We start from the raw sequence: 1,025,107 nt of genomic DNA, 5'->3' as shown, positions 1-1,025,107 counted from the left end.
GGCAACAGAAGAGGGGGAAGTAACCCTTCAGGGCTTGGAACCCGCTGGGACCTTGTTCCCTGGTGTCGACTGCTGGTTAGACCTTCCTCTCGACTGGCGTCCCTGAAATGGCTGAAATGACTGTTGAAACTGTTGCTGTTCAGACTGACGGCCCTGCCCACGCTGGAATCGCTGAGAGGAATAACGCCGTTGGAAAGGGCGGAAATTCCTACGCTGCTCCTTGGGCTTCTCCAAGGCAACAGCTTTGAGGGTTTCCATCTCAGCCTTCATGCGGGCCATCTCCTCGTCCGCATGGGAACCAAAGAGGGTGGTACCCGAAAATGGAAGGTTCGCGATGCGCTGCTGAGCCTCCGGTTTTAAAGAGGTGAGACGCAACCAGGAATGCCGTTGGAGAGTAACGCCATGGCAATACTCATGGGCTGCAAGGAGAGAGGTGTCCGCTGCCGCGCTGATAATCTGATTAGAGACCATCAGTCCCTAGTTGAGTACCTCCTGGAAATCCTCCTGTTTGTCCCTAGGTATGAGGTCTATGAACTGGTGAAGAGACTCCCACAAGGAACTGTCGTTACGGCCCAGCAGGGCAGTAGAGCTTTCCGCCTTCCTTGATGTTGCTGCAGTGTTGCAGACTTTTCTCCCCACAGAGTCCAGCTTACGGCTTTCCTTGTCCGGAGGGACTGTAGACGAGGGGGCCGTAGCATGCTGCTTCTTTGCCGCCACCACGATGAGTGAATCCGGGGGGGGGGGCGAGGGGGGGCGGTCCGCTCGAAGGATTGCAGGGTCAGAGTCCGGGGGACGGTATTCTTCTAGAGCCTCGAAGGCGCAGATTTTACCAAGGAAGGGGTAAGGAATAACTCCACCGCCAGTTCCTCCGATCCGGGTACCAATGGAAGCAGAGGACGAGATGTTTGCCTCTGCTGCAGCGTATCAAAAATCACTGACTTAGTGGGAGTAGGCACAGACAAAGGAATGCCCAGTTTCGCTTCTCCCCTCACAAGAACCTCCTGGAATGTGGCAATGTCATCAACAGGTGACACTCTCAGAGGTGGTGAGTCCGATAATGTGGGCGAGTATCTCCCCTCACTAGTGGATGCTGTGTCCCCAGTATTTCGAGAACGAGATCTCTTGTGACAACGGCGCCGGTGAGACCTTGTAAAAGAACGGTGCCGGCTGCGAGAGCGATGTCTTAGCCGGGACTGTGACCTTGCCCTTCTAGGTTCTGCAGATGGCTGAGACGGTGGCGGAGGAGGTGGAGGAGGCGGGGGAGTTTTAGGAGGAGGGAGGAAAAGTAGTAGGAGTCCTGGGCAGCAGAGGCGGTGACTGACTAGGAGCCACAGGCTGACCAGGAGCAGGTTCCAGTGTCTTAGTTGGAGAATAGGTCCTGGAATACTCAGAGTCCGAGGTAGATTCCACCCTCCTCCGTTTGCGGGCTGGCCTTGAAGAGGGAGCCCTGGATGTAATGCCCCTCGACGGCGAGCACCGACATCGTCGTGATCTATAACTTGTTGTCGACGTTGAGAGGCTGACCACAGAGGAAGAATGGTCTCCCGACGTCGAACTACGATGATACCTCCTCGACGTCGACCTTCTTCGTCTCAACGTCGAACGTCTCTTCGCCGTCGAGCGGCGGTGTCGCCTCGACGGCGAGCGCTGGTATCTCCTCGACCCAGATCGACGGCGATGGTGTGTCGACGTTGACCGGGATGTCCTTGAAGTCGACCTCACCCGAGGCCTCGATGTCCGTCCCCTCGACGTTGATCTTCAACGTCGCTTCGACCCAGAGCCCTGAGTCGACGGGGAGCATTTTGTCGTCATACCTGGTCTCGACGTCGATGTTGTTGCCTTCGAAGTCGACTGGGACTGGCGTAGTTTTTTAGCCTTCTTTCGACTGGGGAGCCCCCCAGAGGCCGACGCATGGGTCTTGGAGGAGGACTGGCTCACTCCTTGCTCAGATGTCCCACCTGCAGCCTGTTGTCTTCTCTGCTCCAGGCCTTGAAGACAAATCTTCTCCCTGTCATGCAGGGTCCTCCTGGAGAAGGATTTACAGATGGTGCAGGATTCAGGAACATGTGAAGTAGGTAGACAGAGAATACAAACTCTGTGGGCCTCCGCATTGGCCTTCTTTTTGCCACGATCAGGGCACTTGGCGAATAAAGATGGCATTTTTACAAGAAAAATGTGGGCTAACTGCCCAAAAAAGACCGCAAAAGGAAGGAAAAGGCCAAAGACGTCGAGTAAAACACTCAAACTAACTTTAGAAAGCTTAATTATTGAAAAATATACCACTCAAGGTAAAGCTCAATGCTCCAGGGTCCTGCTAGCAGGAGCCGGAAAAAAGAACTGAAAGTAACTAGCCGTTGGCTGTGCATCATGGGATACGAGAGTCTCTGGAAGGATTCTTAAAGGCACGGTATCCATTTACAGACACATAATGGCAGCCTATGGGGCTTGTCTGTCCAACCCTTCATCTCTATCATGAAAAAAGGATCTTTGTGAAGGGGAGTTTCTCTATGTGTAAAACTCCGGAAAATAGTTAAATTTAACTGTTACCTGGCTATCTTTTTCACTTCAGGATGAAGTAATGGCCAGCGTAGCCTAGTTGTTTTTAGGCAGCATTATTGTCTTTTTTTTTATCTCTTAAGGGTCTATGCAGGACTGCAGAAGAGGACAACTTAAGAGAATATATCTAATGAAGTGCTCCGGGGTCCACGCACATGGGCGGGACTATTCACATGATTAGGACTTTACACAGAGATCCCATACTACAGAACAGACGTCTCCTGGAAGATTTAGAACATCTCAACTGAAGATTCCCGGGAGACTCCCCCACCCAGTGCTTACCCACTATTCTCCCTCAACATGCTCCATACTAGACTACACGTTTGCCTGCCTTTCGCTGTTTTCCTGCATACTTGGGTTCAGAATGGGAGACAACGACCACAAGAAACCCTCCTATCAGGAACTGCATCTCCGTGCATCCACCCACAAGCGGCCTTGGGCTCCATTTACAACACAAACTTTAAGAGAATTAAATTTGTGGCGACAAATATGGAGTCCTTGTCAACAAAAGCAATCTATCTCCTCCACTCACAAGCAACAGCAACAAAGAGCTACATAACTAATTAGGAATGTTTTACTGTCACACGATCAGACCTTCACGTCTCGTCACCCAAAAACGATCTTTGCCAGGCACCCAGATGGGGAAATAGGATCTCAAAATCACTACGGGATCAATTAAAGGATCTCAAAAAATCAATAAACGGCACACTAAGATCTCTGAGACACCATCCAGGGAATCCAAGCTTCCGTCTTCTCAGGCAACAACAAAGAAGCTTGCTCAAAAAGTTGAAATGGGGAATCAATAAAGATCGTGAAGAGGCGACCTGGGCAAAGCTCCTCCATGAAATAAATCACAATGATAGTGCTCGCTTCTGGAAAATGGTGAACACCATAATCCACCTGCAGCACAAGGTTTTTTCTTCACATATTTCAGAGGAAACCTGGGCACACTTCTTAAATGAGCACTTTAATCATCAAACTGTGGGTGATTGGACAACTCAGATAATCATGACGACACCGGGAGAATGCCCCTCAGGAGCCCCACTAAAGGAGGCTACCGCACCAAATTCCCTAGACACAGTTTACACAGAATGGGCAAGCATCTTGCAACCTCTATTTTTGGAAGTCAGATCACTGGGCAGGATACCAGAATCATGTAAAGGCTCTACGATTGCTCCGATCCACAAAGCGGTGATAAGGCCTTACCTGGAAATTACAGTCTAGTGGCACTGATCAACAACGAGGCAAAATACTTTGCGGGCACTGTGCTAGAGGAACTTACAGCTTGGGCAGACACTAATGAGCTAATACCACTAAACCAGAAAGGATTCTGCACAACGTCAGGCACAACAACAAATATCCTGCCAATATCTCTACTTATCGATGCAGCTAAGACCGGGAACCTTCCATTATACTTCTGCTTTATCGACTTCAGTGCTGCCTTCGACAATGTTGATAAGGAAAAACTGTGGAGGAAGCTGGCCCGATGGGGCATTCCACAAGCTCTTCTAAATATGCTGTCACTTCTCCACACTGACAGTTTGGTCCAGGTAAATTTGGGAGCAGGGACTCACCTCTCTAGAAAAGTACCAACAACCAAACGCCAGAAGCAGGGATGCATGCTTGTGTCCACCCTGTTTAATTTATTCATGGGAGACTTACAGCAAGAACTCAACATCTGCAACTCCCATGCGCCCAGTTTGGAAGACAAAACACTGACCAATCTCTTGTACGCTAATGATGTACCCCTGCTTGGTTACACCCAGGTTGGCCTGCAATATCTCCTCAACAAAATGCAGAATTACGCTATAGAGAACAATCTAAAAATCAACTTTAGGAAAACAAAGACAATGTCCATCAACAACAAGAGGAAACGGCAAAGGCTTTGGCACTTGGGGGGCACACAAATAGAACCAGCAGCGGGCTACAAGTACCTAGGCGTCAGCATAGACAAAGAAGGATCCTTCTCCCGACAGAAAGAAGAAATTAGAAGGAAAGGGCTGGCATTAGCAAGAACAATTAAAAATCTCACATCAAAACTGACAGGGCCCATACTAAGTCCGCTCCTGAAGGTAACACAGGCCAAAATGCTCCCTACAATACCCTATGTCAGCGAATCGATGCGCGGCAGAGATGCCAAACTATTGAAAAGCACCTTAGTTAAAGTGTACAGAATCATGCTCAGACTCCCAAGTTACACCTCACCAGCTCAAATAAGGCTGGAGTTCAGCTTATTAAAACAATCCTTGTCCAGGCATGGTGCCTACATCATCTGCTGGAACAAGATCAGATCCTCCACCCCAAACACCTTAAAACAACTCTTATGGCAAGAACTTCAGCAGAGAAACACATCTCCTGCAGGAAGTTATCTCCAGAAATCTTTGGCAACCACCGGGCTCTATGACCTCTGGAATACATAGATCAATCATTCTACCTTTAAAAAACTGGTTTGGAAATCTCTAAAATGACTTTCACTGGTGGAAATAAGGCCACCTTCAGAGCCAGATCCCACGCCTGGATGACCCTTAACAATTACAAAACGCTTGCACCTCAAAATTATTTCAACCAGGGTTACCCCATAACACTAAAAAAAGAAACAATATGTTACCATCTGGATCTCCTCCCGTGCGCCCAGAACCTACCACCCTGGCTGAGGGCCCAGACCCAAACTTCTTGTTGTTTGTGTGACACAGAACAGGAGACATCTTGCATTTACTCTGCACCTGCAAGGAGCTACTGCAGGAAATGAGACAGCTGCTAAAGGCTCCCTTCAAACAGAGGGGAATTCGCTCAAGGAGGTAAGCGGTGCTGGCATGCTTTGGTCCAGGGGACCCACAGCTGTACTGCAGACTGGTAAGATTTCTCATTCTAGCTGAACAAAAAATGCCACTTGCCTTCGACTGCAGAGATAGCCAGGCCACTTGCTGAAGACACACTAGGAATCCACTACACAGTGTGAACCGGCAAAGAACTTGGCATCAGTCCCTCATGTAAAGACTCCGACTTTTAAATGACAATGTCACGATTTTTAACTTTACTTAAGCAACTTTCTATTTGTTTTTATGACCTCTATGTGGTTCTACTTTTAGACATGTGCGCATTGCACTGTATTTTATTATGCTCTTACAGTTTTATAGGATGCTTTTTGTGTTGCAATGGTTTTCAGTAACTATGCTAATGAAATAAACTTTGCCCTAAAGAAACGTTTTAGACAATCATTCCCTTATAAACGTTTAAGTAAAAAAAACACAACAATAGTCTGGATTTGTGCCAAATGTAATCCCTATTCACCATCAGAACTCATTCATCAATACTGTTGTTAAGTTTTTCTCCGCAATACGAATGCAAAAACGTCCAAGGAAATCAACCAACTTTTTCTCCAAGGTCCCCTAGCAATTCGCTGGAGGCCGTAGATATCTTCCGGATACACAAATTCTTGTTAACTGCTTTGCATAGACAACACCTCTCTACTTTGAACTCTAGAACCTTTTCCATCAACTGCCAAGAGTAGGTTTGTCTTAACTTGTTCTCATTTAACGTCATGCTTGAGTCGTCCACATATACAAGATCTACCAATGCACCCCGGATTAATGATGGTGGACAAATTCCCCTCTCCTTAAGATACCTCAATAGACAATTCTTGGGGAATCTCGGTGCATGCTTCTATACCCTCTTTCACACATCTGTCTTTGGGCCATCCCATCTTAACACAATCCATTACCCATTGCATAGCTGTGACTAACACAGCCTTCCATCCTTGCTCAGTCGCAGTTTTTGGACTCTAAATCCAAACTTAGTACAAGACACTCCTCGTCTTCCTCACCATTCTTACCTCTGCATTTCTACAACAGCAATCTTGATTTTTAGTATAATGACCTGCAATAGTCTCAAAAATACAAGAACCGCGTGCTACCAGGAGACTTGCATGGAGATGAGAGAGTCCATTTATGTAGCATAACAATTTGGACGTTTGAAGAAAAATTGTGTTATGAAAATTTGGCTTTTTGTAATCCAAGCCGTCGCTTCCACCAATAGCAAAGACCTGCCTTCTCCTCTGGAACAGGAGATGTAGCTCCTCACTGAAGCTGAACTATAGGTCCCTTTTCAGGGCCAGATGTTCAGATAACCAGAAACAGCAGGATTCGGTGGATACAAGATTCAGAAAATGTTTTGACCTGAACATATTCCTGAGGCACCTTAAAATTTTTGTGAACATCTCCAAAGTGAACAAGGCAATCCCTGATAAGCCTGGACCACCGGCCACCTGAGATGCATAGAGCTGGCTTTCGGAGCGGTTTCTGATGGCTAGTTAATGTTTAAAGCAGGGCCTGAAGATCAACAGAGGGGATCCGGCTCCCTCTCACCACCACTACAACACAGTTAAAGCGCACAGGAGATGCTGTGAAGAGTAAAATTATGCATTTTAGCATCCAATAAAAGATTTATGTAGCCGTCTATGAGAAGAGCCATGGCTCTAGCAGCAGGCCCGGCCTCTCGGACCGTGAATCAAGCGCCAGGCCCAGAAGGACTGGAAGGTGCCGTAGAGGTGTCTACAGGCCCAGAGACATCGGCGACAATTGTGGTGGATTAATTAAAGCAGAAAGAACTGTCCCTGAGGGAAATCTAGTTGACACGAAACTCAAATGTCCTTTACACAGCCATGTTTTCTGGGAAGACTCCTGTTGGTAAGGGACGCTTGAGAAGATCACCGCCATCCGCTTTCCGCTGCAAGGGGACTCTAAACCCCAGAGACACCCGCGCCAGGAGGCGCTTACCTGCCGCATCACTCCCCCTGTGATGGCCCAAAAGCCATCACAGGGCCCCCGCAGCGCGGGACGCGCGCTGGCATGTCCGGGCCATGGGCGGGCCCGTCTGCGCCCGTCAGCAGCAGACAGAGGCAGGGCAGGGCCACCCCCTTAGCAGCCACAAAGAGATCTGCATCATCTTCATCGGCTCGCTTAAATAGGGTAAGAACTGAAACCCTCTATCTGCCTCCATTTGCACTAAGGGTCATTGGTGATCTGCAGAGTAATGCATCTACTAACCATGACAGCGGCCGAGTTAAGAATTTCAACAGGGGGCCTTTAGAATGGACCCAAGATGACCCTTATAAATCCCTTCGGAAGCAACCGTCTCAAGCTGACTCAATACGGTTTTCATCGTTTTATTAAGTTCAAACTTTGCTCGGAACACTTTTAATTGAACGTTTTTACTTTGTATTGTAATCTTTGGTAAAGGAAGGGATGCTGCGAATGATATATATGACAATACATACCAGCTGAATAACATTAGACAATTATTGCATCTGATTGGTGGATAGGGCAGAAGCGTGGCAGATTCCCCACTACTAGACCCTAAAATCCTGCCGGCAAGTTAGAGCGGCTTGAGGACGGGAAAATGGGAAAAAAGAAGGCAATAGAACCTGTAATGGGCAGGAAAAAAATGGCTAAAACTAGTAAAACGGGCTCTTCTGCAGCCAACAATTGTACCTTGACAGTCATAGACAAGCTCATTGAGGAAGTGAAAACTATGCTTGGACATGGGGAAAAAGCCACACTAAACAACCACAAAAAAATCCAGATATTTCAGTAAGCAATATAAGGTAGCCCCTACTAAACAAACTCCAAAACAAAAAAGCCCAACAGTACTTGTGCACCCTACACCCAAGTCTCACTTAACTACGCAAGTTAGTCCTCCTCAAAAAGATTCCTCTAGTGGAACCACTACCATCTTAGAAGAGTCCAACATCCCAACTAGGGATCTTATACATTTAGAATGCTCAAATATATATGCAATACTAGGAGACTATCAAATTGGGGACCAAGTAGATTATCCCAAGAGTACACTGGGGGTTATGGTTGGGTCCAGAGATATAGGGACCCAAACAAATCCGGAGATATCCATTGAAACACTGAGGCATCTGTGTCAAAAGCAGGAATCTACACAAAAGGAGATAGAAGGGCTTAAGAGAATGATTTCGGACTTGTTAAAAAAAACTTGCCCCTAGCTTGTAAAGATAACAATATCTTGTTGAAACCCCTCCTGCATTCCGGTGCCAAACTGGACCAGACCCGCAAAGCTAGCGAGGGTTCAACCCATCAATATGGCACACTTACTAAAAATACAGTAAAGGACCCAACACATCAGAATAAACACTCAATTAGGACACCTCTTCATCAACAAAAATTAAATACTCACAGGACTCACCAGAATGGATTAATTTTGCCACATAACTCCATGAATAAAGAGAGGCGTATGGCACCAGCACAGGTACAACAGAACATAAGCAGGCCAGCTATGAGACAGGCTCAAATCTACCCAGGGGCCATACAAGGGAGAGCCACTACCATCTACACAAAACACAGTTAGCAAACAAAAAAATGACTATACTCGAAGCCAATATTCATAATGTTTTTTTGACAAGTTTCCCAAGATTAAACCGAGGAGACAGAGAAAATGAGCATTCCCTAAAAAACAAAGCGATCCATTGGATCAGACTTAAGCGCCAATGTCTTTCTGTAATAAAATCAGATATTCTAAGAGCTGAAAGGCTTCAACAGAATGAGGGGAGCTTGGATGATATTAAGCTGACATTCCATTCAAGGTATATTGCAGAAAGCTTAATTGATATGAACCTTCGGTCACACAATCTTTTCGACTCACAGATTAACATCATGTTAAACACTTCTGACCCAACTACTAGATATGAACAACATCAGATGATGGCAATGAATGTTGATCCTGTTGTTACACTGACTAGTGCTGAACATGACATTTCCGACTAGTAGTACCATCTCACATCAATAATCCAGGGGTCAGTGAATCCAGACTTCATAGTTCCAATAATAAGTACTGAGCGGAACATCGCAGAGGTTGCTGTTAGTATCACTTGCACCAATTCCCAACAATCAATGCAGGAATCATCGAATCTAGACTCTATAGATTGACTGGCTAGGGAAGACAGAATTAACAGGAGAGTAAAGGGAGGTTCCCCTGCTAATTCCAACCTCTTTTCTAACCAACAACCAAGCCCTGATCTTATCTTCCACCTTATCCACCGTGACACAGAAGACAACTGTCTCTCACGGAGCGAAACGCTGAATACATATAGAAATCCAACCACTAATCCGCTAAAAATAATTTCTTGGAATATAGCTGGGCTAAAATTAAAAGTTAAGGAACCAGATTGGCAGAAATATATTGAGGGCTTTGACCTCTGTCTTTTACAGGAGACATGGGCCAGGGAACCAGAGCACAAATTAGGGTATAGAACCTTTAGCGCAGATGCAGCACGATCAAAAAAGGGACGAGCATCAGGGGGGACTAATAATATGGGTAAAAATCAGCCTAAATGTTATTATTGAACCTATATACACAGGCTCACTGGATATCTTGGGCCTGAAACTCAGGTTTTCTAATACCACACAACGGTATCTTTTTAAATATCTATCTAAGACCCAGGGAATGCTCGAAAGAAGCCCCTTTGTTAGAACAGTTCAAGGAGGTCTTAGGATCTCCAGATCCTAAAGACGTTATTGTCATAGATGGTGATTTTAATTGCTGTTATGAACCTATGGTAGGCCTCGAAGTAGTGTCTGAGGAGGAGGACCAACTTAGAAGCATTCCCCTTCTCCAGACAATAAAACACAGTAAGGTGAACCACATCTAGTAGTCAAATGTTTCATTCTACTATCGAAAAAGGCCTCCGAGCATGCAATGGACGCTTTCCTTCAGACGTTGCCTGTGAAAATACTTTTATAAGAGGAAACTCAAGGTCGAGAATAGACTATATTCTCCTTAATGCATCACACTGGGCATACGCGCAAGACTTTAAGGTCGACAAGAGGTCCGAGAGCGACCATCTTCCGCTGTGCTTAAATCTAAAAGGGGAATACATCTCATTCCATGAAACATTAGAACCTGACCCAGGAGCTGAAATAATACAACCCAGGGTTACTAACAATAGAAGATCAGTCAAATGGCCCACTGTGTTAGGCCAAGTTGAACCCTTAACTAGTATTTACAACACCTTCAGTGCCTTGGTAGGACCCTACCTAGAGCAAGATCATGAAATCATCAAGATAACCGATATTCATCAAAAACTCGTAAAGGAAATTCAAATAAATCTAACCAAGCCATCGATCAAAAAGAAAACTTTAAAGAAAGGGTCTCAGGCATCTAACCCTTGGTAAGACAAGGAATGTAGATTAGCCAAAACTAGGCTTATTAGAGCCCTTAAAAATAAAAACGCAGCTGAGATTAGAGTAAAAAGAATTAAATACAAGAAAACACAAAAGATAGCCCAAAGACAGTGGGACAATAGTATCTGGGAGGAGCTTATAATTGCGGCAAAAAATGGGGACAAAGCCATGTTTTGGAAACTGATGACCCATGGATCTAGATATAATATGACGGCTTCTGACCATTATTTAGATCCCAACACATGACAGAGGCACTTTACAAACCTTTATAACATCGCTGCTGACTGATTTAGCTAGCCATCCTTCAATTAATTCTTGGGAGTCCTTGTCTATTGATCAAATGACACAATTGCAGTTTAGCATGGAGGAAACTGCCCTTGCCGGAGCAGCCATCAAACCAGCAAAGGCGCCAGGCCCCGACAGAATCCCGGGGGACTTATTTATACATTGCCAGGAAGTATGGGTTCCGTATATAAACAAACATACAAATGCAGTAGGTAGGGGGCAGCCGGTGCCACCATCCTGGAAAGGAGTGGAGATAGTCCCCATCTATAAAAAGGGTAGTAGGGAAGATCCTGCAAACTATAGGCCTATAAGCCTGATAGATGTTTTACAGAAGGTCTTTGCTAAACAAATTTTAACTAGGCTCACTGGCTGGATGGCAGAAGGAAATGTTCTCTCATCATGCCAGGCTGGTTTCAGAGAAAAAATGAGCCCTTTAGATCAAGTTTTTCGATTGATGATCATATGCTGGAAATATACAAGATTAAGATCAAGCCATCTATACGTCGCCTCTATTGACCGAAAGGCGGCTTTTGACTATTCCAAGAGCTCAGCTGTGGGAATCCTTACATTGACTGGGTGTAACTGATGAGATCTTAACTCAAATTATCAGGTTACACCAAGACAACTACGCCAAAGTGCGATGAGGCAAAGGAGGCGAGCTAACTGATGAGATCACAGTCAAGAGGGGAGTGCGCCAGGGCTGTGTCCTGGCACCGACTCTCTTCCTCCTGTATGTAAATGATCTGGTAAAACAGTTTCAAAGCTGTATGCATGATTCACCAAAATTGGGAGGTAATAACATCTGTGCCCTAACATTTGCGCACAATACCATCTTACTGTCCCAAACACCTAGTGGCCTACATAATCTGCTTCATAGCCTAAATGAATATTGTAAAGTGAAAGGACTCAAGGTGAATCCCAAAAAAACGAAATACATGACTATCAGGCCCCATAGAAGTTTCAAGAACAAATTATACTCGAATGGGACAGAGCTAGAACGTGTACCTAACTTCACATATCTGGGGGTCACTTTGGACTCTAAACTTTCCTGGGCCCCACAGATAGGGAAGTCAAAGGCTATTTTAACATAAAACTCTATCCCTAGCGTAAAAAAAACTATTTGCAACATCCACCAAAGCCATCACTCCTGCTCTGGAAGTATACAAGGCCAGAGCTCAAACTGCAGCTCTCTACGGTGCGGAGATTTGGGGAATTGGCACTCTCAAATCCCTAATTACTGCCGAAAACAAAATTCTGAGAATGTTTGTTGCCTTTCCCCATCACACGCCACTGACACCCTTTACCTACGATCTGGGTACTAAACGCATCGACCCCTTAGCAATTTGGAGAGCGTTTTGCATTAGAATTTGGTCAACACATGAGCTAGTAGTGTATAGAGAGTCACTTATTGAAATCCTAGCTCTTGACATCCAAGTTTATTTCCCTTGCCTGATTCATATTAGATCATGGCTTTCAGACCTAGTACTGAAAAGATACTGGGTGAACCCATTCCTGCTGACTTCCGATCCAAAACGCGAAATTAAACTCCTATTTTGGGAGTTTGTTGAGAATATGGTAATGTCAACCAGCACTCATGGCACACTAACTGTACAATTTCTCCAATTCAAAACGACACCCCAGCTCGAGACGTTTTTAGATGAGATTGAACCGCTATTGGCAAAGTGCTTATATCTTAAATTTAGATATGGCATATTACAACTTGACAGTTTTGTTGCCAAATGGTCAATGTCAAAGCACAAGGAGAGGGAGTCTCAGTGCAACTTATTCAGAATGGGGGTTGATGAAGACATTGCACATGTTTTGTTTTTTTGCCCGGCTTACAAACCAGCCAGAAGGAAATGGATAAAACCAATAGCTAAGTGCCTCAGTGTTAGGAGAATAATAATCTACATTTGTAAAGCGCGAACAATCACCCGTAAGGGTCTCTAGGCGCTGGGGGCCGTCGAGAAGATTAAGCAAGCTGTTGCCCAGAGTCACATGGTCCTGGGCTAATCTGCCGCCGGTGCCGGGGATCGAACCGTGACCCCCAGATTCCGGATACAGTCGCTCTGGCTGCGGCGCCACACCTCTTCCTCCGACATGATGAGAATATTAAAAACCGATAACTCGTGTCTAATACTTTTCGCCCCCAGCCGATTCCCTCTGGCTGTTAACTTTTACAAAGGAAAGGGGAGGGAACAAATTATAAATTTCTCAGTTGGTTGCCAACCTATGCACCCAATTGGAGGTAACGCTGAACTTGGCAGGAACAATCCTGATTAAAATTATAGAGTTATATATATTTTAGCTAAGAACAAACGTCCCTGAAATAGCTTTGCTTCTGTGTAAAATTTGAAGTATTTTTGCTTTTCAACCTATTCTGTATTGTATTGGCTCATATACTTTTAGCCACGATTCCATGATTTTAAGAATTGACGGCTCTTTCCAATATATGCACTTTACAGAATTTTTCATCCTCCCTGTCCTATTATTCTAGATATAAAACTCACCCAAGTCAATGATCAAGTTTAATGGTAGAGTATAAGCTATTGCTCCATCAAGCATGTATTGTATATGCACTTTTTAGGAACCGGATATTAATATAGAACAAGCAGTATTTTACCTTGATCACATTGCACATGCCCAGTTTGTTAAGATCAAATGATGGAACTTATCTAGACTCAAAATGAATTGTAAAGTAGCAGATGTATACAGACCTGATGAAGTGAATATTGGAGGAATGTTTTTAATATTTTCACTCTGTATGTATTGCATTTTATTGTTCTTTTACCTTTATGGCCTTACAGGCCGAAATAAAAGTATTTGATGAGAAGAGCCGCGCCCTTCCGTACAGAAGATGGCGGTGTTAGTGGACACCAAAACTACATCAGGCATGAGACGAGGAATCAATGACTGAGGCTACAAGATGGATGCTCGTCTACGTGTCCGCTCTTGGCCAGAGGCTCTGGGCAGCTACAGAGTCCACATGGACTCTAAGGTGAGGACATGGTTACTGAGGGCTCAGGCCCTAGAAGAGGAACCCCCTGGGTGCATATAAGAAATGCCAGACGGTGTACACAGGTGAGGCTCTGTGAAGTAAAGGTGCTGATAAAGATATGTATTATTATTTGAAAGTTTTATAGAGCGCGGACAAGACCCTTGCGGGTATCAGAGCGCTTAACAGTAAATAAAGTTTATATACATAAACAAAAGACGAATTGAGGCATCTATACACAAAACATGTTACAAAAGCAAGGTGATCAGGTACAACCGGACGCTATCCTCATGCGACAGGCACCAGGTAGATGGCATGTCCAGCTTGCTTAGCAGGTCCCTTGTCCTAGTAAGGGTAATGGCCGCGCTATAGTAGTTCGTCACAAAACATTGGGCTTTATTCAGGTGAATTTGGCCATGAAGATTGATTTTACTTCCTTTTTGAATGAGACAGTAGAGGGGTTAAGTCTGGTTTCGGATGGTAAAGCATTCCAGATTCTTGGTGCCATTCCTGAGAAGGTACGGTTGTATGTTTTTTTCTTGTTGAATCGCTGTGGTTTTAGTAATAGTTTTTCCGCACTTCTGGAAGATCTGAGCCCACCAGAGATAGTCAGCTTCTGTGTTAGATATCTAGGTGCGTTGTGGTGCATGGCTTTGTGCGTCATACACGCTATCTTCAAGTGAATTCTGGCTTCCAGGGGAAGCCAGTTCAGTGATTTGAGGTCTGGTGAGAGATATACATTTCTTTTAGAACCTGTGATGAGTCTCGCTGCGGCATTGATTGAGGCTCTTAGTGGTGCCGTAGTTGCGTTAGGAAGGCCGCAGAGATAGACGCTTCCGTAATCCACTCTGGGGATAACTAGTGCTTGTACTGCTTGCTTGAAGTCCTTGCTTGGTAGGAAAGGTTTCAGATTCCTCAATGTGTTGATCTGGTAGTTAGCTCCCTTTGTAGCATTGCTGATATGTTTTTGCATATTGAGGCTACTGTCAAGAGTTATTCCCAGTGATTTAGCTGAGTCAACGATGGTAGGTTGAACATTGAGTGCCGTCAGGTGTTTTATCCACTCTTGCATTACAGGGACTTGGGCGGGTGAAGCTATAAGCAGGAATTCGGTTTTTTGGGCATTTAATTTGAGATGGTTTTTTGCCAGCCATATCTGGGTGTCCCCAAGCGTTGAGTTGAGCAGTTTGATGTCTTCTAAAGTGTTGATCTTGAGGTATAGTTGCGTGTCATCCGCGTACATGTGGTAGTGCACGTTAGATGCTTGAAGAAGTTCGGTGAGGGGTTCCATGAACAGGTTAAATAAAGTCGGGGATAAAGAGGACCCTTGCGGTACTCCTAGTGTAACTGGTACGGGTTTTGACATGGTGTTGTTGGCCTTGAATTGTTGTGTTCGATTTTGGAGAAATGAGGTAAACCAGTTTAACACTGCACCTGATAAACCCATTCTATGCTTCAGGAGATCCAGCAAGTTCTCATGCTTGACCGTATCAAAAGCTGAGGATAAGTCTAGCAGGATGAGTAGGCAGGCTCTGTTTTGATCCAGGGTTTGTAGCGCGTCATCAATTATGTGGGTCATGGCTGATTCAGCACTGTAACCTACTCGGAATCCTGATTGGAATTTATTCAGCAAGTCAAAGTGGTCAATATGCCTTGTCAGTTGGAGGTGTACACATTTTTCCAAGAGTTTGGCTAGTGTAGGGATGTTGGAGATAGGGCGATAGTTGTTTAGGTCTGTCGGGTCCGCCGTGGGTTTGTTTAGAATGGGTGAGACCTGCCCCATTTTGAGGGTGTCCGGGATGCAGCCTTGTTGAAGTGAACTGTTTATGATCTTAGTCCAGAGGGGCAGAAGTAGTGGTGTTAGGTCTTTCACGGCGTTTGCGGGTAGAGGATCGGCAAAGTGATTGGCTGGGTTCATGTCCCCAAGTATTTTACTTATGGCTTCTTCGGAGTATGTCGCAAAGGATGACCAGTTGGCGTCGTTTTTCGGCTTAGGCTGTGATGGGAAGTGGTACAGTGCAATTGGTAATTCAGGGGAGGACTTCGTGTGCGATCCCATGTGTAGGGTTAGATCATTGAGGAGGTCCATCTTGATGTTATCTGTCGTCAGGGTGAAGAAGGCAGAGAATTCTTCACAGTTGGGTTGCCGGCAATCTAAGTGTTGTGGATGTTGAGGGGTGTCCTTACATTGGGTTTTAATTAGTTCGAAGAGTTTTTTGGGACGATTTCTAGCCTGGTCTAGTTGGTGGCTGAAGAATTCTGCTTTAGTGCGCTTGATCTTTCTGAAGTATGCGTTTCTCTTTTGCCTTAGTGTATTTAGGTGATTGGCTGAAGGAGTTGACCGCCAGGTGCGCTCCGAGGCTCTGAGGGAGCGTCTGTCCTTGTTGAGCGTGCAATTGAACCACTGTTTGGAGTCTTTTATGGAGGCTCTCTTTAGTTGCAGGGGGGCTACCTCATTTGTTATCCTGGTCATGGTATTAAGGTAGTGATTGGTAAGGTCATGGACTTCCGACGATCTAGTGGGAGGCAGGAGTAGGTTGTAACTGGACGATGGGAAGTTGTTAGGGTTTATTGTTTTTGTATCTCTTTTCCAGACTTTAGGTCTTGTGGATTGCATCGGGTTCAATTTCACTACTTCCTTGATAAAGAAGGTAATGATATGATGATCTGACCAGTCACAAGGTTGGATCGAGTCGAGCTGAGTGCAGTCTCTTTTTGAGATTATTATATCCAGTATTGAGCCTTTGTCGTGTGTGGGGCTGTTGCATATTTGGGTAAGGTCTAGGTCCTCTAAGAAGTTTTTGAGGCTATTCACCATTACATCCTTGGGGTCGTTCCAGTGGAGATTGAAGTCGCCTAAGAATATTTGTGTATTTTGGCGCCCGGTGTTTGTTGATATCATGTCCATGACGTGTTCAATGAAGGCAAGGTTGCCACCTGGTGGATGATATATCGTGTGTAAGGAGCAAAGTGGTTTGTCATTACTGGTGATGTTGAGGCATATGTATTCGCAGGAAGGGAATACCGGGGTAAGTGATCTGTTTACTAATATACTACTCCTGTGTATACAAGCGATGCCCCCGCCTGTTCTATCAGTTCTATCCAATCTGATGATGTCATAATTAGGAGGTACTAGTATGTCAATGATAGGAGAGGAGGATTTATTTAGCCAAGTTTCAGTAAGCAGTATCAAGTCGAGATCTTGTGCGAGAATGAGGTCGGCTATATCAGCTGCGTGTCTAGCAGCCGATCTACAATTTAAGAGGATGCATTTGATGCGGGGCGTGATGAAGTGGGTTCTTGGGGGAGGGGGACTCTTTTTAGGTTGTTGTCCATGACGCCTCTAATGTTATGTTTGATGGTCCTGTGTGGGTTGAGGGGGATCGTTGGAATGGTCATAGTCAAGGGCGTGATAGGGTTTGTGAGGGCAGGGGCGTATGAATGCAATAGAGATAGTAGATCCAACTCTGTAAGCGAATTGGTGCTTCGGCGTGGGCGGGTTGGATTATTAATGGCGGGAACTGATTTCCAGCCGGGTAAGAACGGGATAGAGGTGTTTGTAGGGTGCATCCAGGGCCCGCTAGCATTGGGCTGTCTTGTAATTCTAGAGAGCCATGGTTGTTTAGACAGCAACTCCTTAAATGCTTGGAGTTCTTCTTTGATTTGATGTAGTGCACTCATGATCTCATCGAGTCTAGGGTCTGGGGTGTTGTAGAGTGGTGTTGTGGTCTGTAATGTGAATGTGACTAGGAGCGTTTGGGTTTGGTCAGGTTTGTGGGCTGGTGCAGGTATGGGTGGTGTGGGAGGAGGTGTAGCAGGCGCGAGATGATGATGAGGGGATGTGGAAGGTTGAGTTGTTGAGGTAGAAGGCTGGGAAGAGGGTGTAGGAGGTGTACTTGGGGACAGAAGGAGCTCAGGTGGTGGTATATCCTCAACGTGGGGATGGCAAATATTATTATGTTCTGACACTTGAACCGGGTGTGTTGGGCCGGACTGAGGGCTATCTGTGCAAGGAGTCGCAGAGGGTAAAGGCGATGGGGTAGCTGGAGTGTTGGTTATGGGGGTGAGTATGTTGACAAGTGGGACAACTATGCTCGAGCATAAGGGGGATTGGTTGTCTGTGATTTGTGCGTGTGCTACCGCGGTAGTGCTAGGTTGGCATACCAGATCAAGGTTGGGTGAAGTGTTTGATAGGATGATGTGCTGCGTGTTGTAGTCCTGGGTAGTCTGGGTGGAAGTAGCGTCTGAATCAGCTAGAGGTGGGGATGGTGCTGTGACCTGGCTGTCAGTGGAGGGTGATGCTGGGGTGCTTTGTGTGGTTATGGTGCCGATGGCCTGGGTAACAGTTTGGGATTTCGATACTTGCTCTTTAATAATGGGGAAGATGCTATCCAGGAGGTTTAGATTGTGGTCCGTGGATTGCATGAGGATTGTGCCGTTATTGTAGATGGTGATGGTTGCCGTCGCGTGAAAGAGCTGGGAATGTGAGAGGCTCTACAAATTTACATAACAGCAAAGACACACTAGAGGGAGTGATGCACCATTGGAGACACTTTGTGAACATCAAACTAGGGAATAATTCAAGATACCCTCGTTTTAGGAGGATCTATTCAAGGTTTCATATATAGCGCCTCTTAACCTGGAGTACCCAAAGGACTGAAGTTCGAGTCAGGGGGACCACAAGAGGCTGGATACCCAGAAGGTGACCCAAGCGTCCTCTTTCCTTGAGGTGTGAACTTGTCCTGCTTGCCCAAACTCCAGCACCTGATGGATGATTTACATATTGTAGCTAAATGTTTCTAATTCAAATAGATCAAAAGTTAATGATTGCACACGGGGTGCACTGCAGCACTTGACACTCGCAGGTTAACAGGGGCCCTTCAGCCATTTAAAGAGGGGCCCAGAGTGTGTGCATGTCCTCAACTGATGGACTGTCAGAGCTGTGTCTGCAGCAGGAAAGGAAAACTGTGAACAGTTACATGCAATTCAAGCAGTGTGGCAGGAAGGATTCCTTCTGTACAGGGAATATGTTCTTCACTACTGGTACAAAAGCATGCTTACATCACAGACCTGTCTGTAAGCAGCAGTTACATGGAGGAACCCCACCCCCTTCCTATAAATGCTGCCTCTTTTTATGCTCCAGTGTCTTCGGTTCTCCAGTGTCTCCCACTGAGATCCTCACATGATGCAGATGAATGCGCTGTTCTGTGCTGCAGGGCGGTGCCTTCCTGGACAGAGATGCTTCTGGGGGCCCCGTGATGGGAACACAGGCTGAACTCGAAAACCAAGACAACTTCTACGAGGTGACTGGATGCACTGAATAAATGAGGCGCACCTTTTATCCACATGGTGTGTACAAGTTGCCTTCCATCAATCAATCAATCAAACATTTGTAGAGCGCACTACTCACCCGTGAGGGTCTCAAGGCGCTGAGAGGGGGGGGTGGGAGGGGAGGGAAGGGTGCAGCTACTGCTTGAACAGCCAGGTTTTGAGAAGTCTCCTGAAGGTCAGCAGGTCCTGGGTCTCTCGCAGGTGCATGGGGAGGGTGTTCCATGTCTTGGCGGCGAGGTGCGAGAATGATCAGCTGCCGGTGGTTGTTTGGTGTATGCATGGAACGGTGGCGAGGGCGAGGTCAGCGGAGCGAAGCTGGTGGTTGGGAGTTTAGAAGTGGAGTCGTTTGTTGAGGTATGTTGGTCCGGCATCATGGAGTGCTTTGTGGGCGTGGGTGAGGAGCTTGAAGGTGATCCTCTTGTTGACAGGGAGCCAGTGCAGGTCTCTCAGGTGGGCAGTGATGTGGCTGTGGCGGGGGATATCGAGGACGAGGTGTGCGGAGGCAGTCTGTATGCGTTAAAGTCTTTTCTGGAGTTTGGCCGTGGTTCCCGTGTAGAGGGCATTGCCGTAGTCCAGCCTGCTGCTGACGAGGGCCTGGGTGACCGTCCTTCTGGTTCCAGTGGGGATCCATCTGTACATCTTACGAAGCATGCAGAGGGTGTTGAAGCAGGAGGAGGAGACAGCGTTGACTTGCTGGGTCATTGATAGTGATGAGTCCAGGATGAACCCAAGGTTGCGTGCGTGGTCGGTGGGTGTCGGCGCAGCTCCCAGCATGGCCGGCCACCAGGAGTCATCCCAGGCGGAGGGGGTGGAGCCGAGGATGAGGACCTCAGTCTTGTCCGAGTTCAGTTTTACGCGACTGTTCTTCATCCATTCGACGATGGCCTTCATTCCTTCGTGGAAGTTGGTTTTGGCGGTGGTGGGGTCCTTGGTGAGGGAGAGGATCAGCTGGATGTCGTCAGCATATGAGACGATGTTGAGGTCGGGCGATCGGACGATGTTGGCGAGTGGTGTCATGTAGACGTTAAAAAGGGTCGGGCTGAGAGATGATCCTTGGGGTACGCCACAGGTGATCTTGGTGGCTTCGGATCAGAATGGAGGGAGGCAGACTCTCTGGGTTCTGCCGGTGAGGAAGGAGGTGATCCATCCAGGGCTTTGTCGCGGATCCCTTAGTTGTGGAGGCGTGTGCGTAGGGTGTGGTGGCAGATGGTGTTGAAGGCGGCTGAGAGGTCTGGGAGGATGAGGGCTGCGGTTTCGCCATTGTCCAGCAGGGTCCTGATGTCATCGGTGGCGGTGATGAGGGCGGTTTCGGTGTTGTGGTTGCTGCGGAATCCAGTTTGGGACGAGTCCAGGGTGGTGTTCTCTTCGAGGAAGCAGGTCAGTTGCCTGTTGACGATTTTCTCTATGACTTTCGCCAGGAACGGGAGCAGGGAGATGAGCCAGAAGTTCTTGAGGTCCTTTGGGTCTGCCTTGGGTTTCTTGAGTAGGGCGTCGAACTCAGCGTTTTTCCAGCTCTCCGGGAACGTGGTGGTCTCGAAGGAGCTGTTGAAGATCTTCCGGAGTTGGGGGGCGATGATCGACCTCGCTTTGTTGAAAATGTGGTGAGGGCAGGGGTTGGACGGTGAACCGGAGTGGATGGTGTTCATGATTTTGATGGTGTCGTCATCGTTGAAGTGGTTACAGTAGAGCAGGAGGCCGGTGTGGCTGAAGGGTGGTGAGTGAGGTGTCGGCGGCTGTCGGGGGGGGGTCTGGGTGTTGAAGCTGTCGTGGATGTCTGTGATCTTGCGGTGCAAGAAGGCGGTTAGAGAGTCGCAGAGGTATTGTGACAGCGGGATGTCGTTAGAGCTGGAGCTGGGGTTGGCGAGTGCAAGAGCTCTTTGCTGTTGTGCGCGTTGTCCTGTTTGAGGGTTTCTTGATCGGGGCGAGAGTGTTGGCGCAGTCGTCGATCCATTGCCTGAGGTTGCGGGCGGCTGTGTCGGTGTGGTCGGTTGGTGGGTCTCGGGCGAGGGTGGTGATTAGCTGGTCTTCGGTGACCATGTTCCAACTGGGGATTTGTTGCAGGTGGTTGTGTGTGGTGTGTTTCTCGAAGGAGAAGTGGATGCAGCGTTGGTCGGTCCAGTGGAGTTTGGTGGTGTGGCGGAAGGTGACGTGGTTGCAGGCAGAAAAGATAGGGACGAGCGTGTGTCCGGCGGAGTGGGTGGGTGTCGTGACGAGCTGTTTGAGTCCGAGGTTGTCAAGAAGGGTGGTGGAGTTGCTGTTGTTTGCGTTCTTGAGGTGGAATTTGAGGTCTTTGAGGAGGATTTCGTCCGTGGATGTGAGGGCATGTGTGCTGATGACGTCGGTGATGGAGTCGCTGAACTGTGGCCTGGGTCCGGGGGGTCTGTAGATGAGGGTTCCTCTGCGGGTAGTGTTGGGGTTGATTATTGATCTGGAAGTGCAGGTGTTCGGCAGCGCTGAGGGTGTCTTCAGTGCTGCTCGACATTTTGAGGGTATTCCTGTGGACGATGGCAATTCCCCCTCCTGGTCTGTTGGTGCGGTCCCTGCGGGTGATCTTGTAGCCGTTCGGGATGGCTATGGCAATGTTGGGCGCTGAGGAGGGGTTCATCCAGGTCTCCGTCAGGAAGGCGATGTCCGGGGAGGATGAGTCGAGTAGGTCCCAGATTTCGATGGCGTGCCTGTGGACGGAGCGAGTGTTGAGTAGTATGCATCTGAGATGGTTGCGATCTGCCATGGTGGGAGGGGCAGGACGTGCGGGTGTTCGGTGGCTGGTGAAGCTGCAGTTTCGGCAGGAGAAGGGTCTGTTTTAGACTCTACAGTCTCTTACAGTCTAAGTGCTACATTGTATGTGTTTTGCACAATCACCTCCTCTCTGGGCGCTTCAAAGGATGTTAATTAAACGACGAGCTGGAAGTGAAGCTAAATAAATCATGATTCACTGATGGATGACATTTTGTGTAGGATCTGCTTAATACATATAGTTTTGTTTCTTGTGAAGGAAAATGCTACTTACCAGTATGCATCTGTTCTTGGCATGTAGAGCTAGATGCTTCCATTCAGAACATCATCTGTTACCTCTTGCATCTACAACAATGTAACCTAGCATACACATCCATTAGGTTACATCTAGCTGCCATAGCAGCCTATCTACAAAACAGACAACAGTTGTCTTTGTTTCGAGTTCCTGCTATCAGAGCTTTTATGGAAGGACTTAAAAGAATAATTCCACCAAGAACACTACCCTCCCCGGTGTGGAACCTAAATGTGGTCCTTACCAGACTCATCGGTCCCCCTTTTGAACCTCAACACAGATGTGAACTACAGTTCCTCACTTGGAAAGTGGCCTTTTTAATCACTATCACATGTCTCAGAAGAGTCCGTGAACTCCAGGCATTAACCATACAAAAACCATTTTTACAAATTCATCATAACAAAGTGGTTCTTAGAACTAACCCAAACTTTTTACCCAAAGTAGTACCTGCCTTCCATCTCAGCCAGTCTGTTGAACTTCCAGTGTTTTTCCCTCAACCAGACTCAGTGGCAGAACGAGCTCTACACACCTTAGATGTTAAAAGAGCCTTACTCTACTACAATGAGAGAACAAAATCCTTTAGGAAAACCAAACAACTCTTTGTGGCTTTCTCTTCACCTCCTAAGGGTAATCCCATATCCAAAGCAGGGGCTGCAAGGTAGATTGTTAAATGCATTCAAAATTGCTACATCAAAGCACATTAGCCATTCCCACTAGAGCTCATTCTATACGCAAACTAGGGGCATCCATGGCATTCTTAGGGAACATTCCCCTAGAATACATATGCAAAGCAGCAAATTGGGCTACACCACACAGCTTCACAAAACAGTATTGTGTAGATGTGCAGGCAATACAACAAGCTAGTGTGGGCCAGGCTGTATTAAGAAGACTTTTTCAGACCACTGCAACAGATACACCACTGAGGAGGTAACTGCTGTGTCTATGCACAAGTATATGATCTGCAGCTCATATGCCTCGAACGGAAAATGCTACTCAACAGTATGCATCTGTTCTTGGCATGTAGAGCTGCAGATTTGTATACGCCCACCGCCTCCCCGGATACCTCTATCTGTTCCAGTATTATCTTACTTAGATACATTACACATGGACATCTTTCTACTTCTTTATACTACATCTTAACCCTCCGTGGCAAAAACAATCTAAGGATGGAGTCGATGCCCATGTGCACTGTCGACCGAAGGAGGAGTCACCTGCCTCGTGACTACAAAGACTTCTTCCAAGACAAAAACAAAGTGCAAACATCTGAGCCCAACACCAGACGGCGATCTATGCAAAAGTATACAATCTGCAGCTCATATGCCTCGAACAACTGTGTTCTGTAGGAGGGGAGTGTTTTTTATATCAGGGTGTTAAAACTTTAAAATAGCTGCATAATACTGTAACAGAACAGCCTGCATAATTTGCCGTATGTCGTCAAGTGCCACATAATTTCCTTAATACACACTGTAATGAACATTGTCCCATAAATTATTCTCTATAGCCGTATACTTCTAGTGGCCTTCATCTCATGTAATCACTCTTGATAAGGTTGTTTATAGCCCCCACGTGCTAGGTTATAGCCCCCACGTGCTAGTTTATAGCTCCACGTGCTAGTCTACAGCTCCACGTGCTAGTCTACAGCTCCACGTGCTAGTCTACAGCTCCACGTGCTAGTCTACAGCTCCACGTGCTGGATTATAGCGCCAAGTGCTAATTTACAGCTCCACATGCTGGTTTATAGCTCCATACACTTGGTTATAGCTACATTCGCTAGGTTATAGCTCCACATGCACGTTTATAGCTCCACATGCACGTTTATAGCTCCACATGCTGGGTTATAGGTCCACATGCTGGGTTATAGGTCCACATGCTGGGTTATAGGTCCACATGCTGGGTTATAGGTCCACATGCTAGTTTATAGGTCCACATGCTAGTTTATAGGTCCACATGCTAGTTTATAGCTCCACATGCTAGTTTATAGCTCCACATGCTAGTTTATAGCTCTATATGCTAGTTTATAGCCCCATATGCTCGGTTATATGCTAATGTATGGCTCCATGTGCTAGGTTATAGCTCTATATATTATATATATATATTGTAATCTCAGAACATCTGTTCAGGGGCTCAATGACAATTGGTTAAAATGCGAAAGAATAAGAGTTGGAAAGCTGAGACATGATTGGTCACAGCCACAGAGGAGCACAGACCAATGAGGAGCCAAAGAGAGAATAATTTAAAGCAGGAAAGCAGAAATATATGTGGCTACAGAGCACAGACCAATCAGAAGGCACCATCACCGAGCTGTAGTGACTACGTGTTCTAAAATACTACTGGAAGGAACTTCTCTCCGGGCTAAAACGTAAACAAATCAAGAGTCAAGCACGACCCAAGAAAAGAGGACAAAAGCTGCAGTACAAAATGGGAGAGCACCTCTAGGTCAATGCGCTTCGGTCCTTGCTGAAGGTTGTAACTACTTACAGCAGCATCCATCTGTGGTCCCTAATGCATCTATGACCCCAACATAACAAGTCTGTCCAACGGATATATGTTAACACACCCATAATTCCCGAACCAGACATTTTGCTACCACAATATACTTGCTGCTAGCCTGAATTGCCTTTGACCATTTTTAGCCTGTGATTTTAATGATTGCACTTCGTTTTTTAATTCTGAGTATTTTAAATTGTATCTTGTGTATTTAAGGGAAAGTGTCTACTTAGAAACAAAGAGGGATGATGAAAGAGTGTCCGGTGTGTAGTGTTGTGTATGGAGGAAAAAGACATTTCCAATTTCTCCTAAAATGGGACTAAATTTTCACTAAATTTTTTTTTTTGGGTTATTTGGTGATAAAATCACCAAAGGGGGGATTGCTGGAGCAGGATTTTCTAAATGAAAATCTATAGGGTTTTGAAGCTCTGGTTTGTCTATTTGTCATGATTAAAATTAATAATCATTAATTAATAATTATTTGTTTTGTGTAAGTGTGTGTTTAAACTTACCAACATACTAATGAGAAGAAAACCGACACGTGGGAACGCTTTTGTATTGCTATTAATAAATGTGCATGTTTTATTAAATAAACATTGCTGAGTGCTGTTTATTTTAGGCACGAAACGCTTTTGAATTAATGCTTTCCTGTGTTGCTAAAGCTAGATAATTACATACAAATAAGGGTATTAGTGGGGTTAACACTGTTTAATCACTATGCTGTGGTAACGTTGTTTTTGTCTCTTTTAATTAAGATGGTCCATTTTGGCCTAACCAAAAATGTCCGCCGTTTGCAGCCTGGCCTCGAGTGAGAATTTGTGATGAGAAGGCCTTGCTGAACACATTTGATCACAGTCCTTGCCTGGTTAAAACTTTCCATGAGGACAGCAGCAGTTCTGGGCAGGTTTCCAGCTGTATTGGACAGCCTTGGAGGACAAAGGAACTGTCAAGAAAGAACTCTGAGCATTGTGTCATCGCTAAGGAAATGTGGACTGTGAAGAGATACATTTTTATTTTTGGTTCCTGTTCTGTCTTTTTATTTTTGTGATTTTCCTGAGCGGAGATTTTCCAAATGTAGCGATGCGACATCCTTTCCTTCTCGCTTTGCTCAGAGGTTCAGCGGATGCGATGAATACTTTTTTGTTGCTTTCTTTTGTCTAAAATATTATAAAAATTGTTAGCCTAGAGAGGGTTTTTGCCACTTTGCCATTTTCTTCCCAAACCTGCGTTGGTGGGGATCGATGCTGTGAGGACGGTGACTTGGGAGATTTCTACTGAGAGACTTGTCCTGATGACCCATTCTGACATTTAGCTAGAATAGGTAATTATGAGAAAATGATTTATTCTGATTAATTTCTTTTGACTAATTTTAGATAAAGAATCATAATTTTAAATACGGTGTTGGTGATTATTTCTTGTCAATTATTGAGTACTGATGTATAGATTGTTTAGATTATGACAATTGCGATAGCTAGGTCTTATCGACCTCGGTGTAGATGTGGGGTTTAGGAGTTTAGAAGGTTTCTTCCACAGGTTCACTGCTGGTAGAGTATTTGAGTGTATGTTAGTGAAATGGGCCCTAGTGTATGGTGAGTGTATGTGCGTGTAACTGTGAAATTACTCTATCCGTGGAAGTAGGGAGATTTTGTACACCCCAATCTGCATCACCACTACAATCTTAGAAGAGTCCAACATCCCAACTAGGGATCTTATAAATTTAGAATGCTCAAATATATAGGCAATACTAGGAGACGATCAAATTGGGGACCAAGTAGATTATCCCAAGAGTACACTGGGGGTTATGGTTGGGTCCAGAGATATAGGGACCCAAACAAATCCGGAGATATCCAATGAAACACTGAGGGATCTGTGTCAAAAGCAGGAATCTACACAAAAGGAGATAGAAGGGCTTAAGAGAATGATTTCGGACTTGTTAAAAAAACTTTTTCCCTAGCTTGTAAAGATAACAATATCTTGTTGAAACCCCTCCTGCATTCCGGTGCCAAACTGGACCAGACCCGCAAAACTAGTGAGGGTTCAACCCATCAATATGGTGCACTTACTATAAATACACTTAAGGACCCAACACATCAGAATAAACACTCAATTAGGACACCTCTTCATCAACAAAAATTAAATACTCACAGGACTCACCAGCATGGATTAATTTTGCCACATAACTCCATGAATAAAGAGAGGCGTATGGCACCAGCACAGGTACAACAACATAACATAAGCAGGCCAGCTTTGAGACAGGCTCAAATCTACCCAGGGGCCATACAAGGGAGAGCCACTACCATCTACACAAAACACAGTTAGCAAACCAAAAAATGACTATACTCGAAGCCAATATTCATAATGTTTTTTTGACAAATTTCCCAAGATTAAACCGAGGAGACAGAGAAAATGAGGATTCCCTAAAAGACAAAGCGATCCATTGGATCAGACTTAAGCGCCAATGTCTTTCTGTAATAAAATCAGATATTCTAAGAGCTGAAAGGCTTCAACAGAATGGGGGGAGCTTGGATGATATTAAGCGGACATTCCATTCAAGGTATATTGCAGAAAGCTTAATTGATATGAACCTTCGGTCACACAATCTTTTCGACTCACAGATTAACATCATGTTAAACACTTCTGACCCAACTACTAGATATGAACAACATCAGATGATGGCAATGAATCTTGATCCTGTTGTTACACTGACTAGTGCTGAACATGACATTTCCGACTAGTAGTACCATCTCACATCAATAATCCAGGGGTCAGTGAATCCAGACTCCATGGTTCCAATAAAAAGTACTGAGCGGAACATCGCAGAGGTTGCTGTTAGTATCACTTGCACTAATTCCCAACAATCAATGCAGGAATCATCGAATCTAGACTCTATAGATTGACTGGCTAGGGAAGACAGAATTAACAGGAGAGTAAAGGGAGGTTCCCCTGCTAATTCCAACCTCTTTTCTAACCAACAACCAAGCCCTGATCTTATCTTCCACCTTATCCACCGTGACACAGAAGACAACTGTCTCTCACTGAGCGAAACGCTGAATACATATAGAAATCCAACCACTAATCCGCTAAAAATAATTTCTTGGAATATAGCTGGGCTAAAATTAAAAGTTAAGGAACCAGATTGGCAGAAATATATTGAGGGCTTTGACCTCTGTCTTTTACAGGAGACATGGGCCAGGGAACCGGAGCACAAATTAGGGTATAGAACCTTTAGCGCAGATGCAGCACGATCAAAAAAGGGACGAGCATCAGGGGGGACTATTAATATGGGTAAAAATAAGCCTAAATGTTATTATTGAACCTATATACACAGGCTCACTGGATATCTTGGGCCTGAAACTCAGGTTTTCTAATACCACACTACGTTTTTTTTAAAATATCTATCTAAGACCCAGGGAATGCTCGAAAGAAGCCCCTTTGTTAGGACAGTTCAAGTAGGTCTTAGGATCTCCAGATCCTAAAGACGTTATTGTCATAGATGGTGATTTTATTTGCTGTTATGAACCTATGGCAGGCCTCGAAGTAGTGTCTGAAGAGGAAGACCAACTCAGAAGCATTCCCCTTCTCCAGGCAATAAAACACAGTAAAGTGCACCACATCTAGTAGTCAAATGTTTCATTCTACTATCGAAAAAGGCCTCAGAGCATGCAATGGACGCTTTCCTTCAGACGTTGCCTGTGAAAATACTTTTATAAGAGGAAACTCAAGGTCGAGAATAGACTATATTCTCCTTAATGCATCACACTGGGCATACGCGCAAGACTTTAAGGTCGACAAGAGGTCCGAGAGCGACCATCTTCCGCTGTGCTTGAATCTAAAAGGGGAATACATCTAATTCCATGAAACATTAGAACCTGACCCAGGAGCTGAAATAATACACCCCAGGGTTACTAACAAAAGAAGATCAGTCAAATGGCCCACTGTGTTAGGCCAAGTTGAACCCTTAACTAGTATTTACAACACCTTCAGTGCCTTGGTAGGACCCTACCTAGAGCAAGATCATGAAATCATCAAGATAACCGATATTCATCAAAAACTCGTAAAGGAAATTCAAATAAATCTAACCAAGCCATCGATCAAAAAGAAAACTTTAAAGAAAGGGGCCCAGGCATCTAACCCTTGGTAAGACAAGGAATGTAGATTAGCCAAAACTAGGCTTATTAGAGCCCTTAAAAATAAAAACGCAGCTGAGATTAGAGTAAAAAGAATTAAATACAAGAAAACACAAAAGATAGCCCAAAGACAGTGGGACAATAGTATCTGGGAGGAGCTTATAATTGCGGCAAAAAATGGGGACAAAGCCATGTTTTGGCAACTGATGACCCATGGATCTAGATATAATATGACGGCTTCTGACCATTATTTAGATCCCAACACATGACAGAGGCACTTTACAAACCTTTATAACATCGCTGCTGACTGATTTAGCTAGCCATCCTTCAATTAATTCTTGGGAGTCCTTGTCTATTGATCAAATGACACAATTGCAGTTTAGCATGGAGGAAACTGCCCTTGCCGGAGCAGCCATCAAACCAGCAAAGGCGCCAGGCCCCGACAGAATCCCGGGGGACTTATTCATACATTGCCAGGAAGTATGGGTTCCGTATATAAACAAACATACAAATGCAGTAGGTAGGGGGCAGCCGGTGCCACCATCCTGGAAAGGAGTGGAGATAGTCCCCATCTATAAAAAGGGTAGTAGGGAAGATCCTGCAAACTATAGGCCTATAAGCCTGATAGATGTTTTACAGAAGGTCTTTGCTAAACAAATTTTAACTAGGCTCACTGGCTGGATGGCAGAAGGAAATGTTCTCTAATCATGCCAGGCTGGTTTCAGAGAAAAAATGAGCCCTTTAGATCAAGTTTTTCGATTGATGATCATATGCTGGAAATATACAAGATTAAGATCAAGCCATCTATACGTCGCCTCTATTGACCGAAAGGCGGCTTTTGACTATTCCAAGAGCTCAGCTGTGGGAATCCTTACATTGACTGGGTGTAACTGATGAGATCTTAACTCAAATTATCAGGTTACACCAAGACAACTACGCCAAAGTGCGATGGGGCAAAGGAGGCGAGCTAACTGATGAGATCACAGTCAAGAGGGGAGTGCGCCGGGGCTGTGTCCTGGCACCGACTCTCTTCCTCCTGTATGTAAATGATCTGGTAAAACAGTTTCAAAGCTGTATGCATGATTCACCAAAATTGGGAGGTAATAACATCTGTGCCCTAACATTTGCGCTCAATACCATCTTACTGTCCCAAACACCTAGTGGCCTACATAATCTGCTTCATAACCTTAATGAATATTGTAAAGTGAAAGGACTCAAGGTGAATCCCAAAAAAACGAAATACATGACTATCAGGCCCCATAGAAGTTTCAAGAACAAATTATACTCGAATGGGACAGAGCTAGAACGTGTACCTAACTTCACATATCTGGGGGTCACTTTGGACTCTAAACTTTCCTGGGCCCCACAGATAGGGAAGTCAAAGGCTATTTTAACATAAAACTCTATCCCTAGCGTAAAAAAACCAATTTGCAACATCCACCAAAGCCATCACTCCTGCTCTGGAAGTATACAAGGCCAGAGCTCAAACTGCAGCTCTCTACGGTGCGGAGATTTGGGGAATTGGCACTCTCAAATCCCTAATTACTGCCAAAAACAAAATTCTGAGAATGTTTGTTGCCTTTCCCCATCACACGCCACTGACACCCTTTACCTACGATCTGGGTACTAAACGCATCGACCCCTTAGCAATTTGGAGAGCGTTTTGCATTAGAATTTGGTCAACACATGAGCTAGTAGTGTATAGAGAGTCACTTATTGAAATCCTAGCTCTTGACATCCAAGTTTATTTCCCTTGCCTGATTCATATTAGATCATGGCTTTCAGACCTAGTACTGAAAAGATACTGGGTGAACCCATGCCTGCTGACTTCCGATCCAAAACGCGAAATTAAACTCCTATTTTGGGAGTTTGTTGAGAATATGGTAATGTCAACCAGCTCTCATGGCACACTAACTGTACAATTTCTCCAATTCAAAACGCCACCCCAGCTCGAGACGTTTTTAGATGAGATTGAACCGCTATTGGCAAAGTGCTTATATCTTAAATTTAGATATGGCATATTACAACTTGACAGTTTTGTTGCCAAATGGTCAATGTCAAAGCACAAGGAGAGGGAGTCTCAGTGCAACTTATTCAGAATGGGGGTTGATGAAGACATTGCACATGTTTTGTTTTTTTGCCCGGCTTACAAACCAGCCAGAAGGAAATGGATAAAACCCATAGCTAAGTGCCTCAGTGTTAGGAGAATAATAATCTACATTTGTAAAGCGCGAACAATCACCCGTAAGGGTCTCTAGGCGCTGGGGGCCGTCGAGAAGATTAAGCAAGCTGTTGCCCAGAGTCACATGGTCCTGGGCTAATCTGCCGCCGGTGCCGGGGATCGAACCGTGATCCCCAGATTCCGGATACAGTCGCTCTGGCTGCGGCGCCACACCTCTTCCTCCGACATGATGAGAATATTAAAAACCGATAACTCGTGTCTAATACTTTTCGCCCCCAGCCGATTCCCTCTGGCTGTTAACTTTACAAAGGAGAGGGGAGGGAACAAATTATAAATTTCTCAGTTGGTTGCCAACCTATGCACCCAATTGGAGGTAACGCTGAACTTGGCAGGAACAATCCTGATTAAAATTATAGAGTTATATATATTTTAGCTAAGAACAAACGTCCCTGAAATAGCTTTGCTTCTGTGTAAAATTTGAAGTATTTTTGCTTTTCTACCTATTCTGTATTGTATTGGCTCATATACTTTTAGCCACGATTCCATGATTTTAAGAATTGACGGCTCTTTCCAATATATGCACTTTACAGAATTTTTCATCCTCCCTGTCCTATAATTCTAGATATAAAACTCACCCAAGTCAATGATCAAGTTTAATGGTAGAGTATAAGCTATTGCTCCATCAAGCATGTATTGTATATGCACTTTTTAGGAACCGGATATTAATATAGAACAAGCAGTATTTTACCTTGATCACATTGCACATGCCCAGTTTGTTAAGATCAAATGATGGAACTTATCTAGACTCAAAATGAATTGTAAAGTAGCAGATGTATACAGACCTGATGAAGTGAATATTGGAGGAATGTTTTTAATATTTTCACTCTGTATGTATTGCATTTTATTGTTCTTTTACTTTTATGGCCTTACAGGCCGAAATAAAAGTATTTGATGAGAAGAGCCGCGCCCTTCCGTACAGAAGATGGCGGTGTTAGTGGACACCAAAACTACATCAGGCATGAGACGAGGAATCAATGACTGAGGCTACAAGATGGATGCTCGTCTACGTGTCCGCTCTTGGCCAGAGGCTCTGGGCAGCTACAGAGTCCACATGGACTCCAAGGTGAGGACATGGTTACTGAGGGCTCAGGCCCTAGAAGAGGAACCCCCTGGGTGTATATAAGAAATGCCAGACGGTGTACACAGATGAGGCTCTGTGAAGTAAAGGTGCTGATAAAGATATGTATTATTATTATTTGAAAGTTTTATAGAGCGCGGACAAGACCCTTGCGGGTATCAGAGCGCTTAACAGTAAATAAAGTTTATATACATAAACAAAAGACGAATTGAGGCATCTATACACAAAACATGTTACAAAAGCAAGGTGATCAGGTACAACCGGACGCTATCCTCATGCGACAGGCACCAGGTAGATGGCATGTCCAGCTTGCTTAGCAGGTCCCTTGTCCTAGTTAGGGTAATGGCCGCGCTATAGTAGTTCGTCACAAAACATTGGGCTTTATTCAGGTGAATTTGGCCATAAAGATTGATTTTACTTCCTTTTTGAATGAGACAGTAGAGGGGTTAAGTCTGGTTTCGGATGGTAAAGCATTCCAGATTCTTGGTTCCATTCCTGAGAAGGTATGGTTGTATGTTTTTTTCTTGTTGAATCGCTGTGGTTTTAGTAATAGTTTTTCCACACTTCTGGAAGATCTGAGCCCACCAGCGTTAGTCAGCTTCTGTGTTAGATATCTAGGTGCGTTGTGGTGCATGGCTTTGTGCGTCATACACGCTATCTTCAAGTGAATTCTGGCTTCCAGGGGAAGCCAGTTCAGTGATTTGAGGTCTGGTGAGAGATATACATTTCTTTTAGAACCGGTGATGAGTCTCGCTGCGGCATTGATTGAGGCTCTTAGTGGTGCCGTAGTTGCTTTAGGAAGGCCGCAGAGATAGACGCTTCCGTAATCCACTCTGGGGATAACTAGTGCTTGTACTGCTTGCTTGAAGTCCTTGCTTGGTAGGAAAGGTTTCAGATTCCTGAATGTGTTGATCTGGTAGTTAGCTCCCTTTGTAGCATTGCTGATATGTTTTTGCATATTGAGGCTACTGTCAAGAGTTATTCCCAGTGATTTAGCTGAGTCAACGATGGTAGGTTGAACATTGAGTGCCGTCAGGTGTTTTATCCACTCTTGCATTACAGGGACTTGGGCGGGTGAAGCTATAAGCAGGAATTCGGTTTCTTGGGCATTTAATTTGAGATGGTTTTTTGCCAGCCATATCTGGGTGTCCCCAAGCATTGAGTTGAGCAGTTTGATGTCTTCTAAAGTGTTGATCTTGAGGTATAGTTGCGTGTCATCCGCGTACATGTGGTAGTGCACGTTAGATGCTTGAAGAAGTTCGGTGAGGGGTTCCATGAACAGGTTAAATAAAGTCGGGGATAAAGAGGACCCTTGCGGTACTCCTAGTGTAACTGGTACGGGTTTTGACATGGTGTTGTTGGCCTTGAATTGTTGTGTTCGATTTTGGAGAAATGAGGTAAACCAGTTTAACACTGCACCTGATAAACCCATTCTATGCTTCAGGAGATCCAGCAAGTTCTCATGCTTGACCGTATCAAAAGCTGAGGATAAGTCTAGCAGGATGAGTAGGCAGGCTCTGTTTTGATCCAGGGTTTGTAGCGCGTCATCAATTATGTGTGTCATGGCTGATTCAGCACTGTAACCTACTCGGAATCCTGATTGGAATTTATTCAGCAAGTCAAAGTGGTCAATATGCCTCGTCAGTTGGAGGTGTACACATTTTTCCAAGAGTTTGGCTAGTGTAGGGATGTTGGAGATAGGGCGATAGTTGTTTAGGTCTGTCGGGTCCGCCGTGGGTTTCTTTAGAATGGGTGAGACCTGCCCCATTTTGAGGGTGTCCGGGATGCAGCCTTGTTGAAGTGAACTGTTTATGATCTTAGTCCAGAGGGGCAGAAGTAGTGGTGTTAGGTCTTTCACGGCGTTTGCGGGTAGAGGATCGGCAAAGTGATTGGCTGGGTTCATGTCCCCAAGTATTTTACTTATGGCTTCTTCGGAGTATGTCGCAAAGGATGACCAGTTGGCATCGTTTTTCGGCTTAGGCTGTGATGGGAAGTGGTACAGTGCAATTGGTAATTCAGGGGAGGACTTAGTGTGCGATCCCATGTGTAGGGTTAGATCATTGAGGAGGTCCATCTTGATGTTATCTGTCGTCAGGGTGAAGAAGGCAGAGAATTCTTCACAGTTGGGTTGCCGGCAATCTAAGTGTTGTGGATGTTGAGGGGTGTCCTTACATTGGGTTTTAATTAGTTCGAAGAGTTTTTTGGGACGATTTCTAGCCTGGTCTAGTTGGTGGCTGAAGAATTCTGCTTTAGTGCGCTTGATCTTTCTGAAGTATGCGTTTCTCTTTTGCCTTAGTGTATTTAGGTGATTGGCTGAAGGAGTTGACCGCCAGGTGCGCTCCGAGGCTCTGAGGGAGCGTCTGTCCTTGTTGAGCGTGCAATTGAACCACTGTTTGGAGTCTTTTATGGAGGCTCTCTTTAGTTGCAGGGGGGCTACCTCATTTGTTATCCTGGTCATGGTATTAAGGTAGTGATTGGTAAGGTCATGGACTTCCGACGATCTAGTGGGAGGCAGGAGTAGGTTGTAACTGGACGATGGGAAGGTGTTAAGGTTTATTGTTTTTGTATCTCTTTTCCAGACTTTAGGTCTTGTGGATTGCATCGGGTTCAATTTCACTACTTCCTTGATAAAGAAGGTAATGATATGATGATCTGACCAGTCACAAGGTTGGATCGAGTCGAGCTGAGTGCAGTCTCTTTTTGAGATTATTATATCCAGTATTGAGCCTTTGTCGTGTGTGGGGCTGTTGCATATTTGGGTAAGGTCTAGGTCCTCTAAGAAGTTTTTGAGGCTATTCACCATTACATCCTTGGGGTCGTTCCAGTGGAGATTGAAGTCGCCTAAGAATATTTGTGTATTTTGGCGCCCGGTGTTTGTTGATATCATGTCCATGACGTGTTCAATGAAGGCAAGGTTGCCACCTGGTGGATGATATATCGTGTGTAAGGAGCAAAGTGGTTTGTCATTACTGGTGATGTTGAGGCATATGTATTCGCAGGAAGGGAATACCGGGGTAAGTGATCTGTTTACTGATATACTACTCCTGTGTATACAAGCGATGCCCCCGCCTGTTCTATCAGTTCTATCCAATCTAATGATGTCATAATTAGGAGGTACTAGTATGTCAATGATAGGAGAGGAGGATTCATTTAGCCAAGTTTCAGTAAGCAGTATCAAGTCGAGATCTTGTGCGAGAATGAGGTCGGCTATATCAGCTGCGTGTCTAGCAGCCGATCTACAATTTAAGAGGATGCATTTGATGCGGGGCGTGATGAAGTGGGTTCTTGGGGGAGGGGGACTCTTTTTAGGTTGTTGTCCATGACGCCTCTAATGTTATGTTTGATGGTCCTGTGTGGGTTGAGGGGGATCGTTGGAATGGTCATAGTCAAGGGCGTGATAGGGTTCGTGAGGGCAGGGGCGTATGAATGCAATAGAGATAGTAGATCCAACTCTGTAAGCGAATTGGTGCTTCGGCGTGGGCGGGTTGGATTATTAATGGCGGGAACTGATTTCTAGCCGGGTAAGAACGGGATAGAGGTGTTTGTAGGGTGCATCCAGGGCCCGCTAGCATTGGGCTGTCTTGTAATTCTAGAGAGCCATGGTTGTTTAGACAGCAACTCCTTAAATGCTTGGAGTTCTTTTTTGATTTGAAGTAGTGCACTCATGATCTCATCGAGTCTAGGGTCTGGGGTGTTGTAGAGTGGTGTTGTGGTCTGTAATGTGGATGTGACTAGGAGCGTTGGGGTTTGGTCAGGTTTGTGGGCTAGTGCAGGTATGGGTGGTGTGGGAGGAGGTGTAGCAGGCGCGAGATGATGATGAGGGGATGTGGAAGGTTGAGTTGTTGAGGTAGAAGGCTGGGAAGAGGGTGTAGGAGGTGTACTTGGGGACAGAAGGAGCTCAGGTGGTGGTATATCCTCAACGTGGGGATGGCAAATATTATTATGTTCTGACACTTGAACCGGGTGTGTTGGGCCGGACTGAGGGCTATCTGTGCAAGGAGTCGCAGAGGGTAAAGGCGATGGGGTAGCTGGAGTGTTGGTTATGGGGGTGAGTATGTTGACAAGTGGGACAACTATGCTCGAGCATAAGGGGGATTGGTTGTCTGTGATTTGTGCGTGTGCTACCGCGGTAGTGCTAGGTTGGCATACCAGATCAAGGTTGGGTGAAGTGTTTGATAGGATGATGTGCTGCGTGTTGTAGTCCTGGGTAGTCTGGGTGGAAGTAGCGTCTGAATCGGCTAGAGGTGGGGATGGTGCTGTGACCTGGCTGTCAGTGGAGGGTGATGCTGGGGTGCTTTGTGTGGTTATGGTGCCGATGGCCTGGGTAACAGTTTGGGATTTCGATACTTGCTCTTTAATAATGGGGAAGATGCTATCCAGGAGGTTTAGATTGTGGTCCGTGGATTGCATGAGGATTGTGCCGTTATTGTAGATGGTGATGGTTGCCGTCGCGTGAAAGAGCTGGGAATGTGAGAGGCTCTACAAATTTACATAACAGCAAAGACACACTAGAGGGAGAGATGCACCATTGGAGACACTTTGTGAACATCAAACTAGGGAATAATTCAAGATACCCTCGTTTTAGGAGGATCTATTCAAGGTTTCATATATAGCGCCTCTTAACCTGGAGTACCCAAAGGACTGAAGTTCGAGTCAGGGGGACCACAAGAGGCTGGATACCCAGAAGGTGACCCAAGCGTCCTCTTTCCTTGAGGTGTGAACTTGTCCTGCTTGCCCAAACTCCAGCACCTGATGGATGATTTACATATTGTAGCTAAATGTTTCTAATTCAAATAGATCAAAAGTTAATGATTGCACACGGGGTGCACTGCAGCACTTGACACTCGCAGGTTAACAGGGGCCCTTCAGCCATTTAAAGAGGGGCCCAGAGTGTGTGCATGTCTCGACTGATGGACTGTCAGAGCTGTGTCTGCAGCAGGAAAGGAAAACTGTGAACAGTTACATGCAATTCAAGCAGTGTGGCAGGAAGGATTCCTTCTGTGCAGGGAATATGTTCTTCACTACTGGCACAAAAGCATGCTTACATCACAGACCTGTCTGTAAGCAGCAGTTACATGGAGGAACCCCACCCCCTTCCTATAAATGCTGCCTCTTTTTATGCTCCAGTGTCTTCGGTTCTCCAGTGTCTCCCACTGAGATCCTCACATGATGCAGATGAATGTGCTGTTCTGTGCTGCAGGGCGGTGCCTTCCTTGACAGAGATGCTTCTGGGGGCCCCGTGATGGGAACACAGGCTGAACTCGAAAACCAAGACAACTTCTACGAGGTGACTGGATGCACTGAATAAATGAGGCGCACCTTTTATCCACAAGGTGTGTACAAGTTGCCTTCCATCAATCAATCAATCAAACATTTGTAGAGCGCACTACTCACCCGTGAGGGTCTCAAGGCGCTGAGGGGGGGGGGGGGGGGGAGGGGAGGGAAGGGTGCAGCTACTGCTTGAACAGCCAGGTTTTGAGAAGTCTCCTGAAGGTCAGCAGGTCCTGGGTCTCTCGCAGGTGCATGGGGAGGGTGTTCCATGTCTTGGCGGCGAGGTGCGAGAATGATCAGCTGCCGGTGGTTGTTCGGTGGATGCATGGAACGGTGGCGAGGACGAGGTCAGCAGAGCGAAGCTGGCGGTTGGGAGTTTAGAAGTGGAGTCGTTTGTTGAGGTATGTTGGTCCGGCATCGTGGAGTGCTTTGTGGGCGTGGGTGAGGAGCTTGAAGGTGATCCTCTTGTTGACAGGGAGCCAGTGCAGGTCTCTCAGGTGGGCAGTGATGTGGCTGTGGCGGGGGATATCGAGGACGAGGTGTGCGGAGGCAGTCTGTATGCGTTGAAGTCTTTTCTGGAGTTTGGCCGTGGTTCCCGTGTAGAGGGCATTGCCGTAGTCCAGCCTGCTGCTGACGAGGGCCTGGGTGACCGTCCTTCTGGTTCCAGTGGGGATCCATCTGTACATCTTACGAAGCATGCATGCAGAGGGTGTTGAAGCAGGAGGAGGAGACAGCGTTGACTTGCTGGGTCATTGATAGTGATGAGTCCAGGATGAACCCACGGTTGCGTGCGTGGTCGGTGGGTGTCGGCGCAGCTCCCAGCATGGCCGGCCACCAGGAGTCATCCCAGGCGGAGGGGGTGGAGCCGAGGATGAGGACCTCCGTCTTGTCTGAGTTCAGTTTTAGGCGACTGTTCTTCATCCATTCGACGATGGCCTTCATTCCTTCGTGGAAGTTGGTTTTGGCGGTGGTGGGGTCCTTGGTGAGGGAGAGGATCAGCTGGGTGTCGTCGGCATATGAGACAATGTTGATGTCGGGTGATCGGACGATGTTGGCGAGTGGTGTCATGTAGACGTTAAAAAGGGTTGGGCTGAGAGATGATCCTTGGGGTACGCCACAGGTGATCTTGGTGGCTTCGGATCAGAATGGAGGGAGGCAGACTCTCTGGGTTCTGCCGGTGAGGAAGGAGGTGATCCATCCAGGGCTTTGTCGCGGATCCCTTAGTTGTGGAGGCTGGTGCATAGGGTGTGGTGGCAGATGGTGTTGAAGGCGGCTGAGAGGTCTGGGAGGATGAGGGCTGCGGTTTTGCCATTGACCAGCGGGGTCCTGATGTCATCGGTGGCAGTGATGAGGGCGGTTTCGGTGTTGTGGTTGCTGCGGAATCCAGTTTGGGACGAGTCCAGGGTGGTGTTCTCTTCGAGGAAGCAGGTCAGTTGCCTGTTGACGATTTTCTCTATGACTTTCGCCAGGAACGGGAGCAGGGAGATGAGCCGGAAGTTCTTGAGGTCCTTTGGGTCTGCCTTGGGTTTCTTGAGTAGGGCGTCGAACTCAGCGTTTTTCCAGCTCTCCGGGAACGTGGTGGTCTCGAAGGAGCTGTTGAAGATCTTCCGGAGTTGGGGGGCGATGATCGACCTCGCTTTGTTGAAAATGTGGTGATGGCAGGGGTTGGACGGTGAACCGGAGTGGATGGTGTTCATGATTTTGATGGTGACATCATCGTTGAAGTGGTTACAGTAGAGCAGGAGGCCGATGTGGCTGAAGGGTGGTGAGTGAGGTGTCGGCGGCTGTCGGGGGGGTCTGGATGTTGAAGCTGTCGTGGATGTCTGTGATCTTGCGGTGCAAGAAGGTAGTTAGAGAGTCGCAGAGGTATTGTGACGGCGGGATGTCGTTAGAGCTGGAGCTGGGGTTGGCGAGTGCAAGAGCTCTTTGCTGTTGTGCGCATTGTCGATGCGTTCCTTGAAGGAGGTCCTTTTGGCGGTTCAAATGAGTTGGTGGTGTCTGTGGCTGGCGTTCTTGAGGACTGCGTGGTTGTCCGGTGTCTGTTTGTGGCGCCACTTCTCCCTGAGTCTTCGGCAGGTCTGCTTGGATGCCCGGAGGTCGGTGGTGAACCAGATGGCACTTCTGTCAGTGCGTCTGTTTGAGGGTTTCTTGATCGGGGCGAGAGTGTTGGCGCAGTCGTCGATCCTTTGCCTGAGGTTGCGGGCGGCTGTGTTGGTGTGGTCGATTGGTGGGTCTCGGGCGAGGGTGATGATTAGCTGGTCTTCGGTGACCATGTTCCAACTGGGGATTTGTTGCAGGTGGTTGTGTGTGGTGTGTTTCTCGAAGGAGAAGTGGATGCAGCGTTGGTCGGTCCAGTGGAGTTCGGTGGTGTGGCGGAAGGTGACGTGGTTGCAGGCAGAAAAGATAGGGACGAGCGTGTGTCCGGCGGAGTGGGTGGGTGTCGTGACGAGCAGTTTGAGTCCGAGGTTGTCAAGCAGGGTGGTGGAGTTGCTGTGGTTTGCGTTCTTGAGGTGGAAGTTCAGGTCTTTGAGGAGGATGTAGTCCGTGGATGTGAGGGCATGCGTGCTGATGACGTCGGTGATGGAGTCGCTGAACTGTGGCCTGGGTCCGGGGGGTCTGTAGATGAGGGTTCCTCTGCGGGTAGTGTTGGGGTTGATTATTGACCTGGAAGTGCAGGTGTTCGGCAGCGCTGAGGGTGTCTTCAGTGCTGCTCGACATTTTGAGGGTATTCCTGTGGACGATGGCAATTCCCCCTCCTGGTCTGTTGGTGCGGTCTCTGCAGGTGATCTTGTAGCCGTTCGGGATGGCTATGGCAATGTTGGGCGCTGAGGAGGGGTTCATCCAGGTCTCCGTCAGGAAGGCGACGTCCGGGGAGGATGAGTCGAGTAGGTCCCAGATTTCGATGGCGTGCCTGTGGACGGAGCGGGTGTTGAGTAGTATGCATCTGAGATGGTTGCGATCTGCCATGGTGGGAGGGGCAGGACGTGCGGGTGTTCGGTGGCTGGTGAAGCTGCAGTTTCGGCAGGAGAAGGGTCTGTTTTAGACTCTACAGTCTCTTACAGTCTAAGTGCTACATTGTATGTGTTTTGCACAATCACCTCCTCTCTGGGCGCTTCAAAGGATGTTAATTAAACGACGAGCTGGAAGTGAAGCTAAATAAATCATGATTCACTGATGGATGACATTTTGTGTAGCATCTGCATAATACATATAGTTTTGTTTCTTGTGAAGGAAAATGCTACTTACCAGTATGCATCTGTTCTTGGCATGTAGAGCTAGATGCTTCCATTCAGAACATCATCTGTTACCTCTTGCATCTACAACAATGTAACCTAGCATACACATCCATTAGGTTACATCTAGCTGCCATAGCAGCCTATCTACAAAACAGACAACAGTTGTCTTGGTTTCGAGTTCCTGCTATCAGAGCTTTTATGGAAGGACTTAAAAGAATAATTCCACCAAGAACACCACCCTCCCCGGTGTGGAACCTAAATGTGGTCCTTACCAGACTCATCGGTCCCCCTTTGGAACCTCAACACAGATGTGAACTACAGTGCCTCACTTGGAAAGTGGCCTTTTTAATCACTATCACATCTCTCAGAAGAGTTAGTGAACTCCAGGCTTTAACCATACAAAAACCATTTTTACAAATCCATCATAACAAAGTGGTTCTTAGAACTAACCCAAACTTTTTACCCAAAGTAGTACCTGCCTTCCATCTCAGCCAGTCTGTTGAACTTCCAGTGTTTTTCCCTCAACCAGACTCAGTGGCAGAACGAGCTCTACACACCTTAGATGTTAAAAGAGCCTTACTCTACTACAATGAGAGAACAAAATCCTTTAGGAAAACCAAACAACTCTTTGTGGCTTTCTCTTCACCTCATAAGGGTAATCCCATATCCAAAGCAGGGGCTGCAAGGTAGATTGTTAAATGCATTCAAAATTGCTACATCAAAGCACATTAGCCATTCCCACTAGAGCTCATTCTATACGCAAACTAGGGGCATCCATGGCATTCTTAGGGAACATTCCCCTAGAATACATATGCAAAGCAGCAAATTGGGCTACACCACACAGCTTCACAAAACAGTATTGTGTAGATGTGCAGGCAATACAACAAGCTAGTGTGGGCCAGGCTGTATTAAGAAGACTTTTTCAGACCACTGCAACAGATACACCACTGAGGAGGTAACTGCTGTGTCTATGCACAAGTATATGATCTGCAGCTCATATGCCTCGAACGGAAAATGCTACTCAACAGTATGCATCTGTTCTTGGCATGTAGAGCTGCAGATTTGTATACGCCCACCGCCTCCCCGGATACCTCTATCTGTTCCAGTATTATCTTACTTAGATACATTACACATGGACATCTTTCTACTTCTTTATACTACATCTTAACCCTGCGTGGCAAAAACAATCTAAGGATGGAGTCGATGCCCATGTGCACTGTCGACCGAAGGAGGAGTCACCTGCCTCGTGACTACAAAGACTTCTTCCAAGACAAAAACAAAGTGCAAACATCCGAGCCCAACACCAGATGGCGATCTATGCAAAAGTATACAATCTGCAGCTCATATGCCTTGAACATCTGTGTTCTGTAGGAGGGTAGTGTCTTTTATATCAGGGTGTTAAAACTTTAAAATAGCTGCATATTGCTGTAACAGAACAGCCTGCATAATTTGCCGTATGTCGTCAAGTGCAACATAATTTCCTTAATACACACTGTAATGAACATTGTCCCATGAATTATTCTCTATAGCCGTATACTTCCAGTGGCCTTCATCTCATGTAATCACTCTTGATAAGGTAGTTTATAGCCCCCAAATGCTAGGTTATAGCCCCCACGTGCTAGTCTACAGCTCCACGTGCTAGTCTACAGCTCCACGTGCTGGATTATAGCGCCAAGTGCTAATTTACAGCTCCACATGCTGGTTTATAGCTCCATATGCTGGGTTATAGCTACATTTGCTAGGTTATAGGTCCACATGCTGGGTTATAGGTCCACATGCTGAGTTATAGGTCCACATGCTGGGTTATAGGTCCACATGCTGGGTTATAGGTCCACATGCTGGGTTATAGGTCCACATGCTGGGTGATAGGTCCACATGCTGGGTGATAGGTCCACATGCTGGGTTATAGGTCCACATGCTGGGTTATAGGTCCACATGCTGGGTTATAGGTCCACATGCTCGGTTATAGGTCCACATGCTGGGTTATAGGTCCACATGCTGGGTTATAGGTCCACATGCTAGTTTATAGGTCCACATGCTAGTTTATAGGTCCACATGCTAGTTTATAGCTCAATATGCTAGTTTATAGCTCCATATGCAAGTTTATAGCTCCATGTGCTAGGTTATAGCTCTATATATTATATATATGTATATTGGAATCTCAGAACATCTGTTCAGGGGCTCAATGACAATTGGTTAAAAGGCAAAAGAATAAGAGTTGGAAAGCTGAGATATGATTGGTCACAGCCACAGAGGAGCACAGACCAATGAGGAGCCAAAGAGAGAATCTTTTAAAGCAGGAAAGCAGAAATATATGTGGCTACAGAGCACAGACCAATCAGAAGGCACCATCACTGAGCTGTAGTGAATACGTGTTCTAAAATACTACTGGAAGGCACTTCTCTCCGGGCTAAAACGTAAACAAACCAAGAGTCAAGCACGACCCAAGAAAAGAGGACAAAAACTGCAGTACAAAATGGGAGAGCACCTCTAGGTCAATGCGCTTCTGTCCTTGCTGAAGGTTGTAACTACTTACAGCAGCATCCATCTGTGGTCCCTAATGCATCTATGACCCCAACATAACAAGTGTGTCCAACGGATATATGTTAACACACCCATAATTCCCGAACCAGACATTTTGCTACCACGATATACTTGCTGCTAGCCTGAATTGCCTTTGACCATTTTTAGCCTGTGATTTTAATGATTGCACTTCGTTTTTTAATTCTGAGTATTTTAAATTGTATCTTGTTTATTGTGCTTGAACACGGGGGTATTTGGGAAAATAATAGATCTATTGCTGCTGGAGAGGGCGGGGGAATCGAACCGTGATCTTTCTAACCATTTCGACCGACGACGCCATCGACAATAGACGACGCCGCCTACGGACGCGCACAGCGGGTGTGCCGCTTGCATGCCGAAGGCGCGCCTAGTCAAGCCTGTCTGCGCCCGTCAGCGTGCCGGAGGCGGCCGGCGCTAGATATACCGTCGGTTCGTCTAAGGAGCAGTTATCATTTATCACATATGAAAGGGAACTTTTATTCAGTATCGGCAGATGTATGAACTGCAAGCCCCACTCTTCCTCGGCTTTGAGTGTGGAGGCTGTCCCTTGCAAAGATTGCAATTAGCTGGCCTCCCACGCCTATGGGTTACGGGGGAAACACCGACTCCAGTGATGAACAAAATGCACGGGGGCGGCCTGCATCTTTCAGCGTCACTGCTTAACATTTGCTCAGTTATAAAACATGAGCTCCAACTTCAGGAATTATTAGAGGACTCCCGTCCTGACATGATGTTTTTAACTAAAACATGGCTAACCGAGGCTTCTAATCCTACTATTGCCGGGGTGATCCCCGCAGGCCATCAGATCCTGAGGAAAGATCGGGGTAAGGAGAGGGGTGGGGGGCTCGCCCTCATTTACAAAAGCACCTTCAATTGCGTTCCGCTAGCTCTCCCCGAGATCGAGGGGGCTGAGTCCATGGGTTTTCTTCTAACCATCTCGGCCCATCAGTCTATTGCCGGGGTGGTTATCTATCGTCCACCAGGGCCAGCTGGGAAGTTTCTGGAGGCGATCAGCCACATTATCTCCCCTTTAGCTGCTAAATATGGTCACTGCTTGGTCCTCGGTGATTTTAACTTACACATGGACAATTTGTCAGCACCGGAGGTGCTTAAATTGTATGAATCCCTTGATATATTACGCCTGACCCCTTTTGTACACCTGCCTACTCACGATAAGGGTTACAACAAACAATTGATGGACGGAATGCTGACAATGCAGACATTCTCCCCCAGTCAAGAGATCTGGGTTAAATCCATCGTTCTTTTGCCCACTACACCACCCCAGTTTAGACATGGCCATATGCAAATCAGTCTTGACCCTGTGCCTCATGGGAACAGTCCAGCCCGAACTGCCAAGCCATGTCTTCCCTGGACCGGAATCAAGCATCCTAGGACCGGTTTCTGGCTATCAGCCGTCATCAGCCAGGATAGCTTGACTCCAGTGGCGTAGTGAGCACGGGTCCCACGTCTGGGAATACCCATCCCACTTAGGGCGAAAAGCGTTACAACAAACAATTGATGGACGGAATGCTGACAATGCAGACATTCTCCCCCAGTCAAGAGATCTGGGTTAAATCCATCGTTCTTTTGCCCACTACACCACCCCAGTTTAGACATGGCCATATGCAAATCAGTCTTGACCCTGTGCCTCATGGGAACAGTCCAGCCCGAACTGCCAAGCGGGCTGGATTTAACCCAGATCTCTTGACTGGGGGAGAATGTCTGCATTGTCAGCATTCCGTCCATCATTTGTTTGTTGTAATACTCACGATAAGGGCCATATTTTAGATCAGATTTTTTCTTCGACTCCAATAGATGTTGAAGTCCCTCTTCCCCTTACCTGGTCGGACCACTGTTTGGTATATTTTAGAGTCCCTAAAAGTCTCAATCGGTCCCGTCCACTGGTAAATGTCCGTGCCAGTAGTTTTAGACCTTTTAAACAAATTACTCCTGAGGCCATACAAAGCGCCCTACAATCCCATCCCATTCCATTTTGTGGGACGCTCGAAAATTATGTGCATTCCTTGGATCAATGGTTATCCCTTAGAGCCTTAGAACTTGCCCCCCTACCCCGAGAGCCACAAAAACGTCTCGTGCTTCTGCCCCCTGGTACACTGAAGCGCTTAGGAAAAAAAAGTAAAACCGCTTGTAAACACCTAGAAAGGATATGGTGAGAAAATTACACTGTTCTTGACAAATTGACTTATAAAACAGCTCTAAGAGATCACTACCAGAAAGTTCGCAAAGGAAAGAGACTTTTCTTTTCAATAAAAATCGACCAGGCCGGTAATAAAAGTAGAGAACTTTATAATATTTATAATATTGCTAAAATTTTACCTCCCCCGCAGTCATCAGACATCAGTTTGTGCCATTGAGTAAATGGACTAACATGATGGCTTCTTTCTTTTATGATAAAATTAAAAAGATTCAGAATTCATTTGAAATACAGTCGCCGGACTTAACTTCAGACCTAGATTTTTCCAGCATTGCTGTCAGTTCTGAATTCTCCCTTTTGCAGTTTCCTGCTATCCCCATGGTCCAATCACTAACTATTATGAAGTTCTTGAAATCGGGCTCATCGGCCGACCCCTGTCCTGCCAGGGTGCAGTCGGCAATTGCTGAGGCAGTTAACCCCATAGTGAATCGGATTTTAAATAACGCCTTGCGGGAAGGATATATGCCTTTGTGCTGGAAACATGCCAGAATTCTCTCTTTGCTAAAAAAAAACAACGGCGGACCCGGAGGAAGCCGGTAACTACCGTCCCATATCGCTGCTTCCTTTTTTTGCAAAGGTTTTGGAGAAATATGTTAACTCCATCCTCACTGAATACATTGAGACTAACCATCTCTTGCACCCTAGTCAATCGGGTTTTAGGGCTAATTGCAGTACTGAAACAGCCCTTTTAGAAATATCTGAGACCATTAAAGCCACGTTAGATAGGGGAGGCAACGCGGTGTTGGTCCTTTTGGACCTCTCCGCGGCTTTTGACACCGAGCCCCATAACAGACTAGTGCAAAGACTAGCCGAGGAGGGCGTAGGCGGCATGGCACTGAGTTGGATCAGGTCCTTTCTCAGTAATCGTCTTCAAACCGTATGGTCCCCTCCGTTTGCAGCTGCCATTTCACCTTTGAATGTCGGGGTCCCGCAGGGCTCTATTTTGAGCCCTACTCTGTTCAATCTTTACATGACCACCATTGCTCGCCTCGCTGAACAACACAGTGCAAAGATTGTATCGTACGCAGATTCAGCTGCAGTTCACCTGTGCGAAGGGCACCGAGTTTGACGCCCATGCAATAAATACTTGTCTTTCTGAAGTTTTCTCGTGGCTGAAGCATAATCAAATGAAATGTAATCCTGACAAATCCGAGATTATCTTCTTTGGCCACCGTCCCTGTGAGACCTGGCATAATTGGTGGCCGCGGGATCTGTCCCCCCCTGGGTCGTCAGTGACCGTGGCTAAGAATCTCGGAGTCAAGATGGACTCCTCGCTTTCTATGAAATCCCAGATTCAGTCTGTGGCAGGGTCTTGTTTCGGGATTTTGAGAATGATGAGGAACTTCTTACCTTTGCTTTCTGTCTCTCACAGAAGAATCATAGTCCAAGCTTTGGTTACCTCGCGTTTGGACTATGCGAATTCTTTGTATTTGGGTCTTCCCAGCTATTTGATCTCCCGTTTGCAGGTGATTCAAAATGCGGCCGCTAGGGCCATATTCCTGGTCCCCCCAGCACTCGGACAACTCCTCTCTTGTCCTCCCTGCATTGGCTGCCGGTGCAAAAGAGAATTTATTTTAAAACCCTGGTTCTTGTGTTTAAAGCTTTTAATAAGATTGGAGCTCCTTACATAAGACATAGGTTCCCCCGCTATGTCCCTCAACGTACTTTGAGATCCTCATCTCAACTCCTGACTTTTGTGCCGAAAATCGCACTTGCGCGGGTCAGAGGCCGCTCTTTTCAGGCGGATGCCTCCGGCCTATGGAACAACCTACCCCTGCCTCTCCGTCAGGCCCAGGATCTGCTTTCCTTTAGAAAAATGCTCAAGACATGGCTGTGAGAAGTTGGCCTGATGTATGATGTCACTAGTTCTAGTGTACACCTTATATCAGTCCAAACAACCCTTATGGTGATTGGTTGTAAAGTCAACCTTATAGACCAGCTATCCTAGTGGTAGCATGGACAAGAGCAGTCTTAGGCTAAACTCTGAATGGCATGTGAAGCCAGCTGTGATACCATATATAATCCCTTGAATACCAAATGAAAGGACACCACAACAGATATATATATAAAATAAAGTGTCTTTATTCTAGTCAAACCCTCAGCACTCTTTATGAGATTAGAGGTAAGTACAACACAGTCTTATTTATGCATACATTAAGTCACACAGGTAAGTAATACAGTTAGGCCCTAGGGGCCACGCAAACCATATACTAAAGAAGTGGTATAAGGACCACTGTCACGGAAATAGGATAGGCCTAGGCCTAGGGAATCGCTGGGGCTACACTACACTAGCAACAGTTAGGAAGTGGGAGGCCCACGGGATTCAGGTGCAGAGTGGAAACACTCACGCGTAATGCGTAAAAGTCGATAGAATTACTAGCAGTTAGAAATTAACAGTTTAAGGACACTTCTGAAGCAGCTAGAGAGTCGAGACTCGGAAACTAGACCCTAGGATAGTCACTACCCTTGTGAGCACCGAAGTACCCAAGTTACCTAGCCCACGGGCTGCGGGTGCATAGGTGTGAACTTGTGTTGGGTTTCGTCGTGGACTTTTATGGATGCATGAAGGAAAGTTGCTGACAGGCAGTCAGTGAAGAGTGTCCGGTGGATCCCAAGGCTGGGATCAAGAAGAGAGGAGACCTGCAAGCAGAAGGGACAGAGTCAAGGTCACTAGCCAGTGACCACGTGGAACCAGGAAGGAACCAGGCGATGTCGTGAAGATTGCAGGTGAAGGTGAAGCTTGTCGCTGCAGCCACGGGGACCAGGAGACGTCGAGGACGACCAGGAGGCGAGCTGTCCCACGAAGGCTCTTGCTGTCGGCGGTGTCAAAGTTGAACTAGGACTCACCAAGCCTTGGCAAGCGGAACCCACGAAGAACGGAGGACTTGCTTCTGGTGCAGACCAGGAAGGTCTGGGGTGCTTCTCTTTTGCAAGGAAGCGGGAGCCAGTCTGGAGGAGCCAAACCAGCAGTGAAGATTTCAGGGAGCGTCGTCACAAAGGCCACTAGCCAACGGGCAAGCAACCGGACAGGCGCGGCAAGCAGGAAAATGCAGAAGGGCCCCACGCAGGACTCGTGGAGTGTGGGGGGCTGATCTTCGGTGCAGATGGTGCTTGGGGTTGGGGCTTCTCAATCCTCGGTGCACAACTTCGAGGGTGCCTCAGAAGCTGCGCTGGAAGATACTAGCCACTTTTCCCAGGTAGCCGGTCCCACGTCTCTCGTCGCCTCCACGGATCTCAGCTCGGCTGTGGATGTGGATCAGGGTCGGAGAAGTCTGGAAGTCAAGGCTCTGGTCGGGCTCTGCAGTCGGTCCCTCGTAGAACTTCAGCAAAGCAAAGGGTAGTCTCTTGATGGTGCCTGTTTGCACAGGGTAGCCACTCCTTGGCCACAAGGGAGATTCTTCAGTCTTCTTCTTTCGTCGAATGTCGAAGGTCCAGAGTTTCTGCTCAAGTTGCAGGTTCAGGATAATCTAATCTCCTGGGGCCCAGCTACCACTCTTATACTAATCTGGGGGGCTGGGTTGCCTCCTAGGTCACGCCTTATGGGTGGGACCTGGGAGGGGGGTGGTTACACCCCCTACCCTTTGTCCAGTTTCGCGCCAGGCCTGGGGCTGGAGTGCCCCAGCACCGGTTTGAACTGGACTATGTACGGGACACCTTGTGTGCCCCAGGCATGTCTCATTCTTTTCATCCCTCCCTGCCCCAATACACTAAGGCCTGTCTGGGGTGGTGCTCGCACCTCCCAAGGCAGGAAACCTATTGTCCAAGCCTCCCTTGCCGGGATCACTCCCAGCAGCAGGAGGTCAGACTTGTGTCGTGGCAGCAGCATCCATTTTGTGATGCTGGGGCTCTGGTTAACTTTAACCGGGTAAGTAGGTTACAACATGTCTTCTCCCTCTAGAAGGGAGGGATAATATCCTCATCCCCAGAAATGGGATGGGGGTATTATTCCAAAGTGTTAGACACCTTACACGACATGTTTTGATAAAGCCAAACCATAGTTACCATAACCGTTTAAGATTATAAGGCACTTTAAGAGTATATGGTAGGCTATATCATAGAACAGCTATAAGGACATGGTTCCGAAAGCTGCAGACAGGCTCAGCTCATGCTAGAGCACCATCTCACATGTTACCAAGCACTCTGCCTCCAGGATTGTTAAGGCCTGCCATAGGAGTGGCTGATAGGTACACATGTGTCTATATGTAAGTTAGGTATAGGAATACTACACCTAAGCAAGGAGTGATTACACGACCTTGCCCCAGCTGAGTGATCAGCCAGTTGTGTCATAATGGAAGGCTAGGCCAGGGGTGGCATAATACATGCTGCAGCCCCTGGTAGGCCTAGGGTACACCTATACCCTGGGTACCTAGGGTACACTGTACAGGGGCCAATAAGGTGATCCTATCCAAATGGGTTATGCACCTAAAGTACATAGTATCAATTTAGAGAGAGAACAGCAGGGCTGTGGGTCTGGTTAGCAGGCCCACAGCCACATCTAAGTCGAAAACCAGTAAAGCAAAAGCAAAAAGTGGGGGTGAACATAGAAAGCAGACCCTACTCTCCTACAATGGCTATTTCAATTTTAAATCGGCTCAACTAGCATTTTGTCGCCTGGTACCTTGGTTCACCTTTCTGTTGCTCGGGTGCGTGTTCTTTTATCGCCGGGACACTCTTGGGAGTAGCCGCGCGCTCTACAAATACCCAACATAACATAACATATATCCTGCCATCCTACAGCTGGAAACAGTCTGAGTGTATGTCGCAGGGTTATTACAGAACACTATCACCACCTGTAAAGGTGGACGGGGGTAAAACCCATAACAGTGGGACCGGCCGCATTATGACAGATCACTGAGCAATGCACTTAGCAACATATGTCGGTGTTTTCTTCGCATTTCCTCTTCTTGCTGTTGGTTTCGTAAGGAAAGATGTGCTGGGCGTTAGTTGGGTGTTGAAGGTCTGCGTATGGGATGAGGATGTGGAGTGGTGCATACGAGCGCCTTGTAGAATCTAAACAAGAGGTCACTTCCTCCTTCGAGTAAGTGTAACTATCAACTTGTCTGTTTTACTACTACAGCCATCTTTGCCTTCTGGGTATTGCACCTGGTTTCTTGTCTTTCTCATATGACCACATGAAGTCTCGGTACACTAGAGCCAAACCTCATCTGTGGTGCAGGCTGCATCTCTGTAAGTTCTAGCTATTCCCAAACAAAGCAAACAGCTGATTGGATGCCAGTCTCACATGTACTGTAACAAGAGAGGCAAAGATACATGTTAGGTAGAGAATCTATAGCAGCTTCACAAGGAGCACTTGTTTCCCCAGCTAAGATTTACAACTATAGGGAAGGGAAGTACATGCAATACCTGGAATGGAAGAGGGTGAAATGAGGAGTCAAAGTGCATACATTGACCCCTGACCAGCAGCCAACTGTAGTGATTGAGAGTAACAAGTGTAGCGCAAAGAGCAGAGGTGGAAGGCACTTACTGGTTCGGTAAGGGTGCCCCCAGGCCTCGCTTCCCCTGCTTCTGCAGGCTGCTGGCAGACAATATTTGCGAGTTGATCTCTGGCGAGGTCAAGGGTTGAAAGATCCGGCCTACTGAAGAAGAAGGATGTTAGTGACCCCAATGGAGGCAAGGCATCTCAGCTTCATCCCTGCTCACCCTTACAGGCCTTTAAAAAACTCAACTCCCACCAACTTCTCGCTCATGTGCCCTTGAGGTCTCGTACATCTTTCCTCATGTATCTTACATGCCAACCCTTACATCTGCATCCACAACCCATCCACCTTCCCTGCCCAGTTCCTGCATACACGTGCGCTCGAACCCTTACTCATCATCTGCCGTTCCTTCCCACACTACTATGCACAACCCTTCTCTGTTATTCATCATTCTGCTTGTCAAACCTACATGAACATTTGTGCTGCACTCTCGGTCAACACGCGTCACTTCCTATCAGTGTCTATACCATGCTCCCACACACACACAGACCCAATTCCCATAAACCTACCTCTTCTACTGCCACTTACATCTCTCCTTGCTGCCTCTCCTCTCCTGCATAACATACTCCTCCTCCCCAAGACTTATGCTCTCTTGCCTTTTATCTGAGGCTTCTTCCATTCCCACTGTTCTATGTACTTCATTTCTTCTCACTGTTTCTTGCTTGGCTTCTCTCTAGGACCGTCCACCATCCAATCCATCCCCGTCCTCTGACAGGTAATATTCGTGAGTTCAAACCTTTCCATATAATCTGTCACTTCCTCGTCCCGCCCCTGTATGCTGCAGATATGGCCTTAGCCGCTCTCCACAATCCTGGAAGTACTCACCCCTCTCCGCAGACATGCCACACCTCTCTACGTTGTGCTCCACAGTTGCAGGATGTATGTTCTCCTGGTTGTTGGACAGGATCTTGTTCCAGAAGCTCGAGGGCAGAGAGAGTAGGCGAGAGAGGACCTAAGGAGAAAGAACACGCGACACACAGCACTCTACGTACAGAGGACTCAACGGAACATATGACCAACCCCAGGGACTGCACTTTTCATAGAATCCGTGAAGTAAAATAACTCGTCATTCTGAAGTCACCAGACAGGCTCTACGTGATCTCTGCATATTAAAACCAGGCCACAAAACCGCCTCAGAAGAGGAGGTTTAGTGGCATTAAATACTGCTGTCTTACATGTGGCACATAGGCACACCCCCTTTCCAGAGAATACCTGCTAGACTTCTGTTATTTACCGTGAACGTCATCTTTCGATGGCCCGCCACCTTCCACCACTTCCCTTGTAGGGCCAAGCTCATGATCACAACCCTTCAGATTCTTTGCCCTTTCCATACAATACCCCATCTGAGAGTAAACTGACTACCAACCACTCCAGGCAATCGCCATAAGGAAACGTAGCACGTCATGAAGGAAGCCACCACTTTCAAAGCTTCCATACTCCTGGGCGCTTTGCACAGACTGACTTCAGCTGCAGCAGAGTTCAAGCACCAGCCTACCCGGTCTCTCCCAACATCAACCAATGAGATGCTGCAGGAAACTCCACTCTGACATCACGCGGACAGCAAGGCGGTCTCTGAAATCCAGTACTTAGAGTCTGGTGACTAATAGAAACCTACTCTGAAAACCCCCTACCATCTGTAGGATTGAGCTGTCTCATTCTACATTCTGTGACCCTATTCATCCCATCTGAAGAGCCAAGAAAACATGTCCTGATAAGTACAGCTTCTGTGGTAGGGATAAGCAAGCAGTCCTGGGCAGGTGTGGAGTTATGCAGGTCATACCATGTTTTCACGCCCTACTTTCTATCTCAAATAGCGATCAGCATTTACTAAAGTGCCAGTGGTGGGAGCTGTAGTGAATTCTCACTACTGCAATGAGTTGTCCACTGGGCTACCTGCCCTCTCAGGCGACAGAGCGTAGAATGCAGCATATAGTCTCGTTTAAGGCCTCAACATGCAAGAGCATCACACGGCTGCCGGAACCTTACACTGGCTCCCAGTTAAAGAAAGGATCTCCTCCAAGAGAGGCTCCCTGGGATACTAGTGCCTTGAAAGTTTAGCCTCATTTTACCTTGGTAGCCGTATCCAACCCTAAGACCTCAGATCACCACATCTTCAGTAGGTGGTTTATTCATGCTTCAAGTTGTTATCGAGTGGGGTTCGATCGTCTTTCTTCAGACCTCAAGCAGTCTTAGTCCCTTCTGTCTTTCCTCTAGCTCTCATTAGATCGGTGCCAGTAGACCCAGATGGCAGACCATGTAAGGTGTAAATGTAGTCAGTCAGTGGTTAAAAGGATCAAATGACAGAAAATGGCGGATGAGACCCCTGACCCTGGTCACTTGCCCGCCCTTCCCCCGCAGCTCCGCGCCATCGACGCTGCCGCTGAGCCCCTGCCTCCTCCCACAAGAGGTTCAAGGCCACTGACTGCTCAGGTTCTTGCCCGCTGTGTGACAGTATTTTTCTCGTATTTTATTTTTTGCTGTAACTCTTCATTGTTGTTGATAACTGCTGATGTTTCCTGCCCCCTCTGTACCTGTGTAACGCCCTGAACGTCTCAGGATCGTTTAACAGACACGACAATGAGGACGCAACCACTTGTGAAGGGTTAGTTCTTTTAATGAAGGCAAATAAAATACAAAGAACAAACAAAAGTTATAGTCACTGGAATCCTCCAGGCTAAGTACGTTACCAGCCCACAGCACGGATGGTCCTAACCGTCCTCTGCATATACGCCGATCCCGGCGTATGCCAACAGAGGGCAGAAATTAAATGGCCGACAATGCCAATCGGTAGGCTGTGAGGGGCACGAAGAGTGTTGGGGAGAATCGAGGAGTCAGGGAAACACCCAGCCGGGGTCTCTACCTGAAGGGAGCAGCCGCTCAACCTCTTCCTCAGACTGCACCGGGACGCGGAGTCACCTCCTGGTGATGCGTCACCGATACCCCAATCACAAGCAAGAAGACTGAACCGAGAGCAGCCGCTCGATCGATCGATCCTGTGGACTTCCGAGTCTGTAACGCGGCAAACACCTCCTGGTGTGCGTTACAGCTGGCAGTCCCTGTGTCTCTGGTCGGGCTGGGAGTTACGACTCCAACCAGCAAAAGCGCCACTGCGCTTGGACTCAGCCGAGTCAAAAAGCGAAGCTCAATGGTTGACCGGTAGAGCTTCCGGGTCCTTCACAGGTGACGATGGGGCAAGACACGGCCCAGGGAGTAACGACTCGACCTACCTCCGTTCTTGCCTTACTGGAGCACCACTCCGGAACACTGCTCTTCACGAAGCAGGTACGTCGGTGTAAACACAATATCCGACAGCCTTGTACCTCCCGGTTCCTCCCTTTATAGGGCGTGTTTTCCTTGAGTTATGTAACAGCTCTCCTGTTTACATAAGGGCGTGTTTCCCTTGAGTTATGTAACAGCTCTCCTGTTTACATATGGGCGTGTTTCCCTTGAGTTATGTAACCGCTCTCCTGTTTACATAAGGGCGTGTTTCCCTTGAGTTATGTAACAGCTCTCCTGTTTACATAAGGGCGTGTTTCCCTTGAGTTATGTAACAGCTCTCCTGTTTACATAACCTCTCAACCGCTAAGCATCCTGGGAGATGTAGTCCGTTTTCGCTGGTTATCGTTTTCCTCCCCTCGTATGACAAGAATTCTTGACAACCTGCTGTATGCCCCTTGGTTTTCCTTCCTTGTGCCCACTGTTGTTTTCCTTTGCCCCGCCCCTGCGGCCCCTCCCCCCTGCTCACGCTCGTTCCCGCCTCTGCTGCACGGTCGCGCCACTGGCGCGCCTAAGTCAAGCCCGTCAGCGACCCAACCGCGGCCAGTGCCAGGAACACCGTATCTCCTAGGCATCGCCAATATGACTCCGCCGCCCTCCACGCATTCAACCCCGGAAGACGCACCAACTGCCAAAGATACTCACCGAACACCACCCACCGACAGTTCTCCTGCAGACACTGCCGACGATCTTTCACCATCGACGACGCCCCCTCGACCGCAGAAGACCCACTGGACGCTCGCACCACCGAAGCCCTGACATGCATCCTTCTCAATGTACGCTCCCTTCACAGACACGCCATAGAGATCTGGGACCTGATCGACACCCTCTCGCCCGACGTCGCCTTCTTCACGGAAACCTGGACCAACGCCACCTCCAGCCCTTACATTGCCACAGCCATCCCAGACGGGTACAAGATCCAGAGAAAGGACCACCCCCACCGCCCAGGAGGAGGACTCGCCACCGCACACAAGACCTCCCTCCGACTCTCCACCTCCGGCACGAGCGACGCCCACGCCAACACATAACATCTCCGCTTCCAGATCCAGACCAGCCCCAGGACCATGCTACGTGGTACCCTCGCCTACAGACCACCGGGACCTCGGACCCAGTCCGGAACCACCATCGACGAACTCATCGCATCGACGCCATCACCTCTACAGACTACATCCTACTCGGAGACCTGAACTTCCACCTCGACAACCGCAGCGACCCCGACTCCACCACCCTCCTTGACAACCTCTCCAACCTCGGACTGAAGCAGCTCTTCACCACCCCCACTCACAGAGCAGGACACTGTCAGAAGTTGGCTTGGTATATGCTGTCCACTAATTATAGTGGGCACCTTGTACCAGTCCAAACAACCCCTTATTGAGGATAGGTTAAAGACCACCTTTATTGAAAGCTATCCTAGAGGTAGCTATGGAGAGCAGCCTTCAGGCTAAGTCTTGAAGGAATGTAAAGTTTTACCAGTCTATAATCTCTTGAATGACTAAATGAAAGACAACCCCACCAGGTATAAATATATAAAATATATGTTTTTATTTCTAAACACACCCTCCTAGTCTCTTTATGAGGCTAGAGGTCAAAACACATAAGTTACACTTCCAATACTACAGTAAAATAGCACAAATACACGTCAGGCCTTAGGGCCGAGCTAAACCATATACTAAAATAGTGGTATAAGAACCACGGCTTAAGTAGACACAAGGCCTAGAGCCTGTAGAATCATTGGGACCCCAAGGAACCACCCAAGGTAGTGACACAGGGGACCCACCGGGGGCAGTGTGCAGTGTGAGAACACAGCCGCGAGCTCCCGTTGGCTTCATTGGGGAAAGTCGCGGTTAGATTTTTAAAGATTAGGGACACTTAGAAATGAGTCAGGAGCAAACCCTTTGGGACTTAGGAAGTTCTAGGGTCAACACCCACGGGAGGACTGGAGTACTCGTGTTACCTCACCCAGGGAAGTCGGGTGCATAGGTGTCAAATGGTGTCTGGTTGCGTCGTCGTTTTCAATGGGAGCTGGCAAAGAAGTGCTGCTGCCGGGAAGATGAGAAGTGTCCGAAGAGATCCAAGCCTGGATCGAAGATGTGAAGAACCTGAAAGCAGAGGGAACAGAGTCTGGGTCACTTGCCAGTGACCAGGGGCACAAAAGACTAATGCCCACCGATGTCCGGTGTTTCAGGTGAAGAAGGTGAAGCTTGACTCACTTAGCCACGAGGACCAGGAGGTGTCGAGGACAACCAGGAGCTGGATTCGAGCTGTCCCATGAAGGATGTCGAGTGCTGCAGTGTAGGTTCCCGGATTGGACACAACAAGCCTTGGCAACAGCAACCCACGCAGAAAGGAGAAAGAGGCTTTGTTGCAGACCAGCAAGGTCTGAGGGAATCTCCATTTGGTTGGGAGTCAGGGCACGTCTGGAGCAACCAGGGATGCCCAAGGAAAATCAAAGTTGCCTTCTCAGGGACCCACCAGTCGACGGACCAGGGATCGCGAAGGAGCCTTGTGAGGAAACACAAAATGGCGGCCCACGGGTCACTCGGGGTGACTAGGCCAACAATCTTCGGTGGATTGTCTGCTCGAGGTGGGGGCTACAAGTAACCCCAAGCACGACTTCAAGAGACATCTAGAAGTCAATGCACTTGCAAAAGTGCACAGTTACCAGGAGTTCCGGATCCATGCTACTCACGAGGGCTGCGGGTCTCAGCTTTGCTGTGGACTCAGGTCGGCCTCTGAGATGTCTGGAAATCCTCTTCCTGGGCTGCAAATACTTTGGAGCCCAGCTGGAGCTTTGGAAATGCAGACTGGCAAAATGCTTTGTTGGTGCCTGCCAAGCAGGGGAGTCACTCCTTGACCCCAAGGGAGATTTCTTCTGTCCTCTAGTCTTTAGTAGAGCGTAGAAGTTCCAGGATTCAGCATTTCATCCAGGGATATCTAAAGTTCTGGTTACAGAGGTTACTTACTTATACCTAAGGAAGGGGTTGGACTAACTCTGGGAATCCACCTATGGGAGGGTTTGGAAAGAGGGGTGGCTACACCCATTTCCTTTGTCCAGTTTCACACCAGAGCAGGGGCTAGAAGCCCCAGAACCGGTTTGGGCTGGACTATGCACAGGAACACCAAATGTGCCCCCAGTGCAGGACTTCAAAGCACTCAGAGTGTGCCCACCCAGCCCCAATACACACCATCCTGCCCGGGAGGTGGTTACACCTCCCTGTGACAAGAAACCTATTGTCCAGGCCTCCCCTGCCGGAGTTTCGGCCAGCAGCAGGAGGCCAGACCCGTGTCTGTGGCTGCAGCATCCATTTCGTGATGCCAAGGCTCCGTTAAGTTTCTACCGGGTATACCAGTATTGCCATGTCTCTCCCTATAGAAGGGTGGGATCATATTCTCACATCCGGAATTGATGTGGGGGTATGATTCCAAGGTGTTTGACACCAAACAAGACATGTTTCCGTGCAGCCAGTCCAACGTTAGCATTAACCATTTTAGTTATAATGCACTTAAGAGTATATGGTCAGGCTGCACCACCGACAACCCCGGAGAAGAGATTCCGAAGGCTGCAGAGGGGCTCAGCTCATGCCTGGGCACCCTCTCACATATAACCTAGCACCCTGCCTTCAGGATTGATAAGGCCTGCCATAGGGGTGACTGATAGGTTTGTATGTGCAGCGATAGGGGAGTTATAGTGAACCTATACCTCAGTAAAGGGTGCCTGCACCACCTTATCCAGGCTGCAGTAGAAGATCTGTGGTGTTATTTTGGAGGGCTTTCCAGGGGTAGCATAATACATGCTTCAGCCCCTGGTAGCCCTCTGGGGTACCTATGCCCTGGGTACATAGTATACCATATACTAAGGACTCACAAGGGTACCTCAAGATCCAATCTGTGGTGTACCTAAAGTACATGCAATCAATTTAGAGAGGAAGCAACTAAGCTGGGGCCCTCAATAGCAGGGCCCCAGCCAGACTAAAATCGAAAAACAGGGAAACACCAGCAAAAAGTGAGGTAACCATGTGAAGCAGATCCTACTCTCCTACAGAAACACCGTCAACCCCATCTTCACATGAGGGACAAACATCCACTTCAGCCACACCACCCAGCCCCTCTGGACGGACCACCACTGCGTACACTTCACCTTCAACACCACCACCGAACCCAAGTCCATCCGCGCCCGCCACGAAGGAACTGGAGTAAGACCCCAGAGGAACACCTCAACACCACCCTCCCCCTAGACCCCCCACTGCACCTCGACCGATGCCAACTCTGCAGCCAAAAAACTTCACCGCTGGATCTCCTGCTGCACCGACAAGCTTGCACCCCTCCACCACCCCACCAAACTACGCCCCCTGAAGGCCGCCTGGTTCACCACAGAACTACAAGAAGCCAGGCACTCCTGCAAATGCCTCGTGGAAATCGGAAAACCACGGAAGCCCTAAACAACCACAGGAGCATCCTGAAGGAATACCACCAGCGCATTAGAGACACTAAGCGGACCTTCATCAAGAACAAAATCCACACCAACGCCAAAGAACTTTTCAACGTCTTGCAGCATTTCGCCAAACCCCCGAGCGAAGCCATGGACGTCACACCTTACCAGGAACTCTGCAACAAGCTCAGCTCCTATCTGAAAATCAAGGCCCTCTACGAGAAGTTCAGCGAACAGACGTCGGACACCACCCCCCTCCCTACAGCCGACAATAAGCCGACTGTCATGACCTGGAATCCCGCCACCATCGAACACATCACCGTGACCATGAAGAACACCCATCCAGGAGCCCCCACAGACCCCTGCCCACTACACATCTACCACAGGGCTGCCGCCGCCATCGCACCAGAACTAGGACAGACCATCAACGCCTCCTTCAAATCTGGCACCTTCTCAGACGACTGGAAGCGGGCGGAGGTCAAATGCCTCCTTCAGATCCGGCACCTTCCCAGACGACTGGAAGCATGCAGAGGTCAAACCCCTTGGCCGACCCGACAGACCTGAAAAACTATTGGCCCATCTCTCTCCTCCCTTTCGTGCCAAAGTCACCGAGAGACTCAAACTCTCAGCTGACCACCTTCATCGAAGAGAACTCCATCCTAGACTCCTCTCAGTCCGGATTCCGCTGCAACCACAGCACAGAGACCTCCCTCCTCGCTGCCACTGATGACATCCGCATGCTACTCGACCAGGGACACACTGCGGCCCTCATCCTACTAGACCTCTTCGCAGCCTTCGACACGTCTCACATCGCACTCTCGCAGCCAGACTTCACAAGCCGGGATACGAGGATCCGCCCTGAACTGGATCCAATCCTTTCTCTCCGGCAGAACCCAGAGGATCAGACTCCCTGCCTTCCTCTCCGAACCCACAGAGATCAACTGCAGAGTACCCCAAGGATCATCGCTCAGTCCCACGCTTTTCAACATCTACATGGCCCCCCTCACCACCATCGTCAGACAGCATGGGCTCAGCATAGTATCTTACACCAACAACACCCTACTCATCCCCTCCCTCACGAAGAACCCCCAAGACACCAGACTGTTTCCAGGAAGGAATGAAGGACGTCACAGCCTGGATGAAGGATAGCTGCCTGAAACTCAACTCGGATAAGACTGATGTCCTCATCCTCGGACCCTCCACCCCCGCCTGGGACAACACCTGGTGGCCCTCCGCCCGCGGGAGCCCACCCACCCCGACAGACCACGCACGGAACCTCGGCATCATCCTCGACTCCTCCTTCACCATGACCCCCCAGATCAACTCCGTCGCCTCCACCAGTTTCAACTGCCTTTGCATCCTCCGCAAGACCTTCAAATGGATCCCCCCTGACTGTAGAAGGACCGTCACCCACGCACTCATAACAAGCAGACTGGACCTCTACGCAGGAATCAACAGATCTCTTCTACACAAGCTCCAAACCATCCAGAACACCGCAGCCAGACTCGTCCTCGGGACCCCACGGCACGAACACATGACCCAACACCTACGAGACCTCCACTGGCTCCCTGTCGAAAAAAGAGAGTGACCTTCAAACTTCTCACCCACGCCTACAAATCCCTCCACAACATAGGACCCAAATACCTCAACGAGAGAGTCTCCTTCCACGTACCCAAAAGGAACCTCCGCTCCGCTGACCTCGCCCTGGTAGAGACCCCCCGCATCTGCAGAAACAGAACAGGCGGAAGAGCCTTCTTTTACATCGCAGCCAAGACCTGGAACGAGCTCCCAGTGAACAACAGATGCTTCCCGACCCTGCAAATCTTCAGGAAGAACCTCAAGATCTGGCTCTTCGATTGACCAGAGTGGCAACACCGCCCCCCCCCCCCCCCACAACCCACTCACCGCTCAGGGCCTTGAGACCTTCTCGGGCGAGCAGCACGCTTTATAAACCCCTGATTGATTGATTGAATATCGCTCCCCCTCCCTAGTTGGAGGTGGCACGCATCAAGGACGTTCTTTCTCTTCCCTGCTCTTCATCATGGTGATGGAGCATCTTGTGCAGATGCTCCGACAAGCAGGCTGAGTGTTGGGGACACAACCCACGTGGTATCCTTATATGCTGACAATGTCCTTATCTACGTATAAGACATCTGGTCGAGCATTGATGAGATAGCGCATATCCTAAATGCCTTCAGATTTGCCTCACGCGTGGGGAACAACTAGGCCAAGACCTGCTTGTTCCTGATCCATCTGGAGTGCCCACCATAGAGCGTTAGAGCGGACCCTCATGTCTTTCACTGGGAGCCCCGCAACTTCCATTATTTGGATATCAATATTTATCACTCAACCCAAGTTCTCATAGATGGAAACCCTCATGAGGGCAGTCTACTTCTTCCGTCCCCTTCTGGTGTTCCCTCCCACTTTTGGTGCAGGGCAGTGTCTCTCTCCAGAATGGTGATGCTTCCGTGCCTATTGCATTATTTTACTACCTACCAGTGAACATCCCCTGCAGCATGTTCAAATCATTGCAAACCATGCTTGGTGGCCTCATCGTAAACAAGGGCAGGTGCAGGGTGGCCTTGGCCAGTCTGCAACTCCCAGTGGGGAGAGGTGGGCTAGGTGCCCTGAATGTTTAGCACTATTACCTGGCAGCGCAGCTACAATGGGCCACCTTCTGGATAGGGGGGAAATGTATGGAGGATCTGGGACTGGCACCTGAGGTGAGAGCGATTAAGCTGGTGCAGGAACTATTTCTCCCAAGGGCAGTGTTTCCCACCCATGCAAGTGGTCTCCTGTGGGTGGCATATACCAGTTACAGGAGGGTAGTAGTGATGCTACAGTATGCCCCTGGGATACCCTTGTGTTCTATTTGGGTATTCTAGGAATACCAAATACCTAAATACCAACACATCTCAAACAGCATCAGGGATTTGCATTGGCTACCAATCAAGAAACGCACTGAGTTTAAGGCTTTGTGCTTGGTGCACAAGACATTGTATGGGGGAGGGTCGGAGGATTTACAGAAGCTCTTTCAGTGGTATTTACCAAATCAGATGCTTAGATTGGCAAACACAGGACTAGTTCAGGCCCCCAGGATCTATTAGGCCACATGGGATGGAAGAAGCCTCTCTTTCTGAGCAGCAAAGCTCTTGAACGAGCTTCCTTCCTCCATCAGGTTCCAATACTCCAGAATACGTTTCAAAATGTTAAAGACCTGGTTTTTCCCGGATAGGAAATGATGCCACTTCTTATAGTCTTATAGAAACGGAACCTGTCCCACATTTGTTTGCACAAGGGATGCACAAAATGGTTGTACGTCGTCGGCTGATCATCTAGCTGACTAGGGCCCTCTCCCAAACCCTGCAGGACCCCTGGAGTCACTTTTGTGAACTTGGGAGGGAGACATTGTCCGTACACTGACCCAGAAGGAATGGGACAAAACAGTGCTGCACCTGCGGAGGGTCTCCCACAGCGCCCGCTTCCAATTCATTCAGCACAATATCCTACATAAGGCCTACATCATTACTGCCAAATATCACAAAATCTACCCTGAGGTATCGCCCGAATGCCTGTGCTGCTATGCACCTAGGGAACATGTTTTGGGGCTGTCCGATGGCCTACATTCTATGGTCGGGGGCAAAGATACCCACACCAGAGTCACAGGTCCTACTGATCTATACTATGTGGCCAGCAGTCTGCTTGGCCTTTACAAACGTCTCAGGTCTGCGGGGCGCTTCTAATCACTTTATAGGCCCGACACTACTAATGGCATGCAGACTAATGGCAATGCAATGGAAGGCTAGCACACTGCCAAGTGTTGTGGACTGGCAAGCGGCGACCCTTAAGTGGGGCAGGGCCGAAGTCATTGTGCTCCGGTGTGAATAAGCGTGCACATTGCGGATATTACCCATTGCATCTGGTTGGGATCATCTACTGACTGCCTGCCCTCCAAGATTGGATTAGATTAGAGCTTTTATAAAGCGAGCTACCCAAAGTCTCACTGCACCGAAAACAGACATCGCTGATCGACAAGTCACTATAGGAGGGGAAATTAGTTCGTAAACAGCCAGGTTTTCAAAGCTTTGTGGAAGGGACGTTCATGCTCCATTGAACATAGCTCTAGAGGTAAGGTGTTCCAAAGTTTAAGGCCAGAAAGGACATTGAGTAGCCCCCTCAAACAAGATCTGCGGATCTTGGGAACAGTTAGCAAGTGTGCCAAGGAGGATCCAAGAAGTCTCCCTGGCTTATGGGGGTGAGGGGGAAAGGATACGGGTCTAAACAGTGAGAGGCCTTTTTTGTGAAGAGCCCTGTGCATCATGCATAAGAACTTGAATTGCACTCAGCGCCTGCACCGAAAGCCAGTGAAGAGCTATTAATGCCATTTTGGCAGACTGATGTTTCGAAACATTCATCAAGAGCCGGGCAGCAGCCTTCTGCACAACCTGCAACCTTCTGATAACATATTCGGGTTAGACAAAATGCAAGACATTCCCGTAGACGAGGCATGATAGTACAAGGGTCTGGACAATCACTCTTTTAGCTGCAAAAGGAAGAAGATTGAGGACCTTCGTTACAAGTCTCAAAATGTCGAAACAACTGGCAGCAAGATTTTTAGCTTGGTGGCCCATCGTGATATTAGAGTCCAGCCACATCCACACAGTCTTTATCGAGCTTTTTGGACTGGGAGCTTACTCATGCAGGCCAACATAGAGGTCGGACCACGGTAACCGAAATTATTGCCCAGCAGCACGACATCGGTCTTCTCTTCATTAAGTTTCAATCGGCAGCTGGCCATCTATCTGGCCACCTCCAAGAAGCAAGGCATCAAAGATAGATGGCCTGAGCTGGGATCAGGGGAGATTGACATGACCAACTGGGTATCATCAGTGTAAGAGACCAATGACAACTCAAATGATTGCACAATGTCAGCCAGAGGAAGCAAGTAAAGATTGAAAAGGGTGGGACTCAGGGCAGATCTGTGCGGTATCCCTCAGTTAAAAGGAGGAACAACAGAGTAGGAGGACTGGTCCACAACTTGAACTGTTCTGTTTTCCAAAATAGAGGAAAGCCATTTTAGTGCTCGCCCTCGGTACCTATATTAGAGATTCTCTGAATACGAATAGAGTGGTCAACCATCCTGAAGGCAGCACTGAGTCTAAGAGAATGATGGCGGCAGAACCTTCTTGATTCAGAAGTCGTCTAAGTTCCTCAACCATAGCAAGCAGAGCTGTTTCAGTGCTGTGCAGTGGTCAGAACCCCATTCGAGTGGTGAGGAGGATTTCATTAGACTGTAGGAAGGCAGAAAGTTGTTTGCTAATATGTTTTTTTCAGGATCTTGGAGGCTCCTGGTAAGAGAGAGACCGGTCTATACTTACTGAGACAGAGGGGATCAAGATTCGTTTTTTTTAAAGAGTGGTTTAACTATCGTGCGCTTCCACTGAATGGGCACCTGACCACATGTGAGAGAGATTTAACAGTCAGAACCGAGGCAATGCACTCAGACCCTTGGCGAAGAATATGAAGGGGGACAAGGTCTAATGGAGAACCCTATTTTATTGAGTTTAGGAGACATGTTAAGAGGTTCAGAGTAAGGTTAGGGAGGGCAGTGAGAGTGCCCTCTGGAGCATCCAAATAGACCCTCCAGAGGCGAAGGCGACAGTGTTAGATCTCTCATGGAAGGAAGAATAAATACCTATTGTCTTCTGGAAAAACGCGTCAGCTTGTTTCTATGCTTTACAGAGACTTCTGGAGTAGAGCTAGCTGGTTGAGACTTTGTAATGACTGAGGATCTGGAAAATCTCTTTAGGGGAGTTTGTGATTTTTGTGGAGAAGTAGGAGGCTTGGGATACTTTTATTTCCACATGATAGCGATCAATAGATAGTCTGTATTCTAGTTTACTGGACTCATCATAAGACCGTCTCCAACTTTTCTCTAGTCGTTTACACTCTTTTTTCAGAGTCAACAGGTGAGTGTTAAACCAGGGGATTTTTTTGCCCACTGGGCATCCTTATGCCACCCAGCTGGTAACACTGTGTCCAACGAGTTAGTAATCCACTCGTTGGACCTATGGGAGGACAAGGTGATTTCATCAGAGGGATCAGGTCTTGTTGCCTCCATAACATCTCACCAGGTTTTGAGATTCAGTTTGTGCCAGGGTTTATCTAGCCATCTGACTGGAACAGAGGGTGTGGGTGGGGAGGAGATGGGTAAGATTATAGTAAGTGAAAAATGATATGTCCAGGTCAGGGGTAAGGGGATGTGGACCTGGAGATTAGTGATGTTCCTAAATACAAGGTCAATGGTGTGCCCCTTGATGTGAGTCGGGCTTTCCACCGATTGCTAAAGAGAGGCATTGTCATGCAGTTGATTTTTCGAGGCACAATTATTACGTCATCCATTTATATGTTAAAATCACCAAGCACGGAGAAATAAGCCCGGTGTATGACTAAACCAGCAACCACCTCAGGAGGGGCCTGAAGAAATTGCGAATATGGACCCGGGGTCTATACTCTTGCAGTTCTGGATATCAAGTGGAGAGGTGGAGCATTTTAGCATTTCCCTGTATATAATAGCAATTCCATCACCTCCCTTACCCTGACGATCTAACCTTGTAATGCAATAGTTGGGAGGAAGAGCGTCAACATCAGGGCCAGAGTCCTCATGTAACGAGGTCTCAGTGAGAAACAACACATCTGGTCTTGACTCCATTAGAAAACAGAAAATGTCCAGCTTGAGCGCCGCCAAAGATCGGCAATTGACTAAGAATAGGCGTCAGACTGGAGGTTAGACAGGGCTGACTCGAGCCAAGCTGAAAAGACCATCCACAACTCTCACAAGCACCAGAGGAAAGGCTAAGATCAATAGAGTGCGCACATGAGTAGGGTAATGTGGGTGGGAGTGCTAACAGTTAGCTGGGCTGTATATTACCTTATTTAAAGGAAAAGGGCAAAGTCCTTGGGCCCTTGTCCTGGCCGGAAGAAGACAGGCGCAGGCGGGCTTGCCTTAGGCACGCCTGCTGTGTGTCCACGGACTGCCGGACAGTTTGACCTCACACGACACACCAGCCCACTAGAGCCATTCCAGCATTACAGACCCTACCCCCACCCCCTTTCCAGCTCCACATAGCACAGTCAGAGCCCAGAGGTGAATTACTTTATGCCGCATATCATTGGGCGTTGCAGGAACTTCCATGACACCAAGCAGTCCAGGGGCAGACTACGTGCTACGGTTACACACTGCGTGTTTTGAGAACGTATTTGGTCAGCCTCACAGTTAGAATGGTTTGTTGCGTTACTGGAACTTACACCACCTAGCCATCACACGTGCATTTGTAGCTATGGGGCTTTGTTGCTTAACGGCTGTAATGATATTGCCGACATGTATGCATGGATTCCAATACCCGCTGTATTGCATACAATAAGAGCTCAATGAATTTAGTAAGTAAGAGCTCAATGAAGATGGTAAAAAACAAAGGATCAAATGCTGGTACATGCCCTGTATGAACCCCTTTGCCTTCAAGCAGAAGGTGGTCTTTAACCCCCATCTTTATGAAGACACGGTGTGTCTCAAGGGACGGTTGGTGAGCCCACAGCAGACACCCACTCTTTCGTCTGCAGTTGGGTGCGTCTTATGGAAGATGGATTTATGTTACGTGTATTTGTAAAGCGTACTATCACCCACAAGGGTATCCTGGTGCTGAATAATGCATCCAGTCCTAAGATAGCCTTTGAGAGTGCTTACTGGCTCACACAGTATAATGCTTTCAGTTGTATGAGTGCCCTTGGTCATGTCTAGTGGAAGACTGATTTAATACACTTTGTCCTACGCTTGACCTTGGGTCTGTCTAGTGGAAGAAGGACGTTGTACGTTTGTCCTTGTGTGTGTCGACTAGCAACTTGGTGTAAGGCATCCCCCTGTACTGGAAGTGTCTATGATGCAACCTGTCTTACAGATGCCATTTGGCATGTCTATTGGCACAAGCCTGATGCATGAAGTTGGGTTTGCCTACTAGCAGCTGGATATAATGGGCCTAGCCTTAGATATGCTGATGGGTATATCTACTTGAGGTGCATATAATGCGCCCAGCCTTACGCATGCTGATGGGTATATCTATGGAGGTGGATATAATACACCAAGACATATGTATGCCTTTGGTCAGATCTACTGGCAGCTGGATACAATGCACACAGCTTGTGTGCGCCATTCCAGGCACCTACTAGCAGCTGGATACAATGCTCCCAGCCTTGTGTGTGCCATTCCACGTATCCACTAGCAGCTGGATATAATGCGCCCCGCCTTGTATGCCATTCCAGGCGCCTACTAGCAGCTGGATACAATGCACCCAGCTTCATGAGTGCCATTCCAGGTGTCTACTAGCAGCTGGATACAATGCACCCAGCTTCATGTGTGCCATTCCAGGCGCCTACTAGCAGCTGGATACAATGCTCCCAGCCTTGTGTGTGCCATTCCACGTATCCACTAGCAGCTGGATAAAATGCGCCCGCCGTATGTGTGCCATTCCAGGCGTCTGCTAGCAGCTGGATACAATGCACCCAGTTTCATGTGTGCCATTCCAGGCATCTACTAGCAGCTGGATACAATGCACCTACCTTATGTGTGCCATTCCAGGTGCCTACTAGCATCTGGATACAATGCACCCAGCCTTGTGTGCCATTCTAGGCATCTACTACTAGCTGGATACATGCACCCAACCTTATGTGTGCCATTCCAGGTGTTTACTAGCAGCTGTATACAATGCTCCCGGCCTTGCGCGTGCCATTTCAGGTGTCTACTAGCAGCTGGATATAATGTATCCAGCCTTATGCATGCCTTTGGGACTATCGACTGGTAGCTGAACATAACGCCATCAGGCTTACTAGTGCTGTTCGATATATCTGCTGGCAGAATGATATAACGCATCCAGTCTTACGTATGCCATTCAGTAGATCTACTGGCAGCTGGATACAATATGCCCAGCCTTATTCATGCCTTTGGGACCAGCTACTGGTAGCTGAATATAATGCTTGCAGCCTTGCTTGTGCTGTTTGATGTGCTGCTGGCCGAATGGTATAATGTGCCCAGCCTTACGTGTGCCCTTATGTGTCTAGTTGAGGTGGATATGCGCCAAGCCGTACATGTGCCATTGGGTACCTCTACTAGTAGCTGGATACAATGCGCCCCGCCTTACGTATGCCGATGGGTAGATCTACTGGAGGTGTATCTAATGCAGCCAGATTTATGCGTGCCTTTGGCATTATCTATTGGCAGCAGGACATAGCACACCACCCTTATGCCTTCCATTGGGTAGATCTACTGCCCCCTGATATAATGCATCCAGCCTTGAGCATGCTTTGGGACTATCGACTGGTACCTGAATATAATGCTATCAGGTTTACTTGTGCTGTTTGGTGTGTCTGCTGGCCGAATTATATGTGCCCAGTCTTACGTGTGCCCTTGAGTTTGTCTATTTGAGGTGGATATTATGTGCCAAGCCTTGCGTGTGCCATTGGGTACCTCTATTGGCACCTGGATATAATGTACCCAGCCTTACATATCCCATTGGGTATATCTACTGGCAGCAGGATATAATGCATCAGGCCTGTCTCTTGCCATTGAGCGTGTCTACTGGAGGTGGACATAAGTGCTGTTTGTACGAGTCTCTTGGCAACTGTAAATAATTTACTGAGTACTGGGTGAGCTCTTAGAAGTGAGCATTAGCAGCCGCATTGAATGCTTGCCATCAAAAGTATGAACTTTTCACTGAGTTGAAAGAGAAGGACCCTTCCTCCCCCTTCGTCCCGGACATACCTTGGCCTGCCGCGGAGTGTCCTGCATGATCATCAAAGGACTGGGCTCAGATATCGAGTGACCAACAAGTGTCGGCCCAAACACTCGCGCCAGGTTATTTCGGTCCATGTTACAGTACGCACTCTGTATGACCCTGGAGGAGGAAAGAAACACAGAGAGGGTGTGAATTAAGATGATGTTATGTTGGTGCACTACTTACGCATTACTTCGCCTAGTGGCTAGTTCCTACTTTTCACCTTGAGAGATCGTTCTTGTTCTCACTTCATGAATGTGGACTGTAGTTTCTGCACTGCGGAGGTGGTTTGGCTTTTAACTCTGTTCAGGCTCTTAGGCTGAGGACCGTGGAGGTTTTATGGAAGGGGCTGTATTGCTGAGCCCACTGATGAGTGTGCTGAGTTATGCACATTTGCTACCGGGTCTGTAATAAGCTGCCAGCGACCATGCAGTGCAGGTCAGAGAGAAGATTTAGAAGGAACCTTCCGACCAGCCTCTGCTGATTAAAGGCACTTCTGTCAGCATGAGATATGAGAATTCATTCCCAAATCCCTTCTCAGCGTTTTCCTCCTAGGCTTTCAATGACTTTGCCCAGGTGACCTGGAAAGAGTCCAAACCAAAGCACTAGGCGACCAACCTAACACCTGCCACTTGGGATCTAACATTCTGCCTTGATCCTCTTTACCTGAGATCTGATGCTTGGCATTTATATTTTCTCACGCTTTGGTTCACTTCGTGTTTTCGTTTTTTGACGGTCACACTAACTGGGGATTGGGTACCTTCGCACCTGTGGGTGGTATAACTGGGTTACACCTGTTGACCTGTCCTCCTTCAGTGTATTGATAATACTTCGAGTTGAACTCGGATTTTTGTAATAAAAACTTTTTTTTTAAAAAAAAAATTAAAAAAATTATGAATTATAAAGTTGATGTATTTATATATATGTATTTTTACATTAGATACATGGCGCAACTTCTGTCCTGATGATGGTCTCGGGGAATAATATTTCGGATAAGGAGACCGAAACGTCGACGCCTACGACACTGTTTTGACGCAATGAAATGCCATTTGATGTTCATATATGCTATAATTATTTGAACCAGTGGTTTGTGTCTTATGACCAATTAATAGTGGTGCATATCCATACAAAAAGTGTCAATAACTACTGTCAAGGTTCTACATTATAACAGTAGTCTTGAGTTGCCAGTGTTCAAATTTTCTTTGGAAATTAACGAAATATTTCAAAAATTAATTTCTCATAAAAATTTTACAAAAGAATGAACTATGTCTTCTGTATATTGTATTGTCTATGTCTGAGTATTATGGTAATTTGAGTTCACTACGGTGACTGTTTAAATAATTAGCAAGAGTAGAATAAATCCTCAAGGTTTATTTTGGTGTTCACATATTATACCCAATACCTTGGGGTTGAGTGGGTTGCCCTATTGTTTGATCACAACTTAGAACTTCTTCACTTGGGTTCAAACATTCAACCTGCAACCTCTTCACGTGGGTTCTGACCCTCAACCTGAAAATTCTTCACTTGGAATCTGACACTCAGTGTGGAACCCCTTTACCTGGGATCCGATGCTCAGCCTGGAACCCCTTTACCTGGGATCCAATGCTCAGCCTGGAACCACTTTACCTTTGATCTGACAATCACCCTAAGAACCCTTCAGCTGGGAACTGACGATCAGCCTGGAACCCCTTCACTTGGGATCCAAGACTCATCCTTGTACCCCTTCACCTCAGTCAGGAACCCCTTCACCTGGGATCTGACACTCAGCCAGGAACCCCTACACTTGGGCCTGCCAGCATGCATCCTGACCCTGTCACTGTTGTAAGCTCCTGGCACACATGTTTATACATGATGGAAAGATCACTGGCACCAAACCGGATAGTAATGGCTGGTTGATCTACTAAGCCTTCCCCATTCACACCCTTACTTCACATGACCCTCTAAGGCAGCTCAGCCCCCACCCTACAGCCAGAGTGTCAAACAAACACAAGGGGTAAGGTGTCTTGAGAGAACGGAAGGGAGTCAGAGTCTAGGAAAACCAGAGGGGGTAATTGTCAGACAAAAACAGTAGGAGTCAGTGTCTGAGAATATCACAGGGGTCAGCATTAGAAAAATGCATGGGGTCATGCTCAGACGAAAACAGACGTCAGGCAAAAAATGCTGGGGTCAGCATCTGAGAGATGGGGTGAGTATCGGAAATGTAGGGGGTACTGTTGAAGAGAAATTGAGATGGACAGGGGATTGAATGGGTCAGTCTCAGAGAAGCAGGTCAGCATCTAAGAATAGGTCAGCAGATGAGAGGATGGACGGAGGGATGGTCAGAGGAGTTCAGTGTCTGTGAAAAGGCTGCCAGAATCTGTAAGAAAGGGGTCAGGAGTCCGCATCAGAGACGTGATAAGCATCAGAGAAGGGAATAGAGGGGGGTCAGCACAAGAGAGAACTGAGGGGGTGTCAGCATATGAGAGGATAGCAGGGGGCAACGTCTGATAGAAAGGTGAGGTCAGCATCTGAGACAATTGAGTGATCAGGATCAGAGAATGGCTGGTATCAGCATGTGAGACACTGGAGGGTGTCAGAATTAAAGAGAATGGATGGGGGTCAGTGTCTGGCTGAATGGAGAGGGGTCAGCAACTCTCAGAAGGAATAGAGCATCTCTAATGTGTCTTCATACCAGATCAGAAGCTAGTTTTCAAAGTAGCCGGAAGAGCAGCAGGAGTGGAAGAGACTTTTCTTACTGTGCTCAGAGGGTAGCAAAGGAGTCATCGTACCTGTGCAGGTGTAGAATGAGGTACGCCAAAGTGTCTCTGTTTGCCAGAGGAAGCTTCATCACTACTTGGCACATCTCAGCTTTGCTGTCTTCCTCTTTGAGGATATCTGGGGATTAAACCAAGTGAATGGCGGTGTTATGAGATCTACCATCTCTTCTGTTTAACCATTTTACTCTCTCCCACTGACACAACCAGATTCACAGAGCAGCTCGGCTACAGGGAGCTTTCACATCTACAGCCAAGAAGTATCAGAAAGTAGATGTGTGACATCTAGACATCCTTCTCTCTTCTCACCAGCCCAGATCCTGCAGAGAGCACCCATGCCACTCCAGACCTACTTCAATCTGTACATCAACGCCTCTATCACCTTTAGGTGGAAACACACAGAGAACTGACCAACTGAAGGAGATCTTCTTCACTTCTCTTACTATCTCTTGAAACCTAGACCCCGTACCCACAGAACTAGGATCTTCCTCACTGCTCAGGATTTCAATGTTACTTCATAACTATAGCCCAGAGCCCATCGATGGTGCACAAGACACAGGGAGAGTCTCCAGGATTTCAGGGCCCTTGTAATAGTCTTCAATGTGTGATTGGTACCAATACGTATGTGTTAGAAATTGGGTTTCAGGTTGGCAGAGGTATGCATCCTGTCCAACCACTATCCTAGTTAGGGTAAGTCAGATACACACCCTAAATTAACCTGTGCATACCCTCTAGTAGCTTGGCACAGAGCAGTCAGGCTCAACCTAAGAGTCAAAGTGCAAGGTATTTGTGTAACACTTTAAACACCAGTGAAAACACCACACAAAAAGATACCACACCTGCTTGGAAAAATAGAGCTTACTTTAATGAACGAAGCAAGACCAAAACAACAATCACCGAGTCGAGGATGTGTCGGGAACTGGAGACATTGCGCAGGCAGCGATGTCCTTGGTCCTTGCGGCAACGGGTCGGCATCGAGGGACGATGTGCCAGTTCCTATCCATGCAATGATGGTGATGCGTGGTTTTGGTACTTGTAGCACTCCCTACCCACTTCCAAGGGCCCAGGACTGGATTCCCAACACTTGGCAGGTAACAACTCTCAGGTGGCAGAGTCCAGGTGCTGTTGGTGAGTAGAGTGAAGTCTTTGATGTCCCTGAGACTTCCAGCAGGAGGCAAGCCAGCAAGCCCTTACAGCCCCTTTGGTTCTGGGTTGTAGAGATGCAGGTCCAGTTCTTCCCACTGCCAGGCAAGGTTACAAAAGCAGGGCAGGAGTCTAGGAGGGTGACAGTCCTTTCAGCAGCACAGCAGTCTTTCTTCCTGGAAGAATATCCCCAGGTCCGGAAGTGTACTGAAGAGGGTGGTATCTGAGGTCCAATACTTATACCCACTTGTGCCTTTGAAGTAGAGGAGACTTCAAAGAGATAGCTTTGAAGTGCACAGAGTCCCTGCCCTTCCTGCCATGGCTCCAAACTCACTACAGGGGGGGAATGCAGCCCTTTGGCTGGGGACAGACACATCCTATTGAGGTAAGTCAGCTCCTCCCTCCTATCCTGCCTAGGATGGCCCATCAGGATGTGGATGGCCCATTAGTCACACCTAATCTCTCTTTCTGTGTGGCTGTCTAGAGGGAATACACAAAGCCCAGCTGTCACCCACCCCAGACGTGTATTTGGAGGCAGACAGAAGGCACCAAATGGGTAAAGTAAGAAAATGCCAACTTTCTAAAAGTGTTTATCAAAGGGGATTACGCCCGTCTCGGTGGCCGTGTAGGACGTGATAAAGTTTAGGAAAAAAGAGATAACCTGGTCACCTATTTCTGAGGGTTCTATTTATTTCAGCAGATTAAGGAACCATGCATTTTAGTCACTGCACCCTGCTTAAACAGTTTGCCTTATTTTAAACATTTTTTGCAACCATTACAATATTCAATGTGCCATTCAAAAGATACAATACTCATTAAACAGAGAAAATTCAAACAAACGAATACACAATACTATAAACGATGTGAAATCAAGAACAAAAATGTGTAAAATAAATTTATCTCATTGCGAGCAATTACACCAGTCTATAGCGATCAAACGTAATGCTCTCTCTAAGTGCCCTATACTTGGCTTCTGTTTAGAGACAAGCTACCTAAGGGGGAAATAATTTTGTCAGGCTCAGCGGGGATATATTTAACCCCTTCGCTGCCAGGCCTTTTCCCCTCCTGTGCCACGCCCTTTTTTGGCTATTTGGGGTAGTGTGCGCTGAGGCCCCTGTAACTTTTTGACCACATAAGGTACCCACCCCAAATTTGCGTCCTTTTCTCCCAACATCATGGGGATTCTAAAGGTACTCAGGGTTTGTGGATTCTCCTAGAGGGGTCACAGAAATGAGCCAAAATACAGCAACATTTTGTTTTTTTTCGGAAAATTGGGAAAAACGGGCTTCAAATGAAAGCATCTGGGTTTTTCCCTGCAAATGTTATCAAAAAAGGGTTTGTGGGGTTGAAATCACCATTTTCCCAGCTTTTGGGGGATACCAGACTTTTGTCAGAAACCCAACATTTTTTACACAGTTTTGGCCTTTTTCTGGGACATAGCCTAATTTTGCGTTTTTGACCTCCTTCCAGTTAATGGCAGAAACGGGTACAAAAGCAATAATGGATCCTGGAAAGCTATACATTTTCGAGAAGATGACAAAATTCTGAATTCAGCAAGAGGTCATTTGTGTAGATCCATCAAGGTTTCTTTATAGAAACTAACAGTTAAATATAGGATAAATTGAAAATTAGTTGAAAAAAACAGCCTTTTGTGTCAACGTTTTCACCTGTAACTTCTTCTAATTATGACAGCTCTTTGAAAGCAATATACCATTACATCCGCTGGACATTACTGGTTGTGGGGATATATAGGACTTGTAGGTTCACAAAGAACCCGACGAACCCAGAGCCAAAAACTGAGCAGCAACTTGCAATGGTTTTTTATTATGTACCGGGTATATAGTAATTATTCTGTAAAAATGTGTACATGGAAAAATCGGAACGAAAGACACCTATGTATTTCTGAAATGGGAACAAAATATAGAGTTTAGAAACAGTAGATATTTGCACATTTCTGAAATTGGGAATACTCAAACTTGCATGAGAATTACCAGTCATTTTTTAGAATGACTTCTTTTTTACACAATATCTTTCATTTGGAAGGCAGAAATGCATCTAAAGTCAATAGAAAATAACAGTTCCTTTACAAATCTGAATTACCCTACGTCTCCCCATAAAAATGGTACCTCACTTGTGTGGGTAGTCATAGTGCCCGCAACAGGAAACTGCGCAAAACGCAACATAGTCACAACTCAATATCGCAGTGAAAATTTACCCTTTTTTGGCAAAGTGCCTAGCTCTAGTTTTTGAACCCTAGCTCTGCGGGCACCTTGGGAAACCTAGCAAACCTATACATTTTTGAAAACTAAACACCCAGGGGAATCCAGGATGGGGTGACTTGACTGCCTCCCACCAGGGTCTGTTACCCAGAATCCCTTGCAAACCTAAAAAGTTAACAAAAAAAAACAAATTTTCCCCACATTTCTGTGGTGGAAAGATCCGGAATCTGCGTGGATCCACACATTTCCACCCACCCTGCGTTCCCCAAAGTCTTACGAGAAAAATGGTACCTCACTTGTGTGGGTCGGCATAGTGCCCGCGACAGGAAACGGCGCAAAACGCAACGTGGTCACACCTCAATTTTGCAGTGAAAAATGACCCTTTTTTGGCAAAATGTCTAGCTGTAGTTTTTGAACCCTAGCTCTGCGGGCACCTTGGGAAACCTAGCAAACCTATACATTTTTGAAAACTAGACACCCAGGGGAATCCAGGATGGGGTGACTTGACTGCCTCCCACCAGGGTCTGTTACCCAGAATCCCTTGCAAACCTAAAAAATTGACAAAAAATCCAAATTTTCCCCACATTTCTGTGGTGGAAAGTTCCGGAATCTGCGTGGATCCACAAATTTCAACCCACCCCGCGTTCCCCAAAGTCTTACAAGAAAAACGGTACCTCACTTGTGTGGGTCGGCCTAGTGCCCGGGACAGGAAACGGCGCAAAACACAACGTGGTCACACCTCAATTTCGCAGTGAAAAATGACCCTTTTTTGGCAAAATGTCTAGCTGTAGTTTTTGAACCCTAGCTCTGCGGGCACCTTGGGAAACCTAGCAAACCTATACATTTATGAAAACTAGACACCCGTGTGCTTCCAGGCAGGCATGGCTTGCGTGGATCCCCCAACGTTTCCTTACCCAGAATCCCCTGCAAACCTCAATTTTAGCTGAAAAAAAAATCACATTTTTCACACATTTTTGTGTGGGAAAGTTGTGGCATCACCGGGCTCACTCAAATTTCCCACCACCCAGCGTTACCCCGGGTCTCCCGGTAAAAATGGTGTCTCACTTGTGTGGGAGGCCCAAGTACCCGTGACAGGCAAGGGCCCAAAATGCAGTGAGGCGACATCAAAATTGCCTATCTCAAAACCACCTGGTTTTGCAAGGAGGGTCACTTGGGTTTTTGGCCCGGTGCTCGGCGGCCATCTAGGGAAACCTACCAAACCCATACATTTCTGAAAACTAGACACCCGGGGGCTTCCAGGGAGGAATGGATTGCATGGATCCCCCAACGTTTCCTTACCCAGAATCCCCTGTAAACCTCAATTTTAGCTGAAAAAAAATCACATTTTTGTGTGGGAAAGTTGTGGCATCACCGGGCTCACTCAAATTTCCCACCACCGAGCGTTCCCCGGGGTCTCCCGGTAAAAATGGTGCCTCACTTGTGTGGGAGGCCCAAGTACCCGCGACAGGCAAGGGCCCAAAACGCAGTGAGGCGACATCAAAATTGCCTATCTCAAAACCACCTGGTTTTGCAAGGGGGGTCACTTGGGTTTTTGGCCCGGTGCTCGGCGGCCATCTAGGGAAACCTACCAAACCCATACATTTCTGAAAACTAGACACCCGGGGGCTTCCAGGGAGGAATGGATTGCATGGATCCCCCAACGTTTCCTTACCCAGAATCTCCTGCAAACCTCAATTTTAGCTGAAAAAATCTAATTTTTCACACATTTTCAGAGCGAAAGATGGTGCAACAATGTTACTTTGTGCTTTAAAAACGGTGCGGAAGACACGCGTACTTCAGTAGCTGTCTCAAAACATGATTCAAACTTCTTTAAACATTTGTGGCGTTGGTGGCTACGCTCGTACAGTTCAATTCGGAAAGTCAAAGGCTAACGTGCTTACAGTATTTTGACTCGCACAGCTAAATGCGTTCAGTTAACACTCACTTGTTTCTTCTTCCTCAACTTGCACCATCTTTCGCTCTAGCCAAAGATTGAGATCTGCTACAAACAACACTGGCGGCTTGCGCCTTGCTTGAATTGACAAGAGAAGCAAAGTATAAACAGCACACAGTAAGTCCATTGATTCCTACTCGGCAGCACAAGCCTCGAAGTAAGTTTAACGGTGGCCACGACAATATACGCACTATTCATACTCTTTCAAATAAAAGCATACTGAAACATTGTTGCTTTCCTTCAATTTCAGAAATGGGTTAAGAAGTTGTATCGTATGTATGAAAACACTCACTCCACTTGGATTCAATCTACAGCAAAAGTTGATCTGATTTAAACAACACCGAACCAAAGACAAAACGCTCAAGTAAGCAATCCAAGTGCATGCAATAAGATTTTTTGGCAAGAAGTAAATTCAATACATCGCAAAGTGTAGGTCTTACAGCAGACTTCCTATTGTTTAGGTCACAAAGTCAGAAGCACGAAGGTCGTGCCAAAGAAGCAAATGCGCCGACTGAAAATCGAACCCCTATTAAGAAAAAACAGGTACACTATATTCACACATAAGGGCAGAGTTTTATATAAGAGAAGGATAAAATCGGCACTAAATATATTCTCCCCTCATTTTCACACAGATTACACCGTAGTTCAGGCCTGACGATAATCCCTGAAGTCACTTGGGGATTGGAAACGTGTCGGCATTGCCGTTCTTTTGCCCATGAGGGACTCAAACTAAAAATGACTCTGCAGAGGGTTTTTGTCTATTTAAATATATCCCCGCTGAGCCTGACAGAATTCTTTCCCCCATAGATAGCTTGTCTCTAAACAGAAGCCAAGTATAGGGCACTTGGAGAGAGCATTACATTTGATCGATATAGACTGGTGTAATTGTTCACAATGAGATAAATGTAGCTTACACATTTTTGTTCTTGATTTCACATCGTTTTTAGTATTGTGTATTCGTTTGTTTGAATTTTCTCTGTTTAATGAGTATATCTTTTGAATGGCATATTGAATATTGTAATGGATGTACAAAATGTTTAAACTAAGGCAAAATGTTTAAGCAGGGTGCAGTGACTAAAATGCATTGTTCCTTAGTCTGCTAAAATAAACAGCAGCCTCAGAAATTGGTGTTATATAGCAATGGGGTAACCCGATAGGCCATTGGACTCGGGTAAAATGTGGTACAAAAGTTAGTGTCACAGTGGAGAACAGTCATACCACATATAAATAAGGAAAAGATCCTTGATATCTATTACAAGAAAATCAGACATCACCATTAAATAATACCCAAAATGGTTGTGATTTTATTTCATCACAAAACCAGAGTTAATCAAATTATAAGGCACAGCATATTTCACGTTTAAACAATATTTTTGAGAAAAATGGTGCACAAAGGGTGCGGTGGCAAGTGCATGGGAGGGATTTGTGATAGTGATGTGAGAAGGGAAAGTAGTGCGCATATATACATCAGCAATTAATATTTACAACCTATCCAGCCAGACGACTGGCCAGCACATATATGACAAATCATAACATAATTGATGCAGATATCAAATCTCTGTCATTCCTGTTTGACAATACAACAAAACACTGTCAACGTTTCAACCCGTATAAAGAACAGGAAGCTTTGCGGCTTGGGAGTGGGGTCTTCATCAGGACTGAGGTGAGGGTAATTGGGAAGCACCAATAAAAGTCAGCGACAGGTTACTAATCAACTGTGGTCTTTGTAATCTAACCCACAAACGCCGGTGAATTTTCTGAGAGCGCATGAGGCCCACCTTCCATATCTTCAGCCTGGAGTGATCTTGCTGACTTTTATTGGTGCCTCCCATTTACCCTCACCTCAGTCCCAAAAAATAGTTTAAACGTGAAATACCCTGTGCCTTATAATTTGATTAACTCCGGTTTTGTGATGAAATAAAATCACAACCATTTTGAGTACAATTTAATGGTGATGTCCGATTTTTGAATAGATAAAGGATATTTTCCTTATTTATATGTGGTTTGACTGTTCTCCACTGTGACACTAACATTTGTACCTCAGAAATTCGAGGCCAGGTTATCTCTTTTTTCCTAAACTTTCTAAAAGTGGCATTTTCAGAATTACTATTTAAAATAGGCCTGGGCATAGTTAGCGAAGTTTTGCTACACGGAACTCCGCGAAGTTACAAAAAAGCTCTGCAAGTGTAGTGCGAACTCCAGTTTGTACTGGTATTCCTGCAGCTCAGGTAGAAATTCTACTCGAGCGGCATCTCCCTGTGGCACAGGGAACTACCTGAGCGCACCTGCGAACTTACGGATTGAGGCAAAAACTCTGCTGCTCATCGCAAAGCGGAGTTTTCAGCACTCCGTGAGCTCCACGGAGTGCAGAAAACTCCGCGAACGGAGCGAACTTCACCGCCCAGGCCTAATTTAAAATCTAACGTCACTATATGTTAGGATTTTAACTTGTGATTCCGGAGACACCAAACTTGGGGGTCCCACCTCTTCCCAGTTGGAAATTACACTTATAAGATGTAAATAAGTTAACCCCAATGTTACCCTATGGGAGGGATGACCTTGCAGTAGTAAAAAAATAAATATTAGAATTTTTCACACGAAGACATGTAAAACTCAATAGTACATGTCCTACTTTTTAAATACACTGCACCCTATTCTTGGGCTGTCTAGGGCCTACCTTAGGGGTGACTTATAAGTATTAAAAAGGAAAATTTGGGCCTGGCAAGAGTATTACTTTGCCAGGTCAACAGGGCAGTTTAAAACTGCACACATAGGCTCTGCATTAGCAAGCCTGAGACATGTTTAAAGGGCTACTTGAGCGGGTGGCACAATCAGTTCTGCAGGCCCACTAGTAGCACTTAATTTACAGGCCCTGGGCACATTTTGTGGACTTTACTAGGGACTTATATTTAAATATGCCAAATGTGGATATACCAATGTTACCATGTTTTAAGCAGACAGCACATGTGTTTTAGCACTGGTTAGCAGTGGTACAGTGCCCAGAGTCCAAAAGCCATCAAAAACGAACTCAGCAAAAAGGAGAGGAGGAAGGCAAAAAGTATAGGGGTGACTCTGCATAAAGGGCCATTTTTAACAGTATGCAGTAGCAGGCCAAACCTAAGGCATATAAACAAAACAAGGACATTTACATGTTCCCCCCAAAATTAGGAATTTAGAAAAATGTAGAACACTGAAAAGCAGGTCCTGCGAACGTGGCCTCTTCTAATATCAGGATTTACAGTTGTAAAAGAGAAGGTAAAAGAAGCAGCTATGGTAGTGGTAGGCAAGTCTACTGAGCTGCAGTAACTGGCCATGGGCCTTACAAAGCCTCAGTATCCTGAAAAACAGACAAAGGATGCAACCCGACCAAGACTATTACCCATCACTCAAACAACTTTGTACCCACCCAAAGGGTCCTGTTGTCCAGTTATGACTTGCTCCTTAGTTTCTTGAGAAAGGGGAGACAAATGCAAGACATTGTGAGCTCTGAAATATTAGCCGGGGAAAGCCGGATGATATGAATACTGTGTTAGAAAGACTTTGAGACTAAATCAGAGATGGGGCCGAGATAGATGATGTGAAGGCTATGACGTTGAGACCTTGTTAAGGCTTCTTCATTCGAGATGATGAACAAATAACATAAAAAATCCTTTGGGGGCCTAGATAGCAAAAATACACTTACAGCACCAGGACCGCTCGGAGAGTGCACTGGACAGTTGAGGTCCGGAGCCATCAAACCCTTTACCCCAATAACAATGGGTGCAGACTGCATGGTCTCTGCAAACGACTACCAGAGCTGGAGGTCTCAGGTGAGGCTAGCATGATGGCAAATGGAGTAATTGTACTCCCTTCTCACCGAGAAACTATTCTCCACATCCCCACCAGCATCCCAGTGCGGGATAACACGGCATGGGATGTGCAGATTGAGAAATTTAAAAAACTGTGGCACAGGGAACCACCTCTAAAGAATAAAAAATAAAGAGGGAGTGATCCCTGCACTGTAATAAAAAGATACAGTCCCTCTTTTGGACAGCCCAAACTGTAAGCTGGCAGCTCACTGTGTATATTAGGAAAAGTCCTTAGTGTGAGCCAATCCTGGTATGATTGGTTCTTCTTTGAATGGAAAGCGTCGCAAGAGTGCTGCCAAAGTGCAAGTTTTCTAGTGAAGAACCTGTTCTGGCTGACATACAGTTTTAGCAGCAAATAGAGAATGTGGAATCGTCTTCCACATCTCAGTGTGCACGCATTATGTCTCAGGGCATTACGGCACGGCAGGGTCAGTTTGAAACTATATGCTGCTTAAACTGTACGTCCACCAGAACAGGTTTTTCACTAGAAAACTTGCACTTTGGCAAGACTCTTGCGACGCTTTCCATTCAAAGAAGAACTAATCAATAGAATTTGCTCTTACCAGGATTGGCTCACACTAAGGACTTTTCCTAATATTGTGGTAAATAATTTAATTACCGGGACTTAATTTGATACAGAAACATAATAAAATAGCTCAGTAAATAAGAGGCAGAATCCGTGGTATTAGAGGTTCGGAATGGGCTTTATTCCAATGGTCGATTATAATCGGTTGCTCCAAGTTCCATCACCACGAAGGTTCAGGAAGTGAAGTACATACGTTATTGACAATCAATCACTTTTATACAATAGGCATTACAATGAGGCAAATACAAGAGGCGTAACAATTGATAGTGTGGATAATATATTCGTGCGTAGTAGAAATAGGCGTAACTGGGTGTGATGAAAGAACGTCATCAGATGTGATGTCATAATAGGGTGGTTCTTATGAAAGAATTTCGCAATGTCAGCAGAAATACTTGGCAGAAATGCGCGCGCAGCAGCATGACGTGTGATTGACGTGCAACTAGGGGGTGAAGGGGACTTGACATTTAGCTCTACATGTGGCGACAGAAGTCTGGAGGGTCAAGTCAACCTAATCCCAAATCATATCTAACATCCTATGTTTAAAGAACTATGTTATCCAAAAGAGAGGTCTCTTAGAGTAGAATCTTATTCTATACTGACTATACTGACTGTTAGTGCGTGTACAAGCGTCTAAGTGTCTACACTAGATGCGTGGGTGGAAATCTTCCATAGTAATAGGGCTATGAATTACTTGCATAAAGACAGAGAAGCCGGGCCTTTGCTTGGTAGCTGGAAGAATGTTTACTTAAACTACTAGACAGGAATGCATCGGGCAGGGAACGGAGCAGATAACTTCGAAGGTGAAATACAGTTTTTGGCAGGCAGCAAGCTGATGTCAGGCTTCGTGAGCCGCGCAGAGAATGAGACAAAGTTCATGGTCACAGATGCAGGCTCAGACTGGAGCTTTCAGAGGCAGAAGGCAAGAAGAGTTCGATGACAGAATCAGGGCCTACTTGCCTGGACTGTAAAATGGCATAAGTGAACCATATAAAGCCGGTGGCCTTTCATACTTAGGAATGGAATATCCGGCCTATTCATAGGGGATCTGAAAGAGGACATGTTGACGGTGGACGCACATGTGTTTGCGTCTTCATAACTGGAACTGGAGGGAACATACATGTACTTGTGATTCATACATGAAACCGTTGGGGTCCAAGATAGGGGACATAACTGATCATAAAAATCCATATTTCCACATTCCCTCCTTGTCCCCTACTTGCCCGTCAAGAGATATCAATCTTCATCAATCCATTGATCTGTTCATATAGCATCATTTGTTCTTCTTTTTTCTTCTGGGATGAATGAAATCTTGGTGGTGGAATACACGATGTGGCACACAGACCACAGATCGCTGGTCCACATTGTAGACATAGACAGCAACTGAATAGTATGAGAAGGCCAATACCTAGGAAAGATAGGACCTTCCATCCAAAGGTAGATAATACACTCCAAAACCAACCGGACCAAGTCCAGGTGCCTGGATTCTGGTGTATCTGGCTTACAATCTTATGAAGGCGAGTTATGGCTTTATATACAGATGGCGAATTTTCTGGTATGAAAATGCAACAGCTTGATCCGATGACCCTACAAGCTCCGCCCCTATCAGCCAGGATGACGTCAAGGACAAGACGATTTTGAAGCACAACAATCCGCATAGCAGACTGCTCTTCTGTTAAATTGCCTAAGGCGGAAATAGTTTCGTTCACTACTGCTTCAAGGGTTCTAGTTAATCTACGTATCAGTTTACTATTAGTAACGGTACCTATATAGGGAAAGAGACCTTTATTGAAATCTGTGTATTTTTCCCATGCTGTTTCAGTGTAATCGACTATTGGGAGATTTCTCCTTACTCTATTATATACTAAATGAGTATTTCTGTGATAATCAGGAGGAGCTAGGAAAACAGGTGGCAAAAGGAATCCAATGTAGCAAGTACCATCCCAATCTAGAGGCAAACGTACATATGCCGTCTGACCACATATGAAATAGGAATGGCGGGAAGCTCTAAATGTAGACTTGCCTTGATCACTAAATTCTACTACAGTGGTGCATCTACTATGGCCCATATGTATGGAACCATTCTTTCTTACACACAATTCACCTTTTACTGGAAATATTGACATAGCGGGCAAAATTGGAGTAGCTTCGGATTCGACATTTAGGATCATAAGATTAAGCGTAAAATTACCTAATCCATACACTTCATTTTCTAGATCAGTTCCTGTTCTCTGGGGAAGTCCCTCCTTGTTAGGATAGCAGACCTTGAGTAAAACTAAATTCAAATTTCCCCATACCCAGTTATCGTGATAAACTGCAGAATTCGAATCTAGAGAATTAATTAAACTAAACCATGCTCCACAGGAGCCGTTGTGTGTGAACGGGTATGGAAAGAGAGGTAGAATTCCTTTATAATTCTGATAGGGAGGGAGTCGGCCACATATCCAACAATTCGTAGCATTGCTAACCTGATGGGAATGATGTAACATACTAATAAACGTGTTATTGCGCAGCGCAAATCTATAAGACAACTCAAGCGGAGGTAATTCACTAAAAGAATGTTCAGCAGTAATATTGTAAACATGTCTAGAAATAGGATAATATATGTGCAACAATATACTTGCAGTAATTATTAAAAGACTTAAGGAAAACAAAATTAATAACGTCACTATGTAATGACTACGCAGTGATTTACAGTACGCCTGTCGTTTCAACATTTTTCGGGTGTGTTTTCTATTCAGGTCCAAGGGATACATGTCAGAGACAATTCAACCGCTTCACCTTGGAGAGGACTTAAACAATCAAATTGCTTGACTGATTGGACCTGAGTTTTAGTTTATAGAGTTCGGAATTATTCTTTTCAACAAAAGGAAGTTTTGAGTCAATGGGTGAAGACACACGAGGTGTGGTATTCACCTCCGACTGTAGTCCATGAAATTTCTTGATATGACTTGAATGAATCCAGCCTTTTCTGCCCTCGATCTTCACGGCTGTCCTTGTCGTGAGCAAATCCAGCTGAGGCGACTTCCACCTAGGATCCAGCTGAGTCTTTCGATCAAAGTTCCTCACTAGGACCAGGTCGCCTGGAATTACGTCATGGGGCTTCACCTCAGTGTTGTCAGGAAAAGCTGCAGCTACCTGTGAACGACAAGATTGTAGTGCAGACATCAAGGAAGCCAAGTAATCTGTCAGCATATTACAGTCAATATCAGTTATTTTGCGTGGAATGGGCGTCCCCCACATATTTGGTGGTCTGCCGAAGATCACCTCATACGGGGATAGCCCTGTTCGAGAGTGTGCTACCATTCTTGTGTAAAAGAGTGCAACTGGTAATGCGACTACCCAGTCGACACCTTTCTCTCTGCATATTTTGGACAATCTTATTTTCAGGGTTTGATTATGTCTTTCTACGAGACCTGCTGCCTCGGGGTGCCGGACACAGTGGAATTTCCACTGATAGCCTAACAAAAGTGAAACATGTTTCATTAATTCGGATGAGAACGGCTGACCGTTATCTGAATAGACAACACGTGGTAAACCGTACCGTGGGAAGAATTCTCGAACCAACTGTTTGGCAGTAGTCGGGGCAGTGTAATCTGAAACCGGGTATGCCTCCGTCCAACGGGAAAGAGCGCAGACAACTACGAGAACATATTTGAATCCTCGACATCGTTCCATCTGGATATAATCCATCTGGAGGACTTCAAAAGGGTGATCAGGAGGCTGAAATCCACCCTGTTCTACGGGAACGCTTTTTCCTGGGTTGAACTGACAACAGATCATACAGGTACGAACTTTTTGTTTGGCTGCTGCTCGTAAATGTTTGTTGAACCAAATGTGTTGAATGCTGTCTAGCATAGCTTTTTCCCCTAGATGCGCTGGACTATGTACAGTGTTAATTATAACCTGGACCATTGAATCAGGAAGGAACCACACAGACTTTTCCTTCATCAACCATCCTTGATCCGTTTGGATCCCTCCTAATTCAGTCCATTTCTTTATTTCGTCTGGTGTAGCATGTGTCTGTATATCAATTACGTCAAGAGTAGGATCTTTAACCGTCATACAATGTGTTGGCGTCGGGACTATTGTCTTTGTCATGTCGGATGTTTGAGTTTGAGCAGTCTGTTTAGCTGTTCTGTCAGCTAGATCATTGCCTCGAGAAATGATATCAGTAACTTTCGTATGAGCTTTACATTTCATAATTGATATTGCCGTGGGTAGATGTATCGCATCTAATAAGGCATGAATGAGGGGTCCGTGCTGAATGTGGGCACCCTGGGAAGTTAAATAACCTCTCTCTCGCCACAGCACGCCGAAGTCATGTACGACTCCGAATGCATAACGTGAATCAGTGTATATGTTGACTTTTTTATTTGTGGCTTGAATACAGGCTTGTGTCAGAGCGATAAGCTCTGCGGCTTGAGCTGACAAGGTATTTATGCAATTTGTTTCAATGATTTCAGTGTCTTTTGTGACTGCGTAAGCGGCCACTAACTCTCCTGTACTTGTTCTCATACATGAACCATCTACATACAACGTCAGGTCTGGGTCTGACAATGGGACATCGGTTAAGTCCTGTCTGGGTTTCGTCGTGATTGTAATAACTTCAATACAGTCATGGGCCAGTGGGTCTGTTCCGATCACAGGTAAAAGTGTGGCAGGATTCAATGTGTTACAACGTCTGATTTCTATATGTGGCTGAAACAATGTTAATTCGTATCCTGTAAGTCGCGCTATAGTCAAGTGTTGTGTTTGCGTTCTATTCACAAGAACCTCTACTGCATGTGGTACTTGAACTGTCAATGGATGTCCTAACACTATAGCATCGCTTTGTCTGATTGCTAAAGCCGTTGCTGCCACTGATTTCAGACACGCAGGCAAAGCCTGAGCTACGGGATCTAATGTACTAGAAAAATAAGCACATGGTTTGTGTGATCCTGCTTGTTCCTGTGTGAGTACTGACAAGGCAGTACCTTCGCGTTCTGTAACAAAAAGTGTAAACTGTTTACTATAACATGGCGTTGCTAAGACAGGTGCTTGACATAAAGCTTTCTTTAGGCTTTCAAAAGCTTGTGTATGTTCCTGAGTCCAAGGGAGAACAGTCGATATGGCTGCCTCCTGCGTTGTCAACTGAATGAGTGGTTTTGCTAGAAATGCATACTGAGGGATCCACTGCCTACAATATGAAGTGAGGCCTATGAAAGCCCGCACCTCCTTTTGTGTCTTGGGTATTGGCATGTTAGCTATTAACTGAATGCGGTCGGGTGTAAGCTGCCTTCCCTCCTTGGACAGCGAGTGTCCAAGATAAACAACTCGCTGGACACAGAATTGCAGCTTAGAAGGGGACACCTTGTGCCCCTTTTCGGCTAGAAATTGTAAAACTGTCAGTGATGCTTTCTCACATTCGGGTTCGCTTCTCGCGGTGATCAGTAGATCATCGACATATTGAAGCAAGGCAGTGTTAACTGGCATGTGGATACTGTCGAGTTCTCGTTTCAGTGCTTGGCTATAGATGCTGGGGCTTTCCGTAAATCCTTGAGGTGCGCGGGAGAATTTAAAGCTACGTCCATTTAAACTAAATCCGAACAAATATTGGCTTTCCGGATCTATTGGGACGCTGAAAAAGGCATTCTTGAGATCAATTACAGTAAAGAATGTAGCTTCGGAATCAATAGCTGTCAGTAATGACGAGATATCTGGGACCACAGGGAATTGTGGCACAATGCATTTGTTTAATTCGCGCAGATCAATAACCAATCGATATACTGGCGGGGCCTTCGGATCTGTTCGTTTAAGAATCGGAATTATCGGTGAATTACATATATTGGAGTCTGTTTCCACAACCACTCCTTGGGCAATAAGCTCGTCAATGATTTGCAGTAAAGCCACTACAGCATCTGGTGGTAACTTGTATTGTCTCATTCGTGGTAGTACCACTCCTGCCTTTAGTGTAACTCGATATGGTGTAATATTCATGCAAACAACATCAGTAGGGCCTTGTGCCCATAGATGTGTAGGTAAAGTCTGCAGTCGGGGATCCATGTCTCTAGACACATAGTGACCTTTAAAATCTCGTAAAAACAATCTTACTCCTTCCGGAGAACAACATATTATAGCTCCTAGAGCTTTCAGTGTTTTTATACCTAACAAGTTTTCTGGACATGATTTAGTAAGCAATAAATCTGTAGTTCGGGTCAAAGGTCCTATCGTAAGTGGAAGAGGCTGTGACACTTCATTAACAATAGGTTTTCCTGAAAAACCAAGGGAAATATTCTGTGAGCCTGAGAGGGGTACCCCTGGAACTTCACTACGTTTTATAGTTGTTCGACTTGCCCCTGTATCGAGTAAAAATTTTCTGTCTTGGCCTAACAATTCACTATGAACATAAGGTCCTTCTTGGTCTACAGGGACCTCGATAAGGGGTAAGTCAACTTCCCTCTCTAGGCTTGTTCATGCGTATCGTTGATAATCAGGATAGTCGTACTGTGCGGTCTGGTACAGTTGTCGTGTCGTGGTTTGTGTGGCAGCAACAGGCAGCGCTGGTGCAGCTGGCACAAACTGTATAGACTGTGGTGGAGCTGGCATGGACTGTGCATGCTGCGGGGCTCCTTGTTCATTCTGATCCTGTCTGGGTGGCCGTGGTCTTTCTTTTGTATTACCTATGGCGATATTATGTTTCAAAACTGGACAATCGTGTACGTAATGACCTGGCTTTTTACAATAGTTGCATGTCCCTTTTACAGGTCCTGTTGAATCACCGGAATGTGTCGTACCCTTTTTATGTCCTTCAGCTGGAACTGTCTGGGAGACTAGCATTTTCATTTTCGTGTCTTTCATGCGTCTTTGTTCATGTTCTTGTTCCTCTCTAATTCTATTGTGATGGTACTGTAGCATTTGTAACATTTGTGATGGAGTGTTACCTTGCCAGGTACTCTCGAATTTTAATACTCTATTCTTCACTTGAGGCAAGGAATTTTCTACTAATTTTGTCACAAACAGATGTGGGTATGATTCGCTACTTGCTTTTATGCCACTATTTATACCAAAACATTTTTCAAATCGGGCATAGAAATCACTAGTGTCTTCATCTTGCTTCTGTTTACAGGCTGAAATTGTACCCCAATCTTCCTTTTTCGTAGTTAATAAACGTGGCAGTACCTGTACTAGTAAACCTGGTAGTGCTTTAGTTTTATCCCCAAGTCCTGCTCCTGCAGTTCGGGCCTTCTCTTCTGCTTCTAATGCTGACCATTCTATCTTTTGGTCTCCTACCTCCCACTCTTTTTCCCTGAGTTTTTCATAAATGCCAGCAGGCATTAATACCTTTAATATCGTCATAATGTCGGGGTAGGTATACTCTCCCATGAGTAACATGTCTTTAATTTCTCTGTGAAAACCCGCTGGGTCTTTGTCATGACTGGGTACCACTTTCTTCATTTCTAACAATTCTATTTTCGATATGGGCGTATATACAAATACGCGTTTAAACTCATTGTCCTCGCCTTTTATTGGGTGCACTTCTCGTAAGGGATTCTGTCTGTCCATGTAATACGTGGTTCTTTCCTTGATGGGCAATGAGACATGTTCTGGGCATACAAAAAGGATGTACTGTTTTCTTGATTCTAGTATTTCTTTAATTAATTTAGTACCTGAACCTCTCCATCTATTCATGCGTAATTCAGTCAATATATCAGGCAAGGGACCAGGATCCGAATGCTGACTCTGATATAGTATAAGGAGTTGTTGAATCATATAAATCCCAGCTAAACGCTGTTCATCTGGGGTGAGATTCAAAAATGTGTGTGCTACTGTATCATCACCATACTTTCCGGGACTGTCAACCCAATGGACGGCTGACCTGGCTAATTCTTGTTCATCCATAGAATCGAGAAAATGATAACCCCTTCGTTCTCGGAGTAATTTGTCAGCGGCTTGGAATGAATGCTCGTTAGACTTTATATTTATTATAGGTGTTTGAAAATTTCTGTTATTATCTGGACATATCGGACGTATCGGGTCAATAAAACATCTAGTACTATTACAGGATCTTCCTCTACCTACATAGGCTATGGTTTCTGACTGTCCTGTGGGCAGTCCTGATCCTTCCTCCTCGCTTTGTTCGAACTGGTCTACCGCTAATCTTTCTTCGTGTAGGCGTTCTATTTCTTTACGGATCTTTCGGCACATGGCTATTATACAATTTTGCTTATCATGTCTCCCTTCTGATATATTCTGGCTCCATCTGGTAAGAATTTGCATTGCTTCCGGGTCTACCCCCGGTCGGTCTTGATTTCTGATCACACAATTTATAAGGAAACGTAACAGTTCCCCCTGTATCTCCACTTTCTGGTATTCCATAGCTCTGTTAATACATTCAGAATCTCTCCCTGTTTGGACAAAATGGTATATATTATCTAGATGCGCAGTCATTCCTGGTAACTTCCCTAAATACACCGCGGCTCGTCTGATACGTAATGATGCCATGATCATTTCGTCCTCTTTGCCGGGCACAGGGTCAAATCTACAATCTATAAGAAGTTCCTTAAGCGTACGGGCATTTATGAGTTTGGGGGTACGTGAATGTGCTGACTCTTGAAAGGTAAGTTTATTTATTCTGGGTGGCGTAGAAAAAATGTTGGTAGCACCTCCCGTAGCCCCATCTGGGGTATCGGGCGTGAAAGGATTCGTTGAACGTGATACAGCAACTATAGGTGTGGACACAGCTATAGAAGTAGCTGTAGGAACAGATGTAGAAACAGATGTGCTTGCCGGAACTTGTGTCAGGATTTGTTGCTGTAGAGATACGGGTACTGGATCTTGGCGTTGAACCTCCCTGGCAGGCGGTCTATGTGGGGCGGGATTAGCATACTCGGGAGCTGCGTCATCTAAATATGAGGAAAGAAAAACATCTTCTGCGGTTCTAGGATGCCCCTTAGGATGTACCTTTATTGGAAATAATGGGGGTGGCAAGTCTTTTGGTATCTCCGGAGTAGCCTTAGGTAATCCTTCGGCCAGAAGGGGATACATCCCATTCAGAAGGGCATTTCTTTGTCTGTCCATTTGTTCTGTTTTCACTCGAGTGCCTTCTTCAATTAATAGATTTTCTCGGACTTTATTTGGATTCTCCCTATTTTTCTCTTCCTGTCGGAGTGCCTTTTCTGTACGTCTATGAGATTCTTTACGCCATAACTCAACGGCGTCTTTCTGTGACTGTCTGACTTTCCTTTTCCATAACTCTTCCTCTACTTTCATGATGCACTCTGCATCCCAGGTCCCAGCTGCGGGCCACCTCTGACTTTCTGGTAATTCCTTGATGTAGTCTACCCATAAATCAAGAAATAATATAGCGTCTAAGCCATGTTTATGATACATGAAGTACCCTGGAGTGTCCCTAGGAGGAATAGGAACGGCTTCTTCGAGTACCCCTTTTCTTGTTGTGATCTGTCTTAATTTCGAAAAGAACGGCATATTGAAAACTGATCTGATACTTGATTTTGAACAAACTTAATACAGTAAACACAATAATGAACAGTCATTCATACCACAATATGCAGAACGTATTTAAAACATTTAACATTTAACATTTAACCGAGCAACAATGATGATGACGATCTAAGGAAAACTTAATCACTAAACATAATACTCGACTTTAACTGAATTATTCTGAATTTATATACTTGATATACTAGATATACTGCTAAACAGTACAGATACACTGCTGAAACAGTGCAGACCGGATTTGTGTACCCAAACCCGTCTTGACCGGCACAACCTATGTGCACGTCAGAACGCCTCCCCAGTAATGGTACTCACCGGGTAGCTCGGAAACGGAAGGCCTCGGAAACTGAACTGAACTTGAACCGGACTGGACTCGACTCGAACACTTCGGAAACTGGACTCGACTCGGGACTTCGGAAACTGGTGGGCCTCTGTATACCTCGGATCTTGCTCTCTCAGCTAGGCTCTGGTCGGGATACTTCGCACTTCTCACCGCCTCGTCTGGGTGTTGATCGCAGCCTCAGTCGCCCCCGCTTGACCGGAGGGAGATACAGGAAATCCTGCTGGTACGCGTTGTTGTCCGTCCAGCTGTGGCAGGAGACCGGGCCTGCAACGCACCGCCGGCGCGTGAGATGAGAAAGTGTCCCTGTTCGGGCGCCATTCATGTGGTAAATAATTTAATTACCGGGACTTAATTTGATACAGAAACATAATAAAATAGCTCAGTAAATAAGAGGCAGAATCCGTGGTATTAGAGGTTCGGAATGGGCTTTATTCCAATGGTCGATTATAATCGGTTGCTCCAAGTTCCATCACCACGAAGGTTCAGGAAGTGAAGTACATACGTTATTGACAATCAATCACTTTTATACAATAGGCATTACAATGAGGCAAATACAAGAGGCGTAACAATTGATAGTGTGGATAATATATTCGTGCGTAGTAGAAATAGGCGTAACTGGGTGTGATGAAAGAACGTCATCAGATGTGATGTCATAATAGGGTGGTTCTTATGAAAGAATTTCGCAATGTCAGCAGAAATACTTGGCAGAAATGCGCGCGCAGCAGCATGACGTGTGATTGACGTGCAACTAGGGGGTGAAGGGGACTTGACATTTAGCTCTACATGTGGCGACAGAAGTCTGGAGGGTCAAGTCAACCTAATCCCAAATCATATCTAACATCCTATGTTTAAAGAACTATGTTATCCAAAAGAGAGGTCTCTTAGAGTAGAATCTTATTCTATACTGACTATACTGACTGTTAGTGCGTGTACAAGCGTCTAAGTGTCTACACTAGATGCGTGGGTGGAAATCTTCCATAGTAATAGGGCTATGAATTACTTGCATAAAGACAGAGAAGCCGGGCCTTTGCTTGGTAGCTGGAAGAATGTTTACTTAAACTACTAGACAGGAATGCATCGGGCAGGGAACGGAGCAGATAACTTCGAAGGTGAAATACAGTTTTTGGCAGGCAGCAAGCTGATGTCAGGCTTCGTGAGCCGCGCAGAGAATGAGACAAAGTTCATGGTCACAGATGCAGGCTCAGACTGGAGCTTTCAGAGGCAGAAGGCAAGAAGAGTTCGATGACAGAATCAGGGCCTACTTGCCTGGACTGTAAAATGGCATAAGTGAACCATATAAAGCCGGTGGCCTTTCATACTTAGGAATGGAATATCCGGCCTATTCATAGGGGATCTGAAAGAGGACATGTTGACGGTGGACGCACATGTGTTTGCGTCTTCATAACTGGAACTGGAGGGAACATACATGTACTTGTGATTCATACATGAAACCGTTGGGGTCCAAGATAGGGGACATAACTGATCATAAAAATCCATATTTCCACAATATACACAGTGAGCTGCCAGCTTATTAGTGCAACCGTTACGGAAATAGAACTTGATTTTCCGTAGGAGTATCTCTCTGCTTTGCCCTGAAGAAGCCCGCCACGGGTGAAACGCGTTGGCTGTACTTGCCTTTTGCCTAAATATTCAAAATAAAGAATCTGAAATCTACTTCCTCTGGTTCAAAGTGTCTGTGTTTGGCATGTGTGCTATATATACTTTGATTATATGTTAAGTTGCCTCTTAGAACCTTCAGTTCGAATCTTATGCCTTAAGTTGACAAGATAAAAGAGAACTAGAACTAGGAAGATAATGGTGTGAGCACAAAAGGATGTAGCAAGGGGTCCAATGGTGTCATCATTACACTGTGAGGCGCTGAGCGGTGGGAGTCCTAGCCCGGTGTTCAGGTATCGAAGATGAATGGTAGAAATCATAACAAGTTATTAACTGTCTCAAGACAATGTCCTACTAGAGCGAGCCTACTGATGAAAGAGTTTGAGACCTGCTCATTTCAGATAGGGGCAGTGTGAGTTGAGTTATGAGAGGAACAATTAAAGAAGACAGATGGCAACGAGTGGAGGTGTGTGCAGGGGGATGGGTCCAGCAGCAACGATGAGTAGAGCAGGCAAGCAATGATGTGGAGCCAGAGGGGAAGGGAGAGGGGGAGATGGCCGGCCAACACATGCACTCTTATGAGGTGCTGCAAGTAAACAGAAAATAATTGTCTCTGAAGAAGGCACGAGCAGTGGATGGACACTGCACTGGGCAAAGAAGCTGTCCTTGAGCCATGCTCCAGGGGCGGGACAAACACATGAGGATGATGTGAAGTTGCCACAATCTGATCAAAGTGGAGCAAGGAAATGAGAGTGACAAGGAAGCCAACCAACGGCAAGCAGTGGGCGGACTAAGCACACTGTAGGTAGGCAAAATGTCTCATAAGAAACCATGAGAAATAAAAATGTCTTGTATAGTCTTTTAGATGGTAGGTTAGATGTTTTAAACACTATGAAATGGATAGGAATCAATCAATATCTTTTAATGCGATAGGTCCAAGCTCAAAGAAAAATCTAAACTCTGTACCTACCAGCCGCCTCCAGGAAACGTGAATGAAGATAGAAAGTGACTAGGGGCTCTTTTAAGTTGCGGAGGAAGTCCTTAAGCAACCCACACACAGCGTGGATGTCATCCACTCTGTTCAGAGGCAGTGGTCCCTTCCCTCGTAGGAACTTCTGCTTCAGGTCTTTCACCAGGCGGTCGCAGCCAGGAACACGGTATATCCCTTTCTGTTAAAAGTAGTAATTAATTGGTCAGGTATTGTATCGGACAGAGAGCCAGGCACATCTCATTCTCACAAAGCAAGACTAAATGACAGATTTGGAAATAGGCAGAAGAGGAAGCGGTACAACTCTCATGCCAAATCAAAACATTAAAACATTAGAACAGGCCAGGAACTGAGGGGAGACAGCAAACATCTAACTCTGCTAAAGAGTCACCAGAACAATCATGAAACAGGGTGAGGGGAACAGTGTAAATCTCAAACGATTAAAGATAGACAGGACAGTCTGGGACCCGAGAAAAAAAAAAGTTTATAGATTATTCTACCGCAAAAAATACACACACAGGGGTCAGTGAAAAACAATAGTTTATAGATTATTCTACCGAAAAAAATACACACACAGGGGGTCAGTGTGGGGAAATCTATCAGCGATAACAGATCACTATCACAGGATATCGCCTTCAGTCAAAAACAATATTGAACAACATAATGTTATGATATGTTAACAGGTATTTGTACAGCGCAGCTATCACTCCGTGGTGCTAGATGAATCATTAGAAAGACAGGGAAGACTAAGGTGGAGAAGTGATTTAGATGAGTGCATTGCATAGTGCATCAGGGGCTGTGAAAATTCAAATTTTCAGATTTTCTTAAAAGTTTCTGATCGGATAAAAAGAAGGTGGTTGGGGAGTTGATTTCAGGCTTTGGAGCCGATCACTGCGAGAGATTTACCCACTTTTGAGACACATCTAAAGACTGGGGGTTTTAGCAGATTGGCGTTAGATGATCTAGGAGTACGGTGAGGTACATAGCGCGCAAACCTGGGCAGGAGGTAGAGAGGACCCGAGGAATGGAAGATTCTGAAGGTGATTATCAGGATCTTGAACAGGATTCTTTTCTGAATAGGTAGCCAGTGTAATGCTTCCAAAGCAGCCAATGATCTCCTGGGCCACTTTAGTACTCGGCGGGCAGCTGTGTGTTGTACCATCTGGAGTTTGTGCAGGAGCAACTTGTTGGCGCCCGCATAGAGGTTGTTGCAGTAGTCCTATCTAGGTTTAATTAGGGCCACTGTGACTGCTCGTCTTGCTGAACTGGGGAGTAAGCCCAAAAAACATTTTAAGTGATTTTATCATGTGAAAGCAGGTCCCAGCTACTGCTAATGATTGCTGGTGGAAGTTGCGTCAAATTTGTGTCCTAAATTTCTGGCTACCTTTACTGTATTAGGGTGAGGTGGGATGTCAGATAGCCACCATAGACTGGGGTAGAAGGTGTTCCCTTTCCCCACAGGCATAATTTCTGTCTTTTCTGAATTGCATTTTAGGTGGTTGGCTTTCATCCAGTGAAAAACCACGTTGAGACATTGACAGAGGTTTAATTCCGCCAGTGTGGTATTTTTGTCTAGAACCAAGACTAGCTGCGTGCAATCCGCATATCAGATGGTCTCGATGTTAAAGGACGATATCAGATTAATCAATGGGGCCATATAGGCATTAAAGAGCACTGGGCTAAGGATGGACCCTTGTGGAACCCCAGAAAGCAGGGGTTTTCCTGCAGAGTGATATTGGCTAAGGGTGATGACTTGTCTGCGGTTTTACAGAAACGATTTGAGCCAGGGCAAGATGAGAGATACCGTAGGATTCAAAACGGTCCAGGCGGATGGCATGTGAGACCATATTGAATGCGGCCAATAGGTCTACTAAGACCAGTACAGCATTCTTTCCTTGATCAAGGGTGGCTTTAAGAGATTCAGCAGTGTTCTGTAGAGTGCTGAGGCCTGAAACCTGATTGGTTAGGGTGTAAGATATTTGCTCCTTCCATGAAGGTCATACATTGGGAATTAATTAGTTTTTCAGTGATTTTGCTTAGACATGGGAGTAGGGAGATGGGTCGAAGGTTGGTAAGGGTGGTCGGATCGGCGAGTTGTTTCTTTTGGAGTGGTTTGACTGCTGCCGGCTTCCATTCATTGGGATCTTTGGCTAATAACAGGGAGGCATTTATTCTCTTATTTATGACTGGATTGACAGTGTCTATCACTACATGTAAAATTGAGGGGGGAGAAGTGTGCATCTGAAGAAGGAAGATTGCTGCACAGTGGGAAAAAGTACAACATTGAGCTGAACTGTGGCCTGAGTAATTACCAGTGACTTATGGCATTCTAAGAGAGATGCCTCAAGTGCTACCGGTGCTCCGAGAGGTCGCTCGAGCTCACTATGACATGGGAATCAAACTATATTTCACTGGAAGGCCCAACAAGGCTGAAATGGGTCTGGGGTTGCGTGTGCTCCTGTCTGCAGGGGTACGGGCCTGGACCATGACCAGGGCCGATTTGAATATGGCTGATCCCTTAACTCCAGCTTTAAAGTCACTCCATTGACTACTAGTCAAGCAGAGGACAAAATTCAAAGCCTTTACCAGGGTACACAAAGGCTTGCTTGGCATAACTTTGATTACCTTTCACAACTTTCCACACCTTACCACTCACCAAGAGGCCTTAATCTGACCTCTCAACACTGTCTCGACCACTTATAACCATCTTCCGCTTTCTCATCTGAGACGAACATCAGATTGCTCCGCAAACAACCCATTTAGTTTTGGATAACTTTTCATTGAGCTTTTCGTCTCAACCCTTCTCTCCCCGTGTATCTCAAGTACAGTGCGTTATGATATGAGATGAGAGAGTGGTAAATCTGATGACTGGGCCTACATGTGTGAATGTTGTTGTTGTCTTGTCTCCAACACTCTTCCGTTCAACAAGCAAAATGTTGTATTGATGCAGACAATTATTGCTGTTCTTTTATCCTGTGAAGCACGTGTCTCCAGGCACTTTAAACAAACACTACCTACGTTTATTTTCACAATCAATGTGTGACCCTTTACTCATTTACAGACAAAGGAAGTGAGGGGCTGTAAAGTACAGATGCAATCCACTATGGGCACCCATGATGGATGCAACTGATTTGCAACCTAGTGATTAATGTCGGGATGAAAGTGTGGCCAGAATGGCTCTGGAGAGCATGCACCCCTGCCCTATGTTGTTCTCCCCAGTAAGTCACTGTGGGTCATTTATTTCTTCCCCATTGAGTTCACAATCCTGCGAGCACCCTGGCGAGTCTATTTATTTAATGGATTGAGATACCCCAGAGCGTGGCTATAAGGTCGAAGGGAGACGCAAGGTGCCCCCCTTTAAGAGAGTGATTAGTGTCCTCTCTGCTTCGGCGTCGTGAGACTGGGAGTGGTGACAATGTGAATTACAATACACCTCAGACAGCACCAAGGCAGCGACATGTGAAGGCCGCTCTACCGCACAATCGGGAGCACAATTCTGGGAAAAGAGAAGGGGAACTCTACATACAAGAAAGCAGAACTGCAAACAAAAAAGAGAAAAATGGCTACATCCTTTTTAGGTCTGGGCTGGCGTGGCTGCGCACATGCGCAGCTCGCTCGGTGAGATTTAATGATTTTGAGTAACTTCTGTAAAGGGCTTTAAGCCCCGCCCCTCTTTTCCATTGGCTGGCATCACCGTTTATGCTAAACGGTGGCCAGCCATTGGAAAATAGCTTTTTATGATGTGTACTTTTGGCTTTTTCAGACAGCCCACTTGGACGGGCTCGCCTGCTTTCCTCCCGTCGCTAAAGGTTTCTTATCTTTATGGGGCCATGTGTTTCAAACACATGGCCCCATAAAGACAAGCTCCAGCGCGTTCCTCTTTCGTTTTCGGAGCGCTTGCGTTTTTTCGGAGCGCTTGTTATTTAAGGCTTTGTTGCTGATGGACGAATCGGAAACAAACGAAGGAGCCGGGATCCACAGAGCACTAAAAAGCTATGGGCACGGGAACCTGGCGCTTGGTGAGAATCCAGCATGGATGACACGTGAGCTGGGGCCACGTATGAAAGGGTAGGGCATGAAGGATTGCAGTCTAGCAGTGGTGCCAGTATAGTAGAGACACCAAGGTAGAAGGTGTGACAGAATAGGTGGGTGGTTAACGTTCCCAATGTCCGGGATGGATTCAAGGGGCGCCTTTCTACTAAGTCGCAAGGCGCGCGGGTGCACTCTGGACTCGTATTAGGTTGCAGTGCACGGAGGATGGCATTCTAAAGGGGCTGCCAGTATTCCATGCCCACCAGTTCACAGAGGCTACTAGGCCTGTGCCAGAGAGAAGAATGGTGCCAGGACAGAAGCGGCAGTGTTCGGAAGGGGGTGCACGAGGGGTAACCCTGTACAGAAGGGATGAGTGCCAGCGTGTGACACAAGTGTTCTATGGGGGGGCACTGCGCGTGCAGGACGCCATTACCAGTGCGTGAGAGTATCTCGTGTAGAAAGGTGTCAGTATGCGAGGCCCCGAGTATGCTGCTGCCCTCGGCCCCTGCAGGGGGCCACCTCAGAGGGCGGCCACCCTTAGTTTCATTTGGGCTCCTCCCCCACCCCCCCACTTTCCTGCGGGTCTCCAGGAGGAGGCCCCTTACAGGGTGTGCCGGACACGTCATGTCCGGCGCGCCGGGGGTTGGGGAGGGGTATTTAGGCTTCCTCCCCTCCATTTTGGACCCTCTTTGCTGCCCTTCATGCCGTTCGTCACGTCGTGGTCGTATGTCGCCCCAGCGCCTACCGTGGACCCTCCTTGCTGCCTTCACACCGTTCTCCACGTCGTGTGTCCCCCCAGCGCTTACCGTGGATCCTCCTTGCTGCCCTTCACGCCGTGCTTCACGTCGTGCTCGTGTGTCGCCGCAGCGCCTTGTGGTTTCGGTAAGTGCCGAGAATCCTCTCCCCCCCCCCCCCATGCCTGATCAGCCCCGTCTGGTGCAACATGGCGGGGAGGCCCAGCATAGGCTGCTTTGCTTCCGGGGGGGAAAGGGTTGCGGTCGTTCCGAGGCCGCGCCGTGACCAGGTCACTCTATATCTCACCCTTTTAATATAGCGGGGGGATCGAGCACGATTTGTCAATGTATTTCCTTTTGGGCAGCATAGGTTCTTAAAGGCGGGTAGCAGTTGTGGTCGGCGGCGAGAGCCGCTTTCGCGGGCACTAAGAGGCAATGAGAGGAATTGTAGCCAGGTTCGAGCCTAGCTTAAGGGCTAAAGAGACGGACCTTGTATCAGGGGAACCAGTTTCGAGTCTAGCTGGACGCTCTAACATCCTTTGATTGTGGGCACATCTTTTAATCTCTCCGTGTCTAAGAAATTGTGGCAGCACTGCCTGGTATATCTCTGCATGCCAATGAAGTCCATTTGAATGTAATTTCCAGTAAAGCGCTCCAAAACCTTCGCGTCGAGTTCACGCTATATAAATATGCACACAGGTTAAAATAGCGACGTATAATGTGATTTTGTTTTGAACCGCCACTGCGGGGGAGAGTCCGGGGCCCACGCCTCTGGGTGCATGCCTAGACCCACGCAGTCGAGTAGCGGCTAGCGGGGAGGTATTGCGAAGGGGTGCGCGAGCGTGCGCAAATTGGCTCCTTCAATACCGCAGCAGCCCCGGCACAAATTGTGGCCCCCCCCCCACCCACCTTCCCCACTCCCGCTTGGATTATAGATCTGGGGCATGACATCGCATACTGGGCTCGCGGTCGCGGAGTCTCGGTAATGTCAATACGGTGCTCATGTATAGCGCTCCAATACCTTCGGGTCGGCGCGCGCTATATAATATGCAAGAAAAGTCTTGTTTATTTGGTTCAAGTAAAGTCTAACGATTGGCGCGTCTGGGTTGACCGGGGGCGGGGGGGCGGCCTCCGCACCAACTTTCGGGGACATGCCTGCCCCCCCCTCCTCCCCTTGCGGCGGCGGATGCTGTGTAAATCAATTAATTTCGCAGTGCCTGACAAAATGAAAATGTATAATCATGCAGTAACTACCAGGAGCTATAGCTCAATGGTAAGTCTTGTGCCTGTGGTTGCAAAGGATCTCACAGGGCAAGGTTTCAAGTCCCGCAAACGCAGTCAAAGTGTCACAAGGTGGCAAGATTATTAATTCTTATTTTGATCCCCAGGTAGTAACTGGCGCCATGTAAAAGCACTCGGATACCCGCTCGGGTCGAGTGCAAGCGTTTCATTGTCCGCTTTTAGGGGGGCCTGTGGGGGCTATGGGGATGGTTGCTTATTCACCCAGTATGTGTTTGTGAGCTCACTCGTGCAGGCCACGCTACCTCCGGTAATTTGCCCGGGGGCATAATGTGGAATTAACGATGCTGGTTTTCTTTTACAGGAGGTATGCAGGCCACGTGGGGGCGGGAGTCTGTTCGACAACGGACTCAGCGGGTGCCCGCAAAGACTAAATCTACACCCATAGCTACCGACCATCCTCCCCACCCACCCCCCCACAAATGATTGTTGTACTATCGCTAAAACAAGCAGTGCTTGGGAAGTCTCTTAATGTATGTCTTGTCTCCCGGGCCAGGTCCACTCCAGACGTTCAGCGCCATTATCGCAGGATTTCACTTCGCACAAGTACACAGCAGGTATTGGGGCACAGCTGATCGCCGTAGGCACAAGCTTTAAGGTATTTCAATGCCCGGTGGCATGGGGGATGGTACAGCGACGTAAGGGTGAAAAAATGAAAAAGGTTTCAAAAGCGTCACTCTGGCCTAATGGTTAAGGTAACCTCTTACACTGACGATTAGGTGTGCAACCCTTGGTCTTTCAATGTTGTTGGGCACTCAGTCTACAATGTAGACAATGGTATTTCCTTCAGTAAGGTTGGAAAAATATTGTGCTTAGGATAAGACAGGGCCTGGCATGGATCTTCCGGTTAGGAAGGAACGCGGAACAGGTGCATATTGTGGCGTCGCACCTGGGAGCAGTTGGCCTGATTGTTGGCTGCCAGTCCCAGTGGGTGCCTTGTACCAGTCCAACCTGTCCCTTATGGTTATAAGCAGCAGTCAACCTTTATCTGTAAATACCATTAGGGCACTATGGAGAGCAGTATTGTTGGCTAAGTCTGGAAGGAAGGTCGAGCAGCTGGTTGTAACAGTCTATAAAGAGCAATTGGGGGTGGCGGGCTGGAACCGCCGCTACGTACATGTTCTTTTCATCATACAGTAATAGCCCCCACCCCCGCCTAGGAAGTCCTGCGGGGATCGCCTCAGGGAGGTTATCGAGGGTGATTTAATGATTGTAATTTTTATCACCAAGTTTTCACCGTCAGTTCGCACACTACAACCAGGAGGACTGTCAGGAGGCCACTCTAACGTCTGAATCAGTAAGTTTTAAGCAGGACTCGTTAGTACCGGGGGAGGCAGGGCAGGTGTGGTACCAAGCAGCAGAATTGGTTGAAGTAAAGCAAGTGTACACCCCTCGCTTACACCCCCCCTCTTCCGTTTTCTCGATGATCGCCAAGCCCTCCCCCCCCCCCCCCCCCCATGTTCACATCGCCTCCAGGTAATGTCGGCAAACCGGATAAGCACTTACCTGTTGTTTTATTTACAGCATAGAGAAGCCAACCCCCCCCCCCACTCGCCGGCAGACACAGACATCGCACCCCTCCCTAACAAGGGCAACCGTTAACGGACGTACGGAAGCGACAGTGGATGTGTCGACAGGCTAGGGTGAGCCAGGTGACAAAGATCAAAGTAAGTAAGGGCAAAAGGTGAGGGGGGGACGCGGATACACAGAGCGGTTATGGGGGAAAGTTTTCAACCCGCAGGTCGGCACCAAGGCCCTGGGAGGTCAGATACTCATGATCCTTTATCTCTGCAGGACCCGAGTAGAGTTTCGGCACTACGAAGCAGAGGCATGGATAGCCAGGGATCCCCTCCCTCCTGTTTTCCCAAACAACCACAGTGGAAGAGTCGCAGCCCAGCACGTCGCAGGAAGCTATATGGGCAGACTTTTGGGAAATGGCAAAGACCAGAGGAGTCTCCTGGGCTAAAGAGATGCTTGACGCCCGAAAACAAGGAGATTCTGGTATAGTTGAGGATGTACCTGCGGCGGGTTCTGCTGGGCAAGCTGAGGCAGCGCCCGGGAGGTCGAAGCGTACACGCCGGCCCAGTAAACAAGGATTTCCTGGCAGAGCCTCCATCCCAGAGAGTTAGGGTGATTGCCCCCACACGGGCAGAAGTGCCAGCAGTCATCCCGGCCGGCCCGCCACCGCTGATCCCAGTCAGCGACACGAACTCTGATAAATTCGGTAAGATGATGGACTCTATGTTGAGCATCTTGGACGACTTTAAATCACGTTTGGTGAATACAGTACAGACACCCACTCCAGTGACCGATGTGACGCGGGGGGAAAGTACATCATCTATTGTGCGAGTGTGGGGCGAAGTTCCTGGACACGCAGGTGTTCAGGAAGGACCCGGCTCAGCAGCCGCCGCAGCGACAGCAGTGTCACAGCAAGGTTACACTGCGCAAACAGCAATAGAGCGCAACAATAGGGAGACCCCAGCAGCGAGCGACAATGCTACCACGAGCGCGCCAACAACAGCTACACCCGTATCACAGCTACCAGCAGTCCCTCCCTTCCCCATCCCCAGCCTGACAGACAAAGCGGCCCCGCCAGCGGGTAAAACCTTAGACGCTCCCAAGCCCGCAGTGCCGTCAGCATCAGACAAGGTAGGCACAGGGGCAGCGGTGCCGTTAGTCACAGTAGCACCACTGAAATCGGGACGCTGCTCCCTGGCTGGGAAGTACCGCAGGCAGCTAAGGAAGGGATATGGAGAAGGGAATTTGTGGACATCTTTACCCTTCTGATGCACGGGGTAGAGGGTCAGGATACTAGGAAAATGGGGGGAAAAAAGAGGATAAAAAGGTGAAATTTCAGTCTTGGCCAGAAAAGACAATTAAGAACTGGGGTGATGCCTTCGCTGTTTTGGCAGCAGTGGTTTCTGAGAAATTCCCAGAACAGGCGCTCGCAATGTGGCAGTATTCTCGCGTAATACATGATGAGGTAGAAAAAACAGGGGGGATCGGGTGGTATAACTACGATCGTGAATTCCGCAAGAGGATGGCGATGTGTCCAGACCTGAGCTGGGACCAGAAAGAAATTCCACTCTGGGTGGAACACATGGGGAAATTTACGGCAGACATCAAGGGGGCATCAAAGAATCAGAAGGGGCAGGTAAATTACAAGGGCCAGAAGCAATTGGCGAAGCGTCCCTTCAAACAGTCCTTTCGTGGAGGCCGGGGTGTAAACAGTCAGGGAAGGGGGGCAAGCGATTTAACTCAAACTCTTGCAGGTTGTACAACGCAGGGGCTTGCTCTTGGGGTAAGGCCTGCAAGTTTGCCCACATTTGCAGCAAGTGTGGCGACGGTCATATGGCATTGTCCTGCAACAACCAGCCAGCTGCCAGTGTGCCACCCAAGTAGCAAGGCAGACAGAGCGGCACCCTTCCTTCCCACCTTTCTGCCCCCTATCCCTCCCAAAGCCGATTCCCCAGCCACCCCTACAGCGCCTGACCTCACTGATGGTAAGTTTTCCGCAGTAAAGGGACCCTCACCAATTTGCATTGACACCCTCATCCCCTTGCTCAGGGCGTACCCCAACGAAAAGGACAGCAAGATTTTGGCTGAGGGTTTCATAGATGGATTCAGGATTCCAAACCAGGGGCCCCTAGTTGTCAGGGACGCAGAAAACCTGAGGTCAGCCAGGGAACTTCCGCATGTGGTGCATGAAAAAATCATGAAGGAGTGGGCTTTGGGGAGGGTGGCAGGGCCATTTCTTTCCCCCCCACTTGATAATGTCTTGGTGTCTCCCCTGGGGGTGGTCCCCAAAAAACAACCCGGGTCCTTCTGCCTCATACATCACTTATCTTACCCAGAAGGCAACTAAGTGAATCACTGGCTTGAGGAAGGAAAATGTTCTGTGTCGTACTGTTCCTTTGACATGGTGGTAGACATGGTAAGAAGAGCAGGGAGGGGTGCATGGCTGGCGAAGGCTGACAGAGTCAGCCTTCCGCCTGCTCACAGTGCACCCTGATAGTCCCCATCTGCTGGGCTTTAAGTGGCAGAGCAAATTTTACTTTGACAAATGCATGCCGATGGGTTGCGCAGTTTCCTGCGCTTACTTTGAAGCGTTTAGCAGTTTTGTACAGTGGGCACTTATTTGGTCATACAACACAAGGGGAGTCACGCATTATCTGGATGATTTCCTCTTCATAGGGAAAGCAGGGACCCAGGACTGCAGCGTAGCACTTCATCATTTTCAGGAACTGTCAGGGCGCCTAAGGGTTCCTCTGGCCCCGGGAAAAACAGAGGGTCCGGCTCAGGTCCTCACTTTCCTGGGGTCGAGATGGACACGGTCAAGGGCGTGTCCAGGCTCCCTGCCGATAAGGTGCAGGCGTTGCAGTGTGGAAATATGGATTTTTATGATCAGTTATGTCCCCTATCTTGGACCCCAACGGTTTCATGTATAAGTCACAAGTACATGTATGTTCCCTCCAGTTCCAGTTATGAAGACGCAAACACATGTGCGTCCACCGTCAACATGTCCTCTTTCAGATCCGCCATGAATGGGCCGGATATTCTATTCCTAAGTATGAAAGGCCACCGGCTTTATATGGTTCATTTATCCCATTTTACAGTCCAGGCGAGTAGGCCCTGATTCTGCCATTAAGCCTTTTCCTGCCTTCTGCCTCTGAAAGCTCCAGTCTGAGCTCGCATCTGTGACCATGAACTTTGTCCTACTCCCTGCGCGGCTAACGGTGCCTGACTCGGCCTGTCTGCCTGCCAAAAACTGTATTTCACCTTCAAGATTATCTGCTCTGCTCCGCTCCTCATCCAATGCATTCCTGTCTAGTAGCTTAAGTAAACATTCTTCCAGCTACCGAGCAAAGGGCCCGGCTTCTCTGTCTTTATGCAAGTAATTCATAGCCCTGTTACTATGGAAGATTTCTGCCCCTGCATCTAGTGTAGACACTTAGACGCTTGTACACGCACTAACAGTCAGTATAGTCAGTATAGAATAAGATTCTACCCTAAGAGACCTCTCTTTTTGGATAACACAGTTCTTTAAACATAGGATGTTAGATATGATTTGGGATTAGGTTGACTTGACCCCCAGACTTTTGTCTCCACATGTAGAGCTAAATGTCAAGTCCCCTTCACCCTCTAGTTGCACGTCAATCACACGTCATGCTGCCGCGCGCGCATCTCTGCCAAGTATTTTTGCTGACATTGCGAAATTCTTTCATGGAACCACCCATTTGTGACATCATACCTAATGACGTTCTTTAGTTACGCCTAGTTACACCCATTTTAGTTACGCATGTATGTCTTTATCTCTGTTATCAACTGTTACGCCTCCTGCATCTGTTTCACTGTAATGCCTCTTCTATAAAAATGATTACCTGTCAATAAAGTATGGTCCTTCACTTCCTGAACCTTCGTGGTGATGGAATATGGAGTCCACAATTCGAATTGTGTTATTGGAATAAAGCCCGTTCCGAACCTCTAATACCACGGATTCTGCCTCTTATTTTACTGAGCTATTCTTATTAATTTTCCGCATCAAATTAAGTACCGGTAATTAAATTATTTACCACATATATGGCGCCCGAATAGGGACACTTTCTCATCTCACGCGCCGGAGGTGCGTTGCAGGCCCGGTCTCCTGCCACAGCTGGACGGACAACAACGCGTACCCACAGGATTTCCTGTATCTCCCTCCTGCCGAGCGGGGGTAACTGAGGCTGCGATCAACACCCAGACGAGGCGGTGAGAAGTGCAAAGTATCCCGACCAGAGCCTAGCTGAGAGAGCAAGATCCGAGGTATACAGAGGCCCACCAGGTTCCGAAGTTTCGAGTCGAGTCCAGTCCGGTCCAAGTCCAGTTCAGTTCAGTTCCGAGGCCTTCCGTTCCGAGCTACCCGGTGAGTACAATTGCCGGGGAGGCGTTCTGACGTGCACATAGGTTGTGCCGGTCAAGACGGGTTTGGGTACACAAATCCGGTCTGCACTGTTTCAGCAGTGTATCTGTACTGTTTAGCAGTATATCTAGTATGTATAGTATATAATTCAGAATTACCTAGTTAGTGCCGAGTATTATGCTTAGTGACTAGTTCCCTAAATGGCCATCATTGTTGTTCATTAAATGTTAAATGTTAAATGTTTTAAATACGTTCTGCATATTGTGGTGTGAATGACTGTTCATTATTGTGTTTTGTTGTATTAAACGTGTTCAAAATTAGGTATCAGATCAGTTCTCAATATGCCGCTCTTTTCGAAATTAAGACAGATCAAAACTAGAAAAGGGGTACTCGAAGAAGCTGTTCCCATTCCTCCTAGGGACACTCCAGGGTACTTCATGTATCATAAACATGGCCTAGACGCCATATTATTTCTTGATTTATGGGTAGACTACACCAAGGAATTACCAGAAAGTCAGAGGTGGCCTGCAGCTGGGACCTGGGACCTGGGATGCAGATTGCATCATGAAAGTAGAGGAAGAATTATGGAAAAAGAAAGCTAGACAATCACAGAAAGATGCCATTGAATTATGGCGTAAAGAATCATATAGACGTACAGAAAAAGCACTCAGACAGGAAGAGAAAAGTAAGGAGAATTCAAATAAAGTCCGAGAAAATCTATTAATTGAATAAAGTACCCGAGCGAAATCAGAACAAGTAGACAGACAAAGAAATGCCCTTATGAATGGTATGTATCCTCTTCTGGCCGAAGGGTTACCTAAGGCTACTCCGGAGATACCCAAAGACTTGCCACCTCCATTGTTTCCGATAAAAGCACATCCCAAACGGCATCCCAGAACCGCAGAAGATGTTTTCCTTTCCTCTTATTTAGATGACGCAGCTCCCGAGTATGCTAATACTGCACCACATAGACCGCCTGCCGAGGGGGTTCAATGCCAAGACCCTCCGTCTGTACCTCCGCAACAACAAACTCCGACACAAGTTCCGGCAAGCACATCTGTTTCTACAGCTGTACCCACACCTATGGTTGCTATATCACGTTCAACGAATCCTTTCACATCCAGCACCCCAGGCGGTGCTACAGGAGGTACAACAAACATTTTTTCCACGCCACCCAGAGTAAATAAACTTTCCTTTCAAGAATTAGCCCACCAACGTACGCCCAAACTAGTAACTCCCGACATGCTTAAGGAACTTCTAGTAGATTGTAGATATGATCCTGTGCCCGGCAAAGAGGACGAAATGCTGCTGGCATCATTACGTATCCGACGAGCTGCAATATATTTAGGGAGGCTACCAGGAATGACTACACATTTAGAAAATATATATCACTTTGTCCAGTCAGGGCGAGATTCTGAGAGTATTAATAGAGCCATGGAGTACCAGAAAGTGGAGATACAGGGGGAACTGTTACGTTTCCTCATAAATTGTGTGATCAGAAATCAAGACCGACCAGGGGTAAATCCGGAAGAAATGCGAATTCTTACCACATGGAGTCGGAATATATCAGAGGGGAGACATGATAAACTATTAAGTATAGTAGCTATGTGCCGAAAGATCCGCAAAGAAGTAGAACGAATACACGAAGAAAGATTAGCGGTAGACCAGCCTGAACAAAACGAGGAGGAGGAAGAATTAGAACTGCCCACAGGACAGTTAGAAACCATGGCCTATGTAGGTAGAGGAAGATCTTGTAATAATACTAGATGCTTTACTGATCCGATACGTCCGATACGTCCAGATAATAACAGAAATTTCCAAACCCCTATAATAAATATAAGGTCCCCCGAACATTCATTCCAAGCCGCTGACAAATTACTCCGAGAACGAAGGGGTTATCATATACTCGATTCTATGGACGAACAAGAATTAGCCAGGTCAGCCGTTCACTGGGTTGACAGTCCCGGAAAATATAGTGATGATACACTAGCGCACACGTTTTTGAACCTCACCCCAGATGAACAGCGTTTAGCTGGTATCTACATGATTCAACAACTCCTTATATTATATAAAAGCCAACACTCCGATCCTGGTCCCTTACCTGATATATTGACTGAATTACTCACGAATAAATGGGGAGGTTCAGGTACTGAGTTAATTAGAGAAATACTAGAATCCAGAAAGCAGTACATTCTTTTTGTATGCCCCGAACATGTCTCACTACCCATCAAGGAAAGAACGACGTATTATATGGATAGACAGAATCCCTTACGCGAAGTGCACCCGATAAAAGGTGATGACAATCAGTTTAAACGTGTGTTTGTATACACACCCATATCTAAAATGGAACTATTAGAAATGAAGAAAGTGGTACCCAGTCATGACAAAGACCCAGCGGGTTTCCACCGTGAAATTAAAGACATGTTGCTCATGGGAGAGTATACCTATCCCGACATTATGAAAATATTAAAGGTATTAATGCCTGCGGGCATTTACGAAAAACTCAAGGAAAAGGATTGGGAGGTGGGAGACCAAAAGATAGATTGGACAGCATTAGAAAACGAAGAAACAGCTCGAGGTCCAGGTCTAGGGCTTGGGGAAAAGACCAAAATACTACCAGGTTTATTAGTACAGGTACTGCCACGTTTATTAACTACGAAAAAGGAAGACTGGGGTACAATCTCAGCCTGTAAACAAAAGCAAGATGAAGATACTAGTGATTTCTATGCCCGATTCGAAAAATGTTTTGGTATAAATAGTGGAATAAAAGCAAGTAGCGAATCATATCCACATCTGTTTGTGACAAAATTAGTTGAAAATGCCTTGCCCCAAGTTAAGAATAGAGTATTGAAATTCGAGAGTACCTGGCAAGGTAACACTCCGTCACAAATGTTACAAATGCTACAGTTAAACGGAAAGGGTATACAGTTCCTCTATTGGTAAAGGAGAGTGTGGAGCACACTCTCCTTGGAATTAGACTAAGTGGGGGGTAATGTTCGGTAAGCCTGAAGGGTATAGGACTGTGTGGGGTGGGGGAACCCACATTGGTGGAACTAAAACCCTCACACACCCAGCAAGCTAGGTGTCATGCTTCATCATCTGGGTTTTGCTCCTCGTCGGGTCGGCGCTGCAATTCCCGACGGGCACCCAGGGATGGGGCTCTTTGGCGGAGATCTTTTGTTCCTTGCCGAGGGTGAGTGCAAGTGAGGGCCAGGAAGGTGTAGATGTTTGTGAGTGTGGTTAAAAAGGGGTTGGTTAGTCTGGATAAATGATTTTATTCGGTCAGTAAACCACCCTGTTAAAAATGAAATGAGAGGCGGTAGTCTTGACTAAATGGGTCAGGGACTACTCTACTCTGCTCCGGTGGTCAACATGTTTCATGCCTACAAGGTCAGGGGGTTAATGTCTTCTTTGCAGGCGGGTGTCCCTTGACTGTATACACTTGTCACTGGTGCAAATTTGTGGCTTGATGCAGTCCTCTGTAGATAGATCCCCTGCAAGGTTATCGTATGTTTTATTTGTTATATTCCTAGCCCAGCAAGGATAAACGAATCCCCAGCACTCGTATTAATCAAAGTTTCAATACAGTTATGACGTGTAAGTCCACATACTAGTGATATCTTAAGAACAATTGAAGGGTTGGCACCTAATGGGGAGATCAGCCTCCTCGTCACACTAGACGTGGAGGCACTCTACACTAATATCCCACAACAAGCCACCCTAACTGTGATCGAAGAGGTCCTACGTAAGGAAGAATGGACATCACCCACTCCGGTGTCTTTTATCATGGACCTAGCATCCTTGGCATTAACTGAGAACTTTTTCGAATTCAGGAATGAACTGTTCCATCAATGCCAAGGGACTTCTATGGGCAGTACTTTTGCCCCTAGCTTAGCTTGCCTTTATATGGCAGCCTTCGAGGAGGAAATCATTCAGAGCCCAACCAACCCCTTTAATGAGAATCTGATTTTGTGGAGGCGATTCATTGACGACATCCTTATCCTTTGGAAGGGTTCTATGAGCAGATGTGAAGAGTTCTGCCAATGGATTAATATCCAGAATCCTTACCTGAGATTTACCAACCACATCTCCCCCTCACACATTGCCTTCCTGGACCTAGATATCAGACTGGAGTCAGGAGTCTTAACCACTAGTCTCTAAAAGAAACCAACGGACAGAAACAGCCTGTTGTTGTATAGCAGTCACCACCCCAAAGCACTGAGGGACAACCTTCCGTTTGGCCAGTTTCTCCGATTAAGGAGAAATTGTAGTTCTGTGTTGGACTACAAGAAAGAGGCAGATACCCTGGCCAATAATTTACAAGAGAGAGGGTACCCCCCCGCTACTATTAACAACGCCATGAAACGGGCAAGGAATAACCCTAGAGAGGTTTTACTAGAGACTAGGACCCGTGAACAAACCGAAATCTTGACTTGTGTGACTTCTTTTACCCCATCTTCCAACAACATAAAAAAAGTCATTAAGAAACACTGGGGGATTCTGGCGGCTGGGGATCTAACTCTACCACAACCAAGGTTTGCCTTTAAGAGAACGCAAAACCTTAAAGATATTCTGATCCATACTAGACCCAAAAAAACAGCGCAGAACACCCAGGCGACCCTTTGGGGCCTTCCACCAGTCACAGGACATTTCCCGTGTGGCAGTTGCACATCTTGTTATCAGACGATGACCGTAAAGGAATTGGTCTTATCTGATAATTTGACCTGGAAATTGGGACGTCACACAAATTGTAATACAAAGAATTGCATCTATCTATTACAATGCCCTTGCGCTTTGTATTACATAGGGATGACGACACGATCAATTAAGACACGCATCACAGAGCACAAAAGTAATATCAGATGCTCTAAGGAGACCACAAAATTGTATTGTCATTTCAAAAATCTCCACCACACAGCAGACTCCTTGAGATGGGTTGTTCTTGAATCACATCCAGGCATGCCACCACAATCTTTGTTCAGACTGGAACAAAGATGGGTCCACAAACTGGCTTCGGATACACGGGGTCTTAATGATGACATACCATGGGGTTCTTTAACTCATTGAAACCTAGATGATACCTACATTTCATTCCAGTCCCTACTAACAAGTTTGACCTAAGCAAGGGAGGAACATCATCGCATAAGACTGATAGCGATAGGGCATATCCCTAGACTCTTATGATACCTATATTTCATCCTACCAGCGAGTAATACCCCAGAAAGGGAGGGGCACCATCTCCTAATTAGTGACAGTAACTGGGCAATTCTGGCAACCCTTACTATACTTCTCTGGCATACACCGCCTTGTCGGAGTCACCTCACATATTTTTCCAAGCGCGTTTCTCCCATGACATTAATACACTAGTCGTGAGTTTTACATCGGAGAACGACGGCCTTCAGCGCCTTGCTACTTTTCATGAATATCACATCACGCATCTTCCCATCCCAATATGGCGCCTATAATCATCCTCTATGACGAGACTGCCGTCGGCAGCATCATGTCAGTCCCTAATACACCTACCATTACTTACAGATCTGGCGTTATTGGCTCTAGATGACAAGTGGTAACATTAACCCGCCACACCTCCTACATCACTTTGTTATAAGACATATGCTCATATATGTGTCTGAGTCTCATCCATACGACCATACATACGAGCATGACTATTCAATATTGTTGAGAAGGATATATTAGATGATTATATTTTGTCAGCACTTTGTAATCATTAAAGGACCCCTTGACCCCATCATGCCCTATACACTATCCACTACGTAGTGACATACCCCTCTCCAAGATGGCACCCATGTTTACCTTGGAAACTAGACTGCCTGTTTATTCTTTCCGGCGGTGTCCGGTGACCAATCAGTACCGTCCTAGCCTCACAGGATTTACTCTTAACTGAGCAGCGGGAATCAGACTTCACTTCCCGGTTTCGGCGGAGCGGGGTAGGTCTACAAACCACCCTTGGGCGACAAAACTTAGGCAATCTCGCATCCCCAAGAGGCTCGCCAAGTACCGACTGGAGTGGCACTTTCTAATACGTTAGGTGAGCATTACCGCACTTAACGTAAGATTCTGAGCGTTTTTAATTTTTAATTTTATATTTTAGATTTGATCACCTGACACGTACCTGCACCATGCATCCACCTGTGCATGATCACCAGTATGTAACGCAAATTGTTTGTCTAGTGAAGATGCATAGGAGGAGTCTCTGGCTCCTTTTCTTATTTTTAATGTATAATTTTGACTAAGTGTGCGTCTTAATGTACGCTGGTGCCTGTTTTGTTTCCTTTTTCCCTTTTCTATAGGCCGGTCCAGCATGTAAGAGTCTAGTTTTTCCGACACTTACTTAGGGTAGTTTTATACATCACTGTAAATAATTAGCATCACACCCTCACAATTTTGTAGATAGTTGTAATCACTGGTCCTGATGAATTGCCGCTGGATCCCCCTGACCTTGTAGGCATGAAACATGTTGACCACCGGAGCAGAGTAGAGTAGTCCCTGACCCATTTAGTCAAGACTACCGCCTCTCATTTCATTTTTAACAGGGTGGTTTACTGACCGAATAAAATCATTTATCCAGACTAACCAACCCCTTTTTAACCACACTCACAAACATCTACACCTTCCTGGCCCTCACTTGCACTCACCCTCGGCAAGGAACAAAAGATCTCCGCCAAAGAGCCCCATCCCTGGGTGCCCGTCGGGAATTGCAGCGCCGACCCGACGAGGAGCAAAACCCAGATGATGAAGCATGACACCTAGCTTGCTGGGTGTGTGAGGGTTTTAGTTCCACCAATGTGGGTTCCCCCACCCCACACAGTCCTATACCCTTCAGGCTTACCGAACATTACCCCCCACTTAGTCTAATTCCAAGGAGAGTGTGCTCCACACTCTCCTTTACCAATAGAGGAACTGTATACCCTTTCCGTTTAACTATTTCAGGGCTTGTATACTGGACCTCATTAAATATAGCCCATCTGTCTTCAACATTTTATTCGTCCTTCATTTGATTGCGATCCCTTGCGCGGTTGGAAAACCGTAGGATAAGACTGAGGTTACCTACAGTGTCAATCCACACTGGTAGGCCCACCCCACAACCAACTAACCCCCCACGTTGGGTTAGTGGCCATTGCTTCCCGTCTTCCACACAATGGAGGGAGAACTAGGGATTAGCTATGGCGAGGATGCAGTCTCAGACATCCTCAGAACACCATCACTCCTAGGAGTAGAAGGTGCAACAGCAAACGTGTCACACTCAGATGACTGGTCTAACCTGGTATCCCTCAAAAAAGAATGGCTCAGAATAACAATGCATGGTGCTGTTATGACTGAGTATTTGAGGGCGAACATTGCCCCCAATGGACTGATCGTGAACATTTTTCCCCGTTTATTTCTGGAGGATCCCCCATTCAAGAAAGATTGGTCTTCAGTCTCTTGGAAATGTACTCGTGACCTCCTAGTTCTTATAATTAACACTGCAAAAAGACTCGCTGATGCCTTGTTACTACGGATACAAACTGCTGAGTCCAATATGAAATCTGCAGTGCCTAACAGCACATACAAAACGAAGTTAGCTGAAATCAACTCAGAAATAACGGAAAATAGGGAGTATCTTCTTAAACAGAAGATTACTAAACTGCAGAAGGACATCTCTAGGTTTGATAAGGAAAAAATCTTCCCCTACCTTAAACCAGACTTCACACCTAACAGGAACAATTATTCGAGCGATGAAGAATCTAGCAACAATAGCAGGAGGGGCTCCAACAACAGTAACTCAAGCTCTGGTAGCTGGGATTTCTCAAACCAGAGGAGAAAGAACAACCGTTCCTTCTATAATCAAGGGGCACCGATATTCCCTGGTCCACCACCACAAACTCAATTTTGGCAATACCCCACGTTTCCCCCGTGTCCTCCCCAATTCTACCCAGGAACCAATCCCCAACCTTTTTTAGGCAGAGGCTGGGGCAGAGGAAGAGGGCGAAGGCGAGGAACACAACATGTTCAGTGGCAAGATCAAGCTCAGCCACCAATGGAAACCCGGAGCCAACGCAGGGGCAGAAGGACCTAGTGATCAACCTCTCTGAAAGATCACTCGATAACATTGAATTACGAGTGATGCGCAAAGGATTAGGCTTTGTACCAACTCCTAAAGTTGATAAATTCAGGGAAGCTTGCGAATTGCACAGTTTCTTCAGAAAGATCCGCCTCAAAGCCTTTTTTCACAACAAATCTAATGACGATACTGAATATACAGACTCTGGGCTGCACAATCCCTCAACCTTTACTCCCAACGCTGGCATGGTCCCCCCAGAAGTCCTAACCTTTGAAAAAGCAATACTTAAGGATTTAGCCATGACACGAGATAGGTCTAACACCTTCTATAATCTCTCAAAGGAGGAAATGAATGCAGCCAGGGCCCTGGCAGATGACCCCTCGATCACCATCAAACAAGCAGATAAGGGTGGGGCTACAGTCATCCAGTCCACCCTTGACTATGAGAGAGAATGTCGGAGACAACTAAGTGATCGGAAATACTACACTCCGATCATTTTAGACCCTACTCCTAGGCTTAAGGACACCATCAACAGCCTCACGCTTGAGGCTGAGACAAATGGATGGATCTCTAAGAAAGAGGCTGACTTCCTCAACACACTGAATCCCGTAACACCATATTTCTACACCTTGCCTAAAGTCCATAAGGGAACCTTTCCCACCCCAGGTAGGCCCATTGTGTCCGGAATTGGCTCGGTCCTGGAGCCTCTATCCAGATTTGTGGATCACTACCTGCAACCCCTGGTCCAAAGGATACCATCTTATATCAAAGATACTAGTGATATCTTAAGAACAATTGAAGGGTTGGCACCTAATGGGGATATCAGCCTCCTCGTCACACTAGACGTGGAGGCACTCTACACTAATATCCCACAACAAGCCACCCTAACTGTGATCGAAGAGGTCCTACGTAAGGAAGAATGGACATCACCCACTCCGGTGTCTTTTATCATGGACCTAGCATCCTTGGCATTAACTGAGAACTTTTTCGAATTCAGGAATGAACTGTTCCATCAATGCCAAGGGACTTCTATGGGCAGTACTTTTGCCCCTAGCTTAGCTTGCCTTTATATGGCAGCCTTCGAGGAGGAAATCATTCAGAGCCCAACCAACCCCTTTAATGAGAATCTGATTTTGTGGAGGCGATTCATTGACGACATCCTTATCCTTTGGAAGGGTTCTATGAGCAGATGTGAAGAGTTCTGCCAATGGATTAATATCCAGAATCCTTACCTGAGATTTACCAACCACATCTCCCCCTCACACATTGCCTTCCTGGACCTAGATATCAGACTGGAGTCAGGAGTCTTAACCACTAGTCTCTACAAGAAACCAACGGACAGAAACAGCCTGTTGTTGTATAGCAGTCACCACCCCAAAGCACTGAGGGACAACCTTCCGTTTGGCCAGTTTCTCCGATTAAGGAGAAATTGTAGTTCTGTGTTGGACTACAAGAAAGAGGCAGATACCCTGGCCAATAATTTACAAGAGAGAGGGTACCCCCCCGCTACTATTAACAACGCCATGAAACGGGCAAGGAATAACCCTAGAGAGGTTTTACTAGAGACTAGGACCCGTGAACAAACCGAAATCTTGACTTGTGTGACTTCTTTTACCCCATCTTCCAACAACATAAAAAAAGTCATTAAGAAACACTGGGGGATTCTGGCGGCTGGGGATCTAACTCTACCACAACCAAGGTTTGCCTTTAAGAGAACGCAAAACCTTAAAGATATTCTGATCCATACTAGACCCAAAAAAACAGCGCAGAACACCCAGGCGACCCTTTGGGGCCTTCCACCAGTCACAGGACATTTCCCGTGTGGCAGTTGCACATCTTGTTATCAGACGATGACCGTAAAGGAATTGGTCTTATCTGATAATTTGACCTGGAAATTGGGACGTCACACAAATTGTAATACAAAGAATTGCATCTATCTATTACAATGCCCTTGCGCTTTGTATTACATAGGGATGACGACACGATCAATTAAGACACGCATCACAGAGCACAAAAGTAATATCAGATGCTCTAAGGAGACCACAAAATTGTATTGTCATTTCAAAAATCTCCACCACACAGCAGACTCCTTGAGATGGGTTGTTCTTGAATCACATCCAGGCATGCCACCACAATCTTTGTTCAGACTGGAACAAAGATGGGTCCACAAACTGGCTTCGGATACACGGGGTCTTAATGATGACATACCATGGGGTTCTTTAACTCATTGAAACCTAGATGATACCTACATTTCATTCCAGTCCCTACTAACAAGTTTGACCTAAGCAAGGGAGGAACATCATCGCATAAGACTGATAGCGATAGGGCATATCCCTAGACTCTTATGATACCTATATTTCATCCTACCAGCGAGTAATACCCCAGAAAGGGAGGGGCACCATCTCCTAATTAGTGACAGTAACTGGGCAATTCTGGCAACCCTTACTATACTTCTCTGGCATACACCGCCTTGTCGGAGTCACCTCACATATTTTTCCAATCGCGTTTCTCCCATGACATTAATACACTAGTCGTGAGTTTTACATCGGAGAACGACGGCCTTCAGCGCCTTGCTACTTTTCATGAATATCACATCACGCATCTTCCCATCCCAATATGGCGCCTATAATCATCCTCTATGACGAGACTGCCGTCGGCAGCATCATGTCAGTCCCTAATACACCTACCATTACTTACAGATCTGGCGTTATTGGCTCTAGATGACAAGTGGTAACATTAACCCGCCACACCTCCTACATCACTTTGTTATAAGACATATGCTCATATATGTGTCTGAGTCTCATCCATACGACCATACATACGAGCATGACTATTCAATATTGTTGAGAAGGATATATTAGATGATTATATTTTGTCAGCACTTTGTAATCATTAAAGGACCCCTTGACCCCATCATGCCCTATACACTATCCACTACGTAGTGACATACCCCTCTCCAAGATGGCACCCATGTTTACCTTGGAAACTAGACTGCCTGTTTATTCTTTCCGGCGGTGTCCGGTGACCAATCAGTACCGTCCTAGCCTCACAGGATTTACTCTTAACTGAGCAGCGGGAATCAGACTTCACTTCCCGGTTTCGGCGGAGCGGGGTAGGTCTACAAACCACCCTTGGGCGACAAAACTTAGGCAATCTCGCATCCCCAAGAGGCTCGCCAAGTACCGACTGGAGTGGCACTTTCTAATACGTTAGGTGAGCATTACCGCACTTAACGTAAGATTCTGAGCGTTTTTAATTTTTAATTTTATATTTTAGATTTGATCACCTGACACGTACCTGCACCATGCATCCACCTGTGCATGATCACCAGTATGTAACGCAAATTGTTTGTCTAGTGAAGATGCATAGGAGGAGTCTCTGGCTCCTTTTCTTATTTTTAATGTATAATTTTGACTAAGTGTGCGTCTTAATGTACGCTGGTGCCTGTTTTGTTTCCTTTTTCCCTTTTCTATAGGCCGGTCCAGCATGTAAGAGTCTAGTTTTTCCGACACTTACTTAGGGTAGTTTTATACATCACTGTAAATAATTAGCATCACACCCTCACAATTTTGTAGATAGTTGTAATCACTGGTCCTGATGAATTGCCGCTGGATCCCCCTGACCTTGTAGGCATGAAACATGTTGACCACCGGAGCAGAGTAGAGTAGTCCCTGACCCATTTAGTCAAGACTACCGCCTCTCATTTCATTTTTAACAGGGTGGTTTACTGACCGAAAAAAATCATTTATCCAGACTAACCAACCCCTTTTTAACCACACTCACAAACATCTACACCTTCCTGGCCCTCACTTGCACTCACCCTCGGCAAGGAACAAAAGATCTCCGCCAAAGAGCCCCATCCCTGGGTGCCCGTCGGGAATTGCAGCGCCGACCCGACGAGGAGCAAAACCCAGATGATGAAGCATGACACCTAGCTTGCTGGGTGTGTGAGGGTTTTAGTTCCACCAATGTGGGTTCCCCCACCCCACACAGTCCTATACCCTTCAGGCTTACCGAACATTACCCCCCACTTAGTCTAATTCCAAGGAGAGTGTGCTCCACACTCTCCTTTACCAATAGAGGAACTGTATACCCTTTCCGTTTAACTATTTCAGGGCTTGTATACTGGACCTCATTAAATATAGCCCATCTGTCTTCAACATTTTATTCGTCCTTCATTTGATTGCGACAAATGCTACAGTACCATCACAATAGAATTAGAGAGGAACAAGAACATGAACAAAGACGCATGAAAGACACGAAAATGAAAATGCTAGTTTCCCAGACAGTTCCAGCTGACGGTCATAAAAAGGGTATGACACAGTCCAGTGTTTCAGCAGGTCCTGTAAAAGGGACATGCAACTATTGTAAACAGCCAGGTCATTATGTACACGATTGTCCAGTTTTAAAACATAATATCGCCATAGGTAATACAAAAGAAAGACCACGGCCACTTAGACAGGATCAGAACCAACAAGGAGCCCCGCAGCATGCACAGTCCATGCCAGCTCCGCAACAGTCTATGCCAGCTCCACCACCGCAGCCTATTGCTGCCACACAAACAACCACACAACAGATGTACCAGACCGCACAGTATGACTATCCTGATTATCAACGATACTCATGAAACAGCCTAGAGAGGGAAGTTGGCTTACCCCTTATCGAGGTCCCTGTAGATCAAGAAGGACCTTATGTACACAGTGAACTATTAGGCCAAGATAGAAAAATTTTACTTGATACAGGGGCAAGCCGAACAACCATAAAACGTAGTGAAGTTCCAGGGGCACCCCTCTCAGGCTCACAGAATATTTCCCTTGGTTTTTCAGGAAAACCTATCATTAACGAAGTATCACAGCCTCTTCCACTTACGATTGGTCCCTTGACACGAACTACAGATTTATTGCTTACTAAATCATGTCCAGAAAACCTGTTAGGTATAAAAACATTGAAAGCTCTAGGAGCTATAATATGTTGTTCTCCGGAAGGAGTAAGATTGTTTTTACGTGATTTCAAAGGGCACTATGTGTCCCGAGACATGGATCACCGACTGCAGACTTTACCCACACATTTATGGGCACAAGGCCCTACAGATGTTGGTTGCATGAACATTACACCATATCGAGTCACACTAAAGACAGGAGTGGTACTACCACGAATGCGACAATACAAGTTACCCCCAGATGCTGTAGTGGCTTTACTGCAAATCATTGACGAGCTTATTACCCAAGGAGTGGTTGTGGAAACCGACTCCAATGTATGTAATTCCCCGATAATTCCGATTCTTAAACGAACTGATCCAAAAGCCCCGCCAGTATATCGATTGGTTATTGATCTGCGCGAATTAAATAAATGTATTGTACCACAATACCCCGTAGTCCCAGACATTTCTTCATTACTGACAGCCATTGATTCCGAAGCAACATTCTTTACTGTAATTGATCTCAAGAATGCCTTTTTCAGCGTCCCAATAGATCCGGAAAGCCAATACTTGTTCGGATTTAGTTTAAATGGACGAAGCTTTAAATTCACACGCGCACCTCAAGGATTCACAGAAAGCCCCAGCATCTATAGCCAAGCACTGAAACGAGAACTTGACAGTATCCACATGCCAGTCAACACTGCCCTGCTTCAATATGTCGATCTGCTGATCACCGCTAGAAGCGAACCTGAATGTGAAAAAGCCTCACTGACGGTTTTACAATTTTTGGCCGAAAAGGGGCACAAGGTGTCCCCTTCTAAGCTGCAATTCTGTGTCCAGCGAGTTGTTTACCTTGGGCACTCGCTGTCCAAGGAGGGAAGGCAGCTTACACCCGATCGCATCCAGTTAATTGCTAACATGCCAATACCCAAGACACAAAAGGAGGTACGGGCTTTTATAGGCCTCACTTCATATTGTAGGCAGTGGATCCCTCAGTATGCATTTCTAGCAAAACCACTCATTCAGTTGACAACACAGGAGGCGGCCCCATCGACTGTCCTCCCTTGGACTCAGGAACATACACAAGCTTTTGAAAGCCTAAAGAAAGCTTTATGTCAAGCACCTGTTTTAGCAACACCATGTTACAATAAACATTTTACGCTCTTTGTTACAGAACGCGAAGGTACTGCCTTGTCAGTACTCACACAGGAACAAGCAGGATCACACAAACCATGTGCTTATTTCTCTAGTACATTAGATCCAGTAGCGCAGGCACTTCCAGCGTGCCTAAAATCAGTGGCAGCAACAGCTTTAGCAATCAGACAAAGCGATGCCATAGTACTAGGACACCAACTGACAGTACAAGTACCACACGCAGTAGAGGTTCTCTTGAACCGCACACAAACACAACACTTGACTATAGCGAGACTCACCGGTTACGAATTAACATTGTTTCAGCCACACATAGAAATCAGACGTTGTAATACGTTAAATCCTGCCACACTGTTACCAATAGACGGAACAGACCCACTAGCACATGATTGTATTGAAGTTATTACTATCACGACGAAACCCAGACAAGACTTGACAGACGTCCCATTGTCAGATCCAGACCTGACGTTGTATGTAGATGGTTCATGTATGAGAACAAGTACAGGAGAGCTAGTGGCCGCGTATGCAGTCACAACAGACACTGAAGTCATTGAAACAAATTGCATAAATACCTTGTCAGCTCAAGCAGCAGAGCTCATCGCTCTGACACAAGCCTGTATTCAAGCCACAAATAAGAAAGTCAACATATACACTGATTCACGTTATGCATTCGGAGTTGTACATGACTTCGGCGTGCTGTGGCGAGAGAGAGGTTATTTAACTTCTCACGGTGCCCACATTCAGCACGGACCCCTCATTCATGCCTTATTAGATGCAATACATCTACCCACTGCAATATCAATTATGAAATGTAAAGCTCATACGAAAGTTACTGATACCGTTTCCCAAGGCAATGATCTAGCTGACAGAACAGCTAAACAGACTGCTCAAACTCACACATCTGACATGACAAAGACAATAGCTCTGACACCAACACATTGCATGATGGTTAAGGATCCCGCTCTTGACGTAATTGACATACAGACACATGCTACACCAGATGAAATAAAGAAATGGACTGAATTAGGAGGGATCCAAACGGATCAAGGATGGATGACGAAGGAAAAATCTGTATGGTTCCTTCCTGACTCAATGGTTCAAGTTATCATTAATACAATACATAGTCCAGCGCACCTAGGAGAAAAAGCTATGCTAGACAGCATTCAACACATTTGGTTCAACAAACATTTACGAGCAGCAGCTAAACAAAAAGTTCGTACCTGTATGATCTGTTGTCAGTTTAACCCAGGTAAAAGCATTCCCATAGAACAGGGTGGATTTCAGCCTCCTGATCACCCTTTTGAAGTCCTCCAGATGGATTATATCCAGATGGAACGATGTCGAGGATTCAAATATGTTCTCGTAGTTGTCTGTGCTCTTTCCCGTTGGACAGAAGCATACCCGGTTTCAGATTACACTGCCCCGACTACTGCCAAACAGTTGGTTCGAGAATTCTTCCCACGGTACGGTTTACCACGTGTTGTCTACTCAGATAACGGCCAGCCGTTCTCATCCGAACTAATGAAACACGTTTCACTTTTGTTAGGCTATCAATGGAGATTTCACTGTGTCCGACACCCCGAGGCAGCAGGTCTCGTGGAACGACATAATCAAACTCTGAAAATTAGATTGTCCAAAATATGTAGGGAAAAAGGTGTCGATTGGGTAGTAGCCTTACCAGTTGCACTCTTTTACATGAGAATGGTAGCGCACTCTCGAACAGGGCTATCCCCTTATGAGGTGATCTTTGGCAGACCACCAAATATGTGGGGGACGCCTATACCACGCAAAATAACTGATGTTGACTGTAATATGCTGACAGATTACCTGGCTTCCTTGATGTCTGCACTACAATCTTGTCGTTCACAGGTAGCTGCAGCCTTTCCCGACAACACCGAGGTGAAACCCCATGACGTAGTTCCCGGGGACCTGGTGTTAGTGCGGAATTTTGACCGGAAGACTCAGCTGGATCCTAGGTGGAAATCGCCTCAACTTGTACTACTCACCACGAGGACAGCCGTGAAGATCGAAGGTCGCAAAGGATGGTTACATTCAAGTCATATCAAGAAATTTCATGGACTACCGTCTGATGTAAACGTTACACCTCGCGTGTCTTCACCGATTGACTCAAAGCTTCCTTTGGTTGAACAAAGCGATAAGGAACTATACAAACTAAAATTACGGTCTAATAAGTCAGACAATTTGATTGTTTAAGTCCTCTCCAAGGTGAATCGGTCGAATTTGTCTCTGACATGTATCCCCTAGACCTGAATAGAGAAAGAAACCGAAAGATGCAGTTGAAAAAACATGCGTACTGTAAATCACTGCGTAGTCATTGCACAGTGACGTTATTAATTTTGTTTTTCTTAAGTCTTTTAATAATCGCTGCAAGTATATTGTTGCACATATATTATCCTATTTCTAAACATGTTTACAATGTTACTGCTGAACATTCTTTTAGTGAATTACCCCCGCATGAGTTGTCCTATAGATTTGCGCTGCGCAATAACACTTTCATTAGTATGCTACATCATTCCCATCAAACCAGCAATGCCACAAATTGTTGGATATGTGGCCGACTCCCTCCCTATCAGAACTATAAGGGAATTCTGCCTCTCTTTCCATATCCGTTCACACACAATGGCTCCTGTGGAGCATGGTTTAGTTTAATTAATTCCCTAGATTCGAATTCCGCAGTTTATCAAGACAACTGGGTATGGGGAAACTTGAACTTAGTTTTGCTTAAAGTCTGCTACCCTAACAAGGAGGGACTTCCCAAAAGAACAGGAACTGATCTAGAAAATGAAGTATACGGATTAGGTAATTTCACGCTTAATCTCATGATCCTGAATGTTGAATCCGAAGCTGCACCAATCTTGCCCGCTATGTCAGTATTTCCAGTTAAAGGTGAATTATGTGTAAGAAAGAATGGTTCCATACATATGGGCCATAGTAGATGCACCACTGTACTAGAATTCAGTGATCAAGGCAAGTCTACATTTAGAGCTTCTCGCCATTCCTACTTTATATGTGGCCAGATCGCATATATACGCCTACCTCTAGATTGGGATGGTACCTGTTACATAGCATTCCTCCTACCACCTGTTTTCCTAGCTCCTCCTGATTATCATAGAAATACTCATTTAGTACACAATAGACAGCAGAGAGATCTCCCAATCGTCGATTACACTGAAACAGCATGGGAAAAATACACAGATTTCAATAAAGGTTTCTTCCCCTATATAGGTACAGTCACTAATAGTAAGTTGATACGTAGATTAACCAGAACCCTTGAAGCAGTAGTGAACGAAACTATTTCCGCCTTAGGCAATTTAACAGAAGAGCAGTCTGCTATGCGGATTGTTGTGCTTCAAAATCGTCTTGTCCTTGACGTCATCATGGCCGATAGGGGCGGAGCTTGTAGGGTCATCGGATCAAGTTGTTGCATTTTCATACCAGAAAATTCGCCGTCAGTATATAAAGCCATAACTCGCCTTCATAAGATTGTAAGCCAGATACACCAGAGTCCAGGCACCTGGACTTGGTCCGGTTGGTTCTGGGGCGTGTTGTCAGCCTGGGGATGGAGGGTCCTATCCTTCCTAGGTATTGGCTTTCTCATACTATTCAGTTGCTGCTTATGCCTACAATGTGGACCAGCGATTTGTGGTCTGTGTGCCACATCGTGTATTCCACCACCAAGATTTCATTCATCCCGGAAGAAGAAAGAAGAACAAATGATGCTATATGACCAGATCGACGGATTGATGAAGATTGATATCTCTTAAGGGCCAGTAGGGGACAAGGAGGGAATGTGGAAATATGGATTTTTATGATCAGTTATGTCCCCTATCTTGGACCCCAACGGTTTCATGTATAAGTCACAAGTACATGTATGTTCCCTCCAGTTCCAGTTATGAAGACGCAAACACATGTGCGTCCACCGTCAACATGTCCTCTTTCAGATCCGCCATGAATGGGCCGGATATTCTATTCCTAAGTATGAAAGGCCACCGGCTTTATATGGTTCATTTATCCCATTTTACAGTCCAGGCGAGTAGGCCCTGATTCTGCCATTAAGCCTTTTCCTGCCTTCTGCCTCTGAAAGCTCCAGTCTGAGCTCGCATCTGTGACCATGAACTTTGTCCTACTCCCTGCGCGGCTAACGGTGCCTGACTCGGCCTGTCTGCCTGCCAAAAACTGTATTTCACCTTCAAGATTATCTGCTCTGCTCCGCTCCTCATCCAATGCATTCCTGTCTAGTAGCTTAAGTAAACATTCTTCCAGCTACCGAGCAAAGGGCCCGGCTTCTCTGTCTTTATGCAAGTAATTCATAGCCCTGTTACTATGGAAGATTTCTGCCCCTGCATCTAGTGTAGACACTTAGACGCTTGTACACGCACTAACAGTCAGTATAGTCAGTATAGAATAAGATTCTACCCTAAGAGACCTCTCTTTTTGGATAACACAGTTCTTTAAACATAGGATGTTAGATATGATTTGGGATTAGGTTGACTTGACCCCCAGACTTTTGTCTCCACATGTAGAGCTAAATGTCAAGTCCCCTTCACCCTCTAGTTGCACGTCAATCACACGTCATGCTGCCGCGCGCGCATCTCTGCCAAGTATTTTTGCTGACATTGCGAAATTCTTTCATGGAACCACCCATTTGTGACATCATACCTAATGACGTTCTTTAGTTACGCCTAGTTACACCCATTTTAGTTACGCATGTATGTCTTTATCTCTGTTATCAACTGTTACGCCTCCTGCATCTGTTTCACTGTAATGCCTCTTCTATAAAAATGATTACCTGTCAATAAAGTATGGTCCTTCACTTCCTGAACCTTCGTGGTGATGGAATATGGAGTCCACAATTCGAATTGTGTTATTGGAATAAAGCCCGTTCCGAACCTCTAATACCACGGATTCTGCCTCTTATTTTACTGAGCTATTCTTATTAATTTTCCGCATCAAATTAAGTACCGGTAATTAAATTATTTACCACAGCAGTCGGATATCCAGGCTCTCCTGGGCAAGGACAAAGCCCCCCTGGGTGTCATTCAGAGCCTGTTAGGGAAACTGAACTTTGCATCCAGGGTAGTCCCGGCGGGCAGAGTCTTCGCAAGGAGACGAGCGAGGGCGACAGCCAATGTGCGAAAAAAGCATCACATGGTTAGACTAACGAAGGGTCTAAAGTAGGACCTCCTCATGTGGCATGAGGTTCTGGTGAGTTTTAATGGCACAGTCATCTGGAGATCCCCCTGGGCTGGTAGCCCAGACATTTGCCTGTTCACGGATGCGTCAGGCAGGGAGGGGTTCGGCGTCATAATGGACTGCGAATGGTGCGCTCAAAAATGGCCCAATGCTTGGCGCAGGAAGAACATAACAGCAAAAATAACAGTACTAGAACTCTTTCCCATTGTCATTGCACTACATCTGTGGCCGGAGGCGTTGTCGGCCAGGAGGGTGGTATTCTGGTCTGATAACATGGCGGTGGTACAAGCCATCAATGGGCAGACAGCCAAATGCCCTCTGGTTCTGTGCCTGTTAAGGGAGCTGATCAGGGCCTGCATGCGCTGCAACGTAGAGTTTAGGGCACGTCACATTGAGGGAGTAAAGAACGTAGCGGCTGATGCCCTCTCTCGATTTCAGTGGCTCCGTTTCCAGGAGGCCTGGCCACGAGCGAGAGCGACGATGACCCCTTTCCCTGCGCAGCTATGGAGACTTCTGCGATGGAACAGCAGCTAAGAGCGATGGGCGAATGTTCTCTCGCACCAGGGACCAGGAAAAGATACAGAAATCAGCTATCAACTTTTAATAACATTTCAATGACACTGGGCCAAGCCGCGCATCCCCTAGAGCAACGGGTGCAGGGTTTCATACTCTGGGCTAAAAGGCAGGGGAAGAATCACTCGTGGGTGTGGGGTCATTTGTCAGCTGTAACCCATGACGTCAAATTGAGAGGTGATCAAGATCCCACTAAGTCCTTCCTGATCTCAGCAGCTTTAAAAGGGTGGGCTAGAGAAGAAGTCAGAGTACCCGACACCAGGGCCCCCCATCGAGTTCCCCACACTCAAGGCGATGCTAGACGTAGTAGAACAGGTCACCGTTTCACATTTTGAGGCCCGACTCTTCGCAGCAGCGTTTTGCCTCGCGTTCTTTGGGGCATTACGAACTAGCGAATTGGTGGCTAGGGCAAAAAACGACCAGTCAGGAGACGCATTAGGCAGCCATTACGTATGTGTGTCAGATAGGCTGGTGATCCACCTCAGGAGGTCTAAAACCGACCAAGCTGGGAAGTGGAGGGACATAGTACTAATGCCACTGGGCGACCCCAGGTACTGCCCGTGGCGAGAGTCAAAGAGTACTTGGCTATCCGCCCTAAGGTCCCGGGTTACTTTCTGATTCATGTGGATCAAGTGCCTCTCTCTAAATTTCAAATGGATAAGGTGATGGGGGCTTGTCTCGGACGTGCAGGGCTTTCCCGCCCCGGCAGGAGGTTTTCGAGTCATTCATTTAGGATTTGGGCCGCTACTACAGCATTTAAGGCGGGCATGGGACAGGAAGGCATAAAGAAAGTGGGTCGATGGGAATCCCGTTGCTTCAAGCGCTACATTCGTCCTTGAGTGGGACAGCTACTGCGCAGCGTGTCATGCGCTTGCCCCCCGCCCCCGCAACAAGGGACTGTTGTAATGTGTGTGCAGTAAACTACGGTGAAGGATTTTGCATCCTGTGTTTATATGTGTGCAGTGAAGATGAACAGCATGACATGTAATGCTTTTGCAAATACGGAAAGTATTAAATAAGTGTGTGAAAATTGCATCCATTTACTTTGCCAGGATTCCAAGTGTGGGTGATCGGCCACTCGTTCATCGCGCAGGAAGTGGATGCAGGGTTTCCCTCATACTAACGTGGTCTGGTGGGGTTTCCCCGGCATGAGATAGTCCAGCCTGCTGAATAGGCTAGAACAGGGCCTGGCAGGGCGGGAAGGCTTTCCCAACATCTTGATAATACACCTGGGAGGCAACGATCTCACGTCCATGGGCAGGGGTGCTCTCTTACAGGCGATGAAGACTGACCTGGGAGAGATTAGTAAGCGCATGGGACAATGCCAGCTTTTTTGGTCTGAAATAGTGCCACGCTTGGCCTGGCACGGGACGAAGTCCAACGAAGCGGTTGAACATTCCCGCAAAAGGGTGAACAGTGCAATGCGCAAGTTCACAGACCAAAGAGGTCTTGGGTTTATCAGACACGAGCTGATCCAAATGAAGGTGAGAGACTATTTTGATGCCGATATGGTTCACTTGTCACAGGTTGGAATGGACCTGTTCCTCTTGGACATGCAAGAGACACTGGAGTGAGCCGGGTGCAAGTGATTAAAGTGCTGATGGTTGGTGGGGGGCTCGGTAGGCGACGAGGGCCGCCTCCAGAACTGTGGAGGAGTTACAGGGCGATCTGGAAGCAGGCTGGGTACAGAAAATACCTCTGCAAGAGCACAATAGGGGTGCTAGAGCCAAACCCACAGGAGACTCAGGGGAGGGTCCTGGAACAATGACGTCGGCGCCCCGTTAGTCCTTCGGGTGGTTGTGGGCCTGAACAACCGGGGGCTTGCCTTGCTACGCTCCGCCCTGAAAGGGGCGTGAGTAATAAGGGACCAATGTGTCACGTGATCCAGTAAGGGGATCACCCCGATAAGGGTAGTGCTGGTTGGGGTTTTTTCCACAGTGCTTGGCTCATCAGGCGGGCAGGGCAGCATAGGTTAGTATGGCTGCCTGCCCTTGGATCGCCCGTAAGATAACCCACCGTATGTTGCATACTTTTGTATGGATTAAACCTGCAGCAATAATTTTCTCCCAAACAAAAAGTGTGTGGTATTTTTATTCATGCATGCTTCTTCTGCTGTGGTGTGGGTGGGGGTCTTGTGCCCATAATGGAACTATGGGAGGTGCCAGTGCCCATGTATGCCCCAGTTTAAAAGGGGTGCGAGTGTGCAAAAGGCACGCAGCTCGACACCAGTCGTGAGGAGTGCCGGAATGCGGCCTGGGAAGTGTGGGCTTATCTCCTCAGCAAGCCTTGGTTTCTCTATGTTTTCAGTTGGTAGCCGTTGCTAGGAGGGGTCAGGTACCCTGGGTACCACAGGGCGAGGTTGGGTGACTCACAGCCTCCAGTGTCAGTTGGACCTTAGCCCGGCATGGTGGCACCGGGCGGAGGGTATCGACGGGTGAGAAACTACTTAATGTGCGCTTTACACTGCACCTACACTTCGCTCCTGCCTGTTTGGCACGAGAGAACCCACACAGGGCGGGGGGGGGGGATGCTCTGATGCCTTTAAGGGCGGCACCAGTGAGCTCCGTGCAGGGGCAGTACACCAGCGTCTGTGGTGCCCAGCAGGGGGGGGGGAGGGGACACCTCAGGGGCAGTGCGCTCCCCTTCGAACTTGCTAAGGGGCGGGGTATAGGGCTAAGTCTGCTGAGCGATTAACAATTCAAAAGAATCGGGACTTTCATCTGTGGTTTAAAGTCATTAATATGGTAAACATTAAAATGGTTGCAGCGTTCTTACCCGAGACATGCGAGGTGTTTTTGTTGTGGCAAGCGCGATATGTTAATAAATAAGAGTGATCTTGTGGGCCACATGCTGCACTTCTCCCTGTCCCATCGCTGTGCCTGCTGAGGGGGGTCTCATCTCGGGGGGGCGGGTCGCCCCTGTGCTGGGTCAGGTTAATGGTGGTGGTACCCCAACCCGGTCACCAACGCTGATACCAACACTTGTTAGCTTGGAAGAGTGAAGGCCGCGGTTTGTAGGCTGTGTTCACATACAAGGTGCTCTCGTCGTGTAGTGGGGTTCAGGCCTGGGGCATAAACTCAGGTGAGAGGAGCACACTGGGCCTGCCGAGGGCGTCTCGGTTCAGATAACTGGCTTCGAGGCACTGTATGCTGAGGAGAGACCCAGTGAACCCCGCCCAGGGGCATGACTACCTATCGTGCAGCAGTTACAGTGGCACCGTGGCCCGCAGGCCAACCCAACTCTTGCTGTATTTTGCTACCCAACCCGAGGGAGTCTCGACACACACAGAGCCCTCCCCTGGTATTGTGCCTGCGCGGTCTCATCTCAGAGACGGGCACTTCCTCACGTCTCAGATACTCATGGGCTTGTTTACAAGCCCCTTGCGCCACTTTTGCGTCACCTTTCCCATGTTAAAAATGACGCAAAAGTGGCGCAAGGGGCTTGTAAATCTGCCCGTTAGTGAGGGCATTCCTGAGTCTCGGACTCTGGGTGCGCACGGATATGAATCCAGGCTGAGCCTGGTGTCGGGGGTCTGTTCTAAATGCCAGACCTTAGGCGCCTGGATGGTTGAAGGGCTGAAATAACTGGTCACCTGGAGCAGGATGTGGATGACACTGAGTGGTGATGCGCGGGGCCTTCAACTGCGAGTGTCCCTTGACATGGAACCAATGAATATAGAACCCACAATGTTTGCACGGCCTGGAACTTGCCTTCTGTACACTAGAAGTCACTTTCGTTAAGCCCCAAGCTCATATAATGCCGGTTTTGTGATATGCCGGTGTACCGAGACCTCGCCTGTGTATACAACAACTATTGTTTTGCTTATCTCTAAATTTTACAAACAGTGACACCATGTGGCACCTGTCATAAGTGCTGTGACGATGCTGAGCCCCAGAAGCCACCGGCTCAAATTAAGCACTACTAAACCTCCCTTTATTTCTGCTCCCTCAGCCCATTAACTTTTCCAGCTGGCAGAGGGGACGGAAGCACGGGATATCTCACTGTGCTGCCGTCACTGTTTTAGTACCCTATCGGCCCTTTACCTTCTGTTCCCACCCATCTATCTCTATCCCGATATGGACACACATCAACACCCCCTCCCTAACCCAGCAGGTGAAACGGGGAAGATGCGTGTTTGGAGGCAAGTTGCTGATCTGATGTAACCAGCTGGAGTCTGGCCGGTGAAAAGCGTCTGTTGTCACATTTTATTCACCAGCAGTAGCAAGGGAGGGCAGCAAATATCTTTCCGACCTATTTCTCCTCTTTTCTGTCATCGTCTTCTTTCTTTCTGTCTCCATATCCCACTTTCTCTCATTGTTTTTTAGGTGTCGCTGAGCCAGCGCATGCGCTGCTCTGCAAGAAATTTAGTGTGTGGGTTTTCAAAGTGCTGCCACAGGCTTTTAGTGGCCTAGCGCTTGCGTTCACGCGAGCATGCACGCGCGCAGCCGCCATGTGGGTTTCCGTCAAGGCTCATTAAGCCTTGCGTGCCTCAATGAGCTCCCCGCCTTTCATCCTGCAAAAGACTATTTGTTCCTACTCTCACAAACGAAGTAACAGGTAATATTTCTCGCAGTTAATATGAAAACGGTTGAATGCTGCCAGCAAGCAAAAAAATATTATAGTTTGGTATTTCTTTCATGCAAGAATTGTAGACAAAAACGGATTTTTGACAATAAACGTATTCCATCTAAAATAATGTGAATGGCCCAAGATTTTAAAGGATTGAGGCAATGCTTTGAAAATCGACTAAGAATATTATTTGCTGCTTTTTCTCAATAAACGGATATTCCAATGAGGCGAAATGTTACCAGCTTGTGAGTCAGCAGAGGGTATCCTCGAAAACATTTTGACAGAAACTAATGTACATTATTAGCCAATGATATTTATTAGCTAAAATAACCTATTTGGCATTACTTTTCAAGCAATGTAAAGATGTTAAGTTCTTTTTTAAAGAGCGCAGGGATATATCTTGAAGCGCCCCTTGTAATGCGACTGAGGCCGCCTCTGTCCTTCCTGCCAGCGTGTCGTGGCTGTATAGACCGTATTGCCTGCCCTGGAAAGACTACTGATTGACCGCGTGGGGGGCGCTCGTTTTCTACTCTGAGTATGACACTCGGGTTAGATACATGCCTTAGCTTGGCTGAGGCCCAAAGTGCCACCTCTTACTGATAGCAAAGTGTTGCAGCCGCGGACTGCGCTAGATTGAGCCCATCATCTCTCGAGTATGGTGCTTGTCGTATGAGATAACTGCAAACTACATCCTGCTGGCTTTGGAGAAACATGTGCCACAGACTTTAACTATTTCATTAAACTCACTGCTTAGCTAGCAGATGTTTCAGGGATGTGCCTGGCTTTTAGATCAAAATGACCCGCTGCCTCACTACCACTCTTCATGTTGGCATCACTCCCAGAAACTTTTTTTTCTTTGAGGAGATTAAATGTTGTGCAGCCCTGAAGCAACAAACAAAATCTGGATCGGAAGGTGAATCGGCTATAGTTCATAGCAGGCAACAGCTCACTGAGTCATTCCGCTTATTCTGATGAGCTGCTCAGGTGTATTAATGGACATGGTGTGGCTCTGTGTATTTTTGTTCATCGTCAGCAGCGCTTCACACAATACATTATGATTCTTAAGTACTCATGTGGTTTGCTGAGCATTTCTGGATTGCGGTCCTCCCATGACTGCCCGCGACCTGTGAATTGTGACATGCTTCAAAGTTCCTCCTTGTTTCTGTAACATTCTTTGAGTATACTAGGCCATTCAAACTCTCCCTTTACACTGGCTACCAATTCGATCTTAGTTAGCCGTTAAGGATCCAACAATTGCCCATAACACCCTACACCTCACGTCACCCTCCTTTCTGGCCAACACTTTTTCTTACTATTAACTGTCACACTGGCTCAGATTGGAAAACCAATTTTTATTTGCCAGCACTAGGACCAGAGCAGTCATACAGAAGTGCCCAAATTGTGGCACTTGCTCAATTTGAGTTGGCAGACAGAAATACATCTACTGCTTCAAACGCCAGATGAAAACCTGTTTTTGGAAAATAATTAAGCATCTTCTGGCCGTTTTCCCTGGTCACAGTTAGGTTTTAAGGTTGTGTCTTCCTAAAGTGTCAAGAGGCATCTATGTATGAGTGCTCTACAAATAAATGACAAAATAATGTAAAATAACATCAACCCTCATGCCATGCCATGCTCCTTATCGCTGTATATTCCTATCTGATTCAATGTCACAGCTACACTCTCCACGACTGCCATTGTCCGATCCTGTATACTCGAGATGTATGTTAACCAAACAAATCCATTATTGCAACTAACGTTATAACAGTGGTGTCTAAAAGGGCATTTATCTGTAATCCTAGTATCTCGAGATTTTATTATACAGTAAGGCATGAAAAAACTGGGGGGGGGGTCTCTCAAAGGGGCATGGCCAATGTAATTAAGGATGTGGCTTAAAAACACGTAAGCTAAAATCTGTGCTTAGCATAATGTGCCGCCCGACTTTTATTAGGCTGTTACTGTCATTGCATTCAGATATACGACACAACAAGTAACATCACACCTGCAAGTCAGGACTATTGGCTTTGTCAATGGTTGTTAGTTGCATAAGCAATAAGCAGCAACGATGGTTTGAATATAATATTGAAGAAGCTTCTACGTAAAGCCCTGGTGACTCACAATGTTGCTGCTCCTGAGTTTCAAAAAAAGGAGGGCAATCCAGAGAGAAAATGCCTCTCTTCAAAAGGACTTCCCTACCCCTACAACGGTCACTTGGCAGGACGTCATGCCGTAACCTCTCCACTAGTGAGAAGTGAGCAGGTGCACATAGATGTGCCTGCTGTCACTGACCGCCTGTGCCAGGGCACAAAACAGATATATACCTAAAGGGTATACCCAACTCACCCTCCTATATCTGGGTATGAAATACAATCATGTAACAAGCATTGGCATAGCCAATAGGTCTCGCCTTTGGGACCTTATAAGTGTTTAGCCATGCAACAGTTGTTGTTGCACGAAGGATATTCTGCTGCATAACTAAATACTTATAAGGTCCCAAAAGCGAGACCTATTGGCTATGCTAATGCTTGTTTTTTGTTGTCGTTAGCGCATGCATTATGGCTTTGTTCGTGGTCAAGGTGTTACTGTAACAATTTAGCGTTACTCGTTTCAGCCTCTCTTCTTGTACATATGCACACTATGTTAAACAAGCATTGAAAATGCAATAGGCCTCGCCTCTGATTAAGTTAAAGCATTTGCTTTGCTAATGGTATTGTATAGCAAAGCAAATGGCTTTAACTTAATTAAAGGCGAGACCGATTGCATTTTCAATGCTTGTTAGACCTGCCTGTCCCTAGCACAGGCGTGAACCGGCCCACTTAAAGCCCTGGGCATGCTAACGAAGAGACTATCTTACTCTACCAGTACTTAAAGAGGGCCCACCAAATCCTGGAAAAGTTGAGACCAACTTCCTGCCCAGCCTTGTTTTCCATTTCTGGCCTCAGGCTTCTGGGTTGGGATTAAAATAAAACTGCACTCCGCACCGTGAGGAGAGGCAGCGATTGCTTTGGATGTAGCTTTGTATTTGAGAGGGCCCTTTTAAGCCCCTACTTTTCTGCACCGCTTTCCCATCAGTTATATCATGTATTTGTGGTGACTAGACTTTAGAATCAATTTTTAAATGTTTTCTGAAGGCTATTTTGTCAAATTTGAGAGTTTCACCTTTGGGTTGTTTTTTTGTCTGATACTGCTCTGCGTTGGGCTGAATTTGGGGTTGTACTTGGGCAGCTTTGGAACGGGTCTCAAAATCTGGCCACACTGCTAATGGGGTAGGCTGTTGCGCCATAAGAAGTAAGGAGCAGGCGCTGCACAGTGATGGCATTGTAATCTGCTCTCTGCGAGGTTCAGCCAATGGTTGTGGAACGGCATACATTTTTGGCGCTAACCATGTCATTATTGAGCACATCTTTACCTGCACTGATGCTGGGCCCCTATGAGTACCGGTACTCCTTGTCCGAGGAGAAGTTCTGGTATTCGAGTGAAAAAAATGAAAAGGTTGTTGAGCACAACATTATTTGGACTTTCATGTCCCTATGCATATCGGGGGACAGAGCGACGTTTTGTTTCCATTGATCTGATCAGACTAATGGTGGTCACCCTACTGCTTTTGCAAACACGTGCAACCAGGCGCGCAACACCCATTGGGCTCACCGGGCTTCATCCCCCCCCTCACCTCCCCCCCGTCATGTGTGTCAGCCCAGCTGGCGTCCGTCTAATTGCAGCCGCACCCGAGTACTTCACAGGTCTTTAAAAGACCATTTACTCGTTAATGAGGCTTTTGTTGTGTTTTCACCCCTTCTTACAGCCACTCTGCCTATGGCTGGAAGACTTAGCACCCCCCTCCCGAAATCTTTTTCAGCCCCCCCACGAAATTTGGCTCTAGTTGCCCGCCTGCGTGCAACCACCATCACATATTAACCACAAAAGCTATAATTAGCCTCTAGCCTCCAAATGCATTACAAATAGTCATAATTAAAATGATTTCTACAATGCTGCTTTTAAATATAGTAATGGTACAAAAGGGGGTGGTGATGGACGGAGCATCAGAACCAATCAAACACTCACACCCAGTCAACAGATCTGGGTTTGATCCATCACCGTTCTTTAGCCCACTCTGCCACCCCAGTTCAGACATGGCCATATGCAAATCAGTCTGACCCTGTGCCTCATGGGAACAGTCCAGCCCGAACTGCCAAGCCATGCCTTCCCTGGACCGGAAACAAGCTTCCTAGGACCGGTTTCTGGCATTTCAGCCGTCTTCAGCCAGGCTTGCTTAAATCCAGTGGCAAAGTGAGCAAGGGACTCACGTCTGAGCATACCCTGCCAATTTATGGCGAACAAAGCGGTACAAAAGGGGGTGGTGATGGACGGAGCATCAGAACCAATCAAACACTCACACCCAGTCAACAGATCTGGGTTTGATCCATCACCGTTCTTTAGCCCACTCTGCCACCCCAGTTCAGACATGGCCATATGCAAATCAGTCTGACCCTGTGCCTCATGGGAACAGTCCAGCCCGAACTGCCAAGCCATGCCTTCCCTGGACCGGAAACAAGCTTCCTAGGACCGGTTTCCGGCATTTCAGCCGTCTTCAGCCAGGCTTGCTTAAATCCAGTGGCAAAGTGAGCAAGGGACTCACATCTGAGCATACCCTGCCAACTTATGGCGAACAAAGCGGTACAAAAGGGGGTGGTGATGGACGGAGCATCAGAACCAATCAAACACTCACACCCAGTCAACAGATCTGGGTTTGATCCATCACCATTCTTTAGCCCACTCTGCCACCCCAGTTCAGACATGGCCATATGCAAATCAGTCTGACCCTGTGCCTCATGGGAACAGTCCAGCCCGAACTGCCAAGCCATAAGTTGGCAGGGGCTTCTGCAATACTGACGAAACAAGAGAAGAAAGATGGCATGTTAAAGGCCCAGAGGCAGAGTATCTGCACAGAGAGCGTTCTAAAATAACAAGCATTGAAAATGCATTAGGTCTCGCCTTAATTAACTTAAAGCCATTTGCTTTGCTATACAATATCATTAGCAAAGCAAATGGCTTTAACTTAATCAAAGGCAAGACCTATTGCATTTTCAATGCTTGTTGTTATATGGATTGGAGCGGTCCTGACGCTGCAGCGCCAACAAACAGCTGATCCGGTGAAGAAGGCAGGGTTCTGTATCAGCCGTGCCAGAGCAGAGCGCTGTAACGGACGAGTCAGGAAGTTGCTGCCCTCCTGCTGGGGTTAAGACCTGAACTGAGAGTCCCAGCCCCCTCTGTGGCTCGTTGCCGCCAATGCCAGATCACAGTGTGGGGGAGGCGCTTTACAATTCGTCGAGGGCTCCTGCAGCGCAGGACGTCTGTTGCAGCCGCAGTTGCTGCCCTCCTGCTGGGGTTAGGACCTGGACTGCGAGTCCCAGCCCCCCTGCGGCTCGTTGCCGTCAACGCCAAATCACAGCGGGAGGTGCTTTAAAATTTGTCGAGGGGTCCCGCAGCTCCCAAGGGCGGGCCCGTCCACACCCGTCAGAGGCTGGAGGAGGCTGGGCTGGGCCACCCCTTTAACATATGTCTACCAGGAGGTCTGCTAGCAAGACTTTGCTTCACGTGCACTATTTAATTTTTATGGTTGTTGGGTGCCATATCTGAGCCCTGGAGACGGACTGCTGACTGTTGATTAATTTTTAAAAGACTATGCACCGGGAGGCAATGCCAGGATTGTTGTTTTAATCCCTTGACGTGTGTACTTTGGGTCTTCTTTTTGCCTATTGTATTAGTATACCCGTGTAGCACTCACTGTGTGTTTTATTATTATTTTAATTATGGGGAAGAGGAAGGCAACCGAGGGGTCCTCGGCACTTTGAAAGCTAAAAAATCCAAGAGAATAGGAAAATCAGCTGGGGGGAATTGTGTTATAGATCGCATCGACAGTCTTATTGTCGAAAGTGAGGATTTGTTGACTGCGGAACCAACGGTATCGCGAGATACCATAACTACCCTGGATTCAACCTTATAGGGTACCCCAATTACACAACCACGTACACCTAGCATGTTCGGAAAGGCTGTAAAAGAGCCTATGAACGCGGTTTTAAAAACAAAAATATTTCCTGGCCCGGAAACACTGGAACAAACTCCTTCGACTACTATAGTTGAGACTGTCAGTGCAGTAACAGAATTTCTCCCTTGGCTACTATAATGGATGGGCTCTGATGGTTTAATAATTCCTGATTCATCTTGTAACCCTGGTTTGGAGATTATTTTACCTGAATCCCCGACTCAACCAAGTAAGGAATGTATTACCCTAATAAACTAAGAACTGAAGTAGGAGAGCTAAAAAATTTCATATCTAAATTGTTTTCCACAATTAGTAAGCTTAAGTGTGTAAAAGATACCAACACATCCACTACTTTGTGCAGCCAGTCTACACAGACCAATCAGATTACTGCCAAGTCAGATTCGCAACACTCTGCATTACCACTCTGTCACTCATTTCCTTGGAATCGATGGAATAAAAAAGGCTGGAAGCAGAAATTGTAGACCTTTGAATTACCCGTCACAAGCACAGCATTATCCGCACTCCCAGCACAACACTAGAGATAACATCCTGCAACAGTGGAGTAACAATACCTCGACTAATCTTAGTCTGCCTAATTTCCATCAGATGCAGGCTCCTAATTCTTCGAGGATTACCAACTCTTTGCATGCTTCCATTAATAAAGTGCCGAACCATATGACTGTTATTTGCCCTAGAAGTAGGCTTCCGGATTTTAAAAAAAAGAGTTGCCATGTTGTAGGTACCTAAAATACAGCCCAACTTTACATTTGAATCTGAATAAAACTATACACTGGATCAGACATATACGAGGTTACCGTTGGATCATTAGAGATGACATCCTCTGTGCTCGGAGGAGCTCTCCTAAGAACTTCAGTTGCGACACGGTAGAACTAGCTCTAAATAATGCAAGATTGGCAGGTGATCTAGTGGCTCTTGAGTTTAGGACAGATCCACCAAATAATTCTCAGATCAGATTCAAGTAATGTATTTAGGGGAGTAGGATTTGCTTCTTATAGTTACCCCCACTTTTTGCTGATGTTTCACTGTTTTCGACTTAGACTGACGGGGATCCTGCTATCCAGGACCCCAGTCTAGCTGCTTTCTCCTCTAAATTGATTGCATGTACTTTAGGTACACTCCAGATTGGATTCTGGGGTACCCTTATAAGTCCCTAGTATATGGTACACCATGTACCCAGGACATAGGTACCCCAGAGGCCAGGGGCTGCAGCATGTATTGTGCCACCCCTGAGAGACCATTCAAAATAACACCACAGGTCTGCTACAGCAGCCTGTGTAAGGTGGTGCATGCACCCCTTACTTACATATAGGTTCACTACAGCTATTCTATATCAATGCACATATAAACCTATCAGTCACCCCTATGGCATGCCTCATCAATCATGAAGGCAGGGTGCTGGGTTTTATGTGAGAGGGTGCACCTGCATGAGCAGAGCCCCTCTGCAGCCTTCGGGAAACCTATTTTCCGGGGTGGTCTGTGATGCAGCCAACCATAAACTCTGCTATAGAAACCAAGTATTTCGATGAGCTGCATGACTCTGGATGGCTGAAGAATCTCCCTTGGAGTAAAGGGGTTACTCCCCTGCAAGACAGGCACCTAAAACACATCTGACCGGTTTGCATCTCCTGGCTTAGACCAGATCAGGAGGCCTTTTTAATATCCAGGACCCTGGCATGCACTGATCATGCAGTAACCAACCATCTTTTGATCGGAGGTGCCCCCCAGTGCAGTGACCAAGAGCCAATTACTCAACTCTGTGGATAACATCCGGTCTCTCTGCAAAGTATCCAGACATTCCCAGAGACCGAAGAAGGAACTGCACAACAACGTACATTTAAGAACATCCTGATCATAGGGAGGGTCTGGATGGACGGCTGTCCTAGCAGGCTAGAAACTGACCCTGGCACTCGACTCTCACAAGAAGAGCTGCTAGATGGCCTGGAGAAAGGAGTGCCCTGCCTGCTGGGAGGAAGGGTTGCTGGACTGCGCCTATACAAGGGAGCCTTCCGGAGGAGAGTATCAACCCAGCTACTTAAAGACCCTTGGGGAGCTCTTCAAAGGGGAAAACTACCATCTTCACCAGCTGGGTCCTAGAGGAAGGATAGTCACTGAGGGTTATTTGTGGTGAGTCCGTTTCTTTTGCTATACCCGTGGGCCGATTGCTCCAAAAAGAACTCAAAAATTGTCTCGGTTTCATATTCTGGCTACAGAGAAGGCAATGTGAGGCAGACCAAAACTCAGAATTGCAAACATCTTGAAAATCCATTTGGTGGAGGCAGAATCCTCAACCCATGGGACTATTTCCTCCGTGCCCATTTTCCTGGAGCCCTGGGCACCTCATTGGAACGGAAAAAATACATCTGTGAGTGGTAAAAATGCTGTGAGCAATGATCAGCCCAATAATTGATTAATTACATTGTGATGAGTGATTACAAAGAAACTGTACATTTCTATGCAGTGACATGAAAGTACCCAGCAAATAGGCACTCGGCTCACCTTTAATTCCTCAGTGTCAGACTCCAGTGGACAGTAGCATATGCGGTGGTGGACATTGGATGCTGCCCTTCTCCGTACCCCATGCCATGATCCGCATCTCAGAGTGGGCTCATCATACCTTAAACCATCCATCTTATTTGCTGCCAGTCTGCAGAGAACTTGTTATTAAGAGCTGCCTAGTAAGATCCTGATCTATCACCTATAAAACTTTGGGATTTAACTCTCCCCACTGGCAATTCAGCATCTCAATGAGTAACTCTCCCAGCTTGGGCATGGACCAGGAGCTTCAGGCGCCTTTTGACCTAACCATGAGAGACATCCCAAGCAGCACCTTAAGATGAACTACCCTGGACTTTGTTCCCAAGAGACTGCCTCCCAGAAAACGTCATTCCGTACCAAAGTCCGATGAAATGTGTGAAGTATTTATGCAGCACTCAAACAGTAATAAAGTGGAAAGAACTCAAGAAAAACCCAACACCAATTTAGACAAATAGAGTAAAAATTAATAAATGATTTGTCACCAAAACAACAAATATCCAATCAGTAGAACTGGAGATATGCAATTTCAAAGGTGTGAGGTAAGTATAGCGCCTAAAAGCACAAAGCCACTCGCGATTATCTGGTTGTGCGAGATCAGGTAAAAGTAGCATAGTCAGGCCGACTGTGATGGAGCTCAGGATGGACACTGGGGTCAGGTTAGTCCAGCTGAAAAATGTACCTTCTAAAGCCTAGCGCTAAGAGGTCTTTTCATGGTGGAGGAGGCAGCGAGGAGCAGTGAGAATGTTGCGGATGGTCGACGCTGCAGCACGACGATACTGTCAGGCATCATGGACATCGATGGAGATTTGCGTTGGCAGTCACCACAGGCTGTCGATGCTGTAGTGCAAAGTATTGATCTTGCGTTGCTGGTTGTCACTGCTGGTTGCTGTAGCACGAAGAGTCAGGTTCACCGAAGCTTAGCACTGGCAGGTGGCAAGATCTTGGCACAAACTGGCTAGTTTGTGGCCGCGAAGAACCCAAAAATGCAAGATTTCTGCTTTCTGAGTCAGAGGAGTGTCCTCTGATGTTAGCCAAGAATCCAGGACCTGGGGAGGCACCTCTTGGGGATCAGGGACTTACCCTTGCAGAGGCCAATGGAGCTCTCTCTGCAGTTCCAGTTGCAGGTCCAGGCAGCAGGTCAGCTGGGCAGATGCATGGAGGCCTCTTGAGCTTGTTGTGTGCCTGTAGCTCAGAACAGGAGGTCAAACAGCAGACTTTTGGGGTCACTCGGCCTGGGATGAAAGAAACAGGACCAGTCTTCCTTTTTAGCAAGCAGGGCAGGCCCAAAGCAGCAGGGGTTCCTCCTTCTGTAGTATCCACAGGTCCAGGAGTATACTGAAGAGTGGGACTAAGGGTCTCATTTTTATACCCTTTGAAGTAGGAGAAGCTTCTGGACTCCCTCCCTCCCCCCTCAGGGACGTGTCTGGAATATCCTGCATTCATGCCCTAGTCCCAGTCTATCTGGGGCTCAATAGCCTAGTGTTAAGTCCTTTGTGTGAGTTGGACCTGTGCTGTTGAAGAGCAAGTGTTGTAGGTGACAGCTCTGCCCCCCCCCCACCCTATCAAGCAAGGATGGCCCATCCTGCCAATATACAGACTCTCTATTACAATACTGCCTGGGAGAATTTCACAAAGGTCATCTGCCAACTACACCTAGTCATGTGACCCAGGCAACAGACATCAGGCCCCAAATGGCTAGAACAATAAAGTGACAACTTACTAGTGCCATTTTCAGAACTGGGACTTAAAATCTGATTTGACCGTTAAAGAGAGCTTTAAATTACAATTATTGAGACACCAAGCATGATATTCCTACCTACTCCCAAACAAAAGTTATCATTTACTGAATGTAATAAGGGATCCCAATGTTATGCTATGGGAGAGGTAGGTAAAAACAAATGAGAGTTTTTCACTAACAGGACATGTAAACTTAAAAGTACACGCCCAACTTTTTAAATACAAATTACCCTGCTCTATGAGTTGTTTAGGTTCTACCATAGGAGTGAGTTATATGTAATAAAAATGAGGGATTAGGCCTGGCAAAAAGTTTATTTTGCCAGGCCGAAATGGCAATTCAAACATGCACACAGGCTGCAATGGCAGGCCTGAGACCGGTTTGAAACGGTTAATTAAGTGGGTGACACAATAAGTTTTGCAGGCCCATTGGTAGCATTTAATTTACAGGCCCCGAGTAGATGCAGTACCACTTTACTAGGGACTTACAGATAAATTAAATGTGTCAATTAGGAATACGCATATTTTACCATGTTTAATGCAGAGAGCACAAGCTCGTTAGCAGTGGTAAATTGCACAGAGTTCTAAAAGCCAACAAAAACAAGTTCAGAATAAAGGAATGGTTAAAGCAAATGGTATGGGGGTGACACTGCACAGAGGGCCAAGGCCAACACATATTATTCACAGTGTGCTGCTTTCTTCAGAGGGTTAGTCCACCCCATGTTTCCACATTGAACATTACCTGCTTTAGATGAGCATGTCCTCCAACTGTTCTACAGCAACGGAATAGATTGAGAATGCAGCTACTCACTCCTTGCTCCTTCACTTTGAGGACACCAACAGACACACACACACACTTTCTGAGACAACTATGACGTAGTCCAGGTGACGGCCATAAATGCTCATTCCAAGCTCCAACAGGTGTAGAGATGAGTATTTGTTTATGAGGCAGCCAAGGAGTCCCAAGAGAAATCCATCAACCTGTTTTACTTGAGGCTGAAGGAGCCAATTAGCACCGACGTGGAGGTTGACCCAATAGAAGAAAGACTTCACCAGAGTATTCAGGGCTCCAGATTTTCAGTGCTTCAAAAGGTCATCTTCATGAAGATGTGGTTATAGCTGGGGAAATATGAGAGCTGGCGAGATCAAACAAGATCGATGAATGCTGGGGTGGAACACCTTTCCTAGTATCACCATCATAAAGGAGGACCCTGCATCAGAGGACCAGGAGTTGACCAGCTTCTCAAAGTTAAGTGGGGAAGGAAAAGGAACACGAAAAAAAGAGACCAAAAGTGGTTACTGTGGAAGAAAGCTGCTCCACAACAGCACAAGCCCAGGTAATGATTAGAAATGCTCCTCAGCCAGAAAGTTTAACCACAGTGTAAAAATGTTTACAACATAAGTCTAATCTAAGTTAAGAAGTCATGGATGGAAGTAGATAGTGATGTAATCCTGAAAAAGTATGTGCAATGAGATACCATCTTCTGAGAGTAATGATCTTGAACGTAGAGAGTTTAACTATCACCCTTGTCGACAACAAGAAGAAATGATGCAGTCTACTCCAAGGAGAAGGATGGCATTAAAGGTCTGGAGAGAACTGTATTTACCAATATAGGAGTAGAGCAATTCCTCAAACTGAAAGCCCACGCACAACACTACAACTTAAATCTCAGCTTCGAGAGATATAACATCCATATTGCTAATAGGCAACTTTGCATCAATCAAACAGACTCCATGGGGAGGCAGTGGTGAAGGCCAAACTATTTCTCAAAGGCCGGGAAGGGCACATACTCAAGTTGCAACAGTGCAGGAGCCTACAACTCTTCTAGTACCGTCTCATCCTCCTGAAGGAAATTAAATATTTCCTGTCGAAGTCTTAATTACAGCCCTCTCCCACCTTGACTGAGACACTGTTCTCTATTGTGTATCCAACATAGAAACTGTGCTGAATAGCACTCAGCACAAAGGCAGCTCAAAGGCTGGAACACACCTGACCGCGTCAGTTCAATCGTTCAAGGAATTACATTGGCTTCCCCTCTAAGCCTGCAGCATCTTCAACACCAGCTGCATCACTAACAAGGTAACCAGAAATAGCACTTCAGCAGGTAAATAACCACCTCAAGCAGAGTCCAGACAACATTATTCCAGAAAAGAGGACATCATCAGATTAGATACTAAAGACTGCAGCAATGAAAAATCATGATGCAAGCCTTCTCCATCAATGGTCCCAAGGCCTCTACTCTTCAGAAAGGTTCTAGCAACCCACCTCTTGAGAGAGCATCACACCTCTACATGATAGGAAGACCACTGATGAATATTCTGCCTCTTTTTATATTTTGCTTTTTTATTGATATTAAACAGATGTGCAGCCAAGACCTACAAGCCGTCAGGAGGGAAATTATCTACTCTGGAACTGAGGTGCCCTTGTGGTTTCAAACAAGGTCACACCACTCCAACTTTCTACCTCCCACACCGTGCTTGCCTACTTTATCTTTTCCAAAAACGCTCACTGACAATTCCGAAAAGCAAAGCAGAAATTATTGTATCCATGTGCACCTGCAGAGTGCGCCTAGAGGCCAGCCGGCACTGGCAACGCCAGCTTGCCACTTCCTGGGTAGTACATTTGGAGGAGAAGTGGCTCTAGAGTAGGAGGGTTGCCATGGGATGAAGCCCCCACAAAGGTGCGGCAGCTTCTACTGCTAAGCTACCACCAGTTGCCTGCCTTAAGAGCCAACCATGACATGAGGTCAAAACTGCATCAGCAGAGCTCCCCTAGGATGTGGCCTCATGCTTAATGAGTTCTCGCCCTCCTGTTAAAGATACTGCGTGTCTGGGCCCTCGGTAATGTTTAGGGATATGTTTGGTTGGCACTTAAATACTCAAACCTTATCCTGTAAGCAGCTGTCATTAATCCCACCAAGCCTCCATATTTTCTTGCGTTAATTGGTCACTAGAAAATAGTGTTTATTGCAACAAGCTGTCTGCAAAACACATTGACAAAAAGGCAGCCTGTGGGCGTGAAACGTCAATGCATCCAGTCAGTTCCATTCAATATGAAAAAATAAATTAAGTAGGAAGGTGATTGAAAATGTCAAGGACACAACACCATGGGTATCCCCAGTTGTCGTCATTAAAAACATGTACAACAGATGTAAGACTCTGAATAGACCCAAGATACCAACCTATCAATAGAGAGAAAGAAAAATTATCCCCAAAACCAACAAGATTCCAGAATTTAATATGAGTAACTAGCTCTCCAAACTCAACCTAAATGCATTGTACCATCAGCTGCAATGTGAGTTTAATGCAAGATACAGTATGTGAGGAACTGACTACATTTTAAGTGGCATTCTGTGGAGTGATTTTCAGCGTCCCATTTCCTGGACCACCTCTTTAATTCCTCCACCTGATCTCCCTCTCCGGTCCCTCCACTTTGTCAGCCATGAGTCGTGGGAGCGCCAGTCTGTCCAAGAAACAGCAGGCCTCCATTATCCAGCTACCCTCCACCTCTCTATACACAGTGACCAGGTGTTCCCATAGGAGGTAATTGCCACTGGTCTGCGTCCCTGCAAAGGTGCCATCTGGCACCTAAGTGAGAGAATGACTGGGGGAGGGTGTTCCCTTTCAAGCAACCATGCCAGAGTGTGCCCCGATTTATAACTCTTCCTAAGTGGTTGCTAACGATAGTCCCTCCGAACCAGTGGATCCAGTCTATCCCAGGTCTTCTCTACAATCCTCTGGGTTGGCAATGGTGCCTCTCAACTCTCCCCCATTGCATGCGCATCATGATGGAGGTCTGCCAGCAACTGCTCATCCCCAGTCAGCTGTGCCTCCAGGAGGCATCTAGTACCACCGATATGGGACACACTCTCCCCAAGAGTCACAACTTTCAGAGAGTCCCACTCAACTCCCCTGCACTCTGATGTCAGTCAGTTGGTTTCGAAGTAACTGGTCATCACGATCTTAAGTTACTCGCAGAACTCGTAGTCTCGAATGCCTATAGGCGTAACCAGCACAGCGCCACTCTAGGTTGGGTGCTTGCACACCCCACTCCAAGAGCAGTGGGGCATGGTCGGAGAGGAATCTGCCCAAAATCTGAACTTCTACTATTTCAGTGGCAAGGTCCTCCGACACCAAGAACCTATCAAAGTGACTATATGCGTCATGTGCCGGGACATAGCACGTAAATTCCCTGTGCTCCGGGTGTGTTGTGCACAAGATATCCAAACAGCATGAAAGCTACATTACACCTCCTGGACTGCCCACCATATTAGGTTTAGAGCGGGGTCTCAGAGTCAATTCCGACGCCCATCAAGCACAAAATTGAAGTATCCTGCCTACAAAATGAGGGTCCTGACATATCTGAGTAACTCGCGCTCTACCTCAAGATAGAATGTCCCATCATTGGTACTAGTCGCATACACAACAGACCATCCAATGGAAGATATCTCCCCTCCACATCAGCTTCAAAGCTCCGAACCTGAAAAAGGACCTAGGGATGGACCCATATTAAGACCCCAGTGTGTAATTAGAGTATGTTGTGGAGTATAATTGCCCCCTCCACTTCTTTTGCACCTTCTGAACCACGCTCTCCACCAGATGTGCTTCCTGCAGCAGAGCAATAGGTATGCCCTGCCTCTGCAGGTAGGTTTGTACTCTATATCCCTTAACAAATGAGTTGAACCCACGCAAGTCCATTTTACCATTTTAAATCGGGCAGACATTCGACAACAGTCTTCAGAACCCCACCTAGCCCTGCCCAGTGATCACCCCCAGCCCAGCGCCACCCCCCCATCACGTGTACCGCCACTGCTGAATAAAACTGAACAAAAACAAAATGCCCCATCCCACCCACTGGGTAAACTAGGATGAACACCATGTGCCTCCATAATCATCTAAACCCCACTATACCTTCCGCAACAAAGGTTCCTACTCCACGATAACCCTTAACTCCTACAAAATCCCCACAACCTACAAACAGTCCACAAATATAATAGTGACGAGGTAGCTACAGTTATTGACCACAACTGCAGTTGCAGTCCACGAGCACAACGCCACCTCAATCCCACAGCCCAAGCAGTAGGCACTCTCACACACTGCCAACGCATACAACCACCAGCTCCCAAAGTTTCTACAAGACACCACCCAGTGTCATAACCCACTATAACGATTCAATTGAGAGTAAAATAAACCCCAGTAACAAAGGTCTGAAACTAACTTTAGGGAAAAGTTGGCCCGTCCCGTTTTACTCCGCACATGCCACCCATTCCCCCACCTACACGTCTTACTCAGAACATGATGTCCTTTTTTATGTCTCGCCTAGGCAGCGCTTGCGCGGTTTCTTCGAGATATGCTGTATTGAGGATACAGGCATAAAGCTCCTCCCACTTTCCGCCCATCTTTTTAATTGTCTCCTGTCCCTGTCCTTTGTAAATGGTAGCTTTTCATTGGTCAATAGGCTTAGTAGTCCCTCCTTAGTACCGCCATGTCTCTTCTTGTACTTACAGCCTCAAGGCACTATTTTTTAAAAGGCTTCAGGCAGGACAAGCACTTGACCCTAAGCTAGGCTGGCAGTGGTTACTTCACTCACTAGAACATTTCACATTTATACGAGACTGTCTATAAATTTAGCTTCATCAGCTCCACACAGAGTACAACCTAATCCAAAATTAATGTAATAATTATTTTTTCACATTTCAAAGCTTCTAATTGTATATATGGACATCATTATTTGAATGTACTCGTAGTACTGTCTTGCATGCAATGATTAGGTTAGAGTGGATTTACCATATTTTCAGTGTTGGTACCTTGCTCACTAGGGACCTCTAGGAGCAGCTTGCGGTACTGCACCTAGACAGGCAGTGCTGGTGCCTTGCTCACTAAGGACCTATAGGAGCACCTTGGGGTACTGCACCGAGACATACAGTGCTGGTGCCTTGCTCACTAGGGACCTCTAGGAGCCGCTTGTGGTACTGCTCTGAGACATGCAGTGCTGGTGCCTTGCTCACTAGGGACCTCTAGGAGCAGCTTGGGGTACAGCACCTGTACATGCAGTGCTGGTGCGTTGCTCACTAGGCACCTCTTGGAGCCGCTTGCGGTACTGCTCCGTGACATGCAGTGCTGGTGCCTTGCTCACTAGGGACCTCTAGGAGCAGCTTGCGTTTACGGCAGAGAGACATGCAGTAAACGCTCACTAGGACCTCCAGGAGCAGCTTGCGGTTACGGCAGAGACATACAATGCTGGTTCCTGGCTCACTATGCAAGCATTTGCAATGCAGTAGGTCTTGCATTACTGAAAGTATGAGCTATTCAAACTATCAGTACTGCATGACCTATTGCATTGCAAATGCTTGTTTTTGTTTCCTGCATTCCGCCACAGAGGGATCTCGAGGGACTCCCTGGCTCCGTGTCTCGGATTGATAGTTCATGCTGTGCATGGACTCCAGGATGGAGATATAGTGATGAACCTGTGCAGCCAACTTCAAACTCAGGATTCTCTGAGCTCTGGAGTTTCATCCACCACATCCGGGCCACTCTTGTCAGAATTGGAGGCCGCCACTGCCTCTAGGAGCGCCCGCGATGCCTCACTCTCTGATCTTCGGTACTCTAAATCTAATGTGCCATCCTGTCGGACCATCACTCTAGACTAGGTTTGGGGGGCTCCACCACCCATGTCTCCACCTCTGATGCAAGCAGCGTGAACCCCCAGTCCAAAATCCAGAGCCACAGGGGATCTGGCCATCACCCTGAATCTCCAGCCAGTCCCACACTTCCTTAGGCGTAGTGAAGAAATGTGAACGTCATTGTAGAAAAATGTCAGTTTTGCCAGGTAGAGGCGCATATAAAGTAATCCTTTCTTTTTAGCATCTGTTTCACCCCAACTCCCCCACACTTACCTCATAGAACCTGGGAAAATGCGGATCACATGGTTCTCCAATTTGGCGTTTCCGGCTTGCTGGACAACGCATAGGATGGCATCCTAGTCTTTTTGGTTAAGTGTTTTTGCTATCACAGTGCGTGGGGTCTCCTACAGGGGGCCTCGGTGCCAGAGCACAATGAGCTCGCTCTGCCACAAAAAGTGAGGATGCCTGAGCCGAGGGGGATCGTCGTCGCAATCCATCTTTCAAGAAACAGCTCTGGGCTGCGTCAACGTTGTATGATACAGGAGGAGTTCAATGGTTACTTTGTAACACGATAAGTGCCAGGGCTCTTGTCAGGAGGACACGGCACCATCCATTGCCCCTGCCAGTGCTGCCAACTACCGCACCAGCACAACTACTATCACCACACTCGTACAGGTGTGACAATTCATACTATTCAAGGCCCCCAAAGCTATGAGAATGGCTTGGGTGGCACGTATTAGTGATTGCTAATGTATATTAAATGAAAAAACTGCTATTGTTGTGCTCATTTCCAAATTTGGCAGACAGCACCCCCATGTGGCAGACTATCACAAGCACCGGTGCTAAGATTAAGTGCCGGTGCTGAGCACCTGAAACGATCGGCTCAAATTAAGCACTAGTCTATCACTACAACTGTTGACACTTTTTATACGTGTTTTCATAGTATGAACGCTGTTCTTGTAAAATGACAACACACAAGTATTATTAACAATAAACAAATCTCACACCAATCAAACAAAAATCAGATGGAAACTGCTCTTGTGGACAAGTAAATACTGAAATTATAAAAATGTATTACAGGGATGTGGGGCGGAAGAAATCTCAAACCCGCTGATTGTCTTTGTTTTATTTGTGAGTTATCGACTTCCATACTTATAAATCTGGTACCGCTAGCGGGTGTTCACCATTTGAACACAACAGAATGGACTGAGCGCATCTGAGAACACTGAAGTGAAGGAAAGGGCCACAGATGCACTTCCTGGGCTCAGTGTTAAGGGCCAGACAAGTGCCAGGATACAAGCAAGTGTTTCGGATTCGTTTTAGCCAGATTTGATACAAAATCCCAAACTGACAATGCATTATTGTTTGCTTATAATACACGTGATATGAGCTTGTTGGTATGAGTCTATCGCTGCCCAAGCCTGGCTTCTGTTCCTAAAGAGGTTTTATGTTCCTTGTAGTAGGTTTGCTTGAGTCTTTGTTTCCCATTGAATTACAGCCTGAAGCACAAAGGTAAACCACAGAGCCCTGGACTCTCATGGCACCTGGGGCAGAATGTCATGTTATCCAACACTTCTTGAGCGCACGTTCGCCGAAAGGTTTCAAGGCGCTGCAAGCACTGACATGAGGGCGAAGAGGCAGATTACTCGTAAACTTGTCTGAAGAGCACGTTTGTTGCAGAGTTCTGAACTGCTCGTAGGAGGGCGCTGCCCTTCTGGTATCCGGAAGGGAGTTCAAGGCTGTGTAATCAATCTCTTCCTGCAGGTCATCTTTCAACGCGCCCTTAAGAGCATTCGTGGGTGTGAAGCATACATTTGTGAAGGCAGATATCACTGCATGTTTTAGAATAAAAACCATACTCCGTTCTATTCCAGTGCTGAGACTGGACCACACTCCCACGGGCTCGGATTTGTAACCAAATTAGGAGAAGGCGTAACTCGTGTAAATCTGCGTTACGTAATCATGCGGAATTACCTACAAATTCTGCAAGATCACAAGGAATTACGTGAAAAGAGTAATGCTGCATTGAGCACTATTTTTTTAGTGCAAAACTACACCTCTCTTGCAAAATGGACGCGAGTATGCATTTTGCGCTACGAAATAGTGCTAAATGCACCAGAACACAAGGCATGTAGATAAGCCAAAATCCAAAATCCATACTCCCCAAATATGCCGCTGTGCGGCCTCCCCACGAGACGGGGAGTTTTGCGTGCCGGGCAAGTACGTGCATGGACGCAGCAAGGGGTGGAAACTATAGGGGCCTTTTCCAAGACGGCAACTTGATGCCTCACGAAGAGTTTGTGAGGGTTAACAGGGTACCCGACACCCAGTTTCTGCTCCATGCTGCGATCACTCGGTATATTCGGACACACTGGCGGACGACGCCGGCGGAACCCTCCACATTTCACCTCCTGCGTTCCCTCCACATAATGGGCCATGGACGATTCTTGGTCAAATGGCTTTATCGGGGCCTCCGGGAGCACACTCAGGTCTCTGTGTCCGCTCTCCGGACACGGTGGGAGACAGATTTGTCACGGACATTTAGTGATAAAGAGTGGGCTTATATCTTGGAGTACCCTAAAAAAGTATCCCGCAACTGCAGATTGAAAACTATTCAACTATTTGTCCTTCACAGGGCGTACCTTACTCCCCATACACTGGGCAAGATGTACAACACGGCGGATGCCACCTGCCCCCGCTGCTTGGCGCCGGACGCCGACCTGGTACACATGCTGTGGGTTTGCCAGACGTTGCGTGGATACTGGGGTAGGATAACACACGTCTTGAGCACGATTGCTGAGCGCCCCTCCTCGGACACGGCAGGGGCTTGTTTATTGGGGCTTTTACTGCTCCCCTTGAAGGCAAAGCTGCTGCGCCGCTTCGCCAACCTGGCATTAATGCTGGCAAAGCGCCTGATAACGCAGCGCTGGAAATCCCGCACGCCGCCACGTGTTGAGACTTGGGGTGATGAGGTGTTAAGATGGGCGGTAGCGGAGCGTGAGGCGCTGTATCGTGAGGAGAGTCGGGGGCTGCGTAAGCGGCCTATCTCCCTGGAATGGGCGCACCTGACTGAATCCTTCAAAAGCGAGATGGAGGAAGAGGAGGGGGGGCTGTGGGGTCTGCCCCCCCGGAATCCCCCCGCATAAGCGGTGGTGCTCGTTGATGGAGATGGGTCATTGGAAGTGAGAGTGTGTGCCTGACTCCGGATTATGAGCGGTGTGGTGATTCGTGGGGTCGGGTTCCCCCTTGCATGATACATGGACTGGCCTCCTTCCTTCCTCATCCGTGGGTTTGGGGTAGGGTTGCCCTCCGCTTCGGCTCGTCATCCCTTGTTTCTCACCGCTCATCCTGTAAACAATGGTTTGAAGGCTAGGTATGTGGAGCACAACACTGGGATAGAATGGCGTCCTTCCTAGCGGTCTTGAGACATTATAGTGATATATTGTGGACGACAGCACAATTTGAATGGATGCTGCACAAAGTCTGAACTGTATCCTGTGTTCCCGGAATAATTAAATGTTCAATGTGATGTGTAGTATGATATACCTGCAAATGGAAATCCCAATAAAGTTTGTTTTAAAAAAAAAAAATGCACCAGAACACGAACAACAAGTGTGATAATTGCTCGCGCTCGCCAAATGTGCACATGGGGTAACATTTCCCCCCCAACTTACTCCCAGCATTTAGCGCTATTTTCTTAGCGTAAATTGAACCCTTTCGTGCAAATGGACACGAGGATGCATTTTGCGCTGAGAAAACAGTGCTAAATACTATAGAACATAAACAGAGCGAGCAGCCGCTCCTTAAACTGGATCTTACTGTAGGTTTCTTTTTCACCCCAAATTAATCTTAATTATGTGAGTGAACTTGATTGTGATATTATTGGTAATTCCACATCAAAGAGTAATTTGGGATTACTGAAATTACTCTGATTACTTCAGCATAATTCAAATTATTCCCAGGCCTTCCAATCTTTGGATGAAGCATATACGCTCCGGCCTGCAAAGAAGCCAAGGAAAGCTCACACTAGTGGTTGGCGTGCACCATACAAATGACAATGCAAACGACAAGTAACACAACAAACAACGTGTGGTTCCTCACCTCTTTCAGTCCTCGGAGCTCAATCTCGTTCACGCACTGGATGACCAGGGCAGGAATCCTGGGGGCTGTGGTTGGGGCAAAATCTGCCAGGGACCACTAGGGGGCGAGAGAGAGTTAAATGGACAGTGAGCACCAGGAGCGTATGTATCAGCACATGCAGCATCAGGAGAGTTCAACAGGACGCTTTGTCAACCACGGGTCAAAAATTATAGTGCGCCACCCTCCCCCCACCAACAAGTCAACCCCTGAGGCTCTAACCTCACCACACTGTAAGTAGTCCAGAAGCCAGCTGTCCTTTGTGGTGTCCTGTGTCTTGCCAATCCTTGCATGTGTGAGCTGGTGCTAGGAATGGTGAGTGTGGATGAGAGAATGTGATGATGTAATGGGGTGTTGGCATGGTTGGGTTTGGGGAATCCAGGCTAGCACAAGGTGTTCAGACCACCGGTAGGAACTTTTGATTCTTTTTTTTACAATGCCCAAATGACCCTCATGGCACAGACATAAAATGTTATTTCTTAAACTGGATGGTAGAACAATCTTCTAATTCTTACTTCCTATTAGAAAGCCGGTGTTCTCACTCACTTCCCAAAACCCTTTAGGAACATCAGAAGTTTCTTTTTTAGTTTGCCCACCCTTTACTTGTAAGTCACCCTACATCTTGTAAGTCACCCTCTTCTTCCAATGCTTCCAACCATTCTTTCTGGTCAATGCTCCTCAACCCTTCTTCAATCATCGCAACCTGGCAGTCTTCCTATCATCCTGAGGAGTTTCCTTCAATGAGAACGACAATCTGCTTAGGCAATATGCCACTCTGCTCTTTGCCGCAGTGCATAACACACTCTAGCGGCAGCCTTGCAACCACATAGAAAGTCTTGCTATACTCGGATAAGCTTTCTGCAGTCCACTAGATGTTAACAAGTTGGTGAGTGGTTTATGATCCGTCCGCACATCAAACTCTATAAACCTTTGTGCTCCCAGCAAATGAGAAATCCATTCTGAAGACTCCACAGGTTCAATTGTTTATGAGTTTTCAAAGTCCCTTATTATCTTCAACTCTACTACAATATTTTACCTTACCACCAAAAGGTATTGTCCTGATGCTGTGGACCACTGGACTGGCATTCTCTTTCAAATATTCTATGTTGGAAGCCATCCAGACTTTGTCTTTCCTGTAAACCTCTTTGGGAACTCTTTTCAGACTTTACCCCCTACTTCTACCCTACTAATACCTTCTCAGGGCTGTTGGGATACAGTATTAGGTCATATTACATTGGTCTCTCCAACCAAACACAGAAAGTCCCTTTTCAGCCACAAAGTTTCCCTGCCATTTTCCTTCCCTTAAATTCCAGCATAACGGTTCTAAAAACGTAGTTCGGGATAGGTTCTCTTGTGACCCTCTCTGGTCTGTGGTGGGGGGAGGTGGGTAGGAAGCACAAGGTGCAAAGAGCAACATAAGGGGTGGAGGGAGAAGCAGATGAGGTTAGAGCAACATGGGAGGCAAGGAAGAAACTTAAGAGAGAGACTGCATCACATGGGTGGTGAGAAGCAAACAAAGGAAAGACCAAAGGGAAGACAGTGGATGGGCTGGAGTTTGGCGGGAGAGAAGCACACGAGAAAGAGTGCTTGAAAAGCATGCACTCCCCTTAGAGTGCTTAACCAAAAAGTAGATCCCTAAAAGTGAGCAGTGGAAGGATAGAAGTCAGCCAATCAAAAGGATGGCAATGAAGGTATGCTCCAGGGGATGGACAAATGCAAGAAGAGAAAAGCAAGCCATCAAATAAAAAGCCAGCACATAGCCAACAAGCTGTAAGCAGTGGGCAGGCTATAAGCCTGCTGCAAGTTCTCCATAGGCTCACAACAGGTCTTTAGCAAAACCTATAAAGGATGTGTTTCCACTATAATGTATTAGGTGTGCTACCCAGTGTATGTGCAGCAGCAATGCTAGGGGGCGTGCAGGAGCTGCACTTGTAAAGTGAACATAACTGTACGTGGGAGTGTATAAGATCATTTACCCTAGTGCCCTTGATGTGTTTACACAATTTCTGTCACAGGGACTGTGTTTAATGGGGAAAATGAATTTTGGGGACCTCACCTGTCCTATCTTCACTGGGGTCATCACGGTGCCAGGGACGCAGATCTTGGGGCAGGCATCCTTGCACTCAGGGTGAATCAGTAATCGACAATCCCGGCACTTCAGGGACATTTTACCAAACCGTGTTCTCTTGCCGCAGGCTGCACACGTCTCAGCAAGGATCACCTTTTGAAGCAGACAAGAAGTTAGAAAATGTTACATTACAAGAAATTGTGGTGGGTGCAAATTGCCCTTGGGTGGCGAACTCGGTGAGCAAGGATTTCACGAAGTCTCTTAGATAGCAGAGTTGTGTGGAGAGCTCAGGGTACACAATAGTGTTATTTTACCACATACAAGACATAATCAAAAACGAATAAATAGTAATATGGGCAAGTGATTCGACACTGATAAGTGATATTATTTGTGAGTGTCTCTTTGGGGTCCCACAGGGCAGACAGGAGGCACTGAGCCACAACCGTGGAGGTCGCGTTTGCTTCTGGCGTCGCGGGGCTCACAGTTCGAGGGCTTTGTAAACTGGGCCAAGTACAACCCATTCCACACTTGATTCTCAGGGTAGCGATGGAAGGTGTTTTGGGGTTTTCAAGGGGTAGTGTGGGGAGCACGAGCTGAGAACTCGACACTCAACCATCAGGCAGAATACTAGAACGTCCAGTCCAGCCCTTGTCTTTTAGAAACAATGCCGTACTTTTAACATCACAGCAACATTCAATACTATACAATTCAGTCATTGCAGGATCCAGGGTTGTGTGAATCAGGAGGTTCTACAGTCCTCTCCCCTCCTTGGCAATCGCCTTGTCTTCCTCTGAGGTTGGAGATCCTGTTATTACCGTTCAGTGTGTGGGGTAACAGGCACGGACTGGGCTCAGGAGCAGACTCCTTAGGGTTAATAAAATTGCTATAGACAACTCAGGTCAACTTATGCAAAAAAAATGGCATGAAACACACCCAACAGTGGAGCCCTCTATAGACCAGCACCTAATCTGCTATCCCTTGTATATTTGTATTCCCATGTGGTTGCTAGGGGTATGTGTGCACAGTGAATCGCACCCACTGTAACAATGCTAATCCCCAAAGGGGACCCAACAGTTTCAAAACACTAGCAAAGGTGCACCACAAATCAAACGTTCAGGAAAAGCAATGATATAATCATTTCCCACATCAAAATTATTCAAAAAATAATTCATTTTTATTCAAGGATTATAATCATTATTTCTTTTTAAAACACAGAGTTGTAAACACAATTTGGTCTTGACAGCACAGCCGACGCGTTTCGTCCTAGAAGCGGACTTGTTCAGGGCATGAGAAGGATGCAACAATCAATCAATCCCATACAGCATGAGCTAATATAGTGCCAGAGCCGTAGATTCTGTGAAAGTTTCCCTTTGTTTTGTAAGTCGGTTGAGAGTATATTGGAGCGTGAAATTCTATAAGATCACCATCATTTTCCAAAGGCTGACCAAGTCACGTCATTTAAGATTTTTTCTTGTTTTGTAAGACCGAGAGATAACAGTCTTCACAGTCAGTATTCAGCTGCGAAGAACGCCCAAAGGATCCGGTAATAACGGGCCGTTATTACCGGATCCTTTGGGCGTTCTTCGCAGCTGAATACTGACTGTGAAGACTGTTATCTCTCGGTCTTACAAAACAAGAAAAAATCTTAAATGACGTGACTTGGTCAGCCTTTGGAAAATGATGGTGATCTTATAGAATTTCACGCTCCAATATACTCTCAACCGACTTACAAAACAAAGGGAAACTTTCACAGAATCTACGGCTCTGGCACTATATTAGCTCATGCTGTATGGGATTGATTGATTGTTGCATCCTTCTCATGCCCTGAAGAAGTCCGCTTCTAGGACGAAACGCGTCGGCTGTGCTGTCAAGACCAAATTGTGTTTACAACTCTGTGTTTTAAAAAGAAATGATAATGATTATAATCCTTGAATAAAAATGAATTATTTTTGGAATAATTTTGATGTGGGAAATGATTATATCATTGCTTTTCCTGAACGTTTGATTTGTGGTGCACCTTTGCTAGTGTTTTGAAACTCAGGTCAACTTCTTAGGATGGCTTCTTGTACCACAGAGTCAAGCAAGTGCAGCAGTTTCACCCCCACACTTATCAGTCTTGCTCTCCTCCCACATGCAGCTAGGATCCGCTGTCACCTAATGTTGCCTAGCAGCCGTCTGGGCTGTACTACAGGAGTGGGGGTGTTCACACCCCTATGGAGCGGACTCCTCCGCAGCTTCTTCACTGCAGCCATGGCTTTGTGTAGGACCCTCCGAGGTTAGCTGGAAACTGTTGCTTCAGCTGGAAGAGTTGTGGCCTGCAGCCCCTGTGCTTTCTTCAGCGTCAAGACAGCTGCACCCACCTGGCCAGTTAGGGGCTTCCCACTTTCAAGTCACTTAGGCCTGCAGCAGGGTGCCATGCCCACTCAAGATGACCCTCTGGTGATGGCTATTTTGCTGCTCGTTATATACTGCGCAGAGAGGCCGGTGACCTCTTCTCAGCTCAGATCACTCGCGGATCGCTCCATCAAGCTGGACAGCTTCCTCTGGGGGCTCCTCCGACCAGAACATGCTGCACCTCTCCGTCCTGGACAGTCCCTTCTGCTGCAGGGCGAGGAGCCTTCCTCATCTCTCTCTGTACGCGGGCAGGCTGGTCTGCTTCTTCAGGCAAGTCCTTGGCTGCTCCAGCAGAAAGTTGTGAATCCCCTCGCCTCTGGGACACTGACAGTCAGGCAGACACCAGCTCTGCTCACACGGCCGCTCTGAGTGCTCTACGGAGCGCAGCTCTATGAGTTCTCCACAGAGCACTCTCTTCCGGGGTCAAGAAGAACTTGGGACTTTAACAAAGAGGCTGGTTTGGATCCCTCTTTCCTGCACAGCTTCCTGACAAGGGATGTGGATTATGCAGAGTGCATAAGTGAGCATGGGTAAGAGACATCCCACCTGTACATTAGCATCAGTCATTTATTCCACAGACAAAATGTGCTCCCCATTGAGAAACCCCATACCCTGCCGCCCTATCAATGTGTCTCTGTTCACTTTCCCACCCTTACAATTGGTTGGAGTAAATCTACCATTGTGAGGGTGAAAACGGATCATAGTTAAGTTTGAGAATACCTACAAGTGCCCACTTCAAGTGCTTGAAGTAGATTTACTCACACTTAACACTGCACAGCGGGATAATTGGTGCATGGGTACATTGATTTACAAATGCAAGCTCAGCGATGGCTTTGACTGCTTTTTACTCATACATTGAGCCATTCACGCATGCAAACTAGACTTACACAGATCTCTTTGTGAACCGGATCTAAGGGGTTTAGCAGTGATTGATGGGATGCCCTGTGTGTGCCTTTTTAGGTCTCGCCTGAGCCAGCGTATGCGCTGCTCTGGCGAGACATTTAGTAAGCGGCTTTTCGAAGTGCTACCAAAGCGGCCACCAGCTTGCGGTCACGCTACAAGTGCGCACGCCACGCTCCGCCTCTCCAATAACTGCTGCACGCGCATCCCTCGTTTTTTCACTTTCGCGAAGCGCGGCCATTGCTTATTTTCAACTCCCGGGCTTGTTTTAAGCAGGTAATAATGTTAAAAATGTGACAGCTGCCCTTGCACATTAATGCGCTGCTGTTTAAAAAACGACTATCGTCCTTAAACTGTGGCTTTCGATTCAAGTACTTTTGTATTTTTTACTTTGTTTTTATTCCCCCTTCTCATTATATTTATGGGTCTGGAATACGGAGTGCGTACACGGCCTTTGTATCATCAGCAGATATATAGCGCGTCATTAAAATCTTTTGCTGCTTATTACACTGCCAGGAGAGTAGTCATTCCGTGCTGTGCCTGCATTGGCTCACACGGAAACATATGAACCGCTAACCCTGTTTAAGACACATTATTACTTTTTGAAGGACTCTTAACTGAGTGAACTTACTCAGACAGGAAGCAATGAACGCAAATAGCTGAGGCATTTAGGCCTGTGTGATGACAAATGCCATGCAGCCATAGGTCAGTACTGGAGCGTGATTGGCCAATCTCAAGCCACCGAGTACTGTTGGGGGCGGGGTCGGTGTTTCTTCCATAACAGGCATTCTAACTGACTTTTGTTTGGCACGTTCGTTTTAAATTAAAAACACACATGTAGCAGTATAATAACATATTGGTAATTCATTTTAAAAATCTAAGATAACTCAATGGTGAATCTGATCAGCAGGGCCGGGCTGCGAATTACAAGTAGCCCTGGTTAAAAAAAATTTCAAACAAAAAATGTTCAAACAAGCCCAGCTCCTAACTCACTTCTCTCGCTCTTTCTCATGCCCCCTTCCTTTCTTACTCGACCTCTCTCTCTTTTCTGTCTCTCGCCCCTCTCTCCTCTCCCTTCTCTTGCCTCTCTCCCCTGAATGCCCTGGTGTGTTTGCTGCAGTTAACCATAGGAGCTGGAGAGGGTGACAGGAAGCTATGCGCCCTTAAAAAATGAAATTAACTTAGTCAGCCCTCGGTGAAATGCCCAATGGAATAAACGGCCAGTTAAACCCTGCTCATCAAACTCAGGCCCCGGCACAGGACATGGAATATAGGGAGAGTGGAGCTCTGCTCTGGACTACGTTTCCTGACTGCTGGAGCGTTCACTGTAATGGATGACTGCTGTACTATTTTACATTTGGGTGTTAATTAAGAATGACTCTGAATGGGTGCATGAAAGTGTGTAGCAGTGATTAATTTGTTTAAAATTTTTTTTTTTTTTAAATGAATGAATGCCGGTGCCACCAAAGCTCCTGCGCTCAGAAGGCTGCTATCAAGGCCTAAGTGAAATCTGGTCAATTTAATAGCACCTAGGTGCCTTCTTCATGACACTTGTACATTCCTAAAACACAAACATTCCTGTTATGTAAGGCTTTCTTGCACAGAGAGGCGGTATCAAAGGCGCTCATAAAGAACACATATGCCAACAGTACTGGCACATGTATGCAGAGGAATTTATCGGCACACTACTTATTCACACCGACAACATCACCAACAAGCATTGGCATAGCCAATAGGTCTCGCCTTTGGGACCTTATAAGTGTTTAGCCATGCAACATTTGGTGTTGTTGCACTAAGGATATTGTGCTGCATACCTAAATACTTATAAAGTTCCAAAAGCGAGACCTATTGGGTATGCCAATGCTTGTTTCAGTAGCTTCCAATTCTGGCTAAACACAAGACAACACACCAATAATACCTATTTGGGGAGACACAGCCAGCCAAGGTGTCTCTAACAGATGAGGTGATACTTTACAATCTCTCTACATGAATTTAAAGGGCCAAAGACTGTGCCTGGAGTGTGTGCTACACATGATCATCAGCTCAACCCTGCCCTTCCCCAAAGCTCATCCCTGAGACGGAAAAAACAATTAGAAAACATACAGGGACTAAAATTGAAAGCGGATTTTGAAACGGTATTCAACAAGATAATGGTAAAATTCAACAGCATTAAGGAAGCCAACAGGATAGTAAAGTTGTGGTATGTAAGTAAACAGGGCAGAGTGCTTAGTATATAAAAATAAGGCATACTATAGATAGCCTGCCCTCACAGTAAACAATTGTGCAAAAATAGGTTTCACTGTGTAGGTAAAGCTGCATTATTCAAAATCAGGCCTTAATATAAATACATAAATTAAATATTTTATATATCTAGTAGGAAAACTGCTAAAGAATTAAAAAAAAAATATTTATCACTCAAGTTCAAAAATCAAACTTAATGGTGAAAGTAGATTCCAGATAACATTAGTGGAAAGAAAACTTTAACAAAGCGCGCTTTATTCTGCCTTTGAGAAAGTTGGTTTAGAACCAGTTTGCCTCTCAGCCCCATTCTGGAGGCCCAACGCACATCCCAGGCTAACAACCCTGCTCCCAGGGGACAAGGGCGTTTATTAATGTAATATTTTGCTATCACATTGATCGAAATCATTAAAAATGTTAATACCCACTCATTTTGGAATAAGGACTCTGAGTGGATATTACATATACCTATGTGGTGTTACTATGACTGAGTATTTGTTTAGATAGGTGTAAGATTACTATCACTGCAGATACAGGTGTTATCCACAAATTGGGGAGAGGAGTTGGCCTAACGGCTACGGCGCTCGACCTCGGACCTGGGGAACTGGGTTCGAGTCTCGGTAATGACGCTGAACATCCTGTGATTCTGGGCAAATCACTTAATCTCCCCCTGCCTAACAAAAAATTAATGTGTGTCCTCATGTAACGTAACTGGTGCTATGTAAAGCGCTCCGATACCGGATTGGATTTGGGTCAAGTTCACGCTATATAAAACTCTGCAAAAAACATTAAATAACTAAATTAACAGTGTTAGAATCATTAACCTGTCAACAGCGCGACTATGGTGACTTTTGGCAATGTCCACCTGGCTCAATCGTTGTTCCCTTAAACGTCTATGCGTCCCATTTGCTCGGTCATGTCCAACCCCACTGCTTTGTGCTCGCACACGGGAACAGGATTTCGTGCCCACACTATCATGTCTTATGACTACAACACTGGTGATAATAAATAAAAGACTCTATAGTTCTTCTCCCCTAATTTATCAATCATGCCCCCTCCCCTCTCTACCGTGCACCATAGGTGCATGAGCATCTCTACAGGACTGGTCAGAAGCTGTGTCCTCGTCGTCAGGGTTCAAACCATAGACTCCTGACCTCATCATGTGGGCCAATTTCCAAACTGTTGTGCTTGATACCGATTCCATACCACCCTACGAGCTTATGATGCCCCTCTCCTGTCACATACACACCGTAGGTTCCAGCACAATTCTGGGCACTGCCGATTGTTTTAGAGCCGCCGTTCCCCACCAGGGTGTTGGTCTCCTCCCGGTCGATAACATCCCTGTCACCGGCGCTCCTCTCCCGCTTCTGTGAACTCTTCTTGGGAGCGTGGGAGTGCCCATGGCCCATGGCCTCCTCCACCGCCGTGCGAGTGGCCATGGCCGGCTCCCCCGCGGAACATACACAGCCCTACTAGGTGGACGAGCAGTCCGCCTGCGCCCACCCATATCACCACCAGCGACTGCTCGATCTCGTGCGCTTCCCTGAAGCGCTCGACGGCCTCCAGCACTATGGTGAAGCAGAGGGCAGTCAAGAAGACGGCGTTGACCAGCGTGCCCATCACCTCTGGGTGGATCCAGCCGAACGTGTTCTTGTCTGTGGCCTGGGTGTAGCCAGCGAAGTGCACGGCGATAAGGGCCACCACCAGCGCAATGACATCGGACAGCATGTGGAACGAGTCCGAGAGCATGGCCAGCAAGGCGGTCAGGCGGCTCACCACCACCTCCACGGTGAAAAAGATGAAGGTCAGTGCCAACATGCACATCAACGGCACCATGTTCGGGCTGCGCGCCAATTTGCAGTGTAGGCCCTGAGGGGTAAAGGAAGTCCGCGGCTCCGTCTAGAGTCTTCGTCCTCGCCGCTGCGCACGTGAGCCATGACCAACGGGGCACGCATCCTCCGGCTGCGGCGGCCAAGGCAACAGTGAAGCCCCCAACGGCCGGCGTTTGACATTACAAAAGGTTTCTTGGTGTCACATAGCTGTACCTCTCTTACTAGACCAGTTTTGTATCAACTACAGCAGCGTTCGCACCCTCACAACTCTGTAGTCGTACACAGAACTCGCGGCTTGGCAGCAGTCCGCCCTCCTCGGAACGGACACTTGTTCACTGCAACTGGCACTCATGAAGAAGAAAAACAAGCTGTCGGAAACATGAGCCGGCAGTATATGCCTCCTGAAGATAAAAAAGTGTTTCACGACAGACGGTCCAGTCCGGATGGGCCGGACGAAAACGGGAAAAGGGGGCAACTAAAAAGCCTCAGTTCCAATCGGAGGCCACTATTTTACATAAATGACGACATCAGCCAATGGAAATGAGGGGCAGGGCTTCAAGTCCCCTTCTGAAATGTCATCATCCACAATATGTCTCGCATAGCGAGCAGCACATGCACACTGCAATGCTAGGCGAGACCTAAAAAGGATGGAGGGAAGGAAGGAAGTATATTTCATATTTCCTCAGGGGAACAGAATGTCCCTGTACGACTACTGAAATGACTTGGTAGCTCAGTGCCATCCAGGGTTTGTCTCAAAGGTCAAGGGTATTTTTTTTAGCTACTCCCTCGATCCAGTCTTCTGGTGGAAGGCAGGACCAGCCATTCGCTGCATCAGTCGGACTGCTCTACTTCAGACAGGCGGCTACTGAAAAATGTGAAGAGGCTCTACAGGCTGGAGTTCTCTCCAGTTCCTCCCAGTGTCGGTCTAATGTCCTTACCTTGGTTCTCGTACCCAATCGTGTAGCCAGTTTTATGCACAGGTATTCGTAATCTGCTGCAGAAGGGAGACATTGTTGAGGAACTACCAGAGGGGAATCACTTTGTGGGTTCCAGGGGAGCTTGGGGTAGAAATCAACAAGGGATCAATAAGTTGGGGGAAACAAAACACTTCAAAATGGACACCTACTAGGTGATCATCCCTTTGGTAGCTCCAGGGCAGTCCATTGTGTCCTGGTACTTGGAGAATATGCTTCTCAGTGTTCCCGTATCATACGTGCATTAGAGGTTTACCTTTCTTCTTTTTCATTTTCAATTCTGGGTCCTTGTCTTCGCCTGAAGTCCTCTAGGCTTTTGAAAGATGATTCCAGTGGTCGGGCTCCTTTGCTACATGGGAATTGCTGTGTATCGCTAACTAATCAACTGGTGGGTTTACACAGTTGTGGAAGTAAATAATCACTCATGAGCAGCTCGTCTGTCAGACATTGGTAGACTTGTGATTTTTTTATCAATTGCCTCAGAACCACACATGCTCCCTTGACAACATTTGCAGTTCAGCTAGGCCACAGCAGAGAAGTTTAGATAGGTTGTGGCCCTTGCATTGCACCAGTGAAAGCTGCAAGTCCAAGGACACAGGTACACTTAGGGGCAGATTATGATGTTGGCTGGAAAGCATCCGACCACATCTCCGGTTTCAATTCTGACCGTCTAATAACAATGTAGGTGATCACAATTAAAACTGGCCAGTCATTCCGGCCGGATTATTACTGGTCCAATTCTGAACGCCCAATAACAATGTTGGCGGTCGGAATTTAAACCAGCTGGTCATTCTGACAGCCAGTCAGAGGCCCCAACGTAATTCCTGAGGACAACGTTTCTGCCGTTGGGATTACGATGTCAGTTTCCGACATGGAAAGCCTGTCAGAAAGCGTCTTTGGGAGCCTCTAGTGGGGCCCCTATTTCTCCACAGTATCCTGTTGGGGGCAGAAGAGGCACCTATAGTGTACCCTTGTTAATCCCTGTACCACGTGGCAGGCACCCTAAGGTGCCTGCCACGTGGTATAGGGATTAACAGAATGTCACATTTCTCCATGGGAGCTTGTGTTACGGCCGGAGCACAAGCTCCCATAGAGAAATGGAAGTATGCGTCCGCACTATGTAGTATTCATTGCCTAACAAGCCCTGGAAGTGGTGGACCTAACCCAGAAAAGGGTGATAGAGTTGCAGTGTAGTTCTTAAATTTGTTTCCACAAGCTGGTTCTCTATCACTTCCAGGAACCATAGACCTGAATGATGAATAAACACATAGCGCTCAACACCACAAGGGCGACATCATGGCCTGTGGACAATGGCACAAAAACCGAGATTTAACATCATATGGACCAAGGAATTTGAGGCACCTCTGATCACATCAAGAGAGTTAAGAAACCTATGTATAAGCATGGATTCAGACTTCTCCTTGAATCCACATCAAGGTCACAGCTAGGCCTGGGTGAAAATGTTGTTCTGTTCGCAGAAATTGCGATAATTTGACATTTTCGCGTTCCGCGGAAAGCTAGAAAATGTCAAAATTTCCGCATTCCGCAGCTTGGCGATAATTTGTTTCTTGCTCGCGCTGTAAAATAATACATTTTCGGGCGCGATCGCCTTACCTGAATCCCTGCGTTCGCCGACAAGTTTTCTTGATCCGGTCGCGTTCTCCATGAGATGTTGTATTGTTTTTAGCCATTTGCGCTGTCTCGAGACAGTTCGCGCCCGCAGTGACGTCATGCGTCGCGCGATCACGTCTTTCTTCTCGCGATCATGCACCGCGAGACAACTGAAAACAAGATGGCCGCGCCCGCGAGCAACCACATGGGTAAGTTGGCGAGCCGCAACCATGCAGAAAATCTCGCGAACATGCGGGAAAAAAACTTCCGCATCTTCGCGATATTTCCGCGTGTTTGCGATAATTTTTAACATTTTCGCGATAATTTGCGAAAGTGGATTTCGCAAATTCCGCCCACCCCTACTAATGCCAAATCGGGCGCTTACTCTTTCAGTGAAAATGTGGCAGAGGCAGATATAGTAATTAACGGGGCTGTACTAAAATGGTATCCAACCACGTTCAGATACCTGGGTATAAATGTATACCGAATCCCAAGGGCGTGCTGGAAGGCAATCTAGTTAGAGCCGTTTCCTCTATAGGAGCACAGATGCAATTCTGGAAGACGCTGCCACTTAATGTGATGAGCCGCGTCACCCTGACAAAAATGATCGTACTGCCTAGGCTCCTGTACCATTTTGCGAATTTGCCCGTATATGTCCCGGTTAAGATATTTCGAGAATTGGAAGGGTTACTCCGGGGCTTGATCTGGAACACAGGGCGCCCCCGAATTGCGCTACAGACACTATATGCTCCTCTGGAGAGTGGAGGGTTGGCTGTGCCAAATCTAGAACTCTACTATGTAGCTGCGCAATTACAATGGGTCACGAAATGGCTCAGTGGGAAAAAGCTAGCGGCGACGGGGACAGCGATCTAGACACAGAGTCAGATCTGTAGACTGTTTCACCCACTGGCAAAACTCTCCCGGCCACCGCAAATACATATCGAGCTGGCACATAGATGCTACAAGAGGAGCCTCCACCTCACAAAGGGCACACTCCCATATGCACCAGCATTACAACTTGTAGGAACGCCCAGGGGCAGGGACTACGTAACTGACAACACATTAATGCCTTGGCTAGAGGTGGAGGTGGAGACGCATGGTGATCTATATGCGGAGGGTGCCATGCTGACATTTGAGGCGCTAGTAGCGGACACTGGACTATCAAGAGGTCAATTCCTCACATACGCGGCTATCACACGGACGCTTACTCTAGCGTGGGCTGATCTCACGTGCGAACCACCAACGCATCAATTACTGCAGTATCTACATGTGATGGGTGAGGGGTCGCATATAATACACTGGCTGGTGCAGGCTCTTCTCAGTCATACGCGGAGACCGCTACAAAGACTCCGAGCCGCCTGGACGGAAGACAGAGGCCGCCCCTGGGCGGACAAAGAATGGGAACGGGTATTAGCTAGTGCCACACATATTCCAAGTAACTCTAGATTCAAGCTAATACAGACGTATATCTTACACAGGGCATACCTCTCACCAGATAAAATCAATAAATATTTTAATATAAATACGTCCGAGTGCCCGCTATGCCGCCTACTAGGAGCTAATCTGTTACACATGCTGTGGTCCTGTCCCAAGCTTCACACTTACTGGCGACTGGTTTTGGCAACAATCAATATGTGCACAAACATGGTAGTGCAGGATAACTGGGAGGTCTGCATCCTGGGGTTCTACAAAAGAAACAAACAACACAGAGCGAGCTTCCGATTTAGAGACCTGGGGTTGATAACAGCGAAGCGTCTTATAACCAAGCGCTGGAAACACAAGGACCCGCCAGAAAAATCACACTGGAAGAAGTCCTTAGAGGTGTGGGCACAGGTGGAGAGCACCACCCTACACAGAGGGGAGACGGCAGGGTTGAGAAAGCATCCCATTGCACAGATTTGGGATGGTATGCTTAAGCAGCTAGTAAGCCCCGATACCTCACAACAGCTGCTGCCCGCACAACAGATAGTGTCTGATATACGTTCCGGTGCCAGATAGTAAAACAGGAGTCACGGCTGCAGGTCATCCCGCCCAGATTGACAGGAGCGAATTGACACCTTGCATTCCTTAGACATGTTCAGTGTTCGCGGCCGGCTACACACCCGCCGAGGCAACAGTAGAGGCTCCGCATGTTCATTTACGGCATACCAATAATGACATGGCCGCTAAACGATGGCGAACGCAACAGACACTGAAGGCGTATCCCCTTAGCACACTGACATCTCTTATTTGTTTTGGTTTTATTGTTAAGTATTGGGAAAAAAAAACTTGTTCAGATGGCCTGCATTTTGTTGCAATCAAGAATAGCGAGGGTAATGGACTGGCTGGCCATTCCCAGCCTTAGATTCGATTGGAGATAATAGAATGTGCGGGCAGTTGATGCCCAGGATAATTGGCAGATGGACAAGCATCTCCAGACAACGGTTAAAGGTGACACTAAGTTTATGCGAAAGATATGTATGCTGACGCCTTATTTTCACAGAGTCAGAGACCAAGTAATGTTATATGGAAAGTGTTGCTTGTTAATGCTAGATAATAACCATGCTGTAACAGGAAATTATGCAGGAAAATGTACTAATAAAAGATATTCAAACAAACAAAATCAAGGTCACAGCTAATACATAATGAAAACAGTGCAACATTTCCTCCCACATTTTGAATACTAAGAAAAGTTATAAGCTATCCACACACTCTTGAAAATACCAATTGTCTATACCTTTTTCCATATGCAAAACAAAATTAATCAAAAACAATGTTAAAAGACTTGATACCAATCTGAACCCAGAGAGATCGCATAGCTCCAGTCCTGCAGCCTCTCATTGGGCTACCCGTAGCTAGATGAGCAATGCTCACAGCACTTTGCATCTTCCATAGAGCCTCCCAAGGAAACGGACTACTACATCTACGAGTTAAATTCAAGCAATACAAACAAATTAGGACACCATGCTCTGGGAGTTTGCAATGTAGCATTTATCTCACAACTGGTATCACAAAAAGTCCCACTTTTAAGCCAGTCAGGAACAGTTGGGCTTGGTCTGCTTCCCCAGTGCTAAGCGGTTTCACACTTTGCTAACAGCAGCGCTATGGCAGTAAAGCTGCCGACCCCTCGCAGTACATTACACATATACTCTAGCAAGGCGAGGAGTGGGTCGGGCACCAGAACCACACCATCATTAAGGAGAGTCGGGAGAAGACTGCGCTCCAGAAGCTCAACTACATGATTGCAAGTCCATAGCAGGTCTGTGAAATCGGCACCTTCTATATGGCACTAAGGGCAATTCGAGGACATAGTGGGAGAAATTTTGGCCAGGGAGCTAGGCATGGTATATACGCGTCTTAAGAATATAAAGTGTATGAGCTTGTGGCTATGATTTGGGGAGATGAGCTTTATTTGTTGGCAATATTAATACCAGACTGTATCCGGTAGGGGACATTGCAGCTCGCGCTCCCAGGTCTCCCGAAGCCTCCCAGCCCGGCAGCAAGGCCACACTAGTGTGATAGAGCTTAGAAAGAAGCCACCCCCGTCACGGTCAGTTATTACTACGGCCAACGGGGTGAACTCATCAGTGGGTTGGAGCAGCGCACTGTGGAGGTGACGCAAAACAAAGTGTTCCATGGGGTTGCATCAGCACATTGAGTATCCTCGGCGTGCGAGAGAATGTGACTGTCTGAGAAAAGGTCCTTGAACTTATGCAATGCATGTCATGACAGTGTATGTTTGACTAGCACTTCTTGCCCAGGAGACAGCCATTGATTATCCGCAAGGGGCAAGGCAGGAGCTCTCCACCAAGCTACCGAAGAAGTTTGCGCTTTGCCCAACTAGTTGTGGAGAGTGTTTGAATATCATTGGGGTCAAGCAACATTCCCCGTGCTAGGGTGGAATGTAGCATCCCTGTGGTACCAATGGGAGGCAAATGGACATTACGCGACCAGGTAATAGAGATGAAAATGCGGCTCACCAAACCCGCATGCTCATAAGGGAGCATCAAAGTGTGTCCCAGCCCACTCGAGGCCTGCGGCCCGTCCAGGTCAGTTGCAAGCAGAGGCTCCTCAGCGGCGCGAAAAAAGCATTGGCAAGGGGGATCGCTATATTTCAAAAAGATAGAAAAAACGAACAAGGCCTTCCATTTTAATGATGGCGATTCAGTCAGCCACTGTATTGCATTTGTAATATGTACACAGCATTATGCCCAAGGGTGTCAAAGTGCTAGCCATAAAGGAAAAAGCTGCATCGCGAGAAAAGGAAAAACCAACCCAAGCATTATGAGTGGGAACAAAGGCAGGTTTTCATGGAGAGCGGAAGCTGAATCCACCCCTCAATCTGAGCGGGCAACTTATCTATGGCAGGTCCATAGTGCAATCAGATGACCTGCTCCGTTTCTCGCAGAATGTGAATACCCAAGTATTTAACCGAGTCCGCATGCCACTTCAGGGGGAACTCACATGCCGGAGGAGAGGTGGCGTATGGAAGAGGGAATAGTTCAGATTTGTTCCAGTTTATGGTTACGCCAGAAAAACGACAAAATCCTATAATCTGACAGACGAGAGCCAGGTTGTCGTCTGCATACAAAAGCAGAGGGCCGGGTTTAAATTGCAAGCCTCAGTGCAGGAGCTTCTTTTGGAGGTGCCGGACCAGAGGGTACATGGCAATAATGTAAAGTAACAGGAACAGAGGACAACCTTGCCTTGACCCTCTAGTGATATCAAAGGAGTGTTGAGCCATTGGTTCGTATACGGGCCACTGGCTCAGAAAAAAGAAGCATGATAAGGAAGATGAACCCGCGTGCCACCCCCAATTTTTGGAGCGACGCACGCAATAAAGGCCACTCTAGCAAATCAAATGCCTTCTCTGCATCCAGTAAGGCCACCGCCGCTGGTACGTCTGGGGAGATTCTATTCAGCACTGAGAACACTGTGCACAGATTGAATGAGGTGGAGAGATGTGGGACAAACCCAGCTTGCAAGGACAAAGTGACGTTATCCAGCAACAGTGAAAGCTGGGTTGCGGGACTTTTAGCCAGTATTTTATTATCAAAACTGAGAAGCGATAAGAGCCAGTAGGATGTGCAGCGCAGCAGGTCTTTGCCAAGATTCACCATTAGTGTGACCACCACTCAGCGTAGGGTGGGGGACTGAACTCCAGCGTCCAGGGATATGGTGTACATTGCAAGCAGATGTGGCGTGAAGAGCTGTTTATAGGTCTTCTAGAAAATGCCCAAAAGGCTGGGCCTGGGACCCATCAAGGGAATCAAGCGCTTGAATCACCTGCTCACTGGAGATCAGATCACTGAGCAATTGCCTCTGGGTGTCCGTAAGCCAGGCCATGGCAAGCTCTGAGAGGTAATCCACCATGGCCTCCCCTCCGTCGGAGATGTGGGAAGTATACAGATGCATCTAGTAGTGGAGCAGTTCCACCAGGATGGTGGTATTATCAGTTGTGCCCATCACGTCATTTAGGAGCAGTTCAGGGATGTAACCGCTACCTCAGAGTGGGTGGAGTCGTTTTGCCAAAATACAGCCCGGATGCTCACCCGCTCCATGGCGTCTGGCCCTGGCATGCTTCCCCAAATGCACCACCTCTTGCTTGGACAGCTCCCAAAATTCATCCAGCAAGGACGTGTGGTGCAGCAATTGGAGACCGCAGCATTGTTGTGCATCAGCAAGGTCTATATCGTGCAGTGCAGTTTCAACCTGTGAAAGCATGTTGCGTATATCCCGTAGCAGCCCGGTGTTCTTAAAGACAAATATCCCCCCGAATGTAGGCCTTAAAGGCCTCCCAAAGGGTACCCTGAGTAGAGACTGATCCTGAGTTTAGTTCAAAGTAGTCAACAATGGGTGTGCGGAGCTCCTCTGGCAAAACCTTGTTAAGCAGGGAGTTGTACAGGAAGTGCCAACAGCACTTCACACCTCTCCCGAAGGGCACCGTTAGCAATATCTGGATTGGGAAATGGTCAGAAAGTAACCAATAGTCTGTGCGGGTCCATGTGGTATGCGGTGCAGAGTAGAATGTATAGTCCGGGGTGGCAGCATGGATACAGCACCAGCTGTCTCTAATAGTGAGTGTCACAGATGTCAAGGAGGACTCACAGAGAGTGTGGCTTGTCGCTAGGTGCTGAGGCAGTGGTGTTCAACAAGGGGTCATGGATTATATTCGACTCACCACCCAGTATGACATGGTCGGCATCCATTTGTCCCAGTAGGGACAGTACCTCCTGAAAGAAGTCCGGAGAATCTATATTTGGGGCATAGTCGTTAACTACCAGCATACTGTGGCCTGCTAGGAGTCCTATAACAGCAACATATCTGCCACCATCATCGGTGAAGCTAGCTTTGGGGGCAAAGGGACAGATCTGTGTATTGATATGCATTAATCCTGACCAAAAAGGTTTCCTCCCTGGTAGGTTTATCCAGGAACAGACCCATCAGCTAATTGGCAACATCGAATTGGCTATGGGACGTTCGGATCCCTTGGCCATAGCGGCTTTAGACGCTGGCAAGGCGTTTAACAGAGTCTGCTGGGTATACCTGTGGGAGGTACTAAGGGTGATGGGCTTTGGCCCAGTCTTTGGTCAGACATTGATGAAGTGCTACCAGGGAGCCTCAGCCAAAATATTGTTGAATGGTATGTTAACTTCCAGTTTTAATATATATAGAGGAACAAGACAAGGTTGCCCTATCTCTCCTTTGCTATTCAACCTCTATATTGAGCCATTAGCACAGGCAATAAGATTGGATAACCAGATTTCTCCCTTTAAATCACAGCAATACAGCAGAAGCTGGCTCTCTATGCTGATGACTTGCTGCCATATACTAATGATCGTGGGATGTTATCCCCAGGGTTGAAGCTTTGCTGGAAGATTTTGGTTCCCTTTCAGGCTATCTCGCCAACACCTTTAAAACAGAGGTGATGTGTTGGAATATCGACAATTGGACAGGCACTATGAGTAATGAGTTGAGATACCTGGGCATCACCATTGTTAAAGAATTGGATAATATTCCCCAGCTCAACCTAAATAGGATTATTAAAGAGATTGAAAGGCTATTTGATAGATGGAACAACCTTCGCTTAACTTTATACGGCTGGGTTAACCTGGTAAAAATTGTCATTTTGCCAAAATTAACATATTTGTTTAACGCAATCCCACTTGAATTCCCAAGTAAAGATATTGGCAGAATACAAAGTAAGATCGGAAGTTTTATATGGGAAAACAAAGAGGCCAGACTGTCATGGAAAAAGTTGAGACGTAGGCTCACTAAAGGCGAACTGGCCCTCCCGGACATTAACTGGTATTCAGTCGCTTTCCAATTTAAAAACATAAGGCTGCTACTTGTTAAACCAGAAGAAACATCATGGGGGAGTTTACTAGGGGAAATGGTGGTGGCAGAGGGCGGTGGTGCCGGGGAAGGTTTTTTGTACAAATTTGGGGAACCTAGGTTTTTCAAAAAGGTGCGCCTGAAAGTCTTGAGGACCACTCTTAGGGTTTGGTACAAGGTTTGATGTAGATGGAGGATTGGGTATTATTCAGACTTTGCCCCGATCTAGGATGCCCCCGGCACCCCAGTCTGTTTGAACGATAGCTTAGCGGTTACAATTAAAAGGGCAGGCATTTCCATCTGGTCGGAGCTCGTCTCTACTGACGGAGTGTATCCCTGGGAGGTTCTAAGAGCAAAGATTGATAGTAGTTTTTCAAGATTTAAATTCCTCCAATTAGTTTCCTGGTTTACAGCAGAAAATGAGGACATAAGAGGAGACTGGGAGAATGAACGAACCTTGCACAATGTATGTCCCAAAAGAAAGGAGGTTTCAAAAAGTTATTGGAGGTGGAAGATATGGATCTACCTCCACTGCACACGGTGTGGAATCTGTCTACATGTGAATCAGGGAGTAAAGACTTTTATGAGCCTTCATTGAAGCTTCTCTATAAATATGTGAAACCAGCTAGCCTCAAAAAGAACCATTTTTTCGTCATCAATAGGTTCTACTATACACCTGCAAAGATCGCTAAATTCGCCCCTCTATCTACCCCTAAGTGCCCCAGATGTAACCTTCCTAATGCAAATGACATACACATCTTTTATGAGTGCCCAGAACTTAGGGTTTTCTGGAAGGGAGTGGCAGAAGTTTTTAGTGGTATTTTTAAGACCAGAATTATGGTAAACGCCCCCTTGGTAATATTTGGGGATGATGGTGTTAATGGAAAGAATCTTCAGCAAAATCAAAAAGGGTTACTACTATACCTGGTCTTAATAGCCCAAAGGGAAATCTGTAAAAAATGGAAAGAGCCTCACCCCCCCCCCCCCCCCCCCAAGGGTGAGGAATGGTTGAAAGCGGTATTTGCCATGCCTCACCCCCCAAGGGTGAGGAATGGTTGAAAGCCGTATTTGCCATGGCACCCCTGGACCAGGGCGACAAGATCGAGAATGGGGTGACTATCAGGTCGGCATTGGTTTCTTGGGGTAATGATCCGGTTTTAACTCAGTCCTATGATTACACCAAGCCTTCAACGAAGGAGGCTGGCTTGGATGGCCTAAGCGATTGCAATAGCCATTGAGCGAATAGTTTTGAACGTTTGGCTTTTCTCTTTGAGATATTGCAGAAGCTTATTGCTGAGATGAGGACAAGAAAGAAAAAAGAAAGAGTGCATGGGAAGTGGGACACACTGTCGAGTCAGGGTAGGGATGTTGCAGAAAGTAACCAATAGTCTGTGCGGGTCCAGGTGGTATGTGGTGCAGAGTAGAATGTATAGTCCGGGGCGGCAGCATGGATACAGCACCAGCTGTCTCTAAGAGAGTGAGTGTCACAGATGTCAAGGAGGACTCGCAGAGAGTGTGGCTTGTCGCTAGGTGCTGAGGCAGTGGTGTTTAACAAGGGATCATGGATCATATTCAACTCACCGCCCAGTATGACATGGTCTTCATCCACTTGTCCAAGTAGGGACAGTACCTCCTGAAAGAATTCCGGAGAATCTATATTTGAGGCATAGACGTTAATTACCAGCATACTGTGGCCTGCTAGGAGTCCTATAACAGCAACATATCTGCCACCATCATCGGCGAAGCTAGCTTTGGGGGGGAAGAGGGGACAGATCTGTGTATTGATATGCACAACCCATGCGAGTTCTTGCTATAGCTGGAGAAGTATCTATGTGGGCCCCAGGAAGATAAAAAAGTGTGAGAATTCACAAGGGGGAGGTGGGTCTCCTGCAAGAATGCTATTTTCGTGCCATTTCGGGTGAGGTACTGAAGTACCTGCTTGCCTTTACAGAGGTTATTAATATCCCTGGTGTTCCAGGATAGAAAGGATAGCTCGACCCCTGGGCTTCGGTTGTTACATGGCACTGTCAAATGGAACAGGAAATGGAAATGTGGTGCTATGTAACCAATGGAATGGGTGCTCTCTGTAAAACAAAGAAAAAAACAAAATCCCGGTCTTCAAAGAACACTCCCCCCCACACTAGGCCCTCAAGTGCCCAGCGAATCCCAATAAACCGGTCTATCAACCAAACAACAAATACCCAAACAGTTTGTAAAGCGGTGTACACCTCAGGGGGTGAATAACGGGAATGTAGCAATGGAGACTACATTAGGGTTATTAGCCGTTTACAGAATGTTCGTTGATTGGGAGAAGTAGATTAAATAAGCAGTACTGTTTCCACCATTTTGTTCCAGAGAAGAATATTGAGAGCGGACTCGGGGGGACAGGGAAAGGTCCATGGCACCAATCAGTCCGGCAGGAAGAGGTCTGAGCTGGCCGAGGCATGCAAGTCAGGCAGGGAAAGATCTAGTGTGTTACGTGGAGAGGATTGATGTTCCTTAACATATTGTTTGAAAAAAGCCTGGGATCTGCTTGTGTATCGAAGAAACATGCCTTGCCGTTGATGTCAACCAGCAGGTGAGTCGGACAGAGCATACCGTATTTCAGTCCCAGCTTTCTAAGCATGTTTTGGCCTCGGTAACTTGCGGTGCACTTTCTGTAACACCAAAGTAAAGTCTAGGAAGGAGGAGATTCTGGCACCTAGGTACTGTACTTGCCCCACATCCCATGCCAGGCGGTGTGCTGTATTGTGGTCCCAAGCGATACCAAAGGGGGATGATGGACGGAGCGCTTGAGCAAATCAAACACTCACCCCCAGTCAACTGATCTGGGTTTAATCCATCATCATTCTTTAGCTCACTCCACCACCCCAGTTCAGACATGGCCATATGCAAATCACTGTATGATTCACAAGCCAGAAACTCATATTTTGACGTTTCAATGACCACTTCTGAATAAATATAAAATGTCACCTATTTTCTTGCACTCTATACGTTGAGACAGGAAGGTCCTCTGCATGGTAAATAGGAGTGTACCTTAGCCCTGACTGCCCGAGTGCATGTGAAACTGGTATCACAGCTTTTTGTTTTGCCTTGGTACCATGTTAATGTAGCATGTGCGCAGAGCCAAGACCTATGCCTGGTAATGTAAGGTCCATACCCTATTCTGTGACTTAGAAGGGTGCACCAACCATGCCCGGATGACAGGCATAGGACTAATGTCCACGCCCCGGATAAGTCACAAAGCAGTGGCGGAATCGTGCTCAGTTTTTGAGACTCAGTGTGAGCAGACCTTTTTCTGTGAATCAAGGAGATGGCGGTCTACTGACCTTTCTCATGTAATGTTCTGCTGTTCCCGAGCACCAGCTACTCGCACAGACATATTGTGTGTGTGTTGAGTGCATGTACGTGCAGTTAGCGTGTAGCACATGTATGGTGTGAGAAGTTGGCCTGGTATATGCTGTCCACTAGTTAAAGTGGGCACCTTGCACCAGTCTAAACAACCCTTATGGTGATTTAAGAGGTCAAAGATAACCTTAGAAAGCTATCCAAGTGGTAGCTGTGGAGAGCAGCCTTCAGGCTTAGTCTTTAAGGAATGTTAAGCAGCGTGTTTTACCAGAATGCAACCTTAATGTATTGGTTAAATGAAAGAAGAACCACACAGTAGTTATACAAATATGTATTTATTATTATAACATACATTAAATACCTAACAGTATTGGCTACACGCAGATAAACACAAAGCACACAATACTGTAGCACAGAAACAAACGTCAGTAGCAGTGGGCTCCACAGGGAGACCAAACCATATACTAAAATAGTGGTATAAGAACCATGACTCGAGTTAAGACAGTGTCTAGAGGTTGTAGAATCACTGGGACCCAAAGGAACCACCCAAGGTGAGTAAGTAGGGACCCCATGGGGGACGGGTGCAGTGTGAGAACATGACCGCGTGCTACATACAATTCAATGGGAGAGTCGCTCTTGCAGGTTTAGTGTTTAAGGACCCTTCCCAGTGGATTACAAGGATACCCTTTGGAACATAGAAGGTTGGAGAGCCACCCCACCCATGGATACCAAAGTACCAGACCTACCTATCCCAGGAAAGCCGGGTGCATAGGGTCGAAGTGGCGTCGGAAACCGCAGTCGTTCTCAATGGGAGTCTTCAAAGAAATGCCACTGCTGGAAAGAAGAAAAGTGTCCGGTGGAACCCACAAGTGGATTCTTGAAGGAAGGAACCTGAAAACAGAGGTGACCGAGTCTGGGTCGCTCAAGAGTGAGCAGGGGGTCGGTAGACGAATGCCCACCAATGTCAGGTGCTTCAGGTGCAAAAAAGGAGACATTGACTCTGCAGCCACGGGGACCAGCAGATGTTGAAGATGACCAAGAGCCGGATACGAGCTGTCCCACAAAGGATGTAGAGCGCTGAGGGGCGGTGTCCTCCAGGAGCACCAACAAGCCTTGGCAGGGGCAACCCACGAAGAAGGTTGAGGTATGTCACGGTCTGGCATAGCAAGAAACCGGAGACTCACCACAGCAAGGGGAGTCAGGGCAGTTCTGGAGCAACCAGGGGAGCCCAAGAAAAGCAGTGCTGTCCCTCAAATGGACCCACAGGCCAATGGCAATGGAGTCGAGAGGGGACATCTAGCAGTTTCACAAACAAACAGCTTGCAGGGCACAGAGTGCGAGGAGGCCGAAGTCCTTTGTAAAAAATGTACACAGAGGTTGGGGATATCAATAGCCCAATGCACTTAGTTGAGGAACGCCAACAAACATAAACAATTGCAAAAGTATGCGGTACACAGGGGTTAGGGTTATGCGGTCCCCACGAGGGATACTGGCCTGAAACTTGGTGAGAGGGCAGTTCAACCACAAGGAATGTAGGAACTCACCTCTTATGTTGCTGGATCCTTCAAAGTCCGCAGGAGCTCAGGATCAGCAGACTGGTCAGTTGCGTTACAGTTCCTGCAAACGCAGTGGTTTCTTGTTCAGAATCTTGTCCACGTCGAATCTAGGGTCCTACAGCCAGTTAAGCCCTTTTGTACCCACAGGAGAGGGTTGGACAGATTCAGGGGAACCTCCCAGAGGAGGGTCAGGACAAAGGGGAGGATACTCCCCTGTTCTTTGTCCAGTTTTGCGCCAGAGCAGGAACCAACGGCTCCCAGGACTAGTTTGAACTGGACTATGGACAGGGACACCAAGTGTGCCCCAGATGCAGACTTTCAGACACTTCGGAAGTGCACCCACCCAGCCCCAATACACTAAATCCTGTCTGGGAGGTGATCACACCTCCCTGTGACAGAATGCCTATTGTCCTGCCTTTCCCTGCTCGAGCTTGGCTCAGCAGCAGGAGGGCAGAAATGTGTCGCTGGTCGGCAGCAACCATTTTGTGCTGCCCGGGTCGAGAAGGCTGGTATGGAAAGACCAGTGACCCCAAGAAAGCTCGCTTCAGAAGGGTGGACTCATACCTCCCACACGGGTACCGGTGTGGAGCTATGATTCCAAGGTGTTTGATACCAAACACAAAATGTTTTGTTTCGGCCGTTTGAGATAGCATTTACCGCGAGGATATAATGCAACTCTACTTTGGATTGGCAAGCACTGACGTGTTATCGGCATCCTGCCATGTGCCTGAAGAGACTACTTCTGCTCCTATCTGAGTGGGATATTCCTCATTGCCACTGATTAGAAAGCCTTGATCAATCCAAAGGCTTCAACTGTTGAAGACAACCACCAAATGATGACTGCCCAGAGGTCACACCTGCTCATTTGAGTGCTCCAAATGCACCTGTCTTAGGGAGGCAAATATTGCAGAAGGTGAGTACCGCTGTATGAGTTGGCCAAACCAATTCCACCCACTGTTCAAGTTCAAGGTGAGGACAGTGATGCGGCTCATGCAGTACAAGAGCTATCGCCGCAAAAGTGCTGAATGCAACCACTAACAGTGCTGCATCTACAGCAACGCAGGTAACCACGGGGCCTACCTGTGAGTGGAACAAGAGACTGAGCAGCAGAAGGCATTCTACAGTCCTTAGGACTTTTACCAGGAGAACTAGAATAGGTGAAACAAACTGGACTGTTCTGGCTATTGAAACATTGAAGTACTTTCAAGTGAAGTGCACCAGTGCCTAATCCATGCCTAGACCTATGCCATGTACATGGGGGCATTAACATCAGGAATCTGCGGATAGCTGGAGGGCCGAAGGGGTACAGCACCTCACTAAATATCGCAAACAGGATTTCAACCCCATAACCGGGAACCTTGTGTGCGCATTGTAATCAAAGTACTTACCTTTCCTTAAAAGATAAGCAATCGGCTGGACAATAACAGAGGGACCTATTACGATGGCCGCCACCGTATCGGGAAACGGAACCGCCCGCCATTGTCACGGTGGTACCGCAAGTGACATTAGGATGCGCCCGCCAGACTGGCGGGTGCATCCCGCATTTTAAACATTGCGGCGGGTGGTGCTGCAAGCAGCACCCGCCGCAATGTCTAAAATGCATCTTGTGCATTTGAATACACAATGTGACCAGCACCGCACGGTGCCTATCACCTTGTGCATGCAAATGCAGGGGGGTACCATAGGTACCCCCCATGTGCACCCCCACCCCACCCAATTCCCTGGGGGCCCGCAACGGGCTCCCAAAGACAAAATCGCCTGCCTTTCCATGGCGGAGTCTCCGCCATGGAAAGGCAGTTCACTGCAATGATGATAATATGGATGGCGGTGCCTGCAAGGCACCGCCACCATATTCCTGGGCTTTTCTGCCCGGTAGGCAATCGGGCAGATTGCCTACCGGCGGATGGTCTTCCCGTCTGCCGATGTCCCCCCGCCATCGTAATGTGGCAGGGGGGGAAAGTCATGTGCGTGGTAAATTTTGGCGGGCTGATCGCCACCGCCATACAGGCGGTGGTGATCCGCCCGCTATCATAATGACCCCCATAGTGTCTGTTAGTTGCGCCTAAGCCTAATCCCTGCCTATAACCTAGCAAGTGGGACGGTGATAGTGGGAGCCTCGACCTCAGAGGGATGGAATGTGGTTACTGGGGAGGGGAGTTTAGTACCTTGCGATTCAACACACCCTGTATAGTTGAACAATCAAATTGTATAGTATTTGGGTTTGCTGCAAGATTAAAATGACTTTCCTTTCCTAAGAGACAACCACTGGCGTGACATTGAAGTTATTGTGCCTGTTGATAGTTTGGTGAGTTCTGAGCTCTTGACTCCCCCCACCCCTCCACTGCCTCCTTAAGTAGTCTTTGCCTGCTCAACCTCAAATTACATCATTGATCATCACACTGATGCCATTATCAGTGATTTAATCAATAAGGTCATTTGCCATATCACAAGGAATGTCATGTATGAGGTCATAAGCAATTCATAATTTTGTTTCATAACCATAACAGCACCTTATCTTTGTTGTTTCAGTGAATTTCAGAGGTTTTCTACATACATTTAGGTGTTACAAGTTAATCTAAACATATCTTTACTTAAACCTTTGTTTTTTTCAGTAACTTTCTGAGGTTTTTTGATCAGATATCACATTTAAATGCACCAGTCCTGTTATTTATGGTCAAACCTCACAGCTCCTGGCCTTCAATCCTGGAAGTGGAGGTTGACGGCAGCTCCTGGCCTCTGGGAAGGCCCTGCACTCAACCTGCTGCAAGCAGCCAACCACCAGCAAACAGATTCCAGCGAGGCCCTGCGCCCAACCCTCTGCAAGCAGCCAACCACCAGCAAACAGCTTCCAGCGAGGCTCTGTGCCCAACCCTCTGCAAGCAGCCAACCACCAGCAAACAGCTTCAAGGGAGGCCCTGCGCCCAACCCTCTGCAAGCAGCCAACCACCAGCAAACAGCTTCAAGCGAGGCCCTGCGCCCAACCCTCTGCAAGCAGCCAACCACCAGCAAACAGCTTCCAGCGAGGCCCTGCACTCAACCCGCTGAAGCAGCCTTCTACCAGCAAAACAGCTCCCAGAGAGGCTCTGGATCCAACCCAATGGACACGACCAACAACCACTAGACAGCCTCCATCGAGGCTCTGGATCCAACCCAATGCAGGAAGCCAACAACCACTAAACAGCCTCCAGCGAGGCACTACATCCAACTTGCTGCAGGCGGCCAACAACCTCTAGACAACCTCCAGCGAGGCTCCAACCCACTACAGGTGGCCAACAACCACTAAACAGCCTCCAGCGAGGCCCTACATACAACCCGCTGCAGGCAGCCAACAACCAATAGACAAACTTCAGCGAGGCTCTACATCCAACCTGCCGCAGGCGGCCAACAACCACTAGACAGCCTCCAGCGAGGCTCTACATCCAACCCACTGGAGGCAGCCAACAACCACTAGACAACCTCCAGCGAGGCTCTACATCCAACCTGCTGCAGGCTGCCAACCACCACTAGACAGCCTCCAGCAAGGCTCTACATCTAACCCAATGGAGGCAGCCAACAACAACTAGACAGCCTTTTGCGAGGCTTTACATCCAACCCACTGGAGGCAGCCAACAACCACTAGACAACCTCCAGCGAGGCTCTACATCCAACCTGCTGCAGGCTGCCGCCCACCACTAGACAGCATCCAGCAAGGCTCTACATCCAACCCACTGGAGGCAGCCAACAATCACTAGACAGCCTCCAGCAAGGCTCTACATCCAACCCACTGGAGGCAGCCAACAACCACTAGACAGCGTCCAGCAAGGCTCTACATCCAACACGCTGCAGGAAGCCAGCCCAAGTTGCACATAAATTATATTAATTTTTTTATATATTATTTTTTGTATCTTAAATTGAACCTTTTTTGATTTTACTTTAGGGTCTGAAACAACTTTTTAAAATCTTTTGTATCTTTTATTACAACTTTGTGTAACTTTTTTCTGTAGTGAAATTACTTCATAAGGCTAGCAAAGAATCACTTGTGATATTTTTTGAGGTGACTTTACAGTTTCCTTCATGCAGATAGATTATGCTTTTTGCACTTTGTGCAACAGATTACAAATATCATCAGCCTAGGACCAATCTCTTCGACCTGTGCTTGCAGGACTTCAACAGGGACAGCTTCTTCCTCCTCACCCTCTTCTAGTCTCCTCCGCTTTATTAGATCCATGGAGAACTCCCTGAGATAAATTACTCACAGATGCTTCATCATCCCTGTCGTGCCAAGCAAAGACAGACCTGTGTGGCCCGTTGCTCAAAGTGCTGATGACTTTTGTTGTAATAACCCACTTCTCTTCAAGGGTTGTGGAACTATTTCCACAAGAGTAATTTTCTAAGTGATCACTTCCTTTTGAAGTGTTTGTAAGTTTACTGGTATCTTCATCTTGAATGTTGATGGAGGATGTGAACTGAAGCCTGCTCCCTCTTGCCTCTTGTTGTTGAGGCACTGTCCTGCACCACTCTCAATATCCTTCACCCTTCAGAGTTGGATACAGAATAGTGGCTGGCCAAGGATTGGGTCCCGGTCTCTTAAGGATTAGAATTTGTTTTTAAGTCACTTTGGTGTGTTACTGATCACAATGTTCCATTCTGTTTTTGGTGTTTAAGGATTTATGGATCCACCAATGGACATTGTACTTCCGGACCACAGGTCTTTTTCAGGGTTCTAAAACTCTTGCGCTATCGCTGAGGGACCTCCTTTACAAGTACTGCAAAGCCCTCAACTCTTTAAAAAGTAGAGTGTGATAGGGGCACATATTAATCTAAGTGTTCTCAGAGTCTACACGACAATATCGTAAGAAAAGTTACCGTTGTGGAGATACATTTTAATTGCCATTCAAGGCTCGCGGTTCCTGGCACCGGGACCAAGAAACCAGGGCATGCCGTACTCTCCCATGCCTATTTTGCAGGGTCCATGAAGGATCCACAAATCCTTATGGACCATTGCAGAGGTTTGGTTGGTTACTGGGCATGCATTCGTCCACGGTCAAATAGTTCTTGGCTATCTGGCACTGTTTGCAACACTACTTGCTAATGCACATTCCTGCAGCACAGGAGACTCTACAGTTGTCTGGCTGTGGTTTATGTTTTTTTGGTGAACCAAAACTTTTTGTACACTTGCAATGGCTTCTGGCAAGAAGAACCGGAGAAGAACGATCCCGATGTAGAAGGACAATAAGAAAATGAATAACTGGAGGATGTTCACGCTGATGGTTCCAAGTCACCCCCAGAACCCATTGTTTGCAAAGTGTTCACCATTGTAACTGGTAAAAACAAAAAATGTCCTCAAAGTATGCAACGTGTTCTTTCTGCCAGAACAAACACAGCAGGGGCAACCAGGGGAAATACAGCGTTGGACCCTCATAAGTGCACAAGTATCTTGATGCTTTGCATGAACAGCAGTTCAATGCGGAGAAGAGGAAGAGAATACCAGAAGAGGAAGAGAATACCAGAAGAGGAAGAGAATACCAGAAGAGGAAGGGAATCACAGAAGAGGAAGGGAATCACAGAAGAGGAAGAGAATCACAGAAGAGGCGAGTACGTCTTCAGCACTGCGACCATGCAATCCATCCTGGAGAGAAGGTGCCTGAAGATTCTAGCAGAAGACATTAATGGTTTGTCACAAAGTCATCTCTTGCGGTGAGCAAAGTGGCACGGCTTGCAAAACTAAAGCCTTTTTACATCCAAGACATGTAGAGTATATTTTATTTAGTACAGTTGGCAGCAGAGCCTGGTCTACAGACAGGACCGCCCTTTTATTTTTTGAAAGGTTTCGCCCATCCATGAACTAGCTTTGTGGCCACCAGTGCAGACTCAGAGTTCCATGAAACTCAAACCCAGGGCAAGCTTCAAAGCCTGGTACCATCAGATATAGGACAAGCTTCATGCAGCCATACCACATCCACAATTCCGGAACCATGTCTACGAGTCCCATGATACATTCTGGTGTACTGTGGAACTCGCACACATGGTTCCGAAATCTCAGATATGGTATGGCTCTGTGAAGCTTCCCCTGGGTTTGCAGTACCCGGCTGTAGGGAAGCTTGCCCTGGGTTTGCAGTACCCGGCTATAAAGCTTGCACTGTTTCAACAATTCCAAACTGGGATTTGCAGAACTCAGGGCTCCAATGCGGGGGGCTGCAAACCTAGAAGCAAAATTGATATAGGGGGGTCAGAGTAGACTTACGCAGCACCCTCGTATGCCCTCTCAATTTATTTTCTAGGAAATGGGGACAGAGTGTCCAGGTCCTGTAATAGTGGCCCCAACAGTTTGTGAATTTTGAAGATTAACTTCCAGATATTTATAAAATTTCTCTTCATGCTTTAAAAAGCGAACTCTCTGTAAACCTCACAACAAATTTGCACCAAACTAGGCAATTGCACTTCCTTGAGAAAAGCTCTACCTTCATGACATTTTGGTGCAATTCTCTTCAGCTGGTTTTTTCTGTATTGAAGAGCAAAGAATCCTATAGGAGTGAAAATGAGAAATGCCAATTTTGGGGTCGCCCTTTTTGGGTTTCACTTGATGGATCAGTCCGGAAGTTGGCAAGTACAATCCAATGTAAATGTACTTTTTTGGGAAAGTTTAGTGCAGATTCAAACAGCACCCACGATATTAAGAAAAATCAAAAAGGCTTGTTCCATGGAATGTCTGACCCAACCGTAACAATGCCAGGACTTTGATCGGCTTTTCACAATATGGTTCTTGGCTGCAAGCACCATTTTGGAAGTGTTGGAACAGTCTGCAGTGGCATAGCAAGGTCAGGTGGTACCCGGTGTGGAAAAATTCTGGTCACCCCCGGCTTGACAAAATGGCCAAAATATGTGTTTAAAACAGTGATGACACCCGGGGCGGCCCACACTCACCGGCCCGCACCCACCGCACCCCCTCTTCCTACGCCACTGTCAGTCTGTATTTCTGAACAACTCAATTTTCTACTGTGGGAGGTGGGAGCATATTTGTAATAGAGCATGGGTGCTGCTCATGAGAAAACAAGGTGAACTCTACAGTCTGCTCCTAGAGATAAGGAAAGGCCGACTGTCAGCCCGCGATCTGGCAGGCGAAGAAAGGTCCCCGTGAGCTTGGCTGGTCCCTCGGCTGATTAAGGGTGTGCAGTGCTTAACTTGTAAAAAATAAATAAGTGCCAGGGTCCTCGTCAGGAGGGCACAGCTCCTTGCACCACCCAGTGCCCCTGCTAGTGCTGCCAATGACAGCACCAACACAATCACAACTCCTACAAGTGTGACCATTCTGACTGTCCCAGGACCCCACACATATACGAATGGCTTGGGCAGCAGGTAATAGTCAGTTTAATGTATATTGTAGTACTGAACAGCAGTTCTTGTGCTCATCTCTAAACTGCACCACCATGTGACAGACTGTCATAAGTGTTGGTGTTGACAATTAAGTGCCAGTGCTTAGCACCGGAAACCACAGGCTCAAATTAAGCACTGCTGCAGTGTCAACTGATCAAGAAAATGCACAAAATAGTTTTGACGCCGTCTGCTCTCTTATACTGTTTAATATGCCCACATGCCTAGAAACTGCTTTTGCTCCCCCTATCTTTCAGTGTTTGCTTTTTATCCTCAATTCGGAAAGTCTAGGTGTTCGTTTAAAAAAAAAAAAAAAAGAAAAAAGCTAGAATAAAGAGAATCTATTTATGAGTAACAAAACATATCAAGAAAATCCTGGAATGAGTTGCATTTAGAAAGCCCCTCGAATAGTTCTTACACGTTTCTGCAGAGTTGTTCGCACACGTTTGCGCTCGTTTGTTTTTATTATAGAGAGGAGCGGACTAATGACAGATAATGGAAAACAATAAACAATAGTTGGAGACATTGATTAATAATTCAATCACCGACATCTGAAAGCCACCAGGAAGTGACTCAAGAACAAGTTGGGAAGCCTGAGAGTGGACCCTGAGCAGCGACTGATTCTGCGCTTTGGGTAATGTGTGGAGTAGCTGGGATCGTTTTGGCGTTTTGGTCTGCGTTAGGAATCTGGCAGCCCCATCGTTTGTACTGCAGGTCAAAGCGGTCTCGGCTAGCTGTTTTGCTGCACTGAAATCACTGAGAAAGATGCTCCAGTTGGTGCCTGTGACTTCCCGAAACACAGTTGTCCATGCTCTCGTCACCGCTAAGTTGGACTATGCCACCAGTCTCTTCCTGGGCTTGCCTGCATTCCTTGAGCAATGGCCGCTGCTCACCTCATTCTCAAGGTCCCGATTCAGCAATGCGAGTCTGCACATCTTCACCAGCTCCACTTGCTCCCCGAGAGCAGTCGCATCAAATTAATGGCATTATTTCTGCTTATAGAGGCTTGGAGAACAAGGGACCTCTGTAATCGAGATGCAGACTCCAGCCCTACCACCAGGGCAGATCCCTCAGGCCTCACTCTTAGAGGCTCCTGCAAATCCCGAAGAGCCACAGGGCGAGACGTGGTGGGAGGTCTTTCACCTTCTGGATGGCTAAGCTCTGGAATACCTTCCATCCACCCTTCTCCGTACGCCCTCAGAAAAGATCTTCAGGAAAGTCCTAAAGACCCACCTGTTTAATGCTTAGCTCCCTTCCGTTACTTTAGGGCGGTCCTGCCGTTAGCGCCGGGGCGCCCCTTCGGGAGCAGCCACTCACTCTATAGATGCCTTTGTATCAATCAATCAGCATTTATCAATCAGCATTTGTAGAGCGCTGCACAGTCCCCCTAAGGGCATCTCGGCTCTGGGGTGCAAGTTCTCCATCGAAAGCCCAGGTCTTGAGTTTCTTTCTGAAGTCCACCAAGGAGGGTGTCTTGGGGGGCAGGAGGGGCGCTGGGTGGTGGGAGGAGGGAAACGGCTTTAAGAGGGCAAGAGACGCGCAGAAAAAAGCAAAACAGAGGGCAAGACACAAGCAGAAAAGTCAAAAAGAGGGCATGAAGAGCAGAGAAAACACAAACAGAAAGAGGCAAGTGATAAGTCAGCAAGAGGGTAGCAGACTACTGGTAAGCCGGCAGGAGACCTGTCGCAGGGGGAGCCGGCATGAGGACCTGCATTGCATTGCATTGTATTGTCGTAAACCTAACAAATAAAACAAGTCTTAAGTTCACACCAGAGGTGATAGATCTTCAAGTGTCTGAAGAGTCACAGTGCACGGATACACCCCCCGCCTCGGAAGCTATGGCCACTCACCCCACACCAGGAGGCCCTCCTCCACTCCAGAGTAAAGGAAGACATCTTCTCACCGTCTTGGAGACGAAGACATGCTTCCGAGGGGGTGCAGACGGGGCTTGCACTTGGGTTTCGTCTCCTGGCTCCAGCTCGGTCTCTTCAATGTGTGGCAACGTCTCGTCCTCAATGCTCATCCACACTGAGGTTTGCCCTGTAGCGTGAGAGGGTAGAATGAATGAATAGATGAAGACAATATAGTGCTTACATTCCAGCAAGTAACTGCATGAAATACTATACAAGAGCCAATCATGTGTCAATGACCAGTCGTAGCCCTGCTCCTCAACCCTCAGGACAGTAGAAGACAGAGATGTGAGAACGGGGCCACAAAGGAACGGACAGGGAGCCATGCGAGGCGTACACACTGGGACAGGAGGTATACAAGTCATGGACACTGGGACAGAGAGGGACGAATGATGTGTACACTGGGGCAGGGAGGGGCGCAAGGTGTGGATACTGGGACAGGGAGGCATGCGAGGTGTAGACACTGTGACAAGGAGGGGCGCTAGGTGTGGACACAGACAGGGAGGCACACAAGGCGTGGATACCGACAGGAAGGCATGCTAGGCATGGACACTGGGGCAGGTAGGGGCGGAAAGCATGGACACTGGGACAGGGAGGCATGTGAGACGTGGAAACTGGGACAGGGAGGCACTAGGCATGGACACTGAGGCAGGGAGAGACGCAAGGTGTGGACAGACAGGGAGATGCATGAGGCGCGGACACGGACAGTAAGGTAGGGACACAGGGACACTGGGACAGGGAGGCACTAGGCGTGGACACTGGGGCGGGGAGGGACGCAAGGTGTGACAGACAGGGAGATGCACGAGGCGAGGACACGGACAGTAAGGTATGGACACTGGGACAGGGAGTGACGCGAGGCTTGGACACTGGGACAGCGAGGAACATGAGCCATGGACACTGGAACAGGGAGGCACGCAAGGTGTGGACACAGACAGGGAGGCACGCAAAGCATGGACACTGGGACAGGGAGGGACAACCGATGTGGACCTTGGGCAGGGAGGCACGCTAGGGTGGACACTGGGACAGGGAGGGACAACAGATGTGGACACTAGGGTAGGGTGGTACACGAAGCATGGACACTGGGACAGGGAGGCATGTTAGGGTGGACACTGGGACAGGGAGGGATGCAAGACTGTTATACTTGCTGCTCAGCCAGTGTGAGTGTGGTGTGGAATGTTGGTGCGTGGTGATGCAGTGGAATGTTGGATGAGTGAGTTTGACAGATTGTGTTTGGCTGAGCAGCAGGAAGGCTGCACGTGGTGGGGCTCTCTGTACTTTTACTCTTGACATGGACACTGGGACAGCGAGACATGGACACTGGGACAGGGAGGGATGTGAGACATGGACACTGGGACAGCGAGGCACGCGAGGCTTGGACACAGACAGTGAGGCACACGATGTGTGAACACTGATCCCTTGATTCACCCTTAAGTCTTGACAGCACTTTTGCGCACCGTCCTGGTTGGAGCCCCTTTCTAGGTGTCGAGCATTTGAGGCTTCTAGGCTTCCATGACTACTGAAGTTGTGTGTGGCGTGCCTCAGGCCTTACCTGGGCTGCAAGTGCCATGTCCACTTATTTCTGACCCTTTGCTGGCCATTCGCATGCTTGCCGTGACCCTGACATGAGACATCCCAAGGACACTGTTTGAGCGGCTCTTCCTATGGGCTATTGTGTTTTCTTGGCCCTGATCACCAGCCGCCTGGACGACAGCAACACCCTCTACGTGGGAATCACCTCACAACTACAAAACAGATTCTAGACCATTTAGAGCACAGCAGCCAGGCTCATCCTCGCCCTCCCGAGATGGACCAACATCACCAGACACCTCAAATCTCTACACTGGCTCCCGTCAGCAAATGGTGCCTGTTGAAAATACTCACCCATGCCTACAGGGGCTTACACAATAAAGGACCAACATACCTTAACAACAGGGTGAACTTTCACTAATCCACCAGACAACTATGATCCGCATCCCTCTCCCTAGCCCACACACGCATCCCCCACACAGGAGCAGGAGCGGCGGCCGCGCCGTCTCCTACCGGGACGCAAAATCATGGAACGGCCTCTGCCTCCAACTCCGAACAGCCCCCACCCTGCAGGAACTCAGGAAAGGCCTAAAAACCTGCCTCTTCAACTAACACCTCAGCAGCAGCACCCTCCCCCCCAGCACCTAGATACCCTCACTGGCGATGAGCAGCGCTATACACATCTGGTTTGATTTGAGCACGTCCCAGAAATGATGGATACATTCGTGAGTACCCCTTCGTCACTCTAAAGCTCTTCATCTGCACTGTACCACCAGAGGACGCCTCCTCTTCACTGCCAGCCCCCCAGATGGTGATTGTTTTTCTCTCGTCATCATCCATCTTATTGCTGATCTTCTAACCTCTCGTCTTTCTCTCCTCTACTCTTGCTGTCCTGGTTATTGCTTTCTTTCTTACATTTACAGAGGGGTGATGTCGCTCAGCTGGTTGATTTCCGACAAAGTCTTCCTTCACAGCCTTAACTGGTATCTTGGTATCAGACACTCACTTTGTCTCTTCATTCGGAGTGTGTCAACGATCCGTGTCTGCCCTCTCTGTGGGATTCCCAGGTTGTGTTCACAGCGATGCAGACGTAATCAAGTCACGTACATCACCGCCCTGTTGTTTTATTGTCTTATGACTTCTGTGTGCTGCTTATTTTACTAATAAAAGAAAAACTCAGGAAAACATATTGAAATCAAAAGAAGTATGCAGTTACCATGCTCATATCTACCATCGCCTCGTTCTACATGGTACAGATGAACCTATTGTTGTATCGTGACACGATACTTTAATTTCAGGTGGACTCATTGCCTGAACTGGCACCGGGGGTGTATTGCAATCTCCCCCAGCCCAGTGTATGTTAATTGGTTTAGCCCGCGTAGCGCGGACGCGTAAATAAATATCTGTGCGCGAACGGCGTCAGAGCCGCACCGCGCTATCACAGACTACACGTTCACTGTGGGGTCCTGTCTTTATTGAGGCCTATACCACTTGGCCCTCACAAGTCCACTAGCGCTGCCCTGCTCACACACAGCGCCACAGCGGGCCGTTCATGGTGTGAAGGCCCGACATAACATTGGCGACGAGGGTGCAAAAGACCCACGTGGCATTTTGGCAGCGGCCACGCATGCAAGCCTTCGCACGTGGGGCTCGTGCTGCCACTCGGATGGACGATCCACCTCGCATTGGTTATCATGCTGGAATCGCTCGTGCTGAACGCTGAGAAAACGTTCCAGGCACTACCGGATGGTCCCAAGTGCAGTCTATGGTACCGGCGCTCTCGGTGGGCACAACGAACTGTGAGTTGCATCGGCAAGGCGTCAAGCCATATGTCTAGCAGTTTCGTAGCAGGACCACACCCAGTACACTCCCAGTTTGACCTCAAGGCAACGCTGGTGAGCACACCATGGCCCACATCCCTTCAATCGAGCCATTTGTGGTGGAAGGGGCCCCATCTGCTCAGGCCCCGAGGTGGAAGGAGAGGGTAGAGCATGTGCTCCTCTTCTTCGAGACTACAAAAGTGGAAAATGCACAGAAGCGTGCCATGCTGTTACATTTGGGAGGTAAAGACATACAAAAAATAGCCAGGACAGTGACAGAGGCAACGCCAAAGCCTCACCTCTCAATCATTGCTGCCCTTAATGCTCACTTCGAGCCAATGGCCATTCAAGATTACGAACGCTTGTGTTTCGTCAAGCAAGACAACAGCCAGAAGAGTCTCTAGATGTATTCCACGCGCGTTTAAAGGAGCTAGTGGGCACCTGTGGGTTTCAAGACAAAACAGAGGAGATAAGGGGCCAGATTATTCAGGGGTGTGCCTCAGCGAAGTTCAGGGAGAAGATCCTGAAAGAGTCGGGAAGTCGTTAGCAGACATACTTAACCTGGGAAGAACGAAGGAACTTTCAAAGGCCGGGGCAGCACACATGGAGGCTGCCCTTCAAACTCCCATCAAGGCAGGGCCGGTCAACGCAGTCACTCACACTACAACAGAATCGATGACTCGCACACGAGGCCCAAAGATCAGATTGTGCAGATATTGTAGGGGACCTTCACATCGGCCATCAGGGTGCCCGGCAAGGGGAAAGAAATGCACGGCCTGCAGAAAGATGAATCATTTCATGAAAGTGTGCCGATCCAGCAGGGGGCGGGCAGGAAGGTCCCAAGTAAACATGATTCAAGAGTCTCAGGAACAGAGTAGCGACAGGGACAACGGCAGCCGAGAGGAACACACGGTTAACTCAGTGTTCACTGTTGGATTAGCATCTCACACGCAGTCGCCTACCACAATGCCAGATTCTGGTAGCAGGGTGCCCATCAACAGCAATAATTGACATGGGAGCCACCATAAACGTTATGTCCTGTGAAGCCTACCAAGAGATGACATCTCCTTCAGCGTTAACGCCGGCCAAGATAAAGGTGTATGCATATGGCCAAACCAAACCACTGGCCATCAAAAGAAAATTCAAAACCACCATTGCCTATAACAAACGGGAAATGGATGCTCTGGTGTATGTGACAGAAGAGGGGCACAGCATGTTACTGGGGTGTAAGTCAGCAGAGGCCCTAGACATAGTCACATTTGGGATACATCAAGAGGGAGTGAGCCAAATACTCGAAGAGTTCCCAAAAGTGTTCAACGGCATTGGGTGTTTACGTGACAAACCAATACATCTGCACATTGATCCGTCGGTACAACCAGTTGCTCTCAGGCACAGGAGAGTCGCATTCCATTTAAGACCACTAGTAGAAAAAGAACTCTGTAAGCTGGAAGAGGCAAGCATTATTGAAAAAGTAAAGGGTCCGACACCCTGGGTGTCTCCCATCATGGTAGCATAAACGCCCAAGCAGCCAAGAGAAGTCAGAATCTGTGTGGACATGAGAATCTCAAATACTGCCATCAATAGGGAATGTCACTTGATGCCCACCATTGATAACCTGATCGGGGAACTCAGCGGAGCCAGCTGATCCCCAAAACTCGATCTTCAGGCTGGGTATCATCAACTTGTCCTCGACGAACAGTCCGGATACATAATGACATTCTCCACACATGTCAGAATGAGGCGCTACAAGCGTTTTAGTTTCGGGATATAGAGCGCAGCGGACGTCATCCAGGACATTATCCAAGAGCTTCTTGCTGACCTCCCAGGGGTTGTGAACGTAAGCAATATTCTGGTCCATGCTAGGTCCATATCAGAGCACAACACACAACTTAGACAAGTACTCCAGAGAATACAAGTTCGGGACTTGCGTTACACAAAGAGAAATGCGAATTCCTCCAAAGGAAACTACAGTTTTTTGGATATATATTTTCAGCAGAAGGAGTTGCTCCGGAAAAAGTAAGAGACATCAAAGAAGCTCCAGCTCCTACCAACGTAACTGAAATGCGCAGTTTCCTGGGGATAGTGAACTACTGCGGTAGGTTTATCAAAATCCTCTCCTTGCTGCGGGAACTTACCAAAGCATCCACACCGTGGTCATAGAACACAAAGCTGCTTTCCAGGCTACCAAGGACGCGCTCTCCAGCAACACCACACAGATATTTGATCCAAGACAGCAAACCCAAGTTGCTGTAGATGCTGGCCCCCAAGGGCTTGGGGCGGTACTCTTGCAAAAACAAAAGGAAGAGGATGAGTGGGCTCCAGTGGCATTCGCGAGCAGATCATTGCCCGCCATGGAGCAAAGATACTCTCAGATAGAAAAGGAGGCGATTGCTGTGCATTGGGGGTGCCATGGTAGTAATCGATGACTATTCAAAATATCCCGAAGTGGAAGTGCGCTCATCTTTGAGTGCGGGAGACGTAATCACAAAGTTGGAAAAAGTGATGTCTACTCATGGACTCAAAGAGCTAATAACAGATAATTGTTCTCCATTCCAGGGACAAGAGTTCACATCATACCTCATGTCTCAAGGGATTGTTCACCGAAAGATAACTCCTAAGTGGCCACAGGCCAATAGTGAGGCTGAACGCTTCATGATCAGGATTGCCGTAGCCAATGGGGAGTCTGACGGTAATCCCTGAGAAAGGAATATATGGATTGTTCTACAAACTCCCCATGCCACCACGGGAAGGGCTCCTGCACACCTATCGATGGGGCGAGCTGTGCGGGACTCTATTCCACATCACCCTCAGTGGGTCCCAGAGGAAGTGAATGAGCAGGTTGTGAATCGCCGAAGACAAAGAGCAAATTATCACATCAGCAGATATCGTCGAGCGGAAACTTCCCGACTCCAAGTTGGAGATCTGGTTTGCATCCAAGACCGGCACCCTGGTAGCAAGTTCAGGCTAATGTTCAAGAAAGATCCCTGGTGCATCACTCATATCCGTGGTACCCAAGTGACGGCGAAAAGACGTCTGGAGCTGGTCACCAGGAACGTGTCAGCTTTCAAGAAATTCCATGGTGTCTGGATGCCGGATTGAGTCAATACAGTGGGATCTCCCGTGGTCAAGGCTGAGAGGAAGAGTCCAAAGCGGAATGCTCTACCGAAGGAGCTAGTGGTCTGGACCCGACTCCTCAAGATCAGGAAGTGACTCAAAAGCTACCTGACCCTCTCCTGACTCCTGATAATGACAGTGTGTGTTGGAAGAATCGCACCCAGTACCGTTTGAGGAGAAACCCAGATCCTTCCAGCCGGCTTCGGGACTCACTGCTAGAGCCTCACCTCCACGGACGGGAGTCGGAGTGAGGTACTGTGACATTGGACATGGAGCTGAGGCCCCTGTGTTGGTCTTCGTTCTAAAGTAACGGTTATTGAAGTTTTATTGAAAGTTTCATTTTTGGGGAAGAATGTTGTATCATGACGCTATACTTTAATTTCAGGTAAACTCACTGCCTGAACTGGCACCGGGGGTGTATTGCAATCTCCTCTGCCGATGTGTATGTTAATTGGTTTGGCCCGCGTAGCGAAGGCGCGTGAATAAATATCTGTGTGCGAACGGCTTCAGAGCCGCATTGCGCTATCACAGACTACACATTCACTATGGTGTCCTGTCTTTATTGCGGCCTATACCACATGGCCCTCACAAGTCCATGAGCGCTGCCCTGCTCACACATAGCGCCACAGCGGGGCCGCTCATGGTGCGAAGGCCCGACATAACCCCTATAAGGGTGAGGCAGGCCTCGGTTTTCAGTACAGCGCCAGCCCATGCAGGGCACAGTTCACGCAGTACTGGAACTGAAGACTGAAGCCTTTCTCCTCCAGTTACATATCTAAACACAGACTAATACTCCACCAGTGTGGCCCTCATGCAGCATGCCATCTCTGCTGCATGTGGTGAACACATGCACTTTTATCCTCCTGTCAGTGCAGTGCGTGCAGGCATCTGCTGACTGATTGCCTGCAGTGTGTTAGTGAGTCACGTGCAGGCATCTGCTGCCTCACCTCCTGCAGTGTGTTTGTCTGCCGTGTGTAGGTATCTGATGACTCACCTAGTGCAGTGTGTCAGTGCAGCACGTGCAGGCATCTACGGACACCTAGTGCAATGCTCCCAAGCAGGATTTATAACTGCATCAGTTGCCTTGCACGACCCACCCTTTGTCTGCAGGGAATCTTTTCACCTGTTCATTGGTGAAGTGCATACCTCTTCACTCACACCAACTTCACAATATCCAAATGGCACTGCACCTGAACCGCCCCTCGCTGTCGCGATCACGAGGACACTGCCCAAAAACTACATTACCCAGAACACCCTGGGGCGAGCCGGAAGGACACGCGTCATCTATGTGTGCATTCACCGGCTCCATAAAGGACCGCCTCCTCCTAGAGGAGGCACTTGGCAATCTTGAGCCCAGTTCCGTGTTGCCTACGAGGACAAACCCGCCGCGAGCGCCGTGTGTGCATTCGACCACCGACTTCGAAGCAAAGAAGAAACCAACGGAGAAACCAGACGCCTTTCCCCCGAGACTGCCGCCGAAGGAAGGAACCGTGTGGAGACAGGCCGGCAACGAAGACTGCACGACATTTACAGGTAACCCGCATGGTTGCGGAAAAGATAACCCTGACTCCACAGGTACTGGAGTGCTCCCGCTGTGCTGGAACAGCGGAGGACCGCAATTGAGAAAGCGCTATTAGCTCCTTGAGTGCTAGAGAGCTCCCGCAGTGCAGGAACAGCGGTCGAGCACTTTTGGGAGAGCGCCAGAGCTCCTCGTGTCCTTGGGTGCTCCCACTGTGAAGGAACAGAGGTCGAGCACATCATCTCCTACAAGAAGTAGGAACATACTGCAAAGAGAGGGACAAGACGCAGGATTGTAGGGGGCCGGAGTGCCCTCCCTTGTCCTCTCTTCTTTCATTTTTCCCTACCTCATAAATACCGGGGTATTCGTGTTTGGACTTCCACCCTTTATGATTTTGCCACGCATTAGAGGGTCATCGGGGCTGGATACAAAACGAGGATCCTGACTGTCCGCAACGGCTGATTACCTCTGCCTCTTGGCTGTGGGGACCTACACTCTGATAACAGTGAGTTCAAGATAGGGGAGTTAGGGTGGGTAAGATTTCCTGTAAAACTGGTGCCTCGTTACAAGTCTCCTGTTTTCTTGCTCATAGTTCCCTGCACAAGAAAACCCAGGAACACGTCCCTGACCTGCAGTCCCGACGGATTTTACCTTCTCCACTACTCCTGCCGTGAACCTTGTTTCCCCCCCCTTTTCTCCCCCACCTGCTTCCTCACACTGCTCAGGTTTTCTACCGTGGTGAGCGCTAGCGGAAGGGGGAAGAAGGGGGACAGTCAACACACGCATCGTTCCTGCTGGCCGGCTCAGGTTAGTGGGTTGTTGTAATACTGCTGACACTCTGACGCATCCGCGACAGATTGCCAAGCCCAAGATTGCATCCCAGCCCGAACGATGGATACCAACGTTGTTCTCGCTTTCCTTAGGGAGAGCCTAGCTGCTCTTCAGGTAGAGGTACAGGCCTCCTGCTCTGAAAACGAGACCTAAAAAACGAACTAGGTACCCTACGTAGAGAAGTAGCGGGTTTATCCCGCCAAGGCAAACCCGAATCAAGAGGAGCGAGTGGTTACATAAAGGAATGGACGCTCCCTCCTCCTGGTATGGGACACAAACCGGAACAGCCAAAAGGGAGTGGAGTCTTTTCCCCTCAGGGCCTGAATCCCGTCCCTGGAACCGTCCCCACTGTACATGTGTTACAGAACACTAGTATACCACTGGCACCCCCTGAAAGGTTCTACGGAGGTCCGAAGAAGTTTGAGACGTTCCTCAATCAGTGTAGATTGCATTTTCTTTGTAAACCTGCGGTTTTCCAGGATGAAGCGGCAAAAACAGCGTTCACGATGTCCTACATGGGAGGGAGCTCAGCCAGTAGGACCATACCCCTAATGGAAAGGAATGACCCAGTGTTACATCCCTTCTCAGACTTTTGCGTAGAGATGAGGAAGCTATTTGATCGAAAGTCACACATGCATACACTGGACAAGGAATTGATGACGCTGAAGCAGGAATCTCAGGATCTCCTTACTTACATCACCACTTTCAATCGTCTAGTGGTTGAGACGGATTGGCCTCTGGAAAAGCGCACCTCCCTTTTGTATCGAGGGTTGAGAGGGGAGTTAAAAGACATTCTTACCCAGGTGGTGCAACTCCCTCCAACCTGTGAGGAATTCATCACGCTCACGGTCCAATTGGAGCATCGGCTCCAAGAACGGAAGGGAGACAGAAGTAGGGGTGAAAACCGCCTTCCTTACGTCCGACCTAAGCTATCCTCAGATGACTCTCATAAACCTACGGATACCTCGGAGCCTATGCAGATTGGAGGGATCAAGGGACCCTTAACCACAGAAGAACACAAAAGAAGACGGAAGATGAGACTTTGCCTTTACTGCGGTAAGAGCGGGCATTTTATACGGGAATGCCGAACAAGAACACGACTCCCTGAGAAAACCAGCAACCTAAGAATGCAAGTGTCCTCTGTGCACCAGGAGGAGACGTCGGAAAACTAGCACACCCGAGTCAGGAGGAGATCCCTGGGTCGGGTGGGAAACAAGAAGGGATCTCCCCTGCCGTCGCTAATACCATCCAACCTGCGGTAGCACATCTCAACGTGGGGATTACCCTCTGGATTTACCCTGATACCCCCTTGGGCATGCCTGCAATGTTGGATTCGGGTGCGACAGGAAATTACATGGACCTGAAATATGCCAATACCATTGGGGTCCCACAAGTAAAAAAAGAAACACCCAGAGGAAGTCAAGGCCGTGGACGGCACTGCACTGTCCTCTGGACCAGTCTTATATCATTCGCCACCTCTTCTCATGAGATTCGGTAGTGACCACTACGAATACATTCGTTTTGATCTCATTGACGCACCTCACTTCAGGCTCATATTAGGTATGCCCTGGCTGACCTTGCATGATCCAGTCATTCATTGGGCTGCACGTACCGTCTCCTTGCAATCCGCCTATTGCAAGGAACATTGCACTAACCAAGTCGCTTGTCAGGTGGAGAATGAAAAGACACAAGCTCGCCTTCTGGCGTCCGGTTGCGCAGAGACAGGTTTCTGCTGTTCCATCACCTTACCTGACGTCTACCACGACTACCTCCAAGTGTTTGATAAAAAGACAGCCAAGCAACTCCCTCCGCATCGCTCCTATGATTGTCGAATCGACCTAATTCCCAGAGCCGCAATACTGTGTAGTAGGGTATACGCTCTCACGGAGCCTGAAACGAAGTATTTACAACAATACCTTGCTAAAAACCTGGCCTCTGGATTTATAAGGCACTCTTCTTCGCCCGCTTCGTCCCCGCTTTTCTTTATACCGAAGAAGGACTGCCATGAGCTCCGTCCGTGTATCGACTTCAGAGCAATAATGCGAGTCACCATCAAAAACCGATACCCACTGCCATTGATACCAGTACTGTTGGACCAACTCAAGGGAGCAAGATGGTTTACCAAACTCGATTCAAGAGGGGCCTATCACCTGGTCCGAGTAAAAAAGGGGGACGAATGGAAAACAGCCTTTAGAACCAAGTTCGGTTTATATGAGTACCTGGTGATGCCGTTCGGGCTGTGTAACACCCCGGCAGCCTTTCAGTATTTTATGGACGAGGTACTACGAGGCTTCCTGCAAACGTTTTGTGTGGTATACATCGACGATATTCTGGTGTATTCTACCACACTAGAAGACCATGTGCAGCACGTAACGGCGGTATTGGACAGACTACGGCAACATTCATTGTTCGCAAAATTGAAAAAATGTTTGTTCCACACAGAAGAGGTCGCCTTTCTAGGTTATATCATCAACTCCCGGGGGTTTCAGATGGATCATGGCAAAGTGCATGCTATCACAGAGTGGAAGGCACCCCACAACGTCAAGGCAGTACAGAGATTCCTAGGATTCACTAATTATTACCGACGATTTATCAAAGACTTCTCGAGAATCCTAACCCCCATATCGAGGTTACTGAGAAAAAATATGCCCTTTCAGTGGGGAACGGAAGCTGAACAAGCCTTCCAGGCTCTGAAAGACAGGTTTACACAAGCCCCTATCTTAAGGCACCCGGATATTCAACTCCCTTTTATTGTTGAGACGGATGCATCACAATACGCCATAGGAGGGGTGCTATCCCAACGACATCCTGAAACAGGACAGCTCCATCCCGTGGCCTATTATTCTAAAAAACTAACCCCTTGCGAGATCAATTATTCCGTCACTGACAAGGAGTTGTTGGCGATTAAACGTGCTTGTGAGGAATGGAGACATTACCTTTTGGGAGCCCGCCACACGGTCGAGATCTTCATGGACCATCGTAATCTCTTATTCCTTAAAACTGCAAAAGCCCTGACGCCCAGACAACTGAGATGGACGCTTTTTTTTGCGGATTATGATTTCGTCATCAAATACCGCCCTGGAACTCAGCATGGGAAGGCAGATGCACTGTCAAGGGTTGATGAGCCAGGATGCGACACTGAGACGGAAGAGAAGGAACCTCCTTTTATCCTCCCAGACAAGCCGGTATCCTTCAAGACAATCGCACAGATCGCCCCGCAAGACTTCTTGGAAGACCTGAGAGTAGCAGTGGCAGAAATAGACGCACAGGCATGGATCTCAGAATACCCCGAAATTAGAAAAGAAAAGCACTGTCTTCTGTATCACTCTCACGCTTTGTATATTCCAGACCCTCTTCTCCAACAAAGAGTGCTTACCTGGATGCACGATACACCTTTGGGGGGTCAAGTGGGTATTTACAAAACCATCTCGAGCCTAGAGCGCTCCTATTGGTGGCCTACGTTGAGGAAAGACACCCATGAGTATGTGACGACCTGTTCAATCTGCGTTCAAAGTAAGGCACTTCATAGAAGACCCGCGGGGTTCCTACGGACTATTCCTATCCCCCCCTCGACCATGGTACACTATCTCGATGGAGTTCATCATCGAAATGCCCCCATGCGAAGGGTATACAGTGGTATTGGTACTGGTGGATCATTTGACGAAAATGGGGCATTTCATCCCTTTGAAAAAACTCCCCTCTTCGGCGGAACTGGCTCTCGTTTTTCTTCAGCACGTTGTCAGGGCTCATGGAATCCCTAGTGTACTAATTATGGACAGGGGATCCCAGTTCACTTCCCGGTTCTGGAAGGCTCTCTGTGAATCACTCTCCATCGAGGCACGAACATCTACGAGTTTCCATCCACAAACCGATGGAAAAACAGAACGCTTAAACCAGACGCTTGAGCAGTACTTGCGTTGTTTCACATTGCAAAACCCCACACATTGGCTTCCCTTACTATGGATGGCAGAATTCGCGTATAATAACGCTGAACATTCCACGTTGGGTTGTTTGCCGTTCTTTTGCCTATACGGATATCATCCCAACATGCTCCCTTTTGACTGGCCCGTGCACTCCAGGCTTCCCAGCAACCAGGAGCATCATGCTCACCTCCGAGCAGTGTTGATGCCAAACATAGTTTGGCTTCTGCCCAGGCAGCTCACAAAAAATGGGCAGACCGAAGGAGGGAGGAGGAACCTAAGTATAAAGTGGGAGACAAGGTATGGCTGTCTACGCGAAATCTCCAGCTAAAAGGGGTGGATAAGTTAAAGCCCAGATACATTGGACCCTACAGCATAGAAAGAATCGTGAACCCTGTGGCAATGAAATTGTCCCTACCCATTGCTTGACGCATACATCCCGTATTCCATGTGTCATTGCTACAACCCTGCCCTGTCAGCATGAGGCTCCCAGACAGGCCGCGTCCCATAGACATAGAGGGCCAGGAAGAGTATGAAGTACAGGAACTACTGGATTCCCGAATAGTAAGAGGTCGAGTCCAGTACTTAGTGGATTGGAAAGGGTTTGGGGTCGAGGACAGGACCTGGGAACCAGCACACAATCTCCACTGCCCTGACTTATTCCACAGGGCACATCCTGGGAAACCGGGATGACCGCCGGGACGGCAGTCCTCGAGAGGGGGTTCTGTCGCGATCACGAGGACACTGCCCAAAAACTACATTACCCAGAAAACTCTGGGGCGAGCATGAAGGACACGCGTCATCTGTGTGTGCATTCACCGGCTCCATAAAGGACCGCCTCCTCCTAGAGGAGGCGCTTGGCAATCTTGAGCCCAGTTCCGTGTTGCCTACGAGGACAAACCCGCCGCGAGCGCCGTGTGTGCGTTCGACCACCGGCTTCGAAGCAACGGAGAAACAAACGGAGAAACCAGACGCCTTTCCCCCGAGACTGCCGCCGAAGGAAGGAACCGTGTGGAGACAGGCCGGCAAAGAAGACTGCACGACATTTACAGGTAACCCGCATGGTTGCGGGAAAGAGAACCCTGACCTCACAGGTCCTGGAGTGCTCCCGCTGTGCTGGAACAGCGGAGGAGCGCAATTGAGAAAGCGCTATTAGCTCCTTGAGTGCTAGAGAGCTCCCGCAGTGCAGGAACAGCGGTCGAGCACTTTTGGGAGAGCGCCAGAGCTCCTCGTGTCCTTGGGTGCTCCCACTGTGAAGGAACAGCGGTCGAGCACATCATCTCCTACAAGAAGTAGGAACATACTGCAAAAAGAGGGACAAGACGCAGGATTGTAGGGGGCTGGAGTGCCCTCCCTTTTCCTCTCTTCTTTCATTTTCCCTACCTCGTAAATACCGGGGTATTCGTGTTTGGACTTCCACCCTTTATGATTTCGCCACGCATTAGAGGGTCATCGGGGCTGGATACAAAACAAGGATCCCGACTGTCCGCAACGGCTGATTACCTCTGCCTCTTGGCTGTGGGGACCTACACTCTGATAACAGTGAGTTCAAGATAGGGGAGTTAGGGTGGGTAAGATTTCCTGTAAAACTGGTGCCTCGTTACAAGTCTCCTGTTTTCTTGCTCATAGTTCCCTGCACAAGAAAACCCAGGAACACGTCCCTGACCTGCAGTCCCGACGGATTTTACCTACTCCACTACTCCTGCCGTGAACCTTGTCCCCCCCCTTTTCTCCCCCACCTGCTTCCTCGCACTGCTCAGGTTTTCTACCGTGGTGAGCATTAGCGGAAGGTGGAAGAAGGGGGACAGTCAACACACGCATCGTTCCTGCTGGCCGGCTCAGGTTAGTCGGTTGTTGTAATACTGCTGACACTCTGACGCATCCGCGACACTCGCCTCCAGGGAGTGTGTTTATCTACTCATCGGTGCAGTGCATTCCTCCCCAATCAATCGATCCAATCAATCAGTAACTGTTAAGCATGGCTACTCACCCGTGAGGGTCTCAAAGCGCTAGGGGGTTGTGGGAGGGTGTGGGGGTTGCAGATCCGACGGGGCTCTGTGGTTGATTCGAAGAGCCAGGTCTTGAGATCCTTTCTGAATTGTGTCAGAGACAGGGAGAACCTGAGGTGGAGAGGCATAGTGTTCCAGGATTTGGCAGCAAGGTAGGAGAAGGATCTTCCTCCAGTCCTGGTCTTGGAGATCTGAGGGACGGTGGCAAGTGCCAGTTGGGCGGAGCAGAGATGTCTGGTGGGACTATAGAAGAAGAGGCGGTTGTTCAGGTATGCTGGTCGGGTGCCGTAGAGGACTTTGTGAACGTAAGGAGCTTGAAGTGGATTCTTTTGTTGACTGGGAGCCAGTGGAGTTCTTGTAGGTGTTCGGAGATGTGGCTGCAGAGGGGGATGTTGAGGACCAGTCTGGCTGAGGCATTCTGCATGTTCTGAAGGAGTTTCTGGGTGGCTCCTGGGTAGAGTGAATTGCCGTAGTCTAGTCTGCTGCTGATGAGTGCATGGGTGACTGTCTTCATGCCTCAGTGGGGCTCCATCTGCAGATGTTCTGAAGGAGGTGACAGCGTTGATCTGGTGGTTCATGGTGAGCAAGGAGTCCAGTATGATGCAGAGATTTTGTGCGTGGTTAGTGGGTGTAGGGTTGATTCCTACCTCAGCGGGCCACCATGAGTTTTCCCAGACTGTGGTGTTGGGCCCTAAGATGAGGACTTTGGTCTTGTCTGAGTTGAGCTTGAGGCAGCTGTCTCATCCAGGTAGTGAAAGCCTTCATCCTGTTGTGGAAGTTGCTTCTGGCAATGGTGGTCTCGTTGGTGATGGAGAGAATCAGCTGGATGTCATCGGCGTAGGGTACGATGTTGAGTCTGTGGCTCCTGACGATGGCTGCGAGCAGGGCCATGTAGATGTTGAATAGCATGAGGCTCAAGGATGAGCCCTGAGGCACTCCACAGATGATATCTGTGAGTTCTGAGAGGAATGGGGGGGAGAAGGCTGACTCGCTGTGTTCTACCGGTGAGGAAGGTGCAGGTCCAGTCCAGGGCTTTGTCATGGAGTCTCGGGGTTAGGGTACGGTGGGAGTCAGTGTTGTAGGTGGCCGGAGATCAAGGAGGATGAGGGCTGCTGTTTCTTCCCAGTCGAGGAGGGAGTGCATGTCGTCTGCGTTGGAGAGGATGGCAGTCTCTGTGCTGTGGCTGCTTTGGAAGCCGGATTGAGAGGAGTCTAGGACGTGGTTGGCTTCGATGAACTCAGAGAGTTGGACCTTTATGTCCTTCTCGATGACCTTGGCTGATAAGGGGAGCAGTGAGATGGTCTGAAATTCTTGAGATCTGTCATGTCAGCTGAGTGTTTGTTCATCAGGGGGTTGATCTTGGTGAGTTTCCAGTCATAGGGGAAGGTGGCAGCCTCTTTGGTGCGATTGTTGATGTGGCATAGTTCGGGGGCGATGGTGGTGGGGGCTCTGTGGAAGATGTGGTGCGGGCAGGAGTCAGAGGGGGTTCTGGAGTGAATGCTCTTCATGGTCTTGAGGTGGTCATCTGTGGTGAGCGGGGTCCAGTTGAGCAGGATCTGTTGTAGGGCGTCATCGTTATGTAAGTTGGTTGCAGAATTGATGGGCGGGTCTTGGGTGTCAAAGCTGTTGTAGATCTGCTTGATCTTGTGGTGGAAGTAACTTCTGAGTTTGTTGCAGAGGTCTTGTGAGGGTGGGATGTCTGTGGTCTCGCTGTGGGGTTTGACGAACTCCTCACTCACCCACCCACCTTCCTATGGCACTGCACCTAACCCGCCCCTCGCCTCCAGGGAGTGCTCATTGTTGCACTGCATACCTCTTCACTCACCCACCCTCCTACAACACTGCACCATACATGCCCCGCAGCTCCAAGGAGTGTGTTCATTTGCTCATCCATGTAGTGCACTCCTTTCCACTCACCTACCCTCATATGGCACTGCACCTAGCCTGCCACTCGCCTCAAGGGGGTGTGTTCACTTGCTTATCAGTGCAGTGCAAACCTGTCCACACACCCACCCTCCTATGGCACTGCACCTGACCTGCCCCTTTCCTCCAGTGAATGTGTTCATCTGCTCATCAGTGCAGTGCATACCTCTCCAATCAACCACCCTCCTATGGCACTGTACTGCCCCCCTGAGCCTGCAGGGAGACTGTTCACCTGCTCATCAGTGCAGTGCATTCCTCTCCACTCTCCCACTTACTCCGGTCCTTTTTAGGGTGGTCTTTCACCAGACTTTTTGCCTTTTACTTCATTTCTTTGCTGATGTTATTTGTTGGCATTAGGACTTTGCGCATTTTACAAATGCTAACCAGAGCTAAAGTGTATGTGCTTCTCCCCTACACATGGTGATATTGATGTATACATGATTGGCATATTTGGTTTTCTAGTAAGTCCCTTGTAAATTGGTATAACATATACCCAGGGCCCGCAGCACTAATTGTGCCACCCATGTGAGCAGCCTTGCTTTCAAACCGGTCTCAGGTTGCCACTGCAGTGACTGTGTGTGCAGTTTACTGCCAATTTGACTCGGCATTTAAAACTACTTGCCAAGCCTCAAGCTCTCCTTTTATTAAATTTAAGTCACCCCTAAGGTAAGCCCTAAGTAATCCTAAGGGAAGGGTGCTATGTTATTAAAAGGTAGGACATGTACCTTTATGTTTTACACGTCCTGGTGGTGACAAACAGCCTATTTCTCATAGGCTAGCATTGGGAATTCTCCTCTCATAGGCTAGCATTGGGAATTCTTTAATACACTTTTATGCTGCAATTCCTGATCAGAGAGGATAAGCTTTTTCATGTTTCATAAGTTTGGATTGGTAATGGTAAATCTTCCTTCCTGGGTATTTTTATTTAACATTACTGTTTTACAAATGGCACTTTTAGAAAGTGGACATTTATCTGTACTTACTGCTCTATGTGCCTGACAGCCTGTCTCCAATACACCTCTGGGGTGGGTAATAGCTACACTTTGTAGCTGTCTTGAGGGAATGGACAAACACATTATGAGCACTCATCTGTATTCTTATTGGTCTTCCGGAATAAGGGGGCATGGGAGGGTCAGACACACTTCAATACGTAGTGTTCTGCTCACACACAAAGCACTGATTTACTCCCCACAAATAGCCTAGCAGATAGGACTGGGATGAAAGGAATCCTTGTGCACTTCAGAAAGCTGCTTTGAAGTCATCCACTGCCACAAAGGAACTTTGGGGTATAAGTACTTGGTCTCTGACCCCTAAAAAACAGACACTTCTGGCTCGTTAACTGAACCTCTGTCAGAAGGACTGCTGAGCTGCTTAAAGAACTCATCTGGACTACTTTTCTGGTAGGACTACTTTTCTGCTTGGTGCCATGCTGCCTGCTGCTCCCTGACTCTGCTGAAGGAGTCAGCATATATGCGATACTGCCAAGCCTCTGCCAGCAACTCCCATAAACTGAGGGTGGAACAATCTATGGGCTCCTGCCAGCACCAAGAACAGGTTCCCTCTAGAGACCTGTCCTCATTATAAAAACACAAGACATTTGCGAGTCATGAACCCAGGCGAGATGACATCAAAACAGCATAGCTGGATGCGCAATTCAGGGTACACAATGAATGGAACCCACAATATAAACCTGATGAGTCAATGCCCAGTGTATCCATAATCCCCTTACCCAGTCCGCTGAATGGTCGGCTCTGACGGGACCGCCTGCGCTGGAGGGCTTCAACAGCAGCGACAGACTGCATGGGATTTTTACAGTCTGTGTACATCATGGAGGTCTTCATGATGAGAGATTCAATCCCCTGTAAGAGGAAGAACGAGCCAGTAAGGTGAAGCAGACCAGGAGACCCTGGACAATCCCAACCTAGAGAGAGCAGATGTGTGAAGAGCCAGGAGACCGACTACAGCCCAGGCTTAAGAAGACCTTGCGGGGGCAGGAGATCACCTACATAAATATCCAATGGACAGCATGCTTAGGGATATCCAGTTCTCTTCTTCGAAATGTGGTTCTAACAGTAGTGTGTGTTAAACTGGGATTTGCGTGGTCTAACAAAGTGGGTGTAAGAGTGGGGTTAACTGGGGCGAACAGCAGTGGGTATGAGAGGGCTTCCTAGGTCTCACTGGGAAGTTTATTTGAGAGGGGTTTACTGTGTCTAACAGTTCAGTATCTTAAAGTGAGGTTTGCTGGGACTAACTGTACAGTGTATTAGAGTGGGGGTTGCTGGGTCTCACTGTACAGTGAGTTAAAGTAGGATCTGCTGGGTCTAAGTTTAGTGTGTTAGAGTGGGGTTTGGTGGGTGTCACCATGCAATGTGTTAACGTGGGGTTTGGTGGGTCTAATAGTAGTGCATGCTAAAGCAGGGTTTGCTGGGTCTAAAGTTCCGTTTGTTAGAGAGCGGTTTAGGAATATCCAGTCCTTTCATCGAAATGTGGGTCTAACAGTAGTGTGTATTAAAGCGGGGTTTGCTGGGTCTAACAGTGGTTGGTGTAAGAGAAGGGTCTGCCGGGTCTAACCGTATTCGGTTTAAGAGAAGGGTTTGCTGTGTCTAACAGTGAGTGTGTTAAAGTGGGATTTGCGGAGTCTGACAGTTTAGTGTGTTAGAGATAGGTTTGCTGGTTCTAACTGTGCAGTGTGTCAGAGGTTTGCTGGGTTTAACTGTGTGGTGTGTCAGAGAGAGGTTTGCTGGGTCTCACTGTACAGTGTGTTAGAGTGGATTTGATGGTTGGACTGTGCAGTGTTCTAAAGCCTAGTTTGTAGGGTCTGTCAGCAGCCTGTTTGGCAGGATCTGCTGGGTCGAACTATGCAGCATGTTAGAACAGGACTTGCAGATCTACGTGGGCAGTGTGTTAGAACAGGCATAGTGACTGACTGTGCAATATTTTAGAGTGGATTTTGCCGCCCATCGTGATATGGAAGTATTGCCTGTCATCACTGTGGGAGAGTAGGATCTGCTTCACATGTTTACCCCCACTTTTTGCTGGTGTTTCCCTGTCGACTTTAGTCTGGCTGGGACCCTGCCATTCAGGGCCCCAGCCTAGCTGCTTCCTCTCTAAATTGATTACATGTACTTTAGGTACACCACAGATTGGAACCGGAGGTACCCTTGTGAGTCCCTAGTATATGGTATACTATGTCCCCAGGGCATAGGTACCCCAGAGGCCTACCAGGGGCTGAAGCATGTATTATGCCACCCCTGGAAAGCCACCCAAAATGACACCACAGGTCTGCTACTGCAGCCTGGGTAAGGTGGTTCATGCACCCCTTACTGAGATATAGGTTCACTATACCTCACCTATCACTGCACATACAAACCTATCAGTCACCCCTATGGCAGGCCTGATCAATCCTGAAGGCAGGGTGCTTGGTTATATGTGAGAGGGTGCCCAGGCATGAGCTGAGCCCCTCTGCAGCCTTCGGAATCTCTTCTCCGGGGTTGTCAGTGGTGCAGCCCGACCATATACTCTTAAGTGCATTATCTCTTAAACTGTTAATGCTAACTTTGAACTGGCTGCACGGAAACATGTCGTGTTTGGTGTCCAACACCTCGGAATCATACCCCCACATCAGTTCTTGATGTGAGGCTATGATCCCACCCTTCTTGAGTGAGAAACATGGCAGCACTGGTATACCCGATAGAAATCTAATAGAGCCCTGGCATCACAAAATGGATGGTGCAGCCACAGACACGGATATGACCTCCTGTTGCTGACCGAAACTCCGGCAGGGGTGGCCTGGACAATAGGTTTCCGGTCACAGGGAGGTGTAACCACCTCCCAGACAGGCTTATGTGTTTTGGGGCTGGGTGGGAGCACTCTCTCAGTGCTTTGAAGTCCTGCACTGGGGGCACATTTGGTGTCCCTGTGCATAGTCCAGCTCAAACCGGTTCAGGGGCTTCCAGCCTCTGCTCTGGCGTGAAACTGGACAAAGGAAATGGGTCTAGCAACCCCTCTTTCCAAACCCTCCCATAGGCGAGTCCCCAGAACTAGCCCAACCCCTTCCTTAGGTATAAGTAAGGAACCTCTGTAACCAGAACTTTAGATATCCCTGGACGAAACTCTGAAGCTGAATCCTGGAACTTCAACGCTCTACTCAAGACTAGAGGACTGAAGAAATCTCCCTTGGGGTCAAGGAGTGACTCCCCTGCTTGGCATACACCAATGAAGCAATTTGCCAGTCTGCATTTCCGAAGCTCCCGCCGGACTCCGAAGTATTTGCAGCCCAGGAAGAGGATTTCCAGACATCTCACAGGCTGACCCGAGTCCCCAGCAAAGCTGAGACCCGCAGCCCTCGTGAGTAGCGTGGAACCGGAACTCCTGGTCACCATGCACTTTTGCAAGTGCATTGACTTCACTTCTCAACGTCTCCTGAAGTCGTGCTTGGGCTGACTTGTAGCCCCCACCTCGAGCACAGAATCCACCTAGGATTGTCGGCCTAGTCACCCAGAGTGACCCGTGGGCCGCCATTTTGCATTTCGTCTCGTGGTCCCTTCGCAATCCCTGGTCCGTTGACTGGTGGGTCCCTGAGGGGGTAACTTTGATTTTCCTTGGGCTTCCCTGGTTGCTCCAGACGTGCCCCGACTCCCTAACAAGTGGTGAGTCCCACAGACCTTGCTGGTCTGCACCAAAGCATCTTTCTCGTTTCTGCGTGGGTTGCTGTTGCCAAGGCTTGTTGTGTCCAATCCGGGCACCAACGCTGCAGCACTCGACATCCTTTGTGGGACAGCTTGAATCCAGCTCCTGGTCATCCTCGACGCCTCATGGTCTTCGTGGCTGAAGAGTCAAGCTTCACCTTCACCTGAAATCACCAGACATCGGTGGGCATCTGCCTATCGCCTTCCTGGTCACTGGCAAGTGACCAAGACTCTGTCCCTTCTGCTTTCAGGTTCTTCTCGACTTCGATCCAGGCTTGGATCTCTTCGGATACTTCGCATCTTCCCGGCAGCAGTACTTCTTTGCCAGCTCCCATTGAAAACGACGACATGACCCGACACCATTTGACACCTATGCACCCTGCTTCCCTGGGTGAGGTAACTCGTGTACTCTGGTGCTCCCGTGGGTGTTGACCCTAGAACTTCCTAAATCCCAAAGGGTTTGGTCCTGACTCACTTCTAAGTGTCTCTAATCTTTAAAAATCTAACCGTGACTTGCCCCATAGAAGCTAACGGGAGCTCGCAGCTGTGTTCGCACACTTAACACGGTCCCCGTGGGTCTCCTGTATCACTACCTTGGGTGGTTCCTTGGGGTCCCAGTGATTCTACAGGCTCTAGGCCTTGTGTCTAGTTAAGTCGTGGTTCTTATACCACTATTTTAGTATATGGTTTGGCTCGCCCCTAGGGCCTGACGTGTATTTGTGCTTATTACTGTCATATTTGAAGTGTAACCTCTGTGTTTTGACCTCTAGTCTCATAAAGAGCCTAGGAGGGTGTGTTTAGAAATAAATACCTATATTTTATACATATATACCTGGTGTGGTTGTCTTTTCATTTGATCATTCAAGAGATTATAGACTGGTAAAACAAGCTGCTTTACATTCCTTCAAGACTTAGCCTGAAGGCTGCTCTCCATAGCTACCACTAGGATAGCTTTCAATAAAGGTTGTCTTTAACCTATAACCAATAAGGGGTTGTTTGGACTGGTACAGGGTGCCCACTATAACTAGTGGACAACATATACCAGGCCAACTTCTCACAACCACCCCACCCATTCTTCCCACTTCCTCCAAGCATCTGGAAGACCAGCGCTAGGAGCTTTGCTGCATCAACACTCCTGGGGGCTGCATCTCCTGTTTCTAACCAACTAGGAGGTGGAGCACAGCAAGAAGCGTAGATTGTGGCTGGATTGGGCCTGGGAATCACAATGCTTTTCATTTATTCGAGGCGGATGTAAGTTATAAAAAGGCAGTTACCACGTTAGTTCTCTCTGCAAAGCACTTGGTGAAATTCATAGGTGGCTGGAATTGATGACTTCTCTCAAACTAAAGAGATTAGGTGCGAGTGTGTGCGAGGAGGCAGCGCTCCGCATTAGCATGCAGGAGCACAGACCGTTCGCGGATTGGGTGTCAGGGGGGAGCATGGGAGTGAAAGGGAAGTCAATGGGGGGTCCTCCACACATCCTCTTGCAGGGACAGGGATGTGTGCGAGTGATGGCATGCAGCCAGCGCGCCCTATCCAAACCCCACACCGAGGGGAATGCAAGGGTGGCCAGGCATGTGGGCAGCTAGGGGCCTACAAGCGGCAAGCAGCATAAAGACATCACGACAATCGGTGGCTGCTCGGCTAGAGGTCACATGCGACCTTAGCGCATTTATTTATATCCTCGGGCTGAGCCCAGCCACGAGGGGTGCTTGCAGTAAAAGTATGGGAGAGGCCGGATAGCTCTCTACATCCCTCCCTTCTTTTAGTTATCAAAGAAAATAAAAAAAACAGAAAACAGTGGATATCAAATGTCAACACAAAGTCTCTCAACCTCTAGCTGGGCACACGATTAGACTTCTTGCCTCTCCAACTGGATCACATTCACCACGGAGACTGGCATCCGGGGCGCTTCCCGAAGGTCCCGTGTGGAGCTCCAGGAGTATCTGTTTTGGCTGCTGCATTCTGGTGTCACTCCTCCTGTTGCTGGGGAAAGGGTCGTCGGACTATGGCTGCTCGCCATGCTTGGAAACGCTTCGCCTCTTTCCATCTCACTTTCTCTTCGTTGTGTGGTGCTGGTGGGTGCAGCCTCAACAGGTAAAGACCTGAACCATGAGACATTTCTCACCACCGTATGCTTACCACGCTGGGCAGTTATCGTTCCATCCACCCGGGTCAGCGTCCACACCTCTGGTGCAACAGGAGTGCAAAACTTCTACCCTGGGTGGCGGTCTTGGGGTATAACGTGGGTCCCAACATGCAGCGTCGGAGTCTTTGCTCGCCGATCTTTGGTAGCCTTCTCAATTGTTGTGTGTTGTTTCTGTTGGGCCGTGTCTATGGCCAAACTGGGTGGCACCCACTCCGTGTCTCTGGGATTATGTCCCGCAGTGGCTTTTTGAGCAGCAAAGTTGCAGGGGTGCATCCTGTTGTGGAGTGAGGGGTTTGTCTGTATGCCAGTAGAAATTGATGCCGGCACTCTTCGGCATCCTGGCGTTGATCCACTCTGATCCAGAGGACTCGATTCAGTGTTCTCCACCTCCCCATTGGCTTGGGGACATTGGAGGGTGATTTGACGGTGCTTGATCACCCTTTGTGCTAGAAAGTCATGAAAGTCTTTCCCCTGGAACAGGGATAACTTGTTGGACTTGATCTCTTCTGGGAGTCCGAGCAGTGCAAATGTCTTTTCGAGTATGGGTTGTATGTGGACAAAAGCGGTGGATGGTGCCAGTTCTACTACAGGAAATTTGGAGAAGTCCATGATTACTACAGTGTTTCGCCCATCCTGGAAGTTCCCGAAGTTGATGCTGAATTTTGTCTAGGGAGTTAAATACGGCTCCTCCATCAGCACTGGCGCAGGAGCGGGATTGCTACTGGTGATCGTGCAGGGATGGCAGCGTCGGATCTCTTCATCTACCAGTTCATCCATGCCGGGAAACCACACTTACGTCTTGCCTTGGTTTTCGCGGCTCCATGGTTACCTTGATGATTGAGCGGGACCATCAGACTGTGGAGGCTTTTCAGGACGACTATCCTCTGTCCGCGCAGAACTAGGCCGGAATCACTGGTACTCAATCCGTGCCGTACTCTCCAGAGTTGGCGGCGTGCGTTCTGTTCTTCGGCCACCAATGACTTGGAGCTGTCAAGGAACGGTTCCACTGCCCTCGAGCCAGAGTCTCATTCACCCTTACCAGGGTGCCGTCCGCGTCCAAGGCACTTCTTATATCCTCTCAAGTGACTGCTACCAGGCAGACGTTGACCTCCACCATGTTTATGAAGTATTCTGTGCGCTCTTCGTCCATCGTGGGCCTTCCTGGGTTGCCTGGTGTCTGGACAAGCAATCAGCGGAATTGTCGGTCCCTAGCCTGTAGATGACTTGGAAGGAGTACGCCTGGGGCTGAACTGCCCACTTCTCTATCCTTGGTGGTGCCAGGCGAGATGACCCATTGAACAACGGAAGAAGCGGTTTGTGGTTGGTCACCACTTGAAATTGATGGCCGTAGAGGTGGAAGTATTGGCAACCCACCCGATGGCCAGGGCCTCCTGCTCTATCTGTGCGTAGCAGGTCTCCGTAGGAGATAGTGCCCGACTGGCTTATGCAACCGGAACACAGACTCCCTTGGTATTCTCTTGTAGGAGAACTGCCCCCAGTCCTACAGGGCTGGCATCCATGACCAGTTCAGTTCTCTTCCGGGGATGGAAGTATGCCATGGTGGTTTCGTCCAGCAGTGCTTTCTTGATGCAGTTAAAGGAAGCTGCCTCCTTAGGGTCCCACGCTCACGGTATGGTGGCCTTCATGAGCTGAGGTTCTGACAACGTGGTCAGGCCGGGGATGAATCTACCGCAATATGTCACCATGCCGAGAAATCGCCGTATCGCCATCGGGTTCTGGGGGACCGGGGCATTTCGGTTTGCATCCGCCATCCATGGATCTACTTGGAGTCCCTCTTGTGAAAAGACATAGCCAAAGAAATCGATTGAACCCTGGTAGAAGGAGCATTTTTTTCAGTGTAGGGTGAGGCCGCAGTCCGTAAGGCGCTGGAGCGTGGCCCACAGTCTGACATGATGATCCTCAAGGCTCTGGGAGTATAAGAGGATGTTGTCACTCAGGTTGATTACTCCTCCCAGGCCCAATAGGGTCTCCTTGATCGCATTCTGGAACACCTCGGCCGCAGAGGAAACGTCAAAGTTGAGCCGCATGTACCGCCTGAGGCCCACGAGCGTGGAGAAGGTCGTGATATAGTGACTTTCCGGCTCCAACTCTAGCTGGTGGTATCTTGAGTTCAGGTCTAGCTTGGAAAATAACTGGTTGCAGTTCAAGTGTGCTACGATGTCGTCCATTGTCGGGGTCACGTGTCTCTCCCTCCGGATGGCCTGGCATGTCAACGCCCCTGGCTGCGTGGGCTTTGGTGCAATCCCCAAAGGGGAGATGCATGGGGTGGAGCCCGACACCTTCTCGATGATGCCTTGGTTTTCTAGGTCTTGCAGCTCCTTCTCTATGAGGGGACGAAGGTGAAACGGGACACACTTGTGCCTGAGTGCCATCGGCCTGATGGTCTTGTCAATGTGAAGCGTTACCATGTTTTCTTTGAGTTTTCCAAGCCCCTGGAACAGTTGTGGAAACTCATTTAGTAGGTCTTCTGCTTGAGTGTCATGGACTTGCTTTGCGAAGAATACCAACTCTAGGTCTTGAGCAGTGTGGCATCAAAGCAGCGTCCCTTGCTGGCCTTCCGTGACGTGGAACTTGGTTTTGATAGAGTGTTCCACACTGGTGACGTCCACTTTGATCACTCCAATGAGCGGTATGGGTACGGTATAGCCAAAAGTGGGAAGCGGACCTCGGGAAAACGATACCGGAGACCACGTGGTCCACGCTGGTGCGGAGGGCCTGGAAGGGAACTCGGAACGCACGGTTCCAGTTAGTTCAGTTTTTCACGTTACATAGGGCGTATATGACGCCGGCCAAGGTCTTGCAATACTTTGGTGGAACACAATCTCCATGCCCTCGGTGTGGGGGAGAGGGGGCAGATTTTCGCCACATGTTTTGGGCCTGTCCGCAGTTGGGCGATTATTGGGCTGAGGTAGTGGACTACCTGAATCAGGTGACAGACCGCTCTATCACTCCAGAGATGGGGACTTGCTTGTTGCTATGGTTTCCCCACACCCGCCGTACGAAGGTTACTAGCAGGTTCTATGATCTGGGGCTGATATTAGCTAAGAGAGAATTGACCCTGCACTGGAAATCCAGGGGGGTCCTAGCTACGTACGGTGGAGGGCAGCACTAGTGAGATGGGCGGGGGCGGAGGGTGCGCTCCGGGTGCAGGTGGCACTGAGGAGAGACGATGAGAAAGCGTTAGCGATGGCCAGGGCATGGGAAGCGTTGGTAGTTGAGCTCCAGGTGCTGATGTCTGAGGTGGGGGAAGGAGGGAGCACTTCGGATCGGCAAGAGGCGAGGGGAACTGGGGAATGAGATGAGATGAAAATGAAGGAGGTCCCCGGGCATATACCGGAGGCCTGGACAAGAGGGATGATTTGCTTACGCAGAGAAGGGGTGAGCAACTGTAAATGAGCTCCTTGGAAGGGGGGGCACATCGGGGGAGAAGTAGGGGGCAGAGGCGCACTGACATGGGGGTGGAGGGGGGGGGGGACGAGTTGGGTTTGGGAGGGAAGATACTCTTAATGAACACGGGGACCCGTGATGTAATGAACAGTCATTGTTGATTTGGAAAATAATAAAAATGTTTCAACAAAAAAAAATGGGTACGGTATAGCCGTAGGTGTATATGCTGGCCAAGCAGGGAGTGAGGGGTGGTCGAGGGACAGCTTCTCATACTGGCTTGAGTCCATCATGTTTATGGACGCTCCTGTATCTTTCAGGGCCTGATTAGTGGTGTCATTAACATGCACGGTGCACATGGGTGGGGGATGTTTCTTGCGACCAGACCGCCCAACAAACGAGATCACAAACACGTCGTCATTTTCGTAGTGGGCAGCAGCTCCTCGCACCCAGGATGCGTCTATGGGGGTTGGGTCCTCTAGAGTCAGGTGGCGTAAGGTTGTGGTACGACCTCTTGATGTGCCTCCTCCGGAACGCCCTACTCCTCGGTGGCAGAAACAGGCGTAGTGGTTGACCTTGCCGCACTTGGAACAGGTCTTCCCCTTGCCGGGCACCTTTCTTTCGACTTATAACAGCAATATCCACATTTTCCCGTGGGTCTGCTTGGTGGGATCTGCATGTGTGTTGGTCCGGGGCGCTGTTGCACTGCATCCACTGTCTCCTCTTTGATGGGAATGGCCCTCGGTGATGGGGTCGTGGCACTGCTTCGAAACCTGGTGGCTTCCATTTCCTCCCCCACAGCTCATGGGAGTGAGCTGGAAAGAGGATCTCATCCAGGGACATCACTGGTTTGGCGGAGTATCTGGCGTCTCAGCACGACAGACTTGCACCCCTGTATTATTTGCGTGCGAATCTCCTCCCGTTGGTCGATGTTCGTGCACTAGCATGCAAGGCTCCTTAACCTGGTGTAGAACATGTCGACCGTCTCCATCTCAGTGAACCTGGCTTGCCGCAACTTGAATCATTCATAGTCCGGGTTCATTTGGGGGTCGAAATGCCTGTTGAGGGCAACGATCGCCGCGTTGTAGTCATTTTCATTCCCCGTATCTTGTAATGTTTCAAACAGTTCACCCCCGAAGTGCATCAGCAATGAGCCGCATCAGTCTTTCTCGTGCCTCTGAAATAGTGGTTAAGGCATCCTAACCAGAGCTTCCACCTGGGCCAGGCTGTGGCCGGGTCAGCGAGCTGGCTGAAGGGGGGTATTGGCGTAACTGAGGTGTGCAAGAATGGCGCTGGTGGCACCTGCGCAAGTGCTGGTTTGCTGTGGGTGCGGTGGATCTCCCATGTCCAACATAATTGAGGGTTCCTGTACTCTATGCCCAGGGTGCGGTGGAAGGGGTCCCAAATGAGGGTGAGATGTTGCAGCTTGTTTAAACAATGACTGACCTTGGAATGTGACGAAGGCTCCTCCGCTCCTTTGCTTGGCAGCAGTTCAAAGTGTGCGTGTGGCAAGGTGATTTTTCTTCCCCTAGAGATGTCCACTCCTCTTCCCCGACGTATCTCTAGAAGGACGGCGAGGGACACACCTTGAAGCAAGTGTGACTACAGGGGTCCCATTACCCTCTACCCATGTGTCAATTAGGACCCTATTTTGGGGTATAAGGAACAGTTCAGGTGGAGGATGATGCTGGAGCAGAGTTTTCTGTTGAAAATCTATTGGGTTTTTTAAGCTCTGGTTTGTCTATTGTCGAAAGAAATTAAAAATTATTAATTCATAATTACTAATTATTTGTTTTGTGTAAATGTTCTAATTAACCAATAAGAAATAACAAGAGAAAACTACACGTGGGGAAGCATTTGTGTCGTTTACTAATAATGTGCATGTTTTATTAATAAATGTTGCTGAGTGCTGTTTATTTTAAAGCACGAAAACGCTTTTTAAATGTTATGTACTAATGCTTTTCTTGTGTTGCAAAGGCTAGATAATTACATACACATAAGGGTATTAGTGGGGTTAACACTGTTTAATCCCTATGCTGTGGTAACGTTGTTTTTGTCTCTTTTAATTAAGATGATACGTTCTGGCCTAGTATAAAATGGCTGCCGTTTGCAGCCTGGCCTCGAGTGAATGATTTGTGATGAGAAGGCCTTGCTGAACATGATCGAGAGTCATCTGACCACAGTCTTCGCCTGGTTAAAGTTTTCCGTGAGGACAGCAGTTCTGGGCAAATATCCAGATACATCTGAGCAACCTTGGAGGACAAAGGAGCCATAATGAATGAACTCTGAGATCATAATGCTGGTTCCGAGGAAATGTGAACATGAGAAGATACTTTTTCAAATCTAGTTCCGTGTTCCGTCTTTTTATTTTTTATTTTTGTGATTTTTCTGAGTGGAGATTTTCCAAATGTAGCGATGCTACATCCTTTCCTGCTCGCTTTGCTTAGCGGTTCAGCGGATATCGAAAACATTTTATGTTGCCTTCTATTGTTAGAATTATTATAAATATTGTTAGCCTAGAGAGGGTTTTTGCCATTTTGCCACTTCTTCCCAAACCTGCGTTGGTGAGGATCGATGCTGTGAGGACGGTGACTTGGGAGATTTTTACTGAGAGACCTGTCCTGACCCATTCTGACATTTAGCTAGAATAGGTAATTATGAGAATAATGATTTATTTTGATTGATTGATTTTCCATTTGAACTAATTTTAGATAAAGAATCATAATTTTAAATACAGTGTTGGTTATTATTTCTTGTCAATTATTGAGTACTCTATTTTGATTATTGTTGATTATTATTAGTTAAATCATGACTCGAGACAGTGTTAATTAGGTCTTATCGACCATGTGTAGATGCAGGGTGTTTAGAAGGTTTCTTTCCACAGGTTTAGTGCTAATAGTGTAATCTGAGTGCATGTTAGTGAAATGGGCCCAAGCGTATGATGAGTGTATGTGCGTGTATCTGTGAATTTACTCTATCTGTGGAAGTAGGGAGAATTTGTACACCCCAATCTGCACCAATTTCCTGGTAGCAGAATTTGATGGTTATTGATGATTGTCTTGATCTGATTAGATTGCTTGTATATTGGCTTTGATTTATTGATTATTGATTGATGTTGGTATATGTACTAATACTATATGTTGAAGTCGTCATGTTGAGTTTTATGTAGTGCTTCTGGAATTTGGGAGCTGGTAGCAGTTCCGTAGTAGGGCAGAGGTAAGTATATGCTGCTCTCGGGAAAGACGGTATTGTTGGTCCTGTACGTATGCAGGAAAAACGTGTGACAATTGAAGTTACGCGTCACATTGTCTGTGTTCGGAATTAGTGACATTGTTGTGTGTTACTATTAGAAATATTTCTGGTATAAAAGGAGTGTGTATGGTAGCGAAGGTTATTTGTGAAACTTTGGTCTTAAGTCCCAGGGATCCGTAAGGTTCACCGTTAAAGCTTATCGCGGGAGGAGTAATAGGTATTCTCTGAGCTTGTTTGAAGGACTGGGCAGAAGAAAACACTGCTTGGTTAACGTATGTTATAATTCTGTAGTGGAGCAGATTGTTCGCTGTTCTCGGGAAAAGCAGGATTCTGTGTGTATGTACTACATTTTCTTGTATGAATGTGCGTGAATGCTCATATATTTAGTTAATTGTAATACTCTTTGGAGCAGTCCTAGAGGAAACAGTTAATGAATGCATGTTACTGTGTCAACGGGATTCTTGTGAAATAGATTTTTTCTTTACTATTCTTTGGTTAGCGAAGCAGACAATGGAAATGTTTATATGTTGTAACTAATAGATTTTGTAGAATCTGACACGAAGTCTACTGAGAAGTTTTGTAAAGGAGGGGTAGACGACTGACAGGAGACAGGAGCAGGAGAGACTGCAGCGACTGCTGACGTCAAACAGACTGCGCTCTGATTGGATATTAGATCAGAACAGTGCTCGCGCGGAGATTGGTGCGTTGGTGTGAGCCGCGCAAGGATTGGAAAGAGTCACCTTGTATTCTTGTGACGTAGGCGCTCCAGGATTGGTGCGTTAGTGTGAGTCGCGCTGTTATTGGATAAAACATCGTACTATTGAGTTGTATTACGGAAGGAATTAGAAAAGTTTGGTAAAAGCTAAAATGTATTACCAAGAAGAGAAAAAGAAAAAATCTTTGTTCAGAAAGGTTAAAAATTGGTTCGACAAGGACAAAGATGTTAAAACGCGAGAAGGTGAATTGTTACCTCCATCGAAAACGCCTGCATCCTTCATGGCTGCGAGATATGGGTATCATACCTGTATATGGTTAGAGAATTGGGTTAGGTATACAAAGGAAGATGGTGTTCTAGCATTTCCAGAACATGGTTCATTTAATCTGGCCGTGTTGAAAAATTTGCGGGAAAAGATGTTATGTCTTGACCCAAGACCAAGGCCGACACAGTTTGAGGCTTTAGTGGAATGGGAAGAGGAAGTACATGAGCGAGAAAAACAGAGGTCTGGGGGAAATTATAGGTACATGTTTGGGAGAAGACATGATCGTGAAACTCATCATGATCGAATGAAGAGATGGCGAAATGCTAGTATGTCAGAGGGATTATACCCTATGAGAACAATTGAAGAGAAGGGTACAGAAAGGGTTCCTGAGGCAGAAGTGAAAAGATATGGAGTTAATGAGTATGAGTATGAAGTCTTGAATGACATGATTTACAAAAGACCACCTCCATATAGACCAGAACCAGAAGAGAGCACACCAGTTGTTTCTCCGATAAGAGATACATTGCGTATCATTGAGACAGAAAATGTGACACCTGAGTTAAGAAGTGGTAATCCTTTCAGGGAAAGAGAGAATAGAAGCGGTGGCGAAAATACGAGAGAATTAGCCAGAACTACATCGGAGTTGACTGAAAAAATGAAAGAGCTGACGAAGAATCTAGACGCTGTTACGGTGCCCGTAACCATAGGTCCGATTATGCCTGTTTTTGATAAGCAGAGGACAGGTGAGAATGGTTTGGTGATTCCATATGTTGGGAATAGATTGACAAGTTTGGCTGGTCCTTCAGGAGATTCAGGAAAAAGGACAGAAAAATCCAGACATGAGACATGTAGTGAAGGATTAGAGATACAGTCTAATTCAGGATTGGATGCTGGTGAAGCTAGTTGTTCAGGGATGCCGATTTTAGAACCGCAGAAGAAAGTGGTTCCAGTGAGAAAATCTACTGAAATAACAGCTGAGGATTTGAATGAATGGATGAAAGTTCTTCAAAAGAGGGATAAAGATTCACAGGCAATTGATGTGGCTAGGTTACGTGTAGAATTAGAAGAGCTTGTTGCAGGGACAGTTCCTACAGAAATTCTAAAAAATCATCATGGTGGAGAATTGTTATTTATGTGTAAAAATATCACCTGGAGAACTAAAAATACACATGACAGATTAAGAGCGATAGCAAATGACTATGGAGTTGACATTGATAAAGTGAAATTTTTGCAGAAGTCTTACAGGATGGATTTCACAGATAAAGACATTGAGAATTTGAATGGTGCTGGTAGAACAGGACAGATTAAAGAGATGATCGCTTTATTGCGAAAATGGGGTGATGTTGAGAAGTGGAAGGATAGGTGGTACAAGAAGAGAGAAGAATCAGGGGATAGGACGTATTCAGCATTTCCTGTGAGAGAAAAAGAGAAAGCATCCACTGTTGCTTATCCTATGAGAGAAATACCTGGAGGAGGATATGTACATGTTCCATGGACCAGACAGGATATTTTATCATTTACGAATGATTTCCCTCGACTGAGAGAAAAGCCCGTCGAGTGGTATAGGCAGGTAGACAGGTTTGTGAAATTGTCAAAAGTACTGTGGATTGACCTGAATAGTCTGTTCGATATAATTGTTCCAGCAGACTTGTGGGCTGAGTGTAAAATAGTTGTAAGTTGGCCTACTGAGGAATATCCAAGAGATCAGAGAACAGGAGCACCAGATCCAGAGGTAATGAGGAAGTATGAGCAGGTGATCATATACCTGAAAAATAAAGTACCTCCAAAAGAGACAGACTGGGTTAAAATAGATCGAACACACCAGGAAGCAAAAGAATCGGTTCATGCTTTTTATGAGAGGCTGATACTGGCTTTTAAACAATTCAGTGGGGATGAACACCTGGGTGACAAGGATTTGAGCCATTTTGTATACAGATTTGTATATGGCCTGAGACCTGAGATTAGTGAGAGAATTCGTGAGCATACAGTGGACTGGCAGAGTAAGAAAATAGATGAGATTTTGAGACATGCAAAATACTTTAATGATCAAATTGAAGCAAAACAGAGAAAGCTGAAAGAGAAAGCAATGTGGGCACAAGTGAAAGTTGGGGAAAGACAGGAAGCACAGTTAGTGGAACAGGCGAATAATGCATTGGAGATCTGAATGTACCAATCCACCATTAGTGAATAATGAAAGTAAATCATTAAATCAACAGGTGCAGAACGAAGGGAATAATCGACAGCAGCAACAACTTTCTGTTGTGAAACAGCAGAGTCAAGAGCCAAAACCGCCCTTGCCGCAGAATAGAGGATCACAAAAGTATAATAAGGATTCGGGATTCTACAATGATGAGCAGGTAAACAAACCAAGGCGTTCTAACCAGGTACAGCAGTACTTGTTAAAGAATGAAGGGAGTGAGTCTGAAGGTGATTATTGACGGTGCCGAAGAGAGGAGGAAGAGTGCATACTTGGTGCAACTCTAGAAATAGACCAGGCAGGACCATTTGTGGATGGGAAAATAAATGAAGAAGGTGTTACTTTTTTAGTAGACACAGGTGCAACAAGATCAACTGTCAGGTCAACAGATATTAAAAATCTTCCTCTCTCGGATGAAGCAATCCAAGTAGTTGGTGTAGCCAATACGCAAATCAAGACACATCTTACTGAACCAGTAAGAGTACAAATAGGGAAATTTTCAGACATGCACAGATTTATTGTCTGTGACACTAGTCCAGTGAACCTGTTAGGTAGGGATCTACTTTGTAAGATGAATTGTACAATTTTTTGTACACCGGATGGAATAGCTTTTGAAACACCAGATGAGGATGTTTTGTACCGAGTGACTCTAGAAACTAGAGAGAGTGAGTTAATTGGTGCATATGCTGTGTTTGATCCGGAGGATTTGCCTCAAGAGCTGAGAGACACAGTGAAAAGGACAGTTTGGGATTTTACTGGAGAAGATGTGGGATTAATGAATAATGTAGATCCTGTGAAAATTGCAGTGAAAGAAGGAATTACTTATCCTAACATTCCTCAGTACAAAATGACACCAGAAATAATTGAGGGAATAACTCCTATAATTGAGAAAATGATTCAGCAAGGAGTTTTAAGAGAATTATTGAGTAGTCCGTGTAACTCACCGATAATGGGGCAATAGAAACCTAATGGGAAGTTCAGGATTGTACAGGATTTGAGAAAAGTTAATCAAATTGTGGTGGCATGTTGTCCTATCGTGCCAAATCCGTCAGTGATTTTGTATCAGATTCCACATGATGCTGAGTGGTACACAGTGATTGATTTGTGTCATGTTTTCTTTTCAATTCCATTGCATCATGACAGCCAGCCGATTTTTGCATTTAGGTTTGGCCAGCGTATTTTAGCATGGTGTCGTATCCCACAGGGGTATACGGAGAGTCCTTCGATATTCAATCAGTTATTGAAAAAGTCATTAGAGAGTTTGATCATGCCTGAAAACTCAGTGCTAGTGCAATATATTGATGACCTACTAGTGGCATCAAAAACACGTGAAGCTTGTGAAGTAGATGCCATAGCTTTACTGAATCATCTGGCAGATGGAGGGTTAAAGGTATCTCCAGCTAAATTGCAATTTTGCAAGAAAGAGGTGCATTATCTTGGACACAATATTGAAAAAGGTCTGAGAAAAGTGACTGATGACAGGATCAAAATTATCAGAGAAATGAAAGCCCCAAAGACCCAGAGGGAAGTGAGAATGTTTCTGGGAATGGTGGGTTATTGTCGTCAGTGGATAATTAATTTCTCACTGATAGCAAAGCCACTGATTAAGCTGACAAAAAGCGAGATGACAGATCCATTGGAACTAGATGGAGAACAAATGGCAGCATTTGAGGAGCAGAATGTGTGAAGCCCCTGCTTTGGGTATGCCAGACTATGAGAAAGAGTTTGAATTGTACTGTAGTGAAAGAAATGGATGTGCACTTTCAGTGTTAATTCAGAAACATGGATTACTGAGAAGGCCTATTGCGTACTTCTCATCGACACTTGACCCTGTAGCTGTGGGTTTACCAGGTTGTCTGAAATCTGTGGCTGCAACATGCAGAAGTCTGGAACAGAGTGAGGGAATCATAATGGGATATCCTGTAAGGGTATTCGTACCTCATAACGTGGCAATTCTTTTGACAAGAAGCAGAACTCAATATATGTCACATAGTCGGCTGACTAAGTATGAGAAAGTCATTCTGGGAGCATCAAATGTGACTTTGGAGAGATGTGTGAATGTGAATCCAGCGACATTGTTGCCGGATATTGAAAAAGTGGGTGTGAAGACAGAAGATGATCACAATTGTTTGGATGTGCTGGATTACTGTACAAAACCGAGACCAGACATAAGGGATCTTCCCTTACTTGAGAGTGATCATGTGCTGTTTGTAGATGGATCATGCCTGAGGAATGATGAGGGTGTGCTGAGTGCAGCATATGCAGTGTGCAAGGTTTCAGAAGTTATGGAAGCATCATCATTGAAAGGAGTGAAATCTGCACAACTTGCAGAATTGGTGGCATTGACGAAAGCTTGTGAGATTGGGAAAGATCTGAGAGTGACTGTGATGACTGATAGTCAGTATGGATTTGGAGTTGTGCATGATTTTGGCCAACTTTGGCTACAGAGAGGTTTCTTGACGTCGAGTGGGACTCCAATAAAGAATGCTGAAGTGATTGGGAAATTGCTTGAGGCGATACAGCTGCCTAAAGAATTAGCAGTTGTGAAATGTGCTGCTCATGGACAAGGAGATGATTTTGTGACTGTTGGCAATAGGTTTGCTAACGACATTGCACAATATTGTGCTAAGAACAATCACTCGATTAATAGGGAACGAGAAGGAGAAATGTCTTTTTGTTCTGTGATGTTTACTAATGTCCTAGAAACGTGGGATGAAGTGAAACAGTTGCAGGATGAGGCAGGAAAAGAAGAAAAGAAAGACTGGATCAAGGCAGGTTGTGCCCCAAGAGAAACAGACCATGTTTGGGTCTATAGAGATGGCAGACCAGTCATGCCTAATTCCATGCTGTCGACAATGGCAAGGATGTATCATGGTCAGGGACATTTGGGAAGGGATGCGATGATCAGGTCTTTTAAACAGACTTGGTACAATGCAAAGTTCAGGACAATTGCAGAGAGCATCTGTCAGAGAGGTTTGATTTGCCAGCAATTTAACACTGGGGAAAAGACAGTGGCGAGTCTGGGAACGATAGGTAGAGAAGGTGGTCCTTTCACGAGAATGCAGGTAGATTTCATTGAAATGCCCCAAGTGAACAGACTGAGGTATGTTCTAGTGGTAGTCTGTTTGTTTTCAAGATGGGTGGAGGCCTATCCGACTAGGAGAAATGATGGAATAACAGTGGCAAAGTTACTGTTAAGAGAGTTGATTCCTAGGTACGGGTTTCCAGTAACGATTGAGTCTGATAGAGGTGGACACTTCTATAATGAGCTCATGAGTTTGATTTGTGAAGCATTGGGCATACAGCAAAAGCTACATTGTGCATACAGGCCAGAGGCTTCTGGTGTGGTTGAGCAGATAAATGGCACAATCAAGAACAGGATTGGTAAGATGTGTTTAGCCACTGGAATGAAATGGCCTGATGTCTTGCCTCTAGTGCTAATGACTATTAGATCTACTCCAGATAGAACTACTGGGTTGAGTCCGCACGAAATCTTGATGGGACGCGCAATGCGACATGCATATGTGCCTGTCAATAAGTTGATGACAATAACTGATGACATGATTTTGGATTACTGTAAAGGCCTGGCTGACGCAGTTCATTCTGTGTTTCACCAGGTTGGAGAAGAAGCTACCACACTTGAGAAGAAGCAAGCTCATGATCTGAGTCCAGGAGACTGGGTGAGGATTAAAGTACACAGAAGAAGAAACTGCTTGGTTCCAAGGTGGGGAAGACCAAGACAAGTTATTTTGACTACGACAACTGCAGTGAAGTGTGCTGGTGTGAAAAACTGGGTACATGCGAGTCATACTCTGAGAGTTCCAAACCCAAAGGATGGGTCTGGCAAGGAGTATTTTGAAGAATCAGATTCCAGTGATGATGAAGACCCAGAACCAGTGAGAAAAAATCAAAGTTCAGGAAAAGAAGCAGAAAAAACTTCAAGAGAACCATTGGGAGTCTCAGAAGGGAGATCAGATTCTGTAAGAGAGCCTGAAGTTCGAACAAACAGTGGAAAAGAAAGAAGAGAAAAGAGCAGTTCCACAGAAATTACTCCTGAATCAGAAGAGGAGGAGATTGAAGAACCACTTGAGATTATACCTGAAGAAGTAGGGTCAGAAGAAGATAGTGAGGGACAGATTGCGGAAGACCCCCGAGGAGGTGTAGGGAACATTCCTGATAAGCTATGTGAAGGGACAAGTAGACAGCAAGAAGATTGCGTGTCGGAGACTCGAGGAGGGAAAGAAGTAGGGAAGTCTCAAATAGTGGTGAAAAAGACTGTGGAGCGAAAGAAAACTGTTGAAGAACAAGAGGCATTTGAAACAGAATCGGATGAAAGTGAGAATGAAAAATCAGAAGGTCGAGTTCTGAGAAAGAGAACTTGGATTGGAGAAAGAAATAATACAGAAACGAGACCGAAAAAGGTTGTAAGAGGAGATTTTTGGCCTAACAACAGAGTAAAGAGGCTGAGATACAGACTGATAAGAGCAAATACATCGAAAGCTGAACAAGTGAATGAGGTGTCGAGTCAAAACGAAGTAAAAAAGAAGGAGCAAAAGGAGTCAAGAGAACCTGAGGAGATAAAGAGAATTAGAAAACCCAACCAAAAGTACAGATCACCGGAATGGTCTTATGTGGCACTGTCTGAAGGAGGAGAAAAAGAAGAAACAGTGAATCGAGACAATCCGGAGGGGATCTTGAGAAAAGTGGTTGAGGAAAAGGACAAATCTGTTGGAATCTTAAAAGTTATCCTGACTGACATTGGAGAAGAGTCGGATGCACAGGATGTTGTTGATGATCTGATACAATTTGATGTTGCTGAAGAAGAAGGAGTGAAAAGTGATGAATATCCAAATTGAGTGAACTGAAGAAATCACTTGGAGAAAAGTGAAAGGGAGAAAGTCTGAAATTCAGCTGTTTGAAGTAATCCAGAAATAAAGAGTAATACAGCAGTGGAGTAGTAGAGGCTAAGTCAAAAGACAGGGTCAAAGTAGTAAAATGGCTAACATAGAGAATAATCAAAGTAGATGTGCCTTCTTGAGAAAATGGTGTAAAATGTGCTGTTGCTGTACTGGATTATTAATGCTACTATGGGGTGTTTTAGCTTTATTAGTTACATTTAGAGTTACAATAGGTACATTTGAAATACATACTGAAAATGAGACTCATGTAGAGAAGAGTTCACAAAAGGTAGTTCCAACTAGAATTAGTAATACTTGCATACATAAAGATAGGTCAATTAATGATTTTTCTAGCAATGTTTTTTCGAAATTATTGTATGAATATGTGAAGACAATGGAAGTGAGGGATTGCTATGTTTGTATGCAATTACCTGCATCCGTTTCAGAGGGTGTTACTTATCACCATTTACCAGCTACGTATGGAATTTCTTGTAGTGTGTTGAGTAGTATTTTTTATTTGCTAGGGAAAATAGATTATAAGATGTCTAACAAAGATAGTATTTTTGGGCAATTGCCTAGGAATGAAAAGCTGAATCCAGCTAAAGAAGCTAACATTTTTGGTGAGATTTTTATTGAGAAAGAAGAATTAACATTAGATTACATTTTTAAGAATAATTTAACTTGTAGTTTGAAAGAAGAGGAGAAAGCTTTCCTAAACATGGTGGAGGAAAGGAGATTGAGCATGCATGAAAAGGCAGGGAAATATAAAGTGAGTGAGACAGTTTGGGACATTGAGATGGGAAAAGAATTAAGAAATGGAGCTAGTCCAACTTTAGCTTTAGATGCACCACAGAAGGGTAAGCTGTGCATTACAAGAAAGAAATCCCAATATGATACATACTTTGTTGGGACTAGTGAGTGTCATGATACATACTTCATTGCGACAGGATGGGGTTTTAGAGGAGGAGAGGATCCAGTTTTCCCAGGAGTGTATTATGTTTGTGGGAACAAGGCTTATTACAAGTTGCCTGACCATTGGTATGGCACATGTTATGTGGGCCTGGTCTTTCCAAAGATTTTTCATATAGATAGAATAGAAGATGTAGAACATATTAATTTACTAACACGTTTTAAGAGAAAAACTTGGTCAGAAATAGTGGGTGACATTTTTGGAGCTTTAATTCCAGCAGTGGGAATTTCTTTGAATGCATATGGAATTCGGAAACTGTCAACAGTGGTGGATCGTTTATCGACAAATACCGCTGGAGGGTTTGTTTTGGTGAATACGGAATTGATTGCCGTACGTGCCATGTCTATGCAAAATCGACTTGCCCTTGATATTTTATTGGCCAAAGAGGGTGGGGTCTGTGGAATATTGAAAGTTCAACATTGTTGCACTTACATTCCAGATGAAAGCAAAGACCTAAAGGTCTATATAAAAAATATTACTGATTTGCATGAAGAATTAGTACCACTGAAAGCTGAGAGTATTTGGACTAAAATAGCTAATAAAATAGTTGCTGTTAAGAGTTTTATTGCAAAAATAGGTAGTAATATTATAGGTAAGATATTGTTTCCTTTGACTTGTATAATTATTGCTTTATTGATACTAAGATTAGTGTGTTTGTGTTGTAAAAACAGGGGAGGGAAAAAGAAATTAATTAAAAGAAATATTGAAAGGAGAAATAAAAGGAAAAGAGATCCACAAGAAATAGAATTAGAAGAATTGAGGGAGAGTGTTTATTTGGAGACAAAGAGGGATGATGAAAGGGAGTCTGGTGTCTAGTGTTGTCAAAAAGAAAAATACATTTCCAGTTTCTCCTAAAATTGGGACTTAAATTTTACTAAATTTTTTTTTTGGGGTTGTTTATTTGGTGATAATATCACCAAAGGGGGGATTGCTGGAGCAGAGTTTTCTGTTGAAAATCTATTGGCTTTTTTAAGCTCTGGTTTGTCTATTGTCGAAAGAAATTAAAAATTATTAATTCATAATTACTAATTATTTGTTTTGTGTAAATGTTCTAATCAACCAATAAGAAATAACAAGAGAAAACTACACGTGGGGAAGCATTTGTGTCGTTTACTAATAATGTGCATGTTTTATTAATAAATGTTGCTGAGTGCTGTTTATTTTAAAGCACGAAAACGCTTTTTAAATGTTATGTACTAATGCTTTTCTTGTGTTGCAAAGGCTAGATAATTACATACACATAAGGGTATTAGTGGGGTTAACACTGTTTAATCACTATGCTGTGGTAACGTTGTTTTTGTCTCTTTTAATTAAGATGATACGTTCTGGCCTAGTATAAAATGGCTGCCGTTTGCAGCCTGGCCTCGAGTGAATGATTTGTGATGAGAAGGCCTTGCTGAACATGATCGAGAGTCATCTGACCACAGTCTTCGCCTGGTTAAAGTTTTCCGTGAGGACAGCAGTTCTGGGCAAATATCCAGATACATCTGAGCAACCTTGGAGGACAAAGGAGCCATAATGAATGAACTCTGAGATCATAATGCTGGTTCCGAGGAAATGTGAACATGAGAAGATACTTTTTCAAATCTAGTTCCGTGTTCCGTCTTTTTATTTTTTATTTTTGTGATTTTTCTGAGCGGAGATTTTCCAAATGTAGCGATGCTACATCCTTTCCTGCTCGCTTTGCTTAGCGGTTCAGCGGATATCGAAAACATTTTATGTTGCCTTCTATTGTTAGAATTATTATAAATATGGTTAGCCTAGAGAGGGTTTTTGCCATTTTGCCACTTCTTCCCAAACCTGCGTTGGTGAGGATCGATGCTGTGAGGACGGTGACTTGGGAGATTTTTACTGAGAGACCTGTCCTGACCCATTCTGACATTTAGCTAGAATAGGTAATTATGAGAATAATGATTTATTTTGATTGATTGATTTTCCATTTGAACTAATTTTAGATAAAGAATCATAATTTTAAATACAGTGTTGGTTATTATTTCTTGTCAATTATTGAGTACTCTATTTTGATTATTGTTGATTATTATTAGTTAAATCATGACTCGAGACAGTGTCAATTAGGTCTTATCGACCATGTGTGTAGATGCAGGGTGTTTAGAAGGTTTCTTTCCACAGGTTTAGTGCTAATAGTGTAATCTGAGTGCATGTTAGTGAAATGGGCCCAAGCGTATGATGAGTGTATGTGCGTGTATCTGTGAATTTACTCTATCTGTGGAAGTAGGGAGAATTTGTACACCCCAATCTGCATCAATGACACAGGTCACCCTAACCTAGTGGTACCATCTGAACGGTATTGGTAAGATGGGAGCTCTATTTTCGTCCTGATGTATGCCATGGACCCACTTGGACCACTGGAAGAAACATGTCGACGATAAAGATGGTGATGGGGTAACAGTTCCCACAATCACCACATTTTCGTTTTTAATACCAAGTAGTACCCAGCAAACAAATGTATTTGGGCTATTACACCGGTTTTTAAAATCACTTATTCACGTTCCCCACTTGGATCATTAGAAGTGCTTCCCTGTCTCTAAGTGTAGGCCCGCTCTCTATCAAACTTGGTTTTTAGAGAGCGAGGACAGCCAATTATGAAACATGACACCTGGTGGTGTGTGAGGACTGTCCTTTACATTTTATGAGATGCCATACACTTTCCTGACTTCGTGCTGTGTAAGGATATGGTTACTTTTTGTTAAGGATCAATTTTTCAGAGTAGCTTCTTTTGTGTGTCCATGCATTTGTTAACTCCCATAACGACTGGACCTTTTCCTGGTGTTGTTACATGCTCTGCTTTATAAGTTGGTGAGCTACACTTATTGAATTATTTAATATACGGAGTGGTCCGCTTTAACTATAACGGCTGCGATTACCTAATTATTTAAAATACTGCCTGGTCCGCTTTCCTTTGAGCAGCCATGCTGGTTTAATTACCGGTGCGGCCACTCTCACTTTAGCGGCTGCGCTACAGAAGCTTTTGAATTTTTTTGTTATCACTTTGGGTGAAAGCATCATACATGCTTTCACTTTAATGTTGGACGCGCCCCTTTCTATAGACGCTCCTCACTTTAAGTTGAATACGGGAGCAGCGTCCAAAAAAAAGGGGGCACGCCCAACATTAAAGCGCTCTCGCATTTGCGAGAGTTTGAGCTCCTAGCATTAAAATAACAATGCCTTTTATATACGTGTTGGTTTTTAAAACATAAATAAAAAGCATATTGTCATTTACAATGTCAACAGCGTAAACGTTCGCAAATGCGAGACCTATTGCACTGAAAATGCTTGTTTTAGGACTTGTGCCCTGGATACGAGAAGCCCACGTGTCTCCCAAATATAGAAGGTATTTTTGGAAACACGCCTCCCATATTCTGCAGACTGATGCTAGCCCCTCTGGGCACCATTCCTAAAATGGATCCCTTTTGATCTGTGACGTCACGAGCCGTCCTTAGCATTTACACCCGTCCACCCAGTGCCTTGCTGTCCAGGAGTCTCCATTTTGGACCCCTTCCTGGCCTCCAGGTCAGGGGACGCCCATACTCACGTTTTCCGGTGTGCTGGCGGCAAGCTGGCCGGGCCGTGTGCGCCTCGCTGGTACCGGCTGACTGACTCTAGGCGCTAGAGAGGAGCGCTGCGGACGGAGAAAGCAGAGGTTAGACGGGGGTTCCATTACCACAGTGGTGGTGCGTGCGCCTGGCTACCATAGTGAACAAAGTCACCGTGAAAGAATAACAGAGGTCTGTGTCTGTGACAATCACACAATCACCAGATCATGATAAACACAAGTGTGACAGGTGGCGATCGACTGAGTAGTGAGTGTCCACTCCTCCCACCCCCAACTTTGGCATCGTAATTTGGCCACTGCTGCCCAGGGTGCCTGAACCACATACGGGCACTCTGCGCCGGCTGCACTCAGAGCACACTTCAAGCACTGACTGCAACCCCGCGCTCTCCGACCTCTATACGTTCGTATGCACGATACCTATGCATTTCAAACCTGGATGGGAAGCAACAAAGCGCTATGAAGGACACAGCGCTGCGAGAAAATAATGTGCTGGGAAGAACAAAGCGCTGGGAAGGGGACACAGGGCGGAAAACAAACAGCATTGGCATAGCCAATAGGTCTCGCCTTTGGGACCTTATAAGTGTTTAGCCATGCAACAGTTGCATAACTAAATACTTATAAGGTCCCAAAAGCGAGACCTATTGGCTATGCGGCCGCGAAAGTGAAAGTAATTGCGGTAAAGCGCAGCGCGCGCGCACACACATGCACTGTAGCTCTAGGCTGGCCTGGTAGACCTTTTTTGGAGCCCTCTTAATAAGTCTTTCCAGACCAGCGCATGCGCTGGGTCAGGCGAGACCTAAAGAGCATTGGAAGAAACAGCGCTGGGAAGAAACATAGCGCTAGGAAGATACACAGCACGGAAAACAAAAAAGCCCCGGAAGCAACAAGCGCTGGGAAGCAAAGCGAGAGAAGCAACAAAGCGCTGGGAAGCAACACCGTGTGAAAAACGAGAAAGAACTGGAAATGAAAAGCGCGGAAAGAGAAACAGCTCTGGTTTACCGAGAAATGGATGCCTGAACTGCAAAGTAACCAAAGAGAAATATAACAAGCATTGGCATAGCCAATAGGTCTCGCTTCTGAGACCTTATAAGTATTTAGTTATGCAGCACAATATCCTTGGTGCAACAACATCAACTGTTGCATGGCTAAACACTTTTAAGGTCCCAAAAGCGAGACCTATTGGCTATGTCAATGCTTGTTTTATATTTCTTTAATTCTTGAACTAATCGCTGCACCCATGCTTTAGCTTAAAATTTTTTTTTTTTTTTTTTTGAAACCATTTATTACAAAATTAAAAAAATATACAAAGATGGGCCTACAACCTTCAGGCCGGCCGCTAGCAAGCAGGAGGAGCATGTGATACAAACAATAGCGCGCATGCCGCGGCAAAGGGAAATGCACAGGAGTTAAAAGCGGTGGTAGCCACACCATCCGGACCCCACATAACGGTTTCATTTTAATATAAATAACAACAAAAAACAAATCCACAAGGCAACCCACAATCGGAAACAGCAGCATGTGCTCCCCTAGAGGGGGGACCCTACCAATCCATAGGAGTATCAAGGGGGGGAAAAGGTCAGGACGGGGACTAGGTGGACTCAGTGCCCGGAACCGGGGAGATAAACTGGCTAAGGGGACGGGGCCGGTGACGGATCGGGCAATAACAGCGGGGTACAGATTCCCCCGCGGTAGGCGTTCCAGGGGCCCCATACTTTCACCCATGTCCCAGGCTTACCTCTCGCAACATACACTACCTTTTCCCGAAACATGCACCAATCCATGTTATCCTTCCATGCCGAGACAGTCGGCGGCCTCTGGGAACCCCACAGTTGAGCAATGTCGCGTTTGGCCACCATATATCCCAGAGTCACCCACCACGTCTGCGGCACCGAGTAGTCGGTTGGCTCCCACACATTCAGAAGGCATCTCCTCGCTTCGGGCAGCAGCGACACACGCGTAACCACCCGCAGGACCTCATGCACACCACGCCAGAATCGCTCCACCTCCGGGCATTCCCACAAAATATGGAGAAAGGTCCCCAAAGAACCACACCCACGCTTACACAACCCGTCCACAGCATAGCCCATACGCAGTAGCCTTGGCCCCGTAACATAGACCCTATGGAGTATCTTGAGCTGGACGAAGCGAAGGCGGGCCGGTATGGCCACCTCTTTCGGGGAGGCCACCGCAGATACCCAGTCCTCGTCATCCAGCTCCAATCCATCGGCAACCCATGCCTCACAAAGGTTAGTCAGCAGTCCCGAGCGGTCATTGATAAGTTTTTTATAGATTAATGAAATCGTGCTGTCCGGCATATGTCCGTCTAGCACTCTATCCTCCAGAGGGGAATACTCCGGGATGGAGGCAACGTCCGGGAACCCGGAGCATAGCGCATGACGGATCTGCATATACCAAAAGTACTCCCTGTCCTGCAACTGGAATTCTGTCTGCAGCATCTCGAACGTTTTGAATCCCCCCCTCGTCCAGAGATCACCCACCCTGCTGATGCCTATCATGTTCCACTTCTCAAAGCCCTTCGAGGTCCACAGGGAGCCCAACTGCTCAGATGCGTATAGTGGCGACGCCCGGGTCAAACGATCTTTCCACCCCATCGCCACGTTAGCCGCGTGCCACACTCGTACCATGACACGCGTGGGGCCTGTCAGACGTGCGTCAAGCGAGCTGGAGTAAAGCGCTCGGTTATAATCGCCACCCGGCAGTAACATCTTATCCATTTCAAAGGCCGGGTTTAGAGCGGGCCCGTACAGGCCGTGATTAATCGCAGCCAGCTGGGAGGCCCAATAATACCGTTTGATATCCGGGAGGGCAATCCCCCCGTCATACCACGGGAGCGTCAGCTTCGCCAGGGCGATACGCGGTCTACCTTCCCAGAACAGTCGGCGCTGCAAACTCTCCACCTCGCGAAAGTAGCGCGCCGGGACGACGTCCATTGTGTTCTGCAGGGCGTACAGGAAACGCGGCAGCGACATCATCTTAAACAATGCCGCCCGGCCGAGCGGCGAGAGCGGCAAGCGCCTCCAACGCGCGACATCCTCCTTCAGGCGCTGGAGGGGGGGAAGCAAGTTCTGACCATATCGGGCCTCCGCGTCCAGGGTAATGAAGACACCCAGGTACCTAAATCCCCGCGGGGCGATCTGGATAGGACAGCCCCGCGGAAGGATAGGATCTTCCCCAGAGAGAACATACACGCACGATTTAGCCCAGTTGATGAGAAGGCCGGAGTTAAGGCCAAATGAATGCAATACGTCGACCAGTACTATCAGTGATTTACGTGGGGAAGCCAGGTACAGGAGAATATCATCAGCGTATAGAGATACGCGGTCCTCATACTCGGGGGACCAGCAGAGACCACGAATAGAAGGTTCCCACCGCAGCCACTCCGCCAGGGGCTCCAGGGCAAGCGCGAAGAGGAGCGGTGATAATGGGCAGCCCTGTCGCGTGCCCCTGCCCAGCTCAAACGGAGCCGACACTCTACCGTTCACAACCACCTGCGCCAGCGGGCCAGAGCACAACAATTTTACCCAACCGATAAATCCCGGGCCAAACCCAAACTTCGCGAGCGTCGCCCAAATATATGGCCATTCAAGTGTGTCAAACGCCATAGTGGCGTCCAAGGACGCCAAAATGGCCGGCTCCCGTATGAACGGGACACGTGCGAGCACCCCATGCAAATGCCGCAGGTTAAGCGCTGTGTTGCGCTGAGGGATGAAGCCGGACTGATCCTGGTGAATCAAGTCACACACTACGCCGACCAGCCGATTGGCCAACACCTTGGCGAGAATTTTGGGCTCCGCATTCAATAGCGAAATAGGCCGATAGGATGTGACCCGGTCCCGTGGCCTCCCCTCCTTATGGATAACCACGATAGTAGCTAGACGCTGGTCTAGTGGGAGGGAACCCGCCGAGTGGGCCGCGAGGAACATAGCACGGAGATGCGGCGCCAGCGTATCCGGTCGCAGTTTATACAACTCGATGGGAAGACCATTAGGACCCATGGCCTTGCTGGAAGCGACCGAGCGTATGGAGAGGGCAATTTCTTCGGAAGTTGGAGCGGCGTCCAACGACACTCTGTCCTCCTCCGAGAGGGAAGGCAGCGCGATATCCCTGAGCAGGGCATGGGAATCCTCTTCAGAGCGGGAGGACACCGGGGAATACACCCCACGGAAATAGTCTGCAAAGCAGGAGACAATTTCTTCTGGTTCAGTGACACATACACCATTCTGTTTCTCAATCAACGGGACAACTCGACTCGCTCTCTCCTTTTTGTCCAGCCACGCAATCAATTTACCAGCCTTATCACCCACATCATACAGTCACCCCTGTTGCTCTCTACTGAGGCCCCTGGCCGCCTCCGTGACGAGGGCCTTATAGGCCGCTTGCTTGAGTCGGAGAACATGTAATTTGTCATCCGTCACCCCACATTCTAGATCACCCTCCAACTCAGTTATCTCAGCTTCAACACGGGTCACCTCCTCCCGCTCGCGCCTCCGGGAATGGGAAATAAGGGACAAGGCCTCTCCCCGGAGTACCGTCTTGAACGCCTCCCACAGTGAGACCGCCGATGACACAGACCCCACATTCTCGTCAAAGTAGCGCTTAAGGGATTTAACCAGCTCTGTGCGAATGGCGGGGTCACGCAGGTACCAGGGATTAATCGGGACCACCCTACCCTCTCCCCTCGGAAGAATATCAAAGTGCAACAAGAGCGGGGAGTGGTCCGAAATACCCCGTGCCAAATGGCGCACCTCCCCTATCCTCCCCACATGCGCCGCCGGAACCAGGACATAATCTAGCCGTGAGAGACTACCATGAGCCCCTGAATGGAAGGTGTACTGTAGCTGCGTGGGATGTTTCAGACGCCAACAATCCACCAGCCCCAAGGTATCCAAGAGGCCAGACAACCACGCCTGGGCACGGGGGAGATCCCTAGGGGGGTGACGATCCACAGTTCCGGAAACCACAGCATTAAAATCCCCCCCCACCACTAGAATCCCCTCCGGAAGGCCAAGGAGGAGGCACCCCAGATCCGCAAAGGTGGTCGTCTGCAGCCCCGGCGGGACATAGACAGACACGAAAACGACCACTCTGCCCTCCATTCTACCCACCAAAACCGTGTAACGTCCCCTGTCGTCATGGAGCACCTCATCAATCTTCAACGGGAGCGAGTTCTTAACCATAATGCCCACACCCCTTGAACCAGACGTGAAGCCCGAATGGGCCACAAGGCGGTAGCCCCGTCGATTCATAGCACAAAAGGAGTTGCCAATGAGGTGTGTCTCCTGCAGAAAAACTATATCGGGCGAAATTCGCTTCAAGAACTGCAGGACCACACCTCGTTTTATCCTGTCCCCCAATCCATTAACATTCCAGGACAACAGACTCAGTCCCCTACCCCCCATCATAAACAGAAGCCATCACTCGTCCCCCAGAGAGCACTTTAGAAATAGCACAACGATACTTTTGCCTTGTGGTGTAAACGAACAACACCCCACCCCAACCCACCCGCCCCAACAAAACTCCCCCCTCCCTGCACCCCTGCATGAGCCCAGACAGCCCCCCCAACTTGCAGTGTGCCTGTCGCCCCTATATAATGAAACTAGCTAGACCCCCTAGAGGAGGAAAGAGTACCCCTTCTAGACCCCACACAACCTCCAAGGGAGGGGAAAGAACAAAGACAGAAGCTTGGTCGAAAGTGGCATCCTAGTCGTCCAGAGTGAGGCCCAATATCAACCCCTCAGTCCCGATCCAGTGGGCCGTCTCCTCCCGCCGCCCCCCCCACTATCTCGATCACTACCCCCAGACAGAGTGTCCAGCCAGTCCCCGGCCGCTTCGGGACGATCAAAAAAGTGCGTGCGACCATCCACCTCTACCCGCAGCTTGGCCGGGAAGAGCATGGCGTATTTTAAGTTCATGTCCCGGAGCCGGCGCTTGACGCCCAGGAAACTCAGTCTCTGCTTCTGGACAGCTTGGGTAAAATCAGGATAAAAGTTCACCTCCATATTTTCCAGCTTAATCGGCCCTTGCAGTCTGGAGGCTTGCAAGATCGCGTCCCTGTCCCTAAAGTTAAAAATCCGGGCAATGAGAGGCCGCGGAGGGGCTCCGACCTTTGGCCTTCCCCCGGGAACTCTGTGGGCCCTCTCCACGGCAAAGAATTTACTCAGTCCCCGAGGCTGGAGATGGGTAGCGATCAGGTCCTCTACAAAAAGATCCGCTGCCGCCTCCTCCCGTCCCTTGGGTACTCCGATGATGCGGATGTTATTCCTCCGGGCCCGACTCTCGGAATCCTCCAGGCGCCGATCCATAAGCGCACTCGCCTGACGAAGTCGGTGCACCTCCGTTTGGAGGGCCGCCACCTCAGTCGTGAGGCCCGACGCGGTTTGGGCCAAAGAACCAACCCGGTTGTTGGTCTTGGAGAGATCAGCCCTCACCAGGCCGACATCCACGAGGACCGCGTCGATCTTATGCGCCAAGGTGTCGAACCGCTGGCCCACCGAGGCCTTCATCTCAGCAATGGCGCCCATGACGTCTTGCAGAGTCAGATCCGTGGGCAAATCCGGGGCATCAGGGGGGCCCTCAGAGGACTTGTGCGGTCCGCCGGGAGATCCCTTCTGGAGGGTATAGCGGTCCATGATGTTGGCCTGATGTACGGCGCCACGCCGGGTCGACTTGGTCTTCGACCGATCTCCATCTTGTTTCGTGGCCATCGTCACGGGTCTCACACCCGCACCAGCTACGCCGTAGAGGGCAAGCAATCAAGGCCACGAGCTCCGGGGGGCCACCCCAGGTCGGCGGGGTGGGTCACAGCCGGCAGGCAGGCAGGGTCTCCCAGCGAGGCCACACCAACACAAGGAGCTCCGCGATCTCACTTGCAGAGACGGCAAGGGGGTGCGAAAGTGAAAGCAAAAGTGCGGGGTACGCGACTCGCCAGGCCCAGCACGCCGTTGTTGTTCACTTTGCCACTGGGCCACCCCCCAGCGCAAATCCGGGGTCCGGCGAGAAGTAGGCCGCAAACTTAAATCGGTGCTCACTCCGGTACCCGAAGTCCGATTCGAGAACGGGGAACGGGTACCACCTCAGCTCAGGCTCACCGACACAGTCCCCTCAACCGAGGCAGGATGAAGACAGGATAAACGTAGGAGGTTGCGGAGGTCCTCGGGAGCCTCGCACCTACGCGGCCATCTTGGTTGCGTGCTAGGCTCCTCCTGTAGCTTAAGATGTTTAATGCTAAAGCACGGGTGCCGCCATTGTAACAAATGTAAATAAATAGAAGAAAAAAATGTCCGGCCCCTATTTTTTCCTATTTGTTTTATTTTGTTACAATCACGGCACCTCGGCTCTAGCTTTGAACATCTTACGCTTAAGCGCACTTCACTGTTGGAGCAATCTCAAAACAGAGCCATTGTTTTACCGAGGGCTCTGCTGACAGAAGGCTGAGGAGATCTATCGACCCTTACGAGGCAGCACCCTCTGAGATGGGATTGTTTGATCTCACTGTAAGTGTAGAACTGCATGGTTATTGTGCTTTAACGGAACGGCATACTGGCAGCACCTTATCGCAGAACCACGGGCTGGAATAGCAAAGTAACACCTGCAATGTGACGTCAAGGTCCCAAAAGCGAGACCTATTGGCTATGCCAATGCTTGTTTACTTTGTTGATCTGTGTGATCGAAATAAAGTATTTTGACAATGAATAGTCCCCACCACTACAGCACCAACCACCCAAGGCAACTCTATGATTAGGACTGTGTGGCCAAAGTGTTTAGCGCTTCGTTTTCCCCATAGAACTAAAACCAGTTAGAAGTTTTGCAGATTGTGTAAAGTGCTCAGGGCTTCATTGACTAAAACACATGTAATTTCCTTACAATTGCCCCAACATCGATAAACTTGTATTTACAAAAAATTTTTTTTTAATTTAAAATAAAAATGCAGGTAAAAACGAGGAGTTTTGCAATTGCTCCACCAAGCAGCACTCTGCTATAATAGCAGATAAAACTATTGGCTTTGTCAATGGTTGTTAGTTGCATAAGATAAATAAGCAACAACTAAGGCTTTGTTGCATATAGTAATGAAAAATGCTCAGTTCTGAAATGATGAGTCTGTGAAAGAACTAAATCGATTCTCTTCGAAGATACATCAAAGACAGTGAAGGGCGGCACTGCTGCAGAGGTAAGATTTTTTGTTTTCACCCTGATGGGGAGGACAAATATGCTGAGCCCTGTGGGATTCAGGCCAGTATATAAAGTTAGCATAACGTATCTAGGGTTGTGTCTCCCTCAATGTACATAGAACTGCTTCCTAAGATGGCTTATTCTTTATAATATCCTGCATGATAGAAAGGGCCGAAAAGCCACAGTTCAGCCATATTGGATCACGACTGACTAGGCCTAAGTCACGTGACTCTCTGTAAACACTATCTGTATGATTTAGCTTGTAGCAGCCTAAAGACAGGGTGAATTGTATTTACGGCTGAGGCCCAAGGTCACATCTGCGGAAGGGAGTACTAAGCTAAATTCCTCTGTGCCCGAGACGAAAGGGAGTCACCCGGCCGACCTTCTTTGAACAAGATCGTAACCTTATACGGGCAGATGGTATGAGCTCATTTTAGGAGCTCTAGGATGAACTGGTACTATTCCACTTGCGATGCTTTGTATGCTGAAACCGTAATGTATATAAGTGTTGTTCTGTCAAGGAGCCAGCAGTCTTCTTCGGCACACCTGCTGGGTGAGGTTCAATGAGGCTCCTCTATGTAGAGTTCTGTTGTGGCCAATAAACGCTTGAACCTTCTACGTTGCCAACTGCTTATTATTGACTTGATATTGCGGGCCACTGGTAAGTGTGGCCCTTGGGATAACTATTTAGATTACTTCAGTTGGCGACCATGAAGGGACCCCATGACAGGGTCTTCTCCCTCCCCGTAAGTGGGTGAGAGGTTCGGGGGCGTCTTGGCCGGGTGGGCGGAGGGGAGTCTACGTACGCTCCGCGCTCCCGCTCGGGGCACCCTCTGCTGCTAGTGACCCTTCACCGGGGTCCTACGGGCTTGACCCAGGAGCTGACTGTATTGGTGGTAAGAAGTTGGCAGCGGAGAACGAACATTCGTACCTGGGTGCACCAGGTGAGTAATTTGTTTGTTTGAAACATGCGCTGTTGAGCGGTGCATTGGTTTGAAGCATGCGCTATTGAGCGGTGCATCTGGAACAGTTAACTGTATTTGATTTGAGGGGTCGTGAGTACCCCAGGAGAATTACGGAGGTCTTGCTGGGTGGTCCGGTAGGGACTGACTGTAGAGACTCCGCGGATCTTTTGTGATATTTCAAGATACTGATCAGATGCCTAGTTGTTACCTGTGAGTAATACGTGGCCGGATTGCACTCGGAAACGCCTGTGGCTATAACTGGGTAGCCATGAGACACATCTGAAGTACGGCTTGGTCTACATCAGAACAGTCTCAGTGGTGAACCAGGGAGGTCATGGGATGGTCCGTCATCCAGTCCGTGGTTACCCCTGTCTGACCGTCTCCTGCCAATACGGCTTGTTGTGATCGTGGTGATCCTTTTTGAATAATTCTCCACGAACGGGAGTCGACGGGCTCTGTTCGTTTGTTTAGATGCATCAAATGTTGGTAGGGTGAACTGCAGAAAGTAATGTCGACATACATGTTATTTGTGGTGTAAAGTTTGTTATATGGTATTTGTGTTTGTCTAACTAACCAACATGTCATGTTTCAGCAAATTGAATTGTTTTGGTTGTTGTTGTCGGACCAGCGACTCTCGGTTGGCCGAGAGTCAGCCTGCCCCTCCGGAGGGCAGTCCCAGCCATTTCATGTATGTGAAGCACGGAATTGCCCCCATATTGTTTAACACCCTGTGGCACAAGTATACCAAAGGTAATGAAGAGTTGCCGTGGCCAAAGACTGGTTCTTTTGACGAAAAGAAAGTTGCCTTCTTGCACTAGCAATTATTCTCCAGGCGCAGTAGACAATCTATGTTTGATGCCTTAAACGCCTGGCAGAAAGAAGCCAAGCAAAGACGAATGAGGGGAGAGAAGTGTAATAATCTTACCCGGTCGAAGTTCTGCAGGGACGTCACGCAACACCAACTTCCAATGTAGAGAAAGTCCCAACCTTCCACCCCAACCTACTGCCTCTATCAAGCCCTAGAGCACAGAGGTGGTGGCGGAAAGAGGGGAAACAAAACAAGGATAGAGGGGGAAACACAGGAGGTGCAGTCTTCTTCCTTCTGATGTGTCTATGGAACTGTGTCTATGTCCGTGAAAACAGTGTTCTGTAAATGGTAAAAAAGAACAACATAAGTGACTCTAACACACCTATGAGGACCCTGGGAACCCCACCCCTTGTGTAGCTTTTCCTATCTGAGTACCTTACTGCTAGAAGCCTTCCGCTATCTATAGGGTTGCACAGGAGAACGGAAGAGGTCAGGCAAAGGCAAAGGCTAATCGTAATTCCCCTTCAATACTGGAGTGGATGCAGTTCGGCCCTATAACATAAAAGGGAAAACCATAGACTAGTTCACCAACGGAAATTCTAATGAATCCCAAAGTCCCCTTCCCACTTATCTTACTCGGAGAATCCGGAGGTCATCAAAGGTTAGGGAGTCTCACAAGGCACCTGGAGAGACGTCTTCTGGTTGATTCCGGACAAGACAGCAGGAGAAGAGCTCGTGAGGAAGGAGGGGTGAATATGGCACAAGCTGGATATAAGCCTACCTCAGGGGTCACTGGTAGGACCACAGCTCGCATCTGGGTTGGAGGGAGACAGGGCAGAGACACCCGGCCGGCCCGCGGGACAAAATCCGGCAAGGTGGGCGGAGCGCTCTGATCCCTGTGCACCCAGGACCCAAACCGGAAGAGATGAGGCCAGCTAATCCGTAAGGAGGGACGGGACAAAAAAGAGGACTGCGGTACCAAAAAGTATAAAACAGAGCTCTGCTAAATGAGAGAAGCCTCTCATTCATACGTCCGATAAAGGAACGTACTTCCGACCACCCGCAAGGAGGACGGGGAAACAAGGAAGTCCAGTTCTCGCAAAACGGACGCCGAAGCGCCCACTCCCAGAGGAGCAAACAGGAAGTCCACGGAACAGCCTGCGGGGCAAACACTAGAACGCGAAGCCCCGAGCCTTCCGGATGACAGGCTTTTCTACTGGCCTGCCGCCATCGCGCATGCGCGATAGCTAGACGCTTCAGGTGATTTGTATACAGCGGCAGATCGTCGTTCTCGGCAATCATGACAAGAAGTTGGCAAGAGCCAAGGCAGTGCAGACCGTAACTCAGAAAGCTGTAGCCTATGACAGAGCAAGGGTAGAGAAAGGAATCGATTGTATGAATCGGGAGTTTAGGTTTAAAGTTGACAAAAGTTATGTGGCCCGACCCAATGCCGAAGATGAGATAGAAGACCTGCTGGACATGCGACCGCCACCCCCGTATCTCCCGCAACGGTTGTATCCGGAGGTAACAGCTGCCGTCGTATCGGCCGGGGCACAGCCTGTTGACCCCGCGCCAGCGCCAGTTGCCTCTCTAGCAACTTCAGTTGCGTCATCGCCTCAGCCCCCCTCCCTTGCACCGGTCCTTGATCATTCCCGGCTGTCCTCTTCTGTCTCGGACAGTATGGCCCTATGGCCCAATTTGCTGTCGGCCTCGACAGCTGAAGCTACACAGCTGTCTCCGGGGGCCATGGATTCCCCTTCCGCCCTGACCTCTTCCTCCGTGAGCGCAACCCCTTTCGCAGCTGTTTCGACTCCAGTACATCCGACCGGTTCATTATATGGTAGGAAGTTGTTCACTCGATCAGCCTTAGGAACCGAGGAGAAGGAGGCCATTGCAGTCCAGGCATCCCAGTGGATGCGGCAACCCATCTATACCCTGACCGACATATGGAACACCGTGCGAGATTATGAACCAGTAATGCAGCAACACGCGCTGGCCCATATGGCCCAACGCCTCTTCCCATTGTGGGAACAAGCCTATAAAGGGGACAGAGCTCCGGCCATCCTGTATGATATTTGCACTCAGGCCCATAGATCGCAGCTAAGTCCAGAAGCGGTGTATGGGAACGTGAACACTTTAGTCAATTACAGAATGCGCCTGCCCACAGCTAGCTCTATAGGGGTACAGCAATTCCCGATGCGTGAGGTGCACCCTATTTATCACCCCGAAGTAACCGAGATAATAGACGCCCAAGGGGCGGTCATCCACCCCAGGGTAGCCGCCCGTTTTCAGGAACAATGGGTATATACCCCCTGGAAACGTAGTGAGGTACTTTCTTTGAAAACTCAGTTGCCCGACCCCAGGAAGAACCCTACCGCATATTATAAGGAACTGACAGAAGCCGCCTCCTCGGCAGTAATGACACTGGCTGACATTGAGCTATTCTTTGCTCTATTGGTACCGGTGGACATATGGCAGCAGGTACACGACCAGGATCATGTGGCAGAGTTCGGAGGAACATGGGAACAATTGAGAGACTGGGACAGGGATCGTAAGCCAGGAGATAAGCCTAGAAATGAGATATTGACTTTACCGGAGAAAATAATAACCTATATGCATTCCCTAATTCCCCCCAGGAAGGTGGATTGGGACAAATTGACTGCTTGCAAGCAGAAGAAAGACGAGAACGTGTCCGACTTCTTCACGAGGTTCGAGGGAGTTTTTATTGATTTTAGTGGGCAAGACCTGTCCAAGGAGGGTGGCATACGTCTGTTTGTCAACAGATTTGTAACTAACCTGTTGCCTGAGATATCGGCCCGACTTCAGGCTGCGGAGAGTACCTGGACTACATCAACCCCCTCGACCATTCTGAGCATGGCCCAATACTATGAGCATCGGGAGAATGAGAGTAAGGAAAAGACGGAAAAGAGATCAAAGGACTTGAAAACTAGGGTTTTGTTACAGCAAGTTGAGAGGGGACGCGGTAGGGGTAGGGGAACACAGAATTTCGCCCCGCGAGGGGCGGGGCTCGGACATGGTGGGGGACGAACCGATTTAGGAATAAATCAGTGTGCATTCTGTAAGCAGGAAGGGCACTGGCGAGCCTAGTGTCCATTGCTGCAGGTGCAGAACGGGGCTTCGAGGGGTCAAGGAAGAGGCCGCGGAGGTGGTCGTCGAGGTGGATATACGAGACAAGACGGAGCTGAGCAAGGTGAGGATAGCCAGAATTGTTTTGTCATGGTCGGGGAAAACAGTACTATAACGATGGATGTGTAAGTAATGACTCGGCAGGCTACAGTGAGGCATAGGGAAGCCGAGGACAGAGTGGGGGGACGCGTGTCAATTCCGATCGATCAAAACGGACCTTATGTGCATGCTCGTCTAATGGATGCATCAGGTAAGTTTCTAGTTGACACAGGGGCTATGAATAGTTCTGTTTCACACGCCCTCGTCCCTGGGGCTGCTCTGTCTGGCCAGAATAATGTGTCTGTCGGTTTCTCCGGAACTCCAGTGGTAAGCCCCATCTCCCAACCTCTTTCTCTTAACTTGGGGCCGATTTCAATTGACTCACCTTTCCTTCTGACCTCACAATGTGGGGAGAATCTTTTGGGTATGGACATACTGAAGAGGCTGTATGCCCGCATCTATTGCTCTCCTGATGGTGTCTACTTAACGATTAGGAAACCCCTACCTCACTCTGCACAATGTTTCTCTAAAACGGACCCTTTGCCCCCTGAGCTCGCCAAGATTCCACAAAGTCTCTGGGCTACTGGAGATACTGATGTCGGGTTGTTAAGCATACCACCCATTTCGATCACTCTGAAACAAAATGCTCGATTACCCAGAGTCCCGCAGTATAAAATTGCCCGCGCGGGGAGCGGGCATTACTCTCCATTGTCCACGATTTGATCCGCATGGGGGTAGTGGAAGAGACGGTTTCTAACACGTGCAACAGCCCTATTCTTCCTATTCTTAAACGTGCCCCGATAGATCAGAGTCCTGATTATGCGGATACTTATCGTTTTGTGATCGACTTGCGAGAAATCAACAAGATTGTTGTACCCCAATATCCTGTAGTGCCTGACATCACTACTATCCTGACTATGATTCCCCCGACGGCTAGATTTTTCTCTGTCATTGATTTGAAGAACGCTTTTTTCAGTATTCCCATACATCAAGATAGCCGTTATCTTTTCGGATTCTCCTTAGGGGGTCGCAGCTTCAGATTTTGTCGCGCCCACAGGGCTATACAGAGAGTCCTAGTATTTATAGCCAAGCACTTAAAACATTGTTGGATACATTAACCTTGCCACCCGGTAACGTTTTGGTGCAGTATGTGGATGATCTTCTCGTGGCCTCTGATACTGAGCATGGTTGCCGACTGGCGACGTCTGCCTTGTTACAACACCTGGCGGACCACGGTAACAAAGTTTCGTTGTCTAAATTTCAATATTGTCGACCGGAGGTGACCTATCTCAGTCATCTCCTGTCGAAGGAGGGACGACTACTAACCCCTGATCGTATTCTAACCATATCTAACATGCCTGTTCCTTGCACGCAACGTGATGTCCGTGCTTTGCTTGGTATAACTTCTTACTGTCGCCAATGGATCCCTAACTATTCCCTATTGACTAAACCTTTCTTGCATTTAACGACTAAAGACGTGCATGAACCTTTACCTTGGACAGCTGAATGTCAGAATGCTTTTGTTGCTCTGAAATCTGCTCTTTGCTCTGCTCCTGTGCTTGGCACCCCTGATTACCGGAAGCCTTTTGTACTCTATGTGCATGAGGTGGACGGTTGCTCGCTTTCAGTGTTAACACAAGGATTTGGTGGTAAGCAAAGACCTTGTGCATACTTTTCGGCGGTATTGGATAATGTTGCCAGGGCACTTCCCAGTTGTCTGAGAGCCACGGCTGCGGTTGCTGTGGCGATCCGACAATCGGAAGGGCTCGTCCTGAATACGGACCTGACAGTGATGGTGCCCCACGCTGTGGACGTATTATTGAACAGGACACAGACTCAGCACTTAACTAGTGCGCGTCTTACGGGGTACGAATTGACCCTGTTTTCACCACACATTACTATAAAACGTTGTGTCACCTTGAACCCTGCTACGCTACTACCCCTTCCCCCGGAGGATCATAGTCAAGATATACATTATTGCATATTTCGGACAGAAGAGGAAACGAAGGGGCGGAAAGACTTGACAGACATTCCTTTATCTGACCCTCAAGGGGAATTGTATGTTGATGGTTCATGTTTTCGGCTACCCAATGGCACTACAACTGCTGCTTATGCGATAACCACGTTGCAAACAGTAGTTGAGATGGCCAAGGTACCTTATCGATCTGCCCAGGCTGCCGAGTTAGTCGCACTACTGAGGGCTTGTGAAATAGGTGAAGGGTTGAGGATAAATGTCTACACCGATAGCCAGTACGCCTTCGGCGTAGCACATAGCTTTGGAAGATCGTGGGCGGAGAGAGGTTTCCTTACATCCCATGGACAAAAGATACAGAATGGTCAATTGGTGTTGAGATTGTTAGCCGCCCTGACCCTGCCCCAAGCTATAGCAGTTGTTAAGTGCAGTGCGCACAAAGCAATAGTTGATGATGTGGGTAAGGGTAATTCCTTTGCAGACAGAATCGCTAAAGAGACTGCCCAATCCAATACCACTTCCATGTTTGTAACAAGTTCACATAACGGGATGATAGAGGCGGAGGCATTCAGTAACACTATAGACAGCGTAAGAGAATTGCAATCAGAAGCAACCCCTGAAGAACTACAATACTTGCAAGAGCAGATAGGGAAGCTGGATGACAATGGATGTTGGGTTGATCTGTCTGAAAGATGTAGGTGGCTGCTACCGAACGCCTTTGTGACTGCAGTTGTGTCCATGGCACACGGTCCGGCACATGTGGGAATTCAAGGCATTTGCGCAATCCTGGATCCTGTGTGGTATAATACCAACATTCACAGGACTGCGAAGCATCTAGTTCAAAATTGCATGATCTGTCTACGGCATAACCCGGGGGGTAGCATCCCTGTTTTGACTGGTAGCTTCGCGCCCCCCACCCTACCTTTTGAGGTACTACAAATGGACTTTATTCAGTTTGAACGGGTTAATAATCTTAAGTACGTTTTGGTGGTGGTCTGTACGTTTAGCAAGTGGGTGGAGGCGTACCCTACCAAGGAAAATACTGCCTTAGCCACTGCGAAGGCCTTGGTAAAAGAGTTCTTTCCCCGCTATGGGGTACCCCGGGTGATTTGGAGTGACAATGGGAAACATTTCAATGCCGATCTGGTTAAACATGTTTGCAAGGGCCTGGCAATACAGCAGAAGTTTCATGTGGCTCGCCATCCCCAATCAGCAGGATTGGTGGAAAAATATAATGGAATCCTTAAATTAAAGCTGGCCATGTTGCAGGACACCACAGGTCTAAAGTGGCCCGATCTCTTACCTCTAGCTTTACTATTTGTAAGGACCACCCATCACTCCCGTAGTGGAATATCGCCATATGAGGTGATATTTGGTAGACCCGCTAATGTATGGGGCGTGCCGCGACCAAAATCCCTTAGAGACATCGAGTACCCTATGTTGGCAGACTACCTTTATGCACTAACTAAAGATCTTCGTTCCATTCACCAACAGATAACAGCAGTGCTGCAGCCTCTGCCGGAGGGTCCCGGACACGGTGTGGAGCCTGGACAGTGGGTTCTGGTTTGGAACTACCAACGGAAATCGAGTCTAGACCCACGCTGGACCAAGCCTTTCCAGGTACTTCTGGCCACAAGGACGGCTGTGAAGGTCGATGGGAAGCGGCATTGGATTCATGTGTCTCCCCTCAAGAAGGTCCCCCTTCCCTTGCCTGAGGACCAGCGGGACCAAAGCGAGGTGTTGAGACACGAAAGCGATGAGTCAGCCGAAGAGTCACCTTCCCCGGACGCCCGAGGAGAAACGGATGGGCGAGAGGAGGGTGTCGAAAGTTCGGCGACATCTGTAAAAGGTAATCAGGCATCTGGAGCTACAATGGGTGACAAGAGAAGTCATGCACCCAATCCTTTACCTGACCCCACTGTGCCTGTTCTTTTCATTAATCCTGAAACAACGGGTCACGTTCGCTATAACCTGCGGCCCCGACCAAAAGCAAAGATCCCAGGCTCAGGCTAAAGTATGAGAGCGAGAGATCTGGGTAGCCTCTGGGAATAAGTAAAAACACTGGACTGAACCCGTTGAGAGCTTGGAACTTTTTGATATTGCTCTGTTCAGAAAGAAGAGAGAGACATTGGTAGACTGGTGGGGCCCAGGTGGAGTTTTCCTTTCTTTGAAATTACCTGGAACAATAGGAGTCTGCCTGTGAGGCTCTATAACGGACACAGGAAAGAAGCGCACTCCGGCAGGTTGGACTGCTTGTAGATTTTCTGTTTTCCCGAGCTTATAACTGGACTTTTAGTGAGAATGTACCCTTTTGGCCGTTTTGTCCCTGAAGAGGAGCGTCCCATAGTACACCGCCCTTTGCATCCACATTTGCCAATGTTTTCTACTTGGATCTTGCGTGCTAAGATTGTTTTTATTGTCATAATAATTGTTTCATTAATGCTATGTTTAGGAATGTTCATTTATCTAGAATTCCATTATCCTGTACATACCCTGGTAGCTACCACTCCCGTCCCCGAGGAGCACCATTTTCAGACTTTTGCCCCGCATAAAGAAAGACACCGCCAGACCTATGTAAACAATGCTTTCATTGAAATGTTGCACCAAACCCACAGTTCAACAAATACCACAAACTGCTGGGTATGTGGGCTCCTCCCCTCAGTAATGCACAAACATGATCTGTTCATTTCAATGCCATTGTCATATTTAGGCAGTTTTGAAGCATGGTTTAGATTATTGTCAATGATGTATGAACATTATGCTGTTGATGGACACCGATTTTCAGAGAAGGATTATGATTTGATTCTGGCCTATATAGAAAGACATCAGGGATTCACCCCAAATGCCGAAGGTACGGACGGTACCCTGGATCCTACCGCTTGTATGAATGTGTATACGGAACATGAGAATGACACCTGGTTAAGGGATGAGGTATCACATTTTGTGTCCTTCAACTTTACTGAGTATTTTAGATATTTCCAGGAGCGAAATGTGTCAAATGAAAAAGTCATCCCGGTCCCTGTGTTGAATAGCACATCCTCCTTTTGTATACATGGTACTGGCCATTTAGTTGTTGGTTACAGTAGATGTAACTATACCTATAGATTACAAACTTTTAGCAGCCCGCCTATACTCACCCCCCCGAATGTATATTTTGTATGTGGAGAAAATGCTTACACTTGGCTTCCGAGAGGATGGTCAGGTAAATGCTACTTGTCCTTCTTATATCCTCCTGTTTATATAGCACCTTCTGATTATCACCGGTCTCATTCACTGAACCGGCGAAGCTTAAACTCAGTAAAAACTGACGGAGATGCCACTGACCAGACTGATACCCCTGCCCAACATTTTGTCGATATAATAAAGGGAGTTCTGCCTATGTGGGGACCCATTGTGACCAGTAAAGAAATTAGAAGACTGTCCCGAGTGGTAGAAGGAGTAATAAATACCACTGCTGGTATACTGACCAATATCACAGTCGAGCTTCAAGCGACCCGACTTGTGACGCTTCAGAACCGCCTTGTTTTAGACGTCATTCTAGCCAATCGTGGGGGAGCATGTAGAGTGATTGGCAGCTCCTGCTGTGTATATATACCTGACTCCGCCCCCTCAGTCCATCTGGCCATACAGAAGTTACATCGGTTGGCATCAGAGATTCACACGGAGACCGGAACCTGGTCTATTTCAGGCTGGTTTTGGGATCTCCTTACCACTTGGGGTTGGAAGATCTTCATGTGCCTTCTAGGAATAGGAGGTTTTCTGTTCACTTGTTGTATCTGCATCCAATGTGGGCCCGCTTGCTGTTCCTATTGTGCCATCCAAGTCCGCCTTGCCTTACCCACTCCTAAAGCAAATCCCAGTAAGATGAATGCTCAACTAGTTCAGAAAGAGATACAAGACATAATGCAACTAGACGAGGGAATTTTCGAAGAATAGTTCTGTGAATAGCTACATTATGCTAAAAACGGCCGTTCTGTGGGATTCAGGCCAGTATATAAAGTTAGCATAACGTATCTAGGGTTGTGTCTCCCTCAATGTACATAGAACTACTTCCTAAGATGGCTTATTCTTTATAGTATCCTGCATGATAGAAAGGGCCGAAAAGCCACAGTTCAGCCATATCGGATCACGACTGACTAGGCCTAAGTCACGTGACTCTCTGTAAACACTATCTGTATGATTTAGCTTGTAGCAGCCTAAAGACAGGGTGAATTGTATTTACGGCTGAGGCCCAAGGTCACATCTGCGGAAGGGAGTACTAAGCTAAATTCCTCTGTGCCCGAGACGAAAGGGAGTCACCCGGCCGACCTTCTTTGAACAAGATAGTAACCTTATACGGGCAGATGGTATGAGCTCATTTTAGGAGCTCTAGGACTAACTGGTACTTTTCCACTTGCAATGCTTTGTATGCTGAAACCGTAATGTATATAAGTGTTGTTCTGTCAAGGAGCCAGCAGTCTTCTTCGGCACACCTGCTGGGTGAGGTTCGATGAGGCTCCTCTATGTAGAGTTCTGTTGTGGCAAATAAACGCTTGAACCTTCTACGTTGCCAACTGCTTATTATTGACTTGATATTGCGGGCCACTGGTAAGTGTGGCCCTTGGGATTACTATTTAGATTACTTCAGCCCGATAGGTACACGTCTTAACAGCTGTTTTTTAGAACTAGGTAATATATTATTCTGAGCTCATGAGTCATGAATGCTATATGCTTTAAGCTGCGCAGTTAGCTTTCTGAAGTGGGCTAAATCAATGTACTACACTAGCCAAGTTTAACATTACAGTACGGTTGCGCTTAACGAATCCAGCAAAGACGAGGATTGAGTTATTGATTTCCTTTCAGTAGCTTTCATCTGTATGGTTGCATATGTCTGCATGCGATTCCATAGCAGCCATTTAATGTGCTGACTCCGTGATCCTTCAACACAGTAACTAAGGCTAAATGCAAACAGACACGCATCTTCCCCGTGTTAGAGTTGAAAAATTAAATGAACAGCTCTGTTATACTCAGCGGAAATTTGAATATGTTGTTCGTTTAGTTGATGAGCCATCTCTGTCTCAGCCTCCCTGAAGTCCTGCCTTTAAAGTTGTGTTTCCCTATTGAGGTGCGCAGACCCAAAGATAAGATCTGCCAGAGGCGGGAGCCCGGGGCTGCAGGCGGGCTGAGGAGGTAAGGCGCGGAGACGGGAAAAGTGCTTGTCAGAGAGGGAAGTTGTTGTATTCTAGTCCTGCATTCCTCTTCCCCCTTTCCCCCCCTCCTTGTCCTCGCCTTATGGGCTGTCCCACCTTTAGAATGTTGGAACGAAGCTCCTCTTAGAATGTTGGCATTCTCGTGAGAGAGGCCGTAGGATCTACATGAATAAACCGTCACTTCTACTCTTGCTGTTTCCTAGAGTTATTTACTACAGATATTTTGGCGACGAGTTACCTTACCGTGCTGGGGACGGTTGGATCCTACCCCCAGTCTCTTCTGCCTCTCATTTATCCTTCCTGGCGGTGGATTATTCAAGGAAGGTTGGTTCCTGCACAGCTACTGACTTTACACGACCAGTCTAGTTTCCTGACGTGTTCTTCTTTGGCTGCTGAAGAGTGGTTCCTATCATTACCGCTGGGACTCTCTTTGGTGTTTATTCCTGCGGGGCCTGCCAACCTCGATGACCGGCGTTTCCTGGTTTGCCGCCTGCTGTCGTGAAGCTGTTACGCGACCTGTGCCATCTTGCCAAACGGAGCGTGGTGAGTTCCCGAGTGATGGAAAAGAGCGTATGAGGGGATCGGCGCTGGGCAAGCTGTGACGGAGCTGAAGGCATTGTCACTCGCTCCGGAGGCCGTAGCGTTAATTCCGTTTGGATTGACTTTGTCAGCGTTGTGGATGAGTGTAGCGCTGCCTTTCATCTAGACTCTGTTCCCGGCCGCTCGCTCCCACAGGACCTCCCGTCTGCCTCAGGAGTCTTGAGCGTTGTCACAGGCTGCCCGCTGAGCATCATTTCCCCCGATTGTATGCCGTTTCAGGAGGTGCGTGTCAAAGGGGACGCTTGTGCTGCTTTTCACGAGGGTGGTTCCAGAGAGAAACGTTTCGTTTCCTGTCAGAGCTGGGACGACGTAGTTTCCTCATCAAGGACTGCCGATTTCCGGGCGTTCCCGTGGTCCCGCTGACTGAACTCCAGTGAGGTTACTCAGTAGACAGACACTGCTCCCTGGCTTCCCTAACACAGCTCCCCCTGCTGGGAAATTTTATAGCACACTTTAATTTTTGTAATCCTCACAGTTCATTCTGCCTGTGGGGAAGCTTTTACTGACAGGCTCTGCTCACGAAATTGTGTTACCTTCATCCAGTACTTTGCCACCTGCTGTTCATTTCGTCATACGCTGGGTAAAGGTCATTTCATGTTGTGCAGCCATAATTACTTCAAGTTTATTCTCCATCATTAGTCTGCCTTTGGTGAAGTTTTCGCTGACAAGCTCAGCTCATGAAATTTTCGGTACTTTCATTCTGTACTCTGCCTCCTGCCTGTTTCATTGTGTAAGGTGGTTCCACGGTGTGCGGCCACATATTCTTCTATTTGATTCTCCATCATTAGCTTTGCCACTCGTTTCTTTTCTTCCCTTATTTCATCCTACTTCTTTTATTTTCTTTTCTGTCGTTTTCTTCTCTACGTTTTCCTTTCATACTCCGCTATGTCTGCATTCGCAATGTCTCAACCCCCTCCATTTCTGGATGAGAGTGGAGATCCGGTGATCCCATGGAAAAAATGGGTAAATCTGTTTGAATCGTATCTAATTGCAATTGGGGGTGGCAGGTTTTCTGCTATGCGTAAACAACATGTCCTTCTGCATAACCTAGGGAAGCAAGGGAGAGATATTTTTGATGACCTGCCTGATTCAATTGTTGAAGGTGCAAATGTGGGTGCTGGGGGCGAAGGGGAGGCCCAATTTGACATGTATCAGTTAACATTGTTGAAACTAGAAGCCCAATTTGGGGATAAAATCAATATTGTATTAGAACGCCACAAGTTCTTTTTGCGCATTCAAGGGAAAAATGAGAAAGTGATAAATTACATTGCCATTCTGAGAGGTTTAGCCTCGACGTGTGAGTTTGGAATGTTGACCGAGTCACTAATTAGGGATCAGCTGGTAAGATGTACCTGCAACAAGAAGATCCAAGAAAGACTTCTCGCAGAAGCCCCCCGACTTAAAACATGCCATTGACATTGCCAAGAGCATAGAACACACAGCGTACTGTATGAATGAAATGAAAGAAGCCGTGGAGGTGAAACAAGTTATGGAAAACAACATACACAAGATCTCCAGTAGAGACTACAAACATAAACCTTCGCCTTCCAGTCCTGAAGTACAGACCGCATCAGGAAATAAGCCAAAATGCTACAGGTGCGGAAATCCCAATCATCTGGCCAACAACGCAAGCTGTCCAGCAAAGGGAGTTTTATGCAGCAAGTGCAAGAAAAGAGGCCATTTTTCAAAATTCTGCCACAGTGCAAAAAACAGTGTCACCCACATGATAAGCAGTGAGTTGGACTATCAACAACCAAGCGAGGATATAGTTTTTCAGGTATCCAATTTTTCAGAATGCAGCAACACTGCCTACCCCAAGTGCGAGATATTTTTGGACAACGTTAAGTATGAGGTATACGCTGACTCTTGTTCCCCATATACCCTCGTTAATGAAGCCACATTCCTGGCCAATTCAGGAACTAGTGCGTCCAGCCTCTTACCTCCAGACATCAAACCTGGGGGTTATAATCAGGATCCTATACCACTAGTAGGAATGAGACTCATGAACATTAACTTCAAGGACAGATCAACCGTGGGAAAGGTCTACATCACAAGGAATGGGTCCAACCTTCTAGGGTGGAAACACCAAAAGGATCTGGGAATCAAACTGGACCCCAATGCACCGGAACCCGTGTACTTGATCGACAGGGTCAATGTCGGAATGGAAATCTGCAGTCGCTTCCCAGAGGTGTTTACAGACAAACTCGGACTCCTAAAAGGCTTTCTCCACAAAATCAAACTGAAGGCCAATGCCAGACCGATCATCCACAGGCCCAGGTCTATCCCACTGCTGACGAGGGAACCGCTCAAGAAGGAACTGGACAGATTGGAAGAGTGCAAGATCATTGAGAGGATCGAGAGTTCTGAATGGTTGGCGCCCATTGTGGTAGCTGCAAAAGGGGGTAACAAAGGGATTCGTCTGTGTGTGGACCTCAGGGACTTGAACTCTAACATTTGGGTCGACCGACATCCCCTCCCCAACATCAATGAAATGCTGTCGGCCATCCATGGGGCCAAAGTCTTCACGGTCCTAGACTTATCCTCGGCGTACCACCAAGTCGCTCTCCACCCAGATTCTAAGCCCCTCACCTCTTTCATAACCCCGCACGGAGCTTATCAGTTTTCAAGATTGCCTTTTGGCCTGGCATCTGCGGCAGCAGTGTTTCAACGCGTCATGCAACACATACTACAAGGGCTACAAAACGTTCTTTGCTTCCAGGACGACATCCTGATTCATGGTTCATCAGTGGAGGAGCACAATAGAATTCTGGAAGCAGTGTTGACCAGACTGAGTAAGGCAGGTTTCACCACTCAGAAAGACAAATGTAAAATAGGGGTGGAATCAGTAGTCTATCTAGGCCACACCATCTCAAGCGAGGGAATCAAACCTAAATCCAGTTTGGTGGACTCCGTCAAACTAGCCCCTGCACCCACAAACAAGGATGAACTCAAATCATTCCTGGGGTTGGCGGAGTACATGTCTAAGTTCATCAAAAACTTTGCGGACCATGTGCATCCCCTCAGAGAGTTACTGAAGAAGGGGTCGGAATTTGATTGGAAACAAGATCACCAATCAGCTTTCCAACTCATTAAAGAAGCCATCGTTGATGCACCAATTCTGAGGGCTTTCAACCCCAATGCTAAAACTACTCTCACCACAGATGCCAGCGCGAAGGGCTTGGGAGCTTCCCTGACGCAGAGAACTAACGGCCAAGAATCGGTGATCGCCTTTGCTTCTAGAACTCTGAGAGATGCCGAGCTGAACTACTCGACAATAGAAAAAGAAGCTTTGGCATGCTACTGGGCCATAAACCATTTCAAGTATTTCCTATGGGGCATTCCGTTTGTACTGAGGACGGACCACAAACCCTTACTACCGTTATTCTCCACTAAACGTTTGGAAAATACCACTCCTCGTATATCTAAATGGGTACTGAGTCTACAAGGGTTCAACTACACCATGGTATATGTCCCTGGAAGTGAAAATAGAGTAGCGGACTGTCTCTCCAGACTACCAAGGACCAATGGGGACCTGATACAAAACCCACCAGACGAGACTATCCTTTTAGTCGAAATTCCAGCCATCAATCGAGAGGAGTGGGAGAAATCCATGAGAGATGACATCGATTTCGCAACACTGAGGAATTTGATAAGCAAGGGTTGGCCTGTTAACAAGCAGGAGGTGCCAGAGTCCATGCGCCATTTTTGGACGGTGCGGGATGAATTATCCATGGTTGAGAACCAAATTTGCAGAGGAAATAAAATCATCCCTCCAAAAGACATGTATGAAAGGGTAATACAGATTGCCCATGAAGGCCACCCAGGGAGGAGCATGACGAAGAGCAAAATTAGGCAACACTATTGTTTCCCCGGGATGGATTCGCTGGTGGAGGATCAAGTAAAGAATTGCACAGCCTGTAGTAGTTGTGACAAAACCAAGAGTGTCCGCAAAGCACCTTTGATTCCCGTGGAAGTACCCTCCGTACCATGGGAAAAATTAGGATTGGACATAATAGGGCCTTTGAATTTATTGCACCAAACCCATAGATTCATGTTTGTTCTCATAGATTACCACTCTCATTGGATTGTAACAAGACTGGTATCGTCTATCACTACTGCATCGCTGTTGAACTTCCTAAGAGACGCCTTTTCTAAGGAGGGTATACCAGGTGTCATAATTACAGACAATGGAGTTCAATTCGCTTCAGAGGAAATGAAGCAGTTCATGTCCACACTGTCCATTTCACACATCAAGACCCCGCTCTACTGTCCCAAAGCCAATGGATTGGTGGAAAGGGCAAACAGAATGTTAAAGGATACCATCCAGCTTGCCTTGAGCTCCCAGATTCCGGTAGAGGAAGCCATCAGGAAAATGCTGTGGTCATATCATACATCACCCAATGCGGTCTCGGGAGTGTCACCGTTTATATCTCTCAAAGGGAGAAACCCGGGTTCCAAACTCACTCCAAACTGGCTAAATGGAGGAACTCCCGTGTGGGTGGACAGAGACGCTGTGTCGGAAGATACTCACAAGCATCAACAAAAGTACAAGCACAGGTACGACCAGCGTTGGGGAGTGTCACAAAAAAAATGGAGTGAAGGCCAGTGGGTGGTCGTTAAGAAGCCGTCCCTGTCTAAGGCCAAGATCTCCTCATTTTCTAAACCACTGAGGATAACGCGGGTCAACAACAATTCGGTGGTGCTGGAAGATGGAGGCACGTGGAGTATGGACAACATAGCGAAGTGTCCAAGCACTACTGGATCCAAACCTACCTGTGGAAAAGATCACAGTCCTGAAACGCCTATGGAGGGGAAACTCAGAGGGGCTAGGGAATGTAAACCTCCGAGTTGGCATTCTGACTACGAAATGGGACCATAAGCTTCTTTGGGTCTCTCTCTCTCTCCCCTTCATTAGGGTTTGTTAGCCTCCAGGTATGGGTATTGAGCTGTGGTGGGATTGCAATGATGCATTTTTCCTTCTGACTATGTTTGGAAAGTTACAGCACTGGTTGCGCTTTTCTTCTGTTTGGCCAGTGACATTTCAAATTGTACATTTTTAGTCTTGTGTAAAATTTCTGCCTCGCAGGGAGATGTGTTGTATTCTAGTCCTGCATTCCTCTTCCCCCTTTCCCCCCCTCCTTGTCCTCGCCTTATGGGCTGTCCCACCTTTAGAATGTTGGAACGAAGCTCCTCTTAGAATGTTGGCATTCTCGTGAGAGAGGCCGTAGGATCTACATGAATAAACCGTCACTTCTACTCTTGCTGTTTCCTAGAGTTATTTACTACAGAAGTGAAGAGGGGGGGGGAGCGGGTCGAAAATGAAGCGCGAGGAAAATATAGATTTACAGTAAAACATGAAAAGGAAATAATAAGGTGACAGACAAACAGACGTAATAAACAAGATAAAAGGAGAATCAAAGAGAACACGTGAGTGGTGTGTGTGTGCGCGCACTATAAGGAACAAACGCAGCCTTGACATCTGTTGTAGGGATGCGCACGCAGCAGCGGGGGGAGGGGCATCGTGCTGAAGGCTGGCGCAGGAAAGGCAGATGGCTGGGCAAGAAGGGAGGGGGAAATGCGTGGAGCAGCTGTACGCGTGCAAACCATCGTGCACTCTAGCTTGTCGCCAGCACAAAAATGTGGGTAGCAATTTCAAAAGCCACCTACTAAATGTCTCGCCAGACCAGCGCATGCGCTGGGTCAGGCGAGACCTAAAAATGATGTGTGCCTTAAACGTGACATCAGGAGCCCCTCTCTCCAGGGAGCAGATGATCCCTTTCCTTCCAAGGAAGAGACAGCACCCTCCAGCTCAGCACTACTAGACAGCACCTTACACCTCAACACTACTAGACAGCAACCTACACCTCAGCACTGCTGGACAGCAACCTACGCCTCAGCACTACTAGACAGCACCCTACACCTCAGCACTACTAGACAGCATCCTACACCTCAGCACTACTAGACAGCACCCTACGCTGCAGCACTGCTAGACAGCGCCCTACACCTCAGCACTACTAAACAGCGCCCTACATCTCAGCACTGCTACACAGCACCCTACACCTCGGCACACGTAGACAGCTCTGGACAGATCAGGACTACTAGACAGCACCCTACACCTCAGCACTGCTAGACAGCACCCTATACCTCAGCACTACTAGACAGCACCCTATACCTCAGCACTACTAGACAGCACCCTATACCTCAGCACTACTAGACGGCACCCTACATCTCAGCGCTGCTACACAGGATCTTACACCTCCATACATTTCGGCGCTGCGAGACAGCACCCTACAAATCAGCGCCACAATACCGCTCCCTACACCTCGGCGCTAGTAGCAGTGATCTACAAATCGGCACTACTAGACAGCTCCTTACACCTCGTCACTACTAGACAGCACACTCATGGTATTTTGTTGCGGAGTTTACAGGAGATTATAATTGGTGGAGCTGCACTAACCTGGTTCACTTCCTTTACATCTGAAAGATCTTTTCAGGTTGTTTCTTTTCCATACAGTTCTCAGGTTCAAACTCTACGACATGGTGCTCACCAGGGCTCCAAGTTGAGCCCTACTATTTTCAACATTTATATACAATAACTGGCTCTGGTTGCTAAAGCCCGGGGGCTTACGCTCGATCCTATGCTGATGATACTTAACTTGTGATTTCTTTTTACAATATTTCTGCTCAGAACCTGGCTAAGTTCCAAGGCGACATGCTGGCTGTCGCTGAGTGGATGGCAGGCAATTGCTTACAGCTAAATTCAGCCAAATCGGAGATTCTTCTCCTGGGGAGAGCTAGCCACCAGTGGGGCGACCATTGGTGGCCCCTTTCTTTAAGGCTGCCACCCCTCCGGCACAAGGCGGTGGTAAAATATTTAGGTGTCTGGATCGATAGCGCCTTGACATTTGAAGCTCAGGTGGAATCGGTGATAGAGGTCTGTTTTGGACTTCTAAGTGCGCTAAAATCCATTCTTGGATTTTTCGGTTCCCACACACACCAGGTTATTTTTCAGTCTACTATACTTTCAAGGATGGACTACTGCAATCACTTAGTATATAAGATCCAATAAGACAGTGACTAGAAGACTTCAGTGGGCCCAAAGCGCTGCAGCAAGGCTATTATTTTCCCTTCAATCAATCAATTGGTTTGTTAAGAGCAACTACTCACCCGCAAGGGTCACAAGGCGTTGGGGGGAGGGAGGGGGTAGGGCGGGTTGCGCAGCTCCTGGATGATCATGGTGATTCGTCATAGAGCCAGGTCTTAAGGTCCTTCAAGAACTTGGAGAGTGTTGGTGTCTGTCAGAGGTAGAGAGGGAGGGTGTTCCATGCCCTGGCCGCGAGGAAGGAGAAGGAACGGCCTCCTATTCTGGTCTTCTTGATGCGCGGCACCGTCGCAAAGGAGAGCCGAGCTGAGCGAAGGGATCTTTGGGGTGCGTGAAACGTGAGGTGGTGGTTCATGTAGGTGAGTCGGGTGTTGTGGAGGGCTTTGTGGGCATGGGTGAGAAGCTTGAAGGTGATTCTCTTCTTGACAGGGAGCCAGTGTAGTGTCCGCAGGTGTTGGGTGATGTAGCAGTGGCGCAGTAGGTTTAGGACTTGTCTGGTGGAGGCGTTCTGGATGTTCTGGAGTTTGCGGGTGAGGTTCTTGTTGATCCCGGCATAGAGTGAGTTGCCGTAGTCCAGTCTGCTCCTGATGAGGGCGTGGGTGACGTTTTTCCTGTATTCGAGGGGAATTCAGTTGAAGCTCTTTCGTAGGAGATGGAGGGTGTGGAAACAGGAAGAGATGAGCATTAATTTGGTAGTCGATTTTGAGTTCGGAGTCTAAGATGATTCCGAGGTTGCATGCGTGGCAGTGGGGGAGGGTGGGTTCCCAAGTGCGGGGGGCCACCAGGTGTTGTTCCAGGCATCGAGGTGTGGGCCCATGATGAGAACTTCAGTTTTGTCCTTGTTTAGTTGTAGGCAGCAGTTCTTCATCCACTTGGCGACTGCTTACATTCCTTCTTGAAAGTTGTATTTGGAGATGTTGGGTTCGTTGGATAGGGAGAGGATTAGTTGGGTGTCGTCTGCTTATGATATAATGTTGAGACCGTGGGATCGGACGATAGGTGCAAGCGGGGCCATGTTGAACAGGGTGGGGCTGATGGAGGAGTCTGACCCACTGCCTTCTGCCGGAGAGGAATGATCGGATCCTGTCAAGGGCCTTGTTCCAGATTGCTGTGTTGTGGAGACTGCGGGCTAGGGTGCGGTGGGAGACTGTGTCGAAGGCTGCAGAGAGGTCCAGGAGGATGAGGGCTACAGTCTCTCCTCTGTCGAGGAGGATGCGGATGTCTGTCACGGCGAGAAGGGTGGTTTTGGTGCTGTGGTTCTTCCTGATATTAAGAGCAACAATGGTCCCATACATGTAGGATAGGTACAATATCGCAATTTTTACCATCAAAAATTGGAATTATGCGTGTATTAAAAAAATAGAAACAATTTATTGTCATTGAATTAGAGGCATGAAATATACAAAAAGGTGAGTGAGCAGACCGTGACGATGTAAAAAGAAATCCGCCGATTTCCTTACCACAGGCAAGTGACTTAAAAAGTGACTTTTGAGTGTGTGGAGATGTAAATAAAAAAGTCACAATCAAATTAACATCTCATACTGAACAGTAAGATACAGATTATAGTATAGAGTTAGAGACGTGTGTCAATGACGTTTCGATCCCTATAGGATAGTGGGATCTCTAAGGATAAGGCGATGAAACGAGTGCCTGGGAAGTGTGCCTGGGTAGGTGTAAGTAGAGAGGATGGGAAGATAGGAAAAAGGGGGAGAGTGGCATATGGATTAGTTGAAGGCAAGGACAATTATGTATATATAGGTCACAACACACTAATATTTAAGAAAACAAAAATAAGCAAGGCATAAATTCTAACATTTTGGTACATGCGGAAATGGAGGATTACGGGAAAGAAGACAGTCTACCAATGAGGAGAGTACAATTAAGATAATCGACATTTAGCAATGAGCGTAGGGCCAAAGGGTGTGCTATGGCGGTAGATATTTGAATTATAAATCTAGTTGGCCGGTAGGTATTGTACACATCATCATAAGTAAAGGTGGTAATAACCAGGAAAAAGGGTACAAGTAGGAGGGGTGAAGCTGTGGTGGGTCCAGGTGGATCCGTGAAAAATGGCCAAAGGGTGAAGGTGTGGTAAGAACAATGCGCTTCCTGAAGCCTGATTGGGAGGAGTCGAGGATGTTGTTTTCTTCTATGAAGGAGGCAAGCTGACTTAACGGCTTTTTCAATGACTTTCGCCGGGTACAAGAGTAAGGATATCGGTCTGAAGTTCTTGAGGTCGGTGGGGTCTGCCGAGGGTTTTTTCAGTAGAAGATTGATCTCAGCATGTTTCCAGTCATCGGGGAAGGAGGCGGTCTCGACGGAGCGGTTGAGGATTTGTCGAAGCTTGGGGGGTGACTAGGTCTGCGGCTCTGTGGTAGATGTGGTAGGGGCAGGGATCCGTGGGGGCCATAGAGTGGGTTGACTTCATAGTCTTCAGGGTGTCTTCAATGGTGAGGGTGGTCCAGCTGTCAAGTGTTGGCGGCGTGGTATGGGGAACGGTGGGTGTAGGTTCCGTGTGTGGGTTTTCGTCAAAGTTGTCATAGATGGATTTTGTAATGGAAGAAGGTGCTGAGTCGGTCGCAGAGATCCTGCGAGGGTGGGATGTCTGTTGTCTCACTGTTGGGTTGAGAAAACTCTTTGATGATGCTGAAGAGTTCCTGGATGTTGTGTGCGTGGATGGAAATTCTGTCCTGGAGCGCTTTCTTCCTTGAGTATCGGATGAGCTTCTGGTGGGCGGCAGTGGCTGCTTTGAAGTTGTTGAGGTCTGCTGTGGTTGTGGATTTCCTCCATAACTTTTTGATGCGTCTGCATGTTCATCTAGATTCGCAGAGATCGGTGGAGAACCAGCTGGCTCTCTTGGCATGTGGTTTGGGAGTTTTCTTGAGGGGACCGATGGTTTGGTGCAGTCGGTGATCAAGTTGTGTAGGGTACGGGTGGCGGTGGTTGGGTTGTTGACCATGGCGGTGGGAGGGGAGCTGCTGAGGGAGACGGTGAGCTGGTCATCGGAGCTCTTGTTACAATTCCTGCGCAGGAGCTGGTGTGGACGTTTGTGGGTGATATTTGTTTTGAAGGTGAAGTGGACGCAGTGGTGGTCCATCCATGGGAGTTCAGAGGTGTGGCAGAAGGAGATGGAGTTTCCTGCTAGGAAGATGGGGGTCGAGGTTGTGTCCTGCTGAGTGCGTGTGTTCAGGTACGATCTGTTTGAGTCCTATGTTGAGGAGGATGTTGAGGAGGATGTCCAGGAGCGAGGTGGAGTTGGGGTCTTGGAGGTTGTTGAGGTGGAAGTTGAGGTCTCCCAGCAAGGTATAGTCGGAGAAGGTGATGGCTTGCGGGGTGATGATGTCGGTGATTGAGTAGGAGAAAGGTGCATGGGATCCGGGAGGTCTGTAAATGAGGGTGCCTCGGAGGGCAGTGGTCGGGTTGGTCTGAATCTTGAAGTGGAGGTATTCCATCTGGTCTGTGGGCCTGTCGGTGCTCAAAGGTTGGACTTGTGGGTGATGGCGATGCCTCCTCAAGGGTGGTTGGGGCGGTCCTTCCGGGTGATCTTGTAGCCTTCCGGGATGGCAATCGCGATGTCAGGTTCTTAGGCGGCGTTGGTCCAGGTTTCTGTTAGGAAAGCGACGTCGGGGATGGTGCTGTCGAGGAGTTCCCAGATTTCCGCGGCATGTCTGTGGAGGGAGCGTATGTTGAGGAGGATGCATTGCAGGGTTTGGGGTGCGGTGAAGTTGAGGCAGGTGGGTTGACGTGGGGTTTGGGTCACGGTGAAGGTGAAGGAGTGGCGGTAGTGGCGGCAGGAGAAAGGTCCGTGGGTGTCGGTCGGTGAAGAAAGTTTGCAGTTGTTGTCCTGGCCGGAGGTGAGCGAGTCGAGTGCCGAGGAGCTGTAGAGTTGGAGGGCCAGGGGCCCTGGCGCTGGTCAGGTTGGGGACAGGCTTGACTTTGGCGAGCGTTCGGCATGCCAGCAGCGTGCCCACTGTGTGCGTCTGCTGCATGGCTGCGCAGCAGCCGCCATTAAGTGGGGGTCGGGGGAGGGCGGGTCAGCTGGGAGGCTTAAGCAGGAATACGCGGATAGGGCAGCGGGAGCAGCAGCAGTGGGGAAAAAGAAGCGCAAAATAGAGGAAAAGGAAACAAAGAGGAAAAGGCAAATAAAAAAAGGAAAAAGGCAAGAGGAAATATAGAGGGTAAAAATTCAGGGGAGAACAACACCGGCAGAGACAGCAGCAGAAGGAACAGGCTGACGACGAGGATCTGAGCGAGACACAGGTGCCTCGAACAGCGGACAGCGGTGGGCGTTGGGGGTGGAGGCACTCACGGTAGAGCTCCGCGCTGGGAGAGCAATGTCCTGACCATGAGGACATCGGTCTTGCTCATAAGTTAGGCTCAGTTTCTAGCCTTTTCCACAGGCTGCATTGGCTCCCTGTGGATAAGAGAATTTACTTCAAGGTTCTATGTATTGCACATAAAATTCTAACCTCTCAGGGGCCTTCCATTCTGACCCAATCTGCTTCACCCATATGTCCCCCTGCGGACTTTACGCTCAGCTAATCTTAATTTGGCATGTGTCCCTCACACCAGAAGAGCGAGAGTGGAAGGTGGCTCTTTTTGCGCTAAAGCTCCCGCCCTCTGGAGTGCACTTCTTCGGTCCATCAGGAGCATTCAGAATCATTTGGCCTTCAGAAGGGCTGTGAAGACCTGTCTATTCTCTGCTTAATCCTCTGCATACCTTCTTCTGCAGTCCTTTCCGAGACTAGCGCTGGGACGCCCGTTGCTGGGGCAGCCATGCGCTTTACAAATATTTTAACATAACATAACACTACTAGGCAGTGTCCTACATATTGGCACTACTACACAGCACCCTACACCTCGGCGCTACAAGACAGCACCCTACAACTCTGCCCTTCTAGACAGCGTCCTACACCTCGGCACTACCAGACAGCACCCTACACCTTGGCACTACTAGACAGCACGCTACACCTCAGCACTACTAGAGAGCACCCTACACCTCAGCACTACTAGACAGCATCCTACATCACACCAATACTAGACAGCATCCTACACCTCAGCACTACTAGACAGCACCCTACCCCTCGGCACTACTAGACAGCTTCCTACTGCTCGGCACTACTAGACAGATCCCTACAGCTCGGCACTACTAGACAGATCCCTACAGCTCGGCACTACTAGACAGCACGCTACACCTCATCACTACTAGAGAGCACCCTACACCTCATCACTACTAGAGAGCACCCTACATGACACCACTACTAGACAGCATCCTACACCTCAGAAAAACTAGACAGCCCTTATTAAGGGGCACTTGCCGGTCATTCATCTGACCACATGCGCATGCATCTGACCCAATACCTATGCACCTGGCTCCATGCACCTGACCCCATGCCTGCATGCACCCGACCCCATGCATACCCCGACCCCAGGCATGCATGCATCCGACCCCATGCATGCACCCGACCCCATGCCTGCACAAGACCCCATGCCTGCACCTCACCCCTTGCCTATGCAACAGACCCCATACCTATGCATCTCACCCCATGACTATGCACCTGACCCCTTGCCTATGCACCGGACCCCATGCCTATGCCCCTCACCGCATGCCTATGCCCCTCACCCCATGCCTGCCTACAGCAAGTTCTATGTATGTACTCGGGTTGTGGGACCTTTCTGTATGAAGGGCCCTTGCTACAAAAATGGGACCTTTTTAATTTTTTTGAATTATTTATTTTCAACAATGTACGTTGTTTGAACGCCATGATAATATACTGGCTCTTGTTCCCATCAAAACAGATAAATATAAACCGGAACTTCGTTCACTAGAGAAGGACCACTCTCTGCTAGAATTCAGAAATAACCAACAGAGTAGGACTTCATTCACTAGACCGCGCCAAAACAACCAACAGAGGAGGACTTAATTCACTAGACCGCGCCAACACAACCAACAGATGAGGACTTCATTCACTAGACAGCGCGAAAACAACCAACAGAGGAGGACTTAAACCACTAGACAGCGCCAAAACACCCAACACAGGAGAATCTCATTCACTAAAAAGTGCCAAAACAGCCAATAGAGGACTTCATTCACTAGACAGCGCCAAAAAACGAATAGAGAAGGACTTCATTCACTAGACCGCGCAAACACAACCAACAGATAAGGACTTCATTCACTAGACCGCGCCAACACAACCAACAGATGAGGACTTCATTCACTAGACAGCGTCAAAAAACGAATAGAGAAGGACTTCATTCACTAATCTGTGCCAACCCAACCAACTGATAAGAACTTAATTCAGTAGACCGCGCCAACACAACCAACAGATGAGGACTTCATTCACTAGACCGCGCCAAAACAACCAACAGAGGAGGACTTCATTCACTAGACCACGGCAAAACAACCAACAGAGGACTTCATTCACTGCACAGCACCAAAACAACGAACAGTTGAGGACTTCCTTCACTAAACCATGCCAAAACAACTGAGATGGGTTTCATTAACTAAAATGTACCAAAACAAGCGAGGTGGACTTTATTCACTAGAGATGGACAAGCCAAACGAGATGGGCTTCTTTCACTAGAATGTAGCAAAACAACCAATGTGGACTGTAGGAAAGTAGGATCTGCTGTCATGGTCACCCCCACTTTTTGCCGGTTTCAATATGGTTTACTGACTAGTCTGACTGGGATCCTGCTAATCAGTACCCCAGTCTCAGTGCTTCTTCCCTAAATTGGACATGGTGAGTACACTCCAGATTTGCTACTGGCGTACTCTGGTAAGTCCCTAGTATATGGTACTAAAGTAACCAGGGCATAGGTACATCAGGGGTCTCCCATGGGCTGAAGCATGCCTTATGCCACCCATGAGAGACCACTCAAATTGTTACTACAGGTCTGCCATTGCAGCCTGTGTAAGCTATTGCTTGCACAACTTACAACAGATCTAGGATTCCTTAAATCTGAGATCACTACAATTAAAACCTAAAAGTCACCCCTAAGGCAGGCCTTTCAATCCTGAAGGAAGAGTGCTCGGTTCTACGTGTGAGGGTGCCCCTGCATGAGCAGGACACCCCTACAACCATTCTCCCGGGTTATAAGTGCATCAGCCATTAAGATACATAGAGTGGCCATGCCTCATTATGCGATGGCTATCTCTAAACTGCCTGTAACCAACCCCGTCGTGTTTGGAATCAAACATGTTGGAATCATACCCCTACACCATAAACGGTGTAGGAGTGCGTGGGAGGTATGATTCCATGCACTGTAAAGCTCCTCCGGGAAGCCCTCAGTGCTCCAGGTACCAGTTTTCAAGACCTGGACAGCAAGCTAGGGTTGCTGACGACCAGAGACATGTTTCTGCCCTTCTGCTGCTGAGCCAAGCTCGAGCAGGGGAAGGCAGGACAATAGGTTTCCTGTCACAGGGAGGTGTGACCACCTCCCAGACAGGACTTCGTGTATTGGGGCAGGGCGGGGCCCTTGCCAGCGCCACTGAGACTGCTTGAAGGGGACTTTGGTGCCCTCCTTGCATACTCCAGTTCAAACCAATTCAGGGAGCTGCTGGCTCCCGCTCTGGCGCAAAACTGGACAAAGGACATGGGAGTGTCCTCCCCACTGTCCAGCCCCTCCTCTGGGAGGGACCCCTGAATCGTCCCAACTCTTGCCTCAAGGTACTTAAGGGCTTACCCGTGGGTGGGTCCCTAGATTTGTCGTGGGAAAAGATTCAAACCCAATACCACTTCAACTTCAACCATCTGGGCACTCTGGACCTCGCTGGACTTTGCGTTGGGAAGCAAGACTGCAACTGGGAAGACACCTGCTGCTCCTGGTCTCGTCGTCCAGCAAGTCTGCTATAACGTCTATGCCTGCGCTCCATACAGGTTCCTCACAAGGCCTGTGGACATCCAAGACACACGAAGGAATCTCCCTTGGGGTGAAGGAGTCACTCCCCTGCATCTGCAGGCACCGCAACACAGCTAACTGGTCTGCTGATCCTGGGCTCTCATGGACTTTGAAAGTCTCAGCAACACAGATGGTGGTTCTACAACTCCCTCCAGGCTTGCACGGTCTTCTCACCCAGTTCAAGACCATTATCCCTTGTCAGAACTGCTGGAACCGAACCCATGTGCACCGTGCCGACTTGCCGTTGCCAAGGCTTGTTGACTCTCTCCTTCAGAGATCTTTGGGCTTCAAGAAGCTCCAGCCTCAAGCATCTTCTGCAACCAAGATCTTCGCCAGCACCACATCCTTTGCACCTTTGGCCTTTATCCATTCATGAGCTGCTCGAGGTCGTCTTGCGACTCCTGACTATGGGTCCTCTCGAGGGTCTTCTTTAGCTCCAGTGAGCTCCCCTGACTCACCCGCTCGTGGTGAGTCACTTGGACCTTGCTGGTCCCGACACTGCACCTGTTTCTATGACTGCATGGGTTGCCATTGCTAAGGCTTGTTGGTGCCCCTGCCGGACACTGACCCGCTGGCTCTTGACATCCGACGTGGAACAGCTTGTGAATGGCTCCTGGTCTTCCCTAGCTTCCCCCGGTCCTCACAGCTGCAACTTCAAGGGCACCGTCAACTCTCCTGCATTCCCGACTTTAGTGGGGCATTCGTATTCCGTGCCTCCTGGTCAGTGGCATAGACTCTGTCCCCTCGACTTGCTCATACTCTACTTGGACTCATCTTGAATCTACCTTTAGGTTCCACCAGACACTTTCACCTTCTTCGCCAGCTGCATCTTTTCTGAAGTCTTCCATTGTGGTCTAAAATGGTTTAAGACGTCACTTATGCATCCGGCTTCCCTGTAGTAGGTATCCTGGTTCCTGGGGTATCCACTGGTGGGGTGACTCTCCAACCTTCCATCTTCCACGGGGTTTCTTCAGGATCCGCTTGGTAGGCGTGCTTTTTCTTTAAAACTACAACCGCAACTTACCTATTAACTTAAATTGAAGCACGTGGTTGTGTTCCCGCTCTGCACACGACCTCCATGGGGTTCCTAGATACTCACCTTGGGTGGTTCCTTAGGTCCCTGGCTCTTATACGTCTTCTGGGTCCATTCTTAACTTAGGTCGTAGTTCGCATTCCACTATTTTAGTATATGGTTTGGTCCCCCCCTGGAGACCACGGAGTATTCTGTGCTACTTATGTATTACATTGACAAAGTATTGTGTTTATTGTGTCTATCTCCAGGTAGGAGATAATACATGGTGTTAGTGAGTGTTAATAATAAATACATATTTTTTATAACACTGTGTGGTTCTTTTTCACTTAACCTATTTCCTAAGATTAAGTACTGGTAAAACAAGCTGCTTTACACTCCCTCTGGACTAAGGCTGAAGGCTGCTCTCTACAGATACCACTTAGAGAGCTTTCTAAGGTTGTCTAAGACCACTAAAATCACCATAAGGGTTGTCTAGATTAGTGCAGGTATTACACTTACATAAGTATGCACTATATACTAAGCCAACCTCTCACATGGACATCATTCACTAGAGCGTGAAAAAACAGTGGAGCTAGTCATTCACTGAAAAATGTTAAAAAGGAGGTGGACCATGGTTTGCTAGAATGCCAAGACAACAGATCTTCATTCACTAGAGTGTGCCAATACAACAGAGGACAAGATCATTCGCTAGAGACAATCAAAACAAGGGACAAACCACCATTCCCAGGAGGACAGGTCCTCTGTCCCAGGAGAGTGGGCTTCATTCACCATATCAAACACTTCCGTACTTGTGAAAACTCACTCGAGCAACATCAGGTCGATAGTGCCAAGCCTTAAATGCATTTCGAAATCTTGCAGAATTTATTCTCAAGCATTAGGGAAAAAAGACTTTAAGACACAGTTTTCCAGATATAAACAGTGGAGTACTGGCAGTGGTTAATCGTTTTGTGATCACCAAACGTGCTTGCGTGATTAATGTCAGGAACTCCCCATCCTGTCTGGTTCGGCACCCTCTGGGGTCCCTGCTTGCTCACGTTTCTGTCCACTAATTTGTTTGTTTTTTTCCTTTTCTTGCCACTGCTGGTTTCTTTTTACTGTATTTGTTGGTGCCAGTGCTTGTTTTGCCAATGCTTGTTGTTTTTGGGTGCTAGCAACAGTGTCACATTATGGGACATGTGCACCTGCCATGCTTATGGACGTGGCTAAGGCTCCTGGCATGCTTATGGACGTGGCTAAGGCTCCTGGCATGCTTATGGGCGTGGCTAAGGCTCCTGGAATGCTTATGGGCGTGGCAAAGGCTCCTGGCATGCTTATGGGCATGGCTAGCCATGTGTGGTTAACTGCCACTGACCTGGCTATAAAAGCCTAAGCCTCACACCTGTCAATTCTTGGTTTAATCTCCTGGTTCCTGCTTCAGCTGGAGACTGCTTCCGTCACCGCTTCAGGTTTCCTCTTTCGCCATTGGACAGAAGCACACGCTGGTCCAGGACTGCAGCAAGCATCAGACAGCTAAGTGCTGCACGCTTTAAGGCTCCGTGTGAAGTGAAAGGCTGTGTGACTTTGACATTTTCTGTTGGTATCGGAAGGTTTGTCATTGTATAGTTGCCATATGAATTGGCCATCTGGTATATGGCACAAGTGTCTTGATTCAAGACTATGACACTCACATATTTGTTTCGCACTTAGGGTCATTTTATGTTTGAAATCATTTCATATTTGTATTCCGCTTAGTGCTTGGAGTCATTTTATGTTTGAACTCATTTCATATCTGTATTACGCTTAGCGTTTGGAGTCATTTTATGTTTCAACTCATTTCCAACTTCTGAGAGTTTTGTTTCTACTCTATTTGTACAGAACTTTGATATTAAGACCAATATTGTGAACTTGATACCGCGCCATGCGCATGGAAGCTTCCGGTTACCCCTCTGATCATCATATTGTATGGACACTGGCTTATGTAGCCCTTTGGGTCTGTTCCTAGATGTGAATATTTATTTATGGGGGTTTTGTGCAAACAAAACGATGTGTCTAGGTGCCATTCATTTTCCTGGCTGTAGATGACACATAATCATAGCCAGTGACTCGTTTTTGGCAGCATTGTTCTTCGAGAACTATTATTTGAATTGCGTTCTCCTGCAATTTACAGAAAAAGGCTAAGATATTATCTCAGCTCCTCTTGAGAACCAGGTGACTAACATAACTCGCTTAATATGCATGTTCTGTGTTGAGTGTGCCTGGGTGGCCCAGAAGCGTCTCTGTACTAATCTGTTGCACTTCTTATTTTATAGAGAAATGCAAGTCCTCAAAAAGGCGACCCTACTCTGCAAACAGATCCCCTCGAGGGTGCCGGGCTGGACCAGGCTGTGTGAAGGAGCAGTGTTCTCTCTCTTTTTCTCATCCCATTCCCCTTGCCTTTTGGGACACCTGCCAGGACTCCTGTAGCGTGTTCAGTAGTGCAGAGAGGTGTTCTAGGAGGAGAGGGGCAGTTAATTGCTCCTGCAGACAACCTGAACTTCAGGTGAGTGGCTGCGCCACAGTCTTACAATTAAAACCGTGAAAAACAGAAGAATTGTATATCTCAGGGTTGACAGTCCACCAAATGTATTTAACATGGGTTGAGATAATCGGTTATTCTGATTGCTTTATGCAAACCTCTCAATCTAGGGTATGGAGCTCGTGGGGCCTGAAGAAGGCAGCTAGAATACTTCTCGTCTCTTATGTATGCATGTTTTAACCCATCTGTGACCTGTCGATGCGTTTTGGACCCTGGGGTAGATCTGCGGGGCTTTCTTCAGGACAAGGACTGTAGGGATTCATTCTGAGCAAAAACCAAAGGAAATGATGGACGGAGTGTTGAACATTGCAAGCACTCACCCCCAGTCAACTGATCTGGGTTTCAATCCATCATCATTCTTTAGCTCACTCCACCACCCCAGTTCCGACATGGCCATTGCAAATCAGTCTTACCCGGTGCCTCATGTTCGCCCTAAGTTGGCAGGGTATGCCCAGACGTGGGTCCCTTGCCCACTTTGCCACTGGATTCAAGTTAGCATGGCTGATGAGGGTTATGAACCCGAAACCGGTCCCAGGATGCTTGTTTCTGGTCCAGGGAAGACATGGCCTGGCAGTCCGGGCTGGACTGTTCCCATGAGGCACAGGGTCAGACTGATTTGAGTAACGTGTCCAGGGTTATTCCACATTCACTGGTGTAGCATCCGGGTATGCAAACTATTAGGACGTGCTCAAGCGTTCTCCCTTCTGAACTTTCGGAAATTTAGTCAGAAGTGTGTATGGTGCTGCAGCACCGTTAGCAGCAAGTCCCCCAGGGCCCCAAAGGCCCAGTTTCAGTCTCACCTGCTCTGGCGGTATGGCAGTGATCAGCAGTGCAGTGACTGCCCTCTCCTTGGGCGCTCCCCAGTCCAGATCCGGTACAGAGGGGTCAGGCTTCCCACGATGGACATGGCAGCATCCCAGGGGCACAGGTGCTTTCGGTCGGGTTCCAGTGTCCTGAGCTGCTCCCACTCAGCAGACAAAAAAGGTAAGTTGCTCTTCCCCCTAGCATGGGAGGAGGGGCAGGTGTGATCCTCCGCCTCCTGACTAGAGCTCCTCCGAGGGTGCGACGCTCTTGGCAGCGTCTCAGTGACTTCGCCAGGAGCAGATCACAGCATGCAGGCTTGACCCAGGGTGACGCCTGAACTCTAGGCCAAAGTGGCACTGGTAGTCCCTTTGGCATACAGGGTTGCTGCAGTCCGCACAATCAGTGCACAAACTCTTCTTAGGCGATCGTCCTCGCTACGGCCGCCCCTCATCACATACGGGGTCACAAATCTTGGCCAGAAGAGGGATTATAAAACATCTCCACTTTAGTTATATTTCCATGGACCGCAGCGTCTCGTGGAACGGTGTCACAAAAAACGGTGCTGCGGTCCATGGAAGTATAACTAAAGTGGAGAGGTTTTATAATCCCTCTTCTGGCACAGAACCATAATAAATTCTTGGAACTTGATAAATTATCCACTACTTTGACATTAATGGTCGATTGGAACACTTTACAGTGTTGGCCCTGAGGGAGTCTGTGGTCTACACCACGGGGGACGAGGCACGGGTGGGAATGTTGATGAAGAAGTCGTTTTGAAATGGAAGAAGAATGAGAAGACCTTCTTGGATTTAGAGCGGGCCACTCTACGGAGTCAGCGGTTCTCTTCTCCACTGAATGTCTGAGACAACTAGTTGATGAGGGGCAGACGGCAGCGTTGGTTTTATTAGATCTAAGTGCAGCCTTCGACACTGTGCTGCACTCAACGCTGCTGTCTCGCCTCTCAGACATGGGAGTGGAGGGATCTGCACTGGAATGGATAAAATCCTTTTTAGAAAACAGGAGCTTCCAGGTACACTGTCCCCCTTATAAGTCTTCCGTCAGAAAGCTCAGACAGGGAGTTCCTTAGGGCTCCAGTCTGAGCCCTACGTTGTTCAATCTTTATATGGAGCCTTTGGCTCATATTGTGGAAGCTTTTGGAGTGGATATCGTCACATATGCTGACGATACCCAACTAATTATTAAACTCACTCATAATCAGGCAGAGGCGGCCACTAATTTTTCAAATTGCATGCTTTCCGTGGCAGGGTGGATGAACAACAACTGTTTGCGCCTAAATGGCGACAAAACTGAACTTCTAGTGGTTGGTAAATCCCCCTCCGCCTGGTCGCTGGCCTGGTGGCCTACGGAACTAGGAGTAACTCCCCATCCAGTGGAGTCAGTCAGAAATCTAGGGATCATGTTGGACACGGAGCTTTCCTTTAAGCATCAGATTAGTAAAATCACGGGTAAATGCTTTGGAATACTCAAAACACTCCGTAAAGTTCTCGATCTACTTCCCATCAGTGCTAGAAAAACACTTATTCATGCCTTAGTCACGCCTCATTTAGACTATGGCAATGCTCTTCTCCTGGGCCTTAGCAAAAAAGGTATCCACCAACTGCAGTGCGTCCAAAATGCTGCTGCGCGTATGGTGTTAAACCTCCCACGCAGAGCATCAGGTAAAATGGCACTATTCGAACTTCACTGGCTCCCTATTGAGGAGCGAATCAGGTTCAAGGCTCTCTGTTTGCCCATCGCATTGCCCAGGGAAAAGGCCCTGGCTATTTGCGTAACCTTCTTACTCTCCACCGTCCCATCCGTAATCTTAGATCTGCCGGAGTAATGTTGTTCCAACTTCCCCGCGTTCGTAAGACCAAGATGGGAGGTGGTTCCTTTAGGTTTCTAGCCAGCAAACACTGGAACAGGCTTCCTCTGGATCTACGCATGGAACCCTCTGAAGCAAGATTCAGATTAAAATTGAAAACTCACTTATTCCCACGTAAATAATAGCCTTTTGTCCAGGGATCTAGGCGTGCCCCGGACTTTGGCCTTTCAGGGAGCAGCGGCACTCGTCAGCGCGGGGACACACTGTGCTAGTGTAACCAGGCGCTTTTAGAAATGGTTTTATTATTATTGTTGTTGATTCATTAAGGACCGTTTTGATTGAATGTGAAGCTAGCTCAGGATATATCTTATATTATGTTTATTGGTGTAGAAATTCTATACCAACTGGTACATGGTGGATGGCCGTGGCCATATCCTTTGAGCTAATTGAAATTTGAATTGTCTGATTACTTCACAACTCTGCGCAATTGTTACCCAGCCATCCGTTTTGTGTATTATTATTCCTCTTAGGCATACATACACCCCAGTACATGTATTAACCACACCCAGTACTGCTCCGTCCTTGAGCAGGCACATGTACCATCAAAAGAGACACAATTAATGGATGGAATGCAGAACAAAATCAAAACATTCACTCCCAGTCAAGAGATCTGGGTTAAATCCATCATTCTTATGCTCACCAGGTCACCCCAGTTTAGACCAGACCATATGCAAATCAGTCTTGACCCTGTGCCTCATGAGAACAGTACAGCCCAAACTGCCAAGCCAAGTCCTCCCTGGACCAGAAACAAGCATCCTAGGACCGGTTTCGGGATTTAACCCCTCATCACGTGGGTCCCATGCTCTCCATGCCACTGGAGTCAAGCTATTCTGCCTGATGGGTGAAACCCCGAAACCGGTCCTACGATGCTGGTTTCCAGTCCAGGGAAGACCTGGATTGGCAGCTCGGGTTGCACTGTTCCCATTGGGCACAGGGTCAAGATTGATTTGCATATGGCCAGGTCCAAACTGGGGTGGCATGGGGAGCAAAAAAAACCAATGCATTCAGGCCCAGGTCTCTGTACTGGGGTGAATGTATGACATTGTTCTGCATTCTGTCCATTAATTGTTATTTTTACACGTACAATCAAGGCAGAGCCACTATTCCTGCACTGCGCAGCACTCCACATCTACCGGATGTAGGCCCCAGGCGAGTTCAGCACACAGCAGCAGAACTTTTAAAAAGTTAGTGAACGTGGCGGTCTCACTCCAGTAATACGAGTTAGAAAGGCCCCATTCACTACTATTGATCACTACACAGTATGCTGCCACTACGGCGCTTGTGCTGTGCAACTCTTAGTGAAGGCTGTAGCCTTCCACCACTATGAGATAGCAGTTTAAACGCCCCTTCAGGTCCAACAAGACCACAATCTGTGACTAAGGCGTATGTCATGGCGCACACGCATGATCCGTGTTTGCCTGTGACAAAAAAAGAAATCTACATTAGCGATCCAGACAATAGTAACACTGGGAAGTCCGAGTAGGGGTACATGCATCTCTTACCGTGCAGACTAGTTTTCTGTTACCCAAGTCTATGTACACCAAATTCTCTCTAATTTCACCAATTTACAACCCAAAGGCTTGGCCCGGGGTTGGACACAAGTGAGAGGTGATTGCCCCCCACCATCACCGCTACCCACACTAGTTTTAAAGACAACATAGCATGTCTGTTCGTTTGACCCTCGGTCCCCGTTGAGGCCAAGAGGTGTTCACTTTGTCGGCTACTGCCCAACCATTATTGCCGCTCTCTCAGTAAAGATTGTATGCCATCACACAAGCCTACAGTGTGGCATCAGGGTATTTCTTAGACTCCATCTCTCAGGCAGCGCACTCTATGTCTGTGAGAATGTCAAATTAGGGATAAAAACTAGGAGGAACGGCTCACCACTGACCCTTACATCACTTAAAAAGGTGGGAATCGGAGGGGCTTTTTACATGTTCACGTATGCGGCGCTTGTGCCATTCATGGCAAACATATGTATTCTCTTCTCCCTTTAAGGGGCTTTGGGTCAGCCTCCTACAGCCATTGGAGTCGTTTGCCCTTGACCGTCAGTCATAAGCTTGAGAGAATGCCAATCACATCTTGGGACACCTCCCCGGAGTATCTCCGTCTCACTGTTTCCCATTCGCTGCTGGAGTGTGTCCTTTTGCCGTCATTGGAGTGCAGGACGGACTATTTTACTTCGACAACGAGCACCATTGACCTCTCGAGAGCAGCGGCAGAGGCTTCTGAAAATGCATACTCCGGGAAGAAGGTCACTTCCGGTTCTACAGCATCAGTTGTCAGACTAATTTCTGTCTGGCTTTAGAAAAGCAGGTTTGATGTTCTTGCGGCCTGAATCTGCTTGATACACAGTCTAACCTACTGGCTTTGCCAGAGCATGCTCTGGTTTGAAGCTGGTTAAAGAACACTAGTTCACTAACGAACTAATAGTAAACTATTACAGCGGAAACATTTTTTTGCAAAGAACATTTATTTTCAATTCTGTGAAAGTCGATGTGGATGTATTTACCAAATATAATATTTCTGTTTATCCAGGTTGTCACTTTAAACCATTTCTAAACTCAGTTGCCCATTTCTAGGTGGCAACCATACATGTGATTTATAACTAGGTTTTCCTGTTTTCAGTTTCTATTTTTGGTAAATTCTGGTGTGGTTTTTTCCAGTTTTTTCAATACCTTAAAAAACAGTGGTTATCAGTGGTTACACATTTTCGCGCCATTAAAAAACAACAGAAACAGTGTTTTTCCGGTGTTTATGGATTTTTGATTTAAATTTAATTATCACTAATGAGGTATATGAGGTCCAAATACATTTTTACTGCAACAGAATGGACTACAGAGTCAATAACATTCTTCATTAACTGTGAAGATTATAAAGATTCTTTCAGCATACCATATAGCAAGTGACAAGGATCTCTTACAGGGAAGCACTTCAGCTCAAGTATCAATTTTGACAGACCATCATACAACTTTTTGACATACGTATCAGAATTACTGCAAATACAAACAATATCACTCCAATCTTTATTGAACTTGGTAGGAACTTTTTTCAGCAGCATTCCAAGCGACACTGCGTTCCATTTTTACCAAACGTCTGGTGTTATGTTTTCACCACTATCTCAGATGCTTGGTGACAACATTTTTTTTCACATATACCTGTCACTACATCTTGCATTGAATGTTTAAAGCTTGGGGTGTTTGGCAATTCACTTGCAATCAACAATGACTTACTAGAAAAGGGGGCTGATGTATTAAAGGATTTCACCCATTATCTGTCTGTGGGTAAATGCGATGGTACAAATTAGGAAAGATTCTTATGAAACCAGCCCAATGTAACCCAATTATCAAATATGATTTTGATCCAGATTCTCTACAGTTTATAAAATAACTAAATAAGACCTCAAACATGCTTCTAAACACTGCGGGCATATTTACAATAACTGGCGCATCCCTGCATATCAACAGGGATGCGCCAGTTATTGTGCGCCACAGCTCCGCCACCATGGATGCGCCGCATTTACAATGCGGCGCACCATGGGGCAAAAACGGCACAGATGCAGGACGTATCTGTGCCATAAAAGTGGCGCATTGCTGGAGTTGCGTCGCAAGCGCGATGCAGCTCCAGCAATGCTCTGGGGGGCCTATCTTGTTAATGCTGCGTCAATCCATACGCCTGCTTCAGCCAGGCGCAGGGTTTTGACGCAGCATGGGCCTAAAAGTGACTGAGTGAAATCTTGTAGATTTCACTCAGCCACTTTTAGGAGGCGTTCCTGCACCAGAACGCCCTCCCTGCACAGGAACGCCTACATGTGGCGCAGGGCTTTACAACGTGACGCATTGCCCAGATGCGTCACGTTGTAAGTACCCCGCACCGTGGCGCAGGATTTGCGCCACCGCTGTGTCACAAAAGTGACGCAACGGCGGCGTTAATGTGGCGCAAGGGGCTTGTAAATCTGCCCCTGCATCTTTAGGCCAAAGACCACAAAACTTAAAAAAGCAGAAGGAAGAAGAGACAATGTTTTAGTGACATCCCTAAACAACAAAACTGAAGCAGAAGAAAGTTAGCCCAGTCTTTCTTGATGCTACCTTGCATAACAAAGTTACATTGTATTGGCCCCTTCAGGAAGAAATAAAAATGGCTCTTTCACTCATCTTTTCTTTTCTTTGAATGACACTTAGTTTGTGGTTGCAAAGGTGTTTTTTCAGTGTTTTTATTTTTACACCAGTGAGGGCTATTTTCCTTTCAGTGGGGTTTTATCAGTTATTATAGGTTTAAACCTAAAACCAGACAGCCTATTTATAACAAAGTAAAAGAAATGTTTGTTCTTTTCAGGGTTCTCTGCGGCCACATCTGTTTGTTGTCTTTGTAAAGCACTGGGACACCAGGAGCCACTTCAGGGTGCTGATAAAACAAGTGCATCATCAGAAACCTCTTGACAGATTTGTTTTATTACATCACCAATCACAACTATGACCTCATATTACACCCCGAATAGATGCGTAATAAGTTTGAAATATAAATGCTAACTTTAGGAGCGCACAGCTTCTAAAGCAGGATGGCCAGTTCTTAAAGTGCATCGAATTGTACTTTTGTAAGTTGCATGTGGAGAAATGATATTACGACTGAGCTTTACAATTTGACTGACTTATCTCACATATTCCCTGCTTGCATTCGAAGGCAAGTGGGTGCAGATGTTGGATCTCCATATGAACACATACAGCGTATGCATATGTTCACATGTATATGCTGCATACTCCTGTTGAGGGAGTACTGTGCATGGGCTGTGACATCCCTTCCTGCAACATCACTCCACACAACGCTAACAATCTAAACTAATGGTTTTAGAACGTAAGTCCTGCCTGCACCCACCACGGTGATAGGAGCTGGTCCCATCCAACATCACTAGGGCTCTTCAAAAGTAAAACCCATAAAATCCGACCCATAACATCCCAATGATGCATCGCTTTTTGAAGTCCCTCCAACCATTACCTGCCCCGTACTCCAGTGTATCTCGAACCACCCCTCACCCATCTACAACCAGATAGCGCACGCCCCTCCGAAATCTCAACGCCTCTTCCAATGTACAGCTCTAAAGTTTGCCTCTTAAACAGCCTGAGGGCCAACGCCAAACAGGAACCCTTGCATTTAGTCAAATGACAATTCCCGCATCTCTTCCAAAGTAAAACGCTTAAGCACCCAACCATCGCATTGCAAAAGCTTCCCCGACTGGATACACTTCACCATCCCTACGTGTCCTAAGCCCCCCATGACACCGTTTGCTTCCTCGCCACACCACCTTCTGCTTGTAATCCCCAAACCACCCATCACCAGAGAACCCTCCAGCATGCAACCACAAAAGCCCTACTCATCAATATCCTGAACACTTACTCCCAGTAAAATACCTTGGTACAACTCTTGAACCCCCACTGATGACAGCTAGAAAGCTTAGCCCGATCTAGAACACCTCCCTCAATTGACATCCCTACAGCTCCTCAAGTCCACAATCAATGAACCTTCATCCATCATCCATCATCAACCGAAGGGCTTATTCCCATCCAGAACCCCACGCTTCCACCAGTCAACACTGAATGAACCTCTAACCAGCAAAAACCCAGGGGCTAATTCTCATCTCAGCCCCTTCATCCATCTGCATCCTCATGCTTCCACCAGTCAATACTGAATGAACACAAGGGCTTATTTTCATCCACAACCCCATGCTTCCTTGCAATGAAGCTTTAAAATTGGAAAAATACACCACACAACTCAGTAAACATTTCAGGTAAGCAATGCACAACTGTTCACCTCTGCAGAACAAACACAATGTCAAAGTACTTTAGTACACACACCGATAGACGTAGCTAACTCCGGGTGTAGTGGGCATAGCGGGGCTACGGGGAGGTCCATGGAGTTGCAACCAAACTCCATGGAGCTCCGCTACGCCGCCCGCCTCCACCCCTATTAAGAAGTAAGTTAACATTAATTAAAAAGAAGCTTAAAACCACTTACCTCTGTACTGCGGTGTCCCCGGGCTGCCCTCCTCCTCTTCCTCGCTGTACCGGTAATGCTTTAGAAAACTGCGCTTGCGCATTTCTCACAAGAAATGCGCATGTGCGGGCACGCGCGTGAGCGCAGTTTTCTCAGGCGGGGGCTGGCCAACTCCGCTCCACTGCAGAGTGTGCGGAGATTTGCCTTCTATGGGGAACGCGGAGAAGGCTAATCTCCACCACACTCCACAGGCGGAGCGGATGTCTCCGCTCGGGATTAGCCGTAGCACACTGCAGAGATCCAAGTCTATGTCAAGTACTTTGAATTCATCCCTATTACCACTGCAACTGAATGCTGAACAAGATATGGGGAAGAAAGAACTTCCCTCACTAAACTCAATGGCATCAGACCACCAGGTCTCCGGTCAATCAAATTCTGAGACTGCAATGATGGGGGGACCAAGAATCATGCAAATAAAATCAACATGCCACACAAAGGGTGAGGCAACATGAAATCCCTCCTTCCATCAACATTCCCAGCAGCTCCTCATCTCTACAACCCCAGAACCACCCCCAGAAAATGCAGAGCAACAACTTGTGTCATCTCCTTTTGAGTACCCAGATTAACAACTTCTTGAGCCATTGTCCATCTTTCACTGATGCGAGTAAAAAATGCTTGCACGGCCTCTCTTCCAGGACCTCTGTGCCTCGTTTTATAAATCAGTCTCCTGTTATCGATGAAAGTGGCTCCCTAGTAAGTTAACAGTCCCCCTACTTCCGGAAGCCTTGCACCCACCCTGCCAGCACCCATCCTATCAGCAGCCCCCAGCACCCAGCATGCAGTAGCCCCAGCTCGCCGACAGACAGAATTGGTTGATACTCTGGTTTTACTACAAGCACCAGGAGAGTATAAGGGATGAGTTGCTTTGCTCATACTATTAGTGGACTGGAAGGAATGTTGCTCATCTTCTCCAGGGTAAGCCATTCACAGGATGGAGTTGGTTACTTTGCACTACTTTGGTTCCCTACTACATTATTAACACCAACATTTGCTCCTTTTCTCAGCACTGCCCACCGAGGCTCTCTGTGACAGCCATCTACATGCAACAAGCTCAGATGCACACAAGACTACGGCAGCACCATGGGCAGCAGTAACTACCTCATGGAGGCAGTCATGATTACCTTTGCTTCAGGTCTGGCTTTCACCCGGATGGCAGTTTAAAGAGCACTCGGGCTGCACATTCATACAGGGTAGTGCCCAATACATGATCATTCAGGCCAGGTCGTGAATGATCTATCCGAGGACTCAGACTCATGCCAGGTCATGTTCTTCACTAAGAACCCTTTGGCGGGTGCATCGACAAACCATTGTTAATGCAATGAGGATCAAATGCATCTTACCCTCTTCTCTCTGGGCTTCACTTTCTCCGGCTTCTCCTCGGACACCTCCTGATCCTGTACAGAAATCAAGAAACAGATGTTAGCTAAAGAGCATTAAGCGGAGCAGCAGTAAAGAGACTGCACACTAGTCAACAGCACTCGCTCCACTATTACAACCCATGATTCCACACTAGGTGCACTATGAGCCTCCCTGGGGTGGCACACCTCTGTCTGGGTCTAGTTTGCACTAAACTGTACATTAGAGGGCAACTGGTCTCTGTGTCTGCCAGGTTTCAGAAGAACCCCATGTGCCTCTGTTCCGATTTGCGGGTCCAGGAAACCCCTATTGTTTATGTCCCAAACAAACACTCACAAGCTGGCTGGAAGCCAAGTCCACATGTGGCTTAGCAAGGTGGATTGAAAAGACATCCAACATTGTGTCCAGAAACCTGCGTACAAGCTCCTACTCGGTCTGCGCCTCACTCACCTGAGCACAGTGGGTCATCTGCACTAGTGAGGTAACAGCTCCCTTCCTATTCCCTCCCAGAGAGGGTGCCTCAACCTCTGCAGTGCTTCCGCCTAAGTATCCTACAAGCTATAGACGCGTGGATTCAGATCCCATCCTCGTCGCCAATATTAAGTCATGAACTCTGGTATGTTCAACAAAGTTTATTCCATCAACAGCAGGACACTGCAACTGCCCCTCTGCCTTCACCTCCCGGTTAATTGTCAATCCCACATTCTTTCCCTCATTCTAAATTCCTTCTCCTTCCATATTCCAATAGCGCTTGCTGCTTCGTATGTCATTGCACACAATGACATATTAACTGCATCCCAACACACTTTGGGCAGTGAGCCAGTGAAAATAAGGTACAACTCATCCGGTGAGGAAGGACTTTCCTCAAAGTCCCTTTAGAGCCGACCCAAGTATTGAGCTCTGCCGGTAATCCTAGCTGGAATATAACATCTGGCGACAGCGATGGGACATTATCTACAAGTCAGACACTCCTTAGTAATCTATGGTTCCTGAGGATCAGCCGTCTGAAGCTGAACTCGGACAAGACGGAGGTCCTCATCCTCGGCTCCAACCCTTCATCCTGGGACGACTCCTGGTGTCCGACGGTACTGGGGGCAGCCCCGACACCCACCGACCACACACGCAACCTGGGAATCATCCTCGACTCAACGCTCTCAATGACCAAGCAAGTCAACGCTGTCTCCTCCTCCTGCTTCAACACCCTCCGCATGCTCCGCAAGATCTACAGATGGATACCGACAGATACAGGAAAAACAGTCACCCAGGCCCTCGTCAGCAGAAGACTCTACTACAGAAACGCCCTCTACGCGGGAGCCCTACCAAGCTCATCAAACGACAACAAAGCATCCAAAACGCCTCGGCACGACTGATCCTCGATGTACCTCGACACGGCCACATCACCCCCCACTTGAGAAACCTGCACTGGCTCCCCGTCAACAAGAGGATATCCTTCAAGCTCCTCATCCACGCACACAAAGCACTCCACAAGACCGGCCCAGCCTACCTCAACATACGGCTCTCCTTCTACATCCCCAACCGCCAGCTACGCTCCGCTGACCTCTCACTCGCCACCGTCCCGCGCATCCTAAGAACAACCACCGGCGGGAGATCCTTCTCCCACCTCGCCAAGACATACCCCGCCAGGAAGTTCGTTAGTCATTGTAAATTTGTTATATTTATTTATTTTTTGTACATTCCTTGCTTGCTGTGTTTGATATTGTGTTTTTCTTGCCTGCTGTGTTTGATTCTGTGTCCTGCTATTTTTGTTCGTTCTATTTTGTAACATTTCTCTCGTGTAACATAACTGGTTCTATTGTACAGCGCTCTGACACCTTCGGGTAAAGTCCGCGCTTTATAAAAATGCATAAATAAATAATAAATAAACATGGAACACCCTCCCACTGAGCCTACGACAGACCCAAGACCTGCTGACCTTCAGGAGGATACTCAAGACTTGGCTGTTCGATCAGTAGCGCCCCCCCCCTCCAGCGCCTTGAGACCCTCACGGGTATGTGGTGCGCTTTACGATTGATTGATTGATTGATTGGGTGACTGAGACCTCACCCACAGATCTGGTAGCCATCAGCTGTGACTTCTATTTGCATCATTTACTTACTGTCCACATATTAACTGCGGATCCAGCTCTCAGCTAAGACTAACTGAACACACTGAAAGTGTTCCTCCCATGCGCACTCATTTTAATGCTACTGTCAACCAGATACCAGACTTGTCTCCAGTTACACCAGAATCCACACCTCATTGGTTCTTGCAACAACACTCTTACTCAGTGGAGATATGGTGTATGCTTCCATCCAAGCATCAAACACGCTGCTTGTCTGATGCCAAACGAAGCAAGGCACTTGATGCTGCCCAAAAGCTCCCACACACATATCCACAAGATGCTGTAGTAAGAAAGCGCTACACAATAGCCCATAAATCTCTCATGCCCCTGCTCCAGAAACTGAAAGAGTAAAGTCCCAGAGACATCATATAACCGAGATGGTACGGTAACAAGAGTGACACTATATCCCCTTGGACACCCAGTGACCTCACAGGAAGTGACAATACACAGCCATTTACACCCTTCCCAGGAGGTTAATTATAATAATTAATTGAAGAATCTCTATTAGAAAGTGGTGTCTGCCGCAGATAATGAACACAAGCAGCCAGATGGTGAAGGCAGACTTATTTTACAAGACAGAAAGTTGGACGGGTTAAACCAATTCACAAAAGCGCTTTACAAATGTAGACAAATTGTTCAATCTCATGGGACGGCAATCAAGCGAGTCGGATTTGGACGGTCAACCCCTGGCTCATCTATGATGGCCATGAGCAGGCTGGACTGACCATTTGCAAAAAGAACAATTGATATACAGAATGCTGAACAATGTCAAAACATTCACCCCAGTACAAGGATCTGGGCCTAAATCCATCGGTTGTTTACTCCCCATGCCATTTCCAATATAAACGCAGCCACATGCAAATAATTCTTGACCCTGCTCCCCATGGGAACAGTCCAGCCTGAACTGCCAGGCCAGGTCCTCCCTGGACCGGAATTGAGAATCCTGTGACCGGTTTCAGAGTATCACCCCTCATCAGCCAGGCTAGCTTGAATCCAGTGGCATGGAGAGCACTGGACCCCTGTCTGGGCATACCCAGCTCCTCAATCCAGTGTCTCTCTCTAGAGATACAGCCCCCTCTGTCATGCATTGCTTTCTAGAGTGCAGCCCCTCAGTCCTGCATCTCTTTCTGGAGCTGCAGCCCCTCAGTCCTACATCTCCTACTAGAGATGCAGACCCTCAGTGCTGCAGCTCTTTCAAGGGATTCAGGTCCTCAGTCCAGCATCTCTTTCTAGAGCAGCAGCCCCTCAGCCCAGCATCTCATTCGAGAACTGAATCCCCTCAGCCCAGCATCTTTCTAGAGCAGCAGTCACTCAGTCCTGCATCTCTTTCTAGAGCAGCAGCCCCTCAGTCCATCATCTCTTTCTGGAGCTGCAGCCCCTCAGTCCAGAATCTCTTTCTAGAGCAGCAGCCCCTCAGTCCAGCATCTTTTTCTAGATCTGCAGCCCCTCAGCCCAGCATCTCATTCTAGAACTGAATCCCCTCAGCCCAGCATCTCATTCTAGAACTGAATCCCCTCAGCCCAGCATCTTTCTAGAGCTGCAGCCCCTCAGTCCAGCATCTCTATCTGGAGCTGCAGCCTCTCAGTCCTGCATCTCTTGCTAGAGCAGCAGGCCCTCAGTCCTGCTTCTCTTTCTGAAGCTGCATGTCCTTAGTCCTGCATCTCTTTCTAGGGCTGCAGCCCCTCAGTCCTGCATCTCTTTCTGGAGCTGCAGTTCCTCAGTCCTGCATCTCTTTCTGGAGCTGCAGTTCCTCAGTCCATCATCTCTTTCAGGAGCAGCAGCCCCTCAGTCCATCATCTCTTTCTGGAGCTGCAGTTCCTCAGTCCATCATCTCTTTCAGGAGCAGCAGCCCCTCAGTCCTGCATCTCTTTCTAGAGCTGCAGAACCTCAGTCCAGCATCTCATTCTGTAGATGCAGCCCCTCAGTCCAGGATCTCATTCTGGAGCTGCAAACCCTCAGTCCAGTATCGCTTTCTAGAGCAGCAGCCCCTCATTCCTGCATCTCTTTCTGTAGCTGCAGGTCCTCAGTCCTGCATCTCTCTCTAGAGCTGCAGAACCTCAATCCAGCATCTCTTTCTGGAGCTGCAGCCCCTCAGTCCTGCATCTCCTTCTGGAGCTGCATTCCCTCAGTCCAGTATCTCTTTCTGGAGCGGCAGCCCCTCAGTCCAGCATCTTCTTCTAGAGCTGCAAACCCTCAGTCCAGTATCGCGTTCTAGAGCAGCAGCCCCTCATTCCTGCATCTGTTTCTGTAGCTGCAGGTGCTCAGTCCTGCATCTCTTTCTAGAGCAGCAGCCCCTCATTCCTGCATCTGTTTCTGTAGCAGCAGCCCCTCAGCCCAGCATCTCCTTCTACAGCTGCAGCACCTCAGTCCAGCATCTCTTTCTAGACCTCAGTCCAGCAGTTCCTTCTAGAGCTGCATGGCCTCAATCCTGCATCTCTTTCTGGATTTGCAGGTCCTCACTCCTGCATCTATTTCTGGATTTGCAGGTCCTCAGTCCTGCATCTCTTTCTGGAGGTGCAGTTCCTCAGTCCTGCATCTCTTTCTGGAGCAGCAGCCCCCCCTCAGCCCAGCATCTCTTTCTAGAGCAGCAGCCCCCCCTCAGCCCAGCATCTCTTTCTAGAGCTGCAGCCCCCTCATTCCTGCATCTCTTTCTAGAGCAGCAGCCACTCAGTCCTGCATCTGGTTCTAGAGATTCAGACCCTCTTTCCTGCATCTCTTTCTGGAGCTGCAGCCCCTCAGTCCAGCATCTAGTTTTAGAGCTGCAATCCCTCAGTCCAGCATCTCTTTCTAGAGCAGCACCCCTTCAGTCCTACATCTCCTTTTAGAGATGCAGCCCCTCAGTCCTTCATCTCTTTCCAGACCTACAGCCCCTAAGCCCTGCATCTCTTTCTGGAGCTGCAGCCGTCAGTCTAGTGTCAGTGAGTGCTCGGGAGGTACAGTCCACCTCTGGATGGCAAGTGTCCCACGGACCCCGGGCAAACATGGAAGATGGCCTCTTGACTACTGATCCATAGTAAAATACAGTGATAATCAGGGCTCGGTCTGACTTTTTGTCGCCTGGGTCCCGGTGCCACTGCACCCGCTACACATTGATTGTTACGGCCTCGACAGGCCTCTAGGATCAAGAGTGGTGTCCAGAAAACGGAAGCACAGGAAAAGAAAATGGATGCATTTATATACAATAAATAGAAATGAGAATCATTTACATAGTAAGTGGTCACCATGCAAATCCGGCCCGGACCTCGTCAGGGCGGCAGCGCTCTGATCCAGAGACTTTATCCGTTCTTGTGTTTGTGATACATTTATTTATTCCTTCTGAACTACATCCCTTTCTGTAAAGATTAGGAAAATATGGAAACAGCAAATCTATAACCCTGAGCTAAACTATTAAACTATCCCAGCTTAGCGCAGCAGTGCAGGCCTCTAACTGCTTTTAGGATCCTTCAAAGCACCGCTCTGCTGCTCCATGAGATTGTTTTGCTGCCAAATGCAAGGTATAAAAATCGCCACGTTACGTACAGTGCAGCGGGTGTGAAATAAGCATTTATATCCCCCCCTGCCCAGCAGCAGGGGGTCAGCGGGCCCTTTTTTAGGTCTTGCCTGAGCCAGCGCGTATGCGCTGCGAGACATTTAGTAAAGGCTTTTGAGCTTCTAACACACGCTCCTGTGTGTGCTTTTTAAAAATTAACCCGCGATTGGCCTTTGCGTGCGTCTTTCTAAGAAAGACAGCACGCAATTGGATCAAGGTGGGTACATGTCCCGCCTTCTCTGGTCCTTGGCCTAGGGTCTGCGGGAGAGAGCTTTAATCCCATCTGTTTCCAATTATCGTGTTAGCGGTAATTGGAAACAGATGGTGCTTGCGTTTTTTAGGTCAAGCCCGGTGCTTGCGTTTTTTAGGTCGAGCCCAGCACGCGCGCACACCACTCCCGCTGCAGCGGCTTTCACTTTTGCTGTGCCAGCTCTTCCCGAGACTGCTGCTCCTCCCTGTGCCCAGTTGTTCCTGTACCTTCCGTGCCTGCTCCCTGTACCTCCTGTGATTGTTGCACCTCCATGTGCCTGGTCCTGGCGCCTCTGGGATCCTGAGCCTGCTACTTCACCTCCGGGCGCCTGCTCTCTGCACCCACTGAGGTTGCTGCACGTCCTGTGCCCGCTACTTTCACCCCTCGCGGTGGTTTCATCCACCCCTGCCTGCTTACTGCACCCCGTGGTTGCTGCAGTTCCTTTCCGTCCTCCCCGTGCATTCCCTGCTCGTGCTTGCTGCGCCCGTGCCTGCTGCTCCTCACTCCCCGGGTCGCCTTTGTTTACAGCGCTGCCTGCTGCAGGGAGGGAAGCGGGGGACAGGCCAGAGGAGCTGGGTACGGATCTGCCGGCTGCATGAATGGAGGGGGGGAAGCGAGCTGCGTGCACACCGACTGTGCCTCTGTGTACGGAGGAGGCAGGAGTGGAAGAGACTGCAGACGGGTGCATGCAACAGAGGGGGTTCAGGCACATGCAGTGCTCCTGAGCAGGGCAGGCGCAAGGGACTGGTCCATGCACGGACACTTCTGCTAATGGGAGAGGTGCGTGCGCTGCCCGTCTTCAAGAGCGCCTTAGGGAGCAGACCTTGCACTGCGTGTGTGTAGTGACTACCTCGGGCCCGGCGTATGGACTGCCCCTCTCTGTAGGTTAGGCGCCAAAGACTGGCCCTTGCCGCGACTCTTACGGAAGCTAGCAGGAGTGCACCTTGTCCATCTACATGAACACCTCAGTGCTTGAAGCATGCACTGTCCTTCTGCAGGACAGACGCACGCCACTCCCACTTCAGGAGCTAGAGCCAAGTTGGGTGCAGTTAGTTACTCAGCAGGACAGGTGTATACTTTGCCAATACAGGAGAGAGCCGAGTCAGATGGTATGTACTGCCCCCAGTACTTGAAATGGAAAAATAGAAGTGCAGCCAGGTACTCTGTACTAGAGTACCTGCTTGTTTCTGAGAAGTGCTGTTACTCTCCAATTAAAATTATTACGTTTTTCTTGAGAAGTGCAGGTACTCTCCCTCTCAAAATAAAAAAGTGCAGTACTGGGCCATACATATCCATTTAAAGCACTGACTGCCCCCTTTCATGAGTGTCATTTGAGACAGGTGAACTCACTGATACACCCCACATACCACTCAGTACCGCATAATTACAAGCCACATAGTTAGACTCTACTCAATGCAACATAAATACACTCCACATAATATCACTCAGTGCCACATAATTACACGCCACATAATTGCACTCTACTCAATGCAACAAATACACTCCACATAAATGCACTTTATGCCACATACCACCAATCAACATACATGACACAATTTCACTAAGCATAATTTCACTCAACACCACAGTTCCAGGCCACACAATTCAACTCCACACATTTCCAATACACACCACATAATTACACACTAAACAACATATTTCAACTCCACAAGCCACAACGTACCTCCAATCCACACCATATAGTGGCACCACCTAAGCACCAAACATCACTCACCACCAGCATTTTGCATCAGTGCATCACCTAAGCATCGCCAGACATCACTTAAGCATCACTCGTGTTCTAATTAAATTACTGTTTTCCAACCTCCACTACCCCCATGTCCCGCTCCCCCATAACAATTTTTGTTATGACAAACAAGCATGAGAACAGGCAGGAAGAAGTTGCCAGCGGTGCAAGTACAAAAAAACTAGAAAGACATTTTTTATGTTAAAATCTATTTTTAATAAGGGTGTTCAGTTGTATATAATGTCATTGTAACGCCCTGACGTCTCAGGATCGTTTAACAGACACGATAATGAGAACGCAACCACTTGTGAAGGTTTAGTTATTTTAATGAAGGCAAAAATAATACAAGGAATAAACAAAGGTTATAGTCACTGGAATCCTCCAGGCTAAGTACGTTACCAGCCCACAGCACGGATGGTCCTAACCGTCCTCTGCATATACGCCGATCCCGGCGTATGCCAACAGAGGGCAGAAATGAAATGGCCGACAATGCCAATCGGTAGGCTGTGAGGGGCACGAAGAGTGTTGGGGAGAATCGAGGAGTCAGGGAAACACCCAGCCGGGGTCTCTACCTGAAGGGAGCAGCCGCTCAACCTCTTCCTCAGACTGCACCGGGACGCGGAGTCACCTCCTGGTGATGCGTCACCGATACCCCAATCACAAGCAAAGAAGACTGAACCGAGAGCAGCCGCTCGATCGATCCCGTGGACTTCCGAGTCTGTAACGCGGCAAACACCTCCTGGTGTGCGTTACAGCTGGCAGTCCCTGTACCTCTGGTCGGGCTGGGAGTTACGACTCCAACCAGCAAAAAGCGCCACTGCGCTTTGACTCAGCCGAGTCAAAAAGCGAAGCTCAATGGTTATCCGGTAGAGCTTCCGGGTCCTTCACAGGTGACGATGGGGCAAGACACGGCCCAGGGAGTAACGACTCGACCTACCTCCGTTCTTGCCTTACTGGAGCACCACTCCGGAACACTGCTCTTCACTAAGCAGGTACGTCGGTGTAAACACAATATCCGACAGCGTTGTACCTCCCGGTTCCTCCCTTTATAGGGCGTGTTTTTCTTGAGTTATGTAACAGCTCTCCTGTTTACATAAGGGCGTGTTTTCCTTGAGTTATGTAACAGCTCTCCTGTTTACATAAGGGCGTGTTTTCCTTGAGTTATGTAACAGCTCTCCTGTTTACATAACCTCTCAACCGCTAAGCATCCTGGGAGATGTAGTCCGTTTTCGCTGGTTACCGTTTTCCTCCCCTCGCATGACAGGAATTCTTGACAGTCATCTTGGTTTGTATAAAGGTAACAAAAATGCTTAACACTTTATATTATAACTTTTCAACAAGATGCACAGCAGCCACAATGCTCTACAACATAGCCAAAAGTTCTGGCTAAACACATAAGGTCCCAAAGGCGAGACCTATTGGCTGTGCCAATGCTTGTTAAAAATAACATCGGCAGGAAGTGCTTATGCGCTTCCGCAGGTGGCGCAGCGCACCGCCAGGATGATGAGGAATTAGCATTTAAATTGGACCGCGGCATGTTCTCTGTCATGGATTATTATTATTCAGTTACCGGTGTAGGGTAAAGGGGGGCAAAGGGGGGCAAAGGGGCTGGGGGTGGAGGGGGGGGGCTTGCCGAGCCCATGCACCCCACTCCATGGCAATAGCGTAAGTCAACCCTTACAAAACCCGATGGGAATGCTCAGTCCAGTACTGCTCAACTGCTGCCCATTACTCAGGGTCGATGGCAATACTCAGTCCAGTACTGCTCCACTGCTGCCCATTACTAGGGGTCGATGGGAATACTCAGTCCAGTACTGCTCAACTGCTGCCCATTACTCAGGGTCGATGGCAATACTCAGTCCAGTACTGCTCCACTGCTGCCCATTACTCAGGGTCGATGGGAATACTCAGTCCAGTACTGCTCAACTGATGCCCATTACTCAGGATCGATGGGAATACTCAGTCCAGTACTGCTCAACTGATGCCCATTACTCAGGATCGATGGGAATACTCAGTCCAGTACTGCTCAACTGCTGCCCATTACTCAGGGTCGATGGGAATACTCAGTCCAGTACTGCTCCACTGCTGCCCATTACTCAGGGTCAATGGGAATAATCAGTCCAGTACTGCTCAACTGATGCCAATTACTCAGGGTCGATGGGAATACTCAGTCCAGTACTGCTCAACTGATGCCCATTACTCAGGGATGATGGGAATACTCAGTCCAGTACTGCTCCACTGCTGCCCATTACTCAGGGATGATGGTAATACTCAGTCCAGTACTGCTCAACTGATGCCCATTACTCAGGGATGATGGGAATACTCAGTCCAGTACTGCTCCACTGCTGCCCATTACTCAGGGTCGATGGGAATACTCAGTCCAGTACTGCTCAACTGATGCCCATTACTCAGGGTCGATGGCAATACTCAGTCCAGTACTGCTCCACTGCTGCCCATTACTCAGGGTCAATGGGAATAATCAGTCCAGTACTGCTCAACTGATACCAATTACTCAGGGTCGATGGGAATACTCAGTCCAGTACTGCTCAACTGATGCCCATTACTCAGGATCGATGGGAATACTCAGTCCAGTACTGCTCAACTGATGCCCATTACTCAGGGTCGATGGGAATACTCAGTCCAGTACTGCTCAACTGCTGCCCATTACTCAGGGTCGATGGCAATACTCAGTCCAGTACTGCTCCACTGCTGCCCATTACTCAGGGTCAATGGGAATAATCAGTCCAGTACTGCTCAACTGATGCCAATTACTCAGGGTCGATGGGAATACTCAGTCCAGTACTGCTCAACTGATGCCCATTACTCAGGGATGATGGGAATACTCAGTCCAGTACTGCTCCACTGCTGCCCATTACTCAGGGATGATGGTAATACTCAGTCCAGTACTGCTCAACTGATGCCCATTACTCAGGGATGATGGGAATACTCAGTCCAGTACTGCTCCACTGCTGCCCATTACTCAGGGTCGATGGGAATACTCAGTCCAGTACTGCTCAACTGATGCCCATTACTCAGGGTCGATGGCAATACTCAGTCCAGTACTGCTCCACTGCTGCCCATTACTCAGGGTCAATGGGAATAATCAGTCCAGTACTGCTCAACTGATACCAATTACTCAGGGTCGATGGGAATACTCAGTCCAGTACTGCTCAACTGATGCCCATTACTCAGGGATGATGGGAATACTCAGTCCAGTACTGCTCCACTGCTGCCCATTACTCAGGGATGATGGTAATACTCAGTCCAGTACTGCTCAACTGATGCCCATTACTCAGGGATGATGGGAATACTCAGTCCAGTACTGCTCCACTGCTGCCCATTACTCAGGGTCGATGGGAATACTCAGTCCAGTACTGCTCAACTGATGCCCATTACTCAGGGATGATGGGAATACTCAGTCCAGTACTGCTCAACTGATGCCCATTACTCAGGGATGATGGGAATACTCAGTCCAGTACTGCTCAACTGCTGCCCATTACTCAGGGACGATGGAAATACACAGTCCAGTACTGCTCAACTGCTGCCCACTACTCGGGGTCGAGGGAAACTCCTGCTAACCCCCACCCACTGCCCCTTGTACTCCCCCTTTTCCAGGACCTACTTGATGGCGGGCGCAGCACCACAAAGTCTCCCCCACCTACTCTACTCCGTGACGTTACTCCAGTCACTCATCCCAGGACACCCAACCTCATGCTGTGGCCACACAACACAGAAGGAGCCTTCACATGTAACCACTGTTTGTGTGCAGAAACCCACCCATCAGGCCTACACCACCCACACTAACTCAACCTACACAAAGCACACCTCTCGCTTCCACTAGTAACCCCGCACCTTAAGAAACTATCATGCCCGCTCCTCAGCACCCGCCCACGCAGCAAAAACCCCACAGAGATCTGGAACACCCTGAACAATTACAGTGCAGACATCTTCACGAAAATGTGGCTGACTCCCGAGTCGGCACCTGACATCGGCACGGCCATCCTCGCTGGATATAAGATCACAAGACAGGACCACCAGCACAAACCATGGAGGAGGGGGGGAGTCACGATAATCTCCAAGAAAACTGTCAATTTCACTTCTACCACTGAGAGCGCGACCCCCTTCATGGACTACCTATATTTCAAACTGCGAATAACATACACCCTGAACAGAGCCCTCCTCTACCGACCTCGCGGACCACAAGCCATTCTCAGCAACATCGTTGCAGATTTCTTTGGCCCCCTCAACATAGACTTCAAAACCTACATCCTATTAGGAGACGTCAACTTCTATCTGGAAGACCAGAACAACCCCCTCACTTGCACTCCTCAAAATCCTAGGAAACCTCGGACTGACTCAACATGTCTGCAGACCTACACACTCAGGCATACACACACACCCACCCACAAGCCCATCTTCGCCACCTTCAATGGCATCAAAATCACCAAAACCATACCTCACACCTGAACCCAACGCCCAACTAAAAATCAACACCCCATGTCAAACAAAACTCACTACCACCAACCTGCCCAGATGCAACTGGAGCAGCTTCTTGAAACCTATCTGGTCCCACACACTGTGCATGAACCAGCCGAACCCCACTAATGACCTAAACAACAACATCAAACCGCTTGATGAGTGGATCACAGAATGAACTGATTCCCTGGGACCACGTAAACACAACAACCAAAAGAAAACTGGCTAACTCAGCTCAACCAAAGAATACTTCGAGCAACTGGAAAGAAGCCCCAATTAAATGGACAAGTACAATTATAAAGCAGCAGCCAGACGCTACCACCACCAAATCAGAGAAAACAAGAAGAGGGCACAAGCAGAATGCATAGATTACAGCTCCAAAAGCGGTCAAGAAATCTTCGCCATCGCCAAAGACTTCACCTCACTAACCTCCACCACTAACAGCATCACCCCTTTGCCAGAACTATATTATAAGACATCCACAACAATGTCCACTCTTAACCGAACCCCTGCAGCTTCACCTCCAGCCTGCACACTAACAACCACAGAAACACTCTGACTGCATGGGAAACAATCACCATGGAAGAGACAGCCAACATCATGGGAACCATCCATTCCTGGGCACGAAGGACCCCTGCCCCCACCACATCTATATGATGGGCACCTACCCTATCAGCAAACCTTCCCGGAGCCCTTGAAACACGTTGCAGTCATTGCACTTCGAGGGAAACCTACAGCAGACCCCACTGAACTAGTAAACTACCTTACCCAGCCAAGGTGATGGAAAAAGCCATCAACAAGCAACCCACCCCCATACCTCAATGCACACCAGCTCCTAGACACCACACAATCGGGTTTCAGACCCAATCACAGTACTGAGACTGCCCTCATCATCGCAACAGCCATCAGGATGATCCTCAACAGAGGAGACCAGCGGTCCTCATCATGCTTGACCTCCAGGGGCCTTGCGCAAGGTTTCCTACTCTACCCTGATCTGAAGACTACATCAAAATAGACATCCAAGGAATCAACCTCAATTGGATCTGCTGCTTCCTCCCAGGAAGAACACAAAGTCAGCATGCTACGCTATATGCTAGAAGCCAAGAACCTTGTCTGTGGAGTCCCATCAGGCCGACCCGGTTTAACATCTACATGACCCCGCTGGCCAATTTCATCAGATCGCACAGCATTAACATACTGTCCTATGCAGACGACATACAACTGATACTCTGCCTGTCAGACAAAACCCCTGCAGCAAAAACCAACTTCATCACCTGCATGACCTCGTTAGCCACATAGATGAGACCAAACTGCCTCAAGCTCAACTCCGACAAAACAGAAGGAGTGATCTTCAGTAGGAAAGCCACTGCTTGGTATTCCATCTGGTGGCCGACAGACCTCGGCTCCACACCTACCCCCACCTCCCACGCCAGAAACTTAGGAATTATCCTAGATGAAAAGCTGGACATAACAGTCCAAGTAAACGTGGTGATCTCTACCTGTTTCCACATCTTGAGGATACTGCGAAAAATCTGCAAGTGGCTACCAGACAACACACAGAAAATGGTCACACAGGCCCTGATAAACAGCAGGCTCAACTCAGGCAGCATACACTATGCAGGAATCACCAAACAGCCACCGCAAGACTCCTCCTCAACCTGCCTTCCTGCACCACCCCACACCTCAAATAACTTCACTAGCTCCCTATGTAGAAATACAATCAGTTCAAACACCTCACATAGACATACAAAGCATTATACAACATAGGCCTGCCAACCTCAACAGCCGCGTACACTTACACTAAACTCCCACACACCTCTGCTCAGACAGACTTTCACTGGCACATGTACCTCGCAAACACAAAAACAGTGCCGGAGGTCACCCTTCTCATACATCTCCCCCAAAGCATGGAACGAACTTCCACATCAAGCCAGAGCCTCCTCATCACTTCTTGAGTTCCGCAAGAAGTTGAAGCCTGGCTCTTCGAATAATCACTCCTGGAAGGCAGCCACCACCCACCAGCAAAAGTGCCTGGATACCATTACAGGTGATTAGCATGCTATACAAATAGATGTAGCAATCAAATACTAGCCATTACTCAGGGTCGATGGAAATACTCAAAATACTATTCAACTACTGGCCATTACTCATGGTCAATGGACATAATTCAATACTTCTCAAGAACTGGCTGTAAGTTGGGGGTATTGAAAATACTCAAGGCAATGTTTCTTACTCATTAGCCATTACTCAGGTTCATCAAAAGAGGTGCTGGTCATTACTCAGGGTCAGCGGAAGAGCCACCGGTCGGTACTCAGGGTCAGCGGAAGAGCCACCGGTCGGTACTCAGGGTCAGCGAAGAGCCACCGGTCGGTACTCAGGGTCAGCGAAGAGCCACCGGTCGTTACTCAGGGTCAGCGGAAGAGCCACCGGTCATTACTCCAGGTCAGCGACAGAGCCACCGGTCATTACTCCGGGTCAGCAACAGAGCCACCGGTCATTACTCAGGGTCAGCGGAAGAGCCACTGATTGTTACTCAGGGTCAGTGGAAGAGCCACCGGTCATTTCTCAGGATCAGCGGAAGAGCCACCAGTCATTACTCAGGGTCAGTGGAAGAGCCAGTGGTTGTTTCTCAGGGTCAGTGGAAGAGCCACTGGTTGTTTCTCAGGGTCAGCAGAATAGCCACCAGTAGTTACTCAGGGTCAGCGGAAAAGTCACAGGTAGTTACTCAGGGTGGAGAAGAGCCACCGGTAGTTACTCAAGGTTGGCGGAAGAGCCACTGGTCATTACTCAGTGGAAGTACAAATAATTCCTGAAAAAACAGCGTGGCATGCAGAACATGCAGCCCCAGGCACTTTATGCCTCACTAATTCCAAGCTCAGTAAGCATGGGGCCCAGGGACACACTCTGGAGCTGCCACTGGGCAAAGGTGGATCCACCATTGAACAAGTTCCTCAAAAGTTGACCAGGCGTGACCCCCAGGCTGGCCACTGGGTCTCTTGTCTGTAGCCTTCTGTCCTGGGGGTCTGGTGTGAAGCTGATGCTGTACAGACGACTTTAGGTCACTAGCCAACCAGGAATCTCAGACCCGGATCATAAGTTGCCACACATCGTATCCGCTGCACAAACATCGGAGGTAGCGCCTTCTCTCATCTGGCAGCCAAGACCTGGAACAACCTCCCCCTTCACCTCAGAGCCTCACCATTGCTCCAGCAATTCAGCAAGAATCTCTAGGAGAACAGGCAGCACTATTGACAGCGCCTCGATACAGCGGCCCGCACTACAAATCCGGATTGATAGAGTGTAGTAAAGTGTCAGACTGGAGTGGTGTGGAGAGGACAAAACAAATGCACACACAAGAAATTGTCTTTGCACAATTGCTGTCAAGTACAAAGCTCCAGCAAACTCTGCGCCCAAGAGCACATTCTAAACTTTAACGAGCAGAGAAAAAATTGCCTGAGTGTGCAGAATGTGCAAGCTTTAAACCAGAGCCTCAGAGGACATAACAGGGAAATGAAAACAAAAACATCGGGGAACGAAGATGCATGATGGCATGAGGTTTGTGGGACCCTGGTTAGAGCTGGGTGGCTACAGGCTGACCAGACACTGAGCGAACCAGGGTCGCATTGTGAGACAAATTCCCCGTTGTCACATGTAAACAAACATACAGGCAACATGTGTGTCGCTCTAACTCCGCAAACAAGCATTGGCATAGCCAATAGGTCTCACCTTTGGGACCTTATAAGTGTTTAGCCATGCAACAGTTGCATAACTAAATACTTATAAGGTCCCAAAAGCGAGACCTATTGGCTATGCCAAGCGGCTGCGAAAGTGATAGCGATCGTGATCAAACATCAAAGCGGCCATGCGGCCGCGAAAGTGAAAGTAATCGCGGTAAAGCGCCCGCGCACATGCATTGTAGCTCTAGGCTGGCCTGGTAGCACTTTTTGGAGCCCTCTAAATAGGTTTCGCCAGACCAGCACATGCGCTGGGTCAGGCGAGACCTAAAAACAGAGTCCTGTGCCTCACAGCGTTGACACACTGGGAAATGAGTTCCACATTCTGAACCAGAAGGGATGCCGTTCGCTCAACATCCCGCGATTCTGGGAAAACCATTTAATCTCTTGGTGTCTGAAAAACTGAATGTGAACTTATGTAACGTAAGTGATGCTCATGTAAAGCACTCCAATACCTTTGGGTCTGGTTGACTTAGCGCAGTATGAAAATGCTGAAAAAAGAAGAAATACTACCTCTATCACAGAACGAGCAGGAGACGGACATTAATTAAAAGAAGTCAATATGTACTTAGTCCATGCGCCCCAGAAAGAAAAGGAAGTGAGGCAGGAAGTGACGCCCCACACACACTGCCGAATTAGAAGGCAGCAAGGAAGAGTGATAATGATACCAACGAATGGTAAGTAATAGGTGGGCTAAAAGCCCCTTTTTAGATTTTTAGGTCTCGCCTAAGTGAGCGCGCATGCGCTGTACTGCGAGGCATTAAGTAAGGGCTTTTAAGCTATGAACACACGCTCGTGCGTGTGCTTTTCTTTTCTTAGCCTGCAATTGGCCTGTGCATGTGTCTTTTTTAAAAACACAGCACGCAATAGGTGCAAGGCGGGTGATGGTCCCGCCTTGTTTGGACGATGACCTAGGGTCCGCGGGAGTGAGCTTTAACCCCATCTGTTTCCAATTATCGCGTTGGCGGTAATTGCAAACAGATGGTGCTCGCGTTTTTTAGGTCGAGCCTAGGCAGCGCTCAAGCGCTGTTGTAGGAGATGACCTTTAGGAATGTTACCATTAGCGTGGCCACGTGCTTGCCTGCTTGGGAGCAGCCAGTTCAGCGGGGCAGACTTGTTAACAGTTGTGTGAAGAATGTGTGCGCGCATCTCAGCCATACATTTTCCGATCTAATGTTTCCATTGTTTTTGAGGCTCTTTGTAACGCACCTCATATTTAGGAAGCAACATATCCGCAATGCTACAAAGCGCGTAACTTTGGCAGAAGAGCTATATAAAAAGGTCCACGTGCCTCGGGAGCAGCCAGTTCAGCGGGGCAGACTCGTTAACAGTGCGTGTGTGAAGAATGTGTGCGCACATCGCAGCCATACATTTTCCGATCTAAAGTTTCCATTGCTTTTGAGGCGGTTTCCAACACACTCCATATTTAAGAGAAAACTCTTTAAGCAACAAGTCCGCAACTCTACGAAGCGCGTAACTTTGGTAGAAGCGTTATATAAAAAGGTCGTGTTGATAGTATTGAAAGTAGAATCGTGATTGATATTAACTGCAACAGTATCGCGATACTCGAATAACAGGAGGCATCTCATTACTATTTCTAGAACTGGTACATTATCGAGCTTGTCATTATTTGCCCATCTCAGCTGCTTTGTCTTCCTGACTGCCTCCGATCCGCTCTTTATTTTGTACCATGTCTCGTGTTTCTTTCTTTTATTTTATTGTTTCCGTGCGGCCTGTTACAGCAGTGTCCAACACGTGTTTTCTCAGAGATCAGACAACCATTTTCAGAAAAAGAAAGGTGTCAAATGTCTAGTGAGACCTGTGGAGGACTATATATTGTGCTTGATGCAGTTGGATTGGCTGTCTCCAGTCCTGCCTGTCTCCTGATTTCTCAATGTTTGTAGATAAGGGATTTGGGACCTTCGGGATAAAGTGAGTTGTCCAGGATCACACACGTTGGACAAGAGCGAAAGTTTGAATTAGAACCGGTTCCATGATGGGCGGCTTAAGCATTTGCTCGATAGCTGTGGTGAACCGAGCTCCTCTGGTTAAAGGAATCTGTGTGTGTGGTTTGAACAGGGAGTCTCATCTGTTTACCACGTGCACACATACATTTTTAATGCGTCTTCCGATGCGTCACTTTAACACGTGTCGTGGTTAACCGGCTGCTTCAGCCTCCAATCCCTGGCAAAAGCCTAGCTGCAGTAATCATCACAGAGTTGCGCACCTGAGTGCCACGAGCGGTACTGGACCTGAACAATTTTTGGCAGCCTACGCAGCAACCCTACACACATGCCTATTCCCTGCTGACGAGAGGTAATAACCTCGAAACACGTGTCCAGGGATGGCCAACGCGACTTTAATTTTGCTTAATACTCTGGCAGAGGCGCACTCGCTGATGCTGACTTCATGGACCATAATGCTTTGGGGTAACACGCTGGTAGGACGAGCAGTGTGCGACCAATTGGATTTGAATCATCACAGAGTTGCTTTGCTTTCTGTTTTGGAAAACAGATACAACAGCTTCAGAATCTTATAGTGCTTCGAGGGCATCGGAGTACCAGTTTAGGGCTTTGGCAAACTGCACTAAACCACAACAGTTTTTCAGGAGGGCACTCTTTGCAGATGAGGGGATTGAGAAAGTGAGGTCAGATTTTGACAGATGGATTTACCGACACCACTTAGCGCCTCACTTCATTTGCACGACTGGCTTTAGCGCTACATAAAATGAACGCATACACGCGCCCAATTAAGTACAAAATCAGATGGCATCATCTCACCCAGCCCAGTTAACTTTCTTGCATTCAGATACTTGCTTTTTTTCATGAATGCAGGAAAAATGTGGCCGAAAGGGAAGGAAAAGAAGGACCGGGGGCGCTCCTCACATTTACAAGGGACAGCTCCATAGCTCCACAGAGGACACAATAACCCTCCTCTTTATCACCACCCATGCCCAGTGGTGCAGTCCACGGACCATTCTGCTGGCTGTCTGCTTCATTTAATAAACATAATTCAATAATTAAAAAGATGGAGAGATGCTCCGTTTCACAATCCCAGACCGTTTTGTAATCATTATATGTGCAGATTTGAATTTAAAAATGTAAAGAAAAGATTTGTTGGGAGATGTGACAAAGATAAAATAGGCAAACTTTTATGTTACATAATCTAGTCCCGCAAATTTGGCGTGAGGAGATTGTGTTCAGTGAAACTAAATCATTAGCTAGGATGCTACACGTGTAACCCTCCCCCTGCCATTGAAACCTGCCCGCGGCGCACTCTGACCAAAGCAAACTCAGCCTTTCATCTTTCACAGACTCTGAACAAGGAGACATTTCGAGGAAAGGTAACAAGGCTGCTTCTTCTTTGCTGAGCAGTCAGAGCCCTGACCTCTCGAGCAAGCGCTTTATGAATACGTTGGTGGTATTACATGGCTAAGAAAATAAACACTCAGATGATTTTAGTGTAATATAGCATTTATATCACTGCCGGCGTCACAACCGTGACGTGGGGCACCACCCTCCCTCTCGGCATTACTCTGCCTGCATTGATTATGACGAATGACTTGCCATGTAGTGAAACAGTAGATATCACGTTTATCACGCTCACGACCGTGTTCGTGCCTCAGTGACACAGGGGTGTAACCATCATTATGGAAGGGGAGAGCGTGCGTGCATTTGACGCGGTGGTCTAGAATTAAAAGGCACATACTTTATTAATCCTATTTGTTTAGCGCTAAACTTATCAGCTTCCACCGTCTCGGCGCTTCTTGACACACAAATGTTTGCGCGGATGCAATGATTCAGGGAGCGAACCGCAGAGAGGCACGGGCAGCGGTCCGAAGGGGTAAGAGGGAACGGAGTGCGCAGCAGGGAAAGGCTCTCTTTCGATGACAGGTTCTGTCTGCAGCTCCCGCCTCTGGGAGCGGAGCGAGAGTCCCTGCAGCCCGGGCGGCACTCAGCAGTCTCGCCTCAGAGGCCTGGCCTATGCTCACGCCCGTCAGCAGCGGCACTCAGCAGTCTCCCCTCAGAGGCCCGGCCTATGCTCGCGCCCGTCAGCAGCGGCACTCAGCAGTCACCCCTCAGAGGCCCGGCCTCTGCTCGCGCCCGTCAGCAGCGGCACTCAGCAGTCTCCCCTCAGAGGCCCGGCCTATGCTCGCGCCCGTCAGCAGCGGCACTCAGCAGTCTCCCCTCAGAGGCCTGGCCTATGCTCGCGCCCATGAGCAGCGGCACTCAGCAGTCTCCCTCAGAGGCCTGGCCTAAGCTCGCGCCCGTCAGCAGCGGCAATCAGCAGTCACCCCTCAGAGGCCCGGCCTGTGCTCGCGCCCGTCAGCAGGCCACGAGCAAAGGCGGAGATAACAGAAGGCCATGGGTTGCCCCCCTCCCCCTCCCCCAACACACACACACACACACACACACACTTTCTCTTGCTGGAAAAACCCCATGCACCCTTGGCCTGATGCAAGGATTGGTGAGCTATTACTCCGGAATGCGTGCATTTAAAATTGAAATTTGAACGGTTCATTTGCAAGGGCAAGCCAAGTTGTTTGATTTTCCCAATGAAAAAGTTTCAATTCCAAAATCGAAATGTGTTGCAATTAATACCGTTGTAATGATTTCCTTTCGTGTGTTACTACAGCTGAAAACGTGCGTTCTGGGACCAGGAAAGGAAAAGACAGGAGGGGCCCAGAGTCATGTAGAAGAATGCAGCAGGTCCATGATCTCTGCACAGGATCCATCCATCCATCCATCCATCCATCCATCCATCCACCCATCCCTACTCAACGCAACATTGAGTACCACATAATTACACGCCACATAATTACTCTGTACTCAATGCAACATAAATACACTCTATACCACATACCACCAATCAACATAAATGCACTGCACACCATGACACAATTTCACTAAAGCATAATTTCACTCAACGCCACATTTCCAGGAAACACAATCCAACTCCACACATTTCCGAAACACACCGCATAATTCCACACCAAACAACATATTTCAACTCCAGAACTCCACAATCCACAACGTACCTCCAATCCACACCATATATGGTCAACACCTGAGCACCAAACATTATTTACCACCACCATTTTGCATCAGCGCACCACCTTAGCATCATGTCTGTCTGCCCTTGGAATCTGGCTTCTGTTGATTCTCCCCTAGTGTCCGTCCGCTACTCGTGTTCCAATTAAATTACTGTTTTCCAACCTTCACTCCCCCGTTATTTATGTCCCGCTCCCCCATAACAATTTTTTTTTATAACAAACGAGCATGAGACCTGCAGGAAGAAGTTGCCAGCGGTGCAAGTACAAAAAAACTAGAAGACATTTTTAATGTTAAAATCTTTTTTAATCAGGTTTTTCAGTTGTATATAATGTTGTCTTCGTTTGTATAAAGGTAACAAAAATGCTTAACACTTTTTACTATAACTTTTCAACATAATGCACAGCAGCCACAATGCTCTACAACATATAATAATAAGGTCCCAATGGCGAGACCTATTGGCTATGCCAATGCTTGTTTATTGTTGATACTATAGGTCGACCAAGCGACAGCACATGTGCCCTGCTTGCAGGCTCAACCTAAAAAACACTATGAAGCGGCCGGCGCTGGCTATGTCATAGCCCTTTTTTTTTTCTTCCTTTTGGCGGGTGAGAGACAGCACAGACAATAGGGTGGGATGGGAGGGGAGAGACAGCACAGACAATAGGGTGGGATGGGAGGGAAGAGACAGCACAGACAATAGGGTGGGATGGGAGGGAAGAGAGCACAGACAAGAGGATGGCCGGGGTTTTAGGGAAGAAGCATCACAGCCAAGGAAGGGGTGGGAGGGGAAAAGGATGACTGGGTTAGCAAGACACAAAAATAGTACCTCGATCAGAGTCAGCAGCGGAAGGACGCTAATCGAGATGAAGCTATCAGTAGTTGGACCATGCAATAGATGAAAGAAGAGGAAGTGAAGCTGTCACGAGCTGCCCAATTTAAGGCAGCAAATGAAGGTGACAATGGTAAGCACTAGGCGGGCTCCAAGCCTCATGTAGAAAACAATCTCTCTCGCGAGCGAGTGAGAGCCGTCGCAGACCAGACCTTATGAACCAGGGCTTGGAAAAAAATACAAGTGAAAGTGGAAAAAAAGGTAACTTGCATAAAAATAAACTGAGTCCTAGTGATTCTATTTGATCCTTCTTTGAGTGATCTGCAGGCCTCATGGATGCAGTTCAGAGGGTTGATGTAGCGCTTGTAGAGATCTGTGTTTAGCCTACACAGTGCAGACTATGATAGCAGTGCGAAAGCACAATGGGTAAATGTGTCTGGTGTAGAGATCTTCGTGCATCCAGTCGGCCACGGACTCTAATTCCAGGTAGAAATCTTAGTGGGTTAATGCATCTACTGCAGAAATTCGCGACACTATGCACACAGTTGCTGGAGCTACAATCCGTGAGATAGATTAGTTGGGTAATGTACATACTACACAGAGCTGTTTTTCACAGGGTTGCAATTCTAGCGAGAGCGCTCACTTCAGGCGCCGCGCTGACAGTGTAAGCGCTATATCAGCAACGTTATGCAGCCAAAAAAGGGACTGGAGTAAAAAAATTGCAACATTAACTCCTAAAATGCAGCAGTGTCTCTTCCAAGAACACCTAGAAGCTGCCCCACCCCCGCACCGCTATCAGTATGTCCCGTGTATGTCATGCATAAACTACGCCCTTTCAACTATGCACTCAGAAGTGTGACCTGGAAGCAGAAGTAAATTAGTGTGCCTGATGACCCCGGGTATGCAGCCACCTAGGAAAGTTCCTTAGGCTCCGCAAGGGGTATGAAAAGCGCTATATAAATACCAGTCAATATATAAATACCAGTCAATATATAAATACCAGTTATATGATAGTAGGATCATTCAGGCAGTAGTGGGCGCTATTCTCGGGCAGTGATAACTTCAGCCCCACTGTCCATGCTCTCCTTCTCACCTGCACTTACGGGGGCAATACTCTGATCACGAGCAGGGGCAGAGCTACCACTGGCGCAGGGCACGGAGGCCCATTGAACCCGGATTATTTCAGTATTTCACTGCCCTCATAGCAGTCGAAGGGGCCATTTCTTTGCTTGTGCCAGCGCTGATCGCATCCTTGCTACGCTACTGCTCACCAGCATCCCAGACGGCTGTATGTCATTACCGCACTGGCAATACACCTATAAAACACACATGATCCTAAAATCTAAATTAACCAAAGATGAATTACACAATTAACAATTTAATAATTAACAATTTAATAATTAATATCAATTACAAAATAATTACTTAATTTAAATTAATTTACTTCCCATCCTAAACCCCTACAAAACCCATAACCCACACCTAAAATGCAAGTTAAAAAAATGTAATTGCACAATTAACAATTATCAATTAAATATTTATTATTCATTAAACCTAAAATATTAATTACTTCTAATTAATTTACCTCCCAACCTGTACCTGTGTAAACCCCACATCCTGTCTTTACCACGCATATGCCTTTACCACATAGGTAAGTATAATTAAGGGAAGTGATGTGCGTGGTAAACATTTGCGTTGTAAAAATGTCTGGGCTGGAGAAACCCCCCACCCCCCAGACTCCCTGGCCTCAGCTGAGCGTCTTTCTAGCCTGCTCAGACCAATCCCCGCGGTGCTCTGCAGCACAGGGATAGGATGGGAGTCTGTCCCAGAGGGTGCTGAAAACAGGAAGAGGAGAGGCGGCGCAACACATTGCTGGAGGTGACCGGTGGCTAAAGGTATGTTAATAAAAATGTGTATATATATATAATTTATCTATATTTCTAACACCCCCACCGCGTGAACCCGTCCTGCATGACACCTCCCATGTTCCCTCCACCTGCCACACCACCCTTTGTTTGTGGCGGCCAGCACTGCCCCCAAGGGAACAGTTCAGTGAGAGGCCACCTTCCCTCTGACTGGGAACGCAAGCAGTCCCAGGAGCTTTCTGCCATGTTGGATCCCACAACTGAGGTGCAGCTCGGCCCCTTGTGGCACAGCGAGCTTGTTACTCTTTCTGGGGCTCATCTACAACACTTGGGGACACTCGCTGAGCCAGGGCAGAGAGTGATGGTTGGAACCCCTCAAATTAAACTGAGGCACTGGTAATTTCCCTTGTCCCTGCCATTATAGACCGGGATCAACCATATGTAAAACAATCTTTCTACAATGGACCACAGTGCGTTTGGAAAGCTTCATACCCAAAAGTAACATAACAGGGAATCCGTTTTGCAACCACAAAGAGATTCTGGAACAACCTCCTCAGCATCTCAGATGGTGGCCCTCTAGAGTGCAACAAAGCAGTCTCAGTGCTGGGATCTTGCAACAGCCCCATGACGCAAGTAACCAGATGACTCCACATCTTTAAAGGCGATTGTTGGTTTTACGTGTTTCAGTTCAATTCCATAAACTGAAGCAAGCCAGGACTACAACTCCCAGAATGCATCAGTATGTTAAATGAAAACCCTGGAAAGGTGCACAGCATCTTTGGTGACATGGAGTCATCTGTAAACTTGCCCACAATAACACCCCGCAAGTATCTGAATCGCCAACCTGTGGGGCTTCAGGCATGGAAGGTTGGGAAGTCTGCAAGACCCAAACGTGTCATGATTTAGAAATAAAAAAAGACATTTAGTGCACGACGGATGCATCACTAGGCGCTCGCCTCCACGGGAGGCCAGAACACTGGCTGGTATTAGGGGACAAGACAGGTGGGAGGTGGCGCCTTACCATGAAGTCCTCCGTCTTGTCATAGCTGATGCCGGAGGCCGAAAGGGTGGAGATGATGCTGCTGCTGCTGCTGGACTCGCCCGCCATCCCCAATCTATCAGCAGGAACAGGAGGGGAGAAAAAGGACAGAATTAGGAAAAAGGGTTGATGTCTCTCCCGAAGTCTGCCTCTGCATGGCTTCAATGACTCTACTCTTACCAAGAACTCCTATCTAGAACCATCCTTCCCAGACACCCCTCTGAAGCCAGGCGCAGACACCCCCCACAATCCAGCGTCAACAGACACCCATAAAAAACAAAATAGCCAGTCTCCTGTGACGTCATCCTTCTAAAACACCCCCTTAATCTAGCTTCAACAGATGCACCTCAAAACAGGATAGCTAGTCTCCTCGGACGTCATCGTTCTAAACCACCCCCCATAATCCAGCTTCAACAGACGCACCTCAAAAACAGGGTAGCAAGAGTCACCTGTGAAACTGGATCCACGAGAAACCTCTTAATCCAGCCTCACTAGACACCACTCAGAATATAGGATTGGAGACCCCTCTGAAGTCCCCCTTCCCAGACACCCCTCTGAAGCCAGCCTCAGACACCCCCTCCAAGAACAGCCTCAAGAGATGCGCCTCAGATAACAGGATAGCTACGGTCGCCCCTGAAACTGGCTTCACCAGAAACCATCAAAACTAGCCTCACCAAACATAACTTAAAATATAGGCCTCCGCCTGAAGTCACCCTTACCATACACCCCTCTGAAGCTAGATTCAGACACAAAACACAGGGTTCCCAGAGACACCCCCGAAGCCAGCCTCAGACACAGAACACAGGCCTAACATACACCCCTCTGAAGCTAGCCTTAGACACAGATGACAGGCTACCCAGATCCACCTCTGAAGCCGGCCTCAGAAACTCCTCAGAATATTGTCTTTCCAGAGACCGCACTAATGTCATCCTTCCAGAGGCGCCCAAAGCCAGCCTCACTCACTAATCAGAATATATTTATGACAAGGTGATGCACATACCAGACTTATTCACATGACGTATACTGCTCAATTTGTTGCACAAACAAGACTGAAATAAAATCAGCTTAGACAATGCAATTTGAGTATTAAATAAGACATTTATAAGACATCTAACAGTAATGAACATGACCTAAAAAGGATGGCATAAGCAGACATGGAATTGCAAGGGGATCCCGTAAAGGCTGGTGACAGGAGATACTTGCGGAGGTCTGTGGGCTTGTTTAAGTAATAGCCTTTTGTTCCCGTAGGCGTAGACAAGATTGCGCAAATTGCAGTTCTAAGCAGTTCACAAGATCCGTGAATACGGACCCCCAAAAGGCATCATTGGGCAGATAGTCCATAGTCACCAGAGCTGTCGGCAAGACTCATGCGTTGTGGAGAATCAATGCGATGCCGAACGGTCCGCTTTGTAATTTATTTCTCTGCATCTCTTTCCTACAACTTCCTCTTTCTGCCTCTCTTTATCTTTCTTTCAAGCTACCTCAGTTGTCCCTATTTACTTTACTTCTCTGCCTACCTCGCACATCTTTCTACATCATCTCTATGCCCGTCTTACTTCTTGTATCCTACCCCATCCCATTTCTCTTACTCTGCAAGGCCTCTTGTAATTGTATAGCCAGAGAAGTGCACATAAATAAGGAGGAAAAGTGGGACAATGCATGATTAACCTTAAATTGACGTGTAAGGAGACTATTATTTTCTCGTTCAATACAAAGGACTTTCTATGCACGAGTGATGCAGTCCGAGCTCCTCGGATGACTAGTCAAAGCCCAACTCCATTCCAGAACATAAAGAGATCCAAGTGGAAACTGCATGTAGATATCTTTGCCCCAGAGGAAAAATTGGTCTTGAAATATGTGGAAGCACCGCCACATTAAGGCCTTCAGAATGATATTCAGCAGAAAAGAAAAGAGACCCTTTAGCAATCCCCAGCCTCAGTCCCCTTCATTGTCCTGGGTACAAGACCGATAGCAGGTCCAATCAACTTGGAGTTGATGCTTGGAGTCTTGGCCTGGGTGAGGTAGCAGGTCCAGTCCTCCAGGGATCACCTCGGGTTGCAGACAGCAGGTTCAGTCCTCTTCGGATCTTCCTCAGATTCAGGAGTGTTCTAAAGCGGATTGCCATGATGTGCCACATTTATGCCTGGCATGAGCTAGTGATGAGAATAATCCTTGGGGATGCCCTAAGAAATGGGTAAATGTTCCTTGGGCCAACCCTATCAACTCGGACATCTTCAAGATAGCCGAAGTCTTTGGCCACATTAAACTTGGCCTCTGAAAGCTCTGGGTGTGTGGGTAATCCCAGTGTCCTACCACATTTAACACTACAATCCAGTTTTGGCAGTCCCTGTACCCTCAACAAACTCAGACAGAAGCTTGGTAAAATCAAAGCTGTACTTTCAGCAACCAGACAGTGGATACACACAAAGTGTTTTGGCATTCTGTTTCCTTCCTGAGAAGTGTGCCACAAAGGTTATATGTAAACCCAGCAGACATATCAAATAGGCTGTGACCCTGTTATGTAAAAGAGTCTCACTATGTTTGGGGCCTGACTGGCTGGCAGGAAAGAAGAAGGACCCTGCCCAAGTGCCAACTACATTTTGCCTGTGACATCGGAGGCCGCCTTGAAGTTCACCCCCGAGTATCATGTGAGAAACCCCAGCAGACATGTCACGCAGGATGTGACATTCAACCAAGCATGGCTTGACACGAATGTCAAAGTGGACGCTCACAGCGGCCCCTCTTGCGCATTCTGTCAGATTCAAAGGCATAATCTCGGCCCATTCAGGTCTGCCTATTGTTTTGCTCCTGGAAGCAAGTTCACAATTCATTGATGCCTATTTAAATGCCGAGGATCGGCTAGCCAAAGTGGGAGAACAAAATACAGATTTAGCTTCAGGCAGAACAAAGGCAACTTTTAAAAAGTTACACTTCCATAATATTTAGATAAAATTGGACTTCACCATTGCATTGGAATTTTACCAATTATTAACAATAGTTGTTGAATTATTTTTCTAGCTAGGCCCATTCCCAAACAAAAAGAATTCATATTTAACCTCTTCAGTGCCCATGACGAGATAGTCTCGTCATGGAGCACGGTTGCGCTGTGCCCATGACGAGACTATCTCGTCATGAACCCCACCCACTAGTGCAACGCCCGGCACAGGAGGGGGAAAGGGCGTGGCACTGAAGGGGTTAATGTTGCATCCCAGTGTTTTCCTATGGAACAGTCAAACCTACCACACTGGAAATACCTTTGAAGGCAGTGTCACTGGAAGGGTGTTTAAAATTAAACTTTTACATGTCCTACTTTAAATACCATGCATTTCGCTTTTAAGGAGAAAGGCCTACTTATTCAAAGGTCTAAATATTTAAAAAGTAAGGGTTAGGCCACTCAAAAGGGGTTATTTTGGCAGGTTGAATTTGCAGTTAAAACCCTGCACTGCCAGGTTACTGATGGCCTGCAGCCATGCTTACATAGGCAATGCAGTGGATGGCACAAGGAGTGCTGCAACCCACTTGTGACGTTTAATCTAAAGGCCCTGGGTACCAACAGGGTACCATATACTAGGGATTTCTTGGTAAGTTAAACATGTCAATCAGGACTATACCAGTCAGTCAAAGGCTTTATTTCGATAAAAAACATATCATAAAAGCATAACAGTTAAAAATAGAATAAGTTAATTTCATTAAAAAAGAAGAAACCTATTTTTACAATAAAGTGCAAAACAGATCATAAATAGTTATTTAAGAGTGAATTAAACAATTTCCTTAAGCCTTTTACTTCTGATGCGCCATGCCCAAGATAAGAATTTTGCAAGGGCACAAACGTATAATGGGCGAGCGTCTGACATTAAAATGCGGAGTGCCACAATATAGTGTCTAGTTCCCAAGGAGCGGCACAGTTGCTTAAGCCATCTTTTCCTTGGGAGGGCGTACTCATGGCATTCAAATAAAAAGTGAGCCACAGACTCACGTCTGGATGTGCAAAAAGGACAAAGATCGGAGGTCTGAGGCAAGGAATTCCATCGTGATGTAAAGCTATAGAGTAGGAGGGTCCCGGTCCTAAACTTAAAATACAAAGCTCTGTCAAAAGGGCTCTCGATAATGTCGAGATATAGTTCCCGGATTGGGTGATCCTTAAAATTCAGGAAGTCCTCAGTAAGTCTCCCCAATGATGTGTTCGAGATCCGTTGGATCGCAATCCAGTTCCAATATAAGAGCTTAAGCGTGGCTTTCGGAGGGGAAGATCTATTTTCCCATGATGCATTTAGCCCCAGATTATACAAAAGGGCCTTCATGTCACGCAACCATTTTATCCTATGCCATCCTGGGAGTGACATGATTTCCGAGAGACCTTTGGCATATTTGGCTAGTTCCGGGACCCGCCACAAACGAGCCCATAGCAATAAAGGGCGAAATTTCGCCAGATCACCGATGGTGCGACAACCAAGATCGAGCATTAATGGAATCGTGGGGGTGCCTTGGGGAAGTGACATAATGACCCTGAAGAACTTCCTCTCTGCTCTTGATAAGTCGCCAGTATCACAGAAGCCCCAGAGCTCGGCACCATAAAGGGCAGAGCTAACTCCTCTTGCTGCATAAATATCAATAACGGGGGCTATCGGTCTTATAGCACAGGAGCGCTGCTCCTTCACAAGAGCCCCTGTAACTCTTTTATGAGATAACAGCATCTTGCATAAATGGGGGCCCCACTGCATGTTATGGGATAAACGAATCCCTAAATAATCAAACACATCCACCCTCCCCAAAGGTTCATCATTCAATTTTGGGGGGCGTATAGATTTTTTAGGGGGATTTAACACAAGATACTTTGTTTTATCTCTATTAATTACCAGACCCCGCTCTGTACAGAAGAGCTGGAAATTATTTAAGAGTTTTTGGAGGCCCATTGGGGTTTTGGAGAGCAAGAGTGTATCATCCGCGAAGAGGAGGGTCGGGATGCGTTCCCCCGCCAGGGATGGTTCATCTGAGGGGACTTTCAATAGATGCTCAACCACACCGTTGATATATAACGAGAAAAGTGTGGGAGCTAGAACACATCCCTGGCGTACCCCTCTCTCTACCGGAATTCTGTTGGTTTTCTCACCATTCCTCCCCCACCTAACCTGGGCAAAAGTGTTTACATGCAGCCTTACCAATAACAGGAGCAAGTAGTTGGGCACCCCCATGGCAGCAAGGACTTTCCAAAGAGCCTCCCTAGGTACTAGGTCAAAGGCAGTCTTCAAGTCAATAAAGGCAAGGTAAAGACTGCCTTTGCCCAAGACCACCACCTTCCAATACACAAGCAACAATCTAAACGCTTGCTCGATTGTGCCGGTGCCTGCTCTGAAGCCAGCCTGGTAGTCGGAGAGGATGCCGTTTTCGTCGATTCATTGTAATAATCTGACCAACAACACCTTCCCGACCACCTTTTGTGTTATATCTAGCAGGCTTATGGGTCTGTAATTTGATGGGTCGTCCCTGGCCCCCTTTTTAAAGATGGGGACGACCTCCGCCCCTTTCCAGGATGCCGGGATTGGCGCTCCCCCACTAATGGCATTAAGCAGGCAGTTAATAAATTTACCCCATTTCGGGATGTCTGCTCGCAACAGGTCCCCGGGTAAGCCGTCTGGGCCAGCTGCTTTTTGGGGCCTGATGGTAGTAATTGCATACTCCACTTCTTTGATCGAGAAGATGGAGTCTGCCACCCTGTTGTTAACTGGCAGAGCTATACATAGTGTTCCAGTTGCTAGAGCATCACTCCTTGTTAGCAAATCCGGAGTTGCTGGTGCCACCTCCCTTATATGTTTTTCATTAGAAATGTCCATGTAGAGAGCATTAGAGGTAGCACCTGGTTGACTTGCATATAATTTAGAGAAGTGGTTAACCCAAACTTGGCTAGTGATATTGCATGTAATAAAGTCAGTATCGGGTCTATTTTTGGCTCTAATCATGTCCCAAAAACGCCTTGCGTCTTTCCCCAAGCTTGCCTCTTTTAGAGAGCGCCAATATTCGATTTCCCACTCCTTTTTAGCACTAGCCAGGGTTTTCTTATAATTTAGCCTAGCTCCCTGAATATCTCCTTGTGTTTTGCTTTTGACGGCCTTAATCAAAAGCGATTTGGCGTGCCTACAAGCAGGTGTGTACCAATCATGCTTTCCCTTTGGGAGCCCCATTGCCGCATTTTTGCCCACTTGATTCATTTTTAGGAATACATTCCCAATAGACTTAATGGTCTCCTCAAAAATAGGGGTAACACGACCGGGATTTAGCTCACCCTTGTCTGTCCTATCCAGTTCCAATTCCAACTGTGCATCTGTGAGTACAGTATTGATTATATTTAATTTAGCTTCATCCTTCGCAACCATGTTCCATTTTAGGCGTTTCCCACACGAAGATACAGAGATTTTGTGGGCTGGGTTAAGGGATTTTGCGGTCTTTTCGTAAGGCCATGGGTTCCTGAGGGACAATGAAAGCGAATTATGATCGCTTTCAACTGTAGGCAGGACTACCATGTCCTGAACAAAGCTCCAGAGAATGGAATCTAGCATGATGTAATCGATCCTAGAGGTGTGGTTGACTCTATTAAACGTGGCCGCACCCAAAGGATCAGAACGCGTGCGACCATTAGCTGCTCTTAGCCCGAATTCCAGCGTTAGGGCATTGAGCTGAATAGCAGTTTTGGACCATTTTTTAATCGGAGGGATGGTTAAAGTCGGGATACCCCATCTATCATCATCCTCACTTGGGTCATAGATGTCGTCCTGTATAAGGGGCTCATAGGTGCAGTTGAAATCACCCGCAACCAAAACTTGGGATCCAGCTAAATTTTCATTCAGTGCCATTTCGAGGATAGATACTGTCGGGGATGGAGAGCCATATTTGGTACCCCTGGCGTATACATTATATAAGTCAAGGATGAGTCCTCTATGGGGGCCTCTCAAAGAGATTTTTAAAATATCTGGAGAATTAACTAGCTTTGACTCAATCTGAAGATTTAAGGCAATGCTTACCCAGGTGAGTAGGCCTCCCGAGGGACGACCTGACCCATTTCTTGGAGGTACTGCAGGAACGTAGTGGGTAATATAGCCTACCCGATACACGGGTTCCATGCTCCAAGTCTCTTGGAATAGGCAAATCGTATGTGCCTCTACTAGGGTATTCCACTCAGGCAGTTGAAGTTTCCTGTGGATGCCAGCTACATTCCAGCTTAGGATCTTAATAGTATCGCCCTGTTTAATGCGAATGTTTTTATTTGGAATACTGGGGCATTCAGGTTGCGGCAGAAAAGCATCATGGCTCACAGGCTCGATGCAGGGCACAAATGGTGCCTTCCCAGACCCTAGTGCAAGGGTAGAGCGTAGGCAGTGGGAGGGGGTCTGCAGATCTTTTTGAGGAATAGGGTCAAGGGAGGATGTAGGCTGGATAGGGGATAAACAGTTTATGGGTAGAAAGCAGTCTACGAATTGGACTGGGTTGGGGCTAGTGCATTCGTTGTCCTCAGGGACAGATCCAGAACCCAATAATGGTCAATCTACTTCTTCCAAGCAGCTGAATCTGTTAGCAAGTGGTATGCCACTCCAGCCTTCAGAAAGAGCTGTATCTCTACCCTCATAGCCTAGCCAAGCCTCCCTCTCCCTTCTGTTATTCCAAGATCTTGCTTCAGACATGCCCCTATCGGGAGTGTCGTCACAACAATTTATAGGAGGATAAAAGGAAGAGAGTCTCCTCACCTTTATTCCGTCAATTTTGGGCCATGTATTACGACGGCAGATATAATCAGCCGTTCGAGAATTATCAAAATTGACAATAATGCAATCTCCCTGAATCTTTTTCTTCTCACTGCCTATCCAGGGAACCCTACGCACCATAAGGATCCTGCTACTACAAGAGTGAGGGAGTGGTCTATTAGCATTGAGCCAATGCTGTACCTTGTTTTTTAAGGACCACGTTGGTTCTTCTTTGTGAGGCCTTAACTCAGGAACACCAGTCATGATCACGACATATGGGTCACTTTCTGGAGGTAAGTGTATAGGATGACCAAACTCACCCCTGAATTTGTCATTTTGATCTACTGACCCCATGGATTTAGGTAAATTGTTTTGGTGAACTGGCCCCGGTGTTATTACTACAGTGTTTTGGTGTACTAACCCCAGGCATTTAGGTAGCGTGTTTTCTAAGATTACACCAGAGGTAGGGGGTTTGATGGGTTCACCAGCTATCCTAGAAGCAACTAACAAAGATTTTGCTGGCAAAGATTTTGGTGGCAGATTTAAATCAACCGGGGGAGCACTCGCCACTACTTGCTCCATCCTCACGGTCGAGGGAGTAGCCAACTCCTGGTGGTTGGCCAATCCATCGCTCTTAAGTGCATTCAGAGATAGATTCATGGAGAGTAGGTGCTTTTCGATATTAGAAAGAGAAAGTGCAATAGGTTGCACATATTCTCTGAAGAGTTCACCTAGTACACTTAAAAGTTGGTTGTCAGCCTCACAAACTTTGCAACCCTTGGCCAAACTACTTGGATCGCTAGGGGCCGGTGGAATTATAAGAGGGACTGCTGTATCTATGGCTGTTTTATCTGGGGCACTCTGGACAGGATTACTTTTGTTTTTCCTTGACATCTGGGTAGTCAAAGTTTTATTCGGGGTTTTGGAGTTACATTTTTTCGGAACCCTAGGCTTCTTCCGTTTGGGGATGGCACCCTCCCTTGCCCCCCTTGGGTGATTTGGACTGGGCCCCTCCTGCCTTGAGCTTAAAAACAGGTTAGGTGTCCTCTCAAGATCTTTACTTGAGTGCATATCTGAGAGGGCTAAGGAAGCTGACAGATCAACCGTATTAGGTACACCGTGAGTTTCGACCTGGACTTCAATGAGAGGCCTAATGGTGTTTGAGCTTATAGGTGTCTTAGCTAAAGCCATAGGGCCTAACGAGGAGCGTCTTGCTAGTGCTAGATCTTGTGAAACTCTTCGCTCCAAGAGTGATATACCTTGATTAATGGCTTCATTTGCCCTAGTTATGAATTGGTCAATCGGGCCAGATGTACGTGCTACCCCCTGAGCATTTTTGCTCCTAGAACCCCTCGTCATCCTTTCAGACATGTACTAATATGTGGGGCCCACACACAGTTTAAGTTGAGCAGTTGACAATTTGCCAGAGGAATTTCGGGCTGTAAATGACTAGGTAGAATAACTACAATACCACATCAGGATGTAAATGTCAATGGGGTGGCCCAGTCCAGTCTTACCCGGTCTTTAACGGGCTTAAACGGGCCCCCTTTGGCCCGGGCTTCGCCCGGGCGCGGCCCGCGCGTGGTTCCCGCGAGGCGGTCGCCTAGCAGATCTGTTATGCGCCTCCAGGCGCGAGATTGTTGGAGGCGGCTTCCTCTTCCGCCGCACAGGATGCTGGGGAATGAAGTCCCCCTCCTAACGGCGGCCGCTTTGGAATGGCGGCGGCAGGAGGGAGACGAGCAGCGAACACAGGCCCCCAGAGGAGAGCGCCACGGGGAGATGCAGGTGAGTTTCCAAATCAGAAGTCGCCCACTCGGCCAGTCGCCAGCAGGTCTTTTATGCGCCTCCAGGCGCGAGATTGTTGGAGGCGGCTTCCTCTTCCGCCGCACAGGATGCTGGGGAATGAAGTCCCCCTCCTAACGGCGGCCGCTTTGGAATGGCGGCGGCAGGAGGGAGACGAGCAGCGAACACAGGCCCCCAGAGGAGAGCGCCACGGGGAGATGCAGGTGAGTTTCCAAATCAGAAGTCGCCCACTCGGCCAGTCGCCAGCAGGTCTTTTATGCGCCTCCACTATACCAGTTTTACCATGTTGAAAGGAGGTGCACAAGCACTTTACCAATGGCTAACAGGGGTAAAATATGCAGTTCTTTAGCCAGCAAAAATAGAGTTCAGCAAAAAGGAGGCAAAACATTCCGGGTGACCCTGCAGAAAGGGCAAACGTCCAATCGAAAAGGAAATATTTCCCAGTGGTTGTTAGTCTCCCTATGAACCCCCTCCCAGATCTACGTCACAGTCATCAACTCTCCACTCGATAAGGGAAGAGTGTCTATTTGCATCGTGGTTCTTTGGCACTATAGAAATGCATGAATAACTGAAGCGAGTAACTGCTGAAGTGCCACCTCTGCCATGAATGTGTGCAACTTAAGGGCTTCGCCCTCGGGACATAGGACAAAAGCTCCAGGTTCACTCTGCCCACTGGTGATGGCTCTGTCATTAATGATGTCATTTCAGATGTGATCAGTGATGTAATTTAACATGTCATGAGTGATGCAATATGTAAAATCATAAGCAGTGCATGGGGGACACAAGATATAGTTAGGTCAGTAAAGTAGAGCAGTGAGAATTTCAGTGTTTTGTTTGTTTTTAAATGTCAGTTTTCATATTATTACAAAACCTAGCTATAATGCTGCTTTAACCATTGTTTCTTCCAGAGAAACGATAGATAGATTAGATAGATTAGATAGACAGACAGAACAGAAAAATAACAGTCATCGCTGGCTAATTATAGTTTGGTTAACGTTTCCGTAAGAAATTAATTTGTTGTGTTGCTAATAACTTTGGCGCTGTTCGACAAATCTCCATAGCACTTTCCAAAAACCTCTTTCTCTGCCCAGCTTTTGCACAGAAAGTTTTGGGGTAATCCGTCCTGCAGGGGCCGAGAAGAAAAGGGGTCCCAAAACGTATATTTCCCATGCATTTTCCATAGAATCTTTTAGGAAGGGCTACAGCAAAAACTGCTCAACAGAATTACACCAAATTTGGCAGGTAGCTAGATCTTGGTCCACAGGTTGTGTTTTTTGTGATTTGATGTAAATCCGTTCAGTATGGGAATGTACGTAACCACGTAGAGTTCCCGTCATGCTCCATGATTGAGCTCATTTCCGTAGAAGACTGCAAGATGGCCAGCAGACAGCAGAAAATGCTTCGCTGACCTGCAAAAGGTTACCCGATTGCACCCAAGACGAGCAGTAATTAGTGCTGAGAGGCCAGCAATGGAGAAGGAGAAAAGATGGAGGAAGGAGGTTAATGCTGGATGCAGCGTGTCCCAGTGTCTTCATGTCAGTAACGCCAAGCGACCCCGCCGGGTGAGTCGCGTCCACCCATAAGCGTTTTTGCCCCACCCGCACAGAGTGCGCTTGCCAGCTTTTCTACCGGGCGCATTGGGGGATATGGAGGTGAGGGATCTTGCGAACATTCAAAAACACTCACAAACGTACTAAAATCAGTGGTAAAGCGGCATGGAGAAAGGCAATACGGCCTCGCTTGTAGAATCACGCTTGCTTGTAATCTTTCCCTACCAGCCAGCATAATCTAGCATACCCAGCACCCCATGCATGAACAGCCCTGCTAGGGACTGTCTGCAATTCGCCCTATAACGTCACCACGCTGCAGTCAGATAAGAAAGGGTTGTACACCAGCTGGAGTGGGAGGGACCTACTCCAGAGGAAAGTAGAGTCATCTGCGAGTCAGCTGTGGCGTTTTGCGGGATACCCAGCCTGAAATTAACAAGGATAATCACTGCAGAGTGGCCTCAGAATACCAAAACTGAATAGAGCAGGAGTTGAAGCAGCTTGTGGTGGGACTTGAGGTCCCGTCTCAGGTGGAGGGACAGCGGAGTAGTCGCGGAAGCGGTCTGTGTAGCAGAGATGCGGCTACTCTGCAATAACTCTAGCATCCCCCAGTTGATCAGTGGACCTCAGATTTTCAAATACATGGTGTGTATTTCATCTGGTGCTTTAATGAAACGCATTTCAAGAGATCCCTCAATGAAACTCGCACAGCCAATCAAAACCTCAAAGAGGCTAAGGGCCATTGCCAGCATGTGAAAAAACAGACCAGCCAAAACCAGTCTCAGGCAACAAGCCAGCAGACTCTTTCCCCCAGGACAGGGTCTTCACAAGAAGTGGACGATAGAATGGAGTCCACCCCAAACTCTGAAGCCATTTCACCTCCTGCCCTAGCTATAATAGACCTACCGACTGCCCGAGCGAATACTCCCCTCGAAGATCGAGTGAAAGAGCAAAGCATATCCACTATTTTTGCTGGGGATTCCAAGGGAGGTCAAAAAGAAAGCTGATCAGATCTGAGAAGCGCAAGGGCAGACTTACAAATTAGAAGTGAATTATCCACAGCTCTGGATAAAGAATCTCCGGAGTCTTATGGGTTGAATCAACTAGGACACTCTGGTGCCTCGATATCAAACTCTTCTCAGCCTTCCTCGATCGAGACAATGCTAAATCAGATTTTAAGGGAACTTCACGAAATTAAGTTCTCACAAGAAATTGCACATTTCAAAACTAATGAACAGCTCGGACAGATCAACAAAAATATTCAACAACTCGCCTCACACATGACTGAAGGTATCCAGTCTATAAGATACCTGCAATAAACACATAGGAATCTACGCAAAAATGCAAACGGGGCTGGAGGATCTTCAATTAAAGATAGATGAAGATGAAAACAGAGCTCGGCGCACAAATTTAAGATTTGTTGGTATTCCAGAGGACCGGGAGGCGGGCCAATCGGCCATAAAACTGACATCGGATCTGATCCACAAATATATACTTCCAGAAAAAGCAGCTAAAGGGGGAGATTTAACCATCACTCGGGCACATCGGTTTCCAGTAGTCCACCCCACAAACGCTACATACCCCCAAACAATACTGGTCAGCTTAGGTGATGTCTTGATTAAAGAACAGGTTTTGACACATTCAATTAAAAAGAAATCCTTCTCCACCTCGGACAATTTCTCATTCTGAATGTATTCTGGCATGTCAATTCAAGCAGCGCAAAGACATTGAGAATTTGTTGTATTGATGGAGGCTTTTATCAGGGGGGGGGGCAATATCTTTCAAAGCAATAAACCCCCAGAACAAGAAATTGTGGATGGAGATCAATGTGGTTTACAGCCAGGCAGAACCAGCGCAAATAATACTGATTTTTTTAATCAGGGTATTAATTATTTTACGAATAACAAGGTAAATGTGACGATTAATATGATTGATGCTGAAAAAGTCTTTGATTTAGTGCAGTCGGACATTTATTTTGCCACTTGACGGAGGTTTAATTTTTCTTCAAAATTTGTGAATCTCCACTTGAATGTATATAGTAACGCAGAGGCAAAAATGATAATCCTCTCCCACACAGCAGGCTTTCATTAGAAATTGGACGCGGCACTTGTCAGGGGTGTCCCATGTCCCCAGTGCTGTTATCACTGTTCGTAGAGCCACAAGCTTCGCCGCTAGATTAAGACTCTCAAGTTAGGGCACCTTTGTTGGGGCCTCACAGCAGAAATTATTCGCAGATGACTTAATTCTGTACTTGGCGGCATAAGAACAAAATATTACCAGAACTTTTACATTTTTCAGATTTAGGGGGGTAAAGGATCAATCACACAAAATCAGAAATGTAGGTGTTTAATTGTTTGGACCGAGTCCTTCCCGTAGACACGCGGGCTCAGGTTTGCAGGACAGGCTTGATAAGATACATGGGCATTTTGGTTTGGTATGAATTTTCACAGCTTTTCCAGCTTAATTATGTGTCAAGACTTCTAAGGCCAAGCATCTTAAGTCAGTGGCAGTCTTAGCCCCTCTCTGTTATTGGGAGAATCAGGTTAATAAAAAGGATGACACTCCCTAATTCATTTTTTTTCAAATGAAATAATTAAAGTTCCCTAAAACTTTTTCAGTGAGAAAGACCAGATGCTGGGCAAATTTGTATGGTCAGGAAAGAAACCCCGCACCAAATTAGAAACCTTATAGTTGTGTATAGAAGATGGCGGCCTAGCGTTACCCCATTAAAAAAATATTTCAGGCTGCTTTCATGGACTGGTGCGGCTGGGCAGTGGCTCCTCAGGACCTGGAAGGAAATTTTAATCTCAGGCAAATGTTCCTAGAAAGCAACATCCAGTTTATCCCATTCATTAAAATCCCAAAGCTTCCAAAACACAGTAGATGCAAACTTCCACTAATAATTTGTCACAGATTTTCTCAGATGAAGGAAGAATGTTAGTTTACTTCTTACACCCCGAAAACCGAATAGGGAACTGAAATTACTATGCCTTCATCTGGATGACAGGAGTATTAGTAACTGGGGAAAGGTTGGGGTCTATCGGTTTGTGGTAAATATTTCATTACCGGTACTATTTTTTATGCGGTAAAGTCTAGTAAGAATAACTCAGTAAATATAAGAGGCAGAATCCGTGGTATTAGAGGTTTAAAAAGGCTTTATTCCTATACAAAGGAATGTAATTCGAATTACAGGCTTCTATTCCATCACCACGAAAGTTCAGGAAGGAAGGGCATACATTATTGACAGATAATCGGTTTTATAGGAAAATGCATTTACAGTGAAACAGATGCAAGAGGCGTAACAGCTGATAAGAGAGATAAAATATGCATACGTAACCAAAAAAGGCGTAAACATGGGTGTAACTAAAATACGTCATTAAACATGATGTCACAAATGGGTGGATCCATAAGAGAATCCTGCAATGTCAGCAGAAATATTTGGCAGAGATGCGTGCGCAGCCGCATGACGTGTGATTGACGTGCAACTAGAGGGTGAAGGGGACTTGACATTTAGCTCTACATGTGGAGACAGAAGTCTGAGGGGTCATGTCAAACTAATCCCAAGTCATATCTAGTATCCTATGTTTAAAGAACTGTGTTATCCAAAAGGAAAGGTCTCTCGGACGGAATCTATTCTATACTGACTGTTAGTGCGTGTACGGGCGTCTAAGTGTCTACATGAGATGCGAGGGGGTAGGAATCTTCCATGGTAACGGGGGCTATGAATTACTTGCACGAGGACAGTGAGGCCTGGCCCCTTGCACGGTAGCTGGAGGAATGTTTACCTAAACTACTAGACAGGAATGCATCGGATGAGGAGCGAAGCAGATAATCTTGAAGGTGAAATACAGTTTTTGGCAGGCAACAGGCTGGATCAGGCACCGTTAGCCGCGCAGGGAGTAGGACAAAGTTCATGGATACAGATGCAGGCTCGGGCTGGAGCTTTCAGAGGCAGGAGGCAGGAGGCAGGAGGCAGGAAAAGGCTTGATGACAGAATTCAGGGCCTACTCGCCTGAATCTGTAAAATGTGGAAAGTGAACCACATAAAGTCGGTGGCCTTTCATACTTAGGAATGGAATATCTAACCCATTCATGGCGGATCTGAAAGAGGACATGTTGACGGTGGACGCACATGTATTTGCGTCTTCGAAACTGGAACTGGAGGGAACATACATGTACTTGTAGCATGCACATGGAGCCGTTGGGGTCTACGATAGGGGACATAACTGATCACAAAATTCATATTTCCTCATTCCCTCCTTGTCCCCTACGGACCCTCAGGAGATATCGATCTTCATCAATCCATCGATCTGTTCATATAGCATCATTTGTTCTTCTTTCTTCTTCCGGGATTTTGAATGAAAACTTGGATGTGAGATACACGATGTGGCACACAGACCACAAATCGCTGGCCCACATTGTAGACATAAGCAGCAACTGAATAATATGAGAAAGCCAATACCTAGGAAGGATAGGATTCTCCATCCCCAGGCTGACAACACGCCCCAGAACCAACCGGACCAAGTCCAGGTGCCTGGACTCTGGTGTATCTGGCTTATAATCTTATGAAGGCGGGTTATGGCTTTATATACTGACGGCGAATTTTCTGGTATGAAAATGCAGCAACTTGATCCGATGACCCTACAAGCTCCGCCCCTATCGGCCAGGATGACGTCAAGGACAAGACGATTTTGAAGCACAACAATCCGCATAGCAGACTGCTCTTCTGTTAAATTGCCTAAGGCGGAAATAGTCTCGTTCACTACTGCTTCAAGGGTTCTGGTTAATCTACGTATCAGCTTACTATTAGTGACTGTACCTATATAGGGAAAGAACCCTTTATTGAAATCTGTGTATTTTTCCCATGCTGTTTCAGTGTAATCGACAATTGAGAGATCTCTCTGTTGTCTATAGTGTATTAAATGGGTATTTCTGTGATAATCAGGAGGAGCTAGGAAAACAGGTGGCAGAAGGAATGCTATGTAACAGGTACCATCCCAATCTAAAGGTAGACATATATATGCGGTCTGGCCACATATGAAGTAGGAATGACGGGAAGCTCTAAATGTAGACTTGCCTTGATCCCTGAATTTTATTACAGTGTTGCATTTACTATGGCCCATGTGTATGGAACCATTCTTTTGTACACATAATTCCCCTTTTACTGGGAATACTGACATGGCGGGCAAGATTGGTGTAGCTTCAGATTCAACGTTCAGGATCATGAGGTTAAGTGTAAAATTACCTAATCCATATACTTCATTTTCTAGATCAGTTCCTGTTCTTTTGGGAAGTCCCTCCTTGTTAGGGTAGCAGACTTTAAGCAAAACTAGGTTCAGGTTTCCCCATACCCAGTTGTCTTGATAAACTGCGGAATTTGAATCTAAGGAATTAATCAAACTAAACCATGCTCCACAGGAGCCATTGTGTGTGAACGGATATGGAAAGAGGGGCAAAACTCCCTTATAGTTCTGATAGGGAGGGAGTCGACCACATATCCAACAATTTGTGGCATTGCTGGTCTGATGGGAATGATGTAACATACTAATGAATGTGTTGTTGCGCAGCGCAAATCTATAGGACAACTCATGCGGAGGTAATTCGCTAAAAGAATGTTCTGCAGTTATATTGTAAGCACGCTTAAGAATAGGGTAATACATATGCAATAGTATGCTGAAAACGATGATCAGAAGACTTAGAAAAAACAAAATTAATAGTGTTACTGTGCAGTGACTACGAAGTGATTTACAATACGCATGTTTTTTAAGCTGCATCTGCTGATTTCTTTCTCTATTCCGGTCCAGAGGATACATGTCAGAGACAAATTCAACCGATTCACCTTGGAGAGGACTTAAACAATCAAATTGTCTGACTTGCTAGATCTCAATTTTAGTTTGTAAAGTTCTGGTTTTGCCTGCTCAACCAAGGGGAGCTTTGAGTCTGTCTGTGAGGGAATACAAGGTTGAGTATTCACACTGGATGGTAGTCCATAAAATTTCTTGATATGACTCGAGTGCAACCACCCTTTGCGACCCTCAATCTTCACGGCTGTCCTTGTAGTTAGTAGAACTAGCTTCGGCGACTTCCACCTAGGCTCCAGTTGGGTCTTCCGGTCGAAATTCCGGACCAGAACCAGGTCACCAGGAACCACGTCATGGGGCTTCACCTCAGTATTATCGGGAAAAGCTGCGGCTACCTGTGAACGACAAGATTGTAGTGCAGACATCAAGGAAGCTAGGTAATCTGTCAGCATATTACAGTCAACATCAGTGATTTTACGAGGTATAGGCGTCCCCCACATATTTGGTGGTCTACCGAAGATCACCTCGTACGGGGATAGCCCTGTTCGAGAATGTGCTACCATTCTCATGTAAAAGAGCGCAACTGGTAAGGCTACTATCCAATCGACACCTTTTTCTCTACATATTTTGGACAATCTAATTTTCAGAGTTTGATTATGACGTTCCACGAGACCTGCTGCCTCGGGATGTCGGACACAGTGGAATTTCCATTGGTAGCCTAACAAAAGGGAAACGTGTTTCATTAGTTCGGATGAGAACGGCTGGCCGTTATCTGAGTAGACAACACGTGGTAAACCGTACCGTGGGAAGAATTCTCGAACTAACTGTTTGGCAGTAGTCGGGGCGGTGTAATCTGAAACCGGGTAGGCTTCTGTCCAACGGGAAAGAGCACAGACAACTACGAGAACATATTTGAATCCTCGACATCGTTCCATCTGGATATAATCCATCTGGAGGACTTCAAAAGCATGATCGGGAGGTTGAAATCCACCCTGCTCTACGGGGATGCTTTTACCTGGATTAAACTGACAACATATCATACAGGTACGAACTTTTTGTTTAGCTGCTGCTCGCAAGTGTTTGTTGAACCAAATGTGTTGAATGCTGTCTAGCATAGCTTTTTCTCCTAGGTGCGCTGGACTATGTATTGTATTAATGATGACTTGAACCATGGAGTCGGGAAGAAACCATATAGATTTTTCCTTCGTCATCCATCCTTGATCCGTTTGGATCCCTCCTAATTCAGTCCATTTCTTTATTTCTTCTGGTGTAGCATGTGTCTGTATGTCAATTACATCAAGGGCGGGATCCTTAACTGTCATGCAATGTGTTGGTGTCGGAACTATTGTCTTTGTCCCGTCAGTTGTGTGAGTCTGATTCTGAGCAGTCTGTTTAGCTGTTCTGTCAGCTAGGTCATTACCCTGAGAAATGATGTCGGTAACTTTTGTATGGGCTTTGCATTTCATAATCGATATTGCAGTAGGTAGATGAATCGCGTCTAATAGGGCTTGAATGAGGGGTCCGTGTTGGATGTGGGCACCGTGAGAAGTTAAATAACCTCTCTCTCGCCATAGTACGCCGAAGTCATGGACGACTCCGAATGCATAACGTGAATCTGTGTATATGTTGACTTTCTTATTCTTGGCTTGAATACAGGCTTGTGTCAGAGCGATGAGCTCTGCTGCTTGAGCTGACAAAGTGTTAATATAATTTGTTTCAATGACTTCAGTGTCTGTTGTGACTGCGTAAGCGGCCACTAACTCTCCTGTACTTGTTCTCATACATGACCCATCTACATACAATGTTAAGTCTGGATCTGACAAAGGGATATCTGTCAAGTCTTGTCTGGGTTTCGTCGTGATAGTAATGACTTCGACACAATCATGTGCCAATGGATCTGTTCCGCCCACTGGTAACAGTGTGGCAGGGTTTAACGTATTACAACGTCTGATTTCTATATGTGGCTGAAACAATGTCAGTTCGTAACCAGTGAGTCTCGCTATAGTCAAGTGTTGTGTTTGTGTGCGGTTCAAGAGAACCTCTACTGCGTGTGGTACTTGTACTGTCAATTGATGTCCTAACACTATGGCATCGCTTTGTCTGATAGCTAAAGCTGTTGCTGCCACCGATTTCAGGCACGCAGGAAGAGCCTGAGCTACTGGATCTAATGTACTAGAGAAATAGGCACATGGTTTGTGTGATCCTGCTTGTTCCTGAGTGAGTACTGACAAGGCAGTACCTTCACGTTCTGTAACAAAGAGTGTAAACCGTTTACTGTAACATGGTGTTGCTAAAACAGGTGCTTGGCATAAAGCTTTCTTTAAGCTTTCAAAGGCGTGTGTATGTTCTTGAGTCCAAGGGAGGACAGTCGATGTGGCTGCCTCCTGTGTTGTTAACTGGATGAGTGGTTTTGCTAGAAATGCATATTGAGGGATCCACTGCCTACAGTATGAAGTGAGGCCTATAAAAGCCCGCACCTCTTTTTGTGTCTTGGGTGGTGGCATGCTAGCGATTAACTGGATACGGTCGGGTGTAAGCTGCCTTCCCTCCTTGGACAGCGAGTGCCCAAGGTAAACAACTCGCTGGACACAGAATTGCAGCTTAGAAGGGGACACCTTGTGCCCCTTGTCGGCCAAAAATTTTAAAACCGTCAGTGACGCTTTTTCACATTCAGGTTCGCTTCGGGCGGTGATCAGCAGATCATCGACATATTGAAGCAAGGCAGTGTTAACTGGCATGTGGATACTGTCAAGTTCTCGTTTCAGTGCTTGGCTATAGATGCTAGGGCTTTCTGTAAATCCTTGAGGTGCGCGTGTGAATTTAAAGCTTCGTCCATTTAAACTGAATCCGAACAGATATTGACTTTCCGGATCTATTGGGACGCTAAAGAAAGCATTCTTGAGATCAATTACAGTGAAGAACGTTGCTTCTGAGTCAATAGCTGTTAGTAATGACGAGATATCTGGGACCACAGGGTATTGTGGTACAATACATTTATTTAATTCGCGCAGATCAATAACTAATCGATATACTGGTGATGCTTTTGGATCCGTTCTTTTAAGAATCGGAATTATCGGGGAATTACAAACATTGGAGTCGGTTTCGACAACCACTCCTTGTACAATGAGCTCGTCAATGATTTGCAGCAAAGCCACAACAGCATCGGGTGGTAACTTGTATTGTCGCATTCGTGGTAGTATTACTCCTGTTTTTAGTGTGACACGATATGGTGTAATATTCATGCAACCAACATCAGTGGGGCCTTGTGCCCATAAATGTGTAGGTAAATTCTGCAGTCGGTGATCCATGTCTCTGGACACGTAGTGACCTTTGAAGTCACGTAGAAATAGTCGTACTCCTTCCGGAGAACACCATATTATGGCTCCTAGAGCTTTCAATGTTTTTATACCTAACAAGTTTTCTGGACAGGATTTGGTAAGCAATAAATCTGTAGTACGTGTCAATGGACCAATCGTAAGTGGAAGAGGTTGTGTTACGTCGTTTATTATAGGTTTTCCTGAGAATCCAAGGGAAATATTCTGTAAGCCTGAGAGGGGTGCCCCTGGAACTTCACTGCGTCTTATAGTTGTTCTGCTTGCCCCTGTATCAAGTAAAAACTTTCTGTCTTCCCCTAATAGTTCACTATGTACATAAGGTCCCTCTTGGTCTACAGGAACCTCAATAAGGGGTAAGCCAACTTCCCTCTCTAGGCTATTTCATGTGTATCGCTGATACTCGGGATAATCTGCTTGTGCATACTGATACATTTGTTGTGTTGTTGCTTGTGTTGCAGCAATAGGCTGCGCTTGTGGTGGTGCTACGGTCTGTTGTGGAGCTCCCTGTTGCGGAGCTAGTTGTTGCGGAGCTAACCTAGGTTGTGCATGCTGAGGGATTTGTTGTTGATTCTGATCCTGTCTAGGTGGACGTGGTCTCTCCTGGGTTCTACCTGTAGCAATATCATGTTTCAGGACTGGACAATCGTGTATATAATGACCTGGTTGTTTACAATAGTTGCATGTCCCTTTTGTAGGACCTGCGGAATCACCCTTTTGATGACCATTAGCTGGGACTGACTGAGCAACAAGCATTTTCATTTTTGTATCTTTCATACGTCTTTGTTCGTGTTCTTGTTCTTCTCTAATTCTATTGTGGTGATATTGTAACATCTGTAACATCTGTGATGGTGTATTACCTTGCCAGGTACTTTCGAATTTCAATACTCTATTCTTGACTTGCAGCAGGGAATTTTCAACTAATTTTGTCACAAACAGATGTGGATATGACTCACTACTAGCTTTTATGCCACTATTTATACCAAAACATTTTTCAAATCGGGAATAGAAATCACTAGTGTCTTCATCTGGCTTTTGTTTACAGGCTGAGATTGCACCCCAGTCTTCCTTTTTCGTAGTTAATAAACGTGGCAGTACCTGCACTAGTAGTCCTGCTAGTGCTGTAGTCTTTTCCCCAAGTCCTGCTCCTGCAGCTCGGGCCCTTTCTTCGTTTTCTAATGCTGTCCAATCTATCTTTTGGTCTCCCACCTCCCATTCCTTTTCTTTGAGTTTCTCATAAATACCAGCGGGTAATAGGACTTTTAATATTTTCATAATGTCGGGGTAGGTATACTCTCCCATGAGTAACATGTCCTTTATTTCACGGTGGAAACCTGCTGGATCCTTGTCATGGCTGGGTACTACTTTCTTCATTTCTAATAATTCCAGTTTAGTTATAGGCGTGTACACAAACACGCGTGTAAAGTTATTACCGTCACCTCTGATTGGGTGTACTTCGCGTAACGGGTTCTGTCTATCTATGTGATACATTTTTCTTCCTATGATGGGAACTGGAACGTGTTCTGGGCATACGAAAGTTAAATATTGGTTTCGGAATTCTAGAATCTCTTTAATCAAATCAGTACCTGACCCTCTCCATATATTCGTGAGTAGTTCTGTCAATATGTCAGGTAAGGGTCCTGGATCGGAGTGTTGGCTTTTATATAATATAAGGAGGTGTTGAATCATGTATATACTAGCTAAACGCTGTTCGTATGGGTCAAGATTCAGAAACGTGTGTGCAAGTACATCATCATTGTAGTCGCTGGGACTGTCAGCCCATTGTACTGCTGACCTAGCTAATTCTTGTTCGTCCATGGAATCGAGCATATGGTACCCCCTTCGATCTCGGAGTAATTTATCAGCGGCTTGGAATAGGTGCTCGGGGGATTTTGTATTTAACATAGGATTTGGAAAATGTCTATTATATTCTGGACGTATTGGACGTATCTGATCATTAAAGCCTCTAGTATTATTATGGGGTCTTCCTCTACCTACGTAAGCTATCGTCTTCACTTGTTCTGAATCTTGCTCCTCCTCTTCTTCGGATTCTACTCTGTCTGTTTCTCGTCTTTCTTTATGTATACGTTCTACTTCCTTGCGGATTTTTCGACACATGGCGATTATACACGCCTGTCTATCATGTTTCTCTTCTGATATGTTCTGACCCCATTTGACAAGTTTTTGCATGGTATCATGATCTGCCCCAGGCCTGTCTTGATTCCTAATTACACAATTTATGAAAAAACGTAGTAGTTGTCTTTGTACATCCACTTTCTGGTATTCCATAGCTTCGTTAATACTTTCTGAACCTCGCCCTGTTTGGACAAAGCGATATATATTGTCTAGGTGTTCAACCATTCCTGGTATCGTCATTAAATATAATGTAGCTCGTCGTATACGTAGTGATGATATGAGCAATTTGTCCTGTCTACCTGGCACTGGATCGTATCTACAATCCACAAGCTGTTCTTTAAACATGTCGGATGTCGCTAATTGGGGTGTACGTTGGAGTGCTAAATCTCTAAGGGTCTGTTTATTTCTCGGCGGGGTGGCAAACATGTCTGTCGTACCCCCTGTAGCACCATCTGAAGTGCTGGGCAAGAAAGGATTCGTTGGACGTAGGATAGAAATCGTAGATGCGGGAAAAACTGTAGAAACGGACGGACCTGTGGGAACTTGTGTAGGAATTTGTAGTTGCGGGGATACAGACGGATGCTCTTGGTGTTGAACACCATCGGCAAGCGGTGTGGGTGGTATGGCATTAGCATACTCGGGAGCTACGTCATCTAAATAGGAGGAAAGGAAAACGTCCTTTGCTGTTTTGGGATGTGTTTTGGGATGTGCTTTTATCAGGAGTAATGGAGAAGTTAAGTCTTTTGGTATTTCCGGGATAGCCTTAGGTAACCCTTCGGCCAGAAGAGGATACATACCATTCATAAGAGTGTTTCTTTGTCTATCTACTTGTTCTGAGTTTACTCGGGTACCTTCCTCAAGTAATAGATTTTCTCGAGTTTTATTTGAATTCTCTCTACCTTTCTCTTCCTGTCTGAGTGCTTTTTCTGTACGTCTATATGATTCTTTACGCCATAATTCAATGGCATCTTTCTGTGACTGTCTGGCTTTCTTTTTCCATAATTCTTCTTCTACTCTCATGATACAATCTGCATCCCAGGTCCCCGCTACGGGCCATCTCTGACTTTCTGGTAATTCTTTGGTGTAGTCCACCCATAAATCAAGAAATAATACGGCGTCTAGGCCATGCTTATGATACATAAAGTATCCTGGAGTGTCCCTAGGTGGAATGGGAACAGCTTCTTCGAGTACCCCTTTTCTGGTTTTGATCTGTCTTAGTTTCGAAAAGAGCGGCATTTTTAGATCTTATTACTAGAACACACTTTATACAATAAAACACAATTAATGAACAGTCATTCACACCACAATGTATAGAACGTATTAAAACATTTAACATTTAACAGTTTTAACGAACAATGATAACTAATAGAAAACTAGTTACTGACATAATACTGACACTAGGTAATACTTATTTATATGTAAAAACATACTAGATATACTGCTAAACAGTACAGATACACTGCTGAAACAGTGCAGACCGGATTTGTGTACCCAAACCCGTCTTGACCGGCACAGACTATGTGCACGTTAAGTGCCTCCCCGGTAATGGTACTCACCGGGTAGCTCGGAACGGAAGGCCTCGGAACGGAACTGAAACTGGACCGGACTGGACTCGACTCGACTGGACTCGGGACTTCGGAACCTGGTGGGCCTCTGTATACCTCGGATCTTGCTCTCTCAGCTAGGCTCTGGTCGGGATACTTCGCACTTCTCACCGCCTCGTCTGGGTGTTGATCGCAGCCTCAGTCGCCCCCGCTTGGCCGGAGGGAGATACAGGAAATCCTGCAGGTACGCGTTTTTGTCCGTTCAGCTGTGGCAGGAGACCGGGCCTGCAACGCACCTCCGGCGCGTGAGATGAGAAAGTGTCCCTGTTCGGGCGCCAATTTATGTGGTAAATATTTCATTACCGGTACTATTTTTTATGCGGTAAAGTCTAGTAAGAATAACTCAGTAAATATAAGAGGCAGAATCCGTGGTATTAGAGGTTTAAAAAGGCTTTATTCCTATACAAAGGAATGTAATTCGAATTACAGGCTTCTATTCCATCACCACGAAAGTTCAGGAAGGAAGGGCATACATTATTGACAGATAATCGGTTTTATAGGAAAATGCATTTACAGTGAAACAGATGCAAGAGGCGTAACAGCTGATAAGAGAGATAAAATATGCATACGTAACCAAAAAAGGCGTAAACATGGGTGTAACTAAAATACGTCATTAAACATGATGTCACAAATGGGTGGATCCATAAGAGAATCCTGCAATGTCAGCAGAAATATTTGGCAGAGATGCGTGCGCAGCCGCATGACGTGTGATTGACGTGCAACTAGAGGGTGAAGGGGACTTGACATTTAGCTCTACATGTGGAGACAGAAGTCTGAGGGGTCATGTCAACCTAATCCCAAATCATATCTAGTATGCTATGTTTAAAGAACTGTGTTATCCAAAAGGAAAGGTCTCTCGGACGGAATCTATTCTATACTGACTGTTAGTGCGTGTACGGGCGTCTAAGTGTCTACATGAGATGCGAGGGGGTAGGAATCTTCCATGGTAACGGGGGCTATGAATTACTTGCACGAGGACAGTGAGGCCTGGCCCCTTGCACGGTAGCTGGAGGAATGTTTACCTAAACTACTAGACAGGAATGCATCGGATGAGGAGCGAAGCAGATAATCTTGAAGGTGAAATACAGTTTTTGGCAGGCAACAGGCTGGATCAGGCACCGTTAGCCGCGCAGGGAGTAGGACAAAGTTCATGGATACAGATGCAGGCTCGGGCTGGAGCTTTCAGAGGCAGGAGGCAGGAAAAGGCTTGAGGACAGAATTCAGGGCCTACTCGCCTGAATCTGTAAAATGTGGAAAGTGAACCACATAAAGTCGGTGGCCTTTCATACTTAGGAATGGAATATCTAACCCATTCATGGCGGATCTGAAAGAGGACATGTTGACGGTGGACGCACATGTATTTGCGTCTTCGAAACTGGAACCATTTCGTGTCTCCTGAGGCGGAAGCCGGGAGCTAGGCCAGAAACTTTTAAATATTGAGAGTCACTTTAAAAATTGTATTTTAGCACTATTATCTGTCACTCGCCTACCTTCATTGACGCTTTTGATGCACCCGTGCAGCCGATATAAACGCTGACTCGGAGTCACAAAGCACAGAAAGGCTTCCCCCGCCGTCACCGGCGCGAAGCTCGGACACGCCCCCTGACGAGGACACGCCCACAAACATCGTAGTATAAAGGCGCCGCTGACCACAAGCGACCCCACAACCATTTCGTGTCTCCTGAGGCGGAAGCCGGGAGCTAGGCCAGAAACTTTTAAATATTGAGAGTCACTTTAAAAATTGTATTTTAGCACTATTATCTGTCACTCGCCTACCTTCATTGACGCTTTTGATGCACCCGTGCAGCCGATATAAACGCTGACTCGGAGTCACAAAGCACAGAAAGGCTTCCCCCGCCGTCACCGGCGCGAAGCTCGGACACGCCCCCTGACGAGGACACGCCCCCCTCTTTCTCGCTTTCCTGTCCATAAAATAATGTGTCACTTCCGGACGCGCAGCGGACGGGCGCAGCGGGCGCGCCGTTTGCGCGCCGAAGGCGCGCCTAAGGCAAGCCCGTCTGTGCCCGTCTGTGCCTCGGCCGGGCCCAGGGCCTATCATGCTGCCCTATCTAAGGTATGTACCAACCATATACCTACCTATACAAGAGATCAAATACTTGCCCTCAATCATAAAAAAAATCACTGTCACAACATGATTAATGTCGAAAAGTGGTTAGGACCTGTATGTTGTCATATCTGTAGAACACTCCTCACCCCGGAAATACAATCACCCATTATGAAAAACGCGACCGCTCTCCGAGGAGCCCTGATCAATGCAAGGTCAATATGTAAAAATGGCCAGCACATATTTGACCTTATTACAGAGAATAACATTGACCTACTATTCATAACGGAAACCTGGCTTTAACCATGGTGCAACCCAATCATAACTGAAACTGTTCCCCAAGGATACCTCATTCAGAGGACCGATAGACAGGAACTGAGAGGAGGTGGACTAGCCATTATCCACCGCGAATCACTGAAATGCTCGACGTTCGAACTCTCGGACGTAAAAGGAGCAGAAAGTATGGGATTCTGCTTTCAGATCAATGAGGAGAACACTTTCGTGGGAGCCTTAATCTATCGCCCCCCAGGACCTCAAAACGGCTTCTTCGAAAGCTTCGAAGATGCACTTAGCACCTTAACCCTGAAATATGCCAATTTCACAGTCTTAGGCGATCTAAATTTTCACCTAGACAAGCCCAACGACCCCAATACAATATGGCTTAATGACTTAACTGATATACTGGGGCTGGAAATACTGACTAAAATGCCCACACACAAAGCAGGCCATATATTAGACTGTATTTGTACCAACATCAAAACCTTAACTGTCGAAACCCCCCTCATCCAAACATGGACGGATCACTGGTTAATCCCTTTCAAACTTACAACCAAAAAGAAAAGTCCGAACACTGCCAACCTAAAAATCGATTTCTCGACACAGAAAGATTGGAAAAAACTTGCAAACTCACCTAATCTGCACCACATCGCAGAGGAATCTAAACCGTCCATTACAGGATGTACTGAATCCGATTATAATAACTTCTGTAAATGGGTCACAGATTTCTGTGGTCCTGCAAATTCAGGAAAATTACGGAAAAAACAAAATAAAAAATCTGCATCCTGGTTCTCCCCCGTTCTAAAAAACAAACGTACTGAGGTCAGATCCCTTGAAAAGAAATGGCACCATAACTATGATGTTACTGAAGCTCTCGCCTATAAAACCGCTAGGAAACAATATCATTTTATGATAAAAAATGCCAAAAAAGACCATTTCCTAGAACTCATCAATTTATCCAATAACAAAAAGAAGGAAATTTTCAAAATAGTTGACGAGTTCATGAATCCCAGAATCCTCAGGCAGGAGATACCACCGTCATTAACACTTTGTAATTCCATAGCAAACTACTTTGAAATGAAAATACTAAATATCACCAAAGATTTCCCAGATCTTTCAGAACCCCCCCGCTTTTGAAAATCTACAATTATCCAACAGTATACCTCAGCTAAATAACTTTGCCCCCATTAGCCTCGATGAAACTCGACAAGCTATCCTCTCATGTAAATCAGGCTCCCCTTTTGATCCATGCCCCCCACTGCTGCTCCACATGTTAGTAGACATGGTAAACCCAATTATAAATTCCATCATAAATTCCTCTCTAGCCACTGCCGTCATTCCATCTGAATGGAAGAGTGCTGCTGTAAAACCGCTACAGAAAAAGCCCCTAGCTGATCCCACCACACTCTCTAACCTTCGCCCAATCTCGCTGCTTCCACTGCTATTCAAACTGACTGAAGCAGCAGTAAACAAACAGCTGACTAAACACCTGGAGGAAAATCACCTCTTACACCCTAACCAGGCAGGTTTTAGGGCAAAACACTCCACAGAGTCAGCCCTTCTACATACTGTAGAGACACTTAAGATGGCACTGGATCAAGGAAAAAAGGCTGTCCTGATCCTGCTCGATCTATCGGCGGCCTTTGATACGGTTTCACACCCCGTATTAATTGGCCGCCTGGCAGAATCAGGACTAACAGGAACCGCTTTCAAATGGCTGAAAAATTTTCTAAGCCATAGAAAACAAATCACCATATTAGGAAGCTATTGCTCAGAGGAAAAAACTTTAACAACAGGGGTACCACAAGGCTCAAGCTTGAGCCCGGTCCTTTTTAACCTTTATATGTCCCCTTTGATTGAACTGATTACATCATTCAACATCAGTACAATATCTTACGCGGATGATACCCAACTCATCCTTGTATTGGACAACAACTCAACTAAAGCAGAAGAAAATCTGAGAGTTTGTCTCACCGCAACCTTTGAATGGATGAGAACTCACCACCTTAAATGCAATTCAGGCAAGACTGAGATCCTCCCTTTTGGTCAAAATAACCTCTTTTCCCCTAACAACTGGTGGCCCCAAGACGCCGAAGTTCCACCTAATACCATCACGTCAGCCCGCAACCTCGGGATAAGGTTTGATGAAGCCCTATCCTTCAAAAAACAAGCAGGGACTGTGGCAGGGTCCTGTTTCAACATTATTAGAGGCCTCAGAAGGTTCTTTGACCTCCTCCCCCTGACAGCCAGAAAAACGGTAGCAGTAGCCCTCATTACATCGCGGCTAGATTACTGCAACAGCATCTATGCAGGTTCCAACAAAGCTGTCTTACACAAATTGCAGATGGTTCAGAATGCTGCTGCCCGCTTAGTGCTAAGACTACCCAGGAAATCATCTGCATCCATGGCACTCAAAACCCTGCACTGGTTACCCATTCATAAGAGAGTTTTATTTAAAATCCTACTCATCACTTTCAGAGCTTACCACCAGTCGGGCCCCTCATACCTATCCCAAAGGTTTGGAAGATACACTCCCTCCAGGTCACTCAGATCATCCAACTTAAACCTATTAGCTGTCCCCAAATTCAGACGGACCACAAAAGGTGGAAAATCCATCGGAGTGCTAGGAGCTAGAACAAGCTAGAACAAGCTCCCACCTCGGAGTGCTAGGAGCTGGAACAAGCTCCCACCCCAGATGCGTCTGATTCATTCAGAGAATCTGTTCCGAAAAGCCCTTAAAACATGGATTTTTAAGGCCACTGACACACTATGTCTAGCGTTAATTTAATTTAATATCACTCACCCTCTCTGTATTAAGTACTTCTCCACTTTCCTTTATGTTTTCGGACAACTCTCCCTCCCTTCTCACCTATGACACGTGATGTTTCTAGCGCCAAGATGCTCCATGGAGTGTAAGTTGCGCTTTATAAAAGCCAATTCATCATCATCATCATCAACATACATGTACTTGTAGCATGCACATGGAGCCGTTGGGGTCTACGATAGGGGACATAACTGATCACAAAATTCATATTTCCTCAGGTTTAAGGATCTTTTGGTAGAGGGGATCATGAAGATGTGGGATTAACTCAAATTGGAGAAGCCGGAGCTCCCCTCCATTGTCTTTCTCCTTTCTTCAGCTTCACAACTTTTTTAAAAAAAATCTTTTTATTAAACTTTTGCATCATACAGCATGTACGGATAGTTTTACATTTCAATGCAAAGCACGGAGACAGTTGGAAGGCAACATTGAAAATACCATTTCTCAATGTGTTACAATATTAGCAACCTCTCTCGCAGTCAACTTCAAAAGAGAAAAACACATGTAACCCCTCGGGTTCTTGTTTATCCTGTTTTTATCTCATTCTCAAAACCCTCTAAACTCCCTCCAAGCCGCCCATATTTTTCCCACTTTTTTGGGCATCCCATTCCCTGGTACACCACCTGTTCAGCACTCTGACACCAGTCCATATCAGCCATCTATTCCCTTATAATTGGGGGTTCCATCTTGTCCCACGCCCGGGCTATATTTTTTTTGGCTACTCCCGACGCTAGTGTCACCCAGGTATTCTGATATTTTTTGTATCCATCGAGACCGAGCTAGACGTAACCTGAGTCAACACCTCTGTGATTTGTGTCCATGATGCCTGAATTTGGGTACACACCCATAAAATATGGAAGAATATGGATTCTTGCCACACCCACGTATATAAAATTAGGACACTGCCCTCCCTGCCCTGGACAGGATTGTTCTGGAATAACAGGATCTATGCAAGATCCAGAATTGGACCAGACAAAATCTGGCCCTGATAGCTATTTCCCTGGGACTTTGTAGTGCTTCAGACCATTCCTCCTCATCAATATCAGCCAGGCCTTCTGACCACTGATTACGCAAATGTAACAGTATGTCTGGGAAATTATTAAGTAGTTTCTTATAGACCACTGAGATACCCTTGTTTGGCATGGGGTCTGCAAAAAGCCAGTCTTCCAGGGGAGACGATTCTGGCACCCCCTCCCCCTCCTGTAGAGGACGCCTTACATCATGGCCCAGTTGTAGGTATCTGTAGCGTTCAGTGTCAGCCATGTCATATTCCTGGCAAAGGTCCGCAAAATATATCAGAACCTGCCCCCTCCAGATAGCCCCCAAACACTCTATTCCAAGTAGTGCCCACCTTCAGAAGCCCTGCAGACTACCCGCCTCTCTCAGTAAGTCACTGTGCCACAGTGAGGTCTGTTCTGTTAGTTTACCATGCCAACCCAGATTGGTTGTCGGGCCTGGCAGGAACCGTCGCACTAACGCATATGAGGCGGCATGGTGCGTTTCCTGCGGCGCTGGTAGAGTATGGTTTCATAATTCCTTCCCACCCATCACATATCTATCCACCCAGTAGGCGGTTTCCTGCTGGTCGGAAAAGACCCAGTCATTAATCACTTAATTGTGTCACACAGCAGAAAGGCTGGGCATTAGGGACCCTTAAGCCCCCCTCATAAAATTCCCTCTGCAATTTACACAATTCTAGCCGAGGGGCGGAGCCCTGCCATAGAAGCGTTCGAAGTTCCTGATCGATTTTTTTTAAATACCATCATCAGGATGCAGAATGGGGTGTTTTGCGATATGCATAACAGGTGTGGGAGGGTCATCATCTTGTAAAGGGACGGGCTCCCCATCAATGAGAGAGGTAAGTTTCTCCAGTAGGCTACGTTGTCTCGTAGCCTCTCCAATTGGGAAAGCACGTTGCGGCGTACACAGTCCTGTGAATCGCGGGTACTGTGAATGCCCAAGTATTTGAACCCCTCCTGTTCAATCGAAGCTTCACAATCTGATGGAAGTTGGGGTATGCCCCCTGCAAGCGGAAAAACCAATGACATGGAGCAATTTATACAATAACCCAAATTATCCCCAAATGCTTCAAATATTTGTAGCAGCGCATTACGGATCAATGCAGGTGGGTCACAGAGGAGAATATCATGTGCATAAAGCGAGATGTGTTCCTCCCATCCGCCGATCTTCCACAATCCTCAAATCAATGGGTCCCGGCATATCCACGCCGGAACAGCTTTGTAACTTCATGCGGAATATGCAATCTTCAAGTGGTACACTTGCAACTTTGCTTAGCCAAGCTTTTTATGTGAGTGAGACAAGGGGGGTAGGGAACTGGTACCGAATATTCCAGCAACAACTTTATGGAAAGATAGTCCTGTTAGTCCTTCAAAAGATACAGGTCTATATGCACATATGTGGAAGGTGTACAATGAGTGGGCACATAAAGCCATGAGGGAGCAAACTTTAAATGTATGGCTTTTTTTGTAAGTGGCAACTTTACTTCATGGTAGTGAGCGCTTGGATGGTCTGTCAGCAACATGAGAAATAATGGGCTGGCAGCCATTACAGGACTCGGGGTCTTAGTGCCCTGTCCTAAAGTTAATAAAAACTAAATAACATAATGGGATAGGTAGGGATACCCTGCCCCACTAGGCCCATTGGGGGATGGGCCGACCCAGAGAGTCCATCCCCACCCCCTCCACTGGGCCAAAATCCCCCAAAATAAACTGCAATTTTTGCTGCATTCTTGCTGGACTCCCACGATATATCAGCAAAAAAATAAAATGGCGGCCTTTAAAGGCCCCAGGGACACCTATCCACTGGGACAATTTCTTTAAAGGGAGAGGGGCTGTGAGGCCCCCTACCCGGGCCACTAAAGCCCCAGGGTGCCCACCTCGAAGGCCAAAATGTCCAAAAAGGGGAGAGGGCTACGTGGCCACTCTTCTCGAGCTTTTAATGCTCCGGAGACCCCATCCTCAAGGGCCGACTCACTTGCTGTGTCCCAGGGAGCCCACCCCCCTAGGACACAGTTTCCCTGCCCACACCAGCATGGATAGGAAAGCATACGTTTGCTCCTGTCTGGCAGGAGAATTTTCGAATCTCTGGCCAAACGGGAGCAAACACAAAGTCTGCTCCCAGAGGGCAGGAGCTTTAAAAATGCTACAGCCGGATGGGAGCAGAATTGTATTCCGTTTCCCTGCCCGCACGTATGTGGGCAGGGAAACAGAACAAGATATTGCTCCTGCCCGGAGGGAGTTGCATGAATAGCTGCTTCCTCCAGGTAGGATCAATGCCTGCTTCTGTAGCATGTGAGGAGCTGGCTGTGATCTCGGGGGCCCTGAGGATCCCCCCACACTCCCCAATGTGTGCATTGTGGGAGCCCTTGATTGAGCACTGGGGCACCAACCTTTAAATATTGCGGGCCCCAGGATCATTCAGGGCCACAATGGCTCTGGGAGGGGGCCACGCACACACACACACAGATATATATATATATATATACATACACAATATATATATTGTAACAACTTCTGGGTAACAGGAATATTGTCCGGCATTACAGTCTCAGTTACTCATCCCCACCAGTATGGTAATTGTAATTCATAAATAACTTTACTGAGAGGCTTAACAAAAAATAATAAACAAAATCTTGTACAGATTCCTTGTGTCTTTCTTTCTTTTTTATTCTTTTCTTGAGTCAATTAATACAGCCAAGAACTACAGCCAACACGTGTTTCGCACTCACTAGCGCTTCTTCAGGGCTCTCACGTTACTTGTTGGGATTCTATTTTTTGAATTCGGTCACTTGAATCAAATCTCCAGTCTGTTTCTGCAATTAGTATCCCTCCAATATCAATCAAATGAAATTCCACAGTTTTGAATATATATATATGTGTACATCAATATCTCAATTAACTATAGCTCCTGTCCTAAAGTAACAATAACTTGCACCCCCGCCATGCACAGTGTTGTTATCAATGATGTCATTTGAGATGTCGCAGTCATGTTATCAATGGTATAGTGATGTAACACGTGGGTTCATTAGCAGTGCATGGCGAGGGCGTGAGTTGTAGTTACTTTAGGGCACGAGTTATAGTTACTGGAGATAACTTCAACTACAACTGATGAATTTCAGTGTTTTTTTTTTTTAGTTTAAAACATTACGTTGTTACTTCATTTATAAAGTTTTTTATGTAAAGTAAGATATAATGACAATTCCCAAATATAACGTCACCTTAATTTTTTTTTCTAGTGAATATATACATTACTTATGTTGTTTAAAATATATATATTACTTACGCCATTTGAAAATTGGGTTTAGGGGTAGGAGTACGGAGCACTAAGGGGTCTCAGGGTTCACAGATAGGTAAGGGAAATGGGTAGTAAAGTGGTTTTACATGTTAGGGATGGGTAAGGGGTAAATGGTAGTAGGGAGTTTTTAGGGCTTAAGCGAAGTAAAGGTAATGAGTAATAAGGGGTTGTAAGTGCTCAGGGATGGTTAAGGAGTAGTAATGGGAGTGTAGGGCTCAGGGGTGGTTAAAGGGCAGTAAGGTTTTCTTTTTAGGTTTCAGGGGTGGGTATTGGTAAAGGGAGGTAAGCGTTTTGAAAAACAAGGGGGGGTTGAGTGGGTTAGCCTAATTTTCTTTAAGAGCGGGGTAGGGAGGACCCAACAAAAAAATAATATAAATAATCCATGTATAATTTAATTTAAAAAAAAAAATACAAACATACAGTCATACCCTCATATATATGCATGGTAGCATAGTAGTAATACAATGCATATGGAAGGTCAACGCGTTCTAAACATGGATGGTAAAGCAATGCGCGGTAAAGACGTACCTACTCCCAGAGAACCAGGTAAGAGGGCCTTCTGGGATTCAGAGACAGAGATGAAAGGAGGAAAGAGAGCCTGACAGAGTTGGTTAGAAAGATAGAATATAACAGGCGCATAGTGACCGGGATGAGTACCGTGCAACAGTAGAGGAAGATTTTTAAAGAAAGTTAGAGTGACAGTGACAGATGTGGAAAGGAAAACAAATACAGAGAGACTGTGAAAAAATGAAAAGAAAATATTAAATGAGCAGAAATCAGCATAATGTGACGGAAGACAGGCAGGGAAAAACCAACAGGGGAAGAGAGTGAAAGAAATAGCCACAGAGGAGTGGAGAGTGATGAGGAAGGAATGAGAGTAATGCATAGATGGGAACAGTGGCAGTCGCAGCCCTACTATACATCGCATGTAGTGGTGTGGGTGCATAAAGGCAGTAGATTATTGTGTACATGTACTTTAGACCTCCCTTGTTCTTTGTGTTCTGTAACAGAGGGGGCAACCTCTGTTTGGTACCAATGTTTGTGATGTGGGCAGGGGTGATGCAATGACAATATGTTCCATCTCCTGAAACAAAAATAATTGTGATAGCCACCATGTGCCTTCTGCGCCATTACTAAGATGGCGGGTAAAATGCCTCTGCGGATTGCACATCCCTAGGTAGGCACACGAGATGTTCACTCACCTGGGCTCCTCTCCCATTGGGCCAGAACTACGATTGAGTTTTCCAAAAACAGCCATCATGGAGGCACTCCCCGCTTCCCCGGACAACAGGAGGTCGCGTACCAATTGCAACTGGCGCTCCTGAAACAAAGAGATGGTAGGACGACAGGAAATCAAGATCACAGCACCTTATATACCGGAGAAAGGTTTGCCTGTGCTTCTTGCCATGTGTGCATACTGTAGAGTCAAAGACTATCAGGCAAACTTTCAATGACCCATCTTGTGGAATTCTTTATTCGGATTGTAGATGCTATCCCACACTATCCCTCTAAAGATCTCCCTGACGTTCTGTAGAATCTTGTATATGTATTTATACTTTTCTCCTGCTGCTCTCTCCCTAGCTGCTCAGCCAGTTTGAATGCACTGCCTGGAATGTTGGTGTGGTGAGGATGATTGGAATGTTTGGGTGCCCGGGTGGTGGGTGAGGTGTGTGGGTTGGAGTGCGGGCTGAGCAGCAGGAAGGCTGCTCCTGGTGGGCCTGCTCTACATGAACTGTCCAACCTGCAACTAAACTCAATACACCTACTTAAACTACATCTCAGCTACTGGACTTCACCGTTACATTTTGGCGACGATCTGGAGACAAACCTATGCCTTACAACTGGTTTTACTAAAGCGGACACTAGAAAGAAGATTGAAAAACTAAAGAAACTCACAGAAACTAAGAGACATCCTCGAGAATGAAGCGCCGCTCCTGGAAGCCCCGCCAGTGTCCTGTTCTCATTGGACAGCCCTGCCAGTGCGTGCTTCACTGTTGGTACTTGTTTGACTTTTTTCTACTATGCTATCAACTGACATTGTCAGTAACATGAGGGACTTTTGTTCGTTCATCGTTTGGGTGAAAGATTAATAGCAAGCAAGTCTGACTCCTAGCACCGGTCAGGATTCATATGCAAATGACTAACGGAGTTTGCTTGGCAGAAATTGGCTTTACATGGGGACATTTACTTCCTTCACTCATGTGGAAAATACTGCCAGAGTTGGTGCAGTGTTTGCAAGACACACTGCACAATGTATTTTGCTGTAGCCATTGCCTCAGTGAGTGCTGTGTCTTCGCTCAAGTTTGAAGAGCGAGGTAGCACGCGCCTTACCTGAATCAACCCGCAGCCAACAGTTGCACTTGAGTGCAGGGGCGCGAGGAGGTCCAGCGTGCTGCTTGTGCAATGTTTGATGCATGTACGCGCCGGGACCCACACCGCATGCTGTAGTACTACCTGCCACCATCTTTACGTTGAGGAAGCTGGCAAACACCCAGTTTATGATACGCTGCATGCTGGACTCTAGCCTGTTCCGCCAGCCCGCGAACAGCATGGGGGACTATAGTGTTTTGAACACGCCGCGGCAAACCACCTTGAACCACCCGGCGCCGGTTGTCTTTACGTGCCACCATCTTTGCATTGGGAGCAAGTAGCCAAATACCATGTCTGCTGTCCAGCCTGTTCACCTGCCTGCGGGGATAGTGAGGTTGGAGTCATAAACCTAGTACAGCCATTCCGGTACATGAAGTACTTGTGCCTTCCATCCAGGAGCCCGTAGCAGACTTAAATAAACCTTGGACCCACATGTGATGAAGGAAATAAATTTGTGTTCCATATAAGCTGGTGATGCCGGTAAGACTGGACCAGTTACGTTATGCACCATTTAGATTGAGATATCGCTCGCTGGAGTTTGAGGGTTTTAAATGGATATTGTTTGCAGGAATTGTTTTTTTTTAATCTTGGCAAGATGTATTTTCTGCCCTTTAGCAATTACTTAAAGGATCTGCTGTGATTGCCAGGGGTTGCTCCCACATTCTACCATATGCTTTTTGAGTGCGCAGCTTTGTATTATATGTGGATTTATTGAGGTTATCACATGTACCAAGCCTATTTCTATATTGACATGCGTTATGAATGTAATCTAAGAGTTATTTGCAATGTCATACATTACTATTGCTGCCACGCATTTAATTTCTTTGCTGTGCTCATGTGTCCTTTAGCGTTTCCTTGTCACTTTTACTTTGGTGTCGCTGCTGTAGTGAGATTTTTTTCTCTGGTCTGGGAAGGGTGTTCCTGTATCCTAGGTTCACATGTCGCTTATTATAGTTCTCATGTTGAGTTCCAACTTGTTCACATGTTACAGTAAGTGCCCTTTACTCATGGGATTGCTCCATGGGTGTATATTGCCCATTTCTTTAGTTTAGCTCTGGTCCATCTATACAGATGCACAGTATAGTCTCCGGTATGCCTCCCATCAGTATCCGCTCCATATATACAGAGGCTTAGTATAGGCTATGGTATGCCTCCCATCAGTGTCCGTTCCACATATACAGATGCTTAGTATAGGGTATGGTATGCCTCTCGTCAGTCTCTGCTTCATCTATACAGGTGCTCAAAATAGGCTATGGTATGCCCGCCATAAGTCTATGCTCCATCTGTACAGATGCACAGTATAGGCTCCGGAATGCCGCCCGTCAGTCTCGGCTCCATCTATACAGATGCTTAGTATAGGCTAGGGTATGCCACCCGTCAGTCTACGCTCCATCTATACAGATGCACAGTATAGGCTCCGGTGTGCCTCCCGTCAGTCTCGGCTCCATCTATACAGATGCTTAGTATAGGCTAGGGTATGCCACCCGTCAGTCTACGCTCCATCTATACAGATGCACAGTATAGGCTCCGGAATGCCTCCCGTCAGTCTCCGCTCCATCTATACAGATGCTTAGTATATGCCCTTGTATGCCTCCCATCGGTGTCCGCTCCATATATACAGATGCTTAGTATACGCCCTGGTATGCCTCCGATCAGTGTCCGCTCCATATATACAGATGCACAGTATAGTTTCCGGTATGCTTCCCGTCAGTCCCCGCTCCATCGATACAGATGCTTATCAGACGCCCTGGTATGCCTCCCGTCAGTCTCCGCTCCAAATATATACAGATGCTTTTTATAGGCTATGGTATGCCTCCCGTCAGTCTCCGCTCCATATTTACAGAGGTTTAGTATAGGTTATGGTATTTCTCCCTTCAGTCTCCGCTCCATATATACAGAGGCTTAGTATAGGTCGGTATGTCTCCCGTCAGTTTCCACTCCATATATACAGAGGTTTAGTATAGGTTATGGTATGCCTGCCATAAGTCTAAGCTCCATCTATACAGATGCACAGTACAGTCTCCGGAATGCCTCCCGTCAGTCTCCGCTCCATTTATACAGATGCTTAGTATGCGCCCTGGTATGCCTCCCATCAGTGTCCGCTCCATATTTATAGATGCACAATATAGTCTACGGTATGCTTCCCGTCAGTCCCCACTCCATCGATACAGATGCTTATCAGACGCTCCGGTATGCCTCCCATCAGTGTCCGCTCCATATATACAGATGCTTAGTACAGGCTATGGTATGCCTCCCGTCAGTCTCCGCTCCCTATATACAGAGGCTTAGTATAGGCTCCGGTATGCCTCCTGTCAGTGTCCGCTCCATATATATATATATATACAGAGGCTTAGAATAGGCTATGGTATGCCTGCCATCAGTCTACGCTCCATCTATACAGATGCACAGTATAGGCTCCGGAATGCCTCCCGTCAGTCTCGGCTCCATCTATACAGATGCTTAGTATAGGCTATGGTATGCCTCCCATCAGTCTCTCCTTCACCTATACAGGTGCTCAACATAGGCTATGGTATGCCTCCCATCAGTGTCCGCTCCATATATACAGATGCTTAGTACAGGCTATGGTATGCCTCCCGTCAGTCTCCGCTCCCTATATACAGAGGCTTAGTATAGGCTCCGGTATGCCTCCTGTCAGTGTCCGCTCCATATATATATATATATACAGAGGCTTAGAATAGGCTATGGTATGCCTGCCATCAGTCTACGCTCCATCTATACAGATGCACAGTATAGGCTCCGGAATGCCTCCCGTCAGTCTCGGCTCCATCTATACAGATGCTTAGTATAGGCTATGGTATGCCTCCCATCAGTCTCTCCTTCACCTATACAGGTGCTCAACATAGGCTATGGTATGCCTCCCATCAGTCTCCGTTCCATATATACAGATGCTTAGTATAGGCTATGGTATGCCTCCCGTCAGTCTCAGCTTCATCTATACAGATGCTCAATATAGACTACGGTATGCCTGCCATCAGTCTACGCTCCATCTATACAGATGCACAGTATAGTCTCCGGAATGCCTCCCGCCAGTCTCCGTTCCATCTATACAGGTGCTTAGCATAGGCTCTGGTATGTTTCCCATCAGTCTATGCTCCATCTATACAGATGCACAGTATAATCTCCGGAATGCCTCCCGTCAGTCTCGGCTCCATCTATACAGATGCTTAGTATAGGACCCAGTATGCCTTCCGTCGGTCTCTGCTCCATCTATACAGATACATGATATAAGTCAGTGCATATTCAACATGGCCCCCATCAGTCTCACCTACAACTCAATCTATGCAGGCCCACACAAGAAGTTCCCGCCTGTCCCCTATAAGCCATCCCATAGTTCTCAGCCCCATCCATAAGTTGCTTGCTATATGATCCTAGGTCTCACCTATAGACTGTCTCATAATCCTCAACCCCATAGGTACAGATATCATAGGTTCCTGTATGCCTCCCATCAGTCTCGGCTCCATCTATACAAATGCAAAGTATAGGCCCCGGTATTCCTCTTTTTAGTCTCCGCCTTATCTATGCAGAAGCCCAGTATAGGCCCTGGTATGATTCCCTTCAGTCTCCGCTCCATCTACACAAATGCTTGGAATAGGCTACAGTATGCCTGCCATCAGTCTACGCTCCATCTATACAGATGCTTAGTATATGCCCTTGTATGCCTCCCATCAGTGTCCACTCCATATATACAGATGCACAGTATAGTCTCCGGTATGCTTCTCATCAGTCCCTGCTCCATCGATACAGATGCTTATCAGATGCCCCGGTATGCCTCCCATCGGTGTCCGCTCCATATATACAGATGCTTAGTACAGGCTATGGTATGCCTCCTTCAGTCTCCGCTCCATATATACAGAGGCTTAGTATAGGCTCCGGTATGCCTCCCGTCAGTGTCCGCTCCATATATATACAGATGCACAGTATAGGCTCCGGAATGCCTTCCGTCAGTCTCGGCTCCATCTATACAGATGCTTAGTATAGGCTATGGTATGCCTCCCATCAGTCTCTCCATCTATACAGGTGCTCAACATAGGCTATGGTATGCCTCCCATCAGTCTCCGCTCCATATATACAGAGGCTTAGTATAGGCTCTGGTATGCCTCCCATCAGTGTCCGCTCCATATATACAGATGCACAGTATAGTCTCCAGTATGCCTCCCGTCAGTCTCCGCTCCATCGATACAGATGCTTATCAGACGCTTCCGTATGCCTCCCATCAGTGTCCGCTCCATATATACAGATGCTTTGTATAGGCCCCGGTATGCCTCCCGTCAGTGTCCGCTCCATATATACAGAGGCTTAGTATAGGCCCCGGTATGCCTCCCGTCAGTCTCCGCTCCATATATACAGATGCTTAGTATAGGCTATGGTATGCCTCCCGTCAGTGTCCGCTCCATATATACAGAGGCTTAGTATAGGGTATGGTATGCCTGCCATCAGTCTACGCTCCATCTATACAGATGCACAGTATAGGCTCCGGAATGCCTTCCATCAGTCTCGGCTCCATCTATACAGATGCTTAGTATAGGCTAGGGTATGCCACCCGTCAGTCTACGCTCCATCTATACAGTTGCACAGTATAGGTTCCAGTGTGCCTCCCGTCAGTCTCGGCTCCATCTATACAGATGCTTAGTATAGGCTAGGGTATGCCACCCATCAGTTTACGATCCATCTATACAGATGCACAGTATAGGCTCTGGTATGCCTCCCATCAGTCTCGGCTCCATCTATACAGATGCTTAGTATAGGACCCAGTATGCTTTTCGTCAGTCTCCACTCCATCTATACAGATGCACAGTATAGGTTCCAGTATGTCTCCTGACAGTGTCCGCCCCATCTGTACAGATGCTTAGTATAGGACCCGAAAGGCCTTCCGTCAGTCTCCGCTCCATATATACAGAGGCTTAGTATAGGCCCCGGTATGCCTCCCGTCAGTCTCCGCTCTATATATACAGAGGCTTAGTATAGGCTATGGTATGCCTCCCATCAGTGTCCGTTCCACATATACAGATGCTTAGTATAGGGTATGGTATGCCTCCCGTCAGTCTCTGCTTCATCTATACAGATGCACGGTATAGGCTCCAGTATGTCTCCTGACCGTGTCCACTCCATCTATACAGATGCTTAGTATAGGACCCGAAAGGCCTTCCGTCAGTTTCCTCTCCATCTATACAGATGCTTAGTATAGACCCGAAAGGCCTTCCGTCAGTCTCCTCTCCATCTATACAGATGCATGATATATGTTAATGCATGTCCAATATGGTCCCCATCAGTCTCACCTACATTTCAATCTATGCAGGCCCACACAAGAAGTTCCCACCTGCCCCCTGTATACCAACTCATCGTTCTTAACCCCATCAATAAGTTGTGCGTTATACAGTCCGGTCTTTTGCATACACACGGTCCCATAATTCTCAACTCCATATGTACAGAGACAACAATTTCCTGTATGTTTTCCATCAGTCTCAGCTCCCACTATACAGATGTTCGCTATAGGTTCCTGTGTCCCTTCTACACACTGCCCCATCACTTAAGTCTTTCTATGGAGACACTTTATGTAGGATCCTACATGTTTCCTATAGACTCTTCTTGAATCCCAGATCTACATATGCAGATAGTTCCTTGCTGTGCCCTGTCCTGTCTGTCTCAGCACAATGCAGATTAGCTCCATCGCTACAGATGCTTTTTATAGGTTCCTTTAGGCCTCCTACAGAATGCCCCCTTGTTATAATCTGTCACTTGGTGCATTCCGCTCCCCCCTCCTCCCTCCGGACCTTTGGTTTATCTTACCTGGTTCTGAAGATTCCACAGCGGACTCCAGTTGACTGGGCTGTGGTGGTGTAATGCAATAAAGTCTCTCTCAACACTTACGTTAGTGTTGTCTTCTATTATAATTTTGGCAAAGATTTACCGTGTGCGGATGGTTCACCACCACCCCCAACTTCTTCTCCAGTGCTGCTTTCTTCATTCTACTCCTGTACTCCGGAGTGATGTGGGTTGATGAACCACCTACTCATACTGTCACCCTGCTGTCAGTCTCCACGCTGTCTACTGCTGTCTCCTGCATCCACCGTTGGATCCTTAACATGCAATCCTCTTCCCTGTGAGGATTTAAGGTACTGTGCTTTGTGCTTGCCCACTGGGAGTTCACCGCTACACCAAGCGTTCACCCCCTCTACTGCTATGGCTCCAAGGTGAAACCATCTGGAGACTTATCATCTGAGTTGTGCTACTCCGTGGGAAAGCACGTCTCTTCCAAGCCGTTCCCCATCTTTGTCTTACAACTGTTGTGGAGCCTTGCCCCTGTGGGTCTCTCTTTGAGTTTTTAGTCATCGGTGGTACGGTGGGTGGCCGCCCGCCTTCTCCTCCAGTAACCACATACTGAGGTGGAATTGTGGGAATTTTAATGCAAGCTCTCCTTTTAGTGAAAGCCGTCATCCCTGTCTCCTCATCGCAGTGCCACCGTTCTTCAACTCTATGAGGTTTGCTGCTGCGCCCGACAGAGGCGGAGTTCTTCAGCAGTTCCCCTGAGCTTTCTTGTCTGAGGAAGCTACCGGCGCCTTACTCCTTTGCACGCAGTCCTCAGCACGCTCAATTTGCGTCTCGTGAGGAACTTTGAGGATGCGGTGGTTTTTCCTCGATCTTCACCAGTCTCATCAGTTTGCTGGCAATCCCTCCCAGACTTCCTGGGACCGACCTCTTCCGCATGGTGGTTATCGCCCTCTGCTCCACTTCTCAAGCGGGGCGTCCGTTAGGTTGCCGCCCCCTCCTGGAGAGTTCTGCTCATTCAGTATTACACACCGGCTGTCATGTTGCTTCATTGCCTGTATCCATTTTCTCACACTGATCGGCACAGCTTGTTCAACGTTAATGGGGCATAAGTTATCATTGTTTTGCTGACAGGCACAGCATTATTTCCACTTTCAAGCTGTCTGTCACTCCTTCTGCAAGTGTTTTTCAACGCTGACTGGCACAGCTTTGCTCCTCACATTTTGCCTCAGCCTGTCAGTTCTTTCACTCTCTGATGGGCACAGCATGTTCCATTTGAAGGGTACAAGTTATTACTCTTCTCGCTGACAGGCACAGCTTGTGAATTATTTCTATTCAATACTTGGTATTCACTTTACTCGTAAGCAAAACATTTTCAAAACATCTGCCTGTCAATTCTTAGTCGCTGATAGGCACAGCTTGTTGTTTGAATTCACATCCGTGTGCATTTTTGTACTATTTCTGATGTACAGACACAATGGTTCAGAGTGTTTGTCACTGACTGGCACAGCTTCTTGGTGGTATACCTCAGCATAAATCCATTCATTTAGTCTTGAACTTTTCTTTTTTTTCTTCCCCATTGCCATGGCTTCTGCAAATATGTCACAACAACCTCCTTTTCTAAATGAGGTTGGTGAACCCCTCTTACCTTGGAAACAGTGGGTTGGCTTGTTAGAATCATGTCTTATTGCCATAGGTGGAAGTAAGATTTTCCCCGTTAAGGAAACTACACACACTACTTCATAACTTGGGGATTGAAGGTCGCAAAACGTACGATAATCTATCAGTGTCAGGTCTGTTGAGGACAGCGATGAAGATGAAAACGTTTACCAAGCTGCGGTGAAGAGACTAGAGAAGCACTTTAGGAAGAATATTAATGTGGTGCTAGAAAGGCACAAATTCTTCTCAAGAGTACAATCAAAAAATGAAAAAGTTAAACCGTTCATAGCTGCTCTAAAAGGTTTAGTGAATACGTGTGAGTTTGAGTCGCTACAAGAGTCACTTATTAGACATCAATTGGTCAGATGTACCGATACTCCGAAGATAGAAGAAAGACTATTGGTTGCAAATCCTGACCTAAGAGAGGCAATTGACATTGCAGTAGGAATTGAACACAGCTGACTGCATGGTGGCAATGAACAGGGGTGGGGAAAGCTATCTGATGTAAATGTCATCAACAAACGAGATAAGGAAGGACTACAAAATCAAAACCAGTAGCACCTTCTCTTCAGCGGTCAAATCCAAGTGCTACAGGTGTGGCAGCCCAGCCAATTTGGCTAACAATGTAGCTTGCCCAGCAAGAGCAGTTATATGTCAACAGTGTGGAAGAAGAGGTCACTTGGCAAGAGTCTGCATAGAACAACGTAACAAACCAGTCCATGCCATTGAACATGAATCTCCTGCTGAGACCAAATTTGTGTTCCAACTTCTAGATAGCAAAGAAACCACACGTTTTCCCTCATGAGACATCGCACTTGACAAGAAACATGTGTCTGTATTTGCTGACTCCTGCTCCCATACACTTTAGCGGATGCCAAACACTTTTCCAAACTCTTTCCTGCATGGCAAGAAATGTTGCAATCTCCTGACATACAACCCGGGGGCTACAATGGAGATTCCATACCTTTATTGGGGAGGACTACGATGGAACTTGCATTCAAAGGCAGGAGAACTGTTGGCAAAATGTATATTACACAAAAAGGTTTCAGCTTACTTGACCCAAACACTCCCGACCAAGACCTTCTGGTGGACCCATCGGTGGGAGGGACGGAGGTCTGTAATTCTATCCCCAAGGTAGTAAGTGAGGAATTGGGTCTGTTGAAAAACTATCAACATTCCATTAAACTCAAATCTAAGGCCAAGCCAGTTGCACATAAGGTCAGGTCCATTCCCCACTTGATGCACAACCCCTTAAGACTTCAACTGGACCATCTACAGGCTTCAGGTGTGATTGAACCCATTGACAATTCCCAATGGTTGGCTCCCATAGTTATCACCATCAAAGCCTTGGGGAAAGACATTAGACTTTGTGTGGACCTCAGGGATTTTAATGAAAACATCAGGGTAGACAGACACCCTCTACCATATATTCACAAGGTCCTCACACTGATTAAAGGAGCAAGTTGCTTCAGTGTCCTGGATCTGTCTGTAGCCTATCATCAAGTAGAGGTCCAACCGGATTCACCCCACCTTACTTCCTTTATTACCCCCTTGGGTGCGTTCCAATTCCTACGTATGCCGTTTGGACTGGCCTCCACTGCGGCTGCTTTCCAACGCATTATGCAACATGTGCTAAGGGATCTGCATGGAACATTATGCTTCCAAGATGACATCCTCATCTATGGAAAGGATGTGGGGGAGCATAATGCCAGGTTGAGAAGCGTGTTATTCAATCTGGAAAAAGCTGGACTCACCTTAAAAAAAGAGAAGTGTTGAATAGGAGTGGCGTCTGTGGAGTACTTGGGTCACACTATCTCACATGATGGCATCGGACCCAAGTTAGACCTAGTGAAAGCTATTCAGGACACTGGAGAGCCGTCATGTGTTGAGGACCTCAGGTTCTTTCTAGGCCTATTGGAGTATTACTCCAAATTTGTTCATAACTATGCCAGCATCGTAGAACTATTACAAAGCCTGCTCAAGTCTAAGGTCCCTTACGTATGGAGCAGGGGGTGTAATGACGCTTTCAGGGCAGTGAAAGAAGGTATTTTGGCTGCACCATCTCTTGGCAGATTTGACCCCACCAAAAGGAGGTGCTTGCCTACTTTTGGGCCATCAGACATTTTAAGTTCTTTCTATGGGGAATACCATTTGCAGGTAAAACAGATCACAAACCCCTTATGTTTGTTTTCACCATGAAAGGGTCAGATATCACTACACCCAGGATTGCTAGATGGGTTTTGGGTCTGCAAGGTTTTAACTTCAAGGTCGTATATGTCCCTGGTAAGCAAAACATTGTGGCAGATTACTTATCCTGCGCACCTATTGAAGTAGAGGAGGATGTTGACAATGGGAAGTGTGTGGAAATGTTCCAAAGATTAACAAGCCTTAACAGAGAGGAATGGGAAGCCTGTTTAGGAGCAGATGAGGAAATTAAATCTCTTAAAGAGTACATAAGGGAGGGCTAGCCATCAACCAAAAATAAGGTTCCTGCTTCGCTTTTCAAATATTGGGAGGTGAGACTAGAGCTCCACATGCAAGAAGGGATGATCTGTAGAGGTGAAAAGATCATCCCTCCCGAGAAGTTAAGGGCAAAAATTGTAGAATTAGCACACGTAGGCCACCTAGAATGCAGTCTCACCAAGAACAAGGTACGCTTGGATTATTGGTGGCCAGGCATGGACTCCATGACTGAGAGCATTGTAAAGGATTGTTTTGAGTGTGGGAAGAGTGACAAAATTCACCAGACATGTACACCCCCACTGTTACATTGCATGTTTTGTTCCTTGTGTTTTCCTTTGTCCCTTCCCCTTTAAACTACTTGTATATGTTTAATTCTGGCACCTGCCATTTGTTGGCATAGATTCCACTCAGAACTAGAATCTTGTCATTGCAGTTCCTGCCTCAGGTCAGGACAGTACTGTGCCTGTTGCATTAAACCTGCTTCTCATCTTATCTGGATTTTGTCTTCTTTATTCGGATTTTACACCCACTTTCCCCCGTAGCGGTCCCCAATAGACCATGGTCCAAACTGGCAATGGACATCATTGGTCCACTCAAACTCAAAATGCTCCGAGAACCTTTTATCATAGTGTTAGTGGATTACCACACACAATGGGTAGTGTTCAAGCATGTGCATCAAATAGACACAGAAACATATATTTGAAAAGGGCATCTTTTGATGAAGGCATCCCTGATGTGTTGGTGACGGACAACAGAGTGCAGTTCACGTCCGACAACATGAAGGGATTTTTGAGTGACCTAGGCTTTGTTCGCCTCAAAACGGCTTTGTATTGTCCCCGGGCTAATGGGCAGGTAGAGCAGACGAACCGGATGTTTAAAGAGTGCTTACAAAGGGCAGAGTCCCTAGGCACATCTGCTTTAGATGCTTTACAGGACACCATTTGAGCGTATCCTTCTACTCCCAATACCATCACAGGGATATCTCCATTCATGTCTTTAAAACGCAGATCACCGAGAACGAGGTTATCTCCTCCTAACACAAAGATGGAAAGGAAGCCTGTAGTGGACCGTGGTGAAATGTCCAAAAAAGTAGGTGAACACCAGGTCAAATATAAGGGCAGATATGACCATACAAAGCAATGCAATGCAATGTTTGAAACAGGGCACTTCGCTAAACTCTGGAAGGTAGCCTCGATACTGCCACTATTAAAGAAGCCCAGCTGGGATCCTAAAGATCCCAACAATTTTAAACTAATCTCACGCCTCCCGCTCCCAGCAAAACTGGTTGAGAAAACAATGAATGTGACACTCAGTGTCTTTCTACGTGAAACTCAAGCTCTGGACCCCACTCAATATGGCTTCAGAGAAGGACACAGTACAGAGTCCGCTCTCATAAAAGCCACTGAAGAGATGAGGGAAGACTTGGATTGGGGAGGCAAGGCCATCCTAATTATGCTGGATCGGTCTTTGGCCTTTGATATGGTCCATCATGATCTGTTGATGGATCGTTTGAAGGCATGTGGGGTCCAGGATAAAGCATGGAAACTTTTTAGATCCTTCCTAACTGACAATCCCAAATTGAGTCATTGGGCGAATTCTATTCCAAACCGTTTTTCCTGCCATGTGGAGTTCCACAGGGGTTGTCTTTGAACCCCACACTTTTTAATGTGTATGTTTTGTCTTTGGCCCCCCTGATCAGATCCTTTGGCTTTTGCCTTACCGTGTATGCAGATGACACACAAATAGTTGTGTCTCTGCTGCCAGGACAGGAATTGGTAATAGGCAAACTATTCCATGATTGTATGGAAGCGGTCGGGAGGTGGATGTCGCAAAATTGTTGCCTGAAGCTCAATTCGGGCAAAATGGAGGTAATCCTATTTGGAAACAATGCCAACTTTTGGACTCCAAATTGGTGGCCACTCTCCCTTAGGAGTTATATTGGATGATAGCCTTAACTTTGGTGACCAAGTTAATGCAGTGGCATCTGCCACCTCATACGCTCTCAAAACGATTGAGAAAATACTGCCCTTTTTGCCGGCTGACAGTCAGAGAACAGTGGTTATAGCACTTATCCTGTCAAGGCTGGACTACTGTAACAGTCTTTACCAGAATATTCAAGACCGCTTTCTGAACAAACTTCAACTGTTGCGAAATGCGGCCGCTAGACTGCTTACTGGCACTTCCAAATTTGCATCAATTTCCAGGGAAATAAAAAGACTACACTGGTTACCTGTTAGGAGTCGGATGCGTTTTAAATCCCTCTGCACTGCTCACAAGGCCCTACAAGGAACAGGACCTGACCATCTGAAGCAACGGTTTTATTGGTATATACCCAAAAGAACTGGAGTGTGGATAGAATTGTTCCCCACAAAGGGAGGGAAAGGCCCGGTGACAACCTGAATCAAATGGGAGCCATGAACAGGGACAGTTCTGTTCTAGGCGAGACTGATGGGAATATGGCACACCAAGTTCCCAGAATTTCCCAAGAATTAAGACTACTCCGGTGTGGGCCAAAGACTATAGCCTAACCTAAGTTTATGATATTTTTCTTGCTGGTTTTAAACATGGTTATTGGTATCCATGCTGATTTACTTTCCTCAAAGTTCTGGATTTCTTCTCTCGTCTTCCTCTCTCTCTCTCTCGCTCTCTCTGTCCTCTTCACGTTTCCTTTTCTTATTCGCCTTGCATAAGAGATGTGTTATAATCTGTCACTTGGTACATTCCATTTCCCCCCACCTCCCTCCGTACCCTTGGTTTATCTTACCTGGTTCTGAAGATTCAACAGCGGACTCCGGCTGACTGGACTGTGGTGGTGTAATGGAATAAAGTCTCTCTCAACACTTACCTTAGTGTTGTCTGCAATTATAATACCCCTCCTATAGTTTCTGCTTGTTACTAGTTCCTTAATAAGGTATCTGTTCCTGTACCTGCCTGTCTGCTGACCAACCTTCACTCCCAGGGTAACCGTTCTTCCATTACAGATTTCTCCCTAGGGATGTCTCTGTTGTCCCCCTCAGACAGTACCAGCAATCCCAGCTTTTTTCGCAGAGCACGTTGTTCCCTTTAGGTCACATTCCTTCCCTGAGATAAGGTCCTCTGGGAGGTTACCTTGTACCCTAGAATGTGCCCTGTAGGCTCCACCCTCTCTAGTATTTGTTGTTCCCCATTAGATGCCTTTCCCTCGTAACCCCGCCCCTTCCGGTTCCTACCAGTTTCTCCTGCTCAGTCTCTGCGTTTTGGCGCCTCTTCATCTCCACGGAGACCTGGTTGCGCGCGTGCTTGAGCTTCACCTCCAGCGTGTTGAGCTCGCTCTGGCTCTGCAGCAGCTTGTCCCGGGTGGTGCCCAGCTCCTGCTCGCTGCACCGCCACCGCCTGACCACACCCTGGAAGGCGTGGACGATGGTGATGTACTCTGTGGGGGTGAGGGGAGGAGAGTCAGGTGGGGTAAAGACACAGGGGTACAGTAACCAGAAGCACAGATGGGGCACAGACCAAGCACACAATACAGGTGTCATGTGTGGCCCAGGTCCCCACCTGTAACACCTTCACACACCCGGAGAGGATGGGCCCAGTCGTGGAGCCAGAACCAAGGCGACCTTGGGCGCAGCTGGCGTGATGCCCACTTCTGACAGGCGCTACCTTATGAACGTGTTACTCTATTGCATGCCCATAATGCTAGTGAAAAAGCAAAAAAACTCACCTTTTAAACCCTCCCCCAGTTCTCACTTCGGTTTAACTGCGGAATGGCAGCTTTGGGGGTATGTTGACCACAGCACATTGGTACTCCTAGCACACGACCGAACATTCCTCACTACATACTCAGGGCCGGGACGCCTGCCTCCAGCTCTCCATTGCCATCATTTTGATATGCATAGGCCATGCCAAGAAACCACTGTCTCATAATTGTACACTCTACAAAGCCACAACCAGGGCTTTAAGTGGGGTGAAAAAAGGTGAGGGAGGGAGCTCTAAATTGCAATTTAGGGCGTGGCTTAATCACAAACTACATTTTCGTGATTTTAATAGCGTGCTGCATTTTGATCCTGTGAACTTTGTTTTTGCATCCAGATATACGCAACTAACATACGCCTAAAACCAGCCAGTTCTATTGGCTTTGTCAATAGGTGTTAGCAGTTTAAGGTAAATGAACAACAGCAATGATTTAGTTGTAAGTAACGTAAAAGAAAAAAAAATCTATTTTATGATTGTGAGACTATGAATTTAGCATGACTGAGGGTTTTGGGGGGGGGGGGGGTAGCAGACGGTCTTCAGTCTCTCAGTCACTCCCGCAATGTTCACTCTACGTTAGACATGTACACACTTTTCTCTCCGCATCTTCTCCATTCGCATATCTTACACCTTCTCTCTTTCTTCAGGCCCCTCTTTGCTCGCATCGCCTTCATTTCACCTGCCCAAACCACACCACACATTCCCCTAATGGTAAATACCACATTTTCTTGTATTTTCACTTTGTCAATATTTTGACAACTGCAGGCCTCTTGCACACACATTTGGACAAAGTCACTACTGCAGATGGACTACATGACTATTGCTCTGTGCGCTCTGCAGAGAGGCCAGTGATTGGATGAGCATGTCTTCTGAACCCCTTTTTGACCCACTGACAGTGACCGAGAGAACCTCGCACTGCCTTCAGCCTCCACTCTAAAGCTCTCGATTGTGTCCCGTTATAAAAGAGTAATGTGATATATGAAAAAAAAATACAACCTGGAAATAGCTAACGCTTTTAGGGATTGCAAAATTAAGTGAAATGTGAGTTGTTTAACAGGAACTAAAGAGTGCACATGGAAAACCTCATCGTGTTTCACATTCATTGTTCACAAATCAGTCATTTTTATTACTAGTAAACTTAATGGCATTGGTATTGGGGACCCATTTCAATGTCTGTTTTTAATTATTACCGGGTCAGAGACCCCGAAGGACCCGGCCCACTTAAAGGCCTGGCTACAGCCTCCCACAGGAACAGGCGGTGGTGATGCTGGCAGCTGCCAGGGCTCACTCCGACGATGGTGTCAGAAAATAGGACACTTCCAGGAGTCCCGAGTGTGTTGTCCACACTAAAATGCACGCAATGACGTGTGCTTTGCAGGAAAGCAGCCTGGGACCTTGTCCTACATTGGTACTGGCTGCTGTGGTAAAATGGAGGCCCCCCCCCCCGCATGTTGGGATGAGGGGGCGGAGTCTCATCTCAGATATTTATTGGCCTTCGCTAAATTGCTCCCCCTCGCACAGTACCCCGCCCTAGCCGCAGAAGCTTGCATTATGCCCTGGTTACATACTAAGTTAACTAGCCTAACCTGTTTATTGCCGCTAACTGCCCTTCATTAAGATTGGACACCGTGGACCAACACTTCACCTTGTTAACTTGTTATGCCTGAAACCACCCTGAACTGCTCATTGCCCCAAAACGGTACAACATTGTCTCCATGCGGATATCATTGGAGCAAGTCGAAGAGCTCAACTGGAGTGAAACTGAGCACTTGCGCACTCAGTCCCTAGTTCCCATGTGTCATAATGCGAGCAGTTCCAGGGTACGCTGTGTCAGTACTTCAAGCAGTTCTGGATTACAATGTGTCAGTCGTTGGAGCAGTTCCTTGTTACAATGTGTCAGTAGTTGGAGCAGTTCCTTGTTACAATGTGTCAGTCGTTGGAGTAGTGCCTGGTTACAATGTGTCAGTAGTTGGAGCAGTTCCTGGTTACAAGGTGTCAGTCGTTGGAGTAGTGCCTGGTTACAAGGTGTCAGTAGTTGGAGCAGTTCCTGGTTACAAGGTGTCAGTCGTCGGAGTAGTCCCTGTTTACAATGTGTCAGTCGTCAGAGTAGTCCCTGTTTACAATGTGTCAGTCGTTGGAGTAGTGCCTGGTTACAATGTGTCAGTCGTTGGAGTAGTCCCTGTTTACAATGTGTCAGTCGTTGGAGTAGTGCCTGGTTACAATGTGTCAGTCGTTGGAGTAGTCCCTGTTTACAAGGTGTCAGTCGTTGGAGTAGTCCCTGTTTACAATGTGTCAGTCGTTGGAGTAGTGCCTGGTTACAATGTGTCAGTCGTTGGAGTAGTGCCTGGTTACAATGTGTCAGTCGTTGGAGTAGTGCCTGGTTACAATGTGTCAGTCGTTGGAGTAGTCCCTGTTTACAAGGTGTCAGTCGTTGGAGTAGTCCCTGTTTACAATGTGTCAGTCGTTGGAGTAGTGCCTGGTTACAATGTGTCAGTCGTTGGAGTAGTGCCTGGTTACAATGTGTCAGTCGTTGGAGTAGTCCCTGTTTACAATGTGTCAGTCGTTGGAGTAGTGCCTGGTTACAATGTGTCAGTCGTTGGAGTAGTCCCCGTTTACAAGGTGTCAGTCGTTGGAGTAGTGCCTGGTTACAAGGTGTTAGTAGTTGGAGCAGTTCCTGGTTACAAGGTGTCAGTCGTTGGAGTAGTGCCTGGTTACAAGGTGTCAGTCGTTGGAGTAGTGCCTGGTTACAAGGTGTCAGTCGTTGGAGTAGTGCCTGGTTACAAGGTGTCAGTCGTCAGAGTACTCCCTGTTTACAATGTGTCAGTAGCTGGAGCAGTTCCGGGTAAGGTGTTAGTAGTTGAAGCAGTTCCTGGTTACAATGTCCACATAAGATCACAGAGTCAACACAAACAAAGCTTGTCGTTATGAATACAATACAGACTTCATTCAGCCATGGTAATCAATAATCGATCTGTTTGAGAATTCCAGGTGCTGTCGAACTATGGAACGGTGGGCACCACAGCCCCCCATGGCTCAAATGAGGGGTGTGCTTCAATTCTGCACGCGTCTTTTCAGGCGACAGTGGCTGTAGGTAGATCTCAAGAGCCTGATCCAAACTGATGAAACTGAAGGCAGATCACCATTCCCATGCTCCATTTGATTGGTGCTGCTGTCGAGGGCTGTACTCGTGTGCATCACTAGTTGTCACAAGTGTGTGACGAGACCTCCTGGGACAGAAGTGTCGGCACAGGCGCTGAACATGAAGGCTTCACTCGTGTGCATCCCTTGTGGTCACAGGTTTGTGGCGAGACCCCCAGAGACAGAAGTGATAACAAAGGGGTTGTACACAAAGACTTTACTCATGTGCATCATTTGTGGTCACAAGTTTAAGAGACATCCAGGGCAGAAGTGTGGGCACAGGTGTTGGACACGAAGGCTTTACTCGTCTGCATTACTTTTGGTCACAGGTTTGTGACAAGACCTCCTGGCACAGAAGTGTGGGCACAGGTGCTGAACACGAAGGTTTTACTTATGTGCATCATTTGTGGTCACAAGTTTAAGAGACATCCAGGGCAGAAGTGTGGGCACAGGTGTTGGACACGAAGACTTTTCTCATGTGCATCACTGGTGGTCACAAGTTTGTGACGAGACCTCCAGGGACAGAAGGGTGGACACAGGCATGCAAGCTTTACTCTTCAAAGGAATCGTATTGTGCTTCATAATAAAAGCTGCTTAACTCAGTGAGAGTGTTTCAATGTTGCTGATCTGGAATGTAAAGGTTTGTTGAAGGCCACTCGTTGCTATACTGCCCCTCTCGTGCCCCCTCTCCTTCTCTGGTCTTCTTCCGTTTAATCTGATTATTCTCAAACATGCCTTTCCTTCTCCTAAATCTTTGCCCTTCGATTAAAACCCGGTGCCTTCTCGCATTTGGTACCAACCCCCTCTCTAAAACTGCAAGACTTCTTTTTGGGACCCATTTTCACACGTCCCCAGGCCAGACGTTTCTTCCCTCCCCATGCTGTGGTCTCAGGCTCTCTCTTCGCCCCTGTGCACCTCTTCATTCATTCTTGCCATCCCTCCTGGTTCACCCCATCACAAATCTGAAATCCGGCCTCTTCCTCTGTCTGCTTCTCTCCAGACTTGCAGTGTCTTTTGGTGCCGCGATACACCGGACCCTTCTTCTGGAACTTTAGAAGATTTTCAGGTGACTTCCAGTCGACTCCAGGAGGACATCACGCCGGCCCTCGTCGCCAGCAGGCTAGACTACGGGAACACACTACGTAGGAATCGCCACTCACCCTCGACCTCCCCAGAAGGATTCACATCACACCCCAACTCAAGAAGCTTCACTAGCTCCCGATTCAGAAAAACTGTCAGTTCAAGATGTTGACCCAGGCATACAAGTCCCTGCACAATGAGGGCCCAGGACGCATCAATGAGCACATGACCTTCCACCAACCAACCAGACACCCATGATCCACCTCCCTCGTCCTCGCAGACACGCCCGTATCCGCTGAGCCAACAGCAGGGGGCACTTCCTGACAGCTTGCGGCCAAAACCTGGAACGACCTTCCCCTGTACCTCCCTGAACACTCCAGCAATTCAGGGTAGGACTCAAGACCCGGCTGTTCAAATGAACACATCAACACAAAGCAGCCAGCATTCCCAGCGCCTCGAGACCCTCACGGGTGATGTGCCGTGCTTTCCAAATCTTGACTGACTGATTGATTTACCTTGGTCCCTAGAAGTGCTCAGAACACAACACGGGCATCAGCCCCAAGAAACAGGTATTTATGAAGTGGCCATTCACCTCAAAGGGTCTCCTGGCGCGATGTGACGGTCGTGGACACAGTGGGATTCAACCTATTCACCATGGGTTCAAAGAGACACTCATGGAGACGATGAATTAGCACACTGAGCCACCTGACAGCCCCTCGATGAGTTATGGGGGACACAGATGCCACCCAGATAAAATGCTGCTCCCTGCAGGGATGGAGTGAAACTGTTAATGGTGTGGCTCTGGATACCATTCTTCCTACGTCAGAGATGGCGAAGGAAAGCACAATGCAGCAGCTTGGACCACAACAGACGGGTCTGTGGCTCCATGTTTGTGGTGGTCATGGAATGTATCCATGGAGGATTTATCATAAGTGATGAATGAGACTTTCAGTCTGGCATTCAAGAAAGAGTGATCAGCTGTTGTTCTACATGACCTGCCTGCGCCCTCTAGTGTTTGCCGAGAGTACTGCAGATTAAAAAGGCTGAAATGTGTATAATGCTGAGAAACTGGAAATCAAACGGATGTTTGAAATCAAAGATGTGTTGGGACAGAAAAGTCCTTTCATGGTAAAGACATGTACCCCTGCCCTGAGTGCCCAACTATACTATTGCCTGGACCCCAAATACAGATTTTTTGGTCACAGGTGAACAGGGGTCATGCATGTGCGCCATGACATAGGCTTGCCTCATGGATTGCGGTCTTAGTGGACTGACCAAGAGGGGTGTCCAAAGTGCTACCCTCATGGTGGTGGCAGCATACTGTGTAGTGATCAGTAGTAGTGAACAGGACCTTTTTATCACGTGTTACAGGCTCACTCGTCTGGTAGAAGTTCTGCTGTTGTGTCCTTAACTCACCCTTTCCCTGCATCAGGCAGATGTGGAGCGCTGCACCGGCGTAGTGTCTCTGCGTTAATGGTGTTTGTGTCTGGGAAGGGTACAGTGCATGGATGGAGCAGCACTGTGCAGTGCATGTGGTTAGTACATGTACTGGGAGTATGTATGCCTGAGAGGACTACATTACATAAGAGACGCAGCGCTGTGCAGTGTGTGAACAATGATAGTATGTGTGCTTGTGTGAAGCACAATAGATGAAGGGTGAAGTGTTGTGCAGTGCGCACACAGTGAGTGTGTGTGCTGGCAGTGTGTGTGTTTGTAAATAGCACACACTGGTAACATACAGGAAAGCTTCAGTGCTGAACAGTGCGTGCAGACTGAATGTGTGCAGTGAATGCGTGTCTACATTTAAGGGTACAATGCATAGAGTTAACAGTGCAGAACCCAAAGTTTGCTGTGAATGTGCGCTGAGGGACTGACTGCAACGGTGCCTTACACGGAGCACCTGGATTCCATCTTGGGAAGCCGAGGCCTGCTTGATAAAAACATGAGGAGGAGAGTAATCCCCCCCCACAGATGTGTGTAGTGCTGCATTCCTGTGGGCTGGGTAGGACACACATGGGAGGGAAAGGGAAGAGACTCCCTCACATATAAAAAGACAGCTTTTTGATTCGGTGATGGGTCACAGGGAAGGGGCCTGATACATCTCAGGAAGGGAGATGGGGCTGGTCAGGGAATCATAACGGGTGGGGCTGGGAGCCTGGGATTAACCTTTGATGCACGGATCACTGTGGCCGATATCCAGGTGTGAACTCTGGTCACTCCAATGAATGATGATGTGGACACTCTGCTTCAAGACGGACCTCTTTCATGACGGGAGATGAACAGAAGTGCCCACTGCAAAACAAACAGAACCCCACCATAAAACTTCAAGGACCCAGACCCTAAATCACATTTGATGTCTGGAAAAGGACTATGAGAAGGGGAGGTCGAGTCCCCACAAATGAGTCATCCGCCAGCAGCCCGATGGGCTGTGTGAGGAGGGGAAGCTCTGCCAGACTTCGGCTTGTGACCAGGACTAGGGGCCGAGGCCTGCTAGTCTCCCTGCTGGGTGAGGGGGACATCACCCAGGGCAACGAAGACCACCTGCCCTGGAGTCTGGTCACCCTCACCAGCCGGCTCAGCAAGCCCAGTGTCCACTGTGAGGGGAAGGGGAGCGTTGGAGGGAGCGAGGTCTAGCGGGGAGCCGCAACGGGAGGACTCCTGGTGTGGGGAGTCCACTGCACTCCGATCGGGCCATTGCCCGTGCTCAGGATGGTATCGCTATGCATCAAGGCATGCTCGTGAGCCAAGAGGGGCTTCCGCTAACAAAGATGCCACAGATCTCGGGTCGCCACCGAAGGAGAGACCGAGTCTGTGATCCGAGGTTGGACCCGCTCTGCGAGGGAACTACCCCCGACTCGCCACGGAGGTCTGCGGAGACGCCGCGGGCGACATGGCGTCCTCGTCGGCTCCGGTCGCTGAGAGTCAAGTGCAGAAGGGGTGCTTGGCTCAGCGGAGTAGGACCCATAGTAGGGCGGGCCCCGGACATCAGGAGTAAAAGCCTCAACCCCCACGGTTGGGCCCAGTGGCCCCTGCGTGCCCCGCGGCCCTTTCAGAGGGGTTCTGACAGACCGAAGATTATGCACCCTGGAAAGAGTTACTGTGAAAGCCAGACGGGGCATGAAACGTACAACTTGTGGGTGGGGCTAGAGAAGATTCCTAGGGAGGACAGACTGGACTCTCTTATGCCCTGCTGTCTCCAAACCAGGCCTGGGGAGCAGAAGCGAGGTATCAATAAGAGGCAGTTTGTCGTAAAAAGAAGTAAAATAATGCACAATCTCGACAAACCGTGTAATGTTGAGCGATTCAGACACACTCCAGTCCCCTACCCCCCTCAGCCCTACCTCCCCTCCCAGCAAGATTCCTTCTATGATAAGACGGATATGACGCAGATGTCCAATATGCAAATACAGATGACAGCGAGGGGCACCCCCCTGAAATACCACAGCCTGCAATGCCATCCTATAAAAGGTAGAGTACATTGTATATGTGAAAAGTCTAGCTCCTACTGTACACCAGCCCCGCATCTCCTCACTAGGCGCCTCTCTCGCCTTCGCAGAAGCCCCAAGTTTACCTCCTTCCACGTTGATGTCCAGAAAGATCTGGAGCATGTCGATGACGCGGGTCAGCCGCTCGCCCATCCTGGAACGAGAGAAGGGAACATCAGCCAAGGTCTGCGGGGGCATCGCCACAGTGTACAGAGGGCGCCCACTTCCCCTTTCAAATGTTTACACGTAAACTTGAAATGAAAGCGGTCTCTTCACTTATTGTTGAATGTGGAGATAGCGGACTTGCTGAGGGCTCCCCACCCCATCAGTCGCGGCGGAGTCTGGGCGGCTCACAGTGTGGGGGTGAACGGGGGGCGGCCACCCACCGAAGCCCACAGGGGTGTGTATGTTCACACGCGCTCGTGTGAGAAGGTCAAAGGTCTAGATGAGGGCAGGGCTCTCTTTGACATGACCAAGGAGGACAGCAAAGGGAAGCAGTGATCCCAGTGTGAGTGCACATATATATGTGTTTACGTACATGTACTAACAACAACTCTTCCACACCTCAAAACAAGCATTGGCAAAGCCAACAGGCCTGGTATGCACCTTTAGTCCTCACTAAAACTTTAAACAGCAGCCGAGAGAAATGAAAAAACTAAAATAACAGTTTGCGGGTTTAAACACATCTTAGAGGTAAAGGATGCGTGTGTTGATTAAGAGTACTTCTGAGATCTAATCACTGCAAGCAAGCTCCACATAAGAGAGGCAAGTAATACAGCAAAGAGAATGAGGTGAGGAAAACATTCCACTAGGTGGAGCCAAAGAACAAACTATGGATATTTTAAATAATTGGTCACAAGAATTACTACACACTTTGCAGTCGAGCTAGATTTAAAAATACTTATGGATACATTGCTTTAAAGTTTTCCAAACAGGAAACATACAGATAACAGACAGAATTTGTATCACCCCCTTTATACACACGTACACCGGGCTGTGTGGGTGCAAGACAGGGAAGGAAAGACATGTCAGGCTGCGTGAGGGCGCAGAGGGACAACAGGCGGTGTGAGTACAGAGGGGAGTGCACCAGGTGGTGTGAGAGTACAGAGGGGAGTGCACCAGGTGGGGGAGTGCACCAGGTGGTGTGAGAGTACAGAGGGGAGTGCACCAGGCGGTGTGAGAGTACAGAGGGGAGTGCACCAGGTGGTGTGAGAGTACAGAGGGGAGTGCACCAGGTGGTGTGAGAGTACAGAGGGGAGTGCACCAGGCGGTGTGAGAGTACAGAGGGGAGTGCACCAGGCGGTGTGAGTACAGAGGGGAGTGCACCAGGCGGTGTGAGTACAGAGGGGAGTGCACCAGGCGGTGTGAGAGCACATAGGGGAGTGCACCAGGTGGTGTGAGAGTACAGAGGGGAGTGCACCAGGCGGTGTGAGAGCACAGAGGGGAGTGCACCAGGCGGTGTGAGAGTACAGAGGGGAGTGCACCAGGCGGTGTGAGAGTACAGAGGGGAGTGCACCAGGTGGTGTGAGAGTACAGAGGGGAGTGCACCAGGCGGTGTGAGGGCACAGAGGGGAGTGCACCAGGTGGTGTGAGAGTACAGAGGGGAGTGCACCAGGCAGTGTGAGGGCACAGAGGGGAGTGCACCAGGTGGTGTGAGAGTACAGAGGGGAGTGCACCAGGCGGTGTGAGAGCACATAGGGGAGTGCACCAGGTGGTGTGAGAGTACAGAGGGGAGTGCACCAGGCGGTGTGAGAGTACAGAGGAGAGTGCACTTGGTGGTGTGAGAGTACAGAGGGGAGTGCACCAGGCGGTGTGAGAGTACAGAGGGGAGTGCACCAGGTGGTGTGAGAGTACAGAGGGGAGTGCACCAGGTGGTGTGAGAGTACAGAGGGGAGTGCACCAGGCGGTGTGAGGGCACAGAGGGGAGTGCACCAGGCGGTGTGAGGGCACAGAGGGGAGTGCACCAGGCGGTGTGAGGGCACAGAGGGGAGTGCACTAGGCAGTGTGAGGGCACAGAGGGGAGTGCACCAGGCAGTGTGAGGGCACAGAGGGGAGTGCACCAGGGGGTGTGAGAGTACAGAGGGGAGTGCACCAGGCGGTGTGAGGGCACAGAGGTGAGAGTACAGAGGGGAGTGCACCAGGTGGTGTGAGAGTACAGAGGGGAGTGCACCAGGCGGTGTGAGAGTACAAAGGGGAGTGCACCAGGCGGTGTGAGGGCACAGAGGGGAGTGCACCAGGCGGTGTGAGGGCACAGAGGAGAGTGCACTACACAGAGGAGAGTGCACTAGGCAGTGTGAGGGCACACAGGAGAGTGCACTAGGCAGTGTGAGGGCACAGAGGAGACTGCACTACACAGAGGAGAGTGCACTAGGCAGTGTGAGGGCACACAGGAGAGTGCACTAGGCAATGTGAGGGCACAGAGGAGAGTGCACGAGGCAGTGTGAGGGCACAGAGGGAGGGTGCTGCAGGTGGTGCGAGGGCACAGAGGGGGGTGCACCAGGCAGTGTGAGGGTACAGAGGGGAGTGCACCAGGCAATGTGATGGCACAGAAGGGAGTGCAAAGAAAAATGAGTTGTAAGGAGCACACCAATTTGTAGGCAGTACTGGGAGTAATATTTTGACCTGTAAAGGTGAAAAAGTTTCAATAAGGGTGCTGAGGTGCTACACCCGTTGTCACCACGGATGTGGGATTAATGAGAGAAGAAGAAAGTGGGGAAACCCACTTAGTACCTCGCACTGTTCACCGAGTGGGAAGAAATTCCGAGGTACACATTATCACAGAACAATTTTTAAATGGTTAATTCTTAGTTGCAAGCAAAATAAATATGTTGGTAACTTTCAATCAACTTTAGCAACAAGTGAAAAACAGAAAGATTTAATCATCACGTAAATATTGTTCATTTCACAATATGTTAAACAGTACGTGAATGCATCATAGTCAAGTTACAGAAGTGTCCAATAAGTTGAAAATTCTAATATAATGGAGAAAAAAATCAAGATGTTTTTGTCTTCATTGATGTTGAAGCCCAATGCATTTCGGGATTTGTAGAATCCCTTCGTCAGGGGCAGTCTAAAACATAAGCAGAAAACAGGACATATGTCTAGACAATGAACTTTAAGGATTCAAACCGAATTCAAACTGATGCCTAAACGGTGGAGACACAAGAGTGTGTAACCTTAGTGTCGGTTACCAATGTTAAACATTCGTGTGTTCATGTTCCAAAAAGGTGAAATTATTCAGCAAGTATAGTTGAGAAAGAAACCCGTGTGTAAAGAACCCTGGTAGAGAGGGAGACAGCGGAGTGCTGTGAAAGAAGCTGATATCTCTAGTAAGAAACGTGAGAGAATCTGACCGTGCAAGATAACTACCAGTGCTGTAAAAAAATGAACTGAAAGGCGCTCACCTCAATATGACAAAAATGAAAAACAATGAAAAAATAATAATGTAGAAACGTTCAGCCAGTGGTTTACTGGGAGAAAACTCATCGAGTTCTGCAGAGTGGGAAGAAAATGAAGCAACGATGAAATGGGTTGAGGGTGGAGATTTACTACACTGTCCCTAATGTGCGTTGGGGAGTAAACTGTTACCTGAAATCTCGTCGAGACTGGTGAAGCTGAATATCTGTGTAGAGCTCGTGGGATGAGACATATCGCGACGACAAATGTTGGCGAAGAAATACCTCTAAAGGTAACCGGGGGATCTGCAAACATGGAAAAAATTAGCCTGCTGGACAATAGAATGCCAGGCGGTGGTTCGAAGAGAGAACAGGGTAGTGAACTCTGGTGTACCTGGAAGCCGCAAGTTGACGAAGCGTTCTGTCGTTAGAAGGAAAAAACGGAACTCGTCTCAGGGAAAGCGCAGTGATGCGTGAATGGATGACGGCAGGGTTAAGTAGACGTGGGGAAATGGAGATAGAAATGAGACTGGGGGTGAACCAAAACGGCAGGATTAACGATAATGAGAAGCGTACTAAGAAAATTCCAACCATGAAAACAATGAGCTCGGGGGTGAAGAATGCAGAAAGCGTCTGAGAATCAGACGGAATGTCAATGCAAATGATCCTGAGAACGTGGCACTGCTAGCAGTGAATGACTGAATAAGAATGCTGAGTGTGTGAAACAATAAAGTTTTGTGGAGAGAAAAAGAAAGTTCAGTAAAAAAGAACCAGGAGAACCATAAGATACCTGAATGCAGAAACGGTCCGATAGTTGCATGTGGGGAATGCATGATAAAGACTAGTGTGAGCATAATAAAAATGGTATAAACAAATACCATATGTACTATATACACAGCGAACACTGTAACGAAAGGCAATCATTAGATGATGGTTGAGTACAAAAGAATACATGTGTGCAACTGAGCAGAGAGAACAATAACACTGGAGGCAGTACATAGTTGAACGATGAATACATGATAAATGCTGCAATGAGAGTGTAAGTTCAGTGGTGTTTGGATAAATTACACAAGGCAAAAAAACATGATAGTGGTGTCTAAATTGTTTGTCTCAGAGGGGAACAAAACCTTAGAGGTAACAACTCATATCAATACGATCATTTAATCCATATGGAATCAAGGTATTTAAAAATTTGATCCAGTGGATTTCTCTTTGGAGAAGCTTTTGGGTACTGTCTGCTCCCGGTTTGGGTTTAACAACTTCAATGATCTGAAATCTGAGTTGTGAGATGGTATGCTTGGTTTCATGCCAGTGAGTTGATAATGGCGAAGCGGTACTGTGGTTCCTGATTTTACTTTTGTGTTCGGTGATTCTTACTTTGATCTTTCTTTCCATTTTTCCAACATAGGCTTTTCCGCAGGGGCATTTAATACAGTAAATAACATTAGTGGTATTGCAATCGCTTGAATGTTTGAGTTTCGTTGATTTGCCGGAGGTAGGATGTGTTAACACATTGCCACAGATGACATTGTTGCAATGAATGCAATTGTTGCATTTGATGGTGCCTTTGAATTCTTCAGTGGGGAATGTAGGAGACGGTGTGGACAGTAGTGATTTCAGGTTTTTGCCCCTTGTGTATGCAAACAGGGGTTTTGCGGCAAAAATGTTGTTAAAATCATCCTCCGTAGGTAACATCTCCCATCTGGCATTGATGATGTTTCGTATTGATTTGGATGCGGTAGAGAATTTGGATACAAAGACGGAACGAGTTTGTGTCGGTTTGATCGATGATTGTAATAAGTTGGTTCTATCTAGTTGTTGGGCACGTGACAAACAGTCTTTAAGTATGTTGTCCGGATAGCCTCGTTCTTTGAACCGTTGAATGAATTCCTGTTCTTTAGTTTTGCTTTTGTCCAGGTTTGAGCAGATGTGTCTGACTCTGAGTAGTTGGGAATAAGGAAGATTCCTTAGTAAACTCCTGGGGTGAAAGCTAATGTGCTGTTGCGATCTGTTGGTTTTTGAAAAAACGGAAGTCTCAAAGGTCCGGTTGTTGGGTGACTTGGAAATGAGGACGTCCAAAAAATGAATTTGTTTTTGTTGGATGTTGTGTGTGAATTGAATCCTCGGGTTAACAGTGTTGAGTGCGATGATCATAGTTTCAAGAGCTATGTCAGTGTCTGTCCATAATATGAAGATGTCATCAATGTAGCGGCAATACATCAATATGCGAGTCCACCAGTGGGTGTTTGACATGATGTTCTCAGATTCAAAAAGTGACACGAATGCATTGGCATAAGCAGGTGCTCCTGAAAAGCCCATCGAAGTGCCAGTTAGTTGTGCGTAATAGTTTCCTTCCCATTCGAAATAGCTGTGGTGAAGGCAGAAGTGAAGAATTTTGAGGATGAACAATCTCTCTGTGTCAATTTCAGGTGTTTGAAGGAGTGCCCACTCAATGGCTTCTAAACCAGCTTCATGTGGTATGGATGTATATAAAGACGTCACGTCTATAGTGCAAAGAAGGACATCTGAGAGGTCCCTGTCTTTAATCATGTTCAATTGTTGTAGAAAGTGAGTGGTATCTTTGATGTAGGAGGGCCATTTCTGGACGAATATTTGTAAGTAGTAGTCAACAAATTTGCCTAGAGGTTCGAAGATTGATCCGCAGCCTGAAACGATGGGCCGAAAAGGTGGATCCAAGTGGTTTTTGTGGATCTTGGGGATCATGTATAGCTTAGGTCTCCTAGCATTCTTAATCGTCAGACAATTTTTGGTTTGCTCAGATATCCAATCCTGATCACTTGCTTCTTGGAGGATTTTAGACAAAATGTCTTCCAATTGTGTGGTGGGGTCACGGGGAAGTCTCATGTAGGTGTTGGGATCTTGAACATGGTTGTTAACTTTGGATGAATAATAGGTGGTGTCCATGAGGACAATTGCACCTCCCTTATCTGCAGGCTTCATAATGATGGCCGGATTGTTAGCCAATTGGTTGATGAGAGATCTTTCAAACTGTGAAAGGTTGTTGTTTTTCATGGATTGGTAATTGATGAGTGCCACATCTCTACAAACCAAACGTTCAAAAGAATCAAGAATCTTATGTGAAACCGGAGGAATGAATTTACTGCGTGGTTTAAAAAGGTTGGATGGTTTTTCACTTGTTGCTAAAATTGATTGAAAGTTACCAACACATTTATTTTGCTTGCAACTAAGAATTAACCATTTAAAAATTGTTCTGTGATAATGTGTACCTAGGGATTTCTTCCCACTCAGTGAACAGTGCGAGGTACTAAGTGGGTTTCCCCACTTTCTTCTTCTCTCACAGAAGGGAGTGCACCAGGTAGTGTGAGGGCACAGAGGAGTGTGCACTAGGCAGTGTGAGGGCACAGAGGAGAGTGTACTACACAGAGGAGAGTGCTTTAGGCAGTGTGAGGGCACACAGGAGAGTGCACTAGGCAATGTGAGGGCACAGAGGAGAGTGCACTACACGGAGGAGAGTGCACTAGGCAGTGTGAGGGCACATAGGAGAGTGCAATAGGCAGTGTGAGGGCACAGAGGAGAGTGCTGCAGGCAGTGTGAGGACACAGAGGAGAGTGCAACAGGTGGTGTGAGGGCACAGAGGGAAGTGCACAAGGCAGTGTGAGGGCACAGAGGGAGCGTGCACCAGGCAGTGTGAGGGCACAGAGGGAGCGTGCACCAGGCAGTGTGAGGGCACAGAGGGAGGGTGCACCAGGCAGTGTGAGAGTACAGAGGGGAGTGCACTAGGCGGTGTGAGGGCACAGAGGGGAGTGCACAAGGTGGTGGGAGAGCACAGAGGTAGACAGCACCAGGAGGTAGGAGGGTACAAAGGCAGAGATCATTAGGTAGTGCAAGAGCATAATGAGACAACGTGAAGTAACTGAAAGGATAGCGCATCAGTCAGTGTGAGGGTGCCGAGGGAGAGTTCACCTCTGCACCCACCAGTCCTTTTCAGCAACAAGCACCCTCTCAGACTGTTGAGTAAGTTACAACTCTACACTATGTGCCTTCTCACCCACGGGTGACACAGGTGAACTCTGTTCAATGCACCAGAGATGAATGTGAAAGAAAGATTATTGTAGCCCCGCAAAACACTATTCAATGTTTAACTGACGGACGCATTGCTTTTAGGTAACTAACAATCCTGTAATGGGATCAGGGGCACCGTGTAAACAGTAACAAACCTCATTTTGATATTCACCGTATCACACACACTGCACTAAGAAGAATGAACGTCTTTAAGTTAAAAGTGTTTATTACAACAGGAACAAACTTTCTCAGTACATCTGAAACAACTGCACAGAATATTAATAAAACAGCACGAAGGCCTGTGGCCAACAAAAATGAATGTGTCTTTGTGTAACCAAACTAGTGCTCATGTAAAGCGCTCCGATACCAGATATCTTCGGGTTTAGTTTGCGCTATAAAAACTTTCTTAAAAAAACGAGAATGAAATGAACATTTCTAGCATTGTTAAAAGGTCATGAAAATGTAATCTAAAACCTAACACCCTAACATCTACGTCTTTGCATTATACGAAGAGAGAACGGAAGGAAAAGCAAAGTGCGGTCTTGAATTTCTTAGAGAGAAGAGACACACTGTATACCTTGCTGACAGCAAAGGCGGTCTTCATCAGCGGAGGGATAAAGACAGTTTGCGAAGGGCAAACACATGCTGAGGTCGTAGTCAATCAATCTCCTCCGGGACTTGGCGATATCCGCTTAAGGCGAGTTGTAGTATATGTGAAGTGTGCCAGCAGTAAGTGCAACCGTCTCTGGCAGACTGGCAGGTGATACTCTGGTCGAAGTGCCTTGTCTGACAAGTGGTCAAGTGGTTGTCCTTATATGCTAAATATTATCAGAAATTGGAATTTCTGACATAAGTTGAAGAATGTCTGACAGATTATGTGCATCAAGGTGTGCGTCCCAGACCTTTCCTTCTGCGCATACAATTCAGACGACACTATTTTAGTTATATGTCTGTCTGTGTTCTTCATTAACCTTGACGCGATGGAAAGTAGACATCTAACCCAGACATATGTTGCATTGATGGTTGTATCTGTGTCATCAATTGAATGGCTTGACATTATGATAGTTCTTAGAAAGATAAGGTCAGGCCACATCTGCGTCTAATAGCAGACATGACAATGATTCTGCCTAAACCGGGAAAACGGGTACTTCCATTGTTTTAGAGAAGGAAGATGGCTACCTCCATTAGCCAAGATGGAGTTGGGGCCTACATAAGATGGAGCTGGACCTTAAGGGCTTTACATCAAGACCTCTTGCCCATCTCTATCAACGGCCAGTGTACCACTTTGAGCACTTGCCCCACCATCACCACTCAAAAAACCACAACCACCATACAGTCCATAACTCCAGAGCACCCTTAAACCCCCTGCCCTCACCACATCTTCATCAAAAGATTGGATTGAATCAGTGAAGCCCTCACTCCAATACTGAATAACTCAGTCATCACAGTAAGTTACCCGGACACCTGGAAACACACCACAGTACTCCCCTTCCTCAAGAAATCCTCAGTAAACCGGAAGACAGCAGCCAACTGCAGGCCTATCTCCCGGCTACCATACTCAGCAAAAATAATGGAAAAGATTATGAATAAATGCTTAGCAACCCACCTCACTAACAATCACCTCCACAACACCACTCAATCTGGATTTAGGCTCAACCACAGTCTAGAGACCACGCGTATTACCACCACGGATGACATCTTGATGATCATGGACAGACGTGACACAGCAGCCCTTATCCTACTAGATCTGTCTGCAGCCTTGGACACGGTCTACCACCCCATCCATATCCAACGACTGCATGACGCCGGCATCCAAAGTCCAGCACTTTGCTAGATGCGTTTCTTTCTGACAACCACACCCATTTGGTCAGCCTGACCCCCTTTAACTTGGATGCAGTCAACCTAATGTGTGGAGTTCTATAAGGATCTTCACTCAGCCCCACTCTGTTCACCTCCCAACTGACACCACTTACCAGCATCGTACGCGCCCACGGAATCAGCATCATATCCTGTGCTGATGACACCCAGCTCGTACTCTCGCTCCGAGAAGACGCCAAACACCTGGACCAATTTCTCCTCCTGCATGACCACGGTCAACAGATGGATGAAAACAGTTTCAAACTACACAGACCAGACTGAATTGAGAAACCTCAGGGATTTCAGCAAGTGTCCTGCAAAACTAGAATCCACACCCCTCCTGGCAACCCATGCAAGGAACCTCAGAATAGTCGTCAGACCACCAACTCACCATGACAGGCCAAGTGAACGCAGTCTCCTTATTGAGCATCTTGAGTGTGTGGAAACAGGAGACGATCCTCAAATGGCTCCCCACCAACACTCGCTGAACCGTCACCCAAGCCCTCATCACCGACGAACTGGACCACGACAAATGCACTCGATGCTGGAATCAACGCTGAGCTGCCAAAGACTCCATACAAAACTCAGCAACTGGCCTCACTCTCACTCTGCACCTTACAGCGCTCCACTCTATGCGGATCCACAAAAAAGCACTTTTCAAACTCCTCGCACACACACACAAAGCCTTACACAGAATTGGCCCCGTACCTCAACAACCACAAACTTCCACAAACCTACCAGACACCTCTGCTCAGGTGGGTTCCTCTTAGTACACACCCCCTGCAAACATGGAACCAGATCTGGGGTAATTCCTTCTCCTAACTCGCTACTAAAGCCTGGAGTGCCGTACCCCTGCACATCTGAGGCTCCTCCTCGGGTCTTAATTTCTGCAAGAGACTGAAGACCCGGCTCTTCACATAGCCCCGACCCTCGCTCGGCCGGTACAGCTCCCGGCTTCAGCACCAATATACTCTCCTCTGCATGCACTATGCAAGTACACATCACATGCATCATGCAGTGTGAGGGCACAGAGGGCAAGTATACCAGGCAGAGTGAGGGCTGAGCAGGAGGTCATAGCAAGTAGTGCAAAGGCACAGGAGGAGGACATAGCAGACAGTGTCGGGTGACTGGCAGGAGAGCACATGAGATGGTGCAAAGACGCAGAGGGTCAGATCAGCAGACACTGTAGGGGTACAGAAGGAGCCCATAGCAGTGTGGGGGTACAGAAGGACCTGACAACAGTGTGGGGGTACAGAGGGACCACGCAGCAGATAGTACGGGGGTACAGAGGGACCACACAGCAGCCAGTGTTGTGGTACAGAGGGACCGTACAGCAGACACGGTCAGGTATAGAGGGACCGTACAGCAGACAGTGTGGGGGCACAGAGGGACCGTACAGCAGACAGTGTGGGGGCGCAGAGGAACCGTACAGCAGACAGTGTTGCAGTACAGAGGGACTGTACAGCAGACAATGTTGGGGTACAGAGGGACCACCCAGCAGATAGTATGGGGGTACAGAGGGACCGCACAGCAGATCGTGTTGTGGTACAGAGGGACCATACAGCAGACACAGTGAGGCATGAAGGGACCGTACAGCAGACAGTGTGGGGGCACAGAGGGACCGTACAGCAGACAGTGTGGGGGCACAGAGGGACCGTACAGCAGACAGTGTTGCAGTACAGAGGGACTGTACAGCAGACAGTGTGGGGGCACAGAGGGTCCGTACAGCAGACAGTGTGGGGGCCCAGAGGGGCTGTACAGCAGACAGTGTGGGGGCACAGAGGGACCACCCAGCAGATGGTATGGGGGTACAGAGAGGCCGCACAGCAGACAGTGTTACGGTACAGAGGGACCGTACAGCAGACACGGTGAGGAATAGAGGGACCGTACAGCAGACAGTGAGGGGTACAGGGGGACCATACAGCAGACAGTGTGAGGGCACAGAGCGACCCCACAGCAGACAGTGTGGGTGCACAGTGTTACCGCGCAGCAGACAGTCTGGAGGTACAGAGGGACCATGCAGCAAACAGTCCTTGGGGTACAGAGGGGCCCCAGAGAACACAGACTGAAGGTTTAGAGGGACCGTGCAGAAGACAGTGTGAGGGTACAGAGGGACAGCATAGCAGACCGTGTGGGGCACTGATGGACAGTACAGCAGACATTGTGTGGTACAGAGGGACCCTGCAGCAGACAGTGTGGCAGTACAGCAGGACCCCAATCCAGACAGCGTGGGGTACAGGGGGACTGCAGAGCAGACAGCATGGGCGTACAGAGGGACTGCACAGCAGACAGCTTGGAGGTACAGAGGGACCGCACAGCAGACAGCATGGGGGTGCAGAAGGTCCACACAGCAGACATTGTGGGGGTACCGAGGGACTGTACAGCAGACAGCTTGGGGGTACAGAGGGACCCCACAGCAGACAGTGTGGGGTACAGAGGGACCGTACACCAGACCGTGTGGGGTACAGAGGTACCCCACAGCAGACAGTGTGGGGTACAGAGGGACAGCACATTAAACAGTGTGGGGTACAGAAGAACCGCACAGCAGACTGTCTGCTATACAGTCCCTCTGTAGCATCATACTGTCTGCTGTAGTTCCCTCTGCGCCACCACACTGTGTGGGGGCACAGCTGACAAAGTGAGATACAAGGAAGGAGACTGCATCAGGATGAGTGAGGACTCTTGGGAAGGACAGCAGAGAGCATGAAGTCTCTGTATGGAGTATCTGAGAGTGAGATTCACCATGGAAGTCCACCCGGCAGCGTGGTTGCTCAGTGGATGAATACAAACTGCATTCTGGAGAGAGAGGACACCAGGAGTCTGCGCACTTCGTACTGTGGTGCCGACTCAGCGAGGGAATGTTTTGGAATTTTACCGAAGACGAACCCAAGAGGTGTCAAAGCACTTTACACAAGAACACTTAAATACAAAGCACTTCAGTCTTGATACATTACATTGTGCCGAAGGCGAGATTCAAGGTGTAATTTACAATCGAGAACATTCTTTTCTTTGAGGTAGTTGGTGAACAAGGCTTCCATGTCTTCACTAACACAGTGCCTCTGTAGGACAAATCTGGCAAAAAACAATGTTGTGGTTATGACAAAAATGTAGGATTTTAGTTTTCATAGTTTTCACGACCACTTTATGTGCCTTATTACATCCCACTGAATATCTGGAGAGGTCTTTGGTTGGTCTAAGATGAACCGCACTGTCACGTCCTCCGTGGCGACCACTGCACACTCCCTGCAAGGACGACAGTACCGCGCTTGGTGGACGAGAGCCGCGCTCCATCTCCACAAGATGCGCGAGATCTGGAGGGGCTCTCTGGTGCTCTCTGGTGCACCTGGTCATCCTTAACTGCACGCATGCGCGGGAGACAACGCTGCGCGGATCCGCCCGGCTACGTAAGCCGAGGAAGCAGAAGGAATGGCGCAGATTATTTCGCGTCGAGCTGCCGAAGGAGAGGACGTTCCAACGGCCTTGCTGATTCCATGTTGGCTTTGGTGGGGTAAGGGTGTCGGTGACACCGCCAAGAGTCATATCATTGTAGTTCTCAGTATTCCGGCGTTGTGACTCACGCCGCTAGTGCTGCCTTTGAATCTCTGCCATAGCGGACCTGAGTGACACCGCCAAGAGTCATATCATTGTAATTCTCAGTATTCCGGCGTTGTGACTCACGCCGCTAGTGCTGCCTTTGAATCTCTGCCATAGCGGACCTGAGTGACACCGCCAAGAGTCATATCTTTGTAAGTCTCAGTATTTCGGTGTTGTGAATCACGCCGCTAGTGCTGCCTTTGAACCTATGCCATAGCGGACCTGAGTGACACCGCCACGAGTCATTACTTGCACATTATCGTCTTACGGCCCTGTTGGATAACAGCGCCGGATAGAATCCATTGCTGACACATACATTGATGCTATACCTCATGTATGGCAACGAAAGCGCCTTGGTATAACCTATACTTTAACTCGAGGAACCAGTACCAGGTGGTATATCACCGTTCTACGATTTCCTGCAACTTGTCTGCCAGACATCAGTTCTCCATCTTAATGGTTTAATTTCTGTGTGTATTGTTTCGTCATAGCAGGAGATGTAAGAGAGGTGCTGAACATATTGCGTAATTCCTTCTTCCCTTGTGAGACCCACAGTCGCACTGGTTATGGTGGGTAAGAAGCACATGTTCTGTGATTATGTGGCAACAGTATAGAGGAAGATCATTGCTGATAATGTTTATGTAATCCACAGTTCTCTGCTGTGTATCACGTACAGGTGATACGAACAATCAGACAAGCATCCCATATATCCTAGAGGGTCAGATGAGGAAACAATCATCCTTCTAGTTGTAGATGCTATCCTAGAGTTCTTTGTTTTCTTTACAGGTATACATGTAGACATATATGTATCGTTGTGTACTTCCTGGAAGGAGGGAGCTAACATATTGAGGTGCAGTGGGTGAAGTGTGTCTTAATCATCGTTTTTCTCCACAGATCTCCCTCCCCACTGTTCCCTTCCTTTCCTTCCCCCGATTGACCCCCTCTAATGTCCGTGCTTTTACAGCATATCGGAAATTGAGGTTGTCAATAGGTGGACCCCAATTGAGCAATGAACCGATCCTGAGAGGCCTCCGAAGGGACCGTGACACGCACAGAACAACCCAAATACTTCTGGAACAGAGTGTGGGGAGAGGCTGAGAATGTTCAATCTTCGTGAGTAAGTGGTGACCTGAATTAGCAAAAGGCTGACTGCGAAACAAGATGTACATGTATCTAATATCAAACCTGTCAAAAACAACAAGTGGCCCGGATAGAACCAGCTAGTTATGGACTGTCTCTCCCAGCTTTGAGGCAACAGTAAACATCCTGAACAGTTGATGTACACAAGGTAGGTGAATACAAACAAGGGACCGCTATCCGACTAATGGAGCAAGGATTCAAAGAAAGAAACTTGTTCGAATCAATCTCTCGTTAACAAATATTAACAAGTAGAAATAGAAAATTTGAAAGAAAATTAACATACACACGACACTTGCATACGGGGAGAAAGCTTACTGCTTGTATAAATAACAAAGAATAATGTGCTACGTAACTGAAATCCTGCTTAAAACCGAAAATTCGCCTTGGGCATGTGCAAACCCGTCCTGCTTAGATAATCATGTGATTAACCCATGTGAGAGATAAACTCTCACGTATGCGCAAGGAGTCAATAACTGTAGGTGTCGAGGCACTACGTGCCTGGCATATGCTTGCCTGAACCTAGAAAGAGCTGTTGCTGCTAATGCTTTTGCTTAGCAAAGAAGAACATAACATGGGATAGAGTAGAAGCGGGTGGTGAACAGTGATAATAACATATTTGAGAAATTAACATTTGTTTATGATTCCTTTATTAATAGTGTGCGTTTGGGCCGGATGTGCTAAGCCGAAAGAAAAGATGGCAGGTGAACTGTGACGCAAGTTGAGCATGCGCATTAAAATCCCGGAGTGACCTGTTGACCGGGACATTGATCGGCTGTCAAGACCCAAGGACATGTGCTTGGGAGAAGTTCCTCAACTGAAGAAATTATATAACATTTGTATCTATCTATTCATGAATGCATGTGAGAAGGAAGTGTTCTGAAATTTTGAATAAATTAAGTGGGAAGGATTTACTAAACAAAGAATTAGTTGAGAATTTTGGGATGACCACATGAGGTGAAGACAACTTCCATACCCCGGCCCAATCACAGTTCATGAATCGCAGACATTTGCAATCTTGGAGGGTGGGATATGCAAAATTAAAGGATATAACTTGAGTGACTTGAGAAATAGATAGAGAGAGACTGGGGTTACTGAAAGATGCTGCTGCTGTGAAGTGCCGCTGATGCTTGGTAAGGAGTAGGCAAGAGCTGCTGCTGGGAAGAACAGACTGAGAAGATTCAATACTTAAGACAGCCTGACTAGATTGAAGATTTACTGAAGAATATCGAGGAGGGAGAGAGTGTAAGTGAAGGATGCGCTCTGGTGCGTCGGGTTCTAGAGAAGTGTAGTAAGTATAATCCTATTCTGTGCCTGTCCTATAGTCTTTGTCTCCTGACTCTTTATCAGGTGACCTCCACCAATCTTTGGCCAGGGATTGGGTTTCCCCATTTCACCTCTGGGTAATTATATTTCTGACTTAAATTTGCATACACATTGCAAAGTATGATTTATTGTGCCTTTTGTCTCTTCATCTATCACTCCTTATACATTTGAATTGTTGAATGTGTTTGTGTCATTTGATAAATGAATTTTTCTCTCCCTTGAAGGTTGATGGAATTTGCACTGTAAATCTGTACAAATGAGTGTTCATTTGAATGAGTTTTAGATATAATTATTGAGTCTTACTTGGAGTCATCATTTTGTGTTTATTTTGAAGGGTTATATGACAGAATAGTAGATACGTTAATATCACCATCAACTACTCGACTAATGGTCTATTGACCAAAGGAAGACTATTGATCTGTGAAGGTTAGTTAGATATGGACTAATTCAGATAAAAGTGAAACAAAACTTGCCCCCCCCCCCCCGCGGAATAGTCGGGAAACCCGGAAATGTGTATATGGGCCCAGTGTGACAAGAATGTTGATTTAGTGGAAAGTTCAACCTGGCTTTCTGCTGGATCAGTTTTTCTGGTAGCAGAATGATGGTTATTATCGATGAGTTTGGTGATTATTGACTTTTTTTCGGACTAATTGGCTATATGTTTAACATTAGGAGTTAGTGTCACGTTTTATGTTGTCTGGAAGCACAGGTACAGAGATACCTAGGAAACCCGGGAACGGAATTTAGAAGAGTGTGGTAAATGGAAATCACACCGCAGAAGGTTACTCGTCTGTTATCATAATCCGCAGAAGCTACGGAGGGCTGGCAGTATTACATTAGGGACTATATCATATAAGAGTAGAGTGTGAATGATAGCAGAGGGCCCGCCTGTGAAACTTTGGCCTTATCCAAAGGAAGAGTATCCCTAGAGGAGTAACAGGTCTTCCCCGAGCTTAAGTGAAGGGTAAACAGTGGTTTTTACTCGCAGTGAAAGGAAGGAATTTTTCTCTTTGTAGCGTGTGGAGAAACTATCTTTGGTTTAGTGGAGCAGACAGAGTAGCGCTGTTTTCACGTTGTTACTAACAAGAATTTTATAACGAAAGACAAAAACAGACATTGTTGAATTAACTTGTGAAGGGACGGTAAGTAGCAGAAGCTGTACTGACGTCACAGAGAGCCGCGCTGGTATTGATGGAAGTAGCATGCGTGAGAAAACTGCAGATTGATAAGGGAGGGTCAGTAGAAGGAGTAATACTGACATCACAAAAGAGCAGTGCTGGCATTGGTCAGACAAGTGGATGTGTTGTAAGTTCTGATTGGTTAATAGATAGGTAGCGTGCTAGTATTGGGTGAAGAAGAAAATACGTAGTGAGTCCTGATTGGTGAGATGCGCAGACATTGGACGAGTATTGACTAAAAGGTTTAGTGAGAACACGAAGAGCTTTTGGATTTTGTCGAGTGGATTAGATAAAATAACGAGATAATTAAGTTGATTAATAAGATCAAGAATTTCTTCAAGAAGGATAAGCGTGTGATAACTAGGGAGCGAATTCTTATGCCACCTTTTAATACACCGGCGTCTTATATGAAGATGGAAATTGGATATCATACATCTGTATGGTTGGAAAATTGGGTGGAGTATACAAAAGATGATGGTGTCTTAGCTTTCCCCGAACATGGTACGTTTAATGTAAGGAGTCTTCAGAATTTGAGAAAGAGGATGAATACATTGGAACCAAATCCTAGCTTAACACAATACGTGGCGTTGGAAGAATGGGAAGTTGAGGCATTTGAACATGAAAAATACAGGGGAGGCATGAGAATCAAGAGGATTTTTACAAAGATATCCATTTGACACACGAGGAGATCAGATGAAAAGATGGAGAAGGGCTGTAGTAACAGAGGGTTTGCATCCAGTATTGGTGGCTAATGAACAAGAAGGTAGCAAATGCAAGGAGAAAACTAAACACATGAGTACGACAGAGATAGGGTGTAATGAATCTGATGAGGAGTTATTAGAGGACCTTTTGATAAAGAGACCCCCGCCTTATTAGGAAAGTGCTAGAGATACAACTCCAAGTACCCCCATAATGGGAACTCCATTGGTTCCACAAGTCCTATATGATCCAACAGTTATTTGAGAATCTCAGGATAAAGAAAGGGATGCTTTGAACAAAACCAACGAAGAGATAATTTGGAAAATAAATCAGTTAGGCTTAAATGCGGAAGTACTGACAGTACCAGTAACGATCGGTCCTGTTATTCCATTGTATGGTGATAAATGAAGTGCACCGAAATCCCAAATTGTGGCAGCTTCACAGAATAGTGCTAGAAAGGAGATAGTCATGATAGACGATCAAGTTAGTGAGAGCGATTCGAATGTTTCATTAATGGATCTCCCGAATATTGAGGCTATGCCTGAAACCCCAAAGAGAATGTTGTCCACAATTGTGAGAAAAAAGGTACCAACTCTCACTCCGATGGCAGGAAGTTCCGCTGGGTTTTCTTCTGAAGATCTAGAGAAATGGTCAAAAGGATGAGAGAAGAAGAAAGAGTGGATTTAGAAGAAATGATCATTGGTACAATAAGTATTGATAGACTAGGTTCATATGAAGATGAAGAGTTGTTGTTTCTGTGTAAAAGTATAACATGGAGAGCAAAGAAGTTGCATGAGAAAATAGCGGAAGTAGCTTTAGAATTCGGAATAGACATAGAAAGGTCAAAAGTACTGCAGAAACACTATAGAGCAGAATTTACTGAAAAGGACTTAGAAAGTTTGAATGCATCAGGAAGGAGATTGCAAATGAAGGAACTGATACAGCCTTTGAAGAAATGGGGAGATGCAGATCGACGGAGAAGTAGATAGACAAAGAAAAGAGAGGAGGCAGTTGCAAAAGAGTTATCTGCATTTCCGATGAGAGAAATGGAAAAGGTTGAAAGGATGTGTCTGATGAGAGAAGTTCCAGGTGGTGGATATGTACATGTTCCATGGAGTAGACAGGATATTTTATCTTTTACAAATGACTTCCCAAGGTTGAGCGAGAAACCTATCGAATGGTACAAGCAGGTGGAGAGATTTGTGAAGGTCTCAAAGGTATTGTTGAAGAATTTGGATGGTCTGTTTGATATAGTGGTACCAACAGATTTGTGGACAGGATGTAAGATTACAGTTGATTGGCCCACTGAAGAAGATCCTAGAGATGCAAGAACGGGTGTACCCTCGGAGGAGGTAATGAAGAAGTATAATCAGGTGATTACTTCCTGAAAGGGAAAATTCCCCCTAAAGAGAATGATTGGGTTAAAATAGATAGAACAACTCAAGAACCTAAGGAGTCAGTGCATGCGTATTATGAAAGGTTACTACAGGTGTTTGAACAGTATAAAGAACAATCCTGTGCACACATACAATTGATTAAATCAAAATTGACATGAGTAAATACACAATTGACAAAAGGAGCATCAGCATATGGATTAGTAATTCTGTTTAATAGGCATAACCAGCCGACACGTGTTTCGTCATGGGAAGAGTAGACCACGACTCTTCAGGGCTGTAGCTGTAGCTAAAAGGACAGTGGACGCCCTCAACCGGTGATAATTCCAACCCGGCTGGGTAACGCACTAGATGTGAACTGTAGGTCAGTCAACAATGGACAAATCGGTAAGCTCACTTCACAAATCAGCCAAAATAGTCATCAAGAAGCCAGCCGCCAGTAACGTGCAATCAAGTCAAAAAAGGCAATGTAATCCTTGAATATTAACACCAACCCGTAAGTATCGGGCAAAGGTTTCAAGATGAGGAAGTATACGTGAACCATACATATATTCAGAAGTGTATCAAGATGTCCTGGCAGCAAATAATCGGTGTACGAGTACACCGATTATTTGCTTACGGGTTGGTGTTAATATTCAAGGATTACATTGCCTTTTTTGACTTGATTGCACGTTACTGGCGGCTGGCGTCTTGATGACTATTTTGGCTGATTTGTGAAGTGAGCTTACCGATTTGTCCATTGTTGACTGACCTACAGTTCACATCTAGTGCGTTACCCAGCCGGGTTGGAATTATCACCGGTTGAGGGCGTCCACTGTCCTTTTAGCTACAGCTACAGCCCTGAAGAGTCGTGGTCTACTCTTCCCATGACGAAACACGTGTCGGCTGGTTACGCCTATTAAACAGAATTACTAATCCATATGCTGATGCTCCTTTTGTCAATTGTGTATTTACTCATGTCAATTTTGATTTAATCAATTGTATGTGTGCACAGGATTGTTCTTGTTGCGTGGGTGTAGGTTTGTCCTATACATTTTGAGGGGTTTTTGGGGTCTCCCCTCCCTGTTTGCACCATAACAGACATCTGAGCTCATATTACTTACGTCTATCTGCAGAGCGCCATTTCTTCCTAACTTTTTAATACCCCGCTTGGTTTTGTTCATAGTGTTTGAACAGTATAGTGGATTTGAGAACATCAGTGATAAATATATAAGAAACTTTGTATAAAGATTTGTCTATAGGCTAAGATCAGAGATTAGCCAGATGATTCAGCAGCATATGCTTTGTTGACAAAGCAAGGCGATCGATGACATTCTGAAATATGCAAAATACTGCAGTGATGACATTGAGCAAAGCATAAAAAGTTAAAGGAGAAAATGATGTGGGCACAGGTGAAAATAGCAGAACGCCAAGAAGCAAATGCAAGTTCTCAAATTAATAATCAAATGAATGTACAGAATCAGAGTGGTCAAGTTTTGAATGAAAGTAAAGGAAAAGGAAGAATGAGTAGAGAAAAGGCGAGAAAGAAATATCCTTGTCATGGAAGTGGAAAGTGTGGGCATTGGAAGAACAAGTGTAGAAATATTCAACAGAGTAATGGGGAAAATCACATTTTAAATCCACAGATGTAGAATGGTGTGATTGTGAATCAACAGCAAAAGCAGAAAATAGTTACTCCTCAGTTACAGGTGCCTCAAGCCTCTTTGCCCAACAATGTGAATGCTCAGGTGCAGAGATACAGTGTGAACGCCGGATTCACAGGAGATCAGGTAAGAATACACTAACTGTCCAACAATATTGGATGCAGAGTGATGTAGATGAATCGGGGATGTTGCAATGGCGGTGCCTGAGGGGGGAAGGAGGAGTGCGTACTTGGCGCATCCTTGGCGGTAGATCAGTCAGGTCCATTTATTGACGGGAAGGTTGAGGGAAATGATATCACTTTCCTAGTGGACACTGGTGCTACCCGTTCTACTGTGAGAACAGCAGAAATCCCAAACCTACACCTCTCGGGAGAAACTATCCAAGTTGTAAGAGTTTCAAATAAGCAGATTAGGACCCCAATCACAAAACCAATAGAAGTAAATATTGGAAATTTCAGAGATATGCATCGATTTGTGGTATGCGACTCGAGTCTAGTAAACCTATTAGGAAGGGACTTGTGTAAAATGAATTGCACCATCTTTTGTACGCCTGATGGTGTGGCTTTCCAAACTCCGGATGAAGATGTAGCTTTTAAGATGATGCTAGCTAAACAGGGAACAGAAGTGGATGAGATGTTTTCACTCCTTACTAAAAGTGATTTACCTGATGAATTAAGAGACACAGTGAGGTCAGATGTGTGGGATTTTACAGGAAAAGAAGTTAGCTTAATGGCAAAGGTAGACCCTATCAAAGTTATGGTAAAGGAAGGTGCAATATACCCGAATACCCCACAATACAAAATGAGCCCTGAAGTAAAAGCAGGAGTTGCCCTAGCAATTGACCAAATGATTGAACAGGGAATTTTAAAATAAATATTGGGCAGTCCTTGCAATTCCCCAATCATGGGACTTAAGAAGCCTAGTGGAAAATATAGAATAGTGCAAGATTTGAGGAAAATCAATAAAATAGTAGTACCCTGTTGTCCTGTAGTACCGAACCCTGCAGTGATTCTTTATCAGATACCATGGGATGCTCATTGGTATACTGTGATTGATTTGTGCCAAGCGTTCTTTTCAATTACATTACATCCCGATAGCCAATATCTTTTTGCCTTCCGGTTTGAAGACTGTGTTTTGGCATGGTGCCGAGTTCCTCAAGGGTGCACAGAAAGTCTATCAATATTCAATAAAATTTTGAAAAAATGGTTAGACATTGATAATGCCAGGAAACTCAGTTTTGGTTCAGCACATTAATGACTTATTGGTGGCATCAAAGACAAGAGAAGCTGAATCACTTGGCAGAAGGAGGACACAAGGTGTCCCCGGAGAAATTACAATTTTGTAAACAAGAACTTCAATATCTTGGACATAAAATAGAGAAAGTAGTTAGAAAGGTGATACCAGAAAGAATAAAAGTGATTCGACAAATGAGTAAGCCGAAAACCAAAAAGGAAGTGCAAATGTTTTTGGGAGTGGTTGGATATTGTTGTCAATGGATAAGTGGATTTTCACTGCTGGCAAAACCTTTAATAAGGTTAACACAAAAAGAGATGACAGACCCAGTTGAGTGGGATGATGAAAGTGAAGAAACATTCATAAAATTGAAAAGTTGTTTGTGTCAGGCCCCAGCTTTAGGCATGCCAGATTATACGAAGGAATTTGCATTGTTCTGTTGCGAAAGAGAAGGGTGTGCACTTTCAATGTTAACCTAGAGGCATGGATTGTCTCGACGTCCAGTGGTATACTTCTATGCCACTCTTGGTCCAGTGGCTGCAGCATTACCTGGCTGCTTAAAAGCAGTGGCAGCTACTTGTGCGAGTCTGGAGCAAAAAGAATCGATTGTGATGGGACATCCTGCCAAAGTATATGTGCCACATTCAGTTGAGATTCTCTTGACAAGGACTCGTACACAACATTTGACCCCTAGTCGGCTGACTAAGTATGAAAGAGTACTCTTGGGTGCTGAAAATGTAAGTGTGACGAGATGTACCATGGTGAATCCAGCAACCTTGTTGCCTGACTTCCATTGTAAGAAAGTGAAAGAAGAAGTTGATCATGATTGTTAGGATGTGACAGAGATGTGTACAAAGCCAAGGCTCAATCTCTTTGATGTTCCACTGGAAGAGTGAGAGTGCGTACTGTTTGTTGACAGGTCATGTTTGAGAAGGGAAAATGGAGAACTGACATCTGTCTATGCTGTATGTACTGTGTCAGGTATCATAGAAGCTTCTTGTATAAGAGGAGTCAAGTCGGCTCAAATAGCCGAATTGTTTGCCTTAACGAGGGCTTGTAAAATTGGTAAAAAATTGAGAGTAACCATATTTATGGTTTCGGGGTTGTGCATGATTTCGGTCAATTGTGGCTATAAAGGAGATTTCTGACTTTTTCAGGATCTCCTATAAGAAATGTCAAAGATGTTAAGGAACTATTGGAAGCACTACAATGGGCAAAAAAAATTGCAGTGGTCAAATGTGCCGCACATAAGTCAGGAAATGATTATGTGACATTGGGTAATCAGTACGCAGACCAAGTGGCATAATTTTGGGTGAGAAATACGAGGTCTTTGAACAGAGGGATGGAAAAAGAAATTACCACTTGCCAACAAACGTTTTACTCTTCTTTTGAAACATGGGATAAAGTGAGAATTACAGGATGAGGCAGACATGAAGGAAAAAGAATGCTGGATTAAAAAAGGTTGCAAAAGAAGGGCTAGCGATGAAGTGTGGGTGTGTCCTGATGGTAGACCAATAATGCCAGATAGCTTATTGTCACAAATGGCTAGGGTGTCACAAATGGCTAGGGTGTATCATGGAGTCGCACACGTTGGGAGGGATGCCATGATCAGACAGTTCAGACAAATGTGGTATAATCCCAAGTTCAGGACAGTTGCAGAGACCCTCTGCCAAAGACGTTTGACTTGCCAACTGCAAAACCCATGAAGAAAGACAGTGGTTAGTAGGGGAAAAATTGGAAAGGCAGAGGGACCATTCACAAGATTGCAACTAGACTTCATTGAGTTGCCACCATGCAACGGGTTGAAGTATGTCCTTGTCATTGTTTGTTTTCTCGATGGGTAGAAAAGCCTATCCCACGATAAAAAATGACAGCCTTACTGTTGCCAAACTATTATTAAGAGAGCTTATTCCAAGATTCGGATTTCCAGTCACTTTGGAATCAGATAGAGGACCTCATTTTAATAGTGAAATAATTAAGCTAATTTGTGAAGCTTTCAAAATTGAACAGAAGTTACATTGTGCCTACCGTCCAGAAGCCTCTGGAGTGGTTGAGCAGCTCAATGGCACAATAAAATCCAGGTTAGGAAAAGTGTGTGCATCCACTTCACTGAAATGGCCTGATGCTTTGCCTATTGTATTGATGAGCCTTAGAAGTATTCCTGATCGTAGAATAGGATTAAGTCCTCATGAAATCCTTATCGGAAGAGCAATGAGACAAGCATTTATACCTGGAATCAAATTGATTAATATAACTGATGATTTAATATTGGACTATTGCAAAGGGCTGGCTGATCTGGTACGTTCTGTGTCTCACCAAGTTGGAGAAGATCCAAATGCAGTACAGCCAAATCAAGCTCATGATTTGTGTCCTGGAGACTGGGTCATGATAAAGAAGCACACAAGGAAGTTGTGCTTGGAACCCAGATGGAAAGGACCTCATCAAGTCATATTGGTCACAACAACAGCTGTAAAGTGTGCTGGTATTCCGAATTGGATCCACGCCAGTCACACCCAAAGAGTCCCAAGTCCACCTGATTGACCAGAACAGCAACTGGTAGCACAAAGAAAATAACCAGAAGCTGAGAGTTGTGAAGCCGAAGAAATCAGAGAAACAGACTCTGAAGAATGCATTGACGACGAACAACCAAGTACAATTCAGATCGAGTGGGAACCAGTTACTGGGACTGAAGTGACTGCTGTAAAGACCAGAGGAGAGCTTGAACTTTAAAGACCAGAACAAAGTGAGCAAAATCCAGAAGAATCAATTGCAGAAATCCGAGATCCAGCCCAGTCAGAAAAAGAAGAAGAAGAACTCATTGCAGAAAACTTAGATCAAATTCAGTTACAAGAAGAGAAGGAAGGGAAGTCTATTGCTGAAAGTTCAAATCCAACTAAGTTAGGAAAGGGAAAAGAATCATCTGAAGAAAATTTAGATCAGAGGCAGTCAGAAGACTAAAAGTAAAGAGTAGAAAGTCAAGTACAAGAGCAAACAACCAAAGAAGAAAAGGTAGGGAGTCTGGAACAAAAGCAACAAAAGGGAAGAGAAAATAAAAGGACACTTGAGATAGGTGAAGAAGGTGAAAGGGCAGTACAGACAAAAGAGGCAGGAGAGAAGATCGCTGGCCAAGTGGAGTGAAGAGACTGAGATACATCCAAAGAAGAAAGACAGGGAAAGAACTAGAACAAGTGAATGATGTGTCAAGTCAGTCTGAACAGGGACACATGAGAAGAACATCATTAAGGTCATCAAAAAGCGTGAAGGTGCCAAATAGAAGGTATAAGGCTCCAGAGTGGACATACATCATTCTCGAAGATTTTGAAAATCTTGACCTAAATGAAGAATGAAAAAGTGGCAATTTTGAAGGGTCTGATGAAAGGGAATTGTGACCACCTTAAAGAAAATGTTCGTTTTCACATAGAAGGTGGATTCTATTAAAGACATTAAACAAGGACCTTGAAGAAAAGGCTAAAGCAGAAAAGCTTTTGAAGTGTGGGATCACACAAAGAATTTACGTATTTGTAGAAAGAAACTAAAATGTAGAATTTCTTTTAGAAAAAAATGGCAGAAATAAAAGTGACTGAACATCCAAATTATAACATAAAACAACGGTGTGTTAAATGGTGTCTATGTAGCGTTACAATAGTAATGTTGATGTGATTATTATTAACACTTGTGATACCAGTCCTAATGATAACTAATGATAAGAATAATACAAATGTGAGCGAGAGAGAGGATATAGTGACAAAAAAAATGACTACTACAGAATTGTGGATTAGGGTATGTATTGTCATGATAAATCAAGTAGTGATTCATCATTACATGTGTTCACTAAACTTTTATATCATTATGTAGAGACCATGGACGTGAGTGATTGTTATGTTTGCATGAAACTACCTGCTTTTGTCTCAGAAGGTGTAACTTATCACCTCCTTCCCTTAACCTATTGTGACAGGGGGGCGCCGACCCGGGACACTTACGAGTGGTGGTCGCCTTCAAACCTTCTGTTTCCTTCCTGTCAGGACGATTGGCGTGAAGACCTGGATGACTGGGGACCGGGGACTCAGCCCGAGGAACAGCAAGGTCCCTTTAACTGGAATGCGGGTCTCTCGGAAAACCAACCCTCCCACAACGTCATGGCCCTTTCATTGGTCACTCACCCGGAACTTGGAGAGGAGGCGGGATATATGGACGGAACACGGAACTCAGGAGAGAGAGTGGAGGAGGAAGCGGTGATCGTTGGAGAGGAACAAGCGGAGGCGGCAGAGACGAGGAATACGGGAGCCGATTCGGAAGACGGAGCCACAGCAGGCGAGCCAGGAGGCCAACGTCCCGGCGAATCCCCGAGCCACGTACCAAGGGGTGCGTGGCTTTTCCAGGTACGGGAGCGGATGTCAAGGGTTTTGGGAAGGCGGGAGCGGGCACAGGTGTAGGGACGGAGTTTTTGCCTCGAGAACCGTCGTTCTGCACAACCTTGTTGTCCATCCCCACTCCCCCTCCCTATACTGTCACAGTCGGCCCTAAAGTGCACGTTTTAAAGCACCTGGTTGTTGTGTTTTTGGTGATCCCTCCACTCCCGGTCCCTTGGGTAGCGTACTCGTTACACAAATAGTGAGAACTGACCCCTCCCTATATTTCCTTTTCTTTCATCTGACGAAACCCCGGAGAAGTACACCGGCCCAGACGATAGAAGGGAGCAGTTCCATCCCCAACCCGGGAAACAAAGATTCCTCACCGCAAAGAACAGAACTAAGACCTTCTGGGAAAAACAGGAAGACGGATTCCCTTTTCCCTGAACTAGACCTTCAAAAACCCTTGTATGAAAAAAACAAAATACAAAGGAATAAAACCGTATATCTGCAGACCTGGTTTCCGACTCCTCACTACCCCATCCCGACACCTATGGTGTGTCCTGTAGCGTTGTAACTAGTTTATTTTATGTTATCTGTAAATTACAATACTACTATAGTAATATGGATTTTGTATTTTCAGAAATTCCTATTAGAAGAAATATGAATCTAGTACTTAGTGCTAGAAATGCAGAGTTAATGGGAGAATTATTTTTAACAACATATCCTATAGATATAACATACGCACATAGGAGCCGATTCACAGAACTAACTTAAGACAAAATCCTAAACTTACTACTTTTGGAATTCACAGAAGTTAGGATTTTGTCTTCAGTTTGTCTTAAGACAGACTTAAGACAGACTTAAGACAAAAGTCTGTCTCAAGTCTGTCTCAAGTCTGTCTCAAATTTGTCTTAAGACAAACTTCAGACAAAATCCTAACTTCTATGAATACCAAAAGTAGTAAGTTTAGGATTTTGTCTTAAGTTAGTTCTGTGAATCGGGCCCAGTGAAACAATCTAACATACCTTTTACATGATGAAGAAAAAGATTTTTTAAATTTAGTAGAAGAAAGAAGTCAGGATTTTCAAAAGAAAGCGAGTGAGTGAAAGACTCACATACCTCCATGGGCTACTTAAGAGGGAGAGTATAAGAAAGGCGAGGCTCATGCTGCAATGTCCCTGGACTTGGCAAAAATGGGAAAATTCTATCTTCATAGAATAAGAACTGAATATATTAATATATTTATTGGTACTAGTGAATGTGATCATACCCTCCTAATAATGGGGGGATGGGGAATTTATTATTAGTGCGGTAAAAATGCTTATTATAGGTTACCTGCAAAATGATATGGCAGTTGTTATATTGCCATTGTATTTCCGAAGGTATATCGCATTACTAAGAACAATGAAATGTGTGATATAAGTAAAGGACTAACAAGAAATAAGAGCAAGTTTTACAGAAATAGTAGGCGATATATTTGGTGCATTGATACCGTCAGTTGGAGTCACATTAAAGTCTTATAAGATACGTCTGTTATCTACTGTAGTTGATCGTTTATCAACTGATACTACTGGAGGATTCTTAATGATCAATACAGAAATGATTGCGATCAGATCTATGGTTTTGCAAAATAAACTTGCCCTTGACATTCTTTTGGTAAAGGAGGGTGGAGTCTGTGGCATGTTAAAAGTTTAACACCGCTGTACATATATCCTGGATAAAAGTAAAGGTATTGAGGGATATATCAAGAATATTTAAAAGATTCATAATGATTTGACCCAACTGGAGGTTGACGGTGCATGGGAATGATTTACCAAAAGTTTGTCTAAATTAGGTTATTGGTTTTCCACTTTTGGAAGTAGTTTTTTAGGAAAAATATTAATACCTATGATTTCAATAGCATTAGTAATATTAATGATAATACTGATTTATAAATGTTGTAAGGGAAAGGTGAGAAGAAGATCAATGATTGAAATGAAGAACAAAAGAATGGGAAGAAAGAAAATGAGAGGAGATCGAGTTAGAACAAATGAAAGACAATCTGTATGGAAAAATGAAGGAGTTGAACATAAAGGGGAAAAATAAATAATGTGTAAAATCTAAAAACAACACTAAGATTTAATGTCAAACTTGGCAATTGGCAATGAAGGGTATTTTATGATGGCTCAAAAATGCCATCAGAGGGGGAGTGATGGAGCAAGGATTCAAAGAAAGAAACTTGCTCGGATCAATCTCTCATTAACAAATACTAACAAGTAGAAATAGAAAATTTGAAAGAAAATTAACATACACACGACATTCACATATGGGGAGAAAGCGTACTGCTTGCTTAAATAACAAAGAATAATATGCTACGTAACTGAAATCCTGCTTAAAACCAAAAAATCACCTTGCGCATGTGCGAACCCGTTCTGCGTAGATAATCATGTGATTAACCCATGTGAGAGGAAAACTCTAACGCATGCGCAAGGAGTCACTAACTGTAGGTCCCGAGGCACCACGTGCCTGGCATATGCTTGCCTGAACCTAGAAGGAGCTGTTGCTGCTAATGCTTTTGCTTAACAAAGAAGAAAATAACATGGGATAGAGTAGAAGCGGGTGGTAAACAGTGATAATAACATATTTGAGAAATTAACATTTGTTTATGATTCCTTTATTAATAGTGTGCGTTTGGGACGGATGTGCTAAGCCGAAAGAAAAGATGGCGGGTGAACCCTGACGCAAGTTGAGCATGCGCATTAAAATCCTGGAGTGACCTGTTGACCGGGACATTGATCGGCTCTCAAGACCCAAGGACATGTGCTTGGAAAAAGTTCCTCAACTGAAGAAACTATATAAAATTTGTATCGATCTATTCATGAATGCATGTAAAAGGATGTGTTCTGAAATTTTGAATAAATTAAGTGGGAAGGATTTACTTAAAGAATTAGTTGAGAATTTTGGGATGACCACATGAGGTGAAGACAACTTCCATACCCCGGCCCAATCACAGTTCATGAATCGCAGACATTTGCAATCTTTGAGGGTGGGATATGCAAAATTAAAGGATATACCTTGAGTGACTTGAGAGATAGAGAGAGACTGGGGTTACTGAAAGATGCTGCTGCTGTGAAGTGCCGCTGATGCTTGGTAAGGAGTAGGCAAGAGCTGCTGCTGGGAAGAACAGACTGAGAAGATTCAATACTTAAGACAGCCTGACTAGATTGAAGATTTGCGGAAGAATATCGAGGAGGGAGAGAGTGTAAGTGAGGGATGCGCTCCGGTGCGTCAGGTTCTAGAGAAGTGTAGTAAGTATAATCCTATTCTGTGCCTGTCCTATAGTCTTTGTCTCCTGACTCTTTATCAGGTGACCTCCACCAATCTTTGGCCAGGGATTGGGTTTCCCCATTTCACCTCTGGGTAATTTCGGACTTAAATTTGCATACACATTGCAAAGGATGATTTATTGTGTCTTTTGTCTCTTCATCTATCACTCCTTATACATTTGAATTGTTGAATGTGTGTCATTTGATAAATGAATTTTTCTCTCCCTTGAAGGTTGATGGAGTTTGCATGGTGAATGTGTACAAATGAGCGTTTATTTGAATGAGTTTTAGATAAAATTATTGAATCATTCTTGAAGTCTGATCATTTTGTCTTTATTTTGAAGAGTTATATGACAGAATAGTAGATTCGTTAATATCACCATCAACTACTCGACCAATGGTCCATTGACCAAAGGAAGACTATTGATCTGTGAAGGTTAGTTAGATATTGACTAATTCAGATCAAAGTGAAACCAAACTTATGGGTACCAGGCTGCAATGCCCAGTGCCCAATAAGTACTGGAGTTTAAGGTACTGGGCACAAGCCATAAGTCATAGACCGTGCACATTACCCACTCTGAATCACTGCAGATGGTGCCCAGCAGGTACTGGAGAAGCTGGACAGGTAAATATTTGCCAGTTCAGGGGCATCACTCCTAAAACATATCTATAAACCGCAATAGACTTAGCCAAATTTGCACAAGAAATTCACACATCTTTTCCCCCTTACAAATCAGAAGGCCTAGTTTTGTTATAATAACATTGATAATAGTAGACAACTATGCTGAGAACCTGAATATCCCCGAGTGCGCATCGACTCTGCACGCACTTGCATAAAAGGTGAAGCACCAACGCGGTTTGTATTATCCGTCTCGTTCCCAGGAACAAACACAACAACAGAGACAGACATTGGCCTGTCTCCCCACATCAAAGCTGCAGATTAAAAAAACAGCAACTAGAAATGAGCCGCGGGTCTGTGAGTGAATAGGCCATCTAGGAAAGTTGCGTAACGGCCCTTTTGGTGCTAGCACAGAGCTTAGCTGGCGCCTAGGGAAGAAAGGATTCCATGATACCATCAAAAGCTGGATTCAGTCATGGGTTTTATCTGATGAATATACACTTGAAATGCTGTCAATTTGTGTGTGTTGTCCTTGGTTGTACTTTTCATTTATGCCATTATGATTATTTCTGCAATAGACTTAATTCATATAATCTGTTATACAACTGGGCTTTCACATTTAATTGTCTCTTTTTTAAAAATACAGTGTGTTCTGAGGGAAGGTGCTCCAGGACTCACCAACATAATCCCATAGTCTTCGACAAAATGATCATTGTCCAGTCAGTCTTATCTCCAGGTAAGTCATTGGTGGTGCATGGCTCCCAGACTGTGTCTTACTTGCTCATGTTAGCAAGTGACTTCATACCTGTGCTTGCCAGCTGTGAAAGTCTATCTGGGTCGTTTAGACAAGTGAACTTGTGTAAAAGTATCAGTTTGCGTGTGTAAAAAAATCAGTGAAAACAATTATCGAATATTTCTTCTGAAACTTGAATAGAAGGAGCATCACGAACCAAAGCACAGAATGCTCAACATTCCCCATTTAGGATTAACACAGTCAAAACAAGATCACGTGGTCTGCTCTTGACATCACGACATTACAAATGACATCACTTGTGACATCCTATATGATTTCACCCACCATGTCACCTATGATATCAAAAAGATGCAAATTATTCCATTAGTAATAATCTATTGTCAGAGAAATACATACTTTTTTTTCTCTGCACAATCTGTGAAGAGTTGCACATTTTGACACTGGTGCAGCAGCCTGGCTGCATCGCTCTGGATCCCGCCTTCTTGCTTTTTCTCATTTTCTGATTGCCGACATCTTGCTTCCCCTCTTTTTCACAGTTTTCTCCTTCCTTTTTCCATGTTTTCTGAGGGCTGACACCTTGCTTCCCCTTCCTTTTTCCATGTTTTTTTAGAGCTTTCTCCTTGCTTTTCCCTCGTTCCCACTGCGCTCTCCTTGCTTTTCCCCCGGTTTTCTGAGTGCTTTCTCCTTGCTTTTCCCTCGTTCCCACTGCTCTCTCCTTGCTTTTCCCCCGGTTTTCTGAGTGCTTTCTCCTTGCTTTTCCCCCGGTTTTCTGAGTGCTTTCTCCTTGCTTTCCCCTCGTTTTCATTGCTTCCTCCTTGTTTTTATCTTCATTGCCGCTCCGGCCTGCCGCCAGTTTTCCCACCTCCCGACTGGCTCCGCCCACCAGGACCCCACACCCAGAATCTACTTAATGGAGGCTGCAGCACAGCGTCTCTTAATAGACTGCACGGCAAATTAGTGGACCTTATGATCGAGATTGATTTACAGGTAATCACCTCCACCTGGAAATCTACAGACTTTTGCTCTCCAACAGCGGTGGAACTTGATCTGTCATAACCACCGTCTGGATCAGCACAGACACTTCAAGTTGGTCGTAATTAGCGATTTTCTTTAAAAAAAAACGCATGTGGCACACATTCATGCCCTTAGGGTATGTATGTGCGCCACATGTGCACACATGCACATTTCAGGGGTGCAACAGGGTGTCCCTCTGGAACCCTTGAAATTGCACACGCAAATAGGTACTCGGAAATTGCATGCGCAATTCCCATTCATTTCTATGGGCCTCTAGGCCCATAGGAATAAATGGGAAGGTATTCCTGGATTGCGAATCGCAATTTGCAATTCACAATTAAGGAATATTAAGGAATCGCAAAAAATATAGCGGTTCCTACCTACATGGCATTTTGCAAGTCCTTAATAGTGATTCCCTAAAAATCGCTATTAAGGAATCGCAAAAATGCATTTACCTACATCTGGCCCTAAGTTCCCAGAATATTCCAGCTGCAGAAGTACTTAAATGTAATCCTGTCGAAAACTCGAAATGTCTAGAGCTAACATCAAATTATATTCAACTGTCTACTGATCATGCAATATTCACTGATGGAAACTAAAATAAACTTAAAATAGGTGTTTAGAAGTATTTACAGGCATCTGAAACCTAGGGTTATGTGTCCTCCTTCCCAGACAGAATTTTGAAATGCCAATTAATGTAATGAAACTGCTTGCCACTCAATTACAATTAGAGCTAAATGATTTTGTTAAATAAATCCGCATGTGTTGGCATCTCTGAAATGAACAGTGTCCCCCACATCTCCCTGGCCCTGCACCTCTGCAGTGGTGGGGGTTTTTGTACGTGAATCAATATACAGTGGCAATAGGACTCCGCTGAAGGCCTAAAGAGTTACAGGTGCATGCAGGACTTCCATATTTAATGTTTTGCTTCTATATGGCTCATGTCCCAGGGTTTTTCTCCCTCGAGTTTGAATACTCTTGCACCTAATTTAAATGTCCTTCAACATGGCTGTAGGTAGGTGTAATAATGGTGGACATTTGGTAATGGACAAACTGGTCTTGGCCCCAAAGTGTGTTAAATGTAATACTGCCTCTAATATCAATTGAGAATTGTGCAGTTGGAATGCTGCTGGGCTTCAGGTTTTTCTTAACTTTGGGGATATTGAAACAAATTTTGACTATTCTCGAATAGGTTTGCAAGAGACATGGTTAGTTAAGAATATTTATACAAATAAATATAAAGATTTTTCTTGTCCGGCAACTTCCTCAGCTAAAAGAATAAAAGAAGGTTAAAAGGAGGCATATGGGCTTTGTCGGTATTAGGTTTGACCTGGAAAGCCATTCGAATGGTTGCTTCTCTAAAAGTTGTTTTTGGCATTTAGTTTTCTTTTTTATATTTACATTTTATTTTGTTTGATTTTCTTACTTGTAATGTCCGTCTTTCTCCTTTGCGTAAATTTGAATGATTATTGTCAAAGTAACTTAATGTTATAACAGTACTTTGAGATACACTCTCTGATGCAATTTTAATAGTCACGAGTGATTTTAACACCCAATTAACCATAATACATTATACCTAGAAATTGCCTGGAGTCTTGCACCTCAAATTTACCAAATAAGAATTGCACTTGCAGAAGAAATGATTCATCAACTTCGACGTTTGCTATGTTGTTATTTTGTGCAGATTTGTAGTGAACACCTTCGCTCGGGAGTGTATCCTGGCGTTGAGCAGGTCTGCCTCTAACCACACCCATGGCCTGGTGGGACTACGCAAAAAGCCAGTCCCCTGCTTTAGGAGTGATCTAGGAGAAGGCTCAACTGCCAGAGCTGGGTTGCTGTATGGGTGTTATTTGTGCAAATAGGAGCCAAGACGAGTGGAGGGGTATGGAAGGTTTGTGAAAGCAGACAATTGTTGAGGGCTGCTGGGCCACTGTTATGTAGTGCCTTGAAAGTGTGGGTGAGGAGTTAGAATTGTGCTAGTTTGTGAATAGGGCGCCTGTGGAGCTCCTTCATGTGTAGTGTGTTGCGAGTGCGGCAGGGGAGGTTGAGAGTGAATATGGCTGCCGAAGTCTGCATAGTCTGCAGCCTTCTGGCGAGTTTTTTGCTGATTCTGGCATGGAGGGCGGTTCTGTATCGCAGCTCTCTTATGACCTGGGCTTGTGGGACGGTTTTCCTGGGTCTGGTTGGGAGGCATTTGAAAATATTCCTCAGCCTCATCGGGGTATGGAAGCATGAGGAGGTGACGGCTTTGACTTGGGCAGTCATGCAGAGTTTGCGGTCGATGATGATCCCAAGGTTCTTGGTGTGGGTGGTGGGGGTAGGTGTCTTAGATCTGTTGGCCTCCAGGTGGAGTTCCACAGTGAAGTGCTCTTTCCGAAGATTACGGCTCGGTCTGGTCAATGTTCAGCTTTAGACAGTTCGTCTTCTTCCACTGGGTAATTTCGGGCATGCAGGCGTTGAACTTGATCTGCTAACGGTGCATCTTGTCCGTGAAGAAGATAATGAGTTGAGCACAGTTTGGTCTTACTCAATGGTAGATTCAATGATTTGGAATCCAGTAATTACTGCTGGAAAGGAAACTCAAGGTTCACTGATTGATTACATCTTTATTAATAATTCAGGAACTATTCTAGTCACAAAATGTGGAATCAAACCTCGAGCCTGAAGTCATCACCGGCATCTTTCTGTTCCCCTAACTTCAGAGGAGGCTTTGTCATGAAGCAGGTGGGCATCCTTACCATGTTGTTCAAATCATTTATACCTACAAAATAAAGACCTGTCTGCTAACATGAAATTATGTCTACAACCCTTCATGTATGATTCCACCAACTCCAATAATATTAGTATCGTTGAAGATTTATGTTTTTTAGGAGAGATATTCTCTAGGCCGAAATGTTTCACATCATTTCTCAAAGCAATAGATAACAAGCATTGGCATAGCCAATAGGTCTCGCTTTTGGGACCTTATAAGTATTTAGCTATGCAGCACAATATCCTTGGTGCAACCACATCAACTGTTGTGTGGCTAAACACTTATAAGGTCCCAAAGGCGAGACCTATTGGCTATGCCAATGCCTGGTGTGGTTGTGTGTGTGTGGTTGTGTGTTTGTGTGTGTTTGTGTGTGTTTGTGTGTTTGTGTGTGTTTGTGTGTGTGTGTGGTTGTGTGTGTGGTTGTGTATGTGTGTGGTTGTGTGTGTGGTTGTGAATGTGTGTGGTTGTGTGTGTGGTTGTGTATGTGTGTGGTTGTGTGTGTGGTTGTATATGTGTGTGGTTGTATATGTGTGTGGTTGTATATGTGTGTGGTTGTATATGTGTGTGGTTGTATATGGGTGCGGTTGTGGGCGCGGTTGTGGGCGCGGTTGTGGGCGCGGTTGTGGGCGCGGTTGTGGGCGCGGTTGTGGGCGCGGTTGTGGGCGGGCAGTTGTGTGTGGGCAGTTGTGTGTGGGCAGTTGTGTGTGGGCAGTTGTGTGTGGGCAGTTGTGTGTGGGCAGTTGTGTGTGGGCAGTTGTGTGTGTGTGTGTGGTTGTGTGTGTGTGTGTGGTTGTGTGTGGTTGTGTGTGTGGGGTTGTGTGTGTGGTTGTGTGTGTGGGGTTGTGTGTGTGGTTGTGTGTGTGGGGTTGTGTGTGTGGGGTTGTGTGTGTGGGGTTGTGTGTGTGTGGTTGTGTGTGTGTGTGTGGTTGTGTGTGTGTGGTTGTGTGTGTGTGTGTGTGTGTGGTTGTGTGTAAGAGCGTGTGGTTGTGTGTATGTGGTTGTGTGTGTGTGGTTGTGGCAGTGTGTGTGTGGTTGTGGCAGTGTGTGTGTGGTTGTGTGTGTGGCAGACGTTTGAAAGCCACCCTTGGCAGTGAACCGGCAGAGAGTGATCGATGTAATGTTTGCTTTCCTCTCACTATGCCCAGCCTGCGCCCTTTCACCTGAGAGAGGCTCCTGCGAGCGACCTCCATTGAGAGAAGCGCTCTCGCCTCAATCCGTGGAACGATATTACCAGAAGTAAAAGCACGCGGCTTCAAAAACAGGAACAGGCCTGCGACCCAGCGCGCGCTTCCAGGAAAGTCTAACAGAAGCAAACAATCCAAGCAGACACAATGGATCTGTCAAAATCTCCGCTAGCCCAAGGCAAGAAGCAGAACAGGAAACGAAGAGATAGGATGAAAATGAGAGGGCGCAGTGGGAATGTTTCTTTCCTAACCGCCTTCCAACATACACTTATTTCATCATAAGAGCGAGGGTGTCGGGCACGTCAAGAGTGTATTTATTGCCCAGGTAGCAAGGGCATAAGGTCCACAAAGGCAAAAGGGGCTGCATGCCATTATATACATCTTAGACAGGCAACAGCATATTACATGCTGTGCCTCTTAAAGCAAAGGCCCAAGCTTGTAAAATATAAACTACAAGTCCCAGAATGCAAAGTGCTGTTCACTAAATAGTCATGGCTGGATGAAAGCGGTACACATGACAAGCAGCCACTTGAGCAGCTGTGCATCTACATCAAGTACCCACGTTAAGTCCCCCAATCTTAATACGAGAGTTGCCTAAAACCTAACCCATTGTGGCAATCTCGACAATGGAACGTGTACATGCCACCAGAAAAGAATGAGACATTTTAACTGCAGGTAATACAAAAAACGACACCCGGGATACCATGTTCCACGTAAGTCTTCATTTAACACCTGAATGAATTTTGGGAGTTGTAGTGACTAACCACCCCTATGAGTACGAATTGAGCTATATAATTTAGATTCTCTACAATAAATAAGTAAGCGAAAACCGCGTCACCACGAGAGTAGCGAGCAGCAGCTGTGTGGGAAGAGAGTGCGGTGTATTGTATTAGCTTAGCATTTAGGTAGCGCTTTCTGCCCTTGATGAGACGCAGGAGCGCTCTGCCGACATACAGCGTGAAGAAGAAAAGCCATAAGTGATCTTGGTGAAAGGGAGCTGGAACCGGTGAAAATACTCGAATGAGAGAACAGCTCTAAAACTTCGAAAGGCTCGTTGAAATAAACTGTAGGCCACCCCTACCCAAAATGAACCGGAAGGGACTATTAAAAGGGACATATGTTTGAAATCAAGCACAATCGAGTGGTCTCGTCAGTGAAAAGCCAGCGTCTGTATGACTGTCTAAACAAACAAAGAAGACAAAAGTAGCCTGTGTCTTCCCGTGGGATCGAGCTCCCCGTGTGCTGCTGTACGTCAGTCTCGCGCCCAGATTGAAGTGTCACTTTAATCTCGCTAAACGCGGGCTTTGAAGCGGCAAGGGGCGGGGGAGCGCATTCCAGGCGGGGAGCGGACCCTTTGAAGTAGGTGCACGCGCCAGTGGGCTGAAGCGCTTCCCAAAAGTGGATTGCATGGCGGCACGATGCACGTGATTGTGCGCGTGCTCGCCATGCAATCCACTTTTGGGAGCACTTTTGGGAGCCCCTTACTAGAATCTCGCATAGCGATTGATACGCAATAGTTAGGCGAGACCTAAAAAGCAGGAAAGTATTTTATTCAAAATAAAAAAAACAAGAAGTTTAAATCTTGATTTTCCTGACACTTGGCTGTAACATGTGGCAATGAGCAAAAATTCAAGTATTTAATTGTGAAAAACATAGGCAAGGATTTTCTTAAAAGAAGAATTCCAATAGACGAAGAGCATGGGCGTGCTTATGCGCTAAGTTGTATTGAATTACAAAACGGATACCACCTGACCGAAGGCGAATATTCCTTTATTCTAGTTCCAGGTCTGCGTTAAGGACAAAGGGGAAAGCAAATATAATCCTCAAATTTAACAATTTCCGAGCACAGGATCCTGACAGTATAACAGCTAACATAGTAAAATTAGAGCAGATTTCATAGGCTGAAATCTGTAACCCTCGGTTTGATTATCGTGTAACCTCAGTCAAGGAATGGTAGTATTGAAATTCCTCTTTAAAAGGAGGGAGATTGTAACTTACCTAAATATTATCACCTGAAGGCCATTCTCCATGTTCGGGGAAGATACTTGCAAAAAGTCGGCAAAAAATAGAAGGTAAAAATCCTCTAAAACAAGGCTGTATTTTACCCTCCTTGTTAATTCGACTATATTTATCTGATTTTCCGAATTATAACTAAAAGAGCCAATACTTTGCTTCTGAAACTAAGGAACGCAAAAATACCCACTCTAATGTATGTGAATGATTTAGTTTTAATGGACCTAGGTTCACCAGACCTCCATGCCCCCGTATAGGATAAGGCCCTCATCCATCTTTGAGGCGTCAGGAAGACTGCCGGGACAGGGACCTTGGACAATGAAAACCTTCAATGAACTTCAGGAAGAATTTCGCCTCCCCCAGTCTCAAAAAAGGGAGATGCCTACAGAGGAGACATTGCCTACGCAGTACTCTGGGTGCCCGACCGTGATTTCCTCTAGCTTCTCTTATCGTACAGTAGCTGAAGCTCTGGGGATCCTGCAAGGGTGATAATGTTGGGTTTTATACCCTAATTGTCAATCGCCTGCTTTCACGACTCCTCCTGGCCCGTTTTGACTGTCGAACGGCAAAGGAGACTGCACGTGGGGTACCAGGACCATAACTGGGTTCGTACTGATAGGAGACCTGGACAGAGGGGTGACTCGTGAATCCACGGTGAAATTTTATCTCTTTATAACAATTCAGGCCTGGTACTGGACCCCAGAGAAACTGGCAGTGCTGGCGCTGAGACATGCCCACCTGTGACACAACACATATCCTATAAGATTGTCTGGATATAGCCCAGCTATGGTCCCAAAACGGCTCCATTCTCAACCACACCCTAGAGCTGCCCCTGCCGTTTTGTGAACCCTGATCACACTACATAAAATGGGCTGTCTCCCTGTGTTTACAGGCCCTGAGCATAGACTACTGCACTAACTATGGCCAGCTATGCATCATACCACTTTTGAGATCGCCACGAGTACCCACACGTGATGAGTGGCTAGTTGAGATGCACAAAATGGCGTTGTAAAAATAGGTCATATCCCTCCTTCAGAATCGCATGGAACTCCAACGCCATATGGTGGTCCCCTTTCGTCGGAGTAGACGGAGGTGCTCAATAACAACACATTGAAGAACCCTGGGTAGTGGACTGAGCGCCACTTCCCCATTTATTTTAACCCTATGCACCCTCGTCCACCTTATGCACACCCCTCCTCTGCCCACTCCCCTCCCCCTCAGATCCATTACCTCCCTCTACCAGGCTTGTGCTATTCCTATATGCTACCTGCGGACTCCTGTGATATATGGCATGGACTATGTTGCATTGTACGTATACGCGGGCGAGATGGACTGCTGTATGTTCCCTCTTTAATTGCAACTCCCAACAGACATTTCCATGTGCGCTGAATACCTCAGACGGTTTGTGGCCTCATTATGGCCATGGACCCACAGTTACCATCTCATCATTCGTTAGCACTTGTTGCCAGATGTCTGGTCTGGTCTGCTGTGTTTCTGGCTTTGTTGGATGCCAATGAAAGCTTGAAAAAAAAAAATAGGGTTGGACCTCACTCCCAGTGGATTACAGAGGCAAATTGGTGCACTCACCTCATTCGCTGAACCGCTCTGTTAATGAGAGGAAAACTCAAATAATGCGAATGGATGCACAGGGTTTTAAAGGCCCCCCAACCCCCACCTGTAATTGGTTTTACAAAGGGAAAGGACTAGAAGTATTTAAAGATTGTACATTCTTGGGAGTGAATTTGTCAAATATTCTTTCTTGGTCTACCCAGGATAGGTTTCAAATGTCTAAAGCAGAATCAACAGGACAGGGTTGATCACAAGTCTTTAGAGCTAAAGGCAAAAGAGATGTAGAACCACAACTCTAGGCTGAACCTGCAAAAATTCCACCGGTAGCATCGCATGCAAGCGAAACACGGTCCAGGGTTTGGATCACTAACATGTCTGCCGTAGACTCCCAACTCTGGAAATAATACTGGGGTCGAAGTGGCTCCAGCTCTTTCGAAATGATCCACCTTGAATTAAGATTAATGGGTACGGCGTTTAGGGCTTTTGGTAGGATTTTCTATTTTTTTTCCATCGAATTGTCAGTCCAGAAAATTCATGAAAAAGGGTATATGGCGCAAACTTCACCATGACACGAAGAAGAAATACACGTTCACACAACAACATTTTTGCGTTGTTTGAACCATATTGAGAATCAATGATGAAGTTTGATCAGAAAAATTGTAATGCTCTTTGGTTATGTTTAAAGAAAATTATTTCGATAAAAATGTTTTCAAGAGGATCTTCAGCAGGGTCTTAAAATAAAAAGATTGAACTTAAATTGCTGGTATGTAGTTGTGGAGAATGCAATATTTTTCGAAAGCCATTATTTAACCATTAGTTTAAAGAAAAATGATGAAGTTTAAATTTGGTCAAGTTGCAGTCAGTGAAAATGTGCGGATCAAAATGAATGCAATCCGCGTCCATCCAAGGTGCCAATTTTTCGTACTAATATCCAAGATATGAGCTGTACTGTTTCGTTGCTCTGGATTGATTAATCTTCACGCAAAATGTATCAGACCTATATTGTTTAAATATCCGGTAGAAACTTATGAGAGTGCACTAATTCTATTCTTAAATTCAAGAGTGAATATTTGCTGTCGGTTAACAACATTTATAGCTGCTTTCTTAAACTGCAAGAAATTTTATGAAATCATAAAGTGTGTCCCACATTGTTCAATCTATCCGTGCAACCTTTGGCAAATATAGCGCAGAAATTTGGTCTATCCATCATATCATACGCAGATGATACCCAGTTGGTACTATCGCTGATGGAGGGCCCTCAGCCCAATCACAACGCACTGGCCCTCTGCATGAAAAAAGTAGCAGCATGGATGAACAGGTGTAGCCTATGGAGACAAAAAAGAACTGATGTTCCTGGGAAATAAGTCTTTGCCCAGAACATCATTAGCTGTCCACAAGAACTAGGCAATCCCCCTATTCCTAAAAATTCCCAAAAAAACCTGGGAATGTGGCTAGACCACAGTCGCTCTATTGAGTCATGCCAAAAAACCAGCAGACACCTGTTTTGGAACACTCCACATGACTCGGACAATTTTACCTCTTATCCCCGAACAGACCCGGAGAACCGTGGTTCAGGCCTTGGTAAGGACATGGCTGGACTACGGCAACTCCCTCTATCTGGGTTCCCCCAAATATGTAGTGAACAGACTACAGGTGGTTCAAAATGCCGCAGCCAGGATACTCCGTGGCATTCCAAGACAATTTTCAGCGAAAGCCGTTCTGAAAATACTGCACTGGCTCCCAAAGCCAGGATCAAATTTAAATCACTATGTATAGCCCACAAAGCCATGAACAACAAGGGTCCTGCCCTACTAAGAACTCTTGTAACTCCATACATTCCATGTAGGTCTCGGAGATCCTCCTCAAATCCACTCGTGAAGATCACAAAAATAAAGAGATCGAGATGGGGCGGAAGATCTGTCGCACACTTGGCTCCCAGTCTGTGGAAGTCCTTACCCAAAGAAATGTGATTAAGAGATGAACTAATTTTTAGGGAAAAATTAAAAACATGGCTCTACCCGTGATAACTTCTCTTATCCCTGAACGCACCTTCTCATCAGCGCTGGGAAGGCTTTGGGCAGCCATGCGCTCTATAAATCCATAAACATAAGTGTTTATGTATTGTTTCTGTAGAAAAAAACAAAATAAATTAATAAATATGTATTTGTGGCACCATACATAAAGGAGAGGTGGAGTTAAGAGTCTGTCCAAGTGTCCCATGAAACCTCTGGAAGTCTGGTCCAGTCACAATCCATTTACAATCTAGTTGAAATTCTGATGAGCAGTGAACACATAGTTGCTGCATGTTAACCACACTCATGTTTCAACATACAGCGAGTGCCACGATGCCTGCGGGCAGGAGCTGCGCTATGTAAGAAAGCCAAACCTACATATAGTCTGTGAAGTTATGTTTTTTCAGGGATGTTTTTGAAGACATTTGTCACTTGGGATGGCTGCTCATTTTTGGTCCCGGGGTTCCACGACATCCAAATACCCGAACAAACTGAAGACTTGTTTTGAAGCTAGAGACAAGGGGTATCACAGCAGGTTGGCCAGCATGGATTGGAATTTACCACTTTGTGTTACCAAGATCGCCCTGGACCTCCATCCTATGGCTAAAAACCAGGACACAAGAGGGCTTGTGTGCTGGCTACAGTTTTATGACCCGAGGTCACTGCTTGCATTACTGTAAGTCTTCTGAGGGAACAAGCGGGGTCAACCTCCCTGACCGGCTCCACAGGGAAGCTGAAATGCAAGTGGAGAGTAGCGGGAAAGAATGCCAGCGCCCCACTCGGTTTCTGCTTACCATTTGATTAAAATTCCATCTCGAGTGTCAAGGGTGTACTTCATGTCCCCCTGAGTGAGGCGCTATGGGGTACCGCCCTAACCGACTCCCTTATGGGAGATAAAATGCACTGGGTGGAGATCAGACACTATGCTGGTGATGAAGGTCTGGGGGCATTCTAGGTCTGCTAAATAGGGCAACTTAAGGGCCTAACTCCACTGTTCTGTGGATGGCCCCTATGCAGGGGGGGGGGGGGGGTGAACAGCGGAAACCACGCTTCATGTCAGGGATTCAGCGGTAACATAAAAAAAAAACAAAGTCGGAGAAATCAGATCCTTGGAGAAGATACCTGAATCTGAGTCGGGCCTCGAGTGATGTGCTGGTGGTGGGGGGGGGCTGCATGGAGAAAGAGGCTCCCCATGCGTGTATCCAAGGTATCAGGCAGGTAGAATCCATAATACTGATGAAGGACTCTCTTTACGAGTGAAGGTGGAAACTTGTAGCAAGTCGCTCCACACCAATGTTGACTGATGAAGAAAGATGTCTTTATTTACCATCAGACTGCAGAAGATGCAGGCTGGTCTTCTCGCCAGCCCCGTAGACCAACCAACCTCCCATGGTGTGCGGTGACCTAAATGGCATGCCAGGGTCATCACATTAGCGCCATCAAGTTCCAACTATTCCTCACATTATAACACATCCCCAAACTTTTCACCAGCAACATGAATTACAAACAAAAAGAAGTTACATAAAATTATGAACATTGCAGGAGATGCACAAATAATTTCTAAAGTTATAACACAAAGCATACAAAATGAAATGAACCGATTCTTCAGATGAACTTTAGAACATAAGAAATGGAAGGTTACAAAAGTCTCATTCTACCACACAATCACTCGCAACGCTTCCTGACTTTCCACTGACACCCCAAAAAAACACCAGACCCACTCGCCATCACCTGCACCCACAGAGACCTCGTCCTTCAGCCCTCCTCTTCCTCATGCACCTCGAGCTTTAATACCACATTCGTACCAGATTACTCACATGTGCGACTCCTCTCCTATCCTACTGTTGGCCATTTCACAACTGAACAGTTTTCCTCACAGCAATGACTTGGTATGGTCCTCTGAACTTTGACCTACCCACTCGGATTAACCATGACCCAGTCTCGGACCTCCATCCATCTTGTACTTTTCCATTGTTTCAAGGTGACTGAGGTTTCTTTATCGACCCCAGATGTGCATTTAACTACCAGGGAACTAGTTTAGCTTGTCCTTCTCTTCCTCCCATTATACAGAACAAAGCACCTCCAGTGAGACTAGTAGCACAAGTGTGATAAGCACACATCCTTCATAAAACAGCCCTCACCACATCCAACTTGCTTTTAGCACAATCTCAGAGACCCATTTTTTTAACAATATATTTTATTACGTTTTCATGGTACATACTGGGCGTGGCCCTATGTATTCATTTTGAAGACAAAATAAATCAGGATTACTGTTGGAAAGGCGTTCGCCGGAAGGGGGTTCGATACACGTCTTGCCCACCCCTTTGACCCACCTCTCCCAAGTAAGCCGAACAGGCGCGCACACCCTGAACTGCACTGTGAACAGAGGGACACCACACGTATTCTTTGTAAGACGATAGGTTCTTTTATCGATGATTTCAAGGGATCTTTATGACCCAAAAGGCAAATAGTACAGCAGTGGCACAACGTACCACAAGTCAGTCGTGGGGAATGGGGGTAGCGGGACAGTCTTTCAAGATAGTGTCTCTGCGAAATACCCTGCGGAAGCTCACAATCCTCGAGCTGGAGGGTGTCGTGTCTCTGGGCGATCTCTTCCCGAGTCGTCCTCAAGGGGAGCGCCGCGAGTCTCTCAGCAGGCACAGGTGGTCGGAGTTCAGGAGCCGCGATTCCGTCAGCAGGGCTCAGATGGTTTAATAGCTGGGGGCCGCGAGTCACTCAGCAGGCCTAGGTGGTTCAGTGCTCGGGAGCCGCGACCTCGTCCGCAGGGCTCAGATGGTTCAATAGCAAGAGGCCGCGAGTCACTCAGCAGGCCCAGGTGAATGCAGCATTCAAGAGCCGCGACGACGTCCGCATGCTCAGATGGTTCCAGGTCTTCTCTTTCTTTGTTTCTCCGGCACCCCTTGTTATACTCCGCTGGTCCTTTGAAGTCCGGAGGGCTCGCAGAGGGGGGACTGGGGTGACGGAGGGGGTTCGGCGGGATTTCCTGCCGCTCACTTCTTTGGTCCTTTCAGGTGGGTCTGGGAGGGACCCCAGACGCTCGGTAGGGGAGGCGCCTGCTCCCCAGGGGCCTGGTGGCCGATTGAATCCTCCCGGGTAAGGCGACCCGGGGTGTGACTGGGCTGGCACCTCTGGGTCTGGTTCGAGGGTTCCCGCTTCCTTGGTTGGACATGCGTGGTAGGGTGGTGAGTTGGTCAGGCCTCTGGCCGGCCCGCGGATCGGGGGTGGCTGGGGCGGCCGGAGTCGGGGATGTCGTGTCTTGAGGGTGGTTGCAGGTTGGCTGGATGATGGAGAGGGCCACACCGTGAGGCCGGTCTCACAATTACTAATACAAACATTAAGTTGTAACCCCTGCATAACCTGCAGGTAAAACAGCGAAAACATAGCGTAGAGTCTCAAATCCCACAAATCTTTCAAAGTCTCATTGAATGAACACACATATGGTTTCATGTTGTAGTTCAGGTTGTTCAGTGACCAATATTATGGGGGAAACAGGTCTTATCAGGGGTCAGGAGATGGAAGGGGACCATATTTTCCTGTGCTTCTTTGGGCAGCCTCGAGCTTGGAACACCGCGATCTCTGCATCAATGCAATCATCAATGGCCTTTTTCCTCCTACCAATTGTTGGGGTGATTCGCCCTTCCACACCGGGGCATTATCGCGTTTAGCAATGGTAAGGGCTAGAAAGAGCAGGTGTTGCTTGTACCGGTTCCCATCTATCCCATCGGTGCTATGAAGTAAAAGCAGTTTCGGGTCAAATGGGAGATCCCACGCCAACACCCCACCCAGACAGGACACAGTCCTCTGCCAGAATGGCCGTAATGCTGCACAGCTCCAGACAGTGTGCATGAGAGTCCCTTCTTCCTCCCCGCATCTTAAACATGTGGGACTGGAGAGCACCCATCTTTCAAAGACGGGATTGTGTGTAATATATACGATGAATATATTTAAATTGTGTGAGACGGTAGCGCGAGGACACTGCTGCACCCCGGGCAGCCAAGGCTGCGGTCCAGTTATCTTTAGTCATGTCAGGTAAGTCCTCAACCATGCCCTCTGGGTCTTGTGTAGAGTGGCATGGGTGCGCGTGGTCAGTGGGCTCCCAAGTCTCCCATTAACAAGCGTCCTTCAAGGGGGTGAAATTCAGGCGAGGTATCAAATCGACTGAAGTAGGGCTGTGAGAGCATGCTGCACCTGGAGAGATTTAGAAAATTGATTCTTGTGTAAACGGAACTCTGTCTGCAGTTGTTGGAATGATTTTAAGGTAGTGCCCTGTACTACGTCACCCAGAGTGGATAGGTCAGAGACCCGTTTACCAAACCGGTTCACTCAATACCGTTTGACTCAGAGTTATTAACATTTATTTTGTAATATTAAATACCAGATTGTTTTAAAAATTTCCTCACCACATTTTTTCAACAGTTAGATACAAACTGTTGTCTTTGTCATTGTAGGTAGTAGGGATGCCTTCTCGCGTGAAACTGTTGAAATGTTTTTCAACGCATTAATGGTGGTGGCAGTAGTTATCATTGACAAACTCAACATTACTCCACCTCCGTGAACATCCACTAATACCAGAGCAAACCTCATATTACCTGGTAAACAATTTGAAGGTCCAGTAACATCTAAACTTAACTTATACCAAGGCTCCCCAGGATCCTGTGAATGCTGCTGGTTGCCTCCACCAATGTTCACTCTCTTTACACCCGGCACACTCAATGAATGGCCGCCTCATACATCTTGGGCCAACAAAACATCTGTTAGTATAAGGGTCAATGAAGCGTTCACCTTGCATCAGTATATAGTCACCCTTGACTGATAACTCACCTACAGTTTTGAAGTAACATCTGGCCTCCACACTCACTAGTCCATCCTTCCGCACAAAATTCTTTACCTTCTCTAATACACTGTCTTTCTTTTGTGCATTTACCCATTCCTCCTTTGGAAAGGCTGTATATTCTGAAGCAATATTAAAAGCACACGCACCATCCTCCTCTGCATCAAATCTCTCCTCTCTTGACAGCAAAGGTAAGCAAGGAGAGACCGCAAGGGTAAGCAAGAAGAGACCGCAAAGGTAAGCAAGAAGAGACCGCAAAGGTAAGCAAGAAGAGACCGCAAAGGTAAGCAAGAAGAGACCGCAAAGGTAAGCAAGAAGAGACCGCAAAGGTAAGCAAGAAGAGACCGCAAGGAGAGAGGGCAGTGGCAAGCAAGGAGAGAGGGCAGAGGCAAGCAAGGAGAGAGGGCAGAGGCAAGCAAGGAGAGAGGGCAGAGGCAAGCAAGGGGAGAGGGCAAAGGCAAGCGGGCAAAGGCAAGCAAGGGGAGAGGGCAAAGGCAAGCAAGGGGAGAGGGCAAAGGCAAGCAAGGGGAGAGGGCAAAGGCAAGCAAGGGGAGAGGGCAAAGGCAAGCAAGGGGAGAGGGCAAAGGCAAGCAAGGGGAGAGGGCAAAGGCAAGCAAGGGGAGAGGGCAAAGGCAAGCAAGGGGAGAGGGCAAAGGCAAGCAAGGGGAGAGGGCAAAGGCAAGCAAGGGGAGAGGGCAAAGACAAGCAAGGGAAGAGGGCAAAGGCAAGCAAGGGAAGAGGGAAAAGGCAAGCAAGGGGAGACGGCAAAGGCAAGCAAGGGGAGACGGCAAAGGCAAGCAAGGGGAGACGGCAAAGGCAAGCAAGGGGAGACGGCAAAGGCAAGCAAGGGGAGGCGGCAAAGGCAAGCAAGGGGAGACGGCAAAGGCAAGCAAGGGGAGACGGCAAAGGCAAGCAAGGGGAGACGGCAAAGGCAAGCAAGGGGAGACGGCAAAGGCAAGCAAGGGGAGACGGCAAAGGCACGCAAGGGAGGGACGGCAAAGGCACGCAAGGGAGGGACGGCAAAGGCAAGCAAGGGAGGGACGGCAAAGGCAAGCAAGGGAGGGAAGGCAAAGGCAAGCAAGGGAGGGACGGCAAAGGCAAGCAAGGGAGGGACGGCAAAGGCAAGCAAGGGAGGGACGGCAAAGGCAAGCAAGGGAGAGGGCAAAGACAAGCAAGGGAGAGGGCAAAGACAAGCAAGGGAGAGGGCAAAGACAAGCAAGGGAGAGGGCAAAGACAAGCAAGGGAAGAGGGCAAAGACAAGCAAGGGAAGAGGGCAAAGACAAGCAAGGGAAGAGGGCAAAGACAAGCAAGGGAGAGGGCAAGGACAAGCAAGGGAGAGGGCAAGGACAAGCAAAGGAGAGGGCAAAGACAAGCAAGGATAGAGGGCAAAAACAAGCATGGGAGAGGGCAAAAACAAGCATGGGAGAGGGCAAAAACAAGCATGGGAGAGGGCAAAAACAAGCATGGGAGAGGGCAAAAACAAGCATGGGAGAGGGCAAAAACAAGCAAGGGAGAGGGCAAGGACAAGCAAAGGAGAGGGCAAAGACAAGCAAGGATAGAGGGCAAAAACAAGCATGGGAGAGGGCAAAAACAAGCATGGGAGAGGGCAAAAACAAGCATGGGAGAGGGCAAAAACAAGCATGGGAGAGGGCAAAAACAAGCAAGGGAGAGGGCAAGGACAAGCAAAGGAGAGGGCAAAGACAAGCAAAGGAGAGGGCAAAGACAAGCAAGGATAGAGGGCAAAAACAAGCATGGGAGAGGGCAAAAACAAGCATGGGAGAGGGCAAAAACAAGCATGGGAGAGGGCAAAAACAAGCATGGGAGAGGGCAAAAACAAGCATGGGAGAGGGCAAAAACAAGCATGGGAGAGGGCAAAAACAAGCATGGGAGAGGGCAAAAACAAGCATGGGAGAGGGCAAAGACAAGCATGGGAGAGGGCAAAGACAAGCAAGGGAGAGGGCAAAGACAAGCATGGGAGAGGGCAAAGACAAGCAAGGGAGAGGGCAAAGACAAGCAAGGGAGAGGGCAAAGACAAGCAAGGGAGAGGGCAAAGACAAGCAAGGGAGAGGGCAAAGGCAAGATAGGGGGAGGGGCAAAGGCAAGATAGGAGAGGGGGCAAAGGCAAGATAGGAGAGGGGGCAAAGGCAAGATAGGGGATGGGCAAAGACAAGCAAGGGAGAGGGCAAGGACAAGCAAGGGAGAGGGCAAGGACAAGCAAGGGAGAGGGCAAAGACAAGCAAGGGAAGAGGGCAAAGACAAGCAAGAGAGAGGGCAAGGACAAGCAAGGGAGAGGGCAAGGACAAGCAAGGATAGAGGGCAAAATCAAGCATGGGAGAGGGCAAAGACAAGCATGGGAGAGGGCAAAGACAAGCAAGGGAGAGGGCAAAGACAAGCAAGGGAGAGGGCAAAGACAAGCAAGGGAGAGGACAAAGACAAGCAAGGGAGAGGACAAAGACAAGCAAGGGGGAGGGGCAAAGGCAAGATAGGAGAGGGGGCAAAGGCAAGATAGGAGAGGGGGCAAAGGCAAGATAGGAGAGGGGGCAAAGGCAAGATAGGGGATGGGCAAAGACAAGCAAGGGAGAGGGCAAAGACAAGCAAGGGAGAGGACAAAGACAAGCAAGGGAGAGGGCAAAAACAAGCATGGGAGAGGGCAAAAACAAGCATGGGAGAGGGCAAAAACAAGCATGGGAGAGGGCAAAAACAAGCATGGGAGAGGGCAAAAACAAGCATGGGAGAGGGCAAAGACAAGCATGGGAGATGGCAAAGACAAGCATGGGAGATGGCAAAGACAAGCATGGGAGATGGCAAAGACAAGCATGGGAGATGGCAAAGACAAGCATGGGAGATGGCAAAGACAAGCATGGGAGATGGCAAAGACAAGCATGGGAGATGGCAAAGACAAGCATGGGAGATGGCAAAGACAAGCATGGGAGATGGCAAAGACAAGCATGGGAGATGGCAAAGACAAGCATGGGAGATGGCAAAGACAAGCATGGGAGATGGCAAAGACAAGCATGGGAGATGGCAAAGACAAGCATGGGAGAGGGCAAAGACAAGCATGGGAGAGGGCAAAGACAAGCATGGGAGAGGGCAAAGGCAAGATGGGGGAGGGCAAAGGCAAGATGGGGGAGGGCAAAGGCAAGATGGGGGAGGGCAAAGGCAAGATGGGGGAGGGCAAAGGCAAGATAGGGGATGGGCAAAGGCAAGATAGGGGATGGGCAAAGGCAAGATAGGGGAGGGGCAAAGGCAAGAAAGGGAGAGGGCAAAGACAAGCAAGGGAGAGGGCAAAGACAAGCAAGGAAGAGGGCAAAGACAAGCAAGGGAGAGGGCAAAGACAAGCAATGAGGACGGCAAAGACAAGCAATGGGGACGGCAAAGACAAGCAATGGGGACGGCAAAGACAAGCAATGGGGACGGCAAAGGCAAGCAATGGGAACGGCAAAGGCAAGCAATGGGAACGGCAAAGGCAAGCAATGGGAACGGCAAAGGCAAGCAATGGGGACGGCAAAAGCAAGCATGGGAGAGGGCAAAAACAAGCATGGGAGAGGGCAAAAACAAGCATGGGAGAGGGCAAAAACAAGCATGGGAGAGGGCAAAAACAAGCTTGGGAGAGGGCAAAAACAAGCATGGGAGAGGGCAAAAACAAGCATGGGAGAGGGCAAAAACAAGCATGGGAGAGGGCAAAAACAAGCATGGGAGGGGGCAAAAGCAAGATAGGAGAGGGGGCAAAGGCAAGATAGGAGAGGGGGCAAAGGCAAGATAGGAGAGGGGGCAAAGGCAAGATAGGAGAGGGGGCAAAGGCAAGATAGGGGAGGGGGGCAAAGGCAAGATAGGGGAGGGGGCAAAGGCAAGATAGGGGAGGGGGGCAAAGGCAAGATAGGGGAGGGGGGCAAAGGCAAGATAGGGGAGGGGGGCAAAGGCAAGATAGGGGAGGGGGGCAAAGGCAAGATAGGGGAGGGGGCAAAGGCAAGATAGGGGAGGGGGCAAAGGCAAGATAGGGGAGGGGGCAAAGGCAAGATAGGGGAGGGGGCAAAGGCAAGATAGGGGAGGGGGCAAAGGCAAGATAGGGGAGGGGGCAAAGGCAAGATAGGGGAGGGGGCAAAGGCAAGATAGGGGAGGGGCCAAAGGCAAGATAGGGGAGGGGCCAAAGGCAAGATAGGGGAGGGGCCAAAGGCAAGATAGGGGAGGGGCCAAAGGCAAGATAGGGGAGAGGGTAAAGGCAAGCAAGGGGGAACGGCAAAGGCAAGCAAGGGGGACGGCAAAGGCAAGGAAGGGGGACGGCAAAGGCAAGCAATGGGGACGGCAAAGGCAAGCAAGGGGGACGGCAAAGGCAGGCAAGGGGGACGGCAAAGGCAGGCAAGGGGGACGGCAAAGGCAGGCAAGGGGGACGGCAAAGGCAGGCAAGGGGGACGGCAAAGGCAGGCAAGGGGGACGGCAAAGGCAGGCAAGGGGGACGGCAAAGGCAAGCAATGGGGACGGCAAAGGCAAGCAATGGGGACGGCAAAGGCAAGCAATGGGGACGGCAAAGGCAAGCAATGGGAGAGGGCAAAAACAAGCATGGGAGAGGGCAAAAGCAAGCATGGGAGAGGGCGAAGACAAGCATGGGAGAGGGCGAAGACAAGCATGGGAGAGGGCGAAGACAAGCATGGGAGAGGGCGAAGACAAGCATGGAGAGGGCGAAGACAAGCATGGAGAGGGTAAAGGCAAGCATGGAGAGGGTAAAGGCAAGCATGGGAGAGGGTAAAGGCAAGATGGGGGAGGGCAAAGGCAAGATAGGGGGAGGCCAAAGACAAGCAAGGGAGAGGGCAAAGACAAGCAAGGGAGAGGGCAAGGACAAGCAAGGGAGAGGGCAAAGACAAGCAAGGGAGAGGGCAAAGACAAGCAAGGGAGAGGGCAAGGACAAGCAAGGGAGAGGGCAAAGACAAGCAAGGGAAAGGGTAAAGACAAGCAAGGGAGAGGGCAAGGACAAGCAAGGGAGAGGGAAAAGACAAGCAAGGAAAGAGGGCAAAGACAAGCAAGGATAGAGGGCAAAAACAAGCAAGGGAAGCAAGGGAGAGGGCAAAGACAAGGAAGGGAGAGGGCAAGGACAAGCAAGGGAGAGGACAAAGACAAGCAATGGGGACGGCAAAGGCAAGCAATGGGGACGGCAAAAGCAAGCAATGGGAGAGGGCAAAGACAAGCAAGGATAGAGGGCAAAAACAAGCAAGGGAAGCAAGGGAGAGGGCAAAGACAAGGAAGGGAGAGGGCAAGGACAAGCAAGGGAGAGGGCAAAGGCAAGCAATGGGGACGGCAAAGGCAAGCAATGGGGACGGCAAAAGCAAGCAATGGGAGAGGGCAAAGACAAGCATGGGAGAGGGCAAAGACAAGCAAGGGAGAGGGCAAAAACAAGCAAGGGAGAGGGCAAAAACAAGCAAGGGAGAGGGCAAAAACAAGCAAGGGAGAGGGCAAAGACAAGCAAGGGAGAGGGCAAAGACAAGCAAGGGAGAGGGCAAAGACAAGCATGGGAGAGGGCAAAAACAAGCATGGGAGAGGGCAAAAACAAGCATGGGAGAGGGCAAAAACAAGCATGGGAGAGGGCAAAAACAAGCATGGGAGAGGGCAAAAACAAGCATGGGAGAGGGCAAAAACAAGCATGGGAGAGGGCAAAAACAAGCATGGGAGAGGGCAAAAACAAGCATGGGAGAGGGCAAAAACAAGCATGGGAGAGGGCAAAACAAGCATGGGAGAGGGGGCAAAAGCAAGATAGGAAAGAGGGCAAAAGCAAGATAGGAGAGGGGGCAAAGGCAAGATAGGGGAGGGGGGCAAAGGCAAGATAGGGGAGGGGGGCAAAGGCAAGATAGGGGAGGGGGGCAAAGGCAAGATAGGGGAGGGGGGCAAAGGCAAGATAGGGGAGGGGGGCAAAGGCAAGATAGGGGAGGGGGGCAAAGGCAAGGTAGGGGAGGGGGGCAAAGGCAAGATAGGGGAGGGGGCAAAGGCAAGATAGGGGAGGGGGCAAAGGCAAGATAGGGGAGGGGGCAAAGGCAAGATAGGGGAGGGGGCAAAGGCAAGATAGGGGAGGGGGCAAAGGCAAGATAGGGGAGGGGGCAAAGGCAAGATAGGGGAGGGGGCAAAGGCAAGATAGGGGAGGGGGCAAAGGCAAGATAGGGGAGGGGGCAAAGGCAAGATAGGGGAGGGGCCAAAGGCAAGATGGGGAGGGGCCAAAGGGAAGATGGGGAGGGGCCAAAGGGAAGATGGGGAGGGGCCAAAGGCAAGATGGGGAGAGGGTGAAGGCAAGCAAGGGGGACGGCAAAGGCAAGCAAGGGAGACGGCAAAGGCAAGCAAGGGAGACGGCAAAGGCAAGCAAGGGAGACGGCAAAGGCAAGCAAGGGAGACGGCAAAGGCAAGCAAGGGAGACGGCAAAGGCAAGCAAGGGAGACGGCAAAGGCAGGCAAGGGGGACGGCAAAGGCAGGCAAGGGGGACGGCAAAGGCAAGCAATGGGGACGGCAAAGGCAAGCAATGGAGACGGCAAAGGCAGGCAAGGGGGACGGCAAAGGCAGGCAAGGGGGACGGCAAAGGCAAGCAATGGGGACGGCAAAGGCAAGCAATGGGGACGGCAAAGGCAAGCAATGGGGACGGCAAAGGCAAGCAATGGGGACGGCAAAGGCAAGCAATGGGGACGGCAAAGGCAAGCAATGGGGACGGCAAAGGCAAGCAATGGGAGAGGGCAAAGGCAAGCAATGGGAGAGGGCAAGGACAAGCAAGGGAGAGGGCAAAGACAAGCAAGGGAAGAGGGCAAAGACAAGCAAGGATAGAGGGCAAAGACAAGCAAGGATAGAGGGCAAAAACAAGCATGGGAGAGGGCAAGGACAAGCAAGGGAGAGGGCAAGGACAAGCAAGGGAGAGGGCAAGGACAAGCAAGGGAGAGGGCAAAGACAAGCAAGGATAGAGGGCAAAAACAAGCAAGGATAGAGGGCAAAGACAAGCATGGGAGAGGGCAAAGACAAGCAAGGGAGAGGGCAAAGACAAGCAAGGGAGAGGGCAAAGACAAGCAAGGGAGAGGGCAAAGACAAGCAAGGGAGACGGCAAAGGCAAGCAAGGGACACGGCAAAGGCAAGCAAGGGGGACGGCAAAGGCAGGCAAGGGGGACGGCAAAGGCAGGCAATGGGGACGGCAAAGGCAGGCAATGGGGACGGCAAAGGCAGGCAATGGGGACGGCAAAGGCAAGCAATGGGGACGGCAAAGGCAAGCAATGGGGACGGCAAAGACAAGCAAGGGAGAGGGCAAAGGCAAGATAGGGGGAGGGGCAAAGGCAAGATAGGAGAGGGGGCAAAGGCAAGATAGGAGAGGGGGCAAAGGCAAGATAGGAGAGGGGGCAAAGGCAAGATAGGAGAGGGGGCAAAGGCAAGATAGGGGAGGGGGGCAAAGGCAAGATAGGGGAGGGGGGCAAAGGCAAGATAGGGGAGGGGGGCAAAGGCAAGATAGGGGAGGGGGGCAAAGGCAAGATAGGGGAGGGGGCAAAGGCAAGCAAGGGGGACGGCAAAGGCAATCAATGGGGACGGCAAAGACAATCAATGGGGACGGCAAAGACAAGCAATGGGAGAGGGCAAAGACAAGCAATGGGGACGGCAAAGACAAGCAATGGGGACGGCAAAGACAAGCAATGGGGACGGCAAAGACAAGCAATGGGGACGGCAAAGACAAGCAATGGGGACGGCAAAGACAAGCAATGGGAGAGGGCAAAAACAAGCATGGGAGAGGGCAAAAACAAGCATGGGAGAGGGCAAAAACAAGCATGGGAGAGGGCAAAAACAAGCATGGGAGAGGGCAAAAACAAGCATGGGAGAGGGCAAAAACAAGCATGGGAGAGGGCAAAAACAAGCATGGGAGGGGGCAAAGGCAAGATAGGAGAGGGGGCAAAGGCAAGATAGGAGAGGGGGCAAAGGCAAGATAGGAGAGGGGGCAAAGGCAAGATAGGAGAGGGGGCAAAGGCAAGATAGGAGAGGGGGCAAAGGCAAGATAGGAGAGGGGGCAAAGGCAAGATAGGAGAGGGGGCAAAGGCAAGATAGGAGAGGGGGCAAAGGCAAGATAGGAGAGGGGGCAAAGGCAAGATAGGAGAGGGGGCAAAGGCAAGATAGGGGAGGGGGGCAAAGGCAAGATAGGGGAGTGGGCCAAAGGCAAGATAGGGGAGGGGGGCAAAGGCAAGATAGGGGAGGGGGGCAAAGGCAAGATAGGGGAGGGGGGCAAAGGCAAGATAGGGGAGGGGGGCAAAGGCAAGATAGGGGAGGGGGGCAAAGGCAAGATAGGGGAGGGGGGGCAAAGGCAAGATAGGGGAGGGGCAAAGGCAAGATAGGGGAGGGGGAAAAGGCAAGATAGGGGAGGGGGCAAAGGCAAGATAGGGGAGGGGGCAAAGGCAAGATAGGGGAGGGGGCAAAGGCAAGATAGGGGAGGGGGGCAAAGGCAAGATAGGGGAGGGGGGCAAAGGCAAGATAGGGGAGGGGGGCAAAGGCAAGATAGGGGAGGGGGCAAAGGCAAGATAGGGGAGGGGCCAAAGGCAAGCAAGGGGGACGGCAAAGGCAAGCAAGGGGGACGGCAAAGGCAAGCAAGGGGGACGGCAAAGGCAAGCAAGGGGGACGGCAAAGGCAAGCAAGGGGGACGGCAAAGGCAAGCAAGGGGGACGGCAAAGGCAAGCAAGGGGGACGGCAAAGGCAAGCAAGGGGGACGGCAAAGGCAAGCAAGGGGGACGGCAAAGGCAAGCAAGGGGGACGGCAAAGGCAAGCAAGGGGGACGGCAAAGGCAAGCAAGGGGGACGGCAAAGGCAAGCAAGGGGGACGGCAAAGGCAAGCAAGGGGGACGGCAAAGGCAAGCAAGGGGGACGGCAAAGGCAAGCAAGGGGGACGGCAAAGGCAGGCAAGGGGGACGGCAAAGGGAAGCAAGGGGGATGGCAAAGGTAAGCAGGCGACACGGTCAGCTTGCTTATTATTTCAACCTGGAATGCATGTAATCCTATACTTGTAATTTTGTAATTTAGCAGCTAACCTAGCCAGACGTGTTATCCCATTACTTGTGGCTCAGGTCTTTAATATTCAGAGCATGGGCCTACAAGGGAGTAGCCTGAAAATTAAAATACCCCCACTTTGATCCTTACCTTGAATGCAATCAGGCGAGTGAAGCAAATAAGCCATGCCCAGCCTAGCCTAGATGAGCTCCCTTCTTCCCACCTTCCATCCAGCTATCTCCCCATCCTTTAAGATTTCTATCCATCTTTTCATGTTTCCATTCATCCATCCTTTTACCATTCCATCCTTCATTTACCATTTGGTCTATCCATTCTTTCATCATTACACTCTTCCATCAATTGTTCTGTTCTTTTACTCCCACTGCTTGTCACTCACCCATCCTCCCATGCATACAGCCATTCTTTTTCACCAAACCCTCATTTCACCCTCCATTTATCAATCCACCCATCCATCTAGACTTCCATTTGTCCATCCACTCATTGATCCAGCCGTTCATAACTTGAGCCATTCTTTCACTCACCCATGCAAATATTGTTTTCAGCTACCATTAGTCCTTTCATCCTTGTGTGCGTCTTTCGTGCATATTGGCCTTCGTCCTGGTCGGTTTCTTTCTTCTTTTTATTGCCTTTCATTTCACTCTTCCTGCCAGCCCTCTCCTTCACAGTGTGAGTAGCATAGCCAGTGCATTGTGGGCCTTACTGCAAGGAAACCAATGCCCCAGATGGCATTTAACTGTTTAAACACAGCAACGATCTGAGTTCAGTGGGCCTGCGCCAGGCTTCTGTGCCTGGGTGGCACTGCACCTGCTGCACCTATGAAAACTAAGCCTCTGCAAACTCTTGTCCTCTCTTTCCCTCATCAGTTCTCATTTTGGGCTTCTTTTTCTCGGATTGGATTTCCATCCTGGACCTCGGTTTCAATGTCCTTTACACTGCGTTTGAAGAGCTTCTGTCTGCAGAGGTGCCGACAGTGTGAGCACCACCCCCGCTGGAGCTGAGAAAGCGGGGGGGGGGGGGTTAACTACACAACTGTGGGCTTATGAATTGTAAACACAATCATAGTTGCTCCCACGCGTGTTTTGCAGCGCTCAATGGCCCACGCAGCAGCCAGCGCCTCCCTCCCTGTGATGGAATCATTTCTCAGTGAGTTTGTCAAAGAGCCAGAGGCAAAGTCTACAGTTCATTTTCAGCCGTTCTGGACTCTGGCCGACTCTGCGCCGATCCCCGCAGCACCCGCACCCGCGGCGACACTCGTTTGCGGGTAACATCAATAGAGGCCAATATGTCCGCATCGGCAACAGCTTCTTCTGCCTTCTCAAATTGCTTTTTGATGTTCAGCAGACCACACAAAATCACCGCTTTGCTCAACAAAGCTCTCTACAGTTCTGCACGATCCGCAACGTTTTCATAAAATGTGGTGTAATATTCCAACAGCCGGAAGCCTCCCCAAAGGGTCCCACCTCTGGGATTAACAGCAGAGAACGACCCCCCCCCCCCCCCCCTCAGGATTCTTTATCACTAGCCATGAAGAAAGCCAGGCCCCACACACAGCACATCCTCGAGCCACACAAATAGGTGGAGAAAACGCTATGCTCTACAGTTTAGTAGTTTATCACAGAAAAAACAAGCATTGGCAAAACCAGCAGGTCTCGCCTAGGAGAGATCTATACGGGCTTTGGCAAGTCTTTTTTTTAGAGATCTTGTACAGTATGGAATGGAATGGTATGTCCTATCACTGTATAGTATGTTATGGTATGATCTGTCATTCTATGACATGGTATGATATGCCCGGTCATTGTATGGTATGTTATGGCATAACCTGTCATTGAATGGTATGGTATGATATGATATTGCATAGTATGGTATTACATAGTATAACAAGTCATTGTAGAATATGGTTTGGTATGATATAACCTGTTATTGTATATGGTATGGTATGGCCTGTCATTGTATAGTATGGCATGGTGTGGTTTCATATGGCTTGTCATTGTATAGTATAGTATGGCTGGTCATTGTATTGTACGGTATGGTATAGCACTATATGGTGTGGTCTGTCATTGTAAGGTATGGTATGCCCTTGTATTGTATGGTATGTTATATGGCATGCTAATGTAGGGTATCATATGACCTACAAGTGTATAGCATAGTGTGGCCTGTCATTGTATGGTATGGTTTGTCTTGTATAGCATGGTGTGGGGTGGCCTCTCATTGATTGGCATGCCCTGTCATTGTATAGTATGGCTTGGCCTCTCATTTTATAGTAAGGTATGCTAATGCATGGTATCATATGGCCGGTCATTCTAAAGTCATTCTGTCATTGTATCATATGGTTTTGTATGGTATGGTATGGCCTGTTATTGTATGATCTGTCATTGTATAGTATGGTGTGGGGTGGCCTGTCATTGTATAGTATGATATGGCCTATCATTGTATATGGTATGGGCCCTCACTGTATAGTATGGTGTGGGGTGGCCTGTCATTGTATAGTATGATATGGCCTATCATTGTATAGTATGCCATGGCATGGTCAGGGCCACTGAAATAATGCAATTATGCAGCCACTGCAATTTTTACATAATTATAGATGTGCCACATAATCCATCATCTGCTGCATAATCTGCAGATTTCAACCCAGAAAAACATTCTAGCTCAAACGGTTCAAAAGTTACAAAGAATGCAAGGACACTTGTAGCTGCGAAGTAGAAGGCCCTTTGCAAAGCAGGATTGATCACCTTTCTGATGCCGATTGCTATATTTGAGTATCAAAGTGGTACTGATGAGGTGCAAGCATTGTGCAGACAGTGTTACTAAGTTTAAAAAGGATGAAATAATGAAGCATTACAAAGCGTTGTGTAGTTCCTAGGAATCCCCAGGACCTGCGCATTTTGGATGACCTAAACTGAGGGCTTGGTGTCCAAACTGACTTTGGACACCCCCACAGGATACGTCAGCTAGCTCTACAGTGCCACTACCACCCCCCTGTATCTTACAGTATTGTAGGACATGTCTGACAACCACTGAACAGGACAACCCCAATCCCTCAGGGAGCGTGGAAAACAGCACAGTACTTTTTGCTCAGTCACTCGTGCTTACATATTCTCAGGAAGTACACATGATGGCGATTAGGACGTTTTCAATAAGAATTTATTGGTCCAGCAACAGTCTTGTGTAAAACATATTGGCTGGGTCAATTAGGAGACAGAAGCAGATAAAAGAAATTGCAAGTGCTAATATAGTAAAAACATACATTTCGACCATAGTGCTAAGAAGATGAACATATACAGTTTAGATAAAATAGTAGCATTTGCATACTCCTATAATGTGCCCCCTACGTAATTTGTCTAAATGTACCTAGCCTAGATATGTAGGTGTAGCATGTATATGTGTATGTAGCTAAGAATCCCCTAGGGAAGCTCCAAACCCCTCACCTGATGGTAGAGAATGAAGGACCCGGTCGCTGTTCCGAGGAGGACACCCTGAAAGGGATATCAGACCGCTGCGCATCGAAGATTCAGCATGCAGGACCCCCTGTCAGCGTGGAAGGAATTCTCTCATTTGCAGGGGGGATAAGGGTCTTGTATACTAGAGTGGTCACTCCACGGCTTCTTCTAGAATCAATAGGTTTTTAAAACAATCAAATGTTTTCCTCAACGCTCTCTGTGCCCAGGACGCTACGCTGCTTTTGGGGGCCTTGGATCGCCAAAACAACGGGACTACGAGGACCTTGGAGCACTGCGCTCCGCTAACTCTGCTCACCTGCTCCTCTTCCCGCTGGTCTTCCCGCCCACGCCACGCCTCGCGGCCCCCGCTGCGCGGGAGCCGCTCGTAGGCTTCTGCATTTAAGATCTTGGCTGGTGCACTTCAGGCTGGGTTTCCTCAACGCTCTCTGTGCCCAGGACGCTACGCTGCTTTTGGGGGCCTTGGATCGCCAAAACAACGGGACTGCGAGGACCTTGGAGCACTGCGCTCCGCTAACTCTGCTCACCTGCTCCTCTTCCCGCTGGTCTTCCCGCCCACGCCACGCCTCGCGGCCCCCGCTGCGCGGGAGCCGCTCGTAGGCTTCTGCATTTAAGATCTTGGCTGGTGCACCTCAGGCTGGGTTTCCTCAACGCTCTCTGTGCCCAGGACGCTACGCTGCTTTTGGGGGCCTTGGATCGCCAAAACAACAGGACTACGAGGACCTTGGAGCACTGCGCTCCGCTAACTCTGCTCACCTGCTCCTCTTCCTAAAGCCTCGCCCCCCCCTCATTATTTATTTCCGGTTACGTATTTCCGCAGCGCGGATCGCAGCGCGGGCGAAGCCCGGGCCAAGGGCGGGCCCGTTATAGCCCGCAAGAGACCGGACCGGGCTACCTCCCTTTCATTCACGGACTTGTGCGTAGGTTCTAACTGGGCTCAATATTTACACTGTTGCATTGTTTGCATGTTGACAGAGTTTAGCGGGTACTGTGGGAGTTAGGCATTGCATGACATAGTTGTGGGTGCTCTAACGCTCTTCTTCCCTATATTCTGATTTTAGCGCAATGGCTACCAAAGTGGGCAGGAATCTTGCTCGCAATGACAACCTCACTGGCACCTTAGATAATTTCATTATCAGAGCTAACTCAGTGATAGATCAGGGCATAGTTCTTATGGAACGCAGAGTTTCGCAAGAACTTGCACAGGCCAGACGTTCTTCTCTGGGTCCTCTAGCCTCTGTTTGTACCCCCCCGAGCCATCGAGGGTACTCCTAACTGCCCAGGCGCCAAATCATCCATACTCCCACTGACCCAATTCATAGATGACACACCACAAAGTGACACTACGAGCTGTGATGAATTATTAACATCACCGAAAGCTAGATCCCCCCCACCGCTGTGTTCAGGCCCTACCCTGCGAAATAAGAAGGATAAAACTCTGATAATGCCTCCGAAAAACAAATCCAAAGCTTCTAGTGGGAAAAGAACCTATCCTGGGGGTACTAAAACTTCAAAGCGTCGGGATAACCTAACCACTGAAGCTCCCATTATGTTAAGTGAAGATTCCGAGTCTTGTACCCCGCACCTAGCTGCCCCTACTGTCACGGCTGATGCAAGTGCCTCTTCCAACATCCCGCTTCAAACTGAAGTGGTTGCAACAATGTTGCAACTTAACTCATTGCTGCACACCCTACTCGATCCTATTATTAAAAGGTTAGATAGCATAACAACCCACCTGGCACAGCTTGAGACTCATATCAAGGGTGCATTTGGAAACGCCCACAATACCACACATTTGCAATGCTCCTGCCAATGCACCCACAATAGCAGGACGGACGGAATATCACCAGCTGCACCTCTAAACCACCCAAATACTCAGCTACTGTCTAACCACCCTGCAACAGATCAGGCAGCTTCTGATCATATTGCCAACACAGCACCCTTTCAACTCGAAGACAGGTTCACTAACACCCAACTACCTGTTCCTATCATTCCAGCATCTGTTCCTGTGGCAAAAGGTAGTGATAGTGGAAGATCGTCAAGAAGGGACGATCTGGGAGAGGTATTTGGGCCCACTTCGACAATTGACTTACCTCCCGAATCATGCCCCCTTGTGGTCGTTCTCACAGGCGTCCCTGAAATTAGTGAAGCTACCACAGAAGATTTTAATTCCCTAAAGAATAAGACGATGCAATGGTTGTGTACCCACAGGCCTCTGCCCCCTCACGTTAGTAGTGAGATTATTATGGTCAGAAGGGTGGGTTGGATAGGGCACACCCCCAAAACTATACAAGGTGACTGCGTCATAGTCAACTTCAGGGACCCCAGAACAGTGGAGTACATTTGCAGAAGGGGATCCTCCCACCTTGAAACCAAAATTGCAACCTGCCCACTTACTTCTTTCTACCCCAGTGAATCTGTGATACGGCAAGAAACTGAATGGACCCTTGTACCCCATTCCCGATGGGGGCGTGTCGGGAAATCAAGGCGAGAAGCCCATACCTTGCCCCGCCCTTCTATCCCCCTCTACAACAGGTTCAACCAGTTAGATCAGGTGGACTGACTGATTAGGTCGATAGATGGAACCCAGGTTTCCAACCAGATTGAGGTAACTCGCGAAGGCAATATGCTCCCCTGTAACAGGGAGGTTCCTTCTCCCCCTGGAGGGATCAGTTCTGGCCATACCCTAGAGAGTATTGGCTGTAGTCTCAGTGAGCAACACCTCACAGAAAAATCAGCCAACGATAGTATTGCCCCCGCGGACCCCATTGAATCTAATCCACCGGAGAGTTCATCCCATTTGCCTGTTCTCCTATCCTCACCCATAAGCCACGTTCAGCACATGACTATAACATCCTGGAACGTGGCGGGAATAAGCACCAAACTCAAGTGCCCTGAATGGGGCACTTTTGTAGATACCTTCGATGTGATCTTATTTCAAGAGTCTTGGGCCAGGGAGGGAGCCCACAGACTGGGGTTTGTGGCCTTTAACACTCTGGCGCGATGGGGAGGCATTGGGAGGCCGTCCGGTGGCCTGATCACGTGGGTTGGTATCCACCTGGGCTGCAAAGCAAAATTAATTCAGACCAACTCAGCTGACATACTATGTGTCTTACTGTCATGGCCATCCTCCTTCAAACTAGCACTAATCAATGTCTATTCCCGCCCTACAGCACTGGCAAGGGAATCCAACACCATCAGGGAACTTTCAGCTTTTCTCGATTCTTTGAATCGGGAAACTCAGTATATAATTGCAGGCGATTTTAACTGCCATTATGAGCCCTTATCAGGGATGGACGAGGGGGCCCTGATGGAAGAGGATGAGTTCTGGGGAATCCCTCCCTGCAACTCTGCTCCTGCTAAGGCTTGGTCTCCACTAGCCACACAGATTATGTCCCTTACCCTCCACAATTCACTTAGGGCGGTTAATGGTAGGAAACCTTCGGACATTCCTTCTAGGTGCACGTACAATAAAAAAGATCACGAATCTCGCCTAGACTAGGTCATGGTCGAGACCAGGCTCTGGCCAAAGATCGTGGATCTGGAGGTACTGCCCAGGACTGACAGCGATCACAACGCTCTGGTGTTAAAGATGGTATCCCCCCTTGTTTCAAGGCGACAAACCGAAGTGCCAACTGACCCTGGCCTTGTTTTATCCAATAATAGGCGGCGAGTCAAATGGGTGAAACTGCGAGAGAAGAGGGATGCACTCTCCAGTTTATATTCAACTATCCTCCCTTTCCTCACCATGGCAAGGGACATCCTGATCGCAGAAGAGCATCCTGTTCCCTCTGTGAACTTGCTTACTCTTCACCAGGATCTGGTGGACACGTTAGCCGATATTTTTAATCCAACTGTAACTACCAACAAACCTATGGTGCCCCGCCCTTCCTCCTGGTATAATGCTGCGTGCAGGAAGTCAAAAACTAAATTGGTAAATGCAATTAAGGATGGTACTGATAGCTCAACTATTCGTGCTCTAAGACGCTCTTACAAGGAAGTAATGGAACAGGCAAAAATTGCCTGGGACTGGGAGCGCTGGCACAATCTTGCCTCTGCACTTACTAGTAAGGAATCGCGGAGATTCTGGGCAATTGTGAATAATGGGACTGCTGAACCCCGCAATGCAATAGAAGTAAATCTAGATCCTGGGGTTTGGGAATCCCACTTCAAGTCTCTCTATGCAGGATCCACCGACCTAGACGTTCTGCACTTACATTCCTATATACCTGGAGACGATGAGGAGGAGACCCTGGTTTTTACCCATGAGGATATCACCATTGCCCTGGGTAAACTGATGTGGGGCAAAGCGCCAGGTTTAGATAAACTTCCCGGTGACATGTTTAAGGATCAGCCCCTGATTTGGGCACCGTACCTGTGCGCTCTATTTAATACTATCCTGCGAGGCGCAAAAGTTCCAGGCTCATGGTTGGGAGCTGAAATTATACCTATCTTCAAAAAGGGATCACCTTTGCTCCCAGTAAATTACAGACCCATCAGTCTCATTGATGTCCCCCAAAAAATATTTGCGCGACTTATTCTAGATCGTTTGCAAGAGTGGATCAATGAGAACGAAATTCTGTCACCCTACCAGGCTGGCTTCAGGAGTAAAACATCTACTACAGATCAGTTATTCCGCCTAGCTATGCTGTACTGGAAGACAGTCACAATAGAGGGTGGCAGCCTCTATATGGTGTTTGTTGATCTCCGCTCAGCATTTGACACCGTGCCAAGGGGGAAACTGTGGGCTGTTCTCCGGGATTTGGGAGTACCCATTGCTCTGTTGAATATACTAGTGAGATTGCACACACAGAACTTTGCACAGGTCAGGTGTGCGAGGGGAGGAGTCTTGTCTGCGAGGTTCCCGGTAAACAAGGGAGTTAGGCAAGGGTGTGTCCTTGCCCCCACCTTGTTTTGCCTATACGTGAATGGGTTGATTTCCTGCCTGGATGCAGTACTAAACAACGACGCACCCAGGCTGGCAGGTAAGAAAATCGCGGCCATAATGTTTGCCGACGACACTCTTTTACTATCTAAGTCACCCATGGGGATACAGCGCATACTGGTTGGGTTTCATGAATTTTGTATTGATCATGGTCTACAGATCAACGTAGACAAAACCAAATTCATGATTTTTAATCCCCCACGACGCACCAGACCCCCTCCTATCTTGGACACAGTCTTGCTTGAGAGAGTGCAGACCTTCCAATATCTAGGTGTCACATTGAGCGAAAACCTTTCCTGGGTGCCCCATCTCTTAAAATCTCAGCTCAAACTGACTCAAATAGCGGGCGGAATACTGAAAATGAATAATGCCTCAACATACAGGCCCATAAGTCCAGGGCTTGAAATCTATAAATCCAGGGCAAGAGCAGCGGCCTTGTATGGTGGGGAACTATGGGGGCACGTTGGGAGTCCCGAATTAACCAAAGCGGAGAATTGATTCTTGAGGCAGCTGCTAATGCTCCCACAAAGTACTCCCCTTATTCCTCTAAGGCTCGATCTGGGCTTATTCCCAATCCAGGAGGAACTTTCTATAAAACCCCTTAGATTCTGGAGGAGACTATGGCTAACCCCTGAACTCATACAATATAGAACTGAACTGCAGGAAGTATTAAATTTGAGCAAAGCTGTGCACATTCCCTGGCTCTCCTATGTTAAACAGGAACTAATGTCAATGGGTCTTGCAGATATGTGGCATCAGCCAGCGATTGCCTGCAGTGAGATCTCAGGGAAACTGCTCACCCAGTCATATAGATCTAGATGCACTAGTGTATGGTTGCATGACTCTTGTAATGGTTCTATGGTAAATTCATTCCTAGAGATAAAAACTGTATACTCTTTTGAGGATTATTTGAATGTAATTTACCCTATACTGGCCAGAAAGTTATATATCCAATGGAGGTTTGGCTGCCTCCCTCTTGCATGCTTCACTAACAAGTGGTCTAGCACCGGAGTTTCCAAATGCCCAGGATGCGGCACGGACGTAGAGAATGATTGTCACATCCTTTTCTTCTGTCCCATGTACAGCAGAGCCCGGAAGCACTGGATTGTACCTGTATGTAGGAACCTGGGCTTCCGCAAATATGCAGATGCACTTAGAATCTTTAAAATCGAACACAGCAGGTTATATTGTGTTTGCACTTTCTAAGTATCTCCATGCATTTTGGATCAAAAGGAGTTTTATAATTTGAAACAGTGCCTAGACAAACTTGGGTTGCTAGCTGCAAATTTTAGTGTTGATGTTTTTTACTGTGTATTTTAATGTACTGTGTTTTAAATGCTGCTTTTATGGCCGAAACAGGTCGAAATAAAGTATTATTGAAATTGAAATTGAAATGTTTTTCCGAACAAATGTGATCATGCACAGCGGGGCTGTTGGCCAAAGATGAAAACATGGGGACCCTTATACAGAATAGTTATGCAGTGCCTGAGGACAATTTTATGTACGTCAGGTACAGGGTTATTTTGATAATATAGTAAGAGCCTGTTCACGAAGCGACAGGGCTATCTGCTAGGTAAAAGGTCACCCCTCAGAACCGTTAATGTCGTATAGACGGGACAATGTATTTAAAAGGGGCATACATGTCCGGACTAGCCTAACGAACATGAGACCCATAAAGCTAAGGCCATAAAAAGCATAACATCCTTTACAATTAAAATACTAAAAGCACTTTAACAATATGTTAAAATGTCCATTAAAGAAACCTAAATTCAAAGTCGAAAAATCCCTTTTTCCTACAAGTGTTCATAGGTCCTCTAATCTTGTATATGTGGTTATTATTACACTGAACATCTTGAAAGCCATTATGCTCAGTTTAGAGCAGAGAAGAAAAAATTAAACAAAGTCAGGTTCGACCTTTAATTGGGAAAATGTTTAAAAAACGCCGAATAGTTCCCAGCACAGGAAAGGCCAGATTGTTTATGAATCTTGTGCTGAAGTCTCAACTTCGCTGAACATTGCATCCGCAGGTGGCAATCCCTCCAGTACTTCCAATATAATGTTGTGTGAGCAAAGATGGTCATTTCTGGTTCCCACAGCAGCCGCCGGGGAAGAATTAGATGCCTGCACGCCCGGAACCGATGCCAGTACCTCTGTAGCAGAGCTGATTTCCCTTCCAACAGGAGCTGAAGCATCCCGTGGAGGCTCCAAGAATGCTGTCATCCACATGTGGACAACTGTACACGTGGGCCTGCAAGGGCTCCAGTAGCACGTCTATGTCCGGTGGCGCAACGGATGGAAGTGTTAGACACAAGTCCAACACGCATCTGAATCTGCAGACGAGGCAGTGGAACACAGGCAGGATGCAGTCTAGCCAGACTGAGCATTGGTTCCTGTCTTTTAGACCACTCAGCTCTCGAAGCCGAGGCGTACCCAGGTAGCCGAGGCGTACCCAGGTAGAACACCATACGGTCACAACAACGTTGTTCCAGCAGTGTTCTCTCAATGTCTTTAGGGATTGAGATGTCCATGGCGAATCAATAGTATTAAAACAGGATGCCCGCCACTCATAGCAGGACCAAAGGAAGCCCTCCAAAATCGCTTCCAAATACAGAGTGTATGAGAGCTGGAATTACTCTGAAGACGGTCTGAAAGGTGGTTAAGAGACCCGATTAAAGATGCTTAACTAAGTGTATGATCCCACTGAGATCAGACATGTTAAAGATATGATGATCCATTTCTCTGAAATGGATCGGGAAGTTCGTACGGACCAGGGTCTGTATCACTGCTGAAGACCTTGCAACCTGGAGATCAAAAGTCTCTTGGGCTGAAGTTAAGGCCACATTTTGTTGAAACAACATGGTTATCAGTCTGCTCAGCGAATCAAACCTTATACTGGAAACATTCAATGAATGCCTCCCTAACTAAGAGAGCTGGGGGAAACAATACTTGCTTACAACAAATAACCCCGAGGTTTACTGTGACTAGATATGCGATGCCTGGCACCATCCCGCAACAGCCTTGATCATTCAGCAATAAATAACTCCCATTCAAGAGCAAATCAAAATCTGGACGAATCACTGCAGGTGGGGAGCCTTTCAAGTAGCAAGATAAGTTTGCTTTCGAAGCATTGCACGTTCCAAGAAGCGAGACCTCCTTGCATATTAAAGTTCCACTTAAAGCCTTTTCACAGTCTGTACCTCTGAAGAAAACTGCAGTGTCCTTATTTCCACACCTATATTTGTATGGTAACTCCCATATTTCCTGTATGTACCCTTCACACAATGCTTCATACCTGCTGACCTGGTGGTGTTCTAGGCAATATTGGAACTGGAATGTCTTTATTGGCAGTATAACATAGCCATGAATTAACCAGTCCATCAAAGGCAACTCTGCTACTGTAAAAGGTAACTTATCTAATTTTTCTTTTTCTTTTTTATGGTTTATCCATGAACAAATAACACAATACAAAAAGAGAAAAGAGAAGGAAATACAAAATCACAGCCAGATACAAATGAAATGATGGACTTGGAAATTTATGGCAGGAACGTACACGTCAAAGCCATTTTTTGATAAAGTCCCAAGTTGATAGCCCAAATCTTTTTTTCCCAGGTCGTTTAAGCCTATACAATGCGGTTTCTAACTGATATGTAGCCAAAATCCTGGTTCTCCATTCCCAAAAAGTCAGGGGGTCAGAGTCAATCCATTTAGATGTGATGTATAATCTGACAATAGACATGCAAATGAACAGAAAACGAGATTCTGGAGGGCACCCCTCACCAATACCACTGGTTGATGAAACCCCAAACAATATAACTTCGGCAGTCAATTTACATTTTATACCCAAAGAGGAGTTGAGAAAGTGTTGAACCTCAGATAGAAAAACAGCCAACTGGGGACAAGCAAAAAACATATGTACCGAATCAACAGCATATAACTTACATCTAGGACATTTGTCCCCCCTTCCCGTCTTCCATTTGGCAATTTTTGATGGTGTATAGTATAAGTTAAAGACGGACATATAGAATTGGCTTCTCAGACTCCCCGCCAATAGCACTGAATTAGCCATTTCCAACATCGATTTTATGTCTACTGAGAAGCCAATTCTGCAATTCCAATTTGTCTGTTGAATATCTAAGTCATCTATTTGAACAGATATTAAACATCTATAGATCTGGCCTATTTTACCCTTAGCTTTAATCAATTTTAAGAAATCATTGCACCCTTCCTGAATAAGCCCTTTCGATCGAGCTTGGTCCAAAAAACTATGTAACTGCAGAAATTTAAAAAAATCACCCCTGGGCAAGTGGAATTTACCTGAAGCTGTGTAAAGGACAATCATTGTCCAGATTCGTATAAATGCCCGATAATCCAAATCCCCAATAACCCCCACCTACGGGAGACCGTGTCTATAAAATTACTGGGAAGTACCCCTATGGAATCAAAAGGGGTAAAAGGTACTATTTTTGGGATCTTATAGATGATACGGACCTTTTTCCAAATCAAGAAAGCAGCCTCCAAAACCTTGAACCGAGTCCTTTTATAGTAACTCGGTTCAAAAATCCTTATTAAGAGGTTTCGGGCATTATTACCCAGAATCATCTTATAGATTGAGGGGGGTATGAGCAAGATCAAGCAATTCTTCTTCCCCAACTATTAAATCCCCAAAATACTGCAAAAGAGAAGACCAATAATAAAACCTAAAATTCGGTACATCCCAGCCACCGCGTGCTCTAGGTAAATTGAGCCACTTGATTGCCCTCCTAGTTCTCCTATATCCCCACATAAAACGTGCACACATTCTTTCAGGCTTACTGAAAAAGGCATTAGTAAATACCAGAGGAACGTAACGAAAGAGATACAGAAATTTGGGGAGTATAACCATTTCCAATACATTCGATCGGCCATATAATGACAAATGTAGTCTATTAAACTTTTGAAGGAGCTTATTCGAGGAATCCATAATCGCGTCTGTGTTAGCCTCTGGGGTCTTCTTGACATCAGATGAAATACGAATACCCAAATACACTGCCTCAGAAACAGTCTCAACCTGTTGAGGAAGGCCCACCTCAGAGTGGAGAACTTGCGTCTTGCCCAGATTAAGTTTGTACCCTGACACCACACCAAATGCATTAGTAATGATTTCGATTCTATTCAAGGCGGTTTTAATGTCAGAAGATATTATTGCTAAATCATCCGCAAATGCCAAAACCCTGGGAGCCTCTATCGGAGAGGCTACCGGGGATATCAAGGAGTCAGACTCAAATTTAGAAATCAAAGGTTCCAAATACAGGGCAAATAAAAGGGGTGAGCAGGGGCACCCCTGACGGGTCCCCCTACTCACCGCAAATTGCTCGGACTCTCCTCCCAGTGTCCTGATAGTGGCAATAGCGTTCTTATATAGAGCCTGTATCGCTTCGATAAAGGTCAGCGGAAAGCCCTTCCATACAAGTACAACCCATAGGAAATCCCACGACACCCTATCAAAGGCCTTTTCGGCGTCTAATAAGGCCAGTCCCATTGGAGATTTCGTCACTTGAGCCCAGTCAAATAATGCTATAACCCATCTTATATGGTCAGTAGTACTTCGTACCCCAGTAAAACCGTGCTGCCTAAGAGAAACCAACGGGGCGATAACCCTTCCCAAACGATTGGCAAGAATGTTAGAAAAGATCTTACTGTCAGTATTTATTAGAGAAATGGGACGATAAGATGAAAGTTCCATGGCGTCCTTACCTTTTTTCTTGAACACTACAATTGTGGTCCTAGACCATGATCTTGGTGGCACACCGTCAAATGTGCCCTGAACTATGAAGTGCAGTTCCGTTTTTAGAGCGTTACGAAATGTTATATAAAATTCGAGGGGGATTTTATCTGGGCCCATTGCCTTTCCACGGGAAAGAGATAGGAGCGCCAATTCCATTTCTTCCCAGGTAATTGAAGTCCCTAGATAATCCTTGTTGCTTTGGAATAGCACCGGCCCCTCGATCCCCGCTAAATAGCCTTCGGCTGCTACGGTTTTATCATTCGTATAAAGTCTTTGATAAAATTCCCTAAATGCCTGTCTAATTTTCGAGTGAGAGGTCTGTAGCTCTCCATGGATATCTTTAATCTCCAAGATTCTGTTCCGAGACTCCCTCTGGCGTAGTCTATTGGCTAGCATCTTGCCTGTTTGCTCCCCAAATTCGTAGCATTCACTCTTGTAAGTCTCAAATTTTAAAGCCACTTCCTCTTCAAAGTACTGATAGACTATTGATCGTTTAGCTGCTAATTTTGTCTGGGATTCTGCTAGATCTAATATGTATTTGATTTTATATGTCAATTCTTTCTCTGCTTCCGCTAAAGTGATCAAGCTCTTATCAAGTTCATCTCTACTTTTTTGCGTCGCAAAACTCAATGTTTCGCCGCGAACCCCAGCTTTAAAGGCATCCCAGACTATGGAATCCAGAGCGGACCCTTTGTTAATAGAAAAAAACAGTGTAATCCACTCTTCCATATGAATACAATAATCTTGATCCAGGAGAAGTTTCCTATCAAACGACCAATTATTGATAAGAACCGGAGAGTCAGTGCCCGAAATTTCCAAAATAAGAGGGTTGTGGTCTGAGATAATTCTCGGTAACATTTTCACAACTGCCCTCGACAACAAAGTGTAAGAAACCATAAAATAATCTAAACGTACCAGCTTGCTGTGAGGTGCCGAAAAGAATGTGAACCCGGGTTGGTTAGGCCCTAATTTGGCCCAGGCATCACATAATCCCTGATCCTGCATTAGTATCTGTAAGCTTTTAAAAACCCTAGGTTTTCTCCCCACATAGGGCTGGCCAGTATCGACATTGAATCCAGTCTCCAAGTGAATGTTTAAGTCTCCACATAATACTAAAGGTTGAGGCCAGAGTGCTAGTTCATTATTGATTAAATCGAACAATTCAGCATCATCTAAGTTAGAACCATAAAGGCTACAAACTGTGAGATTTTCCCCCTTCAACCTCACCTCGACTATCACCCACCTTCCCCATGGATCCTCCCTTTTCCTTATACATTCCAATAGTCCTTTTTTCGCCAATATAGCGACCCCCCTAGTGTTAGTAGTTTGCCTTGAGCAGCCCAATAGCTCCATCCCGAGCATACCCAACCAACCTCTATGAGCCCATGGAATATGGGTCTCTTGGAGACACACCAAGTCCCAACTCTGAGACTTCATCAGCCCGGCTAGAACCTTCCGCTTTTTAGTGTTATTTAGCCTGGAAATATTGAGGGTACACAAAATCAATTTCCTTATTTTAATAACAGAATTTTCTGATAGCCGAAACCGTTTGAATATAGATATATATAGGAGCACTGATATGCAACAGAGAGCACAAAGATAATATTAGCGGTACATATTGCTGAATATCAAAATATATGAAAGTCATAATAATCATCAAAGACAGAAGTTCATGGATAAATTCCCCCCCCGTACCACCCTCCTCTACCAGCACCCACACCACCCGCATCCCCAGCCGAGGAGACCAGGTCCCCTCAGAAACCCCCACACCCACACCCACCCCATCTTCCCCTCCACCAACCCCATGGAGCTTGGGGTCAAAAGTCCCCTTTGATGTAGAATCGATCTCTCACGATCCCCCCCCCCCCCACAACGATCCAGTGTAGGCCTCAATTTAAAATAAACAAGAAGAAACAGAATCATGTCTAGCTCAGAATAAGCCCAACAATGGCGTATAGAGATATATATATAGCTTTATAGCACAAATTAGAACCCCCTGCCCAGAAGCCCACACTAGAAATACCCTTAAGAGCCCATAATTTGAAGAAACTCGTTGGCTTTGATCTCAGAGAAGAAGAACTGTGTATGGCCTTTAAAGATTACTTTTAATCTAGCTGGATTTTGTAAAAAAAATTGCGCCCCCTTGGCCTGGAAGAGTGGAATCTTCTGGCGCATTCTCCAACGGGTCACAACCGTAACCTGACAAAAATCCAGTCTTACAAAAAATTCACAGCTCTTCCCATAAGCTTTTTTTTTTAGGACGTGCCAAATCATATAATGCCTCTCTTGCTAAGAAATTGTTAAGTGAAATGAGAATAGCGCGTGGTGTAGCAGCTACCTGCCCCTTCCCTTTCCTTTGGTTAAAAGGGAAGCGATGTGCTCTCAACACCTCCTTTTGCCAATCCCACTCGTCCAAGCCTGGGAAAGCCTCACTGAAGAGCTCGATCACAAATTTCCTTACATCGGGGCCCTCACTCCCCTCCGGGACCCCTAAAATGCGGAGATTGTTGCGTCTAGCCCTATTTTCTAAATCTGTCGGTTTCCATTGAATATCTTCTCTCTGAGACAACAAAGAAGCTGTAGCTTCTTTTTGAGCAACTAAATCATCTTCTAAAGTTGAGATCCTGGTTTCGGTCTCTCCAACCCGTGTTGCGATCTCGGCGCACGACTTGGAGACCCTTCGTATAGCATTCTGTAGCCGCTTGCATGCGCTCTGAACACGATTACTCTCTGCCTGGGTTTCGGCTCTATGTACCATTATGAGATCATAAATAGTAGCAAGCGTAATGCCCCCCGAACTTACACCGGACCCCACATTCCCACCTGCATTCCCACCAGGAATAGTCTCGGCCAATTTAGAGTTAATGTCTATGTTCGTAGAGTGCCGATAGTCCCAAGATAGCGAAGCATCAGATCCCTGTTGTTGGTTCAGCACAAGAGTTCTCCTGTTGCAAGCCACCCGTTCCTCTGTTGTGGCAAAGTCTAGCTTGTCTGAGCCTCCTTCCTCCTCGTCTGGATTAGAGTCTTCCAACCATTCTTTAGCTAGACTTTCCACCGAGGAATGTACAGATAGAGAAAAAAAATCATCAGAATTAGAAGCTTTATCAGGAATATCAAAATTATTGGGAATCCCCGGATTTTCATTAATTCTATGCTCAATATTGTGGCTCACTATCCCCATGTCTATTGGGAGATTCGACTCCTGCTGGAGTGAGCCCGAATCAAGCAATTATTCTCGAAACTGAGCAGATTCGTCGAGGATGCCTACAGTTCCCAAAATGCATTGCTTTGGTGGGTAGTTGCTCAGATTCTCCGTAGCGAGTCCGGCAGACGAGAGTGCCGTTGCTTCATCCAAACCCAAGAAACCCTGGGACCCATTAGCAGATATTGACTGAGTCGGGGGGAGAGTTACAGAGTCACCAGCTGCGCTTTCCACGCCGGCATTTGGATCACTGCTTCCCCCGCCACCTTCTTCCACAGGGGCAGGCACCAGCTCAACGGCGCACCCCTTACGAAGCACCCGCGAAAAAATTGCCGGCACTAGTGCAGATGCACTGCGCATCCCCGTCTGCTTCCCGGGTGAGCCTCCGAGTAAAGCTGAGTTGGAATCAGCCCCCGGAGATGGCGGGGTCGATGTCAGTGAACCCCTTCGAGTACCAGGAGTGGTGGTACTTTTGGAGTTCAATTTGCTCGATGCCTTGGTTCCCGCCAAAGCCGTAGCATTCCTTGTTTTGACCGGGGTCCCCGCAGGCAATGTAGAGCACTTCACCCGTTGAGCTCGCGGAGCAGCCTTCGACGCCATCATCGGCCAAATAGATGCGCACCACGGCTGGCTACCAACGAGAAGCCGTAGAGGTAAGCCTCTGTGGTCTCTCCAGCCTCTCAATGAAAAGACTCTCCAACGCATTCGTAGTGCAGGGATTCACATTTGTCTTTAGGTCCTAACGCTGCAACATCAGGGGAGAGGAGAAAGTCGACTCACTCGGCCGTCTAAGTTTTCAATGAGCAGCATGGTGTACTTTGCATCTCTGCGTGCCATGGTCAATTGTCTGTCGGTCGGATTATAAAACGAAAACAAACTTGTGACGTTAATGTACCGCCATGGCACGTGGCCAGAACGCAATGATTGCGGCGTCCAGATAAAAAGAAAAATGGACGCAATTGAGATTGCCCATGTTGTAAAATAGTCAAATCTTGTTCCATAATGTCAATTGCTGAGAGCACAATGTTGCTCAGTGAATAAATACGTGAAGAAAGTGTGGTCATAACATTGTCCACCGCAGCCAAAGATTTTTCTAGGTATCAATCTCGCATAATCTCTCAGCAGCGTCCCGTTGGGAGACTTTCCACAGTTCATTGTAGATGGTATATAAGAAGCGTTTTAAAACGGTTTTTTGGGACCTAGCAAGAAATCCTTAAGATCCATGTTTTCAGACAGAAGGGACTAATGTTTTTTCACCTGTAAGTGTTGAGCTTTTTTAGCCATTCTAGGCACAACTTCCCAATGTTATAAGAAGTCACTACCCCTGGGTCGTCTGTGTGTACATAGCGTGGGTCAGGCCTATGGATACTAAACCCTGTGGTGGTACTATTGAATCTTGGCTGACACCTATTTGTGTTGATAGGCCAAACCAACCATCCCTTCCAATTGGGGGCTGAGGAATGGTATGTACCATTCTGTATCATTGCACCCAGCATCTCCTCACTTATAAGTGTATCATTTAATATACCTTCAATAGGTGTAGGCAATGGGATGCGTGGTATTTTCAGGTCTTTTATTTTGCAAAACCTTAACAGGTAGTCTGTTGCACTGTTCTGTTCAGAAAGATAATTTGTAATGGTCTGAGTCAAGCTCTAAATAAAGCCTCCGTTCCGTGAACCTGCCATTCTTTTGTCCCCAGAAGGATTTTGTGTTTATCGTGTCCCTACAATAGTCGAAACCTTGTATAGACTGTTGGGAGATAAATGGTGCTGAATATATGTGCTTGGTATTTGTCAGCATTATTTTCTTTGCAGTTGTATTCATCTGTACTAGCTTATAATAGTATGACGTTGGGTCTGATGTAGTGAACCCTGAAAAATATGCAAATGTCTGTGCAAATGTGGCAGAACTACATTTTGGTGGTGTCGGGCAATGTTCCCATTGATGGTAAATGTTTACAGTGCGTGAAACGCTTGCTTTGTGCAAAAAGTGATGACCATAATGCTGGTATTAGTACATACTGTCGAAATCAGGTGTCTTCATACAATTCCCCGTAAAAAAATGCAGTAGATAGTTTTAAATCTGAAAGCATAGTATTTACAGTCACAATGTCCCAATCATCAGAGAGTGTACTTGGGGTAATGAAGTAATTCAATGACATTTTAAATACATATTTTGAATTGTTCAGTAGGACCAAATATATCATATGAAACCCTATCCCAAACTATACCATCCAGTACTGGAACTGCTGTAATGTTCACTAGGGACAGGTCTCTCTGTTCACGATGTGATGACGTATGAGGTTTCAAGACCAAGTTCACAGGTTGTACTGCAGAGGGTTGTGGAAGATAATGTTCATTCAGTAGAAGGAAAAAGACAGTTTCTATACCAATCCAAATTAACAGGAACAGGATCCCTAATGCAAACCAAAGATGCCAGCAAAGGTACACAAAGTAAGTCTTTTTCAGCTAGAGATGGAATTGTCGGAATTTTAATTTTTTGGGGAAATGGGTGACGTTTGCTCAGGTTCTCTTGGATCTGAAGAAAAGTCATTGAAGTTGATGAAGTAGCCAGAAGCAGGTCAATCTATCTTTAGTAGCTCCGAAGCATTCGTAGAACTGGCAGGTGCTTCTTGTGAAGGCATGTGATGTAGATTTCATTGTTTGGCCGAATTGCAATTTGAGTTTCAGGTGCATTTGGATGTAATTCAGGTGTAATTCATACTCCATTTTTCGATAATCCTGCATTCTGAGCAGGGGAGACTTGAAACGATATTAGTCTTTCTATCTGAACTTCCTGTATAGGTGCGAGAGGAGATCTGCGGCTACTCAGGACCCCACGCGACCTTCTGTTGAGTAATGACCACAGTGTGGTTTGATCAGATCATCGGAGACAAATCTTTTTTCTGTTCGGCCGGCATGAGGCGGAAGTAGTACTGTTCTTGTTCTTTTGACAGCCAGGATAGGTACAGGTGCTCTGTAAGATTGCCCAAACTCCTTTTTGTCCACAATCTTTTCTCTGACAAAGTATCCAATCTTCGGGACCCAGGCAGGTATTTCCGGAACCGGTTTCACTTCCCCAGTGGCGGTGCGTTTTACTTGTAAGTTGCTTTGTAATGGCCGGAATTCTTGAGTTCCTGTAAAACAGCCAAACAATTGTTCAAATCAAATGGTTTCGCATTCACCACTGTGCTGGCACAATCGAGGTCAGGTACCCACATTCTTGTCCCAAACAGGATCTCATAAGGGGTACGTCCTCCCAAGGATTTTCTTGGCATGATTGTGATTGACCCAACTACCTCCCACACCGAATACCCTTGCTGTTAAGGATTGCTTTAGGTCCGGGTTTTACCTCTCCACCACTGAATTTCCAGTGGGATGGTAGGGGGGAGGAGTACCGCAAAGTCACGCCCATACTTTCCATGGCTTCCTTGTAAGCCCGTGAGCTAAACGCAGGGCCATGGTCAGAATGTAACATGCCAATTGCTTGTCCCTATGAAGACTCGCAAATCCTTTATAACAGTTCGGGTGTCAGACGAACACTGAGGCCAAACCCATAGAAATCTAGAGCATGAATCCACTGCCAGCAAGGTGTACTTGAAGACTCCATCTGAATTTAGGGGTCCAAATAGACACAAGCAAGAGTTCTCTCTGAAATAAGTAGTGATGTTTGCACTGGCCGTGCAATGGTTGATCCTTTCATCTGCTGACAGATGTCGCATTTTAGGACATAAGCCTTTTATCTGTTTAGACAAACCTGACCACCAATATCATTGCTTCAACAATTAAATTGTTGCAGTGACTCCTGTGTGTGCTGAGCCCAGTCCCTCCTTTGCAGCTACAATTAAACCTAATCTGCGACCAATGTTTGGTATGACTCTATCCTCCAGTCCTGGAATTTGAGCACACGGTGTATTTTGTGCATCTAATTTATAGGAGTACTTGAGTGGAAAGCCCTTTGGCACGGCAGAGATGTTCCTCGAGGCGTTGACAGCTATCAGTATGTTTCCATCTATCCTTGTGCGTACTTTGGTTTGTTTTCGTTTTTATTGTATTCCCTGCTCTTAATAATCACCCTTGCCTACCAGCTTAGCTCATTAGCGTGCAGCTTAGCACATTAGCGTGCAGCGCTCGACCAGTGTACAGCTACTGCTGTTTTTAAACCCCCGTTTTGCATATTTGGTTCGTTTTCGTTTTTAAAGTATTCCCTGTTTTTAATAATTGCCCTTGCTTACCTGCACTGCTGTCACCTCAACTTGCACTCTAATTGGACTATCTCACCGCATTTTTTGCGGGTCCCTCGCCCTTGTCACGGTGGCGGCCATCTTGCGTGAGGAGCGATCCATTTCGCGCTCTAGTCTTCATCTAGGAGGCTCGACCTCCATATATTGCAGTCATGCAGACGCGCAGCGTCATCGCACAGCGGGGTCGCCGGTCTTCCGCCGGAGTTACGCCAGAGTTCAGCCCGTGTCCGCGCTGAGGATGGGCTGCAGGTCGGGCTGGACCCGGTTTACGTACCTTCGCTCCCTGGTAAGACATTTATGCGTTATTCTTCATCTGCGCTTTTGGCTCTCAGACCTCCCACATGCCCCTCTCTACATTGTTTTACTCCGCTGGGGTTATTACATTCTCGCCGCTGTACGGCCTGCTCTTCCTTTTTCCATCCCCTTGTCACCTGTTCTACTAGCTTCTGTTCTTCTTCCTCTAGGTCCACAGCTTTTCATAACACTGGGTTTCTATTAAATGCGCGCTCGCTAATCAAACATAATCTTGCCTTCCACGATTTTGTGGACGAAAGGCAGCCAGACTGGGTTTTTATCACAGAGACCTGGGCCACTGACTCCTCGGGTCATGACCTTCTTCTAGCCATTCCTGAGGGCTACTCCTTACATAGGCATGATAGACCTAAACGTAGAGGAGGAGGCATTGCCATTCTTTTTAAATCCTCCCTGCTATGCACGGTTAATCCACTTTCCTCGCCCCAAGATCGCTTTGAAGCTCTATACTTTTGTATTACATGTGCCCCTTCAGTCTCTTTTACGGGTATACTGACCTACAGGCCGCCTGGTCACAGAGCTAATTTTGCCTCGGACATATTGAGAATCCTTGAACCTTACTTCGGAAAGCCCTCCTTCACCATTTTAGGTGACCTCAATTTCCATCTCGATGAGGTTCACTCTAAGGATACTATATCATTGGTTGAATCACTCGGAGCTTGTGATCTCATTCAGCTTGTTACCAATGCTACTCACATAGCAGGTCACATCCTTGATGGGGTTTTCTCTAATGATCTAAGACTCTCCAGCGGCACACCTTTACCGTTGGTGTGGACAGATCATCTTGCGGTTCCCCTGCAGTTAGCCTTTTCTACTTCTCATTCGACTAAGAAAGGGACTACCCCTTTCGTTTCTAGAAGAAATTTTAGAAACCTTACGAATGAGGCTTTTGCTCCTTTTGTTCCTACACCAGAGGCTCTCTCCCTAAAAGACGCGGATGAGGCAGCACAAGATCTGCAGGATTCCATCACTAATGCAGTAGAAAAACTTGCCCCTGCATCCCTGCGATATGTAGCCCGGCGGAAACCATCAGCGCCATGGTTCTCGGACCTTCTTAGAGTATTAAGACAGGGTTGCAGAAGCAGTGAGAGGAGATGGAGGAAATCCTGGGATCCCATGGATAGGGAGGCCCACAAGTCTGCTCTACGGGAGTATAAGCAGAAAGTGATAATGGAGAAGCAGGAATACTTCTCCAACCTTACCAGTTCACTCACCTCCTCTAGGGAGCTTTTTAAAATTGCTGACTCGCTGTGCTCCATCCAACTTCCAGATCCCGTAGTCAGCTCTCAACGTCTTTGTGACGACATTGCAGACTTTTTTCATACAAAAATTCTTGATATTCATACTTCCTTGGAAGTACAACGTCTCTCCGTGGCTGAAAATCTCCCTCCAGGCATAAGTTCTTTTGAGACACTGGATATAGTCCCTTCCAGCCTCCTTTCTGTTTTTCCTTCTATGTCTCTGGAGGGATTGAATCTTCTTCTAGACAAGACGAAATCCTCCTCTCCACTAGATCCATTGCCTCTCAAAAAGCTAAAAGAGTGTAGGAACAGCCTCTTTCCTCCCCTACTTGAGGTGATGAACAAGGCAATTGTTCAAGGTACTTTTCCATCAATATGGAAGAAGGCCATTGTGAAGCCGCTCCTTAAGAAGCCTTCACTCGATCCCGGCCTTTTGAAAAATTTTAGACCCATCTCTCTGCTCCCTGCACCTGCTAAAATTCTAGAAGCACACCTGAATCGCCATTTATCCTCTTTTCTTGAAGCTTCGGAGTATCTTGACATTACCCAGCATGGATTTCGAAAACATCATAGCACAGAATCTGCCCTCACCTCTGTAGTCGACAACATCCGACGCAAGGTTGATGCTGGACAAACTACTGTTCTTGTGCTATTGGACCTCACAGCCGCATTCGACACTCTGTCTCCTGCCATTCTAACATCTCGGCTTAGGGAGGCAGGTGTCACTGGCCCGGCCCTGAGTCTCCTCAACTCCTTTCTCCTTGATAGGGAACAGAGAGTGATGCTCGGCAACCACCTCTCCCCAGCAAAGTCTTTGCAATGTGGGGTGCCACAGGGGTTGGCATTAAGTCCGACCCTGTTCAACATCTACGTGGCCCCCCTTGCTAGGCTAGTAAGATCGCAGGGGATGGAGGTGGTATCATACGCCGATGACACCCAGATCATGGTCTCCCTCACTCAGTCCTCTGTCTTAACATCTGCCTTTAGCTTCAGGTCCTGTATGCAACACGTTGCAGATTGGATGGTTACCAACTCCCTGAAGCTAAATGGCGACAAGACTGAGGTCTTGATCTTTGGGAAGGACCAAGATATCTGGTCGAGTGAGTGGTGGCCCTCCTCTCTTGGCACCTGCCCCACTCCCTCTCAATCTGCCAGAAATCTGGGTGTAGTGTTCGATACTTCACTCTCGATGTCCTTACAGGTGAATCGGACTGTTTCGACCTGCTGGGGCGTGATCAGGACGCTCAACAGAATTCGCAGCTATCTGTCTCTTCAAGCACGCAAGCAGATTGCAGTCGCCCTTGTTGGTTCCAGGTTGGACTATTGCAACTCTCTCTACATGGAATCCAACAAGGGCCTCATACATCGACTGCAAATCGTGCAGAACGCTGCTGCACGTTTTGTCCTGGATCTTTCCAGGGCCTCTTCTGCTACTGCTGCGAGGAGAGACCTCCATTGGCTTCCTATTCAGCACAGAATTTATTTCAAAATTCTGTGTCTGACCTATAGAGCACTCGAGGATGGATCTAAAGGCGCTATCAGCTCCCTGCTTACCCGTTACCACCCCACAAGGTGTTTGCGCTCTTCGGGACTATTCCAACTTGTTGTCCCTCGTTTTAAGCTCACCAGATGGGGAGCCAGGGCTTTTTCAGTCGTTGCTCCACAACTCTGGAACATCTTGCCGATGGAGATGAAGACCTTACCCTCTCTAGCGCTGTTTAAAAAGGCCCTAAAAACGTGGTGCTTTTCTAGAGCTTACACAGGTTGAGCTGCAGGGGCTTTGTTATGAGCTGGATTTGGAATTAGGCGCCTTGACGCCCATTGGGCTATGTTTGCGCATGATAAGATCCCTTTTATTATTATTGTGCTAGACCAAGTAATTGCAGCAACGGCAGCAGTTTGCACTGTCGCGTTGACGGCTTCATAAGCTTAAGCCAGTGAATTACCTTCAACGTCTATGCCAACACGCTGATGACTCAAGGTGTGAATAACTTGAGCCTGTGGCAGGCATGCTTTCAGCTTGCCACCTGTTCCCATAACAATTTATGTTTAATTGTACAACCCTTGGAATCTCTAAATGCATTCTGGCTCCAGTAATGAAGATATTTATTATAAGACTGCACACAGTAAAACGAATTGCACACTATCAGTGTGGGGAATTCCCGATCCGTATATTGTAGTGCTAGTATCAGGATTTCAGCTCTGCCAGCTGTGCTGTACAATCTCCTAGAGATTGCGAAGTCGTATTGCTGTAATGGAACTTACTGTCCCCCAGACATCCCTTCACCATGGCACATACTGCGCTATACTGTTTACTTCCAATGGCAGGCTGAGGAGAACCATCAGTATAAATGATGTATTCATATTTTTCTAGAGGCAAGATTTAATTCGGGAGAGGGTATTCTTGTTCGTACTACAGGAACGCCTGTGTTTTCAATGTAGGATCGTATTTGTAATCTACGTCTGTTGCAGTGAGGGAATTAGCCCATTGTATCCATCACGGATACAGTGCTTTTGCATTTGGAATGCTCGCTTTGGTAACCGCTACTTAAGTCGGTACCGGGGTTACAACGATAATGCGTTTCCCCTTTGTAAGTGCTCTGTCTCTCACTACTGAAACAAAAAACAAGAGCAACCCATATGTCCCTGTGAACTGGGTATAGCTAATCAGCCAAACAACTGTTCACAAGGAACTCATTTAAACGACAAATGTGAGGACAAAGCAAGGAGTGTTAGTTCCTTGCCTCCAAACAACAAAAGGATTCGATAAAGCTCACTTCAGCCGAAGGTATTTATACAGTGACTAATAAAAAAGGGGAAACAGTTGCTTATTGGATGGTGGCGGAGGTCCCATATGGAGTAAAGTTCAAACCACTTTATTCAAAGTTTTTCTAATGTCCTAGGACTCTCCCTCCTTTTTTATTAGTCACTGTATAAATACGTCACTGTTGGTTATGGTCACTATTCTGGGGCACCCAAGTCACCTCAGACTCACCGCCTCCCTGAACGCCTTCAGGAGGACACTCAAGACCTAGCTCTTCGGCTGAACGGAGCTGCATACCCACGACCCCCGCGCCTTGAGACCCTCACAGGTGAGTAGAGCGCTTATAATCCCCCGATTGATTGACTGACCTCAATCACTCCTTGTCTTGTATACAGTGTGAATACACAGTCAATGTTTTGCTCTTTTTTCATAGAATTGTTCTGTGCAAAATAAAGATTACGCCCATGTTTGGCTGAAGTGGGCTTGATAGAATCATTTTGTTGTTTGCAGACTTTAATATCTATAGATGTTAATTTGTTCATTTTTGAACCAATACAAAAACAGTGTTAGAAGGATACAATACGCTGTTCTAACTACAAATTCTGACTTGTATGCAAGGAACTAACACTCCTTGCTTTATCCTCACATTTGTCGTTTAAATGAGTTCCTTGTGAACAATTGAACTTTCTCTCACTACAGCAGTCTGTACTCCAGTCAGTATTTTTTCTGTTGCTGCAAATAGCATTTCAGCATTTGTGTATAAATGTGATTTGTATGCAATTGGGACTCTCTCACCTTCATTGAAAATGATGTATGTATATCCTGATAAACACGGGACTACCCGGATCACCAAGTTGGTAGTATTCACACTTGTGTGCAAATGTTTTGTAAACGGCAGCAAAGATTGTTCCCCAAGTAGTACAATCCTCAAATCGAGGGAACCATCCCCATTGGAAAGCAAATGGTTAGCATTCTATGTTTTTCCTGCCGACCCGTATGGGAAAATACTGCTTGAGGCTGTGCAATTTTTTGAGCTATCCAAAATGGGATTTGATCCCGTTTTGAGGGGATTGTCCCCATAACTGATTTTACTGTTTGTGGGTTAATCGTAGGAGTGGTCTGACATGGACCGACTGGAGCATGTCACAGGTTGGACTTTTAATGTTAGCATAACAAACTGGACAATGTGTCTGTATAGTCTGACTATGTCTTTATATATTGTATGGACTTAATCCACTGGTAGTGTATCTATATCAGGATGTGGAGTGTATGTCGCTAAGACCGGCCAGGTCACTCCTTCTATGCTGAGTGGACCGAGTCTCATGACCGATGTTGGATGTGGGAGGGCACCTTTAAACCAGTTTCTGTGCTGCTGGTAAGTTAACAGGACTTCAATGTCTTCGTATGGAATGTATTTTTTCGGTGGTTCTACTACTACAATGTATGTGTGAAAAAATGTAGTCACCGGATCACCAGGTGGGAATTGAACCCAAGAATAGAATACCTCTGATCCAAACATCTTGTGTGCCTTAATCACAAAGGTAAAACAGCCACCTGTTGCTGGTAAGCCGTGTTCTAACAATTTTATAGTTACTCCAGTTTTCTGTAATATTGAGAGCGTTTGCAAATTCGTCTTTCCCTGACCCTCCACTGCTACTCGCAGGGTCAGTCATTTTTAAAGGAGAAGAATAATTTGAAGAGCAAGGCTTTTGCACAATGTGGGATAATTTTATCCTTACAAGCTTGTTAAACCTTCAGCCAATACACAGGGCATATTTGCTCAGCTGAGGCAGATTTTCCTTCCCACTTCAGACGTCTCTGAAAAATGTGAGTAGGGATTTCTGAGAAAGCACGACTGAACCACTCAGATTTTAACTGTGAATATAAGAACCAAAGCAACGTTGGTGGCACCATGTCGTGTAGTTCCTAGGAATCCCCAGGACCTGCACGCTCTGGATGACAAACTGAGGGCTTGGTGTGCGACTCCGGACACCTCCACAGGATATGTCAGCAGTTAGAGCAGCTAGCTCTACAGTGCCACTACCACCCCCTGTATCTTACAGTGGGGTAGGAAGTTTCTGGCAACCAATGAACAGGACAACTTTGATCACTCCTGGATCGTAGAAAACAGTACAGTACTTTTCGTTCAATCACGCTTGCTTACTTATTCTCAGGAAGTACACAGGATGGCGATTAGGATGTTTTCAATAAGTATTTATTGGTCCAGCGACAGTCTTGTCGAAAACATATTTGCTGAGATAATTAGGAGACAGAAGCATATGAAAGAAATTGCGCCATACCACCTGCACAGTATGCAAACCAGAAAACCCGGGCCTTCTGATAAGGTTCCAGTGTCAAGGCCGCTACTGCGGCTCACTGGCTACTGATGGAGCAGAGGAAAATACAAAAAAAATGTGTACCCCTTCGAATTAATGACCATATAAACTTAAAAATACTAACTGTTTGAATGCATGAATGAATCAATAAATGCACCTTTAAACACTACACGCGGGAAACTAACTGGCATTTGCAAAAATCTAATTTATTTACAAAGGTGAAATTAAATTAATATAGGTTTGTGATTCGTGTAGAAAGTAAATTGCATGATTTCGTTTGTAGTAAAATATATTGTGGCAAAGAATGCAGATGGTAAGTAAAATGGCTTTAAATGTCGCTTACGCTAGGTGACGCCTAACACGGATCATTAGAATGGTGGGTGGTAAACAGAAGGGCTTATTTTCTATGTCTAATTTCTGCTATGTTGTTTTCATATTAGTTCCGTTTGGGCCTGCTAGGCCTCGCTGGGAAAATGGCCGCTGTCGAGAGACGTGATTTCGTGCGCAGAATAAAGATGGCCCCAGCGCATGAGCAGAATGCAAGTTTCAGTGGCCTATGCCTGGAGTGAGAGATGTCAAGGACAATCTGACCTAAGACAGGAGTGGTGCCAAAGATTTCTGCATGAAAGCCTGGGAACGGATGGGAGACTTGAACTCCAGAAGATGAACCAATTCATAACTATTGGAAAATGTTGCAAATATATTAACAAAGTTAAAAAGGACTTGTGGACTTGATGAATCACAAGAGTGTGTATGAATGGATTATTTGCAGAAACGGTTCAGGCAAGGAGGACAATGAGGTGACCATCACCACCCCTCCAATGGACCAATCAGAATGAATGTAGCCCCTAAAAAGTTTCAATTTTGGGTACAGCAAGTTAGTGAAGGGATATAAAAGAGCTTGTGCTTACAACGAAAGGGTTCGGAGTACTTATTCTACATCGATCTATTCAACACGACACTCTGTTGAGACGATTTTTCTTGATGCAGAAAAGACTTTGACAATTTTGGACGTTGCACTTTGATGGGGAAAAGGAATGAGACCGTCGCGGGATTCTATCCTGGGAGGGAATACGTCCGAGGAGGTTAGAGGAACAGTCAGCCAGCTTTGGGAACCTATCCTGTGATCTTCGATTCATGTTCTGGTGAATCATTCTCGTCATCGCCCTAAGGCCAAGGTAATGAGTATTTTCCGTTTTTATTCCCAATCATTACTTAAATGCTTATGAAAATAATGTCTAGAATATTTGTCTAATAAAACTTTACTTATTCAATTTATTCAATAAATCTAGATAAAATTACACTTAAATTCAAACTGAGTCTGTGGTTATTAGAATTAATGTTATGATCAATAACTGTCAAAAGTTTTTAATTGTGATTGAGCCGGACTTAATCGTCATCAACTGATTCCTACTAGTTGGTCCATAGACCCAAATAACGGAGTTCCTTGATGTTTAGAACCAACATCTCCAGAGTCAAATGTATATAGTTATTATTTAGGTAAAAAGTTAACAAGGTACCCCGTATGTCCTGCAGCCAATCTACTTATCACTGATCCAGAAAACTGAGCGAGTGCGTGTTTCGGTGTTATGGGCCCTACCGATGAACGAGTGGTGTAAGAGTTTTTCCTGGGTTGGTGTCATAAGGAAAGGTTTTTATAAATCGGACTACAGCACAGACACGAGATAATGCCGGATTACAGTTATTGAAAGCAAGCACCCATGTTACGGGACGACCGTACTGCTTCAAAAAACACAAGCAGTTTCAGCTGAGGAAGCACATGTCCGGCCTGCAGTAAGAGAAACTCAATAAAGTAAATAGTGCTTACAGACTAAATAACAGGCCGGTGAAACAACTGTAGTAAAGGGGCTAGTAGCCATGGGAAGTTACGAATGAAGACAAGGCCGTACTAAGGAGGGACCAACAAGCCTATTAATGAATCCAAAGGCAGCATTTACGAAAGATAATGACACAAGTCAATGAAAAATATGGGTGGAGAGTGGGCGCTGGCTTCTCTTCCATACTTTAAGAGAGCAGTCTCGCAGAGCGAGCAGTGCATGAGCACTGCCAATAGGCTCGACCTAAAAATAAGTGTTGAACAAACTATCTGAAAACAAAATATATATCCATCCAATATATATTTCTGTGAAGCACAGCATCAGAATGGTAATGGGCGGGGGGTAGAAGAAATAGAATCTGCATCGCACTTGACAGGCACTAATCAAGTGGAATTCATCTGTGCTTGGTCTGTGCTCCTCACATAGAAACGGAAGGGACGTATAGGCTGCACTTACCAATTAGGAAGCAGCAAAGAAGAGATGCACCGGAGTCAACCTGTGGTAAGCAGCGGGTGGCATCAAAGTCCTTTACTGAAAACAATATTCTCGCAAGCGAGAGTGTGCGCAGCTCGCTCACGCAGGCTCGACCTAAAAAAAAACAGCATCTTCCACTATTGATGGAGTCTGCAATAGCATTAAATCCAGAGATAAGTGCAACAGAATTGATGAACAGAAAATAGGTAAGATCAGGCAACATATCTGTGATACAACCGTCATAATTTCCCCCAATGCCGCTATTCGATGCATATAAATTAATCAACACCTCCATTCAACAATTAAGCAAACTCACGTAAAGCCCTCAGGCCTCTGCTCAGAATAGACAATGCCCCCCTGCCCAGGCAATCACCCTAGCACACTAGTGTGCGATTGGGCCTCCATGATGAAGAAGAAAACAAACAAACTTGACTCAAATGACCTTGCCAATTACTGTTCCATCACTCATCTGTCATTCTGTACCAAGATCACTGAAAATGTATTAGCCATCCAGCTGCAAAAATAAGCATATTCTTAACTTAGTCAGGATTCGAGCCACGATTTAGCACAGACACAGAAGCCATCCAATCGGTGGATGGGATTTCCTCTGCAGCTACAGTGACTACCCATGACTTCTGGTCTTCCAGCACCTGACCTGTGCATTCCACATAGTCAGTCGTCTAGCCCTAATCTACCTTCTTACCACATTGATGTGCTTTTAGGACATCATCCTGAAAAACTACCACCTCCCCCACTTATGTAACTGACCATCAAATTTACGCCTCCTACAGAGCACCCCAAGGTTCCATCGTCTCCCCAATCACCTTTAAACCCTAGAAGGAACCTCAAGTCTTCCTGCAAGCCAACAAAAATATTGAGACCAAGGAGGATGCAGAGGAGATGTGGTGCTGCCTGAAAGTCTCAACCAACTTGAAGAGACTCAACGCATCTTCCAACAGTGATAACCTGTCTGCAGGAATGCCAAACCCCCCATAACAGGGTCATCTTTTAATACCAGCATCAACAAAACAGCACAGCCTGGCACCAGATGGAACGTCCATGCACAATCAAAGCTTTTAAAACCAGGAACCAAACTAAGAACAGCCATCCAAAGGTTGCTCCTTTATCAACTGAGCAATAGACACGACCCGTTCATCAATATCCCAGACACATCTGCTGCAACTGGAGAGATTCAAGCACAGCCAGCCCAGGGAGGATGAACTGCAAAGAGAAGAACCATACAAGGTCTGTCCTTCATTACAGCCATGAACTGGAACCGCGTTATGCCAGATCTGACCAGCATCTAGGGGCAAGCAAAGCTTCTCCACAAGCGGAATGAAGCTGGTGTCAAAAATGTGAAACTTTACAAAGACTACCAAATTTACATTTTGCTTGACCATCTCTTCTCCAAAAACTCACTTTTAGCAGAGTATTCCAGCACAGGAAATATGTTCCAGAATATTTTTTCGGGTTCTGTTTTTACTCCTAGACAATTTGAGCAGTCTTTACAGAGTTACTTTGGTAGCTTCACAAATTTTTTACAGTTACGTCAAACTTTGTGCTTCGTATATGTACATTTCCCATCTTACTGCTACAACTTTACATCTATTTATTGATTCAACTTAGAGGTAGCTATAAACAAAAAAAAAAATCAAATGCTTGCGTTACTAACCACAATATTTTTTTTCAATTAATACGTATTCACACAAAATAGAAAGGTAACAGCTTGAAGCGTTTGCCACTTCGTTTCATGTATTACGGATAGTCATAATAATGATCATCACTAATTAATTTGTCTGGTTATTTTTGTATTAGTTTTTTTAAATTATGTATTGGTATATTTAATGTTTTTTACGTGTATGTTTTTTGTAGCCCTGAAGAAGGTCTAATAGGATGAAATATGTTGGCTACAGAAAAAGAAAATTGTTAAAACTGCAAGCAAGTTCGATTATAAATGAATCAAAAATAAAGAGATTTTCGCACATCCACATCAGATCACCTAGTTGTTTATTACATCAGTGGTCAAATCATTTGATCTCCCCATGCATTATTTGCTTTTATTGATTTACTTCTTGTCATCTTGAGTGTTATTTTTAGAATGATGGGTCATACTTCCCAATAGATAGTAGGAGACAACCTTTGGCGGTCTGCAAGTAAGGGATCACGGTAGCCGATTCCTGGTTAATTTGTGCACCTCGAATAAAATATTGCAAGATTTGGAATGTAACTGGTAATAGTGATATGTAAAACATTAGTAGAAAGGATTTGTAACTTTTTTCAGTAGAGCAATTAAAACCATTTGTCCACATAACTCAGCATATTTGAATGACATCTACAACTGAGAGGCTCATTGCTGATCAACGAGAGGTTATATTTGGCCTCCATAACACAACACTTAGAAAAGCAGACCCATAGTACAGAACATGTTTCTTTAAACACGTAACATACCTGGCTTGGTCCTGAGAATTCCACAGCATCTAAATGTTGCTGAAATTTTATAGAGATCTAAAAATAATCCAAAGAAACATTTCATTAGATATATTTTTGTTATTGTTAAATTGTTTAGCAACTTAATATGCACAATGTAGGGGTTCTATTAAACATTAGATATTTAGGTTTACCTAGAACATTGAACTACAGAATTATGGAAGTATCAGACTCAAGATGCACCCCCTTCTGACTCCGCCAGAGCTGGTCTGACCTAGAAACAACAGGGAGCGGTGTGGCCCAGAGGCCAGAGAGGCTGACTCAGGAGCGCAGGGCTTACGGTTCGACTTCGGCTCAGCTCAGCTCAGCATCATGTGACTCTTGGAAATAGTTCACTTAATCTCCATGACGGTGACCAGGGCCTTGAAATTTTAAGGGGTGCGCTTTACAAATATGATTTTTATTTGTTTATTTGCAGTGTAAAGGACGTTTGACAATTCTGTTTTCTGTTTATGAAATAAATGAAATATCAAAGTACAAGAAATAAATGACTTCTTGGAATACAATTTTAAATTTACAGTTGATCAGCTTAATAAAAGTTTCTTCATTTCTTTACAATTTCTCAGGTGGCTGCGATGGTCTAGCAAGGTCAGGTGGTACCCAGTGCGGAAAAGTTCTCGTCACCCCCGGCTTAACCTACAAATGCAAACAAATGGCATGCATGATGTTTATGCTACTTACCAAACTTAATATCACAGAGAAGAGGATGATATCAATGAACTAAAAAATGTAACAAAATAAATCCAGAACGGCACTTATAAGCTTCAGTAATTATGCACAACTAGCTCAACAGAATGACGTGGGGTGACTGTCTGGCACGGCAGCGGATAGGATTGGTCGCGGATTGAGTGATGATGAGTCACCGGTTGTTTACTTTTCGCTTGAGTACAAACTGCAGAGACAGACTTCGGCGGAAAGAAACACCCCCTCCCCTTCCTTATTAATACGCTCTCCACTACACAGCGTCGAGTTCAGCCGCGTTTTATTTCGTTTGTTGACTGAACTAAAAAGTTTCAATACCTATTATGTTGACTTGTTGAGGTGAATTGTCAGACAAAGTTATTAAACTCGTTTTAAATAATATATATATATATTTTTGTTTTAAAAAGTGTTGTGAGTGCCAATTTTTTTAATTTTATTTTAAAAACACATTTTTACCATTTTGTCACCCCCCTCAGTAATGACACCCGGGGCAGCCTGCACCCACCACACCCCCCTTCCTATGCCACTAGTTGGCTGTCTTATTTTGAATCTATATTAAATACGTCCATTTTCCCTCCTAGGTTTGTAATGTTGGTATATTTAAAATACATACATTTAATTAAAATATTTCTTTAATATTTTCTATAGGGCACTATGTTAAGTACACCCTTAGACAGGCAAGGGGCAGTGAACCAAGATGGCCACAGGTACAGCTAACAGGCATTCAGGTGCAGCACCATGAATTAAGCTGCGGGATTGATTGGGGGTGGAGGGGTTTCTGCAAAGGTGTTTGCACAAAATTAGACTGCATGCTGAGACTACCTATGCTCCTACCCCTTCAGTCTCACAAGTCCATATGGGTAGGAAGTGAATGAAAATTACTTTTTAACATGTGGTGTGCGCAGTGTGACCTTGTGCAACTGAGCTGTATGAAAAACCCTGCACGTTACTAGAAGCAAGAGATGTAAGACCACTAAGTCTTTACTCTGTCCAGGCAAATCCTGTTAGGAGATTCACACTTGAAAGCAAGCTGGTACTCAGAGTGTGAACGGACAATGAGGCTGCCCGCGGCACACGCTGTGTGCCCGCTCAAAAGGGCGACCGCCTTAGTGCCACATTAGGCACATCCCCACATCTAGCTGTGGGGACCCCCGGGGAGTCAAAGTCAGGCACAGATTCTGCATCACTTCCGGCGCATCTGAGGGTTGGCGTGAGGTACCTATACCTGCCCCCGCCCATCTGGACGTCCTTTTGGTTCCTCCAGGTCACACCGTCTAGGTCAGAGATCTTCAATCTGTGGGGCGCGCCCCCCTGGGGGGTAGCAACACCATCTCAGGGGGGGGGGGGGGGGGCACGCATTCCTCTCTAATCTTACCTTCGTTCCCTGCATCGCAAGTCTTCCTGGAGAACTCTGGTATGGTTGGAGGGGGGAGGGAGGGGAAATCGATGGGGCACTACGTGCCCATGCTTTTGTCTAACTCTCCGGGGGGAGGGGGCTGTAATTCATAGAGCTGAAACTCTTCAGCTGCAGTGGAAGGCAGGATGTCTCCTCTGCTAAAACCGATTGTAACAAACAGACAGTCCTGTTCCTTGTGTTCGATATCATAGCAGAGGAGACCCCTTGCCTCCCACTGCAGCTGAAGCATTTCAGCTCTATGAATTAACCCCCTCCTGGGAGAGATAGCTCTTCCCAGAAAGGACACAAAGTTTCCAGGGACGTTTTAAGGCATGGGCAAGGTGGGCTCAGGCCCAGGGCCCCAGCCTCTTAAAGCGGGTGGGGGGATGAAAGAGCCAGCTCTGTTCTACAGAGTCTTTCCACATGAACTTAATATTTTTGTAAACACAATGTTGTAAATAGCGTTTTCCTATTATTCATTTTTAAGGTGTAAGAGTCTATTACAGAGATTTTGCAGCCAAACGTTGTTTATGCGTCATGTAACATCGATATAAAAAGTTATTTTAGATCAATACAGGACCTTGCATATGAGAAATGGGAGGGTGTGACCGAGATTATTTGCAGTAATATTAGTGGACTGCTGTTGTGTTACATACTGAAAACACACATCACTATCCCTGAATATCATATGTACACACATTTAGCATTTGACCAAAGAAGGCATGAAAGAGCTGAGACAGGATCATAAAATCAAAGCTGGTTCGAACAGTGGCCCCAAAATACATTTGGCCCAGGGCCCTCAAAATCCTTAAAACGTCCCTGAAAGTTTCTTTTAAAATTACACAGTCAGGCGTGCAAAATGCCAGCCAGCCATGTGTTGTTTAAACAGCCTGGAAATTGCTTGTCTTGACACTAAATATGGTTATAAATAAAGAAGTATGTATTCATGTGTAATGTGACTTTTCTGTCTTTGTTCCCTTTTATTAACAGTCATGGATCATTCAAGCAGCTCTAGAAAATAATTAAAAGTTATTTATATTTATATTTTCTGTTCAAAGTATGCACAGACAAGTGCTGAAAATACAGCTTTAGGTGACTGCTTATTTTTATACCGCCTGTGACATCAAAATAATGAGCTGGAAACCCTAATCATAAGACTGGAAGTTTGTTGAGGGATCAGCACATTATTTCTTTCCTTCACCCTGATCCCTGGTTACTGCCATAATAGCAATAGTTTAACACATTTGAAACCCTACGCTGCCGTCAATAACCTGCTGAGTTACTTAAAGTGTCTGGGATTGCACCTTGCATTCAGGCAACTCGATCTTCATTCTCGCCCTTCACTTTCACCCTCACCCTGCACTCACACTGATCCGATACACTCTCACCATTCACCCACTTACCCTCCACTCACACTGATCACCATGCACTCACACCATTCACCCGCTCACCCTGCACTCACAGTGATCACTCTGCACTCACAGCGATCACAATGCACTCACACTGATCACCAGGCACTCACACCATTTACCCGCTTACCCTGCACTCACACTGATCACCGTGCACTCACACCATTCACCCACTTGCCCTCCACTCACAGTTATCACTCTGCACTCACAATGCACTTGCGCTGTTCACCCTGTACCTCACCCTGCAGTCACACGAGCACACGACTCAACCTGAACTCGTGACACTTCACTCAACTGTCCCCCTCACTGTTCAATCTGCAATCTCACTCAAATAAGCCCACCACTAACCATACATTCATTCATCCCACTCTGCACCAACATGCGCACCCAAATTCATATGCTCACCTCACTCACCCCTGTACACAAGTATGGGCATGTCCTGCCCCATCAAGGTTTTCTTCCTAAATTACAAAAGGAGACATCTAAATGCGCTGCAATCCAGCCTTCCAGGGGCCCCTCTTGACAGAGACAGTTCTGTTTTTGCCCTGATGGCCTGGAATAATTCCTCAACAGATTCTTGCAAATACCGTTTTGTTTCATCTCTTTGATTGATGTGAGGGAGTCTATTATTATTTGCAGAGGAAAGTGTTTGTTTCATGCAACAACCATACGAGAAATTGGAGGATTTCACAGATATTATCCGCTGTAAAATTAGTGGGCTGCTGCTTTGTTACAACAGTGAAAACACACATCACTATCTCTGAATATTAGATGTAAACGCTTTTAGAATTTCGACTACAGTGCCTGTGCACCGTTAGTAGCCTGGCTAAATAGGGTATGGCAGAGCTGAAAGTAAATCATTTAAACTCAAAGCTGTACTGAACAGGGGACCCCAAAATAGGTTTGGCCCAGGGCACCCAAAATCCCTAACATGTCCATGCCATCACAAAGTCTGTCAGACAACATTACTCTGAAGTAAAATAGACAACATCATTAATTTATTATTAGGGCTATTTTTTTTTTAAACACCAGCCCGACGTGTCCTAAACCCCCACTGCTTCAGGCAAGCAACTTATCGTACCGCCGAGGAATTCTCAATTAGATGTTCGTTCAATGCCCTCTCTGTGGACTTTCAACTGTCTTCGGATCCATAACTGGTTGGTGGGCAATTATCCCATTATGATGCTGCCTAAAACGTTTTTTAATGATTTCTAGAGAAGATTGGTTTCTCGTGTACCAGCTCTGACCTAGGGAGTGCTCGAAAAATCTGACAACACTGTCTCCCTTGCAGTCCCTGTTTTGGCTGAAAACGTCTGCAGAATATTCAGCTTTGGGAGAAACCGCTATCAAAACTCTCTTGCCTTTCAGCTCGTCCTATTTATGTGAGATTGGGTTTTCAGCACTTGCGGTTTTAAGGACTAACTACCGTTCAAGACTGGACGTGGAGCACAATCTGAGGATCGCAGTAGCAAAAATCCATCCACAGATTGACCGTCTCTGAAAAACAGGCACACAGCCTCTGTCATCTCACCACACCCACTCACAAACCTGCGGTTTACTAAACACTCTTATTGTATTGAACATTATTTGCTGGATATGCCTGGAATATGCGCGCGGCGGTCGATTCCAGAAATTTCTTTCAGGTGGGAGGGGGGGGGGGGGGCAGGAGCTTCTCTCACTAACAAACCACCCTAGAGCCTGATGCAGTGTGTCTGCACATCTCAGAGGCTGGAGCTTCTCTCACTAACAAACCATCCCCAGAGCCTGATGCAGTGTGTCTGCACACCACTGAGGCAAGGAGCTTCTCTCACTAACAAACCAGCACCAGACCCTGATGCAGTGTGTCTTCACACCTCAGAGGCAGGAGCTTCTCTCACTTACAAACCATCCCCAGCACCAGAGCCTGATGCAGTGTGTCTGCACACCACTGAGGCAAGGAGCTTCTCTCACTAACAAACCATCCTCAGCACCAGAGCCTGATGCAGTGTGTCTGCACAGCTCAGAGGCAGGAGCTTCTCTCACTAATAAACCATCCCCAGCACCAGAGCCTGATGCAGTGTGTCTGCACAGCTCAGAGGCAGGAGCTTCTCTCACTAATAAACCATCCTCAGCACCAGAGCCTGATGCAGTGTGTCTGCGCAGCTCAGAGGCAGGAGCTTCTCTCACTAATAAACCATCTCTAGCATCAGAGCCTGATGCCGTGTGTCTGCGCAGCTCAGAGGCAGGAGCTTCTCTCACAAATAAACCATCCCCAGCACCAGAGCCTGATGCAGTGTGTCTGCACAGCTCAGAGGCAGGAGCTTCTCTCACTAATAAACCATCCCCAGCACCAGAGCCTGATGCAGTGTGTCTGCACAGCTCAGAGGCAGGAGCTTCTCTCACTAACAAACCATCCCCAGCACTAGAGCCTGATGAAGTGTGTCTGCACAGCTCAGAGGCAGGAGCTTCTCTCACTAATAAACCATCTCTAGCAGCAGAGCCTGATGCAGTGTGTCTGCGCAGCTCAGAGACAGGAGCTTCTCTCACTAATAAACCATCTCTAGCAGCAGAGCCGGATGCAGTGTGTCTGCGCAGCTCAGAGACAGGAGCTTCTCTCACTAATAAACCATCTCTAGCACCAGAGCCTGATGCAGTGTGTCTGCGCAGCTCAGAGGCAGGAGCTTCTCTCACTAATAAACCATCTCTAGCACCAGAGCCTGATGCCGTGTGTCTGCGCAGCTCAGAGGCAGGAGCTTCTCTCACTAATAAACCATCCCCAGCACCAGAGCCTGATGCAGTGTGTCTGCACAGCTCAGAGGCAGGAGCTTCTCTCACTAATAAACCATCCCCAGTACCAGAGCCTGATGCAGTGTGTCTGCACAGCTCAGAGGCAGGAGCTTCTCTCACTAATAAGCCATCATCAGCACCAGAGCCTGATGCAGTGTGTCTGCGCAGCTCAGAGGCAGGAGCTTCTCTCACTAATAAACCATCTCTAGCAGCAGAGCCTGATGCAGTGTGTCTGCACACCTCAGAGGCAGGAGCTTCTCTCACTAATAAACCATCCTCAGCACCAGTGCCTGATGCAGTGTGTCTGCACAGCTCAGAGGCAGGAGCTTCTCTCACTAATAAACCATCCCCAGCACCAGAGCCTGGTGCAGTGTGTCTGCACAGCTCAGAGGCAGGAGCTTCTCTCACTAATAAACCATCCCCAGCACCAGAGCTTGATGCAGTGTGTCTGCGCACCTCAGAGACGGGAGTTTCTCTCACTAACAAACCAGCACCAGACCCTGATGCAGTGTGTCTTCACACCTAAGAGGCAGGAGCTTCTCTCACTAACAAACCATCCTCAACCCCAGAGCCTGATGCAGTGTGTCTGCACAGCTCAGAGGCAGGAGCTTCTCTCACTAATAAACCATCCTCAGCAGCAGAGCCTGATGCAGTGTGTCTGCGCAGCTCAGAGGCAGGAGCTTCTCTCACTAATAAACCATCCCCAGCACCAGAGCCTGATGCAGTGTGTCTGTACACCTCAGAGACTGGAGCTTCTCTCACTAACAAACCATCCCCAGAGCCTGATGCAGTGTGTCTGCACAGCTCAGAGGCAGGAGCTTCTCTCACTAACAAACCATCCCCAGCACCAGAGCCTGATGCAGTGTGTCTGAACACTTCAGAGGCAGGAGCTACTCTCACTAACAAACCATCCCCAGCTCCAGAGCCTGATGCAGTGTGTCGGCACACCTCAGAGACAGGAGCTTCTCTCACTAACAAAACCTTCTCAGAGCCTGATGCAGCGTGTCTGCACACCTCAGAGACAGCTTCTCTCACTAACAAACCATCCTCAACCCCAGAGCCTGATGCAGCGTGTCTGCACACCTCAGAGACAGCTTCTCTCACTAACAAACCATCCTCAACCCCAGAGCCTGATGCAGTGTGTCTGCACAGCTCAGAGGCAGGAGCTTCTCTCACTAATAAACCATCCTCAGCAGCAGAGCCTGATGCAGTGTGTCTGCGCAGCTCAGAGGCAGGAGCTTCTCTCACTAATAAACCATCCCCAGCACCAGAGCCTGATGCAGTGTGTCTGTACACCTCAGAGACTGGAGCTTCTCTCACTAACAAACCATCCCCAGAGCCTGATGCAGTGTGTCTGCACAGCTCAGAGGCAGGAGCTTCTCTCACTAACAAACCATCCCCAGCACCAGAGCCTGATGCAGTGTGTCTGAACACTTCAGAGGCAGGAGCTACTCTCACTAACAAACCATCCCCAGCACCAGAGCCTGATGCAGTGTGTCGGCACACCTCAGAGACAGGAGCTTCTCTCACTAACAAAACCTTCTCAGAGCCTGATGCAGCGTGTCTGCACACCTCAGAGACAGCTTCTCTCACTAACAAACCATCCTCAACCCCAGAGCCTGATGCAGTGTGTCTGCACACCTCAGAGGCAGGAGCTTCTCTCACTAACAAAACATCCTCAGCACCTCTGATGCTGTGTGTCTGCACACCCCAGAGACAAGGATTTTCTCCTGTTGCAACTATTTACCCAAGACAGGTGGAAGCACATTGTAGTGATGAATTTAAAAATACGTCTTTAAAACTAAAATAATGAGGACTGTTCTCAACACCCACTGACCGACCCTCCCCCTATCACCGTAACGCGCCCATCGCAGTCCTCTCAGGTCCACGTGTGAATAGCTCCACCAGTCCAGGTTATATTGCATGATGGGACTTGTCGTCTGGTTTTATGATGGAAATAAGACTACACACCAGAAGGCAAAGAAAAATGCTGAAGTTTGTGATCGACCCACGCATGGACCAGGGAAACACGTGAGCTCTGTCTGCGCCTAAACAGAAACATCACCGAAGACAGCTCGGGTCAAGGCGCTAGAATCGTAAATGGAAGGTAGGCGGGCTTGACTTACAGGCGGAGTCCTTGAAACCGGGCTTCGGGAGTAAGTAGCCAGGCAGCCCTGCGTGAGTGCAGGGAACCCCGGGGCTCTGCACGCCCGAGGACCCGGCTGCACAAAGGGCAGTGACGTGCTCACCACATACCTGCTGCAGGGTCCAGGGAGGGGCGACCTAGCTGCGAGCCTCTCTCAGCTTCTGGAGTGGAGGCCTGCGGGAGGCGAGGGGGCGGCAGGCATGCTTCAGCGCCTGGGAGAGGCTAGGGTGGTGCGGGCCTCTCTCTCGACCTGGAAACGAATCCCGGGCCTTAATTAGTCGTTAATACACACCAGCTGCTCTGTTCTGGAATAACACTTCACCTACAACCACCTCACGTTCTTTTCTCTCCATCCCTTCCTTTCTCCTTCTATATTTTTTAACTCGGGGAATTCTTTTATTGCCCTGCCCCCCCACAGGTCCGATAGTTCTAAAGTTCTCCTAACACTCCCACCCCCTCCAACGAAGAGCTCGGCAGCTTCCGTGATCCATGCCTGAGTAGATCACCCAGGCCAGGATTGTTCTTTGACATCTGGTAAGTGCAATCCTAAATTTGAAATGGAATAGAAACAGAACTACAAATACCAGAATGCAAAGTGAAAATCTGGTCTGGAAGAGTAACACGAGGAAGCGGGAAATATCTGCAAGAGAGCGAGGTCTTATCTGGCCCCACACAGGGCGCGAGGAGCTACCTTTCTCCTGTTAGGCATCATTCTGATACTTCTGTTAACCCTGATTTAAAGCAACTGCAAGTACCACAATGCACCAGCTTACACAATGCAGGTGGCGCTGTAGGTGTGTACCTGCGCTTCAGTGGACTTCAAGCGAGCTCCGCTTGTAAGCTCAGCTGCACTCACGTCACCTGCTCAGTTGCAACGCCTGACTTTTGAGAATAATGCATTGTGGGACCTGTGGTCATTCTACCTGACGCCCTCGAGCTGGCCACCACACCCTGAAGGAGCAAAGGAGAATGTGGTTTGTCTATGTGGTTCGATGGGCTTCAATTAAAAAAAAATGCATGGGTTTTGTTAGACGAAACAGTAGAAATCGATATATTTATATGTAATCGGAGACAATCATAACTTCCCAGTAGCATGTTGGCCTGAGTACCATTACACGTAAGCTCTCGCCTTTCATCCCATAGCATGTTGCATTCTGGGGCTTGTAGTTGTACTTTTTAAGGATGGACTAAACAGTTCAAACATCCCAAGTGAATTTGGCTCTAATCCCAGGATTGACATTGAACTAATCAAACACTTTACAGAAAAGTCAGACAACACCTTAAACGCGGACACAAAATGAAATAGTTGTGAAGCGCGCAGGAAGCGTTTGCATGCTGGGACTTGTAGGCCTCCGCTTGGAGTGGGTTCACTCGTTTTGGCGGCACTAGCTGTCCTTTACAGCCGTTTTCAGAATTCCCTTGACCAAAGATTTGTCACTGATCTGTCACAGAAACATTAGAGTCTTCAAACACCAAAATAATCATTTTCCTCAGAGCCAAATTGTGAAACAAGGAAGGAATATTTAGAACTGACAAAACTGTTGCGCGCAGTGCTGCGTAAAAACTACCTACTTGGCCCTTTCCTGACAAGGATAGAATTATCTTGACGGACAGACACCCTGCAACACAAAATAGAGAGCGAGAGAGTAATATGATATGAGTAACCCTGCACGAGGAACAATTGTATGAGGGAACCCCCACCACGCGGCACTGGCAGCTGCAGCTCCGGTTCTCGCCGCTGCCCTGGGCTCAGGGTCTGTTCGAGGCGGACTTGCTGTGAAGAACTCCCGGCTGTGCCAGGTCCAGGGGCGAGGGGCTCTTTCAGCGGTTGCTTTTTCTTTCGCATTCTGAAACTTGGGGGCTTATTTACAAGGCCTTTACACCACTTTTGCGTAATTTTTAACATGGGAAACGTGACGCAAAAGTGGCACAAGGGGCTTGTCAATCTGCCCCTAAGAGGGCCTTATTTATGAGGCCGTGCGACAGTTTGGCGCTTCCGTTGCGTCACTTTTTGTGACGCATTGCCGGCGCAGAGCATGCCTTCTGTTGCGCCCTATTTACAAAGTATGCAGGGTGGGCGTTCCCACATAAGTAAGCCTTGTTGAAGTGACACAGTGAAATCTACGAGATGTCACTGCGCCACTTATAGGGTGCAAATGCGTCAATATCTTACGCCTGCCTCACAGTAGGCGTAGGACTGACGCAGGCACATTTCACATGGGATGTGAAAGGACACATTGCTGGAGTTACTTCACTTTTGTGACACACTCCAGCAATGCGTCACTTTTGCGCCTACAGATACGTCAGAAATACTGACGTATCTGTAACTCCTTGCGACATGATGCGTCATACTGTTAATATGATGCATCCATCATGTCGCAAGGAGGGCGCACTGAGAAGAGAGGCATCGCTGCTTTCACGCAGCGATGCGTCACTTCTCATAAATGAGGCCCTAAAAGTCTAGGACGGCACCAACTGATCACACGTGACATAGGAAGCCAGAAGTTTCAGTTTTTATTTAGATCGATCCTGCTTTAGAGGGCTTTGGTGAATAGGATTAGGATCTCAAACTATGTGAGAGGGAGGGAGGATGCAAGATACGATAGGGCGTGAATCATTCTTTTTGCTTCGAACTGCTAAAGTAACCAAAGAAAACTGAGGGAATCCAGCCCATGGTAAGGAGCCCGGGCAGGTGCCATGCAGGCAGGGGTAATTCAGAAGTGCCAAGCGTGGCTGGCAGAGGACACGCCATCAGCAGGGCCTGGCCTTCCAGCTTGATGCAGGGTGAGACTTCCAGTTTTGCTTCTAACATTGAGAGCAGAGGCTTAGAACCCCAACATGTAAAGTGCTTTCGGCCATAAAGTCAGGCCTGGCTCGAGGCACCATGGACTCCCCTGGCAGCCAACCAAAGAAAACTGAGGGAATCCAGCCCATGGTAAGGAGCCCGGGCAGGTGCCATGCAGGCAGCGGTAATTCAGAAGTGCCAAGCGTGGCTGGCAGAGGACACGCCATCAGCAGGGCCTGGCCTTCCAGCTTGATGCAGGGTGAGACTTCCAGTTTTGCTTCAAACATTGAGAGCAGAGGCTTAGAACCCCAACATGTAAAGTGCTTTCGGCCAAAAAGTCAGGCCTGGCTCGAGGCAGCATGGACTCCCCTGGCAGCCGACCCAAGAAGGCGCGGCTGTGAGCTCAATAACTAAACCCAATCAAGGCTTCCAGATGTCATGGGGTGCTCCATTGTGGCTTAATTTGAGCTAGTGATTGCAGGTAAGGTCACACTCATTTTTGAGGATGACTGTAGGAAGCTGGCTCTGTATATACTATACCAAAGTAAGGTATAGTGTGCACAGAGCCCAGTGGATCCCCCGAGGCTAAAGTAGATAACACTAAAAGCTCTCTTTGTGGTAGCGTGGTCGAGCAGTCAGGCTTATCAGAGGGCTGTGCTAAGCATTTCTTGTACACACTCGGGCAAGAAATGACTCCACACTCAAAGACTGAATCCAGGTGTAGTGGGTTCGGGGTGACAGACACGCGGCACAAGGAGGATATAGTGTTTAGAAGTAGGTTTATTGCCAAGTGATAACAGTCTTTCCCATCCAGCGAACAGGGGCTGCTCTGACGTGATCAGGGTAGGTCGAGTCACTGCAGGTATCCCCGTCGTCCCTTTCTTCCCGTTCGTTGGTCTGGACAGGTTTTCTCTTCCCCGGTATAGCCCAAAAGGAAAAGGGAAAACACGTATTAGGCGGTGTTAACCAGCGATAGTAAGTGAAGGGTCCAGGAGTGAGGGACACCGTGCAGCGAGAGTCTAGTTGGTGTCTAAGTGCTCAGGGGGGAGGGAGAATTAGGGAATGGGGGTGATGGTGGGTTTTGGAGGTTATCTGTGACTTCGTTAAGAGGACTTTCCCTTCCCCACCCAGCCTGCGACTTTCCCCCGTACCTGCTCCAGCCACGCTCCTCCCCTGGGAACGTGGCAGGGCGCCTCGCAGAACCGGTGGCCTCCTGGCTTGTCGTTCTCGGCTCCCGTAGGCTCTTCAGTCTCCGCTCTCGGCTCCGCCGTCCGCTCCTCTCGACTCCTCTTCCTCCACTCCAACTCGCTCTCCTCCGATGTTCCGTACTCCTCTCCGCTCGCCGTTGCTCTTCTCCTCCACTCCAGCTCACTCTCCAACTCCGGGGAAACGCCGTCCGCTAACTTCCTGTTCCTGTTCTCCTTTGAAGTCCCGCTACAGGACGCGTCATCCAGGGGAGGAGTCTCGTCGCCTGGGATCTCCGTCTTAAAGGCACCCAGTACCTTTTTCTGAGTCCAGTCCGGCTGATGACTGTAAATCCAGTCCTGTGGTTGTTCTCGTTCCTCGCCTGCCTGTGTAAGAACATAAAGGGGTATAGAGGGGTCTTGTGACCAATGTGGCCAAACAGGTGAGACCACCCCAGTCATGTCCCCGGCCCCGTCACATACCTCCCCCCCCCTTGCGTCTCCCGTTCGGGGAGAGGGAAGACTCTGGAGACGTAATCTGCATTGCCATTGTCCCTTCCCTTCTTGTGTTTCACCGTAAATGCATAGGGCTGCAGAGACAGGAACCAGCGCAGTATGCGGGGATTGAGGCTTCTGTTCTGATACATCCATCGTAACGGGGCATGGTCCGTGTATAACATGAAGGGCCTACCTTCCAGGTAGTACTGCAACTTATCAACAGCCCATTTGATGGCTAAGCACTCTCGTTCCACAGTGGGGTATTTCATCTCCCTAGGAAAGAGCTTCCTACTGACGAACAGTATAGGGTGTTCCAGCCCGTCCAACGCCTCCTGCGATAACACAGCCCCCACCCCCACATTTGAGGCATCTGTGGCAAGAATGAAGGGTTTGGTGAAATCGGGGGAGGCTAGGACCGGTTGTGAAGTTATGGCTTTTTTCAGATCGAAGAAAGCCTGTTCGGCTTCGGGAGAGGGGTGTGTCAGGTCTCGGGTTTTGGCTGTCTTTGTTAGTAGATTGGTCAGGGGGGCGGCTACAGCAGAAAAACCCGGGATAAACCGTCTGTAGTAGCCTATAAACCCTAGGAAAGCTCTCAGGTCTCTTCGGGAGCGTGGGAAAGGGGTGCCTTCGATGACTCTGATTTTCTCCGCTTGGGGTGTTATGGTTCCCTCACCTAAGACAAAACCCAGGTAGTTCACCCGATGGAAAGCAGCTCGAGACTTCTTTGCATTTACGTGGAGGCCGGCTTTCTGGAGTGCCGCCAGGATCGTTTGAACATGTTGTAAGTGGCCTTCCCATTGCGTACTGTGAATGACGATATCATCCAGATATGCGGAACAGAAGGCGGCATAGGGCTGAAGTAGGGTGTTCATCAAACGCTGGAAGGTGGCAGGTGCCCCATGAAGCCCGAATGGAAGAACCGTGAATTCGAATAGTCCCTCCTCCGTGATGAACGCAGTTTTCTTCCTGTCCTCTTTTCTAAGGGGTACCTGCCAGTATCCCTTCGTTAAGTCTAGCGTGGTGATATATACCGCGTCGCCTAGTTTCTCGATGAGCTTGTCCACTCGTGGTATCGGATATGCATCGAATGTAGAGATAGCGTTCAATGCGCGGAAATCCATACAAAAACGTCTGGACCCGTCTGGTTTCGGGACCATTACGATCGGCGAGGCCCAATCGCTCCGTGAGGGCTGGATCACACCTAACTCCAGCATGTCGCGTACTTCGTTACGTATGGCTTCCCTTCGGGCCGCCGGGATCCTGTAGGGTCTTTGTCTTATTTTCTTGCCTGGATGGGTCTCAATGCTATGCTCCACCAGCGTAGTTCTACCGGGGAGATCCAAAAAGATGTCTCTGTATGGTATTAGCACATCCCTGAGTTCCTTCTTCTGTTGTGGGTTTAGACCTTCGTTCACGACGAGCTCATCTATCTTGGTAGTCGGGCTCTCACCTGTGGGAATAAGTAGATGGGCTGTTTTCGGTGGCGGTCCAATCCATTTCTTCAATAAGTTCACATGATACGTTTGAGTTTTGGTAGGGGACAGCCGCAGTCTGTAGGTCGTGTCTCCAATGGTATCCACGATCTCATATGGACCCCTCCACTCTTGCTTTCTCTTATCGGCTATACCCGGTAGGAGCAGTAGGGCCCAGTAACCTTTCTGTAGCTTCCGCAGCTTAGTTCCCCGATCATAGTACTTTTTTTGACGGGTTTGCTGTTGTTCTAGGTTGGAACAGGCGAGGGTCCTTTGCTTTCCTAGCTTGGACCTGAGCTGGTGAGTGTAGTCCAGCAGGGACCTCTGTTCGTCTTCTCCCTCTGATTCCCATACGTTTTTGGTGATCTCTAATAGGGACCTTGGTTGTCGTCCGTATAGGAGCTCGAAGGCCGAGAAGCCCAAACTACTCTGCTTTTGTGCTCGTAGGACGTATAAAGCCAAAGGCAACAACCGGTCCCAGTCACGTCCCTCTGCTGTAAGCATTTTCTTAAGGGTGTTCTTTAGGCTTTGATTATACCTCTCCACGAGGCCATCCGTTTGTGGATGATATACGGAAGTCCGTAACTGGTGTATGTCCTGGGTTTTGCAGACCTCTTTCATGAGCTTGGATGTAAACGGGGTGCCTTGGTCTGTAAGGATTTCTTTCGGGAACCCAACCCTGGAGAACAGCTCGACGAACTTCTCTGCTATGAGGCTGGTAGTCGGGGTCCGCAGCGGAAAGGCTTCCACGAAGCGGGTGGCATAGTCCACGACCACCAGCGCGTACACATGCCCTCTTGTTGTCTTCGGTAAGGGCCCGATCAGATCCATCCCTACCCTTTCGAACGGTGTGCCAATGGAAGGTAATGGATGTAACGGGGCTGCAGGAGGACGCTGTGTATTCTTCCTCTGACAGGTCTCACATTGCGTGCAATATTTGTAGACATCCTTATATACTCCCGGCCAATAGAAGAAGTGGGTTATGTTGTCCGTGGTCTTTTCCTTCCCGCTATGTCCGGCGGTAAGATGCGCGTGAGCGAAGAAGAGGACCTGCTCCCTAAAGGACACTGGAACCAGTAGCTGGGGGTTTGCTCCCTCTGCTCCCTCCCTGTACAAGAGCCCGCTTTTTATGAGGAAACGAGGGTACTGCTTCGTCCCCTGGGAGTCGGACCTGTGGGCGCTTTCCCATGCATTAAATAGTGTGGTGTCGTTGGCCTGTGCAAACCGAAAGCTGCGGTCTAGGACCCAGGGTTCGGGAGACATAAGGGCTGTCCGTATTACCCCAGTCCTCAAGGGTGGCTCTGAACTAGATCCCGGAAACAAGGAAAGAAACTCAGGATTATCCACCCCCAGTAGCATTTCTTCGGGCAAGGACTCCACCACCCCAACTTTCACGGTACACGGCTTTTTGTCTCGTGTATGAAGGGTTACCTGGGCGAGAGGGTAAGGTCTCACGTCACCATGTACGCAGCGGATGTGTACGACTGCCCCAGGTACATACTGATGAGGTAGGACCAGGTGTTCTTGTACTACGGACTGTCGACAGCCTGAATCAAGCAACGCTCTAACCACCCTACCATTTAGTTTTAAACTTACATAAAAAGAATTACCCATCTCCGCTGAATATAAGATGGACCTGGGCAAGTATCCGACCTCCATCGGCTCCTCCGCTGTACGCTTCCTTGGGCAGAGTCTGGCAATGTGCCCCCATTCCCCACAGTCAAAACACTGTGGTCCTCTGACCGGTGGACCCTCTACCCGTATTGGTCGGGGTCTAGGAGGCTCGGGCATACCCTTGGGTTTCTTCTCCCCTTTTCCGAGATTCCCACCCTTGTGTCCCTTCTCTACGTCCCATCCTGCTGCTCTTGGCTGGGCTCTCGAGTAGTTGGTGGCCATGTCTATGGCCTGTTCAGGTGTTAGTCCGGAATGTTGTCTCAGCCACCTTTGGGTGTCATATGGCAACGCTTCCATAAATTGCTCGAGGTATATTTTCGTCATTACCTCCTCTTTGGTGCTAATCAAGGGCTTCAACCATTTGTCGGCTGCCATCTTGAGCCGAAAGAACAACGTCTTGGGATTCTCCCCAAGCAATCCATGTTCTCTTCTGAAACGCACTCTATAGGCTTCTCCATCAAGTCCTAGATGATCCAGGATGATCTCTTTTATCGTATAGTAAGGCACGGTACCTGTGGGGTTAGCCACCTGGTATGCGAACTGAGCTTCGCCTGTTAGTAGGGGAGCCAAAAAGAAGGGCCACTTTTCTTCGGGCCATCCCAGTGTTCGTGCGGCTCGTTCAAAGTTCATTAAATACACGTCAGGGTCATCCCCAGGAAGAAATTTCTGTAGTGCGATCCCTGACGGGTTCGGGGCGTGCGGAGGGCGGTGTTCTAGGGGCATCGAGAGGGGTGGGGCTGTGCCTGATTTCTGCAGGTGTTCCAGCTGGGCATTGATAGTGGTCTGAAACACCTCCCTGTCCGCTTGGGCTGACGTCATCTGTCGTTGGATAGCCCATTCCAATTTCTCCTGCCCTTGCACGAGGTGTTGGATAAGGGCGTCCATCTTGTCCATCCAGATGGCGGAATCCCACTTCTGACACCAGTGTAGTGGGTTCGGGGTGACAGACACGCGGCACAAGGAGGATATAGTGTTTAGAAGTAGGTTTATTGCCAAGTGATAACAGTCTTTCCCATCCAGCGAACAGGGGCTGCTCTGACGTGATCAGGGTAGGTCGAGTCACTGCAGGTATCCCCGTCGTCCCTTTCTTCCCGATCGTTGGTCTGGACAGGTTTTCTCTTCCCCGGTATAGCCCAAAAGGAAAAGGGAAAACACGTATTAGGCGGTGTTAACCAGCGATAGTAAGTGAAGGGTCCAGGAGTGAGGGACACCGTGCAGCGAGAGTCTAGTTGGTGTCTAAGTGCTCAGGGGGGAGGGAGAATTAGGGAATGGGGGTGATGGTGGGTTTTGGAGGTTATCTGTGACTTCGTTAAGAGGACTTTCCCTTCCCCACCCAGCCTGCGACTTTCCCCCGTACCTGCTCCAGCCACGCTCCTCCCCTGGGAACGTGGCAGGGCGCCTCGCAGAACCGGTGGCCTCCTGGCTTGTCGTTCTCGGCTCCCGTAGGCTCTTCAGTCTCCGCTCTCGGCTCCGCCGTCCGCTCCTCTCGACTCCTCTTCCTCCACTCCAACTCGCTCTCCTCCGATGTTCCGTACTCCTCTCCGCTCGCCGTTGCTCTTCTCCTCCACTCCAGCTCACTCTCCAACTCCGGGGAAACGCCGTCCGCTAACTTCCTGTTCCTGTTCTCCTTTGAAGTCCCGCTACAGGACGCGTCATCCAGGGGAGGAGTCTCGTCGCCTGGGATCTCCGTCTTAAAGGCACCCAGTACCTTTTTCTGAGTCCAGTCCGGCTGATGACTGTAAATCCAGTCCTGTGGTTGTTCTCGTTCCTCGCCTGCCTGTGTAAGAACATAAAGGGGTATAGAGGGGTCTTGTGACCAATGTGGCCAAACAGGTGAGTCCACCCCAGTCATGTCCCCGGCCCCGTCACACCAGGCCAACTGTTTTGTATGAAAAGTTATTATTTGGTTATTTTATTTCTAGAACCAAGAAACACTCCGTTGCAGGTAAGTCACAGTTTTCAAAGTAGTGATACTTGTAAAAATGCAGTCGGAATAATTTTGCAGGGCAGTGGACGTTCTTTACAGTCCCGGGGATGCTTTTGTATTGTTCATCAGAAACAGTAACACTGGGTACTTGAAAAAGAGAGTTGTATGCAATAGATAGAATGCAATGCAATCCTAAGGAAGGAAAACAGGGTTATGCATTAGCAGGTAAGTACACAACTTACTGTTCCAGTCTTCGGGGGTTTAGACCAACACTGGGCAAGGTTCAGTTTAAGGAAGGTACTGCATCACCAGCGCCACTGAGGCGGCCGGGAGCAGAGGTCGCTGAGCCCAATGTTAGTCAAAGGAGACTGGGTGCACCCGAAGAGGTGGAGGATTCAGTGTCTATGCCGCGGCAGTCGATACCAGTAATGATATTTACTCTCACGGTCAGCGGAGAGCAATGGAGATGAATGGGATTCAGTAGACCGCCAACACTGTTACCATTGCGGTCGTCATCAGCGAGTCACTGTCAATCAAAAAGGGAGGCACCACCAACCCAGCAATTTCAGTCATGGGGATGGTAATGCGCACGGGATGGAGGAGTTCCACCGACGGCGGACCATCACGGAGAGGCCACGACCGTGCAGGGGGGGGAAGGAGGAGGCCAACCGGGCCACTTGCAGGAGGGTACAGGCTTTCAGGAGCGGAGCTGTGAATAGTGGAGGCCGTCTACCTGTGGTGCCTTCTTCTGGCAGGGCAGAGAAGCGTTGACACAAGTGTCGGTCCTCTACCGCAGCAGTCTTGGGGTTCTTGTGCAGTGGTAAGTCGTGTCTATACAAGTGTCGGTCCTCAACTGCTGCTGTTGTTGTACTGGCAGATGCCGGGGTCTAGAGCCTCTAGCCCAAATGGAAGCTGTTAGTGATTTGGTGAAGGCTGAAGGATCTCCGGGGCTTATTGGAGGCCTTGCAGGGTTTTGGGAAGGACTGCAGGTCCAGTTGTCATACTGATTACAGGTCGGGGTATCTCGCTGAGTTCTGTCTGTAGGGGTTCAGTTCCTGGTCTGGCAGTGGTCTTCTATGGTCCGTCGAATCTGAAGATCAAGGTTCATGGGTGCCCCTAAATACTGAGTGTATGGGCATTACAGGTACAACCAGTTGGTATACCAATAGAATCCACAGGGATCCCAGTAAAAACCTACCTTTGGTTAGGTACTCTGAAAGTGGCAGAGTCCTAGACAAAGTATTCCTGGAAAAACACTTGTTTTTCTAGAGTCCCCTCACTCACCTAGGGTTGCCCCAGGGTGACATGCTTCATCATAGGGGTCCTCCCAGGCATCTACTGTCTGGGGCGTGCTGCAACTTGCGGATTACGTAGGAGCACTTTTTTTTGTACTATGTGTTGTGCTGTGAATGTGGAGTGACAAAAGTGAATTAAAAATTACCTAGATAGTGAGCCCTAACTTTATTCTGCTCCTATCTGGTAAATGTATATTAAAAGGGGGCTAGTAACAGAGAACAGTGACAATTATGTGAGGCTGTCCCTATTTACTTCGTCGACATGTTTCGTGGTTACCCCAACCACTTCCTCAGGACCACACAAGGACCAGCCCTGTGTGTATCACTCCGTGCATTAGATAGAAAGTATTTATTTGTAGCAAACGTACTAGGTATGCTTATATACATACGGTTCCCTTGTGGAAAAAATAATCCGTAGTCACATCTGGATGATGTATCTGTTTAGAGAGATAATGACACACATAGATTAGATATATACACCTGTCCACAGGATCTCGTGGACAGGGAAACAAATCGGTGTACGTTATATCGTGGTGCCAGGTATCTCCTGTAACAGAGTTTGCATTAGTGAGTTTTTCTTAAAGTGCTCAAGTGAAAAAACTGTGGACACACAGACATACAAACATAAAAACATAAAGGATTCCACTGTTTTCACCTACTTTAAAAAAAGTATTATTATACTTCATGGTGTCGCTGGGGCGGAGGGTCTCTAGATCCCTAAATTAGAGAATTAAAGGTGATGAGTAAAATCTCATTATTGGCGAGCCAAGGAGCTAGAAAAGAAAAAAGGTTACCGCCGCGATAGATTAGCTGTGAAAGGAAAGTCTTACTTGTCTAGTTAGCACCTCCAGCCATGAGACCTATTCTCTCCCAGGATCACCACATAATAGCGTGTGAGTCAGGGAGCTCTGGTTATATGCACCGTAGAGGCGGGAAAACAGCCTGTGGAGTAGACACTGGAGCGTTAACTCTCGTAATGACGGGCGCCATCTTGGGGGTGTACACTGCTTTTGCATGTAACCTGATAGGTCCTTTGTTAAGGTTGTCTGTATAATTACTGGCTGAATCACAATAGAAAGGTTTATGGAGAAGCACAGGAGGTGCATTCTTCTGAATGGCACAAAAGTACAGAGAAATTAAGATTAGGTCAATATACACAAAGAGCCATGAACAGGAGCTGTTTGATGAATAATAAAAACAATGGCATGTTTCAGTTCTTTAGGGCAGGTGGAGCTGGCTCTAGTTAACAATCTAAATTTGGACAGTTTAAAAAGGACTTGGGGCAGATCGAAAGTTGTCCCAGGAGAGCTAAGGCGTGGGCCTGGTAGAGTAAGGCTGTTGTACATTAGCGATAGCCTCTTTTGCCATGTTCGTAAGTCACACTGAAGAATTCCTGGGCCTGTACTAGAGATTGTTTGTCCATATGGCAGAAATAGAATAGAGTCGATGACAGAGTCAGACCATGCACTATTCTTAGTAGAGCTGCCACTCCTAACACCTGGGAGGTAAACAAAAATGAAGTCAATTCACTAAGATCACCTGAACAACATAAGGGAATGTCTGTAAGATATTTGGAGCTGAACCTCAATAAGAAAGTAGATCACTATGTATGAAGTTCTAAAAGCAGTAAATAAAGTGAAAATGTTAGAATTTACTGCATACAGGTGCCTACTACAACAAAAGTGGGAGGGAACTTTTTGAGGAGCAAGATGGCGGCTGCTTGACCACTGCGAGAAGTGCTCTAGAGCTTTGGCCCTAAGAAAACAGAAATGATGTATTAGTATGCTGGAAGATACATACATTGCTGACCCTTTGTGGCTCTGCAGTGGTGTCCAATCTCGAGGAACACGTAGTGCAATTGTCGCAGCTCTGTGGGTGATCAAGTCGGTGGTCAGCACCCTTCGGAGGAGGCTTGGGCTTCTCCTAATGGATATAGCCAGTATTTCCCATGTGACCGCAGATATTGGTCTGCTCAGTCGTTCAAGCGGGCACGCCATCTTCTGAACAGTGCATTTGATGTTGGTCATGAAAACCGGCCGTGTTTCTGACCCTTAAAGCACAGAGTTAGGTCCACTTTGGAAGAGATTCTATTTCTAAGTATACATTAGATGTCAATATGATTGGGAAAAATGGCTGCGGGGAGCAGCATTTAGCCTTGTTTTTAAACATAAATCGTCTGGAGGAGGGGCGCGCTTCCCAAATTCCCGTGAGGTGTTTGAGGCGCTCGCAAAGCTCACTACAGTTCGGGGCTCGTATTACACACGTGGTTCTCAATTCGGAGGGAGCTGTGCCGTAGAGATGGAGGGAGAAAGGGTGGTGTGAGGCAGAGAAACGGAGAGGTGGAGAGAGCGTGGAGTTAGTAGAAGACTAGGAAAATTGAGACTTGGAGAGCGGACCAGCTAGTTGAACAGGAGGAGGAAAATAAAAGGTGACATTAAAAAAAAGCAGAAAGGGAATTCACAGAAACTAGAGCCAGAGGTCAGTGGCAAGATGCGGAGAAAAGGCGGGGGAGGAGCTATAGGTAAACTTGCTTGGGATGGGGGGGAGTGGAGAAGATAGGATTCATTTTCAGGGAGTCATGAGTCATGTCTGAGTTTGGTTAAGGAACACATTGATTGGAAAATACAATTTATTTCAGTACTGTTATTTTTCACCTTTTATCGATGTTTAAACTGCAGGAAAGCAATGCTGAGGAAGGGGAGGGGGGTCGAGGGCTCTTATAACGTTAATGGCTGTGACTCATGGCTCGGAAATCTGTGCGAGGCTGCCAACTGCAATACACGGGCTTATGTGGTCAGTCTGATGGATGGAGCCCGGCCTGCCCTGCGAGGCTGAGCCCCATCCATATCCTGAGTTAAAAAGGCAGCCTGCCTCTCCCAGGGCGCGCAGACCTATCTTGAAAGTTAAAAAAAGAAAAGTTTACCTACCATTAATAAAGCGAGCGGGCGAAGGGAGCTTTAAAGCCCGTAATCTTCAAAGAAGGCAATGACACATCAGCGGCTCGTGCTGAATAAACATGCAGTGGTAATCAAAAAGCTCAGTTTTGTCAGTGATGGAGGGAAGATGGTGACTTCCATGTGGAAACAATGGGGAGGATGGTGGGGGAAAATGCTTCAATCTCCACCGAGGGAAATGGAAGAGAGGCGAGCAACACAGCAACTTTTCACAAACAGAGACGGCAGCCTCGCCGGGCTGGTGCCAGCAATTCTGGTGGGGGTCGATGAATGTAAACTCAGCAGCCATGCCCCACCCGACGTTTCTTAAAGCCAGAAGCAGCAATTGAAAGGCCATTGCAGAGGGCTAGCTCGCCGTTCTAAATACTTGTTTGGGGAACACCAACACCACTCATTAAACAAGCAAGCAACAAAAAGATGCGCGGCCGCGAGACGCGCTCTGTGGTGGGGGAGAGGGAGGAGCGTTGAAGTGCAAGCAAGACGGAGAGTTGGAGCGAGGCGCGCGCGCTTGTGCGCGTAACCGCACGCTCTATGCCTCACAAAAAGCTGAGGTCGGCTTTTTGAAGCCCAGTAACTAAAAGTCTCGCCAGAACAGCGAATGTGCTAGCTCGGGCGGGACCTAAAAATGACAATGTTCGTACAGCAACATACAACTAGGCCTGGGCCAAAATTCCGTTCCGTTCGCGGAAATTGTGATAATTTGGCATTTTCGCGTTCCGCGGAAAGCGCTAAAATGTCAACATTTCCGCATTCCGCAGCTTAGCGATAATTTGTTTCTTGCTCGCGCTGTAAAATAATACATTCTCGCGTGCGTGCGATCGCCTTACTTGAATCCCCGCGTTCGCCGACAAGTTTTCCCGATCCGGTCGCGTTCTCTACGAGATGTTGGATTGTTGGGAGCCATTTGCGCTGTCTCGCGACAGTTCGTGCCCGCAGTAACGTCATGCGTCGCGCGATGACGTCTTTCTTCTCGCGATCATGCACCGCGAGACAAGTGAAAACAAGATGGCCGCGAGCAACCGCATGGGTAAGTTGGCGAGCCGCGACCAAGCAGAAAATACCGCGAACGGGCGGGAAAAAAACTTCCACATCTTCGCGATATTTCCGCGTGTTTGCGGAGATTTTTAACATTTTCGCGATAATTTGCGAAAGTGAATTTCGCAAATTCCGCCCACCCCTACATACAACTGCAGTCTTGTGGAAATCTTATATTAATATTTCCACAAATGAATTGGTAGTAAAAAGTGATTTTGTGAATTACATAACTGAATTAGACAGTGAGAAATCCATTTTGCGATAGTACTATACATCTTGGTTTACTGGAAGCCGACATAAAAGGTTTTGTTTCTTCGATATAGCAGTCATCACCCCCACAGTCTGAAAGAAAAGATTCACATTTCACAAAATTACTGAGACTGTGGAGAAACTGTTCTGTGGAAGAAGACTGCTTCTAAAAAGTTGAGATACTGCTAAAAAAACGAGAGAAATGATTTACCCCAAAAGTCTACTGAAATCAACGCTAATATTTTCCTTGGACTGTAACAGTCTCCCCAGAGCACCATTAGTATGCATAGACACTCTTTGTACACTGATCAAAAAACTGATTATGAAAAATTTGAAGTTTTGGAACACTCAGCAAATTTGCCTTAAGTGCACTTTCTTGGGAGTCAGTGGCTGCATCTATCTATGCAGTGCTTAATTTCTGCCAGTGATTAGTGGTGTGCACCAGCACTCACACACTTTGACCCAGAGCAAGAGAGTGCAGGACGTGAAAAGAAGAAATAAGGGGGAAGAGAAAAATAGGGACAAAGGGAGAAAGAATATGTAAGAGTGAGATAAAGAAACAGGAAAGGTAGGGTGGAGAAAGAGGTCTGAGGTGGAATCCAGATTAGACAGCCTTGGTATTCATGAGAAAAAGAGACAGGAAGTGCTGGGTGGTGGAAGAAGAAAGAGGTAAGAGGTGGAATCAAGGCCAGCAGCCTCAGTACTTAGCACTTGAAAGCAGGTTCCAAGAAAAACGGTTTCCCTACACTTAACAGTTTTTTTTATACAGCATAATACACTGCTCAAGGTTGTCCAGTCCCAAAGTGCACAAGATCTATCCGTTTCCGTTTCATAGTCTTTATTATCGATTAATTTCATCATGAAAGACAATACAATATAAAAGAAACATACATGCAAGATAAAAGATAAAAACGATTCCAAGGTGAGCACAAAATGAGAAACAAAATAAGACACAACACTGGTACCTAGGGATATCTATTTCTAATAATCCAAGCCCAACCTAGGAATTTAGCCAAGATCTATCAATAAAGCTCTGTACATTTATTTACAGACACAATTCGAGCGTGTGTCTCTGCCTCGCTGCGCAGTTATTTCCGGTTCCTCTAGTATAAATGCAGAGCAGAGACACTTTGTTTTTTGGCCTCTGAACGGATCAGCCCACCATCCGTCATCCTGCAAGGGCACAGCTTAGGACATCTCAACACTCGACTTCTCTTTCTGTTTGACTTTGCTGTTAAAAGAAAACTCCCAACGCATTTCAAAGGATTGTGGAGGATGTTAATATTTCTGAGATAATGTCCCTCTTTCCACATTTTCATGTGAGGTGGTTATCAGCACGTGCAGTCTTTTGTGTGGAACAGCCTAAATAAAGCTTCAAAAATCGAGACTCTCCCGCCTGAATCGGGTCTATCGGCATGTCTGAATTGTGTGCACACATGTAATATGGACTCTTCACCGGGTGACCATGTGAAGGGAGCTGATATCATGTGACATATGGTGGCATCATGTGAGTTGGAAGGTCTATCACTCTCACACACACTCCCCCCCCCCCCCCCACCCCACACGCACAAACATGCTTTCTCTGACACACACATTCACAAAAGTTTTTTCTTTGCAGTTTTATATAGCGCTAACTCGACCTCAAGGTATTGGAGCGCTTTACGTGAGCACCAGTTACATTATACAAGGCAGCGGCGTAACAAAAGCTCTAGGGGCCCCCGCTCCGGATTTATTCCGGAGCGCTCAGGCATAAGTACGGTGCCGAGGGGGCCCCCTGCAGCTCGGGCCCCCCGCACCGCGGGGGATGCGGGGGCCTGTTTAACACCCCTGACACAAGGACACATACATTTTTGTTAGGCACATGGAGATTAAGGGCCAGATGTACAACCATTGGATTTAGCGCCTCGCTATTTGCAACAAATTGCGAGTCGCAAATTGCGAGGCGCTAAATCCAATGTACAACAGTGTATCAGACAGTGTTTGCCATTCCCAATGGGTCGCAAATTACAAGGCCCATAAATATTAATGAGCCTGTCGCAGTTTGCGAGCCCATTGGGAATGACAGGGCCTCCAAGGGATGGTGGCCACTATGTTTGGGACTGCATTTAAATAAAGAAGTTTTTTCTAAAAATGCAGCCCGTTTTCCTTAAAGGAAAACGGGATGCATTTAAAAAATAAAATGAAACATTTTCGTTTCATTTTTTAAAGGGAGGTAGTGGTCCCTGGGACCACTGCCTGCCCTTAAAAAATATTTTCAGAGACAGTCACAAAGTGGAAGGGTTCCCCCAGGGACCCCTTCCAAATTGCGACTACATTACCACCCTCTTGAAGAGGGTGGTAATTTGCAAGTGCGGTTGCAAAACATTCAGAAATGGGGTTGCGATCACTATTAGGAAGGGAACGCCCCTTCCTAATAGCGACTTGCAATTCCTAAATAGCGAGTCGCAAACAAATTGCGACTCGCTATTTAGGAATTGTACATAGCCTTTTCACATTTTGCATGCGCAAACGGGTCGCAAACCCGTTTGCGCATGCAAAATAAGGTCGTACATCTGGCCCTAAGTGATTTGCCCAGAATCAAAGGACGTTGAGGCAGCGCTGAGACTCGAATCTTGTTCCCCAGTTTCAAATTCAGTAACTCTGGTTGTTATGCCACATCCTCTCCCCCTCAGAAACGCACACACACTCTCTCTCACTCACATACACTTTCATGCACTAATGCTCTCATGCCCTCTCATACACTCATTTACACACTCACACACAATCACACTCGAACACAAACTTACACAGTCATCCTCTCATATGCGCATATTCACACACGTTGCCATGCCATGCTGTCTGCTGGCCACATGTCATGAGAAGGACTTTTAGCCAGTTAGGTTTTTTCATTCAACCTTTCTACTGTCAGTAGGGCCATACACGTCCCAGCATGCCTAGGAGCTCATCAGGTTTGTTAGACAGGAGCTCCACCATGAGCAGGAGAAGCTTGTGCTCCATTAAACCTGCAGTTCCTTTGCCTTTATTGGAGGCGGGCGCTGCTCATGGACCATGGTGGGGCCTCTACCTGCAGTTCATCATTGGCAGTGGCCTGCCACACGGACATTGCCTTTAGCGCATCGGGTGGTCGACACCTATTTATGGCAGCGTGCTCACACGTGCTTTGTTGGCTTAAACGCTTTTGTCAGAAGTGAACTGTTTAACAGGCGGGGCCTCTAGGCCTCTATCACCCTGTTCTGTTATGTTATGAGGATCTGTATAGCGCGTGTATCACCCTAGAGGTATCCAGGCACTGGAGTAGATGAGAAGGCCGACGAGGGTCTTAGTTAAATGGCCAGGTCTTCGGTTTCTTGCAGAACTCGAGTAAAGATTGAGGAGGTCCTGATGTGGTGTGGAAGGTTGTTCCGGGATCCGGTGGTGATGTAGTAGAAGGAGTGTCCTCTTGATTTGCTCCTTCGGATGAGGTGTATTTGCGCGAGGGGGAGTGTGGCTGAGCGCAGTTGCCTTGGGGGTTGGTGGAAGTTGAAGCTGTGACTGAGGTAGGAAAGTCTGATGTTGTGGAGGGTTTTGTATGCATCGGTGAGCAGTTTGAATTGGCATCTTTGTCATCCCAGCCACCAGAAGCAAAATGAATCTTAGTGATAGTGGATGAAAAAACAAGGATCTTCATCAGATAGGGCCAGTGGAAACTGAAGAAAAACCACTGAAAGAAGAGCGATGCAGCAAGAGCACGAGAACCAAGGAGCTCAAAGAACACTTTTGAGAGAGTGCCATCTTTCTTGCATGGTATGCCCCCACTTTTTGCTGAATGTACTTTGAGTGTGCCCAGGGCCTATGTTCCTTCCCTAAAAACTGAGCTGAAACCTAAAACCCAAATTGGCAAACCCTGGCCACATGTCAGCCCCTGGTAAATGGTACACTAGGTACCCAGGGCCTTGTGACCAGGGAAGGCCCCTAAGGTCTGCAGCACTTATTGTGCCACCCTTAGAGGCCCTGTATCCAGACACAAACGCACTGCCCTTGCAGGCTGAGTGTCTGGGTATAGAACAAAACAGAGAGTCGACATGGCACACATCCCTATGTGCCATGCCCACAACATACACTGCCCTGGCATACATCAGCCACCCCTCTAGCTGGGTGCCCTATGCCAGTGGTTGGGTACAGGAGCATGAGCCCTGTGCCCCTACAGTACCCAGGTCCATTCCTGGGCACTGTAAGTTCAGTACTGCCATTTAAGAGTATATGGTGCCGGGAGCTCATCAACACGAACTCCACAGCACCATGATGGCTTCACTGAAGACTGTGAAGTGTGGTATCAAACTACTCAGCACATTAAACCGGCACTGATGCCAGTGCAGGATTTAATGTGCAATGCACAACAGAGGGCATCTTAGAGATACCTAAGCTGCCACACAGCAGACATGTTGCTGGACCCCTGGGTAGAGAGCCATCAGCTCTCCTGGGCCTGCAACAACGCACATCCTGGGCGAGGTGCTAGGTCTCCACCCCCAGGATGGGCAGGGGAAGCTTCAAAGGCATACCGCCTTTGTGAGCTTCTCCAGGCCACTTGCTGTACTCAGCAACTGGCCCCTACCGGTACTAACCCCCACTCTGGCGGGAAGACTGGCTGGAAACCCCAAGGAAGGAAAGGGGGTGTGCCAGCCTCTGCCAACCCCACCCCTCAGGTGGGGGAGGCGAGGTGAAACACATCTCCGGGCTCTCGCCATCTTGAAGATGGGGAGGCCTGCCCAATCAGGACTAGGCCACTGCCCCCTCCCACAAGAGAGTGGCAGGATAGGGGGTGTACCCACCCCAGGGCAGGGACCCAGTTGTCCCTGCCCTTCACCTAACTGTAACGCCCCTAAATTTAGTATTTAGGGGCACTCTGAACCTTCCTTCCTTATATCCAGATTCCAAAACAGCAAAGAAGATCTAGAAGAAAGAAGACCTGCCGTGCAGCTGCTAACAAAAGGAAGACACTGTTAAATGGTAGCGGCAGTTTCAGTCGATAATCTTTCAAGGATTTGCCCGGCGGTAATCGCCTCTCATACCACTCGATGATTTACCAATAAAAGAGGCAGGCGCCGGAGACTGGAAGGCAGGAAACAAAGTTTTATTCCGTCGGAGCAGAACACATCAGATCAGACAGCAAGGTATCGTCACGAGGTGCTCTAACTGCATCTCTGAGACCTGGTCTCTTATACACTGGTTTATTGCTTTATTACATATAGTACATTCTTGAGATTCCCTTGATGTGCGGGGAAATATCCCCTGAAGCCCCGGCTCAGATCCGATCCCACACATGGTTACAGTAGAGGTTCCCACCCTACCCGCAGTGGGAGATGGCTATCGCGCAGCAGGGAATTCCGCTAATTCCCGGGGGTGTGTGCAACCGGCCGGGTCTCAGGGGGTAGGGGCTTTGATTCTACTGTAATCCCTTTGATGTGGGGTGTTTCCCTTACAGTAGGGGCAATAAACTGCATCCGCAGGGCTAGGCGATGGCCTGGGACCAGTTCAGACAATGGGGCGCAGAGGAAGGGGGGGTTATCAAAGGAGAGGCATGACCATGTATGGGTTGTCGGTTGGAAGTGGTTCCGTAGCAGGGTCGCGCAGAAGGAGAGGGTTTATGGCCTGTATGAGAGAGCGGGGGTGGCCGGCGCGCGGGGGATGCTTGCAGCGCCAAGGGAAAACGCTGGCGGTCGAGAGTGAGCGGGGAGAGAGCGGGGTGCCTAAAATGGCGGCCGTGCATTCGTTGTGCGTGGCGCTGGGGAGAGGCAAGATGGCGCAGATAATGTTCAGTTTGCACGCTAAATTTCCACAGTCCTCCCTTTTAACATGTCTCGCCAGCTTGCCTAGTTTGGATCTATCCCCATAATACCCCGTACCTCCACCTCGTTCAGAGCTTTCATCCGCTCAGTTTCAAAGTCCAAAGTCTTAGGGCAGATGCAGTTCATAAAAAGTGAACATAAAGGTGGCAGACACTGAATTCCCAAGCAACATCCACATAGTAACACAATCGGTATCAGGATAAATGAAAACAGTCTCCATCCCCAACCTTTAATAGTGTCCCAAAACCAACTCCCCAGTGACCATTCTTCTTGTTCTTGATGAACCTCTGCGGACAGTCTGTGGAGATGTTCAATTGCTTTGTAGACTGAGGGTGAGTTATCCGGTACGTAGGTACAACAGCTGGACCCAATGATGCGGCATGCTCCTCCACGATCTGCCAGAACCACGTCTAGAACAAGGCGGTTCTGGAGAGCCACCAGGCGGACGGCCTGAAGCTCAGCGGTGTTGTTGGCGAGGGCGCCAGCTGTAATGTTCATTGCCGTTTCGACTGCCTGGGTTAAGTGGCGGATGGCACGGCTGTTTGCCATCGGACCCCAGAGTGGAACAAGGCCTTTGACTGCGTCCATGAACTGTGCTCCGGTGGAGTCGGCCTGCACAATGTCCTTGGCCCGTTTCTGTCGGTGATGGTTTGCTGGAGCCACATACGTCGGAGGAAGGACAAAGGCGATGTAGCAGGTGCCTCCCCAACCTTTCGGAAGCCAGGTGTAGGCCTTAGTACCACAGATGAAGTACATATTCGGGGAGGCAACAAAGGAGGGTGGGTCAACTGAGTCCAATGTTCGGGTGATGAGGCAGGAGCTGTGGCCCACCAGCTGTGCCCCCAGGCCTTCGAGGCATACAGACCCAGTGATGTTGATGACGGACAGGGCCACTGTTAGGGTGGCGGCCGTCCGTTTCCGGAGGTAAGAGAAGGTGGGTCTGGCTGGATTGTTGAACACTTGCATTTCAACTCGTTCTTTGGCAGGGATGTCCATGTGAAAGGAAGTGTTCGATCTCAGAGGGCAGAAGAGGGCAGAAGTTCTTCCAGTTTTGTTCAGCCAGAACCCATGGTAAAAGTGTGACATGGTTCTGCCGGAAGTGGCATTGTCCTTGTAGCTTTCTTGCAGGAGGATTAGCCAGGCGAGGCAGGAACCATGGACAGAAAAAGGTGAAGGGATGAAAGGGATAGAGTGTCCAGTGGCGTGTGGTAGCAGTCCACAGATCCAGCAATTAGTGGCGTTGGTAGCAAGATTGTGTTGGTGGAGCAACTGCACAAAAGAGTTATTCCAGAACTCCTTACGCCTTTCTCGGAGTTGGGGTGAAAGCGAGATCAGATGATGTTCTTTCGTGGTGGTAGGTTGAACGGTGGTCAGTAATGTCTTATGAGCGGGTGTGCTCTCCTCCATGATCCAGAAGGTGACCATGAGGAGAAGGCAAAAGAGAAGGGTAATGAAAAGTGCAATAGTCTTTAAGCTGTGCATTCGGTCAGTCTTTGGGCTTCTGTAGTGGATCTTCGGACGTCCGGTTGCTTCCATCATCTTCATGTCGGGCGCTTCCATCACCTTCAAGAGACTCGGTAGCGGGCAGAACCACAGACTTTGTTTTAGTTTCTCTCCCGGTGGCCTTTTAGGTGACTAGGCTACCGTTCTGAGATTTCCACTTAGCCTGTGGTCTGCTTAGCCGAAGTTCTCTCCTTTCGTCGCAAGTTATACCCTTCTTTGGATGGCACAGTGGGATCGGGATATTCAATCAACTCAAGTGTCTCTGTATCCGGGCCGCGGTTCAGGGATGGTCGGTCTTTGTCCAGTAGTTCTTCTTGGGTGGTGATGTTGTCCGTGGTTGTCAGGGTCGGTGATACCTTCTTGCAGTGGTGTGCATGCAGCCAATTGCGTTTCCCCTCCACTCGAAGAGCTGTTCGGGTGGTGATCAGGACTTGTAGGGGGCCCGTCCACCGGGGCTCCAGACTCTTGGTGCGCTGGAAGTTACGCACTAAGACGAAGTCACCGGGTTGGATGTCGTGTCCCGGGCCCCTGGAAACATCGGGAATGGCGTGCAGCACCTGCTGGTGGATAACAGACAATGTCTTAGTTAGGTTATACAAATAGTCAGACATGAGGACGTCCGGGACGTCGTGGATGGATGATGGTTTTGGTGCAGTCCAAAGGTTCATGGGCCGCCCAAAGACGACCTCGTAGGGGGTTAAGTGGTGTTTGGTGGGGGTGGAACGCATTGATAGCAATGCTAGTGGGAGAGCGTCTGGCCATCTTAGTCCTGTGGTGGCGACTATTTTTGCTATCTTAAGCTTCAATGTGGCATTGTGTCGCTCAACCAGGCCTGCAGATTGGGGATGGAAGACCGCATGGAACTTCTGTTTTACACCCAACCCTTTTAAGATGAGTTGGATAACTTCGGCTACGAAGTGGGGGCCATTGTCGCTCCACAAAATTCGACAAAGGCCGTATCGGGGGAAGAATTCCTTCAGTAGTACTTTTGCGGTAGTCATAGCGGTGTTATCATGGGTCGGGTAGGCTTCCACCCACTTGCTGAAGGCACATACAACGACAAGCACTTTAAACCTTGGCACCTTTCTAGCTGGACGTAGTCCATTTGTAGGACTTCAAAGGGGTGATTGGGGACCCCAAACCCTCCCCGGGGTACAGCAGTTCCTTTCCCAGGGTTGTGTTGGAGGCATACTAGGCATTGTTGGACCAGACGTTTGGCTGAGTCCGGTATTCTGTCGTTGTGCCAGACTTTGGAGATGAGTTCGATCATGGGGGCAGACCCTATGTGTGCGGGGGAGTGTGCCATGGTCAGCATGGGGGTCAAGTATGAGTCGGGTAGCAGCCATTTGTTCGAGTCTTTAGTTCGCCAACAACCGTCATCGTCCTTCAATCCTACCCGGGCCCATTCAGTTAATTCGTGTGGTGTGCTGGCTAGTTGGATATCCCTAATCGTTTCCCTAGCATCCTTCCATTTCTCAGTTTGTGACCTGGTCACGTACATACGGGTCGTGGACCTATTCTCGGCTGTGGTTCGGGCAGTAATGTCAGCTAGTGCATTTCCCTGACCTATAATGTCTGTCACCTTCTTGTGTGCCTGGCATTTGATCACAGCTAACCGTGTGGGGAGGAGGACTGCTTCGGTCAGGGCAGAGACTAGGTCTCCATGCAGGATGGGTGTGCCATGAGAAGTCAAGAATCCCCTCTCTTTCCATAAGAGCCCGAAGTGGTGAACTACCCCAAAGGCATACTGACTGTCTGTGTAAATGTTTGCGGTTGTCCCTGCTGCCAGGATGCAGGCTCGTGTGAGGGCAATTAGTTCAGCCGCCTGTGCGGATCGCTGTGTGATGCGGGCCGTCTCAACAACTGTTCGAGCTGTGGTGACTGCATAGGCAGCCGAGGTGGTGCCATCAGGGAGCTTGATGCATGAGCCATCCACCCACAGTTCTCCGTCAGGGTTCGGGAAGGCAGTATCCCGGAGGTCAACCCTACTCTTGGTCTGTTCGTCGGTGAGGGTCACGCAGTCATGTATAGGGGACGCATTGGGGTCAGTGTCAGGGAGAGGTAGTAGAGTGGCTGGATTCAGAGTGGTGCATCGTTTCAATGTGATGTGGGGTGCAAGCAGAGTCAGTTCGTACCCAGTCAGTCGTGCGCTAGTCAGGTGTTGAGTTTTGGTTTGGTTCAGGAGGGTATCAACAGCATGGGGCACCAATACAGTGAGGGGGTTCGAGAGCACGATCCCCTCACTTTGTCGGATAGAGACAGCAGCGGCGGCTACTGCTCGAAGGCAGGCAGGCAAGGCTCTGGCTACGGGGTCGAGAGTGGCAGAGAAGTAGGCACAAGGGCGTTGTTTAGGGCCTATGGACTGGGTTAGGACAGACAATGCGCATCCCTCCCTTTCGTGGGTGTAGAGGGAGAAAGGTTTAGTGTAGTTTGGGGTTCCTAGGACTGGGGCTGAGCAGAGGGCATCCCGTAATTCTTTGAAGGAGGATTGGCATTCGGGTGTCCAGGGGAGGGGGAAGGGGGTATCTTTAGCCAGCAGGGAAAGCAGAGGTTTTACGATAAGACTGAAATTTGGCAACCACTGACGACAGAAGGAGGTGAGGCCCACTAGGGACCGCACTTGCTTCTGAGTTTTGGGAACAGGGGTTTCTAGGATGGTTTGAATTCGGTCAGGGGTAAGTTTCCTCCCGTCTTTGGATAGTAGGTGGCCTAGATACGTTACTTGGGGCTGGCAGAATTGCAATTTCTTTCTGGAGACCTTGTGACCGTTCTCCGCAAGGAAGCGGAGGAGGTGAATGGTGGCTGTGACGGCAAGTGGAGTGGTGTCGGCCGCTAAAAGAATGTCATCGACGTACTGTATCAACGCCACTCCATCGGGTAGTTGGACTGCATCTAGTTGCCTCTTGAGGGCCTGGCTGTAAATACTGGGACTCTCAGTGTAACCTTGGGGTGCCCTACAGAATCTGTACGAACGGGCTTTTAAAGTGAAGCCGAACAGGTAGCGGCTGTCTGGGTGGATGGGGATGGAAAAGAATGCGTTCTTGAGGTCAATGACAGTAAAGATGGTGGCGGTGGATGGAATCAGGGTGAGGATGGTGGTGATGTCTGAGACTACGGGGTACTGGGGTATGACTACTTTGTTAACCTCTCGCAAGTCAACAATGAAACGGTAGGCTTTCTCATCCCCCTCGCCTTGCTTCTTTACAATGGGTAGGATAGGGCTGTTGCAAACATTACTCGCTACTTCTTCTACCACTCCTGCCTCGACCAGGGACTCGATGATTTCCACCAATGCCTTCTCGCCTTCGGGGGATATCCGATACTGAGGAAGCTTTGGGAGCACTGCGTCCGGTCGGACGGTTATGTGTACCGGGTCGATCACCATGCGCCCTACATCTGAGTCGGTTTTAGCCCATAGATGTGAAGGTAATGTGTCGAGTAGGGACATATCGGCATCGGTTATAGAGAGCATACGCCGAGTGTGACAGGGTCTGGACAGATCTGGGTTATCGTGTAGGATGACTCGAACTCCGTCTGGGGAGCATCTGATAGTGGCTCGAAAATGTTTTAGCAAATCAAGTCCCATAATAGCATCGGGGGTGTTGGAGGAGAGCAGAAAGGTCGTGTCAGTGGTGTTATCTTCTAAATCAAAGGGGATTGGTGCTGATAAGGGGTTAGTGGAGGGCGTTCCGTCAAAGCCTATTGAGGTTACGTGTGAGCCAGACAAGGGTGCCCTAGGAATCAGTCGTTTAGATAACGCACTACGTGTCGCCCCAGTATCTACCAGGAATGGAGATTTTGTGCCCAAGACCTTAGCGGTGACGTAAGGACCTTGCTGGTCAACACGGAGTTCGACTGGATCCCTCCCTTGCCCCTGGCGGTCCTATGCGAAGTCATGAGTGCTTTCATAGTCGGACTGCTGACACTGGTTTTGTCGGGGGCGATCAAAGGTGTTTGATCTGCCTGGCCTGTCGTTGATGGCGTCGTTCGTGTGCCCTCGTTCCCGTCCTCTATTTCTGTGGTCATATGCTGTGTCTCTGGGGTTCCTATTTTTATTCATTTCCAGAAGGACCGGGCACTGGGATTTCCAGTGTCCGAACCCTCTACAGAACGCACATTGGTTCCCATCTAAGTCTCTCCGTCCGTTGTAGGGCGTAGGTGTATGGTCTCTAGGGGGTAGCTTTCTAGGGGCGGTTGGTTGGTAATTCTCTTTTGGGGGTTCCCTTCCTATGGTCACCCCCTGCAACTGTGCTATCATCACCCTCTCCTTTAATTCCTTTTTCTTCTTCTCTGACGCCCTATCGTTCTCGTTCTTCTGGTTTTCGTAGTATTGGGCCATCTGGAGAATTGCTGCGGGTTTGGAGGCTGCCCAACTACTCTCGCTGGTCTGTAACTTCTGGGAAACTTCTGGCGACAGACCCTTTACATAATTCTGGACAAAGAGGTGGTGTCCGGTTGCGGTGGTCATGTCTTGGCCACTGTAATCGGAAAACACAGTCTCGAATCGGGAGAAGTATTCAGACACATCTTCCTGGGGTTTCTGGCGGCAAGCTGTCACTATCGACCAGTCTACCTTTCTTTCTGGGATTAGAGTCTTCAGTTTTTGTACAATCTTGTCTGGGAGCTCTAAGATGGCTTTCGGGGGTTTCTGTCCTGGCTCTCGCTGTTTATCTATGGTATCGAGTTGTACCCAGGTATATCCGAACGGCTCAGCGTGGTCAACCTTCCGGATTTGTTTCCACACATCAGCCGGCAAACATAGCCCAAAGAACAAGTCGATATCTGCTAACGTCATTATCGTTGAGCCTAAGGCTGTGCCTAATTCAGTGTAGAAGGCAGTCGGGTTCTTTCTCAAGTCGGGTAGGGTCTTTCTAAAGGTCAAAATATCTTGCCGGTCCCACGGCTGGTAGACCCAGTTATATACAACCCTTCCCTTCGCATCTTGGTGGTTGATGTCGTCGTGTGTTCCCTGACCCCGTGGGGGGACCCAGTAGGGGGCAGCTTCTTTAATGGGCATCATGGCATCGGCCCTTCCTCCCTGGGGCTTAGTTGCCATGGGGGTTTCCGTTGTGGTTGTCTGTCCATGTTCTTTAAGGTGTCGGTAGACCTCGAGTGTACGAGTGAAGAGGTTCGTTACATCGCCCTCTCTTTCTTCCCCAATGTCTACCTTCCTATATAGGGCCGCTAGGCCTTCGGGACCTTTATCGTGGTACCTATTCTCATATGTATTCAGGGTGCGATAACAGAGCCGTACGACGAAGTGTCGTCTGCGGCTGTCGGCATACGATTTATACACGTCCGTTATATACTCCTCACTTTCTTTTCGCTCCACCAGCGTCCCTACTATCTTGTCAATTCCTGCTCGTTCATCTTTAGTTAACCGATTCATTCTGGTGGACTCTTTCTTTCCTATCTCATGGTCGTCTAACGTTGTAGTCGACGTTAGGTTCAGTACAAGAGGCTCAGCCGGCGCGGAGGCCGTGAGGGCCGAGGCCCCTGTACTGCTTTCGTTCGTGTTCGGGGGTTGTGGGTGTTGCACTACCGATTGGGAGGGTGCATACGGAGGGGGCATGTAAATGGTCGGGGGACCTAACAGTAATTCGTCATTCGTTTGCTGCTTGGAGGACAATACAGGGTAGAGCAGAGAAGGGGTCCTAACAGCGTACTGGCCTGAGGTTTCGGGCTCCTGTCTTAGTTTAGTTTCCCTTCTCTCTTTTATGTCTTCTTCTAACTTTTTAGCGGCAAGGTGAGCTGCCTTTCGTAATTCCTTTTCTGCTTTTACTTCTTCCCTCTTTTTCCGTTGCGTTGCTTCTTTGCGCCACATGCCGATACTGTCAAGCATAGTAGGCGTCGTCTTATTGCTACGCAGAGCTATTTCTAGTGCTTCTATCTTATGGTCGTCGAAGGATCCCATCAGTGGCCACTGACTTTCGGGGTCCTTCTTGGTATATTTATGCCACAGCTTGCTATAAGCTACGGCGACTAGTCCATATTTAGTGAACATGTCCTTATTAGGGGTGCCCTCCAGTGGAGCCGGATGGTTCACCTCTAATAAGCGGTCCGGGCAGAACCAACTACCAATCAGTGGGGAGAAGATAGGCATGACGGGTTTCAACGGGGACAAAAGTCAGCACTACCTATCTTTTCACTGCTTGCAAAGACTAGACAGAATATCTCTATTCTTCGTTATTTGTAAGCAGAGAATACCTCCAAAGAACCAATATCGAACAACTAGTGTTCGGACAATCAATCAATCAATCAATGGGGAGATAAAGATAGGCACGACGGGTTTCAACGGGGACAAAAGTCTGCGTTACCTACCCTTCACTATTTGCAAAGACTAGACAGAATATTCCTATTCTACGTTATTTGCAAACAGAGAATATCTCAAAAGCACTATTCTTCAAAACAATCAATGTACGGACAATCAATCAATGGGGAGATAAAGATAGGCACGACGGGTTTCAACGGGGACAAAAGTCTGCGTTACCTACCCTTCACTATCTGCAAAGGGAGAGAGAGAGAGTATTCCTACTCCTCCCCGTTTGTAGACAGCGAATATCTCAAAAAGAACAATCAATGAGCAATACTAGTATTCAAACAATCAATCAATTATTTCGCACTTTTGTCGTATTTCACGACCTTACCCGGACCGCATGGACAGTTTCTCGTCTTCCGCCTCCAGCGCCCGATCGTCCTCTATTCTCCGTATTTGCCGCGGCACTCCTGATGGTTCCCAGTCAGGACCGTAGATCACTCGAGAGAGGTCTGCTCGGAACCAGTGAAGTTCGGATGATCGGCTGCCAGACGAGGGTCTATTGGGCAGGAGCTCTCCCGATCGTTGCAGTCGTTCACTCTGTCGTCGGGACCTCTCCCACTGGATCCACGTGTCGCTGATGGGCCCCACGTTTGGGACGCCAATTGTTAAATGGTAGCGGCAGTTTCAGTCGATAATCTTTCAAGGATTTGCCCGGCGGTAATCGCCTCTCATACCACTCGATGATTTACCAATAAAAGAGGCAGGCGCCGGAGACTGGAAGGCAGGAAACAAAGTTTTATTCCGTCGGAGCAGAACACATCAGATCAGACAGCAAGGTATCGTCACGAGGTGCTCTAACTGCATCTCTGAGACCTGGTCTCTTATACACTGGTTTATTGCTTTATTACATATAGTACATTCTTGAGATTCCCTTGATGTGCGGGGAAATATCCCCTGAAGCCCCGGCTCAGATCCGATCCCACACATGGTTACAGTAGAGGTTCCCACCCTACCCGCAGTGGGAGATGGCTATCGCGCAGCAGGGAATTCCGCTAATTCCCGGGGGTGTGTGCAACCGGCCGGGTCTCAGGGGGTAGGGGCTTTGATTCTACTGTAATCCCTTTGATGTGGGGTGTTTCCCTTACAGTAGGGGCAATAAACTGCATCCGCAGGGCTAGGCGATGGCCTGGGACCAGTTCAGACAATGGGGCGCAGAGGAAGGGGGGGTTATCAAAGGAGAGGCATGACCATGTATGGGTTGTCGGTTGGAAGTGGTTCCGTAGCAGGGTCGCGCAGAAGGAGAGGGTTTATGGCCTGTATGAGAGAGCGGGGGTGGCCGGCGCGCGGGGGATGCTTGCAGCGCCAAGGGAAAACGCTGGCGGTCGAGAGTGAGCGGGGAGAGAGCGGGGTGCCTAAAATGGCGGCCGTGCATTCGTTGTGCGTGGCGCTGGGGAGAGGCAAGATGGCGCAGATAATGTTCAGTTTGCACGCTAAATTTCCACAACACCAACTGCTTTGGCCCCAGCCCTACTGGCCTGTCGACCCTCGAACCTGCTCCTGCTAAATCCCGGCATCTCCAGTGGCCAGCAACCTCACAAACCCTGGAGCACCTGGCTACCTTGTGACTCTGAGCATCTGGGACTCCCACGAGCAGTGGCACTGCTCAAAGCAAGTACCTAACCCCTGGCATCAGCCCGGAGCCGCGAACCCTGCACACTCTGCACCCTCCAAGCCTGGCCTGTGCTGGAGTGGACAAAGACCCCGAGGACGTCCCCCCGGCGACTGTGACCCCGAATCTGGCATCCAAGGACCCACCTCGACGCTCCTGACGATGCCTGCAGTCTCAGAACCAGGGACACCCCCAACCGCGATCAACAGAGGGTAAGATTTCCCAACACCAAAAGGCACCCCTGAACCCGGCGCCTTGCGGCCCCCTGTGCCCAACTCCTGAGTACCTACCTATCCTCCAACTACCCAACTTACCTCTCAAAGTGGTGGTCGCACCTGTAGAATCTTCCTCCCCGAGCTGGCAGCCTTTGTTCATTCTTGAGCTTCTCCATTGCAATCCATTCAAACGTCAGACGGCTCAAAAGCGCCCTGGCAGTGCAACTTCTACTCTAACCTACTTCCCCATTTGCCCTGAGCAAGTGACCAGGAGCCCAGCTCCCACAGCCGCGTGGCCTGCTAGCCAGCAGCCAGCAGCCACCAACCACGGGCCCCCTGCCTCCCATAGGTTAACATTGGGCCTACCTCACTCTGCACCCGGCTGCCCCTGTGCCGCTGAGGGTGTAACAACTGTACTAACCTTACCCTGGGAGACCCCTGAGTCTATGCCCAGCACCTTAACTCTGCCAGTCGAGTACTTACCCAAAAGCCGATAACTCACTTTTTTCTTCCATAAGGTAACATTGGCTGGTTTCACTTGTGGAGTTTCTAAACTTTAAAATATTCACCTAAAATCAACTGAGTAACAAAATCGAAAATACTCACCTGCTATTAGGAGAGATCCCAGTGCTGGATCTTAGTGCCCAGCACTGACCCTGAAAAGTAATTACAAGCATACTTACCGCTAACTCAATTTTCTCCCATAGGAAACCATTGACTGTTTTTCTGTGAAATTTCTTCTGTGTCGAGCTTTGCAAACTACAAATATTCTTTAAAAATCGTATCAACTGTGAAAACGTAATTACTTACCTGTTTTAGATATATGTCCCAGTACTGAGCCTAGGAGCCCAGCACTGGATTACAACAGCAACGAGAACATACTTTACCAGCAACTTGAATTTCCTTCCATAGGATAACATTGCCTAGTTTTTGCTGAAAAAGTTTCTGTGTCGATTTTGCAAACTTACAAATATTCGTTAAAAATCGCCTGTATAACCTAAATGCATTCTCTCAACTGCTTACAGGTGGTACACTAGTGCTGGATCCAGGATCCAACACTGAGCTAGAAAAAGTAACAATAACCCCACTTACCTGCTAAGTGAATTTCCTCCCATAGGATAACATTGGTAATTTCATTAGAAAAAGTTGTCAACTTTTAAAATACCAAAATATTGCTTAAAAATCACAACAGTAACTAAATCGTATTTACTCACCTGTTTCGAGGAACTGTCCCAGGACTGAATCTAGGATCCAGCCCTGGAGTTAGAAAAGTAATCCTAAAAGTAATCAATTGCATTTAACTTGAAATTCCCATTGAGCTCAATGTATTATTGTGTTTTAAATTGTGTTGCTTATTGCAACAAACTGTAACTATTGCATTCAAAATCAATTGCCTATTGCAAAGTATTTAACTAAAGCATTTCATTCTGAGAAAGTATATTTTGATACCTATTGTTGGTTCTGAAATAAAACAACCATATATCTTTATATACAAACCATTGGCCTAGAGTTCAGTTCATGAGTGTGTGAGACCATTTGCTGATTGAGTGTGTACAACAACTGCTTTACACTGTCCTCTGATACTGCTCGACCAAAGCTACCACTTTAGAGTGTAAGGTTATATCTAACTTTAGCCTCTGCCAAACCTCTGGGGACTGTGGACTCTGTACACACTGTACCTATTTGGGAACAGTATATACAGAACCACTTTCCTACATTGATGGATCAGCGGTGGGATACAAACTTGAATTTGTTGGACTACTTGGTTACCATCTGATCACACAACAGAACTCTTAAAATTGCCTTTAGAATTCTGATTGGTCTTTTCCAAAATACTAAAAGTCTTGTCAGGGCCTTGCTTAAGTCCCATTTGAATTTTAGAAAAATAAAAGTCACTATAGCCAAGGGTAGAGGGTTAGAACTGTCAGGTTAGAATGTCTCAAAGAAAATCAGCTATTAGTGAAAATAATACCATGCAGGACCTGGTGGAGGAGCTCGACCTCACACCTTACTTACACTTGTCTTTCAAGGAATTGAGGTCCCTATGCAAACTTAAAAATTTACCAATGGGCCTGCATCCAACCAAACTAGGGCTCCAGGAGCTCTTGGCTGAGTATGCTAAGGACCACCCATCTGAACATGGTGATGACCAGTCAGATGAGGACAAGGAAGAGGAGGAGGAGGATAATGACCCCCTCCAGTAATCCCTAGGGAGGAAAGGGCCCCAATACCCTTGAATCCAAGAATCAGCATCTGGAAATGTAGAGATCACACAGGTGAACCAGGTACGAGAGAGTTCACTGGGTGACCCACCAGTGAAGAGGACAGCTTTTTAGCAAAGCTGGCCAAAAGGTTGGATCTAGAGTCCAGGCTCCTGGCTCTAGAGAAAGAAAGGAGAGAGATGGGTTTAGCACCCATCAATGGTGGCAGCAATAATAAAAAGAAGGATAGGGAGGAAACTTCTGATCCTAAAATCCCCAAAGGGATTGTCCCTAAATTTGAGGAAGGTGATGACATCACCAAATGGTTCACGGCCTTTGAGAGGGCTTGTGAAATAAGAAGAGTAAAGAAACCTCTCTGGGGGGCACTCCTGTCGGAACGGTTCCCTGGTAACTGCAGAGACAGGCTTCTGACCCTCTCTGGGCCAGATGCAGGGTCCTATGACCCCATGAGGAAGACTTTGATTGAGGGATTTGGATTCACTACTGAGGAGTATAGAATTAGAATCAGGGGGGCTCACAAAACCCAGACCCAGTCCTGGACTGACTTCGTAGACATCTCAGTAAAGACACTGCATGGTTGGTTAGTTGGACATGGTGTGCATGATTTTACTGGATTGTACAATTTGTTCATGAAGGAACATATATTAAGTAATTGCACAAATGAAAAGTTGCATCAGCATTTGGTAGACCTAGGTCTTATTTCTCCCCAAGAATTGGGAAAGAAGGCAGACCACTGGGTCAAGACTAGGGTGACAAGGACAGCCACTGGGGGTGACCAGAAGAAGGTGGTCACAAAACCCCACCAGGGGAAAGGTGGTGAGAAACCCCAAGATAAGAAGTCGGAGTCTTCCAAAGGGCCCCAAAAACCTGTTCAGGGGGGTGGGTCCCAAACTACTTCCTATGTGCCTCAACCCTATAGGGGGAAGAACTTTGATCCGTTAAAGGCCTGGTGTAATAACTGTAAGAGGTCAGGACACCTAACTGTAGATAAATCTTGCCCCCACAACAAGGTCCCTAAGTCACCCAGTACAGCTACTCCTGGGGCAGCAAGTCTACAGATGGGATCAGAAGTGTGCCCTGAGCAAATCTGGGGACACACTGAGGCAAGTCTAGTTTCAATGGGGGAAGTGGAGTTTGCCACTGTAGCTGTGTGGCCACCCAACTTAAAGAAATATTTGCAATACCCCTGGGTGAATGGAACTAGGGTAGAAGCTCTGAGGGATACAAGTGCCAGTGTCACTATAGTGAGAGACACACTGGTTTCCCCTGAGCAATATTTGATTGGGAAAACTTACCCAGTCACCAATGCTGACAGTGTCACCACTAGTCATCCCATGGCCATGGTGACATTAGGCTGTGTGTGTGTGTGGGGGGGGGGGTTACTGGCCTGAAACAGGTAGTGGTCTCTCTAAAGTTACCAGCTGCATGTCTGCTAGAAAATGATCTGGAAACCTCAGCCTGGGCTGAGATTGAGCTAAAGGCCCATGCAACCATGCTGGGCATCCCTGAATTGGTGTGTGTGCAAACCAGAGCACAGAGCAAGAGGAAGGGTGAAAAAATAGGTCTGGAGCCTGAAATAATGGCCCAACCAACCAGGAGAAAAGGTAAGAAGACTGGGGAACCAGCTTCTGTACAGCAGACCACTCAGGACCCCTCTCCACAGGGAGAAGACTTGGATACCCCTGAGGGAACTGAGCCCATGGAGCTTGACCCTTACCAGGTTGAACTCTTGGGCCCAGGGGGGCCCTCTAGGGAAGAGCTGTGCCAGGGTCAGCAAGACTGTCCCACTCTTGAAAGCCTGAGGCAGCAAGCTGCTTCAGAAGCCAGGGGAGATGTCAGTGGTACCCACAGAGCTTATTGGGAAGAGGGATTACTGTATGCTGAGGCAAGAAACCCCACTCCTGGAGCCACCAGGACTGTGGTAGTGCCACCAAAGTACAGAGAGTTCCTCCTAACTTTGGCTCATGACATCCCCCTAGCTAGACATCTGGGGCAAACCAAAACTTGGGAAAGGCTAGTTAGTCACTTCGACTGGTCCAAGATACACCAAAAGGTGAAGGAGTTTGTCAGCTCCTGTGTTACCTGTCAAGCTAGTGGCAAGACAGGTGGCCACCCAAAGGCCCCCCTAATCCCACTATCAGTGGTGGGGGTGCCCTTTGAAAGGGTAGATGTGGACATTGTGGGTCCACTTGAACCTCCCACAGCCTCAGGGAACAAATTCATTCTAGTAGTAGTGGATCATGCTACTAGGTACCCTGAATCAATTCCACTTAGGACTACTATAGCTCCTGCAGTAGCCAAGCCCCTCCTGGGTGTCTTCACCAGGGTAGGGTTTCCTAAGGAGGTGGTTTCAGAAAGAGGTTCTAACTTCATGTCTGCTTACCTGACACACATGTGGAAGGAGTGTGGAGTGCAGTACAAGTTTACTACACCCTACCATCCACAAACCAATGGCCTTGTTGAGAGATTCAACAAGACATTGAAAGGCACGATCATGGGACTCCCTGAAAGACTCAAAAGGAGATGGGACGTCCTGTTACCATGCCTGCTTTTCGCTTACAGAGAAGTGCCACAGAAGGGAGTAGGTTTCTCACCCTTTGAACTTCTGTTTGGTCATCCTGTGAGGGGACCACTTTGTCTTGTAAAGGAGGGCTGGGAGAGGCCTCTCCAAGAGCCCAAAGAAGACATAGTGGATTATGTGCCTGGCCTAAGGTCCAGAATGGCTGAGTACATGGAAAAGGCATCCAAGAATCTTGAGGCCAGCCAGGAGCTTCAGAAGCACTGGTATGACCAAAAAACTGCACTGGTTTAATTTCAACCTGGGCAACAGGTGTGGGTTTTGGAGCCAGTGGCACCAAGGGTACTCCAAGATAGATGGAGTGGCCCTTACCCTATCCGAGAAAAAAAGAGTGCGGTCACCTACTTAGTTGACCTGGGTACTAGCAGGACACCCAAAAGGGTTATCCATGTGAACCGCCTTAAACTCTACAATGACAGGGCTGACATCACCATGCTGATGGTGACTGATGAGGAACAGGAAGCAGAGAGTGAACCTCTCCTTGATCTCCTCTCCTACAGCTCACAAGATGAGTCAGAAGTGGTATCGTTTTTTTAGACACCCTCTCTGCCTAACAGCAGACTGACTGCAAGGAAGTCTTGCAACAGTATGCTAGCCTCTTTTCCCTGACCACTGGTCTGACAAACTGGTGTACCCATGATGTGGACACTGGTGACAGTGCACCTGTGAAAAACAAAATCTATCGTCAGTCAGACCAAGTCAAGGAAAGCATCAAAGCTGAAGTCAGCAAGATGCTGGAGTTAGGAGTTATTGAACCCTCTGAGAGTCCCTGGGCTAGCCCAGTGGTTCTGGTCCCCAAACGTCATCAACAGGGTGGAAATAGAGAGATGAGGTTCTGTGTGGACTATAGAGGGCTCAGCTCTGTCACCAAGACAGATGCTCACCCTATTCCAAGAGCAGATGAACTGATAGATAAATTGAGAGCAGCCACATTCTTCAGTACCTTTGACTTAACTGCAGGGTACTGGCAGATTGGCATGGCGCCAGGAGCAAAAGAAAAAACCGCATTCTCCACACCTGATGGGCATTATCAGTTCACTGTGATTCCTTTTGGGTTAAGGAATGCCCCTGCCACCTTCCAGAGGTTGGTGAACCATATCCTGGCTGGGTTGGAGTCCTTTAGTGCAGCTTATCTTGATGATATTGCTGTCTTTAGCTCCACCTGGCAGGATCACCTGATCCACCTTGGGAAGGCTTTAGAGGCTCTGCAAAATGCAGGCCTCACTATCAAGGCATCCAAATGCCAGATAGGGCAGGACACTGTGGTATACTTGGGCCACCTTGTAGGTGGAGGCCAGGTACAACCCTTACAACCCAAGATCCAGACCATCCTGGTCAGGACATTCCTTGGCTTGACTGGGTACTACAGGAGATTTGTGAAGGGATATGGGTCCATTGTGACTTCCCTCACAGAACACACCTCCAAGAAGATGCCCAAGAAGGTTAACTGGACAGTTAGTTGCCAAAAGGCTTTTGACACCCTAAAAGAAGCGATGTGCTCAGCACCAATTCTAAAAGCTCCAGATTATGCCAAGCAGTTCATAGTGCAGACTGATGCCTCTGAGCTAGGGATAGGAGCGGTCCTATCCCAGACCAATGATGAAGGCCAAGACCAACCTGTTGCTTTTATAAGCAGGAGGCTACTCCACAAAGAGCAGCTTTGGAGTGCCATTGAGAGGGATGCCTTTGCTGTGGTTTGGTCCCTGAAGAAGTTGAGGCCATACTTGTTTGGTACTCACTTCCTGGTTGAAACTGACCACAGACCTCTCAGATGGCTAATGCAGATGAAAGGAGAACATCCAAAACCACTAAGGTGGTCCATCTCCCTACAGGGAATGGACTTTGAAGTGGAACACAGACCAGGGACTGCCCATGCCAACGCAGATGGACTTTCCAGGTTCTTCCACTTAGACAATGAAGACTCCATAGGGCAAGGTTAGTCTCATCACCTTTCGTTTGGGGGGGGGGGGGGGTTGTATGAGAAAGTGTCATCTTTCTTGCATGGTATACCCCACTTTTTGCTGAATTGCTGAATGTACTTTGACTGACTGTGTCCTGGGCTCCTGCCAATCAGGTGCCCAGGGTCTACGTTCCTTCCCTAAAAACTGTGCTGAAACCTAAACCTCAAATTGGCAAACCCTGGCCACATGTCAGCCCCTGGTAAATGGTACACTAGGTACCCAGGGCCTTGTGACCAGGGAAGGCCCCTAAGGGCTGCAGCACTTATTGTGCCACCCTTAGAGGCCCTGTACCCTGACACAAACACACTGCCCTTGCAGGATGAATGTCTGGGTATAGAACAAAACAGAGTCAACATGGCACACATCCCTGTGTGCCATGCCCACAACATACACTGCCCTGGCATACATCAGCCCCCCCTCAAGCTGGGTGCCCTATGCAAGTGGTGTGGGTACAGGAGCATGAGCCCTGTGCCCCTCCTGTACCCAGATCCATTCCTGGGCACTGTAAGTGCAGTGCTGCCATTTAAGAGTATATGGAGCTGGGAGCTCGTCAACACGAACTCCACAGCACCATGATGGCTTCACTGAAGACTGGGAAGTTTGGTATCAAACTTCTCACCACATTAAACCCGCACTGATGCCAGTGCTGGATTTAATGTGCAATGCACGACAGAGGGCATCTTAGAGATGCCCCTTGAACCTAACCTACAATCCACGTCTGGTCTGAGGGGCTGCCTAGGCTGCCACACAGCAGACATGTTGCTGGACCCCTGGGTAGAGAGCCATCTGCTCTCCTGGGCCTGCAACAACGCACATCCTGGGCGAGGTGCTAGGTCTCCTCCCCCAGTATGGGCATGGGCAGCTTCAAAGGCATACCGCCTTTGTGAGCTTCTCCAGGCCACTTGCTGTACTCAGCAACTGGCCCCTACTGGTTCTAAATCCCCACTCTGGTGGGAAGACTGACCGGAAACCCCAAGGAAGGACAGGGGGTGTGCCAGCCTCTGCCAACCCCACCCATCAGGTGGGGAAGCCGAGGTGAAACATCTCCGGGCTCTCGCCATCTTGAAGATGGGGAGCCCTGCCCAATCAGGACTAGGCCACTGCCCCCCTCCCACAGGAGCGTGGCAGGATAGGGGGTGTACCCACCCCAGGGCAGGGACCCAGTGGTCCCTTCCCTTTACCTACCTGTAACTCCCCTAAATTTAGTATTTAGGGGCACCTTGAACCTTCCTTCCTTAGATACAGATTCCGAAACAGCAAAGAAGATCAAGAAGAAAGAAGACCTGCCGTGCAGCTGCTAACAAGAGGAAGACACCAGCTGCTTTGGCCCCAGCCCTACGGGCCTGTAAACCCTCAAACCTGCTCCTGCTAAATCCCGGCATCTCCTATGGCCAGCAACCTCACAAACCCCAGAGGACCTGGCTACATTGTGACTCTGAGCTTCTGGGACTCCCACGAGCAATGGCACTGCTCAAAGCAAGTACCTGACCCCTGGCATCAGCCAGGAACCGCGAACCCTGCACCCGCCAAGCCTGGCCTTTGCTGGAGTGGACAAAGACAACGAGGACGTCCCCCCGGTGACTGTGACCCCGAATCCGGCACCCAAGGACCCACCTTGACGCTCCTGACGATGCCTGCAGCCTCAGAACCAGGAACCCCCCAACCGCAATCAACAGAGGGTAAGATTTCCCGACACCAAAAGGCACCCCTGCACCCTGCGCCCTGCGGCCCCCTGTGCCCAACTCCTGAGTACCTACCTATCCTCCAACTACCCAACTTACCTCTCAAAGTGGTGGTCGCACCTGAAGAATCTTCGTCCCCGAGCTGGCAGCCTTTGTTCGTTCTTTAGCTTCTCCATTGCAATCCATTGAGCGTCCGACGGCTCAAAAGCACCCAGCTCCCAGCCGCCCGAGTGGCCCTGGCAGTGCAACTTCTACTCTAACCTACTTCTGCATTTGCCCTGAGCAAGTGACCAGGAGCCCAGCTCCCACAGCCGCGTGGCCAGCTAGCCAGCAGCCACCAAACACGAGCCCCTGCCTCCCATAGGATAACATTGGGCCTACCTCACTCTGCACCCGGCTGCCCCTGTGTCGCTGAGGGTGTAACAACTGTACTTACCTGACCCTGGGAGACCCCTGAGTCTATGCCCAGCACCTTAACTCTGCCAATCGAGTACTTACCCAAAAGCCGATAACTCACTTTTTTCTTCCATAGGGTAACATTGGCTGGTTTCACTTGTGGAGTTTCTAAACTTTTAAATATTCACCTAAAATCAACCAAGTAACAAAATCGAAAATACTCACCTGCTATGAGGAGAGATCCCAGTGCTGGATCTTGGTGCCCAGCACTGACCCTGAAAAGTAATTACAAGCATACGTACTGCTAACTCAATTTTCTCCCATAGGAAACCATTGACTGTTTTTCTGTGAAATTTCTTCTGTCGATTTTTGCAGACTACAAATATTCTTTAAAAATCGTACCAACTGTGAAAACGTAATTACTTACCTGTTTTAGATGTCCCAGTACTGAGCCTAGGAGCCCAGCACTGGATTACAAAAGTAACAAGAACATACTTTACCTGCAACTTGAATTTCCTTCCATAGGATAACATTGCCTAGTTTTTGCTAAAAAGTGTCAATTTTGCAAACTTACAAATATTCGTTAAAAATCGCCTGTATAACTTAAACGCAGTTTCTCAACTGCTTACAGGTGGTACACTAGTGCTGGAACCAGGATCCAACAGTGAGCTAGAAAAAGTAACAATAACCCCACTTACCTGCTAAGTGAATTTCCTCCCATCGGATAACATTGGTGATTTCATTAGAAAAAGTTCCAAGTGTCAACTTTTAAAATACCAAAATATTGCTTAAAAATCACAACAGTAACTAAATCGTATTTACTCACCTGTTTCGAGGAACTGTCCCAGGACTGAATCTAGGATCCAGCTCTGCAGTTAGAAAAGTAATGCTAAAAGTAATCAATTGCATTTAACTTGAAATTCCCATTGAGCTCAATGTAATATTGTGTTTGAAATTGTGTTGCCTATTGCAACAAACTGTAGCTATTGCATTCAAAAGTCAATTGCCTATTGCAAAGTATTTAACTAAAGCATCTCATTCTGAGAAAGTATATTTTGAAACCTATTGTTGGTTCTAAAATAAAACAACCATATATTTTTATATACAAACCATTGGCTTAGAGTTCAGTTCTTGAGTGTGTGAGACCATTTGCTGACTGAGTGTGTACAACAAATGCTTTACACTGTCCTCTGATACTGCCTTACTGCTCGACCAAAGCTACCACTTTAGAGAGTAAGGTTATATCTAACTTTAACCCCTGCCAAACCTCTGGGGACTGTGGACTCTGTGCACACTGTACCTATTTGGGAACAGTATATACAGAGCCACTTTCCTACAACACTGAAGAGAGGGGGTTGCATCAGGGGCACTAGAAAGAAGGAGCTCAAAGAAGAGCACTGAAGAGAGGGAGCTGCAGCAGAGGTGACAAGGAGCTGAAGGAAGAGCACTGGAAAGAGAGAGCTGCAGCAGGGTAGATTAGAGCACTGAAGAGCAAGAGCTGTAGCAGGGGAGACAAGGAGTTGAAGGACGAGCACTGAAGAGAGGGAGCTGCATCAGGAGCACGAGAAACAGGGAGCTCAAGGAAGAGCACAGAAGAGAGGGATCTTCAGCAGGGGAGCAAGGAGCTGAAGGAAGAGCACTGAAGAGTTGGAGCTGCACCGGGGTGACAAGGAGCTGAAGGAAGAGCAGTGAAGAGAGGTAGCTGCAGCAGGGGTGATAAGGAGCTGAAAGAAGAGCACGGGAAAGAGAGGGCTGCAGCAGGGTAGATAAGAGCACTGAAGAGAGAGAGCTGTAGCAGGTGATACAAGGAGCTGAAGGAAGAGCACTGAAGAGTTGGAGCTGCACTGGGTGACAAGGAGCTGAAGGAAGTGCAGTGAAGAGAGGGAGCTGCAGCAGGGGTGATAAGGAGCTGAAAGAAGAGCACCGGAAAGAGAGAGCTGCAGCAGGGTAGATAAGAGCACTGAAGAGAGAGAGCTGTAGCAGGGGAGACAAGGAGCTGAAGGAAAAGCACTGGAGAGAGAGCTGCAGCAGGGGTGATGAGGAGCTTAAAGAATAGCACTAAAGAGAGGGAGCTACAGCAGGAGCAGAGGAGGCATGGAGCTGAAGGAAGAGCACTGGAGAGAGAGAGCTGCAGCAGGAGCCCGAGAAACAAGATGCTCAAAGAAGAGCACTGAAGAGAGGGAGCTGCAGCAGGGGTGACAAGAAGCTGAAGTAACAGCACTGGAAAAAGAGAGCTGCAGCAGGGTTAGATAAGAGCACTGAAGAGAGAGAGCTGTAGCAGGGGAGACAAGGAGCTGAAGGCAGAGCACTGAAGAGAGGGAGCTGCAGCAGAGGAGACAAGGAGCTGAAGGCAGAGCACTGAAAAGAGGGAGCTGCAGCAGGGGAGACAAGGTGCTGAAGGAAGGGCACTGAAGAGAAGGAGCAGGAGAGTCATGGAGCTGAAGGAACAGCACCGCAGAAAGGGAGCTGCAGCAGGAGAGACATAGAGGTGAAGCAGGAGCACATGAGACAAGGAGCTGAAGAAAGAGCACTGATGAGAGGGAGCTTGAGCAGGGGAGACAAGGAGCTAAGAAGGGCACTGAAGGACAGGAGGTACAGCAGGAGCACGGGAGACAAGGAGCTGAAGGAAGAGCACTGAAGAGAGAGAGCTGCAACAGGACCAGGGGAGACAAGGAGCTGAAGAAAGAGCACTGAAGAGAGGGAGCTGCAGCAGGGGCACAGGAGACAAGGAGCTGAAGGAAGAGCACTAATGAAAGGGAGCTGCAACAGGTCCAGGGGAGACAAGGAGCTGAAGGAAGAGCACTAAAGAGAGGGAGCTGCAGCAGGGCAGATAAGAAACTGAAGAAAGAGCACTGAAGAGAAGATGCTGCAGCAGGAGCAGGAAAGACAAGAAGCTGAAGAAAGAGCACTGAAGAGAGGGAGCTACAGCAGGGGCACAGGAGACATGGAACTGAAGATATAGAACTGAAGCGAGGGAGTTGAAGCAGGAGCATGAGAGACATAGAGCTCAGCGAAGAGCACTGAAGAGAGGGAGCTGCAGCAGGGGAGACAAGGAGCTGAAGGAAGAGTGCTGAAAGAAGGGAGCTATAGCAAGAGCATGGTAGACATGGAGCTGAAGGTAGAGCACTGAAGGATGGAAACTGCAGCAAGAGCACGGAAGACAAGGAGCTGAAGAAAGAACACTGAAGAGAAGGAGCAGCAGCAGGGGATACCAGGAGCTGAAGGAAGAGCACCAAAGAAAGGGAGCTGCAGCAGGAGCGCGGGAGACATGGAGCTGAAGGAAGAGCACTGAAGAGAGGGAGCTGCAGCAGGGGGATGGGAGACAAGGAGCTGAAGGAAGAGCACTGAAGAGAGGGAGCTGCATCAGGGCAGATAAGAAGCTAAAAAAGAGCACTGAAGAAAGGGAGCTGAAGAAGAGGTGAAACATGGAGCTGTGGGAGGAGTGCTGAAGGAAAGGAGCTGCAGCAGGAGCACAAGAGGCATGCAGCTAAAGGAAGAGCACTGAATAAAGAGAGCCGCAGCGGGAGCACAGGAGACATGGAGCTGAAGGAAGAGCACTGAATAAAGGGAACTGCAGCGGGAACTCCTTACCATCTATTGTTCTCACAATTTCAGATCTAGTCTTGGGTAGTACATGCAAACCTAACTCTTGCAGAAATTTCATATCTATACAATTACCGGTTGCACCGGAATCTAATAATCCATCAACACACCAAGATCCTTTAGTATTAGATTGTGATTGCAGAGTTACTCGAATACTAAGATGATGAGGTGCCAAATCACGAGTTCTAGAGGCCAAACTAGATGATAAACCTGACAAACTGACCTGCCTTCTGTTGAGTTTTCTAGTTTTGTCGTCTGTTGAACTACATCCACATCAGACGTTTTAGGTTTATTCTTAAAAGGACGATTGGGACATTCTTTTACAAAATGTCCTGTTTTACCACAGTACAAACATTGATTTAATCTTCAACATTTATCTTTTTCTTCCTTAGTAAGTGGCCGTCTTATGATTCCAATTTGCATTGGCTCTCCAAGATCTGTTTTGGTAACAGTGTCCATTTTATTAGCAATTTTATCTCTATATATGAATACTTTATGATCTGCTCAACCTTTTTCCCCTTTTCGTTCCGATAGACGATGATTTAACTTAACTACTAAATGTGTAAATTCACTGCAATTCTCTGGAGGGGCTAAAATCTGTGTTACCATATCTTTTAACTCTTCATGTAATCCTCTGTAAAAGAGGAATACTCTTTTTTCCTCAAGCCATTACGCTTCTATTACTAATCTGTTAAATGTGGAAATAAAATGTGGTAGGTCAGAAGAACCTTGTTTAAGATTTAATAACTCGTTATCAGCTGTTTGTACAAAAGTATGCTTAGCGAATAATTTTTTCATTGTTTCCTTAAAGTTCCTAAAATTATATTGGATCGTCTCTTCCAATTAAAGGCACGGACCATAAAGCTGCATCTCCACCCAAATATGATTAAATAAAGGCAACTTTGGATGCATCATCGAGAAAAGCACTCGGTTTTGCCATAAAGTGAAGATGAAATTAGTTTAAAAAAATACTGAATTTATTACTGTCTCCATGACATAGTTCAGTAGATGCTAATAGAATGGGAGTTGGAGTTATTACTTGTATCTGAGTAGGGGGATTATTACTAGACTAGGAAGTGCAAGTTGGATTTTGAAAACTAGAAGGTTTTAGGATCGGTTTACTTGGTGGTGGTAGACTCCCTGTCTGACGTGTTTGCAAATAGGTTTGTAGAGATAAAAGATCCCGTCATAATGCAGCATTTTCAGACCGAATATCAGCGAATACAGCAGCAATATCTTGAAGGGAGGTTTTTTTAGCCTTTTCCATAGTGTCTGGGCAAAACGATCATCTTGGACTTAGCCTTCTGTCAAGGTAAACAATGCGTTCTTACCTGAAGTCGACACTGTGTGTTTCTCAGAGACGTTATGGACCAACATCCTAGCACCCTACTTTATAACCTGTGCTGTTTTTATTTCACTAGGAAAACTTAGTAGGGATCAAGGAGGAGGGCCGGATGAAGGACGCTCAAGAGGTCCTTGTTGTCGATCTGAGAGGCAACAAAAAAATTCTATGATGTGTCTTTTACTTAAATAAAACTTCCTATACTTTTTTCTGTATCTCTCCAAAGATTACCTAAGTAAAGTTTTATAGAATCCTACCGGAGATCAAGGCTGTCACTGCTAAGCGTCCGCGGAGCTTGTTGTTGTGACTGCTAAGCGTCCGCGGAGCTTGTTGTTGTGACTGCTAAGCGTCCGCGGAGCTTGTTGTTGTGACTGCTAAGCGTCCGAGGAGCTTGTTGTTGTGACTGCTAAGCGTCCGCGGAGCTTGTTGTTGTGACTGCTAAGCGTCCGCGGAGCTTGTTGTTGTGACTGCTAAGCGACCGTGGAGCTTTGTGAATGAAGGCGTTTTTCAACCCACTAGTCTTGTAGAACAAGGTGGGGTTACACTGGGGGAAAAGAGAATAGCATATCAGGAGCTGGTTTCCCAAGAGTTTCAACTTTGATTATGTATATCACAATAAAAAGTGTACTTACAAATATCACATCCACGGTATGGAAGTCTTACAAGCTTAACTGAAAACAAAGATTATGTTACAAAAAACAAAACATTGCACATGTGTGCTCAAAGGTATTGTCTAAGTACAAGGTACAACTATATTCAAGTCTTTTGTAAAAGAATGTTCGTTCTTTCCTTCAAAGGTTAAGTCTCTTTAGAGTTTAATACTTGTCCCAAAGAGAGTTCCAAAAATTATACTAAAGGTTTCCCAAAATGATTCTAAGCTAAAACATCTTACTTGCAGTGGGTGCCGAGCATTAAAAGTAACATGTCTTTCTTTTTCCTGCAGGGTGTGGCTTCAATAGAGAGGATAATGCGCTGCTCCAAAAATCAGGAAGTCGAAGAGAAAAAAAACTTGTCATCAATCAGACAAGCGTCCTTGGTTACTGGATGGCAATCGCTGAAACCCTGGAAGGCTAAGCACCTTCTGGAAGCGGGGTGTGGCATTAAATACCTATGCCACACCGAAGATGGCTTACGTCCCACCGTAATGCATTTGTCCATAACGCTGCTTGTGTACGGCAGATGCGAAGCGCACGGAGATGAAGCCTGAATTTAGTAAGCCTTCCTTTCTTGTACAGTCTGTTGCTGCACTCATATTTGTGTTCTATTTTTCAGGGTGGCAACCATGATTCTCTACTATGTGCCAGACAAATTATTCTCATGCATACTTACAATCATAAACAATGAATATCCAGAATAACCTTCAACATGAAACCTCACGTTCATAAGCATATAAACACATCATTCTAGGCAGTGCTGGCTGCACAGGATAGGGGTGGGTTTGTCTTGCTGGGCAATAACGGAGAGGTGTCTATGGGCCTGCATTGGGGTCATGACACCTGCCCCATGCAGTCCTTCCTCTCCTTCACTGTTGGAAGTTAAGTTCAAGCAGCATCAATCTGCCTTGGAATCAGTGCCTATGGATGAAGCATAAGCATTAAGTGCCTTTGAGGGTCTGGTTGAATCTCTTAACCAGGCCCATTACCTTGGGGGTGGTAAGGAGTGGTGAACTTATAAGTTACCCCACACTCCTGCCACGGGTACTTCATATACTTGGAAATGAAGTTTGTACCTCTGACACCAACTCTCTGGGGAACCCTACACAGGAGAAAATCCTTATCAATGCACGACCCACCACGGGGGCCGTCACAGTCCGGAGAGGGATTGCTTCTGGGTACCGGGTGGCATGGTCCACCAAGACCAGGATGAACCTGTTGCCCATGGCTGTCTTGGGATGCAGAGGCCCCACAATGTAAATGCCCACCCTTTCAAAGGGGGTGCTAACCACAGGGAATTGCTGGAGAGGAGCCTTGTGCTTCCTCCCACTCTTTCCACCTGCCTGGCAAGTCTGGCAGGTCCTGCAATGAGTATCTGAACTCTTGCGCATTTGGGGCCAATAAAAGTGGGTGACAAGCCTTTCAAAGGTCTTGTCCTGTGCTAAAGGCACATTATGAGCCAGCCCCAATAGGAAGGCTCTGAAGCGCTGGGGTACCACCAGCACACAGGTTGACCCAGGCTCAGCAACCTTAGGCTCACTATACAGGAGACCATTCTCCCAGTAGATCCAATGTGATCCAGACTGATCACCTGCTGCCTAGTTTGCAGCCTGTTGCCGCAAACCCACAAGAGAAGGGCACTTTCCTGCTCCTCGCAGATCTCTTTCCTGGAGGGTCCTCCTTCCTGCTACCCATTGGTCAGCTTAGACAGGTCTCCCAGTTCAGCTACCTGCTCCCCTGTAGCTTCAAGGGCATCCCCCTCAAGGTCTACCTCCTCCTGGACCATGGGAACTGTGGGGCGGGTTTCCTGCCCCTCCGGCCTCTTCTCTTTAAGGCAGGCATCTGGGCCACTCTTTCAGGCTCCAGGTCCTCTTGAACACCCTTACTGGCTGCCATGGACCGGGTGGTCACACACGCCCACTCAGGCAGACCCAACATCTTCAAATGAGCACTTCGCTCTACCTTAGCCCAAGGGGAGCTCTCCAAATTGTTACCCAAAAGACAGTCAACAGGCATGGCTGGCCACACAGCTACTTGAAGAGTACCAGAGACCCCTCCCACTCAAAGGGAACCAGTGTCACCTTGCAGGGGCTCTCTGTGTTGTCAGCCCACAACATGAATTCCTTATAACTTGTAAAGATCAATTATGAAATTCAACTACTATATTGTTGTCAATGCGATGTCTTTTTAAAACTACTATCACTATTTCACACCACGCTTTCTTATTATGTGAGCATTCTAAAATGGACTTTGTTTAAATAAATACCTGTTATCCTTTGGCCTACATGACCCTTTACGTACTTTGTCTCCTGTTCCCTACGGAATTGATTTCACTTCCTTAAAAAACAAGTGACCCTGCTTGGGTCACCTTTTCTATTGGACCCTTTTGGGCCATACTTGAAACATTGTTCTTAACTACTCTGTGTTGTCAGCGGCAACAACTGGGTAAAATGCATTGGGACCACCTGCTCTTCAGACACCAGCCGACAACTGACAATAGTCACACTGGCTCCGGTGTCTCTAAGAGCCTCCATTCTATGGCCATTGATGGTCACCCACTGCCTGTACTTTTTAGTGTTATCAGGCCGCTGGGTCCTGGGGACTACCTCACAGTCTCCTAAAGAGACTAGGGACATCTCTGCGGGACCCCGCCCATCTTGGGCACCCATCTCCTCCCCCAGGGCTACACTAGCTATCTGCCGGGGTGGTGCACCAGTGGGTGCGGTTTTGTCTTTCTGTGGGCACTGGGGATCATAGAACCGGTGGCCCACCTCACCACACTGATAACATCTCATGGGTCCCCTATGAACAGGTTTACCTGTTGGGGAGGCTGGGAACCCTTCCCTTGGCACCCTTGGGGATTACTTTGGGGCCCTTTCTGGAACGCCCTCTGTTTACCCTTGTCCCCCTCACTCTTCGGCTGGGGACCCTGCCCACCTTTGGCGAAGTCTCCCACATGACCCTTGTGGACCCGGGTATTCACCCAGCGGTCCGCCTCCTCAGCAAGCTTCCTAGGATTACTCAGCTTGCTATCAATAAGGTGCTGGCGTAGCTCTGGAAAACAATTACTAGACAAATGCTCCCATGCCAACAAATCATAGAGCCCTTGATAATCATTCACTTTGCTACCCTTCACCCAACCATCCAATGCTCTGCAAAAAAATGTCACATATTCTACCCAAGTGCTAGACTCCAGTTTCTTAAAATTCCTAAACCTTTGTCTGTAAAGCTCAGGGGTCAACCCATACCTGGTCATTAAGGCTTCCTTCACTTGTACATAAGAATTCTGATCCTCAGAAGGCAATTCTAATAAGGTATCCTGCCCATCACTGAGGAACCACTCCCACAATCCTTCTCAGGGACCCGGTGGGAGGTCATGGCTACTGTAGGAGAGTAGGATCTGCTTCTTATGGTTACCCCCACTTTTTACTGATGTTTCACTGTTTTTCGACTTTAGTCTGGCTGGGACCCTGCTATCCAGGGCCCCAGTCTAGCTGCCTCCTCTCTAAATTGATGGCATGTACTTTAGGTACACTCCAGATTGGATTCTGGGGTACCCTTTTAAGTCCCTAGTATATGGTATACTATGTACCCAGAGCATAGGTAACCCAGAGGCCTACCAGGGGCTGCAGCATGTATTGTGTCGCCCCTGGGAAGCCATTTAAAATGACACAACAGGTCTGCTACAGCAGTCTGTGTCGGGGTGTGTGCACCCCTTACTGAGATACAGGTTCCCTATATCTCTCCATATCACTGCACATATAAACCTATCAGTCACCCCTATAGCAGGCCTTATCAATCCTGAAGACAGGGTGCTGGGTTTTATGTGAGAGGGTGCCCATGCGTGAGCGGAGCCCCTCTGCAGCCTTCGGAACCTTTATTCCTGTGTTATTTGTGATGCAGTCAGACCGTATACTCTTAAGTGCATTATAACCTTGCGGTAAATGCTAACTTTGGAATGGCTGCACGGAAACATGTTGTGTTTAGTGTCAAACACCTTGGGATCATACCTCCACACCAGTAACTGGTGTGGGAGGTATGATTCCACACTACTAGAGGGAGAAATATGACAGCACCGGTACACCCAGTACCAGCTTTACAAACTCTGGCATCACAAAATGGATGCTGCCATCCACAGACATGAGTCTTCTCTCCTGCTGCTGGACGAAACTCCAGCAGGGGAGGCCTGGACAATAGGTTTCCTGTCACAGGGAGGTGAGACCACCTCCCAGACAGGCTTTAGTGTATTGGGGCTGGGTGGGTGCACTCCAAGAGTGCTTTGAAGTCTGCACTGGGGGCACATTTGGTGTACCTGTGCATAATCCAGCTCAAACCGGTTGCAGGGGCTACCAGCCCCTGCTCTGGCGTGAAACTGGACAAAGGATATGGTGTAGCCACCCCTCTGTCCAGACCCTTCCATAGGTGGGTCCCCAGAGTTTGTCGCACCCCTTCCTTGGGTATAAAGTAGGAACCCCTGACTACAGGATTTTAGATTTACCTGGACGAAACTCTGCTACAGAATCCCAGAACTTCTACTATCTACACGACGTTGGATGACCGAAGAATCTCCCTTGGAGTAAAGGAGTTACTCCCCTGCAAGGCAGGCACAAAAGACGCATCGGTCCAGTTTACATCAACGCTGCTCCGGAAGGACACCAACAATTTTGCAACACAGGAGGTGGGTTTCCAAGCTTCCCCGAGGCCTATCCGTGCTCTCAGCAAACCTGAGATCCAAAGCCCTCGTTGGGACCGTGCAACCCGAACCCCTGGACACCGTGACCATTTGCAGCAGAATATGCTTTTTGGCGACCCTGAGGCTGTGCTTTGGGCTACTTGTAGTCCAGACCCCGGCAGTGATTCCACCGAAGATTACTGGTCTACACTCCTCGAGTGACCCATGGGCTGGTATTCAGTGATTCCTCTCAAGGTCCTTTCGTGATCCTTTGTCCGTCGACTTGTGGGTCCCTGAGAAGGGTACTTTAACTTTCAACGGGCTTTCCTGGTTGCTCCAGATGTGCCCTGACTCTCCATCGCTTGGGGAGTCCACAGGACCTTGCTGGTCCACACCAAAGCCTTTTTCACTCACCGCATGGGTTGCCGTTACCAAGGCTTGTTGGTCTCCAATCCAGACACCGACCTCCCAGCACTCGACATCCTTCGTGGGAAAGCTCATCTGCGGACTGTGGTCATCGTCGACGCCTTCTGGTCCCCGTGGTAGTAGAGTCAAGCGTCACCTCTTCGCACCTGAAACGCCCGACATCGGTGGACATTCGTCTATCGTGCCCCTGGTCACTGGCTAGTGACCCAGACTCTGTCCCCTCTGCTTTCCGGTTCTTCACATCTTCGATCCAGGCTTGGATCCCACCAGACACTTCTCCTTTCCACGGTAGCAGCACTTTGCAGCACATCGCCATTGAAATCAACGGCGATTCCCTACACCATTTGACACCTATGCACCCGGCTTCCCTGGGTGAGGTAACACGAGTACTCCGGTGCTCCTATGGGTGCTGGCCCTAGAACCCTCTAAGTCTGAAAGGGTTTGCTCAAAGTCCTCTCCTAAGTGTCCTTATTCTTTAAAATTCCAACTGCGACTTTCCCATTGAATTGTACGGGGCTTGCGGTTGTGTTCTCACACTGCACACATCCCCCATGGGTCCCCTGTGTCACTGCCTTGGGTGGTTCCTTGGGGTCCCAGCGATTCTACATGCTCTAGGCGCTGTGTCTAGTCCAGTCGTGGTTCTTATAACACTTTCTTAATAAATGGTTTGGTCTTCCCCTGGGGCCCATTGTATATTGTGCTATTTACTGTCGTTTAATAACTGTATGCTTGTGTGCCTTGCTCTCTAATCTCATAAAGAGGTTAGTAGAGAGTGTTTAGAAATAAATACATATATTTTATATATATACCTTTTGTGGTTCTCCTTTCATTTGGTCATTCAGGAGATTATAATCCGGTAAACCAAGCTGCTTTACATTCCTTCGAGACTTAGCCTGAAGGCTGCTCTCCATAGCTACCACTAGGATAGCTTTCAATAAAGGTTGTCTTAAACCTAATCATCAATAAGGTTGTTTGGACTGGTACAAGGTGCCCACTAGAACTAGTGGCCAGCATATACCAGGCCAACTTTTCACAGATGTCATTTGTGATTCCCCCATTTTTATTATTTCAACAGCTATTGGCAAGGATTCAAAGAGAAAATACTCATGTGATAGTGGGCCTTCCTTTTTGGCCCAGGAGGACGTGGCTCCCTTTTGTCAAGGAAATAGTGCTTCAGCCTCCATGGGTTCTTCCTCAAGTTCTGTCACCTCTGACGAACATCAATCTTCTTTCCTTTCAACTCACCCTGACGGTCTGGAAGTTGGAAAGCTAAGTCTTGAGAAGAAGGGTTTGTCATCTCAAATCATTGGAGTGATCCAAGTATCTAGAGGATCTTCTATGTTAAACGCTTATTCTAATCACTGGAACATCTTTGATTCTTGGTGTGTCTACTTCTGTCTCTTATATTCTCAAATTTCTTTTAGATGGATTTCACAAGAATGTGTCTCTACATTTAAAGTACTGTGGTATGCTATTAAGCTTTTCAAGAGAACTATAGCAGCAATACTGGGGCGGGATCTTTGATGATGAGGACGTTTAAGAATTTTTCTATCTCTCAGCCTATGGCCGTAATTCTCTCTTAGTTATTGAAAGTTGCGACTAAGCTCATATTACCTATGTCTTCAAAAGCGGCATCTCTAGCGACTCACATATTCCATATTAATGATGACACAAAAAGTCTATCGTAGAACCTTTTACACGCCTTGAATGACATTATTCACAGCGCTCTGTATTCTGTACCCACTATGTGTTTCCATTTACTAATTCGAACTAGTGAAAACTCTCACAATGATTCTTCAACTTCACCTCGCTAAGACAAGCATCCCTTAACCTCACTTAACCGCCCCTGGTATTCCCCTTTTTGCTTAAGATTATCTTCTCCTTCATTACCTCCCCCACACAAGTAGTTGCCCCAGATGATTTCATGAAATAGCATTTCATGGTCTCGAATTAAGAAAATTTAGTGAATGTAACTTTTTCTACCTTTTCCAGGTACAGATACTATTGATCTGACCCCTTCACTCAGAACAAGTGATAAGTTTTTTCACTTTAGGAGCGACAAATCGCCTTCCTAAAAATATCGGTCCTGATGAAAGCCTTTAGACCTTTGCAGAAGGCTGAAACATGTTGACCCCTACATCATGAAAAGTACGGCAGACCAGTAACTCCGTCTCACCCCGCACTTCTTTCTTTTAATTCTCTGATCAAGCTTTCAAGAATAAAGTTACTATGGAAACAATGACCAAGAGATTTTAACTCACTAGATACGAACCCTCTCACATTACCCTCCTTTGTTTTTCATGTCTGGATACTACTGTTGAACCAGAAGGTCTTCCTCCGGGTGGAGGGCAGCGTACATTCAAAAAAGACCCAATGATGATGCTGCACTAATACACATAAGCGGTAATTCAGTTCATGCCGCCTTTTGTACCTGTGTATAGTTATGAGGGTTCTTTTATGAAGGAACTAACAGAGAAAAGACCCTGGCTATACAGGACAAGTGGTCCACTCTCTCTTTTTGATTTTTTGTATTGAATATAGGAAGCCGAATGGACCACAGCTTCTTTTTCCCTCTCCTTTGATTATTCGTAATTCTCTCCCTTCTTGGGATCCCTCACTGGTGTTAAAGGTACTCCAGTCTGCTCCTTTTAAACCTTTGGATTCGGTGGATCTCAAGTTTCTTTCTTTCAATGTCTTACTTTTGGTGGCGGTTACCTCAGTAAAAAGGTTGGGGGAGTTATCAGCTTTGCTTTGTAAACGTTCTTGCTTGACTCTTTTGTAAGATTCTGTGATTTTAAGATTGGATCCTTACTTTCTGCCTAAAGTAACCTCTAAATTACACACTTCTCAAGAACTTATTCTTCCCACTTTCTATCCTTCTCTTTTATCTGAGGATGAGTGCTTGTTAAGTCTGTTGGATGTTAAACGAGCCAATGACTTCAGGAAGACACATTTGTTACCTTTGGGACTTCTAGAAAAGGCGATTAGGCTTCTAAAGTTACACTGAGCAGACAGATTAAGTAACTATCCAGTTGGTCTATTCTCTGGCAGACAAGTCCGTACCAGGACACATTTTGGGTCATTCGACTCGTGGTGTTGCTACTTCTTCGGTGGAACTTCACGGAATGCCTCTGGATGACATTTGCAGAGCTGGCACTTACGCTACTAAAGATATTTTTATAAGACATGGGTTTGAAACAAAACCTAGGCATTTAACTGGTCTTGGGACGACCTACAACAGGCTCATTGGTATATTAATAGACTGCAGTGCACTAGACATATATTTAAAATATTTCCATCTTTATTGATATAAATTCATTTAAAAAACTGGTTAGGTCAAAGTTTGGTTGGACATACATAATATTAGGACAATCAAAATACAAACAAATATGACTTAATTCAATGTGTTACAATTCAAACATAAAACCCAAAACACATAATCAACATATAATCAATTATTCTAGATAAAATACAGTGGCTAAATGTTGGGCAAGTTCTCAAAATGTCTACGCGCGTTTCGGCTTTGAGGTGCCTTCTTCAGGACAACCACAACATAACCCTAAATTGATAAAACAGCACCAAGAGGAAAAGGGGGCCCAAATTTAGGATATTGAGACCCGAGGTAAATCAATTACCTATTTTTTTATTCAAAGGGCGTGCATAAGATTCTGTTAAGAGATGAAAAATTCATCGAAGAAAAGGGATGGTACTAGGAACTTTTGTATAATGGCTTTCAATAAGTCAAGCTAAATCCAGTCACTCATAGCAAGACCCGATGGATCCTTTCAATTAGAGTTAAGTATATAAAGTCAAATAAAAAAGTTCTTGAGTATAAATGACTCAACCGGAGACGGATTACAAGGTGCCTTATTGCCTCATAACCACGAGATCATTGCCAGATACGGAACAATGCTCTCACCGAAGTCCCGACGTCCCCTATCGTGGCATACTCCCCGGGCGCATAATATGCTGATTATGTGTTTCATGTTTGAATTGTAACACATTGAATTAAGTCATATTTGTTTGTATTTTGATTGTCCTAATATTATGTACGTCCAACCAACCTTTGACCTAACCAGTTTTTTAAATGAATTTATATCAATAAAAATGGAAATATTTTACATATATGTCTAGTGCACTGCAGTCTATTAATATACCAATGAGCCTGTTGTAGGTCGTCCCATGACCAGTTAAATGCCTAAGTTTTGTTTCAAACCTGTATTTTCCCTGCCCTAGGATTCATAGTGCTTTGCAGGGGGTCCCTTTTTGTGTCTCAACATCTTTATAAGACATTACAGACTTATAATATTCAGAATATGAGAAAAAAAACTTTGCTTCTAGAGTTTTGCAGGCGGAAAGATCTTTAAAAATGTAATACATTGATTATTTTGTCTAAACTTCAGTCTGTTTGCATGAGGCGGTGGCTATTTGTCTTTAGTATGGTCGTAGGCCTTCTTTGTTTTGGTATATCATCAACGTGTATGACTGTGGTGAGGATGAGGGACATGGAGATATTGTTCTGATTACTTACCTCAATAGCACCCAGCTGAGGAGGGGTGGGGTTGGTGTCAGAAATCCTGTTTTGTTTCCTGCCCTATGATTGGTTACAAACCTCAAGGTTAATGACTGGGTCGAAGATACGTAGAACTAGGAGTAATGAAGATTACCGGTAAGTAATCGGGGCATTTCCCATCATCTGCCCCATGCTCTCCCCTCTGTGAAGTGCTCATGCATTCCAGCAGTGTTGCTTGCTTCCCTCATATGGCAAAGCAGGGCGGGTTTGTGCGATGAGGGCACAGCATGTGGCAGCATCTGTGAGTGTTATATCCACAATATCTTCGCAGTGGATTACCTTGCTTCTGAGAAAATAGATGTCTTCGCTCAATTCTTTTTGATCTGTCCTAATTTTAGATCTCAGGGAGAATAGGCCATCCTTCACTGCCCAAAACTGTTCCATAACATTTTTTGTAACTGTCAACGGGACCTCTATGTTCGCTATTTCATAACATGCCTGTAAGCAAAAAGAAAACCCACATAAATACACTAAAACATTTGTAACGTGGCACGCTGTGTAAGGCATAGTATTTCAGGCCACACGTTTTAAGCCATGCCCTTTATTAGGTCTCGCCTGGCGTAGACTGTGCAGACATGCGCAGTCTCGCTGGCGAGATTTAATGAGTTAGGGTAGATTTCTGTAGTGGGCTTTAAGCCCCGCCCCTCTTTTCCATTGGCTGGCGTCACCATTTATGCTAAACGGTGGCCAGCCATTGGAAAAGAGCGTCTAGTGACGTACACTTTTCTCTTTTAGAGCCGTCCCAGTTGGACTGGCTCGGTTGCTTTACGTCTGTGGTAAAAGCTTTTCTTATCTTTATGGGGCCATGTGTTTCAAACATATGGCCTCATAAAGACAAGAAAGCTTTGCGAAGGAGACCGTGCCTTAGCAGCTCAGCCAGGCGTGGCGAGACTCCACCCCCTCTGTCATGCCATTCCTGCACATGCGTTTGTGGCTCCTGACGTGTTCTCCGAGGGAGCCTTGGTGTGCTGCACGTTTGTGTGAGTTTTGTGCTGTTCGCTATACACTTGTTGTTAGTATTTTTCGGATTGTTATTCGCCGACTAGTTGCCCGGCCTCGGTGTCGGCCTCCTTCTGATCCTGTACAGCTAGTCTGTCAGTTTAAAGAAGGGGGTTCCACCGGTCGGAAAACTGGACCTTGAAAACTTGTAGAATGTGAGCGCGCCATCTCACACCGCCGCGCGTGCCCCCGGGGTTCTTTTCAGAGAAATAAGCCGCATTCAGCTAAACAACCTTTCATATCTTAACTTTTCTGTGGGCGGTAAATATAACATAGAATTTCCAGCCACTGCTGGGGTACTCGTTTACATACCCTTGCATGCCTCTGTGTGTCTGCCCTCTGTGTGTTGATGGTCACGTTGATAGCAGTGACCGGCGGGTCTCTTGAAGCTGTCGACTGCACAAGTCAGTGACCACCAGTAAACACCAGTCTTTAATCATTTACACTAAAAGTTGCAGAGGGTCAGGTGTTATAAGAACCGAAGGGGTGAGCTGGGCTTTACCTTTCTTCGTCGCTTTCTTTTCAAGTCTGCTGCCTGCTCTAGCGCTGAGCGGCTCCAGGGGGGTCCAGCCTTGTCAAGGGCGCTACGAACATGAAGCAGGTTACCGCAGCGCTGTGCTTGACGCTGCTGTCCCTCGGCAGCGACCTCAGCCTCTGGTGCCGGAAGACTGCACCGCCACAGACGTCCAAGCGGGCCTGGTCCTTGACGAGATAAACAAAGACCGAGACGAAGGTTACATCCTCAGCCTGTACCGCATGGCCGACGCTTACAGCCAACCTGTGGTAAGGGAGTGAGGGTGGTTCCATGCCCTGTCCGGAAGCGTGGAGTTGGGGGGAAATGGGTATGTGCCCTAAACTCGGGGAGGCTGTGGCGTAACGGCCAGAGCTGCCAACTTTGGAATTGGGGAACCAGGTTTGAGTCTAGGCGATGGCTCAACAACCTGTGATTCTGGGCAAATCACTTAATGTACCCCGTGCCTACCATAGATGAATGTGCCGTTGTCTAATTAACTGGTGCTCATGTATAGCGCTCCAATACCTTCGGGTCGAGTTCGCGTAGATAGAAAAAACTGCAAAAAAACCAAAATCCTCTTCCTTCCTTCACATACAAAGTACCTCTTCCATATGAAGAAATATCTTCCCACAGATCTCAAGAAAAACAAGCATTGGCATAGCCAATAGGTCTCGCTTTTGGGACCTTATAAGTATTTAGTTATGCAGCACAATATCCTTGGTGCAACGACATCAACCGTCGCATGGCTGAACACTTATAAGGTCCCAAAGGCGAGACCTTTTGGCTATGCCAATGCTTGTTACACAGAGCATGTCTGTTGGAAAGAATTCCTAGTTACACTCCTTTGGCAACGCCCCTTTTAGCCCCCCGACCTTTATCCCACCTAAAGCATTGATCTGACAATTTACGCGTGCCACATAACAGGGCTACTGCTAGTCTGTTGCACGTACTGGGACTTGGGGGTGGCTAACTGTAGAATTTCTTATCTCTTTTTGTCGACAAAATTTTACCAAAAACTACCGCCCGGAGTGCTCGTAATCCGGTCCTGATTTTCCCAATTTCAAAGGTGCACTGACCAGCTAACACGAGTTCTTCTCTATTTCCAGGAGTCTTAAGCAGCGATTGAAGTTAGTGGTAAGGTTGTTCTGAAGTTTGCACAATGGAACCTTCTATAGTTGACACGATTGTGAGCATGGAGTTTCGGGGAGCAGTATTTCTGCTCTGCGCATGCTTTTCAGACTTGCCATAGCAACACTGCCTTTCTACGCATACTCGAGACTAGTGTCCAGTCCGCTGTAACTGCTCTGCGCATGCTCTTCAGACGTGTCTTAGTAGCAGAGCCCATATGCGCATGCTCTCCCGAATAGTGTCTAGTCAGTCGTATATTGCTATGCGCACGCAGTTCATACGTGCCTTAGCAGCACTGCTCTTTTGTACATGCTGAGTATAGTATCTAATCTGTTGTATACTGCTCTGCGCATGTTCATACGAGTAATCCCTTTCTCCGCATGCTTCCGTGGGTAGCTCTAGTCGAGCAGTGTTTCTGTTCCACACACGCATCCTCTACAGACGTGCCGCAGCAGCACTGCCTTTCTGCGGATGCTCCAGTGACTGGCATTTAAATAAGGCGTACTTCTGCGCTGAGCTCTTCAGACATGCGATACCAGCTGTGCCTTTCTGCGCATGCGTGGAGTGTATAGTCCAGCGCGATTCTTACTATGCGCATGCTCATGATCCTGCATTCAGCGCGATACAGCACTACGCATACTATGTTACTGAGTCTGTACTCTTGCTCTGTTCTACCCGAAGAGTATCACACTGAAATATACATGCGAGAGTCCTTGAAAAAGGGCGCTTCCTGTCCTGATGCATTTAGGCTTCGTTTAGGGGAGACCAGGCTTCCACTGTGCCGTGTGTCATCGTCACCCGTCCAGTCTTTGCTCAGACAACACACTCTTACTTTTAATTTTGGATGTAGGAAATGCTATGCGAGATATTTCTGCAGGGTTCAACCGTGGTAAGTATTTTTAGGTCGAGCCTGCGCAGGGCATCCGCTGTAAAGCATGCTGTATTGGAGTATGTACTTGAAGCCCTGCCCATATTTGTCATTGGCTTGTGTCATTGTCCTCCGTAAATGCTGGCTTCTCATTGGTTAATAGGCTGGTTAGTCCCCTCCTTAGTACTGACTTGTTTTCATTTGTAGCCTTCTGAGGACTGGCCCTTTTACCTCTCTTATTACACGGTATGTCTTATTTAGTCTGTAAGTACTATTTTCATTAACTCCTTTCTCCTACTGCAGAGACAACATGCTTTCCTGCAACATTCAGCGCACCATATCTTTACAGGCCATCACGCGCACAAGTTTTATATACAAGGATGCCAACCCGTGTTTCATTAGGCGCCCGCTTTGATTTTTAAAAAATGTAATTACAATGGGGCCCGCTACACGTAAATCGTGTTGATGGAGCAGAGGGTTACTAGCTAAATGATCCACACTATCCACATACTCACCTGGGCCCATAACCATACATACTTAAGCTAGTAACCGCCGCTCGGATCAATTTTGTGTGTTAATGCCTGCAAGATAAGTTTACCTCACCAATTCTTACCATCCTTTTCGTCTGAAAATAATTTACTCTAATCAATGGATCTAGTTGTTAGCAGTTTAGGTGTAAATACCATCAAGTAAATACTTTTAAATGACCACAGAGTCGAGAACGTTTAAAAGTTTATATAATAAATATCATGTGAAACCAGAAGGATAAAGTACAGTTCGTACACTGTTTTCTTTCAAGGAAGGAAAAATCTGATTATTCAGAAACTTTGAACTAAGTTAGAAAATGACAGTACCTGAAAAGGAAGAAAATCAGATAGCAGTACAATGACATACTACACAGAGTTATATTTACCTAGGATGGTGTGGAACCCAACTCCTTGGCCTAGGAGCTGGAAAGGGTCCCCTGAACAGGTTAGGAGACCGAAGCCTTCAGGACAGGATTCAGGATAGGATTCAGGACAGGCCTAGGAGCTGGAAAGGGTCCCCTGAACAGGTTAGGAGACCGAAGCCTTCAGGACAGGATTCAGGATAGGATTCAGGACAGGCCTAGGAGCTGGAAAGGGTCCCCTGAACAGGTTAGGAGACCGAAGCCTTCAGGACAGGATTCAGGATAGGATTCAGGACAGGAAAGGTGACCTCTTCTAGATACGACGCCTGCGTCGCACCCCTCTCTGACACTATCTTTCTCCTTGTTTCTTCCGCGATGTTCTCTATTATATGCCTCAACTATTCTTCAGCGATGTTCTCTTTTTAGTTTGATTCTAGGTTCTGTCGTTCGAATCTTCTTTAGGATTTGCTCAATTCTCGAACAGCATCTCAGTCTCTCAGCATCTCTGCAGCATGAGCTCCATCAACTAACTAAACTACCTCAATTATACTCTTCTAATGGTAACACCACCCCCCAAATGTTTAAATATTCATGAAACACCTAATTCTGATTGGACAAGCAAGGGGAGATGATCATCACACCATGCTAAGTTTAATACTTTTCTTTAAGCTTATTTTTCAATGTTTCCCCCCCTTACTTTACTTTCCCATGTTCGATTTCCCACCGTATTCACAAGTTAATCAATACATTGTATTTAATTTAATATTCAGCTTCCTCCAGTTCCGTTTAGGACAGTCAAGTCCCCAGGACAATGCAACATTCGCTGCCTTGGCTGTGGTTCAAGAGCTTCTTCATGGTTCCTGGCGGGTTACAATTGCGCAAGTGCAGTCGTCACGTGGGGTGTGGATTTCAGTCACCCTCAGAGGCCCAAATATGAACTAATAGTAAAGTCAGAAAAAGACATGTATGAAATCAAAATAAAATAATTTCACTGTATACCACCTATCTCTACTCTATTCCCACTTACTTATAAAAATCTTTCGCATTAGCATTTTAGTAAAACTTGCATAGTTTAGTTTCAGCAAAGCATGCGCATTATCATGTGGGTGTCAAGCGGCCATATTAGAAGCAACTGTGCAGCTGCAAAGATTTTCCCTCCAAGCGATAGAACGTCATACTATGTAGATGCAGTATACGCATGTGCAATACAGAATCCCGCGTTTAGCAGCCATCTTCAGTGTCACTTGGGTAACTTGTTAGTAACACACATAGGCAAGCTTCCCCTAGATTTTCGTGTACGAATATGTGGTGCAAATTAGTATTTACGAACACAATTATTACGGGGTTACGAATTATTTGAGAGGATTGCGTCCGAGCAAGTCTCTTTTAATACGAGTCCTTGCTCCATTAGTGTGTTTACGCAATGCTTGCTTTATGTTTCTTGCGAAACTCGTTTGTAAAAGGCACAAGCAAATCAAACCTTTTTTTATAAGCTTTGCACAATTAGATTCTCGAGGTGGATGGTCTCTGAGAGAAATGTTCTCAGTGCAGTTGCTAGTTCTTGGATTCCACTGGTAAAGACCTGATCTCGTAGGAAGCTGGCCTGGAGTGTAGTGGAAATCAAAGAGTATTGTTAAGAGCGAAAGATCAAGGAATTACTGTCACACTGAAACTGGGTATGCTTAGCTGCATCTTTTCTGTCTGCTAGTCTTTCCTTACATTGCTGATGACTAACCAGGCCAGCCTAATTGCATTTGCTTTATTTGGCCTCCAAGCAGGTCTTCTTCCTGCATGGATTTATCCAGGATGACATGCTTTTACACACTGGCTTCTTTAGGGAGGATTAGCAAGTCTCTAAGTCTTTCGTTAGTTCCTGTGCTGGAAAGACACAGACGTTCAAGCTTCTTCACTTCTGTCGCTTAACAAGCATTTGCAATGCAATAGCTCTCGCAATTGCAAGATTTTAAGCTATTGGCATTGTAAATTACAATGTCTTTTACGTAGGTGTTTAAAATACCTGCAATAATAAAAGGCATTGTAATTTACAATACCAATAGGTCATAGTTTCTAAAATGTGAGACCTATTGCATTGCAAATGGTTGTTTTATTTTGCAGTGTAAATAGGGTGAATTCGAATCAAAGGTATTGGAGCGCTTTACATGAGTTCTAGTTACATTAGACAATGATTTTTTGTGTGTTTCATTTTAGGCACAGAGGATTAAGTGATTTGTCCAGGATCACAGGACGCTGAGCCAACGCCAAGACTTGGTTCCCCAGTCCCAAAGTGTAATGTGGCCTTTACTCCACATTCTCTCCCATTATGGGCTGAGAGGAGTCTCCTCAGAGTACAGTCAGTAATTGGGTTGTGAGAATTTTGGGAACTACAAAGATAACCCTGGTGCGTCTTCTTGGGACCCGTCTTATTCCCTCCTCGCACCACCTCCTCCCCCCCCAATTAGGTCTCACGTGCAATTGCGCATGCTCTCTTGCTTGAGAGAGATTTTGTGCACAACAAGGGGCTTGTGCTCCACGCCATTTTGCTTGCAAGAGATATTTATGAAACAAGGGGCTTGGAGACCTCCGATTGCTCCATTCTTTGGCTTCATTGTCACTCTTCTTTGCTGCCGCCTAATTGGCCAGCTCGTGTTGGCTTCGCTTCATCGTATTTCATGTGGGTCATGGACCAAGTACTAATTGCTTCATATTTATGAGTTTCCTTCCGCTGCTCCCACTCTCAATCAGGTACTATTTTTTTGTGTTACTCACCCGCCATAGAAAAAAAACCCACTATGATGCAGCCAGCGCTTGCTGTGTCATTGTGAGAAGTTGGCCTGATATGTAGTGCTCACTATTCTAGTGATCACTGTGTATCATTCCAAACGACCCTTATTGATGATTGGTTGTAAGTCAACCTTTTAGACCAGCTATCCTAGTAGCGTGGATACGAGCAGTCTTAGGCTAAACTCTAGAGGGCGTGTTAAGCCAGCTGTTTACCATCACATATACCCCTTGAACACCAAGCGAAAGGACACCACACAAGTTGTTATGAAAATAAAGGATATTTATTTATAACAAGACTACCCTGGCTCTTTATGAGTCAGGGAGCTAAGCACACTACAAAACTCTTAGGAAAATACTTCAGTTGCACAATTTACACAAATGCCCGAGGGGCACGAGAAACCATCTACACTAACAGTGAAATGCGAATGGTTAGAGTCTGGAGGTACTGATTCCGGAGTGATCCGATCAGTGGGACTAAACGAAAAAGGAACTGGACACTTGTAGAGCGAACCTGCGATGGAGCACCGAAATGCTCGGGTTACCTAGCCCAGAGGCTGCGGCTGTAGAAGGTTCGGCAAGATGTCGGAAGTCCTCGTTGTAGTCTCAGGAGCCTGAAAGAAGAGTTGCTGGCAGGCGACCAGTGTCGGTATTCAGCGAGATCCAAGCCTGGATCGGTGATAAAGAAAACCTGAAAGCAGAGGGGACTCAGTTCTCAACCGCTAGCCAGCGATCGTGTGGGTACCAGGAGGGTACCGGTTGAAGTCACCTCGACCAGGTGAGTGGATGACGTCGGACTCGGCTGTTCCTCGGACCAGGAGGCGCGGTGGCGACCAGGATGGAGGGCGAGCTGTCCCACGAAGGTGTCTGCTGTCGATGATGCTGGGCCCAGGCAGGGGCAGCGGATCTTGGCAGTGGCAACCCAAGCGGGGGAGTCAAGATGGCGTCGGGAGTGGACCAGGAGGGTCCGTGGTACTCCTCTGTTGAAGGGGAGCAAGAGCCAGTCTGGAGCAACCAGACTAGTGATGAAACAATCGTGGTGCGTCGTGAAGAGGGCCACAAGCCGGTCGGCAAGTGGTCGAACAACGCGGTGAACAGCAAGGAGCGGAAGGGCCCCCACGCAGATCTCGGGGATGCTGGGGAGGCAGACTTCGATGCTGGAGCTGCTCAGGGTTAGGGCTTCTCAAACCCTAGGTGCACTCACTCGAGGGTCCCTCGGTGGGCGTGCTAGATAAGCGTCGTGCAGGTTCTGAAGATGGCCGGTCCCGCAGGTCTCGTCACACCTACGACTCTCAGCTGGGCTGATGAGGCAGGTAAAAGGTCAGAGATGGCAGGGACTCGGGTCTCGTCGAGCTGGGCAGTCTTGATCCGTAGGAGAGACTTACAGCGAACCGCAAGCGCTTAGGTGGTGCCTGCTGGTGCAGGGTGGCTACTCCTTAGCCACAAGGGAGAGTCTTCAGAAATAGTCAAGAGTTCCTTTCGTGGAAAGTGGTTCGTGATTCGGAGTTATCCGATTATCTGATTATCCAATTTGGGAAGGGGACTCGCTCCTACCTTTATTCTAAGAAAAGGGGCTGGCCCGTGACTAGGTTCTACCTATGGGTGGAGCCAGGAGGGGGGTGGTTACACCCCTATCCTTTGTCCGGCTTCGCGCCAGCTCAGGGGCTGGTGTGCCCCCAAAACTGGTTTGAGCCGGGCTATGCACAGTGAGCACCGGGGTGCCACTTGCAATCACCTTCCTTTCAGCCCTGCCTACCTGGGATACACAAACCCTGTCTGGGATGGTGCTAACACCGCCCTCGACAGGAAACCCTTTGTCCAAGCTCCCTTTGCTGGAAGGTCCCCCAGCAGCAGGAGGTCAGACTTGTGTCTGGTGGCAGCATCCATTTTGTGATGCTGAGGCTTGAGTCAACTTTAACCGGGGTTCAAGGTTACTTCCATGTCGTGTCCCTCTAAAAGGGGGGAATGCTAACCCTGTCACCAGGACTGGCGAGGGGTTTGTATTCCCATTCGTATGACACCTTACTCGACATGTGTAGGTGATGTGAGGCCAAAGTTAGCAAATAACCGCCAGGATTATAATGCATTAAAAGTAGTTGGCCCGCGTCACCATGGAACGGCTATTAGGACTTGGTTCCGCAAGCCGTCGACGGGCTCAGCTCGCGCCAGAGCACCGTCCTACATGATTCCCTGCACTCTGCCTTCAGGATTGATAAGGCCTGCTATAGGAGTGACTGATAGGAATCCATGTGTCCATTTTAGGGTTTAGGTGTAGGAATACTACACCTACAGCAACGGGTGATTACACCACGTGGCCCCAGCTGTCGTGCAGCCAGTTGTGTCAGATTTGGGCGGCCATTCCAGGGGTGGCATAATACATGCTTCAGCCCCTGGTAGGCCCTGGGTACACCGATGCCCTGGATACCTGTGGTATGCTGAGACAGGGACTGACAAGGCGGCCCAGTTCCAATTAGTGGATGCACCTAATGTACATGTGATAATTTCGAGAGAGAACAGATAGGCTGTGGGTCTGATTGGCAGGCCCACAGCCGGGGAAAGTCGTAAACCAATGAAGCAAAAGCAAAAAATCTGGGTGATCATAGGATTGCAGACCCTACTCTCCTACATGACCCCCCCCCAAACTTTGGGACAATAAGCTAACCTTGACCAGGTGAGTCTTCTTGCTCTAAGTGGAAATACCTGGAGAGCCCATCTGCATTGCCATGATCAGTGCCAGGTCTATGCTCCACTGTGAAGTCCATCCCCTGTAGGGAAATGGACCACCTAAGTAGTTTGGGGTTTTCACCCTTCATTTGATTTAGCCACAAGAGGGGCTTATGGTCGGTCTGAATCTTGAAGTGAGTGCCAAACAAGTATGGCCTCAACTTCTTCAGGGCCCAAACCACAGCAAAGGCCTCCCTCTCAATAGCTGACCAATTCTTCTCTCTGGGGGTCAGCCTCCTGCTAATAAAAGCTATGGGCTGGTCATGACCATCAAAATTCAGTTGCGATAGAACAGCTCCCACACCTAGCTCCGAAGCGTCTGTTTGGACAATGAATGGTTTGGAGTAGTCTGGACTCTTTAGGATAGGTGCTGTGCACATGGCCTGCTTCAGGTCATCGAATGCCTTCTGACAGCTTGCTGTCCACTGAACTTTTTTTGGCATCTTTTTACTTGTCAGGTCGTTTAGCGGGGTCACAATGGATCCATAATTTCTGACAAATTTCCGGTAATATCCAGTCAGGCCCAAGAAAGCTCGAACCTGAGTCTGGGTGGTTGGAGGAGCCCAGTCCTGGATGGCCTGTATTTTGCTCTCCAATGGTTGAACCTGGCCTCCACCTACAAGGTGGCCCAGGTATACAACCTGTGTCTGCCCTATCTGGCACTTGGTGGCCTTGATAGTGAGGCCTGCCTTCTGCAGGGCCTCTAACACTTTCCTCAGGTGGACCAGGTGATCCTCCCAGGTGGAGCTAAAGACAGCGATATCGTCCAGATACGCCGCACAGAAGTCGTCCAACCCAGTGAGAACTCGATTCACCAGCCTTTGGAAGGTGGCAGGCGCATTTTTCAAACCAAAGGGCATTACCACGAACTGATAATGCCCACCCGGGGTAGAAAATGCGGTTTTGGGCTTGGCCTCCTCAGCTAACCTGATTTGCCAATACCCAGCTGTCAGGTCAAACGTACTTAAGTAGTTGGCCGAGGCCAACCGGTCGATAAGTTCGTCTGCTCTTGGTATCGGGTGGGCGTCAGTCTTAGTGACTGCATTGAGACCTCTGTAGTCCACGCAAAACCTCATCTCTTTCTTACCGCCCTGGGTGTGAGGTTTCGGCACGAGCACTACGGGACTAGCCCAGGGGCTGTCCGAGGGTTCAATGACTCCCAGCTCCAACATTTTCTGCACCTCTGTCTTGATGCAGTCTCTGACATGATCAGGTTGCCGATAGATTTTACTCTTTACGGGCAGACTGTCCCCAGTGTCGACCTCATGGGTACACCACTTGGTCTGACTGGGTGTCAGAGAGAACATATGTCGAAAGGATTGAAGAACCTGTTTACAATCCTCTTGTTGATGTCCAGAGAGGCTGCCGCAAAAGACAACACCATCTACTGATCCATCGTCAGGGTTCTGAGAGAGCAGGTCCGGGAGAGGGTCACTCTCCTCCTCCTGTCCCTCATCTGTGGCCATGAGCAAGCCCATGCCCTCCCTGTCGACATATGCCTTGAGCCTGTTTACATGGAGCACCCTGTGGGGGCTCCGGGGAGTTCCCAGGTCTACCAGGTAGGTGACCTCTCCCTTTTGCTCAATGATCGTGTGGGGCCCAGACCATTTGTCTTTGAGTGCTGCTGGGGCCACTGGCTCCAGCACCCACACCTTCTGTCCAGGCTGGTACACAGTCAGGACAGCCTTTTGGTCGTGCCAAGCTTTCTGTAATTCTTGGCTCGCCTCAAGGTTTTTAGACGCCTTTTCCATGTACTCCGCCATCCGCGAGCGGAGACCGAGCACATAGTCCACAATGTTTGATGCCGGCTTTCTGAGAGGTCTCTCCCATCCTTCCTTTACCAAACAAAGGGGTCCCCTTACAGGATGTCCGAACAGAAGCTCAAAAGGGCTGTAGCCAACCCCCTTCTGCGGGACCTCTCTGTAGGCGAACAAGAGGCAGGGTATCAGGACATCCCATCTCCGCCGAAGCTTTTCAGGTAGTCCGTGAATCATCCCTTTTAGGGTCCTATTGAATCTCTCAACAAGCCCATTGCATTGTGGGTGATAGGGTGTGGTGAACTTGTAGTTGACACCACATTCCTTCCACATAGCAGTCAGATATCCCGACATGAAGTTTGCACCTCTGTCTGAGACGACCTCCTTAGGGAAGCCCACTCTGGAGAACACTCCAAGTAGGGCCCGTGCCACCACAGGTGCTGTAGTGGTCCTAAGGGGAATAGCTTCAGGATACCTGGTGGCGTGGTCCACCACCACCAGTATAAACTTGTGCCCTGATGCTGTCTGGGGTTCCATTGGTCCGACAATGTCGATCCCCACTCGTTCAAAGGGTACCCCCACCACTGGTAGTGGTATGAGGGGGGCCTTTGTCGTGCCACCTGACTTACCACTGGCTTGGCAAGTGACACAGGAGCGGCAAAACTCCTTCGTATCTTCGGACATGTGGGGCCAGTGAAAGTGTGGAACAATTCTGTCCCAAGTCTTATTCTGGCCTAAGTGACCTGCAAGGGGAATCTCGTGGGCCAAGGTGAGAAGGAAACCTCTCAGAGACAAGGGGATGACCAGCCTCCTGGTCGCACCAGGTTTGGGGTCTCTTGCCTCGGAGTACAGGAGTCCATCGTCCCAGTACACTTTGTGGGTACCTGTGGCGTTCCCTGCAGCCTCAGCAGCGGCCTGCTGTCTGAGGGGTTCAAGTGAGGGGCAGTCTAACTGTGCCTTCCCCAGGTCTTCCCTGGAGGGTCCCCCTGAGCCCAGAAACTCAACCTGACCAGGTTCAAGCTCTTGCGGCTCAGTTTCCCTCAGTTCTTTAAGGTCAGCCTCCTCGGAGACTTGATCCACGACCTGGGGCAAGGGGGAAGGCGAAGCCTTACCCTTACTGCTCCTTTTCTTGGAAGGTGTCTGGTCCGTTCTTCCAGGATCCAGCACCTGTTCAGTGGGGCATCTTTTGGCCTGTGACCTGGTCACAGCAAGGACATGTGCTGGCAAGCCTAACATCTCCATGTGAGTCCTCTGCTCCACTTCTGACCATTGTGACGTTTCCAAATCATTGCCCAACAGACATTCTACGGGGAGGTCTGAACTAACCACAACCTTTTTCGGGCCACTTACCCCTCCCCAGGAGAAATCAACAACTGCCATACTGTGATTGGTAGTGACGTTGCTGGCATTGGTCACTAGGTAACTGGTACCTAGCATGATCTGTCCAGGGTCCACGAAGTTAGGCGTCACCATGGTGACACTGGCACACGTGTCCCTGTAGGCCTGAGCCACTTTTCCATTTATCAAAGGTGTCTGTCTGTATTTGCCCAAAGTATTGGGACTGGCATCAGGGGACATATCCATATCCCCGGTACAGACAAGGACGGCCTGAGTGAGCGTGCCGACTAAGTCGTCACTCCCCTCGGTTCCCAAGGTTAACCCAACTAATGCCTTGGGAGGCGCACTACCACTGCTGACTGTACTAGGGGGCGCAGGTGCCTTAGGGGCTGCAGTGGTAGGAGTTTGCCCTCCTTTCTTGGTGCACTCACTAAACCAGTGAGTCTTACTTTTACAGTATTGGCACCACCTTTTTGACTGGCCTTCTTGAGTCTTCTTCTTCTGTGAAGCCTGACCCCCACCCTCTTTGGTTTGTTGGGGACCTGTCGAAGACTTCTGGTCATTTTGTTCGTTCTTGTTACCCTTTTGGTCTGCTTTCTTCTGACCACCCTGGTTCTGATTCTGGTTCTGCTTGACCCTTGTTCTGACCCATCTGTCCGCCTTCTTTCCCAATTCTTGGGGAGAGGTCAGATCCGAGTCGACAAGGTGCTGATGCAACAATTGGTTCTGACAGTTGTTTAAAATCTGTTCTCGCATGATAAGATTGTACAATCCTGTGTAATCAGTAACCTTACTACCCAGTAACCAGCCTTCCAAAGCCTTAGTGGCACAATCAACAAAGTCAGTCCAATCCTGAGACTGAATTTTCTGGGTGTCCCGGAACAGCACCCGGTACTGTTCCGTGGTTAAGCCGAACCCATCAATCAGTGTGTTCTTCAGGACTTGGTAGTTGTTAGCATCCTCAGCTCTTGTAGTGAGGAGCTTGTCCCTTCCTTTACCTTCAAAGGAAAGCCACAGTATAGCTGCCCACTGACTTGGGGGGACGCACTGGACAGTGCAGGCCCTCTCCAAGGCAGTTATCCACTTGTGGATGTCGTCCCCTTGTTTAAAGGGGGGCACTATTTTACTCAGGTGTCTAGTGTCTATACCCCTGTCTTTCTCTCTATTGAGAATGCTGCCACCAGTGGGATCTAACCCACTTAATTTCTGCTCTCGGGCTAAGGCAAGTCTTTCTTTGGCGAGGGCAAGTTCTTCCCGCTCGATCCTCAGATTGACCTCCCGCATCTTCGCTTCATGCTCCCTCCTCTGAGGGGAAGTCATTCCTCTCTGAGAAGGTGCCTGAGAGACATGTGTATGAACCGATCTGCCAGAGCCTCTGGAGAGAGACCTAGCTCGTCCGTTCCCAAGGTTAAGCCTGCTTGAGCGTGGGCCCGGGGCTCCCCCAGTTCCGTTCTCATGCCTGCTTAAGTTGGTCCTTGTAAGCCTGCCGACTACCACTGGACGTTTGTCTGCCTCGTCTCCCGATAACTCGTCCTCGTCCTCCTCCTCTGTGTGGAGGTCGAGGTCTGGGTCACCGAGGGTTCCCTCTAAGGGCGGCATGTTCCCATCTGCACCGGGGGGACCTGTGTTAGAGGACCTCCTAGCATCGTACGCCTCTAAGAGACCTATCAGAGTTGCGATGGTAGGGTTAGAACCCTGGTTTAGCTTCCTGGAGGCACACAGTTGTCGCATCTCCTTGAAGCTAAGAGTTGCATATCGTGACACGACCTGTGGAGGGTCACTGACCACTAAGGGAGTCTGCGAAGACTCTCCGTGGATCGACATGCTTTTCTAGTGAGGTGTAAGTGTTGCACCTACCTACACTATGGGTTTACTTACTGATCCCTTGCTAAGAGTTGTAGTCAGGGTGTGCTAAGCCCTGTTACACTACAACAGCCGGTTCAGTAGAACTCAGAGTATTCTAAGTTAAGTTATATGTACCTGGGTACTTATGTGATCTTTCACTGCGATATTCTTAGGATACGTGTGTGGTAAAACAACAGCAAGCTCAAATCCCAACCGCTGCTCACCAATGTGAGAAGTTGGCCTGATATGTAGTGCTCACTATTCTAGTGATCACTGTGTATCATTCCAAACGACCCTTATTGATGATTGGTTGTAAGTCAACCTTTTAGACCAGCTATCCTAGTAGCGTGGATACGAGCAGTCTTAGGCTAAACTCTAGAGGGCGTGTTAAGCCAGCTGTTTACCATCACATATACCCCTTGAACACCAAGCGAAAGGACACCACACAAGTTGTTATGAAAATAAAGGATATTTATTTATAACAAGACTACCCTGGCTCTTTATGAGTCAGGGAGCTAAGCACACTACAAAACTCTTAGGAAAATACTTCAGTTGCACAATTTACACAAATGCCCGAGGGGCACGAGAAACCATCTACACTAACAGTGAAATGCGAATGGTTAGAGTCTGGAGGTACTGATTCCGGAGTGATCCGATCAGTGGAACTAAACGAAAAAGGAACTGGACACTTGTAGAGCGAACCTGCGATGGAGCACCGAAATGCTCGGGTTACCTAGCCCAGAGGCTGCGGCTGTAGAAGGTTCGGCAAGATGTCGGAAGTCCTCGTTGTAGTCTCAGGAGCCTGAAAGAAGAGTTGCTGGCAGGCGACCAGTGTCGGTATTCAGCGAGATCCAAGCCTGGATCGGTGATAAAGAAAACCTGAAAGCAGAGGGGACTCAGTTCTCAACCGCTAGCCAGCGATCGTGTGGGTACCAGGAGGGTACCGGTTGAAGTCACCTCGACCAGGTGAGTGGATGACGTCGGACTCGGCTGTTCCTCGGACCAGGAGGCGCGGTGGCGACCAGGATGGAGGGCGAGCTGTCCCACGAAGGTGTCTGCTGTCGATGATGCTGGGCCCAGGCAGGGGCAGCGGATCTTGGCAGTGGCAACCCAAGCGGGGGAGTCAAGATGGCGTCGGGAGTGGACCAGGAGGGTCCGTGGTACTCCTCTGTTGAAGGGGAGCAAGAGCCAGTCTGGAGCAACCAGACTAGTGATGAAACAATCGTGGTGCGTCGTGAAGAGGGCCACAAGCCGGTCGGCAAGTGGTCGAACAACGCGGTGAACAGCAAGGAGCGGAAGGGCCCCCACGCAGATCTCGGGGATGCTGGGGAGGCAGACTTCGATGCTGGAGCTGCTCAGGGTTAGGGCTTCTCAAACCCTAGGTGCACTCACTCGAGGGTCCCTCGGTGGGCGTGCTAGATAAGCGTCGTGCAGGTTCTGAAGATGGCCGGTCCCGCAGGTCTCGTCACACCTACGACTCTCAGCTGGGCTGATGAGGCAGGTAAAAGGTCAGAGATGGCAGGGACTCGGGTCTCGTCGAGCTGGGCAGTCTTGATCCGTAGGAGAGACTTACAGCGAACCGCAAGCGCTTAGGTGGTGCCTGCTGGTGCAGGGTGGCTACTCCTTAGCCACAAGGGAGAGTCTTCAGAAATAGTCAAGAGTTCCTTTCGTGGAAAGTGGTTCGTGATTCGGAGTTATCCGATTATCTGATTATCCAATTTGGGAAGGGGACTCGCTCCTACCTTTATTCTAAGAAAAGGGGCTGGCCCGTGACTAGGTTCTACCTATGGGTGGAGCCAGGAGGGGGGTGGTTACACCCCTATCCTTTGTCCGGCTTCGCGCCAGCTCAGGGGCTGGTGTGCCCCCAAAACTGGTTTGAGCCGGGCTATGCACAGTGAGCACCGGGGTGCCACTTGCAATCACCTTCCTTTCAGCCCTGCCTACCTGGGATACACAAACCCTGTCTGGGATGGTGCTAACACCGCCCTCGACAGGAAACCCTTTGTCCAAGCTCCCTTTGCTGGAAGGTCCCCCAGCAGCAGGAGGTCAGACTTGTGTCTGGTGGCAGCATCCATTTTGTGATGCTGAGGCTTGAGTCAACTTTAACCGGGGTTCAAGGTTACTTCCATGTCGTGTCCCTCTAAAAGGGGGGAATGCTAACCCTGTCACCAGGACTGGCGAGGGGTTTGTATTCCCATTCGTATGACACCTTACTCGACATGTGTAGGTGATGTGAGGCCAAAGTTAGCAAATAACCGCCAGGATTATAATGCATTAAAAGTAGTTGGCCCGCGTCACCATGGAACGGCTATTAGGACTTGGTTCCGCAAGCCGTCGACGGGCTCAGCTCGCGCCAGAGCACCGTCCCACATGATTCCCTGCACTCTGCCTTCAGGATTGATAAGGCCTGCTATAGGAGTGACTGATAGGAATCCATGTGTCCATTTTAGGGTTTAGGTGTAGGAATACTACACCTACAGCAACGGGTGATTACACCACGTGGCCCCAGCTGTCGTGCAGCCAGTTGTGTCAGATTTGGGCGGCCATTCCAGGGGTGGCATAATACATGCTTCAGCCCCTGGTAGGCCCTGGGTACACCGATGCCCTGGATACCTGTGGTATGCTGAGACAGGGACTGATAAGGCGGCCCAGTTCCAATTAGTGGATGCACCTAATGTACATGTGATAATTTCGAGAGAGAACAGCTAGGCTGTGGGTCTGATTGGCAGGCCCACAGCCGGGGAAAGTCGTAAACCAATGAAGCAAAAGCAAAAAATCTGGGTGATCATAGGATTGCAGACCCTACTCTCCTACAGTCATAGCGCTTTTTTCATTTTAACTCCTGTTGTTCCTGTTTCTTGTGCTTTTTTGCAACATATCCCTTACCTGTCCTAGTTCAAATTCTTATGGGAATTTGATTCAATATGTGACTCTTGTGCAGCACTGCCAAGTACCACGCATCGGGCATTAGACTAACGCATTTTAATTTGGTGGTCCGCATCACTACATCAAAATGCATTAATCACACATTTTGAGCTCCTTGACCACCCGCGCTCTGTGAGGGATGAAGCAAGGTGGCAGCGACTGCCAGAGCTGTATTTCGATTTAACAACGAGGTGTCTGAGTGCTGAATGAGTATCATCCGTGCCATGGTGGGGCTCAACAGCCAGCTCCTGCAGCAGGACGGCTCTCAAGTGATGAAACAGAAGCATTGCGAGCCCTGGATTCTGCCCCCGGAGCTTTCTTGCTCTGATTCACACTCATACCGGTCTCCGGTCTTAACCCTGTGCTGCGATTATAGGGATTATAATAAAGTGGAGCTGACGAGGCCCAGTGACCAGATCTCTCATGATTGCATGCACCCACACCACGGCGGGCCTCCAAAGAAGGCACGCTTACAGCCTGCCGATCCTCCTCCGCTGCTGTGTGTGTCTGTCTCACGGCAGAGATAGTGCTGCAAGGTAAAAACTACCGGCCAAGAGTCCGGTCTGTATTCACTGTTTTTAATACATAAAATACATACAATGGTGCAGTGTTGCACTTACGGAGCCAGCGCCCACTGTTGGTAGCGCTGAGTTGCCCAGAGAAGAGCCTACTGTCTCATATGAGACTGGCGTCTCTGTTGTTTTAGAGAGTTATTGATGACCTAGCGCTAGTAATTACACCCAAGGCACCGCACAGGACGGGGCACACTTTAATCAAGCTCAGCAGCCTCTAAGTGTCATATTAGCTTGTGGTCTTGCAGCACATTATAACAATTGTATATATATAGGGGTTCCCCTGACACTCAATGGAGTTCCTAAGCCAAGACAGCAAAGCAATTGTATTAAAAAATGCTTAGGCAACTATGTCTTAAAATGTTTTATTTGTAATGGGGGCATCAAAATGTAAATACCAGAACCCAGATATAGGACTAGATTTTATATTTTTATTGTATCAAAATGAGAGAAATTACATAACTACATACATTCAGTCGTTATACAATTCAATTAATTAAAAGTGTTTTGTCATTGGCTGAGTAGGCATGATGTTGTAAGATGTCCATTGGGGCCCCTGAGTGGATGGACGTCATGGTGGCAGCAGTTTCTTCTTGGGAACGGGTCTCCAACCTTTTCAGTAGTAAGAGCTACTTGTGTTCAGTGATAATCATTGTGAGCTACTAATATTAGTGTTACATACACCAGAAAAGATTATATTAATGGCCACCCTAAGCAAGATCACCAGCCCTGATCACCTCAGAGCGGGATTACCAGCAATAATGTAAAAAAGGCGTTGTCTATTTTGAATACCTCTACAAGGGTAATTCATAACAGCCACATCTGTAATGCCTCTGGCACCAGGGTAATAATACCACGGTAATAATATGAATATATTTCCCAATGATGGATGAATATCATTTATCAGTTTGATATACTTTTAGGAAATTATTGGCTATGAAAATACACACATTTTTATCTTGAATACCAACTTTTCTGTTTTGGTATATGTGTATTAATTCAACCAAGCAAAAGCTTCAAATTTAGTCGGCTGGTCTGCACGCAGGAGAGCTACTCATAGATAGCTGGAGAGCTACCGATAGCTCACGAGCTACTCGTTGTAGAAGCCTGTGTAATCTAGGATGATGATGGGCCATATGGTTAGCACTGGGTTCTGTGGATCGAATTAAATTGAATGGGGAACTTATAAAGCACGCGGCTACCCAACAAGGGTCTCCCGGCGCTGGACAAAGCAGCAATCAGAGCCACAGAAGGTTGCTAATCAACACACCCAATAACAGATAATCAGGCAAGGCAGCTAAAGATCAATGTCTTCAGGTTCTTGCGAAAGGTAAGCAAGTAGTGGCAGTGCCTGAGAGCAACCGGGAGAGAATTCCAAAGTTTCGGGCCCAGCTAGGAAAACAAGCGACCTTTCATGCAAGCAAGACGAAACCTGGGCAATGTTAACAGTGAGAGGCTGGAGGATCTCAGCTGTTGGGTTGGCACACAGGGCTTCATCAAGCCTTGGCTTTAGGAAGGGGCCAAAGCATGCCTGGCCCAGGACATATAGCATAAGGCCCTAAATTCGATACGCTTGTCAACCCTAAGCCAGTGTAGTTTGTGTAGCAGTGGTGAAGCTGAAGTGTATCTAGGCAGCCAAAAAAGAAGACAAGCGGCTGCGTTCTGGATGATCTGCAAGCAACGGATCGAGGGTTTGTCTGTGCCCAGGTATAAAACATAGCCCTAGTCCAGTCTAGAAGTCACCAGAGCCTACATCACTGTTCTCTGGCCAGCCGGCGGAATTAGCCAGCGGATCTTTTTGAGACATTTGAGAGCAGAGAAGCAGATGGCCATGACCTTAAACACCTGAGGCTTAAGGGAGAGGTTGTTATCGATGATAAAGCCTAGATTCTTAACCTTAGTTATCGGAGTGGGTAATGGCCCAAGAACATCCGGCCAGTGATTGACTCCCCAACGTTCAGGGTTATTTCCCAGAACCAGGACCTACGTTTTATTGCCATTCAGCTTCTGTGCATTTCTGTTCATCCAGAGGGAGACATTTCTCAGACCAAGCTGTTGTAGCGAGGCATCTTAATGCTGAGCAACTGACAGTGAGAAGATTACTTCCGCCAAATTGCGAACATAAGCAGCGGGAGATTAAGAGTGCCCAAGTCATCTAAAAATGCTGACGCTAAATTATTATTGGTGTCCTCTAGATGAAAAGTTGAGGTCTCCAAGCAGGGTGAAATTGGCTACCCACAAAATATGGGGGGGCAAGAAAATCAGAAAAAACTGAGAACCAGTTGCTGGGATGCCCAGGGGGACGGTATATAAGTGCCCCCTAGAAGGTAAATTTAGGAGAGAAAGAGAGAGAAAATATATTGGCTTCACAATTGAGGATCTGGACGTCCTCAATTTTACACCTGTAGGTCTTTTTCAAAGATAATGGCAATGCCTCCGCCTGTTCTGTGAGGTCTATTTATCTCTGACAGAGCAAAATAGCAAGGGAGTGCTGAAACCAAATTAGGTAAGGATCCGTTGTGAAGCCAGGTTTCTGTTAAAAATTCCACGTCTGGGTCAACATCATCGAGAAGATTAAATAGATGTAGCTGGTGCTTAGGGTGAGAGCAGCAGTAAGATTGGATAAGATTGGGAATCCTTTCACAACGTCTGTCATGTCCGATTGCAGGTTGAAGTTGCTGTAAATAGTTGTGATTTTGTTACTGAAGAATTGAGCAATATTGTTCCATAGGTCCTGCGAAGGGGTGAACGGGTTGGAGGCGGCCGCTGATAAGGTGAAATCTTTCACACTGCAAAGATTTATTTGCTTCTGGTGGAGCTGGCATCGATGCAGTCTGCCAAATCAGTGTGTTCGGTCATCCAGATCATTTGGCGGTAGGGTTTCGGAGCAGATTTGAACATCCTCCTATCTGAATTGTCCTGCCTCATTCTTAATTTGCTCTCCAGTTGTTTGCAGTGGTGTTTCATCCACCTGAGTTTCTCCATGTACCAGTTGGCCTGGGGTCTGGATCTTGTTGTATTGCTTTGTTTAAGTGGGCTCAGGGAATTGATGCAGGAAGAGATCCAGTTGTTGAAATTGTTGATGGCATTGGGAAGCTGTTGCTGTGTATGGGTTGGTGGGTGTTGAGAGCGGTGTTACAATCATTGTCAGTGATGCTGTTATAGTTTTGGTGGGCTATTCTGGCGGTGGTGGGTGTGCGTTGGACTGGAACAGGGATGCTGAACTTGACAAAAGCATGGTCTGTTCAGGGCACTGATGTGGGATCGTCGAATCAGATGTCAAAAGTAATCCATGTTGTGGTGACTACATCAAAAATATCTTATTTCTTTGTTAATCCATTCTGTGCTTATAAGTTTTCCAGTATCTTTGTTTCTGTGTTGATATTTGTGGTAATCGATTATGATTATGCATCTTGGCTCATGTGGTAACTCATGCTATGGCCATGGCATCCCAAGTGTCATGGTATCGGTCTTAAATCATTTTCTGATTGCGGCTATTGCATCTCGTATGCTTGATTCTTGTTCTGTCATTGGGATGCTTGTTAGGTCATCAGTGTCAATTATTTAAATTACTCATGCTTTTACTTTCAATCTGCTCTGCTTTACATGGCTTCATTGATTCCGTTTCACATGTCGGTGAAGCATGCGTTTGTGACTGCTAGCAATGTGCTTCAAAATTTGGATGGTTTTATTAGCTCACGGACAGCAAATTACAGGTTTTGTTTTCTTTTTAACAGGTGAAAGAAATACCATATAAAAGGAATGCATAGCCATGCTTGAAAAACCTGTTCAGAAATAACTGTGATGAAGTGTTTTTCAAAGAAGTCCCAGGAATGCCTTTCAAGGCACCAGAGAACACAGCCCGAACTTGGTGACAAGTCTTCAACACAATAGCCAGATTTGAAAGAAGTTGCGTGGTCCAAGAAAATCTATGTTTGTGATTGACATAAAGGGAGTGTCTAAAGCAGTCTTTCTATGCGCCGTGGAAGCAGTAGACAAAGAGCAATATGTGTCTAGACTATGACAGTGAACATTAACTCAAATTCAAAGCTACCAGTTGTATATAGGAAAGAGGCCACACAAATGTTCTTAAAGTGACAGTCTTACATGCAATGTACCTAAAGGCCAACAGAAAATACCAGCTGAGTACACTGAATCCAAAACAGGCTAAATATACCTACCAAAAGGCCGCTTTCTTCAAACTGCAACAACAGGAGATCTGAAAATCCACCGAGGAGAGGGGATGCAAATGAGCGCAAGCTCAAAAAGAATTTACTAAAAATGTTAATTTAGAGAAATATAAGGATAGCTATACTGAACTAGGACCCTATCAAAGTAATATATGTGAAAAGATCTTAATTACAAAGAACCATGTAAAACTTTATTTCAAGTGGATACTAATGAGAATGGAGAAGTGGGATTCCAAATTGAACGAGCTGATGAATTAAGCCTTCGGTCTTAAGCCTAAGCAGAGCCCATGTGTGCTTGGACACATCATTATAGATACTTAATCTTGGCAAGACTAAGAAACTGCTGCAAAACATCCAGCATCAAGACCTCCCGCCTGAAAACTGCAAACTGATTTGTTCCCATTAATGCATGTGTGCAAAATTTACCCGACTTTGCAACCTATCCCACAGCCATCTGTTCTTTAAATTTACTGAATCTCACAAAGTTGTCAGTGATGCATGGTAACGTTATGAAGATAATAAACACTGAGCTGAAGGAATGCCCTGCATATGCATGCAAGAAGGCTTCCTACAGAAGAACCATTTTTGAGCAATGGGCAGGCCACACTGGACCACGGCAATATAAATATAGAAACTGTATCAATACTTTCATTGAAAACAGCCAGCAACACTAGAATGGTGAGAAATGTTTGAAAGCCACTGAATGTTACAGAGGTTTTTGTACATCACGTAGATGACACAAGACCATAGTCCTATACATCAAATGTGCCAAATCATTCATTACTAAGATGCAAATGGTGACTGATAATAATGTATCATTAAATCAGAGAAATCACACTGTGAAAAGAACACGTGAAAATATTCCGTGTGGCGAGGCTTTCCTCATAAAGCCAAAGCTGCTTATGCATCCAAGAAACCACACTGATGGGAAACTATACAAATGTTCTGAATGTGATGAGGCTTTCGTTAAAAAACGGCAGCTGATCACACATCAGAGAGATCACACTGGTGAGAAACCATATACATGTTTTGAATGTGATAAGGCTTTCAAGCAAAAGCATTACCTATCGGTACATGCCAGAGTTCACACCAATGAAACACCATATAAATGTTCTGAATGTGGCAGGGGTTTCAAGCGAAAGAGTAACTTATTACCACATCAGAGAATTCACACTGGGGAGAAACCATATAAATGTTGTGAATGTGACAAGGCGTTCATCACAAAGCATAAAATGGCAACTCATAAAAGAGTTCACACTGGTGAGAGACCATATAAATGTTCTCAGTGTGACAAAACTTTCAAGCATAAGCATGATCTGTCCATACATCAGAGAACTCATACTGGGGAAAAACCGTATAAGTGTTCTGAATGTGATAAAACATTCAAGCAAACGAGAGAGCTTGCAAGACATCATGTTCGTCACACCGGGGCAAAACCATATAAATGTTATGAATGTGACAAAGCATTCATGACAAATGAAAAGATGACCATACATCATCAGAGAATTCACACGGGTGAGAAACCATTTAAATGAATGAGAACATTTACAAAGCAAGAGTTGGCCATACATCATAGAGTTCATTCTGATGAATAACAATATAACTGTTCTTACTTTATTAAGGCAAGTCGTTCATTACAAAACAACAGTTGACAATGCATCAGAGAGTTCACACTGGTAAGAAACCATGTAAAGGTGAATGTTATAAGACTTACCAGCAGAAGGAAAGCCTATTGCTCCATCAGAGAAAATGCACTAGGGAGAAACTATATAAATGTATTCAATGTGATAAGTCGTTTATTACGAGCTACTTGCTGATGATACATCAAAGTATTATCACTGGTGAGAAGCGATTTACCTACTGTCAAGGCTTTCAGTATAAAGATACAACTAATGTTGCTCTAAAAAACCTATAATGAGGAGAGGTTGTTTGAGATGTCTGCAACAGTCCCAAAACTACAAACCTAATGATGTCCTTTTTTGTGGCATTCTTCAATTTTGAAACTTGATGGCATGATAACGGTAGCCTCAGATTAAACTGCAGAAATGCCAGAAAAAGTGCACTGGACAATGTCTTGCTTCCTATCAAGCAACAAGCATTATCTTAAAAAAATAAATATATTGTATTTATTCGGTTTTCTTATACAAACAGAGAATCACAGTATTCATCTCAATGTGAAACAATCACGTGCAAGAGAATACAGGATAAGGGACCAGAACCAGTACTATCGTTGTACATTAAGTCCATTTATAAAATCCATTACCCCAATAACATGCAATGAACGAAAATAGGGGGAAAAGAAAACAGTGTCATATCAAGGGTGAAGGAAAAGTGGAGGCACATTCTCCGGATGAGTTATAAAGGACAGAGGAACGGCATACTTGGAATGAACCCTCATCGCAACTGTTGGCAGGCATTCACGAAGGCAGTACAACATGTTGACCGGTCAGATATGAAGGAGTAAATTGGGTTAAAGGGAGGTGTGAGAAGTGGGAGGTCTGCCGGTGGGAAGTGGCACAGGGGAGGCAGGAGAAGAGTCGGCAGGAGAGGAGAGCTGTACAAACTCCTGTTTCATGGCATAGCAACAACCATTTTGCTAATATGGTTTAGGAATGTATGCATGTTTTGTATTCATATAGCACCAACCTAGTTGGGTAGCAATGGAGCTCTGTACATTATTAGGGATTGCTGGGAAATGACAACATTGTGTATGTTAGTTAGGGATTTACATACTTCGATTGCACAATGATATTACATTTCACATATTTATAATTGCATTACATTTTAGTGATATGTACAGTTTTAGGCCCTGGGAGATCAATTAATTTCAGTAGAATCACACGATTTTCAGTGAGCCAGCTACTAGACCACTCAGCACTGCAACTGCATGTATGCGGGAACAAATTCCAGCCTGGAAACACGTACCCTGTGAGAAACTGTATAAAAGTACTCTATATAACAAGGTATTCATTACATGTGTTGCTCTATAGATACATCATCAAGTTCATAGTGGAGACAAACAATGCAGAACATTGTTTAAGAGCATTGGCTTAGGGATGAGTTTCATTCCTGTCTTTCATTCCTTGTATACTAAAAAGAAACCCCAGCTAGGAGACTCTAAAGACTTCAGGAGAAAGAAACGCAAAGAAGAACAAAAAACTGTTCCCCAACCAACTCCTTTATTATTTAGCATAGAAGCACAACACAAACAAGGTAAAACAGGCTTTCCAGTAGGAAGAAACTGTAGTCGTGAACTCCTGAGCAAAACAAATTAGTCAAACAACATCTAGACAGGATTGAAATAGTGAAATGTGTACAGCTCCACAGAAGAAAGAGGTTATTGAAATTCAAAGTACACACACAACAAAGCCATAATCCACAGTATATGTCAAGTTCCTAAAGTCATCAGACTGAATTCATAAGAAGAAGCAACAATAAATTGGCTCCAAAACTATGTAGCCACGTTAAATACAACTAAGGTAATAACACCAAGACTGAAAACACAAAGTAAAACCATAAAGCAACCTCATACCCTTGGAGGCAAACAATAGAAAATAAGACTTAATTGCCAAAAGCAGCTTTGCAAAACAAGAAGCATTGACACTAATTACTAGACACTTGTCTTTACCTGAAGATGACCTTATATTCATCACCTCTAACCAAACGGAGAACACTGCTGAGGCAAAAATAGTTGACATTTAAAACAATACAAAGAAAAGCATAGCAGGGCCACAAATCTGCTTTCATAAAGAAGATCCCAAAAGGTTCTATATGTGGCTGAAGGAAACCACATTCAAGCACTGCCAGACAAAATGGAATTCGAAATATTGTAGAGATAAATTACTGAAGACTCTATAGAAAACAAAGAAGCCACAAGGCAACATTAAGTGTAAGGTGTGTTTTCATCAGCCGAGTTAGTACTGTGATTAAAATGGTAACAGTAAAAGCTAATTCAGATATAGATTTTCTTTGTGTGCTTGGACTAAAGCTTAGTGCTGTTCTCTAAAGTGCTTCTCTAAAGTGTTCTCCCTTTCTTCCCTCTGAACTGCCAAAACTCTGCAAGGAATGTCTGATAATATTTCAGCTCACTCTGAAAACATTTTGAGTGAATGATGTAGCACAGGTTGTAGTAAGGACTAAACTCACTGGAATAGAAAGAGGTGACATTAGTGCATGTTCTGAACTTGAATTAGATGATGTCATATTAAAAAAGGCCTTCCATTGATAAAGGCCTGCACAAAAGTCAGAAATAAAGTTGCCTTTAATTTCATTTGCTCAGATTGAAGGTGAGATCATTGTAAAATGGTTCGTAACCAATGGGAATCCCTGAGGGTTGCCCATCCATAACTGGAGGGAGTAGATCCGCCTCCTATATGAACCTTAGCTTTTAGAAGCTTGGGCCAGAAAGGTTCAAGAGCTGAATGGAAGGCTGCTGGACAGACACCAAAAGAGCACAGCTAGAATCCACAGCCTGCAATGACGCTGGTTCTCCTCTTGTAAGGGATGTGAACGATCTGGAATGAGAGACCACTGTGGGGCATGTCTGTGTTCACCCCTTCAAATACTAACAATCTGCATGTGTGTCATTTGGTATTTTTGCCTTGGGTTAATATTTTTCCAGAGTAATAACTAGAACATTGTCTAGTTAGATTACAATTTGTTGTTCTGGGACAGTATCAACCATTGAAAGGTTTTTAATCTAACTAATGGCCAATACAGTGTCTCCATGTCTGTTCTGTAGTATTTTCTCTGACCGGGGTTAATATTGTAATGATGTTTGTTATTAATCTAGTTTATCAAAAGATCCTACACAAGAGGTGCATAAACTTCACATCAGATGTTGATATTGGCGCGTGCCCCTTCTTTCCAGAGTCAGTGTGTCAGAGTTCCTTGCATTTAATGACTTTTGTGTTCTTTGGAAAGCATTAAAATGTTTTGTTCAGATGTGCATATTTCCATATAGCTGAAAGAATAACAAAATAGGCCTGTGAGTTTACTTCTCTCAGTGCTATACTAGTTGCTGTATGTCACTAGTCCTGGCGTCCACCACGTGGGAATCTAGCCCTGGTGTGCATTTCCCCCTACTATGTCGCTGAGGTCAGAGATCACAACCTTGGTGGTGTGCCAAATTTGTGTCTAAAGACTGAACAATTATTCATGAGGAACTAGTACAAAGGCTGTATCGACAACCTAAAGTAACATCAATCTGGCTAACAATCAACAATTATTATACGCCCCAAATCCAAACTACTAGCATCCGGTATTATAGACCAACAATCTGTCTATAAAGTAGACACTGGAAAAGATAAAGACAAAGACACAGGCAAAAAGATTCCAGTGATATCTTTAGAGAACAAATAGGCAATAATATCCTCACCAGAATTAATCTCCAAGATATATTCGGACATATTCTCTGTCACCACTTCTATTTTGTCTTGCACTTAATCAACTGGGCAACATTCACAAAGCACTTGTGTTTGGTTATGTTACCTCCAGACATGAGAGAAACACTCTCGTGAACTCACATCTGTTATTTGTGGATAACCTAAAACTATGTAGTGCAATAGAGAACCAGCTGTAGAAACTGTTACAAATAGTTAAATACTTCTTGAATGACTCTATGGTGAAAACCGGCCTTCAAAATGTACAAAGGCAATGGTTGAAAATGGAAGACTGAAACATATACACAATATTAAATTGGATCAAGATGAAATCATATGAGAACTGGACCTGGAAACAAAGGTCAGCAAAAAACTTGCCTCTGAAGAGTAGAGTGGATTCTTCAGCATCTTTCAACACATGACAGCAGCAGAAATAAACTCACAATCCCAATTTTATTATATGGATTTGGAGTCACAGACTGGCTACAAATTGACTGCCCGATTCACGCCGGCCGCCAACACGCCACGGACCCCCCTCCGGTGATTCACTCGCCAACTATACCACTCCATTTGACTGAGTCCCCCGCCCTTTACAAACTTAAGCGTTCACGGACCTCCCATATTTCCTTCTGGCCGTGCCCCGCTGGGTGAATCTTTCTCCCGGTTTCCTGCAACACTGCCCCAAATATGTGTAACCAGTCCTGATGATGGCCTAGAGTGTTACAGGCCGAAACGCCGTCGACTTCAACAGCGTTACTTTTGGCGCCCCTTTGTCCATGGGCATTTGCTCTACTGTTCCTTGAAAACTCTCACATTAATTGTGTGAATGCCCTAACTCCGCCAGATTTATGTACCATTGTTTTTTCTGTTGCGCCTTTTTCACCGCTGTACATACCACTTTATGTGTCACTTGCGCCGTCACAAATTCCACGAGCACTTGTGCACAGTATTTTTGTTGGTTACATTGCCACTAATTGTCATGCAGTGCTTCTCACCCGTATGATATGTACATATGACGTAATATGTCCATCATGTGTTGAACATTCTTAAAATATATATTTCCCTACATCCTCGGTCTCCCTGTGTCTTCCCTATGTGGATTCATTCCTCTAATAAGTACTTTACTGTATGGTTCGCTTTGACATAACTTGTCTTTCCAATGAATTCCACATTGAGACATTGTTGTTAGATATCATGTACTGCCCCAGTCTCTCTGTGGTTTATGGGCTACCTCCTGTGGTCTGAAACTGGCTACAAATTGAAGCAAGCCAATGGGCAATGAAAACAAGGAAACAACTCTACGCTTTTCAGGTAAATTACAAAAAAACATTGGTTCGCTAGATTTTGCATGCGACGGCAGGAGTCATGGGCGACATCGAAATCAACTAAAACTACAGGTTTACGCGAACAGGACTGCAGCTATCCAACACCTTTTAAAAATCCAAATGCACCAAACACATTTCAATTTCAATTTAAAATCTGCACCTTATACTGCTTCCAACTAGTGAATAGAAGACGTGATGAACAGAGTTCAAGGACAAAAAGGCTAAAGAAGCAGCAAAAGAGGACAATAACCTAATAATAAAACTGAGCAACTGAAAAGAAACATCAGTCAGAGAGCACACACAAATATTTACTGGAAAGTACAAGAAAATGTTTGAGCAGTCCCATGTCGACCAAGAATCATAAAAAAAGTTGCTACATTAGGGAGAACTACAATGCATAAATAGGAGCTTAGTACTGAGTGCTTGGATAGTGACTTATGCTCAAAATATTTTCCTGCACGCGTAGATAAAACAGCTGGGGTGGTTAAGCGTACACTTAGACATGCAAAGTTGGGGACAGTCTAAAAGCAGCAGAACAGTCTATCTTATCCACTGGCAATTATCTAAGTGACAAAACATTACGATACCTGTCAGAGATCTGGATACAATTATCCGAAATTGCAGAAAACAAAGAATTTTCAATAACATGAAAGCTGTCAAACCCCATGGATCCAAAAATGATTCCAGAAAACTTGACATTCGGAGTGCCTCTTGAATAAGGTATCTTCTTGCACTGATTCATTCAAAACAAAAAACAAACTCACCAACCCCCGGACAAATCGAATATTTACCTGAGTGCAACAAAGCAGCAAAGCAAAGAAATCATACTGGGGAAAATCATATGCTGTTTAGAGCGGCAGATCGTTGTGTAGAAAGACTAACTGATCATACTACTCAAGGGGGACAGAGGCAGGCTCTGAATGAGAGTGGAGTCCAAAGGCCTAAGAAGACGAGGGCGCCAGTGTATCCTGTTGGAATCTACCTGATAGTGCCAGCCTCTTTGGAAATGTTGCCACCCCAATTATAAATCAGATTTGTCACTTTTTGGGTGTGAGTCATAAATATCCTCTACATATCTCCTAAAAATATCTGTTTTGTTGGGTGAAAAATATAGAGACAGATGAATGAACATTTCATTTTGCGAGTCTCTAATTGCGATTTTTTTCCAACTCTCAATTTGAGACTCTCAAAATGAAATGTACTATTGTATCTCAGACACATTAGCGATTGCCAAATGGGTCACAAGTTACCTGCATCATCAATAATCATGAGGCACGTCGCAATTTGTGATACATTGGGAATGGGCAATAACACAGGAATGGTGCCCTGCTGGGGACAGTAGACCAGCATGTCTGTGTTTGCTTTTTAATAAAGCAACTATTTTTTATTTTAAAATGCACTCCATTTTTCGTAAAGGAAAAAGGGATGCATTTCAAAAAAGAAAAATGAAATGTTTTGGTATCATTTTTTAAGGGTAGGCAGTGGGCCGTGGACCACTGCCTGCTCTTAAAATAAATTTTCGCTACCATTCATATTCAACATTCACCCTGGGGCCCCTTCCCGTTTGTGACTAGCTTACCACCTACCTAAAGTAGGTGGTAAACTGCAATTGTTTTGCGACTGCATTCCGGTCGCAAAACAACTATACATCCCCCTGTGACTCAAAATTAGGAAGGGACGCCCTTGGCACACCCCTACCTAATAGTGACTCGCAAACCCTATTTTGCGAGTTGGTAATAGGTTACAGATTCGTAAATTAGGGTTTGTGCATAGAAAAATGCATTTTACCCATCGCAAAGGGCCCAATGGGTAAAATGTGTTGTACATCTGGTCCATACTTCCCATAACAGCAATTTGTCATTTGGTCATAAAGGTCATTCCACTGAATCTCCATCTCAGTATTCTGCTGGAGAGCTAACGTGATAACATTCTCTTTAACCAGAGTTGGCACAATCCTGAACAGAAGAGAAGTCATGGAATTAATAGTATTTGCTATGAAGCAGACTGCACCTGAAAAGAAAAAGAATTTGGTTTCATTGTACCGAACCCTGATAATGTAGATGAATAATATAGTTTAATAAGAATAACGATGGAGAAAGATTGCAACCTGTGTCCAAAATTTCTTTCAACAACTGTTATTGCAGAATAGCTCAACTCTCATTGCTTCAAATTCGTATATTTTAAAATCTGGATATACGGGCATGGCTTAGCCGTGAGCCAAAAGGGCTGCGCTGTAGCTGAGCTACTCCATTGACGGAGCATAACCCTGCAATCCGTCCACATATCCGAAGTGAGTCTCAACCTTTAAATAACGGAAGCAAAGCACTGATCAATGGAGACACCGAGGGGCCCGGAGAGCGGACCGGAACAGCGGCTTAACAGCGCAGGTGGCGGAGAAGCCAAGTGAGCGAAGGCTGCTGCCAGCCACACTGTCAGGATCCCATTTGCCGTTCGAAGTCCCCGCAGGCCCAGAGAGTCGGACCAACCTAGCCGCACTTACTCCAAGATCCTTCGAAAGCAGTGCAAGTAGGACCCTAGTCCACCTGCGAAGAATTGAGGTGAGGCCCGGGGCTAAACAGAACCCGTGACTGGCTGGAGGGTTAAGGCCGCTCCCTACGGAGACAGCACCGGCAGACATAGTGGTTGCCGCACCCACAAGAGGTGAACGGAATTATCTTGCTGACTCCGCACGAGAGTGCGGGCAGAAAAGACACGGCCGCCGTGGTGAACCCAGAACAGCATTAACCTGAATAAACTGTAACCAATGTGGGCCTTTGATTTGAAAGATACAGGAACACCTGCACCTGCAGTGACCCGGGCCCGTCCATTGAGCAGTCCGCTTGCCGGGCAGGGTCCGTTTGTCTCTGATCACATCAAGGCCTACAGTGGGAGCACGGTGGGTCCCCAGGCCAAAGTGGAATCCGAATAGACAGAATAGACCTGTCTGGCTGGACGGCAGGTGACACAGGCCTCGGCCTTCTGCCGGTGGCTTCATTAATGGGCTTCCTGCTGCGTCTGGAGAGGATGACCCCCCACGGTGGCCCCCCACAATAACACAAAAACCCCGACTGCCAACGATCAAGTTCATATTTTTCCGACATCCACAAGGGACAGGATGTAGCCTTACGGCGAGAGCGGTCGACCTTGAAGCTGGAGAACGGGGTTCGAGTCTCGGCAACGACGCTCAACATCGAGTGATTCTGGGCAAATCACTTAATCTGATCAGAATGAACTTCTCAAAGTTGAGGGAGAAGATCACGACGGCCCAGACGCATATCGCCCAGCCACAATCAACAACAAAGCACCTGAAGGCACAAGTGCAGATACTAACCCAACAAACTGCGACCATGGCACCCAAGCTCGAGGATAAGGAGGGGTGAGTAAGAAGAAATAACATTAGAGTAGTTGGGGTCCCAGAAGGAGTGGAAGACCCTAGCGTTGACCACTGCCTGGAAGAGTTTATAGTAAAAATGCTGCGACCCAAGAGACTGCCTAAGTTCTTCTCCGTTGAGAGGGTGCACCCGGCCCCGGTCCCCCCGTTCAAACCGGGGGCCCCTCCAAGGACAATCATTGCAAAGATTTTTAATTATAGGGACCTAGACCCCATCCTGCAAGCAGCCAGAGCTAAGGGAGACATTTACTTTGAAAATACCCAGATCAGATTCTTTCCCGACGTCACACTGCAAGTGTAGCAGCAGCGCAGGAGCTTCGAGTCCATGAAGAGGGAACTCAGTGAGCAGGAAATTAAATACATGATTTCCAGCAAAACTCAGAATAATGGCAGACGGCAAGACTTGACACATTGTCTCCCCAGATGGATGTATGACATTAGAACGCGTGGTTTAACTACAGTGTCTTTACATCTCAGTATTGACCACGCATACCAATAGGACATATTTACATTTGCATAGATTATAAATGCAATAGCTACAAAACCGACTAGCACGCACTCTGTCACCATGCATATCATTACATCAGATATTTTATAATATTACTTTTAAGTGTTATTAAAATTTGCAATGTAGATTAGTTCTCATAAATTGAAAAATGTAAATAAATGTTAAAATTGTGCTTTAAACGCTATAGTTTACATATTGAAAAAAAAAGCCACCACCAAGATGGCGGGTCCTGAAAATAGAGAAGGTCAGATTAGTAACGGTAAAGATTTTTACATTAATTCAAGGTTCAGTCACACTGTTAGTGTTAAAAAACATTCTCCATACATATTTTATTTTTATACCTAGTTATACCGCACCTACTACTATGTGTGTTCTCAGTCCAGTAAAACAGGATGTGCTCCTGAGCTCAGATCGTGCTCTCCTCTCAGCGCCCCTTTCTATTTCCGGCTGCCTGGCTTGCGGTTACCATGCAGATGGCTCTAGTCTTTGCCTTGGCCCAGGCAGGTAAACAGCAAAAGTAAAGTGTTTTTTATTTATTTTCCTCAGCTGTTGTTGGGTTTTGGTAGCCATGTACACAGCTGTAAAGACACAGCGTTGCCTTTTAAATAATAGTTTACTGCATACCAAAAACACTGCAAAGCATACCAAAAACACCGCTCTGCAAGAGCAAAAATCTACCTTCAATCTCCTGTGGCAACTGCTCAATTCAAGCACAAAGTTCTGGCATGACAACAGTTCAAACCTGCGATGTAGTGACATGCATAGTAACAGTAATTAACGTGTATAAAAAGCGTGCTAATTGTTGTTCGTGGTAAAATCTTCATGGTAAAGGCTGTTTCCCCCCAAGCTGAGGTTTGGCAGTTGCTGGAGAGATGGCGTACCGGAGGCCGCGGCAGCGTTGGAGGAACAAAGTGTGGCCGAAGCGCACCAGACCAAGGCAAAAAGATCGGAGTGCAGTCAAACCAGCACAAAGCGGGGGAGGTGGATGTGACTGGGCCAGACACTGAGAGAGGCAACACAAGTTGAGCTGGTGATGGTAAAATGACTTTGGAACTGTAAGCAGCTCTCAACGAGGGGGAGGGAGTTTGTTATATTTTGATGGTAAAGAGACTCCACTACACTATTGTCTACAAAAAGGTCTGATGCAAAGAACAGTACCATTTGAAACTCGGTAGCGGCCAAGTCACCCCCTTATTGTGTTTGACGTGGCTTAATAATTGGGAGACAGACAGTCTGCAGGTTACAAGTTGGGGTATGCACAGCGTATTTAGCAGGGTATAGGGAGGAGGGGTCATAGTTGAGGGAAGTGATTCTGTTGTGGCAGCATTTTCACTGGTCAGTGTAGTGCTCAGGGGTGGTTTCAGGGGAGCAATTACCATCCACAAATCAAAGAGTCATCCATAGTAGAGACCACTTCAAGACAGAGGAAGGAGAGGGGGAGGATAATCCAATACCATGGCGATTCCTGAAGCCCCACAAAATTCTGTACAAATATGGCCTCTGGAACGTCAATGGCCTTATTAGTGGGTAAAAACAGACAATGGCGCAACAATTTATTAAAAAGCTCTACCCCGATGTTGTCCTTCTCCAGGAGACCCATCTCTTTGGAAATCGGTATAGGGCACTGAACAGATATGGTTACACTCTACTAGTCCATGCAGGCTACACATCTGGATCCAAGGGAGCCAGAATACTATGCAAGGCATCACTCACCTTTACCTGAAACAAGCTATGGACTGACCCGTTGGGGAGATATGTTGCGATAAGTGGCCAAAGGGAGAGGAAGACCTTGAACCTCTGCTCAGGATATGCCCCCCGAGCCTCCAATCCGCCACTCTAGATACATTGGGTCCATTGCTATTCGATCTTCCGGAGGGCCGACTGGTAATTGGGAGAGACATGAATGATATTCTCAGCTGAGATGGATGCCCAGGGGGAAACAGCGGCGGACGAAGAATGGGTCCCCTTAAAGAATTCCTCTATTCAATGGGCCTAGGTGACATCTGGAGACACCAACACCCCCTCATTAGACAATACACACATATATCGACAGCACACAAGAGCCTCTTCAGAATAGATTACAACTTAACACAGGCTCAGGGCTTAGGAGATTTTCACAAGGCAACAGACATAGCATGAGGGGTGTCAGACCATTCTCCAGTAGAGGTTCTTCTGGAGGGCCCCAAGAGAGATTATACTCTACCCCCGAAAAGAGACCCCCTGGTACCTCAAAGACCACAAATTTAAATCGGCCAGTAGGGAAGGGGCTGAGCACTTTTTTGAAGATATGAGAGGAAGTAGCCTTACTGATAGCGCGGTCGACTTCGAAGCTGGGTAACCAGGTTTGAGTCTCAGCAACGACGCTCAACATCCTGTGATTCTGGGCAAATCAATTAATATCCTGTGCCCAACAAAAATGAATGTGTCCGTCTGTAACGCAACTGGTGCTCATGTAAAGCGCTCTGATACCTGATATCTTCGGGTCTAGTTTGCGCTATATAAAACTCTAAAAAAATATAAAAATTTAGGTTCAGTAGACTCAAAGGCGATGCTTTGGGAAGCGTTCAAAGTAGTCATCAGGGGCCAGTCACAGACCTAAACAGGGGTGTCAAATAAAGAAACGAGGCTTCAGTGCCTTGCCCTAGAGACCGCCATTTCCATTTTAGAAACTCAAGTGATGGAGGGAGGGGCAAATGACTCAGACACAAGACACCGACTGAGGCTCCGCCAGAGGGAATTGCAAGACTTAATGGGAGATAGCACCAGAACATAGGCACTTGCCACACAACACAGACTATATAAAGTAGGAGACAAAGCGAATAAACTTCTGCCATGGCTAAACAAGAAAAAGACCGAAAACATATGGGTCTCGGGAATCGTGGACAACATAGGCCGAACCGGGCAAGGAGATAGCAGAATCATTCGCCACATATTATGAGACTTTATACACCTCTACTTCTGGAAATATGGAGGCACTGTACAGAGTTCCTTTTAATGCATGCTCAAGAAAACCACGTAACACCTACTCACCAAGCATACAGATGCCAAAGAGGAGGGTATCCTTCCTCACCAGCAGAGAGTGGCAGTAATTGTAGTGATCCCCAAAGAAGGCAAATCCCCCTTAGAGTGCGGGTCATATCGACCAATTTCTCTACTCAACTACGAGGCCAAGGTGCTGGCCAAGGCCTTATCTATACGCCTAAGTACAGTAACCACCTCTCTCATACATCCAGCCCAATCTAGATTTATGCCCCATAGAAGTACAAGGCTTAACCTGTGCCGACTGTTCGGGGTGCTGCACACAGCGTCCTTCATTGCTTCGGACCTGGCAGCCTTGTTGTCCCTAGATGCCAGAATGGCCTTTGATAGTGTGGAATGGAACAATCTCTTCACCGTCTTGGACCGTCTTGGCTTTGGGCCCAATTTCATTGGTTGGGTGAGGCTCCGCTACCATCAACCTCTAGCAAGGGTGCGAGTCAACGCTACAGTATCACGGGTGTTCGTGCTCCAGAAAGGGGCCAGACAGGGTTGCCCATTGTCCCCTCTCTAATTTGCCCTAGCCCTGGAACCCCTGGTGGCACGCACCACAAAGTCCATAAGGCATTGCATTTTGGTTTATCTGAACAAGCCTATCTGGAGGCGGATAATTTTGAATAAATGTGGGCGGGTTTTCACTGCACTTGTTCTGTCGTGCCTCTGATGAGGGCGGAGGCCCAGAAACGCGTCAGGCAGTAACGAACTACATGAAAGCTGAAAGGACACAGAAGCGTGAAGTGAGCTTTACCCGTGATGGTTGATGGAGAGTGCGGCCTAAACTTGTGGGCAAGTTGGAGCTTTGATGCCAAATCGCGGCGACCCAGCCGCGTAGGCTCGCACCACCCCATGAAGTTTGGGGGCCATGGGGCCTTGAATTTTCGGAGCCTCGCAAGTGGACCAACAACTAAGGGATTTATGGCTCATTCACGCTTCGGTGCCCATTGAGGGTCTTTATGAACAGTAATATTTGTGCAACCATTATGGACTGAATTTTGGAACACGCACCACAAAGTCCATAAGGCATTGCGTTTTGGTTCATCTGAACAAGCCTATCTGGAGGCGGATAATTTTGAATAAATGTGGGCGTGTTTTCACTGCACTTGTTCTGTCGTGTCTCTGATGAGGGCGTAGGCCCAGAAACGCGTCAGGCAGTAACGAACGACATGAAAGCTGAAAGGACAAAGAAGCGTGAAGTGAGCTTTATCCGTGATGGTTGATGGAGAGTGCGGCCTAAACTTGTGGGCAAGTTGGAGCTTTGATGTCAAATCGCGGCGGCCCAGCCGCGTAGGCTCGCACCACCCCATGAAGTTTGGGGGCCATGGGGCCTTGAATTTTCGGAGCCTCGCAAGTGGACCAACAACTAAGGGATTTATGGCTCATTCAGGCTTCGGGGCCCATTGAGGGTCTTTATGAACAGTAATATTTGTGCAACCATTATGGACTGAATTTTGGAAGACGCACTACAAAGTCCATAAGGCATTGCGTTTTGGTTCATCTGAACAAGCCTATCTGGAGGCGGATAATTTTGAATAAATGTGGGCGTGTTTTCACTGCACTTGTTCTGTCGTGCCTCTGATGAGGGCATAGGCCCAGAAACGCGTCAGGCAGTAACGAACGACATGAAAGCTGAAAGGACACAGAAGCGTGAAGTGAGCTTTACCCGTGATGGTTGATGGAGAGTGCGGCCTAAACTTGTGGGCAAGTTGGAGCTTTGATGTCAAATCGCGGCGGCCCAGCCGCGTAGGCTCGCACAACCCCATGAAGTTTGGGGGCCATGGGGCCTTGAATTTTCGGAGCCTCGCAGGTGGACCAACAACTAAGGGATTTATGGCTCATTCACGCTTCGGGACCCATTGAGGGTCTTTATGAACAGTAATATTTGTGCAACCATTATGGACTGAATTTTGGAACACGCACCACAAAGTCCATAAGGCATTGCGTTTTGGTTCATCTGAACAAGCCTATCTGGAGGCGGATAATTTTGAATAAATGTGGGCGTGTTTTCACTGCACTTGTTCTGTCGTGCCTCTGATGAGGGCGTAGGCCCAGAAACGTGTCAGGCAGTAACGAACGACATGAAAGTTGAAAGGACACAGAAGCGTGAAGTGAGCTTTACCCGTGATGGTTGATGGAGAGTGCGGCCTAAACTTGTGGGCAAGTTGGAGCTTTGATATCAAATCGCGGCGGCCCAGCCGCGTAGGCTCGCACCACCCCATGAAGTTTGGGGGCCATGGGGCCTTGAATTTTCGGAGCCTCGCAAGTGGACCAACAACTAAGGGATTTATGGCTCATTCACGCTTCGGGCCCATTGAGGGTCTTTATGAACAGTAATATTTGTGCAACCATTATGGACTGAATTTTGGAACACGCACCACAAAGTCCATAAGGCATTGCGTTTTGGTTCATCTGAACAAGCCTATCTGGAGGCGGATAATTTTGAATAAATGTGGGCGTGTTTTCACTGCACTTGTTCTGTCGTGCCTCTGATGAGGGCGTAGGCCCAGAAACGCGTCAGGCAGTAACGAACGACATGAAAGCTGAAAGGACACAGAAGCGTGAAGTGAGCTTTACCCGTGATGGTTGATGGAGAGTGCGGCCTAAACTTGTGGGCAAGTTGGAGCTTTGATGTCAAATCGCGGCTGCCCAGCCGCGTAGGCTCGCACAACCCCATGAAGTTTGGGGGCCATGGGGCCTTGAATTTTCGGAGCCTCGCAAGTGGACCAACAACTAAGGGATTTATGGCTCATTCACGCTTCGGGGCCCATTGAGGGTCTTTATGAACAGTAATATTTGTGCAACCATTATGGACTGAATTTTGGAACACGCACCACAAAGTCCATAAGGCATTGCGTTTTGGTTCATCTGAACAAGCCTATCTGGAGGCGGATAATTTTGAATAAATGTGGGCGTGTTTTCACTGCACTTGTTCTGTCGTGCCTCTGATGAGGGCGGAGGCCCAGAAACGCGTCAGGCAGTAACGAACTACATGAAAGCTGAAAGGACACAGAAGCGTGAAGTGAGCTTTACCCGTGATGGTTGATGGAGAGTGCGGCCTAAACTTGTGGGCAAGTTGGAGCTTTGATATATATATATATATATATATATAATATATTACCTACTGGCGGTCGCCAGTAGGTAGTTATAGTTAGGACCCTGTTTCCATAGGAAATCCGCAACATTCTATTTTGAATAACTTTGGCGCCGGTCGATGAATCCTCGCGCATATTTCAAAATAGGTGGGGCGCTACGCTCCGCTCCTACCCTGAAAGTCTCGGGGGGATTCGTCAAGCGGGGGCTGAGATAAAAGGGGGGTCCCAAAACGCGTTTTTCCCATGCATTTTTCCATAGGACCTTTAGACACAGCTACAGCCCGAACGGCTGAACAGAGTTCCTTGAAATTTGGCAGAGAGGTAGTCTACAGGTCAAGGAAGTGCCTTTTGTAGGTTTGTTGTAAATCTGTTCAGTAGATTCTGAGAAAATAGCCTTTAAATCAATATATATATCTGAGCCAGCTTACGGTGCGCTTACGGTGCGCTTACCGTACGCGTACGGTGAAGTGCGCGAGCGCGATTCTGATTGGCTGTTAGATCTTAGTAAACATTCGAATCGGTCGAAACCAGGAAGCGGCGGCCGCCATTTTCTCTCTCGCACTCAGAGTGTGGATTAAAAATCAAAGGACAAAAACATGTAAAGTGGCTGTTTAGACAGCTCCAAAGCACCTAGCCATGTTGAGGGAGTCCCCAAAGATCCCCCATGGCCAAAAATGCAATTTTAATTTTTTCGATAATTTCGCCGATTGCGCTTACCGTACGCGTACGCTAAAAAATGTAAATAAAAAAAAATTATCCACACTCTCTACACCCCATGTGCAAATGGAGCCCGAAGGTCACCATTTGTGCATGGCATAAGAGAGTTATAGAAAAATTAAAATATTTCCTTTCACAACGAAGCGCATCATATGTCCTCCATGTGCATGGCCCATCTAGCGTAACGTGGGCACGCGGTGCGCGTAGCGCACCGCGTGCCCACCGTGCGTGCACGGCACTAACTGCGTAAAGTGGGCGAGCGGTGCGCGAAGCGCACCGCGTGCTCACTGTGCGCGCACGGTGCGCGCACGGAACGAACTGCGTTAAGTGGGCGCGCACGCCACAAATGGCGTAAAGTAACTTAGCATTTAAAAAAACGTACAAATTCACTGAAAAAACCATAGGTTTCACACACGTTATAGTTAGGAATTAGCATTTAAAAAACCTTGCAAATTCACTGAAAAAACCATAGGTTTCACACATGTTATAGTTAGCGGAAATTTTACTGATAAAAAACCAATGAAATTCCCCCGTTATAGTTAGTGCAGGGAACTATAACTCACGCGACCGCAATCTTCTGCTGATGACATATGTGTCTTTATGAAAAAAAAATATTTGTAATATATGTATAGCTAAAAATTTATGGAAGAAGACATGGGCAAATAAGTGTCTAAATACAGTATTAGCATCAGCAGAGGATTGCGGTCGCGTGAGTTATAGTTCCCTGCACTAACTATAACGGGGTTATAGTTTTTTATGGTTTTTTATCAGTAAAATTTCCGCTAACTATAACATGTGTGAAACCTATGGTTTTTCAGTGAATATATATATATATATATATATATATATATATATATATATATATATATATATATATATATATATATATTCCAAACGAAGAAGGCTCCCACTTGAAGCACCACACCCAGCGTGTTTTTCACCTTTTATTTCAGCAGGCGTGCGAATGGTACAGCACAACATTTCCAGCATTAACATGTGCCAAACGCATTTCGGGCTTCCTAGCCCTTGCTCACTGGCCTCTTGTAGGGGAAACAGCAGCCAAGGTTTTCACCGTTTTCGCAGTGATTTTTTTAAGTCCTGCCTTTAGTGGGCGTGACTAGATGGCATTATGGTCTTTGGAGTCCTTGTAATGCCGTTTTGTCCCAAATTTTCCTATATTCCCCAATGGGTTGCCAAAATCAGTCTAGCTGGGCCTCCGCATTAGTCACCTCTCTGAACGGCCACGTTGGTCCTCTTCGCCACACAGTCATCAGCGATCGGCGATCAGGAGCTGCGATATCCGCAGCGGGGTGCTTCGCGAACGGGATTGGCCGCAATATATTCCAAACAAAGAAGGCTCCCACTTGAAGCACCACACCCAGCGTGTTTTTCACCTTTTATTTCAGCAGGCGTGCGAATGGTACAGGACAACATTTCCAGCATTAACATGTGCCAAACGGCTAGGAAGCCCGTAAATCTGTTCAGTAGTTCCTGAGAAAATTAGGGTAAAAAAGTTTGTGAAATCTATGGCCGCGGAGGATTCGCGGACCATACACGCACCATACACGCACCCTCCCCGAAACGAGCGCGCACCCTCCCGATCGCGCGCTGAATGCTAATTGGCTGTCGAGTGTCTCTCTACATTCGAAACCAGGAACTGTTGGCGGCCATTTTCTGCCTCGGTAGAAGCAAGGCTGAAGAAGCAAGGGGAATGAGTGTGTAAAACATATAAAGTGGGCAGAGTGGAAATACTCTGATCCTCTAGAGGTGCTTAGGGGGTCCCAGAAGGACCCCCTGGGGCCCCCCTTTTTAAAAAAAAAAACATTTAAATGCGCGCACGGTGTGTGCATCCTATCATGTTGGATGCACGGATCCTCTCGCGGTGGGTTCGCGGATCCAAGGGAAAAAAAATTAAATTGTTGGGAGATAAAGATTAAGCTTAAGTGTTTTGTTTTTAGACCACTTTGTGTTGAAAGAGTTTTCTATAAGTGTTGTTGTGCATGATTGCACTTAATACTCATAGAACAAGACACATGTCTAGATTTATCATAAATCATAAATCTCGATATGTGTGTGAATGCTGCACCATTCTAAAATTGGTGTAGGAAAGCACAACAAGGAGAATTGTTTTAATTTCTCCACATTTTTATATCTTCAATGCATGCTGAAATGTTCAGCATACATTGAAGGAGAAAAATGCATTTTCTCATTGTTTTTGTGCAGGAAGGTGTGTCTTCCTGTAGAAAAACAAACAGCACATGACACAGATATCCTTGCACTATGGTCACCACATGGCTGCAGTTTAAGCAGCCGTGCAGACAGAAGCATAGATTTGCAAAATATTTATGTACATATGTTGCATCCCTGTGCTTCGGAAGTACTACAGCACACTGCAGTTAAAGAGGTTACTGTGTGATGCTGCAGCACTTCCTTATAGTTCTGCACTTATACATTCACCATACGCTACTAATGCATTCATTCAGTCAATTACGTACTACACATACATTCATCTAAACTTTCACACACTAACAAAGAAATTTAGCTCTTTTTTTAAACCAGGAAAGTTAGTTCCTACAAGAACTTTTTTTTTCTTCTTTCTTCTTTTATATATATTTTTTGTTTTTTCTAACAATTTTGTGATTTTGGGGTTTTTTTTGAAAAAAAAAAAAAAAACAGGAGAAACCAAACAATGAACTTCAGGGAACAATAAAAAAAAAACAAAAAAAAAAATAGCAAATGTGACTTTCTTGGCGGCGGCAGATCAGATCGATGGACTGCTCGCCATAGCACAAAGTTGTATTGCACTTAGTGCAGAGCACTTTTAAAAATTGAAATGGAGGACGGATGTCCAAGGTTTGGTCTGATGGATGCACTGAGGTGCGATGAGGTGGATGGCACAGGAGCAGGAGTGTTTCTTATCCATCGGCACTCTTCTTTTGCAAGATTGTTTGGATGAAGGGTCCTCATGTGCTTCATCATACTTGCCGTGCCGCAAGAGTATTTCTTGTTAAGATCCCCTCTCGATAGGACTCTTTTGCAAATCTTGCATGTGACCAAGGTGGCATTGGTCTTATTCTGCCCCTCGGGAAAAGTAAAAAATGTCCACACCACTGAAGAGAAACGTTCTTTGCGTGGTAACTCCGGCAAAAATTCATCCTCAGAAGTATGAGGTGATGTAGGTGATGCCTGCTGCCCTGAAGCCATTTTTGGTTGAAAGAAATTAGAGCTAAGTGTAAACTTAGTCTAAAAAATCTTTCTCTCTCCAAAGAGGTGGTTCTCCAAAGAAGCTCAAAGTAGAATGATTGAAATGGGTGGGGTCTTTCAGTAGTTAGAACAGGAAGTGTAATGAACCAATCAAATCTCTTTTTTTGCAGGTCACATGGGATCCGCGCACCCTGCGCGTACGCAGCACGCACCCAGCGCGCATACGCGAAATTGAATTAAAAAGAAATATAGGATTAGATGTCAAAATATATTACTATTAAGACTAGTTAAGAGTTTGTCTTCAATTAATATTCACATGAAATACATAAATATGTTTTTTTAAATGTTAAATAGTTTGCGGGATCCGCGCACCCACCGCGTCATAGACGCAGATGACGCATCGCAGAAGCGCGTAAACGTCGCGTTACGTACATCGAACGTGTCGCGTATAGGCTGGGAGTCGCGTACCTGTCGCATTGGAATCACGCACTAACCACGTACCCGACGCATACTATGCACGGATGCTATCGCGTAGGGATCGAGAACGGTGCGTTTAGGGTGCGCGGAACCAAAAACATGGCATAAAATATATAAAATAAAGTTTTGCACATATAATTAAAAAAATATTTTGAAAAATATGTTTGAAAAACCCATTAAGTTCAAATAATATTTTTTAATTTTTAAAAGAATTAATTTAAAAAATATATTTAAAAATGGGGATAAAAAAGTATTTTTAAAAAAATGTAACTAATGAAATGACACACTGAATTTGAAAAATATAGAAATCCAATCAAAATCATTAAACATGATATCTTCAGAGATAAGTTATAGATCGGAATTAGCATTTAAAAAACCTTTGAAATTGACTGAAAAAACCATAGGTTTCATGCACGTTATAGTTAGGAATTGGCATTTAAAAACCTTTCAATTTCAAAGGTTTTTTAAATGCCAATAGGTTAAATGCCATAGGTTTCAGGCACGTTATAGTTAGGAATTGGCATTTCGGCGCGAGTTATAGTTAGCTGAACTAACTATAACAGGGGAATTTCTAGGGTTTTGTACGAGGGAAATGTCCAGCTAACTATAACGCCCCTGAAACCTATGTTTTTTTCAGTGAATTTCTAAGGTTTTTTAAATGCCAATTCCTAACTATAACGTGCCTGAAACCTATGGTTTTTTCAGTGAATATATATATATATAGAGTGACACTCCAATGTGTTATATCATATCTTATGAAGAATCATATCTGGGATGATTTGGGTTACAGAATGTCAAATTCTACATGTGTGCGTTCAAAGTTCTTTTGCAGCATGATAACCGACTCGAACAACTTCGGTACTGTACAGTACAGTATTTTCTTGTGTAGCAAAAACTTAATGTGTGGCAAAAATATTTTGAATAGTCTGCTGTGTGATACCTACAAAAAAGGAAGAGACCTCGAATCCTTTCTGTTCGTATTTCATAGAAGGTTGTTGCAGAGGGGAAGGCACAACCTTTTTTTGACGTCTGATCCTAGGAGCCTCATCCCCCCTCTATTGGTCGTTAGCAGGTAAGGGAGGGCAAGATCAAAGTGGGGAAACAACGGGAGTTAGTGGAGAGGGAAGTGAATGGAGGGAGGGTTGTGTATACATGCTGGAATAGTAAGTGGAGAGAAGTTTGTGGGTTGTAGGTCATGGAGTTACAGTATAAGAATCACTCACCTTGTGACAGTGTGGTACACTAGAGATTTAAAAGTGTAAAGATCGAGTTTGTTTATAGGCAATTGGGGGTTATTTTAAACAGTATAAATAACAATGATGATATTTGTTTGTGAATTTGATGCGCGCAAGTTACAGAGAAATGAGGCACAGTTTAGAAAACATGAGAGTGTGTACAAATAGTGGCGCATGGAAAATTAATGTATGTTAAATTGTTTACTTTCAGTTACCTCTGACGAAAGGGCCTAGAGGCCTGAAATGCATTGGGTTGCATTAAACTGCTTTCTGATGGATTTGGCGTTGGTACGTGTTCTTGAAGAGAGGTTCGGATGGCCCATCACGGACATGAGAAATTTGGGAAATGGCTTTCCCTTGCATGTGGTCTTAAACCGTGTTAAGCACAAAAGTGGAAAATGAACGCAGTTTAAGAGGAGTGAAATGAGAAATAAGTGATAAATTATAAAGTGTCATTGCAACAAGCAACTAAAAAGGCTGTGCCACAGGCTAGGGGCCTGAAGGTGTCCCATTATGATGTTGTTTAGCTGTACAGGATAGCCACATGATGAAGTCTCACTAACTCCTGAGACCTCTGTCTCCTCTTTCGTCTCCCTGGCTAGCTGTACAGGATAGCCACATGATGCAGTCTCACTGACTCCTGAGACCTCTGTCTCCTCTTTCGTCTCCCTGGCTAGCTGTACAGGATAGCCACATGATGCAGTCTCACTCACTCCTGAGACCTCTGTCTCCTCTTTCATCTCCCTGGCTAGCTGTACAGGATAGCCACATGATGCAGTCTCACTGACTCCTGAGACCTCTGTCTCCTCTTTCGTCTCCCTGGTTAGCTGTACAGGATAGCTACATGATGCAGTCTCACTCACTCCTGAGACCTCTGTCTCCTCTTTCGTCTCCCTGGCTAGCTGTACAGGATAGCCACATGATGCAGTCTCACTGACTCCTGAGACCTCTGTCTCCTCTTTCGTCTCCCTGGCTAGCTGTACAGGATAGCCACATGATGCAATCTCACTGACTCCTGAGACCTCTGTCTCCTCTTTCGTCTCCCTGGCTAGCTGTACAGGATAGCCACATAATGCAGTCTCACTGACTCCTGAGACCTCTGTCTCCTCTTTCGTCTCCCTGGCTAGCTGTACAGGATAGCCACATGATGCAGTCTCACTGACTCCTGAGACCTCTGTCTCCTCTTTCGTCTCCCTGGCTAGCTGTACAGGATAGCCACATGATGCAGTCTCACTGACTCCTGAGACCTCTGTCTCCTCTTTTGTCTCCCTGGCTAGCTGTACAGGATAGCCACATGATGCAGTCTCACTGACTCCTGAGACCTCTGTCTCCTCTTTCGTCTCCCTGGCTAGCAGTACAGATAGCCACATGATGCAGTCCCGCTGACTCCTGAGACCTCTGTCTCCTCTTTCGTCTCCCTGGCTAGCTGTACAGGGTAGCCACATGATGCAGTCCCACTGACTCCTGAGACCTCTGTCTCCTCTTTCGTCTCCCTGGCTAGCAGTACAGATAGCCACATGATGCAGTCTCGCTGACTCCTGAGACCTCTGTCTCCTCTTTCGTCTCCCTGGCTAGCTGTACAGGATAGCCACATGATGAAGTCTCAATGACTCCTGAGACCTCTGTCTCCTCTTTCGTCTCCCTGGCTAGCTGTACAGGATAGCCACATGATGCAGTCTCACTGACTCCTGAGACCTCTGTCTCCTCTTTCGTCTCCCTGGCTAGCTGTACAGGATAGCCACATGATGCAGTCTCACTCACTCCTGAGACCTCTGTCTCCTCTTTCGTCTCCCTGGCTAGCTGTACAGGATAGCCACATGATGCAGTCTCACTGACTCCTGAGACCTCTGTCTCCTCTTTCGTCTCCCTGGCTAGCTGTACAGGATAGCCACATGATGCAATCTCACTGACTCCTGAGACCTCTGTCTCCTCTTTTGTCTCCCTGGCTAGCTGTACAGGATAGCCACATGATGCAGTCTCACTGACTCCTGAGACCTCTGTCTCCTCTTTTGTCTCCCTGGCTAGCTGTACAGGATAGCCACATGATGCAGTCTCACTGACTCCTGAGACCTCTGTCTCCTCTTTCGTCTCCCTGGCTAGCAGTACAGATAGCCACATGATGCAGTCCCGCTGACTCCTGAGACCTCTGTCTCCTCTTTCGTCTCCCTGGCTAGCTGTACAGGATAGCCACATGATGCAGTCTCACTGACTCCTGAGACCTCTGTCTCCTCTTTCGTCTCCCTGGCTAGCAGTACAGATAGCCACATGATGCAGTCTCGCTGACTCCTGAGACCTCTGTCTCCTCTTTCGTCTCCCTGGCTAGCTGTACAGGATAGCCACATGATGCAGTCTCGCTGACTCCTGAGACCTCTATCTCCTCTTTCGTCTCCCTGGCTAGCTGTACAGGATAGCCACATGATGCAGTCTCACTCACTCCTGAGACCTCTGTCTCCTCTTTCTTCTCCCTGGCTAGCTGTACAGGATAGCCACATGATGCAGTCTCACTGACTCCTGAGACCTCTGTCTCCTCTTTCGTCTCCCTGGCTAGCTGTACAGGATAGCCACATGATGCAGTCTCGCTGACTCTTGAAACCTCTGTCTCCTCTTTCGTCTCCCTGGCTAGCTGTACAGGATAGCCACATGATGCAGTCTCGCTGACTCCTGAGACCTCTGTGTCCTCTTTCGTCTCCCTGGCTAGCTGTACAGGATAGCCACATGATGCAGTCTCACTGACTCCTGAGACCTCTATCTCCTCTTTCGTCTCCCTGGCTAGCTGTACAGGATAGCCACATGATGCAGTCTCACTCACTCCTGAGACCTCTGTCTCCTCTTTCGTCTCCCTGGCTAGCTGTACAGGATAGCCACATGATGCAGTCTCGCTGACTCCTGAGACCTCTGTGTCCTCTTTCGTCTCCCTGGCTAGCTGTACAGGATAGCCACATGATGCAGTCTCGCTGACTCCTGAGACCTCTGTGTCCTCTTTCGTCTCCCTGGCTAGCTGTACAGGATAGCCACATGATGCAGTCTCACTCACTCCTGAGACCTCTGTCTCCTCTTTCGTCTCCCTGGCTAGCTGTACAGGATAGCCACATGATGCAGTCTCGCTGACTCCTGAAACCTCTGTCTCCTCTTTCGTCTCCCTGGCTAGCTGTACAGGATAGCCACATGATGCAGTCTCGCTGACTACTGAGACCTCTGTGTCCTCTTTCGTCTCCCTGGCTAGCTGTACAGGATAGCCACATGATGCAGTCTCACTGACTCCTGAGACCTCTATCTCCTCTTTCGTCTCCCTGGCTAGCTGTACAGGATAGCCACATGATGCAGTCTCACTCACTCCTGAGACCTCTGTCTCCTCTTTCGTCTCCCTGGCTAGCTGTACAGGATAGCCACATGATGCAGTCTCACTCACTCCTGAGACCTCTGTCTCCTCTTTCGTCTCCCTGGCTAGCTGTACAGGATAGCCACATGATGCAGTCTCGCTGACTCCTGAAACCTCTGTCTCCTCTTTCGTCTCCCTGGCTAGCTGTACAGGATAGCCACATGATGCAGTCTCGCTGACTACTGAGACCTCTGTGTCCTCTTTCGTCTCCCTGGCTAGCTGTACAGGATAGCCACATGATGCAGTCTCACTGACTCCTGAGACCTCTATCTCCTCTTTCGTCTCCCTGGCTAGCTGTACAGGATAGCCACATGATGCAGTCTCACTCACTCCTGAGACCTCTGTCTCCTCTTTCGTCTCCCTGGCTAGCTGTACAGGATAGCCACATGATGCAGTCTCACTGACTCCTGAGACCTCTGTCTCCTCTTTCGTCTCCCTGGCTAGCTGTACAGGATAGCCACATGATGCAGTCTCACTCACTCCTGAGACCTCTGTCTCCTCTTTCGTCTCCCTGGCTAGCTGTACAGGATAGCCACATGATGCAGTCTCACTCACTCCTGAGACCTCTGTCTCCTCTTTCGTCTCCCTGGCTAGCTGTACAGGAAAGCCACATGATGCAGTCTCACTGACTCCTGAGACCTCTGTCTCCTCTTTCGTCTCCCTGGCTAGCTGTACAGGATAGCCACATGATGCAATCTCACTGACTCCTGAGACCTCTGTCTCCTCTTTCGTCTCCCTGGCTAGCTGTACAGGATAGCCACATGATGCAGTCTCACTCACTCCTGAGACCTCTATCTCCTCTTTCGTCTCCCTGGCTAGCTGTACAGGATAGCCACATGATGCAGTCTCACTGACTCCTGAGACCTCTGTCTCCTCTTTCGTCTCCCTGGCTAGCTGTACAGGATAGCCACATGATGCAGTCTCACTGACTCCTGAGACCTCTGTCTCCTCTTTCGTCTCCCTGGCTAGCTGTACAGGATAGCCACATGATGCAGTCTCACTGACCCGTGAGACATCTGTCCCCTTTCTCTTCTCCCCTGTAACAGCAGTATAAACACTGTTCACATTCTCTTTGTTCCTAGCGCTGGCACTGACTTTTAATAGATGGGTATAAACTTTCTGCCTTCCCAATTCCCTACCACGAGTTCTCCAACCTTCGGTGATAGCCAGTCACTGTAAATGACAAGTGGGCCGTGGCGGCCTCTCTCAGTGTTTGCTGAGTAAACTTTAGCCCCTGTAACTCATTGTAGCTGAAGCTCCTGTCTGCAATGAGTCTTGCCCCTTTGTGGGATGCTCCATTCGAGTTGCATCTGATTGATGGGCATTTGTTTTTAGGTCTCGTATAGAGCAGCGCATGCGCTGCCTCTACGAGGCATCAAGTAATTAGTATTAGAGGTGAAACTCCACCCATTGCATTTTTTTTGTTTTGTCCCTTGCCATTGGTTTAAATCTGGCATTGCTCTTTTCATCTCGCTCATTATTGGCTGGTGGTCCGATGCGTCACTTCCGTTTTCTTCCGTTTTAGGAGGAAGCAGCATCGACTAACTACAGTTACGTTCCGCTGCTGGGCTCTTATGTTTTTATTTAGGGACTATTTCCTCGTTTTCAATAAAATGGCGCTGTGCGGCGAACACAGCTTTATCATGGCTGCGTCACTTGTTTCTTTAAATTGCTCCAACCCCGTCTGCAATCCTGCTATGTACATTCATTTCCACTGTTTCACGTCGTGTTTTGAATGGGACTCCATTACGGTAAGCGCTGGGCTGTGCGCTTACAACATGTGGCGCTGTGCATCATGTTGCGGTAGCTTATTTCAGCCGCTGACCCGGGGTGCTCACCTCCTCTCCAGCCCCTTCACCTCTCCCCACTCAGACGTTTGTCCAGAGGGCATCAATCCGTACTGCTGCTCCGCTTCTCCCGGGTCAGGGTGGCACCAGGTTTTTAAGCACTAGAATAGATGGGACGAGAGGGGTGGTACAGGGATCTCGTGTGCATCCTTCGCGTAAGCCTCTTTCCCCGCACCTGAGCACACCGCAGGGCCCTAGCAATCCATCTGGGGTGGCATCAGTCAATGCTGATGTTGTCCTGCCGCTAAGAGAAGCGGGCTACTAATTTTGCGCCACTATCGGTGGGGGTGGCAGTGGCCCCACGCGCAGCCTCGGCGTAAGCACTTCTAGTTTCATTAATTTATTAATTATTGCTTGAATACCTGCTCCCGCCTCAGCCATTCTTTCCTCAACTCTCTCCAGGGCTGTGTGCGGGGAGTGATCTCCCACATGCATCCCATCTCCCGGGCAGCGAACGTCTCCGGGACAGGCACTGACTGCGGTCCAGGGTGTACCTCGCCAGAATGCATCCCCTCCACTTCACAGCGAGCAGGGTCCGACCGCCCGGGCTAGAGGACCGCTGGCACACATGAGGTTAAAACAATAAGGGGAAGCGTGCACATATTTTGCCTGTCCCCATCCTGCATCTGTTGCTGTGGCTGATCGATTTCGGTGTTGTAAAAATGTAATGTACGCTATTTTTGAGCAAGGAGCATTAGGTGCGTGGGGTGTGATGCTGGGATTTCAACACGTTTGTGGTCTAGCAAATTTTGGCGTGGGCATCACTGTGTGTTAAAGGCATTTGGGATGGTTAAAGAGGCAGCTGAGTGATGAGTATGCTGACGGGTAGAACTCTGGCATGGTGACAGGGGGCTGAAGAGAGGGGGGCACGTGGTCACAGGAAATATTATCGCAGCAGCATTGCTGATGTTTATGCGGACCTTCCTGTTTTCTTGCATGTATGCTTCTTATACTGTGCTTACAATAATATTGGGTGGCCTTTATACCAATATGTGCACGTCTCGTACTGCATGCGTGATTGCGGGATTTCCCATAGTGCTGGAGAATTGAATTTCTCTATCTCTCACCTGTCCTGGCTTGTGGTCTCACAGAATGTTTCTACATTCAGGTGTTGAGGTCGGAGCTTACTCGTGGATACTGTGGAGGGGGAACATATTGTGTTTTAGAAGACATTGCAGTTCAGTCGCATAAGGTGGTATTTGATTATCTAATGCATACCTTTCAGTCAATTTTATTGCATTCAATACATTCCTTCCTTTCATATTTTTCATTTTCAGAAGCACACCAGTCCAGCACCATCCGTTCCGTAGCTCCACATATTTTAAATAATCCTATTCTGATCGCCTGCATTTGTTAAGGATGTCCGAAAAACAGTTAAATGTGCAGCACACTCTGTGTATACCAAAGGCAATAACGGGGACCGATTCAGCTGAAAACAGTTGTCCAAAATTGTTATTGTCAAAGCTGCGGATCGGTTTCATACAAGGCAACGCGCCTCGAAGCCGTGACTTGCAGCCCTGGGCCCTGGTTTTTAGAAGCACAGCCCATGGTCTTACGGGAGTCATACTGGCAACCCGAGAAGCTGGAAGATATTTCGGTAGTCCGGAGTGCCTGCTGCAGAGGTGCTGTTGGGTCGACTCCCTCAGAACCGAACTCGGCTTTCATCCTTCTAGAATCACTGCAAGGGCCATACCAGCGGACGCGAATCACGCGCATTATTCTAGCCCCAAGGGGGCGGTGAATGCTATAACAATATCCAGTGTTATCAGTGTTTAAACTCACTTTCATTATGTACTCGCGTCAGGTGTTTTCGGACCACAATTCTTCACCAGGGAGATGGTGCACCGACCCTGGAGACCTCTCAAGCCTGAGGGAAACGTTTACTTCAGTGGGGAGTTCATTCATGGGCGGTAGCTCCACAGACAATAACCATTTACATGTGCCTGAGCAGGGAGGGGCGCGAATTCCAAGGAGGGGGCTAGTGCGATGAATTACTAAGCACAAAGAGGCGTTTGATTGGCCAGGGGGTGAGATTTGTATGTGTAAATGGTAATTAACACGCACTGTGCTGCATTTCTCCGTGTTGTAAAGCCATGTCTCTTCCTACCATGTTCTCGGAGTGTGTCCACAGTCCCTGAATCCCTCCTTGCTCAGTCCCTTATGCTCATTTACATTGTTTTCTGGGTGTGTGCTTGCACTGATCCTTATCTCCCGCCAGACGTGCTTCCATCCAGGGCACAATTCTCTTCACTTCTCTTTACTCAACAATCCCCCGTGTCCCATTGTTTTCCTTCTCTCATTCCTCTCCACCTCTGTTTATTGTCTTTCACCCTCTATGCATTGCGTTCCTTCTCCTCCGCTGCTTACTCCAGCAGATCAACCCTCTTTTCATCATTACTTTCGGTCCATCGTGCTTTTCTTGTTTTCTTTCTCGCCTCCCACCTCTCCGACTTCCGTCTCACGTCTTCCTTTTTACATCTCCCCTCATTTGCGATTTTCTTTACACTTTTCTTCCTCAATATTGTTCTCAAATCCCTTCCTATTTGCTCATTTTCTAGCACTCCATAAATCTATCTCGGTTGCCCTCTTCCATACATTCTTAGGGTTTGTGTAAAGTTTGACTATGTCCCTCTTTAGTCAATAACACCACCACAACCAGTAGCATCAGTACCACCAACAATCATTACCACCACCACCAATAACAGTACCACCAACAATACCACCACCACTACCAGTACCACCACCACCAGTACCGCCACCACCAGTACAACAACCACCAATACCACCACCACTACCACCACCACCACCAGTACCACCACCACCAGTAACACCACCCACCACCAATACCACCACCACCACCCCCACTAGTACCACCAGTACCACTACCACTACAACCACCAGTCTGACCACCACTATCACAACAAATACCAACACCAATACGACCAATTCCACCACCACTACCACCACCGCTACCACCACGACCACCAATACCACCACCACCAGTACCACTAATACCATCACCACCAACACTGCCACCAGTACCACCGCAAATACCACCAGCATCACTTCCACCACCACCAGTACCACCAACAGCACCAACAACACCAGTACCATAACCACCACCAGTAAAACCACCACTACCAACAACAAAAACTACCACCACCACCACTAACAATAACACCACCAATACCACCACCACCAGTTCAACAAACACCAGTATCACCACCACCACTACCACCACCAGCAGTACCAACACCACCAATAACAACATCTCCACCACCACCATTACCACCAGTACCACTACCACCAACAGTAACACCACCACCAATAACACCACCACTACAACCACCACTACAACCACCAATACCACCACCACTAACAAAACTAGTACCACCACCACTACAAACAATACCACCAGTACCACCACCACTAACAGCACCAGTACCACCACCACCACCACCACCACTACCACCACTGCTACAACCACCATAAGTACCATAACCACCACTACAATTATTGCTATTACTACTCTGTGGTGATAGTAATAATAATAGTGGTAGTTATGATACAGGTGGAAAATTACTGTTATAAATTACAATACCTTTTTAATTTTTCAAAAGGCATTGCCCTTTACAATACCAATAGCTCTAAAACTCGCAGTTGCGAGACCTATTGCATTGTAAATGCTTGTTAATCCCTGGATTTTGCAATAGTAACTCTAGGAGCCCAGGACGCAGCTGCACTTCACCGGATACCCAGGTTGTGGGACCTCTGTTTTGTGTGATGAATGGACTGCAGAGGGTATTTCCGGGTCTGTTCTGTGTGTGGATGGGTGATGGCTGCGACGCCCCGTATCTGCACCTGCACAGTGTATCCACAGCCTGCTCAGCAGCACAGCTGCCTTTGGGGTGGGTTCCCTCACTCTGGTGGGCAGCATGTGCTGACGTCCACCCGCGGAAGCTGTCTGCCGCAGCCAGATCTCCATGCTTGCAGCGGTGTTGCTCTCGTCAGTCGATGTAACCAATGGATTCCTTGTGTTTTGAATCTACATTGTACCCTTGAGCTTAAAATCAAGAGTTGGACACTAGTAAGGTACGAACGGACTCATTAATATGGCCCCTCCTAATATAGGAGGGGCCATTTAACTCTGGTGTCTGTGCAGTTGGACACTAATGACTTTATTTTGAATTCCCCCGAAAAGCCTTTGCACAGCTGCACAAGATGCGTCATACCACAGTTTATTGCTTATTGCAGGCTTTGCTGGTGCATATGTACAGAAAACATCTCAATGTAGATAGAGATGCGCGCCATTCATCAAATGTGCTAAGTAGGGACAGGAGGTGTACCCTGGGGTTAGTCGAAAAAATTAAAATCTCACTGGCGAACATTAAGAGCTTGAACTCATCAATCCTAAATCTCAACCTTTTCATCCAGGATTTGTTATGTCCAGGATTTGTTATGGATCGTCTTGGCCAGGGACTCGTTATGTTCCAAATAGTTGTGGTGATAATGGGTATCCCTCCCTAGCCTCTGTGCCATTCTAATTATTATTATTTTTTTTAATCGTCTTTATTGGTTTTTCACAATATGTGCACAATACAATCCGCCGGTGTTAACATACACAACAATACAGTGACGTTATTACACGTAACGCCTGGTGGGGAACCAGGCTACGTTTCATTCTGGAGGCAGAGAGAGTGAAGACAAAGAAAATCCTGCCCACCAACTGTGCACGTCCAGACATTCAAGCCACTTTACAAGCTGAAAGAAAAATACAAATCGATTGACACTCATCTCCCGGCTACATGATCCCACAGCAGACGATTCATGAAACACAGATACAAACTGTACGATCTCTATGAACTCCTGTGCATTATACGATTCGGGTCGTCTATGGGCCACAGTGATTACTCACATGTGGACCCCCCTGCGTCATTCTAATTGGAGGGGAATTCTTACCATCCGCTCGGACTCGTGTGCTGGGCTTCGAGTGGCCTGCCTCTGTCAGTGATTGAAACTTTGAACCAAAGCCTCTAGTTTTTAAGACCTGTTATGAAAACCTCATTGGAGGCATTTGCGGCATCAAATGATATTAGAAGTCTTTTTCTGGTGGTGCGCTGCATCTAGCACCTGTAAGGCCTTTTTGTGCCGTCTCCCACTTATCAGCAGATTATGAATCCCAAATGATCTGGATAGATCAACTTTGACATTGTGGGGCCCAACATGCTTGCCAGTATCTTTGTGACTATTTTTACATCACATTAAGGACTGAGATAAGGTGGTAGTGCTGCAGATCGGCGAATATAAATTCTCCCTACTTCCACGGACAGAGTAAATCCACAGTCGCACGCGCATACACTCATCATACGCTAGGGCCCATCACACTAAAATTCACACTATTACTCTATCCACACTGTATATAGGAGAGAAAACCTAAACCAATCTGCATCTACAATGAGGTCAATGCGACCTTAAAGACATTGTCCTGAGTCATGATTTTAAACATAGGAAATACATTTGGAACCCAATAAACGACAAAGAAATAACCACCCGACACCGGAATTCAAACAAATGCTTATTTATCTAAATTAGTTCAAAATGAAAGTCAATCATTAGCAAAATCATTATTCTCAGGACAGGTCTCTCGGTAAAGTCTCTCGAGCTGCCGTCCTCAGCATAGGTTCAGGAAGAAGTCCAAAACGCAATGACCGCCAAGAACGTAATGAGCGCAAAGAACACGGACCCTCTCTAGTCTAGCATATTTATAACAAAAATGACAAAATAAAAGTTACAAACAAACTTTGAAGATCCGTTGAGCCGCTGAGCAGAGCGAGCAGGAAAGGATGTCACTTGGTTACATTTAGAAAACCTCCGCTCAGGAAAAATCACAAAAATAAAAACACGGAAGAAGGAAACTCGAGTTTGCAAATGTTACTTTCGTGAATGCTCTTCCTTGGTATCTTAGCAGAGCCACCGCAGACTGATCATTGTTCATTGTGGCTTTATCCTTCTCCAAGGACAATTGGAATCATTCCCAGAGCTACTGTCTTCACGGAAACTTTCTACTCAGACAGAGGCTGTGGTCAGGTGACTTTCGACCATGTTCAGCAAGGCCTCTCGTCAAAATCCAATCACTCGAGCGCAGGCTGTAAATGGCAGCCATCTTGTTTTAGGCCAAAACGGACCATCTTAATTAAAAGAAACACAAAACAACGTTACTACATCATAATGATTAAACAGTGTTAATTCCCACTAATACCCTTATGTGTATGTAATTATCTAGCCTTCTGCAACGCAATAAAGCATTAGCACACGTTATTTTAAAAGCGCAGACTCGAAACAAATAACACTTTTGCGATGCTCATTTAATTAAATTGCACATATTATTAAGCAACATATATGCATTCCCACGTGTAGTTTTCTCTCATTTGTAATGTTGGTTAATCTGGACTTTTAACAAAACAAACTATTAATTAATGATTTCAAATTAGTAATTTTAATCATAACATATAGACAAGACTGGAGCTTAAAACTCAATAAATTTTCAACAGGAAACTCTGCTCCAGCAATCCCACCTTTGGTGATATCTTATCACCACAAAAACCACTCCAAAAAAAAAATGTTGTCCCAATTTTAGGAGAAATTGAAAATGTCTTTTATGACACAACATTAAACACCAGACTCTCTCACATCATCCCTCTTCGACTCCAAATACACACTCTCCCTCAATTCTTCTAATTCTATTTCTTGTGGATCTCTCCTTGACCTCTTTTGTTTCTTTTCAGCATTTCCTCTAATTATTCTCTTTTTCCCTCCCCTGTTTTTACAACACAAACACCCCAATCTTAGTATCAATAAAGCAACAATTACACATGTCAAAGGAAATAATATTTTACCAATAATGGTACTACCTATCTTAGCAATAAAACTCTTAACAGCAACTATCTTATTAGCTATTTTAGTCCAAATACTCTCAGCTTCCAGGGGTACTAATTCCTCATGCAAATCAGTTATATTTTTGATATAGACCTTTAGATCTTTACTTTCGTCAGGAATGTAAGTGCAACAATGTTGAACTTTCAGCATTCCGCAAACTCCACCCTCCTTGGCCAATAGAATATCAAGGGCAAGTCGATTTTGCATAGACATGGCACGTAAGGCAATCATCTCCGTATTTACCAAAAGAAACCCTCCAGCGGTACTTGTCGATAAGCGATCCACCACTGTTGACAATTTCCGAATTCCATATGCATTTAAAGAAATTCCCACTGCTGGAATTAAAGCTCCAAAGATATCACCCACAATTTCTGACCAAGTTTCTCTCTTAAAACGTGTTAGTAAATTAATGTGTTCTACATCCTCTATTCTATCTATATGAAAAATCTTTGGAAAGACCAGGCCCACATAACACGTGCCATACCAATGGTCAGGCAACTTGTAATAAGCCTTGTTCCCACAAACATAATACACTCCTGGGAACACTGGATCCTCTCCACCTTTAAAACCCCATCCTGTTGCAATGAAGTATGTATCATGACACTCACTAGTCCCAACAAAATATGTATCATATTGGGATCTCTTTCTGGTAATGCATAGTTTACCCTTCTGTGGTGCATCTAAAGCCAAAGTTGGACTGGCCCCATTCCTCAATTCCTTTCCCATCTCAATATCCCAAATTGTCTCACTCACTTTATATTTCCCTGCCTTCTCATGCATGCTCACTCTTCTTTCCTCTACCATGTTTAGGAAAGCCTTCTCCTCTTCTTTCAGACTGCAAGTTAAATTGTTTCTAAAAATGTAATCTAATGTCAATTCTTCTTTCTCAATAAAAATCTCACCAAAAATGTTAGCTTCTTTAGCTGGATTCAGCCTTTTGTTCATAGGCAATTGCCCAAAAATGTTATCCTTGTTAGACATCTCGTAATCTATTTTCCCTAACAAATAAAAAACACTACTTAGCACACTACATGAAATTCCACACGTAGCTGGTAAATGGTGATAAGTAACACCCTCTGAAACGGATGCAGGTAACTGCATACATACGTAGCAATCCCTAACTTCCATTGTCTTTACCTATTCATACAACAACTTTGAAAAAACATTGCTAGAAAAATCATTAATTGACCTATCTTTATGTACGTAAATGTTACTAATTCTAGTTGGAACTACTTTTTGTGAACTCTTCTCTACATTGGTCACATTCTCAGTATGTATTCCAAAATTATCTATTGTAACTCTAAAAGTAACTAGTAAAACTAGTACACCCCATAATAGCATTAATAATCCAGTACAGCAGCAGCACATTCTACACCATCTTTTCAAAAAGGCACATCCACTTTGATTATTCTCTGTGTTAGCCATTTTACTACTTTGGCAGTGTCTTTTGACTTAGCCTCTTCTACTCCACTACTGAGTTATAGAACTCTAGATTATTTCACACAGCTAATTTCAGATCTTTTCTTTTCACTTTCCTCCAAGTGACTCCTTCAGTTCACTCAGTTTGGATTTTCATTACTTTTCACTTCTTCTTCAGCAACATCAAATTGTATCAGATCATCAACAACATCCTGTGCATCTGACTCTTCTCCAATGTCAGTCAGGATTACTTTCAGGATTCCAACAGTTTTCTCCTCAACCACTTCTCGTACGGTCCCCTCTGGATTTCCTTGACTCTCTGCCTCTTCACCTTCAGACAGTGCCACGTACGTCCATTCCGGTGACCTATACTTCTGGTTAGGTTTTCTGATTCTCTTGATCTCCTCTGGTTCTTTTGAGACCTTTTGTTTTTCACCTTTTGCTTGATTCTGACTCGGCACCTCGTTCACCTGTTCAGCTTTCGATGAATTTGCTCGTGTCAGTCTGTACCTTAGCCTCTTTATCCTGTTGGGCCAAAGATCTCCTCTTACAACCCTTTTTGGTCTCACTTCTTTATTATTCCTTTCTCCGATCCAAGTTCTCTTTCTCAGAACTCGACCCTCTGATTTCTCATTTTCACTCTCATCCGATTCTGTCTCATTTGCCTCTTGTTCTTCAACAATTTTCTTTCGCTCCACAGTCTTTTCCACCACCGATTTGAGATTTCCCTAATTCTGTCCCTCCTCGGGTCTCCGACACGTAATCTTCTTGCTGTCTACTTGTCCCTTCACCTAGCTTATCAGGAATGTTCCCTACACCTCCTCGGGGGTCTTCCGCAATCTGTCCCTCTCTATGTTCTTCTGACCCTGCTTCCTCAGGTGTAATCTCAAGTGGATTTTCAACCTCTTCATCTGATTCAGGCGTAGTTTCTGTGGAACTGCTCTTTTCTCTTCTACTGCTTGTTGGAACTTCAGGCACTCTTACAGAATCCGATCTCTCCTCCGAGACTCTCAATGTTTCTCTTGAAGCCTCTCTTGGAAAGGGAAAAGAATCACCTAACTCTCTTTCTCCTTCACCCCTTTCGGGATTTTTTCCCCTACTCACTGGTTCAGTTTCTGCATCATCACTGGAATCTGACTCTTCAAAATACTCTTTACCAGTCCCATCCTTTGGATTTGGAACTCTCAGAGTATGATTCGCATGCACCCAGTTTTTCACACCAGCACACTTTACTGCAGTCGTTGTAGTCAGAATAACTTGTCTTGGCCTTCCCCACCTTGGAACCAAGCAATTTCTTCTTCTGTGCACCTTAATCATCACCCAGTCCCCTGGACTCAGTTCATGGGCTTGCTTCTTCTCAAGTGTAGTAGCGTCTTCTCCAACCTGGTGAAACACAGAATGAACTGCGTCAGCCAGGCCTTTACAGTAATCCAAAATCATGTCATCAGTTATTGTCATCAACTTGTTGACAGGCACAAATGCATGTCTCATCGCACGTCCCATTAAGATTTCGTGCGGACTCAAACCTGTGGTTCTATCTGGAGTAGACCTAATAGTCATCAGCACTAGAGGCAAGACATCAGGCCATTTCATTCCAGTGGCTTAACACATCTTACCAATTCGGTTTTTGATTGTGCCATTCATCTGTTCAACGACTCCAGAAGCCTCTGGTCTGTATGCACAATGTAGCTTCTGCTGTATGCTCAATGCTTCACAAATTAAACCCATGAGCTCATTGTAGAAGTGTCCACCTCTGTCAGACTCAATTGTCACTGGGAACCCGTACCTAGGAATCAACTCTCTTAACAGTAACTTTGCAACTGTTATCCCATCATTCCTCCTAGTCGGATAGGCCTCCACCCATCTTGAGAACAAACAGACTACCACTAGAACATACCTCAATTTATTCACTTGGGGCATTTCAATGAAATCTATTTGCATTCTGGTAAAAGGACCTCCTTCTCTGCCTATTGTTCCTAGACTCACCACTGTCTTTTTCCCAGTATTGAACTGCTGACAAATCAAACATCTTTGACAGATGCTCTCTGCAATTAACCTGAACTTTGCATTGTACCAGGTTTGTTTAAAAGACCTAATCATTGCATCCCTCCCCAGATGTCCTTGGCCATGATACATCCTTGCCATTGTCGATAACATGGAGTTGGGCATGACTGGTCTACCATCTCTATAGATCCAAACATGATCTGTTTCTCTTGGGGCACAACCTGCCTTGATCCAATCTCTCATTTCCTCATCTCCTGCCTCATCCTGCAACTGTTTCACTTCATCCCACGTCTCCAGGACATTAGTAAACATCACAGAACAAAAAGACATTTCCCTTTCTCGTGCCCTATTAATCGAATGATTGTTCTTTGCACAATACTGTGCTATGTCATTGGAAAAACGATTACCAAGAGTAACAAAATCATCTCCTTGTCCATGAGCAGCACACTTCACAACTGCTAACTCTTTAGGCAGCTGTATTGCCTCAAGCAATTTTCCAATCACTTCAGCATTCTTTATTGGAGTCCCACTCAACGTCAAGAAACCTCTCTGTAGCCAAAGCTGGCCGAAATCATGAACAACTCCAAATCTGTACTGACTATCAGTCATCACAGTCACTCTCAGATTCTTCCCAATCTTGCAAGCTTTTGTCAATGCCACCAATTCAGCCACTTGAGCAGATCTCACTCCTTTCAAAGGCGAAGCTTCCATAACTTCTGAAACCTTGCACACCGCATATGCTGCACTCAGCACACCATCATCAGTTCTTAAACACGATCCATCCACAAACAACACATGATCACTCTCTGGCAATGGCAAATCTCTTATGTCTGGTCTTGGTTTTGTGCAATAGTCAAGCACATCCAAACAATCATGATCAACATCATCTCCAACATTCACATTGTCAGCATCTGGTAACAACGTTGCTGGATTCACATTCACACATCTCTCAAGAGTCACATTTGATGCTCCCAGAATGATTTTCTCATATTTAGTCAGCCGACTATGTGACATGTACTGAGTCCTGCTTCTTGTCAAAAGAATTGCCACATCATGAGGTACGAATACCCGTACAGCATATCCCATTATTATGCCCTCACTCTGTTCCAAGCTTCTGCATGTAGCAGCTACTGCTTTCAGGCAACCTGGCAAACCCACAGCTACGGGGTCAAGTGTCGATGAGAAGTACGCAATCTGCCTTCTCAGTTGTCCATGTTTCTGAATCAACACTGAAAGTGCACATCCATTTCTCTCACTGCAATACAACTCAAACTCTTTCTCATAGTCTGGCATTCCCAAAGCAGGGGCTACACACATTCTGCTCTTTAACTCTTCAAATGCTGCCATCTGTTCTCCATCCAGTTCCAATGGGTCTCTCACCTCACTTTTGGTCAACTTAATCAGTGGCTTTGCTATCAGGGAGAAATTACTTATCCACTGACGACAATAACCCACCATTCCCAGAAACATCCTCACTTCTCTCTGGGTCATCGGGGCTCTCATTCCTCTGATAATTTTGATCCTGTCATCGGTCACCTTTCTCAGACCCTTTTCAATATTGTGTCCAAGATAATGCACCTCTTTCTTGCAAAACTGCAATTTGGCTGGAGATACCTTTAACCCTCCATCTGCCAGATGATTCAGTAAAGCTATGGTATCTACTTCACAAGCTTCACGTGTCTTCGATGCCACAAGTAAGTCATCGATATACTGCACTAGCACTGAGCTTTCGGGCATGATCAAACTCTCCAATGACTTTTTCAACAACTGATTGAATATCGAAGGACTCTCTGTATACCCCTGTGGGATACGACACCATGCTAAAATACGCTGGCCAAACCGGAATGCAAAAATCGGCTGGCTGTCATGATGCAATGGAATTGAAAAGAAAGCATGACACAAATCAATCACTGTGTACCACTCAGCATCATGAGGAATCTGATACAAAATCACTGAAGGATTTGGCACAATGGGACAACATGCCACCACAATCTTGTTAACTTTTCTCAAATCTTGTACAATCCTGAACTTTCCATTAGGTTTCTTTAGCCCCATTATCGGTGAATTACACGGGCTACTCAGTAACTCTCTCAAAACACCCTGTTGAATCATCTTGTCAATTATAGGAGTTATTCCCTCAATTATTTCTGGTGTCAATCTGTACTGTGGGATATTAGGATAAACAATCCCCTCTTTCACTGAAATCTTCACTGGATCCACATTATTCATCAATCCCACATCTTCTCCGGTAAAATCCCAAACTGCTGTTTTCACTGTGTGTCTCAACTCCTGAGGCAAATCATCTGGATTAAACACAGCATATGTACCAACAATCTCATCTAGAGTCATCCGGTACAAAACATCCTCATCTGGTGTCTCAAAAGCTATTCCATCCGGAGTACAGAAAATTGTACAGTTCATCTTGCACAATAAGTCCCTACCTAACAAGTTCACTGGACTGGTGTCACAGACTACAAATCTGTGCATGTCTGAGAATTTCCCTATTCTTACCCTTACTGGTTCGGTAAAACGAGTCTTAATCTGTGTATTGGCTACACCAACTACTTGGATTGCTTCGTCCGAGAGAGGAAGATTTCTAATATCTGCTGACCTGACAGTTGATCTCGTCGCTCCTGTGTCTACCAAAAAAGTAACACTCTCCCCATTTATTTTCCCATCTACAAATGGTCCTGCCTGGTCTATTTCTAGAGTTGCACCAAGTATGCACTCTTCCTCCTCTCTTCGGCACCGTCAATAGTCCCCTTCAGACTCACTCCCCTCATTCTTTAACCAGTACTGCTGTACCAGGTTAGAACGTCTTGGTTTGTTTACCTGCTCATCATTGTAGAATCCTGAGTCCTGGTTATACTTTTGGGACCCTCTATTCTGCGGCAAGGGCGGTTTTGGCTCTTGGCTCTGCTGTCTGACAACCTTCTGCTGTTGCTGCTGTTGATTACACCCCTCGTTCTGCACCTGTTGATTTAAGGGTTTATTTTCATTACTCACTAATGGTGGATTGGTACACTCGGATCTCCAATGCCCCAATTGTCCACAGTTGTGACAAGGGAACTTCTTTTTGGCCTCCTCTAAATTCCCCTTTCCCTTTCCCGCATATCTGGGTCTAATTCCTGGATTATTTGCCTGTTCCATCAACTGTGCTTCTTGTCTCTCAGCAACTTTCACCTGTGCCCACATTGCTTTCTCTTTCAACTTTCTCTGTTTTGCCTCAATCTCATCACTGAAGTACTTTGCATGTCTCAGGATTTCATCAATCTTTTTACTCTGCCAATCAACTGTGTGCTCACGAATCCTTTCACTGATTTCAGGTCTCAAGCCATATACAAATCTGTATACAAAATGACTCAAATCCTTGTCACCCAGGTGTTCATCTCCACTAAACTGTTTGAAAGCCAGTATCAGCCTTTCGTAAAAAGCATGAACTGATTCTTTTGCTTCCTGATGTGTTCGATCTATCTTAACCCAGTCTGTCTCTTTTGGGGGTACCTTATTTTTCAGGAACACAATTACCTGGTCATATTTTTTCATCACCTCTGGATCTGGTGCTCCTGTTTTCGGATCTCTTGGATACTCCTTAGCAGGCCAATCTACAACTATTTTACACTCTGCCCACAAGTCTGCTGGAACAATTATATCAAACAGACTATTCAGGTCAATCCACAGCACTTTTGACAATTTCACAAACCTGTCTACCTGCCTATACCACTCGACGGGCTTTTCTCTCAGTCGAGGGAAATCATTCGTAAATGACAAAATATCCTGTCTAGTCCATGGGACATGTACATATCCTCCTCCAGGAATCTCTCTCATAGGATAAGCATCCACTGTTTTCTCTTTTTCTCTCATGGGAAAAGCTGAGTAAGTCCTGTCCACTGAATCTTCCCTTTTCTTGTACCACCTATCCTTCCATTTTTCCACATCACCCCATTTTCGCAATAAGGCAATCATTTCCTTAATCTGTCCTGTTCTGCCAGCACCATTTAGATGTTCAATATCTTTGTCAGAGAAATCCACCCTGTAAGGCTTCTGCAAAGCTTTCACCTTATCCATGTCAACTCCTTGTTCACTCGCTATTGCTTTTAACCTGTCATGTGTACTCTTAGCCCTCCAGGTGATACTTTTACACATAAATAACAACTCTCCATCATGATGGTTTTTCAGTATATCTGTAGGAATTGTTCCGGCAATAAGCTCCTCCAATTCTATGCGCAACCTGGCTACATCAATTACCTGTGAATCTTTATCCTTCTTTTGAAGAACCTTCAACCAATCATTCAAATCTTCAGCTGTTATTTCAGTAGACTTTTTCACTGCACCCACTTGTTCTGTCATTCTCTGTGGTTCCAAAATCGTTCCTCCCAAACAACCAGTATTCAATCCTGAATTAGGCTGCACATCTAATCCTCCACTACATGTGTCATGTCTCAACTGTCTCAAATTATTTTCTCCCGTTCTCATTCTTGATTCCTCCAAAGTACAAGTACCAACCAAACCATTTCCAACATAAGGAACTGTTAAACCATTTTCACCCATTCTTTGCTTATCAAAAATAGGCACAACCGGACCAATCGTTACAGGTACCGTAACTGCTTCAAGATTTTTCGTCAACTCTCGGATTTTCTCAGTCAGCTCAGATGTGGTTCTGGCTAGTTCTCTGGTTTTCTCGTCACTGACTCGATTCTCTCTCTCTCGCTCTCTCTCTCTCTCCCTTTCTGTGAAAGAGCTACCACTTTTCAGATCAGGTGTTACAACCTCAGTTTTAATAATTCGCAAAGTATCTCTTACAGGAGTAGCAACTGGCGTGCTCTCATCTGGTTCTGGTCTATACGGAGGTGGTCTCTTGTAAATCATGTCATCCAAAACCTCATCCTCATAATCATTAGGCACATACCTTCTCACTTCTGTATCAGGCACCTTTTCTGCACCTTTCCTCCCTTCCGCTTCTCCAACAGTTCTCATAGGATATAATCCCTTCTGACATACTAGCATCTCGCCATCTCCTCATTCGATCATGATGAGTTTCACAATCATATTTCCTCCCAAAAATGTACCTATAGTTGCCTCCACTCCTCTGCTTTTCTCGCTCATGCACCTCATCTTCCCATTCCACCAACGCCTCGAACTGTGTCGGCCTTGGTCTAGGCTCTAGACACATCATTTTTTCCCGTAAATTTCTCAACACGGCCAGATTAAATGAACCATGTTCCGGGAACGCTAAGACACCATCTTCCTTAGTATACTTAGCCCAGTTATCCAACCATATACAGGTATGATACCCATATTTCACAACCATGAAGGATGCAGGAGTTCTCGTCGGAGGTAGCAATTCACCCTTTCTAGTTATTATGTTTTTATCCTTGTTGAACCACCCTTTAATTTTACCGAACAAGGATTTCTTTTTCTTTTCCTCCGGTTGATAATACATTTTCGCGCTTACTACAACCCTCTAGTCCTTTCCGCAACTGTACGATCTTTCGTCCAATAACAGCGCGAATCACACCAACGCACCAATCCTGGAGCGTCTACGTCACCCTGTACTCCTTCCAATCCCTGCGCGGCTCACACCAACGCACCAATCCTAGCGCGAGCACTGTTCTGATCCACTGCCCAATTACAGCGCGGTCCGAATGACGTCAGCAGTCGCTGCAGACGCTTCTGCTCCTGTCTCCTGTCACTCGTCTACCCCTCCTTTACAAAGTCTTCTCTGTAGACTTCGTTTCAGATTCTACAAAATCTATTAGTTACAACATATAAAGATCTCCATTGTCTGCTTCGCTAACCACAGAATAGTAAAGAAAATTCTTTTTCACAAGAATCCCGCTTCTCTTTAGAACAGCGCTTGCCTCTGCTCTACCACGGAATTATTACTTTCGTTGACACAGTAGCACATCCCTCTACTCTGCCCTTCTAACTTGCATCCATTAACTGTTTCCTCTAGGACTGCTCCAAAGAGTCTCACAATCAACTAAATGCTCATACATTCACGCACTTTCACACCAGAAAATGTAGCACATGCACACAGAATCCTGCCTTTCCCGAGAACAGCGAACAGTCTGTCTCGCTACAGAATTATAACACGCGTTAATCAAGCAGCGCTTACCTCTGCCCAGTCCTTCAGACAAGCTCAGAGAATACCTATTACTCCTCCCGCGATAAGCTTTAACGGCGAACCTTACGGATCCCTGGGACTTAAGACCAGAGTTTCACAGATAACCTTCGCTACGATACGCACTTCTTTTATACCGAAAATATGCCTCTAGTAGTAACACACGACGATGTCACTGATCGGGAACCCAGACAATGTGACGTGCAACTTCAATTGTCACACGTTTTTCCCCGCATACGTACAGGGCCAACAATCCCGTTTTCCCGAGAGCAGCACTCACTTCCCTCTGCCCTACTACGGAACCGTCACCTGCTCCCAAGTTCCAGAAGCCGTACACACTACATAGAACTCAACACGACGGTTTCAACATATAGTATTAGTACATATACCAACATCAATCAATAAATCAATGAATCAAAAGCCTATGTACAAGCAATCTATCAGATCAAGACAATAATCTAACCATCATACTGCTACCAGGAAACTGCTGCAGATCGGCGCATATAAATTCTCCCTACTTCCACGGACAGAGTAAATCCACAGTCGCACGCGCATACACTCATCATACGCTAGGGCCCATCACACTAAAATTCACACTATTACTCTATCCACACTGTATATAGGAGAGAAAACCTAAACCATTCTGCATCTACAATGAGGTCAATGCGACCTTAAAGACATTGTCCTGAGTCATGATTTTAAACATAGGAAATACATTTGGAACCCAATAAACGACAAAGAAATAACCACCCGACACCGGAATTCAAACAAATGCTTATTTATCTAAATTAGTTCAAAATGAAAGTCAATCATTAGCAAAATCATTATTCTCAGGACAGGTCTCTCGGTAAAGTCTCTCGAGCTGCCGTCCTCAGCATAGGTTCAGGAAGAAGTCCAAAACGCAATGACCGCAAAGAACGTAATGAGCGCAAAGAACACGGACCCTCTCTAGTCTAGCATATTTATAACAAAAATTACAAAATAAAAGTTACAAACAAACTTTGAATATCCGTTGAGCCGCTGAGCAGAGCAAGCAGGAAAGGATGTCACTTGGTTACATTTAGAAAACCTCCGCTCAGGAAAAATCACAAAAATAAAAACACGGAAGAAGGAAACTCGAGTTTGCAAATGTTACTTTCGTGAATGCTCTTCCTTGGTATCTTAGCAGAGCCACCGCAGACTGATCATTGTTCATTGTGGCTTTATCCTTCTCCAAGGACAATTGGAATCATTCCCAGAGCTACTGTCTTCACGGAAACTTTCTACTCAGACAGAGGCTGTGGTCAGGTGACTTTCGACCATGTTCAGCAAGGCCTCTCGTCAAAATCCAATCACTCGAGCGCAGGCTGTAAACGGCAGCCATCTTGTTTTAGGCGAAAACGGACCATCTTAATTAAAAGAAACACAAAACAACGTTACTACATCATAATGATTAAACAGTGTTAATTCCCACTAATACCCTTATGTGTATGTAATTATCTAGCCTTCTGCAACGCAATAAAGCATTAGCACACGTTATTTTAAAAGCGCAGACTCGAAACAAATAACACTTTTGCGATGCTCATTTAATTAAATTGCACATATTATTAAGCAACATATATGCATTCCCACGTGTAGTTTTCTCTCATTAGTAATGTTGGTTAATCTGGACTTTTAACAAAACAAACTATTAATTAATGATTTCAAATTAGTAATTTTAATCATAACATATAGACAAGACTGGAGCTTAAAACTCAATAAATTTTCAACAGGAAACTCTGCTCCAGCAGTAGGAGCCACACTTCTCTGGAGTTTTGCTGGTTTTGAGTATAGATGATATTCTTGCATTAGCCATGGAAGGAGATATTGCTGCATTATCCGCTGTGATAGTTTACACCCTCAGCAAGATAGGCATGAGAATGGGCCAGCATTATCTATAGAATGGTGGGAGGAAAGGCTTCTGCACTCAGGGCTGAGACTTGTCTCAATGATTTAATTGCTCCTATTATCTCCTCTGGCGATTTTCTGTTAATCTCCTGGTACGGTTTACAGAGTTTAAGGCCTGTCAGGCCTAGGGTGATCGTTCCCTAAACATTTTGCCTTCCTCCTCCAGTATTCATTGGCCTTAGGGCTCTGTGCACTTATCACTGTTAACAGGTGCTAAAGTGTGAGTGCTCTCTCCTCTAAACATGGTAGCATTGGCTTATACCCAATAGGCACATTTAATTTACTTGTGAGTCCCTAGGAAAGTGGTACTTCATGTACCATGGCCTGTTATTAAATGCCTCTAGTGGGCCTTAAGAACTTTTTGGTGCCATCCACCTAAGTATCCCTTTAAACATGTCTCAGGCCTGTCATTGTGGCCTGTGTGTGTGAAATGTATTTTTAAAGTTGGACATTTACTTTTAAATTTTACACGTTCTGGTACTGAAAAACTCTTACATTTACTTTTTAACAATGCAAGGCCTGCCTCTCCCATAGGATAACAGTGGGTTACCTTATTACACTTATTAAGTAATAACTTTCAATTGGGAGCAGACAGGAGTGTCGGGTTTGGTATCAATGGAATTATAATTGTAAATCCTCTTTAATGGTAAAATCAGATTTTAAGTCACAATTCTGGAAATACCACTATCAGAAAGTTGGCATGTTCTTGTCCCAACCATTTGCTGCCTGAACCCTGTATCCCGGGTCACGTGACTATGTGTAGCTGGCAGTTGGTCTTTATGTATTGCTCCCAGACAGTGAGACTAAGAGAGATAGCTGTTGGCCTTCTCTGACTTGATGAGCATTCACCCACCACACTTGCACATTACAATGGCTGTGGTTGGGCACTCTCACAAAGCGTTTGGCACTGGTCTTTTATGACCCAGACACACTGAGGCTCGGGCAGGAAAACAGGTAATTTCAAGCGCCAATGGGGGTAGAAACCGCCTGAACCTTCCCCTACTTCCAAAGCGTACCAGATATAAGTATTAGACCCACGGACCCAAATCTTCACAACACCTATGCACCATTGGAAGACTCAAAAGGACTGAAGTGCTGTTCTGCAAGAAGGACTACTACTCTGCTGCCTAAATGAGAATGACTGGACCTGCAGCTTGAATTCCATTACCACCAGAGTGACTTCAAGGGCTAGTTGTCTGGCCTCCTGTTCAAAGCCTCAGGGACAGAAATGGCTCCAGCCACCTTGAACCCAGCACCTGGATTCTGTTTGCTGTGACACTTGCTCCCCAAGTGATGCTACCCTAGTCCTTTACCCTTGGAAGTGAACCTGAAGGTGCTCTGCCAGCCGAGCTGTGGTTCTGCAACTAGAATCTATATTGAAAGAGATAGCTCTTCGCAGCCGCATCAGTACCGCCACAGCATGACGCATCCCCAACGCTGGTCCTCTCATCACAGCCTGCAGTCTCTAAGGAACTCCAGCTGCGCAACTCATTCTCGGCACATGCCTTCTCATCACAAGACCATCGTTGACGGTGTCCTCGACGAAGACACAGGACTTCGCATCACTGCCCGCAGTTTCTTCGGAAGGGCTATTGCACAACGCAACCTCGATACAGCAACGCTTCACAAACTAGGATTTAAGGTAAATTTTTTCAGTGGGCATGAACTTTGATGACCACAGTTGACGCTTTGGGCTTCCAGGCACTATTTTTACTTAAATCTTTGAATTTGCATATCTCTGGTTCTACTGATTGGATGTTTGTCATGTTGGTCTCAAATAATGCATTACATATTACTCTATTCTTTTTAATTGTTGTGGGATTTTAATTTATTACTGTTTGAAGTGCTGCACAAATGCTTTACACATTGCCTCTAAGTTAAGCCTGTCTGCTTTTGTGCCACACTACCAGAGGGTTAAGCACAGGTTAATTTGGGGTTTGCTTGTGTTTCACCTTGACCGAGATTGTGGTTGCTGCTTGAGTAGGGTTTCACCCTCCACCCAACCACTAACCCAATTTTCTACATAGAGCTATGTCTCTTAAATATTCTCTTTATTTGTGTGGCCTTCCGGTTCTCTAGAATAGTGGTCCTGATAGAATTTATGGAATGGGTCTAATTTATCCTGTTCTTGTGTATTGAGGTCTTCCATTCACACCTTTAATGGACATTTAATTGCTAGTGTTACCATTCAAACAGTGATCTTTTCTAGGCTCTATGCCTATCCGTGCATTCTCTGGCATTATATGTAGCCATGTTTGCATGCAGTTGGGCTTGTTTAATAGAACATGTATTAGTAGCAAATGAAAGTCCTATGACACAACGCCCCTGGCTTGTGCATCAACAGTTAGGAGTGGCAATCACTTGCCCAGTCTTGTATGCAGATTCAGTGTAGTGTACTGTAAATGCTATAGTATTAGATATGAAATGAAATTTGAATTTATAAACCGCATTAAACCTAATGGTATTTAAGCTCTAAACCAAAAATGCATAACCCACTAACATCTACAGTGCCCAGATAAACTAGGTGGAGAATAGCCAGATTTTCATAGATGTTTTAAACAAGACAAAGGAGTCGATCTTAGTGGTGTGGGCAGGCAGCTACGGAAATAGGAGGGCTCCCCCATCTGAATTTATAGAACCTGGTTATGATAACTTTCCTACCTGAGGAGGATATGAGCGTCCTATCTGGTACTCTTCATACCAGATGAAGAGAGCAGTGAGATGTTTCTCTCCTTTATGGTGAAACGCTAGGAAGACCAAGCAAATATTCTTAAAGGAGATGTGCTTCCTAATAGGGAGCCAATCCAGTGCGTGAGTGCCCTCTCTAACTGACAGTCATTTGGGGGTGTTGAGAATGAGCTGAGCAGCCACACTGCACCACTTGTAGTCGAGAGGAGATTAAGGCAATGACCGAGTGACGCATTTCTGAATAGACAGATTTTTCTAAGAATCCTGATTATATAGAGTGCCCACACAAAATAAATAAATAAACAAATATAGAAGCATGTACTCGTAGTACGATTGACCTGTGTCTCAAAATTAAGAGAGGTGTCAAAAATGACCCAGGCAGCTAAAACACAGGCGAGCGTGGAGCAAATCACTCATTATTTGGGCACAATCCTGTTGCCATCAATGTCCCAAGAGGATAGTGCTAGGTTAGAGGAAGACATAACTCTTGAGGAAGTGGCGGAGGCCATTGGCCGCCTAAAGGCGGGGGAAAACCCCTGGTCCAAACGAACATCCGGGGGAATTTTTTAAACTAAATAGTGGCCTACTAGCCCCACATTTATTGCAGATGTATTTGGAGTCAAAAGAGCAAGGGATCCTATCTCAGGATCTCCGGACGGCCACGGTCGTTGTAATTCATAAACCAGGGAAACCACCAGAGGAATGTGGATCCTATCGTCCCATATCATTGCTCAACCTTGAAACTAAGATCCTGGCTACCATTCTTGTGATGCACCTCTTGACAGTTATTACCCCCCCTGGTCCATAGGGACCAATCTGGGTTTATGCCAAAGCGATCCACCTGATTTAATTTGCGCCGCCTGGCGAACTGGATGGACACGGTCCAGGGCCGTGCAACTCCACACCTGCTCCTCTCCTTAAATGCCGAGAAGGCATTTGACACCATTCACTGGCCTTTCATGAGCTGTGCCCTAGAAAAATTTGGGTTTGGTCCCACGTTTAGGGAATGGTTGGCTCTTTTATATACTGCACCCGAAGCTAGGGTTTGAGTAAACAGGATAACGTCATCGAGTTGGGCCATTCAGCGAAGTACTAGGCAGGGATGTCCCGTATCTCCCCACTATTTGCGCTCATTCTGGAGCCCCTGGCCTGTATGATTCGTTCCAGCCTGAGATTGGGTGGGTTTATTTTTCTTTATTTATTTTATTTATAGAGTTTTATATAGCGCGGACTTGACCCTTGGGTATCAGAGCGATTCACAGTTACATGTGGAACATTTGTAGTACAGTGCGGATAACAGCATTAATATATATAATATTCCTATACATGATTTTTATCAATTTCTTTTACAAAGTGTAATAGTATTTCTATACACATGGTTCTGATGTCCTTTCCGAGAGTTCTCCATCAGACACTTGCACGGTCGACGTTTGGGTGTTAGTTACGATGCTAAGGTGAACAGTCTAGCCTATGGAAGGAACTTGCTCATTAGGAAGATCTTCACTTCCTTCTTGAATGTTGCTATGTTTGGAATTTTTCTAATGTTTGGGGGGAGTGAGTTCCAGATTCTGGGGGATGCTCCGGAGAAAGCTCTGTCATACGTTTTCTTCTTCCGAAAGATGGGTGGTTTCAGCAGCAACTCTTTGGCGCTCCTACCTGGTCTGCTTTCACCCGAAAGCTCTATTTTCTGAGCTAAGTACCTCGGAGATTTGTAGTGGAGCGCTTTGTGTGTGGTACATGCCAGTTTGAATTGAATTCTGGCTTCGTATGGTAACCAGTTTAATGCTTTTAGGTGAGGGGAGATATGATCGTATTTTCTGGATCCAGTAATGAGTCTTGCCGCCGCATTTAGACATGCTTTTAGTGGAGCTGTGGAGATTTTTGAAAGACCTGGTAAAGTTGTACATCCATATTCAATCCTTGAAATAACCAAGGATTGGACTGCCAGTTTGAGGTCCGTTGTGGAGATGAGACGTTTCATTTTTATAATATAGTTCAGGTGAAACCGGGCACTTTTTGTCATTGATTTGATGTGGGCTTTCATGTCTAGGTTCTTATCAAGCGTGATTCCCAGTGATTTTGCCGAATCAACTAGTGTAGGTGTGCAGTTTAATTCTGTGATCAGTTTGGTCCATTCCTTCACTTCTGTGGGTTTCTTCGGTGGTGATATTAATAGGAATTCAGTTTTTTGTGCGTTTAGTTTCAAATGATCGCTAGATAACCAGTGTAATGATATTTTTAAGGCCTCATTCATTGTCTTGATCTCTTCCAGTGATGATCTCTTGATATAGATCTGAGTGTCATCTGCGTACATGTAATAAGATATGCATGTGTCTCGGAGGATTTCTGTGAGGGGTTCGACATAAAGGTTGAAAAATGATGGGGATAGTGTTGATCCTTGAGGGACTCCAATCGAATTTGGGCATGATGGGGAGAGCGTTTGGTTGACTAGGAATCTTTGAGTTCTATTCTGAAGGAAGGATTCAAACCATTTCAGAACAATTCCAGATAGTCCCATCCTGTCTTGAAGCCTAGTTAGCAGTTTTGCGTGGTCTACCGTGTCAAAGGCTGACGACAGGTCAAGAAGAACTAGTAGGCATGTTTGATTGTGATCTAGGGCCTTCAGTGCATCATCCACTATATGTAAGATTGCTGTTTCCGTACTGTGGCCTGGTCTGAATCCGGATTGGCAGTCGTCCAGCAACTTGAATTTGGCGATGAGGCTGCCCAGTTGATTTTGTACACATTTCTCAAACAGTTTGGCGAGTATAGGGACATTGGTTACTGGGCAAAAGTTATTTGGCTCTGCTGGGTTTGCTGTAGATTTTTTGATGATGGGAATTACTTGACCTGCTTTTAGGAATTCCGGTAAGATCCCTTGAGATAGTGAGGCATTTATTATCTTTGTCCATACAGGGACGGCGATATGATTGATTCTTTTTAAACATTTAGAGGGGAGGGGGTCATTGTAGTGGTTGTTAGGTTTGATATCCGAGAGTGTTTTGTCAATGGTATTTTGGTCATATAGCTTGAAGGTTGCCCAATGTGCATTGTTTTTCAATCTATCACGGTTGTTTGTCTTGGTATCATTGTTTTGTGTTGTTAGTTGACTAGGAAGATTGTCGGCTGCTAGCCTGAGCTCTCTTTCTAGCGTGTTGGCCTTGTCAGTGAAGAATCTAGAGAATTCTTCGCAGCTCAGTTGAGTTTTAATGGTTTCGTGTGCAGATTTTGCCAACTTATTAGATTGTTGTTTTAATATCTCGAATAGTTTCCGTTGTCTGTTTTTGGCGCTGTCAAGTTCCGATCTAAAGAATTCCTTCTTGGAGTTGAGTACTTTTTTGTTGTACTCGTTTCTGATCTTTCTGAGTGTTTTAAGCTGGGGGGATGATGGGTGCTGTCTCCATTTCCTTTCAGCAATCCTCAATTTACGTCTATCTTCATTCAATGCCTCATTAAACCATGGATTTTTATCCTTCTCAGAAATTCTTTTTAGTTTTAGTGGCATGGTGGAGTTGACTATATTCGTCATTGATTTGGTGTAGTGTTCAGTGAGTTCGTTAACGTTCAGCAAGTTGTTCGGCGGATCTATTCCCTTCTCACATCTTGCTATTAGTAGCTCCATTTTAGGGTCTTTGTTGTCCCGGGTCCACTTTTTCAGTTTGACAGGCTGCGCTGTCCTGCTCTTTTTTATTGTGGGTATCAGGAAGGTTATGGCATGGTGGTCTGACCAATCACAAGGAGCGATTGATTAAATTGTGATATCTTTCCTCTTTGAGATTACCCAGTCTAAGGTTGCACCTTTCGAATGGGTTGGTTGATTGCATGCTTGAATAAGGTTTAGATCTGTGAAAAAGTCTTTAAGAGTGTCGATCTGTTTGTCATTTTTGTCATCCCAGTGTAAATTGAAGCCGCCTAGGAATATGTTATTAGTGTGATTCTTAGAGTTAGCCGTGATGATCTCCATTAACTGTTCTATGAACATAGCATTATTGCCTGGTGGGTGGTAAAGCGCATGCAGGTTGCATCTTTGATTGTCTGCTTTTCTTACATTGATGCCTAGGTATTCACATGATTCGAGAGGTTCGGACTGAATTTGGTTGATCTCTGTGTCCGAGCGGTGTATGTAGGCTATACCACCGCCTGTCTTATTTCGTCTGTCTAATCTCACGATGTTATAACGAGGGGGCACCAGAAGATCCATAAACGGGGAAGAGGATTCCGTAAGCCATGTTTCTGTTAGAATAGTTACATCGATTTCCTGGCTAACTATGAGGGCAGCGATGTCTGAAACATATTTTGCTGCGGACCGAGAGTTGAGCAGGAGGCATAGTAGTGGTTTCCCTGTATTGTTCATTTCTCGAGTATTGGCAGTTAGCTGGACTTGTAGATTGTTAAGGTTGGGTTTCCTATTCTTAGGCCAGGATTTTCTATTAGCATCAATCGGTACTGATTTAATTTCCTCCCCTCTGCTGCTAGCTTCCGGCCCATATGATCGCAATATGGTTAATGTTTCGTCGTCTGATAGGTATTTAAGATTTCTCTCTGGTCGGTTATGTCTATTTGATACTGGCATGGTTGTCTCTCTACTCTTTTCTTGAGAACTATGCACTAATTTATGGACGTTTTCGAATTTGGCGTGGATGTTTGCCGTGATTTCTAGTATTTTTTCCAAAGATTGTAATGCCCTTGAGATGTCCTTTGACATGTTACCCACTTTTGTTTGAAGAGCTTCGAATTCTTTTTGAGACTGAGAAGATATCATGGTAGTATGTGTCTGCCTATTTCGGGTTTTGTTGTCATCGTTTCGGGGATAAGTGGCAGTAGGGTGGGGTGCTCTAGATCTTACGTTACGATGATATGAATTTCTTAAAGTCATTGAAGTACCTTGTGATGTTGATGAGTGTGGTATGAGAGGGGTGTTAGCTTTCGTATCCTCTACTTCCGGAAGGAGGTTCCTGTTGACTGTCCTGCATGTAGTCAAAGCTCGAGATGGAGGCGTTGATACTTCTCGCTGAGGTGGCGTTGGTGCGGTATTGGCATATGGTGTGGAATTTTCACATGTCTCTGTATCACTTCCATCTAATGAGCCTCCTATTAGTGTTGTGTCTCCTGGTATCATTGTAGTTTGTGGATCTAGGGAGTCTCTGATTGCGGCGTCTGTGGCGGCATTGTTGGAGGTGAGTAGTGTGTCTTCTTGTGTGGTCCATTGTTGATCAGATAGTCTTGAGTTGTCTACGCACTCTTTTAGTGTTGGAAAAAGATTGTCAAACTTTTCTAGCTCGTTGTTAGCTGCTTGTCTAAGTACAATGCCGTTCTTGTAGATAGTTATGCATTGCTCCGCTCTTAGTCTCGGTGACGGTGCGACCATAAACTTTGTGCCATGTGGGATGTTGTTTTTTACGTAGAGCATCTTTGTAATGGCAGTGCGCCATTTATTTGTTTTTCTGGTGGAAAATATCAAGTCGTTAATAATTATGCCTTTGTTTAGGTTGAAGTAGGGGTCAGAGATCAGTGTTTCTGGGTGTTTTCTAATTAGGTTGTGTTTGAATTTTTTGACTGCATTCTTAGATAGGTTAGTTGGGTATTTTATGACAAAGGAGATAGTGCCTGCTGGTTCAAAATTGAATTCCGCCATTATTTACTGAGAGGAGATTGGTTTCCGCCTAGAGGAGACTTTACTTGTATGTCATTATCTGTCTTCCGGTGCCTGCCGGTCAATTTATTGTTGCTGTGCCCTCTTCGCCCTCCTGGGTCTTATATTTCCCTTAGTTGAGTTATGCTGAGCCCTTCCAAGATGGCCGCCGTCTTAAACTTAGATGTTTAGGCTCAGCTTATGTCTGTGAGGTCCTTTTCTATTTTGCTGCCCAGTCCTCTTTCTGTTGCCCTTTCAATGTTGTTGCCATTCTTTGGGGGGTTGGGTTGATTTGTTAATATAGAGAAGTCCCTTTTCTCTTGATGGTCTGGGCATTAGGTGAAGAGAGAGAGCAAGAACGAAAGCAGGCTACACTGTGACGCTGGATGCCTTAACTAGATTTCAGTACAGACGAATGCAGTTAAATTATGTCCACGTCGGCCGCCATTTTAAAGTCAGGCAGCCAGCAACGTGGTAATCTGCAGCCTTACTGGGAGAAACCAGCGCATTAACAGCGTGAGTCCGGCGATGTGGGCGATGCTGCAGGGTAGACATCGGCTGGCATGCAGCGCTTTAAAAAATCGCCGCTAATGCAGTTAATTATGTCTGCGGCTGCCCCCATTTTAAAGTCAGGCAGCCAGCAACAGGGTAATCTGCAGCCTTACTGGGGGAAACCAGTGTGTTGACTACGTGAATCCAGCGATCCGGGCGATACTGCTGATTAGACCTCGGCTGGTATGCAGCGCGTTAGAAAATCGCCGCTCCAAATTGCATGCAGGCGATCACCTGGTTACAGACCAGCGCCCGGCCTCGCATAGAGAGCTCTGATGCAGCTGCGCATCGTCTGACCTGTATACATCAGCGTTGGGGTGCGCATCGTCTGACCTGTATACACCAGCGTCCTGTATACACCAGCGTTCGTCTCATCATCTGATGCCGACGGGACGACCCTGGGTGATTGCCGCTCTATCTTGCGATCATCTGGCTACCAGGCGACCATCTGGGGACGGCGCGCTGAACGATCTTCTCTGGTAGGGCAAGTATCTTTCCTCATGCGATCCAGGGTGCATGCGTTAGAGAGACGAGTGGATGACGGTGAAGGATGGGTGGATAGTGGAGTTTGCACGGGGATTTTACCAGTATTGGTTATCTTGCTCTACGTGACGGACCCGACCGAGACTCTTCCTAAGATTCTTCAGATCTTTGAAGAGTATGGCTGTCATGCTGGCTATCGGATCAATTGGAACAAATCCACCTTATATCCAGTGGCAGAGGTGGTGGACTTCCAGTCCTACCCGACATGCCTGAAGGTGTCCTCAGAGGGGTTCACATGCCTCGGATTGTACATCACTACTAACGCCGTGGCCAGCCTAGAACATAATGTTCAACGTATCCTTGACATCTTCCAGGAGGATGTCAAAAGATGGAGGAAACTCCCTCTAATGATCATGGGACGGGCGGCAATGTATAAGATGATCACTCTCCCACAAATGCTATATATTTTACAAAACACATATTATAAAATCCCAGAGGCGATATTCATGTCCCTTAACAGTGAACTCCGTATGCTTCTGTGAGATGGGGCCCAGCCGCGTATAGTGCCGCAAACCCTACAACGGAACCAGTACAACAGGGGCTTGGCCCTACCTGATATCAGGGCTTACTATAGGGTGGCACACCTTATTGTAATTAATGAATGGGGTCACGCACCTGGAGACCACACTACTTATTTGTTAGAACTACTGCAGTTCAGGGATCGCGCACATCTACATTACCTTTATGGTGGGAAGGGTTGCACCCGACTCTTCCCGGCCACTCAGCGGACGATAGAGGCATGGAAACAGGCAGAGAAGCAAATGCAATGGGATAAAAAACCTACTAGGGAAACTACTATGGGAGGGTACTAGATTGAAGGAAATTGGGAAGTTAAAAGGTTTTCGACACTGGGATTTATTAGGAATTTCCAAGGTGGGAGATGTCATGGAAAGAGGCACACTGGCGTCGTTCGCCTCCCTGCAAGCCACTTATCACCTCAACCGGAATCAGGCCTATGCTTACCTTCGGCTGCAACATGCCTGGCTCGCTGAAGGGTTAGATAAGGAGACACTGCCGGAGTATGTCCCCGTAGAAGGTAGACTCCTTCAGGATGAGATCCCAACGAAAGCTATCTCGCTAACGTATAGGGCATAAATCAATAATATTCCTGACAATCTGACCCCACTCAGAACTAAATGGGAGCGCACTACTGGCCCGTTAGAGGAACTGGACTGGGAGGCTGCTCTTATGCACCCCCGTGAAGTGGCAGTTAAGCTGCGATTGTGCCTCATACAATACAAGATCCTACACAGGACATATTTTGACAGGGCAAGACTGCATGCAATGGGTAGGACGGCCAGCCCGGAATGCCTTAGGTGCCATGTAGAACGCGGTACGTTTATACATACCCTCTGGGAATGTACCAAGATTCAGGTTTATTGAAATAAAATAGTGTGCGAATTAAATAAAATACTGGGGGCTCAACTTGAGCTGGAGCCTCGCTCCCTCTTACTGGGAATCACTACTGAAGTAGATCTTCCATGACATAAACTGCTGTGGTCAATCTAGGATTGATAGTTGCTAAAAGAGACATAGCTCACCATTGGGGTGCACCTCAACTACCTACATAATAGGAATGGAGAAACAGCTTGAATTTATATATGGTGGCGGAGAAAATTACGTACGCAGCAAGGGGGTGTCCTCGAAAATTTCATAAAATATGGTCACCATGGTTGCGCTACTATGGGCTGGAGCTAGGATCAAAGGGAGAGGGGTTGGATCCGTCAGGGGGAGAGCGAGGAGGACTGCCGTGATAGTCACATTGCCTGACCTATTGTGGGAACATGTGGTTGATGTGGATATGAAACCCGATATGTGTGCATGTGTAAAAATGCAAAGTAGAACTGTGTTCTCTTTCAGTGGAAGTGTCGTTTTTTATTCTGTCTTTCACAGAATGTCCAAGTCTGATTCCTTGATTTCTTGCACTCATGCTTAAATTGTTCATTGTTTAAAAGTAAATAAAAATATTTAACAAAAAAAGAAATGACCCCAGGATTTTTAGCAGCTTTCACAGGGGTAGGTAGAGGGCCACATTTCTTTGGCCACCAAGTATTGGTCCTAATAGAATCTTGTGCTCAAACACCTACACCTCACTTTTGTCTGTATTAAGTTTTAAAAGTTTTCTTTCATCCAGGTATTTATCCTAGTCATGCAGTGATTGAACTTATTTGCTAGAGAGGACAGATAGTCTGAGATGGATACAATGATCTGTGCATCATCAGCATATGAAAGAGCTTCGAAGCCAAACAAAGTGTATCAGTTCGGCAAGACGAGGGACCTACAAGTTAAAAAGAGCGGGGCTGAGGGATGAACACCGAGGGACACTGTATGGAAGACTAAATGCCTTAGCTTCAAAGCCACCCCAACTAACCATTTGCACCCTGTTGGTAAGAAAGAAATTTCAAAGATTGAGTGTCTGCCTGTCCACTCTGGCGTGATGAAGGCACTGCACCAGGCGCGCAGGTGAGACGATGTCAAAGGCTGCTGACAAATCTAGCAGCAACGGGACATCCACTAAATCCCGGTCAGCCTGGCACCTGAGGCTATCAGTGCCAACAATAAGCGCCTTCTCTGTGCCATGACCACTTCCAAAACCATTCTGTGAGGGCTCAAGAATGTCTTAGGTGTCAATAAGCTGCACTCGTTCTTAATTAAGACATTTCTCGAACATTTTAGCAGGTGTGGGCCAAAGTGAAATAGGATCAAATGTTTCATGTCATCAGGGTCAACATTGTTTTTTGAAAAACAATTTAAGCGGAATATCTGTAGCTTCCTGCCGAAGTTGTGGAAAGATCCCTGCATCTAAGGCATGATTGAGTACTCCCTGCAAAGTCTCAGCAAAGTCCCAACAATCTATCAGGAACTATCTGCAGGATTTTAGGTGGACAGGGGTCTGCTGGAGAACCAGACTTAAGAATCACTAGGAGCTCCTGGGTTTTCTGCTCCGAAATAGGAAGAGAAACAGAAAGCCTAGGGGACACTGTTGAGATGCCTGTTGCTTCCGCTTCCATCAAAACCTGTGTTCCACAGACCAGGGCAAACCAGATCAGAGTAAATATTAATTTAAATTACATTGCTGTGTAGAAGGTTGGTTTAGCAAGGCCAATAGTAAGTTTGTGTTGGTGTATAAGAACTTTGAGACCAGCTTTATCAACAGGATCGCGTTGCAATTGCCATTTCCGCCCTTGTCTGCGACAAATCTGCTGAAGATTTTTAAGATCGTCTGTGAACCAAGGCGCTGATCGTGTGGATCTGGTGCAGCGCTCAATGGTCAGCGTTGCCACTGTATCAAGGGCGGAGTGACCACAGAAATATGAGCAGTGTTAAGTGCTTGTTCAAGGCCTCGAGCAGTGATTTTGCTCTAGTTCTTACCAAGAACTTGCATAGGTGTATCTGGTACCAACCCCCCTCCCCCACCCCCCCTCCCACCGTAGGCATCAATGACGGGCAGCTAACGTTAAAAGTAACAACACAGTGATCCATACAAGTAAGGGGCGTGGCTTCATTAAACGTCCGGGAGAGAGAATTGGAAAAGGTGCCATCCAGGGTGTGCCTCTCTATATAAGTTGGGGCTTTCACCACTTGAGTGCAGCCAAATTTCAACATGGATTCTATTAGGGTAGAGCAATCCCTCTTAGAAAGGTCTTTTAAATGAAAATTAAAATTGCCAAGAACGGCACAATTTTGATGGCTCTAGTTTAAAATGGTTGCTTAGTGGTATTCAGGATACTGTTCAGTGCAACAGACAATCCTAATTTCTGCATGGGGCTGCACTTTAGTATATCAGTGGAGCACAGAGTTTTATTCCTGGTGCTCTTTTATGAAATTATTTTGTCAGAAACGCTTAAATGCAGAACAGTCTTTCAGTATACCGTTATTTATTCTTGCAGATTCTGTTTACTCAATTTTTGGTGTGTTCCCTGATTCACACTTTAAGCACCCATGAGGAGGCTGGCTTAGTATATGATGCTCACTTATGTAAGTGTAAAAACAACAATTGATGGACAGAATGCAGAACAATGTCATACATTCACCCCAGTACAGAGATCTGGGCCTAAATCCATCGTTTTTTTGCTCACCATGCCATTCCAGTTGTATGTAAGTGTAGCACCCTGCACCCTGCACTAATCCATGCGACCTTTATGGTGATTTTAGGGGTTTAGAGAACCTTAGAAAGGCTCGCTAAGTGGTAGCTGTGGAGAGCAGCCTTCAGGCTTAGTCTAGGAGGAGTGTAAAGCAGCTCGGTTCACTAGTATCTAACCTTAAATATAGGCCAAGTGAAAAAGAACCACACAGTGTACCCTTAAGAATAGATATGTATTACAGTCAGTCACTAACACCATACAATATCTCCTGCCTGGAGATATACAGACAATGCACACATATTTCCCTAACTTTTACTGCACCTTATTTTTTCCGAACTATTATTTCCGTTTCCTAATTCTATGTTTTTTACCAAATCTTCTTCGATCTAGACTATCTGGTTCTAAATTCTTGTTATCCCTGCCTCTAACTGCCTCAGCTCTGACACTCTGTACTACTACTATATTAGCATGTCTGTAGCTAAGCTTGCTAAGTTGGCCACTCTTTATTTTTATTTAAAAGGTTTTAAAACTCAGATTCGCCAATAGCTCTAGCTACTGAGTCCAGGCCTTTGGGTTGTCCTCTTCTAGTCTTCTTAATCTTGAGAGGCCTTTTGACAATTCCCACCAATAAAATGCCCAACCAGATATTTTACTATTTTTAATAGGTTAGGACATACCCCTACTAGTGTTTACTCTGCTCTAGTACCCGATTTGTACTAGTGATGTATGAGGTATATATGTATTTTAACTTTTTTTTCCAATCTTGCTAGTGAAAAAGAATAAATAGGGGAGGTGTATATGGCATCTAAAAAATGTGTAATGTTTTCTAGGTGTACCGACCACCAGTGGCGGGGCCAGCAGCGGGGCAGGCGAAGCCAGCCAGGAGGTAGCAGTGGATGCGGCAGCTGTCACAGGGGTGGGTGAGCCAGCAGCAGTGGCGGGCGGTGGTAAGTTATACTTATATTCCTTACTTATTGACAATAGTTATACAATCGCTGCAAGGGTGTACAGTACACTGTATGTTGAGAGAGACTAAGTTGTTGTGAACAACGGTTAAAGAAGACATTCTTTAATTAGATTTAGAGCAATAGCATTAGCGGTGGGAGTAGTAGTTGAGTAACTAATGGCCTCTTCTATCTGGCTTCAACTCAGCTGGGAAGTTTTATGGAGAAGACCAAGAGTCAGATGACCTTGATGGATGGGTTGAACAAAAAGAGAAAGAAGGATGGAAGGAGGAAGGACGGGCGAGATGTAATACATATGAATGGCAGAGAAGGATATGTGGGATGCATGCTTAGGTGACTGATAGGAATCAGATGCATGGGTGGTTGAAGCATGGGTGGAAGGTGAAGGAAAAGATGCCTGCCTGGGTGGGTGAAACTGTATGGGTGATAGCAAGAATCTTCCAGGGTGTTTCATGGGTCAAACTCCAAGGCAAGGAAGGAAGGACACATGGGTGGTGGCTTAAAAAAAATAAAAATGGTTGTTGTTGTTGTTGTTGTTGAAACTAAGATTTGTTGAGAGGTTAAGAAGAATGATAGACATGTTTACTTTGGATGGATGGATGCCTGGATGTTACTCATCATAGCATAGGTGGAGAATGTCACTGTATAAAGAGTCTTGGAAGAGAATGTAAAAGAAAATAAACCGCGCCAGAGTAGCAAAGCCAAGGAAAATAAAAGTTGAATTTTCAGAATATTCCCTTGACTCACAGTAGCTTGCAAGCACAGCGTGTATGTTGTTATCAAGCACCTCCCTCCGACTCCCACTTACTATCTATGTTTTTTTTTTTTAAATTGTCTTTATTGGCATTTCAGTAAAGGGTACAGAATTCACAAATGACCAGTTCCACTTATTGTAAATTGACATTACAAATTGACCGGCAACACAATACATGAGATAATCTGAATAGTGTATCACGTGTGACCCGAGTCTTACAGGTTTGACCTCCTTAACTACAATCTGCGGGACCATATCAGGATATGTGATGGTATAGAACATTCGTCGCACCAGGACCATATCAAGTGGCCGGTGAAGGACCTACGTCCATGTCAACGGTATTGGCCTGCTCCAAGAAATATGACTGAAGGGGGGCCCAGATGTCTTGGGGGTGGGAAGATGGTGGGAGGAGTTCGGCATAGGTGGTTAGCGGTTCCTTGCAATAGACTAGATCATTCAACCACATTTTAAATTTAGGTGCCCTCCCCCATCCCCACCTACAGGCCACCCTACGCTTGGCAAGCAGTGCCCGAGAGATGTATTTCTTCAGTGAGGCAATCAGCGCTTCAGTATAGCCTAATAGTGTGACCAGAGGGTCTTTGGGGATGTGTAGTCCAGTCATGCGGTCGAGCGCACCCAACACCTCCATCCAGTAACTTCGAATGGGGGGACAGTCCCAGGCTAAGTGTCTGAAGTCGGCTCCCTCCCACACCGATCGCAGCGGTCTGTGTCGCGAAGGTGGAGGCGCATCAGGCGTGCGGGAGTATAGTAGAGGCGGTGTTGGTAGCGATAGTGAATGATGCTTAGTCTACTATTAGGAGATATTTTCCCAGTTTGCTGGCAGCAGAAGGACCACTGGTCGTCAGTGATGGGGGCGTCTAGTTCTGCTTCCCAGCGAGTCCTAGCCTGGGGGTGGTCATATTCGCATTCTTTTTGGGTTGTGCGATAGAGCATTGCAATGGCATGTGCGGGGGTGTCCTTCTGAAGGAGAGTATGCAGAGGAGCGAGTGTAGGAGGTTCCTGAGGGAAGCACGGTGTGAGGGTTCTAACGTCCTGCTTTAATCGAATATAGTAAAAGCGTGCTAAGGGGGTGGGCGTGGTGGTTCCAAAGAATTCCTTACTAGTACGGAATGTGCCGTTGGTGTATAGCTGACCCCATGTGTGAATCCCAAGCTTGCAGAGGAGTTGGCAGCATCCACCCTCCCGCGTGACTAGAAGGTCCAGCCGGCCACGGATAGGTAGAAAGGGGAACTATAGTGTGGTGATGTGAAGACGGCGGGCACGGCAATGCCAAGCGCTAGTGGTGCAATCCACCGTGGAGGAAGCGAGTCGGCGCGGAATAGCAGGTGCGCTTAAGTATGCAGAGTAGGGGGTTGGGGACATATAACCATCCTAAACTTCTAAGTGAGGCATGTAGGGTGGGGGAGGGCCATCCAGTATACCGCAAAATCGGCCTGGGCACAGCTAAAGTACACTTCCAGATCCAGGATCTCAAAACCGGCTGTGTGAGAGTGTCCCAGTGCAGTCGGGCTTGTTTCCCTCCCCAGGTGAGGCGAATGAGTTGGGTCCTAAGAGCTTGAAAAAAATGTTTGCTGATGAAGAGGTAAAGCAGTTTGGGCAGGATTACCATCTTTATGAGTGAGGCTGTCCCGGCCATGGGGATGGGCATAGCGATCCATCTGGTGATTTTATCGGTGAGGAGATCCAAGGCGCGCCCATAATTTGCCATCATCAAGGAGCTACGGTCGCGTGTGACGACAATTCACAGGTACTTATTTGTGTCCTCACACCATGCAAGGGGATAGTCTGCGGTGAATTGTGGAGTTGCAACAGTTAGAGGAAAGATTTGGAATTTCCCCCAGTTGATACTGACACCTGAGAGGTGGCCAAAAAGGATAAGCAACCCAAGAATGGGGTTGAGACTGTCTTCTGGGTTGCGCAGGTAGAGGGTGAGGTCATCGGCTTACATGGAAATCAGGAATTGTCGTTCAGGGTAAATAAGGACATGTTCTTGATGATGTTGGCGGACCTTAGCGGCAAGGGGTTCAATGGCTAGGGCGTAAACGATAGGGGACAGTGAGCACCCGTGCCTGGTACCTCTGGCTACGGGGAAAGGAGGGGATCTGGTTCCATTGATCAGGACACTGGCCTGTAGGTCTGTGTAAAGTAGGTTAATCTACGCTAGGAAAGGGGCGGGGAAGCCCATGCGCTGAAGGAGGAACAACAGGTAGTCCCATTCAAGGGAATCGAACGCCTTGGTGGCGTCAAGAAAGACAGCCAAAGCGTTCATATCAGGGTCAATATATTGAAGGACAGCGAATAGGGTCCAAAGGTTATGGGAGATGCCTCTGCTGGGAATTAATCCTGACTGGGAGGACCAGGGTGGTCATGAGGGGGCTGATGCATTTTGCGATGAGCTTAGCTAGTATTTTAGCATCTACATTGATAAGGGAGAGGGGTCTGTAGGAATCACACTGTGTAGGTGGTTTGTCTGGTTTGGGTAGGGAAACTATGAGTGCTTCCCGCATCGATCACAAGAGTATACCTGTCTCTCTGGCCTCTTAATAAACATGACGCAGGACAGGAATGAGAAGGTGGTGATAGGTTTTGTAGAACTCGGCGGGGAGGCCGTCCGGGCCAGGGGCTTTGCCAGACTGTAACTGCGTTATGTCAGAACTAATCTCATCATCCTCGTGATGCGCTAAGAGGAATACTCTCTGGTTATCCCCAAGCCAGGCGATGGCGGTGTCATCAAAGAAGAGGATGAAGTCGACGGGGCATGTTCTGTGTGAGGTGCATAGGGCACAGTAAAATTGTTTGAAAATGGCAGCTATTTCGGTTGTGTCACTGTGAATGTTCCCTTCCTCGTCGGAGATTTCCAATATGGTGTTTGAAAACCTCGGGGGCGGATCTGGGCCACAAGAGCTTTCCCTGGTCTCTTGCCCTCCCCATACCGGTGGGCTTGAAAATATTTCCCTCTGAACTTACATTCCCTTTCAGCCGTCTCCTGGTAGTCTGTGAGGAGTTCCCTGAGGGGTAGCTGTAGCTCGGGGTGGGCGAGATTTGTATCTGGTTCTCAGTGTGTTTGAGCTCTCCCTTTAACTTATGAAGTGTGGTTCGGATGTCTCTTAAAATCCCCCCGCTTTTGGCGATACAAATGCCCCTCACGGTGACTTTGAAGGCTTTCCAAATCGTGGAATATTGAGCAACTGAGTTCTCATTGCGGGGTAAGAAGTCTTCGATTTCTTGTTCGAGCTCGGTTTTAAATACAGGGTCTAGCAGGGCTTGCACAGGTAGGGGCCAAGACAGGTATGGGGATTCTTCGTTGGGGGGGGTGCTAGCGTGATTAGAACGGGAGAATGATCGGAGTAGGTGCGCGGCAGGTAGGAGGTGCGGAGCAGCCATGAGGTGAGGCCTCTGGAAATGAGCCACTTGTCTATCCGGGACCAGGAGGAGTGGATGGTGGAAAAGCAAGTACCCTCTTTGTGCAGTGGGTGCATGCTACGCCATGCGTCCACAAGGCCATGATCTGAGACTATGTGGTTGAGGGTGCTGTGTGCATTGGAATAGTGATGGGGTTGTGTGTGGGATCTGTCTGATGGTGGATCTTAAGTGACATTGAAGTCTCCTCCCCATGCTAAGTGCATTGTTTCCAGGTCTAGTATCTCCACTCACTACCTATGTTAGTTTATTTTCGACTGTGTCAGCCTGCCATGGGTAGCCTGTCGGCTGCATGGTCACACAATCAATCAAAACAAAGTACCACAGGTCGTCCCATATATAAGCAATGATCTTTTGGATCAGATACCATCTGCCTTGTTGTAGTAGTCAGGGCAGGGTGAAAGTGAAATCGAGCAGTTGCTCTTGATGTAACAGAGTATGTCCACTGGCCAGTGCCACCCATAATAGAAAAAATAAGATGATTGTGTAATCAGCTTCCCCACCTGCAGACAGTAGTAAACAAAAATAAGGTATGTCTGCGTCACGAGTATGTTTGTCTTGGGCGCAAGCTGACTGAGCTGGCATGCCGGCTACAACAAGGTTACTTAATTTAGATGAACAAGAGAAAAGAAGAAAACTGGTGTACTCTAGTCCATAGATACCACAAATGTTATGTACTGTGCTTGCTTGCTAGTGCTACTGTGCCACTATGTGTAGAATTAATTTTGCGTTACTGTTTTGCTAACAGTATTGGTTACAATAATCTTTTTTCTTTTTTTTGATATAGCTACTCCTTCCCAATCAAAAGCAAAACCAGACAGGAAGGAGTTGGCAGTCATGGCCCGACGGTGGAAGTTGGAGGCCATCCGAATGGAATATCGGTGGCTGGTGGTTCTGGCGAAGGAGGAGGAGGCGCCAGCTGCTGCAGCCTCCTCCAATGCCCCGGGCCCCAGCCAGGCCCCTCGAGTGGTACGGCACCGCGGTCTAGCAGCCGCCCGCCGCACTTCATCCAGCACTGCTGCCCCCCCGTGGATGCAATTGTCAAGCTTTTAAGCGCTGCATGCTCCTCCGAATGGCGCGCCTAGAGGAGCAGGTAAAGTAGGTCCTGGCGATTAACCGGCTACTGCGAGCCTGCTGATAGAGATCCCGTTGGATTGCCCCTTTTTTATTCCTTTTTTTGGTGGGTGGGCATTAGGCTACGTTGGTGTTTATATGTTTATGGACAATTTTGTTTTTGAATTTAACGGACATTGGTTGGACTCTATCTTTTTGGACATTGGTTGGGCTTCGGGAGAGGAGTGGGTCAGGTGTTGTCGGATTTTTTACATTTGTTTATTTTGTTACGGGATTAAATTATATTTACATATGATGTAAATGTTTTGTGGGGGGGTTACTCTTTCATGTCACATGGTTTCCTTCCTTTGCTGCTGCAGGTCCGCAGCCAGTGTTTGATTTAAATAAACTCCAGATTTTGTAACACACAAACAGATAGATGCGGTACCCTCACTGAATGACTTGTCCTACTAGTACTGTCATTCTCTCCTCCCAGTCTATGCAGTTCACTCTGCAACTGGACTCAAGGGTGTGGGTGTTTGAATTAATTAATTAATTTCCATTATTAATTATGCCTCTCCCAAACTTCTTCTCTTACCTATGATTGATGTTTAAACTTAGGCACATCGATGGCTGCATGGTGCTGATGGTTTAGTTTCCTAAGATGCCATGGTTGTGGTGATAGTACAGTAGACACTGGCAGTAGCATTTGCAAAAAAAGAAAATGAGATAGTCAGTCGCCTGAGAGAGACTCTGGAAGGAGTAGTAGAAAGAAGTACAGTACAGTGCTGCCAGCCACATGGCCAGGCCACCACAACAACAAGAAAGGGAAGACAGACAATGCAGGCCTGTGGCGAAAGCACACTGCCTGGCTTCACCAAATCGCTGCCAGCTACATGGCCAGCAGGCCACCACACAACAAGAAAGGGAAGAGAGACAGTGTAGGACTTTGGCAAAAGCACACTGCCTGGCTTCATAAAATGGCTGCCAGCCACATGGCCAGGCCACCCACAACAAGAGAGGGAAGACAGACAATGCAGGGCGTATGGCAAAAGCATACTGCATGGCTTCACAAAATGTCCACCAGCCACATGGCAAGGTCACAACAACAAGAAGCATAAGCCAAGTGGAACAGAGGAAAGACATGCAGGCCTATACGGCAAAAGCAGCACACTACTAAACAACCACCACAAAATGGCCACCAGTCACATGGTCACTCACAGTCACAACAAGCAGGAGGCCTGGAAAACAATGAGCTCAAGCAGGCCTATTAGATGGCCAGACAAAAGAGGCATGCTAAACAACACAGCTTTAATGCAAAATTTCAAAAACAAAAATCTACATGGCTATAAAAGGTTTGCAAATTACACAACAACCACACCACAAATACACATCCAACAAAGGCATTTATTTAACACACACCCAAAAAGTGAAATACCCCCCCAAAAAACTCTTTTGCAATTCAATCCGATGCATCCATGGCCCAAATGATGTTTAAATTCAACAGACACCACAGAAACAATTGTTTCATGCACTCATGAGTAGCTCTGGGCCTACTGACTGAAAGGCCTATTTATTGGGCCAGACTACTGGGCTAGTGAATTAAATAAATATTGCAAATTGATTGCAAAAGTTGGAGAAAATGTAGTGAACTTTGCAACATGTTTCCTTTATAAAACAAAACTTGTAGAAAAATTACATACAAAGAAAAACTACTAGTCCCCTACTGAAACTACAGGTCACCCACAACAATAAATTAAAAAAAAAAAACGATAAAGTATAAAAAAAATGTAGGTGCATTGCCCCAATCAAACAAACAACACCAATTCTCCAACTTACTTGTAAAATCTCAAATCCAAAAGTCCTCAAATCCAATGAAATATGACGCAGCAGGCACAAAGAGTGATCCTTCTAGCTCCAAATCTAAATGAAAAATTAACAGGACATGGACAAAGCACTGGGAGGAGCCTGCTGGACAGGCACAGGAAGTTGGAGACTCTGGGGCACTTCTTTTCCCTTAAAAAAAAGAAAAAGGACTCCTTGCACAAAAAAGTACAGCCAAATGTCAATCTGAGGAGTGTTTTTCCTTCCAAATCATCATTTTCGAGAAGGTTTTATGCTGCTCGAGAGATATTCTTCTCCAGATTGCAAACTCTGCGTGTTCGGCATTGCGATCTTCACGCAACCTCTGCCGGATGTCTGATGGCGCGTCCAAATGACGTCTTCATGATAGCGCACTCTCGCGTGATCGTGCGGCCGGCTACCAAAATCTCGTGGCGCCCTCGAACAGATAGGACATCTCATCGGCGAACGCAGGGATCCTGGTAAGTCACTACCGCGCGCCCGAAATCACATTTCTAAAGCGCGAAGAAGAAAAAAACTCCGCTCCGCTGCTGATCGTGTAGTTTTCAGTAACTCTGCGTTCTACGTGGAACACAGAGTTGCCAAAAATCCGCAAACTCCGTAAGCAGAGCGGATTTTAATGCCCAGGGTTACCCCATATCAACCATTCTGTTTTCCAAGAAGATCCAGCTGTCTTCAGTGTGTTGTAATTTTGCATTAGTAGCGCTATTGAATGGCTGCAGTGCTTGCACCTCATCAAGAATAGTATCCAAAATTGGATTGCTTGAAAAAGCAATATGTTTAGCACCAGAGGAGACAGCTCTAGTTCCAGGAAATGTATTACTAGCCATCCTGATATTAATATGATTACATTGAGTTAGCTGTAAGAGAGGTTTCTTTTTGTTCATAAATTAAGAGAGCATCAATATAAGCATAGTGCAATAATAGATTCACTGAAAAAAAAATGCCAGGAGACAAATGATATCATAGTTAGTCAGGAGAAGAATCTTGAGGTCAAGCAGCAAAGTGAAGGAGTAATATAGAAAGAATTTTTTTTCTTCTAAATATTCAGGGGGGTTCCTAGGAAAAATGATATTGGTGGAGTGACCATTGATGACAAAGGGCAGTCACATAGTGAGGTCGTAAATGTCCGTTTACTCACTGGTAATCTTGTCCTGGTCTTCCCGTTCCATTCCTTATGCATGAGCAGTTTGCCTGCTCCACAGAAACTATTACCTAGGTGAGGTCAAACTACTTCCTACAATATGGCGCTGCCTAGCCAGTATTCATAAAGGGGGGAGCACGTCACTAGGACATCCTGAGAATACCAAAGAAACTCATAGAAAAAAAACAACAAACAATCACCATAAACATAAACCAGGGAGGAAGGAACGGGCTCTGGGATGGAATAGGAAAACCGGGTCTCGGAGTAATGAAGATTACCGGTGAGTAACTGGGAATTACCTACTTATCCGTCTTCCAATCCCATTCCTTACACATGAGCCCATACCCAAGCGCATGGTGATTGGTTTACACAGAAACCAAGGATGATGCAATATACATGATAGGTAAAAAAAATAGCACAGATCACTGATCATGTACTGCCGACAAAATATGACCACCAAACTCTGCGGAGGCAACCATTTCCAACTGAAGATGGTAATGGGGAACAAAGGTGTGGGGAAGGTTCCACGTAGCAGCATTACAAATGTCACACTGTGAGGCACCGCAAACCAGTGCCAATGATGAGGGACACCATGAGACGACTGCCCCTGGACCGAAAGAGGGAAGAGGACTGTCATGATTCCGGGGCTTGCCGCGAATCAGCGGAGAACGGGACTCCAATTCCCAGAAGGCGCTGCGGCATGAGGCACGTGCCGGCGCGAGAGCCCGGGAAAGGGATAAAGGTCCCGTCGTACTTGGGGGCGTTGCCAATGATTCCTGACCAGTACCTACAGATCAACGGCCCAGCCAAGACCCGTCCAAGCCGAGTCCCTCCGCTCCAGTCCGACGAGATGAGAGACGCCGGATCCCGTTGGTGACCAACGCCCGTCACAGCAACCCGCGCGCAGCTACGTTCCTGCAGGTCCCGGTCGAGGTGAGTGAGAGAGGCGCAGCTTCGCAGCTCCTCGTCCCGAGTTCACCCTGACCCCGACCTGACCTTCCTTTCCGCCCACGACCCTCGACCGCATACTAGGGGAAGCGACATTGGATTCAGCGCTCCTCCGCCCCAGGATTGCCGGGCGTCGAGTAGTAGCGCTAACTGCTCCAGCCCCTAGCTCCTCCTGAGCTCGCCTTCCTCTCCCACGTACCCGTGTCGCAACGGGCCCGTGCGAAGGGGGGCACCAGTACAGCCACAGCGCTCCTCCGCCCCAGGATTTCCGGGCGTTGAGTGGTAGCGCGAACAGCTCCTGACCCTGATTCCTCCCGAGCTTGCCTTCCACCCCGCGCGTACCCGTGAAGCAACGGGACAGTGCGGAGGTGGGCACCAGCACCGCCGCGCCGCTCCTCCGCCCCAGGATTCCGGGTGTAGAGTAGAAGCACCGGCCTCTTGTCGGGCCTTCACTTCAGGCTTTCGTGGGGGCTTTCAGCACGCAGCTGTCGGAGACAGACGGAAGCCCTACACAAATCCGGATCATCGAGCTTGCGCCCAGTGAGGATAACTGGGTCAAGGCTACGACCCGGTATAGTTCTAAGAGACCACACAGGGGAGGAAGGAGCTACAGGTACGGGGGAGAGCCCGACGAAGGGATGGGAACGTGGGGACGCAGGCGCAGTGTCTAATACCTCTCCTTATCTCTTTCCAGGTCTCTCTCCCTGCAGTCCCTATCCTTCCCTTCCCTCGCCCACCTGTCCTCTGAGTCCGAGGGTATTATACGTATTCCGGACTGGGGACGGATGGGAGGTGGACCCTAACCTAGCATCGGCGTTATCCCGAGGAGAAGATCACCGAAGCCCGTGACAGAATCATTGGCCCACGAATTCTCTCCTCCTGATCACGCCATTGCTAAAGCATGGCCTCGTTAGACGACGTACTGACCGCGTTGGCTCAAGTACAACTGGATGTAGCGGCGTCTAGGGCTGAATCTGCTGCCCTACATGCCCGCCTGGATCGCATCCAATGCAATCCCTTTGATGCAGGGACCATCCCCCTTCCTCAGACACACCCGGTAGTAGTGGAGATGCCGGCACACGTACCCCTGGCCCCCCCGGAAAGATTTCACGGGGACATTCAAAAAGTGCAAGTCTTCATGACCCAGGTGCAGTTGCATTTCCACTACAAACCAAAGCTGTTTCTCACGAACCAGGCCAGGGTGGCTTTCCTAATCTCCTACCTAACTGGAGAAGCCGCACAATGGGCGGTCCCCATCGTGAGAAGAGACGACGCCCTCTTGTACGATTGGGACTCATTCCGACATGAATTTGAAAAAACCTTTGATCGACGGGCGGACACCTTCTCCGCCGATCGCGACCTCCTTGACCTCCGCCAATCCTCCAGCGACTTCCTGGGGTATGTCAACAGCTTTCGTAGGTTGGTGGCAGAAACCGACTGGCCCGAGTCCAAGCAAACCACAATCTTTTACCGAGGACTGACCGAAGACTTAAAAGATGTCATAGCCCAAATAGACCCCCAACCTGGTACCTGTGCCGCCATGATAGAACTCGCTTCTTGCCTGGAATATCGACTCCGGGAAAGAAAAGGGGAACACAAAAGAAAAGACAAGGTTCCTCTTTTCTCCGAACATCCCCGCACCATGGAACCATCGTCCAGCCGCGCGGACCCCATGGAGATAGGGACGGTGAGGGCCTCCCTAACCCTCTCCGAGCGAGACCACCGTCGGAAACAGGGTCTCTGTCTATATTGCGGCAAGAAAGGCCATTTCTTACGAGAATGCCCGGTGCACCCGAAAACCAGTCGCTTACGGGCCAACCAAACAGCTGCCAGCGCCAGTGAAGGGCCGGCGGGAAACGCAAGTGCTTGAAGGTACTAGAAGGGATACCCTCAGGCTATCACTCCATCCCTTCTCTGGAAGCCGACACCTCCAAAGAACCAGACCACTTCTACATCACCGTGCGAGTCATGCTCGGCAATGGGCCCCGCGAGGTCAGGGCCATGATCGACTCCGGTGCCACGGGCTGCTTTCTGGATCGCAGGGAAGCGGACCGGTTGGGGATCCCCCTCCTCCTCAAAGACACACCCGAACTCGTGTTCGCCGTCGATGGAAAGGAGCTGGACTCCGGACCCATCAGACACGCAACGCCATCCCTGAGGGTTGCCATAGGGGAGGACCACCGTGAGTGGCTCACTTTTAACATCATCCACACTCCTCGATGCAACCTCATCCTTGGGTTACCATGGCTACGAAAACATGAGCCCGTCATCCAGTGGGCTACCAACACAATCCAGTTTTGCTCTCCCTTTTGCCGGACCCACTGTGGTCACCAAGAAACCGATCCAGAACAGAGCACCAGTACTTCCCAGTACGTGGCGACGGCCGCAGAGAAGGAGGTGACCCTCCCCGACTGGTATGCACCCTATCATGAAGTCTTTGATAAACAGAAAGCGGAAGACCTACCGCCGCACCGCGACTATGATTGTCGCATCGACCTAATTCCTGGAGCCACCGTTCCGTGCAGTCGGATTTATGCCCTCACGGAGCCCGAAACCCGGCATCTGCGGGAATACTTGGACACCTACTTACAGCTAGGGTTTATCCGTCCCTCTAGGTCCCCCGCAGCGTCCCCGCTCTTCTTTATACCCAAGGCCAACGGCGAGTTACGCTGCTGCATCGACTATAGAGCCCTCAATGCCATGACGGTCAAGAACCAGTATCCCTTACCGCTCATTCCCGTGTTGTTGGAGCAGGTTCGGGAGTCAAAAATATACACGAAATTGGATCTCCGGGGGCGTACCATCTGGTAAGGGTACGCGCGGGCGATGAGTGGAAGACGGCGTTTAAGACCCGTTTCGGCCTATACGAATACCTGGTAATGCCGTTCGGGCTCTGCAATGCCCCGGCGGCCTTTCAATATTTCCTCAACGAGGTCCTGAGAGAATTTTTGGACAAATACGTAGTGGTATACATCGACGATATTTTAATCTTTTCGCCTGATCCGGAAGAACATGTCGGCCACGTCCAGACGGTATTGAAGGCCCTTGAAGAAAACCACTTGTTTTGCAAACTGACAAAATGCGAATTCCACGTTACCACCGTGGAATTCCTGGGCGTCCTGTTGACCCCGGAAGGACAAATCATGACGGACCGGAAGGTGCAAGCGGTAGCCCGGTGGCCGCAACCCACAACTGTGAAAGAAGTGCAGAGCTTTCTTGGCTTCTCGAACTTTTACCGTCGGTTCATCAGTCACTTCTCACAGACGGTGACCCCGCTTACCAGGTTAACACGGAAGGGGATTCCCTTCCTATGGTCCTCCGAAGCCCAAGGGGCCTTTGACCGACTCAAGAGGGCCTTTACGTCCGCTCCCATCCTACGACATGCCAAACCAGATCTACCATACATTGTAGAAGCGGATGCTTCCGACGAGGCGGTAGGCGCTATACTGTCTCAGCGCCACCCCGACACTGGCCTGCTCCATCCGGTCGCGTTTATGTCCAAGAAGTTAAACCCGGCCGAGCTCAACTACACCATCTCCGAAAAAGAGCTGCTGGCCATCCGCGAAGCGTTCCTGGAATGGCGGCATTGGCTGATGGGAGCACGACACCAGGTGACCGTATACACGGACCACCGGAACCTCCAATTCCTGCGGTCAGCCCGGCACCTCTCACCTTGTCAGAAGCGATGGATGCTCTTTTTCGCGGAGTATAACTTCGTAGTCACGTATCGGCCCGGGATACAGAACAAGAAAGCCGATGCGTTGTCCCGGCAGAGGGATTCGGACCTCCCGGCGGAGACGCCAGACCAGTCCATCCTATCACCAGAGCAAGTCATCGGCTGCCTCAAAACCGACTCCTTCCTACAAAGAGTAAGGAAAGGGATCCGAACGTTCGCGTGGACTTCTTGGCTGAAAATCCATAAGGAATGGCGTATCCTACATGGTCTTCCCTTGTATGGTTCCAGAATTCTAGTCCCCACACTGCAACTCCGGAAACTTGTTTTTTCCTGGTGTCATAGCATACCCAGTGCCGGGCACATGGGGGGTACCAAAACCCTGGAAAAGGTCCTACGGCAGTTCTGGTGGCCGTCGGTGCGTCCCGATGTTTTGCTATGGGTAAAACAGATGCGCATACACCCAGTGTTTCACGTATCGCTACTCAAGCCCTCGAGGTGCCCTGTTCGGAAGGCCCCAGCTCCGGTGTGGGTGCACCACGACCAGGAGTTTGTCGTTCAACGCGTCCTGGATTCCAAGCTGGTTCGGGGCAAGCTCTGGTACCTTCTGGCTTGGAAGGGTTATGGACCTGAGGAGAATTCCTGGGAGCCTGCCACTGCGGTGCATGCAACCCGCCTGGTGGCGGCCTTCCGTCGCCGCGCCCCCGCTAAGCCGGGGGGCCCCGCTGCTCCGAAGGTCGGAATGAAGCGGGATGTGCTGTCATGATTCCGGGGCTTGCCGCGAACCGGCGGAGAACGGGACTCCAATTCCCAGAAGGCGCTGCGGCATGAGGCACGTGCCGGCGCGAGAGCCCGGGAAAGGGATAAAGGTCCCGTCGTACTTGGGGGCGTTGCCAATGATTCCTGACCAGTACCTACAGATCAACGGCCCAGCCAAGACCCGTCCAAGCCGAGTCCCTCCGCTCCAGTCCGACGAGATGAGAGACGCCGGATCCCGTTGGTGACCAACGCCCGTCACAGCAACCCGCGCGCAGCTACGTTCCTGCAGGTCCCGGTCGAGGTGAGTGAGAGAGGCGCAGCTTCGCAGCTCCTCGTCCCGAGTTCACCCTGACCTCGACCTGACCTTCCTTTCCGCCCACGACCCTCGACCGCATACGAGGGGAAGCGACATTGGATTCAGCGCTCCTCCGCCCCAGGATTGCCGGGCGTCGAGTAGTAGCGCTAACTGCTCCAGCCCCTAGCTCCTCCTGAGCTCGCCTTCCTCTCCCACGTACCCGTGTCACAACGGGCCCGTGCGAAGGGGGGCACCAGTACAGCCACAGCGCTCCTCCGCCCCAGGATTTCCGGGCGTTGAGTGGTAGCGCGAACAGCTCCTGACCCTGATTCCTCCCGAGCTTGCCTTCCACCCCGCGCGTACCCGTGAAGCAACGGGACAGTGCGGAGGTGGGCACCAGCACCGCCGCACCGCTCCTCCGCCCCAGGATTCCGGGTGTAGAGTAGAAGCGCCGGCCTCTTGTCGGGCCTTCACTTAAGGCTTTCGTGGGGGCTTTCAGCACGCAGCTGTCGGAGACAGACGGAAGCCCTACACAAATCCCGATCATCGAGCTTGCGCCCAGTGCGGATAACTGGGTCAAGGCTACGACCCGGTATAGTTCTAAGAGACCACACAGGGGAGGAAGGAGCTACAGGTACGGGGGAGAGCCCGACGAAGGGATGGGAACGTGGGGACGCAGGCGCCAGGTCTAATACCTCTCCTTATCTCTTTCCAGGTCTCTCTCCCTGCAGTCCCTATCCTTCCCTTCCCTCGCCCACCTGTCCTCTGAGTCCGAGGGTATTATACGTATTCCGGACTGGGGACGGATAAGAGGTGGACCCTAACCTAGCATCGGCGTTATCCCGAGGAGAAGATCACCGAAGCCCGTGACAAGGACGGTGAGCAGCCATGTGAGTCAAGACAATAGAGCACAACACCCTTCGAGTCAGAATGGACAAAGAAGGCTGGAAACCCCTCCCAGAGAGACCAAAGGTGACACACAAGAAAGCCACCTGCCCACTGGCACGTGAATGGCCCTGGGAGATGCGAAGGGCCCATAACACACCCAGGGAACGGAGAACCTCCACCTTTGGAGAAGTCGTGTCAAGAGAAAACATCAGAAGGACAAACCCTTAAGGCCAACGGAAACCAAGGATGCAAAGTAGGACCAGTCAATGCCCAAAGCTCCAATGGAAGACCTTGGGCGGGGACCAAAGAGCAGGAGACAGGACTCTGAAGCAAGCAAACTCCACACCAGGCAAACCCACAATAGAGAGAAAGAAGACATAACTGAGCTCCCGAAGGGCAGAAATGAGGCCTATTTGGCACGGAGAGTGGAGATTGCTAGACCCAACATAAAGCCATCCCCCCACCTCTAAAAACGACACCCCGACCAAATCACAGAAAACAGCAGACCGACCTGTCCCCCTTCACCAAGAGACCGAGTTCCTCCAATGAAGACTGTAAGATGTCAGGTGCGAAGAGTCAACTGGGACAACCTCACAAGTGCTAAACTCTCAGCCAGAGGCTCAGAAGAGAGGCCGGTCTGAGAAGAGGAGCAAGCAGCAGAGATGGGTGTATGGGAACCACCAATGCAGACAAACCTCCAATTTTCTCAAGAAGGGGAACCCACGGTATCAAGACCAATACAGAACAACCAGAAGAACCTCTGTCTGCACCACCTGAATCCCCATGAGGACCCAGGAAAGTAAGGGCCAAGGGACAGAGACCGCATATATCGTCCAGGCCAAACCTTGAGAGAAGCAGGCCACAAACTGAGGGAGAAGGGCCAACTCTGTTGAGGCAAACAGACCCAGTCAAAGGACGCTGTACCTAGAGAGAAATTACACATTCAGATGAAAGACACCGCAGGCTCCTTCACCACCCCCGGAGATAGACTGCTGAGAGAGAGAGGAGACTCCCCAAGGCCCACAGGCCAAAGAGAAAACAGAGTTCAGCGCATCCCCCCCCTGCCGGTCGACATAGCCATAAACAACTGTCGTGTAGTTCCTATATAACCTATACAGGATCTGCTTGTTGGGATAACATAAACTGTGGGATTGGTGGCCGACTGATTCCGTGCACCCCCACCGGGTACGTTAGCCTGTCTGTATCAGCTAGCTTACAGTGCCACTAGAATCTCCTCTTATCGGGGAAAGAATAGTTCTTGGCAACCTCAGAACATGACAACCCTGATCCCTCAGAATCGTGGAAACAATATACTACCCTTCGCTCAGTCACTAGTGCTCACTTAGTTTGTCTCAGAGAGATACACAGAATACACAGACTGGGTGTTTTCGATAAGAATTTATTGAACAGTTGTTATTCTAGTGTAGAATAGATGAGCTGCAACAACTATTATACAGTAGCAGAGATATATGATTAGAAGTACTACGAAAGCAAAAGGATGGTGTAGTTCTACCATCTTGCAGTAATCACGAATATATACAAGTACATAAAATACATGATAAAAGATGCGTACTCCTACAATGCCTCCCTAACTAGATGTACCTAAATGTACCTAGCATCTGTGTAGGTGTTATGCCAAGAATCCCTCTAGGATCTAGTCAACCCCGTTACCTTAGAATGAGAGAATATGGGAACCCGTCGTGGTCTCGAGTTGGACACCCCGCAAGCGATGTTAGACCACTGCGAGTTGGAGTGTCTGCATGCAGGAACCTCAGCGTCTCTGGTCAGTGTGCCAGCCAGGAAGTCTCGGTCTCCTCTGTCCTTCTAAGCAAGATGTGATGTATATATACCCATAGGTCTCCCCAAAGGTCCTACCTTGTTGTGTTACTGTGTCAGCCTAAAGGATGACATTGGGCCAGAACTGTATACAGAGATATTATACAGGAGATGGTGAGAGAGGGTCTATTTTTATATCATAGCATGCCCCAGGCCCGTTCTGTCTACACCTGAGGTATGGGACCCTTGTCCTTGCCCTGTCAGCCTAATCTGTAGGCCTTTTGTTAAGTTGACCAGAGTTCTGCACCCATTTTTACTGAACAGCAGGCCCTAGGCTTGTCTGATCCAAATCATATCCAGCTCCTCTCTCTGTGAGGCCTCCTGCTCCAAACTAAGAGCCCCCACCCTACTCGTGTGCGAAGTTCACGGTCTCAAAGTTCAACATCCCCCTGTTCTTTCGACATACAGCAGGCTGCATCCTGGGCTGGTACATACTTTTAGGGAAGTTGCCACCGCAGATATGTCAAGCTGAGGCAGAATCCCTTTACAATACACATTTTTCTGCTTGCCCATCCAATTTACGACAAGCGCCTGGCCTGAGATATAAACTTTCACCTAGCTCATGTACCACAGTTACTGGAAAAGGCGTCACCATGTATGGTAAAATATGAGAACCATACCATAAGTGACGAGGTAGACGTGGCGTGAGATGACGATACCATAGGCACTCCTAACCGCCTTAAAGAGTATAAGAAGGGAGACCACAGAGACAGGACTACCCCACCCATCTGTTAGTAGATGGCAGGCGGGTGTGGGTGGTTCCCAAGAGCTCTTGGTTTTTGTTTTTAAGATACAATTTAACTTGCCAATATATTTGCTGTATATGCTGTGTATGCTATTTTGCTATGCTATTTTGCTATTTGAACTAGTGTTTTCTTATTGAGCATTTCATACTTATATTACATTTGTAAAGTTGCTTTCTTTTTTGTTTTAGGTAGGTACGTGAGTATTGTCAGTATTTTAGATCAAGTGTGTTTTGCATTCTGGTAACATTTTCCTTGATGTAACTTACGTTTTTCATAATGCATTTATAAATATGTCTTTGAGGTTTTCTGAAGTGTCTCTCTCCAAACGAGTTCAATGCCTTCTGATTCATGCGAGGTCACTATATTTATATTTTGTATTTTTATGCCTTTGTCTTGCAGTTTTTATGAAGTTGCACTTTCTCAATAAACTGCCAATATTCTTTGCTTCAAATTCCATGGCTCACATGTCTGTTTCCTTCATTTTTAGAGCGAGCGTTCCCAGACACCCCGGCTCAAATTAAGGTGCCCCTTTTGTCCCTAGCTCACTCCCTCGCTCACTCCGTGAAGGCTCCAAGAGCTCTGTGCTCAGCCCGCTGCCCTCTTGACCCTTAATAAACCTCCCTCCAACATTTGGCGCCGTGACTCTGATTGGCAGTACCAGCAGACAGCTGAGACAGCTGGGACCGAGAGGACGCAAACTAAACACTTGTGACTCCTTTCTGACTGAACCTCAGAGAAAGACACTCGGGTAAGTCTATGAGTGCTGCCTGAGACATTCTAAAGCTGAGGAAGCTTGTGTGCGAAATGGAATTCTGAACCAGAGAGTGAAGTTAGGAAGTTAGGTGATTTATGTGTTTTTCTTGCTATAAATAGACGTATGTTATTACTGTGCCTCTCGTAGAGCCAAAGGAAAGACTGCGTCTGGCGTCTTTCAGTGGTGCTCATTTTTTTATTATTGTTATAACGTGTTATCGTGTCTCTCCACATATAGCAAGGGGAGGGCCTCTGTCCGAGTCACAGGGACCTGACGAAGAGGGAAGGGTTGCCTTTACAATCTTTCAGTGATTAAGTGTTTTTTTTTATTTCCAGTGCTTCTCTGAAAATTCAGAGGAGGCCCCTATTTCAGTACTAATAGGGAAGAGGTTGATTACTCCGGCCCGCCTAGCTAACGGGCTCAGGGATATCTCCTGTTTAGAGTGGATTACAAGTGGTTTCCCCGGGATGATTTATTAGATATTATATTTTCGCTAGCTTAAGCATTATTTTTTTTAGGACTTACATTATGGGTTTTTTTACTATTATGGAGATATTTTGTGTAACAGAGATAGAGTTTACGCCTGTGCAGGAAGGCAAGGAGTTTGCATGATGCAAATCTCAGCTTTTTGTGGGCTCAGTAGCAGTTCCGAGTCCCAGATAAGATGTGCCACTCTACGTCTTGTGACTGGCACATAAGGATTTATGATAAACAGTTATCAGACTTCCTCGGCTTTTGCGAGGGACTGTCAGTATATATTTTTATTTCCAAAGACAGTCAACATGAGTATTGTGTGATTATGGTTTGTGAACAGAACACCTTCCAATGTGGTTTTCTGTTCTCGTCCTGTGTTGAAATGAAATGTAAAGACGTTTATTTTTTGCTATGTTATTTTAAGACACCCTTCTGTACACATTTAGGCCAGCAGAGGAAAATGCGCAAATAGTGCTATGGGTTTATGTATATAAATAGACGTGTACATAATATGCTTCACATTTTGTATAATTGAAGTGCGAATATTTTACGGTCAAATGTCTTTTTATTGTGGACTTTTTTTTAGCATGCATTGTGGTTGTCTTTATTTAGCATCTGTGCCTGGCGCACCGACCTTTCATGTATTTAGTAAGACCAATAATAACTAGGATTGTTACTGTTTTTTTGTATCAAAGCTGTTGCCTTTTTGTCACTAAATAGTAAAATATATAGTTACCCCTTGCCCCCCCCCCCAGCCCCTGTCTGACCCATGTGGCGCAGCACCACATTATTAGCACAGGTCACTTTTAGATAACTGACCACGTAGTGCACAACAATATATCTTGAATTGTTTAACTATTTCCTCACATTTATATTTTGAAGCATGTAATTGGTGACAAGAGGTTGTGTCTGGCGTTTCCCACTTTGTGCCACGAATACGTGTTTATGGGACTGCGTCTGGCAGCTCACATTTGTTTTGAATTTTGATTACTTATTTGGTGTAAATTGTATTGTTTGAACGTTTATTTCTGCAGGGAATGGGAGGCATCTTATCGCATTGAGTTTAACAGTGTCTTTTTTCAACTGCGTGCTTCCAAAAGGGGAGCTACTTTTCTTCATCACATCGCATTGTGGTTTCCTATCTCAGGCCTGGCAGTAGCCAACGCCTTTCAACTTCTCTCTCCATATTGTAATGGGTGTCCTCTGTTCTTCTCCTTTTTCAGCTACATGCGGTGTGCTTTAATAGATATAATGTCTGTCACCTTCTCTTGATTTGCAATTTAGCGTCTCTCCCTCTCTTACCTGGCTTATAGGCCTTTCTCCCTGAAGTGACGCAAATCCTGTTCAATAGGTGCTCAATTTCATTATGATTCATGGTCCAGAATCCTGTGACATTTGAGAAAATTTTTGTAGCGTGAGTGGCACTTCTATTTTCTTAAATATTTCCCAGAAGTGACCACAATGCGTCATGTCCTATAGGTCAGAGGCACCCGATAATGTTGTCCTTTCGTTGTCAATAGTTCATCATTAAAAGAGTATAAAAATATGCTCCTTAGTCCATTCCATGGACTACCCCGCTGCAGTGACCCCTTGGGTCACTGACGCCTGTGTGGTCTCCTTCAGCCCTCTATCTAAGCATCTTTGGCTGAAGCTCTAATTTCTTATTGTACTTTGAAATGGTCTTTTTCTCTCTCCTCTGCATTTCCCTTATTCTAAATCATTATTGCAAAGCACTAATGGTTGTCCCTCCTAACTTAACATGTGCATTCCTAGCATTGCAGTAAAGTGTATGTTGCATTTTGAAAGTATTTCCATTGACTTAAAATATATTTGCATTACATGAGTTTGTTATTCACTGCAGAAATGTGTCTTTAAATGCCAAGACTTTGCTAAGACTTCCAGGCTATATATTGATTTTTTTTTTTAAAGGGGTTCTTCTTTCATATAAATCAGACAGCTAATTTTCCCTATCGTTTACACGTCTATTTTGTCATACTTTTGCAGAAGCACCCCCTCAAATTAAGCTGCCTTGGTGCAGTGCCCCAGGACCATGAAATTTCACCCTTTCATTGCCTTTAAATGTATTTTGAAATTGTAAATCCTTGCACGATTAATTGTCTCATTTAAGGGTTTGCCTTCTAGATACTTGAGCGTCATAAACATCTATTCTTGTGTTACTATTTTTGGCTGATTACAATTGTAGTTTTGAATAGTCGTTCTGGAGCTAACAAACTGATGACTATATTCTCTGCTGTGTTAATGATTTGATGAATAAAGGTGCCACTTCAACGTAAGACCTTTTGTTTTCAGAAGGGAAATACTTACCATTAATATCTTATTTTGCTTATGGGCCCTCCTCATCTCTTTCTCTCACAGTGGTACCACAGGAGATGATATATATAGGTGTACGTCTCTTGTGCACTGCAGTGAGAAGTGAGAAGCAGGAACATCGGGGTACGTGCCAAGCACACCCACTTTAACTGAGACAGGTTCAACTAGAGCCCACGCAACTGGTGCGCGGTACATCCAGTGAATACTGTGTTAGCTTCCAAGTAGCTGCCTTCACGACTATTAATTACGTCTTTTTGAGCACGGTTTTAAATAGGCTCCCCTATTTTAACTCATTACACACTAAATTAAGTACATTCTGTTCCTTGACAGTGACACCTCACGCTTCTCATCTCACCTTTCTGGCGTGCTTGCACCCATAGTAAAGGATCCTCCCACTTGAATATTCAGTCAAGTGGTAGGAAGATGGGGAGGAAGGCTTTTGCATGCATTTTTCGCCACAACACACAGCACCTTTTTGCGTTTTCTGGTTGCTATTACGCCCTAGACTTGGCCCAGCGTCAAATGATAGACCAGCCACACAAAAGAAAGAGTGACATAATAAGATGGGGTCAAGGACTGCCGTCCCTTACCGCCCAGAGCATAATGATAGAAGATGTAATACCAGGTAAAATGGAGCTGTTCCTTTTGATATTTTTGGATCATGGCCCACAATATTAAAAAGACTAAAAATGCCATCAATATAGGTAATATAGCTTCCTGGCAGAAAAGGAGATACTTTCAGTTTCAAATACATATTAATATCTCTCTATTTGGATGACCAATTATAATTCACACTGAAGATTACACCAAATGCTGTAGTACTGAGCAACCAAGTACAGAATAATTTACTCCTACCTGCGTCCAAATTCAGCAGCAACTGAAGCAGGCACAAGCAGTAGCCCGAATGCTAGGGCAGATCCAGTAAGTGCTGCCACAAAGAGCACACAGTTGGGATTAGTTGATAGGGAAACTTTTGAAATTGTGTCTCACAGCCAAGAAAGTTAGTGACACTAGACTTATAGCAACGTAAAGGTCGGAGCAGATGGTGAACGTTAGACAGAAGATTGGAATAAGCAAGTTAAGACTGGAGACTGTTCCCTTCCAATTTCTTGTGCACCGAAGTGCACACAATAGGGGAGATAAAATGATAGAGTGGAATGCACGCTAGATATAGCCATGGTTTGACTTCATGGGCACACGTCAAATGCTGCTGGGTCTGCTCAGCCTTTCATCTTTCCAAGTTGGATAGAATGAGTACCATTGAGTTAGGGGAACAGTAAAGATTTGCTATTTTGCGCCACAATACCATAAACGTGCGCTTTACAAAAAAAGCCATATTATTTTAAAATAAGCTATATTTTACGTCCAATTAAAGATAACAAGTGTCTGGATATTACATGGTGTTGAAGGGTTAACAGATTTTTGAGGCTGCCATTAGAAGTAGTATTCCTGGCCGAGCACAGATTCTGGGCGTTGAGCCAGGCAGGAAATGGGCTTCCTGTGGTTGGCAGCGGACATAAGATGTAGTAGAAAGAAAATGTATGCGTAGAAATATATTTGTGTCTGTGGAAGTGAAGAGAAATAGTTGCCTAGAATCACACAATTTGGTAATGGGGGAAGCCGAGATTGAATACAGTGTTTCAAGTTTCACATTGTGCAGCTTAGTGAAGTAATATGTATGTGTTTATGTGCAGATGGGTGAGAGGAAGTAAGGAATAGGTTTTCGGAGATGCACAGCTGTGTGCAGCCTTCAAAATATGAGACAACCAGAGATTGGTAGGAATAAGGTTACCACAGGTAGCCACCACATGCCCCAGTACTAGGAAAATACAAAAGAATAAATAATACGTGCAGATATAAAGTAGATCTCAATGTTAAAGGATGGTATGCATGGAGTAAGCAAAGCTCAGTATCGCAGTATTGCCAGAATAATAGGTGTGAATATAAAGAGGCCTTCTAAAATTAGAGTGGCAGACTTTAGAGGTGGTTGCATATATTTTGCAGTTCGACCACTACAAGTTTTTATCTCTCTTAAAAGTTTCTATCTTCTGTTTGGGTTCTGCTTTCGCTTTCTTAGTAAATGAATGATTAGAGGTAATTATTATTAGATTCTTCAAAGCGTCTCCAAGAAGTGTATTGGATTTCCTGTCTTCTGGATGTTTGCTTACATAGGCTCAATGCTATTGTTTTCATAACATTGTGTCTGGTTAGAAATAAAATACAAATAGGAAAATATATCATACCACAGGCTCAGGCCTACCACATTTTCCCACACGTTTGGATGATAGCTAGACCATGTGTCCATTATGATATAAAAACAGCAACAACTTTCAGCACTGCCTGAACGGACTGTTTAAAGGTAATAAATTGAGAGAAAGCAAAAAGAGTTTATTGCCCATGGATCACTCTGTTTTCACAAACAAATATTACAATGTTCTGACAACAACTTAACGCCCCATATACTTCTCCCTGATCAATTAATATATGTATAGGTCACATCAACTAGACATCACAGTGGCATTGAAATTATGTAAGAAGACATATATTTGTATAAATTAACACCCGCTGCGAAGTGTCTTTCTACTCAGGTATTCAGGCAGAAGGAGAAGGGCCCACCCCATCATCCCTGAGTACAAAGAAGAAGAGGACAGGTGATCAGTCACAACAGGAACACCGCCATCTTCACAAGCAGATGTTGTTCAGAGTTGGAGAGACTATTGGAGTAATAAATTACAGTGTAAGGTGGAATGTGCTAAAATGCATTCTAAATGCAGTGCTTTCGCCAGGGACACAAAGGATAGGAGTAATAGGAAAGTAGTAATGTTGTGTTTATATTATGTTTAGGTATTGATCATTTGTAATGAGTATATGCCAATACAGAAGGATAGTGTGCATTGAATAACTGTGCTTCGTATTGTAATGTTTCAAGGATACAATGTGTACAGATTTAATATGTGTTTTAATATATAAGTGCAATATTTTAGGGTGTTTGAAAATAGGTTTCAAGGTGTAAGGATAGGCACAAAGGGGTGTGGAATTTAATGAAATACCTACTTGCTCATGGGGCAGGTTGCTTCTTAAATATACTTGTCCTGTAACAAACTCCACTTGTCCCTTTTGTGCCATGTAATGCAGCGACAAATTATGGCAGCAATATCATTATATAAGAGCTCTAAAATAGCCTTTCTGATTACGTTAGGGCTCCTTCCATAGTAGGCTTTGAATACTAACAATTCCCTTATGTTGCCATGTTTACGCAGATCTACATACTGGGGCTGAAGGTAATGGTAAGCAACAGTTCTGGCTCACAAAAAAAAAGTGGCTGGAGGAAATGTGAACTTGCAATGGCTCAGATTGTCACTTGAGCAATATAGTATACCTGCATATTTGCTCATGCTTAAATACAGTTCACAAATATTTTCTAGGAGTACTATTTCTTGGCCTACTTCTGTAGTATTGTGAATTTACAACCGTTGTATATCTGCACTTAATACAAGGACATGGGTGCACTTTATTTCAAAATTTGGCCCCTAATTAGGTCTGGCATTAACAATGACCTTTTATGTTTAGTAAAATGCTGTCTCTCACTCCCTCTCTTGGCTAGTTTCACTGTGAGTGACTTCATTCTGTTCTTTCACAAGGAGCATATCCACACACAGTTGTTTTATCCAGTGCCAGGAACTACTGTGCAATGTGTAATTTTTGAGACCACAACAATTTCTGCTTTTGCCAATGTTTGTTATAATGGTATCTACCTTATTCCAGTAGTTTAGCTAAATGTTTTGCAAACATTTTATTTTAAAAGCAAAGAATTATCAGTCTTGCTTTCAAGCTTCTGCAAATATTTGCATCTAATTGAAGAGCATTCTGAGAGCAGTATAAATAGCCTCACATTGCTAAATATTGAAAAAGTGTGTACACATTTTCATACTCTAACCACTGTCAGTAGTACAGTCTGAGCTTACAACATTTACTTAGAGCGCTCACCCTAATAATAAAGCCTTTGCATTTATGAACAATAAATGCAAGTTTGAACAGCATTAACGCATTGACACAAATATTACCTTTATTGCAGACCTTGCCTTTCCCTGATCCATAATGTGGTACTGTAAACTGACAGCCAAGGGGTTTGTACTGTTGGGGTTGGGCCTACTTGTCCCAAAGACGAAATATGCATGAAAACTTTTTGCCCTTGACCTAAAAAAAAATATGTCCTGGGGAGTGGGGCTACGGGAATTCCACATCCCTGGGCACAGTTTGAAAACTGAGTGTTTTGATTACTAAAGGTGTTACTGTGACAGAGATTTTCATCTGCTTTTGCTGTTGGGTCAAGCTATAGTACAATGTTTTAATTCCTCTTTTGCTTTTGAAGATAATGAATTTCGTTTTAAAGTCTTGTACAGGGATGCCAATATAATTTTTGGGTTATTTTCTTCATTTGGAGTTCCCTCCACATGCAGCGTGCACCATTAATAGCTCAACTATTGCAAGGCCTGTTGCTTCCAGTTTCAATTGTAGAATGTGCTGCACACGCCTCTCCCAAGGACTGTGTATCAATTGGTAAATAATTTATTGATGCAGATGTACAAGAAAGAATAGCATATGACACTAAATATATTATTAAAAGGGCTGGGTGGAAGAAAAGGAAGAAGGGAACAGGGGAGGATGTATGCAAACAGAAAAGGGATATGAATAGGCCCAAATGGAAAGAAATGTTTACCAACCATAATGCTTGCCCCCCATGGCCCGTCTTTTTTCATGGTTCATCACTTGTACGATGTGATAGGAAGACCAGACTGCTTTCCTAAAGCTGTATTTCCACTGCCTCAGGTCACTTCATTTCCCCACAAGAAATGGACTTCATCAACATACCCCCTACTAAAACTACGAGTACGTGTTGGTTATTGTGTGCATGATCAGCAAATGGACTAAGGCATGCCAATTCAAGAACAGCAATGCACTAACTATTGCCAAATGCTTCCTGAAAGAGTTCATACCACGCTTTTGAGTACCTCTGCTTTTGGGTTCTGAAAATGGACCGGCGTTCATCTCACAGGTGATTGAGGGGTTGTGCAAGGGGCAAGGAGCCACACAGAAACTACATGTGTTCCACGGAAACTACCAAGTGGGAATGGTATCCCAAGCTCATCCTGAAGGGTTGCACGTGCTACACAGAGGAGAAAGGACGAGTGTGTAAGCGGGCCCCAAGAATACATCACCTAAAGAACGTCTGGAAACATCAACACCCCAACCCCTCAGTCTACAAGTTGTGACAACGAGACATCTTTACCTTTTCATCACTTTGTTTTCTTCATATTGAATGTGCCTAAGTAATAGAAGTGCTTGTAAACCTCTCAAATTACAGACAGGCACCAACGGTTACTTTTTCTGTTTAAAGGTATCATCTCTGAGGCTCTACATTATTATTCAGCAGACTTTTTTGAACATAGTACAGACGCAGAAGAAGATAAGACATTCTTCCAACTAGTCACACTAGCCACACGTACCAACGATTGGAACAATGCCTCAAGACTTGCTCAAGACTTTCAGAACAATTAGAGAAAATGATCATGGGTGCTACTAGCAGCATTGACCCCCATTGATGCTATTTTAATGACTTTTGTACCACATTGAATAAATTGCCATTGATAAAGAAGGGACAGGGGGACAGTTGACAGAGCAGGATGTTTTGTTTGCACACACCGGCCTACCGACACAGAAAGCGGCATGAGTTACAATGTCATACCTGTTTGTCCTAATGTACAATATGCTCTTCAGTAAACACAACAAGTACGTAGCAGTTGCACCTCCTGAGAAATGCATAATTAGCAAAGGGAGAACAAGGATAGCACAGGGAATGTGAATAACTTAGCACTTATAGAAGTTGTAGAAGTAACAATAGGACTACACTAAATGCAGCCTGCTACCATTACCAAATACCTCAAAGACCTGAAAGGTATGCTGTGAGGATTTTGTTCAAGAATGAACAAGAGGAGGGAATGAGAGAGGGTCTATTTTTATATCATAGCATGCCCCAGGCCCGTTCTGTCCACACCTGAGGTATGAGACCCTTGTGCTTGCCCTGCCAGCCTAATCTGTAGGCCTTTTGTTAAGTTGACCAGAGTTCTACACCCATTTTTACTGAACAGCAGGCCATAGGCTTGTCTGATCCAAATCATATCCAGCTCCTCTCTCTGTGAGGCCTCCTGCTCCAAACTAAGAGCCCCCACCCTACTCGTGAGCGAAGTTCACTGTATCAAAGTTCAACATCCCCCTGTTCTTTCGACATACAGCAGGCTGCATTCTGGGCTGGTACATACTTTTAGGGAAGTTGCCACCGCAGATGTGTCAAGCTGAGGCAGAATCCCTTTACAATACACATTTTTCTGCTTGCCCATCCAATTTACGACAAGCGCCTGGCCTGAAATATGAACTTTCACCTAGCTAATGTACCACAGTTACTGGAAAAGGCGTCACCATGTATATGTCTGTTTCCTTCATTTTTAGAGCGAGCGTTCCCAGTCACCCCGGCTCAAATTAAGGTGCCCCTTTTGTCCCTAGCTCACTCCCTCGCTCACTCTGTGAAGGCTCCAAGAGCTCTGTGCTCAGCCCCCTGCCCTCTTGACCCTTAATAAATCTCCCTCCCTCTAGGATCTAGTCAACCCTGTTACCTGAGAATGAGAGAATATGGGACCCCGTCGTGGTCTCGAGTTGGACACCCCGCAAGGGATGTTAGACCACTGCGAGCTGGAGTGTCTGCATGCAGGAACCTCAGCGTCTCTGGTCAGTGTGTCAGCCAGGAAGTCTCGGTCTCCTCTGTCCTTCTAAGCAAGATGTGATGTATATATACCCATAGGTCTCCCCAGGGGTCCTACCTTGCTGTGTTACTGTGTCGGCCTAAAGGATGACATTGGGCCTAAACTGTACACAGAGATATTATACAGGAGATGGTAGTCCTGCTGTGCTTCCAAGAACCCTCATGCATAATGTATGAGATTTGAACTTAGGGAAAAACCTGCATTCTGAATGTAATGTCGTATCTAGGTTAAAGGTCAGTCCCTAAGAACCGTTATGTATGTATGTAATGTAGGGAAGAATATAGATGAAAGGTTGCAATGTTACCTGCGCCTATATATGGTACCTATATAGAATATAACACCCACTCCTCTTCCGACTGGACAACATATGTACCTTATTACCGTACTACTAGCCTAACTAGATATAGGTACGCTCAAAGTTCATAAAACATTTGTTTTGCTAAAATGTTTAAAAACTTCTAAAGAATTTCTAAAAAAAATAATGTTAAAAGAAAATGTTTGCAAGCCATAGCTCTAAAGTGTCTGTAGTTATAGTCCGAACCACTATAAGCATTAGAAAGCCATTTATGCCCAAAAAATGAAAGGAATGTCAATTTTGTTTTTGAGTTCCCAAACTGAGCTTTTTCTTTAAAAAAGGGCAAATTTCTTCCAGCATACGATGAGCCAAATTAGTCAATTTTTTATGTGTCCTGACTGGTAGACGCAACAATTTCGTTGCTTGCTTCCGCATTAGACGGCCCCTGTAGCACCTCGCACAGTACGCCAATTGAGCACAGATGATGTTCCACACTGTCCGCAGCTGGTGCTGGGGCAGCCTGTGCACCGTGCAAGGCCTGGGTGTCAGAGGAGGAGCCGGTGTCCATACCAACAGGTGCTATTACTACCTGTGGGCACTGTTCCCAATAAGGCGCGCGCCCGCGCGCACTTCTCTACCCCGAGTGCGCAGTGCCATGTGTGGAGCGCGTACAGATGGCACATCCCGCGAGAGTATTCGCTCCACCGCCGCTTTTAAAAGGTGCGCGGCGTGAAAAACTGGCATTTCCATATTGTGGAGGACGGCAGCGGAAGTGACCACTTTGCAGTGAACACTCGGGAGCAGAGGTAAATGTTGGCCACTTGCTGTACTTCTGTTTCTTGCGTGTGTGCTTTTGTATTGCCCTGAACTGTTTGTTTGCTGCAGTCTTTTATTAGTAAAGCGAGGCTGTGGGGGAGATTGTGTGCTTTTATTTAAGTATTCATGGTAATTGCAGCCCCTTCACGAGCTGCGATTAACATGAATACTTAAATAAAAGCACACAATCTCCCCCGCAGCGGCTGTGGACAGATTGAGTGCTTTTGTTTAAGTATCCATGTTAATCGCAGCTCGTGGAGGGGCTGCAATTAACATGAGATCTACAGATAAGCCTACGTGATCAAGCTGGAATCTTGACGCATGACTGCCTTTCGTTGTTTTCCAGCGGGAAGGATAAGGGAATTTGCATTGTATTTTTGTAGGACTGCAGAAGGTGCATTTGGATGGACTCTTCTATGAGCCACCTTTTCTGCCAGTCTTAGGATTGTATCATCCTCAGTGGGGGCATTTTGATTAACCAGTCATTCTGGATTTGCAAAGTTTGTTGCAAGGTAGAACTTTCTTGCTGTGAGGCATGTGCACTCTATTCCAAAGCTAATTGCAGTGTCTCTGCTGTTGCTGAAGTAGCACTTCCATTCAGAAGTCGATTACGTCCCACTTCTCACAGCACTTTGCAATAAGTCACAAAAGAAAATACATCCCTAAATTGGTCAGGTTTGTGCTACTTTTTAAACAAATTTATTTACACAATTTTCCATATTTATTTTGGTTCTTGGTAAATGTGCTATAAGATACAATCTTATGCTTGGTCCTTCATATTTCTGGTGTTGGTCATGCACCCTGTGGTTCCGGGTCTTTTATCTCTCACAGAAAGATTGCCCCAAAAAATAGGCATGTAGAATTGAGAAAAAAGAAATGTGTATATAACGGAAAAATTCTGACTCCTTCTTTTACTTATCTTTTCTTTACTGTCTTTCTTGTCCGCTCTTTGCTTTTACTGTCAAAATCCCTTCAGTCTCTTCCTTTCTGTCTGCTTCTAACTTTCTTTAACTTCCTTTTCTATCTTTCTTTCACTTCTTTTGTCTTTAATATTCAAGTCTTGGGCACTCCATTAGCCTCTCTTCCATGGTTAATGATGATATATGCCTGAAATAAAGTCAGTTCTTCCCACTCTCTGTCCTTTATCCCTTAGATACTTGCTTGGGTACAAGAATTATCCTTAGGTCGTAAGTGAGGGAAAGTCATGTCTCCTAGTGTAGCTGTGTGTGCACTAGTCTTTCTCTTCACACCCTCTCTGGCATCTCTTTGGAGTTTGCCCTTCCTCAACATCTTACTGGCTCACACATTTCCCCAACTCCGTCCTCGCTCCTCTGCCCTGCGGCATCTCTGTTTTCACTCCTCAGTGGGAAGTTGGCATTTGGTGTCTTTGTGCCTCACGCTGTCTTCAGCGTAGAGGTCGACTCCCTCCAGAGATGGTCTCCTCAATCAGTGAAAGATCTTGTTCACCTGCACCTGACTGGGCTCCTGCTTGTGGCATTTTCCCACTGATTTCTTAGCACATCCAGACACTAGTTGATGATCCCTGGTAGGTACTCCACTTCCAGGGAGCTGCTGCGCTGTATTGCCCTACTGCAAAATCATATAATAATGAGTGCCTGCTTGGTTGTTCATGGAGAATATTGAAGTTATGTTCTTGGCGCACAACGACACTCAAGACCTCAGGATTCCTGGGAGAAAGGAAGATAGACCTCTGGCGTTCACTCTGAGTAAAGTAGAATGCGCCTCCAACAACATCCACAGATCCTTCACTGACAGCTCTTAAAAGATGTGCCCAAGCCATCCACTGAGGCATTTGATGCCATGACAAATGTAAAATGCCCAGGATGTAAATATAGTCGGAAAGAGATTTAGCTTTTGTTGGCCCATGACCATAGTGCTAACCTTATGCGTTCCATTATCCTTATTTGGTCGGTTAAACTACTTAAAGTTTGTCTCTGCTGCTTGTCAAGCTTCTCTTGCTCGCAGGTTGAGTGCTTTTGTTTAAATATCTGTTAATCGCAGCTCGTGAAGGGCTACGATTAACATGGATACTTAAATAAAAGCACACAATCAACCCCGCAGCCTCGCTTTACTAACACAACAATACAGCAAGTTTAAAAACATGGTGTGTGCTTTTTAGGGTAATCTGCCTTGTTTGCAGACTTGCTGTATTGTTTTGATAGTAAAGCGAGGCTGCGGGACAGATTGAGTGCTTTTGTTTAAGTATCCATGTTAATCGCAGCTCGTGAAGGGGCTGCAATTGACATGGATACTTAAATGAAAGCACACAATCTCCCCTGCAAGGTGCTTTCGACCATGAATGTATGCAACTAATTGCCTGTACAGGGAAGGGGTAGCTCAAATGTTAGAGCTGTCCCTGTATAAGCAGTGTTGTCTAAAGGAAGTTGACTATGCTTTGTACTTGGAGGTTTAGTTCATTCATGAATTGCTTTAATTTTTTTTTTGAAACATGTTTTTATTGCAGAGTTATAAACAAGGCATCCATTAAGTCAACCTGTACACGCATGTCATCTCAAAGCACATCCGTCGTTATAAAAATGCACACAGCCATTCAGCCCACATCCCGGGGGCCGGGCGGCGTACCAGTACAGTGACTCAGAGTATCATGGCGAACACCTCATAGAGATGTCATGTCAACAGCATAATATAGTATCTGCTTTTATACCCATCAAACTCCCTCCCCAAAAACGCCGCCAAGTATAGTCAGCCACTCAGAGTGGTTGGCACCAGTATTGTTCGTGTTCACAACATCAGGTCCACACTAGTGCCCTCCCGTGGTAGCAGTTCCTAAGGCCTATCGGTAATCACATTATATGTACCCAAGGAGTGCTGCTCTGGAACCCCGTTCCCCTGTAGTTTTCATGAATTGCTTTAATGCTTGCAAACGCAGAGTGCTGATATGTGGCTGGTCTCTCAAGTGGTAACAAATAGTAAACCTTCCCTCACGACCTCTTTTTTTGAAACAAACAAATTAATTGTACAAGGGAAAGATCAGGTCTAAAAGCAATGATGCTACACACAAGGAAAGAGTTTTTTTTATATAATAATTTTTGTTAATTTTATTTTTTGTTATTTGACTTATTCGATTCGTCATAGATCAACTTAATACATTTTTCATAATCAAATCATATATAATAAACACTGATTAAATTCATTACAGTGAAACTGCATCATATAGACAGCAATCCTAGGGCACATAAACCATAAAGCAAAAATATTATAACATCATACCTTCTCATTCATATCCATACCCACACATTCCACATTCATACATGAAACAAAAGCAACAACAATAGAAACTTTTTTTTGGTTTTCTCATGTACTCGACATTTAAAACATGAAATACATCAATGTCATCTGAAATTGATGAGACAACTGCAAAGGCAGGATCTTAATATCACAAGATCAGTGGTCGACGCGTTTCGATGGCAATGTTGCCACCTTCATCAGGACCAGATGTATATTTCGAAAAACAGAAAAGGCCCCAGGAAGACCTGAAACAACACATACATAAAAAGTAATAAATAATTGACCCAAATTTCCCTATATATTTAAACAGAAAAGGAAATGCTTCACATGTTAGGTGAACACCGGTTTATCAGTAATTATTATACATCAGAGCAGGATTGGAAAATCCAAAGAAAGAAAGAGAAGAAAAGAAATACTCGAGAAAGAAAGCTGCATTTGTCATTCTAATTAGGTAGCTCACTTTCCATTTATGCAGCTAGTATGTTGCATGTAATGACGCACGTATCGTGGCTCTAAAAAAAGACAGAGAAAGTAGTATTTCAAATACCACCACCAAGCACGTATTTTAAACTCCCAGTGTGAGACCAAAGTGGTCCTTTATTTAGTGATATTGCTGACACTAAGTCGTTATTCAGGAAAGAAACTTACTCAAATTTCTTTTAAAAGACTTGCGGAAATACGCTTGACCCGTCTTTTATGGGACATCCAATCCATCAAGGTTTATTGTGTCTCCAGATGTCCTTTAGTCAAAAGTACAAAAGGACTCATATTGTATAGCTCGCAGCAAAAATTGCAGATTATTAATTACTAAAAGAATTCACTATTCTGTTACCTGAACGGTTTGTCAGAAATATTCCTAATGTTCTCCAAAGGTCACGGTTTGCTAAGTATCGGCCTCGCACAATCCCAAGCTAATGTGCCTGCATTTCCGATTTTAATCGTTATGTAAAAGTTAGATACCCTTATTTATATTGCTGGAAAAAAGAAAACAGATTATGTTCGTCTGCTTTGAGCTAGGTGGTAGCAACAAATGCTAAATCCCCTCAATGTTTATTATTATCATTAATTTAAGCAAATACCATGTACTTATAACCATCGTTATAAGTACATGGTATTTGCTTAAATTGTTCTTAGAGGTTGCGCGCCACTATAGACAGAGAGTAGTTTATCCTTTTTAGATACGTGTATGCCGTTCAGGAAATTGCGCCCCCTAAATTAATGATAATAATAAACATTGAGGGGATTTAGCATTTGTTGCTACCACCTAGCTCAAAGCAGACGAACATAATCTGTTTTCTTTTTTCCAGCAATATAAATAAGGGTATCTAACTTTTACATAACGATTAAAATCGGAAATGCAGGCACATTAGCTTGGGATTGTGCGAGGCCGATACTTAGCAAACCGTGACCTTTGGAGAACATTAGGAATATTTCTGACAAACCGTTCAGGTAACAGAATAGTGAATTCTTTTAGTAATTAATAATCTGCAATTTTTGCTGCGAGCTATAAAATATGAGTCCTTTTGTACTTTTGACTAAAGGACATCTGGAGACACAATAAACCTTGATGGATTGGATGTCCCATAAAAGACGGGTCAAGCGTATTTCCGCAAGTCTTTTAAAAGAAATTTGAGTAAGTTTCTTTCCTGAATAACGACTTAGTGTCAGCAATATCACTAAATAAAGGACCACTTTGGTCTCACACTGGGAGTTTAAAATACGTGCTTGGTGGTGGTATTTGAAATACTACTTTCTCTGTCTTTTTTTAGAGCCACGATACGTGCGTCATTACATGCAACATACTAGCTGCATAAATGGAAAGTGAGCTACCTAATTAGAATGACAAATGCAGCTTTCTTTCGCGAGTATTTCTTTTCTTCTCTTTCTTTCTTTGGATTTTCCAATCCTGCTCTGATGTATAATAATTACTGATAAACCGGTGTTCACCTAACATGTGAAGCATTTCCTTTTCTGTTTAAATATATAGGGAAATTTGGGTCAATTATTTATTACTTTTTATGTATGTGTTGTTTCAGGTCTTCCTGGGGCCTTTTCTGTTTTTCGAAGTATACATCTGGTCCTGATGAAGGTGGCAACATTGCCATCGAAACGCGTCGACCACTGATCTTGTGATATTAAGATCCTGCCTTTGCAGTTGTCTCATCAATTTCAGATGACATTGATGTATTTCATGTTTTAAATGTCGAGTACATGAGAAAACCAAAAAAAAGTTTCTATTGTTGTTGCTTTTGTTTCATGTATGAATGTGGAATGTGTGGGTATGGATATGAATGAGAAGGTATGATGTTATAATATTTTTGCTTTATGGTTTATGTGCCCTAGGATTGCTGTCTATATGATGCAGTTTCACTGTAATGAATTTAATCAGTGTTTATTATATATGATTTGATTATGAAAAATGTATTAAGTTGATCTATGACGAATCGAATAAGTCAAATAACAAAAAATAAAATTAACAAAAATTATTATATAAAAAAAACTCTTTCCTTGTGTGTAGCATCATTGCTTTTAGACCTGATCTTTCCCTTGTACAATTAATTTGTTTGTTTCAAAAAAAGAGGTCGTGAGGGAAGGTTTACTATTTGTTAGTGTTTATTTCCCCTTTTTCCCTGACCTTGAGTTCATTTGAAGGGGGTCCCATCTTTTTTGCTGGTCTCTCAAGGGGCTCATTGTGGAACCCAGTGCAATTGATCAAATAAAGACTTTTCATCTCTGACATGACACGTGGCATGTTTTTCCGGGTAAAATAACATCAGGGGCTGTATTATATAGAGTGCACTGTCCTTATGTATGTCGGGAGCAAACCAGGACAGGATCTCTGCCCCCTGAGCAGCCTCTCCGTGTTTCTCTGTATGAGGGTGTGGTGAGCACTTTGCAAGGTCCTTCTTTTCAAGTGCGCTTTTATATTGCCCCAGATGCCTACTTTGGCTACTTGTGCCGATTGGAACATTGAGCAGATGGAGTCATTTGTGCAAGGTTTTCGGTGTAAACATGGTCCATACATTTCCCCTTGGCAGCAGCATTTGGGTATAGATTTTTGATGCTAGCATCTGGGCATCATCTGAGTATGTGTATGAAGGAGGACAGTACAATAGTCACCATAGCCCCACCCCCTCGGTGAGCCTAATGCCCCGGAACTGGGCTCCATGCGGCCATGTGATTCAGTTCTCTTATCTGCAAGGACTGAGAGCGCTTGGAGACCAGCTAAATGTGAATCACAGACACTATAAAAACACCGGGCCATTTCCATAATCCAGTTTCCTCCTATGCAATCAACACCCAAGCACTGTAATTGGCTGTAGCAGTGCCATTGAGGTGACATTCAAGCTTGTCTCTTACAAATATGCTCTTTCCTCCCGACTCGGATGGTAGTCTGTTTTGCATAAAAGGATTGGTGTTTACTTTTCTTTCTCTAACTTCAAAGTGAGAGAATGTATGCAACACTCCTGCTGAGCATCCATGTAAGAGGAGAGGGTGTAGGATTTATTTTCCTAGCACATTAAAAAATGAACTGTGCTGATTTTCAAAATAGATTATTATCAGTACAAATGAAGCAATTCAAATCAATACACTAGGTGATGACTTATGCACACATTATTGCTTGTGTGGAGTTTTACCCCATTTTTGTATAAATGTTGTGGTAAATAATTTAATTACCGGAACTGAATTTGATACGGAATCTTAGTAAAATAGCTCAGTAAAATAAGAGGCAGAATCCGTGGTATAAGAGGTTTCAGAATGGGCTTTATTCCAATGGACGATTCGAATCGTGGCCTCCAAGTTCCATCACCACGGGGGTTCAGGAAGTGGAGTACCATACTTTATTGATAAGTAATCATTTTTATAGAACAGACATTACAATGAAACCAATGTAAGAGGCGTAACAATTGATAGCAAAGATAACATTTCACATGCGTAGCTGAAAGAGGCGTAATTGGGAGTAACAAGGAAACGTCATTGGTTGTGATGTCACATGTGGGTGGACCTATGAAATAATTTCGAAATGTCAGCAGAAATACTTGGCAGAGATGCGCGCGCAGCAGCATGACGTGTGATTGACGTGCAACTAGGGGGTGAAGGGGACTTGACATTTAGCTCTACATGTGGAGACAAGAAGTCTGGGGGGTCAAGTCAACCTAATCCCAAATCATATCTAACATCCTATGTTTAAAGAACTATGTTATCCACAAAGGAAGGACTTTTGGACAAAATCTATTCTATACTGACTGTGTGTGCGTGCACAAGCGTCTAAGTGTCTACATGAGATGCAAGGGCAGAAACCTTCCATGGTAACGGGGCTATGAATTACTTGCATGAGGACAGAGAAGCCGGGCCCTTTGCTCAATAGCTAAAGGAAATGTTTACTTAAACTACTAGACAGGAATGCATCGGCTGAGGAGCGAAACAGATAACTTGAAGGTGAAATACAGTTTTTGGCAGGCAGACAGACCGGCCGAGGCAAGCACCGTTAGCCGCACAGGGAGTAGGACAAAGTTCATGGATACAGATGTGAGCTCAGACTGGAGCTGTCAGAGGCAGAAAGCAGGGAAAGGCTTGATGGCAGAATCAGGGCCTACTCGCCTGAACTGCAAAAATGGAGTAACTGAGCCATATAAAGTCGGTGGCCTTTCGTACTTAGGAGTCGAATATCCAGCCCATTCATGGCGGATCTGAAAGAGGACATGTTGACGGTGGACGCACATGTATTTGCGTCTTCATAACTGGAACTGGAGGGAACATACATGTACTTGTAACATGCACATAGAACCGTCGGGGTCCAAGATAGGGGACATAACTGACCAGAAAAATCCATATTTCCACATTCCCTCCTTGTCCCCTACTTGCCCATCAAGAGATATCAATCTTCATCAATCCATTGATCTGTTCATATAGCATCATTTGTTCTTCTTTTTTCTTCTGGGACGAACGAAATCTTGGTGGTGGAATACACGATGTGGCACACAGACCACAAATCGCTGGTCCACATTGCAGGCATAAGCAGCAACTGAATAGTATAAGAAGGCCAATACCTAGGAAGGATAGAACTCTCCATCCCCAGGCTGATAACACGCTCCAAAACCACCCGGACCAAGTCCAAGTGCCTGGATTCTGGTGTATCTGGCTCACAATCTTATGAAGGCGGGTTATAGCTTTATATACAGATGGCGAATTTTCTGGTATGAATACGCAGCAGCTTGATCCGATGACCCTACAAGCTCCGCCCCTATCGGCCAGGATGACGTCAAGGACAAGACGATTTTGAAGAACAACAATCCTCATTGCAGACTGCTCCTCTGTTAAGTTGCCTAGGGCGGAAATAGTTTCATTCACTACGGCTTCAAGAGTCCTAGTTAATCTACGTATTAGCTTACTATTGGTAACTGTATCTATATAGGGAAAGAGCCCTTTATTAAAATCTACATACTTTTCCCATGCCGTCTCAGTGTAATCGACAATTGGGAGATCTCTCCGTTCTCTATTGCGTACTAAATGAATATTTCTGTGATAATCAGGAGGAGCTAGGAAAACAGGTGGCAAAAGGAATGCAATGTAGCAGGTACCATCCCAATCTAGAGGCAGACGCATATATGCAGCCTGACCACATATGAAGTAGGAATGGCGGGAAGCTCTAAACGAAGACTTGCCTTGATCACTGAATTCTATTACAGTAGTGCATCTACTATGGCCCATATGTATGGAACCATTCTTTCTTACACACAATTCACCCTTAGCTGGGAACACTGACATGGCAGGCAGAATTGGTGCAACTTCAGATTCGACATTCAGGATCATGAGATTAAGTGTAAAATTACCTAATCCATATACTTCATTTTCTAGATCAGTTCCTGTTCTCTTGGGACGACCCTCCTTGTCGGGGTAGCAGACTTTGAGTAAAACTAAGTTCAGATTTCCCCATACCCAATTGTCTTGATAAACTGCTGTATTTGAATCTAAGGAATTAATTAAACTAAACCATGCTCCACATGAGCCATTGTGTGTAAACGGATATGGAAAGAGGGGCAGAACTCCCTTATAATTCTGATAGGGAGGGAGTCGACCACATATCCAACAATTGGTAGCATTACTAGTCTGATGGGAATGATGTAACATACTAATGAAAGTGTTATTGCGCAGCGCAAATCTATAGGACAATTCATGCGGGGGTAGGTCACTAAAAGAATGTTCAGCAGTAACATTATAGACATGTTTAGAAATAGGATAATATATGTGCAACAATATACTTGCAGTTATTATTATAAGACTCAAGAAAAACAAAATTAATAACGTCACTATACAATGACTACGCAGTGATTTACAGTACGCATGTCGTTTCAACATTTTTCGAGTTTTTTCTCTATTCAGGTCTAAGGGATACATGTCAGAGACAAATTCAACCGCTTCACCTTGGAGAGGACTTAAACAATCAAATTGTCTGACTTATTAGACCTGAGTTTTAATTTATATTGTTCCGGGCTACTAAGTTCAACCAAAGGAAGCTTTGAGTCAATGGGTGAAGACACACGAGGTGTGGCATTTACATCCGATGGTAGTCCATGAAATTTCTTGATATGACTTGAATGTATCCAGCCTTTTCTGCCCTCGATCTTCACGGCTGTCCTTGTGGTGAGCAGGACCAATTGCGGCGACTTCCACCTAGGATCCAGCTGAGTCTTCCGATCAAAGTTCCTCACTAAAACGAGATCCCCCGGAATTACGTCATGGGGTTTCACCTCAGTGTTGTCAGGAAAGGCTGCAGCTACCTGTGAACGACAAGATTGTAGTGCAGACATCAAGGAAGCCAAGTAATCTGTCAGCATATTACAGTCAACATCAGTTATTTTACGGGGTATAGGCGTCCCCCACATATTCGGTGGTCTTCCAAAGATCACCTCATAAGGGGATAGCCCTGTTCGAGAGTGTGCTACCATTCTCATGTAAAAGAGTGCAACTGGTAAAGCTACTACCCAGTCAACACCTTTCTCTCTACATATTTTGGACAATCTGATTTTCAAAGTTTGATTATGTCGTTCCACGAGACCTGCTGCCTCGGGGTGTCGGACACAATGAAACTTCCACTGATATCCTAGCAGAAGTGAAACATGTTTCATCAGTTCGGATGAGAACGGCTGGCCGTTATCTGAATAGACAACACGTGGTAAACCGTACCGTGGGAAGAATTCTCGAACTAGCTGCTTGGCAGTAGTCGGGGCAGTGTAATCTGATACTGGGTACGCTTCGGTCCAGCGGGAAAGAGCGCAGACAACTACGAGAACATATTTGAATCCTCGACATCGTTCCATCTGGATATAATCCATCTGAAGGGCTTCAAAAGGGTGATCAGGAGGCTGAAATCCACCCTGCTCTACGGGGATGCTTTTACCTGGGTTAAACTGACAACATATCATACAGGTACGGACTTTTTGCTTAGCTGCTGCTCGTAAATGTTTGTTGAACCAAATGTGTTGAATGCTGTCTAGCATAGCTTTCTCTCCTAGATGCGCTGGACTGTGTATTGTATTTATGATAGCTTGGACCATAGAGTCAGGAAGAAACCATACAGATTTCTCCTTCGTCATCCATCCCTGGTCCGTTTGGATCCCTCCTAATTCCGTCCATTTCTTTATTTCGTCTGGTGTAGCATGTGTCTGTATGTCAATTATATCAAGAGCGGGATCCTTAATCGTCATACAATGTGTTGGTGTCTGGACTATTGTCTTTGTCATGTCGGATGTGCGAGTTTGCGCAGTCTGTTTAGCTGTTCTGTCAGCTAAATCATTGCCTTGAGAAATGATATCAGTAACTTTCGTATGAGCTTTGCATTTCATAATCGATATTGCAGTGGGTAAATGTATTGCATCTAACAGAGCATGAATGAGGGATCCGTGCTGAATGTGGGCACCGTGAGAAGTTAAATAACCTCTCTCTCGCCACAGCACGCCGAAGTCATGTACAACTCCGAATGCATAACGTGAGTCAGTGTATATGTTGACTTTCTTATTTGTGGCTTGGATACAGGCTTGTGTCAGAGCAATAAGCTCTGCTGCTTGAGCTGACAAGGTATTTATACAGTTTGTTTCAACGACTTCAGTATCTGTTGTGACTGCATATGCGGCCACTAAATCTCCTGTACTTGTTCTCATACATGAACCATCTACATACAACGTCAGGTCTGGATCTAACAATGGAACATCTGTCAAATCTTGTCTGGGTTTCGTCGTTATTGTACTAACTTCAATACAATCATGAGCTAGTGGGTCTGTTCCGATTACAGGTAAAAGTGTGGCAGGATTCAATGTATTACAGCGTCTGATTTCTATGTGTGGCTGAAACAATGTTAGTTCGTACCCTGTAAGTCTTGCTATGGTCAAGTGTTGTGTTTGCGTTCGGTTCACAAGAACCTCTACTGCATGCGGTACTTGTACTGTCAATGGATGTCCTAACACTATGGCATCGCTTTGTCTTATTGCTAGAGCTGTTGCTGCCACTGATTTCAGGCACGCAGGCAAAGCCTGGGCTACGGGATCTAATGTACTAGAGAAATAGGCACATGGTTTGCGTGATCCTGCTTGTTCCTGAGTGAGTACGGACAAGGCAGTACTTTCGCGTTCTGTAACAAAGAGTGTAAAATGTTTTCTGTAACATGGTGTTGCTAAAACAGGTGCTTGACATAGAGCTTTCTTTAAGCTTTCAAAAGCTAGTGTGTGTTCCTGAGTCCAAGGGAGGACAGTCGATGTGGCCGCCTCCTGTGTTGTCAACTGAATGAGTGGTTTTGCTAAAAATGCATATTGAGGGATCCACTGCCTACAATATGAAGTGAGGCCTATAAAAGCCCGCACCTCCTTTTGTGTCTTGGGTATTGGCATGTTAGCAATTAACTGAATGCGATCGGGTGTAAGCTGCCTTCCCTCCTTGGACAGCGAGTGACCAAGATAAACAACTCGCTGGACACAGAATTGCAGCTTAGAAGGGGACACCTTGTGCCCTTTTTCGGCTAGAAATTGTAAAACCATCAGAGATGCTTTTTCACATTCCGGTTCGCTTCGGGCGGTGATCAGCAGATCATCCACATACTGGAGCAGTTCAGTGTTAACTGGCATGTGTATACTGTCAAGTTCTCGTTTCAGTGCTTGGCTATAGATGCTGGGGCTTTCTGTAAATCCTTGAGGTGCGCGTGTGAATTTAAAACTTCGTCCATTTAAACTAAATCCGAACAAGTATTGGCTCTCCGGAACTATTGGGACGCTGAAAAAAGCATTCTTGAGATCAATTACAGTAAAGAATGTTGCGTTCGAATCAATGGCTGTCAGTAATGACGAGATATCGGGGACCACAGGGAATTGTGGCACAATGCATTTGTTTAATTCGCGCAGATCAATAACCAATCGATATACTGGCGGGGCCTTTGGATCAGTTCGTTTAAGAATCGGAATTATCGGGGAATTACATACATTGGAGTCGGTTTCCACAATCACTCCTTGGGCAATGAGCTCGTCAATGATTTGCAGCAAAGCCACTACAGCATCTGGTGGTAGCTTGTATTGTCGTATTCGTGGTAGTACCACTCCTGCCTTTAGTGTGACTCGATATGGTGTAATGTTCATGCAACCAACATCAGTAGGGCCTTGTGCCCATAAATGTGTGGGTAAAGTCTGTAGTCGGTGATCCATGTCTCGGGATACATAGTGACCTTTGAAATCACGCAAAAATAATCTTACTCCTTCCGGAGAACAACATATTATCGCTCCTAGAGCTTTCAATGTTTTTATACCTAACAAGTTTTCTGGACATGATTTAGTAAGCAATAAATCTGTAGTTCGTGTCAAGGGTCCGATCGTAAGTGGAAGAGGCTGTGATACTTCATTAACAATAGGTTTTCCTGAAAAACCAAGGGATATATTCTGTGAGCCTGAGAGGGGTGCCTCCGGAACTTCACTACGTTTTATTGTTGTTCGACTTGCCCCTGTATCAAGTAAAAATTTTCTATCTTGACCCAATAATTCACTGTGCACATAAGGTCCTTCTTGATCTACAGGGACCTCGATAAGGGGTAAATCAACTTCCCTCTCTAGGCTGGTTCATGCGTATCGTTGATACTCAGGATATTCATACTGTGCGGCCTGATACATTTGTCGTGTCGTGGTTTGTGTGGCAGCAACAGGCAGCGCTGGTGCAGCTGTCACAAACTGTATAGACTGTTGCGGAGCTGGCATGGACTGTTGCGGAGCTGGCATGGACTGTGCATGCTGCGGGGCTCCTTGTTCATTCTGATCCTGTCTGTGTGGCCGTGGCCTTTCTTTTGCAATACCTACGGCGATATTACGTTTCAGGACTGGACAATCGTGTACATAATGACCTGGCTGTTTACAATAATTGCATGTCCCTTTTACAGGAACTGCGGAATCTCCAGAATGTGTCACACCCTTGTAGTGAGTTCTCTCTGAATACGTACAGGCATTGTTAAGTTAGCATAACCACGTTAGATGTTAGAAAGCCATCTTTTTGCTTTTGCACACGGCACTGCGTTTACATGTTATTTCTTAAAACAAACTGCTGACTCGAGACTTGCTTCACACAAGAGCAATCTGTTGTTACCATCCCAAGCTCTGCGCAGCGACCTTGGTCTGTACATGGTGTGACAAACAGTCTGGGTTATTACACAATGCATGTTTTTCACTCTAGGTTGATCGGCCCACTATTTAGCCATAACACACGCGCAGCTGCAAATGCCTGAAAATTAGTGCTTTTAGTATCACAGACATCATGTTTATTATTCAGACCGAAGACGAGCCTTCCTGCGAGAAGACTCCTGATGCTCCTGTGATGTGATTTCACTAAGCTGATCTTTGAGGTATGGGGTCCCCTATTCAAGCCTAAGAGACCTTCTATTAGCATAATAATAATATTAGCTTCTTAGTAAAGGGAAGGTGGTAGTATCCACTGTCATTATAATATGATCACCCCTTTTATATTCTATGGTATTGTAACTATGTTGCTGGTTTTGATATTAATCATTTGTCTGCTTGTATTAGCCAAAGTACTGCATCTTAGGACACGTGGTCTATAAAAATAAACCCCTTTTATTTACAACGTGTCTCTGTTGATTATTGTTGTGGACTGATGTGAGAATAATATACGAACAGGTATTTCCGATTCCCACCATTCCTGAGTATGTACTGAGTCGCTTGTTCTGGGTTGTCTATTCATTGGGACCGCCGAGCTGAATCTCGGATAACGAATGGGACACTTATGCTAGCCGGATACTGGGTTCTGGGTTCTGAGGTGAGTTTCTGGTACACCACAATTCACTGAGGTCCTGGGGTTCTTCGCATAGTTCTGTGTATCAGCAGAATCCCTGAATCCCTGTGACGGGGTGTTACCTTGCCAGGTACTTTCGAACTTCAATACTCTATTCTTCACTTGGGGCAAGGAATTTTCAACTAATTTCGTCACAAACAGATGTGGATATGACTCACTACTTGCTTTTATGCCACTGTTTATACCAAAACATTTCTCGAATCGGGCATAGAAATCACTAGTGTCTTCATCTTGCTTTTGTTTACAGGCTGAGATTGCACCCCAGTCTTCCTTTTTCGTAGTTAATAAACGTGGCAGTACCTGTACTAGTAAACCTGGTAGTGCTTTAACTTTATCCCCGAGCCCTGCTCCTGCAGTTCGGGCCTTTTCTTCTGCTTCTAATGCTGTCCAGTCTATCTTTTGGTCTCCCACTTCCCACTCTTTTTCCTTAAGTTTTTCATAAATGCCAGCAGGCATTAATACCTTTAATATTGTCATAATGTCAGGATAGGTATATTCTCCCATGAGTAACATGTCTTTAATTTCTCGGTGGAAACCCGCTGGGTCTTTGTCATGACTGGGTACTACTTTCTTCATTTCTAACAATTCTATTTTAGATATGGGCGTATATACAAATAAGCGTTTAAACTCATTGTCTTCGCCTTTTATTGGGTGCACTTCTCGCAAGGGATTCTGTCTATCTATGTAATACGGCGTTCTTTCTTTGATGGGCAATGAGACATGTTCTGGGCATACAAAAAGAATGTACTGCTTTCTGGATTCTAGTATTTCTCTAATTAACTTAGTACCTGAACCTCTCCATCTATTCGTGAGTAATTCAGTCAATATTTCAGGTAAAGGACCAGGATCGGAATGTTGGTTCTTATATAAGATAAGAAGTTGTTGAATCATATAAATCCCAGCTAAACGCTGTTCATCTGGGCTGAGGTTCAAAAACGTGTGTGCTACTGTTTCATCACCATATTTTCCGGGACTGTCAATCCAGTGAACGGCTGATCTGGCTAATTCTTGTTCATCCATAGAATCGAGTAGGTGATAACCCCTTCGTTCTCGGAGTAGTTTGTCAGCGGTTTGGAACGAATGTTCGGGAGACCTTATATTTATTATAGGTGTTGGATAAGTTCTGTTATTATCTGGACATATCGGACGTATTGGATCAGTGAAACATCTAGTATTATTACCAGATCTTCCTCTACCTACATAGGCTATAGTTTCTGACTGTCTTGCGGGAAATTCTAATTCTCCCTCTTCGTTTTGTTCAAACTCGTCTACTGCCAATCTCTCTTCATGTATTCGTTCTATTTCTTTTCTGATCTTTCGGCACATAGCTACTATACATGTTTGCTTATCATGTTTCCCGTCTGATATATTCTGACTCCATCTCGTAAGAATTTGCATTACTTCCGGGTTTACCCCCGGTCGGTCTTGATTTCTGATCACACAATTTATGAGGAAACGTAACAGTTCCCCCTGTACTTCCACTTTCTGGTATTCCATAGCTCTGTTAATACATTCAGAATCTCGCCCTGTTTGGACAAAATGATATATATTATCTAGATGCATAGTCATTCCTGGTAGTTTCCCTAAAAACATCGCAGCTCGTCTGATACGTAATGATGCCAGGACCATTTCGTCCTCTTTGCCGGGCACGGGGTCATATCTACAATCTACTAGAAGTTCCTTAAGTGTGCGGGTATTTATAAGTTTGGGCGTACGTGGATGTGCTGATTCTTGAAAAGTAAGTTTATTTATTCTGGGTGGCGTAGAATACACGCTGGTAGCACCTCCGGTAGCCCCATCTGGGGTACTGGGCGCGAAAGGATTCGTTGATCGTGATACAGCAACTATAGGTGTAGACACAGCTGTAGAAACGGCCGTGGGAACAGATGTAGAAACAGATGTGCTTGCCGGAACTTGTGTCGGAATTTGTGGTTGCAAAGGTACAGACACATGGTCTTGACGTTGAACCCCCCCAGCAGACGGTCTATGTGGTACAGGGTTAGCATACTCGGGAGCTGCGTCATCTAAATATGAGGAGAGAAAAACATCTTCTGCGGTTCTGGGATGCCCCTTTGGATGCGCTTTTATCGGAAACAATGGGGGTGGCAGTCTTTTGGTATCTCCGGAGTAGCCTTAGGTAATCCTTCGGCCAGAAGGGGATACATACCATTCATAAGGGCATTTCTTTGTCTATCTCCTTGTTCTAATTTTACTCGTGTACCTTCTTCAATTAACAGATTTTCTCGAACTTTATTTGAATTTTCCTTACTTTTCTCTTCCTGTCTACGTGCTTTTTCTGTACGTCTATACGATTCTTTACGCCATAATTCAATGGCGTCTTTCTGTGACTGTCTAGCTTTCCTTTTCCATAACTCTTCCTCTACTTTCACGATGCACTCTGCATCCCAGGTCCCAGCTGCGGGCCACCTGTGACTTTCTGGTAGTTCCTTGGTGTAGTCCGCCCATAAATCAAGAAATAATATGGCGTCTAAGCCATGTTTGAGATACATAAAGTGCCCTGGAGTGTCCCTAGGAGGAATAGGAACAGCTTCTTCGAGTACCCCTCTTCTAGTTGTGATCTGTCTTAATTTCGAAAAGAGCGGCATACTGACAACTGATCTGATACTTATTCTTAAACACACTTAATACAAAGCACAATAATGAACAGTCATTCATACCACAATATGCAGAACGTATTTAAAACATTTAACATTTAATATTTAATGAACAACAATGATGGCCGTTCACTAAGCATAATACTCGATACTAACTAGATAATTCTGACTTCATATACTAGACATACTCGATATACTGCTAAACAGTACATATACACTGCTGAAACAGTGCAGACCGGATTTGTGTACCCAAATCCGCCTTGACCGGCACAACCTATGTGCACGTCAGAACGCCTCCCCAGCAATGGTACTCACCGGGTAGCTCGGAACGGAAGGCCTCAGAACGGAACTGAACTTGAACTGGACTCGACTCGAAAACTTCGGCACTTCGGATCATCGGAAACTTCGGAACTTGGTGGGCCTCTGTATACCTCGGATCTTGCTCTCTCAGCTAGGCTCTGGTTGGGATACTTCGCACTTCTCACCGCCTCGTCTGGGTGTTGATCGCAGCCTCAGTCGCCCCCGCTTGACCGGAGGGAGATACAGGAAATCCTGCTGGTACGCGTTGTTGTCCGTCCAGCTGTGGCAGGAGACCGGGCCTGCAACGCACCACCGGCGCGTGAGATGAGAAAGTGTCCCTATTCGGGCGCCATTCATGTGGTAAATAATTTAATTACCGGAACTGAATTTGATACGGAATCTTAGTAAAATAGCTCAGTAAAATAAGAGGCAGAATCCGTGGTATAAGAGGTTTCAGAATGGGCTTTATTCCAATGGACGATTCGAATCGTGGCCTCCAAGTTCCATCACCACGGGGGTTCAGGAAGTGGAGTACCATACTTTATTGATAAGTAATCATTTTTATAGAACAGACATTACAATGAAACCAATGTAAGAGGCGTAACAATTGATAGCAAAGATAACATTTCACATGCGTAGCTGAAAGAGGCGTAATTGGGAGTAACAAGGAAACGTCATTGGTTGTGATGTCACATGTGGGTGGACCTATGAAATAATTTCGAAATGTCAGCAGAAATACTTGGCAGAGATGCGCGCGCAGCAGCATGACGTGTGATTGACGTGCAACTAGGGGGTGAAGGGGACTTGACATTTAGCTCTACATGTGGAGACAAGAAGTCTGGGGGGTCAAGTCAACCTAATCCCAAATCATATCTAACATCCTATGTTTAAAGAACTATGTTATCCACAAAGGAAGGACTTTTGGACAAAATCTATTCTATACTGACTGTGTGTGCGTGCACAAGCGTCTAAGTGTCTACATGAGATGCAAGGGCAGAAACCTTCCATGGTAACGGGGCTATGAATTACTTGCATGAGGACAGAGAAGCCGGGCCCTTTGCTCAATAGCTAAAGGAAATGTTTACTTAAACTACTAGACAGGAATGCATCGGCTGAGGAGCGAAACAGATAACTTGAAGGTGAAATACAGTTTTTGGCAGGCAGACAGACCGGCCGAGGCAAGCACCGTTAGCCGCACAGGGAGTAGGACAAAGTTCATGGATACAGATGTGAGCTCAGACTGGAGCTGTCAGAGGCAGAAAGCAGGGAAAGGCTTGATGGCAGAATCAGGGCCTACTCGCCTGAACTGCAAAAATGGAGTAACTGAGCCATATAAAGTCGGTGGCCTTTCGTACTTAGGAGTCGAATATCCAGCCCATTCATGGCGGATCTGAAAGAGGACATGTTGACGGTGGACGCACATGTATTTGCGTCTTCATAACTGGAACTGGAGGGAACATACATGTACTTGTAACATGCACATAGAACCGTCGGGGTCCAAGATAGGGGACATAACTGACCAGAAAAATCCATATTTCCACAATGTAATGCTCATTTCAATTGAAAATATGTTGTCTGTAATAGTAGTGCGCTACCACACCATGCATACTCCACTTTACACCACTCCACTTCGCTCTATGCCCTTCCACTCTGACATGCCACTCCACTGTACAACATGCTACTCCACGCCAAAGCACTCCACAGCATGCCATGACACTCCACTCCCCTCCACACCACTTACCCCACTCCACCCTAATCTATTACACTCGAATGCACCCAATCTACCTAACCCCACTTTACAATGCATGCACATTACACAGAGACACTGAATCATAGTGTGTAAATCAATGTATAGGAAATGTTACATCAGACAGAGGACTACAAGTTGTAGGAGTCGCACGTCATCCATACTGGTAGACAGTATAGTTTAAAAGTTCTTGGTCTGAAAAAGCTCACACTGAGAATTTAAAATGTAACTCCATGGTTGGGGGTTGGCTTTAATAATAAGAATTGATTTGTACCCAAGTTAAAAACCTTTTTGCAGCATTAGGATAATGAAAGACTGGGGGGGAATTCATTATGCTCTAATCTATACCTTGCAGTTATTGCAGCTCTTTGATAGTTAATAGCTCACTTTTCTATATTACGATTTCAACTTCTAAACTGCAAGTAACAAAAGGGGCTCTCTGACAGAAGCAGTAATGAAGTGATCTATTTACATTGCATGCAATTTGTGATCTGCATGGTTCCCCTGCTTTGCATCAAGCATTTTGACCTCCTCTGCTACTTTATAATAAGTCAAAACTTCCACTAGACAAAAATCAGATCTCTCTGCAGCTGGTCCATCAATCTCCAGAGTTATCCAGCCAAAGTGAAGCGGACAAGCCAGTATTGATACCAAGTTTTCTGGTACCACATTGTTCAGCCACTAAATGTGCATACTTCTCCAAGTCCACCTTAACACCTCCCAAGTCCCTGACCACTACCCTGCACGCATCAGTGCGGCCCTCTGTCACACCACAACCAAATATTTTTGGCTCTTTGGGAAAATATTTGCGAGTACCCATGGTCTATTGTAAATGTGATTACATGCAAATGTGTGTGAATGGGACGCATATCTGTTAAAACATTGACATGGCAAATGGTAAAGAAAATGCAGGAGAGGGGCTGGATTGTTTGGGGAGGTACAGATAAGTTTAGCCTAATGGATGCTAATAATGAAGCACATGGGCACGTGCCTATTTGCCTAAACTGGAATCCCAGGTAACTATTTAGGTATTTTTCCTATTGGAGTATCTGGGCCAGTCCCATTCATTGATTGTAACTCTTAGAGCCTTTTCTAACCATCTTGTCTTCAATTGCAGGTTTGCAGTCTGTAAGGTATTTGGATTGGAATGGTAAGGCGTGAGTCCCCACAAAGACAAGGTAATTCTGTTTATGTTCCACATTGGATTAGGGGGGTGCTGGGTAAATAGATTTACAATCTGCACCCCTTTTCTTTTGCAGGTTTGTGAGACCGTGCTACACATATACCCATGATTCCTTAATGTATTCCTTACCCATTTCTTCATATCTGCCTTCCTGCTTTTGTTCAATGCAACACTGGAACTGAAATGTAGTGACCGGAAGAGTTATATGGCCCTGGATTAGCCATTCTGTGGACAGTAATTCTGCCACTGTGAATGCTAATTTATCTAGTTTTTCGACACGCAGCATTGTATATTTTGCTCCCCTTTGTGACATTTATATCTTTTTACCTGTTAGATTGTATTCAGAGAACAGAGACGTGCTGTTAATATAACGCCAAGGCACATAGCCTGCACGCAAAGATTGCAGTGTCCAGCTTAACAACATAATAGAATGTAATTGAGAATGCCCGTGTTGTAATATGGCCAAATTTTGTTCTAGTATGTCTATCGCAGAAGATAAAATGTTGCCTAAGGAATATATCCTGGAGGTCTATGTAGTTAACCCATTGTCTACCACTGCTAGAGATTTTTCTAGATTTATACGGTCTATTTCACTTAATCTCTCTGCGGCCTCTTGTTATGATATTTTCTATATTTCATTGTAGACAGCATAAATGAAACGTTTCTGACGTGGCTTCCTGGGATCTAATAAACAATCCCTGAGGTCCACATCCCACAGTACAGTAAGGATAAGTGTTGTTTCACCTGTGTGAGTGTTGAGGTTTTTGGCCAATCCAGGCACAGCTTGCCAACACTGTAGGATGTCACTACCCCTGGATGTTCTCGCTGTACATAACATGGATCTGGCCTATGGATAGCGAAACCTTCAGTTTTGCCCATGAATCTCGCCTGACAACTATTGGTGTCTGTGGGCCAAATCAACAATTTCTTCCAATCGGGGTCTAATGTATTGTATTGTATAATGTCATCTACTGTAATCTCTTTCTGTGATGTTATGTTACCCTCGGTGTGTGATGAAAGTTGTTACCCTCGTGTGTGATGGAAGTGGCATCCGTGGTGTGTTCAAGTCTTTGTTTTTGGCTAGTCCAAGGCAAGACGTCTGTTGCACTGTCTCGTTCAAAAACTTGATCTGCTGAGGGATGAGGCATGCTCTAAATAAAGCTTCTGTTGCCTAAAATTGCCATTCTTTAGTACCCCAGATCGATTTCAAGTCTATAGTGTCTTTCCATAAGTCGTAACTCTGTTCAGACAACTGGGCAATAAAGGATGCAGAGTAAATCTGTTTGGTGTTTGTTAACATATTTTTCTGTGCTGATGTTGGTGCAACCTTCTAATAATATGAGGCTGGGTCAGACATATTAAACCCTGAAAAATATGGAAACTTTTGTGTAAATGTTTTTGAACTGCCTTTCGGCTGTGTTAGACAATGTTCCCACTGGTGGTATGTGAACACATTTCTAGGATTAGCAGATTTATGCAGGAAATGATGACCATAGTGTTGATAACAATACATTGTTTTGAAACCTAATGTGCTTTCCAATGTTTCACTATTAGAAAATGCAGCAGGTTTTTCAAAGTCAGACAACATATTATTTACGGTTTCAAAATGCCAATCATCAGAAAATGTACTTGAGGTAATGATGTCACTCAACGATATTTTAAATAAATGAGGAATTCTTAAAAGTTCGGTCGGACCAAACATATCAAAATCAACCTTGTCCCAAACTATACCATCAGGCATAGGAACTGCTGTAATGTTCACCAATGACAAGTCTCTTTGTTCTCGATGAGATGATTAGTGTGGTTTTAAAATTAAATTCACCACTTTGAGCTGAAGAGCTTTGTCGAAGGTATTTTCCATTAGTAAGCATGCTAAAAACTATTACTAAGCCTACCCAAAAAAGAAAGAAAAGTATCCCTGTGATGACCCATAGTTCTACCCAAGGTGACACCAGGTAAGTGTTTTTAGGAAAGTTCAGAAGGTCTTTAACTTGCTGCTTATGTGATGTATGGGCTGGCATTGTTTCAGGTTCACTTGGATCCAAAGCAAACATATCAAAGTTTATGAAGTAGCCATAAGCAGTTCGATCAATTGTTGGAATTGCATCAGGATTTGTGGAAATCGTAGTTTGCTCTTGTTGAGGCATGTTGATGTAGACATCTGTATTTGGTCGAATTGAAATTTGTCTTTCACTTTGATTCTGAATTTGAACTTCAGGTTCAAGAGGAACAAGTTCCATAGCAATATTGCATAGTCCTTCACTCCGTACAGTGTACTCTTCGAACATGATGAGTCTTTCCGTTTGAACTTCTTGAATTGTAGTGAGAGGAGGGCGTCTGCTACTTTGGAGTCCACGTGGCCTACTACTCAGTATCGGCCACATAGTGTGGTTTGATTAGGTCGATTGAGACAAATCTTTTCTCCTTTTTTCCGGCAAGAGGCGATAGAAGTACAATTCTTGTTCCTTCGACTGCTAGGACCTGTACAAGCTTTCTGTAGGATGGCCCAAATTCTTTCTTGTCCGCTATTTTCTCTCTGACCAGATCCCCGACTTTTGGGTTCCAGACAGGTCTTGCCATGACTAATTTGACTTCCCCAGTGGTGGTCTGCTTCAGATGGACATCACTTTGTTGTGTCCTGGATTCATTTAAATACTGTAAAACAGCCAAACGATCATGGATGTCAAAAGGCTTTTCATCCGCCACTGCACCTTCACAATCAAGATCAGGTACCCACATTCTTGTCCCAAATAGGACATCATCTAGGACCTCATATGGAGTGACCCCCCCTAGAGATCTTCTTGGCATGTTATTCAATACTTGCTGCACTCCATACAGTTGTTTTACCCAGCTCTCACCCGTGCCTAATACTCTGTTAAAGACTGCTTTAAGTCCTGGCTTTTTCTCTCCACGACCCTTGGGATGATACATAGAGGAGAGCCGCAATGCTACACCCAATCCTCGCATGGCCTCCTTGTAAGCCTGAGAGTTAAACGCAGGGCCCTGGTCAGAATGTAATGTGCCAATTGCGTATGTCCCTATAAAGACTCAAATCTGTTTTAACAGTTCGAGCATCAGCCGAGCATTGGGGCCACACCCATAGGAATTTAGAGCAGTTATCCACTGTAACCATGATATACCTGTAAGCCCAATCTCTTTGTAAAGGGCCGCAGTGGTCCAAATAAGTACACGCTAGTGGTTTGTCTGATATTAATAATGGTGTCTGTGCTGGACGTGTTACGGTGGAACCTTTCATCTGCTGGCAGATGTCGCATTTCAAGACACAATCTTTAGTCTGCTTTGTTCATCCAGGCCACCAATAGTGTTGTTTCAATAAAGAAACAGTTGCCGTAACTCCTGCATGTGCAGAACCTATCCCTTTGGGTGCTGCTAGAATTGAACCTAACCTACAATCCAGGTTTGGAATTACTCTATACTCCACTCCAGGAATCTGAGCAAATGGAATGTTATTGGCATCTAACTTGTAGGAGTACTTGAGTGGAAACATTTTTGGTACTGCTTTGCTGTTTTTGCGTGAAGCATTGACAGCCACCATAATCTCACTGTCTATTCTTGTTTTAGAACGAGTGATTGCAGCTATGGAAGCTGTGTGTACAGCCCCCTTAGCTGCTTCATCAGCCAATGAATTCCCTTCAACTTGAACGCCATCATGCTGATTACTCAGTGTATGTATCACGTGAGCTCTGGGTAGTTCGGTTTTCAACTCCACTACCTGTTCTCATAGCATTTTGTGCTTAATTGTGCCACCTTTTGCATCTTTGAACCCGTTTTTAATCCAGTGCTGCAAATGTTCCTTATATGACTGTAGGAGAGTGGAATCTGACTAATGGTTGCCCCCAACTTTTTGCCTGGTATTTAAGTGGTTTTTGACTAGTCTGGCTGGGATCCTGCTATCCAGGACCCCAGCCTATCTGCTTTCTCCCTAAAACTGTAGTGAGTACCCTAGGTACCAACCAATTGGATGCTGGGCATGCCCTACCAGTCCCTTGTAGATGGGACCCTAGGTACCCAGGGCATGGGTCCCCCAGTAGGCCTACCAGGGCTGCAGCACTTATTGTGCCACCCTGGGACAGCCACCCAAACTGACACCACCAGGCCACTACTGTAGTCTGGGTAAGGTGGTGCTAGCACCCCTTACAGGGATGTAGGTACTCTATGTCCCATACCATTACAACACATATACTCTCATAGGTCACCCCTATGGCAGGCCCTGGTAATCCTACAGGGTTGGGTGCTGAGGTATGTGTGAGGGGGGACCCCTACGTGAGTAGGACCTCTCTGCAACCTTCGTAAAACCGTTACTGGGTTGTTTGTAGTGTAGCCATACCATATACTCTAAACCGCATTATAAGTGAATCGCGTCATCGCGATAACTTGAGAATGGCTACACAGAACCATATCGTGTTTGATGTCAAACATGAAGGAATCATACCCCCAGTCCAGCCATGGGCATGGGGGCACGATTCCCCCTTGCTAGGAGGGTGATATGGGAAAAGCGGTAGAATTTAGACACCAATTTAAAAGTGCACATGCACCACATAATGGCTACTGTCCGCCACCTACACGACTCTGGCTGGCTGTTGCTGGGGAAAACCCCAGCCTCGCCAGCTGGACAATAGGGCTCCTGTGGCAGGGAGGTGCCAGCACCTCCCCAGACAGGATAATGTGGATTGGAACAGGGTGGGTGCACCAAATGTCCTTTCAGAGTTGCACGTAGGCAGCTGCAGAGCCCCAATTCTGCATACACCGCCTGGAACCGGTTCAGGGGCATCCTGCCCCTCGCCCAGGCAGGAAACACACAAAGGGGAGTGGGAGTAGCCACCCTTTCCCGCCTCTACTCTGATTGGTAGGCTCTATTTTGGACCATCCCCTAATCTTGGGGATATATGGGAATAACTTTGCCCTAGAGCCTTAGATTCGTCCAGAACTTCACAGAACTGACCTATGACGAGCTGCTGCCCAGCTGACTGAAGACATCTCCCTTGGGATAAAGGAGTTATCCCCCTGCTTGGCAGGCACCTAAAAGACTGCAAGATACCCAGTTGGAACTTCGCTGCTCTCACGGACTTCGACGCCTTCCATCAACCTTGAGGTGGGTCTCCAGTGCATCCCAGAGTCCTGTGAGCGTGCCCAGCAAGCCTGAGCACCATGGACCACGTGGGTGCTGAGATCCCTGCATACCCCGAGATCCCGGCCACCTCTTGCATAGCACCCGACCCCGACCAGTGGGGAAGTGGTGCTTTGGCCCATTTCTGAGCCAACCTTCCAGCAGCATCCGTGCCAACGCTCAGCTCCCTAGCCCGCTCCGGTGGCCCGTGGGAGCCCTTTTACGCACTCCATTTTGCTGCCTTCCGCGGTCCCTTGTCTCTCGACTTGTGGGCCCTGACGGAGGAAAACCTATCTTTCCAAGAGTTCCCCTGGTTGCTCCAGGACTGCTCTACGCTCCCTGCAAAGGTGAGCACCCTCAGACCTCGTGGGTCTGCACCAGCAGCTGCTTTGTTCATCTTGCGTGGGTTGCGGTTGCCAATGCTTAGTGGATCCAATCGGGACACTAACACCGCAGCGACCCTCAGCCGACGTGGGACAGTCGCCCTCCAGAAGCTGGCCTTCCTTGAAGCCTCCCGGAGCCCGTGACTGCAGAGCCCAGCTGTACCTTCTACACCTGAAGCACCCGACTTCCACGAGCTCCTTGCTGTGAGCTCCCTGGTCACTTTGCTGTGACCCAGACTCTGTCCCCTCTGCTTTCAGGTTCATCTTTATCTTCTCTTCAACTTTAAATCTTCACGACTTCAACGACGCTTTCAGCTAGCAGCAGTTTGGACTACTTTTCCATAGAGAATCAGCCCGCGACCCGACACCAGAATCGACCTATGCACCCGGCTTCCCTGGGGCAGGTAACAGTGGTACTTCGGTACTCCAGCAGTGGTGGGCTCTCCAAAGCCTTAAGTCTCAAGCCTTAACTTTGTACTGTTGCTAGAAGTGTCCTTAAACTTTAAATATTCAACCGCGACATTCTCCATAGGCTAACATTGCGATCCCGATAGCAGCTCTTTGCACTGCACGCGTCTCCCGTGGGTCCCCTTCCTCTTAACTGTGGGTGGATTCTGAAGGGGCAAGCGATCCTGAATTCCCTAGGCATTGCCTGTAGAATTGTCGTGGTTCTTATACCACTATTTTAGTATATGGTTTGGTCCCCCCCTGGGGCCCATTGATTTCTGTGCTATTTATTGTGTTTATAAATGCTTGTTTGAATTGTAACTTTGCCACTAGCCACATAAAGTGACTGTGGGATTCTGTCTAGAATAAATACATATATTTTATATATATACCTGTGTGGGCTACTCTTTCATTTGGTTATTCAAGAGGTTATTATGGGAAAACGATAAGCTTAACACTCCTTCAAGACTTAGCCTGAAGGCTGCTCTCCACAGCTACCACTAGGATAGCTTTCTTTAAAGGTTGTCTTAAACCTATCATCAATAGGAGTCGAATTGGACTGGTGCAAGGTGTCCCTATAACTAGGAACAGCATATGCCAGGCCAACTTCTCACATTGGTGTGCAGCGGTTGGATTCAAGCTTGCCATTGTTTTACCAGATAACAAATTGAATTTCTAAAGTGAAAGCCACTAGGTACCAAAGGTACATATAAAATTCAAGCTAGAATACAATAAGTTCTACTGAACTTAGAGTTGTGTGTAGAGGGTTTAGCACACCTTGACTACAACTCAAGAGAGGGTTCAGTAGGCCACACTTAGTGTAGGTAGATACATCACTACACTAGACATGTCTTCAGGAGCAGGTGCCACTAAGGCTCTGGAAGGACCCCAAAGGGTCCCAGTAGATAAGTATGATCATCTCTCCTTTGCTGAGCTCAGGGAGATGTGCACCCTTAGAAAACTGAAGACAAACAAAGGTGCCAACACCCAACGTCTCAGGGAAATCCTGCTCATAGCAGAATTTATGGAGTCCATAGGGTCCAGTGGGGTAGACAGAGTGGGTGGGCATCCATCAGAAGAGGACACTCCCAGAGTGGACTCTGATGAGGACCAGGAAGAGGATGAAAGTCCTGACCTGGAAGAAACAAACCACTCACAACATGGAGGTGATGGCTCAAGAGGCACTCCCTCCACCCTTAAAAGGAGAGTGGTGGATCCAAGAAGGAACAGATCCCCCTCAGTGGGATCCAACCATTCTGGGAGATCCAAAGGGTCCTCTGCCTCTTCTCAGAGAAGAGAATCCTCCCATGAGAGGAAATGCAGACTGATCAAATTTGAGCAGGCTAAGCTTCAGCTTAAAAGAGAACAGTTAGCATTGGACAGGGAAACCCTGGAGCTTCAGAAAGCTTCAATAAAGTGGGGTCTAGAGACCCCTGGTGGCAGTAAGGAAACCCCAAGAGTTAGAGAGAAAGTCCCTGACAATAGGAACCTCCACAAGATTGTGCCCCCCTATCAGAATGGGGATGATATCCACAAATGGATATCTGCTCTTGAAAGGGCCTGTAGAGTACAGAGGGTCCCAGTAGAGCAGTGGGCAGCAATCCTGTGGCTCTCCTTTTCAGATAAAGGAAGAGACAAGCTCCTCTCTGTAAGAGAAGAGGATGCTGATGATTATTATATCTTGAAAGCTGCTTTAATAGATGGGTTTGGCTTAACCACTGATCAATACAGACTTAAGTTCAGAGACACCCAGAAAGCACAGAATCAAGATTGGGTAGACTTTGTGGATTGTGCAACCAAGGCACTGGAAGGTTGGTTAAATGGCAGTAAAGTTAATGATTATCAAGGATTGTATAATCTCATAATGAGGGAGCAGATTCTTAATAATTGTCAAAACCAACTTTTACACCAGCACCTGGTGGACTCTGATCTGACCTCTCCCCAAGAATTGGGAAAGAAGGCATACAAATGGGTCAGAACCAGGATTAGGCCTAAGAACCAAGTTGGTGACCAGAAGAAGGATTCCACTAAGCCCAAAGAGAAAGGTGGGGATGATAAACAAGAAAAGTCCTCTGAAGGGCCCCAAAAACCCAGTGCTGGGGGTGGGTCCCAAAATACTTCCTCTAATAACAAGAAACCATATTGCCATGTGTGTAAGCAACCTGGCCACTGGAAAACTGACTCCAGCTGTCCAAAGAATGGCAATAAAGAGAATGTTCCTCCAAAACCAGCTCCAACACCTCCTGTTACTACTAGTAGTAATCCCCCAGGCGGTGGGAGTGCACCCAAAAATTTAGTTGGGATTTCTTGGGGAACTCAGGGGGACTCTGGCCTATCCAGGTCCCCTACTCAAGCAACTATGGTCTGTGATGGTGGCATGGGGTTTGCCAACTTTACCATGAGCCCCAGTATTTTGGGCAGGTACAGACAAGAACCAATAATCAATGGTCAGAAGGCTGTGGCCTATAAGGACACAGGGGCCAGTGTCACCATGGTGACCAAGAGGCTAGTGCCCCTAGATCAGCTTTTACCTGGGTTTAGCTACCAGGTGACCAACATAGATGGAATCAGGACAGATCATCCCATGGCAGTGATAAATCTCAGCTGGGGAGGGGCCACTGGCCCAAAGCGAGTGGCAGTGTCCCCAAACTTGCCTGTAGATTGTCTACTGGGGAATTATCTAGAAATCTCAGCCTGGGCTGAGGTTGACCGCAAGGCCCATTTGAAAATGGTAGGAATCCCTGAGAGAGTGGATGAGCCCCTGAGGGCCTCACCTCCACCCCAGGAGAAAATAGAAAGAGTGAAGCCTGAAACTATGGATCACTCTACCCAAACAGAGAGCATAGGGGAAGAGGAACAGTCCTCCCCCCACCAGACTACAGGTAAGGGTCAAGTTTCTCAGGGAACTGATCCTGCCCCTTGTGAAGTAACTGCCCCAGAAGTGGACAGGCCTGGCCTGCCCACCTCTCTGATGGCAGGGAACCCTTCCAAGGTGGTACCCAGTCTGGAGCAGGTATCATGCCCCTCTCTACCCTGCCTCAGTCAGCCCAGGGCTGCAGAGGTCAGGGAGGTCAGTGGACCCTTACTGGGCCCCTGTCCAGAGGAACCCCCTCATCAACAGATTAGGGACACCCAGCAGAGTAGTTTCAGCCAGGTGAACATTCCTCTACAAACTGAGGGATCCCCCTTACCCTTAGGTATAGGCACCCCTCAAATGGATGTTGTTGGGAACAGGGATACCTGGGGCCTAGTTGCCCCAAACCTTCCAGGACCCTCCACTATTCCAGCCAAAGGGATCCAACCCCCAGCTGTAGGCAGCCAGAGGTTGACCCTTAGGGCCAGATATGACACAGTCATGGGCAGAAAGGCTTCCATAGTGGCCAGTGATCTGAGGAGGTTGAGACCAACCCAAATAGGGTCTCACTTCCAGACTCAGACACCCCACCAGCCCACCTCTGACCCAAAAACCAATACAGGTAATTTCCCTAGACTTTGGAGAAACTCTAGAACCCCTTGGGGTAGAATTTCCCAAGTGGACCATGACACAGGGAGCAACCATGTTAGTACAGGTTCTTCCTTATATGGCCACTCAGGAAATAAAGGCTTATCTGGACAAGGTTAGCCTTATCTCCTTTCGTTTGGGGGGGGTTATGTAGGAGAGTGGAATCTGACTAATGGTTGCCCCCAACTTTTTGCCTGGTATTTAAGTGGTTTTTGACTAGTCTGGCTGGGATCCTGCTATCCAGGACCCCAGCCTATCTGCTTTCTCCCTAAAACTGTAGTGCGAACCCTAGGTACCAACCAATTGGATGCTGGGCATGCCCTACCAGTCCCTTGTAGATGGTACCCTAGGTACCCAGGGCATGGGTCCCCCAGTAGGCCTACCAGGGCTGCAGCACTTATTGTGCCACCCTGGGACAGCCACCCAAACTGACACCACCAGGCCACTACTGTAGTCTGGGTAAGGTGGTGCTAGCACCCCTTACAGGGATGTAGGTACCCTATGTCCCATACCATTACAACACATATACTCTCATAGGTCACCCCTATGGCAGGCCCTGGTAATCCTACAGGGTTGGGTGCTGAGGTATGTGTGAGGGGGGACCCCTACGTGAGTAGGACCTCTCTGCAACCTTCGTAAAACCGTTACTGGGTTGTTTGTAGTGTAGCCATACCATATACTCTAAACCGCATTATAAGTGAATCGCGTCATCGCGATAACTTGAGAATGGCTACACAGAACCATATCGTGTTTGGTGTCAAACATGAAGGAATCATACCCCCAGTCCAGCCATGGGCATGGGGGCACGATTCCCTCTTGCTAGTAGGGTGATATGGGAAAAGCGGTAGAATTTAGACACCAATTTAAAAGTGCACATGCACCACAAAATGGCTACTGTCCGCCACCTACACGACTCTGGCTGGCTGTTGCTGGGGAAAACCCCAGCCTCGCCAGCTGGACAATAGGGCTCCTGTGGCAGGGAGGTGCCAGCACCTCCCCAGACAGGATAATGTGGATTGGAACAGGGTGGGTGCACCAAATGTCCTTTCAGAGTTGCACGTAGGCAGCTGCAGAGCCCCAATTCTGCATACACCGCCTGGAACCGGTTCAGGGGCATCCTGCCCCTCGCCCAGGCGGGAAACACACAAAGGGGAGTGGGTGTAGCCACCCTTTCCCGCCTCTACTCTGATTGGTAGGCTCTATTTTGGACCATCCCCTAATCTTGGGGATATATGGGAATAACTTTGCCCTAGAGCCTTAGATTCGTCCAGAACTTCACAGAACTGACCTTCGACGAGCTGCTGCCCAGCTGACTGAAGAAATCTCCCTTGGGATAAAGGAGTTATCCCCCTGCTTGGCAGGCACCTAAAAGACTGCAAGATACCCGGTTGGAACTTCGCTGCTCTCACGGACTTCGACGCCTTCCATCAACCTTGAGGTGGGTCTCCAGTGCATCCCAGAGTCCTGTGAGCGTGCCCAGCAAGCCTGAGCACCGTGGACCACGTGGGTGCCGAGATGCCTGCATACCCCGAGACCCTGGCCACCTCTTGCATAGCACCCGACCCCGACCAGTGGGGAAGTGGTGCTTTGGCCCATTTCTGAGCCAACCTTCCAGCAGCATCCGTGCCAACGCTCAGCTCCCTAGCCCGCTCCGGTGGCCCGTGGGAGCCCTTTTACGCACTCCATTTTGCTGCCCTCCGCGGTCCCTTGTCTCTCGACTTGTGGGCCCTGACGGAGGAAAACCTATCTTTCCAAGAGTTCCCCTGGTTGCTCCAGGCCTGCTCTACGCTCCCTGCAAAGGTGAGCACCCTCAGACCTCGTGGGTCTGCACCAGCAGCTGCTTTGTTCATCTTGCGTGGGTTGCAGTTGCCAATGCTTAGTGGATCCAATCGGGACACTAACACCGCAGCGACCCTCAGCCGACGTGGGACAGTTGCCTTCCAGAAGCTGGCCTTCCTTGAAGCCTCCTGAAGCCCGTGACTGCAGAGCCCAGCTGTACCTTCTATACCTGAAGCACCCGACTTCCACGAGCTCCTTGCTGTGAGCTCCCTGGTCACTTTGCCGTGACCCAGACTCTGTCCCCTCTGCTTTCAGGTTCATCTTTATCTTCTCTTCAACTTTAAATCTTCACGACTTCAACGACGCTTTCAGCTAGCAGCAGTTTGGACTACTTTTCCATAGAGAATCAGCCCGCGACCCGACACCAGAATCGACCTATGCACCCGGCTTCCCTGGGGCAGGTAACAGTGGTACTTCGGTACTCCAGCGGTGGTGGGCTCTCCAAAGCCTTAAGTCTCAAGCCTTAACTTTGTACTGTTGCTAGAAGTGTCCTTAAACTTTAAATATTCAACCGCGACATTCTCCATAGGCTAACATTGCGATCCCCATAGCAGCTCTTTGCACTGCACGCGTCTCCCGTGGGTCCCCTTCCTCTTAACTGTGGGTGGATTCTGAAGGGGCAAGCGATCCTGAATGCCCTAGGCATTGCCTGTAGAATTGTCGTGGTTCTTATACCACTATTTTAGTATATGGTTTGGTCCCCCCCTGGGGCCCATTGATTTCTGTGCTATTTATTGTGTTTATAAATGCTTGTTTGAATTGTAACTTTGCCACTAGCCACATAAAGTGACTGTGGGATTCTGTCTAGAATAAATACATATATTTTATATATATACCTGTGTGGGCTACTCTTTCATTTGGTTATTCAAGAGGTTATTATGGTAAAACGATAAGCTTAACACTCCTTCAAGACTTAGCCTGAAGGCTGCTCTCCACAGCTACCACTAGGATAGCTTTCTTTAAAGGTTGTCTTAAACCTATCATCAATAGGAGTCGAATTGGACTGGTGCAAGGTGTCCCTATAACTAGGAACAGCATATGCCAGGCCAACTTCTCACAATGACTATACACAGTAAAATGAATCGCACACAATTAGTGTTGGGAATTCTCGATCCGTATTTGCCAGTATCAAGGCTTTTAAATCTGCCAGCTGTGCCGTGCAGTCTCCTAGAGATTGCCTTTTTGTGCAACTTGGGTGAAACTTTCCATCCCGCATGCGACCGTTAACAATTGCGCATGCTGCGCTATATTGTTGCTTACTTTCTATGGCCGGTTGATCTGATCCGTCAGTGTAAATTATATATTCATACTGATCTAGAGGCATTATTTCGTTTGGTAGAAGATATTCTTGTTCGTATTGCCGTAATGCTTGTGTCTTTAGATTTGGGTCGTACCTGTATTTCACATCTGTTGCAGTGAGAGAATTGGCCCATTGTATCCATCTCGGATGTAAGGCTTTAGCGTTAGGAACGCTTGCCTTTGACGCAGCCTCTAAGGCTGGAACTGGAGTCACTACTATTATTTGTTTCACCTGAGCCAGTGCTCTTTCTCTGGGTCCCGTGCTGTCCATGCCGCTGGACTCAAGCTATCCTGGCTGAAGAGGGGTGAAACCCCGAAACCGGTCCTAGGATGCTTGTTTCCAGTCCAGGGAGGACCTGGCATGGCAGTTCGGGCTGGACTCTTCCCATGATGCACAGGGTCAAGACTGATTTGCATATGGCTGGGTTCAAAGTGGAATGGCATGGGGAGCAAAAAAACAATGGATTTAGGCCCAGATTTCTGTACTGGGGTGAATGTATGACATTGTTCTGCATTCTGTCCATCCACTGTTGTTTTTGCCTTTCTCTCACTACGGCAGTCTGGACTGCTATCAGAATCTTTTCTGTAGATGCGAAGCGCATCTCAGCATGTGTGTACAAATATGACTTGTATGCAATTGGTACTGTTTTACCTTCATTATATGTTATATAGGTGTACCCAGATAGACCTGCAACTATATGGATCACCAGTGTCTGTAAATGTTGGAAGCTATCATGTCAGCTTGTAGGGAACGAAGTGTATCTGTGTGTTCCTGTGTCCATTGTCTTACTGAAAAGTCAGCTATTATTAAGTCATAGAAAGGTTTCACTCTTTCTACATAATCTAAAATGTTTGTTCTACCAAAATGGAAGAATCCCAGGATTGATTGTAGATTTTTTCATGATTTTGGAGGTTGGAGCAGCACGCATTTTTTTAATAAATTGGCTGCCAGGCTTTTCCCTTCACTTGAAAATTAATATCCTAAAAATAGGACACTGAGGTGGGCAATTTTTGATTTTTTAAAGTTGAATTTGTAGCCCTCAGGTGCAAACCCCAAAATGATGGTATTCACTCTGTTCAAGTGCTCCTCTAAGTCATCATCCATCAGATAAATATCATCCACATAGGACAGTGCCTCTTCATCCAAATTTTGAATTAACTCAGTTACTCTGGCCGAAAACAACCCTGGGCTGTTCTTATACCCTTGGGGGAGTCAACTAAATTGCCTCTGTGACCCTAGTGCTGAGAATGCTGTTAGATACCCGCTTTCAGGCGCTATATTTTGGCTGAAAAATCCATTTGAGATATCAAGTGTCGTTTTATATTTTTCCCGCACAATCTTATTCATTAATGCGGCACTGTGTGCATTTTTAACAGCAAACGTCTTAGTGCAAGTGGTCAAATGTCTGTAATCTAAAACTAAACGGTATGAATTGTCTGGTTTTGATACCGGAAACAAAAGGTTATTCATTTGAGAGGTGCATGTTTCAATCATCCCCTAATATTCAAGTTGATCTAAGATCTCCCTGACTTGTTTTTTAGCTTCTTGCTTTATAGGATACTGCCATTGTGCAGTTGGAGTATTTTTTAAAGGAATTATGTGGTGGGTTGAATCCTCATCCCATCCTACATGGTTTTTAGGTCGAGCTTAAGCGTCCGACCTAATGTATACTTTAGTATACTTCTCTTGTGAGACAAACGCCCCTCCCTCTCTTTTGGGATTTTTTTGTTGGTGTGTCCTTTAAAAATCCTTGCTTACTACTGGTCAGTCCTGCCTCTTTGTCCCTCCTTTTCTCTTTCACTCCTCCCAGCAGCAGGGACGAACTACGGTATCATTACACTTAGTTGTGTTTATCTGTTCCCCAGGGATTTTCTTTTCTTGGTTTCCTGCTCCAGTTTGGGGAACGTTCCCTTTTCTTTTGCAGAACAATCTTTCTCTTGGCTGAGCTTCACTGCAAGGCTGTTTCTGTAAACAGGGCTGAAAATCATGCTATGTCTGTCACATTTACAATGCACTACCCCTCTTGTGTTTTTATTTTTATTTATCCATTAGGTCTACTGCTGTGCTTGGTTAGTCTCCGTGCCACCGGGACCCACCCCCATGCCTTCTTGGCTCATTCACGTTCTTGCAGTCTGCTGCGGTGCTGAAGGTCCCCACGCCCTCTGGATAGTTTTTTTTGTTTCTTGTTTAAAGTGCAATTTATATATTTTCCCTCAAAGTCAAAACTCCACGGAATCCCCAAAGCCCCTGGAAGCATCTGCTGCATGAGAGCTGGGCCTGTTGCCTTTTGCCCGTGTAGAAAACTGGAAGAGTTTTCCCTGTGTAGTCCGAGCCCTTCATGCAAAAAATGCCAGGAATGTACCTTTTTTTTCTTCCTGGTCACCTCTTGTGCAGCCTGACCTGACGGTGGAGGTCAGTTCCCTCTTTACTGCAGGAACACTTGGGCCTTGTGTCTGGCCTCCTCGTTGGCTTATTGCCTGTGGCTGCCTCCTGAATTCTAGGTTTCACTGAACATTGCAAAACAAATATTTCCCCACACCCAGCTCCCTCGGTGCCACGTTATCATCTCAATCGAGCAGTCCCGCAGCTGCTGACCTGGAAAAAAATATTCCCATGGATAAATAAGAGAACCGACTCGTCCTCGTGCCTCCACCCCGGGACAGCCCTCTTCCCACACGTTCTTCATTGAAATGCAGAAGTGAAAAGGTCATTCCATAGCATCATACAGCTTTTAAATACATTGAATGTTGAACACGTCAAAAGTGGAACTAAACATAGGCTTATATGCAGACCGTTAAGTAAGTCCCAGGGATGCAACAGTGGGCCATGGTCTTTCAGAATCAATCATTTTTTATCGTATTATCAAATATGTGCAGTATAAAACAAAAAATGCCAGTTTCGGCTTTTTACATGAATGCGCACTCATTAGTTTTGAACTGTACTTTTTTCTGATTTTTATGAAGTAGCCTCATATATTAACACAGTTCTGACCCTCACCTCAATCCCCTCATTTTTGTAGAACACAGCCTTTATTCTTTATTATATTAAAGTTATCTTTGGTAAAAATGTGCCGCCCTTAAGTTTGTTGTTTTTCTTCAGTTCGTACATTGATCCGTATTTTGCTAACCTCCATTGATTTGATAATTTGTTTATGTGGTTTTTATCATTCAGTATTTTTATTCAAACACAGTAAATCCAAAATATAATGATGCAGCACTGTGGAAAACTACTGTTTCTGCTTGGTATCAGGACATAGTTCTTACAATAACTCCACAAGATTTTTTGTGAGAAAACGGAGCCCCTGGAGACGGTATTGTGAAAGTGCTACCTGTAGTTAGACAGACGCTCTTCAAGAAGCTGTATTACAGGTCCGTCGCGAGCTACCACTATCTCGCTGCCTGTACTGGAGGAGCTCACTGCCTGTGATTTGAGTTTGGGAGTATGCTGCCCTCTCCCTGATAATGCTGCATTTTAAAACTCCCTGCACCGGTCTTGTGAGGTAACGGGAGCTGCATGCAGCCCCCGCTCTTGTCAAACAAGCAATGCCACGCTGCTGCCTGAGAAGGAGGCTGGCCATTAATAAATGTCTCTGATAACAGCACTGTTCCAAAGCCTTCACCCTAAATGTATCATGAACTTCTATTCATTTAGATCAAAATCAAACATTTGGATGGTTATTAAATTACATCAACAGATGCATTTTTCAATGCAGCACTGCATTTACTTTTCTTGGTTCTTTCTTTCTGTTTTTTTCCTTGTTTTCCTCTTGCTTCTTCTTTATCTTTCTATTCTTTTATCTCTCCTTTCTTTCTCTCACTTTTCCCTTTTTTCGTCTTTCTCTCCTCCTCTTTCTTCCTTTCTCTCCTCCTCTGATCTTTTCTCTCTTGCTTTGTTTCTCTCTTCCTTTCCATCTACCTTTGTTTCTTCTCTTCATCCTTTCGCTTTTCCTTTCTCTCCAATCTGATTTCTCCTCGTTATGTTTTGGGCCCTTGCCTGTCCCGGGTACTTGGGCCTCCCACACGAGTGAGGCACCATTTTGATCGGGAGACCTGGGGGAACGCTGGGTGGTAGGAAATTTGCATCAGCCCGGTGATCCCAAAACTTTCCCACACAAAAATGTGTGGAACAAGTGATTTTTTCAGCTAAATTTATGGTTTGCAGGGGATTCTGGGTAAGAAAACTTTGGGGGATTCACGCAACCAATACCTCCCTGGAATCCCCCAGGAGTCTAGTTTTCAGAAATGTGTGGGTTTGGTAGGTTTCCCTAGCTGGCCGCCGAGCATGGTGCCAAAAACCCAGGTGACCCCCATGCAAAACCAGGTCGTTCTGTGATAGGCAATTTTGATGTCTCCTCAATACGTTTTGGGCCCTTGCCTGTCGCGGGTACTTGGGCCTCCCACACAAGTGAGGTACCATTTTTCTCAGAAGACTTTGGGGAATACGGGGTGGGTGGAATGTTGTGGATCCACACAGATTCCAGAACTTTCCACCACAGAAATGTGAGGAAACTGTGTTTTTGGGACAATTTTTTAGGTTTGCAAGGGATTCTGGGTAACAGAACCTGGTGAGAGCCGTCAAGTCACCCTATCCTGGATTCCGCTGGGTGTCTAGTTTTCAAAAATGTTTAGGCTTGATAGGTTTCCCCAGGTGCCGGCAGAGCTAGGGTTCAAAATGCTAGGCACTTTGCAAAAAAAGGGTCCGTTTTCACTGTGAAAATGTGGTGTGTCCATGTTGCGTTTTGGGCCGTTTCCTGTCGCGGGTACTTGGGCCTTCCACACAAGTGAGGTACAATTTTTCTCTGAAGACTTTGGGGAACGCTGGGTGGGTGAAAATTTGTGGATCCACGCAGATTCCAGAACTTTCCACCACAGAAATGTGAGGAAAATGTGTTTTTTTGGACAATTTATTAGGTTTGCAAGGGATTCTGGGTAACAGAACCTGATGAGAGCCAGCAAAGTCACCACATCTTGGATTCCCTGGGTGTCTAGTTTTCAAAAATGTATAGGTTTGATAGGTTTCCCTAGGTTCTGGCAGAGCTAGGGTTCAGAATCTACAGCTAGTCACTTTGCAAAAAAAGGGTCCGTTTTCACTGTGAAAATGTGGTGTGACCACGTTGCGTTTTGGGCCGTTTCCTGTCGGAGGTACTTCGGCCTCCCACACAAGTGAGGTGCCATTTTTCTCAGAAGACTTTAGGGAACGCGGGCTGGGTGGAATTGTGTGGATCCACGCAGGTTCCAGAACTTTCCACCACAGTAATGTGAGGAAAATGTGTTTTTTTGGACAATTGTTTTGGTTTGCAAAGGATTCTAGGTAACAGAACCTGGTGAGAGCCAGCCAAGTCACCCCATCCTGGATTCCCCTGGGTGTCTAGTTTTAAAAAATGTACAGGTTTGATAGGTTTCCTTAGGTGCTGGCAGAGCTTGGGTTCAAAATCTACAGCTAGGCACTTCACAAAAAAAGAGTCAGTTTTCACTGTAAAAATAAAGTGTGTGCACGTTGCGTTTTGAGCTGTTTCCTGCCGCGGGCACTAGGCCTACCCACACAAGTGAGGTACCATTTTTATCGGGAGAACAACAGAATTGTGGAACAACTGTTATTACCTATTGACTTTCAATGCATTTCTGCCTTCCAAATGAAAGACAATGTATAAAAAAGAAGTCATTTTGAAAAATGACCTATAATTCTCATGCTAGTATGGGTACTCACAATTTCAAAAATATGAAAATACTACTGTTTCTAAACTCTATATTTTGTTCCAATATCGGAAATACATAGGTTTCTTTCATACCAATTTTTCTATGTATATATTTACCCAAATTAATTGCTATATACCCAGTACATAATAAAAAACCATTGAAAGACGCTGCTGAGTTATTGGCTCTGGGTTCGTCGGGTTCTTGGTAAACCTACAAGTCCTATATATCCCCACAACCAGAAAGGTCCAGCGGATGTAATGGTATGTTGCTTTCAAACAGCTGTCGTAATTAGAAGAAGTTACAGGTGAAAATGTTGACACAAATGTCTGTATTTTTCAATTTGTCCTATATTCAACGGTTAGTTTCCATAAAGAAACCTTGAAGGATCTAGACAAATGACCCCTTGATGAATTCAGAATTGTGTCTACTTTTCTCAAATGTATAGCTTTCCAGGATCCTTCATTTCTTTCATACCCATTTCTACCATTAACTGGAAAGAGTTTGAAAGCACTAAAAATAGGCTATGTCACAGAAAATGCCAAAACTGTGTAAAATATGTTGGTTTTCTGACAAAAGTCTGTTTGTCCCTGAAAGCTGGGAAGATGGTGATATCAGCTCCACCACAACCCCTTTTTTGATACCATCTGCAGGGAAAAAAACAGATGTTTCATCTGTAGCCATTTATTCCCATTTTTCCAAACCACACCAAAATTTACCTATATTTCGGCTAATTTCTGGGTCCCCTCCAGGGGAATCCACAAGCCCTGGGTACCTTTAGAATCCCCATGATGTTGGAAGAAAAGGACGCAAATTTGGCGTGGATACCTTATGTGGTCAAAAAGTTACAGAGGCCTAATCGCGAACTACCCCAAATAGCCAAAAAAGTGCTCAGCACTGGGGGGAAAGGCCCAGCAGTTAAGGGGTTGATCCAGTATAAGGGTTCCTGGTACATGAGCGGAACCTCAATGTCCTCAAACAGACAATATTCCGCTGGTGCATCTTCTGTGTAGGAGCGAAATGTTTTCGTTCTTGCATTTGCTGCTTGGAATGTAACCCACGAATAAAATACCTCTGTTCGGTATGATTCGTGCGCCTCAATCACGAATACTACTATATCAACCCTAGGTGATAAACCATGCTCTAGCAGTTTCAGGGTGACTGTATTTCCAAACTTTTCTGCAATGTGTATTGCATTTGCATCGTCTTCTTCGGCTGAAAGGTGTAGATCTTGTATTACGTTATCTCTGTCCTCAGTCATTTTTGTAAAGAAAAGCTTTCCAAGGGAACTAAGATAAGGTGTTTATCCACAATTTAGGAACAATGTGCCCTTCAAGCTTGATTAACCAACAGCCAATACATAGAATTTTTTCGCCCACTCAGCTGTGGCAGAGTTTGTGCCCACTCACTCCAGACGTCTTTGGTGTTTTGTGAGTAGGGGTCTCTTAGACTAGCACAACTGAACTACTCAGATTCTACTGTTAAATAAGTACCCAACCAGTGTTGGGCGCCATGTCGTGTAGCTCCTATATAACCTATACAGGATCTGCGCATTTGGATAACATAAACTGTGGGATTGGTGACAGACTGATTCCGTGCACCCCCACCGGGTATGTTAGCCTGTCTGTATCAGCTAACTTACAGTGCCACTAAAATCTCCTCTTATCGGGGAGAGAATAGTTCTTGGCAACCTCAGAACATGACAACCCTGATCCCTCAGAATCGTGGAAACAATATACTACCTTTCGCTCAGTCACTCATGCTCACTTTGTTTGTCTCAGAGAGATAGACAGAATAAACAGGCTGGGCGTTTTCAATAAGAATTTATTGAACAGTTGTTATTCTAGTGTAGAATAGATGTGCTGCAACAACTATTAGACAGTAGCAGAGATATATGATTAGAAGTACTACGAAAGTAAAAGGATGGTGTAGTTCTACCATCTTGCAGTAATCACGGATATATACAAGTACATAAAATACATGATAAAAGATGCGTACTCCTACGATGCCTCCCTAACTAGATGTACCTAGCATCTGTGTAGGTATTATGCCAAGAATCCCTCTAGGATCTAGTCAACCCTATTACCTGAGAATGAAAGAATAAGGGACCCTGTCCTGGTCTCGAGTTGGACACCCCGCGCGGGATGTTAGACCACTGCGAGCTGGAGTGTCTGCATGCAGGAACCTCAGCGTCTCTGGTCAGTGTGTCAGCCGGAAAGTCTCGGTCTCCTCTGTCCTTCTAAGCTAGATGTGATGTATATATTCATAGGTCTCCCCAGGGGTCCTACCTTGCTGTGTTACTGTGTCGGCCTAAAGGATGACGTCGGGCCTGAACTTTGTACAGAGATATTATACAGGAGATAGTAGTCCTGCTATGGTTCCAAGAAACCTCATGCATAATGTAGAAGATTCGAACTTAGGGAAAAACCCGTGTTCTGAATGCAATGTCATATCTAGGTAAAATGACAGTCCCTAAGAACCGTTATGTATGTAATGTGGGGAAGAATATAGGTGAAAGGTTACAATGTTACCTGCACCTATATATGGTACCCATGACTCGAAACCTGAGCCACTGGAACCCAATATCTACCACCTTGCATACATGCAACAGCACCCGTAGAACATAATATGTGTATTTGTAAAGTTCACATCCACCCTGAAGGGAATTTTGGTGTAGAATAACAGATGTTCATTGTTACCTCAGAAGGATGAAAGGCTGAGGGGATCTGCCGGGATAAGAACCTGTGACCACGAGATCAAACACAGGTTCCCACAGTGGTTGCATCAGTCCACTAAGTCACCAGACCTCACCCAAATAGCATTATGTGAGGGAACAGTCTCAGACTCATCAGTCCGAAATGAGGCCCAAAAATTATGAAAATCATCCACATCAGCCGATGCGCTAGATGGGGGGGGCTAGAGTTCACTAATATGCCTTAGCAGGTCAGCCAAATCAGAACCCTGAACATAATAACCCCTCCGGCTCTCCTCCCCATGACGCCCATCAAGCTTAAACACATCCTGATTTGAGACCTTAAGTGGTGGACACCCGGGCCTCAGAGGCTGCCTCATTCCGCATACTCAATCATGGCCTGTAAGGAAGGCAATGAAGGTTGCACAGAAGGACCCGGTTCCACCTCTGATGGCTCCATCGTAGCACCAGCCTAATCCGACAACCCCAACCACTCTGATTACCCTGTATGCCAAAAACACGAGGTAGCAAAAGCGATCTACTGCAATATACTGCATGTGTCATGCAGAGAAGTTGAACGTGTGATGGAGCCAACTGAATGGAACCTCCATGTGCTGAGTGGGTGGGAAACAAATCGGGCCACAGCATACCCAGCCCCCTTGCCGTAAGGAACACTTTAAAAGTCCCGGCGAGAGAGAAACAACCAATACGCCCACAACAGCAGGGCAAACAGTACACAAAGTACCCGAAGCCCCACTCCCTAATGATGAGCGCAATGGGCGAGGAACTCAGAGTCCTCAAGCCCTGCTCACTAATCCAGAGAAATGCAGGCTGGGGATAACAAAAACAGCCACGACAAAACTGAGCTAGACAGTGCAGACCCTGCCAGCCCTTCCCACTGTAGCAGGACACAACAGGTAGAAGTGGCTGGCCAGAAATACAGTGCAAAATCATGTGGAATCAAAGACTCGAACCCATAACTTCTGAGAGTGCGAGCCTTCCACAGAGGACTCTTACAAGTCTGCTGTATCTGAGCGAAGGGCAAGACAAAAAAAACTAAGAATGCCAAAAACGGCAACCTGAGCCTTGACTAAAATGCACATTAAAAGGCCAATTACCTCCTCGTAAGTCTTCCTCGCCACCAGAGTTACGTAGTGAGCTTTAGCTCCACACCAGAACCCTCCAAAGAAAATTAGCATCCCATGCCTCCCATCCCTCCCCAACATGGCCAACCACCATCATCCCACATCCTGTTTCTTTTGTTCTATGCTGCAGACTCTCCAAGAGTGCATTTCAGGTACGTGGGGGCAAGGTCCAGTTCTAGTGGGTCCCACGGACCTGGGATAGAGGCCCTGTGCGAGCTGGCTCATTTACTGGGTCCACCTCTCCCCCACCTTGTGGTATTCTTTGGCTGCCCTGCACTAGCGGGCTCCGGTGGTATGGGGCTGTGCTGTACTGTTCAGCCCGGCACTAGCGAACTATGGTGCAATGGGGCTCTGCCGTTTTGATTCGGCCCTGCACTGGCAGGCTCTGGCGGTATGGAGCTCTGCCGTGTAAAGTGAGAGTGCACTTGCGGGCTTACTTCAGTATGCTCACGTCTCTGCTCCGGTGGAGGTCACGAGCATGCAGCAGTATTACAGACCAGCCCACTTGCTCTCGATCTGTTTGTTTTTTGCATTTAGCCTACGCACTGTCTCTCTGATGGGATGTGGGGCGCGAGACGCTCTCCTACGCGTCTCTAATCCCGACGCTGGGATAGGGCGACCGGAGGTTCTTTATGACCTCTGGTCTTCCTGCCTGTCCTGCCTCCAAGGGGGTGGCATCTCAAACGGCCGGCTTACCGCTTTGCTAAGGGTTGCCTGGCAACGTGTGCCGGCTGCTGTTTTTTGGTCTGACATGTTTTTTCACGACATCCTATAGTATTTAAGAGGCCAGTGGAGTGAGTCCTCTTACATGCTGCCTATGTAGCGCTTGGATTGTCATTCTCCCCTGCTGTTTTTCTTGGTTTTTGTTTACCTCGCCATGGATCCTGGTGATGTTCCTCCGGAGGAGGCTGGGCCCAGCTCTCAGCCAAAGGCTGATTCCCTGTCACTCCAGCTATCCAATCTATGATTCAGGCTGCTGTGGCTGCGCCTTCAAGGAGCGTGATAGCCCCTCTTCCCCAAACAACAGCGTGTAGATCCTCCCTCCTGAATCGAGAGTGAGGGTGAGGAGAAGGATCTAGGGAAAGATATGTGCAGGGCCAGGAATTGAAGGAGGTCCTACAGCACATCAAGGACAACATGTTATTTTCTGTACCTCCACTAGAGGAGCAGGTGGAGGACTTCTTTATGCAGTACCAGAGAAGGGAGCCTGAGTCCTTACCCTTACATCCTTTCATCAAAAGGGTGATTGACAATGTATGGCAGGAGGTGGACAAGCAGGCTTTCCCACGCTACCTCTCTAAGCGCTACGTCATTCAAGATTTCGCTAAAGATTTTTCATCTTCCATTAAGGTTGATTTCCTGACGGCAGGACTGGCCTCTCGTGGGTTCATCATTTCGGAGGATGCCTCTCCCTCAGATCCTGTCGATAAGAGAGTCGAGGTGGCAGTTAAGCGTTCCTATGTGGCCGCCAACTTCTCAATTAGGGCTTCCGCCTGCTTGTCTTAAAACTGTTGTAGCAGGGGGCTGATGTCCTGCCTACACTGGCTGTCATGGAGCAACAGACAAGACTGTTATCGGATATCTCCTTCAATACCTTGGGGGCCATGGCTGCGGCAGGAGTAGCGGCTATCCAGGCTCGTCGTCAGGTGTGGCTGCATCATTGGAAGGTGGAAGCTGACCAGAAGGCCCTTCTTATGAAGATCCCATTTTCAGGGACCTAATTGTTTGGTTCCTCCCTGTAGGATATGGTGAAAAAGGACAGGAAGCTGTTGGCACCGGTCCGTTCTTCTCGAGGCTGATTCTTTGGTCCAAAGATAGCTTTTGCTCCTACTTCTGCACCTAGGGGGGAACATGCCCTTTCAAGGACGGGGTTGCGGTCAGGGCACCCCATTCTCTGCCAAATCCCGGTCTCAGCAGGCTGATTCTACCCCCGCGTCCAAGTCCTGACTATCCTCGGGTTCCGGCTGCCAGGGCTCTGATACGGGGCATCTGTTGACTTTCCTCATGACCTGGGAGGACTCAGTCTAGGATCAGTGGGCTCTGCGGATTATGCTAGAAGGCTACTCGATTGTTTTTGACACCCTCCCTCCGGACAATTTCATTCACACACCCCTGCCTTCAGCCATGCCAAAAAGGGAGGCAATGTTGGAAGGCATTCAGTGTCTTCTCGAGAAGGGGGCCATTCGTCCGGTTCCGGCTTGTCAGAAGGGTCTTGGAGTTTACTCTTCCTGTTTTTGGTGAGAAAGGTTTCTGGGGACTTCCGTCCAGTGTTGGATTTGAAGAGGGTGAATTCATTCATCCCGCATGTTAAATTTAAGATGCTCTCTTTGCAGGAAATTCTTCCTTTACTGGTTCAGGGGGAAATGGTGGCTTCCTTGGATCTGCTTGATGAATACCTCCATGTGCCCATCCACCCTTCATCTCAGCGATACCTCTGGTTTTGTGTGGGGGACAATCACTTCTAATTCCAGGCACTCCTATTTGGTTTGTCTTCTGCCCCAAGGATCTTCACGAAGGTGTTGGCGCCCTTGGTCAGGATCCTCCACAGGGAAGGGATTCAGGTATTCCTGTACCTTGATGACTGACTGATCTCTGCCTCTTCTTTTTCTAAGGGGACTCTTCACGTCCAGAGGGTCTGCGAGGTCCCGGACCGGCGTGGGTTCCTGTTCAATCACAAGAAGTCCCATCTGGATCTTACCCAGAATTTGGTGTTTATTGGGGGTCACCAGGACATGGTCAAGAGGATGGTGTTCTTACCTGCAGAGCGAAGGGCAACCTTGAGGAGGGACCTGGGTTATCTCCTGGCCTCGGATTACGCCCCTGTCCATCAGTGTTTGAGGGTGCAGGTGTTGATGTCTGCGACTATCCATGTGCTTCCGTAGGCTCGTCTTCATCTGTACCCGTTGGTGTATCATCTCTTGTCCCAGTGGGCTCTTTGTTCTGTGGATTACGATCTGCTGTGATTGTGTCTCCACTGATTTGGTATAATCTGGGTTGGTGGAGTCCAATCTCTCCAAGGATCTTCCTTTTCTGGTGTCCGCTTCCTGGGTGGTTACGACCGATGCCAGCTTGAGGGGCTGAGGGGCGGCATTGGATTCCCAGTCTGTGCATGGTTAGTGGGATCGCCTGCAGGCGGGTATCTCGTCAAACTTCCGGGTATTGAAGGCCGTTCATTTGTCTTGTCTGGAGTTTGCTCCAGCCCTTCGGGGGTATCATGTTCTAGTTCAGACAGACAATCCGGTGGTGATGGGCTACTCCAATCACCAGGGGGGTTGCAGGGTTCACTCCCTTTGGCTCCTTGCACAGGTGATTCTGTCCTGTGCAGAGTTGACAATTTTGTCACTCAGGGCGGTTTATCTCCTGAGGAAGGAGAACCACGTGGCAGTTCACTTGAGCAGGGTCTTTCCTCCCATGGCTTCCATCTCCCTGACGGCGGCAGTGTTCCATCTGTTGCAGGAGCAGTTTGGGTGCCCGACCGTGGATCTGGTTGCAGACAAGTTCAATGCTCACCTGCTTTGCTTCTGCACACTCCTCCCATGCACGGGGCGTGGTGGCTGGATGCAATGTTGTTCCATTGGCCGGGTTCCCTGCTTTACGCCATTCCTCCGATTCATTTGAGATTCACCAGGACAGGGCATTTGTTCTGTTGGTGGTACCCGGCTGAGCTCGCCACCCTCTGTATCCTCTGCTGAGGGAGATGGCAGTTCAGGAGTGCTGGGCGATCCCGGATCTTCCTTACCCATTGCGGAGTGGGGGTTTGGCATTGTCTTCATCTTCAGGCTTGGCTCTTGAAAGGTTGAGCCTGCTGTCTCGGGGTTCCTCCCTGGAGGTGGTGCAGGTGCTTCAGGGCTCCCATAGCCTGGCTACTCTTCTGTTTTAGTCTCGCCAGTGGGTGTTTTTTTCTCATTGTGTTTCAAAGGGATTAGAATCTGTATCTGTGGACCAAATGAGGGTGATAGGTTTCCTTTCTGATGGCTTTGCCTTGAGTCTGGCCCCTTCTACTCTTCGGGCTCAGTGGGTGGCTTTGCGGGCGTTCCGCAGTCCTCTATTGGACGGTTTTGATCCTTTGGTGGCAAGGTGGCTTTGAAGTTGTTTCCTGCAGCATCCTAGGGCAATTTGCCTTGCGGCATCCTGGATCTTCCATTGGTGTTGTGGGCCCTTCAAGGGAGTCTGTTTGAGCCCCTGGTGTCCGTGGACAACAAGCTCCTCACCATGAAGGTGGTATGTTTAGTGGCCATCTGCAGGTCAGATTCGGGAGCTGGGATCATTTCTGCACTCTCCTCCATTCTTGCGGGTCCTGCCGGACTGTATTATGTTGGGTCCAGATCCTAAGTTTCTGCCCGAGGTCTCCTTGGTTGTCCACCGTTCCTGAGAGGTTGTGTTGCCTACTTTCACTCCGGTCGTTGGGTCTGGGGTGGATTCTGTTCTCTCGCTGTTGGATATCTGACAAGTGGTGTTGCTGTATTTAGAACAGACTGCGTCTTTTTGCTGCTGTGACAACTTGTTTGTCAGTTTTGGTCCTGTCTGGTCTGGTCATAAGGCTTCTCTCTCGATCCTGAGGAGGTGGATTAAGCAGACTTTCTTGCTGGCCTATGGTGCACAGGATTCTGAGGTATCTGCCTGGGCGCAGGGTCGGTGTACCAGGGGTCTGTCTGTCTCCTGGGCCTTATTCAAGAGGGTCTCTACTGAAGATATCTGTGGGGCCGCTACCTGGTTCTCCCCTCACATGTTCATGGGTCACTACCGGGTGGTGTTGAGTAGTCCTTCTGCCGGAGGCTTTGCTGAGGCAGTTCTCGGGGCTGGTTCTTCCTGCTCTTGTTGATCGTGCCTTCTGTGCTTCTTCTTGGTTGTTGTCCAACTGTTTTATTTTTTAGATTAAACCTACTGTTTTGCATTCTCCCATTGTCTGTGGTTTCTTGTGAGTTTCCATGAAGCCGCTGTGCTTGGGGATGTGCTCACTACAGAACTTTGGTGTTGAGGAAGACTAACGAGGAGGTAATGTCCCGGTTACTTACCGGTAATCTTCATTACTCCGAGTATTTTCTTCCTCACCGCATGAGTTCCCATCCTCCCTCCCTGTTTGGCTATCGGCTTCATGTGGTTCTTGTGGCTTGCTAGTTTTACAGGAAGTGAGATGGTCGACCCTCCCCTTATACTGGGTCATGGGTGACGGTGGTCGGCCATGTTGGGGAGGGATGGGAGGAATGGAATGCTAACTTGCTGTGGAGCTAGAGGTCACTACGTAACTCATGTGGCGAGGAAGACAATACTCGGAGTAATGAAGATTACCGGTAAGTAACCAGGGCATGCTCCAGCAGTAAAGGAGACGCAAATCACGCCTGCGGAGGCAACCGCCTGCCTGCGGGGCATGAGAATGGGTGAAAGGACGTTCAACGCTGCAGCCCAGAAACATAGACTAACACTTGTTGTGTAGGGTGGCTGGGTCTGCTCCTAAACACAGACTGCTAAAGCAAGTCTCCCGGTAGGCAAAAACATGTTAAAAAAAGCATGATCCTTTTATCTGACCTTGCTAGACAACATTTCTGCAGCACAGAAATAAAAGAACAGGCTCTCCTGTGCTCTTCCCTTTATGCATGCTGGGTCGGCAGCGCCATATTGCGGGGGGAGTATTTTGACCTCAGCGAGGTAATAGTTTCTGTGGAGCAGGCGAACTGCCTGTGCGTAATTAACGGGAATGGAAAGAAGGAGGAGGAGGTAATGAATGGCAGCAAATTATCAAATGTGTTGAATAACCTGCATGAGGGAGTTAGGAAAAAGCAGACAGTACCATATACTCCCAGCATGCCTGAAAACAGAGAATATGAGAGCCAAGTAGATTGCAATTGGTGGAAAACATTGCCTGAAGAAGTCCATCGTGAATAAAATCGTATAAAATTTCCAAATGGTTGCTGCGTGCTAAAACGGATGCTAAAACGGGGTGTCGCAGTATGAAGAGAATTGTGCTCGAAATGGCCGAACAGCAGATCCCTACAAACATAACACTAATAGCCAGGGCCTGTTCTAGGATTTGCAGGGCCCTGGGACAAAAGGGAATGTGGGAGGCCCCTCGAATTTACATAAGTGACCCCTTACAGGGAGACCATTCGGAGACACCACGGGAGCCCCATTGTCCAGCATATTGGCGCCCCCGCAGTTTTAACTTTCAGCCCACAAGCAATTCTCACACCTTCAGCCTGATAGGTATGAGAATTGCTTGTGGGCTGAAAGTTAAAACTGTGGGGGCTCTAAAATGCTGGACAATGGGCGACCCGCAGTGTCTCTGAATGGTCTCCTTGCAATTGGGACAAAAGGAACCGTCTCCCTCCCCTGGGGCTCCAGACACCATCCCTGAGAGGCCCGGGGAGGGGGCCCTTCCCATGGACCCTAATTGCAAGGAGACACCTTTCTTGTAGTTGGATCGGCAGGGAAACAACAGGACACACGATCGGTGAGGGGCCCCGTGCTGATTGGCTGAGTGCGAGGCCCTGGGCAGCTGCCCACACTGCCCATGCCTAGCTCCGGCCCTGCTAGTAGCAGGTGAGAACCATCCATCAGGACAAAGGATAAGCGGCACAAATCAAGATGGCGGCTCCGCAACCGGACAGAGCTCAGGGAACAGCCACCATCTTTCAAGTGCCGAAGCCACACCACCTCACTATTCTTTATTAACATACTAATTCTACTTTTGTTTACTATAAACATCATTCAGAAATTATTTAGACTACTCTAAAATACCTTTGCATTGATTCCTTTTTATAGTTGATTTACCATTTTTTTAGATCTCAAGGGGAAAATACTTGATTTCCTCAGTTAATTATTACTGGCCAAGCCGGTAAAATAATGCCCAGGTGGCAACTCTACATCCCAGGCCTCCAGAGAGGCCGGCAGTCTCATGCCTTTCTAGCCAGGGGGATTCAGCCCCCAAGGGTGCAGGCAGGGAGGAGTCACTCAGCCCAGCAGGTATAGGTGACCAATGCAGGCGAGACAGGGAGGGCCTTCACTTACTTTCACATCTTGTTCAGTTTAAGCTCCTGAGCTCTGATCCGTGCTTCGACATCCGTCGCCTGGATTTTGGATCCACAGGTTCTGTCTGTGACTCTTCCACTCCACAGCCTGTAGTCCAGGCCCCTGTACTTGTTCATTCTCTGCTCGTTCTTAGCATCCCCATGAAGGTCTGTGGTCAGCTGCCTGTGATCATAGACACTGTCACATCATATGTGTATTTGTAAAGCACACTTTCACCCAGAAGGGTATTTTGGCGCTGAATGAAAGATGCTTATTGTTGCCCAACTCAATAATACTCAATTTATTGACCTCACAGTGGTCCTGCTAGGATTTGACACTGTGACCATGACGTCAAACACAGGCCCCTGTGAGGTCAAACACAGCCCCCTATAGTGGTCGCATTAGCCCACCAAGCCACCAGACCCGACTGCACTGCTGCTTCTCTTGTGGGTACCCGGGTCTGTGTGTGCATGCGTCAGTCTGCCACTTCTGGCCATTGTGCCTGTGTGTGGCCATTAGTACTTGTGTTATAAATATACAGGCGTGTTTCTGCTTGTTGGCGTCTACCGCCTGCTCCCTGGCCCTGTACTTGGTGATGAGTTGCTGTGGTCTCGGATCCCCTTCTGCCTGTGCCACTCTATCCTGTAATCGCTGAGGGGCTTATTTACAAGAGGCCTGCGCCCCCAGAGCATTCTTTTTCTTGATGTTCCGACAGTATAAGCCTCTCAATCTTATCTATGAGGCGACTCGAACCCCCCTGCGTGGCTTTGCATGGCTTCATAGATATGGCGTAAGGCAAGACAGCACTGCGTCAAGGAGGTGTTGCGGTGGGTTTTCCCACGCAACACCCTTTGATTTTGTCACTGCCACAAATTTACGAAATCGCATAAACCTTGGGCTGCGCCAAAACCCTACGCCTCCCCAGAGCAGGTTTAATGAGCAGAATTTTTTTTATTTCTCATCATTTGTTCACTCTTTTCTCATGTGCTGCATTACTTACAAGTTGGTGGGCATCTACAGGTGTTGTCTGTTTTTTTCAGGACACAGTCGGTGCTCACTGTCTGTGCTCAAGCAGTTTTTGGTTGTTTTGGGATCCCCACATCGTTCTGTCTGTGCCTGTTTCCATCCTCTGCCCGTGTTCACCAACCCTCTGCTGGGGAATTAGTTGCTTGTATTTTGAGTCCTGTGTCTGTTTTTCTTTCTGTGTTCTGCGGTCGGTCACTGGTGTTGGACGTGGACATCAGTTACATGTGCTTGGTACCTCCAGGTTTTTAGGTCTCGCCTAGTGACGCAGCGCACGCGCTGCTTGCCTTGGCGAGAGCTATTCTTGTTGGTTTGTTGGCCGAAGGGGGACAGGACACGTGCACGCGTGTGGAAGACAGAACATGTGCACGCGTGTGGAAGACAGAACATGTGCACCCGTACGTCTAACGGCTTAGCAGAAGACACGGGGGCGGGATATCTGAGAGACGACTGCATTGAGGTGAGCTCCAGTCGGAGCTATGGAGGCGGGATGGCCCTAGCGCCGCTCTGTATGGGGCATCTCTGCTCTGTCTTTAGAGGGGCTCTGTGTGAGTGTTTCTGACACTTTGCGTGGCACTCAGTGCTTTAAATGGACCAGCACTTTTTAAATTTTGAGAGGGAGAGTGCCTGCACTTCGTAAGAGGGGCACTTGCTTCCTAAGAGCCATATAAACAACCCGTTACAATTAATATTCACCACAAAAGCCCAATGGCCCTGGTAAAGATGCACACCACAGAAGTACTCCAGCCACCTATTTTAGGATTTCACCCACAGTAGAAGAATAGAGGCGGTGGGTGCATGTGTCCCAAGGAATGCCTCCTATAAACCCAATGATCGCAACGAAACTGCAGATTCGCGCAATAGCTGCCCAGGCTGTGCCACTATAAACACAACTTTATCTAGCAAATGCGGATCTCCCTCCAAAATGTTTATCAATCACAGATGCGTTTTGCCCTGTCCCTCTGTGAGAGAACTGCAACCTGCACAGAAGCTCGATGAAGTCAGCCTATTCTAGCGATTAGTGCCCCAGGTGTTTCCACGTGTCCTCTGAGCGCTTTTTTACAAACATCGGCAAAGATGTCTCATGCGCACCCTCAAACGTGAGGTTTCCCTGAGCCTGCTGTTAGTTGCGCTGTCTTAAGGAGACTCAGAAGAGGGGTTATTTAGCTAAGTGTGCATCATTCCTGGGGAGAGGCGACCTGTTTACAGCGCTGCACTGCCACTCGCTAATGTCGTTACTAAGTGTGGCGTAACGGTAAATGAAGGGCCCGCCCGTGCAATGTGAAGAGGCCGCCGAATGTTTCCCATAGCTCTCAGGAATTCAGTGGTCTACGTCTGACTGGGGACCCCTTGACTGTTGGACCCGCCCCTGAACCCCCGCGGACTGCCAGGGCCTGCGATGTGCCTAAGCAAATACTACATAGAACTTTGGGCTTAGTGCCCGCACTTTTAAAGTGCTGTAGAAAAGGTTAGCATTATAGAGAATGTTAATTTTTCTGTAATGGTTAAAAAATAAACAATGTTTTGCTGTTTCCGGGATACGATGTATGCCAGGTCTTCTATGCGCAGCATACCACTGAGTACTATAACTTCAAGGCGCGCTTCGCAGGAATGAGTTATTTGTTCTTCATAGCAGGAAGTATACACAGTAGCGGGATTTTAAAAACACACGATACTCTTAACAACAGCTAACACTGCTTTGTGAATCGTATTCACTGTGGGGCTCTCTGCAGTGCTGAGCGCTTCTTTGGTGCTCCCTTCCCCAGCGCTTCACTGCCAACTTGTGGCATTAGTGAGCAGTTAGCACCAAATTCACAAAATGATTTTATCATCGTGATTAAGGCTCCGTTGCAAAACTGCACGTACGAGCAGGATGTCCGCGGCGAGCACGCAGGGAGCACAATGTATGCGTGAGGTCGATGGTTGAAAATGTTTGTAGCGCCCTTCAAACCTGGCACGTGGTGAAGCGGTAAGAGCTGCAGACTTTGGAACTAAGAAGCCAGGTTCGAGTCTCGGTGTCGGTTCAACATCCTGTGATTCGGGGCAAATCACCTACACCCCCCCCCACACACACACACATACAAGAAAATGAATGGTATACTTCTGTAACGTAACTGGTGCTCATGTGGGTCGAGTTTGTCGTATATAAAAGCGCAATAAATAAGAATTATAAACAAAGGACGTCTGATTGGTAGTGTGATATTGTACTGGTTCTTTTACTGTACGAATCTTGATATTGACTGCAGAGCGCCGAGCGACATACCACAGACTGGTGAAAGCCCAGCCCAAACGAGTCTGTTTTTCATGATTACATGTTAAAATCAGCACATACTTCGTATTACATTTCGACTGTCACTTTTTTTCTACAATGTATTTCTAAGTGGATTGGGTATGTAGCGGCAAGCAAGTCTCTCAACACAAACAATGTAGTACAGGGTAGGGCAGGAGTCGGGGTACACGCTGGTGGACAGAGTCCGCCCACTCTCTTCCCAGGGTGAGCGCCGTCCACCCTGCCAAGAAGTTGGGCCCCACTGAAAAACATGCTGAATTCGTCCCGGCGTTATTTGCAAACACCGGGACACACTCAGCAGCGCCTGCATGTTGTTGTCTTCTTTCGATCAGCAACAACATGCAGGCAGGAGGGGGCTTTTTTCTGACTCCTGCTGGGCCCATAACAAAGGCTGAATTTTAGGGGTCATCAGGCCTCCTTTGGTTCCAGTCTCCTGGCTGGCAGCCAGCCAGGAGCCTCACACCTGATGCAAATGCAGTGGAGGGCAAACAAAGGTCACACCTTAGCACTTCACACATAGAAGAGAGGCAGCTTTTCACTTTTTTTCAGTCCCTTTACGAGATATGCATGTGCTGTAAGAATGTCAGATGCATTGGTCTTTCCCTGTATTTACACAAAATAAATGTAATTTATATAGTGCTTACTACCATTGAAGAGGCATTGAAATAATTTAAGTAGCACTTTTTTTTCTCTTAAAGCACTATGGGTAGAGGAAGTTTGCACTGACAAAAGGTAACGCTCTTTTATGCACAGCTTTCAAAAGTGTGAATCTTCTGCCTGAAGAACCAGGCTGAATTAGGCCTGGCGACGCAGGGTATGCCTGAAATCTTCTGAGTTCGCCTGCTTAATTGTACAGAGACACGGAACACTCTGTTGGCATAGGAACTTCAATTTATTAGCTGCAGCTAGGTACAGTTGTCCTAGAAGTACATCAGTGGTAGGTTCTCAGGAGACTGCCACTTCAATCCGTGGCTCACAGTCTTTTATAGCGCTTAAATCCCCAAAAGCAACAACGCCCTCAATGTGCAAAAACATGTCATCCTCTAGCAAACATTCCTTTTACAAGATACAGGATAACAGGTAATAGAAATTCCTTCCCTAGGGTCGTGTTCTCTACCTGACCCTATAGGCCAGGTGGCATGAGCATTCCTAAGTTTAATTAATTTACAACAGGACGTGTTTGCGTGATGCAGGTGGTGATTCGTAAAACAAAGGGAAGGCAGAGAAGGATCACCAAGAGTCAATAGATGGTTATCAAGGAAATTAGTTGCTTCGAGCCGGGTCCCAGAATGTACTTTGCTCAGAGAGACAGGAAAAAGGTCATTTAACATGTTACAGTTCAGAGTACGAAGAAACGCTACGAAGGTCGTTGGCGCCTGAGTGAGGGCAACATCACAATGGTGTCAATACGCAATATGGAGCCGTAATCAAATTTCCTCAGACCCTCCTTTTGCCATTACTCAGGCAAAAACACACAGGCTGTTGTTAATCAGAATTGACTTCAATAGCCATGAAATCTACAAGCTGTTGTTGCAGCATCATTTTCGTGTTTTCTGCTTTCTGGGATATAGGATTTGGAACACACAGGGTGGCGCAGAGCCCGCATATAGCGGGACCACATTGTAGGCAAAGGCAACATGAGAAGAGAATAGCCAAAGTCGATCCGACAAAGGTAAGAATCTTCCATCCCCATGTAGACAGTAGTCCCCAAAACCATCCCAGAGGCCAATTCCCTTCATCCTGGTGAACAGACTCAGCGATCTTATGTAGTTTAGAGATGGCTTGGTATACTGTAGGGGCGTTGTCTGGAATATAAATGCAACAGCTAGATGCAATCAATTTGCATACGCCCCCACGGTCAGCAAGAATAATATCTAATACCATCCTGTTCTGAAGCGTGACAAGGCGGTCAGCAACGAGTTCTGCAGTGAGATTACTCAAAGCTCCAGCTGTTTCATTGACAGTGGCTTCTACAACTCAAATTAGTTGTCTTATGTCTCTACTGTTGGCTATTGGGCCCCAGAATGGAAGGAGTCCTTTCAAGACATCCCCGACTTTTTGTCCTGACGTATCCTGGTCAGACACCACCTTTCTTTTCTGTAAATGACGCTTGGCATCCGCTATATATGTAGGGGGCAACAACCAAGCGATATAACAAGTGCCTCTCCAATTACCGGGTAGAGAAGTGTAAGCCTTATTTCCACACACGAAGTATGTATTACGTGAGGGAACCATGCGAGGCCAATCTGTCCCATTCGAGGTCACAATATGCTGGCATTTGCTTGTACCTTTATATTCTAACCCTCCTTTCCTAATACAGAATGGTGCTTGTCCAGGTACCACTAGAAAAGTTTGTCCTTTTCGAGAGGTTTTATTATAGGGCAGGAAATACAAATCCGTAGATCTGGTTTGGCGATCAGCATATTCTAACTTCTCACTATTCGTCCCATATCTCCTTTTTCTGTCCCGCCAACATAAATGGTATAGATGTACTCCCAAGCTCCTTACGTCTCGGGTATCACCATCTCCAGAAAATACCCAACTGGCACTCAATTCCCACCATGCACTACAAGAACCATTAAATGAAAAAAGGAAGGGTAATGTATGGTATTCCAGTGTTCACCGAACTTGGCAGAAGACCACAAACCCAACAGTTCGTCGCATTAGTAGCCAATTGATGTTGGTGTAGCATAGAAACAAATATGTTGTTACGGAATTCACTCCTTCTCTCCTCAACATGAGGGGGTAGAGTGACATGTGTATGCATTTCAACGGTAACTTTGGGAATAGGCTGCGTAAAAATTACATGTAGTCCCCATCCTACGCAAGACAATATAATACACATTAAAATCAATATTATTAAATATTATTAAAGCCACCACAAAACGATTATGCAATAATTTACAATGCTTCGTGCTTATTGTTTGTATGTTGTCCATTCCCTTTCGACCAGTCATTTCCATCTCTAAATGTTGCCCGTGACGGGAGGCTGCTTCACTCAGCTGTGATTGTCTGTAGTTCTTTTTATTTTCCTACAAGTCCCACAGGCCTAGAGCGACACCTTGGGTCACAATTCTGAGACTACGATCACGGCCCTGCAACGTGTGGAAATCGGGATAAAGACAAAGTCAATAAGGTACTATTGAGGTATTCTTGTTCAGTCTGGGCCTCACATCGTACCTCCGGGAACCAGGTACAGTTTGTTCTGGGAAAAGGAAATGTGGTTCAGTAGGGTCCAACTCCAATGCCGGTGGTATTGCTGCTTGGGCGACCTCGTCGTCTTTTCCCTCTGATCTGGCAAAGTCTAGGTGTGAATCGCTAAAAGGTCCATATCTTGGTATCCTTTCGCTTTCAGAATCGCCAATTCGTTTACGAACCCACTGATCATAAGGCAATGGTAGGGGCACTTTCTTGCAATGTACCCCATGTACCCAGTTCTTTTTTCCGACCACCTTCACTGCAGTACGCGTCGTTAACAGTACTTGGCGAGGTTCTTTCCAGCGAGGTTACAAGTTCTTCGACCTCTGGAAGTTTTTAATGCAGACCCAATCTACGGGTCGTATGGTATGACCAGGATCAGTTGAAGCCTGAGGCAAAGTATCTTGTACCTGTTGGTGAAGGACACGTAATTTAGTGGTGAGATCATGCAAATAGTCAATTAACAATGGATGCTCTATTTCGGAGTATTTCTTCGGCCTTGGGACTCCCCAAACATTTGCAGGGCGTCCAAATACAACCTCATAAGGACTAAGCCCCATACGGGAATGGGTGCCTGTTCCAGTGGATAAAAGAGCCAAGGGCAGAGCATCAGGCCAAGCAAGACCCGTGCTGGCTTGTATCTTCACGAGTTTAAGCTTAAGAGTGCCATTATAGCATTCTACCAAACCCGCTGACTGAGGATGGTTTGCTGCGTGGAACTTTTGTCTAATGCCAAGGCCTGCACATACTTTCTGCATGACCTGACCCACAAATTCACTTCCGTTGTCACTCCAAATAATTCTGGGTAACCCAAATCTCGGCAGAAACTCCTTCAAAAGGACTTTTGCCGTGGATAGAGCAGTATTATCTTTCAGGGGATAGGCCTCTATCCATCTGGAGAAGGCACATACCACAACAAGAACATACTTCAGATTGTTACATCGTTCCATGTGAATGTAATCTATTTGCAACACCTCAAAAGGGTACATTGGGGGAGCAAAGTGGCCTGCCGGTGTTGGTGTTCCCTTCCCCGGGTTATGCATCAAGCATATAATACAATGCTTAACCAGATTGTCTGCACATTTAGAGATTCCCACATTCTGCCATACCGGAGCCAGAAGTTTGCATATACTTTTAGCGCTAATGTGGGCTGGACCATGCGCCATGGTAACTACTGGGAGTACATAAGCATCTGGTAACAACCAGCGTTGATGTTCTGACAAGTCTGTCCAGCACCCTGTCACATCCAACCTTCCTATACTCTCTTTCCACTTACTTAATTCTTTCTCTGTGGCTTCTGCCTGGATCGTTTTCACACTGTCCACAGTATTCTCACACATCCCTCCTTGTGTAACCCATCTAGCAGAGGCCGCAACATACATGCGGCTTGTAGTGTCTCTAGCCGTCTCTTTCGCTATCCGGTTCTGCGAAAGCATTTCCTTGACCTACATCATCAGTGATCTTCTTATGTGCACTACACTTCACAATCGCTATCTGAGTGGGCAAGGTGAGCGATTCAAGAAGGTCATTTACCAATTGGCCATGCTTTATCTTAGTGCCATGGGATGTGAGAAACCCTCTTTCCTTCCACAGGCGGCCAAAACTATGGGCCACTCCAAACGCATACTGACTATCAGTATACACATTCACCCTTTTCCTTTCAGCCAACACACAAGCTCTAGTCAGTGCTATCAATTCAGCTGCCTGAGCTGAATTATGCATAATACGCGCTGTTTCCACAACGGTGTACAAGGTAGTGACTGCATAGGCTGAGGTCGTTTCACCATTGGGAAGCTTAAAACAAGAACCGTCCACCCATAGGATCCCATCCGGGTCCGGGAGTGGAGTATCCTTTAAATCAACTCTGCCTCTTGTCTCTTCCTCCGTGCGGAGGAAACAATCATGCTGCTCCTGAGTACCGTTTTCTACTGGAATTGGCAGCAATGTCGCCGGGTTCAAGGTATTACATCGCTTAATGTGTATGTGGCTAGCCAAGAGCGTCAATTTGTACCCCGAAAAGCGGGCACTCATGAGGTGTTGTGTCTTCGTTCTATTTAGGAGGGTGTCTACTGCCTGGATCTAACGTGGCCGAAAAATAGGCACAGGGACGTTGCTTGTCCCCAAATCGTTGCGTTAAAACTGATAATGCGCAACCTTCTTTCTCATGAACATAGAGTGTGAAAGGCTTACTGTAATCAGGAGTACCTAACACAGGGGCAGAGCACAAGGCAGTACGTAAATCAGTGAAACTTTTCTGACATTCCGCAGTCCATGGAAGCGGGTGTGGTGTATCTTTAAGAGTGAGTGCCAACAAGGGTTTCGCCAGAAAGGAAAAATTGGGGATCCATTGTCTACAATAAGAAGTAATACCTAAGAAGGCACGCACCTCTTTTTGCGTACATGGAATAGGCATTTGGGCAATTGCTTGAATACATTCTGGGGTCAATCGCCGTCCCTCCTTTGACAAGAGATGACCTAGATAGGTAACCTCTTGGCAGCAATATTGCAATTTAGACGGTGAAACCTTGTGGTGGTGGTGAGATAAGTGGCGTAACAGTGAAATAGTAGCCTTTTTACAAGTATCCTCAGAATCTGCTGCAACCAACAGGTCATCCACATATTGAATGAGAGTGGCACCTGGTGGTAAAGACATAGTATCGAGCTGTGATTTTAATGTTTGACTGTAATGGAGGGGCTCTCACAATACCCTTGAGGAACCCGTTTGAACCGGAAGCTTCGGCCTGCTAAGGAGAAGCCAAAAATATCCCTACTTTCCTCAGCAATGGGAATGCTGGGAATGCTGAAGAAAGCATTTTTGAGGTCAATGACGGAAAACCAGGAGGCTGAGGCAGGTATCATTGTCAATAGGGCATTGATATCCGGGACAACAGGGAATTGAGGCACTACAATCTTGTTGACTTCTCTGAGATCAATCACAAAATGATAGACAGGTGGCTGAGAAGGGTCGGTTCATTTAAAAACAGGTAGAACAGGGCTATTGCATACATTTCCCCTAGTCTCTTCAACCACACCATTTTGTACCAAATCATGAACTATAGTCAAAAGAGCTTTTTCGCCGTCACTGGAAATTCTATACTGTGGAATGCGAGGAAATTTAACATTAGGCTTGAGGGTAACAATGTAGGGCCAGATCCGCAGGAGGCCCACATCATTGGGGCCGGTGGCCCAGAGGGTGGCGGGAAGAGAGTGTAATTCAGGGGTAAACTGGTCTTTAGACAAATACATTGGTGAGGTCAATTTCTTGCCTAAGGTAAGACGTACAGCAGAAGGGGAACAGTGTAATGTCGCATACAATCTCTTCAATAAATCCAAACCCAGCAAATTTTTGCCACAACCAGTTGTTAAAAGGAGCGGGGCCTCCAATTTGTAAGGACCTATGGAAATGGGCAAAGGGCGTGAAACTGGGTTTTGAACTGGAGCGCCAGAAAAACCTACAGAAACATTTGTACAGCCAGACAAAGGTGCCCCAGGGAGTTTAGAGTGAATTATAGAACTCTTCGTCGCACCAGTGTCTAATAGGAATGGCTCTGTAACACCTAGCGCTACAACATCAACATAAGGCCCGCTTTGGTCCACTGGAACTGATACTACTCCCTCACTTTGTCCATGGCTGTCCTAGCTAGATTGGAAATTCTGACTCTCATCCTCGGTATAATAATCATCATTGTAATAGTTGGTAGACTGTACAGTTGGCTGATCAAAATAATTCGTGGAGTTTCCAGGGGGCATGGAACGTTGGGTATTAGGCGGCGTACCCCGTCCTCTACCTCTGGGTGCTGACTGATAACCACCCCGGCCTCGTGACCCGGGAATGCCGCTTGTGCGCTGTAACAAAACCGGGCAATTATACTTTAAATGGCCTTCTTCTTTACAGTATGCACATTGATTTTGGCCCAGTGGGGGTCGGGGAACAAAAGGCCCAGACCTCTGCAACTGTCTCTGAAATTGTTGAGGTGGCTGAAATTCACGTTGGGCAGGGTGAGGGGGATAAGCTTGTTGCAAAAGAACTTTTATTTTCAGCTCTTTAGTCTTTTTATCAAGTTTCTCTCTTTCCTCTTTATCCCTGTTTTCATAATACTGAGCAGTAGCCAATATCTGGGCAGAAGATGATACTGCCCACGCACTTTCGGAATTCTTCAATTTATGACATATTTCCGGAACCAAATTAGACACAAATTTGTCTACAAACAGTCGTTGGCCACCTTCCGTGCTCATATCCTGACCACTGTAGGAGAGTAGGGTCTGCAATCCTATGATCACCCAGATTTTTTGCTTTTGCTTCATTGGTTTATGACTTTCCCCGGCTGTGGGCCTGCCAATCAGACCCACAGCCTAGCTGTTCTCTCTCGAAATTAAACACATGTACATTAGGTGCATCCACCAATTGGAACTGGGCCGCCTTGTCAGTCCCTGTCTCAGCATACCACAGGTATCCAGGGCATCGGTGTACCCAGGGCCTACCAGGGGCTGCAGCATGTATTATGCCACCCCTGGAATGGCCGCCCAAATCTGACACAACTGGCAGCACGACAGCTGGGGCAACGTGGTGTCATCACCCGTTGCTGTAGGTGTAGTATTCCTACACCTAACCCTAAAATGGACACATGGATTCCTATCAGTCACTCCTATGGCAGGCCTTATCAATCCTGAAGGCAGAGTGCAGGGAATCATGTGGGACGGTGCTCTGGCGCGAGCTGAGCCCGTCGACGGCTTGCGGAACCAAGTCCTAATAGCCGTTCCATGGTGACGCGGGCCAACTACTTTTAAATGCATTATAATCCTCGCGGTTATTTGCTAACTCTGGCATCGCATCACCTACACATGTCGAGTAAGGTGTCATATGAATTGGAATACGAACCCCTCGCCAGTTCTGGCGACGGGGTTAGCATTCTCCCCTTTTAGAGGGGCACGACATGGAAGTAACCTTGAACCCCGGTTAAAGTTGACTCAAGCCTCAGCATCACAAAATAGATGCTGCCACCAGACACAAGTCTGACCTCCTGCTGCTGGGAGACCTTCCAGCAAGGGGAGCTTGGACAAAGGGTTTCCTGTTGAGGGCAGTGTTAGCACCATCCCAGACAGGGTTTGTGTATCCCAGGTAGGCAGGGCTGAAAGGAAGGTGATTGCCAGTGGCACCCCGGTGCTCACTGTGCATAGCCCGGCTCAAACCAGTTTCGGGGGCACACCAGCCCCTGAGCTGGAGCGAAGCCGGACAAAGGATAGGGGTGTAACCACCCCCCTCCTGGCTCCACCCATAGGTAGAACCTAGTCACGGGCCAGCCCCTTTTCGTAGAATAAAGGTAGGAGTGAGTCCCCTTCCCAAATTGGATAATTCTGAATCTTGAACTACTTTCCACGAAAGGAACTCTTGACTATTTCTGAAGACTCTCCCTTGTGGCTAAGGAGTAGCCACCCTGCACCAGCAGGCACCACCTAAGCGCTTGCGGTTTGCTGTAAGTCTCTCCCACGGATCAAGACTGCCCAGCTCGACGAGACCCGAGTTCCCTGCCATCTCTGACCTTTTACCTCCCTCATCAGCTCAGCTGAGAGTCGTAGGTGTGACGAGACCTGCGGGACCGGCTATCTTCAGAACCTGCACGACGCTTATCTAGCACGCCCACCGAGGGACCCTCGAGTGAGTGCACCTAGGGTTTGAGAAGCCTTAACCCTGAGCAGCTCCAGCACCGAAGTCTGCCTCCCCAGCATCCCCGAGATCTGCGTGGGGGCCCTTCCGCTCCTTGCTGTTCACCGCGTTGTTCGACCACTTGCCGACCGGCTTGTGGCCCTCTTCACGACGCACCACGTTTGTTTCATCACTAGTCTGGTTGCTCCAGACTGGCTCTTGCTCCCCTTCAACAGAGGAGTACCACGGACCCTCCTGGTCCACTCCCGACGCCATCTTGACTCCACCGCGTGGGCTTGCCACTGCCACGATCCGCTGCCCCATTCCTGGGCCCAGCATCATCGACAGCAGACACCTGCGTGGGACAGCTCGCCCTCCATCCTGGTCACCGCCGCGCCTCCTGGTCCGAGGAACAGCCGAGTCCGACGTCATCCACTCACCTGGTCGAGGTGACTTCAGCCGGTATCCTCCTGGTGCCCACACGATCGCTGGCTAGCGGTTGAGAACTGAGTCCCCTCTGCTTTCAGGTTTCCTTCATCACCGATCCAGGCTTGGATCTCGCTGAACATCGACACTGGTCGCCTGCCAGCAACTCTTCTTTCAGGCTCCTGAGACTACAACGAGGACTTCCGACATCTTGCTGAACCTTCCACAGCCGCAGCCTCTGGGCTAGGTAACTCGAGCATTTCGGTGCTCCATCGCAGGTTCGCTTTACAAGTGTCCAGTTCCTTTTACGTTTAGTCCCACTGATCGGATCACTCCGGAATCAGTCACTTTAGACTTTCTAAACTTCTCCCCTTCCACTTACAGTGTAATGGTTTCGTGCCCTCGGGCATTTGTGTAAATTGTGCAACCAGAAGTATTTTCCTAAGAGTTTTGTATTGTGCTTAGCTCCCTGACTCATAAAGAGCCAGGGTAGACTTGTTATAAATAAATATCCTTTATTTTCATAACAACTTGTGTGGTGTCCTTTTACTTGGTGTTCAAGGGGTATATGTGATGGTAAACAGCTGGCTTAACACGCCCTCTAGAGTTTAGCCTAAGACTGCTCGTATCCACGCTACTAGGATAGCTGGTCTATAAGGTTGACTTACAACCAATCATCAATAAGGGTTGTTTGGAATGATACACAGTGATCACTAGAATAGTGAACACTACATATCAGGCCAACTTCTCACATTGGTGAGCAGCGGTTGGGATTTGAGCTTGCTGTTGTTTTACCACACACGTATCCTAAGAATATCGCAGTGAAAGATCACATAAGTACCCAGGTACATATAACTTAACTTAGAATACTCCGAGTTCTACTGAACCGGCTGTTGTAGTGTAACAGGGCTTAGCACACCCTGACTACAACTCTTAGCAAGGGATCAGTAGGTAAACACATAGTGTAGGTAGGTGCATCACTTACACCTCACTAGAAAAGCATGTCGGTCCACGGAGAGTCTTCGCAGACTCCCTTAGTGGTCAGTGACCCTCCACAGGTCATGTCACGATATGCAGCTCTTAGCTTCAAGGAGATGCGACAACTGTGTGCCTCCAGGAAGCTAAACCAGGGTTCTAACCCTACCATCGCATTTTTGATAGGTCTCTTAGAGACGTACGATGCCAGGAGGTCCTCTAACACAGGTCCCCCCGATGCTGATGGGAACATGCCTCCCTTAGAGGGAACCCTCGGTGACCCAGACCTCGACCTCCACACAGAGGAGGAGGACGAGGAGGAGTTATCAGGAGACGAGGCAGACAAAGGTCCAGTGGTAGTCGGCAGGCTTACAAGGACCAACTTAAGCAGGCATGAGAATGGAACTGGGGGAGCCCCGGGCCCACGCTCAAGCAGGCCTAACCTTGGGAACGGACGAGCGAGGTCTCTCTCCATAGGCTCTGGCAGATCGGTTCACACACATGTCTCTCAGGCATCTTCTCAGAGAGGAATGACGTCCCCTCAGAGAAGGGAGCATGAAGCGAAGATGAGGGAAGTCAATCTGAGGATCGAGCGGGAAGAACTTGCCCTCGCCAAAGAAAGACTTGCCCTGGCCCGAGAGCAGAAATTAAGTGGGTTAGATCCCACTGGTGGCAGCATTCTCAATAGAGGGAAAGACAGGGGTATAGACACTAGACACCTGAGTAAAATAGTGCCCCCCTTTAAACAAGGGGACGACATCCACAAGTGGATAACTGCCTTGGAGAGGGCCTGCACTGTCCAGTGCGTCCCCCCAAGTCAGTGGGCAGCTATACTGTGGCTTTCCTTCGAAGGTAAAGGAAGGGACAAGCTCCTCACTACTAGAGCTGAGGATGCTAACAACTACCAAGTCCTGAAGAGCACACTGATTGATGGGTTCGGCTTAACCACGGAACAGTACCGGGTGCTGTTCCGGGACACCCAGAAAATTCAGTCTCAGGATTGGACTGACTTTGTCGATTGTGCCACTAAGGCTTTGGAAGGCTGGTTGCTGGGTAGCAAGGTTACTGATTACACAGGATTGTACAATCTTATCATGCGAGAACAGATTTTAAACAACTGTCAGAACCATTTGTTGCATCAGCACCTTGTCGACTCGGATCTGACCTCTCCCCAAGAATTGGGAAAGAAGGCAGACAGATGGGTCAGAACAAGGGTCAAGCAGAACCAGAACCAGAACCAGGGTGGTCAGAAGAAAGCAGACCAGAAGGGTAGTAACAAGAATGAACAAAATGACCAGAAGTCTTCGACAGGTCCCCAACAAACCAAAGAGGGTGGGGGTCAGGCTTCACAGAAGAAGAAGACTCAAGAAGGCCAGTCAAAAGGTGGTGCCAATACTGTAAAAGTAAGACTCACTGGTTTAGTGAGTGCACCAAGAAAGGAGGGCAAACTCCTGCCACTGCAGCCCCTAAGGCACCTGCACCCCCTAGTACAGTCAGCAGTGGTAGTGCGCCTCCCAAGGCATTAGTTGGGTTAACCTTGGGAACCGAGGGGAGTGACGACTTAGTCGGCACACTCACTCAGGCCGTCCTTGTCTGTACAGGGGATATGGATATGTCCCCTGAGGCCAGTCCCAATACTTTGGGCAAATACAGACAGACACCTTTGATTAATGGAAAAGTGGCTCAGGCCTACAGGGACACTTGTGCCAGTGTCACCATGGTGACGCCTAACTTTGTGGACCCTGGACAGATCATGCTAGGTACCAGTTACCTAGTAACCAATGCCAGCAACGTCACTACCAATCACAGTATGGCAGTTGTTGATTTCTCCTGGGGAGGGGTAAGTGGCTCGAAAAAGGTTGTGGTTAGTTCAGACCTCCCCGTAGAATGTCTGTTGGGCAATGATTTGGAAACGTCACAATGGCCAGAAGTGGAGCAGAGGACTCACATGGAAATGTTAGGCTTGCCAGCACATGTCCTTGCTGCCTGTGACCAGGTCACAGGCCAAAAGGTGCCCCACTGAACAGGTGCTGGATCCTGGAAGAACGGACCAGACACCTTCCAAGAAGAGGAGCAGTAAGGGTAAGGCTTCGCCTTCCCCCTTGCCCCAGGTCGTGGATCAAGTCTCTGAGGAGGCTGACCTTAAAGAACTGAGGGAAACTGAGCCGAAAGAGCTTGAACCTGGTCAGGTTGAGTTTCTGGGCTCAGGGGGACCCTCCAGGGAAGACCTGGGGAAGGCACAGTTAGACTGCCCCTCCCTTGAACCCCTCAGACAGCAGGCTGCTGCTGAGGCTGCAGGGAACGCCACAGGTACCCACAAAGTGTACTGGGACGATGGACTCCTGTACTCCGAGGCAAGAGACCCCAAACCTGGTGCGACCAGGAGGCTGGTCATCCCCTTGTCTCTGAGAGGTTTCCTTCTTACCTTGGCCCACGAGATTCCCCTTGCAGGTCACTTAGGCCAGAATACGACTTGGGACAGAATTGTTCCACACTTTCACTGGCCCCACATGTCCGAAGATACGAAGGAGTTTTGCCGCTCCTGTGTCACTTGCCAAGCCAGCGGTAAGTCAGGTGGCACGACAAAGGCCCCCCTCATACCACTACCGGTGGTGGGGGTACCCTTTGAACGAGTGGGGATCGACATTGTCGGACCAATGGAACCCCAGACAGCATCAGGGCACAAGTTTATACTGGTGGTGGTGGACCACGCCACTAGGTATCCTGAAGCTATTCCACTTAGGACCACTACAGCACCTGTGGTGGCACGGGCCCTACTTGGAGTGTTCTCCAGAGTGGGCTTCCCTAAGGAGGTCGTCTCAGACAGAGGTGCAAACTTCATGTCGGGATATCTGACTGCAATGTGGAAGGAGTGTGGTGTCAACTACAAGTTCACCACACCCTATCACCCACAATGCAATGGGCTTGTTGAGAGATTCAACAGGACCCTAAAAGGGATGATTCACGGACTACCTGAAAAGCTTTGGCGGAGATGGGATGTCCTGATACCCTGCCTCTTGTTCGCCTACAGAGAGGTCCCGCAGAAGGGGGTTGGCTACAGCCCTTTTGAGCTTCTGTTCGGACATCCTTTAAGGGGACCCCTTTGTTTGGTAAAGGAAGGATGGGAGAGACCTCTCAGAAAGCCGGCATCAAACATTGTGGACTATGTGCTCGGTCTCCGCTCGCGGATGGCAGAGTACATGGAAAAGGCGTCTAAAAACCTTGAGGCGAGCCAAGAATTACAGAAAGCTTGGCACGACCAAAAGGCTGTCCTGACTGTGTACCGGCCTGGACAGAAGGTGTGGGTGCTGGAGCCAGTGGCCCCAGCAGCACTCAAAGACAAATGGTCTGGGCCCCACACGATCATTGAGCAAAAGGGAGAGGTCACCTACTTGGTAGACCTGGGAACTCCCCGGAGCCCCCACAGGGTGCTCCATGTAAACAGGCTCAAGGCATATGTCGACAGGGAGGGCATGGGCTTGCTCATGGCCACAGATGAGGGACAGGAGGAGGAGAGTGACCCTCTCCTGGACCTGCTCTCTCAGAACCCTGACGATGGGTCAGTAGATGGTGTTGTCTTTTGTGGCAGCCTCTCTGGACATCAACAAAAGGATTGTAAACAGGTTCTTCAATCCTTTCGACATATGTTCTCTCTGACGCCCAGTCAGACCAATTGGTGTACCCATGAGGTCGACACTGGGGACAGTCTGCCCGTAAAGAGTAAAATCTATCGGCAACCTGATCATGTCAGAGACTGCATCAAGACGGAGGTGCAGAAAATGTTGGAGCTGGGAGTCATTGAACCCTCGGACAGCCCCTGGGCTAGTCCCGTAGTTCTCGTGCCGAAACCTCACACCCAGGGCGGTAAGAAAGAGATGAGGTTTTGCGTGGACTACAGAGGTCTCAATGCAGTCACTAAGACTGACGCCCACCCAATACCAAGAGCAGACGAACTTATCGACCGGTTGGCTTCAGCCAGCTACTTAAGTACGTTTGACCTGACAGCTGGGTATTGGCAAATCAGGTTAGCTGAGGAGGCCAAGCCCAAAACAGCATTTTCTACCCCGGGTGGGCACTATCAGTTCGTGGTAATGCCCTTTGGTTTGAAAAATGCACCTGCCACCTTCCAAAGGCTGGTGAATCGAGTTCTCACTGGGTTGGACGACTTCTGCGCGGCGTATCTGGACGATATCGCTGTCTTTAGCTCCACCTGGGAGGATCACCTGGTCCACCTGAGGAAAGTGTTAGAGGCCCTGCAAAAGGCAGGCCTCACTATCAAGGCCACTAAGTGCCAGATAGGGCAGACACAGGTTGTATACCTGGGCCACCTTGTAGGTGGAGGCCAGGTTCAACCATTGGAGAGCAAAATACAGGCCATCCAGGACTGGGCTCCTCCAACCACCCAGACTCAGGTTCGAGCTTTCTTGGGCCTGACTGGTTATTACCGGAAGTTTGTCAGAAATTATGGATCCATTGTGACCCCGCTAAACGACCTGACAAGTAAAAAGATGCCAAAAAAAGTTCAGTGGACAGCAAGCTGTCAGAAGGCATTCGATGACCTAAAGCAGGTCATGTGCACAGCACCTATCCTAAAGAGTCCAGACTACTCCAGACCATTCATTGTCCAAACAGACGCTTCGGAGCTGGGTGTGGGAGCTGTTCTATCTTAACTGAATTTTGATGGTCATGACCAGCCCATAGCTTTTATGAGCATGAGGCTGACCCCCAGAGAGAAGAATTGGTCAGCTATTGAGAGGGAGGCCTTTGCTGTGGTTTGGGCCCTGAAGAAGTTGAGGCCCTACTTGTTTGGCACTCACTTCAAGATTCAGACCGACCATAAGCCCCTCTTGTGGCTAAATCAAATGAAGGGTGAAAACCCCAAACTACTTAGGTGGTCCATTTCCCTACAGGGGATGGACTTCACAGTGGAGCATAGACCTGGCACTGATCATGGCAATGCAGATGGGCTCTCCAGGTATTTCCACTTAGAGCAAGAAGACTCACCTGGTCAAGGTTAGCTTATTGTCCCAAAGTTTGGGGGGGGGGTCATGTAGGAGAGTAGGGTCTGCATTCCTATGATCACCCAGATTTTTTGCTTTTGCTTCATTGGTTTATGACTTTCCCCGGCTGTGGGCCTGCCAATCAGACCCACAGCCTAGCTGTTCTCTCTCGAAATTAAACACATGTACATTAGGTGCATCCACCAATTGGAACTGGGCCGCCTTGTCAGTCCCTGTCTCAGCATACCACAGGTATCCAGGGCATCGGTGTACCCAGGGCCTACCAGGGGCTGCAGCATGTATTATGCCACCCCTGGAATGGCCGCCCAAATCTGACACAACTGGCTGCACGACAGCTGGGGCAACGTGGTGTCATCACCCGTTGCTGTAGGTGTAGTATTCCTACACCTAACCCTAAAATGGACACATGGATTCCTATCAGTCACTCCTATGGCAGGCCTTATCAATCCTGAAGGCAGAGTGCAGGGAATCATGTGGGACGGTGCTCTGGCGCGAGCTGAGCCCGTCGACGGCTTGCGGAACCAAGTCCTAATAGCCGTTCCATGGTGACGCGGGCCAACTACTTTTAAATGCATTATAATCCTCGCGGTTATTTGCTAACTCTGGCATCGCATCACCTACACATGTCGAGTAAGGTGTCATACGAATTGAAATACGAACCCCTCGCCAGTTCTGGCGACGGGGTTAGCATTCTCCCCTTTTAGAGGGGCACGACATGGAAGTAACCTTGAACCCCGGTTAAAGTTGACTCAAGCCTCAGCATCACAAAATGGATGCTGCCACCAGACACAAGTCTGACCTCCTGCTGCTGGGAGACCTTCCAGCGAGGGGAGCTTGGACAAAGGGTTTCCTGTTGAGGGCGGTGTTAGCACCATCCCAGACAGGGTTTGTGTATCCCAGGTAGTCAGGGCTGAAAGGAAGGTGATTGCCAGTGGCACCCCGGTGCTCACTGTGCATAGCCCGGCTCAAACCAGTTTCGGGGGCACACCAGCCCCTGAGCTGGGGCGAAGCCGGACAAAGGATAGGGGTGTAACCACCCCCCTCCTGGCTCCACCCATAGGTAGAACCTAGTCACGGGCCAGCCCCTTTTCGTAGAATAAAGGTAGGAGCGAGTCCCCTTCCCAAATTGGATAATTCTGAATCTTGAACTACTTTCCACGAAAGGAACTCTTGACTATTTCTGAAGACTCTCCCTTGTGGCTAAGGAGTAGCCACCCTGCACCAGCAGGCACCACCTAAGCGCTTGCGGTTTGCTGTAAGTCTCTCCCACGGATCAAGACTGGCCAGCTCGACGAGACCCGAGTTCCCTGCCATCTCTGACCTTTTACCTCCCTCATCAGCTCAGCTGAGAGTCGTAGGTGTGACGAGACCTGCGGGACCGGCTATCTTCAGAACCTGCACGACGCTTATCTAGCACGCCCACCGAGGGACCCTCGAGTGAGTGCACCTAGGGTTTGAGAAGCCCTAACCCTGAGCAGCTCCAGCACCGAAGTCTGCCTCCCCAGCATCCCCGAGATCTGCGTGGGGGCCCTTCCGCTCCTTGCTGTTCACCGCGTTGTTCGACCACTTGCCGACCGGCTTGTGGCCCTCTTCACGACGCACCACGTTTGTTTCATCACTAGTCTGGTTGCTCCAGACTGGCTCTTGCTCCCCTTCAACAGAGGAGTACCACGGACCCTCCTGGTGCACTCCCGACGCCATCTTGACTCCACCGCGTGGGCTTGCCACTGCCACGATCCGCTGCCCCATTCCTGGGCCCAGCATCATCGACAGCAGACACCTGCGTGGGACAGCTCGCCCTCCATCCTGGTCGCCGCCGCGCCTCCTGGTCCGAGGAACAGCCGAGTCCGACGTCATCCACTCACCTGGTCGAGGTGACTTCAGCCGGTACCCTCCTGGTGCCCACACGATCGCTGGCTAGCGGTTGAGAACTGAGTCCCCTCTGCTTTCAGGTTTCCTTCATCACCGATCCAGGCTTGGATCTCGCTGAACATCGACACTGGTCGCCTGCCAGCAACTCTTCTTTCAGGCTCCTGAGACTACAACGAGGACTTCCGACATCTTGCCGAACCTTCCACAGCCGCAGCCTCTGGGCTAGGTAACACGAGCATTTCGGTGCTCCATCGCAGGTTCGCTTTACAAGTGTCCATTTCCTTTTACGTTTAGTCCCACTGATCGGATCACTCCGGAATCAGTCACTTTAGACTTTCTAAACTTCTCCCCTTCCACTTACAGTGTAATGGTTTCGTGCCCTCGGGCATTTGTGTAAATTGTGCAACCAGAAGTATTTTCCTAAGAGTTTTGTATTGTGCTTAGCTCCCTGACTCATAAAGAGCCAGGGTAGACGTGTTATAAATAAATATCCTTTATTTTCATAACAACTTGTGTGGTGTCCTTTCACTTGGTGTTCAAGGGGTATATGTGATGGTAAACAGCTGGCTTAACACGCCCTCTAGAGTTTAGCCTAAGACTGCTCGTATCCACGCTACTAGGATAGCTGGTCTATAAGGTTGACTTACAACCAATCATCAATAAGGGTTGTTTGGAATGATACACAGTGATCACTAGAATAGTGAACACTACATATCAGGCCAACTTCTCACAACCACTATGATCAATAAACGTCTCCTCAAAACGAGTGAAGAAATCAGAGACGCTTTCATCCGCTTTCTGCTTACAAGCTGTTAACTTATCCCAATTAACTCGCAGAGGGGGCATCATAGTTTTCAGTAAGGCAATGATCCTAGCTGGGAGTTCTGTAATTAAAGCCTCAGGTTTGGCACCACCCACTTGGAGTCTGTCCGCGGCAAGTATGGCAGCCCAATCACTCCCCAATTCCCCGGGATGGTCCTTCTTCCGAATCCTAGCCCATAATGGTTATGGCACCACATTACCCATTAGCATGTCTATATCGGCCAAATTCATAATACATGCATCAACAGTTTGGGACAACTCTTTGTAGTACCCAGCAGGATTTTTACGGGGGTCCAGTAAGGACTGTTTAAGGGCCAATACCTCAGATCGTTTCCAAGGAACGTGCACCCACACACGTTGAAAGTGAGCAGGTATGAGAGGATTACCACTCTGAGCTGCAACCTCCTCTCTCCACACTGGGGGAACCTCTCTCATAGGATAGTGATTTAATTTTCGTCTAACAGAGGAATCGCGTTCTGGCAAAGACCGACAAACAAACATAATTCTAAAGGTGACAAGCATTTTTACCGCATCCTCAACCTCTGCGCCCACAATCAGCCCTTTACCAAACTCGGCCTGGACATCTAGCAGGCCCTGAGGGGCTGGTCCCAATCCCATATCCTCCCACTCTTGACCTAAAATGTTACACATAGTATCAAAAACATATCTCCGCGTTGGTGCCTCCCATTGCTGAAAGGTGACCATAATGTCTTGCACACTATACTGGGGGCCATTCGTGATCGACCTTCGGACAAGGAGATCTAGCACTTCCCGTTCATCTGGACCTGGGAGCTGACTACGAGTTTGTCTACGAGGAGGAACAGGGGTCATTTTAAGTGTCCCAAAGAGAGGGGACAGAAACGGTATCAACCATTCGCCTCCGAACGGAGGGAGAATTCGTCATTAGGACAGGAGACAGAATATTAGGCGGGGCAGAAAGGGAGTAATAGGTACGAAGGGAGACGAAGGTAAGGGAGAGCCCGGTAATACCAGAAGAGGCTGTGATGGGGGTGCAGGAATCGATTGAGGAGCAACAGGTGGAATAACAGGTGGGACAGGTGGTAATAATAAAGGTGCATTTGCCCCTGGCACAGGCTGTAGTGCAAAAGGTACATTAGCCCCCTGGGCATAGGACGGGGGTAACCTCAACAGATGGGACATTAAGGGGTCCTTCTCAGGGTCTACATTCTTCTCTGTAGGGGAAATTGGCAACACTGGATAACATTTATCTACCGCCATACGATGTTGTCTATCTGAAACCTCAATCGCATGATCGGTCTCATTATTTTTAAACTGTTGGGCAGCTTGTATAACAGACATATACCTCCTATCTCTTTTAGCTTGTTTTATTTCTTTCTGTTTGGCCTCCTTACGCCATAAGCGGAAAGAGTCAAACATAGCCGGCCGGGCTTTTCGTTTAAACAAAGTTCCCTCCAAATTATCTAAGATATTGAGCTCAAAAACTGCCATTCTGCGGCCACCGTAAAACACCATCTTTCCTAGTATAGCGAACTCACGCCTCATTAAAAGCTATGGGGCCAATACCATGTTTAGAATATACATCATAAGTGGGAGTCCCGGCCGGAGGAATTGGACAAGAGTCCTCCAGTCGGGAATCCCTATCACAACAACCACAACACCATCTTCTAAACTTACTGAAACCAGGCATCGCTATTACACTAGTTTCCTCACAAACTTCAAGGGGTTAATTAGTCACTTTATAGTACAAAAGCTGCACTCACCCCTCGGTTTCGGCTTTTGCAAAAGTCGAACAAAGACAAAACAAAGACAAAGGAGTGGCCACTATACTTAACTTAACCAGATGTTTTCTTACGCCAACAGAGGTCCGTCTAATGTCTCGTGATACCAATCATCATCGAAGGAGCCAAAGCACGGCGGCAGTCATGGCAGCAGGTCGTCGCAGCCGTTGGAAAGGAGAAGCCACACTGTAAAAACCTTCGGTCCGCTTACGACATGCAGGGGTCGATCACGTGGTGCGCGTCCTCCGGAATTTCCTTGCGGGGCTCCTCACGATCCTCGGGCTGAAATCTTCTGAGTTCGCCTGCTTAATTGTACAGAGACACGGAACACTCTGTTGGCATAGGAACTTCAATTTATTAGCTGCAGCTAGGTACAGTTGTCCTAGAAGTACATCAGTGGTAGGTTCTCAGGAGACTGCCACTTCAATCCGTGGCTCACAGTCTTTTATAGCGCTTAAATCCCCTAAAGCAACAACGCCCTCAATGTGCAAAAACATGTCATCCTCTAGCAAACATTCCTTTTACAAGATACAGGATAACAGGTAATAGAAATTCCTTCCCTAGGGTCGTGTTCTCTACCTGACCCTATAGGCCAGGTGGCATGAGCATTCCTAAGTTTAATTAATTTACAACAGGACGTGTTTGCGTGATGCAGGTGGTGATTCGTAAAACAAAGGGAAGGCAGAGAAGGATCACCAAGAGTCAATAGATGGTTATCAAGGAAATTAGTTGCTTCGAGCCGGGTCCCAGAATGTACTTTGCTCAGAGAGACAGGAAAAAGGTCATTTAACATGTTACAGTTCAGAGTACGAAGAAACGCTACGAAGGTCGTCGGCGCCTGAGTGAGGGCAACATCACAATGGTGTCAAAAATCTGGCGGGTTTGCAAGTATCCTCGAAATGTGCTCAAATGTACTCATGATACACCCGCTAAACATATATATGAGGGCTTAAGATCTGACGTCACTTCTTGTGATGCCACTTCCTGGGATGCCACTTCCTCTGATGTCACACGCCCTGATGTCATGTGCCATGATGTCACGTGCTGTGATGACACTTGCATTCTGATTAACTAGGTTAGTCGCCCCCCCCCTTATTTTTTTAGGACTTATGCCCTAAGTACACAGGTGTTAGGCTTCTGTCCTTACTGGGAACCAAGGGAAAGTTGATCAGAAAATGTATAGTGAGTAGTTCTCGGGTTTTAGGTTGAGTGCAGAGAGCCGGGCACACGTAAGGGGCTGGTCAGTAAAGGTAAAGTCCAAGCTCACTTTACTGTCCTGGCTCTTGAAGGTGCCGGTGTGAAATACACCTGATTTTTAAAAGCACAGTTGAGAATAACCCCGATCTTAGAATGCGCCTGGAAGGAGGCCTCTGGGTAAGGTAAGGTCACCACCATAGGTGGGATTTTACATTGGCGTGGTTCAGGTATGAGGCCTGAAGTTCTGCAGTCTTATCACAATAAATGGTTCTGTAAATGTAGGTTGGAAGGGGCTGGAGATATTTATGGATCACCAAACGAGGAAAAGCAGGTAAACACACACCAAATTCTAATCTTTGAAAACCCACTGACCCCTCTGCACGTTCTTTCTCAGCTTGAATAGTTCACCGATGTACTCCTGTCAAATACGTGCGTAGTGCAAGTATGGGGTATCCCCTGGTTTAACGGGGTGTGGGTGAGGAACAAGGAAATATCCGCCACCCTCATACTCCCACCCTCTGGAAATAAATGCACATGTCTATTTGCGGCGTATTTACACATGAACAATGCTACACCGTGCTGGATTCTCTGCATGCTTAAATATCACATTCCTGGTGTTTGCAGATTCTCTGGAGTACGGTTGGAACTCTTCGCTGGTCTCTGTAGAGTCAGACATTTGCTCCAAAGGTAGCAGTCGGTCAATGAGGGTAACCTCCAACCAGTGAACTGGGAGGGTTGTCAATCAGAACCATACTGAGGACAGGGGCGCGAGGCAAGTCCCTGTAGTGCACCCTCCCCCTTCTGGGGATTCCATCTTCAGCCCAAGGCTGCTGCATTTCCGCATGGTTATAGTTTTGCTGCATTTGACACATAATTCACCATTTGCTGCATAACCTGCAGATGTGAACATAAACTATTTTGTTTCTAGCTCAAACAGATCAACTATTACTAAAATGCAGTGTTGCTGCGCAGCGGAAAGCCCGTTGCAAACAGGGACTGGTCACCTTTGTTGCTTATTGCTATATTGGGAAGTTACACCAGTACTGGTGATGTGAAACCTATGGCGTGGCGTTTTAGCAAGTTTAACAATTATAAAAGATTGGAGTGTTACTATCACAAAACATGCTGCATTACCCCGTATAATTTGCCTTGCTTGCCACGTGATTTACTCAAGACTGCCTCATAATTAGGGCTCCCGGTTTTATGGTATTTATTTTTTTAACATTTCCGTCTGTATTTATCCATATTTATTTCTTGGCCATCTTATTGGTATTTATCCATTTTTATTTTGTGTTTTGCGAATATATGGAGCCTTAAGATGGTTATTTACACATTTATTTAACGTATGAACAAACACTCACACTAGGCTGCCTGTCGCGTTTTAGCAAATTAGGCAGCCAAATGTAGTAAAACACTACACCTACAGGAAATATCAGCATTATAGTACAAATATATGTTGGCATACAGTTGCATTTAGGGAAATCTCAACCTGTTTTACCTCGCCATGCTGTGTATCTGCTCAGCCGTTGTCCTGGAAATTATGAAAAACAGCACGGAGATTCGCCAAAAAAAAAGCACAATTTTCCATAAGTTTCTGCTTTTAAAAATAAATACAGACAGGAAACACATTTTTTTCTGTTTGTATTTATCTGCAAATATCCGTAAAAACGGAAAACTGTGAGCCTTACTCATAATTTGGTCTCCCTCTACCGCATATTTCCAGTCAGTGGCCCTGCCTAAAGCCTATTCATATGGGATTCTCGAGGGCCCCAGACCCTCTTATGTGGGGGTGCGGCAGCCTTGCTCACTACGCCACTGACTAAAGAGCGGAACAGTGTGTGTGGAGTCCAGCTCGCCCCAAATCTAATCCCTCCATCCCTTTTTGAGTATACTCTACCCCAGCGCAAAACTTGCTCATTTCCTGGACCCCACTATCCTTATCTGCCCAGCATAGAAAGCACTTAGAAGCAGCAAACATCCGACTTTAAACGCTGCACATACAGAAAAATATCGAACTTCCCTGGCAGGATGTGGAGGGCAACCTAGGACGCAATCCGGTTACCCATCGTGCCGCACTTTATCGAGAAGCTTCTCACTGCCCCGCCCTTTACTTGAAAATTACAAGGCAGCATTTGAAGGGAATGGGGTGAAGTGTAGGCGCGAAGTGTGAGTTCTGGAGACCGCTGTGAAGTGAAGGGTGTGCACGTGTGACTGACTGAAGCGCTGGTGACTCCCCGGGGTATATTCTAGGCCTGTTTCCGTGCCTTGGCTCTGCCAGTAGAGAAGGGCAACAGACGAGTGCAGTCTCCACACCAGGCAGTGTGTTCAGGATTGCAGCTGTGCGCCCGGGTCTGTACACACACAAACACCTTCCGCAAGAAGAGACGCACCACCAAATAAGGCACTTTTTACCAGTCGCACTTCAATGGCATATCAGCAATCTAAAACACTCGCTGCTTACCTACTGTCAATCAACTTATGGGCAAAGGATTCAGACACCACAATAACCATGTGACAATCCGCCCGCAGCTTTTATATGTACAGTACACTGAATATAACAAGCATTTGCAATGCAATAGGTCTCGAATTTGCGAGAGTTTGAGCTATTGACCCTGTCACCAGGCAGGCCGCTCCCCTCACCGCCTCGCAGCCCCCTGTGTGACCGGTGCTCGCTGCTCTGCCACCCGGGCTCCGCCCGCATCGCTGGTAATCCTGCTTTGTCACCCTTTGCCTCCTATCTACTTTGATTTCTGTACCCCTGCTCTCCCTGTTGGCATTGTTACTGTCTTGCTCTTTGCCCCTGTGTCGCCCTTTGCCACCTATCCATTTGGATTTCTGTACCCCCGCTCTCCCTGTTGGCGTTGTTACTGTCTTGCTCTTTGCCCCTGTGTCGCCCTTTGCCTCCTATCCTTTTGATTTCTGTACCCCCGCTCTCCCTGTTGGCGTTGTTACTGTCTTGCTCTTTGCCCCTGTGTTGCCCTTTGCCTCCCATCCATTTTGATTTTTGATTTCTGTACCCCCGCTCTCCCTGTTGGCGTTGTTACTGTCGTTGCTCTCTGCCCCTGTGTTTTCGCAACCCCCGTTGCCTGTTTTCCTTCGTGCCCCCTGCCGCTGCGTCCCTGCGGCCCGCCCGCTTGCCTCCCATTCGCCGCCCCGCTCCCGTCTCCCAGCTGCTCCTCCCTCCCTCTGCCCCTCATATGGGGGCCAAAGGCAAGCCCGTCAACGACCCGTCCGCGCCGGGACCGCCCCCAGCGCCAGAACCCCTGGTTCCAGCCGACGCCAAGAACCCTGACTGAGATACAACACCGCCGTCCTCAATGCACTCAACACCGGTTGACCTCCCGCCTGCCACCAAGCCTCCCCGAAGCGCACCCATGGACCCTTCACCTACATAGCCTGCAAATTCACCTGCCTCAGAACCTCCCCCCCGCCCGCCGGACAAATCAACAATAACAACCACCTCAAATGCATCCTCCTCAACACCCACTCCATCCACAAACACGCCATCGAACTTTGGGACCTCCTCGACACAACAGCACCAGACGTCGCCTTCCTCACGGAAACCTGGATGAACGCATCCTCGGCCCCCGACATAGCCATAGCCATTCCGGAAGGCTACAAGATCACCCGGAAGGACCGCATCAACCAAACCGGAGGAGGAATCGCCATTGTCTACAAGAACACCATCAACATCACGACCAACACCGAAGGCACACTCTCCGCCGCCGAACACCTACACTTCCAGATTCACACCAACCCCAAGACCACCCTTAGAGGAACGCTCATCTACAGACCCCCGGGCCCGCGCACACAATTCAGCGAAACCATCACCGACTTCATCAGCCCGCACGCCCTAGCCTCACCAGAATACATCCTCCTGGGGGACCTGAACTTCCACCTGGAGAACAACAGCGACAACAACACCACCACCCTGCTCGACAACCTCGAAAACTTCGGACTCAAGCAACTGGTGAACACCCCCACCCACCTCGCTGGCCACACGCTCGACCCCATCTTCTCCGCTAATAACCACGTCTCCTTCAGCCACTCCACTGAACTACACTGGACCGACCACAGATGCATCCACTTCACCTTCCAAAAGAATACATCCCACCACCGTACGCAACAAATCCCCCGCAGAAACTGGAGCAAAATCACCACAGACCAGCTCCTCTCATCGCTGAGCCTGAACACGCCAGCAAACACTGCTGACACCAACGAAGCAGCCCACAACCTCGCACAGTGGATCACCAACTGCGCCGACGACCTCGCACCACTGTAGAACCCCCCAGGCATGACCGGCAACAGGAAAACCTCATGGTTCACAGACGCCCTCAAAGAATCAAAGAAATCCTGCCGTACCCTCGAAAAAAACTGGCGCCACGAACGGACTACAGGAAACATGACAGCCCTCAAGAACGCCACTCGCGAACACCACCAGCTGATCCGCACCACCAAAAGGTCATCATTCAAAAAGCGGCTCGACAGCAACACCCACAACAGCAAGGAACTCTTCAGCATCGTCAAAGAGCTCTCCAACCCCAGCGCCAACAACAACGACATCACACCGTCACAAGACCTCTGCAACTCCCTCGCCACGTACTTCCACTGCAAGATCGCAGACATACACGACAGCTTCGGACCCCTGACTTCGCCTCCAGTCACCGAACCAACGACGCCCACCACCACCCTCAGTGCCTGGACCCCCATCATCACTGAAGACACCACCCACGTCATGAACACCATCCACTCTGGCTCCCCCTCTGACCCATGCCCACATCATATCTTCAACAAAGCCGACACCATCATCGCACCCCACCTCCGGAATGTCATAAACAACTCCTTCACGTCAGCCACCTTCCCTGAGAGCTGGAAGCACGCAGAAATCAACGCCCTTCTGAAAAAACCCACAGCGGACCCCAAAGACCTCAAGAACGTCCGCCCCATCTCTCTTCTGCCATTCCCGGCCAAAGTCATCGAGAAGACCGTCAATAAACAGCTGTCTGCATTCCTCGAGGCAAACAACTCGCTCGACTCGTCCCAGTCCGGTTTTCGAGCTAACCACAGCACCGAGACCGCCCTCATCGCAGCCACCGACGACATCAGGACCCTGATGGACAACGGAGAAACAACCGCTCTCATCCTCCTAGACCTCTCGGCAGCCTTTGACACCGTATGCCATCGCACCCTAATAACCCGCCTCCTCAACACTGGAATCCAAGGAAAGGCCCTGGACTGGATCACCTCGTTCCTCTCCGATAGAACCCAGAGAGTCCGCCTCCCTCCCTTCCGCTCAGAGTCCACCAAGATCATCTGCGGCGTACCCCAAGGCTCCTCACTCAGCCCAACCCTCTTCAATATCTACATGAGCCCCCTCGCTGCCATCGCACGCAGACACAACATCAACATCATCTCCTACGCCGACGACACCTAGCTGATACTCTCCCTCACCAAAGACCCAGCCACCGCCAAAACCAACCTCCAGGAAGGGATGAAAGATGTCGCAGAATGGATGAAGCTCAGTCGCCTGAAGTTTAACTCAGACAAAACAGAAGTCCTCATCCTCGGACAATCCCCATCCGCCTGGGACGACTCCTGGTGGCCCACAGGGCTGGTCACCGCACCGACACCCACGAACCACTCACGCAACCTGGGATTCATCCTGGACTCCTCCCTCACAATGACCAAGCAAGTCAACGCCGTCTCATCCTCGTGTCTCAACACCCTGCGCATGCTCCGAAAAATCTTCAGGTGGATCCCCACCGAAACCAGAAAGACCGTCACCCAGGCCCTCGTCACCAGCCGACTGGACTACGGAAACGCGCTATACGCAGGAACCACTGCCAAACTTCAGAAACGACTCCAACGCATACAAAATGCCTCCGAATGACTCCTCCTCGACATCCCTCGCCACAGCCACATATCCGCCCACCTAAGAAACCTGCACTGGCTCCCCGTTAGCAAGAGGATCACGTTCAGGCTCCTCACCCACACACACAATACCTCAACAGCTACCTCTCGTTCTACACCCCCACCCGCCAGCTCCGCTCCGCCAACCTCGCCCTCGCCACCGTCCCACGGATACGCAGAACCACCACCGGAGGAAGATCGTTCTCCTACCTGGCTGCCAGGACATGGAACTCCCTCCCCGCACACCTACGACTGACACAGGACCATCTCACCTTCAGGAGACACCTCAAGACCTGGCTACTCGAGCAGTAGCAGCACCCCCCACCCCAGCGCCTTGAGACCCTCACGGGTGAGTAGCGCGCTATATAAATGTACTGATTGATTGATTGAAATGACAAGGCCTTTTATTTATGTGTTTTGAAAACCTGCATTCAGTGCATAAACACACACTTTGTACTTATAGTAGTAGTTGCTTAGGAGAAGCAAGGCTGTCAGTAATTGTGCCTGTTTTACTGCAAGCCGTTCATTTCGTAAGCAAAAAGGACTATAAGTACAAAGTGCATATTTACATGGGCTTGCAGGCTTTCGAAATACATAAATAAAAGGCCTTGTCATTTACAATGCCAACAGCTCAAACTCTCGCACAGGCGAGACATATTGCATTGCAAATTCTTGTTCTCTGCCTGTTCCAGTCTGAACTCTGCAGTCACTGGCTCTCTGCTGGGGCGTAAGTTGCTTGTGTTTGGATCTCCACGTCTGTCCGTTTGTCTGTCTGTTGGTACTTGTTTCAGTGTGTTGCTTGTATTCACTGACGCTGGACATGTCCATTAGTGTTGGGCTCTCCTGTCTGTGCCTGTTCCGGTCAGCAGCCTGCGGTCACCGGCCTTGTACGTGAGTGCTTGTTGCTTGTGCGTGGGTCCCCCTGTCTGTCGGTGCTTGTTTCAGTGCCCTGCCTGCGGTCACCGACCCTCTAAGCGGCCTCAGTTTCTAGTGCTTGGTACCTCTCTGCCTGTTCCAGTCTGAAGCCTGCGGTCACCGGTCTTGTACGTCGGCATTACACACCGAGCTGGGGGTGTTTCAGTATTAGCAGAATCTGACTTTAGTTGACTCTGTGCTTCAGTTCTTGTTATTAGTCTGTCTCAAGTGATATCATTTTGTGGATTTATTCATATTTCGAGGCAGATGTGAACTTTCTTTTGAGTCTACTGCCTCTTCACTCTCCACCCCTGGGAGGCTGTAGTTTCGCGTGTGCTTCCTCTGCGCTGTTTTCCCGTGATGCAGCAGGGGGCGCTCGTACACTGTCCACATGAGATGCGCCTTGAATTACAAGGGAAAGAGCTCAGCTGTTCCATGAACCCCTTCGGTTTCAGACTCTGCGGCTGGGAGAATGTACACCCGACAGACAGCTTCGGAAACGGCGCAGTGAGAGGCCAGCGGGGGCCTCTGGAGAAAGGGGCTCTGCAGCGACAGTAATGAAGGGTCTCCCTCCAAAGTTTGTGCCACTACCTGGAAACAAGAGGCCCCTAAAAGCAATCCCTGCAAACTCCGAAAACAGGAACGTTTGGCAATAAAGGGACTGATTACAAGTTGCAGGGTGCCAGCGTGACGCAATCACGGGGCCGAAATCACCGACTCGGGCTATTAATTCCATCTTTGCCCCTGACATCGAAGTGCCCGGCAGTGTGGAATCACTGTGCGCCTAGAGCTGCCAGGTTTCCCCGGTCAATGCGTGACGACAGAGGCATCGCCAGGATTTTAGGTCTCGCCTTGGCCCAGCGCATGCGCTGGTCTGGTGATACTTATTGAGAGGGCTCCAACAAGCATTGGCATAGCCAATAGGTCTCGCCTTTGGGACCTTTTAAGTGTTTAGCTATGCAACAGTTGCATAACTAAACACTTATAAGGTCCCAAAAGCGAGACCTATTGGCTATGCAAAGCGGTCGTGCGGCCGCGAAAGTGAAAGTAATCGCGGTCAAGCGCGGTGCGCGCGCCCGCGCACATGCACTGTAGCTCTAGGCTGGCCTGGTAGCACTTTTTAGAGCCCTCTCAATAAGTCCTAAAAAGTGCTACCAGGCCAGCCTAGAGCTACAGTGCAACACCGCGCCGCGCTTGACCGCGATTACTTTCACTTACGCGGCCGCAGGGCCGCTTGGCATAGCCAATAGGTCTCGCTTTTGGGACCTTATTGAAGTACCGGGTTTTTAGAACCCAGCGGTGCAGGGAACACACCCGAAGACTTCGAGTTCTTCCTGTTTCAGACCCACAGAAACACAGAGTCTTCTAGGTGAATTCAAAGACCGTCTTTATTGGCTGCAGACCAATCACAGGTATCCGAGAAGTACAACACGATGTATGTTCTCAGGAGACTGCCCCGGAACCCAAAACCAGTCTTTACTTATATGCACAAAATTACGCTTTGGGGGTAACACCGCCCCTGTTTTACAAGTGGTCATTCACATATTTTAGTTTCAAAGAAACAGCAGAGCCATAATGACAATCCCACATTTCAGTTCATTAAGCATGCAGTTATTGTACCCAGCGAGGCTCAGAACCCTCATCAGATAACAGCGGACCCCAATGAAACGGGCACCTCCTGCTCGTAAAACAAGCCATAAAGTAGGAAACAGAGTCAGGTGTGAAATAGCTTAGTCAGAGATCCTGTGCGAACAAGGACTTTATGATGGGTCGAGCCCTGATGCTAATCACATTAGGCCGCGAGAAAAGTAACTGGCCGGACAGGATTCACCTCGGGCAGCAGAGTCGGCTTGCACAGGTCAGAGAGAAGTCACAGAAGGTGTACGTGTCCTTTAGGCCCGGGCATGGCCTTAGAGCGCAGCCTATGTGAGGGCAACCACAAAATGGCTACTGTACTAAAATGAAACCCAAAGGGTTCAGTATGTGGTATCGTATGCACGGTGAATTCATCAGTGAAACATGACGAAAACACTCATACATACCGCGTTACTCATTTGCGGTTCGCTGATACCGAAATTGGCATGGTGGGACCATGCCACCTACACGGTTCTGAATTTTACAGTACCACATTATAAGTATTTAGTTATGCAACTGTTGCATGGCTAAACACTTATAAGGTCCCAAAGGCGAGACCTATTAGTGCTACCAGGCCAGTCTAGAGCTACAGTGCAGATGCGTGGGCGCGCGCGCCGCGCTTGACCGCGATTACTTTCACTTTCGCGGCCGCAGGTCCGCTTGGCATAGCCAATAGGTCTCGCTTTTGGGACCTTATAAGTATTTAGTTATGCAACTGTTGCATGGCTAAACACTTATAAGGTCCCAAAGACGAAACCTATTGGCTATGCCAGTGCTTGTTTCTCTTAGATTTGTGTTGTAGTCCTGATTTCATACTGGGTTAAATAAAAGTAAAAGTCCCAGAATTCCTTGAAACCCTGGGCTACCCGAGCACTAGCGCATGGGTGAGAAACTGGGCCTCTACAAGTCCCCTGGCTGGACCTCTTCCGCATTGTTGTCCCAGATGGTGGCATACGTGAATGAATGGAGAAACAGGTAAAGCGCTTCGTGAATGTATGAAGAGACGTGTAAAGCATGGCATGAATAAAGGGACATGTAAAGTTTGGCATAAGTGAATGAATGAAGATACATGTAAAGTGTGGAATGAATGAATGAATAGACGTGTAAAGCATGGCATGAATAAAGGGACATGTAAATTATGGCATGAATCAATGAATCAAGAAACACGTAAAGAGTTTCGTGAATGAATAAGGCATGGCATGAACGACTAGACATGTAAAGTGTGGCATAAGTGAATAGCATTAGTGAATGACTGAAGAAACATGTAAAGCATGTCATGAATGAATGAAGAGACATGTAAAGCATGGCATGAATGACTCAACCTGTAATGTGTGGCATAAGTGAATGAATGAAGAAACATGTTAAGCATTTAGTGAATGAATAAAGAGACGTGTAAACATGGCATGAATGACTAGACATGTAAAGTGTGACATACGTGAATGGCATAAGTGAATGAAGATATATGTAAAGCATGTCATGAATGAATAAAGAGACATGTAAAGCATGACATGAATGACTGGACATGTAAAGTGTGGCATACGTGAATGAATGACGAAACACGTAAAGCGTGTCGTGAATGTATGAAGAGACGTGCAAAGCATGGAATGAATGACTGGATATGCAAAGCGTGTCTCTGCAAACTTAATTCCTTCCAGCCTTTTTGGGTAAACCAAAGTACTCAGCACAGAAGGAGCTGATACAGTGTGAGTTTTTTCCTGCGAGGGCTGTACGTAGCCCCCGCCCCTTGACTGTAAAGTGCATACCTTCTTTTAAGACTATGTCTTGTTGTTGAAGAGACCAAGTAAGGTTTATATTTTTGAAGTAGGCAGGAGATTGGGCAGACCTAGTGGGCCTGGACAGCCCACTTTCCTCTCCTCTCCCCGCAGAGTGCTACATGGGAGATAGCCCCTTTCTGATCCACCTGGTGCAATGCCCTGTGCATGGGATCTGCGTCACGAGTCCTCTGACAGGCGCACTGCACATTATCTATGTGACACTCCAGCAGGTCTCAAGGGCCAGATTCACTGAGATTTCTTGTCAGATTCCCCCACTTTGTGATGCAGCCCCAGTGCAAAATCGTTGTTGGATTTTATGCCATGGAAATCAAGATTTGTGTGGCTTTGTGTGGGATTTTAACCTTAAAGTAATGTGAGGCAGGCAGTGCATAGTGCTCCCTTGCATGACTATGCATCAAGTAGACGCTTTATGAGTGGAGCATGGGTGTTTACATGATTTGTAAAGTGCACTATTACTCGCAAGGATATGATGGTGCTGAGCAGATGTATGTGCCTGGCCCTGCCTCTGGTAGGTGGTCTCATTGAAAAAACAGGTCTTCAGCCTCTTGCAGAATTCAAGAAGAGAGAAGGAGGCTTTGATGTCGAGAAGGAGGCTGTTCCATGATTTAGGAGCAATGTAAGAGAACGCCCGTCCTCCTGATCTAGTCTGAGTGTGCGTGGGAGGTTGATAAGCAGAGTCCTGCAGAGCGGAGGTGTCTGGGTGGTTGGTGGAAGGAGATGCACCTGTTAAGGTAGGTAGGGCATGACTTGTGGAGTGCCTTGAATGCGTGTGTAAAAAGTTTAAATTGAGCCCACTTGTGTATTGGAGGCCAGTGCAGTTCCCTGAGGTGTGGTGTGATGCGAGTTCTGTGTGGGAGGTTGACGATGAGCCTGGCTGCTGAGTTCTGGATGAATTACAGTCTTCTGGTGAGTGTCTTGGTGATGCCAGCGTAGAGGGTGTTCCTATAGTCCAACTTGTTGGTGACCGGTGTCGGATTGGCAGTTTTTCTTGCATTGCTTGCGAGCCATTTGAAGATCTTCCTCAGCATCTCCAGGGTTGAAAGCAGGATGCAGTGATGCCAGTGACTTGTGCAGCCAAGTTTGCCTTTGATGAGTATTCAGAGGTTTCTGGCATGGGTTCTGGGTGTGGGTCCGAGTTCGGCCGGCCTCCAGTTGGAGTCGAATGGTCAGGTGTTCTTGCTGAGTATCACTACTTATGTCTTGTCCGTGTTGAGCTTGAGATAGTTGTCTTTCATCCAATTAGCGACTTCGGTCATGCAGGTGGTGAACTTGTTTCTTCTGTTGGGGGTCTTGCTCGGGAGGGAGTGTATGAGTTGTGTGTCGTCCGCATAAGAGAGTATGTTAATGTTGTGTGCATGGAAGACATTGGCCAGAGGGATTATGTATGCTTTGAAGAGGTTGGGGCTAAGCAATGAACCTTGAGGGACACCGCAGAGGAGTTTGCAGGCTTCCAAGGAGTAAGGTACCAAGCTGACAGCTTATCCTCTATCCGTTACGAAGGAACAGATACACCGGAGAGCAGGTCCACAGATGCTAAGCTCGTGCAGCCGCGGGATGAGGATACGGTGTGAGACTGTGTCAAATGCTGCATGAGGTCCAAGACAATGAAGGCCGCTATGTCTCCTCTCTCAAGGATCACGCACATGTTGTTTGTGGTGGCAATGAGTGCTGTTTCTGTACTGTGGTTGGGACTGAATCCAGACTGTGTGGCAACGAGGAGTTGGTGGTTGCTGAGGTGGTCGTGAGGCGTTGGTTGATTAGTTTCTCTGGGATCTTTGCTGACTTTGGTAGGAGGGAGATGGTTATGGAAAGCATGGCAGGGTCACTGGATGGATCTTTGAGCAGGGGCATGACGGTGGTATGTTTCCAGGTCTTCAGGAATGTGGCTGAGTTGATGGAGGCATTAAGGATAGTTTTAGCGCTTCACTGATTGATTAGTGGAGAAGTGTGGCTCAATGGTTAGAGCGGCAGACCCTGATGCAGAGGTCTGGCCCGGGAACAGGGTTCAATTCCCGCCTCGGCGGTTCTTGGATTCAATTTCCCCTGACCTGATAATTCTTGCCTCAGTGCCTATTCTAATCATGGGTCCCACTGTGCAACTCTGGGCAATAGCTTGCTTAATCTCCACAACTGCCCCCACAGCGCTAGGATGCCTGGCTTCACCTTGGGGGTGCCCAGGAGTGGACATCTCATATGAAAACCAGGAAGGGTTCCACAGCGGTATGAATACAGCGCTACGAGACCCCTGGGTAGAAGTGCGCTATATAAGTACAAATACATTTACATTGTTAGAAATTGTTTGGTGAAGGCGAGGTGGGAGAAAGGGCCAGTTGGAGCCCCTGAATGGATGGTGTTCATGGTAGCAGTGATTTTGACAATGGTGAAGGCAGAACATGAGGTCAGGGCTCGCTCATCGGCAGTGATAGGAAGTTGAGTTGCAATGGTATTGGGGTGCAATTGAGGGTCGAAGTTGCTGTATATGTAGGCAGTTTTGTTACAGAAGAGGTCTGAGAGCTTGTCACAAAGGTCCTGTGGGAGGGTGATGTTGCTGGAGGTGTGGGGAAAACTTTGATGATGATGAAGATTTCATTATTGCTGTTAGCGCTGGCGTCAATGTGATTTGCAAGAGCTGTAGGAAAGTAGGATCTGCTTTCATGGTCACCCTCACTTTTTACCTGGTGTGATGCTGTCTCTGACTAGTCTGACTGGGATCCTGCTAATCAGGACCCCAGTCTCTGTGCTTTCTCTCCTAAATTGGATATGGTGAGTACTTAGGTACACCCCAGATTGGCTGCTGGTGTACCCTTGTAAGTCCCTAGTATATGGTACTGAGGTATCAAGGGCATAGGCACACCAGCGGTCCCCCATGGGGTGAAGCATGTATTATGCCACCTGTGGGAGATCACTCAGATTGTGACCACAGGCCTGCCATTGCAGCCTGTGTAAGCTGGTGCTAGCACCACTTATTACAGATACAGATTTCCCTATATCTGAGGTCACTACACTTAAAACATATGTCACTCCTAAGGCAGGTCTTTCAATCCTGAGGGCAGGGTGCTTGGTTCTAAGTGTGAGGGTGCCCCTGCATTAGCAGGACACCTCTACAAAATTCAGAGTCCATTCTCCTGGGTTGTAAGAGCATCAGCTATTGCGATATATAGAGTGGACATGCGTCATTATGCGATGACCATCTCTAAAGTATCTGTAACAAACCCTGTAATGTTTGGCATCAAACATGCTGGAATCATATCAGTGGGAGTATGATTTCATGCACTGTAAAACACCTCTGGGAGGCCCTCAGTGCTCCTGGTGCCAGTCTTCCAGAACCAGACAGCAAGCTAGGGATGCTGCGGACCAGGGACATGTTTCTGCCCTCCTGCTTCTGAGCCAAGCTCGACCAGGGGAAGGCAGAACAATAGATATCCTGTCACAGGGAGGTGTGACATCCAAGACACCTGAAGTAATCTCCCTTGAAGTGAAGGAGTCACTTCCCTGCATCTGCAGGCACCGCAACCCAGCTGACCGGTCTGCTGATCCTGGACTCCCACGGACTCGGAAAGGCTCAGCAACACAGGTGGTGGTTTTTCAACTCCCTTGAGGCATGCACTGTCTTCTCACCAAGTTTGAGGCCAGTATCCCTCTTTGGAACCGCAGGAACTGAAACCCTGTGCATTGCATCGACTTGCCAAGGCTTGTTGGCTGTCTTCACCGGAGCTCTTTGGGCTCCAAAAAGTTCCAGAACCGAGCATCTCCCTTGAACAAGATCTTTGTCTTCACAGCATCTCTTGCCCCGTGGGCCTGCATCTTTGGTGAGCTGCTCGAGGTCCTCTTGCAACTCCTGTGCCTCCAGCCTGTGGGTCATCTTGAGGGTCTTCCTTGACTCCAGTGGGCTCTCCTAATTGCTTGGGCCCTACTCTGACTCCCCTGCTTGTGGTGAGTCACTTGGACCTTGCTAGTCCAGACCTTGCATCTTGCCACGTTGTTTGCAGTTGCCAAGGCTTGTTGGTGCTCCCGACTGACACTGACCCCTCAACTCTCGACATCCGATGTGGGACAGCTCCTGGTCTTCCTGAGCATTGCCTGGTCCACACATCTACAGCTGCAAGGTCATCGTCAACTTCTGCATCACCCGACATCGGTGGACCTTCATCTTTCGTGCCTCCTGGTCACTCCTGAGTGGTATAGATTCTGTCCCCTCTGCTTGCAGGTACTTCACATCTTGAATCCACCTTTGGGTTCCACCAGACATTTTCACCTTCTTGGCCAAAGGCATCTTCCTGAAGTCCTCCATTGAGTTCAACTGTGGTTTCCGACATCACTTCGCACATATGCACCCAGCATCCCTGGTGTCGGTATCCTGGTTCCTAGGGTATCCACAGGAGGGGTGGCTCTCCAACCTTCTGGCTTCCACTTGGTTTCTTCGGGGTCCACTGGGAAGGGTCCTTCTTCTTTAAAATTGCAACCACGACCTACCCTTTGACTTGAATTGAGCACGCAGTCGTGTTCCCACTCTGCAAACGGCCTTCGTGGGGTTCTTGGGTACATACCTCGGGTGGTTCCTTGGGTCCCCAGCACTTCTACTTCTTCTGGGTAAAGTCCTGACTTGGGACGTGGTTTGCATCCCACTTTTTTAGTATTTGGTTTGGTCTTCCCCTGGAGACCAGTGTATATTTGTGCTACTTACCTGTTTTATTTGCAAATTATTATGTGCATTGTGTTGTATCTCCGGGTAGGACATATTGGTATGTGTTAGTGAGTGTCTTATAATAAATACCATATTTTATAAATACACTGTGCAGTTCTTTTTCATTTAACCTATAGCAATAAGATTGTGATCTGGTAAAAGAAGCTGCTTTGCACTCCTTCTGCACTAAGCCTTAAGTCTGCTCTCCACAGCTATCACTTATAGAGTTTCTAAGGTTGTTTAAAACCACTTAAATCACCATAAGGGTTGTCTGGATTAGTGCAGGGTGCTACACTTACATAAGTGAGCACCAAATACTAAGCCAGGCTCCTACAAGCTGTGTGCTTGGTGTTCTGTATGTGCTGGTCGTAGGGTCTTAGGGCTGATTTGAAGATGTCTTTATCTGTGGTATCTTGGCTTGCTCTCCTTTGTGCTCCAGTTACCTGCAGTGGCGTTTCATCAGCCTAGGTTCTTCTGTATTCCAGCTGGCCTGTGGTTGGGTACTTGCCTTTGGGTTGTGCTTGAGGGGAGTCATGGTGTCAGCACCTGCAGTGATCCAGCTGTTGAGGTTTTTGTTGGCTTCCAGCAAGTCGCTAGTGTCCTTGCCCAATGCTCAGAGAGCACGGAAGCCCACTCCTCTTCTGAGATGCTTTACTGGCTCCTGCGGTCGGCTCCTGAAGTCGTAGGTCAGTGATGATTCAGGGTGGGTATATTAAAACTGACAAGGATGTGGTCTTTCCAGTCATAGTTGCTGACTTGTCAACTGGGATGTTTCTGATTGAGAAGAAAATCAGGTGCTATAGGTGTTCTGTGGTGTTGATGAGTTTGGTAACGTGCTGGACGAGGCCAAGAATTGCAAGGTTTTCTAGATGGACCATAGAGTTTGAGCTGGTATGGTCTTCTAGGTGAAATTTAAGGTCTCTGCTGAGGATGAAGGTGCTGGCTTTGATCATAAGGGGTGCGAAGATGTTCGTGATGTCGCTGGCAAAATTGGTGCAGGATCCAGGTGGTCTGTATACAGGGGTTCCCCCAGGGAGATGTTGGTTGTCACATGTATCTTGAACGTGAGGTGTTCCATGTAGCTGGTGGGGGTGTCTGTGTAGGTGGTGCAGCTGATGATATCTTTGAATATGATGGTGACTCCACCTCCAGGCTTGTGCTGATGGTCTTTCCTAACAATCTTGTAACCAGCGGGAATGGCAGAAGTGATGTCCGGTGTCAAAATTGGGTTTAGCCATTGTGAGAAGTTGGCCTGACATATGCTGGTCACTAGTTATAGTGGCCACCTTGCACCAGTCCAATTCGACTCTTGTGGTAGATACGTTTAAGACAACCCTTTAAAGAAAGCTATCCTAGTGGTAGCTGTGGAGAGCAGCCTTCAGGCTAAGTCTTTAGAGGAATGTAAAGCAGCTTGTTTTACCTTATAATCTCTTGAATTACCAAATGAAAGGACACCACACAGGTATATATATATATAAAATATATATGTATTTATTTCTAGACACACTCTACTAATCTCTTTATGAGATTAGACGTCAGGAACATATGCACAAATCAATGTTTCACAACAAATTAAGCACTTATTTGGTTGGGGCCCTAGGGGCGTACCAGACCATATTCTAAAAAAGAGGTATAAGAAGAACGACTTGAGAAGGGAGAAGGCCTAAGGTCTTCAGAAGCGCTGGGGCCTCACTAATCCACCCAAGGCAGGTAAGTAAAGGACCCACGGGAGACGCATGCAGTGTGAGAACACAGCCGCGGATCCCAATAGACTTCAATGGAGCAGTCGCGGTTGGAATTTTAAAGTTTTAGGATACTTCGGGAGAGTCTACAAGCAAGTCACTTACAGGGTAAGTAGTTCTAGAGCCAACACACACAGGAGCACCGGAGTGCACGAGTTACCTCACCCAGGGAAGCCGGGTGCATAGGTGTCTTTTGGTGTCGGGTCGCGGCGTCGTTTTCAATGGGAGCCAAAGAAGACTTGCTGCTTGTGAAGACAGGAGAAGTGTCTGGTGGAATCCAAGGGTGGATTCAGAAGAAAGAAGACCTGAAAGCAGAGGAGAAAGTGTTCAAAGTCACTTGCCAGTGACCCGGGCCCAGGAAGATGGATGCCCACAGTTGTCGGGTGATTTTAGGTGATCACGGGTGTCTTGACTCTTCAGCCACGAGGTCCAGGAGCCGTCGACGACAACCAGGAGCTGGATTCGGTGTGTCCCACGAAGTCTGCAGCTTACTGAGGTGTCGGCAACTGGATTGGAGCCACCAAGACTTGGCAACAGCAAGTCTCGTGGAAAGTGAAGAAAGTCAGCGGTGCAGACCAGCAAGGTCTGAGGGACTCAGTCAGCAAGGGTAAGTCAGGGCAGGCCTGGAGCAACCAGGTGAGCCCCTTGGTTTGATAGAAAAGTCTTCAGGGGACCCACAAGCCAACGGGCAAGGGATCGCAAAGACGCCTCAGGAGGATTCACTTCACAGGAGCCCACGGTCACTCATGATGAGGTAGACCTCTGATCTTTGGTGAAAATCCTGCTGGAGGCTTGGACCATATGTGGTTCAATGCATAAGTTCGTAGAACGTCGTGAAGGGATTGCACTCGAAAATGGTGCACTGTACCTGGGTATTGCTGCTCCTCGTCACTCGTGGGGTCCACTCGCCTCAGCTCTGCTGGGGACTCACGATGGCCGTCAAGAAGTCAGGAAATCCACTTCCGGGGCTGCAGGTATGTCGGACTCCGGCGGGAGCGGGAAAGTTTGCGACCATTGATTCAAAGTTTTGGTACCTGTCAAGCAGGGGAGTCACTCCTTGACTCCAAGGGAGATTCTTCAGTCTTCCAAAGGTAGTGGAACGTCGAAGGTCCAGGATTCTTCTTCAGAGCATCGTCCAGGGATATCTAGTTTGCAATGGCAAGGGTTCCCTATCTTATACTAAAAGAAAGGAAGGGACTAGCTCTATGACCACTCCGTTGGGAGGGTCAGGGGAGTGGGTGGTTACACCCACTTTCCTTTGTCCAGTTTCGCACCAGAGGAGGGGCAGGTAGCCCCTGAACCGGTTTGAGTTGGCATATGCACAGAGGAGCCTACTGCTCCCCCAGTGCAGGACTTCAAAGCACTCTAGGAGTGCACCCACCCAGCCCCAATACACTAAATCCTGGAAGGTGGTGACACCTCCCTGTGACAGGATGCCTATTGTTGGGCCTCCTCCACTGCGAGTTTCGGTCAGCAGCAGGAGGACAGTCCAGTGTCTGTGCTGGTGGCATACATTTTGTGATGCCAGGGCTCTTTCAGGATTCTACCGTGTTTCCACAGTAGGTACATGTCTACCCCTCTAGATGGGTGGGATCATACTCCCACACCAGTTACTGGTGTGGGAGTATGATTCCAAAGCGTTTGACACCAAACACAACATGTTTTGATGCAGCCATCCCAGAGTTAGCATTTACCGCGAGGTTATAATGCACTTAAGAGTATATGATTTAACCGCATCCACAAACAGCCACAGAGAATAGACTCTGCGAGCTGCAGAGGGGCCCTGCTCAGGCAGAGGCACCCCCTCACATGGAAACCAAGCACCTTGCCCTCAGGATTGATAGGGCCTGCCTTAGGGGTGACTGATAGGTTTATATGTGTGTGTAAGGTGAGATATAGGGAACCTATACCTCAGTGAGGAGTGCTAACACTACCTCACCCAGGCTGCAGTAGCAGGCCTGTGGTGTCAGATTTAGTCTGCTTCCCAGGGGTGGCATAATACATGCTTCAGCCCCTGGTAGGCCTGTGAAGTACCTATGCCCTTGGTACCAAAGGTACCATAGACTAGGGGCTCATAAGGTGCCACAGTATCCAATAACTAGTGCATCTAATATGCACTCCAAGTTGTTTAGAGAGAACAGAGAGGCTGGGGCCCTGATTAGGAGGGTCACAGCCAGACTATAGCCAGAAACCAGTGTATACATCAGAAAAAAAGTGGGGGCAACATAAGTGCAGATCCTACTCTCCTACAGCCATGTTTCTGTAAGAAATGGTGGGCCGGGTGTGGTAGTGCAGTTGGTCCAATATCTCTGTGTCATGTTTGGTGAACCAGGGGTTGATCAGGAACAATCTTGCAACATTGGACTGTTTTTGGCTGGTGTTTGGCCTGTGTGAGTATGAGCGAATGGGGTGCTGAGTGTTGTTGGTGTGTGTGTGTGTGGTAGGTGTAGGGTGTTGGAGAGTGCATGAGAACGTGCAGGAGGTGCAAGTGTATGCTCCTTCCGTGTTCTGTGGCGCGGTATGGCAGCAGTTCAGTGAGTGGCAGCAAGGGTAAAGAGCATGGAGGAAAGCAGCAGTGTATTGGTGGGTAGGGGGAGAACCAGGGTTCCTGGTGCTGCGCATTGTCCAAATGCAGAGAGGCTTGCCTTTGGTGTGCCTTTGGTGTGCCTTTGGTGTGCCTTTCGCGCGCCTTTGGTGTGCCTTTGGTGTGCCTTTCGCGCGCCTTTGGTGTGCCTTTGGTGTGCCTTTGGTGTGCCTTTGGTGTGACTTTGGTGGGCCTTTGGTGGGCCTTTGGTGGGCCTTTGGTGTGCCTTTGGTGTGCCTTTGGTGTGCCTTTGGTGTATCCACACTGCAACACTCATTAAATTGGTCCTGGGGGGAGCGCAGAGTAAGATGGATGGGAAGTCCAGTGATGTCATTTCCTGTGCAGATGGAAGATGGGAAATGAAGTACTTTTGCTTGGCTTCTTCTTTTAAACAGAGTTTTGGTGGGAAAACAGTGATATTACTTCCTGTGCAGATGGATGATGGGAAGTCCAGTGAATCCACTTGCTGTGTAGTTGGATGATTGGAAAACCAGTGATTAATTTCCTGTGCAGATGAATAATGGGAGAATCAGGCTGGTGTAATGAGGAGACATATATTTATTTCTGCTTGTTACTTCCTCTTTGCGTCTGTGCTACATGCTGCAGCACACATACAAAGAGGAATAATCGTCCAAGAATAGATTTTGTGCTGGGAGGTATCTGTTCCTTCACATAAACTATTCTAAGCACTGCAAATGCAGCCAGAAGTTTGCATGAGCTATGAGTAAGGAGAAATGCTCCTTATGTAAGTAGATATGGGGCATTTCTGCTCTCCCTCTTTGACGCAGCGCAGTGCAGCAACTTTCCTTGCTGTGTTCTGCTGCATCAAAGTTTTGTGAATGTGCCCCCGAGAGTCTGTGGCAAGGTAAGGGTCCATCCAAAGATACAGAATAGAAAGGCTCCATTCCCGCTGCGAGGGCCTGCAGTAGTGTCTGGCTCCTGTGGTTCCATGGACAGAGACATTACTCGGCTCAAGGGTTTCCTTGTTGATCTAGAAACCCTCTGGCTTCAGGGAACTGGCATGACGTCTGTCCCTTAGAGTGGCCCTCCATGAACGAGGCTCGCGCTGGAGAACCGACGGGGTATGGGAGCGGAGGATATGGACAGTGGGTACCACACATCTAAATTCAGAAAAAGCCAACAGATCTCAAAACATCTGAGCTAAGATGTCAAAGATTGCCATAGACTGCAGCGTGATGAGAGGATATCTTTGAGGTCTGGAGACAGTCAAAGGTATCCTCAAACCTGTAGATGTCCTGTATGTTCCCTCAATGCCTACCTAACCCCCCCTCAATTGCCTGGATCTGGACTCCTAAACATCCCAGGGGCTTTATCCGAAGTTCATTTTTCTTACAGAATTAAACACCGCACCCCAGAAGCACCAGCTCATGAATTCCATTATTGCCTTGTGAAGTATTTAGAATTACAAGCAGTGGACCTGCAGTTCCTTTTTAGGCGTGGCATTTTATGACTTCTGTCCTAGAGCAGGTCCCTGCAGCTGTGGATGGATGGATGTCCACTCGAAGCCTCATCTGTGCCAGATGTATACTGTAAATATATCTTCTGTGGCTCTTTCCAAGGCGGGCCTTCATCTGGCCCTTCTGGTGGTATGTTTGAAAATGTTGGGCACTGTGAGTGCTCATTCTAATGCTAACCTGTGGACATCAGGCCATGTTTACTGTATGAGTAAAGTCTCATTGTTACAGCAACTCTGTCATTAGCATCCTGAAGGAATGTTCGATGACGTCTTTCAGCTGCACTGTGCCCTATAAAAATTCAATAAAGACATTTTGATTAAAATGTTTTTACAACATATAAACTTTAATTACATATAAAAAAATAATTTGTAAATACCTTACAATACATTTTTAAATAAAATGAAAAATTGAATTAAAAAGTAAAATACATTAAGGGCCCGATTCCGATCCTGTATATTTTTTTCCCGTACGACTCGTATCCGTATTTTTTTACGTACGAATCGTACAAGTACCGTACAAACGGTGAAGTACGATTCGTACGGGAAAAATACATACGAATCGCCTCGGGAAAAGTCTACGAGACGTCCCCGGACAGTTTTACGTACGAGTCGTAAAACTAAAGTCCGAGCGCACAATTCCGATCCGTACCGGCGTTCCGAATGCACAAGCGTATGGAAAACGTCCCGTACGGAGCGAACTGTGTACGACCCCCCCACCCCAGCCCCGTATGTACGTGCCGTACCCCCACCCCAGCCCTGCATGTACGCACTGTACCCCCAGCCCCGTATGTACGCACCGCACCCCCACCCCAGCCCCGTATGTACATGCCGTACCCCCAGCCCCGTATGTACGTGCCGTACCCCCAGCCCCATATGTACGCGCCGTACCCCCATATGTATGCGCTGGGGGTACGGCGCATACATACGGGGCTGGGGTGGGGGTACGGCGCATACATACGGGGCTGGGGGTACGGCGCGTACATACAGGGCTGGGGGTACGGCGCATACATACAGGGCTGGGGTGGGGGTACGGCACGCACATACGGGGCTGGTGGTACGGCGCGTACATACGGGGCTGGGGGTACGGCGCATACATACGGGGCTGGGGTGGGGGTACGGTGCGTATATACAGGGCTGGGGGTACTGCGTGTACATACGGGGCTGGGGTGGGGGTACGCTGCGTACATACGGGGGGTGGGGGGTACGGTCCATACATATGGGGGGGTGGGAGGTACGGTCCATACATATGCAATGTTGGGGTACGCACCGTACATGATGACACGTACGATGTGGGTGATGGCGTGTACGTCGCGTAGCAGGCCCCCTCTTCCTCGTGCATCGCGGCGTACTTAGCTTTTCCGGCACTTTTTGGCTCTTGTAAAAATATAGCCGTGCGGAGTGCTGTGTGTACGAATCGTACTGGCTGGCCCGTAAAATGCTGCCTGACTCCGTGCGGACGTCGCGTACGCGCTGTCCAGGATCGGAATTGTATGTATTTTTTAGCCGTACGGTGTTTTTTACGATTCGTACGGAAATGGTATTTCTGTACGAATCGTACTTGCTGGTTTGTACGGTGGAATTCCCGGGTACGAGTCGTATGGAGAAAACGCTCCGTACGACCATTTGTACTCGGGTTTTACAGGATCGGAATCGGCACCTCTATATTCAAATACATGTTATAATAATTTATATTAACCAATAAACCACAATAGTGCCTTGTATTGATAAATGTGTTATAAACACTTAACATATTTGATATGTAAAATACATTTTACAAATATGGAGTAAAAACTAATATTTAAAAATACTAAATCACATAACAAAAATGGCAAATGATTTGAAAATCAAAATACAGCACATAATTAAAAATTGATTTAAAAAATATATACTTACCCTCAAAATATCTCACGTAAAACAGAATGAAGAAGCAGTATAAAGCGTGTTTCTTTCGTGTTCATGTGAGCTGGTGTCCTCCTGCACTGCGGCGTAGGTCTGCGTTTTACTCCCTTTAGTTTCATTCTTATCCTCCTCGGTTGACTCACATGTCCCTCCCACTGCTTCACTCGTGTTGTGTGTAAAGCACAGCAGCCCATGTTTGCATCAGTACTTCTCCAAAAAAGCGCAGCAACTAAGGGGGATATTCACAAGGAAGTGGCGGAGAGGGGCGTTAGCCTTCTTGGCTTAACGCCTCTCGCCGCCACTTTGGAAAAGCAAGGCTGCACCCTATCCACAAGCATGTAGTGCAGCCTTGTTTTCCCCCCTGCGACGGTGCTAAGTTTCACAACTTAGCACCAACTCAGGCACCCTTGCACCAGAGTGCATTGGTGCAAGGGTGTCTACAAGCAGCCGGGTTTGTTTATGTACATGAAGGTGTCCCTTCCTGCACATAAACAAACCTAAAATGCCAGTTTGTAACTTACATGTAAGTTACGAAATGGCTTTTTAAAAAAAAGGTTTGTTTATGTACAGGAAGGGACACCATAAACAAACCAGGGCATTTTCCATTTTCCATCTGTGGTGCACAAGGCAGCACACATGGAAAATGCAAAAGCGAGGAGAAATAAAGCATTTCTCCTAGTTTCGCCTGTTTAAGACCAGGATTTTCCTGGTCTTAAGTTTGGCATTAGCTCCTATTTACGCTGCCCTTGCGAATAGGGGCAGCGTAAATATCAATGGATGTTGCAGGGAAACGCCCACCACAACACCCACTGCATACCCCTTTCACGCTAAACACAGCGTGAAAGGGGGCCTATTCACAAGGCAGCGTTAAGCCACTGAAAGTGACCTTGTGGTGGCGATAGGGGCTTGTGAATATGCCCCTAAGTATGTTGGACATCTCTGACCTATAATTACCCGTACCATGTCCACCACCGCCTACATCTTCGACCGGTTCCAAAGCGAGGACCCAAGAGGGGGTGCGGAGGGGTTCCCCGATTCATTCTTCCCACCAGATCCTTCTCTTTCATCTCCTTCCACATTGAGATGTGTCCACTCTCTGAGGCACCAATCTGGTTTTCACTGAGCCCCTTCACTAGAGGCTGCGCTACAAAGGTTCCCAAGCATCTGGTCATCAAAGAGGCCCACCACCAGGGAGTCGATGCTCATCAGGACAAGGACAGTAGCAAGGAAAGTAGCAATCGGGGAATGAACAACCAAATGTCTCTTCTCTGATGCAGTTAAAGACTTCCTAAGCTATGGAAGGGGCGCACCACGAAGCAGTCAGCAACTCCAGCGTCTAGAGACCCTCACGGGTGAGCTGCAGCGCTTTATAAAACCTTGATGGATTGATTGAAAGGCGTCAGACACCTTAAATATCATAAGTGTTCTGCAACATTAGACACACCTCAGCCTGACCAGGTGAAAGACCCCCATCATCCATAACATGAAACAACATGTGAAGCAAGCATTGGTAATGGCCACAGAACAAACACAGCATGTGCGTAAACATAGACAGCCTTGAAGATCAACTAGAGAGAAGAGCTGGACAGGCTTTAGAAGCAAGGAACAGCCGATGAAGGACTGTCCGTCACTCACAAAAACAAGATGATGGACTGCATTGACCCCCTTACCACTGGAGACACCTTAGATCCAGCTCTGTCGTCATGGTTAACGAGGAACCCCCAAGACTCATAAACAGGGACCCAAGGAAGGATCTTAAGTCTGGCCCTAAGAAGAGTAGGAGCCACTTGGAATCCTATCTACAAAGACAGGCTTGTCAGGGAGCAACTTCAGGGGTTTACAGTACTGTAGTGCTTGTAATTTGACACAATAGGACACACCTAAACCCTCCCGAGAGGAGGTAAATGCACTACTGCACCTTTAAATAACTCACGTAAAACAGCACTACCAAAAGACAAGTCGATAAAACAAGACCCAGCACTCTCTTAAGGTGAGGCAAGAAAACAATTTCAGGTGCATTTAAAGTGACACACACATATTTATTAATTCAATATTTTGGAAGGGAAGGCTTAATATATCAGTTAATGCAGACTCCCAAATATCAAGTAACTCAAGCACAAAACCAGGATAACATGTAGCACATGTAGCAAAGAGCAAAGAAACGTTGAAATTATATACACAAAGTAAGTAACACCTCACCGATCAATCATGCAACATCCTTGCCAACTCAAGCTGGAGAAGCCCTTCGACAGCCCAGGATGGAGTTCGATCGGGACTCAAATCCAGTTTCTTTTTGTGGCAGTACGTCTACTCCACACATGAGCTCCTAGCTGCCCTCGAAGACTCCCCGCCTATAATACCTTTTACTCAACGTGAGGTGAAGGTTCTAGAAACCTCGCCCCCTTTCTTCTGTTACGATAAACCGAGCTGACCGTACTGGCCTGTGTCAAGGTCAAGACAGAAGCTGGCCAGGCCTCTGTATTTTGACTCCAAGACAGAGCTGTACATTCTACTAATTCCGCTGGCAACAACAATCTTTGCCCTGAAAGGTACCAAGCACGCACCCCACACAACATATTCCAGTTCACTCTGATCTGTGAGGAACGAAAACAAGTGAGGAGTGAAAACATCCCCTCCCCACTTTGTAGCTACTTGTGAGCACAGAAAATGGAGTCTGTTACACAAGGTGGAGTCAGAACAGAAAATTGAGTCAATTATGCCAAATGGAGCCAATGGTCAATATATCATTTTTAATATCATTACAAGAACTTTGTAGGGTTTCCTGTAGGGCGTGGTAGCAGATTATCATTGTCGGAATATCATCTCACATTAGAAAATATACGCACAATGGGATGATATTTTTGTAAATGATATTTAGGACACATTATTAATGCCAGATGACATTCCTGTATGCACTATTCTGAAAAACCTTTGTAGGGAATGGACTGATTGATACAAAAGGACATTCTCAGGTGGGCAGTGGGATGCTTGTGTCACAATGTACTCACCTCGTGGTGCCAGGAGCACATGATGTACACACTTCACAGTGTCAGGAGTACATGATGTACACTCCTTGTGGTGTCAGGAGGTCATGATGTACACACTTCACTGTGTCAGGAGTACATGATGTACACACCTCGCAGTTTCAGGAGTACATGATGTACACACCTTGCGGGGCCAGGAGTACATGATCTACACACCTCATGGTGTCAGGAGTACTTGATCTAATAGTGTCAGGAGTGCATGATGTATACATCTCATGGTGGTGTCAGGAGTGCATTATGTTACCACCTCAGGGTGCCAGGAATGGCAGAAGGAAGAGGGACAGGGCTGCATGCATCTGGAGGCTGCTTTCATACTCACCTAGTAGGTGACACAGAGTCAGGTAGAACAGACACCTAGATTTTGGCCCCTGGATTCTTCAAAGCGAACGAGAACTTGCGCAAAGTCATTTCTAGCTAACTAGGAAAGGAAGCCTTCTCATGGGCACCCTCAGCCAGGAGAAAACCTCCTTGTGGGCATCTTCAGCCAGGGGGAAGCTTCTTCATGGGTATCCTCAGCCAGGAAGAAGCCTTCTCATGGGCATCCTCAGCCAGGAAGAAGCCTTCTCATGGGCATCCTTGGCCAGGGAAAGCCTTCGCATGGGCATCCTCACTCAGGGGGAAGCCTTCTCATGGCCATCCTCAGCCAGGAAGAAGCCTTCTCATGGGCATCCTCAGCCGGGGGAAAGCTTCCTCATGGGCATCCTCAGCCAGAAGGAAGCTTCCTCATGGGCATCCTCAGCCAGAAGGAAGCTTCCTCATGGGCATCCTCAGCCAGGGGAAGCCTTCTCATGGGCATCCTCAGCCAGGGGGAAGCCTCCTTGTGGACATCCTCAGCCAGGAGGAAGCCTCCTATGGGGCATCCTCGGCCAGTAGGAAGCCTCCTCATGGACATCCTCAGCCAGGGGGAAGCCTCCTCATGGGCATCCTCAGCCAATGGGAAGCCTCCTCATGGGCATCCTCAGCCAATGGGAAGCCTCCTCATGGACATCCTCAGCCAGGGGGAAGCCTCCTCATGGGCATCCTCAGCCAATGGGAAGCCTCCTCATGGACATCCTCTACCAGGAAGAAACCTCTTCATTGGCATCCTTAGCTGGGAGGAAGCCCCCTCTGGGGCATCCTAAGCTGGGAGGAAGCCTTCTAATGGGCATCCTCAGCCAATTGGAAGCCTCCTCATGGGCAGCCTCAGCCAATGGGAAGCCTCCTCATGGGCATCCTCAGCCAATGGGAAGCCTCCTCATGGACATCCTCAGCCAGGGGGAAGCCTCCTCATGGGCATCCTCAGCCAATGGGAAGCCTCCTCATGGGCAGCCTCAGCCAATGGGAAGCCTTCTCGCGGGCATCCTCAGGCAGGACGCCAGTTCCATGGCACAGGAACTGTTATTTGTAAGTCTTCAATTGTACTAGAGTCATTGCTGCAGCAGCGAGTACATCATTTATTATATATTCAATATAACACCTGTAAACATGCCACTCAGAAGGAGGAACTGATGAAAGTAGAGAAAAGAATTCAAAGCAAGTAACCGAAACTCACAAAGAGAGAGTGAAGGAAGAGAAGAACGACATTAATATATCACAAGAAAGAGGAATAACCCCGGTGTGTTTGTCGCCAAGATGAGCCGCCCGCCGCTGGCCAGCTGGTCACTTTTTACTCAAATATTTTAATAGGTTTATGATCGGGGCTGTTGACCTGTACCGTGTTTTAGTGAGAAGAAATTCTAAATATGAAACAGTTTTTGTATTCATTAGTTCAGTGACGTGCTAGTAGAATTGATTCACTTAAGCACTACGTATTGCTGATTTGATGTATGTTAATGAATTGGGAAATTTGCTATATTTCTGTAAGAAATTATTTCTTGAAAATGAAGAATTATGCCTTCAAATAAATTGCAAAAGAGGGGAAGAGTTCTAGGGACCAGCGAGGGCGAGAGATGCACCGGAGAGGGGGCTGTTCACAAGGGCTGCGATAAACCAGCCCTCGGTCCCTGTAGCCATCAGTCACCGCAGGGCTTTATTAGCTGCGCAGAAGCAGCATTTAACGAGCGCTTTGTATTTTAACACAATGTACTCTACTGTTTAGCATACGGCTCTACATTTATTTGCTGCAGTTAAGAGCATTTGCCACAAGTGCATGAAATATATATGCGGCAGATGCGGTCTGTGAAAGGCACCACCCCCAGCCTTATCTGTGCTGAGTGCCTTGTGGGTCTCGCAGAGGCTGAAAGTGCAGAGCAAGAGATGCCCGGTGCCTTCAGGTGCCCACAAGAGGGTGTAAGAGCAGTGTCAATGATGCCCTAAGCCATCAGGTGCCCACCAGAGGCTGTAAGTGCAGAACAAGCAAAGGCCTGTGTCTTCAGGTGCCCACCAGTGGCTGTAAGTGCAGAACAAGCGAAGGCCTATGCCCCCAGGTGCCGACCATAGGCTGAAAGAGCAGAGCAAGAGAAGGCCTATGCCCCCAGGTGCCCACCAGAGGCTGAAAGAGCAGAGCAAGAGAAGGCCTATGCCCCCAGGTGCCCACCAGAGGCTGAAAGAGCAGAGCAAGAGAAGGCCTATGCCCCCAGGTGCCCACCAGAGGCTGAAAGAGCAGAGCAAGAGAAGGCCTATGCCCCCAGGTGCCCACCAGAGGCTGAAAGTGCAGAACAAGCGAAGGCCCATGCCTTCAGGTGAGCTGTAAGAGCAGATAAGGAGAAGGCCTGTGTCTCCAGGTGCCTACCAGAGGCTGTAATATTTTTATTTTTTATTTTACAGAGTTTTATATAGCGCAAACTTGACCCGAATCGGGTATCAGAGCGCTTTACGTAGCACCAGTTGCATTACATGAGGACACATTCATTCTTGTTAGGCACGGGTAGATTAAGTGATTTGCCCAGAATCACAGGATGTTCAGCGTCATTACCGAGACTTGAACCCAGTTCCCCAGATTCGAGGTCAACCGCCCTAGCCGTTAGGCCAACTCCTCTCCCAAGATCAGAGCAGGAGAAGGCCTGTGCCTTCGGGCGCCCAGCAGAGGCTGTAAGAGCAGAGAAGGAGAACGCCTGTGTCTTCAGGTGCCCACCAGAGGCTGTATGTGCAGAGCATGTGATGTCCAGTGCCTTCGGGTGCCCACCAGAGGCTGTATCTGAGTGCAAGAGATGCCCTGTGCCTTCAGGTGCATTCCAGAGGTGGTAAATGCAGATCAAAAGATGCCCTGTGCCTTCAGGTGCCCACCAGAGGCTGTTAGTCAAAGCATGTTATGTTCTGTGCCTCCAGGTGCCCACCAGAGGCTGTATATGCAGAGTATATGATACCCTGTGTCTTCAGGTGCCCACAGCGGCTGTAAGTACAATGCAACTTATGCCCTGTGCCTTTAGGTGCCACCAGAGGATGTAAGTGCAGAGCATGTGGTGTCCTGTGCCTTCAGGTGCCCACCAGAGGCTGTATGTGCAGTGTCAGTGATGCCCTGTGCCTTCCATGTACCTGCCAGAGGATATAAGAGCAGGGTAAGCTGAGTCTTCAGGTACCCACTAGAAGATGTAAGTGCAAAGCATGTGATGCTCTGCGCCTTTAGGTGCCCACTGGGAGCTGAAAGTGCAAGGCCAGAGAAGGCCTATGCCTTCCAGTGCCCACCGGAGACTGTATGTGCCATGGAAAAGACGCCCTGTGCCATCAGGTGCCCCCAGAGGCTGTAAGTGAATAGCAAGAGATGCCTTGTGCCTTCATGTGCCCACCAGAGGATATAAGTGCAAGGCAAGAGAGAGCCTATGCCTTCAAGTGCCCACCAGAGGCTGAAAGTGACATTGAAGAAAAGCCTGTGCCTTCTGGTGCCCACAGAGGCTGTAATTGCACAGCAAAATATGCCATGGGCCTCCAAGTGTCCACCAGAGGTTGGAAGTGCCATGCATGGGAAGGATTGTGCCTTTAGGTGCCCACTGAGGCTGTAAGTGCAGAGCAAGAGATGCCCTGTGCCTTTAGGTGCCCACAAGAGGGTGTAAGAGCAGTGTCAATTATGCCCTGTGCCTTCAGGTTCCCACCAGAGGCTGTAAGTTCAGAACAACCAAAGGCCTGTGTCTTCAGGTGCCCACCAGAGGCTGTAAGAGCAGAACAGGAGAAGGCCTGTGTCTTCAGGTGCCTACCAGAGGCTGTAAGAGCAGAACAGGAAAAGGCCTGTGTCTTCAGGTGCCCACAAGAGGCTGTAAGAGCAGAGCAGGAAAAGGCCTGTGTCTTCAGGTACCCACCAGAGGCTGTAAAAGCAGAGAAGGAGAAGGCCTGTGTCTTCAGGTTCCCAACAGAGGCTGTAAGTTCAGAGCAGGAGAAGGCCTGTGTATTCAGGTGCCCACCAGAGGCTGTAAGAGCAGAGAAGGAGAAGGTCTGTGTCTTCAGGTGCCCACCAGAGGCGGCAAGAGATGCCCTGTGCCTCCAGGTGCCCACAAGAGGGTGTAAGAGCAGTGTCAATGATGCCTTGTGCCTTCAGGTGCCCACCAGAGGCTGTAAATGCTAAGCCTGTGATGCCCTATGCCTTGACGTGCCCACCAGAGGCTGTATGTGCAGTGTCAGTGATGCCCTCTGCCTTCCATGTGCCTGCCAGAGGATGTAAGAGCAGGGTAAGCCGAGTCTTCAGGTACCCACTAGAGGATGTAAGTGCAAAGCATGTGATGCCCACCGGGGGCTGAAAGTGAAAGGCCAGAGAAGACCTATGCCTTCAGGTGCCCACCAGAGGCTGTATGTGCCATGCAAGAGATGCCCTGTGCCATCAGGTGCCCCCAGAGGCTGTAAGTGAATAGCAAGAGATGCATTGTGCCTTCAAGTGACCACCAGAGGCTGAAAGTGCCATTGAAGAAAAGCCCGTGCCCGCTGGTGCCCACACAGGCTGTAATTGTACAGCAGGAGATGCCATGTGCCTCCAGGTGTTAACCAGAGGTTGCAAGTGCCATGCAGGAGAAGGATTGTGACTTTAGGTGCCCACAGAGGCTGTTTTTTTTTTTAAATTATCTTTATTGAATTTTACAGCAGCATAAAATAACTGATTGAGCGTTACAAATCATACACAAGTTTGAGATAGGTAATTTGATCAAACTAAACTTCACTTCAGTAGCATTTAAGTAAGTACACGTTTTAACCTTTTATAATTAAATCCAATTGCGAATAGGTGTCCAAATATTTAAACCAAAAGCTTTCTTTTTCCTTCCCTTTAAACTATTCACCGATTGCTCTCATTGGTAGATGTTTAACAATTTTGATTGCCATTGCAGAAAAGAAGGGGGATCAACATCCAGCCAATGAGAAGTTATACAATATCTAAAGATAGACATAGAAATAAATAAAAAAACATCTTCAGCAATTGTCCGAAGCCTATCAGGGTTTGATTGAACACCAAGAATAACAAGTTCAGCAGAGAGTGTTACTGATGAATTCATGATATTGTTTAAAAACTTTTGAACTTCAGAAATAAATTGAACTAATCTAGGGCAAAAGTAAAACATATGAGCAGAATTTGCACCAGAAAAACTACATCGGCTGCATTTATCTCCTCTATTAGCTTTCCATTTCAATAGTTTAGCAGGGGTATGATATAAATCAAATATACTCATAAAAAATTGACTTTTTAAAGATCCATTGAATAGAACTAAATCAGACAAAGCTAAAGCATCAGATACATTAACACTCTCTATCCCCAAATCACTTTGCCACTTTGTATTAAATGACCCAAGATTATCTTCTAATCGGTTTAGCATGGTCTGATAAATCACACCAATTCTATTTTGTTTCCGACAGCTTTCAAGTATATCAATTTTCTTGATCTTATTAGTATTTAATAAATTTTTTGAAATTATAAAACTGCGTATTTGTAAATATTTAAAAAAATCTGCTTTAGGTAAATTAAACTGTTCCTGTAAATACAAAAATGAAACAAATTGTCCTTCTTGGTAAAGATCACCTAGCCGAGATATATGAAACCTTTGCCAGCGCTGTATTATTTGATCTGAGAATATTGATGGCAGCATTGGATTATCAAATAGTGGTGTATAATAATTGAAATTACTATTTAAACAAAATCTTTTCTTAAATTGTTTCCATATTTGATAAGCTGTCAATATAGTTTTAAATCTTGTTTTTTTATAGTAACTTGGCTCTGAAAAACGTACAAGACATTGTCGTGCCTGAGCACCAAGAATCATTGCATAAATTGATGGATACGTAGAATCCTCCGATAATGTTTCTTGAAAAATTAAAACACTCATAGACTTCAGTGATACCGCCAAATAATATAAATGAAAATTCGGTAGTCCCCAGCCTCCTCTACATATAGGTAAGGAACACCATTTAAGAGACCGTCTAACTCTTTTATATCCCCATAAGTATCTTGAAATTATTCTATCTATTTTAGTGAATAAACTAGAGGGGAACAATAAAGGTATAGTACGAAAAAAATAAAGACATTTAGGAAAAAAAAGCATCTTAATAACGTTAGTGCGACCATAAAGAGAGAGATGGAGATTATTTAGCCTTTCAAGAGATCTATTAGTAGAAGCAAGTAATGGATCAAGATTAAGCCCTACAAAATCTTCGACCTTGGCGGACAATTGCACACCTAGATAAGAGGCGGTAGTGGAATATGTCAAATCGGTTGGCAAGCCGGCAGCAGAATGAATTATCTGAGTTTTAGCTATATTTAATTTATATCCCGAATATACTCCAAAATCCCGAGCTGCCTCTATAATCTTGGAAAAAGCTAAGTTAATGTCTGAAGTAACAATCGCGACGTCATCAACGTAAGCAAAACCTCTATATTCTATATAATGAATTATAACAGGGGGAATACTTTCCTGATTTATGAGTTTTTGCAGATATGGTTCTATATAAAGCGCAAATAATAGAGGGGAACAAGGACATCCTTGCCTGGTACCCCTCGTTATAGATAATGTAGTAGAGATATCAGAAGCTATTCGTATTACAGCCTGAGGCCTATTGTATAAAGCTTTTAAAGCAGTTATAAATTCTGCAGGGAATTTTTTCCAAGCAAGGGCTTGCCAAAGGAACCCCCAGTCGACCCTATCGAACCCCACAGAGGCTGTAAGTGCAGAGCAAGAGAAGGATTGGGCCTTCAGGTGCCCACCAGAGGCTGAAAGTGCAGAGCAAGAGATGCCCTGTGCCTTCAGGTGCCCACAAGAGGGTGTAAGAGCAGTGTCAATGATGCCCAGTGCCTTCAGGTGCCCACCAGAGGCTGTAAGATCAGAGCAGGAGAAGGCATGTGTCTTCAGGTGCCCACCAGAGGCTGTAAGAGCAGAACAGGAGAAGGCCTGTGTCTTCAGGTGCCCACCAGAGGCTGTAAGATCAGAGCAGGAGAAGGCCTGGGTTTTTAGGTGCCCGCCAGAGGCAGTAAGAGCAGAGCAAGAGTGCCCTGTGCCTTCAGGTGCCCACAAGAGGGTGTAAGAGCAGTGTCAATTATGCCCTGTGCCTTCAGGTGCCCACCAGAGGCTGTACGTGCTAAGCCTGGATGCCCTGTAACTTGATGTGCCCACCAGAGGCTGTTTGTGTAGTGTCAGTGATCCTATGTGCCTTCAGGTGCCCACCAGAGGCTGAAAGTGCAGAGCAAAAGATGTCCGGTGCCTTCAGGGGCCCACCAGAGGCTGTAATTGCTAAGCCTGTGATGCCCTGTGCCTTGGTGTGCCCACCAGAGGCTGTGTGTGCAGTGTCAATGATGCCTTGTGCTTTCAGTTGCCCACCAGAGGCTGAAAGTGCAGAGCAAAAGATGCCCAGTGCCTTCAGGGGCCCACCAGAGGCTGTAAGTGCTAAGCCTGTGATGCCCTGTGCCTTGGTGTGCCCACCAGAGGCTGTGTGTGCAGTGTCAGTGATGTTCTTTGCCTTCAGGTGCCCATCAGAGGCTGAAACTGCAGAGCAAGAGATGACCTATGCCTTGGTGTGCCCACGAGAGGCTGTGTGTGCGGTGTCAATGATGTCCTGTGCCTTGGTGTGCCCACCAGAGGCTGTGTGTGCAGTGTCAATGATGCCTTGTGCTTTTAGGTGCCCACCAGAGGCTGAAAGTGCAGAGCAACAGATGCCCAGTGCCTTCAGGGGCCCACCAGAGGCTGTAAGTGCTAAGCCTGTGATGCCCTGTGCCTTGGTGTGCCCACCAGAGGCTGTGTGTGCAGTGTCAGTGATGCTCTTTGCCTTCAGGTGTTCACCAGAGGCTGAAAGTGCAGAGCAAGAGCTGCACGGTGACTTCAGATGCCCACCAGAGGGTCTAAGTGCAGTGTCAATGATGCCTTGTGCCTTCAGGTGCCCACCAGAGGTTGTTAGTGCTAAGCACGTAATGCCCTGTGCCTTCAGGTACCAACCAGAGACTGTAAGTGAGAAGCATGTGATTCCTTGTGCCTTCAGGTGCCCACCAGAGACTGTAATTGAGAAGCATGTGATGCCCTGTGTCTTGAAGTGCCCGCTATAAGCTGTGAGTGTAGAGCAAGAGATGGTCTGTGCCTTGAGGTGTGCACCAGAAACTGTGAGTGCAGAGCCTGTGATGCCCTATGCCGTCAGGTGCTAACCGGAGGCAGTATGTGCAGTGGCAGTGATGCCCTGTGCCTTCTGGTGCCCACCATAAACTGTATGTCCAGAGCATGTGATGCCCAGTGTCTTCAGGTGCCCACCAGAGGTTGTAAGTACAGTGCAAGAGATGCCCTGTGCCTTCAGGTGCCCACCAGAAGCTGTAATTGCAGAGCATGTGATGCCCTGTGCCTTCAGGTGCCCACCTGAGAATGTAAGTGTAGCGCATGTGATGTCCTATGCCTTCAGGTGCCCACCAGAGGCTGTACGTGCCATACAAGAGATGCCCTGTGCCACCAGGTGCCCCCAGAGGCTGTAAATGCATAGCAAGAGGTGCCTTGTGCCTTCAGGTGCCCACCAGAGGATATAAGTGCAAGGCAAGAGAAAGCCTACTCCTTCAAGTGCCCACCAGCGGCTGTATGTGCAGAGTGAGACAAGGCCTGTGCCTTCCATGTGCACACAGAGGCTATAAGTACAAAGCATCTAATGCCCTGTGCCTTCAGGTGCCCACCTGAGAATGTAAGTGTAGAGCATGTCATGTCCTGTCCCTTCAGGTGCCCACCAGAGGCTGTATATGCAGAGCAAGTGATGCCCTGTCCCTTCAGGTGCCCACCAGAGTCTGTGCCCGTGAATGCCTCCTATATGCTGTAAGTGTGGTGCAAGATTGCCCTCTGCCTTTCTGGTTCCCACCAGAGGCTGACAGTACGTGTAAGAGGCACTCTGCATTCCGAGGGCCCACCTGGGGCTCTCAGAATGCGCAAACGGTGGCCTGTTCCTTCTGAGTGCCCACCTGAGCCTGCCAGTACAGTTCAATAAGTGACATCTGCCAATGGGGTTCCCACTAGAGCAATGGTGGCCAGCACGGATCGGGTGGGGGAGGAAGGGGGTGGGGGGGAAGCGGCGTAGAGAGGGTGTAAATAAAATGGATTTTTTTTTTAAAACATACTTCATTGCAGCGTCTCTCCTCCCTGGTTACTCCGTCGTCTGTCCCAGCCAGAACAAGAAGCAGGAAGCACTAGGTTCCCCATAGTCTATCACAACGCTGCAATGCAGCGTTGTGATTGGTCTGAGCGCCATGGTTGAGCGCTCAGGCAGGCGGTGGCAGTCTAGATATGTTCTCCACCCAGGCTGTAATGCATCCTGGGTGGAAAACATGCAAAGTGCGCATGACTGCTTGGCCGGCCTGACACAGCCGCCAAACATTCATGCGCTCTTGGAGTGAGCAAACCACGCCTCCCCCGGCGCCTGTGTGAGCAGCCCAGCCCCTCACTGCCCACAAAGCTCCCGCAGGAAAACACAAAATGATAACATTGAGTTATTATCATTTTATGTGTCCTTTATTTCACTGCTGCAAAGCAGTGGGGTGATGCTCCTCCGCCTTAGCGGAGGAGCAGCCACTGCACTAGAGGCTGCCAGTAGAGTGCACGAGGTGCCTTGCACTACAAAGTACTAGTCTGGGGCTGCCAGTACAGTGCACAAGCTGCCTTGCACTACCAAGTCCAGGTCTGCGGCTACCAGTTCAGCGCACAAGGTGCCTTGCATCACCAAGTACTGGTCTGGGGCTTCCAATACAGCGCACAAGGTGCCTTGCATCACCAAGTCCAGGTCTGCGGCTGCCAGTACAGTGCACGAGCTGCCTTGCATCACCAAGTACTGGTCTGGGGCTTCCAGTACAGTGCACGAGCTGCCTTGCATCACCAAGTACTGGTCTGGGGCTTCCAGTACAGTGGATGAGGTGCCTTGCACTACCAAGTACTGGTCTGCAGCTGCCAGTACAGTGGATGAGGTGCCTTGCACTACCAAGTACTGGTCTGCAGCTGCCAGTACAGTGTACGAGCTGCCTTGCATCACCAAGTACTGGTCTGGGGCTTCCAGTACAGTGCACAAGCTGCCTTGCACTACAAAGTACTGGTCTAGGGCTGTCGGGACAGTGCACGAGCTGCCTTGCACCACCAAGTACTGGTCTGCGGCTGTCAGTACAGTGCATGAGGTACTTTGCACTACCAAGTACTGGTCTGTGGCTGCCAGTACAGTGCACAAGGTGCCTTGCACTACCAAGTCCTGGTCTGCGGCTACCAGTACAGTGGATGAGGTGCCTTGCACTACCAAGTACTGGCCTGAAGCTGCCAGTACAGTGGATGAGGTGCCTTGCACTACCAAGTACTGGTCTGCAGCTGCCAGTACAGTGGATGAGGTGCCTTGCACTACCAAGTACTGGTCTGCAGCTGCCAGTACAGTGCACGAGCTGCCCTGCACCACCAAGTACTGGTCTGCAGCTGCCAGTACAGTGCACGAGCTGCCTTGCACCACCAAGTACTGGTCTGCAGCTGCCAGTACAGTGCACGAGCTGCCTTGCACTACAAAGTACTGGTCTGGGGCTGCTGGTACTGTGCACGAGCTGCCTTGCACCACCAAGTACTGGTCTGCAGCTGCCAGTACAGTGTACGAGCTGCCTTGCACTACCAAGAACTGGTCTGCAGCTGCCAGTACAGCGCACAAGGTGCCTTGCACCACCTAGTACTGGTCTGCGGCTGCCAATGCAGTGCACAAGGTGACTTGCACCACCAAGTACTAATCTGAGGCTGACAACTAGGAATAGTTTAAAAGTTGCACCACCAAGTACTGGTCTGGGGCTGCCAGTACAGTGCAAGACGTGCCTTGCACCACCAAGCACTGGTCTGAGGCTGCCAGTACAGCTGTTCCATCTGTCTGTTAAGGTTGCTGTGGAGATGGAGGTGTTGAGGATGCTGATGAGTTCTGTGCTGATTGGGTTGGTTCCGAGGTTGAAGAAATGGCAGAGGCAGGGGTCGGTGGGCACACTGGAGTGGATGGATGGCATGATGGTTGTTGTGGTCAGGGTGATACTAGGAGACCAGGTTGTAATTGTTCAGCTGGTGTTTGCTTGCTGATTGGTTGAGGTTGTCGAGGCTGAGAGGGATGGGTTGGGGTTCGAAGTTGTTGTAGATGGTGGCAATCTTGCTGTGGAAGTATTCCGAGAGGGTGTCACAGAGTTCTTGGGAGGGGTGTATGGTGTTCTATATGGCTGTCGAGTTGGAGAATTTCCTGACTATCATGAGTAGATCATTTGTGTGGTTGGCCGAGGTGTCGATGCGGGCAGAGATTGCTTGTCTCTTGGCTTCCTTGATGCACATGTGGTAGATGCTGAGGGCTGCTTTGTGAGTGTCTCTGTTGGAGGGGTCCTTGGTGACATGCCACTACCTCTCAAGGTTGATAGCAGTGGTGCTTGGTGGTTCTACGCTCTGGGGTGTTCCAGCTGGTGTGTTTGGTGGTCTTGTTGGCTTTTGCTGGTTTCAACGGGCGACAATGTAGGAGCATTTGGTGATCCAGGTGGAGAAGTTCTGGATGGCCTGGTTGAGGTCTGCTGATGCAAAGATCTACCATCTTGTCCAGTTTCAGTCCAGTAAGAGAACTGAGCTGCGTGGACCTGTGGGGTATCCTCAACAGTGTCAGAGATAAGGTGCTTTTGTCTCCATGGGTCAGCATGTGGAGGGCTTTGCGGAGCACCAAGCAGGGCCACATCAGCTGTGATGAGAGTCGGAAGGTAAGAGATTCGGAGGTGGGTTTGAGCCAACTCTCCCTTAGAACGAAGACTCAAACCCAGTCCAGGACAGCAGCGGAGATCTCAGCATCACTGGAGTTCATGGATCTCCAGTTGGCCAGGGCACAGTTTAGACTATACAAAATATTCGGGTCAGGCCAGGAGGACCTATGTAAGCAGTGAGGGTTTCTGAAGTGCTAGATTGCCAGAATAGCTCTCTGAAGTTACTGAAAAGCGATTCGCAGCGTTCTCCAAACTCCTAAAACAGTTTAAGCGACTAGAGATGTTGCAGGAATGAGGCATCCCTGCAGGGTGGTGGGCAGGACACCAAATAGGAAGAAACAGCAAGAAGCAGGTCCCTCCCACCCTGCCCTGTTTATTTCACCCCCGCCCAGAGCCAAGGCTTGTGTTTCCACGCGCACGACACTACAGGGACAAAGCGTGGGCGCAATTAGTGACGCCACAGGCAGGAACACCCCACACCATGCCATAACTGGATCGATACCAGAAATAGTACTAAAAGGGCTCGACACAAAGGCCCAGAGCCCATTCAGTGTTGACAAAGACACCCTGCAATGAGACAGCAAACACGACTTAAAGAAACATAAAGATGGCGTGCGCGGAAATCTGCTGGTCTCAGAATAGAACAGATCTGGGAATTATTAGGCTCTTTTTGAAGTTTTTATGTAGCACAAGCTTGACCCGAAGGTAATGGAGTGCTTTACAGGAGCACCTGCTACATTACACAATGTCGCATTCATATTTTTAGGCACGGGGAGATTAACTGATTTGCCCAAGATCACAGAAGTTTGAGTCGGGACACAAACCTGGTTCCTCCGTTCCAAAATCAGCTGCTCTGGCCGTAACAACCTGACAGTACAGGGTGGCACCTCTTTGGGATCTAAGAGTGATACCACAAGGTTCTGGATGGCCCCCAGGGACATGTTATTTGAATTGAGAGCCTGGTGTGCACTGAAACGTCAAAATGGTCCTTGTGCCTATTATGGTTGTTTTTATCCCCTACGTCTTATGTAGATGCGCAAAAACGCACTTAAGAGACATAAATCCCTCATCCTGGACCATAGAAACACTGACTGGTAAACTAGTGCTTTATATGGTGCAGTAGGGTAAAATTGTTGTACTTGCTATCGCCACTGGGTAGTTATAGTTAGGATGGTGTTTCCATAGGAAATGCCTTTTTTTGGTTTTCTAATAACTTAAGCGTCGTTTGACCAATCTTCACGTAACTTTCAAAAATAGAGTTCACCCATCTCAGCTCCTTCCCCTGGAAAGTTTCTTGGTGATCCTCCAAGTGAGGGCTAAGAAAAAAAGGGGGGTTTCTCAAATCGCAAAATCCCCACAAAAACTGCTGAAAGGAATGCCACCAAACATGGCAGGAAGTTAGATCTTGGTCCAGAAAGAATGCTTTTGTGATTTGGTGTAAATCCGCTCAGTACTTTCTGAGGAATGAAGGTACAAAATTATTTGTATATCTCGACTGTTGGTTTTGGGGGACTCTTGAGAGAGTCTGTCGAACCCAATTATAACAAAAATGGGGCATTCTGATAGGCCCAGGGGGCTTTTTGTCCCCTTGGACCATTTATCTCCATGAGAGTCGGGTTCCTGTGGTAGCGAGCCCTCTGATTGGCTGCCTGAAACATGAGTAAAAATGCTGCAGGCAGCTATTACTGGACTCTGTGACTTAGTCCACTGTCCTAAGTATAATTTAGAAAAATAAAATATAAAGGGGCAGGATAGGGTTAGGGATACCCTGCCCCCTACACCGTGGGGCCAAAGTATATATTTCATAATAAGCGGCAATCTTGCGGGAGTCCAATTGGATTCCCATTGGATCGTTGCTTTAAAAAAAAAAAAAAAGAAATGCCCACCAGCATTTTATAGTTTGATATTTGGACCCCCGGGTGGCAAGTTCTGGCTATGGGGAACCCATCCCCCATGGGCAGAATACATGAAAGAGGGGGGGGGGCATGTGGCTCCCCCTCTACGAGCCACTAATGGGCCTTGTGGACCCCATCCTCTGGGGCCAAATTTTGAAAAATAGGGAAGGGTGGCATGTGGTCGTACTCAATGAACCTTCAAATCAAATCAAATCAAATCAGGTGTTTGTTAAGCTCAACTACTCACCCGTAAGGGTCTCAAGGCGCTGGGGGGTGAGTGGGGGTGGGGGGTCGCAGGTTCCAGTCCATCAAGGAGGGGGTCTGTCGAAGAGCCAGGTTTTGAGGTTTCTTGCGAAGATGGGGAGCGATTTTATCTGTCTGAGGTGGAGCGAAAGGTTGTTACAGGCTCTGGCCGCGTGGAAGGAGAAGGAGCGGCCTCCCGATCTGGTCTTTCTGGTGCGGGGGACTATGGCGTAGGAGAGCTGGGCTGATCGTAGGGTCCTTTGGGGTGCGTTGAATTTGAGTCGGCTATTCAGGTATGCTGGTCCGGTGTCGTGGAGGGCCTTGTGAGCGTGGGTTAGCATCTTGAAGGTGACTCTAGCTTCGATGGGGAGCCAGTGGAGTGTGCGCAGGTGCTGGGAGATGTGGCAGTGTCTTGGCAGGTTGAGGACCAGTCTTGTGGCGGCGTTGTGGATGTTCCGTAACTTGCGGGTGAGGTTTTTGTTTATTCTGGCATAGAGTGCGTTACCGTAGTCGAGCCTGCTGGGGACCAGGGCGTAAGTGACGGTGTTTCTGTGTTCGAGGGGGATCCATTTGTAGGTCTTAGGTAGGAGGCGAAGGGTGTGGAAGCAGGAGGAGGAGACGGAGTTGATCTGGCGGTCCATTTTGAGCTCCGAGTCCAGGATGATTCCCAGGTTGCGTGCGTGGTCCGTGGGGGTGGGCGGGCTTCCGAGGGCGGTGGGCCACCAGGTGTCGTTCCAGGTGTCTGGGTTTGGGCCCATGATGAGTACTTCCGTTTTGTTGGTGTTTAGTTGTAGGTAGCTGTTTTTCATCCAATTGGCGACGGCTTCCATGCCTTCTCGAAAGTTGTATCTAGCGGTGTTGGGTTCTTTGGATAGGAAGAGGATGAGTTGGGTGTTGTCTGCGTATGACACAATGTTGAGTCTGTAGGTTCTGACGATGGGGGCGAGCGGAGCCATGCAGATGTTGAAGAGCGTAGGGCTGAGGGAGGGCCCCAGGGGGACTCCGCAGGTGGTAGGTGTAGGGTCCGAGAGGAAAGGGGGGAGTCTGACCCGCTGCGTTCTGCCGGAGAGGAAGGAGCAGATCCAGTCGAGGGCCTTTTCTTGGATCCCTGCGTCATGGAGTCTGCGTATTAGGGTGCGGTGAGAGACTGTGTCGAACGCCGCTGAGAGGTCGAGGAGGATGAGGGCTGCTGTTTCTCCTTTGTCCAGTAAGGTACGGATGTCGTCTGTTGCAGCGAGGAGGGCGTTTTCCGTACTGTGGTTTTTTTTTAACCCGGATTGGGAGGAATCGAGGATGTTGTGCTCTTCAATAAATGTGGCGAGTTGGCTGTTGATGGCTTTCTCGATGACTTTCGCTGGGAACGGGAACAGGGAGAAGGGTCTGTAGTTTTTGAGGTCGGTGGGGTCCACCGAGTTTCTTCAGGAGGGGGTTGATCTCAGCTTGTTTCCAGTCTTCAGGGAACGAGGCAGTTGCCAGGGAGCGGTTGATGGTGTGGCAGAGCATGGGTGCGATGGTGTCGGCGGCTCTGTTGAAAATGTGTTGGAGGCAGGGGTCCGTGGGGGCCCCGGAGTGGATTGACTTCATCGTCTTCAGTGTGTCTTCGGTGGTGAGGGCTGTCCAGTTGTCGATCGCTGGCTTCAGGGTGTCGGGGTGGTTGGTGAGGGTTCAGTGTGTTGGTTGTCTTTGTCGAAGTTGTCGTAGATGTTCTTGATTTTGTGGTGGAAAAATGTGTTGAGTTTGTCGCAGAGGTCTTGTGAGGGAGGGATGTCGGTGGACTCGCTGGTGGGTTGGGCGAACTCCTTGATGATGTTGAAGAGTTCTTTTCTGATTTGTGCATGAGTGGAGATTCTGTCTTCAATCGCCTTTTTCCTCGTTTTTCTGATGAGTTGGTGGTGGGTGTTGGTGGCGGCTCTGAAGTTGTTGTGGGCGTCTGTGGATTTGGTGTTCCTCCAGGCCTGTTCAAGGTGGCGGCAAGTGCGTCTGGACTCTCGAAGTTCCGCGGTGGACCATCTAGCTTTCTTGGCGTGGGTGTTGTTGTTTTTCTTGAGGGGGGCTATGGTGTTGGCTCTGTCAGAGATCCATCTGTGCATAGTTCGGGCTGCGGTGTTGGCGTCGTCGTTTTCTGCGATGGTTGGGGTGGAGTTGCTAAGTGATGAGGCTAGCTGGTCATCGGTGATTCTGGTCCAGTTTCTTCGTGGGAGCAGGTGCTGGTGAAGTGGACGCATCGATGGTCAGTCAATGGGAGTTCGGTGGTGTGGCTGAAGGTGATGGAGTTTCCTGTTGTGATGAGGGGGTCGAGGGTGTGACCTGCTGGGTGCGTGGGTTCGGTCACAATCTGGCAGGGTCCAATGTTGTGGAGGTTGTCCAGGAAGGATGTCATACTGGAGTCCAGTTGGTTGTCGAGGTGGAAGTTGAGGTATCCCAGTAGGGTGTAGTTAGTGGACGTGATGGCATGCGGGGAGATGATGTTTGTGATGGAGTTGGCGAAAAGTCCACAGGGTCCAGGGGGTCGGTAGATGAGGGTTCCTCAGAGGGTGGAGGTATGGCTGGCCAGTATCTTGAAGTGAAGGCCTGGGTACCCCATTGCCCGGGGTCAATTGCAAATAAAAGGGGAGGCTGTAGAAGCCCTGAGGACCCCATCCCTGGGCTCTGACATATAATTATAGGGGAGGGGTGTGCTGCCCCCCTCCCGAGCCTGTAAATGCTCTGGGAACCCCATTCCCCGGGACTGGCTCAAACACTGTGTCCCTGAATACAGTAGTTACCCTGTGTGCAAGAACGCGGCAGCGAAAATGAGATTTCTCCTGCCTGGCAGAAGCAAGGAAAAACATCTGCTACCATTGGCCGGGAGCAATGCCAGCTTCCGCAGCACCTAGGATGGCTACTTGGTGGGTCCTTCACTAAGCAGATTAGGGTGTATGCCTTCCTTCTGTCCTGAAGAAGACTCGATTCCAAATCATCTTCAAACGAATCAAGAATTCAACGCCTACATACTTTAATGCTTGATTAATTGCAATGACGAATGGGCATAAGCATTGAGTTGACTGTTTGCCAATGTACATTTTGTTTGCATCATTGCATAGCAAGCTTTTGTTTGTTTTCCTTAAATGTTGTTTGTCTTATGTCAGCTCCACCTTTGCGAGCACGTCGCCGTCATAGCTCACCCTTAGGAACACCCTGATGTGATATATGATGTCTTGCTTGAAACATCTATTCATGATAGTGGTGCCTACCTGTTTCTTTCCTGGTAATTTTGATGCATACAATTTCCATCCCTCCCCGTTAACTGGGTGCACAAGCCTTTTACTGAGTTACAATTTGTTGTATGATTGCTTCAGAAAGAATCAATATATCTGTCATTAAACACAAGTCCAGATTCCGAGGATTACCTGGTGTGTCCCGTGAATTTATATTCACAGGATACTTAAGGAATGCGAGGTAAAGCCCTGCTTTGTAAAGTTTGACAGTCATACTTGGGCCATGAGACATCGGGAAAACCTGCCCTGCTGGGAGTAGATTAGCACCAGAGTTGTGGGACACTATACCATCTCCTTACCATGTACCTTCTCCCTACCATGTACCTTCTCCATACCATGTACATACATACTATGTACATTCTACTTACTATGTACCTTTTTCATATCAAGTACCTTCTCCATACGATGCACATTCTCCTTACTATGTACCTTCTCCATACCATGAACCTTCTCCATACCATGAACCGTCTCCATACCATGTACCTACTCCACACCATGTAACTTCTCCATACCATGTACCTTCTCCATACCATGTACCTTCTCCATACCATGTGCATTCTCCTTACTATGTACCTTCTCCATATCATGTACCTTCTCCATACCATGTACATTCTCCTTGCTATGTACCTTCTCCATACCATGTACCTTTTCCATACCATATACATTTTCCTTACTATGTACCTTCTCCATTCCATGTACCTTTCCCATACCATGCACATTTTCCTTACTATGTACCTTCTTCTTACCATGTACCTTCTCCATTGAGAGTAAATTGTTGCCTGAGCCATAACACTCCATGGGTACCTGCCCCATTGAGAATTCATTACTACCTGTGCCATAAGACACCAAGAGTACCAGCCCCATTGCATGTCCATTAGGACCAGAGCTATGAGACACCAGGAGTACCTTCCTCATTGAGAGTAAATAACTACCCAATTGATAAGACATCAGGAGGACCTGCTACAGTGAGAGTACATTAGTACAGGAGCCGTAAGGCATCAGAAGTGCATACCACATTGAGAGCACATTCGTACTGGAGCCGTAAGACATGAACTTTAAGAGTTCATTACTAACCAACCCAGGAGGCACTGTAAGTACCTGCCACATTGGGAGTATATTATTAATTGGGTTGTTAGACACCTGAATTATGTGCCTCATTCAGAATACATTACTACCCAAGCTGTGAGACACCGTGGGTGATTATCCATTGAGAGTACATTCCTACCTGAGCTGTGAGACATCATGAGTACCTGCCACACTGAGGGTACATTACTACCTGAGCTGTGAGACACCATGAGTACCTGCCACATTTAGAGTACATTACTGGAGACGTAAGACCCCAAGAGAACCTGCCACATTGAGAGTATACCACTGCCTGAGCTGTGAGACACCATGAGTACCTGCCACACAGAGAGTACATTACTGGAGTCGTGAGACACCATGAGACATCATGAGCACCTGCCACATTAAGAGTATACTACTGCCTGAGCTGTGAGACACTATGAGAACCTGTCACACAGAGAGTACATTGCTACCTGAGCTGCAAGACACCATGAGTACCTGCCACACTGAGAGTACATTACTACCTGAGCTGCAAGACACCATGAGTACCTGCCACACTGAGAGTATATTACTACCTGAGCTGCTAGACACCATGAGTACCTGCTACATTGAGTGTACATTACTGGAGCTATGAGACACCATGAGTACCTGCCACATTGAGAGTACATTACTTGAGCCGTGAAACACCATGAGAACCTGCCACACTGAGAGTACATTACTACCTGAGCTGCAAGACACCATGAGTACCTGCCACACTGAGAGTATATTACTACCTGAGCTGCTAGACACCATGAGTACCTGCTACATTGAGTGTACATTACTGGAGCTATGAGACACCATGAGTACCTGCCACATTGAGAGTACATTACTTGAGCCGTGAAACACCATGAGAACCTGCCACACTGAGAGTACATTACTACCTGAGCTGCAAGACACCATGAGTACCTGCCACACTGAGAGTATATTACTACCTGAGCTGCTAGACACCATGAGTACCTGCTACATTGAGTGTACATTACTTGAGCCATGAAACACCATGAGTACCTGCCACATTGAGAGTAGATTACTGGAGCCATGAGACTCCATGAGTACCTGCTACATTGAGAGTACATTACTGGAGCCAAGAGACACCATGAGTACCTACCACACTGAGTACATTACTACCTTAGCTTCGAGACACCATGAGTACCTGCTACATTAAGAGTACATTACTGGAGCCATGAGACACCATGAGTACCTGCTACATTTAGAGTACATTACTGGAGCCATGAGACACCATTAGTATGTGCCCCATTGAAAGTACATTACTGGAGCCAGGAGACACCATGAGTACCTGCTACATTGAGAGTACATTAGTGGAGCCGTGAGACACCATGAGTACCTGCTACATTAAGAGTACATTACTAAAGCCGTGAGACACCATGAGTACTTGCCCCATTGAGAGTACATTACTGGAGCTGGGAGACACTATGAGTACCTGCTACAGTGAGTGTACATTAGTGGAGCCATGAGACATCATGAGTACCTGCTACACTGAGAGTACATTACTGAAGCCGCGAGACACCCTGGGCACTTGCCCCATTGAGAAAACATTACTGGAGCCGTGAGACACCATGTGTATTTGCCCAGTTGAGAGTAGATTACTACCTGAGCTGTGAGACAACATGAACACTTGCCCCATTGAGAGTGCAATACTATCTGAGCTGTGAGACACCATGAGTACCTCCCACATTGAGAGTACATTACTGCTGCCATGAGACTCCATAAGTACTTGCCCCATTGAGAGTATACTACTGCCTGAGCTGTGAGACACCATAAGTACCTGCCACACTGAGAGTACATTACTGGAGCAGGGAGACACCATGAGTACCTGCCACACTGAGAGTACATTACTGCCTGAGCTGTGAGACACCATGAGTACCTGCCACACTGAGAGTACATTACTGCCTGAGCTGTGAGACACCATGAGTACCTGCCACACTGAGAGTACATTACTGCCTGAGCTGTGAGACACCATGAGTACCTGCCACACTGAGAGTACATTACTGGAGCAGGGAGACACCATGAGTACCTGCCACACTGAGAGTACATTACTGCCTGAGCTTTGAGACACCATGAGTACCTGCCACACTGAGCACTTCTGAGCACGTGTTAATTTCTGAGCCAGGGCTCACTCCGCTGTATTCACATGTTCACACCCCCCATGCCCCCATCAAGGGTGACTTGGACTGCTCTGATCATGTATACCCTGAGGGTCAAGTGCAGGTGGGGTACTTGGACCAGTTACTCAGAATCCAAAGTAAGGTGGACCCAGGACATCAGCCGAGGGGGCGGCCTGACCATGGTTGATGGGCTCTTGTGACACTGATTTACCCTCGTTCACACCTGCAGTGGTGCTTGAATGGCGGGAGGCTCCTGTGACAGTGATCCACCCCACGTTAGCACCTGCTGTACTGCATGAACTGGGGGCTCCTGTGACAGTGATTCAGCTCTAGTTAACACCTGGTTAATGCTTCAATGACAGCGATTCACCCCTTGTTATGTTGATTTGCATAGATAAATAAACACCAGAGAGGGTATCCAGGCGCTTGGGCAAGGTGCGTGGCCCAAGGTGCTTATAGGAAGAGCCAGGTCTTCAGCTTCTTATGAAACTCAAGAAGTGAGGAGGAGGCCCTGATGAGATGAGGGAGTTTGTTCCATGTCTTGGATGCAATGTAGGAGAATGAGCGACCTCCGGTTTTGTTTTTGCAGATGCTGGGAGAGTGTGCGAGTGAGAGTGAGGCAGAGAGTAGGTGTCTGGCAGGTTGGTGAAGGTGTATGCTGCTGGTATTCTGGTCCTGTGTTGTGTAAGTCTTTGTATGTGGACGTGAGAAGTTTGGATTGGCTGCACATGTGAATTGGGAGCCAGTGAAGCTTCCTTAGGTGCGGGATGATGTGTGTTCAGCATGGGAGGTCCAGTATGAGTCTTGTGGCTGTGTTCTTGATGGTCTGGAGTCCGTCTGATGGTCCGTCTAGTGTTCTGAGGCAACCATTTGAATATATTTCACAGCATGCGTAGGATGTGGAAGCAGGAGGTGCACACTGCATTGACTTGAATTGTCATGTTGAGCTTGTCATCCAGGATGATCCCAAGATTTGTTTCATGGTCTGTGCATGTGGGCAGTGGTCCTAGCTCTGACGATCACCAGGTGGAATCCCATGAGGAGATCTTGTTGCCAAAGACCAGTTCTCCCGTCTTGTCAGAGTTGAGCTGCTGACAGTTGATTCTTATCCAGTCTGGTACCATGGTCATGCAACTGGTGAAGTTGGGTCTAGTGGTGTTTGTCTTGTCCACCAGGGAGAGGATGAGTTGGGTGTCGTTGGCGTAGGAGACAATGGTGATGTCTTGTGATTGGATGATGTTGCCATGTATATGTTGAAAAGAGTGGGGCTGAGGGACGATCCCTGTGGGACACCGCATATCAGTTTCTTAGTTTCTGATGTGATGGGTGGCAGTCTAGCATTTTGAGTTCAGCCTATGAGGAAGGATTAGTTCAATTTGAGAGCAGATCCTTGTATGCCAACCTTGTGGAGTCTTCTGATAAGGGTGTTGTGAGAGACTGTGTTGAAGGCCACAGAGAGGTTGAGCAGGATGTGGGCCACTTTGTCTCCTCAGTCCAGAATGTTTCGAATGTTGTTGGTGACTGCAATGTTGTTTCGGTGCTGTGGTTCTTTCTGAAATCTGACAGTCTGTTGTCTATAAGATGATGAAGTTCAAGGTGGGCTGTGAGTTGCTTGTTAATGGCCTTCTGAATCACTTTGGCTGGATAGGTGGGCAGGGAGATAGGTCGGAAGTTATTCAGTTGATTCGGGTTAGTTGTGGGCTTCTTGATGAGGGTGTTGATTTCTGAAAATTTCCATTTATTTGGGAAAGTGGCGGACGTGATGTAAGTCTTGGTGTAGGTCAGGGTGGTGCTGATTGGTGATGTTCCCAGGTTGTAGATGTGGTGAGGCTTGAGTCCGTTGGGGCCTCTGAGTGGATGGTCCGCATGATGGCCGCTGTGTTGTTTCTGGTGAGAGTTGTTGGTGGTAGGTAGGCTTGCAATGAGTTTTCTGGGGTTGGGTGGATGTGCAAAGTTGCTGTAGATGTTTGCAATTTTACTGTGGAAGAAGTTGAATAGGTTATTGCAGAGTTGTTTGAAGGCAGGAATGTTGTTGGCAGTGGCTGAGGGCAAGGAGAAATCCTTAACGATTGAGAAAATCACTTTGCAGCTGTTGGAGCTTCCTTCAATGCCATCAACTACTGCCTTTTTCTTCGTGTCTCTTATTTGCTGGTGATAGCGTCTGAGTGCAACCTTGTAGGTAGTTCTGTCGGCGGTATTGTGGCTGGTTCTTCATTTCTTTTCTAGCTGTTTATAGTGTCGCTTGGTGTCTCAGAGGTCTTATGTGAACCGGCTGGACTGCTTTATTGATCCACTATGCTTGTTGGGTTTCATGGGTGCAAGGGATAGCGAGCAGTTCTTGATCCACTTGTTGAAGCTGTTGAAGTCCTTGTTGAGGTTATCTGTGGGGCTCGGCTTATCAGTGCTGAAGGCGCTGAGCCAGTCTGCTTCTTTGATTTGGTCCAGCTGTGGCTTGGAGTGCTGAACCTGGTAGGAATGTTGACTTGAGGTGTTTTGATTTGGAAATGAATGATGGAGTGGTCAGTCCATGTGACAGGTGTTTGCCCTGCGGTGTGGGTTGGTTTTTTGACAAGCTGGGTGTAGCTCAAACTTTCGAGGAGTGCTATGGAGCAGGGGTTAGAGGAGGCCCTCATTCAAGTAGCACAGCTCCTGTGTCAATGATTCACCCCTCGTTAACACCTGCTGTGCTGCTTGAATGGGGGGGCTCATGTGATACTGATTCATTTCCTGTTAACACCTGTTATGCTGCTTAAAAGGGGGCCTCCTCTGACACTGATTCACTCTTCGTTAACACCTGCTGTGCTGCTTGAATCGGGGGCTCCTGTGACGCTGATTCACCCTGTAACACCTTCTGAGCTGCTTGAGTGAGGGCCTCCTGCGACACTGATCCTCTTCTCGTTAGCACATGCTGCGCTGCTTGAGTTGTGGGCTCCTGTGACACTGATTCACCCCTCATTAACATCTGCTATGCTGCTTGAATAGGGAGCTCCTGTGACACTGATTCGCCCCTCATTAACACCTGCTGTGCTGCTTGAATGACGGGCTCCTGTGACACTGATCCACCCCGTGTTAAGACCTGCTATGTTGCTTGAAAGGGGGGCTCCTGGGACACTGATCCACCCCTTGCTAACACCTGCTGTGCTGCTTGAATGATGAGCTCCTGTGTTGCTGATCCACCCCTCGTTAACCCTTGCTATGCTGCTTGAATGATGTCCTGTGACACTGATCGCCCCTCGGTAACACCTGCTGTGCTTTTTGAAAGGGGGCTCCTGTGACACTGATTCACCCATCATTAACACATGCTGTGCTGCTTGAATGGGGGGGGGGTGCTCCTGTGACACTGATTCACCCTGTAACACCTTCTGTGCTGCTTGAATGAGGGGCTCCTGTGACACTGATTCACCCTGTAACACCTTCTGTGCTGCTTGAATGAGGGGCTCCTGTGACACTAATCCACCCCTCGTTAACACCTGCTGTGCTGCTTGCATGGGGGGTGCTCCTGTGACACTGATTCACCACTCGTTAACAGCTGCTGTGCTGCTTGAATGAGGGCCTCCTGCGACACTGATTCCCTTCTCGTTAATGTGAGAAGGTGGCCTGGTATAAGCTGTCCACTATTTCTAGTGGGCACCTTGTATCAGTCCAAACAACCCCTTATCGTGATGGGTTAAAGACAACCTTTACTGAAAGCTATCCTAGTAGTAGCTATGGAGAGCAGCCTTCAGGCTAAGTCTTGAAGGAATGTAAAGCAGCTTGTTTTTCCAGTCTATAATCTCTTCAATGATCAAATGAAAGGACAACCACACCAGGTATATATTTAAAATATATGTATTTAGGTTAACGCACACCCCTCTAGACTATTTATGAGACTGGAGTTCGAAGTACTTAAGTTACAAGATAGCAATCACCAGTAATAGCACAAATACACATTTGGGCCCTAGGGGCGTAGCAAACCATATACCAAAAAAGTGGCATAAAAACCATGACTGAACTAGACACAAGGCCTAGAGCCTCTAGAATCGCTGGGACCCCAAGGAACCACCCAAGGTAGTGAAACAGGGGACCCACGGGGACTGTCTGCAGTGTGTAAACACAACCGCGGTTTCACGTTATCTTCTATGGGCAATGTCACGGATGGAAATTTAAAGATTAGGGACACTTCTAATCGAGTCAGGACCAAACCCTTTTGGATTTAAGAAGTTCTAGGGCCAGCACCCATGGGAGCACCGGAGTACTCAAGTTACCTCACCCAGGGAAGCCGGGTGCATAGGTGTCTTTTGGTGTTGGGTCGTGTCGTCGATTTCAATGGAAGCCTGCAAAGAACTGCTGCTGCCGTGAAGAGGAGAAGTGTCCGAAGAGATCCAAGCCTGGTTCTAGAATGGAAGGAACCTGAAAGCAGAGGGGACAGAGTCTGGGTCACTAGCCAGTGACCAAGGGCAGGATGGACCAATGCCCATAGATGTCGGGTGCTTCAGGTGAGTTGATGGGTGTCCTGACTCTTCAGCCACGAGGTCCGGGAGGCGTCGACGAAGTCCACGAGCCGGGTTCTAGCTGTCCCACAATGTCTGTTGAGTGCTGCGGCGTCGGCGACCAGATTGGACCCAACAAGCCTTGGCAACGGCAAGTCACTGTAATTCAGAGAAAGGACTGTGGTGCAGACCAGCAAGGTCTGAGGGACTCACCCAGCAAGGGTAAGTCAGGGCACATCTGGAGCAACTAGGTAAGCCCAATTAGAAAAGGAGCTGCATTCGTGGGGACCTGCTAGCCAACGGGCTAGTGATCGCGAAGGAGCCTCGAGTGGTCGCACTTGAAACTGGCCCAAGGGTCACTCATGGAGTGGACGCCAGCAATCTTCGGTGCAGGAGGTGCTCAAGTCTGGGGCTACTCGGAGGCCAAAGCACAACTTCGAGGAAGCCCAGGAAGATGCTGTTGCTGCAAAAGATCACGGTGTCCAGGGGTCACCGTTCCACATCACCCACGATAGCCACGGGCCTCAACTTTGCTGTGGACTCAGGGTAGCCTCGGGGAAGTCTGGAAATCCACCTCTGTGATGCAAAGACTTTGGCGTCTGGCGGCAGCTTCAGCAATGCAGACCGGTCAGTTGCTTCTTTGGTGCCTGCCAAGCAGGGGAGTCACTCCTTGACCCCAAGGGAGATATCTTCCGTCTTCTAGTCGTGATAGAAAGTCGAAGGTCCAGGATATATGTTGCAGAGTTTCGTCCAGGGTAATCTAAAGTCCTAGGGACTTGACCCACCTATGGGAGGGCTTGGAAATAGGGGTGGTTACACCCATTTCCTTTGTCCAGTTTCGCGCCAGAGCAGGGGCAGGTAGCCCCTGCAACCAGTTTGCACTGGACGATGCACAGGGACACCAAGTGTGCCCCCAGTGCAGGACTTCAGAACACCATAGAGTGCTCCCGCCCAGCCCCAATACACATCTGCCTGTCTGGGGAGGTGGATACACCTCCCTGCGACAGGAAACCTATTGTCCAGGCCTCCCCTGCCGGAGTTTCGGTCAGCAGCTGGGGGCCAAACCCGTGTCTGTGGCAGAGGCATCCATTTTGTGATGCCAGGGCTCAGGAAAGTCCTACCGGGTTTAGCCTGTGTGAACATGTCTCTCCTTCTAGAAGGGTGAAATGCTACCCCCACCACCAGAATTGGCGGGGGGTAGTATTCCAAAGCGTTTCACACCAAACACAACATGTTTTGATGCAGCCATTCCAAAGTTAGCATTTACTGCGAGGTTCTAATGCACTTAAGAGTATATGGTATGGCTGTATCACAGAACAGCCATAAGGAATTATTTCCGATGGCTGCAGAGGGGCTCAGCTCATGCTTGGGCACCCTCTCACACAAAACCAAGCACTCTGCCTTCAGGATTGTCAAGGCATGCCATAGGAGTGGCTTATAGGTTTATATGTGTCTGTATATATATATGTGGATATAGGTAGCCTATACCACGATAAGGGGTGCAAGCACACCCTTACCCAGGCTGCAGTAGCAGACCTGTGGTGCCATTTTGGAGTGCTTCCCAGGGGTGGTATAATACATGCTTCAGCCTCTGGTAGGCCTCTGAGGTACCTATGCCATAGGTATGTAGTATACCATATACTAGGGGCTTATAAGACAATCCAGAATCTAATTAGATATGTACCTAATGTACATGAAAACCATTTTAGAGAGGAAGCAGCTAGGGTGTGGTCCTGACTAGCAGGGCCACAGCCAGACTAAGGTCGAAAAACAGTGAAACACCAGCAAAAAGTGGGGGTACCCATGTGAAGCAGATCCTACTCTCCTACAGTTAACACCTGCTATGCTGCTTAAATAGGGGGCTCCTGTGACACTGATTCACCCCTCGTTAACACCTGTTGTGCTGCTTGAAAGGGGGGCTCCTGTGATACTGATTCACGCCTTGTTAACACCTGCTATGCTGCTTGAAAAGGGGGCTCCTGTGACCCTGATCCACCCCTCGTTAATACCTGCTGTGCTGCTTGAATGATGAGCTCCTGTGACACTGATTCCCCCTCGTTAACACCTGCTATGCTGCTTGAAATGGGGGATCCTGTGACACTGATTCACTCCTCGTTAACATCAACTGTGCAGCTTGAATGAGGGTCTCCTCTGACACTGATTCACCCTTCGTTAACACCTGCTATGCTACTTGAAAAGGGGGCTCCTGTGACACTGATCCACCCCTTGTTAACACCTGCTATGCTGCTTGAAAGGGGAGCTGCTGTGACACTGATTCACCCCTCGTTAACACCTGCTATGCAGCTTGAAAAGTGGGCTCCTGTGACATTGATTCACCCCTCATTAGCACCTGATTTTCTGTTTGAATGACGGTCTCCTGTGACACTGATCCACCCCTCGTTAAGACCTGCTATGCTACTTGGAAGGAGGGCTCATGTGAAACTGATTCGATCCTTGTTAACACCTGCTGTGCTGGTTGAATGAGGGGCTCCTGTGGCACTGATTCACCCCTTGGTAACACCTGCTGTGCTGCTTGAATGTGGGGCTTCTGTGACACTGATTCTCCCCTTGTTAACACCTGCTGTGCTTCTTGAATGATGAGCTCCTGTGACACTGATCCACCCCTCGTTAACACCTGCTGTGCTGCTTGAATGAGGGACTCCTGTGACACTAATTCACCCCTCGGTAACGTCTGCTGTGCTGCTTGAATGAGGGGCTCCTGTGACACTGATTCTCCCCTCGTTAACCCTTGCTATGCTGCTTGAATGGGGGGGGGCTCCTGTGACACTGATTCACCCCTCGTTAACACCGGCTGTGCTTCTTGAATGATGAGCTCCTGTGACACTGATTCTCCCCTTGTTGAGCTCCTGTGACACTGATTCTCCCCTCGTTAACACCTGCTGCGCTGCTTGAATGATGAGCTCCTGTGACACTGATTCTCCCCTTGTTGAGCTCCTGTGACACTGATTCTCCCCCTCGTTAACACCTGCTGTGCTGCTTGAATGAGGGGCTCCTGTGACACTGATTCACCCCTCGATAAGGCCTGCTGTGCTGCTTGAATGATGAGCTCCTGTGACACTGATTCTCCCCTCGTTAACCCTTGCTATGCTGCTTGAATGGGGGGGGGCTCCTGTGACACTGATTCTCCCCTCGTTAACACCTGCTGTGCTGCTTGAATGATGAGCTCCTGTGACACTGATTCTCCCCTCGTTAACACCTGCTGTGCTGCTTGAATGATGAGCTCCTGTGACACTGATTCTCCCCTTGTTGAGCTCCTGTGACACTGATTCTCCCCTCGTTAACACCTGCTGTGCTGCTTGAATGAGGGCCTCCTGCGACACTGATTCTCCCCTCGTTAACACCTGCTGTGCTGCTTGAATGATGAGCTCCTGTGACACTGATTCTCCCCTCGTTAACACCTGCTGTGCTGCTTGAATGAGGGGCTCCTGTGACACTGATTCTCCCCTCGTTAACACCTGCTGTGCTGCTTGAATGAGGGGCTCCTGTGACACTGATTCTCCCCTTGTTAACACCTGCTGTGCTGCTTGAATGAGGGGCTCCTGTGACACTGATTCTCCCCTCGTTAACACCTGGTGATTCCCTAATTTGCCCTGAGCCTTAAACCCGTGCATAGGAGGGAGTGCCCTCTCACAATTGCGCTGCCGCTACATGTGTCAGTATCACAGAAGGGGCTGCACAAGTGTCTGCGCCCCCTTCTGTAATACCAGTGTGTGTCGGGGGCACACAAAGTGAGCACGCACACCCATTGCACCCCGGAACTCTTTCCATAATACGGCACCTGGTTTTGATGCTGTTGCAGGAAGATTACAGAACTATTCAGAGGAGGTGGGTCATCATGTATACATTTACATGAGGTCAGCGGTCATTACACTGAAACAAGCAGAGATGCAGCCAATAAATCACCGCTATTTTGGGGCCAGAACTAGGTATGTTGTGCCCGCTAAGGCACCTTCATTGCACAAAATGCAATGCAGAAATGGAGGCTGGGGGGTGGCAAACCAGCATGTGCGCCACAAGACGGGCATCTGACCTCACTTCCTGTGCATGAAATTGTATGTTGAGTACGGGTGGGTGAAACTGTATATTTGTTCCACATGTGACATTCCCGTTTTACGCACGTAATGCACAGACGGTTATCTATGTGGAAATCAGATGCCAGATGTTGCCTCTGCATAGAAGGCATGTGAGACGCCAGCTCGCATCTCCCCTTCACCCAGGGCCAGACTGCATAGAAGTCACTGAACCCAGCACATCCCGTGAGGGTGCGGCGCTGAGCTGTGTGAATGGGACAGAGCAGTACAGCACCATATCTGCTCCGACGTGGCACTGCTGTGCCCTCCACAGTAAGAGGTCCCTTCCTGTACAGTACCTGTACTTTGAAGAGTTGTCCCTCTTTGTATGTCTGCTGAAAAATGCAGTGCACATGCGCAGAAGAAAAAACAGAAATGAAAACATTTCTTCTCGATACGCCAGCCTCACGGAGGTGCAGAACTTCGGCTCAAATTCCTGTTCATGATGTTTGTAGATAGGGATTTGAATCAAACCCCATGGGTGGGTGCATGGGAACAGCCGTTCATCACCCATGGAACACCCTCCCTGACGCAAAGTAATGCAAGGCAACGCATCTGCAAAACGCTGCGTCTGGTTGCATTTGAACACAAGAGGTGAACTTTACTAGCAGAGTGCGTGCGGCTGACAGCTCACGTCCAGTTTCACGTTTGTGTGAGACATTTTCTGCTGAAGAAAGTGTCCCCAAGAGAAAATGACGCGATCAGCGTTAGCCTAAGGAAAGAGATATTGCACTTAATATGAATAGCCCAATAAATTTACTGGCGATTACCCTGGTGTAAAATAAATATGCACAGCCCTCGTCTGCGCCAGCGGGGCCATTACCCGCGGAAGGCACCGCAGACCGGCTCGAGCTTCCAGCAGACAGAAATGAGATGAAACGCTGTCCATAATGTAATAATGCCATATCTGAGCCCTGCTCTGCGCGTCAGCTGACACGGGCTGTCCTGTTCCATTCCACAAATCCGTGTCTTCATTTTCTATCATTTTCTATTTACCCCCAGGCAGCTTTATAAAAACAAAGAAATGCGCATTAATTCCTTCTGGCTTGGTTTTTCAATATCTACATTTCTGTCTAAGGACACCTGAAACTTTTGAAGGGACTCTCCCTCTCTTGTGCAGGATTTCCAGTCCTCAGAGCAGAGGCGTAGCTAGAGCTTGTGGCGCCCAGGGCTATCCCTCAGATTGCCGCCCCTGGGTGGGGGGGGGGCAAGGGGTGCTGGGGAAAAAGGACCGAGAGACACGTAGTATCGTCGCTAATAGTTACCTCGATCATGCAAGTTACATGCACCTACATGACACGGTCCAAGGCTACACAGTTGAATACACCGGTGACCGGCAGTACAAACGAGAACACACAGACTGCCACCCTGCAGGATTTCAGGAAGGGCCTAAAAAAACATGGTTATTCGATTAACGTCCCTCCTCAGCAGCACCGCCCCCAGCGCCTAGACACCCTCACAGGTGATAAGTACCGCTATGCAAATCCTGTTTGTTTGATTGACACCCGATTTCCACACGGCGTTTGTGCGCTATATTAGTTTTATCTGTAAAACAGTAAGTCTTTGCAAGTTAAGTGACCCCTTCAATGGAGATTGTGCCGTCTATAAATGACAGTGCGCGAATACACCATGCTTTAATGATATATGTTCAACATTGTGAGTTCAGTGATGAAGCACTGATGGCAGCGACGCCACTCTGAAAAGTGTTCGAGCACCACTGGGTGTTCCCAATCCTGTTTCTCTTGGTTATTACCTTCTCTGACTCAAGGAAATTCTAGTCCCCCTCCCATATGAATGTGTCACAAGCCCTCTGGACATTATTGAGGCAGGTATTGTCCTGATAATGTGGTAACCAGAGATTTGACTCATTTGCATTTTTAAAGAAGGGTGCATGTTGTGTGTGTTTTTAGTGTCTCACCAGAGTGGCCAGAAAAAGAAGCCTGCTGTGGTCGGCCCTTTATAGTTTTCAGAGCTCGATACAGTCTCTGACAATTCTATGTTTATTCGTTAATTGCTGGCCTCTGTGCTGAGGCTGGGTGTTAAGCAGTCTGGATTCCTCCTTGCACAATTGTTGGCGTGCACAGGCCTCTTTTGCGTTTCATTTTTAAACTGTTTCTTATCCTCCTGTCATTTATAAGACATGATACGTTGGCACGACATTAATGAGCACCATTTGGCCTTATCTGCTTGATATAATCTTTTACTAGAGTTAAGTAAAGTTATCGTGACACATCGGCCCCTGGGGTTGCAGTCAATTTCACAGAACCTGACAGGAGAGCTGCGTGTGATACCTAGTTTGTCTGTCAGATTCGCCAAATTAGTGCCACACTGCCACACTCTAGTCTAGCCAGTCGAAAAATCACTGAATAAAGAGACAAGAAAATATTTGCGCCACACGGAAATTTTTAAGCAAAAGTGGGTATTTCTCAACGCAGGGACTAGGGTCATAAAAACAGGCAGCACAGTCTACAGGCACGCATAGGCTCTGAGTGGCAGCATGTCCCGTGTTATTAGTGGTCGATGTCGTGTGTTTTTTTAAACATGCAAGCGAGTCCCATGATGCATTGCAGTGGCGCAGAGAAAGAGCGCCGTGCCCTGTTAGCCACCGCGCTGCTTTTGCTCACACCCATTCCCAGCGTCTCGAGCTGGAATGCGGCTGCTTTTAAAACTGCGATGTAGCAGCCACATTCCTGCCCCGAACTCTTTGATCTAAGAGTTGTAAGGCATCTGCCTGCCCCCACTTACATGCCTGTGTTCCCTTTTGCAATAGAGGGGTGGGAAGCGTGGATAGGTAACCATACTGTACATTTGTACAGCTCTCTCACAGGTCCGGGAGACACAGGTTTCCAATCTTGAGCCATGTTTACAGCAATGATAGCCAGGCCTGGCTCTCACACGCTGTCACAGCGCCTACAACGAACTGTAAGGAAATTGATGTCGCTGTGCCGTGATATCTGCAGCAACACCGAGCAAGTGACTTTATCATACCATATTTCACCCATTTGCTACATTAAACTGACATTTTGGGAAACTATGGCAAAGGCAAAGATAACATGGTGAGTGTCACAACAAACGTAGAAGAGTGACTAGAAACAAGCATTATGAGGGCGGAAAGTGTTCAGCTGCACAGTTACACAATTGTTTTACTGTACGATCAGTTTGCAAGGTTACTAGGTGAGTGCCCTTTTATTTCAGCTGCTTCAACATCTTACAGTTTTTCGTTGCATATATATATATGTGATCAAGGCCGTGGTAACGCGGCCGAAACGCGTCATGCCGATCGACTCGAAAGAATAAACCTGCACAAAATACAATTTTCAGCGTGGTGTGGTCTGTACCTGTTCCAGTTATCTGCTGGAGTTTGGGAACTTTTTGTCATATATATATATATATATATATATATATATATATATATACATATATACATATATTACCTACTGGCGGTCGCCAGTAGGTAGTTATAGTTAGGACCACGTTTCCATAGGAAAACCTCAACATTCTATTTTGAATAACTTTGGCGCCGGTCGACGAATCCTCGCGAATTTCTCAAAATAGGTGGGGCGCTACGCTCCGCTCCTACCCTGAAAGTCTCGGGGGGATTCGTCAAGCGGGGGCTGAGATAAAAGGGGGGTCCCAAAACGCGTTTTTCCCATGCATTTTTCCATAGGACCTTTAGAACGAGCTACAGCCCGAACGGCTGAACAGAATTACTAGAAATTTGGCAGAGAGGTAGTCCCTAGGTAAAGGAAGTGCCTTTTGTAGGTTTGGTGTAAATCTGTTCAGTAGATTCTGAGAAAATAGCCTTTAAATCAATATATATATCTGAGTCCGCTTACGGTACGCTTACCGTACGCTTACGGTAAGCGTACGGTGGCGTGCGCGAGCGCGATTCTGATTGGCTCTTAGATCTTAGTAAACATTCGAATCGGCAGAAACCAGGAAGCGGCGTCCGCCATTTTGTCTACCGCACTGAGTGTTATGTATCAAACATGATGGCCAAAAACATGTTACGGGGATGTTTTGACAACTCCCTCTCACATAGTCATGTTGAGGGAGTCCCCAAACATCCCCCAAGAGCAAAAACGGCATTATTTTTTTTTCGGCAATTTCGCGGGGTACGCTTACCGTACGCTTACCGTAAGCGTACGGTAAAAAAATAAAAATAAAAAAAACACTATCCACACTTTCTCCACCCCTTGTGCAAATGGTGGCCGAAGGCCACCATTTATGCATGGCTTATCAGAGCACAGAAATTTCCCAAAAAATTTCAACAGATTACCTATCACAAGGAAGCGCATAATATGTCCTCCATGTGCGCACGGTGCGCGAAGCGCATCGTGCGTACATGGCCCATCTAGCGTAACGTGGGCACGGCACTAACTGCGTAAAGTGGGTGCGCGGTGCGCAAAGCGCACCGCGTGCTCACTGTGCGCGCACGGTGCGCGAAGCGCACCGTGCGCGCACGGAACGAACTGCGTTAAGTGGGCGCGCACGCCACGAATGGCGTAAAGTCACTTAGCATTTAAAAAACCGTACAAATTCACTGAAAAAACCATAGGTTTCACACACGTTATAGTTAGGAATTAGCATTTAAAAAACCTTGCAAATTCACTGAAAAAACCATAGGTTTCACACATGTTATAGTTAGCGGAAATTTTACTGATAAAAAACCAATGAAATTGCCCCGTTATAGTTAGTGCTGGCAACTATAACTCACGCGACCGCAATCTTCTGCTGATGACATATGTGTCTTTATGAAAAAAAAATATTTGTAATATATGTATAGCTAAAAATGTATGGAAGAAGACATGGGCAAATAAGTTTCTAAATACAGTATTAGCATCAGCAGAGGATTGCGGTCGCGTGAGTTATAGTTGCCAGCACTAACTATAACGGGGCAATTTCATTGGTTTTTTATCAGTAAAATTTCCGCTAACTATAACATGTGTGAAACCTATGGTTTTTTCAGTGAATTTGCAAGGTTTTTTAAATGCTAATTCCTAACTATAACGTGTGTGAAACCTATGGTTTTTTCAGTGAATATACATATATGCACACACACAAATATCATAGAAATACAGTTTTTCGTCGCATATATATATATATAAATTCACTGAAAAAACCATAGGTTTCAGGCACGTTATAGTTAGGAATTAGCATTTAAAAAACCTTAGAAATTCACTGAAAAAACCATAGGTTTCAGGGGCGTTTTAGTTAGCTGGACTTTTCACTTGTACAAAACCATTGATATTCCCCTGTTATAGTTAGTTCCGCTAACTATAACTCGCGCGCCCGCAATGCACTGCTGATGACGTCACATATTACATCACTCATGAAATGGTCAGTAACATCACTCATGACATCACTGATGACATCTCAAATGACATCACTGATGACATCACTGATGACATCATCCAGTGAATGTGTGTTTTTCTGAAAATTACATATGTTTTATATATGTATATCTCAAGGTCGATGGAAGAATAAATGGGCATATAAGTGTCTAAATGGATGATTTGTTTTTGAAAAATTGATTCTATAACTGACTGATTAAGGTGCCAATTACGATCCGGTAAAAACCGGGTACGAACCGTCGGACGGAGCATATTCTCCGTCCGACGCGTACCCGGTCGTAAAAAAATACAAACATGGAATTACGATTCGCACGGGAACACCATTTCCGTACGAATCGTAAAAAACCCCCACCGAACAAAATAATCCTACAAATGCGATCCGGGAAAGCGCCGACCTGACGTCGGGACGCTCGCAGCCTGCCATTCACGAACCAGGAATTACGATTCGCACCGACGTCATCCCGCACGGTGAATATTTTCCGGCAGCCAAAAACTGCCGGGAAATCAGGACGACGCGAACAAGGACCACCAGTACGCGACGGACAGACAGGACGATGCGAACAAGGAGGACCAGTACGCGACGGACACACAGGACAACGCGAACAAGGAGGACCAGTACGCGACGGACACACAGGACGACGCGAACAAGGAGGACCCGTACGCGACGGACAGACATGGACCCGAACCTACGTGTCATCCCGGCCCTCATAGCAGTCGACCTCCTCTACAGGTTCGGACGCAGACGCCGCAGAAGGTCAGAACAACTAAGGGAGGGGGGAAAGTGGGGTGGGGTGGGGGTGGCAGGACCAGGGCAGGCCACAAACCCCCCACCAAAGTCACACAGCACACATGCCCTGGACATACCTAACTCCCATGCCCTGGTCACTACGAGGGGGTGGGGGCGTGTCCAGCTAAGCCAGCGACCGCCACAACGGAAGTCCGTCACAACGCGAACCGGCAACACAACCAGACATGTACGTCCCGTACCCACGCCTGAAGAGCGTGGGTACGAGTCGTACCACGCCCACACCCACGTCACCCCAACAATGGCGGGACGGCTCGTATCCATGTGGCAAAGGCCTGGGTACGGGCCGCACAAGCATCACATAGCGTGGGGACGGATATGTACGGACCCTACCCCCACCCGCGTACGTATGGAGCGTACCCCCACCCCAACAGTGTAAGTACGACCCGTACCCTCACCTCGAATGCATGGAGCGTACCCCCACCCCAACAGTGTAAGTACGACCCTTACCCCCACCCCGTATGCATGGAGCGTACCCCCACCCCAACAGTGTAAGTACGACCCCTACCCCCACCCGCGTACGTATGGAGCGTACCCCCACCCCAACAGTGTAAGTACGACACGTACCCACACCCGCGTACGTATGGAGCGTACCCCCACCCCAACAGTGTAAGTACGACCCGTACCCTCACCTCGAATGCATGGAGCGTACCCCCACCCCAACAGTGTAAGTACGACCCCTACCCCCACCCGCGTACGTATGGAGCGTACCCCCACCCCAACAGTGTAAGTACGACCCGTACCCTCACCTCGAATGCATGGAGCGTACCCCCACCCCAACAGTGTAAGTACGACCCCTACCCCCACCCGCGTACGTATGGAGCGTACCCCCACCCCAACAGTGTAAGTACGACCCCTACCCCCACCCCGTATGCATGGAGCGTACCCCCACCCCAACAGTGTAAGTACGACCCCTACCCCCACCCGCGTACGTATGGAGCGTACCCCCACCCCAACAGTGTAAGTACGACCCGTACCCTCACCTCGAATGCATGGAGCGTACCCCCACCCCAACAGTGTAAGTACGACCCCTACCCCCACCCGCGTACGTATGGAGCGTACCCCCACCCCAACAGTGTAAGTACGACCCGTACCCTCACCTCGAATGCATGGAGCGTACCCCCACCCCAACAGTGTAAGTACGACACGTACCCCCAACTCGAATGCATGGAGCGCACCCACATCCGTGCATGTCATGAGCGTACATATTGTGCAATTGGAGAGGTGGGTGCAGAGTCCTCCCAGCAGTGCCCTGAGACAGGAGGGGTGTGTGCAGAGACCTCCCAGCAGTGCCCAGACACAGGAGAGGTGGGTGCAGAGTCCTCCCAGCAGTGCCCTGAGACAGGAGGGGTGGGGGCCTATCACTCCCAGCAGTGCCCTGAGACAGGAGGGGTGTGTGCAGAGACCTCCCAGCAGTGCCCTGAGACAGGAGGGGTGTGTGCAGAGTCCTCCCAGCAGTGCCCAGAGACAGGAGGTGTGGGTGCAGAGACCTCCCAGCAGTGCCCTGAGACAGGAGGGGTGTGTGCAGAGACCTCCCAGCAGTGCCCAGACACAGGAGAGGTGGGTGCAGAGTCCTCCCAGCAGTGCCCTGAGACAGGAGGGGTGGGGGCCTATCACTCCCAGCAGTGCCCCGAGACAGGAGGGGTGTGTGCAGAGTCCTCCCAGCAGTGCCCAGAGACAGGAGGTGTGGGTGCAGAGACCTCCCAGCAGTGCCCTGAGACAGGAGGGGTGTGTGCAGAGACCTCCCAGCAGTGCCCAGACACAGGAGAGGTGGGTGCAGAGTCCTCCCAGCAGTGCCCTGAGACAGGAGGGGTGGGGGCCTATCACTCCCAGCAGTGCCCTGAGACAGGAGGGGTGTGTGCAGAGTCCTCCCAGCAGTGCCCAGAGACAGGAGGTGTGGGTGCAGAGACCTCCCAGCAGTGCCCTGAGACAGGAGGGGTGTGTGCAGAGACCTCCCAGCAGTGCCCAGAGACAGGAGGGGTGGGTGCCTATCACTCCCAGCAGTGCCCAGAGACAGGAGGGGTGTGTGCAGAGTCCTCCCAGCAGTGCCCTGAGACAGGAGGGGTGGGGGCCTATCACTCCCAGCAGTGCCCTGAGACAGGAGAGGTGGGTGCCCATCACTCCCAGCAGTGCCCATGGAACGCAAAGGGTGGAGTAGTCACATATACCATGCCCACAAATGTCAGTCAGGTGCACAAAGACCCTGCAGTACATGTACCACATGTGTGCGAGGCTGGGAGTATACGCATGCATAGCGCAGAAAAGAAAACATGTACACATGAAGTCATGTCAATAGGCCACATACACAAGTACAATGACTACCAAGGATGCCACGAATGATGCAGGTGGAGACATCGCTCAGCATGCATGTGCAAAGGTGAAGGACTAGGTCACACACCCAGCTAATGGACACACAGCTCTGTGCTAAAGTCAGGGGACACCCTGCAGGGAAGAAGTCAGGGTACACAGAGGAAGGAATACACCTTGGGACAATTGCAACATGCAGCAACTGCATACATGAATGGAGAAAGGTAGCTAACACCGTGTGAGGCACACAGATCCCAGGGTCCCCCCTATGAGCAGCACACTACTACATTTCCCACACACCCAACACATGACCAACACCCACAACCATGAAGCAGCCCCACCAACAGCAATGCCAGCAATGCAGGAGTGTTCCAAGGGAAAAAAATAAATAGCTTCATTCAGCATGAGCAAAAAACTAGTATGACGTAAGTTCAATATTAACAAAGCCCATAGGGCAGTCCAGGAGTCCCAGCTGGATGGGGGACACAGTGGGATGCGTGTCCCCTAGCTTGCCTGCACAGTTACAATCCGTTGTCTTCCACAGGGGTGAGGGCATCATGTGGGGGTGAGGAAACAGGCACCGCAGGGACAGGAGGGTGAAGGGTAGGCGTCGTGGGTGCAGGGATGGAGGACTCCACCACAGGGGGTGGGGCAGGGCCAAAGGCGGAGGCCAGGATGTCACTGCACACCTTAGCAAGGTCCTCCAGGGACTCCCCTGCACCCGAAGGAACCACAGGCCCCAAGGAGGGGGGGGGGTCAGAGGGATGGGTCGCAGCGCCACTGGGGGAGGATGTGGACAGGGGGGGGGGACTCAAGCACCCTGACCGGGGACCTCCTTGACCGCTTGCGGGGTGGTGTCAATGTGGGGCTCAGGGACAGAGCGGCCATGAACGAGTCTTTGGGGGAGATGTGGCCAGGAGAGCTGAGGGGAGGGGATTTGGAGGGAGTGGTTTGGGTGGAATGCGGACTCCCACTCTGGCTGCGTGTCACACGTTTGCCCCCCCGACCCAGTGGGTGTGCCTACTGCACCCTGTGTGTGCGTGTCAGGAGGTGTGCGGCGGACCTTCCCTGCTGGTGTGGTGCCTGTGTCTGTTGTGGTGGGTGCATGCTTACATCTGGGTGTATGTGGGACAGGCATGGGAGTGGGAATTGTGGAAGGAGCAGGGGTAGGGAGTGGGACGTAGCGCTGCAGGAGACCCACTGCTGCAGTCAGTGTGGAGTCTATGGCCCTCAGCAAGTTGCGTTGGTCAGCCTGCGATGAACGAATGCCCTCCAAGTATGCCTCCATGTTGTTGAGGACCTGGCTGTGGCCATGGAGGACATTAAGGATCGCAGTCTGACCAATCTGCAACTGCCGCTGGATGTCCACAGACTCAGCATTGGCGGCAGCAGTGGAGACAGGGGCAGGGGGTGCGGTGCCTGGCAGGAAGGAGACATGTGGGGACCGGGCACGCTGGGAAGGGACACGAGCACGTGGGAGGCGGCTGATGCCAATGGAGGGGGCGGTGCCAGATGTAGGGCTGCTGTCAGATGGTGGTGCAGCCACCGCCCACTCGGAGTGATCCTCCTCGGACCCATCAGCTTCATACTCTGTTGTGCCAGTCGACAGGTCCCCGGGTTCACTCTCCACCGCCTCAGTCCCACTCGAAGTGCCAGCCCCGATGTCACCGCTGGCACTGGTGCTCGGTCCCTCCGCGCCGTCTGTGTCCATGTCTCCCTCCGTGTCCCCCGACGAATCTGTGGGCAGGGTGAAGAGACAGAAAGTAATCATACACCTGTATACATATGTCACATGAGTCAAATCTACGTGGGTTACAGTGCATAGCCTGAAACAAAGGAAGAGTTACATCTACAAAACAAGGTACATATGTAGGGCATGCAAGACAGTTTTTCGACCCACCATGCCATGGAAAAACTATGGAGAGCATGACACATTAGCAAATGAGATGATATGGAATTTTCACTGAGGAGCAAGGCCCTGGGGACAATCCAGCACTGCATCTGCACCACACAGCGTGGCAGCAAATAGGGATGAGCAGGGACCATAGGCAGGAACTACAGGCACATGCAGCATAGGTAATACTGATAACATGCCCACCCTGACTGGCACACTGCACCTTGAGTGTATGTCCAGGTAAACATCACACACTGGCCAGTCCTAGCAAGGAGATATCAGGTCTTGACATGTCGGACATGCCCGCACCACCCACCCCCTACATGAGACAAATCTATGGAGACACAGGAAGCACGTACATCTCTTAGTCAGGGTGAAATACACATGTGATGCAAAACCTCTATATTGCACACAAACTACCCAAGGTGCAAATTATCATGTACAAATGGGCAGCATCAGATGATTGCAACAAGACACAAAGGCAATGGCCACCGTGAGTATGTAATAGGAAAATCAGGTCAGGCTGTACAGTGGACACTTGTAATACATCGCACGTCAATATACATGTTGCCAGGGGACAATGGCACAGAGCACAACCTATGCTGTAGACACAGAGATTGTCGACATATTCGGATTACACACATGATACCTAGGAAAATATGCCCCTGGGGACAGTAGTGGCCACACAACTCCATGCTCCTGAATGGGAATGACTGCAACACACGCTAACATCCCTGCACTATGCGTAACGCACACTCATGCACATCATGTCACAGGCCACCACATAGGACATGCGTGCTGTAAGGCCTCACACTTGAGAGACTAACTCCCATGTCTGGACTCAGCATTAGTGCCAACTGACATGGAACCCACAAGTCCAGAACTGGACAGGGCACAGGCAAGGTCACAAAACCTGTTACACACCACCCCTACACATGATGCTGCAGGCATTGTACACTTGTAGAAGGTGTCAGGCTACATAACCTTGTGATGGAGTGACTACACACAGACCAGGGAACACATTGCAAGGAGGGGAAGGGAGGCAGGAGAGCACTGCAATACTGTGGGGAATAGGATCTGCACAGCACCATAAACCCTGGAAGTGTATCCATGGAACATTGCACTTACAAATGCTGGTGAAACACAACAAACACACACATGTACCTACCCCCTTCCGGCTGCTGCATCTCCTGTAGACGCCTGTCCAAGTCAGGAAAGACCACCGCCAGCACACGTTTCTGGATGTGGGAGAGACGGCGGCGCCCGCGGTTCTTGTGGCTCTCAGGTGAGTCCCCCAGCAGGACCCGTGCGATCCTCCGCGTCCAGCACCGGATATCCTGCCAGCGTTTCCTCACCTGGGACAGGCGCCGCTTCCGACCTTCCGCACTCCTCACGGCGCTGACGGCGTCCAGCCATATCTGCTCCTTGGCAGAGGCGTCTACCTGTGAGGATGGACAAGTGACACTCCATCAATACACCTGGCACATGTCACAGGGACACAGATTAGAACACATTCGCTGTTTACAACAAGGCATAGTATGCATCCAACGCATTGCACCTTTGTCATAGGGACATGATCCTCTGGGGAAGGGCAAAAGCAGTACGTGCCATTGAAAGAACACAGGTGGAATGAGGGCAACGACACAATCAATGATCCAGGCTCACACTGTGCATCATACCCACCCCTCCTGTCTCAGGGCACTGCTGGGAGGACTCTGCACCCACCCCTCCTGTCTCAGGGCACTGCTGGGAGACATCAGGCATTCCCCCCCCTTGGCATCCCCCCTACAGTACATAGCATGTGTGTCACACCTGGACACAATGGCAGAAGTCACAGTCACAAAAAAGGGACACAGTCTGTGGCAGTGGACACTGCACTCACCTGATAACCTGGTCGCCCATACAGCATGGGGTACCGTGGGAGGATCACATCCACCAAAGCCATGTTCTCCTCCAGGGTGAATGGCTGTGACCTCTCCACAGCCCTTGACATGGTTCCAGGGAATCAGTAGCAGCAGCTGGGTCGTGGAATACAGAGATGTGCAGGCAAGTGCTCCCTCATGGGACCTGGCTGCCTTATATCTGCCTTGCTGGCCCATCTCATGCACAGGAGTACAGAGTGATTGGTCACTCACATTTGCATCCTATGTTTCCTCCAATCCCTTCAAACCTAGCAGTCTGTGGGTTCTCTATCGGTTTCATTCTCCTGCATGATGTCAGCCCCACAAACACATTGCAACAAAGTAGAAGAATTCCAACTGACTTCTGCTGTGCACCTTCCAGAACAAATTCGAAATTTGAACTTGGTCTCCATGACAACCAGCATGCATGTAGCCCTTAATACTTGTCCCTCATGTGTCCCCTATGTAATTTGGAGCTTCACACACAGGTACGGTGCGTTTCGGGGCCCTAGGGCACCCCAAATGCATTGCAACGGCCCGTACACGCGTGCCTAAGTTCACTATCACTATGGGTCTCCTCGCGTATGCGTACTCGTAGTGGTACGGGCCGTACACACGCATGTACGCTCACTATCACTATGGGTCTCCTCGCGTATGCGTACTCGTAGTGGTACGGGCCGTACACACGCATGTACACTCACTATCACTATGGGTCTCCTCGCGTATGCGTACTTGTAGTGGTACGGGCCGTACACACGCATGTACGCTCACTATCACTATGAGTCTCCTCGCGTATGCGTACACGTAGTGATAGTGAGCGTACATGCGTGTGTACGGCCCGTACCACTACGAGTACGCATACGCGAGGAGACCCATAGTGATAGTGAGCGTACATGCGTGCGTACGGCCCGTACCACTACGAGTACGCATACGCAAGGAGACCCATAGTGATAGTGAGCGTACATGCGTGCGTACGGCCCGTACCACTACGAGTACGCATACGCGAGGAGACCCATAGTGATAGTGAGCGTACATGCGTGCGTACGGCCCGTACCACTACGAGTACGCATACGCGAGGAGACCCATAGTGATAGTGAGCGTACATGCGTGCGTACGGCCCGTACCACTACGAGTACGCATACGCGAGGAGACCCATAGTGATAGTGAGCGTACATGCTTGTGTACGGCCCTACCACTATGGGTGTTCTTGCGTATGCGTACTCGTAGTGGTACGGACCGTACAAATGCCTGTACGCTCGCCATCACGATGGGTACACATACGGCAGCACTCCCAAAGTGATTTGGGAACGTACACAGGCCCTCTTAGCAGCAGTACGGCAGTTTTCACACATCACAGTGGTGATAGGCGGCACACAGGTAGGAATAGGGCGGACATACTTGTCCATGGATGGACATACTTGTCCATGGATGGACATACTTGTCCAGGAATGGACATCAAGGCATCGTCTGTGCATTACTACATGTGTGGGGCACAGGTGTGACAGGCTGTGATGTGGAACATTACTCCTGAGTGGAGAAGGCACCACATGTATGATGAGATGTGTACAGGTGTACTGTGTGACGGTGCAATGTGTGCCAGGCATGCCCTTGACTCCTTTGACATGTGTGCATGTCGTACTGCACACTTGGGGTGAGCGTCACTGGCATGGCACGGACACCAACACACGGAAGTGTCCCCTGATGCCCGGTACAGGGGTTACCACACCTGCCTTGACACTACCCACGGTGCACAATGTGACTATATCATGTATGTGTGGGGGCTTCCCATCAGGTTGATGTTGGAGCACCCTCAAAAGCTGCAGCTGTTGCAGCAACCAACATGTGTCTGTGTGTAGATGGACATCGCACACTGTTCCGCACACCATGCCACATGTGGTATCGGATGTGAGGTGCACATGTATGCATGGGACACGGAGTAGCGTAACAAGGACATGTCTGCATCCTCACAATGATTGTGTGGTGAGTCATGACATGTGCACCTTCATGGCAAGGTGTGTGGGCTGTCCTAGTGTAATGTCATGTGACCTGTGTCTCTAGTGTTCCGCTACCAGTCTCTGCAATCGGCATCCTACTTCTGCAGATGTGTGGGCGTATGTCACTCCTGTCTTGCGTCTGGCTGTTCACTTGCACTGGGACACAGCTATTCCCATGCCATGGCATGTGGAGGTTCAGAATCTCCGTGTGTAGCTGGGTCTTGGTAGGAGTGTCACCTGGCAGCCATACGTGTCCTGGGCATGTAGCACATACCTGACTCCCTATGTAGCATATGTGTATTGACAGATTAACATGTGCTCAGTACATATGAATTGTTGTCGTAGTGCACTCACTCTTCCTTGTCACTTCCTAATTACTGCAGAGCGCCGCCTCTTGCCCGACCAATTCCGGACTTGGCTGACATGCGGGAGAATGACAGCATCCGTTGCTACCGCTTCCCCCAACCGTTGATTCTGGAGTTGACGGCGAGACTGGCACCACACCTGCAACCGCAGCACAGGTATCCTGCGGCGCTGACACCCCAGCTGAAGGTAATGGCTTCAGCTGGGGTACATTTTCTTGCCACGGGTACCTTTCAATATACCATAGCTCATGTTGGTGGCATGTCCCAGAGCATGTTCTGCCGTGTGCTGCATGATTTCTTAGAGGCCATGTTGATTCACCTGGATGACTTCATCAAGTTCCCAACCCCTGAACAGTTGACTGCGGTCAAGCGTGGATTCTATGCCCTGGGAGGGATGCCCCATGTAATTGGGTCCATAGATGGGACACATGTAGCTTTGGTACCACCACACGCACGGGAGGTAGCGTACCGCAATCGGAAGCACTACCACTCCATCAATGCCCTTGTGGTGTGTCAGTCCAACATGTTGATTTCACATGTCTGTGCTCGTTTTCCAGGATCAGCACACGATGCCTACATCATGAGGCGTAGCAGGATGCCTGAAATGATGATGCAGCTGCGCAACGAAAGAGCATGTGTTGTTGGTGGGTACAGTCTGTCTGTCCTGTATTTTGCATAGCCTACCAGCACGACCGCTTCTCCTGTTCTAACAATGTCCATGTGCTTCCCATGTAGGGGACGCTGGCTATCCCAACATGCCTTGGCTGCTCACACCTCTCCGCAACCCCATCACGCCTGCCCAGCTCCGCTACAACACCGCCCATGGCCGGACAAGGCGAGTGATAGAGAGGACGTTTGGCCTGCTGAAGAGCCGCTTTTGGTGCCTACACAAGATCGGCGGCGCCCTCCCATATGCCCCTGCGAAGGTCTGCAAAATCTTCATGGTCTGCTGTATGCTGCACAACATGGCAGTTGAGAAAGCTGTGCCACTCATCCTGGATCAACATGACGAGGACCATCCACCCGTGGGGGACGAAGGCCTTGGCAATGGGGCTAGTGATGTGGAGGATGTGGAGCCGCAGGAGGACATCCGGACTCGGCTCATACGCGACTTCTTTGCTTAGTGGTGAGTACCAGTGTCTAAGTGTGCACGCATTTGTCCCCGTGTGGCATGTGTTGTGATGTGTGTGTCCACCTGCATGTATGGCACGTGAGTCAGAGGTGTGTGTGGGTGTGTCACTGGAGTGAACTGTGGCAGTGATGGTTGCATTTCCCCAGTCATAATTGTGACCTAGCATGTTGTCATCCATACATGTGTCGAGTAAATGCACATGCAAGTGGCTGTGCTTTTTGTGGCTGACTTCTTGTGTGTCTCTCTTCCCCAGGTACTTGCGCATGCCGTCTGCTGGTTGCATTGTTGTGGCACTGCTATTCCTCATGGACACGTCATCGTGGGCTGACTCAGCGTTACAGGCACGGACACGTTTGGAAGTCTCCATAGGGTAAGGGATGCATCAGGGGTGTATTGGGTGTGGCAGTTGGTCACGATGTATGCACACTGCCCCTGTCGATGTTTGGTTCCTCTGCAGCCATGTAGCATCACCATGGGACACGACATGCAGCTGTGTACACCTGAATAGATGGTCTGACTGGTTGACAGTCATCAGTGATGGAATAGTGGATTGTGATGATGGCATCAATGTGTGTGACACTGCCCTCGGACACATACGGTTAGCATTGGCTTGACATGGTGTGGGACTTCCACATCAGCGGATCAATGGTGTATGGCAGGCTCTCCGTGAGCAGCTGTGGGTGTTTAGCTGTTAGCCGACAATTGTGTGCCAGTTCCATGGCTAACACGCATTTGTGCTGCAGAAGGGGGGTGCCAGTGTTGGACCCACATGTTACTCCACAAGATGTGTTCATGTGTACTTCAAGTTGCCTCTGCAATCCCGAAAACATGACTAATAAAGGTGTCCCTATGCCTCCAAGGTGCCTCTTCTCAGTCAATGCTGGTGTGTTGCCACGGTGCATCCAGCATGTCTGGCATGGTATTCCCTGATTGTGGCTATGTGTCAATGTGTCGAGTAGCAAGATGCAAGCTGTGTGTGTGGGCTGAGACTGTGTAGTGGGCATGATGTCCATGACTGTGTGGGTATTGTGACATGTGCCATCCCCATGCATCCAACGTTGGCCAGGCCCCCATTCTCTGCATCCACCGGACTCAAGCTTGCAGGACATGGTTCTGCCACCTGTCTACACATACCTGGGTGCCCCCCAGGACACTCCACATAATCCCTGACCTCTGCGCATGACTGTTGCTGTACTCAATGTGTCTGTCAGCACGGTTGTGCGGCCACCCCCTCAGCTGGTTGGGCCCATCACGGGTGTGTATGGTGCTCCATGTCTGTCTTGCCTAATACACTGTGACCCGTGTGTCCTGTGCCAGACTCAGGCCCCAGGGTGTGGATGGTTGAAGTCAAAAGAGAACTCAGGCATGTTTAGACTTTACAACACACATGTAAGGTAATAATGCAACCAGCAGGCATCTTCTCATCATAGTGTGATTTATAATTTTGGGGGGATGAAGTGAGGGGCTTTCCGGGAGTTTGGAATCCAAAGTTCAGTAGGGGAGTTGGTGTCCTTGCCATTGGAAATCCTCATAGTCCATGCCACAGTCTTTGTCAACATTGGTCAGACAGTGACCAGCAGGGCCATGTGGCAGAGAATGTCTCTTGATGCTGTGATGCTGTTGCTCCAGTGGGCCAGGTGCCAGGCCAGGTGTCCTGGGAGATGGTGATGTTGCGCCGACCCTCACGGTCTTTTCCGTGGACGACCCGCCCTCCTGCGGGGACCCTCAGAAGCAGGCCGTGACGACGTCTGGGATGCTCCATCGGATGTTTCCTCCTCCTCCTCCTGCTCCCTCCCTGTGGGTGGTGATGTTCTCCGCCTTCTGGCACAGGGAGGGTCGGCCATGTTGTCGGCCATCCGACGGAGTGTATCGTGAATCCCCTGGAACACCGTCACTTGCTCAGCCTGTCTGTCCTCCATCCTCCGTTGGTGTTGCAGTAGACAGGCATGTTGCTGGGCCTGCTGGGTCTTGATCCCCTCGAGGATGGACACAACCTGGGCCATGCCCGTGGTATCCTGCCGGTATGTGTCCATGATATTACGGACATGGGCAAATACCGGTTCCCCAGCCAACTGGTCAGGCTCGCGCCTCCGCCGTCCTCCACTCCCACCACCCCTGCTCACTTGCACCTGGCCTGCCCTTGTGGGTACATCGGGTCTCCGGGACCCCTGAGGGGTGGCATTGGCGTTGTCGCCTGCCTCCTCCTGGGTGCCCGGGACACCGTGTCCCTCCTGGCCAGCCTGGCTGCATTGTGGTGGTGGGGCAGGGATCCTGGGTGTCTCCTGGGATGTGGCAGGAGTGGGGGTGGTGGTTGGCACAGTTGTACCTGACGCAGGTGCTGCAGGTGGTTGGACACCAGAGGGGCCAGGTTGGTTGGGCTCGTCCACAGAGTGGTGAGAGTGGTCGCTGCCGGTGGGATCGGGCTCCTGCAAAACCGGGTCCTGTGAGTCTTCCCCCCCAGTGTTGGGGGGTGAACCACGATGTTGACCTGTGTGTGAGAGAGACAATGTTAATTTTGGTCCATGCAACATCCATGTTTCATCAGTTTCAAAGTTGGCACTTTTCCTCTTGGAATTAGGATCTGTCTTGCATTCCACTCACAGTGCACTTGTGCATGGGTGTGTCCCTTGGGCACCACTTTGGCCCCTTTAGCTATGTGTGGCACAGTCTCACTTGCTGCGTCAAGTGTGACTGCAGTCAGCAGTGGAGTGGGCAGGTGTGGCGGCCATGCATTGGCGCCTTCCGTGTAGCACTGTACATGTGCACATGGAGTGGATCCACACACTTATATGATGCAGGTAGCTGTCGTTGTGCTCGTGAACAGGTTGTGACATGGCCCTGTGTTTTGCCATGGAGAAGAGGGGGGGTTCTGGCACTGGCCACCCTTGTCTACATGCACGCAGTCTACCTGCTGACGAGCAGACATTCGCACACGCCACACGGCTGATTTGCTCTCCCTGTGTCTCGCTCCCTCTCTGTCCCCCTCTCCCTCCCTCTCTGTCCCCCTCTCCCTCCCTCCGTGTGTCAGCCTCCTCCCTCTGTCCGTGTCCCTGTGTCTCCCTCCCTCTCTGTCCCCCTCTCCCTCCCTCTCTGTCCCCCTCTCCCTCCCTCTCTGTCCCCCTCTCCCTCCCTCTCTGTCCCCCTCTCCCTCCCTCCGTGTGTCAGCCTCCTCCCTCTGTCCGTGTCCCTGTGTCTCCCACCCTCTCTGTCCCCCTCCCCCTCCCTCTGTGTCCCCCTCTCCCTCCCTCTGTGTGTCACCCTCTGTCACCTCAGGCCAGCTTCCTGGGCACACACTGTTAGCAGATCTTTGAGTGGCCCTTGGCTTGTTGATGTGAGTTTGTTTCTGATCTCCAGGCACCCATTGGGTGTAGTGTGTGTCTGTGCGCTGCTGCTGTGGTGGTGTGTGCTGCCACTCTTTCACAATGTTGGCTGTTCATTAGCTGCTGTCATGTGCAAAACAGTGCCTTCACCCCCATGTGTTGATGCAAGGCGTGCGCCATTTGCTGGCGAGTCTTTCCTGTGTGGGGACACAGTGTTTGTCTGGCTGTGACCTAGGCCATATGGGCAGAGGGCATTGTTGTCTGCTTCTGAGTTGCACTATGTTAATTTTGGGGCCCACCCTCCCGCCATCCGGGTTACCGTGTCATGTGTTGGTGTCTTCTGTGGCCTGTGACTTGACATTGTCCAGCTGGGTGCATGGGGCATGGTGGCGGCAGTGGCATGTGCGTGTTCATGGAGTGTGGTTGAGTCATGCGATAGCTTGGGGTGGTTGCATGCCTGTTAGTGATTTTGGTTGTGGATGACGTTCCCCCCATGTGAGGTGCGTTGTTTGTGTACTCACCCGGGTCTCGGAGTCCTTCTAATCCGTCCACTGCCTCCACCGGCAGTATGGCCATCACCCTCTCCTCCCAGGGCTGGTAGTGTACGGGTCTGCGGGAGGGCCCTCCTCCAGTGGCGTTGGCCTGGTTGTGTTCCTCTTGCATCTTGGCTCGGACCTTCCTCTGCAGATCGTACCACCTGGATTGGCATTCCTGCCTGGTCCTTCTGGTGTCCCCAACAGCATTCACAGCATCGATGATGGTCTGCCACATGGCTGTTTTAGCTGCCATGCTGGTGTTTCTGACCAATGTTCCAAAGAGCTGTGGCTCGACTCTGAGGATTTCATCGACAAGAACCTCCAACTCTCGGTTACTGAACTTTGGATTCTTGGTAGTGGGCATGGTGAGGGGTGTGGGTGTGGATGGTGGGGGGTGTCTGTGGATGGTGGGGGTGTGTGTGGATGGTTGTGGGTGTGTGGGTGTGGTTGTGCAGGTGTGTGTGTGTGTGAATGTGATGAGGGGGTGTTTGTGAAGGTGGTTGTGTGAAGGTGTGCAAGTGTAAGGTGTGGTGAAGCTTGTAGTATGGTGCTGTAGGTTGTCTGTGGTGTCTGGCAGCATTGAGTCTGTTGCAAAGGCTCATGGTTAGTGTGTGTGGGCCCTTTTTATTGGTCCATTGGTGGGTGTGGCTGTGTTTGAAGTTTGGATGGGTGTGTTATAAGGAGTGGTGGTGTATTGGGCCTCTGTTTGTTTTTGGCAGTTGCAGGTCAGTGAATGTGTTTTTTTGGTGTTTGTTGGCCATGTTTAGTGGCTTTGTGCCATTCGAATAGTGTATTCTTGTGTTGTTTTGTTTTGTCCTGGTTGTGTACGTGCGTTTTGAGCGTGTGTACTGTGGTAAATATTTCGTTACCGGTACTATTTTTTATGCGGTAAAGTCTATTAAGAACAACTCAGTAAAATGAGAGGCAGAATTCGTGGTATTAGAGGGTTTAAAAAGGCTTTATTCCTATACAAAGGAATACAATTCGAATTGTCGGCCTTCTATTCCATCACCACGAAAGTTCAGGAAGGAAGGGACATATATTATTGACAGATAAGCAGTTTTATAGAAAATACATTACAATGAAACAGATGCAGGAGGCGTAACAGCTGATAAAAGGTGCATACGTAGCTAATAGAGGGCGTAATTTAATAAACGTCATCATACATTATGTCACAAGTGGGTGGATCCATAAGAGAATCCTGCAATGTCAGCAGAAATAGTTGGCAGAGATGCGCGCGCAGCCGCATGACGTGTGATTGACGTGCAACTAGAGGGTGAAGGGGACTTGACATTTAGCTCTACATGTGGAGACAGAAGTCTGGGGTTATGTCAACCTAATCCCAAATCATATCTAATATCCTATGTTTAAAGAACTGTGTTATCCAAAAAGAGAGGTCTCTTAGGATAGAATCTTATTCTATACTGACTATACTGACTGTTAGTGCGTGTACAAGCGTCTAAGTGTCTACACTAGATGCGAGGGGGTAGGAATATTCCATGGTGACGGGGCTATGAATTACTTGCATGAGGGCAGCGAGGCCTGGCCCTGTGCACGGTAGCTGGAGGAATGTTTACCTAAACTACTAGACAGGAATGCATCGGATGAGGGGCGGAGGAGATAATCTTGAAGGTGAAATACAGTTTTTGGCAGGCGACGGGCTGGATCAGGCACCGTTAGCCGCGCAGGGAGTAAGACAAAGTTCATGGTCACAGATGCAGGCTCAGACTGGAGCTTTCAGAGGCAGAAGGCAGAAAAGGCTTGATGACAGAATTCGGGCCTACTCGCCTGAATCTGTAAAATGGGGAAAGTGAACCACATAAAGTCGGTGGCCTTTCATACTTAGGAAAGGAATATCTGACCCATTCATGGCAGATCTGAAAGAGGACATGTTGGCGGTGGACGCACATATATTTGCGTCTTCAGAACTGGAGCAGGAGGGAACATACATGTACTTATAGCATGTACATGGAGCCGTTGGGGTCTACGATAGGGGACATAACTGATCACAAAATTCATATTTCCTCATTCCCTCCTTGTCCCCTTCGGACCCTTAGGAGATATCGATCTTCATCAATCCATCGATCTGTTCATATAGCATCATTTGTTCTTCTTTCTTCTTCCGGGATCTCGAATGAAAACTTGGATGTGGGATACACGAGGTGGCACACAGACCACAAATCGCTGGCCCACATTGTAGACATAAGCAGCAACTGAATAGTATGAGAAAGCCAATACCTAGGAAGGAGAGCATTCTCCATCCCCAGGCTGACAACACGCCCCAGAACCAACCGGACCAAGTCCAGGTGCCTGGACTCTGGTGTATCTGGCTTACAATCTTATGAAGGCGTGTTATGGCTTTATATACTGACGGCGAATTTTCTGGTATGAAAATGCAACAACTTGATCCGATGACCCTACAAGCTCCGCCCCTATCGGCCAGGATGACGTCAAGGACAAGACGATTTTGAAGCACAACAATCCGCATAGCAGACTGCTCTTCTGTTAAATTGCCTAAGGCGGAAATAGTTTCGTTCACTACTGCTTCAAGGGTTCTGGTTAATCTACGTATCAGTTTACTATTAGTGACTGTACCTATATAGGGAAAGAATCCTTTATTGAAATCTGTGTATTTTTCCCATGCTGTTTCAGTGTAATCGACAATTGGGAGATCTCTCTGCTGTCTATTGTGTACTAAATGGGTATTTCTATGATAATCAGGAGGGGCTAGGAAAACAGGTGGTAGAAGGAATGCTATGTAACAGGTACCATCCCAATCTAAAGGTAGACGTATATATGCGGTCTGGCCACATATAAAGTAGGAATGACGAGAAGCTCTAAATGTAGACTTGCCTTGATCACTGAATTTTATTACAGTGGTGCATTTACTATGGCCCATGTGTATGGAGCCATTCTTTCTTATACATAATTCCCCCTTTACTGGGAATACTGACATGGCGGGCAAGATTGGTGTAGCTTCAGATTCAACGTTCAGGATCATGAGGTTAAGTGTAAAATTACCTAATCCATATACTTCATTTTCTAGATCAGTTCCTGTTCTTTTGGGAAGTCCCTCCTTGTTAGGGTAGCAGACTTTAAGCAAAACTAAGTTCAGGTTTCCCCATACCCAGTTGTCTTGATAAACTGCGGAATTCGAATCTAGGGAATTAATCAAACTAAACCATGCTCCACAGGAGCCATTGTGTGTGAACGGATAGGGAAAGAGGGGCAAAACTCCCTTATAGTTCTGATAGGGAGGGAGTCGGCCACATATCCAACAATTTGTGGCATTGCTGGTTTGATGGGAATGATGTAACATACTAATGAATGTGTTGTTGCGCAGCGCAAATCTATAAGACAATTCATGTGGAGGTAATTCACTAAAAGAATGTTCTGCAGTTATATTATAAGCACGTTTAGGAATAGGGTAATACATGTGCAATAGGATGCTGACAATGATGATCAAAAGACTTAGAAAAAACAAAATTAATAATGTTACTGTACAGTGACTACGAAATGATTTACAATACGCATGCTTCTTGAGCAGCATCTGATTATTTCTTTCTCTATTCCGGTCCAGAGGATACATGTCAGAGACAAATTCAACCGATTCACCTTGGAGAGGACTTAAACAATCAAATTGTCTGACTTACTGGACCTCAATTTTAGTTTATACAGTTCTGGTTTCGTTAATTCAGCCAAAGGGAGCTTTGAGTCTGTTTGTGAGGGAATACAGGGTTGAGTCTCTACGCTGGATGGTAGTCCATAAAATTTCTTGATATGACTCGAGTGCAACCACCCTTTCCTTCCCTCGATTTTCACAGCTGTCCTTGTGGTAAGTAGAACCAACTTCGGTGACTTCCACCTAGGATCCAGTTGGGTCTTCCGGTCGAAATTCCTGACCAAAACCAGGTCACCAGGAACCACGTCATGGGGCTTCACCTCACTATTGTCGGGAAAAGCTGCGGATACCTGTGAACGACAACATTGTAGTGCAGACATCAAGGAAGCCAGGTAATCTGTCAGCATATTACAGTCAACATCAGTGATTTTACGAGGTATAGGCGTCCCCCACATATTTGGTGGTCTACCGAAGATCACCTCATACGGGGATAGCCCCGTTCGAGAATGTGCTACCATTCTCATGTAAAAGAGCGCAACTGGTAAGGCTACTATCCAATCAACTCCTTTCTCTCTACATATTTTGGACAATCTAATTTTCAGAGTTTGATTATGGCGTTCCACGAGACCTGCCGCCTCGGGATGTCGGACACAGTGGAATTTCCATTGGTATCCTAATAGAAGGGAAACGTGTTTCATTAGTTCGGATGAGAACGGCTGGCCGTTATCTGAGTAGACAACACGTGGTAAACCGTACCGTGGGAAGAATTCTCGAACTAACTGTTTGGCAGTAGTCGGGGCAGTGTAATCTGAAACCGGGTATGCTTCTGTCCAACGGGAAAGAGCACAGACAACTACGAGAACATATTTGAATCCTCGACATCGTTCCATCTGGATATAATCCATCTGGAGGACTTCAAAAGCATGATCGGGAGTTTGGAATCCACCCTGTTCTACGGGGATGCTTTTACCTGGATTAAACTGACAACATATCATACAGGTACGAACTTTTTGTTTTGCTGCGGCTCGTAAATGTTTGTTGAACCAAATGTGTTGAATGCTGTCTAGCATAGCTTTTTCTCCTAGGTGAGCTGGACTATGTATAGTGTTAATGATGACTTGGACCATTGAGTCAGGAAGAAACCATATAGATTTTTCCTTCGTCATCCATCCTTGATCTGTTTGGATCCCTCCTAATTCAGTCCATTTCTTTATTTCTTCTGGTGTAACATGTGTCTGTATGTCAATTACATCAAGGGCGGGATCCTTAACTGCCATGCAATGTGTTGGTGTCAGGACTATTGTCTTTGTCATGTCAGTTGTGTGAGTCTGATTCTGAGCAGTCTGTTTAGCTGTTCTGTCAGCTAGGTCATTACCCTGAGAAATGATATCGGTAACTTTTGTGTGGGCTTTGCATTTCATAATCGATATTGCAGTAGGTAGATGAATCGCGTCTAATAGGGCTTGAATGAGGGGTCCGTGTTGGATGTGGGCACCGTGAGAAGTTAAATAACCTCTCTCTCGCCACAGTACGCCGAAGTCATGGACGACTCCGAATGCATAACGTGAATCTGTGTATATGTTGACTTTTTTATTTGTGGCTTGGATACAGGCTTGTGTCAGAGCGGTGAGCTCTGCTGCTTGAGCTGACAAAGTGTTAATACAATTTGTTTCAATGACTTCAGTGTCTGTTGTGACTGCGTAAGCGGCCACTAACTCTCCTGTACTTGTTCTCATACATGACCCATCTACATACAATGTCAAGTCTGGATCTGACAAAGGGATATCTGTCAAGTCTTGTCTGGGTTTCGTCGTGATAGTAATGACTTCGACACAATCATGTGCCAATGGGTCTGTTCCGCCTACTGGTAACAGTGTGGCAGGATTTAACGTATTACAACGTCTGATTTCTATATGTGGCTGAAACAAGGTTAATTCGTAACCGGTGAGTCTTGCTATAGTCAAGTGTTGTGTTTGTGTGCGGTTCAAGAGAACCTCTACTGCATGTGGTACTTGTACTGTTAATTGATGTCCTAACACTATGGCATCGCTTTGTCTGATTGCTAAAGCTGTTGCTGCCACTGATTTCAGGCACGCTGGAAGTGCCTGAGCTACTGGATCTAATGTACTAGAGAAATAAGCACATGGTTTGTGTGATCCTGCTTGTTCCTGAGTGAGTACTGACAAAGCAGTACCTTCGCGTTCTGTAACGAAGAGTGTAAACTGTTTACTGTAACATGGTGTTGCTAGGACAGGTGCTTGACATAAAGCTTTCTTTAAGCTTTCAAAGGCATGTGTATGTTCTGGAGTCCAAGGGAGGACAGTCGATGTGGCTGCCTCCTGTGTTGTCAACTGGATGAGTGGTTTTGCTAGAAATGCATATTGAGGGATCCACTGCCTACAGTATGAAGTGAGGCCTATAAAAGCCCGCACCTCCTTTTGTGCCTTGGGTGGTGGCATGTTAGCAATTAACTGGATGCGGTCAGATGTAAGCTGCCTTCCCTCCTTGGACAGCGAGTGCCCAAGGTAAACAACTCGCTGGACACAGAATTGCAGCTTGGAAGGGGACACCTTGTGCCCCTTGTCGGCCAGAAATTTCAAAACCGTCAGTGACGCTGTCTCACATTCAGGTTCGCTTCGGGCGGTGATCAGTAGATCATCGACATATTGAAGCAAGGCAGTGTTAACTGGCATATGGATACTGTCAAGTTCTCGTTTCAGTGCTTGGCTATAGATGCTGGGGCTTTCTGTAAATCCTTGAGGTGCGCGTGTGAATTTAAAACTTCGTCCATTTAAACTAAAACCGAACAAATATTGACTTTCCGGATCTATTGGGACACTAAAGAAAGCATTTTTGAGATCAATTACAGTGAAGAACGTTGCTTCTGAGTCAATAGCTGTGAGTAATGAGGAGATATCTGGGACCACAGGGTATTGTGGTATAATACATTTATTTAATTCGCGCAGATCAATAACTAATCGGTATACTGGCGGAGCTTTTGGATCCGTTCTTTTAAGAATCGGAATTATCGGGGAATTACATACATTGGAGTCAGTTTCGACAACCACTCCTTGGGTAATAAGCTCGTCAATGATTTGTAGTAAAGCCACTACAGCATCTGGAGGTAACTTGTATTGTCGCATTCGTGGTAGTACTACTCCTGTTTTCAGTGTGACTCGATATGGTGTAATGTTCATGCAACCAACATCAGTTGGGCCTTGTGCCCACAAATGTGTAGGTAAATTCTGCAGTCGGTGATCTATGTCTCTGGATACGTAGTGACCTTTAAAGTCACGTAAAAATAGTCGTACTCCTTCCGGAGAGCAACATATTATGGCTCCTAGAGCCTTCAATGTTTTTATACCTAACAAGTTTTCTGGACATGATTTAGTAAGCAATAAATCTGTAGTACGTGTTAATGGACCGACTGTAAGTGGAAGAGGTTGTGTTACGTCATTTATTATCGGTTTTCCTGAGAATCCAAGGGAAATATTCTGTGAGCCTGAGAGGGGTGCCCCTGGAACTTCACTGCGTCTTATAGTTGTTCTGCTTGCCCCTGTATCAAGTAAAAACTTTCTGTCTTCCCCTAATAGTTCACTATGTACATAAGGTCCCTCTTGGTCTACAGGAACCTCTATAAGGGGTAAGCCAACTTCCCTCTCTAGGCTATCTCATGAGTATCGTTGATAATCGGGATAATCTGTTTGTGCGTACTGATACATTTGTTGTGTTGTTGCTTGAGTTGCAGCAGTAGGCTGCGCTTGTGGTGGTACTACGATCTGTTGTGGAGCTGCCTGTTGCGGAGCTAATTGTTGCGGAGCTAACCTAGGTTGTGCCTGCTGAGGCGTCTGTTGTTGATTCTGATCCTGTCTGGGTGGACGTGGTCTCTCATGTGTTCTACCTGTGGCTATATTATGTTTCAGGACTGGACAATCGTGTATATAATGACCTGGTTGTTTACAATAGTTGCATGTCCCTTTTGCAGGACCTGTGGAATCACCCTTTTGATGACTATCAGCTGGAACTGACTGTGCAACAAGCATTTTCATTTTTGTATCTTTCATACGTCTTTGTTCGTGTTCTTGTTCTTCTCTAATTCTATTGTGATGATATTGTAACATCTGTAGCATCTGTGATGGGGTATTACCTTGCCAGGTACTTTCGAATTTCAATACTCTATTCTTGACTTGTAACAGAGAATTTTCAACTAATTTTGTCACAAACAGATGTGGATATGACTCACTACTGGCTTTTATGCCACTATTTATACTAAAACATTTTTCAAATCGGGAATAGAAATCACTAGTGTCTTCGTCTGGCTTTTGTTTACAGGCTGAGATTGCACCCCAGTCTTCCTTTTTCGTAGTCAATAAACGTGGCAGTACCTGTATTAGTAATCCTGCTAGTGCTGTAGTCTTTTCCCCAAGCCCTGCTCCTGCAGCTCGGGCCTTTTCTTCGTTTTCTAATGCTGTCCAATCTATCTTTTGGTCTCCCACCTCCCATTCTTTTTCTTTGAGTTTCTCATAAACACCGGCAGGTAATAGGACCTTTAATATTTTCATAATGTCGGGGTAGGTATACTCTCCCATGAGTAACATGTCTTTTATCTCACGGTGGAAACCTGCTGGGTCCTTGTCATGGCTGGGTACTACTTTCTTCATTTCTAATAATTCCAGTTTAGTTATAGGCGTGTACACAAACACGCGTGTAAAATTATCACCGGCACCTCTAATTGGGTGTACTTCGCGTAACGGGTTCTGTCTATCTATGTGATACATTTTTCTTCCCATGATGGGAACTGGAACGTGTTCCGGGCATATGAAATTTAAATATTGGTTTCGGGATTCTAGAATTTCCTTAATCAAATCAGTACCTGACCCTCTCCATATATTCGTGAGTAGTTCTGTCAATATGTCAGGTAAGGGTCCTGGATCGGAGTGTTGGTTTTTATATAATATAAGGAGGTGTTGAATCATGTATATACTAGCTAAACGCTGTTCATATGGGTCTAGATTCAGAAACGTGTGTGCAAGTACATCGTCATTGTATTCGCCGGGACTGTCAGCCCATTGTACTGCTGACCTGGCTAATTCTTGTTCGTCCATGGAATCGAGCACGTGGTACCCCCTTCGATCTCGGAGTAATTTATCAGCGGCTTGGAATAAGTGTTCAGGGGATTTTGTATTTAGCATAGGGTTTGGAAGATGTCTATTACATTCTGGACGTATTGGACGTATTGGGTCATTAGAGCCTCTAGTATTATTATGGGGTCTTCCTCTACCTACATAAGCTATCGTGTCTACTTGCTCTGATTCTTGCTCCTCCTCCTCTCTGTTTAGGTCAGCGGCGTCTACCTCTAATCTTTCTTCGTGTATTCTTTCTATTTCTTTGCGGATCTTTCGGTACATAGCTACTATACATAACTGTTTATCATGTCTCCCTTCTGATATATTCTGGCCCCAAGTGACAAGTTTTTGCATTTCTTCCGTATTTACCCCAGGCCGGTCTTGATTTCTGATTACACAGTTTATGAGGAAACGTAACAGTTGTCCCTGTACCTCCGCTTTCTGGTACTCCATGGCTCTGCTAATACTTTCAGGACCTCGTCCTGACTGGACAAAGTGATATATATTTTCTAAATGTGTAGCCATTCCTGGTAGCTTCGTTAAATATATTGCAGCTCGTCTAATACGTAATGACGACAGCAGCATTTCGTCCCGTTTACCGGGCACAGGATCATATCTACAATCTACTAGAAGTTCCTTAAGCATGTCGGGAGTTGCTAGTTTGGGCGTACGTTGGTGTGCTAATTCTCTAAGGGAAAATTTATTTCCTCTGGGTGGCGTAGAAAAAATGTCTGTTGTACCTCCTGTAGCACCGTCTGGGGTGCTGGACGTGAAAGGATTTGTTGAAGGTGAGACAGCAACCGTCGTTGCGGGAAAAGCTGTAGAAACAGATGTGCTTGTCGGAATGTGTGTCAGAGCTTGTTGTTGCGGAGGTACAGACGGAGGATCTTGGCGATGAGCATCATCGCCAGGCGGTCTATGTGGTGCGGTACTAGCATACTCGGGAGCTGCGTCATCTAAATAGCGGGAAAGGAAAACATCTTCTGCGGTTCTGGGATGGCCCTTGGGATGTGTTTTTATCGGAAACAATGGAGGTGGCAAGTCTTTTGGTATTTCCGGAGTAGCCTTAGGTAACCCTTCGGCCAGAAGTGGATACATACCATTCATAAGGGCGTTTCTCTGTCTGTCTATTTGTTCTGATTTTACTCGGGTACCTTCCTCAAGTAATAGATTTTCTCGGGTTTTATTTGAATTCTCTCTACCTTTCTCTTCCTGTCTGAGCGCTTTTTCCGTGCGTCTATATGATTCTTTACGCCATAATTCAATGGCATCTTTCTGCGACTGTCTGGCTTTCTTTTTCCATAATTCTTCTTCTACTCTCATGATGCAGTCTGCATCCCAGGTCCCCGCTGCGGGCCATCTCTGACTCTCTGGTAATTCTTTGGTGTAGTCGACCCATAAATCAAGAAATAATACGGCATCTAGGCCATGCTTATGATACATAAAGTACCCTGGAGTGTCCCTCGGTGGGATGGGAACAGCTTCTTGGAGTACACCTTTTCTAGTTTTGATCTGTCTTAGTTTCGAAAAGAGCGGCATTTTTAGACCTTATTACTAGAACACACTTTATAAAAACACAATAATGAACAGTCATTTACACCACAGTATATAGAACGTATTTAAAACATTTAACACTTAACAGTTTTACGAACAATGATAACTAATAGAAAACTAGTTACTGACATAATACTGACACTAGATAATACTTATTTATATTAATTTATATGCAAAACATACTATATATACTGCTAAACAGTACAGATACACTGCTGAAACAGTGCAGACCGGATTTGTGTACCCAAACCCGTCTTGACCGGCACAGACTATGTGCACGTTAAATGCCTCCCCGGTAATGGTACTCACCGGGTAGCTCGGAACGGAAGGCCTCGGAACGGAACTGAAACTGGACCGGACTGGATTCGACTCGACTGGACTCGGAACTTCGGAACCTGGCGGGTCTCTGTATACCTCGGATCTTGCTCTCTCAGCTAGGCTCTGGTCGGGATACTTCGCACTTCTCACCGCCTCGTCTGGGTGTTGATCGCAGCCCCGCTTGGCCGGAGGGAGATACAGGAAATCCTGCAGATACGCGTTTTTGTCCGTTCAGCTGTGGCAGGAGACCGGGCCTGCAACGCACCGCCGGCGCGTGAGATGAGAAAGTGTCCCTATTCGGGCGCCAATTTATGTGGTAAATATTTCGTTACCGGTACTATTTTTTATGCGGTAAAGTCTATTAAGAACAACTCAGTAAAATGAGAGGCAGAATCCGTGGTATTAGAGGGTTTAAAAAGGCTTTATTCCTATACAAAGGAATACAATTCGAATTGTGGGCCTTCTATTCCATCACCACGAAAGTTCAGGAAGGAAGGGACATATATTATTGACAGATAAGCAGTTTTATAGAAAATACATTACAATGAAACAGATGCAGGAGGCGTAACAGCTGATAAAAGGTGCATACGTAGCTAATAGAGGGCGTAATTTAATAAACGTCATCATACATGATGTCACAAGTGGGTGGATCCATAAGAGAATCCTGCAATGTCAGCAGAAATAGTTGGCAGAGATGCGCGCGCAGCCGCATGACGTGTGATTGACGTGCAACTAGAGGGTGAAGGGGACTTGACATTTAGCTCTACATGTGGAGACAGAAGTCTGGGGTTATGTCAACCTGATCCCAAATCATATCTAATATCCTATGTTTAAAGAACTGTGTTATCCAAAAAGAGAGGTCTCTTAGGATAGAATCTTATTCTATACTGACTATACTGACTGTTAGTGCGTGTACAAGCGTCTAAGTGTCTACACTAGATGCGAGGGGGTAGGAATATTCCATGGTGACGGGGCTATGAATTACTTGCATGAGGGCAGCGAGGCCTGGCCCTGTGCACGGTAGCTGGAGGAATGTTTACCTAAACTACTAGACAGGAATGCATCGGATGAGGGGCGGAGGAGATAATCTTGAAGGTGAAATACAGTTTTTGGCAGGCGACGGGCTGGATCAGGCACCGTTAGCCGCGCAGGGAGTAAGACAAAGTTCATGGTCACAGATGCAGGCTCAGACTGGAGCTTTCAGAGGCAGAAGGCAGAAAAGGCTTGATGACAGAATTCGGGCCTACTCGCCTGAATCTGTAAAATGGGGAAAGTGAACCACATAAAGTCGGTGGCCTTTCATACTTAGGAAAGGAATATCTGACCCATTCATGGCAGATCTGAAAGAGGACATGTTGGCGGTGGACGCACATATATTTGCGTCTTCAGAACTGGAGCAGGAGGGAACATACATGTACTTATAGCATGTACATGGAGCCGTTGGGGTCTACGATAGGGGACATAACTGATCACAAAATTCATATTTCCTCAGTACGGTGTGTACATGGGCCATTTGGTTGTACGGTGCTGTCCTTGTGTGTGGCTTGGTACGACTCGTACATGCGGTTGTGATGTTGGGGCCTGGGGTGCGCTCCGTACTTAGGAGGTTGTGTTGGGGGTGCGACTAGAACGTACTGGGGTGTAGGTACACGGGGGTACGACACGTACAGGTGTGGGGGTACGACTCGAACGTACTGGGGTGTGGGTACACGGGGGTACGACACGTACAGGGGTGGGGGTAGGACTGGAACGTACTGGGGTGTACATAGACGGTGGTACGACACGTACAGGGGTGTGGGTACACGGTGGTACGACACGTACAGGGGTGGGGGTTGGACTCGAACGTACAGGGGTGTACATTGACGGTGGTACGACACGTACAGGGGTGGGGGTACGACTGGAACGTTCAGGGGTGTACATTGACGGTGGTACGACACGTACAGGGGTGGGGGTAGGACTCGAACGTACAGGGGTGTGGGTACACGGGGGTACGACACGTACAGGGGTGGGGGTACAACTCTGACGTACACGGGTGTAGGTACACGGGGGTACGACACGTACAGGGGTGGGGGTAGGACTCGAACGTACTGGGGTGTACATAGACGGTGGTACGACACGTACAGGGGTGGGGGTACGACTGGAACGTACAGGGGTGTACATTGACGGTGGTACGACACGTACAGGGGTGGGGGTAGGACTCGAACGTACAGGGGTGTGGGTACACGGGGGTACAACACGTACAGGGGTGGGGGTAGGACTCGAACGTACTGGGGTGTACATAGACGGTGGTACGACACGTACAGGGGTGGGGGTACGACTGGAACGTAGAGGGGTGTACATTGACGGTGGTACGACACGTACAGGGGTGGGGGTAGGACTCAAACGTACTGGGGTGTGGGTACACGGGGGTAGGACTCGAACGTACAGGGGTGGGGGTACATGGTGGTACGACACGTACAGGGGTGGGGATAGGACTCGAACGTACTGGGGTGTACATAGACGGTGGTACGACACGTACAGGGGTGGGGGTGCGACTGGAACGTACTGGGGTGTACATAGACGGTGGTACGACACGTACAGGGGTGGGGGTGCGACTGGAACGTACTGGGGTGTACATAGACGGTGGTACGACACGTACAGGGGTGGGGGTACGACTCGAACGTACTGGGGTGTACATTGACGGTGGTAAGACACGTACAGGGGTGGGGGGGTGTACATAGATGGTGGTACGACACGTACAGGGGGGGGTGTACATAGACGGTGGTACGACACGTACAGGGGTGGGGGTACGACTCGAACGTACTGGGGTGTACATAGACGGTGGTACGACACGTACAGGGGTGGGGGTAGGACTCGAACGTACAGGGGTGTACATACACGGGTGGGGGTGTACATACACGGGGGTACGTGTCGGACGTACGGGGGCGGGGGGGAGTGTTGGGCGCGTATGCGGGAACATGTCTCCATGGTTGCTATGGGAGTTCGGTGCGGACGGTGTTTTTTCCATACGGTTGTGAGATCGGACGCACGGGATGGATCGTGATTCCTCGGTCGGACTTCACCTTTCACATTTGTACGGTAAATAGTCCGAGGACGTGTCGGACACATTTTCCGACCCGAGGACGTGTGGGGAATGATTCCCAATGCGGTTTGTATGGACTTTTTACCATGCGAATCGTGATTGCCAGTTCGTACGGCACTTGTACGATTCGTACGGTAAAAAGACCGGATACGAGTCGCACGGGGAATTTTTTTAACGGATCGTAATTGCCACCTAAGTGTATCTTAGTGAATACATGGCTTAGTGAGTAATGTTTAAATATGTAAATATCTGTATCAGTCTCACACTTTGTGTATAAGTGGCTGCATGGGTTGGTGAGTAGCTACGAGTGTCTATATAGGTTATTAGTTGGTTTTTTGAGTATCAGTATGAGTGTCTGAGTGTCTGTATGGTTCGGTGGGGGTATTACGTAGTGCATAGGTGCATGAATGAGTGGCTCACTACTTGTATGTGTTGAAAAGACAGCATGTGTGCAGGACTGTATGGGTCGATGAGTGTGTGCATGGGTGTGTTAGTGAGTGAATGACTGTCTTAATAGTGTCTTTATGAGTAACTACATATGTTTTAAACTAGTATATGTGACTATTGGTGTATATAAGTGAGTATATATGAGAGTGAGAGGTTGGAAGAGTTCATGTATGAATAGGTATGTGTTTCTATAAGTGATTGTTTAAAAGACTAAGTATGTGTAAGTTTCTGTAAAAGTAAGTGTGGTGGTTGGTGTATAACTGTATATGCAAGTAAATGGATGTTTGATTCTTTATTAGCATGAGTGACTATGTGTGTGAGTAACTCTATGGATGAGTGGTGTTGTGTAACAGGATGTATAGGTGTATGAGTACATATGATGAGTGAGTACATCCATGAGTGACTGTATAGGACTGTTGGTGAATGAGTGGATGTGTATGTGGATCTTAGAATTACTGAATAGGTCGTTGTAACTGGTATTGGTATGTCCATTGTTTTGAAAATTTTAGTTTCTATTTTTGAATGTGTGTATCAAAGGTTATATTAGGGGGAGAGGAGGTCTGCCACTCTATCACAAGGATGATGTCATCAGTGATGTCATCAGTGATGTCATTTGAGATGTCATCAGTGATGTCATGAGTCATGTCACTGACCATGTCATGAGTGATGTAATATGTGACGTCATCAGCAGTGCATTGCGGGTGCGCGAGTTATAGTTTGCTGAACTAACTATAACGGGGGAATATCAATGGTTTTGTACGAGTGAAAAGTCCAGCTAACTATAACGCTCCTGAAACCTATGTTTTTTTCAGTGAATTTCTAAGGTTTTTTAAATGCTAATTCCTAACTATAACGTGCCTGAAACCTATGGTTTTTTCAGTTAATTTCAAAGGTTTTTTAAATGCTAATTTCGAACTATGCCTACAGAGATAGGACATGTGAAAAAAGAAGAAAAGACGGACAGAAAGAGAAAAAAGAGATGCAGAAAGAAGCAAAAGAAGTCCTCAAAGACGAAGAAAAATGCAGGAAGAAGGATAACGTGCAGAAAGAACAAACAGAAGAGCAGAAAGAAGACTTGTTGCAAAATCATCCTGTACCCTCAACTTTTTCAGACGGATACTGGTGGTAACTGAGTCTGACTAACCAGTCCTAGAGCCATTGCTATGTTAAAAGGCACTCAGAATACAGTGAGAACACCTACATACACTAGGGAACACTATGCGTTGGGGTCCCCCTGTGAATTGCATGACCTTCTCTGTAAGCCCCTAGTATATAATAGGGCAGGGGATTAAAACTACCTCTTAAAACGCGCCACAGGGCGTGTTTGCACACGTCACCTCAGGCCCCGTCCCCTCCCTTCCCCACTGTGTAAACATGCCCTCTGGCCGTTTTAAGTTGGGAGATTAAGTCCCCTTAAATCCTGAGGGTCCCTAGGGTCCAACTAGACCACTAGGTACCTCCAGTAAACGCCACAGAGCTGCGTTGCAGAGAGATGTAAAAAGGGGCACAGCCTAGACCACCTCTCTGCAACGCAGCGCAGTGGTGCTTACTGGAAGCACCTGGTGGGCTACTTGGCCCCCATGGTCCCTCAGGATTGAAGGGGAATTATTTCCCCAACTTAAAACGCGCCACAGGGCGTGTTTGCACACGTTAACTCAGGCTCCGTCCACTCCCTTCACCACTGTGTAAACACGCCCTGTGGCCGTTTTTAGTTGGGAGATTAAGTTCATTTGAATCCTGAGGGTCCCTAGGGTCCAACTAGCCCACTAGGTACCTCCAGTAAGCGCCACAGAGCTGTGTTGCAGAGAGGTGTAAAAAGTGGCACGGCCTGGACCACCTCTCTGCAACGCAGCTCAGTGGCGCTTACTGGAAGCACCTGGTGGGCTAGTTAGCCCCCAGGGGCCCTCAGGATTGAAGGGGAATTATTTCTCCAACTTAAAACGCGCCATAGGGCGTGTTTGCACACGTCACCTCAGGCCCCATCCCCTCCCTTCCCCACTGTGTAAACACGCCCTGTGGCCGTTTTAAGTTGGGAGATTAAGTCCCCTTGAATCCTGAGGGTCCCTAGAGGCAAAATAGCCCACTAGGTACGTCCAGTAAGCGCCATTGCAGAGAGGTGTAAAAAGGGGCACGGCCTGCACCACCTCTTTGCAACGCAGAGCAGTGGCGCTTACTGGAAGCACCTGGTGGACTAGTTGGCCCCCCAGGGTCCCTCAGGATTGTAAGGGAATTATTTCCCAACTCAAAACGTGCCACAGGGCGTGTTTGCACACGTCACCTCAGGCCCCCTCCCCTCCATTCACCACTGTATAAACGCACCCTGTGGCCGTTCTAAGTTGAGAGATTAAGTCCCCTTGAATCCTAAGGGTCCCTAGGGTCAAACTAGCCCACTAGGTACCTCCAGTAAGCGCCACAGAGCTGCGTTGCATAGAGATGTAAAAAGGGGCGTGGCCTCAGAACACCTGTCTGCAACGCAGCTCCCTGGCGCATACTGGAGATACCTGTTGGGCTAGTTGGCCCTCAGGGACCCTCAGTATTGAAGGGGAATTAATTCCCCAACTTACAACTGGCCAGGGGGTGCGTTTGCCGAGTGCTGCAAGGAGGGGGTGTGGCCTCCGGCGCGATGCCGGTATTTATTTATTTTATTTTTTTAAGAAGGAGGGCTGTGTGGCCCCCCTTCTTTTTCTAATTTATTGGTCCTGGGGACCCCATCCCCAAGGACCTGCACCCTCATTTTTTTTGTTGAAAAAAATAAATTTGGAAGGGGGCCACGTGGCCCCCCTCCCAAGGCCTTAATCGGCCCCGGGGACCCCAACCCCTGGGTCATGGCCTTTTTTTTTTTAAATTCTTTAGGAGGGGGGCTGCGTTGCTACCCTCCTCAGGCCACTTATGGCCCCGGGGACCCTATCCCCCGGGGCCGGCCTTTGTTTTTTATTATTTTAAAAAAATATATATTTATAGAAACACCTAGGACATGCTGGACAAACCGTATGTACCTATCACCATGACGATTTGCGTGATATTCATTAAAAGGCGACGATGCATACAATGAATCCACGTGGAATGTATTTACACCGCTAGTGAAGCTCTGACGTGTCTGACGCTCTACCGTGCCTAATCCTGGCGCCCCCGCCGGTGGGTACTCTCCAAGTAGACACCCTTGTCGTTTATTTGTACAAACATGGGTAGCTATTGACGGGCACATTTAATACACACGCACACAAAGCCATTCAAAGGGGATTCGACAAAAATTCGACCAAACTATGCAAGAAACCCCCCTCACGGTTAATAAAAGACACATCCACCGCCGGATGTGTAATACTTTTTATTTTACTCTCTGGAAAGGAGACAAACCTCACTTGAGAGTCACAGCGTGCTCCTGGCTGATCACAATACTGTGTTACACCCACCAGTGCCCGCCGAGTGCCACACACCTCTGTGTTGTATTCCACCAGCTAGTGCGTATGCTATGACACTCTCTAGCCCATGTGCACTGTAACACCACCCCGTGAACATGTCATGCCACACTTGCCTTCGCACGGGTTATATTGCCCTATCTAACGTGCCTTCCTCGATGCCTATGTTATAACGCACAGCGCTATGCCATACATATTACAATCTGGGATCCATATCTTTGTCAAAGTGCATATGCAATGTTACACTCCGCAGCACATATTTTATATTACAACTTTAGAGACTAGTTAGGTTACACAACACTGCCCTGTGCATATTACACTCCAAGGCGCATATCGCATAGCACGCGCTAGTGCCTGTGCTATCTCGCGCTCTCCAATGAATCTGTCATTGCGCACAATGTATTGCATATTATATTTCACGCCCCGGTTCATCTTATATCACAATTTTTGGTGCATAGTTTATACCATATACTAAATCTAGTTTTCATTTTCAATCGTGCTCTCAAGACTATGTTCTATATAACACTGCGTCCACCTACCCTTTTCACGGGCAATACATTTTGCGATGGGGGGTGGAGGGTCAGGGGGTGTTTCTGCCAAGTGAGCCCGGAGTCACAGTCACAAACGTCCTCTTCTTCCTGAATAAAAGTGAGATTATGCTGCATACTTGTTCATATTTTAAGTAGTTCGCACAGACACACATTTTAAAAACAATAAAGTTCCTAATACTCACCTTCTCTGAACAGTTAGCTTGCTGCCCCATCCACCTCCTCCCTATCCTCTGTTGTCTGAATCCATGGACTAGCCTCCTCCCTCCTGCCATGCATGGTCTGATGTGCTTCCACTGCCCTCCATTTAGCATGATGTACCAATCCACTCCTCCTGCCCTAGATTGCCCAATTCTATGGCCCATCATTGACCTCCTGCTTAGCCTCTGTGCTTAGCTTGCTGCCCCTATTCTCCTTCCCCCTGCCCTCCGATGTCTTTGTGCATGCCCCTGCTCTATCCTTTTTGCCCACCATGTTCCATGGACCTGCCACTCCTATCTACTCTGAGTGTTCTGTTGAGCTGCCACTCCCCTCCCACCTGCCTAGCATTGTCAGATGACTGTAACCTGTCCCTGCCACCTCCACCCTGCCTGTCCACATGCCATGCCCCTATCCCCTTCCTCCTGTCCTCCATGGTCTATTTTACTGCCACACCCTTCTGCCCTCCCTGGTCTGTTGTGCTGCAACTGCTCCTCCTGCCTGCCCCACGCAGTCTGTTGTGAGGCCCCTTCCCCTGAACTCTCTTGCCTGTGCCCAGGTCCTGACCCTCCCTTCTATCCTCCATGGTCCTTTGTGCATGCCCCTGCACCCTCCTTCTTGCCCATCATAGCCATTGTGCTGCCACTAACCCTCCCGCTTGCCATGCATGGTCTTCTGTGCTGCCATGGCCCCTCCCACCTTCCCTGTGTGGTCAGCTAGCTGCCCCTGACCCCCTCCCACCTTCCCTCCATGGTCTGTGTGTATGCCATCATAGTCTCATTGTTGCTCTCCATGGTGTGTCTTGTTTCGAGTGCCCATCCTGCCTGACCTCCATGGTCATCTTGCTGATCCTGCCCTGCCCCCTTGCCCCCAGCCCTCTGTTTCCATGTGCAGACCCCTATTCCCTCCCTCCTGGCTTGTTTGTTCCATTGTAATGCCCCTGATCCGTCCCTCCTGCCCTTTATGGTCTGTTATGCTGCAGCTTTCTCTCCTATCTGTCCATTATGGTCAGCTAGCTACCATTGCCTCTTTCCCCTCTGTTCTCTGTTGTCTATGTGCATGGTCCTGTCCCCTCCCTATTGCTTTCTATGGATTGTTGTGCTGTACTCCCGTCCCGCATGCCCTGTGTGGTGTATTGTGCTGCTGCAAACCCTGATGCCTGCCCTGTAGGGTCAGTTTGGTGCACCTCTCCATGTCCCTCCTGTCCTCTGTTATCCAAGTCCATGTCCATACCCCAATTCCTCCTGCCTACCATGATCCAATGTACCATACTTGCGAACATTTTGAACTTGGTAAGAGGGAGATTTTGAAAAAAAACTGGGGTATTGATTTTCCCCTTTGAGTTACATTGAAAAATAGGAGATTGTAGACAGGAGACAGATCAAATAAAGCCCATTTGAGCTTAAAAACATTGGACGTTTCCTGGCTGAAACGGGTCTGTTGGCATGTATGGTTGTACTACCACTGCCTCTTCCTTCTGCCCACAATGGTCTATTATATTGCCACAGCCTATCTTGCCAGTCCTGTATTGTTGGTTTGTTGCCCCTGCACCCCTTTCCACTGCCCTCCATCGTCTGTTGTGCTGCCACTGCCCTTCCTGCCTCCCCAGTGTGGTCAAATTGTTGCCTCTGCACTCTCCTACCTGCCTTCAATTTTCAGAGTCCGCGCCCCTGGCCTCTGCCTCTCAACAGTATCCCAATGAACAACTGGATTGCTAACATTCTATATTTATTACAAAAGTGTGGAACACCTGACGTCATCTTGATGTAACCAAAACTGTAATACCTAGAGCATTTCCTTTAGAAATTACATATATGAGAGGGTCTTATTTGCATCAAAATTATGGTTAGTGCTCTAAAAAACTAAAATGAGGACATATTTTCTGAGTTTTCAAATAGCGACAAAGAACTTTTAAATTATTTGTAATCTTTATGTTTTTTTATCCATTTGACCACTTGATTAAATGTTGCACTTAGGGGAGAGGATGTAGTGTTACTTCCAGAGCTGCAGACTTTGCAACTGGGAAACCAGGTTGGAGTTTCTGCTTCAGCTCAACATTCTGTGATTTGGGTCAAATCACTTAATCTCCCCATGTCTACAACCAAAACGAATTTGATCTTGTGTGATGTAACCAATGTAAAGCACTCCAATACCTGACAAGTCTGCACTATATAAAACTGCAAATACACAACAAATAAGTGTTTTGCACACTTCTGTCATTGGGCTACATGTGGGCTACATCTGGGTGATATTTGTGCTGCATTTGGGCTCTTTTGTCTCTGGTGGCCATTTTGGGAGATTTATTTGTTATGAAGTTTCCTAATTTCCTCATTTACTGCAGTCTCCTCAGTAGGAAATGCTTTCAGTTTTTTACTTTGATTCCATCAAGAAGGCATTATGTGTCACACATTTGCCATACATTATGAATGTTAGCACTCTAGTTGCTCATTAGATCACTGTAGTAAAGCTACTGCTCACCAGGGAAGTCTGCCGCTGGTATTCAAAGTGCATGTTTCAGTCTGCATGTCAGAATTTACTTATGAAATAGAAGAGGATTTAAGAAGTCAAAATGTGCCCTAATTTTTCTTTCTGCAGCACTAATCATAATTTCTATTGTTCCTTTGTAAATTAAATGTTTTAAGTGTTACCACTTTATTCCAATCAAGATGGCTTCAGGTGTGCCATACTTTTGTCATAAGTAAGACTGTTAGCGCTCTAGGAGTTCGTTAGAACACTTTAGGACATTCTGCCATTGGGCTATACTTGGGCTACATCTGGGTGATATTTGGGCTACATTTGGGCTCTTTTGTCTCTGGTGGCCATTGTGGGAGACTTATTTGTTATGAAGTTTCCTAATTTCCTCATTTACTACAGTCTCCTCAGTAGGAAATACTTTCAGTTTTTTACTTTGATTCCATCAAGAAGGCATTCAGATGTGTCACACATTTGCCATAAATGCAGAATGTTAGCACTCTAGTTGCTTATTAGATCACTGTAGTAAAGCTACTGCTCACCAGGGAAGTCTGCTGCTGGTATTGAAAGTGCATGTTTCAGTCTGCATGCCAGAATTTTTTAATGAAATAGAAGAGGTTTTGAGAAGACACTCAAAATGTGCCCTATTTTTTCTTTCTGCAGCACTAATCATACTTTTTATGGAAAAATGAACCCCCTCATTTTGTTCCTTTTTAAATTAAATGTTTTAAGAGTTACCACTTTAATCCAAGCAAGATGGCTTCAGGTGTGCCATACGTTTATCATAAGTAGGACTGTTAGCGCTCTAGTTGTTCTTTGGAACACTCTGGGAAGCTGCAGTAGAACACAAAGGAATCAACTGACAGTCTCTGCCCTTGTTGGATGTACATGTTTTACTGAGAATGTCAGACCTCATTCTCACATGACTTAGAAAGATAATGTGAATTTACAGAAAATATGCTCTCAGTTTAGCTTATAGATCACCTTCCAAATCTCTGTGGGAAAAGCATGAGAAAATAGTTTTCTCTCAAACATGATTCATGATATCACAACAGAAGACTTTTTCACATGGTAAAATCACCTTAGAACACACCACAATTCCTAAAATGAGTATGGTACCATCAACAAATGATTTATTATGTAACTAAAGTCTTAAAACCTTCTATTAACTGCAATGCTTTTTAATGAGGTGCTATCATGTATATTGGTCCCAAGATGGCTGCCAACACTTCTTGGATGAAGTACTGACAGCCAATCAGATCTCACGATGAGATGTGTGGTTAGGCTCCGCCCAGATATATATGTGATTTTGATTTTCTCAGGAACTACTGAACGGATTTACACCATTTAAGCAAAAGGCACGAGTCTGAACTGAGGACTACCTCTTTGCCAAATTTGGTGTAATTCCGTTCAGTAGTTCGGGCTGTAGCTGCGTCAACAGGTCCTATGGGAAAATGCATGGAGAAAATGCGTTTTGGGACCCCCTTTTTTCTCGGCCCCCGCCTGACGAATCACCATGAAATTTTCAGGATAGGAGCGGACCGGAGCTGGCCAAAAGTTTGGAAAATTTCGCAAAGATTCATCAATCGGCGCCAACATTATTCCAAATAGAATGTTGCGGATTTCCTATGGAAAATAGGTCCTAACTATAACTACCTACTGGCGACTGCCAGTAGGTAATATATATATATATATAGATATATATATGTATATATATATGTGTGTATATGTGTGTGTATGTATATATATCTATATATATATATATAGATATATATACATACACACACAAATATAATAGAAATAAAAGTCAAAGCCTGAAGGCTCATAGCTGCCAAGGTTTCAGATTGCTGTGTGTGACATTTTCATAATTTCAGTGTAATTATGAGTGACATTTCAACAACTATGAGTGACAAATTCTCATGAGCAAAATCAAGCAATGAAGACGAGGGTAATCTATAAATATCAGAAATTATGCCCATCTGAGCAACAAGAAACTCTAAGAAGATCTTACAACTGCTGTAAAGTGCCAGAAATGGAAGGGCACCAGGATGTGAGAGAGGCCCCAGCGTGAGTGGAGCCTGAGCCTGCCCCACTGAAGCTGAACTGAACTTTGCACAGACTGCAGACAGTGACTGCAATGCAGAGCTCAGCTGTACCTTTGCTTACAGTAGCAGGGCTGAATGATGACATCCCCTAAAAGTAAATTAATAGGCAAAAGATGTGCGACAACATGACACTGCAACATCGTTATCCTTTAGAAGCTGAGGGAGGGGAGTGGCTAACAGACAAACATGGCATACACATCTTAGGGAGGCTCTCCCTCCGCGCCCTTAATATTTGACCACATCTGCCCAGTAGAGACACACAAGGAACTGCAAAGACGCAGCATATAACTGCGAAAGATGAAGAAAACACAAACTGGCAAGTTTTGAACCATAGTGCACCTAAGGGATGAAGATTTGGAGGCTCGGAAACCACAGGCCCGCCGGATTGGAGCTCGCCACAAGCTGATGAGCCTGGGGCTGTGCAGATACTGTGAGGGGAACATGACAAATGGGACCCGAGGGGGGACTGGCGGCACTTCAAGAAGAGACCACGTGGCCTGCTTCGATCGGACCTGCTCTCGGCACCACGGAAGGTAAGATATGGCAGGTCAGCTGCGGCCAAGTGGGGGACACGCAAATTAGAGCTGTGCCCTCTGCAGGAGTCAAGTACTGAGGGGAACCGGGCTGGCACAGATAACTCTCAATTGGGTGACCCTGTAGGGCGTGGCCTGAACTGCATGGGCAATGGTCCAGCGGTGTGATGCAGTGAGAGGAGCTGGAGAGTGACCTCATATGTATATTGGAATAATTAGGACACACCGCGCTGGGTCCTTCACGGGCCTAACAAATCAAAACCTGCTTTGGACATGAACAGTGGAACAGAGGGCTTGGGTTGGCAACGACAGTGACTGGCGGCCTACACCTTGGGTTAGGCTGGGAAATCGCGACCGGCTCATCAGCCTAAATGGTGCCGCTTTACATGATCTAATCATGGGCCTCCACCTATACCCCATGACAACAGTAGTGCAATAGCACACATATACTACACCTCTACAACTGCGACAACTCTGGGCCAGGTCAGGTTGACATGCGAGGAGAGGCCGGAGGCAGCCGATCTCTTCTGTTAAAGTGTTATAGCACAGAACATTTATTATGCGATTGCGCAGACTGTAGACAGACTAATGACGGCAGTGCAATTATGCAGAGTTCAACGGCTGTCACTCGCTTTACAGGCACAATGATGAGGCGCTCAATTTGGAAGAAGAACTTAGTTGAGTGAGGCTTACTGTCAGTCCACGAGCTCCCGGCCTGATAGATGTTACGAGACAGTCTGACTCGACCAGCAGTGGCATTCAATTTAGCCCCAGGTTGCCCTGGACTGCAGTAGGGTGAAACAGCGGCTGCCGTGGTCTAAATCATTAGGCCGCACTGGGCCCCGGCCGGGCCTCATAGCACAAAGCGTTGCGAGCTCCGGAGGCCCTCTCCTGGCTGAGCTGGCAGCAAAATTTAAACTGTGCCGTGGCAGGGCCTGCCTATAGGTGTGTGTCCAGATGTCCTCGTCAGTACCTATTGGGCAAACGACAAGCATGACACTTGCGTCGCCTGGCATCACCCATGCCTCTTGCACGGCGGGCGGCCATGTGAGTCACTCAGTGAGTATGTCGCCTCCGTGAGTGAAATTATTCACTCTGGGTCACTCTCGGCTCCCTGCCGCCGGTCTGTGGGGTTGGCAACGAGAACGCGGCACGCCGGGGGTTATTGCGGCGCTGCGCACCGCAGAAGACAGTCAGCACTGTCTGTGCACCCGGCGACTAGGACTCGTAGACTGACGCAAGGCTGTACGTATCACGAATACAGACCCTTGTGCGCCTCCGTTCGACGTCGAGGCCTGCGCACGCACTGCTGCACACATGCACGCCTATGAAGGGGAGGGGCCAGGGCTTTTCGGCTGGAGGATACCTGAGCTGAGAGAGCTCATTGGATGGAGTCTAGGTGGTGGTGCGTGCAGCGTGCGTACGCTGCAGGCAGCAGTTGCAAGCAGGTGAGCTTGCTTGCACTTCAAACGGCACTGGTGGCCCGTTGCAGCGGCCTTTATAATTTATTTGGGGACTGGGGACACTGACTGACACTACTGTAAAGTGTCAGACAGTGAGTGTCCCCAAATAAATTATAAAGGCCGCTGCAATGGGCCACCAGTGCCTGTCACCGCCCCCAAAATAGTGCCGCCTGGGGCGGTCCGCCCCCCCTGAGCTACGCCACTGCCTCAGAGGCTGCACGCAGTGAACACCTGTTTTTGGGGAGCCTCATACTGTACAGCTTTAGTACAGTTACCCCACAACCCCAGGTGAGCAGCAACGGAGCACCATCCACCACAGGGTGAGTGGGCCCAGAACATAAATGTCAGTGCTTAATTTGTAAAACAATAAGTGCCAGGGCCCTCATCAGAAGGCCACTTCCGCTTGCACCGCATATTGCCGCTGTCTGTGCTGCCACTTACAGTAACTACACAACTACTAACCATCACAGTCCTACACTGTGACCATTCTGAATATTCTAAGCCACCAAAGCTACAAGAATTTGCTGCCAGCGTGCATCAATCATGTTTAATTTATATTGAATTAATAAACATCTGCAGTTGTGCTCATCTCTAAAAAGATAAACAGTGCCACCATGTGGCAGACTGTGATATGTGCCTGTGTTGACAAGAAAGTACAAGTGCTGAGCACCAAAAACCACCTGCTCAAATTAAGCAATGGTGGTCATAGGACATTAAATACCACGGATGAGGCACAAGGAGCCGGGAGGGTCCCATCTATGGCGGAGGAGATGTTCATCCCAGCGATGGGTCTCCAGCTCCTTCCTGAAGTGGAAGAGGGAGAGAGAGTGAGTCTGATCCGTGTGGGTGCTGATTCACATCCTTGTTGTCTAGTTCAAGAAGGGTCTTTCCTTTTCCTCCTTTTGATTCCTGGTCCATTGAGGTCATAGGTTTGTGTGTTGCATTGGCATGCTTTTGCATGGATGGCTTTTGCATGAGGTTGGTAGCTACTGCCTCGTAGATGGTGTAGTGCGTCTCAAAGATGATGCTTCCTGCAGGGGAATCAATGTAGCTTTGTTTAGCAGGTGTTACATCTTTTTAGAGGTCCCTATGCGAGGCCTACCCATTGCTCCATTTCATTTTAAATTAGGAGTCTCATCAGGGGCTTTTCATCACATTCTGTAGGGGGCCTCATCAGGGGGTCCCCTCACACAATCTGTAGGGGGCCTCATCAGAGGGTTCCCTCAGACATTCTGTAGGGGGCCTCAACAGGGGCTGTTCATCACATTCTAAAGGGGGTCTCAGCAGGGGCTGTTTCCACATTCTGGAAGTGAGGGTGGCTCATAAGGGGTCCACCCCCACATTCTGCAGAGGGGGGCTTATAAGGGGCCCACCCCCACATTCTGCAGGGGAGGGGGGTCATAAGGGGCCCACCCCCATATTCTGCAGAGGGGGCTTATAAGGTGCCCACCCCCAAATTCTGCGGGGGAGGGTGGGCTCATAAGGGGCCCACACCCACATTCTGCAGGGGAAGCTCATAAGGGGTCCACCCCCACATTCTGCAGAGGAGGGCTTATAAGGGACCCACCCCCACATTCTGCAGGGGAGGGGGGTCATAAGGCGCCCACCCCCACATTCTGCAGAGGGGGGCTTATAAAGTGCCCACCCCCACATTCTGTAGAGGGGGGCTTGTTATTTTGCTTACACCACTGTCTGGAGCTTTACTGATACTTCGGGCACCGCTTCTTTGTACTATGCCCACCCCTGCAAGGAAGGAACAGCTCAAGTGGTAAGCACTGGCTACACCAACCTGGCCAGCTTCAGCTCTGTGCTTCGTGGAAACGAGTTGGAACAGAGTGGGGTGCAGGGAAGAGAAAAGATGACACAGTGAAGTTTTAATGGGCCAGAATGACAATCCTCAGCAACGATAACTGGGAAATTGTCGGGTATCGCCTTCTATGGAAAGTCTTATTGGGGATACCAGCCAGAAAAAAAGGGAACTGTTACAGAGGATAATGAAGGGGATAGATAGAGTGTAGGGGAAGAGGAGCAACTTGTGGACGCCGACATCGATGGTTCTTTTGGAGAGCATGATGACGCAGGCGAGAGTCGTGTCGGCAGCTGCCTGGGAGTTCCGACTCTTCAGGGGCGAAGTTTACGTGGAAGTTCTTTGGAGCATTTAGAGTGTCAGAGGTGGTGATGGCAAAGACCTATGAGGGGTGCTGAGGAAAGATTTGCAACTGGCTCCCTGTCAGGAAAAGGATCGCCTTCAAGCCGCTATGCTTGGCACATAAAGCATTGCACGGAACGGACCAGAGTAGCTTAAAAGAAATTTTAGATGGTACTCCAGAAAGATCGCTACGATCAGCCACTTCAAGATCAGTGATCACTCCTAGAGCTAAGAAAGTTAATGGGGCGGTCGCAGTTTAGTTCATCCCACGTGCAGCCTTTGGAAGGGTTTGCGCTTCCCTCTTAAAAGTCAGGGTTAACTTTCTGTGCTTTTTCAAGCAGCTATAAACTTGGCTGTTTTCAGCCTCTTTATAGCTATCAGTATTTTAGTGTCACAGATCAGGCTGGGCGCAGGTCGGAGGAGGTAGTATTCTGCCAGCGCCAAGACGCACAAGGGCAATCGCTCGCTTTAGAAAATGTTAAATCAAACCAAATCATGGAAGAGGAGAGATGCAGATGGGAGTGGGAAAGAGCAAAATGGATGAAAGCGCAGCGGGTTACGTGCTGAAGCTGAAGGCATCAGGGGTGAAGGTTATACCTCCCATCGGGAGGAGGATAGGGGTACACTGTAGGTGATCCGGCGAGCGAGATCCTTGACGAAGGTGTGACTACAGGACTCCCTCCTCCACCCCTCCAAGAGGCACATGATTTAGATATACAGGATAGTTTCCTCATGGCACAGAAGAACCCGGAGTGGACTAAGGGCCAACCGGGTATTGTATGCATGTAAATTAGCACGCATGTAATAGTGAAGCAATGTAGGGACATATAGGGTTCAATTTGGTCCTGAAGAAAGCCGGGGACCCCTGTAGGGGCCATTTTGGGGGCTGAAACATATCGACCTAATTGACTAAACAGACCTGATTGTTTATAATCGGACAATTAGCACCATAACAGGGCTATTATTGTCCATCTGCTTTTTAACCATCCCTCCTCCAACAAGCAATAAAGGTTCTAAAATGTAAGCAGTAGGCAGTAGGGATTTTCTGTATTGAACCCTTTCCCATTTTTTTTCTCTTCAGTTTCCTGCTAATGCTTGAACCACAGCCCTAGTATGCGCTCGTTTTCCATTAGAGGATTCTTTGGAGAATGTGGGACGGCCGTTGATGAAGCGTGACACCTGGGTGGTGTGTGAGGCCATCCTGTAACTTTTCTCACACAATTGTGTGGGTCCATAAATATCAATAGTAGCTAGAGATTTTCTTCGGTGAAGGATATCGTAATGTGTTAAGGCCCCCGTAGGAGGTTGGGCTAGTAAACATAGGGACCCATTAATTTCTGTGGTGGAAGTTATATTGATAGGGAGAACACGAGCGTTGGCTCCTGGCCTTTAGGCGAATCCTCTCCTCCCTCGGACCCAGCAGTGGTTGGGTCCATTGTGTTAAATAGTGAAGGTTATATACCCAGTGAGGGTAATGAGACAATGGATGAGATTCAGAAGAAAAGGGCAGCACCCTTTTATTTTGATATGCGGACATCAGGAATGTAACTGAGAGGCAGGTGTTGGGGGTGTGAAGAATACACTATGATATGGGTAGGGCTGGGAAGGGAGACAATTTGGGACACACTCTTTTAGGAGAGGCACAACTGCAGAAGGGTTTAGGATAGGCCTGATGGAGTGGTAGTTGAAAAGTTTGGGACTATAGAGTAGTGATTGTGTGTGGTGTTACTAAAGCCATTGAGGCTGGGGATGGGCTAAGCATTGACCTCCCTCACCAGGTGCAGAGACAAGGGATTTGGGTTTTCAGCCTCTCCATTGTGAAGTGGGCAACTGTACAAGTGGAGTTGAATAGCTACGGGCATCAACTGGGACTGGATTTTAACAAAGAGACAGTGCAGTACTATGGTCAAGGGGGCATGTTGAGACTGATTATTGGAGATAAGGGCTGTAACCCACCTGGGAGGGAAGGTTTGGTCCAGGAAACTGGTTTGAAGTTGATAAAACGATAAAGGGTGATTCGAGGAATATAGGCGACAAATGGGGTGAGTTGGGGGCAACAGGAGGAAGAGAATCCCAGAACACATAGGGGGAGCATGAAAGAGGGGGAACTGAAAGGCAGGCATGGTCCAGGAGTGGACAGGCCTGGGATGCCAGAAGAAAGTGTTGAGACAAGCGGAAGGGGCTACAGGCCAGAACACAATGTGGTAAAATTGAAATTTAGGGTACAAGCCCTAAAAAAGTGGGGTGACTAATTAACACATACACATACACATTTATTTTTAACCAAGGGAGGGGGGAGAAGCAAGATAGGGTCCACTCAGATTCCAACTATATTCTAATGTAAATAAAGGGGAGAATGAACCTCACCAGCCTACAGACCAGAGACTCGAAGTGCTGACACTGTGAAGTGAGTGTCTCATGGTGTGAGACAGTGAAAGTGCATATTACAAATGAGGGATGAGAAAATAAGAAGAGAGAAAGAAGAGGCATGAAGGACAGCAGTTAGAGTTTGAGGGAGGCTAAGGTCTCTAAAAGTGAAGGAGGGAAGAGGGTGTATGAGATGGGTTTATGAGTGAAAGTTGGATTTAACAGGTAGTGTATTGCATGTGTCTATCAGAGGGGAAGTTTTAATGAACGGTAAGTGAGAGGAAGTAGTTGTCAGAGTGTGTGTGAGAGATAGTTGGTCAAAGGACGTGTGGGAGACTGGAGTGATAAAGTGTAAGGGGTCGTGGGAGGGGAGGACTGGTGTTTATATGATGATGGTTTGAGGAGGAGCCGTAGCCACGAGCTGTCCCAGATGTCCCACCCTAGCTTAAGGGGGACATAACCCCACTGCATGAGCGCAGCACATCTGCTTTGTACCAACAATCTACAAAAGACATTTATCTGATCGATTAATGCCCCATGCGCCAGTGATGGTCCTATCATGGGTCCTTTCATAAAAAGATTATGTGGTATCTGTCCGTCACCCATGTCGCTTGCATTGTAGAAAATACCAGAACACTATAGAAGAGACTAGAACAGTGGCAGCTCGCGGTCACGGAGTTCTAGAATGTAGAGTGTGGAGCCTGCGTGCTCCGGATCTGGCACTCAGTAGCTGCGGCTGAGGTGTATGGAATAAACCGCAGGCTTCTCCTCACTCGCTCAGTACCTGCGGCTGAGGTGTATTGAATAAACCGGACGCTTCTCTCGCTCAGTACCTGCGGCTGAGGTGTGTGGAATAAACCGCAGGCTTCTCCACACTCGCTCAGTACGCTGCGGCTGAGGTGTAGGGAATAAACCGGAGGCTTCTCTTCACTCGCTCAGTACCTGCGGCTGAGGTGTATGGAATAAACCGGACGCTTCTCCCCACTCGCTGAGTACCTGCGACTGAGGTGTATGGAATAAACCGGACGCTTCTCTTCACTCACTCAGTACCTGCGGCTGAGGTGTATGGAATAAACCGGACGCTTCTCCCCACTCGCTGAGTACCTGCGGCTGAGGTGTATGGAATAAACCGGACGCTTCTCTTCACTCACTCAGTACCTGCGGCTGAGGTGTGTGGAATAAACCAGAGGCTTCTCTTCACTCGCTCAGTACCTGCGGCTGAGGTGTATGGAATAAACTGGAGGCTTCTCTTCACTCGCTCAGTACCTGCGGCTGAGGTGTATGGAATAAACCGGACGCTTCTCCCCACTCGCTGAGTACCTGCGGCTGAGGTGTATGGAATAAACCGGACGCTTCTCTTCACTCACTCAGTACCTGCGGCTGAGGTGTGTGGAATAAACCAGAGGCTTCTCTTCACTCGCTCAGTACGCTGCGGCTGAGGTGTAGGGAATAAACCGGAGGCTTCTCTTCACTCGTTCAGTGCGCTGCGGCTGAGGTGTATGGAATAAACCGGACGCTTCTCTTCACTCGCTCAGTACGCTGCGGCTGAGGTGTATGGAATAAACCGGACGCTTCTCTTCACTCGTTCAGTACGCTGCGGCTGAGGTGTATGGAATAAACCGGTTACTTCTCTTCACTCGCTGCTCTGCTTATGGAGCGTAAGCGTGTGTATGAGAAAGAGGCAGTGACAGGATGTGACTGAAAATGAGTGAGACAGTGTCAGTAAGTGATTATGAGTGAGTCAGAGTGAATGAAAATGAGCTGGAGTAACTTCAAGTGAGTGAGTGAGTGAGTGATAATATGAATGAATGCAAGGGAGCGTTAGAGTGTGAGGGAGAATGAGTGAGAACAAGTGAGTCAGAATGAATGAGTAAACGTGAATGACAATGAGTAAGAGTGAATGTAAATGAGTGTAAATGAGGTGCTATGTTTTTGAGGCACTTGTTGGCCCCGGCATTCTGAAGGTAATTCTTGTCTTACAGAGGCGCCCATTTCAAAATATTGGCCCTGCTTCCTGAAAGGCAATTCTTAGCATGTCAGACGCCTGTGACAATCTACTGGCACTGCCATACGAGAGGTAATGCTTGGCATGATGGGCACCCATGCTACAATGCTATAGAGGATTCATTCAGATAATTATCTATTTTTTCAACACCCATGATAAAATGCTGCTACACACGAGGGCATTCTTGGCATGGGGTCACCAGTGGCAAAATGCTGGCACGAGCACATTTGAGGTAATTTCTGGCACAAATGAGGACAACAAGGGATATAGGAGGGTGGCAACCATGATAGAATGCTGGCCCTGAAATACGTAGGTGATTTGTAACACAAGGGTGTCCATATACTAAGGTATATAACAGCATTAATGTAAACTTCTTGCATTGTGATATTTTATATAATTTTTGGTTCTGGGGGTACCCCTAATAAAATGCTGGCACTGACACAACGGAGGTAATTTTTTGAAAAATGATCCCACTCAGAACAGGGTTTCAAAATAATAAAGTGGGGTCAACTCCTGGGGAGCGCGAGGTTTCACTGGCTGTGCACACCATGAAAGGATGTGAATATGTAATGAGCGCCCTTTTGGAGCCGATGGTTTTTAGCAAATGTATGTGAATGTTGTGCTTTAAAATGCACTATTTAGCCCCGTTCTTTTGAATAAATTCCACGAGATCTTTAAAAGAGGTCTGGCTCACTCACTTCACTCAATCGCTACAATTCAGGGCAATGTATCCGTCCAGATGACATCAACGTCCTTCTTTAGGTGTATCTAAAATAGACATATGTCTGCGTTGTGTTGTTATATTAGTCACACACTTATGATGAAACTTCAGCCAAGTCAATTATTGTGACATGACTTCCCGGATAAATTCAGAGTGAAAAGTCACATGATGTCACTTCCTGTGATGTCAATGAGGTCAAAGTTTTTTTTTTTTTTTTTAAACCGTTTATTACAGAATCCCAAAAATATACAAAGATGGGCCTACAACCTTTAGGCCGGCCGCTAGCAAACAGAAGGAGCATGTAATACAGACAATAGAACGCACGCTGCGGCACAAGGGAATTCACAGGAGTTGAAAGAAGCGTTGGCAGCCACACCTTCCGGACCCCACATGACGGTTTCATTTTTATAGAAATAACAACAAAAAAGACAAGTCCACAAGGCAACCCACAGTCGGAAACAACAGCATGTGCTCCCCTAGGGGGGGGGACCCCACTGATTCATAGGAATATCGAGGGGGGGAATAGGTCAGGACGGGGACTAAGTAAACTCATTTCCCAGAACCGGGAAGACAAACAGGCTAAGGAGACGGAGCCGGTGACGGATCCGGCAGTAGCGGCGGGGTACAGATTCCCCCACGGTAGGCGTTCCAGGGGCCCCATACTTTCACCCACGTCCCAGGCTTACCTCTCGCAACATACACCACCTTTTCCCGAAACATACACCAATCCATGTTGTCCTTCCACGCCGAGACAGTCGGTGACCTCTGGGAACCCCACAGTTGCGCAATATCACGTTTGGCCACCATATATCCCAGAGTCGCCCACCACGTCTGCGGCACTGAGTAATCGGTTGGCTCCCATACATTCAAAAGACATCTCCTCGCCTCAGGCAACAGCGGCACATGCGTAACTACCTGCAGAACCTCATGCACACCACGCCAGAATCGCACCACCTCTGGGCATTCCCACAGAATATGGAGAAAGGTCCCCAAAGAACCACACCCACGCTTACACAACCCGGCCACAGCATAGCCCATACGCATCAGACTCGGCCCCGTAACATAGACCCTGTGGAGTATCTTGAGCTGGACGAAGCGAAGGCGAGCCGGTATGGCCACCTCTTTCGGGGAGGCCACCGCAGACACCCAGTCCTCGTCATCCAGCTCCAATCCATCAGCCCCCCACGCCTCACGAAGGCCGGTCAGCAGTCCCGAACGGTCATTGATGAGCTTTTTGTAAATCAATGAAATCGTGCCGTCCGGGACATGCCCATCTAGCACTCTATCCTCCAGAGGGGAGCACTCCGGGATGGAGGCAACGTCCGGAAATACGGAGCACAACGCATGACGGATCTGCATATAACGAAAGTACTCCCTGTCCTGCAGCTGGAATTCTGTCCGCAGCACATCGAACGTTTTAAATCCCCCCCTCGTCCAGAGATCGCCCACCCTACTGATGCCTATCATGTCCCACTTCTCAAAGCCCTTCGAGGTCCACAGGGAGCCCAGCCGCTCAGATGCGTATAGTGGCGTCGCCCGGGTCAAGCGGTCCTTCCACCCCATCGCCGCGTTAGCCGTGTGCCACACCCGTACCATGACCCCCGTGGGGCCCGTCAGCCGCGCGTCATGCGAGCTAGAATAAAGCGCCCGATTATAGTCACCGCCCGGCAGTAACATTTTATCCATCTCAAAGGCCGGGTTTAGGGCGGGCCCGTAAAGGCCGTGATTGATCGCTGCCAGCTGGGAGGCCCAGTAATATCGCTTGATATCTGGGAGGGCAACCCCCCCGTCGTACCACGGGAGCGTCAGCTTCGCCAGGGCGATACGCGGCCGACCCTCCCAAAACAGTCGGCGCTGCAAACTCTCCACCTCGCGGAAGTAGCGCGCCGGGACAACGTCCATTGTATTCTGCAAAGCATACAGGAAACGTGGCAGCGACATCATCTTAAGCAATGCCGCCAGGCCGAGTGGCGAGAGCGGCAAGCGCTTCCAGCGCGCGACGTCCTCCTTCAGGCGCTGGAGGGGGGAAGCAAGTTCTGGCTATATCGGGCCTCCGCGTCCAGGGTAATGAAGATACCCAGGTACCTAAATCCCCGCGGGGCGATCTGAATAGGACAACCCTGCGGAAGGATAGGATCCTCCCCAGAGAGGACATATACACACGATTTAGCCCAGTTGATGACCAGACCGGAGTTGAGGCCAAATGAGTGCAATACATCAACCAGTACTATCAGTGATTTACGTGGGGAAGCCAGGTACAGAAGAATATCATCGGCGTAAAGAGATACGCGGTCCTCATACTCGGGGGTCCAGCGGAGACCACGAATAGAAGGTTCCCACCGCAGCCACTCCGCCAGGGGCTCCAGGGCAAGCGCGAAGAGGAGCGGTGATAATGGGCAGCCCTGCCGCGTGCCCCTGCCCAGCTCAAACGGAGCCGACACTCTACCATTCACAACCACCTGCGCTAGCGGTCCCGAGTACAACAATTTCACCCAACCAATGAATCCCGGGCCAAACCCAAACTTCGCCAGTGTCGCCCAAATATATGGCCACTCAAGTGTGTCAAACGCCATAGTGGCGTCCAGGGATGCCAAAATGGCCGGTTCCCGTATAAACGGGACACGCGCGAGCACCCCATGCAGGCGCCGCAGGTTAAGTGCAGTGTTGCGATGGGGGATAAAGCCGGACTGATCCTGGTGAATCAAATCGCACACCACGCCAACCAGACGGTTGGCCAACACCTTGGCGAGAATTTTGGGCTCCGCATTCAGCAGCGAAATAGGCCGGTAGGACGTGACCCGGTCCCGCGGCCTCCCCTCCTTGTGAATGACCACGATAGTAGCCAGACGCTGGTCTAGCGGGAGGGAACCCGCCGAGCGGGCCGCGAGGAACATCGCACGGAGATGCGGCACCAGCGTATCCGGTCGCAGCTTGTACAGTTCAATGGGAAGACCATTGGGACCCATGGCCTTGCCGGAAGCGACCGAGCGTATGGCGAGAGCAATTTCTTCAGAGGTTGGAGCGGCGTCCAACGACACTCTATCCTCCTCCGAAAGGGAAGGCAGCGCTATATCCCTGAGCAGGGCATGGGAATCCTCTTCCGAGCGGGAGGACACCGGGGAATAGACCTCACGGAGATATTCTGCAAAGCAATCGACTATTTCTTCCGGTTCCGTGACACACACACCATCCAGTTTCTCAATCAACGGGACACCTCGACTCGCCCTCTCCTTTTTATCCAGCCACGCAATCAATTTCCCAGCCTTATCACCCACATCATACAGTCTCCCCTGTTGCTCTCTACTGAGGCCCCTGGCCGCCTCCGTGACGAGGGCCTTATAGGTCGCCTGCTTGAGTCGGAGGACATGTAATTTGTCATCCATCACCCCACATTCGAGGTCACCCTCCAACTCGGTTATTTCAGTTTCAACACGGACCACCTCCTCCCGCCCGCGCCTCCGGGAATGGGAAATAAGGGACAGGGCATCCCCCCGAATCACCGTCTTAAATGCCTCCCATAGCGAGACCGCAGATGACACCGACTCCACATTCTCATCAAAATATCGCTTAAGGGACTTAACCAACTCTGCGCGAATGGTGGGGTCACGCAGGTACCAGGGATTAATCGGGGCCACCCTGCCCTCTCCCCTCGGGAGAATATCGAAGTGCAATAAGAGTGGGGAATGGTCTGAAATACCCCGCGCCAAATGGCGCACCTCCCCGATCCTCCCCGCATGCGCCGCCGGCACCAGGACATAGTCTAGTCTTGATAGACTGCCATGGGCCCCGGAATGAAAAGTGTACTGTTTCTGCGTAGGATGTTTCAAACGCCAACAATCCACCAGCCCCAAGGCATCCAATAGGCCAGACAACCACGCTTGGGCACGGGGGAGATCCCTAGGGGGGTGACGGTCCTCAATTCCGGAAACCACAGCGTTAAAATCCCCCCCAACCACCAGGATCCCCTCCGGAAGGCCAAGGAGGAGGCGCCCCAGATCCGCAAAGGTGGTCGTCTGCAACCCTGGCGGGACATAAACAGAAACAAAAATAATCACTCTGCCCTCCATTCTACCCACCAGAACCGTGTAACGTCCCCTGTCATCATGGAGTAACTCATCAACTTCCAACGGGAGCGAGGTCTTGGCCATGATGCCCACACCCCTTGAACCCGACGTGAAGCCCGAATGGGCCAGAAGGCGGTAGCCCCGCTGGTTCATAGCACGAAAGGAGTTGCCAATGAGGTGCGTCTCCTGCAGAAAAACTATGTCAGGTGAAATTCGTTTCAGGAACTGCAGGACCACACCTCGTTTTATCCTGTCCCCCAGTCCATTAACGTTCCAGGACAAAAGACTCAGTCCCCTACCCCCCATCATAAACGAAAGCAATCACTCGTCCCCCCGAGGGCACTTCGGGAATAGCACAACAATACTTTTGCCTTGTGGTACAAATAAACAACACCCCACCCCAACCCAACCGCCCCAACAAAACTCCCCCCTCCCTGCATCCCTGCATGAGCCCAAACAGCCCCCCCAACTTGCAGTGTGCCTGTCGCCCCTATATAGTTGAAACTAGGTAAACCCCCTAGAGGAGGAAAGAGTACCCCTTCGAGACCCCGCACCACCTACAAAAGAGGGAGAACGAATACAAAAAACGAGAGACCCTAAGCTGGGCCGAAAGCGGCAGCATCTGCGTCCAGAGTGAGTCCCAGTATCAGCACCTCAGTCCCGGTCCAGTGGGGCTTCTCCTCCCGCAGCCCCCCCCCTGCCATCCCGATCCCGACCCCCAGACAAAGCGTCCAGCCAGTCCCCGGCCGCTTCAGGACGGTCAAAAAAGTGAGTGCGACCATCCACCTCCACCCGCAGCCTGGCCGGGAAGAGCATGGCGTATTTTAAGTTCATGTCCCGAAGCCGCCGCTTGACGCCCAAGAAGCTCAGTCTCTGCTTCTGGACCGCTTGGGTGAAGTCAGGATAAAAGTTCACCTCCATGGTCTCCAACTTAATCGGCCCTTGCAGTCTGGAGGCTTGCAGAATTGCATCCCTGTCCCGAAAATTAAAGATACGGGCGATAAGAGGCCGCGGAGGGGCTCCGACCTTCGGCCGTCCCCCGGGAACTCTATGAGCCCTCTCCACAGCAAAAAATTTACTCAGTCCCCGAGGCTGGAGATGGGTAGTGATCAGGTCCTCCACAAAAAGATCCGCCGCCGACTCCTCCCGTCCCTCAGGTACTCCGATGATGCGGATATTATTCCTCCGGGCCCGGCTTTCAGAATCCTCCAGGCGCCGATCCATGAGCGCACTCGCCTGACGACGCCGGTGTACCTCCGTCTGAAGGGCCGCCACCTCAGTCATGAGGCCCGACGCGGTGTGGGCCAAAGAATCGACCCGGTCGTTGGTCTTCGAGAGATCAGCTCTCACCAGGTTGACATCAACGAGAACCGCGTCGATTTTATACGCTAACGTGTCAAACCGCTGGCCCACCGTGGCCTTCATCTCAGCAATGGCGCCCATGACGTCTTGCAGAGTCAGATCTGTGGGCAAGTCCGGGGCATCCGGGGGGCACTCAGAGGACTTGTGCGGTCCACCGGGAGATCCCTTCGGGAGGGTGTAACGGTCCATGATGTTGGCCTGGTGTGCGGCGCCACGCCGGGTCGACTTGGCCTTCAACCGATCTCCATCTTGTTTAGTGGCCATCGTCGCGGGTCTCACACCCTCACCAGCCACGCAGTAGAAAGCGAGCAATCAAGGCCACGAGCTCCGGGGGGCCACCCCAGGACTGCGGAGCGGGCCACAGCAGGCAGGCAGGCAGGGTCTCCCAGCGAGGCCACCCCAACACCAAGAGCGCCGCGATCCCACTTGCGAAGACAGCAAGGGGGCGCGAAAGTGAAAGTGAAAGTGCGGGGTACGCGACTCGCCAGGCCCAGCCCGCCGTTGTTGTTCACTTTGTCACCGGGTCTCCCCCAAACGCGAATCCGGGGTCAGGAGAGAGGTAGGCCGCAAACTTCAATCGGTGCTCACTCCGGCACCCGAGGTCCGATTCGAAAACGGGAAACGGGTACCACCTCGGCTCAGGCTCACCGACACAGTTCCCTCAACCGATGCAGGATGAAGTCAGGATAAACGTAGGAGGTTGCGGAGGTCCTCGGGAGCCTCGCACCTACGCGGCCATCTTGGTTGCGCGCTAGGCTCCTCCCCGAGGTCAAAGTTTTTTATGTAATTTCTGCTACCCCAGGCCTTTTAGTGAATGGACGTCCATGGGCGAGAGGCAAGGCTTGCAGGCACAGGGAGCTTGAACCCTGCAGGGGAACACACATGGGCACCTCAAACCCCTGGCAGGTCAGAGGGCACGAGTGTGACCGCTCCTGTGGGACAGTCCCGGGCCGTCATCGCTTTCCATCGCTGTCTCATCTGCACTGTGCTCCTCTCAGCCATCTCAGTGCAGCCCCTGCCCAGAGTTCTCTCCTCACAGCTGTTGTATGGAAAGAGTCCCTTACTGTCAGACTGGATGCATTTTGGGAACATAGACTGTCTTATAACTGAAAGTGCCACTTCATGGACTTGTGAGTTTGCAAGTGTGGTCTGTGGATGGGTGAGTGGGTCAATGCGAGAGTGAGTCAAAGATGGATGAATGGATGCGTTTAGGAATGGCCTCCCTTATGTATTCATGGGTGCACCTTATACACTCAAGCATTCATTCTCCATGCACTTGACACTCATCCTTGCATTTGTGGCCATTGTCTACCCAGGGACTCATTAAGCATGTTCACACTTGTCAATGCACAACTTCACCCACACATACCCACCAATCAATGCCAGCAGGCAGTTGCATTCATGAACCGCTGCTCTTCTTAACGTACAGGGCTAGAAATCTTTATATTTCTTGCTGTGAATTGTAAGCAAGGGGGGCAAACATTTTACAGCATCTGATTGGTAAAGTGCACATCTATAAGAAAAAAAACCAATGGCCTTTATTAATAACAGTTCGTGTTTTTCATTAACAATGCTATGACTTGCAGGCAAGAAGTCTATAAAATGATTTTGAAGTCCAAGCATTTAAAAACCAGACAAACAAGTTAATGCGTCCTACAATACCTAAGCTTTCATAACACAGCTCGTGGAAGCACAGGAGCATGCTGTATGCCAAAGGGAGCCTGGTAATGATGGCATGAGAAGCACAAGGGCTCTTTTGGTGTCAGATTGTTATTCGGACGGTAGCACAACAAGGAATGAAACAGGGTCACTGTTTTCAACTTCTCATCAGTAATATCTTGTGAAAATGTCTTCCCTAATCCCCACCCTTCCCTTTGATACGTTTCTTTCTCAGTACGTTTAGTTCTATTTTTTCTTCATGTGGGCGTCGCTTACCACTTCTTGTCCTGATGACGGCCTCAAAAAGTAACCTTTGATGCTGAAACACCATTGGCACTGCAATGTTTTTACCCGGGCCGCTTTTGTATTCACTTATGGACTAAACTGGGAATTATTAATTTTTAATCCAGCCTCCCTTCACTCGACCCTTCTTGCTGGTTTAGGTACATGCACACATGCAATTTTAATGTTATCACTCCTTTGTGTGTGATGTGGTGACTGAGGACACTGTGCACATCTGCACCTTTATGTCTTCATTGATGGTCTTAGTACATTTGGTGTATGATTAAATCAAACAATAGGTGTATTAAAGCAGCGTATTCTTTGTTCTATTAAATGCTGAAGAAATTCTTTTTTATTGGAAATATTGAACCTGTTGCATTCTTTGGTGATAGTAATCGTGATACTAACTGAATAATAACAGAAACCCATGGTGAACCGCTGTCTCTTATGTCATCATATAATGCGTGACGTACCATACTAAATCTACTGTACCAGACCAACTATGCCTAACCCGTCGATCCTAACTTACCACACAAACATGCCATACAAAGCATATCTACCTGCCTCTCATACGAAACACCTAACCAAATGTTGCCCGAATATGAATTTACCTGAAATGAATGAAAAGAGAAGAGCTGTTTGGCAAACCAGGAACAAGTTGGTTTAATTAAACGCAGCGGCGGGTAAAGTATCGACAGAGGTGCGTCCGAAGACAGTCTCGGAGTGCAGACGTTTGGGCCGCTCATATATACATTTTGTGGGTACAATAAAACACTTTGACATTCTTTGAAAAGTATCTTAGTCATAAATAACAAGTATAACCTTCTGATAAGGGGGGCACAGAGGACGCTTGACCTCCAAGAGATTTAGTGTGGGTCAGTGTGTGCGTGTCCAGATGTCCGGTGTGGTGAGTGTGTGGTCACCTTGTGTGGTGTGAATGTAGTGTCCTGCTTGACTGAGTGTTCCTAACTACATGTGGCCTCTAACTTTGTGGTACTTTGGGAAAGCACGCCTTTGGCCAAACGTGTTTTATTGGGGCCCACCTCCTCGATCCTCTTTGTGGTGTGACTACCTATCTGTGGGGTCGATCTGGGCTTTCCCTGGGCATGCGCTTGCCTTTGTGCTGATTCTAACCCCACCTGTGACTTGTCAATCTGTAGGCTTGGGGTTGGCTCGTAGGGCCTGCTGGGGAGGTCATCTCGGATGAATCCATCAGAAATTATAAGAGTTTGTGAGTGTGTGTACGTGTAACACACCAGGCATTGATACCACATTTACCAATATTCACATTATTATACGTGCAGTTGTTATATCGTACATCAACATTGCATTCCCTGATATTGACGTCATTTTGCTTGCATAAGTTAAGGTGTACATCAACATTGGGTTTATTGGTATTTACTTCACTGTGCGTGCATAGGTTACAGCGTACATTGGTATTGCATTTACTGGTATTGACATCATTGTGCGTGCAGGGAGGAGGTGAGGAGAATGTGCAGGAACCAGGAGCTGCAAACCAAGGGTTAATGACAAAACCAAGGTCACCCAAAGTCACCAAGTGAGACCTCCTCTTCTCAGAACAAGCATTTCAACTTTTTATCAAGCTAATATTTAAGATCACAGAGGTAGGACTAATGGCACAAATGACACGCAGTGCAATACCCACTGTGATTGGCCACGGGCAATGAGATAAAATGTAGTTGCCATGGGGAAATGCGTGGCTGGGGTGGGATTTTGTTATCTCTCGCAGTGTTTACCAGTTCCAGGCCTTCCCCATCCTGCCGCCTCTACTGCTTAGGCCCACATTACGAGCAGACGATAACTGCTGTGATATTTATCACACCTGATAAAAACCGGCTCTGCCCAGTCGGGATTTATCAGATGTAATAAACACACTCAATTACAAGCGTTTGGGGAATAACATGTGGATTTTGGTGCTTACTTTGTTCAAATCTGCATGTTCCGGTAAATACTGGGCATTACCAGGCATAGGCGGCTGTAACCGGGCATATAGGGCTCTATCTGGCATACGCGGCTGTACCCGGGCATATAAGGCTCTATCTGGCATACGCGGCTGTACCTGGGCATAAGGCTCCATCTAACATGTTTCTGTACCTGCAAGTCTAACATTGTATCTGGCATAGTCATCAGTACCTGGGCATATAAGGCTGAATCTAACATGTGCCTATACCTGTGTGTATAATATTGTATCTGGCATAGATTTCTTTACCTGGCAATATAACGCTCTATCTGGCATACACATCTGTACCTGGGCATATAAGAATGTGGCCTAACGGATAGAGCAGTCGACCTCGAAGCTTGGGAACTGGGTTTTACTCTCGGCAGGGACGCTCAACATCGTGTGATTCTGGGCAAATCACTTAATGTCCCCATGCCTAACAAAATGAACACGTCCATCTCTAACACAAAATGCTCATGTAAAGCGCTCTGAAACCTTTGGGTCGAGTTCACGGTATATAAAACTACCCCCTTCCCCCACAAAGGCTCTATCTAACATGTGTCTGTACCTGTGTGTATATCGTTTTAACTACCATATATTTCTGTATCTGGGTATATAAGGCTTTATCTGGCATACGCGTCTGTACCTGGGCATATAAGGCTGAATCTGGCATACACGTCTGTACCTGAGCGTATATAAGGTTTTATCTGGTATCCGGGTCTGTACCTGGGCATATAACACTGTATCTTACATGTGTTTGTGCCTGTGTGTATAATGTTGTATCTGGCATAGACTCCTGTACCTTGGGATATAAGGTTGTATCTGGCATATATGTCTGCACCTGGGCATATTAGGGTTATATCAGGCATCCGTTTCTGAACGAGGGCATGTCGGGCTGTATCTGGCATATGTATCTCTACATGGACATATGTGTCTCTACATGGGCATGTAAGTCTGTATCTGGCATACGCCTCTGTACCTGGACATATACAGCTAGTCTTCTAAGGCTCTAGCTGCCATATGCATCAATACATAGGCATGTACCTGGCATACAGGTATGTTCTTGTGCATATAAGGCAGGCTATATCTGGCATACGGGTCTGTACCTGTGCATATAAGGCTATATCTGGCATACGGGTATGTACCTGTGCATATAAGACTATATCTGGCATACTGGTATTTAGCTGGACATAGAAGGTTGTACCTGGTAAACACCTCAGTACATGAGCATGTATGACTGTAGCTGGCATACGTGCTTGTACCTAGACATATACAGCTGGTCATATAAGGCTGTATCTGACATACACATTTGTACCTGGGCATATAAATTTGTGTCTGGCATATGGCCAGGCGTGCTCCCCTATGAGGCAAGGTGGATGTTGGAGGGGTAAGGTGAGCTGAGACACATCCATTCTGCAGGACATGGTGTCTGTTTCTGAGGGGCCCGGTGCCCCTTGGGTGGACGCAGGGGACAGCATCTTCCGAACTAGCAAGTGAATGGGTCACATAAACATGCACATAATATACTAATGACTGCTGCAGTGTGTTTATCAATTGCCTTGTTACAGCTTAGGTTGGAAGGTGTTTACATGACAAATGTTTTTTCTTATACGTGAAGTTCATGTGTGGTGTAAATGATTTGCATAACCTGTAGTTATACTTTGAATAAATGGCTGTGCCAGGTATACAGTCGGGTCTCTCTGGGTTTGAAAGTATTGCTTGCATTGCAGACAGTGGGGTGAAGGTGGTGTTGTCAAATTGAAATTACGGGTCATGTGATGTGCTTCATTGTTGCGCTGCTTGACAGGCACCTCAAAAGGGGTCTCCTGAAGCACTGGGCATCCTATTTGCAGAGCGAGAAGTATCTTAAGTGTCTCTAGAGAGATTGTAAAAGACACATTCCTTTAGAGCAGAACTTAAAACTGCTTCTTTTGACATGTTTGCACCGCCAAATAACATACAACAAACATTTCCGCCTGCTATATTCCTTAAAATCCTGCATGAAAAATTGACCTTCAATGAGACTTTGACTCACTTTTTCAATTCCTAATTTACTTTAAATGCATCTCTGCTTCCCCTCTACCTTCTGCATGCCTCTTCTGTTCATAAGCTATTCTAAATCTCACGCCTGTCTGTCTCAAGCTTCTGCTTTTGAAACCATAACAAGGTCTTTCCGGCTAGCATTTGTGTCTCACACAGCACTAATGATCACACCTAAGTTACTAATTACCTCTAAGAAACTAGAGTAGACTAATGGAATGGTTTCCTTAGTACACAAGAATAACCCCAAAAACCAATAGACTCATCACTTACTTTGGGCTCCCAGGTAGCGTGCTACTCGCCGTAAAGCACATCAACGCCTTATCAGGGATAGGAAGCGCTATTTAAATGCAGTTTTAATTTCAATTCAATATGTCTGTACCGGGGCATATAAAGCAGTATCTGGCATGCGGGTCTGTCTATGGGGATATGTGATGTTATGTGTATTTGCATTGCATACAACTCACCCGGAAGGGTATCCTGGCGCTGAAGCAGGAGCGGTATGGGCAAAGCCAAGGTCAGGCTCGTTGAAGGGCCAGGTCTTCAGTTTCTTGTGGAAACCAGGAACTGAGGAGTAGGCAGTGATGTGCAGGGGCAGGTTGGTCCACGCTCTAGGAGTGAGGAAGGAGAAGGCACGAGGCCGGATCTTGTTCTGTGTATGCAGAGGGCGCATGGGGGTGTGCAAGGAGGAATCCCGCTAAGCAGAGGTGCCTAGTTGGTTTGTGTATGTTTATGCAGTTGTTGAGGTAGGTGGGGCCAGTGTTGTGTAAGGCTTTGTGTGTGTGCGTGAGGAGTTTGAAGAGTGCTCATTTGTGGACTGGGAGATAGTGGAGCTCTTTGAGGTGCGGGTGATGTAAGTGTGTGTGGGAGGATGAGCGTGAGTCTGGCCACAGAGTTTTGGATGGTCTGGAGGCTTCTGGTCAGTTGAGTGTTGATTCCAGAATAGACTGTGTTGCCGTAGTCCAGCTTGCTAGTGGTGACGGTTTGAGTGACTGTTCTGTGAGTGTTATTGGGAATCCATTTGAAGATTTCTGTTTTGAACAATGAGTAAGTGGAAGCAGGAGACGGATAATGCATTCTCTGGGCAGGTCATGGTGAGTTGGTTGTTGATTACTGTTCTAAAGTTCTTTGCATGAGTTTCCTGAAGGGGTGTGGATCTGAATCTGGCCGGCCACCAGGTGGAGTCCCACAGTGAGGTGTCTTTTCCGAAGTTTATTACTTCTGTCTTGTCTGTGTTGAGCTTGAGGCAGTTGTTTTCCTCCATCAGCCGATTTCGGTCATGAAGGTGGAGACATTGGTCTGTCTCTTTGGCGTCTCGTCGGAGAGCGAGAGTATGAGCTGGATGTCTTCAGCATAGGATATGATGTTGATTCCATGGGTAGGAAGGATGGCAGTGAGGTGGGTCATGTAGCCATTGAACAGAGCGGGCTGAGAGAGGATCCTGGTGGAATTCCCTCGGATGAGGTTGATGGCATCCGAGGTGGAGGGGGCCAGGCTGACCGACTGAACGCGGCCTGCCAGGAATGAGCAAATCCAGCGAAGTCAGGATCTTGGATGCTGGCTTCGTGCATTCATTGGATGAAGAAGACAGTGGTGAAGGTGCAGAAAGATTCAATAGGATGAGGGCTGCGGCATCAGCTGTGTCCATAACGAGCCAGCTACTGTCTGTGGTGGTGAAGAGAGCTGTGTCTGTACTGTGGCTGGGGCTGAATCCAGATTGAGTGGTGTAGAAGACGTGATTATCAGTGAGGCTAGTGGCTAGGTGTTTGTTATCTTTTCTGTGACTTTTGCTGGGTAGGGTAGCCATAGATAGACCAGTATTTGGCAAGCGTCTTTGGGCTTACTGAGGCTTCTTGAAGAGGGGGAGTACTGTGTTGTGTTTCCAGGTGTCCGGGTATGTTGCTGTGGTGATTGAGTCATTCAGGATGGGGGTGAGGGATGTGCTGATGGGGACCTGTTCTTTAATGAAGACGTGGTGAGCGCAGGCGTCCGAGGATGCTCCAGTGTGCATGTACTGCCTTGTTGTTGCAATTTCTTGATTGGTGATAATGGAAATGGTGGTCAGGGAGGCCCTTTTCCCATTGGTACAGATGGATGCAGAGATGCAAGGGTGGAAGGGTAAAGTTGGGGCTCAAAGTGTTTTCAAATGCTGGTGATCGTGTTGCTGAAGAATAGGGACAGTTGGAGGCAGAAGTCCTCAGAGGTGTGACGCCGGTAGACCTTGGTGCCAGAGAGGTGAAGTCTTTCACAATGGCAAAGATTTACTTGGAGCTGCTGGTTCTGTTTTGGTTGCTTTTGGGTAGTGTGCGCAGAGTGTCTGGGGGCTCTGATTTGCTGATAGTACTGTCTGAGAGTGGATCTGTAGGTGTTCTTGTTGGAATCATTCTGACTTTGTCTCCATCTGCATTCCAGCTTGCGGTGGTGTTTAGTGAGCCTCAGCTCTTCTGTGTACCCGGTTTGCTTGCAGTCTTTTTTATGTTTTAAATTTTTTAATTTTATTTTTTATTATGAGTTTTATATAGCGCTAACCAGACCCGAAGGTATTGGAGCGCTTTACAACAAGAATCACTCGTAGGATTCATTAAGCGATTTAGTATATACAATGTCCCAAGACAGCGCATAATATTGACATGGAGTGAAAAATAAAAAATGTCACTCGTAAAGTAAGATATCGCAGTAGAATGTACAGGGAACATATTATGCCCCGCTGAGGTTGTCGTAGAGAACCCAATGACTCACAAATGGGTTCGACCGGTGAGTGGGGGGCGGGAGGTAGTCATGCGGAGAGTGAGGTAGAGGTCATTGATGACAAAGTGTCCGTGTGCTGCTATGGTTTGTCTTCGGCGACTGGCTTGTAGCTATCCGCTTGGGAGAGATCGGTTGAGGAGGAAGTCCTTGAGTTGCCTTTTGAATTTTATGTAGGAGGGGTTAGTCCTGATCTGGACTGGAAGGGAGTTCCATATTTTCGGCGCACTTCCTGCAAAGGATCGAGATGCGGTTTTTTGTCTGCGAGATTTCGGGGGGATAAGGAGTAGAGTATTTGTGCTGGATATTGAGGGTGGGCAGTCTCTGAGGGGTTCCCTGCTGCCATTTCTTGTGTGGCAGTGGAGGGAGAGAGATAGGCTTCAAGGGTAGCACCATGAGATCGCAGGTTGTTTGTTGAGAGTGTGGGATTAAGGAAGGCGGGGGCGGGTGTTGCTCGGGGGGGGTTAGAGGGCCTGATCTGTGTCGTGGTTCCCATTAGGTTTGGTGGGAGGAAGAGAGTTGGGTGCTTTCGGGGAGGGGTAAACAGAGTGGAGGATGAAGTTTGGCGGGAGGAGGCAGGCTTGCAAGGCAGAGGTCTTGTGGGGGTGGTGGGTTATGGAAGGGGGAGGTGGGTGTTGGTTGGAATGGGATTGGAGAGCCTAGTCTGTGTCGGGGCTCTGATTTGATAGGGAGGGTGGGAGAGAGTTGAACCCTCACTGGGAGGGGTGAACGGAGTGTCGGATGGTGTCTGGAAGGGGAGGTTGTCTGGCATGGCGGGGGTCTTGTGAATTTCCTGTGCAATCGCATGGAGGGGTGGTCTATTAGGGAATAAGAAGATGGACGGGCGGGAGCTATGAGAAAGTGGAGGGGTGTCACAGAGCGAGGGGAAGGGGGAGTCGAAGGCTTCTAGGTTGTCGTTATTGGCTTGGATCAAGACTGTGCCGTTGGTGTATATTGTTACGGGGGTGTTGCCGCTATGTTTGGGGCGGTTAGGAATTGTGATCGTAAGTTTGCAGCTGTGGGTGGTGTTGGTTATTTTAGATATGTGCAGATGTGTCTTGAGGATGTTGTTCCAATTAGCAGGTCTCATGGTGTAGAAAATGAGGTCAATTTTTGGAAGAGCAATTGTATGTGTCCGCGATTAAGGTTTCTGGGCGTTGTCTAATCAGCTGGTGTTTAAGGTTTCTTTTAGCTGTAGGGGTGAGGTTGGGGGGGAAATGATGGAGAAAGAGTTCAGGCCATGTGGTTTTAGTCCTTTAGGTAAGGAGGGGCAGGATGGGGTGGTGGATGCCATACTGTCTTCAATTAATTGGACAGAGGGGATGCGCTTGTAAGGGGTTAAGGTGGGATTAAGCACAGAAGCCTATCCACCGTGCCAGCTCTCTAGAACTAGAGAGAAATTATCTAACCTACTGAGACAAAACCCAGGTTAAGTGCCTTGCAGACTGTAAGATGGTTTTAGTAACTATTGTGTCTGACCTCAGTGGTTGGCTAGGGTGTTGCTATTACACGTGTAGGCGAGATCGGTGTGGTGAGTAGACCAGGGGCTTTTAAGGCATGTTGAGTGCTCTGGTGTAGGATTTCGGAAGACCAGGATACCTCAAAGATCTTGTTCCAGTTCCATCATGATGATTTTGTGATGGTGTTTCTGCGGTGGTGTGGGATGGTTATGTTGCAGTTGATGATGGTGTGGTTGCACCAAGTGATTGAACTTGTCTGATGTGATGTTGCTGGAGCTGGTGAAGATGCGGTCCAGTAGGTGTCTGGCAGAGTGTGTGGGGTCTTCTACTTGCTGGGTGAGTCTGATGTTGACCAGGTTTTCAAGTAGGTTGGTGGTGTTGGAATCGGTGAGGTCGGTGGTGTTGGTGGGTTGTGTAAGGCTGGAGCTGGACATACATTGGTAGTAGATGAGCATTTTGTACAGTAATATAGTTGCATTTATATAACATGTCATACTTCTGACCAGTCACTAGGGCACATATACATAGGACATGTATCACATTACAGCCTTGGAGTGTTTGGGTCAGAGAGTGTGTGTATCAGCGCGCTACTCACCGAAAGCACTTTGATGCCTCGCCAGGGGTAGTAATCGCTATATAAATAGAATTACATACAATTACATGTAGGCTGTGTCAGTAGCCCAGTGTCATTTTTGAAGAACAGAGCTGTGTTGTATTATTTTCATCACTATGTCTTGGCACGTAGTGAAGTGAAAAGGGCAATAGGCCGCTTTGGTTCATAAATGTTAGTGTACAGCTGGAGAGGGAATGTGCAAACGTGGTGTGAGAAGCTGGCCTGGTATGTGATGTCCACTAATTTAAGTGGGCACCTTGCACCAGTCCAGACAACCCTTATGGTGATTTAAGAGGTCTCAGACAACCTTAGAAACTCTATAAGTGGTAGCTGCGGAGAGCAGCCTTCAGGCTTGGTCCAGAAGGAGTGGAAAGCCGCTTGTTTTACCAGAATGCAATCTTATAGGTATAGATTAAATGAAAAAGAACCACAGAGTGTATTATTCAACACAACAATAGCACCTGAGTCAAATCTGATATCAGTGAAGTCTTAAATGCGCTCAGAAGAAGCCTTTCATGTTTTACTGAACCTGTGGAGCACAGATATTTGTGTACCTGAAAGTACTATTGATGAGCCCTGAAGAAGTGCTATAAAAGGACGAAACGCGTTGGCTACCCTTTGAAGAAATAAGATTAAAGAATAAAGGAACGTCTGAAAAAATCTCATTCTGTGAAGTTGTTTATTACTATTAGTGTGTGCCAATCAAATTCTTTCTGCAACTTAGTTGCGGTGCCTGCAAATGCAGGGGAGTGACTCCTTCACTCCAAGAGAGAATACTTCAGGTGTCTTTGATGCTTCACAGGCCTTGGAAGGTTCCTGTATGATGCACAGATACAGACGATGCAGCAGACTGAAAGGGAGAGGAAGTCAGGCCCAAACGAAGTCCAGCAAAGTCCAGAGTGCCCAGACGGTAGAAGTGCAGTGGTATCTGATCTGAATCTTATCCCACAACGAATCTAGGGACTTACACCCAGGTAAGCCCTTAAGTACCCAGGGGAAAGGGTTGGAAGGTTTCAGGGGACCCTTCTAAGGGAGGGTATGGACAGGGGGGAGGTTACTCTCATGTCCTTTAGCCAGTTTCACGCCAGAGCGGGAGACAACTTCTCCCAGAACTGGTTTGAACTGGACTATGCATGGGGACACCAAGTGTGCCCCTCATGCAGACTTTCTGGTGCTGGCAAGCGCACTCGCCCGTTTCCAATACAATAAATCCTTTCTGGGAGGTGGTCACACTTCCCTGTGACAGGATGCCTATTGTTCCACCTTCCTCTGCTCGAGCTTTTCTCAGCAGGGCAGAAATGTGTCTCTGGTTGGCAGCAACCATTTTGTGCTGTCCGGTCTAGAAGACTGGTACCGGGAACACTGAGAGCCTAACGGAGGACTCTTCCAGTGCTTTGTATCATACCTCCCACACCTTTTATCATATGGGGGTATGACTCCAACATGTTTGATACCAAACATTATAGGATTCATTGCAGCGGTTTTCGAGATGGTCATCGCATAATTACGCGGTGCTCCTCTATATAGTATATGGCTGCTTCACTGACAACTCAGGAGAATGGACTCCGTAGGCTGCAGAGGTGTCCTGCTCACTTAGAACCAAGCACCCTGCCTTCAGGATTGCAATGGTTGGCTGTAGGAGTGAGTATAGGTTTTAAGTGCAGTGACCCTTAGATATAGTATTTTTCTTTCTTTATTTATTTTGAAGGTTTTATATAGCGCGAACATGACCACCAAGGGTATCAGAGAGCTTTACAGTTATACATCAAGAAGGGTACAAGCAAAGAGAACAGAACCAACCAACCGAAAAATTCACAGTCTTGTAAAGTCCGTCATTCAATGATTATGGCCTCAATATCGAATGGAGTAGCCAGTCTGAGGCAGACATTTCTTCATCAAGAGCCCTTTGACTTCTTTTTTGAAGATGACAGCGGAAGGGTTCACCCTGATTTCAGGGGGAAGGGAGTTCCAAATCCTTGGAGCAATACCTGAGAAGGCTCGATTGTATGTTTTTCTTTTCTTGAATTTTTGTGGTTTGAGCAATATGTGTTGGCGCTTCTGGAGGCTCTCGAACAACAGGAGAGCTCCAGTTTCTGAGCAAAATACAATGGGGTATTGAAGTGGATGGCTTTGTGAGCCATGCATGCAGTTTTTAACTGTGTCCGAGCTTCATATGGAAGCCAATTCAGGGACAGCAGGTCCAGAGAAATATGGTTGTATTTTTTGGTGCCAGTTATGAGCCTAGCAGCGGAATTGACGGCAACCCTAAAAGGGGCCGTCTTCAATCTGGGCAAGCCGCAAAGCGTTGCGCTACCATGGTCCAGCTTTAAGATAACTAATGCTTGCACTGCAACCTTTGGGTCATGAACAGAAAGATAAGGTTTGAGTTTCCTCAGGATGCTGAGTTGGAAGTTCGCTCCTTTGGTGAGGGAACTGATGTGTTCGGCATGTTCAGACTTTTGTCTAGTATAATACCCAGAGGGTATGCCGAATCAACAAGGTGAGGCCTACAGTTAAGAGCAGTGAGCTGATTCAACCATTGTTCCATGACCGGAGATTGCTTATGGGGTGAGATAAGGAGGAATTCCATTTTTAGGGCATTTAGCTTCAAGTGGTTACGGGTCAGCCAGCTTTGTGTTTAAAGAAGGACTGAGTTGAGGGACTGAATGTCCTCGGGGGAGGCGATCTTCAGGTATAGTTGGGTATCATCCGCATACATGTGATAGTAAATGCTGGATGACTTCAGAATTTCTGTCAGAGGCTCCGTGAAGAGGTTGAAGAGCGTGGGTGAACCCTGAGGAACCCCCAGGGTGACCTGCGCAGGATGAGGCAGGGATTGGTTCGCCTTGAAGCTTTGGGATCTGTTATGAAGGAATGAGGAGAACCAGTTTAGTACAGGTCCAGACAGCCCCATCCTGTGTTCCAGGAGGTCAATTAGGTTATCGTGTTTGACAGTATCGAATGCTGACGAAAGGTAAAGAAGGAACAGTAGGTCCAACATTCTTAGCGCATCATCGACAATGTGAGTTAACGCAGATTCTGTGCTATGGCCCGGGCGTAAACCAGATTGGCATTGGTCCAGAAGTTGGAAATGATCGATGTGGGTACAGAGTTGGGCGAGCACACATTTCTCCAGGAGCTTTGCCAAGGTGGGGTTGTTAGAGATTGGGCGAAAGTTATGAAGGTCCGTGGGATCAGCAGATGGTTTCTTTAGACTCTGGGTAACTTGACCCAATTTTAGGCAATCCGGAATAGCATCTTGCTGAAGTGAAGCATTGACTATCTTAGTCCAAAGTGTTAGGAAGGAGGCTCTAACTTCCGAAAAAAGATTCGATGGCAGGGGGTCATAAACCTATATCTTCAGTAAGTGGTGCATGCACCAACTTACACAGGATGCAATGGCAGGCCTGTAGTTCCATTTTGCATGGTCTCCCATGGGTGGCATAATGCATGTTTCATGCAGACCTCTGGGGTACCTATCCCCTGGATATCTTAATACCGTATACTAGGGACTGGTAAGGGTACCCCAGTGTCCATTCTGGAGTGTACCTAAGTACACAAGACAACAATTTAGGGAGAAAGCAGATAGACTGGGGTCCTGATTAGCAGGATCCCAGTCAGACTAGTTAAAATACAGCTTAGCACCAGGCAAAAAGTGGGGGTAACCATAGAAGTAGATGCTACTTTCCTACACATGGTGTGGCCTGCCTAGAAAGCATTGAGGTGACATGCACGTATGGCATCATTCTCTTAGCACTTTTAGCTGCACTTACGCGTGGGGCGGAACAAGGACAGTGAGAGATGGCTGCGCGTGGATTGTGCCCATCCTCATCGGGGTGGTTTATTTCAGCGTCGGGTGGGTTTATAATGCTGATGTTTGAGTCTTTCAAACATTGTAGTTATAGTAAAAGATACTGTCCTTTCTTCACATCACCCCGATAATTCAAGCCCTCAGTGGCATCACCAGACCAGATGTGGTGGCACATGGCCTGTGGTAGCACTGTCCGGGCATGTGTGTCTGGCACGCGCCCAATGCCCATTGGACTAAATGGGCTTCTGGACCCCCGCCCCCCATTGTGTGTCTCAGCCCGGGCTGCTGCAGCTGTGGGCTCGGCTGGGCAGTGTCTGGAGTCTTATCGCCGACACGCCTGAGTTTTTCACAGGTCTTTAAAGACAATTTGCATATTTACATACCTTTGTAAACTGGTTACCGAGGCTTAGTTTTTCTCTCGTTCCAGTACCCCATGGGCCCCCACTCTGCCTATTTCTTACATTTGTATTTTACATTTACTGTGCATTTCATTAAAAGGAATATAAAGTAGGGTTGCCAAAAGAAAAATACCGGCCATGTTTGTTTAAAGTGCCTGCAAAAACCTCGTCTTGACACTAAATTGGATTATAAATCAAAAAAAGTATGTATTCATTTGTAATGTGACTTCTGTCTTTGTTCCCTTTAATTATTACAACCAATCAATGAGAGAGGGGACTAGGAGCGAATGAAAAAGGTCCTGTACCAGTGCCCCTGAAGGTCATATAATTATTCCATGGATGGTTTACAGTTCCTATATAAAGAAAAGGATAGCAATAGCCCATGTATCGGCTATAGAGAGTATGGTGTGTCTCCAAGGTCAAGGTGAGTGTGTAGAGTGGGGAGAGGGTACTCCTTGTTGTGATACTGAGTGCCCTCACACACCCTTGCGGATGTTTAGCATCATCATTGGGCACAATTGCTCCTCGTGGGGGTGGCGCTGCAGTCCCTCACGGGCCCTTGGTTAGGGGCTCTCTGTTGGAGTTCTTTTAGGAGTTGCCACATTTGTGAGTGTGGGTGTGTGGGTCAGGGTGTGCTAGTGAGTGCAGGTATTAAAATTGAGACAGGGTCCAAAAATAGTTTAATTGGGAGGTCCCTGGTTCAAATTAAAAAAATGGCGGGGATGGAGATGCACGGTAGTGCTTATTATGAGAGGGGAAACTAAACAAAATAATGTCCCACTTCTCTCAACCCGTATGGTGTAATAACAAAAAGTGCTGTAAGAAAAGTTAGGTCAACATGTTTCGCGCTTTTAGGTGGTCTCTATTGGATCCAGGAGCGCTTCGTCAGGACCAAAAGAAGAAAGTTACAAGGGTGGGTTCGGGAAGAGACAATTTCCTTGGTGGCGCTGGTAAGTGGGCATACTGTACATGACCCACATGGATAGTGGCCAGTTACCGGGGGAAGGTTCCACAGAGTTGGTTGGGTCTTAATAGTATTCTTAGGGCGTGGTTTTGGGCCTGGTTGAAACTCCCCGGTCTCCAAGATCTTCCAATGAATTAAGTGATTTGCCCACAAACACAGGATGTTGAGCCAACGCTGAGACTCAAACCTGCTTCCTCAGCTCCAAAGTTGGCAGCTCTAGCCATTACGCCACAACCTTTTTCACAAAAAGTAAAGCATTTTCAATATTATATACAACGAAGCCATATTTGTATGTATGCATGTAGTATATTTATCTTAAGCAACTAACAACCTTGACAAAGCCAAGAGTCCTAGCTTGTTGTAGGTGTAATGTTACTTATGTGGAGGCAATAACAGAAGCAGCGAAATGCCAGTCGGGCAGCACATTATGCTGAGCACAGATTTTTTGTGTAAATGTTTTGAGCCACTGCCTTAACTATATCGCCCCTTTTAGAATCCCCTGTAGGAAGCTGACTCTGTATATACTATACCAAAATGAGATATAGTGTGCCCCGAGTCCAGTGGAACCCCAAAGCTAGGCAGAGGTAAAAGTAGATAGCACTGTACTCTCTATTGGTGGTAGTGTGGTCGAGCAGTAAGGCAGTATCAGAGGGTAGTGTTAAACATTTATTGTAAACACTCAGGCAAGAAATGATGTCACACACTCAAAGACTGTACTTAGACCAATTTGTTTGTATAAAAATACTATTTAGTTATTTTATTTCTAAAACCAAGCTAGACCTGGTTCAGGGAAGTCGAATAATAATTTGCAAAATCTTATGCAGTGATTTACAGTTGAATGCAGGTACAAATGAAGTTGGTTGATTTACAGGTAAGTAAACAGTTCAAAATTACTTTTCAGTTACTTTACAGATTACGGTGCTCATTACTTGTTAGATTACTTTTTAATTTACTTTTGCTAATCAGCGTGATATGCCTAAATATCACACTGAGGGATTTCCTAGACAAAAGGTAAGTAATTCAGTTTTTACACATGCAGTTTTTCAATGTTTCATTCAAACCAACTCCACACTTAGAAGAATTTTCAAGGAAAAGCAGTCAATGCAATCCTATGGGAGGAAATGAAGTTATCGATTTGCAGGTAAGTACTGGTTTGTGGGAGTTGGTATTCTGGGGTTAGAACCAGGGTTCCCCCAGGGTCAAGGATGCACTCTCAGAACACCCTCAGCGGCACTAGGGCAGCCGGGTGCAGAGTGCTGAGCCCCAATGTTATCCAATGGGGGACAGGGGGCCTCCGGTTGGTGGCTGCTCACGAACAGGCCACAGGGTTGTTGGAGCAAAGCTCTCGGTGTTAGGCTCAGGGGAAAGTGCACCCACAGCGGCACAGGGGCGGCCGGGTGCAGGGTGCTGTGTATGATGTCGGGTGCCCTGTTGTTTTCAATGGGGATTGCCGGTTTTGTTTTTTGGCTGCAGGCTCGGTCCAGGAAGACATCCATGAGGAACCAACAGCTGAGCAGTTAAGTTGGAGGGCTTGGGGATGTAGGTGTACCCCAGGTTCTCTTCTCCAGTGCGCATTGCAGCTGGATGCACGGGTGTCTTTTGAGGTCAGATTTCACCTTACTGGACCACTCGCAGATGGGTGCGTCTCCATGCAGAAGCTGCAGGCGACGTCGGGGAGTCCTGGAGCGTTCAACCCACTGTGGACTCAGACTTTGGAGTGCTGGGGGACCTCGCTGGGACCGGTGAGCCACCCAGATTTGGCCCGTAGGCGTCAGGTGCAGTGGTGGCTCCAGGCATCGGGATTCTTTGTCCTCAGCAAGATCAGAGTCTGTCTTGGGAATTTCTTTAAACAGAGCTGCTGTTCACAGGAGATCCGGTCTTTGTTTAAGGCAGTCAGTCCTCCCAAAGGTTCTGGAGGTCACTGGCTGCAGGACAAGGCGACTTTTGGTGCTGGGTATCTGCAGACGGGCCCGTAGGGCTGGGGCCAAGTCAGTTCTTCTCTGTAATCTCCTCTGCTGGGTGTCTTCTTTTGTCCTTCTTCTTAGGTTGTGGGATTCTATCTTCTTGGTTCAGGGCTGTCCCCTAAATACTGAATTTAGGGGACGTTTTAGGGGTTTCGAGTTCAGTAGCCAATGGGCTACTGACCTTAGAGTGACTCTACCCTTGGTGTGTTCACCCCATGCGGGGGAGTGGCCACAAGCCCTAATCCTGACTGGAGAATGCATTCCATCTGCAAGATGTAGAGCACTGAAACGTGGGCTTCACCTCGCCTCCCCCACCTGTGGGGTTGGATTGGCAGAGGTGGGTACTCCTTCTGGGCTGTGCTAATTTGTCCCCCCTGTCTTCCCGCTGAAAAGGAGGGGAGAAAGGAAGGGGGGCTGCTCCTGAAATCAGGAGAGGCTGTGGACATGTTACAAAAGCAGCAAGGCCTTTGAAGCTCCCCTACCACAGATGGCTCTTCCTGGCCTGGGGGAGGTGTGAACACCTCCGCCCAGGAATGGCTTTGTTTCTGGGCTCAGGGAGCGATGGCTTCCACCCCAGGGGTCCAGAAACATGTCTCATGGTGGCAGGCTGGTGTGTACCAGTCAAGGAACTAAACAGAGCCTGGTTGTTTTTCAGGGGGCATCTCTAAGATGCCCTCTGAGTGCACTTTTCATTAAATCTCACACTGGCATCAGTGTGGGTTTATTATGCTGAGAAGTTTGATACCAAACTTCCCAGAATTCAGTAATACCAGTATGGTGCTGTGGAGTTCGTAATGACAAACTTCCAGACCATATACTCTTTATGGCTTTACTGCACTTACAATGTCTAAAAATGGACTTAGATACTGTGGTGGCAGAGTGCTCATGCAACTGTACCCTCACCAGTGGTATTGTGCACCCAGCAAGAGGGGTGTTTTACCTATACAATAGGCAGTGGGTTGCAGTCATGGCATACAGGGATGTGTGCCATGTTGACTCTTCACTTTGTTCTGCACCAAAACATGGAGCCTGCAATGGCAGTGTGTGTGTGTGTGTGTTAAGGTGCCGGGCCTCTAAGGGGGACACAGCATGTGCTGCAGCCCTTAGAGGCCCTCCCTGGTCACAGTGCCCTTGGTATCCATAGTACCTTTTACAAGGAACTTACATGTGGCCAGAGAGATGCCAATTGGGGGCACAAAGGTACAGTTTTGGGAAAGAACACAGGCTCTGGGAACCTGCGTGGCAGGGACCCAGGGCCCATCAATCAAAGTGCATTAGAAATATAGCAGAAAGTGGAAGGTTACTGCAACAGAAACCCAGCTTCCTACACTGTCCAGTTTTGTCATCCCACTTAAAGCCCTGCATAATAGCAATAGTTTAACTTATATCTGAAACTCTTTGCCGTCGTCAATAGCATGCTGAGTTACTTCAATTGTCTGGGAATGCACCCTGCATTCAGACAACTCACTCCTCAATCTTGCCCTTCGCTTTCACGCTCACCCTGCACTCACAGCGATCACATGCGCTCACACTGATCACCATGCACTCACACCATTCACCCGCTCACCCGGCACTCACAGCGATCACAATGCGCTCACACTGATCACCATGCACTCACACCATTCACCCGCTCACCCGGCACTCACAGCGATCACAATGCGCTCACACTGATCACAATGCGCTCACACTGATCACCATGCACTCACACCATTCACCCGCTCACCCGGCACTCACAGCGATCACAATGCGCTCACACTGATCACCATGCACTCACACCATTCACCCGCTCACCCGGCACTCACAATGCACTTGTGCTGTTCAACCTGTATCTCACTCTGCAGTCACACAAGCACACTACACACCCTGCACTCATGTGACACTTCACTCACCTGTCCCCCTCACTGCTCAATCTGCAATCTCACTCATACTAGCCCATCACTAACCATGCATTCATTCGCCCCACTCTGCACTTACATCCGCACCATATGGTCACCTCACTCACCCTGCAGTCACTCCTCTTACCCTTCTCTCACACTGTTGCATGGCTCACCGTGCACTCACATGGGCACTCCTGCCACCCACACAGCACAGAGGGTTAATGTGCCTACTACAAAGAACGTGTACCATGCAGATCACAGAAATAAGTGTGAGTAAATTATGAGCAGTGCTATAAAAAAATAAAATGTTTGTTAGAAAGGCGCTATAGAGAGATGAGGTGCTTGTTGGTGGGTGGTACTGAGGGAATTCATGGAAAAGTAGGAAATGGGGCAGGGGGAGCCCAAAAGAAATGTTGCACCGTGTGCGACCTGTGCTAGGGCCAGTCCTGGCTGGGAGTGTTAGCCCCCCCACCCGGAAGTTTGGGTCCAGTTGCAACCCTGGTGTCTGGTTCCTGCCCCATGATGCCAGTGCGTAGGCAGTGAGGCCCTGTAGGTATATAATAGCTGTGGGTGGGCATGAGATACTGCCGTGACAAAGGATAATGCCCGGCTCCTTGGCTTGGCCAGTGCTTGTTTAGTTTTATAATGACCGTTTTTAGAAGCTCTAAGCTGGGTGTTTAGTCCCTCCAAAGCACAAGATGACCCTGGCTCTGTGAGGAAAGCCTCTTTTATTCAGAAACATGATTCCACTCAAGGGCTCCTGTGACAGCCCCTTGGAAGCGACACCGCCAGGGTTTGTGGAGGGAAATATGTGTTGTTACAGCCATCAAAATGACTCTGTACAGGGTGACACAACTGGTCATTGTGTCATCGCTGAAGGCGTAGACGTTGTTCTGAAGCTGACAAATCACGGCTATAAAGGATAACAAAGTAAAGAAGCAGCCTGGCCCTCGCGCGCTCATTTACTCCTGCCCTCCGGGTGCGCGCGCATCCTCCCACGGCGATCAGAATTACCCCCGCCCCGCGCCGCCTTTTCTCCTCTCGGAGAAAATCTGAGACATTAAATTGCGGAGATTGTCTGCGAGGCTGAAAGGCTGCTTTCCATTCACGCGGCTCCTTGGCCAAGGGCGCCGGTGATTGAATCCAGCGCTCCGCTTGTTCCGCTCTCATCAACGCGCTAAACGGCGCCTTGTGCGCTGCGGAGCGCTTCGACGGCTCAGCAACAACTTCATGGCGCTCATTACTACAAGCGAGGGCCAGGATCAGGGCACTGTACTCTGAGCAGCCACAGCGATCTCCCGCGATGAGGTGGTGGAGGGGGAGTTGGGGGGGGGGGGGGGATGCTCATTGTTTTAGAGGGGGCCTCTTCACGCCGGGGTTTCCATGCCTTGCAGAATGCGTCCAATGGCTTGTACTAGGGAAGAGGTGAACGCTCGGGGGAGTCGCTGCTTTCCAGAGCAGGCCACCTGAGGTATAGGGGCCCCTCATCCCTTCAGGAGGACCCCATTGAGCCCAAGACTCATTAATATCTGTGCGGTCTGGGGGCCTCTCATCACATTATGCAGGGGCACCCATCATTTTGTGTTATGTCACTACTTCCAGAAATGTAAATCTCAGCGCCACCTGCGCTACCTCTAGTGATGAAACAGAGAGTGTGTTTGTGTAACACAGAAAATGTATGTATATGTATGTTTATAAATAAATTCATTGTCTGCTAATTCCTTTATTCACGGACGAGTCTACACGTTTCTGCTACACTGAGCCTTCTTCAGAATGATCAGCCATGTTTTCACTCACATCTTTAATAGCGCTGAACAACTGACATCATCCTAGAGACATAGACGAAATCCTCAGTGTCATTGCATATAGGAGTCTTTCTTCATTATGTTCCCAGCTCATTAATTTCTTTCCTCATCAAATTTCATATTAAAAACGTTTTTTATCAATATAAGTCATCACATTAAAGCACATCAAAGAGCTCTCCAACCCCAGCGCCAACAACAACGACATCACACCGTCACAAGACCTCTGCAACTCCCTCGCCACGTACTTCCACCGCAAGATCGCAGACATACACGACAGCTTCGGACCCCAGACATCGCCTCCAGTCACCGAACCAACGACGCCCACCACCACCCTCAGCGCCTGGACCCCCATCAGCACTGAAGACACCACCTACGTCATGAACACCATCCACTCTGGCTCCCCCGCTGACCCATGCCCACATCATATCTTCAACAAAGCCGACATCATCGCATCCCACCTCCGGAACGTCATAAGCAACTCCTTCACGTCAGCCACCTTCCCTGAGAACTGAAAGCACGCAGAAATCAACGCCCTTCTGAAGAAACCCACAGCAGACCCCAAAGACCTCAAGAACTTCCGCCCCATCTCTCTTCTGCCCTTCCCGGCTAAAGTCATCGAGAAGACCGCCAATAAACAGCTGTCTGCATTCCTCGAGGCAAACAACTCACTCGACCCGTCCCAGTCCGGATTTCGAGCCAACCACAGCACCGAGACCGCCCTCATCGCAGCCACCGACGACATCAGGACCCTGATGGACAACGGAGAAACAACCGCTCTCATCCTCCTAGACCTCTCGGCAGCCTTTGACACCGTATGCCATCGCACCCTAATAACCTGCCTCTTCAACACTGGAATCCAAGGAAAGGCCCTGGACTGGATCACCTCGTTCCTCTCCGATAGAACCCAGAGAATCTGCCTCCCTCCCTTCCGCTCAGAGGCCACCAAGATCATCTGCGGCGTACCCCAAGGCTCCTCGCTCAGCCCAACCCTCTTCAATATCTACATGAGCCCCCTCGCAGCCATTGCACGCAGACACAACATCAACATCATCTCCAACGCCAATGACACCCAGCTGATACTCTCCCTCACCAAAGACCCAGCCACCGCCAAAACCAACCTCCAGGAAGGGATGAAAGACGTCGCAGAATGGATGAAGCTCAGTCGCCTGAAGCTGAACTCAGACAAAACGGAAGTCCTCATCCTCGGACAATCCCCATCCGCCTGGGACGACTCCTGGTGGCCCACAGCGCTGGGCACTGCACTGACACCCACAAACCACGCACGCAACCTGGGATTCATCCTGGACTCCTCCCTCACAATGACCAAGCAAGTCAACGCCGTCTCATCCTCTTGCTTCAACACCCTGCGCATGCTCCGAAAAATCTTCAGGTAGATCCCCACCGAAACCAGAAAGACCGTCACCCAGGCCCTCGTCACCAGCCGACTGGACTACGGAAAAGCGCTATACACAGGAACCACTGCCAAACTTCAGAAACGACTCCAACGCATACAAAATGCCTCCGAATGACTCCTCCTCGACATCCCTCGCCACAGCCACATATCCGCCCACCTAAGAAACCTGCACTGGCTCCCCGTCAGCAAGAGGATCACATTCAGGCTCCTCACCCACGCACACAAAGCGCTCCACAACATGGGCCCCGAATACCTCAACAACCGCCTCTCGTTCTACACCCCCACCCGCCAGCTACGCTCTGCCAGCCTCGCCCTCGCCACCATCCCACGGATCCGCAGAACCACCACCGGAGGAAGATCGTTCTCCTACCTGGCAGCCAAAACATGGAACTCCCTCCCCGCACACCTACGACTGACCGAGGACCATCTCACCTTCAGGAAACACCTCAAGACCTGGCTATTCGAGCAGTAGCAGCACCCCTCACAACAGCGCCTTGAGACCCTCGCGGGTGAGTAGCGCGCTACATAAATGTACTGATTGATTGATTGATAGCATCCCTGGATGACTTTAAGGAAATACATTTACCATTATTAGTGCATTAAAAAACGTTACAAAGCACTAACAGTTTTTGCAGTGCAGTGCCTCGTCCCCAGGTGGGCACTGTGCCATCCATGAGTCCATTACTCATCAATCAATCAATCCCCAGTGTTGCGTTTGATACAATTAATCGATAATTCTTCCATGAATCATTGCCGCCTCATAACAAGATTTGCAACTATTCCGGCATTTAAAAAAAATAAAAACAAATTGCTTTATTGAAAAGTAATCACAGACATGGGGTCTGCTGAACCCAGGAGGGCACCATCCCTGGGATTTTAGCGATCCCCAATGGGTCGCAAACCGAGACCCACCTCATGAATATTAATGACGGGAAACATCCTTAACCACGAAGGCTTTTGTACACGTTACGTTTACAACGGTACACTTACCACATAAAAGTCCTTACCACGCGTATGCCTTCCACGACCGTCTTTACCACGCAAGCTGCACTGGAACCTGATCATCTTCGTCGGGTTCAGTCCGTTTTTGATGTTGGCGAAGACGTGTGTTAAAGGGTAAAAATAGAAAAAGGGGACTTGGGGGTCTCCCCCCAAAAAAAAAAAAACATGCGTATGGAAAAAAAAGGGGCTGGGGGGTCTCCCCCCCCCCCCCAAAAAGAACATGATAAAACGTCAGGAAGTGGTGAAAATCTGCGTCGTTTTAGAGGAAACGGAATGACGCTTCCTCTTTACGATGTAGGACGTAAGCAAAGAAGATCGAGGAGAAGGCGTGAAGAGGTAAGGGGAATAAAAGTATTAAAAATATATATACATATAGATTGAGGGTAACGGGCAGGGGTAATAATAATAATTGGGGGGTCACGTAAGGGTACAGGGGAGGGGTATAACCTTTACAAAGAGTATTCCATTACCATGCAAGTATGCGTGGTAAAGGAATATTCGTGGTAAAGGTTGTGCGTGTCAATAGAATTCCGTTGTAACGCATGCGTGGTAAAGGCATGCGTTGCAACGGAATGCATTGCAACAACATACAACCTTAATGAGGTAGCTCTATTTGCGACCCACTGGGAATTGCTAAAGCTGTCAAAGACACATTAGTACATGGGTGTTCGCAATTACCAAATAGCAAATCACAAAAATTCACTATTTGGTATTCCCAAAGCCAAACCTATGTACACCTGGCTCTATATTCTGCAACAAAAGAGGCTGACACCCCTGGAAACAATGACCTGAGAATGGAAATTTAACCAACATGGGGTCCTCTGGTGTCCCGAGGCCTGATAGAGCTACCTCCGTGTTGCCTGAAGCAGATGTATGACGTTACAACGCATGCTATTACAACGCATACCATTACAACGCATTTTTTACAACGCAAATACTACTACAACGCTTTACTTTACAACGAATACTTTTACAACGCAAAACCTATTAAAATACTTAAAAGTGCTGTTACAACGAAATCTATTACAACGCATACCATTACAACGCGAAAACATTTTTTTTTTACTAAAAAGTACAATAAAATCTGGCACGGGATGCAGGGAAATTAGGGGTTTTAGGGTGGGGAAGTGTATTAAAATGTGGAGAAAAACTGTACGTAAATCTACTGAAATGCATTACCAAATTAATACTCGAGTATTAAAATTAATACTCGAGTATTAAAATTAATACTCAAAATCCCCCCTAAAATTTCCTTTTCACACATTTCAAAGTTTTACACAAAGAACGAAAGATTTAACAACAGTACATACACATTTTTATCATGATTACATCGGAAAGTAAGTAAACAGAGTAAAACAGAAGACACATACACATAGGCGCCATTTTATCCATCTCACTTGTAAAACTTGTCCTACAACACTTTCTATGAAAACAATAGCAAAAGACATGTTCCAAAATGGATGCCAAAACGGAGCAAATGAATGAAAACAATACATTTTTAAATGCTTTTTTAAATTATCATTTTCCACAGTAAAATAAAGTATAATAAAAAACACAACGAACGCAGTTTTTAAAAAAATTAATAGTGACACTGAAAAAAAATTATAAATACCAGGAAGACACCATTTTGCAATCAGTTGATTATCAACTACCAGAGAGACCAGACGTCAAAACCTGACCCTCTGTCACCTCCACTGCGACCTCCTCTGAGAGAGCACTGAATTCGTTTGGAAAAGCATTATTAGTTTGCAACTACTAGTAAGTCACTAAAATATTTTAACACCTTGCTTTAGCGTAAAATATGTTTGCTTTCCATACAAAATATGTTTTAAAATTTTTTATATTAACTTTTAAAATGTACTGTTTCTAATTTGTTATCACTAAAAATATATACCAACTTAAAACAACTACTTTCTTTTCCAAAAACAGAAACTTGCTATTTTTTCAAAATCAAGAATTCGTGTACCTAATTTTGCATCACCTCAACGTAATCGACTCACCTTTACTATTGTGAAGGTAAATGTTATTTAATTGTAATTATTTTACTTTAAAAATATATTTTTAGCATTAGCAAAAGTGTTGTATGTTAAAGGGGATTATATTAATTTTTTACACATTCACACTACATCGTAAACGAAATTATGCGATGGTGCAGGGGTAACAATTACTAATATTACTTCAGTTAGGTACTACATTTGAAAAAGCGTTTCATGTTACTGGGGTAACTATTACTATTGTAAGTCCCAGAATGTTCAGCAGTAGAGTAATTGAGTCATGGTGTAGGTGTATCCATTATTACTCTTATTTAATAATGCATTCAAAGTGTATTATGTTTTGCTTTACCAATTGTTACTCATACTCATTTGTCAAATATCAGATTTACAATAAATTGTTTTTTTTGTTTTAACCAACGTTGGCTAAGTAACATTAATTTATAAAAAAATTTTTCATTTCCACAGTAAATCGGTTGCAACTTTGTGGATTAAATAAATTTAAAAAATAACTTAATCCTGCAGCCAGCATTACCAAAAAGCCACGAAAACAATCAACAACAGAAAAAGGTATTTTATATTTTCAGTGTTATAATTTCCACAATGTAATAGTCATTCCTTTTGCTATTGTTACTCCAGTAAAGTGCAGAAGTAGGGTAAGTGATGGATAGTGTAGGGGTACAATTTACTATTCTAACTCTAGGAAGGTGCAGCAGTAGGGAAAGTGTTGGATGGTGTAGGGGTACATTTTTCTATTCTAACTCCAGGAAGGTGCAGTAGTTGGGAAAGTGTTATGTACTATTAGTTATATTCAATTTCATAATTTTAAAAAGTTATTCAAAATTTGCATTTGTCAACAACGTTAAGTTATTTTATTTTCTCTTTTTTTTTTTCCAGACAATTGTTTGTATCTTTGCTGTACGATTCAGTCCATCACATAAGTGACAACTCCAGCCAACAGGCCAATTCCACTTCAGAAGCCTCACCAAGGAAAGCAATTCCAAAAAAACAAGGTATTTTTATACAGCATTGTATTTAAACCATCAATATGTTAGACAAACCATTTAATTTTTATTGTTAATATAATCCCAAAATATTTAACATAAGAGTTGCAGTTGGAAGAATTTTTTTTTCTAACTCCAGGTTGGTGCAGCGGTAGGGAAAGTGTTGGATGGTGTAGGGGTATAATTTACTATTCTAACTCCAGGAAGGTGCACAGTAGGGAAAGTGTTGGATGGTGTAGGGGTATAATTTACTATTCCAACTCCAGGAAGGTGCAGCAGTAGGGAAAGTGTTGGATGGTGTTGGGGTGCAATTTACTATTCTTACTCCAGGAAGGTGCTGCAGTAGGGAAAGTGTTGGATGGTGTAGGGGTACCATTTACTATTCCAACTCCAGGAAGGTACAGCAGTAGGGAAAGTGTGGAATGGTGTTGGGGTGCAATTTACTATTCTTACTCCAGGAAGGTGCAACAGTAGGGAAAGTGTTGGATGGTGTAGGGGTCCAATTTACTATTCTAACTCCAGGAAGGTTCAGCAGTAGGGAAAGTGTTAGATGGTGTAGGGGTCAAATTTTCTATTCTAACTCCAGGAAGGTGCAGCAGTAGGGAAAGTGTCATGTACTATTAGTTATATTGAATATCATATTTGCAAAAAGTTATTTTAAATTTGCATTTGTCAACAACGTTCAGTTTTCTCATTTTCTCCTTTTTTCACTTTTCCAGACAATTGTTTTTGTTGTACGATTCCGTCCAACACATAAGTGTCAACTCCAGCCAGCAGGCCAATTCCACTTCAGAAGCCTCACCAAGGAAACCAATTCCAAAAAAACAAGGTATTTTTAAACAGCATTGTATTTAAACCATCAATTTGTTAGACAAACAATTTACTTATTAATTTTAAAATATTCCCAAAATGTATAACATAAGGGTTTCAGTTGGAAGAATTTTTTTTTCCAACTTCAGGAAGGTGCAGCAGTAGGGAAATTGTTGGATGGTGTAGGGGTACCATTTACTATTCTAACTCCAGGAAGGTGCAGCAGTAGGGAAAGTGTTGGATGGTGTAGGGGTGCAATTTACTATGTTAACTCCAGGAAGGTGCACATTAGGGAAAGTGTTGGATGGTGTAGGGGTATAATTTACTATTCCAACTCCAGGAAGGTGCAGCAGTAGGGAAAGTGTTGGATGGTGTAGGGGTGCAATTTACTATTCCAACTCCAGGAAGGTGCAGCAGTAGGGAAAGTGTTGGATGGTGTAGGGGTGCAATTTACTATTCTAACTCCAGGAAGGTACAGCAGTAGGGAAAGTGTTGGATGGTGTAGGGGTATAATTTACTATTCCAACTCCAGGAAGGTGCAGCAGTAGGGAAAGTGTTGGATGGTGTAGGGGTGCAATTTACTATTCTAACTCCAGGAAGGTACAGCAGTAGGGAAAGTGTTGGATGGTGTAGGGGTATAATTTACTATTCCAACTCCAGGAAGGTGCAGCAGTAGGGAAAGTGTTGGATGGTGTAGGGGTATAATTTACTATTCCAACTCCAGGAAGGTGCAGCAGTAGGGAAAGTGTTGGATGGTGTAGGGGTGCAATTTACTATTCTAACTCCAGGAAGGTGCACAGTAGGGAAAGTGTTGGATGGTATAGGGGTATAATTTACTATTCTAACTCCAGGAAGGTACAGCAGTAGGGAAAGTGTTGGATGGTGTAGGGGTATAATTTACTATTCCAACTCCAGGAAGGTGCAGCAGTAGGGAAAGTGTTGGATGGTGTAGGGGTGCAATTTACTATTGTAACTCCAGGAAGGTGCACAGTAGGGAAAGTGTTGGATGGTATAGGGGTATAATTTACTATTCCAACTCCAGGAAGGTGCAGCAGTAGGGAAAGTGTTGGATGGTGTAGGGGTGCAATTTACTATTCCAACTCCAGGAAGGTGCAGCAGTAGGGAAAGTGTTGGATGGTGTAGGGGTGCAATTTACTATTCTAACTCCAGGAAGATACAGCAGTAGGGAAAGTGTTGGATGGTGTAGGGGTATAATTTACTATTCCAACTCCAGGAAGGTGCAGCAGTAGGGAAAGTGTTGGATGGTGTAGGGGTGCAATTTACTATTCTAACTCCAGGAAGGTATAGCAGTAGGGAAACTGTTGGATGGTGTAGGGGTATAATTTACTATTCCAACTCCAGGAAGGTGCAGCAGTAGGGAAAGTGTTGGATGGTGTTGGGGTACAATTTACTATTCTAACTCCAGGAAGGTGCACAGTAGGGAAAGTGTTGGATGGTGTTGGGGTATAATTTACTATTCTTACTCCAGGAAGGTGCAACAGTAGAGAAAGTGTGGGAAGGTGTAAGGGTAACATTTGAGGTATTGCATTTACTTTTTCATCCTAATTTGTTTTTCTTCTCTTCTTTTTTCAGATAATGTCTAGTCTTGAAGCTGCGAAGTACATTAAATCCAGGAAGGGAAAAAATGTATTAAACCATGGAGGATACATATATAGTAAGGAAAGAATAAGTTTAACTAGAAATCATTGGAGGTGTGTGCAATACTACACTACCCATTGCAGTGGCAGAGCGGTTACTCTTGATAATTTAGTTGTGAAAACAACAGAACATAACCACTCTGCCTCTGCAATGGAGGTAGAAATAAGAGAAACAGTTAACGAAATGAAAGCTATTGCAAGCACCTCCAATGATTCTACAGGATCCATTTTCAGAGAGGTTGCACAGCATGTCCCCAGTCATGTTGCTAGTAACATGCCTATAATTCCTAATTTGAGAAGAATTATTCAAAGACAAAAGCAGGCAAGTAACATTCAATTATCTACACCACATTCTTTCTCTGACATTAGAATTCCACATGATCTTTCTATTTCTTTTTCTGATGAACCTTTCCTTCTGCATGACAACGAAAACCCTCAGAAACAAATTCTCATTTTTAGTACCCCACGTAACCTTGCAAAGTTAGAAAGTAGTGAAATTTGGATGATGGATGGGACGTTTAAAAGTACACCCCATCCTTTCACTCAAATTTACACTATACATGCCAAAATTAACAATAGTGTAATCCCCTTAGTATATAGTTTGCTACCTGATAAGACTTCTGCAACATACACTGAACTTTTATCAGTGATTAAAAGTAAAACATCTCAAAGTCCTAGGAAAATAATTATTGATTTTGAATTGAGCATGATCAATGTGATCAATAAAACGTACACGGATACCCAAATTCAGGGATGTTTTTTTCATTTTTCCCAGGCATTTTGGCGTAAATTACAGAAAACATCCCTAGTTGCAGAATATTCTCGTGATAGCAAACTACAATTTGAACTAAAAAAATTAACAGCACTTTGTTTTGTTGCTCCCGATAGTGTGGACGAGTACTACACTGCAATTATAGAATCTGTTTATTATACAAGTAACGAAGAAAAATTGGCACCCATTCTAAATTATTTCGAGGACACATGGATTGGACACCTAAGCAGATCGGGTCGCAGGAGGAAGCCACGATTCCATGTGGAGTGGTGGAACTGCTACACGAGTTGTTTAGAGGGAGAAGCAAAAACAAACAATGCCATTGAGGGATGGCATAACTCCTTCAACCACACAATTGGCAAACCTCATCCAAACTTCTACTCTTTCTTGGAAACTTTGAAGAAGGAGCAAAGTTTTCAAGAAATGAGAATAGTCCAAACACTTGCAGGTAGTCTAAACCCACGAGTAACTGTCAAAACAAAGGAAATGTCTGAGAGACTATTGGCTATTGTACAACAATTTTCGTTGTGTGTGGCTATAGACTACCTGGAAAATCTTTCTAACATTCTTTCTTTCTAAAATTAGTTTTGTACTTACTTTCTTGCTTTGCTTCAAATTTAAATATTTTTAAATTACAATTGGCATACAATGTTTTTTCTAAAAAAATTTTCAAACTTACAAGTCGGGTCCTTTTTTTTTTTTTTTCAAATCTTCATTTCTAGCAAAACTACCAATGTGATCAAATCTACTGTTCCATAGTATTGGACCAATTTTTCAACAACCAAACGCCATTAGTTTAATTACAGAAAACTTCTTTATTAATTACCGGCCTAAAAATTCACCAAAAAACAAACTAATCAAAATTGTACATGTCAAGCCATTATCCAAAATGCACATTGCTGCATAAACACCAATTTTTATTCAATCATTATTTTCCAAAATTTACGAATACGCTATTATTTTTCTCTTAGAAATGAAGATCAAAATCACTATTTTTAGTTCCGAAGTTAAGAAATAAACTTTGTGAACAGTAACTTTAAATAATTTTACAGTTACATACATTTTTGAAATGAACCAATTCCTTTGGGCGACCCGACATAGGCATACATTAATGACATAAATGTGGACATGTTTTAAAACATTTAAAACATCAATTAGTTTTTCCGCAACCTCTCCTTATTCTTATCTTACTATATATGTATCACTATTAAAGGTTTAATCTATAATTAAAAGTGAAAATGTTTCCTACCTGGACGCAGATCAGCTTCCTGCTGCTTGCTCCTCCGATGCTCTTCAAAATGGCGCATTACGTCGACGCTCACGTCATTACGTCATCGCGCGCTTCAATGTTTATAACGGACTACTTTATTTACCTAATCTGTAAATAAATGTTTAAAAATGTAATTAAATTATTTCTATGTTTTCTAAAAAATGTACATTATGTTCCAAAAATCAATAAAAATTTGGTTTATTTTTAAAGTTTGTTTCAATAAAGAAATATTTTATAAACATTATTTGTTTACTGTTATTATTTTTAAAAATTGTAATTTAATCATGTAAAATGTTATTTTTTAAATGTAAATTTACTAAATGTGTTCCTTACCTCGACTCTATTTTCTTTTTCCTTCCAAACTTGCGCATTCTTCTCTTTCTGATCCTTCTTTTCTTGTTCCGCGGGTTGTATATTCTGAAGCTGCCAAAATAAATGAAGGACAAATAAGCTCATAGACTTCAATGCAAAAGCGTGGGAACTTTTTTTTAAAGTAAGTTCTATTTTCTTTGCTCTATTTTCTTTCGGTTTAATTATTTTTTAAATACATTTCTAATTACTCTTTTATTATTATAAATATTTTTAGTTTTTTATCTTTTTTTTTTTTTAACATTTCTCTAATTTTATATTATAATACTCCAAAAGTACTCTTACTTTTTTTTTTTTTTTTTTACAATCATTACACTTTATATAAGAAGTTTAAAAATACTCAAGTATTAATCTTTCATAATACCAATATTAAATTATTTTTTTATTGATATTAATTTTTAATAAATGCTCTAGTATTAATAATTTATAATAATTCTAATTTTTAGTTTTATTACATATTTAATTAAAATTAAAATTACTCAATTAATTTCTCATAATACAATTCATTTATTAATAAAATTATATTTATTTAAATTAACTTAAAAAATACTCTTTGATTTTTTAAAAATACTCAAGTATGAATCTTTCATAATACTAATTTTTAAATAAATTTTTATATATATTTTTTAATAAAGCTCTAGTATAAATAATTTATAATAATTCTATTTTTAAATTATTAACATATTATAATAAAATTAAAAATACTCAAGTATTAATTTCTCATAAGACAAATCATTTATTATTAAATTTATATTTATTTAATTTAACTTAAAAAATACTCTTTGAAATTAGAAAAATACTCAAGTATTAATCTTATATTTATTTCATTTAACTTAAAAAATACTCTTTGAAATTAGAAAAATACTCAAGTATTGATCTTATATTTATTTAATTTAACTTAAAAAATACTCTTTGAAATTAGAAAAATACTCAAGTATTAATCTTTTGTTAAACTACTCACATTTTTTATTTTTTCTAAATTAAAAAATAAATTATACTCAATAATTACTCTATCATATTTAACAAATATAGTAATTATTTTAAATTATACAATATTTTTTAAATTTTTTACAAAACTCAATATTCTAAAAAAAAAAGCGTTGTAATAGTATATGCGTTGTAAAAGTACTTACCATATAACAGCATGCGTTGTAAATGCATGCGTTGTAAATGCATGCGTTGTAAAGGCTTTTGCAAAGTATGCGTTGTAATGGTATATGCGTTGTAAAAGTACTTACCATATAACAGCATGCGTTGTAAATGCATGCGTTGTAAAAGCTTTTGCGTTGTAAAAAATGCGTTGTAATAGCATAGCGTTGTAAAAGTTGCGTTGTAAAGGTTGTTTCCCCCTGAAGCATGCCGGAGTGTGGTTGGCATCCTTGAGGGCTGTTTGTCTGCCTCTGGCACACCCTACCATGCAGACGTCTGGAATCGAGGTGGGCGAGCAACTAAAAACTTGAGCCTCGTTCAAGCCTGAAGCCCGACTCTGGCTCAGCTCGAGGTCCTGTTGGAACCTCAAGCCAATAACAAGCCACTTTCATATGGCTTCTGAATGCGCCCTCACTCTACATAGGATATGGCTTAACGGTCAGAATTGTCGACTTTGAAACAGGGGAACCAGGTTTGAGTCTGGGTGTCGGCTCAATACCCTGAATCTGGGCAAATCACTAAGGGGCATATTATCAAGAAACGGCATTAAAATTATAAAAACTGCCGCTAAAGCAGCGATAGTGGACTTGATAATATGCCCTTGAGAATTCCAATAGAAGCCCATGTTCTGGTGTCAACATGGGCTTCTATGGGAATTCTCTGCGGCATATTATCAAGCCCATTATCGCCGCTTTAGCGGCAGTTTTCTGCTGCTAAAGCGGCGATAATTTGAACGCGGTGCTTGATAATATGCCCCTAAATCTCCCCCTGCCAATAAAAAATGAATTTATCCATGTGTAAAGTAATTACAGCTCCTCTGCTCGGGTCAAGTTCGCCCTATATAACAGCTGCCGGAAAATGCACAGAGGTGAAAACAAAGCACTCACACCAGAGGGAAGCCCAACCGCTGCAAATGTAGTGACTTTTACAAAGTGAAACCAGAAAATCTCTATAAATCACGGCTTCCCCACTTAAATTGTGTGGTTTCTGGCCAGTGTCTTTCACCAATTGTTTAATGATTAAAATGATCACCTTTAATAAGTACTCTCAGTGCTAGAATGTGGTGTTTTGTCCAAGATGCCACACGTTAAAGAAATACACTTTTTTGAATTTTGAAGAGATTTTATCATAGTGTCAGAGATGTTTGTTGTATGATATACATATGAAGCATTTGCAGGGATTGGCTCGTGCAAGTATTCCAAGAGCCGAGCCACACCCTTGACTTGGCTCTGGCTCGCCTCCGCCTGGTACTTTGTTGGCTCGCCCATCTCTAGTCTGGAGCATGGCGGCCAGGGCCGGACTGACCGTAGCGGGCACCGGATGGGTGGGGGCTGGCTTTCTGGCCGTGGGGGCCAATGTTGTCACTAGGGGCCGGTTTTGCAGCAGTGCTACAATATCGGCCTCTAGTAATGAAAGACCACCCCCCCCACCGCCCTCCTCGGGCCGGTCGAGCAGCACTCTTCCAGGTTCCAGTCCCGCCCTGATGGCGGCTGCCCTCACTTCAGTGCTGCTAGCTCCTGTCCAGGTCGCTGCTGAGGGTTGCTGATCTTTCAAAGCCTTCTGTGCTTCATGAGTGCCTAAGGGGAGGAATAGATTCCAGCTCCCTATAGTACCTGTAGGATAACACACTACGCTGTATTAGACTCACTAAGGGGCATATTATCAAGACAGGTGATAAAATTATTGCCGCTTTAGCGGCAGAAAACTGCCGCTAAAACGGCGATAATGTGCTTGATAATATGCTCTATGGAATTCCAATTGACGCCCATGTTAGATGTGAAGTACGTCTAACATGGGCTTCAATTGGAATTCCATAGAGCATATTATCAAGCCCATTATCGCCGCTTTAGCTGCAGTTTTCTGCCGCTAAAGCGGCGATGATTTTATCGCCTGTCTTGATAATATGCCCCTAAATATGTGTGAGTGTGAATTACTCACTGGTAAATCTTGCTCACTTACTTCCCCATTTAAAGATGAGCGCTATGCCCGTGGGTATGCCCTGCTGCAGTGATTGCGTTACTGCTGACGGGGTCGGTTGGATTACCCTGATGTGTGATTTCCTGCAGGTGAATAGGGAATAACCAGCGGTAATCATGTTTACAGGGCGATTTCTGCATTTATGTATGGAGCGGCCTGCTGGGGGTGGGAAGGTGGCCTTACTGAACTTCAGTGATGCAATAACACCGTGTTACTCGGTCTAAATGTCGTTAAATCCAACTACCCCTCAAATACCATGTTACTTGGACACTCTCACTCAGCCAGCGCCGGCGGTCCTTGGTATCTGGGTTCAAAGCGCTTCATCTGCACAATCTCTGTACTGTAGCAGTCAGTGCACAAAACAAGGCAGGCAGCTTTAGAAAACTGAAGATGGCTGACAGCTGCAGAAGGAGACGCAAGAACAATTGTATTTATGTATGGGTTAACAGAGCCACTCAACCATGGAGGGGTCAGGGAGATGCTCTGCAGAAGAACATGACTGGACCTGCTGAGGCCTTTGCTTGGAAGCAGCAGGAGACAAGAGGCTGCGGAAGGTCACCAAGATGGCGTCAGAGGACCAAGATGGCATCAGAGGACCAAGATGGTGTCACAGGACCAAGATGGTGTCACAGGACCAAGATGGCGTCAGAGGACCAAGATGGAGTCAAAGGACCAAGATGGGGTCAGAGGACCAAGATGGTGTCACAGGACCAAGATGGCGTCAGAGGACCAAGATGGTGTCACAGGACCAAGATGGTGTCAGAGGACCAAGATGGGGTCAGAGGACCAAGATGGGGTCAGAGGACCCAGATGGGGTCAGAGGACCAAGATGGCGTCAGAGGACCAAGATGGCGTCAGAGGACCAAGATGGGGTCAGAGGACCAAGATGGCGTCAGAGGGCCAAGATGGGGTCAGAGGACCAAGATGGTGTCAGAGGACCGAGATGGCGTCAGAGGACCGAGATGGCGTCAGAGGACCGAGATCGGGTCAGAGGACTAAGATGGCGTCAGAGGACCGAGATGGGGTCAGAGGACCAAGATGGCGTCAGAGGACCAAGATGTCATCAGAGGACCAAGATGGGGTCAGAGGACCAAGATGGCATCAGAGGACCGAGATGGGGTCAGAGGACCAAGATGGCGTCAGAGGACCAAGATGGCGTCAGAGGACCGAGATGGGGTAAGAGGACCAAGATTGCGTCAGAGGACCAAGATGGCGTCAGAGAACCAGACAAGCGATTGCATTAACAGAACAGGAGAAGAGCTGCCGGGGCCATGAGTTGAAGAAAGCGAGAGGGCAAAGGACAAGATAATGCAGCTTATTTTGTGTACAAAGCGAGGGAGAGACACAAGAGGGGAGACAAAGACAAAAGCGAAAGAGAAGGGAGAGTGGAGTGATAGAGGCACTAAAAGACATGGGCCAAACGATTGAGACCCTCTTTAGCACACCTCAGAACAACGGAGAGAGTACCAGATGGCAGCAGCTGCGCCAGAGGAGGAGCGCGCTGCCTCTCTGCAGGAGAGCATCTTTAGCACATCTCAGGACAACGGAGAGAGTGATGGAGCGGGTAAAATGTTTCCCTTTTATGTACCCAATCCATTTATGTATGTTTGTATTAAAACGATTAATAATTAATCATAATAATTAACAGTTTCTTGTATGGAAAATAATCAACCTTATTAACCGAGAGAATACACGTGGGATTGCTTTGCATGGCTAAATTTACATGTAAACTAAGTTCGTATGCAAATGAATAGGATAAACGTTGCTTATGCGATGTTATCGTGAATTATGCTTAAATAAACGAGTATTAATGGCTTTGAACGTTGCATATGGCTAGATAAATGCACACACATATGGGTATTAGCGAGGGAAATAACACTGTTTAACCATTTCAATGTATTAATGACGTTTTTGTGTTTCTTTGCATAAGTTGACCATTTGGGCCTGCTATAAAATGGCCACCGACTGAATCAGACATTTACGAAGTAATTTCAATGAAGGGAAAGGAGAAATGCGCCTGCGCAAACTTCAGCAGCTGCCTCCTGCCGGTGAACTGTCATCGCTGTGCCCATCAAGGCTGCTCTGGGCGAAAGGCCAACCCTTCAACAGAAATTGTTGCAACCTGCACTATGGATTGCTAATATTCCCATACATTCGTTTTGGAACTTTTAATATGTGGGAACGACATCGAATGTTTCCTAATGCATTAGAATGTATTTCGATTGTCCAATGAGAATCTCTGAAAATGACTATTGCAACATTTGGAATGTAATTTTTAGTATAAATAATAGTAGACTAGAGAGGTATTGGCGCGACTTCTTGAACGTCATTGCCAGTATCCTGATGTTATGCTGACGGAGAGGACGGTGACTCTGCATGATAGAACAAGAACTTTGACGATTTGACTGAGGACCAGATTCTGACTTAGAAATCGACAATTAGCCAGAATAGGTAAATATGACAAAAGATGAAATTTATTAACCAGGATTTAACTTGCATTTGATTTAGATAAAGAAATATTAATTGAATTCATGTGTCGGGTTGTTCTTTCATTGAAATTTTATTATTGGTTAATTTCAGAGAATTAAGGAGTCATTAAGCTAATCCCAACTAAATGATTCATTGACCTATATTTCTTGATGGGAAGAGAAAGCGAGGGAATGATAGAATAGGGAAAGTGATAAAGTTCCCATTAAGGAAGCAGTGTGGTTCGGAACCAATGTTTTTCCCCCTTCTGGGTAGGTGCGGATAGATTGATAGAATGAATGTTGGTGTTATGGGCCCCACCAGCATGTGTGTGTGTGTGTGTGTGTGTGATTGCGAAATCACTCTGTCCGTGGTAATAGGGGGAAATTGAGGAACCCGAACTGCACAACTGCACCAAGAGTACCAGATGGCAGCAGCTGCACCAGAGAAGGAACGCACTGCCACTCTGCAGGAGACCATCTTTAGCAGAGCTCAAGTCAACGGATAGAGTACCAGATGGCAGCAGTCGCGCCAGAGGAGGAGCGCGCTGCCACTCTGCAGGAGACCATCTTTAGCACATCTCAGGTCAACGGATACAGTACCAGATGGCAGCAGCCATGCCAGAGGAGGAACGTGCTGCCACTCTGCAGGAGACCATCTTTAACACATCTCAGGTCAACGGAGAGAGTACCAGATGGCTGCAGCCGCGCCAGAGGAGGAGCGCGCTGCCCCTCTGCAGGAGACCATCTTTAGCACATCTCAGGTCAACGGACAAGTACCAGATGGCAGCAGCTGCACCAGAGGAGGAGCACGCTGCCCCTCTGCAGGAGACCATCTTTAACACATCTCAGGTCAACAGATAGAGTAGCAGATTGCAGCAGCTGCACCAGAGGAGGACCGCGCTGCCACTCTGCAGGAGACCATCTTTAACACATCTTAGGTCAACGGATAGAGTACCAGATGTCAGCAGCCGTGCCAGAGGAGGAACGCGCTGCCCCTCTGCAGGAGACCATCTTAAGCACATCTCAGGTTAACGGATAGAGTACCAGATGGCAGCAGCCGTGCCAGAGGAGGAACGCGCTGCCCCTCTGCAGGAGACCATCTTAAGCACATCTCAGGTCAACGGATAGAGTACCAGATTGCAGCAGCTGCGCCAGAGGAGGACTGCGCTGCCCCTCTGCAGGAGACCATCTTTAACACATCTCAGGTCAACGGATAGAGTACCAGATGACAGCAGCTGTGCCAGAGGAGGAACGCGCTGCCACTGTGTAGGAGACCATCTTTACCACATCTAAGGTCAACGGAAAGAGTACCAGATACCAACAGCTGCGCCAGAGGACCACGCTACCACTCTGCAGGAGTCCATCTTTAGCACATCTCAGGTCAACGGATAGAGTACCAGATTGCAGCAGCCGCGCCAGAAGAGCACTGCGTGGCCACTCTGCAGGATACCATCTTTAGCAACTCTCAGGTCAACGGATAGAGTACCTGATGGCAGCAGCCTCGCCAGAGGAGGAACGCACTGCCATTCTGAAGGAGACCATCTTTAGCACATCTCTGGTTAACGGATAGAGTACCAGATGGCAGCAGCCTCGCCAGAAGAGTACCGAGTTGCCACTGTGTAGGAGACCATCTTTACCACATCTCAGGTCACCGGACAGAGTACCAGATGGCAGTAGCTGCGCCAGAAGAGGACGCATTGCGACTCTGCAGAAGACCATCTTTAGCAGATCTCAGGTCAACGGATAGAGTACCAGATGGCTGCAGCTGCACCAGAGGAGGAACGCGCTGCCACTCTGAAGGAGACAATCTTTAACACATCTCAGGTCAACGGATAGAGTACCAGATGGCAGCAGCCGCACCAGAAGAGTACTGAGTTGCTACTGTGTAGGAGACCATCTTTAGCACATCTCAAGTCAACGGATAGAGTACCAGATGGCAGCAACTGCACCAGAGGAGGACCGCACTGCCACTTTGAAGGAGACCATCTTTAACACATCTCAGGTCAACGGATAGAGTACCAGATGGCAGCAACTGCGCCAGAGGAGGACCGCGCTGCCACTTTGAAGGAGACCATCTTTAACACATCTCAGGTCAACGGATAGAGTACCAGATGGCAGCAGATGCACCAGAAGAGTACTGAGTTGCTACTGTGTAGGAGACCATCTTTAGCAGATCTCAGGTCAACGGATACAGTACCAGATGGCAGCAGCAGCACCAGAGGAGGACTGGGTTGCGACTCTGCAGAAGACCATCTTTAGCAGATCTCAGGTCAACGGATAGAGTAGCAGATGGCAGCAGCTGCGCCAGAAGAGGACTGTGTTGCGACTCTGCAGAAGACGATCATTAGCAGATCTCAGGTCAACGGATAGAGTACCAGATTGCAGCAGCTGCGCCAGAGGACCGCGCTGCCACTCTGTAGGAGCCTGTTTGGCTTCCAGACAAAGCTTGTTGGTGATCCCAAGTAAGTTCTTGGTTCCACCAGACATTTTAAGAGAGGCTCTCAGGCTTTCCAGGTGTAGATTGTGAGTGGCCTAGTATGTGAACCGCGCTAACCTAAATAGTATTCTGGCTCCAAGAGGAAGATAAGGTCTTTCAGTAAAGGCGTTATGTGGTCGAACTTTCTGGTTGCAGATATCCTCCAAGCCACAGGGTGCAGAATGGCTTCCATAAGCACCGCGTACATGGAGATGCTACAATCCAGGAGGGTTGGAGCAACGGGCTGTACTGCAGTGCAGAAGTCCACGCCATGATGAAGAGGTGTCAGATTTATCTAGGTAATGAAAGAAGGCTATAGATGCGGCAACAGCGTGAGCAATTTGTGACTTCATAGGCAAATGGGTATCACCTACAATCCCCAGGACTTGACCTCATCTGCTTGTAGAGGGAAAGAAAACATCGATGGTGAGCCCTGTGAGCCAGACCATTTTAAAACATTGGATTCTTGTGGACGTCTCATGAGTTGATGGCAAGGACATTGATTGTTGATGTTGACACTGATGCCATTAATGATATCGATGGCATTGATGACATTGATTATACCAATGGCTCTAACAACAATGGCAGTGAAGATTGTCATTGATTACATTGTCATTAACTACATTAATGACATTGATGACATTGGCATGGATTGTCATTGATGACTCATAATGTCATTGATAACAATGATGGCATTGACAAAAGATTGTCATTGATGACATTATCACTGATTGGCATTAATGACACTGATGATTGGCATTGGTGGCACTAATGAGATTGACTTTGATAACGTTGATGCCAGTGATCATATTGATCGCATTGACAATAGATTGCCGTTGATGAAATTGCATTGATTGTCTTTGATGGCACTGATGACACTGATGATTTTCAATGATGACACTGATGACATTGATAGCGTTGATGCCATCGATCACATTGATGGCATTGACGATAGATCACCGTTGATGACATAAACATTGATTGTCCTTGATGATATTGATGACATCGACATTGATAACGTTGATGCCATCGGTCACATTGATGGCAGTGGCGATAGATTGTCATTGATGACATTAACATTGATTGTCCTTGATGACACTTTTGATTGTTATTGATAACATTAATAGCGTTGACATTGATAATGTTGGTGCCATTGAAAGCATTGATGGCATTGATGATCGACTGTCGTTGATTTCACCTTGGTGACATTGACCCTGGTGACATTGATGATCGACTGTCGTTGATTTGACCCTGGTGACATTGATCCTGGTGACATTGATGATCGACTGTCGTTGATTTGACCCTGGTGACATTGACCCTGGTGACATTAATGATCGACTGTCGTTGATTTGACCCTGGTGACATTGACCCCGGTGACATTGATGATCGACTGTCGTTGATTTGACCTTGGTGACATTGATGATCGACTGTCGTTGATTTGACCCTGGTGACATTGACCCTGGTGACATTGATGATCGACTGTCGTTGATTTGACCCTGGTGACATTGACCCTGGTGACATTGATGATCGACTGTCGTTGATTTGACCCTGGTGACATTGACCCTGGTGACATTAATGATCGACTGTTGTTGATTTGACCCTGGTGACATTGATGATCGACTGTCGTTGATTTGACCCTGGTGACATTGACCCTGGTGACATTAATGATCGACTGTCGTTGATTTGACCCTGGTGACATTTATGATCGACTGTCGTTGATTTGACCCTGGTGACATTGACCCTGGTGACATTGATGATCGACTGTCGTTGATTTGACCCTGGTGACATTGACCCTGGTGACATTGATGATCGACTGTCATTGATTTGACCCTGGTAACATTGATGATCGACTGTCGTTGATTTGACCTTGGTGACATTGATAATATTTAATTTGATGGCATTGATTATTTAAAACATTGATGCCGGTGATCACATCAACGACATGGGTGACAGTATTGAAATTGACTATGTTGATGATTTATTGCCATTGATAAAACTGATGCCAATAGTTATTGTCATTGATGAAACTCATGATATTGATGGCGCTGGTGCCATTGACATTGCGGATATTGGTTATTGCTATTGATGACATTGACGATATTGATTAAACTGACAACATTAATGACAATCACATTGCCAACCAGGAATCTACATGATATACAGTAACAAATTATTGTTTATTGTGTGAAAAATGCAAATACAAAAGAACAGAGTGAGGTGTGACGCGGCGCCTTGGCACTGGAGGGTTGGCATGCACATTGACTTGTGGTTTTTAGCGTGGCACACGGTCCAGTGCCAGCAGTAAAGGAGGCTCCATGCTCCTCGCTTTGCGACTCAAGAGAAACTCTACCCGGACTGACATAAACGTCTTAGTTACGAAGAGAAGACTGCATGCTCCTCGCTTTGGAACTTAGGAGTAACCAGGTGCGGACTGACAAAGACTTCTAAATACACACGAGGAGTAGCATGCGCGCTCCTATCTTTGGGACTCAGGAGGAACTACGTGCGGACTGACAAAGACTTCTAAGTTATGAGGAAAAGACTGTGTGCTCCTTGCTTTGGGACTCAGGAGGAACTATTTGCGGACTGACAAAGACTTCTAAATACTCACGAGGAGTAGCATGCGTGCTCCTTGCTTTGGGACTCAGGAGGAACTACGTGCGGACTGACAAAGACTTCTAAATACTCACGAGGAGTAGCATGCGTGCTCCTTGCTTTGGGACTCAGGAGGAACTACGTGCGGACTGACAAAGACTTCTAAGTTATGGGGAGAAGACTGCAAGCTCCTCTCTTTGGGACTTAGGAGGAACTACGTGCGGACTGACAAAGACTTCTAAGTTATGAGGAGAAGACTGTGTGCTCCTTGCTTTGGGACTTAGGAGGAACTACGCGCGGACTGACAAAGACTTCTAAGTTATGAAGACGGCGAGCTCCTTGCTTTGGAACTTAGGAGGAACTACGCGCGGACTGACAAAGACTTCTAAGTTATGAGGAGAAGACTGTGTGCTCCTTGCTTTGGGACTTAGGAGGAACTACCCACGGACTGACAAAGACTTCTAAGTTATGAGGAGAAGACTGTGTGCTCCTTGCTTTGGGACTTAGGAGGAACTACGCGCGGACTGACAAAGACTTCTAAGTTATGAGGAGAAGAGTGTGTGCTCCTTGCTTTGGGACTCAGGAGGAACTACGCGGGGACTGACAAAGACTTCTAAGTTATGAGGAGAAGACTGTGTGCTCCTTGCTTTGGGACTTAGGAGGAACTACGCGCGGACTGACAAAGACTTCTAAGTTATGAGGAGAAGAGTGTGTGCTCCTTGCTTTGGGACTCAGGAGGAACTACGCGGGGACTGACAAAGACTTCTAAGTTATGAGGAGAAGAGTGTGTGCTCCTTGCTTTGGGACTTAGGAGGAACTACGAGCGGACTGACAAAGACTTCTAAGTTAAGAGGAGAAGACTGTGTGCTCCTTGCTTTGGGACTTAGGAGGAACTACGCACGGACTGACAAAGACTTCTAAGTTATGAGGAGAAGACTGTGTGCTCCTTGCTTTGGGACTTAGGAGGAACTACCCACGGACTGACAAAGACTTCTAAGTTATGAGGAGAAGACTGTGTGCTCCTTGCTTTGGGACTTAGGAGGAACTACGCGCGGACTGACAAAGACTTCTAAGTTAAGAGGAGAAGACTGTGTGCTCCTTGCTTTGGGACTTAGGAGGAACTACGCGCGGACTGACAAAGACTTCTAAGTTATGAGGAGAAGAGTGTGTGCTCCTTGCTTTGGGACTCAGGAGGAACTACCCGCGGACTGACAAAGACTTCTAAGTGACTCACGAGGAGTAAGACCCGCCCACTCCTTGAAAAACACTCTGTGAGCCTGATCCTTCGAGTGCAGGGCTCACCGAGGTGCATGACGTGTGCAGACGTCATATTGCTAAAGTCACGAACTTGTAAGTTCTCGACATTTGTGTGAGCTGGGCAAGGTCCGGTCTTGCCCTTCCAGGTTTGCCCCAGGGGTGCATTGAGAGGAGCTTTTCTGCCAGTTCCCCGATCCATCAGCGGCTGTGAAGGGAACTATCAGAGGGTCCGGCGGAGGCGACCCTTAGCTTCCGGCGGCGCACGTGGCCCGAGCCCCGATGTAAGCGTTCGTTATCAGTAACCCGCAAAGTAATCCTCTGATTCTAATGTATTTTCTCCTCTGGAATAATTGACTGTTTTATTAGCCAGACAAATGCTTTCAGGAACCTCAAAAGACACATAAATTGCGGAGTGTAAAAAGTCCACAGCGCAGCCTCTCATGCATAATTCAGGCCGGAGCCGCCTTTCCAAAACCGCTGAAGCAATTAGGGCGGTGGGGAGAGGGGCAAAAGCGCGGGAACGCGAGGCGCCGCTTCTGGAACCTTCCACCCCGGCCCCTTGCATCTGCAATTCAGACCCGAGCCTGACGGCGGAAGTGGGCGAGGGTGGGAGCCGGGGCGCAGACAAACATCTTTCAAACGCTCTCTGTAAATTGGCGCGCAGGAGGAGGCCGCCTGCTCGATTTTTCTTTCTGTGGCGCACAAATCACTCCTGTGTCATGTGGAGTGCGGATGGGGGTTCGGGATAGCTTTATGGCGATATTAGTTGTGGCAGAAAGTGGTCTCCGCGCTGGGCTGTGGCCATATGTCTTCGGCTATCACTCCACAGCGGCGCGAAGCACCCTTGGAGCAGCCTGGGCCTAGGCCGCATGGCGCAGGCGCTCAGTCCAGGGTTCAGTTTGGGGGCAGGGACTTTTGTGAGGAGATTTTTATGGCGATATTAGCTGTGGCAGAAAATAATGTATGTGCTGGGCTGTGGCCATATGTCTTCGACTTTGAATCCGCAGCTGGCACTAAGCATCTTGCAGCGGGCGCGGCGTCCTTGGAGTAGGCCTTAGAGTAGGCTGCACAACGTGCGCATTCACTACAGGGGTGAATTTGGTGCTAGGGCTTTTGGTCGCCTGGACAAAGTTACATTTTGGCTGTTGACGCCTCTCTGGGCAACATCGCCACATTTGCCGCTTCCATAGAAGGTCTGACTACCCCTTGTTGGTTGTGGTGTCCTCAGCATCTGACTCGTAGTGCCTTGCCTTAGAAATCACCTTTCGTGGACTTGCCGCGTGCCACCTATTCCAAACCAACACAGAAGGCGATCTGGTGGACCTGGTGCACAATCGGGTCTCTTTCGGTAAGGGAGGCGTCCAAGATCACTGTGTGATGCTGCTTTGGTTGCACATGTCATGATGCGCAAAACTCTAGGGTGACTGCACAAGTAACATGGCACCAGGTCTCCATGTCCTGAAGATCACACACCTCCACACCCTGGTGATCACACACCTCTACGCCCTGGCGATCAAATGCCTCCACGCCCTGCTGATCACAGACCTCCACGCCCTGGTGATCACACACCTCCACGCCCTGGTGATCACACACCTCCACACCCTAGTGATCACACACCTCCACGCCCTGGTGATCACACACCTCCACGCCCTGGTGATCCCACATCTCCACGCCCTGGTGATCACACACCTCCACGCCCTGCTGATCACACACTTCCACGCCCTGGTGATCACACACCTCCACGCCCTGGTGATCACACACCTGCACGCCCTGGTGATCACACACCTCCATGCCCTAGTGATCAAATACCTCCACGCCCTGGTGATCACACACCTCCACGCCCTGGTGATCACACACCTCCATGCCCCGGTGATCACACACATCCACCCACAGTATCCGGAGTACAGCGACGCGAAGACGCTGGAAGAGGATCTTCAGAATGGATGCTGTATCACCTGGAGGTCTGAATGTAATGGAAGAAAGGACAAGCTGATAGATTGAACTCAAGCAAGATGGAAGGGTCTGCGACATGGAGAAGAGCGTCTGATATAAAGGTATTTGGTGGAAATAGCCTAAACTGTGATTTTTGTATTTAAAAATTATTATTGTCACAAATGTAACTTAAAAATGTTGAGAGAATTATTCAAGTGCGCCGTTGAGATGCTCTCAGCCTGTTGCTATGGTTGTAGGTTATAAGAAAATGACATAGGAACACATAGTAGGCGCCGCCCTGGTGTGCTACCTGAGGGCAGATATTTACCCTACAATATTTATTGGTGAATAGTAGTATCTCTTCTAAAGCTGTTGTTGGTTCCTGTCTTAGCAGCTCCAACGAGCGTGCATTGAGCTGGGCTGCAAGATGCTTTCGTTTGGCAAAAACAAAATCTTTTCTTGTGCTGGTTCTAGTTGAAAATTTGGAGGAATGTCTACAATATATCATATTACATTTATGATCACTCATGTGATAACTGATTCATCTGTTGTGTTTCAACTGGAAGTGATGCATATTGCTTTATAAAATGTGATAAGGTTTTAAGTAACTGTTAATAGAGACTTTACTACTGTATCAAAGTCTAATTGGAATCAATTTCAGTTCAAATCAAAAAGCTCCTTTCTCAGAACCGCCACAGGGGGGCAGCAGTGCACCTTCTTTTATCACCCAAAGCAGCCATAAACCCTCAGCAATTCGTTAGGCGAAACATTTCAGTTTAAACAAGAGGCTGGTGCAGTGACGTCAACACACTCCACGTTCCTCTAAATTGCTTTGGTGTTACCCAAGTTCTAAGGGAAAGCCCAGTGGCATCGCCACCCAGCCAGCAAGTGATGACGTCTTCAGGGCTGGGCCTTCAGATCCTGTTCTAAGGTTTTGCTGATTCAGGAAGTTTCCCACAAGTCTTGTTTTAGGTCCACTGCAAACAAGTTCTAACTATTCTCCTGCATTGTGTTTTCCTGTAGTTGGCAACAGCTGCCTCCTGCTCGCCAGGGAGCAGCAGAGATGGTCAGCTGTTACCCACTGGGGTTCCTCCATACTTGCAAGAGCTCCTCTGCTCTACGACCTTCTGCAGCCTCCAGCCACAGGAAGTATCCTGCTCGGCAGCGAGCAGCAGAGATGGTCAGCTGGTACCCACTGGGTTCCTCCATGCTTGCAAGAGCTCCTCTGCTCTAGGACCTTCTGCAGCCTCCAGCCACAGGAAGTATCCTGCTCGGCAGCGAGCAGCAGAGATGGTCAGCTGTTACCCACTAGGTTCCTCCATGCTTGCAAGAGCTCCTCTGCTCTAGGACCTTCTGCAGCCTCCAGCCACAGGAAGTATCTTGAGCGGCAGCGAGCAGCAGAGATGGTCAGCTGGTACCCACTGGGGTTCCTCCATGCTTGCAAGAGCTCCTCTGCTCTAGGACCTTCTGCAGCCTCCAGACACAGGAAGTATCGTGCTCGGCAGCGAGCAGCAGAGATGGTCAGCTGGTACCCACTGGGGTTCCTCCATACTTGCAAGAGCTCCTCTGCTCTACGACCTTCTGCAGCCTCCAGCCACAGGAAGTATCCTGCTCGGCAGCGAGCAGCAGAGATGGTCAGCTGGTACCCACTGGGTTCCTCCATGCGTGCAAGAGCTCCTCTGCTCTGCGACCTTCTGCAGCCTCCAGCCACAGGAAGTATCCTGCTCGGCAGCGAGCAGCAGAGATGGTCAGCTGGTACCCACTGGGTTCCTCCATGCGTGCAAGAGCTCCTCTGCTCTGCGACCTTCTGCAGCCTCCAGCCACAGGAAGTATCCTGCTCGGCAGCGAGCAGCAGAGATGGTCAGCTGGTACCCACTGGGGTTCCTCCATGCTTGCAAGAGCTCCTCTGCTCTAGGACCTTCTGCAGCCTCCAGCCACAGGAAGTATCCTGCTCGGCAGCGAGCAGCAGAGATGGTCAGCTGTTACCCACTGGGGTTCCTCCATGCTTGCAAGAGCTCCTCTGCTCTAGGACCTTCTGCAGCCTCCAGCCACTGGAAGTATCCTGCTCGGCAGCGAGCAGCAGAGATGGTCAGCTGGTACCCACTGGGGTTCCTCCATACTTGCAAGAGCTCCTCTGCTCTACGACCTTCTGCAGCCTCCAGCCACAGGAAGTATCCTGCTCGGCAGCGAGCAGCAGAGATGGTCAGCTCTTACCCACTGGGGTTCCTCCATGCATGCAAGAGCTTCCTCTGCTCTAGGACATTCTGCAGCCTCCAGACACAGGAGGGATTGTTTGGGGGAAGCGAGCATGCTTATCTGACAGAACATGACATCTTTATCCCTGGAATGTAATGCAACACGCCCTCGAGGAAATACAGGATCTGAGCTTTAAGGCAAACACAGGAGGCAACATATTAGCTGAGAGATGCACATACTGACTGAGAAGAAGATATGTTAGCTGATGTCGTGTTCTGACCAAAAAGACTGATTGGAGAAATGTAATGATGGGGACAACGAAACATCTCTCTCTCTCTCTCTCTCTCTCTCTCTCTCTCACACTCTCTTGTTCTCTCTCTAAACCTCTATCTCTCTCACAAATTTCTTTTGTCATTTTCTTGCAACAAAAGGGGAGATGTCCTGACCTGGGTAAAGGGGCACTAGGACCCTGTACCCGACTGGTGGGGAGGGGACAGGAACTGGACACCACGTCTGGTCAGTGGAGTGCATTCAGAACAAGGAGGGCATGACGACGAGGGCACATGTGGGCAGCAGCAGCCATAGCAACTAAGATAATAAATAATATAAAGAATCTGACTCTGGCGTGTTTCTTGGTGCGTAGAACACGACAACTGGCGACAAAGGTGGGATTTCAAGGACACAGCAGATGCGTGTGTCCAGGTCACAACAGCTGCGAAGATGTACATATTGGCTGAGTAGAAGACAACATGATAGCTGAAAAGATGTACATATGGGCTGAAAAGATGTACATATTGGCTGAGTAGAAGACAACATGATAGCTGAGAAGATGTACATATAGGCTGAGAAGATGTACATATTGACTGAGAAGAAGACATGTTAGCTGAGATGATGTACATATAGGCTGGGAAGTTGTACATATAGGCTGAGAAGATGTTCATATTGGCTGAGAAGAAGACATGTTAGCTGAGAAGATGTTCATATAGGCTGGGAAGATGTTCATATTGGCTGAGAAGATTTACATATTGACTGAGAAGAAGACATGTTAGCTGAGAAGATGTACATATTGGCTGAGAAGATGTAAATATTGGCCAAGTAGAAGACAACATGATAGCTAAGAAGATGTACATATAGGCTGAGAGGATGCACATATTGGCTGAGAAGATGTACATATTGGCTGAGCAGAAGACAATATGATAGCTGAGAAGATGTACATATAGGCTGAGAAGATGTACATTTTGGCTGAGTAGAAGACAACATGATAGTGGAGAAGATATTCATGTTAGCTGAGAATATGTACTTATTATGCTGAGAGAATGCATATATTGGCTGAGGATGAACACATCGGCTGAGAGGATGTACATATTGGCTGAGAAGGTGTACATATATGCTGAGAAGGTGTCAGATTGGTCTGTCCTCAGGGTCGGTTTGTTGCTCGGAATGGTCCACCTCTTGATCTACCCAAGCCTTAATAGCCGTAATGGCACAGGTCAGTGGAAGGATCAAGAGAGGGAAGGAAAGGAAGGGAACAGCCGGGAGGGAGATCTGAAATGACAACCACAATCATGAATATTTTCTAGCCATCATCACATAACACATACATAAAATAACCGTAAATGGGACACGCCGCCTCCTATACCTGTAACAAAAAAGAATGACACCTGTAGAAGGAGATACTTCAATAATGAGTGTGCCTTCTGTGTGGTAACTCCGCTTGCTGTGTTATAACTGCATTTAGGGAAACATAGAGGGAAAATATACATTGAGCATACATCACTTTCTGCTGATAAAATCCGACGTTAATGAAGATACGACATCAATGATACACAGGAGTACTGTTACCACTGTTAAACTCCACATTACATCACAGGGACAGGGCGTAGTCCCATACCACTCCTATTACCCATGTTAAAAATAGAGCCGGAATAACAAATGAGTAGAACCCTTGTTCCAGAAAATAAATATCCAAGCAATAACAACTTCTTAAGAGTCTCAATCAGGGCCGGACTGGCCGTAGCGGGCACCGGGCAATCCCCCGGTGCGCCGCACGGGTGGAGGCCGGTTTTGGGCCCCTGGGGGCCGTTTTTGCAGCATAGCTGCAAAATCGGCTCTGTAACAAAATCGGCTGAAAACCGGCTCTGGCAAAGAGCTCGGCGTCACCCCCAACCCCCTGAGGGGGAGTGGGGGGGCGGCCGAGCACTTTGCCAGGGCCGGTTTTCGTTCCCAGTCCGGCCCTGGTCTCAATCCACAGATATGGTTATTACACCAATGATTATGATCCACACGATATAGCATAAAAAACAAGGGGTGAGGACTCCCTGCGATAAGACGTTGCCTTGGAGTAGCCAGTTGATCACAGGAACTGTAAGTACCAGGCTCCAGTCAAATCTATCAAGACTGCTAGGCCAAACGAGCTACTGCTGAGGGACACTGGTAGCTTGGCACAACTGCCCGACAATGCCAGGTAAAAGCCCAAGGGACACAGAATCGACCTCCGCACGAGCAGGACGCTCACCAACGGAGAACGTTACCCACAACCGGCCGAAAATGCCAGTCAAAAACCCAAGGGGCACAAAACCTTTCTCCGCACGAGCAGGACGCTCACCAACTGAGGACGGTGATCCAAAACAAAATAGAGATCGAGAGTTGGTGCAGAGCACCCTTACCAGACCTCTCCTGGAACTTCGGACTGCAGCACTGTAGTAAGAACTTGGAGGTAAAAATATCCAAAAAACTTCAGAAAGGAAGGTTGGAGAATATAAGTATATTTATTCTCATACATGATGACCCACAACTGATCACCACAAAATCCAGTTATTATCTGAATGCCACATCATACATTCTGGAACAGAACTATGTCACATTGAATTCCTTACAACTAAGATTCTTTAAAGTAACAACATACAATTATAAAGAAATAATAAATATTAACTTACTACACATTCTCCTTTTTTACGGGAGAACAAACTAAGCCTAATAGCAAAAGAATATCATTGAGAAAATGACAACAATAAAATATGAACTAAAACAAAATATAAAAGAATAAAATTATTAATTAAGTCATGACATAATCACGAAAATGGAGAGGTGCTGACCTTACTCTTGAGCCTCCATACGTTCTACCTCTACCATCACCATCTCCTTTATGGGAGGTTAAAGAATGTGAGGTTCGATGTGAAGAAATCACATTAGAATCACCTCTACCAGAATGATCAGAATAACTCAGAGGAGCCTGAATAGAGGAACTCGGTTCTGCAACAATGTTGTCGCAAACACCAAACAAATCTGATTCCTAATTGTCAATTACATTAGTGTCATGCTTGTTTTCATGAATAATGGCAGCTTGTTTATTAGTTATTTTAATGAGTGCATTTTTGTTCCACCAACCCCTATCCTGGAGGAGAACAGTCATACGCGAAACTCTTATAACTTGAACAGGAACATTTTGAGTGACCTTTAGAAACTTTAATGGGTTTTCTGATTAAGACCCAATCTCCAGGAATTAGAAGTTTATCAGAAACATGCATGCGTTTATCGTAATCATGTTTGTAACTGTCTTGTTTTTTATTTATACAATCTCTAACTTTGTTTAAATCCACAGGAATATGAGTAGATTTCTCAAGTAACCATGAAGGATTAAGTTTAGAAGTTGGTATACGGCCTCTTAACAAAATAAAAGGTGAAACACCTGTGGTGGTGTGTGGTGTGGTATTGTAGTTCCAAACTTTCTGGAATAAAAAAGAGGGAATGTTTAATCCACTACTTACAGCTGTTTGTACAGCATCTTTGAACAGACGGTTGGCACGCTCAACAAGTCCCTTTGAAGATGGACTGTACAAAGGAGCAAGGGTGTGTTTGATATCTAATTTCCTTAAAAACAAATCAACATCATGAGCAGTAAAATAAGAACCATTGTCAGTTATACCTTCAGTGTAAAATAAACGTTGTAAAAATAAAACGGCAGTATTTGAATCGGCATTTTTGACAAAAGAAAAATAGATCCATTTAGAGAAATAATCTACAGCAACGATTAAATATTTCTTGTCCGAATTGAAAACAGAAAATGGACCCGAATAATCTAAACCCATTTTTTTCCATGCTCCACTAGGCCACTGAACAGGACAAAGAGGAGAATTAGCAGATTTCCAATGTTTGTCGGAGCACAGACATTGAGGACACTGGTTAACATGAGTTTTGACTTGATTGTCAATACCAGGCCACCAATAAGTTTGTTTAATTTTGTTGACCGTAGCAGTGGTACCTGGATGTCCCTCATGAGCTAAAGAAATTATCCTGTCTCTAATACCTCTGGGAGGAACAAATTTATCCTGCCGAAGTAAAATGTTATTAGAAAAAGATAATTCAGAAGCAATTTGAGAAATTATTTTTCTTCTTAGGATAAACTCCGATCCATCGGCCAACCATTGATTAAATATTTTTTGACATTCTATAAACAATCATCTTCCTCAAAATTTTGCACCCAATCCTCCTGTGTGATCTTGTAGCTTTGTACAACATCTTCAACTGAGTACACACATTCAACATCATCATCAGAATCAACAGATTCTTGATTGTGAGGAAGAGGAATGCATGAAAGACAATCCGCACGTACATTTTTCCCACCGGGAAGATATTTGATATCCTGAAGTATAGCTAATAACCTGACAAGCCGAGAAGATGCTTTATTAGAGGAACTATCACCCAGCATGTACATTAAAGGTTTATGATCAGTATATAACTGAAATTTAGTTCCCCAAATATACATACAAAATTTTTCAACAGACCAAGTACAAGCTAAGGCCTCACGCTCGAAGGTACTATAATTGAGTTCAGCAGAAGTTAAAATGCGAGAAGCAAATGCTATAGTGCATTCTTGTCCATTAACAAATTGGCTCAAGACAGCCCCAAGTCCAAGCATCAACGGTTATTATGCTTTGAACACCATACGTGCATGGTTTAATAGCAGGGGCGTTAACAATTAATTGTTTGACAGACGTGAAAGCGTCATTAGTATCTGCAGACCACTCAAATTTGGCATGTTTTTTTAATAGATTCCTAAGAGGCTGTACGACTAAGGCATAACCTTGAACAAAGCGAGCATAATATTCACTCAATCCGAGGAATGCTCTTAATGAATCTTTGTCCGAAGGGAAAGGGCCATTTTTAATTGCATCGAGTAACACATTTTTTGGTTTAATACCCTCGCTAGATAAATTGTGACCTAAGTAGTCCACATCCTGAGCAAGAAAATTGCATTTATTTATATTGACAGTCATACCTTGTGTTTGTAAAATATCTAGAACTTTTTCAACTAGGATGTAATGTTGTTCTAATGTTTCTGAATGCACCAAATTGTCGTCTTGGAAAGCTTGAATCCCAGAACAATTGTTGAAAATCTTGTCCATCAATCTTTGAAATATGCTAGCAGCAGACGCTAAACCAAAAGGGAGTCTCTTATACATGTAAACACCAAACGGAGTTACAAATGTAGTTAAAGGTTGAGATTTGACAGCCAAAGCAATCCGGTTGATAGGCCGAGCGTAAATTAATGGTGGAAAAGAATTTGCTGCGACCTAATTTTGAAAGCATATCATGAATTTTGGGTAAAGGATGAGCATCCACAACAATGTTACGATTGAGAATTCTTAAATCTGCACATAAACGAATATCGCCAGAATGTTTACTTGCCACGACTGCAGCAGAAACCCACTCGGATGATTCGACAGAACAGATAATATCTTGAGAACACAATTGGTCAAGGTGTTTTTTTAGATCGTCCTTAACAGAGAGGGGAACAGGGCGTACTTTTTGGACTACAGGAAATACTTTATCTTTTCAATTTAATAGTATGTTCAAAATTTTTGACTAAACCGACATCAGTACTAAACACAGCTTTGTATTTCTCAAATAATTTACAAAGAATAGGATCCTGTGTTTTGTTTTCATCAATAGATAAAACAGGTAAATCCCCAAGTACAACAGGTTCAGGATGACCTGGTTTCAACAATATACCCAAACCAGCCTGATCACGCCATCCTAAAATGTCTCTACCGAGCCAATCACCACACCTTTTGGAAACGGAAAGATTTCCAGTGGCAGAAGATACAGCTAAGGGAAAGACCGATCAGGAAGCGGGAGAAGCAGTCGAGGAAAAACCGAACATAAGACGAGTTGGTTCTCACGAGTGAATGAATAAATAAGGGATTCTAACAGCCCAAAGCAAGAAGGGATCAGAACCATATTCCAGTTTCCCCTTCCCCATCGAACTAAGCCAATAGGCAAAAGAAGACGCCAGTAATCTACAACTGGTAGAGAAAGATGTCCATTCGGAACCACATATGAGCCCTGATGAAGACCTCTTGAATAAAACACAGGTCCACTTTTACCACAGGTCGAAACGCGTCGGCTAGCAGATAACGAGACTTACTTGGGATAGCAATCAGACACCTTCATCCCCAGGAGAACAAAAGCAATACATCTAGTCAATGCCCTGCATAACTGACTTTGAATACTGCTCTTTGACCCTGCACAGGACCAGAAAGTAATTTACGGAGAGGCAACTGTTAAATGGTAGCGGCAGTTGCAGTCGATAACCTTTCAAGTATTGCCCGGCGGTAATCGCCTCTTATACCATTCGATGCTAAACCAATAAAGAGGCAGGCGCCGGAGACTGGAAGGCAGGAAACAAAGTTTTATTCCGTCGGAGTGGAACACATCAGATCAGACAGCGAAGTATCGTCACGAGGTGCTCTAACTGCATCTCTGAGACCTGGCCTCTTATACACACGTTTATGACTTTATTGCAGGGTTATCATACATGGCACATTCTTGAGATCACTTTGATGCATGAAAGAACATCCTCGGAATCCCCACTTCGAGCTCGTTCCCACACATATCTACAGTGGAAGTCCCCACCCCACCCACAGTAGGAGATGGCTATCACACAGCTGGACATTCCGGCAATTACCGGGGGTGTGTGTGACCGGTCGGGTCTCAGGGGGTGGGGGGCCTTGATCTACTGTAATCCCTTTGATGTGGGGTGTTTCCCTTACAGTAGGGGCAATAAACTGCATCCGCAGGGCTAGGTGATGGCCTGGGATCGGTTCGGACAATGGGGCGCAGAGGAAGGGGGTTATCAAGGAGATGCATGACCATGTATGGGATGTCGGTCAGGCGTGGGATGCGGTTCCATGGCAGGGTCGCGCAGAAGGAGAGGGTTCATGGCCCGTGTATGAGAGAGCGGGGGTGGCCGGCGCGCGAGGGATGCTTGCAGCGCCAGGGGGGTGCGCTGGCGATCGGTAATGAGCAGGGAGAGACCAGGGTGCCTAAAATGGCTGCCGTGCGCTTTCCTGTGTGTCGCGCTGGGGAGAGACAAGATGGCGCAGATAATGTTCAGTTTGCAAGCTAAATTTCCACAGTCCTCCCTTTTAACATATCTCGCCAGCTTGTTTAGTTCGGATCTATCCCCATAATACTACGAACTTCCACCTCATACAAAGCTTTCATTCGCTCCGCTTCGAAGTTCAAAGTCTTAGGGCAGATGTAGTTCATAAAAAGCGAACATAAAGGTGGCAGACACTGAATCCCCAAGCAACATCCACATAGTATCACAATTGGTATTAGGATAAATGAAAACAGCCTCCATCCCCAACTTCTAATAGTGTCCCAAAACCAACTTCCCAGGGACCATTCTTCTTGCTCCTGATGAACCTCTGCGGAAAGTCTGTGGAGGTGTTCAATTGCTTTGTAGACTGAGGGTGAGTTATCCGGTTCGTAGGTACAACAGCTGGACCCAATGATGCGGCATGCTCCTCCACGATCAGCCAGAACCACATCTAGAACGAGGCGGTTCTGAAGAGCCACCAGGCGGACGGCCTGAAGCTCGGCGGTGTTGTTGGCGAGGATGCCAGCCGTAATGTTCATCGCCGTTTCGACTGCCTGGGTTAAGTGGCGGATGGCACGGCTGTTTGCCATTGGACCCCAGAGTGGAACAAGACCCTTTACTGCGTCCATGAACTGTGCTCCGGTGGAGTCGGCTTGCACAATGTCTTTGGCACGTTTCTGTCGGTGATGGTTTGCTGGAGCCACATATGTCGGAGGAAGGAAAAAGGCGATGTAGCAGGTGCCTCCCCAACCTTTCGGAAGCCAGGTGTAGGCTTTAGTACCACAGACGAAGTACATATTCGGGGAGGCAACAAAGGAGGGTGGATCAACTGAGTCCAATGTTCGGGTGATGAGGCAGGAGCTGTGGCCCACCAGCTGCGCCCCCAGGCCTTCGAGGCACACAAATCCAGTGATGTTGATGACGGATAGGGCCACTGTTAGGGTGGCGGCCGTTCGTTTCCGAAGGTAAGAGAAGGTGGGTCTGGGCTGGGTTGTTGAACACTTGCATTTCAACTCGTTCTTTGGCAGGGATGTCCATGTGAAAGGAAGTGTTTGATCTCAGAGGACAGAAGGGGGCAGAAGTTTTTCCAGTTTTGTTCAGCCAGAACCCATGGTAGAAGTGTGACACAGTTTTGCCGGAAGTGGCATTGTCCTTGTAGCTTTCCTGCAGGAGGATTAGCCAGGCGAGGCAGGAACCATGGACAGAAAAAGGTGAAGGGATGAAAGGGATAGAGTGTCCAGTGGCATGTGGTAGCAATCCACAGATCCAGCAATTAGTGGCATTGGCGGCAAGATTGTGTTGGTGGAGCAACTGCACAAAAGAGTTATTCCAGAACTCCTTACGCCTTTCTCGGAGTTGGGGTGAAAGTGAGATCAGATGGTGTTCTTTCATGGTGATAGGTTGAACGGTGGTCAGCAATGTCTTATGAGCGGGTGTGCTCTCCTCCATGATCCAGAAGGTGACCATGAGGAGAAGGCAAAAGAGAAGGGTAATGAAAAGTGCAATAGTCTTTGAGCTGTGCATTCTGTCAGTCTTTGTGTTTTTGTAGTGGATCTTCGGACGTCCGGTTGCTTCCATCATCTTCATGTCGGATGCTTCCATCACCTTCAAGGGACTCGGTAGCGGGCAGAACCACAGACTTTGTTTAGTTTCTCTCCTGGTGGCCTTTGAGGTGACTAGGCAACCGCTCTGAGATTTCCACTTAGTTTGTGGTCTGCTTAGCCGGAGTTCCCTCCTTTCGTCGTAGGTTATACCCTTCCTTGGATGGCACAGTGGGATCGGGATATTTCATTAATTCAAGTGTCTCTGTATCTGGGCAGCGGCTCAGGGATGGTCGGTCTTTGTCCAGAAGTTCTTCTTGGGCGGTGATGTTGTCCGTGGTCGTCAGGGTCGATGATACCTTCTTGCAGTGGTGTGCATGCAGCCAATTGCAATTCCCCTCCACTCGAAGAGTTGTTCGGGTGGTGATCAGGACTTGCAGGGGGCCCGTCCACCGGGGCTCCAGACTCTTGGTGCGCTGGAAGTTACGCACTAAGACAAAGTCACCGAATTGGATGTCGTGTCCGGGGCCCCTGGAAACATCGGGAATGGCTTGCAGCACCTGCTGATGGATAACAGACAACGTTTTAGTTAGGTTATACAAATAGTCAGACATGAGGACGTCCGGGACGTCGTGGATGGATGTTGGCTTCGGGGCAGTCCAAAGGTTCATGGGCCGCCTGAAGACGACCTCGTAGGGGGTTAAGTGGTGTTTGGTGGGGGTGGAACGCATTGATAGTAATGCTAGCGGGAGAGCGTCTGGCCATTTCAGTCCTGTGGTGGCAACTATTTTTGCTATCTTAAGCTTCAATGTGGCATTATGTCGCTCAACCAAGCCTGCAGATTGGGGATGGAAGACCGCATGGAACTTCTGTTTTACACCCAGCCCCTTCAAGATGAGTTGGATAACCTTGGCTACAAAGTGGGGGCCGTTGTCGCTCCACAAAATTCGACAAAGGCCGTATCGGGGGAAGAATTCTTTCAGTAGTACTTTTGCGGTAGTCATAGCGGTGTTGTCGTGGGTTGGGTAGGCTTCCACCCACTTGCTGAAGGCACACACAACGACAAGTACGTACTTCAAACCTTGGCACCTTTCTAACTGGACGTAGTCCATTTGTAGGACTTCAAAGGGGTGATTGGGAACCCCAAACCCTCCCCGGGGTACAGCAGTTCCTTTCCCAGGGTTGTGTTGGAGGCAGACCAGGCATTGTTGGACCAGACGTTTGGCTGAGTCTGAGATTTTGTCGTTGTGCCAGACTTTGGAGATGAGTTCGATCATGGGAGCAGACCCTATGTGTGCGGGGGAGTGTGCCATGGTTAGCATGGGGATCAAGTATGAGTCAGGTAGCAACCATTTGTTCGAGTCTTTAGTTCGCCAGCAACCGTCATCGTCCTTCAATCCCACCCGGGCCCATTCAGTTAATTCGTGTGGTGTACTGGCTAATTGGATATCCCTAATCGTTTCCCTAGCATCCTTCCATTTCTCAGTTTGTGACCTGGTTACGTACATACGGGTCGTGGACTTATTTTCGGCTGTGGTTCGGGCAGTAATGTCAGCTAGTGCATTTCCCTGTCCTATAATGTCTGTCACTTTCTTGTGTGCCTGGCATTTGATCACAGCCAGCCGTGTGGGGAGGAGGACTGCTTCGGTCAGGGCAGAGACTAGATCTCCATGCAGGATGGGTGTGCCATGGGAAGTCAAGAATCCCCTCTCTTTCCATAAGAGCCCAAAGTGGTGAACTACCCCGAAGGCGTACTGACTGTCTGTGTAAATGTTTGCGGTTGTCCCTGCTGCCAGGATGCATGCTCGTGTGAGAGCAATCAGTTCAGCCGCCTGTGCGGATCGCTGTGTGATGCGGGCTGTCTTAACAACTGTTCGGGCTGTGGTGACTGCATAGGCAGCGGAAGTGGTGCCATCGGGGAGCTTGATGCATGAGCCATCCACCCATAGTTCTCCGTCAGGGTCCGGGAAGGCAGTATCTCGAAGGTCAACCCTACTCTTGGTCTGTTCGTCGGTGAGAGTCACGCAGTCATGTATGGGGGGCGCATTGTGGTCAGTGTCAGGGAGAGGTAGTAGAGTGGCTGGATTCAGAGTGGTGCATCGTTTCAATGTGATGTGGGGTGCAAGCAGAGTCAGTTCATAGCCAGTCAGTCGTGCGCTAGTCAGGTGTTGAGTCTTGGTCTGGTTCAGGAGGGTGTCAACCGCGTGGGGTACCAATACAGTGAGGGGGTTCGAGAGCACGATCCCCTCACTTTGCCGGATAGAGACAGCAGCGGCGGCTACTGCTCGAAGGCAGGCGGGCAATGCTCTGGCTACAGGGTCAAGAGTGGCAGAGAAGTAGGCACAAGGGCGTTGTTTAGGGCCTATGGACTGGGTTAGGACAGACAACGCACATCCCTCCCTTTCGTGGGTGTAGAGGGAGAAAGGTTTAGTGTAGTCTGGGGTTCCTAGGACTGGGGCCGAGCAGAGGGCGTCTCGTAATTCTTTGAAGGAGGATTGGCATTCGGGTGTCCAGGGGAGGGGGAAGGGGACATCTTTAGCCAGCAGGGAAAGCAGAGGTTTTACAATAAGACTGAAGTTTGGCAACCATTGTCGACAAAAGGAGGTGAGGCCTACTAGAGACCGCACTTGCTTCTGAGTTTTGGGAACAGGGGTTTCTAGGATGGTCTGAATTCGGTCAGGGGTAAGTTTCCTCCCATCCTTGGATAGGAGGTGGCCTAGGTATGTCACTTGGGGTTGGCAGAACTGTAACTTCTTCCTGGAGACCTTGTGACCGTTCTCCGCGAGGAAGTGGAGGAGGTGAAGGGTGGCCGTGACAGCAAGTGGGGTGGTGTCGGCCACCAAAAGGATGTCATCGACGTACTGTATTAACACCACTCCATCGGGCAATTGGACTGCATCTAGTTGTCTCTTGAGGGCTTGGCTATAAATGCTGGGACTCTCAGTGTAGCCTTGGGGTGCCCTACAGAATCTGTACGACCGAGCTTTCAAAGTGAAGCCGAACAGGTAGCGGCTGTCTGGGTGGATGGGGATGGAGAAGAATGCGTTCTTGAGATCAATAACAGTAAAGGTGGTGGCAGTGGACGGAATTAGGGTGAGGATGGTGGTGATGTCTGAGACCACGGGGTACTGAGGTATGACTACTTTGTTGACTTCTCGTAAGTCAACAATGAAGCGGTATGCTTTCTCATCTCCCTCGCCTTGCTTCTTTACAATGGGTAGGATAGGGCTGTTGCAAACATTACTGACTACTTCTTCTACTACTCCTGCATTGACTAGGGACTGGATGATTTCCACCAATGCCTTCTCACCTTCGGGCGATATTCGATACTGTGGAAGCTTTGGTAGCACTGCGTCCGGTCGGACGGTTATGTGTACTGGGTCGATCACCATGCGCCCTACATCTGAGTCGGTTTTAGCCCATAGATGTGAGGGTAACGTGTCGAGTAGGGACAGGTCAGCATCAGTTATAGAGAGCATACGTCGTGTGTGACAAGGTCTGAACAGATCTGGGTTATCGTGCAGGATGACTCGAACTCCGTCTGGGGAGCATCTGATGGTAGCTCGGAAATGTTTTAGCAAATCAAGTCCCATAATAGCATCGGGGGTGTTGGAGGAGAGCAGAAAGGTCGTGTCAGTGGCGTTATCTTCTAAGTCAAAGGAGATCGGTGCTGATAAGGGGTTAGTGGAGGGCGTTCCATCGAAGCCTATTGAGGTTACGTGTGAGCCAGACAAGGGTGCCCTAGGAATCAGTCGTTTAGATAACGCACTACGTGTCGCCCCAGTATCTACCAGGAATGGAGACTTTGTGCCCAAGACCTTAGCAGTGACGTAAGGACCTTGCTGGTCAACACGGAGTTCGACTGGATCCCTCCCTTGCCCCTGGCGGTCCTATGCAAAGTCATGGGTGCTTTCATAGTCGGACTGCTGACACTGGTTTTGTCGGGGGCGATCAAAGGTGTTTGGTCTGCCTGGCCTGTCGTTGATGGCGTCGTTCGTGTACCCTCGTCCCTGTCCTCTATTTCTGGGGTCATATGCTGTGTCTCTGGTGTCCCTATTTTTGTTCAATTCCAGAAGGACCGGGCACTGGGATTTCCAGTGTCCGACCCTCTACAGAACGCACATTGGTTCCCATCTAAGTCTCTCCGTCCGTTGTAGGGTGCAGGTGTATGGTCTCTAGGGGGTAGCTTTCTAGGGGCGGTTGGTTGGTAATTCCCTTTTGGGGGTTCCCTTCCTATGGTCACCCCTTGCAACTGTGCTATCATTACCCTCTCCTTCAGTTCCTTTTTCTTCCTCTCTGACGCCCTATCGTTCTCATTCTTTTGGTTTTCGTAGTATTGGGCCATCTGGAGGATTACTGCGGGTTTGGAGGCTGCCCAACTACTCTCGCTGGTCTGTAGCTTCTGGGAGACTTCTTGTGACAGACCCTTCACATAATTCTGGACAAAGAGGTGATGTCCGGTTGCGGTGGTCATGTCCTGGCCACTATAATCGGAAAACACAGACTCGAATCGAGAGAAGTATTCAGACACATCCTCCTGGGGTTTCTGGCGACAAGCCGTCACTATCGACCAGTCTACCTTTCTTTCTGGGATTAGAGTCTTCAACTTCTGTACAATCTTGTCTGGGAGCTCCAATATGGCTTTCCGGGGTTTCTGTCCCGGTTCTCGCTGTTTATCTATGGCATCGAGTTGTACCCAGGTATATCCGAACGGCTCAGCGTGGTCAACTTTCCGGATTTGCTTCCACACATCAGCCGGCAGACATAACCCGAAGAACAAGTCGATATCTGCTAAAGTCATTATTGTTGAACCTAAGGCTGTACCTAGTTCGGTGTAGAAGGCAGTCGGGTTCTTTCTCAAGTCGGGTAGAGTTTTTCTAAAGGTCAAAATGTCTTGTCGGTCCCATGGCTGGTAGACCCAATTATACACAACCCTTCCCTTCGCATCTTGGTGGTTGATGTCGTCATGTGTTCCCTGACCTCGTGGGGGGACCCAGTAGGGGGCGGCCTCTTTGATAGGCATCATGGTATCAGTCCTTCCTGCCTGGGGCTTAGTCGCTATGGGGGTTTCTGCTTTGGTTGTCTGTCTGTGCTCTTTAAGGTGTCGATAGACCTCGAGTGTACGAGTGAAGAGGTTCGTCCATCGCCCTCTCCTTCTTCCCAATGTCTATCTTCCTATATAGGGCCGCTAAGCCTTCGGGACCTTTATCGTGGTACCTATCCTCATATGTATTCAGGGCGTGATAACAAAGTCGTACGACAAAGTGTCGTCTGCGGTTGTCGGCATACGAGTTATACACGTCTGTTATATACTCCTCACTTTCCTTTCGCTCCACCAGTGTCCCTACTATCTTGTCGATTCCTGCTCGTTCATCCTTTGTTAGTCGATTCATTCTGGTGGAATCTTTCTTTCTCATCTCAGGGTCATCCAACGTTATTGCCAACGTTGTGTTTAGTACAAGAGGCTCGGCCGTCGCGGAGGCCGTGAGGACCGAGGCCCCTGTACTGCTTTCGCTTGTGTTTGGGGGTTGTGGGTGTTGCACTACCGATTGGGAGGGTGCGTATGGAGGGGGCATGTAAATGATCGGGGGACCTAATAGTAATTCGTCATTCGTTCGTTGCTTAGAAGACAACTCAGGGTAGAGCATAGAGGGGGTTCTAACAGGGTACTGGCCTGATGTTTCGGGCTCCTGTCTTAGTTTAGTTTCCCTTCTCTCCTTTATTTCTTCTTCTAACTTTCTAGCGGCAAGGTGAGCTGCCTTTCGTAATTCCTTTTCTGCTTTTACTTCTTCCCTCTTTCTCCGTTGTGTTGCTTCTTTGCGCCACATGCCGATACTGTCAAGCATAGTAGGCGTCGTTTTATTACTACGCAGAGCTATTTCTAGCATTTCTATTTTATGGTCGTCGAAGGATCCCATCAGTGGCCACTGACTCTCGGGGTCCTTCTTTGTATATTTATGCCATAGCTTGCTATAAGCTACGGCGACTAGTCCATATTTAGTGAACATGTCCTTATTAGGGGTGCCCTCCAGTGGAGCCGGATGGTTCACCTCTAATAAGCGGTCCGGGCAGAACCAACTACCAATCAGTGGGGAGAAGATAGGCATGACGGGTTACAACGGGGACAAAAGTCAGCACTACCTATCTTTTCACTGCTTGCAAAGACTAGACAGAATATCTCTATTCCTCGTTATTTGTAAGCAGAGAATACCTCCAAAGAACCAATATCGAACAACTAGTGTTCGGACAATCAATCAATCAATGGGGAGATAAAGATAGGCACGACGGGTTACAATGGGGACAAAAGTCTGCGTTACCTACCCTTCACTATTTGCAAAGACTAGACAGAATATTTCTATTCTACGTTATTTGCAAACAGAGAATATCTCAAAAGAGCACTATCCTTCAAAACAATCAATGTTCGGACAATCAATCAGTGGGGAGATAAAAATAGGCACGACGGGTTACAACGGGGACAAAAGTCTGCGTTACCTACCCTTCACTATCTGCAAAGGGAGAGAGAGAGAGTATTTCTACTCCTCCCCGTTTGTAGACAGCGAATATCTCAAAGAGAACAATCAATAAGCAATACTAGTATTTTTCAATCAATCAATCAATCGTTTCGCAATTTGTCGTGTTTCACGACCTTACCCGGACCGCGTGGACAGTTTCTCGTCTTCCGCCTCCAGCGCCCGATCGTCCTCTACTCTCCGTATTTGCCGCGGCACTCCTGATGGTTCCCAGTCAGGACCGTAGATCACTCGAGAGAGGTCTGCTCGGAACCAGTGAAGTTCGGATGATCGGCTGCCAGACGAGGGTCTATCGGGCAGGAGCTCTTCCGATCGTTGCAGTCGTTCACTCTGTCGTCGGGACCTCTCCCACTGGATCCACGTGTCGCTGATGGGCCCCACGCTTGGGACGCCAATTGTTAAATGGTAGCGGCAGTTGCAGTCGATAACCTTTCAAGTATTGCCCGGCGGTAATCGCCTCTTATACCATTCGATGCTAAACCAATAAAGAGGCAGGCGCCGGAGACTGGAAGGCAGGAAACAAAGTTTTATTCCGTCGGAGTGGAACACATCAGATCAGACAGCGAAGTATCGTCGCGAGGTGCTCTAACTGCATCTCTGAGACCTGGCCTCTTATACACACGTTTATGACTTTATTGCAGGGTTATCATACATGGCACATTCTTGAGATCACTTTGATGCATGAAAGAACATCCTCGGAATCCCCACTTCAAGCTCGTTCCCACACATATCTACAGTGGAAGTCCCCACCCCACCCACAGTAGGAGATGGCTATCACACAGCTGGACATTCCGCCAATTCCCGGGGGTGTGTGTGACCGGTCGGGTCTCAGGGGGTGGGGGGCCTTGATCTACTGTAATCCCTTTGATGTGGGGTGTTTCCCTTACAGTAGGGGCAATAAACTGCATCCGCAGGGCTAGGTGATGGCCTGGGATCGGTTCGGACAATGGGGCGCAGAGGAAGGGGGTTATCAAGGAGATGCATGACCATGTATGGGATGTCGGTCAGGCGTGGGATGCGGTTCCATGGCAGGGTCGCGCAGAAGGAGAGGGTTTATGGCCCGTGTATGAGAGAGCGGGGGTGGCCGGCGCGCGAGGGATGCTTGCAGCGCCAGGGGGGCGCGCTGGCGATCGGCAATGAGCAGGGAGAGACCAGGGTGCCTAAAATGGCTGCCGTGCGCTTTCCTGTGTGTCGCGCTGGGGAGAGACAAGATGGCGCAGATAATGTTCAGTTTGCAAGCTAAATTTCCACACAACAACAAGTTTGAGTTCCCGCGTTTTACAAAAAAGAGGGATATCTGAGTGCTGTAGAGATATAATTTCCTCATGTTTTGTCTATATTTGTAGATTCGTCATTTAGTTAATGTATTATATGTAAAGTAATCTCTTAATGTTTGCATAAAGTTTTGTGTATGTTTTATGTAAAGGACATGTACTTGACACAGTGAAGAAGTGTTCTTTTCGCTTCAAAGAATTTAAGATTTGTACAAAAGAGATAATACTCGCAGTCAATAAATAGGCTTGCTGAGATAAGTAAAAAGTGTGATTAATGGTATCAGAGGTTTTCGCTTTACAAAAAAGTCTACCGTCCAGTACAACATAAACTTTTGTGTGGATGACTCTTCCTTTGAAATTAATTGTGTCATTAAAGTATCCACGCATGATGATGTCATATTCACCAAACGCTTTTGGGTTCACATCAATAGAAAGTAATTTTGTGTTTGGCCACAACTTGTAAAACGTTTTTTCATCTAAAATAGTGATTGGTGAACCTGAATCTGCCATTACATCAATAGCAATTTGACCAATTAATACTTTGCAATTAGGACCTTCAACTTTCTTACCATCAAGAGAATTAATATGTAGATAGAGAAGCAACATTCAAAGCATCACAAATTTCATCTTCAGTGTAAATAAAATTAACTTTGCTTTTGTCCTTAGGTAATCTGCACATAGAGGCAAAATGTCAATTTTTTTTTACAATTATTGCATCTTTTACCTTGAGCTGGACAATTTGGATTATTGCCTACATGAAATCTTGATCCACACCTGTAACAAAAAATGTTAGGTTTACGTTCAAACATTTTCTTTTCCTTAAAACGAGTGGTGACAGCGTTAACATTAATCTCATTACTATTATCTGAAGATATGTGCATAACATTTGTGTTGCTGTGTGCGCTAGAAGTCTCAGCTAAGATTTTTGACGATGTAACAGAGCACTCAATACTTTTTGCGATGATCATAACTTCATCCAACGTAGGATTTTTACATGTTAAAATACGTTCTTGTATTTTTTTGTTGTAACAGTTAAATACTAGTTGATCACGAAGTGCAGTGTCTAGATAAAATCCAAATTCGCATTTTGAAGCAAGAACACTTAACGTTGCTAAATAATCTTCAATGGATTCTTCTGCCAATTGTTTTTGTTTTACAAAAACATGCCGTTCAACCATTATAGAAGGCTCATCTTTGTATTGTTTCCCTAAGCGAGCTAAAGCTTCAGAATAGACATTCCAAGAATCATCTGAAGATGGATTTTGGACAATTGGTAAACTGTCAAATAATTGTTGTCCAGCATCTCCCAGATGATTAAATAAAATAGCCATTTTCCTTGAAGGAGAATATTCAAGAGCATCTATTGCCTCCCGATAGTTTATAAACACTCACAACCATTTATGCCAAGGAGTAGGTGGCTCACCTATAACCTTAAAAAAACATGGTGGTGGTAAAATACTTTCATTTGAATTTGCCATTGTGGAAAATTAAAACTGTAACAGACGATGTTTCTTAGTTATGAATCCGATGTTAAAAGTTCTGATTGCACATAACGGAGTGAAAACTACGTTATGAATGAACTAAAGAAGATCGTGGCACTCGTATATGTAAATGAAGATTGTCCCAACTATCCAAAATGGCAATCACGCATTGACGTACTGCAGAGCTTGACGTATGAATAAGCATCACTATTCACGAAGACAGAACGTCGATGATGAAGAAGAATCCAGCAGCCGGCATGCGCATAGAATGAGAGCGAGATTCAAATGACAACCAAGTTTCTCAAATAGGTACGAGAATCGTTATTTTCAAAACATATCAATAGTGAACTTTTTCTCTTTTTACTCACGAAATCAAAACTGAGTCGATGGAAAATTCCACAAGTGAAATCTGTAAAATAATGTTGCGGAGGTCGGTGGGTCAATGGGAATTTTCCTCGTAGGTTCGGCAAAGATCACCAAAGCCAATGTAGTCTGCACAGTTCAAGAAATCCCAGTCCCTCGCCAATATATGTAGTAAGAACTTGGAGGTGAAAACATCCAAATAACTTCAGAAAGGAAGGTTGGAGAATATAAGTATATTTATTCTCATAAATGATGACCCACGACTGATCACAACAAAATCCAGTTATTATCTGAATGCCACATAATACATTCTGGAACAGAACTATGTTACATTGAATTCCTTACAACTAAGATTCTTTAAAGTAAAAACATACAATTATAAAGAAATAATAAATATTAACTTACTACAAGCACTCACGGTGGGGACGAAGAATTTCCGACGCTTGACCGAATTCTACTTTCTCCTTATGGGCTGTCTCTCGCGACATCGTGCGTGACGCGCAAGGCCTCATGGGAGTTGTGGTTCCCTCCTCCAGCGTTAGCAGCACTACGATAATAACTGGAGGAATATCTCATGTCGCGTTACCAGTGCGCTCAATGATTGCGCACTTAACAGAAGGTGTATATATTTGCTGTCACTGAGCTTGTTTCATAAGGGGGACTTTGTTTATTCAACGATTTAGAATATTTCTGTGCTGAAGGCATATTATTATTTATTAGTGCACTACTCAGGCATGAAACTGGAATTTCTCCCTGAAGCCTGAAAGAGATTCTTCTTCTCGCTAGGGAGTTACCTACTTGGTGTGGAGCATGCAAGGTGCTTTCAAGGTTAAACTAGTCTGTGATTGCTCTCGGCTCCTCAGCCGATCCTCATACAATTCCCAAGCTCCCTCCTCCCAGGTTTGCAGCATGCTGATGCCTTTCCTTTCTTGCGATGATCATTTGTGGTGACATGTCTCAGATCATCTGCACGACAGGCCCCTGCTCAGCTGTGTGGAGCGCTCTTCTCTTCCCTAACTTCAGTCCACTCTGCTTCCAAGGAGACCTCCTTCCCTGGGCCGCCATTTGTCTGGACACAGTGCAGAAAATACTCAGCTGGCCGCAGGCAGAGTAATTCACGTTCACAACTTAGTAGAAGGATGGAATGTAGATAATGCAAAACTGAACTTTCTACTGGCCTTAGAAGTCCAGGTACAAATCTGAGAAATTGTTTCCCATAGCACTTTCTGTTGTAATAAACTGGACGTCAAGAACTTGGAGAAGTAGTTTATCACTGGATAGCTACACAGCAGAGACAGAAGACCAGACACAAAGGCAGCTCACAGCAAACTGCCCTGTACACGTTCTTAACCTAGAATGTCCAAACCGTGCACCTAGGCAACACACTAACATTCTTTAATACAGCACTTAACAAGTAAAGTAATTATAAGATAACCCTTGGAAATGGAAAAGTGAGAAAATAACATATGCCCTTTTCTCAATAATAACGAAATAATAATAAAAAACAAAAACAAACAAAGACATAAATGTAACCAACTGGACAATAGAAAGTGGATTGCTTTTCATGAAACATAAAGAAGGCATACAGTAATCACACTCGATACCGTTTGAATAATTATTTTCATTCTGGTGCTTCTTCTCAGAGAAGCATGAGATTCAACGATTTTATAAGATGTAACAAGATCAACATTGTTAGAACACGCCCCCCCACTGTAAGATGTATTCTTGACTTTAACAATTTTCCCAACATTCCACCAATTACCACCTTCAACCTGCACTGCATTTTTCCCAGCACGAGTAACATGGACAGGTGGTCCAAACTTGCTCACCCCTTTTTTAACATGTATAGAGGATTTAACATGAACCAAATCCCCTATTTGCACTTCCACCAACTTGGTAGACTTCTTCTCATCATCAAACCATTCATTTTGTCTAAATTGGGCAGCCCTATCATTCCCTTTTACAATGTCCATAAGGTCATTAATATCATGAACGGATTTAATCCACTTGTTCATCCAACCCGGCTTGAAGCAAGTGTTAGCCTTTCGTCCTCTTAATAACTCGAAAGGTGAAATCTTAGTTGTCGAGTTCTATAAAACCATAGCATACTATTAATAGCGTTGTGAATGTTGGAGTTAGAAGATTTCGCCCTCCTTATACATTCTCCTACCACTCTATTCATACGTTCAACTTGACCATTTGAGTGTGGGTGATATAATGAACTACGTACATGTTTAATGTTACATGTTTTTAAAAAGGAATCAAATTCTGAGCTGATAAATTTAGTACCATTGTCGATCACAAGTGTTTCTGGAAATCCCTTCCCGGATGAACACTTCTTTTAAGAATGTGATCACACTTGAAGAAGAGGTATCCTTAACTAGTTTCAATTCAGGCCATTTTGAAGTATAATCAATTAAGACAAAAATAAAACGACAACCTCCTTGCAGGCTTTCCACAGGACCAATGATGTCTAGACCTAATTTACACCAAGGAGAAGAAGGACATTCAATGGGAAGAAGAAGGGGCGTCTTAATCTTCAAACCTTTGTCAGCACTCCTGCAGATAGAGCAGACATCGACAACATCACTAATGTCACTGTCCATAGAAGGCCACCAGAAACAATCATGGACTCTTCATTTTGTGAGTGTCAAACCTAAATGTCCAATTGGAATGTGGAATAAAGCACCCCAGAAGTATTCACTTGTGGTCGTAATTCATCGGGTTGGATGGTGCAGGGTTGGTAACCCTTCTGAACACAAGGGTATGTATTGATTAGCAAAGCATTATTTCCCTTGGGAGTAACGTCCCCAACCTTGCACTCCTGAAAGATTTCAATAAAGTTCTGGATGATTGTGTTCAATATGTACTTTTCTTTATTTAGCGGGTTTAATAGTTGTAATAACTTTTTCATGAAATCAATTATTAGAATTGGTTCCATACTATTAAATTCATAGTATCATTGTGTGCCCAATGCATTTCGGGCTTTGCCCTTCTTCAGGGGACTAATTTTCTGAAAGTACAAGAATAACAAATATTGGCAATACATTTAAACGGGGAACAACCTTTACAACGCAACTTTTACAACGCACTACCATTACAACGCATTTTTTACAACGCATAATCCATTACAACGCATGACATTACAACGCATGACACTACAACGCATTTTTAAAAACTACCTTTACAACGCATTCCATTACAACGCATACTACCATTACAACGCATACCATTACAACGCATAATATTACACTATACTATCCAACACTTACCCTACTGATGCACCCCCTGGAGTTAGAATAGTAATTTTTACCCCTACACTATCCAACACTTACCCTACTGTTGCACCCCCTGGAGTTAGAATAGTAATTTTTACCCCTACACTATCCAACACTTACCCTACTGTTGCACCCCCTGGAGTTAGAATAGTAATTTTTACCCCTACACTATCCAACACTTACCCTACTGTTGCACCCCCTGGAGTTAGAATAGTAATTTTTACCCCTACACTATCCAACATTTACCCTACTGTTGCACCCCCTGGAGTCAGAATAGTAATTTTTACCCCTATACTATCCAACACTTACCCTACTGATGCACCCCCTGGAGTTAGAATAGTAATTTTTACCCCTATACTATCCAACACTTACCCTACTGATGCACCCCCTGGAGTTAGAATAGTAATTTTTACCCCTATACTATCCAACACTTACCCTACTGATGCACCCCCTGGAGTTAGAATAGTAATTTTTACCCCTATACTATCCAACACTTACCCTACTGATGCACCCCCTGGAGTTAGAATAGTAATTTTTACCCCTATACTATCCAACACTTACCCTACTGATGCACCCCCTGGAGTTAGAATAGTAATTTTTACCCCTATACTATCCAACACTTACCCTACTGATGCACCCCCTGGAGTTAGAATAGTAATTTTTACCCCTATACTATCCAACACTTACCCTACTGATGCACCCCCTGGAGTTAGAATAGTAATTTTTACCCCTACACTATCCAACACTTACCCTACTGTTGCACCCCCTGGAGTTAGAATAGTAATTTTTACCCCTATACTATCTAATACTTACCTTAAATGTAATTTAATATTATGCGTTGTAATGGTATGCGTTGTAAAGGTAATATGCGTTGTAATGGTAATGCGTTGTAAAGGTATTTTTTAAAAATGCGTTGTAGTGTCCTGCGTTGTAATGTCATGCGTTGTAATGGATTATGCGTTGTAAAAAATGCGTTGTAAGTGCATGCGTTGTAAAAGTGTGCGTTGTAACGTCATACATCCCATTTAAACCTGTTATTAGCATGTCAAACATTGATAATGAACTGATGTAAAAGTGCATAAACAGAAGTCTATTTAAACTTCCCTTCTGATACCAGTTGATAAACGGTTTATGTTTCTGTGCGTATTTGAATGACCAATAATGAATGTTCATTGACATTTGTTAATAAAGAAAGTGCTTTGCTTAAAAAGAGTGTTAAGAAAAGTGTTAGAAAGACGTAAAATAAACGTTAAAAGAACGTAAAAAAACGTGTGTGCAATGGCGGGAAGAACTACCCGAAATGCTGGATTTCTGGCATATTTAACGATAACCTGCCGGTACGGTTGGCGTGATGGTGTTCAGCAATTTTAAAATATGCTCACGCTGAGGCAGGTGAAATAAAATACATTTCTAACCTGATTGATGGTTGTCTTCTTCGCGTTTCTAAAACGCTCGTGTATCACAAAACAGACACTCGTTATGGTGCTGGGAATGAGTTTACCTATGAATGAACCGTGTTAAAAGTTACTCTTTAGATTGCAATAACGGGTCATAACAAAGCTTCAATCGGTAACAAGATGCTAAAAGCGGTGGTCGCTTACCTTGTGTTTGCTTGTGTTACACGCGTGTCGAAAGTAGAAAGCTGTGTGTGAAGTTACGGTTTCCATGGAATCGTTATAAACACTGACGTAGGAGTCAGGTGTTGACTGATGGTGAAAAAATACTAGTGAAGGGGAATAAAGAAAAAATACTACCAAATCGTGATTCATTCTGACTGAAGACCAACTAAATTATGGTGTGTCATGCGGATGTGGTTTAAAACACCCGTTGTGTTTATACTGTATGTTTAAGCGGGTAAAACTATGTACTTGGCAATAATTTATATTATCGGGTGTAATTTGGGAACTATGTCTAAAAAATTGGTATGTGAATGCCGGTTTGGATTGTGTTCTCTAGTTTCTAGGAATAGTCCATCAAATAACTTTGAGTTTGAAAAAGTATAAAAAATGTAAACAATCAAAATAATCAAATCCATTAAATACAATGATGTACATTAATTGTTACTGTGAAATCGGCACTTGATGGACCATTCCTAGAAACTAGAGAACACAATCCAAACCGGCATTCACATACCAATTTTTTAGACATAGTTCCCAAATTACACCCGATAATATAAATTATTGCCAAGTGCATAGTTTTACCCGCTTAAACATACAGTATAAACACAACGGGTGTTTTAAACCACATCCGCATGACACACCATAATTTAGTTGGTCTTCAGTCAGAATGAATCACGATTTGGTAGTATTTTTTCTTTATTCCCCTTCACTAGTATTTTTTCACCATCAGTCAACACCTGACTCCTACATCAGGGTTTATAACGATTCCATGGAAACCGTAACTTCACACACAGCTTTCTACTTTCGACACGCGCGTAACACAAGCAAACTCAAGGTAAGCGACCACCGCTTTTAGCATCTTGTTACCAATTGAAGCTTTGTTATGACCCGTTATTGCAATCTAAAGAGTAACTTTTAACACGGTTCATTCATAGGTAAACTCATTCCCAGCACCATAACGAGTGTCTGTTTTGTGATACACGAGCGTTTTAGAAACGCGAGGAAGACGACCATCAATCAAGTTAGAAATTTATTTTATTTCACCTGCCTCAGCGTGAGCATATTTTAAAATAGCTGAACACCATCACGCCAACCGTACCGGCAGGTTATCGTTAAATATGCCAGAAATCCAGCATTTCGGGAAGTTCTTCCCGCCATTGCACACACGTTTTTTTACGTTCTTTTAACGTTTATTTTACGTCTTTCTAACACTTTTCTTAACACTCTTTTTAAGCAAAGCACTTTCTTTATTAACAAATGTCAATGAACATTCATTATTGGTCATTCAAATACGCACAGAAACATAAACCGTTTATCAACTGGTATCAGAAGGGAACTTTAAACAGACTTCTGTTTATGCACTTTTACATCAGTTCATTATCAATGTTTGACATGCTAATAACAGGTTTACATGTATTGCCAATATTTGTTATTCTTGTACTTTCAGAAAATTAGACCCCTGAAGAAGGGCAAAGCCCGAAATGCATTGGGCACACCATGATACTATGAATTCAATAGTATGGAACCAATTCTAATAATTGAATTCATGAAAAAGTGATTACAACTATGAAACCCGCTAAATAAAGAAAAGTACATCTTGAACACAATCATCCAGAACTTTATTGAAATCTTTCAGGAGTGCAAGGTTGGGGACGTTACTCCCAAGGGAAATAATGCTTTGCCAACCTAAATGTCCCTCATGTGCCTTGACAATGATATTCTTTCTTAAACAGTGTGGAGGAATGAGTTTGTCTGCACGGACTAAAACACCACCCTCAATTGAAATTTCAGACTCCACTTTCCAAAAGGGTTGCAAATAGTGCGGCAACGTACACTCTCTCGGCCAACCACATCTTACGTAGTCACACACTTGTTGAAGAACCTCATCTTGAGAAAGAGCATCTAACCAGCTTTCTTCAGTACCCGCACTATGCTGGTATAAGTCAATTGCGGCAATGAAACAATCATCAGAATCATTATCATCATCATCCTCTGTTAGGGGTTCCTTCTTATTCATACTAGTTGGAAATCCCATCCTCGTCGCCAATAAAATTGTTGTAATAAACTGGATGTCAAGAACATGGAGGAGTAGTTTATTACTGGATAGCTACACAGCAGAGACAGCAGACCGGACACAAAGGCAGCTCACAGCAAACTGCCCTGTAAACATTCAAAACCTAGAATGTCCAGACCGTGCACCTGGACAACACACTAACATTTTTCTTAATATTCTAGTAACAATACAGCACTTAACAAGTAAAGTAATTATAAGATAACCCTTGGAAATAGAAAAGTGAGAATAACACTTTCCTTTCTTTTTAATTTTTTTTTAAAGAATACATTCATTTGGAAAATATTATACAACCTAAAAACAGATAATATTTATGAAATAATACATTGGAATAACAGAGAACAATTGAGGAAAGAGAAAGAAAAAGAAAAAGAAAAAGGGGAAGTATGCAAACAATTCCTTTGGACTGTTGTCTGATTATAATAATAAGATAATTAATAGAAAAGATAGTAAAAGGTACATAATAAAAAGATAATATGGTTAGGAGTGTGAAGTCAGGGAGGTTGAAGAACGTCTTGAGCACTGAGGGCCTCGTTTATAAGGATCAGTTTCCTTGCGCCAGTGCCAAATGTCCTTGCGCCACCATGGATGCGCTGTATTTACAATACAGTGCTCCATGGCGCAAGGTTTAACAGATGCGTCAGAAATTCTAAAGCGTCTGTTGGCGCAGAAGTGATACATTGCTGGAGTTGCTTATGAAAGTCACACAACTCCATCACTGCGCCACAACAGATAGGTGAGTCCCGTTCAAAAAACACTGCGTCATTCCTTATGACTGTTCTGAGCAGGCATAGAGATTTTGATGCAGTGAAGGCGTAGAGTGACGCAGTGAATGTTGTAATTGCCACTGCGTCCATTGTACATGGCTTTTTGTGTGGGAACGCCCGCCCTGCATACATTATACCTGATGTAGGTATAATGTGGCGCAGGACTTTACAACGTGACGCATCTCCCCAGATGCGTCACGTTGTAAATGAGCCGCAATGTGGTGCATTGTTTACGCCGCCGCTGCGTCACAAAAAATGACGGAAGGGCGTCGCAAAAGTGTCACAAGGGGCTTGTAAATCTGCACCTGGGTGGGGTGGGAGGCAAACAACAAAAGAGCAGAGTTATCAAGGAACTGTGTAAGTAGTGTCCGGAGGTCTCTTTGTTTTAAAACAAGCCATAAAAGGTGCATATATGCAGTATCCAATCGATGGATATGACAGACCGCGTACCACCATGTTTTACATTATAACTGCATAGAGTCGTTCCAATTTCAAGTAATTTGCTGAAAGGCAATTGCTAACAATCAGTCTAATATTTTCACATTCCATGAATTGTGTTACTATGGGGATGTGTCAAAGTACCTTCCACACCTGGCGTCTGTCTACAGCCCAGACTGCAAGAAAAGGACTCTGAAAGCATGTGTGATGCCCTTCTCTCTGCTGTGCGACACATCGGCACTCACAGTACTGTGCAGGAGTACTGGACACAAACACATGATGTTTCCGAGTGATAATTATGCGAATTCAGAATGCATTATACAATGGTGGTCCATTTAAATACAGCACGTGCTGCTAAGGCTCAGCAGGTCTTATCCACTGCTCAGGACACCAACACAAGCAGTTCACAGCAAAGTAAATGTGCAGAACATGGGCAAAAAGTAATACAACCTGAATGAATGAATGCAAGGCTGGTGTATGGATGGATGAATGGATGGCCGCAGTGACGTGTACAGATGTGCATACATCCTTTGGAGTTTAATGTTTAATGCTAACAGTCTAACATGGCTGTGGTTTGCCTCTTTCAACGAATGCGATGTTTGCTAAATTGAAATTTTGTCTCCTTTGTGTTGCACCAGTGCAGATAAAGTTTGAACTTGTCGACTTCTGCACTTTGTCTGTAGGATCGGATTGAACACCAAAGTCAGATCTGAAGAAGCACTTTGTGGGTTTAGAAAAGGAAGATGAAACAGGATACAATCAATCACATACTGAGAACCAGGAGGCAATCACATACTGAGAACCAGGAGGCAATCACATGCTGAGAACCAGGAGGCAATCACTTGCTGAGAACCAGGAGGCAATCACATGCTGAGAACCTGGAGGTAATCACATGCTCTGAATCAGGAGGCAATCACATACACTGAAACAAAAGGCAATCACATTCTGAGATCCAGGACTCAATCACATACTGAGATCCAGGAATCAATCACATACTGAGATCCAGGAGGCAATCACATACTGAGATCCCGGAGGCAATAACATACTGAGATCCAGGAGGCAATCACATACTGAGATCCAGGAGGCAATCACATACTGAGATCCAGGAGGCAATCACATACACTGAAACAAAAAAGGCAATCACATACAGAGATCCAGGAGGCAATCACATACTGAGATCCAGAAATCAATCACATACTGCGATCCATGATGCAATCACATACTGAGAACCAGGAGGCAATCACATATACTGAAACAAAAGGCAATCACATACTGGGATCCAGGAGGCAATCACATACTGAGATCCAGGAATCAATCACATACTGAGATCCAGGAGGCAATCACATACTGAGAACCAGGAGGCAATCACATACTGAGATCCAGGAGGCAATCACATACTGAGATCCAGGAGGCAATCACACACTGAGATTCAGGAATCAATCACATCCTGAGATCCTGGAGGCAACCACATACTGAGAACTGGGAGGCAATCACATACACTGAAACAGAAGGCAATCACATACTGAGACCCAGGAAATAATCACATACTGAGATCCAGGAATCAGTCACATACTGAGATCCAGGAGGCAAACACATACTGAGAACCAGGAGGCAATCACATACACTGAAACAGAAGGCAATCACACACTGAGATCCAGGAATCAATCACATACTGAGATACAGGAGGCAATCACATACTCTGAAACAGTAGGCAATCACATACTGAGAACCAGGAGGCAATCACATACTCTGAAACAGTAGGCAATCATATACTGAGAACAAGGAGGCAATCACATACTGAGAACCAGGAGGCAATTACATACTGAGAACCAGGAGGCAATCACATACTGAGAACCAGGAGGCAATCACATGCTGAGAACCTGGAGGTAATCACATGCTCTGAATCAGGAGGTAATCACATACACTGAAACAAAAGGCAATCACATTCTGAGATCCAGGAGTCAATCACATACTGAGATCCAGGAAGCAATCACATACAGAGATCCAGGAGGCAATAACATACTGAGATCCAGGAGGCAATCACATACTGAGAACCAGGAGGCAATCACATACTGAGATCCAGGAGGCAATCACATACTGAGATCCAGGAGGCAATCACATACACTGAAACAAAAGGCAATCACACACTGAGATCCAGGAGGCAATCACATACTGAGATCCAGGAATCAATCATATACTGCGATCCAAGAGGCAATCACAAACTGAGAACCAGGAGGCAATCACATATACTGAAAAAAATGGCAATCACATACTGAGATCCAGGAATCAATCACATACTGAGATCCAGGAGGCAATCACATACTGAGAACCTAGAGGCAATCACATACTGAGAACCAGGAGGCAATCACATACACTGAAACAAAAGGCAATCACATACTGAGATCCAGGAGGCAATCACCCACTGAGATTCAGGAATCAATCACATACTGAGATCCAGGAGGCAATCACATACTGAGAACCAGGAGGCAATCACATACACTGAAACAGAAGGCAATCACATACTGAGATCCAGGAATCAATCACATACTGAGAACCAGGAGGTAATCACATACTCTGAAACAGAAGGTAATCACATACTGAGACCCAGGAGGCAATCACATACTCTAACCCAGGAGGCAATCACATAGTCTGAAACAGGAGGCAATCACAAACTCTGAACCAGGAGGCAATCACATACTCTGAATCAGAAGGCAATCACATACTGAGATCCAGCAAATAATCACATACTGAGATCCAGGAATCAGTCACATACTGAGATCCAGGAGGCAATCACATACTGAGAACCAGGAGGCAATCACATACACTGAAACAGAAGGCAATCACATACTGAGATCTAGGAACCAATCACATGCAGAGGACCAGGAGGTAATCACATACTCTGAAACAGGAGTTAATCACATACTGAGACCCAGGAGGTAATCACATATTCTGAACCAGGAGGCAATCACATACTCTAACCCAGGAGGCAATCACATAGTCTGAAACAGTCGACAATCACAAACTCTGAACCAGGAGGCAATCACATACTCTGAATCAGAAGGCAATCACATACTGAGATCCCGGAACCAATCACATACTGAGAACAGTGCAGAGCAGGAATATCGCCGCAAAAATATTGTGAGACATAAATAGCGCCGCAAAAATATTGTGGAGAAGAAATATCTCCAACAAAAATATCGTTGACAAGAATATCGACGGACAGGTAAGTAATATTGTTTACAAAAATATCGACGTTTTAAATATCGTTTACAAAAATATAATTGACAAAAATATCGAATTATTAATGTTGTTATGTATTTTAGTGTTTTTACTGAGAATTGTTTGTCATTTTATTATATGTTTTAACATTTTACTAGTTATTAATTTATTTTAAGTTTAATCTTGTGTTTTTAGTTCTGTAGTGAGTTGTGAGTTTATAGGGGAATAGAGTCGGAAGTAATTTAATTATATAGATTTAAATAATTATTTATAGTAGTTAATATTTTTTTTTACATTGAATTTTGCGTTTTTAGTTCCGTGTCGGGTTTTGGGTTTATAGGGGAATAGGGTGGGAAGTAATTTAATTATATAAAATTTGTTGAATAATTAATATGTATAATTGTGAATTTATAGAGTTAAATGTGTTAATTGATTAATTAATAATTGTTTGATAATTAGTTGTTAATGAATTTCAATTAATCAATTATTAATTAATGTTGTTAATTGTTTTATTAATTTTAGGTGTGTGTTGTAGTGTTTATATGTGTAAATGGTGTGAAGGGTGGTAAGTAATTCATTTTTTATTGATTAATTAATAAATATTTTTAAATAAATTCCCATTAATTAATTAGTAATTATTAATCGTGATTGTGTAATTAATTTTAGGTGTGTGTTGTGGATATTATAGTGTTAACTAATGTGTAATTAACTATTTTTTATTATCTTTGTTAATAATAATACATTTCAATTTAAATATTAATTTTGTTAAGATTGGAAATTAAATATGTTGATGTTTTTGTTTTTTATTGTTGTGGGATCCAGCACTTTCCCTACTGTTGCACTCACTGGAGTGGGAATAGTAATTTTTACCCCTCCCCTATCCAGCGCTTTCCCTACTGTTGCACTCACTAGAGTGGCAATAGTCATTTTTACCCCTCCGCTATCCAGCGCTTTCCCAACTGTTGCACTCACTGGAGTGGGAATAGTAATTTTTACCCCTCCGCTATCCAGCGCTTTCCCTACTGTTGCACTCACTGGAGTGGGAATAGTAATTTTTACCCCTCCGCTATCCAGAGTTTTCCCTACTGTTTCACTCACTGGAGTCGGAATAGTAAGTTTTACCCCTCCGCTATCCAGCGCTTTCCCTACTGTTGCACTCACTGGAGTGGGAATAGTAATTTTTACCCCTCCGCTTTCCAACGCTTTCCCTGCTGTTGCACTCACTGGAGTGGGAATAGTAATTTTTACCCCTACGCTATCCAATGCTTTCCCTACTGTTGCACTTACTGGAGTGGGAATAGTAATTTTTACTCCCTCGCTATCCAACGTTTTTCACTAGTATTGTGTTTATTTTGTTATTAAATGTATGTTTTATTCTTTTTGTAATAGTTTAATGTGTTAATTAAATATAGAATATTTTATTTTATTTTAAATATTTATATGTGTATATTTAATTTTCATATAATTTAAAAAGTTTAAAAATTAAATAAAGATAATAATTAATAAAATGTATTTAAGTAAATATATTTATATGTACACTTTTTTGTGATTATACTTATTAAATTAAGTTTATTTGTTATAATTAGTTAAAATATATTAAATTAAATTTAATTTATTTTGGTAATATTAATTTTATTTAATTAATTTCATTTAAGTTATGTAAGTTTTTTCAAGTCGATATTTTTAACTTCTATATTTTTTACAACGATATTTTTGTGTCGATATTATTGTACTTACCTGTTTAAGTATAGGGATTCGATAATTTTGTAATCGATATTTTTACATCGATATTTTTTTCATCTATATTTTTGACATCAATATTTTACCATGAAACCACTCAAAACCAGGAGGTACTCAAATACTCTGAAACAGGGGGTAATCACATACTGAGACCCAGGAGGTAATCACATATTCTGAACCAAGAGACAATAACATACTCTGAACCAGGAGGCAATCACATACTCTGAATCAAAAGGCAATCACATACTGAGAACCAGGAGGCAATCACATGCTGAGAACCAGGGCGGAATTTGCGTAATCGCGTTACGCAAATCTCCGCGAAACGGTAAAAAATCTCTGCAAACACGCAAAAATTCCGCGAACACGCGGAATTGCTTGTTCGCGATGCTTTTTCCCTGTTCGCAATCGCTGTTTGCGTGCTCGGGGGAAATATCTTGCGAACACGCATTTTGAGAACGCGAACAAGCAAAAAATTTCGCGAAGTCGCGGAACGCAGATTTTTGGGCAATTTCGCGTTCTCCGCGGAGCGCGAAATTGCCCAAATTCCGCAAATTCCGCGAGCGGAACAGAATTTAACGCCCAGGCCTATCACATAGTCTGAATCAGGAGGTAATCACATACACTGAAACAAAAGGCAATCACATACTGAGATCCAGGAGGCAATCACATACCCTGAAACAAAAGGCAATCACATACTGTGATCCAGGAGGCAATCAAATACTGAGATCCAGGAATCAATCACATACTGAGATCCAGGAGGCAATCACATACTGAGAACCAGGAGGCAATAACATACACTGAAACAGAAGGCAATCACATACTGAGATCCAGGAACCAATTACATATTGAGATCCAGGAATCAATCACATACTGAAATCCAGGAGGCAATCACATACTGAGAACCAGGAGGCAATCACATACACTGAAACAGAAGGCAATCACATACTGAGAACCATGAATCAATCACATACTGATTAAGTATAGGGATTCGATATTTTTGTAATCGATATTTTTACATCGATATTTTTTTCATCTATATTTTTGACATCGATATTTTACCATGGAACCACTGAGAGCCAGGAGGTAATCAAATACTCTGAAACAGGGAGTAATCACATACTGAGACCCAGGAGGTAATCACATATTCTGAACCAAGAGACAATAACATACTCCGAACCACGAGGCAATCACATACTCTGAAACAGTAGGCAATCACATACTGAGAACCCGGAGATACTCACATACTGAGAACCAGGAGGTAATCACATACTCTGAAACAGAAGGAAATCACATACTGTGAAACAGGGAGCAATCACATACTCAGATCCAGGAACCAATCACATACTGAGACCCAAGGGGTAATCACATATTCTGAACCAGGAGGCAATCACATACACTAAACCAGGAGGCAGTTACATAGTCTGAAACAGGAGGCAATCACATACTCTGAACCAGGAGGAAATCACATACTCTGAATCAGAAGGCAATCACATACTGAGAACCAGGAGGTAATCACATACTCTGAATCAGAAGGCAATCACATACTGAGATCCAGGAACCAATCACATACCGAGAACCAGGAGGTAATCACATACTCTGAAACAGGAGGTAATCACATACTGAGACCCAGGAGCTAATCACATATTCTGAACCAGGAGGCACTCACATTCTCTGAACCAGGAGGCAATCACATATTCTGAATCAGAAGGCAATCACATACTGAGAACCAGGAGGTAATCACATACTCTGAAACAGGAAGCAATCACATACTGAGCACCAAGAGGCAATCACTTACTCTGAAACAGGAAGCAATCACATACTGAGCACCAGGAGGCAATCCCACACTGAGAACCAGCAGGCAATCACATACTCTGAACCAGGAGGCAATCACAAACTCTGAACCTGGTGGCAATCTCATACTCTGAACCAGGAGGCAATCACATACTGAGAAACAGGAGGTAATCATATATTCTGAACCAGGAGGCAATGCGATACTCTGAACCATGAGGTAATCACATACTGTGAACCAAGAGGCAATCACATACTGAGATCCAGGAGGCAAGTATATACTGAGAACCAGGAGGTAATCATATGCTCTGAACCAGGAGGCAATCACATACTCTGAACCAGGAGGTAATCACATATTCTGAACCAGGAGGCAATCACATACTCCGAACTAGAAGGCAATCACACACTGAGATCCAGGAGGCAATCACATACTGAGAACCAGGAGGTAATCACATACTCTGAAATAGGAGGCAATCTCATACTCTGAACCAGAAGGCAATCTGATACTCTGAACAATGAGGCAATCACATGCTCTGGACCAAGAGGCAATAACATACTCTGAAACATGAGGCAATCACACACTCTGAACCAGGAGGCAATCACACAGTGAGAACAAGGAGGCAAGCACATACTCTAAAACAGGAGGTAATCACATACTCTGATTCAGGAGCCAATCACACACTGAGAACCAGGAGGCAATCACATACTCTGAAACAGGAGGCAATCACATACTGAGAACCAGGAGGTAATCACATACTCTGAACCAGGAGGCAATCGCATACTCTGAACCAGGAGGCGATCACATACTCTGAACCAGGAGGCAATCACATACTCTGAACCAGGAGGCAATCATATACTGAGAACCAGGAGGCAATCACATACTCTGAAACAGGAGGCGATCACATACTCTGAACCAGGAGGCAATCACATACTCTGAACCAGGAGGCAATCATATACTGAGAACCAGGAGGCAATCACATACTCTGAAACAGGAGGTAATCGCATACTCTTAACCAGGAAGCAGTCTGATACTCTGAACCATGAGGTAATCACATACTCTGAACCAGGAAGCAATCACATACTTTGTACCAGGAGCAAATCACATATTCTGAATGAAGAGGCAATCTCATACTCTGAATTAGGAGGCAATCGCATATGGAGAACCAGGAGGAAATCACATAGTCTAAACCATGAGGTAATTACATGCTCTGGACCAGGAGGCAATCACATACTCTGAACCATGAGGCAATCACATACTCTGAACCAGGAGGCAATCACACACTGAGAACCAGAAGGCAATCACATACTCTGAAAGAGGAGGCAATCACATACTGAGAACCATGAGGTAATCATATATTCTGAACCAGGAGGAAATTACATACTCTAAACCAGGAGGCAATCACATACTCTGAACAAGGAGGCAATCACATACTGAGATCCAGTAGGCAATCAAAAACTCTGAACTAGCTGGCAATTACATACTGCCAACTAGGAGGGAATCTCATACTCTGAAGCAGGAGGCAATCACATACTCTGAAGCAGGAGGCAATCACATACTCTGAACTAGGAGGCCATCACATACCGAGAACCAGGAGGTAATCTCATACTTTGAACCAGGAGGCAATCTGATACTCTGAACTATGAGCTAATCACATACTATGAACCATCAAATCAATTCAAATCAAATCAGTTGTTTGTTAAGCGCGACTACTCACCCGTAAGGGTCTCAAGGCGCTGTGGGGTGTGGGGGGGGGGGGGGTCTGCAGGTTCCAGTCCATCAAGGAGGGGGTCTGTCGAAGAGCCAGGTTTTGGGTTTCTTGCGAAGATGGGGAGCGGTGTTATCTGTCTGAGCTGGAGTGGAAGGTCGTTCCAGGCTCTGGCCACGCGGAAGGAGAAGGAGCGGCCTCCCGATCTGGTCTTTCTGGTGCGGGGCACCACGGCGTAGGAGAGCTGGGCTGATCGTAGGGTCCTTTGGGGTGCGAGGAATTTGAGTCGGCTGTTCAGGTATGCTGGTCTGGGGTCGTGGAGGACCTTGTGTGCATGGGTGAGCATCTTGAAGGTGACTCTAGCCTCGATGGGGAGCCAGTGGTGTGTGTGCAAGTGCTGGGAGATGTGGCAGTGTCTTGGCAGGTTAAGGATCAGTCTTGCTGCGGTGTTGTGGATGTTCTGTAGCTTGCGGATGAGGTTTTTGTTTATTCCGGCATTGAGTGCGTTGCCGTAGTCAAGCCTGCTGGTGTTCGAAGGGGATCCATTTGAAGGTCTTATGTAGGAGGCGGAGGGTGTGGAAGCAGGAGGACTTGACGGAGTTAAACTGGCGGTCCATTTTGAGCTCTGAGTCCAGGATGATTTCCAGGTTACATGCGTGGTCCGTGGGGGTGGGTGGGCTTCGAGGGTGGGGGGCCACCAGGTGTCGTTCCAGGCATCTGGGTTTTGGCCCCTGATGAGTACATCTGTTTTGGTGGTGTTTAGTTGTAGGTAGTTGTTTTTCATCCATTTGGCGACGGATTCCATGCCTTCTCGAAAGTTGTGTCGGGCGGTGTTGGGTTAGTTGGATAGGGAGAGGATGAGTTGGGTGTTGTCTGCGTATGACACAATGTTGAGTCCGTAGGTTCTGACGATGGGGGCGAGCGGAGCCATGTAGATGTTGAAGAGTGTAGGGCTGAGGGTGGACCCCTGGGGGACTCCGCAGGTGGTAGGTGTAGGGTCCGAGAGGAAAGGGGGGAGTCTGACCCGCTGCATTCTGCTGGAGAGGAAGGAGCCGATCCAGTCGAGGGCATTATCTTGGATCACTGCGTCATGGAGTCTGCGTATTAGGGTGCGGCGAGAGACTGTGTCGAACGCTGCTGAGAGGAGGATGAGGGCTGCTGTTTCTCCTTTGTCCGGTAAGGTACGGATGTCGTCTGTTGCGGCGAGGAGGGCGGTTTCCGTACAGTTTTTTTCTGAAGCCGGATTGGGAGGAGTCAATCACATGCTCTGCACCAGGAGGCAATCACATATTCTGAAACAGGAGGCAATCACATACTCTGAACCAGGAGGCAATCACAGACCGGGCTGGACTGGCTGTAGCGGGCACCGGGCGTTTTCCTGGTGGACCGCCAGGGTAGGGGCCAGTTTTTCTTACCGGGGGCCAGCAATATCGGCTCCCTGTAACAAAATCGGCCGAAATCGGCCCTAGAAAACAGCTCAGCCGCACTGCACCCTTTCCCCCATGGCTGGTTTTGGTTCCCAGTCCGGCCCTGATCACAGACTTTGAATGAAGAGGCAATCTCATACTCTGAACCAGGAGGCAATCACATATGGAGAACCAGGAGGTAATCACATACTCTGACAGGTAAGTAGTGCGCTTTACAAATGCTATGATTGATTGATTGATTGAATCAGGAGGCAATCTGATACTCTGAACCAGGAGGCAATCTGATTCTCTGAACCATGAGGTAATCACATACTCTGAACCATGAGGTAATCACAAACTGAGAACGATGAGACAATCACATACTCTGAACCAGGAGGCAATCTGATACTCTGAACCATGAGGTAATCACATACTGAGAACCAGGAGGCAATCACATACTGAGAACCAGGAGACAATCACATAATCTAACCCAGGAGGCAATCACACACTGAGAACCAGGTGGCAATCACATACTGAGAACCAGGAGGTAATCACAAACTGAAAACCATGAGACAATCACATACTCTGAAACAGGAGGCAAACACATACTGAGAACCAGGAGGTAATCACACACTGGTAACCAGGAGGCAATCTGATACTCTGAACCATGAGGTAATCACATACTGAGAACCAGGAGGCAATCACATACTATGAACCGGGAGGCAATCTAATACTCTGAACCATGAGGTAATCACATACTCTAAATCAGGAGTCAAACACATACTCTGAACCAGGAGGCAAATTCACAAAGTCATATTCTGAACCAGGAGCAAATCTCAATCTCATCCAGTAGCTAAGTCGCTATAAAATGCATGACACTATAGTCACTCTCTGACAACGGATCGGAGCCTAGACTTCTATACCACATTACTTTGTTCTTATACTCACACAATATATTCTGGGCCGGACTGGCCGTAGCTGGCACCGGGCATTTTCCCGGTGGGCTGGAAGGGTGGGGGCCTGTTTTGGACCCGTGGGGGCTGTTTTTATTGCTGGGGGCCGGTTTTGCAGCAGTGCTGCAATATTGCCCCCATGTAACAAAATTGGAAGTGGTGCTTTTCACTAGCACACCCCCACCCGGAATCAGGGCCGGACAAGCAGATTGCGAGGGCTGGTTGCTGTTCACAGTTTGGCCGTGAATATATGTGGACAGAATGGTGCTGAAGTGGCATTAAATCAGACCTAACAAGCATTAGCACAGTGTCAGGGCTCTGACTTAAGCTCACAGACCCAGGGTGGGTTTAGGAACCTCCAGTGACCATCGTCCAACAGAACAGATCACAGCTACTGCCTACAGTGAGGGACTGCAGGTGAGGGAGTAAGGAATCACCAGCACTCTAGGTTCTCACTCTGAGGAGATATGACATCATCACTGTGTGTTCCCTGCGGGCGTAGCGCTACTAGAACAACACGCAAGGGAAGGAGAATGGACAAGCAGCAGTCCAGGAATTATTTAAACAGGCCTGTTGATGATTTTCCGTGGGAGGGACTAAAGAGACCTGGCCCCCACAAAACTGGAGCAGGTGAGGTACATCGACACCCGCTGCAAATTTACCACTGTGTGGGGTAGATTGTGGTGGTCACTGTAGCTTTTTTGATACGATTTGTAGCAGTGATGATGGTGCTAGTGTTGGTGGTAGTAGTGATGGCGATGCTAGTGGTGAAGGTGTTGGTATCAGTAGTGGTATTGGATGGGGACGGGGTGATAATGGGGGTGGTAATTGCAATAGTAATGGCAGTTGTAATAGTGGCTGCTATAATGTCACTGGAACCAGTGGTAGTAGTGCTGCTGGTAGTGGTGGTGGCGGGAGTGATGTTAATGATGGTGATTGTGCTGGTGGTGGTAAAGGTGCTGGTAACAGTGGTGTCTGTAACAATAGTGGTGATGGTAATGGTAGTGGTAATACTCATTGTAGTAATTGTGGTGGAAATGGTGGTAGTGCAGGTGTAATTTTGGGAGAGGTATAAGTGAGGATAAAAGTGGTAATGGTGGGTAAGGTGGTTACTGGGGAGGTGTGGGTGTTAATTGTGGCAATGTAATCGTGGTAATGGCTGTATTGGCAGTAGTGGCAATGATGGGTGTGTCAGTGGGGATGGTGGTGGTGATGGGGTAATTGTTATATGGGTAAAGCATGGTGTTGGCAATGGAGATGGTGGTAATTAATATGGTGCTAATGGTGGTGATGGCAATTGTGGTGATTATGGTGGTGGCTATGGTAATGGTAGTGGTGCTGGTGTTATTATCAGTGGAAGTATTGTTAGTGGTTATGGTGTCAGTGTTAATATTTGTGTTGGTAATGATGGTGGTGCAGTGGTATTGTTGGTAGTGTTGATAGTGGTGTTGGTGTCAGTGTTAACAGCGGTGTTGGTAATGATGGTGGTGCAGTGGTATTGGTGGTGTTGATAGTGGTGATGGTGTCCATGTTAATAGCACTGTTGGTAATGATGGTGTTGCAGTGGTAAAGTTGGTGGTGTGGATAGTGGTGTTGGTGTCAGTGTTAACAGTGGTGCTGGTAATGGTGGTGTTGGTAGTGGTGTCAATGTTAATAGTGGTGCTGGTAATGGTGGTGTTGGTAGTGGTGTCAATGTTAATAGTGGTGCTGGTAATGTTGCTGGTGTGGATAGTGGTGTTGGTGTCAGTGTTAATAGTGGTGCTGCTAATGTTGGTGGTGTTGGTAGTGGTGTCAATGTTAATAGTGGTGCTGGTAATGATGGTGGTGCAGTGGTAATGTTGGTGGTGTTGATAGTGGTGTTGGTATCAGTCTTAACAGTGATGTTGGTAATGGTGATGGTGCAGTGGTTTTGTTGTTGGTGGTGTTGATAGCGGTGAGGGTGTCTGTCTTAATAGTGGTGTTGGTAATGTTGGTGGCATTGGTAGTGGTGTTGGTGTCAGTGATAATAGAGGTGTTGGTAATGTTGGTGGTGCAGTGGTATTGGTGGTGTTGACAGTGGTGTTGGTAATGATGGTGGTGCAGTGGTATTGTTGGTGGTGTTGATAGTGGTAATGGTGTCAGTGTTAATAGTGGTGTTGGTAATGTTGGAGGTGTTGGTAGTGGTGTCAATGTTAATAGTGGTGCTGGTAATGATGGTGGTGCAGTGGTATTGTTGGTGATGTTGATAGTGGTGATGGAGTCCATGTTAATAGCACTGTTGGTAATGATGGTGTTGCAGTGGTAATGTTGCTGGTGTGGATAGTGGTGTTGGTGTCAGTGTTAACAGTGGTGCTGCTAATGTTGGTGGTGTTGGTAGTGGTGTCAATGTTAATAGTGGTGCTGGTAATGATGGTGGTGTTGGTAGTGGTGTCAATTTTAATAGTGGTGCTGGTAATGATGGTGGTGCAGTGGTAATGTGTGTGGTGTTGATAGTGGTGTTGGTGTCAGTATCAATAGTGGTGCTGGTAATGATGGTGGTGCAGTGGTAATGTGTGTGGTGTTGATAGTGGTGTTGGTATCAGTGTTAATAGTGGTGTTGGGAATGTTGGTGGTGTTGAAAATGGTGTTGGTGTCAGTCTTAACAGTGATGTTGGTAATGATGGTGGTGCAGTGGTGATGTTGGTGGTGTTGATAGTAGTGTTGGTGTCAGTTTTAACAGCGGTGCTGGTAATGTTGGTGGTGCAGTGGTATTGGTGGTGTTGACAGTCGTGTTGGTAATGATGGTGGTGCAGTGGTATTGTTGGTGGTGTTGACAGCGGTGATGGTGTCAGTGTTAATAGTGGTGTTGGTAATGATGGTGATAATAGTTTATGGCGACTGTAGTGGTAATAGTAGTGGTGGTGGATAATGGTAGTAATGAAGGTACTGGTGGGGATGGTGATGATAACGGTCATTGCATTGAGTCTGTGTATTGCCAACATCTGAAATGGTTGTGCATTGGTAGGGTGTAACATTTTGATGACTTTTACCATGCCTGGTTGCTGGCGGCACTCATCATTGAAAAGAAGCAGGCAGCTATGCGGCGTGGGTGAGGCAAAACCGAAACCGACACCACAGTGATTCAGAGCAGCTAAGGTGGCGGATAAAGTGGGATCCATGCCTAGCTGTAAACAGTAGTGAAGCGTTCACGATGACAGAAGGGTAGAGTGCATGTGGGCTCTCCACTAGCACAAGTGAAGTGCTCACAATGAGAGCAGGCGTGTGGTCTCCACTAGCAGAAGTGAAGCACTCACATTGGGTGCCAGGTAGAGTGGGCATGGGGTCTCCACTAGCAGCAGTGAACCACTCACAATGAGAGCAGGGTAGAGCGGGCGTGGGGTCTCCACTAGAACAAGTGAATCACTCACCATGAGTCCCAGGTAGAGCATGACTAGGTTGTCCAATAGCTTAAGTGAAGTGCTCACAACAGGGGCGGCGTAGAGCGCTTGTGGTGTCGCCACAAGCCGAAATGAAGCACTCACAATGAGAGCAGGGTAGAGCGGGCGTGGGGTCTCCACTAGCACAAGTGAATCTCTCACCATGAGTCCCAGGTAGAGCATGACTGGGTTGTCCAATAGCAGAAGTGAAGTGCTCACAACAGGGGCGGCGTAGAGTGCTTGTGGGGTCGCCACAAGCAGAAATGAAGCACTCACAATGAGAGCAGGGTAGGGCAGGTGTGGGGTCTCCACTATCAGAAGTGAAGCACTCACCATGAGGGAAGGGGGGTGGTCTTCACTAGCAGAAGTGAAGCGCTCACCATGAGAGCAGGTGTGTGGTCCTCACTAGCAGAAGTGCTCACAATGCAAGCAGGGTAGGGCGGGCATGGGGTCTCCACTAGCAGAAGTGAAGTGCTCACCATAAGAGCAGGTGTGGGGTTTCCACTAGCAAAAGTGATGCGCTCACCATGAGAGCAGGTATGGGGTCTCCAGAAGCAGAAGTGAAGTGCTCACCATGAGAGTAGGCGTGCGGTCTCCACTAGCAGAAGTGAAGCGCTCACCATGAGAGCAGGCGTGTGGTCTCCACTATAAGAAGTGAAGAGGTAACCATGAGAGCAGGCGTGGAGTCTCCATTAGCAGAAGTGAAGCGCTCACCATGAAAGCAGGTATGGGGTCTCCACTAGCAGAAGTGAAGTGCTTACCATGAGAGCGTGCGTTTGGTCTCCACTAGCAGAAATGATGCGCTCACCTTGAGATCAGGGTATAGCGGGCGTGTGGTTTCCACTAGCAGAAGTGAAGCGCTAACCATGAGAGCAAGGTAGACTGCACGTGGGGTCTCCATTAGCAGAAGTGAAGTGCTCACCATGAGAGCAGGGTAGAGCGCGCGTGGGGTCCCCACTAGCAGAAGTGATGCGCTCACCGTGAGAGCAGAGTAGAGCGGGCATGGGTCTGCACTAGCAGAAGTGATGTGCTCACCGTGAGAGCAGGGTAGAGCGGGCGTGGGGTCCCTACTAGCAGAAGTGACGCGCTCACCGTGAGAGCAGAGTAGAGCGGGCGTGGGGTCTCCACTAACAGAGGTGATGTGCTCACTGTGAGAGCAGGGTAGAGCGGGTGTGGGTCTCCACTAGCAGGGGTGATGTGCTCACTGTGAGAGCAGGGTAGAGCGGGTGTGGGGTCTCCACTAGCAGAAGTGACGCGCTCACCATGAGATCAGGGTAGAGCGGGTGTGGGGTCTCCACTAGCAGAGGTGATGTGCTCACTGTGAGAGCAGGGTAGAGCGGGTGTGGGGTCTCCACTAGCAGAAGTGACGCGCTCACCCTGAGAGCAGAGTAGAGCGGGCATGGGGTCTCCACTAGCAGAAGTGATGTGCTCACCGTGAGAGCAGGGTAGAGCGGGCGTGGGGTCCCTACTAGCAGAAGTGACGCGCTCACCGTGAGAGCAGGGTAGAGTGGGCGTGGGGTCTCCATTAGCAGAAGTGATGTGCTCACTGTGAGAGCAGGGTAGAGCGGGCGTGGGGTCTTCACTAGCAGAAGTGACGTGCTCACTGTGAGAGCAGGGTAGAGCGGGCGTGGGGTCTCCACTAGCAGAAGTGACGTGCTCACCGTGAGAGCAGGGTAGGGCGGGCATGGGGTCTCCACTAGCAGAATAGCAGAAGTGATGCGTTCAACATGAGAGCAGGGTAGAGCGGGCGTGGGGTCCCCACTAGCAGAAGTGACACGTTCACCGTGAGAGCAGGGTAGAGCGGGCGTGGGGTCTCCACTAGCAGAAGTGACGTGCTCACCATGAGAGCAGGGTAGAGCGGGCGTGGGGTCTCCATTAGCAGAAGTGATGTGCTCACCGTGAGAGCAGGGTAGGGCGGGCATGGGGTCTCCACTAGCAGAAGTGACGCGCTCACCCTGAGAGCAGGGTAGAGCGGGCGTGGGGTCTCCACTAGCAGAAGTGATGTGCTCACCGTGAGAGTAGGGTAGAGAGGGCGTGGGGTCTCCACTAGCAGAAGTGATGCACTCACTGTGAGAGCAGGGTAGAGCGGGCGTGGGGTCTCCACTAGCTGAAGTGATGCGCTCACCGTGAGAGCAGGGTAGAGTGAGCGTGGGGTCTCCACTAGCAGAAGTGATGTGCTCACCGTGAGAGTAGGGTATAGAGGGCGTGGGGTCTCCATTAGCAGAAGTGATGTGCTCACTGTGAGAGCAGGGTAGAGCGAGCGTGGGGTCTCCACTAGCAGAAGCAATGTGCTCACCGTGAGAGTAGGGTATAGAGGGCGTGGGGTCTCCATTAGCAGAAGTGACACGTTCACCGTGAGAGCAGGGTAGAGCGGGCGTGGGGTCTCCACTTGCAGAAGTGATGCGCTCACTATGAGAGCAGGGTGGAGCAGGCATGGGGTCTCCACTAGCAGAAGTGACGCGCTCACCGTGAGAGCAGGGTAGAGCGGGCGTGGGGTCTCCACTAGCAGAGGTGATGTGCTCACTGTGAGAGCAGGGTAGAGCGGGTGTGGGTCTCCACTAGCAGAGGTGATGTGCTCACTGTGAGAGCAGGGTAGAGCGGGTGTGGGGTCTCCACTAGCAGAAGTGACGTGCTCACCATGAGATGAGGGTAGAGCGGGCGTGGGGTCTCCACTAGCAGAGGTGATATGCTCACTGTGAGAGCAGGGTAGAGCGGGTGTGGGGTCTCCACTAGCAGAAGTGACGCGCTCACCCTGAGAGCAGAGTAGAGCGGGCATGGGGTCTCCACTAGCAGAAGTGATGTGCTCACCGTGAGAGCAGGGTAGAGCGGGCGTGGGGTCTCCATTAGCAGAAGTGATGTGCTCACTGTGAGAGCAGGGTAGAGCGGGCGTGGGGTCTTCACTAGCAGAAGTTACGTGCTCACTGTGAGAGCAGGGTAGAGCGGGCGTGGGGTCTCCACTAGCAGAAGTGACGTGCTCACCGTGAGAGCAGGGTAGGGCAGGCATGGGGTCTCCACTAGCAGAATAGCAGAAGTGACGTGTTCAACATGAGAGCAGGGTAGAGTGGGCGTGGGGTCCCCACTAGCAGAAGTGACACGTTCACCGTGAGAGCAGGGTAGAGCGGGCGTGGGGTCTCCACTAGCAGAAGTGACGTGCTCACCGTGAGAGCAGGGTAGAGCGGGCGTGGGGTCCCCATTAGCAGAAGTGATGTGCTCACCGTGAGAGCAGGGTAGGGCGGGCATGGGGTCTCCACTAGCAGAAGTGACGCGCTCACCCTGAGAGCAGGGTAGAGCGGGCGTGGGGTCTCCACTAGCAGAAGTGATGTGCTCACCGTGAGAGTAGGGTAGAGCGGGCGTGGGGTCTTCACTAGCAGAAGTGACGTGCTCACTGTGAGAGCAGGGTAGAGCGGGCGTGGGGTCTTCACTAGCAGAAGTGACGTGCTCACTGTGAGAGCAGGGTAGAGCGGGCGTGGGGTCTCCACTAGCAGAAGTGACGTGCTCACCGTGAGAGCAGGGTAGGGCAGGCATGGGGTCTCCACTAGCAGAATAGCAGAAGTGACGTGTTCAACTTGAGAGCAGGGTAGAGTGGGCGTGGGGTCCCCACTAGCAGAAGTGACACGTTCACCGTGAGAGCAGGGTAGAGCGGGCGTGGGGTCTCCACTAGCAGAAGTGACGTGCTCACCGTGAGAGCAGGGTAGAGCGGGCGTGGGGTCCCCATTAGCAGAAGTGATGTGCTCACCGTGAGAGCAGGGTAGGGCGGGCATGGGGTCTCCACTAGCAGAAGTGACGCGCTCACCCTGAGAGCAGGGTAGAGCGGGCGTGGGGTCTCCACTAGCAGAAGTGATGTGCTCACCGTGAGAGTAGGGTAGAGCGGGCGTGGGGTCTTCACTAGCAGAAGTGACGTGCTCACTGTGAGAGCAGGGTAGAGCGGGCGTGGGGTCTCCACTAGCAGAAGTGACGTGCTCACCGTGAGAGCAGGGTAGGGCGGGCATGGGGTCTCCACTAGCAGAATAGCAGAAGTGACGCGTTCAACATGAGAGCAGGGTAGAGCGGGTGTGGGGTCCCCACTAGCAGAAGTGACACGTTCACCGTGAGAACAGGGTAGAGCGGGCGTGGGGTCTCCACTAGCAGAAGTGACGTGCTCACCGTGAGAGCAGGGTAGAGCGGACGTGGGGTCTCCATTAGCAGAAGTGATGTGCTCGCCGTGAGAGCAGGGTAGGGCGGGCATGGGGTCTCCACTAGCAGAAGTGACGCGCTCACCCTGAGAGCAGGGTAGAGCGGGCGTGGGGTCTCCACTAGCAGAAGTGACGCGCTCACCGTGAGAGCAGGGTAGAGCGGGCATGGGGTCTCCACTTGCAGAAGTGACGCGCTCACCATGAGAGCAGGGTAGAGCGGGCATGGGGTCTTCACTAGCAGAAGTGACGCGCTCACCCTGAGAGCAGGGTAGAGCGGGCGTGGGGTCTCCACTAGCAGAAGTGACGCGCTCACCCTGAGAGCAGGGTAGAGCTGAGCTGAGATTGCTGTGATCAGACGAGTTCATAAGGAAAGCAGAAGTTCACAAACTGATGTAACCTCTTTTGTCTGTCAGTGTCCCTCCTGGGAGTGGACTCAGACAGTGAACTGGATACACCCCATCACTCACGCTGTCTGACAATCCAAACGTCCAATGGCTGTGCTGTGGGCTGATACAAAATGTGATTGACACTGCTTGCAAGCCAGTGGCTGAAAGGGGCTGACCTGGTCTCTCTCTCTCTCTTTGTTTGCTGTCATGGGACTTAACTCAAGTATGGATGACATCCTGAGAGAGCAGGATGACCCCAGCCTTTTTCTGTACGTAGGATTAGTAATAATATCGTGTATTAATTTTACAGGCAGCTCTCTTCTTACGGACTGGAACACAGAACCCTTCCGAATACCACTCCCTCCTGCTTTGTCTCTATAGGGGAATCAATTCCATCATTTGAATCTATTCCGGAGTTTATTTGGTAGAGCCACACAGGAACCTTTTCCATGCCTGCATCCAGGGTCTGGAAGAACATCCCCGCCTGGGGCCGCCCAAACGCGGCCCCAGTTCAGAGAGGGTTTGAAGACTCACCTCTTTAAAGAACGCTGCATCAGAGTGCATTAACCGCCCACACCCAGCCTCCCTTTCTATCACTCGCCAACGTAAAGGCTGCCTTCCACCTTGTACAGCGCTCTGATGCCTTTTGACCTGGTTTGTGCTGCATAAATAATATATACATAGCGGAGCTGCCTTGGAGCTCTGCAAAATGCAGATCAAAGCTTGGTCTTTCACTACCCTTAAAAATATATCACTTAAAGTCGGATAAGCCATATTGTTCTCTGTTCTAGCTGCAAAGTGGCCATCAACAGGTCCCAAGTTTGACAACCAGATATACAGCGTTTCCTCCCTAAAAATCTGCGGTGGCGACACTACCCTAACGAGCACAGACATGTGTAGGCTTGAAGCAAAACATCTCATATTTCTCTGAGTCACTTGTTCTAATGTGCCCCTCTGCTCCTTGTAACTCCTTGCCTAAGGATTGTCATATGGGTGGGGCACAAGAAGCTATTTTCTCCAGGCGCGACTCACTGAAGAGGTCACTGGTCGCGCTCGGACGAGATTGTCTTCACTCTCGTCACAGTTCGGCCTGGGTGGTGAACTCTGCTCTGTTCGCGGAGTTTTTCACCCTCCACACTCCGTGGAGCTCGCGAAGTTCTGAAAACCTCGCTGTAAGTTGGCGAGCAAGGAAAATCCAATGCTAGACTGAGTCCCAGTGCGATTTCTCAACTCAGACGGTCGCATATGGTCGCTACCGCTCGGTTGAGACACCTTTCGTTCACGTTGAGGAAGCTGCTATTCAAGCAGAACTTCTACTCTAGCGGCAGAAAGAAGCAGCGCTCTCTTGCGCTGTGCGTGATGCAGTTTGCGCTGACTTTACAGGGTGGGACTAACACTCAGCGCTAAAAGCCAGTGCAAACGGCGCAAGGTAACACATTCTGCCGCTTGCGGAACTTCGTGTCGCTTGGCAGAGTTTTTTTGTCAGTTCAGGGAGTTCCGCGTTGCTTAAATCCAACAACCACTCTCAGGTCTAGTCACAGTGCTGGACAGTGTGATGCTGTGGAACAGTCTGTGCCACGCTGACGCGCCGTGCTTGAGGCTGACTGGGTGTGGGAGTCAGGCGTTGAGATTGCTCGTCGGTCGCTTGCCCACTACCCAAATATTTCCTGCCTCTCTGATGGCCACACCCAGAATTCTTAGCAGCCCCCCTCCCTGTGCAACCTGTCTGAAAGAGCAGACATTTGTGGCTGAGGAGACCAGCTCTTAGGTCCGCCTTGACTTTCTGCATTGCAACCAGTGTTCTTGAGTTGCCACTTTATAGCTGAGTTACAAACTTTTAAATTAAAAAGTGTATTTTGGGTTGCTTCATTTGAGCACATTAGATTACATCAGTGCACGGTGTGAACTTTAATAGAGTTAGTGAACCACACCAATTCTGCCCTGAGGGTTTTATTAATGCCTGAGTGAAGTTGTTTTTCTAGTGCCTCGCAGATAAGCTTTTATTGTTAAAGATGGAGCAACATTATGATCTATTAAACAGGTTACAAAAGATATTTCCATATAGTGCACACCTTGAAAAGTATTTCAAGGTGCTCTCAAACACAGAGAACACGGAAAAGGAGGCACAATGAAAAACGTTATTGCCTACGGTATAGTAGGATAGCACACATGTGACCAGCCCTCTGTGGCACAAGCATATCCCACAATGCCATCAGCATTTGACCACTCACACAGCCTCCCTGGGAACAGATTCCTCTCCCTTTTCCCTTGTCTCCCCTCGGAATTAACTACTGTTAATTGCTAGTAACCCGTGCTTAATTTGAGCCAGTGGTTTCGACACCGGCACTTACTTGTCAGCAATGGCGCTTATTAAAGTCTGCCACATGGTGGCGATGTCTGCCTATTTTAGGTATCAGCATAACAGCAGCTGTCTATTAATTCAATATATATTAACATTGACTAATACCTGCCACCCAAGCCGTTCCTATATCTTTGGGGGTCTGGAATGCAATGCATTCTCACACTTGCAAGAGTGTGATGGTTACTGGCCGTGTTGGTACAGTCATTGGTAGCGCTAGTGGGGGCAGGGGAGGGTGCGAGCTGCAGCAGCCTCCTGGTGAGGGCTTGGCACTATGTTTTCACAAATGAACCACTGCTGGTAACTGATGTGTATATCTTACAACTCTGATGCACAGTGTGATACTGAGCAGGTCATTATCTGCGTCGTATCAGTGCTATGGCTACAGTGGTCTATGTGTTTCTTTTTCGTGTCTTCAGTGAACGCATTAACTCAAAAGTCTCTGAGTTAGTCGGTGTTTTGCTGCCGACAAAGCTCCATAATGGTACCAGGACCTGTGCTTCCCAGCTCTGCAGCCCATGCATTAACGCAGAGGAATAGAGGGGCATATTAACAAGGGCTTTATCTCCGATTTTTTGGCTTTAAAACCCAAAGAAGTGGAGATAAAAATATCGCCCTATCAACAACAGTGTGCTAACATGCAAAATCGCATGTTAGCACCCTTTTTCACTACACTTCCCTTTGCATCTCTAATGAGATGCAAAGTGGGCGTTCCAGAGCACAATAATAGGAGAAATGTCGCTAAGCGACATTTCTCCTATTATCAAGCTTCACGCTAACCCTGTTAGAGACAAAAAAAAGCAGCGCTAACCACGGTTAACGCTGCTTTTTTACGTCTGCTAATTTTCAGACTTTGCCATGTAATCCAATGGGAGGTGGATTACATGGCTAAGTCCACCACGGGCTATCAGCAAGGATATCCCTATCCTTGTCGTTTTATCGCTGCATTACCAGCGATAACCTCCCAAAATGCGGCTATCGCTGGATTTTTTATCGCCTAGGCGGTTAGCGTTGTTAATAACGCGATAACCAGGCGATATGATCCAGCGATAGCGGGCGTTAAAAAAATTAACGCTAAGCGCTCTTAGCGTTCATTTTCCCCGTTCCTTGTTAATATGCCCCATATTTACTAACATGTAACACAGCACAGCTACCAACTGCCCTGCGTGAGAGGGAGAGAGGAGGCAAGAGCCTTATCAACAGAGATATGGCACTATCCTGAAACTATCGTGGCACTACCCTGGCACTACCCTGGCACTATCCTGGCACTATCCCACTGGCGCACAACTAGGCTTCCAGCACGTGCCCGAGGTCAAAGGTCTGGGCATGATGTCTAGCACAGGTTCAGAACTTGCAAGGTGTCCTCTAGGTACGAAATACTATGCTTAGACTAACCTTTAAACTTTTCTTATTGTTTTATGTGTGCCCTCCAGTGCAGCACACGTGCCACGCCGGAAAAGATTAGAGGAATGAAAGCATTTCTCCTCTAAAAGGCCAGTGTCAAAACAGCATTTTTTTAACCCTTTCGATGAACATGACGGAGCGGTTCCGTCATGCGCGTCGGTTGCGCTGTGCGCATGACAGAACCGCTCCGTCATGGCCCCGCCCGCGCACAGAAACTTCAGCACAGCGCGGAAATCCGCGCCACGCTGAAGGGGTTAAAATGCAAAACCCAGTCTACTATTTTTCGTAGCTAGGGATTTGCGTCAAAAACCGTAGGTGGTTGCATGGAAAAGCCCATGTATCACCCATGGAAGGCGCCGTGGCACGAAGTAATGCTGCTTTGCGTTAATCTCAGGAGACTTTCCAAAGAAACATTTTGCGGTGATTTGCGTCACTTTCAAAGCCAGCACAAAATGTTTGTGAATATACCCAGAGACTTTCGAAGTTAGTTAATGCACTGAAGCTGCCTGCTCAATGAGTAGGCTCAGTGGGTGGGGATCCCCACCCTGGGCGCTCTGTGGGTGGAATCTCACTTCATGGGCGCTCAGTGGGTGGTATCTCACTTCCTGGGCGCTCAGTGGGTGGGGACTCACTGCATGGGTGCTCAGTTGGTGGCCTCTCACTTCCTGGGTGCTCAGTGGGTGGGGTCTCACTGCGTGGGTGCTCAGTGGGTGGCCTTTCACTTCCTGGGTGCTCAGTGGGTGGGGACTCACTTCCAGGTTTCTCAGTGGGTGGGGTCATACTTCCTGGGTGCTCAGTGGGTGGGGTCTCACTTCCTGGTTGCGGGTGGGGTCTTACTTCCTGGGTGCTCAGTGGGTGGGGTCTCACTTGCTGGGTGCTCAGTGGATGGGGTCTCACTTCCTGGGTGCTCAGTGGGTGGGGTCTCACTTCCTGGGTGCTCAGTGGATGGGGTCCCACTTCCTGGGTGCTCAGTGGGTGGGGTCTCACTTCCTGGGTGCTCAGTGGGTGGGGTCCCACTTCCTGGGTGCTCAGTGGGTGGGGTCCCACTTTCTGGGTGCCTAGTGGGTGGGGTCTGACTTCCTGGGTGCTCAGTTGGTGGGGTCCCACTTCCTGGGTGCTCAGTGGGTGGGTCCCACTTCCTGGGTGCTCAGCAGCTGGGGACTCACTTCCTGGACTCCGCGCAGACCTCTTCCATGCGGCGGAGACAGCGGGCTCATGATCCTGGGCGTATCATGATGGGTCTGCTGACACAGAGCGTAGCGTCTGTTTTTATGCACCTGCAGGGTGTAAAGTGAATTCACTTAAACGGATACTTCTCAGTTGCACATTATTTTTAAAAGCACTGCTCAGAAAAAAAAAGAGGCAAACTCACTGTTTCCGAGCCGCACCAATTCAAAATCAAGCCCTCCCTCAAAGAAATATCGGGTTAAATACATTTACTTTACATGCCGCAGTTGCAAGTAAACATGCGCGCGACTCTGCACTGAGCTAGCGCCGTCCATCATGATACGGGCCTTGGATGGTATTAATGGACTCTGCTCCCTACATAAGGCCTCAGTCCACGTGCACTTTGCACTCACTGAGATGTTCGTAATGGGCATGTGTAACACCACTCTCTAGTAGTCCAGACTCACTTCAGATACAGCGTCCTTGGTCCAGGGAGGCCAATTGCACCATCCATGAAACCCTCACTTGGCAGACAAGGCACAGACAGGCATAAGGGGTGGGCTGAGGCAATAACTTAGGGCAGGCTCAAAATAAGCTCGCCTCGAACGGAGCGACGAAGGTAGAACTCAGCTGAAAAGTTGGATGGTAGTACTTACACTGCTTGGCAGCATCTGTGCAGTGGATGTGGTATGCATGTACGGGGGTAGTTCGCACCTAGTGCATGGTGGTTCTTCTGCAGTGTATGGTGGTGGCGAGTCTGAAGTTGGTGTTACCTGCACTGCTTGGTAGCATCTCTGCATTGGATGTGGTATGCATGATACAGGTGGTGTTTCCATCTAGTGCATGGGGGTTCTCCTGCAGTGGATGGTGATGTCGAAGCTGAAGTCGATAGTACCCACATCTTGCTTGTTAGAATCTGTGCAGTGGATGTGGTCTGCACGATACAGGTGGTGGTTTCCATGTAGTGCATGGTGGTTCTCCTGCAGTGGATGGTGGTGTCGAAGCTGAAGTTGATGGTACCCACACCTTGCTTGGCAGCATCTCTGCAGTGGATGTGGTCTGCACGATACAGGTGGTGGTTCCCACCTAGTGCATGGTGGTTCTTCTGCAGTGAATGGTGGTGGCGAGGCTAAAGTTGGTGTTACCTGCACAGCTTGGTAGCATCTCTGCAGTGGATGTGGTATGCATGATACAGGTGGTGTTTCCAACTAGTGCATGGGGGTTCTCCTGCAGTGGAAGCTGATGTCGAAGCTGAAGTTGATGGTACCCACACCTTGCTTGGCAGTATCTCTGCAGTGGATGTGGTCTGCATGATACGGGTGGTGGCTTCCATGTAGTGCATGGTGGTTCTCCTGCAGTGGATGGTGGTGTTGAAGCTGAAGTTGATGGTACCCACACCTTGCTTGGCAGTATCTCTGCAGTGGATGTGGTCTGCACAATACAGATGGTGGTTCCCACCTAGTGCGTTGTGGTTCTTGTGCAGTGGATGGTGGTGTTAAGGCTGAAGTTGGTGGTACCTACATTGCTTGGCAGTATCTGTGCACTGGATGTAGTATGCATGATACGAGTGGTGGTTCCCACCTAGTGCATGGTGGTTCTTATGCAGTGGATGGTGGTGTTGAAGCTGAAGTTGCTGGTACCCACACAGTGCATGCGTAGTGCGGTAGCCACAGAATGCATAGCACTTTACACTCACTGGTGCAATATCTATGCAGAGAATAGAGGTACCCCGTTTTCAAATGTGGGACTGTACGCTATTACATGGCTGTGTCCCTGAGTGGGCAGTGATAACAAGACCATTGATGCGGGTACCCAAACTGCGCTTGGCGGTATCCATTCAGTTGATGTGGTATGCAGAATGGCGGCTCCCATGTAGTACATAGTGGTTCTTGCTGAGTGGATGGTGGGGTTAAGGCTGAAGTTGGTGATACTCCCACATGCATGGCAGTACCTCGGATGATGGCATTCAGGTGAAGGATAGTGGTACTCACAAAGAGCATAACAGTACTCATTCAGTAAATGGTGGGACAAGATTGAGGATTGTGGTGGTACTCATGGTGGGCCTTGGTCATCAGCCCTTGGGGAGTTAGTAACTAAACAGTGTATGCTGATAACAGTGCAGTGGACAGTGGGTAGGGCATGGAGAGTGGTACCCACAAAGCACATGGTGTTGTCCAGGCCACTGATAGTGGTAATTGCACACCCAGATTGGCGGTCCCATGCAGTGGGTAGTGGTACTGAGGCCGCATAGAAGTACACATACAGTGCGCAGGCTACGGCTGAAGGTATCTGGGCCATGGATGGTGGTATCCAAGCTGCAATACTTGGTTCCTAGGCAATGGCAGGTGGTAAGCATGTTGTTGTAGGTGGTACCTATGCTATAAATGGTGGTAAGCAGGCTGCAAGTGTCAAGGGCTGGCAGCACCCAGGCCTCAGCTCTCCATCACACCTCGGCAGGCTCCACCCAGGCCACAGTTGGGCATCACACCTAGGGGCTGGCTGCACCCAGGCCTCAACTCTCCAGCACACCTTGGCAGGCTCCACCCAGGCCACAGTTGGGCATCACACCTAGGGGCTGGCTGCACCCAGGCCTCAGCTCTCCATCACACCTCGGCAGGCTCCACCCAGGCCACAGCTGGGCATCACACCTAGAGGCTGGCTGCACCCAGGCCTCAGCTCTGCAGCACACCTTGGCAGGCTCCACCCAGGCCACAGCTGGGCATCACACATTTGGGATGGCTGCACCCAGGCTTCAGCTCTCCATCACACCTCGGCAGGCTCCACCCAGGCCACAGCTGGGCACACACCTAGGGGCTGGCTGCACCCAGGCCTCAGCTCTCCATCACACCTCGTCAGGCTCCACCCAGGCCACAGCTGGGCACACACCTAGAGGCTGGCTGCACCCAGGCCTCGGCTCTCGGGCACACCTTGGCAAGCTCCACCCAGGCCACAGCTGGGCACACACCTAGGGGCTGGCTGCACCCAAGCCTCAGCTCTGCAGCACACCTTGGCAGGCTGCACCCATGCCTCAGCTCTCCATCACACCTCGGCAGGCCCCACCCAGGCCACAGCTGGGCATCACACCTAGAGGCTGGCTGCACACAGGCCTCAGCTCTGTAGCACACCTTGGCAGGCTCCACCCAGGCCACAGTTGGGCATCACACCTAGGGGCTGGCTGCACCCAGGCCTCAGCTCTCCATCACACCTCGGCAGGCTCCACCCAGGCCACAGCTGGGCACACACCTAGGGGCTGGCTGCACCCAGGTCTCAGCTCTCCATCACACCTCGGCAGGCTCCCCCCAGGCCACAGCTGGGCACACACCTAGAGGCTGGCTGCACCCAGGCCTCAGCTCTCGGGCACACCTTGGCAAGCTCCACCCAGGCCACAGCTGGGCACACACCTAGAGGCTGGCTGCACCCAGGCCTCAGCTCTCAGGCACACCTTGGCAAGCTCCACCCAGGCCACAGCTGGGCACACACCTAGAGGCTGGCTGCACCCAGGCCTCGGCTCTCGGGCACACCTTGGCAAGCTCCACCCAGGCCACAGCTGGGCATCACACCTAGAGGCTGGCTGCACACAGGCCTCAGCTCTGTAGCACACCTTGGCAGGCTCCACACAGGCCACAGCTGGGCATCACACCTAGGGGCTGGCTGCACCCAGGCCTCAGCTCTCCATCACACCTCGGCAGGCTCCATCCAGGCCACAGCTGGGCATCACACCTAGAGGCTGGCTGCACCCAGGCCTCAGCTCTCCATCACACCTCGGCAGGCTCCACCCAGGCCACAGCTGGGCATCACACCTAGAGGCTGGCTGCACCCAAGCCTCAGCTCTGCAGCACACCTTGGCAGGCTGCACCCAGGCCTCAGCTCTCCATCACACCTCGGCAGGCTCCATCCAGGCCACAGCTGGGCATCACACCTAGAGGCTGGCTGCACCCAGGCCTCAGCTCTCCATCACACCTCGGCAGGCTCCACCCAGGCCACAGCTGGGCACACACCTAGGGGCTGGCTGCACCCAGGCCTCAGCTCTCCATCACACCTCGGCAGGCTCCACCCAGGCCTCAGCTGGGCACACACCTAGGGGCTGGCTGCACCCAGGCCTCAGCTCTCCATCACACCTCGGCAGGCTCCACCCAGGCCACAGCTGGGCACACACCTAGAGGCTGGCTGCACTCAGGTCACAGCTCTCCATCACACCCAGGAGCAGGCTGCACCCAGGCCACAGTTGGGCATCACACCTAGAGGCTGGCTGAACCCAGGCCTCAGCTCTGCAGCACACCTTAGCAGGCTCCACCCAGGCCACAGCTGGGCATCCCACCTAGGGGCTGGCTGCACCCAAGGCTCAGCTCTGCAGCACACCTTGGCAGGCTCCACCCAGGCCACAGCTGGGCATCACACCTAGGGGCTGGCTGCACCCAGGCCTCAACTCTCCATCACACCTCGGCAGGGTCCACCCAGGCCTCAGCTGGGCACACACCTAGGGGCTGGCTGCACCCAGGCCTCAGCTCTCCATCACACCTCGGCAGGCTCCACCCAGGCCACAGCTGGGCACACACCTAGAGGCTGACTGCACTCAGGTCACAGCTCTCCATCACACCCAGGAGCAGGCTGCACCCAGGCCACAGCTGGGCATCACACCTAGAGGCTGGCTGCACCCAAGCCTCAGCTCTCCATCACACCTTGGCAGGCTCCACCCAGGCCACAGCTGGGCACACACCTAGAGGCTGGCTGCACTCAGGTCACAGCTCTGTAGCACACCTTGGCAGGCTCCACCCAGGCCTCAGCTCTCCGTCACACCCAGGAGCAGGCTGCACCCAGGCCACAGCTGGGCATCACACCTAGAGGCTGGCTGCACCCAGGCCTCAGCTCTGCAGCACACCTTGGCAGGCTCCACCCAGACCACAGCTGGGCATCACACCTAGGGGCTGGCTGCACCCAGGCCTCAGCTCTCCATCACACCTCGGCAGGGTCCACCCAGGCCTCAGCTGGGCACACAACTAGGGGATGGCTGCACTCAGGTCACAGCTCTCCATCACACCCAAGAGCAGGCTGCACCCAGGCCTCAGCTGGGCACACACCTAGGGGCTGGCTGCACTCAGGTCACAGCTCTCCATCACACCCAGGAGCAGGCTGCACCCAGGCCTCAGATGGGCACACACCTAGGGGCTGGCTGCACCCAGGCCTCAGCTCTGCAGCACACCTTGGCAGGCTCCACCCAGGCCACAGCTGGGCATCACACCTAGAGGCTGGCTGCACTCAGGTCACAGCTCTCCATCACACCCAGGAGCAGGCTGCACCCAGGCCTCAGCTGGGCACACACCTAGGGGCTGGCTGCACCCAGGCCTCAGCTCTGCAGCACACCTTGGCAGGCTCCACCCAGGCCACAGCTGGGCATCACACCTAGGGGCTGGCTCACCCAGGCCTCAAGTCTCCAGCACACCTTGGCAGGCTCCACCCAGGCCACAGCTGGGCACACACCTAGAGGCTGGCTGCACCCAGGCCTCAGCTCTGCAGCACACCTTGGCAGGCTCCATCCAGGCCACAGCTGGGCATCACACCTAGGGGCTGGCTGCACCCAGGCCTCAGCTCTCTATCACACCTCGGAAGGCTCCACCCAGGCCACAGCTGGGCACACACCTAGAGGCTGGCTCCACCAGGCCACAGCTGGGCACACACCTAGGGTCTGGCTGCACTCAGGTCACAGCTCTCCATCACACCCAGGAGCAGGCTGCACCCAGGCCTCAGCTGGGCACACACCTAGGGGCTGGCTGCACCCAGGCCTCAGCTCTGCAGCACACCTTGGCAGGCTCCACCCAGGCCACAGCTGGGCATCACACCTAGGGGCTGGCTCACCCAGGCCTCAAGTCTCCAGCACACCTTGGCAGGCTCCACCCAGGCCACAGCTGGGCACACACCTAGAGGCTGGCTGCACCCAGGCCTCAGCTCTGCAGCACACCTTGGCAGGCTCCATCCAGGCCACAGCTGGGCATCACACCTAGGGGCTGGCTGCACCCAGGCCTCAGCTCTCTATCACACCTCGGCAGGCTCCACCCAGGCCACAGCTGGGCACACACCTAGGGGCTGGCTCCACCCAGGCCTCAGCTCTCGGGCACACCTTGGCAAGCTCCACCCAACCCTCAGCTGGGCACACACCTAGGGGCTGGCTGCACCCAGGCCTCAGCTCTCCATCACACCTCGGCAGGCTCCACCCAGGCCACAGCTGGGCACACACCTAGGGGCTGGCTGCACCCAGGCCTCAGCTCTCGGGCACACCTTGGCAAGCTCCACCCAGGCCTCAGCTGGGCACACACCTAGGGGCTGGCTGCACCCAGGCCTCAGCTCTGCAGCACACCTTGGCAGGCTCCACCCAGGCCACAGCTGGGCATCACACCTAGGGGCTGGCTCACCCAGGCCTCAAGTCTCCAGCACACCTTGGCAGGCTCCACCCAGGCCACAGCTGGGCACACACCTAGAGGCTGGCTGCACCCAGGCCTCAGCTCTGCAGCACACCTTGGCAGGCTCCATCCAGGCCACAGCTGGGCATCACACCTAGGGGCTGGCTGCACCCAGGCCTCAGCTCTCTATCACACCTCGGCAGGTTCCACCCAGGCCACAGCTGGGCACACACCTAGAGGCTGGCTCCACCCAGGCCACAGCTGGGCACACACCTAGGGTCTGGCTGCACTCAGGTCACAGCTCTCCATCACACCCAGGAGCAGGCTGCACCCAGGCCTCAGCTGGGCACACACCTAGGGGCTGGCTGCACCCAGGCCTCAGCTCTGCAGCACACCTTGGCAGGCTCCACCCAGGCCACAGCTGGGCATCACACCTAGGGGCTGGCTCACCCAGGCCTCAAGTCTCCAGCACACCTTGGCAGGCTCCACCCAGGCCACAGCTGGGCACACACCTAGAGGCTGGCTGCACCCAGGCCTCAGCTCTGCAGCACACCTTGGCACGCTCCATCCAGGCCACAGCTGGGCATCACACCTAGGGGCTGGCTGCACCCAGGCCTCAGCTCTCTATCACACCTCGGCAGGCTCCACCCAGGCCACAGCTGGGCACACACCTAGAGGCTGGCTCCACCCAGGCCACAGCTGGGCACACACCTAGGGTCTGGCTGCACTCAGGTCACAGCTCTCCATCACACCCAGGAGCAGGCTGCACCCAGGCCTCAGCTGGGCACACACCTAGGGGCTGGCTGCACCCAGGCCTCAGCTCTGCAGCACACCTTGGCAGGCTCCACCCAGGCCACAGCTGGGCATCACACCTAGGGGCTGGCTCACCCAGGCCTCAAGTCTCCAGCACACCTTGGCAGGCTCCACCCAGGCCACAGCTGGGCACACACCTAGAGGCTGGCTGCACCTAGGCCTCAGCTCTGCAGCACACCTTGGCAGGCTCCATCCAGGCCACAGCTGGGCATCACACCTAGGGGCTGGCTGCACCCAGGCCTCAGCTCTCTATCACACCTCGGCAGGCTCCACCCAGGCCACAGCTGGGCACACACCTAGGGGCTGGCTCCACCCAGGCCTCAGCACTCGGGCACACCTTGGCAAGCTCCACCCAACCCTCAGCTGGGCACACACCTAGGGGCTGGCTGCACCCAGGCCTCAGCTCTCCATCACACCTCGGCAGGCTCCACCCAGGCCACAGCTGGGCACACACCTAGGGGCTGGCTGCACCCAGGCCTCAGCTCTCGGGCACACCTTGGCAAGCTCCACCCAGGCCTCAGCTGGGCACACACCTAGGGGCTGGCTGCACCCAGGCCTCAGCTCTCCATCACACCTCGGCAGGCTCCACCCAGGCCACAGCTGGGCACACACCTAGGGGCTGGCTGCACCCAGGCCTCAGCTCTCGGGCACACCTTGGCAAGCTCCACCCAGGCCTCAGCTGGGCACACACCTAGGGGCTGGCTGCACCCAGGCCTCAGCTCTCCATCACACCCAGGAGCTGGCTGCACCCAGGCTTTGGGGCCTGGAGGAAGAAGGACCCGTCTGCAGACAGAAGCTCCGCGGCTCCAGCTGGGACGGTGCCGGTCGCCTGCCTCCGTGCAGGGGGAGCTGCCTCAATCCTCAGAGTTATTCAAGTGAATAATTAAAGTGTGACTTTGTTTACCTCCAGACATATGGTGCATGCACCGCCGGAGAAGGGCAACTGCCGAGGAGCCTTTCTGCAGCTCAGCACTGCTCATCTGTCCCTGATGAGGCCAGCTCCTCGGATGGAAAAAGAACGGAAATGGAAAAGAGCCTGCAGGGCCAGCAGGGGCTCAGCTAGAAACCAGGAAAGGGTGGCCCACTGAGCAGGGGTGGGCCCACTGAGTGGGTGTCCCCCCACACCGGGTGCACCCCCACCCACTGGGCCTGTACCTTCAGCAGGAGCTCAGCTAGAAACCAGGAAAGGGTGGCCCACTGAGCAGGGGTGGGCCCACTGAGCGGGTGGGCCCACTGTGTGCACCCCCACCCCAGGTGCACCACCACCCACTGGGCCTGTACCTTCAGCAGGAGCTCAGCTAGAAACCAGGAAAGGGTGGCCCACTGAGCAGGGGTGGGCCCACTGAGCGGGTGGGCCCACTGAGTGGGTGTGTCCCCACCCCAGGTGCACCCCCACCCACTGGGCCTGTACCTTCAGCAGCTCAGCTAGAAACCAGGAAAGGGTGGCCCAGGGGTGGGCCCCCATCAACAGAGCGAGGGGCCCGCACCCCGGGGGCCTCCCCCACGCTCACTGAGCCTGTACCTTCAGCTAGAAACCAGGAAAGGATGGCCCCACCCGCTGGGCCCGCCCCAGGCACCCAGCAAGAAACCATGGACCAGTAAAGGGTCGCCCACCCACTGAGCGTGAAACTCAGCAGGAACCAGTTAGAAGCCACGGGCCAGGAAAGAGAGCCCCCTCCTGATCATCTCCCTCCAGCAGGAGCCCACTTGGAAGCCACGGACTGAGGACCAGAGCCCACCCTGACTGAGCCCGCTCATTCAACATAACGTGCCTTTGTAACGCGCATGTCCACCCTCGGGTATCTTGATGTTTATTGTTACCCAGCTCAATGGTACTCATTTTATCGACCTCAGAATCATGAAAGTCTGAGTGGACCAGCCAGCTTTGCAACACTGCTTGAATCTTTATTGTATAAGATTAATCAAAACCGTTTACAAAATACGTTTATAAAATTTATATTTCATGAAATCAAATCCAATTTATTTAAATAGGTTGTGCATACAAAGTTAAGATTAGATTTAACATTTTAAAAGAATAATAAATTCATCTTGGTCTGGTTAACTTTAGGTTGCATAATTCTTCCTTTTCAACTGGCCATGAGGCTCCCCGGTACACTTGCTTCTTCCATTTTGTTCTCTACCATAGTTAAGAACTTCCCTAATTTGCATAGAAGCAGCGATCACTGCTTGCCGTCGTGCCCGCATCCCGCGGATTTTAAAGTCTGATGTAAACAGTCTGGCCCTTCCTTGCTTTCGATGCAAACAGGTGCAGATCAAGTGGCCCATGTCCTCCGTCCCATTTCTGCATAAACAGCAGTTCGTTGAAGCCTCTGCCACGGTGGAAGGGGCAGGATAGATGGCAGCTTTCCTAGTCCATGTTTGAGAATTTTTTCTTTTATGCACCTTGCATGCCCCAGGCTGAAGTAAGTTTGCGGGCCGAGGGGCTTATTTATGGGCCCTTGTGTCACGTCTGCACCGCCAGTGTGTCACTTTTTGTGACGCACCAGCGGTGTAAAACATGCACCATGTTGTGCCATATTTACAAAGTGACGCATCTAGGTAGAAGCGTCACTTTGTAAACCCCTGCGCCACATTATACCTGCGCCAGGTATAAGGTATGCAGGGTGGGTGTGCTGACGCAAGTAAGCCTCGTAGAGGTGACGCAGTGAAATCTATAAGATTTAATTGCGCAACATCTAGGACGCAAATGCCTCAATATCTTACGCCTGCCTCATGCCTTGAAGTTGCAAGTCACTGTCACACAAGCCCTAATCCCCAGCTGTCTGGACTACGGCAATGCACTGTATACAGGAAGCACCACTGAACTCAGGAGAAGACTCGAGACGATCAAGAACACAGCAGCCAGACTGCTCCTCAACCTTCCTAAATGGACCCACATCACCCAACACCTGAGGAACGTCCACTGGCTCCCCATCCAGAAGAGATGCCAAATCAAACCACCGACACACGCCTACAAAGCCCTCCACGACCAAGGATCAGCATACATGAACCACCACCTGAACGTCCACCAACCTTCCAGAAACCTTTGTTCCGCCTCCCTCGCCCTCGTACAGACACCAAGCATCTGCTGTAGCCACAGTGGGGGCCACACTCGACTCTTTCTACCACCCTTCCACCAAGTCCTGGAACGGCCTCCCTCTCCTCCTCCGAACATCACTCTCACTGATAGACTACAGGACGAGACACAAGACCTGGCTTTTCGACTAAACCCAGCAACCCAGCACCTGGATACTCTCATGGGTGAGATGCCGTGCTCTACAAGTACGAGATGATTGATTAATTGATTGATTTAAACTTTGGGGTATGCATACAGCCCATAAACAAAAGTCCCTTTACTCATCTGCCATTGTGGAGGTCCTTCTGTCCTATTTAGAGTATGACGGAAGGGCTGATGGTAAAAGTTCTTCAACCTTTCTCAGACTCCACATACTTTTCTTACTCTGGATGCGCCGTACAGCAGTGCTTCAGAGGAGACTGTGTGCTGCGAAGCAAAGTCCTGTGTGGGGGATGCGTTACACAGCGGCGGTTGCAAAGTGGAGCTTCGAGGAGATGCACTGACATGCATAGGTTCTGCCCACAGGACCACATCTGGGCTGATGCAGCACCCTAAGGTCCACATCCAAGGGTCCAGGACTGGGGTGGCACCACCTGGGCGGTTAGGACTCACAGCAGTCCCTGAGGCTTCTGACCAGGATGTTGGTGGGTGACATTTTTGTTTTTGCTGAATGTTGATGGGTGATTTTCTCGTTTTTGCAGAAGGTTGATGGGTGACATTCTTGTTTTTGCTGAATTTTGATGGGTGACAATCTCGTTTTTACAGAATGTTGGTGGGTGACATCCTAATTTTTGATGAGTGTTGATAGGTGACATTTTCATTTTGTCATTATTTTAATGGGCGACATTCTCATCTTTGCCAAATGCTGATGGGTGACATTCTTGTTTTGGCTGAATGTCGATGGGAGACATTCTTGTTTTTGCTGAATGTTGATGGGAGACATTTTTGTTTTTGCAGAATGTTGGTGGGTGATGTTCTCATTTTTGCAGAATGCTGATGGGTGACAATCTTGTTTTTGAAGAATTTTGGTGGGTGACCTTCTCATTTTTGCAGAATTCTGATGTGGGACGTTCTTGTTTTTGCAGAATGCTAATGGGTGACATTCTTGTTTCTGCTGAATGTTGGTGGGTGATGTTCTCATTTTTGCAGAATGCTGATGTGGGACGTTCTTGTTTTTGCAGAATGCTGATGGGTGACATTGTCGTTTTTGCAGAATGCTGATGGGTGATTCTCATTTTCAGTATAGCTAAGTATGACATTCCAGTGTGTTCTATGTGCTGTTGTGCACCTGTGCACTTTGCTAGTGTGCTGTTTTCTCAGGGTTGCAATATGCTGGTATTATATTGTTATATTTAAAATGTGCAGATGTTTAACACACCACATGGGAAGTACCATGAATGGCAGCCATTCCTTGCCTGGAGTAGACCTGTGTGTAACCTCTGTTGTTGTGTGACATCCTCAGGTGTGATTCATGTCAATCTGTGACATATCCCCGGGCAGCATCCTCACCTGTGACATCCTTACATTTGCTGTGCATCAGTGTGTGATCCATGTCTGTTGTGCACTGATAGGCAAGAAGCCACTTTTGTAGAGTGCTGTTGTGCAACATTCACACACTGCAGTGTGATGATTTGTGACAACTCCACAAATGCAGGATGCTAATGTGTGACATTTTCACTTATGCAGAATGTGGATGCGTGACATTTCCAAGTCTCAGTATGCCAAGATTTGAAGCCATTACCATGTTTCCTGTCACTGATGGACGACATTACCATGCTTCCTGTTACTGATAGATGACATTACCATGTTTCCTGTAACTGTTGGGTGAAATCACAGTGTTTCCTGTTACCGATTGACGCTATTACCATGTTTCCTGTTACTGATAGACGTTATCATGTTTCCTGTTACTGTTGGATGACATTACCATGTTTCCTGTTACTGATGGATGACATTACCGTGTTTTCTGTTAGTGATAGACAATATCATGTTTCCTGTTACTGGCAGATATTACCATGTTTTCTGTTACTTATAGACATTATCATGGCTCATATTACTGATGGAGGACTTAACCATGTTTCCTATTATTGACAGTACCATGTTTTCTGTCATTGACGGAAGGCATTACCATATTTCCTCTTACTGATGGGTGGAATTACCATGTTTCCTGCTACTGGTGGACATTATCATGTTTTCTGATACTGATGGACAACATTACCATGTTTCCTGTTACTGATGGGTGTAATTACCATGTTTCTTGTTACTGATCGACACCATTACCATGTTTCCTGTTAGTAATAGACATTACCATGTTTTCTATTACTGACAGATGTTATCATGTTTCCTGTTACTGATGGGTGTAATTACCATGTTTCCTGTTACTGATCGACGCCATTACCATGTTTCCTGTTAGTAATAGACATTACCATGTTTCCTATTACTGACAGATGTTATCATGTTTCCTGGTACTGATCGACGCCATTACCATGTTTCCTGTTAGTAATAGACGTTACCATGTTTCCTATTACTGACAGATGTTATCATGTTTCCTGGTACTGATCGACACCATTACCATGTTTCCTGTTAGTAATAGACATTACCATGTTTTCTATTACTGACAGATGTTATCATGTTTCCTGTTACTGATGGGTGTAATTACCATGTTTCCTGTTACTGATCGACGCCATTACCATGTTTCCTGTTAGTAATAGACATTACCATGTTTCCTATTACTGACAGATGTTATCATGTTTCCTGGTACTGATCGACACCATTACCATGTTTCCTGTTAGTAATAGACATTACCATGTTTTCTATTACTGACAGATGTTATCATGTTTCCTGTTACTGATGGGTGTAATTACCATGTTTCCTGTTACTGATCGACGCCATTACCATGTTTCCTGTTAGTAATAGACATTACCATGTTCCCTGTCACCGACAGATGTTATCATGTTTCCTGTTACCATGGTGGAAGGGTGCCTGCATTGGTGCTAAGCACCACACTGTGCGTCGTCGCTGGCTGAAAGGACAGGAAAGCACAGTATCTGGTCAATGCGGTGTATTCCTGCCCTTTCAATCTGTTGTAGGGCAGCGCAGACTTGCAGCACTGCCCTACACCAACTCATTGTACATGCCTTTATCTCAGCAAAGGTTCATGGCATGGTTTGAATGGGTGATGCTTTGGTCACCGTCGCAGCCTGAGGTGACAACGTTGTGCACGCTGTACACAGCACAATGTGATGTGGTATGGCCCGAGGCTCTCATGCATACATAATGACCACAAGGACACACTGAGAGAATTTGTGGAACTGGCTAGGGACACGTGTGCCCGGCACCTTTTATTGCCAGGATCACACGTCCATTGATTCCTGTGCTGGATGGGTGTTGTGTAGTGTAGCCAACCCCTCAGGGGTTGGTTGGTGCTGGCAACAACTACAACAGTGATCAGACAATCAGAAGTTCAAAGTACAAACAGCAAGGGTCCATGACTTGAGCTGCACAGAGTTAGTGGCCCCGGATGCACTGCGGCCGGCACAGGCACACTACCATGGGACGGTGACTTGCGATGCACTGAAGTAGGGCCACGAGAGCTGTGCGGGTCCTCGTTGATGTCCAACGAGACTGACGCGGAGTGTTACGGGGACAGTGGAAGGTGTCCATCCAGGGCATGATGCAGAGGCAGAAGCAAGCAGAAACAGGCATTATGGAGGAGTTGAATACCACAGTCTCCTTTTTCCCACCATGTCAGTATCAGCTACATGATGAAGACAACCCCCAGGCCATAGACTCAGACGCCAACAAAGTTCAACGGGAGAGTGCCCATGACTCCCGTGACACAGAGTCAGTAGCACCAGAGCTGTGAGGGGATGCAGTCTGCGATGAGGCCTGTACAATGATATTAACTCTGCAATGAACAAATCAAGACTCAGTTCCAATTTTGTGTCCAAGTCGACCGCAGTGTGTGCTGGAGGCAGCGGTCAGCCTGGGGCAACCACTGTGAAGCCAGCTCCTCCAGGATCTGTAACACACGGCGTTGGAATGGCATGTGGAGAAGATTCCTGGTTGACGGAGGTGGGGGCACCAGAGCTGAGCGGGTGTGCACCCTGCGATGATGACGTGTCCTGCCTGGGACGGGTTGGAATTGGATATGTCTGAGGCCTGCTGGACCGGTGTGTAGGCCTAAGGCAGAAGCCCTCAGGGGCCCACAGACACGTGTTGTCAGAATGCTATGCAGAGAGTTGGTGGCACCACATCGAAGGGAGTATAGGGATTTAAATGATGCCACGAATATGTACTCTGCCGTCGTGTAATCAAGACTCAGTTCCAAATGTGTAACCTACTTGTCCGCTGTGTTTGCCGGTGGAGTGCGTCAACGGGCCTTGCTCGCGGAGTCCGCAATGGTCTGAGGAGGCTGCTAAGGTCGCGGGCCTCTGGCTTGTAGCCGGCACAGGCACATGGTGGGAACTCTTGGAGACACGCCGGTGTCGGCAGGTGAGCAGTGAGGCCTGGAATGTGCAGGGGAGGACGAGACTGGTTGGGGAGCAGCGGCCCGGGCTGCGGCAGGCGCCCAGGATCGCAAGCACGGCTGCACACAGTGTCAGCCTCATGGCGGGGTGAGAGGCACCGCCTTGGCAGACACGTTGGGCATTCCGGAAGAGAACCACGCCCAGGGCTACGTGCTTTTTATTCACACCCCAATGCTAGCCTGGCGTACGCCGGGCCAGCCCAATCTGCACACGCATACAGGGGGGACGTAACAAGCTACATTTCTGTGATCTTCCCCACTGGCTGGGGTGAAATGGTTGCGTCCACTGTCCACAACACTACCACCATCATCATTATGTGTCGACATGGATATGTCTGTGGTCTGCATACTACAGTCTGTCCAGCACATCCACGCCACACTTGGCATTGTGTACATTCTCATTCATGGGTCAGTTGCCTCATTCACACATGCCTGGTTCCCACCTCTCCCCACATTCCTCTATTGTGTGGCTGAGGTGCCATGACGTTGATGGCTCATGTACATTGCTAACCCAGGCTGCCACAGTAAGTTGGGCTGCCGTGTCTGGTGGGTGGGCATGTTGTTTGGCATGTTGTATGTGATTTTGTAACGTGTGCATTGCCAAAGTTGTGAGTTGCATGATTGTGGATTGGAGGTGTGTGGTGTGTTCATTTGGTACTTACCAACGAGCACTGCATTTCCATAGGTGGCATCCTGGAAGCGCCGGTTGATGATGGACTGTCAAAAGATGTATGAGTCATGCACACTGCCTGGGTAGTTGGCGACGACATTGGTGAAGAGTCCCCGGTGGCCCACTATTGCCTGCACATTGATGGAATGCATGTGCTTTCTGTTGCGGTAATTGTGTGCAGTGTCAGCAGGGGGCACAAGTAGGACATGTATGCAGTCAATTGCCCCCAACACGTGCGGGAATGCTGCTATGGCGTAGAAGCCTTGCTTGGTCTCCAGCTGTTCCTGCGCAGTGTGGGGGAAGTATAGGTACTAGGGTACCAAGCTGATGATGGCATCCAGGATAGGTGTGAGAAACTTGGATAGGGCTGGTTGTGAGACTTCTCCGACTCTGGCGGTTGTTGGTTGGAATGTTCCAAAGGCCAACAGGTGCAGCACAGCCAGCAGCTTTGTCTGCGAAGGGATGTTGGTTGTCCAGTGTGTTGGTGCCGTCTGCCTGTGGGCAATGATGTTCAGGATGCGGAGGATGGTTGTCCTTTTGAGTCTGTAGTGGGCAATGACATACTCTGGTGTTAAGTCTGTGAGGCTGGTGCGTTTCCTGAAGGTCCGCTGTATTTGTCTGCGCTGCCTCTGTGGTGGTCCAGGGCGGGTGGTTGGAGTCCGGGGGGTGTGGTCCTGGGGGTGGTGGCGGTTGGTGCTGTGGCCCTGTTGGGGCTCTGAGCTGCATGATGAGTTGTTCCATGGCATCTGTTGTTCTTCAGGTGTGGCTCTGGGCTGGGCTCCCTTTTCTGGTGCCGGTTGTCGTCCGACTTTGCACCAGGTCAGAGCAGGTGGTAATTTCCTGCTGTTAACGCGCCTTATCGCATGTTTTGTGATCTTATCGCCTATCTGGCTGGTCGTTGAGGATGTTGCGGTGTGGTGTTGTTGCTGCTTTTTGCTCGGCAATGCCTACTCTGCATCTCATTAGCGATAGTTGCCGGGGTCATCTGTGGCGATGTATTTTTGCGGCTGCTATCGCTGGTAAACTGGTGATATAGGCTGTTAGCACCAGCTTGTGAATGGGGCGATAAATTTAGTGCAACTTTGGCTGCACTAAAGTGCCGATAACTCGGTGTTAGATCCTTGAGAATATGCCCCATGGAGTGCTATATAATATTCCTACCTGGCTCTTTATTAATCCTTGCTTGCTCTTTAATGCCCCTGGCATGCTATTTAATACCCCTGACATGTCCTTCAATACCACTGGCTTGCTCTTTTAAGGCCCCTGGGGTGCTCTTTAATACCCTTGGCTTGCTCTTCAATATTATTGGCTTGCTCTTTAATTCCCCAGGACTGCTATTTAAATACCCCTGGCCTGCTCTTTACTAATCCTGGCTTGCTATTTAATACCCCTAGTGTGCTATTTAACACAACTGCTGTTTCCTTTAATATCACTGGCTTACTCTTTAATACCCTAGGCATGCTCTTTAATACCCCTGGTGTGACCTTTAATATCACTGGCTTACTCTTTAATAACTGCGCAGTTCACACAAGATGTAATACGTAGGGGGACGCGAGGAGGAGGAGGACGGCGGCTAGAACGAGACACTGCAGCGAGGAGGAGGGAGGCCCGCAGATGACTGAAGAGAAGATAAGTGGGTTTTTAATTTTTTTTTATTTAATTTTGTTTTTCAAGAGGCTGACTCGGCTGAGGGGCATTCTCCGCTCTGCCACGGAGTCGGAGTTTTGCTGCAACTTCGCGTTCCCAGGGGAGTGTGGAGTTGGTAAAACTCTGCAAACTTTAGGGCCCCTGGGAAGCTCTTTAATACCCCTGGTGTGCTCTTTAATATCCCAGACGTGGGTCCCTTGCTCACTTTTTTTTTTTTTTTTACAGAGTTTCTATATAGCGCAAACTTGACCCGAATCGGGTATCAGAGCGCTTTACATGGCACCAGTTGCATTACATGAGGACACATTATTTTTTTTGTTAGGCATGGGGAGATTAAGTGATTTGCCCAGAATCACAGGATGTTCAGCGTCATTGCCGAGACTCGAAACCAGCTCCCCAGATTCGAGTTTGACCGACCTAGCCATTAGGCCAACTCCTCTCCCCCACTTAGCCACTGGATTCAAGCTAGCCTGGCTGATGAGGGGTGTTACCCCGAAACCAGTCCCAGGATGCTTGTATCTTGTCCAGTAGGACCTGGCTTGGCAGTTCGGGCTGAACTGTTCCCCTGAGGCACAGGGTCAAGAATGATTTAAATATAGCTGGGTCTGAAATGGGGTGGCGAAGTGAGCTAAAGAACGATGATGGATTCAACCCAAATGTGTGACTGGGGGTGAGTGTCTGAAAAGTTTCAGTGCTCCGTCCATCATCTCCTTCTGTTTGCTTTGATCGCCCTAAGTTGTCAGGGTATGCCCTTGCTCACTTTGCCACTGGATTCAAGCTAGCCTGGCTGATGAGGGGTGTTACCCCGAAACTGGGCCCAGGATGCTTGTTTCTGGTCCAGGGAGGACCAGGCCTGTCAGCTCGGGCTGGACTGTTCCCATGAGGAACAGGGTCAAGACTAATTTGTATATGGCTGGGTCCAAACTAGGGTGGTATGGTAAGAAAAAGAATGATGGATTAAACCTAGATCTTTGTGACTGGGGGTGAATGTTTGCCTTGTTCAGCATTCCGTCCATCATTTGTTCCTTTTGCATTTGTCGCCCTAAGTGGGATGGGTATGCCCAGACATGGGTTCCATGCTCATTGTGCCACTAGATTCAAGCTGGCTTGGCTGATGAGGGGTGTTTCTAGATCTGTGACTGGGGGTGAGTGTCTGAAAAGTTTAGGTGCTCCGTCCATCATCTCCTTGTGTTTGCTATGCTAATAAATACACCTGGTGTACTTCCTAATACTCCTGGCTTGCTCTTTAATGCCCCAGGTGTGCTCATAAATACACCTGGCGTGCTCTTTAATACTGCTGGAATACTCTTTAATATTACTGTGTTGCTCTTTAACACATCGGGGGCTATATAATACTACTGGCTGGCTCTTTTTTACTCCTTGGTTGCTCTTTAATACAACTGGAATGCTATTTAATACCCCTGGCATGTCCTTCCATACCACTGGCTTGCTCTTTAAGGTCCTGGGGTGCTCTTTAATACCAGTGGCTTTCTCTTTAATACTCCAGGACTGCTATTTAAATACCCCTTGCTTTACTATTCCCGGCTTGCTCTTTAATACCCTAGTGTGCTATTTAACACCACTGATGTTTCCTTTAATATCATTGGCTTACTCTTGCTATTTATTAACACTGGTGTGTAATACTAATGACTTGCTACTGAATACCCCATGCACTCTAATTAATACCCCTGGCATGCTAATTCATACACCTGGTGTGCTCTTTAGTACCCCTGGCAAGCTCTTTAATACCACTGGTGTGCTCTTTAATGTCCCTGATGTGTCCTTCAATATGCCTGGCTTACTCTTCAAAACTTCTGGCTTGCTATTTAATAACCCTGCTGTGTTCTTTAATAGCTCAGGTGTGCTGTTTAATACTCTTAGCATGCTTTCCAATTCTCTTGGCTTGCTCTTCAATACACCTGGTGTGGCTCTTTAATACACCTGAAGTGCTCTCTACTATCACTGGCTAGTTCTTTGTTACTCCTGGCTTGCTCTTTAATACCCCTGTATCTTCCTTTAATATCACTGGCTTCTTCTTTAATACCCCAGGTGTGCTATTTAATACCCCTGGCATGCTCTTTACTATCCCTGGCTTACAATGCAATACCCTGGCATAATATTTAATATCCCTGGTGCATTCTTTAATACCCTAGGCTCGCTGTTTAATAATTCTAGTTTGTAATTTAATACTCCTGATGTGCTCTTTAATAATAATACCAGCATTTGTAAAGCGCAGGTATCCCGGCACTGGGGTCCGTCGGGAAGATTACGCGAGTTATTGCCCAGAGTCACAAGGTGCTGGGTTAACCTAGCGCTGGTGCTGGGGATCGAACCGCGAGCCCTCGTGTTCCGGAGTCAGCAGCCCTTGTCTGCTCTTTAATACCCTAGCATGCTTTGTAATCCTCTTGGCTCACTCTTTAATACTCCTGCCTTGCTATTTAATACCTCTGGTGCGCTAATTATTAATACCATTAGGGCGCGAATTAGTACCCCTGGTGTGCTCTTTGATAACCTGCCAAGCTCTTTGATACCGCTAGTATGCTTTCTAATACCCTTGACTAGGGTATTTAATATTCATGGCACACTAATTCATACCAGAGGCATGCTCTTTAATACCTTTGGTGTGTCCTTTAATATCACTGGCTTGCTCTTCAATACCGCAGGCATCGTATTCAATACCCCTGGCTTGCTCTTTAATACCCCAGGTGTGCTATAAAATACCCCAGGCATGGTCTTTACTACCCATTGGCTAGCTCTTTACTATTCCTGCCTTGCTATTAAATACCCCTAGTATGCTAGTATGCTTTTTAATACCTCTGGCGTATACTCTTTAAAAAAGATGGCGTGATCTTTAATACCCCTGGTGTGCTTTTGAATACCCCTAGCACGCTCTTTAATACCCTTGGCCTGCTCTGTAATGCTTCTGCCTTGAATACTCTTGATGTGCTATTTAATACCTCTGGTGTACTCTTTAATACCCCTGGCATGCTCCTTAATAACCCTGGTGTGCTCTTTAATGCCGCTAGTGTACTCTTCAATACACTTGGCTCACTCTTTAATACTCCCGGCTTGTTATTTAATATCTCTGGTGCACTAATTAATACCATTAGGGCGCAAATTAGTACCCCTGGTGTGCTCTTTGATACCCTGCCAAGCTCTTTGATACCGCTAGTATGCTTTCTAATACCCTTGACTAGGGTATTTAACATTCATAGCACACTAATTCATACAGAGGCATGCTCTTTAATACCTTTGGTGTGTCCTTTAATATCACTGGCTTGCTCTTCAATACCGCAGGCATCGTATTCAATACCCCTGGCTTGCTCTTTAATACCCTAGGTGTGCTATAATATACCCCTGGCATGGTCTTTACTACCCATTGGCTAGCTGTTTACTATTCCTGCCTTGCTATTTAATAGCCCTAGTATGCTAGTATGCTTTTTAATACCTCTGGCATATACTCTTTAAAAAAGGCAGCGTGATCTTTAATACTCCTGCAGTGCTTTTTAATACCCCTAGCATACTCTTTAACACCCTAGGCCTGCTCTGTAATGCTTCTGCTGTGCTATGTAATACTCCTGATGTGTTATTTAATACCTCTGGTGTACTCTTCAATTCACTTGGCTCACTCTTTTGTACTCCTGGTTTACTATTTAATTTACTATTTAATTCCCCTGCTGTGCTTTTTAAGACCCGGGTGTGTTCTTTAATTCCCCTGGTGTGCTCTTTTGTGTTCAGACAAAATATCAGAGAAAAAATATTTGTGTGGGCAGAATATTGCGCCAACAATATCAAGGACAAAAATATCATGAAGGTAAGTTTGTATAGGTAAGCAAAGTTTTACTATATATAACTCTACATATGTGTACCTTGACATATATCAAGATAGCTCTATAGATATCCTCAAGGTAGATAGATGTGGAGTCAAGAATAGCAAATCTATACTCACCTATCTGCACTTACCGCCTCGATATTTTGGTCCTCGATACTTTGACACAATATTCTGTCAGTGATCCCTGCTCTTTAATAGCCCCGGAATGCTCTTTGATATCACTGGACTGTTGTTTAATACTCAGGTGTGGTATTTAATTGCCCCAACTTGCTCAGTAATACCCCTGGCATGTCCTTTACTATCACTAGCTTGCTCTTTACTACCCCACACATGCTGGTTACTTACCCGATGTGTCCTTTATTATCACAGTCTTACTCTTTAATGCCCCTGTCTTGCTCTTCAATGCCCCTGTCATGCTCTTTAGTACTCCTCGCACACTCTTTCATACTGTTGGCTCGCTCTTTAAAACTCCTGGTTTGCTCTTTATTACCCCTGGTGTTCTCTTTAGTATCCCTGGTGTACTCTTTAATACCCCTGGTGTATTCTTTAATACCTCTGGTGTGCTCTTATGGCTTGCTATTTAATACCCTGGTCGGCTTTCTAATACCCCAGGTGTGTTTTTTATTACCTCAGACATATCCTTTAATATCACTGTCTTACTTTTTAATATCTCTGGTGTGTCCTTTAATATCGCTGGCTTGCTCTTTAATATCCCAGGTGTGCTATTTAATACCCCTGGCTTGCTCTTCAATACCCCTGGTTGCTCTTTAATACCCATGACATGTTCTTTAATACTCCTAGCGTGCCCTTTAACACTTTTGAGTCGCTCTTTAATAGTTCTGGCCTGCTATTTAATACACCTGATGTGCTATTTACTACCCCTGATAAGCTCTTTAATATCCCTAGCGTGCTCTTTAGTACCCTTGGCTCGCTCTTTAATACTCCAGGTTTCATATTTATTCATTGTTGCACTCTTTAATACTCACTTGTGTGCTATTTTATACCCCTGGTGAGCTCTTTGATGCCCCTGGCTTCCACTTTAATACCCCTGGCGTGCTCTTTAATATCCCTGGCATGTTCTTTAAAATCCCTGGCATGTTCTTTAATACCTCTGGCGTGCTTTTTAATATCCCTGGCATGTTCTTTAATACCCCTGGCATGTTCTTTAAGACCTTCGGCGTGCTCTTTATTATCCCTGGCATGCTCTTTAATATCCCTGGCATGTTCTTTAATACCCCTGGCATGTTCTTTAATACCTCTGGCGTGCTCTTTAATATCCCTGGCATGTTCTTTAATATGAACAACCTGGGTCTAGTACTGGGTCAGCAGGGATAAACAAAAGGCAAAACCACTCATTCTAACATCTCTTGGTTAGAGAAAAGCCCCTGAGGGAACAGAACCCATCAATCACCGAGGAATCAGTGTATTCTCATCATCTGGGTCTGTCTCTCCTGTCACACCACACCAGAGCTAAAGAGAAAAGCCTGGTCGCGGGTCAGGGGAGAAGGCGTACAAGGGTTGTAATCAGTACCAGAAATGACAAGGAAACAGTGGGTTCTCCTTCGTGTGAAAAGGGGTTCAAAAAAAGTGCAGCACTGAATCAAAAAATGTGAATAAAAATGGCTAGAGAAACTCAAAAGTGCTTTAATCGGTAGAGCACCTCTGCCAAAATTAAAAAGCAAAATGGCAATTTAGCATAAATACATCGTCATTATGCTCATTGTCCATAGTATGTGGTCAACATGTTTCTGCCCACTGGGATCTACAAAGTATCAAGGGCATTCATCAGGACCTTAATATTGCTGCTACTATGAATATGTGAAAGTGTAAAAGTATATTAAATTACAGACATTCCTACCACCGGTTGAACTCCATGGATGTAAAAACCGGATACCCTACAAATGTGGGTGATACCCTCACCTCAACCTGGCTCTACTCAGGGAAGGGGGCCCCGCTCTCTCCGTCGGTACCCCAGGGCGGTCTATGAGTAAAGACCAGAGGTGTCTGGTCTTTACTCATAGACACACGAAGGAGAACCCACTGTTTCCTTGTCATTTCTGGTACTGATTACAACCCTTGTACGCCTTCTCCCCTGACCCGCGACCAGGCTTTTCTCTTTAGCTCTGGTGTGGTGTGACAGGAGAGACAGACCCAGATGATGAGAATACACTGATTCCTCGGTGATTGATGGGTTCTGTTCCCTCAGGGGCTTTTCTCTAACCAAGAGATGTTAGAATGAGTGGTTTTGCCTTTTGTTTATCCCTGCTGACCCAGTACTAGACCCAGGTTGTTCAGTGTTACAATATTTGGTTAAGGGGATTCACAACCTGTTGGTCTTTAAAACCTTTCCCTTGGACCTTCTCCCACGTTTTTTGTTGTTAATGTTCTTTAATATACCTGGCATGTTCTTTAATACCTCTGGCGTGCTCTTTAATATCCCTGGCATGTTCTTTAATACCCCTGGCATGTTCTTTAATACCTTCGGCGTGCTCTTTATTATCCCTGGCATGTTCTTTAATATCCCTGGCATGTTCTTTAATACCCCTGGCATGTTCTTCAATACCTCTGATGTGCGCTTTAAAATCCCTGGCATGTTCTTTAATACCCCTAGCATGTTCTTTAATACCTTCGGCGTGCTCTTTATTATCCCTGGCATGTTCTTTAATATACCTGGCATGTTCTTTAATACCTCTGGCGTGCTCTTTAATATCCCTGCCATGTTCTTTAATAACCCTGGCATGTTCTTCAATACCTCTGGCGTGCTCTTTAATATCCCTGGCTTGCTCTTTAATACCCCTGGCATGTTCTTCAATACCTCTGGCGTGCTCTTTAATATCCCTGGCATGTTCTTCAATACCTCTGGCGTGCTCTTTAATACCCCTGGCATGTTCTTCAATACCTCTGGCGTGCTCTTTAATACCCCTGGCATGTTCTTCAATACCTCTGGCTTGCTCTTTAATACCCCTGGCATGTTCTTCAATACCTCTGGCGTGCTCTTTAATATCCCTGGCTTGCTCTTTAATACCCTTGGTGAGCTCCTAATAATCCTAGTGTGTTCTTTAATACTTCTGGCATGCTCTTTAAAACCCCTGACCTGCTCTTAAATAATTTGGGTGTGCTCTTTAATACCCCTGGCTTGTTCTTAAAACATCTGGCGTGTTCTTTAATACTCTTAACAAAAGAGGGATCAGGGGCTCCGTAGTCCATTTGCCACTCCCACATTCCCTCATGTATGCATTTACCAACATGGTGACATTTTCACCATTCAACTTATGGCCAGCATTTTACTCATCATTGGCATCTCATTCACCTATGGCTGGTGCTAACCTCGCCGAGCCACAGAGATACGGCCTACTGTGCTTGTGCTACTCTGTGTGCCGTCATCCAATATGGCTGCTGCCCCACCCATACGCGGACCTATCGCGCTCTAACGCGAACTAGCATTCTCGCATGCATGCTTTGACCGCTTCCGGTTTCCGCGTTGGGCCTTGCCTGTCACAAGATACTTAATCCGGCTCCAAACCAAGCCCCTCACTCTTCTGACCAGGAAGAGCAAGGGGTAGGTTCCCGGCTCTGGTTTCCGAGAGAACTGTAAGTGCGATTGGCCCCCTGTGGGGCCTGACTCTACGCTGGCATGGCGTTCGCTCTATGTGACCTCTTGACTACTAGTTCTGCATACTTGGCTACATCTCCTTGTTTTACTTTGAAACAGCAGCACGTTAACTTTTGGTAACGTGAATTCCTCTGTCTGCTAGCTGAGGAAGCCGGATGATTACCCAAGTAGGGTGAGTTCCTGGCTAGTACTTAACGGTGGTTGGTTACCACCACCCGCACATAAGTGCCTGTTTTATGTCACGTTTGTCAGATATCTTGCTTAGGGCTAGCCTGGCCAAACCCTTTTTATGTTGCACTAACCACCTATGCATATGAGTGTGGAATGGTTTCATTTTGGAGGCTGCTTTGTTCAATATGTATCAATCCTAAATATATTGAAAAGGTACCTCACTGTTAGGTTTTAGAGTGCTTGGTTCACCTCTGAGTAACCAACCACTGTGTGGGTAGTGTAGTATCCCCGGTCCTGACGAATCGCCACGTGATTTCTTACACCTAAGGCGAGAAACATGTTGACCATTCACAATTAGCCACCTCTGACCATTACATCAACGGTGACACTTTCTATGTTTTTAATTGAGACCAGTGGGCGCAGAAAATAAATTTGTTTTGGAGCACCACTGTGCCTCATTTTAGCCTCCCACACACCACCTCAGTTCACACTTTCCCCACACCTACACCACGAGGCCCCACACCTGCACCTCACCAAACGGCTTGGGAAAAAGATATCCACCAAAGAGCCCCTCATAGGGTGCCCGTCAGACATTGCAGAGCCCGCCTGATGAGGAGCAAGCCCTATGATGAAGTATGACACCCAACTGGGTGTGTGAGGGCCCCACTTCCCAATTTGGGAGACACCCTGTCTCCATCTTATGGTAGGGGTGTTGACCAACCCAGCCTGCTGCTCCTCCTTCCCCCATAGGAACTGCACACTCCTTCTCCTATACGTGTTCTTTAATACCCCTGGTTTGCTCTTTAATACTCATGGCTGTTCTTTAATATCCCTGGTGTGTTCTTTAATACCCCTGACCAGCTCTTTAATAGACTTAGCTCGCTCTTTGATACCCTTGGCTCACTCTTTAATACCCCTGGTTTGTTCTCTAATACCCCTGACCTGCTCTTTAATAGCCTTACCTCGTTCTTTGATACCATTGGCTCACTCTTTAATACCCCTGGTTTGTTCTTTAATACCCATTGTGTGTTCTTTAATACCCCTTACCAGCTCTTTAATAGCCTTAGCTCGCTCTTTGATACCCTTGGCTCACTCTTTAATACCCCTGGTTTGTTCTCTAATACTGTGTACAAAAAGGACCTGTTCACAATGTGAGCAAATAGTTCATATATCCATAACGGTTGTCATACATTTTAGACAATCTTTAAAGCAAGTGATTGTATCATCTATACTACTTATTGGTGTGGCTCACTAAGAAAAGAAAAGACAAGTATTTTTCATACGAGGTAAGACAAGAAAACTATCTATATGTCTAAAAACGTATGTCTCCAACACCCAGACGTGGTGAAAAAAGTGTGAGAGGGAGTGTTGGTGCCTCACGGTAGCAACACCAAGGAGGATTAAGCAGGATGGTACTCGCCTGCTACCTCAAGATCTCATCATCAGCTACCAACACTCCAAAAGCAGGGAATATGTGTAGGAAGAAATGAATAACTGTTGACCCAAAACAAAACAAGTGCTAGGGTGTGTGGTAAAAGAGGAAAGAACTGTGCAGTGATATGTGCACCATGTTAAGCCCCACAATGATATACAGATTTGAGCTAAATCACACTGGCTTGCGTTTTTTATTCTATGCTGTGTGATTGCTCATATTTAAAATGCCGACATGTTTCATTGCCTTCTGGGTAAACTCACGGCAACTTCTTCAGGGCGTGGGGTATTTTCATTCCACCCTGCACCACTGTTTGTCAATTAAAAACAATTCTGTTGGAGACAAAGAATAGACAAAACAACACAGGACAAACTTGGTTGGCAACCGGTTTACAAAGGGACTAATACCCTATGTGTTGCATTCCGAATCACACCATATTTACCGGGATATTGCCCACCATGGGCATACCTTTACCCTCGAGTCCTTGTGGCTGTGTATACGCATTCAAGGCTCAGCTATTCAACTCCTGTCGTGAGTCTGTAATACACAATAAGAGTCGTGAGACTGCCAGTATCAGATACCTGCCCCTGGTTGTATCATCGATAATTATTACTCATGTGTCTCAGTCCTATTAGGTGTCTACCCTTCAATTGTGTACTTCCTTAAATCTTCCTCGTGCTCTGCATCAGGTTAGGTAAGCTCTGTCCCCTTACAATGGCATACCTTTTATCGAGTTCGTACATACCCAATTAGCATTGAAACCTAGCTTCCCGCTCAAATTAAGCTGGCCCGGGTTCCTATCTATTTTTTGCTGAGTGCCCTAAGTCAAACTTCATAGATCGAGACTCACCGTAGAAGTGTCTGTAACTGGCGTTAACTCAGCCCAGCAACAACGCGGCTGTTGTGTTTCGTGGTTAAGAACGTGATCACTTTCACCACGTGACCTGACTTCAATGGTCCCGCCCTCCTCAGGAAATTCGCGGGTCTCGTAGTGTAAAAGAGGCTGCCATGTTGGAATGGTGAGCTCCTTACTAACCTCCACAGTGATTGAAATTGCCCCGCACATATGGGTATAACCACCAAGTGGCTACCGAAGGTACATTACAACATGTGTTTTATACAACCATCTGGTGGATTTTGTCGCATGTGCTGGTAAATCGACCCATTTGTAACATTTGGAGCCAGCACATAGGTCTTTCCACAAGTACCCCTTCAAATGCGTTTCAATTTATTATTTTTTCCCCCGGAAAGTAGCAAAGTGGTTGATGAAAATATGCTGCCATACACAGTCCCTTCTACAAAAGTAAAGCTTGTTGCATTAGCTCTCATATTCTCAAACGATGACAATGAGGAGTGAGGCATGTTATAATACACTCTTTAGGTTATCTACTTGCTAAATGTATGGACCTATTTGATGTAGAGTTCCCAACTTTTTTACTGTCTATGATCTTTAATAACATGTGTGCTGATAAACCTATATTGGTGTAAGCACTAGGATGAATGATTTATGTGTTAACCTTATTCCATTCAATAAAGTCGTTCAATCCATTTTGATCTGCACCCTCCTGGTAAATCCAACGTGCTTCCCTACTGCTCAATCTGGATTCTATGTTGAACTGATCGCCTGTCACCCTTTCCAAAACTACCCAGCGCAAATCTTTAGAGGTGTGTTTATGAGTCTGGAAATGTTGCACCAATTTAGTGCTCAATTTACCTGCACGTAGCGTACTAAGATGTTCTTGTATCCTTATTTTTACCTTCCTGGTGGTGAGGCCGATATAGTGGAGCTCACAGGGGCACGTCAATCTATAGATGACATTAGACGTGTTGCAGTTACTAAATTTATTTAGAAACCACATTTTTTTATTTACAAGGGTGACACTTTTAGTAGGTGATGTAAATGCACACACAGAGCAGTTCCCGCATGGGTAATGCCCCGGAGGGATGTTGGTCTCTCGTGGATCCGTTTTGGGTCTGGTATGAACTAGCCGATCACGGATGTTCGCCGATTGTTTAAATGCAAAACGGGGTGGGGGCATTTGCATGTTGGTAGTGCTAAGCAAATGCCAATGTCTGCGGATGATCTGCCTGATTTTGGTAGAGAGTGGACCAAAAGTAGTAACCACTGGAATGCATTCTCCTTTTTTCCTGGAGGTTTTTTCCAAAAGGGCCGCACGGGGCGTGTTGTAGGCTCGTTTTTTTGCCTGTCTTATTACCTTTTTGGGGTATGCTCGATTTTCTAACTTAGTGGCCAATACATTAGATTGTTCAGAGTATTCTTGTAAGGTGGAACAGTTACGGCGATATCTTAAAAACTGTCCCACAGGCAAGTTGTCCCGGAGAGCTCTAGGATGGTATGATCTGTAATGCAGTAGGGAATTTTTATCGGTTGATTTGTGATGCACCCTAGTCACAAGCTTGTCATCTTCAGCCTGAATGTCAAGGTCTAGATATACTGCAGATGTTCTACTCATCGCCCAGGTGAACTTTAAACAGCTATCTAGGCCATTCAGCCAAGTTAGAAAATCACTGAGTCTCTCTTCCGTGCCTTCCCATATGCACAGTACATCGTCTATATATCTCTTCCAGAGGACGATATTCCTCTGGAAGAGATTGGTGTCAGAATGGATGTGGTACGCTTCGAACTGGCCTACATAAATGCAGGCCAGACTTGGGGCAAAGGTAGCCCCCATCGAAGTACCAGACACCTGGAGGTATATCTGATCCTTGCATGAGAAGAAGTTTTGGGTCAATGCGATCTCTATGCATTGTAAGACAAAGGTTTGTGGACAGTCATAGAACCATTCAGAATCCCTCAGGGCACGTGCTGCTGCCACCAGCGTCGCCTCCTGAGGGATACTGGTGTACAATGATTCTATGTCTATAGTGACTAGAAATTGGTTGGCAGGATTGTATGGTACATTCTCCAGTATTCTCAAAACATCGGTGGTGTCCTGGACGTATGAGGGTTGGGTGATGACACATTCCCTTAGAAAAAAGTCCGCAAACTGTGACAGTGGTTCTAATAGTGATTGAATACCCGAGACTATTGGACGTCCCGGGGGAGGCTGTTGTTTCTTATGAATTTTGGGTACGATATAGAACGCTGGAATTCTCGGTTTCATGTTAATCAAAAATTCGGCTTCTCTGTATGTTACCCATTTCTTTTCTTTAGCCTCCGTCACCAGTTGGATGATGGTCGCCTGTAATTCGTTAGTGGGGTCCCGCGCCAAAGGTCTGTAATTGCAGCGGTTGCCCAAAAGCCTGGCCACTTCGGTGTCGTAATCGAGGGTATCCATCACTACCACCGCCCCGCCCTTATCGGCTGGCTTGATAGTGATAGTTTGGTTATTTTGTTGACTTTTCAATGCCTGCCAATCTCTAGAGCTCATATTGCTATGGCCCACAGTGTGCATATTATGTTCTATCTGGCTGATATCCTGTAAGACCTTCTGTTCAAAGACCACAGTTTCAGGGCCTGGATCATAACGGTGGGAGGATGGACAAGTTCTGTTTAGCCTTTACTGACGAACACATAGCATCAATACTATCAGGCCCCTCCCTCCTACCCAATGCTCCTCTCAACGGGACACCTTCAGCCCGTGATGAATGGGAAAAACTGTCTAATACTAGGAAACGACAAGTAAGAATTGCACTCCATGGAGCGCTCATGACTGAATACCTCAGGGCAGGCGCGGCGCCTGCCAGTCTCCTAGTACGCATTGAGCCCAAGATCTTTTTGGAAGACAAGAGATTCCGGGTGGACTGGAGCTACATAGCGAACAAGTGCACCCGGGATTGGCTTGTCTTGATAATTAATACAGCTAAGAGGCTCAGTGATGAACTCCTAAAAGAAATTCTGGAGATAGAGGAAACTCTTAAGGCAGACACCACCATCACTGACACGAAAGAACAACTAGCCAGAATTCAAGATGACCTTAGTGAATATCAAGCATATATGGTCAATCAAAAGATAAAAGGGCTCAGGCGTAATTTAGATAGATTTAGCCATGAATGGGCTTTTCCCTATGTTGAAGACCAGTACTATCAGCAGTCTCAACCACAACCAATGTTTCCACCTGGTGGGAGAGGAGGCCGTCGACAGGGTAGAAGGACACCCAACAATTGGACATTTGATAATACAAGCAGTGAAGATGATGAGACTACTGCCCAAGCATCTACTTCTAACCAAAAGGTTAGATTCAATCCCCAGGACAGAACCAACGAGGATTTGGGAGCAATGTTTAGGGTTTTTTTAGGCCAACAGACTCACAGCACTGCAGATCAAAGGGGGACCAATTACAGAGGCCGGGGAAGGGGTCGGGCTCGTCAGAATCCGAACTCAACTTGGCAATCCTTCTCCCCGAGGATCACACGCAGCAGAGGCAGAACACCCCTATAACTGCAAATGACAACAACATGGTTGTCAACCTCTCAAAACATCGACTTACGGATATGGAAATTGAAGTACTTAATAAAGGGTTAGGGTTTGTCCCCACCCCCCGGCATGATGGGTTCCAACTCTGGGCTGAACTCTACGGTCTCATGAGGAAGATCAAACTTAAAAAGTTTTTTGAAGGGAAGGAACAGGAGAATGTATCAAATTTCTCTACAAACTTTCGTTGTCCTTCCCAGTTCTGTCCTCCCGGGAATGCAGTAGGCCCTGAAACTGTGGTCTTTGAACAGAAGGTCTTACAGGATATCAGCCAGATAGAACATAATATGCACACTGTGGGCCATAGCAATATGAGCTCTAGAGATTGGCAAGCATTGAAAAGTCTACAAAATAACCAAACTATCACTATCAAGCCAGCCGATAAGGGCGGGGCGGTGGTAGTGATGGATACCCTCGATTACGACACCGAAGTGGCCAGGCTTTTGGGCAACCGCTGCAATTACAGACCTTTGGCGCGGGACCCCACTAACGAATTACAGGCGACCATCATCCAACTGGTGACGGAGGCTAAAGAAAAGAAATGGGTAACATACAGAGAAGCCGAATTTTTGATTAACATGAAACCGAGAATTCCGGCGTTCTATATCGTACCCAAAATTCATAAGAAACAACAGCCTCCCCCGGGACGTCCAATAGTCTCGGGTATTCAATCACTATTAGAACCACTGTCACAGTTTGCGGACTTTTTTCTAAGGGAATGTGTCATCACCCAACCCTCATACGTCCAGGACACCACCGATGTTTTGAGAATACTGGAGAATGTACCATACAATCCTGCCAACCAATTTCTAGTCACTATAGACATAGAATCATTGTACACCAGTATCCCTCAGGAGGCGACGCTGGTGGCAGCAGCACGTGCCCTGAGGGATTCTGAATGGTTTTATGACTGTCCACAAACCTTTGTCTTACAATGCATAGAGATCGCATTGACCCAAAACTTCTTCTCATGCAAGGATCAGATATACCTCCAGGTGTCTGGTACTTCGATGGGGGCTACCTTTGCCCCAAGTCTGGCCTGCATTTATGTAGGCCAGTTCGAAGCGTACCACATCCATTCTGACACCAATCTCTTCCAGAGGAATATCGTCCTCTGGAAGAGATATATAGACGATGTACTGTGCATATGGAAAGGCACGGAAGAGAGACTCAGTGATTTTCTAACTTGGCTGAATGGCCTAGATAGCTGTTTAAAGTTCACCTGGGCGATGAGTAGAACATCTGCAGTATATCTAGACCTTGACATTCAGGCTGAAGATGACAAGCTTGTGACTAGGGTGCATCACAAATCAACCGATAAAAATTCCCTACTGCATTACAGATCATACCATCCTAGAGCTCTCCGGGACAACTTGCCTGTGGGACAGTTTTTAAGATATCGCCGTAACTGTTCCACCTTACAAGAATTCTCTGAACAATCTAATGTATTGGCCACTAAGTTAGAAAATCGAGCATACCCCAAAAAGGTAATAAGACGGGCAAAAAAACGAGCCTACAACACGCCCCGTGCGGACCTTTTGGAAAAAACCTCCAGGAAAAAAGGAGAATGCATTCCAGTGGTTACTACTTTTGGTCCACTCTCTACCAAAATCAGGCAGATCATCCGCAGACATTGGCATTTGCTTAGCACTACCAACATGCAAATGCCCCCACCCCGTTTTGCATTTAAACGATCGGCGAACATCCGTGATCGGCTAGTTCATACCAGACCCAAAACGGATCCACGAGAGACCAACATCCCTCCGGGGCATTACCCATGCGGGAACTGCTCTGTGTGTGCATTTACATCACCTACTAAAAGTGTCACCCTTGTAAATAAAAAAATGTGGTTTCTAAATAAATTTAGTAACTGCAACACGTCTAATGTCATCTATAGATTGACGTGCCCCTGTGAGCTCCACTATATCGGCCTCACCACCAGGAAGGTAAAAATAAGGATACAAGAACATCTTAGTACGCTACGCGCAGGTAAATTGAGCACTAAATTGGTGCAACATTTCCAGACTCATAAACACACCTCTAAAGATTTGCGCTGGGTAGTTTTGGAAAGGGTGACAGGCGATCAGTTCAACATAGAATCCAGATTGAGCAGTAGGGAAGCACGTTGGATTTACCAGGAGGGTGCAGATCAAAATGGATTGAACGACTTTATTGAATGGAATAAGGTTAACACATAAATCATTCATCCTAGTGCTTACACCAATATAGGTTTATCAGCACACATGTTATTAAAGATCAAAAGATCATAGACAGTAAAAAAGTTGGGAACTCTACATCAAATAGGTCCATACATTTAGCAAGTAGATAACCTAAAGAGTGTATTATAACATGCCTCACTCCTCATTGTCATCGTTTGAGAATATGAGAGCTAATGCAACAAGCTTTACTTTTGTAGAAGGGACTGTGTATGGCAGCATATTTTCATCAACCACTTTGCTACTTTCCGGGGGGAAAAAATAATAAATTGAAACGCATTTGAAGGGGTACTTGTGGAAAGACCTATGTGCTGGCTCCAAATGTTACAAATGGGTCGATTTACCAGCACATGCGACAAAATCCACCAGATGGTTATATAAAACACATGTTGTAATGTACCTTCGGTAGCCACTTGGTGGTTATACCCATATGTGCGGGGCAATTTCAATCACCGTGGAGTATAGTAAGGAGCTCACCATTCCAACATGGCAGCCTCTTTTACACTACGAGACCCGCGAATTCCCTGAGGAGGGCGGGACCATTGAAGTCAGGTCACGTGGTGAACGTGATCACGTTCTTAACCACGAAACACAACAGCCGCGTTGTTGCTGAGCTGAGTTAACGCCAGTTACAGACACTTCTACGGTGAGTCCCGATCTATGAAGTTTGACTTAGGGCACTTGGCAAAAAATAGATAGGAACCCGGGCCAGCTTAATTTGAGCGGGAAGCTAGGTTTCAATGCTAATTGGGTATGTACGAACTCGATAAAAGGTATGCCATTGTAAGGGGACAGAGCTTACCTAACCTGATGCAGAGCACGAGGAAGATTTAAGGAAGTACACAATTGAAGGGTAGACACCTAATAGGACTGAGACACATGAGTAATAATTATCGATGATACAACCAGGGGCAGGTATCTGATACTGGCAGTCTCACGACTCTTATTGTGTATTACAGACTCACGACAGGAGTTGAATAGCTGAGCCTTGAATGCGTATACACAGCCACAAGGACTCGAGGGTAAAGGTATGCCCATGGTGGGCAATATCCCGGTAAATATGGTGTGATTCGGAATGCAACACATAGGGTATTAGTCCCTTTGTAAACCAGTTGCCAACCAAGTTTGTCCTGTGTTGTTTTGTCTATTCTTTGTCTCCAACAGAATTGTTTTTAATTGACAAACAGTGGTGCAGGGTGGAATGAAAATACCCCACGCCCTGAAGAAGTTGCCGTGAGTTTACCCAGAAGGCAATGAAACATGTCGGCATTTTAAATATGAGCAATCACACAGCATAGAATAAAAAACGCAAGCCAGTGTGATTTAGCTCAAATCTGTATATCATTGTGGGGCTTAACATGGTGCACATATCACTGCACAGTTCTTTCCTCTTTTACCACACACCCTAGCACTTGTTTTGTTTTGGGTCAACAGTTATTCATTTCTTCCTACACATATTCCCTGCTTTTGGAGTGTTGGTAGCTGATGATGAGATCTTGAGGTAGCAGGCGAGTACCATCCTGCTTAATCCTCCTTGGTGTTGCTACCGTGAGGCACCAACACTCCCTCTCACACTTTTTTCACCACGTCTGGGTGTTGGAGACATAAGTTTTTAGACATATAGATAGTTTTCTTGTCTTACCTCGTATGAAAAATACTTGTCTTTTCTTTTCTTAGTGAGCCACACCAATAAGTAGCATAGATGATACAATCACTTGCTTTAAAGAGTGTCTAAAATGTATGACAACCGTTATGGATATATGAACTATTTGCTCACATTGTGAACAGGTCCTTTTTGTACACAGTTCATTGAGTGGGGGATGACCTGTTCTCTGCCCCTTCAGCTCCTTATTGTAGATTGTTCTCTAATACCCCTGACCTGCTCTTTAATAGCCTTACCTCGTTCTTTGATACCCTTGGCTCACTCTTTAATACCCCTGGTTTGCTCTTTAATACCCATTGTGTGTTCTTTTATACCCCTGGCCTGCTCTTCAATAGCCTTAGCTCGTTCTTTGATACCCTTGTCTCGCACTTTGGTTCCTCTGACTTGCTCTCTCATACCCCTGGCATTGCATTTGTGAACCTTGGCCAGTGTGTGTTGATGCATTCCATCCTGCAAGCTGTTGGAGCACAAATATATGTCATGGAGCATTCGCAGGCATCTGAGGTTAGTCAAACATTCTTTTAAATGTAAGTTGGGTGAATGCTTGCAGGTGAGAGTGCGTTTATGTGAGAGAAAGCATGTGTATGTATGAGCATGATTATCCGTTTGCATGTGTAAGAATGTGTATGTGAGTGAGAGTGAGTTACGGATAGTGAGTGAAAATGAGTGAGACAGAGTGGCAGTAAGTGACCTGAAGTGAGTCAGAGTGAGGGAAAATCAGATTAAGTGTGACTGCAAGTGAGTTAGTGTGAATGAATAAGAATGAATGTAGGAGAGTGTTAGAGACTGAGTGAGAATGAGTGTGAGTGAGAATATGATATTGTCTCATTTTTGTTGCACCTTGATGGGTCAACCAGTGACAAAAATTAAGATGCTCACCAGTGACAAGAGGTACTTGTGGCGCCGTAGAGCAGGGAGGTTTCGACTGGTGCATGAATCTTTGTTTCCAGTACTACCTTCTTCAGTGGCCACAGTTGGTACCAGGCTGTGTGTTTGTGGCTGTGTCTGCCTGTGTAAAACATGCACAGTTTTCATGCAAGGCAGGTAATATGACCAGGTGAGACTTTGACAACAGTGTGACTACAAGCTTGCCTCTTCACCGAGGAACCGATGAAACTCTGCTAGTGTTTTTATACATATCACGGAACAAAAGACACCAAGTAGATGTTTGTGATGTGATAACACTTTGTGCTTATAAAAGTAGGAGTGGTCTTATGGAGTGAGATTGATTGTCCTGATGAAGGGTAGCAGAAACATGTTGATTAAACTTGAAAGAAAGTAGGGCTATTATACCCACGTTTACTTTCTGCCTTTTTCTTCCTCTGTTTTTATTCATACTGCCTTGAGGACAGAATAAAACATATGTTTTCCTACCATTCAGGTATTTTGAACTTCATTTAAGAAAAGTCTCTAACTTCTATCCTCCATCATTTGGGTGAATTAAGTACAACACAGTGCTCCCATGCAACCCACAGGTCACAGCACGCCCTGCTCCACAGCAGAACAAGGCGATCCCTATGATAAAGCATGCCACCAAGAGGCAACCTTGGTGGGTAAAGATTACACCATAGAAGACCTTTTGCTTTTTTGCCCTGAGTGAAGATTAGCCCACATAAATGAGCAGGGTTCCTGATTTTTTATGTACTTTCACAGATAAGGAGGATGAGCCCTCCTCTGTAATACCTCTTACCATCCCCATCGTTGATATATTATGAAGTACTGAGTCAGCCCTGCTGGTATTAAGACCTGTCATTTGCACTTTGAATACAGCTCTTGGAAACATACACTCCACCTGCAGTACTTCTTTACCATCGCTAACAACAGGATATTCTCAAAAAGAGATGTGAGCCACTGAGTGTCCCAAGAAAGGGAATAAAAAAGAGACAAGGAAAACCCTGAAAGTCAGACGGGACCAAGGGTAGACAAGTATTTTAAAGAAACAGTGGTCCCATTCAACAAGAATAAGAATAAATATCACAATAACTTAAAATAAGAAATTGGAGTTCAAACAACGAATCAATGCAAATGATGAAAAAAAATGTTTAGTGATAATTAGGAACAAGTAATAAACAATTCAATGAGTGAGCTAGCCGTGAGGACGTTAAAAGTGAAATCAGCCGATTTCCTTAACCCAGGCTGGTGACATAAAAGGTGACTTTTTAATGAACAATTGAAATTCCAAAAAAGTCAGATCAGCATCTCCTACTCAATCAACAGATATACAATAAAGTAATGAGTTTAGAGACGTAGGTCGACGACGTTTCGATCCCCATGCGAATAGTGGGATCTCTTCAGGACAGGGCGATGGTAAGGGTGCCTGGGAAGTTAGCCTGGGTAGATTGGGGGAAAAAAATAGGAAAGGGGAGGGGAGGGAAAAAAAGGGGGGGGGGTTAAAATAAGACCTGGATGAAGCGAGGAAGTCGAGAAGAAAAGATAAAAGAGACGGGAAATATCCAGAATTGAGGAAATACTAAGGAAACATGTGAAAAACCGCGAGGGAAGCAATATGATCAAGATGGGACAATATTGTATGAAATTGAAATGGATTCCTGGCGAATGGTTATCAAGGATGGTGAACCAGGTGGTAGGTAAGGAATGGTGAAGACGGCCTGTTTAGGAAGATGTAGTTAAGGCAACGTAAGGTGGAACCAAAAGAGTGAGGGAAGAAAGAGCAGGGACAGCAGTAAAATGCACGGATAGGGTGGACTACGTGATGGCAAAAGATAATGTAAAAAGGGCAGAATGTGGCGGAGGTCAGAAAAAGCAAACTCGAACTGGAGGCAATAATGAATGTATGAGATACATGGCGTGTGGAGCCGGCCTGATGTAGAGGGAAGCAAAGATCAGAGTAGTGAAGGAGAGATAAGGGAGGCCGCATAGAGAAGCGAGGGGGCAGATAGACTTACGTGATAGCAACACTTGAACGGGGGCCGGAAGGGCTCAGGTGCAACAGCGCATGTGGAACCGGCCTGATGAAGAAGAGGGCAAGGATCAGATAGGGAAGGAGAGAAAAGGGTGGCCGCAAGGAAGGGCGGAGTGGAAGAAAGACTTACGTGATAGTAAAATTCGAAAACGGGGCCGGAAAACCTCAGGTGCGACAACACACGATTAGGAGGGAGGGTGAGCGGTGGGGTCCGCACCGGGATCGGCGTACGAGTAGGGAGCGATGCCTCAGGTTCTGGTGGGAATGAAGAAAGCAGCAGGGTAGTATCGGGAGGGCATATGAAAAAGGTGGGCACTGGGAGTAGGAGGATCGCAGCGTCTCTTACCGTGGGACGAGGCCTTCAATGAGGTCGGGTCAGGAGCTTCCGTGATAGAAGATTGAAGCAGGTCACATGATGCAAGCTTGCGATTGTGAGCGGGTAGGACGAGCAGGAGAGGGTGTTAAATGGTAGCGGCAGTTTCAGTCGGTATCCTTTCAAGTATTTGCCCGGCGGTAATCGCCTCTCATACCACTCGATAATTTACCAATAAAAGAGGCAGGCGCTGGAGACTGGAAGGCAGGAAACAAGGTTTTATTCCGTCGGAGCAGAACACATCAGATCAGACAGCAAGGTATCGTCACGAGGTGCTCTAACTGCATCTCTGAGACCTGGTCTCTTATACACTGGTTTATTGCTTTATTATACATAGTACATTCTTGAGATTCCCTTGATGTGCGGGGAAATATCCCCTGAAGCCCCGGCTCAGATCCGATCCCACACATGGTTACAGTAGAGGTTCCCACCCTACCCGCAGTGGGAGATGGCTATCGCGCAGCAGGGAATTCCGCTAATTCCCGGGGGTGTGTGCAACCGGCCGGGTCTCAGGGGGTAGGGGCTTTGATTCTACTGTAATCCCTTTGATGTGGGGTGTTTCCCTTATAGTAGGGGCAATAAACTGCATCCGCAGGGCTAGGTGATGGCCTGGGACCAGTTCAGACAATGGGGCGCAGAAGAAGGGGGGTTATCAAAGGAGAGGCATGACCATGTATGGGTTGTCGGTCGGAAGTGGTTCCGTAGCAGGGTCGCGCAGAAGGAGAGGGTTTATGGCCTGTATGAGAGAGCGGGGGTGGCCGGCGCGCGGGGGATGCTCGCAGCGCCGGGGAAAAGCGCTGGCGATCGAGAGTGAGCGGGGAGAGAGAGTGGGGTGCCTAAAATGGCGGCCGTGCATTTGCTATGCGTGGCGCTGGGGAGAGGCAAGATGGCGCAGATAATGTTCAGTTTGCACGCTAAATTTCCACAGTCCTCCCTTTTAACATGTCTCGCCAGCTTGCCTAGTTTGGATCTATCCCCATAATACCCCGTACCTCCACCTCATTCAGAGCTTTCATCCGCTCAGTTTCAAAGTCCAAAGTCTTAGGGCAGATGCAGTTCATAAAAAACGAACATAAAGGTGGCAGACACTGAATCCCCAAGCAACATCCACATAGTATCATGATTGGTATGAGGATAAATGAAAACAGCCTCCATCCCCAACCTTTAATAGCGTCCCAAAACCAACTCCCCAGTGACCATTCTTCTTGTTCTTGATGGACCTCTGTGGACAGTCTGTGGAGGTGTTCAATTGCTTTGTAGACTGAGGGTGAGTTATCCGGTACGTAGGTACAACAGCTGGACCCAATGATGCGGCATGCTCCTCCGCGGTCAGCCAGAACCACATCTAGAACAAGGCGGTTCTGGAGAGCCACCAGGCGGACGGCCTGAAGCTCAGCGGTGTTGTTGGCGAGGGCGCCAGCTGTAATGTTCATTGCTGTTTCGACTGCCTGGGTTAAGTGGCGGATGGCACGGCTGTTTGCCATCGGACCCCAGAGCGGAACAAGACCCTTTACTGCGTCCATGAACTGTGCTCTGGTGGAGTCGGTTTGTACAATGTCTTTGGCACGTTTCTGTCGGTGATGGTTTGCTGGAGCCACATACGTCGGAGGAAGGACAAAGGCGATGTAGCAGGTGCCTCCCCAACCTTTCGGGAGCCAGGTGTAGGCCTTAGTACCACACACGAAGTACATATTCGGGGAGGCAACAAAGGAAGGTGGGTCAACTGAGTCCAATGTTCGGGTGATGAGGCAGGAGCTGTGGCCCACCAGCTGTGCCCCCATGCCTTCGAGGCATACAGATCCAGTGATGTTGATGACGGACAGGGCCACTGTTAGGGTGGCGGCTGTCCGTTTTCGGAGGTAAGAGAAGGTGGGTCTGGCTGGATTGTTGAACACTTGCATTTCAATTCGTTCTTTGGCGGGGATGTCCATGTGAAAGGAAGTGTTCGATCTCAGAGGGCAGAAGAGGGCGGAGGTTCTACCAGTTTTGTTCAGCCAGAACCCATGGTAGAAGTGTGACATGGTTCTGCCGGAAGTGGCATTGTCCTTGTAGCTCTCCTGCAGGAGGATCAGCCAGGCGAGGCAGGAACCATGGACGGAAAAAGGTGAAGGGATGAAGGGGATTGAGTGCCCAGTGGCATGGGGCAGCAATCCACAGATCCAGCAGTTAGTGGCGTTGGTGGCAAGATTGTGTTGGTGGAGTAACTGCACAAAAGAGTTATTCCAGAACTCCTTACGCCTTTCTCGGAGTTGGGGTGAAAGTGAGATCAGATGGTGTTCTTTCGTGGTGGTAGGTTGAACGGTAGTCAGCAATGTCTTATGAGCGGGTGTGCTCTCCTCCATGATCCAGAAGGTGACCACGAGGAGAAGGCAAAAGAGAAGGGAAATGAAAAGTGCTATTGTCTTAAAGCTGTGCATTCGGTCAGTCTTTGGGTTTTTGAAGTGGATCTTTGGACGTCCGGTTGCTTCCATCATCTTCATGTCGGGCGCTTCCATCACCTTCAGGAGACTCGGTAGCGGGCAGAACCACAGACTTTGTTTTAGTTTCTCTCCTGGTGGCCTTTGAGGTGCCTAGGCTACCGTTCTGAGATTTCCACTTAGCCTGTGGTCTGCTTAGCCGAAGTTCTCTCCTTTCGTCGCAAGTTATACCCTTCTTTGGATGGCACAGTGGGATCGGGATATTCAATCAACTCAAGTGTCTCTGTATCCGGGCAGCGGCTCAGGGATGGTCGGTCTTTGTCCAGAAGTTCCTCTTGGGCGGTGATGTTGTCCGTGGTTGTCAGGGTCGGTGATACCTTCTTGCAGTGGTGTGCATGCAGCCAATTGCGTTTCCCCTCCACTCGAAGAGCTGTTCGGGTGGTGATCAGGACTTGCAGGGGGGCCCGTCCACCGGGGCTCCAAACTCTTGGTGCGCTGGAAGTTACGCACTAAGACGAAGTCACCGGGTTGGATGTCGTGTCCCGGGCCCCTGGAAACATCGGGAATGGCGTGCAGCACCTGCTGATGGATAACAGACAATGTCTTAGTTAGGTTATACAAATAGTCAGACATGAGGACGTCCGGGACGTCGTGGATGGATGATGGTTTTGGTGCAGTCCAAAGGTTCATGGGCCGCCCAAAGACGACCTCGTAGGGGGTTAAGTGGTGTTTGGTGGGGGTGGAACGCATTGATAGCAATGCTAGTGGGAGAGCGTCTGGCCATCTTAGTCCTGTGGTGGCGACTATTTTTGCTATCTTAAGCTTCAATGTGGCATTGTGTCGCTCAACCAGGCCTGCAGATTGGGGATGGAAGACCGCATGGAACTTCTGTTTTACACCCAACCCTTTTAAGATAAGTTGGATAACTTCGGCTACGAAGTGGGGGCCATTGTCGCTCCACAAAATTCGACAAAGGCCGTATCGGGGGAAGAATTCCTTCAGCAGTACTTTTGCAGTAGTCATAGCAGTGTTGTCATGGGTCGGGTAAGCTTCCACCCACTTGCTGAAGGCACACACAACGACAAGCACATACTTTAAACCTTGGCACCTTTCTAGCTGGACATAGTCCATTTGTAGGACTTCAAAGGGGTGATTGGGGACCCCAAACCCTCCCCGGGGTACAGCAGTTCCTTTCCCAGGGTTGCGTTGGAGGCATACTAGGCATTGTTGGACCAGACGTTTGGCTGAGTCTGGTATTCTGTCGTTGTGCCAGACTTTGGAGATGAGTTCGATCATGGGGGCAGACCCTATGTGTGCGGGGGAGTGTGCCATGGTCAGCATGGGGATCAAGTATGAGTCGGGTAGTAACCATTTGTTCGAGTCTTTAGTTCGCCAACAACCGTCATCGTCCTTCAATCCCACCCGGGCCCATTCAGTTAATTCGTGTGGTGTGCTGGCTAGTTGGATATCCCTAATCGTTTCCCTAGCATCCTTCCATTTCTCAGTTTGTGACCTGGTCACGTACATGCGGGTCGTGGACCTATTCTCGGCTGTGGTTCGGGCAGTAATGTCAGCTAGTGCATTTCCCTGACCTATAATGTCTGTCACCTTCTTGTGTGCCTGGCATTTGATCACAGCTATCCGTGTGGGGAGGAGGACTGCTTCGGTCAGGGCAGAGACTAGATCTCCATGCAGGATGGGTGTGCCATGAGAAGTCAAGAATCCCCTCTCTTTCCATAAGAGCCCGAAGTGGTGAACTACCCCAAAGGCATACTGACTGTCTGTGTAAATGTTTGCGGTTGTCCCTGCTGCCAGGATGCAGGCTCGTGTGAGGGCAATTAGTTCAGCCGCCTGTGCGGATCGCTGTGTGATGCGGGCTGTCTCAACAACTGTTCGAGCTGTGGTGACTGCATAGGCAGCTGAGGTGGTGCCATCAGGGAGCTTGATGCATGAGCCATCCACCCACAGTTCTCCGTCAGGGTCCGGGAAGGCAGTATCCCGGAGGTCAACCCTACTCTTGGTTTGTTCGTCGGTGAGGGTCACGCAATCATGTATAGGGGATGCATTGGGGTCAGTGTCAGGGAGAGGTAGTAGAGTAGCTGGATTCAGAGTGGTGCATCGTTTCAATGTGATATGGGGCGCAAGCAGAGTCAGTTCATACCCAGTCAGTCGTGCGCTAGTCAGGTGTTGAGTCTTGGTTTGGTTCAGGAGGGTATCAACAGCATGGGGTACCAATACTGTGAAGGGGTTCGAGAGCACGATCCCCTCACTTTGTCGGATAGAGACAGCAGCGGCGGCTACTGCTCGAAGGCAGGCGGGCAAAGCTCTGGCTACGGGGTCAAGAGTGGCAGAGAAGTAGGCACAAGGGCGTTGCTTAGGGCCTATGGACTGGGTTAGGACAGACAACGCACATCCCTCCCTTTCGTGGGTGTAGAGGGAGAAAGGTTTAGTGTAGTCTGGGGTTCCTAGGACTGGGGCCGAGCAGAGGGCGTTTCGTAATTCTTTGAAGGAGGATTGACATTCAGGTGTCCAGGGGAGGGGGAAGGGGACATCCTTAGCCAGCAGGGAAAGCAGAGGCTTTATGGTAAGACTGAAGTTTGGCAACCACTGTCGACAAAAGGAGGTGAGGCCCACTAGGGATCGTACTTGCTTCTGAGTTTTGGGAACAGGGGTTTCTAGGATGGTTTGAATTCGGTCAGGGGTAAGTTTCCTCCCGTCCTTGGATAGTAGGTGGCCTAGATAAGTTACCTGGGGCTGGCAGAATTGCAATTTCTTTCTGGAGACCTTGTGACCGTTCTCCGCAAGGAAGCGGAGGAGGTGAATGGTGGCTGTGACGGCAAGAGGAGTGGTGTCGGCCGCCAAAAGAATGTCATCGACGTACTGTATCAACACCACTCCATCGGGTAGTTGGACTGCATCCAGTTGCCTCTTGAGGGCTTGGCTGTAAATACTGGGACTCTCAGTGTAGCCTTGGGGTGCCCTGCAGAATCTGTACGAACGGGCTTTTAAAGTGAAGCCGAACAGGTAGCGGCTGTCTGGGTGGATGGGGATGGAAAAGAATGCGTTCTTGAGGTCAATAACAGTAAAGATGGTGGCAGTGGATGGAATCAGGGTGAGGATGGTGGTGATGTCTGAGACTACGGGGTACTGGGGTATGACTACTTTGTTAACCTCTCGCAAGTCAACAATGAAACGGTAGGCTTTCTCATCCCCCTCGCCTTGCTTCTTTACAATGGGTAGGATTGGGCTGTTGCAAACATTACTGACTACTTCTTCTACCACTCCTGCCTCGACCAGGGACTCGATGATTTCCACCAATGCCTTCTCGCCTTCGGGTGATATCCGATACTGTGGAAGCTTTGGGAGCACTGCGTCCGGTCGGACGGTTATGTGTACCGGGTCGATCACCATGCGCCCTACATCTGAGTCGGTTTTAGCCCATAGATGTGAAGGTAATGTGTCGAGTAGGGACATATCAGCATCGGTTATAGAGAGCATACGCCGTGTGTGACAGGGTCTGGACAGATCTGGGTTATCGTGTAGGATGACTCGAACTCCGTCTGGGGAGCATCTGATGGTGGCTCGAAAATGCTTTAGCAAATCAAGTCCCATAATAGCATCGGGGGTGTTGGAGGAGAGCAGAAAGGTCGTGTCAGTGGTGTTATCTTCTAAGTCAAAGGAGATTGGTGTTGATAAGGGGTTAGTGGAGGGCGTTCCGTCAAAGCCTATTGAGGTTACGTGTGAGCCAGACAAGGGTGCCCTAGGAATCAGTCGTTTAGATAACGCACTACGTGTCGCCCCAGTGTCTACCAGGAATGGAGATTTTGTGCCCAAGACCTTAGCGGTAACGTAAGGACCTTGCTGGTCAACACGGAGTTCGACTGGATCCCTCCCTTGTCCCTGGCGGTCCTTTGCGAAGTCATGGGTGCTTTCGTAGTCGGACTGCTGATACTGGTTTTGTCGGGGGCGATCAAAGGTGTTTGGTCTGCCTGGCCTGTCGTTGATGGTGTTGTTCGTGTGCCCTCGTCCCTGTCCTCTGTTTCTGGGGTCATATGTTGTGTCTCTGGTGTCCCTATTCTTGTTCATTTCCAGAAGGACCGGGCACTGGGATTTCCAGTGTCCGAACCCTCTACAGAACGCGCATTGATTCCCATCCAAGTCTCTCCGTCCGTTGTAGGGTGCAGGTGTATGGTCTCTAGGGGGTAGCTTTCTAGGGGCGGTTGGTTGGTAATTCTCTTTCGGGGGTTCCCTTCCTATGGTCACCCCTTGCAACTGTGCTATCATTACTCTCTCCTTCAGTTCCTTTTTCTTCTTCTCTGATGCCCTATCGTTCTCGTTTTTCTGATTTTCGTAGTATTGGGCCATCTGGAGAATCGCTGCGGGTTTGGAGGCTGCCCAACTACTCTCGCTGGTCTGTAGCTTCTGGGAAACTTCCTGTGACAGACCCTTTACATAATTCTGGACAAAGAGGTGGTGTCCGGTTGCGGTGGTCATGTCTTGGCCACTGTAATCGGAAAACACAGTCTCGAATCGGGAGAAGTATTCAGACACATCTTCCTGGGGTTTCTGACGGCAAGCCGTCACTATCGACCAATCTACCTTTCTTTCTGGGATTAGAGTCTTCAGCTTTTGTACAATCTTGTCTGGGAGCTCTAAGATGGCTTTCGGGGGTTTCTGTCCTGGCTCTCGCTGTTTATCTATGGTATCGAGTTGTACCCAGGTATATCCGAACGGCTCAGCGTGGTCAACTTTCCGGATTTGTTTCCACACATCAGCCGGCAGACATAGCCCAAAGAACAAGTCGATATCTGCTAACGTCATTATCGTTGAGCCTAAGGCTGTACCCAATTCCGTGTAGAAGGCAGTCGGGTTCTTTCTTAAGTCGGGTAGAGTCTTTCTAAAAGTCAAAATATCTTGCCGGTCCCACGGCTGATAGACCCAGTTATATACAACCCTTCCCTTCGCATCTGGGTTGTTGATGTCGTCGTGTGTTCCCTGACCCCGTGGGGGGACCCAGTAGGGGGAAGCTTCTTTAATGGGCATCATGGCATCGGCCCTTCCTCCCTGGGGCTTAGTTGCTATGGGGGTTTCTGTTTTGGTGGTCTGTCCATGTTCTTTAAGGTGTCGGTAGACCTCGAGTGTACGAGTGAAGAGGTTCGTTACATCGCCCTCTCCTTCTTCCCCAATGTCTACCTTCCTATATAGGGCCGCTAAGCCTTCGGGACCTTTATCGTGGTATCTGTCCTCATATGCATTCAGGGCGTGATAACAGAGCCGTACGACGAAGTGTCGTCTGCGGCTGTCGGCATACGAGCTATACACGTCTGTTATATACTCCTCACTTTCTTTTCGCTCCACCAGCGTCCCTACTATCCTATCGATTCCTGCTCGTTCATCCTTAGTTAATCGATTCATTCTGGTGGACTCTTTCTTTCCCATCTCATGGTCATCTAGCGTTGTAGTCGATATTGGGTTCAGTACAAGAGGCTCAGCCGGCGCGGAGGCCGTGAGGGCCGAGGCCCCTGTACTGCTTTCGCTCGTATTCGGGGGTTGTGGGTGTTGCACTACTGATTGGGAGGGTGCATACGGAGGGGGCATGTAAATGATCGGGGGACCTAACAGTAATTCGTCATTTGTTCGCTGCTTGGAGGACAACTCAGGGTAGAGCAAAGAAGGGGTCCTAACAGCGTACTGGCCTGAGGTTTCGGGCTCCTGTCTTAGTTTAGTTTCCCTTCTCTCCTTTATGTCTTCTTCTAACTTTTTAGCGGCAAGGTGAGCTGCCTTTCGTAATTCCTTTTCTGCTTTTACTTCTTCCCTCTTTTTCCCTTGCGTCGCTTCTTTGCGCCACATGCCAATACTGTCAAGCATAGTAGGCGTCGTCTTATTGCTACGCAGAGCTACTTCTAGCGCTTCTATCTTGCGGTCGTCGAAGGATCCCATCAGTGGCCACTGACTTTCGGGGTCCTTCTTGGTATATTTATGCCACAGCTTGCTATAGGCTACGGCGACTAGTCCATATTTAGTGAACATGTCCTTATTAGGGGTGCCTTCCAGTGGAGCCGGATGGTTCACCTCTAATAAGCGGTCCGGGCAGAACCAACTACCGATCAGTGGGGAGAAGATAGGCATGACGGGTTTCAACGGGGACAAAAGTCAGCACTACCTATCTTTTCACTGCTTGCAAAGACTAGACAGAATATCTCTATTCTTCGTTATTTGTAAGCAGAGAATACCTCCAAAGAACCAATATCGAACAACTAGTGTTCGGACAATCAATCAATCAATCAATGGGGAGATAAAGATAGGCACGACGGGTTTCAACGGGGACAAAAGTCTGCGTTACCTACCCTTCACTATTTGCAAAGACTAGACAGAATATTCCTATTCTACGTTATTTGCAAACAGAGAATATCTCAAAAAGCACTATTCTTCAAAACAATCAATGTTCGGACAATCAATCAATGGGGAGATAAAGATAGGCACGACGGGTTTCAACGGGGACAAAAGTCTGCGTTACCTACCCTTCACTATCTGCAAAGGGAGAGAGAGAGAGTATTTCTACTCCTCCCCGTTTGTAGACAGCGAATATCTCAAAGAGAACAATCAATGAGCACAATCAATGAGCAATACTAGTATTTCCAGAGCATTAAACAATCAATCAATTATTTCTCAATTTGTCGTGTATCACGACCTTACCCGGACCGCGTGGACAGTTTCTCGTCTTCCGCCTCCAGCGCCCGATCGTCCTCTACTCTCCGTATTTGCCGCGGCACTCCTGATGGTTCCCAGTCAGGACCGTAGATCACTCGAGAGAGGTCTGCTCGGAACCAGTGAAGTTCGGATGATCGGCTGCCAGACGAGGGTCTATTGGGCAGGAGCTCTCCCGATCGTTGCAGTCGTTCACTCTGTCGTCGGGACCTCTCCCACTGGATCCACGTGTCGCTGATGGGCCCCACGTTTGGGACGCCAATTGTTAAATGGTAGCGGCAGTTTCAGTCGGTATCCTTTCAAGTATTTGCCCGGCGGTAATCGCCTCTCATACCACTCGATAATTTACCAATAAAAGAGGCAGGCGCTGGAGACTGGAAGGCAGGAAACAAGGTTTTATTCCGTCGGAGCAGAACACATCAGATCAGACAGCAAGGTATCGTCACGAGGTGCTGTAACTGCATCTCTGAGACCTGGTCTCTTATACACTGGTTTATTGCTTTATTATACATAGTACATTCTTGAGATTCCCTTGATGTGCGGGGAAATATCCCCTGAAGCCCCGGCTCAGATCCGATCCCACACATGGTTACAGTAGAGGTTCCCACCCTACCCGCAGTGGGAGATGGCTATCGCGCAGCAGGGAATTCCGCTAATTCCCGGGGGTGTGTGCAACCGGCTGGGTCTCAGGGGGTAGGGGCTTTGATTCTACTGTAATCCCTTTGATGTGGGGTGTTTCCCTTACAGTAGGGGCAATAAACTGCATCCGCAGGGCTAGGTGATGGCCTGGGACCAGTTCAGACAATGGGGCGCAGAGGAAGGGGGGTTATCAAAGGAGAGGCATGACCATGTATGGGTTGTCGGTCGGAAGTGGTTCCGTAGCAGGGTCGCGCAGAAGGAGAGGGTTTATGGCCTGTATGAGAGAGCGGGGGTGGCCGGCGCGCGGGGGATGCTCGCAGCGCCGGGGAAAAGCGCTGGCGATCGAGAGTGAGCGGGGAGAGAGAGTGGGGTGCCTAAAATGGCGGCCGTGCATTTGCTATGCGTGGCGCTGGGGAGAGGCAAGATGGCGCAGATAATGTTCAGTTTGCACGCTAAATTTCCACAGAGGGCGGGCTAATATGAAGAGGGAAATAGAAATAGGAGAAGTGCTAAAGACGAGGAGACTTGAGAGGTTGCGGCCATGATAGAAAGGGAAGGATCAAAGGGAAGACAGAGGGAGGAAGAGTGTCTGGAGATTGAATTCCAGCATGTGTAAGCATTGGACTTATAGAGAAAGCGAGAGAACTAGGTAATCAACCTAGAGGTGCCAGTGGGCCGAATCGGGTTGGGATGGGTGCCACGGAGTACTAACGGAATGCACAGGAAAAAGGAGGAGAGAAAAATAAATGAAAATAAAAAATAAAAATAAAAAATAAAATTTGAAAATAATAATTGATAAATGTAAAAAGGAATAGTCAGGGAAGGGGAGGGGCATGAGGGTGAGAATTAAAATCACCAGGTGAAAAATAAAAAATAAATAAAAATAAAAGTGGAAGACGGCAGGGGGAGGGGAAGGCAGGCATACGAGGATAATAGAGGGAGGCAACGTGGACCAACAACACAAGGCTACATAAAATCCATAAATCATCACAAGCCATTCCAAAATCAGAAGTACGCATGGAATGGTTAGAGCAAGTTAGACCAATCCTCCAAACGGTTCAGCCCTGTGTGCAGGCTGTCAGTACGGATTATCCATTTGAGTTCTTCCCTATTCAAAATAGCAGCTTGACAGACGCTTACTTTATTGCGCACTCGCTGTTGCTGGCGCTGCTGCTGGCGCTTCGCTTTTTAAAAATCCTGTTTTTGTGTATTTGTTTTAATTTACTTTGCTGCACTTCTCCCCTGTTTTTAGCTGGGTCTTTCCCCCTTCCTCATTCCGCATATAATTGGCTCCCTCACTGCCGTTTTGGCGGGCCTGGATCTCGGGGGTGGTTCACTGTGGGCGCCATTTTGGGTAGGGCTGTAATTGTAGCTTCGGGCGCCATCTTGGAGCGTCCTCGCGCTCGCGCTAGGATTGGTGAGCCTACTTAAGGCGGACTCAGTTTCGAGGCGGCCTTGACAGACGCTTACTTTATTGCGCACTCGCTGTTGCTGGCGCTGCTGCTGGCGCTTCGCTTTTTAAAAATCCTGTTTTTGTGTATTTGTTTTAATTTACTTTGCTGTACTTCTCCCCTGTTTTTAGCTGGGTCTTGCCCCCTTCCTCATTCCGCATATAATTGGCTCCCTCACTGCCGTTTTGGCGGGCCTGGATCTCGGGGGTGGTTCACTGTGGGCGCCATTTTGGGTAGGGCTGTAATTGTAGCTTCGGGCGCCATCTTGGAGCGTCCTCGCGCTCGCGCTAGGATTGGTGAGCCTACTTAAGGCGGACTCAGTTTCGAGGCGGCCTTGACAGACGCTTACTTTATTGCGCACTCGCTGTTGCTGGCGCTGCTGCTGGCGCTTCGCTTTTTAAAAATCCTGTTTTTGTGTATTTGTTTTAATTTACTTTGCTGCACTTCTCCCCTGTTTTTAGCTGGGTCTTGCCCCCTTCCTCATTCCGCATATAATTGGCTCCCTCACTGTCGTTTTGGCGGGCCTGGATCTCGGGGGTGGTTCACTGTGGGCGCCATTTTGGGTAGGGCTGTAATTGTAGCTTCGGGCGCCATCTTGGAGCGTCCTCGCGCTCGCGCTAGGATTGGTGAGCCTACTTAAAGCTCCCCTCTCCCGCGCAGCGGGACGCGCAGGTGAGGACGCCGTCGCTCAGCCGGAGTCGTGCCAGAGTCCTGCCCGTCTGCGCTCGTCCGCGTCGAGGCACCGCGAGGCGGGGCAGGCTCTGTTTCTCGTCGCGGTGTTGTTTCGCCGCTTCTGGCAGGTATGTTGTTTTACACACGGTCCGAGCTGCTGTCCATAAGGCAAATGTCCAGAGGAAGTGCCTGTAAGCCTGTGGACCCTTTAGTCGGCCCTTATAGCTGTGCCTGCAAAGGCTGGTCACTTAAGAGCCCTACTAAAATCCGTTCCTTGGAAGATGCTATTCCCGTCACGCGAACGTGTGTTGTATCTCGAGATCTTCGTATTTGGTGTTTAAACATTAGATCGCTGGTAAAACATCACCTGTCCATTTATGATTTGCTAGAGAAAGAGGACCCCGATATCTTTCTAATGACAGAAACCTGGCTTCAGGATTCGGATTCTGCCATATTGAATCTTGCATTCCCTCAGAACTATACCGTCTTCACTTCCAATAGGACCACAAGAGGAGGTGGTATTGCTATGGCAGTCAAATCCTGTTTTCCAGCTGAATGGAAACCGTCGGGACTACCTGCATGTGAAAGTGCTATTTTCAAAGTCGCTTTTTCCCATCAATTCACTTTCAGTGGTATGCTCATTTACCGTCCTCCGGGCAATGATTCTGTTTTCAGATCCGCACTGGCCGATATGATCGGTCCTATAGCACTCGGTTGTGCCAATTTCAACATCGTGGGGGACCTTAACATCCATTTTGATAATGGGTCATCCACTACGGTGAGCACTCTGCTGGCGAACCTCGAAGCTCTTCAACTCACTCAGCTCGTCACCCTTCCAACCCACTCAGGGGGCCATATTTTGGACCCCTTTTTTTCCACACTTGAGGGGGTGAGGTTGTCAGATCCGAGGCTGATGGGGTGGACTGATCATCTGCTGGTAGAAGCCTTTTGTCCGGTCCACGATAAGCCTTTTATAGCTGTGGACAGACCTATTCTAAAAAGGCTTTGGCACAAGCTTAGGCTTGAAGAGTTTTATAGCATACTGGAACAGAAACCTCTGAGCACCTTTATTAACGTGGAACAAGGTTACCAACAGTTCTGCGCCTGGATCACCGATGCCCTGGACTCTCTCATACCTTTACGGTGGTCGAAAGGCCGGACAAAAACACCTAGTCCTTGGTATAATGAGTCACTCGCAGAACTGAAAAAAGCTTGCCGAAAAACAGAGAGGGAATGGAGAAGATCCTACAACCCTGCTCTGAAAACTCGGTACTTTACTGAGCTGAAGCTCTACCATAGAGCTATTTGCAGAACACGAGCTGCATTTTACGCTCAAGAATTTGCTACCAGCCCTAACCCATCAAAACTGATTTTTAAGGTACTGAAGGATCTTATGAAAAACAGATCCACCTCAGAGGTGATTTGCACAGATTCCCACTGTGATAAGCTGGCCTCTTTTTTTGTGGAGAAAGTGGAAAAAATCTACCAAGGTTTTGACACACTCCACCAGAACCGAGAGGTTACTGTCCCCGATACGTTGGGATATGAGACCCTTGCTATGCTACCTGAACTGACTATTGAGACCTTTGACAGGCTTAGCCTCAGGGTCAAGTCAGGTTCTCCCTCGGACCCGTTAAAGCCAGCCTTTATCAACACACTTTCCCCACTGTGCCGTGACCCCATATTGAATCTTATCAATATGTCATTGTCCAACGGAACGGTACCCACGGCATGGAAACAGGCAGTGGTTACTCCTATACTAAAAAAAGCCAACTCTGACCCCCGGTTGCCAGAAAATTATCGACCCATATCCCTGTTGCCTTGGATTGCCAAAGTAACAGAAGCCCACGTCAACTCTGTTCTGTCTGAGCATCTGGCTCGCAACCAGATATTGGATTCCAGTCAGAACGGCTTCCGGTCGGGACACAGTACCGAGACGGCATTACTTTACATCACGGAACATCTTCGCCAGGTACTGGACTCAGGTCGTACTGCAGCGCTTTTACTATTAGATCTAAGCGCTGCCTTCGATACTGTGTCCCACCATATACTGATCCAACGCTTACAGGAGGCGGGAGTGACTGATCTCGCTCTCCAGTGGTTTCGGTCTTTTTTATCGGATCGATCCTTTAAAGTGGCTATACCACCTGGCCAATCCGCCACTTATCCCCTGGAGCTGGGGGTACCACAGGGATCCTCGTTGAGCCCTACAATGTTCAACCTCTATGTGAAACCGTTGGCTGGTGTCGTCAAACAGTGGGGTCTTACGATGGCCTCATATGCGGACGACACACAGCTAGCGGTGACACTTAGTGGAGACCCTGAGGTGGAGGCCCCCAGATTCCGAGCGGGTCTGATGGCAGTAGCAAGCTGGCTTCGCACCAACTGCCTTCAGTTAAATGCCACCAAAACAGAGGTGTTGGTATTAGGGAAGCACGCTGAGCTATGGGGTAACCAGTGGTGGCCATCAGAGTTGGGTGTCACTCCCATTCCAGCTTCTGGAGTGAGAAATTTAGGCATCTGGTTGGACTCTGCGCTCACCTTCAGGGACCACACTAAGAAGGTGGCTGCCACGTGCTATGGCATTCTGCGGGGAATAAGGCCGGTTTTAAAGTACTTTGATCCCCCTACCAGACAGCTTGTGGTCCAGGCCTCTATACTATCTCGGCTGGACTACGGCAGTTCACTGCTGTTAGGGGTGAATCAAGAGGAGGCCTCTAGGCTCCAAAGGTTACAAAATGCCGCGGCTCGGGCCATTGTGGGCCTCCCTAGACATTGCTCAGTGTCTGGTACCATCACGGCCTTACATTGGCTCCCGGTCAGACAACGAATCCAGTTCAAAGCGTTGTGCCTGACCTTTAAAATTTTGAAATCTTCTTCGCCGCCGGCACTTGCCAACCTACTCACGCCCTATATTCCTTTGAGATCCTTGAGATCGGAGGGGCTTCTCCTGGCGGTCTGTCCACGCTTTAAATTGAGCAGAATGGGTGGCCGCTCCTTTAGGGTGCTCGCGGCAGGTTTATGGAACTCGCTCCCGGTACACATCCGAGCTCTTGAAGACCTGCTCGCCTTCAGGCAGGCGATTAAAACTTTCCTGTTTCCCGTGTCTGTTTAATTTTCTTTTCTTTTATTGTGTGTTATGTTGTAGTGTCTGTCATAGCGCCAGGACGCCCCTTTGCTGGGGCAGCTGTGCGCTATAAAAATATAAATAACATAACATAACATAACAGCAATGTCTGTGTTCCTAGCGGGTTGTTGGATCACACTAATGACTTGCCACCTTAAGTCATCTTCGGTGTGGTTCAAGGCAGTGAAGTGTTCGACAAGTGGGGCATTGGCAGTTTTACAGCGGATCCTGCTTCTGTGTTGACAAATCCGGATTCTGATCTTCTGTGTCGTTTGTCCCACATAAATCAAGTTACAAGGGCAAGTGATGGCATATATAACGTTGGAGGTGTTACAATTGGAAAAGTGACAGAGAGTGATGTCAATATTAGCATGCACAAATGTTTTAGTGTCTGTGGTGAAACTACAAACACTGCAGGCGGCGCATTTGAAGTGGCCGACTAGGGGCGGTAGATTCCATAGTGTCCTAATGGTGGTGTCCTTTTTAGTGTCTGGGAGAGTGGCCCTGACCAGATGGTCTTTGATGCTTTTTCTCTTTTTGAAGGCGAAACGAGGGCGTTCTAGCCTCAGGTGGCCAGCATTGAGTGTGGGCCAATGTTTCAGGATGCATTTCCTCACTATATTGGATATAGGCGAAAATGTGGTGACACAAACTATTTTTTCATCATTTTCTTTAGTTTTGGGACTGAGTAAGGTCTCCCTGGGGCAATACCATGCTTTTTTCAGGGCTGTTTTAACTAGTTTGCGGGGATAGCCTCTGCTGATCAGTTTCTTAAACAAGATATTAGCCTCCGAGAAGTAGTCTTCCTTGAAGAAGCAGTTACGCCATATGCGGAGGAACTGTGAGTATGGGAGTGAGTCGCGGAGGGCCCTGGGATGGTGACTGCTGTATGAAAGTAAAGTGGTTTTTTCGGTGGGTTTGCGGTACAGTGTGGTGTAGAGTCCGCCATTGTTGGCAATAATATATAAATCCAGGAAGGCAATCTTATGGTTACTGTTGTTGACAGTAAAGTTAAGACCATGGCTGTGCGTGTTGAGCCAATGTTGGAATTGTAAGAGATTGTCTTCAGTGCTGTTCCAGATGAGGAAAATATCATCTATATAGCGTTTCCATTAAAGGATGTGAGTTCTAAATGGGTTCAATTGGGATAGTATTATGTTAGTCTCCAGCCAGTCCATGTAGAGTATAGCGAAATTTGGAGCGAAAACTGCGCCCATGCTAGTACCTTTTAAGAGTGGGCGTAGTTCGCGAAGTAGCACTTCGCGAAGCTACACAAAGTGAAGTTCGCACTACGCGAGCTACGCGTAGCACTTCGCGAACTGCGTAGTAACATGTTCGCACTGTGCAAGATGTTGTTTTCAATGATTGCACAGTGCGGACAAGCAACCGGCACTGTGCAATCATTGAAAATGGCATCTTGCACAGTGCGAGCTGTAGTTTTCTGCTGCTCGAGTAGATTTTTACTCGAGCGGCACCTTTCTCAACGCGAACTGGTAGTTTCTCATCGCGAGTGGTCGCGAGCATTCGCGACCCCTCGCAATGAGAAACCTGACCTCCTCGCATTGGGAATCTTGCCGGGAGGTTTATTTTCCATGCTCGCGGTCGCCAACTTGATGTTGCTGATCGCGAACAAGGAAAAAGTCTTGCCGGGATGTCATTTTGTATTGCTCGCGGTCGCCAACTTGACGTTGAGGACCGCGAGCAAGCAAAAAATGACCGCAGCACTACGCAACACTACGCTCCGCGTGTTCGCACTGTGCTACGTGCAGTTCGCGTAGTGCGAAGTAGCGCGAACTTCGCAAACTACGCGAGCATAGCGTAGTGCTTCGCCCAGGCTTAGTACCTTTGACTTGCTGGTAGAAATGACCGTCAAAAAGAAAAGAGTTTTTAGTGAGGCAGATCTTGAGGAGGTGAAGTATGAAGGATGTAGGAACTGCGTGGGGTTGTGGTCTTGAGTTGAGAACCATACCTATAACGTCAATACCCTTGTCTTGGGGGATGTTAGTGTATAGGGCCTCTACGTCGAGTGTACTTAGAAGGCTGGTGAGGGGGTCAAATGGATGTTCCTCTACAAGGTTAACCATGTCCATGGTGTCCTTGATGTAGCATTGTGTGGTAGGGACAAATTCATAATGAAATGATCAATGTATCTACCAAGAGGTTCAAGGATAGAACCGCACCCCGAGACAATAGGGCGTCCGGGTGGTGTGGTGGCATTCTTGTGTATTTTAGGTAAGGTGTAAATCACTGGAGTGCGTGGCGATTTGGTGTTAAGGTACTGGAATTCATTCTTACTGAGAAAGCCCTGCGAAAGTCCTTCCTCTGTAATGTCCAGAATGAGTTTTTGAATCTCCTTAGTAGGGTCAGTGGGAAGTCTCAAGTAATGATCAGGTATGGATAGTTGCCTAAGGATCTCTTGTTTATAAGTGTTAGTATTTTGAAGGACTATACCGCCACCCTTGTCAGCCGGTTTGATAGTAAGACTGTCCATTTGTTTAAGTGCCTGTAAGGCATTCTTTTCAGGTAGCGTGAGGTTGTAGGGGATGTATTTCCGTGTGTGTTCATGCACAGCGAGGTCTTTGAGAATGAGTCTCTCAAAGGTAAAGATTTCTGCTGGAAGACTGTAGTGAGGAGGGGAGAAGGTCGAAGGGGGGCGAAAGGATGTGAAGGCTGTAGACAGTATGTAGGGTTGTTCAGAAAGAAGGCTTGTAGGTGTATCTTTCTAAAGAAACGTAACAGCTCAATCTTGGATTGTAAGTAGTCGGGTCTGGTCGTGGGGACAAAGGACAGTCCCTTGCTAAGTAACGTGATCTCTTTCTCTGGAAGCTGGTGGTTCGAGAGATTAAAAATTGGAATAGTGTCGAGCTCAGGCATAATCTCATTAGGGTTGGTGTTCTCAAGAGGAATCAGAGGACTCTGATGTATCACCACTGGTAGTATCTTTGGCGTGTTTGTCTGTCGCCAGGGGTGCTGTACCAACGTGGAGGGCGGGACGTTCCGCGATTGGGTTGTCAGCCCTGTTCTTGTCCTAAAAAAGTAGAGTTGTTAGTTCTGGGTCTGGACGTGCTAGGACCTTCAGTGGAGTCAGAATTATCAGAGGATTCTGCCGAGGTGTCAGAGGAACCAACTACATTCTGTTGTTTATTGAATCTACCCCTGGGTCGTTATTTCTGGGCCCCAAGTATGCTCTGTTTGTGTATAAGTCTTCAACTAAGTATGGATATGTCCTTTCTATTTTGTAGTTTTTGACGTCGCGTTTGACTTTTATGATTTTTTTTATTTTTTTCAATTCTATGGAACTCAGAGAGAGTTTTTTCAAGTTTGTCTAACAAGGTTTTAGCGTCTGTAATACTGCTATTGTCTTTTATCTGCCTTTCAATATCTTTGATTTCCATTTCTAATTTTTTGGCTTCTTCGTTGGCTATGTCTATGCCCAAGACCAGCCAGTGTCTTGAGCATGTAGTACAAATGTGGCTAAAGCCAGTAAGGTATTTTTTGATGTCCGTGAAGACCCCTGGTATATTGCGGACTTGGAGCCCTACGGGGATAGTGTCAGATTTCAGATACTCAGTGAGCATTCGAACCATCAGTTGTAGCCTGATTAATTTTTTGGTAGATTTTTCAAGCTGATCAAATATGATGTTTTCAGATGTACCTATATTCTCAATAGTATCAGTAAACAGTGATGGCCCTTCTAATATTCTTTTAATGTCGTCATCAGAATAGAGAGGTGCGTGTTGTGCCATGCTCCCGGGAGACCGGTGAGGACGAGGGGAGGAAAGGGACAAGGGCGGGAGGGATGGGGAGGGGAAGGGGCCCACTTGGGACTTAAGTAGGAGGAATCGTAAGCAATTCCTTGCAATCCAGCAATTGTGCTTAGGTACAAAAAAGAGACAAGGAAAACCCTTTAAAGTCAGACGGGACCAAGGGTAGACAAGTATTTTAAAGAAACAGTGGTCCCATTCAACAAGAATAAGAATAAATATCACAATTACTTAAAATAAGAAATTGGAGTTCAAACAACGAATCAAAGTAAATGATGAAAAACATTTTTTAGTTATGATTAGGAACAAGTAATAAACAATTCAATGAGTGAGCTAGTCGTGAGGAGGTTAAAAGGGAAATCAGCCGATTTCCTTTACCCAGGCTGGTGACTTAAAAGGCGACTTTTTAATGAACAGTTGAAAATCCAAAAAAGTCAGATCAGCATCTCATACTCAATCAACAGATATACAATAAAGTATTGACACTAAGAAACAAAGCTAGCGGTATCCCTCTAGGACAGCACTGGATTTATCATTACCCCATCATATTTGCTGGTGATGTTTTAAATTCACCCCAAGTGTGCACTCTCGATTAGCACCCGCCAGCACAGTGCTGTTCCACTGGGTGATGCTAAGGGGATTGTGCGAGGTTAGTTTTATACCAAGACGAAAATCTCTCATTTATTCACACATTATGGTGGAGCGTGTCTCTTTGCATATTTTGCACCTTGACTTTCGCTCCTTTTACACTTTTTTCCTTCCTTTGCAGGATATTTAAAATTGGCTTTTGTTTGATCCGATTCTTGTATATGATTCAATTATAGGCATCTTAGAGATTGATACTGCTGTCCGTACCCTTGGACGAAATCGAAATATGATTGATACTGGAAGGATGTGATCTGTTTGACGCCACCTAGTAGATAAACTATTCCATTTTATTTAAATCGAGGCACTTACCTCGTTAAAGTGAGTACACACATTATCTTGAGGAAATCTTCTACCGCTTTTTGTCATTTGAATCCCCTTAAACGTTAAATTGACTTTAATTAAATAATAGCTGGGAGACTAATATGGGCTTAACTTTCTCCTGCATTGTTCATGATTAACATGTTTATATTTCACTAGTGTAGATGACTTATGCATTCAGCCTTCTTGACACTTGTCTGTTCTCTTGGTTTCCCCTAGTGACTCTGAATTGTGTTCCCTGTAATATTACAATTGAAAAAAACATATATCGGTGCATCAGTTTCACGGTGGGTACATATCCCATTTCTTTTTTGTTGTTCTTCTGTTCTTTGTCTTTCTGACTGTGATAGGGAAATTCAAGAATTCTTGCAATTCAATTATGAATATTATTCGCTCTTTTGAGACTCAATCTTAAGGAATGATACAAGTTGATTCCTATTTTGGTGATCAGGTGCCAGTCTTTGATCTAAAAATATGTCCCTAGGCAGAACTTGAGTTCCCAACCAAGTCTTAATATTGTAATTATACATTCCATCAGTTTTTGTTTGTGGAGGTCCTTTATAATACTTTAAAACAAACAAATACGTTTCTGTAACAATGATTTGAGTATGCCATCGCAACCTTACAGCTTTATTATATATTTCTACTCGTTAATTGATTGAGCTATCCTTGTATGACTAACTTATTCGTAACTCTAACCAGTCAATGTGCTGATAAAATGGTGTTTGAATTAGTTTTTAATAATCAATGATATGGTGGTTACTCTAATCACTTCATGTTTGTTTATAACTGTTAAATGATGTTTTTTGTAATCCTGATAGGAATTGTGCCTATTTGTATTTGGTTATTATTGTGTGTATATTATTTTGTTTACTTCGTTGTTATAAACTGCCTGTGATTAGTTTTCATGTGTGTCACTTATTGTTGGACCCGGCCTCGTAGAATGGCCCTCCGTGCCCCCCGCACCCCGAAACCTGGTACCTACAGCCCAAACACACGGCCCAGCCGAACCTCCCCACCCGGACACACGCACCGACCCGGACATCCCCGTCCCTGGCCTCTCTCCTTTCGGCCACCCCGGGCCCGCGTGCCCACTTCATGCACCAAGATGGCCGCCCGGCCCCAGCGCGACCCGGGCCTAGAGGCGCCACTCCGGCTGGAGGACATCACGCTTCCAGGGGATGAGAGAGGGAGGAGCAGTTTCTATCGCACCTCTGAACTCCCCCGGGACGATGGGTTTCGATCGGCCCTCCGGCCTCCCTGAGGGCTGGCTCCATGCCTACTGGGTGTCTGGGACTCCTCCCGACCCGGCCCTGAAAGGATCAAAAGACAATAGCAGGAAATCCCGACAAGCGACCCCCAGGTGACAAGACCCCTGCCTGCACAGACTCCGGACATCAAAGAGGGGTCGACCTATAACAAGGGGTGCTCTGGGTCTGGCCGGCAGATTCGACGCTGGAACCACGAGAGCCTGCCGACGTGGTCGCGGCTCCTGGAACTTGGACCCACCTGAGCCCTGCTGAGTGACTCGCGGCTCCCTGAAGATCGTAAGACCTCCGAACTTGTACCTGAGCCCTGCTGAGTGACTCGCGGCTCCCTGAAGATCGTAAGACCTCCGAACTTGTACCTGAGCCCTGCTGAGTGACTCGCGGCTCCCTGAAGATCGTAAGACCTCCGACCTTGTACCTGAGCCCTGCTGAGTGACTCGCGGCTCCCTGAAGATCATAAGACCTCCGACTTGTACCTGAGCCCTGCTGAGTGACTCGCGGCTCCCTGAAGATCGTAAGACCTCCGAGCCTGTACCTGAGCCCGCTGAGTGACTCGCGGCTCCAACCGACTCTCACGGTCCCGCCGGACCCCGACTACAACATCGTATCCCCCAGCTCGAGGATTGTGGGCTGTGCGCCGGATACGTCCCTGCTTCAACCTTTACCAGAGACTGTCCCGCTACCCCCTACCCCTTCCGAGACTCTTGAGCCCGTGCTCACCTTGTACATATTTGCAGTGATAACCTACTTGATAAAGATTGTTTTCTCAGAATACCCGGTGTGGTCACTCTGTGTCGTGTGGTGCCAGAAGTACGATCCTAGATACGAGATTCCTCCCCCTGGGGAATCTCCCGCCAGTGCCCGGCTACGATACCTTGAGGGTGGGACTCAGGGTGGTCAGGACCCCTTCCAGGCTCCTCTGAGGTCGCCGTCTAACATTGGTGGCAAGCGACGTGATTCGGGCCCATCACCTAGAGATCGTACCGTGAACAACGGAAGCCCTACCGACAAAGATGGCAGAAGGAAGCGCCGTGAGCCCCGCAGAAACCAGCGCCAACAGGGTGTTCCAGGTGGAGCAGCTAGAAGAATACACACACAAGGAGCTAAAGCAATTTTGCAAAGAACTTAAAATCGCTACCACTGGTCTCAACACTAAAGAGGATTTGCAGAAGGCACTGAAAACTTGGGTGGAGACCGGGGCCTCCCGCCCAGAAGGCACGGGGGAGCGCCCCGACGAAGCCGAACCCCCCCAAAGTGGAAGCAGTAGCAATCAGGTGCGAGGCACCGTACCAGACGGGGGCCTATCCCCGGAAGAGCTCGCGGACAGAGAGAGAAGCCGCAATCATGAACTCGAGTTAGCCAAACTCAAAATCGAGGGCGAATTGAAGTTAGCGGAAAAAAAGCTAGCAGTAGAGCAAATGCGTGTACAAGGCGAACTAGAAGAAAAGAAGCTCCAACGGGAGCACGAAGGAAGGAAGCTCCAACTAGAGCACGAACGCAGCTTGAAAGAAATCGAGCTCAAGGCCAGAAGCGAGGAAGGAAGGCCCCCGGGAAACCGAGAGACAGCCTCCCCAGCGGAACAGAAGGTCCACATCCCCAAGGATGTGGTCAAGGAATATTATAAAAACGATGACATTCAGCAATGGTTCAGGGCCTACGAGGTCGCCATGACCTCCCATCGGATCCCGCAGAAGGACTGGGGGGCGGGGTTGTGGGGGCGGTTTCTGAGCGAAGGAAGGGACACCCTGCTCGACCTACCCCTCTCCCTGCAGACCTCCTACAGCCACATGAAAGAGGCTCTACTCACAAGATACGGCCTCACCCCAGAAATGTACCGTCAGCGATTCCGGGACTGCCGGAAGATCCCGGGCACCACCTGGGTGGAGTATGTAAACTTTTTCAGTCGGGCCTTCGATGGGTGGATCAAGGGCAGCAAAGTCACCACCCTTGCCGAACTCACTGACCTCATGTTATGGGAACATCTGGCTGCGAACTGCTTCATAGAACTACGTCAGCATCTGCTTGACAGCAAGCTCACAGATCCCAGGAAGCTGGCTGTGGAGGCCGACCGCTGGACCAACACCCGGGTCTCCCGGGGCATGGTAGGAGAGTACCCCCGAGCCGGTCAGGGACCACCCCGCCAGAGAGGGGGAGGGAACCAGGGAGGACCGAGAGAGTCCCAGCCTAGCCCCCCGAAGACACAACCTCCACCTTTCCCGGCGCCCCCCCCACCGGTGACAGGGCCCCCTGGGAGACGGGGACACCGGGTGACCGTCACATGTTTCCGTTGCCAGAAACCCGGGCACTACGCCAATGACCCAGAGTGCCCCATGGCCCCCCAAGTCTCCCCTACCACCCCTGCGAGACAGATAGCCAACGTAGCTCTGGGGGAGGAGGTTGAGGAAGCCGAGGAGTGGGAACCCGCAGCAATGGCCCTAGTATCCCTGGGAGATAGAGAGATGATCCCTGGTAGCCTCCTACCCTCCAACACACAGAAATACGGGCAGCTCGTCAAGATCAATGGCAACCAGGTAGAGGCCCTGCGGGACACCGGGGCCAGTATCACCGGTGTCCTCAGGCACCTAGTCCCCGAGGAGCAGATCCTCCCCAACGTCTTTTGCCCCGTAATATCCGCAGACAATAGAGAAAGTATGTGTCAGGTAGCCCTGGTGCCGTTTGAGTGGGGAGGGGTGATAGGTAAACTCAAGGTGGCCGTAAGAACCTCCCAGCCGGTCGACTGCCTCTTAGGGAACGACCTAGAGAGTTCTCCCTGGAAGCACGTCGAGCGCAAGGCCCACCTAGGAATGATGGGACTCCCCGAGTGGGTGTGCGCCACCACCCGATCTATGTCAGCCCGGCTCCCTCCCCGGAGAGAAGTCGAGAACACCCCGATCGAAGAGACCAGTACAGTCCCCGCCGAGGGTCCTCCCGTCCCCCCAGCAGAAGGGTCCGTCGCCCGCGATGAACCCGCACCATCCGACCCCGCCCCGGTCCCCGAGTTGGGAGATCTACCCGAGTTGGCCCATTGGCGCCACGAGGGCGGGCCCACTCGGGAAGAGTTTTGCCGGGAGCAAGCCACTTGTCCTTCCCTGGTCGGACTGCGGCGCCAGGCCGAGGGCCAAGCCGCAGGTGACCAGACCGGGACACACCGAATCTATTGGGAAAATAGCATCTTGTACAGTGAGCAGAAGTCGGTGGAGCTGGGATCCGGACGGGTACTGGTGGTGCCCCTCCGCTTCCGAGATTTCCTCCTGGGCTTAGCCCACGACGTCCCCCTCGCCGGCCACCTGGGTCAGGACAAGACCTACAGCCGACTCGTGACCCATTTTTACTGGCCTAGAATGAGAGCAGCGGTAGAAGCCCACTGCAAGTCCTGCCCCACATGCCAGGCTAGTGGGAAGAGTGGGGGGAAGTGCAAGGCTCCCCTCCAACCCTTCCCGGTCGTCAGTACCCCTTTTGAACGAGTCGGAATCGACATCGTGGGACCACTGGACCCCCCCACCTCCCAAGGCCACCGTTTCATCTTGGTCCTCGTGGACCACGCCACCCGCTATCCTGAGGCTATTCCCCTACGCACCATTACGGCCCCCATGGTGGGCCGGGCCCTGATGGGGATCTTTTCCAGGGTGGGTTTTCCCCGCGAGGTCGTGAGCGATCGTGGCACTAATTTTATCTCGAAGTATATGACGTCCCTGTGGCAACAATGTGGGGTGTCCTATAAGTTCACCACCCCGTACCATCCCCAAGGGAACGGCCTAGTAGAAAGGTTTAATAGGACTTTGAAAGGGATGATCGCTGGCCTAGAAGAGCCCCTCCGGCGTAAGTGGGACGTCCTGCTCCCCTGCCTCTTGTTCGCTTACCGGGAGGTCCCCCAGAAGTCCTTAGGGTTCAGCCCGTTTGAATTACTCTATGGACACCCCGTCCGAGGTCCCCTCAGTTTGGTTAAGGAAGGGTGGGAGGCAGCACCCCAGACCACCCCCCGAGATGTGTTCCAATACGTCCTGGCCCTCCGAAACCAGACCAGGAAGTTCCGAGAACTGGCTGAGGCCAACCTGGAGGCAAGTCAAGAGGAGATGAAGCGCTGGTACGACCAGAATGCCACTCTGGTCGAGTTCCAGCCGGGCCAGCAGGTGTGGGTCATGGCCCCCGTGAAGCCTGGCGCCCTCCAGGACCGATGGACTGGGCCCTACAAAGTGGTTGAGCGGAAGAGCGAAGTCACATACTTGGTGGACGTCCAGTCACCTCGGGATCCCCTCCGGGTCCTGCACGTGAACCGCCTCAAGCCTCACTTCCAGCGGACAGAACTGAGCCTCCTGCTGGCCACCGATGACGGGGCCGAAGATGAGTCGGATCCCCTCCCGGACCTCCTGTGTGTCAAGGAGCAGGATGGCTCCGTGGAAGGAGTGAACCTCTCCCCAGCCCTCACTGCCCAGCAACAAGCGGACTGCCGCCAGCTCCTAAGACAATTTTCCGACCTCTTCTCCCTGACCCCCCGGGTCACCAACTGGAGTGTTCATGACGTGGACACCGGGGACAGCCCACCGGTGAGACACCGAGCCTACCGGGTTCCTGACCGGGTCCGGTCCTGCATTCAAGCGGAAGTCTCGAAGATGTTGACCCTGGGGGTGATCGAGCCCTCTGACAGTCCCTGGGCCAGCCCCGTGGTCCTGGTCCCGAAGGCAGCGGCCCCCGGTGTCGCCCCCGAGCTCCGATTCTGCGTAGACTACCGGGGGCTCAATGACGTCACCCGAGCCGATGCCCACCCCATTCCACGAGCCGACGAACTCATTGACCGACTAGGGGCAGCCCGGTTCCTCAGCACATTCGACCTCACCTGCGGATACTGGCAGATTGCGCTCACCGAAGGGGCCAAGGAGCGGTCCGCTTTCTCCACCCCCGATGGGCACTACCACTTCCGCGTAATGCCCTTCGGGATGAAAAATGCCCCGGCCACTTTCCAGCGACTGGTGAATAGGGTCCTGGCCGGGCTAGAACAGTTCAGCGCGGCATATCTGGACGACATCGCTGTCTTCAGTTCAGAGTGGAGTGAGCACCTCCAGCACCTCCGGAGGGTGCTAACCGCCCTGCGCCAGGCAGGCCTCACAGTAAAAGCCAGCAAGTGCCAGATCGGGCAAGGATCCGTGGTCTACTTGGGGCACCAGGTCGGGAGTGGCCAGGTCGCCCCCCTACAGCCAAAGATCGACGCCATCCTGGCCTGGGAACCACCCATCACGCAGACGGAGGTCCGAGCCTTTCTGGGACTCACGGGCTACTACCGAAGATTCATTCGTGGGTATGGCAGCCTTGTCGGCCCTCTCACAGAACTCACGTCTAAAAGACAGCCAAAGAAAGTGCAGTGGACGGCTGCCTGCCAGGAAGCTTTCGATGCCCTAAAAAAGGCCATGTGTACTGCCCCCGTCCTCCAGGCTCCCGACTACGCCAAGGAGTTCATAGTCCAGACTGATGCCTCCGAGCATGGCATTGGGGCCGTCCTGTCCCAAATAAATGGCCAAGGCCTAGACCAGCCCGTCGCCTTCCTCAGTCGGCGGCTGTTGCCCCGAGAACAGAGATGGAGCACCATAGAGCGCGAAGCCTTTGCCGTGGTCTGGGCACTCAAAAAGCTACGACCCTACCTGTTCGGCACCCATTTCAGAGTCCAAACTGACCATCGGCCCTTGCGATGGCTCATGCAGATGCGAGGAGAAAACCCCAAGCTACTGCGGTGGTCAATCTCCCTCCAGGGGATGGATTTCACCGTAGAACACCGCCCTGGTACGGACCACGCCAATGCTGACGGCCTCTCCCGGTTCTTCCGCCTCAGCGAAGAGAACCCCCCAAGCTGATGGGCAGTTCTCTCCGGCTTTCAGCTGGGGGGACGCGTGTTAGACCCGGCCTCGTAGAATGGCCCTCCGTGCCCCCCGCACCCCGAAACCTGGTACCTACAGCCCAAGCACACGGCCCAGCCGAACCTCCCCACCCGGACACACGCACCGACCCGGACATCCCCGTCCCTGGCCTCTCTCCTTTCGGCCACCCCGGGCCCGCGTGCCCACTTCATGCACCAAGATGGCCGCCCGGCCCCAGCGCGACCCGGGCCTAGAGGCGCCACTCCGGCTGGAGGACATCACGCTTCCAGGGGATGAGAGAGGGAGGAGCAGTTTCTATCGCACCTCTGAACTCCCCCGGGACGATGGGTTTCGATCGGCCCTCCGGCCTCCCTGAGGGCTGGCTCCATGCCTGCTGGGTGTCTGGGACTCCTCCCGACCCGGCCCTGAAAGGATCAAAAGACAATAGCAGGAAATCCCGACAAGCGACCCCCAGGTGACAAGACCCCTGCCTGCACAGACTCCGGACATCAAAGAGGGGTCGACCTATAACAAGGGGTGCTCTGGGTCTGGCCGGCAGATTCGACGCTGGAACCACGAGAGCCTGCCGACGTGGTCGCGGCTCCTGGAACTTGGACCCACCTGAGCCCTGCTGAGTGACTCGCGGCTCCCTGAAGATCGTAAGACCTCCGAACTTGTACCTGAGCCCTGCTGAGTGACTCGCGGCTCCCTGAAGATCGTAAGACCTCCGAACTTGTACCTGAGCCCTGCTGAGTGACTCGCGGCTCCCTGAAGATCGTAAGACCTCCGACCTTGTACCTGAGCCCTGCTGAGTGACTCGCGGCTCCCTGAAGATCATAAGACCTCCGACTTGTACCTGAGCCCTGCTGAGTGACTCGCGGCTCCCTGAAGATCGTAAGACCTCCGAGCCTGTACCTGAGCCCGCTGAGTGACTCGCGGCTCCAACCGACTCTCACGGTCCCGCCGGACCCCGACTACAACATCGTATCCCCCAGCTCGAGGATTGTGGGCTGTGCGCCGGATACGTCCCTGCTTCAACCTTTACCAGAGACTGTCCCGCTACCCCCTACCCCTTCCGAGACTCTTGAGCCCGTGCTCACCTTGTACATATTTGCAGTGATAACCTACTTGATAAAGATTGTTTTCTCAGAATACCCGGTGTGGTCACTCTGTGTCGTGTGGTGCCAGAAGTACGATCCTAGATACGAGATTCCTCCCCCTGGGGAATCTCCCGCCAGTGCCCGGCTACGATACCTTGAGGGTGGGACTCAGGGTGGTCAGGACCCCTTCCAGGCTCCTCTGAGGTCGCCGTCTAACACTTATATTTGTGTTTTTTATGAAAAATCTGTTGCAGCCCTGAAGAAGTCCCGAGTTGGACGAAACGCGTCGGCTGCTTTGGCTGTTTTGGATGTTTTTAATGTTTATATGACAAATGAAAAATAAAGAAGAATGTTTTGAAAAGAAAAAACATCAAGGATATGGACTGATTTAAATCGTACTGCACTTAATAAAGTATTGAGTTTAGAGACGTAGGTCGACGACGTTTCGATCCCCATGCGAATAGTGGGATCTCTTCAGGACAGGGCGATGGTAAGGGTGCCTGGGAAGTTAGCCTGGGTAGATGGGGGGAAAAAAATAGGAAAGGGGGGGGGGGAAAACGTCATGGCTAGCTCACTCATTGAATTGTTTATTACTTGTTCCTAATCATCACTAAAAAACAAATTCATCATTTGCATTAATTCGTTGTTTGAACTCCAATTTCTTATTTTACGTAATTGTGATATTTATTCTTATTCTTGTTGAATGGGACCACTGTTTCCAAGAAAGGGAATGGTAGCTCAGTCAGTTAATGCATCTGCCGATCAGCTCAGTGCGTCAGCTGTTGGTTTCCATAAATAGGCCCCGTTACAATGAGCCAGAAACGTAACTTACCTCCCACTCTACACCATATCACAGATGGCACCAAGAGAGAGAAACAAGTGAGCCAGACCCTCTCTAGAAGAATTCCCTTCACACATCTCTCTGTCCATTATTTCACCCTTCGATCCATCCATGCAGCCATCCACTCATACTTTCACCCTTTTTCATCCATTCTTTCAATCATCCTTTCATCCATCTTTCCTTACATCCTCCAATGCTCCCTTCCATTGACCCATCCAAGCACCCACCCCTTTACCTATGCCTCGTTCTCACCCTTCCACCTGTCCTTTCACTTTCTTTCCTCTCTTCACCCTTCTTCCACACTACATCTATCCTTTCACGCTTTATTCCTCCTTCCTTCTCATCACCCTTCATTCACCTTTCCATCTATCCTTTCACTCTTTCTCCATTCTGTTCACTCATTTTATTTTATTTACTCTCCACTTTTCTCTCTATCTTCATTCTTTTCATTCTTTTTTATCCTCCATCGATGCTTTTACTTTTTCTTCCTTCTGATCACCCTTCATTCACCTTTCCATCTATGCTTTCACTCTTTCTTCATTCTGCTCATTCTTTTTTTATCCTCCATGGCATCAGTCCTTTCACTCTTTCTTCCTTGTGTTAACCCTTGCTTCACTCTTCCACCTATGCTTTCACACTTTCTCCATTCTGTTCACTCTTTTTTCATACTTTCATCCATCCTTTCACTCTTTCTTCCTTCTGCTCACCCTTCCATCCGTACTTTCACTCTTTCTTCCTTCCGTTCACCCTTCCATCCGTCCTTTCACTCTTTCTTCCTTCCGTTCACCCTTCCATCTGTCCTTTCACTCTTTCTGCCTTCCATTCACCCTTCCATCCGTCCTTTCACTCTTTCTTCCTTCCGTTCACCCTTCCATCTGTCCTTTCACTCTTTCTTCCTTCCATTCACCTTTGCATCCGTCCTTTCACTCTTTCTTCCTTCCGTTCACCCTTCCATCTGTCCTTTCACTCTTTCTGCCTTCCATTCACCCTTCCATCCGTCCTTTCACTCTTTCTTCCTTCCGTTCACCCTTCCATCTGTCCTTTCACTCTTTCTTCCTTCCATTCACCTTTGCATCTGTCCTTCTTCCACACTACATCTATCCTTTCACGCTTTATTCCTCCTTCCTTCTCATCACCCTTCATTCACCTTTCCATCTATGCTTTCACTCTTTCTCCATTCTATTCACTCTTCTTTCATACTTTCATCTACCCTTTCACTCTTTCTTTCTTCTGCTCACCCTTCCATCCGTCCTTTCACTCTTTGTTCCTTCTTTCTCCCTTCTGTTGTCCTTTCTCTCTTTGTTCCTTTATTCCTTCGGTTCACACTTCTTTCTTTAACCATTCCATCTGTCATTTCACTTTCTTCCTTCTGTTCACTTTTCTTAGTCTCACTTTCCATCTATCCTTTCACGCTCTTGCTTCTATTCACCATCCTTCCACCCAAACATCTATCCCTTCACTTTCTCTTTTGTTCACTCTTCTTTCACCTTTCCACCTATCCTTTCACTTTCTTCCTTCTGTTGACTCTTCCATCAACCTTTTTACTTTCATCCCTATGTTCACTCTTGTTTCTTTCACTATTAGATTTATGCTTTCACTCTTTCTTGTTTCTGCTCACCCTTCCCTCTATTCTTTCAATTTTTTCTTTTCATTCACTCTTCTTTCTTCAGCCTTCCATCTATCCTTTCACTTTCAACCTCCTTTCACCCTTCCATTTATCCTTTCACTTTCTTCCTCCTGTTCACCCTCCTTTCACCCTTCCATCTATCCTTTCTCTTTCTTCCTTCTTTCACCCTCCTTTCAACCTTCTATCTATCCTTTCACTTTCTTCCTTCTGTTTGCCCTCCTTTCACCTTTCCATCTGTCCTTTTACATTTTCCCCACTGTTCACTCTTGTTTCTTTCACTATTATATTTGTCCTTTAGCTCTTTCTTCTTTTTATTCGCTTTAGCTTCATATTCATGCTTCATCCTTTCCTCTACCTTCTTTCATTTCGACCTCTCTTTTCACATTTTCCCCCTTTTCTCTACAAATATATTTCTCCATCTCTCCTTCTCTCTCCCTCGCTCTCTCTCTCTCCTTTTCTCCATGTTTGTCTTCTCTCTCTGTGTCTTACTTGCTGTATTTGTCTTGATTGGAATGTTTGAGCCACAACAATATGGAGTTTTGTTTGAAAACAGAAGAGTCCCATAGAAACTCCTCAAAGTGTGTGTGGACCTGTGACAACTATTCCCCTCCCCCCGCCCCCTTCCTTCTCTCTGTAGCTGCTAGAATCGTGGTTCGTGACGTCACTGCCATCCGAGATTAACAGAAGCCACAAACTGCAGCATCAATCCCCATGTAAAAACCAGTTAGTAGTTCAAGGGCCACAGGGGGCCCTATTCTTGCTCCTACCCCCATTTCCTGCGTGTTTATTAAGCACATGTGCCTGGAAGCTGTGATATAGCGGCGCATGTTAAAGTTCTTCTTCTTTACTACAGAGTTTCTAAGTTTACTGAATTGGCCACATCCCCCCTCCCCCCCCCCCCCCCCTCAGTGCCAGTGCAGTGAATCTGGAGGCCTGAATATAACAAAAGCGCCTCGCAATCAGGCCGTCGAGTGATGGATAAACGCCTCTCTCCTGAGTGCCTTCCATTTCCGGCCTGCACATCCGCACGCGGCCTCCATAATTCATCGAGAGCCCCATTCATATCGGCGCGAGACTTCATTTCAAAGCCGGCACTTCACTCCCAGCCCCGGCGGCTTAATCAAAGCACTTCTGTTAATGAATCTCCCCTCCTACCGCCCCCTGGCGCCCTGGGCAGCCCCAAGGCGCCCTCCCCTCCCCTTCCTTGGCTGTTACTTCATTTAACCTCTTCTGTTTATTACCGTGTTTGTTTAGTGTATTAGTTCGGGTGTTTATATAGCGCGGTGAAGTCCCATAAGGTTAGTGTACACTTACAGCAACATCAAATGTGACTGAACACATATTTAAAGAAATTCTAAGCTCTACCATGCATGTCAGATGGTGTAACTTACCTATTAAGTGTGTGCTTCAAACACGCGGCAGTAGTGCAGCAATACAGATTGTACATACTCTCTGAGGAAAGGGAAAGCTCGCCATCCACAGAACATTACAACGCCGCTGATGAAACAATAATCACATTATAGTGGCCTGAGCTTTAAGTGGGCCGGGTCTTACGGGTGCTGAGCACCGGCAGTTTTTTAATGGAGGCCTCTATCTCCATCAGGTTCTGTTTTGTGCCCTGGCACAGGCGGTCCGTTTTTCTCCGGACTGGATGTGCGCTACTCACACTGCTCACTTGTCACTAGTGGGGATGTTACGTCATGGCAGGTGAGCGTTCTAGGGGAAGGGAAATCCTTTAAGAGTCATTTTCTCTCTGGATTTCCCTTCTCTCTTTAAAATTCAGGAGCAGCAACTTTGTCGTGGTGTCATCAGGGCTTTCAGTGGAAGCTTTTTCATTTTATATACAAGCCATAGGTGCTGCTTAGTTATCTTATACAGCTAACAACCATTGGCAAAGCCAATAGCGTTGACTTGTTGTAGGTATGACGTTACTTGAATGCAATGACAGAAACACCAAACTACAAGTCGGGCGGCACCTTATGCTAAGCACAGATTTTTAGTTTACGTGTTTTTAAGCCATGCCCTTATTTACATTGGCCATGCCCCTTTGAGAGACCCTTCCCCCCCAGTTTTTTCATCCCACTTAAAGCTCTGATAGTGGCTGATAATCGTATGGAGCAGCTAGCACTCAAAGGGCACCCACCCTCCATGATGCAAGGTTCATTTTTAGGTCGAGCCTGGGCGGCGCATGCACTGCTCTGTGAGGCATGCTGTAATCTAGACTGTGGCTTGAAGCACCTCCCTTCTTTTCCATTTGTTCCTGTTCTTGCCCTTCATAAATGCATGCTTTGGTTGGTCCGCACGCTTTATTAGTCCCACCTTTTTGTGTTTCACACCCACCCAGGAGATGGCCCCTGTTACACGTAGTCTTACGCTTTCTTTTTATAGGCTCAGTTGTGTGCATTATTTTTTTTCTTGTTTGCCTCAGCTTGTGTATCAGCACAGCACCCACTTCGGTCGGCATTCGCATCGGGAGTTTAATCATTGTTTTTACCTTGGAAGCTGTGCTTTTTTTAATGATGTGTCCACTTTCATTTTCACCATCGAGTCTTGTTGCCTGTTCGTGGCAGCCTGATCGCCCTGTGCCATCCCTCCCTACCCCTTTACCCTGCCCCCACCATCCCTGCAAGATCTCTGCTTGCATTTTAAGTGCTTTGCCAAATTCACAGGATGTTGAGCCGACACCAAGACTCAAACTCCCGAGTCGGCAGCTCTGCCCGCACGCCATTCACAGCATGTTTGATGTCTTTTAAATGCTGTTTTTTAAATGTGCCAGATGGCGTAATTTATAAGTTCAAATGCTGTTCCAGTCACATTGCGTACCATCTCTCCCCACTCCCTCACTGCTTTCATTTTCACCATCTCGTCTTGTTTCCTACTCGCCCTGTTCTGTTTCTCCCTACCCCTTTGCCCTGCACCCACCGCCCCTCTGAGATTGCTGCTTGTATTTAAGTGATTTGCTCAAAATGACAGGACACTGCTTTAATTTTCACCATTGCATCTTGTTTTCTGCTCGTGGCAGCCTGCTGGCCGTGTGCCGTCTTTCTCTACTCCTTCACCCCGCCCCCAGCACCCCTCCGAGATCACAGCTTGTATTTTAAGGGATTTGCCGAAAATCACAGGATGATTAGCCGACGCTGAGACTTGAACTCCTGAGTCGGCAGTTCTGACCAGACACCCTTCACAGCATGTTTGATGCAGTTTCATTGCTATTTTTTAAAAGTTGCCAGATTCAGTAATTTTTAAGCTCAAATAAGGTTCCAGTTACATCGCGTGGCATCCCTCTCCACCCTCTCACTGCTTTCATTTTCACCATTGCATCTTGATTTCTGGTTGCCCTGTGCTGTCTCTCCCTACCCCTTCATTCCGCACCCACCACCTCTCCGAGATCAATGCTTGTATTTTAAGTGATTTGCCCTCAATCAAAGGACACCGCTTTCTTTTTCAGCATCGCGCCGTGTTTCCTGCTTGTGGCAGACTGCTCACCCTGTGCCGTCTCTACGGGTGGGCGGAGTTCGCAGAGTTGCATAAAAACTCAGTGGAAATACGCAGAGTTCCGCAAGTGGGTGGAGTCGCTCCACTCGATCACCCCTCGTGGCATTACTGGCCTATGTGCTGCTGAAGATACCTTACTATGCCCTAACCTGCCTCTTCCTCTACTGCACCGCCTGCCTGTGCCCTACTGGGTTGTGCCCTTCACCTCCAGCCTCATCCTCTGCAGTACAGTCTTAACCCCTTCCATCGCCTTCCTGACGCACTAGGAGGCAAGGGACTGCTGCTGCCATGCTATGAGGTGCAGGCGACGACGGATGGGGGAGATGGTGGTGAGCCTGGTGCAGGCGGCCGAACATCCTGTAAATAATTAACCCAAGTCTACTGTCAGATGCCAGACTGCCAGTACAAGGCAGTATATAATAAAATAAAGAAAGGTAGCTTCTTGCCTGCATGCATCCGGTACCATCAGGCTCTTCTACTGAATGTCAGTTAAACTTGCACTGCAGCAGGTGAGGCTTGCCCGCAGCCTCTTGATTATTGGAAGGAGCGGTATAAAGTTTGGAGTGTGTCCCAGCAGATAGGGCCTTCCCAGCCTCTGTTCCAGACAGTCCCCTCGATCTCCCATACGAGCACGCCCTGGAGCTGGGGCGAGCCCTCAACCCCAATCAGAAGGCAGGGGAGGGATTTCCTGTGGAAGGAGCGGATGGTTAGAGGCCTTCCAGACCCACAGGGCGAGGGAGACGGTGGGTCACCGAGGAGAACCTGCAGAAATGAGAGTAGGAAAAGGCCGTGTCCCATGCCCAGTCCCTCGATCTGAACGAGGATCGGTGCTGGTTCAAAACTGAGGGCCGGGTGGCCCGGAGACTTCTCACAAGTAGGATCTTCCTACTCTCCTACACTCTTTCTCTTACTAACCGCCCCCACCCCCTTCTCCTCCTGCCATCTGGGACTTGGAAAGGGATCTCTTCAGTACTGAAAACGAGGCCCAATATCCTGTGAGACCTCCGGCGCTCTTTGGACATGGTAATCAAATACAGTGTACAACTCCTGTGTCCTCGCTTGGCTACATCGCCATTGGTGTATGCTGGTAAATTCTGCTAAGCGGCATAGGCGGAGGTTTTGCCAAACTGCGCCCTCCAAGCAGAGTGCGGAGTGACAAAACTCTGTGAACTCTGCCAGCGGAGCGGAGTTTACTGCCCACCCTTAGCTGTCTTTCCCTACCCCTTCACTGCACCCCCACCACCTCTCCTAGATCGCTGCTTGTATTTTAAGTGATTTGTCCGAAATCAAAGGACACCGCTGGCTCATCAGCGACTCGGCACCCTGAAAACTCCGGGGCCGCACAATGTACTGCTTTACTAAATCCTTATAAGTTCCCAAAGAGAAGACCTATTGAATTGCAAATGCTTGTTAGTAATGGAGCATGGGGGTCAGTATTTATGCTGCAGCAGTGTTTAATTTGTAAGTAAATAAGTGCCAGGGCCATCATCAGGAGGGCACTGCAGCCTGCAACACTCTTTATCCCTGCCAGCGCTGCCTGTGACTGTACCAACACAGCTACTAACCATCACACTCATACAAGTGTGACATTTTAGACTGTTCCAGGCCCCCACAGCTATAAGAATGGCTTGGGCAGCAGGCATTAGTAAGTTTTAATGTAAATTGAATTAATAAACAACTGTTGTGCTGATCTCTAAATTAGACAAGTAGCACTACCACGTGCTAGCCTGTCATAAGTGCTAGTGCTAAGCACAGGAGACCAGGCTCAAATTAAGCACTGTGCTGCAGCACTCATGACTCTCACCAGGAGTCAGGGACACTGTCAGTGGAACTCAAGAAGGAATGGTTGGGAGGGACGTCCTTTAGTTGTTTTTAGATAGACAAAAAAGAGCTCGTATTGGAGATTTCTAGGGGATGAAATTCCAGACATAGGGTGTGCTGCCAGAGAGTGATTAGTTAGATCTACATTTTCATTAAAAGCAGGAGTAGCAAGCAATAGAATAAGAACTGCTATTGGCAGAAGCAGCTAAGGTCTTATTGTTAGGTCTTGCTGATCTTGCAAGAACTTTAACTTAAAGGGGGCTTGGAGACGGCCCATTACTTACCATTGATTTGCTTCATCATCACTCTTCTTTCCTTGCTTCTCATTGGTCAGCATATGCCAGTTTCACTTCCTCTTCCTGTTTTTGTCCCTTCGATTATGCATGGATAAAGTACTAATTAATTGCTTTATTAGTGTCCGTCTGCTGCTTGTGTTCAAACTCAGGAACTTTTTGTTTTCTTCTTGCTTCCTCTGGAGTTGCTGCATCGTTGTTGTTGTAGCATGTCTATTGCTGCTTGCACCTTCCCGCCTCACTTCATTGTTGTTTGCCCTCCCATCATTGTTGCTTGCTCTCCTTTTGTTGTTGTTTGCCACTCCCCCACCTTCTTGTTGTTGCTGCCTGCTTCCCCTCCTTCCCCCTCCTGTCGTTGATACTTGCTCTCTAACTTCCACCAGAAAAAAATATGCGTTATGTCGCGGTCATCAATGGCCGCATCGTAGTGCTTGCTGTGTCTCTGCTTTACCTCCTCCTATCCTCATTGCTTGATCCCTCTTCCACCAGTAAAAACACTATGATATAGCCAGTGCTGGTCGTGTCATAGCACTTATTTTTCTAACTTTTAGCCATGTTGCACAGCAGCCGGACTGCTGTACAACATTGCTAAAATACTTTGACAAAGCCAATAGCTCTTGCATAGGCGAGACCTATTGGCTTTGCCAAAGCTTGTTTAGCCAGGGACTGTTAGTTTCAAGTTTGAAACTGTATCTGCCATCAATCGCATAAATCTCAGGCGGCATAAAATGTGGTTGGTATGGTTGAAGTGGTCAGCCGCAGAGATCAGGCGTGCTACTGGATGAAAAGCGGCTATACGGGGGCCAGATGAATTTTGGGAATAACGGATAAAATGGCATCCATATAATCTAGTCTGGATAAGAGCAAGGGTTGAGTAACATCTTTAGGTCTTGTTCAGGGAAGAAATATGTGATTCCCCCTGCCAAGTCTAAGTTGCTGATTTGCATTTTTTGCCAAGTTATTGATCTGCATATGGAGAACAAGTCTTATGTTCAAGGCTAAGAACAGAGGGTTTAATCCATTCATGGAGAGCAGTCAAGTATGTCGAAGGAGTCTAGGCACTCGTGCACTGACGTAGAGAATGCCTGAAGAGGAATAGCAGGAAACCAGTTTCTTTGGGGAGATGCTGGTTGGTCCAAGACTCTTTGGGCTTGACCTAAATCTCAGCGGACAAGCTACTCCGTCACAATGGATATGCCGTCCGCCAAAATATAAATCCCATAGGATATAACAGGATTTATATTTTGGCAGATGGGTTATCCGTCACCATTGTGACGGAGTACCGCATCCGCCAAGATCTAAATCAGACCCTATATCTTTAAAATTCGAGGTCAGTAAAGAGATATCAGCAGGAGATTAAACGTAACCCCAAGTGTAGTGTGCGTAGCGTGGCTACGCGGAGGTCCACGGAGTTGCAAACAAACTCCATGGAGCTTCGCTCCGGTACGCCACCTGCCTCCACCCCCTATTAAGAAATAAGTTAACCTTAATTAAAAAGAAACTTAAAACCACTTACTTGTGTACCGCGGCGTCCCCGGGCTGCCCTCCTCCTCTTCCTCGCTGTACCAGTAATGCTTGAGAAAACTGCGCATGCGCGCTCCCACGCACATTTCTTGTGGGGGGGTGAAGGCGGGGGCTGGCAAACTCTGCTCCGCTGCAGAGTGTGTGGAGATTTACCTTGTCCGCGGAACGCGGAGAAGGCAGATCTCCGCACACTCCGGGGGGGGAGCGGAGGTCTCCGACTGGGGTTAATTAAACATCCGTGTGTGTTTAGTATATTGGTGTTAAATTATGCTGGATACCACCTAGAGGTTCCGTATTCAGACTAGCAAGAGCAGAGACTAATATTGCACCATGAAGAACCTCTTAGGGGATAGATCCCAGACTGGACACTGAGTGATCCAGTTTGATCAGTTGTGAGCAGTAAGCTTGATAAGATTCAAACCAGTGAAGGATGTTTCCATCGATGCCCATTTCGGATTTTTAACTTGTGGATAAACATGTTAACAGTATCAAATGTGGCTGAAAAATTGGGTGATTTTAAAAGGCGATAGTCACCATTATCCAAGATGCGGAGAGCATCGTTCATGATTGGCCTCATAGCAGTCTAGGTGCCGCAGACGGCTCTGAAACCATATCAGTTTAGAGCAGCGAATGTTCGGCAATAAGCAGATGGAGAGTAGCACCTTTGAAGGGAGTGGGTTCCTAGGATTATTCAATCAAGGTTCTCTGGTGTGTGCTTCAGTCTGTGTTGTGAGTTTACTCAGCGTTTCCACAGTTTAGGTTGAAGTCACGAAGAGAGATGGGAGCATCATTAGGCACAATGCGGTGGGAGCGGTGTAGAAGTGGACCTCAGCTAGGCCTACCAGTGCAAGGGGTTCGCCCTTTTCTGCACAGAGTCCTCAGACCAATAGGAAGAAGTTGGCACAGAAACTGGAATAGAAAATACAAAGTTTAATAAACCTCATGAGGTGGAACTACATTCACACAGCACCCTTCAGTATTGAATAAAGTAGCACACCGAACAGAAGGAGCATGGTCCTTTTATACCCACACAGGGGCTCAAAAAGAAGGTGGTACAAGTACAGAAGAAGGTTTTATGCACTTATGAGGTCATATAGAAATGCACAGTCGACAAGTAGGAGGAGTTAACAGTTTGCCAATGCTAGTAAACACATCCTGACAGTTACATACTACTAACAGCTGCAAGGACAGCTGAACACTCAACTGGGCATGTGCGAAGGTGGAAGATGCTAAATATAGTTCGTTTCCAGGCAGATTACAAGAGCAGTCAACACTGAGGGAGGACAGAGCACATGGTGAGCACGTGGCAGCACATGGCAAACAAAATGGCTGCCAGAAATACAAAATAGATTCCTCAAAATGGACAAGATAGCCTCTAAATACAAGATGGATTCCGCTAATGCTAATCCAATCGCTGCCAATTTACAACAGCGGAAGTAGTCTGTACAATGTTCTACAATGACTGGTTATATCCCAGTGGACGGTAGATGGTATTGAGTCTGGTTGATGTAGTGGTAATAGACTTGGGGCCTGATTATGAGTTTGGCGGACAGGGTTACTCCGTCACAAATGTGATGGATATCCTGTCTGCCAAATCACAATTCCATTATATCCTACGGAACTCGTAATACAGCGACGAGATATCCGTCATGTTTATGGTGGTGTATCCAATCCGCTAAGATCCAGATCAGGCATTAAAAGCTAGGAAAAGATTTGGATGCCACTTGACGACGGTTTATAGAGATCTTGTACATTACAGCAACTCCACCACCAATATATTCTTCTCTGTCCCGACATATAGTATCGTAATCAGGTGAAATATGCAGATCTATGCTTAGTTGAGGTGTTCCATTGAACCACATTTCTGTCAACATCATTCGATCGTGGACCACAAGCGAGGGAGTGACCTCTGTGCTGCTCTACTGCTATGTATACATTGCAGCTTGGAGGTGTACATGGGTTTATGAGGAGGGGATTCTACTTTGATCTCAATAAAGATTTTTATAATTGACCCTCCTGTAAGAGGGGCTGTTGCAGCGGGGTCCTACCGAAGACAGGATGAGTGAGTCTGAGATTGAGAGATATGCATTGATAGAGAGTTTTTGATTATAAGACTTTTGTGAAATATTGAATGAGATTTCTATAGTTGGCCATTTTGAATGAGAGGTGGAGCAGAAAGACGCATCCCGCAGGATGCATTGTGAGGTAAAAACATGAGTTCAGTTCATTCATCCCCATACCTCAGACTGTGACATTGTTCTGGAATCAGTGTTCCACAGTAATCGTGAGGAAGCCTGTAAAGTTTTAGGGGAACATTTTTATTTTACACTTCTTTTTATTAAATACAATGCATCAATGAATACAAAAATGTACTGTTTCCTACATCAAGCACAGAAGAGCTTTGGAGCCCTGGTTACATATATACCAAGGTACCGAAATCCCCCCTCCATAGTCTGGCGGCAATCTCGGCATCCCGCCCCCGGCCCCAACGGTGGGAGGATTAGGGACTCGTGCCAGTTAGGGACATACCCTGAATATTTGCCGAAGTTTGCCAGCATTTGCATGAGTCTGGACACTGTCATCTCAGGGTTGTCAATGTAGAGCAGGGCATTGCCCGCATACAGGGATATTATACCTTCCCAGGCACTGCCCCAATGGATAGATGGCACTGTGCTCCAATATGTCTTCCAGCTTTAGAGGTGTCTCGAACCGAGAGATGTCCCGTTAGTTCCTCTGATGTCTCTTTGAGTCCCTCCTTCCATCCCCAGGTCTCGCAATTCCACTTCTTGCTCAGTCTCATTATTACAAACTCACACAGGCCAACCATTGGGACACTGACGTGGGAGAGGTTGAGCAGAACGGTGAGGGAAATCAAGCCCCACCTTGCCATGCATTGGAGGGGAGGAAGCTGTGAGTGGAAAAAAGACTAAATGACTGAATGCTCACTTCTACCATATCACAAGTCCGCACCTCAGTCGGGGTTTGGGATGGAGTATTGACACCCACCTTGATGCACTCGCGCTTTTAAAATAAGCCGATTGTCAGGGTACTCAGAATGAAGTCATAACTTGGGCTATGGGTTAGGTAGAGGTACACCACAGATGCACAGATGTTGCTTTTCTGCATTCTTTTGTACCTCCGCCTCAAAATCAGACAGAAACTACCTACAATCGGAACCTGGTGGCCATATTGTATGGAGAATCTTTTTTTGTCAATCTTTATTAAGACTTGTGGAGCAGGTACCTGACCAGCGAATCCTGCTGGACCCAGGCGGCAAGTGGCTCCGGTGCCAAGGCCAAAATCATAGCAAAAAGTGGGCATCCCAGTCTAGATGGAGTTGCCAGATTCCGCCAATTCTGCAGGCGCAATGAAACATTCTGCCTACTCCTAACTAGTACATATCTTACTCAAGAGGGACCAACTCATAAGACAAGCAACTGTTGTCAATTTCATAAAAACCCAACCCCACTGCTTCCCAAATACACCCCCTCCTTGCTTTTGCTGCAGTAGAAGCTAAAGGGGCCTCCACCTTTCTAAGTGCTCTAACACGCTTGGGATTGAGGAGGAAGAACCACCAGAAGTGAGCCCAGATTACGGTTACTTCAACCATAAAGAGAAAATCTGAGTAATGAAGATTACAAGTGAGTAATCTGAGCGTTACCTCCTCATCCCATGCCTTATTGTAGTCCCAGACATATGACAGCCACACATCTCAGTCCCACACAACGAAGCAACAGCAGCGCAATACAACTCGAGCAGTATGGACACACTTCTCTTTCACTGCACACAGAGTGTGGAAGGAGCTGGCCAAATGGGTGTTCAGTAGATGAATGTCAGAGTCGCACAACGGGCTTCCCTCAAGATGGGGCAGTGGCCATGCTGGCCCACACTGCATCCCTTTAGAACCAGCTCCAGTCCCTTCTAGGCCAGGGAGGCAGCTTCAACCCACCTACTCAAAGCAGGAACTGATGACTTCAGGCCAGTCCTGGTGGTCCCAAAATATGCAAACAAAGCCATCACCCTGACCATAAACTACTCCTCCATTTCTTCCCTGCCCAGGGTCACCTTCAAGATGGCACAATGGTAGTTGGTACCAATACCCCATGCTCAGCAGCTTATGGTCAGGGTGATGGCCTTGTCTGTAATCTTTGGGGCCAGCAGGATCACCTGAACCCTTCTGTCCCCACCTGCAGTGATTGGATTTGAGTTGCCTCCTTGGCCTGGAAGAGTCAGAGATACATGGTAAGTATGGAGGTGGCACTTAACTAGCTGCTCGCCTCGTCTGAGCCTTTTCGGAGCCACTGAAGTGTCCCTTTTATTTCAGTGAAGGTCTCCTATTTTCATGGTGCCTTTGGCACACGATCACATGGGCCACTGGTCCCTCTGCTGCCATGCTGGAGGCGGGTGTCCCAGGCGTATGGTATGAGGATGCCTCTCTCCGGTGAGATCTGGCAGAGAAGGCCACAAATGCAAAAAGAACAAATGATGGACAGAATGCAGAACAATATCATACATTAATCCCAGTACAGAGATCTGGGCCTAAATCCATCGTTATTTTGCTCCCCATGCCATTCCAAATTGGACCCAGCCATATGCAAATCAGTCTTGACCCTGTGCCTCATGGGAACAGTTCAGCCCGAACTGCCAAGCCAGGTTCTCCCTGGACAGGAAACAAGCATCCTAGGACCGATTTCGGGGTTTCACCCCTCTTCAGCCAGGATAGCTTGATTCCAATGGCATGGGGAGCACGGGACTCACGTCTGAGCATACCCGTCCCACTCGGGGTGACAAATGCAATAAGAACAATTGATGGACAGAAAGCAGAACAATGTCATAAATTCACCCCAGTTGGCAGGGTATGCCCAGACGTGGGTCCCTTGCTCACTTTGCCACTGGATTCAGGCTAGCCTGGCTGAAGAGGGCTGTTAGTCCAAAATCGGTCCCAGGATGCTTGTTTCCGGTCCAAAGGCTTGGCAGTTCGGGCTGGACTGTTCCCATGAGGCACAGGGTCAGACTGATTTGCAAATAGCTGTGTCTGAACTGGGGTGGCGGTGTGAGCTAAAGAATGATGATGGATTCAACCCAGATCTGTGACTGGGGGTGAGTGCTTGAAAAGTTTCAACGTTCTGTCCATCATCTCCTTGTGTTTGCTTTGTTCACCCTTAGAAGGCTACACCCCCAAGCCTTGCCATGGGAGTTTTTCTCGATGTGGACATGATTATGGCCCACACCCACCATCTCTGGTGGTTCTCGGCACATATGCAACCAGGACACCATCAGACTGCAGACTAAAAAGTGTTAAAAGGAAGGTAAAGACAATGCAGGAGGCACGTTCCATCTATGCACCCAGGATCTGGAACAGCATCCCGATATCCATCAGTACCGCCACAACACTGCTTAAATTTAGGAACGGGTTGAAGACGTACCTGTGTAACCCACACTTCACTACAACGCATTAACATTCCACAAAGTAGCCATCTTTCCTGTTACTTATAGGCTGTATCCTTGCCCTAAAACTTATCTAGCGCTCTGCTTTCTTTTGTCCAGGTTTGCATGAAACAAATAAGGTATACATACATACATTACATACATGCATGAATGCATGCATACAGACTTATTCAGTTGTAAGGAGCTAGCAGACAGGAAGGGTTTCCTTTCCCTCTAGTGGGCCGAGCAGGGGCAACACAAACTGAAAAGACGGTGCCCAAGTGATATTTAAGTAGACAGAGCAGGCCGGTGTTACAGCCCTTGGCATCACTGGCATTTCAGATGAACTCTTGGACAGACGTCCACCTCCTGGCCCCTGTGCTTTCCCATCAGAGTGGTGGACAGTTCCAGGGGGAGCATCTGCGACCATCCCCTGGGAGGGGCGGTTATGCCTGGTGTTTCCCTCTACGCTTACACCGTGACCTGAGGCTTTAAACCTTTTGTTCTCCTCTAATCCTTCTTCCACCACACTTCCCACCTTTGAGCAGCTGGTATCTCCCCCTCTCCACCTGTTTACGAAGGGCTTGTTCTGTTCCTCTTCCTGCTACCACCTCTGCCTTGACGGCAGCTTCCGCTTGTCAAGGATCTTCATTGGACGCCTTCCCTCAAGTCCCGCCCACACCGTGCTGCACCTTCCGGCACCTGCACTGGCACCTGCAACCAATGCTTCTGTTTTCAATCTTTTGAAGACCAGAAAATGGCAAGAAAATGTTGAAGGCAACAAGCAAGAAAGGCAACAGCGCCCATAGTTGGCACTGTGCTTCCAATATGGCTTCAGAGGTGTCTCGAACCGAGAGATGTCCCGTTAGTTCCTCTGATGTCTCTTTGAGTCCCTCCTTCCATCCCCGGGTCTTGCAGTTCCACTTCTTGCTCAGTATCTCTTTGCCTCTCAGGAGTTAAAAGTACAAAGCAGGGGGGTGTGGCTTGCCGCCGTGCAATATGGCCGCAGCCTAAGGGAGCTCCGGGACCGCCGAGAGGTTACTTCAACTATCCGACCATCAATCCGTAAGGAGATTCCCCCAGCATGCTGATACAGCGAACAGAAGGTGTCTGGCCCCTGGGGAGCGACTTTCCCGCAACGTTCCGGTCGAAGTGCGGCGCAGGTGGACGGACGTCGTCGGAGGGCTGGACGCGCGTCCACAGCAGCGGCCTCGAGTACGGGGTAAGCCCAGTAAAGTGACTCCTGGGCAGCGGCGGCGGTACCCTGTGCGGCGGGCGCCCCTGCATCTGGCATAAGGCGGAGGACGTCCGGAGTCTGGGGAGCACGATTCAGAGGCAGATCGTGCCGCTGTGCAGCGACGGTGGGGGGGAGACGCCCGAGGCCTGGTGGCACGCCGGCAGTGTCGCCCCAGAGTGTAGCGCCGACCAGGGGAGGAGATGACTGGACCGTGGCACCCTCCCCACCCTCCTCGGAGGATTAAGACTGTGTACAGTAGGCTCCGGGGAGGGCCTCTTGCGATCCTGGAGCCCCAGGGCCTCGGTCTGGGGGTGCATAGGGGTTGAAGTGGCGGCGCTACAAGCCTCGCACCACATAGCTCCCACAATCACAGCCTCAGGCGAGGGGAAAGATCGGGCAGAGACGGTGGACAGGGCAGCCCCCCTCCCGACCTGGGCAACCCTCGGGGGCGAAGACTGACTGGACCAGGGCAATGTGATGGGCACATAAGCGTTCGGTAGATGTCCCGGGAGGTCACCTTCCCGCATTTCCACCTGACCGGGCGACGTGCAGGCGAAATCAGCGCCAGGCCCAACACATAACAGACACCAGGGAAGAAGTTAAAGGCTGCACGATACGACCCCTCAAGGCCCCCCCCCCAGACGCAACGGCGACACAACATACCCTCCTCGCCTAAGGGGAAGGCATCCCTGCAAAAGCAGGAAAACCGACAGGCCGAGCGCGGAGTCTACCCGTGCGGCAGGCGCCGGCGACTACTGCGCTATTTCTGAAGGGGGCAATTAAGGCCCCGCAAAGAATCGCAATGGGGAGTAAGGGTCAGCGTGCGCCGCAACAGATGAAACTGGACAAATTCGCCTATTCCAAGGACACTCCGGCGATACCCGAAAAAACAGCCGCTAAGGGACCGCCGCCCGCGCAGGAGGGCCAGAGCGAAGTAACACTGCAGGACATTATGGCCGCACTCACGAACATGCAAACAACGGTAGGGTCAATTTCTACAGATGTTTTATTTTACGCGCAGATTTCCACAAAATTGCCGCTAGGGTGAAGAAAGTGGAGGACATAACGTCCTCTCTGGTCGAAGACACCACCCCCTGCAACAGAAGGTAAAACAACTAGAGTCCGTAAATAAGACTATGGCGGAGACGCTGGATGACCAGGAGGGGCGCTCCCGGCGCAACAATGTCAGAATTACGGGTGTGCTGGAGAGTGAAGGGGGACCAGCGATGGACCTGTACATAGAGGAGCTAATCAAGACACGACTCCAGCTGAGGGGACTATCGAAATTCTTCTCTGTCGAAAGGGCGCATAGAGTCCCAGGAGGGAAACCTAAACCGGGGGCCCCCCCACGACCGGTGTTAGCGCGCCTCTTCAACTTCCGGGACCGCGACGCCATTTTGCAGACGGCGCGGGTGGCCCCGCCATTGCGCATCTTGAACTCAGTAATCTCCTTTTTCCCGGACTACACGGCGGCAGTCACCAAGAGAAGGCGGAATTTCTTAGAGGTGAAAAAGGAACTGCGAAGCAGAGAAATCGCTTATTTATGTTGTTTCCAGCAAAATTACGAGTTGTGGCAGGGGGCAAAACCTTGTTCTTTGAGACACCGGAGGAGGCCTATAAATGGCTGGAGGGTTGGAGACAAATGGGGCGTACAGATAGAGCAGCGAGCCAACAGCAACGACGTTCACCGAGGCTCCACTCCTCCAGCGAAACGAATGGCGGAGAATCCAGGAACGCCACACAAGGAGAGGCTGAAAAATGAGGTCAAGAATCCCGCAGAACGAAACGACGACTACACAACCGCAGGACAGGCTGATAATTTCCGGCTGACCCTGCAGTGTAGAAAGGTGGACTGACTCGGCCAGACGGGGTCGGCTGGCGCCAGGCTACTTAAAAACTCTGCAGGGGCCGACGTTGATACTACCAAGTACAATATCATACTCAGCGAGTTGGGGTCAAAGGGGAACCCCGGAGAATGTCTCGGACTTCATCTCTCGCACGCAAGTACTGTTTAAGGGGTTGAAGCATTCTGCAATGTTGGGGGGGCGGGTAGTTGGGAATCCGTCATGCAGGGGAGCAGGGAGGGGGGAGGATGGAGGGGGATGGTTTAAGTTGTTGTTTATTGTTGCACAGGTAGTTTCAAAACAGTATTCACAGCCGAAGCAAGTAGTCACTGGAGGGGGGCCGCTCGAACCTACAAGGACACAAAGGTTCCACTGTCGATGGACGGCTCACAGATGTTAGGATCCAGAATACACGGCCCTTCCCGGTCTCAACCCTCCGACACGCACACTTTGGGGGCCCCTCTAATGGTGATGTCCTGGAATGTGAATGGCCTGGGTAACAAAATAAAGAGGGGATTAGTGCTACAATATTTTAAAAGGCATGCCCCATCCGTAGTCCTAATTCAGGAATCACATCTGGTCGGTACGGCGACCAAGGCGTTGGACAGATGGGGTTTTCATATGGCGGTCCATGCCGAGTTCACATCGGGTTCAAGAGGCGTTGGGATCCTATTGAGGAAAAGCTGCCCGTTAATAATAACAGGGACCTGTACGGACGATCAAGGGCGTTTTGCGGCACTATCCTGCCAGTGGGAGGGACGGCAGTACAATATCGTGAAAGTCTACATTCCCCAAGCACTTCATAGCCTCGCCTTCCCTGCCCTAGGTAAATTCCTATTGACACTTCCTCCCGTGGAATTAATTATGGGAGGTGACTTCAACGCAACAGTGGACGCTACCATCGACAGATACCCACACAGAGCTCAGGGGACTGCTTCATCTCCCCTCAGGGAATTCTTCGACGCAGTGGGGCTGGTAGATGTATGGCGCACGAGACTTCCGGAAACACGACAATACACCTTCCACTCATGGGTACATGATAGCCTATCACGTATTGATTATATATTTACCTCCCCGGCCAGTGTAGAGGGAATAAGTGACATTGAAAATCTTCCAAGGGGTATCTCCGACCATGGGCCCATACGTATGTCCTATGTGTCTCATCTAAAGGGACGGAGACGCACATATCCAATATACCCGGGATACCTAAAAGTCCCCAGGATTTGGAAAACCCTCCACAAGACCTCTAAACGATATTTCACAGACAACACCCACTCAGTGGCCTCACCGGTCATCCTATGGGAAGCCTACAAAACAGTCCTCCGGGGCAGGCCATTTCAGTGATCACTGCCCACAAGCGGGAACAAAATCGTCAGCTTGAGGAGCTAGAGCAGGCAGTTAACCTAGCCGAGAGCATACATGCGACAGATCCCACTGACCATACGACCCACTCCCTTCGACTGGCGCAACAAGCCTACGGTGAATTCCTACGGGAACACACTAAGGGGAATATTGCAAAAACGCAACACACTGTATATGAGGTCGGGGACAAGGCGGGCAGATTGCTGGCCTGGCTGGACAGGAAAGAAAGGGCCAGTCGTTATGTGGCGCAGATTACTCTTCCCTCGGGAGAGGTGTTGAAGGACCCTACTGACATAGTTTCAGCATTCGCGCAACACTTTGAAGCAGTATACTTCCCCATAGCAACAACCTCAGAAACGGACTGCATAGCGTATATCAAAGCATACCTATGCCAAAATTGGCACCGCACGATACTCAGGCGTTGGAGACAGGCCTCACATTGGAGGAGATCAATGCCGCCGTAAAAGGGCTGCAGTCCGTGAAAGATCTCTATAAGAAGGAGTCGGACATGCTGGCTCCTCACTTACTGAACATGTTCAAGACCAGCCTAGAGGAAGGGATACTCCCGAGGGACCAACGGCTGGCCACTCTTATAGCAATCCCAAAACCGGGCAAACCGCCACAGGACTGTTCATCGTATCGCCCGATCTCACTCCTCAACGCCGAGGCAAAACACTTGCCAAAGTGTTAGCCACCAGACTATAACCACATCTCGCGACCTTGGTGCATCCCGACCAGTCGGGCTTCATGCCAGGCAGAAATACAGCAATGAATCTGCGAAGGCTCCACGGGGTGCTGGCAAGGGCACACACCATACAGGAAGAGGCGGTCATCCTCTCTCTGGATGCAAGTATGGCCTTCGACCGGGTCGAGTGGCCCTTTCTTTTTGCCGTGCTGCAACATCTCGGTTTCGGCCCAACTTTTGTGCCTGGATCCGGTTACTATACACAAAACCATTGGCACAGGTGGTGGTCAATGGGCGACGGTCGGAGGAGTTCCCCTTGGGGCGAGGCACCAGACAAGGGTGCCCCCTATCTCCGTTGTTGTTCGCCCTGGCACTGGAGCCGCTGGTGGCATGGATTAGGTGGGACCCGGTAATACGGGGACTGCGCTGGACCGAGGGGTGGGAAGATAGGATATCCCTCTATGCGGATGATGTCCTGCTTTACATGGCAAACCCCCGAAAGTCCATTATTTGCCTCCTGGACATATGCGCATCGTATGTCAGAGTTTCCGGCTATACGATAAACTGGACAGAGTCAGTTCTGTATATGCTTAAGGGTCCCCCCCCGCATCTCCCCCCAGGCGTTGAAATATCTCTGGCATCGGAGGGATTTAAATATCTCGGAATATACATCACACCACACCCCGCACGGTTCTACGACCATAATCTCCTGTCCCCACTGCGGAGACTCCGCAGTGATGTGCTGTGGTGGCAATCCCTCCCACTGACATTGCTCGGGAGAGCAGCCTTGTTCAAAATGATGGCTCTGCTCAGATTCTTATATGCGCTACAAAACACCCCGTCACCTGTTCCTGACTCCTACTTCAAAGCGATTGAAGTGGAGGTGGGATACCTCCTATGGGAGGGAGGGCCCCCTCGGATAGTGCAGCGTAAGCTTATGAGGAGTTGGTATGACGGAGGAATAGCCCTCCCTAATATCAAATTCTACTATTGGGCCTCCCAACTCATTGTAATTAACCAATGGCTCCATGCCCCGCAAGACGAACCTGCATTAAGTATGGATAGGCACGTTTTGGGTACAGAGGGGATTATGGGAGCCGTGTATGACAGCAAACGGAGGAAAGGACTATGGGGCCCTACAACACACACAGTACATATCTGGACGGTGGCACAGCGGGCGTTAGGCTGGGAAGGAGTGATGACAAAACATACATCACTCTGGGATTCTCCCAAGCTGGGCAGGCTACGCACCAGTAAAGGTTTTTTTCCGGTGGGACCAAATAGGCATTTCTGTGGTCGGGGACCTATGGAAAAAAGGGGATGTGGTGACGTTTGCCCAGCTACAAACAACATATCAAATGGCCTGGACTGAGTACTTTAGATACATACAAATAAAGCACGCTCTCACAAAAACGGTACCCCTGGGAACAGACCTCCCTGACGCCTCGCCGCTGGAGGACCGACTACTGACAGACCACCTCACCAAAAAAGCGACATCCCTGACATATCGCAAATTGATCAATAATCAAACAGACCCTAGCCAGACCCTTAGGGAAAAATGGCAAACTGAAATAGGCAAACTGGACGAACAAGACTGGCAGGAAGCTCTCGCTTCCTCGCGAGAAGTGGCAATCCCTTTGCGGCTAAAATTGGTGCAACTTAAAATACTGCATAGAACTTACTACACCAGGACCACACTCTATAAGATAGGAAGGGCGGAGTCCCCGCTTTGCCTTAGAGGCTGTGGGGCAGAGGGTACCTTTTACCACACACTATGGGACTGCCCTCGCATCGCTACCTATTGGAAGGCCATAGTCGACACACTCACCAAGGTTAGTGGTCAGGTGATCGCCCTTGAACCGAGGAAGTGCCTACTTAATGTGTGGGATCCAACAGACTTGAACCACATACAGCAAAATTGGGCAACCATGGGTATGGCATATGCTAAACGAAATATTGCTCGGCAGTGGGGGGCTCCAGTGGCCCCCTCTCATAAACAATTGTGTGCTGACCTAGACGGGGCCATGGTGGCAGAAAAAGCAGTCTTTATTAATAGAGGCTGTCCTCAAAAATGGAAGAGGGTATGGGGCAGATGGAACGAATATCGTGGGAATTTGTGTACCCCACCACCAAGGGACTCAGTGACTAAAAAAGCATCAGAAGAACATTGGTGGTCGTCACACAACGCATTTACTATTTAAGGGACTGGGTCAAAAAGCAAGTCTAATTGTATAAGCGGTGAACTCTCTGTGACACAAGAATTGGTAAATGATTGTACTGACCCTAATATGGCATAATTAATTGTATCGGACTGTGAATCATTGTTAACCTCAATAAAATGTTTAATAAAAAAACAAACAAAAAAAAAAAGTACAAAGCAGGAGGATGTCTCTTGGGCTACTGTCTCATTATTACATACTCACACAGGCCAACCATTGTGTACACCGGCGTGGAGAGGTTGAGCAGAACAGTGAGGGAAATCAAGCCCCCCCTTGCCATGCATTGGAGGAGAGGAAGCTGTGAGTGGGAAAAAGACTAAATGACTGAATGCACACTTCTACCATATCACCAGTCTGCACCTCAGTCGGGGGTTGGGATGGAGTATTGACACCCACCTTGATGCACTCGCGCTTTTAAAATAAGCCGATTGTCAGGGTACTCAGAATGGAGTCATAACTTGGGCTATGGGTTTGGTAGAGGTACACCACAGATGCACAGATGCTGCTTTTCTGCATTCTTTGGTACCCCCGCCTCAAAATCAGACAGAAACTACCTACAATCGGAACATGGTGGCCATATTGTTTGGAGAATCTTTTTTTGTCAATCTTTTTTAAGACTTGTGGGGCAGGTACCACATGGGCAGTGCCTGCGTTGCTCACGCACACAAACACACATGTACGTATGTCCCGCCAATCCCTCACACACCATGTACTGTACAGGATTCCGCAGTGTACGTTTCACACACACACACACACACACCCCCCCACACACACACACACACACTCACACGAAGAGGGAAGGTTCGAGGGTGACAAGGATGCACATGTTTGTCAGCAAGGCACAGGTGACAAGGGTGGCACTGAGAACAAGAGTGGCAAAGACAGGTGAGGAATCAGGGTGCCCACGTCTCAAGGTGAGTGAGGCAGAGGGCACAGAGAGAACTGTGGCACAGTATGAGGCAGCAGTGGTGGGGAGATGTCATGTTGGGGAAAGGGGCCTTCCCAACACTCTTGACAATAACCACTCTGGCACTTTAGAGCGTTAATGGTTCTCTGACCACGCCCAGAGCCCCGGGCTATTTATTTACTTTTGCTGGCGTACGCCAGCCACTCACATTATCGTACACACACGGGGTGGGCGGTTGCTTTCCCCTGTGCGATCCGGGACAATGGGACAGCCCATGACCCAGCAACATTACATTCCTCCTTTACCAGGAGATGTCAAACAAGCATAACCCAAACATTAACTAAAATTCAGGTTCAACAGTAGTCCAGGCCCAGACATAACAGTCACATCGTACTTTTACTTGATCTCATGGTGCGCCAATACCTGGGTACCATGGCATGCTCAAGGATCCCACTCTCGTCGCCAATGTTGGTTTGGGGCAAGGGGCCTTCCCAACACCTTGTTGCAATAACCACTTGGGCACTTTAGACAATCAGTGGTTCTCTGACCACGTCCGGAGCCCCGGGGTATTTAGTTACTTTCGCTGGCGTGCGCCAGCCACTCACATTATCTTACACAGACAGGGTTGGCAGTTGCTTTCCCTTTGTGCGATCTGGGACTATGGGACAGCCCATGACCCGGCAACATTACAGGAGGTACAGATCCACACAAACATGAAGGCACCAGTAGACCATGAGCAGGGAGGCATCTGGAGAAGGAGCATGAAGGCACAGGTGTGGCAGGGGAAAGGGGCACTGAGGGCATGGGTAAGTAATCAATCTCTGGACATGCAGGTGAAGACACTGAGGCCAAAGGTGGCGTTGGCTAGAAGGCACGGAGATCAGGCAGAGGGCATGGGCAATGGCATGCCCAGTAGGAGCACTGGCAGTGTGGCGCAGGGTGGTAGGACAGCCCTCCACAGGACTGTATATCCTCCGTGCCAGAGCCAGGACGACTCAGTCCCCTCATTCTCTCTCTGTTATTAGCGCCTTACATGGCTGCAAGGCCCCTAGGTCCATACAGCCTGCCACACATACATCTAAATGCATGCCTACATTCTATAGTAACTCTCCTCCTGCTCCTAACACCTTACATGCTGCAGTGCCCCTAGGTCCATTCAGTATGCCCATACATATATTCAATGCACACATGTAATCTATATGACCTCTTCTTCTGCTCAAAGCACTTTACATGACTGCACTGCTGCCATGCCCATACAGCCTGCCCACCCATACATTAAAAGCATACATACAATCTATATCACCTCTAATTCGGGTCCTAACACCTTACAGATCTGCAGTGCTACAGGACCATAGAGTCGGCCTACCCACATACATATAAATGCATACATGTACTCTATAAGACCTCTCCTTCTGCTTCTTAGACCTCATCTTATCCTCTGTGACACCAGACTGCTGAATCCTCACTTTGACTCCTGTCCTGATGCTGACCTCATCCATGTCCAGACCCTGGAGGTCGAAACATTGATAAACATACTCACTAGGCTGACTCTTGTGCAAACATGTGAATGAATCCTAAAATGTGGCGCTTATCTAGAGCAGTCAATCTTTTTCTGGAATATATAAAAAAGTGCACCACTTTTTTATTTTTTATATATTCAGGACTGACTGACTTGTCACTGCACTGTATCACCTAGAGATATGAATACCTTTTATTATTTAAAACTTTTAGTCCAGATTTTTGTCTCCCAGCTCCATACCACAGATGGATCAAACAGCTGAAGACCAATGCTATCCAAGGATGAGACACGACACCAGGAGGGCGGTAGAGGCTCAGGGGCACAGCTCTACTTGTGAAAGGGGCAAACCTGACATGGAGTGGCATTGAAAAGAGAATGGAGAGGGGTGGATGACACAGGAGCTGGGTCAGCCACAGATGTCTTATTTAGAAGAATGTCTTCTCTGCCCCATTTGTGGTTCTTTGGAGCAATTCTTGGGGAGTGGACATGGTATAAAGAGCAGCGGGTGTGGCGCAGTCACTACAGCCGGTCCAGGCCTTAGTGAAACAATTGCATTATCACTGGGCAGCGTGTGGATCACAGTGTTAGGGGATGTATAAAGTTTTGTTGAAAACAGATTGGGCACCCCGCAGAGAGTGAAGCTGTTGTCTGTTGCATCGCTATATTCAGCGATTGGCAGTAGTGCTTGATTTGCAGAAAAAATAAGTGCCAGGGCCCTCGTCAAGAGGCCACTGCAGCTTTTCACCACACATTGCCCCTGCCGTCGTGCCAATGGTGGTAACAACACAACTACTAACAATCCCATGCCTACAAGTGTGACAATTTGGACTATTTCAGGCCCCCAAAGCTAGAAGAATGGCTTGGGTGGCAGGTAATAGTCAATTCAATTCAAGTATCTTTATTCGGTTACTGTAAAAAGACAACCATAAAAGCACAATACAATTTGTAATTAAAAGAACATTTCTGTGCCACTTGAATATATAAATTAAAAATCACATTATGATCGATTTCCGAAAGTTAAGAACATTTTTTAAAAAAGCAATAACAGATGCAATGATAAATTCGTTTTCTAAAAATTGCAAAGCTATAAATGCAGGTCGACACTGTTTAAGTATTAAATTCTTTAAAACAGGGGTAATCCACCTCCTTCTTGGTATAACATAATATTTACAAAAAAACATAATATTAATGGTCGATTGTACAGAGATGTCGTCACACGGACACTTACACAGAACTCCAGACCAGTCATTTACTTCGGGGAAACTTAGGGATCTATATAAAATGTTCAATCTAAAGCGTCTTAGCAGGAAACGGTCAAAATCATTATCTATTAAAGATATATATGGCTGTATTGTTGAAGTCAATAGGGTTAAATGGTGAGCTTGTACCGTAGGTTTTCTCATTTCAGTAGTGGCTCTAATTTCACCCAAAAAACACATACAAGTTGCTTTAAGGGCTTTTCTAGGTACACTACGCATGGAATGAGGCTCAGAATAATATTCCGGATATCCTAATTTTGAGAGGAACATTTTCACATATTCCAGCCACCTTATTTGTTTCACACCATCAGTCCATAATGCATCTGCCAGTATATAGCAATTTAAACCTGTTTAATCTGACGTCCAGATTCTATGCCAGAGGAGGACAGGCTGGATCTTAATAGTGTCCTCCAAATATGGCATACACGTTTCCTGGTGGCATATGTAATTTGAGGTACTTTCTGGTAGAGCCAAAAGAAACTTGAAAATTGTGTTTTCCGCAATCTGCAGTGTATTTACATCTGCATAGCCCCATATGCCTGCTCCATAGGTGGCTGTTGCCACACATTTGGCCCTGTAGATGTATAGGAGTTCTGCCGGTGGGCGTCTTCCTAGTTTACGGCTAAAATTAGCTAATGCCATTAGGGATTTAATAAACAACAGGCGTCTAGTTTTAACTGCCTCAGACCATGATCCTGTCTTATCAAATAGTATCCCTAAGTATGAGAATGTTTTGTGCACTCTATCGGCTTAGCGTCTATGTGGAGAGATTCAATCCTCTTATTTGATCCACCCCCGCAATTCATTGTAAACGTTTTGGAACAGTTGATCGTGAGCTCCAAGTTCAACATAAAATTAGAAAAGGAGTTAGCAACCCTTTGGAGACCGAGCGGTGTACGGGCCATTAAAACCGCATTGTCTGCATACAGAAGTGCAGGGATGGGGCGCTGCGCTGCCTTCGGTAGGTCCCGGCATTCCTTAACTAAAGTGGCTTCTAAATAATTTATATATAGAGTGAAGAGAAATGGGGCAAGGACACGCCTTGTCTCACCCCTCTCCTCACCCTAAAGTGACTAGTGCATTCCCCGCCCAACCCATATCAGACTTTAGCCTTTGCCCCTGAGTAAAGCTGCCTTAAAAATGCAGTTATTAAAATGTCCACTCCCAAACCTTCTAAAATTGACCACAGCTTATCGTGAATAACGCAGTCAAAAGCTGCCGTTAAATCAGCGAAAATCATGAATAGTTTTCCCTTTTTCGCCCTAGTATATTTATCCAGTAAAATATGTAAGTTAAGGCGCTGCTCGACTGTACCTAGTCTCTTACGGAACCCATACTGGAGGTCACTGTTCCTCTGCCCATACCTGCATTCTTTCTAAAAGGACCCGCTTAATGATCTTAACTGTTGAATCCAGCAGTAAGATCGGGCAGTAACAAGCAGGGTTCGTCCTCTCTCCCTTTTTAAAAATTGGCCCGATAACAGATTCATAGCAAGTTGGTACTACATGCATTAAAAACCTGTGTTAAAAGTGGTCCCCATAAAACAACATTTGATTTACAAAGATCGACAGGAATGCCGTCAGGCCCAGGGGCCTTGCCACCCAAACTTGAATTAATTGCCGCACTAACTTCACTAAGTGTAAAATCCAATGGAAGTTCTTGTTCAATAACATCCGTGTTATGCGTAGTTCCCTGAGCGTCCAATACCGAGTTATTATATAGCTTTGTATAATGTCGTATCCATTCTGATTCGGTGATGGCAATCTCTATGGATGCCGCGTCCTTGTCAGCTAGGAAGGGCGCATTCACTGCCTTCCAGAAGGCAGAAGAATCGCGGATTTCAGAAGCGTCATGCAAAGCACGCCAGGCTTCCTCTTTTAAGGCAATCTTTCTTGTTTTAAGAGCAAGATTATAGTTTCTTCTAGCCTCTCTAATGTGTTCCTTATTTTTCACTGTGGCATGGATAGAGAGAGTTTAAGTTTAGTATATGCCTTTGTGCATGCAGTGTCGAACCACCCTTGTTTAATAATGGATTTCCTCTTCGCGTCTACAATGAGTGACTTTTTTATATAATTAGAAGTGGCCAAAAAGTTTTCCATAATTTCTTGTCTGGATGAACTTTCGTCCAGACACGCTAAAAACATATTTTTACAGTTCGACATAACGTTTATGATAAATTCCTCGGTATCCACAGTATCCCATCTAAGTGCATATCCATTTTGCCTGCTCAGAGAAACATTATCAACAATGTCGGCGGGGTTAGCTCTAGCATTAACACCTTGCCTATACAACATCACGTCTACACTTAGAGGGTAAAGGTCGCTAAGGGCAATCTCATGAGTCTTAAAATTTCTAACAAGTGAAGAATATCTACTTGAGGATATTGTAAAATCTATAGTAGAAAATGTGCCTCGGCCATTAAAGGTAGGGCTAAAAGGAACCATAGGCGAACACAGGTTATTAACAAATCCTAGGTCAAACATACACATAATATCATTAAGAGAATCGCCATACGGTGTATGTGGAAAGTGGCAAAGCTGGCATCTTTCTCAAAAGTCAAACCACAGACCTCTTTATCAGAATATTTACATATGGAAGAATTAACGTCCCCACCCCAAACCACGAAAACCTTCTTCTTCGAATGAGCATGTAATTTATGTAGATGGCGGCTCAAAGATTTCAAGATTTCTTTGATCGTCTCGTGAGTCGCGTTATTATAGAAATTCAACATAGCCAGACAAAAAGTGCCAACTATGTGCAAACTAAATATTTGATAATAAGGTTCAGTGGCGATTGATTCAATTTTCCCTATGTTTAAATAGTTTGAGATATATGTGCACAACCCCCTTTAGCTCTGCCATGCAATGATGTAGTAGCTGGGGTGTGAAAGGTTTTATAGCCACTTATATGAATAAGATCTATCACCCAAGTTTCTTGTAAGCTAATGATATTAAAATTTCTCGCGAACTCAGTCCATAAGACATTTGACACCTTAGGTTTTAAGCCTGCTACATTCTAAAACAATAGCTGGCACGTGTCCCCTTGTTCTTTTTCCACAGTCATAACCCCTCCCAGTAGTAGAATTGGTTGGGATAAGGTAAATTTGCTGAGGAGGGAATATGATGGGTTCCAGCGAACTATTATATGCTGTATCATCTTCTATCTCTAAGCTTTCTATCATGGTGGAACCATATTCTATAGTTTTATTGTTATTATGCAATGATGTCAGTGGACCCACAATGTACGACGTGCCTGCACTACTAGATGTACCAGTGTGCTGTTGTTCCCCCTTTCTTGGTCAGTCAACTAGATAAAGATTGTTAAATGTCTCAAAACGATTAAAGGTGGGCACCTTAAAATGATGTATAAGGCCCAAAGGTTGAGATTCCCTAAGATTAGTAACAATGTTGTTACTCAGTGCTTGACAGAAGTAGCCCAGTGGTACTACGTTAACACCCTGCCTTGTAATAGTGTAGCTTCCGGCTCTTTTCAGGATTAGCTGTACTAATTGCGGTGTTTTAAATTACAAAACCACACAATCCCCGTTCAGGTTCTTTCGACCTCTACCTACATACGGTACTCTCCTGGCCATCTTGAATTCTTCGAATAGTCTCTCGGTTAGGTCCGTCCTAGAGCCCAACCAGTGTAACGATCTATTCCTAAGAACCTCCCGTGATTCTGGCGTCTGCATCTGTAACCTCGGAACATTAGCTAGCACCACTACATAAGGTGTGGCATCTGGTGGTAAGTCAAGATGTGTTTTATGGCACTCGCCTTTGTTGTCATTCGGGGAGCTAATGATGTTACGGTTAGGGCTTTGGGGGTGAGTGAGATTTATTGGAATTGAGGGAGTTAAATTAGGGCGGGCTTCGTGATTGTTAGTAGAGTGTTTCTCGACTCTTTTCTGTGGAGCACACATCAGGTCATTGTTACTATCAGGGGCAGGGTGAGTGGCGTGATATCGCAAGCTACTTTCAAATTGGGCTTGATGGCTCCTATGCGCATCTGTTGGCTCTTGCACCTGGCTCGGAGCTTTAGGTAGACATTTAAAGCCTCTTCCATTTTTCCGATTCTGCATGTTAAGTTATCTAATGTAGCTCTAAGGAAGATGTCCAAGGAGTCCAATTTAACTTTTATCTTGGACACCTCATTCTGAGTACGAATACTAGAGCTACCTATCAATTTTTCTCTGCTCTCTAATTTTTGTGACGCTAGGGACTTCCCCTTATTAGGGGGCTTTTTACGTGCATTTATAGGGGTTGCCCTAACTGGAGATCCTTTATCCTCTGTTGTGTTAGGTAGCTTATTAGGGTTTCTTGCACGCTTAGAAGGTGGTTGACTATCGGATTCTTGGTCACTTCCTGATATGTGCCCTGGGTAGTTACAATGCAACCATTTATACTTCGCTGAGGTATGTCTGTGTGTGGAGCTACGCACATCTGTGGTGTAACGTCTATTACCGTGCTCCCACCCAGATCTGGGTTACCCGTGCTTAATGACTCTTCTACAGTCATGACCTGTTGTTCGATGGCGCCCATGGATCCCATTAGGTAATTAAGTAAAGTCTGACGTGAACGCACCTCGGGTTTGGGCTGCTTGTTGTTCTTGGTGGTTGGTGCTTTTCTTTTCCCCATTTCAAATTATAAGAAAAAACGGATGCACACAAAATATAAAATTCAAATAAAAACCCACAACAGTTCGAAAAACAATCCTTGAGGTTTAAACTTAACCCGTACAAAGATAAATGTCAGACGGTCGTATAAATGTGCATGTACAAGTTAGTATGCGTTTACCCTATAAGGGGCAGCGAAGATCAAGGAATCAATGTCACAGTACCTTTTAACAGCGAGTCAAGAGCCGTATGGCGTCTGAGCCCCTCTAGGGGCCGTGGGTAAAGTGCGAAGTGCTGTGCAAAGGAGCAGGGACAGGCAATAACCTCCGGGTACTGGTCAGACGATCTCCCCGGCAGGTAATAGTCATTTGTAATGTATATTGAAATAATAATTAACTATTATTGTCATCCCTAAATTTGCCAGACAGTGCCACCATGTTGCAGACTGTCACAAGCACCGGTGTTGACAATTAAGTGCCAGTGCCAAGCACCGTAAACCACCTGCTCAAATATGCTCCACCTTTAATCTAGGGGTGTAGCCGTGGTTTAGTGGGACAGTGAGTGCCATAATATGTGGCTGGCACTCACATCATAATGGTCAGAGGGCATGTGAGCACAATGCTTCGAACTGTCAGATAGTAATTATATTCAAACAAAGTAAAGTCTGGCTGCGTGCATGGAGTGTTTATGCTGTTTGCAGAGAGGCTTCACGTCTTTACATGATGCTGTATGTGAGCTGCCTGAGTACAACCAAGAAAAATACATGTCCCATGAAGCCCCAGGGCTCTCATAAGGGTTACGAGGTCGGCGGCCATTTTGAAATTACTAGGCATTATTTCCCCATGGTCCAGAGTGCCCTTTTAATGCGTTTGTGGTATATTGTCACTGCAGCCAGGTGCTTGTCAGAGTTATTTGGAAAACCTTGGCGACTGTTCTGACCATTCTAGAAGGACAGCTCTGAAACAGCATTTTAGCAATAGAGATTTGTCTCCTAAAAAAAGATTGGATTCCGAAGAATACTTCTCTGTCTTGAGTTCAGATTTTGTTGACTCCAAGAGATATACAGAAAAACCTAAAGTTGAAGTGAAGTTATAATTAGAGGTTGGTGTAACTCAGGTAATTCCGTGAAAAAACTTGTTGTGGTGCAATAATGCAGAATTAGCTAAGAAGTTCTGTGGAATTATTCAACTTTTGAAAGAATCCAATCTTGATCCCCTTGACACCAACAACTACCGCCCCGTTGCTAGGCTACCTTTCCGAGCCAAATTGGTGGAAAATGCAATGAACGAACACTTAACATCCTTTATTGAACAAAACAACCTTCTAGATGCATCTCAGTTTGGGTTCCGGACTGGACATGGCACGGAGGCTGCCCTTAGAGTTGCAAAGAGGAAAGTCACGCCACCTTGGACAGTGGTAGAAGAGCTGCCCTGGTCTTACTCGACCTCTCTGCCGCTTTTGATGCAGTCAACCACACTCGTGTGGTCGATCGACTGAACACACTTGGGTTAAAGATCGGGCTATTGCTCTGCTTAAATCATTCCTTTCTTCTAGAGTCCAATCGGTAAGCCTAGACTCCTGTGCTGTTCCCCAGGGTTCATCTTTGAGCACATCCTTATTCAATGTCTACTTCACCCCGTTGGCAGCACTCATCAGATCCTTTGGGTTCTCGTTGGTATCATATACCAATGACACCCATATAGTTGTGTCACTCTCCCATTCCAAGCGTGGCATTGATTAACCTTTTCGGAATTGTACATCGGCAGTCAGTGACTGGATGGGCAAAAACTGCCTCAAACTAAATACGACTAAAACCAAGGTGATGCTGTTCGGTCATAACACATGCTTCTGGGCCCGCAAGGTATGGGGGCTCTTCCCACCCCTAAGAATAAAGTCGGGAACTTAGGAGTCCAGCTGGACAACAGATGAACTCATAAAAGACAGGTTCATGCTGTCACCTCTTCCTCCTTTTGTGTCGTAAAAACCTTGAAGTAAATCTGATTCCACATGACCTTCTGAAAGCAGTATTCATTGCACTGGTGCTCTCAAGCATGGACTACTGCAACGGCTTGTATCTTAATCTGCATGTTTTTCGCATGCATTCAACACGTATATACTTCAATAATGGGCAATATGTCCATACAATAGATCACATTAATATTGTCTATTGGACTCACTTGTGGGTTACTTCATGTATTTGAGATTTACTTATTTTCTGCCTTTCTTTTTATTGTTGTAGCTTTATTCTGCTGTATACTTGGCTTGGTTGTTTTCCAACATATTGGATATTAGCAATTATTTAGTACTTCATTGATTTATAAATCCTTTAACTCATTAAGCAACTCTGTATATGTCTGGTTATGCGGACTGTTTTGATGTTGTTTCTTTTCTAATTCTGCCCTTTCAAGCTGCGAGTAACTCTTTGAAGTGATAAGACCGGTCTGGCTCCCCCCCTAGCAGGGTATCCATCCATTTTTTCAAGTAGGTTTTTATATTCTTATTTATGAGGGTGTGGTGGCTGGTGCTACTGATAGCTATCTTTTTTCATCTTTTTTCAACTTTTTTATTTTTATTTTCACTTCTTGTTTTTTCTCATTTTCTTTAAAAACAATTCTTTAGTTTTTAATATGATTATTCAAACTCACTTGGTGCGGTCTCTTACTTTGTTGGTAATGCCTAGATTAGCTACTCTCCCTCCTCCTTTATCCAGCTGCAGCCCTATGTAATGCTTAGATATTTATCCCAAATTCTCTTTTGCCCACAGACCAACAGTTTTCTAATGTTAAATAAAACCCGGCACTATAACGAAATGACGTTGGAAATGAAGATTTAAAACTTGCGTTCCACTAAACGAATCACTTTGTGCGCCCTGAAGAAGGAGCTGTTGAGTTATCATAAGATCTCCGAAACGCGTGTCGGCGCTTGTCTTTTGTGTACTTTTTAGCAATTGTTTAATGTATTTTGATTTGTTGCTCACTGTTTTGTAACACTGCTATTGTTGTTTTTTATTTTCAGATCTTTGATTCTTTCATGTTTTGTCATTGTTATTTTTTCTTGTCTCTACGTTTTGTGCTGGTGAGGATGTGTCTTATTTCATCACTGTCACTTATTTTGTATGATATTTTTTATTTTTTTTAAAAGAGATGACAAAAATTGCTACATAAACATTATGAAAATGAAATGATTTAATAAATTAATAATTATTTTTCGTACACTTTTGGTCTGTGGGTTCGATCTATTGTATGGACATATTGCCCATTATTGAAGTATATACGTGTAGGAAGTTTAGCTTGTTTTTGTTGATAACTTTATTTCCCTGATTACTTCCTCACCCATTTAACTTACTCAGGGTCCCTCTTTCGTAGTCTTGTTAGTATCGCATGCATTCACGCATGAACTACTGCAACGGCCTGTATCTTAATCTGCATGTTTATCACATGCATTCACGCATGGACTACTGCAACGGCATTTGTCTTAATCTGCATGTTTATCGCATGCATTCATGCATGGACTACTGCAACGGCCTGTATCTTAATCTGCATGTTTATTGCATGCATTCACGCATGGACTACTGCAACGGCCTGTATCTTAATCTGCATGTTTATCGCATGCATTCACGCATGGACTACTGCAACGGCCTGTATCTTAATCTGCATGTTTATCGCATTGAATTCCCGCATGGACTACTGCAACGGCCTTTATCTTAATCTGCATGTTTATCACATGCATTCACGCATGGACTACTGCAACGGCATTTGTCTTAATCTGCATGTTTATCGTATGCATTCACGCATGGACGACTGCAACGGCCTTTATCTTAATCTGCAAGTTTATCGCATTGAATTCCCGCATGGACTACTGCAACGGCCTTTATCTTAATCTGCATGTTTATCGCATGAATTCACGCATGGACTACTGCAACGGCCTTTATCTTAATCTGCAAGTTTATCGCATGCATTCACGCATGGACTACTGCAACGGCCTTTATCTTAATCTACATGTTTGTCGCATGCATTAACGCATGGACTACTGCAACGGCATTTGTCTTAATCTGCATGTTTATCGCATGCATTCATGCATGGACTACTGCAACGGCCTTTATCTTAATCTGCATGTTTATCGCATGCATTCACGCATGGACTACTGCAACGGCCTTTATCTTAATCTGCATGTTTATCGCATGCATTCACGCATGGACTACTGCAACGGCCTTTATCTTAATCTGCATGTTTATCGCATGCATTCACGCATGGACTACTGCAACGGCCTTTATCTTAATCTGCATGTTTATCGCATGCATTAACGCATGGACTACTGCAACGGCATTTGTCTTAATCTGCATGTTTATCGCATGCATTCATGCAAGGACTACTGCAACGGCCTTTATCTCAATCTGCATGTTTATCGCATGCATAAATTGCAAACTGTACAGAATTCTGCAGCTAGAATGCTTCAACATCTGCCTGAATTCCACTCTGCAACCCCAGCCCTGAATGAGCTTCATTGGCTCCTTGTGAAAAAATGAGCTGTTTTTAAATCACTCTGCATTGCCTTTAGAGCCTTGGCCAGAACAGGTCCCAAGTACTTTAAAGACAAGTTCAGCTGGTACACTTCTTACAGAGGCCTCCAATCCAGGGGCGTAACACAGACCCCCGCAGCCCCCGTGCTGCGGGGGGCCCCCAAGCTCCTGGGGGCCCCTCAGCCCAGCACTCAGCAGAGCTCCTGATTGAGCCCGGAGGGGGGCCCTCCACGTGCCTTGCAGGGAGGCCCCCTCAGGTTTCATTATGCCAGTGCTCCAATCCTGCCTTGGTAGTCCCAACACCGACTGACCACCTGGGGTGGCAAAGGCTTTGTGAAAAACACCTCACTCCTTTGGAATGAACTTTCTCTATATTTATAAACAGCCCCCACTCTTCTTATTTTTAGGAAAAAATAAAACCCTGGCTTTACAGGGAATAACTTTTCCACGGTCAGACATTGGTTCGTCTCCGCTTTGCACATTCTCCTGCTTTGGATCAGCGCCAAGACGCCTCAGGGATTGAGAGCGCTTTGTAAGACCCAAAATCAAATCAAATTACGTGAGAAGAGTATTTCTGTGTTGAGCGCTACTACGTATCGCTAAACTGCCGCCTCTAGTCCAAAATGGACGCAAGGGCGCATTTTGCATAAAGAAATAGTGCTAAATGCAACAGAACACGAATAGCGGCCACAAGCGGCCACTCGTGCTCACTAAATGTACTCTTGAGCTAGAATTTTCCCTCAATTTACTGCTGGCTTTGACTGCTAGTTTCTTAGTGCAAAGTACCCCAAAATACACTCTTACCCCCAAAATAGACGCAGGGATGCACGTTGCACTAATAAAAAGCAGTAAATGTAGCTGAGCACGAATAGCTAGCGTAAGTGGCCACTCACCCTCTCCAAATGTGCTCCTGCATTACGATTCCTCCCCCCCAAAGTAGTCTAAATAGCCTGAGCAGGAGTAATCGCGTAAGTATCAGTAATTCCATGTCAAAGAGTAACACAAGATTACTTTTATTACTCGGAAGCAAAATTCTGCCCAGGCCTAGTTATGATTAGTACTGGGTATTACATCTTAACGTATGTATTAAAGACATAACAGGGGTTAGATTTCCAAGCAGGTTGCGCTGGGTTAGTATTAGCATCACAAAAGTGACGCTAATCAGCACAACATTTTTTTTTTCCTACTTTACTTTCCAGTGCAAAATTTGTTTTGCCCTGTAAAGTATCCAGAAAGTAACGCAAAGCAGCACAAAGCAATGCTTTGTTTTACTTAGCACCAAGGGGACATTACATAGGTGGTACATGGGCGGTCCCATGCAACCACCGGTGCCTTTCGTTACAAAACCCGATCTACAAACAATTGTAGACAGAGTTTAGCGTCAAAAGTTAACACCATTTGAAAGGAGGCGATAAGAGGAAAACAAAAATGTATTTCTCCTTTCTTTTCCTACTTTGCATGAGTGCTGCACTGTACAGCACACACTCAAAGTAGGAAAAGCTTTGAAGTGTGTCTTAGCGTAGTATTTTCTACTAGATGAGTTGCCTTCCAGTACCAAACCTATGGTAGACTAAGGCGCACGCCCTTGCACTATGGCGCTAAGGTGTGCGACTGGCGCGCAGCAGCTAAAACCTGCGCTGGCGCTAGGAAGAGGGAAGGAGAGAGCCAAATCTCCGTGAATACGGCGCTTTCTCACGTTCACGCAGCACGGCGTAGCATTTTTGGTTTCTGCACTGCGTTCCGTTGCTGTTTTGCAAATCTGGGCTGAAGTGATACAGGACTGAGCGGGACTGGAACTCCATGAAACCTTCAGTCCACTTTGGTGGTTGGGGTGGCTGATCTGCCAGCAGTGAGTGCACAGCCCAGGTTCCACCCGGTTAGAAGTTGACCACTCCCTGGCTCCACGCTCTGCATATTTACGCACAGACGCCTGTGCACCCTGCACAGCTTGCATCCTTAAAGTGTTTGTTGGCCTGGTACCAAGGTTGGCGCGCTTTAGATGCGTGCTGTTACAAATGAGGTGTTAATTATCATAATCTGGTAATTGAGAAAAATCTAATTATGCAGAGCTAATGGATTCTACAGTGGTGCCAGAAGATGGTAGGGAGGGGTAGGGTCGTTTCCTGGGCATTGCTTGCTTACAGGCTACTCTTGCCAATGGTAAGCCAGCCCGCAGAGGGCACCTCGATGCCAGCACAGAGAGGTTCATTCCAGGGTGGACTTTAGCACTGGTGCTCGGGGCATCAATTACTTTTACCCCCCCATGAACTCATCCTCGGATTCCCTCCCTACCACCTTACAAAAGTGCCCCATATCTCTCTATTGACCCTCTCTCACATACATTTCATCTGTTTTAAAGCGCTGGTAAAGTCTGGCTTCCCTCATCCACTCAGCTATCCACATAAAATACAGATCTGTTATTTGCAGCAGGTATATTAACCCTCTGTGCTACTTTATGGCGAGTCAAAACTGCCCTAGACAAAACTCTCTCTAGCAGGAACATTAATCACAACCGTTATTTTGACATTTTTCATTGCTGCCTGAAAGGTGGACACAAAAGGAACTCTGCAGAAGGTGCTTTTAAATCGTAAGTTGTTGCTAAACACCCCCCTCCCCCCTTCCGCCCCCCAGGTCTGTGCCCCGCTCCAGGTCAGAGCCCAGTGCGGCTGCACCGGTCGCACTGCCCTAAAGCCGGCCCTGGCTCATTCCGTGCAGACTGAGGACTGAGCAGGGTTCTTGTGATACCAGGAAGGACCCTGAGACTTTGACTATCCCTGCACCCAGGCAGCTCCCGGGCAGCTCCCTTACCTCAGGGTGCTTGAGTCTTCATGCGCGGGAAAAACGCGCACCCCCTTCGACCAGAACGTGAACCACTGGTGGCCATTAGCACCAGCAATGCAAGCGTCACTACATGTGCATCCTGTCTCACCTTTGTGGCCCCGAAGAAATGAATTATGTATAGAGATAAATATAAATCTATACAATAAAGCAACGTTGTTAATGGAAGGTTATCTTTACTCAAAAGACAAAAAATGTGGGACTTAAGATATGATGTAAAAACAATGAAACAATGAAAGCCACCAATTATGGCTAGCTATGCATTCATAAAACTCTCCCCAATACACTGCGCACAGCCTCACACATGACGCAACGGATGACATCATTGGTTGCATGTCTGGTGATGTAATCTGTCACATGACGATTATCATAACCCATGACATCATTGAAGCGACACATGATATCTCTATTGCACATTGGTGGATGGGCATTTTAAGAGTAGCCTTTCTTAACTCATCATTGGCTACAAGTGCATGTGGGCAGGCCCAAGCCATAGGCTGCGTCCGGTTAGCTAATGGAGGGGGTACCATCACACGGGTCTACTCTCTGGCATACTCCAATCACCTTTTCACAAATTGAGGAAGCAGTGGTGCGCCAGAAGTTTGATGTGCAGCATCTTTATTCAAATGATGCCTCGGAGCAGCGTCATTGAGCTGTTATTGCTACATTCAGCCCATTTATTAAGGCGATCTGGGCAGTGGCGGCTCCTACTCTTAGGCGGAGGAGCATCGCCCACCATTTTTTTCATCGGTATAAGAAAAAATGAAATTATAACAACTCAGTTATTATCATTTTATTTTTCCTTTTTTCGTGCAGGACAGCGAGGCAGGGTGGGTGGGGCAGACAGAGCAGCCGAGGAGTGGTTACTCCCTCTCGGGCCGACCATAACAGTCATGCGCACTTTCCCTGTACTCCACCCGACTGCATTACAGCTTGGGTGGAGAACTGGCTCAGGCCCCTATGCCACGTCAGAGCGCCTAGCCACGGCGCTCAGACCAATCCCAACGCTGCATTGCAGCATTGTGTTTGGCTCAAGGGAGCCTGGGTGCTTCCAGGCTGCTGGTGTTTCTGCCGTCGGGAGGAGGAGAGACGCGACCAGGAGGAGTGGCAAAAAGGACGCGGCAAGCAGGAAAGTTGAAACCATTTTTTTATTTAACCTCACCCCACCCCCCGCCGCCGACCTTGCACCGATGATCACAGGGGGTTAGCAGGATCCTCCTGTCCAGGCTACACACATCACTGCAGTTGGGATAGTAACCTACTCAGCTATCTCATGGTAAACTGAAGATTACACCTAGAAGTCTGCAAGAGGTAGATGGACCGAGAGAAGGCTCACTCCTACAGAGTTACATTCTGAGCCGGACAGGCACAGGCTCCAACTCCGAATACAGATCCACAGCCACCACAGCTAGCATACCACCAGGGAAGTGTCCAGTGCAGTGTTGGACAGACATCAAGCAAACCAGACCACCCAAAGAAGTCCAACCAATCAGTGGAGATGTACAAATGTCAATATCAAATCCAACGTTTAACTCTGAGGAATTTTGCTTTTTTGCCAAGTTTCCCCCACATTTGATTCTGTTTTACTTTAATGTTTTAAACTAAAAGTGCTGTGCAGGCCACTAAGGTAAACCAACCATCCACAGGCTTTATACGGTTCCATAGTGTGCTGGTGTGGGCTGTAGGAATGAAGGACAAACTTCTAGACAGTGCATGATCTTGAAAGGAAGGACTTGCCGCTCATTTTCAATGCAAAACCTGGATTAAAACCCTAATTTAATGATTGACAGGAGAGTGAGATCAAAACCAAATTCTCATGTAGATAACGTAGTTTACAAAGACTAGTGATGCGGTACATTTTCACTATGTATAGCGCGTAATCCTGATTGGACATATTGAGTGTAGTCTGCCTAAGCTCAGCTGTAGTATGTATCTCACATTCATGACTTACCTATTGAAATTCATGCTTTTTTCAAACCCTTCATGTGCAGAGCCAGGAGCTGCTCCGCCAAGGCGAGGCCACGCGTAGGAGAAGGATGAGAGTGAAGATGAGCCTATGGGTGTGATGGAGTGGGTACTACAAAATTTTGTATACCTCCCCCATTCTGCATGAAAATACTAATTGAATAATCTATGAATTATAATATTATTAAATGAGTTTGCATGAATATTAAACCAACATTACTAATATCCAAATTACACATGGGATTGCATATTGCATGGCTAAATACCCTTTATGACTAAAATCCGTACGCATGCTAACAGTAGTATATGTAATAAATAGAATACTGCATGATATATGTTGCTTTTGTGATGTCTCTGTAATGTTGCTCGAGAGGAGGACCAAAAGGGTGAATATAATTGCTTTAAATTTGCTATACGCTAGATAAATACAAGCACATAGAGGGATTAGTAAGGGGTTAACATTAGATTTTTTATTTCTATGCATTAATTACTCTTTTGTGTTTGTTTCGCTTAAGTTGGCGTTTGAGCCTAAATTCCAAAATGGCCACTGGCACGACACGACGAAGTGGCCACTGTCCCACGAGGCATGGGGTGAAGTGCGCAGAAGTGATAAAGTCTTCCAGACCTCGTTGTGAACCCTGATCTCCGTGTACCAAAGCAAGGACACTGTGGGATGACGGCCAAGACGAAAGACAATAGACTTTCACAGTAAACCAGTACGGACTGACTTTAAATGAACTTATGACATCACCCTTTGAACTGTACCAAAATCCCGAAAAGATTCCATCGGACGATCTCAAACCAACCAATCACGACCGCATTAAAATAACGAAATGTATCTTCTTGCTTTGATTTTATTATAAAAATACACGGTAGAATAGAGAGGGTCTCAATCGTTCTTTCCGATGACAACGACGACGACGGTGACGCTACGCGAACTCTACTACTTAGGGTGACTGCTGCGTTTTCCTGAATCCTAGATGGTCCGGATGCTGCCCAATTATCTGATGACTGCAAACTTTTCCTAATTCTATGGGCACTGACAGATGCTTGCACCTCTCTGGTCTTTACCGATCCTTTGAGACAGTAGTGTGCTGAGCAAAGAACTTTGAACTTTTAGACGAATGACGACAGATTTTAATATTCAGACCCAATGACTTAGAGGACTTCAGATAGTCAGATTAGGTAAATATGATGTTCTGCGATTTACTTGAAATTTGATATAAACTTTTCAAATGCGAACCTAACTCTACGAGAAATTTTAGATAAACAGATACTGATTAACAAGAAATAATGAGTTTGTTGTTTATTAAGAAGGGTAAGATCTAATGGTGAATGGTTAGTGTGAGTGTTGCTGTTATGGGCCCCACCAATGACTGCATGTGTGAATGAGTTAGTGTAACGTCGGATCTGTGACGCAGGGGAGGATACCGGTACAGGGTTTGTTTTCCCCGTTACTAGGGTTTTTGTGCTCCATCAGTTTTTCTGGTAGCAAGATGATGGTTATATTGTTTTGGTTTGGTGATTACTGCTCGTAAATTGCTTATTGATTATTGATTAGTATTGGTTTATGTATTAACATTCTATGTTGAGTCACTTCGAGTTCTATGTTGTTTGACGGCTTCTGGGATGTAGGAAGTCGGAAGTTTGTAACGGTTCCGTAGTAGAGCAGAGGTAAGCGCTGCTCTCGGGAAAGACGGAATTGTTGTTGCCCTGTAGGTACACAGGGAAAACGTGTGACGATTGGAGTTGCACGACGCATTGTCTGGGTTCGATTCGGTAACATCGTTGTGTGTTGCCATTAGGGACATTTTCTGTATGAGAGAAATATATGGTAGCGAAGGTCACCTGTGAAATTTTGGTCTTAGGTACCAGGAGTCCAAAAGGAGCTCTGATTATGCTTATCACTGGAAAGGTAATAGGTGTTCCCTAATCTTGTTAGAAGGATAAAGTAGAGGGAATTGCTACTTTATTAACAAATGTCATAATTCTGTTCGCTGTTCTCGGGAAAGACAGAATTCTGTGTGAATGTACTACATTTTCTGTATGAAAGTGCGTGAATGAAATTGCATTCAGGTTAATTGTGAAACTCTGGTTTTATTTCTCAGGAGCATTACGTCTCCAACTAGGTGTCTTAATTCTGGAGAAACGGTTAGCTGATGCTTGCTAGGAGGGTGAAGTAGAGGGATGTGCTACTTTATCAACAGAAGTAACGATTCCGTAGTAGGGCAGAGGTAAGCGCTACTCTTGGGAAAGACGGAATTCTTGTGAAAATGTTAATTGGCTATTCTTTGGTTAGCGAAACAGACAATGGTGGTGTTTTTATTTCGTTACTAACAGATTTGTAAGTCAGAAGAACGTAAGAAAAGGTTTACCGATAAAGTTTGTAAAGGAGGGGTCAGCAGGAGCAGGAGCTGCAGAAGCGAGAAAAGCTGATGCAAGAAAGACCGCGCTGGGATTGGCTAGTCAGTAAGAAACATAGACATCCCTGATTGGTGTGTTAGTGTATGCCGCGCTAGGAGTGGAGAATTACAGGGTGACGTAGACGCTGCTGATTGGTGCGTTAGTGTGAATCGCGCTGGGATTGGAGAATTGCAGAAGTGACATAGACGCACCGGATTGGTGTGTTAGAATAGTCGTAGGGAAAAACTAGCGATACACGGAAGTCAAAATGATGTATTACGATCCACCAGAGAAAGAGAAAAAGTCCTGGTTTGGAAAAATCAAGAGATTATTTAAAAAGGACAAACCGATTGTGACTAGAGAGGGACAGTTGCTTCCACCACCGAAATCGCCCGCATCCTTTATGGTTGCGAAATACGGATATCATACTTGTATTTGGCTGGACAATTGGGCGAAGTATACGAAAGATGATGGAGTTTTGGCATTTCCAGAGCATGGTTCCTTTAATTTAGCGGTTTTGAGAAATGTGAGAGAGAGAATGATGAATCTAGAACCGAGACCTAGACCAACACAGTTTGAAGCATTGATGGAATGGGAAGATGAGATGCATGACAGAGAGAGACAGAAGACTGGCGGAAGATATAGGTACATGTTTGGTAGATCACATGGACAGGAGAATCAAGATGACAGAATGAGGAGATGGCGGAATGCAAATAGGACTGATGGTTTGTTTCCTGTGAGACATGCTGAAGAAGTCAGTGGTAGAAAATGTTCGGGAAAAAGACATAATATAGAATCAGGAGGGTATGAAGTGAATGAATCTGAGGATGATGTTCTTGAGTACATGTTTTATAAAAATCCACCCCGTTTCAACCAGAGTCTGACATGTTGACACCAAGTGCCCCAATGAGAGAGACTTTGCGAGTCATTAAGACTGAACCAGTACCCCAAAAGTTAGGGAGAAATAATTCTTTCAGAGAAATAGAGAGAAAACAGGATAGTAAGGTAAGTAGTGAAAATTCAGCAGACTTAGAAAAAAACACTTTAGAGTTAACCGAAAAGATTAATGAGTTGACTAAATACTTAGAAGCCGTAACTGTTCCCGTAACCATAGGTCCAGTAATGCCTATTTTTGATAAACAAAAAGATAATGAACATTGTTTAACGGTTCCTTATAATAGTAATAAACAGACAGAGAGGCCAAGGATAAATTCAGTACAGTACATCAGAGCAGAGTACGCCTAAAAATTTGATAGCAAATCCAGGTTTAGTTAAGAGACTGATAATGACTACAGATTCCATATCAGAAACCCCAAGAGACTTAGAACGAGGTAATGAAGAAAAACCAGTAGGTCCTACTTCAGAAGAATTAAGTGAGTGGTTAAGGAGCTTGCAGAGAAAAGACAGAGAATCTCAATCTATAGATGTGACCAAACTAAGGATGGTTTGGAAGAGTTAATAGTAGGGACTATCCCCACAGAAAAATTAAAATCCTATCAGGATGAAGAATTACTCTTTTTGTGCAATAGTATAACTTGGAGAGCAAAGAATCTACATGAGAGACTACAGAAAGTAGCAAATGAAATGGGTATAAAAATTGAAAAGGTAAAAGCTTTGCAAAAACCATATTGAGTAGATTTTACTGAGAAAGATATTGAAAATTTGAACACCACAGGACGGAATATCCAGATTAAAGACATAATCATTTTGTTAAGAAAATGGGGAGATGTGGATAAATGGAGAAGTAGGTGGTTTAGAAAACGAGATGATGCCTCAGAGAAAACATTTGCAGCTTTCCCCGTAAGAGAAAAAGAAAAGGTGACAGAATACCCCATGAGAGACATTCCAGGAGGAGGATATGTACATGTTCCTTGGACTAGGCAAGATATTTTGGCATTTACAAATGATTTCCCTCGACTACGCGAAAAGCCAGTCGAGTGGTATAGACAAGTGGGCAGATTTGTAAAATTATCAAAAGTTTTGTGGATTGATTTGAATAGCCTATTTGACATAATAGTACCAGCAGATTTCTGGACAGGGTGTAAAATTGTAATAGACTGGCCTACAAAAGAATACCTTAGAGATCCAAAGACAGGTGCCCCTGATTCGGAGGTGATGAAAAAATATGAACAAGTAATTACCTTCTTGAAAAACAAAGTACCTCCCAAAGAGAGTGATTGCGTACAAATTGACCGAACTCATCAAGAAAATAAGGAGTCCGTGCATGCATATTATGAAAGGTTAATCCTTGCCTTTAAGCAGTTTAGTGGTGACGAAAATTTGAGTGAATAGGATTTAAGTCATTTTGTATACAGATTTGTATATGGTCTACGTCCTGAAATTAGTGAAATGATTAAGCAGCATACAGTGGATTGGCAAAACAAGAAAATAGATGAAGTACTGAGACATGCAAAGTATTTTAGTGATGAAATTGAAGCCAAACAGCGCAAATTAAAAGAAAAAGCTATGTGGGCACAAGTAAAAGTAGCAGAAAGACAGGAAGCTCAGTTGATTGAACAAGCAAATAGTGCAGGACCAAAACCTAGATTTAATACCGGAAAAGGAAAGGGACAATTCAATATTGAGGAAGCCAAAAAGAAATGGCCATGTCATAATTACGGAAGAATAGGGCACTGGAAATCCGAGTGTAAATTTCCCCCGAATACTAATGGTGATAATGCATCATTGAATCCACAGGTGCAGAAAGAGGTGAGTGGTCAACCGCAGCGACAGCAGCAGGTTGTTACCCAACAGAATCAGGTGCCAAAACCGCCTATTCCACAGAGCGTAAATTCACAGAAATACAGTAATGAGACAGGATTCTACAACGAAGAACAGGTAACTAAGCTGCCGCGCGCTAGCGCTGTTTCGCAGTATTGGCTAGAACGCAATGAGAGTGAGTCAGAAGAAGGTTATTGACGGTGCCGAAGGGAGGAAGAAGAGTGCGTACTTGGCGAAACTCTAGATGTAGACCAGACAGGCCCTTTTGTGGACGGAAAGGTAAATGACGAAAATATTACTTTCCTGGTAGATACTGGTGCTACTCGATCAACTCTTAGGTCAGCTGATGTTAAGAATCTTCCTCTCTCGGATGAAACAATCCAAGTGGTTGGAGTATCCAACAGACAGATCAAAACGTATCTCACAGAACCAGTAAAGGTCAATATAGAGAAATTTTCCGAAATGCACCGTTTTGTCATGTGCGATTCAAGTCCTGTAAATTTATTAGGAAGAGACCTATTGTGCAAAATGAATTGCACTATATTTTGTACCCCTGATGGTATAGCATTTGAGACCCCTGATGAAGATGTACTGTATAAAATGACTATGGCTAATATGGAAACCGAGATTACTGAAGCCTATGCTGTATTCAACCCTGACAAATTACCAAAAGAATTGAAACAGACAGTGAAAGCAGAAGTCTGGGATTTCATAGGAGAAGATGTAGGATTGATGAGAAATGTGGATCCCGTAAAAGTAACAGTGAAGGAAGGAATAAGTTTCCCAAATGTTCCTCAATATAAATTGACACCTGAAATAATTGAAGGAGTTACCCCTATAATTGAGAAAATGATTAAACAAGGAATTTTGAGAGAAATAATGAGTAGTCCATGTAATTCACCAATTATGGGACTGAAAAAGCCTAATGGAAAGTTCAGGATAGTACAGGATTTGAGAAAGATAAACAAAATTGTTGTGTCATGCTGTCCTATTGTACCAAATCCATCTGTGATTTTGTATCAGATTCCTCATGATGCAGAATGGTACACAGTAATTGATTTATATCACGCTTTCTTTTCCATCCCGTTGCACCATGATAGCCAGCAAATTTTAGCGTTTCGTTTTGGCGAACATATTTTGGCTTGGTGCCGAATCCCACAGGGGTATACCTAAAGCCCCTCGATATTTAATCAGATATTGAAAAAGTCTTTGGAAGATTTAGAAATGCCAGAGAATTCAGCGCTAGTCCAGTATATCGATGACCTGCTTGTGGCATCGAAAACTCGAGAAGCCTGTGTAATGGACACCATAGCATTGCTAAATCATTTGGCAGATGGAGGACTTAAAGTGTCACAATCAAAAATGCAATTTTGTCAGAAAGAAGTACAATATTTAGGTCACAAAATTGAAAAGGGACTAAGGAAGATAACAACAGACAGAATCAGGATAATAAAAGGAATGAGAGCCCCAGTGACGCAAAAATAAGTGAGAATGTTTCTTGGAATGGTTGGATATTGTCGTCAGTGGATAAGTAACTTTTCCCTGATCGCAAAACCTTTGGTACGCCTGACGAGAAGTGATGTGAGAGATCCCATTGACTTAGATAGGGAAGAACTAGCAGCATTTAAGAAATTGAGAGACAGTTTGTGTGAAGCACCAGCATTAGGAATGCCTGACTATGATAAGGAGTTCGAGTTGTACTGCAGTGAGAGGAATGGATGTGCACTTTCTGTATTAATACAGAAACATGGAAAATTGAGAAGACCAATTGCATATTTTTCAGCTATGCTAGACCCTGTAGCTGTAGCCTTGCCAGGTTGTTTGAAAGCAGTAGCTGCTACTTGTAAAAGTCTGGAACAGAGTGAGGGAATTGTGATGGGATATCCTGTGCGAGTGTTTGTACCTCATGATGTGACAATCCTTTTAACAAGGAGTCGCACTCAGTTCATGACACATAGTCGGCTGACTAAGTATGAGAAAGTCATATTAGGTGCAACGAATGTGAGCCTTGTGAGATGCCTGAATGTGAATCCTTCTACGCTATTGCCTGATGCTGAGAATGTTGAAGTCAGGGACGAAGTGGATCATGATTGTTTGGATGTACTCGATTTCTGTACCAAACCACGTCCTGATATAAAAGATGTACCTTTGTCTGAGAATGACTTTGTAATGTTTGTAGATGGGTCATGTTTGAGAACAGACAAAGGAAATCTGAATGCAGCATATGCAGTATGCACAGTTGCAGCAGTAATGGAAGCATCTTACCTGAAGGGAGTAAAATCAGCCCAGGTTGCTGAACTTGTAGCCTTAACTAGAGCATGCAAGATCGGAAAGAATGTGAGAGTGACTGTGATAACTGATAGTCAGTATGGTTTTGGTGTGGTGCATGACTTCGGCCAGATATGGCTGCAGAGAGGATTTATGACTTCAAGTGGAACTCCTATAAAGAATGCTGAAGTAGTTGGGAAGTTGCTTGAGGCAATACAGCTGCCAAAGCAATTGGCTGTTGTGAAGTGTGCTGCTCATGTGCAAACCGCTGACTATATCACAGTCGGAAGCAAATATGCCAACGATATGGCCCAATATTGTGCTCGAAATCAGAACTCAGTAAACAGGGCTAAAGAGAGGGAGATGAATTCTTTACCTCTAATGTTTAGTAACATTGTGGGTACCTGGGAAGAAGTGAGGCAATTGCAGGAAGAAACAGGAGATGAGGAAATGAGACAGTGGGTAAAAGCAGGATGTGCACCAAGGGAAACAGATCATGTGTGGGTTTATCGAGATGGAAGACCAGACATGCCTGATAGCATGGTGTCTGCCATGGCAGGGATGGATCATGGACAGGGACACATAGGGAGGGACGCGATGATTCGGTCCTTCAAGCAAACGTGGTACAATGCAAAATTTAGACTTGTACCTGAGAGTCTTTGTCAAAGATGCCTTATATGTCAGCAGTTCAATCCTGGAAGAAAAACAGTGGTAAGCCTAGGAACGATAGGTCGAGAAGGAGGGCCTTTCACCAGAATGCAGATTGATTTCATTGAGATGCCGCCCTGCAATCGGTTGAGGTATGTTCTAGTAATGGTCTGCTTGTTTTCTAGATGGGTAGAAGCATATCCCACAAGAAGGAGTGATGGAATCACAGTAGCTAAATTACTATTGAGAGAGTTCATCCCCAGATTCGGATTCCCAGTCACAAGTGAGTCAGATAGAGGAAAGCATTTCAATAATGAGATCATGAAATTGATTTGTGAAGCATTGAATGTACAACAGAAACTACATTGTGCCTATCGCCCAGAGGCTTCTGGTGTGGTGGAACAAATGAATGGCACCATTAAAAAAAGACTGGGAAAAATGTGTTTAGCCACAGGTTTGAAATGGCCTGATGTCTTGCCTCGGGTACTCATGACTATTAGATCACTTCCAGATAGAACCACAGGTTTGAGTCCACATGAAATTATCATGGGAAGAGCAATGCGCCATGTTTTCATACCAGTCAACAAGCTGTTGCCTATATCTGATGACTTGGTGTTGGATTACTGTAAGGGGCTGGCTGACGCAGTTCATTCTGTGTTTCATCAGGTTGGATTGGATGCCACCACCCTTGAAAAGAAGCCAGCTCATAATCTGAGCCCAGGAGACTGGGTGAGAATCAAAGTACAAAGAAGAAGGAACTGTCTGGTCCCACATTGGGGAAAACCACGACAAGTGATTTTGACTACAACAACAGCTGTGAAGTGTGCTGGGATCAAGAACTGGATCCATGCTAGTCATACATTGAGAATCCCAAATCCAGTGGATAATCAAGAACGAGAATATTATGACGAGTCAGAAAGTAGCTCTGCATCGGATACTGAAGAAGTAAGAACAAGAGAAAATCCTGAAAGGGGGGAGATAGAGCCAAACTTGACATTTGCCCCGGAGAATATTCCCCTGAGAAGAAGATTGCAGATTTCTGATACCAGCTCAGACTCAGAGACTGAACAGATAACGGTATGCTTCGGAAAAAAGAAAAGCAGTGAAGAGACAATCAAAGAAGTTATTGATAAGGAAATTCCTGATGAAAAACTGAGAGAAATTCCACCCGAAGTAACAAAAATAGGTGAACAGGTGCCAGATACAGAAAGTGAGGGAAAGATTCTTGCGGAAGACCCCCGAGGAGTTGTAGGGAATTCCAACATCCAGTTAGGAGAAGGGACAGTTAGTCAGCAGGAAGATATTGTGCAAGAAACACAAGGAGGGACAGAAGTAGGGAAATTAAAAGAAGTGGTGGAAAGAAGAACAGCTGAAAGCAAAAAGCAAGTTGAAACAGAATCAGAGGTAAGTGATGAGGAAGTATCAGAAGGTCGAGTCCTGAGAAAAAGAGCATGGAGAGCTGAAAAGAATGATAAAGGAAATAAATCGAAAAGATCAGCAAGAGATGAAATCTGGCCTAACAAGATAAAGAGATTAAGATATCGACTGACACGAGTGAATTCATCAAGAGCAGAGCAGGTGAATGAAGTATCAAGTCAAGAAAAATCGAAAAATTTGAAATGAACTACAACAGACGAAAACAAAAGAGCAAGAAAGACCAACCAGAAGTCGCCAAAATGGTCGTATGTGGCCCTGCCTGAAATAAAAGAAGAGGCGGCTAGCCAAGAAAATCCAGAGGTAACTGTACCGGAAGTGGTTGAGGAAGACGAAGAATCGGAAATCCTGAGAGTTATCTTGTCCGATATTGGAGAAGAGACGGATGTTCAGGAAGTTCTCTATCAAGATTATGAGAGAAAAGTGAAAGACGATCAAATGCCAAACTGAACAAGACGAAAGAGCTGCTAATGGAAAGAAGGTAGAATACAGGAAAGGACATAACTGATAGAACCAAGTAGGTGCTTAGAGACTTGGGTTAGACAAAACTAGTTGTGAAGTAGAAGATGCTAAGTCAAAATACACTGATCATTTGCAAAAATCTCAAACACAGAAAGTAGAAAAGCTAAATGTGTATTTTTAAAAAGATGGTTTAAAATGTGTTGTTGTTGTACAGGATTACTAATGCTTCTATGGAGTGTGTTAGCATTATTGATTTTATTTAAGGTTACGATAGACACAATAGAAGGACATAGTGAGAATAAAACTAATATAGAGAAGGTTCTGAAAGTATATCCGACTAGAATAGATAGACACTGTCTACATAAAGACAGGTCTATAAATGATTTCTCTAACAATGTGTTTTCAAAACTTTTGTATGAATATGTAAAGACAATAGATGTGAGGGATTGCTATGTTTGTATGCAGTTACCTGCATCTGTATCGGAGGGAGTGACCTACCATCACCTCCCAGTAACATATGGAATAACATGTAGTGTAATAGCTAGTCTGTTTTACCAAATAGGGAAGTTAGAATATTATTTTTCAGATGTAGATAACATATTTTCACAAGTACCTGTGATTAACAAATTAAATAAAGTAAAGCCTGCAAAGGTGTTAGGTGAATTTTTCTTAGAAACTAAGGAACTAACATTAGAATATATGTTTAGAAATAATTTGACTTGCAGTTTAAAGAAAGAAGAAAAGACGTTCTTGGATATGGTTGAAGAAAGGAGATTGAAAATGCAAAAGAAAGCATCTGAGAGAAACGAGGCAAAGACAGTCTGGGATGTTGAAATGGAAAAACACTTGAAGGGAGAAGCTAGTCCAACTATGGCTTTAGATTGGCCTCAGAAAGGGAAGTTGTGTATTAGAAGGAATCAAACTGCATATGATAATTACTTTGAAGGTAATAGTGAGTGCCATGATACATACCGAATCATGGGTGGATGGGGATTTAAAGGAGGAAATGATCCAGTTTTTCCTGGGTTATATTTTATCTGCGGAAACAAGGCATATTATTGTTTGCCAGATCATTGTTATGTAGGTCTAGTTTTCCCAAAGATATTCCACATGGGAAGAGGAGAAGATGGTCTACATAAATTAGGTAGTCTATTAGCTCGCAGAAAGAGAGAATCTTGGTCAGAAATTGTAGGAGACATTTTTGGAGCATTGATACCAGCAGTGGGAATATCTCTGAATGCACACAAAATTAGAAAACTATCAACAGTAGTGGATCGCTTGTCAACAAGCACCGCTGGAGGATTTTTATTGGTAAATACTGAAATGGTTGCCATGCGTGCTATGGTAATGCAAAATCGACTTGCCCTTGACATATTATTGGCAAAAGAGGGTGGAGTCTGTGGAATGCTGAAAGTTCAACATTGTTGTACTTACATTCCTGACGAAAGTAAAGATCTGAAAATCTACATTAAAAATATAACTGAATTGCATGAGGAAATTACACCACTGGAGGTTGAAAGTGTTTGGGAAAAGATTGGGAAGAAACTTTCTTCTATTAAAGATTTCTTATTAAACTTAATCCATGGTAATTGCGTCTTGGAATGTTGCGGGCCTACATAGTAAAGTAGTGAGCGGTGAATGGGGAACGTTTATCGATGGAATGGACATATGTCTATTCCAGGAGACCTGGGCAAGAACTGAGGAAAGGAGAATGGGATTTGCGGGTTTTCATGTACCTGCACGATGGGGGGGTAAGGGTCGACCGTCTGGGGGTCTTACCATATGAGTGGCAACTCACTTGGGCTGTTCAGCCGAGTCTGTTAGCACACACTCGGACGATATACAGTGTGTAATCCTGAAATGGCCCAATAATTTCAAGCTGGCTGTTGTGAATGTTTACTCGAGGCCTGTCAGCCTATCTAGTGAGTCTACTACGGTCGACGAACTATCAAATTTTCTGTACTCCATCCCTACGGATGTGTCCTTACTAGTAGCAGGAGATTTTAACTGCCACTTTGAACCCTTACCGGGGATGGACCATGGTGCACTTGCAACTGAGGATGATTACTGGTCCATTCCGCAAGTCCAATCTCCTCACATCAGGTCCTGGTCCCCTCTAGCGGTCCAAATAACGGCCCTCACACTAAGCCACTCAATCAGGGCTTGTAACGGACGCACCAATTCAGATACTCCTTCCAGGTGCACATACAACAAAAAGGGCCACGAATCGCGTCTAGACTACATTATGGTTCGGACACAGTCGTGGTCAAAGGTTATCGACCTCGAGATTATCGCAAGGGACGACAGTGATCACAATTTGCTGAGGCTGGAGCTGGCTTCTCCGGTCACACAACCGAAGGATTTAGGACCCAGAGATGCCCGAGTAGACAGGTTAGTCCTAACCAATGACCGGCGCAGGGTCAAGTGGGACAAGGTGGAGGCATCCCCTGAGGACCTGGCAAGATTGTATAATTCAGTCTTGCCGTGTTTTATCGAATTAGATGTTTTAATAACCCAAGAACCTTCTCCAGATTTTAATATCAAACTGCAGGCCCTGCATACGAATCTCGTTAGTATCTTGTCAGATATGTTTAATCCAGCAGCAACCAAAAGAAAGAATAGGACCCCCCTTTCCTCTTGGTATAATGATGCTTGTCGCCTGGCAAAAAAAGAGTTGATTCGGGCTGTAAAGCAAGGCAACGATAAGATCCTTATCGCCGCCAAGAGAACTCATTATAAAGCTATGCTGAAGCTGGCCAAACAGGATTGGGACCATGTAAAATGGACCGATCTGTCATGCGCCCTAGAACAGAGAGATGCCCGTAAATTTTGGTCTATAATCAACACAGGAAGTGGGGATCCTAAACCGGCCACTGAGCCTAATATAGAGGCTAGTATCTGGGAAGACCACTTTAGAGCCCTGTATGCCATCGAAGTTGATATGGACACATATCCGGCACTATCAGCACTGAATGACTCCTATGATTGCATACAGTTTTCGCCTGAGGAAGTTGTTAATGCCATTTCGAAAATTCCACCTAGCAAGGCCCCTGGGCTAGACAAATTGCCGGGAGACCTCTTTAAACACCAAATGGAGATCTGGGGACCATACCTATGCATTTTATTTAATGCAATCTTGAGAGGAATGAACGTGCCCTGCACTTGGTTGGGCGCAGAAATTGTTCCCATCTTCAAGAAGGGTTCCCCCTTGCTACCGGCTAATTACAGACCCATCAGCCTCATAGATGTCCCGCAAAAAATTTTTGCGCGGCTCATCCTTGAACGACTTGAGGACTGGATGGAGGAGCACGCTATACTGAGCCAATACCAAGCGGGGTTTAGGAGGAACACCTCTACCATGGACCAAATCTTTCGCTTGTTATTACTATTCTGGAAAACAGCAAAGATTGAGGGTGGCAGCCTCTACATGGTATTTGTGGACCT

At 47.2% G+C, this 1,025,107-nt stretch overlaps 1 protein-coding gene and 2 pseudogenes across 2 annotated transcripts; 1 reads left to right on the top strand and 2 right to left on the bottom strand.

Annotated features, from left to right (window-relative positions):
* Positions 1-51,095: 51,095 nt before the first annotated feature.
* On the bottom strand, positions 51,096-455,681 carry LOC146859417 (rac GTPase-activating protein 1-like). The gene is made up of 17 exons (XM_085647164.1): positions 455,298-455,681; positions 446,730-446,786; positions 358,869-358,936; positions 350,560-350,762; positions 336,274-336,392; positions 301,622-301,715; positions 276,979-277,032; positions 227,380-227,466; positions 203,017-203,146; positions 184,618-184,754; positions 153,186-153,350; positions 151,094-151,189; positions 93,570-93,768; positions 71,410-71,515; positions 68,629-68,761; positions 51,938-52,064; positions 51,096-51,208 (listed from the first exon to the last, which is right to left on the bottom strand). The coding sequence occupies exons 2-17, from the start codon at positions 446,756-446,758 to the stop codon at positions 51,096-51,098; spliced, it is 1,860 nt and encodes a 619-aa protein (XP_085503290.1). The 5' UTR covers positions 446,759-446,786; positions 455,298-455,681.
* LOC146859418 (proton-coupled zinc antiporter SLC30A1 pseudogene) lies at positions 159,857-160,565 on the bottom strand (annotated as a pseudogene).
* On the top strand, positions 455,552-536,548 carry LOC146859416 (uncharacterized; annotated as a pseudogene). The gene is made up of 2 exons (XR_014980104.1): positions 455,552-455,721; positions 531,914-536,548. The product of XR_014980104.1 is annotated as an uncharacterized LOC146859416 (transcript).
* The last annotated feature ends 488,559 nt before the right edge of the window (positions 536,549-1,025,107 follow it).

The sequence above is a fragment of the Triturus cristatus genome, chromosome 3_2 (genome assembly GCF_964204655.1).
Source record: "Triturus cristatus chromosome 3_2, aTriCri1.1, whole genome shotgun sequence".
Lineage (NCBI taxonomy): Eukaryota > Metazoa > Chordata > Amphibia > Caudata > Salamandridae > Triturus > Triturus cristatus.
This window is presented reverse-complemented; position numbering and strand designations above follow the sequence as displayed.

Excerpts from the sequence above, each read along its gene's own strand:
- LOC146859417 (XM_085647164.1), bottom strand. The coding sequence starts at position 446,758 with ATGCTGTGGAATTCTCAGGACCAAGCCAG. Across the intron at positions 358,937-446,729 it reads AATTCTCAGGACCAAGCCAG|GATGGGCGAGCGGCTGACCC; the intron begins GTATGTTACGTG and ends CTCTCGTTCCAG. Across the intron at positions 71,516-93,569 it reads ACGTTTCCTGGAGGCGGCTG|ATATCCTCAAAGAGGAAGAC; the intron begins GTAGGTACAGAG and ends TTTAATCCCCAG.